A 1,153,433-nucleotide genomic window follows, 5' to 3' on the forward strand; every position below is an offset into this window, starting at 1 on the left:
CCCTCTCCCTATATGTGCACCTATTATAAATCTTATTTAATCAGTACAGTAACCTTATGATATAGGTATTATTGTCCACCTACATATCACAGTAGAAGAAACACACCAAGAAGTTATGCAACCATCTTGTTATCATTTTCTATTTCCCTTTAAAATTTATCTGCATACCCAGTAGCTTAAAATAAAAATTTTATTTCCCTCATGAATTTGTGGATGAGGCGTTTGGAAAGGTCTTGGTTGGGCAGTTCTATTGTCAGCAGGGAGTGAGCAGGCAACTGAGATGGAAGGCTTGACCTTCAACCCCGGTGACTTCTTCACTGACACGCCCTTTACCTTGCTGCTGCTTTGCTTTTTTTCTCCCCGTACATCATCTCTGCATCTCTTCCTCCAGACCCTCTCTCTGTAGCTTGCGTTTTTCAGAGCCTGGTGACTCCATTAATGAGAATAGAGAATGGAAAGTCAAAGGAGCTGCAATTACCATCAATCAAGGAAGCCAAGGATAAAAGCCTGGGGAAAATTTCAGGTCATATAAGGGCACATAAACTTTTATAACTCACCTAAGCTTGCTTTTTTTTTTTGTTTTTCTTTTTGCCTCATCTGTCTGTCTATAGTGACTAGAAAAATAAATTCAAGTAGAATATTTTTAGGCTATAAAATAGGTATGTATTGTTGACTGAAAAAAAAGATGTACAACTTGAGAGTTGTGAGTTAAGTTTTATTTGGGAACAAAATGAGGACTGCAGACCAGGAGGCAACATCTCAGACAGCTCTGAGAGACTGCTATAAAGTTGCAGTGGGGGAAAATCAATATATAAGGTTTTGGTGAAGGGGGAGTTCAATACTATGAAGCACTCATTTTACAAAAGGTTTTTGTTAGACATGAAGATCTGATGTCACCATGAGGGGTTTAATGCTTCTGTGGGGAGATACTGGACATCCAAGGGCAGAGAAGCCCCAGCAAGACAGTAGGAGGGGCAAATTGCATTTAGAATCAAACCCCATACCCGTTCAGAGGGCTCAGACAAACCTTGTGCACACCAGGACCTAGAGACCCCACAGAGACTGAGACAGAGCTGTGTTTTTGTGTCTCCTGAGGAGGTACAGGTTAGCAGTGGATTTTTGCAGGGATAGGGGCTCTGGGTGTAGTAGACCTGGGTATGGCATAAGCCCTCTAGGAGGATGTCACCATTAATCCACCATAGAGCCACTGGAACTTACACAGTTCTGGGGAAACAGACTCTTGGAGGGCACAAACAGAACCTTGTGTGCACTAAGACCCAGGAGAAAGAAGCAGTGACCCCACAAGAGATTGACCCAGACTTGCCCATGAGTGTCCAGGAGTCTCTGGCAGAGGCATGGGTTGGAGGTGGCCTGCTGCAGGGTTGGGGGCACAGAGTGTAGCAGTGCCTGCATTGGGACATTTTGAAGAAGGTTACCATTATCTTGATTACCTCCACCATAGTTTGGCCTCAGGTCAAATAATGGAGGGAACACAACCCCACTCTGATACAAAATTGGATTAAAGATTTACTGAACATGGCCCCACCCATAAGAACAAGATCCAGTTCCCCCCTCACTTAGTCTCTTCCATCAGGAAGCTTCTATAAGCCTCTTATCCTTCTCCATCAGAAGGCAGACAGACTGAAAACCACAATCAGAGAAAACTAACCAATCTGATCACATGGACCACAGCCTTGTCTAACTCAGGGAAACTATGAGCCATGCTGTGTGTGGCCACCCAAGATGGACAGGTCATGGTGGGGAGTGCTGACAAAATGTGGTCCACTGGAGAAGAGGATGGCAAACCACTTCAGTATTCTTGCTTTGAGAACCCCTGGAGCAGTATGAAAACACAAAAAGATAGGAAACTGAAAGATGAACTCTCCAGGTTGGTAGGTAGGAAACTGAAAGATGAACTCTCCAGGTTGGTAGGTCCCCAATATGCTCCTAGAGATCAGTGGATAAATAACTCCAGAAAGAATGGAAAGATGGAGCCAAAACAAAACAACACCCACTAGTGGATGGGACTGGTGACAGAAGTAAAGCCTGATGTTGTAAAGAGCAATATTGCATAGGAACCTAGAATGTAAAGTCCATGAATCATGGTAAATTGGAAACGGTCAAACAGGAGATGGCAAGAGTGAACATTGACATTTTTGGAATCAGCGAACTAAAATGGACTGGAATGGGTGAATTTAACTCAGTTGACCATTACATCTACTACTGTGGGCAAGAATACCTTAGAAGAAATGGAGTAGCCATCATAGTCAACAAGAGAGTCTGAAATGCAGTACTTGGATGCAATCTCAAAAATGATAGAATGATCTCTCTTGTTTCTGAGGCAAACCATTGAATATCACAGTAATCCAAGTTTATGACCCAACCAATAATGCCGAAGAAGCTGAAGTTGAATGGTTCTATGAAGACCTAACATCCACAGAAAATGTCCTTTTCCTTATAGGGGACTAGAATGCAAAAGTAGGGAGTCAAGAAACACCTGGAATAACAGGCAAATTTGGCCTTGGAGTACAGAATGAAGCAGGACAAAGGCTAATAGTTTTGCCAAGAGAATGTACTGGTCATGGCAAACACCCTTTTCAAACAACAGAAGACTCTACACATGGACATCACCAGATGGTTAATACTGAAATCAGATCGATTATATCCTTTGCAGCAAAAGATGGAGAAACTCTATACAGTCAGCAAAAACAAGACCAGGAGCTGACTGTGGTTCAGATCATGAACTCCTTACCAAAAAATTCAGACTTAAATTGAAGAAAATAGGGAAAACCACTAAATCTAAATGAAATTGATTTAGGTATGACCGAAACCAAATCCCTTATGACTATACAGTGGAAGTGACAAATAAATTCAAGGGATCAGATCTGATAGAGAGAGTGCCTGAAGAACTATGGATGGAGGTTCCTGACATTGTACAGGAGGCAGTGATTGAGACCATCCCCAAGAAAAAGAAATGCAAAAAGGCAAATGTTTGTCTGAGGAGGAATTACAAACAGCTATGAAAAGAAGAGAAGTGAAAGGCAAAGGAGATGAGGAAAGATATACCCATTTGAATGCAGAGTTCCAAAGAATAGCATGGAGAGATAAGAAAGCCTTCCTCAGTGATCAATGCAAAGAAATAGAGGAAAGTGATACAATAGGAAAGACTAGAGATCTCTTCAATAATATGAACAATACTAAGGGAAATATTCATGCAAAGACTGGCACAATAAAAGACAGATAAAGTACAGACCTAACAGAAACAGAATATATTAAGAAGAGGTGTCAAGAATACACATAAGGACTACACAAAGAAAAAATAAAAAATCTTCATGACCCTAATAATCACGATGGTGTGATCACTCACCTAGAGCCAGACATCCTGGAATACAAAGTCAAATGGGCCTTAGGAACCATCACTATGAACAAAGCTAGTGGAAAGGATAGAATTCCAGTTGAGCTATTTCAAAATATAAATGGTTATGCTCTGAAAGTGCTTCACTCAATATGTCAGCAAATTTGGAAAACTCAGCAATGGGTACAGGACTGAAAAAGATCTGTTTTCATTCCAATCCCAAAAAAAATCAATGGCAAAGAATGTTCAAACTACTGCGCAATTGCACTCATTTCACACACTAGCAAAGTAAAGCTCAAAATTCTCCAAGCCAGGCTTCAACAACATGTGAACTGTGAATTTCCAGATGTTCAAGCTGGATTTAGAAAAGGCAGAGGAACCACAGATCAAATTGCCAACATTCGCTGGATCATCGAAAAAGCAAGAGAGTTCCAGAAAAAAAGCATCTATTTCTGTTTTACTGAGTATGCCAAAGCCTTTGACTGTAGGGATCACAGCTGACTATGGAAAATTCTTAAAGAGACGGGAATACCAGACCACCTCACCTGCCTTCTGAGAAATCTGTATGCAGGTCAATAAGCAACAGTTAAAACTGGACATGGAGCAACAAACTGGTTCCATATTGGGAAAGGAGTACATCAAGGCTGTATATTGTCACTCTGCTTATGTAACTCATATGCAGAGTACATCATGAGAAATGCCAGGCTGGATGAAGCTCAAGCTGGAATCAAGATTCCTGGGAGAAATATCAATAACCTCAGATATGCAGATAACACCACCCTTATGGCAGAAAGTGAAGAACTAAAGAGAATCTTGATAAAAGTGAAAGAGGAGAGTGAAAATATTGGCTTAAAGTTCAATATTCAGAAAACTAAGACCATGGAATCTGATCTCATCACTTCATGGCAAATAGATGGGGAAACAGTGACAGACTTTAATTTTTTAGGCTGCAAAATCACTGCAGATGGTGACTGCAGCCATGAAATTAAAAGATGCTTGCTACTTGGAAGAAAAGTTAGACAAACGTAGATAGCATATTAAAAAACAGAGACATTACCTTCCCAACAAAGGTCCATCTAGTCAAAACTATAGTTTTTCTAGTAGTCATGTATGGATGTGAGAGTTGGACTATAAAGCTGAGCACTGAAGAACTGATGTTTTTGAACTGTGCTGTTGGAGAAAACTCTCCTCGGACAGCAAGGAGATCCAACCAGTCAATCCTCAAGCAAATTAGTCTTGAATATTCATTGGAAGGACTGATGCTGAAGTTGAATCTCCACTACTTTGGCTGCCTGATGCAAAGAACTGATTCAAAGACCCTGATGCTGGGAAAGATTGAGGGTAGGAGGAGGAAGGGGATGGTAGAGGATGAGATGGTTGGATGGCATCACCGGCTCAATATACATGAGTTTGGGTAAGCTCTGGAAGTTGGTGATGGACAGGGATGCCTGGTGTGCTGCATTCCATGGGGTTGCAAAGAGATGGACTCAACTGAGCAACTGAACTGAAATGAGATCTGAGGAGATGCAAAGATTGAAATTATAAATTCTGTTCGTGAAATCATCCAACTATCTAAAGACCTGTCTCACCAGATTCCCTTGAGAATAGAGTGCCTCACTCCACCCTGAACTCCCTCAAGGTTTGTTGAAGGTCAACAGCCATAGCAGCATAGGGATTAATTTCTGTAGAGACAGATGTCAAATGCCTTTGTTCAGTCATTGGCAGTGCTCTTGGTAAGTGCCAATTGCATATGACAGTACTAAGAGAGATGTGCCTCCAAAGTTTTAAAGGGGGATGTATAAAAAGCAATAGATTATAGGGAAATATATATACATATACATATGTGTGTGTATATACATATACACACACACACATTCATTGGCTCTATTGTGAGGTAGAAAATGTTTGAACATCACAATTACAAGCAGCCTTTCTGGACACTTGACATTTGGCAGTTTTTGTACTTTTTCTAAAATATTCAAAGGAAAATCTGAATTATTCTTAACCCAAATAAATATTTGCAAGGCCTTTTCTTAGAACATCCCATAGTTTTCTCTATTTTGTAAGTAAAAAGAAAAATCGTATAACACACATAAAATGCTTTTCAAAACTTTCTTTTGTATTTACCTTAGCACATTACCCATTGCCCTTGTGACAATAATCATTACGTTAAAAGCTTGGAAAACATATCTGGATAGGGAGACATTGGCTTTGCTGATAAAATACTTTGATAGTGGTGACAAGTCTCCTATAGAAGAATATACTCTGCATGATGGGAAGACCCAGAGGGATCGGGTGGAGAGGGAGGTGGGAGGGGGGACTGGGATGGGGAATACATGTAAATCCATGGCTAATTCATTTCAATGTATAACAAAAACTACTGTAATGATGTAAAGTAATTAGCCTCCAACTAATAAAAATTAAAAAAAAAAAAAGAAGAATATACTCTGCATAATAAAGAAAGAGGAAGAGAGATCCTAAGATGCAGTTGAATAACTAAGACTTCAATGAAGGTTCTATGAGGAAGTTTTTAGGAAATTTTAAGTCCTTTGTCATACTACTCTTTTCTAAATATCACTAGCTCTTTTTCAGTCCCACCTATTGAATCACAGAATTACAAAGTTATACTATGCCTGCTTTAATTAGATTTATTGTGGAAGCCCAACCATCCATGTGTTTGTCTGAACCTTGTTACTGAATCCAAAGACAGTCAATCTGAGAAAATTATGTCTGTGTTATACCACCTGAAAAACCTGAGAAAATTACATCTGGGTTATTTCTGCCTGAACATGCAACCCAGAGCATACAAAGAGCTCTAATAAATAAATTACTATAACATGATGCCAAATATTTATCAACTTTGATTTTTAAGGGATCTTTCTCAATTTTTAAAAATATTTTAGATATATTTTAAGAATTTGAAAATATCAGATATATAAGAATGATTTATTTATTATAATTTCTATTTCCCCATCAACAGACACATGATATTTTCTAAGTTAATGTAGATAGAAAGACTTTTGAAATGAACATCAGTAAATATTCATGTTTGAAATTAGGTTCTGTTGCGTGCTCACTTCACAGAACCCCTTCCACACTGGCTTTTAGAGTTTCTCTTTCCTGTTAAAAGATTGGGGCATTCCAGGATTAAGAAAGTAGTTCCCTAATCATAATGTTGTGGGTTAGATCTCTGGGTGGGGAAGATTTCCTGGAGGAAGAAAAGGCAACCCACTCCAGTACTATTGACCGGAAAGTTCCATGAGCCTTATGGGCAACCCCCTTGGGGTTACAAACAGTGGACATGACTGAATAACTGAGCCTGCAATCATAACGCTACACAGTTTGGGTTCTTTTCACTGTTTCCAATCCTTAATGTGTTACTCTGTGGTCTAAAACCCATGTTTGGGCTCGTCTTTCTCCATTTTGGACACAAGAAATGAGGAGCAAGTATAATAAGAAGAGAGTAGCTCTCCCTGTCTAAATAAACTTTCTGGAAATTTCACACAAAACTGCTGCTTATGTCTTAGTGCTAATTTTGTCATGTGCCATATTTATTCTGGTAGGCAACAGTTCTGTTATTTTGAAAGAAAGGGAGAATGACTTTGGGGACAGGCAATCGGCAACCTCTGTAACACACAATGTCAGGGTCAGAATTTGTTATTAAAGGAACTATCCAGAATGCTAGAACAGTCACACAGGGGACTGAGTGAAGCTTGAGTTGGGAGGAGTCTTCATGCATGTGAGGAATCAATATCCCCTTGAGCCAGAGCTAGAAGAACGACCAGGGTAGACCTTGCGGAAAGCCTGCGGAAGAGTCTTCTGGGTGATACCTCTGCAAAATGTACTGGCATCTGGAGCAACGTCGCTGACTTAGATATCTGAATGCAGCTGAAGAAGTCTTCATGTCGAGCTATTAAGTGCGGCTAGGTCAGAGCTGGTCATGCCAGACTCACGGAGGGGGCCTCCCAGGGCCGCCTCCCTACAGTTCTAACAGACCAGCTTCTCCCTCTCGGTTCGCAGCCAAACACAAACACCGAAGAATGAGTTTTCATGGAGGAAAAATAAAACCTAGTAGCCAGGTTTTACCTGCCTGGAGCGCCAATCCTGCTGTCACCTAAGACATAGCTAGGGAGGCAGCCCTGAAACTGCAGGCTTTTCACCCACGCAGTGAGTCCACAATTGTGTTAACGTGCAGGCGGAGGCAAAGAGCTGGCGAAGCGTTAACCTTAACCCAGACAGACAGAGTTAAGCAGCCACAAGGACCTCCTGTGCCACATCCTTCCCCTGGCCCAGGGGGGGGGAACCTCCACGGCGATCCAGTCCATTTCCTTCTTCTAGAAAGGACACTGGTAGAACATATCTCCATCAGGGATTCTTTGAAGTGCATGCGTGTGGCTAATAGTCAACTTTAGGAACAAAGGTGCAGAGTTCTCTTCAATATGGAGTGGTTAGTCTCTCGGTACAGGGTCTAAATGAGTCATGATCATGCTCCCAGGACAGTGCAGCCCCCGATTCAGAAATTAGTCATCCTGTAAACAAACCAGAGGAAAGGGCCCAGGTTTCCTTATTGGTTTTCCTTCAGAAACATCATCAATAGATACTACAAAGCACTCTGGAAGTCCCATTCCGACCCTGGTGGGCCCCTGGTGCATTCTGAGTGCCGAGAGAACTGTTAGGGCAGAGAATGGTCATCCCTGCCTGTCTGCAAACGCTCAGGTGCGGGGCCATCGCGGGCTTCTTAGTACAAAGCATCAGCCGGGCCCACCAGGCGCAGGGAGGGCTCAAAGTCAGGAACTTAACTCTCATTATAATTAAGCTCTAGCTCTAACTATTAAAACAAAAAAGAGTGTAAACAATCAAGGGGAGAGAGGTCATGGTGTCTTTCGGTAGCTTGAGCGATGGTTTGGACTTCAGGCCATCTGCACCCTCCCTTCTCGGGCCACCAGGGGGCGGAGGGGTGCCGGGTCTGGAGTGTGGGGAAGAGGGGAGATTGAAGACTGGGGAGGAAAGGGAGGGGGTTTGCCTACAGGCAGGACAGGCAGTCTGTGTTCTAGAGGACCCCAAATGTTCCCCGAAGTAAAGGGATGGTTAAACTAAAGTGAAGATTCGGGTGGAGGAAGCTAATGAGAGGATACATCAGAGGGAAGAGAGGATGGGTAGCCTAATTTCATCTACCATTACCCCCACTGTCCCATGGCCACCTAAGAGAGGACAGTGGCAGCTGGATGAAGACTCTTTATTGAGTCTATTAGTTTATTTTTTTGTGACCAAAATAGAGTATGGTAATATTTTCACACCCTCCATGTAATATGGGGTTCCCAGGTGGCAGTAGTGTGGAAGAAGCTGCCTGCCGATGAAGGAGACACAAGAGATATGAGTTAGATCCCGCGGTCAGGAAGATCCTGTAGAAGACAATGGCAACCCACTCCAGTATTCTTGCCTGGGAAATCCCGTGGACAGAGGATCCTGGCAAGCTACAGTCCATAGGGTCTCAGAGAGTTGGACCCGACTGAAGGGACTTAACACTACATAATATATAAATATTACCCTTTGTGAGAATTTATAAATGTCTCTATGTCCACATACTCCTGGGTTATAACTCCTTTAATTTTTTTCAAGATTCATATTAAATATTATATTTTCCAAGAAACATATTTTGAATGATCTGGAAGTATCCATTTCTTTGTTTCCATAGGATCCTTAGGATGCTTTATTAGGATACTTGTCTGTCTGTGTTAACAATACTGAGAACATCAAATTTCACATTTATAATATATAGTACACAAAGTATGTTATATATGGTACTATTTTATAAAAATGACATACTTTTACTTGAATATTCAAAAAAAAAAGTGAAATAGAAACAATTTTTAAATATTTTAAATGAGAAGTATAATCATAAAATTATAGTTATAAATACAAAGGTTTGAAATTATACTTTTTCAGCTATAATTTTAAAGGTAGGTGTGTGTTATTAAGTTACTACTAAAAAATGGAAAAAATACTATTATACTTTTTTTAACATTCCTTCTCTATATCCAGATTTTAAGTATTTAATATGATTTTATGTAATCAAGATATATTGTTTGAATTGCATATTTATTATTTACAAATGTTTATGACATTTATATTTTATAATTTCATGAAATGGATAGTTTTAGCCTTACAATTAAAATAGTAGATTATTCTCAATAAATTACTTTTACAAAACTTTGTCCATTGTTAAGTTCTTTGAGTCATCTTTTGGTTGGCTGAATTTCCTTATTTAGTAATCATTAAAGTTTGCTTTCAATTTCAACAAGAAATAATGTATCGGCTAGTCCTTATATTCTTGGATGCTTGAAAATATCTGATTTCTGTCCTCAGAATTACAGGACAACAACTATTAGTCAGACATTAATTCCTCAGAAATTTGTTAACATTTTGGCAATATTTTCTGCCACAATGTAATACTGTGGAAAAGTCTGATGCAAAGCTGTGTTTTTTTCCCCATTCATGTCTTTCCTGTCTTGCTTTTCAACTATTTCCTGATTTGTTATTTTGCTAGCTTACATAGTTTTGAAACTTTGAATAATTTTCTTTAGAGCACAATATTTTTTTTTAATATCCAAATAAAATTACATTTGTATGTCAAAATCTACTATAGCTTGATTTTAAAAATATATTCCATGTGCTGTTTACATTTCATTAGCAATATTCAGTATTCATAAATCAATCTCATAGTGTTTTATGTGAAAATGAAATTGTTAATTGCTCAGTTGTGTTCAACTCTTTGCAATCCCATGGACTGTAACCCACCAAGCTCTTCTGTCTGTGAAATTCTCCAGGCAACAATACTGGAATGTTTTGCTACTCCCTTCTCCAGGGGATCTTCCTGACTCAGGGATTGAACCTGGGTCTCCTGCATTGTAGGCTGATTCTGTACTGTCTGAACCACTGGGACAGACCTATAGGGTTTTATGTAACTTCTTATTTTATGCTTGTTTTTGTTTTATTTTTTCCTTACCTGTATTCAATCGCATTTACTCAATTTTTCTGCTATTTCTAAGATGGTTTTCAAAAGTTTTATGTAAAGTCTGAATCTGCACTCTCATTCTCCACAGCAGAGCCCATGACACTTCATGTCTCCCTCTGCAGTTGACATTTCCTAAAATTTGTTAGAGTGGAACTGAATCTACCAAAATAATCTCCTCTTCAAACCCTGCTCATACTCTAGTGTCTTGTCACTCTGATTAAAAAGTAAGATACTTTAATAGATCTTAGAGAATTGTGGGACTTAATATAGAGAAAGCTGTTTTCTGATCAAGGTCTGTAGAGATATATGTAAGCTTTTAAATGTGTTTTGTTTTTGTTTTTCATTTTGGTCTAGATTTCACTGTACAGTGATAGAAAAGTGTGTACCACAGTCTTGTGCAATTTTGCCAGTAAGTTCATCTGTACCATTCTTTGGGATATGAGGCTATTATTTTTTATATTGAAGGTGGAGTTGTTTCTCTTTTCCCTTTCTTTATTGTTATAGGAATTGAAGCTATACCCTCACTTCTTTATAGATGTAGTTTGGTCTTCAATAATTTTTTGCTGGAGAGAAATGAAGTAAAACATATTAACATATCACCTTTAATTGGGCTTCTCTCAGTTATTCATTATTTAAATGAACCAAGTGGTAATATGTTAGTAAGGAAAAAAATGAGATTTCTTACTAATTAGATAAATATTTCATTATATTTATATAAGTATGTATATATATATATATATATATATTTCTCCCAACTCTAGATTATTGTCTTAAACAAAATATATTAATATATTCTCAAAAGATATCTCACAATCATCTTCTCCTACTCCATCATTTTACAGATGAGGAAATTGAATTTTAAAGTGCATCTCTTTTTAAAGTTAGAGATCCAACAGTCCTGGAGGCACTGGGTTGTATCTTTATGTTTTATTTTGGAAGCAGCAGTTCCTGGAAGTCAGCCAGGAGAAATCATTACTATGGCAGGAATTTATCTTTGCACTGATGGTAACTGACCAAGGCTATGAATGTCTGTAATGAAGTTTTATCTTTATCTTTATTAGCTTTTACTCTCAGCGAGTTTGCTGTTTTTCCTCTTAAGTTAAAAAAAAAAAAAGAAAAAGAAAGAAATAAGAAATAGGGTTACCTTTACACATAGTACTGTAAATCTTTCCTCGTAATCAGAAAACAAGCTATCTTTGCTGGGTATCTCTAATGTTCTCTCTAAATTTTCACTTTACTCTTTGAGTCTGGTTATTTAATACAATTAAAACACAAAGAAAGGATGTATCATGAGAAAATGCTAAGTTAATCATTGACCTTGGCATTCTTGAAAAGGAAAGCTTGAAACATTTTTACAAATTAGTTCTTTGAGATAAACATATAACCAGTTTTTGGACACAAAGTCAATGCAGATTTCTCTGCAGTTACAGAAAACAAACCAGAGTTAATTACAAATCTGAATTTCTTAGCTTAGAATAAACTTTTTTTTTCTTCAGTCTGAAATTAGTTCAAAATAGATGTGAGGTAGTTCCTAGGCTAAATTAGGGCTAGGGTCAGGGTTAGGGGTTAGGGTTAAGGTTAGGTTTCTTTCTCATATTTTTTACTGTTCAATTTTAAAACTCAGAACAGGATATATAGATAGCACCTTATAATGTGAAATACTACCACTTTTATGTGTCTTTTTAATGTTGAAAATGTAATGTTCAATTGGGTTAAGCGTAAACAACTAAACTAATAATGCCTTTGTATATTCATTATGAAATTGCTTCTGATGTGGAATATTTCAAATGGAATCGATTATATTCACCAATATTAGATTTGGGAAGAGAAATATATAGGATGAATGTGGGAAAATTAAAATTTTCTCTCCTGTAATTCAGACTCTCTACATCTGCTGTAGCATTGATATGTGTATATTATACATATATATGTATATATACAGAAGACAATATCAATCCTTTGTCAGGACTGAGATATTGGGTATACATGTTCTCATCTCTTTCCTTGAACTGAAACTTTGCCTATATAACACTTTGTGAATATGCGCTGAATAGTGGCTACAAATGCCTTTGAGTTACACAATAGGAAATAGCACTTTAATTGGCCAGCTGGTTTTCTGGATGACCTTGGATGCCGATAAAATGGCACAAATTCTTACTAAGTTGTTTTGTTTGAATATTTTTAACTATTAGTGACTGAAATCCAAAGTAACAGAGTCTTACATAAGATGTAATTTTATTTCAGTTTCAAGTAAGTAAAACATGTCAAAAGGCAAGTTATCTAGGTCTAATGTGTTGGTATCAGAGAATTAGTTTCTACCTTATCCTCTACAATTATCAAGTATGGTTTCATATAAAATTAATGATCTAGCACTAGCCCTCATAGCCTTGGCCCAGGCCAGCAGGAAAAAGTGAGGAGAAAGGAAGGAAAGAAAGAAAAATTCTCCCAAAGAACACCCAGTACTTATCCTTCAATCCCACCAGTTAGTACTCACTCTTCTGGCTACACCTAACTGCTAGGTAGGCTAAGAAATAGAAACATGACTTGAGTGTTTGTAATCCAGCTGAAAATAGGAAGTCATATTATTAAAAAACAGGGAATAAGTATATTTTGATAGACAATTAGTGATCTGTTCCCCCATTACATCACATTAGGTTTTTGAACTCAGTTTTTAAATGTATTTTGACATGTCAACTAGAATGTAAGCCCTGGAGGAGCCCAGATTTCTCTTTTGCTGATGATGTTTTATTTTGTTGCTGTTGTATGCCCAGCATGTAGCAAAGTGCCTGTCACATCATATGTAAATAATAAAAATCTCTTCAATGAATACAAGTCCTCCTGAAGTGGAACAAGCTCAGAAACAGGAGGCTTGGATTTGAGTTAGTTGTTAGGCATTTTCTCTACCTGAATCTTTCCTCTTTTACAGTGGGGTTTGGTCACATTATTTGTAGAATATGTCATACTACTACTCATGACCTAGACTGTGCAGTTGAATACACCAAGTCTGGAGTTAAAAAAAAAAAAAAAAACTATGAAGTGTTTATTGCTTATTTGGAAATAAACAGTTTACTGAAATGTATCATGGTTACAGAGCAGTGCACATGTTATAAGTGCATAGCTCAAAATTTTACAAATTAAACAAACTTCTTTAGCCGATCAATATACAGAATATTTCCAAGATTCTCAAAGACTGCTTATTTTCTCATTCATCATTAAATCAAAAGCTAAGTGCAGTGATAACTTTTATCAGCATAAAACTATTTTTAAATATTCAACATATCTACTTATCTTTTTAATTTACATTTTTCAGAACTGCAATTGCTTGGTCACAAAATATGAGCACTTTGATAAGATATGAGTGATGTATTTCACTATCTGTCATCAAAATGGTTTGTACTCACAACACCGATGGCAGGATGCAAGACAATAGTCATTTCTATATTCTTACCATCTGTTTGTAACATCATTTAAAATATTTACATGTAATAGACAATTTGATGATGCTTTACTTTGTGTCTATATTGAACATTTAAAACTATATTTCTTTACTAGTTTTATTTTTTCTCTTGTAAACCAACCAAGTCAGAGAAAAATCTTGACTAAATTTGTGTTTGTTGGCAATCTCACTGTCACTGTTTCAGGAGCAATAACCATTGGCTGAACAACAAAGTTTTATGTGTAGCTTTAGGGTTTCCCAGGTGGCTCAGTTGGTAAAGTGTCTGCCTGCAGTGTGGGAGACCCAGGCTCGATCCCTGAGTCGGGAAGGTCCCCTGGAGAAGGAAATGGCAACCCACTCCAGTATTCTTGCCTGGAAGATTCCATGGACAGAGGTGCCTGGTAGACTACAGTCCATGGGGTCACAAAGAGTCGGACAAGACTGAGCAACTTCATTTCACTTGTGTGTTAGTAACTGCTGAGTGCAGTGAATGAAATAAGTCTAGCAGAGATCTCTTGAGTTTAGGAAACAGTTTCCAGGCTTCCACTATAGTTTAAAAAATATTTAAAGAAGGCCAGGAATTCACTCAAGTATTAAGTGAATTCCCATTATTTTTTCATAGACATGAGGAATCTGGGACACAATATCCAGAGGATGGAAGTGAACTTTGGGAACCTGAGTTCAGATGTATTCCCTCTGTAAACCTTCCCTGATGCTAAAATCCAGAGTTCCATTCTTTTCAGTATGGCTGGTGTCATCAATGCCCATTTGTCCCCACAGGGTAGCACAGATACTTCCCCTCTACACAAAGAAAATCCTTGGCTAAGTATAATAGATTTTAGTTCTAAACATCATCTCAAGAGGAAACAAAGAAAGTGAAGTCACTCAGTCATGTCTGACTCTTTGCAACCCCCATGGTCTGTAGCCTACCAGGCTCTTCCGTCCATGGAATTTTCCAGGCAGGAGTACTGGAGTGGGTTGCCATTTCCCTCCCCACGGGTTCTTCCCACCCAGGGGTCAAACCCAGATTGCCTGCACTTCAGATAGATGCTTAACCATCTGAGACACCAGGGAAGTCAGTCTCAAGAGGGGTCAATGCTAATGACCCACGTGTGCTGGCTCTGTGACATGAACTCTTCACATTGTATTTTATATTCTTTTCGCTCATGAGCAACATGTCCACTATCTCTTCATGTATGTTATCCACAAGGAGGTGCTTTCCCCGTATTACAAGTTCTCCTTTCACTTACTAATATTATGCACATTTCCTCCATTTGAATACTATGCCCTGAGGGTACACATAGGAATAGAAAGAGTCATACTGCTCTATGATCTTACAGCACAAAACTTCTCTCTAAAAAAGACAAAACTGAAAATGCTAGCAGCTCATTTCTTTGCTTGGAAAAAATGTCATTTTTTTCTTAAAAGAAATAGTGGAGATTCTGTTCTCTAATCCCAGCACCTCTCTGTCTGTCTGTCTATCCATCCACTCTATCTATTCAAAGTTATAATATTCTAATATAAATCTGAGTATTGTATCCAGTGCACATAACTTGGCAATGAATGGAATCCCGAATGCAGAAGTTTGGGCTGTGACTGCAGAGAAAAGTACCAGAATAAATCAACCTACAGCATCAATCTGTATTCCTGGCGGGATAGCCTTGGAGCAGCGGCAGCGTCTCGTGGTCCCGGAAGTACTTATTTCCCCTTTGTAAGTCAGTATTCTTGTAAATATGTCCAACTTGTTAATGGGAGGCTCATAGCTCATTTGTCCTGGAGAAAAATGGAAGGCCCTGTAGTCGTGGCCTTTTCCTAAGAGGATGGACACACATGCACACAAAAGAAAATTCCTCTGTTAAAATTCACACATGCCTTCTTTTCTGTCATTTTCAGCTGCTTCCCAAATTTTTTTTAAAACAGTTTCATACAGAAAGGCAGACAAAACTTTCTGAGCACCAAAAGACAGTCATTTGTCATGTGACATGGATCACCCAGAGAGGAAAATTCCATATAGCTCAACACCAGAAATACTGCCAGATCATATGAGCTCTGAGTATGAAGTGAGCTAAAAATTGCCTAACTTAAAGAAAACCTACTAGTTTGTTTCCAAATGAAAATAAATTGCCTCCTTCCTGATTACTAAAATATGACATTTCTAAAAATGAATGCAATACAAAAAGTTTAAAAATGTACATTAATCCAAGTTGTGTGTGTGTATGTGTGTATATATATACACACATCAGTTAAGTTTAGTTACTTGTGTCCGACTCTTTGAGACCCCATAGACTGCAGCATGCCAGGCCTCCCTGTCCATCACCAATGCCCAGAGCTTGCTCAAACTCATGTCCATCAAGTCGGTGATGTCATTCAGCCATCTCATCCTCTGTCATCCCCTTCTCCTCCTGCCTTCAATCTTTCCCAGCATCAGGGTCTTTTCAAATGAGTCAGTTCTTTGCATCAGCTGGCCAAAGTATTGGAGTTTCAGCTTCAACATCAGTCCCTCCAATGAATATTCAGGACTGATCTCCTTTAGGATTGACTGGTTGGATCTCCTTGTAGTCCCAGGGATTCTCAAGAGTCTTCTCCAACACCACAGGTCAATAGATCAATTCTATGGCACTCAAGTTTTTTTATGTTTCAACTCTTACATTCATACATGACTTCTTTTGGTAAAACCATAGCTTTGACTAGACAGACTGCAATGTCTCTGTTTTTTAATATGCTGTCTATGTTAGTCATAGCTTTTCTTCCAAGGAGCAAGCATGTTTTCCTTTCATGGCTGCAGTCACTATCTGCAGTGATTTTGGAATCCAAGAAAATAAAGTCTATCACTGTTTCCATTGTTTCCCTATCTATTTGCCTTAAAGTGAGGGGACCAGATGCCATGATATTAGTTTTTGAATGGTGAGTTTTAAGCCAGCGTTTTCACTCTCCTCTTTCACTTTCATCAAGAGGCTCTTTAGTTCCTCTTTGCTTTCTGCCATAAGGGTGGTGTCATCTGCATATCTAATGTTATAAGTATATGTAAATATGTATATAGGGCTTCCCGATGGCACTTGTGGCAAAATATCTGACTGCCTCTGCAGGAAACAAAAGAGATTCAGGTTCCATTTTTGGGTTGGGAAGATCCTCTGAACAACGGAATGGCAACTCCCCCAGGTTCTTGCCTGGGAAATCCTATGGACGGAGGAGCCTGGCACGCTACAGTCCATGGGGTCACAAAAGAGTCAGACAAGATTTAGTGACTAAACAACAACATATATAAATCACATGCATGCGTGTGTGTGTACATAAGAATGATTTTTCTTTATGTTATATATAGGTTTCTGTTTGTGTTATATATGATACATAGTCTTACATTTTTCACATATCGATGTATTATAAATATTTCTCAGTAACAATAAATATCAACTTGAATCTCTATTTTTAGTAAGTTGTATAGAACTCATTGTATGAATGTATCATATCTTAATCATTCTTTTACTGATGAAGATTTGCGTGGGCTAATGTACATCTTACTGCATAAATATAAATGAGCACATAGTCAGTCAGTTTATATTCCATGTCATTGGAGACTGAGCTGGTCTGCATCACTTTAGAGTTGATTTCACTAGAGGAAAGGACACTCATTAGCAGAATGAGGGACACATACATGACAGTAATACTGATACATTTCCTGGAATGTTTTCATGGGGCTTTATAACATACGTATTTCCCGAAGAGCTCATATAAATTTGAACCTTGACCATCAGTCACACCACTTCCATCTCTCATGGACAGTGCTCCTGTAGGACATTTTTGCAAGAAAACTGAGTGTCAATGTCACTCACTTCTCCCTCTTTCCCTCTTGCTAACAATGTACCAACATCACTTAAATACCCCTTGAAAACTTGCTGGTCTTTTGCTTTTGAGAAGCTGAATACATGTCACAATAGGGCATCTGCTCCCTGTTGCTCTCACATATCCCTATCATTTCAGAAAGGTTTTCAGTTCTTTTCTTATCCTAATTTTTAAAATGTGCACCTTCTGCTCTTTACCTTTACACAAGTGTATGTTTTATTTTTAAATAAATTAACTTTCTTTAATTTTGGAAAAATAATAAATTTACAGAAAATTTCAAAGGTAGTAAAAAGAATTCCTATATATCTTTAATACAGCTTCATGTTTTCCTCTAACATTATTATTTTATATTAGTACATTTGTCAAAGTTTAGAATGCAACATTGCTACTTTACAGAGCAAACTCCAAACTATTTTCAGCAGTTTCATTAATGTCATAGCTCAGTTTTTTCAGTTCCATTAAACTGCAAAAAAATGGGGATACCTTTTTGAATATCTCTTGTATTTCAAAATATATTCCAGTTTCTTCCCTTGATCCTTGATGAGATTCTGTATAGACACACCATCCTTGCCCTTTCCAGCATGTCTAATTTCTTTCTGTTGGTTAGTGTCTTTTGTCTTCAGACAAATAAAAAGGCATCCTGAGAGTTGCCTTAGAAAGTTTCTGAGGAATGCTAGCTAGATAAGAGATATGATTCCGTGAGGCTGAGAGATGGGAAGAACTAAGTAATACTCCCCACTTGTGCTCTACTATAGCAATCCAGAATTTAATAATAGTTAAATTACAAATCATAAGTAAATTAACATTATAGATTGCAATAAAATATCATTATGATACAAGAACCGATTTTAAAGATTAGCATGCCAACATGTTAAGAATTGAGCTATGCTAAAAAAAGAAAAAGGGTTGAGCTAAAGTTTAATTAGGAACTAGGTCAGAATAGGAGTTAGCAAACAGTGAAATGTTTCTATAAGTTAATGTAATATACATTGTCTATATATAATGTCTATAAGTAAATAAGTTTGTCAGCATATAAGATAATTTCAAACATCTAAAAAATGCATAAAATGGCTGAGAGAAACATGACCATTTGCAAGTTAATTGAGACTTCCTTCCCCTAAAAAGTGAGTGAAGTATGAAAATGTTCCATGACTTTATGCAAGTATGACATGTTTTCCTAAATTAGATAAATCTAAAATTTGGGAATTGTCAGGCAGAGTGGCAGGTAATCCAATTGTAGACAATTGGAAAACAGATGAGGTACTAGTGAAAAGTCTTCTTTTATTGAGTTTCCATCAGTTGCAGATTGACTAGATATTCTTGAACATTTGAGAAGAACTTTCTGGTTTCATTTTATATCAGTTCAGTTCAATTCAGTTGCTCAGTCATGTCTGATTCCTGGAGACCCCATGGACTAAAGCATGCCAGGCTTCCTTTATAATTTTGGGTTGAAGTTCTCAGTGTATTTCTATATTCTTTTCCTGAGTTTCATGAACAATGTTTGACCATTGTTTATAACTCTTTATGTCCAATTCATAGATATTTTTCCCTGTGATTTTATCCTGTTCTTTCATTTGAGATATATTCCTCTGAATAAACACTTTGCTTGATTTTCTGTGTTGCCACCATAAATTAAGTAAAATCATTATTTCTCCTGGTCTGAAAGGCATATTCTTCTCTAAGAGCATCTTTGTGAGATCCCCTGTTCCCAATGACTTTGGCAATAGGGCTGGAGATCATGTGAACATGGGCTGGGGCTTCACTTGGGATTCCCCAGTGACCACTGCCTTAGCAAATGAGCATGAACTGGAGCTTGGTGTGGGCTGAGGCTTTTCCTTTTGTGCACTGAGGGACATTGCCTTGACAGTTGGGGCCTTAACAGTTTTTCAACTTTGGTTTTTGGTGCCCAACAATTTGTCTCTCTTAATTACTAAGTATTATTCTATTATATAAGCATATCTGGCTCAATTATTCCTTTATTTTGACAAATCAGTCCAATTCAGTCACTTGTGTCCAATTCTTTGTGACCCCATAGACTGCAGCACACCAGGCTTCCCTGTCCAATACCAACTCCTGGAGCTTGCTCAAACTCATGTCCATTGAGTCGGTGATGCCATCCAACCATCTCATCCTCTGTTGTCACCTTCTCCTCTGCCTTCTATCTTTCCCAGCATCGGGGTCTTTTCCAGTAAGTCAGTTCTTCCCATCAGGTGGCCAAAGATTTGGAGCATCAGCTTCAACATTAGTCCTTTGGAAGAATACTCAGGACTATTTTCCCTTAAGAAAGACTGATTTGATCTCTTTGCAGTCCAAAGGACTCTCAAGCATCTTCTCCAACACCACAGTCAAAAGCATCAGTTCTTTGGTGCTCAGTTTCCTTTATATCCAACTCTCATATCCATACATGACTACTGGAAAAACCATAGCTATGATTAGATGGATATTAGTCAGCAAAGTAATGTCTCTGCTTTTTAATAAGCTGTCTAGATTGGTCATAGCTTTTCTTCCAAGAAGCGAGTGTCTTTTAACTTCATGGCTGCAGTCACCATCTGCAGTGATTTTGGAGCCAAGAAAATAAAGTATGTCACTGTTTCCATTGTTTCACCATCAATTTGCCATGAAGTGATGGGACCGGATTCTGTGACCTTAGTTTTTTGAATGTTGAATTTTAAGCCAGCTTTTTACTCTCCTCTTTCACTTTCACCAAGAGGCTATTTAGTTCCTCTTTGCTTTCTTCCATAAGAGTGGTGTCATCTGCATATCTGAGGTTATTGATGTTTCTCCTGGCATTCTTGATTCCAGCTTGAGCTTCATCTAGCCCAGCATTTCACATGATGTACTCTGCATATAAATTAAATAAATGGGGTGACAATATACAGCCTTGATGTACTCCTTTCCCAATTTGGAACCAGTCTATTGTTTCACCAGTTCTAATTGTTTTTCATGACCTGCATATAGATTTCTCAAGAGGCAGGTCAGGTGGTCTGGTATTCCCATACCTTGAAAAATTTTCCACAGTTGGTTATGATCCACACAGTCAAAGACTTTGGCATAGTCACTAAAGCAGAAGTAGATGTTTTTCTGGAACTCTCTTGTTTTTCTTTGACCCAATAGATGTTGGCAATCTGATCTCTGGTTCCCCTGCCTTTTCTAAATCCAGCTTGAACATCTAGAAGTTCTTGCTTCAGTTATTGTAGAAGAATAGCTTGGAGAATTTTGAGCATTACTTTGTTAGCATGTGAGATGAGTGCAATTGTGTGGTAGTCTGAACATTCTTTGGCATTGCCTTTCTTTGGGATTGAAATGAAAATTGACCTTTTTCAGTCTCGTGACTGGAAAAGACAAGTAGCTGGCTTGATTCCAGTTTTGACAAATAGCCAGATTGTTTCCAGTTTGAGGTTAGTCATGAATAGCATTTTGTCTGTAGTCTTTATAATGAGAAAACAGGCATTTCACCTAAAAATATCCCAATAAATTGTATAGAAAATTCTTCAGAGAAGCTATGCTAAAGGCAATATATATAACTCAACATTTTCATCAATTAGGGAAATATGAGTTAAAACACAAATGAGAGATCAGCTTTGTTTTATAATGCATTTTTAAAAAGCTGAATATCCTAAATTCATGAAAACAATTGACTTCTGTGTGTTGATCACATATATTACAAATTTGCTCAACACTCTCAAGCAAATAATTTTGTTTCATGGAAAGACTGATCATTTCAGTCTGCTGCCTTTGTGCTGAGCCCCAGGAAGATAGCCACAGTGGGTCCAAGCAATCCCATTGAGAATTGATTCTCAGTTCGATGTAGCCTTTTGGATCACAAGGATGCAAGTTATGTTGGCTTCCATAGCTAGATATTTTGGGGCCTTGTCTCTCAGATAGATGTTTTAAACCTTGGAAAGCCAGTTTTGATGTCCAAATCCTTTATACCTCATAAAGAAGCTAAGGGTTGTGAGTTCTGTCCTGATTATTTAACTCCATGATGGGGGTAGAGTTTATTATGATGAGTGTGTCTCAGGCTTTTCTACCTATTTTGATGTGGGTATTTTCTCACTTTCCTGATATGTAGGAGTCATTCAGCTGGTTTCTGATTTCTTTCAGACAGAATTGCTGTATGTATAGTTGTTCATTCAATGTGTTTGTGGAAGGAGATGAGCCCAAAAGCTCTTATGTTGCCATATTGAAGTGGAACCTCAGAAACACTTATTTTATGAGTTAGGAGAGTTGACCTTTGTTTTTGATTCAATTATTAGCCAGTAGTGTGTGCAGAAGCATATAACTAAATTTCTCAATCTTTTATCTCATTGTAAAATGGCGTATATCCAGTGCTAAAAATTTATGTGGTTTTGCATTATAGAGTTTGAACCTAAGAAAACTTTCTTGGTCAAGTGAATATATCTGCCACTGGGACTAGGGCCTAATTGAAAGAATAAAATTGGCAAAACAAAATGTAACCTTATAGATAAGCTCAAATAATATATATATATATATATATATATATATATATATATATATAAAAGTTAGGTAGCCTTTGGAAATTGTTGATAGGATATCTATAGAATGATTTATTAATTAGTTAAATAAGAAAGTCCAATAACAAGAATATTTCTATTAAAGATAATGTGAGTTTTAATCCAAATTAGATGATTTTGTATGCAATCAGCTCACTAGAAGTAGTAAAAGTAAAAGCTATGTAAGAGGTTACTACAAAAGTTTTTAAAAGAAGCTGTAACAAAAACTTGCATTAAAACATCATCAACATCAAAGTAAAATTGAAAACAAAACTTTTGTATCTGTAAAGGGCACTAATATACTAGATTAAAAAAAAAAATCAACTGTGTGAATAGAGGACTTTAGATGTAAAACACGGGGCACATTTGTCCCAATGATACAGTTGGCAAAATGCTTCCCTTGTAGGCTATACTAATAATTATTGGTCAAATCATCCTATACATCACACTTAGAACTATATCCTTGTTACAAATCTCTGATAATGTTGAAATTTCAACAAAGCTGATATAATAAATTTTCTCATCTTTATTGAGCAAGTAAATGGCAAAATGTCAAATAAAGAATTCAGTTAAATCTATATTTTAATTGTGCTAGCTTTAGAGAGACTATTTTAAAGTTTATGGTGGTCACTTTGTGCTTGTTGTGATATTAAGTAATTGTAAACATTTAGGGGAATGGCATTTTAGGCTCAAACTTTTAATCTGAAATACTGAAGGGAATTTGATTGATTAAAACTTTGAAAACATTGCTTTGTTATTTAAAAACATTCGATATTTTGGATTATGCCTCTGATCAATTGTGCATTAATTATAGAATAAATAGTAATAATTGTTCTCATTCTTGAATAATTATAGCTCCTAAAGTAGCATAATAATTAGAAACCATAATAACTATGAAAGCAACCAGCATAGAAACAATACTACACACAAGTTGGGTGACTTCAGAAGAATTGAAGTGACTATAAAAAAGAAATAAATGTATAATAAATGTAAGAAAGGAAGACACAGTCAAAATGTCTCCATAGATAAATGTGAAGAAGATAAATGCCATTTTAACTACCTATTTGAATCACCTGTACAATTTTATTTCTAAGAACATATAAAAGATTATTTGTTCATTGCCAATGCATAGAAACATTTAAATAATAAGCATTATTAATATATCTGTGAAATTTTTGATGAGGTTGGATGAGAAGATCATTTTGACAATGTCTAAGAAGAGATTTGGTGGAAAGAATAGACACTAATTGAATATTTCCTAACTTTTTTAGTATTTATCTTTCAGTAAAGTCTAAAGGTTGATTTCCCCAATATATAGTTAGCTAACTGATATGATTTAAAGAAAAAAATTGTTGATGATAATGATTGTACTAGTTTAAGACTTAGACATCTCTGATTAGTGTTAAAATGTACCTTTCTTATAAGATATATAGCCATATTCCAATAATTATCTTTTGTTTAGCTGAAGGCAAGTTACCAAAACTAAATCCAAGTGGCATGGATTTCTAGGGACTGAGCACTTTGTAATGTAACCAGGTCCATACTAGGTATTCAACAAATATTGTATTAAATTAAGAACATCTTGGTACCATCAATCATTTTGCTGAGTTGTCAATAACTGGTCTCCTCTTTCCCGTTGGTAATTCACTTTCCTAGCTACTTTCAATGATCTAGTGCTTTCTTTCCTCTCTTCTGTAGCAGGTTAAATATATTATTTTGTTAATTGTCAATAAAATTTCTTCACAATTATCTAGAACTTGGGTGTGTGTCTGTGAGCTTGTGGGTTTGTGTGAAACATTGTTTGTCTGTTTTGGGCTCTCTTGGGAGCAGAGAAACCTGCTCAGTGGTATCTTTCAGACACAGCCCTGAAAGTGGAGTATGACCTGTTCAAGCAAATTGTTGTTTCTTTTGATCTCGAGGTTCACAAACTTCTATTCAAGTATGCTCCTTCTGTCTTACCCCTCACTCTTACACTTTACTTGCTTCAGTGAGAATGATTCTGTCTCCTGCCTTGATCTCTCAGTTCATGTGTATCAAAACTTTCAAGGCCTACCTATGTCCAACACATTGCAACTGCCTTGAACTAGCCCCTTTGTTTTAAAGAGGATATGAATGTTCATGAATGCACACAAACATTTGTATTGATAAGAAAAAAATTAAATAATACAATGCCTTATGAATATTGTGAGAATCCACATTATTTTCAGAAACATAATGAAGGGAAAGAGAGGAGATGCCATTTGTGACTAACAAAAATCTTTTTATTTTAGTATAATCTTAGAGCCATTTCAGTTTTCAGGTTAGGATTTTAACTATCTCAATGATTTGCACTTGTCGAGCAACTGTAATGACCGGGAGGGAGATGAGTGGGAAGTAGATTGAGAATGGGGGACAAAATCCAAAGGTGTCTATAATCACTATGAGATTTCTAATGACTCATTTAAAAATGAATGTGTATTTTACATTGAGCTCTATTCTTTGTTTAGTGGTGTTTGTTATGATGATATTCATTTAAAATTGCTCACTATTTGGTAAAGTTGCCATTCTAGGAAGATTCTGTGAAATGTAAATGTACTTTCCTAGGGAAGATTCATGTTCCATTTTGAGAAAAATGCTCTTATTCCTTTTGAGACCTATCCCTAATCCATGTACCTAAAGAAGGTGCTGCTGCTGCTGACAAGCCACTTCAGTTGTGTCCGACTCTGTGCGACCCCATAGACGTCAGCCCACCAGGCTCCTCTGTCCCTGGGATTCTCCAGGCAAGAACACTGGAGTGGGTTGCCATTTCTTTCTCCAATGCATGAAAGGGAAAAATGAAAGTGAAGTCGCTCAGTCGTGTCTGTCTCTTAGCAACCCCATGTACTACAGCCTACCAGGCTCCTCCCTCCATGGGATTTTCCTGGCAACCTAAAGAAGGTATTTAGGTCTTAACTTAAAAATATGTATTGATAAGCACCTTGGTAGGGAGAGCCTACAAATGTATCCATTTGTAAAGAGTCCTAATTATTTTATTCTTTTTTTTTTTTTTTAAATAACTGAATGCCTTGACTCCTTTATCAGGTAGTGAAATGGTGCTAAATACTCAACTATGTAAGGTTATCCAAGGTAGGTTAAAACAGCGTTACCAAAGAAAAATGCAAATAATAAGGCATTACAGAAAGCAGCTCTGAGACCAGAAATAAGTAAACAAATTATTCAATAATAATATTCTAATCTTCAGCATGAACTATGAATCTATCAGAGAAAATTAGAGTTAAGTTCTAATAAACAGTCTTAAGGGAATAGTATATGAAAAAAAGTTAAGCCTGAATTAAAAATGTGTACCTTGGTTTCATTTAGGTAAGCAATTTAAATAGAAACAGTATTACAAAATAAACACAGTTTTGGTCACAGGCCCCTGTTCAAAAATGCGTCCTTTAAAATGCAAACCAAGAGGAAATGAGTCAATGTATTTTTAATTGATGAGGATAAAGGTTAAGTGAAACATAGATGATATTGAAAATGCAAATCTGAAGCCTAGAGGTTTGACATTAAAAAGATGCATAGTTCAACCAGAGAGGAGTAAAGAAATAGAAAAACTGAGCTTGTTATCCTTACGGTTCAACCTACCAGTGTATAGAACTTTACTGTTACTTTGTGTTTATTAAATTCATGCTGTTCAAGTACACTCTTTGAAGCTAAGGATACATAGCATTAATTTTAATACTAACAGAAGAAAAGTTACTTTCTCCAAACTCATTACAGACAATGGAAAATCAATCCCAAAATGAATTGTATTTTACAGTTGCACTTGCTGTGATAGTTACAGCCTTGCTGTTGATGTACAAATACACTGATTATACCTGGTTATTATCTTTCTTTGGAACATATACCATCATCTTTGCAAATTATAGATTAAGACCTTTTAGTTTTGATGCAAAAAAACTAAAGATGATTGTAAAATACATTATGTTTCATCAATAATAATACCCATTATTTAGGTAATAATAACTTTCAGAGGGGAATAATCAATATGAGAAATACAGAATTGGATTTTCCCGAGAAGGGTAATGTTTTCTCCCAGTGGATCCTGATGGTGATATATGATAACTGCAATATATTTTTAAATATTTGCTCAAATGGAAAAAGAAAATCAGGTCATTTTAGTGTCCAAAGCATAAGACCTAAGACGGTATTTGGCAATTAATTGTTGCTGGTTAATTGTACCATTGCATAGTAACCATAATCTTCAAATATCTTTGGTATTCCTAATCAACTAAACTAAATCTTTGTGTCTTTCAATAAAAAGAAGAGTAGACAATTCTTTACCTACTTTAAAACAATTCTATAAATCTGTTAAAGTATTATTTGCCAGATTATTTGTCAAATATTCTAGTATGAAAAGTTTGTATGTAGAGTACATACATTTGATAAAATTTATTGCTCCTGGAGGTATCTTATAAAAAGTCAGAGGCCAGCTGGAAGCATTACCACCACATCTGTTGGGATAGCACCTCAATTATTTTCATAAAGAATTAAAAGTTTCACTGAAGTGTCTTCTGCCTTGAAGACACCAAACTCATTTCCCAGTATCCCTCCAAAACTTATATTCTTATGAAAAACTATTTAATATTTGATAATCATACAACTGTATACTTTCCCAAAACTTTACATGCAAAAAGAATAAAGTATAGATAGTTTGTTTCATGTCTAATATTTCAAAACATGTTATAACGATATAATTTATTAGTTCTGATTAACATTTTGAAATAACTACAGAAAGAATGAAGGGATGGAGCCAAAGCAAAAATAACACCCAGTTGTGGATGGGACTAGTGATAGAAGCAAGATTAGATGCTGTAAAGAGCAATATTGCATAGGAACCTGGAATGTTAGGTCCATGAATCAAGGCAAATTGGAAGTGGTCAAACAAGAGATGGCAAGAATGAACATAAAAATTCTAGGAATCAGCAAACTAAGATGGACTGGAATGGGTGAATTTAACTCAGATGATCATTATATCTACTACTGTGGGCAGGAATTCCTTAGAAGAAATGGAGTAGCCATTATAGTCAACAAAAGAGTCTGAAATGCAATACTTGGATGCTTGGATGCAATCTCAAAAATGACAGAATGATCTCTATTCTATTTGTTGCCTTGAAAGGCAAGCCATTCAATATCACGATAATCCAAGTCTATGCCCTAACCAGTAATGCTGAAGAAGCTGAAGTTGAATGGTTCTATGAAGACCTACAAGACCTTCTAGAACTATCACCCCAGAAAAGATGTCCTTTTCATTATAGGGGACTGGAACACAAAAGTAGGAAGCCAAGAAACACCTGGAATAACAGGCAAATTTGGCCTTGGAGTACAGAATGAAGCAGGGCAAAGACTAACAGAGTTCTGCCAAGAGAAGGCACTGGTCGTAGCAAACAGCCTCTTCCAAAAACACAAGAGAAGACTCTACACATGGACATCACCAGATGGTCAACCCTGAAATCAGATTGATTATATCCTTTGCAGCCAAAGATGGAGAATCTCTATACAGTCAGCAAAAACAAGACCAGGAGCAGACTGTGGTTTTGGTCATGAATCCCTTACTGCCAAATTCAGACTTAAATTGAAGAAGGTGGGGTAAACCACTAGACCATTCAGGTATGACCTGAATCAAATCCCTTATGACTATACAGTGGAAGTGAGAAAGATTTAAGGAGCTAGATCTGATAGACAGAGAGCCTGATGAACTATGGACAGAGGTTCGTGATATTGTACATGAGACAGGGATCAAGACCATCCTCAAGAAAAATAAATGCTAAAAAGCCAAACGATTGTCTGAGGAGGCCTTACAAATAGCTGTGAGAAGAAGAGAAGCAAAAAGCAAGGGAGAAAGGGAAAGATATACCCATTTGCATGCAGAGTTCCAAAGAACAGCAAGGAGAGATAAGAAAGACTTCCTCAGTGATCAATGCAAAGAAACAGAGGAAAACAATGCAATGGGAAAGACTAGAGATCTCTTCGAGAAAATTAGAGATACCAAGGGAACATTTCATGCAAAGATGGGCTCAGTAAAGGACAGAAATGGTAGGAACCTAACAGAAGCAGAAGATATTAAGAAGAGGTGGCAAGAATACACAAAAGAACTGTACAAAAAAGATCTTCATGACCCAGATAATTATGATGGTGTGATTACTCCCATTCACCTAGAGCTGACCATCCTGGAATGTGAAGTCAGGTGGGCCTTAGGAAGCATCACTACAAACAAAGCTAGTGGAAGTGATGGAATGTCAGTTGAGCTATTTCAAATTCTAAAAGTTGATGCTGTGAAAGTGCTGCACTCAATATGTCAGTAAATTTGGAGAACTCAGCAGTGGCCACAGGACTAGAAAAGGTCAATTTTCATTCCAATCCCAAAGAAAGTTAATGCCAAAGAATGCTCAAACTACTGCACATTTGCACTCATCCCACATGCTAGTAAAGCAATGCTCAAAATTTTCCAAGCCTCGCTTCAGCAATACATGAACAGTGAACTTCCAGATGTTCAAGCTAGTTTTAGAAAAGGCAGAGGAACCAGAGATCAAATTGCCAACATCCGCTGGATCATTGAAAAAGCAAGAGAGCTCCAGAAAAACATCTATATCTGCTTTATCGACTATGCCAAAGCCTTTGATTGTGTGGATCACAATAAACTGTGGAAAATTCTGAGAGATAGGAATACCAGACCATCTGATCTGCCTCTTGAGAAACCTGTATACAGGTCAGGAAGCAACAGTTAGAACTGGACATGAAACAACAGACTGGTTCCAAATAGGAAAAGGGGTACGTCAAGGCTGTGTATTGTAACCCCGTTTATTTAACTTATATGCAGAGTACATCATGAGAAATGCTGGGCTGGAGGAAGCACAAGCTGGAATCAAGATTGCCAGAAGATATACCAATAACCTCAGACATGCAGATGATACCACCCTTATGGCAGAAGGTGAACAAGAACTAAAGAGCCCCTTTATGAAAGTGAAAGAGGAGAGTGAAAATTTGGCTAAATCTCAATATTCAGAAAACTAAGATCATGGCATCTGGTCCCATCACTTCATGGGAAATAGATGGGGAGACAGTGGAAACAGTGTCAGACTTTATCTTTCTGGGCTCCAAAATCACTGCAGATGGTGATTGCAGCCAGGAAATTAAAAGACACTTGCTCCATGGAAGGAAAGTTATGATCAACCTAGGCAGCATATTAAAAAGCAGAGACATTACTTTGCCAACAAACGTCCATCTAGTCAAAGTTATGGTTTTTCCAGTAGTCATGTATGGATGTGAGAGTTGGACTATAAAGAAAGCTGAATGCAGAAGAATTGATTCTTTTGAAGTTTGGTGTTGGAGAAGACTCTTGAGAGTCCCTTGGCCTGCAAGAAGATCCAACAAGTGCATCCTAAAGGAGATCAGTCCTGGATGTTTATTGGAAGGACTGATGTTGAAGCTGAAAGTCCAATACTCTGGCCACCTGATGCTGAGTGCTTAATCATTTGAAAAGGCCCTGATGCTGGGAAAGATTGAGGGCAGGAGGAGAAGGGGACAACAGAGGATAAGATGGTTGGATGGCATCACTGACACAATGGACATGGGTTTGGGTGGACTCCGGGAGTTGGTGATGGACAGGAAGACCTGGTGTGCTGCAGTTCATGGAGTCGCAAAGAGTTAGACATGACTGAATGACTGAAATGAAGTAAACTGAACTGAACATTCACAGTCAAGAGTGTCAAGTGCTGGTCTTAAAAATAAATTCCTATATTTAAAAGACATCATTTATTTGAAATAGTTTTATAAACATACTTTTACTAGAATGTAGTAAGTAATATAGAGGACTCCAAATGTGAGAGATCCAAGGACTCTGATTAATTACTCACACACACACACATACACGTACCCTCATTCATTCATTCAGTAATACAATAATACATCGATGAGAGGTTTAAAAATATTTTGCATTTTTAGGTTAACCTTATAAATATCATTATAATCCTTATATCTTAAGTTACAGTGAAAGAAAACCACAAGTCTCAGTGAAGATTCCTATTTGCTATATATATATATATATATATATATATATATTTGTAGAATGCCTTTATTCCAAACCTCAAAGTACTCCAAGACATGATCAAATCCATTCCTGTGTCTCTGTGAGTAAAAAGTTAAGTGTTTGTGATTACCAATTGATACTTTTTCCTGCTGGGGCGCATCACATAGCTGGCCAAGTAAGTTCAGGAGGCAGTTTTCTCAATCTCTCACTTTCTCAATCGCACTCTTTACCATTGTAGGTTGTCTGGTTGCCTAATGTGTGTGCAATTTGATGAGTTACCGAACCAGAGTTCTAACAAGGAATTGTTTCTGTCTGCTTTTCTGCCAGTCCTAGTTTTTCCTCAATAAGCATCTGAATTGTTCCTGGTATCACAGCAGCAAGATAAGCCAGCAGACCTATTAGATGGGAGGAAATCAGGGAGAAGATATTAGATCCATGCTTTCATGCTTAGCTTGAAATCTCGGCAGTTCTGTCACTGTTGTGAACATAAAAGACTCTCTGAAGTGGTACTTAGAAACTGCCCTGAGAGAAAGGATAATACAAACAAAGCAATTAAAAAATGGAAAAATAAAAGTCATCCAGCTAAAAAATAGATCTGCACCGAGGCAATAAAAAGTTTCTGGCAATTGGCTGTATTTATTATTCATCCCCTCTTGTCCATACTTAGAGTAGAAATATGCAACCGAGAATCATGGGACAAGAGACAGCTTTCAAAATCCCATTAGACCCAACTGTCATCCTGTGACTCTAGGACAGCCCACCAGGCTCTGGTTGGGGGCCCACGAGGAGCTGCAAGAGAAGTCATCTCTTTGTCACTGAAAAGCGGTCCTTGTTTTTGGCATCTCCTCGGACTTCAGCTTCTGCTTTAAGCAGTGGTACAGTGACTAAAATGATGGAAATAGTGGCAAACAAAAGTGTAAATAGCTTGATAAGACAAATCCTTCCACTGTAGTAAAAAGGAAAAAATCTGTTTTGATTTCATAATTTATCTGCTCATTTGGCTCAGAACTTTGAGTCCTATTTGCTTTTAAAGTCAGGAAATCAAGCTGTAGTGCTCTACCTGAGATTAAGTTATTTGTTCTGGGAATTCTTCCTTTAATAGTTTCAAGTAGATGTTGTCATAAAGTTCTGTGAGACATCTGTGATAATCTCTCCTACTTTTGAGTAGGTTACACATCTTACATGCAACTGCAAATGCCTTTGAATCTCTAGAAATGACTACCCATGTTTCCTTATAATCAATTGGGTCTTTCTTAAACAACAATTATTAGCTTTCCAGGTCCTCCTGACCCAATTTCTTTCAAATTGTTTTTATAATTGAAAATCCAGATTCATAAATCCAAAGGCAAAATAGGTGATTTCTTCACAGTAATTTTGTAAGTGTCTGCAGGAGGTGAGCTGAAATCATATTCCTGGGATTTCTGGTCCATCTGAGTCACAGCTAGCCTCAAGTGTAGCTTGAGCTCATGGCAAGCTTTACTTGATAGGAGATTGTTATAACAATCCTTTACAATCTATTTAAGAGTTGTGTGTGTTAGTCACTCGGTCATGTCTAACTCTTTGCAACCCCAAGGACTATAGCCCACCAAGCTCCTCTGTCCATGGAATTCTCCAGGCAAGAATACTGGAGTGGGTAACCATTCCCTTCTCCAGGGGATCTTCTGGACCCAGGGATAGAACCTGGATCTCCTACATTGAAGGCAGATTCTCTACCATCTGAGCCACCAGGGAAGCCCATTTAACAGTTACATAACCTAAATACCAGAGATGTTAGGGAACAGTTTAAAGCCTTTTCCATCTAGCAAAACAACACAGGATGAAGAATTTCCTTTAGTCACTTTGACTTTATTAAGAAATCTCCAAGTGTGCTTGTAATGATAGAAATGGCACTTATCATGGCATTTCTTTTATCTAAAAATATGAGATGAATATAAATTTTGGAAATAAATCTTTCAACAGAACTCTTCATTTGTAGTACACATTGTGATTTCTTTTAACTTATGTTGAGAGTGTACAGTTATCAATCTAAAGGAACAATGTAGAAGATTGCAATGGACTAGAAGAGATTTATAGGATGAGCTCACTTTAAAAGGAGTCAGATTTATGAGATTTCTTAAGAGGTGGAGTACTTCTCTTATTCACTCAGAAGCACAAAAACTATCAAGTACTCCATAACATTAGCCCAAGATCCCCAATGAGAAAACAACAGCTGTAGTAAAGGTGTACTTTTCTGTATCTAATAAAATATCCATATATGAGGAAAAAATGATATGTCAGGAAATGAAATTAGAAGCCTTAAGGGATTCAGAAATAAATGTATTAGAAACCAGATATCACATTACATACACCTTTAATTAGCCTTTATTCACAGAAAAGTATCTATAAGAATAAAAGTTTCAATAAGACATACTAAAACAATGTTTCTTTAAAAACATTAAAATAAAATTATGTTCTAAACATGAAATAGACTAACGAATGCCATATGTGGATATATATCAAAATGACACATCTTACTGACCAAATACCAATTTATGACCTTTATTTACTCTTACAGAAAATAAAATATATGCACTCCTACTCCTGAGTAGTATAAAATACTGATCCACATACTTAAAGTTGCTGTTTCATATATATTTTCAGAATCTTATGAAAGCTGATGCTGGTGCAAAGAAAAGATAGGCACTGTTCATAATATTGCATACATGGTTTTGTGGAAATATACTTTATAGTGGCTTTTAAAATTCAAGAATCTATCCTTACTGGCTGACTGAGGCCATTGCTTATTGATTTAACTTCTAGGGGAATTATTTTTCTTATCTACTAATAAGTAGTCTAGTAATAGCTGTCTTACCTGGAAATATATTGACATGGATATCTGAAAGATGAAAAATTCTATAAAAAAATCAGCTGCTACCTATGTTTATCAAAAGTGTTTTTTATTTGTTTATGTATTGTTGTTGTTGTTCAATCATTTAGTCATGTTCAACTCTTTGCAACCTCATGGACTGCAGCCCACTAGGCTTTGCTGTCCTTTCCCAGGGTTTCTTGTAATGAGTCAGTACTTCATATCAGGTGGCTAAAGTATCAGAGGTTCAACTTCACCATCAGTCCTTCCAATGAAAATTCAGGACTGGTTTCCTTTAGAATTGACTAGGTTTGATCGCCTTGTAGTCTAAGGGACTGTCAAGTGTCCTCTTCAACACCACACTTTGAAAGCATCAGTTCTTTGGTACTCAACCTTCTTTACAGAGCAACTCTCACATTTGTACAACAGTTCAGTTCAGTTCAACCGCTCAGTTGTGTCTGACTCTTTGTGACCCCATGGACTGCAGCACACCAGGCATCCCTGTCCATCACCAACTCCTGGAGTTTACTCAAACTTGTGTCCTTTGAGTCGGTGATGCCATCCAACTATCTTGTTCTCTGTTGTTCCCTTCTCCTCCCGTCTTCAATCTTTCCCAACATCAGGGTCTTTTCAAATTAGTTGGTTCTTTGCATCAGATGGCCAGAGTATTGGAGTTTCAGCTTCAGCATCAGTTCTTCCAAGGAATATTCAAGACTGATTTCCTTTAGGATGAACTGGTTGGATCTCCTTGCTGTCCAAGAGACTCTCAAGAGTCTTTTCCAACATCACAGTTCAAAAGCATCAATTCTTTGGTGCTCAGTTTTCTTTATAGTCCAACTCACAGACATACATGGCTACTGGAAAAATCATAGCTTTGAATAGATGGACCATTGTTGTCAAAGTAATGTCTCTTTTTTTATTATGCTGTCTAGGTTGATCATACCTTTACTTCCAAGGAGCAAGTGTCTTTTAATTTCATGGCTTCAGTCACCATCTGCAGTGATTTTGGGGGCCAAAAAATAAAGTCTGTCACTGTTTCCATTGTTTCCCCATCTATTTGCCATGAAGTCATGGGACCATATGCCATGATCTTAGTTTTCTGAATGTTGAGTTTCCAGGAAACTTTTTTGCTCTCCTCTTTCACTTTCATCAAGAGACTCTTCAGTTCTTCTTTGCTTTCTGCAATGAGTGGTGTCATCGGCATACCTGAGCTTATTGATATTTCTTCCAGCAATCTTGATTCGTTTGGGCTTCATCCAGCCCAGCATTTCTCATGAGGTACTCTGCATATAAGTTAAATAAACGGGGTGAAAATATATAGCCTTGACATACATCTTTCCCTATTTGGAACCAGTCTGTTTTTCCATGTCCAGTTCTAACTGTTGCTTCCTGACCTGCATATAGATTTCTCAAGAGGCAGGTCAGGTGGTCTGGTATTCCCATCTCTTTTAGAATTTTCCACAGTTTATTGTGATCTACACAGTCAAAGGCTTTGGCATTGTCAATAAAACAGAAGTAGGTGTTCTTCTGGAACTCTCTTGCTTTTTTGATGATCCAAAGGATGCTGAAAATTTGATCTCTGGTTCCCCTTTTGTAAATCCAGCTTGAACATCTGGAAGTTCTCAGTTCATGTATGACTGAAGCCTAGCTTGAAGGATTTTGAGCATTACCTTGCTAGCATGTGAAATGAGCACAACCGTGTAGTGATTTGAACCTTCTTTGGCATTGCCCTTCTTTTTGGATTGGAATGAAAACTGACCTTTTCCAGTCCTGTGGCCACTGCTGAGTTTTCTAAAGTTTCTGGGATATTGAGTGCAGCCCTTTTACTGCATCATCTTTTAGGATTAAAAATACCTCAACTAGAATTCCATCACTTCCCCTAGCTTTGTTTATAGTAATGCTTCCTAAGACCCACTTTGCACTCTAGGATGTCTGGCTCTAGGTGACTGACTACACCATCATTGTATTCTGGGTCATTAAGACCTTTTTTTTGTATATTTCTTGGGGTATTCTTGCCACCTCTTCTTAATCTCTTCTGCTTCTTCTAGGTAATTAAAATTTAGTTTTACTCTTTTCTTGCATAATCTTTCCCCAACACAAACAATGGTCCCATTAAACTGTATTATTGCTGTAAATTTATAATAAATTTAAAGCACATACATATGCTTTAGAGGCAAAACATGAAGTAGAAATGAGTAACAGTCATTCAGGTGATTCATATTAAAAAAACAACTCTTTTGAATTCCTTAAAGAACTATAAAACAGATGAACTTTTTGTTTGTTTTTTACTGAGAATTATCTATACTCATAACCTTCTGAATCTGTTGAGTCTGTTTTTACATAGTGATATAGATATAACAGTGTGTAGATGCATAATTAAGACATTTAACAGTTCTAATGGAAGATTTACCTTCATCTTGCATAACTAATCTGCCACTGTTTGTTTCCAATCTTGCATATTTCAGTTGATTCCAATACCTGACATACTACATTCTCCAAATGGCTCTCTGATATCTGACCCAGGGTTCTCTCACTTGAACCACTAGGACAAATCTCTAATTTTCCAACTCTGGACTAGCTCCACTTTTATTTCAGAGTTTGATTAAGCATGAATAATTTAGAAAGTTAGAAAGTGTTCTTTCCCTGCACACAAAAAGCATAAGGACCTTAAATTTCACTAGGTGACTTCAAAAAAATTCCAAAGTGGATACTTACCTAATACTTACATGTTTCTGCCCTCCACAAGTTCACCAATGTTAGCATTGTATATTGTCTAATATTTGGCAATTCAGTGAATGCAAAATGATATATTTTGTGATTTTAATATAAGGTGTCTGATAACTGGAAGTAAAAAGAACTCCAGCTTAGAAAAAAAAATAAATAAGTTTTTAAAAAACGATTTATCCAAAAAAGTGCCTTTTAACAAAAATTTTAATTAGGGACATAGAGAAAAATATTTAACCACCCTAATTCAGGGTATGGAATACTGGAGTGGGTTGCCATTTCTTGCCCCAGGGGATCTTCCCAAACAGGAATTAGACTCGTATCTCATGTGTCTCTTGCATGGGTAGGAAGATTCTTTACAAATGAGCTGTCTGGCAAGCCTGAGAATACAAAAGCCTAGTTTTGGGTTTTATGGAGATTAAATAATTTCTTTAGAAATTGTATGGTGAGTCTCTTTTATCCCTTTTATTTTCAATACTGTTTAACTTGTTTGTGCAACAAAAGAAGCTGACTAATGAAGATCTGATGGAATTGGAGGCCCAGAGAAAGTACAAAGAGAGACAAGAAGAAGTAACTGAAGAGATTCATTATGCAGGAAATGCTTCTTTGTCTGGGGAGGCACTGTTAGCTTTTGAGGTCCAGGACCCAAACACAAAATGGCAAGCAAGGGTTGCAGGAGCCGTTCAAAATGCAATCCAGTGCTACTGTGTCATCTATGAGAAAAACAGAGCTACTACTCAGACATCACTGGAACATTTTTTCAAGAAGGTAGGTAGAATTGAGTCCAATAAGGAACCAGGACCTGAGCCATCAGCATCAGGTGTGTGAGTGAAATTGCAGCTTTCCTTTCATCTCCTATTGCTGACAGTACTTCAGCTCTACCATCTCCCTCTTCTTCTCCCTTCATCTGACTACTCAGTTACTTTTCTTGCCTTTTCTTTCAATTTTAGCCCCTAAATGCCAGCTGTTATACTGTACTACTGTACATTTCTAGGTAGTGTACTATAAGATTAAAAACATTTCCTTTATTTTTTATGTTTGTTATATATTGTTTATGTGAAAAGTGTTATAAATCTATTACATTGCAATACTGTATAGTAGGTTGTTAGTTGGGTACCTGGACTAACTTTGCTGACCTTAAAACAAATTTGACTTATGAATGTGCTCTCAGAAGGGAACACCTTCGTGTGTAGGGGACTCATTTTATCTTCCACTGTGTGCAGATTTCCTTCTTATTGGTTGGTGGTGAGGTAGGGTCAGTTTAGTTCAGTTCAGTTGCTCAGTCCTGTCCGACTCTGTGACCCCATGGACTGCAGTACGCCAGGCTTCCCTGTCTATCACCAACTCCTGGAGCTTACTCAAACTCTTGTCTATTGAGTTGGTGATTGCCATCTAACCATCTCATTCTCTGTCATCCCTGTGTCCTCCTGCCATCAATCTTTCCCAGCATTAGGGTATTTTCAAATGAGTCAGTTCTTCGCATCAGAAGGCCAAAGTATTGGAGTTTCAGCTTCAGCATCAGTCCTTCCAAAGAATATTCAAGACTGATTTCCTTTAGGATGGACTAGTTGGATCTCCTTGCTGTCCAAGAGACTCTCAAGAGTCTTCTCCAACACCACAGTCCAAAAGCATTAATTCCTCAGCACTCGGCTTTCTTTATAGTCCAAATGTAACATCCATACATGGCTACTGGAAAAACCATAGTTTTGACTAGACAGACCTTTGTTGGTAATGTCTCTGCTTTTTACTATGCTGTCTAGGTTGGTCATAACTTTTCTTCCAAAAAGCAAGTGTCTTTTAATTTCATGGCTGCAGTCACCATTTGTAGTCATTTTGGGGACCAAAAAATAAGGTCTGTCACTGTTTCCATTGTTTCCCCATCTATTTGCCATGAAGTCATGGAACTGGATGCCATGATCTTAGTTTTCTGAATGTTGAGTTTTAAGCCCACTTTTTCACTCTCTTCTTTCACTTTCATCAAGAGGCTCTTTAGTTCTTCTTTGCTTTTTGCTGTAAGTGTGGTATCATCTGCCTATCTCAGGTTATTGATATTTCTCCAGGCAATCCTGATTCCAGCTTGTGCTTCAACCAGTCCATCATTTCTCATGATGTACTCTGCATATAAGTTAAATAAGCAGGGTGACAATATACAGCCTTGACATTCTCCTTTCCCAACTCAAGGGAAAAATAACCCCTTATAGAGAGGAAAATGGGAGAGTTGTAGTAAACAGTGTCTATGGTTTAACATTGACTGAGTCCTTGCCAGGAAAAACAAAAACAAAAAAACAAAACATCTTTTCTTCCTGTTGAACTCTGCTATTGTCACAGGGTGTGGGAACACTCCCTTCTGGTTTCCTAAATCTATTTAACTAGAGTTTCTGTTTACTATTTTTTTTTTTAACAGATGTCTCCACAAGAACCCAAAGGAATGATTCTGAAAGATTCCAGTTGTGAATGGCTATGGAGATTCTGGGAGAGTGGTGAAGCAAGTCAGGACATGGGAGATGAACCTGTTTTGTGGCTTGCCCAGTACATCTCTTTCACCAAAATGTTCCAGAGTTATATCCTTTTAAAACAAACTACTGAAACAGTAAGTAAAATGGTTATTTTGTTTTCTGTGAGCTGCTCTAGCAAATTAATAGAACTCGAAGAGGAGATTATTAGAACCTAGCCAGTCTGACAGAAGTACAATTAATAACCTAGTCTTGACATTCGTATTTGAAGTGGGGATTGGGGAGTTGATTTGGGGCACCCAACTGGTGTCTGGAAAATTGCTTGATGATGTGGAGGAAATCCATATTACACAGACACACACACACACACACAGACACAGACACACACACACACACACACACACACACACACACACACACACACACCTTGGAATTGACTGCCAAACAAATATAAGGAACTATTTTTGTGCATGTTTATTTTGCTGATTTTGTTCATCAGAGCAGTCTGTTTGCTCAAGAAATTATAAGCTACTGTATCAACAGGCTATTTCCATTTTTGATATTTGAACACTGACAGTTTTTAAATCCTCATTTCTCCCTCTTCCCAGACTGCCCCACATCTGAGCAACCAAGGCAACCTTCATGCCTTTTGCTTCTTCAAGAGTGAGAATATCAAGTAGAATAGGCTCCCACACCCCTCTCCCAACTCCTAGTTAGGAAACCCCGTGTTAGCTCCACCCAACATTGGAGCACAATAAAACCCCAATCTACCCCACATTTTGTACCCTTCTCCCCACAGTCATGCTTGAGTCCTTCCTTTCTGGGAACCTCTGCTGGTGTTAGTACTAACCACCCTTTACCTACGTCTTTGAGGAGTATGTTGTGACCTCTGTCTCAACATTCAAATGCATTCCTGGCAGCACAATCATTTCTACCTTCTGGTGGATTGCTCAAACAGCTCCTTGTAGCACAGAATGCAGTTGTTTAAGTTCTACCTGAACCTTCCTTTTCATGTGATAGAGTTATGGCAATGGAACCTGGGGCAAAATGATACATTACACTTACAGATTTGGTGCACGCTTTGAAACAAAATCTGGGAAACATTCTCTTCCCCATGTCTACTGGCCAGATGCTGACAACACAAGGTTTAAGGATGTGCTGGCAATGAGAGAGCTTCTGTTGACCTGGGTACCCCAAATATTTTACTGAGTGCAACCCACTTTCTGTCTGTGCCACCATTTGTTGGACTTTATAAACAAGCCTCTGAGATTTTGGAGTTTCTCTGTTATAGTAGGTAGCATTATTTTAACTAAAATACTGCCCATTCTGTGTAGTTAAATAAATAACAAATGCTATTTAGAACAATTATTTTGCCTCTACAGTTTACTGGGAATTTTTTTTTTTTTAAGAAATTATAAAGAAATATATAGAAAGGCATATTTTGGTAAAATCATTGAGATCTAACCTCAAGTCAAGGAGTAGGGGGCATATTCTACTTTTGTTTACTGTTGTATGACTTTAGGATTATTTCCTGAAGTGGGAGTGAATAAATTGTAGAGTATATTTCAAACACTTGCTTATTCTCACATCACTAATTGTAGCAGAACTTCAATTTTTAAGAAAGGAAATTTCAAAGAATTCAAGTCAAGGGAGAAGTTTGAAGGGGCCACACAGTGTCAAATAGTTTGTGTTGATTTGCTTAAAATTTACTCTTTTATCTTACAAATTGCACATCTAATCCCAGTGGTCCTCCTATTTATAAAGAGCTTCTTCTAGTTCCAAAGTTTGATAATACCTCAAATAATCTTTATTAACAAAAATAAATGAATACATTTGTAGAAAATAATCTACTGGTTTTCTAGAGTTGGGAGTTCTTTCTCTCTTCAATATTTCTGAAGAGTTGTGATGTGAAGAATACTTTTAAAGGAATTTTGCAAAGGTGATAGATAGTATACACAATGAAGCTGATACTTTAAGGAATTATTTAGGAGGAAACCAGATGCCAGGCTTCTAAGATGAGCACTTAAGATATTTGAAACTGCAAGCAACATTGTGTGTGACTATGCATAAAGTCTGAGCACTATTTAGTGCTTATTTTGTGCTAAAAGACTTCAAATTACAATGACAGATGATAATAAATTCTGGAATAAATATAATTCTGGATACTTACATTTTTAAACCTTTCCAGTCGACAAAAGTGGATCAAATATCCTATAGCAAGGCATTTTCTAATTGTTTTCCAAAAATTCCATATGCAAAAATAAAACACTGCCAGGGGAATTTTAAAATAAAAAAAAGCCTTTTTAAATTTAAAATGTGAGTATATACCTAAATCAAGAAAAAAATATGATAAACACAACTATTCTTATCCATTCTCAGTCCCAACCTATTTCTAATCCAAAAGACATTGCTTATTTTTCAAGGTGAGCATAAATATGCATGAAAAATGCAAAAGAGCTTGATATTTCACAAATTTTGACCTTTTTGAGCATGCCTCATGAATTTATTCCCATATTTTGCCATTTGAGTTCACTTTCTCATATCTTGAGTTCACATACTTACTGACCGTTTAAATTAGTTACCAACACTTCTCCTTAATAAAGTATTTCTGCATTTATCTTTGTCTAAAGCTGACTTTTTAAAAATTCCAGAAAAGATTATTAACACTTCTCTGAACATGCATTACTCTCTGGATCATATTGAGTACAAGTTACGAAGGCTTGGTGCCCTGGAGAGTAGAGCATCCTTTCACATCTTCCAATATTATCCCAGTTTTCAGATCATTTGTTTTGACTTTTTATTTGTTCATTTGCTTTACCAAGCACTTTAATAATAGAAAAAATTGTTTAATTTTGGTCCTGTCATTTATTATTTCATGAAATCAGCGAGTTATAGCCTTTGAAAATTTTACAAAAGCTTTCCTTATATGTCAGTATACCAAATGAAATAAGGACAATTATACTACAAAATATAACTATTATTAGTAGTAGTCACATTATTATCCAACAGTGTTGTTAGAATTATTCTTCAGTCAATGAACAAGTTACATTGTTAGGATCAATAACAATGCAAAATACAGTAACACTGTAGTTTTAGGATGGACCTGGAGCAGAAAATTGAAAAATTCACTTTGAGGAGCCATGAACTGAAGCATGAGACACTATTAGAAATAATTTCTATAATTCCACAGAGTTAACATTACTGTGATTTTATTGTTTTAGACACTGACTAGTAAACTTGAGCATTGTGTTTATGTGAAAATGCTCTTAAATTCGTCCTTTTTCAAATAATACTTGCTGCCATCATTATAATCAGACAAGGTGAACACCAGTGTTAAAATACTACGTCTTTACTAAAGCATCAAAAAGAATACTTTCTTATTAAGAAGCAGTAAATATAATTCTGTTATTCAAAGAGGAAAGGGCAGAAAGAAGAAAGGAAAGGAAACTAACATGAAGTTTTTCATCTGTTCTTCTAGGCACTTTCACTTAATATTACATCATCCTGTTCGCAATCTATTTCCCATGGGAATAATGTGTACTGACTTCACAATAAACCTGCAAAACTTCATAACATTCCAAAGTCACAAGGGTGTGTTGTCTCATAAAGCTGATTTTGAAGCAGCTACGTTCTTCTAACTATAAAGATAATGCTGTTTCCACCATACCATGTTGATAGGGGTGACTTGCCCCATCAGTCTTATTTATTTCTCTAAATATATCTGTAAAAAAGACCAACAGAAACTTCAATTAAATTAAGATCTCAATTAAAAAAACCCAGTTAAACTGGGGGGCCGGAAGGTAGCACTGTCACTCCTGAGGAGAGCTGAGTCCAATGGAACAACTTCCTTTTCTTTCCGGGTAAGAGCTCAGCCAATGAGAGATGTCATAACTCAGCCAATGGAAAGCCACAACCTCTTGGTTTACGCTAGACTTCCCAACTTCCTTTTGCCCTCCATAAAATAATTCCCTTCATTTTAGCTGGGCACGTGGATGTAGCTCACAGCGATTGCAGACACTAAATTTCAATTCTTTGCTGATCCACAATAAACCCATTTTTTGCTGGAGAAATATCTGACCGTGTTTTTGTTTTAGGCCGATAAGTCTAAGGTAAATGTTAGTTATTATAGGAGGCGATTTTTTCAATAAAATAATGTGGTTAAATTGTTGTGTTAATGTAATATATTTTTGTGTGAACAGTATTTCCTCAAAAATTATGGTACATAACTTAAAAAATTATGAATTTAGCAAATATTTTTTAAAAACTTATGGCAGATAAAAATATATGATTTGAAAAAATTTATTTAAACTTCTCATTGATTATTTGAGATTACTTCACTTTGATACTACAATTTAGAAATTGTTTAATTAACAAAATTACTTGAGATCTCTTGGGACGTTTTGGTGCTATGCGGGAAGGAGCACGAGAAAAATTTACACTAGTATTTTTGCCATATGTTACATCAGTATTTAAAAATCCTAGCAAATATAAATTATTTAGAATCTATTTCTTCCCCTTATTTTAAAATATCAGAGAAACAACTGTTTTCTTCAGTCAGTGGAGAATTAAGTGAGATAGCTCTTGGTTTAATTTAATGCCCTTTTCTTTCAAATTTCATATTTATATATTTCTGCCTACTACTTTTCTGTTTTCTCAGGTATAGTATCCTTTTATTCACCAGTTGTTAAGTGGGTTATTAAAGAATAAAACAGTATGTTTGTATGTGTTTTGAGCCTATGTTTTTACATCAAAGAATGCACACACATGTTTATCATCATATTGATACTCAGGAGATAATACATTGATATTGAATTACTTGATTCATACAACAGATTAGTAAAAAATATATGCCAGTTACTAGATTTGTTGCAGATATTATAACAGTGAATGATAAGAATCCCTGCTAATGGAAGCTTAAAATGTGGCCTGGGAGGTAGAAGTGAAAGGAAAATTGTATCAGTACAAATAAAATCACAAATTTTGATATATTATAGGTACTATGAAGAAAAAGTAACCATCAAGTTGCTCAAAATAAATCTGATTTATTCCTCTTGTACTTATATGTGTGTGTGTGTGTATTCTTAAACCATATTTTTTATATTTCTAACTTATCTGTTTCTTAATTAGGTTAGCTATTGATTTCCATTGATACAGTAGGGTTTTGTGTTTTTTTTTACTATTTCTGAGTGCTTTGTTTCCTATTCAAAAAGTATAGATTTTGTTTTATATGACATATATAACATATCATATATAATATTTATATATGTTTTTCTGAGCAATGTTTTTGGTTTTCAAAATGTAAAAGTTCAAAGATGTCATAATACAAGTCATTTTCTTCCCCTTCACAAACTAGCAACTGCTTACTTCTCTCTTCAGAAGTTCTCTTTTCCAGGTGATACTGAGAGTGTAACATAACTTCACTTTGATAAATTTAGGGACCAAGAAAATCCATAATGTAATTTGGCAACAGTGCTCAATATATAGGAAACTATCTCCAGACAAGACACTAAAAAAAGTAAAACTTGCTTTGCAAAACTTAAGTCACATTTAAGTCCAACAATATCAGCAAAAATATAATACACTATATCATGATTTCCTATTTTAATTTTCATTATGTTTATTCCTGCACTTTTCATAACCTATAGGATTAACAAGGACAATAATATGAAAGTCAATTTTGATGATTCATTCTTCTTAGTCATCAATGTTCATTCTATTATTACAAATTTCCATTTCTAGTCTCCCTAAATTTAGAGCAAATACATACAACTTTGTCTCCAGTGTCCTCATCCTAGCATAAGTCACCATTATGTCTAGCCTGGATAGTCACAATAGATTCTCAGTTTGTGACCTGTTATTCACATTTATATTTCTTAAAACAATCTTACACAGTAGCAGTATGATCCTTTAAGCATAAATTGATACTGTGACTCCAAATTAAAGCATCTCTATGGTAAAACTCCTAGAAGATAACATAGGAGAAAACCTAGATGACCTTGGGTATGATCATGACTTCTTAGGTACAATACATAAACATTATCCATGAAAGACATAACTGATATAGCTGCACTTCATTAAAATTAAAAACTCCTCCTCTGCAAGAGACAGTGTCAGGAGAATGAGAAGAAAAGCCACAGATTGGGAAAACATTTGCCAAATATGTATCTGATAAAAAATTTTTATATAAAATGCACAAATAACTTTTAAACCTTTATGATAAGAAAACAAACAGCCTGATTAAAAATTGTACTTTGACAGACACCTCAACAAAGAAGATATACAGATGTCAGATAAGCAAATGAAAAAAATGATCCATGTCATAGTCACCAGGGAAAAGCAAATTAAAGCAAAACACCACTACACACCTATTAGAATGTCCAAAATTTGGAAAACTGATAAAACCAAATGGTGGTGAGGATGTGGAGCAGCAGAAACTTTCATTCATTGCCAGTGAGAATGGAAATAGTTCAATTACTTCAAAAGATTATTTTAATATTTCTTACAAAACTGAACATAAACTACCATATGATTGGGTAATCAGATCCTTGATAATTACAAAGGAGATGAAACTTGTAGCCACACACAACCTTGCACACAGGTGTTAATAATAGCTTTATTCATAATTGGCAAAACAAAACTTGGGAGCCACTAAGATGTCTTTACATAAGTGAATGGATAGGTACATCTAGGCAATGGAATATTGTTCAGTTGCTAAGTCATGGCCAACTCTGAGGCTCCATGAACTGCAGCATGCCAGGCTTCCCTGTTCTTCACTATCTCCCAGAGTTTGCTCAAACTCATGTCCATTGAGTCAGTGATGCCATTCAACCATCTCACTCTCTGTTGCCCCCTTCTCTTCCCTTCAGTCTTTCCCATCATCAGTCTTTTTCAATGAGTCAGTTCTTCACACGAGGTGGCCAAAATATTAGAGCTTCAGCTTCAGCATTGGTCCTTCTGTAAATATATTCAGCATTGATTTCCTTTAGGATTGGCTGATTTGATCTCATTGTTCTTCAAGGGACACTCAAGAGTTCTTCTCCAGCACTACAGTTTGAAAGCATCAGTTCTTTGGTGCTCAGCTTTCTTTATGGTCTTACTCTCACATCTCTACATGATTACTGGGAAAACCACACCTTTGACTATATGGATCTTTGTCAGCCAAATGATGTTTCTGCCTTTTAATATGTTGTCTAGGTTTGTCTTAGCTTTTCTTCCAAGGATCAAGCTTCTTTTAATTTTGTGGCTGCAGTCCCCATCCTCAGTGATTTTGGAGCCCAAAAACAAACAAACAAAAACCTGACACTTTTTCCACTTTTCCCCATTTATTTGCCATGAAGTGATGTGACTGGATGCAACAACCTTATAGTGAAATTTTCAACTCTGTTACTCCAAACAATAAGTCTCTTCTGAGAGGAAGTCTTAAATATCAAATTAAGTAGCTATTTTTGCTTTCAATTTAGTGGGCTTTATTATGGGCTTCCTGTGTGGCTCAGCTGGTATAGAATCTGCCTGCAGTATGGGAGACCTTGGTTCAATCCCTGCGTTGAGAAGATCCCCTGGAGAAGGGAAAGGCTACCCACTTCAGTATTCTGTCCTGGCGAATTCCATGGACTATACAGTCCTTGTGGTCGCGAAGAGTCAGACACGAAACTGAAAGCGACTTTCATTTTCATTCTCTATTTATACTACAGTGAGTGACAAGAAGAGCTAACAAGAAACAATCCAGAAATACCTTTAGGAGATTCCTAGGGCAAATGAATTATCTCTGAACCATTTTTAAGATGTGAAAATTCCTTCATTGATGATTTTCACCCTTAGATACAGCCTGCTCTGTTATTTAAGAACACTGAAAGTGAAAGTGAAGTCGTGTCCGACTCTTTGCCACCCTATGGATTATAGCCTATCAGGCTTCTCTGTCCATGGGATTTTGAGGCAAGATACTGGCTGGAGTGGGTTGCCATTAGTACTTTCATTTAATGTTAACCCTTTCTCGAGATGACCACTGGGCTTTCAGGTAATGAAGTTTTATTTTCTGCAAGATAAGAACTAAGCTATCTAACGTGAAGCAATGTAGTCTCATTTCTTTTCCTCTGAATTCCCCCCGCCCTTTTTTTAAAGGAAAGTCTTATGATACATAACAACATCTATATTCACATTTTCAATTTCAAGTCAGATACAGTTTATTAAATGACTAGAGGAACTCTGAGTAGTGAATCTAATAGATAAGGTTAGATGATAACACACACTATATGAAAAAGCTATAAATTAAATAACTCAGCAGCTTCATTAGTCTCTGATTCAAGGGTTCAGAGGCTAATCATCTCACTGGTATCTGTAAGGAGATGAGAAGAGAAAGGAAGAACAGTTCTTTATGATACTGTCACCCTGAAGCAATGTATGTTATCCTTAAGTAGATATTTATTAATGACACATGTTAAAAACCCTAGTTTAATTTATGTATAAGCTCCTGAAGTCAGATTGATAAAAACTTGACTCTAGTTTTATGTATTACCTCAAGTCAGATTGCTGAAACCTGAGGTGTTTTGGTTTGCACTATATCAAAATTTCCTACCACTGTTAGAATACAGAATGAAAGTTGTCTTGCATAAAAGGTAAGCTGTATTTTTTGGAACATTTGGCTAGAACTTGTCGCAGTGGATGGAAGGTGGTTTAAATTGAATGTTATATAAGCCTTTAAGAAAGATGTGCTTGAAAATGATTTAGGAGCAAGAAAACTAAACTTAATTCTAGCTTCCCTCCATCATTTTAAATTACTGTTTCCTAGAATGAGAGCTATCAGGCCATGAGGATTTTGTGAGGTTTTGTGCACATGATAAATAGCAATTATTTTGCCAAATGTGCTTGCCAACAATGGCAAACAATAGAGGCCCATTCCTGTATTCCTAAAGCCAACAAAGAATACAAATTATTTCAATGACATATTATAGAAATATAATTTTTCTGTTGCAGAAGAAAAATAAATGATTGGCAATAGATTCAATTTATGAAAATATGCATGGAAAATATGTGATAACTCAGTAATTAAATGTAGACAACAACATATTCCCAAGTGTAAGGTGGCACTTAATGTTATCAACAGTTTGGTGAAATTATTCAGCTTGACAGATCATCTGGCATATGAAAAATAGGTAAGGATAAATTATTTTTTTCAAGATGCATAAATGGAGGATAAAGAGCAAAACAAGACAATTGTATTATACTATAATTATGAATATCTGTTGTTTTTAATTAAACAGTTTAGTTAGTTATTCTTCTTTTAAGAATAATAGATAATTGAAGAATGCAATATCAAAATAGTATTTTTTTCTGGTTATCTATACCAGCAGAATACTTCTGACTGGAAAATGAATTTGTTTAATTAGCCAAGATTACTCAAAGGAGGCTTCCCAGTGGAGCTAAACTGGCTTTGAGTATCAATTATATGATTTGCTTTTGCAGACAACTAAAAGCAAAATAGTTAAATCACTCTGAATTCCATCTATAGCTTCCTCATATTAACATGGAAATATCACCAAAAAGACAGGATTATTGTGAGGACTATGATGCCACATATCAAAACGTTTGCTATGTATTAGTTGGTCATTAATTTTAAATCCATCTTCTTGTATTTATGCATTCATAAATAACCCATTGAAAAAATTGTGCAGTAAGATTTGTTTTAAAAATAAGGCTTATTGGTTCACTCTATCCACTCCAGGCTAGTTTCTATGTATAATAACATTAATATTATTCGCGCTCAGTCACTAGGTCGTGTCTGACTTTTTGCAAGCCCACGGATTATAGCATGTCAGGCTCCTCCATCTAATGGAATTTTCCAGGCAAGAATACTGGAGTGGATTTGCGTTTCCTACTCCAGGAGATCTTCCTGACCCAGGGATGCAACTCGCATCTCTGACGTCTCCTGCATTGGCAGACAGGTTCTTAACCATTGAGCCACCTGGGAAGCCCCAACTGCAGCATTAGGTCTCCAATAAACTCAAATAAATCGAAAGGAACAAACAAACCAACACCTAAACTATAGATATTCACACTTGGACATCAGTCAAAAGCTGAAGCCAGGAAAGAGTGCGAGTGAAGTTGCTCGGTTGTGTCCAACTCTTTTGAGACCCCATGGACTGTAGCCTACCAGGCTTCTCCGTCCATGGCATTTTCCAGGCAAGTGTACTGGAGTGGGTTGCCATTTCATTCTCCTGGGGATTTTCCTGACTGAAGAATTTTCAACCAAATATAGTTTCCCTCACTTATTTTCTCTCAAAGTGGTAATTTTCGGTTATAAATTTTGGTCCTTTGGAGCCATTCTAGTTTGAATATCTTTCTTAATGGTCTTCTTTAACTTGGAGTCTTAGAAAAAGTAGAAGTAGTTAATAAAAATCTGGACCATGATGTATGACTGACTTCTATGCATATTTATCATCTCATTTTGAAGCACAAATTTATTTTATTTATACTATAAACACCCCACTATTAAAACCATCACCACTGTCTTACAACAGCCCACCAACTGTATTCTTGCTACCCGCTGCGGGCTTCTACCTCTACCTTTTACAGAATGTCCCCAGTGATCCTTCTGAAATGTAACTCACATTATGCCAATTTTCTGTTTTAAAATATATCAATGACTCTCATTTTTTTCTGAATAAAATTCAAATTCTTTACCAGTTGTTGAAGTGAATGAATGGCTCCAATTTTTAGACAAATTCCTTTGATTCAGGTTCTCTCTCTGATTGATAAAATAACATAATGTTTTTATACAGTTATATTTTTTTGTTTTGCTTTTAATAAAATCAGAGAAAAAGAAAATCTAACAATATTGATTGGAGTTAATAAAGAAGTTAAATTAAACTAGTAATTAAGTATATATTATTATTATTAAGTCACTCAGTCACGTCCAACTCTTTGCAACCCCCTGGACTATAATCTGTCAGGTTCCTCTGTCCATGGGGATTCTCCAGGCCAGAATACTGGAATGGGTAGTCATTCCCTTCTCCAGGGGATTTTCTCAACCCAAGGATTGAACCCAGGTCTCCCACATTGGAGGCGGACTCTTTACCATCAGGGTCACCAGGGAAGCCCAATTAAGTTTATAGTATATTTTAATTCATTGTGATAAGAAATGATATCAAATATAGGTCATATGTCATTTTCTTATTGTGAATATTGAAAATTATTTCTTTTAAACTTTAATGAACATTACAGGGCTTCATTTTCCTTTTACCTAAGACATGATAATTCTGGATTATTCCTGATTATTTTTATAAGCCATTGTTCTATAACTCATTGCATGTGAAATATTTCAGATTAGGTCTTATTAGAAGAAAAAATAAAGCAATTTTATGTTTTTAATAATACCAGAGCCAGAAAGATTGAATACAAAACTAATTTTTAAATTACATTTCACTCTTCATTTTACAGAAAATAGAGGGGGAGAGAAATAGACTCCTAAGTGGCAGCCCACTCCAGTATTCTTGTCTGGAAAATTCCATGGAGCCTGGCAGTTCCTCGTCCACGGGGTTGCAAAGAGTGGGGCACGGCTTAGTGACTAAATGACAGTGGCAACAATGAGAGAAAATAAACAGACTTTTAAGGAAAGTTACAATGTGCTTTCCAAAATTCAACCTTAGGTTCAAAGTTCATGTGAAAATCTGCTGTTTTTCAATATTGTGGATGAGATTCTTATCGTGTCAAACAGTGACAGCTACCCAATAATAAATACTGATGATATTGGAGGTGACTAACTGATTGAATATATCTTGGATGCTAATGCATAGCAGTAAAATACAACATTAAATAAAATTTTAATTATAAGAAAATATTTTTTTTTAATTTGCATAGCCGCAAAGTTCTGCAAAAAGTGAAAAATAAAGTTGCTCAGTCGTTTCCAGCTCTTTGCAACCCTATGGACTATACAGTCCAAGGAATTCCCCAGGCCAGAATACTGGAGTGGGTATCCTTTCCCCTTCTCTAGGGGATCTTCCCAACACAGGGATCGAACCCAAGTCTCCCACATTGCAGGCAGATTCTTTACCAGCTGAGCCACAAGGGAAGCCAAGAGCAACATTTTCCAGGTATTCCAATTTTGTTCATTTCTGGCCAGAATCATTTTTGCAACTGAAGCATCTTTGTCAGTCTCTATTGAAACACATCATGTCAAATTATTTTCCTTTAAAAGGTGCTCATTAAATATTCATAGCTTTGCATCATAAGAAAGTTTTGTTTTTCTGTTCACATTTAATTAAATCACATATTCAAGTAAACTCCCTATGCCCATAATCTGAATTTCATCTTTTTCTTTAATATATATGGAGAGATATGATTTACAAAAGCAATGCTATTACTTATAGAAAATATCTCATTTTTGATTCTCTCACTGACTAAATTCTTTTTGACGTGCAAATCCCTGAGGTTAAAATCTTATTTAAAGTTCACATTTAAGTTTATAATGGTTCTGCTTCTGAACAGACTTAGATTTAATCAGAATGTGAAATAAAAAGAACACATAACCTTTTACATCTAAAACAGATTGCATAATATTTGTAATTAATAAGCATCACTCCATGGGTAAATGGCATTCTGCATGACAATTTTATAGCATCATTAATATTAGTGGTAAATGTCAAATTATCCAAATGTCAAAGCATTTCTTTACCTTACAAATACTCTTCTTGTAACAAACGGTCTGGCACCTGCGAATTGATAAGAAAGCCATCCTGGAATTTGGGAAAGAATTCAGAGCCACAGGATGAAGGAGTCAAATCCTCATCCTAACTTATGTGGGTCAACCCCAAATATTTTGTTTCCAAAAGTTAATTTTTTCCCTGAGTCAGTAATGTCAATTTAGGATCAGTTAGTATTTTCCAATGTTTAAGTAGTTGACTTCTTGATTAAAAATAAGATGGACATAACCATTTGCTGAGCCTGAGTTCAAATCAAACTGCCAGACTATGACAATTGTGGCTGATAGTTTTGCTGAATGAATGCTCAGTTGTAACTGAGACAGTATTAAATCACTTTACTTTTCAAACTTCATCATTGTACATTATTTCACTTCATTTCAGTAACTGAAACTTACTTATTCTAATGTCTGTCTCTTTGCATATTCTTCATTGTAGGCCATTTCTGTTATCCTTTTCAAGTGTTCCTGTCAAGAGGATACATGTGTTTTCCATGCCACCCTTCTCTCAAAATCAAAACTTGCTTTGTTTTACCCACCTAACAACAATTTCTCTTTGGAAAGTCTTTTATGAAATACTAAAGCCTAACATCACAAGAAACTTTCTTGTCCTTTTCCACAATTCCTTTCTTTCTTTTTCTCTTCTTCTCCTCTTTCCTTCCTTGCCTCTTTCTTCCACTCCTTTTGTCTGCTTGTCCTTCCAGAATTTTCAAATTATTACTGTGTTAGGCACAGTGCCATATACAAGGATTGAATGAAATACAATTTTTATTTTTGAGATTTTTGGCTTCACCCTGTTCTTCATCATTATTTTTGGAAGACTCATCATTTACAATAAAGGGGCTCTACAACCTTGGTCTTCAGCTTCCTTTACACTTCTTGCAACTTTATTCCACTTTTTTTCATGCCCATTATTCACATCCTGGTTTAGGATCTCATCTTTTGCTTAATTATCCAAGTGAATGAAAAGTTAACCTCAGATACTACTTTTCCTCAAAAAGTTATTGAATTTCAACTCAAATTTTATAATATTTTATATTTTATCAAAACATACATGCCTGAATTAAACAAATAATTATTAATGACTACTTTGCACCAGGAAAACATTTACTTTTATTATTGCTTTATATGCTAACCAAGAGACCTCATATGCAGATTGACATTTAAATATGCAGTTCTGTCCAGCAGGATCTGGTTAGCTATTCAATCAATACTTTTGAAATAAATCCATATTGTTTAAAACAATGCTAATAGTGTTATTGATGGCATAGATTATTAAAATTGTTAACATGCCTAGAATGGTCCAACTTATGCTAAATCAAGTTTTTATTATTTGCATCTAGTAAAAGAGGAAACTAAAGTCCCACCAAAAACAAAAAATCAACATTTATTACCTTTGTCATTTGTATCTCAAACCCATCTGAAGAAATTATTATTATTCATAAAGAAATATGCTGGAAATCTAATAATATATCTATCATATTTACTTCTACTCACCAAGAAAGGCAGCATGACAATGTTGGGAAGAACAATATTTGATTTTTAAATTTCTGCTGTCAAATGTTCCAGATCAATGAATATTGGCTGTGACAGGGTGTCAATGCCCTGAATAACCTTTGTCCCTGCAGAACTTCCAAGTCTGTGACAAAAATCTAGCAGATATTAACCTGGTCCTCTCTTCTCAAAGCCCTCTTTGGAGATTATGCCTTTTCACTCTTGCAAATCACAAGCTTCCTTTCCTTTGTTCCTCAAAAGAGATATAATAAACTACCTACAAAGAAAATAAATAGAGAATTTAAAAAGTATACCCCTAAGGTAGGAAATAGCTACCATCAAAGTTCAGGAAATGAAAAATAGATATTTTTAAATTACAACTTAAACTGGACACATTCTTAAAAATTTGACAGTCAATTCAAAGAACTTACAGTACTATCTTTGAAAAAATTATAGCAAATAGGTTATTGCAGATGAAAATAATAAACCATTTCTAAAGTTAAAAAAAGAAGAAGCATAAAGAAAACAATAGGCCTGGATCTAGGTCTTTTTCAATAGATTTGTTTTAAAATATTTTTATGCAAGTTTATTTTTCCATATTTAAAATCATTACTGTCCATATGTTACATGGACTCCTTTTCTGCTCTATACTTTTCAATTTCATTTTCTTGTATAGTGAATCATTAAATTATCTGTCCATGGACATGCAATGATAAGATTCTACATTTGATATATATTTTAAAGCACCTCCCCTATACATCCAGGTTTCTCCCAGTTCACCTTTTACCTTGAGCATGGACTGTCACAAATGAAATTAAGACTTCTCAAGCAGTCAGTGGTGGGCATAGGACCAAGAACTACCTTGTGTTCTGTCTGATCCCCTGGGCTGGGCTCCCAGATTCTGCCTTCTTTCACTGTGAAAACAATGAGGCTTCAAGAAAACTCTGCAGTGAAGTTGATGAGATAGAAGCGGGAGGAAAAAAAAAAACCTACATAAATGTCTAGTATGTGAGTTAGTCAACTATTTAAAGAGGAAAATAACTATAAGTTGATATGCTATCATTGTTTTGATTTCACAGTATCACCCTGTTTGTATGACAAAATGTAGCTTGGGTTCCAAGCAACTATTACTTACTACTGTATTGAATGGTATATGCTTAGTTGCTCAGTCCTATCCAACTCTTTATGACCTCACTGACTGTAGCCTGTCAAGCTCCTCTGTCCTTGGAATTCTCCAGGCAAGATTACCAGAATGGGTTTTGATTTTCAACTCTAGGGGATCTTCTCAATCCAGGGATCGAACTTGTATCTCTGCGCCTCCTGCTTTGACAGGCAAGTTATTTACCATTGAGCCATGTGGGAAGCCCATTTACTAAATAATAAAGAAATGTGAAGTGTTATAAATTGGACAATGTATAGGTTTGATGATAAGTTTTAAAACACCTGAAAATATTAATATAACAATCTTTGGACATTACCAACATGTAGCACTTTTTAAAAAGTTAAAACTGAATGGTAGATTTTCACTTTCAGTGTTCTTTGAAAATACTTTGTCAGTGGGATAGAGACTGTATAGATTCAACCAAATGCTATCAAAATATTCTGAACTAAGTGGAACTGAAATTTCTACTTGTTGATGAAAACAACTGACAAGAGTGTGTCTCCCCTTACAATAACAACAAAAGAGCCTTTTGTAATATTGAAGTACAGTTGATTTACAATATTACATTAGTTTGAGGTGTACAGTATATTGATGCAGTATTTTTACAGATTATGCTCCATTAAAAGTTGTTATAATGGCTATGATTCTCTGTTCTTGTTGCTGGTCTGCTTTATACATAATAGTTTGGATCTCTTAATCTTGTACCCCTCCTTTGCTCTCTGCACTGGTAACTACTAGTTTATTTTCTATATCTGTGAATCCATTTGTGTTTTTCTGTATACATTTGCTTGTATTATCTTTCAAATCCCATATATAACTGATATCATACAGTATTTATTTTTCTATGCCTTATTTCACTAAGCATATTATCTAGGTCCATCCATATATATGTATATATATATCCATATATACATATGTATGGATGGGCTTCCCAGGTGGCACTAATGGTAAAGAACCTGTCTTCCAATGCAGAAGACTTAAGAGACACAGTTTTGATCCTGGGCCAGGAAGATCCCCTGGAGCAGGGCATGTCAATCCACTTCAGTATTCTTGCCTGGAGAATTCCATAGACGGAGGAGACTGGTGGGCTGCAGCCCACAAGGTGGCAAAGAGTTGGACATGACTGAAGCGACTTAGCACACATGCACATGTTGAAGTTCTATTTTTAATCTTTTGAAGAAACTCTATACTCTTCTTCCCAATGTTAAAATACTGCCTTTCTTGGTGACTGTAAATAGCTATGAGAGATATACTATTATCTTTTATATTCATTTCATTATGTGGGAATAAGATACATATGACAAAGATAAAGAAACTGACATTTTTTCATGGTATGTTACCTATTTTGCTTAATGCAAGTGATAAAGTCTTGATGTAGCATAATTTGGACAAACCAGTCATAAAATTTGCAAGTTCACAAATTTTCTTTAGGTTTCAAAAAACCAAGGTTGCAGGGCAATCAACTAGCATGAATTTCAGGGGGAGTCACATGAAAGGAGATGTAAGATATGAATGTTTGCTTCCTTTGGGTTGAAATGATCAGACAGAGACCAGTAAGGAAACTTCAGTTAAGAATAGACCCAACGAGTTGACAGAAATTTATTGAAGACTAGTGAAGGAGTGTGGATTCTCTGGAGGCTGCAAATATAAAAGGATGTGCATACCTTTCTGCAGGCTTTTTTGTCACAAATTTCCCTTGGCAAGATTCTTAAGGAAGCTCCCTTCATGGTCTTAGGGGAAGGGAACGGCAGCTGCCAGGGAAGAGAATGTGGCTTAGGCCCACACTGTTTTCTTTCATCTTCTTGTTGAGGGAAGCTGTTTTCTACCAGTTTCTCTGTTTTCATGCATCTTGCAAGTAGAGGAACAGAAAGCATTTTGTTCTGAACTATTTTGTCAATTATAACTATATAGCCAACAGCTCTGGAAGATAGACACAGTGTCTCCCACAAGAGCAGAGAATGGATATGTTTGCTATCCATGTAACAAGAAAACAGTTCTACTGGGGTAAAGACCAGGAAGGTTTGCTTTCTGCTCCTCTTAAGTAACTATAGCTTCTGAGTTTTGGGGGTTTCTTACTTGGGACACCTACTGTGCCATCTCATGAAACTCGAGGGAAAGGGAATAAAGAAAATTAATGTGAATGTGAAGTTCATTTTGCTTGCTCTGTTGTGATCAAAACAGTCTTTTGTCTGACCCAGGATTCTCACATTTTCTGCCAGCATCCAGGAAATTGAAGCAATGCAACTTGTTAGCTTGGAGTAGGACACAGTTTCAGAGTTTTCAATTTTTGACACATCCCTGAGGAACACAATTCTTAATCTGTAAAGAAAATATACCCTGTTGCTCTTTGGAGTCTGGTGAAAACATATTGTAGCTGAGTTAAACATATGGAAGAAATTTTTAGACCTGAGGAAAGATCAGGGACACATACTGGACCCAGAAGTGTAGCTCAGGAAGGTGCGAGGCCACTAAGAAGGATCTTACTGGCTGCCTAAGTATGAAGCCTGATCATAATATCAGGGAATCATTCATCCTTTCAAAGTAAAAGCTCCAAAGTTAGGTAAGAGTACAACACTGCCATTAGAATTGCAAGACCATGGACAAGCCTCCTTGGTGCACACGATGGACCAAATATTTAAAACTAAAGATGAAAACCATTGAGAAAAACTTCCTGGAAAATATACTCATAACCTAAGTTAATGGTAAACAAGGGAAAGTAAAATCTGTGCTGTGCTGAGGATAACCATTAAGATATCAGAAACAAACTTAATTTCCAGTCACGTATTTTACCAGATGAATTCCAAACCTCACAACTAAAGCCCTGATGGAAGAATGAAATGTCCTTTACTGAGCATAAAATGTATTTATGTTAGTCTCTTTTTTTCTCCACCAGATGCCCAGTTTTAAACATAAATGACAAAACACATTAAAAGGCAAGAAAATCTACTTCCAAGAGATGAGGTAATTAGCACATCTGCTCACATACGAAGCAGATTTTTGAACTAACAGAATTTTAAGCAACTATAATTAATATGTAAAAGACAAATGGATAAAATGAGCAGCATGAAAGATCAGATGGATAAACTGACAGATGAAATTCTTATGGGATGAAAACCATAAGAATGAATCTAACAGAAATAAAAAAAAGAAAACCATAATAACAGAGGTGAAGAATGCCTTCAATGGCTTCCTTAGTTGGCTTGACTCAGCCTAAGAAATAATCAGTCAAATTTTAAAATTCAGTAGGTATATACCAAATTGAAACAGAATGAGGAAAAAAAATTAAATAAAAACTAAAGGAGAAACAATCTCATAGGTGTGAAACAATATAAAACAGTCTAAGTCCATGTAACTGAAATCCCACAAGAGAAGGGACAAGAGAGAGAGATTGAGGCAGAAATGTTGAAATATAATAGTTAAGAATTTTACAAAAATAAGGACAGAAAATTCTCACAAGTCAGATAAACAGAAGAATACTTCGAAGGATCGTCATCACAACAACAGAAAACATCAAGGTATATAATGTCAAATTTGCCTTAAACAAAGTGTAGTGTTGGAGAAGAATCTTGAGTGTCCTTTGGACTACAAGGAGGTCAAACCAGTCAATCCTAAAGGAAATCAAGTGTGAATGTTCATTGCAGGGGCTGATACTGAAGCTGAAGCTCCAATAATTTAGACAACTCGTGCTAAGAGCCTACTCACTGGAAAATACCCTGATGCCAGGAAAGACTGAAGTCAAAAGGAGAAGGGAGTGGCAGAGGATGAGATGGTTAGATAGCATCACCAAGTCAATGGACATTAATTTGAACAAACTCATGGAGATAGCAGAGGACAGAGGAGCCTGTCAAGCTACAGTCCTTGAGATCCCAAAGAGTTGAATATGATTTAGTGACTGAACAATCAACAACCAACAAGAGAAAATCTTGAAATCTCACAGAGGGAAAATGCAAGTTACAAATAGACAAAGAAAACAATGACAAGTAGACTTCCTTTTTTTTTTTTTCCTCTAAAAACCTGGAAGCCATGAAATCATAGCATGTTGTCTTTAAAATGATGAAAGGAAAAATAAAAAACAAACACCATGGATTTAGAATACCCAGAAATAAATATATTTATAAAAATGAAAGAAAAGTTAAGACAGTCTTAAGCCAATAAAACCTGAGATAATGAAGTGCTAGAAGAATGTTAATAGAAAGGTTTCCATGAAAAGGTATTATAAAACCAGTACAGAATCTTGGATAAACATGAAGAAATGAAGAACACTGGAAATAAAATAAATAAGATAAAGATGTTTAATTTGAATCAATCTTGAAGATAAATGACAGTCTAAAGCAAAATCATTAGCAACTTATTGTAAGTTTGTAGCATTTGTAAAAGTAAAATTATAGGACAAACTTAGCACAACACATAAGAGGTAGGAATTGAGAATATACTGTTGTATGGTGTTTGTACTATGTATCAAGGGGTATAATATTATTTTTAAATAGACACTGATTAATTTAAAAATATACTCTAAACTTTAGGACAGTGATTAAAAACATATATTTAAAGAATACATATAGTAAGTTTTTAGTGGAGTTAAAATTGAATTATAAAAAATGTTCAAACTATTAAAAGGCATTAAAAAGTATTAAAAACAGATTAAAAAAATAGCTAGCAAGGTGGTAGATTTCAATATAATCACACCTATATGCACTTTAAGTAGGACAAATGCATCAATTAAAATACAGGAATTGCCAGATTTGACTAAAAAAAAAAAAAAAAGCAAGATCCAAGTATATACTGTATAAAGAAATTTTACTTAAATATAAAGATGGGTTAAACTAAAAGGATGATATGAAGTATTTCCAGTAGCCAATATTAAGAGAAGAAAGGAGAATGATAGGAGAAGGGGGAATGTGAAGACATCAGATAATGGGTACAGAGTTTCAGCTTCATAAGATGAATGAATCATGGAGGTGGATGATGGTGATAGCTATGCAATGTTATGAATGTATTAAATATCACTGAAACTCACTTAAAATGGTGAAGATGTTACAGTTTAAGTTAGATACATTTGTCACAATAAAAAGTTGGAAAAGAAAAAGAATGGAGAAGTATATACCATACCAACATTAACCAAAAGAAAGCTGGAGTATGTACATTAGTATCAGGAAAAGTAAACTTCAGAATCATGAATATTATCAAGGATGGAAGGAGGAACTAAATAACAACAAAGGCACACAATCTCTAAAAAGACACAGCAATCCTAAGGAGGGGCATTTGCTTAATATTAAAAATCCATTAAAAAAAAAAACTGTTAGAACTGAAAGGTAAAATAGCCAAATCCACAACTTTCACGGAGACTTTCAACACACTTCTTTCAGTAGTTGATTGAACAAGAAGGTATAAAATTAATGTATACATAGAAGACCTGTAAAAATTATCAAACTGTTAATCTAAATATATAGAGAAGTTCACTCAACATTTTTTCAAGAATATATTTAACAATCATTTTTAAGGACACATAAAATATAGATCATAATCTAAAAATATGTGAAGATAGGTCATAGTCTAAAAATTCATACTTAAAAATATTAAACAATAAAATCATATGAAAATATTTTCTGAAATAATTGAATTAAACTGAGTATAACAGAAAACTTGAAAACCGTAAACTATTTGGAAATTTAAGCATACACTTCTAGTCATCCTTTGAGTTAAAAAGAAGGTGTCAAGGGAAATCTCAAGAAAAACAAATATTTTGATCTAAATGAAAGTAAAAACACACAATATCAAAATTGAGAGGATGGGGCATTATCAGTACTTATGCATAAATTTAATGCATAAATGCTATAAATATGGCTAAAATCAGAAAATCTAAAGATCTTAAATTACTAAAAACTTCTAAGAAACTAGTAGAAAGTAAAGCAAATTTAACTGAAAGCAAATGTGGCCCAAAATAATTTGAAAATCAATTATTGTAATCATCATATTAACAGACTAAAGAAAAATACAATCATTTCAAGATATAATAAAAGTAATGAAACAATGTTCACACATGATAAAAATCTAAGTAAATTGGGAATAGAATCAAATCTACACATAATAGTAGTGATAAAGATAGAATGCTTTGTCAATAAGATAGAGAACAAGATAATACTATCCTTCATCATTGTGTAGATTCAACATCACACTGTAATTCCTAGTCAATGTATTAAGGCACGAGAAACTAAAGTCTTACAGATTCAACATACACACACACACAATGGGGTTTTCTATTCATAGAAAGCGTGGAATCATCCAATGTTTAAGTTAACATAATCAATGCCCCACAGATTTCCCTAAATTATGCTGTCACTAAAGAAAAGAAATATGTGAAGTTATTTTTGTAGTTTATCTCATGGCCTGAATAGTGAAAGATTTTGCATTCAGAATCAAAAGAAACCTTTGAGCACATGGAAAAATCTGAAGACCTTTGAGGACTTCCCTGGTGGCTCAGGAAGTAAAGCGTCTGCCTACAATGCAGGAGACCTGGGTCCGATCCCTGGGTCGGGAAGCTGCCTTGGAGAAAGAAACGGCAACCCACTCCAGTAATCTTGCTTGGAAAATCCCATAGACGTAGGATCCTGGTGGGCTACAGTTCATGGGGTTGTAAAGAGTTGGACACGATTGTGTGAAGTCACTTTCCATTAGATTCTAACTTTTGTTATAACCTACTTGAAATCAGATTTGGTTATTAGTTCTGTAATGCAAAGTCTTTAGAATTTTATTGAAATTTCTTCCTAGAATCCTTGATGAGAGGGATCTCTGCTTGAAAATATGGGTAGATATGTAGATAATTAACTAGGTAGATAGATAATAGACATCTCCTTATGCAGATGCTGGTGAACATGGAGATTTGAACTATTATTGCTTACTAAGAATCACTAGAGTAGTGATATTTCATCCTTATGTGAAATCTGGATAGCACCAAGAATCTGCTTTCTGTTTCTGAAAAACAAATGTTATATATGAAGTGCAAAGCATAATTTACATAATCTGAGGTGAGAAGTGGAGTAAAACAAGAAGATTCTTGAACCAATCATCAGGAAAGATTTTATCTTTTCAGGGGCTTTACCTCCTGAACAATGCCAACTACATCCTCAGCAACACCTTGAAACTGTGTCTTCATTGTCCAGGCCAAGCTCTGTAAATGAAATATTTTCAGTAATTAGGAACTTGCCTGACACTTTTTCTATGCTTCAAGATGCCTTGACTTTGTCTTGAATTCAAAAGCTTTGACTTAAGGTGTAATGAGCAAAATGGCTGTAAAGTGTCAGCAATTGAAAGATGTTACATAAAAGGTGAATTTTCCTACATATCCATTTTAAGGGTGCATTTGCTAAAGTACTTTAAAAATGCATCCAGGTCACTTTTGTCTGCCTAAATTTGTTGCTGTTGCAATCAGGAGAAGCAGATACACCCTATAGAAAGCATATCACAAAATGTTATCAAAGCTTTAGATTTAAGATATTGCAAGTAATAATAATACATGTTGGTAAAATACGCCTAACTCAGGAGCACGTACACAGAACCAAGAATATATACACATTTTTGTTTAATTACTTTTAGGTAAGCCTACTTTTGTTTAGCACTTGGTTGTGTCAAGACAGATTACAGGAGCCCACATGAAAGGGCTTATTAGTCTTTCATGCTGGATTTCTGTATCTAGAACACATGAATGATCATGACAATTATAATTTATTCTTTCAATATAGTATACAAGTAGCTAGCTAGCAGATAATAAAGGAAAGAAACAATGGTGAGTTTTAAACAAGAAATGTATATAAGCTAATTTTTAAAGGAACTGTTTAAAGTTCTTTTTAAAATAGAGATACTTTAACTTAGAGAATACAGAGTTACAACTGCAATTTCTTTTGCAACTCAATGCATGTACTCATATACACATTTTATCTTAAATATACCTGCATAAAGCACATGTAATGAATTTCTCTGACTTTATCCCACTGAAAGTGCAGTTTGTCCTCCTCTATACTTGTCATTCTCTAGTCTTGCTCTTTGCTAACTCACAGCCTTCATTCCTAACCTTCCTTCCATTGTTCCTTGGCTAAAGCTAAGATAAAAATTGATTTCTTCAAAGAGGCATCCTTGGACTTTAAGATTTAAATTATGTAACTCCTCTCCTCCCGTTATTCTGCACTATCTTTGTTGGTCATTACCTGTTCATCAGTCTATTGTTAAATACTAGTATGCCTCTCTGGGCTTCCCAGCTGGTTCAGTGGTAAAGAATTTGCCTCCCAGTGCAGGAAACACAGGAGATGTAGGTTTGCTCTCTGGGTCAGGAAGATCCCCTGGAGAAGAAAATGGCAACTCACTCCAGTATTGCTGACATAATCTGGCGGGCAGAGGAGTCTGGTGGGCTGCAGTTCCTGGAGTTGCACAGTCGGGCATGCCTCACTGAGCACATACACAGCATGCCTATTGTAAATTCCATCCTGATAACATTATTCTGTGCTTAGTTAATCATTTTGTGTGCAGTGTTGAGCAGAAGTGCTAGTGTTGCTGCCACTTACAAGATATTATCCTGAACACCTGCTCCTTGTCTACTCTCCCTCATTTTAGGAAGAATCAGGATAAAAGATGTGCCTCCTTCCATTCTTTCTCACTTCTTAGCTGGACCAAAGACAATTTCTGACAACTTGACCTTCCACTGTACACTACCCTAAAATAGTCACTATATATTGTACATCTGAGTATTTCCCACTCCCTTTACTGCTAACAAGCTAATCTAACACTTTATCATCCACTGTTTAGGTTACTGTAATAACCCCCAAAAGGATTATCTGCTTCCCTTTTACTCCCTAAGCTCTGGAAACCTTTGTTTTTTTTTTTTTTTTTTTTTCCAGGAAACAGAGTGGCCCTCTAAAAATATAAATACAATCATGTTGCTCCTCTACCCAAATATCTCCAGTGTCCTTCCATTACGCTTAGAACAAAGCCAACATTCTTCCAAAGGTTAATAGAGCCCTCAAAGATCTGCTTCCTACTTGGGTTCAGCTCTTAGAGCTCTGACTTATCCCTTCCAATTCATCACACATCTCAAACTTTGCAGTGATCGTTCCGTGTGCTTTGGACCATGACTCCTCTGCTGACGAGGTCCTTGCTTCAGACCTAATGAGCATAGGAAGTCAGAGAAGTCTTGCTTGTGTATCTCCTTTAACAGAGTTCCTTCCATAATCGTTTTCCCATTCCTTTTGAGTTACTATTGATACATGGTGCATATAAACTTAAGGTGCAAAATATAATTTGATTTTCCACCATCATTTTGTATCTGCATCTACTTCTTGTCTTTTTGCTTCATGTAACTTCATATTTTCTAGCATTTAAATATTTATTGCCTTGTTTTTGTCTCTTTTCACTAGAATATAAGTTTGCAGAGTATGGGCTTTTTGTTTTGTTTTAATTCACATCTAATTTCCAAACAACCACTGTGTTCTCTTTGACTACTGCTAAATAAATGTAAAACAAATGGATCATTAAAATGTGAATGAATACATGAATGAAAAAGTGAGTGCATGAATAAGTTAAAACAGACAAATCAAGTTGTGCAAGCAGCCATTTTCTTTGGCAGGCAATAAGTCTCGCCCAAGGAAGGGCACATTTCCAGGGAAGGTTAAATATTCTGATGTAATAAATATGCATCTATGCATTTAGATTTATACATATGTCCACAATATTTATTTTTATATTAACCCATATACTTTTCTATGATATCACTTATCTGTTTAATATTAAAAGATCCTGAATTTTTATAGGCCATTTTATCCTGAGCAATATCATTTGTCAAGCATTCAAGATCCTTCATATTCAGGCTATAATCTGCTCTCTTTATTTTATTATCAGCACCATTCAATATTAAAATTTCATATCTCTTTTAAATAATGAGAAATATTGAAAATAATGCTGAAATCAACACCCACTCTTGGTTTCTCATACCATTCTCCAAGTGAAGAAAAAAACGAAGTTTCAGCTCTTTTTGAAATGACTGATTCTAGGGCTGGGGCAAGGAATATATAAAATGATCCTGGATCTTATAAAATCAGAACTCAGGATAGTCTTCAAATAAAAAAAACACCACAATAATAGGAACATGTCAGAGGGGAACAAGAACCAACCAAAAGACTACTAATGGCAAAACCTGGAACAATTTTGGAACAAAACAAATGAATTAGATTTGGATTATAACTGAGAATAGAAAACAAATGTTCTTAGGTCCATATTAATACAAGTAAATAATTGAATAAATACAAAGGAAATAAGAGACAAACCACTCATGCAGAATAATTATAAAAAGTTGTGTATATACTCTGCCTTCAAGGAGATGGAACATAATTCTCTATTGCTTAAGTATAGGCTATATGTAGACAATCTTTCCAAAAAGCTTAAGGGAAAAAGAGTAAATGTACAGTGGGGGAATCTGACACACACTACTACCTCAGCAGGGTGATATAGGTCAACAGCAAAATGGTAAGTCATGTTGTGAGTATATATCCTAAATATGATATGATGAGAATGATACTTTACCTCTCTGGCCTTCTTTACCTAAACTCAAAACCCCAGTCTAACCATGAGAAAGACATTAGACAGAGAAGATGTCATCAAAAACAAGAAAAGTCTGAGAAAGGGCCATGTTCCAAAGGATGCTTAGGAAACAAGATGGCTAAATGTAATGCAGTATCTTAGATGAGACCCAGGAACAAAAAAGGGAAGAAAAAAATGTTAGGAAAAACTCAAGAAAGCTCTATACAGCACGATTTTATCCATTCATCTATTGATGGAACTTAGATTGCTTCCATGTCTTGGCTATTGTAAATATTGCTGCTATGCAATAACAGCATGGGTGATGTATTTTTCATATTAGAATTTACCTTAGATATATGCCTAAGAGTGGGACCACTTGATTATATAGTAGCTTTATTTTTAGTTTCTTAAGGAAACTTCATATTGTTTTACCACTTTATAGTGGTAGTAGCTATAGCTGCTGAAATAGTTGACATCATCACAAGCAGTGCAGGAGTATTTCTTTTTCTCTACACCCTCCCTAGCATTTAACTACTTGCAGCTATTTTGATGATGACCTTTCTGACCAGTGTGAGGTGATACCTTTATTGTAGTTTTGACTTGCATTTCTCAAATAATTAGCAATTTTGAACATCTCACCATGTACCTATTGGCCATTTGTATGTCTTTTTTCTTTTTGAAAATACCTATTTAGATCTCCTGCCCATTAATTCAGTGGGTTGTTTGTTTGTTTGTTTTATATTGAGCTGCATATGCTGCTGGTATATTTTGGAAATAAATCCCTTTTGGCTTCATCCTTTGCAAATATTTTCTCCCATTCTGCAGGCATTTTTTTCTATTTTGTTTATGGTTTCCTTTGAAATAATCCATAATGAAAAATAATCCAAAAAAGAGCATATATATATATATATAAGTGTGTGTGTGTGTATCTTGAATCACTTTGTTGTACACCTGAAACTAACACAGCATTGTTACCAAACTATATTTCAATGAAAACTAAAAAAAAAAGTAAAACTAAAGAAACCCAAATAGAGTATATACTTATGTCAATATTTGTTTATTAGTGGTAACAAATATACTTGCTAATGTAAAATATTAAAAACAGAGGAAATTAGGTGTAAGTATATGGGACTATGGGCTTCCTTGGTGGCTCAGATGGTAAAGAATCTGCCTGAAATGTGGGAGACCCGGGTTTGATAACTGTTGGAAAGATCCCCTGGAGGAGGGCATGGCAACCCATTCCAGTATTCTTGCCTGAAGAATTCCCATGGTCAGAGGAGCCTGGTGGGCTACAGTCCATAGGGTCACAAAGAGTCAGACGTGACAGAGCTACTAAGCACAGCATAGTATATGGATTATAGTATCTTCATGACTTCTACGCAAATTCAAAATTTTTTACTTAAAAAGAAACTCATTCTGAGCCTACAATGAGTCCATGATAAACTGTAAGGTTTTTAAGCCCAGACATGGATTTAGAGTTCATCATTTTATCTACAAAGAAATTGAGGCCAAAAAAAACTCCCTAGCTACTGGAAATTTTAAAGAAATCTCTCATTTTAAGCATTTCTATCTAATACAGACATTTTATTTTGATTTCTATTTGTCCACATCAGTTCTAAGATTGTTCCCTAATGAAAGAATACTAGGCAACAATCTTGTAAATTTACGTGAAACTTGAAAGCTTGGAAAACTGAACTTTGAATTGTTCAGCTTTGGTGAATGTAGATTTCACCAAGGTATTTTCTTGGTGAAAGTTAAGTGCTGACTAATACTAAATCAAATAATATTTCTCTCCTGCCATATTTTTACTCACATAATAATTTTTGAAAAATCCATTAAGGCTACTTATTACATTAAAATTGAAAGATATATTATCATAGTTCATTTGGAGAAGCCTGATTTTTACTTAGACTATGCATATTTTGAAACCTTATTTTGTTTGTAAAGTCCAATATCCTTTACTGTTGAACTCCCTTTCATTTGTGTCACTGGCATGAGCTATTACAAAATATATCTTGTCCTTCAGAACTTTGTATCAATTGTCTGTTTTACTTTGAACCATGGAGACCTGACGACAGTGGAACATTTGACCAAGGAAATAAATTGTTCATTTTTATTCCTTCCTTAGAGAGTTGCTTTGTTTCTTGTATTGGCAGGAGAGGAGAATGCTGACAAGATGATATTGAATCAGACTCCAAAGTCAGCTTGGGTCATTAGCTTATATGTCAAGCAACAGCTTCACATTTGGGCCAAAAACAAATATATTTTTTAACCTCCTCGTGCCATATTTATTTAATACTTTATTTTCTTCCTTATCATCATTTTACAAGCACAGAGATGATGCTTTAATAAGCCTTCCATTTCATGGTATTCTTAAACAATTTTGGCTTAAATAATAATTATTAATCTTAATAAATTTAAATAAATTTGAGAGGTATTATTTCTAAAAGGTTTTGCAGTTAGCAAATTATCTGGAGCTTATAATTTATTTTAATGCAGATTTTTTATTATTAGTATATATTTATAAAATTATTGAAGATAGTAAGGTATTTTAAGTGCTATTCACAATACTCAATGAACATTTATGCTTTCTTAAAGATTTCCTTGAAATTGACTTTGTTTTTCTTTCCTCTGTCAAGAATTTCTTTATATTAAAAGAGTCACAATTGGCATAATAATGTATAAAACTTGGCAAACAATACATTAATCTGCTTGGCAATGTACAAAATTACATCTAAACCATCATGCCGAAATGTTAATGTTCTTATGTTTGTAATGATTGCATTTAATTTGTCATAATGGCAGAAGAAAAATCTGTTAGCATGTACTGGTTCTTGACTAGGTACCAAACAACAATGTTCTCATTTTGTTCTGTTTGTCTGTTAAACCTCTGACAGTGATATTCATAATGTCCAGTTCATTGTTTTTGCAATGCTACATTTCGATGTTTTGTTGTACAGGGACACACACATCACAGCATCACTTTTAAAGCATTTTTAGCTGAGATTTTTAACACTGCTTTCATAATAGTTGTCAGTAGCTAGTAAATTATAATTTACTTGGTCAAAGGTTCAAAGACCTTTTTTGTTCTAAAGAATTTCTCCATTGATTAAATGTCATTCAATACACATTTTCCTAACATTTGGGTTGGATGATTCTGCAGTTTTGGTTTCACCTTATAGCAGTTGTCAGTGGGATATCCCAGAGATCAATGTTTTTCATCCTAAACCCTTTAGTCAGAGCTACTGTGAAAAAGCCCCTTTATCCAAACACAAAATCATCATTTGTTCTTTCCAATCCCCATAGCTTGGTTCATTGGATCTGGGATTCATTCAATTATTTCACTCATCCATCTATCTGGTACCTACTGAGTGTTAAGGATGCAATTAAACACAAGGTAGCAGCCATACTTTTTAGAATCCCTTGAAAAACACATTTATAAATGCATAGTTATTCGCACAGCATCATGATACTATAATAAATTACAGGCAAAGGGCTCAGTGAAAAAATATTTACTTTTCATTTAAGAAGTGCCTTTATCAAGAATTCAAACGGAAACTCCCATGTTTCCTAACCATGGTCAACAAAGTCTGTTCTATACTTATTCCACTTGTTACTTTAATTGCATATAGGGTTATCGTTCCTGACTCTAAACCATTAAAATTCTTATAGTAATATTGCTAGGTGGTCTTATCTTTTGGCTTACTTATTTGTGATAATGTCTAGGTACAAACATCATCATTAAAACTGATTCAAATATTTTTTCAATATGGGGATCATATTACAAGATGATTTATGTCCAGTTCGCAATTAATTTATGTGTATTAGTTCTTCATTCCTGGCTATTATAAACAATATTGATGCGAATTGACATTGGAAGTGATCACATATGTTTTTTACTTAGAATTGGTTTCTTTGTGTAACACACTAAAGTTTGCATTGGTCAATAAGCATTTATTTCCACTTGTTTAAGAATTTCCACAACTGTAGTGTAATCATAGTGGAATTGTACTTGATATTTATTTGTAAATTAATCAACAGGGCCCAGTCATGCAAGTACAAGTCTGCCCGACTTGCACAACGTACAGAATTGATCAAGTGGACCCATGAATGAACAGCCTGGAAATCAAACTTATAGGTGACCATGTATCTTATTAAAAGGTAATCAGATATACAATGGAAAAAGAAACCTCTTTAAAGCTATTGGTTTTCTGAGAGAAAACTGGCAATATACAGCTGATAAAAGAATGAAACTATGAAAAACTTATGTCCAACACATACTCAAAAAATAATTCATCAAATAATGGATTAAGATTAGAACAAAATGTAATGACAACAAAGAAACTATCAAAATCTGAGAAGAAAATATAGGCAAGAATAACTTCCTGACTTAGAATCACAACATGATCCTTATGACCCAATTCAGTCTAAAATAAAGAAAAAAATAAAAATAGGGACTAATGAAACTTAAAAGCTTTTGCACACAAAGGAAACTATAAGCAAGGTGAAAAGACAGCCCTCAGATTGGGAGAAAATAATAGCAAACGAAGCAAAAAGACTTTCACTTAGTAAATGGATATCGGGTATTATAATCAGGGGAAATGAAACAAAATAGACCAAGTCAAGAAAAAGTATAAGTCCTTAATTCATCTTGGGAGTATGTCTTGAAACATCCCCTAGTGTTTTAGTTTTAAATTAGAAATTTAGATCAGATTTGCAGAAATAAAATATAGAACCACTAAAAACTACAGGACAAGCTTTGTTTATAATTTCTTGGTTAGATTACTGGCTCTATCACTTTAATAAGACAGATGCTATTAGGCAAATTATTTAATCTGAGTGTCAGTATTTTTTTTCTGTAAAATGTGACTAGTATAATTATTGTGTCATGTGATTGTGAGGATTAAATAAATAGTGTGTGAAGAACTCACCATGGTGATTGACAACTGTTGGAACCTGGTAAAAACTGTATGTTGTACTTATTGCCACTGAGTAACTTGAAATTCTATAGACTGAATATAGGTTGTCTGACATAAACCATGGTAAATTCTTACTAAGTCACAGTTTTGCCTAGGCTGGTCTACCTTTAAGAAAGCCATTTCAGTTTATTTGTGATTAATAAAAAGATGTGGAAAAAATTAGTATTTTTAAAACTTTATTTAAAATTATTTTCTTCAAAATATGAGAGTCTCATATTACAAGATGATTTTATGTCAGTAAATGGCAATTAATTTAAATGTTTAAATTCTATATATCCAGGGACTATTTAATAAAGAAAACAAATAATATAGAAATGCAGGAAAAAGAATTCTAGACAGTTACTAAAAATAAGTGATCACATTATATTTTATTATAAACATTTAGAATAAGTTTATTTTGAACAGCATTTACTAAAAGTTTCAAGTCCTTATTGTCCTAATCAAAACATTATGTTCCACATTGTTTAGAAGTTTCCATTTCATACACTGTAAGGCTGTAATCTTAAATCCTATGGAATTTAGTAAACTTGATATTTATTTGTAAATTAATTCAACATTGGGGCCCTAGTGCAATGGAATGATTAAAATGTCTGCCCGATTGAACAACTTACTACTGGTAAGTGACCCATTGAATCTGAACAGCACTGGACATGCAAACATGTCCAATAAGGTGACCATGTGCATCATTATTATTTTAATGGTTCAATCAGTATTAGCCATTTTTTATGGCAACATAAACCTGCTTCTCTAAAGCTATTGGGCTTTTCAAAAAGCACTTGTATATTTATTTATTGTCCTGGCAATGTATATCTGTGTTCTTGGATAAGAAGAATGAATATTATGAAAATAACCTTACTGTTCAAAGAAATCTGCAGATTAAAATGCAATTTCTATCAAATTTCCAATGGCATTTCTCACAGAATTAGAACAAAAAGTTTCACAATTTGTATGCAAACACAAAAGACCACAAATATCCAAAGAAATCTTGAGAAAGAAAAATGAAGCTGAAGGAATCAAGCTTCCTGACTTAAGACTATACTACAAAACTTGATAATTGAGACAGAATGGTATTGCCACAAAAACAGATATATAGACCAATAGAACAAGATAGAAAGCCCAGAGATAAACCCACACATCTATGGGCACCTTTTGACAAAGGAGGCAATAATAGACAATGGAGAAAAGACAGCCTCTTCCATAAGTGGTGCTGGATAAACAGGACAGCTATGTGTAAAATAATTAAATTAAAACACTGCCTAACACTGTACAAAAAATGATCTCAAATGGATTAAAGACTTAAATGTAAGGTCAAAAGCTATAAAACTTTTAGAGGAGAATGTAGACAAAGCACTCTTTGACATAAATCAAAGCAATATCCTATTTGACCCACCTCCTAGAGTAATAGAATTAAAAGCAAAAATAAATAAGTGGGCTTGTTTAAACATAAAGCATTTGCACAGCACAAGAAACTATTGATATAAACAAGATGAAAAGACAACTTTCGGAATGGGGGAAAACAATTTCAAGTGAAACATCTGACAAAGGATTATTCTCCAAAATATACAAGAAGCTCATCCAGCTTAACACCAGAAAAATAAACAACCTAATTAAAAAGTAGGAGGAAGATGTAAAGAGACATTTCTCCAAAGAATACAAAAAGATGGCCAACAAACACATGGAAAATTGCTAAAAATCACTCATTAGAGAAATACAAATCAATATTACAATGAGGTATCAATTCACACCACTCAGAATGGTCATCATCAAAAAAACTACAAACAATAAATGCTGAAGAGAATGTGAAGAAAAGGGTAGCTTCTTGCGCTGGTGGATGTAAATTGATATAGCCATTATGAAGAACAACATGAATATTCCTTAAAATCTAGAAATAAAACTACAATATGATGGAGCAACCCCTTTACAAATTGCTACCTTGTCATGGTGAAGGGGCTTGCATAATCCAGTGAAGCTCTGAGCCATGTCGTGCAGGGCCACCCAAGACCGACGGGTCATAGCAGAGAGTTCTGATAAAACATGATCCACCGGAGAAGAGCATGGCAAACTATGCCAGTATACTTGCCGTAAGAACCTCATGAAATGTATAAAAATGTAAAATACAGGAGTACCCCAGGTCTGATGGTGTCCAATATGCTACTGAGGAAGAGTGGAGGAGAATTACCGATAACCCCAGAATGAATGAAGCAGCTGGGCCAAAGAAGATACAAGGCTTAGTTTTTTTGAAGTGACTGGTGACAAAGATAAAATATGATGTTGAAAAAACAGTATTCTATAGGAACCTAGAATGTTAGGTCCATGAATCAAGGAAAACTGGACATGGTCAAACAGGAGATGATAAGAATAAACATTGACATCCTGCTGTGGCTGCTGCTGCTGCTAAATCACTTCAGTCATGTCCGACTCTGTGCGACCCCATAGACGGCAGCCCACCAGGCTTCCCCGTCCCTGGGACTCTCCAGGCAAGAACACTGGAGTGGGTTGCCATTTCCTTCTCCAATGCGTGAAAGTGAAGTTGCTCAGTCGTGTCTGACTCGTAGCGGCCCCATGGACTGCAGCCTACCAGACTCCTCCATCCATGGGATTTTCCAGGCAGGAGTACTAGAGTGGGTTTTCATTGTCTTCTCCGATTGACATCCTGGGAATCAGCTAATTAAAGTGGACGGAAGTGGATGAATTTAATTCAGATGACCATTATATCTACTACTGTGGGCAAAAATCCCATAGATGAAATAGAGTAGCCCTCATAATCAACAAAAGAGTCTGAAATACAGTACTTGGGTACAACCTCAAAAATGACAGAATGATCTCGGTTCATTTCCAAGGCGAGCCATTCAACATCACAATAATCCAAGTCTATCCCTCTATCACCACCAATGCTGAAGAAGCTGAAATTGATCAGTTCTAGGATGACCTAGATTTCCTAGAATTAACACCTAAAAAGATGTTCTATTCATCATCGGGGATTGGAAGGCAAAAGTAGGAAGTCAAGATATACCTGCAGTAACAGGCAAGTTTGGCCTTGGAGTACAAAATGAAGCAGGGCAAAGGCTAACAGAGTTCTGCCAAGACAATGCACTAGTCACAGCAAATGCTCTTTTTCAACAATGTAAGAGACTTTACATACGGACATCACCAAATGGTCAATGCCAAAATCAAATTATTTACACTCTTTGTAGCCAAATATGGAGAAGCTGCATACAGTCAGGAAAAACGAGACCCGGAGCTGACTGTGACTCAGATCATCAGCTTCTTACAGCAAAATTCAGGCTTAAACTAAAGAATGCTGGGAAAAGACACTAGGCCAGCAGGTATGACTTAAATGAAAGCCTGTGTAAATTCACAGTAATAGTAACAACGGATAGATTCAAGGGACTAGATCTAGATAACAGTGTGCCTGAAGAACTATGGACAGAGATCTGTAACATTGTACCGGAGGCGGTGAACAAACCATCCCAAAGAAAAAAGAAAAACAAGAAGGCAAAGCAGTTATCTGAGGAGGCTTTACAAATAGTGGAAGAACAAAACAAAGTGAAATGCAAGCGAGAGAGGGAAAGGTGTATCCAATTAAATGCATAGTTTCACGGAATAGCTGGAAGAGACAAGAAATTGAATTGAAGAAAGCCTTCGTCAATGAACAGTGTTTAATAATAGAAGAAAACAGCAAAAGGGGAAAGGGTAGAGATCTCTTCAGGAAAATTGGAAACACCAAGGGAGTATTCTGCCCAAAGATGGGCACAATAAAGGATAAAAATGGTTGAGACCTAGTAGATGCTGAAGAGATAAAGAAGAGATGGAAAGATATTACACAGAAGAACTATATTTAAAAAAATCTTAATGAACTGGATTATTACTTTGGAGTGGTTAGTCACCCAGAGCCAGACACTCTGGAGTGCAAAGTCAAATGGTCCTTAAGAAGCACTGCTGTTTGTAAAGCTAGTGCTATGCTTGAAATTTGTAAAGCTAGTGGATGTGATGAAATTCCAGCAGAACTATTTAAATCCCTAAAGGAGGATGCCATCAAGGTTTTGCATTCATTATGTCAGCAAATCTGGAAGACCCAGCAGTGGCCACAGGACTGGAAAAGGTCAATCCTCATCCCAATTCCTAAGAAGGGTAGTACTGAAGAATGTGCAAACCATCAGACAATCACACTTATTTCCCATGCTAGTAAGGTCATGCTTCAAATCTTGCATGCTAGGCTTCAGCATTATGCAAACTCAGATGTCCAAGTTGGGCTTAGAAAAGGAAGAGGAACTAGAGATCAAATTGCCAATATTCACGGGATTATAGAAAAAGCAAGGGAATTTCAGTGGAACATCTATTTCTATTTCATCGACTACACTAAAGCCTTTGTGCAGATCATGACAAACTGTGGAAAGTTCTTAGAGAGAAGGGAATACCAGCCCATCTTACCTGTCTCCTGAGAAATCTGTACATGGGTTAAGAGACAACAGTTAGAACTCTGTATGGAACAACTGATTGGTTCAAGATGGAGAAAGCAGTAGGACAGGGCTGTCTGCTGTTACTCTGTATTGCTTAACCTATACTCTAAGCACATCACGAGAAATGCTGGGCTGGATGAATTACAAGCCAGGATCAAGACAGGCTAAAGAAGCATCAACAACCTCAGATATGCAGATGATACCACTTTAATAGCAGAAAGCAAAGAGGATCTAAAGAGCCCCTTAATGAGGATTAAGGAGGAGAGTGAAAGAATCAGCTGAAGACTAAATATATTAAATAAATAAAAAAAAAGACTAAGAACATGGCATCCATCCCCATTATTGCATGGCAAGTAGAAGGTAAAAAGGTGGGAGTAGTGACTGATTTTCTCTTCTTGGGCTCCAAAATCACTGTGGACAGTGACTGTAGTCATGAATTCAGAAGACAATCGCTTCTTGGCAGGAAAGCGATGACAAACCTAGACAGTATGTTGAAAAGTGACATTTCTCTGCTGACAGAGGTCTGTATTGTCAAGTCTATGGTCTTCCCAGTGGTTGTGTGCAGTTGGGAGACCTGGACTATAAAGAAGGCAGAATGCCAAAGAATTGATGCCTTTGAACTCTAGTGCTGGAGAAGACTCTTGAAAGTACCTTGGACAGCAGGGAGATCAAACCATTCAATCTGAAGGGAGATCAGTTGTGAATATTCACTGAAAGGATGGATGCTTAAGCTGAAGCTCCAGTATTTTGGCCATCTGACATGAACAGACATCATTGGAAAAGTCCCTGATGCTGGGAAAGATCGAGGGCAGAAGAAGAGGGTGTCAGAGAATGAGATGACTGGATGGCATCACTAATGAAATGAAAATGAACTTGGGCAAACTCTGGGAGATGGCGAGGGACAGGGAGGCCTTGCATGCTGCAGTCCATGGGGTCACAAAGAGTCAGACGTGACTAGGCTACTGAATGGCAAAAACAATGACTCAGCAATTCCTCTACTGGGCGTATACCCTTGGAAAACCATAACTGACAAGCACACATGTGTCCCAATGTTCATAGAAGCACTGTTTATAATAGCTAGGACGTGGAAGCAACCTAGATGGCTATTGATAGATGAATGGGTAAGTTATACCTATGTACAGTGGACTTTTTACTCAGCCATTAAAAGGAATACGTTTGAGTTCTAGAGAGGTGGATGAACCTAGAGCCTGCAATACAGAGTGAAGTAAGTCAGAAAGAGAAAAAATAAATTTTGTATATTGAGGCATATATATATATATATATATATATATATATATATATGTAAAACAGACTTTGGACATAGCGAGGGAAGTAGAGGGTGGGGCAAATTGAGTGTAGCATTGATATATGTACACTACGTATTTTACATATGTATCTACTACATATCTACTGCATATTTTACACTATGTGTAAAATAGATAGCCAGTGGGAAGCTGCTGTCTAGTCACAGGGGACTCAAATCAGTGCTCTGTGACAATCTAGAGGTGTGGGATGAGGTGGGGAGAAGGTTCAAAAAGAGGGGATATGAATATTTACGGCTGATTTATGTTGTTGTGTGGCAGAAGTCAACACAATTGTGTAAAGCAATTATCCTCCAATTAAAAATAAAATTTAAAAACTCTAATTTTCAAGAAGTGATTTATTTTCTTACTTATTGGAGGCCTTCATTTTGCCATTTTTTAGAATTGATTTGCAATTGAAAAATTCTACTAGTTTTCATTCATTTGAGAAAGTCTTGATTTCCTCTGTATTACTGAAGTTTATTTTTACCGTCTATAAGTCTATTTTGATAGGTTTGGGTTTTTATTTAATTTTGTGGTTTCAACCAGAACTTGATTATATTGTGCTATTTTCTCTAGTCACAGTGACTTCCGATGAGAAATACACTGCTGTTTTCATTGTATTTTTCTTTACAGACTAGACGATGATTTTGTCTGGCAGTTTTCAATAATTTTTGTTTGTTATTTTTCATTTTCATAAGTATAAATATCATGTGTTTTAGCATGTTTTTACTTCAGATTATCTTATTTTGAATATTTAGCCAAATTTGCAGATGTTTTAACCATTATTTATTCAAGTTTAGCCATTATTTCTTCTTTTTCAGCCCTTCTCTGTTCCTCTTCCCCTAGGACATCAATCACATATATTTGAGGTATGTTGTTACAGTTCCATAAACCCATGAGCCACTGTCATTTTTTAAGTGTATTTTCACTCTGCTATTTCAATTGTATAATGTTTATCATTCCATTCTTATATACTGAAATATATGTATATGTGTGTGTCTGTGTATATATATATATCTCCTTTCTTCTGTCTCCTCAGTTCCTCTTGAGCCCATCCACTGATTTTGTTTTTCTTTTTAAATTTCAGTTATGGTACTTTTCAGTTCTAAATTTTTATTTTGGTTCTTCTGTATGTCTTCCTTCTATGTTGACTTTATTTTCACATTCATTTCAAGTGTGATTTGATTGTTCATTGCCACAGTTTTAACATGTCTAAAATCATTATAAGATAAATCTAACATTTCAATCGTTCATTGGTGGCATATATTGATTATCTTTTTTCATTTAGTTTGTATCTTAGTTCTTGGTATGCTGAGCTATTTTCTATTGAAATCTACACACTGTGAGCATTTTGTTGTGACTGGATCTTATTTAGACGTCTATTTTCACTAGACTCTTCTGACAGCACTCTGGAAGGGAAAAGGAATGTTTCTTCCAGTTGGAGAGCATAGTTCTGGTTCAGCCCTAGACCCCCATTGTCACTGAAATTAAGAGAACACCTGCTCTTGTCGACAGGCGTGCAATTCCTAGTGCTCTCATTGTCCCTAGGATGGAGGCAACTTTGTTAATGTCAAGTGATGATAAGAGTCCTGACTTTCCACTAGAATTACCCTGGCAACTCTAGTAAAGAGGAAGAGAAGTGTCTCATTAGTTACAAAAGGAGAGGAAGCCCAACTTCCCATGAAGAGGACTGCTATCACCCTGGTGAAGCTCATCACCAGTTGGGATGGATAAAATTCCCCACTTTCTACTTGACCTTTCCTCACACCACCCTTGCAGGAGTTTGGAGAATTTTGTTATAGTCTCATTAGTGTGGAAGTCTTGGCTCCATACTCACTGTTTGCTGCTGTGGATGAAGGTAGAATCATAGGTTTTTTGTTTTTTTTTTTTCCTGTGCTGTTTGCCTGAATTAGAACAGTTATTACTTAGGTTTTATGTGTTGCTAAGTTAGGAGGATAAGGGGACAACAAAGGATGAGGTGGTTGGGTGGCATCACCGACTCAATGGACATGGGTTTGTGTAGACTTCGGGAGTTGGTGATGGACAGGGAGGTCTGGCGTGCTGTGATTCATTGGGTCGCAGAGTCAGACATGACTGAACGACTGAACTGAACTGAACTGAAGCTCTTCCCTGGTCCTTCATCTAGAAAAAAATAACTTTTGTTGAGGAAATTTTATCTGGTCCTGTTGGCATTTCCAGGTTGCCAGGCTTTCAGAACTCAGTTATATGAACCAAAAACAGAAACCAAAAACAAAAACACTTTCATGTTGTTTCTGGAATCTCCAGATCCCTAAATAGTGTTCCTTCTTTCTATGTTTCAGCATCTTGCATTTTGCCTTATAATTTTAAAATCTTTTCAATTATTGAATATTATGGAAATGGTCCAAATTATATATTATTGCTTCCAAACTACTTTCTAATGTCTTACTTTTGTTACATGCATCAGTTGCCTAACGCCAATTTAGACTGTCCTGTATTTGTTAGCTATTAGTCATGAAGGCACAGAGAAGTGAAAACTAATCAGCTAGCTATCATAAACACTTTTTGAAGAGTTTTTGTAAGTAATATACATAAAAATAGAAGGTAAAACTCAAATCGGGAAAATATTTGTATGTAAATAACAGCTATGACATAATTAATTAATTAATTAAATATCAGCAAGGCAACTTATTTTAAAATTGAAGTATAGTTGATTTACAGTGTTAGGTGTACAGCAAAGAAATTTTATAAATATATATATATATATGTCTTTTTCATATTCTTTTTGCTTATAAGTTATTACAAAATATTGAGCATAGTTTCCTATGTTACACACTAGGTCCTTGATGGTTATCTATTTTACATACACCAGTGTGTATATGCTAATTCCAACTCCTAATTTATCTCTACTCTTTCTCACTTGGTAACCATGTTTGTCTTCTATTTCTGTGGGTCTATTTCTGTTTTGTAAATAAGTTCATTTGTATCTCTCTCTCTCTCTTTTTTTTTTTTTAGATTTCACATATAAATGATATCATATGATATTTCTCTTTGTCTGCTTTACTTAGTATGATAATCTCTAGGTCCATCTATGTTGCTACAAATGGCATTATTTTATTTTTTATGATTGAGTAATACTACATTGTGGGCTTCTCTGGGGACTCAGTGGTGAATCTTTCCTAGGTCAGGAAGATCCTCTGGGGAAGGAAATAGCAACCAACTCCAGAATCAGTATTCTTTTTTTTTTTTTTTTTAATTTCTTTTATTTTAAATGGGAGGATAATTGCTTTACAGCATTGTGTTGGTTTCTGCCAAACATCAGCATGAATCTGCCATAGAAGTACCAGCATTCTTGCCTGGGAATCCCAGGAACAGAGGTGCCTGGTGGACTACACTCCATGGGGTTGCAAAACAGTCAGACACAACTTAGTGACTAAGCAACAACAATGCTCCATTGTATAAATACACCACGTCTTAACATCATATTCAATGGTGAAAAGCTGAAAACATTTCCCTTAAGATCAGGAACAATACAAGTATAACCACTATTGCCAACTTTAGTAAACATAATTTTGGAAGGCCTAGACACAGAAATGAGAGAAGGAAAGAAGTAGAAATCCAAATTGGTTAAAGTAAAACTGTTACTGTTTACAGATGGCATGATACTTTTCATGATACTATACATAAAAAGGGGACTTTCATGTTCGCTCAGCTGGTAAAGAATCCACCTGCAATGTAGGAGACCCCAGTTCAATTCCTGGGCTGGGAAGATCCCCTGGAGAGGGGATAGGCTACCCACTCCACTATTCTCAGGCTTCCCTGCTGGCTCAGATTGTAAAGAATCTGCCCACAATGTGGGAGATGTGGGTTCGACCCCTGACTTGGGAAGACCCCCCCTGGAGGAGGGCATGGCAACCCACTCCAGTGTTCTTGTCTGGAAAATCTCCATGGATAGAGAAGCCTGGCAGTGTACAGTCCATAATGTTGCAAAGAGTCAGACATGACTGAGTGACACAGTATAACCTACATAGAAAAATCCTAAAGATACTGCCAGAAAACTACTAGAGCTCATCAATGAATTTGATGACTGTTTAAAGACAAGGAAATTAAAAGATAATTGAAAGACTAAAGGCAAATGGCTAATAAAAGTACAAGCAGATATTTCAACCATGTTAAAAAGCAAAAGTCAAAAATAATGCTATTTATTCACTAATTATTTTGAAGGAAACTGTAGATGATGCTGATGAGAATATTCTCTGACTGACATACTCACTTATATTGCTAATTCAAATGAAAACCTGCTACAGTGTTTTTTAAAACATTTGACACTGTAACCTAATACACTTAAAATGTTCATAAGCTGGCTCAGTATAGCTACTGATAAGAAGTCTAATGTAAGGATATAAAATCAAGCAAAAATTAGATAAATATAGCATTTCCTTGAATTCATCCATTGGAATAAACTGAAATTTAACAAAATGAGAATACTTCAGTAAATTATGTGATTATAGGAAATATATTATTGAAAAGGAATGTATAGCAAAGGATTTAATTACAAAAATAAATAGAAATGAATGCATAAAATAGCATAGATGGAATGATCTCAGCAATAGCAGTGCAAGATATAATATATGAACATATCCATTACTTAACACCACTAATTAATTCCCTCATGGCAGAATTTTCAAAGAAATGAAATAAGCAAAAATGCAATTACGGTCAGATTAAATTATCATGATTCTATATGCTTTATTATTGTTCCTATTAAATTTCTGAGTGCTTTCTCTTGATTTATCTTTATGGATCTCTTACTTTTTGTTCCTTCTGATACTTTTCCAAAGTATTTTTAAACCAATTTATTTTAAGATGTTAACTATGGTTTTATGAGTTTTGTTAATTCCAGTATACAGTCCGTGGAATTCTCTAGGCCAGAATATTGGAGTGGGTAGCCTTTTCCTTCTCCAAGGGATCTTCCCAACCCAGGGATCAAACCCAGGTCTCCTACATTGCAGGGAGATTCTTTACCAGCTGAGCCACAAGGGAAGCCCATTAATTCTATTACTACTATTATAAAAAGAAGGATGTTAATTTGACTAGTAAGGAATGTGTAGCCAAAGAAAAAATGAGGTTAGAAAAAATTCCACAAAATATCAAGATTTAATTGATACTTGCTTAATTCCTTAGACTATTTTCCTAACCATGAGTCTACAATAACACCTCCCAGTACAGGCTGTCAATGTTTGCATCTCCAGGAACAGGACATCTTGATTACCTTCTTAAGAAAGTGGCTCAAAGAGTTTAATGCCAAAAATAAAAACAAAAATTTCCCTTGTGTTTGTGTGTGTGTTTAAAGGAAAATTTATATAGTTATAATTGTTTTTAATTATAAAGCAATATAATTTGGGTAGTCAGAAAAGTGGTAATAATTTTCTAGTTATGTTTGTATTTTTAACTTGTGAACACATTCACGTTAATATGACACTAGTGTTAGACTTAAGAAATTTATGTGTTTTATGGTAGACCTTTTCAGAAATATTTTAATGGTCACCATTTCAAAGGAGAAAAAATGAGATTATTTTAACCAAGACATAAAGGGAGGAAAGAATCAGCGTAGTATGAAGAAACTGAAAAATGTAAGGCAAGCTGACATTCAAGGATAGACATTGTGTCTGAGATCAATATATTTCTATAAAGTTTAAACACCAAAAGTTTTTATTGGTTATGCATAGTTTGTGCACATTTAAAAACTGAATGATAACATGAAAAAGCAGTGTATAACTTTTAAAAAAGCTAAAACAAATCATTTGATGTTATAGTTTTAAATTTTATTATTTAAAAATATGCCAGAAGTTCAAAATATCTTAGAATTTTTTATTTAGGACTATATTGTTGTTACAATTGTTACAGAGAATGAGATGGTTAGATAGTATCACGAACTCAGTGGACATAAATCTGTACAAATCCTGGTGAAGGACAGGGTAGCTTGGTATGCTGCAGTCCATGGGGTCTCAAAGAGCTAGATACAACTTAGCAACTCAAAAACAGCAACAAACAATAGTTGTTTGATTTACCTTCTGACTTCTGCTCTCAAGCACAACTGTTTTCTTTAAGCTATAGAAGCAAAATGAAATTATTGAAAACTAAAATATTTTTTCCAGGTGTCTGTTTATTAATAGTAGGTTTCTAATGTATATCTTTCAAAAGAGGTCATTATCTGTGAGATTTGGATTATAAAGAGTGAATACTTACAAAAACCCAAGATCTTAATTTGTAACTTTTTACTATCAGTGTTTCTGTGATTATTCATTGAAAATTTTTAAGGTAGATGAAATCTTATATAAATTAAAGCAATTCCAAAATTTAAGGTATTTTAAAGTTTCCTCTGCAATTTCATGGATTATTTATATATAAGTAAAATGATAAAATAAATAAGTTATAATCTAAGAATTGACTCAAGGAAATATGGGAGTACAACATTAGAATGAGGAAAAGTCTGATAAGATCATTAAGTGCACGCCACTATTGTGTGCACTGACTAACACCCATGTTGCTTAATCTCATTTTAAAAAAATTAATGCTTAACTATATGCTCACATGGAGAGACGGAGTCCTTTAACAGTAAGATATTTCCTGAGGTAAAGTAATAAGTAAGGACAGAAACTTTTGAAAAAAGGGAAAATAAAATTTGTGAATACAATCAGGAGTCAACTGTAAAATTCTGATAACTTTCTTAAAATATTTACCATTATTATATTAAGCTATGTGTAAGAAAAGTGACTAAATGCAACATTTCTGTAACACTGTAATACTTATTTTGTCAAATGTAAACATGCACTTAAACAACTCAGAAAGTGAAAATTGCTCAGTGGTGTCCCACTCTTTGGAGTGGGCAGCCTTTTCCTTCTCCAGGAGATCTTCCCAAAGCAGTGACTGAACCCAGGCCTCCAACACCTCAGGCATATTCTTTACCAGCTGGGCCATGAGGGAAGCCTGAGAATAGTGGAGTGGATAGCCTATCCCTTCTCCAGGGGATCTTCCCAACCGCTTAGAACTGAGATAAGATCGCCTTCTTTAGCATTTTTGTTTGTTTGTTTTTGGTATAATAGACCAAGCTTTGAGCTTTTCAAGTATAATAGTTTTGAATTATAGCAGACTCTTATTAAATGGCTATTTTCTGAATAAAACCTATGTTGGATTCTTCCCTCATAGCTCAATTGGTAAAGAATCGGCCTGCAATGCAGGAGACTCCAGTTCTTTTCCTGGGTCAGGCAGATCCGCTGGAGAAGGGATAGGCTGCCCACTCCAGTATTCTTGGGCTTCCCTTGTGGCTCAGTTGGTAAAGAATCCGCCTGCAACTCAGGAGACCTGAGTTTGATCCCTGGGTTTGGAAGATCCCCTGGAGAAGGGAAAGGTTACCCTCTCCAGTATTCTGGCCTGTAGAATTCCATGAACTGTATGGTCCATTTGCAACCCAACTGTATGGGTTGCAAAAAGTCTGACATGGCTGAGTGACTTTCACTTTCACTTGGATTCTGCAAATTAGCTCACTTTGAATACAGTCCTGAAATATGATGCTATGAAAGTGCTGCACTCAATATGTCAGCAAATTTGGAGAACTCAGCAGTGGCGACGGGGTTGGAAAAAGTCAGTTTTCATTACACTACCAAAGAAAGGCAATGCTAAATAATGCTCAAACTACCTCATAACTGCACTCATCTCAAAAGGTAGGCAAGTAATGCTCAAAATTCTCCAAGCCAGGCTTCAGCAATACATGAACCGTGAACTTCCAGATGTTCAAGCTGGTTTTAGAAAAGGCAGAGGAAAAAGAGATCAAATGGCCAACATCCACTGGATCATTGAAAAAGCAAGAGAGTTCCAGAAAAACATCTATTTCTCTTTTATTGACTATGCCAAAGCCTTTGTGTGGATCACAATAAACTGTGGAAAATTCTGAAAGAGAAGGGAATCCCAGACCACCTGACCTGCCTCTTGAGAAATCTCTATGCAGGTCAGGAAGCAACAGTTAGAACTGGCCGTGGAAAAACAGACTGGTTCCAAATTGGGAAAAAAGCACATCAAGGCTGTATATTGTCACCCTGCTATTTAACTTAAATGCAGAGTACATCATGAGAAATGCTGGGCTGGATAAAGCGCAAGCTGGAATCAAGATTTCAGGGAGACATATCAATAACCTCAGATATGCAGATGACATCACCCTTACGGCAGAAAGTGAAGAACAACTAAAGAGGCTATTGACGAAAGTGAAAGAAGAGAGTGAAAAAGTTGGCTTAAAACTCAACATTCAGAAAACTAAGATCATGGCATCTGGTCCCATCACTTCATGGCAAATAGATGGGGAAACAGTGGAAACAGTGTCAGACTTGATTTTTCTGGGCTCCAAAATCACTGCAGATGGTGACTGCAGCCATGAAATTGAAAGAGGCTTACTCCTTGGAAGGAAAGTTATGACAAACCTAGACAGCATATTAAAAGGCAGAGACATTACTTTGTCGACAAAGGTCCATCTAGTCAAGGCTATGGTTTTTCCAGTAGTCATGTATGGATGTGAGAGTTGGACTATAAAGAAAGCTGAGTGCAGAAGAATTGATGCTTTTGAACTGTGGTGTTGGAGAAGACTCTTGAGAGTACTTTGGACTGCAAGGAGACCCAACCTGTCCATCCTAAAGGAGATCAGTCCTGGGTGTTCATTGGAAGGATTGATGTTGAGGCTAAAACTCCAATACTTTGGCCGCCTGATGTGAAGAGCTGACTCATTTGAAAAGATCCTGATCCTGGGAAAGATTGAGGGCAGGAGGAGAAGGGGACGACAGAGGATGAGATGGTTGGATGGCATCACTGACTCAATGGACATGGGTTTGGGTAGACTTTGGCAGTGGTGATGAACAGGGAGGTCTGGATTGCTGTGGTTCATGGGGTCACAAAGCATCAGACAGGACTGAGCAACTGAACTGAACTGAATTGAACACAATCCAATCTCCTTCATCCTCGTGTTCCTTTTTCATTACAACTGAACTCTCAAAAGAAATATATCCGGATTCTTTCACATAAAAGACTCAGCACGTGACCACAGTTAAGCCAAGTAGATGCATCTACATAACACTTGGCAAAAATGATTAACATTGTATGGTGGCTGTAAACGTGAAGATGTGGTACAAGCATTTGTTTCTCTTTGGGCAGCTCTAACAAACTGTTTATCTGTCTCTGATGCTCTAGGCCTCAGGAAATAGGCATTACTTTAGTAAGATTTCCACTAGAACAATCCCAGCTAAAACTGGGTATCTTCTTGACTGGGTGACTCCAGGGTTGCTGAATTGTTGCGCATGCTTCATGCTATGTTATGACTCAGGCTGCATGCCTTTGCCAAGCTAGTTATTTACAGAGTTGTTTCTGCTCAGAGGAAAAGATTTTACTAGTTCATATCAATTTGCTCTGAAGACTTGTGGGGTGGACTTCATTACTGGCAACATAGCATCAAGCCTTACTTATCTGGTCTGCTAGAAATTTTGTAGGCAAAATAATACACTGTAAGAAATCCTGTTGTTTATAGTGATTATACTGGACTGTTGTCTGCAACTATGGAGCTTAACTGGAATGAAACTCTTGCCCTTTTACTTTATGCCTGGTAGTGATACTGAAACTCAATATGATTCACTTTGTTGTGTGTGCTTTTTGTTTATCTACTTACAATTTGTTTTGAAGGAAACATTTAAGCCAACAATCTACAAAATTGAAAGTGCTTTTTCTTAGTAGTCATTCTTTTTTCTATAACTCAAGAAGGAAAGCATTCATATAAAATACTGTGTATGTTGGCATCTTATATGCTTATATACTTTGTTCTAAATTATCTTTTATTCTTTGAACTGAAATCAAGCATAAAATTCTGCAGTAGGTGAAACCAGGCAAAAATAGCTATTTTCTTCAGGAAGCACTTGTTCCAGTAAGATAACTTATAAAATATTCAAGCTTGCTTCCTTACCAAGACCACAGCTTCTTCCTTAGAACTAAACTAATAAAGTTCCAGCTCATCAAAACTGGCTTCAAAACTCCTGCCTTACAATCTCCATCCTCATCCAAAAATATTACATGGTAAATCTTGCACAATTCCACTAGATATTCCAACATTTAAAGTATTCCTTCAAATCATCCAGCCCAAGAGTTTTAACTTTATTAACTCAAAATACACTGGGAAAATAAATTAGAATTAATATAATTGCAAAGCAATGTTTCCTAATTTTGTGTCTCTCATATGTTCAACTCAACTTAGAAGATTTTACATTAGCAAACATTTAGCAAGAAGACATACTTTCACATATTTTCTTGTTTATAACTGATTTTGGAGTATGAACTTGTGAAGCTCTAGCCATTTCCTCACACCCTAACATTTTTTTCATAAAGTTATATATTTTTGAATTGGTTATCTAGGTTTAAGTGCATAAAGAAAAGTAAAACAAAGCTAACAATTTTCTGTGAGAATTAAATCTTTGTATTTTCTCACATTAACACATGTTGCAACCTGACCATATACAAATTAGTTATTCAATTTTGAATATAAATTATGCTTATTATCACAATATTCTTTCTTATTCTGTTTTTTTAATGAAGAATTACATAGTTTGTGTATGTTTATTTATGCTGAAATATAACTAAAGGGGGTTTAAAATAGTTTCCTACTCTAATTCCATAAAGCTTAAGCTAAGAGAAATTATAAACTAAAGGACTGACGGAAAATAATGAACACCTTTAAATATATTGTTAATTATCAGCTTCAAGTATCTTCCTTAGATTTGCAAGAAACCTAAGTCCATTTTCATATGTTTTCTTTAATTCAGCATCTGAACTTCCCTGAACCCTACACAACAGGTATGCTTTTCTTGAGCCAGCTAACAACTCACAAACATAAAAGCTATACCCTGAGGTAAGTTTTTTGGCCCAACTTACAATTACTGATGTTTCATTTAAAGAAGGCACAAATAATTGGAAACATATCCTGTGTTCATGGATTAGGATAACTGATATAGTGAGGACATCTAGATCATTCAAAGTGATCAACAGATTAAGTCAAATCCCTATCAAAATTCCAATGAGACTTTTCACAGAAGTTAAAAAGAAATCCTAACATGTATATGGAATCACAGAAGATCCTGAATAGCTAAAGTAACCTTGAACACAAAAAAAGTAAATCTAGAGGCATAAACTTTTATAGTTTAAATTATATTATGAAGCTATGTTAATCAATACAGTATGGCACTGGTGTAAAGAACAGACACTTACAACAAAGGAAAGAAATAGAGACCTTAGAAATAAACACAGGCATAATGGCCAACTAATCTTACACAAATGTGTCAATAATGCAAAATGGGAAAAGAATGAATTCTTTGGCAACTGGTGCTGGGAAAACTGGATAATCACATGCAAAAAAAAGTAAAAGTAGACCCTAATGTTATGCCAAATCAACTAAAAATGGATTATTGACTTAAAGGTAAGGCCTAAAATACCTATACAGTGGAAGTGAGATTATACATTGGAAGTGATAAATAGATTTAAGGGACTAGATCTGATTGACAGAGTGCCTGATGATCTATGAATGGAGGTTCATGACATTGTAAAGGAGACAGGGAGTAAGACCATCCCCAAGAAAAAGAAATGCATAAAAGCAAAATGGCTGTCTGAGGAGGCCATACAAATAGCCATGAAAAGAAGAGAAGCTAAAAGAAAAGGAGAAAAGGAAAGATATATCCTTTTGAATGCAGAGCTCCAAAGAATAGAAAGGAGAGATAAGAAAGACTTCCTCAGTAATCAGTGCAAATAAATAGAGGAAAACAATAGAATGGGAAAGACTAGAGATCTCTTCAAGAAAATTAGAGATACCAAGGGAACATTTCATGCAAAGATGGGCTCAATAAACGGCAGAAATTGTATGACCCAAAAAGAAGCAGAAGATATTAAGAAGAGGTGGCAAGAATACACAGAACTGTACCAAAAAGATCTTTATGATCCAGATAATCACGATGGTGTGATCACTCATCTTGAGCCAGACATCCTGGAATGTGAAGTCAAGTAGGCATTAGGAAGCATCACTATGAACAAAGCTAGTGGAGGTGATGGAATTCCAGTTTAGCTATTTCAAACCCTAAAAGATGAGCTGTGAAAGTGCTATACTCAATATGCCAGCAAATTTGGAAAACTCAGCAGTGGCCACAGGACTGGAAAAGGTGCTTTAATTCCAATCCCAAAGAAAGACAATGCCAAAGAATGCTCAAACTACCACACAATTGTACTCATCTCACACGTAAGTAAAGTAATGCTCAAAATTCTCCAAGCCAGGCTTCAACAATATGTGAAGCATGAACTTCCAGGTGTTCAACCTGGTTTTAGAAAAGGCAGAGGAACCAGAGATCAAATGGCAAGCATGTGCTGGATCAATGAAAAGGCAAGAGAGTTCTGGAAAAAATCTACTTCTGCTTTATTGACTATACCAACGCCTTTGATTGTGTGGATCACAATAAATTGTGGAAATTCTGAAAGAGATGGGAATGCCAGACCACCTGACCTGCCTCTTGGGAAACCTTATGCGGGGCAGGAAGCAACAGTTAGAACTGGAGGTGGAACAACAGTCTGTTTCCAAATAAGGAAAGGAGTACATCAAGGCTCTATATTGTCACCCTGCTTATTTAACTTCTATGCAGAGTAAATCATTAGAAATGCTGGGCTGGATGAAGCACAAGCTGGAATTAATGTTGCCGGGAGAAATATCAATAACCTCAGATATGCAGATGACACCACCCTTATGGCAGAAAGGGAAGATGAACTAAAGAGGCTATTGATGAAAATGAAAGAGGAGAGTGAAAAAGTTGGCTTAAAGCTCAACATTCAGAAAACTAAGATGATGGCATCTGGTCCCACGACTTCATGGCAAATAGATGGGGAAACAGTGGAAACAGTGACTTTATTTATTTATTTATTTATTTATTTTGGCCTTCAAAATCACTGCACATGGTGACTACAGCTATGAAATAAAAAGGCGCTTACTCCTTGGAAGAAAAGTTATGACCAACCTAGACAGCATACTGAAAAGCAGAGACATTACTTTGCCAGCAAATGTCCATCTAGTCAAGGCTATGGTCTTTCTAGTAGTCATGTGTGGATGTGAGAGTTGGACTATAGAGAAAGCTGAGCACTGAAGAATTGATTCTTTTGAACTTTGCTGTTCGAGAAGACTCTTGAGAGTCCCTTGGACTGCAAGGAGATCCAACCAATCCATCCTAATGTAAATCAGTCCTGAAAGTTCAGTGGAAGGACAGATGTTGAAGCTGAAACTGCAATAATTTGGCTACCTGATGTGAAGAACCGACTCATTGGAAAAGACCCTGATGCTGGGAAAGATGGAGGGCAGGAGGAGAAGGGGACGACAGAGGATGAGATGGTTGGATGGCATCACCGACTCAATGGACGTGAGTTTGGGTAAGCTCTGGGAGTTTTTGATGGACAGGGAGGCCAGGCATGCTGCAGTCCATGGGGTCGCAGAGTTGGACATGACTGAGTGACTGAACTGAAGTGAACTGAAAGTCTAAAATCATAAAACTTCTAGATGAAAACATAGGGGGGAAATTACTTGATATTAGCTTTCCTTTCTTTCTTTTTATTTTTTTTGATCCTACATTTTTGTGCCCGCAGGACAGCCTAGGGTAGGACTGGGAGCCCTGAGCTTGGTGGAGGAACTTTTACGAGCAGGACAGAACGCTGTGTTCCCCGGTATACACCACCAGGGTCTGGTTTATAAGCAAACCGTCATGGGCACCGGCTTGAAGGCTGCGAGGACACAGGCAGCAGGTTCCAATGGGAGGAGCACACTTGGGGGGCTATAGGTAGTATGCAGGTTCTTCTCTAACACCAGGGGCTCTTCCATGGGACCATACCATGTTACCACACAGTGGTTTGGTCAATGAGGAACTTGGGAAAGTTCCATTTGACGCATTTCCCACCATGCACCTCACCTTGGGTTCTTCATTCCCTTCCATAGGGGGTGGGCTGTCATCCGCAATCACAGAGATCTTATTGCACATTTCAAAATTGACATGAGAGCCTGCAGTAAACTCTTTGATCCCTGTGTTACTTCCTGGCTCCTGCCTCTCAAACTTGTCAGGGAAGACCAGTATCCCTAAACCACTGCTCAAGTGTATGAACAGTGAAGGTCCTTCTTGCCTCTTTGGGAGGCCACATTTGTGAGAATCACAGATAACCCTGGTATTTGCCCAGGTTAAGTTTTGGATATAACACCAAAAGCACAGGTAACAAAAAACAAAAAATAGATAAGTTTTTAACTGGGCTTCCCTGATGGCTCAGTCAGTAAAGAAGCTACCTGCAATATGGGAGACCTGGGTTCAAGGATCCCCTGCAGAAAGGCATGGTCATCCACTCCAGTATTCTTGCCTGGAGAATCCCCATGGACATAGGAGACTGGTGGGCTGTAGTCCATGGGGTTGCAAAGAGTTGGACATGACTGAGCAACTAAGAACAAGAGCTTCTGCACAGCAAAGGGTGCTGTCAACAAAATGAAAAGACAATTGCAGAATGTGAGAAAATATTTGCAAACCACCTACCAGATAAAAGATTAATATTCAAAATATATTTTAAAAATGTAATTCAGTAGCAAGAAAAAATAACCTCCCCCCAAAATGAGCATAGGTCTTGAATAGATAGTTTTCTATAGGAGAGATAAAAAAGGCCAACAAGTAAATGAAAATGTGCTAAACATCACCAATCATCAGGAAAATGCAAATCAAAATGACAATGAATGTACGTCATAAAAAAGGCAAATGGAAAGGATGCAGAGAAAAGGCAACTTTCATATTTTGTTGGTGGAAATATCAATTGGTGCAGGAACAATGGAAAACAGAGGTTCCTAAACAAACAAACAAGCAAAAAAACACAGCAGAACTACAATATGATTCAGAAATTCTACTTCTAGGTATTTGTCCAAAGGATTTTGCATCAAGATCTAAAGAGAGATCTGTACTCCTACATTCACTGCAGTTATTCACAATAGCAAAGACATAGAAACAGTCTAAACGTCCGTCAATGGATAAAGGATAAAGAAAATATGGTATACACATACCACGGAGCATTCTTGATTATTTAAAAAAATAAAAAAAATTCTGCCCTTGTGACAACATAGATGAACCTGTCATATTATGATGTGAAATCCCATACATAATAAGAAAAATATCCTATGATCTTATTTCTGTGGCTTATCTAAAATCATCAAACTCACAGAAGCAGAATTTGTGATTGCCAGGATCTGCAGAGAGGAGAAATTGGGGAAGTGATGTGCAAAGGGTACAAAGTTTCATTTCTATAAGATAACATTCTGAAGATCTTCTCTACAGCACAATGCCCACAGCTATCAATACTGTATTCTATATTTAAAATGTGCTAAGAGGGTGAATCCTATGTTAAGTGCTCTTACCACACACACACACACACACACACACACACACACTCACCCACAAATACACACCAATAGTATTAAAGCACATTTGAAGAAATTTTGGGAGGTGATGAATATGTTTATGGACTGAATGGTGGGTACAGCTTATGCCCAAACTCATTTTGTTGTGTACATTAAATATGTACACATTTTTACATGTCAGTCGTGCCTCAGAAAGAAAAACATCTACATGAAACAGTAATAGAGAAACTTCTTTAAATTTAATATAGGGTTAAAGGCACAAGCAGATCATTTCAGTTTTCTTGAAAGGACAGTATTACAAACACACACACACATATATACATATACTTTAGAAAAATATATTCTCACATTTTCAGCAAAAAATAGTCTTAAGCTCATTATAAAAGTCATTTAAGATGAAACATAAAATTTCATTTTAAGAAGAAAAAATAATCAATTCTCAAGGGAAACTTGAACAAATATATCCCTAGGAAAACAGTTTCTGAGTTTTGTAGGGAAATAGTGTTTAAAAAAATCTTCTAATCTGGAAAATTTATTCACAAAAGAAATAAAGGAAACTGTTACGGAATCAGCATTAAACCTGAATGTCATGTACATTGTAGGCAATCTGCTAAGATGTTCTAAAAAGAGAAGGAATCCTCAGCCTTTTAGATAGTTAAGCAGATACAATCCATTGCATACATGTTTTCAAGATGAATTGTAACTACTTCTTAAGTCAGAGGACTTGACAACATCATTTATCACACATTGGTTATCCTAATTTTACTTGGTAATTAGGGTGACCATTTAAGCTGGCAAATTGATTTTATCTGGAGGAACAAAAAGCTACGTCTCATCTCTTATTTACAACAGGTATTTTTGTCACTTGGAATAAGACCCACCCAAGCTAGATTTCTTTCCACATATCAGTTCAGTTCAGTTGCTCAGTTGTGTCTGACTCTGCGTCTGACCCATGGACTGCAGCACACTAGGCTTACCTGGATCTTGCTCAAACTCATGTCTATAGAGTCAGTGATGCCATCCAATCATCTCATCCTCTGTCATCCCCTTCTCCTCCTGCCTTCAGTCTTTCCCAGCATCAGGGTCTTTTCCAATGAGTCAGTTCTTCGCATCAGGTGGCCAAAGTATTGGAGTTTCAGCTTCAGTATCAGTCCTTCCCTTGAATATTCTTGGTTGATTTCCTTTAGGATTAACTGGTTTTATTTCCTTGCAGTCCAATGGATTCTCAAGAGTCTTCTCCAACACCACAGTTCTTACCAAATATGGACACTGGGAAATCTAGGTGCTCTCTCCCTTGATGCCAATACTTCAAAGAGAGGATTCTCAGGTTCTCAAGATATTCCTGGTTTCAGAAAGCTAACAAAAGCTTTAAAGATTTAAAGTTTTAAAGATTTAAAGTTTTAACAAAAACTATTAAAGATCAATATAGTCTTTGAAAGTGTTTGTATACATTTCAAAGAGATGAGAAAACAATTATTTAAAGGTTTTCTAAGGTAAATGCACTGAGAAAAAGAAAGGGAGGAAAATCTCTCACTTTCAACAGGGAAAAGTAAAGACTCTTTATTGTAAAATTTAAACAACCAAAAATGACAGTGTAGAGAATCAAAGAGTATTACGGGTGATGACTTTTATTATTAAGAAGCATTAAAAAGATAGAAAAGAATAGAAAAGCCAAAGACTTTTTAAAAATATTAAGATAACAAAATGGTCTACCTTAACTCTGCTTGAAATGAAGTAGAAGGATTTTTTTTCTTGAAAAAGACATCATTGTTAGACTATTTCATAGGAAAAGAGAAGTATGAAACCATAACTTTATGCTTTATTTTCTGTATGAATGAACATAATTGTCAAAATAACATTTACTTATATATATATTTTAAAAATATTTATTTATTTATTCATTTTACTTGCAAGGTCTTAGTCGCAGCATGTGAAATCTTCAGGTTTGTTGAGGCATGCAGGGTCTTTAGTTGAAGCACATGGAATCTAGATACCTGACCAGGGATTGAACCCTGGCTCTCTCCATTAGGAGCATGGAGTCTTACCCATTGGACCACCAGGGAAGTCCATCCTCAAAATAAATAGAAAGCAACATCCAAGGGATTAAGATACTTGTCTGGCTATCCTTAAATCCTGACAGATTTCCTAGTACATATACAATGTTGAAATAGTGTTTATATCTTAAACAAATGGGAATGTTATATTACAGTGCTTGGACTATATTTCATTAGAAAAGGAAATCATTTTATGCATATGATTGACATCAGACTTTTATTTTTTTAATAGCAAGTTCTGTGGAAGTTGAATTTTTAAATAAGTAAGGCAGGAGCAAAACTTGAAGAAAGCTTACAGTGAGGAATGTAACTCATATTTCTGTCTAGGATACTTAGTCTGCTAGTATCTAGGCAAAAGTATCTTAACAATCCTAAAAGCACCCTGTGAATTTCTGTGGGTTAAAATTTCTCTTAGATTCTCTGGGCTCTGAGTTTTGCATTTACTAAATTCTCATTATCATTTCTATATCCTATAGCTGATTTTTCATTTCTGTCCTGATACTGAAAATAATTAGTCAGGTCATCATTGTTGTTGTTTAGCCCCTCAGTTGTGTCCAAATCTTTGTGACCCTATGGACTGCAGCATGCCAGGCTTCCCGCCCTTCATCACCTCCTGGAGTTTGTGCAAACTCATGTCCATGGAGTTGGCGGTACCTTCAAACCATCCCATTCTCTGTTGGCCCCTTCTCCTCCTGCCTTCAATCTTTCCCACCATCAGGATTTTTTCTAATGAGTCAGATCTTCGCATAAGGTGGCCAAAGTATTGGAGCTTCAGCTTCAGTATCAGAGTCAGTCCTTCTAATGAATATTCAGGATTAATTTCTTTTAGAATTGATTGGTTTGACCCTTGCAGTCCAAGAGATTCTCAAGGGTCTCCTCCAAAACCACAGTTCGAAAGCATCAGTTCTTTGGTGCTCAGCTTTCTTTATGGTCCAACTCTCACATCCATATATAACTACTGGAAAAACCAGAGCTTTGACTATATGGAACTTTGCTGGCAAAGTAATGCCTCTGTTTTTTAGTATGCTGTCTATGTCTGCCATAGTTTTTCTTCCATGGAGTAAGTTTCTTTTAATTTCATGGCTGCAGTCACCATCTGCAATGATTCTGGAGCCCAAGACAATAAAATCTGCCACTGTTTCCATTGTTTCTCCATCTATTTGTCATGAAGTGATGAGCTTAGATGCCATGATCTTAGTTTTTTGAATGTTGAATTTTAAGCCACCTTTTTCATTCTCTTCTTTCACCTTTATTAAGAGGATCTTTAGTTCCTTTTTGATTTCTGCCATAAGGGTGGTGTCATCTGCATATCTAAGGTTATTGATATTCTCCTGGCAGTCTTGATTCCAGCTTGTGTTTCATCCAGCCTGGCATTTCACAGGACATATTCTGCATAAAAGTTATGTAAGCAGGGTGACAATAAACAGCCTTGACGTACTTCTTTCCCAATTTGGAAACAGTCTGTTGCTACATTTACAGTTCTAACTGTTGCTTCTTGACTTGCATACAGGTTTCTCAGGAGGCAGGTAAGGTGGTCTGGTATTCCTATCTCTTAAAGAATTTTCCACTGTTTATTTTTATCCACACAAAGCTTTTAGCATCTTCAATGAAGCAGAAGTAGATGTTTTTCTGGAACTCTCTTGCTTTTTCTCTGATCCAATGGATGTTGGCAATTTGATTTCTGGTTCCTCTGCCTTTTCTAAATTCACCTTGAACATTTGGAAGTTCTTGGTTCACATACTGTTGAAGCCTAACTTGGAGAATTTTGAGCATTACTTTGCTAGCTTGTGAGATGAGTGCAATTGTGTGGTAGTTTAAACCATTTTTGGCATTGACTTTCTTTAAGATTGGAATGAAAACTGACTTTTTCCTGTCCTGTGGCCACTGTTGAGTTTTCCAAATTTGCTGCCATATTGAGTGAAACACTTTCACAGCATTATCTTTTAGGATTGGAAATAGCTCAGCTGGAATTCCATCACCTCCACTGGCTTTGTTCATAGTGATGCTTCCTAAGGCCCACTTGACTTCCCACCAGGATGACTTGCTCTAAGTGAGTGATCACACCATTAAGTTTATCTGTGTCATTAAGATCTCTTTTGCATAGTTCTTCTGTGTATTCTTGTCACCTTTTCTTAATATATTCTGCTTCTATTAGGTCCATACCATTTCTGTCCTTTATTGATCCCATCTTTGCATTCAATGTTCCCTTGGCATCTCTAATTTTCTTGAAGAGATCTCTAGATTTTCCCATTTTATTTTTTTTCCTATTTATTTTCATTGATTCTTTGCCATTAGAATGGTATTATCTGCACATCTGAGGTTGTTGATATTTCTCCAAACAATTTTGATTTCAGCTTATTATCATCCAGCCTGGCATTTCACATGACATCCTGTAGGCTTCCCAGATGGCTCAGTGGTAAAGAATCCACCCATAAATGCATGAATTCAAGAGCAGATGCATGGACATTCTCTGCATTGGGAAGATCTCCTACAAGAGAAAATGGCAACCCACTCAAGTATCCTTTCCTGGGAAATCTTATGGACAGAGGAAGCTGGTGGGCCTCAGTACATGGGCTCCCAAAGAGTTGGATATGACACACAGCCCACCCACTTCACATAGTTCAAATCAATAGGGTGACAATAGACAGCCTTGTACTCCTTTCACAATGTTGAACCTGTCAGTCGTTCCACGTCCAGTTCTAAATGCTGCTTCTTGACTTGAATACAGGTTTCTCAGGGGACAAGTAAGGTGGTCTGGTACTCCCATTACTTTAAGAATTTCCCACAAGTTGTTGTGACCCACACAGTCAAAGGCTTTAGTATAGTCAGTGAAGCAGAAATAGATGTTTTTCTGGAACTCCCTTTCTTTCTCCATGATCTAATGAATGTTGGCAATTTGATCACTGATTCCTTTGCCTCTTTGAAGCTCAGCTTGTACATCTGAAATTTCTTGGTTCGCAATTGCCTGAAGCATAGCTTGAGGGATTTTGAGCATAACCTTGCTAGCTTGTAAAATGAGCACAATTGTATGGTAGTTTGAACAATCTTTTGCAAAGCCTTTATTTGAGACTGGAATGAAAACTGAACTTTTCCAGTCCTGTGGCCACTGCTGATACAGACAGACAGATAGATAGATAGATTTGTTATAATGAAGTAGCTGTATACAATGATGGAATCATGTGAACTGGGTAACCTGTGTCTGTAAATTTGTTATTTCTACATCTGATGTGGAGCTTGACAGCCATGGGGCATGAGCCTCTTATGGAAGATAGATTTAAAATGGGACAAGGCAGATTGAAACAGTCAAAAACAAGTTGGATTCTCAGAGGATGAACTGCCACACTTTGTTCTTATTCCATCTAATTTGATGATAAGGGTGTTTTTCAGAAACCAGGGTCCTTCATCACGAAACTTAATACACATCTGTGGCCCAGGAGTTAGAAAAGCCAGAGGATCCTAGGGAAGATAAAGATGGTGCAGCCCTGGTTGGTGCCTCAAGTCAGCAATGTGAGTCAGCAGATGGGAAGCATTGGATGTGAGCAAAAAATGGCTGCTTATTCCCTTGTGCTCTCCAGTTCCCCTAAGATTCCCCCTGTGACCCACCCTAAGTGGAAACATACTTGAAAATGATAATTATAGTTATTAATAATATTAATAATTAATTGTTATTAATTATTAATATTAAAGAAATACAATTCAGCCTAGTCAATTTTATACTTTATAAAGCCATCACATTCAGAGTTATCTTTTCTTCTTAAATCCCTCACCTCTCACCCTACTAAAAACACTCATATGAGGCAGCTGTCCATAATGAACTTTTATTAGAAATTTTTGGAAAACAGCAATTCATATCAAAAAGTCCTGCAACTTCTTATGCTTAATTGAGTTATTGATTTAGTTTCTCTTATATTTCTCATTTACACACTGAACAGATAGATATATGTGCTTTCACTTTTATCCATAAATGATGTATAATATCTCTCCCAGATGAAATAAGCTCAATTTATTAATCTTTTTTATATAATATATAAATATTTATATCAATACTACAAAATTTAGCATTAAAATTTTTGCAGCCATAAGTTAAATAGCAAATTTTTTAAATGAAGCATATTTTCTATCACTGTAAACAGGAATGGTGTTCTTTTGGAGATGATAAATACATCTAAAAGTTTTTAGTCAGCAGTGTCCTAGGAAAGACTGTTTTAGTCAACCTACAACATAATTATTAGGTATCACAATAAAAAAATACAGGAACAAAAATGCATTTGACAGACTAAGCAGCCTTTATTCTTTACCTTGAAATATTTACTTCTTACAGATAACTTTCCTAAGTGAAAATGTGTCTTTGTTGCACATTCTTATTTAAATGCCCTGGAAATTGGCTATGATACTTGCCATAGACCATGTTGACTAATTTATGCTTGTACAGACAGAACTTCAACATTGTTAATCTAAGATCTGCCAAATGTTCTTACATACTACTTTGCAACTTTCAATGACCTACTATTATTTTTCTTTAAATATTTTATACTCTTGACAGAAATCCAATAATGTTCACATGGTTTGATGATGTTTTGGGTTTTCAAGGTCATTTGCAGTATTGATAGATCAAGATCCCCATAAAGTCACATCTTGCAGATATATTTATTGGCCTGTTACTGTGTAAAATTAAAATTTGTTTTCAATATAATTCTGCTATTAGATGTGATATTTCCTATAAACAATGAGTACTATTCAGGCATTTATTTTCTTTTTGGAATTTACTATAAAACAATAATTTCTGAGGTTGGAAATGTTGAATTTAGTAGTCATAAACCAGAGTATTTCAATGGCTTAGAACAATATCTGAAATAAAATAATAGGTATTTGATTTTCAATGGGGGTGGATAGTGTTGTGGTCCAGTGTGGGTTGGAAAAGAATTTCCAGACATGAGGCAGAATGAGAGGGAAATAAAGTTTATTTGAGTGGGAGATGCTGTTAGAACAGAGGGCCAGCTCAAAGGGTCCTTAGTCCACTTTTATATACAGGTACAAGGAGTGGGCTAGGGGTCTTGTGGTCATTTACTGATTGGATGAGGCATGAATTCTGGGTGGGGGGAAGAGTAAGGCAAATACCTTCTTCCTGTGAATTAGGAGGGGAGACAGGCTATACTGCTTAATGGAACCTGAAATCCATTAATAGTTACAACATGGGGAAGGAAAGGTGATAAGGATCTGGTTTTTCCATTCCTGCCTTCCAAGACTCTCCTTGGTTTTATCTACTCTTTAGTTCTTGGGTCACCATAGATAGATATAGATATATATTAAGTTTTTACATCTAGTTAAAAGATTATTTACACATAAAGGAATTTGAATTGTGGGACATTAAAGCTCAGTTTGACATGGGTAGAAACTAATAATTTCCATTATAAAACTAATATCCAATATCTAAAATTTATTTCTTTCAAAAACCTTGGTACCTTTTTGTATGTATATGTCCTTGTTTCTTGGAGTTTGACTGTGAAATTATAAAAACATATTACAAAAATAAAGCAAAATATCTGTTAAGGCCAACTTCAGAGTCAGAAATCATCTTGGCAGTTATTGGTGCCAATATTGGCATGTCTGACAGCTAAAATGTATTTTTCATGATACCTGTTAAAAATGTATAGCAATTATTATTTTTTGATCTCCAAAACTTCAGTTTCACTTTCTACCACTCCGCTTTCCCAAACCTAAGACAAAACAAGACAAAGGAGAACATTTTTCTTTTAAAAGGAGTTCAACATTCTTATATACATACCCCATAACATTTTCTCCGATTACTATGGTTCTTTGAAACCTCAGCTATTTCACTCTATTTAAAATATATAAACATAAAATGCCCCAAGTACAACTTTCTTAGGAAGCAAGTTTTCTGGACTTGACCCTAAGGAACTCAGTAGCCTTCTGCCCTTGAAAGGCCTGTTGTTTCTAAACTGTACTGTTTATTGCTCCTGTGTGAAAGGCTTTGACATTAAGAAAACAAACAAACAAACAAAAAACACTGCATATTGACACAGAAGAAAATCCTGTCCCAAAGAAAGTGGGAGAGAGAATAAGGATAGGAGCCAAAAGTTCAGTTGAATGGGCTTCCCAGGTGGTGTAGTAGTGAAAGGATCTTCCTGTCAGTGCAGGAGACACAAGAGACGGGTTTCATCCCTGGGTGAGGAAGATTTAGCCCCCGTCCCCACCAGCCAGAGGAGGAAATAGCAAGCCACTCCAATATTCTCGCCTGGGAAATCCCATGGACATAGGAAATTGGCAGATATAGTCCATGGGGTTGAGAAGAGTCAAACACAACTGAGCGACTGAGCACAGTGTACACAATGTGAGTAAATAGTATACATGGATACGGGCAAAATATTAAGGTGGTTTAAAAGACCTGCAGAATGTTTAATTCATATATTTCCCCCAAAGGATATGGATGGTCTTTTAATATGTTAAAACATGTTTTTACATTAAAAAGTGTAATTTAGAAGGTGGCCTAGAAAACCACTAGACCATTCAGATGTGACCTAAATCAAATCTCGTATGACTATACAGTGGAAATGAGAAATAGATTTAAGGGACTAGATCTGATAGATGAGTGACTGGTGAACCATAGATGGAGGTTCATGACATTATACAGGAGACAGGGAGCAAGAACATCCCCAAGAAAAAGAAATGCAAAAAGCAAAATGGCTGTCTGAGGAGGCCTTACAAGTAGCTGTGAAAAGAAGAGAAGTGAAAAGCAAAGGAGAAAAGGGAAGATATACCCATTTGAATGCAGAGTTCCAAAGAATAGCAAGGAGAGATAAGAAAGCCTTCCTCAGTGGCCAGTGCAAAGAAATAGAAGAAAACAATAGAATGGGAAAGACTAGAGATCTCTTCAAGAAAATTAGAGATACCAAGGAAACATTTCATGCAAAGATGGGCTCAATAAAGGGCAGAAATGGTATGACCCTAACAGAAGCAGAAGATACTAAGAAGAGGTGACAAGAATACACAGAAAAAACTGTACAAAAAAGATCTTCATGACCCATATAAACATGATGGTGTGATCATTCACCTAGAGTCAGACATCCTGGAATGTGAAGTCAAGTCGGCTTTAGGAGGCATCACTATGAACAAAGCTAGTGGAGGTGATGCTATTTCAAATCCTAAAAGATGATGCTGTGAAAGTGCTATACTCAATATGCCAGCAAATTTGGAAAACTCAACAGTGGCCACAAAGGTCAGTTTTCATTCCAATTCCCAAAAGAAGGCAATGACAAAGAATGGCCAAACTACCAAACAATTGCACTCATCTCACATGCTAGTAAAGTAATGCTCAAAATTCTCCAAGCCAGGCTTTAGCAGTACGTGAACTGTGAACTTCCAGATGTTCAAGCTGGTTTTAGAAAAGGCAGAGGAACCAGAGATCAAATTGTCAACACTTGCTGAAAAAGCAAGAGAAAAAGCAAGAGAGTTTCAGAAAAACATCTATTTCTGCTTTATTGACTATGCCAAAGACTTTGACTGTGTGGATCACAATAAACTGTGGAAAACTCTGAAAGAGATGGGAATACCAGACCACGTGACCTGCCTCTTGAGAAATCTGTATGCAGGTAGGGAAGCAACAGTTAGAACTAGACATGGAAAAACAGACTGGTTCCAAATAGGAAACGGTGTACGTCAAGGCTGTATATTGACATCCTGCTTATTTAACTTATATGCAAAGTACATCATGAGAAATGCTGGGCTGGATGAAGCACAAGCTGAAATCAAGATGGCCAGGAGAAATATCAGTAAGTCAAGTATAAAGATGACACCACCATTATGACAGAAAATGAAGAAGAACTAAAGAGCCACTTGATGAAAATGAAAGAGGAAAGTAAAAAAGTTGGCTTAAATCTCAACATTCAGAAAACTAAGATCATGGCATCTGGTCCCACCACTTCATGGCAAATAGATGGGGAAACTGTGGAAACAGTGGCTGACTTTACTTACTTGGGCTCCCAAATCACTGTGGATGGTGACTGCAGCCATGAAATTAAAAGATGCTTACTCCTTGGAAGTGAAGTTATGGCCAACCTAGACAGCATATTAAAAAGCAGAGACATTACTTTGCCAACAAAGGTCCATCATTCAAGGCTATGGTCTTTCCAGTAGTCATGTATGGATGTGAGAGTTGGACTGTAAAGAAAGCTGAGCGCCAAAAAATTGATGCTTTTGAACTGTGGTATTGGAGAAGACTCTTGAGAGTCCCTTGGACTGCAAGGAGATCCAACCAGTCCATTCTAAAGGAGATCAGTCCTGGGTGTTCATTGGAAGGACTGATGCTGAAGTTGAAACTCCAATACTTTGACCACCTGATGTGAAGAGCTGACTCATTTGAAAAGACCCTGATCCTGGGAAAGATTGAGGGCAGGAGGAGAAGGATGAGAACGATGAGGAGAGGATGAGATGGTTGGATGGCATCACTGACTCAATGGACATGAGTTTGAGTAATCTCCAGGAGTTGGTGATGGACAGGGAGTTGTGGCATGCTACAGTCCATGGGGTCACAAACAGTCGGACACAACTGAGTGACTGAACTAAACTGAACTGAACCTTTACATACTTGTTTATTTTTCTAACAAAAGAATAACAATAGGTCATTCACCCTCATCCATGTGAGACTGAGAGATAAATTTTATCATCAGTAGTTCTTATCATAGACTCAGACTATTATTTCCTTTGCTGTTAGACTTTCTGGTCAGCTAATTTGCAGGTATTTGCAATTGCTACTTTGTTTCATAGCCTGCAAAATGCTTTCATTCCAACTGAGAACGGTACTGCATTCCAAATTAGATTCCAGCTTCTGTCTTGATGAACAATGAAAAAATATGCTCTGCACTGTTTGCACCTTGAGACAGTGTCTTGACTAAGTGACAAATCATTCTCACATGGAATATCTTTATTTTGCATAAAAACCATTCATACATATCCTCAAGCCTCGGTGAGTGGTTAAGTGGTTATAAATAGATCCCTGTAGTTCAGTTATACACCAACACTTCATTCATTACCAAAGAAAATGACATTTCAAATTCTTGCTACAAATTCTATTAGAATACATTATTAGAAATAAATTACAGCTATATTATTGGCTTGCAAAAGACTTTCTTCTTTAAAAGACTGTACCTGGCAGCACATAGCCCAGCTGGTACGGTTAAGAGTTCATAAATTAGCAGTTGCACTGCTTTGGACTCTATCATTTATTTTTATTGCATTTAAAATTCTTTGCTTGTTGGTTCAAGTCATTAAACATTTATACACTTAACCTTCTCAGCAATAAAATCCATGATTTTTTTGGCAGTTCCTCAACAGACCATACAATTCTTAATACTTTTGTCTTCATAAATTAGAATATAATTCAGTAATATAAATTACTGCTCTAAATTTGATCTAATTCTGGAATCTATCAAATTAGTCACCTAATTTAAATGAGTTACTGCCTAATACATCAGAAGATTTCATTCATTTTCATGGTCTAATTACATCAATCAGTTGCATCTAATAATTTTTAAAGTTGACTTGCAATAAATCATAAATATATAGAGAAAAAAGTTACATCAATCAAATTATCAAGAGAGCAAATTTCATGAACTGGTGTGCCAGAATTATGTCATAGTTATTTTGCTTAATATGTAATTAATAATCTATTTTAAGTTTGCTAATTTAAATTTATTATTATTATTATTATTATTATTATTTTTAGGTTCATCAACAAAGAGGAATGACTTTAATAATACTGTCTGGACATTGCTTTGCACCTTGTATATTTTTAATTTTGATCTGCACAACAGATCAATAATTTAGATTGGAAAATATCTTCATTTGTAAACTGTTAGACCTTTATTGGACCTGAACCTGGTGGTCTGGAGTCAATGATAAGAATGTGAAAGAAGGAAAGAGGCTAATATTCCTTGGGTTACACAGTCGGCTTTCATGCTCCAGGGAATCAGCCAGATATAGAAACCTCTGTTTACCTCTCTGGAATTTTCTTTCTGCACTGATGTATTCAATTTTCCTTTCTATCTTAACACATTTATCTAATTTCATTATCTCAAGAGGACTTGTAGAAGGAGGGATGCTGGAAAGGATGTTGACAACTTAGCAGGAGCCCTCAAAGGTATATATATGGAAGAATTGATTTGTATTATACCAGAACCTTTTTCCCTCCTTGAGATTCCCGTCAAATTTTACTATTATTTCACTTTTCACTTTTCCTAATCTGGCTCCTTATTAATTATCCATGAATTATTTCCTCTTCATTTCTCAACAGCTACCCTGAGCTGTTTGATGGCAAGGTGACTTTTTAGATCTAAGTGTGCTTCAGAGTGTCTGAAACCTTACCACGTGGCTCTCTGGTAAAAATTCTGCCTGCCAATTCAGGAGACACAGGAAATCTGGGTTCAGTCCCTGGGTTGGGAAGATCCCCTGGAGGAGGAAATGGCAGCCTATTCTAGTATTTTTGTCTGGAAAATTCCATGAACAAAGGAGCCTGGTGGTCTACAGTCCAGAGAGTCACAAAGAGTAGGACACAACTGAAATGACTGAGTAGACATACACAGTGTCTTGACATAATAAGTAATCAAAAAATACCTGCTGCATTAAAGAAAATACTTTCCTTACAAACATTATTTTCATTCTTCATTGTCTTTCAGTTTTAGCCTACAGATGCCAGACAAAATATCTGAATTTTTAACCAATATTTTTTCCTATGGTTCATGGCCTCAACTTCATTATGAGGATATCCTGTGGTTTAATAATGTTCTTTAACCTAGCTTTTCTAACCTCACTGTGAAATAAAGTAGAATAGAATTGCTGCTTATCATGCCAGGATATGAGATTGTCTATTTGTAAACAACAATAAATATTTGGACAGGTAGAGGAATTTGTGAATATTGAGATAAAGTTAAGGTTTTGGACAAAGCAATAAGTGAAAGCAAGAGTACAATAGATAATTAAAAGAAAATCTTACTGTTGATTAAAAAGAGGTTTTTTCTTTTTGTGGCAAAAGCTCTGCCTTTGAACACCCTAACTGTAGGTTCACACTGGATGTAGGAAAAAAAAAATTGTGGTGCCCTCCTTAGCATTTCAGTACTAAGTACAGCTTACAATACTCTATGCCCACTTAGAAGACCTTAAGGTCACGTAAACACTGAGAATGAGGTAACTGAAACATGAAATTGACTGCCTAGCACTAGACATGGAATGTAGAAAATAAGATGTTTCAGAAACAGTTATATAGACCTGGAAGAAGAAGATACCAGTTGTGGTAAGCAGAATTCTAAGGATGGCTTTCCTAAGATTTACATCCCCTTGCTATTCAATGAAACACAGATCTAGGTACTGCAGAGAAAAAATTTTGCTCATGGAAACAAATTGCTAATCAGATCAACTGACCTAAAAATTAAAAGATTATCCCAGATTTTAGGAAAATTATCCTGGAGATACTATCTGGAAAGCCCAAACACGCCTGATGCTTAAGTTTGTATTCAATAATCTCTTTTTCTCTAGTTCCTTTTGATTTCTGAAATTGTTGAAGAAGTTGATAAATGCTGCAATTCTCCCCTTTGGTTTCATTGCATTTGCCCTAACTCTTATTCTGGAACTCACCCTTTTTTTTTTTTCTACTTTATTCCCTATTTTCTATTCTTTACACCTATGTCTCCTTAAAACTGTATTCTCTAATTTACTTCTTGGTCTTTTTGTATACTTTTCAAATATGTTTCCTTGCCTCATGCCATTCTACCTCTTTACCTATTACTTCTTGCAACTATTCACATACTATCCATACTACAGAATTAATGAAAACCAAATTAAATTTTTAGGTCTTTAATTTTTACTCTTAACCCTAGCCATGCATTTCATCTGCTTGTTCTAAATTTCTCCCTAGATTTTCTACTAGCATCATCAATTTGGCATGTCCCAAACCCCTTTCTTAATGCAATAAGTTTTTTATCCTTACATTACACGTGGGACAATTTCTTAAGATAAATTTGCTAATTTCCTTTGGGTGATCTTTGATTCTTCAGGAATTTCTCTTTATCCAATTATTGTCAAATTGGTATAGCAACTACTTCCACTACATCATCTATACATAATGGCTCATTTCCATTCTGATTATTCTCTTAACATGATTAATGCAGACCTTGTAAATAACTCTACTTTTCTCCAACTTAGCTGTGCAATGCTGTAGTTTATTAAATAGATCACTGCTTTTATTACTCATTTAGTCAAAAACTTTCCAGATGCACTGCGTGTAAATTTTTCCTTTCCCTACTTGGCCTCACTCAAGATATCATTTTTAACTTTTCTTCCCTCCAGTTTCTTATGTAATCATCCAGATAAACCACTTCTGTTTTTTCCTGTCACCACGGTTTTCCAATGTAATACTATCCACCAGGTGCCAAATCCAACTGATGTCTTTAGCAACTGACCACATTTTATCTTTTCTTCATGAATTTACTTTTGATTTAAAAGCTAAATGATGCTATCTCTCCCCCCATCCTTTTTTTTTAATCCACTAGTATTCTTTAATGACATCTTAATGTCCACTGAATTTTCTTCTGATTATACCTCATGTCCTCCCACCAAATTTTTAACTCTTTGATAAAGTAAAGTCATCTTAGTTATCTTTCTAGGAAGCCCCCAGCACATTTCTTTGCTCTCAAAATATATTTATAACATGTTTACTTAATTAGTTTGTTGAGTTTGAGGAACGAGGAAAAAAAAAAGACTGCTAAATTTACCTTAACAATAAATAATATATATTTACATTCCTCTTTCAAAAGCATTTTACCTTTCTCTCAATAAATATGATAAGTCACCTATTCATTTCAGAAGGACTACAGGAGAAGTGATATAACTATTGATATGTCTTGACTTTCTTGCAAAATAGATTAGTAAAAGGCTTATTATTCTGTCAATTATTTCCAAAGAATGACTATTCTTCCCTTGAACTGGTGTATGTGTACTCCAACAATTCTAACACAATGTGACACTAAATGGAACTAAATGACAGGATAAACTAATATTAGAAAAAGACAGCATGTTGCTATTGACTTGTACACTGGAACTGGCTCATGTCCCTCAAAAGAAAAAGACAGAGAGAGAGAAAGAGCGCTGGAATTCACTTTCCACAATGTGATATTTACTTTGAGTATCACTTCACCATTTTAGGGAGAAATTTTCTATAAGATAACATAAAAGCATGTAATGTAAGAGCAGTTGCATACATAAAATCAGCACAACTACAAACAAAAATAACCTACACTTTAGACCAATGGTCCCCAATCTTTTTTGGGACCAAGGATTAATTTCATGGAAGATAATCTTTCTATGGACCAAGGAGAGGGGAAATGCTTCATGATGATTCAAGTGCAATACATTTACTGTGCACTTTATTTCTATTATATTATTATTATATTGTGATAGATAATGAAACAATTATATAGCTCACCATAATGCAGAATCAGTGGGAGCCCTGACCTGTCCCACAACCAGGCAGTCCCATCTGGCTGTGACAAGAGACAACGACAACCACTACCCAGAGCTAGCATCACCACTTCAGCTCCAACTCAAATCATCAGGTAGTGGATTCTCATAAGGAATGAACAACTTAGATCCTTTGCATGCACAGTTGACAGTAGGTTTACTCTCCTATGAGAATCTAAGCTGCCACTGATCTAACAGGAAGCAGAGGACAGGTGGTAATGCGAGTGATGGGGAGGGGCTGTACATACAGGTGAAGCTTCACTGGCTTACTCTCTGATCATTTCCCATCTTTGGCCCAGTTTTTAAGGCCATGGTTCCTGGTCCAGGGGATTTGGGACCCATGCTTTAGATGGTCTTTTAAAAGTCTTATTAGTTTTTTTTTTTTCATTTCTTCACACATCAACTTTATTAGGTTTTCATTTGTTCTGTAGCATGTATATTATTTAGGATTTCTCAGAATACAGGGCACTCAGGTGTCTCCCAAGGATCTTGTGACTCTTCAGTCTTCAGATCAGCAGATGTGGGAAAGAGGCTGAACTTCTAGATCTTTAATGTGCTCTCAGTTAATGCCAATATTGCTGATATGAGGACTGAACTTCAAGAAGCATGAAACTAAAGAAATTGAAGAAATAAAAGGTTAACTTAAATTTTTTACATACTCTAAATCTCTTTTGAGATAAGATGAAATGATAGAATTTTAAGAGATAGACAAAGAAGTTAATTTGTATCATATTTAGGATAATTTAAAGTTTCTCTGTTTAAAAAAAATGTGCATTCTACTTTATAGAGAATTGTAGAAAAGAGAAAACTAAATAAGCCTTACACACATTGTTCAAAAGTAAATAGTGAAAGATTAATAATGCTTTTAAATATTTAAAGGAAAGAGAGGGGACAAGGCTAGGCAGTTAACTAAATCCTCAACTTTTACACAGATTCAATAGATCACCATTAAAGTTAAAGAAACATAGATGAAATTGCTCTGGAACTTTTATTTATTTAATAATCTCTCTAGAGCATATGCTAATCTGTTCTACAGAAAGTAACCAGAAAGGATAAGAAAGGAATGTGCAATAAGCAACTTGTCTCACTTGAAGAAATATTTGATTCTAGTTGGACTTTCCTTTATTAACCATATAGCAGAGTAACCAAGGAAATTTATTTACAATACTTTGCTATATTTTGAGATATGTTGTGATTATTAATATATTAACTATATTTAGTAAATTTTATTATCTAGCTGCTATAGTAAGTTTTTTTTTTTTTTTAATTAAGCATAATTTGCTCTGTAAAATCCAAGTGCAATATTGAAAATGCCTAATCCTCAGGGGCATCATGTGTAAAATGAAGATAATATACCTTCTTTATGTAAGATGATATAGAAGTATAGAGAAGTATTGTTGAAATTTTGTATTCTTTTAAAGTAAATGAAAGTGTTCCTATTTCCTACTAATTTTTATCACCCATGTGTCCATAGAGTATATTGTCACATTCTTTTTCATGTGCCTTTCACTTTTTAAAAAAAATTCAGCACTATCTCACATGTTATACTGTCTTCAACCAAAACAGAACATATATTAAAAATCAACAGAGTGATCTGACACCTAAAATATAAACACATACAAATTATTGAATGCATAAAGTGCATTTTTATGTCAATTCAGATTTACATCCTACTTAAAGTGATGGTATATAATGGATAAACATTCTCTGATCTTTTTCCCCTTAAGAAAAACATCAAACAGCAGTATATCATATATGCTTTCATCTCACAAAAGGTTGACAAACTAATTGTTAATATTTCTTATGTTCAAATAAGGAGTTGAAAAAGCAAGTAAGAAAAATCATGAAAGTGAAAGAAACATTTTTTTGTGTATATCTTTCCTGTTGTTCAGTCACTGAGTCATGTTCTCCTACAAGTATCCTTCCTAGAAAACATATATTTTTAACTTTTGGTTACACAATGAAAAAAATCATTCAGTTCCATTCTTTTAAATCAGATTGTACAGTCTATTTTATCTTTATGATTTTCTGGTGATGAATATAAAATGTAAAAACAACCTAACCCATTTTCAGAAATTTAATTTATGTACTGTTTGTTTTCAAACAAAGGATATGAGTTTTCCCAATACTCTTCTCTGTCCTTCCATATGTCATATTTGATTTCATTTCTGTTTTCTATTTCCCAGACTGCTTTTATAAGTCCAGTGCTTGATACAGGAGGACAGCCCTGACATTTAAAGCAGGAGAGCTTGAATACCATGAACTTGACATTCAGAATTATACTTTCTAGCCAGAAATCCCCAACCCTAACATCTTGCTAAAGATGAAACCATTAATTTAGAAAATCATATTAGAAAGCAACATTTACTTCCTTTGACTCCCATCCTGTTTTCTAACAGTGTGAACTATGTAACATAACAGAAATACTTTATTTAAAGAATTATTTAAACACAGAATTATTTTGGTTCAGTGCAATAAAATGTTCCTTTTTTTATATGAATATAATACTTGCACTGTTATTTCAAGTCAATATAGCATTTATGGGAATATTTTAGATTTAATCATTTCTTTAAGAACATGCACATTTTGAATATTCATTCAGCATTCTCAAAATTAAAGAAAATTCTGTTTGACAGTATTTGATTATATTAGATTACATACCTTGACTTAATGTAAAACAATAAATGCTTTCATACTTACTGTTTAAAATTATTTCTAGGATCCAATTTTGGAGAAAATATTATATCATTATCAATATATAAAGTGAATTGCTTTAATTTACTAAAGATATTTAGTTTGCTAAACAATCTATAATTAATCATATCCATTATTTATTAGAAAAATATAAAGTTTAAAGAAGAGAGAACAAATAAAAGAAGGCTTTCTTCCAGCTGCCCTGTTTTTCTTCCTATAATACATAAAAGTAAGAGATCTGTGTAATGGAATACAGAATAAAGTAAAATGTGTGATTATATTTATTTAGAATTACTGAATGCATTCAAATAATACAAAGATGCATATTCAAAATCAAAACACAAAATTATTTTTCTAAATTATGCATGCCATCTTTATTCTTCTCTGAAGGGAGTGAGAGCATTTCACACAGCAGTGACACGAAATTTTAAAGTCAGTACATCTCCTTTTGTTTACTGGTAATATAGTTATTTTATTCTTAATATTTTCATGAATTTAAAGCAGGCCTTTATATATTAATGCAGATCCGGTATAGTAAATTGAAATTTCAGCTTTGAAATTTAATTAAAATTTTAGAATCTTAACATAGTTAACTATGCTATAATCAATAATAAGATAGTATCACACAAATCTTATTCCTTTGTCTAAGGAGTCACAAGGCAGTAGAAAACCCAGATGATTATTATTATGCCATGTCTATCTGAATGTAAGTGTCTCATTGCCTAGAGCAGTGGTTCTCAAAGTGAGGTTCCTAGGCCAGCAGCATCAGCTCACCCCGGTACCAGTTAGAAATGCAAATTTAGGCTCAAGGTGTTTACAGTATGTGCTAATTTATGAAAACCACTGACTCAGAATAGCTCAGCTGTTTCTCCTTTCTCCCTTATAATCAGTCCCAAATGTGACTGTAAAAATCACCCTACCATCTTTAGAAAACCACACCTTATCCTCAGAATTACAGTTTGTCTTTTGTGAGAAATAAAGACAAAAAAAAAAAGAAAAAAGACTATTGACCTCAAAAATTCATCTTTGTTACATTTAAAATATACTCTACAATAGCTTTCATTTTGTTTTCTTACAATTCAAAATACTGTAAAGTTTGGTTGCCATATAAGTCTTTTAGTGAAAAATATATTTTTATTTTTTTACTTATTTATAGCAAATCAAACCCTGACACTCTGATAACTGGCAGTGTGATTGTACAGATCTTCTAATTGTACTAACTAAAATTACAGATCACCGTGGATGGTTACTGCATCCATAAAATTAAAAGTTGCTTGTTCCTTGAAAGAAAGGCTGTGACAAATCTAGATGGCATATTAAAAAGTTGCTGACAAAGGTCCCTATAGTCAAAGCTATAGTTTTTCCAATAGTCATGTACCGATGTGAGAGTAGGCCAATAAAGAAAGCTGAGCGCTGAAGAATTGATGTTTTTGAACTGTTGTGCTGGAGAGGACTCTTGAGAGTTCCTTGGACAGCAAGGATATCAAACCAGTCAATTCTAAAGGAAATCAGTCCTGAATATTCAGATGCTGAAGCTGACCCTCCAATAATGTAGCTACCTATTGCAAAGAGCTCATTCATTGGAAAAGGCTATGATCTGGGAAAGGCTGAAGGCAAAAGGAGAAAGGGGCAAAAGAGGATAAGAGTATTACCAGCTCAATGGGCATGAGTTTGAACAAACTCTGGGAGATAATGGACAGGGAAGCCTGGCATGCTGCAGTCCATTGGGTCACAAAGAGCCAGACATGACAGTGACAGAATGATTATATATAGAGAATAGGTTTTTATGTTGATTAAACAAAAGTAGATTAAGTGGTTTTAGTAGGGCTTCCCTCATAGCTCAGTTGGTAAAGAATCTGCCTGCAATGCAGGAAACCCTGGTTCAATTCCTGGGTTGGTAAGATCCCCTGGAGAAGAGAAAGGCTACTCACTCCAGTATTCTGGCCTGGAGAAATCCATGGACAGTCCTGGGGTCGCAAAGAGTCAGACACGACTGAGCAACTTTGACTTTCGCTTCTCGTAAAGTGCTTGGAACAATGTAGGTGCTCAACACCTACATACCCTTTCTTATGTTTTCTCATCTATAATTTCTTCTTTTCTTGCAAATCATGTCTCAGCGGTCCTTAAAGAAAGGAAGAAACAAGAATGCATTGATCGCTCACTCCTGTGGGATTCCATGGACTGCAGCCTACCAGGTTTCTCTGTCCATGGAATAATCCAGGCAACCATACTGTAGTGTGTAGCTATGCTCTTTTCCAGGGGATCTTCTCAACCCAGGGAACAAACTCAGGTCTCCTGCATTGCAGGGAGACTTTTCCTGTCTGAGACACCAAGGAAGTGCAAAGACTCTTCAAGTGATTCTCAAAGTAAAGTTTTAAAATATTTCTAAAAAGAATTTTATCTCAGAAGCTTTGATAAGTATAAATCACATGCCCTGTTATTTCCCACTGAATATATAACACTTCTGAAAACCCTCCTCTTTCACCTAATCATATCCGTTTGTCCAAGTTTACAACTCTGCCTGGTCTATTATCTATTTCTTTGAAGACAGTAGGAACTTGAAAATAGAAAATGTCTTTATCTTTTGTCCTTAATTCAACATTGTTTAATAGGTATTTTGAAGATAGTATTTGCATTTCTATAGCAGGTCACATAATCTTATCTGTGCACATTTATTTATCTTGGGAGAAAAAAAGATTATTTGAGTATTTTTATAATTATCCTTCATTTAAGTTCAGTTCAGTTCAGTTGCTCAGTCGTGTCTGACTCTTTGTGACCTCGTGAACCGCAGCGTGCCAGGCCTCGCTGTCCATCACCAACTCCTGGAGTCTGCCCAAACCCATATCCATCAAGCCAATGATGCCATCCAAACCATCTCACCATCTGTTGTCCCCTTCTCCTCCTGCCCTCAATCTTTCCCAGTATCAGGGTTTTTCCCAATGAGTCAGCTCTTGGCATCAGGTGGCCAAAGTACTGGAGTTTCAGCTCTAACATCAGTCCTTCCAATAAACACCCAGGACTGATCTTTAGGATGGACTGGTTGGATCTCCTTGTAGTCCAAGGGACTCTCAAGAGTTTTTTTGCAACACCAGAGTTCAAAATCATCAATTCCTCATCACTCAGTTTTGTTTTTTGTTTTCTTTTTTTGTTTTTTTTTTTTAATAGTTCAACTCTCACAACAATACATGACCACTGGAAAACCCATGCCTTGACTAGATGGATCTTTGTTGGCAAAGCAATGTCCCTGCTTTTTAATATGCTATCTAAGTTGGTCAAAACTTTCCTTCCAAGGAGTAAGCATCTTTTAATTTCGTGGCTGCAGTCACTATCTGCAGTGATTTTGGAGCTCAGAAAAATAAAGTCAGCCACTGTTTCCCCATCTATCTACCATGAAGTGATGGGACCGGATGCCATGATCTTAGTTTTCTGAGTGTTGAGCTTTAAGCCAACTTTTTGACTTTCCTCTCTCTTTTTCATCAAGAGGCTCTTTAGTTCTTCTTCACTTTCTGCCATAAGGGTAGTGTCATCTGCATATCTGAGGTTATTGATATTTCTCCCAGAAATCTTTATTCCAGCTTGTGCTTCATCCAGCCCAGCCTTTCTCATGATGTACTCTGCATATAAGTTAAATAAGCAGGGTGACAATATACAGCCTTGATGTACTCCTTTTCCTATTTGGAACCAGTCTGTTGTTTCATGTCCAGTTCTAACTGTTGTTTCCAAACCTGCATACAGCTTTCTCAAGAGGGAGGTCAGGTGGTCTGGTATTCCCATCTCCTTCAAAATTTTCCACAGTTTATTGTGATCCACACAGTCAAAGGCTTTGGAGTAGTCAATAAAGCAGAAATCAAGTTTTACTGGAACTCCCTTGCTTTTTCGATGATCCATCAGATGTTGGCCATTTGATCTCTGGTTCCTCTGCCTTTTCTAAAACCAGCTTGAACATCTGGTTTCATCCATCTCATTAGAACTGATTCAAATGAATTCTTTTTAATGGCTGAGTAGTATTCCATGGTGTATATGTACCACAGCTTCCTCATCCATTCGTCTGCTGATGGGCATCTGGGTTGCTTCCATGTCCTGGCTATTATAAACAGTGCTGCGATGAACATTGGGGTGCATGTGGCTCTTTCAGATCTGGTTTCCTTGGTGTGTATGCCCAGAAGTGGGATTGCTGGGTCATATGGCCATTATACAGAGCGAAGTAAGCCAGAAAGATAAAGACCATTACAGTATACTAACACATATATATGGACTTTAGAAAGATGGTAACGATAACCCTATATGCAAAACAGAAAAAGAGACTCAGATGTATGGAACAGACTTGTGGACTCTGGGAGAAGGAGAGGGTGGGATGTTTCAGGAGAACAGCATTGAAACATGTATATTATCTAGGGTGAAACGGATAACCAGCTCAGATTGGGTACATGAGACAAGTGCTCGGGCCTGGTGCACTGGGAAGACCCAGAGGGATCGGGTGGAGAGGGAGGTGGGAGGGGGGACTGGGATGGGGAATACATGTAAATCCATGGCTAATTCATATCAATGTAGAACAAAAACTACTGTAATGATGTAAAGTAATTAGCCTCCAACTAATAAAAATTAAAAAAAATAAAAATAAAACCAGCTTGAACATCTGGAAGTTCACAGTTCATGTACTGCTAAAGCCTGGCTTGGAGAACTTTGAGCATTACTTTACTAGCGTGTGAGATGAGTGCAATTGTGCGGTAGTTTGAGCATTCTTTGGGATTGCCTTTCTTTGGGATTGGAATGAAAACTGACCTTTTCCAGTCCTGTGGCCACTGCTGAGTTTTTCAAATTTGCTAGCATATTAAGTGCAGCACTTTCACAGTGTCATCCTTCCTTTAATTCTTCATTAGTAGAATCTACAGGTGCTAATAAAGGTCATATTTGAATTTTGAATACTAACCATTTTTGTTTTACTATCACAAATATAGAACTTATTTTTTACAACTGCTTAAATTCTAGTAACTCAGGTAATTTATTTATTATGTACAAGTCTATTTTTCAATGTTCTACTAAATCCAAAATGTTGATACTAAAGCTTGTTTATTACCAAATATACTTGAAGATATTCCCCTATTCCAGTTTTCAGAAATTATAATTTACTTTGTTATATATTCAATGACTTTGTAATCTAAGTTTTCTTTTTCTTTAGGTTCAACTCTTCACATTATGTGCCATTGATCTTAATACTAAAACAGTTTTTTGTTTCATATTTTCTAATATTGTCTCTTTTATTTCCCTCAGGACCATTTAATGGTCTACACTTATTCACTATTTCAGCAATTTCTGTATATATTAAAGCAGAGATATTTTGAATAAGTGTGCAGGATAGTAATGAGAGTATGGGATTTCTTTTTCTTAAAATTTATAGGGAAGAATGTAATATAGCATCTAAAATTTTAATTAAAATACCCCTTAAAAGGAAGTTATGTACTGCATTAATTCTACTAGTAAATACTTACTCTTTCACCAAAGTATTCTCTTCAATCATGTCTGACTCTATGAGACCCAATGGACTGTAGCCCACAAGGTTCTGCTGTCATGAGGTTCTCCAGGCAAGAATACTGAAGTGGGTTGCCATGCTCCTCTTCAGGGGATCTTCCCAAACCAGACAAGGAACTCCCATCTCTTAGGTTTCCTGCATTGGCAGAAGGTTCTTTACCACTAGTGCCACCTGGGAGGTCTAAAGCAAGAACAGTTTCATTTAATTTCTTACTCTAAAACTTGCTAAGTATATGTCTTTGGGTACTTTATTTAAGCTCTCAGCTTAAAGGAAACAATTTCTCAACTGAAATTAAAGTGTGTAACATTAGAACTGTGCATTTTAGTTTAATTTAGGTACTTATTAAGATCATAACCTGGGAAATGGCCTCTCAGCTCTCTGGAGCTGCTCTGAAAAGGTGGGGGAGTGGTCAGTATACATGTGATTTTGGAAAAGAAGTAAATGCATTCAAGAGCATATCTTGGCAGGAGGTTACTGTTAGTTGAGAGGAATCCGTTAATGATTTTTTTGTTTCTCTAAGTATGAGATGATATAGTAATTGGGGCTTACAAAATCTTCTGAAAATATCTGACTATTCAAAGCCCTATTCTGCCAGTTTCCCAGATCACTGATCCATCATTCCTGATCTTCATCCTGAATTCCTTTCAGTGTGTGTTGAAGGTCAGAGACTGCAGTGCCTCAATCCTTGTAGCACCAGATGGCAAGCAACATTCTTTAGTTGGCAGTGTTCCTTCATGGTAATAAATTCAACCAAAGTTTAGGAGGCATTTCATGACCATTTTGTCCCATGATACTAAGAATCCTCACTTTTACATCAGGCCAGGATTTTGTTGCTATGTCAGTCAGTGTGCTTTGAATAGACTAAGCTCTATTAATTGTGGCCAAATGCCAGGGGACCACCTGTTTTACTAGTCTGTTATGGCCCAAGAAAGTTGTTGTTTTTTTTTTTTTTCACCTTCCAATTTCTAGTGTTATACTGTTACAATCATTGATCTCATTTAGAACTATATATTTGGTCAGTCATTTTAAGGCCCCTAGTCATCATTATTTTTATTGGGTGCACAGTCATATATTTGGTAATGCAAGAAACCACAATCTTGTAAAATACGTAGAATACAAGTAATACAGATAAAAGAACTAATTGAGTCATAAATAAGCCTTAAAGCCAAGAACTTCCTGTAGATGTGGCTCAGTCTATCTCTAGGTGATCTGATCCAATCTGTCCCACGTGAATCACTGTCCTAAAGGTATATATTGATCTTTGATTCACAAAATGTTCATCCCAACTTCTTAGTATTATTATGCTGATTATCCTTGGTATGGTTTATTACCAACAGAAGGAGGCTTTTAAACTTAAGTGATTGTAGCCCGACGTTAACCTTATATATGCATTCATGCTAAGTCACTTCAGCCGTGTTCAACTCTTTGTGACCCCATGGACTCCCACTAGGCTCTACTGTCCATGGAGTTTTCCAGGCAAAGATACTGGAGTGGGTTGCCATTTCCTCTTCCAGAGAATCTTCTTGACCCAGGGACTGAACCCATATCTCTTATTTATCCTGCACTGGCAGGTGGGTTCTTTATCATTAATGCTACTTGAGAGGATCTAACCTAATATATAGATCCATAATTGTATGAGATTCTTCCTAATAATGGTAGATTATGATATTTGGCAGGAATTCGACTCACTGTTCTGACAGAGTTTGAGTAAACATAAAGAAGATTTTTATTTATGGCCATGTTCAGGAAAAGTATGATTGTTTGGCCAAGTAAGGTGGGGGAGGGGGTCATCCCATATAATAATATTAATAGTAATAGTGGACCAAACAGAACGATCATTTCTTTCTTCTAGAATAACTTTACTATAGGCCATCCAGTTAGAGCCTTGGAGAGGAGAAATCTACTATAGCACTCCAGAAGTACTGGATTTGGATAATTGATCATAAACTAAGATAATTGGATTTATTTTAAAACTGGGTATGAGTGTGCTCATACTAGAATGCAAAGATTTGATTAATATGCAAAACTATAAGAAATTAAGAAAACATGTATACAGGTATACATGTAGGCATTTTGTCTATTTCTAATGTTGTCTTCTCATCCAGACATTGTTTCTCCTCTGTTTGAGCACTGTTTTAAGGTGAGTTTGAGATCAGCAGCCTCTGTATAGACCACTATGATGCAGAGGTACTTTCTATGTGCACATGTGCTCTGTCTTTCCTACCTTTGGACTGCAGCCCACCAGGCTCCTCTGTTCATGGGATTTTCCAAGCAAGAATACTGGAGTGGGTTACCATTCCTCCCCTAGGGGATCTTCCCAGTCCAGGAACTGAACACCCTTCTCCTGCTTCTCCTGAATTGTAGGCAGATTCTTTACCACTGTGCCATCATGGAAGCCCCAGGTCTTTTCTAAGTGAAAAATATAAATGCAAGAGATCTGTTCATGTACAGAATCTTCTTAGTTTCTTTTCCATAACCTTCTATGACTTCCTTTTCCACCTTTATATTTTGCCATGCATACAAAATTGTTTTCCCTAGTAGTTTTAATTACATTTTTAATTAGAATTCTTAATTCTTAAAAGCTTTAATTTCTAGTAAAAACTAAGTAAGCAATTACACACTAGAAATTTATATATTGACAAAATTATAGATATTATTTATATATAGTTTTATATTATATTTATAATTTATATATCTTAATATATATTATAAATATATATCATATATAAATATATTTATATAATATATATTATATGTATATATTTCTATATTATATATAGAAATTATATATTATATTAAATATAAATATATTTATACTTATAAGCTATTTATAATTTCTGAAAACATATGCTTTCCAATAGAAAATGTCTCATTGTAGCACCAAATATATTTATTAATGGTGATAAATATCTTTAGTGTCCTTGTAAAAGGAAGCCTATATTCAGAAATTAATGTTCCAGTGTATTATTTTATTTGGAAATGATCAAGGTATTTCAGTAGTTCTTCATCATTTAATTTTATTTAGTACAACTCTGAAGTTTCAAGTTACCAAATAACTGGGGAAATTAATTTTAGGTGAATATCCCTAAAAACAGAAGCATTTCTAAATAACTTAAACAAAAACACTTCCTAAATCTAATTTACCTATAAAAACTTTATCATACCAAGATTTTTTCTAACAAATTTTTATAGCAGAAATAATAAGGTCTTAAACTTCCACTAAACCTAAATATAACAAACATATTATACTAAATGTTAATGCCTCAAAAGATATATTTATACTAATTAAATCAATAGATTAACTATAATATCAAATATTAATATTTTCCAGATCACATGAACCTGAAATTATTTAGGTTAGTATGTTTCTGATCATTTATATAAGTGCTTCATTTGCTTTAAGTCAATTAAATATATATAATTTACAAATTAATTTAGTAATACTATCTGAAGGAAGAGACATATTTTATCTGTAATGTACACACAGACATACAGGCAAACACAGGCAGGGATCTCATAACTTCATTATCAACACTTAGTCATGAGTCAGGTATTGCATTATAAAATGCATTAGCTTAAAAATAACAGTGGGACTAAGTTAAGTTTACTTGTTTAAGTTTCAAAAGACCTCTTTTCTGACCTTTTATTTTTAATTTCATGAATGGAAGGTGATCTAGAGAAGAGTAAGATTTCCTCAGAGTTCTGATATAACACGTAGATCTCAAGACACAGGAAGAGAAGCACAAGCTCCTTGTACAATAGAAAGGTTTGTTCTTTAGGGTCAGCAATATGAAAAACATTTTATCAAGCTGGCTTTCTCTAACTGTGTGCATAAAACCACTTTGGAATGTCAGAAGAGCCCTGCGTTGTCCATTTTCAAGGTGAGATTTGTTTTACTTTCCAATTAAGTTAAGTACTTTTAAGTATAAGTTCCATACATATGTAAACCAGGCTAGGGTCTTAGTTGGAGGTTGGTTTTCTAAAACCCTTCATTTAGCCTATTTGTGGAAAAACGTTAGGCCAGCCTCCAACCTAATTACTCAGTCTGGACTTGTTAGTATCTTTCAACTGTAGGGGGCACTTTACCTTAGAGTCTTTCACCCAGCCTCCCTAGGTACTTGTTGAAACTGAAAGTGCTAGCTGCTCAGTCGTGTCTGACTCTTTATGACCCAATGTACTGTAGCCTGCCAGGCTCCTCTGTCTATGGAAATCTCCAGGCAAAAACTGGAGTGGGTTGTCATTCCCTTCTCCAGGGCATTTTCCAGACCCAGGGATTGAAGCTGAGTCTCCCGCATTGCAGGCAGATTCTTTACCTTATGAACCATCAGGAAAGTCTAGGCACCTGTTATTCACTGCCGGAAAAATCTCAGGATTGTCAACAAATACTTCAGTTCAGTTCAGACACTCACTTGCATCCGACTCTTTGCAACCCCATGGACCACAAAACACCAGACTTCCCTGTCCATCACCAACTCCTGGAGCTTACTCAAACTCATGTCCATTGAGTCAGTGATACTATCCAACCATCTCATCTTCTGTCTTCCCCTTTTTCTCCCGCCTTCAATCTTTCCAAATATCAGAGTCTTTTCTAATGAGTCCATTCTTCACATCAGGTAGCCAAAGTATTGGAGCTACAGCTTCAGCATCAGTCCTTCCAATGTATATTCAGGACTGATTTCCTTTAGGATTGATGGGTTGGATCTCCTTGCTCTCCAAGGGACTTTCAAGAGTCTTCTCCAACACCACAGCTCAGAAGAATCAATTCTTCCATGATCAACTTTCTCTATGGTCCAACTCTCACATCCATACATGACCACTGGGAAAACCATAGCTTTGACTTGATGAACCTTTGTTGGCAAAGTAATGTCTCTGCTTTTTAATATGCTGTCTATGTTGATCATAACTTTTCTTCCAAAAAGCAAGTGTCTTTTAATTTCATGGCTGCAGTCACCATCTGCAGTGATTTTAAAGCCCCTGAAAATAAAGTCTCTCACTGCTTCCATTGTTTCCCCATCTATTTGCCATGAAGTAATTGGACTGGATGCCATGATCTTAGTTTTCTGAATGTTGAGTTTTAAGCCAAATTTTTCACTCTCCTCTTGCATTTTCATCAAGAGGCTCTTTAGTTCTTTTTCTCTTTCTGCCATAAGGGTGGTGTCATCTGCATATCTGAGGTTATTGATATTTCTCCCAGCAATCTTGATTCCAGCTTGTGCTTCTTCCAGTCAGGCATTTCTCAAGATGTACTCTGCATATAAGTTAAATAAGCAGGGTGACAATATACAGCCTTGATGTACTTCTTTTCCTATTTGGAACCAGTCTGTTGTTCCATGTCCAGTTCTAACTGTTGCTTCTTGACCTGCATACAGGTTTCTCAAGAGGCAGGTCAGATGGTCTGCTATTCTCATCTCTTAAAGAATTTTCCAATGCTTGTTATGATCCATAAAATTAAAAGCTTTGACATAGTCAATAAAGTAGAAATATATGTTTCTCTGGAACTCTTTTGCCTTTTTGATGACCCAGCAGATGTTGGCAGTTCAATCTCTGGTTCTTCTGCCTTTCCTAAATCCAGTTTGAACATCTGGAAGTTCATGGTTCACATACTGATGAAGCCTAGCTTAGAGAATTTTGAGCATTACTTTACTAGCATGTGAGATGAGTACAATTGTGCACTAGTTTGAGCATTGTTTGACATTGTCTTTCTTTGGGATTGACATGAAATCACCTTTTCCAGTCCTGTGGCCACTGCTGAGTTTTCCACATATACTGTCATATTGAGTGCAGTAGTTTCAAAGCATCAGTTTTTTTTAGGATTTGAAATAGCTCAACTGGAATTCCGTCACCTCCACTAACTTTGTTCTTAGTGATGCTTCCTAAGGCCCACTTGACTTCACATTCCAGGATGTCTGTATCTAGGTGAGTGATCACACCATTGTGGTTATCTGGTCATGAGGATCTTTTGTGTACAGTTCTGTGTGTTCTTACCACCTCTTCTTAATATCTTCTGCTTCTGTCAGGTCTATACCATTTCTGTCCCTTATTGTGCCCATCTTTGCATGAAAATTGCCCTTGGTATCTGTAATTTTCTTGAAGAGATCTCTAGTCTGTCCCATTCTATTATTTTCCTCTATTTCTTTGCATTTTTATTTTTGCAGCCAATATTTATGAGATCCCAAGGCCAGCAGGGACTCACCTAATTTCATCTGAACTCAGTGAGGAAGTACATGGGCACAAGGGGCCCTAGCTGGTGGAAAGGCTCTGGATTCCCATAATTAAGGGGGAGAGAAGTCTGTTCTGAGTCCCTTTATAGTCACCAAAATTATTGATGGAAATAAAATCACACAAAGTGACAGTTGTGAATTTCAGTTTTATTTGGGGATTTACTGAGGACTGCAGCCTGTGGGACAGTCTCTCAAATAGCTCTGGGTTATAGGAGGTTATAGGAGGGGAAGGTCAGTATATATGTGGTTTTTTAGAAGAGGTACATGCAGTTAAGTACACATTTTCGTAAAAAATTACTGTTAGTCCAGAGAAATAGATGTCTTTGTTAATAAATTTAATGGTTTTCTAAGATTGGCAAGATGGAAAAAATGGGGTCCATAACATTTTCTTCCTGAAATATCTAGCTATCAGAAGACCTGTTCTGTCAGTTTTCCTAGAGCACACAGTGCATCATTCTTAATCTCCAACTTGACTTTATTTCAGATGTGTGGAGGCCAGTGACTGCAGTGAAACAATCCTTGCAGAACCAGACAGCTACATAATATAGTCTATATTCAATATTCTATAATTGGTATCTTCATCCCTTTGTTTCATAATATCCAAAATATGGTAAATAATAATGGCACTGTCTATGAGTGTATTGAAAACTAAATATATCTATAAATACACATTCAGTGGAAGACATTTGTTAGTAGTTACATAGTTATTGTTGTGGTAATTAATAAGTGTTTCTTTGAAAAGGATATTTGGCTTCATAAAGATGTTGTTGTTATTTGGTTGCTAAGTCATGTCCAACTCTTTCCAACCCCATGGACTATAGCAAGTCAGTCTCTTCTGTCCTCTGTCTCCCAGAGATTGTTCAAATTCATGTCAGTTTAGTCAATGTTGTCATCTAATCATCCCATCCTCTGTGTCCCACCTCCTCTTTCTTGCCTTCAACATTTCCCAGCAACAGCTCTTTGCATCAGGTTGCCAAAGTGTTTGAGCTTCAACTTTAGCAACAGTCCTTCCAATGAATATTCAGGGCTGATTTTGTTTAGGTCTGGTCTGGCTTGGTCTCCTTGCTGTCTGAAGTACTCTCAAACAGTCTTCTCCAGTGCCAGAGTTTGAAAGCACCAATTCTTCAGCACTCAGTCTTCCTTACGGTTCAACTCTCATATCCGTACACGACTACTGGAAAAACCATAGCTTTGACTATGCAGATTTTTGTCAGTAAAGTGATGTCTCTGCTTTTTAATATGCTATCAGTTTGTCATAGCTTACTTTCCAAGGAGGCAGCTTCTTAATTTCATGGCTGTAGTCACCATCTGCAATAGGAGCCCAAGAAGAGAAAATCTGTTGCTGTTTCAATTTTTTCCCCCTTCTGTTTGCCACTTCTATTTGAAATGATGGGACCAGATGTGATGATCTTAGATTTTTTTAATGTTGAGCTTTAAGCCAGCTTTTTCACTCTCCTCTTTCACCTTCACCAAGAAGTTCTTTAGTTCCTCTTCACTTTCTGCCATTAAAGTTGTATCATCTGCATTTCTGAGGTTGTTGACATTTATCCTGGCAATCTTGATGTGTGTGTGAATCCTGGGTGTGTGAATCACCCAACTTGATATTTCACATGATGTACCCTTCATATAATTTAAATAAACAAGCTAACAGTATACAGCCTTGTTGAACTCCTTTCCAAATTTTGAAACAGTCAGATGTACAATTGCTGGTTTTAATTGCTGCTGCTTCACTGTATACAGGTTTCTCAAGAGGAAGGTAGCGCTAGTTGTTCAGTTGTCTTTGACTCTTTGTGACCCCATGGACTGTAGCCCTCCAGGCTCCTCTGTCCATGGAATTTTCCAGGCAAGAATACTGGAGTGGGTAACCATTCCCTTCTCCAGTAGGTCTTCCTGGCCCTTGGACTGAATCTGGGTCTCCCACATTGCAGGCAGATTTTTTACCATTAGATCCACCATAATCTGATATTGCAATCTTTTAAGAATTTTCCATAGTTTATTGTGATTTACACAGCCAAAGTCTTTAGGGTGTTCAATGAAATAAGTATTAGATTCAACAGTCATTTGAATTAAATTTGCTCATTCCTGTCCATCTTAGTTCTCTGATTCCTAAGTTGTTAATATTCAAGCTTGCAATTTCCTGCTTTACCACATTGTTTACCTTGATTCATGAACCTAATATTCCAGGTTCTTATGTGATACTGTTCTTTACAGCATGGAATTTTGTCTTCACCCCCAGTCACAACCACAACTGTGCATTGTTTCCACTTTGGCTCAACTGCTTCATTCTTTCTGGAGCTATTGGTAATTGCCCTCTGCTGTTGTGTGGCTCAGATGGTAAAGAATTCACCTGCAATGCAGGAGACCTGACTTTGAGCTCAGGATCCAGAAGATCCCCTGGAGAAGGGAAGGGCTACCAACTCCAGTATTCTTGCTTGGAGAATTCCATGGACAGAGGGACATGGTAGGTTATAGCCCATGGGTTTGCAAAGAGTCAGACATGACTGAGTGACTAACACTTCCACTTTCATTCCCCCAGTAACATATTGGACACCTTCTGAACTAGGTTTCATCTTCTGGTGTCATATCTTTTTGCCTTTTCATACTGTTCATGGAGTTTTTCTGGCAAGCATACTGGAGTGGTTGCTATTTCTTCCTCCAGTGGACCACTTTTTGTCAGAACTCTTCACCATGACCTGTCCATCTTGGTTGGCCTTACACAGCATGGCTCATAGCTTCATTGTATTACACAAACTGCTTCAACATGGCAAGGCTATGATCCATATAAAGGATGGGTAAAGTACAAATGCATAATTCTAGAATTTACAGTTTATTTGGAAAATGTGCCACATATCTAAAAAAATCAAGAATTTACATGCCCTATGCTAATTTATACATAGTCAAGATAGGTAACAATTATGACTATGTATTTAAGTATTAGTAGGGAAAAATAAATCTATAGTTAAAAATCATGTGCTAATATTTTGACTTTTCCAATTATCAACTGACTAACATCTAACAAGTCACACAAGTTATCAAAGATTTAGCTTATTATTATAAGTAGAAGGAGTATTATTTTCATGGTTGTTTTGAGATTAGGTATAATCTGTATAAAACACTTAGCATGCCAAGTGAGAGGAACACTCTTGGTAGAAAATTTTATTTCTTATAAATTTGATAGCTGTAAAGAAGACAAAGCCAAGATGTGTATTTATAGAATAACAAAAGGAGAATAGCGAATTAAAGAAATATATACATGAATCATCTAGTTCTAGATATATTTGATTATGGATATAGTATCATGGTTTAAACTGTCAAAAAAATAGAATCATCATTATTGTCAGATACTCTCATAGTAAATATAATTTTCTACTAAGATCTAAGTTTTAGAATCAACATGTAATTCACTTTACTTGAAATTAAGCTGTTATGTCACATTCTACAGTTACATTTAAATAGTTATCAGTATTATCTTCAAATATTGCTGGAAAATCTACTATAAGTTCTCAAATACAAGATTACTACATTACTAACTATAGCTAAGTACATATAGAAAAAGATAATCATTAAATCACTCTTTATAATGCCATATTGATTTCATGAACTTTCATCACTCCTTTTCTTCTTAATTTATATTTATCATAAGATGCCTTAAAATTCTTTTTAAAATTCTCCAAGATACAGTTTGTTTATCCTAAGTGATAATGCCTTGATGTTTCTGCTTTCCTTTAGCAACACTGATGTGAACAGATGATTCTTGAGATTTTCTGCAAGTATTAATTAAGGAAAGAGATGAGTTTTTAGGGAATTAATCATCTAGTATCTCTAGATAAGGACTTAAAATTTGATTTAATCTATTTTTTTCTGATTATTTACTTTAGAAATATTGATAGTTGATTATTCTCTCAAATTAATTTAATTATATTCTTTACATTTCTCTAGTATATTCCTGAATGGATTTCTAACATTCACAGTCAAATTGTAGGTTTCCTACATTCCAATGTGTTAGATAAAATATTTAAAGTACTTGAAGTGGTCTATAAATATTAATTTCCCATTGCATCTTCCTATTCTCTTTTATGTTATCTGTCTCTTCTGTCTATTCTTTGGTGTTGCAGTTATTATCCAGAATAGAAGTAATGGAACCCCCAGTACCTCTTAATTATATAAATGATTACAAATTATGCAAGTATAGGGACATTTATCAATAGTTACAAAAAACCAATACTGTTTAATCATCAAAAATAATTTGAAAGATTTAAAAATAAATGCTGTTTTGGAAATGTCTCAGGCAGAGTTGCTTGGATAATATAGGTTAAAAAAAAATGCCTTCTCTGAATTCATACCTTTTAGTCAGAAAAATCAGGAAAAGGCCCCCAAATTGATGTACACCTCCAAGCCAACGCAAAGCACCTGGAGAGACAAATAGGATTTGATTTCACTCCAAGGGGACCCATGACTGCGAAGTTTCCGTGTAAGACACAAACTGCATAATCATGAAGGCCTTGGTCTCTGCCAAAGTGAAGCTCCCTGTGAACTTTTGACTAATTAGAGATTTACCATTAGCTAAACACTGTAGGAGCACTTTTCTGATTGTAACTTAAGCAGAAATGGGTGTAAAGGAGGGAAGCCACTTTGCATAAGAGATTTCCACGTTCTAACAACTGTACCAAACTATTCAGATAGACTTTGAAGATGAAAATATTTGTTGTTGCTGTTTAGTGGTTTCGTTGTATCCAACTCTTTTGCAACCCCATGGACTGTAGCCTGCCACCCTCCCCTGTCCATAGGATATCCTCCCTAATAAGGGATACCCTTCCAGTATCCTTCTAATACTGGAAGTATTAGAAGTGTTAGTTGCTCAGTTGTGTCCTACTCTTTGTGATCCAAGGACTGGGGTTTGCCAGGCTCTTCTGCCCATGGGATTTTTCAGACAAGCATACTGGAGCTAGTTGTCATTTCCTTCTGCAGGAGATATTCCCCACCCAGGGATCGAACCAGGGTCTCCTACATTGCAGGCAGACTGTTTACCGTCTGAGCCATCAGGGAAACTCACAAATACTGGAGTGGGCTGCCATGTCTATCTCCAGGGGTTGAACTCAAGTCTCCTACCTTGGTAGGGAGTTCTTTACCACTGAGCTACCTAGGAAGTTCAATGAAAGTATAGAAGAGTTTTAACTTTTAACTTGTGTTCTTGTATTTAACATATTATTTTAGATCTGAAAAAAAGAAATCAGCAGTAAAATTTACAAAATGGGGAAGATAGACTGGCAGAGGGCTTCCCCAGTGGCTCAATGGTAAAGAATCTGTCTGCAATACCGGAGATGCAGGAGACTTCAGTTCGATCCTAAAGCATAATGACAGAAAACTTAAAGCATTTTAAGGAGTTGCCTAGGTATCACATTTACATTTTAAAATGTTTCAGTTCACTTGCTTAGTCGTGTCTGACTCTTTGAGACTCCATGGACTGCAGCACGCCAGGCTTCCCTGCCCATCACCAACTCCCAGAGTTAACTCAAACTCATGTCCATTGAGTCGGTGATGCCATCTAGTCATCTCATCCTCTGTTGTCCCCTTCTCTTACTGCCTTCAATCCTTCCCAGCATCAGGGTCTTTTCAAATGAGTCAGTTCTTTGCATCAGCTGGCCAAAGAATTGAAGCTTCAGCTTCAGCATCAGTCCTTCCAATCAATATTCAGAATTGATTTCCTTTAGGATGGACTGGTTGGATCTCCTTGCAGTCCAAGGGACTCAAGAGTCATCCCCAACACCACAGTTCAAAAGCACTAATTCTTCAATGCTCAGCTTTCTTTATAATCCAACTCTCACATCCATACATGACTACTGGATAAACCATAGCCTTGATGAGACAGACCTTTGTTGGCAAAGTAATGTCTCTGCGTTTTAATATGATATCTAGGTGGTCATAATTTTCCTTCCAAGGAGTAAGCATCTTTTTCCTTCCAAGAAGTAAACCATTTTTCATGGCTGCAATCACCATCTGCAGTGATTTTGGAGCCCAGAAAAATAAAGTCAGCCACTGTTTACTCTGTTTCCCCATCTAGCTACCATGAAGTGATGGGACTGGATGCCATGATCTTAGTTTTCTGAATGTTGAGCTTTAAGCCAACTTTTTCACTCTCCTCTTTCACTTTCATCAAGACGCTCTTTAGTTCTTCTTCATTTTCTGCCATAAGGGTGGTATCATATGCCTATCTGAGGTTATTGATATTTCTCCTCTATCAGTTCAGTTCAGTTCAGTTCAGTCGCTCAGTCATGTCTGACTCCTTGCGACCCCATGAATTGCAGCACTGCCAGGCCTCCCTGTCTGTCCATCACCAGCTCCCGAAGTTTACTCAAACTCATGCCCATTGAGGCGGTGATGCCATCCAGCTATCTCATCCTCTGTCATCCCCTTCTCCTCCAGCCCCCAATCCCTCCCAGCATTAGGGTCTTTTCCAATGAGTCAACTCTTCGCATGAGATGGCCAAACTACTGGAGTTTCACTTCAACATCAGTCCTCCCAATGAACACCCAGGACTGATCTCCTTCAAAATGGACTGGTTGGATCTCCTTGCAGTTCAAGGGACTTTCAAGAGTCTTCTCCAACACCACAGTTCAAAAGCATCAATTTTTCAGCACTCAGCTTTCTTTATAGTGCAACTCTCACATCCATACATGACCACTGGAAAAACCATAGCCTTGACCAGACGGACCTTTGTTGGCAAAGCAATATCTCTGCTTTTTAATATGCATAATTGGTCACAACTTTCCTTCCAAGGAGTAAGCGTCTTTTAATTTCATGGCTGCAGTCACTCTCTGCAGTGATTTTGGAGCCCAAAAAATGAAGTCTGACATTGTTTCTACTGTTTCCCCATCTATTTCCCATGAGGTGATGGGACCAGATGCTATGATCTTAGTTTTCTGAATGTTAAGCTTTAAGCCAACTTTTTCACTCTCCTCTTTCACTTTCATCAAGAGGCTTTTTAGTTCCTCTTCACTCTCAGCCATAAGGGTGGTGTCATCTGCATATCTGAGGTTATTGATATTTCTCCCAGCAATCTTGATTCCAGCTTTCTCTTCTTCCAGCCCAGCGTTTTTCATGATGTACTCTATATATAAGTTAAATAAGCAGGGTGACAATATACAACCTTGACATACTCCTTTTCCTATTTGGAACCAGTCTGTTGTTCCATGCCCAGTTCTAACTGTTGTTTCCTGAGCTGCATACAGGTTTCTCAAGAGGCAGGTCAGGTGGTCTGGTATTCCCATCTCTTTCAGAATTTCCCACAGTTTATTGTGATCCAAACAGTCGAAGGCTTTGGCATAGTCAATGAAGCAGAAATAGACGTTTTTCTGGAACTCTCTTGCTTTTTCGATGATCCAGCAGATGTTGGCCATTTGATCTCTGGTTCCTCTGCCTTTTCTAAAACCAGCTTGAACATCTGGAAGTTCGCGGTTCATGTATTGCTATAGCCTGGCTTGCAGAATTTTGAGCATTACTTTACTAGCGTGTGAGATGAGTCCAATTGTGTGGTAGTTTGAGCATTCTTTTGGATTGCCTTTCTTTGGGATTGGAATGAAAACTGACCTTTTCCGGTCCTGTGGCCACTGCTGAGTTTTCCAAATTTGCTGGCACATTGAGTGCAGCACTTTCATAGCATCATCTTTCTGCTTGCAAACTAAAGGGTACATTCTTATCTCTTCCCTCCCTTGTAGCTATTTATCAATCAGAGCTAATACAACCAAATGGACACTTGCAACTTTAGTTCCAGTCATTCCCTTATACAAATCCAAACATTTATTGGATGCATTTCTTACTACCCAAGTTATCACACATGAGAGTTTGGCCATTTGTATTTTCACTACTATATAGAATGTGGAGGCAGAAACTTCAAAAGTGTAGAGAGAACTTTTGGCAAAGCACCAAGGCAAGCCAATGGTATCAGACGCTGAAAGAGCAGTGAATTAGGGAACTGTGTTAGTAAACTAAAAAATGGAGTGCTATCACCTCCTCTCAATGGAAATACATTTCTTTTTTTTTTTTTTTTCTTTTTTAGCAACAGCATTCCACTTTCACGAACTGCATCAATCATATCAATCTGAATGACTCAAAATAATAACCATTTATTTGAATCACAGAGCTGCTATTATTGTGTTAATCTGGTCTAAAGTGAAAATGAAAGTGGCAGTCCTGTCCAACTCTTTGAGACTCCATGGCCTATAGCCTGCCAGACTCCACTGTCCATAGCATTTTTCCAGGCAAGAATACTGATGTGAGTAGTCATTCCCTTCTTCAGAGGATCTTTTTGATATCAAACCTGGGTCTCCCACATTTCAGGGCGATTACATATGGCCTGAGCCACCAGAGAAACTCCCAATCTGATCTAGACCAAGTTTAGACAATCTGAACTGTGTCTATTAATGATTGACATGTTGACCGGTGGTGAATTGTCCCTTGTGATCTCATTGCCACGTGTGGAAGTTGGCTGGGATGACAGTTACAATTACACTTGCGCTGCCTATTAACCAGCAGACTAATTCAAACACTTTCATGTGTGAATGGGTTCCCAAAGCAACAAGAGAGAAAGTGTGCAAGCTTTTGGAGGCTTGGGTGAGGAACTTGCTTGAAGTTACTTCCACCTCATTCTAACAATCAGCTTCCCAGGTGGCTCAGTGGGTAAAGAATCTGCCTGCAATGCAGGAGATGCAGACAGATGTGAGTTTGATCCCCAAGTGAGTTTTTGGAGGAACTGAAATGTCACATGGTCATGTTTTCAATCACATCACCAACTGTGGTAAAGAAGCTTTACCCTCTGCTTTAAACTGATATTTCTAAAATGGTCTTAGAACCTAAAACCTACTTATTTTTCTACTGTTGTTAGTGTTTTCCTTGATCACTAAAATTTCAGCATTTGTGTTAGAAATGGTAATCTCTATCCTCATTTGCAAGAAAAAAAATACCAAGACTCACTTAAAGAACCATATCAGATTGACTAAAAATAAAACAATTTATTTTATTGATATTTTAATCTATATGCTATGTTATTCTCAATGAGCTAAATATATTAGGTTGGTCATATATTAAATAACTATACTTAACAAAGAATCCTGCTGTAAGTGACATTTGTTTAATGAATGAATGTGAATGTGTGTGTTAAATTGTCATTCTTTTATAATATATTCTGTACTGATTTGTAGTTACTATAATCTTTGAGTTAAGAAATGGTATGACAGCTCAATCTAGGTAGCAGTTTCACATAATAATAGCTGAGAACAGTCTACTAGCTGCTTAATAGATATGAGCCAATGCTATGATTAGCAATATAAGTTCATTTCAACATTTAAATTTAACTCTATAGAACACTGGACTTACAATGTTCTACAGTTACAAAGTAGGGCTGCCCAGGTGGTATTAGTGGTAAAGAAACTGCCTGCCAATTCAGGAAGTGTCAGAGACATGGGTTTGATCCCTGGGTCAGGAAGATCCCCTGGAGGAGGGCATGGCAACCCACTCCAGTACTCTTGCCCAGAGAATCCTATGGACAGAGGAGCCTGGCGGGCTACAGTCCACAGGGTCACAAAGAGTCATACACGACTGAAGTGACTTAGCATGCACACAATTGTAAAGTTGGGAACTCTGCAGATAAATGTTATTGCAATATTTACTGTTTTAAGTTCATAAAAAATGTCAAGATTACTTGACACAATTAGAATGTAACATTTATTTTATATTGTTGTAATTATAGTGATTTTTTTCTGTTTGTACATTGCCATATGTTTTAAAGCATTTTCATACCTAGGAGATTTTTATTATTATTATTTAGAATAAGAAAAATAAGGTTCAGTAAATAAATGAGTATATTAATGTGTGAGGGCTGCTATAATAGAGTACCATAAACTGGAAAATTTAAAATAATAGAAATGTTTTGTTTCACTGTTCTGGAGGCCAAAGATTTGCATCCAGGTGTTGATAGGGCTATGCTCCCTCTGAAGGAGCTGGAGAAGCATCTGCTCCAGGCTTCTTGCCAGCTTCCAGGTAGTTCATTGTCTTGTGCTAATCTTCCCATGACATTCTTCTCATATGTGTCTACTGCCTCCCTAGGATTAAATAATCTTATCTTAGTCCCCAAAACCACTTGTGATCTATAATAGCATGTACAATGTTATTTCTATTTAAATTATAAGTATATGTAATCTACCTGTATATAAATTTATAGTTTTTATATAGCAAAATGCAACTATCCCATGTGCTGTTTCCTTTTGTTCTTTAATCCATGGTTAAAGGATATTTTTCTTATTTTCAAATACATATATATATAGAAAGTTGTAAAAATATAAATATTAAAATATGTAATCACCATTTGGAAAAGAATAAAACAAAGTTACATAAAATCTGAGGTAGGAAAAATCTAGAGTTCATAATAACTAAATTTAAAGTACCTAAAGCTTTACATGTATATGCTTATTTAACTTACATGCAGAGTACATCATGAGACATGCTGGACTGGATGAAGCACAAGCTGGAATCAAAATTGCCAGGAGAAATATCAGTAATCTCAGTTATGCAGATGATACCATCCTTATGGCAGAAAGTGAAGAAGAACTAAAGAGACTCTTGAGGAAAGTGAAAGAGGAGAGGGAAAAAGTTGGCTTAAAACTCAACATTTGGAAAACTAAGATCAAGGCATCTGGTCCCATTATTTCATGGCAATTAGATAGGGAAACAGTGGAAACAGTGGCTGGCTTCATTTTTTGGGAGGCTCCAAAATCACTGCAGATGGTGACTGCAGTCATGAAATTAAAAGACTCTCCCTCCTTGGAAGAAAAGTTATGACCAACCTAGAGAGCATATTAAAAAGCAGAGACGTTACTTTGCCAACGAAGGTCCATCTAGTCAAAGCTATGATTTTTCTAACAGTCACGTGTGGATGTGAGAGCTGGACTATAAAGAAAATTGAGCACTGAAGAACTGATGCCTTTTAACTGTGGTGTTGGAGAAGACTCTTTTTTGTTTGTTTGTTTGTTTTTCATTTATTTTTATTAGTTGGAGGCTAATTACTTTACAATATTGTAGTGGGTTTTGTCATACATTGACATGAATCAGCCATGGATTTACATGTATTCCCCATCCCGATCCCCCCTCCCACCTCCCTCTCTACCCTCTCCCTCTGGGTTTTCCCAGTGCACCAGGCTCGAGCACTTGTCTCATGCATCCAACCTGGGCTGGTGATCTGTTTCACCCTAGATAATACACATGTTTTGATGCTGTTCTTTCGAAACATCCCACCCTCGCCTTCTCCCACAGAGTCCAAAAGTCTCTTCTGTACATCTGTGTCTCTTTTTCTGTTTTGCATATAGGGTTATCATTGAGAGTCCTTTGGTCAGCAAGGAGATCCGACCAGTCCATTCTAAAGGAAAGCAGTTCTGAATATTCATTGGAAGGACTGATGCTGAAGCTGAAACTCCAATACTTTGGCCACCTGATGAGAAGAACTGACTCATTTGAAAAGACTCTGATGCTGGGAAAGATTGAAGGTGGGAAGAGAAGGACAACAGAGGATTAGATGGTTGGATGGTATCACCAACTCGAAGGACATGAGTTTGAGTAAACTCTGGGAGTTGGTGATAGACAGGGAGACCTGGTGTGCTGCAGTCCATGGGGTTGCAAAGATTCGGATATTGAGAAACTGAATGGAACTGAACTGAAAGCTTTAAAGGTTACCAAAAATATTGGTTGAATATAATAAATGATTTATGAAATATTAATGATAACAGTGATAATGATACCGGTTTATCTTGATGATCAGTAGTAGAAATCTTAACACTGACATTGGTATGACCCCTCTACATGGTGTAACTCACCTGATGGAGGAAAACAAATTTGAGTAAGATGTGAGACAGTTTCTGGATTGCTCTTCCTGCCCTTTATGGTGTAGCTTTTGCTGCTGCTTGTATTAACTAGCATAAAAATGTCACACTGTGAATGGATATTTTTCTAAGAAATATTGGCTGCTGCTCATATTATCTTCTGTGACACTGGCAGGATGGAAAACCTAGCAGCAATTCTTCATCATACAGAGATGACAACATGAGAAATTTCTGTGAATAGTTACCTTGAATGTCATTCAAATCAAGAATATATTAATTCTCTCATTTGAATGCATTGCTAATCTAGAATAAAAATAGAAGAGTAAAATATATTAAGTACTTAAAGCAAAAACTCAGATAGTTACAGATATACAGATTTAGAAGTAACCTTGCAGATTTAATTGTTCTTTCCCTTTATAGATCATAAACCTCTCTAAGAGAATCTAAGAATCTCTAAGCTATGAAATCTTGTTCTACAGAAATCCACATGTGCACATTGCAACACAGTTTTAGAAATAATGTCCAGGGATTTCATGGACTTTCTCGAGGCAATCTGTAGACTTTCAATAATTATACACTTCATATAAAAATATGAACCAATAAATTGTCTTAACTTTTTAAGCAGCTATAATTCAAGAAATTTGAAAACTTTTGCACATGATATAGTGATTTTAAAGCAATTTGTGAAAACTATTATGCTGATTTTTACATTTGTGATTTTATATAAGGCTTTTCTCAGTATTAAATTTTTGATCTTTCAATGATTCCTTGAGGAGAAATCTAATGAAAAAATCTAAGAACCATTTTGTATATGTTAATGACTTGCTAAAAATCTATAATTTGTAGTCTAAGTAGAAAAATATGAAATGCAAAATGGATGCTCTTCTAGTATCATTGGATTTATTAATCCTAGAGCATTGATTAACCCAGCAAAAAATAGTGTCCTTCACAGAGAAATATTAGAGAAAACTAATTAGGCTGTGCAGATTTTAATTAGAAAATAAATTCCACTCTGACAGGATTTGAAAAACAAAATTGAAGAGGGTAAAAGCACATTGAAACCTTGTTAAAGGAAATATAGCTGCCCCAGAGAAAATCATTAAATTATTAGATCATGATATTTTGATATCATTTGCCCACACTTAATTATATCTGATATGTGTTGTATTAATCACCAAATAAAAATGTACTACTTAATAAAGTTAATTACATACAGGTAGCTTGAATAATTCTCTGAAAAGTACAACACTTCAGAAATTGTTGACTGTAAAGGTAGTTGAGGTAGTTTTCTTAACTTTGATTATTTGTCTTTAGGATTAGTAAATTAGTTAGAATATAATGACTATACAGAACATTTTGTCCACTTCAATATTATAATGAATAGAGAAATAAATATTGAAGTGTTACTGAAAACATTCTTTGAATTGAACCACGTATTAAAAAATTAACTTATGTAGGCTGTGCTGCTACTCTGAGCTAATTACCAGCATCATTTCCATAATTATGCACCATATTCATTTCACAGAGTAATCCTTAGGATGGAAATAACATAATTTAGCATACCCACTTCAGTAAACTGCAAAGTTGAAAATATGCATGAATAAATTTTAAGGTATATGAGTTCTTGGAACAGCAGTGTCACAAAATGTCTGGGAAGTAAACATTAATATCATCAAATTAGTTATTTTAAACAACCCTGAGCTCATGACTTTGCATAAGCCTTTATTTAAATTCAAAACAGTTAAACATGATTAATGCAAATTCCTTACTCTGAAACCTGTGATTAGATAGATAAAACTAGGTTTAATTTTACCCTATCAAGGAGATACTGATTTAAATATAAGCACTTATCATATATATTTCAAGAAACATATTTTTTTTATTAAAAAAAAGAAACTTATAAAACTTTTTTTTAAGCTTAAAAACTGACTTCTCCATGTGACAGATAAATAAATGATATAGTGAATTCAGCAGTAATTAACATGGTTCTTTAGAAACAAAATTTCTTGAGCTGGAATGCTTCATATTATTTAGTCTCAAAATAGTCCTATGACAAATGAGTGACTTATCACTACTTTACAAATAGAAAAATTCAAACATTAGAGAGGTTAAGTGATTTCTGAAGATAGTACAGAGTAAGTGCTAAACAGGGAGGCTGTACAGGGCCTTATGGGTCTATCCTGGTTCAAATCTGTTGGACTTTCAACACAATACTTGAACATAACCCTGACATTTCACTTCAAAACATTTGAAGATGTTTTCTGAGAAAATGCACGTTGATGTTTTAAGCTAACACAAATTAAGCCCTCAGAGCTTCCCAGGTAGCACTAGTGGTAAAGAAATCCCCTACCACTGCAGGAGACATCAGAGATGGGGTTTGATCCCTGGGTCAGCAAGATACCCTGGAGGACATGGCAACCCATTTCAGTATTCTTGCTTCAAGAATCTGCATGGAGAGAGGAGCCTGGCAGGCTACATAAGGTCACAGAAGGTTTGGACATAACTGAGCAATTTAGCACACACACACCCAAGAGGAGAGTCAAAGAGATTAAAAACACATTGGAAAATAACGTTTGGTATTTATCAGTTCTCTCTCCTGCTCTAGTTCCCCATACACTGCCCTTCACATTTTGCTTCAGTCTTCTCATTTCATCCATAACTGAACTGATCCCACACGGCATTTTCTAATTTCCTGTGTTCCTGATGAGTTATGTAGGACTATCTCCCACGTTGGTTCCACAAAGCTTACAACTGATTGACACACTACTACTTTATGGCTGAGTGAGCAGACTCATAATCTACTATTGGATTTTAAGGGTTTTGCAAAAGACACACAATACAATTTTTTTTTTTCCATCCTCTTTCTAGAATCTTAAAGTATATTTCAGTGTAACTCAAGACAGGATCAGAAAAAGCCTCTCCTACAGAGCTTAATTTTTTTCATAACTAGCAACATGAATTTTCCTAATTAGAATATAGCTGGTGTTTTCTTATTTGAATAATTTCAGTTTATTTGTATTTACCTAATCATTTATTTATAGCTTATTTCTATGATAATTGGAGATTGTTAAAAGCATTCTTTGGAAAACTGGTATATATAAAATTAACACTTTAAAATGCATAATATATTGGGATGTTTGCTTTAAAGGTCTTTAATACAATCAATTAATATTCTAAAACCATATCAACTAGCATAAACCTCCAGCAAAACATTTTTATCCTTCTAGTTTGTTCCCATTGCCATATATACACCTAATCTAGCATACTTTGCTAATCATTTGGTTCTATTATCACTGATTTCTTTTTATTTATGAACTCAACATAAGTTTAATATGTGGAATTACTCAGGATAATATCGGTCCTGTGGTTCGTGCTCTAAAACTTCATCTTCCTTTTGTATATTCCAGCATGAAATTATGTTGTACATTTTTTTAAAGATAAAATGTCTTAATTTTTTATTAAACAACTGTTTTTAACTCCTTTCTATATGTCAAATTATCTGCTAATAACATTTCATAACATTTAATTTTCACAATAAACTAGTGACAGTGTAATATGAAATATATAATAATATATTTTTGTATTTACATTATTAATCCATTTATTCACTTAGCTGACAACTTATGCAACTTTCATATGCCACACCAACTACTAGATTATTTACTCATGGCCTCTCTCATGGGGCTTTATTTTCTAGCAATAAAGAATGGCACATAAGCAGAAAATAAAGAAATAAATAGAATAACTACTCTGAATAAAGTGTGTAGAGGAATCACTCAAGCACTGATAATGGAAGAGCCCATTAGAGAGGAAAGGAAATCATAGCAAGTAGCCCTGTATATGAATAACTATTAGAGTCAACTCTCAACATGGTCAATGGTTAATAATAATAAAAAGTAAATCAATACTCCAATTACTTTTATTCCTACCAACATTTCATTTCTAGTTAGTACAGAAGAGTAAATTGACCCTATTCTTCAAGTGATGCTACAGTTTTATATTTCAAACACTAACCATAACATACCATTAATACAAGGTCTTCAGAAACATGTTTTCTTTTTGTTTGTTTGTTTGTTTGTATGTTTTGTTTTTTCTCCATTCTTATGCACTGGGAATATAATATCTTAGTCTGTGATACTAAAACAGATTTGTACATAACTGTAATGAATTTTAAAATTGAATGGAAATAGTTAGCAATTATTAGAGTTTCATATAAGAATCCATCATTTTTTTTTACCTCTCTGGTAAACTCATGTTCTCTTGAATCAGAAGGATTGTTACTCATCCAAGGAGATTACTCATTAAAGTATACATTTTTTGATGTGATCTTTGAAATTTATCTAGGTAAATATAAAGTTTGAGAGATTAAATCTGATAAGTCTTGATGGTAGAACAATAAAATATGAAGACTTGGATTCAGCAAACAAGGGGTTCTCTTTCTCCTGTTCACTCCAGTGCTATCACCTAGACCTTTTTTTTTCTTTTCCCTAAATTTACAGTGTAAGAATTAAAGGTAGACAGACTTGTTTCAACAACTAGATGTTATGAATGGAGCACAATCAAAGGTCTGAGGTCTTGCACTTATATGATCTCACATCAAGCAGTCATTAGCAAAGGCATTTTCTAGTAGTCAATATTGTTTCAGGTCAGATAAATTCTATAGTCAGGAAATTTAGATTGTATGGGTGCACATGAAGAATAGTGTCCTGAGTTGTCCATTATCAAAATGTCTGAGGTTAAGTGGAGAATTACACTGAACAAAGTCTAAAATCTAATTTCCTAGCCAGGCAGAGAGGCAGCTAACTGTCTTTTATAGAAAATTCCTTTATTTATAATTACTTTTCACTTTTAAGTCTTCTAACATCTGGCAGCATCAGTCTTCTAATTTTATAAATGACTGAACTATTAGACAGATTTCATTTTTTTTCACTTTTTCTTGTGAATCATTTAGAAGATAGTTACAAAATTCTTGTATTTATTTTTGTTTTTCTGAAACTCTCAAGGCTTCACAAACTGTAATCAATGTGGCAATGTGAAAAAGTAATAGGTTTGGATAATAGCTATTCACTCCTGAATTTTACATCAAATGTCTTATCAATGTTGTCAGTGGCAAAAGGTATACTAGCTGGCAAAATGATTTCTTTAAGAATTGCAATGTTCAGCTTCTTAAATTAGAAAAAAATCAAAGATAAAAACAGAGTGGAACTGCACATATATGTCCAATTTGTCAATTTCCCAGTTGTTAGATGAATGTATGGAACTATATATACTCAACAATGAAAATAATTTTTCCTCTAACTAAGCAAAGTTTATATTCTTGGAGCATATATAAAACATATATATGAATTAGACATATTTAGAATATAATGCAAGTTTAAATACATTGTATTGTATTATAAAATTCACAGATTTAGCTTATCTATCCATCTATTTTATCATCTATTGGTATAAATCTTGATGTGATATAGTGAAAATCCAACTTAGATATGAAGTGTATTCAAGGAAAAAATGTGCAGGAAAATGTTAATAAACAAAACAGGAATTTGATATGGGAAATATGGATAAAAATTCCAAATGAAGAAAAACATAAGTAACAAAGGGAATGTTGCTAATGATTAAGGGAAGGACTCAAAACTGATTGTCTGGGATTGAATTTCAGCTTTAAACCTGGATTTATATATGACTTGTGCAAGTTTCCCAGCAGTTTCCTTATTTTAAAAGTCCTATAGATTATAGTGAAATTTAGTAAGTTAACATATACATGGAGCTAAGAATAGTCCCTATTGTTTAATAAAAGCAATATCTTTATTATTATAAAATATTCAGGCAATAAAGAATCAATGGCTGCTATGGCTAAGTTTAAATATAGGACAGCTTTTCTAGTAATAAGAGTAGATGAAAGAAATTGGAAACTTCAATTTTTTTAATAGTTTCTTTATAGGAAATTCTATCTTCTCATGCAAAAATTCCTAGCCCACAGAGCTGTAAAAATTGTATAGTATATAAATTATATCTGACAATATTTAGTACTTTAACTGTTCTATTATTTTTATTTGATTCTCTTTATTATAAATGAGCATAATAAAATTTGAGATTACCAAAGATTGTTTTATGTTTCTGTTTTTACTTATTATGGATCTTCATGGGTTAATCTAAGATTTCAAAGGTTTATGTTGTGATTAGAAAAATAATATTAACAATGCCAAGAGCATTTCTTATAAAATACATAATGTTGGAAATTTTCTAAGTGTCTTTTTATAAAAGTTGAAGTAGTAATGTTTAAATGCAATGTAATAAACATAAATTCTGAGAGGATTTAAATTAACACATAACAATATAGTCCAAGACCATAGCTGGCATTTCATTTGTCTTTCCTCACAAGAGCTTTTAGATGGCAATTGTTTAACAGAGGATTTATGCTTGACTCTAAGAAGAGTTGCTGAAACTAGAGAAGGAAGAAATTGAGGAACCCCAGGGTGAGTAGAAGGGAAAAAAATCTTAAAAATTAGGGCAGAAATAAATGCAAAAGAAACAAAAGAGACCATAGCAAAAATCAACAAAACTAAAAGCTGGTTTTTTGAAAAGATAAATAAAATTGACAAACCATTAGCTAGACTCATCAAGAAACAAAGGGAGAAGAATCAAATCAACAAAATTAGAAATGAAAATGGAGAGATCACAACAGACAACACAGAAATACAAAGGATCATAAGAGACTACTGCTGCTGCTAAGTCGCTTTAGTCGTATCTGACTCTGTGTGACCCCACAGACAGCAGCCCACCAGGCTCCCCTGTCCCTGGGGCTCTCCAGGCAAGAACACTGGAGTGGGTGCCATTACCTTCTCCATAAGAGACTACTACCAGCAGCTATATGCCAATAAAATGGACAACTTGGAAGAAATGGACAAATTCTTAGAAAAGTGTAACTTTCCAAAACTGAACCAGGAAAAAATAGAAAATCTTAACAGACCTATCACAAGCACAGAAATCAAAACTGTAATCAGAAATTTTCCAGCAAACAAAAGCCCAGGACCAGATGGCTTCACAGTTGAACTCTACCAAAAATTTAGAGAAGAGCTAATACCTATCTTACTCGAACTCTTCCAGAAAATTGCAGAAGAAGGTAAACTTCCAAACTCATTCTATAAGGCCACCATCACCCTAATGCCAAAAACAGACAAAGATGCCACATAAAAAGAAAACTACAGGCCAATATCACTGATGAACATAGATGCAAAAATCCTTAACAAAATTCTAGCAAACAGAATCCCAAAACATATTGAAAAGGTCATAAATCATGACCAAGTGGGCTTTATCCCAGGAATGCAAGGATTCTTTAACATCCACAAATCAATCAATGTAATACACCACATTAACAAACTGAAAGATAAAAACCATATGATTATCTCCATAGATGCAGAAAAAGCCTTTGACAAAATTCAACATTCATTTATGATAAAAATTCTCCAGAAAGCAGGTAGAGAAGGAACATATCTCAACATAATAAAAGCTATATATGACAAACCCACAGCAAACATTATCCTCAATGGTGAAAAATTGAAAGCCTTTCCCCTAAAGTCAGGAACAAGACAAGGGTGCCCACTCTCACCACTACTATTCAACATCAGTTTTGGAAGTGTTGGCCACAGCAATCAGAGCAGAAAAAGAAATAAAAGGAATCCAGATAGGGAAAGAAGAAGTAAAACTCTCACTTTTTGCAGATGACATGATCCTCTACATAGAAAACCCTAAAGACTCTACCAGAAAATTACTAGAGTTAATCAACGAATATAGTAAAGTTGCAGGATATAAAATCAACACACAGAAATCCCTTGCATTCCTGTACACTAACAATGAGAAAACAGAAAGAGAAATTAAGGAAACAATACTAATCACCATTGCAACGAAAAGAATAAAATACTTAGGGATATATCTACCTAAACAAACAAAAGACCTATATATAGAAAACTATAAAACACTGATGAAAGAAATCAAAGAGGACACAAATAGATGGAGAAATATACCGTATTCATGGATTGGAAGAATCAATTTAGTGAAAATGAGTATACTATCCAAAGCAATCTATAGATTCAATGCAATCCCTATCAAGCTATCAATGGTATTTTTCACAGAACTAGAATAAATAATTTCACAATTTGTGTGGAAATACAAAAAACCTCAAATAGACAAAGCAATCTTGAGAAAGAGTAATGGACCTGGAGGAATCAATCTGCCTGATATCAGGCTCTGCTACAAAGCCACATTCATCAAGACAGTATGGTACTGGCACAAAGACAGAAATACAGATCAATGGGACAAAATAGAAAGCCCAGAGACAAATCCACATACCTATGGACACCTTATCTTCGGCAAAGGAGGCAAGAATATACAATGGAGAAAAGACAACCTCTTTAAAAAGTGGTTCTGGGAAAACTTGTCAACCACTTGTAAAAGAATAAAACTAGAACACTTTCTAACACTATACACAAAAATAAACTCAAAATGGATTAAAGATCTAAATGTAAGACCAGAAACTATAAAACTCCTAGAGGAGAACATAGGCAAAACACTCTCTGACATAAATCACAGCAAGATCCTTCATGGCCCACCTCCCAAAATATTGGAAATAAAATAAAACAGAAAAAATGGGACCTAATGAAACTTAAAAGTTTTTGCACAACAAAGGAAACTATCAGTAAGGTGCAAAGACAGCACCTTACTGGGAGAAAATAATAGCAAACAAAGCAACAGCAAAGAATTAATCTCAAAAATATACAAACAACTCCTGCACCTCATTCCAGAAAAATAAATGGCCCAGTCAAAAAATGGGCCAAAGGACTAAACAGACATTTCTCCAAAGAAGACATACAAATGGCTAACAAACACATGAAGAGATGCTCAACATTACTCATTATTAGAGAAATGCAAATTAAAACCACAATGAGGTTAGTCAGAATGGCTGCTATCCAAAAGTCTGCAAGCAATAAATGCTGGAGAGGGTGTGGAGAAAAGGGAACCCTCTTACACTGTTGGTGGGAATGCAAGCTAGTACAGCCACTATGGAGAACAGAGTGGAGATTCCTTAAAAGAACTGGAAATAGAACTGCCATATGACCCAGCAATCCCACTCCTGGGCATACACACTAAGGAAACCAAATCTGAAAGAGACACGTGTATCCCAATCTTCATCGCAGCACTGTTTATAACAGCCAGGGCATGGAAGCAACCTAGATGCCCATCAGCAGACGAATGGATAAGGAAGCTGTGGTACATATACACCATGGAATATTACTCAGCCATTAAAAAGAATTCATTAGAATTAGTTCTAATGAGGTGGATGGAACTGAAGCCCATTATACAGAGTGAAGTAAGCCAGAAAGAAAAACATCAAAACAGTATACTAACACATATATATGGAATTTAGAGAGATGGTAACAATAACCCTATATGCAAGAGAGAAAAAGAGACACAGATGTATAGAACAGACTTTTGGACTCTGTGGGAGAATGCAAGGGTGGGATGATCTGAGAAAATAATATTGAAACATGTATATTATCAATTGTGAAACATATCAGCAGTCCAGGTTTGATGCATGAGACAAGTGCTCAGGGCTGGTGCACTAGGATGACCCAGAGGGATGGGAAGGGGAGGGAGATGGGAGAGGGGTTCAGGATGGGGGACACATGTAAATCCATGGCTGATTCATATCAATGTATGGTAAAAACCACTATAATATTGTAAAGTAATTAGCCTCCAACTAATATAAATAAATGAAAAATAAGAGAAAAAAGAAAAAAAAAAGTTGCTGAAAGTGTGAAAGTGAAAGTGTTAGTCACTAAGTCATGTTCCACTCTTTGTGATCCTATGGACTGTAACCTGCCAGGCTTCTCTGTTACCTGGAATTCTCCATGCAAGAATACTGGAGAGGGTTGCCATTTCCTTCTCCAGGCGATCTTCCTTACCCAGGAATCAAACTCCAATCTCCTGAATTGCAGGCAAACCTTTTACCATCTGAGCCACATAATGGGCCACAATAAGAGTTACTGGAATTTTGTTACTTAGTGATAGTAGTTAACTGTACTTTAGAAACCTTGCAATACAAAGGTTTCACAAAGTTGTGCTTGTGAATACATATGAGTGTTTTTCCTTAAATATCAGGTATTAAACAAGAAATATTGGCTAGGTTATAAACTTCATTGTATCCATATAAAAGTAAACAAAATCAGCATCTCTTTTCAAGGAAAAAAGTCATGATTTACATTTAAAAAATATATAAATTCTCACGCAGTCCACAAATTTTACATGATAGCCTGGAGCCAAAATAGTTTCAGTCTGGACTTTTCTAATGAAGGTTGTTATTAACTCTCTACCTTTACTACAACAGATTTTCAGCATTGCACCATTCAAATGTGAAATTCAGAGAAAGAATTTCTTACTTAATTCTACTTTTCTTCAAATGTATGGATTAAAAGTAAGTATCATAATAATTAAAAAACCAACAAACAAAAATTTTACTATATAAGGTGATCAGACTTCAACTCCATATTGAGGTATATTTTGAAGGATAATTTATTTTGTTTTATGTAGTAAACAATGCTAACATCCCTTCTTCAATACAGTATCTAGTCACTTATTTTATTTGAGAAGATTTACAGTTCATGAATGTAAGAATATACTATGCTTGTGGGGTCATAAGTGATTTAAAATAATATGGACAGAAGGGAAATAGATTGGTGGGTGTCTGGCATCTCTTTTCCCCACTGATTTTCATTTGATTGTTCAGGATCAGTGTTAAGATCAGTTTCTTTCTTATCCCTGAGTCTCAAAGCATTATTAAAATTCAAGACTGAGGCATATATTACTAGCTAACATTTTCTATTGAGTTAGCATAGATTAGGTAGTAAACAGTTTCTGCCCACAGAGTCAAAAGGCAATGAAAAATCAATAAAAGTTTCAACCGCTCTTATTTTATTCTTGATGAAATTCTCCAGAAATTGAGTGTGTCACATAGATAAATAGTTGAATTGTGGGTCTAAAATCCATTAGATTTTACTATAAAATGATTGCATAAAATAGCTGAGTTTTAAAAAGGAAATGGCACTGCATTTATTGGGCTTGCCTGAATACTAAAATATAAATGCATCTTGATTGGTTGGGCAATTTCCTTTTTGAAACAAAAATCAACATGAGCTATGCTTTGAGTGTTTCTCTTCCAGACAATATCTACAGAATGGAAAAAAAAAAAAAAAAAGAAAAAGAAAAGAAAAAACCACTTTGACAAGTCTTTATATCTAAACTTAGGAGTCTTTGTATTTATTTCTGAAAGTAAAAGGATTAGTGGGAAGGATGATAACTTAGAACACATATTTTGAAAATGATTTTCCGAATACTCTGTAAAAATACTCCATACTCCACCTCACTTTTAATACATTGTCCTAGAGGAAAGGAAAGTGAAGCTGATCAGGCGTGTCTACCTGTAGCCTACCTGTAGCCTACCAGGCTCTTCCATCCAAGGGATTTTCCAGTCAAGAGTACTGGAGTGGGTTACCTTTTCCTTCTCCAGAGGATCTTCCCGACTCAGGTATGGGACCCGGATCTCCCTCATTGCACGCAGATGCTTTACCGTCTGGGCCACCAGAAAAGCAGAGTGAAACATGTCCCTAGGTTGTCCTAGAGGAGGAAATTGTGAAAAAACACAACTTTAGAACAAGGTAATCAGGGAAAGAAAAGTCAATGCGGAAGTAGACAACACGTGTAATAACATCACAAAAAGTAAAAGGCACTGTTAAAAAAGTTTTGAGGTTTTTTGTATTTCCATACAAATTGTGAAATTATTTGTTCTAGTTCTGTGAAAAATACTGTTGGTAGTTTGATAGGGATTGCATTGAATCTATAGATTACTTTGGGTAGTATAGCCATTTTGACAATATTGATTCTTCCAATCCATGAACATGGTATATTTCTCCATCTGCTTGTGTCCTCTTTGATTTCTTTCATCAGTGTTTTATAGTTTTCTATGTATAGGTCTTTTGTTTCTTTAGGTAGATATACTCCTAAGTATTTTATTCTTTTTGTTGCAATGGTGAATGGTATTGTTTCCTTAATTTCTCTTTCTGTTTTCTCATTGTTAGAAGGAGAGGGTGGGATGTCTCAGGAGAACAGCATTGAAACATGTATATTATCTAGGGTGAAACGGATAACCAGCTCAGGTTGGGTACATGAGACAAGTGCTCGGGCCTGGTGCACTGGGAAGACCCAGAGGGATCGGGTGGAGAGGGAGGTGGGAGGGGGGACTGGGATGGGGAATACATGTAAATCCAGGGCTAATTCATATCAATGTATAACAAAAACTACTGTAATGATGTAAAGTAATTAGCCTCCAACTAATAAAAATTAAAAAAAAAAAAAAAAAGTTTTGAGACATAAACGATCAGGATATCTAAAGGGATACGATGGAAACTATTAACTGAAAGAAAGCAGGAGTGAAAAAACCTCTATTTATTTCGTCTAAAGAATCATCTAAGGACTAAAATAAAAGTTTCTTATTATTCGCTGTGGAGTGGCATGGGATTTACTTGTGTGGCCAGGATTCTATTGTTTACAAATATAGTATTGTGCTTATCTATTTAGGTTTGCTTCTATGTGATCTCTTCCCATCCAGACAGATACAGATATTTGCTTTAGAGAGGTTCAGATTATTATGAAAGATATTAAAAGGAAAAGAGAAGATGCATGCTCAACTTTGGACTTCAAAAATAAAATTTCCAAGCATGCAGAATATGATGATCATTAAAGCCACGCTTTATTTAGAGAAAATAAAAGATTTTATAACTCAAAAATAGTTTAACTTTAGATGTCAATATAGAAAATTGACCAATTGAGAAATTATACAATTTTAATTTAATTCATAGATTAGAGGGAAAAGAAAAAAATGACATAAAAGAAGTTCTAAAAGAAAAGGGGATTGGTAGAATCTTTCCTCTATGATTCAGAGGGAAAGTAAGGAGCTTGTATTATATACAGTGAAACCAGCTCTAGGCTGCGTTAATGTTAACATGAGTACTAATATTGAATTTGATGACTATGGATTGTGGGCCATTGATTTTCAAAGTGTAGTCCACAGATCCCTAGGGACCCCTGAGATGTTGTCAAGGTGTCTTCTAGGTTAAGGAAAAATACTAAGAAATTACTTGCTTTTTGAAATTATATTGACATTTGCACTCATGGTAGAAAAAACAGTGATGTGTAACAGTACAAGCTTTTTCAAGATTCAAACTATGATACAAAAAAAAAAAAAAAAAAACCCTCTCATCTAAGACAGTTGTTGATTAAACATCAATAGAAAATTATTAATTTTATTAAACATTGACTCTTGAATGTCATCCTTATAATATTATGTGTGCCACAAACAGAATTCTGTGTAACTCAGTTCTGCCATATACATACCAGTACCATGACTTTTCTCTAGAAAGCGTGTTAGTTGCTCATTCTGACTCTTTGTGGCCCCATGGACCATAGCCCTCCAGGTTCTGCTGTCAGTAAAATTTACCTGGCAAGAATACTGGAGTGGATTGCCATTTCCTTCTCCAAAACACACTTGTAACGTAGTAAAATCCTCAACTGTTTTTTCCATGAAATACCATTTTTGTTTGAATAAACAATTTACCAACTATAAATACTTGGACCTTGGCATCTAGCAGTTTTTCAAAACAGAAATGAAGTGAATCTGACACTTGAAGGAAAGAGCTATAACTAACAGTGCTCATTGTCACTGGCAATCATTTTTAGGGTAATATTCATAGCTAATTTCTATATCTAGATACTCTCAGTCCATTGACTAATGAAATTTCTAAAAGTAGAACTCTAAAAACTTAATATTCACTATTGTGACTTTGACAGCTTCTCAATGCTTAGAGTTTTCTGATAAGATTGATAGAGACATTAACATTTATGATCTTCTAAAGTATATGTTATAATAAAATATGTCAACCTTGAAGATATGTGTAATTCAGTGAGCCAATATTTTACAAATGAGCAATCCATGATGTTACAAAATCAAGCAAGAATAAAACATCCATTCAAAGTGCAAGATAGACCAATGGTTTTTAATGAAGCCAAGTATCAAAGAACTTAATAGTTTCAGATAATATATCACATCTAAATTTTAAGAAATGATCACTTGTTGAGTTAGGGCACAGTGTCAAAGAATATCTCCAGTCATCAGAAAAGAATAATGGAACAGTTGCAGAGGTACATCACTTTAATCAATCTTCAAGAAAATAACAAAAAATGAAAAGTGTAGAGGAGCTTTCAGATGTTACAATCTCTGAGATTCACTTCAACAAGGCTGAAGGCTGAAGCATTGCTCTATGCCAGTTGCGCCCCATCAGTGACTGAGGAGTGTAGATACCAGAGCTGTACCATTATGTTTGAGACGGAACTCCACTAATTGTCAGTCTTTGCTCTGATGCTCCTCATTCATTTGGCCAAAATTCTTGAAAGCTGCACTGATAGCTGAAATCTTCCTCCCAGACCCTTTTTTCTTCACTTTCTCTGTTCTTCCTGCCCAGTATCACAGTATGCAAGTCCTCCCCAGCTTATCTTATTCACTTTCCTTTTTGTCTCTCACAGACATCTCTTTTAATAAATATCTTATATTTCTATATTTGCATCACCTGCCTGGGGGACATTTTCTGGTACATGATCCAAATATATTTCCAACTATATAAATATGTATGTAGGGTGGATTTTCATTTTGTATACCAACCAACATGCATATCACAATAGATGGTGAAAACGGATATGAAAATTCAGCTCTCTTTGTTATGCCAGATATTGAAAGATTTGCAAAACCATAAGATAATACCACTCTTGTAACAAATTTATAGAAATATAAATGAGTTTTTTGATACTTTAAGATAGTTAATGTGTATTTTAAAATATTTAAATCAAGTATATATTTTTTGTTGTTGTGGTTGTTGATACTGCAACAAATTGCCACAAATTTAGTAGTTCAAAGTAACAAATTTATCATCTTCCAGTTCTATGTGTAAGAACTCTGAAGTAGCTGTTAGTCAATTAAAATCAAGGTTTCCCCAAAGTTATGTCCCTTCTTAAGACTCTAGAAGAGAATTCACTTCTTTACCTTTTCTAGCTGATAGAGACTGATCTTATTCCTTGGTTCCGGGCCCCTTTCTGGCAATTGCTTTGCTTGTACCTCTGCATCAGTTATCACATCTTCTTCTCTGATTTACACTCTGCCTTTACTGACTCCTTCTTCCATCTTTTAAGGACTTTTGCTTACATTGAGCCTACAAAGATGAAATAAGACCATCTTCTACTTTCAAAATCCTAAATTTAATTACATTTCAAAGTCCTTTTTATATTTATAATAAAGCATATTCACAGGTTCCAAAAATTAAGTCATAAAACACCTTTGAAAGGGTATACTATTCTACCTAACACACAGTAACTGAAAACATTATTGTAACTGAAAACTGAAAGTCACTGAAAACATTATTGTATGCATCTGCATGCTATGTCAGAAATATCAGTGTGATATGAAAGTTTTACTTGAGGATACAAAATTATGTAGCTCTGTAGCTATAGATAAATCACTCAACTACTTTAAGTTTCAGTGTCTCCATGTCAGATGACAATTACTTCCCTCTGTCCTTTCAGGATTGTTGGACTAACCAGTGCCATCATTTCTGTGAAAGTGACTTTTACCTTTTTAAAAAACCATTGATGGCATTGCTATAATCAGAAAGCTTCTATAAATTAACTTTTCCTACTCTCTATATGAATATTATTGTATTAATATTTCAAAGATCAATTATGTCATTTGCTATCAAACACAAAAGGTGATACTATTTCACTAGGTCCTGGGTTAGCATTATAAGTGAATCATTTTTCTAAATCACATTGTAGTCATATTCCTTAAACTTTCAATTACTTTAAAGGATAAAATTATTTTCTTTTGAAAAAGTATCTTCAGATTATTTCCAGGTATTTGTCCAAAGACTAAAGTTAAATTTTAAAGTTAATTGTGTTGAGAAGATGTTGTGTTATTGAGTAGCTTGTGCAGTATATTCAATTTCAATAAAACTCATGTCAAGATTTTGTTTAATTTCAGAGGGGAAAATTAAATTCACTTTAATACTTTTTCTGATATATACATCTTTTTCAAATAAGACATGATTTGTTTATGATTATATGGTAGAGTAGTTCAAGAAGCAGCTTTTCTGAATATTTTCTAATTGACAACATGCCAGGCTTATGAATTTTTATTTTTATTCTGAAGATCATGAAGTACCTAGTTAATTGCTTAATGGAATGTGTGAAATATTTATATATAACCATATGCATACTTTCTAATATTAATTATAAAGTTAAAAACATTTTAATTCTAGTTTCTGATCTCAACCAAGTGATTATCATCTATATTATCCCATCCAGTCTACCATCCTTTCATAGCAATTATTACCCAGCGAGTGGCCCAGGTGAGATGATCTCTTTATGGGGAAGGCCACCCTTATTAACCAAAAGAGAAGATGAGAGAAGCAGAGTCAGAAACCTTTCAAGTTGATTTTTTTTTTTATTGGGGTTAACATATACAGAAAACATTTACCATTTTAATAATTGCAAGTATGCAGTTCATTTTAATGACATAAGTGCATTCACTAATGCTTATCAATTCATTTTTATGCAGCTGTCATCACTATTCACATCCAGAACTTTCCGTTACCTCCAACTAAACTGTACCCATTAAACATAATGCCCTGTTCAACCCTCCCTCCCATTCCCGTGGCAACTGTTATTTTATTTTCCATCTCTGTAAATTTGATTATTTTTTAAAGGTCATTTCAAATGAAAAATACCAGATACTTAAGGATGAGAGGGAGTGTGGAGTATCCATCAAATATCCTTATTACCAGTCCAAAGTTCTCTAGTGTTTGCAATAAAATAATCTCATGGATAGACTGTAGATGGTCTAAAAAGGTGAATACAAAACCCAGATTAATTTCAGGAGACATAATGTTGTTTTAAGAGTAAAACGATTGGACTGGGCTAGTAACAGCTGTGCTAGGCAGAATTCTAAAATGATTTTCAAGATTTCCTACACTGTCCTTCCCTCTTCTATGTAATTCCTAGTAGCTTAAATAAGGTTTCACTTCATAACATAATATTATGTTCTCTACAATTCAGATCCAAATAAGAATATTTTCAAATTAATCACATGATCCCATTAAAAGCAGAGTCTTCTCCTCTGGGTGGCAAAAGAGGAAGTCACAGATTTAAAGTATGAGATGGATTCCAAATGCCATGACTGGCTTGAAATTGGAAGGGATCATTTGACAAGAAATGTGGGTAGGTTCTAGGAACTGAGAGCAGTCTCCTACTAACAGCCAGCCAGGAAATAGGGACCTCAGTCTTCTAATCTCTAGATAGGAATGTATCAAAAATATGATTCGAAGTGAATTTTCTTCCACAACTCAGCTTGTCCAACACCTTGGCCTCGGAATACTCTGAGTAGAGAAATTCAGCCACATTAAAGCTAGACTTACAACTTGCAGAACTCAGGACTGGTCATTGGGTGCACTTATTTTATTTGTGATAATTAATTACGCACAACGAGAGAGAAATGCAATAGCATAGTCCCAAAAGATGTCAAAAGTTGTGAGGCACTATTAGTAGTCCCTGGAAGGGGTCTAATGTCTGATTAGTCAATTTTCCAGGGAAGAGAGGGGCTACACCTCATACAATGTGGTTTTATTCATAGAGGCAAATGGGCCAAGCTTCGGCAGCAGTCACAATTGCATGCAGTGGTGGCTTTTGTATAAGAACATGTAGTTCTTTACTGGGTGCCTTGCACTGCCACCTTTAGTCCAATGAGCACCCAAGTGTCATGCTGTGATTTCAATTAGTCTCCTCAGAGGATGGGCCTTTATTGTGGGCATGTATATGAGTGATCCAGACTCTGCAATCAGTAGCCTCAACAATATTATTTAACAGTTTGAGACCTCAAATAGGATATCTATAATTTGCTAGTCCACAGTATTTAATGTGGCAGACTAGACACTGGCAATAGTCCAAGAGTCAGTAAAAATGTAATAGAGTTCATCAGTGGCAACAGTGATCAGGGTTAAGAGAATTCCCTTTATTTCTGACTTGTGACCAGAATGACTGTGCCAGATTTTAGTCTGATGTGGTTGACACCCAGGTTACAACAGTGGAATCACAGTAGCCGCTATCTAGTTTTAACTTGCAAAATCAACAGTGAATTGGGGCCAGGTATTTAGGAAAACTTGTGTCAGTCAAGGCTTACACAGAGCCAGTGCCTCTTCTTCAGGTGGTGAAATGTGACATAAGATTTCCTTCAAAGGGATAGCTGCCATCCCATAATACAAAATTGAGATGGCACTAAGGCCATTTATACTCTTGAATTTTCTTTCAAAAAGTGAACTTGGCTGGATCCTTCATATATTGTTAGCCTTTAGTCAGAGTTGACCAATCTCAAAATAGTGATACCAGATCAAAAGCCACAGGCTGTTCATGTTTGATCCATTCAGCTTTATGGAAAGATCAGGAGCGGGCTAGTAACTGTTTTACAAAAGGGATTTGCCTGATGGCTGTGTGTGCAATGCATGCAACCCCCCCAGGATGCCTCTGGGTGGAGGTGGCCTTCTATTGCCAGAGACTGTGATCAGAGGTGCATATCTAAGGGGGTGATATTTTTGTGGGATTTTAAAAGTACAGAGAGCCACAACTGAGGTCAACTTCCACCATAGCTTATTAACTCTGGCCCCAAACTAAGAACCCTGATTTCTGGGTAATCCATATGAAGGGTCAAGTAAAATGTCTACTTGAGGCATGCATTTTCTGCAATACTCAAAGATATATGGTAATCATACTCCTTTTGGTGCTAGAAGGCCAGTGATGTAACAGAGGAATTTTCAAATATTCAAGCTTGGTGAATAGGAAACTGATTTGTGTCATGGTTTATCGAGCTTCTCTTTCATTCAAGATATGATAATACTGCATTCACAATGGAGACTGAGGTTTCTGACTTGGCCACCCACTGGAGCTAGTCTATGTGGTAAAAACTTTGGATTCAGAGAGTATTGGCTTCTGTGCCATATCATGAACCCTCAGTAGTGACCAATCCCAGAGAAGTTTAAGTATCCATAGGGAAGCATTGCAGATGTTCTCTGGAGGCCTTTTCAAATGAATATGACAGACATACTACTGTATCTTAGGTGTCAGTGGAATTAAAAAAAGAAAAAAAGTTTTGACAATGTCTCAGCAGCATATCATGCATCTTCAGTCCTGGCAAAGGATTCCAGTAGAATCCTGTGGACAGAGGAGCCTGGCAGGCTTCAGTCCATAGAGCTGCAAAGAGTTGGACGTGATTAAAGCGACTTAGCATGCATGCATGCACACACACGTGTCATTTCTTTGTCTGGAAGAGCTGGGGCTACAGGAGCTAATACTGATGATATTTCCACTCTAGAAGACTCCACATCTTGTAACTCTTTCCCCTGGCCATGCAGGGCTGCTATGTTGAGATAGTGCATCTTTCATTACTTCTGCTGACTTTAATTCCTTAATCAGGATTGTGATTTTCCTTTCACCTCTTGGGATTCTATATTGTTTTTGTTGCACGCTATAGGAACAAACAAGAATCATTCTCCATATGCAGCAGTTTCTAAATGGGAGAATCTCCTTTGATATTTTATGAGCACTAAAAGAACAAACAGGTAAAAAAATGAATGCCAATTACACATTTCCCACTAACAGTACATTGATTTGACACTGACAAAGTCACAATAAAGTGACTTTCATAAACCATGTAAGTTGTGTCTGTGTGTGTGCGCACACACACTCACACACATGTGTATATTCAGGCACCCATGTGTTTTCTTCTACAGGAACAGAAAGAAGTCTCACACTTCTCCCAAGGGGAGTGCAGAGCTATTAGGAAGGCAGGGGAATCTAGCCTGTGGGGAATTAACAGGGAGGTTTTTTTCTTTTTTTTTTTTTTTTGACTCAGAGAGAACCCTGCCTCCTCTGCTGTGTACCAGATGGTTTCTGCCACAGCTCAGAAACTCGGGGCTCATTTGCTCTCACCTCTGTTGCCTCCAGCTTTCAACTACTTTGGCACATGGCTCCTCATTAGCCACAGATGCATTGCCTGCCAGCGGGGGAGTGGGGATTGCCGTCCCGTTGTCATAATAACTTTTTTTTCCTATCTAAGGACAGTGAGCAAAATTCAGTGCATTAGTTTTGTAGCTTGTTTTAATCTTAACTCTTACTGTTAACCCTCTAAAACTATAGTTTCATCTGAAACAGTGAGAACCCCTTACCTCCTCTGAGTTCTATGGGATGAGAGAGGATTAGGTTGAATGTCTACTTTTTCTCCAGGTAAACATCATAAGGAAAGTCAGATTTAAGCAGACATTTACTAAGATTAGAACTGCAAATATCTAGAGCAATTTTTCTTGCCTCTAGGTATATTTAAAAATTCACAGGCCTTGCTTATGGATTTGGATATGAAATATGAAAGTATACAGTGAAAAATTATCCCAAACTTTTTTTTTTGGTCAGTTCTACTGTTTGGATGGAACTGATTTCTAAAAATTAGAAAATATTATGAGACAATTTCATCTGTAAGCAATTAATTCAAAATTGGAGTTTTAATGGACCTGTATGATGAAGTGAGAATGACTTAAGGGAATTGAGGGAGATGCATGATTATAAAGATTAGCCAAATGGAACCCAAATGGATGAAGAAGGAAGTGAGATTTTAAAGATGTTTAGCAATACAGAAGAGTGACTAGAAGCAACTGTTTGTACAATCTAATAGAATTAAAGAATTGTAGGTGATACCATACCAGAAGGAATTGTCTAGAGAAGCAAGAGGTAAATTTACTAGGGTAGAATGGTTGAAATTGTGACTACAGAATGCTTAAAGTAATAAAAACTACTAGGCCAAGCATATTTGCTTGCTTTTACATAACACATTATCACATACATAGTGACTTTTTAAACTTGCAATTATTAAATGAATTTTCACAGGTCAGGAATCTGGGCAAGGACTAGCTGAGTTCTCTGCTTAGGGTCTCACAAGTCTGCCATCAAAGTGTTGACTGGAGTGTGATCTCACTGGGAGAGTAAACTAGAGAATAATCCGCTTCCAAGTTTTTTCAAATTGTTTTGCAGAATCCATTTCCCTGTGGTTGTAAATTCAGTGATCCTATATTCTTACTGTGGGTTGAATACTTCCCTCATGTCATGTGGTCCTCACCAACAGCATTTCACAATATGGCTGACTGTCTCTTCAAGACTAAAAGGCAAATCTGCTAAGACAGAGTGTAATAGATTGGAGTGAAATCAATCATTTCACCTTTGCTGTATTCTATTGTGGAGAAGCAAGTCCAGGTTCTACCCTTATTTAAGGATAGATATTGACAGACTATGGGCCTCTTTGGAATATGTTTGATGCACAATATATTCAGGATTGAGTTACTGATAACTAACTAATGGTAAGCAAATGAGTGAGAAGATATTTTTGGACATTAAGTTTTGATTTTTCCTTTGAATTCTGTGAATAATGAATTTTAATTTTGTTACCAAAACTTATAAAATATGAAATTCTCAATTAAATGGATTTTATAAATATTACATTATTTTTATTCTCCCATGAAAATATTTGGTGCAATGCTTATAAAACCATAATTCTTACCCTAAGAATTATTGATAAAATGCCAATAAACACATATAACATTAAGAATAAAAAAGGTTATGTACAAAGAAGGCATATAAATGATCAATAGGCATGTGAAAAGGTACTCACATTACTACTTATTAGCCATATATGAAAAGCACAGTGAGATACCACCTCACATCTGTTAAAATGGCTGTTATCAAGAAGACTGAGAAAAAACACATGAGTGTGAAAAGAGAACACTTTGGAGAAAAGAGAACCCTTGTACACTGTTGGTTGGGATGTAATGATGCAGTCAATATGAACAACAGTATGAAGTTTCTTCAGAAAATTAAAAATAGAACTACCATATGATTCCTTAATTCCGCTATTGACCAGCTAAACAAAATCACATATTGATATATACTGTACATGTTGAAAATCATTAGTAATTGATCATTTAGTTTTCAAGAAAAACTTACATTATTTTAGAGATAATAATTAATAGAAATTCACCTAGAAAATTCTGAGATATTCATCTACCAAGAACCACAGGATATTATTTATTTATATATATAAATATGTATATGGAAATACATATTTATACATATGTGTGAGTCTGTACTCAGTCACTTAAGTCATATCTGACTCTTTGCAACCCCATGAACTGTAACCTTCCAGGCTCCTCTGCCCATGGGATTCTCCAGGCAAGAATACTGGAATGGATTGTCATGCCCTCCTCCAGGGGTTCTTCCTGACCCAGGGATCAAACCTGCTTCTCCTGTGTCTCCTGCACCGCAGGTGGATTCTTTACCACTGAAACACCAAGGAAGCACCAAAATGGGACTGTGTTATTTTCAGAAAATAAAAAATTGAGCACATAAGTACACTCAAATAAATTAGAAAATAAGAAAAAAAAGAGGTGTGCGTGTAAATATATGTGAATACTAAGCAACAGATATGTAGATATACACATAATAAACCAAAATCTTCCATATAATCTATCAACTGAAACTTATTTTCCCCATAAAATAATGCAGGATATATAACAATCCAAAATGTCTTATAAACTAAAAATTGCAGCACTTCATATATATTCAACAACAGTCTAGAGTTCAATAGATTCGCATGACCTAAGAAAGAAGTGAGGCTAATAAAACTGGAAACTCATTGAGTTTTAAAAGGTGATGACCATGGAAATAGAAGTGCAGTGTTTCCAATTGACAGGATAGTGTAAATCTATGCTACAGGCTCTAGATATATACCTGTCACAACTAAAACTGGATGTAGAGAGAATCACTAACAAGCGGGAGTCTCATTAAAAAAAAAAAAAAAGGTGTGTAAAGAAAAACCCTTTCAATTAAAGAATGGGTGCTTGCTTTTGTTCTTAAACTATTAAGGGAAAGTCAATCACTTGATTTCATTATGAATCCCTTCTCTGTCTAATTAACTACCTAAAGCAATAATGTATTTGACACTCAATATATTAGCTTGAGTCTATGCTGTTTTTATGTGATTTGAGTTTCAGGGAGAAAGATTTGTCCATGTATGTATTTTCTGAATTTGAAAATATACTTGCTCTAAAAAATAAGTGAATTTTAAAAACACTTTCTCATCTGTCTGAAGGCAACAGTTAACATTAAGACTGTATTTTATGGATCAACTTTAAATTACTAAATTTTATAAAAAATCTAACATTGATTACCTACACTTTTATATAAGCAAGAACAAAAGAAAGACACTGACTTTCACTCATTATATGGAATATATATGGTTTAAAAGCACATGAAAATATACTCAACATCACTTATTGTTTGACAAATGCAAATCAAAACTGCAATGAGGCTTCACCTCATAACAGTCAGAATGGCCATCAGCAAAAAAAAAAAAAAAAAAAATCTACAAACAATACATGCTGAAGAGAGTGTGGAGAGAAGGGAACCCTCCTACACTATTGGTCAGAAAATAAATTGGTACCTCCACTAATGAGAAAAGCATGGAGGTTCCTTAAAATACTAAAAATAGAGCTACTATATGACCGTGCAGTCTCACTCCTGAGTATATATCCACAGAAAACACCGTCCAAAAAAAATATACACACCCAAAGTTTCATTACAGCACTGTTTCCAATAATACAGACATGGAAGCAAACTAAATTTCCATCAACAGAGGAATAGACACAGAAAGTATGGTACATATAGAAAATAGAGTATTACTCAGTGACTAAAAAGAATGAAACAATGTCATTTGCAGCAAGATGGATGACCCTATAGATTGTCAGGCCAAGTGAAGTAGGTCAGACAGGAATAAAATTATGCATGTGAATCTGTTTATGTTTTGTAAATAAGCAAGATTTTATTATTTGTTTCAGATTCATACAAGGGATATGATACAATATGTAGAGCTCTATTCCTTTTATCTGACAAAATGTTCAGATAATGAAATCAAGTTCTGACAAAGTGTGGTACACTGGAGAAGGGAATGGCAAACCACTTCAGTATTCTTGCCTTGAGAACCCCATGAAAAGTATGAAAAGGCAAAAAGATAGTACACTGAATGATGAACTCCCCAGGTTGGTAGGTGCCCAATATGCTACTGGAGAAGAATGGAGAAATAACTCCAGAAAGAGTTAAGAGACATAGCCAAAGCAAAAACAAGGCCCAGTTGTTTATGTGACTGCTGATGGAAGTTAAGTCTGATGTTGCAAAGAACAATATTGCATAGGGACCTGGAATGTTAAGTCCATGAATCAAGGTAAATTGGAATTGGTCAAACAAGAGATGGCAAGAGTGAACATCAAAGTTTTAGGAATCAGTGAAAGAAAAGGACCTGGAATGGGCAAATTTAATTTAGATGACCATTAAATCTACTACTGTGGGCAAGAATCCCTTAGAAGAAATGGGAGTAGCCATCATAGTCAACAAAACAGTCTGAAATGCAGTTCACTTCAGTCACTCAGTCATGTCTGACTCTTTGCGACTCCATGAATCACAGCACACCAGGCCTCCCTGTCCAAAACCAACTCTCAGGGTTTACTCCCAGGGTCCATCTAGTCAGTGATGCCATCCAGCCATCTCATCCTCTGTTGTCCCCTTCTCCTTCTGTCCCCAATCACTCCCAGCAACAGGGTATTTTCCAATGAGTCAGTTCTTCGCATCAGGTAGCCAAAGTATTGGAGTTTCAGCTTCAGCAGCAGTCTTTCCAATCAATACCCAGGACTGAACTCCTTTAGGATGGACTGGTTGGATCTCCTTGCAGTCCAAGGGACTCTCAAGAGTCTTCTCCAACACCAAAATTCAAAAGCATCAATTTTTTGGTGCTCAGCTTTCTTCACAGTCCAACTCTCACATCCATACATGACCACTGGAAAAACCATAGCCTTGACCAGATGGACCTTTGTTGGCAAAGTAATGTCTCTGCTTTTAAAGATGCTGTCTAGGTTGGTCATAACTTTCCTTCCAAGGAGTAAGCATCTTTTAATTTCATGGCTGCAATCACCATCTGCAGTGATTTTGGAACCCCAAAAAATAGTCTGACACTGTTTCCATGTTTCCCCCTCTATTTCCCATGAAGTGATGGGACCAGATGCCATGATCTTAGTTTTCTGAATGTTGGGCTTTAAGCCAACTTTTTCACTCTCCTCTTTCACTTTCATCAACAGGATTTTTAGTTCATCTTCACTTTTTCCATAAGGGTGGTGTCATCTGCTTATCTGAGGTTATTGATATTTTTCCCGGAAATCTTGATTCCAGCTTGTGCTTCCTCCAGCCCAGCGTTTCTCATGATGTACTCTGCATATAAGTTAAATGAACAGGGTGACAATATATAGCCTTGACGTACTCCTTTTCCTATTTGGAACCAGTCTGTTGTTCCATGTCCAGTTCTAACTGTTGCTTCTTGACCTGCATACAGGTTTCTCAAGAGGTGGGTCAAGTGGTCTGGTATTCCCATCTCTTACAGAATTGTGATCCACACAGTCAAAGGCTTTGGCATAGTCAATAAAGCAGAAATAGATGTTTTTCTGGAAATCTGTTGCTTTTTAGATGATCCAGCCGATGTTGGCAATATGATCTCTGGTTCCTCTGCCTTTTCTGAAACCAGCTTGAACATCAGGAAGTTCACGGTTCACATATTGCTGAAGCCTGGCTTGGAGAATTTTGAGCATTACTTTACTAGCGTGTGAGATGAGTGCAATTGTGTGGTAGTTTGAGCATTCTTTGGCATTGCTTTTCTTTGGGATTGGAATGAAAACTGACCTTTTCCAATCCTGTGGCCACTGCTGAGTTTTCCAAATTTGCTGGCATATTGAGTGCAGCACTTTCAAAGCATCATCTTTCAGGATTTGAAATAGCTCAACTGGAAATCCATCACCTCCACTAGCTTTGTTCATAGTGACACTTTCTAAGGCCCACCTGACTTCACATTCCAGGATGTCTGGCTCTAGGTGAGTGACCACACCATTGTGATTATCTGGATCATGAATATCTTTTTTGTACAGTCCTTCTGTGTGTTCTTGCCACCTCTTCTTAATATCTTCTGCTTCTGTTAGGCCCATATCATTTCTGTCCTTTATCAGACCCATCTTTGCATGAAATATTCCCTTGGTGTCTCTAATTTTCTTGAAGAGATCTCTAATCTTTCCCATTCTCTTGTTTTCTATATTCTTTGCATTGATCACTGAGGAAGGCTTTCTTATCTCTCCTTGCTATTCTTTAGAACTCTGCATTCAAATGGGAATATCTTTCCTTTCTCCTTTGATTTTTGCTTCTCTTCTTTTCACAGTTATTTGTAAGGCCTCCTCAGACAATCATTTTGCCTTTTTGCATTTCTTTTCCATGGGGATGTTCTTGATCCCTGTCTCCTGTACAATGTCATGAACCTATGTCCATAGTTCATCTGGCACTCTATCAGATCTAGTCCCTTAAATCTATTTTTCACTTCCACTGTATAGTCATAAGGGATCTCATTTAGATCATACCTGAATGACCTACTGGTTTTCCCTACTTTCTTCAATTTAAGTCTGAATTTGGCAATAAGAAGTTCATGGTCTGAGCCACAGTCAGCTCCCAGTCTTGTTTTTGCTGGCTGTATAGAGCTTCTCCATCTTTGGCTGCAAAGAATATAATCAGTCTGATTTTGGTGTTGACCATCTGATGATATCCATGTGTAGAATCTTCTCTTGTGTTGTTGGAAGAGGGTGTTTGCTATGATCAGTGTGTTCTCTTGGCAAAAGAGAGATCATTCTGTCATTTTTGAGATTGCATCCAAGTCCAAGATTGCATTTGGACTCTTCTGAAATGCAGTAATTGGGTGCAATCTCAAAAACGACAGGATGACCTCTGCTCATTTCCAGGGTAAACCGTTCACTCTCATGGTAATCCAAGTCTATGCCCCAACAAGTAATGCTGAAAAAGCTGAAGTTGAACGATTCTATAAAGAACTACAACACCTTCTAGAACTAACACCAAAAAAGTTGTCATTTTCATTATTAGGGAATGGAATGCAAAAGTAGGAAGTCAAGATGTACTTGGAATAACAGGCAAATTTTGCTTTGGGGTACAAAATGAAGCATGGCAAAGGCTAACAGAGTTTTGCTGAGAGAACGCACTGGTCATAGCAAACACCCTCTTCCAACTACACAAGAGAAGACTCTGCACAAGGAAATTACCAGATGGTCAATACCAAAATCAGATTGATTATATTCTTTGCAGCCAAAGATGAAGAAGCTCTATAGTCAGCAAAAACAAGACTGGGAGCTGACTGTTACTTGGATTATGAATGCCTTACTGCAAAATTCAGACTTAACTTGAAGAAAGTAGGAAAAACCACTAGAATATTCAGGTATGACCTAAATCAAATCCCTTATGATTATATAGTAGAAGTGAGAAATGATTCAAGGATTAGATCTGATAGACAGAGTGCCTGAGAAGGTTTGGACAGAGGTTCCAGATATTGTACAGGAGGCAGTGATCAAGATCATCTCCAAGAAAAAGAAATGCACAAAGGTAAAATTGTCTGAGGAGGCCTTGCAAATAGCTGAGAAGAGAAGTGAAAGGAAAGGAGAAAAGGAAAGATATACACATTTGAATGCAGATTTCAAAAGAATAGCAGGAAGAGATAAGAAAGCCTTCCTCTGTGATAAATGCAAAGAAATAGAGGAAAACAATAAAATGGGAAAAACTACAGATCTCTTCAAGAATATTGGAGACACCAAGGGAACATTTCATGCAAAGATGGGCATAATAAATGACAGAAATATTATGGAACTAAAAGAAGCAAAAGATGTTAAGAAGAGGTGGCAAGAATACACAGAAGATCTCATGACCCAGATAACCATGTTGGTGTGATCACTCACCTAGAGCCATGCATCCTGTAATATGAAGTCAAGTGGGCCTTAGGAAGCATCACTATGAACAAAGCTAGTGGAGGTGGTGAAATTCCAGTTGAGCTATTTCAAATCCTAAAAGACAATGCTGTTAAATAGATGCAGTCAATATGCCAGCAAATTTGGAAAACTCAGCAGTGGCCACAGGACTGGAAAAGGTCACTTTTTATTCCAATCCCAAAGAAAAGCAATGTCAAAGAATGCTTAAACTCTTGCACCCTTGCAATCATCTAACACTCTAGCAAATTAGTGCTAAAAAATCTCCAAGCCAGACTTCACCAGTATGTGAACCGTGAACTTCCAGATGTTCAAGCTGGTTTTAGAAAAGGCAGAGGAACCAAAGTTCAAATTGCCAAATCTTTCTTTGGGTCATAGAAAAAGAAAAGAATTCTGGAAAAGCATCTACTTCTGTTTTATTGATTATGCTAAAGCCTTTGATTGTGTAGATCACAGCAAACTGGAAAATTCTGAAAGAGATGGGAATATCAGACCATGTTATCTTCCTCTTGAGAAATCTGAATGCAGGCCAAGAAGCTACAGTTAGAACTGGGCATGGAACAATAGACTGGCTCCAAATTGGGAAAGGGGTACCTCAAGACTGTATATTTTCACCCTGTTTATTTAACGTATATTCAGTGTATATCATGAGAAATGCCAGGGTGGATGAAGCACTAGCTGGAACCAAGATTGCCGGGAAAAATATCAATAACCTCTTATATGCAGATGATACGACCCTATGGCAGAAAAAGAAGAAGAACTAAAGAGCCTCTTGATGAAAGTGAAAGAAGAGAGTGAAAAAGTTAGCTTAAATCTTAACTTTCAAAAAACTAAGATCACGGCATCCGGTTCCATCACTTCATCGCAAATAGATGTGGAAATATTGGAAACGGTGAAAGATTTGATTTGGGGGGGGGCTCCAAAATCACTCAGATGTTGACTTCAGCCATCAAATACGTTTGCTCCTTGGAAGAAAAATTATGACTAACCTAACAACATATTAAAAAGCAGAAACATTGCTATGCCAGCAAAAGTCTGTCTAGTCAAAGCTATGGTTTTTCCAGTAGTCATGTATGGATGTGAGAGTTGGACTATAAAGAAAGCTGTGTGACAACAAATTAATGCTTTTGAACTGTGGTGTTGGAGAAGACTCTTGAAAGTCCCTTGGACTGCAAGGAGATCAAACCATCAGTCCTAAAGTAAATCAGTCCTGAATATTTATTAGAAGGACTGTTGTTGAAGCTGAAACTACAGTACTTTGGCCACCTGATGCAAAGAACTGACTCACTTGAAAAGCCCCTGATGCTGTGAAAGATTGAATGCAGGAGGAGAAAGGGATGACAGAGGATGAGATTGTTTGATGGCATCATAGACTCTATGGACATGAGTTTGAGCAAGGTCGGGGAGTTGGTGATGGACAGGGAGGCCTGTTGTGCTGCAGTCCATGGGCTGGCAAAGAGAGCTATGGACCTGAACTGAACTGAATTGATTCATTTTATTCCATGGCTCACACGCACACATTTCTTCATCTTACAAGCCAGTGGCATAGGATCTTCAGATATGTTTGATTCTGTGTTTACATTGATTTCTATCTTACAATAATCTGTGTGACTACATCTGGCCCACCTATTATTATCCAGGATAGTTACTTGTTTCAAAATCTCCAACTCAATCACATTTTCAAAGTCCCTTTGTCATTTAAGATAACATAATGACAGCTTCTAGGTATTAGTACATTGACATAGAGGGGGGCATTATTTACTCTACCATACAGAGCAAGGCATAATAAGAAAAATGTTTCCAACTCTACTCTTAGTTTGGTGCAAAAGTAAATGCAGTTTTGCATTATTGAACTTTGCCATTTGATATTGTAATACATTGTAAAATGTGGTTATATTATACATCATTTTAATAGGCATTTCTCACTTTATGTTGCTTTGCTAATGAGTTATTATCTACTGTTTGTTTTATATTTATTTTAGACTTCAGAAATGATATTAGACAAGAAGCAAATTCGAGTGTTTTTTTTTTTTTTTTTTTGTTTTTTTTTTTGAGTACAAAATGGGTCATAAAGCAGCAGCGACAACTCACAACAAAAACAGCACATTTTGTCCAGGAATTGCTAACAAGTGTACAGTGCAGAGGTAGTTCAAGAAGTTGTGCAAAGGAGATGAGAACCTTGAAATGAGTTTAGTGGCTGGCCATCAGAAGTTGAGAACGACCAACTGAGAGCGTCATCAAAGCTGATCCTCTTACCAGCTACATGAGAAGTTGCTGAAGACCTTAGTGTCGACCACTCTATGGTCATTTGGCATTTGAATCTAATTGGACAGGTGAAAAAGCTTGATAAGTGGGTATCTCATGAGCTGACTGCAAAACAAACAAAATCATCATTTTGAAGTGTATTCTTTTATTCTACACAACAACAATGAACCGTTTCTGGATCAGATTGTGCTACGTGATGAGAAGTGGATTTTATATGATAACTGTGACCACAAGCTCATGGGTTAGACAGAGAAGAAGCTCCAAAGCACTTTCCAAAGACAAATTTGAACCGAATAAAAAGGTCATGGTAACTGTTTGGTTATCTACCATGTAACTCATTATAGCTTTCTGAATCCCAGTGAACTACTGCATCTGAGAAGTATACTGAGGATATTAAAGAGATGCACCAGCAACAGCTGGCATTGCTCAACAGATTGGGTCAAATTCTTCTCTACAACAGTGCTCGACCACAACTCACACAACCAATGCCTCAAAAATTGAATGAATTGGGCTATTAATTGGGCTACTTTGCCTCATCTACCATATTCATCTGACCTTTGCCAACTAACTACCACTTCTTCAAGCATCTCTACAACTTTTTGCAGGGAAAATGCTTCCATAACCAAAAAGTTGAGGTTTGACAGAAAACAGCAAAATTCTGTAAAGCAATTATCCTTCAATAAGAAATAAGTAAATTACAAACAATAATAATAATAAATAAATAAAGGGACACAGAAAAAAAAAAAAAAAAGGCAGAAAACGCTTTCCAAGAATTTGTTGAATCCAGAAGCAAAGACTCACACTACAGGAATAAACAAACATACTTCTCATTGGCAAAAGTGTATAGATAGCTGTTGTTGTTCAGTCACTTAGTCATGTCCAACTCTTTGCAACCCCATGAAGTGCAGCACTCCAGCTTTTCCTGTCCTTCACTATCTCCTGGTGTACACACAGACTTATCCATTGAATTGGTGATGCCATCCAGCCATCCAGCCACTTCATCCTCTGCCATCCCCTTCTCCTCTTGTCCTTAATATTTCCCAGTATCAGGGTCTTTTCCAATGAGTCAGTTCTTCACATCAGGTGGCCAAAATATTAGAGTTTCAGCTTCAGCATCACTCCTTCCAATGAATATTCAGGACTGATTTCCTTTAGGATGGGCTGGTTTAATTCCCTTGTTGTCCAAGAGACTCTTGAGAGTCTTCTCCAGCAGTACAGTTCAAAAGTATCAATACTTTGGTGTTTAGTTTTCTTTATGGTCCAACTCTCACATCCATACATGGCTACTAGAAGAAGCATAGCTTTGATTATATCATTTTTCCAGTAGTTATGTATGGATCTGAGAGTTGGACTATCAAGAAAGCTGAGTGCTGAAGAATTGATGCTTTTAAACTGTGGTGTTGGAGAAGACTCTTGAGAGTCCCTTGGGCAGCAAGGAGATCCAACCAGTCCATCCTAAAGGAAATCAGTCTTGAATATTCATTGGAAGGACTGATGCTGAAACTGAAACTCCAGTACTTTGGCCAGCTAATGCAAACAACTGACTCATTTGAAAAGACCCTGATTCGGGGAAAGATTGAAGGCAGGGGGAGAAGGTGACGACAGAGGATGAGATGGTTGGATGGCATCACCGACTCAATGGATATGAGTTTGAGTAAACTCTGGGAGTTGCTGATGGACAGGGAGGCCTGGTGTGCTGCAGTCCATGGGGTTGCAAAGATTCAGATATGACAGAGTGACTGAACTGAACTGAACTGAGGTAGACCTTTTTTGCAAAGTGATGCCTCTGCTTTTTTATATGCTGTGTAGATTTGTCATGTCTTTTCTTCCAAGGAGCAAGCATCTTTCAATTTCATGGTTGGAGTCACCATCTGCAGTGATTTGGAAGCCAATGAAAATAAAGTCTTTCATTGTTTCCATTTTCCTCCCATCTCTTTCCATGAAGTGATGTGATTGGAAGCCATGATCTTAGTTTTTCGAATACTGAGTTTTAAGCCAGATTTTTCACTCTCCTCTTTCACCTTCATCAAGAATCTCTTTAGCTCCTCTTTGCTTTCTGCCATTAGATTGTTGTCATCTGCATATCTAAGATTATTAATAATTCTTCTGGCAATATTGATTCCAGCTTGTGCTTCATCCAGCCTGGCATTTTGTTTTGATGTACTATGCATATCATTTTAAAGCAGAGTGATAGTATACAGCCTTGATGTACTGTACCCCTTTCCCAATTTTGAACCCAACCATTGTTCTATTTCTGGTACTAAATGTTGCTTCTTATCTAGCATACAGGTTTCTCAGGAGACAGATAAGGTTGTTTGGCATTCTCATCGCTAAGGGTTTTCCACAGTTTATTGTGATCCACACAGTCAAAGGCTCTAGTGTAGTCAATAAAGCAGAAGGAGATGTTTTTTCTGGAACTCTCTTGCTTTTTTCTATGATCCAGTGGATGTTGGCAATTTGATCTTTGATCCATTGGATGTTGGCAATTTAATGTCTGGTTCCTCTGCCTTTCCTAAATTCAGCTTTTACCTCTGGAAATTCTCAGATTCACCTACTGTTGAAACTTGCATTGTAGGATTTTGAGCACAATCTTGCTAGCCTGTGAAATGAGTGCAATTGTGCGGCAGTTTGAACATTCTTTGGCATTGCCCTTCTTTGAGATTGGAATGAAAACTGACATTTTCCAGTCCTGTGGCCACAGCTGAGTTTTCTAGATTTTCTGGCTTATTGAGTGCAGCTCTTAAAAAACATAATCCTTTAGGATTTAAAGTAGCTCAACTGGAATTTGATCATCTCCACTTGCTTTGTTTGTAGTAATGCTTCAGAAGGCCCACTTGATTTCACATAGAGCCAACAATGTCTGTCTCTAAGCTAATGATCACACCATAGTGGTTGTTTGGGTCTTAAGGCCTTTTCTGTACAGTTCTGTATATTTTTTGCCACCTCTTCTTGATATCTTCTACTTGTGTTAAGTTCCTTCTGTTTCTGTCCTGTATGCTGTCCATCTTTACATAAGATGTTCCCTTGGTATCTCCAGTTGTCTTGAAGAGATCTCTACTCTTTCCCATTCTATTGTTTTTCTCTGTTTCTTTGCATTGTTCACATAAGAAGGCTGTCTTATCTCTCCTTGCTCTTCTTTGGAACTCTGCTTTCAGATGGGTAGATACCCATTCAGATGGATATTAATTGTAATGGTTCCTATTTTGATTATTAAAGATGTGCTTGAGCATAGTTATAATGATTTAAATTTCACGGTCTGAAACCACAATTACTTTTGTACCAATCTAGTTTTACTAAACTTAAACACCTCTTTTGATGGTTTAGTCGCTAAGTTGTGTCTGACTCTTGCGACCCCATGAACTGTAGCCTGCCAGGTTCCTCTGTCCATGGGATTTTCCAGGCAAGAATACTGGAGTGGGTTGCCATTTCCTTCCCCAGGGAATCTTCCTGATCCAGGGATTGAAACTGGGTCTCCTGTACTGCAGGCGGATTCTTTACCGACTGGGCTATCAGGGAATCCCCTAAAAACATCTCTAAGCATCATAATAAAGTATTAGAAAACAAAATGCTATTTAAATATTAAGAGTGAGCATTACTACTGGTATTTACCCTATGCTTTCCTTTTCATTTCATTTTCTGCATTTATTTTTAATTGGAGGACAATTGCTTTACTATGTTGTGTTGGTTTCTGCCATACATCAACACAAATCAGCCATAGATATGCATATGTCCCCTCCCTCTTGAACCTTCCTCCCACCTCCCACTCCAGCCCATCCCTCTAGATTGTCACAGGGCCCTAAGTTTGAGTTCCCTATGTCATATAGCAAATTCCCACTGGCTATCTATTTTACACATGGGAATGAATATGTGTAATGCTACTCTCTCAATTCATCTCTCGCTCCTGCCCCCACTGTGTCTACAAGTATGTTCTCTATGTTTGTGTTTCCATTGTTGACATGAAAATAGGTTCATCAGTGCTATCTTTCTAGATTCCATATATATGTGTTAATATATGATATTTGTTTTTCTCTTTCTAACTTACTTCATTCTGTATAATAGGTTCTAGGTTCATCCACCTCATTAGAACTGATTCAAATGTGCTCCATTTTTTGGTTGAGTACTATTCTATTTTGTACACACACACACACACACATATATATATATTACAACTTGTTTATGCATTCATCTGTCATTGGACATCTAGGTTGCTTCCATGCACTAGCTGCTGTAAATATTGCTGCTATGAACACAGGGATACGTGTATCTTTTTCAATTATAGTTTCCTCAGGGCATATGCCTGGTGGTAGGATTACTGGGACATATGGTAGATATATATCTAGTTTTTTTTTTTTTCTCTTTCTTTCTTTTATAAGAAATCATATTATTTTCCATAGTGGCTGGATAGTTTATATTCCTACCAAAAAGCTAAGAGATTTCCCTTTTCTCCACACCCTCTTCAGCATTTATTATTTGCTTTTTATTGACTTTTTGATAATGGCCATTCTGATCTGCATGAGGTGATACCTCATTGTAGTTTTGATTGCATTTCTCTAATAATGAGTGATATTAAGTATCTTTTCATGTGTTTATTAACCATCTGTATGTCTTCTTTGGAGAAATGTTTGTTTAGGTCTTCAGTCCTTTTTTGATTATTTGTTTTTCTGGCATTGACCTGAACCAGCAGCTTGTATATTTTGGAGATTAATCATTTGTCAGTAGTTTCATTTTCCATTATTTTCTCCCATTTAGAGGGCTATCTTTTCCCCTTGCTTATAGTTTCCTTTGCTGTACAAGAGCTTTTAGGTTTAATTAGATTTTACTTGCTTATTTTTGTTTTTATTTCCATTATTCTAGGAGGTGGATCATAGAGGATTTTACTGTGATTTATGTCAAGGAATGTACTGCTTATGTTTTCCTGTAAGAGTTTATTGCTTCTGGCCTTACATTTAAGTCTTTAATCCAATATGAGTTTATTTTAATGTATACTGTTAGGAAGTGTTCTAGTTTCATTCTTTTACATGTAGCTGTCCAGTTTTTCTAGCAACACTACTGAAGAGGTTGTCTCTTCTCCATTGTATATTTTCGCCTCCTTTGTCAAAGTGAAGTGTCCATAGGTGCATGGGTTTATCTCTGGGCTTTTTATCTTGTTCCATTGGTCTATATTTCTGCTTTTGTTTGTTTTTTGTGCCAGTACCATATTCTCTTATTGTCTATGGCTTTGTATTATAGTCTGGAGTCAGGAAGGTTGATTTCTCCAGCTTCCCTTTTTTCTTTCTTAAGATTGCTTTGATTGTTTGGGGTCTTTTGTGTTTCCATGCAAATTACAAAGGTTTTTGTTCTAGTTCTGTGAAAAATGCCTTTGGTGATTTGATAGGGATCCCATTGAATCTGTAGATTGCTTTGGTTATTATAGTCATTTTTAGAATATTGATTCTTCCAATCAAAGAACATGATAATCTCTCCATCAATTTGCATTGCCTATTTTCTTTTTCATTCTAAAGTAGATTTTTCTTTCACTTATCTAAATTTTATATAAAATAGTTTATGCATACAGGCTTCTCAATAAATATAAAATTAACACAATATTTAAAATTTTAAAACAGCATAAGCATGTGATGCACATTTATACTTTGATTGTCTTTATGCATAATAATCAAAAATACCACCTGAAAACAGTCAGTAATAGTTTAGTATAAAATCTTTAAACATACTGTTAGAAAATCTCTAAATATACTGTTAGCAAAATTTTAATGTAAAATCTTTAAATGTACTGTTAGAACAGTCATTATCAGACAGTTATACAATTAAAAAAATTAATTATTGAAATCCTATTCATAGTATGCCAACATGGTATATATTTTTGAGTGAACAAAATATAATTATTAAAGATATTAAAACAATAAGCTTCAGAAATAATGTAATACATATTCTCCCAAAAAGAAGCAAATTGTTAACTAATAATTTAATGATTGAGAGTATTTGTTTGTACATAAACAATGTTTGATTCCTTTGTCAAAGAGAAGAGTCTTATTCAGGTCATTGATTAGTCTGAATTTTGACATTTAAATCAGTAGTGTAATAATGTAATAAAGAAATATTACAAACACCAATCTTATTTGGAATATGTAATACTCAAGTTCTAATTCAAGACAGAGAAGAAAATTTAAATTTCTAATCTTTAATCATATATCACATCTGGTACATAGCTATAGCATTTTATTTCCTTCACAGAATATACTTTTTAAAAAAAAATATACCAGTATGACAAAATATTCAGTCTAATTATACAATATACAGACTTATTTATTGTTATTTTGTGACTGTGTTTGTAACAAATCAGCATATTACTTATATCTGAGTCACATATTCTGTCATGGCAGCAATAAATTGTGAGGTCTCTGAGGACATAAACTTGTAGCTTGCATTGCATTTTGACCAAGGCAACACTGAACTCAATTAATAGAAGAAATGATTTTAAATGACCAAATTAACTTTGATTTCAACATAAAAATCAATTTTCTTAAAAAATAATTCAGCACTCCTTTTCTATCCAATTTTATTTTTGGTTCCTATAATTTACAAAGTGGAGAATACAAGTGGAGAGCATGTTTTCAATGGATTAAAAAGTTATTCAGTAATTCCTAAGCCTGCAGAAAAGCATGTGAATGGATTCTATTTTAAAATTCTATTATACTAGCAAATCAAACTTCAATAATATTTCTTTAAGAACACATGTTTTTGTGATTTTTTTTCTGTTCATAATAAAATAAATACTGAACTACTATGCAGTTTCTTTCAACAAGGACACCATGTATCATTTATGCCTACTCAAATTCAAACTGATAATAGTGTATTTTGATATATCATTTTCACACTTATTTATTCAGTCAACATCCTTGTACAGTATTCATTTAAGGAAAAATAGAATATCTTACAAGACATGTTTAAGACTGTAAAAGGCTCTGTGTGTCTTTAGTAATAAAAGATTAGGAAATATAAAAGTATGCTTTAGGTTCTATTAACATCAGGCAATTTCAGTTCAGTTCAGTCAATCAGTCATGTCTGAATCTTTGTGACCAGATGAACTGCAGCAAGCCAGGCCTCCCTGTCCATCACCAACTCCTGGAGCTTACCCAAACTCATGTCCATTCAGTTGGTGATGCCATCCGACCATCTCATCTTCTGCCATCCTCTTCTTCACCCGCTTTCAATCATTCCCACCGTCAGGGTCTTTTCTAATGAGTTAACTCTTCTCATCATGTGGCCAAAGTATTGGAGTTTCAACTTCAACGTTAGTCCTTCCAATGAACACTCAGGACTATCTCCCTTAGGATGGACAGGTTGGCTCTCCTTGCTGTCCAAGGGACTCTCAAGAGTCTTCTCCAACACCACAGTTAAAAAGCATCAGTTTTTCAGTGCACGGATCTCTTTATAGTTCAACTCTCACATCTATACACAACTATTGGAATAAACCATAGACTTGACTAGACTTACCTTTGTTAGCTAAGTAATGTCTCTGTTATTAAATATGCTGTCTAGGTTTGTCATAACTTTCCTGCCAAGGAGTCAGCGTCTTTTAATTTCATGACTGCAGTCACCATCTGCAGTGATTTTGGAACCCCTCAAAAATAAAGTTTGCCACTACTTCCACAGTTTCCCCATCTATTTGCCAGGAAGAAATGTGACCAGATGCCAACTTTTTCACTCTCCTCTTTCACTTTCATCAAAAGCTTTTTAGTTCTTCTTTGGTTTCTGTCATAAGGGTGGGGTCAACTGCATATCTGAGGTTATTAATATTTCTCCTGACAATATTGATTGCAGCTTGTGTTTCATCCAAGCCAGCATTTCTCATGATGTACTCTGCATATAAGTCAAATAAGCAGGGTGACAATATACAGCCTTGATGTACTCATTTTCCTATCTGGAACCAGTCTGCTGTTTCATGTCCAGTTCTAACTGTTGCTTCCTGACCTGCATACAGATTTCTCAGGAGGCAGGTCAGGTGGTCTGGTATTCCCATCTCTTTCAGAATTTTCCACAGTTTATTGTGATCCACACAGTCGAAGGCTTTGGCATAGTCAGTAAAGCAGAAATACATGTTTTTTCTGGAACTCTTCTGCTTTATCAATAATCCAGTGGGTGTTGGCAATTTGAACTTTGGTTCCTCTGCCTTTTCTAAATCCAGCTTGATCATCTGGAAGTTCACGGCTCACATATTGCTGAGGCCTGGCACGGAGAATTTTGAGTGTTACTTTACCAGTGTGTGAGATGAGTGCAATTGTGCAGTAGTTTGAGCATTCTTTGGCATTGCCTTTCTTTGGGATTGGAGTGAAAACTGACCTTTTCCAGTCCTGTGGCCACTGCTGAGTTTTCCAAATTTGCTGGCATATTGACTGCAGCACTTTCATAGCATCATCTTTTAAGATTTGAAATAGCTCAACTGGAATTCCATCACTTCCACTAACTTTGTTTATAGTGATGCTTCCTAAGGCTCACTTGATTTCACATTCCAGGATGTCTGGCTCTAAGTGAGTGATCATACCATCGTGATTATCTGGATCATGAAGATCTTTTTTGTACAGTTCTTCTGTGTGTTCTTGCCACCTCTTCTTAATATCTTCTGCTTCTGTTAGGTCCATACTGTTTCTGTCCTTTACTGAGCCCATCTTTGCATGAGATATTCCCCTTGGTATCTCCAATTTTCTTGAAGATATCTCTAGTCTTTCCCATTCTATTGTTTTCCTCTATTTTTTTGCACTGATCACTGAGGGAAACTTTCTTATCTCTCCTTGCTATTCTTTGGAACTTTGCATTCAAATGGGTATATCTTCCCTTTTCCTCTTTGCTTTTTGCTTCTCTTCTTTTCACAGTTATTTGTAAGGCCTCCTCAGGCAGCCATTTTCCTTTTTTTTTGCATTTCTTTTTCTTGGGGGTGGTCTTGATCCCTGTCTCCTGTACAATGTCACTAACTTCCATCCATAGTTCATCAGGCCCTCTATCAGATCTGTTCCCTTACATCTATTTCTGACTTCTACTGTATAATTGTTAGGGGTTTGATTTAGCTCATACCTGAATGGTCTAGTAGTTTTCCCTATTTTGTTCAATTTAAGTCTGAAGGAGGCTATAAAGAGTTCATGATCTTAGCCACAGTCAGCTCCTTTTCTTGGTTTTGCTGACTGTATAAAGCTTCTCCAACTTTGGCTGCAATGAATATAATCAATCTGATTTCAGTGTTGACCATCTGGTGATGTCCTTGTGCAGAGTCTTCTCTTGTTTTGTTGGAACAGGGTGTTTGCTATGACCAGTGCATTCTTTTGGCAAAACTCTATTAGCCTTTGCCCTGCTTCTTTCTGTACTTCAAAGCCAAATTTGCCTGTTACTCCAGGTGTCCTTGACTTCCTACTGTTGCATTTCAATCCCTTATAATTAAAAGGTCATCTTTTATGGGTGTTACTTCTAAAAGGTCTTGTAGGTCTTCACAAAACCATTCAACTTCATCTTCTTCAGCATTACTAGTCAGGATATAGTCTTGGATTAACATGCGATTAAGTGGTTTACCTTGGAAATCAGTAGAGATCAGTCTGTCGTTTTTGAGATTGCACCCAAGTACTGCATTTCAGGCTCTTTTGTTGACTATGATGGCTATGCCATTTCTTCTAAGGGATTCTTTGCCCACAGAAGTAGATATAATGGTCATCTGAGTTAAATTCACCCATTCCAGTCCATTTTAGTTCGCTGATTCCTAAAATGTCGATGATCACTCTTGCCATCTCCTGTTTGACCACTTCCAATTTGCCTTGATACATAGACCTAACATTCCAGGTTCCTATGCAATATTTCTCTTTTACAACATCAGGCAAACAAATGGTTAATTTATTCTGTGAATATATATTAAGATTTACTTTTGTTGTGTAAAAGACTGGATGCCCAGGCCATAAGAGAAAAAAAAAATCAAGATTTGTTTATAGAGGTGGTTTTTTCAAGGTAAGAAATATGTATTTATAAATGTCTTAAAATTGTATTATATACTACTATATAAATTTATAATGTGTATCATTTACATAGGGATGTGTGCTTATATATATAGGGCTGTATACTTGTGAAGTGAGGTGTGTATACATGGATGTGTAAGTGTAGGCATGTGCCATTGACTATGTGGATGTCAACATGGCAGGTGTTGATATGTATGTATGTAGGTGTCTAGGGGTGTATAGAAATAAGATGGAATGTTATGTAGGCACACATTGTATATGTGGTTATGTATAGGAGTAGTATATTTGCCTCTGTGATTCACAACCAAGGGCAGTTTATTCACCAGGGAATGTTTGGCAATATGTAGATTTAGTTTTGGTTGTCACAACTGTAGGGGAGATGTGCTACTGATTTCTATCAGGTAGAGGTTAGATAGTTTCCCACTAGATGCTGTTTAAACAATTACAACACATATTCAACCATTTATAACAAAAAATTTTCCAGTGCAGAGCAAAACCCTAGTAATACTGAGTTTGAGAAACACTGGTATGGTGTGGTGTGTGTGGGTGTGTGTGAGGGAGATTTTTATATGGATATTATAAAACTTGCACAGTATACAGCAATCAATAACCATTTCTGTGATGTTACAATTCATGTCATAAATAAAACCAGAGGCGATCTCCTCACATTCCTTTGCATCATTGGTATTCAACACACCCATAAGATTTTTATTATTCTTGTCTGAAAAACAGTTTACTTAGAAATAATTAACATCTACTCAGTGTGAGTATGGGACATCCCTGATAATTCGGTAAAGAATCCGGCTGCAATGCAGGAGACCACAGTTCAATTCCTGGGTTGGGAAGATCAGCTGGAGAAGGGATAGGCTACCCACTCCAGTATGCTGCAATGGAGAATTCCATGAACTGTATTGTCCATGAGGTTGCAAAGAGTTGGACATGACTGAGCAAATTTCACTTTCACTTTCAGTGTGAGTATGACATAAAATTCTCCCCAAACAGTAAACATATCTTAATGAAGATTACTTTTTACAGGCCCTCAGAAAAGCAACTTTTTAAGCTACTGAAACAAACCCATTACCTTTAACAAGAGAATGTGTGTGTGCTCAGTTGCTTAGTCGTGTATGACTCTTTGTGACCCTGTGGACCCTATGGAGTTTGTAGCCTGCCAGGCTCTTCCCTCCACGGGATTTTCCAGGCAAGAATATTAGAGCCATTTTCTACTCCTGGGAATATTCCTGACACAGGATAAAAAGAATAAGTAATGCTTGCTTAAAATCGAGTCTTTATGGAAGTGGATGATTTATTATTATTTGCTTTATTAATACATGGATAATTGAACACATTCTATGTTTGGAATATATACATATTGGATTTAGCATATTAAATAGATCAAAGTGCAGAATGATCTGTTATGTATTCCTTTTCTCATCCAGTCCTTGAAAGGCTTTCTAGTATTAAAGTCCTGACATTTGCTGATCAAAAACTATGTACTAGGTAGACGATTTAAAGCTTTCCTTTTATTATGATTTCTATTTTCTCACTTTTCAACTTTTTCAGGTTCATCTTGATAGAAGAAAAGGCTGAAAATTATATCACCAGTTTATTACTGCATTTGTCTGGGGGCACTTTTTAGATTGAAATGACACTAAATCCACTGGGATGCAGAAACTGTGGATGCAACCCACACAGCTGTGATCAAACCTTTGACTCTGTTACTACAGCTGTCAAAATAAGCTGATATGAAATATGAAACAAAAGAGAGGTCTTATTTTTAACTGCCAGATACAACTCCTATAACTCTCCCAAAATATTTTCTGTTGGTTATAAAAAAGATGCATACTTTTTCTGTCATAAAGCTATAAAATGCATAATAAATACAGATTGCATATATGTCAAAGGCAAATTTGTTTATTAGCACAAAGACATGCATGCCACAGTTTCATCGGTAAGGTTATTTCTGGCAATCTGCATACAATTTATTTTTAAAGCATGTATTTATGGTGGCTGCGTGCTGTCAGGTTTTTTTTTTTTTTCCCAAATGATGATGTAGAATGTCACAGCTGATATTTAGCTATTATTTTTAAACATTATTCTACATATAAAATGCTCTTTTCTCACTGCAAAAGAACACAAACGCATGCCTTTTGGGGATTCAGAGGAAAGATACATCAATTTACATTTTTTGCACTTTCTCTCACATCTACAAAGGGGTATTATTGGGAGTATAAATAAATATTATTAGAGTAGCTTTGCATCAATTTATTAAAAAGTTGCTGTTGTCAACATAAGTAGCTATATAAATAAATTGTTTGATATATTGAGTTCGTGTAGTTGTCTTTTGGTGTGCATAAGATGCTACAGTTTTCTCCTCCTCTTTAAAAATCTTTACAAATGCTTTAAAAAGATATCTGAGAGAATGGACAATCAGACTGATCTATGGCTGTGGGCTCATCTTTATACATTATCTGTCTGTCTGGTTTTCATTTTGATAAGCAAGGTAACCCAGATGATAACAAAGTCATTTATCTCCTGAGTTTACAACATTGCATTGCTGCCTCCTTGATGAACAAACATATTCACTCCAAAGAAAGGCACGCTGACATTTTACATCAGGTTAAATAGGATTACACAAAACAGTTATAACATGTATATCTAGGGTGAAACAGATTACCAGCCCAGGTTGGATGCATGAGACAAGTGCTCAGGTCTGGTGCACTGGGAGGACCCAGAGGGATGGGGTGGAGAGGGAGGTGGGAGGGGGGACCGGGATGGGGAATACATGTAAATCCATGGCTAATTCAATGTATGACAAAAACCACTGCAATGCTGTAAAGTAATTAGCCTCCAACTAATAAAAATAAATGGGAAAAAAAAAATTAAAAAAAATAAATAAATAAACTATCAATCACAAATTATTGAAAATAAAACTGTTCTGCACTTTTCTATGGGAATTTCTAGAGTTAGAATTGTTTCATGATCATGAAATTTGACATCCAAGTTGATAGTAATCACCTCCTTGAATTGGGATAGTTTCTGGAATATGCAAATAAATGCTGATGAATATCAGTTGGTGTAAAAAAAAGTGACTTTCAGGTATCAATTAGCATGTGAACAATTACAAAATATTTTGAATTCCTTTCTTATTAGTTTTTCTTGCTTCCGCATTTTATTTTAGTGGGAATATAGCTGATTCACTTTGTTGTACAGCAGAAACAGAAAATTGTATAGCAATTATACCTCAGTTAAAACAACTGCTTTTTAATCAGTGCTATAGAGTATTAAGAATATTCAGTTCAGTTCAGTCAGTTGCTCAGTCGTGTCTAACTCTTTGCGACCCCATGAATCGCAGCAAGGCAGGCCTCCTTGTCCATCACAAACTCCCAGAGTTTACTCAAACTCATGCCGATTGAGTCGGCGATGACATCCAACCATCTCGAATATTAATGGATGATAAAAAGTCAGTAATCTGTATGCTACAAGAAGGAATATGACCTTTTCTTTTAATTTCCCTGTATCTTTTACATTCCTAGGTTCTTGAGCCAAATTTTATAGTGAGAGGATAAAGAGAACCCCAAGGTGGCTCAGTTGATAAAGAATCCCTTGTGACTCAGCTGGTAAAGAATCTGCCTGCAAAGCATGAGACCTGGGTTGGGAAGATCCCCTGGAGAAGGGAAAGGCTACCCACTCCAGTATTCTGGCATGGAGATTCTATGGACTATACAGTCCATGGGGTCGCAAAGAATCGGACACAACTGAGCGACTTTCAATAACTCACTGCCTGCAATGCAGGGTCGGGAAGGTCTGTTGGAGAAGGAAGTGGCAACCCTCTCAAGTATTCTTGCCTAGGAAATCCCACTGATCAAGGTACCTGGTGGGTTTATAGTCTTTAGTTGCAACAGTTGGCTGTGACTTAGCAACTAAACCACTACCACCAACAACTACCTAATACTGACCAAAGGCAGAGTGACACTGTGCTAGTCAATATAGAGAACTGTGAGTCTTACCAAGATTCTCTAAAGAGATTTAATTTAAAGTGAGACTACAAATATGAAAAGAAGATATTTCTTTCACTATTAATAATGTATCTATATTAATATTTCAAGAAAAGCATTATCAAAAGTGCTTTAATCGAATTTAGGACATATTTAAATATTTTAGGAGAACAACATAAAGAAAAGAAAGAGAGTAAAAAGAAGAGGGGTCTTTTTCATATATTTGGGATAAGCAAAACAAACTAAAGTGGTCAAAATTTGTTAACTATGATACATAGTTACTACCTTGAAATCATTGATTGCTCAGTTCAGTTCAGTCACTCAGTCATGTCTGACTCTTTGCGACCCCATAAACTGTAGCATGCCAGGCCTCCCTGTCCATCACTAACTCCCGGAGTCCACCCAAATCCATGTTTATTGAGTCGATGATGCCTTCCAACCATCTCATCCTCTGTCGTCCCCTTCTGCTCCTGCCCTCAATCTTTCCCAGCATCAGGGTCTTTTCAAATGAGTCAGCTGTTCGCATCAGGTGGCCAAAATATTGGAGTTTCAGCTTTAACATCAGTCCTTCCAATGAACACCCAGGACAGATCTCCTTCGGAAGGACTGGTTTGATCTCCTTGCAGTCCAAGGGACTCTCAAAAGTCTTCTCCAACACCACAGTTCTAAAGCATCAATTCTTCTGCACTCAGCTTTCTTTATAGTCCAACTCTCACATCCACACGTGACCACTGGAAAAACCATAGCCTTGACTAGATGTGCCATTGTTGGCAAAGTAATGTCTCTGCTTTTTAATATGCTATCTAGGTCAGTCATAACTTTCTGTCCAGGGAGTGTCTTTTAATTTCATGTCTGCAATCACCATCTGCTGTGATTTTGGAGCCCAGAAAAATAAAGTCAGCCACTGTTTCCCCTTCTATTTCCTATGAAGTGATGGGACTGGATGCCATGATCTTAGTTTTCTGAATGTTGAGCTTTAAGCCAACTTTTTCACTCTCCTCTTTCACTTTCATCAAGAGACTAGTTCTTCTTCACTTTCTGCCATAAGGGTGGTGTCATCTGCATATCTGAGGTTATTGATATTTCTCCAGGCAATCTTGATTCCAGCTTGTGCTTCCTCCAGCCCAGCATTTCTCATGATGTACTTTGCATATAAGTTAAATAAGTAGGGTGACAATGTTCAGCCTTGATGTACTCCTTTTCCTATTTGGATCCAGTCTAACAGAAGCAGAAGATACTAAGAAGAGGTAGCAAGAATACACAGAAGAATTGTACAAAAAAGATCTTCATGACCCAGATAATCATGATGATGTGATCACTCACCTAGAGCCAGACATCCTGGAATGTGAAGTCAAGTGGGCTTTGGGAAGCATTACTATGAACAAAGCTAGTGGAGGTGATTTGAATTCCAGTTGAGCTATTTTAAATCCTGAAAGATGATGCTGTGAAAGTGCTGCACACAATATGCCAGCAAGTTGGAAAACTCGGCAGTGACCACAGGACTGGAAAAGATCAGTTTTCATTCCAATCCCAAAGAAAAGCAATGCCAAAGAATGCTCAAACTACCGCACAATTGTGCTCCTCAAATGCTAGTAAAGTAATGCTTAAAATTCTCCAAGCCAGGCTTCAGCAATTCGTGAACCGTGAACTTCCAGATGATCAAGCTGGATTTAGAAAAGGCAGAGGAACCAGAGATCAAATTGCCAACATCCACTGGATTATAGAAAAAGCAAGAGAGTTCCAGAAAAAAACATGTATTTCTGCTTTATTGATTATGCCAAAGCCTTTGACTGTGTGGGTCACAATAAATTGTGGAAAATTTCAAAAGAGATGGCAATACCAGACCACTTGACCTGCCTCCTGAGAAACCTGTATGCAGGTCATGAAGCAACAGTTAGAACTGGATATGGAACATTTATAGTTTCTTCAGTTAAAAAATCATATATTATGTTAAGCCATTTAACTATTGAATACATTTTTTTTTAAACTTAAAAAAAAATCTCAGTGTAAGCAATCATGACTTTTGGTTGAGTTGTGTGATTTTATATCTGAAAACATCTAGAATATGTATTTTCTTAACTGTGTATAATAGATAGTGTAGAAATATTACAAGTACTTTACCTAGAGTGATCTTGGACATGTTACTTTGTATATGTCTCCAATTATTCATCTCTGAAGCTTGGAAAGAATTAATGACTGGCCTTGATTATTGTAATAACAAAATAAGACAATTTGTATTAGAATACTATGAGATTGAAAATTGTCAAAATTTTAACAAACATTTATAAATGTAGGTATGTACCAAAAACTGTGCAACATACTGAGAGACACATCATTAAATTACAAGAGTTTGTATCATTAAAGGAACCTTTCCTATCAGAGGGAGACATGCAGTTATATCTTTAATTTATGGTAAATTCTAAACAACAAACACTTTAATGACTAATCACCTACTAAACCTCCATTGTGTTTGCAAATTACTGCAGAAGGGTTCCCTGGTGGCTTAGAAGGTTAGGAATCTGCCTGAAATGAGGGAGACCCATGTTCTATCCCTGGGTTAGGAAGATCCCCTGCAGAAGGGAATGGCTACTCACTCTAGTAGTCTTGCCTGGAGAATTCCATGGGCAGAGAAACCTGGCAGGCTATGAGGTCACAAAGAATTGGACACAACTGATCACACACACACACAAGTGTAGTCCTTACTTCAAAATAGTTGAGAATCAAAATTTTATATCTTCCCCCACTATTTGTCATTTCCTCTTATTTTTTACTGTCAACCTGAAGAACTTGCAGTATTTTCTCTAGCGAATTCTCATTATCTTCTTTTTACCTGAAATGTTTTTATTTCATATTCATTCTTTAAAGATTATTTTTCTAGAAAAAAAATCTGGATTAACAAATTTGAATTCCTTTCAGTACTTCAAGTTGTTTCACTGTTTTGTATCTTCCACATTTCTGAGCAGTAGTCAACAGCATTTAAGTATTTATAATATTATTCTCTTACATGAAATGAATCTTACTCTGGTTAATTTTTCTTAACTTTTGAGTTTCTGTAGTTTAAGCATGACATGCATAAGTGTGGTTTTCTTTGTTTTTATCCTGCTTAGGACTCACTGAGCATCAAGAAATTGTAAATTTATGTTTTCAACATATTGCAAAATTCTCTTCTATATTTTAGAAGTTATTTTCTGCCAGTATCTCTCCATCAGCTATCTATCTATGAGTATATATGAGTAAACTCCAGGAGTCTGTGATGGACAGGGAAGCCTGGTGTGCTGCAATCCATGGAGTCAAAAAGAGATGACAGAGCTGAGTGACTGAACTGAACTGATATGTGCACATATATCTATAACAGTATGAATAAGTTACTGAGATTCTTTATAGTTACCATATATTTTTAAATATAATGACATTTTTATTGATTCTTTCCTACTCTATAATCTCCATTCTGCTCTCTAGCCTATCCAGTGAATGACTTTATAACAGAAATTGGAGTTTACCCTCCTGAATTTCCATTTTTTCAGTTTCTATTTCTCTGTATTTCTTTATCTTTTCATTCATGTAATATTATATTTTTTCCTTGAGTATATAGTAGTAAATGATCTATGAATTCCAATATCTGACTCATCACAAGCTTAGTCTCCATCAATCACTCTTCTTCTTAAGAATGTGTTGCTTGTTTCCTTTCTTTAGAGATTGATTAATTTTGTATTATATCATGGATATTGTGAGGGTATATTTGGCAATCCTAGTTTCTGCTGATACTTCTTCAAAAAGTCTTTCCTTCATCCCTTTCCCCTTCCCCTTCCTACCTTTCTCCCTTCTCTTTCTCTCTCCCTCTTCCTCAATCTTTCTCCCCCTTTCCTGTTCCTTCTCTCTTGTTTCAGAAGGTGGTCAGATTTGTAGGACTCAAACTACCAGCAGACTGTTGAGTAGTAGATCAAATCTCAGTTCAGTTCTTTGATTCATAGATGGGTTGCTTGAAGCCAAGCATTCATTTTTCAGAGGCCAATCAGGTCTTTTGAATTTGGACAGAATTTATACATAGACTTTTAGACCCATTTTCTATGGCTATTTCCTTTGCAGAACTCCTTGTTCATCCAATTTGCAGAGGTTGTGTTTGATCCGAATTTTTCCCTTTTGTTCTTCAAGACACAAACACTACTGTTTTTTTTTTTTTTTTTATATATAAAAAAATGTAATCGTGTATTATGGTACAGACTGTAGACTGTGGCCAGTGTTTGGTCTAGATGCTACAAAGTTAGGAAATTCACTCAGTACTTTTCCCTTATTAAATGGTAAATATCTCTAGATTATGTCTACATTCAGTTGCTCCCTAGTGATGTCAAGTAGTTTTTGCTTTTGCTCATAGTTTATAGTTCCTGGCAAAATGGTTTGCCACATAGTATCTTAACTCAAACAAAATGCAATTAGAGGTTATTCAATATCAAAATTGTAAATATTACTTTTTCTTTCTGAAAAGGAGAAAATAACCAAAGTGTCACCCTGAACATAAAATGAATTTTTATTTATTTAGTTCTCAATGGATTCTGTCTCTCTTTCTCAAGCTAAATTGGAAAATAAGATGTATTAATACAGCAATTTTTTTTTACTCAAATATTTCCAGATATTAACTTAAAGAAGTAATACCACAAAAAGACTCTCCTATCATTCAGGGAAGACATAATGAATCATACCTGTCTTACAGTGAAATATGGATTAATGTGAAGAGGATCCTAGAAGTTTTTGCACATCTCTCTAAACCTTAAATTACCTAGAGATTTCTCACTGCTTTTGTTAATTATTCCTGCCTGAAGTAACACTGCAATCCAGATCTTTATTTGGCATTTCTGAATGGAGTTCTTCACACCAGAACTGATACCGAAGTCATATACAACAGTAGGTATGTACCGGATGCTAAACTATTAAATTATTTCAGGAACTCTTGATGAGAATCTATTTCCTGTGAATTAAGTGCTTTGATAGGGGTAAACTAACCCTTGGAAATTTTTTCAACTTTTATTTTGAAAATAAAGTTTTTGTTGAAGTCAAAAGTACATAAGGAAAGAACAAATTATGAAAATAGAAATATACAAGTGGTCTTAAACAAACATACATGTGCAAGTTCACCATGATCCAGGTAAGTAGCATGGGCATTCCAGAAGCTTCCTCATACAAACTCAGTAAATGGTTCCACAATCTTCCGCACTTATGACCTGTTTCCTGATTTCCAGTAGATTAGATTTTCTTATTTGGAGACATTTGGAAACTTACTTAGAAAGTGAAAGTCTCTCAGTTGTGTCCAGCTCTCTGCAACTCCATGGCCTATACAGTCCATGACATGCTCCAGGCCAGAATACTAGAGTGGGTTGCCATACTCTCCTCCAGGAGATCTTCCCAACCCAGGGATGGAACTCAAGTCTTCCACACTGCAGGCAGATTATTTAATGGCTGAGCCACAGGAGAAGCCCAAGAATACTGGAGTGGGTAGCCTATCTCTTCTGCAGCGGATCTTCCCAAGACAGCAATCAAACCAGGCTTCCCCACATTGCAGCAGATTCTTTACCAACTGAGCTATCAGGGAAGCCTGACTTACTTAGAGACTATATCTAATTGGAATCATAAGGTATGTATATCTGTCCTCTTTCAATGTCTGTATTTGTCAAGTTCGTCTTTGTTTCATTGCCATAATGATTTATATTGTATGAACAGTGTTCAAATTACTTATTCACTCTACTGTTGATGAATATTTGTAAGACTTCAATGTAGTGACTTTTAAGTATAGCATAGTTATGAATATCTTGTATTGGTGCTAAGATTTACCAGATTTTCCTTAGAGTAAAGATGGAGGATCACAGATTGTGGATATCTTAAGGTTTAATCAATGGTGACAATTTTTAATAGTAGGTTTTCTTTTTCTTTTTTTCTTATTTACCCTCTCATAAGCAGTATGCAAGAAATTTAGATGCTCAAAATCTTTGATAATATTTGATAGCTTTAAAGCTGTAGTCTTTTTTTTTTTTTTTTCTTTTTTGGCTGTGTAGTAAGCAAACTTACTGAGGTCTTCATCTGTATTTCTATAATGAGAAGCAAGTATAAATAAATTTTTGATGTATTTGTTGACTGTGTGCATAGCCTCTCTTGTGAAATGCTTTGTTAAATCATTTGCTTATTTTTTCTAGTGCTGTCTGTCTTTTCTTGTACCTATCTCTGGATTTGAATATATTACAAACATATTGACAACATAACACCAGTAAATTACAAATATCTTCTGCCACTCTTTGGATTTGTTTTTTTGTTTTTATTTTTTTACTCTAAGAGTGCCTTTTGATAAATTCTCAGTTTTAGTAGTCTAGCTTCTCAACCACTTCTGCAATGAGTGCTTTTCTAATCTCTTAAGGAAATCATGAAAGCACACACATACGGTATAATCTAGAATCTTTATTGTTTTGTATTTAATTTGGGGGAATCTGAAAAGTGGGCTGACTTATTTAAAAGAAGAGTGAGATTATTATAAAATATTCTACTTCAGTGGCTTGAGGTCATTTAGGATTTTAAAAATAGATTTGATGATTCTTTAAAAAGAATTCTTTTTGGTTCTTAATTTTTTACATTGATATTATTTATCAGTCTTTTAAATGTCCTATCTTCAATGTTTAATTGAGAGAAATATCATCTGAGGAAATTTTAGTTCTGTCAAATTTACTTAATAAACTTTACATAGTATTTATTAGGCCCATCATTTTTGGGAGGTTGATGAAAATGTTCTAAAGTTAGATTTATGGAAGGCTGTTCAGAAAAATCCCTTGGAGGAGGCATGGCAACCCATTCCAAGTATTCTTGCCTGGAGAAAACCATGGGCAGCCTAGCAGGCTGCAGTCCATGGGGTTACAGAGTTGAAAAAGACCGAAGGAACTTGACATGCACGCATGCACGATTCTGTACTTCTGTGGGGCGGGGAGGGGAACAGAGGTCATATTGCCAATATCCTCTGGATCACTGAAAAAGCAAGAGAGTTCCAGAAAAACATCTATTTCTGCTTTATTGACTATGCCAAAGCCTTTGACTGTGGGGATCACCAGAAACTGTGGAAAATTCTTAAAGAGATGGGATTACCAGACCACCTGACCTGCCTCTTGAGAAATCTGTACACAGGACAGGAAGCAATAGTTAGAACTGGACATGGAACAACAGACTGGTTCCAAATAGGAAAAGGAGTTCATCAAGGCTGTATATTGTCACCCTGCTTATTTATATGCAGAGTACATCATGAGAAACACTGGGCTGGAGGAAGCACAAGCTGGAATCAAGATTTCTGGGAGAAATATCAGTAACCTCATATATACAGATGCCACCACCCTTATGGCAAAAAGTGAAGAAGAACTAAAGAGCCTCTTGAAAGTGAAAGAGGAGAGTGAAAAAGTTGGCTTAAAGCCCAACATTCAGAAAACGAAGATCATGGCATTCAGTCCCATCACTTCATGGCAAATAGATGGAGAAACGGTGGCATAATTTATTTTGGGGGACTCTAAAATCACTGCAGATGGTGACTGCAGCAATGAAATGAAAAGATGCTTTCTCCTTGGAAGAAAAGTTATGACTGATCTAGACAGCATATTACAAAACAGAGACATTACTTTGCCAACAAAGGTTCATCTAGTCAAGGCTGTGGTTTTTCCAGTAGTCATGTATGGATGTGAGAGTTGGGCTCTGAAGAAAGCTGAGTGCTGAAGAATTGATGCTTTTGAACTGTGGTTTTGGAAAAGACTCTTGAGTGTCCCTTGGGCTGCAAGGAGATCCAACCAGTCCATCCTAAGGGAAATCAGTCCTGGGTGTTCATTGGAAGGACTGATGTTGAAGCTGAAGCTCCAATACTTTGGCCTCCTGATGTGAAGAGCTGACTCACTTGAAAAGATGCTTATGGTGGGGAAAATTGAAGGCAGGAGAAGGGGATGACAGAGGATGAGATGGTTGGATGGCATCACTGACTCAATGGACATGAGTTTGAGTAAACTCCGAGAGTTAGCGATGGGCAGGGAGGCCTGGCGTGCTGCAGTCCCTGGGGTCGCAAGGAGTTGGACACGACCAAGCGACTGAACTGAACTGAACTGATACACTTTAAACAGGTGAATTTTATGGTATTTGCATTTGTTTGTATAAACCTATTAAATTTACATGTAAATATGTTATTAATATATCTTAAAAGAAACACAATCTATCTTTGTTTTACTAGTATAGATAATTCACTTTTGTTACCTGTGGTAATTATCCCAGTTATATTTTGACTGATCTTACAAATGCTAGCTCAGATTTATACTTATTACTATTGCAAGTATATTTTTCATATACTTTGACATTTTTCTGAAGTACTCCTTGTAACCTAAAAAAAATTATTGTTTTTTTCATTTGAGTGTTGAACATGCTTTATTAAGAATTAGTCAAGCAAGTTATATTTTTTAATAGCAGTGTTTCGCTGCTTCCTCCCAGCTCCATTCACTAAATTCTGTATGTTGTACCTAATTTTCTTCTCCAGGTTTAATTTTTATTTTAGTTTTAAGTTTCTTACTTTATCCATACTCATATTAGAGCTGATTGATTTATGTCAGTATTTAATGGTGCCTCAACACTATACTCTTTAAAAGACTAAAGTTTAGATAATTTGAGTAAATTGCTCAGAGATACAAAAGAAAAATTCTAAAATCAGGAGTAGAAATCTGTCCAACACCATCTCCAATGCATATTGTTATTCTACTTGACATAAAAAGCAGATATTTTGAGGCAATATAGCACAATTTAGAGCAAATTAATGTTGGCTTAGGTAACAATAGAAACTGTTGAAGGTGATAATGGGAGAAAGCTATATGAAAGTAGATTAATAATCACTTGACACTTATCCCAAGACGTTTTAAGATGTATAGTCCCATGTAATTCCTGGAAAAACCTTAAAAATAACCACCTCCATTTCTAGAGAAATAAAATAAATGTTTAGAATAGGTATATAAATTGTTACTAAAATGGCAATAAGTGAGAATTTGAAACTCACAATTTTTGACTGAATTTTTTGCTCCTTTTGAGCTTAATAGTGTTTCTCATTATAAATGGATAGGAGTTTATCTAATTTCTTCTCCCTTTTATTCTTGTTTTCTCAAAACAATCTTCTAAATTGTGTTCATTTCTCTTTAGCTTTAAGTAAGAATTTCCATCATTCACCCGCTCATACTAAAAGACTAGCAGACTTCAAACTGTCCTCTTCTTGACTGATCCTTCCCAAGAAATAGTATCTCAAGAGACAACAGATCATTCTTGTATGAAAAGTGAAGTGAATGTGTCATATGACAGTGGACTGTCAAGCAGAACAGATGCAGAGAAATCCCTTCTCTCTGTTCCCTATCAGTTATTTTTTACTTCCTACATGGCAAGCTTTGTTTTAAGGTCTTAGTCAAGCATATTAAAAATATATAATAATTTTAAATACAAATTTTAAAAACAATTATTTACTAACAGTAAAATTTAAAACTACATTTCATGTACAAATTATCTAAGTCTTTGTTACAACAAAATTTAGATGCACAGTCAAATGTTTATTTACTGATCCCAGTTAGATATTTTTATACTTTTGATGCAATCTGATTCAAACAATAAACACATTATTCTAGATCAATACTAGAGGAAAGAGACTTTATAATCATGGAAATATCTAAGTAAATGACAAAGTCTCTCCTTGGTTAAACTTTAATCAAGCTCCTCTGAATTGTCTTCCCAACAGGTCTAGGTTTTTCAATTTCTGTGTAAGTCTTGGTTTTGCCTACTTTTAGTAAAACTTCCTGTAAGTTGGTTTAGCTTAGAATTTCCTACCTTCAGTATCTCATCATTCTTAATATATGGTCAAATTCCTCACCACCATCACTCCCACAGAAGATATCTGACCACCCTGGCCTATCATTAACAAGAACCTTTTAGGTCAGTTTAGCAAAGAGTCATTCTACCAATTCTTTACCAAAACTAACAAGTAATTTTCCTTTTATCAATCTCTACAATATTTTTCTTTGACCATAAATCCCCACTTTCCTTTTATTTGAAATTGAGTCCTGTTTAAACTCTTTAACTATTGTCTAGCTCTAGTTTTCTTCAACAGAGCTCAACTGGAATCAGTTTTGAAGAGTGAGGAAAGATTTTGAAAAGGCTAACTTTCAGCTTTGATAGTTTTATCATGCATAAAATCAACCTCAAGATCTCAAGGCATTTAAACAACAAATAGTTTTTTCCTATGCAGGCAATGTGAGATTTGTGGACAACAGCAGATCTGCTGGGCTCAACTGGGCTTGAATTGGCCTCAGACATCTCCCTATGTCTATATCCAAGCCCAGGATGCAGGAATAAATGTAGAAATGAAAATAAAATAAATTGTGGTTCTGCTTAGTTAATCCTTACAGAACTCATGATTATGTATGTATTAGTTGCTCAGTCATGCCCCATTCTTTGTGACCCCATGAACTGTAACCTGCCAGAATCCTCTGTCCATGGAATTCTTCAGGCAAGAATACTGGAATGGGTTGCCATTTCCTACTCCAGGGGATCTTCCTGACCAGGAATCGAACCCAGGTCTCCTGCATTGCAGGAAGATTGTTTATCATCTGAGCCACCAATTGACTTCTAGTAAAAGATAAGCCATGGATAATGTCTTAAGTAATGTCTGAATAAGTAATGAGAAAGTTTCTTCCTTCAAGTGTGAGTTTACATTTCTAGGAAGAGGGGGATTAAATCTCAGAAACCTGGGGCCAGTGGTTTATATTCCAAAGGATTATAAATGACTGGAGATCTGGGGGTTTTCTCCCTTGTCAGAGGGAGAGAGAACAGCTGTCCCATTACCATGTAAACTACCAGATTCATAATTTCAGTGTTCCATTCCTGTGGTGCAAGAAACCCATCTGCATGTGCTAGCCTAACCATCTGTCATTCATTACACTGCCCCAGAAAGAAGAGGAACTGGGAAGTGGTGAATTATTGCAGTTATTGATGTAAGTAGAAATCATCTGTCCTTGATCCTGAAACTTTATGTTTCTAAACATTATTTATATAGATATTTCATAATAATATTTATATAAATAGAGGTATTAAGAACTTACTGATAGTCATTGCTCTTACAGTGAAGAGAAGGAGTAGGGAGTGGTCAAATAATATAAATAAAGTTTCCAGCTTCCACTTAAAACTCCCACATTCATGTATGCTTACATTTTATTGGCCTAAGCAGATCATATGACCCAGCACAGAGTCCATGGGATAAGATAAGAATGGCAAAAATAGGAAGGAAATGAAAATTGTGAGTGAATATTACAACCCACCACAGTCCACTGGGTATAAATATTTCTATCCTTCCTGCAGAGTAAGTGTACTTATCCCTTTTCAAAACATCTGAGTTCTTATCCAATCATTGTCTCAAGCTTAAAATCAAGGTTAAAGTCAAGTCTGGATCTAATCCATTTCTGGAACTGGTGTCTCTTGATTCAGAAAACCAAGAAGACAAAAACAGGTCATCTGCTTCACACATATGCACAACACACCCCATGGTAGATAAAAGGGCTAAAATGACTACAATAGATTACATGTGATAAATGGAAAGCACACAGGCCATCTCTGGTTCTTGAGAATTTTGAAATTCAGCCAGAAGGGCAGATGTTGCAAGGTCATCCTATTCTTCAGTTAGGTCACAGTTTTTGATTGGGCCTTGGCTCTACCCTCTGGGATTAGATACTCTCTTTTATTCTTCATTGGTTTTGGTTCCTCACATTAAGTCCTCCTGTTTCATTATCCTCTCTGACCAGATTTGAAAAGGAAGTTGGGAATATACCTTTCTTGGCAGCCATTCTGCTTTTCCTGCTTGCTTGCTGCCAAAGTTATTTGCATTCTCTGTCATTTTACATCTCTTTGAGTCAAGGTCTCTTTTAACCCAAACTGAAGGCATTTTTCATAATAGAGCCTTTGAAAATACACTGGTACTTGTTTAATTTCACTCAGCATCATCTGTACATAATCACACCTTTCTCTCATTATGTCAGCTTAATTATTGATACTTTTAACTTATCAGGCTTTCCTGGGATGATACTTTATGATTCCTTTACCTGATCCATTTTTATTTAACTGAAAAGATGTACTAAGGTCACTTTATTCAAGTCAAAGCTCTTTTTAGAAAGACCTATGAGTCATGTTCTTGATTTGGCCTTATTTCGTGTTGTATTCTAATTTAGAATTCTGGGGAAATAAACATTTAGGAGACAGATATTGTAATAGCCTTTGTATTTACACATGAGTATAGCTGAAAAATATGTACATTGTTGAGATATTTATATTAGCATATTACACTATACTAATGATTTGTCTACAAAGATAACTTCTTTTGTTTTTCCAGGTGTTCCAAATTTGTTAGGCAAACACTTTCATAACAGTTTTGCATTTACTTTTAATCTGAATAATTTTTAACAAATACAATTACTCCTATTGTCTTCCTTTTTAATATAGTGATGAAGCAAATCTCAGTGTTACTTAATGACCCTTTTAGGAAACCAAAAGATAAATTCAGCATAAAAGATCTTAACAATTTTATTATTAAGATTTTGGTAAAGACAGAATCAAGTACAGGTGTTAGAGAAAATAAAATATAACTTGAAAGTGAAAGTGCTCAGTTGTCCGACTCTTTGCAACCCCATGGACTGTATAGTCCATGGAATTCTCCAGTCCAGAATACTGAAGTGGGTGGCTTTTCCCTTCTCCAGAGAATCTTCCGAGCTCAGGGATCAAACCCAAGTCTCCCACATTGCTGGTGGATTCTTTCCCAGCTGAGCTACAAAGGAAGCCCAAATATATATAACTTAGAAGTTATAGCTTCTATAAGAAATATAACTTAGAAGTATATAAAGTCATAATTACAAGTAATGATAAAAAATAAACAATAACTGTTATGAATTTAACCCATATAATAAAAGTTAATTTTTAATATTTTGAAAGTATATTAAAAAGCATAGAGAATTAACAATAATTTGGTAACAAAATAAAGTTCTAGTAATCTTAGCATAAAATAATTCAGTAATTTTGCAGCAAAAATGACCACAGATTCTGATCTTATGTTTTTCATATAATAATTTTCTATAAAGGATTCATAATTATTACTTTAAATGTATGTTTAGGCAGGCTTAAGTATATCAATTGTAATAATGTAAAGCTTTAAAATGTAATAGTATATTAAATAAAATCAGGTATATTTAAAATTAAAATTTCCATCTGAATAAATCATAAGAACAATTTTAATAAAAAGATAGTGAACATTACTTTTTTTACTTCTAAATTCATATTTTTCTGAAATGCTTGTACCTAGTATAATTAGCAATTTATATTAATTATTACATTTAACCAAAGTAATCAATGTTTCTTTTCTCCAGACACAAGAGATGACTACAGGACAGAAAATTTAGAAAAATTATTTTATTCTACATGGATACTCACTTAATATCATTATTAAACTTTGGGGCTCAAAAATAAACAATTTTAGCCAGACAAGCAGTGGTTTCTACTATAATGAACTCCTCTTGGCATACCTATGTGGTTGCTATTGTTTAGTCACTAAGTTGTGTCCAACTCTTTTGTGACCCCATGAACTATCAGAGAAGCCCATACCTACATACTACAGAGCAATTAAAGTAGTTTATGAGTAGGTTAAACCAAACAGACAAACCAACCAACTACTTTCTTAAACAGACTGCTGAATTCTAGGTCATGTTTTCATTGTCTGTGATTTACTATCTAGGGCCCTGGATTCAATATTCATATCTGTTGTTCACTCACTAAGTTATGTCTAACTCTTTGTGACCCCACAGACAGCAGCACACCAGGCTACCCTGTCCTTCACCATCTCCTAGAACTTGCTCAAACTTAGGTCCAACCAACCATTTCAGCCTCTGTCATCCCCTTCTCCTGTCTTCAATCTTTCCTGGCAATTGGGTCTTTTCCAATGAGTTGGCTCTTTGAATCAGGTGGATAAAATATTGAAGCTTCAGCTTCAACATCAGTCTTTTCAGTGAATATTCAGGGCTGATTTCCTTTAGGATTGACTGGTTTGAGCCCCTTGCTGTCCAAGGGAATATCAAGAGATTTCTCCAGCACCATAGTCCAAAAGCATCAATTCTTTGGCTCTCAACCTTCTCTATGGTCCAATTCTCACATTCATACACAAATACTGGAAAAAAACAGAGCTTTTACTATACAGACCTTTGTCCACAAAGTGATGTCTCTGCTTTTTAATATGCTGTGTAGTTTTGTCATAACTTTCCTTCCATGGAGCAAGTATCTTAATTTCAAGGCTGCAGTCACTGTTCACAGTGAGTTTTGAGTCAAAGAAAATAAAGTCTGTCATTGTTTCCATTGTGTCCCCATCTATTTGCCATGAAGTGATGGGACTGGATGCCATGATCTTCATTATTTGAGTGTTAAGTTTTAAGCCAGTTTTTCCACTCTCCTCTTTCACTTTCATAACTCTTTAGTTCCTCTTTACTTTCTGTGATTACAATGGTATTATCTGCATATCTGAGGTTGTTTATAGTTCTCCCAACAATCTTCATTCCAGCTTGTGAATCATATAGCCTGGCATGATGCATTCCACATATAAGTTAAATACACAGGGAGACAATATATAGCCTTAATGTTACTCCTTTCCCAACTTTGAGCCAGTAAATTGTTCCATATCCAGTTCTAACTGTTGCTTCTTAACTGACATACAGGTTTCTCAGGAGGCAGGTGAGGTGGTCTGGTATTCCCATCTCTTTAAGAATTTTCCACTGTTTGTTGTGATTCACACAGTCAAATGTTTTAGCATAGTCAATAAAGCAGAAGTAGATGTTCTTCTGTAATTCTTTTGCTTTTTCTATGATCCAATGGAATTTGGCAATTTGATCTTTTGTTCCTCTGCATTTTCTAAATCCAGCTTTTACATATGAAAATTCTCAGTTTATGTGCTACTTAAGACTAGCTTGTAGGATTTTGAGTATCACCCTACTAGCGTGTGAAATGAGTGCCATTTTGTGGTAGTTTGAACATTCTTTGGCATTGCCCTTCTTTGAGATTGGAATGAAAACTGACATTTTCCAGCCCTGTGGCCACTGCTGTGTTTTCCAAATTTGCTGGCATATTGAGTGAAGCCCTTTAACAGCATCATCTTTCAGGATTTGAATAGCTCAGCTGGAATCCCATCACTTCCACCAGCTTTGCTTGTAGTAATGCTTCCTAAGGCCCACTTGACTTCAGACTCCAGGATGTCTGGTTTTGGGTAAATGACCACATGATGTTGGTTATCTGGGTCATTAAGACCTTTTTTGTAGAGTTCTTCTGTGTGTTCTTGCCATCTCTTTTAAATCTCTTCTGCTTCTCTTGGGTACTTCAGTTTCCTTTATTGTTCCCATCTTTGCATGAAATGTTCCTTCCCTTGGTATCTCTAATTTTTTGATGAGATGTTTAGTCTTTCCCGCTCTATTGTTTTCCTTTATTTATTTGCATTGTTCTCTTAAGAACATTTATCTCTCCTTGTTATTCTTTGGAACTCTGCATTCAGTTGGTTATATCTTTCCCCATCGCCTTTGCTTTTTCTTTTTTTTTTTTTTCTCTTCTTTTCTCAATGCTCATTACAAAAACTAGTTAAGTATTTTCTTGTTTCTGGTAACTCTGCCTGTTCCAGGTGGTGAATGTATCATGTTCAGAATCTTAAATGCTACTGTGTAGCCTTGCCATCTTTGAAGAATTGACAACTCAGAACAAAAGAAAAGGAAAACTTGATCCTGGTCCAGCTCCAGACAATCTTCTCTGAACAAACTAATCAGCAAGTATTGACAATGATGAAAATCAGGATGTCGGTGAACTAATGTTTGTGTGCTTAATTTCATCTGCTCTTGACCGAAAAGTGAGGTGGAGGTAGGAAAAAGAGAGTGGCAGGGATTGAGAAAGATAAACACAGTCCATGATGTCTAGAATCTGGCCTGACAACTTCTGTTGATCAGATGAAGTAGCGAAAGGACTAAGATAAAGTGAGAAAAAGAAATAAACAAGCAAAATGAGGTTACTGTACCAATCACAAAAATACTAATAACTCCAAATCTCAGTTTATATGAGCAAATGTTTATCAATTAAAGCTTTGTGTGTGTTCTAAGTCACTCAGTCCTATCTGACTCTTTGCGATCTCATGGACTATATAGCCTGCCGGTTTCCTCTGTCCAAGGGATTCTCCAGGCAAGAATACCAGAGAAGTGTGTTGCCATGCTCTTCTCCAGGGGATTTTCCCAACACAGGGATCAAACCCACATCTCAAGTCTCCTGCATCTGCAAACAGGTTCTTTACTGTTAGCATTACCTGGGAAACCCTAATTAAAGCTTTGTTCTTAGTTGCTCAGTCATGTCCAGCTCTTTGGGACCCCCTGAACTGTAGCCCCCATAGCCCTCTGTCTATGGGGATTCTCCAAGCAAGAATACTGGAGTGTGTTACCTTGTCCTCATCCAAGGGGTCTTCACAACCCAGAGATTGAACCTAGGTCTCTCTCAATGCAGGCAAAATCTTTACCACCTGAGGCACCAGGGGAGCCCAACTAAAGCTTTAATCTGTGTCTATCTTCAAACCTTGTAGATAGATTAATGAAGATGCTCAGTCAGAGAATTACCCTTCTTGACAGCATCAGCACAAAGGAAAAACTCCATTTTCTTGTACCCTTTCTGAGTCACCTAACAAATACCCAAACCCTGTAATATTATTACATATTTTTTAATTCCTCCTTACAGAGACATCCAATATTTTTCTCTCAGTATGTCTGTTGTTGCAGCATACTATAAAACTTAGTTAAGCCACAGAAACCATGATAGTCAAAAATAATCTTGTTTGGAAAGTATCTGTTGGGGAAAAAAATAGGCAAAGTTTCATAGTTACTTGGAGTGTCAGCCTTCTCTCTTTAGTGGAATTGAAATTTTCTTGAAAATGAACTAAACTAAAAGTGAACCAATAAATGTATAAAATAGACAAATCAAGGAATAAATCTATAAAATAGCTTGTAATTATTTAGCAGTAAGACAATCAATATCTATTAAAAGTAAGTCTACTGAGTAGTACAAACCCTTAAGAATCAAACCACTATTTCTAACAGCAAAGTATGGTGAATAAAGAAAGTTCTATAAATTATTTAAACTCTAATCATAAAATTAAGTGTGCCCACTTTTACTGCTTGAAAAATTTTAATATAACTGTGATATTAGCAAAATACAGTCACAATCTACAACTAACACTCTGCTATATTCATCACATACTCTTATCTGTTCAAAAGGAAGACATTTACTACATGAAGCTATTATATATGAGGCTACCGTGCATGAACTGTAGGAACAGTGTTTGATTTCACTACCAATTGCTTTCTCTGCCTATCCTGTTTGAAAGGTATCTTAAGTGTCTGGGAAATATGGCTCCTAAGCTTGATCCTTTAATATAGGCCTAGTGAAGATAGGAACAGACAAGTTTTGGCCATATTTGTTCCTTTGAATACTGTAAGTGCTATTGAAAGTAAAATAATGCCTTTATAGCTAAAAGGGTTATAGTACCTGGCATTAGGATATATGTGAATCCATGACATGTACTTTAGAAATATGCCCTTCTAACCACCAAACATACACACACACACACACACACACACACACACACATATATATATATATATATATATATATATATATATATATATACTTTCCCTCAGGGACTGTATTCTGATGATCTTTGTCCTCAGATTTATGTAATATTTTCATACTTGAATTTCTCACATGCAAATCCTTACTGCAAGCAGAAGGGCTTATGAGACCAGAAAGCACTATAGCTAGTTTTACTCCTTAGCAAGATACTCTGTCTTTATTTCAGAACCTTTTCTTTAGTGCAGCAGAATGAATTAAGGAATAATGACAGTCAGGCTCCTTACAGTTTCAGTATAGATGGCTAGAGGTTTTCTTTCTGGTTACAAGAATCTAACATTCCTTACTGTTACATGAAATATAATTCTTCTCACAATATTACTAAGAGAAAACCCTAATATTTTTATATTTAGTTTAAATTTGCACCTTTAAGAAGTCTGTAGAAAGGTATTTAGATACCTGTCCTTTTTAATAATTGGCACCAAACTCACTTAATCTCAGGATTTTTATAACTTTTTATTTATTTTCTAAGACTCATGCTGGAAACCATTTTGTCAGAGCAACAAAAACCTCTTCTACAGTTGTGGTTACTGAAGAGGCTCTTGTGACCATAGTTTTTGGATTAACATGATATGTGGATTCACAGTGAGAGGGTTGTTTTATGGTTATTTTACATCCTTTGCAAAGGTCAAAACTTACTTACTTTAACCAGAAGAGAACACAGGAACTTCTTCAAAGTCCTGAAGAAAAATAACTGTCAATTCTTTTTGTTTGCCAGAAAAATCTTTCACTTAAGAAAGATTTTCAGCTTGACAAAAACTAACAAACTTTTTAGTAATAACAACTTTAAGTGAAAACCTATCCCAGAAAGAAACTAACAAAAATTATCTCAAAAGAAAAGAGTGAACATATAGATAAATTATCTTTTAAAAGATTGTAAGAGGAGCAAATTCATATTTGAGAGTTTAAACCATTATTTGGAACTAATATCATACACATCAGGAGAAACTAAATGATAAATTATTGTTACTAACCTTACCTTACCTATATCACTGTAAAAATGCAAGGAGAAAATAAATGAAAAAATTACTACTGATTACTTATATCCTTGTCATCCTCTCTAACAGATGCTGGCAAATCTGGTCAACTGCTTGATTTTGTATGGCCCAGGAGGTAAGAATGTTTATAGCATTTTTTATATGCTTAGACATGTTAGAAAAAGAATAACATTTCATGACACATAAAAATGGTATAAAATTCAAGTGTCTACAAATAAAATTTTGTGGGATCGTAGAACATTCACCCATTTAGGTTTTGATTGTGATTGCTTTTTTGCTACAACATCAATGTTGATATAGCAAAGATAATTTGGTTGAAAACTTGAAATATTTACTATGTGAATGTTTACAAAATAGTTTATCAATCCAATTCTGTAATCCCAGACTCATTCATTGGTATTTGTAACTGAGTTCTGAATTCTGGCTAATCAAGACTCACTTCAGCATAGAAATGTTTTTAACATTTATGAAACACAGCCAAAGCAGTGTTTAGGGAGAAATTTATCATAATAAATGCATAAAAGAGGAAAAATATATATCAAAAATCAACAAATTAAGTCACAACATTTTGGAAACTATAAAAAAGAGAAGTTAAGCCTGCAGTAAACAGATAAACATGAAATAATAATAGATAGAGCAGAGTCAATGAAATGATAAGCAGTAAAACAATGGAGAGATTTAACAAAATCAAAAGTTAGTCATTTTATAAGATCAATAAAAATGATTAAACCTCTAGGAAGGTTAATCAATACAACAGATAGGAGACATAAAATATCAACTTCAGAAATAAAAGTCATTGCTGTTTATCATATGAACATTGAAAGAATCATAAAGAATACTACAAGGAGTTCTATGCCAGCAAACTGATACCTTGTATAAAATGAACCAATTTCTTTAAACATAAACTACCCAAACTCATATAAGGAGAAATAAATAGATAATCTGTACAGGTCTCTGTCTATTATAGAAATTGGTCCAATAATTAATAATCTTCTATAAAGAAAGCTCAACTGGAATTCCATCACTTCTACTAGCTTTGTATGTAGTGATGCTTCCTAAGGCCCACTTGCCTTCGCATTCCAGGATGTCTGGCTCAATGATCACCATGATTATCTGGGTCGTGAAGATCTTTTTTGTACAGTTCTTTTGTGTGTTCTTGCCACCTCTTAATATTTTCTGCTTCTGTTAGGTCCATAACATTTCTGTTCTTTATTATGCCCATCTTGGCATGAAATTTTCCCTTGGTATGTCTAATATGCTTGAAGAGATCTCTAGTCTTTCCCATTCTTTTTCCTTTATTTCTTTGCGCTGATCACTGAGGGAGGCTTTCTTGTCTCTCCTTGCTATTCTTTGGAACTCTGCATTCTAATGGCTATATCTTTCACTTACTCCTTTGCTTTTTACTTCTCTTCTTTCACAGCTATTTGTAAGGTCTCCTCAGACAACAATTTTGGCTTTTTGCATTTCATTTTATTAGAGATGGTCTTGATCACTGCTTCCTGTACAATGTCATGAACTTCTGTCCATAGTCCTTCAGGCACTCTGTCAGATCTAATCCCTGGAATCTGTTTCTCACCTCCACTGTATAAACATAAGGGATTTGATTTAGGTCATACCTGAATGGTCTAATGGTTTTCCCTACTTTCTTCAATTGAAGTCTGATTTGCTAACAAGGAATTCATAATCTGAGTGACAGTCAGCTCCCAGTCTTGTTTTTGCTGACTATATAGAGCTTCTCTATCTTTGGCTGCAAAGAATATAAGCAATCTGATTTCAGTATTGACCATCTGGTGATGTCCATGTGTAGAGTCTTCTCTTGTGTTGTTGCAAGAGGGTGTTTGCTATGACCAGCATGTTTTCTGGCAAAACTCTGTTAGCCTTTACCCTGCTTCATTCAGTACTTCAAGGCCAAATTTGCCTGTCACTCCAGGCATTTCTTGACTTCCTACTTTTGATTTTCCAGTCCCTTATAACAAAAAGGACATCTTTTGGGGTGTTAGTTCTAGAAGATATTGTAGGTTTTCATAGAACCGTCCAACTTCAGCTTCTTTGGGATTACTGGTTGGGGCATAGACTTGGATTACCATGATATTGAATGGTTTGCTTTGGAAATGAACAGAGATCATTCTGTCCTTTTTGAGATTGTACCCAAGTACTGCATTTTGGACTCTTCTGTTGACTATGATGGCTACTTCATTTCTTCTAGGGAATTCTTGCACACAGTAGTAGATATAATGGTCATCTGAGTTAAATTCACCCATTCCAGTCCATTTCAGTTCAGTGATTCCTAAAATGCCAACGTTCATTCTTGGCATCTGCTGTTTGACCACTTTCAATTTGCCTTGATTCATGGACCTAACATTCTAGTTTCCTATGCAATATTGTTCTTTACAGCATCTGACTTTACTTCCATCACCAGTCACATCCACAGCTGGGTGTTATTTTTGCTTTGACTCTGTCTCTTCATTCTTCTGGAGTTATTTCTCCACTGATCTCCAGTAGCATATTGGGCACCTATCGACCTAGGGAGTTCATCTTTCAGTGCCCTGTATTTTTGCCTTTTCATACGGTTCATGGGGTTCTCAAGGCATGGATACTGAAATGTTTTGCCATTCGCTTCTCCAGTGAACCATATTTTGTCAGAACATGCTAGTGGAGGTGATGGAATTCCAGTTGAGCAATTTTAAATCTTAAAAGATGATGCTGTGACAGTGCTACACTCAATATGCCAGCAAATTTGGAAAACTCAGCAGTGGTCACAGGACTGAAAAAGGTCAGTTTTCATTCCAATCCCAAAGAAAGGGAATGCCAAAGAATGCTCAAACTACCACACGATTGGACTCATTTCACACACTTGCAAAGTAATGCTCAAAATTCTCCAAGCCAGGCTTCGACAGTAAGTGAACCAGTGAACTTGCAGATGCTCAAGCTGGATTTAGAAAAAGCTGAGGAACCACAGATCAAATTGCTAACATCCACTGGATCATCAAAAAAGCAAGGGAGTTCCAGAAAAAATGACTTTTGCTTTATTGACTACACCAAAGCTTGTGGATCACAACAAACTCTGCAAAATTCTGAAAGAGATGGGAATCCAACACCACCTGACTTGACTCTTGAGTAATCTGTATGCAGGTCAGGAAGCGACAGTGAGAACTGGACATGGAGCAACAGACTGGTTCCAAATCGGGAAAGGAGTATGTCAAGGCTGTATATTGTCACCCTGCTTATTTAACTTATATGCAGAGTACATCATGAGAAATGCTGGGCTGGATGAAGTGCAAGCTGAAATCAAGATTGCAAGGAGAAATATCAATAACCTCAGATATGCAGATGACACCACCCTTATGACCAAAAGTGAAAAAGAACTAAAGAGTCTCCTGATGAAAGTGAAACAGGAGAGTGAAAAAGTTGGGTTAAAACTCAACATTCAGAAAAGTAAGATTATGGCAGCTTGTCTCATTATTTCATGGCAAATAGGTGGGGAAACAGTGAGAGACTTTGTTAATTTGGGTTCCAAAATCACCACAGATGGTGACTGCAGCCATTAAATAAAAAGACACTTACTCCTTGGAAGGAAAGTTATGACCATCTAGACAGCATATTAAAAAGCAGAGACATTACTTTGCCAACAAAGGTCTGTCTCGTCAAGGCTATGGTTTTTCCAGTAGTCATGTATGGATGTGAGAGTTGGGACTATAAAGAAAGCTGAGCACCAAAGAACTTATGCTTTAGAACTGTGGTGTTGGAGGGGACTTTTGAGAGTCCCTTGGACTTCAAGGAGATCCAACCAGTCCATTCTAAAGTAAATCAGTCCTGAATATTCATTGGAAGGACTGATGCTAAAGTTGAAACTCCAACACTTTGGCCACCTGCTGCAAAGAACTGACTCATTTGAAAAGATCCTGATGCTGAGAAATATTGAAGGCAGGAGGAGAAGGGGATGACAGAGAATGTGATGGCTGGATGACATCACCGACTTGATGGACATGAGTTTGAGCAGGCTCTGAGAGTTGGTGATGTACAGGGAAACCTGGAGTGCTTCAGTCTATGGGGTCACAAAGAATTGGACACAAGTGAGCAACTAAACAGCATATATATATATATATATATATATATATATATATATATAAACACACACACACAACACACACACACACACAAACTTTGAATTATGTACATTTTTAAACTGACTGAGCAACTGAACTGAATTGAACTGATGTAAAGAATTGACTCATCTGAAAAGACCCTGATACTGGGAAAGATTGAAGGCGGGAGGAGAAGGGGATGACAGAGGATGAGATGGTTGGATGGCATCACCTGACTCAACAGATATGAGTTTGAGTAAACTCTGGGAGTTGGTGATGGACAGGGAGGCGTGGAGTGCTGCAGTCCGTGAGGTCGCAAAGAGGCAGACGACTGAGCAACTCGACTAAACTGATAAAATAAGCTCCATAGTGAAGATGATTTAACTGATGTATTTTATCACACATGTAATAAATGTTACCAATTTTCCTAAGTCTTGTCCTGAAAATAGAAGCAAAAATACCACTTCCTAACACATTCTATGAAGTTAACACTACCTTTAGTCTTAAAACCATATAAAAATATTCCAAGTGAGGAATACTATAGGCAAATATTTCTCATGAACTTCAGTGCATAAACCTCAAAATTTTTAGTGAGTTGAATCTATTCATGTGTAAAAAAATGTAATTCCCCATACCCAGTAGAATTTTTTTTGGTGTGAAAGACTGGTTTAATGTTCAAAAATCAATCAGTGTAACTCAGCATATCAGTAGGCTAAAGAAGACAATTGTATGATAATTGACTAGTGATCAAATTGACAAATGACCAAACACAGAAAAAAAAAAAATTGAACACATTAACACTCATATTCATGGTTAAAAGAGTGAAAACAATGTTTAGCAAGCTAGGAGTGGAAAACACCTATTCAACTTTAAACTTGATGAAGAACATCTACAGTTACCTGCAGATGATATCATATGTAGTGGTGAGGAAGTAGATGGGTTACCCTTATATCGGGAGAGAGCAAATTAGCCAAGATGGCATGTTCAGGCTCTCTTGCTCCATGTTTTGTAAATAATGACTATTAACAGCTGAGATCATTTATAGCACTGTGCATCCATGTCATGAGGTTTATGTAACAGCTGAGATCACGTGTAGCACTGTGCATGTGTTTAATGAGGTACTTGCTTGGTCACGGGCTACTTTGTGCTGTACAGGTATATGAACCCCACCTAGAAAGTGGTGGCATTACAGCTGCATCATGTTTGTGTCTGTGAGGAGCAGCACAGCTATTAGAGAAGAGAATATAGCCTGTCTACTGCTAGGGCTTTAGCATCAGCCAGGAGAAAATATTGTTACAGCTATTGCATCAGTCAGGAGAGACTGAATGTGTCTGTACTTCCTGTGGTTACTCATCTTCTCCCAGCCTCTTAGCTCATACCTTACCTACCATGGGTTCAAGGAACAGTGTGCACAGTGTGACGTGTAAGACAACTGGCACTGTGAGCAGAGTCAGGGAAACAATTGGCATAATTCATAGGATACCCAGCAGGTTGAAGAGCCTGAGGCTCCACTGGGTGGAGGAAGTCCGTGGCTACCATATAGCATGTGGTACCACATGGCTGCTGTCTTTTCTGCATGGGCTCCAGTGGAAGACTGGGAGGAGGTGGATGGCTCATGGTATAGCATTGAAAAAGCATTACAGGCAGTGAGTTCCCACTTGCTGAACAAGGTGGCATGGACTGTCACTATCATCGTAGGGTGAAGGTGAATATGGATCAGTTCTTATGTGATACCATGCTGGTGTGCAATGTGCAGAGACACTTGGAAGAACTAGAGCAATGTACACTTGCATTAGAGCAAGAACCCTGGGGCCCTGAAGAACCCAGCATCTCTGACAGTGAAGCAGTAAGTGACGGTGAGATGGTGATGATGAACATTATGAGACTGCAGGTCGTTGCTTGGCAGTGAGGCTTATCGTTCAGCAGAAAGTTAAGCATGAGATTATGGCTCAGGGAGGGTGTCTTCGAGAGATTGCCAACGTGACTAAGTTCATGACTTATCGACCATACACTCAGATGGAGTTGGTCAACTCAGGTAAGTCGTTTGGGCAGAAGCAAGAGGAAACCTTGGCAGCTTGGCTTTTGTGCCTCTGGGACACAGGGGTGGGCTTGATGCCTATGGCAGCATTATGGGTCCTCAGTGAGAGAAGTAGAGAGACAGCATGCAAGATGCCCTTTTAAAAGTGTGAAGACCCCAAAGGGGACCCAAGCTGACAGGGGTCCCATCCAGGTTATGTGGATGCAAATGTGGGCTGATCTGTGTGAAGTATGCTGTGAAGGCTGTGTCCTGTGATGTTGTACTAACCTCTGATTGTCTTGCTGATTTAGAACAGTGTGAAAGCATTTGGAATCTTGTGGGTGGGCTGTGAATGCCACAAAAATCATTTCCTTGAAGGGGTGGGCCTTGAACCTGTTGGGTGGGGGTCAGATTCTTAATAAAAACCCCCACAGGGGTGGGGTTGTGCCTGTGGAGGCTTTCCTGCAATTTTTCAAGGACAGACTGAGGACTGGACTTGGCCATGAAAGACAAACATGCTCCACATGTGGTGGCTGGCTCTTCCGTCACCTTGAGGGCAAGGACTGCAACATGAGTTCCAGGTGATGTCCGGCATTGAGTCTTGCTATGTATTGAGGATGCAACTGTTTGTTTTTATAACAGTTACTCCTGTTGTAAGATGTAAATCCAAGGGTCAGTGTTATGTAACAAGAGAATATCATATTTCTGAAATTCTGGGATGTGGGTCATAGAGGATCCTGCTGTGATTTATGTCGGAGAGTGTTTTGCCTATGTTCTCCTCTAGGAGTTTGATAGTTTCTGGTCTTACATTTAGATCTTTAATCCATTTTGAGTTTATTTTTGTGTGTGGTGTTAGAAAGTGTTCTAGTTTCATTCTTTTACATGTGGTTGACCAGTTTTCCCATCACCACTTGTTAAAGAGGTTATCTTTTTTCCATTGTATATCCTTGCCTCCTTTGTCGAAGATAAGGTGACCATAGGTTTGTGGATTTATCTCTGGGCTTTCTATTCTGTTCCATTGATCTATATTTCTGTCTTTGTGCCAGTACCATACTGTCTTGATGACTGTGGCTTTGTAGTAGAGTCTGAAGTCAGGCAGATTGATTCCTCCAGTTCCATTCTTCTTTCTCAGGATTACTTTGGCTATTCGAGGTTTTTTGTATTTCCATACAAATTGTGAAATTATTTGTTCTAGTTCTGTGAAAAATACCATTGGTAGTTTGATAGGGATTGCATTGAATCTATAGATTACTTTGGGTAGTATAGCCATTTTGACAATATTGATTCTTCCAATCCATGAACACGGTATATTTCTCCATCTGTTTGTGTCCTCTTTGATTTCTTTCATCAGTGTTTTATAGTTTTCTGTGTATAGGTCTTTTGTTTCTTTAGGTAGATATACTCCTAAGTATTTTATTCTTTTTGTTGCAATGGTGAATGGTATTGTTTCCTTAATTTCTCTTTCTGTTTTCTCACTGTTAGTGTATAGGAATGCAAGAGATTTCTGTGTGTTAATTTTATATCCTGCAACTTGACTGTATTCATTGATTAGCTCTAGTAATTTTCTGGTAGAGTCTTTAGGGTTTTCTATGTAGAGGATCATGTCATCTGCAAACAGTGAGAGTTTCACTTCTTCTTTTCCTATCTGGATTCCTTTTACTTCTTTTTCTGCCCTGATTGCTGTGGCCAAAACTTCCAAAACTATGTTGAATAGTAGTGGTGAGAGTGGGCACCCTTGTCTTGTTCCTGATTTCAGGGGAAATGCTAAAATAAACAAATGGGACCTAATGAAACTTAAAAGCTTTTGCACAACAAAGGAAACTATAAGCAAGGTGAAAAGACAGCCCTCAGATTGGGAGAAAATAATAGCAAACGAAGCAACAGACAAAGGATTAGTCTCAAAAATATACAAGCAACTCCTCCAGCTCAACTCCAGAAAAACAAATGACCCAATCAAAAAAATGGGCCAAAGAACTCAACAGACATTTCTCCAAGGAAGACATACAGATGGCTAACAAACACATGAAAAGATGCTCAACATCACTCATTATCAGAGAAATGCAAATCAAAACCACAATGAGGTACCATTATACGCCAGTCAGGATGGCTGCTATCCAAAAGTCTACAAGCAATAAATGCTGGAGAGGGTGTGGAGAAAAGGGAACCCTCTTACACTGTTGGTGGGAATGCAAATTAGTACAGCCACTATGGAAAACAGTGTGGAGATTTCTTAAAAAGCTGGAAATAGAACTGCCATATGACACAGCAATCCCACTTCTGGGCATACACACCAAGGAAACCAGATCTGAAAGAGACACGTGCACCACAATGTTCATCGCAGCACTGTTTATAATAGCCAGGACATGGAAGCAACCCAGATGCCCATCAGCAGACGAATGGATGAGGAAGCTGTGGTACATATACACCATGGAATATTACTCAGCCATTAAAAAGAATTCATTTGAATCAGTTCTAATGAGATGGATGAAACTGGAGCCCATTATACAGAGCGAAGTAAGCCAGAAAGATAAAGACCATTACAGTATACTAACACATATATATGGAATTTAGAAAGATGGTAATGATAACCCTATGTGCAAAACAGAAAAAGAGACTCAGATGCATAGAACAGACTTGTGGACTCTGGGAGAAGGCGAGGGTGGGATGTTTCAAGAGAACAGCATTGAAACATGTATATTATCTAGGGTGAAACAGATAACCAGCCCAGGTTGGGTACATGAGACAGGTGCTCGGGCCTGGTGCACTGGGAAGACCCAGAGGGATCGGGTGGAGAGGGAGGTGGGAGGGGGGACTGGGATGGGGAATACATGTAAATCCATGGCTAATTCATTTCAATGTATAACAAAAACTACTGTAATGATGTAAAGTAATTAGCCTCCAACTAATTAAAAAAAAAAAGATTAAAAAAAAAGAAAATAAAACAGTATATAAATTGTATTAAAAAATAAATAAAATATGTACATGAAAAAAAAAAAAAGAGAATATCATAGAAGATGGACTGTGCACAGAATGTGAGGTGAGAGAGCCTGAAGGGGTGGAGTGTGGGGCGCGAGCAATTTAGCCAAAATGGCGTGTTCAGGCTCTCTCATCCCACATTTTGTAAATAATGACTATGTAACTGCTGAGATCATTTATAGCACTATGCATGCCTATCACAAGGTTTATGTAACAGCTGAGATCACTTGTAGCATTGCACATGCATGTCAGGAGGTCCTCACTTGGTCACAAGCTACTTTGTGCTGTACAGATTCATGAGCTCCACTTAGAAAGCAGCGGCATTACTGCTGCGTCACGACGGTGTCCATTTTCGTCAGCCATGAGAGCAGAGAATATATTGTGCCTGCTGCTCGGGCGCTGTGTCAGCCAGGAGAGAACACTGCCGTGGCTGCTGCGCCAGCCAGGGGACAGGCTGTGTTGTGTTAGGTTATGCAAGGGTTGCAGCAGCTGCTATGTCAGCCAGGAGAGAGTAAATGTGTCTGCAGTTCTTATGGCTCCAGTCTCTACCATGGATTCAAGGGACAGTGCACAGAGTGTGAACAGTGAGATAATTGGGCACTGTGAGCAGGGTCAGCAATACATGTTAAGATAAGGAAAAGAAAAGGATTTCATCTCTGATCACTACTACTTAACATTACATAGGAAGTTGTGGTTGGTTGAATAAGATAATAAACAGAAATAAAAATGTTTAAAAATTGAAAAGAAGAAATCAGACTGATTTTATTTACAGATAACATGATTTTTCATGTTGAAAATTTCAAGGAATCAATAAAAACAAAACAAACAAACAAACAAACAAAACTTTAGATACTAGTGAAACAATATAGTAAAGTGGTAGGATACAAGGTTAAAATAAAAAGACAAGACAGTACGGTACTGGCACAAAGACAGAAATGTATCAATGGAACACAATAGAAAGCCCAGAGATAAATCCACGCACCTATGGACACCTTATCTTTGACAAAGGAGGCAAGAATATACAACGGAGAAAAGACAATCTCTTTAACAAGTAGTGTTGGTAAAACTGGCCAACCACTTGTAAAAGAATTAAACTAGAACACTTTTTAACACCACACACAAAAATAACTCAAAATGGATTAAAGACCTAAATGTAAGACCAGGAACTATAAATCTCCTAGAGGAAAATATAGGCAAAACTTTCTGACATAAATCTCAGCAAGATCCTCTATGACCTACCTCCCAGAGTAATGGAAATAAAAGCAAAAATAAACAAATGGCATCTAATGAAACTTAAACAATTCTGTACAATGAAGGAAACTTTAAGTAAGGTGTAAAGGCAGCCTTCAAAATGGGAGAAAATAAAGCAAATGAAGCAACTGACAAAGAATTAATCTAAAAAATATACAAGCAGCTTATGCAGCTCAATACCAGAAAAATAAATGACCCAATCAAAACATGGGCCAAAAAACTAAATAGACATTTCTCCAAAAAAGACATATAGATGGCTAACAAACACATGAAAAGATGCTCAATATCATTCATTATTAGAGAAATGCAAATCAAAACCACAATGAAGTACCATCTCACGCCGGTCAGAATGGCTGCTATTAAAAAGTCTACAAACAATAAATGCTGGAGAGGGTGTGGAGAAAAGGGAACCCTCTTACACTGTTGGTGGGATGCAAACTAGTACAGCCACTATGGAGAATGGTGTGGAGATTCCTTAAAATTCTGCAAATAGAACCACCATACAATCCAGCAATCCCACTGCTCAGCATACACACCAAGGAAACCAGAATTGAAAGAGACACGTGTACCTCAATGTTCATCACAGCACTGTTTACAATAGCTAGGGCACAGAAGCAACCTAGATGCCCATTGACAGACAAATGGATAAGAAAACCAGGGTACATATACACAATGGAATATTACTCAGCTATTAAAAAGAATGTATTTGAATCAGTTCTAATGATGTGGATGAAACTGGAACCTATTATACAGAGTGAAGTAAGTCAGAAAGAAAAACACCAATACAGTATATTAACGCAGACATGTGGAATTTAGAAAGATGTTAGTATATGCGAGATGACTCCATATGCTAGAGAGCAAAAGAGACACAGATGTAAAGAACTGACTTTTGGACTCTGTGGGAGAAAGTGAGGGAGGGATGATTTGAGAGAATAGTGTTGAAACATGTATATTACTATATGTGAAACAGATCACCAGCCCAAGTTCGATGCATGAAACACAGCACTCAAAGCCAGTGCACTGGGACAACCCTGAGGGATGGGATGGGGAGGAAGGTGGGAAGGGGGTTCAGGATGGGGGACACATATACACCCATGGCTGATTCATGTCATTGTATGGCAAAAACCACTACAATATTGTAAAGTAATTAGCCTCCAAGTAAAATAAATAAATTAATTTTTTAAAGTCAATTGTTTTTCTCTATACAAGTAGTGACTAATTAGGACTTGAGAATTAAAATAAATTACCTATACAGTAGCATTAAAAATAAAATAGTTCATTACCAAGCTAGTAAAATGCGTGTAAAATCTGTATGTGAAAGACTACTAAATGCTGATGAGTTAAATCAAACTCCTCTATAAACAGAGAAATATTCATGTCAATTAATTTTAAGAAGCAACATTTTTAAGATGCCAATATTCTCAACTTTATCTGTGGATTCAACACAATGCAAAAAAAAAAAATCACATAAAGCTATTTTATGGTCAGAAACATGACTTAAATTTATGTGGAATGACAAAATACAGAATAGCCCACACAATATTAAAGAAGATAAGTAAATGTAGAGCACTTATACATTCTAATTTCAAGATGACAATGATTAACACAGTGTGGTGTTGTTGAAAGAACATATCTGTAGATTAATAAAGCAGAATCCATTAATGGAGCATAACTTAAAGTTTAAAAACATAGTGAACAGATCTTTGCCAAAAAAGCAAAGACAATTTCATGGATAAAGTATTGTCTTTGCAACAAATGGCCCTGGAAAAATTGGATGACCATTTGCAAAATAAATAGCACAGACTCTGTCCTTACACATGCCACAACAATTTACTCAGAATGGACCATAGATTTAAATGCAAAATGAGAGACTATAAAACTTATAGAAGAAAATTTATGAGTTTTGATTTGATGATCCATATACAATAGAATACCAAAAGCATGATCCATAAAATAAACAAAAACAGGTAATTTGGAATTTATTAAAATGAAGTGATTCTGCTCTGCCAAATACACTGTTAAAATAATAAAATACAATGAACAGATAATAAGATACAATGAACAGATAATAAAATGCAATGAACAGACTGGGTTACATCATTTCCAAAATACATATCTGATAAAGGATTATATCCAGAACATGAAAATAATCTTTAAATCTCAAAATTAAAATAGAAATTAACAAAATGTACCATACTCCTATGAGGTTAATAGGGAAGTTTGATATGTAGTATATGGAAATTCCCTGTTTTCACATTTTTTTCTATAAACCAAAAACTTAAAAAAAAATTCTTAAGAAAATCAAATAACCACCTAAAGTATTATTATTAATTGTTTATTTAATGAATTTAACCTTCAGCAAAATGCTGAGACATCAACAAATATCTTTTGACTAATATGAGATAATGCTGGTAATTTCAATTTGTGTTTTGCCTAATATTAATAAGTCATCTTTATGGAAATGTAATATTAAACTGGCAATTAAATGTGTATGATGGATGCCAATCTGAAATTACTCTTAAGCTTTAAATTATGGATTTCACACCTGATGTGTTTCAGTTTGTGTGATAACAAATGGAAAACACCTCTGTATCACGCCTAGCTAAGTGATCTCTATTAACTTGCTGGTAAATATTCTTTCATGTTGTGTTTTCACAAAGCACAGCACACATTACATATCAGGTGTATAAGAAATATATTCAATTAGATATTATGAAACTGACAAGCACATGAAAAACACATCATTAACTTAGAAGAAAATTTGAACATTATCTCATTTTTTTGGTACAAGGAGCTTGTAAGAATTAATAACAGTCTTTTTTTGTATTTATATAATATTCAAAATTTCATGTTAAAATTTAACACAACATGGCATAAACTTCCTGTTATTTAAGTCCCATGAAAAATTTTGCATTAATAGACATATTTCATTGCAACCATTACCTTTAAATACAAGAACTGTTTATTGTTAGCAACTTTGGGATAATTATAGGATTATTTTATATACAATTAATCATTTTACTATAAAACCTCATAGATTAACTTTTAAATATATCCATATCACAAATGTAGAGACTCATTGGGAAGCAAAGATAGTATATGCTTCCTTTAAGATAGGGACAGTTAATAATTGATAAATAACCCAAAGATAAAAGTACATTTCAGAATTTAAAAAAGAACAGATGTTTATGTTGTTGTTCTCATTACTTATAATGGTCCATCATTTCAAGAGTTTAGAAAGGCTGGCCCTTTAAAACTATGAACAGATTAGATTCTAGGTCAAATGTATTTTAAGGTCTAGAATTTGTTCATCTTCCCAATATTTTCCAATAATTAGACAATAATATATTTTTGCTAACATCTGACCCCCATAGATTCTCAAAGAGTATAGCGAAGTGAAATTGTTCAGTCGTGTCCAACTCTTTGAGACCCCATGGACTCAACACAACAGGCTCCTCCATCCATGGGATTTTCCAGGCAAGAGTACTGGAGTGGGTTGCCATTTCCTTCTCCAGGGGATCTTCCCAAAACAGGGATCGAACATGGGTCTCCTGTATTGTAGGCAGACGCTTCACTGTCTGAGCCACCAGGGAAGCTGAGACAGTACAAGAACAGATTAAATAAAATCTAATGAGCTGGAGCTTTCAGTTAGGGAAGGACCAGCAGTAGAATCTACTTAGTCTCCCTTGAACTCCTAATGGGTGAAATGATCATTAATTATCAAACTATGGATAATGATTTAGGAAATAGAAAAACAAACAAAAGAAAGGCCAAAAAGGAAAATATACTTCCCCCCACCTCCTCAGGTGGTACTCAGTTTTCTGTGAGGCTATGAAAATTCTGTGATGGAGAATTCTGAAAAACGTAGTCCACTGGAGAAGGAAATGGCAAACCACTTCAGTATTCTTGCCTTGAGAAGCACATGAAGAGTTTGAAGGGGGGAAAAGATAGGACACTTAAAGATGAACTCCCCTGGTCAGTAGGTGCCAAGTACTCTATTGGAAGACTAGAGAAATAACTCCAGAAAGAATGAAGAGATCGAGCCAAAGCAAAAACAACACCCAGTTGTGAATGTGACTAGTGACGGAAGTAAGTCCGACACTATAAAGAAAATTACTGCGTAGGAACCTGGAATGTTAGGTCCATGAATCAAGGTAAATTGGAATTGGTCAAATAGGAGATGGCAAGAGTTAACATTGACATTTTAGGAATCAGTGAACTAAATGGACTGGAACAGGTGAATTTAATTTAGATGACAATTATATCTACTATGGTGGGCAAGAATCCCTTAGAAGAAACGAAGTAGCCCTCACAGTCAACAAAGATTCCAAGACGCAATACTCGAGTTGGTGCAATCTCAAAAACAACAAAATGATCTCTGTTCATTTCCAAGGCAAACCATTCAATATCACAGTAATCCAAGTCTATGCCCCAACCAGTAATGCTGAAGAAGCTGAAGTTGAATGGTTCTATGAAGAGCTACAACACCTAGAACTAACACCAAAAAAGTTGTCCTATTCATTATAGAGGTCTGGAATGCAAAAGTAGGAAGTCAAGAGATACCTGGAGTAACAAGCAAATTTTGCTTGGAGTACAAAATGAAGCTGGGCAAAGGATGAAAGAGTTTTGCCAAGAGAATGCACAGGTCATGGAAAACATCATCTTCCAATAACACAAGAAAAGACTCTACCATGGACATCACCAGATGGTCAATATCAAAATAAGATTGATTATATTTGTTGCAGCCAAATATGGAGAAGCTCTATACAGTCAGCAAAAGCAAGACTGGAAATGGACTATGGCTCAGATCATGAACTCCTTACTGCCAAATTCAGACTTCAATTGAAGAAAGTAGGGAAAACCACTAGACCATTAAGCTATGACCTAAAGCAAATCCCTTACAATTATACAGTGGAAGTGACAAATAGACTCAAGGGATTAGATCTGATAGACAGAGTGCTTGAAGAACTATGGACAGAGGTTCCTAACATTGTACAGGAGGCAGTGATCAAGACCATCTCCAAGAAAATGAAATGCAAAAAGGCAAAATTGTTGTCTGAAGAGACCTTACAAGTGGCTGACAAAAGAAGAGAAGTTAAAGCAAAGGAGAAAAGGAAAGATAAACCCATTTGAATGCAGAGTTCCAAAGAATAGCAGGAAAAAATAAGAAAGCCTTCCTCGGTGATACATGCAAAGAAATAGAGGGAAAAAATAGAATGGGAAAGACTAGTGATCTCTTCAAGAAAATAAGAGATACCAAGGGAATATTTCATGCAAAGACGGGCACAATGAAGGACAGAAATGCTATGGACCTAACAGAAGCAGAAGATATTAAGAAAAGGTGACAAGAAAAAAGAGAAAATCTTCATAATCCAGATAACCATGATGGTATGATCACTTACCTAGTGCCATTTATCCTGGAATGTGAAGGCAAGTGGGCCTTAGGAGGCATACCTATGAACAAAACTAGTGGAGGTGATGGAATTCCAGTTGAGCTATTTCACATTCTAAAAAAACAGTGCTGTTATACTGCTACACTCAATATGCCAGCAAATTTGGAAACCACAGCAGTGGCCACAGGACTGGAAACTTTTCATTTCAATCACAAAGAAAGGCAATGTGAAAGAATGTTCAAACTATCGCACAGTTGAATTCATCTCACAAACTAACAAATAATGCTCAGAATTTCTCCAATTCAGGCTTCAACAGTATGTGAACCGTGAGCTTCCAGATGTTCAAGCTGGATTTAGAAAAGGCAGAGGAACCAGAGATCAAGTTGCCAACATCTGCTGCATCATCAAAAAACCAAGAGAGTTCCAGAAAAATATCTACTTCTGCTTTTTTGACTATGCCAAAGCCTTTGACTGTGGGGATCACAACAAACCGTGGAAAATTCTGAAAGAGATGGTAATACCAGACCACCTTGGTTATACAGGTCAAGAAGCAGCATACTAAATCAGACATGGAACAACAGACTGTTTCCAAACCAGGAAAGGGATGAGTCAAGGCTGCATAGCACAAGCTGGAATCAAGATTGCTGGGAGAAATATCAATAACCTCAGATATACAGATGATATCACCCTTATATAAGGCAGAAAGCAAAGAAGAATGAAAGAGCCTCTTGTTGAATGTAAAAGCAGAGAGTGAAAAAGATGGCTTAAAACTCAGCATTCAGAAAACTAAGATCATGGATCCAGTCCCTCCACTTCATGCAAATGGATGGGAAGCAATGGAAACAATGACAGACTATATTTTTTGGGCTCCAAAATCACTGCAGATGGTGACTGCAGCCATGAAATTAAAAGATGCTTGCCTCTTGGGGGGAAAGCTATCACCAACATAGACAGCATATTAAAAAGCAAAGACATGACTTTGCCAACAAAGGTCCATCTTATGAAAGCTATGGTTTTTCCAGTAGTTATGTATGGATGTGAGAGTTGGACTTTAAAGAAAGCTGAGCACCGAAGAATTGACACTTTTGAACTGTGGTGTTGGAGAAGACTCTTGAGAGTTCCTTGGACTTCAAGGATATCCAACCAGTCTATCCTAAAGGACATGATATTCATTGGAAGGACTGATACTGAAGCTGAACTCCAGTATTTTGGCCAACAGATGCAAAGACCTGACTCATTGGAAAAGACTTTGATTCTGGGAAAGATTGAAGGTGGGAGGAGAAGGGGACAACATAGGATGAGATGGCTGGATGTCATCACTGACTCAATGGACACGAGTTTGAGTAAACTCTGGGAGTTAGTAATGGACAGGGAAGCCTCTTGTGCTGCAGTCAATGGTGTTGCAAAGAGTCAAACAGCGACTGAACAGAACTGAATTACAATTAAGCTTTGGAAGGTGGAGAAATTTGAAATAACCATATGGGAAATGGGAGTTTATTTCAGAAATGAGCATGAACTTGGAGAATGCCATTTTTTTGCTTGGGAAATGGAGGCAAATCAAGGCCTTTTACATTCAAATATTTAGCTCTAATGATCAATGGGTGCTATTTGACATTTTATCCTAAGATGGTGATGAAGATTTTTGGAAGTAGAATACAACCATATACTCTAACCCTCCTTAGTTTTATAAAACTAAGATCATGGCATCTGATCCCATCACTTCATAGGAAATAGATAGGGAAATAGTAGAAACAGTAACAGACTTTAGTTTGTTGGGCTCCAAAATCACCGCAGATGGTTCTGCAGCCTTGAAATTAAGAGACACTCACTCCTTGGAAGAAAAGTTATGGCCAACCTAACTGCATATTGAAAAGCAGAGACATTACTTTGCTGACAAAGATCTGTCTAGTCAAAGCTGTGTTTTTTTCAGTAGCCATGTATGGATGTGAGAGTTGGACTATAAAAAAAGCTGAGCATCAAAGAAATGATGCTTTTGAACTGTAGTGTTGGAGAGTCCCTTGGTCTTGAGAGGACTTGAGAGTCTCTTGGACTTCAAGGAGATCCAACCAGTCTGTCCTAAAGGAAATCAGTCCTGAATATTCATTGGAAGACTGATGCTGAAGCTGAAACTCCGGTACTTTGGCCACCTGATGCGAAGAACTGACTCATTTGAAAAGACCCTCATGCTGGGAAAAACTGAAGTGAATTTTAAACAGTCATAAAAGTCTACAGTGTCATATCCTCACTATATCATTGTTTTATATCTTCTCATCAGTGGTGGTGTATTTCCTATTTTCCATGGGGCCTTCATCTTTATCACTCATAGCAGTCCTCTAATCAACTAGCTATTCGAATTTGATAGTTTTTTTTTTTTAATTTTTCTAGATAACTTTCAAGTTTCTTTAATTGTATCACATTCAGTGATTTTCATTACTTTTTCATTTTTATTAGCATATTTGCTATTTATTTTCCCAATAGCATAATCAAATAAAGAAAATATTTTGAAAATTCAAGACAAAACTTCCTGGCAGCAGGTTTTGGGGACAATGAATGATGCAGTGACTGTGTAACCATTTCATTTGACTCATACACAGCTTCTACCTCAATTCGTCGGGATGCTTAAGTGGGTCATTTGAATAATACATAGAAGGAAAACATGCCTCTAAATGTATTTATTTCTCCCCTGAAGGTGTCATAAACTAATATTCTTGATTCTGTGCAGATCCAATTATTTTTCCCTTGGTAGAAGTAATGTTTACTCATGATTTGAGGAAAGCAGAATGAATGAAAACTAATAGTCACTCATATTCCTGGGGACTAGTAACCTAATTTCCTTCTCACAATATTATGTGATTGTGATAAATAAATGGAATGTAGCACAGATAAGGTGGCTATTTTCATTTTAATATCTGGTACTGTGTAAATTGAGATAACCCAGGCTGAGTTGCAGAGATAATGAGACAAAAGTCTCAGGGACTTCATACAATGCATGCTTTTATTTTGTTCACAGTTTGTGTCTATTTCAGGTTGGTGTTCATGGAGAAGGAGTGGGAACATAGAGGCTGTGACTGACATCATTCTTATTCTGTGAGCCAAGATGACCTAGCCTCTCTGTAAGGAGAAATTTCTTGGCACTTGTGAATGCAAAGGGAGAGAAGTGTCTGCCAATCATGCGCTGTAATTTAAAGGCTTCCACCCTAAGTGACTAGCCCTTCATTTACACTAGCACTTCATTTACAAAAGCCAACCAAATGGCTAGGCTTAACTTCATAGAACCAAGGAAGTTACCACCCACACTCACATGCCAGAGAAGATAGAGTGGAATGTATCTGTGCACAGATCGAATGAGTCCATGGGCATTCTGCACTTTTTTGCTCACAAACAAGAAAGCTGATTTTAAAATACTGAAGTCATTTTCAACTACAGTTGCATAATTAAATGTTTTATATTCCCCATGGATCTTTAGCTGTATAATTTCTACACTCTTAAGTATGTAACATAATCTGTAGTAACACATTGAATGTTTCTTAGAGATAACAAATTAGGAATATTGATTAGCTCTACAATTACAAATTGAATAGCCCTAAATATCTCAAAGAATCAACAGCTGGCCAGGGTTTCTTGATTTCTAGGAAGGCAGTGATAAGAGAATAAGGAAAAGTTCAGCAGGGGGAACCCCACACTCAGTCATTGGTTCTGATGAACAATTATGCTTGTATGTGAACCAAGATCCTACTGCAGTAACAACATAACTAGTAACTAGACTGGGCAAAGAGAGGGAATTTTTTTTTTCTTGCTCTAGATATGCCATAGTACAATCTCAGAGAATCCAATAATTCTACTGTGCCAAATGCTGTTCCTCACAAAAGTCCTCTTGCTGTGCCTTATATAAAATATCCAATTATTTCACTACATGCAATAATTCAGGAAGAAAAACTTCATTTGATAATTTTCATTTCAGTAATACGTGTCATATGCCAGGCACTGGGCTATAGACAGAAAAATGAAAGATAACATTTTTGTGGTGTTTGTACTGCGAGGGGTGGAAAAGAAATGTAAGTAAATTAGAATACTGTATGACTAACAGCTCAAACCATTACTAAAGGGACATTAAATAAATAAATAAATAAATAAATAAATAAATAAATAAAAATGAAATTTCCTTGAGAGAGTTCAAGAACTTTTTCATGAAACCAATTCTATTTGGAGTAGAAATTTTCCAAGTGGAGAAGGTCTTTATAAGAAATCAGATCAAGACAAGTTGTATCTTCAAAATACATTGTAACTTAATTCTGGTGCTATAGATGAGAGAATACAGACAATTGCAATGAGGAATTAACGGACATTTTAGTATTGTGGCTGTTAGTACTATAGTTGCTTCAATTAAGGAATCTAGATGATCAGTTGGTTTAATAGGAAAATAATTCCCCAGCAAAACAATCTCTTTAACATTTACCATTTCCTTTTATTTAACTATACCCATGACTAACTGACTCATCCAATCTCCATGAAGATCTCTATATTACCTTCATTTCATGCTACTAATCCCTCCGAGGATTATGCAGTACAGAGTTGAATTCTTTCTTCTTTGATCACCCTGTCTAGTAAATTTTACAGCCTTCTTTTCCTTTCCCTAGACCCACATGGATTCTCTTCTGTTTCAATATCTGACACCTCATCTCATTTCCCTTTCTTTTCCCTCCTTTTGTTTGCCTGAGAACTTTTGGACCTCGTGTGCTTTGCTTTTCCTTGATTAATCACCCCTGTAAATTAATTTATGTAGATCTTTTATTCAGTAAAATTGCTATGTTGAAGTTAAGTTATTCCCAGTTTTGGGAAACCATCAAGGTAGGTATGTTTCTGAAATATCATACCTCATTTGAAGGCTTGACTCTCAAATAATTTACAGCTTTTTATTCCTGATTTAATATAACCAAAAAGATGGAAGCACATTTGTCCTACTCATCTCTCCATCTGTATCAGAACACTGTGTGTCAAATAATATTAACGTAGTGAAAACATAACAGAGATTGAATCACAAAATGTGACCAGACAAATTCTCAGAGAATCTTGTCAAATAGAGGTCATGGTATATTTTGCACCACTGTATAGTTTCACTTTTGTGAATAAATGAAACCAAACACAGGAAACTTTTGTTAATTGATTACATAATACTACACACCTATTAACAAAATATTAATTATTTTTTCCTCTTAAACATGACAGTATTTCTTAGCATTGAAGTTTAATTTATCTAACACTTCATAAAGTATTCATTATTCATTTATCTTTCTTGAAAGTCAGTTTCATCCATAAATGATCAGAGATATTACAGCATTTGTCCTTGAATCTCCATACACATGTTAGATATCTTCTTCAAAATTAATAAATATTTATTGTTTTAACTCTTCATAAAGTACATTGTTATAACTGGCTTGAAAGGCAGGGCAACCACATCTTATTTTTATTCACAACCCAGATAGATCATTTAAATTATTTACTCAGAAAGTATTATTACATGCAAATGTATATTTTAAATGCTAACATGAATTATATCCATGACCTATTCCTCAGTGAACTTCTCTGTCAATGACCTATTTCCAGAAGATTTGGAAATATTATAAAATCTTCCAACATTCTCCCCTGGGACACTCTGAACCTTCACATGAGCAGTATTTTCAAATGGAATCAGCCCCTGATTTACAAATGACCATTGTATTAACTTTATGTCTCCTTTATAAAATAATCTCCACAGAGGCTATCTCTGCCGTTGCTATTGAAGTTGTCAACAAAACACACACACACAGACACATACACACACTGAATGTGGCTATTTTGAGTAAGGGGTCATTTACTCATGTCCACTTCTTGGTTCACGAGCAGTATGAAATTGATAGAAAGATACATATATCTATATATTAAAAACTTGGGGTTTGACCCTGGTAATTACTAGGCATGATACTTCTTTCTTTCTCCTAACCACAACCCTATACCAGGTCAGTTAGTACATACCTAGATGGCAGTCTTCCAAAAAGGGATCTAGGAGATTTAAATATAAATATATTTCAGCAATATGAATTATCTTATTGAATTGATGTATTACTAGATCATAAGTATGAGGTGACCACTTGATTGAGTCACAGCCTGCCCAGTATCTCTATATTAGCCAATTGTAAGGCCAAAGTAGGGACATAAGATTTTGTGTAAATTAAAAAATACCTTTGTCCCTCTTGTACCTATCCATTTTGGACTAAACGTTTGTGTACAAGTAACATGTGATTGAAATATGGGGGAAGTCACAGCTATTGGGATGGAGTGTACTGACTTTGTGCTGATGGAGTATGAGCAAAAATCCTAGCAATTATGTAAGAAATATCTTAGATTCTTGGAGGTATAAGAAATGAAGAAAATTAATACTTTCCCTTTGAAAATCACCACTGGAGCCCTTTCTATGAAGAAAATATCTTTATATAGTTCTCTGAGATGGTTTCAATCACCTTTTTTTTTTTAATTTCAACTAAAAAAAATATTGAAGTGTACTCTTTGTGGGAATGCAAATTGATAAAGCACTACGGAAAACAGTATGGAGCTTCTTTTAAAAACCAGGAATAAAACTACCATGCGACCCAGCAATCTCATTACTGGACATATATCCTGAGGAAACCACAATTGAAAAAGATACATGGAACCCAGTGTTCATTGCAATACTATTTACACTAGCTGGGACATGGAAATAACCCAGATGTCCATCAACAGATGAATGTATAAGACAGTTGTGGTACATATAGATAATGGAATATTACTCAGCTATCAAAAGGAACACAGTTGAGTCAATTCTAATGAGGTGGATGACCTATTATCCAGAATGAAGTAAGTCAGAAAGAGAAAGGAAAACATAATATATTAAGGCATATATATGGAATCTAGAAAGATAGTACCAATGATCCTATGTGCAGGGCAACAAAGGAGACACAGAGATAAAGAATAAACTTCTGGACACAGTGGGAGAAGGAGAAGATGGGATGATTTGAGAGATTAGCATTAAAATATATACATTACTATATGCAAAATAGATAGCCAGTGGGAGTTTGATGTATGATGCAGGGACCCCAAAGCTTGTGTTTCCTGAGCTCTTTGAAAACCTAGAGGGACGGGATTCGGAGAGAGGTGGGAGAGGGGTAAATGGGAGGGGACTGATGTATACCTGTGGCCAACTCATGATGATGTTCAGCAAAAACCATCACAAATATAGTAAAGGAATTGTCCTCCAGTTAAAAAAACAGAAATGTAGCTGATGTACAATGCTGTATTTATTTCAGGGTGTACAATATGATGATCCAACATTTAAATACATTACAAAATGATCAACATGGTAAGTTTAGTAACCATCTATACTTACTCAAAATTATCATGGTATTATTGACCACATATCTTATGCTGTATGTTATATCCTGATGACTTACTTATTCCATAATTAGAATAGTGTATCTCTTAATCCCCCTCACTTATTTTGCACAATCTCCAGCCCCTCACCCTCTGGCAACCACAAGTTTGTTTTCTAAATCTGAGTCTGTTTTAGCTTTATTTGTTCATTTGTTCCATTTACTAGATACCACATGTAAATAAAATCATATGGCATTTGTTTTTCTCTGTCTGATTGATATGTTGACTTAGCATAATGCTCCTTAGGTCCATCCATATTATGGCAAATGGATATACACACACACACACACACACACACTCACATATATATATATATATATATATATATGTGACAATATATATATATATATATATATATATATTGTTCCATGGATTTTTAAAAACAAAGCTTTATTGAGGTATAATTTAAAAACCTAACATATATATATATATATATATATGTATATGTATAATTTACAAAACCTAACAAATATATCTATATATATATACACACACACACACCACTTCTATTTTACTCATTTATCTACTGACAAACACTTGATTGTCTTCATATTTTGGCTGTTGTAAATAATGGTGCAAAGAACATAAGGGGACATATGTTTCTGTCACAGTGATGTCTTACTTTTCTCTAGATAAATACCAAGAGATGGAGTTGTTGAACCACATAGTAGTTCTATTTTTATTTTTTGAAAAGCCTACATAGTTTTTTTTCATAATGATTGCACCAATTTATATTCCCATAAACAGCAGATGGCAATTACCTTTGCCTCACATGCTCCTAACCAACACTTGTTATTTCTCATCTTTTGGATGATAGACATATGACAGAAGTGAGGTGATATCTCACTGCGGTTTAATTTGCAGTTCCCAGACGATTAGTGATGTTCAGTGTATTTTAATGTGTCTGTTGGCCACCTCTATATCTTTGTTGGAAAAATGTCTATTTAACTACTCTGTATAGCTTTTAATTGTATTGTTTATTGTTTTTTTGATATTAAGTCTTGTGAATTCTTTGTGTATTTTAGATGTTAACTCATTATTGGCTATATGGTTTGCAAATATATTCTCCCATTCAGTAAGTTGATTTTTCATTTTGCTGCTGCTATCCTTCCTCCTATACAAAACATTTTCCAATTTGGTATGATTCCATTTGTTTATCTTGTTTTGTTGTCCTTGTCTGAGGAGACAGAAGCAAAAATATATTGCTAAAGCCAATGTCAAATAGTTGACTTTGTATGTTTAATCTACAATTTTATGACTTACATTTAAGACTTCAGAATGTTTTAAGTTGATTCTTTATATATAGTACAAAAAAGTGTCCAAGTTGCATTCTTTTGCATGTAAATGTATGGTTTTCCCAACATCATTCATTAAGAAGATTTTCCTATTAAATATTTTACCTTATTTTCCCCTAGATTAATTTATCATATAAATATGAATTTATTTCTTAAAAAGATATAGTAAATCCACCTTTACTATATAATTATTTATTTTATTACATTGATCCTATGTCTGTTTTTGTGCCAGTACCCTACTGTTTTGCTTTGTGGTATAGTTGGAAATGAGGGAATGTGATTCCTTCAGCGTTGCTGTTCTTTCTCAAGATTGCTTTGTCTATTCCAGGTCTTGGGTGATTCCATATAAAGTTTTTGATTATTTATTCCAATTCTATGGAAAATGCCATTAGTATTTTTATACAGATTGTATCAAATCTGTAGTTTGCCTGGGATCATATGAACATTTTAACAATATGATTTCTTTATATACAGAGGACTCTGTATCTTTCCATTTATTTGTGTCATCTTCAGCTGCTTCCATCACGTCTTATAGTTTTCAGAATATAGGTCTTTCCAATCCCTGATGACTCAGTTGGTAAGGGATCCAGCTTCAGTGCAGGAAACCCGGGTTTGATCCTGGTTCAGGAAGTTCCCTTGGAGAAGGAAATGGCAACCTGCTCCAGTATTCTTGCCCAGAAAATCCCATGGACAGAGGATCCTGGTGGGCTATAGTCCATGGGATGGCAAAGAGATGGACATGAGTGATCAACTAAACCACAACCACCATTCCATGGTTGAATTTATTTCTAGATATTTTATTCTTTTGACGCAATTGTAAGTGAGATTGTTTTCTTAATTTCTCTTTCTGATAAATCTTTATCAGTGGATAAAAACACAGCAGGATTATGTATATTAATTTTGTATCCTAAAACTTTAGTGTATTCATTTATTAGTTTTAATAGGCTTTTTGGTGGATGCTTTATGTGTTTTTTATATGTATAAAATTATGTCATCTAAAACAGTGACAGTTGTACTTCTTTTCCAATCTGTATTTCTTTATTTATTATTTTTGTTGTATTAATAATTGCTACAGCTAGAAATTCTAATATTATTTTGAATAAAAGTGGTAAAAATGGACTTCCTTCTCTTGTTCCCAATCTTAGATATCTTACAGGAAATGCTTTCAATTTTTACTATTGAATAGATGTTGATGGTGAGTTTGTGATATATGGCCATTATTATGTTAAAGTATGTTCCTTTTAAACCTATTTGATGAGTGTATTTTTTCTTTTTTATCATACATGAATGGTGAATTTTGATAGAATCTTTATCTACATCAATTGAAATGACCATATATTTTTTGTTTTTTAATTTGTTAATGTGAATGTGATATATCACATTGATTTGCAGATATTCAACAATCCTTGTATAGCTGGGTTAAATCCTACTTGATCATGATTTATAATCCTTTAATTTTATTGTTCAATTTGATCTAATATGTTGTTGAGGATTTTTGCATCTGTAATCATCAGGTATCTTGATCTATAATTTTCTTTTCTTTGTAGAGCTTTGTCTCATTTTAATATCATGGTGACTCTAGCCTACTAGAATGAGTTCACAAATGTTCTTTGCACCTCAGTATTTTGGAAGAGTTTGAGAAGGAATATAGTGCAGGAATTAATACTGTAGGAATTAACTCTTTTATAAATCTTTGTGCAATTTCCCTGTGCAACTGTCTCATCTTAGACTTCTGTATTTTGAGTTTTTAAATTACTAATTCAATGTCATTGCTAGCAATTGGTTTGTTCAGATTTTCTATTCTTCTTGTTTCAGCATTGGAAGATTATACATTTATAGAAATTTATCCATTTCTTTTAGATTTTTAAGTCAATTGGTATGTAATTTTCCTCTAGTAACCTCTTATGATCCTTTGTATTTCTGTGATGTTGATTGTAACCTCTTCTCCCTCATATAACTTTTCTTATTTGAATCCTCCCTTTTTCCTTCATGAGTCTGATTAAAGGGCTATCAATTTTATTTTTCATTTTGAATCATTGTCTCTTAGTTTCATCAATCCTTTGTATCATTTTTCTTTTCTTTTTTTTTTTTTTTTGTAGTTTTTGTTATACATTGAAATGAATTAGCCATGGATTTACATGTATTCCCCATCCCAGTCCCCCCTCCCACCTCCCTCTCCACCCGATCCCTCTGGGTCTTCCCAGTGCACCAGGCCCAAGCACTTGTCTCATGCACCCAACCTGGGCTGGTGATCTGTTTCACCCTAGATAATATACATGTTTCAATGCTGTTCTCTTGAAACATCCCACCCTCGCCTTCTCCCAGAGTCCACAAGTCTGTTCTATACATCTGAATCTCTTTTTCTGTTTTGCATATAGGGTTATCGTTACCATCTTTCTAAAGTCCATATATATGTGTTAGTATACTGTAATGGTCTTTATCTTTCTGGCTTACTTCACTGTGTATAATGGGCTCCAGTTTCATCCATCTCATTAGAACTGATTCAAATGAATTCTTTTTAATGGCTGAGTAATATTCCATGGTGTATATGTACCACAGCTTCCATAGATGCAAAAATCCTTAACAAAATTCTAGCAAACAGAATCCAACAACATATTAAAAAAATCATTCATCATGACCAAGTGGGCTTTATCCCAGGAATGCAAGGATCCTTTAATATCCACAAGTCAATCAATGTAATACACCACATTAACAAATTGAAAGATAAAAACCATATGATTACCTCAATAGATTTATTGTTTTTCTTAGCTTCTATTTATTTTCTCTCTGATTTTCATTATTTGCTTCCTTCTACTAATTTTGTTATTTTACAACTCCATTATGTGTAAGGCTAGATTGTTTATTTGATACCCTTATTATTGTCTGAAGTAGGCCTTAATTGCTATTAATACGTTTTCCTCTTAGAATTGTTTTTGTTGTATTCCACAGAATTTGGGACACTGTGTTTCTTGTTTATTTCAATGTATTTTTTTTTTAATTTTATCTTTACTTTTTTCATAGACCCATTTGTTGTCCAAGAGCATTTTGCTTAGATTGAATTTGTTTGTGGGCTCTCTCTCTTTTTTTTTTTTTTTTTTTTCAGTTTGCCTATTTCTAGTCTCACATTTTGTGGTAAGAAAATATTGAGTTTATTCTTTTACATTTGCTGAGATTTTATTTGTGGCGTAACATGATTTATCCTGAAGAATGTTCCATGTGCACTTGAAAATAATGTGTATTCTGCTGTTTTTTAATGATGTGTTCTTCATATATTTTTCAAGTTCATCTGATCTAATATGCCATTTAAGTCCAATGTTTCCCTATTGCTTTCTGTCTTGATGATCTATCCGTTGATATAAGTAGGAATATTAATGTTGTTTACTATTGTGCTATTCTCAATTTCTCTCTTAATAGCTGTTAATATTCACTGTGTGTATTTAGGTGCTCTTATGTTGGGTACATATATATTTACAAATGTTATATATTCTTGGTGAGCTTATCTGATATAAGAGATGCTACCTCAGATTCTTTTTGTTTTGTTGGCATGGAATATCTTTTTCTATCTCTTCACTTATCTATATCATTATATTTAAAGTGAATCCCTCGTAGACAGCATACATGTTAATTTCTTGTTATTTTTAGCCATTCAGTCTTTCAATGTCTTTTTCTTATAGCATTTAATCAATTTACATTTAGAGTAATTATTGGTGAATATTTATTGTTATTTTGTGGTGTTCTGGTAGTTTTGCAGTTTGTTTTTATTACTTTCTTCTCTTGATCATTTCTCATGTGATATGGTGATATCCTTAATGTTATGTTGGGCTTCCTTTCTCTTTGTGTGTGTGTGTGTGTATGTGTGTGTGTGTGTGTGTGTGTGTATTTATTACTATTTTTTATTTGTGTTTATCATAAGGTTCATATATAACAACTTCTATGTACAGGCATTTATTTTAAGTTGATGTTCACTCACCTTTTTATGTTTTAATATTATGTTATACATTTTTTTTATTTTACATATTTATTAACTGATTGTAGCTATAAATAATTTTGTTTCTTTTGTCTTTTAACCTTCTTATTAGCTTTGTAAGGAGCTGATCCACTACCTTTAGTATGTACTTGCCTTTACCAGTGAGATTGTTTTCTCTCCTAATTTTAATTTGTCTGTGGCTTTTTGTTTCTACTTAGAGAAGCCCCTTTGACATTTCTTTTTGAGGTTTGTTTAGTGGTCATGCACTCCTTTAGCTTTACTTGACTGTGAAACTTTTTATCTCTTTCAATTCTTATTAATAACCTTGGTATCTAGACTATTCTTAATGGTAGGCATTAACCATTTAAGCTCTTTGAATATATCTTGTCACTCCTTGCAGAGTTTCTGCAGAAAAGTCAGCTGATAATCTTTTAGGGGTTCCATTATACAATACTAGCTACATTTCTTGCTGCTTTAGGATTCTCTGTTTATGTTTAATTTTTGGCAGTTAGTTACAAAGTGTCTTGGTGTGGTCTTCTTTGACTTCATCTTATTTGGAACCATCTGTGCCTCCCAGGCCTGGATATCTGTTTTCTTTCTCAGGTTAAGGAAGTTTCCAAATAAATTATTTCTTAAATAAATTTTTTGCTTCTTTCTCCTGTCTACTCCTCTTGTGATCCCTATAGTGCGAATGTTAGCACATTTGTTGTTTTCCCAGATAGCCATTAAACTATCTTCTTTTTTTTTTTTCCAATTAAGTTTGTGTGATTTCCACTACTCTGATTTTCAGATCATTAATCCATTCTTTTCATCATCTAATCTACCTTGATTTTTAATTTCCTCTAGTGTATATTTTATTTTAGATGTATTCTTCAGGTGTAATTGGTTGTTTTTCATGTTTTCTTGTGGATGTGACTGGTGATAGAGGCAAGATCCAATGATGTAAAGAGCAATATTACAAAGGAACCTGGAATATTAGGTCTATGAATCAAGGCAGATTGGAAGTGGTCAAATAGGAGATGGCAAGAGTGAATGTTGACATTCTAGGAATCAGCGAACTAAAATGGACTGGAATGGGTGAATTTAACTCAGATGACCATTATATCTACTACTGTGGGCAGGAATTCCTTAGAAGAAATGGAGTAGCCATTATGGTCAACAAAAGAGTCTGAAATGCAGTACTTGGATGCAATAGCAAAAATGACACAATGATCTCTGTTTGTTTCCAAGGCAAACCATTCAATATCATGGTAGTCCAAGCCTATGCCCCAACCAGTAACGCAGAAGAAGCTGAAGTTGAATGGTTCTATGAAGACCTATAAGACCTTTTTTAGAACTAACATCCAAAAAAATGTCCTTCTCATTATAGGGGACAGGAATGCAAAAGTAGGAAGTCAAGAAACACCTGGAGTAACAGGCAAATTTGGCCTTGGAATACAGAATGAAGCAAGGCAAAGGCTAATAGAGTTTTACCAAGAGAACACACTGGTCATAGCAAACACCCTCTTCCAACAACACAGGAGAGGACTCTACACATGGACATCACCAGATGGTCAACACTGAAACCAGATTGATTATATTCTTTGCAGCCAAAGATGGAGAAGCTCTTTACAGTCAGCAAAAACAAGACTGGGAGCTGACTGTGGCCCAGATCATGAACTCCTTATTGCCAAATTCAGGCTTAAGCTGAAGAAAGTAGGGAAAACCACTAGACTATTCAGGTATGACCTAAATCAAATCCCTTATGACTATACAGTGGAAGTGAGAAATAGATTTAAGGGACTAAATATAATAGACAGATAGCCTGGTGAACTATGAACAAAGGTTCATGACATTGTACAGGAGACAGGGATCAAGACCATCCTCTTGGAAAAGAAATGCAAAAAGACAAAATGGTTGTCTGAGAAGGCCTTAAAAATAGCTGTGAAAAGAAGAGAAGTGAAAAGCAAAGGAGAAAAGGAAAGATATTCCCATTTGGATGCAGAGTTCCAAAGAAGAGCAAGGAGAGATAAGAAAGCCTTCCTCAGCAATCAGTGCAAAGAAATAGAGGACAACAACAGACTGGGAAAGACTAGAGATCTCTTCAAGAAAATTAGAGATACCAAGGGAACATTTCACGCAAAGATGGGTTCAATAAAGGACAGAAATGGTATGGACCTAACAGAAGCAGAAGATATTAAGAAGAGGTCCAAGAATACATAGAAGAACCATACAAAAAAGATCTTCATGACCCAGATAATCACAATGGTGTGATCAGTCACCTAGAGTCAGACATCCTGGAATATGAAGTCAGGTGGGCCTTAGAAAGCATCACTATAAACAAACCTAGTGGTTGTGATGGAATTCCAGTCGAGCTATTTCAAATCCTGAAAGATGATGCTGTGAAAGTGCTGCATTCAATCTGCCAGCAAATTTGGCAAACTCAGCAGTGGCCACAGGACTGAAAAAGTTCGGTTTTCATTCCAGTACCTAAGAAAGGCAATCCAAAAGAATGCTCAAACTACCTCACAATTGCACTCATCCCACACACTAGTAAAGTAATGCTCAAAATTCTCCAAGCCAGGCTTCAGCACTATGTGAACTGTGAACTTCCAGATGTTCAAGCTGGTTTTAGAAAAGGCAGAGGAACTGGAGATCAAATTGCCAACATCTCCTGGATCATTGAAAAAGAAAGAGAGTTCCAGCACAAACATCTATTTCTGCTTTATTGACTATGCCAAATCCTTCGACTGTGTGGATCACAATAAACTGTGGAAAATTCTGAAAGAAATGGGAATACCAGAGCACCTGACCTGCCTCTTGAGAAACCTTTATGCAGGTCAGGAAACAACAGTTAGAACTGGACATGGACCAAAAGACTGGTTCAAAATAGGAAAAGAAGTATGTCAAGGCTGTATATTGTCTCCCTGCTTATTTAACTTACATGCAGAGTACATCATGAGAAACGCTGGGCTGGAAGAAGCACAAGCTGGAAGCAAGACTGCTGGGAGAAATATCAATAACCTCAGATATGCAGATGACACCACCCTTATGGAAGAAAGTGAAGAGGAACTAAAAAGCCTCTTGATGAAAGTGAAAGAGGAGAGTGAAAAAGTTGGCTTAAAGCTCAACATTCAGAAAACTAAGATCATGGTATCTGGTCCCATCACCTCATGGGAAATAGATGGGGAGACAGTGGAAACAGTGTCAGACTTTATTTTTTTGGGCTCGAAAATCACTGAGATGGTGATTGCAGCCATGATATTACAAGACGTTTACTCTTTGGAAGGAAAGTTATGACCAACCTAGATAGCATATTAAAAAGAAGAGACATTACCTTTGCCAACAAAGGTGTCTGGTCAAGGCTATGGCTTTTTCCTTTGGTTATATATGGATGTGAGAGTTGGACTGTGAAGAAAGCTGAGCCCTGAAAAATTGATGCTTTTGAACTATGGTGTTGGACAAGACTCTTGAGAGTCCCTTGGACTCTTAGGAGATCCAACCAGTCCTTCCTAAAAGAGATCAGTCCTGGGTGTTCACTGGAAGGACTGATGCTGAAGCTGAAACTCCAATACTTTGGCCACCTCACATGAAGAGTTGACTCATTGGAAAAGACCCTGATGCTGGGAGGGATTGGGGGCAGGAGGAGAAGGGGATAACAGCAGATGAAATGGCTGGATGGCATCACCGACTCGATGACCATGAGTTTGAGTGAACTCTGTGAGTTCGTGATGGACAGGGAGGGTTGGCATGCTGCGATTCATGGGGTCGCAAAGAGTCAAACACGATTGAGCAACTGAACTGAACTGAACTCTCTGTTGAAGTTCTCTCTGTCTTCATCTACTATTCTCCCACGTTTGGTGAACACCTTTATGCTTATTACCTTGAACTTTTTATCAAGTAAATTGCCTATCTCCATTTTGTTTAGTGACTTTTCTGACATTTTGTCTTATTCCTTCATCTGGAATATATTTCTCTGTTTCCTCACTATGACTAATTTTTTGTCTTTATTTCTTTGTTTTAGATAAGTCCATATGTCTCTCAATCTTGGAAAAGTGTCCTAATGCAGATGCATTGTGTGGCCCAGCCAAATGCTGCCCACTGGCCACCAGAGCTATATGCTCCACTGGTGTTTTCTATGTGGGTTGTGGACACTCTTCTGTTGTATCACGGCGAATTACTGCTGGTGCTCTAGTAGCTGAGGCAGGCCCTCGGCCCAATAGCCTGTGAGGTCCTACTTTGCGCAGTGCAGCCAGTGCACTGGTGGGCAGGATAAGCCTCTGGCTGTGAGCCCTGCCTTTTAGTGACTCCTAATGGTGCTTTCATGGGTGAAGTAGGTCCCTGGATACAAGATCAGGCAGTGTGTGACTGTTGTGTATGTGCTGATGGTCCCCAGCACTAACTGATTAGAAGCGGGATTCCAACATGGAACCTGCCACTGCTGGTGTCAGCACGATAGAATGAGATCACAAAGATGGTAGCTGCCAGCATCTCAGTCCCCAGTGAGAATACCAGCTATCTCTGCTTCTTTGGAAGGCTCTCCAAGGTCAACAAATGAGTTTGATCTAGGAACCTTTCAAATTACTGCCTCTCTGTGGGACTCAGAACATGTGAAATTTGTGTATGCCTTTTAAGATCTGAGGCTTGGTGGCCCTCAACCCTCTGATTCATGTAGACCATTTTGAATGCTTGTCTTCCCAAGGAAGGACCCCGAATCTGGGAATATCAATGTGGCCTTGGTTTCTTCACTCCTCTAGATGTTGCATGTGTCTCTTTCTTTATATCATTAATTATGAAAAAATCTTTTCTGCTCATCTTCAGGTTATTTTCAGAGATAGTTTTGCAGTAAATACCTGCAATTACTCATGGGAGTAATTGATCTCAGGATCTTCCTTCTCTGTCATTTTTATCTGATCCAGTCATGATTATTTTAAGTTAAAGAAGATTTTGGTTACCCATTACCTCTCAGAAAGTTCTCACCATGATGTCATTGTCATTTTTCTTAACTTTACTGAGAATTTTAAAGAAACACCAGGGTTTGCCCCCAGCTCTAATACACTTCTCAAGAAACACTTGCTGCCACATCTTGATTTACCCACTCCTGCTTATCATTCAGTCATTTCGTGCATAGGATAGAATGGACAAGAGGACAATTTTGATTTGGTTTTTTCTTAACGGTGTCTCTAAGAACAAAGATTAGTCTCAATTTTATTTATTTTAAATAAATTTGGAATTCTTAGACATATCTTCCATATGTCCATGTTAGAGGTGGCTCTATCAGAGATGCTGACAGTCTTGATTTTAAGCATGGTAGAGGCCTACCATATGTACTCTCTTGACTACATTCTTTGAATGGAAATCCAGGCATTAACTTGCCCCTTTCCTGAAGTATAGTGACTTACAGATTAGAGGGGATCACTAGACCCACAGTACCTCAGAATGTCACTAATTTGAATAAATGATTACCTTTAAAATAAGTCATTGCAAGAATATACAATGGCAAAAAGACAGTATCTTAAGCAAGTGGGAAAGCTGCACAGCTATATGCAAGGCAATGAAATTAGAACTCTCTTTCACACCATATACAAAAATATGCACAAAATGGTTTAAAGACCACAGATAAAATATGATACCACAAGTCTTAGAAGATAACATAGGCAACATTCTTAGACATCGATAAGTAGCTATCTTTTCTTAGATCAGTCTCCCAAGGCAAAAGAATAAATGCAGAAGTAAACAAATGAGAATTACTCAAACTTAAAACATTTTGCATAGCAAAGGAAACTGTCAACAAAATGGCTGAATGGCCTACAGAATGGGAGAAAATACTTACTAACAATGTGTCAATATTCAAAATATATACAGTTCATACAATTTAACATAAAGAAAAACAAAACAAAACAACCCAATCAAAAAATGAACAGAAGATCTAAATAGGCATTTTCTAAAGAAGATATGCAGATGGCCAAAGGCACATGAAAAGATATTCAACACCACTAATTATTAGAGAAATGCACACCAAAATCACAATGAGATCACAATGGTCATCATCAAGAAATCTAAAAAAAAAAAAAAAGTCTGAAAATAATAGATGCTGGAAAGGTGATGAGAGAATGGAACTCTCCTATGCCACTGGTGGAAGTATAAATTGGTGCAGCCACTACAGAAAACAGTATGGAGTTTCCTTTAAAACTAAAGATAGAGCTTCCATGTGATTCAGTGGTCCCACTCTGGGGCATATATCTGGAGAAATACAAAAGCTCTAATTCAAAAAGATACATACACCCCGATATTCATTGCAGCACTGTTTACAATAACCAAGTCATGAAAGCAGCCTAAATATTCATTGACAGATGAATGGATAAAGAAGATGTGGTATATGTATACAATGGACTATTACATAGCCATAAAACAATTAAATAATGCCATTTGCAGTACTGCAGATAGGCCTAAAGATTGTCATACTAAGTCAAGTAAGTCAGATACAGATACGTAATCTAATACACACACACACACATAACTGAATCAATTTGCTGTTCATCTGAGACTAATACAATATTGTAAATCAACTATACTTCAATTAAAAATAAATAAACAAAAAGGAGCCATTAGAGTGGATCCTAATTGCATATGACTGAGGGAATTTGAATGCAGAGATACCAGGGAAGCACATGCATAGAGAAAAAGACATGTGAGGCTACAGCAAGAAAGGAACCATCTGCATTGCATCTCTTAGGAGAAACCAACCCCACCGACAACTTGACTTCAAACATCTAACCTCCACAACTATGAGAATGTAAATTTATGTTGTTGAAGACACCCAGTCTGTATTGTTTTGTTGTGACAGCCCTAGTAAAGTAATAAAGCACTATGATGCAACATAATTAATTTTCAAAATATGTTTAATAGATGAGCTAATGAAAATGAAATAGAATCCAATAGCATAGCATCCATTCCATTCCACAGTGCTCATGTCTTAGCTACCAAGAAATGTTCTTTTATTCTTCATCCCAGCTGAATAAAAAAGTAATTCTTTTCATTCAAAAATGTTACAGATAGTAGCTTACCAAAAAAAAAAAAAAAAAGAGAGAGAGAGAGAGAGACAGAGAGAGAAGGTGAGAAGATTGATGATGTACTCTGTGGTGCTGACAATGCTACGATGAAGTCTATGAGATAACACAACACTTGATGAATGATGATACTGTTTTGTCCATAAGATTTTTGAATGATGGTGCCTGCAGTCAGTAATATCAGATTTTTCTTTTCATTTTCTAGAGGAATTTCATAGAAATAAATTTAACTGTTTTCAAGGGAAACAATATCTAGCTAAGTGAACAGAATGTCAAAGATCTATAAATAGTGTTCTCAAAGATATTTTACTAAATGCAATATATATAGATTTCTATCATCTTTGTTTTTAGAATAAAAGTTTGTTCTGAAAGTGTGACTGTACTCTTGTAGTTCTTGTCTTTCAAGACTCTGCATTTCCTTATATTTACAATTATCTGGTGCTCTTTTACTATTCTTTGGTTAAATATGCCTTCAGGAAATAATCAAATATCACATGCTTATTCTTAATATGAATTATTATTTAACTACTCCTGGGGAGATTTATACATTAGGCCATATTTTTAGTTATAGAATTGAAAAATCTTGTTAAAATGAACTAACACATCATATTTTGGAGCTGGGAATTCTTTCTTAGGTATCCTGAAGACATATAAGTCCACTTTTGACACTTTATATGCAGACTTAAAAACAATTGTCTCCATCCGTAAGCGGCCAGGTTACACAGTATATCTTTCAAACTGACTCAGTATTTCAGACATATAACAGTTTACTCTTGAGATGTCAATATTTTCTGATAGGTAAACAGTTAACTGGGTTAAAGTTGGCAAAACCAGGACTTTTCTCACTCGGAGACTTTGTATAAAAGATACGTATGACAGGTAGATGGGCAGACAATGAGGTAGAGAGTGACATATATGCAGAGTAGTTTGGAAGAGACATTAGTTGGTTTCATATTCAACAGGCACTTCCTGAGAATACATAGATAACAGTACTAGAAAGTAGATAATGAAAATTAAAGTCAATCAACACAAATGATAAGTGAAGCCATGAAGCAATAAAAAGCTGAAATAATCAGAATGTAATAATTATAGTATGCTTAGAAATTAAAATAATTGGCATTATGCAAAAGTAAGGATAGTACTGTGTTAAAATGCCAAGTATACATCGCCTTGCTTCAGTACTTGGAAAATTACCTACGATCTTATTTAATGTTAGTTCTCTACACTGCACAACACAACACTATCCTCAGTCATTTTTAATAAAATCCCAAATATCGAATTATTTCATATGAATACTTTAATATCTATTTGTAAATGATCTGACTCAAATCTCAGTGTTTTCCTCAATAACATTATTTTGCTTAAGATATTTAACAATAACTTCTCAATAGTATTTAAATACTTAGTTAAATTGTACATGTGTCTGATTATCTCCTGTGGTGGCTCTCAAATTATTTGGTATCAGAGAATCTGTATACTCTTAAAAATATTAACATTTGCAAGAATCTCTTGCCTTATTATGCTATCTATTGATATTTATTTTATCATAAATTAAAACTAAGAAATTAGATTTACTATGCTTTCATTCATTTAAAAACAATAGTAAAAAGTCCGTTTTAACACAAATTCCACATCTTTAATGAAAAAAAGAACTGTATTTCTCCCTTAAAAGTGAGACGAGTATAGTATTCCTTTACATTTTTGCAGATCTCTTTAATATTTTGTGTGATAAAAGACTGCTGTTTCTTGCATCTTGCATTGCATTCAAAATGTTGATATCTGTTGTTTTAATGAAAATATGTGAAGAAATATACCCCTGCTCACACACACACACATAAATGTAGTTGGAATAGAAAGAAATGAAACAGCATTCTTAAATAATCTTGTATAGTCACCTTCAACATTATACCAAAATGAGACAAGTGGAATTTTCCCCCCAACTTTATTGAGAAATAATTGAAAAATAGTATATATTCAAAATGTATAATGTGGTGATTTGATTATATACATATATGCACATTAAGGAATGATTAAATGATCCCTTCTCAGCATTTTCAAGTACACAATATACATTGTTTTTTTTTTTTTCCGTTTATTTTTATTAGTTGGAGGCTAATTACTTTACATCATTGCAGTGGTTTTTGTCATACATTGAAATGAATTAGCCATGGATTTACATGTATTAACTATTATATATATAACTATAATATATTATATAATATAATTATTATATTATAAAATATGCTATATTATATATATTATATTTTATATAATATTTATATATTATATTAACATAATATATTAATTATATTATATGATTATATTATATTATATGTTAATATAACTATTATATTATATAATATGTTAACTATTGCCACTGTGTTATACATTAGATCCTCAGAACATTCTTACAACTGAAATTTTGTACCCTTTGGCCTATATTTCCCCATTTTCCCTTCCCTCTAAGCCCTGGCAGCCATCATTCTTTTTCACTGTTTATGTGAAATTGTTCTTTTTTTTTTTTTAAACCCTTATTTGACCTATATGCAGTTTAATACTTGTTTTTAGGATTATGCCAGCAAGAATACTGGAGTAAATTGCCATGTCCTCCTCCAGGGGATCTTTCCAACCCAGGGATCGAACCCGTGACTCCTGCATTACAGGCAGATTCTTCACCACTGAGCCACCTGGAAAACCTACACTTTCTTGTATGTTGAAATCCTAACTCACAATAACTGTGAATGTCCACTGTGGATGGAGATGGGGCTTTAAAGAAGTAGTTACCCAGGCTTCCTGGGTGGTGCTGTGGTAAATAATCCACCTGCCAATACAGGAGACACAAGAGATGCAGGCTCGGTCCCTGGGTTGGGATGATCCTCTGGAGTAGGATTGGCAACCTCCTCCACTTCTCTTGCCTGGAGAATTTCATGGACAAAGGAGCCTAACAGGTTACAGTGCATGGTGCAGCAAAGAGTGAGACATGACTGAACACACACTTTTAACATAAAATGAAGTCATTGGCCTGGACACTAATTCAGTATGGCTATCTCTAGAATTCTAATGAAATAAGTTTCTCTTTTTTAAGCCACAGGAATGTGGCACTTTGTTAGGGAAGTCCTAGAAAACATATACTCTCTTTCTTTTGTTCTTTGTTTCTGCCTTATCATGTTTATTAAAAGTTTAATTATTAGTACTGTAGTGAATTCTGGTGATTGCTTCCCTGTGGTACCAGGTAATTTATTTTTTTGTTCTCACAGAAATTAATGGTTCCTTCTCTAGGAAATTTTATGTTCATTTTTCAATAGTAATTCATAAATGATGCTACATTATATGTTTTCAGGAGGATTCACATAATATCTGTGACCATGTGTTTTTTTCATGATCTTGGCCATCATTTGGAATTATCATCTTTAGTTATAAATTTATTAAAAAAATTCTAAGCAATCTTCTAGGCCCAGAGATTGAACCTGCATCTGTATTGGCAGGCAGATTCCTTACCATTAGCTCCTCCTGGGAAGCCCTGAGTAGGGTATATATGTGTGTGTATATACATATGTGTGCATGTGTGTTCACTAAGTTACTAAATTGTGTCTGATTCCCTTGCAATCCCATGGACTGTTGCCTACCAGGCCTCTCTATACATGAAATTTTTTTCCAATCAAGAATGCTGGGATGGATTGCACTTCCTCCTCCATGGGACCTTTGTGACCCAGTGATGAAACCCACATCTCCTGTGTCTCCTGCATTGGCAGGTGGATTCTTTACTACTATGAAACCTGGAAAGCCATAAATACACACACACACACACACACACACACACACACACACACACACATATATGAAATGAGGTGATATCTCATTCTGGCTTTGATTTGCATGTCCCTGATGATTAGCAATGTTGAGCATCTTTTCATATGCATGTTGGCTATCTGCATTTCTCTCAAACTATTTTAAAAGGTTATATCCAGAGCTGTCAACTCCTTGAAAAATATTGATATACTGAATTATATGGATTATTGATCCAGTTTAGTTATACGAACAATGCACCCACCATATATTTTATTTAAAATATTTGATAAAAAAAACCTTATCACGTTTGGAGAGATAAATTAATTCCATTGAGCATTGCCTTTTTAGAGATAATTTTCTTTTTTATAGGTCTAACAATAATTACATTTCATATTGTGATCCATTCATTTTAATCAACCTAATAGGTTTATACTTTTATTGGTAATTTCCTTAAGATGCAATTTAACTGTCAGTAGGGGATCTATAAAAGTATAATGCAATGTGCTATGAAAATCTTTTGTCCTATAACTATTTGTTTCTATAGAATCCTTTTAGATTTAATACTTATAATGAATCAGAGCTTAAACAGAAATAGAGAAAGCTGAGTACTTGCAGACTACTTGACTCAAATAATTAAATTTTTTGTATAAATAGGAGAATTGATAAAGAACACAACAGTTTATGTACCCTTAAGCCACTTATTTAAGGACATTTTGGTGTACTATAGCAACATATCAAAAACATAAAAATGAAGACAATTTTGAAAAGTAAATGACCCATAAGCAATATATAAATTTATGTCTTTTTTCTTGAATATAAGACATGAAATAGTTATAGATTTAGAAGATCTATCTACATATTATCTATCTGTTGAGTTGTATCTGTCTGCATTCATTTAAGGAGCAGAATGTATAAACTGTTTTAAAAAGAAAAAAGTTTGCTGGTTTATCACAGATAGTTACAAACTTTAAAAAACATATAGGCTGAAAGTAAGAAATTCAGGGAAAATGTTTTCAGGAAATATGAAAGTGCAGCACCCCAGGGATTGAGTGAAGCAGCCACCAGTGATCCCAGCTGCCTCTGGGAACCAAAACAAATCATTTTCAAGAGCATACCCAGAGGTCCTGGAGGTTCTGTTGCCAGAGAAAAAACACAGTATGCCTCGTTAAAATTGAATTTCAGATTTACAACATTTTTCTTTGACTAACTATGTCCCAAACATTGCATAGGACACATCTACATTAGAAAGCATTCATTGTTTTTCTGCTATTCAGATTCAACTGATTGCACTGTATTTTAATTTGCTAAATCTTGCAATTCCAGCTGGAAACTACCATGGTGTTCCTTGAAGCCTACAGTTCTTCAGAGTGTAATCCACTGAAGCACATCTGGGAAGTGGAGGAAGTCATCTCCAATGATCTCAGCTGGCTGCCCACAGCTGACAAGAGAGAATAATAGCTTCTCCTATTCTTTTCTGGGAAAGGAGTTTTAGGTTTCCCTCCAGGGAAGAACATGAATGGAGACATTGCGGCACTGATAATAATCAATCTGCTATGTGAGTTTACCTATCATAGTTCAAATGCAAATCTTTATTAACCATACTTTACTACATTGATGTTTTATCAGTCTTAACTCTTAAGATTCAAATCTTTTATAAATCTTAAATCTTAGATCATTTTTCATGGATGAGTTATTCTATTAACCTGAGACTTAATGTATATACTTTCTACTTCTCACATTATTGGATATTTAGGTTGCTTTAAAAAGTATTTCAAGTTAATGGAATTAAACACTAAGGAGTTAAAAGGAAAATATTATTAGAGATGATTTTCCAAGTGAAATAAAATATAAGATAGCCATAACAAATATTAATAAAACAAGAAAAGTGCCAAAATGACTTTTTGGGGGCTTCCCTGGTGGCTGAAATGGTACAGAATCTGCCTGCAGTGTGGGAGACTTGAGTTTGATCCCTGGGTTGGGAAGAACTCCTGGAGGAGGGCCTGACAATGCACTCCAGTATGGTTACCAGGAGAATCCCCATGGACAGAGGAGCCTGGAGGGCTGCAGTCCCTGGGGTCACAATGAGTTGGACATGACTGAGTGACTAAGCACACATACACACATGAAAAACTGGAATTTAAAATAATGAAACAATGATAAATCTTACACTGTTGTGATAGTTGCTCAATCATGTCAGACAATTTGTGACCCCATGGGCTGTGGCTTGCCACACTCCTCTGCCCGTAGAATTCTCTCGGCAAGAATACTGGAGTGGGTTGCCATTTCCTTCTTCAGGGAATCTTCCCAACTCAGGAATCAAACCCGGGTCTCCTGAATTGTAGGAAGATTCTTTACCATCTGAGCCACCAGGCACTTATAAAGGACAGGCAAATAATGTCTATAAAGGACACAGTGGGAAAGAATGTTAGAAAAGCTATGAAGAATTCATGGCAAATAATGACATGACTTAATCAAGACTTTAAAAAATATTGATTCAGATGAGCTATAGAGTTAATGGTTTCTTAAATTTTAAGTGCCAATACTATTGCAACACCATTAATGTTTGATAGTAAATGAAATCACTAGGAATGTTTTCCGGGTTAAACTATAGAGACAACCTACAAAAAGACAAGAATTTCACTTATTAACATGTAACTCTTGCCAAGAATTTAATGTCTCTGTCTCAGAATTTTATGTATCCTCCAGCTACATTTCCTCATAGAGAAAATTAATGTGTACAATTCTAGGTATTCTTAAGAACCTTTAGTTCAAGTTATTTCTTTGGAGAGAAAGTTCTTTTCTGATGTAGCTTGAGTGGGAGCATCATGACTGTGTTTGTACCAATCAGGGGAACATGTCACTTTACCAAAAACTTATTTCCTTAATAAGTTCTTCATTCTCTGCTTCCTTGTAACTCCTAAGCTTTGGTCTTAGTTTCAAAGTTACATTGCCCTTAAAAGTGCCATTCGGACTTCCCTGATGGCTCAGTGGTAAAGAACCCACGTGCCAGGGAAGGCGACATGGATTCGAGCCCTGGGTGAGGAAGATTCCCCCTTAAAGGAAATGGCAACCCACTCCAGTATTCTTGCCTGGGAAATCCTATGGACAGAGAAGCTTGGCCGGCTACAGTCCATGGGATCATAGGAGTCAAACACTACTTAGAGACTAAACAACAACAACAAAAGGGCAATAGCTCTTTTATGATATTTGAAAAACTACAAACTCCCTTTCATTTCAAAGTCTGTAAAAGCTCTCCATTTGGTGGTTTCCAAATGCATCTTCCTGGACAATTTTTTTGGTATATATCTGGCATGGAAGACACTGATGCTAGCACATTGCTTGACCTGATAGTATGTTGCTGCTGTTGTTCAGTCATTAATTCACGCGCAACTCTTTGCAACCCCACAGATTGTAGCATACGAGGCTCTTCTGTCTTCCATTATCTCTTGGAGTTTGCTCAAATTCATATCCATTGAGTCAGTGACACTATCTATCTCATCCTCTGCCTCCCCCTTCTCCTTTTGCCTTCAATCTTTCTTAGTTAGCATCAGGGTCTTTTCCAATGAGTCATCTCTTTGCATCAGGTGGCCAAAAATTGGCACTTCAGCTTCAACAGCAAGCCTTTCAGTATTCAGCTGGCAAAATTAATAATTATCTGTAGGCCTTTTTTTTTTTTTTTGGTAGAAATTCCATCTTTTGTTGCAAAATTGAATTGTAAAAAAAAATTAAAAAATAGACTCAGCATGGATATCCTTCTAATATACAGTAGAAATTAATGCAATTGTAGGATTTAAAGGCTAATTTGTACTTGTGTGTGCGAGCTCTTTCACTTCAGTCATGTCCAACTCTTTGCAACCCTATGGACTGTAGCCTAACAAGATCCTCTGTCCATGGGATACTCCAGGCAAGAAGACTGGAGTGGATTGCCATGTCTTCCTTCAAGGGATCTTCCCAACCCAGGGATCGAACCCTGACTTCCTGCATTACAGATGGATCCTTTACCACTGAGCCACAGGGGAAGACCAATCTGTACTTACATATTACAGCTAATATTATTTGGCAACAAGTTTAAACTGTTTCATTAAGCAGTATATGATTCTACTCAGTTGTATGAAGTTTTTTAGGCAAGATTTTGAACAAGAAACACTCCTTTGTTGTTATATTCCAGTGCAATGACCAAGTCAGTATTTCTTTAAAAAAGCCAGTTGATGGATATCCAGTGATCACTAATATTTTTATCACAGTGTTACTTAAAATTACACAGAAATATATATCTTAACAGTAAGCATAACTTTTGACTTCATAGCACCTGCATTTACATTGTTAATTAAATAGAGTAGATACTGTTGTTTTGCTGAAATACAATCTGCATTTGCAATATGATATTTGCTAAAACAACATTCAAAATAATAGATGTAGCTCAAACTATTATATTCCATGTTGCCTCAATTCCCCTAGTATTCTCTATTGTTGTTCTTATTATCCTATCTTGTAAATTATTTATTTTCAACTAACCCTCCCATTTATTATATCTTACTTTTAAAATTTGATGACTATCTCTCTCACTTTCAATAAATTGTTCCTTCATTGTATATATGTTTGCATTGGTATTCTGAATATTAATATTATTTTCTATATAGACCTTAATTTTTAATCCGTTCATTGTTTACCTGCACTTAAGCAGAGAAAATTGTCTTCTCTTTCTTAGTCTTATACCTTAATTTCTATTTCTATTCATAACCTGGTTCCTACTCCAAAAGTTGACTGACAGTTCATATTTATTGAAATTAAAATTCTCACTGTTGAAGGAGATATAAATACATTTGCATATGTCCTAATTCCCTTTAAGGGAACAGATGGATGGGGAAATTGTAAAGTAGCTTGAATTTAACTAACAATCAATGTCATTCACATGAAACACTGTGTAGAATAAACATAGCACTTCTCATCTGATTGCAATTCTAGTGCACTTTATCATACATATCATTTACCCATGAAGATTGAGTATGTCCTTTTACAATCACATTTGGAAAATGGGTAGATGAGAAATCAAGCCTACTCTATAAAAAATACTGTTATATGACCCATTTGTCAACCACAATATGTGATTCTTTTGTATCAATCTGTCACCATAGCTTTCTTAGTGGGCTTGAAACTTCACTCATCTATCTTTATCTGCTATGAGACTTCATGTTGTGTTAGTTCTATAGCACAATAAAATGAATGGATACTTTATGGCTTCCAATTGAAAATAAATGTTTCATGGAGAGCATTTTTCTTTTCACTGAACTAGCTGAATGGCAAGCATATGATTACTTTTCTTTGTGTCTACAAATTTTTAAGAGGGAAAAACACACTAAAACCAGTTTGGTTACTATTCAAAAGAAACTGCACCATGGTGCTAGGTATATTCTTCTTAGAGTTATATTACTCCAGTGAACACTTGGAATGAGCATAGAAATCTCTAGGAAATCTATATTGTTAGTCATGTGGTTGGAGATTGAAGGTAGCAGTAAGTTTGTGTAAAACCAGGTGCCATGAGACTTCCTGAGAACTGAAGTCAATCTAATTACTTTTGTTAGTTTAAACCTGTTTCCTTTCCTTTTTCATATAACTGTATTTTCATTTATTACTTTGGGATTTACAATTTCAATTAGTCTTTAATGAATCATTTTGAATGGATAAATGATAGAACATTTTTAAGGCAATAAATACCAAAATTAGAATACTTTTATTATTATTTCAAAAATATATACATATAAATTTATGTCATTTATTATGATAAATATGTATAAAATCATATATTTGATTATATATACTTTTTCTTCATGAAAAAATAATAATTATACTGATCTGATCATCCATTTTCTTATGAACTCTATACTTATTTGTTTACTAATTATTGTTTTGACTTTCCAGTTTCTTTATATTTACTTCTGGTAAATGTTTATCTTAACTTTATGACTCTTTAGTTTAATAAGATATTCATTGTTTCAAAGAGTAACTTTTTTGGTTATTTGTTTTTCTCTTTCATAGATTATTTTCTCAGATAAGCTGTTACATAGTATTAGACAAAGTTTCCCTGTGCTACTGAATAGGTCTTTATCAGTTACCTATTTTATAGCAATGTGTATATGTCAGTTTATTTTCCAGTTTATCCCCCCATCTTATGTGTTGGTAACCATAAGTTTTATTTTCTACATCCCTAATTTTATTTCTGTCTTTTAGATAAGTTCATTTGTACCTATATTTAGATTTCACATATAAATGATAGCATATGATGTTTGTCTTTCTCTATATTACTTACTTAACTCAATATTACAATCTCTAGGTTGCTACAAATGGCATTATTTTTTTTTTCTTTTAAATGGCGGAGTAGTGTTCCACTGTATATGAACCACATTTTCTTTATTCACTTCTCTGTTGATGGAAATTTAAGTTGCTTCCATGCCCTAACCATTGTAAATAGTGCTGCAATCAACATTGGGGTGCTTGTATCCTTTCAAATTATGGTTCTCTTTGGAAATATATCCTGGGATTGCTGGATCATATAGTATCTCTATTTTTAGTATTTTTAAGGAACCTCCAGACTGTTTTACCTAGAGGTTGTACTAATTTACATTCCCACCAACAGTACAAGGGGGCTCCATTTTCTCCATGCCCTCTCCACATTTATTTTTTGTAGATTTTTGAGAGTGCTTATTCTGACCAGTGTGAGGTCAGAATCTGTAGGTCAAAACCTAATTACAGTTTTGATTTGCATTTCTCCAGGCATTAGTGCTGCTGAGCATTTTTTCATGTGCTTCTTTGACACATATATGTCTTCTCTTGAGAAATGTCTATTTAGATCTTCCATCCACCCACTTTTTTATTGGATTTTAAAAAAAAATCCTGACCTACATGCACTGTTTATATATTTTGGAGATTAATCCCTTGTCGGGTGCTTCATTTGCAAATATTTTATCTCATTCTGATAATTGTATTTCCATCTTATTTATTTATTTATTGGTGTACAAAAGTTTTTAAGTTTAATTAGGTCTTATTTGTTTATTTTTATTTTTATTGCTCTAGAAGGTGGATATTTCAAAATTTATGTCAAAGAGTGTTTTGCTTTAACTGTTTATTTTGTCCAGGCTTACATTTAGATCTTTAATTCATTTGGAGTTTATTTTTGTATACAATGTTGGGGAATGTTCTAATTTCATTTTTTACATGTAGGTGTCCAGTTTTTCCAGCATCACTTATTAAAAAGACTGCCTTTTCTCCACTGTATATTCTTGCCTCCTTGTCATAGATTAGGTCACCATAGATGCATGGGTTTATCTCCAGATTTTCTATCCTGTTCTGTTGATCTATATTTCTGTTTGTGTGAAAGGACCATGCTGCTTTAATTACTGCACCTGTGTAGTAGTGTCTGAAGCCAGGGAGCCCGATTTCTCCAACTCCGTTTCTCTTTTCCAAGATTGCTTGGGCTCTTCAGGGTCTTTTGGGTTTCCATAAAAATTGTAGGATTTGTTGTTGTTGCTCTAATTCTGTGAAAAATGCTCTTTGCAACTTAATAGGAACTCCACTGAATCTGTAGATTACTTTGGATAGTATAACCTTTTTCACAATACTGATTCTTCCAATTCAAGAACACAGTGTATTTTTCCATCCATTTGTGTCATCTTTGATTGTTTTCATCAGTATCTTAGAGTTTTCTGAGTACAGATCTTTTCCCTCCTTACATAAGTTTATTCCTAGGTGTTTTATTCTTTTTGATGTGACAATAAATGGGATTGTTTCCTTAATTTCTCTTTCTGATTTTTGTTGTCAGTTTATAGTAATTCAAGAGATTTCTATGTATTAATTTTGAATCCTGCAACTTTACCAAATTTATTGATGAGCTCCAGTAACTTTCTCGTAGTGTCTTTAGGGTTGTCTGTGTATAATATCATGTTATCTGCAAACAGTAACTGTTTAATTTCTTCATCTACAACTTGGACTTCTTTCACTGTGTTTTTTCTCTGATCCCTATGGCTTGGACTTTCAAAACTATGTTGAATAAGAGTGGATGTCCTTATCTTATTCCTGATCTTGGAGGAAATACTTTCAGCTTTTCACCACTGATAATGATGTTTGCTGTAGTTTTGTCATATAGTCCCTTTATATGTTGAGATTGTCTCCTGTTATGCACACTTTCTGCAGGTTTTTTTTTTAATTGTAGGATAATTGCTTTACTATAATATGTTGGCTTCTGCCATAAGACAACATGGATCAAACATAAGTATACATATATTAGCTCTTTTTTGAACCTCCCTCCCACCCTCTATTTCACCTCTCTAGGTCACTACAGAGCACCAGGCTGATTCACTGTGTTATGTTATATAGCAACTTTCCACTAGCTATTTTACACATGCTAATGTATATATTTCAATGCTACTCTCTCAGTTATTCCCACACTCTCCTTCCCCTGTTGTTTCCACAAGTCTATTCTCTGTGTCTTCAGCAGTTTTTTTTTTTTTTATCTTATCTTAAATCAGTGTTGAATTTTGTTAAAAAGCTCTTTCTGTAACTACTGAGATGATCATGTGGTTTTTATTCTATAATTTTTTCAAGTAGTGTATAAAATATCACACTGACTAATTTCAAATATTGAAAAATCCCTGCATTCCTGGGATAAATCCAACTTGATTATGGTGTATGATCCTTTTAAGGTGTCATTGGATTTAATGTGTTGAGGATTTTTGTGTTTATGTTCACAGTGAGGGAGGCTTCATGGGATGAGCTTGGGAATATTTCTTAATCTACAAATTTTGGTTAGATTTTCAGAAGGGTAGATATTAACTCTTTTCTAAATGTTCAATAGATTCGCCTGTGAAACCATCTGGTCCTGGACTTTTGTTTGTTGGAAGATTTTTAATCACAGTTTCAGTTTTAGTGCTCATGATTGGTCTGTTCATATTTTCTGTTTCTTCCTGGTTCAATCTTGAAAGGTTGTAACTTTCTAAGAAGCTGTCCTTTTCTTCTAGGTTGCCCATTTTATTGACATACAGTTGTTTGTAGTAGTCTCTTATGATCTTTCATGGTATCCATTGTAACTTTTCTTTTTTCATTTCTAATTTTATTGAGTCCTCTAATGTTTTTTCTGGATGGGCCTGGTTAAAGAATCATCAATTGTATTTATCTCCTAGAACCAGCTTTTAGCTTCATTAATCTTTGCTTTTGCTTTCTTTTGTCTATTTTATGTATTTCTGACCTTTATGATTCATTTTCTTCTAACTTCGGGTTTTGCTTGTTTTTCTCTAGTTGCTTTAGTTATAAGGATAGGTTGTTGATTTGAGGCTTTTCTTGTTTCTTGAGGTAAGGCTGTATTGTTATAAACTTCCCTTTTAGAATTGTTTTGCTGTGTCCCATAGGTGGCAGACTTGATTTGCTGTTCAGATTAAAATAAATAAATAAACTCCTCTTGGACAAAGTTTGGGCAGGCTTAATTTGCATCCCATCATAAAATCCTGGGGTTCCTAAATTTATGATTGTTTAGTTTTATGCAGCTCTACTCTGTGCACAGTCCGTATCCAGATTTCTATGCATTGTCCCTGTTTGACTTGAGGTAAAAGAAAGCTAGTGACAAGATGAAGTTCATACTGTCTACAGTGCTGTGACCAAAGGTTGTTCTGTTATCTGCAGTGTCCATGGTGTGTACTGACTAACTTGTTAGCTTAGCAATAGGGTAAAATTCCAGGCCTTTAATTGTTCTTCATACAAAGTAGAATATTGATGAGGAATTGGATCAGGTGAGATCTACTAAATATACTTTTGTTGAGCATTTATGGTAAAAGATTTTTAAAATATGGCCTCACTTAATCAACTATTATTATTTTTTTTTTCTTTTTCTTGTGACTTTTTGAAATGGGGCTAGTATAACTTGAAGAAGTGGAGTAGGCCTCATAGTCAACAAAATAGTCCAAACTGCAGTACTCGGTGCATTCTCAAAAATGACAGACTGATCTCTTTGTTTCCAAGGAAAACCATTCAATGTCACAGTAATCCAAGTCTATAATGCCAAAGAAGCTGATGCTGAATGGTTCTATGATGACCTACAAGAACTTCTGGAACTAACACCGAAAAAAAGATGGTTGTTTCATCATAGGGGACAGGAATGAAAGTAGGAAGCCAAGAGATACTTGGAATAACAAGCAAACTTGAACTTTGAGCACAAAATGAAGCAAAACAAAGGCTAACAAAGTTTTGCCAAGATAACACACTTGTCATAGCAAACACCCTCTTCCAACAACATAAGACAACTCTACACATGGACATCACCAGACAGTCAATACCAGAATATGATTGATTATATTCTTTGTAGCTGAAGATGAGGCACTCTATACAGTCAGCAAAAACAAGACTGGGAGCTGACTGTGGCTCAGATTATGAACTCTTTATTGCCAAATTCAGACTTAAATTGAAGAAAGTAAGGAAAACCACCAGACTATTCAGATATGACCTAAATCAAATCCTTTATGATTATACAGTGGAAATGACAAAAAGATTCAAAGGATTAGATTTGATAGACAGAATGCTAGAAGAACTTTGGATGGAAGTTCGTGACACTTTACAGGAGGCAGTGATCAAGTCCATTCCCAAGAAAAGAAATGCAAAAAGGCAAAATGGTTATCTGAGGAGGCCTTAAAAATATCTGAGGAAAGAAAAGAAGTAAAAGGCAAAGGAATAAAGAAAAGATATACCCATTTGAAAGCGAAGTTCCAAACAATAACAAGGCAAGATAAGAAAGCCTTCCTCAGTGATCAATGCGATGAGAGGAAAGCAATAGAATGGGAAAAACTAGAGATTTTTTTCAAGAAAATTAGAGATACCAAGGGAATATTTCATGCCATCATGAGCTCAATAAAGGACAGAAATTGTATGGACCTAACAGAAGCAGAAGATATTAAAAAGAGGTGGCAAGAATACACAGAAGAACTATCCAAAAAAGATCTTCATGAGCCGGATAACTAGGATGGTGTGATCACTTGCCTAGAGCCAGACATACTGGAATGTGAATAGAAGTGGGCCTTAGGAAGCAACACTATGACTAAAGCTAGTGGAGGTGATGGAATTCCAGTTGAGTTATTTCAAATTCTAAAAGATGATGCTGTGAAAGTACTGAACTCAATATGCCAGCAAATCTGGAAAACTCAGCAGTGGCCACAGGACTGGAAAAGGTCAGTTTTCATTCCAATCTCAAAGAAAGGCAATGCCAAAGAATGTTCAAGGTACCGCACAATTGTTCTCATCTTACACTCTAGCAAAGCAATGCTCAAAATTCTCCAAGTGAGGCTTCAAGAGCATGTGAACTGAGACATTCTAGATGTTCAAGCTGGATTTTGAAAAGGCAGAAGAACCAGAGATCAAATTACCCCCATCCACTGGATCATCAGAAACACAAGAGAGTTCCACAAAAACATCTACTTCTGCTTCCCTGATTGCTCAGTTGATAAAGAATCCACAATGCAGGAGACCCCGGTTTGACTATTGGGTCAGGAAGATCCACTGGAGAAGGCATAGGCTACTCACTTCAGTATCTTGGGCTTCTCTTGTGGCTCAGCTGGTAAAGAATCCGCCTGCAATGAGAGAGACCTGAGTTCAATCCCTGGGCTGGGAGATCCTTGGAGAAGGGAAAGGAATACCCACTCTAGTATTCTGACCTGGAGAGTTCCATGAACTGTATAGTCCATGGGGTCACAAGTATCAGACATGACTGAACGACTTTCACTTACACTTTCTACTTTATTGAGTATGCCAAAGTCTTTGACTATGTGGATTACAAAAAACTCTGGAAAATTCTTCAAGAGATGGGAATATCAGACCACCTTACCTGCCTCTTGAGATATCTGTATGCAGATCAAGAAGCAACAGTTAGAACTGGACATGTAACAACAGACTAATTCCAAATTGGGAAAGGAGCACAGCAAGATTGTATATTGTCACCCTGCTTATTTAACTTATATGTAGTGTGCATCATGAAGAATGCCGGGCTGGATGAAGCACAAGCTGGAATCAAGTTTGCCGGAAGAAATATCAATACCCTTATGTATGCAGATGACAACATCTTTATGGCAGAAATGGAAGAGGAAGTAAAGATCCTCTTGATGAAAGTGAAAGAGGAGAGTGAAAATGCTGGTTTAAATCTCAACATTAAAAAAACTAAAGATAATGGTACTTGGTCCCATTACTTCATGACAAGTTAATTGGGAAACAATAGAAATAATGGGAGACTTCATTTTCTTGGGCTCCAAAATCACTGCAGATGGTGACTGCAGGCTTGACATCAAAAGAATCTTGCTCCTTGGCAGAAAAGCTATGACCAACCTAGACAGCATACTAAAAAGCAGAGACATTAATTTGCTGACAAATGTCCATTTAGTCAAAGCTATGATTTTTTCCAGTAGTCATGTGTGGATGTGAGAGTTGGACCATAAAGAAAGCTGAACACTGAAAAGTTGGTGCTTTTGAACTGTGATGTTGGAGAAGACTCTTGAAAGTCCCTTAGAGTGCAAGAAGATCAAACCAGTTAATCCTAAAGGAAATCAGTCCTGAATATTCATTGGAAGGACTGATGCTGAAGCTGAAGCTCCATATTTTGGCCACCTGATGTGAAGAACTGACTCACTGGAAAAGACTGAAGGTAGAAGGAGATGGGGACAACAGAGGATGAAATGATTGGATGGCATCACCAACTTGATGGGCATGAGTTTGATCAAGCTCTGGGTGTTGGTGAGGGGCAGCGAAGCCTGGTGTGCAGTCCATGGGGTTGTAAGGAGTCAGACATGATTGAGTGGCTGAACTGATGAATGAATGTTGTCTCTATCCTATTTGTGTTCATCTATATATTACTACTTTTTCATACTGTCCATGGTGTTTCTGGGGAAGAATATTGAAGTCGGTTGTCATTTCCTTCTCAAGAACCATCTTGTTGGAAAAGACCCTGATGCTGGGAAAGATTGAAGGCAAAAGGAGAAGAAGAAGTAGAGTTTGAGATGATTAGAAAACATCATTGACTCAGAAGACATGCATTTGAACAAACTCCAGGAGATAGTCAAGGACAGAGGAGCCTGGCATGCTGCAGTCCATTGGGTCACAAAGATAGACAAGACTTAAGGACTGAAAAACAAAAACAGCAACAAATATAGCACCATGACATTTTTCATGATTATAGTAGCAATAACTATCATAGAAAAATTAGAATGTATAATGAAAATTTAAAGAGCATAATATTTCAATATTATCACAAGATGAAATCAATATTAATTTATTTGTATATATCTATATATATATACACACATGCTATATATATAAATATAGTTTATAAATACATATAGTTTATCTTATATATATATATAGTTTATCTTTAAAAAATATCATTGTCATCTCTACTCACATACAATTCTGTATTTTTATATAGCCCTGGATTTAACAGTATCTTTCTTAACAGGTGATACTGGGAAATATCTAAGTCCTCTGTGAGTCTTTTTATAGAATAGGTAGCTAGGAAGCAATTTTTTCTAATGGAAGGAAGTTTGTACGTGAGCTTTGCTGAATACAAAAAAGAAAACATGAAATTTTGTAAGAAATGGTCATTCTGAATTCAGTGTATTTCCTTTTACTCTGATTTTTCCCTACTCTCATCCTGCATGGTTTCATCCTCCTAATGAATGCAACATAGGAATTGTTAATATATTAAAAAAAAAGTCAAATATATATGTGAAAACATTTTCAACCTTATCTTAATTGATGTGAGTGCAAATGGGGACACAAAAATTCTAATCAGTTATAGAATATACCACAGTAAAATTTTGTAATTTACAATGCTTAAACATGTTAGCAATGATGGTAAGATTTGCCCAATCAGCAATATGATGTGTAGTGAAAGCATGTAAGCAGAAGCACCTCAGTCCCATGACTGGTTGAGATGATGCCACTGGGAATAATGGCAATAGCCAAGAGAACTATGAATATGAGGATCTGCTTCAAATAAAGAGGAGAAAGTTGAATGGGACCAACTTTTCTGAAAATTATATATATATATAAGAAAAGCAGCAATCTGGATATCCTGGAGACTGAGCAAAACATACAGAAACAGGAAGAGAACTGGTATTTGGAAGTTAAAATACAAAAAAATACAAAAGCAAAGTTTGCATGAAAATTAGCCATTGGTAAGGCAACTTAATTGGAAAAAAAAAAAGATAGTATTTTCAATAAATATATCCAGCTGCAAAAGATATATTAACACCCTTACCTCATACCATACAAAAAATTAACTTCAAATAAATCATACACCGCAATCTGGGAGCTTTAAGTAGCAATATTTTAGAATAAATGATAGCAGAAAATCTTTGTGACCTTGGATTTGATAAGACACTAAAATCATGATCTATAGAAGAAAATGCCTCATCATATTAGTTTTTACTTCAAAAAACACCATTCAGGAAATGAAAAGATAAACCGTGGATAGCTTCTTCTCCTTCCTACTTTGATTTTCTTCCCCAGTTTTCTTGCCTAGAAACTGAGTGACTTTCTTATCTAAGAATGTTTTCTGAAGGTTTACTTCCCACTCAATATCTGATTGTTCTCATGTGAGAGACCCAACTCCCAGCATCTAGTTGAGGCAAGAAAATGTGTATATTATTAAAAATGTGATAACTGTGAGAAATTATTCAATTGCTGATTTAAGTTTCTAAGTTTTGGGTTTTTTAAAAAATACAGTAAAATATGTGGCAATAGGTTAGAATGTAACATTAAAAACAGCTTGCACATTGATATTTAGCTATGTTTATTTTACTATAAAAATTAATGTATGAAGTCAATATATGCACACATATAATCATGTTTTGGTACATACCTATTCAAATTCCATTGAAGATATAGAATTATACATGAATACAATCAACTGTTTATCTTAATTTATGAAATACTCATTTAGAGGGAAAAATAAGAGATTTTTATTAAGTTGTTGTTGTTGTTCAGTCACTAAGTCATGTCTGACTCTTTGTGACCCCATGAATTGCAGCACTCCAGGCTTCCCTGTCCTTTACTATATCCCAGAGTTTGCTTGAACTCTTGTCCAGTGATGCCATCCAACCATCTCATCCTCTATTGCCCTCTACTTGTCTTGCCTTCAATCTTTCCTAGCAGCAGGGTCTTTTCCAGTGAGTGGGCATTTGGCATCAGGTAGCCAAAGCATTGGAGCTTCAGCTTCAGCATAAGTCCTTCCAATGAATATTCAGGGCTGATTTCCTTTGGGATTGATTGGTTTGATCTCCTTGTTGTCCAAGGACTCTCAAGAGCCTTCTCCAGCAACAGAATTCGAAGGCATCAGCTATTTGGCACTCAGCCTTCTATATGATCCAACTCTCACATACATACATGACTACAGGTAAAACCATAGCTTTGACTAGGTGTACCATTTTGGGCAAGGAATGTAATGCCTCTTCTTTTTAATACACTGTTGAGGTTTGTCATACCTTTCCTTCCAAGCTGTAAGCATCTTTTAATATCAAGGCTGCAGTCATCATTCGCAGTGATTTGGAAGTCCCTCAAAATAATGTTGCTCACTGTTTCCATTGTTTCCCTATCTATTTGCCATGAAGTGATGGGACCAGATTCCATGATCTTGGTTTTCTGAATATTGAGTTTTAACCCAACTTTTTCACTCACCTCTTTCACTTTCATCTGGAGGCTCTTTAGTTCTTCTTCACTTTCTGCCATAAGGGTGGTGTCATCTGTGTATCTGAGATTATTGATATTTCTCCCAGCAATCATGATTCCAGCTTGTGCTTCACCCATCCTGGCATTTCCCATCATGTACTCTGCATGTAAATTAAATAAACAGGGTGACAATATACAGCTTTGATGTACTCCTTTCCTGATTTATAGTCATTCTATTGTTTCATGTCCAGTTCTAACTGTTGCTTCTTGATCTGTATCCAGATTTCTCAGGAGGCAGGTAAGGTGGTCTGGTATTCCCATCTCTTTAAAAATTTTCCACTGTTTGCTGTGATCCACACAGTCAAAGGCTTTGGGGTAGTCATTGAAACAAAAGTAGATGTTTCTCTGGAACTTTCTTGCTTTTTTGATGGTCCAGCAGATGTTGGCAATTTTATCTTTGGTTCCTCTACCTTTTCTAAAACCAGCTTGAACATCTGGAAGTTCCCAGTTGACATATTGTTGAAACCTGATTTGGAGAATTTTGAACATTACAGTAGCATTTGCTAGTGTGTGAGATAAGTGCAATTGTGCAATAGTTTGAACATTCCTTGGCATTGCTTTTCTTTGGGATTGGAATGAAAACTGATCTTTTCCTGTCCTGTGGCCACTGCTGAGTTTTGCAAATTTGATGGCATATGGAGTACAGCACTTTCACAGCATCATTCTTTAGGATTTGAAATATCTCAACTGGAATTCCATCATCTGCACTAGCTTTTTTTATAGTGATGCTTCCTAAGGCCCACTTTTCTTCACATTTCAGGACATCTGGCTCTAGGTGAGTGATCACAACATTGTGGTTATCTAGGTCATGAAGATCTTATTTGAATAGTTCTTTGTGTATTCTTGCCACCTGTTCTTAATATTTTCTGCTTCTGTTAGGCCCATACCATTTCTGTCCTTTATTGTGTTCATCTTTACATGAAATGTTTCCTTGGTATCTCTAATTTTCCTGGAGATCTCTAGTCTTTCCCATTCTATTGTTTTCCTCTATTTCTTTGCATTGATCTCTGAGGAAGGCTTTCTTATCTTGATAACTCTGGTTAACTGACTGAAAATAATGTACAAAACCATCAAATTTCTCTCATACAGTGCTAATTAAAACTACTAACAACAGGACACCAAACAGTGTGATTAGGCAGATTCACGTATTGATATCAACTATGCTCTTGGAATTAGCCTCCTGTTTAAATCCAATAGACTGTCAAGGTTTAGATGACTTTCCCCTTAAGTTTCTGTATTGTCCTTGTACTGTAGTTGTGGTTGTTCTGTATTGCAGTTGTTCCCAGGAATTAGCCCACTTATAGTGGGAATTATTAACAATTTTACCTATTACATCTTGGCCCACAAAGAGAAAGACTAGAACAATTTCATCCTCTATAACAGGCCTGGTCAGTGAGTTAAAGCTGGTATGAATGATCTGAGATGGCAGCAGAACCTTTTTCAGATTGGGTCTGGACAAATTTTGTGATAGCCTTTCTTTTTGCATAGCTTCCATTCTTGGAATATCTGCCTAAAATGTGTACAGAAATAATGAGTCAGGTTTACCTCCAGAAGTTCCCTGAGTAACAGAGTAGTTTCATTTTAAAGTAATATCTGCAGTCATCTGAGGTTTACACGATTTACTGGTGGTGTTTACTTAGATACTTGAAGATCACTTATAAACTCTAATGTATAAGTTATTGTGTTTCAAGGCTAGATTAATATCTGGCTTCTACATAGTAATTATAACTTCCAATGGTACACCTGTCAGTTATGGGGGGTGGGTGGGGAAGTGCTGTTAAAGTTGTTGGGTATTTCCAAATGTGACTCATATTAATCAAGGTGGATATGTTGACCTTGACATAAACTTTAGGGTTTCATATTCAGCTTGAATAATTGACTCTGGTCTTTGTTTTTGAGGAGATTTAGTTAAGGGAGACAACATAATCTGTACTGTTAGTGTATACCACCAACTGGGAGGAATTCTTCTGCCTTGAAGAAAGTCTGACTAATACTTTCAGAAATGGGGATATAGGAATATGGAATGGTACTTACATGTGCTTTGTGTTGGAAGTGCAATGTCTGGGCTCTTCAGTAGCTGTCTTTGGTAGATTTCTACTTAGGGATGAGGAGAATGGCAATCAAATCATGGTGAGAACTGTCTGGTCAGTGATGGCCAATATAGCAGTCCACTGAAATCAAGGTTCCTATAATATTTTAGGAAACCTGTAATAGAGTATTACAAAATATTATTGGAGTATAGTTGATTTACAATGTATAAATTACATGTGTACAGCAAAATTACTCAGTTATATATATATATATATATATATATATATATATATATATATACACACACATATATATATATATATTTTGGTTATACATACATATATATATATATATATATATTTTTGGTTATACATACATATATATATGTATGTATAACCAAAATTATTTTCCTTTATAGACCATTACAGAGTGTTGAGTAGAGTTCTCCGTGCTATGCAGTAGCTTCTTATCATTTACATATTTCTTTTACATTTATTTTTATTAGTTGGAGGCTAATTACTTTACAATATTGTAGTGGTTTTTGCCATACATTGACATGAATCAGCCATGGATTTACATCTTTTCCCCATCCTGAACCCCCTTCCCTGGTCACTGAGCAGTAAAGAAGCCACCTGCAATGAAGGAGCTGAAGGAGACCTGGGTTCAGTCCCTGGGGTGGGAAGATACCCTGAGAGGAAATGGAAACTCACTCCAGTATTTTTTGCCTGGAGAATTCCATGGACAGAGGAGTCTGGTGGGCTACAGTCCATGGGGTTGCAAACAGTCAGACCTGACTGAAATGACTTAGCAGTGACAGCTTTTTATATAGAGAAGTATACATATGGCAATCCCAATCTCCATGTTGTTCCTCTTCTCCTTATACTCTAGTAACCATAAGTTTGCTTTCTACATCTGTGACTTTATTTCTGTTCTGCAAAAAAGTTCATTTGTGTTATGTGCTGTGTGCTATTCTTAGTTGCTCAGTTGTGTCTGACTCTTTGCAACCCCATGAACTGTAGACTGTCAGGCTCCTCTGTCCATGGGGATTCTCCAGGCAAGGATACTGGAGTGGATTGCCATGTCTTCCAGCAGGGGATCTTTCAAACCCAGATATCCCATATTGAAGGCATTTGTTTGTTTGTTTGTTTGTTTTTTATACCATCTGAGCCACCTGGGAAGCCCAGAATTTTAGCTAGGACAGTGAAATTGGGAGTGGGGGAGGGCAGGATAAGGCTCTAAGATCACGCTGAGGGTTATGGAGAAAGAGGACGAAGACAGGGCAGCTATTTCCCAGTGATTGTTGTGTTTCCGTCTCCATACCATCAGCCCACACTTCAGTTCCCACTGCTCCCCTCCAGGACTGGAGTTAGAATCTAGATGGGCCCCTGACCACACACATCACTGGGTTAGATGGTGGAATCGACAGGACATTTTTGTTCATTAAGAAGGTTTCAGGGGCTGTTATGAAAAGTTAGATTATTACTGAGATCCAATCCTCCCATTTCTTTAAATTTTTGTGATATTACTTTTCCAGGTGCCAAAGTTTTTATTGTCCTATACTATTAATACCACAAAAATTTTCTCATTACAGGAAAACCAATATTATCTTAAAAAATCACCTCAGACCCACATCTTTAATTTGGAATGGTCAGAAGCAAGAGGGATGAAAGTGTGTGTTGTACATACGGAAAGCCTTTGTGGCCCACAAGTTTACCTTCATTGGATACTGGAACAGGCCTTGTTGACTATGTAGTCAACTCAGTGGTCAATACCCTTATGACTGGGGTCCTGTCAATTCAAGAACGTACACTAGACAGCTGATTCAGAATTAAGTTGAATCCTCTAGGCTCACGTTTTATCTTGGTGACACCTGGAGATTGTAGCAGTCAGGCGGGACTGGGGTTGGTCTTAAAGAAAGAAGTGTGATTCAGAGACACTCAGGGCAGAATTCTACATCCTCTAAAATTCTCTATAGCCTCTATCCATTTTGTCCTCATTGCTAACCACAGACTGGCGAAAAGGAGATCTCTTTCCTGGGACAGTCACATATAATTACCAACCTGATTTTCTAAAGTGCGTGTGCCAAGAGGAGGTGATGGAAAGGGAAAGAGAATCATAAATGCTTTTGAGTCCATTTTTAGGAGGTTTTTCCAAAATGCTGAGGTGCCCATGGGGTGTGTCTTCAGTTCAGTTCAGTTCAGTTGCTCAGTGGTGTTTGACTCTTTGCAACCCCATGAACTGCAGCACACCAGGCCTCCCTGTCCATCACAAACCCACGGAGTCCACCCAAACCCATGTCCATCGAGTCGGCACTGCCATCCAACCATCTCATCTGCTCTCATCCCCTTCTCCCCCTGCCCTCAATCTTTCCTGCATCAGGGTCTTTTCCAACGAGTCAGCTCTTCGTATCAGGTGGCCAAAATATTAGAGTTTCAGCTTCAACATGAGTCCTTTCAAAGAACACCCAGGATTGATCTCCTTTAAGATGGACTGGTTGAATGTCTTGAATTACTTTCCTTCCAAGAAGTTAGTATCTTTTAATTTCATGGCTGCAAGCACCATCTGCAGTGATTTTGGAGCCCAGAAAAATAAAGTCAGCCACTGTTTCCCCATCTATTTGCCATGAAGTGATGGGACTGGATGCCATGATCTTAGTTTTCTGAATGTTGAGCTTTAAGCCAACTTTTTCACTCTCCTCTTTCACTTTCCTCAAGAGGCTCTTTAGTTTTTAACTTTCTGCCATTGAGGTGGTGTCATCTGCATATCTGAGGTTATTGATATTTCTTCGGGCATTCTTGATTCCAGCTTGTGCTTCCTCCAGCCCAGCTTTTCTCATGATGTACTCTGCATATAAGTTAAATAAGTAGGGTGACAATATACAGCTTTGGTGTGCTCCTTTTCCTATTTGGAACCAGTCTATTGGAATGTGTCTAGGGAATGAGAAAAGTCAGATATCTTGAATATCATCCCATTGTTGAATGCTTCATCATAAAGGGCACTCTGTTACATGAAAGTGATTAGGAAAGCTGAAAATATTTTGCATATTAGTATACAGAGTTAAAATGATGTGGCAAGAGTCAGCTAAGTAGAATGAAAGTATTCTCAATCTATGAGTAATACAATACTACTTTATGAGATGAACTACATTTAAATTAATCTTTTATCTTAATGTTCATTTTTCATCTGTCCATTTACATGTAGGAAAGTTATGACCAACCTAGATAGCATATTAAAAATCAGAGACATTACTTTGCCAACAATGGCACATCTAGTCAAGGCTATGGTTTTTCCAGTGGTCATGTATGGATGTGAGAGTTGGACTGTGAAGAAAGCTGAGTGCTGAAAAATTGATGCTTTTGAACTGTGGTGTTGGAGAAGACTCTTAAGAGTCCCTTGGACTGCAAGGATATCCCACCAGTCCATCTTAAAGGAGATCAGTCCTGGGTGTTCATTGGAGGGACTGGGGCTGAAGCTAAAACTCCAGTACTTTGGCCACCTGATACGAAGAGCTGACTCATTTGAAAAGGCCCTGATGCTGGGAGGGATTCAGGGCAGAAGGAGAATGGGGAGACAGAGGATGAGATGGTTGGATGGCATCACCGACTCAATGGGCATGAGTTTGAGTAAACTCCGGGAGTTGGTGATGGACAGGAAGGTCTGGCGTGCTGCAATTCATGGGGTCGCAAAGAGTCGGACACAACTGAGCAACTGAACTATCTATATACATGTATATATGTACACACACACACATATATTCCAATGGTAAAACTGAAAAGAAAAAATGTATGTGTTGACAGCTGAGATAGATATGTGTATATAAATTCTTTATGCAGAAGAGAAATAATTTATCAAAATATTTCCTTTGAAGCAGTGTGACTGATCATATAAAAGATACTTTGTTACCTGCTTACAATGCAGGAGATGTGACTTCGTTCCTGGGTTGGGGAAGATTACTTGGAGAAAGGCATGGCAACCCACTCCAGTGTTCTTGCCCGGAGAATCCCACAGACAGAGAAGTCTGGAGGGTGACTGTTCAAGTGTTGTAAGGAGTTGAACACAACTGAGTGACTTTCACTTTCACTTGGTTACAAGTAAGATTCAAATAAATATTCAAAACTTTATTGGCTTTACAATATTCTATTAGTCAAGAAGGCACATATTTAAATCTTTACATTTAGCCATTTAATATCATATATTTTGGGGTTACAATGAATATATTTCACAACCAGTACTGCAAAGCAGAGAGACCAGTAAAAGGGATACAGTGATCATTCACAATTGATACCAGCTATGAAAAACAAGCCAGCTCTACTGGTGAGTATTAGCTCATATGTATTCAAGATAGCCAGAAAATACTCATTTATGTAGACACAATCATCTGGTAATTTGGAGTGATGATTTGCTTCACTGATGAAACTTAAAAATCAATCTGATGGAAACTATTTTAAGCATCCCAGAAATATTCATGGCAAAATGTCATTAGTACGATGTACTTGATGGCACTGAAATTTAGGAGCTTGATGATACAGGGAAATAACCCTTTGGGTGATATTTTAATTCTTACTAATGATCTAATATGACCCAGAGCATGACTCCTTTTTTAGATTGATTTTACTTTATCTTAGATTCTTTCTTACTTGCAGAGGGCTGCCTCATTGAAAATAGTGTGTGTATATGTTTGAACTTACAGCAAAATATTGGACGCATTCTAATCAAAGCTTTCATATTGCTGTAATAGTTGCATAAGAAAGAGTCATTAGGTGGAATAAAATACTCAGAAGTAAAATTGTATTTTCAATTTAGGCAAATGGACATGAAAAGAATCTACAATGTGTAGAGATGGGAAAGAGCCATAGATCTTTAGAAAGTCTTAAATCTTTTGCAATTTGTATTAAAATAATAATGAATGTGGTAGTATGTGAACAACATATTTTATTGCCACTTGTTTTGAAAAAACAACACAATAAGAATATTGGGATCACATGTAAAATCAATAAAGTATTCAGATATTTATAATAAGACCTAGAATAAAACACAATAGTAATAGAAGTTAGTTTCTGCTACTCTGGCAGTCATTAAATAGCAAGTCATATGTAAATATGAAAATTACCTATCACGCTCTTATGCACAGCTCTTGTACATGGACTGCTAGTAAATTCAGAGAACCACCAAAAGGATTCAGGAAATATGTGTATAAAAGTGCAAAAAAGTACATTGAATATTTTTACATGAATAATGTGCCTTTTACATTGTGAAACAGGTTTTATAGTGGATAAAAATATGATTTTTCTATTCTATAGATATACATATATGCATATCTTTATCATCATAAATGTATCCTTAGATGTTTGATTATAGGTATTTTACTGGATAAAGCTGTCTTAAGACACCACTGTTGTTTTAAATGTCATTTCTTATTAAATTTAAAGTCATAAGAAATTTCCTCTTGTTTAAAATTTACATCCTTAGACAAATTAAAATATCTTAATAATTTCATTTTTTTCCCTAATTTTCCTTGTTTGAAAAAAATTTTCCACAAGTGCTTAATAAATGAATTTTCTAAAATTAATCCAACAAGTAGGTCTTGGAAAGCTATTAATAAGGTTTAGTATCATGAAATAATATCCCTGAATTGAGTTCAAATGTTTGTCCTTGACCAATGAGGTTGCTGTGTGACCTTGGACAAAAATCATTTATTGATATTTTTCTAATTATTGTCACTTGTTATGTAAGGAAATATATCATGATATATCTAAACTTCTATTCTTTTTAATTCTAAATCATGAGTGCATGTCAGATGCTTAACAACCTCTTTAGAGTTATAGTTTAAATATAACATTACTTCACTAACAGTTCAATTCACTATCTTGACCTAAAATATATTTGCATTACATAAAGGCAGTAAGGCAATAAAGAAGATAATTCCACCTTTCATCTACCTGGCAAACTTTTTTTTTTTTGAGGTTAGAGAAATCACCAATGGCACTCCAAGTCAAGACCTAGGTATGATCTTTCCACATGATTGAAATTTCTCAGCTACTTGACTAGTCATAAGAATGACCTCATGATTTCTAAGCAATGCATATATTGTACTATTTAACATCTTCAAATGCCATTAGACAGATATGGCTATGATATTTTAAATCAATTGATCCTCTGGGTTGCTTCCAAAGGAATTCTGATTTGAAACTTCCTTGGATATGTGGAACAATCCCCCATGGATTTGTCCTGCAATTACTCATTTAGTTATTCTAAATTTTATCACCCATGGAGACAGTCACCTGACTGATCTGTAAATTTCCACACAGATTCACAACTAATACAACTAATATTTGTTGCTGTTCAGTCACTAAACTGGGTCCAACTATTTGTGATTCAATGGACTGCAGCCCACCAGGCTCTTCTGTCCTTCACTATCACCTGAAGTTTCCTCAGATGCATGTCCATTGAGTCAGTGATGATATCTAACCATCTCATCCTCTGCACCTCTTTTTCCTTTTACCTTAAATATTTTCCAACATCAGGGTCTTTTTCTAATGAGTCATCTCTTTCCTCACATCAGGTGGCCAAAGTATTGGAGCTTCAGCATCAGTCCTTCCAATGAATATTCATGTTGATTCACTTTATGGTTGACTGGTTTGTTCTCCTTGCCATTCAAGGTACTCTCAAGAGTCTTCTCCAGCACAATTCCAAAGCATCGATTCTTCAGCACTCAACCTTCTATATATGATTACTGGAAAAACCATAGCTTTGACTATATGGACATTTGTTGGCAAAGTGTTGTCTTTTCTTTTTAAAATGCTGTTTAAATTTTTTTCTGGCTTTCCTTCCAAAGAGCAGCATCTTTTCATTTCATGGCTGCAGTCACTGTCTGCAGTGAGTTTGGAGCCCAAGGATATCAAATCTGTCATTGCTTCCACTTTTTCTCCATCTATTTGCCATTAACTAATGGAACCCATTACTTCATGGGATGCCACAATCTTAGCTTTTTGAATGTTGAGTTTTAAGCCATTTTTTTTTCACTTCCTTCTTTCACTTTCATCAGGAGGCTCTTTCCCTCCTCTTCACCTTCTGCCATTAGAGTCATATCATCTGTATATCTGAGGCTGTTGATATTTCTCCTGGAAATTCCAGCTTGTGATTTATCCAGCCCAGCATTTTGTATGATGTACTCTGCATTAAGTTAAATAAACAGAGTAACAATATAGAGCCTTGTCATAATCCTTTCCCATTTTTGAACCAGTTTGTTGTTCCATGTCCAATTCTAATTGTTGCTTCTTGACCTGCATACATGTTTCTTGAGAGATAGGTAAAGTTGTCTGATATCCCATCTCTTTAAGAATTGTTGACAGTTTATTGTGATCCACACGGTTAAAGACTGTAGTGTAGTCTATTAAACAGAAGTAGATTTTTTCTGTCCTTTTCTTCCTCTGTGATTCAACAAATGTTGGCAATATTATTTCTGGTTCCTCTGCCATTTACAAACCCAGCTTGTATATCTGAAAGTTTGCTGTTCATGAACTACTGAAGCCTAACTTGAAGGATTTAGAGAATTACCTTGCTAGCCTGTAAAATAAGTGCAATTATATGGTAGTTTGAACATCCTTTGGCATTGCTCTTCTTTGGGATTGGAATGAAACCTGACCTTTTTCCAGCCCTGTGACCATTGCTAAGTTTTCTAAATTTGGTAGCACATAGAGTGCAGCACTATAACAGCATCATCTTTCATGTTTTAAAATATCTTAGCTGGAATTCCATCACCTCCATAGCTTTGTCCATAGTGATGCTTCTTAAGGCCCACTTGACTTCACACTCCAGGATGTCTGGCCCTAGGTGAATGACTGCACCATCGTGGATCTCCAGGCCATTAAAACCTTTCTTGTATAGTTCTTCTGTGTTTTCTTGCCACCTCTTCTTAATCTTTTCTGCTTCTATCTCAAGTTATCATGAAGAGATCTGTAATCTTTACCATTCTACTATTTTACTCGATTTCTTTGCTTTATTCACTTAAAAAGGCTTTATTATCTTTCCTAGCTACTCTCTGGCACTCTGCATTCAATTGGGTATATCTGTATCTTTTTCCCTTGTCTATCACTTCTTTTCTTTCCTCAGCTATTTATGAAGCCTCCTCAGAGAACCACTTTGCTTTCTTTCATTTTTTTTTCTTTGGGATGGTTTCAGTCAACACTTCCTGTCTAATGTTACAAACCTCCACCCATACTTGTTCAGGGACTCTGCCTACCAAATTGAATCCCTTGAATCTATTCATCATTTCCACTGTATTCACCATTTCCACTGTATCATTTCCACATAAGGGATTTGATTTATGTCATACCTGAATGGACTAGTGGTTTTCCCTACTTCCTTCAACTTAAACCTGAATTTTGCAATAAGGAGCTCATGATCTGAGTCACAGTCAGCTCCAGGTCTTGTTTTTGCTGACTGTATAGAACTTCTCTATGTCTGGTTGGAAAAAAAAAAACAAAACATAATCAATATGATTTCAGTATTGATCATCTGGTGATAGTCACATGTAGAGTTTTCTCTGGGGTTGCAGGAAATGTGTGTTTGCTATGACCAGCATGTTCTTTTGACAAAACTTTGTTAGTTTTTGCCTTGCTTCATTTTGTCCTTCAAGACCAAACTTGACTGTTGTTCTGAGTATCTCTTGACTTTTGCATTCCAATTCCTTATGATTTGTGTTCATTCTAGAAGGTGTTGTAGATCTTCATAGAATTTGTCAACTTTAGTTTTTTCAGCATCAGTGTTTGGAACATAGACTTAAATAACTGTGATGTTGAATGGCTTGCCTTGGAAACAAACTGAGATCATTATGTCATTATTGAGATTACACCCTAGTATGACATTTTTAACTCTTTTGCTAACTCTGAGGGCTGCTCCATTTCTTCTAAGAGATTCTTGCCTGTGGTAGTAGATATAATGGTCATGAATTGTTTGCCATTCCCATCCATTTTAATTCACTGGTTCCTAAGCTGTTGGTGTTTAATACTGCCATCTTCTGCTTGACCAAGTCCAATTTACCTTGATTCATAGATCTAACATTCTCCTTCCTTATGCAATATTGTTCCTTACAGCATCAGACTTTACTTTCTCCACCAGACACATTCACAACTGGGCATCATTTCCACTTTGGCCCTGCTACTTCATTCTTTCTGAAGCTCTTAGTAATTACCCTCATCTCTTCCCCAGTAGCACATTGCACACCTTCTGACCTGTGTTGGTGGGGAGGTGGGGTATGTGGAAATCTTCCAGTGTCATAACTTTTTGCCTTTTCATACTGTTCATGTGATTCTCAAGGCAAGAATACTGGAGTATATTACCCTTTCCTCCTCCAGTGGACTGTGTTTTGCCAGATCTCTTCACTACGCCTGCTTATTTTAGACGGCCCTGTATGTCATGACTCATAGCTTCAGTGAGTTTTGCAACCCCCTTTGCCATGACAAGGTTGTGATCCCTGAAGGGGACAACTAACATATCTAACCACATAACTCCCCACTGCAGTCAACTAATGTACATGATCTTATGTTGCTGCTATGATTACTGTCAACCTTAAAATATATTTATACTATTTTTTTTTTAATATGGAACCAGTTTCCTGTCCTAAAGTTCTAAAATTAGCTATCAGTAAAAGCCTGACCTTCAGTTTATAATAATTTATTCAATGTCAGTCTTCTTATATAGATATTATTACCCCCTTGATTAAATAAGCAGTATTCAGGTCTCTGAATGTTTAGTTGTAATTACCAAAAACCTATGATGTATTATTTACTATTTATTGTTTTCCATATAAATATCATATATTTTTAATAATTATCCACAATATATTTCTATTTGATGATTGCTTGCATATAGGGATTATATTTCTACAGGGGAAGTTGATAAGAAATTAAACATAATTTGGAAGAGGATAAAAATGCTAGAAATTTTAGAGGAATATTAATGATTTTGTAGTTCAACACTGCTATTTTAGGAAACAATCAAGGTCCAGCAATTGTATAACCAGATTGTAGCAGAACTGGGAATAAGACACAGCTCAACAATTTTCTTTCCAGTATTTCACAATCACAATCCTGTCTAACATGTCATATGTTGCAAATTTCTATGTTCTTCTGTGGTAGCAGTGTAATGACACTTCCTATTTTTAGTTTGTTAAGAATAAACAATCCAAGTCTATCACACGACAGCATTTTCTATTGCATCTATGAAATAACAGACTTTCACTGCCTTTCTGGAGGAAGGCGGCAAGTACAGCTTATCAGTGGCATACCCTGAGTTCAAGCATCTGAGACAATCCTTGTTGTTTGTCTATGTGCTACTGTGGCCAGTATCAGAAGCTTGATCCTCATGTGGCCCAATTAACTGCATGTTGTTCTTTAACTGCTGGTAGTGTAGTTGATTTATTTCTTTTCAGGTTGATATCTTTATATAGACATTTTAAAAAGATCTCTTTTATAGTAAGCTTTTGTTTCAGAAGCACATTGTACTTAGCATTAATTGTATGTATTTTAAAGGAATACATGGAAATGTTATCATCAGTAACTGAAAGAGAATTAAAATATTTTGAATGTTGAACCATTATAATATGTGAAGTTAGATATGTAGATTTGAGAGGTTCTCTCATCTTTTAATTTGGTGCCATCATATCTCTGGAATTTGTACTGGTCAAAGCATCATGAATAGAGACAATAAAATGTAAATTTTTCAAATAAGAATATTTTTAATAAAAATGTTATTCATAAAGGACAATGTGTTTTGCTTTTTTTTTCCATTTATTTTTATTAGTTGGAGAATAATTACTTTACAATATTGTAGTGGTTTTTGCCATACATTGACATGAATCAGCCATGGATTTACATGTATTCCCCATCCCGTTTGATCTCTGCGTTGGAAAGATCCCCTGGAGAAGGGAAACGCAAACCACTCTAGTATTTTAGCCTGGAAAATTCCATGGACGGAACAGTTTGTGGGGGTGGCAAAGAGTCCCCCACGACTGAGCGACTTTCACTTTCACTTTGTTCTCAGTAAAATTTACTCATTAAATGTTTGCCCCTCATCATATTAAATTCCTTCTGCCTGCTATTTATATTGTATTGTTGGTGCTTGAGAAGGAGGTGGGCTACTGGGGAATTCCACTCTGATCTTTTCTTCCATAGCTAAAAGAAACAGAGTTCTGAGAAGACAGTAATAGCAATGGAAGCAGCCCTAATAGGGGAAATCATTTTGTTTCCTCCGAAGTTCTAAATATAGAGAATAGAAACCCAGACCTCTAAGAGAAGGTTCTTGGTAGTAGTTTATCATGGGTAACAGATTAAATATCTAACCTGTCTGAATACCTCTATCTTTTTAAAACCTTCCATAATTCAGACATACAATGCATTCTAATATTGACTGTATCTCCAATATTTTCTTATTTACAGTCTTCTTGTATTCATTTCACAGTTTTAGTTGCATTCTTATGTGTTATTTGATTTGAGTCATATATTATCAAATATAAATTATGGAATATATAGTTACATGACTTATTTGATTGGTGAATGACTAAATAATTGAGCATAATTAGATTTAGGCTATGAAATTTGCATGTGACTGAGCAACAGTATACTGGTTTTGCAAAATCTTTTGATAATAAGTAGTTTTGGATACAGCCCACATGCGCATTTTCAAATTTACATGATATAATTGATACCATGACAAGTTACTGTTTACTCTCAAAAGTAAGTGTAACAATCTAATGTGCAAATAGTTCAGGTGACTTATATTGATAGGTGGTTCACAATTCCACAAAAATTAATCTGATGTCTAAAGATATCATTTTAAGAAAAGCAGTGATTAAAAACAGGAAAACATGTCCTTTTTTGCACCTACATGTCCTTCACATCCTCACATCCCACATTATTTTGGAAGTAAGTAATTCTGTCTCAAAACCTGCATGGCTCTCCTCAACCTATTCTTACTGTGTCTGGCCCTAAAGTCCTTATGCAGAGTTCAGAAGATTCTTTCATAATTGGAAGCTTTCATTTTAACATCTAAGGAAGTAGAACCTGCCAGTGGCGACAGCTAGCAATGCAGTGGCTTGCAATGTATGAGAATCATAAAGATGATGACCCAACTTCTTAAAAACTTCATTTATTTTTCTCACATTTGTTGAATTAAGAAATCTATTTCATTAATAATAGTATGATTGCTTGAATATGGTTTTGTTAGATATGTTTTGGGAAAAGCTTACTTTCTTTCCTTCTTTCTTGGCCTGGTAAAAAAGAAAAAATATATATGTATAACACTATAACTAACCTCTAAACAGATATTTAAGTGTTCAGTAAAATATTACTAACTATAAGCCCAATAATGTAGAGCAGATCTCTAGAACTTTTTCATTTTTCATGAATGAAACTTTAGCTATTGACCAGCCACCCCTTTTATCCCCACTCCTCAGTTCCAGCTACCACAATTCTATTTTTTGTTTCTATAATTCTGACAACTTTAGATACCTCATGTAAGTGGAGTCATGCCACATTTGACCTTCCATAACTGATTTAGTATGCTATTGTTTTCTTCTCCTGGTCAAATGGTCAGGTAGGAATAGAAAATATCTAAAAGACTCCTAACTATCTAAATCCTCAATTTTGAAATATTGGCCAATATAAGTATCTATTGCAATATAGAATTAGTGATATGGCTTATATATTATGAAGGTTCTTGAAGCAATTTTCTTAAGGCTGTTTTTAAGTCAAATATTTTTCAGATGTTAAGTAACAAGGCCCTTGTTCCCAAAACAGGCTTTGAAAATTGCATGGATAAAGGATATTTGCATTATGTTTCCTGGCCCTTTATTTTCCTTTTTTCAAACTGTGATAAATAAATTGGTATAAGGTCACTTCCTTTATTGCTTTGTAAAAACTTAATTCTTCTACTTTCATTTTTAGTTTGAATGTTTATGATAGTGTCAAAAGAAACTAATAGATGTATTTTGTGCATGATTTACTTAGATGATTGTGAGGTAAAGAACCAATGTGAACATTCTGTGACAGCATTTCAAAGTAGAGTTTAAGAATCCTATAATAGAAAAATGGAATGATTAATATATTATATATGGATGATTCTTATAAATATTATTAAGTGTGCTTTATTTGTGTGACATAGATTTGATTGAGACAATGTGCAATTAAAATTAATCAGCTCTCATTAGCTCTCATTATATAATTAGTGAAAATGTCTAAATTTGAATATTTATTCTTAAGGTGTCTTATAATACCATGATAAATCTACCTCTGTAAACATTTTCTGAAAAGTTAAAACATTTGTGCAAAAAAAGCCCAAACTACTTACTCTCATTAACAAAGGAAAGTTATCCCACCTGAATCAGAACAAAGTAAGAAGCAATAAACTTTAAATTTCAATTTACTAAATAATTTGGTAACAAAAATGAAACTACTGATGTGCTTAATCAGCAGTTTAATCTCTAGCCTCTTGGATAAACAAAATTTCTATTGCTAAATTAATTCAGTCATTTTATTAAGGGACCTTTTTTCATAGCATTATCCATAAAGGATCACAGCCTAATAGACAAAATTAATTGTTTGGTTTATTTGTTTAAGTGGCAAGCTTAATTTTTTCATACTGTGAACTCCCCAGGTTGGTAGGTGCCCAATATGCTACTGGAGATCAGTGGAGAAATAATTCCAGAAAGAATGAAGGGATGGAGCCAAAGCAAAAACAACACCCAATTGTGAATGGTACTGGTGATAGAAGCAAGGTTTGATGCTGTAAAGAGCAATATTGCATAGGAACCTGGAATGTTAGGTCCATGAATCAAGGCAAATTGGAAGTGATCAAACAGGAGATGACAAGAGTGAACATTGACATTCTAGGAATCAGTGAACTAAGATGGACTGGAATGGGTGAATTTAATTCAGATGACCATTATATCTACAACTATGGGCAGGAATCCCTTAGAAGAAATAGAGTAGCCATCATAGTCAACAAAAGAGTCTGAAATACAGTACTTAGATGCAATCTCACAAAAGATAGATTGATCTGTTTTTTTCCAAGGCAAACCATTCAATATCACGGTAACCCAAGTCTATGCCCCAACCAGTAACGCTGAAGAAGCTGAAGTTAAATAGTTCTATGAAGACCTACAAGACCTTTTAGAACTAACACCCAAAAAAGATGTCCTTTTCATTATAGGGAACTGGAATGCAAACGTAGGAAGTAAAGAAACACCTGGAGTAACAGGCAAATTTGGCTTTGGAGTACAGAATGAAGCAGGGCAAAGGCTAACAGTTCTTCCAAGAGAACGCACTGGTCATAGCAAACACCCTCTTGAAAAAACACAATAGAAGACTCTACACATGGACATCACCAGATAGTCAACACCAAAATCAGATTAATTACATTCATTGCATCCAAAGATGGAGAAGATCTATACAGTCAGCAAAAACAAGACTGGGAGCTGACTGTGGCTTGGATGATGAAATCCTTATTGCCAAATTCAGACTGAATTGAAGAAAGTGGAGAAAACCACTAGACTATTCAGGTATGACCTAAATCAAATCCCTTATGACTATACAGTGGAAGTGAGAAATAGATGTAAGGGAATAGCTCTAATAAACAGAGTGCCTGATGAACTATGGATGGAGGTTTGTGACATTGTACAGGAGACAGGAATCAAGACCATCCCCAAGAAAAAGAAATTCAAAAAAGCAAAATGGCTGTCTGAGGAGGTCTTATAAATAGCTGTGAAAAGAAGCGAAGTGAAAAGCAAAGGAGGAAATGAAAGATATACCCATTCAAATGTGAAGTTCCAAAGAATGCCAAGGAGAGATAAGAAAGTCTTCCTCACTGATCAGTGCAAAAAAGTAGAGGAAAACAATAAAATTGGAAAGACTAAAAATCTCTTCAAGTAAATTAGATATATCAATGGAAAGTTTCACACAAAGATGGGCTCAATAAAGGACAGAAAAGGTGTGGACCTAACAGAAGCAGAAGATATTTAGAAGATGTGGCAAGAATACACAGAACTGCACAAAAAAGATCTTCATGATCCAGATAATCATGATGGTGTGATCACTCACCTAGAGCCAGACATCCTGGAATAAGAAGTCAAGTGGGCCTTAGAAAGCATCACTACAAACAAAGCAAGTGGAGGTGATGGAATTCCAGTGGAGCTATTTCATATCCTGAAAGATGATGCTGTGAAAGTGCTGCACACAATATGCCAGGAAATTTGGAAAACTAAGCAGTGGCCACAGGGCTGGAAAAGATCAGTTTTCATCCCAATCCCAAAGATAGGCAATGCCAAAAAATGCTCAAACTACCACACAATTGCATTCATCTCACATGCTAGCAAAATAATGCTTAAGTTTCTCTAAGTCAGGCTTCAGAAATATAAACTGTGAACTTCCAGATGTTCAAGTTGACTTTAGAAAAGGCAGAAGAACCAGAGATCAAATTGCCAACATCCACTGGATCATCAAAAAAGCAGGACAGTTTTAGGAAAACATCTATTTCTGCTTTATTGACTATGCCAAAGCCTTTGACTGTTTGGATCACAATAAACTGTGGAAAATTCTGAAAGAGATGAGCATACCAAATCACCTGACCTGTCTCTTGAGAAACTTGTATGCAGATCAGGAAGCAACAGTTAGAACTGAACATGGAACAACAGACTGGTTCCAAACAGAAAAAGTAGTACATCAAGGCTGTATATTGTCACCCTGCTTATTTAACTTATATGCAGAGTACATCATGAGAAACGCTGGGCTGGAGGAAGCACAGCTGAAATCAAGATTGGCAGGAGAAATATCAATAACCTCACATATGCAGATGACACTACCCTTATGGCAGAAAGTGAAGAAGAACTAAGGAGCCTCTTGCTGAAAGTGAAAGAGGAGAGTGAAAAAGTTGGCTTAAAGCTCAATATTCAGAAAACTGAGATCACGGCGTTTGGTCCCATCACTTCATGGGAAATAGGTGGGGAAACAGTGGAAACAGTGGCTGTGTTGTTGGAGAAGACTCTTGAGGGTCCCTTGGACTGCAAGGAGGTCCACCAGTCCATCCTAAAGGAGATCAGTCCTGGGTGTTCATTGGAAGGACTGAGGTTGAAGCTGAAACTCCAATACTTTGGCCACCTGATGCGAAGAGCTGACTCATTGGAAAATACCCTGATGCTGGGAAAGATTGAGGGCAGGAGGAGAAGGGGGCGACAGAGGATGAGATGATTGGATGGCATCACTGACTCGATGGACATGGGTTTGTGTGGGTTCCAGAAGTTGGTGATGGACAGGGAGGCTTGGTGTGCTGCGGTTCATGGTGTCACAAATAGTCAGACGCGACTGAGTGACTGAACTGAAACAGAAAGCTTAATTTAGTTATTATAACCTAACTCCATTAAAATAATTTAAAAGTACAAAAATTCATTAGACACCATTTATTATTACTGTATATTTTGACTTAATGTTATTATCAAATAAATATGATAACATCAATTAGTTATGCTATATAACAGTTATTCTTTTCAAATATTTTATATTTATTTTGAATGCAACAAAATGAAATATTAAATGATAACATACTCTTAAATGACAGCATTAGTGTTGTAGTGTTAGTCATTCAGTCATAAACTGAGTGATAGATCCCATAAACTAGTCTGCCAGGCTCCTCTGTCCATGGAATTCTCCAGAAAAAGATACTGGAGTGGGTTGCCATTTCCTTTTCCAGGGAATCTTCCCAACCCAGGGATCAAACCTTGGTCTCCTGGGCTGCAGGCACATTCTTTACTATCTGAGCCACCATGGAAGCCCTTCTATATACTTCCTAAATCAACATAGAATACATGAAGAGGAGGGTTCTATTGGCCCTGCTGTCTTGCAATATCAGTAATCTGTGAGGGTCTTTCTTCCCTCTCTTTGGAGTTTAATACCATAAAATAGTGCTCATAATTTGAGGGATGAATGAAATAAATGATCAATACAGGTATAATAGATTAAATTATTGTTCACCAACTATGCAAAACCCTCCATCCCCCCCCACACACATACACATACTATATCCAACACACATGTCTGTGATGTTGGATTTGGCCATGTGACTTGATTGGCAGTGGGACTGTGAGTGGAAATGGCAGGATGCCATCACATTTTGGCTTCTGACTTCTCCATGAGCCCTGGAAACCACAAGTGTGGAAAGAACCTGAGCGAAACTTAACTCAAAGCAAAGTTGCTCTATTTTCATCACAGAATTAAGAGCAAGAAATAAATACTATTTCCACTCAAATTTTGTGATTTATTATTTAAAAAAAAGTGATGGATGCTATGGGATTTTATAATAATGCTTGCTTCTTGGGGTAGAGGTGACAAGAATGGCATGAAAATGAGAGCCTGTGAGTAGGTGCAAAGTATTCTTGATGTTCTAGTACTTAAGCTGGATAATGGATCCATAGGAGTTCATTATGCCTGTAACACATAAAGTAGATATGATGCTTGTGCAAAATATAACCCAAAACATCACAAAAGAAGAAAGAAGCAAAGTGAGTATCTCAATTTTAAAAGGAACACAATGAATCAGTATTATGCCTATGTACAAATCATTTTTCATAATATTTCTATGCAATTACATGTGTCCATATCATACTTATTATATATGAACAGACATATTTTAACATATATTTTATATTTTTAAAAGCTATTTAAGATGGCTCAATATCATTCTCAACTGTAGTTCTCAGCAGAGCAAAACTAAATTAACTTCACTTAATCAGTTTAAAAACCAATTGACTTTATTTCTTTACTCTTCAGAACAATAAATGCAAAGTTTTAAATACTTGATTGACTTTCTGAAATATACTGATTATTTTTCTTTATATTTATGTGACACAGTTATATAATTTATATATATATATATTTATAGACACAGTAGATTTGTCACTACATCTATTTCTCAAATACTGTTATTCATGTGCTTGTACCAAATGATTTTGCACACTTAAATGAGTTAAATATATTTAAAAGTTCCCACAGATAAACTCTTTTAACTTGGAAAATTTTTCATTGGGGAAGCAGAGAACTTTAGAAATATTAATTAGTGAAGTGTATTGTTTAATAAAAAATTCTTTTAAGTTACTATAGAATCATGACTATCTACTGAAATATTTTAAAATGCCAATTATTTTCAAAAAAATGTTTGTGATATTTTATTATTGATTAAATAATATTGAATAAATATCAATTTAGTTTGAGTAAATACTTAATTTAAATTTTATTTAAAATTGCACTATAAACAAATTTGATGTACAAAAACATTATGTCTTATAAACACTAACCATAAAATCATACAATTAATGAAATGCTAGAGACCAAACAAATAACAAATATCTGATTATAGCTTACGAACTTAAATACTGTAGGTCTCGTATTGATGCTCCATATCTTGCTATGGTGGAGTGACATTGTTGTTATTGTTCAGTCACTGTGTCCAACTTTGTAAAACCATGGACTACAACATGCCAGGCTTCCCTGTCCTTCACTATCTTCTGGAGTTTGCTCAAATTCTTGTCCATTGAGTTGGTGATGTTATATAACCATCTCATTTGCTGCCCCTTCTCCTGTTACCTTCAATCTTTCCTAGCATCAGTGTCTTTTTCCAAAGAGTCAGCTCTTCCCATCAGGTGGCCAAAGTATTGGAGCTTCAGCTTCAGTTTCAGTCCTTCCAATGAATATTTAGGGTTGATTTCTTTTAGGATTGACATTACCAACTTTGCATTCATAGATTTTACTTAGAGACCAAAAATACAATTTAGAATTATGTCTATCAATTTCACTAAAGGGAAAGCAAATTCATCAGCTTTCTTTTTGTTTCCAATTAGCAAATAAAAAAAAGAAAGAAATATAAAACAAATGCTATGAGTGCATGTTTTCTATATTGTCAGTATCTCTTGTTATTATTCAAAGTCAAGTACTATATTTTAGATTCTTTGCCACACTCAGTATTTCATTTTCTTTTGCCTATTTCAGTATCTTGAAACAAAGAAAACAGGAAGATGTGAACTATTATTACAGAAAAAAACAAATCTCAGTTGTATTGTGTCACTTGAAATAATTTTGGAAAATAAATAGTAAGGAAATTGATTAAATAATGTCACTCAGTAATTTTTTTTACAATTTGAAGTAACTTCCAGATGAATGAACTTGGTGCATTTAAAGTAGGCTCATTTTTAAATGAACATGTAAATGTACTTTGATCTTTACCTCAGATAATATTCTTTTCCCTTAAAGGCTTCTGTAGATTTCCAATTTTATGATTACAAAAATATCCGTTATAATTTCCTTCAATAAAATTGAACAAAATTAGAAAAGGTTCTATATTCTAATTATAACCAATCATTTTGCCCAATGATAGGGAGAGAGGGAGAATTGATAGCAGACAGGGAGAATTGAAAAGGACACTTCCTCAGTTCTTGGTAAAGACACAAAGAAGAATCTGAGGTCTTACTCATGGCAAAAACAAGTTTATTGAAGAAAGAACAAAAGGAACACCTCAAGGGAGAAGTAAGTCAAGTCAAGAGAGGCACTGCGCCAGGAATGATAAAGTATAGGGGTTTTCAAGACAGTTTCAAGTTGAATAACAACAGGCTTTATAAAGTGTATCTTTCCCATAATTCAGTCTGTTATAATCAGATGTGTGTAAGTTTAAAATGTTTATGAACCATTGATGGGCTCCTGGATGCCTAAGGTCACTTGTAGACATGTCTGTGTATCAGGGGCACATAGGATTTGGAGAAGTCCTTGTGATTAGTTTGCATCCACTGTGTGCCTAGGACACAGGCTCTGGAGTGGAAAAAACTCTCTGGTTATTTTTTAGCATAGCTGTGAGTTCTCCTGGGCCTCATTGGGGCCAGTCTGGAGTGGAGTTAGAAGACCACCTTGAATCTTTTTGGCTAGACCACTTTTCATTGCTCATGTCTAACTTCCTACCTAACCAATCTACTTAAATTTATATGAATATTCCACGTGTATCTAATTGGTTTACATTAATGTAACTGTAATCAATGTTTACTATCCATTTCCACAAGATGACTGAGAAGTGATCACATACAACTTTAAAAGTTTATTTTCATAATATATTTGATCAATATATTCCTTATTTTTCCCAGTGTAGATTTTGTTACATATTAATATGTTTATTCTGCATCCTGCACTCCTGACTTCTCTAGTACAGATCTGTGATGAATGCCTATTTCATTTTTCGTTGTTATAGTGAAAGTCAAGAAGTCACTCTAATTTTGTATGCATCCTTCATACATTATAATTTAAAAAAAAAACACCTTTTAAGAAATAAATGGATTAAGAATACTATCCATGCTTATAATTATTATGAAATAAAATAAAAACAAAACATTTAACAATGATGGACAATATAAGCAGTTAGGTAATTTTTCTTTCAAGAAAGGCACTAACTATTTCATGAAATCAATTGCATTTCATGAAATGCAATTAGGCTTGGAAAGACCCATCTACCATTTTTTCCATGTAGTGTTTTAGACCCAAAACATCTAACACAGAGTTGAAGTATATAGTTAAATGTTAAAATTACCATAATTCCTTGGGTATAATATAAAACTCTAAGAACATGGTTATTAACATGTGAAATAGTAAACTTGGTGTTTAACAGCAATTTTGGCAAATCAGTTATTTCATGTATATATTTACTGAGAAAATATATACACCAATGACATCATTGACATAGAAAATAACCTTGTTTGTGATTACTCGATATTTTGCAAGATAGTGATTTTTTCATGTTTATGAGGGCACTTATTTAGTATTGAATATCTTCCTTATCTAATCCAATATGAGAGACCTACCAAAGTGTATCATCAGCTATGTAGAACATTGCTTTTTGTCTTGTTTAGAATGTTATTGTTTTCCTGGAGTTAGTACTTCCATATCGATGGAAGTTATCTTTGAAATTAGAAACTGACCATTCTTTGCAGGTGTACACATATATTTCAATATGCATAGATATAGAAATAACAGATAGAGTAAATGTCTATAACCCTACTTCTAGGAAATTTTGCGAATGACAGTAAAGTCAGCTTTAGGGAACTATAGCCAAACACATTTACTAACCTTGTTTTCTCCATTACCTTCAGGGAGTAATTAATGAAGACTTAGTGCTTCTTGATGATTACTCTATTCTCTTAGACCACTTTCTGTGGCATAGCTTTGATGACAGAATTTTTTTAAAGATATAATCTTGGAAGAAAAACTGTGACCAACTTAAACAGCATATTAAAAAGCAGAGACATTACTTTGATGAAAAAGGTCCATATAGTCAAAGCTATGTTTTTTTTTCAGTAATCATCTATGGATGTGAGAATTGGACCATAAAGAAGGCTGAGTGCTGAAGAATTGATGCTTTTGAACTGATGTTGGAGAAGACTCTTGAGAGTCCCTTGGACTGCAGGGAATTAAAACTAGTCAATCTTAAAGAAAATCAAACCTTAAAGGAAATCAAACCTGAATATTCATTGGAAAGATTGATGATGCTGCTGAATTTCTAATACTTTGTCTACCTGATGCAAAGAGCCCATTAGAAAAGACCCTGATGCTGGGAAAGATTGAAGGCAGAAGGAGAAGGGGATGACAGAGGATGAGATGGTTGGATGGCATCATCGACTTAATGGACATGAGTTTGAGCAAGCTCTGAAGATGGTGAAGGACAGGAAAGCCTGGCGTGCTGCAGTCCATTGGGTTGCAAAGTCAGACGTGACTTACAGCTGAACAACAGCAAAAACATAACCTCACAGAAGTCCAAGAAAATAAAATACATCACTGTTTCCACTTTTTCTACTTCTATTTACTATGAAGTGATGGGACTGCATGACATGATCTCAGTTATTTTTTAATGTAGAGTTTAAAGCCAGTTTTTTTCACTCTCATCTTTCACTCTAATTACAAATCTCTTTAGTTTCTCTCCACCCTCTGTCTTTAGAGTGGTATCATATGGATATCTGAGGACGCTGTTGATATTTTTCCCAGCAATCTTGATTCTAGCTGTGATTCATCCAGCCTGGAATTCCATATGATGTACTCAGCATAGAAGCTAAATAAATAGGGTGATGACAGATTTAGTTTTCTTAGGCTCCAAAATCACTGCAGATCATGACTGCAGCCATGAAATTAAGATGATTGCTCCTTGGAAAGAATTCTATAACAAACCTAAACAGCATACTTAAAAGCAAAGATGTCACTTTGATGACAAAGGTCTGTATAGTCAAAGATATGATTTTTCCAGTACTCATTTATGGATAAGAGAGTTGTACCATCCAAGTACCAAAGAATTAATGCTTTTGAATTGTAGTGCTGGAGAAGACTCCTGAGAGTCCCTTGGACTGTAAGGAGTTCAAATCAGTCAATCCTAAAAGAAATCAACACTGGCTATTCATTGGAAGGAATGATGCTGAAGCTGAAGCTCCAAAACCTTGGCCACCTGATGTGAAGAGTTGACTCACTGGAAATAACCCTGATGCCTGGAATGATTGAAGACAAAAGGAGAAGGGAGTGGCAGAGAATGAGATGGTTGGATGGTATCACTGATACCATGGACATGAACTTGAGTAAACTTCCAGAGATGGGGGAGGATAGAGATGTCTGGAGTGCTGCAGTCCTTGGGGTCATGAATAGTCAGATACCACATGGTGACTGAACAACTTTTATTTACTGCAATATACTTGAAAGACTAAAATCTGTGTTCTACTTATATTGAGCTATTTCACAATCTTTTTGCTGTTTCAGAATTAAAAGGTGAGTAAGTTAAACTATGTTTCCTACTATACCCTAAAATCAATTAAATCCTTTCTAGAAATTTCATAAAGATTACATAAACAACTTTTGCCTGGCAGTTGTTTATGTAGGAAGAAGAAGGGCCTGCATATTAGAAACACTGTTGGATTCCATAAGTTCCCCAAATTCAGTGTAAACTTTTACAAATGAGTTAAATTTGTGTCTTTATTATACTTTCAAGCTTACTTAAACAGCCAGTACAGCCCCTCAGTGGAGAAGAAAATGGCAACCCACTCCAGTACTCTTGCCTGGAAAATCCCACGGACAGAGGAGCCTGGTAGGCTACAGTCCACGGGGTCGCAAAGAGCTGGACATGACTGAGCGACTTCACTTTCACAGCTCCTCAGCACCATTTGGACTAATGTATAGAGTAACTCAGGCAGAGAAATGTGAATTTAAAAAAAAATTGAAAATGAGAGAAAACATGCCAATTTCAGATAAATAAACATAGTTGGGAGTTCCTGGAGCAGAGCTCCAGAGATAAAAGCAAGAGAATCAATGAAACTACTGTGTAAGAGTGTATCAGGAATATCATGTCCTAAGATGCAGACTTTTACGCTGAAGTAATGGGAGGCCACAAAATGATTGTGAGCAGGACTAGCACACTATCAAGTTTGCTCTTTAGAATAATTAGTGTGACAGGAAATTTGAGAATACCAAAGAGAAATAAGACTAAAGACTGAAATACTGATGAAGAGGATATAGCAATAACCCAAACAAGAGATGATATGGGTGTAAAATACTGAGCAGTAGTAAGATGGATAGGGAGAATTTTTGACAGATATTTAAGAGATGAAATTAATATGATTTATGAATCATGGAAATTTCATTAGTCTAAATGTTCTGCCAAATTGAAAAGGAGACCTAGAGAGTAATAATCTAGGTGGGAGTAAAGGAAATGGTTTATTTTTGTGGAATAGGTCATGTTTCAGTGGAAATATTCAACAGAATTTGGAAAATTGGTCTGAATTCAATTAAAGCAATCTGGGTTTGAAGTCTCTAGTTGTCAAATATAGTAGATGTTAAGTAAGTGTTAGTTGCTCAGTAGTGCTCGACTCTTTGCGCCCCCGTGGACTGCAGCCCACCAGGCTCCTTTGTCCACGAGATTTTTCAGGCAAGAATACTGGAGTGGGTTGCCATTTCCTTCTCCAGGGGATCTTCCCAACCCAGAGATCAAACCTGGGTCTCCTGCAATGCAGGCCGATTCTTTACCAACTGAGCTGCAAGAGAAGCAAATATAGGTACCAGAAAAAGGACAAGTCATGTGATGTCATCAAGTAATAGATAATAATGGGATGGTATAAATAAAATGGAGGATTCTAAGTTCATACTATTCATAACCTCCATTTTCCAACTCTTTTCTTTTTTCATTAATACATCAGTTGTCATAGTTAACATCCCTTTCCTTGAAATTCTGCCTTCAATGCTTTCTGTGACACATTCTTTTTTTCCTTCTCTCATATATCTAGTCTATTTCACTAGATCTGCCTCTTCCTCTTGTAACTGAAAAGCCCAATCTTGGTGCTCTGATCTTATTTCTAGTAAAGCTATTGTATCTATCTATTTTGAAAAGACCCTGATGCTGGGAAAGATTGAAGACAGGAGGAGGAGGGAATGACAGAGGATGAGATGGTTGGATGGCATCACCGACTCAATGAACATGAGTTTGGGTAAACCACAGGAGTTGGTGATGGACAGGGAGGCCTGGAGTGCCGCGGTCCATGGGGTCTCAAAGAATTGGGCATGACTGAAGTGACTTAGCAGCAGCAGCAGCAGAGCAACTGAACTGAACTGAACTGATTTCCACCATGACCCATGCTCTCTCCGTTTATTCACCATTAGGTGAATTCATGGGGAAATATGACTCAGAAAAACAACAAAACAGGATATATACCTTTCAGAGCTCATAGTTGAATCAAACAACATCCACTTAAGCTAGCTTATGCAGGAAAGGTATTTATAAAATCTGATAGCTCATTGGATCTCTGGGAAAACAGGAGAGTTTGGCTTGAAGTCAGGTCACGAATGATACAACACACTGTAATGATTCTCCACTGTGAACTCCCCTGTAATAATTGGGCAAAAACATTCCACTAGACAGTGCCTTCATTGGACATTGGACACTAGGAGCTCTACATTGTTGCTATAGAAAGTCTTACATGAAAAACGGATTCCTTGTGTCCATTTCTTTAAAGTGCTTATTGCTGAATATGTCTTTTTCAAATCGCTGAAGCCTGGGTCACAAGCCTGAATCTATGTGCAAGAGAGAAAGTAATATAAGATCTTAACTTCTACACAGGAATGGTAGACATTATAAGGTGGGAAATTGCCAGTATATAAGATGGGCATTCAAATACTGTTTAGAAAAATCTAAAAGAAAGAATAAAGATAGTGGAAAGGAAAAGGTTGAGCATTATATTAAAAATAAGCTTGCCATCAGATTAAAATACCAGGGGTAGCAATTCAGTCATTCAGAGAATATTTATTGAACGTTTCCTAGCAAGCAAACAAACAATAAAGCCTGGATCCTAGTCCATAGGAGCTGGCAATCTAATTGTAAAGATACAAACTAACCAAACAATTTATAATGAGGTATAAATAATTTGCAAAGATAATTACATAATGCTACAGGAGCAATTAACCAAATCTGTAAGAGCAAGAAATAATTTTTTAGAAAAGCTGATATTTAAAAGATCACTAAAAATTGAATAATTTTTAATTAAGAAGCAGGAAAGGGAAGGGAATTTTAAGAATAGAAAGCAGTGGTAAAATTTAGTGTATGTTTCTAATACAAGGAATAAATAGCCCAAGTCTTGACAGTGAGGAAAAGTATAGAGATTTTGAGTAAATAATGAAGCTTCATTACATCTGGAAGGGATCCTTTGGGTTTCACAACTAAGATGGGCTTGATGATGATGACTTTTTTCTGAGCAGTGTTAGGAAACAATCCAGTATTTTTTAAACTAACTATATATTAATTAGTGAATAAATGGAGAAAAATATATATTAAAGTCTTGAATGGTGAAGGAAAAGTGTGATAAGACATAGGGTCAGACTGATTTTAAAGGAATTTTATACATTAAGAAGAAAAAGCTAGAGTTTTATTTTAAAAAAAGGTAGGAAATAAAAGATGAATCCAAGATTCTCATGAAAGCAAAAGGCAATATTAGCTTAAATCCAAATAGCAGCATTAACTTGGGAAAGAGTGATGACTCTTCACTGAGACAAAGAAAATAAAGCACTTATAAAGCACTTATAAACCTTTGAGAAAAAGTCTACTACTAAATATGGTATTCACAATATTTTTATACAAAATTTATTGTCTGTTTTATACTTAAGAGCTAGTCCATACTTGCCTCCTATAGAATTAATGTTTATAGTCAGTAAATAGTAAGCAGAGTTTCTCCAAGTGCAATTATTTGTATACTTTGAGGTGAATTGGGAGCTTGTTAAACATACAAACTTTCTAAATATCAAAATTTAAGCATCATAGCCTTAGCAGGTAGCAAAGTGCTAACTCTTAGTTTATGGGGATTTTCTAATCTAGTTTTAGCTGAAAGATGTTCAGATAAACTGACTGCAAATTAAAGGATTACAGCCAACTCATGAAAAAAATTGCACTTTGTCACTGATGAGAGGCTTATAGGCATATAGCCATTCTATTATGGGCTCTCATTAAATACTGTTAGCATGCCAAAAAGCTTTTCCTAGAGTATGATACATTGCTTTCCTGTTATCTTTCAAGGGTACTTGATTGTCTTTCTAAGACACATCCCCTTGACAGAATGCTTGTAGTATTGAGAATATATGGTAATTTATTGTTTGCTGCATGCTAGTACACTGGTACACCCTTTATTTCTCTCCATCCTCTAATTTTCTTATCTACTGTGAAAAGCTCACATGTACCTTGTGGATAACCTCACATGTATCTTTTGGATAATGACATTCAATACCTCTCCTGAAATTATATTTTAGATTTTCAGTCACCAAGTTTTTGTTATTGCTCAATTTAATGACAAACGGAAATATGTAAGATAGAATGAGAGATTATTTGCAAATTTTTTCTTGCTGTAGAATCCTTAATTCCTACAAATTGATGGTCACTTCTAATTTGAAAAATCAATTAATTGATTTAAAATCACCATTCTTATGAGATACTACTGTATCCTAATCCCTGTGCATGGCAATGGAAAGCAAAGAAGAAAGCAATATTTTGTCTGAATGTAAAAATATACATTTATGGATCTTAAGGGGAGACTTTGTAACCTACAAGTAAGAATTTTCAACTAATAGCCCATTCAAAATCAGGAGAGAGAATTGGGCTGTCTCATACTTTGGCCATCTGACGCAAAGAACTGACTCATTGGACAAGACTCAGATGCTGGGAAGGATTGAAGGCAGGAGAAAGAGATGACAGAGAATGAGATGATTGGATGGCATCACTGACTTGATGGACATGAGTTCCAGCAAGCTCTGGGAGTTGGTGATGGACAGGGAGATCTGGCATGCTCTAATCCATGGGGTCGCAGTGTCAGACATGACTGAGTGACTGAACTGAACTGATTGTCATGGCTGCTTATATTATCTTGGTATTTAATTTGCACTTCTTGTTTAGCAATACAATAAATTGTAATAGTAATTAACTTTGTTAGTACTACTAAAACTTGTAGCTGCATATCACTAGCCCAGGAAAAGATCATTGATAAAATTCAAAATTCAAAGTATGGTTTCTACTGAATGTGTATTAATTTTGCATCATTATGATGACAAAAATTTTAAGTTGAACTGTTATAAGCCAATGACTGTCTGAACAGTAATATTAATTTTGACACAAATTATTTTAGCTGATGTCTTCCTTTGTGACTCAGCTGGCAAAGAATCCGGCTGCAATTTTTTAGCTGAAAGCTGACTCATAAGACAGTTATCAGTTTCATTACTATGTACAACAGATTATTCTTCAAGCAAAGATTTTGTCAGTTTATGATCTTCCAGATTAATAAATTTAGTCTTTTATCAATTCTATGTCCTTGGAGAATGTGTCCATTTACTCTTCCTATTGTCCTCTTAACTGATGGTTTCTTAGCTTAAAATATACTGAACTTTAAATATACAGAGACAATCAGTAGTATAATAATATATATTTCTAAAATATGTAGCACCTCAAAAATGAATATATGCATATGTTTTTATTTAGTACTATGACATTGAAATATGATATTGTAGTAATGTATAAATAATTATAAAAAAAGTATACACAAATACATGTTGCAGGCCTTGACATTCATTGCAATATAAAACATACACATGCAACTATTGTCATTGATAGAAATCACAATGCATATTAAGACTGAATTAAAGCCATGGAGGTAAATAAGATGTAGCTGCATATTATATTGAAGGAAACCTTACAGTAAAATATTGTAATTAAAATATTTTAATAAAATTTCTATGTTTAAAAACAGAATTTTTTATAAACAAGAATGGTGACATCAAACTTAGAAAATATTTTACACAGATGAGTAAACAGATTCAGTGCTTTGAATAAAAATATAAGCAAAGTAAATATGTTCAGTACAGTCATTCAGTCATATCCGACTCTTTGCAACCCATCGACAGCAGTATGCCAGGCTTCCCTGTCCATCACCAGCTCGGGGAGCTTGATCAAACTTATGTCCAAGATGGTGATGCCATCCAACCATCTTATCTGCTGTCGTGCCCTTCTCTTCTTGCCTTCAATCTTTCCCAGAATCAGGGTCTTTTCCAATGAGTCATTTATTTGCATCAGGTGGCCAAAGTGTTGAGGTTTCAGTTTCAGCATCAGTCCTTCCAATGAACATTCAGGACTGATTTCCTTTAGGATTGACCGGTTTGATCTCCTTGTAGTCCAAGGGACTTTCAGGAATCTTTTCCAAAGCCACAGTTCAAAATCATCGGTTCTTCAGGGCTCAGCTTTCTTTACACTCCAACTCTCATCCATACATGACTACTGGAAAACCCATGCTTTTGATGAGGCGGAACTTTGTTGGCAAAGTATTGACTCTGCTTTTTAATATGTTGCCTAGGTTGGTCATAGGATTTCTTCCAAGGAGCAAACATCTTTTACTTTCATGGCTTCAGTCACCATCTGCAGCGATTTTGGAGCCCCCCAAAATAAAGTCTTTCACTGTTTCCATTGTTTTCCCACGTATTTGCCATGAAGTGATGGGGTCAGATGCCATTATCTTAGTTTTTTGAATGTTAAGTATTAAGCCAAGTTTTTCAATCTTCTCTTTCAGTTTCATCAATAAGCTCTTTCATTCTTCTTTGCTTTCAGCCATAAGGGTGATGCCATCTGCATATCTGAGGTTATTGATATTTCTCCCGGCAATGCCCAGCGTTTCTCATGATGAACATGCTATATTTCTCCATGTATTCGTGTCCTCTTTGATTTCCTTCATCAGTGTTTTATAATTTTCTATATATAGGTCTTTGGTAGATATATTCCTAAGTATTTTTGTTGCAATGGTGAATGAAATTGCTTCCCTTATTTCTCTTTCTGTTTTCTAATTGTTAGTGTATAGGAATGCAAGGGATTTCTGTGTGTTTATTTTATATCCTGAAACTTTACTATATTCATTGATTAGCTCTAGTAATTTTCTGGTGGAGTATATGGTTTTCAACGTAAAGGATCATGTCATCTGCAAACAGTGAGGGTTTTACCTCTTCTTTTCCTATCTGGATTCCTTTCATTTCTTTTTCTGCTCTGATTGCTGTAGCCAACACTTCCAAAATTATGTTGAATAGTAGTGGTGAGAGTGGGCACCCTTGTCTTGTTCCTGACTTTAGGGGAAATGCTTTCAATTTTTCACCGTTGAGGATAATGTTTGCTGTGGGTTTGTCATATATAGCTTCTTTATGTTGAGGTATAGGTTCCTTCTAGGCCTGCTTTCTGGAGAGTTTCTATCATAAATGGATGTTGAATTTTGTCAAAGTCTTTTTTTGCATCTATTGAGATAATCATATGGTTATTATGTTTCAATTTGTTAATGTAGTATATCTCATTGATTGATTTGTGGATATTGAAGAATCATTGCATCCCTGCGATAAAGCCCACTTGGTCATGATGTATGATCTTTTTAATATGTTGTTGGATTCTGTTTGCTAGAATTTTGTTAAGGATTTTTGCATCTATGTTCATCAGTGATATTGGCCTGTAGTTTTCTTTTTTTGTGGCATCTTTGTCTGGTTTTGGTATTAGGGTGATGGTGGCCTCATAGAATGAGGTTGGAAGTTTATCCTCCTCTGCAATTTTCTGGAAAAGTTTGAATAGGATAAGTGCTAGTTTTTCTCTAAATTTTTGGTATAACTCAGCTGTGAAGCTGTCTGGGCCTGGGCTTTTGTTTGCTGGAAGAATTTTTGATTACAGTTTCAATTTCTGTGCTTGTGAGGGGTCTTTTAAGATTTTCTACTTCTTTCTGGTTCAATTTTGGAAGGTTGTACTTTTCTAAGAATTTGTCCATTTCTTCTAAGTTGTCCATTTTATTGGCATATAGTTGCTGATAGTAGTCTCTTATGATCTTTTGTATTTCTATGTTGTCATTTGTGATTTCTCCATTTTCATTTCTAATTTTGTTGATTTGATTCTTCTCCCTTTTTTCCTTGACGAGTCTGGCTAATGATTTGTCAATTTTATTTATCTTCTCAAAGAATCAGCTTTTAGCTTTGTTGATTTTTGCTATGGTCTCTTTTGTTTCTTTTGCATTTATTTCTGCCCTATTTTTTAGTATTTATTTCCTTCTACTAACCCTGGGGTTCTTCATTTCTTCCTTTTCTAGTTGCTTTGGGTGTTGAGTTACATTATTTATTTGACATTTTTCTTGTTTCTTGAGGTAAGCTTGTAATGCTATGAACCTTCCCCTTTGCACTGCTTTTACAGTGCCCCATAGGTTTGGGGTTGTTGTGTTTTCATTATCACTTATTTCTATGCATATTTTGATTTATTTTTTGATTTCTTCTGTGATTTGTTGGTTATTCAGCAGAGGGTTGTTCAGCCTCCATGTGTTGGAATTTTTAATAGTTTTTCTCCTGTAATTGATATCTAGTCTTACTGCATTGTGATCAGAAAAGATGACTGGAATGATTTCAATTTTTTTTAATTTACCAAGGCTAGATTTATGGCCTAGGATGTGATCTATCCTGGAGAAGGTTCCATGTGCACTTGAGAAAAAGGTGAAATTAATTGTTTTGAGGTGAAAGTCCTATAGATATCAATTAGGTCTAATTGGCCCATTGTATCATTTAGAGTTTGTGTTTCCTTGTTAATTTTCTGTTTAGTTGATCTATCCATAGGTGTGAGTGGGGTATTAAAGTCTCCCACTATTATTGTGTTATTGTTAACTTTCCCTTTTATACTTGTTAGCATTTGCCTTACATATTGTGGTGTTTCTATGTTGGGTGCATATATATTTATAATTGTTTTATCTTCTTCTTGGATCATTATGTAGTGTCCTTCTTTGCTTCTTTTCACAACCTTTATTTTAAAGTCTATTTTATCTGATATGACCATTGCTACTCCTGCTTTATTTTGGCCTCTATTTTCATGGAATATCTTTTTCCAGCCCTTCATTTTCAGTCTGTGTGTGTCCTTTGTTTTGAGGTGGGTCTCTTGTAGACAGCATATATAGGGATCTTCTTTCTGTATCCATTTAGCCAGTCTTTGTTTTCTTGGTTGGGACATTCAACCCATTTACATTTAAGGTAATTATGATAAGTGTGATCCCATTGCCATTTACTTTGTTGTTTTGGGTTTGAGTTTATACACCCTTTCTGTGTTTCCTGTCTAGAGAAGATCCTTTAGCATTTGTTGTAGAGCTGGTTTGGTGGTGTTGAATTCTCTTAGCTTTTGCTTGTCTGTAAAGCTTTTGATTTCTCCTTCATATCTGAATGAGATACTTGCTGGACACAATAAACTGGGTTATAGGCTTTTCTCTTTTATCACTTTAAGTATGTCCTGCCATTCTCTTCCAACCAGAAGAGTTTCTATTGAAAGATCAGCTGTTATCCTTATGGGAATCCCCTTCTGTGTTATTTGCTGTTTTTCCCCTGTGGCTTTTAATATTTTGCTTTTTGTGTTTGGTTTTTGTTTATTTGATTAATATGTGTCTTGGGGTGTTTCGACTTGGGTTTATCCTGTTTGGAACTCTCTGGGTTTCTTGGACTTGGGTGACTATTTCCTTCCCCATTTTAGGGAAGTTTTCAACTATTATCTCCTCAAATATTTTCTCATGGTCTTTCTTTTTGTCTTCTTCTTCTGGAACTCCTATGATTCGAATGTTGGGGCATTTCACATTGTCCTAGAAGTCTCTGAGTTTGTCCTCATTTATCTTAATTCATTTTTTTTTCTTTTTTCCTCTGTTTCATTTATTTCTACCATTCTATCTTCTATCTCACTTATCCTATTTTCTGCCTCCTTTATTCTACTTTTCCCTCCAGAGTGTTTTTTATCTCATTTATTGCATTATTCATTATATATTGACCTTTTTTAAATTTCTTCTAGGTCCTTGTTAAAATTTTTTTTTTTTTTTTTGCATCTTCTCAATCCTTGTCTCCAGGCTATTTATCTGTAAATCTATTTTGCTTTCAAGATTTTGAGTCATTTTTACTATCATTATTCTGAATTCTTTTTCAGGTAGACTCCTCATCTCTTCCTCTTTTGTTTGGTTTGATGGACATTTATCCTGTTCCTTTACCTGCTGAGTATTTTTCTGCCTTTTCATCTTGTTTAGATTGCTGTATTTGGGGTGGCCTTTCTTTATTTTGGCAGTTTGTGGTTCCTCTTTATTGTGGTGGTTCCTTGCTGTGGGTGGGGTTGGACGCATGGCTTGTCAAAGTTTCCTGGTTGGGGAAGCTTGCATCAGTGCTCTGGTGGGTAGAGCTGGATTTCTTCTCTCTGAAGTGCAATGAAATGTCCAGTAGTGAGTTTTGAGGTGTCTGTGGGTTTGGTGTGACTTTGGGCAGCCTGTATATTGAAGCTCAGGACTGTGTTCCTGCGTTGCTGGAGAATTTGTGTGGTATGTCTTGCTCTGGAACTTGTTGGCTCTTGGGTGGTGCTTGGTTTCAGTGTAGGTGTGGAGGCTTTTGGATGAGCTCTTATCAATTAATGTTCCCTGGTGTCAGGATTTCTCTGGTGTGCTCAGGTCTTGGACTTAAGCCTCTTTCCTCTGGTTTTCCATCTTATTCTTACAGTAGCCTCAAGATTTCTCCATCTATACAGCACCAATGATAAAACTCTAGGTTAATGATGAAAAGTTTCTCCACAGTGAGGGACACCTGGAGAAGCCCACAGAGTTACATGGAGAAGAGAAGAGGGAGGAGGGAGATAGAGGTGACTAGGAGGAGAAGAGGGGGAATCAAAAGGGGAGAGAGCAAGCTAGCCAGTAATCAATTCCCTATGTGCTCTCCACAGTCTGGACCCATCAGAGATGTTCACAGAGTTACACAGAGAAGAGAGAAGAAGAGGGAGGAAGGAGACAGAGGTGACCAGGGGGAGAAAAGTGGGAATCAAAAGGAGAGAGACAGACCCAGCCAATAATCAGTTCCCTAAGTGTTCTCCACAGACCAGAACACACAAAGAGATTCACAGAATTGGGTAGAGAAGAGAAAGGGGAGGGAGGAGATAAAGATGACCTGGTGGAGAAAAAGGAGAGTCCAAAGGGGTAGAGAGCAATTAAGCCAGAAATCATACCCCCAAGTAAAAATGGGTACTGAAGATTGGCTTCTTAAAGGTACAAAATTTGATAACAAATGCCAAAAAGCAAAGATTAAAAATCTAGAGTAGAGGTTAGACTCTCAAAAATACAATATTAAAAAAACAAAACTAAGTCACAAAAACTATAAAATATATATATGAAGTTTGCTTTAAAAAATTGTAATTAGCCTCCAACTAACAAAAATAAATGAAGAAATAAATAAATAAAATGATAAAAAATAAAAATATGTTCTTTTTTTTGCAAGGTTATAGTAGGTTATAAAAATGAAAATTAAAGGAGTAATAGAGGACTTAAAAAATTAAAAAAAATAAAAAAATGATAATAGTAAAAATATATCTAGGACTTTCTCTGAAGCTGTTGTGGACAGTGTGGGGTCAGTTTAGTTTCAGATAGTTCCTTGATCCAGGTTATACTTCTCAAGATCTATAGGCCCCTTCGCATGTAGTCGATGCTAACTACAGGATTTTAATCTGGTTCACCGGCCACTTCCAAAGCAGTTCCCTGTTTATTTTAGCTTCTTCTGTTTGCTGATCTCTTCAGTGTCTAATTTTCACCTTGACACAAGGGGGCAAAGGTGGTCACTTATTTAGGCTCACTTGTTCAGTCCTGCTGTGGGGAGGGAAGAACACTACAAATATCACTGGCATTTGTGGAGAGTGCTCGCAGTGTTTCGGCCACACTGGGTTTGCCCCCGCTCACGACGTGTGTGCTTTCATGGTCTACACTTCTCAGGCTCTAGGTTGCTCTGCAGGGGAACTGTCTGAGGTGGGCCCTGGGTTGGTGCACTTCCCAGGTCTAAGTCGCTCAGGTTCAGGTTCTCAGGTGCTCCACAAAGGCACAGAGTCGGTTGGGCCTGCGTTTTTTTTTTTTTTTTTTAGTTTTTAAAGTTTAAAAATTTATTTATTTATTTATTTATTTCTATTTATTTTTATTAGTTGGAGGCTAATTACTTTACATCATTACAGTAGTTTTTGTCATACATTGAAATGAATTAGCCATGGATTTACATGTATTCCCCATCCCGGTCCCCCCTCCCACCTCCCTCTCCACCAGATCCCTCTGGGTCTTCCCAGTGCACCAGTTTTGAGCCTTTCCCAGGTCCGAGCAGCTCAGGCGACCAGGTGCTTGGCGAGCGCAGCACCCGCTGGTGGGCGGTGCGTCTTATCGCCTCCCCCGTCCCGGCCGCTCAGGGCTCTGGGTGGCTGCGGGCCGCCCCACTCAGATGTGCCCTGTGCCTCTTCTGGGAAGTGGATCTCTGACTGAGATCCTCCCGGTGGATGTCAACCATCCAGAATCCCAAGAAGTCTTGGTTAGCAGCGGAGCCTGTATGCAGTTTGGTAGAGGATGCCTCTCTGGGGCCGAGATTGCCCCTTTCTGGCTCTGGCTGCTCCTGCCTGCCTGTCTCCGGTGGGGAATGGGCTGGTCCACAGCCTGCTAGCTCCCCTCTGGTATTCGTTCAATCCTTTGTTCTGTGAGAGGGCCTGGCAGTGCCTTAGGTTAGGGCTTTTCGTGGGATAGTTCTCTCTCTCTCTCTCTTTTTCTTTTTCCTCTCTCTCTCTGGCTATCCCACAGTTTGGGTTGCTGTCTCACATTTATTCCCTCAGATTGTCCTCAGGGCATTTGGGCCTGGTCCTTACCCTAAGAAATGCAGCCCATGCCTCCCTGTTCAGCCCCCACTTTCTGGTGGTGGCTGTGAGCACTGGGAGTTGCTGCTAGGCACATAATCTGTGGACTTGATTTATTTATTTTTCCTCCCGGTTATGCTGCCATCTGAGATTCCAAAACTCCCCACAGACCTGCTGGTGCGAGTGTTTCCTGGTGTTTGGAAACTTCTCTTAAGACTCCCTTCCTGGGATGGATCTCCATCCCTACCTCTTTTGTCTCTATTTATCTTTTATATTTTGTCCTACCTCCTTTTGAAGACAATGGGCTGCCTTTCTGGGAGTCTGATGTCCTCTGCCAGCATTCAGAAGTTGTTTTGTGGAATTTGCTCAGCGTTCAAATGTTCTTTCAATGACTTTGTGGGGGAGAAAGTGTTCTCCCCATCCTATTCCTCTGCCATCTTGGGACCCCCCCCCTCCATCTTTATTCATAGTGATGCTTCCTAAGGCACACTTGACTTCACATTCCAGGATGTCTGGCTCTAGGTGAGTGATCACACCATCGTGGTTATCTGGGTAATTAAGAGCTTTTTTATGTAGTTAATCTGCATATTCTTGTCACATTTTCTTAATATCTTCTGCTTCTGTTAGGTCCATACTGTTTCTGTCCTTTATTGTGTCCATCTTTGCATGAAATGTTCCCTTGGTATCTCTAATTTTCTTGAAGAGATCTCTAGTCTTCGCCATTCTATTGTTTTCCTCTATTTCTTTGCATTGATCACTGAGGAAGGCTTTCTTATTTCTCCTTGCTATTCCTTGGAGCTCTGCATTCAAATGGGAATACCTTTGCTTTTCTCCTTTGCTTTTAGCTTCTTTTCTTTTATCAGATATTTGTAAGGCCTCCTCAGACAAATATTTTGCCTTTTTGCATTCCTTTTCTTAGGGATTGTCTTGAATACTGCCTTCTGTACATGTCTGAACCTCCGTCCATAGTTCTTCAGGCACTCTGTCTATCATATCTAATACTTTGAAACATTTCTCACTTCCACTCTATAAGCATAAAGGATTTGATTTAGGTCATACCTGAATGGTCTAATGGTTTTCCCTGCTTTCTTCAACTGAAGTCTGGATTTTGCAATAAGGTGTTCATGATTTGAGCCACAGTCAGCTCCCAGTCTTGTTTTTGCTGACTGTATAGAGCTACTCCATCTTCTACTGCAAAAGAAAATGAACAATCTGATATCAGTATTGACCATCTGGTGATATACATGTGTAGAGTCTTCTCTTGTGTTGTTGGAAGAGGGTGTTTGCTATGACCACCAGTTTGTTCTCTTGGCAAAACTCTGTTAGCCTTGGCCCTGCTTCATTTTGTACTCCAAGGCAAAATTTGCCTGTTACTCCAGGTATCTCTTGACTTCCTACTTTTGCATTCCAGTCGTCTATGATGAAAACAACATCTTTTTGGGGTGTTAATTCTGGAATATCCTGTAGGTCTTCATAGAACTATTCAGCTTCAGTTTCTTCAGCATTAATGGTCAGGACATAAACTTGGATTACTGGGATATTGAATGGTTTGCCTTGGAAACAAACAGATCATTCTGTCATTTTTGAGATTGCGCCCACTCAAGTATTGCATTTCGGACTCTTTTGTTGACTATGATGGCTACTCCATTTCTTCTAAGGGATTCTTGTCCATAGTAGTAGATATAATTGACATCTGAATTAAATTTGCTCATTCAAGTCCATTTTAGTTCAGCGATTTCTAAAGTGTTGATGTTCACTTTTGCCCTCTCTTGTTTCACCATTTCTAATTTATCTTGATTCATGGACCTCACATTCCGGGTTCCTATGCAGTATTGTTCTTTACAGCATCAGAATTTATTCCCATCATCAGTCACATCTATAACTGGGTGGTGTTTTCACTTTTGGCTCTGTCTCTTCATTCTTTCTGGAGTTATTTCTCCTCTCTTCTACAGTAGCACATTGGGCACCTACCAACTTGGAGGAGTTCATCACAGTGTCATATCTTTTTGCCTTTTCATATTGTTCATGGGGTTCTCAAGGCAAAAATTCTGAAGTGGTCTGCCATTCCCTTCTCCAGTGGACCGCATTTTATCAGAAGTTTTCACCATGTCCCATCCATCTTGGGTCACCCTACATGACATGGCTCATAGTTTCTTTGAGTTAGACAAGACTGTGGTCCATGTGATCAGTTTAGTTTTCTGTGATTGTGGTTTTCATCCTCCTGCCCTCTGACAGATAAGGGTAAGAGGCTTATGGAAGCTTCCAGATAGAAGAGGCTGACTCTTGGGTCTTTTCTAATGGGTGGGGCCATGTTCAATAAATCTTTAATCCAGTTTTCTGTTGATGGATGAGGCTGTGTTCTCTCACTGCTGTTTGACCTGAGACCAAACTATGATGGAGGTAGTAAAGATGATGGTAACCTCCTTCAAAATGCCCCATGCTTGCATTGCCTCACTCAGTGCCCCCGATCCTGCAGCGGGCCACAGACAAACCATACCTCCACTGGAGACTCCTGGACGCTCAGAGGCAAGTCTGCCCCAGTCTCCTGTAGGGTCACTGCTCCTTCCTCCTGGGCCCTGGTGCACACAGGTTTTCTTTGTGTCCTCCAAGAACCTGTTTCTCTAATCCTGTGTAAGTTCGGTAATCAAATCCCACTGGCCTCCAAAGTCAAATTCCCTGGGTGTTCTCAGTCTCTTTGCCAGATCCCCAGATTGGGAAATCTGTTGTGGGTCCTAGAACTTAACAGTGTGAGAATTTATTTGGTATTATTGTTCTGCAGCCTGTGGGTCATCTAATTGGCGGCTCTGTGGTGGGCTCTGTGGTGACCCCCTGTAAGAGGGTTTATGCCACACACTGTGTGACCCAAGTTTGCTGCAGCCAGAGCCCCTGCCCCTGTGGCAGGACATTGCTCACCTGTACCTCTGCGGAAGACACTCAGACAATCAACGGCAGGTCTGGCTCAGTCTCTGGGGGATCTCTGGGTTATGGTGTGCACAAGGTTTTGCTTGAGCCCTCTGAGCATCTCTGGCGGGTATGAGGTTTGATTCTAAAAGCGATTTTGCCCCTCCTTCTCTCTTACAGCGACTTCTCCTTTGCCCTTGGAAGTGGGGTGTCTTTTTTTTTGGTGGGATCCAACATTTTTTCTATTGATAGTTGTTCAGCAGCAAGATATAATTTTGGAGTTCTCACAGGAGAAGATAAACGCATGTCCTTCTACTCTGCCATCTACAACAAGTTAACATGTTAGATAAGATAGCTTGGTAGATGAGTTAGGAAAGGAAAAATAATTCAGAATATGGAGAACAGTGTAGAGATTCCTTAAAAAACTGGAAATAGAACTACCATATGACCCAGAATTTCACCACTGGGCATGCACACTGAGGAAACCAGAATTGAAAGAGACACGTGTACCCCAATGTTCATCACAGCACTCTTTACAGTAGCTAGGATGTGGAAGCAGCCTAGATGTCCATCAGCAGACAAGTCGATAAGAAAACTGTGGTATATATACACAATGGAATATTACTCAGCTATTAAAAGGAACACATTTGAATCAGTTCTAAGAAGGTGGATGAAACTGGAGCCTGTTATGCAGAGTGAAGTAAGTCAGAAAGAAAAACAACAATATAGTATACTAATGCATATATATGGAATTTAGAAAGATGGCAATGATGACCCTGTATGCAAGACAGCAAAAGAGACACAGATATAAAGAACAAACTTTTGGACTCTGTGGGAGAAGGCAAGGATGGGATGATTTAAGAAAATAGCATTGAAACATGTATATTACCCTATGTGAAGCAGATCACCAATCCAAATCTGATGCATGAAACAGGGCACTCAAAGACAGCTCACTGGGACAACCCTGAGAGGTGGGATGGTGAGGGAGTTGGGAGAGGGGTTCAGGATGGGGGACACATATACACACATGACTGATTCATGTCAATGTATGGCAAAAACCACTACAATATTGTAAAGTAATTAGCCTCCAATTTAAAAAAAAAAAGAGAATATCCTCTCTCTCATGTATATATATATATATATATATATATATATATATATATATACACACACATACACTAGCATACTACAAAGGGCTAATTCAGGTATCTTGGAAACACTATACACTTTTTTTTAATCAGAAGCAAACTTTGAAATATTGAACTTAATATGAAAAGCTTATATGCTTTATCTCAGGCATTGTTTAGCTCCTTATGCATCTTAATGATTGCTTATAACTAGCAAGATTATTTATTATTGTCATTGTTGTTCAGTCAGCCAGTGGTGTCCAACTCTGTGAGCCCATGGACACTCCAGGCCTCCCTGTCCCTCACCATCTCCAGAATTTGTCCAAGTTCATGTTCATTGCATTGGTGATGCTGTCCAGCCACCTCATCCTCTAATGCCCACTTCTCCTTCTGCCTTCAATCTTTACCAGGATCAGGGGCTTTTCCAGTAAGTCATCTGTTTGCATCAGTTTCAGCTTCAGTTTGTGCTTCAGTTTCAGTATCAGTCCTTCTAGTGAATATTCAGGGTTTATCTCCCTTAAGATTGACTAATTTTATCTCCTTTCTGTCCAAGGGACTTTCAGCAGTCTCCAGAAGCACAGTTTGAAGGCATCAATTATTTGGCATTCTGCCTTCTTTATGGTCCAGATCTCACAACCATACTTGACCACTGGGAAGATAATAACCTTCACTATAAAGACCTTTGTCAATAGAGTAATGTCTCTGCTTTTCAATACACTGTCTAGGTTTGTCATTTCTTTCCTGCCTAGAAGCAATTGTCTCCTCATTTCATGGCTGCAGTCACCATCCACAATGACTTAGGAGCCCAAGAAGAGGATATCTGTCACTACTTCCACATTTTTCCCTTTAGTTGCCATGCAGTAATGGGGGCAGATGCCAGAATCTTAGTTGTTGTTGTTGTTGTTGTTTTTAGATAGTTAATCTTAAGCAGACTCTTTCATTCTCCTCCTTCAACCTCATCAAGAGGCTCTTTAGTTCCTCTTTGCTTTCTGCCATTAGAGTGGTACCATTCACATATCTGAGGTTGTTGCTGTTTCTCTTGCTTATCTTGATTCCAGCCTGTAACTTATCCAGCCAGACATTTCTTATGATGTGCTCAGCATATAGGTTAAACAAACAGGGTGACAGCAGACAGCACTGTCATACTCCGTTCTCAATCTTCAACCAATCAGTTGTTCCATAGAGGATTCTAACTGTTGCTTCTTGATCTGCATACAGGAGACATGTAAGATGGTCTGGTGTTCCTATCTCTCTAAAAACTTTCCACAGTTTGTCATGACTTTGGCTAAGTCAAATGCTTTAGCCCAGTTCATGAAACAGAGATAGATTTTTTTTTCCTGAAATTTCTTTGCTTTCTCAAATGTTGACAATTTGATCTCTAGTTCCTTTTCCTTTTCTAAACCCAGCTTGGACATCTGGAAGTTCTTGGTTAGCATAATGCTGAAACTTAGCATGCAAGATTGCAAGCCTTACCTTGTTAGCATGGGAGAGGAGTGATAATAAATATGCAGTTCCCCCTTCAAGGATCATTGCTTTGTCATGGTGAAGGGGCTTGAGTAACTCAAATTGAGTTACAAGAAGCTATGAGCCATGCCATGCAGGGTCATCAAGATGGACGGGTCATAGCTGAGAGTTCTGACAAAATGTGATCCACTGGAGGAGGGAATAGCAAACCATCCCAAAACACTTGCCGTGAGAACCTCATGAACTGTATGAACTGTATATTTATTATTACTAGATGCTAATTTCTAGCTGTCCTCTCTCAGTTTTAAAAGACATAAAGTTACTTTTATTAGACAAATAGAGATTTGTTATCAAAATTCTACCTTAATGGTTTGAATGGGATTGTTGGCTATTCATTTTAGTAATACATGGTAAGCATCTATTTAACAGAGGATGAAGACAATAACAAAAGGTTGTGTGTGTTCAGGACAAAAGCTTCAGAAAATGTTGTTTGTATCAATGCTCGTGACATTTTAGGGCCATTCCACAGTGCTCCCCCAATATTTTAGTTACCCAAAAAAAAATGGGAGTGGAAAACAGGTCACTTTTCAGCAAATACCTTTCCTCAATAGACAATTCTATTTTTAGAAATAAATATATGAAACTTCTTAGGGGAATTTTTTTCTTTCTGTCCATTAATTTCTACCTTTTCCTAGGTCAGAATTTGAATATTTCATCACTTACCTCCTTCATAAATAGCTCTTGCCCTACAAAGGGGGTGGAGAATTAGCTTAAATGGTTGAGTGCTCCCTTAGCATGCAAGAGGTAGCAGGATGGATGCCTGCATTCTCCAGCTTGGGCTTCCCTGATAGGTCAGTTGGTAAAGAATCGGCCTGCAGTGCAGGAAACCCCAGATTGATTCCTGGGTTGGGAAGATTCACTGGAGAAGGGATAGGCTACCCACTCCAGTATTCATGGGCTTCCCTGTGGCTCAGCTGGTAAGGAATCTGCCAGCAAGGCGGGAGAGATGGGCTTGATCCCTGTGTTGAGAAAGTCACCTGGAGAAGGGAAAGTCTACTCACTCTAGTATTCTGGCCTAGAGAATTCCATGGACTGTATTCCAAGTCCATGGGGTCACAAAGAGTTAATCAGCTGGTGGTTCAGACAGTAAAGGATCTGCATGCAATGCAGGAGACTAAAGTTCAATCCCTAGGTTGGGACTATCCCCTGGAGAAAGGCTTGGCAACTCATTCCAGCATTCTTGCCCGGAAATTTCCATGGACAGAGGAGACTGGTGGGTTACACTCCATAGGGTTACAAAGAGTTGGACAAGACTGAGCTGTTAACACTTCTACTTTCAACATAGTAGTTGAGGCAAAGCACTTTTCTCTCATTTTTTGTTTCCCATGCTTGCAGAGACTTTATTATATCACTGAGTATAAGGAAGAACATTATTCCAATGTAACATATTGGGAAAATAAAACTGAACTGTTACACATTGGCATCTGTCTGTAGGTAGAACAGGAGTTAAAACTCCATTATTCATTCTCAATCTGTAAAATTTAGTAAGTCAAGTAAATATTTTCATTATTATAGTTTTTTTATTTTTTTAATAATTTACTATTTTAAGCAATCTCAAGGCTCACTCTTGGCATGCCAGGATAGAGGTTTTTGAAATTTTTATTTCACTGCATGAACCTCCAGCTACTTCTTTGAATAGAATACATTATAAGTCTTGAGGAAGGAAAGAGCTTCTGAACCACAGTAACTCATTGAGTCAAAGGCATTTTTCTTACTTCCCACCAATGTTAACTCTGCTTTATATCAAGTATTCCCCTGTTGAGAAAATTCTAAAAAGAAAAATATCAAAACAACACAAAATGAAAATCTTAAGATTATGATCTGCCATTCTTTATGAAACATCCAATGAAGATGGCTGTGGAGCTCTAAGAAGGAAAGACTTGAATTATTTCTAAATGTGCAACAGAGCTTTCTAAATGTACAACAGGGTTTAATACTACTTTCCTAAAACATTCTTCTTTCAGTCTATTCAGTAAAATGACATGTAAGTGGATTATTATGAATTCATCATAGTAACAAACTAACCTAAAAAGAAGATAAATTCCTAATAAATATTGATCATTGAAATTAACATCAGTTTATATATTGAGAATTATACTATATTACTATAATCTTAATACTCTGTGCTCTTTTGGGGAGTAAGATGACTAGTAATTAATGTTCTAAATTTTATCATTTTAATCTTTTTTCAACCTTTTGGTTGCAGGTAAAGAAATGCAGAATATAAAGGAATGATGAGAAGTCAATTCTAGAGGGTGTATACGTCTAAACTGTAAGTACCTTTAAAGATGATATGTAGTGTTATTTGGGGAAGACTGTCAGTGCAAGGAAGATGCATCTCTATATGTGGCTATGTGTTGTATAGTGTACATGTCAGGTGGTACATGCATCAGTTCAGTTCAGTCACTCAGTCGTGTCTGACTCTCTGCGACCCCATGAATCGCAGCACGCCAGGCCTCCCTGTCCATCACCAACTCCTGGAGTTTACCCAAACTCATGTCCATCGAGTCAGTGATGCCACCCAGCCATCTCATCCTCTGTCATCCCCTTCTCCTCCTGCCCTCAATCCCTCCGAGCGTCAGGGTCTTTTCCAATGAGTCAACTCTTCACATGAGGTGGACAAAGTATTGGCGTTTCAGTTTCAGCATCAGTCCTTCCAATGAGCATCCAGGACTGATCTCCTTCAGGATGGACTGCTTGGATCTCCTTGCAGTCCAAGGGACTCCCAAGAGTCTTCTCCAACACCACAGTTCAAAAGCATCAATTTTCCGGCACTCAGCTTTCTTCACAGCCCAACTCTCACATCCATACATGACCACTGGACAAACCATAGCCTTGACTAGATGGACCTTGGTTGGAAAAGTAAGGTCTCTGCTTTTTAATATGCTATCTAAGTTAGTCATAGCTAATGAAACAGTTCTTGCTGTTCCTTGGCAAAGAGAAGTGATGTGGTATAGAGAGAATTTCTCAACAACCCTGAGGCATATGTAAATGAGATTAATGATGGGAGTGAGTCTTAAAATGAAATTATACATAGCTTACTTTATATGTTTGAAGAAAACTAGATTGTTTTCCTTTTTAATAAATATGTCACTATATTAAGTGACTTTAATAGAAATAGATCTGAAAAATTATTCTCAGAGCTTGTCAGTGAAACCAACTATGAAAGTTCTCAAGAAATTCAATTTGTTATTAAAAAGCATGCAATTATCTTCTAAATGAGTCATTTATGAATCTCTGGGACTCAGAAGAGAGGGAATTGAAAGAAGCAATAAACACAAAAAGGCTTCAAAGAAAACACCCCATAGATCCATTTTTTCTTCTCCCTGATTGAGAAAACCAAGAAATCATAAGAAAATAATTTGGATGGGTAGTTATACTTTTCTATCTAAATCTAAGAGAGAGCAGGTACTGAGACAGGCAAAGAAAAGCAAGCAACGCTCACAAATTTTGTCTTACAGATGAGCCTGTGTTAAAATGTGTGAGCTAACTGAAAGATCTATCTTCTGGATTTCTATTGTCCCTGCTACAAGTATCTATTTACATTACACTCTAACTCCAAAGTATTGATAGATGTTTTACATATTTATGTGTATATATATATATATATACATATATATATACACATATATAAAAATTATGAGTATTTTAAGTTTAAAAAATTAAATTCTATATGTATTATATATTAGACTATAATTATAAATTACATAGTAAAATTTCATATATATAATTTATAGGTATAAATATAATATATAAAATTTCATTTCACTTTTGAATGGTAAGTACAGTGCTTGTGTTGTTTATGAACAAGAGTACTCCCCTTTTTTCTTCTAAGCCTAATAGTTTATATTACATATGATTTAGGATTCATTTCTTGATATTACCATGCCAAAGGAACTCTGAATGTTCATGAATTTATGTTTACATTTTAAATATTACTTTGGTATCAACCTTTTAGTGACAATTATACTTCAATTCACTTCCTAGTTGTTTTGAAGGTAAGAAATGGGAAAACACCAGTTTGAAAGATGCATGAATTTGGTATTTGTTGGGTAAAGCAAAAAATACATTTAAAAGTATCAATGTAGATAGTTATATACTTTAATAAAAAAGATTTGATTTTTTTATTTTTTATTACACAGTATTTACAGTTTTAATTCATTATTTATATTTAATACTTAAATTCTTATGTCAAGTTTTCTGATCATGACTTGTCTATGCTGTTAGAGATTCAGGCATATATTGAGGAAGTCTTCTTTCTTCTTAGAACATATTTATAACACTAGCTATTAAGTTAAAAGGTATATGCCTCTTATCACAGGGAGGGAATAACAAGATATGTCTACTTCAAAATAAATGTATTACTGCCTATTGAATAAGTGCTAAAAGGACTTAGTTGTCAAATGCTTTGTAAAATTCAGAAAAGAACTCTCATAAATTTGATATTTCCAATGTATGAAAAAGTTGTAGGCTACATATACATTTCTAAAGAGAGAAATAAGAATGAAATATATTTTATTACCAAAAGCATAACAAAAACTAGATCCCAGCCTACTCATGAAAAGTGTTTGAAGCATTTATGTTGTTGTTGTTGTTGTTCAATTGCCAAGTCTTGTCCAACTCTTCGTGATCCCATGGGCTGCAACATGCCAGGCTTCCCTGTCCCTCTCCATCTCCTGGAGTTTGCCCAAGTTCATGTCCATTGCATCAGTGATGCCACCAGCCATCTCATATTTTGTTGCCCTCTTTCCTGCCTTCAAGCTTTCCCAGCATCAGAGTCTTTTCCATTGTGTTGGCTATTCACATCAGATGGGCAAAATATTGGAGCTTCAGCTTCAGCCACAGTCCTTCCAATGAATATGCAGATTGATTTCCTTTAAGTTTGATTGATTTGACATCCTTGTTGTCCAAGGAACTCTTAAAAGTCTTCTCCAGCACCACAGTTGGAAAGCATCATTTCTTCAGTGCTCTGCCTTCTTTATGGCCCAGCTCTCACAACCATATAGAAAGGCCATACATAGCCTTGACAATACAGACCTTTGTTTGCAAAGTGGCGTCTTTGCTTTTTAACACACTGTCTAGATTTGTCATAGCTTTCCTGCCAAGAAGTAATCACCTTCTAATATCAAGGCTGCAGCATTTATATTTGTTTAAAATTTACAGATCCTCTACCAATAATAATTGTAGCTAACATTTAGCAATTTCCAAGTGTTTTAGCTATATCATCTTGGAAGTGTTTGACAAAATACTGAAAATGTTTAATTACATTTTAAATGAGGAAACTAAGTTGTATAGAGCTTAAGTGCCACTCCAAGAAAAGAAGTAGAAAGTTATGGACACAGTATAGACTAAGATTTTCATTTTATCAAAGCTATTCTTTGATCATTGGGGTGAATGTAGAGGTGAGGATGAATCATACAAAAGAGGTCAGTACCAAACCATTCTTAAGAGAAGAGCAGGAACTTCTTTTTAGTGTTTTGTATATCTGAGTCAAGGGCAGCTAGAGCTCAGTTTTTCTAATGACTATACTTACAGTGGCTAGAAAACTAGGCTTACGGCAATAATGTTTACATTAAATACAAATATTCCTCTTTTCTCAAGACATTCCTACATTTTGGGGTTTCAGAAACTTCATCTTAGATTCACAAGCTATGTGGATAAATTTACCAGGTAGTATCATATTTATGAGATAAAATTAGAAGCCTATTACATTTTCTCAAATTTTTTGTGATGTTATTTATATTATTATGTTATATTAATAACAAAAATCAGTGATGAAATTCTTATTGAAATTTGTATTTTAAACAAATATTTTATCTTATGAGAATATAGACTTTTCTAGTCATAAACCAAAACAATGAACTTCAAATTAAATAAAAAAATAACTGTTATCTTTGAGTAAAGTTCAAGTTATTCATAAGTACCATGATGATATATTCAATACAAGAACCAAAGAGTAGCTCTAGTGAGAGCAAGAGTTGAGAACTGATCAGAAAATAGAGACATATTAATTGTCAAAAAATTTCAGTAGCACAAAAAGATGGAAACTAACATTGTGTCAACATGTGATTCAGTCATGAATAAGTTCATTGTTACCTAGGCATGCTATGGTAATAATAAAAGATGAGCTAGGTTTTAAGCAGTTAAGCTTGAATTGGCCCCCAAACTTGTTTTCAATGCAGAAATACCAAAATAAAGCAAGGCAAATGAAATATCTTAAGAGGACCTTATTGCAATTACTCCTTGCATTAGTCAGGGTTTTCTAGAGAAACAGACTCAATAGTCTGTTTCAATAGAAACAGACTCAATATGCACTCATATATATATATATGTATATGTATATATATACAGACATATATATGCACAAATATATGTATTATTGTGTTACTATTGATACTAATTAAATGTAAGCTATTGAAATACTATATGCATGTTTCTATGAATGCATTAAAAATTTATTATAAGAAATTATTTCATATGATTATAGCTCCAAAATCTCTGTTAAGCTGGAGATACAGGAAAGCTAAAGATGTAGTTCTAGTCCAAAGTCCAATAGACTTGAAATATAGGAAGAACTGATGTTTCAATTCAAGTTCAAAAGCAGGAAGAAGCCAAGGCCTTGGTTGGAAGGTAGTTAGATAGGAGGAATTTCCCTCTTTTCACAGGCAGATCAGCCTTTTTTTCTTATTCAGGTATTCAACTGATTGGACTGGGTTCACCTGCATTAAGGAGGACAGTCTGCTTTTCTTGAACTGCTGATTTCAAATGTTAGTCTCATTTAAAACCACCTTCCCAGAAGTAATGTTTGACCAAAAATCTGGATACCCCATGGCTCAGACAAACACATATGTAACGTTAAACATCACACTGCTACATTACCTTCAAGCATGCATCCTATAAAATTTGGGTTCTCTTTCACATTTCACACACTCTAATAAGCATTCAATGTATCAAATCTACTTCTACGGCAGTTTGTAAATAGGTCTAATTTTTGCTCCACTATATCTTCAATATATGTAGAACCTGTAATTGTTTGCTTCAAGGTTTGAAAAACTGTCTGTGTGTAAAGGATTTCTTCATACAAGGCACCATTGTTACTAAAACACTTTTGAGAAAATATTACCAAAAAAGCATCTGAAACATGTACAGACATGTTAATTGTGGCATTATTTGCAATATAAATATTATAAAACAGCCTAAGTTCCCACTGGTGGTGGCTGAGTGGTTGTGTCCATTCTTATAGATGTATAAAGTGAAATACATTCATTCTTTAGGAGAGAAGCTGGAAGGCTGGCATAAATAACAACCAACTAAAACAAAGCAAAGCAAAATAACAATCGCAGGTACATGTTTGTCAGTTGCTTCAGTCCTGTCCCACTCTTTGTGACCCTATAGCCAGAGCTCCTGCAAAATAGAATTATAATCATCTCATTTTGCTACAAAATGAAACATGTTGTTTCTGTTATACACACATACACATAGGTTGCACATGTATACACAGTCTTGGCCTGTCATTCAGTCTCTCAACTCAGTTTTCCAACCTTCCCTCTCCTATACCTGTATGTTCATTATATTCCAACAATACTTGTTGACTAAGTATTCATCGTTTATTCCTTGAATATGACCTTTAATTTACAAATAGTGGCTTTTGCTACACTGACTACTCATTTTTAACCCAATTCTGCCTTTTGAAATCCTATTAACTTTTTTTAAGGTAAACTCATATGTGGTCTCTTTGAGGAAGCTTTTCACATTGCAACAGCATTTCTCAAGCTTGAAAATATATATTTTTTGAAGCAGGTAATTATTTGTTGTAAGGACTGTCTTGTGCATTGTAGAATACTTGCAACATTCTTATCTTCTACTCTCTCTATGGCATAACCCCTTTGATAATTTTGAAACATAAAAATATATCCAGAAATTGCCAAATATTTATTACATAAGGGAATGTTGGTGTGCAAAATTGCCCCTAGCTGAGAACCATTGCCCTGAAAAAGGAGTATATCTCTCAGTCTTTACATTCCTATGGTACTTTATTTTTGCTTCTGTCTTGGCATATATCACATATACAGTATATTTCAGTTAGCTGAGCATTTAGTAGACTTTCCTATTTTGTGTGAGGAGCAGCACTTAATTTATATTCATTACACAATATTGTATAAATAATATTTTTGACATTATAGGTGTACTCTTTCTTATATATAATTAAATTCCAATGCCCATTCACTATGTTTAAAAATAAATTAAGATTCATTAATAATAATGGAACAATTTGTTGTTGTTGTAATTAAGTTATGTATTAGTAGTTGTAAGCTTACAACATCAGGGTTCTAGAGGCTGTTTGATGCTCTCTCATGTTTCTGTCTTTAATAAATAGCCACCAAATGGATAGCGATGTTGTACTTTGGTATTAAAAATGGCTCACTTTGTTATGGCGTAGCTGATTAAAACAAAAATGAGTATGCCTTATGACTTGATTAATAATTATATACAAGCACACTCCTTTTTAATAAAACAGCTAAGATGTATATTAGGTTAAAGATTAATTCTCAGCTTATAAGTGTAATTCCAAGTAGGTTCCTTTTTCTATATCTATCTCTATATCTACAAATATGTAATGAACACTAAATGCAAGAGCATCCAAACAGATAACAGATTTCTTTACTTCCTGTTTAATATTTATTACTGCTTAATCTAAGCTTTTTTGACTATAGTGCTGAAAATATATCAATTTCAAACTGAATCTCTCTTGTAGCAGAAACATTTTCATTACATGTATATAGTGTTTTACTACTTTGAACTTAAAAGGAAAGTAAAATACACACTAGAATACACTCTTACAACTTACTCCAAATTCATTCATGCTGCTAAATATTAAAAATAATTTAATATATGTTTTTGTCACTATCATCTGCTTATATTGCTATTGAATAAATGAATAATAAGTTACAGTGCGGTGGAGATTTCAAAGCCCATAAATACTGACATCAGGGGAAGTAAGAGTTTCCCGTTGACAGAGTGATGTAGATAAAGGAAGTAAAATTTACATTTCTACATTTTTCTGTATTTATTAGGACAGTAATATGTTGATTACATTGAGTCACCAATAAAAATGTCACTATTTTCTGCATAAAAATAGCAGAAAAACCCATTATGTGCTGTGGGAACCATTTTATCTTAAATAGGTTTCATGTTTTTTAATTAAAAAGTACTTTCAGATAATTTAAAATATTAATATTTGAATAGCCCATCCATATATATGTACTCACATCTCAGTATTCTTGATTCATATATAATAGCTAATCATAAGATACCAAAAGTAATGCAGACGTGTCTAGATAAACTCTCTGGTTCTCTGAGGCTTCAGACTTATTTTGTGAAAACTGAACTGCAGAGATGGATGAAATTGCAATTTGAGGGTGAGTGAAGACTCTGGTAATGGCATCGTCCTTTGTGCTATAGAAGGTGGATCATCTCTTGAAGACCAAGTGCCTAGGTCTCCTCAAACACACCTTATGTCAGAAAATTTGCCTTGGCGTGTCTTCAGTGAGCTTTATTCTGTCTATTCTGCCTCCTTTCCCTTTTTCACACAGTATCTCAACATTCAAAAAAAGAAGATCATGGCACACAGACTCATCATTTCATGGCAAATAGCTGGAGAAAAAGTGGAAAGAATGACAGATTTTATTTTCTTTGGTTCCATGTAATTAAAAGACATTGCTCCTTGGAAGAAAAGCTATAAAAGACAAACCTAGATAGTATATTAAAAAGCACAGCAATCACTTTACTGACAAAGGTACATCTAGTCAAATCTATGGTTTTTCCATTTATCACGTATGCATGTGAGATTTGGACCATAAAGAAGGCTGAGTGCTGAAGAATTGATGTTTTCAACCAGTGGCACTGGAAAAGACTCTTGAGAATCCCTTGGATAGCAAAGATATGAAACCAGTCAATCTTAAAGGAAAACATCCCTAAGTATTCATTGGAAGGACTGAAGCTGAAGCTTCAATACTTTGGCCACCTGATGCGAGGGGTGGACTCAATGGAAAAGACTTTGATAATAGAAGAGAATGAGGGCAAATGGAGAAGGGGGGAAGAGGATGAGATGGTTGGATGGCATCATTGACTCAATGGACATGAGTTTGAGCAAATTCTGGGAGATAGTGAAGGGCAGGAAGCCTGGGGTGCTGCACTTCATAGTGTTGCAAACGGTAGGACAGATCTAAACAACTGAACAACAACGTCTTCATGCAGCTGCTGTTTTGTCAAGTATATTTAACTTTCCAAAATTATATTCATTATGATCTGTTAGAATATTTTAAAAAGTGGTTTCTCATGTCTGAAGTCATCCCAAATGTGTGCTAATATGCCCCACAGAAAATATCTGTGGTCACTAAGAACCATCTGCTGCTCTCATGCACACCTCCGAAAGTATGAATATATATCTGTAAGGTATTTCTTCTTTTTTTTGGGTCATTTTGTTTATTTTAATTGAATGATAGTTGCTTTACAGAATTTTGTTTTTCTATCAACCATCAACAAAAATCAATGATAGGTACACCAATGTTCCTTCCTTTCTGAACCTCCCTCCCATCTTCTTCCCCATCTCAAGCTTCTAGGTTGTTACAGAGCCTCTGCTTGATTTCCCTGAGTCATTCAGCAAATTCTCATCAGTTTTCTGTTTTACATATGGTATTGTAAGTTTCCATGTTATTCTCTCCATACATCTCACCCTCTCCCTCCTCTACTCCCCCATGTCCAAAGGTCTGTTCTCTATGTCTGTTTCTCCATTGCTGCCCTTAAAATAAGTTCATCAGTACCATCTTTATAGATTCCATATATATGTGTCAGTATGTGCTGTTACATTTCTCTTTCTGACTTACTTCACTCTGTATAATAGGCTCTAGGTTCATCCACCTCATTAGAACTGAGTCAAATGCACTCCTTCTCATGGCTGAATAGTATTCAATTGTATATATGTACCACAATTTCTTTATCCATCCATCTGTTGATGGACATCTAGGTTGCTTCCATGTTCTAGCTATTGTAAATGGTGCTGCAATGAACATTGGTGTTCATGTGTGTTTTTCAATTTTTGTTTCCTCAGGGTATATGCCTAGTAGTGGGATTGCTGGGTCATATAGTGTTTTAATTCTAGTTTTTTAAGGACTCTCTACACTATCTTCATATGGCTGTATCAATCTTTGTTATGGCTGTTTCAATTTACATTTCCACCAGAAACACAAGAGGGATCCCTTTCTCCACAGCCTCTCCAGCATTTATTGTTTATAGAGTTTTTGATGATGGCCCTTCTGACTAGTGTGAGGTGGTATCTCATGGTAGGTTTGATTTTAATTTCTCTAATAATGAGCAATGTTGAGCATCTTTTCATGTGTTTGCTAACCATCTGTATGTCTTCTTTGAAGAAATGCCTGTTTAAGTCTTTTCCCCACTTTTTGATTGAGTTGTTTGTTGTTCTGGTATTGAGTTATATGACCTGCTTATATATTTTGGAAATTAATTCTTTGCCAGTTGTTACCTTTGCTATACTTTATCTGATTCTGAGGGTTGTCTTTTCACCTTGTTTGTAGTTTCCTTTGCTGTGCAAAATCCTTTAAGTTTAGTTATGTCCCACTTGTTTATTTTTGTTTTTATTTCTATTATTCTAGGAGGTGGGTCATAGAAGAACTTGCTTTGATACATTTCTTCTTCTTGATAGGTATATTTCTGTTAATGTCACTGTTCTCCATGACATCCTTACACCCAATATTCTAAAACTTCCTTTTTTTATTTCTTCTTCTCAACTATTCCTACCTAAACCTGGCTTCTGAAATTCTCTACAATGGACAGAGAAGGGCTTGAATTGTATATTGAGTGACTTTTACAGTCCACATTCCAAATAAGTGCATGCAATCCTGACTAATAGCTCTAAAACAATGGATTCTAACTTCCCACGGAAAAAAATTCAAAAATCTGGTGTTCAAATCTCTTTCTAACCTGAACTTTATCATTTACAATCAACAGAAATCACTGGACTGAGGACATGAACCTGAATCTCACGTAAAATTTTTGTAAATTGTGTATATTTGCCCAAATTTATTCAAAATTTTTCTTTCCTAAATATTTTAGGAATATTTCCAAAATATTCTTTCCTAAATATTTAAAGTCATTTTCTCATATAGTTTTGCAAGTCTTAAATAGTTAGACTCACAAAATCTTGTATATTCTTAAACATTAATAGGCAAATCTATTTAAAAATAATAGTAGTAATAGAAGAGAAGGAGAAACAGCTTTTTCCAGCATCGCTTTCCACTTTTAACTTACATAAATGATATTACAAGAGACATATATTTATTGTGTTTAGTCCTTTTCTACATTCTGTTACTTTGCACAAACTCTCCTTCCCACTCAATTATTTTCACACTTCTCCTGCATGGAGTGGCCCATCTCCATTCCTCTCACTTTAAAATGCCCAAAGAGATCAAAGTGATCTCTTCTGTGAATGCTTGGAACTTACTTTTTGGCAATAAAATGTATCCCGGGCTTTTCTTGTCATTTTTTCTTGTTCATGGCTCACGATCAGCCATTTCGCTAATAGCCTTTGTTCCTTTTATTTAAAAATTACATTTAGAAACCAAGTATAGTCACTGACTGTTCTCAGTACCCTTGGGGTGTCCCTGTTTCTTGACCTCCCAGAGAACAGAGCTAGATAATACTGTGCACATATATCAATATAAAAACATTTATATTTATATAAAAGTAGTTATAATAATTATTTCTGTGCTTATAGAACTGTATGTAAATTAATACAAACTCAAATTATTTGATATTTTTTAAAAAGTGCATCTGATAGAATGTAGTTACTATGAGCCAGACTTTGGGTTTTTAAATGCTTTTTTTTTTTAAATTTATGCCTCAGAACAACCCAATCAGATGGCTATTATTCTTATCCTCATCTTATACATAAAACTAAGGTTAAAAAGATCGTTACACTAATGCAATAGTGTAACTTTGCTGGTTAAATGTAGAAATCCTACATGTTGAAGACAAATTGCAGAGAGGAAAAATAATTGCCTGAAAGGGGAAAACCTAGTTCCTTTTCTTCCTTCCTTCCTTTTTTGTTTCCTTTCTTTCTTTCTTTCTTTCAGAAAAATGTAATATTATTTCTAGACTTTGGGTGAAAAGATTTTACCAGAGTGTGAAAAGCATGACTTGCTGTTAAGCTCTTTTTGATTTACAAACACTGTATGAATTACTGTGCTGAAAGTTTCAAGGTTATGATTGGGATTTTAGCAGAATGCTATGATCAATTAACAATGCCTGCCAAGAATACCTGAGGGACAGGTGGCAGTATGCTATATTTAGTAACTCTATTATAACAGCCTATTTTCAGTATTCCCTGCTTTCAATTAATAATCTTATTCCCTACAACATAGAATTTAGTGCACTCAACTAACTTTTTAAACTCACCTATGTTTTAAACAAAATTGTAAATGTTATTATGAAAAGATATTTATATCCATCTTGTTCATTTTTGTATCTGGAGTGTTTGGTATAGTGCATAGGACATATAGGAATTTTAAATTGTGAAAACAAAGGTTAAATGTATATCTCATTTTGAAACCTTGTGTGAACAAACTGAGCCTTAGTAGGTGAATAATATCTTATAGACAAGCTTAAATAACAGAACTAATGAAATGTTCTCAAAGGTCATCTGGGAATTGCTACCTTCCTAACATTTATATTGAGATGCAAAATGACAGATGAAAATTTTCAATATCAAATTTTTTAACATCAGCTGTAGCAATAGTCCTCATTATTGTTGCAATGGTTGTAAAGTCAATGGCTTGTAAAGTATATGATGTAATGAATATTAATGTTGTGCAGATATTAATGGGAATGCTTCTAGAACTCCACCTCCTTTCTAATACATTCTGATCATGTACTGATCTCTCTACGGAGTAAGTATTTCACCTTTATTTTAGTTTATTCTTAAATGCACCAAAGCATCGAGATGAATACTATAACCTTAATATACATGAAATACACTTATGAAGTAATAGAACAGAATCTTTGTTTTTAAAAGTATGATTCTTTTCTAGGAGAGATAACAGAAACAACTTCTATCACACTCAAAAGTAGCCATCTATTATAGAGAGTAAAAAGTGACAGAGAAAATAGAGTGCACTTCTGTCATGAAATCTACACAGAAAACTACAGCCAGTGACATTTTCATTATTTCTGTATGTTAGCCAAAAGCATTAAGATTTGAATGGATTAATTTATTTCTAAAACCAGAAACCTGAGGTAACATAACGCTTTCTGTTCTGTCTGCAATATGACCAGGAGAAAGTGTCATGAATATGTTTAATTTCTATGATAAAATGCTAAAGGGCAAAATTATCTACCATTGTTGTTTAATGAAAAACAGAAATTTGTTTTTAAAATATATTAATATATACACAGCGATGGGAATTATGGATAAGCTAAAAACAGTCTAGAAAAATACAATATATCTTAAAGTATTTTTCCTTTTTAAAAAAATTTGATTTCCTTGTATTTTACAATTTTTATGATAGTGAATTAATTCAATGCTCAGAGAGGTAGATATCTGTAAAGAAGTACATTTATCAAGAATATTAAGACAGACATAATTTCTAGTAGTCAAAAAAAAAAAAAAAAAAAAATCAAGATGTGATTTCAATCAGAGAATTTTAGGGACAAAGTTAATTCAAATTTATTTTTCTTATTTGGATGAGATTGTCTAGTAGTATAGATTTCATTGGGAATTAAAAATTCATACTTCATTTGTTCATTCCTTGCTCTATGGTAGCCATTAAAAAGAGATATTAAGCATAAAATGTGTTCCCTGAAATGGCATTGTTATTATTCAATTATATCAGAACTTAAGAAGATGAGTTATAATGGATATATGAAATAGGCAATTTAAAAATAATTTTGTAGACTTTTTAAAATGCTTAAGATTTTAATGTATCTTGCTCTTAAAATCAGGTAAGTGGGGTTTCCTTTTAATATATGCAAAAATCCATTGTGGTGATTTACTACTAAGAATCTCCTTGACTTCATTTTTGTAAGCCTGGAGGTCAACATTTGGTTGCAGAGAATTCTTAGTCACCCTTATTATTGTCATTTTTATAACCAGAAGAAGCTAGAAAGGTAGATCCTTTCTCAACTTGAAAATGTCAAGTGGGCTGCTGTTGAAATGCATATTTTTAGTCATAAATTAAAGCATAAGAAAAAAAGCATAAGAATATCTGCAAAGTGTTTCAATTAGAATATATTTATCGTATTTCCACCTGAAAACAGCAGGGCATTCCTGTTAAGATTTTTTTTTTTTTTTTAACGGTGTCTGCTTGACTTGGGCAATAAATGCAGTCTTAATAATTTGTTTTTGGCAATGCCAAAGAATGCTCAAACTACTGCACAATTGCACTCATCTCACGCTAGCAAAGTAATGCTCAAAATTCTCCAAGCCAGGCTTCAGCAATATGTGAACCGTGAACATCAAGATGTTCAAGACGGTTTTAGAAAAAGCAGAGGAATCAGAGATCAAATTGTCAACATCCTCTGGATCATCGAAAAAGCAAGAGCATTCCAGAAAAACATCTATTTCTGTTTTATTGACTATGCCAAAGCCTTTGACTGTGTGGATCACAGTAAACTGTGGAAAATTCTGAAAGAGATGGGAATACCAGACAACCTGACCCACCTCTTGAGAAACATATATGCAGGTCAGGAAGCAACAGTTAGAACTGGACATGGAACAACAGACTGGTTCCAAATAGGAAAAGGAGTACCTCAAGGCTCTATATGGTCACCCTGCTTATTTAACTTAAATGCAGAGTACATCACGAAAAATTCTGGGCTGGAGAAGAAGCACAAGCTGGAATCAAGATTGCTGGGAGAAATATCAGTAACCTCAAATATGCAGATGATACCACTCTTATGACAGAAAGTGAAGAGGAACTAAAATACCTTTTGGTGAAAGTGAAAGAGGAGAGTGAAAAAGCTGGCTTAAAGCTTAACATTCAGGAGACATCATGGCATCTGGTCCCATCACTTCATGGGAAATAGATGGGGAAACAGTGGAAGCAGTGTCAGACTTTATTTTTGGGGGCTCCAAAATCACTGCAAATGGTGACTGCAGTCATGAAATTAAAAGATGCTTACTCCTTGGAGGGAAAGTTATGACCAACCTAGAGAGCATATCAAAAAGCAGAGACATTACTTTGCGAAAAAAGGTCCGTCTAGTCAAGGCTATGGTTTTTCCAGTGGTCATGTTTGGATGTGAGAGTTGGACTGCGAAGAAAGCTGAGCACTGAAAAATTGATACTTTTGAACTGTGGTGTTGGAGAAGACTCTTGAGAGTCCCTTGGACTACAAGGAGATCCAACCCATCCATTCTAAAGGAGATCAGTCCTGGGTGGTCATTGGAGGGACTGGTGCTGAAGCTAAAACTCCAATACTTTGGTCACTCCATGCAAAGAATTGACTCATTGGATAAGACCCTGATGCTGGGAGGGATTGGGGGCAGGAGGAGAAGGGGAAGACAGAGGATGAGATGGCTGGATGACATCACCTACTCAATGGATATGAGTTTGAGTAAATCCAGGATTTGGTAATGGACAGGGAGGCCTGGCATGCTGTGATTCATGGGGTCGCAAAGAGTCGGACACGACTGAGTGACTGAACTGAATTGAACTGAAGAATTTTATGGTATAACTGTGTCAAAATAAAACCAGAAGGTTATGACACCATCCTTTCTTTCTCCCTGCTGAGGTGATGACCTAGGTAATTTCAAAATAGTATTTTTTTCCTTACAGAAAAATTGCTGCTAAAATGAAACAAAAGCAAGCTTGCAATTGCTTTCAAAAATGCATAGAGCCATTTACAAAGTTTCACTAAAGAATCATACTCCAATTTTTGCATTAGATAGCATATTTAAACAAGCAACCCCAGACACACAGTAGAAAATTCTAATATATAATAGCACACTTTTCTTTCCCTGTAGTTTTAAGTTGTCAGTTTTCTTCTACAAATATTTTATCAGAATATCACAATAGTTTTATGAGGTGGGGAGACCTTGTTTTATTATTTACATTTTCCTCAGTTTAAAAGACTTGAACAAATACCAGTTATTTAAACAAAACTGAGAGTCAAACCTCCCAATTTATACTCTAGTATGATTGCCTGAAAAACGCTGAAAACAATTCCATTTGTGTTATTTGCCAGAGGTTGGCTTCCAAATTGTCCACTCCCTCCCAATCTGTCCCACATATAGACAAAGTATAAAGCAATTCCTGGCTCTCTTTTCTTTAGTGTGGTGAAGTGTCACTCTAGTCATGGATTCTCCAAACTCCACCCCCTTATCACAATAAAACCCAAGCTATTCTCCTAACCTTCTCTACTCAAACCATGTGGGTCAGCTTTACCAGCTGAGCTACCAGGGAAGTCCCATGGATCAGCTTTAGAGTGTTTGCTTTCTCCCATGAACCTCATCATGTCAGTAGTACAACTGTTCCTATCTTCTTGGGCATCATCAGTCTTTATGTTTGACCCCATTTTGGTTATGTGAGAGGGGCATATCTCACTTTTGCAATATGGCCACAAAATACACATGGACCTAAATTTCAATTTACTTTTGTAGAAATCTTCCTTCTGAATCTCTACAAATAAAATAGTTCTCCTGCTTTCTTCCTCTGTAATCTTAATATATATTTACACGTAGTGTTCATTTCTCTTCAAGATTCCTCCTCTTGCCAGTGATTCCTCTCCCTCTCCATTTTCCTTTAATACCTGTGGTCTTTCCATGCTCTGTTTCAGAAAACATGTGACAATATACACTGATTGTTCCACTTACAGCAAGGAGAACATTACACAGGAACATGCAAATTTGTATTTTTAAATTGATTATGCTGTTAGAGCAGTGGTTCGAAAAATTTTTAAAGAACCAATTAGTGAATATTTTAGGCTCATGGGTCAGATTGTTCCTGTTGCATCTATTCAAGTCTATACTGTAACACAAAAGCAACCATAAACAACAACACATAAAGAAGACTTTTATGGCTTAATTCCAAGATAAATTTAAAATAGAACTATCATATGATCTAGCAATCTCACTCTTGTGTATACATCTGAAGGATTTGAAATCAGTATCTCCAAGAGATATCTGCATTCCCATGTTCATTGCAGCATTATGTACAATAGAAGTGTTTATCAAAGGGTGAATGAATTGAGAAGTTGTGACTTGTGACTTACAGATAGTAAATTGATAGATAGATAATACACACAAACAATAGAATATTAATATTATTCAGCAGTGAGAAATGACATGTGTCATTTTCAATGACAAGGATGTAACTTGAGGCCACTATGCTAAGTGAGATAAAAAAAGAAAAAGACAAATATTGGATGATATCACTAATATTTAGAATAAAAAAAAAAAAAAAGAAGATTGAAATTGTAAAAAAAAAAAAATGACAGTAGAATGTTGGTTACCAGCAGCTGGGGATAGAGGAATTGGGGAGATACTGCATAAGAGTACAAATCTGCAACTGACATATAACTTCTGGAGATAAAGGCAGGAACATAGTAATTATAGTCAGCAGAATACCCTATTATATGCTTCAAAGTTTCTAACAGACTAGATCTCAACTGTTCTCAACAACAAAGAAATAAATAGTAATTATGTGACATGATGAAGGGGTTAGCTAACACTACTGGAGTAATTGTATTGCAATATATAAATGTATCAAACCAAAACACTACATCTCAAATTACACAATGGTATATGTTAATTACATCTCAATTTTTAAATGATAAAAAACAAAATTTATGTAAAAAAAGCAAGTGCCAACTATACTTGACCTATAGGCTGTACTATGTCTACTGCTATACTATTCCTATGCAATTTACTCAAAGAGGTAAAAAAACAAGAAAAAAAATTTCACTCAGTAACACTTAATTAGCTTAGCATTTAATACTTAAGAAAACAAATGAGAGATGGCTAGATAATAACTATATGGATGTTTCAAGGAGGTACAGTAATTATTTTTAGTCTGAGTTCCATACACTAGGCATATAATAGCTATTTATTAAATAAATGAAGCAACAGCCTGTCACACACCACTGAAGACATTATAGCAGTCTTTGGAACATATATTTAGTATTTAAAGTTGAAAATGAATCAGTAAAGTTTTAATGTAAGTAATCAAGAATATTTATCTACCCAAAAAATAAAAATAAAAATAAAAGAGTTTAGCTTTCAAGGGTGTTATAACCATGAAGTGATCCATGAAACATTCAAATATAAACATTTGTGAACTAATGTTCTGAATAGCTAGATCTAGCAACTAATTTTCTTATCCAAATATAAATATTGTGCTTTATAATTCTAAACACATATACGGTTTCTAAGAAAAAAAATGCACTCACTTTAGCAGAGTTAAAACATCATTTTGTAACTGTAATAACACATTCAATTGAGCAATTCTGGAATAACTGCAAAGCTGTGCATGTTTGGCTTTGGTCCCTGCCCAATAACACATCCAAAAGATTAAATCTGCAATAAAACAAGCCAAAGGCCTCTGGAGGATATTAAGATAGCTGCCTACTCTGCTTTTGATTGTTAGTTTCCTAAAACTTTTCATTTGAATCTAAATCTGAACTCTGAATAATGTTTCCCTTTTTTTTAAATGTAGCTCCAAGGGATTTGATAATCTTTATGAAGAGTTTTGAATCAGAGCAATGCCCTCTTTATCTTTGATCTGAATTCTGTTCTTTATTTGCCTATAGGGATAAGCAATTTTGCAACAGCCACTCATGGAAATTGTGTCTGCATATGAAGAAGAAGAGAGGTAAGTATTTCCTATAGTCAGTATTCATTAATATTGTTCATAAATATATATTTTCATTCTTAATATCTTTGACACTGGCATCAATAGGGGCATATAGGCAAAGAGCAATATGTGGTTCTTGCTTTCACTGAATTTTGAATTAGTAAGAAATGCAGACAATATGCAGGAAATTAAAAAAATATGGCATGGTGAGATAATATTTGCCATACTTGTTGAGGTTTTTTCTTATTACTTAATTTTTCAATTCTTCCTATTTAATCAGCAGCAGTTCTGTTTCCCTTTAAAAGGAAACAATGAAAAGACATAAAGCTGAAATAGCCATAATATCTTTCTGGCTTTTCACTTTAAACATCTAAACCCTTTAGAGAAGTTTAATGTTCTTGCGGAATAGGTTAAAGAAAAATGACTCAAGGTATATGACAAAAGTCTCTGGCAGAATCAGTGTGTGGATGTGACACCACTCACTTCATTACCAGAAAGTAACTATCCTGAGTAGGATGGCAGAAGAGAAAAGTGAAGGAAATGAGGCTTCTTAAGACAGTACTGCCAGTACCATCTGAGAAATGTCAGGCACCTGGAGAGAAAATGAATGTGTAAATGTAACCGGGCAGATAGATCCATGGACAGTTCCTACAGAGAGTTTCTGCTCTCAAGTGAAGCACAGAAGAAGCAAAGATTTAACAGGAGTCATGACCAGCGTGGTGTTGGACAACTTGGTTATTTCTGGGAAGTACTGATGTAACCTATAAAATACAGAATAAGTAGAAAAGTCTGCTTTTCCCTACAAAATAATCTTAACTTTATCAGAAGCAGGGAGGTAAACACAAGAATATTATCCATCATTCTGTCTGGAGGGAACTGATTATAAATTAAATCAAACTGTATAATATTTTAGAGTCAAACATTGGACTTTGATCCCTCTTTGTGAAGTCTGTGATTCATATTTTCTATAGCTATAATGTTAATAATTATTAATATTAATAATACAATGATGTATACAGGGTATGGTGTATATAACATATAATGAAGACACAAGTAGTAGTTAGAATGCTTGTTAGAGCTTAGGTACATTTTATTTTCAACTCGATGACTGTATATATGTTGGTGCTATTCACTTTGATAAGAAAAATTGTGAGGGAATTAAAAGTGTATTTTTTGGAAAGTGATTTCAGTCAATACTGAGACATATGAGTGGAAGTGAAATTTAGATTTCTAAGTCTCTGGTACTGAAGTATCAACAAAACCTCAGGCAGGCAATAGATGGGCCCCAGGTTAGACATTTACAGCTAGCCCCTTACTTACGCTTCAAAACTAAAAAATAATAAAAGGAAAAGAATAAGTAGCTGGACTCTGTCTCCTGTGGATCTCAAGATAATGGGAATAGCAGGAATATGGAGGGACTACGCCCTGCTTAGGTAAAAGAAAAGGTGACCACATATTTCTCTTCTTGAAGTAAAGGAGACCCCTTCATCCCTCCAAGCTACACATGTGCAGAAAGCGTCCTCAGGGGAGGGGACCGTCAGGGGAGGGGATCGTCAGGGGAGGGGGCGTCAGGGGAGGGGCGTAGGGAGGGACCGTCAGGGGAGGGGCCGCAGGGAGGGGACCGTCAGCGGAGGGGCCGTCAGGGGAGGGGACCGTCAGGGGAGGGGGCCGTCAGGGGAGGGGGCCGTCAGGGGAGGGGACCGTCAGCGGAGGGGCCGTCAGGGGAGGGGACCGTCAGGGGAGGGGGCCGTCAGGGGAGGGGACCGTCAGGGGAGGGGACCGTCAGGGGAGGGGGCCGTCAGCGGAGGGGGCCGTCAGGGGAGGGGACCGTCAGGGGAGGGGACCGTCAGCGGAGGGGGCCGTCAGGGGAGGGGACCGTCAGGGGAGGGGACCGTCAGGGGAGGGGACCGTCAGGGGAGGGGACCGCAGGGAGGGGCCGTCAGGGGAGGGGATCGGCAGGGGAGGGGATCGTCAGGGGAGGGGACCATCAGGGGAGGGGGCCGTCAGGGGAGGGGACCGGCAGGGGAGGGGATCGGCAGGGGAGGGGATCGGCAGGGGAGGGGATCGTCAGGGGAGGGGATCGTCAGGGGAGGGGGCGGGAATCTGTCCTGGCTCAGAGGTGCATGTGCACACACAGTGGTTGCCCTGAGCCAGGTAAAATATGGACTCAAAGACCAACAAAGCACAGTGATTGGCCATAGGAAACTGGAAGACCTGCCCTTATATGAGTGATGTAAGCCACTCCAAAAGTGTGTGACTCTCTCTCCAAGCACACTTGTGCTTTCTCCACACATACCTCCTCTCCTGATAAATATTTTCCTTACTTCACTACTTTCCATCTCTGCTAAATTCTTTCTTCAAAGCAAACAAGAGCCAGGGCTCTGCTACCAGCCACAGCCCCTGGTGTCCTAACGGTTAAGATTTGGCACTTTGACCACCATGGCCATAGTTTAATCCCTGATCAGGGAACTGAGGGCTTTCCTGGGAACTCAGATGGTAAAGAATCTCCTGCAATGCAGGAGACCAGGGTTCGATCCCTGGGTTGGGAAGATGCCCTGGAGAAGGCAATGGCAACCCACTCCAGTATTCTTGCTTGGTGAATTCCATGGACAGAGGAGCCTGGCAGGCTACAGTTTATAGGGCTGCAGAGTCAGACATGACCGGGTGACTAACACACACACAATCACACGCACACACTCACACACACACACACACACACACACACACACAAGCGTAGGGAACTGAGAGGCATCCCCGATGGCTCAGTGAGGACAGACTTGTTGATCTTTTCTATTGTCTTTTTAGTCTCTATTATATTTCCTTGTGCTCTAATCTTTGTTATTTCTTTTCTTCCACTAAATTTGGGCTTCATTTGTTCTACATTTTCTAGTTCCTTGAGGTGTGAAATTATGTTGTTTATTTAAGACTGTTCTTGTTTCGTAAGGTTGGCATTTATCAGTATGAACTTCCCTCTTAGAACTTCCTTTGCTGTATTCCATAAACTTTAGTATGTTGAATTTTCATTTTTTCCAAGGCATTCTCTTTTGATTTCTTTTTTGACCTATTGATTATTCAGTAGCATGTTGTTTAATCTCAATATATTTGTGAATTTTTCACTTTCTTTTGCAATTAACTTCTAGTTTTATGCTACTGTGATGCTATCAGTGAATATAATTATTCAAATTCTATCTTACATGGCAAATCATAATTTTTTCCTGATGAGTACAGATAATTTTGCTGACTTTGCAGTATGCAGTGTCTGCACTCATTTTCACACAGCAGGCATTGTGCATGTTTGAATTTACAGATATTTCCCAGAATATTATTAAAACTTTTTTCTTGCTATTAGCTGGTTTAAAATAATTTTTCATAGATATAAGGAAAGAGGTACAATAAACACAGGAGGAATAGATAATGAACTGATACCATGTATCTCCTTTTTATTTTCAATACTTTTCTTCACAAGAATAAAACAGGAATTATACTTGGTGTGCCCAGGAAATGTTCAATTTATGCAATAACTATTCTGAGGTATAGGAGAACAAAGTCAAGGCAACCATAAATTAAGTGCTAGTAAAATTAAAAGTGCTTAGAACATTGCCTACCATATACCAAGTGATAAATACACACACACACACACACACACACACACACACACACATATATATATATATATATATATATATATTTCCTTACTTATTACTTAAAATAAGTAAGTATACTCAACCTTATTAGATTTGGGTATATAATTTATTTCCAATTTTTAAGACTTTTCAATTAATACACTTGCTTCTAAAAGTTGATTCTAGGGATCAATATAGCTTATTTTAGAAACAATTAAATCTAATTTTGAAACATATGGAAATAATCTCTAAGTTTTAAAATAAGGAAACTTTAATTTAATAAAACTGTGCCTGTATGACTTCAAAGGAAAGCCGTAGTGAAATTGTATTTCAAAGCACATATACAATTTTTTTTCTAGCAGGATTTAATTTGTCTGGGGATTTTAAATTAATATTCCTTCTACCACTATTTTGACTCAGCATAGTTTTACTCTCTATTTAAAAACTTTTGCATGGACTTTTAAACAAACAGAACTTTTATCATCTCTTCCCTATAGCACAGTATCCTCCATACTTGGTATTTTTTTATTTTCTGGGCTCCCTTGGTGGCTCAGATGGTAAAGAATCTGCCTGCAATGCTGGAGATTTGAGTTCAATCTCTTGGTCAGGAAAATCCCCTGGAAAAAGGAATGGCTACCTATTCCAATATTCTTGCCTGCAGAATTCCATGAACAGAGAAGGCTGGCAGGAGTCTCCTACAGTTCATGGAGTCTCAAAGAGTTGGACACAACTGAATGACTAACCCACATGGAAGACATCAGAAAAGAAAGGTTGAAAAGGCAATAGTCTATGTATACATCTCAATTTATCACAATGAAGAGTTAAATTCAAAGAAAGAAAAGGATGATTCTTTAAATTTTTCAATTTAGTATTAAAACCAAGCATTACTACTAACTTATGTAACCGAAAAATCTTTTCTAAAACACTGTTATAAGCTAGAGGCTTATATAAAATTTCTATTTACAAAATTCTTGCAAAATTTATGTATTTGAAATATAATATTCTACCTAAAATATTTTATAATCATGACATTATTTGAAATATGCCTGTGATATTTAAAATGAATAACCAACAAAAACCTACTATATAGCACAGAAAGCTGTGTTCAATATTATGTAACAACATCAATGGGAAAAGAACTTGAAAAAGAAGTTTTATATATACCTGAATTGCTTTGCCTTACACTTGAAACTAATGCAGCACTGTTAATCAATTGTACACAAATATAAAGCTAAAAAAAAAAAATTAAGTTATTATATAACAAAAATAGAAATATTCCTTTGTCATAAAATGAAATAACACTTGTTATGGATTTGCTTTCTTTTTCCATCTGACTGTTACAATTCTACCCAGATGAGAATAAATAAGCTCAGACTAATAGTGGTCTAAGTACATATTACTTTAAAATCATTAAATAGAACAAAACCTGTTGTGATAACCACATCCCTTTTCAGTTATTATTCTCTATGCTCTAATTTGCTCCTCAACTTCATGTGCAAACAACCAAAAACAAAAAAAAAAAAAAAACTCAAAAAGTTTTCTATACTCAATTTCTTTCTGCATTTCATTTTCTTTCATTGACTTCTGAAGACCCTGGAATATGAAAAGTTAAAACATTGCCTTGAAGGTGGCACTTTGAACTCTTTGTCACCATAGCCGTGGGACACATCAATTTTTGCTTTTCCTTACCTATGCAGCATATGCTATTTTTAACAACTTTGTCTCTCTTAAACTTTTATTTTCCATAATACATTGCCACATCTCTTGGTTTTTCTATTATCTCATTTAGCTTTTCTTCTTCTTTTCTTTTTTTAAACCTAAATACACATTTTTGTCCATGTCTCTATGTTCATTCAGACAGCAAAAATATATATTTTTGACCATTACTATATTCCAAGAATTGGGTGTACTTTGTGAATAAATCAGTCATGTTTTCTGTCCTCACTGAATTTATACCCTACTGAGGTAGAAAAATAAAATCAGATAAGTAAATAGATATATGAAATATATTGTGATACAATGATAAAATGATACTGCTGTAATGACAGGATAACATAGAACATATTTAGGGTAATCAGAAACAGAATTTTTAAAGAGGGTCTAGTGAAAGTGACCTGAAAGATCCAGGTAAGCATTAGTGGTGGTAGAGGACAGAGAACCTGCTCCGGAAGGCATAGTCTTTGCAAAGGTTCTGAATTGTATTCTTAGAGACAACCAGAATGTGGTGAACAAAGGTGAGAGTGATAAGACGGGGTTGGAGAGATAGATGAGACTGATGAGTCAGGGTTGGGAGAGATAAACAGAGGCATGATGCTGCAAATGCAGTTCACTCTTCCACTTATCACATCTTCCTTTCCATCTGTTTGTTCATGATCATCAAATACACATAGAATCAGTCCAGATTTTAAGAAAGACCAGATCTGGGAATAATATTGAGAGCTTATGTATGTTATTAAAGCCACGAGGCTGAAAGAGATCACAAGACAATGAATGAATGAGTGTAAAAAGAGAAGATTTTTGTTCTGGAAGATGAAGAGGAAGAACGGGCAAAAGACACTGAGAAGAAGCAAACAGATGGGCCAGAGGCAAACCAGTAGAAGGTAGTGTCCTAGCAGCCAAAGAAAAACATGCATCAAGGATAAGTGCTGATGAGAGTCTAGTTAAAAAAAAGCAAACTGCTCATTATTTTTAAATATACAATGAAGATCATTTGAGCAAAGAGATAAAAAGGGAGATGTGGTCATCTATCTATGTATCTATGTATCTATCTATCTATCTTGTTAAGGCATTTTGTTGTCAAGAGTAGCAGAGAAATGTGCCCATAGATATGGAGTTTAAAGGCCTCAAGAAAACAATACTTTTGAAGAGAGAACCAACATGTTCTTTTGTGATGTTATATTAGAGAGAGAAGTGTTGATGTAGAAATAGAACAGAATATTAATTGAGAGATATTCTAAATGATCTAGTATACAAGTTGAAGGATAGAGACATGGATAGCTTAACACATGCAAGGAATTTTTAAATGGAAAATACTAAAAATATATCAGCTACTATTCCTATATTATATTTATTTTCATGACTAAGATTGGATGGTGCAAAGCTCCCTATTTTGAGAAAGACAGAGGGAAAGAAAAAGGAAGACCACAAGGGGTAACCAATGTCAGTAGAACTCTATGCTGCAGTCCCCTGACCTCTATGTATGTCCAGATGCATATATGACAGGGGTTTTTTGAAAGAAAGAAAAAATCTATCTATAACTATTTATAAGTAATCTCTGAGCTGTTGCGCTCAAACAATTGATAAATTATTTTATTGTGATGTCACCAAAAGCACTTCATGATAAACACAGTTTCAAATGGCTTAGTTGTTCATGCTGAATTTTCTCCTATAATTATGCCAGGCTTGCTGGCACTAAGAAAAGAGTGGAGAAAGGTTGAAGTGTAGCATTTTTCCTTAGATATAGAAAAAATCTTAATTTCTAGTCATTGTGAGCCAAATAGGAAATTGTAATACATCCCCAAAGACTTACAATTTAATTGCAAGTCGAAGAATGTCTTTTTTTTTTTTTTTCCTCTAGTATTTTGAAACTGGGACATTTTACATGCTGTGAACTTCTTGCTTTTCCTGTATCTTTATATTAACTACGCTTGATTAAGACTCTTAAAACAATTTTCTAATTATTTAGTAGCTTGTTTGTTTTTACCTAAATGCAAAGAAAGATAAAAGCACATTTTCTAGATACAGTTATAATACCAGCATCAGTTTTGTATTTAACTAGAATGTATGCATCTAAAGAACAATTCTTTCCTCTTTAAGTTACAATATAAAAGCAATTTTATCATGTACTGTATTCTAAACTGGGGAGATCTGAAAGAAATAAAAGAAATAATTTCCGGATTTTAATTATTTTACTACTTGATTAAGATTAAATACTTTACATATAATTATAAAATCTCATGGGTCAGTTTATAATCAGATTCTAACATAGGTAGAATTTGTATCAGAGGTTTAAGTGCTACAGGGGTTAAGACAAAAGAGAACCAGTGCAACCACAGAAATGCCAGCTGAGGGCATGTAAAAAGGACCCCAACCTCTTCTGTGTGACCAGAGTAGATATGTACAAGATTAAGCATTAAATCAGATTGTATTTGCCTTATCTAGATAAGATGAAAACATGAGCAGAGCCAAATATATATTTATTTTCCCAGTTGTTATCAAACTGCTTTGACAAGTTATTATTACAGACAATATTTGAAAATAGTCTATATTTATGAAGATAATACTGTATAAAATCAATAAAATCAATAAAAAGCATGTAATAAAACAGGTAAATGATAAACTATAGAATTATTAGTTAACAGTTATTTAAAAACTTTTTTAGCTATTCATACAAAGGATTTTTGAAATTAAGCCCAAATTTATTTTTTAAACTGCCTTATTTAAATGTACAGAAGAGAGAAAGTAGCACTGACATATATATACTGCCATGTGTAAAACAGACAGCTAGTAGGAAACTGCTAATATAACACAGGAAGCCCAGCTGAGAGCTCTGTGACAACCTCAAAGGGCTGGTTGGGGGGTAGTGGGATGCAGGCTCAAGGACGAGAGGATATACATAAACAGACACGGAGAGATGACTGATTTGTGTTGATGTAGGGCAGAAACCAATACAACACTGTAAGGCAATTATCTTCCAATTAAAAATATGTTGAAGACATTTTATAATACACATTTAGAAATATATCAGTAATTAACTTTTTAAAGGTTTTCAAAACATTCTAGGTGAGGTCACTGGGGAGAAATCCCCTGGAGGAGGAAAAAGCAACCCACTCCAGTATTCTGACCTGGGGAATCCCATGGACAGAGGAACCTGGAGGGCTGCAGTCCATAGAGTCACAAAGAATCAGACACGACTGAGCAACTGATCACGCAGGCACATGGTCATTGGGCCAATAATTGAAAAATCTGAATTTTGAGATAGATAATATATTAAATAATTTGCTAAATCACTCAGCCTTTCTATATTTTTTCTTATGAAATGATATTAATATTACATATATTTGAGATGGCAAACCAATTGTGAAAATCCTACAGAAGATATATATAAATCTTCTTTGTAGCACACAAGTACTCATCACAGAGCTTGTGTTACTTATCCTTCTTTTTTATTCCCACTGCAGATTCTTTTCCTCTGTAACTAGAATAATTAACCTATATTTGGTGTTTAATGTGTGTCAGGCTATTTGAGAGCCTTATGCGTGTTATTTTCAGATATACTAATATTTATCTTGTATTATCTTCATTTTTCCTACTTCTATTTGTACTTTATAGACAAGATAACTGGTACATGAAGACTTTAGGTAATTTTCCTAGATTAGACAGGAAGCATGTCTGATCCCAGCTTCTTTGACCTTAAAACATGAATACAGAATCATTGTGCCATAAGACCCCCCAGGATTCTGCACTTGCAATACTCATATTTTAAATGAATTAAACTAATTTTTTGCAATGGAATTTGAGAACATTTGGGTTAAAGCTCTTCAAATGATTTGTTGAGTAATTTTAGTTAGTTTATATAAGGCTTTTCAAATTATAAAAGGGATAAACCATGGTTCAATGCTTGAGAATCTAATAACAAGATGAATAATGACAGAATCAACTAGTCATTACTGGTCTACCTTATCTTGTCTGTGTGTGTGCTACATACTTCAGTCATGTACCACTCTTTGCCACTCTATGCACTATGGCTAGCAAGGATCCCTCATCCATGGGATTCTCCAGGCAAGAATATGGAAGTGGGTTGCTATTCCCTCCTCCAGGAGATCTTCCCAACCTAGCAATCGAACCCACATCTCCTGTGGCTCCTGCAGTGCAGGCAGATCTTTATCACTGAACCATTGGAGGATTCCCCACCTTATCTTACCTGGTGGTAACTCATGTTTTTGTCCTGAGTTTATCCTTGTTAATGCAAATATATACAATCATGATGTTCATCAATTGGTTATTTTCACTTGTTTCTCATTTTATTGAAATAAAACCATTATTTTATGCAATCTTTTTGTTTACAGAATATCAATACCCTTAAGTGGCAATAGATCTAGATCCAATTTTTTTTCTCAGATTCCTTCACTTAGACACATAGTCATATAAATGCTAAATATTATTTATATTATTTTATATTTCTTGATACATACAATTATACATTGAAAGTATATCATGCATATTTTCTTTACAAAGATATTTTCCCCCTCTGTAACTACCATTCATCCAATCATTTTAGTTCTCTAAATCCATTGTAACTCACAATTCAGATTAATGTTAAGTGTACCTCTTTCCACGATTTCATCTTTTTCCTATATGAGTAATATGCATATATTTTAAACATATATTGACATAATATAAGCACATATATATTAATATAGAAGGTTATTGGTCATTAATTGCCTTCTAGAAATGAAATATACATGACACAAAATTATCATCTTACTTTTTTCCAGCTTAATAATATATTGTGGACAATTTTTTGCACTTAGCTTGTGTATTTTGACTAATTTTTTTTTTACTAATTATTTTTAATGGTTGCATAACATCCCATTGAGTAGATGTACCATATATTTTCAGTCTTTCCTTTGTAGATGGATTTAATGGGACACAAAACAACAGACCGTTTCAAAATTTAGAAAGAAGTATGTCAAGGCTGCATATTTTCACATGGCTTATTTAACTTATATGCAGAGTACGTCATGCAAAAAGCCTGGCAGGAGTTAAGAATGCTGGGAGAAACATCAATGATCTCAGATATGTAGATAATACCACTTTAATGACAGAAAATGAGGAGGAATTAAATAGCATCTTGATGAGGGTGAAAGAGAGTGAAAAACCTGGCTTAACACACAGCATTAGAAAAACTTAGATCATCACATCCAGTCCCATCACTTCATGGCAAACAGATGGTAAAATACGGAAACAGTGGTGAATTTTATTATCTCGGGTTCCAAAATGACTCTGGACAGGATCTGCAGCCATGAAATTAAAAGACACTTGCTCTTTGGAAGAAAAAACATGACAAACATAGACAGTATATTAAAAAGCAGAAACACCACTTTCCTAATAAAGGTCTGTATAGTCAAAGATATGGCTTTTCCAATAGCCATGTATGAATATGAGAGAAGGTTGAGCACCAAAGAACTAATGTTTTAGAACTGTGGTTCTAGAGAAGACTCTTGAGAGTCCCTTGGGCAGAAAGGAGATCAAGCCAGTGAATCCTAAAGGAAATCAACCCTGAATATTCATTGGAAAGACTGTTGCTGAAGCAGAAGCTCCAATACTTTGGCTACCTGATGTGAAGAGCCAACTCATTGGAAAAAACTCTGATGCTGGGAAAGATTGAGGTCAAGAGGAGATGGGAGCAACAGAGGATGAGATGGTTGGATGGCACCATTGATTGAATCAATGCGAGTTTGAGCAAACTCCAGGAGACAGTGAGAGACAAGAAAGCCTGGTGTGTTACAGTTCATGAGGTCACAAAGAGTGGGACACGGCTTAGCAACTAAACAACAAAATAGAAATAGTATTGCAATAAATACATTTTATTTATATCCTTAGCTGTTTTTTTTTTTTTTTTTAATTCTTCCTGATAGATTCCCAGGTGCACGATGCTAGAAAGAATAAGTATGTGCCTCTTATTTCTAAATGACCTTGACAGATTGCTTTACAGATGCTACAGCAATTTTATCTATCAATCAACAATGTGTAAAGCACTTCATCCTGAATCTCCAACAGGACATATTACTCTTTAAAATTTTTCCAGGTCAGGAATTTTTCTAACTTCTGCCAAGATATGTGTCTTTTTCTCATTAATTCCTTCTAGCATGAGATGAGTCCTTTCAACCTTCAGACTCAGGTCTTTCTTTAGCTCCAGGGTATCTTCTACTATTTGCAGAGTATTTGTTTCTCTGTCATCCATTTCCTTGTCTCCTGATGGAATTGCTATTATACACAACACTAAGCATTTGGGTTTATTACTTACCTTTTCAAATGTCAGTTTTCATTTTTTTTTCTTTTTTTTCTGACTTTACTTTTACTACTTTTTTTCCTTCAGCCATCTAATTTAAGTATTGCTAGTGACTATCTTCTCTGTGAAAGATAGATTTTTTTTTTTTTTTTTTTTGAGGTCCAGGGAACCTTCTTAGTGCATTAGACTTAAATATTGAGTGCTTTTTCCTTCATTATTGAAGCTTTCCCCTGGAAAAGACACAAAAGACTCCATCTTTTATAAAGATATCTTCTAATTGTTATTCTTCTTGAGCTTTCTAGCTACAGGATTATATTGTGTTGGCATGATTTACTTTATGAAAATGTTAAAAAAAGCATCAAATTTTATAAACTCTAATACAATGACTAACTGCATCAGCATTACACATTTTCAAGTGTTTGTCATGTGTATTTAAAATCTTGATTTTCTTTTTAAGAATAGACATAAATATTCTACTTTCATATTTGGTCTTAAGCCTCACTTTTGTCCAAAAGCACAGGAAAAAAAAATTCTAAATTTGTTGTTTATCATTTGTGTATGTTGTGGAAAACTTTTATTAAATAACTAATGATCCCAAATAGTATATTTTCTTCTTTGATTTATTTTTTCATCATATGTATGTGTATTTACAAATGTGAATGTATTACCACATTGTAAACATCATTGCTGAATTTTTTTGAAACCTGAAGTTTATGTATGTCAATGCATATCATTCCACTTTCAGTAATTTCAATCTTTCTACCATTTGAGTTTCAGTTCAGTCGTATCTGACTCTTTGCAACCCCGTGGACTGCAGCATACCAGGCCTCCCTGTCCATTATCAACTCCTGGAGTTAACTCCAACTCATGTCCATTGGCAGTATTGCCATTCAACCTTCTCATTCTCTGTCGTCCCCTTCTCCTCCCACCTTTAATCTTGCCCAGCATCAGGGTCTTTTCAGATAAGTCAGCTCTTTCATCAGGTGGCCAAAGTATTGGAGTTTCAGCTTCAACATCAGTCTTTCCAATGAATATTTAGGACTGATTCCTTTAGGATTGACTGGTTGTATCTCCTTGCAGTCCAAGGGACTCTTAAGAGTCTTTCTCTAACACCACTGTTCAAAAGCATCAATTATTTGGAGCTCAGCTTTCTTTATAGTCCAACTCCCATGTCCATACATGACTACTGGAAAAACCATAGCTTTAACTAGGCAGAACTTTGTTGGCAAAGTAATGTCTCCATACCAAAAAAATATACAAATTTAGATTGCTTCCAGTGTTCTGCTAATATAAATATATTTGCAATGAATATTTTCTAAATGTTTCCTTAGGTGCATCTATGAGAGATTCACTAGGAGATTATACCTTAAAGGGCAATTGCTTGGTTACAGAATATGGGCAATTTCAACTTTACTAGATATTGCTGGCCAAATTGCACTATAAAGTACTTATACCAAATTCACTCTGACCAGCAGCATATGAGACTGCCTATTGTTCCATCACACTGCCAGCAATTCTTGTTTCCACTCTAACTTTTGCAAATTTTATATTTGTAAAATATTTCATATGAATTTCAATTGGGATTTTTCTCATTACCAGTGAGCTTGAGTATTTCTTCCTGTGGCTTAATAACTACGTGGGTAGTTGTATCCTTTGTAAATCCCTTATGCAATTCAATTTACAATATTTTCTGTTATATTTCAGATGTGTACCTTATAAAAATTGTTTATTGAATATCACAACCAGTATTTTAGCATGTTACTTGTGAGAAATTTTATAATTCTGTGTTGTGTTCATCAATATTTTAACATGTTACTCGTGAGTAATTTTATAGTAATCCTTAGTTATTCATACTTACAGCTTCAAGTCTTCTAAATATTGCTAGGCTCAGTCTTGTTTCAGATAATTTGCCATTTAATTTCCAAGTTTACCACCAGCACGAAACTTACTTTATTTTTAAACTTCACTTACTTATTGAAAATAATGTCTATGATATTTTATTATCAATTGTACACATTTCAGTGGAGATTTCTTTTCATTAAAAAAAAAATTCTCTATATTACCAGGATCAGGAGTATATTGCTTGTTGATGTGAATTCATAGGAGTTCAGGATAACCTGCTAGGTGACCTAGAATGCACTTCAGACATGGTCTTAGCCCAGCTGATCATACATAGTAGCAGGAAAGTTTTCAATCCTTTATGAAGGTAACAGGAAAAGGTGTATTTACTCACCAATCTTCAATTTCTTCTCATCTCAGTTTTGGGTATTTGTTTTGATCTTTGAGATTTGAGAGGACTTGGCCCATGCATATATGTTTCTATGTATCTTTCTTGGATCAGGGATCCGTATCAGCCAGACTCTTTCTCAGTCATACTGTTATGGTACTTCCCCCAGGAATGGGCCATGCAGGATACCAGATTCTCATTCTATGTTAAAGAAAGTGAGATAACATCATTTTAGTTATCTCTCCCCATGCCTTAATCTTCCCTGGAAATCATGACTACTTAACTTGCTGGTACTGAATGGATTAAGCTTCCACTGTCATAGAAATCTTAGTAAGATTTCATTTTAATGTGATATTTTAAACATGTGAGAATTGCTTTCCAAATGATACAAATTGTGACAAAAATAATTATTTGACTTTTTGCTTTCTCAACTATTATAAAACACATAGGAAAGATACTATGATATACATGACAATTGATGTCTAATTCCCAAAGTAACTGTTTAGAATACCATAACATGGTAAAAATCATTCTTGATAGTTTGATGTGAGTGAGAATTAAGTTATAAGGACTAAAACAAATGCCTAACATGTAAGAATTGGAATTATTTTTTTCATTTATTTTTATTAGTTGGAGGCTAATTACTTTACAATATTGTAGTGGTTTTTGTCATACATTGACGTGAATCAGATATGGATTTACATGTATCCCCTATCCCAATCTCCCACTCTACCCGATCCTTCTGCATCTTCCCAGTGCACCAGGCCCGAGCACTTGTCTCATGCATCCAACCTGGGCTGCTGATCTGTTTCACCCTAGATAATATACATGTTTTGATGCTGTTCTCTCAAAACATCCCACCCTCGCCTTCTCCCACAGAGTCCCAAATTCTGTTCTGTACATCTGTATCTCTTTTTCTGTTTTGCATATAGGGTTATCATTACCATCTTTCTAAATTCCATATATATGTGTTAGTATACTGTAATGGTCTTTATCTTTCTGGCTTACTTCACTCTGTATAATGGGCTCCAGTTTCATCCATCTCATTAGAACTGATTCAAATGAATTCTTTTAATGGCTAGTAATATTCCATGGTGTATATGTACCACAGCTTCTTTATCCATTCGTCTGCTGATGGGCATCTAGGTTGCTTCCATGTCCTGGCTATTATAAACAGTGCTGTGATGAACACTGGGGTGCACGTGTCTCTTTCAGATCTGGTTTCCTTGGTGTGTATGCCCAGAAGTGGTATTGCTGGGTCATATGGCAGTTCTATTTCCAGTTTTTTAAGAAATCTCCACACGGTTCTCCATAGCGGCTGTACTAGTTTGCAATCCCACCAACAGTGTAAGAGGGTTCCCTTTTCTCCACACCCTCTTCAGCATTTATTGCTTGTAGACTTTTGGATAGCAGCCATCCTGACTGGCGTGTAATGGTACCTCATTGTGGTTTTGATTTGCATTTCTCTGATAATGAGTGATATTGATCACCTTTTCATGTGTTTGTTAGCCATCTGCATGTATTCTTTGGGAAAATGTCTGTTTAGTTCTTTGGCCCATGTTTTGATTGGGTCATTTATTTTTCTGGAATTGAGCTGCAGTAGTTGCTTGTATATATTTGAGATTAATCCTTTGTCTGTTGCTTCATTTGCTATTATTTTCTCCCAATCTGAAGGCTGTCTTTTCACCTTGCTTATAGTTTCCTTTGTTGTGCAAAAGCTTTTAAGTTTCACTAGGTCCCATTTGTTTATTTTTGCTTCTATTTCCAATATTCTGGGAGGTGGGTCATAGAGGATCCTGCTGTGATTCATGTCGGAGAGTGTTTTGCCTATGTTCTCCTCTAGGAGTTTTATAGTTTCTGGTCTTACATTTAGATCTTTAATTCATTTTGAGTTTATTTTTGTGTGTGGTGTTAGAAAGTGTTCTAGTTTCATTCTTTTACAAGTGGTTGACCAGTTTTCCCAGCACCACTTGTTAAAGATGTTGTCTTTTTTCCATTGTATATCCTTGCCTCCTTTGTCGAAGATAAGGTGTTCATAGGTTAGTGGATCTATCTCTGGGCTTTCTATTCTGTTCCATTGATCTATATTTCTGTCTTTGTGCCAGTACCATACTGTCTTGATGACTGTGGCTTTGTAGTATAGTTTGAAAAAAAACTACATAGTTCAGTTTGAGTAATTTAAAACATAGCTTGGAAAATTCAGATTAACCCAAGTTTGAAAAAGCACAGGCTACAATGCAGCATGCATTTTGAAGCCCTTGAGTTTAAATCACTGGCTCTGTAATACTGATAACCCAAGAAAATAACTTCTCAGGCTCAGTGTGTTGATGCTTCACTGGTGGCTTGGACATAAAAGAATCTACATGCTATTTATATTATATAATACCACTTCTCAAAGATGAGGCTGTGAAAGTGCTATACTCAATGTGCCAGCAAATTTTGAAAACTCAGCAGTGGCCACAGGACTGGAAAAGGTCAGTTTTCATTCCAATCCCTAAGAAAGGCAATCCCAAAGAATGCTCAAACTACCGCACAATTGCAGTCATCTCACACACTAGTAAAGTAATACTCAAAATTCTCCAAGCCAGGCTTCAGCGATACATGAACCGAGAACTTCCAGATGTTCAAGCTGGTTTTAGAAAAGGCCGACGAACCTAGAATAAAGTGCCAACATTCTCTGGATCATCGAAAAAGTGAGAGTTCCAAAAAAAACCCATCTATTTCTGCTTTATTGACTATGCCAAAGCTATCGACTGTGTGGATCACAATAAACTGCGGAAAATTCTGAAGGAGATTGAAATACCAGACCACCTGACCTGCCTCTTGAGAAATCTTTATGCAGGTCAGGAAGCAACAGTTAGAACTGGACATGGAACAACCAGCTGGTTCCAAATAGGAAAAGGAGTACGCCAAGGCTGTATATTGTCATTCTGCTTATTTAACTTATATGCAGAGTACATCATGAGAAATGCTGGGCTGGAAGAAGCACAAGCTGGATTCTAGATTGCTGGGAGAAATATCAATAACCTCAGATATGCAGATGACACCACCCTTATGGCAGAAAGTGGAGAGGAACTAAAAAGCCTCTTGATGAAAGTGAAAGAGGAGAGTGAAAAAGTTGGCTTAAAGCTCAACATTCAGAAAACTAAGATCATGGCATCCAGTCCCATCACTTCTTGGAAAATAGATGGGAAGCAGTGAAAACAGCATTAGACTTTAATTATGGGGGCTCCAAAATCACTTCAGATAGTGATTGCAGCCAAGAAATTAAAAGACGCTTACTTCTTGGAAGGAAAGTTATGACCAAACTAGATAGCATATTATAAACAGAGACATTACTGTGCCAACAAAGGTCTGTTTGGTCAAGGCTATGGTTTTTCCAGTGGTCATGTATGGATGTAAGAGTTGGACTTTGAAAAAGCTGAGCACCGAATAATTGATGCTTTTGAACTGTGGTGTTGGAGAAGACTCTTGAGAGTCCCTTGGACTGCAAGAAGATCCAACCAGTCCATCCTGAAGGAGATAAGTCCTGGGTATTCATTGGAAGGACTGATGCTGAAGTTGAAACTCCAATACTTTGGCCACCTCATGCGAAGTGTTGACTCATTGGAAAAGACCCTGATGCTGGGAGGGATTCGGGGCAGAAGGAGAAAGGGACGACAGAGGATGAGATGGCTGGATGTCATCACTGACTCGATGGGCATGAGTTTGAGTAAACTCCAGAAGTTGGTGACAGACAGGGAGGCCTGGAGTGCTGTGATTCATGGAGTTGCAAAGAGTCAGACACGACTGAGTGACTGAACTGAACTACTTAAAGCATAGTTTCTGACATCTGCTAAGAACTCAATAACTGACAGAAAACTTAGCCCTTAATCATCAATAAATATTCAAGTCTGCAAATTATTTTTTAAAGGTAGCATTATTTTATATACTTCTATCTGAAAAAGCAAAAACAAAAAACAGCTTGAACATCTGGAAGTTCATGGTTCATGTACTGTTGAAGGCTGGCTTGGAGAATTTTGAGCATTACTTCACTAGCACTGGAGATGAGTGCAATTGTGTGGTAGTTAGAGCATTCTTTGGCATTGCCTTTCTTAGGGATTGGAATGAAAACTGACCTTTTCCAGTCCTGTGGCCACTGCTGAGTTTTCAAAATTTGCTGGCATATTGAGTATAGCACTTTCACAGCATCATCTTTTAGGATTTGATATAGCTCAACTGGAATTCCATCAGCTCTACTAGCTTTGTTCTCAGCGGTACTTCCTAAGGCCCACTTGACTTCACATTCCAGGATGTCTAGCTCTAGGTGAGTGTTCATACCATCGTGATTATCTGGGTCATGAAGATCTTTTCTGTATAGTTCTTCTGTGTATTCTTGCCACCTCTTCTTTATATTTTCTTCTTTTGTTAGGTCCATACCATTTCTGTCTTTTATTGAGCCCATCTTTGCATGAAACGTTCCCTTGGTATCTCTAATTTTCTTGAAGAGATCTCTAGTCTTTCCCATTCTATTGCTTTTGTCTACTTCTTTGCCTTGATCACTAAGGGAGGCTTTCTTATCTCCCCTTGCTATTCTTTGGAACTCTGCATTCAAATGGGTATATGTTTCCTTTCCTCCTTTGCCTTTCACCTGTCTTCTTTTCATAGCTGTTTGTAGGCCTCCTTAGACAACCATTTTTGCCTTTTTTCATTTCTTTTTCTTGGCAACGGTGTTGATCACTGCCTCCTATATAATGTCATGAACCTCTGTCCATAATTCTTCAGGCATTCTATCAGATGTAGTCCCTTGTATCTATTTCTCACTTCCACTGTATAATCTTAAGGGATTTGTTTTAGGTCATATCTGAAAGGTCTAGTGGTTTTCTTTACTTTCTTCAACTGAAGTATGAATTTGGCAATAAGGAGTCATGATCTGAGGCACAGTCAGCTCCTGGTCTTGTTTTTGTTGACTCTATAGAGCTTCTTCATCTTTGGCTGCAAAGAACACAAGCAATCTGATTTCAGTATTGACCATCTGGTAATTTCCATGTGTAGAGTCTTTTCTTGTGTTGTTGGAAGAGGGTGTTTGCTACAACCAGTGCATTCTCTTGGCAAAACTCTGTTAGCCTTTTCTCTGCTTTATTCCATATTCCAAGGCCAAATTTGACTTGAAGTGAAGTGAAGTCGCTCAGTCATGTCCGACGCTTTTCGACCCCATGGGCTGTAGCCCACCATGCTCCTCAGTCCATGGGATTTTCCAGGCATGAATACTGGAGTGGGTTGCCATTTTCTTCTCCAGGGGATCTCCCCAAACCAGGGATTGAACCCAAGTCTCCCGCATTGTAGGCAGACGCTTTACCATCTGAGCTACCAGGGAACCTTGGATAACCACAAACTGTGGAAAATTGTTAAAGAGGTGGAAATGCCAGATCACCTGACCTGACTCTTGAGAAATCTGTATGAAGCTCAGAAAGCAACAGGTAGAACTGGACATGGAAAAACAGACTGGCTACAAATAGGAAAAGGAGTATGCAAAGGCTGTATATTGTCACCCTGCTTATTTAACTTATATGCAGAGTACATCATGAGAAACACTGGGCTGGTTGAAGCACAAACTGGAATCAAGATTGCTAGGAGAAATATCAATAACCTCAGATATGCAGATGACACCATCCTTATGACAGAAAGTGAAGAAGAACTAAAGATCCTCTTGATGAAAGTGAAAGAGGGTAGTGAAACAGCTGGCTTAAAGCTCAACATTGAGAAAACTAGGATCATGATATCTGGTCCCATCACTTCAAGGCAAATAGACAGGGAAACAGTGGAAAACGTAGCAGATTTTGTCTTGGGAGGGGCTCCAAAATTACTGCAGATTGTGATTGCAGCCATGAAATTAAAATACACTTATTCATTGGAATAAAAAAAAATATGACCAAACTAGACAGCATATTAAAAAGCAGAGACATTACTTGGCCAACAAAGGTCCATCTAGTCAAAGTTATTGTTATCACATTAGTCATGTATGGATGTGAAAGTTGGACTATAAAGAAAGCTGAGTGCCAAAGAATTGATGCTTTGGAACTGTGGTGTTGGAGAAGACTCTTGAGAGTCCCTTTGACTGCAAGGGAGTTCAACCAGTCCATCCTAAATGAAATCAATCCTGATTAATCTTTGGAAGGACTGATGCTGAAACTCCAATACTTTGGCCACCTGATGAGAAGAGCTGACTCATTGAAAAAGACCCCGATGCTGGGATAGATCGGAATCAGGAGGAGAGGGGCACGACAGAGGATGAGGTAGTTGGATGGCAACACCGACTCAAGGATATAAGTTTGAGGAAACTCCAGGAGTTGCTGATGGACACTGAGGCCTGGGGTGCTGCAGTCCATAGGGTCGCAAAGAGTCAGATGTGACTGAGAGACTGAACTGAAATGAACTGATCTGAAAAAATATAAAACTGTGATTTAATGCAATACATTTTTATCAGCTTAAAATAAGTAGATTTTATTCTTCCTCTCATTTCTGGTACTGTCAATCCTAAAGGAAGTTAGTCCTTCATGTTCGTTGGAATGACTGATGCTGAAGCTGAAAATCCAATACTTTGATCACCTGATGTGAATAGCTGACTCTTTGAAAAAGACACTGATGCTGAGAAAGACTGAGACCAGGAGGAGAAGGGGGAAACTGAGGTTAAGATTGTTGGATGGCATCATTGACTCAATGGACATGAATTTGAGCAAACTCTGGGAGAATGTGACAGACAAGGAATCCTGGCGTGCTGCAGTCCATGGGGTCATAGGAAGTTGAACACGACTGAGTGACTGAACAACAAGAAGTCTAAGGGAGTAAAATATAAACAGTATAATGAAGATGCCCATGCATGCAATTATTCTCACAATATTAAAACATAACAGATATGTGAGCAAATTATGATAAACAGTTGTAACTGTTACTAACAAATGTTGGCAGATTATCATAAATGAATATATTTTAGAGGGTCTAACAGTTAAAATAATCAAATAGTACTTCTATTTCATATTATCCTCAGTATAATGTACATGAAAAAGAAAGATCCTAGGGAAGTCCTTTCTATAGTAAAAGAAAAATAAGACAAAACTGTTTACTATGTATACTTAATACAAAATGCTTACAAATATTGGTTTCAACTCCATTTATTGCATACACTAATTAGTTTTTATGTCTGTCTTACAGAAATATAGAACTTTTCCTGTTACATTAATATAAAACTTTTATTTCATGTGTTCATAAAAACTATTGAAAAACCAATTTTTCCTATATTATCCACCTTATTAAGTTTATTTTATGCATTATGATACACTCCTGAATAGAACTTAATAATTTACCGAGTTTATCAAACCACCAAGTCTTCAGAAAATTAAAACATTTTTGCCTGAGTTTTAATGGGAAATAATATGAACTTTTGAAAATGTATCTAGAGAATGCAACCTGTAATAAAAAAGTAAAAACTGTATACACTAAACTGTGCTTAGAAAAAGGAGAATTGACTTTAACCTCCAAATGTAAGCATGTACTCTTCTTCACTTTTTCTTACTTGAGGTAAATCTTAAACTTTCCATTAAAAATGGCTATTATTCTAGTATCAACAACTCATTTTAACTAATAATATTTTGGCAAATAGCTATCCATACTCAAAATATGGCTATTGAGTCATCTGTATAAATAAAGTTTTCATTTATTTAAGTTTTTGAAATCAACATTGAATATATTTTATAGGTATTGAAAATGCTCTGATTCTCACTTGAATAAGATTCCTCTAATGCAAAACCCATCCTCTAATTTTATCATATTTCATGCTAACAGTGGTGGGGGTATGGAAGATATTCAGGATGTCACATAGAGAAAAAGTTAAAAGTACTTAAACAATTTTTTCAAACATGTAAACTAAAATAAGCAACATGCCTGAGTAATGCACTCTTTTGTTAATGTGTATTTTCTTAAATAGTAAGCACTAATTTTGGCAAATAGGCTCTCCTAGTTGATGATTCATTTTGTAATAGAACCATAAATTGAACCATAGACTTTAGAAGCATAAATAAGGACAAACTTCTCTTCATCAAAGTCATAAATATTTAACATATTTATTGCTGGCTTTGCAAATGAATGTTGATTGGCAATTAAATAAGAATGCAAGTAGAAAAGAATAAAGAGTAACACTGATACATGTTTTTAGCTGAAAAGAATAAAATGTATATTGTAAAAATGGTGTTGGACATCAAAATATTAAACTAAACCAATTATATCTTAAGGTAGTATCTGAGAATCTCTCTCACTTTCTTTTTTTGAAGTATAGAAGCTTCATGAGATCTTTTAATTTAAAAAAGAATTTGAACTTTTTAGAACACACTGACATTTTAAAAAGACCCAGGAAACTACAGAATGAGAAAAAAGAAATAAAAAAAAAAAGAAAAGGAAAGAAGCAAACAGGAAGAGTAGTTTCCTGGTTGTCTTTCAGCAATCATCCTGACTCAGAGTCCTTCCTAGCGGTGCATGCGTTGCTCAGTCAAGATGGAACCAGCGAAAAGTATTCTTGGAGGTGGTAGGACAAAAGGTATCGCCTTTGACCTTTCCCAAACTCTTCTGGTTAGTGGTGTCTTATTTGTTTCATGTTTCTAGCCAGGACCTACCTCCTGTTGTGAAAATAATTCAGGCAAATGGTTACTAGAGTGCCTGGCCAGGATGAGTGGTTTCAATCAGTGTGCTTCCCATAAAAGTTTTTTCACTGGGCTTCTCAGAAGGCTCAGTGGTAAAGAATTCACCTGCCAATGCAGAAGCTGCAAGAAACACAGGTTTGATCTCCGGGTCAGAAAGATCCCCTGGAAGAGGAAATGGCAACCCACTCCAGTGTTCCTGCCTGGAAAATCCCATGGACAGAGGAGCCTGGTGGGCTACAGTCCATGGAGTTGCAAAGAGTCAACAAGACTGAGCTTGCAGACATGCAAATCTAAATGTAGCTAACATTCTTCAAAAACAAATTAACAACATTAACTTAAAAGTTTTTTTAAAAAATACCAATCATTCATATAAAATTCTTAATATCATTCTTTCCTATACTTTTACAAATTGTGTTTAATCAGATTTTATCCAGAACAGAGTTTGACTGTATGTCTACTGGGCCTAGTGTAAGACCAAAAAACATCTATCAGGCGAGACTAAAAAGAATATTGCCTTCTAGTAAAATAAAGTAAAATTTTAAAATATTATTTTCTTATATATAGTCCTTATAATTTCACTCTTTTGTTTTATTACTTTCATATTCTAACCCTCACTACTATTTGCAACACATATGTACATATAAACCCAAATCTATACTTTTACTTCCACTAAAACATAGTTTTCATTTGAAAATCATACAGGATTACACAACTATTAGATTTAAACTGAATCTTGCCCACCCTTGAGTCGAGGTCAGTTCCTGTTTTATTAAGATGAGTAGGCACTATGTTCTCTGATTTGCAGAGGCGTAGTTGGATCTTAACTGGAGAAAGATAATAATATCAACAGCCTCCTAAAATCAGAGATAATGGGAAACTCTCTTACAGCAGTCAAACAAAAGTAAGCTATTACTTTAAAAGAGCTACAATAAAGATTGCTAGCACGCTTTTCCATATTGTCCTGTAAAATACATCTTTTGTATTATATTTGAATCTTGTACCAGCTATATTGAAATGCAAAAATCATGTTAATATTGATGACAGTGTAGTTTTTTGGTGTTAAACTGATTATAAAACAAGGGAAGATTAAATTTAGGTTAAGCAAAAATGTATTATAAACCTTTGCTGTTTACTTCTCCTGATTAACCTCCACAGTTCAGTCACTCGGTCATTTCTGACTGTTTGCAACCCCATGGACTGCAGCATGCCAGGCTTTCCTGTCCGTCACCATCTCCCAGAGTTTGCCCAAGTTCGTGTCCATTGCATTGGTGATGATATCCAACCAGCTCATCCTCTGTCATCCCCTTCTTCCACTGCCCTCTCTCTTTCCCAGCATCAGGGTCTTTTCCAGATTCAGTTCAGTTCAGTTCAGTCGCTCAGCCATGTCCGACTCTTTGCAACCCCATGAACCGCAGCATGCCAGGCCTCCCTGTCCATCACAACTCCCGGAGTCCACCCAAACCCATTTCCATTGCATTGGTGATGCCATCCAACCATCTCATCCTCTGTCATCCCCTTCTCCTCCTGCCCTCAAACTTTCCCAGCATCAAGGTCTTTTCAAATGAGTCAGTTATTTGCATCAGGTGGCCAAAGTATTGGAGTTTCAGCTTCAACATCAGTCCTTCCAATGAACACCTAGGACTGATTACCTTTAGGATGAACTGGTTGGATTTCCTTGCAGCCCAAGGGACTCTCTAGAGTCTTCTCCAACACCACAGTTCAAAAGCATCAATTCTTTAGTGCTCAACTTTCTTCACAGTCCAACTCTCACATTCATTCATGACCACTGGGAAAACCATATCCTTGACTAGAGGGACCTTTGTTGACAAAGTGATGTCTCTACTTTTTAATATGCTGTCTAAGTTGGTCATAACTTTCCTTCCAAGGAATAAGCGTCTTTTCATTTCATGGCTGCAATCACCATCTGCAGTGATTTTGGAGACCAGAAAAATAAACTCAGCCACTGTTTCCACTGCTTCTCATCTATTTTCCATGAAGTGATGGGACTGGATGCCATGATCTTTGTTTTCTGAATGTTGAGCTCTAAGCCAACTTTTTCACTCTCCTCTTTCATCAAGAGGTTCTTTAGTTCTTCTTCACTTTCTGCCATAAGGGTGTTGTCATCTGCATATCTGAGTTTATTGATATTTCTCCTGGCAATCTTGATTCTAGCTTGTGCTTCCTCCAGTCCAGTGTTTCTCATGATATACACTGCATATAAGTTAAACAAGCAAGGTGACAATATACAACCTTGGCGTACTCCTTTTCCTATTTGAACCAGTCTGTTTTTCCATGTTCAGTTCTAACTGTTGCTTCCTGACCTGCATACAGGTTTCTCAAGAGGCAGGTCAAGTGGTCTGGTATTCCCATCTCCTGCAGAATTTTCCACAGTTTATTGTGATCCAGTCACAGGCTTTGTCAAGTCAATAAAGCAGAAATAGATGTTTTTCTGGAATTCTCTTGCTTTTTGGATGATCCAGTGGATGTTGGCAATTTGATCTCTGGTTCGTCTGCCTTTTCTAAAGCCAGATTGTACATCTGGAACTTCACGGTTCATGTACTGCTGAAGCCTGGCTTGGAGAATTTTAAGCATTTCTTTACTAGTGTGTGAGGTCAGTGCAATTGCGCAGTAGTTTGAACATTCTTTGGCACTGCCTTTCTTTGGGATTGGAATGAAAACTGACCTTTTCCAGTCCTGTGGTCACTGCTGAGCTTTCCAAATTTGTTGGTATATTGACTGCAGCACTTTCACAGCATCATCTTTCAGGATTTGAAATTACTCAACTGGAATTCCATCACCCCCACTAGCTTTTTCATAGTGATGCTTCCTAAGGCTCATTTGATTTCACATTCTAGGATATCTGGCTCTATGTGAGTGTGAGTAATCACACCATCATGATTATCTGGGTCGTGAAGATATTTTTTGTACAGTTTTTCTGTGTATTCTTGCCACCTCTTCTTAATATCTTCTGCTTCTGTTATGTCCATATCATATCTGTCCTTTATTGAGCCCATCTTTGCATGAAGTATTCCCTTGATATCTCTAATTTTCTTGAAGAAATCTGTAGTCTTTCCCATTCTATTATTTTCCTCTATTTCTTTGCCTTGATCTCTGAGGAAGGCTTTCTTATCTCTCCTTGCTATTCTTTGGAACTCTGCATTCAAATGGGTATATCTTTCCTTTTCTCTTTTGCTTTTCACTTCTCTTCTTTTCAAAACTATTTGTAAGGCCTCCTCAGACAGTCATTTTGCTTTTTTGCATTTATTTTCCTTGGGGATGGCCTTGATTCCTGTCTCCTGTACAATGTCACAAACCTCCATCCATAGTTCATCAGACACTCTATCAGATCTAGTCCCTTAAATATATTTCTCACTTCCGCTGTATAGTCTTAAGGACTTTGATTTAGTTCTAACCTCCTACATCTGCTCAATTCATTTTCTTGATACACTCTTCTGGACAATGCTCCAAGTTTTCTATCTTCACTGATATTAGAGCTTTATAATTGAATACCTGTTTCTAGGTCTATATGAGTTTTCCTATCTTATAAGTGAGTATAGTTTATAATCATCATTGGGAAATTTGTATTTTTAGTGTGTATCATATGCCAGAGAAACCATATGTGATTCAGTCATACTAAATTCTTTTGTTTAAAAATCCAAGCAAAACACTTGCCTGTGTGTATATATGCACCAGCACACAAACACACAAAAGCTGCAGAAGAAGCACTGACTTAAAAGTCAGAAGAACAAAGTTCTGATTTTTTGTACCACTACATCTCTGCATGCCATAGTAGATAGAGAACCACATGATTTACTTTCCCTGGAATTTGTTTCTCTCAAATGTTACAGAGGATAGAGGAGTTGGTTTCTAATGCTTATTTGGTTTAGTTTAGTTTCCCAGTTCATGTGGATTAATTTCAGCAGACTTCAAATTCAAAAGTTAGACATAATTGCAGTGTTTTGTATTAAGACAGATACTATCAGCGATCAATGCATTTTTAGAAAAGTTTAGTTTACTTCGTCTGATGTATTGAACTGGAAAAACAAAGGGCGATACAGTACACCTTTCACCTCTTTAAAAATGCACAAGGATGTAGAAAGACTATTTGTAATGAAAAATGCAGTGCATCAAATTCCATTAGAGTTTTAGTTTGACTTTTATCAAAGGTGACAATGAGCTGACCTTATGAGCTCATAGCTGGGGAGCTAGGCTGAGACAACCTCAAGGTCATCACTTTCAAGTAAGATCTATGGGTTAACACTGTTTCCTGATGAAGAATGAGCAACTGTGAACTTTTTGGGCATATGTTTCCTTGTACCACAGTAAGATACATAATGTAAAAGAAGTCATATAGATATAATTTATGCATGTGTTAATCATGATCAGCGTTTTTTATTCTTTAACCTTGAGCTATAACTAAGATACTTCAAGCATAATTTTGCTGGGAAATAGGCATATATATTACCATTTTAAAGTGAGGTTTTAGTCTTTGGCACCATTTAAGCTACCTCTGAAATAGTGTTTTCTTACCCAGTTATAACACAGATAAAAATATATTTTTAAATTTATGTTTATTTAGTATTCAAATTTTTCGTTGCTTAAGGCTTGTGTCATACATTGTCAGAATTCACTGTGTTTGTGTGGCATTTGGATGGATCAGGCTTAAATCTCCTGTACCCAAATATGCCCCTTTTATCTGCTTGCTGAATATCTTTCATGCTACCGTTATTTGTGTTTCACTCTACCAGTAGGAGGGCTTCCCTGGTAGCTTGGATGGTAAAGAATCTGCCTGCAATGAAGGAGACTTGGGTTTCATCCCTGGATTGGGAAGATCCCCTGGAGGAGGGCATGGCAACCCACTCCAGTATTCTTGCCTGGAGAATCCCATGGACAGAGGAGCCTGGTGGGCTACAGTCCATGGGGTTGCAAAGAGTTGGACATGACTGATCAAGTAAGCGCAGCTACCCTTAGGGAAAAATGTTAAAGTATGTTACTGGAAGAGATGGCACCCTGCCTAAAAGTCAAGTTTTCTAATACACATTTATCCATATTAAAACTGGGGAAGCAATGATTTGCTTTTTAAAGTCCATAATCAATAGTCTTATATTGTTTCTTTCACCTCTACCTGTCTTAATCTCTACTCCCTCTTTTGTAGGTCCTTCTCTTCTTTTTCTTTCTTCCTTTCTATTTTTTTTATGCTTCTGTGTAACCACTCTATTCCACTTCACTAGTTAATATCAAATGCCATCGCTTTGAATGCCCAAGTAGCAATTTAAAATTACTATAATTCCCCCAGACAAAGACAAGTAGGCATACACTTGTAGTTGCACATGTTGGGTTTGATAATCATCACAAAAGGAAGCACACATAACACAAGGTGTCACAGCATGAGGGTGTTAGAAAATATCCATCATAACATTTTAGGCTTATATTAGGTACATTTAAGGTGAGTTCAAGGAAGCAGGAAATCAAGCAAAAACCAACCAGTTTGGGTGTTTTTAGGAAGCAGGGGCAATTGGTTCCTACTTAGGCTTACCAAAAGGAAGCAAGACTGGACAGAAGCAAAATGGTAATTAGTATAGAAGCATCTGCCACTTCTCTTAGCCAGGATAGGAATATGTCTGGTCTTTTTGTGGATTAGACATTAGTCATGTACTCATATTTATAGGCATTATTCTACTTGATCAGGATTACAGAGTGGTCTTATTTTCTTTGACTCTCTCATGGTCACTGATTAGCACTACCAGAAGCTAATATTCTGTGAATTTGCTTATTTTTGACTTAATAACACCATAGTCCACCCCAGCTATCAAGGGGTGTTTTTTTACTTTATCTTTACCAAGCTATGAGTCTCAAGCAGTCCCTTCCACCAGTCTAGTGGTTAATAGCATGTACTCTTGAACCACACTGCTGGGTTTGATTGACTACTGCATTTGTCATTGGCATCACCGACTTGATGGACGAGTTTGAGTAAACTCCGGGAGTTTGTGATGGACAGGGAGGCCTGGCGTGCTGCGATTCATGGGGTCGCAAAGAGTCGGACACGACTGAGTGACTAAACTGAACTGAACTATATTACAGAATACCTACTTCATTTAACTGTACTTTATCTACTTCCACTGAAAAATGGACATAGCAGTCTCTGCCTCATGGTGTTTTGAGGGTTGAATTGGTTAATACATGTGAAATAGTAAGAACACAGCTTATCATACAGTCGTGTTGTAGAAATGTTAGCTAGTATTATTTCATCAGCTTTCCTTTCCATAGATAAGTACTAGAACTCCCCCCCAAAATGTTTATATCATGATTAAATCTTTTGCACTATTACTATTTATGACCTCTTTTTGCACCCAATTTTAGATATGTTTAAGCTCTCAAGTAATGCTCTAGAAACATCTGTGTTCTGGCCCCTTCAGGTGACTTTCATCTCAGATTCACCACTTCCTTGAACTTCACCATCTCCTTAACAGTGGTCACTGCCTTGGCCCAAAATTACTTACAGATATCTGTGACTGAGGGCATGTACCATAAACTCCCACCAATCACATTTGGGTCCCATCTTTCCTCTCTAATTACTAAACTTTTCCTTTTACTGATTAGAATGTTAATACATTATATAAAAATTTTACATTATGGTGTTACAGCAGTTTAGGACTGCTCTAAAAGTAATAAGTAATATTTGTCTTACATTTATGGCAATATAATTTTGAATATTTTCATTTTGCAACAACTTATGTATTTTTTTTTTCTCAGTTTTCCTTTTTAGGAAGAGAAACTTGGCAATTTCCTATTTTGGTGGCATTAGTAAGGTGAGAAGCAGCTACAACATTTGATCAAAACTATCCCTGACTTTACTTAAAGCATAAACCAACTGATTTGATTATGCACATGCTGATGTGGTGGAAGAGAACCACTGATGAAGTTCATATGTGTAGGCATGGTGTCATGAAGTGACAGACTGAGGAATATGTGTTGATTCTCTGAGCAATGGGAACATACAACAATATTCTAGGAGATTGTCTCAAGGAGGTGGTATGTACCATCTATAACAAAGACTGAAACCACACATAACATCAAAGAAGTAGAAATTTTAGACCTAAAACAACTGGGACAAAGGGCATCTCAGTCATAAACTCTAGAATATAAACCATTAAAACAGAAGCCCCATGAGGGTAGGCCCTTCATTTTCTTGTTGAGTGAGGATTACATGTTCCAGAGGAAAACAGTTCCCAGCACTACTTCTAACAAATATTTTAGTCAATAAGTTAATGAATGATTGGTTAGATCTCCAGAACTTTTGTACAGATTGACTGGAATCAGAGGAGAACACTTGTTGACAGGCAGGATGCCTATCCTATTAGGAATCTGGTTCAATAAAACACACACCTCACCCAGAAATTCATTGTTTCATGGCTGTCTTGGAATCAAGTTTAGAAATCTATTCACCGGAGATGTGTGTGTGTGTGTGTGTGTTCACCTCCCCAAAATAATAACTACAAAATGATGATCATATGAAAATCCTCCCTGATTTTAAATTATATCTTCCCAAACACAGCAACAATAATGGTAGTAGCACTGATACTGGTATAATTTCAACTCTCAATGTATTTTACTACTGTTGTATTTTTTGCTGTAAGTTATGCAGTCATGAAAATAAAGCCTATTTCTTTGTTTTAAATTTTAGGCTGTGATGGCCTGACTAACCACGTTTCCCTGATGAGGTCATGCCTTCTTACACTGCTGTGCCTTTGCACATGCTGCTGCCTGGGCGTTAATGCCTGCTCACCATCTGTACTTGGCTAACTTCCAAGTCACAGTTCAGGAGTTTGCTTAGGCATTCTACACTAAAGAAGCTTTCAGAAAATCATTTTCAGTAGAAGGAAGAGGCTGTGAGTGACCTAAACTAATTGAGTGACCTAAACTAGTTATGAGAAAGAAAAAGGAAGAGAAAAGAGGGATTTGACATAATTATTAAAATATTTTGTTCATAATTTTGCCTAGACTGATCTATATTTTTGGCATTGTATAGTATATTTAATTCATATTTAACCACATCATTTAAGTGTGTTCTCTGATATGATATATAGATGCTAATGTTCAGATCTCATTTCTTGAGATCAAATTACAAAAGAAACTCATTTTTAAAGTAATTAATAATGTCCTGAAAATGTGACTGTCACAGAGGAAATTGTATATCTATCTATATAGTCTAATTATCACATTAAAAATCAAATCAAAACTGTAATGAAGATTAGCTCCAAAAGAGCACAGAATTTTAGCATCTGTGCCAATACTTTGTATTTAGTGCTCTTTATTTTCTATTAAAACCATTATTTTGTTCTTTAAAATAATGAAACTATCAGTAAAATTTAACATTTGATGAATTTCCTAGGATTTGTTAGCATTAACTCTCTCCAGCTAGTTGAAAATACCCCAATATAGAAATGGTCCTTAAATTTGTTATCACTATGAATTAGTATACATGCTTATACCAATAATTATATATCTATTTATTCATGCAAATAATATATTTTGGGGTAGATATTGTTAAAATTTTCAGAGCAGTATTTCACACATAACTATTGCCTTTCCTTTGAATGAATTTTCAATCCTTATTTCATTATGCAGGCTATTATTAACCACAAGGGTAAATTTTTTGAAAAGGGAAAATTAACATTATCCCAATGTGAGCATTAAAAGAAGGTTTAAATGCATTCAATTCTGAGATCCACAATGACAAACCAAGTTCTAGTAGTAAAGTGATGTCAAAGACAAGTATTATATGATGTCATTTATATGTGGAATCTAAAATAAGACACAAATGAACTTATCTGCAAACAGAAAGACTCACAGAAAAGAGGGGTCAAGGATGAATGGATCAGGAATTTTAGATAATCAGATGCAAGTAATTTATATATAATGGGTAAAAAGCAAGGTCCTACTCTATAGCACAGGGAACTGTATTCAATATCTTTGAAAAATTATAATGGAAAAGATTATAAAAATAACATGTGCACATCACTTTGCTATACATAAGAAATTAACACATTGCAAATCACCTTTACTTAAAAAAAAAAAAAAGTAGATTCTTTGGTTAGTGTCTATATGTACTTCCACATCATAAGAATTACCAAATTCCAGTTTTAAATAGTGGTCAGTACTGGTGTTTAATTTCATGAATCAACACATATGGGCCATGGTCAAAATTTATATGGATATTTCTATGAAGATGATTTTTGGAAGGTATAAATTATCCTTTAGGGTAATGTGGGTGGATGCACCCAATCAGCTGAAGGCCTTAATAGAAAAATCACTGACCCCTCCAAACAGGAAAGAATTCTACTACCAGAGTGACTTTGGACTTGGCACTACAACACTTCCCTAAGCGTCCAGACTTCTGGTCTACCTGACTGATTGGTTGATTTGGACTTAAAAAATTTATGCATATGTGTGAGATAATTACCCAAAGTAAATGTATTTTCTTCACTCCTTGTCTATCTTTCTGTATGTGTGTATTTGTGATTTCAGATGGATGGATAGGGATTTGAACAATGTTGATCAAAACACTAGGCAGAGGAGAAAGGAAAATACAGGGAGTTGGATATTTTCAAAATCTCAATGCCCAAATAGAACTGTGATAATTAATTAATAGAGTGTTATCCCTGGCCACAAAAGCCTATTAACTTATGTGATACAGTTTAAACTGTAGCCTGGGAAGCGAACCAGTATAATTATTAATGCATTTCTATGGAAACATTAATTTTCTCTCCCCAGAAATCAACTTTACAAGAAAACTTTAAGAATTCAGTCTGTCAACTGGGGATTATGTGAATAATTTTAGATTTGTGTAAGGATAATCTACATTCATTTACCTCAAATTGAGAATTGTGCATATTTACTTAATTTTTTATGCATTTGGGACTAAACTTGCATAATTTACTCACATTTATTCTTGATTCTGTCCACTCTATCAAATTTTATTAAATATACAACATGCTCTATGTTCATTGCATTGCTGTTAGCACAAACAAAAACAAAAACAAACCAACATGGAAACATTTATAGAAAATATAATTAAACCCTATATTGTAATTTAGAGAACCTAAGGTTTTTGCTCTGAGTCTGTAGTATTGACAGAGAAATGTTCAGGAATTAGAAATTTTAGAAGGTCTTTCATTTTAAAACCAGCTTCTTAAAATTCAGGTAGATATACAAGCAAAAGATTTATGTATACCCACAGAATTAATAATGGACACTGTCAGAAGTTCTATAATGATGTCATTGTAAGCTTATTCATGGTTGACTGGAAATTATTTTAATTGTGACATGACATAGTACTACCAAGTTTTTTTGTTTTGTTTTGTTTTGTTTAATTTATTGTCTTGGAAAAAACACATTTGAATTAATGTGAAATATTGGAAAATATATCAGGGTACCACTGGAGGCAGAGAAATAAACTAGAATAAAATTGCCTATTGACTCTTTCTGGTAGATAGCATAGGCTAAGAAGTGCACAAAGGACTTATGACTAGGTCAACTCCTAACTCATTTCACTCCAGAATTATAATTTTTAAAATAAATAAATAAATTAGAGGTAAAGCTAGGCTTACACAATATCATGTATCTTAGCATAACTTTTTTCAGTTAATTCTAGTGTGTTCTAGAAAAGGGCCTCAGAAGGGAAAATAGTAGAGAGCTGTGAAAAATAAATGTTGGAATTATTATTTTTTGTTGTTTTGCTACATTTATCATAAGGATATTTATTCAAGAGGAACCAAGAAGTCTTTCCAAATAGCTTTTTATACTGACAGGTAATTGACTTCAACTGGCAGAGAAAATGACTGGCAAAACTCTAGGTAAAGGAGGTTGAATGTCTGCAGTATAACCTGATCACTGGTGTTATTTGGAACTTCTGAACTATGACAGTCTTCTGCAACTCAACAAAATATAGTTAAAATTAATAAGGTACCAAAGAAATGCATGTTCAGCAGCTTAATTAACTTAAAGTGGACAAATCAAATCCCAAATAAATAGCAGATGCTCCAGTGTGCCTAGGGATGAATATATTATAGATTCTGAAAAGTCATCACACTTTCAAATTTCTAAATGTCCAAGGATCTGAAAATCAAGATAGCTTAAGTATGACACTAGTTTTTATTTTAGGTTCATCTTTAGGATATTTTTTTCAGATACAATATTTTAAAACATACTTATAATTTTCTGCTATTTAGAATATCATATTTTCCATGGCATAGTATAGATTTCAGAATTATTGCTGCTGTGCTCAGTCATGTCCAAATCTTTGAAATCCCCTGGACTGTAGCTTGCCAGGCTCCTCTGTCCATGGAATTTTCCAGGCAAGAATACTGGAGTGGGTTGCCATTTCCTACTCCAGGGGATTCTCTTGACCCAGGGATCAAGCCCACATTTCCTGCATTGGCAGGTGGATTATTTAAAAGTACTATCACTTGAAAATTTATTTTTATTATGAATATTCTGCTGACTGATGACTACTAAAATGTTTAATATAAAATCAGCATCCATATTATTCTAAGGTATGATTTCTAGATTTGTTGGAATTTGAACTATGTTAACTGAAGCATCACCTGCCTTCATGTCATAAACTCTTGAATCTAGTATATTTTTCACTTTCAGTAAATGTCAATAACCTGAATTTACAGCTCTTTATGAGTTTAATTTGGATTCTACATGTCAAAAAAAAAAAAAAAAAAAGAGCAGATGTGAGGTTAATCTCAAAAAGCAGATTGAACAAAGCAATCCCAGAATGCAAAAACAGTACTCTCTCTACAGGTTTTATAACTGAAATATATTAATAAATTGCAACAGTCATATCAAAATTTATGTTATGTATATTTTCTATTTTTAATTACTTCAAGGTAGGTATGGTCAGTATCCAAATCAGATTGATTATGATCTTTGCAGCTGAAGATGGAGTACAGTCAGCAAAAACAAAACATGGAACTAACTGTGGCTCAGATTATGAGCTCCTTTTTGCAAAATTCAGGCTTAAATTGAAGAAATTTGGAAAAATCACCGGGTCATCCAGGTATGACCTAAATCACATCATTTATGACTATACTGTGGGCTTCCCTGATAGCTCAGTTGGTAAAGAATCAACCTGCAATGCAGGAGACCTTGGTTCGATTCCTGGGTTGGGAAGATCCACTGGAGAAGGGATAGGCTACGCACTCCAATATTCTTGGGCTTCCTTTGTGGCTCAACTGGTAAAAAGGAAAGGGACCCAAATCATATCCCTTATGATTATGCCAGTGGAGGAGATGAATAGATTCAAGGGATTAGTTATGGTAGATAGAGTTCCTGAATAAATTTATAGATAGTGGTTCATAACATTGTATGAGAGGTACTAACAAAAGCCATCCCAAAGAAAAAGAAATGAAAGAAGGCCAAGTGGCTGTCTGAAAAGGCTCTAAAAATAGCTGAGGAAAGAAGGGAAACAAAGAGCAAGGGAGAAAAGGAAAGATATACACCACTGAATATAGAGTTACACAGAATAACAAAGAAAGACAATACTATCTTAAATAAGAATGGAGGAAATAGAGGGGACAATGCAAAGAAATAGAGGAAAAAATGGAATATGAAAGACTAGAGATCTCTTTAAGATGAAGGAAACACTTCACATAAGGATGGGCATGATAAAGAACAGAAACAATGGGGACCTAGCAGAAGCAGAAGAGATTAAGAAGAGGTGGCAAGAATACACAGAAGTATCATGCAGAAAGTGTCTTAATGATCCAGATAACCATGATGGTCTGGTCACACACCTACACCCAGACATCCTGGAGTGTGAAGTCAAGTGGACCTTAGGAAATATTACTGCAATCAAAGCTAGTGGAAATGATGGAATTCCCTCTGAACTATTTCAAATCTTAAAAGACTATGCTTCATTCAATATGTCAGCAAATCTGGAAAACTCAACAGTGACCACAGGATAGGAAAAGCTCAGTTTTTATTCCAATCCCTAAAAAGAACAATGCAAGTAATGTTCAAATTACTGTACCTTTGCAGTCATCTCATATGCTATTAATACTAAGGTTACACTCAAAATCCTTTAAGCTAGGCCTCAGCAGTATATTAACTGAAAACTTCCAGATTTACAAGCTGGATTTAGAAAAGGCAAAGGAACCAGAGTTCAAATTGCCAACATTTCTTGGATCATAGAGAAAGCAAGGGAATTCCAGGAAAATATCTACTTCTGTTTATTGACTACTATAAATCCTTTGATTGTGTGGATCACAACAAACTGGGAAATTCTTAAAGAGATGGGAATACTAGACACCTTACCTGCCTCCTAAGAAATCTGTGTACAGGTCAAGAAATGACAGTTAGAACTGGACATGGAACAATGAACTGGTTCAAAATTAGAAAAGGAGCATGACAACTCTATATGTTGTTATCTTGATTACTCAACTTATATACAAATTGCATCATGTGAGAAGGTGGGCTGGGTGACTCACAAGCTGGAATCAAGATTGTTGGGAGAAATGTCAGCAACCTTAGGTACCAGTCTAATAGCAGAAAGTGAAGAGGACCTAAAAAGCCTCTTGATGAGGGTGGAAAAGGAGAATTAAATTAAGAAAAAAACTAAGATCATGGCATCCAGTCTCATCACTTCATGACAAATAGAAGGGAAAAAAGTGGAAGGAGTGACAGAATTTATTTTCTTGGGCTCCAAAATCACTGCAGATGGTGACTGCAGCCATGAAATTAAAAGACACTGTTCCTTGGAAGGAAAGCTATGACAAATCTAAACAGTGTATTGAAAAAGCAGAGACATCACTTTGCCAACAAAGGTCCATACAGTCAAAGCTATGGCTTTTCCAGTAGTCATGTATGGATGCGAGAGTTGGACCATAAAGAAGACTGAGTGCCAAAGAACTGATACTTTTGAACTGTGGTGCTGGAGGACTCTTGAGAGTCCCTTGGATTGCAAGGAGATCAAACCAACCAATCCTAAAGGAAATCAGTCCTGAGTATTCATTGGAAGGACTGATGTTGAAGCTGAAACTACAATACTTTGGCCACCTGGTGCAAAGAGCTGACTCACTGAAAAAGACTGATGCTGGGAAAGATTGAAGGCAAAAGGAGAAGGTGGAGGCAGAAGATGCGTTGATTAGATAGCATCACTGATTCAATGGACATGAATTTGAGCAAACTCTAGGAGTTGGTGTTAAGACAAAGGAGCGTTGTGTGCTGCAGCCCTAGGGTCACAAAGAGTCGGAGACAATGACATCAACAACACACTTTCCTCTGTAAAATGAAGTATGTATAAGTGTGTGTGTGTGTGTGTGTGTGTGTGTGTGTGTGTGCGTGCATGCTCAGTAGTGTCCAACGTTTTGCAACACCATGGACCTTAGTCTACCAAACTCCTCTGTCCATGGATTTTTCCAGGCTAGATTATTGGTGTGGATTGACATTTCCTACCCCAGGAGATCATCCTGACCCAGAGATCAGACCCCCATCTCTTGTATCTCCTATATTGGCGGAGGATTCATTACCACCTGGTAAGCCCTTTTCTGAAGTATAATTGCTAGCAAATACTAATGTTAAGAGGTGAAATTTATTATATGCTACCAAATCTGAGGCATAGTTCTATAGACCTTACAACATAAATGTTATCAGTGCTGTTTTCCAGTGCTGAAAGGGAGGTAGAGAGAGATCCTACGACATGTTCATGATTGCAAAATTCTAAGTCCAGAGCTGGAAAAGATTCTTCTGCAGACACCTTCACTACTCTCCTCAATTATTGTTCTAAATTCTTTGGGCTCCAGATTTCATTAATAGTTTGCAGAGATAGTATGTATATGATATTTCTAAGATAGTATTTAAGTTAAGCTGATAAGATAATGCAGTTTTATTTATATGAAGATCTACAGTTACCTGTCTAATCTAGTTAAAGTTAAGTCTCAACTCCATTATGTATTAATTTTATGGGTGGTTTGCTTCATACATCCCTGACTCTTATGCTCTAACTTATTATAGCAATAATAAACTATATATAAATAAATATATAATAATAAACAATAATAAACAAATATATAATAATAATTACAAACTATTATCCCTCTGTCCATGGGATTTTCCAGTCAAGAGTACTGGAGTGGGTTGCCATTTCCTTCTCCAGGGGATCTTCCTGACCCAGGGATAGAACCCAGGTCTCCAGCATTGCAGACAGACACTTTACCATCTGAGCCACCAGGAAGCCCATTTAAACTCTGTACTAGGGATTATATAGCATAGTGTATCCTGCTTGAGTACAGTTTATCCTTCCTGAAAACCTTCTGACTAATCTTAATATCTTAGAATGTAAATTATGGGAGTGGGTCTGGAAGGATCTTTCTATTGTTAAATTCTAACCCTGTTATCATAAAATGTAAATTGTGGGAGTGGGTTTGGTAAAATTTTTACAACATAGGCTTCCCTGGTGGCTCAGAGGTTAAAGAGTCTGCCTGCAATGTGGGAAATCTGGGTTCAATCCCTGGGTTGGGAAGATCCCCTGGAAAAGGAAATGACAACCCACTCCAGTATTCTTTGCCTGGAGAATCCCATGGACGGAGGAGCCTGGTGGGCTACAATGCACAGGGTCACAAAGAGTCAGACACGACTGAACGACTTCACTTCACTTCACTTCACTTACAACCATGAGATTCTTTTGATTTATTGCAATAACTAATTTAAAAGGTATATAATTCCCTTGCTAAAGACTAGTGAGTGAGGCACTGTCCGCCCCCTTCTGATGTCTATGTCAGAAGCTTTTTCTGTTCCCTTTTACTTTAATAAAACTCTGCTATATAAAAGCTCTTGAGTGATCAAGCCTGGTCCCTGGTCCCAAAGTTAAATCTTCTTCAAGATTATGAATCCAGCACCATTCACCATAAGCTATAAAATACTTATGAAATACACTATAAAATACTATACCAGCATTCTTCAAAACTTTAAAAGTCATGGAGATCAAATATTAAGAAATTCATGTAAGAGGAAAACAAGAGAATCAATATAATCAAGACAAAACATAGTATACAGAATAAAACCTGCAAACACAAAACAGACTGATAGAAAAACAAATGAAATTTAAGCACAGTCTGGAGTTTACTTATTAGTAATGTGCCAGTGAAAATTTCTTAATTTCACAAATATATCATAGCTATGGTAACATTACTAGAGAAGTCCATATGGAAACTTTTCCTGTTATCTTTGCAAATTTTCTATAAATCTAACTTTAATCCAAGCTTTAAAAAATGCCTATGAAAAAAATTATAGTAGAAATAATATAATAAGTTTTTGGATATATTAAAGATAGATTGAATAATGTTTGCACAATAGGTACTGAAAATCCATATGATACACTTACTTGTATGAAATTAAAGGACACTTACTCCTTGGAAGGAAAGTTATGACCAACCTAGACAGCATATTAAAAAGCAGAAACATTACTTTGCCAACAAAGGTCCATCTAGTCAAAGCTATGATTTTTACATTAGTCATGTATGGATGTGAGAGTTGGACCATAAAGAAAGCTGAGTCCTGAAGAATTGATGATTTTAAATAGTTGTGTTGGAGAAGACTCTTGAGAGTCCCTTGGACTGCAAGGAGATCCAACCAGTCCATCCTAAAGGAAATCAGTCCTGAATATTCATTGGAAAGACTGATGCTGAAGCTGGAGCTCCAATACTTTGGCCACCTCATGCGAAGAGTTGACTCACTGGAAAAGACCCTGATGCTAGGACAGATTGGGGGCAGGAGGAGAAGGAGAGGACAGAGGATGAGATGGTTGGATGGCATCACTGACTCAATGGAAATGAGTGAAGGGTTAACTCCGGGAATTGGTGATGGACAGGGAGGCCTGGCATGCTCCAGTCCAAACGGTGGCAAAGAGTTGGACATGACTGAGCAACTGAACTGAACTGAACTGAACACTTGTTGCAGGTCAGTGCCAATGAAGGAGACATAAGAGACATGACTCTCATGCAAAGAGTTGGAAACAACTGAAGCAACTTAGCATGCATGCACACCAAAATTAGGACTTCCCAGGTTGCACAGTGGGAAAGAATCCACCTGTCAATGCAGGAGATGCAAGAGATATGGGTTAGGTCCCTGGTTCAGGAAGATCTCCTGAAGTAGGAAATAGCAACAAACTCAAGTAGTCTTGCCTGCAAGATTCCATAAATAGAGGAAGCTCTTAGGCTACAGTCCTTGGGGTCTCAGAGAGTCAGAGGCTACTGAGTGCACGCGCGCGCGCACGCGCACACACACACACACACACACACACACACAGCCAAGACTGTGTTTGTACTATAACATTTTAATCCACATATGGCTAATTATGGACAGGGAAGCCTGGCATACTGCAGTCCTTGCAGTTGCAAAGAGTTGGTATGACTGATTGACTGAACAACAAAAATGGCAAACTATGAATTTATGAATTACTAAATTAATACCTCACAATTTTACCTATCAGGCAACAATGATTTTACTAATTGCATAATTTTTAAAATGTCCTAGTAAGACCCTCATTTTTATTTATCAAATTGTTTTTCATTTTTGTTTAAAAGTACCTTTTCCAGTTTCAATATATTATTATATATTTCATATACTGTCATATCACCAGCCTTTGGAATGTATAACACCTTAGACATAATATGTGCTTAATGAATGCTGCTGAATCCATAATTAAAAGAAATTCAATCTTTGTTTCTTTTTATTTACTCTAATCATTAGAAGTAAAGAATTACACAGTACATGAAATTACCACATAGAAGTCAAGCATTTTAGAATTTCTTAAATTTCATTTCATAAACTTATTATTTTAAAATTCCACTTTGTAACATCTTTAAATTCAATACATGTGAAGAAATGTATCATTTAAATTCAATGAAGCAAAGATAACACCATAGCTTCCCAATTCACTTTAATCTCCATTAGCCTGGGATTTTTTTTCTTTTGCTGACTCTCTGAACTGTTTTCTTCTTCTTTTATTTATTTATTTTTTTCTGTCCCATTAATTCTGATGGATTTAAAATATTGTTAACCTGTTTAGTCTCATTTCTTTATACATAAAATTATTTATATGAAGAAGTTAGAAAGAGTAGTTATATTTCAAGCTGAAATATGTTTTAATTATTGAAGCATTCATTAACTACTAAAATATTTATTGCCAGCATTCAGACATCACATCCTAAAATAAAAATCCTGCCAAGTGTTATTTGTTTAACTAATGTTAGAATAGATACATTGGAAAGATTAGTTACTATGAAAATCTATTAACTCATGAATGTAGATAATTTAAAGCCCTATTTACTTATAAATTTTTTTTTTCTGATTGCCTTCCACAGAATGCATAGTATTCACAAATGAGGACATTTGTATATTATTTGTCCCCAATATCACATTGCATGTAAAATTAAGAAGTCACTGCCTGAGTATAACTCTTTGGGAAGTGTTAGCTTGGTTATAAAAGTAAACAACTCTTAGTTGATCATTTCACATATCTGTCATGTGACATTGTATAGAATCTGTATGTCATAGATCATTGAGTTAAGATACTTGAAAAAAGATAAAAATTTCACATGTAGTGAGCTTAATATTCCTAGAAAAGAAATTTGTCTTTTATCAGTGATCAATTTTTTTGTTAAATTTGAGACAGCTATGTGGAATGCTCAGCAAAAGATTTTCATTATTCAACAAAACACCAAAGATAAAAATAACAACAAATAAACAAACAAAAAAAGTCACCTTGAACTTAGTTAATGAGGAAATATTCCACATAGAGACTAAGGAAACATGATAACATCTTTCTGCTAAATCTAGTCACTGACTAGGTAGATCCAATATACTCTTGGAAGGATCTAGAAACCTAGAACTTGAGGCACATAAATATGACCAAGAAAATGGAAACAATAAAAAAAATCTCACAACAGACAGAAAATTGTTTTTAATATTTTTTTGTTCACTTACTTTTAACTCTTACTTCCTATGTATTATTTCTATGCTGTGCTGTGTGCTGTGCTTAGCCACTCAGTTGTGTCCAGCTCTTTGGGTCACATGAACTGTAGCCCACCAGGCAGTCCTCTGACCATGGGAGTTCTCCAGGCAAGAATACTGGAGTGGCTTGCCATGATCTCCTCCAGGGAATCATCTCGACCTGGGAATTGAACCAGGATCTCCTGTATTGCGGGCAGATTCTTTACCAGTTGAGCCACCAGGGAAGCCCAATACTTCTATATACAACTTTAAAAAAAGTTGACTCCTACCATATAATTTTGTACCCTGATTTTATTATCAAATATGCCTATATCTCAATATATATTCCTAAATCTGTATGCTAAATGGAAAGGAAACTTTATTAATCATTTACCTATTGCTGAATGTCAAAGGATGGATGAAGTTTCAGGAAAGGCAGGCAAATTTATATATTTGTATGTTTTTATATTTTTATATAAAAAAATAGAGAAAATTCCTACCCCATTGTTTCTTTCCTTCAGTAGGAATCAAGGTCACCTGCTGAGAATTATTAGGATATGGAAAAGGACTGATTGTAGAAGTATAGTAGGATTTCTACTCCACTTATCAAGGTAACCATAAATGTATATTGGTGGCTGTCTACTCACTCTTCTCAAGATACACAGTGTCATGGAGCTATTTCTGTAACAGATATGAAAAGGGCAGTTGATTGGGTTCATCTGGGACTCCAGTTTTGCTGGAATGGATAATAAAAGAATAAGAGATTTTAAGGGATTTATTTGTAAGATAACTTTTGAGCCTTGCAAACCAAATTATATAGGCAGGCAGGGAATTCTAAATCAGAGTTAAATTCCCATTAAATAAATATAAGCATGCTGCTCTGTATCTACACCCTCATTTATAGCAGAAACTTAGAGAGCCCATAGTCCACTGAGATAGTATCATACTTTCTCCACCATGGTACAGTTACAAATATAAAATGTACTAATAGTAATGAAGAAATCAGCAAAATAGTAAGCCTGATAGAGGATTTGAAGAAGGGAAATTTACATAATCAATTAAGGATTGCATGCTACAGAAGCTCACTAAGATGGGAATGACATTGTTTACTACCCTATTATGTGCAAACCAGACATCTTTGAAGTTATCTTCTCTACCAAACAGAATAATTTTCATCTTTATTGGTAAAAATATACAAATAAACAGATAATAACACAGAGTCTAGGCTCTTGAAGATGGTAAATAGTAGTCCTGTTAAACAATGATATTGCAGAGACATTTAGTCCACCCTTAGCCTCATATCCAAAATTTGCTTATTTTTCTTAAAAAAAAAGAAAACAAAAAGAAAGAAACAGTAATCATACAGACTAAATTCCTACCAAACAGCCCTTTTTTCTTGGCTCGATTAGATATTTGGAGGCTAAAAATATGCTTTCACCTGTTTTATAACTATTTTACCCACATATTTTTCTCTAGAATTTTTAATTTCTCACTGATTGTGGAAAATGCAATAGTAAGGAATGGAGAGTCACGGATTTGTCTGTCTTCTCAGACTGTCATGAGGTAAAGGCTATGTAGGCATCACTGAACCTCCAATTCAGTTCCATCTGCTTTCTAATTATAAACCAATTAAATTTTGTCCTTAATTGTGTTTCTGTTTAACTCTTCAGTGCTATAAAATTCCACCTTGTTTGAATCATAATGAAGATTTACCTGTATTACTTCATCACTAAGGAAGTGGAGGCTTCCCTTCATTAAAGAGTTCTTGGTGTCACTATTCATTCATAGGACAAGGAAAAGTAAGACAGACAATTTCAGGGGCTATTTTGAGTTATACCATATCTGAAGCAGCTCTCTGCATGTTTCTATTGAATGTTATAGATTATTCCATTACATGAAATGATTAAAAAATTTAGTGTTTATAGTTTACTGGCTTATTCAAAATGTTTGCTTATGAAGTAGATTTTATGTATGTTATTATTTTGTCACATAAAAGAGACTTTAGGTTTAATACAGTAATGCTTAAATTTATTTGTAAGCAACTAGACCATAACCTTATTTTTTTTTGTTCTGTTATACTAATGAGATACTTCTAGAAGAGTTCAGACTTAAAATCTGAATTAAAAAATAAATAAATAAAAAGAGAAGCTAAGCCTGAACATTTGCTGCTTTTTGTAACACTCCAACATAGTCATGCATTTTTAAGGACTATTTGTGAATCGTATTTCTAATTATTCATTAAAATTCATTGTTAGATGCTATGAATATGCTATAGCATGAATTTCCATGAATATAAAATGAAAATCAAAATACATGATGTTAAGTCTGCAGAAATGTTTCTCCAATATGATACTAGAGTTCATAATTATAAATACTTTATAAGCTTCATATTTTACTGATAGTTTTAATTCAAAATTAATTGCATATCTTTGCACAATAATTGTCTGACTGAAACCATATACAAGTCCTTTTGTCCTTGTCTTTTGAAGTAAAATGCTGACTCAAGAGTTAGTGATTGGGAAGTGTGAAGATGTAGGAACAAAGAATAGCTGTTGAGTTGAGGAACTGGTAATTATTTTGACTATAATTCTGCTGCATAGCACAATTATCAAGCTCCCATTCCCTGAAAGATAGAGATAAATGCCTGACACACATTTCTAAGTGTTTTTTTATAGGAAGCAGAACCCTCCAGTGAGAACTGGAACATAGACCCTAGATTGGTTGAAACCAGTAGTTTGCTGAAACTTCATCTTGATATCAAACAATCTGAGAATTATCCATCAGCTGATCATGCCCCGATCCTCAAACACTGTAAAACTTCTCAGCATCCTCTCCAGAATGGGTCATGCAGTCTTGAGAGCATTAGTCCACTGTGACCCATTTTGCCTATCAAAGCAATAAGAGCTACTACTTTCTACTTCACCCAAAACTCTGTCTCTGTGTTTCTATTTCATACTGATGAAAAGAGGCAAAATTTCAACAACATGACCAAAATGCTAAACTTAATTGCTAAGTAAAAAACCTGAATATGTGTTCTTTTATATCAAAAATATTAACTGATAAAGATTTTCTGAGGAGAACTACCACTCCACCTGTGAAACTTTGAAAAAATTGAAAATACATGGAAAACATCTACCCAGGGAATTCCCGAGTGGTCCAGTAGTTAGGATTCCATGCTTTCACTGCTGAGAGTACAAATTCAATCCCTGGTCTGAAAAATTCCCACAAGCCATTTGGTGCCAGAGGTGGGGCAACACCTACCCAACTCAGATTTGATGGATCAAAATTTACAGGGATAAAGCCAAACAAGTTTCCCACTCTCATAAACCTTCCATTATAATAAGGTATCATAAGTGTAAAACAACATATGCAAATACACATAAATTTACTCATTATAATATCTCAGTTGCTAGTCTATACAGGCAAATGACACAGAGTAGAAGAAGTTAAGACAATATCAGGTTGTTAGGTAGGTAATCTCTGAAGAAGTAATACTACTCTGGGAATCAAGAGAGCAATTCCTAGAAGATATAAAGAAGAATATTTCAAGAAGAAAAAACTCAACAGCAAAGGACTTGCATAGCAGTAAGCTTGGAATACTGAGAGATCAGCAAAGTGATAGATACTTCTGGTACATACTCAACAAAGGGGAGGATAGAATGAGTTAAATTCAAATGTGGGGTCAAAGGCCAAATTATGAAAGGAACAATAATGTTAGATAAGCTTTTAGATTTTGTTTTAAGAAGTAACATAGTCTGAATCATAATTTTAAAATAGCACCCTGACTGCTGTATGCAGAATAGATTCTCAATATGAAAAGTCATGGGGTGAGGCAAACTAGTTTGGCAATAATGGCAAGCACCCAGCCAGATATGCTGGTGGTTTAGACTGGGCAAAGAGAAGTGGGGGTGGTGAAAATTGCACATGTATTTTTAGAAGAGATGCTTTATTACATCATGCATACATACATAGATACATACAGAGCTTCCCCAGCGGTTCAACAGTAAAGACTCCACCTCCAATACGAGAGATACAGGAGACACTGGTGATCTACAGTCCATAGGGTCGCTAAGAGTTGGACACAACTGAAGTGAAGCAACTGAGGACACGTGCATATATCCTCTAAGAAAATGTTTTAAGTTATCAATTTGTGTATTTATATTTTATGGAGAAGGGTATGCCAACCCACTCCAGTATTCTTACATGGAGTATCCCAGGAAGAGAGGAGCCTGGAGTATGATAGTCCATGGGGTTGCAAAGTGTCAGACACGACTGAAGCATCTTAGCACACGCGTTTATATTTTAACACTGTTTCCTATACTCGTGCTATGTTAATTGATTCCTTCATCACCATGGCATCTCCCCTCACAACCATACCCCCTCAATAGAGCAATATACTGTTATACTGTGGGTTTTATACTAATCTTACACCCCGGTGGGGTAATAAGGTCGATGGACCCTGGCCTTAATTTTATTTTAAGGTCAAGGGAGTTTGGCATTTTTCATTATCATGGACTCTTTTGGAATAAGCTAGTGCTGATTAGCAAAGACAAAGCTTGATACTAGGGAATATTGGCAGAGGTGTATGGACACTGTATGCCATTCAGTGTCCCCTTTTAAATTAAATTGGCTTCTCATGAGTACCATGCCTTTATTAACTTGCTAAGGCTTCCCTAGTGACTCAGCAGTGAAGAATCCACCTGCAATGCAGGAGATGCAGATTTGATCCCTGGGTCAGGAAGATCCCCTGGAGAAGGAAATGGCAACCCATTCCAATATTCTTGCCTGGGAAATCCCAGGGACAGAGGAGCGTGGTAGGCTACAGTCCATGGGAACACGAGTCGGACATGACTTAGCTTCTAAACAACAACATATATTAAAATTAGCTTTAAGAACAATATATTAAAATAAATCATTTCATAATTGTTCGTATTTGTAAAATCTTCAAAATTAAATATTTTGTCATATTTTCTCTAGATATATCACTATATTATATTCCTATATAAAGGCTTTATGTTCTATAAATATAGTGTATATTTGTATATTTATGTTTTTTATTTTATATAAAATATATAATACTATATATCTCTATCCAATTTGTTAGTGTAGCTGTGATAGTTAATTTTATGTGTCAACTTGATTAAGCCACAGATGCCTGATTAAACATTGTTTCTGTAAATGTCTGTGAAAGTGTTCCTTGATCAGATTAATATTTGAGTAGGTAGACTCCATGGTCTTTCCAGTGACCCTAATGGTAAAGAACCCCTCTACCAATGCAGGAGACTCAAGAGATGAGGGTTTAACCCCTGGGTCAGGAAGATCCACTGGAGATGTGAATGGCAATCCATTCCAGTATTCTTGCCTGGAGAATCCCATTGGCAGAGGGGCCTGGCAAGCTACAGTCCATAAAGTCACAGAGTCAGACATGACTGAAGAGACTTAATATGTATGTATACAGGTAGATCCCATAAATTGCCCTCCCAGTTGTAGTTACACATCTGCATCCTCAATCCATTGAAATCCTGAATAGAACAAAATGCAGAGGAAAGAGGAATTGACCCATATTTTCATGCCTCATTGATGGAAACGGAACATCTCATATTCTCTTTTGCTCTCCAACAGTTCACCTGATTCTCAGGTCTCTTGACTCAGACTGAATGACACCACTGACTTTCCTATGTCTCCAGTTTCCATACCACAGATTACTGATTTTGTTTCTCTGGAGAAGCCTAACAGAACAACCAGTCAAGAACTAATATATTCCAGTCATGGCATAATTCATAGAGAACTTAAAGAGAAATAGGACCACTTTTATCCTCAAGGAAGTTTCAAACTTTTAATTTCTTTTTAAGTAATTGACTTCTCAAACTTATCCATAGGTCATAAGTATGATAGAATAGTGATGGTGTGAACAATAATAACAAACATTTAAGAAATAACAATAATAATACTTTGAATTTTCATTAAGGCTATATATTTCTCAAAATGATTCTGGATACACTTTTTGATTTCTTATTTTGATGTATGAATTAATGCTAAAATGTAGAAAATTTGTGTATTTTTATATATAACAAAAATTAAATAAATGGTATTTCATAAATAGTATTATTCATATATTTAAATTATGTTCAATTAAATTTAAATATTAAGTTTAAAGATTTTCTTACACAATTAAATTATATGATTTTTCCTTTAAAAATATTTCTAAAGTTTGAAATAAAAATCTGGTTTGCTATTTGCCCATGAGATACTAAACTGGTTGAAGTTTCTAAGCATAAGCACCAGTGTGAAACATTGTTTATTCTTCTGCATTCCTTCAGGATCTAATTTATGTGTTTTCTTTTGTGATACACTATTCCCAAAGCAGAAAGTATTGCTCTCTTGTCTATGCTCCAACAGCATAATTCTTAATTCTACCTCAGAAAATGTGTACTACGTAAACACTTTCCAGATATTCTCAGACATAAGTCATTTTATTTGGACCTGAGAGGAATAGAGATTCTGAAATGTTTAAGAGCCTGAAGACACCTCAGTTACACTTTTCTAGGCAAATTCACTTGTATATACTCAAAATTCTGGATGGCATTTGGGATTTGGGGTCTTCTGATGTGGGTCTCCCCAATGTCAAAAGAGGAAAAACAAATAACTTTATTGAACCAGACAAGTGTGTCACACTTTCTGAATGTAGGAAACTTCTGGTATCCTTGGATGATGTTAAGGCAGGAAGACCTATAAGTAAAGCCCCTGTTTCCACAGCTTCAACATGAGTGTAAGGAATGTCAATCTCAAGTACACCCAAAAGAGCAGTGAAAGGCTTGGAAGAAAGGCATGGAAAACTAGTCAAAATGAGTTTGCAAGTAAGGGCACAGATAATCCTACAAGGTGTTATGACACTGGGGTGTCCCAAATTATTAATCATTATTGTCCCAAATTGTGGCATGAGGACAGGGCTTGCACATACTTATATCAGCCAGTTGATGTGGTTCAGGACATGCTATCCTAAACTCTGGCTTGTTGAAAATATTACACTGAAGGAGTTTGAGCAAAGGCAGAAGCAGGAAGTTCACTCTGACCTTCCTCAACTCTTACCCATCTTTCCTGAATGCAGGAGACAATATTCCATGCAAAAGATAGACTTCCGGTACCAAAAAGAAGGGAAACATTCTTTTCACCACAGATAGGGAATTTGGGGCCAAGATATCTGTAAAAACAAATCTTTTAAAACTATCTCATCCTTCTAGTTGCTTCTTCACCATTTACTACTCTCTGCCCAAATCCTCTGTCTGTCCAGTTTATGTCAAATGTAATTTTATTTCATTTTATTTTGTCTAAAATGTATAAACACTTCCTGCTCTGTTCACTTCAGGGTTCATTCTCTTGGTAAAGTTCCCATGTACATGTAAAAATTCAGTATAATATGTATGCTTTCATTCTATTAATCTGCCATTGTAACTAATTTTAAAACTAGCCAGGGCCTAAAGAGAGTCAAGGAAAACTTTTTTCTCTCCTCCACAGCTGGGGAAACATTTCCCTGTGGTCTGGGTCAAGTCTCAGTGAAAGACACCTGTAAACATTCAACTGCTGATATTTTTTAACAAGTGAAATTGATGTGTTTGCTCTGAAGGGGGCATCCAGGCAGATAGCTGCGCTATTCATAACAGTAATCTCTTGAAGACTGAATGATTCCCATCTATATGTCTTATTTGGAGAAATGTCTCTTTAGAGACACATGAACAGATGCTCAGCATTGCTAACTGTTGAGAGAAATGCAAATCAAAACTACAATGAGATATCACCTCACACCAAACAGAATAACCATCATCAAAAAGTCAAACAATGAATGCTGGAGAGGGTGTGAAGAAAAGGGAACTCTACTGGGCTGGTGGTGGGAAGGTAAATTGGTACAGCCTAGTGGAGAACAGTATAGGGTGTTTGTGCTCAGTTGTATCTGACAGTGTGAGACTCCATGGATGGTAGCCTGCCAAGCTCCTCTGTCCATGGGATTCTCCAGGCAAGAATACTGAAGTGCATTATTATTTTCTTCTCCAGGGAATTTTACCAGCTCAGGGATCAAACTTGTGTCTCCTGCATCTCCTTGCATTAGGAGGCAGTTTTTTTTTGTTTTTGTTTTTGTTTTTTTAATCACTGAGAAACTTGGGAAATACCAGAGGAAAGTGTGGAGGTTTCTTGAAAATTAAAAAAAATTTGAGCTACCATAAAATCTAGTAATCCCACTCTTGGGCAAATAATTCAGAGACAAACATGGTTTGAAAGGATACCTGCACCTCAATGTTCACTGCAGCACTATTTACAATAACCAAGACATGGAAGCAGCCTTAATGTCCATCGACAGGCGAATGAGTAAAGAAAATGAGGTACATATATACAATGGAATATTAGTCAGCCATTTAAAAGAATGAAACAATGCTATTTGTAGCAACATGAATGGACCTGGAGATTACCATGTTATGTGGAGTAAATCAGAAAGAAAAGACAAACATAATATAATCTTGCTTACATGCAGATCTAAAAAAAAAAAAAAAAAAAAGATACAAATGAACTTATTTAAAAAACAGAAACAGACCCACAGACTTAGAAAATGAATTTATGGTTACCAGGGGTGAAGTTTCCCAGGGAGGATAGATTGGGAGTTTGAGATTAACATGTACAATCTGCTGTATTTTTAAAAATGCCTTTCCATGAAAAAAATAAAATAAAAAGATTAAATGTTTCCCATTAGTAGTAAAATTATTTACATGTATGCTATAGCTTTGTCACTACTACTAAAGCAAATATTTCTTCTATCATATTTCCTACAAGATTTTTCAGTGGGGAACTATTAATTTTTGTCTAAAAATTACATAACTAACCATTTTACTGAATTAATTTTGATTTTATTATCTTAGCTTCCACAGATATATGATTATACCCACATGCATACCCAGTCTACTCTGACTTAAAATAGCAATTTATTCTTGGAAAAACAAACTTAGATCAATTATTATCATTAGAACATTAAGTATAAATGGCATTACAGTGAACTATTTTTTCATAGTCAACAAACAAAGCAACCATGTGATGACAGTCAATGTAATTGAAACTTTCATGAGAAAAAATACAAAAGAACAGCCCAGGTTGGATGCATGAGACAAGTGCTCGGGCCTGGTGCACTGGGAAGACCCAGAGGGATCGGGTGGAGAGGGAGGTGGGAGGGGGGACCGAGATGGGGAATACATGTAAATCCATGGCTAATTCATTTCAATGTATGACAAAAACCACTGCAATGTTGTAAAGTAATTAGCCTCCAACTAATAAAAATAAATGGAAAACAAACAAACAAACAAAAAGAACAGCACAGACAAAGACATCAGTATTAACAAAGCAAACGATGAATGAAATTTCAACTACTCCACACTGAAAAAGCTAAAGAGGGCTGAAAGAAAACCTTAACACTATAGTGCCTCTCAGTTCAGTTCAGTCGCTCAGTCTTGTCCGACTCTTTCTGACCCCATGAACCGCAGCACACCAGGCCTCCCTGTTCATCACCAACTCCCGGAGTTTACTCAAACTCATGTCCATCGAGTCAGTGATGCCATCCAACCATCTCACCCTCTGTCGTCCCCTTCTCCTCCTTCCCCCGATCCCTCCCAGCATCAGGGTCTTTTCCAATGAGTCAGCTCTTCGCATGATGTGGCCAAAGTATTGGAGCTTCTGCTCCAGCATCAGTCCTTCCAATGAACACCCAGGACTGATCTCCTTTAGGATGGACTGGTTGGAACTCCTTGAAGTACAAGGGACTCTCAAGAGTCTTCTCCAACACCACAGTTCAAAAGAATTAATTCTTTGGCACTCAGCTTTCTTCACAGTCCAAATCTCACATCCATACGTGACCACTGGAAAAACCATAGCCTTGACTAGATGGACCTTTGTTGGCAAAGTACTGTCTCTGCTTTTTAATATGCTATCTAGGCTGCTCATTACTTTCCTTCCAAGGAGTAAGCGTCTTCTAATTTCATGGCTGCAATGGCCATCTGCAGTGATTTTCGAGCCCCCCAAAATAAAGTCTGACACTACTTCCACTGTTTTCCCATCTATTTCCCATGAAGTGATGGGACCAGATGCCGTTATCTTAGTTTTCTGAATGTTGAGCTTTAAGCCAACATTTCCACTCCCCTCTTTCACTTCTATCAAGAGGCTTTTTAGTTCCTCTTCAATGGTGCCTCTACTCACTTAAAAAAGATAACTGCCTGGCTGCTTGCCTTTCTGTGTTCTGTTGTTCTCAAGTCATGGGGAATGCAAATCAGCTCAATCAGACCAAAAAAGGACTCCCAGCAGGATAAAGGATATAGAAAGTAACTCCTTAAAATGTCAATTTCTTTTAAGTCAAATGGACATCTTTTAGGTTTTAATTATTGCCATAATATTTTCATTCTTCTCAATTTTTATAAAACTAGACATTTAATCAAAGAACTGTTTGACATTTTAAAAAAGGTTAAATACTATAATAGTCATTATCTTGTCTTGTTCTTTATGTTAATGAGAGTTTCATGTGTTTCACCATTAATTATAATGACATAATTTTTCTCTCACTTTATTATTTATATACAAATGTAAAAATGAAATATATAATTGCATATACATATGTGTGTATAATTATAGATAAACTATTTTAAGAGAGTATCTAGATTTTCATTATGTTCAAAACTAATTGATATGTTTAGAATTTATTTCTTTCTTTGCTAGTTGCTACAGTTATCATTATTGTATCATTTATTTTTATAGTCTGATTGTTTTTTCTGATAATGTTTCTCATGGGTATAATTTATTGAGATTTTCATATTTGAATATCTCTGGAGAAATTTAAGTTTACCCTAATCTTTAACTGTTAAGACTTTTCCTTGTGTGTGCCTATTTTCTTTTCTGGATGCTGAGAATTTTTTTTTACTAATGATTTATAGTAAAGTTTTTAAAAAGTCTATGTTTATAAGAGTCTATTTGAATAATATTTCCCAGGAGTCAATTTGCCTTTTTTCAAATTTTCTTTCATTCAAAATCATTTTCTTCAATGATAGTTTTTCCTTCTTCTGTAGATTTTTAGTTTTATTTCTTGTATCTTTTTCAAAATTCCAAGTATATCAACTCATGATATCAATTCATATTTATTGTCTTTGTTCTAATTTTTACTTCTCTTTCTTTTTTACCTCATTTTTTTTTTTTTTTTTTTAAATTTCCAGTCTTTTTCTGTCACTGCATCACATTCCTGACTGGATTATCAGTGGAGTTCTTTTCTTCTATTTATTTATTTAAATTAGCCATATGATCCATATGTTTCTTTTCTTTCCTTTTTTTGCATTCATTTATTAAGCTTTGAAAGCTCAAAGTTGATATCTTACTGGTTTTGTAACATTTCTTCCTTGAGCCATTGATGATCTGCTGTGAGGTCTTGAAATATTTCAATGCAATTAGGTTCTTAGATTTTTGTGGGCAATGGTTTTTCATCAAAGTTTTCCTCTTTTTCAGTGTCATCTTATTAGATTTTTTTCCTATTAAAAATCATCATCATGTTTCCTGTTCCCCATTAGATGTATGCCACTTTTATGTAATATTCATAATTTCATAAATATTATTCATAAATAATTTCATAGTAATTATTTCATAATAATAATAATTATTATTAAACATAATTGAATGGGAAGAGCTCATTTTGGACCAATCATTTCCCAAGAAAAACAGTGATGGAGTCAGAAGATAGGGAGTGTTCCTGGCACTTAGAGAAGATTGGTGTTCCATTCTACTGTCTATTATTCATTTCTTGTGACAATCTTGCTTTTAGGTATTACTTTGTGCAAGATAACAGGTATAAATCCTGCAAGCATTCCACAGCTCATTTATGGGAAAATCTGAGTATCTGTAGCATTACTATCTTTCATTTCCTTCAATGACAGAGAGAGGCACCTACAGATGTCTTCTTATTAATGTTTTCTCTGTCAGTACACTGCTTTGTGCTAAGATGGCGTATCTGATCATTGTTCATGTATCAGTCAGTCAGTCAGTTCAGTCATTCAGTCTTGTCCTACTCATTGCGACCATGTGGACTGCAGCATGGCTGGGCCTCCCTGTCCATCACCAACTCCTGGAGTTTATTCAAACTCATATCCATTGAGTCGGTGATGTTATCCAACCATCTCATCCTCTGTCATCCCCTTCTCCTCCTGCCTTCAATCTTCCCAGAATCAGGATCTTTTCCAATGAGTCAGTTCTTCCCATCAGGTGGCCAAAGTATTGAAGCATCAGCTTCAGCATCAGTCCTTCCAATGAACACCCAGGACTGATCTCCTTTAGGATGGACTGGTTGGATCTCCTTGCAGTCCAAGGGACTCTCGAGAGTCTTCTCCAGCACCACAGTTCAAAAGCATCAATTTCTTAATTACTTCATTCCTTCTGCTCTGAGATATCAAACTAAGGCCAGGAGGTAGACTTAATTTATATCCAGACCACCCATATCAATTTGATTGTTTCAAACATAGTATTATTCATTTTTCCTTCTACGGATTCCCATCTGATTAATGAATGAGAAAAATAGGAAAAGAGAGTCTTATTTGAAATTTATAGATATAACATCAATGTAAGAATGAATATCTTTTAGAGAAGATATTAATCTTGAGAAGAATAAAAATTCAACTAGAGTTAGAAGGGGCAAAATTATCATAGAAATTGAGAACTAAATAAAGGAACAGTATTTTAGTCATTATATATATATATATATTGCTCTTCTCCCAGATTTGGAACTAAAAATCTTCCAGCTAACAATTTTAGTAAATAAAATGGGCCAATTCAGTAGATGCAGTTTTGATCCCTGGGCTGGAAAGATCCCCTGGAGAAGCAAATGGCTACCCACTGCAGTGTTCTTACCTAGGGAATCTTATGAGCAGACGATCCTGACAGGCTACAGTTCAAGAGTTCCCAAAATAGTCTGTCAGGACCTAGCAACTAAACACCACTACCACCTCCACCACCATCAAGAGCAAGAAGGTATGAAATTGTACATACAACACTGTATATATATATGGGCAAAACATTTTTAAAAGTCATCATGATCAATTTAACAGCAATAGGTTTATCAATTTAGTTTAAGTAGGAATATTTCTGATTCAAAAGATAATGGAAAATAGGAAAGGTCTCTATACATAGTAAGGACTTTGAATCTGGTATATTTTACCCTTCTTTTCCTTAAAGAAAGCACTAGTTTAGATTGGAGCTTTCCCCTAAACTTTTAAGAAAAAAATAATTCCAATCTTATACAAATTCTTCCAGAGAATAAAAAAGAGTATCTACTCTCAAATCAATTTTCTAAGATCAGCATAACTTTGATATTCAAACTTGACAGAGATATTACAAAAAGGGAAAGTTATGGATTGATATCTCATATAATCATAGATGCAAAACTCTAAAACAAATAGCAACAAATGTGTAAAAAGGCAATCAAGTAAGCAGAGATACAAGATTATTTTTGCATTTAAAAATTGCAATGCAATTAATGATATTAAGTGAAAGAAGTGGAAAAATGATATTTTATTCATAAATACAAGATAATCATTTCATTGTATTAAAAAATTATAAAACCAAAATCATGAAACTCTTTTTGATGCTCAATTTATAAAACACTTGAATACAACAAATTAGAAGCACAATGAGATAACACTATGCATCTATTAGAATGAAAACTATAAATCAAATACATAAAATTACAAAATAATGACTTGCTATAAAAACATGTAACAATAATATATATATGTGTGTGTATATATGTGTAAATATTACATTAAAAATATAATGCATCATTGATACCAAGTGCTAGCAAGGAGGCAAGATGATTGTAACTTTCATTCATTGTTGGCAGGAATGCCAAATGGTACAGTCACTCTGTTTGTCACTTTCACATTAAATTAAATATCAACTTACCATACAACCCAACAGTCACTGCTAGGCTTTTGACCTGAAGAAATGATATTTTTATTCACATAAAAAGCAGTACTCGAATATTTATAGTGACTCTATTCATAATTGACCAAAATTGGAAAAAACCCATTGTCTATGAATAAACAAGCTAAGCATAGTCATACAATTTAATGTTTCTATGTAAGAATAAAGAACAAACTACTGATACCCATAATATATGTGTATTTCATATGTATTTTAATGAAAGCAAGAAGCCACTCTCAAAAAGTTATATGTTGTATGATTTCATTTACACAGCATTTTAGAAAAGCAAAATTATAGGAACCAAGAACAGATTAGTTGTTGCCAGGGTTTGAGGTGGGAGAAAGTTGTTGACTACAAACAAGAAAATATAATGAAGATTTCTAGTGTTATATGACTCTTCTGTATCCTGATTGTGGTAGTAGTTACATAAATGTATAGAATACCTAAAATCCACAGAACCAGACACAAAAATATATAAAGTGTATGGTATGTATTAAAAAAAACCAACTAATACCATTCATAAATAATGACTGCATATAAAAGGAATCTTCTTTAATCTGATAGAGGAGAAAAAGGTAAAACAAACATGATATTAATTGGAGAATTCATGAAAATCCATCCTGCCAATGAGACAAGATCTGCTTGTAGTACTTCTGCAAAATATTGTCCTAGCAAGTATAAATATTGGAAATAAAATAAAAGTTTTATTTTTGCAGATGACATGACTATATATATAGAAAATTCAAAGGAGATACTAAGAAAGTCCTACTTCTTAAATGAGTTTATTTTGTATGTTTAATAAAAAGTTGAAAGAAAGAGATCTAAAGGTTAAAAGAAACAAACTTAAAGCAATAACTTGCAGAGAAATCTGAAATAGGCTAAAATATAATAACATCTAACAAGTAGATTTCAAACTTGAGTAAATGAAATTACTGGATATCCACATAGGATTAACATGAAGCTTGAAGGAATAGGAATTTTCTCCTTGAGGGAAAATGCAATAATGAAGGATTGTATTTTAGTTCATCACACTTTCAGTTTATTTCCAAATCTACTTATTAAAACTAAAATCCTGTGTGAAATGAACAAAGCTTTGAAATGGCCTAGAGAAAAATTTCTGCCTTAACAATTATCTCTAGAAATATTAGGCTACCATATGACAATAAGAACTGAGAAAATTCTTGTTGATACTGGACAGAACTGAAAGACTGTTCAAGTCAGAGGCTGCCTTTATAAAGACTTCTCTCTAAAATTCAGAGCTTAAAAAAGAGAGTATAAGAAATAACACAAAATACTTTAAGGTAAGGAAAGAATAGTATGAATAATTTAGCTATGATTATGTGCCAGAGCTTAGTAAAATATATTTATGATTTTTAATTCTTCAAATTTAGCTTTGCTTTATATTTTTGCAGCTAAATCATGTTTTCTGAAAGATGGCATGGTAATCTGAAAGAATACCAACTTATTCTCAATGTTATTATTGAAAAAAAAGAATCTTACTTTTATTCACAATGGTTTTTGACCATTTAACATGAGCCTGACAATGTTGAATAGTATAAGAATCACTTAATGGATCAACACGAGGAAACGCACAAACATATAATATTTTAAAATAAAATTTTATTTAGATAAATACATTTATTAATACATATAGTCAAAGTAAAATATTTTAAATTACACTCTAACCCATTTCTGTCATGTATTAACCAAAGACTTCAGATCTTGAGTCCTTTAATACTCAACAGTGCTTGCTTCCACAACACATATACTAACACAGGGGGCCTCAAACTACTGCCCTTGGTCCAAATTTGTCCCCCTACTGATTGCAGAGCCCACAAGCTAAGTATCATTTTTTAAAAACATTTTTTAAATAATTGGGGGAAAAAATCAAAGGATGCATATTTTCCAAGATGTGTGAAAAATGTATAAAATTCAAATTCCAATGGCCATAAAAATGCTTCATTAAAACAAAACAATGCTCATGTGCTTCTGTGTTGCCTATGGCTTCTTCCGTTCTGCTCAGCAGAATGGAATAGTTAAGAGAGACTACTTGGCCTACAGGTCTGAAAGTATTCACTCTCTGGCCTTTTACAGAAAAAAGACTCCCTGACCTAGCTTTTAGGGCAGTACATGGCAAAAGAGGTCTCACTGCTTGTCTAAGCATATTCTTCTGACAAGGACTGAAGCAGCAGAGACTCAGATATTTGAGTGTCCCACGTGGTGCTAGTGGTAAAGAAACTGCCTACTAAGTCAGGAGAAAAAAGCAAACAGGGTTTGATCTCTGGGTTGGAAAGATCTCTTGGAGAAGGACATGGCAACCCACTCCAGTATTCTTCCCTGGAGGATCCCATAGACAGAAAAGCCTGGTGGTTTACAGTCCATAGAGTCGCAAAGAGTTGGACACAACTGAAGTGACTTAGCGTGCATTACATGTTTTCTGCTCTTCTACCTTAAATAAAAGTACAGTAAATGACAGAAGGAGATGACAAAAGATGAGATGGTTGGATGGCATCACCGACTGGATGGACATGAGTTTAAGCAAGCTCCGGGAGTTGGTGATGGACAGGGAAGCCTGGTGTGCTGCAGTCCATGGGGTTGCAAAGAGCCAGACATGGCTGACTGAATTGACTGAAGCCTTTATGAGGTTACTGTTAATGGTTTTAAACAGTCTCTTATTTAGAAAAACTGGAAATATCAGACAATATAACTCTTTTACAGAATGTTAAATGCAGTTGGTTTTAATGCACATTTTGCATACTGAATGGAATCTCATGGCTGTAATAGTTTTTGCAAGCTCATTTCAGGGCCATTTTAATTGAAAAATTTAAATCATACTTTGCAGCAACAACAAATTTTATTTTATGTAAACATTTCTCTTGTCTTCCCAGTAGCTTTTGTTTAAGTATCCATGATTCCCCCTTCTATATGCAGTTAATCATTGATTGTTAGGACAAATGGAGCCAGTGTATTGGAAACATACACCAGATTTTCTTTTTTTTTTTTACCCCTAAGACGTTGGGTTCTGAGACCAGTAGAAAATGGTTCATGTGCAATATTCCCCGTGTATATGCTCAGTTATATAAAAAAGAGAGAATGATTCTGACACTCAGAGAGAAATGATTAGAGTAGGAAAATAAAAGGGGGAAATGAATAGAGTTGCTTAAATGCCTGGTATGAGATATGCTTGGAATAGGCAAACATCTGGACATTTAAGTGGTGTGAACCCAATCAATTATTTTGTTTTTATTAATCTAGTTGCAATTTAGATTTTTTTATTTTTATATATGATATACTCTTCCTAAAAATTAGTCTAAATTTGAATTTACTTCTTTAGGATTTTTCCCTTTTGCTATTTCCTGGACTTTAAAAAATATATACTCTTTAAAATATACACCTATCTGTTTCTCAAAAATGTTTCCTTAAAATATGTTTAAAGACTCCTCAGACTCTAATAAAATGATCAACTAGAAGAAGAACTAGATTTAGTTAACCATCAGCTAGTTTCTATGCTAAACGATTCTGTACAAGTTTATCACATGGCACTAATAGCAGTACATCAAAATGGGAAAGCATGATTAAATTAGTACAAAAATATCAAAGTGTATGTAATGAACTTACAAGATTAATTTTTGGTTTCTTTAAATATGTCCCTAACTCACACTTGTTTCCTTGAAATGACAGACATATTCACACTAATACTATTGCTGTTTCTATCATATAGATGCTATGCTAAATGTCGATGCTCAAATAAGTATTGTCACTTTGCTGTCAGAAGACTTTGGCTAAACACCAGGAAGTGGCTTGTATAGTAAAGAAATAACTTTAACCAAAGAGAGGACTGATCTTTGCTGAAACTACCAGGAGGTGATCTCTAGGCTCTTAGACTATCATTCCAGATATCTTTATCTGGATTCTTTGGCCACTAGACTAACACTTTAATTCATGATGGATGTAATCCATTTGGGCCATGCAGTTTTACTTCCAGTAGGGAATGGAAACAAAAGGTGTCATTCCCAACCTCAGGGAAGGGCTGAAGATAAAAGATCAGTCAGTCAGGCAGGATGTGACTGAGTTTCCCCAAATCTCTGAAAACCAAATGTTAAGATGCTTTCTTGGTTGGCAGTATGTACTCCATGTGTATTGTCAACATGAATTCGACAAAAATAAGCCTGTCTTCATTCTATAGGGAGAAGACAGAAGCTCTGCATGTGATCCTTTTCCTGATATCTTCTTTGCATGCTTCTACTTCTAGCTGATTTTAGTATGTATTTTCATGTAAGAAATTGTGGCTGTAAATAGAACAGAAAAAAAAAATCGGTTTCCTTAGATTCAAAATAGATTTTAATAAAGGATATAATTAACACAACATGTTTCCTTTATTTCTGTCATCTCTTCTTACAATATAGAAAAATATATTTCAACTAGTTTCAATTTATTTTAATGTTTTTGTGAGGCTCTAATAAAAAACCAATGTGAAAACATTTAGAAAAATCAACCAATCAAAGGAGTTGATTGATTCATAGAAGGGTCAATTATTTTGCTCCTGCTTTGCTATTTATTTCTATTGTGTATTGTTTTCTAATTTGAAACAGTGTTTAAAAGCCAAGCTGCATTGATTAATCATTAGAGAAGATGTGGCACATAAAGGGCATCATAATGCATTGTCAACAACCTGGTTTTAAAATCTCTCTGACTTGTGATGGAAATTTATTTGGACCTTGGAAAGTAAAAAGAGATAGCTTATTAGTGAACCAAATTAAGAATGTTGAAGACTGTGAAAATAAAAACTTGGAGCTAATATGACAGTGTGGTATATCCTTTTTCAGTAATTATCTACTTATTAAGATAGTATATAAGAACTCATGTTTCTTATACAAAGAGTAATAAGGAGACTAGAATTTGTCACATTTTTAGTTTAGTAATGACATTTATTTCACTGACTCTTGTATTTTAAACAAGAAATAACCAATGCTATGAATAATTGGGCTTCCCAGGTGGCATTAGTGGTAAAGAACCCACCTGCCAATGCAGGAGATAAAAGAGACATAAGAGAGAGATGAGATTTCAATCCTTGGATCAGGGAGATCCATGGGAGGAGGGCATGGCAACCTGCTTTACTTATTCTTGCCTGGAAAACCCCATGGACAAAAGAGCCTGGCAGTCTATGATCCACAGGGTCACAAATAATTGGTCAAGGCTGTATATTGTCACCCTGCTTACTTAACTTATATGCAGAGTATATCATGAGAAACGCTGGGCTGGAGGAAGCACAAGCTGAAATCAAGATTACCGGGAGGAATATCAATAACCTCAGATATGCAGATGACACCACCTTTATGGCAGAAAGTGAAGAACTAAAGAACTTCTTGAGGAAAGTGAAAGAGGCGAGTGAAAAAGTTGGCTTAAAGCTCACCGTTCAGAAAACTAAGATCATGGCATCCGGTCCCATCACTTTGTGACACATAGATGGGAAAACAGTGGAAACAGTGGCTGAGTTTATTTTTGGGGGCTCCAAAATCACTGCAGATGGTGGCTGTAGCCATGAAATTAAAAGCCGCTTACTCCTTGGAAGGAAAGTTATGGCCAAACTATACAGCATATTAAAAAGCTGAGACATTACTTTGCCAACAATGTTTCGTCTAGGTGAGGCTATGGTTTTTCCAGTAGTAATGTATGGATATGAGAGTTGGACTATAAAGAAAGCTGAGCACTGAAGAATTGATGCTTTTGAACTGTGGTATTGGAGAAGACTCTTGAGAGTCCTTTGGGCTGCAAGGAGACCCAACCAGTCCATCCTAAAGGAGATCAGTCCTGGGTGTTTATTGGAAGGACTGATGTTGAAGCTGAAACTCCAATACTTTGGCCACCTGATGCGAAGAGCTGACTCATTTGAAAAGACCCCTGATGCTGGGAAAGATTGAGGGCAGGAGGAGATGGGGACAGCAGAGGATGAGATGGTTGGATGGCATCACCGACTCAATGGACATGGGTTTGGGTAGACTCCGGGAGTTGATGGTGAACGGGGAGGCCTGGCATGCTGTGGTTCATGGGGTTGCAGAGTCGGACAGGACTGGACTGGGCGACTGAACTGGAACTGGAACTGGAAGTGACTTAGCACAAATGATTAATCAAGATCAATTTATTACATATAGTTGAGAATTTGTCTCCTAGGAAGATAAATAAACAAAATTACTTAACATGTATATATTTCATAAAATGGAAAAACACATTTCTTACAGTTTAAATATTCAGAACTCTTTAATTTTATACTATATGGAATAAAAGTAAAATAATTTGAATATATGAAGTAGTTTAGTGACTAAATCCCCATAAAATTGTGTGATCAATTTACAAATTACTTCTCAGACCAACTGGAATATGAAACATAAAATAGAATAAATTACTTGGAAAGTTTATTTAACTAAATACATGCACATGCACACACAAAAATGATTAAAAGATGACAAACTAGGTGATACAAACAAATGTTAACACTTCATAAAGCAAGAGTACTTTCTCAAGAGTCTAGAGAACTGCAAAATTGGGTGGAAGGCAGAAGGCTGTCACAGTATTGAAAAATAAGAATAAGGAAGAAAAAACAATACAAAATATCTGACTAGCTGTGACCACATAGTCATCCTGTTTGGAGTGAGAAAGAACAAGGGAAAAAATATAGAGCCCAGAACTGACTCGGTATTGAGGAGTTTGTTTTACTTGGATAAATGATATCTCTGGTCAGAAAAGCAATTACAGGTACAGAAAGTAGCAATGTCAACCTGCTCCATTATCCTTGCTTGGGAAATTCCATGGACAGAGGCACCTGGTGGGCTACAGTCCATGAGGTCGCAAAGCATCAAACATGGCTTAGCTACTAAACAAGAAAGTTTTCTAAGCTTTGGTTTGCCAGTGTGGTACCTTGGACAGGAGCAGCACCATCTTGTGCATAGAAATTATTTCAAAAGTCTTCACTTTGGATCATCTTCTTGACCATTTAAGAGGCTTGATAAAAAGTAAGATTTGGAGTGATTCTCAGTATATTGTGTTTTCAGTCTCAGTGTATGTTCACAATAGAGGTTATCAGTCTCACATTATTGAGAATAGGTTAGGTTCTTCTGTACTCTTTTGTTGTTCCAGTCAGGGATAAACCATCTGTTGGTTGGTTGGTCAATGGCTACCACATACATTTAAAACTTTTCAGAAAAAAAGTGCACTGTTGTTGTTTTTGTTGTTGTTCAGTCACCCAGTCATGTCTGACTCTTTGCAACCCCATGGACTGTAGCATGCCAGGCCTCCTTGTCCCTTGACACTCCCAGAGTTTGCCCAAGTCATGTCCATTGCATCAGTGATGCCAGCCAGCCATCTCATCCTCTGATGCACTCTTTTTCTTATACTCTCAATCTTTGCCAGCATCAGGGATGCACTTTTCCAGTGAGTCAGCTGTTCACATCAGGTGACCAGAATACTGGAGTTTCAGCTTCCGCATAAGTTCTCCCAATGAGTATTCAGAGTTAACTTTCCTTAAGTTTGACCGGTTTGATCTCCTTGCTGTCCAAGGGACCTTCAGGAGTCTTCTCCAGGACCACAGTTCAAAGGCATCAGTTCTTTGGCATTCTGCCTTCTTTACAGTCCAGCTCTCACAACCATATGTGAACACTGGGAAGACAATAGCCTTGATTATATGGACTTTGTAGGCAGAGTAATGTCTCTGCTTTTCAACACACTGTCTAGGTTTGTCATAGTTTTCTTTCCAAGAAGCAGTCGTCTTCTGATTTCATGACTGCACTTACCATCCGCAGTGGTTTTGGAGGCCAGGAAGAGGAAATCTGTCACTATTTCCACCTTTTCCCCTTTTATTTGCCATGAAGCAGTGGAGCCAGTTCCCATGAGCTTAGTCTTTTTTTTTTTTTCTTAATATTTAGTTTTAAGCTGGCTCTTTCACTCTCCTCCTTCACCTTCTTCAAAAGGCTCTTTAGTTCCTCTTTGTTTTCTGCCATCAGAATGGTATCATCTATGTATCTGAAGTTTTTGGTATTTCTCCCACCTATCTTGATTCCAGCTTGTAACTCATCCAGACTGGCATTTCTCATCATGTGCTCAGTGTATAGGTTAAATAAACAGGGTGACAGTAGACAGCCCTGTCATATTCTTTTCTCAGTCTTGAACCAATCAGTTTTTCTGTACAGGGTTCTAACTGTTGCTTCTTGACCCACATAGAGGTTTGTTAGGAGACAGATAAGATGGTCTGGCATCCCTATATTAAAGATTAAGAGCTTGCCGCAGCTTGTCATTATCCACAGAGTCTAAGGCCTTAGTGTAGTCAATGAAAGAGAGGTAGATGTTTTTTCTGGAATTCCTGTGCTTTCTCTATGATCCAGCGAATGTTGGCAACTTGCTTTCTGGTTCCTCTTCCTTGCATAAACCCAGATTGGACTTCTAGAAGTTCTTGATTCACATAATGGTGAAGCCTAGCATTCAAGATTTTAAGCATGACCTTACTATCATGGAAGATGAGTGCAACTGCCTGATGGTTAGCAAATTCTTTAGTACTACCCTTTTTGGGAATTGGGATGAGGATTGACCACTTCCAGTCCTGTGGCCACTTCTGGGTCTTCCAGATTTGCTGACATATTGAATGAAACACCTTGATGGGATTAGGGTAGCAACGTAACAAAACCCATGCTTTGGAGAGCCAAAGTCCTGAGCCAAAGTCTTCAAGACTTAAATCAGCTAAGATTTCCTATGACTGTATTTCTACTTCCCAGAAGTGTTTATGCAACCATTTTGAAGCACTGGAATTCAGGGCATAGTGAGTGATGAGCAGAAAGAACTAAAGGACCACCAGCGCCATAGCAAACATTAACAATCAATCAAGTCAGATTCCTTTGCAACGGCTTCAGGTATGTGAACCTTGGTATTATTTTTTTCAAGCCAAGGCAAGGAAAATATGGGAAAAAAAATCATAAAGAGGACTTCTCTTGTGGTGCCATGGCCAATAATTCACTTGCAATGCAGGGGAACAGATTTGATCCCTCCTTTGGGAAGATTCTACATGTCTCAGAGAAACTAAGCCCAGGGGCCATGGTTACTGAGACTGTGTGCTATGTCTACTAAAGCCCACAGGCCTAGAACCTGAGCTCCACAACAAGAGAGCCACTGCAGTGAGAAGCCCACACACCACAACAAAGTGTAGCCCTCATTTGCCACAACTAGAAAAAGTCCGTGCAAAGCAATGAAGACTCAGTATAGCCAGAATATGCAAAATTACTTTTAAAAAATCATAAAGACCTTCACAGTTTTAGATTTAGATAAAAAATGATCAGAAAGGGAAGAAAGAATGGAAATAAATGTTCTAGATCAGACATAATGCGAAGAAGCAGCCACTTCAACATCATTTACTTCTCTTCCTAGTCAATTTGATTTCGAGGTTACTGAGCTTATATAGGACCAGATGTCATGTAGAATTATATTCACTTGTGAAGTGTGCACCCAGTATTTGATACCTTGTAATTTGGCATTGATATCAATGGTCAAGAGAGTTTGGTATGGTCTTTTCTACATATCTCAATTCTGCAAATGTGTAACAGTAAAAGATTTTAAAATGCCCATTGGTAAAAATCTGATGAGAGTTTATTGCAATGGAATTAACAAAGACATTTGGTTATTTCTATGACATACAACATTTTAAGATGATAGCTGAAATTATGACTCATAGACTTATCCCAGGACATATCAGATTTGTAGGAATTTTATGCAATTTCTGGAATACTTATATTAATAAAATATACCATACAAATAAAACTTAAGAAGGCCAAATACAAATTCTTATTGGACAAGGCTTCCTTTGTAATTTAAACTATCAGATAATCCTAAATAATTTAACAGTACTACTTTTAAGTAGTCATATCATAAAGCATGATTATTGTTGAAAATTTATAGACTCTTGTGTTACTTATATCACTTTAACTTATTTGTTTCAGAAATTATGCTTGGATTATACACAAAAGTTTTGTGAGTCATTAAATGGCTAACCATCATCTTAACCTACCTTTCTTGCTGACAAATTCTTTAACAAAGATAACATCTGAGTTTATTTGACTCAGTAAACTTTGGTAGAATAACTGCTATAGATCTATATTTAATATTGATAATGCTAAAATCATGCCTGCTTTAATTAAGAATACAAACTAAAACTAATTTTTTCTCCCCCTAATTACCTTAGATTATATGAATTTGAAAAAAGCTTTGGTTATTTTCTATATTTTTGGGAAAATATGTGATTTATATGAACACTTAATTTTCTTTTCTTTTCTTTTTTTTTTTTTTTTTTTTCCTGGCTCGTGGAAATCATACTTCTTCAGGGACTGAACCCAGGTCTGGGCAGTGAAAGCACAGAGGTCCTAACCACTAGACAATCAGGAAGTTCCCTATAAATGCTTTATATAATGTAAAGGTAGAAAAAAAAGATCATTAATTATACATATGTGCGTAAATGCACATATATACATAAACATACAGACAGATGCAGAGATCTTAGCTTTCCTTTTAAAATTTTAGCTATGAGATTGGAGTGATACTAAACTCATTACCTTACAAAAGAATAGGTGGATCCAAATTGTGCTGTGGCAGATGGAATAAATAAAGGCTACAACCTCTATAATCTATCCCTCACCCCACTTTTTGTTTTGTTTTGTTTTGTTTTCTATCTTTTGATAAAATTGCCTCTCTGAAGTTTGTATTTCAAACAGATGACCTCTAGTTCCTGGAAAAGACTTAGAGGAACACTTGTATCCTGTTGACACAGATACAGAAGGCAAGTTCCCCCAAGAAATACCTTTGTGTACTAAGTCCAGAATTTTTACAGCAACTATGAGTCTTTTGAGACAATAGAGAAGTTTGTGGATTGGCAAAATGGATGAATAAGTTTTCTCTATTCTTGTGTATACTCAAATTGTAAGACAATTTGTCCATGTTGTCCTCATTTATAGGACAATTATTGTTAATTCCCCCAAAATTGGGTTGCAATCTTAAATGAAGTGAAGGGAAGGACTTACCCATCTAACCTCATTATCTTTAGTTTACTTCTTTAGATCAGGGAGAACTTCATTTGTCATAGATATCATAAGATTTCTATATTCTGAGTTTAGAGCCATTTTTCTTGGAATATTCCTCTGGATACACAGTTTTATTAAGCTAATGGGAGAAATCTTTAAAAAGACAATCAATCAAACAGAGACAAGCAGTTTCTACTGGCTTTAAGTAACTGATTCCTTTGGCTATATAATTACTTAGAAAAAATCCTTAAAAATGTATTGTCAGGTTTTAGCCAGGACAAATAAATATTACTGGCAGAAACCCCACAGACACAAAAGGCATCCCCATATAGGGTACAAAGGATACTCCCCTCCCAAATTTCAGCACTTCTCCCAAAGAGAGCCAAAAGAATTAACAAGGCTTTTCCTGAGAGCTGCAATCATTCATAGGACCTTATCTACATATGGAGTGCAATCTATATTTTTGTCTGGCCTTATCTAGTCAAAAGATTTTCCCTGGTGGCTCAATCAGTAAGAAATCCATATGCAATGCAGGAGACTTCAGTTAAGGAAGATCACCTGAAAAGGGAATTGGCAATCTGCAGCAGCATACTTGCCAGGAAAATTCTATGGACAGAGGCGCATGCCAGGTTAGAGTCTAATGGGCCACAAAGAGTCAGACACAGCTGAGTAACTAAGTACAGTTTAATTCAGTTCAGTTGCTCAGCAGTGTCCAACTCTTTGTGACCCCATGGACTGCGACACACCAGGCTACCATGATTATCACCAACTACTGGAATTTTCTCAAACTCATGTCCATCAAGTCAGTGATGCAACCCAATCATATGATTCTCTGTCATCCCCATCTCCTTCTGTCTTCAATCTTTCCAAACATCAGGGTCTTTTCCAATGATTCATTTCTTCACATCAGGTAGCCAAAGTATTGGAAATTCGGCTTCAGCATCAGTCCTTCCAATTAATATTCAGGACTGATTTCCTTTAGGATTGACTTGTTGGATCTCCTTGCAGTCCAAGGGACTCTCAAGAGTCTTGTCCAACACCACAGTTCAAAAGCATCAATTCTTTGGCATTCAACTTTCTTTATAGTCCAACTCTCACATCCATACATTACTACTGGAAAAGCCACAGTTTTGACTAAATGAACCTTTGTTGGTAAAGTAATATCTCTGCTTTTTAACATGCTCTCTATGTTGGTCATAGCTTTTCTTCCAAGGAACAAAATTTCAAGGCTGCTGTCACTATTTGCAGTGATTTTGGAGTCCAAGAAAATAAAGTCTGTCCCTGTTTCCATGTTTTCCCCATCTATTTCCCATGAAGTGATGGAACCGGAAGCCACGATCTTCATTTTTCAAATGTTCAGTTTTAAGCCAACTTTTACACTGTAATCTGTCACTATCATCAAGAGGCTCTTTAGTTCCTCTTCACTTTCTGCTAAAAGAGGGGTGCCATCTGCATATCCAAAGTTATTTATATTCTCCCAGCAATCTTGATTCCAGCTTGTGTTTCATCCAGTCTGACATTTCACATAATGTAGTCTACACATAAGTTAAATAAGCAGGAAAACAATACTCAGCCTTGAAGCGCTCCTTTCCGAATTATGAACCAGTCCATTGTTCCATGTTCAGTTCTAACTGTTGCTTCCTGATCTGCATACAGATTTCTCAGAAGACAGGTAAGGTGGTATGGTATTCTCATCTCTTTAAGAATTTTCCAGTTTGTTGTGATCCACACAGTCAAAGGCTTTGGCATAGTCAATGAAGCAGAAACAGTTTTTTCTGGAATTCTCTTGCTTTTTCTATGATCCAACGGAGGTTGGCAATTTGATCTCTGGTTTCTCTGCCTTTTCTAAATCCAGCTTGTACATCTGGAATTTCTAAGTTCACATACTGTTGAAGACTAGCTTGGAGACTTTTTAGCATTACTTTGCCAGCATGTGAGATGAGTGCAATTGTGTGGCAGTTTGAGCATTCTTTGGCATTGACTTTCTTTGGGATTGGAAGGAAAACTGACCTTTGCCAGCCCTGTGGCTATTGCTGAGTTTTCCAAATTTGGTTTCATATTGAGTGCAGCAGTTTAACAGCAAATCTTTTAGAATTTTAAACAGCTTAGCTGGAATTCCATCACCTCCATTAGCTCTGTTTATAGTGATGCTTCCTAAGGACTATTTGACTTTGCACCCCAAGATGTCTGAAACTATTTGAGTGAACACACCATCATGCTTATCTGGGTCATTAAGATCTTTTTTGGTATAGTTCTGTGTATTCTTGGCACCTCTTCTTAACATATTCTGCTTCTGTTAGATCCATACCATTTTTGTCCATAATTGTGCCCATCTTTGAATGAAATGTTTCCTTGATATCTCTAATTTCTTGAAGAGATCTCTGTCTTTCCCATTCTATTGTTTTCCTCTATTTCTTTGCATTGAGAGGAAGGCTTTCTCATCTCTTCTTGCTATTCTTTGCAACTCCGCATTCAGATGGATATATCTTTCCTTTTCTTCTTTGTCTTTCATTTCTCTTCTCTGCTCAGCTATTTGTAAGGTCTCTTCAGACAATTTTGCCTTTCGGCATTTATTTTTCTTGGGAATGGTTTTGATCACCACCTTCTGTACAATGTTAGAACCTCTGTCCATAGTTCTTCAGGCACTCTGTCTATCAGATCTAAACCCTTGAATCTATTTGTCAGGTCCATTGTATAATCATAAGAGATTTGACTTAGATCATACCTGAATGGCCTAGTGGTTTTTCCTACTTTCTTCAATTTAAGTATGAATTTTGCAATAAAGAGTTCATGATCTGAGCCACAGTCAGCTCCCAGTCCTTTTTTTACTGATTGTATAGAGCTTCTCAATCTTTGGCTGTAAAGAATACAGTGATCTGATTTTGGTATTGACCATCTGGTGATGTCCATGTGTAGAGTCTCCTCTTGTGTTGTTGGAAGAGGGTATTTGCTATGACCAGTGTGTTATCTTGGAAAAACTCTGTTAGCCTTTTCCCTGTTTCATTCTGTACTCCAAGGCCAAATTTGCCTGTTATCCAGGTATTTCTTAACTTCCTACTTTTGAATTTCCAGTGCCCCATAATGAAATGGTCATCTTTTTGGGGTATTAGTTCCAGAACTTGTAGGTTTTCATAGAACCATTCAACTTCAGCTTCTTCAGCATTACTGGTCAAGGCATAGATTTGGATTACTGTGATATTTAATGGCTTGCCTTGGAAATAAACAGAGATCATTCTGTCATTACACACAAGTACTGCACTTTGGATTCTTTTCTTGACTATGATGGCTACTCCATTTCTTCTAAGGGATTCTTGCCCTCAGTAGTAGATATAAAGGTAGTTTGAATTTAATGTGCCCATTCCAATCAATTTTAGTTCACTAATTCCTAAAATGTTGATGCTCACTCTTGCCATCTCCTATCTGACCACTACCAATTCACTTTGATTTGTGGACGTGAATCAAGTTTCTTATGGTTCATGAACTTGATTCATTCCAGTTTCCTATGCAATATTCTTTCCAGCATCTGACTCTACTTCAATCACCAGTCACATCCACAACTGGGCATTGTTTTCTCTTTGGCTCCATCTCCTTATTCTTTCTACAGTTGTATGAGCATGGCACATAGCAATTTACCAGAGAATCCTTAGGTCCCATCACCCTTTGTAAGGGTTTTTCTTTGAGGATGATTATGGAGGCATTTCAGTTTTTGTGATAGGATTTGACAAATACCTTGAGAACAATTTTTTTTTTCAGTGTCCTTGTTGATTGCAAATGAGTCACTGATTACTTGACCACTGTTCTGATGTTGGAATTTTGAGAAAGATGGACCCGAGGAGGCCTGGGTGTTTTCTTAGGGCTCTAACTTCGGAGGTATTGCAGTTGTTATCCAATAACTTGGAGGATTTTTAATGATCTATGGTTTCTTCAGAGTGGAAAGGCAATTCAGATACAGGATAATTAGACTGAGAGTACTGAGAATCTGTCTTAGAGTCTTTTATTTTAGGTACCTCTTGTGTCTATTTTAGATACCTCTTGTGTCAGTTCATGAACTCCATATTGCAAAATTCAGGCTTAAATTAAAGAAAATACAAAAAACCACTAGACCATTCAGGTATGACCTAAATCAAACCCTTTATGATTATACAGTAGAAGTGACAAATAGATTCAAGGAATTAGATCTGATAGAGTGCCTGAAGAATTATGGATGGAGATTTGTGACATTACACAGGAGGCAGTGATCACGATCATCTCCAAGAAAAAGAAATGCAAAAAGGTAAAATGGCTATCTGAGGAGCCCTCACAAATAGCTGAAAAGAAGAGAAGCAAAAATCAAAGGAGATTCAAGAAAATTAGAGATAACAAGGGAATATTTCATGCAATAGGCACAATAAAGCAGAAATGGTATGGACCTAACAGAAGCAGAAGATATTAAGAAGAGGTGCCAAGAATACACAGAACTATACAAAAAAGATCTTAATGACACAAATAGGCATGATGGTGTGATCACACACCTAGAGCCAAACATCCTGGAATGCAAAGTCAAGTGGATCTCAGGAAGCATCACTACAAATAAATCTAATGGAGGTGATGGAATTCCAGTTGCTGCTGCTGCTAAGTCACTTCAGTCATGTCCAACTCTGTGCGACCCCATAGATGGCAGCCCACCAGGCTCCCCTGTCCCTGGGATTCTCCAGGAAAGAGCACTGCAGTGGGTTGCCATTTCCCTATCCAATGCATGAAAGTGAAAAGTGAAAGTGAAGTCACGCAGTCATGTCCAACTCTTCACGACCCCATGGACTGTAGCCTACTAGCCTCCTCCATCCATGGGATTTTCCAGGCAAGAGTACCGGAGTGGGTTGCTATTTCCTTCTCTGGAATTCCAGTTGAGCTATTTTAAATTCTAAAAGATAATGCCATTAAAGTGCTGCACTCAATATTCCAGCACATCTGGAAAACACAGCAGTGGTCACAGGACTGGTAAAGGTCAGTTTTCAATCCAATCCCAAAGAAAGGCAATGCCAAAGAATGCTCAAACTACTGCACAATTGCACTCATCTAACACACTTGTAAAGTAATGCTAAAAGTTCTCCAAGCCAGGCTTCAGCAATACGTGAACTGTGAACTTCCAGATGTCCAAACTGGTTTAAGAAAAGGCAGAGGAACCAGGGGTCAAATTGCCAACATCCTGTTGGATCATCAAAAAAGCAAGAGAGTTCCAGAAAAACATTTAATTCTGCTTCAAAACCCTTGGCTATGTGGATCACAACAAACTGGAAGATTCTTCAAGAGATGGGAAAATCAGACCACCTTACCTGCCTCCTGAGCAATCTTTATGCAGATCAAGAAGCAACAGTTAGAACTGGACATGGAACTACAGACTGGTTCCAAATCAGGAAAGGAGTATGTCAAGGTTGTATTTTGTCACCCTGCTTATTTAATTTATATGCAGAGTACATCATGCAAAATGCAGGGCTGAATGAATCACAAGCTGGAATCATGATTGCCAGGAGAAATATCAATAACCTTGGATGTGCAGATGACACCACCATTATGGCAGAAAGCGAAGAAGAACTAAGGAGTCTCTTGATAAAAGTGAAAGAGGAGAGTGAAAAAGTTGACTTAAAACTCAGCATTAAAAAAAACAAAGATTATTAAATGAAGACCCACCACTTCATGGCTAATAGATTTGAAAATAATGGAAACAAGGACCGATTTAATTATTTTGGGCTCCAACATCACAGCAAATGGTGACTTCAGCCATGTAATCAAAAATTGCTTGCTCCTTGGAAGAAAAGCTATGACCAACCTAGACAGCATATTAAAAAGCAGAGACATTACTTTGCCAACAAATATCTGTCTAGTCAAAGCTATGATTTGCCCATTAGTCCTGTATGGATGGGAGATTTGGACCATAAAGAAAGCCGAACAGTGAAGAATTGCTGCTTTTGAACTGTGGTGTTGGTGAAGACTCTTTAGAGTCCCTTGGACTGAAAGAAGAGCCAAGTAGTCCATCCTAAAGGAATTCAGTCTTGAATATTCTTTGGAAGGATGATGGTGAAAGTGAAATTCCAATACTTTGACCACCTTATGGGAAGAAGTGACTCATTGGAAAATACCCTGGTGCTGGGAAAGTTTAAAGGCAGTAGCAGAAGGGGACAACAGAGGATTAGATAGTTGGATGGCATCACTGACTCAGAGGACATGAGTTTGAGCTGTTTCTGGGTGTTGATGGTGGACAGGAAAGCCTGGCGTGCTGCATTCCATGAGGTTGCAAAGAGTCAGACATGACTGAGCAACTGAACTGAACTATGTTTTTAATTTTTTATTAGCATTTTTCAATGCATCTTTCACTAAAGCTATATTGGAAACTTGAAGCCTTTTGGAATGTTCAGCATAAAAATTAAAATAACTATCCTATTCTGTTTATTTGGCCTGGGAATCCTTGCTTTTAATTGCAATTTAATGGATAATCTTGTCTAATTAGGACCCAAGATTTTGCTACTTTTATAGATATTTATAGCTTTCAGGACCACAGTTTTCAGACATAAAATAAATAGCATGTGTCAAAAGATGATGGACTTAATTCTTTAAAGCTTCAGGCTTCCATTTTCTTTTTTAAGCTTTGTGTTTCTCAGGACCAAACTAATACCTAAGAGGATCTGCCATTTAGTTGACTTTGTTGCAGTTATGTGGTATTTTAGAGTGTATCTCATTACATGAAAACTTTCTTGAGATAGTCAGGTGACCTAGTTTTAATTTAACTCATCCTATGAGCAACTTATTATGGTCTTGGAGATTTTGAGTTAAGTCTAATATGTCACATTATTTTGAAACACTATATAATATGTTATTTATAATGTTATATAGCATATTATCATTATTTATATATTATATAGCACTATATATGTGATATATAACATTTTAAAATAAATTTTGCTTGAAGTGAAAGTGTGGATGCAAGGGGAGTGAAGCTCAGTTATGAGAATGGCTATAGCCACTGTTAATATGAAAAAAAAAGAGTGAACTCAGAGAAGTACCAGGTACATTGCCTGTGCTTCTTTTTGTTCCCCAGGCCACAATGATCAGCTTTCTATCTCATCTCATTCCTCAACACAGTAACTGTCAAAAATGAGTAAAGAAGACAATTTAGGTGATGTCAACAAACTTATTTAGCACCTCATGAAGAAGACAGTTTCTGTTATCAAGGAACTAGGGAACTGAAAATGTAGCAGAAAGAGAGATGCTTATACAGAGTAAAGAGTAAAGAGAAAAAAAAAAAAAGATAAAAGTAGAGAATATCTGATTGCCTAAGGCCACAAAGTCAATCTTTTTTAGGGTGAAAAAAGGAACAAGAAAAATGTTTAGACATATCTGACTCTACATTTGAGGATTGGCAGACTGGATAGACTGTATTTCTGGTCCAGGGGAGCACTTACAGGGACAAAAATTATCTAAGTTAGGAGAAGTGGGTGACAGACAATGAGATGGTTGGATGACATCATTGACTCAATGGACCTGAGTATGGACAAATTCTGGAAGATAATGAAGGACAAGGAAGCCTGGTGTGCTGCAGTTCATGGAGTCAGAGACAGTCAGATACATCTGAGTGAGCAACAACAAAGAAAGCAATTTCATCAAATGTGCACACATTTGTCTTCACACACTTTGCTTTTGAAAGAGAACTAAAAGAGTGAGTGAAGAGTTCAATTTGGTTATAGGTAGTAAGAAATAATTCTTTTATATTACATGAACCAGGCAATATATCAGGAAAATAGAAAAATCAATGATCTACTTTCTATGTATATAGTTAGTGAAATCAATTCAATATTGTTAGTTAAAATATGACAATATTTGAAAATATGCAACCAATATATTGCATTGACAGGGATAATCAAAATCTTAAGACAAGTAGATATAGAGCAAGACTTAAACAGAATTTGAAAAAGCATAGGATAGTATTTATGTAAGGGAGAGAAATAGGAAAATAGGGACTGCAAGAACTGACAAGACACTTGATTTTTTTCTTTCCTGGCAGCACGATATAAGACAGAAAGTTAAAATCAGATTTTTTTTTTTTTCAATCTCAGTTTTGGTCAATGCCTCAAAAGTCAAGGAAAATTTAACAAATTCGAAGTACCCTCAGACCCTAAACTAAAGAAATTTCTGTCTACTAAAGGCATATTTAGTTGTGAAGTGGGTTCTGTGACTTCTGGTGTGCATGAGAATTGGAAGCTGAAAAATCCAATTGGGAGAAAGGATTTCAGATTTTGTACTTCAGACTTCAGTATGCTTCTTGGAATGGAGAAAGGTGTTTTTCTTTCCCAGGTGGCTCATAGGTAAGGAATCCGCCTGTGTGGGTTCGATCCTTGGGTTGGGAAGATTCCCTGGAGAAGAAAGAAATGACACCAGCTCCAGTATTCTTGCCTGGGAAATCTCATGGAAGAGGAACCTGGTGTCACAAAAGAGTCAGACATGAATTTGTGACTAAGCAAAAATGATCTTTTTTTAAAAAAAATAGGGAAGTTAAAGTTTTAAGATATCTATGTAGTTTGCTATGTGCTTCCTGAAGTTCAAAGGAAACTATGATACTAATGACTGCTGTGAAGAGAAGTCTTACTATAAAAGCTGTAGATGGGGCTGCCTTTTTCTGGCAATGGAGAGAAGACCCTAAGGATGCTAAGTCTGTATTCTATTACAAGTATATTTCTTGTGGACTACACAAAATTGAACAAGTATATCTTTCTAGGATAAGCCTAAAGGAAATCTAAAGGACTTCTCAGTTTTAAAGATGGACAGATTTCTAGAGGTCTGAGGGATGAAGAGATAGCAGAAAGTTGTCAGCCACAGGAAGCATTGTGCTATAATACCAAGGAATTTACCATTCAATGAAAATTGAAAAGCACAACTAATATATTTGCCATGAGGAGGGTACCAGCACCAAAAGACATATCCATCATTCAGATAATAACTGTCCAGCATATATTGTTCCTTGCTCTCCCAAACTCCATCTGTTTTCAATCCAGAGGGGTCCAAAATAACAGATACAGATTTGGCTAGGAGAAGATGAGAAGAAGGGAAAAGAGACCTGATCAAGATTTCATTGAAAGGCCCAAAATGGGGGGGTGGGGGGAGGAGTCTAGAAGACAGACTTAAATGTACATAAATGTATGTACATGTAAGAGTTAGGTAAAGACAAGTAGGAACATTTTAAGAGAACTTATTGTCTGTGTGAAATCACTTAGAGAAAAGAACCAGAAGCTTCAGGAAAATTATTATGGATGAAGCAAGTGCAGAAAGGTGAAAAAAAGTGACAGAAGGTGATGGAGAATTAAAATGTAAGAAAGAGTCAAACCATTAAAGATTTGTAGGTCAAGATAAAGATCCTGAAATTTATGCTAAGTGCAAAAGATGACAACCATTGAAGAGTTTTAAACTGCTGAGTGAAATGATCAATCAATGTCAAATTTACTGATTTGAATTCAGTAATATCTCTCAGAGTGGTTCTATATTCTCCCTTCCTGTGGCCACTACTCCCACAGTTCTAATAAATTCACTCATCCCAGAACCTATTACTTCTCACCTGAACTATTATAGGAGACTTTTAAAAGACCTCTCAAGTTTATATTCTTGTTAAAGTACAACTTTGATCATCTCTATTTCCTAGTAACTCTTCATTAGCTAAAGGATGTGTTGCCCTATTCTTTGACTTGACATTCAAAGCTCTCTATTTTGGGTTCCTGTCTCATTTTACATTACAACTTAGCTACCAACTTGAACTCTTCCACATTTACTATATTCTTGCAATTATTCCTTCCCATCATTTTCTTCAAGCAGTTTACTGTGCTCTTACACTATTCTTGCTCTCTGTGGGGTCAAACTCTCTCTATGCACAAAAATGTAATCCTAATACCCCTTCTAGTGTCCACAAAATCTTTGACCAACTCAAGCCAGATTCTGTGTCCTTTCCCCTCCTTGTGTTATAATTTAATCAGTGAATCAGGCAAACATGTATACAGAGTTGTCAAGTGGAATGCCTTCTGCTAGGCATCTCTCTCTTTCTCTCATTTTTAAAAGTAGGATGCATAAGACAAGTTTCGCCACATGTGGCACTGAAAAAAACATAATGCTTTATCCAAATGAAAGATGTATCATGCAATGGTGTAACTTGAGAATCCCTACCGTAGAATTTTATTCTGTCTGTGTGACCTCACAAGGCAAATTGTAAGTATGTCCTAGAGGGATCAGAGATGGCTTTACCAAGGAAGTATGCCTAGGATTTGATGAAGATAAGAGTTCTTAGAATAAATTGGGTCAAAGGCATTTCAGACAGAAAGAATGTCTGTTTTTGCCTTAGCACCTGTGGGATACATATTCCTGATAGTGGAAGCTGGGTCTACCTCTTTACATTTTGAGTTTCCGAGCTTCCTATCCTACACAGAATAAGCAAGAACATCTTTCCTACAGACAGTGAAAACTGGGCAGCTCACAGAGCCTTCCCTGACATGTCCTATCATATATCCTTAGGTAACTGTCGCCGTCATGGTTGCAAACAAGGTTCATCATTGTCCTCATAAAACCCTCAGCACACACTTTCCCAAAACAGAGAAGATATTGAGGGAAACACTTCCCCCACCCCTGATATTTTCCTCCTTGGGCAGAGTCACACTTTAACATTGTAGTCGACCCTTGTCTGTCAACTCTTTTACTCACTGCATGTGAAAGTGTTAGTCTCTCTGTCATGTCTGACTCTTTGTGGCCCCATGAAGTATACCATTCCAGTCTCCTCTATCATGGAATTCTCCTCGCAAAAATACTAGAGGGGGTAGCCATTTCCTTCTTCCTGACCCAAGGATCAAACCTGGGTCTCCTGCATAGCAGGCAGATTCTTAACCATCTGATCCATGAAGGAAGCCCAAACAGTGGTTAGATGCCACAAAATAGTTGGCAATGTCTTAACTGTATGTGTGTTGTCAGCCCTGAGAGCCTCGTCCATCCTTGTCAAGGGGAGTGTAACCTTCTCTCCTTTCATATAACACTCATGGCATAGCAGGAGTGAATTTACTATAGTTGAGTCTGGAAAAGAAGCGAGGCAGTATGACTCTGCCCTTTCAACTCTTCTTTTTCTTCAGAACCTATCTGAGCATGCTAAAATTCGTTCTTCTCTGTTCCTTTACATCAAGGGAAGACAAGGGAGCTCCAGAAAGCTGCCTATGAGTGGGTGAAAAAGTTGATTTCATTCAGGAATTCTAAATCAGTAAGTCTGTTTCTTTCTTTCTCATTTTCTCCTTTCCTCCCATCCTTCCATGCTTCTTCCCTTTCTTTTCTGCCTTTCTATCACTCACATGAGTAAAATCTCCCAAAGCTCCCCCTCCTCAAGTGTCTTCTTTTTAATGTGCCCTGCTGCTGCTGCTAAGTCGCTTCAGTCGTGTCCGACTCTGTGCGACCCCATAGACGGCAGCCCACCAGGCTCCCCCGTCCCTGGGATTCTCCAGGCAAGAACACTGGAGTGGGTTGCCATTGCCTTCTCCAATGAGTGAAAGTGAAAAGGGAAAGTGAAGTCGCTTAGTCGTGTCCGACTCTTCGCGACCCCATGGACTGCATCCCACCAGGCTCCTCCATCCACGGGATTTTCCAGGCGAGAGGACTGGGGTGGGTTGCCATTGCCTTCTCCTTAATGTGCCCTAGACCTTCACAAATATCCACAACGATTGTTTTCATTGTGTGAAACATAATGAATGTTTCACACAATGAAACATTCATTTATGACATTCATTTATGAAATGTTCATAAATGTTCATAAATGTTTCCTGTGTGCCAATTTAGTGAGATAATATCTCCCAATTTTAGAAGGAAGTTCCAGTCTTTTCCCAAATGACATGTATATGATCCTAGAATGCCTATGGATATTCTATTATGGGTTATGATGATAGTGGCATAGTAAATATCTATTTCAAGTGAATGTCTCCTGGCTGTTAGGCTATAATTATGACATTTATGAAATCAATATTTCTATAGATATTATTTTATTATGTATAAAATGATAAAAACAAAAGATGCTAGGAAAATATTTCTTCTTTAATCCTGCTTTATTGATTTTAGTTTCTATGTTTAACGTTAATTAGTACCAATGTCTAACTAAGCATAGTTTAATGATAAGCAATTTCACCAAAGTTGTATTTAATGCAAAGATTCAAAATAAGAATATAATGTTATCACAATACCTATACTGCTGCTGTTTAGTCGCTAAGTCTTGTCTGACTCTTTGCAGACTTCATGGACTTCTCTGTCCATGGGATTTCAGGCAAGAATAGTGGAGTGGTTTGCTATTTCATTCTCCTGGGAATCTTTCTGACTCAGGGATTGAATCTACATCTTTGCTTAGCAGGCAGATTCTTTACCACTGAGCCACTGGGAAGCCTGTCCCAATATATTTTTAGATGAAATGTAATGATTTTTAAATTTTTTAAATAATTACAAACCATTGATATTAAATTCCACTGAATTATTCATTCAGTGACATAGAGATTAAGTGAAATGTCTCTTCTTCAGACATATAAATAGTGTGAGGATTTTTTATATTTTTGAAGGAAGGTATCTGATGAAAATGTGTTTATTAGTTGAGATGAACACTTTACAGCTTACATTAAGTGTTTCTATCAAAAACAAGATTCCAGTCTGTGTAATTCTGAGACAGAAATTCTAGAACTGTAACCTATAATGTCTTCACCAAAATCAGTTCTGCTTAAAGTCACTTTTAAGTTAAATTTAAAAAATAAATGCCTAAAACATCTTAAAAATTCAAACTATGCACCAAGTATGATAAATATTTCTAAAGTTTCATAAACAATTGAACTTGGTGTAACAAAAATTAATCACTTTAGTTTTATCTTTTTATAAATTTTCTACATATGTACAATCACATATAGATAATACATATGTATGTGATACAATTCATTTAAAGATATTTCTATATTAGCATTAAATATATATTTTTGCTATGCATATTTTATAGGTTTTTTTGAAACTATTTTCTCTATTCATAGAATTAAATGTTACGCAGGCACTCTGTGTGTGTGTGTGTGTGTGTGTGTGTGTGTGTGTGCTCAGTTGTATCTGACACTTTGTGACCCTACGGACGATAGCCCTCCAGCTTCCTCTATCTGTGGAATTTTCCAGTCAAGAATGCTGGAGTAGGTTATCATTTCCTACTTCAGGGAATCTTCCTGACCCAGCAATGGAACCTACTTCTCCTGCATTGGCAGGCAGATTTCCTTTACCACTGTGCCACCTGGAAAGCCCACATAGGCAATTTAGAAAATCACATATTTTATTTCACATTTTTAATAATAAAATTATGTACAGATTCTTGGTGGAGACTGAAGCTACTTATCTAGAAAATTCTCCTAAAATGTCAATTTAAGTTTCAAAATCTTGACTGTAAAATTTCAAATTATAAAACAAAAAGAAAATAATTTTAAAAGAGGGGGAAAAATTAGTAATTAATTTCACTGAAATTCAATATATTGCTATATTTAAAATCAAGATCAGTGATATCTCTGTGTTTGAAACATAAGGAAGAATAAATAAGAGATTCTGTTTTATTCAAATGTATGGACACTGTCAACACAACAACTTCTTTTCTCCTAACTGGAAATGCATTCAGCCCAATTTTTGCCATTCATGAGATATAAAGCAGGAATGGCAAGAAGACAACATTGGGGGAAGTGTCATGTGTTCCATCTATATCATGAACATGGTTAAGTCAATGTAATTGGGTCGAATTATATTTTCCAACCAACTCAAAATTCGTCACACTTTATACAGATTTAGAACTGAGGGAGGCAGTGTGGAAAACAACTTAAAAAATCCAATTAGTCCATCATTTCAAATTATGCTTCTTTTTTCTAAGATTCTGACATTTCTGCTTAATTTCTTGTTCACTTGGAGTTTAATTAGTAAACTAATATTAGTTTTAAAATATTGACTAATATTTTTTTCTAGACCTAAAATATTTTTTGGAAATCAGGTGTCAGTATAGCCTCCACATTATTTTCATCTGTTCATTTTTACTCTTTTGGACTCCTTTTGTACGTAGATAGCAATTCAATTCTATTTGGTAAATCATTGGAAAGACCATGTTTCAGATGTAATAAAAATGTCTTACTAATGTAAGGATAAATCATGTCTATCGCTGTTTTTAAACAAGGTGTGGCAATTTGAAATGGAAAGAATTAGATCAGACAAAAAATAAGGTTTGTTTATTGTTTAGTTTTGCTTTCTTTTGTTTTACAAAACTACAGAAGGAAAACAAACACAATATTATATAGTCTACAGTAGACTTGCACATTGATTTTATGGGGTTTAAGTCTCCATCGATTTTCAGAAAAATAAAAAGGAAATTTGTAGTTTATTCTAAGTATACAAGGCAATCCTTTTTAAATACAGTTACTCTAAACTACATGATAAAATGGTTATCCTAGACTACACAATTAAAAGCTAAGTATATTTACTTCAAGATAATAACACTAATTTTAATTCAGGAGACATGGAAATATGTTTGAGGTATACTTTGCAAAGACCAACCACCACCTTCATATAATTATGTTGTTCTTGGGTTACTTATAATACACTGTTTTCTTTGTAAATCAGAGAGACTACTAATAGTTTCCAACTAATAGACATATTTCCTCCAAAATTTTTTTGTGTCTACTAAAGGAATTTCACTGAATATTAAGGATATAATTATTTCCATATATCTATATTTATATATATATATCTGTTTATCTATATATAGCATTTATATTTTTAAAACTCATAGTTAATGCAAACTAGTAGAGCCACTATGGAGAACAGTGTGGAGATTCCTTAAAAAACTGGAAATAGAACTGCCATATGACCCAGCAATACCACTCCTGAGCATACACACTGAGGAAACTAGATCTGAAAGAGACACGTGCACCACAATGTTCATCACAGCACTGTTTATAATTTCCAGGACACGGAAGCAACCTAGATGTCCATCAGCAGACGAATGGATAAGGAAGCTGTGGTACATATACACCATGGAATATTACTCAGCCATTAAAAAGAATTCATTTGAATCAGTTCTAATGAGATGGATGAAACTGGAGCCCATTATACAGAGTGAAGCAAGCCAGAAAGATAAAGACCAATACAGTATACTAACGCATATATATGGAATTTAAAAAAATGGTAACAATAACCCTATATGCAAAACAAAAAAAGAGACACAGATATACAGAACAGAGTTTTGGACTCTGTAGGAGAAGGCGAGGGTGGGATGTTCTGAGAGAAAAGCATTGAAACAAGTATACTATCAAGGGTGAAACAGATCACCAGCCCAGGTTGGATGCAGGAGACAAGTGCTCGGGGCTGGTGCACTGGGAAGACCCAGAGGGATGGGATGGAGAGGGAGGTGGGAGGGGGGATTGGGCTGGGGAACACATGTAAATCCATGGCTGATTCATGTCAGTGTATGGCAAAAACCACTATAATATTGTAAAGTAATTAGCCTCCAACTAATAAAAGTAAAAGAAAATAAATAAATAAGAGAGAAAAAAAAAACAACAACTCATAGTTATATTGGAAACTTTTGAAAGCAAACCTAAAATATAATAATGTCAAATGTCCAAAAGTCAATAGTTACTGAAGATTTGGTTCCAAAGACACAGTAATAAAATGTTTCAGAGACTATATAATTCAGAAAACTTATATTTGGCTGTTATTTCTTAAGGCCAGACATTCTTCAGCACCAGTGTACATTTTGTAATTCAGTATTTATATTTGAAAACATGACATGAAAAAGAAGAACTTCTTTATAACATAATTGAAAGTAGAATGGATGGGGCAAGAAGATTCATCTATATGCATATAACTATAAAATACTAAACAAAGAGTACTTTCTCTCAGCCAGGCAACAAACACTTTCATTTTCTTTTTTTTTTTAACCCTTTCATTTTCAAGTCAACCTTTTACATGACAGTATTATTAGTTATCATCATCATCATTATCTTCTGCACTTTATGAATGAGAAAACAGATGGACAGTTTGCTGGGTAATTTTTTGAAGGTCACTCAGTACATCCCAGGACTGATATATGAATCCAGACTATATGATTCTATTGTCTATGGCCTTGATCATTATGTTACATTGCCTGTGAAGCTTCACTGAAAAAGATTGAGCAATCTGACAAATAATCAAGTTTTAATTGAAATATTTGTAAAGGAAATAATCCATTCTAATCAAATACTGAAAATAACACTGTTTGACATTTAATATTTGAATATGTTATAAATCAAATGTCATAGGCAGACCCAAAATTATTTTAAGATCGTTCATCATTTCTGAGACAGCTTCCTGTCAATTTCTTTAACTTGGAAATCTTTATTTTCAAATCTATATAAAATGCTTCATGTGTTATTTAGATCATATATTGTATTTTAGGTAAAATATCCAGAAACAAGAATGTGATTGTAAACAAGGAGCTAAGAAAAAAAAAAAAAAACTTATATGAAGTATGAACATATATTTGGATATTTCCATAATATATTTCCAAAATTTGGCCATCTTGAAGCATATCAAATTATATCTGTCTAATCTTTGTTAAAGATGTTGAGGTCAAATAAATTATACCTTCCTCTTCTGTAAATGTAGCATTAGACATCTATGCATTTACTTAGAATATCTAACTGTAAACTACAGTCTCCCAAACAACCCTGGACACTCCTGGCTTTAGCAGTGAAAGTCCCATGACCCAGGATCTTCCCATTCAGGCAAACCAAGATAGTTGATTATCCTTTTTATTTGATAAACCTAGAAAGTAGAAGCAAGGAAAAAAGAATGTAGAACTCCAGTAGCTTTCCCATTTCAATTATCCTTTAATCCACCTGCAATGCAGGGGATGTAGTTTCAGTCTCTGTTTTGGGAAGATTCCCTGGAGGAGGAAATGGTAAACCACCCCACTAGTTTTGGCTGAAAAATCCCATGGACAGAGCAGTCTGACAGGCTACAGTCCAAAGGGCTGCAAAGAGTCTGACACAACTGGGCAACTGATCATGCACTATATCACCACTTACTTTGACTTTAATATGTGGAAAGATTTTAATTGTACACTGGTTTATTCAATAATTGGTTGCATTCAATAATTGCTCATTATGAGAACATTGCATATCAAATTTTACATCATGTTTTTGGCTATGAAAATAAATAGATATATTGAATCCTCTATTAGGAGGAAAAATTAGAGAAGTAATTACTTAATTAAGTTGTTATGACACAAAATAGCCTTATATACAATGCTATAGAACTTCTCAAAAAGAATAACGGGATGTTAAGAACCACACAAAGAAACTAGATTCCTAGGTGACCAACAGACCCAGCAATCCAACTGGGGTCTCCTGCACTGCAGGTGGATTATTTCCCAACTGAACTATCAGTGGCTACCTTCTATGTTATGTCTGTTGGCAGTATTCTGGCCTGGAGAATTCCATGGACTGTGTAGTCCATGGGTTGCAAAGAGTTGGACACTACTGGGTGACTTTCACTCACTGGAAATGTAACCATGTGGAGAAAATCATACTTTCTAAAGGGTAGTACAAATATAAGCCACTTTGACAATGGAAAGGGGAAAAAGTGAAAATAAAAATAAACTGCTCTCACTTGTGTATGTATGTGTGTGTTTGTGTGTTAGTCGCTCAGTCATGTCTGACTCTTTGCAACCCCATGACTGTACTTGGCCAGGCTCCCCTGTCCATGAAATTCTCCAGGCAAGTATACTGGAGTGGGATGACATTTCTTTCTCCAAAAGAAACCAAATATTTCTGGGTTATAAAAATATGAATACTAAACATGAACACTGATCAAGTTTTTTATTTTTTGCTAGGCCCCAATTTATGTCCATAATACCATTCTGGGCCTATTTTATTTCCTTACAAGAACCAGTGGAGACAGAATCAGGTGACCTAAACTTTTATTTTACATCCCAATTTGCTGCACATAAAGGCAGGATTGAAGAGCAAGAATTATTTTAATCTTTCAATATATCATTAAATTTAAAAGGTGGCTATTAAAGATTTGGTCACCATACAATGTAAAGTAACTAATTTCAAGTACTATCAAATTTAATTAGAAAACTTCATATACATAAACTTACTTTTAGAGATATCTCATACTTAAAACCTCAGATATGTAGATGATACCACTCTAATGGCAGAAAACAAAGGAGGAACTAAAGAGCCTCTTAATGGGGGTGAAGGAGGAGAGTGAAAAGACTTGTTTAAAACTAAATATTAAAAAAATCTAAGATCATGGCATCTGGACCCATTACTTCATTGCAAATAGAGGGGGAAAAGGTGAAAATAGTGACAGATGTCTTCTTCTTGGTCTCTAAAATCACTGCATATGGTGACTACAGCCTTGAAATCTGAATACATTTGCTTATTGGCAGGAAAGTTATGACAAACCTAGACAGTGTGTTGTGAAGCAGAGACATTACTCTGCTGACAAATGTTCATATTGTCAAGGCTATGGTTTTCCCACTGGTCACATACAGTTGTGAGAGGTGGACAGTAAAGAAGGTGGACCACTAAAGAATTGACACCTTTGAACTGTGGTGCTGGAGAAGACTCCTGAAATTCGCTTGGACAGCAAGGAGGTCAAACCAGTCAATCCTAAGGGAAATCAACCCTGAATACTCATTGGAAGAACTGATGCTGAAGCTGAAACTCCAGTATTTTGGTCATCTGATATGAACAGCTGACTCACTGGAAAAGTCGCTGATACTGGAAAAGATTGAAGGCAGAAGGAAAAGAGTGCATCAGAGGATTAAATGGCTGGATAGCATCACCAATGCAATGGACATGACCTTGGACAAACTTTGGGAGATGATGAGGGACAGGGAGGCCAGGCATGCTGCAGTCCTTGGGGTGCAGAGATGAACACAACTGGGTGACTGAATAACAACTGCACTTAAAAGGACTTTCCAGGTGGCTCTAGTGATAAAGAACCTGTCTGCCAATGCAGGAGACGCAGGTTCCATCCCTGGTTGGCAAAATCCCCTGGAGGAGGGCACGGCAACCCACTCCAGTATTCTTACCAGGAGAATCCCATGGACAGAGGAGCCGGGCAGGTGACAGTCTGTGGGATCACAAAGAGTCAGACAAGACTGAAGCGACTTAACATGCATACTCGCACAACACCTAAAATTAATTTCTGCTGTGAAAAAAATCTTTATAGATTCCCAAGCATGTCTGTGGCATATTTTTCTGCAATATGCAGCCCAAAACATGTGTGCCTAGAAGAAAGAATGCAGGTATGAGGTACTGCAAAGCTTAACCTGAATTCTCTATGACTAGGCTATGCATACATTGGACTCAAGAGGAGGAAATTCACCACACTTATCCACAAACTAATTTTAAGTTTTCAGGAAGCATAAGGTATGGACATTGAAAAAAAATTTTTTTTATTTGTCTTAAACACAGGACACAAAGCAGAGATAAGAAAAATAAGCTTATAATTATTAGTTAATTGAAACAAATACACTGCCTTTGCTGTTTCACATTTATTGTTGATGCTTTGAATTTAAAAAGAATCTCAAGGGCAATAGGCAAAGCCCTCTGGGTTATGCTTGAGAGCTGCAAATACTCCAGAGATAGAAAGAAGGAGGGACAGAGGGAGAAAGAAGAGTGAGACACAGAGATCACCTTTGAAACTTATCAAGTAGCATTAAAAAGAAGCATGTAAATAGAAAGCCCGGTCTAATCTTTCAAATGTTAATGACTTTAATCACTTCTTCTTAAATTGGCAGGTTGTCTTTTGAGATTGAATTAGATAGAGTAACATGAAAAACACTCTACATATTGGAAGTTACCATATAAATGTATTCATTTATATTACAGTATAGTATCACTTCATATTTATTCCCTTTAAAAATGAAAGCATGATATCATGATCATTTAAAAAGCATAAATTGGAAAGACTGGTCCAGATTGCTAACAGACCTCCTTTTCTCTTGAGGGCTAGTCAACAGCACTCACTGTCTAGTGGTGGTTACCCCCGAATGCAGAGATAAAGTCATGAAGGTACAAACAAGATTTGAAGCTCATATAAAATAATAAAACACCTTTGTATGTAATGGCTAAAGCTTGACTCTAATGAGGATGCCACAAAGAAAATCTTCCAGATCCTTCTCCCTGAGGAACAGATTTTAAATTGACTAAATTCAATAGTATAAGAAGAGTATGACATGAACTTCTCTTTAAAGATAGATAATCAAAACCATTAAATGGAAATTAAATAAGAACTGTGGAAGGGAAGATTTTAGCTCCAAGCCCAGTGAACACATAACCCTAAGTTATAAACAAATTAACTTACCATAAGATTTTCTTCAGATTTCTTCTGTACACATACTATTCCTAAGCAAACATCTGTATTCTGCAAATGCTAAATTAAATTTTAAATAATTAAAAATAAAAGATCCTCAACACTGCTAAGGATTTAGATACACTGATCCTTTGAAATATCCCATTTGTATACAGTTAAAAAAAAACAATACTTTCCATAAAAAGAATAACCTTTTCATAAGACTTTTCAACTCCAAGGCCTCTAGGCTCAGCTTACAGAACATTTCCTGACATCTAACTCCTTGAACTGACCGATCCAAAATTTTCCTACTACATATGATAATACTTTCTATAGTTGTTATTACAGTTACTACACAATGGAATTATTTAGAAATTTTCAAATTTATTTGTTTTTATTTTTTTCCATAAGATAATAACCTTTGTGAGAGAAGGGAGTGTGCCTAATATTTTTACCACTGTATTTCCAACATCTACAGCAATCCTTGGAACATAATGCAAGCTATTTTGGTGAATGAATGAAAATATCATAGGCAATTTTCTGTTTGGGGTAGAATAAAATATTATAATGTTAAGAGTGGTATATATATATATTATATACATATATACATATACATATATATAATATATATGATGATGTTTAAAGTATATACAAAGGCATAGAATATGTGTATATTTTTTTTCCAGAATGGGTTAAGACATTACAATTTTCTTTGTTTAAGAAACATTGCATTCTCTTGTATTCTGCTAAAAATTAGTTCCATATAGTTAAAAATAATAGTGTTTCAAGAACAAATTTGAGAGTAAAATATTTTTCAGTTATAAACACTTTTATAATACCAAATATCATATAAGTAAAAAACATATGGTAAAAATCTTTAGAACTGCCAAATATAGTTGAGGAAGTTGCAATTTACACAATATGTAAAAAGGTAATATTCACACCAATTATTCCAGGAACCAGGTAAGATGATACTTAATGCAAAAATAAAGAGGGACATTTTAGTCTTGTAACTTGGTGAACAATATAACTTTAAATATAGATGATAATTTCAAAACAACTAATATAGAGTTTGTTATGTCAACACAATGTATGTTTGTGTGTAGTATGTAATATAGAATCAATATGCACTTAATAGAGGAAAACAATAGAATAGTAAAGACTAGAGATCTCGTCATGAAAATTAGAGAATTTTGGGAACCAAGAGAACATTGGAGACTCTTGGAGGGCAAACAAAACTGTGTGCACCAGGACCCAGGAGAAAGAAGCAGTGACCCCAACAAGAGATTGAGCCAGACTTGCCTGTGAGTGTCCTGAAGTCTCCGGCAGAGGCATGGGTCAACAGTGGCCTACTGTGAGCTCAGGGACACTGAATACAACACTCCTGGCATAAGTCTTTTTGAAGGAAGTCACACATAACAGCCATTACCCCTACCATAGTTTGGTCTCAGACCAAACTACAGGGAGGAAACACAGCCCCACTCATCAACAAATAATTGGATTAAAGTTTTACTGAATGTGGCTTTGGGCATCAAAGCAAGACCCAGATTCCCCTACAGTCAGATCCTCCCATCAGGAAGCTTCCACAAACCTCTTATCCTTATCCATTAGAGGGCAGAGAGAATAGAAACCACAATTACAGAAAAATAACCAAACTGATCACTTGAGCTGAGGTCTTGACTAACTCTGTGAAACTATGAGTCACCTTGTAGAACCAACCAAGAAGAACAGGTCATGGTGGAGAGTTCTGACAAAATATGGTCCAGTGGAGAAGGGAATGGAAAAACCACTTTGTATTCTAGCCTTGAGAACCCAATGAACAGCATAAAAAGACACAAAGATATGACACTGAAAGATGAACTCCCCAGGTCAGTAGGTACCCAATATGCTACTGGAGAAAAGTAGACAAATAGCTCCAGAGAAAATGAAGAGGCTGAACCAAAGTGAAAATGACACCCAGCAGAGAATATAAAGTCCAATACTGTAAAGGACAATACTGCATAGGAAGCTGTAATGTTAGGTCCATGAACCAAAGCAAATTGAAAGTGGCCAAACAGGAGATGGCAAAAGTGAATATCGACATTTTAGAATCAGTGAACTAAAATGGACCTGAATGGGCAAATTAAATTCAGACAACTATTGTATCCACTCTGTGGGCAAGAATCTTTTAGGAGAAATGAAGTTTTTCTCATAGTCAAGAAGAGAGTCAAAAATGCAGAATTTGGGTGCAATCTCAAAAACAATAGAATGATCCTTGTATGTTTCCAAGGCAAACAGTTAAATATCATAGTAATACAAGTCTATGCCTCAAACACTAATGCAGAAGAAGCTGAAGTTGAATGGTTCTATGATGATGTACAAGAACTTCTAGAGCTAACACCAAAAAAAAGGATCTCCTTTTCATCATAGGTGAATGGAATGAAAGTAGGAAGTAAAGAGATATCTCGAGTAACAGGGAGGTTTGGCCTTGGAGTACAAAATGAGGCAGGGTAGTGAGGCTAATCGTCTTCCAACAACCCAATGGTCAAAAAAGAAGCTGATTCAAATTTTTTCACCTATAAGGAGCTTCAGTGAAAAACAAACCAGGAATGACTATTTGCTCTCTATACACTTTAAAAGAGGTTCAACTTAAATGCGTGGCCATAGAAACCTGTCCACTTCAGGTAATACTCTCAAATTAAGTATGACCATACGTTACATATTTCGAGGGAATTAGTTTGATTAAGGCTAATGTAAATGGAACAGACTTCTATCATTAAAGGAGTTGTGCCAAAAGAATGCACTGATCATAGTGTCTACCCTCTTCCAACAACGCCAGATGGTCAATACCAAACTTAGACTGATTATATTCTTTGCAGCCAAATATGGAGAAACTCTATACAGTCAGGAAAAACAAGACCAGGAACTGACTATGGCTCAGATCATGAACTCTTTATTGCAAAATTCAGACTTAAATTGAAGAACATAGGAAAACCCACTAGACCATTCAGGTATGACTTAAATTAAATCCATGACAGTGGACGTGACAAATAAATTCAAGGGATTAGATTTGATAGAGTGCTCAATGAACTATGGACAGAGGTTCATAGCAAGGTTCATAGCATTATAAAGGAGGGAGTGATCAAAACCACCCCCAAGAAAAAGAAATGTCAAAAAAAAAAAGATTGTCTGAGGAAGCCTTACAATAGCTGAGAAAAGAAGACGAGTGAAAAATAGAGAAAAGGAAAGATATATCCACCTAAATGCAAAGATCCAAAGAATGGCAAGGAGAGATAGGAAAGCCTTCCTAAGCAATCAATGCAAATAAATGGAGGAAAACAATAGAATGGGGAATACAGAGGTTTCTTCAAGAAAATTAGAGATACCAAAGGAATATTTCATGCAAAGATGGGCACAATTAAGAACAGGAACAGCAAGGACCTAATAGAAGCAGAAGATGTTAAGAAGTTGTGGCATGCATACCCAGGAGGACTATATAGAAAAAATCTTAATGACTCAGATAATCATGATGGTGTGATCACTCACCTAGAGTCAAGCATCCTGGAATGTGAAGTCAAGTGGGCCTTAGGAAGCATTGTCATGAACAAAGCTAGTGGAGATGATGGAATTCCATCTTATATATTTCAAATCTTGAAAGATGATGCTGTTAAAGTGCTGCACTCACTTTGCTAGCAAATTTGGAAAACTCAGCAGTGGCCACCAGACTGGAGAGGGTCAGCATTCATTCCAATCCCAAAGAAAGGCAATGCCAAAGAATGTTTAAACTACTGCACAGTTGCACTCATCTCACATGCTACCAAAGTAATGTTCAAAATTCTCCAAGTGAGGTTTCAACAGTATATGAACCAAGAACTTAAAGATACTCAAACTTGATTTAGAAAGGGCAAAGGAACCAGAAATCAAACTGTGATATCCTTGGATCATAGAAAAAGCAAGAGAATTCCAGAAAAACACCCACTTCTGCTTAATTGCCCTTGCTAAATCCTTTGTATGGATCACGACCAACTGTGGAAAAGTCTTAAAGGGATTAGACTACCAGACCACCTTACCTGCCTCCTATGAAACCTGTAGGCAGGTCAAGAAGCATCAGTTAGAAGCGGACATGGCACAATGGACTGGTTCCAAATTGGGAAAGGAGTATATCAAGGCTTAGTATTGTCATCTTGCTTATTTAACTTATATGTAGTTATATTATGCAAAATGCTGGCCTGGATGAAGCAGAAAATGGAATAAAGATTCCTGGGGAAAAATAGCAATAACCTCAGATATGTGGATGAAACCATGCTTATGGCAGAAATCAAAGAGGAACAAAAGAGCCTCTTGATGAAAGTGAAAGAGTGGAGTGAAAAGCCTGGTTTAAAACTCAACATTCAAAAAACTAAGATCTTGGCATGTGATCCCATCACTTCATGGAAAATAAATGGGGAAACAATAGAAACAGTGTCAGACTTTATTTTCTTGGGCTTCAAAATCATTACACCTGATCACTGCAGCCATGAAATTGAAAGATGCTTGCTCCTTGGAATAAAAGCCATGACAAAACTAGACAGTATATTAAAAAGCAGAGATATTACTTTACCATAAAAGGTTCATCTAGTCAATGCTGTGGGTTTTCCAGTAGTCACATATGGATAAGAGTCCTGGGCCATAAAGAAAGCTGAGCACCAAAGAACTGATACTTTTGAACTGTGATATTGGAGAAGACTCTCGAGAGTCCCTTGGACTATGAGATCAGACGAGTCAATCTGTTTTGTTTTGTTTTTCCATGTATTTTTATTAGTTGGAGGCTAATTATTTACAATATTGTAGTGGTTTTTGTCATCCATTGACATGAATCAGCCATGGATTTACATGTATTCCCCATCCTGATCCCCCCTCCCACCTCCCTCTCTACCCGATCCCTCTGGGGGCTTCCCAGTACACCAGGCCCGAGCACTTGTCTCATGCACCCAACCTGGGTCAATCTTAAAGGAAGTCAGTCTTGAATGTTCATTGGAAGGACCAATGCTGAGGCTGAAACCTCAATACTTTAGCCACATGATGTGAAGAACTGACTCACTGGAAAAGACCCTGATGCTGGGAATGATTGAAGGCAGGAGGAGAAGGGGACAACAGAGGATGAGATAGCTGAATGGCATCACAAACTTGATGGAAAAGAGTTTGAGCAAATTCTGGGAGTTGGTTATGGAGAGGAAATCCTGGAGTGCTATAGTCCATGGGTTTGCAAAGAGTTGGACACAATTGTGTGACTGAACTGAAATGAAGTCAACATTTCGTGCAAAGAAGGCACAGTAAAGGACTGAAACAGTATGGACCTAACAGAAGCAAAAGATATTAACAGGTGGCAAGAATACTCAGAACTATACAAAAAATATCTTATTGACCCAGATAACCATGATGGTGTGATCACTTACCTAGAGCCAGACATCCTAGCATGCTAAGTCAAGTGGGCCTCAGGAAGCATCACCGTAAACAAAGCTAGCAGAGATGATTGAATTCCAGTTGAGCTATTTCAAATCATAAAAGATGATACTGTTAAAGTGCTGCACTCATTATGACAGTGAATTTGGAAAATTAAGCAATGGCCACAGGACTGAAAAAGGTCAGTTTTCACTCCAATCCCAAAGAAAGGAAATGCCAAGGAATGTTCAGTTCAATCACTTAGTCGTGTCCAACTGTTTGCGACCCCATGGACTGCAGTGCACCAGACTTCCCTGCCCATAACCAACTCCTGGAGTTTACTCAAACTCATATCCATTGAGTTGGTGATGCCATCCAACCATCTCATCCTCTGTTGTCCCCTTCTCCTCCTGCTTTCAATATTTCCCAGCATCAGGATTTTTCCCAATGAGTCAGTTCTTCATGTCATGTGGCCAAAGTATGTTCAAACTACCACAAAATTGCACTCACTTCACATGTTAGCAATGTAATACTCAAAATTCTCCAGGCCATGCTTCAACAGTATATGAACCAATAAATCCCAGGTGTACAAGCTGGATTTTAAAAGGCAGAAGAAACAAAGACAAATTTCCAACATCTATTGGATCATAGAAAAGGTGAGTGGATTTCAGAGAAACATCTACTTCTGCTTCACTGACTATGCTAAATTCTTTTACTGTGTGAATCACAACATACTGTGGAAATTTTTGAAAGTAATGGGAACACCAGACCATCTTACCTACCTCCTGAAAAACATGTATGCAGGTCAAGAAGCAACAGTTAGAACCGGACATGGAACAATAAACTGTGAAGATAGGGAAAGGGGTATGTCAAGGTTGTATATTGTCAGTCTGTTTAAGTGATATGCAAGAGTACATCATGCAAAATGCTGGGCTGGATGAAGTACAAGTCCACCATTATGCAGAAAGTGAAGAGGAACTAAAGAGCCTGGTGATGAATGTGAAAGAGAAGAGTTAAAAAACTGTCTTAAAACTCAACATTCAAAAAAACTGAGATCATGGCATGTGGTCCCATCACTTCACGGAAAATAGATGGGAAACAATGGAAACTAACAGACTTTATTTTCTTGTGTTCCAAATTCACTGCAGATGGTGACTGCAACCATGAAATTGAAAGATGCTTGCTCCTTGGAAGAAAAGTTATGACAAACCTGGACAGCATATTTAAAAAGCAGAGGCATAACTTTGCTGACCAAACTCCATATAGTCAAAGCTAGGGCTTTTCCAGTAGTCAGGTATGGATATGAGAGTTGGACCATAAAGAAGGCTGAGCACAAAACAACTGATGCTTTTGAACTGTGATGTTCACAGTTTAAAAATCGAGAGTCCCTTGGACTGCAAGGAGATCAAACCAGTCAATCTTAAAGGAAATCAACCATGAATATTTATTGGAAGGACTGATGCTGAAGCTGAAGCTTCAATATTTTGGCCACCTGTTGCAAAGAGTTGACTCATTAGAAAAGACTGTAGCTGAAAAGATTGAAAGCAGGAGAAGGGCATGACAGAGGATAAGATGGTTGGATGGCATCACTGACTCAATGGACATGAGTTTGAGCAAGTTCTGGGAAATGGTGAAGGACAGGGAAGCCTGATGTTCTGCACTCCATGAGGTCCCAAAGAATTGGACACAACTGAGTGACCAAGCAACTACAATATACTAATTTGTCAATTTCCACTACTTTCAGTTCAAAATAAAAATTAGATGCTATGAGTTAATTTAGGCATTAAAAATACTATGTATGAAAAACACTGCTGGGTATGTAGCTCACATTTTGGACATGTAACTAGCAAAATCAACATGGATTTCATGAATATCATTACTTTGGAAGAGAGTAAGGTAAGTAATCGTGGCAGAGCCACTAAATTACAGTTATGGATCCCCATAAATCTTTCAAAACTTCAGTAAGTGACTCTTCCACTATAGTGGCTAGGTAAAAATTATATACAGTCTTCCCAGGTGATTCAGTGGGAAAGAATCCACCTGCCAATGGAGGAGATGTGGGTTCAATCCCTGCATGGGGAAGATACCCTGGAGAAGAAAATGGCAACCCATGCCAATATTCTTGCCTGGGAAATTCCTTGAACAGAGGACCCTGGGGGTTACAGTCCATGGGGTCGCAAAGAATCAAGCTCGGCTTACCAACTGAGCACACATGCATCAGTAATATAAATTACTAATAAAAATTCAAATTAGGCTATTTTCAATAAAATTCAAAATATTATTTCTATAAGTAATAGTTGTGCAAAATGTATACAAGTATGCAAAGTGTGAATTGGTATTGAAATAAAATCTGAGCTATACCTATTTACTTTCCACTCTCTCCTCTAACTCTTGAATTCATAATATATCAACAATCAATTTTTAAATATTTAAATAGTGCGTATTCTTGTTTACTGGAAAAATCAGTCAAATATTTGTGTCTGTTGTGTTTTTTGATGAATTGCTAAAACCTAGAGCTATGCCTGGACACTCAGTAAATGTTTTCTGAATGAATAATGTCATCCTATAAGTTTATAGAATCCATATTAAAAGAAATAAAAAGCAGAAAATGTATTTTAGAGTTGCAAAATTTCCAGCTTCAAATGGAAAATCATCACACAAACATGAGAACAGTTTAAAATATTAAATTTAGATATAAAGGCTTGATGATGAAAACAAACTTGACTCTGATCATATATTCTGAATCAGAGCTATCCAATCTGAAATACCAGATTAAAGCACAACAAACAACTTGACTGGTACAGCAAATTGGAAAATTTCAGTAGTCCGAAAGGCCATGTAGTATAATAGGAAGACTGCAAAATTTAAGGTAGGTATTTTATAATATTTAATTGCAAACACCACGACTATTGAACTAATTCTCAGGGCCCTCATTAAACCTGCTTCAAAACAAATAATGAACACTCCAATCCTGGAACTGAATAAGCAGTGTCATTGATGACACACTTCTTCATTTTAGAATTAACAGTATATTCAGAAGATGTAAATCACACAGAGTAGCAGAAATTCAAAAAAAATTTCTACAAATAAGCAAATTTTAATTATGTCTGTTCACCTGATTTTGTCATTTATCAAATACAAGATAAATTAAAAGTTCATTTAACTTTGCCAAACTAGAAGAACCTGTATGAATGAAAAAAAAAAAAAAGCTTTAAAAATGTACCCATGCCTTGATAACAAATAATGACATCAAATATAACTAGTTTATTAGAATAAACTGAACCAATATGCAATATTTCATATAGACACGCTATGGCATTTTATGCAAAATATAGTCATGATTGTGGCACTTGATCCTGGAAATGCATAAGTGTTAAGACAGATACTACAAATGAATCTGCTCAATGTTTTCATTGCACTAGCAGAGATCCACTGAATTTCATTTTTTAAAATCAGATTTAAAAAAAATTCTGCCAGTGAATACTAAATATTACTGTTTTATACTGACTGACATTTGCTAGTTATCATACGGAAAATGTTCTGGGTATTCTAAATTACAAGAGCTTCGAGTTTTGCTTGATGAATTCTTCAAGCTACAATACCCGATTGACAGTGGATTTATGGATTGCTGTTCAGTTGCTCAGTCCTATCGAACTCTCTGCAACCCCACCAACTGCCGCATGTCAGGCTTCCCTTTCCTTCACTATCTCCCGAAGTTCTCTCTAACTCGTGTCCATTGCATTGGTGATGCCATCTCACTGTCTCCTCCTCTGTAATCCCCTTCAGTTTTTCCCAACATCCGGACTTTTCCAATGAGTCGGCTCTTCACAAGTCGACCCGCCTATTGGAGCTTCAGCTTCAGCATCAGTCCTTCCAATACATATTCAGGGCTGATTTCCTTAGGATTGACTGCTTTGATTTCCTTGCAATCCAAGAGACCCTCAAGAATCTTCTCTGACACCACAGTTTGAAAGCCTCAATTCTTCAGTTCTCAGACTTCTTTATGGCCCAACTCTTACATCCATACATGACTACTGGAAAAGCCATAGCTCTGACTATACGAACTTTCATCAGCAAAGTAATGTCTCTGATTTTTAATGCTCTGTATAGGTTTGTCAATGATCACATCTCGAATGGGTTCCTGCTTCTAGCCGATGTCACTATTAGAACATCCTTGTTTGTCTTAATCAGAACAAAATCTAGATAAGTGGTCTTGTGATTCTGATTTTTTAAATAGTTCTACTCCAAAATCACAGCAAATGGTGATTGCAGCCATGAAATTGAAAGATACCTATTCCTTGGAAGGAAGGTTATGACCAACTTAGACAGCATATTAAAAAGCAGAGACATTACTTTGAAAACAAAGGTTTGGTTAGTCAAGGTTATGGCTTGGCCAGTGGTCATGTATGGATGTGAGAGTTGGACTATAAAGAAAGTCGAGCACTGAAGAATTGATGCTTTTGAACTGTGGTGTTGGAGAAGACTTTTGAGAGTCCCTTGGACTGCAAGGAGATCCAACCAGTCCATCCTAAAGGAGATCAGTCCTGGGTGCTCATTAGAAGGACTGATGTTGAAGCTGAAACTCCAATACTTTGACCACCTGATGCGAAGAGCTGACTCATTTGAAAAGACCCTGATGCTGGGAGGGATTGAAGGCAGGAGGAGAAGGGGATGATAGAGGATGAGATGGTTCCATGGCATCACTGACTCAATGGACCTGGGTTTGGGTAGACTCTGGGAGTTGGTGATGGACAGGGAGGCTTGGCGTGCTGTGGTCCATGGGGTCGCAAAGTGTCGGGCACGACTTAGTGACTGAACTGAACTGAACTGTATAAACTTATCTTTGTACATTGTTGTAATATAAATGATTCTATCTTGTTAACTTTAATTGAATAATATGATTTGTTGTAAGTAAGTATGGTTTAATCATTGATTAGAATTAAGACTACAAGCAAAAGAAACAGCCAAGATAACTTTGGTTTGAAAAAAATAAAACTTTCTCTGTTCCTGACAATAGGAGTCTACAGATAGAAGGTCTGGGGTTGTAAGGTAATTCTCTTGCTGTGGTCTTATTGATTTTCTTAATATGAAGTGATTAGGGAAAAGGGGCTTCCCAGGCAGCACAGTGGTAAAGAATCTGCCTGCTAATGCAGGGAACACAAGAGACACATGTTTGACACCTGCATTGAGAAGATCCCCTGGAGTAGGAAATGACAACTCAATTCAGTATTTCTGCCTGGAAAATTCTATGGACAGAGGAGCATGGCAGGCTGCAGTCCAGGGGGGTGCAAAGAGTGAGATACAACTGAATAAACACACACACACACACGCACACATGCACACGCACAGGGAAAAGAAAGAACTAGAATGGTAAGGTTTAACCTAGGCAGATGAGTTGTATGAACTCTTTTAAGTGAAACAGTAAAGAAATAATGGGTTGCAATCTGGATATAATGTGGTAAAGCTATAGATATAAAATTTAAAATTTGTATCTGGAGTTTGGAAGACAGTTTTTAAATGTAATGCAGTATTTGTGAGTCATCTATTTACACTTTGTAGTTTTGTTTGCTATGTTTTGCTATTGAGATTAATTCAATTTGTCTTGCATTATATATAGTATCTACTAAGTATAAATTTATCATAAAAAATATGTAGCAGAAAAATCCTAACAGTAGGGCACCCATGAGAATAACAAAGATGATTTTGTCCTGAATAACTTATCATTTAATTTTTATATAGTGTATATCAAAATCATGTTATGAGGACTAGGATATATAAGGGGAGACATAAGCAATGTTGCAATTAAAATATTGGTAAATTAGAGGTGTCCCCAGAACTTCTCAGTAGAAAAAGGAAGCATTAGTCCATAGGGAAGAAGATGATAATAAGAGTGGAACTGTAGTTGTAATCAGTTCATTTGGCAGATTAAGCTATAAAATAGATAGCTTCATGAAAAAGGGGGAAGTAGAGTAAGAAGCTAAAATCACAAGGAGAGAGCCATTTAAGTAAAAGACACAATCAATTAGAAGAACATTAGCTGTGTTGTCAGTCAGATAGGGAGAAAACTCTGGTGTCATAGAAACCAAAATGGGCATTTATAAAAGAATTTGGGAAATAGTGTTGACAAATCTGAACCAAAGACCTGATGTGATACATAGGATTATGGAAAAGGAGGGGCCAACTTCTTCCCTCTGGACTTCTGCAACTTGCACAGAAGCACTGATTTACAGTGAATTTCCAGAGTACTTGAACTAGAATAAAGGAGAGATCTGACAAAGGAAAGGAGAATGAGAATCAGTGGATTGTGTGAATCTGTAGCCTCTTCTTGGTTCCCTGGTCTATATTCCTTTCTATGAAGACCAAAATACATGTGCACAATTCTGTACCTGCCTGTGAGCACCCAGGCCTATAAAGATCACATTCTCCAAGGGGCTGAGACATCAGTGTTCCATTCTTTGACCAGTCATCTATCACCCCTGAACACAAGTATTTTTTTTTAATGTGTTACGCAGTTTTCTTCTACATAGGAAAAATACTAGGATTGCTCTTCTTGTATGCAAGATGAGAACAAATAACATTTTCTTAACTAGAGTTTGTCCAATAATTTCAAGTAGAAAAAAAATGGAAAATAGTAAAGGGGTTAGAGGTAAGTTTCCTAAATTTTAGGACATCATTTGGAAAGAAACTATATTTCAGTGCTTTTGGGAATAAAATTTTGTTTCTGAAGTTACCTAAAGCATGAGGAATTTGGGGGACGTTAGGTACCAAGAGAAGGAGAAACTAGTGTATTCACATAGGCAATGAGTAAAACTGAGGAATGTTATTTATTATTGAGGATAATGCATTAAGAGGGAAAGAAAAGGCTGGAGTGGGAGAGACTGCAACAAGAGAAGGCACATTACCAGAGGCAAATCCACACTATCTGTGAAGTAAAATGTGGAGTTGCTTAATATAGTAAGGAAGACAAAGTATGTGACTATAGAAGATGGAAACCAATACCTACCATGAAGATCCCTTTGAATCTTTAATGTCTCATTTGACCCCTAGCTCTATCACCTACATTTTGCAGAACTCACATAGTTAGGTAAAATAGATAGCTGACAGCCAAAAGTTATTCATTTGTTGCTCCACTCCAATATATAAGCTCTTGTTAGTTAACTCATACTCTAAATGGCCACAATTCTGATGTTTAGTTCATTCTTTTTAAATGTCAGACAAAAGAAAAATGTTGCTGTTATTGTTCTGCAAATATCTAGAACAGCAAAGAAATCAGCCAGATTTATCTTGAGTCCAATAAGCAAAATGTGATCTTGCCTCATATACTAATTGTTTTTTTTTTTTTTTTAATATGATTAGCTTTCAAGCTTTTATTCTTCTATTTCTCTTTAACAAAAATCTCTTAGTCCTGAGATAACAAAGAACCATAAACTGGGTGACTTAAAACAAGGTAAATGTATGGTCTTTAAGTTGTAGAAGTTAGTTGCCCAGAATCAAGGTGTCAGCATGGCCATGCTTCTTTCTAAAGCTCTAGACAAGGAAACTTCCTTGTCTTTTCCAACTTCTGATAGTTCAGGTATCCCTTGGTTTATGACAGCATCACTTCAATCTCTGCCTCATCTTCATAGGGCAGTCTTTGCTCCCTGATGTTTGTATAACTTTCCATGGTCTTCTCCTTCTTGTGTCTCTGCTTTCTCTTCTTTTAGGCCACCAGTTGCATCAGACTAGGACCTACCCTAATTCCCTAAGACATCTTAACTTCATTATCTGCAAAGACCCTATTTAAAAGTTATAGCACATTCCCAGGTACTGGGGGTTAGGACTTCAAGTTTCTTTGGTGAGACACAATTTATACTATAATAACTGCAATTAAAAAGCCAAGACTTACTATTTTGAAACTTATATTCCTCCTTTCCATTTCTAAAACATCTGGAAACTACATATTCCAGCTTTTTTTGCATGAGCCTCAGCTAGGGGATTGAGTGAGCCTCAGCTAGGTCAGTGGACTAATAGCCAAAGAGCTACATACAAATCCCATCCCTGTCTGTGGAGATTCTAGAGGCAACATTTGAATATGTGACTTCTACATAAGGGAATTCACTTGGGTCTCTGAGTCACATTCAGAGGAGATCTTCCACAAATCTCAACACAGGAATTTGCACACATAAAAAATTATTTTTTATTGTTAAGTCAACGAGTTGTAGAGACTACCTTAACAGACATATGTACATTAAGAAAAGTTCTACTGTCAATGTTATTACTGGATCATCTAATATTATGTCTAACAAAAAAGGACAAAAATATATAATATGTATCAGTTCAGTTCAGTTCAGCTGCTCAGTCATGTCCGACTTTTTGCAACCCCATGAATCGCAGCATGCCAGGCCTCCCTGTCCAACCCCAACTCCCGGAGTTTACTCAAACTCATGTCCATCAAGTCAGTGATGCCATCCAGCCATCTCATCCTCTGTCGTCCCCTTCTCCTCCTGCCCCCAATCCCTCCCAGCATCAGGGTCTTTTCCAATGAGTCAACTCTTCGCATCAGGTGACCAAAATATCAGAGTTTCAGCTTCAGCATCTGTTCTGCCAATGAACACCCAGGACTAATCTCCTTTAGTATGGACTGGCTGGATCTCCTTGCAGCCCAAGGGACTCTCAAGAGTCTTCTTCAACACCACAGTTCAAAAGCATCAGTTCTTCGGCGCTCAGCTTTCTTTATAGTCCAACACTCACATCCATATATGACCACTGGAAAAACCTTAATAATATGTATAAAAACCTCTTAATCCACAATGCAGTGTTGTTGTTATCTTCATGTAGCTCATTTTCTCTCAAAACTTATTATATACTATCAGTTTCATTGGACAATATTTTTAAGGTGAAAAAACTCACAATTAATGATTAAGTCCCAACTGTTTTCAGTGCACAATAAAAATGACACCAATTTTATGGCATCTCTGAGTCAATGGACATGAGTTTGAGCAAACTCAGGGATATAATGAGGAACAGGGAAGTCTGGTATTCTGCAGTCGATAGAGTCACAAAGAGTTGGACAATACTGAGTGACTGAACAACAACGACAATAAAAATAACCAAGTTTACAGATTTCTTAAGATGACTGATATTCAAATATCTTAAATACAAAATAATTGCAAGACATTGCCTGGCAAAGGTTAATTATCATTCTACAGGTTATTTGATGGGAAATCCTACATATGTATGTATTGTAGAAACATGTTTAGACCAGCAAATTTATTTTAATGTGTTCATTCAATTATGCATTCACACAATGCTTTGGTGCTTATGTTTAATACTCTCTGCTTGGATTTAGGTGCAGCATAGCGAAGCAAATAGGCAAGTTTCAGCTTGCACTGAGTTTATAGAACATGGGAGGAAATAATAAATGATGATCCAGGTGTATAATTACATACTGCCAGAGTGTTATGAATGAAATGCAGAGGCAGATATAAAAAACACAGAACAGGAAATGTGATCTAGCCTGTATTGAGCTGAGAATGTTCCCATAAGAAAGTGACATCTTTCACTGAGTGTCTAATGCTCAGTAAGAATTAAATGAAATAAAAAGTGACTGGTGGACAGTGGTTTATGCAGAGGCAACAAGAGGTCCAAAGGTCCTAGGGAGAAAAAGATTAATTCTAGGAGTGTAGAGAGCTTGTGAAAAATGTGTGAAATGAGAAGAAAAGTAGGGGACTAAAGTGGCAGGAAGCTGCAGGCTATGTTAAGGATTTTGTTTTCCATACTAAAGAAAAAAATTATGGTCATATTTGCAGAATGAAAATATAATTCTGCCTGCAATTTGTAGAGAGAAAAATTGATCGGGGGAAAATAATTTCAGAGACAGCTATAGTATTTCAGTTTTCAATCTTAGACTAGCGGTTTTGGAAAATGAGAGAAGTCAATAATTTGAGAAATATTTAGGATGTGCTGCATACAAACCATAGAATATAGGCATGCAAAAGCATTTTGCTATTTCCTCTACTATATATTTCCTTTCTTTAAAACACCATTCCTGCTTATGGCATATCTGTGCCTGTGCCTTTCTGGGGAATGTAAGAGATGATATGGATTAGGAATTAGAGAAAACTTGTCAATGAATATCCATTACAACTTAGTTTCACCTCCTAATTATTTGGAGGGAAATTCAATCAATTCACATTCAACTCTGCTACTGCCCCTCTGTCAGTATGTATTCTCTTCCCTCCTCTCCATTGTTGAAATGTGAAGGCTAGATCCACTCTCTCTGGTGAGGGAAGAACCATTTGTGTGCTTTGTCGTTTTCTCTTTTCAACAAGTTGTCCTTCACTCTGCCTGGTCACTGAAATACCAAGAGTATACTCTGAGGTGAAGCCTGTTTTAGTATTGTGGAAATAGAACACTTGATGTCAGAAGTCTTGGTTACCCCCAAATCTATCTAACCATTTTTTTTTTTTAATTGGAGGATACTTGTTTTACAATATTTGCTGGTTTCTGCTGTACAGTCACATGAATCAGCCGTAAGGATACATATTCCCTGGTGTCTCAGGCTGTAAAGAATCTGCCTGCAATACAGGACACTTAAGTTCGATCCCTGGGTTGAAAAGATTCCCCTGGAGAAGGGAATGGCAATCCACTCCAGTATTCTGGCCTCGAGAATTCCGTAGATATAGGAGCCTGGTGGGTTACAGTTCATGGGGTCACAAGAGTTGAACTTGACTGAGTGACTAACACTTACATACATATGTCACCTCCCTTTTGAGCCTCCCTCCTACCCCCATCCCACCCCTTGAGTTTGTCACAGAGATTCAGGTTGAACTCCTTGTATTATATAGCAATGTCCCACTATCTATTTTACACAAGGTAATGATACATATTTTAATGATATTCTTTGAATAGCAAATAGGAAGCCCCGGAATTTGCTTCTCCACATCTTTTACCCATCTCTCCCCCAACTCATGCCATCCTCAGTATCTCAATACTGCTTCCTTTTTTTTTGTGAGGAGGGACTTCCCTTGTACCATACCAAGTATTTCTCTATTTTATATATACAAATATATATTTATACTTATATATTAATATTTTATATTTAAATATAATTTTATAAATTTTATTTGCAAAAGACTCTGTCAGAATAAACTTTATATTTTGCTCCTCCAAAAGTACTTTATTCTCCCAAAGCCTTGTTCTTGGTATGCAAACAAAACAGACAAAAAACAACAATGACGAAAACTTTTGGCATTTGAAGGTTTTTGCTTATTTCTATAAAAAACCAGAATTTCAACATTAATATTTCCACATACACACAAACTAAATTCTAATTTGAAAGCCAAAGTTGAGCAAAGACCTATTTGTTCTTGACTGTTCTCCCCAAACCATAGTAATGATTCAAAGCTGGGAAAAGTGAGAGTGTAAACCATATTTAGAATTACATGTAATAAAAAAAAAAAGAAAAACATGTTTAGTGGACATTCACAGCTGTTTATAACTTTTTCCCTTTAAGAATGCCTTTTTTCTTCACAAAATGATATCTGGGTACTAAGTGAAGTTTGGATATCTTTAAGCAAATTGAGAAGAAATCTGTGGTCCATACATAGAACTTAAGTGCTAAGTTATAAATGTACTTTTCCTGCACATTCTAGATTTGATCACTGCTCATGAATCAAAGATATGTGATTAATCCACTGTATCTTTCTTTTTATTCTTCTTCAAGCATGCATTAATGATATTGTACCTTGCCATTACATCTGAGCTCAATATCTTAATGTCCTTACTTTGTTCCCAGCTTGATTCTTATTCACTATACTCTCAGCACTTCAACCATTTATACACACATCTCTCTAGGACTTTCAGCACTGATTGAGTGATTGCAAAGCTGCTATGATTAAAGTGGAGAGAAAGTTCTGGGAAGACATAAAGAGACACATAGAAGATATTTTGCCAGTCTCACTATATGGCTAAAGATGATTCTAATAATAATAACACTTTAAATGTACTTTAAAAATCAAATGCCTATGTGTGCTGTTATCTTGTGAAATAGTAGTCCTATCACTTCATGGGCAATAGCTGGGGAAACAGTGTCAGACTTTATTTTTCTGGGCTCGAAAATCACTGCAGATAGTGATTGCAGCCATGAAATTAAAAGACGCTTACTCCTTGGAAGGAAAGTTCTGACCAACCTAGATAGCATATTAAAAAGCAGAGACATTACTTTGCCAACAAAGGTCCATCTATTCAAGGCTATGGTTTTTCCAGTGGTCATGTATGGATGTGAGAGTTGGACTGTGAAGAAAGCTCAGCACCGAAGAATTGATGCTTTTGAACTGTGGTGTTGGAGAAGACTCTTGAGAGTCCCTTGGACTGCAAGGAGATCGAACCAGTCCATCCTAAAGGAGATCAGTCCTGGGTGTTCATTGGAAGGACTGATGCTGAAGCTGAAACTCCAATACTTTGGCCACCTGATGTGAAGAGCTGACTCACTGGAAAAGACCCTGATGCTGGGAGGGATTGAGGGCAGGAGGAGAAGGGGACGACAGAGGATGAGATGGATGGATGGCAACACCGACCCAATGGACATGAGTTTTAGTAAACTCCAAAAGTTGGGGGTGGACAGGGAGGCCTGGCGTGCTGCGATTCATGGGGTCGCAAAGAATCAGACACGACTGAGTGACTGAACTGAACTGAACTGAATATGATCATAGGTTTCCTCAGATAAACAAATTTGGAAAAGCTAAATCCTATCGATTAAAATTATATTCCATTAATTTATATTAGACATATTTAGTAAAGGAAAAAATCATCTTGCATACAGGAAATAGTGTCAGAAAGAAACATCCAATTGTACCTAAGAAAGAAATGCTGGCAAGTTTCCCAGTTTAGTAAAAGTGCATTACACACACACACACACACGCCCACAAGTATATACACATTCATATACCCAAAGTTGTGACTATTAATAGTTGTGACTATTAATTTTTATTTTTTAATATAACAATTTGTAATCCAAGTGTGATAAATATTTTAATGTACTAACAATATACTTATCCCTCAAGCAAACCTTTATTTTGGAAAGCTCTAATACATTTTAAATAAATAATACATGGCAATTATGTTGACAGATCCAATGCATTTGGCTTTCTAAAACATAACATCCTGATTCAGGGAAAAGAATAATCTAAATATGTCTAAGGAATTGGGGGAGGCAAATCTGCCATTTAGAGCAGTATTTCAAACATAAATGTCCTTTGTTGTTGTTCAATATTTAAATAATGTTCAACTCTTTTGCAACCCCATGGACTGTAGCCTGCTAGGCATCTCTGACCATGCAATTTTCCAAGTAAGAATACAGGAGTGTATTGCCATTTCCTTCTGCAGGGTGTCTTCCAGACCCAGGGATCAAACCCTGTCTCCTGCATAGGCAGGCAGATTCTTTACCAGTGAGGCACCTGGGAAACCCTTGGAAATGTCCTTTATACATGAAAAAAGAATATATATATATATATATATATATATATATATATGTCTGTATATATATATATATGTGTGTGTCCATATGTATATGCGGACATTGGGAAAGAAAATCTTTATAGTACAGTGAAGAAACAATACTCACAACAGTGAACTTTTACATCATGGAAAATGACATGCCGATGGTTAACATGTTGTATTGTATAAATGTTAGCCATTTGAGTTACTATGAATTACTATTGAGTCAATAGTTCTGAACCTTTGAAATTTATTACTAAGATTCTTGCTTTTTTGTGTCAATACAGATTCAATGGGCCCATAAATCGTATTGTTATTTCTAAAGTGAGTTGTTTCTCCTCCCTACCATCACCAGCAACCCTCTCCCCCCAGTATAAAGACTTAGCATAAAGCTTAAGTCATACTGTTCCTTCAATAGTCGAGTGAAGGAAGTAAATGAATTACATTGTAAAAGACAGTTATGGAGCCCTAAGGTTCAGAGAGAACAGTGGGTGTGAGTATCATGTAGCTTTCCAAATAAAAAGGATCTTGATAAAGTGAACCCCAGCTGTGTTACTCCAGATGCCTGCTTTCTCTTGATGACCATTAGAACAGGCAACAAAGCAATTAATGGTCTATCTGTTAAAAAAAAAAAAAAAAACAACTGTCAGATAACTTTTAAATAAAAATAGGATAAACTGTAATTTCTCAATATAAACCTCATGTAAACATTTTAGTATGATCTTGCCCCGAGGATAATTTATATGTAATTAATAAACTATGCTGCTACTGCTAAGTCACTTCAGTCATGTCCAACTCTGTGTGACCCCATAGACTTCAGCCCACCAGGCTCCCCAGTCCCTGGGATTCTTCAGGCAAGAACACTGGAGTGCGTTGCCATTTCCTTCTCCAATGCATGAAAGTGAAAAGTGAAAGTGAAGTCGCTCAGTCATGTCTGACTCTTAACGACCCCAGGGACTGCAGCCCACCAGGGTTGCCATCCATGAGATTTGCCAGGCAAGAGTACTGGAGGGGGGTGCCATTGCCTTATAAAAATCAAAGTGTCTCAAAACAGGTAGAGTTATTAGTGACAATTACTAAATACCTCCCTAAGTAAGATTTCTATCTACAGATATGCAAACTGGTGACTGTTTATCCTCTGCTTGTATAATTCTGAAAGCCAAAATTCACACTTAATAAAAAAAGATTTATTAGACAGTCTTTCTTTTAATGAGTTCTTGTTATTAATAATGAGTTCCTGTTGTTAATTACTTGAAGTGTGCACTCTTTAGACACTTCCACAAAAATTCAACTTACTCTTTGAAACAAGGCAACTGTCATATTGATATTTTATATGACAGGCTCTAGATATTTAGTGCAAGCATGTGTTTGGGAGAGATGACATCAGACCTTTCTCCTTTTCATCAGTTTTCTAATGTAAATATTTATAATGATTCAAAGCATTCCCTTTATGAAATGAATGATCATAAAAATCATGCTCATAACTCTTAATAGCCATATACTTCTGTACATGTTTATTTCTAGAATATGAAGCTAATTTATTTTAACTATTTACATTTACAGTGTAATATGTGCCTTTGTCCACGATAATTTAATAATTAATACTGGATTAAAATATAACAATTTTTTTACTGTGACTTGAAACCTTCACACTAAGAGTTTAGACTTCATTTATTAAAGAGCAGCTAGCAAGCATCTCACTTAAATGACAAAGTTAATAGAATCTATATCTCCTACTTTTAACAATTTTTGTCTCATAAGATCATCACTATGTTAAGGGTCAATACATGTCTAACTGATAGAATTAAGTAAAAAATAAATAAATTATTAAATTATTATATAATTGTGATTACTTTTTCTTTCTAGTTTCAGTGTTGGATCTTAAACTTGCTCTCTCTGTGGATAGAGTATATAGATTATTTGTTCAGTAATTATATAAATATGCATGCCTGTGTGAAGTCGCTTCAGTCATGTCTGACTCCTTGTGACTCCATAGCTCACCAGGCTCCTCTGTCCATAGGATTCTCCAGGCAAGAATACTGGAGTGTGTTGTCATGCCCTCTTCCAATTATATAAATGTATATTTGTATAATTTATAGATTATATATTTATATAATTTAGTGTAACAATGCAGTTTAAGGCTAGAAATAATTGAACAATGTATTGAATTAACATATTAGATTGAGCACTCTATCTACCATTGGTCCTATCATGAATCAGAAGGAATGTATGTGTGTAAGCCTTCTATTGTGCCATAAGAGAACAATACAAAATCATATATGTATCAATGCCCTCTTGACAGGAGAAACTAGAAAAAAGACAAAAAGCACTAGACACTGGTCTTATCTCTTATTCAGATGGGAGCAACCTCTTCAAGCCCATAAACCAGCTCAAAGCAGACACCTCTAGCATGTATCCTAAATAATTGGGAAAAATTTGACCCTAAAACCCTACAGAAGAAACACTTGGTCTTTTTCTGCACCAAGGCATGGCCTCAATATAATCTATCTGATAGTGAAAGATGGCCCTTTGGGGCATGCTTAATTAAAACACCATCTTACAGGTAGCTCTTTTTTGTAAACAGGAGGGGAAAATGGTCAGAACTCCCTTATGTAAAGGCTTTCTTTGATTTAAGAGAAGACCCCACATTACATATGAACTGTGGGTTTTCTAAGTCTGTATTGCTTGTGGTTTCTTCTGTATCTTTAAGTCCAAACTGTTCCCTTTATCTGGGACTGACTAAATCAAATCCTGGGAACTTCACTGGTCCCTATCAACTCCACCTGGGTTCCTACTCCAAAGCTATACCCTTCTCTTCTTCCATTAAAAGAACTAGCAAATGTGGGGAATGGGGACCAGTATGGGGTCCACATTCCTTTCCCTCTCCAGGATGCATGACAAATTAAAATAGACCTGGGAATTTTTGCCGATAATCCGGAGAAATATATAGAAGTTTTCCAGGGTCTTAGAAAATTCTTTGACCTAGCCTGGGGAGATGTTATGTTGGTGCTAAACCAAACCCTCACTGGAGAGGATAGAGATAATATAATTAGTTGTGCTCAACAATGGGGCTTCCTGGTGGCTCAGACAGAAAAGATTCTGACTGCAATGCAGGAATCCCAGGTTCAAACCCTGGATCAGGAAAATCCCCTGGAGAAGGGAATAACAACCCACTCCAGTATTCTTGCCTGGAGAATTCCATGGACAGAGGAGCCTGGCAGGCTAGAGTCCATGGGGTCACAAAGAATGAGACACTAGTGAGTGACTAGCACCACCATCAATAGATGATAAGTAGATTTCTCTCCTGTCATAAGAAAGTGATAGAAAATTATTATGTATCTCTGAATATATCTCTGAAATATGTCTCTATAATTATGTCTTCATTTTCTTTGAGAAAAGCAGCCATATCTGCACCTACTCTCCCTCCATACCCATGTTCTTTCCCAAAAGTGGAATTTGGGAGTAGAAGATGCAGGGAAAGAATTTCAGTAATTAGTAATGTCTAAGAGGAATGTGGAGACCTGAAACTCACAAGACAGGTCCCCTGAACATGCCTAAAAGCAGCACACTCACCTGATACCACATTAGTGGAGATATTTCTGGATTCAATACCTGCAAGTGATTAACAGGGAGACAAACAGAGATTCTCACACCAAAATAAGCAGAGAGCCAGGTAAAAACAAACATTTTAGGAAAATGGACAGCATCTAAAAGAAAAAATTCAATTGTAAAACAAATTTTTAAGGAAACAAGATAAGAATAATTGGATTAGTAAGTGAAAGTAATGTCCAACTCTTGTAAAATAAGGACCTTAGAAATTTAAAATAAAAGCATCAGTACTTAATATTCAATATGTTATGAATCTTCATTGAGTGTCAATTCAAATTAAAAAAAAATCTGGGGACACATTAGTTCATTGGGGAAATTAAAATACTCATTGAAAACTTGGTGGTGTTATGGAATTATTGGGAGTTTTTGCTTGTTAATGGTATTGTGCTCAATTTTTAAATAAAATGTCCTATTTTTTTAGTTTATGTTAATATATTTGTACATGAAATGATAAAATATCTAGGATTTGCTTCAAGATAATCCACAGGAGAATAGATAATTGATGTGGATAGACATGCAGATGAAAAAAGATATATGAATTGACCATGAAATTTGATTATGGGTAGTACATGAAACCTTGCTCTTCTCTCTATTTTTGTATATTCCTTACATCAGCAAAAAGCAGAGGATAATAAGGTAACAAACAATTTAATGAGTTAGAAAGATAGTTTGAGAAAATTAGGGTAATTTGGCAGACTGTACCCTAATAGTTTAGCTGTGAATGAAGCATAATTTACAACTTTCTCTAACTGATGTTCTAAGAGAGGAGAAGAAAATATATGTAGAAACAAATACAACATAGAGCTGAAGAAAAACTCAAAATTTCAGAATACTGAATGCATATGTAGAATGAAGGCAAAAAAAAAAAAATCTGGAAAAGTCCAATTATTCTATTGTGGAAGAATATTTCATCACAGAGAGTAAATAAGACATTCAAAAATGCCTTAAAGGAAATGAAATAAATTATCAGCTATACAAGTAAAAAAAAAATGTGTATATACATATATATACATGAACTTGTTTCATATCTATCTATGTATATATGAACTTGTTTTATCATCAACCATACTGCATGTTAAAAGCATAGTAACAAGAACTCAAGTGAACATTGTTTTAAAGTTAGACCATTATTAGCATCAGATGGTATTTGGCAACCGTATAGTTTCAACCCAACAACGGTAATAAGTCCTGAATGAGATAGTGAGGCTTGAGAAGAGGCAAACTGTAGGGGGAAAACATCCCCACCAACAAAAACAAACCAAAAACCAAGGAGACTGAGTGTTGCTGGAATTTTCTATCACTTGGGGTAACAGTTAATTGAGTCATCAATTTAATTATTTTTCCACCCCATTTATTGTTGCTCTAACATGCCAAACATATGTCTCTGAGCCTTTTCACTTTCTTTTTTTCTTTTTTTTCTGCCCCAATGACTATTGCCCTGGTAATTGCAAGACTCCTTTTCACCCTCCCACTGCTTGATTCAGATATCTTCTCAAATGTCATTTTATCAGAGAGAATTTCTCTAACCATATTATCTAAAATAATTGCCTCAGCTCCCTCAGAATTGCTTCATTTTTCTACATAATAATTAAATCCCCATGACATCATTTACTTATTTATTTGCTTGTTTGTTTTTTCCCACTAGGATGCAAGCTCCACTAAAATATCCAGAACAGGGTTTGACACTAGTATGAAACAAGAAACATTATTAATTATTGAATGCCTTGGAAAAAAAAGAGCTAAGACACCCCACCAATGTTTCCTTGGAAAATGATGGTTACTTGCTAATGTGCAAAAGCAGAAAATCATAGAGGAGAAATATGTTATTTATATCTTCTCTAAATGCTAAGGGAAGAATATGAACAAAAATGACATATGAAATTCAATAGCAAATGCTTTCCACTAGATTTAACATTGTCTCTGAATATAATTCTTACAAACAAAATTAACAAAATAAATTCAATTCTGTTTGTATTTTATCAAAGAAAATCTCATTTTCAAAAGCTTACATCTTGTCTTTAACATACTCAGATGATATTTCAGCAATTTGCAAATTATGAATAACCTGAGTTATATATCTTTTATATATTATGATCTTAAATAAATACAAGAATTCAATAAAGTGAAATCTTTGGTGACAGCCTGAGGCACTGAGTAAAGTATCGTTAGAAGGATTTTCTAAGTACAAATAACTTTTTTTCTCTGTAGGCTTCTTTCCTTGATATATATCCCTCATTACTTAATAATAAATTCTTACTGGTTTGACATAATATACTTTAAATTGTTTCCATTACCCAGTGGTTGCTATTTGCTTCCAGATGACAGACCTTGGGAATGGTACCAATCAGTGACATCTTTAAACCTCCCCTAGTATGGAAGAGTGACATTTGTAGGTGGCCACGCCCTCAGGCCACTGCCTTCCCAGAGTGATTCCTTATGGTCTGGTCATATAAAGTGAATAGAGGGCTGCTTCATTAAAAAATAATGGTAATATTTTTAACAGTAAATGGAACTTTGAATATTCCTCACAATCACTCTCTGATAGCTGTGATCAATGAATGAAAATTTTGATAATGTAAATCTCTTCACACTTTGTCACCATTAATCCGTGTAATAACCTGAAATTGCTATCAAAGACCTTATTACTGAACTACATGACTATCTTTTAAAGTAAATGTCAAAAAGTTCCATTTATTCTTTATAATTTACGGGCATCAAAGCATTATGTTAACATTCAAACAGCAGTAGCACTTTCTATCTATATTTAAATTTCATAACCTATTAACTGAGTTCCATAATTTGCATACTAACTATGTATTTATTGTTAACCATTTCAGTTTAGAGACAGGATGTAGAAAGACAGAGATTGATATTTGTTGAGTAATTTCTATATGCTGGCCTCTATGTTGAAAGATGTAATTTAGTTTTTTTTTTTTTTTCTTCTTCTTCAAAACTTTTTGAAACATTATAGCCTCTGTTTTACAGATTAGGAAAAAAAGTCTCTGAGGAGTCTGGAAAATATTTCAAGGTAAAACTGTTAATTAGTACCAAAACTGGAATTCAAATCCAAGTCATTGTACTCAGAGTAAGCCCTATCTGTATCATTTTAAAACTTTGAGATTGAAGACTCAGCAATATAATTCTCTTCTTGATGTCTCTCATTGCTTTCTTATTTTTTAAGTTTCTTCTTTCTGGAATCTTTTTTAATCAATCCTTTCTTCCAATTCTATTATTTATTTCTGTATTCTATTTCTAAGATAGATTTATTTTGTATGTGCTCAGCCACATCTGAATCTTTGAAACTTCATGGACTAGAGCCCACCAGGCTCCTCTGTCTGTGGAATTTTCCAGGAAAGAATACTGGAGTGGGCTGCCATTTCCTACTTCAGGTGATCTTCCTGACCCAGGGATCAAACCCACATCTCCTGTCTCATGCTTTGGTAGATGGATTATTTACCACTGTGTCATCTGGGAAGCAGAAAGCACAGATATCAGAGTTTTATAAAAATGTGCAAATACCTTGTTTTTCATTAGCACATTAAGATGTCATTTTTGACTTATGGAGAGTTTCTATTTCTTCATGATTTTTCCTTTTAGTTTATACACACACACACACACACACACACACACATACACACACACACACACATATATATATATATATATATATATACCTGTTTTAGAAATAGAGTAGATGATAGTAAATATTTTATTCACTTAATTTTAAAGAATCCATGGGTTTTACAACATGTTTTATTCAGAACTGTGTAACTCTGAAGTTAAATCATAGGATAAAATGAACTACTAATATTTCAGTGTTAGAAAAATTGAAACTTTGCATTCAGGAAGTTCAAATTGCAGGTTAAATGCAGAATATTAAATGAGCAGGAAACAAGAAAATTCAATTTATCTTTAGAATACCTGGAGATAGACTGGAGGAAGATTAACATTTAAAGATTATCAAGATGAAATTCCTGGTCTGTATGTCAACTGACCACCTACATTGATAGTAGGTGACTATCACTTCCACTTCCCAGGTAATGCTAGTGGTAAAAAGTCCATGCCAGTGTAGGGGACATAAGAAACACTGGGTTGATCCCCTTAAGGGAGGATCCCCTTGAGGAAGAAATGGCAACCCACTCCAGTATTCTTGGCAAGAGAATTTCATGGACAGAGGAGCCTGGTGGACTACAGTTCATGGGATTGCAAAGAGTCAGACACAACTGAAAATGCTGAAGAGTAATAAGAAATTTGTACAGGTTTCATCATTATTTTGATCTTTAGGTTAATAATCTAGAAAAATAAATATTACCTCTCCTGTTTTCAAAAGGATTTCCCACAATATTCACTACACTAAGCTCTTTCCTGACCCAGAATCTTTGTATATAACATTTCTTCTTCTTGCTTTTTCTGTGTTCTCCTTATCCATCAAGTGTCTGTTTTGTAATCCATCTCCAGAGTCCTGATTTCCCGTTGAGAACCAATACAATTTATAAAGTGAGATAACATATGGCAAAGTAATTTTAAAAATAAAAACCGAGCATTGTAATTTATATCCATTTACTGAATATCAATCCTGATATTAAATCCCTAAATTAAATTAAGATAGCACCTCTATATGAGAGCAAGCATTAATACTACCCAGTTTATTTTTGAAACTTATTATGGAATGATACTAGGCTAAACTATTGAACTTCCTGATGGAGTAGAAAATATTCCTGATGATGTATTTCTTTTTTTGGATCCTTGCACTTTTCCAATCTAATTGAGCTAACTTAAAAAAAAAAAAAGGTCTTAAGTGATATATTCAGTTCAGTTTACTTCACTTCAGTTGCTCGATCATTTCTGACTCTGTGTGACCCCATGGACTGCAGCACACCAGGCTTTTCTGTACATCACCAACTCCCAGAGTCTACTCAAACTCATGTCCATCTCATCGGTGATGCCATCCAACCATCCCATCTTCTGTCATTCCCTTCTCTTCCCACCTTCAATCTTACCCAGCAACAAGGTCTTTTCCAATGAGTCAGTTCTTTGCATCAGGTGGCCAAAGTATTGGAGTTTCAGCTTCGGCATCAGTCCTTCCAATGAATATTCAGGACTGATTTCCTTTATGATTGACTGGTTTGATCTCCATGCAGTCTAAGGGACTCTCAAGAGTCTTCTCCAACACCATATTTCAAAAGCATCAATTCTTTGGAGCTCAGCTTTCTTTATAGTCCAACTCTCACATCCATACATAACCACTGGAAAAACCATACCTTTGACTAGATAGACCTTTACTTCACTGCTTAAAACTCTTTAAATTAACTGCTTAATTTTCCATCTTAGATACAATTTTTAAAAAGAACTCTATTCTGCAAATTATGGAATGATGTCATCTCAGCCTTCTCCTTATGTAATCCCTAAGAGTGGCCTTTGTATTCTTCCAATATACCATGTTATTTGCTAAATGGCTTTCAGTGGCCATTTTTTTGTTCTTTCTCCTGCTCTTGTGCTGATTGTTTTATTTTATTTTTGTATATTACTTCCTTCTTCTCATCTCTTTATCCATCTGTTTTATACACACATACACACACATTGCTATCTTTCAGATGGGTTCTAAGATCAATTTTATAGAGTACACTTTTCTAAGGATTCTACATAAAATGGAAAACTGTGAAGTGCCTTCTACTATCTCACCTCTTAGCACTTTGTAACACCAAAATGTTTGGGTTTATTTTTGGTTTGTTTAGATGTTTTCTAGCTTTTCTCCCCATAGAAAATGTCAGTTCTCTGTGGATAATGAGAAGCCCCCCTTTACTTTTCATGTTATTAGTGTATAACAAGAATCAAGTCACTCAGAAATAGATATTTGTTCTATGATTGAACAGATTTCAACAATTTTATGACACCAAGTCCAACAGTTAATCATTTCTACCTAACCATCTAAATCATTATTAGGAAATCAGATATTTCAATATTGGACTGGCTTTTTCTAACTAAACAGCAGATTAGTTAAAATGCTTATTTTATCAAAGATCATAAATAAGTCTTTCCTTATTGATAAATTCATCTTTTAATTCTGCAATTCTCCTAGATCTTTCTGATTTTTGAAAACAATTACCAGTGTTGTTGTAAACTTCCCTTCTCCACTGTCTTTTCTTGGAATACATTACTGAAAGGAGACATAGTAGAGGTTTTATGTTCAATGACATGCCCAGAATGACAGACTCTAGGTAGCAATAATAAAAAGGCAATTAAAATATTGCAGCTGTGTGGAATTCAATATCTTCTGTGAACTGTCTCCATTTAAAGTTTTGAAAATGTTTTTTAATATCCAGGAAATGATATCTACCACATAAACTGAATTAATCTCTTTCAAGAAGAAGCAAATGTCAAATTAGTTGTTTCTCCTTTACTGTTGTTGACTGTATTGTTCCTTATGATTTGATTTCTTTTCAAACTTTATGTATGTGCATGTGCATATAAATTTACATATACCCACAAATGTATATGCATAAAATGTATCAGAATAAAAAACAATACATTCATACTGCACTGTTTTATTCTATTGTCTTAACTGGGGAATGATACCCACAGCACAGGAAAAGAGGTTTTCAAAAGGTTAGTGAAATACAATCTTTTGTAAAGAATTACATGATGTTAGGAGTTATGTTCCATATGAAAATTAAAACTTTGCATTTCAAAGTTCTCTTGTTAACCAAAGAAATAAATTCAGGAGTGGTTGATTAGGTCTGTAGTGCTCTGTGATTGGTACTTTGGCTTCTCCATGCTTCATATTTGCATCTTTGGGAAACAGATATGAGAAATAATTATGAAAAATCACATGCAAAAACTGTATGTAAGAATTAGAAAAATTCTCAATCTAATAAGAATTAGAATTATAAAAAATGATTTTCTAATAAGAATTAGAAAAGTATTCAAAACATTGCATGGTGTGGGTTAGTCATATTTAAAATCTTTTTGTTTGTATATATTATGTACCAGAATAGGTCCCTATTTTCTTAACAGCACAAGACTGAGGACACAGGTAATTCTCAGTACTAAATTGATTGATTGAAATCTGCTGTGGTTTCAATTAGCTCTGCATGGCTTGACATTTTTGTGAGTCAGAAATCCATAGTCTGGGTTTTCAATGCTTACACAGAAGTATAGATTTGTGGCAGGAGATCAGAAATAATGAATGAAACTTCTAGAGAGCTCATTCTATTGGATGGAAGTGTCAATCTTAGATTCTCTAGTCAGGAATTTGGAAAGAGAAAATGTAGAGTCTATCCTGTAGTATAACTTGTTCTATTAGTCTATTATAGTCAAAAAAATCAGCATTAGTAAATGGAGACATATTCAATTACTGAGCATTTGTTTTTACAATGCAAATTAAAATTTTTAAAGTTTTGACAAAATATAGCTAATAAAAAAAACTCAACATTGAGAAAATTAAGATCATGGCATCTGGTCCCATCACTTCACAGCAAATAGGTGGGTAAACAGTAACAGATTTTATTTTTGGGGGCTCCAAAATCACTGCAGATGGTGACTGTTGCCTTGAAATTAAAAGACGCTTCTCCTTGGAAGAAAAGTTGTGACCAACCTAGACAGCATATTAAAAAGCAGAGACATTACTTTGCCAACAAAGGTCCATCTAGTCAAAGCTATGGTTTCTCCAGTAGTCATGTATGAATGTGAGATTTGGAACATAAAGAAAGTCAAGCACTGAAGAATTGATGCTTTTGAACTGTGGTGTTAGAAAAGACTCTTGAGAGTTCCTTGAACTGCAAGGAGATCCAAGCAGTCCATCAGAAAGGAAATCATTTGTGAATATTTATTGAAAGTACCAATGCTGAAGCTGAAACTCTGATACTTTGGCCACTTGATGTGAAGAACTGACCCATTTGAAGACACCCTGATGCTGGGAAAGATTGAAGGCAGGAGGAGAAGGGGATGACAGAGGGTGAGATGGTTGGATGGCATCACTGACTCAATGGACATGAATTTGAGTAAACTCCAGGAGTTGGTGATGGACAGGGAGGCCTGGCATGCTGCAGTCCATGGGGTAACAAAGAGTTGGACATGACTGAGCAACTGAACTGAACTGAACTGAGCTAATATTTCTATGCAAAGCCAGAATGTTGACTAGCAAACAACTGTCTACAGTTAGCTAAATTTGTACTACAAATGGGTTTCCCTGGTGGCATAGACAATAAAAAATCTGCCTGTAATGCAAGAGACCTGGGTTTGATATCTGGGTCAGGGAGATCTTTTGGAGAAGGGAATGGCTACCCACTCCAGTATTCTTGCCTGGAAAATTGCATGGACAGAAGAGCCTATCAGGCTACAGGTTGCAAAGTGGTAGACACAACCAAGCAACTTTGACTTTCAGTAACATCAGGTAACATGGGGAAAGAGATTAAAACAATAAAAGGATCCATTCAACTCAGAAATAACTCATATTTTGTTCTGCTAACAGGCCTGGAATTTCCTAAATTAAACATTCAGATTCAGATTATGATAGTTGTTTTACAAAATAATTTTGAACAGTAGAAGCTATTTATATACCTAGATTCATGCAGAAGCCCAGTTTATAAAACAGATACAAACAAGATTGTCTTTATCCAAGCTGGGCAGCCCACCCTAGGCTGTGATTGCAGGTGCTGCCCTTAACATTTTGGGCAATCCCTAAAGAATGATAAAGAACTTTGAATATCTCTTGGTTCAAAATGTCATTTACTAAATTTTGGTGAAATATAAATTATTTTGTTGGTTGAAATTACAAATTAATACCTGAGCATAACTTAAGTTATGTGAGCATCTGCCATCAATGAACAGGACCAAAAAAAAAGAAAAATGGAGAAAGAGATTACCTTTGGGAAACAAAAACAGGATTAGAATGTATTGAACACTGATGGTATAGAGGGGAAAGAAAAAGGCTGTGAGCTTGAAAAATCTATTGCCTAGAAATGCTACACCTTCCCAAATCGTTTGGCACATACTTCTATCATCTTTTATCTCCTTTATTACCATAGCATTCTAATGTTTTCTTGTCCCTACCTTGCTTTCTTCTGTTTATTTTTAACCCGGCAGCCAAGATGTTCTTAGAAAATTAAAGTCAGATGCTCGACACACTCCAATGGCTTCTCATATGATTCAGAATAAAAGCAAACCTTCCTATCCACTCACCTGAAGATCCTTTAAGCAACCTGGTACTTACTGACCCTCGCCCCCACCCTGAGTTACCTCGTAGCTCAGTTGGTAAAGAATCTGCTTGCAATGCAGGCAACCCAGGTTCAGTTCCTGGGCTGGGAAGATCTCCTAGAGAAGGGAATGGCAACCCATTCCAGTATTCTTGGCTGGAGGATCCCATGGACAGAGGAGCCTGGCAGGATACTGTCCATGGGGTTGCAAGAGTCAGACACGACTTAGCGACTGAACTGTCCCCTTTCCCCCACGAGTTCATCTTCAGCTAGGTTTCCCTTCGCTGACTCAGCTCTAGTTAATATGACTCCTTAAATTTTCCAAAATGTATCATTTCCCAGGGTCCTTGCTTGTCCATTCGATCTGTTTGGGGTACTGTCCTATTTACATGAACAAAATCTGCTTTCACTTCCTTCTGGACACAGCTGAAGTGTCCATCTCCCAGTGGGATTTGGTCTTTCAGACTACTTAAACTTGAACTATCTCCCTTCAAAACTTACCTTCTTTCTTTGATACTATCTCCATAGACATCTTCATAATATGGTATTTATTTATTTGTTGACCTTTAATTTATATCACTCACTTCAAAGATGTAAGTTCAATGAGGGCATGTATTTTGGTTTACCTTTTTTCTTAATTACTTCATTTCTATTGCTTTGAATAGGGCCTGGCACAGAGTAGATGCTCAATAAAAGAGAACTATGTTTAAATACATGCAGTAATGCATGAATGAATTAAATATGTGTTTCTAATGTAACTAAAGTTTATAAATTTAAATGTAAAGACTTTAAAAATTTTAATATTAACAATGAAAAAATTGTCTAAATACATTACACATTGCATTGCCTCTTTCTAGAAAGGAACACAGAATATAAGCTGATTTTTTTTTAATGTTTTAAAATCATTTAGTACTATGACTGAAGTATTTCAGAAACCACTCTTTTATAATTATATTTGGTCTTACACAAAATAACTCCAGACACAATGTTTTATAGTACTTCTGTTTAATTTTCTTTTCCCCCTGCTCTCTCCTACAGGAGTCCATTCTACCCCATCCCCCAAACTGGTCACTATTATTAAGTCAAAAATGATATATTAATTTATCATCCATGATAGGCACTGTATTGTTGTTGTTGTATAGTTGCTTAGTCATGCCAGGCTCTTTTGTGACTCCATGAACTATAGCCCGCCAACCTCCTCTGTCCACAGGATTTCCCAGGGAAGACTACAGCAGTGGGTTGCCATTTCCTTCTGAAGGGGATCTTCCCAACCCAGGGATCAAACCTGAGTCTCCTGCATTCGCAGGCAGCTTCTTTACCTCTGATCCACCAGGAAAGCTGTGCTAGGCACTGTGAATTCAATATTTAAAAAGGTATGTTCTCTGCCCTCTAGAACCATTCTAGCATAGTAGAATAATCTCTGTTTTTTTCCAGAAATTATTGTCTCAAAGGAGATACTATTTTTGTTCTTGTCTAAACACACACATGTGCACGCACACACACACACACAAGCACATACATGAAAAGCTCACTTCTGAAAATGCTAAAAATATCTCTTTTATTAGAGCAGAGCAAATGTATGGATAATTATGAACCTCCGAACTCTGAATCAAACAATTTATGAAAGGATATTGAAGTGTCATAAGAAGTGTGTCTTTTTTTAAAAAATGTACTCTTGTACTTAGCGGAAGGGAAAATATACCTGTGGAAAACTGTCTGAGATAGATAATAAAAGAAAATACCTGTGATGTGGCAAGTGGAGTTTTTTTTTTTTTTTTTTTTAATTTTTATTAGTTGGAGGCTAATTACTTTACATCATTACAGTAGTTTTTGTTATACATTGATATGAATTAGCCATGGATTTACATGTATTCCCCATCCCAGTCCCCCCTCCCACCTCCCTCTCCACCCGATCCCTCTGGGTCTTCCCAGTGCACCAGGCCCGAGCACTTGTCTCATGTACCCAACCTGAGCTGGTTATCCGTTTCACCCTAGATAATATACATGTTTCAATGCTGTTCTCTTGAAACATCCCACCCTCTCCTTCTCCCAGAGTCCACAAGTCTGTTCCATGCTGGGAAAACTGGTCAACCACCTGTAAAAGAATGAAACTAGAACACTTTCTAACACCATACACAAAAATAAACTCAAAATGTATTAAAGATCTAAATGTAAGACCAGAAACTATAAGACTCCTAGAGGAGAACATAGGCAAAACACTCTCCGACATAAATCACAGCAGGATCCTCTATGACCCACATCCCAGAATTTCAGAAATAAAAGCAAAAATAAACAAATGGGACCTAATGAAACTTAAAAGCTTTTGCACAACAAAGGAAACTATAAGCAAGGTGAAAAGACAGCCCTCAGATTGGGAGAAAATAATAGCAAATGAAGCAACAGACAAAGGATTAATCTCAAAAATATACAAGCAACTCCTCCAGCTCAACTCCAGAAAAATAAATGACCCAATCAAAAAATGGGCCAAAGAACTCAACAGACATTTCTCCAAGGAAGACATACAGATGGCTAACAAACACATGAAAAGATGCTCAACATCACTCATTATCAGAGAAATGCAAATCAAAACCACAATGAGGTACCATTACACGCAAGTGGAGTTTTAAATTTATTTTTCTTATACTAAGTATTTTATAAAGTCTAGTTAGTAGGATTTTTATAAAGATTAAATGAAATAGTTGTCTGGCATTTAGAAAGGTGTTATAAAATTATACTTCCCATTTTAGTTGTCCAGATCACTATATAAGAATAAGTATAATATCATTAAAAATTTTTATAACTTTAACCTTGGATAAAAGGGTCCATATTTAATCTGAGAGTCTATCTAGTATGAATAGATTTAAAGAACGTAGTATAATCTACAATTGTACCTGTTTCCCACTGTCATCTTTATTTATAATGTTGTTTTAGAAAAGTGAAAGTGTTAATCTCTCAGTTGTGTCTGACTTTTTGCGATCCCATGGATGGTAACCCACCAGGCTCCTCTGTTCATGAAGTTCTCCAAGCAAGCATACTGGAGTGGGTTTCCATTTCCTTCTCTAGGGGATTTTTCCAACCCAGGAATTGAACCTGAGTCTCTTATGTCTCCTGCATTGGATGCAGACTCTTTACTACTGAGCCATCAGGGAAGCCCAGACTCTACACAAAACTTAAGTAGGCTAAAATCTCATAAAATTTATGTGGTGTTATGATTTTCAGATTTATCACTCTATTTTTCATCCTTTATAGTATGCTTGTATTCAACACATGTCATATGTCCTCTGTTCTATAGAGGAGAGCCTTCCTTATAGAACCTTCCCATCTTTTATTTTGGCTAATAATTAGTGTAACATAAGAAGAGGAAGGTCCCTGTAGCTACAGGAGACAAATATTCAGACTAGAGATTCATTAGTTAGCCTCCTACAAGGTTGACAAGTAATCTTCTTTCGGACAGGGGACCAAAAGACATCTCGATTGGTAGTAAAAGTCATGAAAATATACTAAATACCTCAAACTTATTCAAATTAAAAATTAGAAACCTACTGAGTTGTATTAACAATGCTCAAAGGAATTTGATTTCTCAGAATAAACTTCTTGAAGCTCTTTGAATATACAATTTACTTGAAATAATGTTATAGTATTATTTCTAAAACAGATTATGCATGAAATGTTGCTCTCAACTCTTATATGTTCCCAAGTTACTTAACACATGGACTTCTGGGAAGAGGAACATTTGTAAACCATCTGTAATTTATGTTATATACCTAGTCAAAATTGTGATAAGGCAAATGGAATCTTAGTTTCTTAAAACAGGCCTTTTGATTCTAGATTTTCAACAGATCTGGTAACAATTCAGATGAAAGCAAATATAAAAGCTTGGCAGATGTTCCTCCAGGTAGAAAGATGGAGGTATGGAAACATGACATGAGAAAATCATAAAAATTTTCTTTTTTTTTATTATTTAGATTATTTATTTATTTTACTTTACAACATTGTATTGGTTTTGCCATATATTGACTTGAATCCACCGTGGGTGTACATGTTTTCCCCATCCTGAACCCCCCTCCCAACTCTCTCCCCATCCCATCCTTCTGGGTCATCAAGAGCCCATGTTTATATGAGACACGAGACAATAAAATATCATCCACAAAGTTCATTCTGGGTTGGCTTCAACTTTCAGGTCTCCTAAGCAGGAAAAGGTAATTGCAACCATGTTGAAGCTAATATTTAAATTTTGTGTTATTATTTTTTTGTTTATATTGACATCATAAACTCTATAAGTTCTAAGTCTGTATTGTATATACTATAATCCTATTATTTTATTTTTTCCTTAATGGTAAAAATTTCAGAGGATGCACAGGTTACCTCAAAGTGATAATGAAAAATTTAAATATGACATGCAAAATTATGAAATTACTTTATTCCATGTAAATCTTAACACTTTTGGAAATATAAAGTATTAGTGAAGCAGTTTTCTCTTGATCTATATTAATATACCTGTCTATATATTTATATATTTTTAGAAATATTTCCATAAAAGAAGTAAGGGTTTCTTTAATCATATCATATTGTTCTGAATAGTGTGATTATAACCAGAGCACCTACTTCAAATGTCAAAATAGTCAATTTTCACCTTGGACATTCTGCACACATTTTTGAGAATAAAAAGATAATTAAATGAAACCTAGGCCATTGTTAATATGAATGCATTCTTTTAGTGTCATTTTGAATTCCTACAGTCATGCAGTTAACTCAGAAATATATGTACGAGAACTTCTCAAGCATATACATTTATTGCCTGATTCAAATCAAAAAGGCCAAATAAACCAAAGAGGTAGAGTGGATTAAAATGGCCCCTAAGGATCAATTAACACCTACAAATGTTTAGTAAGCAGTCATTTAATTGCTACTTAACTAAACTATACATACACTGTAATGAAGATTAATAGACTTTGAACAGGTTATGTTTGTTTGCTTTAAGAAGTATAAGCCCTTGATACTATATATGAGCTCACTTAATATTAGTGCTATATGGCATTTGTTTCATTCATTTTCAGGAAGAAAACTATCATTACAGAACTATTTTAATTTCCACTTCCACTCATTTTAAATATTTTCTAGTGATGTCCATAGATATATTTCATTAAAATAAAATAAATATGAATAAAAAACAAACTAAAATACAGGAATCTGAAGGTCTGAACTTTCAAATTGGATAATAATTAGCTGTTCAAATGCTTTTGTTGAATATTATTATGTAGACGCAAATTACTAGACATTGTAGAAGTACTGTCTAAAAGATTCAAGAGAATCAGAATTCAGTTGGAGCAAATATACATTTACTTGAATGTGTTTAGAAAATGACTGCTAAAAGAGAAAAATTTCCACCAAGAAAATGCTTGGATTCACATTCAGTTTTGTTTTTTGGTTAAATGTTTGAGTTGTATGAACTTTCAGTTAGGTGTATTTAATATTCATATTGAATTTAATTATTATGTGAAGAGTTTTATACATGTGTATAGAAGTGAATCTTTGAGCATCCTCTGGATTTTTTGCTAAAGTTTTGTCAGGAAACTATGGTAATACTATGAACATTCATTTGAAAGACCCTGGTTAAAATGACTGTTCAATTTAATTAAACAATAGGATTAGAAAAATTGACTTGATATTCTTATTTAAAGGAAAGTGTAATGTGATTTTTGGAATTCTTCAAAAGTGTCTATTATGTCTATGTCCTCTTCCTTATAAACTTGGTTATCTTAAACCTTAATTTAGTGGACTCAAAAGTAGATTACAATTGATAATTATAAAGTAAAGATAGTTATAATTTATAACTGGTTAAGCAATCATCCTTTGTTAGCACTTACAGCCAGTTTCTAGGAACTTAATTCTTTCATATCTGCTACTTTCTGGCATTGGACCTAATGTGTTGTAAGTGTGAAATTAATTTTTGTTTTTTTAGTTTGAATACTGGATATTTCAAAAGGCATATCTTTTTCAAAGAGTTTTCTAGTATATAAATGTAAGTCATGATATCATAGTAAATTTATTTTTTCATTTCCTCCCTCCTTTTCTTTCCTTCTTTTTCTCTTTCTTTCTGACTTTCTCACTCATTTTCCTTTCTCTCCTTCTTCCTTCTCTTATTGCTTCACATTTTCCCTCATTCCTTTTTCTGCTTTAATAATAAAATATAACACTAAAGCTAAATAAACATAATCAATATCTACTTAAGAATTTAATTAATATTTCTTTACACTAAAACTCAGATTACTTTAATTTGGGTCATATAAATTTGAACAGATAACTTTTAAGCTGCATAATCATCATATTGGTATTGCAAAGTAAAAGTGGAATACAAAATGGAATTTCAAAATAGCAATGTAAATGAGTACTGAATTACAGTTTTGAATGTTTCAGATATGAAGAAGGAAATTATAGCAAACCTTATTTATATTATTTTATATTATGTACTTTATATTATTTAAGTTTAAATTAAATCAAGCTAGAAAGTCCATGATGCAATCAATTTCTTTAAAAGTCAGTTAGTTATATGCACTTCATATTTCTGTATTACCTCTGATGGAAAGTTTTCTCTGTCTTGCTTGTGATGTGTGATTTCATACACCGCTTTCTTCCCAAAGGGAAATACTTGATTCGGTTCTTGGATAAAAATGATCTGTCACCATTGTTTGCTTTAAAGGGCTTTTTTCTTTTCTTTTTTTTTAACTCTGAATACTGAAAGGAAAAAAAAAATCAAGGCACAGGGGATTGTAGTCCAGCTGTTGTGGAATAAATCAATATTTAAATGTGCAATAGTGACTTTTCTTCTTCAGAAAGTAGGGACTTTGTGTGCTTAATTTCTTGTTTTATTAATACATCCAACTTTGTCTAGGAAAGACTTCAAATTTAGCTTCAGTTTCTATTTAACTTTACTGCTCAACAATGGGGTAACAGAATAGTAATATAACTGTGCTGTAATCTTTGATTCCTGTATTCTGTTGGGGGTTGATGAAGCTATGACTTTCATAAATTTCTATGAATTTCATTTAATTAAACAACCATATTCCTTGTTGAGTTAGGGAAACTGCAACTTCTCTGATCTGTTTTATGTTAGCAAAAATGACTTCGGTTCTATTTTAAAGGCTTATTAAAGGAAAAGCTGAAAAATTTCTAAGTGGTCATAGCTATCAAGGGATCATAAATCTCATTCTAAATATAAGGAAAAACACATCTTTTCTTCTTCAAACAAGAGATTTCTGCAGAATAATAGCCTTGGGTATACTCATTTTTTCCCCCTAACCTCTTCCATACATTTTACATCATGATTTTTGTATTAGACGGTTATGCCTTGAAATCATGTTTTATCATTTTATTCCACTTCTTGGTTTACACTGAGAACAGCTTTCATTCTCTGGCAACTCATTAAATGCACTGATTTTGCAAAACTCGTCCCCTGCGCTCAGATGCCCATCTTCAAATTTCTACCGTGTGCCTCTGGCCCCCAGGGTGAAGCACTGCCTGAGTGCGTTAATGGCAGAATCACAATGTAATTGTCAGAATGGTGGCATCGTCACACTTTGACGCCAGCATCCTGTTTCTTTCTTCTCACTACAGAGAAACTAAGGCTAAAGGTTAAAGGATGCGGTTTATTAAATAATTCAAGCCATTAACCTGCAACCTGCAAAGCGGTGGCAGCCTATTAAGTTTATGCTGCCATGATTCACGTTTGGTGTTTACTAATGCTAAAGCATATTGCCTGTTGGCTTTACTTTTATTGCTATATAGTAATGTAGTGAGGAAGGAGAATAAAAAAGGTGACAGGACCCACACAAGGGGACAATAAGAGCAGCAGACTCACTTGCATAAAGAAGATTGAAGCCTTCCCTCCCTCCCTCCATCTCTCGGTATAGGCCCCAGTGCACATCTGCGTCACTTACGGGGGAGGAGGAGGCGCCGAGGCAGAGAGAAAATTGTACTGTGAGGACCTTGACAGCTTCACGGCGCGGGCTTTTCCTTTTGCCCTCCTGTATTTGCTGGATTTTTTTTCTCTCTCTCTCTTTTACAAACTGACTAGATAAAACCACCCCTTCTCGCCTTGCAAAAGGCATTTGACTTTCTCAGAGATACCCGCAGCTCTCAGACCATCTTCCTAGAGAGCAGGGACAGGGGCGCAGGTGCATCGAGAAGGCTGGGGGGAGTGTGCTTCTTCCGCGACTTGGGGATCTTTCTCGCTGCAATCTCCAGGCACTGAACTCTAAGCTGCAAGGATAGGGGAGCCGACAGCTTCTCGACTGAGGCTCTGCCACCCGTGCATGCTAGGGAGGTGTATCCAGCTGCCTTCGCCTCCAGAGCTCCGAGCGCGCAGACCTCCCTCCCTAGCGCGTCTCCGGCACCAGGGCCGTCCCTCACCGCGGTCACCGCCGGGACCCCGCAAGGAGATCGGGGATTCTCAGCCCTCTGCGTCCTGTTCCTGCCTGTGCATCCGCCGTTGAGTTCCCCACGCGCGGGTCCTGAGGTCCTGACCGCAGCGGAGCCGCACGGCTCTGCTGTCCGCGCTCCGGTCGTCGCCTGGCAGGGCGCGCAGCCGCCGGGTCCCGTCTGTTCCCGGGGTGCAGAGGGCGCCTCCCGCCCCCTACTCCAACCCGGGGCTCCGTTGGCCTGCCTCCCCAGCCCGTCTACTCCTGCGTCAGCTGAGGTCCCTTCGCCTTCCTTGCGTCAAGCATGTCAGGCTCTGGGCGAAAAGACTTCGATGTGAAGCACATCCTGCGACTCCGCTGGAAACTCTTCAGCCACCCGTCGCCGTCGGCCGGCGGCCCGGCCGCGGGCAGCTGCCTGCAACAGGACGGCAGCGGCAGCTTCGAGCACTGGGGACCCAGCCAGAGCCGCCTGCTCAAAAGCCAGGAGAAGGGCGGAGTGAGCACTTTCTGGAAGAAGCCTTCCTCTTCTGCCTCCTCCTCTTCGTCTGCCTCCCCGTCCTCTTCTGCCTCTTCCTTCAGCCCTATTAATGGCACGCTCCTGCCCGTGGCTACGAGGCTGCAGCCAGGGGCGCCCGGGCAGGGCACCCACCAGCCCGCCAGGACTCTCTTCTACGTGGAGTCCCTCGAGGAGGAGGAGGTGCCCGGAATGGACTTTCCTGGACCGCACGACCAAGGGCTTGTCCCGCAGGAGTTCAAGGCGGAGCCAGCCAACTCGAGCCAAGCAACAGGTGACGGGTGTGGACACAGGTACAGTAAGACCCCATGGGACAGCCAAGCAGCCCTCAATTTCCACTCGTTCCCGTCCCACCGGTGTGCTCTGGTAGTTACTAAGTCTAAAATGCTTCACGTTGAAAAGTTTGATTAAGAGATGCCAGCCTGGCTTTTATTACTCAAGTTGTAATCTCATTAAAAGTTCCCTCGTTAATTTCTATTGGCTCCTACAGATTGCTTTTCTTTTGGAGTTGCAATCACAAATTGAATATATATGCATTTTGCTAACTCTCCAGGTAGAGTGATTCTCATATTTCTGAGGTTATCGTATTTTTCTGTCTTCTTGTGTCATTATATGATACATGTGAATCTCCCAGTTATCTAATGTGAAGAGAAACTTCACTATTCAAATGCATCTCATATACTGGCCTAGTAACTGGCTTGGCAGATTACCTAGGATCCTTGTGGTTTGAATCTATATTCCAGGAGTAATGAGGTGGACAGAAGGAGGCTCTGGACAACAACATTATCTTCTCTCTTTTTCCTCCATGAAAGACAGTGTTAGTATACTCTATCCCAACTTGCCTTTTTATCCTACTCTTGATCACCTTTGCTTTGTTCAACATCTTAGAATTAAATTCTTACTAATGCCCTTTGCATTAATCTGTCCTGATTCATTGGCTAAGTATGGACTGTGTATTCTTAGTAAGCAGGTCAATGTCTATTTCTTGTTTATTTCTAATATTACATCTTTGAGTACAGTTTTTCTACTGTCAAAACATAGAAAAACTCTCTCATACATGACCTCACTCTAAGTTTGATATTTTCAGAGAATTGACTCATTCTACACTAGATCATTACTACTTTAGGCATATAGTGAAGGGGTGTGAACAGGGTTACATTTTAATTCATATATGAGAATACATTATGAAGAAGAAATACAGGGCAGCCATAGGAAAATTATGATGAAGCAGTTAATAAAATTTACCTTTCAGTAAATAAATTAGAAACAGAAGCAGTGTTTTAAACTTCTACTTCCTTGAATCAACATTTCATAAAGTTGTCATGAAAGAACACATAAAACAAAATAGATATTCTTTATGCTGACAAATGTGAAGTTAAAGATACAAAAGTCATTCTTAAAAATTTTCAATTATATGAATTATGTGGATTTGAATTTTAATTTTAAGAATGTTGAACATAATCTTATATGCAAAGATAATATAATAGAAGTTTATTATTTTACAAAAAGAGGTTTAATTTACTATTTTCAACTATGAGAAAGTTTTTTCTATCTATAGGAGACCTAAAATATAAATTTATGTATTACTCAGTTTAATTAAGATACTTTACAAAAATAGTCATAACTTTGGGTATCACTACTACTGTGAAGTTATTTGATTTATGTATTCACTGGTGACCTACAGTTATAGATTTTTTTAAAAAATAAAATATGTTGAGCTTTAGCCCCTTTAATTGAGCAATTTTAATTTTTTGTTTGTTTTTATTTTTGGGTAATCATTTATAAAGATATAGTATTTCACCTTATATGTTTAAAAGAAAACCAGTTAGGTTAAATATATACCAATTACTGTTACATTGAAACTGATACTTATGTGTCTCAGGCAGTTCAGGAAAAAAAATAGATTTTTTTCCAGTTTTGTAAAGTCTTCTCATCAGCTCAACAGCTGACCTTCTGGGAATATTTATGTTTGATAGTTTTAAAAACCAATTTGCTTTTTAAAAATACATCTTAAGTGTATAAGGCATATTAAGCATAAGTAATTTCAGAAGATTTTTATGTAAGTTAGGGAATTTGGAAATACTTATGGAATATTGGCTTAAGAAATTATAATAAATTAAAGAAATAAAACCAATAACTAATAGTCTAGGTTAAAGACAAAACACCCATCAGATTTACTTCCAATCCCTCACTTTTGAATATACATCAATGTTTTTACTCATTAAGAGTTATATATGAAAACAATTCTGAAAACAAGTCAAGTGTCACCCCAAATCATCTTTACTTTTGACATGAAGGCTTCTTATAAGAGTTTGCATGTGTAAAATATTGAAATTAAGGTCTCATTTTAAAGTTCTTATGCTTAAATCCTTTAGTTAAATTTTAATTTCTTGTTGGACAAATTAGTCAGCTCTGATAGTATTCTTGTGGATTTTATATGTTCCTAAACGTTCATAGACTACTGGTTCTGTGTTCATGATTGATTGACAGCAAGCTACTAAACTTAGCAATTAGTTGTTATCAATATATATTATTATAAGAATAATGTCCATTTCCCAGGAAGGACAGCATTTCCAATATATTAAATACAAAATGGAAAACACTATATAAGATCATTCTGTAATATGGATTTGCTTTGGTTTCTATCATAACCCATTCAGGAAATCTACATGGGGTTCATAATGACCAATGGACACATAAACCATATAAACCTGCATGATCATTTTGATTACTTGAGTCATTACTCTATTACTATTCTATGCTGTCACATTTGATATTTAGCATTTTGCTTCATCAATTCTGAGCACTATACTAAGCTAATCTACATGTGTAAAAAAAGAGTTGGCCTTTTTTCTTTCTTCATTTCTCTTTATTTACTTAGTCTTATACTAGTTAAGCACATTGTTTTATATAAGTGGCTCAGTTTTATTTGTTGTTCAAACAACAGCTGGAAGTTGCTCAGCAGAAAGCAGCTCATAATCTCAGAATTCTGGAAAGCTCAATTATCATGGAGTTGAAGCATAAAGGTAGCAAGAAGACATAGTAAATTGATTTACTGCTGAAAACCAGTCTTTATCTTATCCCACTTTATCAGACATACATAAACAAATCTCAGTATTCTACCTTACCCGTGACACCACTAAGAATCCTAACTCTTCCATTAATAGGCTCTTGCCCTGTGCTATTATTCATTTATTTTCTCTTTTTTGCTGTCTGAACTTAGTTGTTGGTGAGTGTATCATATACTAGCCATCAGATCATTACATAATTTTGGTATGCCCAATTTTTTTGATACAAGATTCTATATGTAGTAAACTAAAAAAGCAAAGACTTATTCTTGCAGTTCATAGTAATGTAAATAGGAGAAAATATGTTGCATTTAACTGCTTGCTTTTTTAGTTTTTTCAGTCCTCACAAAGTGGAGGCGTCTATTTTCATGGCTTCAGTTATGTACTCAGTTTAGTTGAACTCTGTGACCCCATGGGCTGTAGCCCGCCAGGCTCCTTTGCCCATGGGATTTTCTATGCAAGAATACTGGAGTGGGCTGCCATCCCTTCTCCAGGAGATCTTCTCAAACCAGGAGATAAACCTGCATCTCTTGCCTCTCCTGCATTGGCAGGAGGATTCTTTGCCACTGCGCCACCAAACTGCATTCTAGTTGCATTTCAAAACTCAGACTCTGCCTCCCCACGATCAACCCTCTTCTGTATCCCCACCCTGACCTCTGGTCTCACACATCCATTTAACCTCTCTGGTGGATATCGCAGATACAATATGAATACAACACATACAAAATTTAGCTCATAATCTACCTTCTCTCTTGCTCAGTTTCCTTCTCTATCTCAGAGAAGAGCATGCTATGCATTAGGTTGTGCAAGCCAGAAATCCAGGATCATATTTGTCAAAATCCTCTTTCTCTTGATTTTCAATATTCCACCAAGCCCTGTCACTTTTCCTTCAAAACTGTCCTTTCCCCTGTATCTGTCCCACATCTCTCCATCTCCGTCAACTGCACTTCATTTAAAAATACTGTCGTCTTTTATGGCAACTTGGGTAACTCCTATCTGAATTCTCTTCCTTCATTAACCTTGCCATCTGTAATCTTTCTCCATTCAAGAGTCAATGAAAATTTATAAAATAAAATTTTACCCTATTTTGCCAGATCCTGATTCTCCTTTTATTTTTCGAAGCATTTCCACCAGTCTGACCACGATCCATTCTGTGGACAGCGAGGCCCTGAAAGAACTGAACCTTGTCTGCCATCCAGGTCTTTCCCTCACCAGATCCCCATGCTCTTCCCCTGTCCTCTAGGGGCAATGTTCTTCTGTATCGCTTTTCTCTGCCTCTGAGCCTTACAAACTTAATTCATTTCCTGATTATGTAGTGATTCTCCTTCCCTCAATTCACCCTTTTCAGAATTCATTCCTATTCATTATTGTGATGTCTTAAATAAAATCCTTATAGCTTTCTTGAAGAAGCATTCGTTGATCTTCCAGCAAAAGCCATTTTAAATAATTTAATTTATTTTATCCCCTTATTTTATGTTTTTAGAGTAACTAGTCTCAGTCTTGAGTTTCTTATTACAACTATATATTAATATATGTGCTACTTTTTAAAATTTATCTAACTCTGTTTGCCTCATGGACAGCATGTTTCTGTTTGCTCATTATCTTATACCTATCATAGAGCATATAGTTACTCAATAAATACTGTTGAATGAATACATATTTGTCATAAACATAATGAGTGACATTGATTAGGAACTTGCTATTTGCCAGGTAGCATGCTGAATATTTATATTGTGGAATTTAATATTCAGAACAGCTCTTTGATTCTGATATAATTATGGATCCTTTTGTTAAATGATTACATAATCATCTTATGATTATGAGAAGTCTGAGATATAGACAGGTGATTAATTTCCCCCAAATCACAGGACTGTAAGGAGTACAACTGGATTTTTAATCCTGGTTCTCTGACCCCTGACACCATGTTCTATGCCACTTTGCCAACTCTTCTCTCAGTCTGCTTAAACAAACAAACAGAACAGAAGAGAAGAGGCTCCAGCCAAGATTATGCTGAAAGAATTCTCTTATTTTTCTGGTGGAAATTATGCTTGTGTCTCAATGTTTAAATAAACTCTTTAAAATGATAGTGATGGACAACTCCTGATAAGGTCCCATCAGAGAGGATGAGCCCAAGTTCAAAAAACATTAAATTATTTTCTGAAGTATTGTTCATTCAGTGCATTTTACTTTTTAGTTAAATCAAAGTATAAAGAAATAACCTAGACATAAAAAAATTATTTAATTTTGGAGTCCAAAAGAGAGCATTATGATAGAAAATCTCCTTCTGAAGTACAGAACAACTGATACAGAGATGTGTCACATATGCCATTAGAATCTCATAAAAGTTTGTGGAATTTACTTAGAATGGAAAAGAAATCAGTCTTGTTTCAATCAAAAGGAAAGAAAAATGACACAAAGTGCTATTTCTTCAGGAATGTAGCTCTCAAACCATTCTTATATGGAACACTAAAATAAATAACATCCATATTTTCTCCATGACCTCAATTTTGTAGTGAAAAGGTGTATGGAATGATTTTATTCAATTTTATATCTTCCTTATTAATTTATTCTAGGCTTGGATGTTATACAGCCTATTATAATTTAAGTCAGAAATAGCAAAAAACAATAGTTTGTCTGGAGGAAGTTTTTTTTTCTTTACATATTTCAGGATGCATTTATCAATATATTATGTTGTTTGCAAAGAAGTCTACAGTTTCCAGATGCCATCTCCTCTGAGTACATTTGCTTCAGGCAAACCAAGAAGATCATAAAGGAAAAAGTAATATGATCACTAGGTTGGTTTGCAAGTACTCAAAACTCCAGAGCTATCTAAGAGAAAGATGTGAATACAAATGCAAGATGAAATAAATAGAACTCTTAATTGTAACAAACCATAAAACCGCTACACTAGTTGAAGAAACATATTTTGGCTTTCTTTGAAATTTCTAATGAATACTTTATAAACTATATCATTAACCACTTCAAGACATCAGTTTAAATGTTTAAAAAATAAGGAAAATCTCCCTATTTAACACTTGGTTAATATATAATATTGCTTAGTTATGTTAATTTGTTGATTTCTTTTGTAAGTATTGAAAGATAATTTATATATCTGAAAGATACTATATTTCTAACATGTACACATTAAGACAAATTTCATTGCTTTTGACAAAGAGCTTTTACAGAATTTACAGAAACTTTAGATCTGCAGGATATTTTAGAGTTATATCAAGTTTAAGAACATGAAAATGTGCTACATTTAAACAGAGTCTCACAGTAGAGACTATTGTTTTTATTTTAAAATCCAAAATAACTGTAGGTATTTTTGTAGTAGCTATAAAAACAAATTCTCTGGAAAGTACATATTAGTTTAGATCAGATAAACTTAATTTATTGTTCTGTATTTAAGATTATTCAAAACTTTGAGGAAAGCATGATATAGAAACAGATAGTCTGAGCAGAATCAAATATTTGAAAGTATTGTAAATCAAATATAGGTAAAAATTCTGTCCACAATATATAAATAGGTTTGGTGCTAATACCTTTGCTCACTTTCTGCCCAGGATTTGGAAACAGATTGGTATAAGAACTTATGAAAGCATTACACAGTTTAGCTTGACTGATAGAATGTGTGGTATGATTTTAAAATCCTGCAAAAAATCTGTTTCAAATGGTAAGCCAAGAAGGCAGGTCATTTTGACTGAAGATCATGTCTCAGAAATAGTACTTGAAAATGATCTGACAGTCTTTGATGAAGGTAAAGAGTGGAATCAGTTGATTTAATTATAAATTCAGATTTCCCCATCCCTTAGGCAACCTTAATCCAACTTTTATAATTTCTCATAGGAAATCTTTCAGTTTAATTTCATCTCATACTTGTTTGTAACAACTGTCCCAGTAGATCATTTGGACTCCTTTATTCTTAACGATGTTGATAGGTACTTAGTCATGTAAATCAGCATTTTCATCTTGGCTGGAATGGGATGGGATAGCTTTAAAAATTAAAACATAAAATTGGAGGGTTTTATACTACAAAAGTAAGAATAATCCAACTATTTTATAGTTTTAAAAAGGTGAATACAAAAATCATTTTATATCTACAATAATGCATATGGTTTGGTTTGATTTACTTCTTTAATAGATTCTAATTACATTAAAATGTCTGAGATGTGTCTTTAGGCTAATAGTCACAAGTATCAGAGCTTCAGAATAGACAGAAAAAATACTCTTGGAAAGAAAAACTGTTTTGAATTTATGTCTTTGAATTTATGGATATAAAAATATCCTAACTTTCTAATCCTAAGATTCACTTTTGAACTCTACATGTTGAAAATAAGTTGGAGTAGTTTATCATTCATAGTAAAATTTGAATATAATTTCTACTTTTTCAGTTACCTTACCTTTGATGTAATAATATGTAATTTCAGTAGAGAGGTTTATACACATAAGTACCTAGATATTTGGTCTTTGGTGATCTACTGATGATATTTAAACATTTACTTGTGCAATTTTTTCTCAAAAGGCATGGCATTTTGCATTTTAATTTCTTTATGTCTGTGGTTTATAGCAGTTTTGGTTAGTGGTTAGCTTGGTTAGTGGTTAGTTATAGTGGTTTTGGTTAGTAAATTCTTATTAGCAATAGGAATATGCCCATATTAATCTGCCGAAGAATAAGAAAATGTTGAAAAGCAATCAATGTTAAAATAATCCTAGATCAAATAATCAAATCATTTTCTTTAAGTCAAGATAAAAGAAGAACTGAGATTTCTGCTTCTGGCTGAGTTAGAATAAAAGCCACCAGGCTTATGCATGCACCTAAAATAACAACAAAGAAGGAAAGAAGAAAAGAATATAGAAAAAAAAGAGAATGAAAGGAAGAAAGGAAAGAAGGAAGTAGGAAAGAAAATAAAGAAAAAGAAAAAATAAATAAGAAAGAAGACAATATATGAAACAATATTTTCAAGTCGCTGGACATTAGACACTGTAGGAGAGTAATTCCTGAGATATGAAAAACAAATGGAATGAACACTAATTGTCCAAGCTCACTGCCTTCAGAGATTCCAGGCACTGATTACAGGGAAGAACAAAAGAAGAAGAGTGTGCAAATCACCCTGACTGAAGAGATGGAGCTAAGTGGTCAGGAAGACCAAAGTAGTGAGACCTCAAATGACAGTGTCATAAAAGAAAGCTGCAATAGGTAGAAAGCTCCAGAAGTCTGTGGAGGTGCCACTTAAGTATTCAGTAGGTCAGTAATCTGTAGACTAATGATAGCTACACATGTTTAAGGAAACCACCCAAGTTCTGGGAAAGAGCCATGTCAGAATTACAGGGATGGTTGTTGTTGTTCAGTTGCCAAATCGTGTCTGACTCCTTGCAACCCCATGGACTGCAACGACAGGCTTCCCTGTCCCTCACCATCTCCTGGAGTTTGCCCAAATTTATGTCCATTGAATCAGTGATGCCATCTAATCATCTGATTCTCTGTTGTCCCCTTCTCCTTCTGCCTTCAATCTATCCCAGCATCAGGGTAAAATCTTTATCAATGAGTTGGTGCTTCACATCAGTTGGCCAAAGTATTGGAGCTTCAGCTTCAGCATCAGTCCTTCCAATGAGTATTCAGGATTGATTTCCTTTAAGGTTGACTGGTTCGCTCTCCTTGCCGTTCTGGGGACTCTCAAGAGTCTTCTGCAGCACTACAGTTCAAAAACAGCAATTCTTTGGTGCTCTGCCTTCTTTATGGCCCAGTTCTCACATCTGTACATGGCTACTAGAAGGACCATCAAATGAAGTGAAGCGAAAGTTGCTCAGTCCTGTCTGATCTTTGCAACCCCATGGACTCTACACTCTATGGAATTCTCCAGGCCAGAACACTGGAGTGGGTAGCTGTTCCTTTCTCCATGGGATCTTCCCAACACAGAGATTGAACCCAGATCTCCCACATTGCAGGGGGATTCTTTACCAGCTAAGCCACCATGGGACCCCAAGAATGCTGGAGTGGGCAGCCTATCCCTTCTCCAGCAGATCTTCTTGACCCAGGGATTAAATTAAGGTCTCCTGCATTGCAGGCTGATTCTTTACTGGCTGAACTACCAGGGAAACCCAAAAAGACCGTAGCCTTGACTATATGTACCTTTGTTTGCAAAGTGGTATCTCTGCCTTTTAATGTACTGTCTGTTTGTCACAGCTTTCCTGCCAAGAAGCAATCATCTTTTAATTACATGGCTGCAGTCACCATCTGCAGTGCTTTTAGAGCCCAGCAGAGGTTATCTGCCACTGCTTCCACCTTTTCCTCTTCTATTTGCCATGAAGTGATGGGGCCAAAGGCTTTGACTGTGCAGATCACAACAATCTGTGGAAAATTCTTAAAGAGATAGGAATACCAGATCACCTCACCTGCCTCCTGAAAAATCTTTATGCAGGTCAAGAAGCAACAGTTAGAACTGGACATGGAACAAAGACTGGCTCCAAATCAGGAAAGGAGTACATCAAGGCTATAAATTGTCACTCTGCTTATTTAACTTATATGCAGAGTATATCATCAGAAATGCTGGGCTGAAAGAAGCACAAGCCGGAATCAAGATTGCCAGGAGAAATATCAATAATCTCAGATATGCAGATGACAGCATACTTATGGTAGAAAGTGAAGAACTAAGGAGCCTCTTGATGAAAATGAAAGAGGAAAATGAAAAAGTCAGCTTAAAGCTTAACACTCAGAAAATGAAGATCATGGCATCTGGTCCCATCACTTCATGGCAAATAGATGGGGAATCAGTGGAAACAGTGGCTGACTTTATTTTCTTGGGCTCCAAAATCACTGTAGATGGTGACTGTAGCCATAAAATTAAAAGACACTTGCTCCTTGGAATAAAAGTTATGACCAACCTAGACAGCATATTAAAAACAAGGACATTGCTTTGCCAACAAAGGTCCATCTAGTCAAAGCTATGGTTTTTCAAGTAGTCATGTATGGATGTGAGAGTTGGACTATGAAGAAAGCTGAGTGCCAAAGAACTGATGCTTTTGAACTGTGGTGTTAGAGAAGACTCTTGAGATTCCCTTGGACAACAAGGAGATCCAACAGTCCATCCTAAAGGAAATCAGTCCTGATTATTCATTGGAAGGCCTGACACTGAAGCTGAAAGTCAAATACTTTGGCCACCTGATGCGAAGAACTTACTCATTTGAAAAGACTCTGATGCTGGGAAAGATTGAAGGTGGGAGGAGAAGGGGATGAAAGAGGATGAGATAGTTGGGTGGCATCACCAGCTCAATGGAAATGAGTCTGAGTAAACTCTGGGTGTTGGTGAAAGAGAGGGAGGCCTGTGTGCTGTAGGTAGTCCATGGAGTTGCAAAGAGTCAGACACGTCCGAGCGACTGAACTGAACTGATGAGACCAGATGCCATGATCTTAGTTTTTTTTTTTTTTTTTTTTTTTTTTTAATATTGAATTTTAAGCCAGCTTTTTCACTCTCCTCTTTCACCCTCATTGAGGCTCTTTGTTCCTCTTTGCTTTCTGGCATTAGGGTAGTGTCATCTGCATATCTGAGGTTTTTGATATTTTTCTTTACAGGGTTGTTCTTAATAATTAGGATGGAAAAACCTAATGATTCCTGATACTAGATAAAGTATGTGGAGAGGTATTAACCACTTAGTAATAGGAAGTAACTAGCCCTGGATTAAATACTTCCATGGTTCCATTTAACAAATCTTAACAGGAAACCCCCAAAGCATCAAAATGCTTCCAAGTAATGTAACTGTGCTCCATGACAGAGTTGAAGAATAATTCACATAGTCAGAAATGTTTAGTACCAAAGAAGGCAAATATTGCAATATCTGACATTGAGTTGAAGATAACTAGGCAACAAAGAAATAGAAACATATGAACCATAATGAGGAGACATATCAATCATACAAAACTGACCCCAAACTCTAGAAAAGTCTTTAAAGCAGTTAAAACAATATTCCATATGTTCAAATAATTAACTCAGCCATGATAGATAGGAAAAAAATCCATATCAAATCTCTAGACCAAAAGACAACACAATGCCTGAGATGAAAAAAATATATTTAATGAAATTAGTGACAGAGCAGAAAGGAGAAAAACATAATGAATTTGAAAACATAGCAATGAAACTATCCAAAATGAAACAAGGAAAGAAAGATTTGATAATTTTAAAAAGCTAAATAAATATATACTTATAATTCCCAAAGGACAGAGAAAAATGAAGATATAAAATAAAGAATGATGGATCACTTTTTTTTTTCCATTGAAAATGATGCAAGTGAAAATGGAACATCATCTTTTGAGAGTATTAAAAAAAAAAAAAAACTACCCATATGAAATTCTATATATAACCAAAATATTTTTCAAAATGAGAGTGATATGGTATTTTTTCAGACATATAATAGTTGCAAAAATTCATCAGGAGACATGCTCTACAAATATTAAAATTCATTAAAGACAAGGGAAATGAAACCGGTTGGCACAAAGAAATGAAAAACCACCAGAAATGTTAACTGCATAGGTGAAAAGATAAAGATTATTCTTGATTATATAAATCTGGAATATTTGGAACATAAATAGTGGTTAAATGAACAAAAACCATGAAAACATGAGGCTTTTACCACATGTATAACCTATACTTATAACTAGTATAGCATTAAGGGAAGAAATAAAAGTATAATATTGCAAGGTTCTTTATACTAAATGTGAAGAGGTATATCATTTGAAAGCAATCTCAGAAGTATATTGTAAATCCTAAAACAACCACTAAAGTAATAAAACAAAATAGCTACTCATCCAGCAAAGATAAATGCTCTTTTAAGAATTATTCGGTTAATCGAAAAAAATGAGAGTAAAGATAGGACAAATAGTAAATGCACTGCACAATTATAATCCGAAATCTTACTTTATCAAGAATTATGTCATACTAATAGCTATATACGTCCATAATATAAAGACAGAAATTATCATTCTATTAAAAAGCCCTAGAAGAAATACAGTTTAAATATAAACCCAAACATTGGATAAAAAGGAAAAGATAGAAACAAGACTAATTAAAAGAAAGCTGAATGAATATATAAAAATATTAGACAAAGTATATCTCAGAAGAAAGAATATCAATCTGATAAGGAGAATCTATTAAAAATACCCTAGAGGCAACATCAAAATGTTGAAAGATTAAATGTGTTTCCTCTAAGATCTGGAAAAGAATGAGAATGTCTTCTCTCACAACTTTTGCTCAACATTGTATTGGAGATGATAATCAATTCCATAAGGAAACAAAAAGAAATGAAAAGCACCTATATTGGAAAGGAAAAATAAATGTTTTCATTTTTACAAAATAGATCATCATAGATTAATAAATAAACACTATGGTTTTGTTTGCAGATATGTTTGTTTATTAGAAAAAAATTATGGAACCTACAAAATGATAGAGTTTTCATGGTTTGGGGTACAGAATCGGTATATAAAATCCAATTGCATTTCTATATACCATCAAAGAATATCTAGAAATTGAAATTACAAAAATAGTAACATCAGTAAATTTTGAATACTTATAAATGCATACAACAAAAGATGAGAGAGACATAAGCTCAAAAAAATAAAACTAGGTGGATAGAAATTAAAGACCTAAAAATGGAAATATCTATTATGTTCATGGTTTATAAAACTTACTATTATTGAGATGTTGATTCTTCTCCAGTTGATTTATAGATAGTATGCATCCTCCAAGAAAATCTCTGCTTGATTTTTTTGAACAAATTGACAGGTTTATTCTAAAACCCATTGAAATATTCAAAGAAGCTACAGAAAGACAAAACTTGTAATGAATGTACTTTGAATAGTATAGTATCAAGGTCACAGTACACAGATTGGTGGGGAATAATTAAAATATTTTTATTACAACCATATTGAGCATGGCTTCCCTGGTGGCTCAGATAGTAAAAAATCTGCCTGAAATGCAGGAGATCCAGGTTTGATCCCTGGGTTGTGAAGATCCCCTGGAGAAGGGTATGGTAACCCACTCCAATATTCTTGCCTGGAGAAAACCATGGACAGAAGAGCCTGGCTGGCTGCAGTCCATGGGGTCACAGAGTTGGACACAGCTGAGTGACTAACACACACAGTCATATAGAGGAATACTTCACACCATAAAAAATAATAAGCAACTGGTCATTAAACACTTATAATTGAATGAAAAAAAATGTTATGATGAGCCAAAGAAACTCAACAGTATGGTATATTTCTTTTAATATTTATGCACTGTAATCATTATTCATATTTTGAGTAATAATTTGATCCTAATTTGCCTTGAATCATATATTGGAGTCAAAGACTGACTGAATTTGAATACATGGTTCCAGGAATCATTTATTTATATTTGCCTTGCAGAACTTCATAATGAAATTATTCACATTAAGTTTTTTTGCTTCCTTCTTCTTGGCAGTAGATGAGAAAGAAGAGAAGGCTGAATAGTTTTATAGCAGATGTTTCTGCAAAGAAAGCTCAGAAATTTTTGCTGTGTGCCCACAAGGACTTTTATCTTGAGACACGGGAACCATCTCCCTTTCTAATACTAGAGGAGCATCAGTACAATTCTAAGCTTTTTCTTAAGGACACAGAAAGGAAATGCTGTGCTGTCCTCATCTCTGATTCTTCTTGTATTTTACCAGATGGTTCGGAAGGATCACTAAACGTATTTTCCCACAGAGGAAAAAAATAAAAGTTGATTCTCCTCTCTATCTCTTGTCCTAACAGATATAAAATATTTACCTGCAATTATTCAATCCCAGGGATGGGGGATCCTGGTGGGCTGCAATCTATGGGGTCGCACAGAGTTGGACACGACTGAAGCGACTTAGCAGCAGCAGCAGCATTCTCCTTAATAATGGCCTGTGACTTTTAAACAGATTTCTTATTAGAAGAAAACATTTCCAATTGTAAAACTAAATTTGTATTGTTAAAGAGTTTATCAAAGAATACAAAATTATTTCTTTTAAAAAATTGAGGTGTAGTTGATTTACAATGTGTTAATTTCTTTTCTGCAACAAAGCAATTCAGTTATAAATATGTATATATGCATTCTTTTTTATATTCTTTTGCATTATCATTTATCATGATGGATAAGGATGTTGAATAGAGTCCACTGTGCCATACAGTAGGACCGTATTGTTTATCTAGGCTATATAAAATAGTTTGCATCTGCTAACTCCAAACTCCCACTCAGTCCTACTTCTCCCTCTTGGCAACTACAAGACTGCTCTTTGTGTTTGAGTCTGTTTCTGTTTCATAGTAGTTCCATTTGGGTTATATTTTAGATTTTGCATCTAATTGATATATCGTATTTGTCTTTCTCTTTCTGACCTCACAGTATGATAATCTCTAGCTACAAACATATCACTGCAAATGGCATTATTTTATTTATATTTTTTAAGCTGAGTAATACTGTATACATGTGCCACATCTGAGACATTTATGTTGTTTCCATGTCTTGGCTATTGTGAACAGTGCTGCAATGAACACAGGGCTTTATGTATCTTTTTGAATTATACTTTTGACTGGATATATGCCCAGGAGTAAGATTGCTGGGTGATACGGTAATTTTATTTTTAATTTTATTTTCCATGCTGTTTTCCATAGTGGCTGCACCAGCTTACGTTCCCATCAACAGTATACAAGGGTTCCCTTTTCTCCATACCCTCTCCAGGATTAGTCACTTCAGGTGTGTCTGACTCTTTGTGACCCTATGGACTATAGCCCATCAAGACCCTCTGTCCATGGGATTCTTCAGCAAGAATACTGGAAAGGGTTGCCATTTCCTCCTCCAGGGGATCTACTTGACCCAGGGATCGAACTTTCATCTCTTATGTCTCCTGCATTGGCAGGATTGTTCTTTACCACACTAGATTGTTCTAGTGCCACCTAGAAAGCCCTAGACCCAAGTCTAGACCTAGAGACACCCTCTACAGCATTTGTTATTTGGAGATGTTTTAATGGCCATTCTCACTGCCATGAGGTGGTAGATTATTGCAGTTTTTATTTGCATTACTCTAAAAATTAGCAATCTTGAGTATTTTTTCATGTGCCTTTCAGCCTTTGAATTTATTTTTTTGAGAAATGCCTATTGAGATCTTCTGGATTAGATTAAAAACCTTGTATTTAACTTATGGTGACTGTGAAGCAATCAATTTAGTTGATGAGAATCAAACTTTAGAAAAATGTTTTCTGTTGCAATATGTGATATGGACTAGATAAAAATGGATGAAACTAAAAATGGAGGAACATTTAAAAGTTCTAAAACAACAATCTACTGAGAAACTATTACTAATAAAAAGGAACAGAAGAAAGAAAACACATGGGAAAAAAATGCCTCAATTGTCCATTAGTTTAATTGTAAAAAAGAGAGAGGGGTAAGAAGATTCCTACAATTCTGGGTGGGGAAATGAATGGATTTGTTCTTGTTCTACCAAGTGGACAGTGCAGGAGGCTAGAAGGAAGAAAATATTTTTTGTTTGAACAATCTGAGTCCAATAAGCAGCTGACATGACTACTGTAATTTTTTTAGAACATTGGGAAGAATTGTAGTGGGGTAATAGGGTAAGGGGATTACAAGAATTAAATTTTATAATATGCTGGGGCTTCAGATAGCACATGAAAAATAGACCTGAATAGTGACAAGATGAAATGTGTGGTTATGAGAATGAGTAAGTTGGGATAAATATGTGGAATTCAAGGCACTGGAAGCAGGAGCTCTATTGCTTGATGAAGCATCTAAAGAAGATTAAATATGTCCAGAAATATAGTTGGATTTGAGGGATCTCAATGTCTTCAATGAAGAGAGGCATAAAAAATCAATATGAGGTATATCAATGGAAGCAACTCAGTTGAGTCCATATATAAATTTTATTTGGTGAAACTCATCATAGATGTAGTTTAATTTATTTGTGAATGTATACAATGGGCTTCCTGGTAGAGCTAGTGGTAAAGAATCTGCCTGCCAGTGCAGGAGACAGAAGAGACTTGGATTTGCTCCCTGGGTCAGCAAAATCCCCTGGAGTAGGAAATGACAACTCAATTTAGTATTCTTGCCTGGAAAATTCCTTGGGCAGAGGAACCTGGCTGGCTATAGTCCATGAGGCTGCAAAGAGTTGGATATGACTGAGCGTGCGCACACACACACACACACACACACACTCACATGTACACACAAATGTATATATATTACATACAAATTTAGAATGCAAAGCAGTTTAATTTACATATAATTAGTTATATATAAATGTATATGACATATACAATATAAAATAAAATTTATAAATGGAAAAATACTAAAATATGTTTCTTTTTAATTTATTAACTTGAGGGAATAAGCAACTTCCACAGATACTAAAGTGCTTCTGAAATAGCCATCACATTATTTCAATGGAAAGAAAAGCTATTGGAACCAAAGAGATAATATCAAATGCTTGGGCCTCTGGGAACTTAAAACTACTTCAAAATAGATTTTCAGTACTCACACACATGCCTATAATTTTTTATGTTGAATTCAACAAATAAAATTTCTATTTCTGAGTTGAGTTTAGGCAAATAAAATTATTCGTATATTCTTTAGGGAAAAAAAGAAATTATGAGTAATTTTATATTTCACACAGCTTTGTCCAATGTTCCACTGACCTGGAGAGTTGCATTGGCCCAGGAATTAGCAAAAAGAGAAGTATACCAGAGTGAGCTGATGTAATATCACAAACCTAGAAACATAAGAATGTCAAAGTAGTATAACTGCTTCTGAAAAATCAGTGATTGCCACAATCTCAGGAAGTTAGCCTTCTTATTAGTCCTTATTGAATACCATTGTCTTATAGTATGATGTTAAATATAACGCCTCTGTTTAGTATTATATTTTATTTAAAGTACAGATACATTTCATTTAATACATTAAAGTAAATTGACAGTTATTTGGGGCTTTGATGTCTTTAAACAGAAAAACTTTGGGCAGTCAAAATTCAGAAGGAAGAAAGGATGCAACACCTCAAATTACAAATGTACAATTCCAGTTCCTTGAAATTATGAAAACTTTATGATGAAAAGGTTAACCTCTCTCAACTAGCAAATATATTGGAAGCAAAAACTGAATCATAATTCTCAAATCACTCTTAATCAGGTAAACATCTTAAATTTGTATGTTTATGATATTCAGGTAAGAAATAATCAGAAATATTTTATTGTTGATGGGAATGCAATTTGCTGTATTTGGGGGGAAGGGCAATGGGACAATATTTATTGGTGAAAAAATATAAAAGCCTTTTAATCAGTAATACAAATTTTGAGAGTATATCCTTCAGGAATAAAAGCACTATAAGTTAAGGAATACCCATATCCCACACTTCCTCATTGATAGAAGTATGACAAAAAATCATTTTATGTCCTTCGTGTAAAATATACATTATAAAATGTATCATGCAAAGTATGTCCTCTGTCTCCTTCTCCTTCTGCCTTCAATCTTTCCCAGCATCAGGGTCTCTTCCAATGAGATGGAAGAGGGCAACAGAGGATGAGATGGTTGTATGGCATCACGGATGCAATAAACATGAACTTGGGCAGACTTAGGGAGATGGTGAGGGACAGAGAAGCCTAGCACATTGCAGTCCATGGAGTCACAAAGAGTCAGACATGATTTGGCTACTGAACAACAGCAGCAAAACACACAGAAGCTGAAAAAGAATGAATAAATGTAGAATGTGTTGGATATGCACTTGGATTCAGTGCATAAAGTACTTTGTAAAAATTTGTGTGAGATGTGTAAAATAGTGTATATGATCACATTATATATTAAAACTAAGAATAAAACATCTCCATATTCATGTATATATGTTTAAATGCCTTTGTAAGATCAGAGAAAATAACATGGTAAATCAAATACCACATTTTTAGCTTTGTTTCCAGAAAATTATAAGATTCTTTTCTATGTTCTTCATGTGATACATTGAAGTTTATTACAATTATATTTTTAAAAAAGATTAAACCAAGAAAAGCTCATAAAAATTTTAATTTAGCAAATACTTACTTTAAAAACAATGCATATAATTGTGGTCAAAATTTGGTAAATTCCTAGGAGGTGTTAAAAAGCAGTGTTGCCTTCCACTGGTCATTCATTCAAATTAAAGTGACATATGTGCATGCCTGCTTGCTGTTGCTTCAGTTGTGTCTGACTCTTTGTGACCCTATGGACTATAGCTTGCCAGGCTCCTCTGTCCATGGACTTCTCCAGGCAAGAATCCATGAGATTCTCCAAATTCAACACACTCCAGTGTGTTGTCGTTTCCTTCTCCAAGGGATCTTTACAACCCAGTGGTTGAACCCACATCTCCTATGTCTCCTACATTGGCAACTTGTTTTGTTTTGTTTTGTTTTTTTACCATTAGTGCTACCTGGGAAGTCCAAAACTATATAATACAATGAACAAATAAGGACATTAAAATATTCTAAGATATCAACATTCATCATGGCATAATTTTTTTTCTATTCATTTTATTCAGTGTATACCACATTACCAGGGTGATGCTGGCCTCACAAAATGAATTTGAAAGTGTTCTCTTTGATGTTTTCTAATGGTTTCTTTATTTTTATTAAATTTATCTTTTTCTTCATGCACTGATTTACTAATTTAGTTTAGTTGTCTATTTGCTGTTGTATTTTACCGATCTAATATTAAAATAATCATTCTGATTTCTTTCTTTATTTATTTTTTATTTTTTGCTGTTTTCAATTTTTTTCTTTCTTTTCATTTATTTTTATTAGTTGGAGGCTAATTACTTTACAATATTGTAGTGGTTTTTGTCATACATTGACATGAATCAGCCATGGAGTTACATGTATTCCCCATCCCGATCCCCCCTCCCACCTCCCTCTCTACCTGATCCCTCTGGGTCTTCCCAGTGCACCAGGCCTGAGCACTTGTCTCATGCATCCAACCTGGGCTGGTGATCTGTTTCACCATAGATAATATACATGTTTTGATGCTGTTCTCTTGAAACATCCCACCCTTGCCTTCTCCCACAGAGTCCAAAAGTCTGTTGTGTACATCTGTGTCTCTTTTTCTGTTTTGCATATAGGGTTATCGTTACCATCTTTCTAAATTCCATATATATGTGTTAGTATGCTGTAATGTTCTTTATCTTTCTGGCTTACTTCACTCTGTATAATGGGCTCCAGTTTCATCCATCTCATTAGAACTGATTCAAATGAATTCTTTTTAATGGCTGAGTAATATTCCATGGTGTATATGTACCACAGCTTCCTTATCCATTCGTCTGCTTATGGACATCTAGGTTGCTTCCGTGTCCTGGAAATTATAAACAGTGTTGTGATGAACATTGGGGTGCATGTGTCTCTTTCATATCTAGTTTCCTCGGTGTGTATGCCCCGAAGAGGGATTGCTGGGTCATATGGCAGTTCTATTTCCAGTTTTTTAAGGAATCTCCACACTGTTCTCCATAGCGGCTGTACTAGTTTGCATTCCCACCAACAGTGTAAGAGGGTTCCCTTTTCTCCACACCCTCTCCAGCATTTACTGCTTGTAGACTTTTGGATAGCAGCCATCCTGACTGGCGTGTAATGGTACCTCATTGTGGTTTTGATTTGCATTTCTCTGATAATGAGTGATGTTGAGCATCTCTTCATGTGTTTGTTAGCCATCTGTATGTCTTCTTTGGAGAAATGTCTGCTTAGTTCTTTGGCCCATTTTTTGATTGGGTCATTTATTTTTCTGGAATTGAGCTGCAGGAGTTGCTTGTATATTTTTGAGATTAATCCTTTGTCTGTTGCTTCATTTGCTATTATTTTCTCCCAATCTGAGGGCTGTCTTTTCACCTTGCTTATAGTGATTTCTTTGTCAGACAGTTAAAAAATCTCTATTTCTTTAAGATCAGTTATTGAAAGTTTATTGGTTTCTGTCATGTTTATCTGATTCTTTGTTACTCTTGTTTCTTTGTGTTGGCATCTGCATTTGAGTAAGTGATCTCTTCCAGATTTTACACATTCCCTTTGGCAGGGAAAGGCCTCCACTAGTCCAGTCAGCTTGGGCACTGGACCAATCAACTGGTATTGACAGACAAACAGGGCTTACTATCAAGGATCTTGGTTGGGCAAGGCCACAACAGTGCTCTGAGATTGGGAGTGAGGGGTCATCAGCTGAGTTCCATAATTGGGTTGCCCTTCCGATTGGGTTCTACATTCAAGTGGAGCTGCTGGATGGGCCTCCTGGTTGGCTGAATGCATTCTGTGGGCAAGGGTCAATAGCTGGGCTCTGTGGTCACTTCTGGGTGAATGAGGTCTCAGGTTATGTTCCCTGGCAGAGTGAGGCTACTAATTAGACTCTGTAATGATGCAAGTCTGCAGGCTGAGCTCTGCAATTGCTTCTGGTCAAATGAGGTACCATTTGTTCAGTTGCCCAGTCATGTCCAACTCTTTGTGACCCCATGGACAGCAGCATGTCAGGCCTCCCTGTCCCTCACCATCTCCCAGAGTTTGCCCAGGTTCATGTTTATTGCATTGGTGATGCCATCCAGCCATCTCATGCTCTGGTGCCCTCTTCTCCTTCTGCTGTCAATCTTTCCCAGCATCAGGGACCTTCCCAATGAGTCCTCTGTTTGCATCAGATGACCAAAATACTGGAACTTCAGCTTTAGAATTAGTATTTTCAGTGAATATTTAGGGATTATTCCCTTAAGATTGACTGGTTTGATCTCCTTGCTGTCCAAGGGACGTTCAGGAGTCTTCCCCAGCATGACAGTTCGAAGGCATCAATTCTTTGACGTTCTGCATTCTTTCCAGTCCAGCTCTCACAACCATATATGACCACTGTTAAGACCATAGCCTTGACTATATGGACATTTTCCATCAGTGTAGTGTCTCTGCTTTTCAACACACTGTCTAGGATTGTCATCTACTTCCTTCCAAAATCAATCGTCTTCTGATTTCATGGCTGCAGTCAGTGTCCACAGTGATTTTTGAGCCCAAGAAGAGGAAGTCTGTCACTATTTTCACCTTTTTCCCTTCTATTTGGCATGCAGTAATGGATCCAGATGCCATGATCATAGTTTATTTATTTTTTTAATATTTAGTTTTAAGCCAGATCTTTCACTCTCCTCCTTCACCCTCATCAAGAGGCTCTTTAGTTCCTCTTTGCTTTCTGCCACTAGGGTGGTATCATTCACATATCCTAGGTTGTTGATGTTTCTCCCACCTGTCTTGATTCCAGCTTGTAATTCATTCAGCCTGGCATTTCTCATGATGTGCTCAGCATACAGATTAAACAAACAGGTGACAGCAGAAAGCACTGTCATACTCCTTTCTCAATCTTGAACCAATCAGTTTTTCCATCCAGGGTTCCATCTGTTGCTTCTTGACCTGCATACAGGTTCCTCAGAAGACAGGTGAGATGGTCTGGTATCCCCATCTCTCTAAGAGCTTTCCATAGTTTGTCATGATCCAAACAGTCAAAGGCTTTGGCATAGTCAATGAAACAGAGATAGATGTTTTCTTCTGAAATTCCCTTGCTTTCTCTATAATTCAATGGATATTGACAATTTGATCTCTAATTATACTTCCTTTTCTAAAGCCAGCTTGGACATCTGGAAGTTCTTGGTTCACATAATGCTGAAGCCTAGCACACAAGATTTTAAGCATGACTTTACTAGCATTAGAGATGAGTGCAATTGTCTGATGGTTAGCACATTCTTTGATATTACCCTTCTTGGTAATTGGAATGAGGATTGACCTTTTCCAGTCTTGTGGCCACTGCTGAGTCTTCCAGATTTGCTGACATAATGAATGTAAAACCTTGATGGCATCATCCTTTAGGGATTTGAATATTTTTGCTGGAATTTCATCACATCCACCATTAGGTATGCCCTAAAATTAATAAGGTCCATAGAGTGGGCTTGATGATTGGATAGGCCATTGTTTATGCTTCTCCATGTGTGAGGTCACTATCTGCACTCTCTGGTTGGGCAAGGCCTACAACTATACTGTACTGAGTACAGTTAGGTGGGGCTGCAGACTGTGTTCTATTGTGTGGCAGGTCACCGTCTATGTTGTGGGCTCATGGTTGTATGGAACTGCAGTCTGTATTTTCGTGGGACCACTATCTGGGTTCTCTGCTAGTCTATGTCCTGCAATTGAGGGGGCCATAGGCTGGGCTGTGCTGCTTGGTGGAATTGTAGGCTAGGTGGTGCAGTTAGCCAGGCTGCCAGGCTGCCCAGGATCACTCGTTATATTCAACAGTTAAGCAGGGCTTCTGGCTTGGTTCCCACCAGAGCAGGTCTGTAGTGTGGTCTCCAGGTCTGCCAGGATTCTCTGGCCAGGCTTCCTGATGTGTGAGACTAAAGCCTGTGATCAGTGATTAGTGTGTCTGCAAATTCTGATGGGATACAGAATGTTTTAGCAGTTTAGCAGTTAGGTAGAACTTTGAACTTGCTGACCTGTCCAGAATGGCTTCAAGGACAGTACAGCCTTTTGGCTGAGAACTGCAGTCAAGCAAAAATACTAACTGAGCTTCCTGACCAGATGGGGCCATGAGCTCAGCTCTGAAGATGAGGAGAGCTACTGGCTGGATCCTTGCTTGACAACTCCTGTAAGCAGGAACCCAGCTGGCCAAGATCTGAGCACTAGTTGCTGGAAGCCCTGGCCCTTCTCTGTCTCTTTGGATTTTCAGTGGTTAAATCTGCAGATTTCCCCTGAAACTGCTCTTCTCATCCTTCTAATGAAGTCCTTCTCAGTCCTCATGATCCAGGAGGGGGCCTAAACTTTATCCAAAGTTTCTGAGATTTCCACAATTGTGACTTACCTATGGATAGTTGACAGTTGGTCTTCTTGTGGTAGGGACTGAAGTTGGGAACAACATATGTCACCGTCTTGATGACTTTGCTCTTTCAAATATTATAAAAATTTACTTAGATGTTTTTCCAAAATAATAGAAAGAGAATTCAGAGTGTCTACCTCATAAAGTATGGCTTCCTAGGTGGTACAGTGGTAAAGAATCTTCCTGCCAATGCAGGAGACACAGGAGATTCAAATCAACCCCTGGGTTGGGTAGATCCCCTGGAGGAGGAAATGAAAATCCACTTCCAGTATTCTTGCCTGGAGAATCCCAAATAGAGGAGGCTGGCAGGCTACAGTTCTTAGGGTCGCAAAGAGTTGGATGCAACTGAACGATGGTGCATGCACACACCTCATAAAGTATAATGATTTCTACTATTTAATATTATATATGGAAAAAATAATGACAATCCACTCCAGTATTCTTGCCTGGAAAATCCTATGGACAGAGGAGCCTGGTGGCTACAGTCGATGGGGTCAGAAGAGTCAGACATGACTTAGTGACTGAGCAATAATGACAATAATATTAAATACAAGTATAATGTTAAAAGGGTATGATCTATATTTCAAATGAAATTGTCCATTTTAAAATGATCACACTTTCAAATCATACAAGCCAAATTTATGGAGTCTAGATTATTAGAAGAAAAAAAAATAGCTGGCTACTCCTAAGTCAGTGCCTTCCTGAGTTGCATGAGGCTTCCATATCTGCTACTCATCTCACACACATATTTATTGAGGAAATCATGACTGAGCATCTGTAAGCACTTGGAGACCGTAACACATTACATCATAACAGTCAAGCCAGCAATATCAGTAGTTGGCTCCATAACACTAGACTTAATGAAACTAGATTGGAAACACTTGCAATGTGTCACTTTTTCCCTTTGGACAAAGCTTTATCTAGGCTTTAATATTACCCTGTGTAATTTGCTAGAGAATTTTTGTATAGAACTTCATTAGTAAAGAATCTAACCTTGAAATCACTATTACATAATAACCTGACAGTGTTCTCCACAATGATTCATTGGCTTTTGTTTTTAAGAAAGAAGGAAGGGAGAAAGGAAAGGAAAAGAAAAACAATTCAAATAAACAGTTGTCCTTGTAAATGATTCTCTGAATGTTTCTCTAAGTTTTTGAAGTACCATATCGATATTTTCAGTCTTTCTCTTTCAGAGAAGCAATATGCTTGCAAGTCTAACTCTGGCTCTGTCTTTCAAAATATCAGCTTGCCCTGAAGCTAATAATTACACCGAGTATTCTCATTTAGCTAATCATTACTTCAATAATTTGAATCAAGTGTTGTCCTCAGATGAGATAAAGTGGCAACTGGTTCTCCTTTTTATTCCATTTCCTTGAGAAGACACTCTTGGGTGGTAAATCTACTCTTCTAATCATGCTTCTGTTTTACTTGGAATGTGAGGTCAAGATATAGTACACAAAGCAAGGAACTTTTCCTCTGATTTGAAATTTTACTACTTTTTTAAAGTCTATTCTCACAGAAAATGATTTTCAGGACTCATATTAGGAAGTAGAAATCATGTATCTACTTGTTAAGTAGAAACCCTTACCAATTCCCAAAGTGGAGTTGTTCGAGAGGTTGTTTAGAATTTTATCCTAGGACACCAGTAGGAAGTTGTCAAAATTCCCATAATGTTTGTTAATTACACTAGAACTGAATGACCTCACTGGGAATGTCTTTAAAGTTTCCAGCTTAAAATTGTAGAAGAGTATCACTTCCCCTCTCCTCAGTAACATTAATGACATTGGAATCTGGAAATCATTGTATACAGCATTAGGAAAATAAATCAATTAAAATATTCCCATAGAGTCAACTTCATGGTATGCAATCTGCCCAATCTTATAAACCTGTGCTTAGAAGGATCCCACATTTGGTTTAATGCTCTACTATTTCCCTCTTGTGTGTGTGTGTTTAGTCATGTTGCTTTTTTTTTTGACCCTATAGACTATAGCCTGCCACTCTCCTCTGTCCATTGGATTTTCCCTGCAAGAATACTGGAGTGGGTTGCCACTTCCTCATCCAGGGGATCTTCCCAACCCAAGGATCAAACCTGTGTGTCCTGCGTCTTCCGCATTGCAGGCAGATTCTTTACTGCTGAGCCACCAGAAAAATTATCTCCCTCTTAAAACTCCTAATGATATTGAATGAGGAACCTTGCACTTTGATTTTCCATTGAGTCTCACAATTATATCATTCATTTGTGATAGTCCTGAGAATGCAACTAGAACAAGTGCTTCTCTTTCTTGGGTCTTCTGTATCTTTAACTTTCCTCTTGACAAATCTGACAATCACTGTAAAAGATTTTATTTAAAAATTATTGCAATAACCTTTCTCAAAAAGAGTCCCCAAATCCCAGGACCTTCCCAAATTTCACTTAACTACTGTAACTGATTCCATTGGCTATGTTGAGTAGATTAATGACTGAAACAATACTTACTATTTGGAAGGGTAGTTAATTTTTGGCATAGTAGTAAAGAACTCTGCCAATGCCAGAGACAGAAGAAATGTGGTTTCAATCCCTGGTTTGGGAAGATCCCCTGAAGAAGGGCATGGAAACCCACTCCAGTATTCTTGCCTGAAGAATCCCATGGACAGAAGAGCCTGGCAGGCTACAGTCCATAGGATTGCAAAGAGTCAGACATGACTGAAGTGAGTTAGCACACAATCACCCTGTGTGTATCAGTCTGCCTGTGTCAATGTTATATCAGAGTCAGTGTAACAGAAGCTTGAAAAGCAACATATCTAGGTCTAGACAAAAGGAAGATACTATTTTTACTAGAAATGGGGATTTGGTAGAAGGCATGGTCATTGAGATGTATTCAATTAACTCCATTCCCACATCTCTTCTGATTAATTCTCTTGGATAACTGCATTAAATGGAGATAAAGACATCTAACTGCTAACTTTGTTTATTTGGAACAGTATGAGAGGCAAACCAGATTGGATGGTAGGAAAAAAAAAAATTCTGCAGTTACGGGTTTGCAATGAAAAAGGCAGTGGAGGGTAATGATAGAGATCAAAAGGGTGACTTTAACTCACCTGGTCAGCTAAAGAAGCCATTCAAGTTGTCACATAAATATGGCAATTCTCCAGTGTTTTCCCAGATAAGTCAAAGTGCATTCAGAGTAAAATAGTTCCTTCTGCTTTAGATAGAGAACTGCAGTGTAGCATCTCACAACTTAATTTAAACCTTTCTAAACACAATCCAGAGGGAACAGAGATCAAAATGCCAACATCCATTGGATTATCAAAAAAAACATGAGAGTTTCAGAAAAACAACTATTTCTGCTTTGTTGACTACCAAAGCTTTTGTGTGGAGGACAAAAATCTGTGGAAAATTCTTAAAGAGATGGAATACCAGACCACCTGACCTGCCTCCTGAGAAATCGGCATGCAGGTCAAGAAGCAACAGGTAGAACTGTACATGGGACAACAGACTGGTTCCAAACTAGGAAAGGAGTATGTCAAGGCTGTATATTGTCATCCTGCTTATTTAACTTATATGCAAAGTGCATCATGAAATACACCAGGCTGGATGAAGCACAAGCTGGAATCAAGATTGGAGAAATATCAATAACCTCAGATATGCAGATGACACCACCCTTATGGCAGAAAAGGAAGAAAAACTAAAGAGCCTCTTGTTGAAAGTAAAAGAGGAGAGTTAAAAAGTTGGCTTAAACCTCAACATTCAGAAACAAAGATCATGGCATCTGGTCCCATCGCTTCATGACATATAGATGGGGAAACAATGGAAACAGTGACAGACTTTATATTCTTGGGCTCCAAAGTCACTGCAGATGGTGATTGCTTCTATGAAAATAAAACATACTTGCTCCTTGGAAGAAAAACTATGGCAAATCTAGACAGCATATTGAAAAGCAGACATTACTTTGCCAACAAAGCTCCATCTAGTCAAAGCTATGGCTTTTCCAGTAGCCATGTATGGATGTGTGAGTTGGACTGTAAAAAAAGCTGAGAGCCAAAGAATTGATGCTTTTGAGTTGTGGTGTCAGAGAAGACTCTTGAGAATCCCTTGGACTGCAAGAAGATCAAATCAGTCAATCCTAAAGGGAATCAGTCCTGAAGGACTGATGTTGAAGCTGAAACTCCAATACTTTGGCCACCTGATGTGAAGAACAGACTCCTTGGAAAAGACCCTGATGCTGGGAAAGATTGAAGGCAGGAGAAGTTAACTGAACTGAACTGAAACACAATCTATCCAAAAACTTTCTGATATGAACGAATGAGAATTTTATGTTTTAGTCTATCAGTCAGGTCGGCACATTCACTCAGTGGTGTCTGACTCTTTGCAGCCCAATGGACTGCAGCACTCCAGGCTTACTTGTCCATCACCAACTCCCAGAGCTTGCTGAAACTCATGTCCATCGAGTCTGATGCCATCCAACTATCTGATCCTCTTCTGCTGTCCCCTTCTGTTCCTGCCTTCAATATCTTGCTTAAAGAATCCAATTTTCTCATATTAAAAAGAACCAGTGGTAATTTAAAAATAAAATTAGTTCTCAGATTGGTAAAATTAAACATAGCCTTTTCCTATATTTTAGTAAAATATGTAACTCCAAAATCAGATATGAGTGTTATTCTCAAATAATATCACAAGAGAAACTCTATTAATTATTCAAGCATATCAAATATCTTCATATATATATGTATGCATATATATAATCTTGATAAAGTATATATACCAGTTTATAATATAAACTGCAATTCTAATAGTCACAGCTTTTATAACTTATCCTTCATATACCACTCTTTGATCCCTCAAGAATGATCAATCTATTGGCAGCAGAGTTCTTTGTGTATAATTGGTTAAAAATCCCATGAGAAAATAAATACTTTGTTAAAGTCAGACTAATGTCAAGTACAAACTTCAATTTGGAAATTTTAAAAAATATTTTAAAATCTACCAAATTAAGTAATGCCTTCCCACACATATTTTCTGTGTCAAAACATTTTTCTTACAATGAGGCAGATATTTCAGGAGGGAAAAAAATCAGAAGAATAGCTCCATTTTGGGGGCAGGGGCATATAATTGCAGTGCTTAGGGATACCTAGATTTTACACTCCTCCCCCATTTCATTATCTTTCTGAAAGGTAAAAGCTTTTGGTTACAAAATTGACTTAGGGCTTTAGATCCAGTTTATTTCACGTGGTCTTTTGTCATACAATGGTAGAGGATGCATACACTCTGGATGAGCCTCTCTAAGCCTGGCAGACAGAATTTGTTTTCTCTAACATAACTGTGGGATCAGAAATGTCCTCTGTTACTCTCTTCCTTCATCTCTCTATCTCTGCCTGCTTTCTCTTTATCATCTCTCTCCGTATTTCTGTCTTTCTCTTTCCCCAATCTTATTTTCAATGCATCTAAGGTATTCAATTATAAATAATGATAGAGTTCTTCAAAAGACATATCATATAATTTATTTTTATTTTATTGTACCATGCAGCTTTCTTGTGGAAAAGAGACACATGTAACTTGATATAACTTTCTTAAGAAGTTTATAGAAGGAGAAACATTCATAGTGCTGATAAAAAGGGGATTTTTCCTATTTTTATCCATTGACACTGGAAAAAAAATTAGATTTCAAGATTTTACTTAAAATGTATTAACATACTTTGGTTATAAAGTCTCATAAATTTTATTCTACAGTTTAAATGTGATGCAGAAACCATTCTATTGTTCTATGTATGCAGAGTTCAATGAAAGTGAAAGTGATTGTCACTCATTCATGTCCAACTCTTTGCGGCCCCATGGACTATACAGTCCATGACATTCTCCAGGCCAGAATATTGGAGTGGGTAGCTTTTCCCTTCTCCAGGGGATCTTCTCAACCCAGGAATCTAACCAGAATCTCTTGCATTGCAGGGAGATTCTTTATCAACTGAGCTATCAAGGAAGAATAGTCTAATATTATAGATATTATCTACACATGACAACTGAGCACTTAAAATGTGGCTAGTCTAAATGGAAAATTGAATCTTAAAATTTGTTTAATTTTAATTTTTCTAAATATACATGTAAACAATAGCATGTAGCTAGTTGCTACCATATTGGAATAGCACAGTCTTATCATGAAAAATATGAGCAACTTTTCTATATTTTCAGGGTACTATAAAATCATGGTGGAACTAAGAGAAGGATAATTCAGTTCATAAAGTTAAAGCTTTATGATTGCAAAATTTTATACTTATAATCTATTGAATACTTTACATTCCACAAGTCATTATTTTAACCACCAGTACAATTTTTCATTAATTAAAATTAAAATTATGCAAACTTTATGCTCACAAAAATAGGCAAAATCATTCAGTACTATATGATATATATGTTTATAATTTGACTATTACACATAAGTGAAAATAAGAATTATTATTTCATTTTAAAGAAGAAGTGAGATTTTAGGCAGGGATGTACTAGGTAAGCAAAGATTCTAAGCAGAGGAAACAATCTGGACAAAGTCATATATATATATATGTAAAATTAAATAGAGAAATAATAAGTGATAGCTGAACATAACAATAATAGATTTGGACTGAAGAAAAGATTAGAAAGTTGTGTTACTTTTTTAATACTTTGTACCAGTTACCACAAAATTAGTAGCTTGAAACAACAAATAATTATTCTTGCTATTTCCATTAGTTAGGAGTAGGGATATGGCTTAGTTGTATTCTCTGTTGAGCCTCATAAGCCTGAAATCAAAGTAAAAGTTGAGATTCATTCTGTCCATAGGTTTGACTGGGGAAGATTTTTCCCAGGCTCATTCAGGTCTTTGTCACAATTCTTTTTGTTGTGGATATCTGACTGAAGGCTCCAGCTTCCTACTCACTGTCAGTTGTAAGCCACTCTGAGGTTCTGGAGGACACCCACTGTTCCCTACAACATTACCTTCTCCATAGACAATTCACACATTGTCTATTAGCTTAGTCAAAGTCAAGGGCAAAACTTATCTCTACAATCTCCTGCAATGGAGTTTGATATAATGTAACTTAAGATATCTGCATCCTATCTCCTATGTCACATTCTTTTTGTTAAAAGAAAGTCAGGGATTCTACCTTCGCTCAAGAAAAAGGGGTTATGTTACAGTAAAACTTATTAGGGATCACCTGAGGTTGTGTCAAGCACAAAAAAGTCAAATTAGGATTTAGGTTATGTTGTGTATTAGACTTAATTGGACATCATGTATTTTTAAGTTGGACACCATATATTTTGAGTTAAAAAGATGTGCTTTGCAGACAGAAGTTATGGTATGCAATGGAGACTCCGGTTTTCACTAAATTGAAGGAATAAAATCAGAGGGATTTTTGTTGTTGTTTGTTTACTTTGTTTTGATAGAACTAAATCCAATGGATCAATTATTTAAAAACACATTGCCTTACTACAGACAGGTATCAGGTAATGAAGCCATATATTTGAGTGCCAAATTCTGTAGTTTGAGAAAGCCAGTACATTAACTAAGGAAGCTAAAGGGAATGAGGACACTGATTCTCTTTTTCTTAGAAGTATGAGCAGCAGTACTGGTGTCAGGCATGTCAACCATCCATCTGTAACTGGAGAGAGGAAAACAGGTTAACAAAGAAAATGGGAATGACAAACAAAATAGATGACATATATTCCCTAAAGTAAAATGTTAAAATATCTATGGTCCAATTTCTTTCAAGATTAAAACATTTTTTAAAGTATTTTATCAATAGTCCCAAGTGCTTAAATGTAAGAAACAGGTTAGTGGTTGCCTAGATCTGGAAAATTGGGGAAGGATTTGCTAATGGGTCCAGGTGTCTTTGGGGAAGATAATAAAATTCTCAAAATCTAAATGGCATGATACTTGAACAACTGTGAATATAGGAAAAGCATTGATTTATACACTAAATATGTAAATTGTATGGTGTGTGACTTATACCGTAAACCATTATATAGAAAAAAAATTTTACTGAAAGAAAATTGGTATTTATAAAATCTTCTCATATATAGATATTTTTCATATTCCTAAAGTTTGAGATATAAGGATCTTTGGACATAATGAAAGAATGTGTTGATGCCTAGAATATATATATATATACATATACATATATATAATATAAAAGTCATAGCAGTAGATGGAATGAGATAAAATTGTATGAATCATATACAACAATTTACAAGAATATTTGTCCAAAACTACATAGGACAAAGCCAAAGAAAAGTTGAAAAACCATATTAAAATGAACAATAAAAAGAACTGTAGGCCAGGCCTGGGCGTATCCTACATTCACAGCATAGTGGGAAGGTGCTCCCATGGCAGCCATTTTGCCTTATGGACTCCACTATAGAGAAGGCTTTTCCACCTGAGAACTGGCTGAAAGCGTTGACAGCTGTGTTGCCAACATTTTCTTTGGCATATATCAGGACAGTTGGTAGCAACCATCCAAATAAAGCATCATGATTTCATCCATACAATTGTTTTTTTTTTTTTGAGTAAATAGACTGGAACCAAAACCCTACCCCGTGAAAAAAACACAATTATGTGCAGTGAGACAACAAGAGCATTTGAAAACACCGTCTCAGTAGTTTGTGATCTGTGGAATTGTGCACAAATACTTATTCTGACGTTGCTGTAAATGGAAAAAGAGATACAATTTCAGATGTCAAAATATTTTTGAAAGATATTAATCAAATGGAGGAGTAGCTATAAACTCAACAAATAAGCGAACCAAGCCTGCAGAATGGAATATTAAATAGAATTGAGTGCTTGATCAGCAAAATTAGGTACAGGCTCAGGATGTGGAAGCACAAGTATACAGATAGATTTTTTCTCTTACCAGAGGGAAGATTGTTCTCTAGATGAAACAAACATTTCCGGAGAAATATCTATAGGTACATGTGAAAAAAAAATTATGATGAAATGAGAAAGAAAGAGTATGAATCCTGATTTTATGGAAGTTGACTGTAAGAGATGTTTTTGCAACACTTTTCCAGAGTTTCCTTGTAGAAGTGTCACAAAGAATTAAGACCAAATCTAAACAATCTTCTGAAACAGTTTATCTTAGAGGCAAATAATAATAATAATTAAAAATTCAGATTCTAACAAATAAATGTGCTACTGAAAGAGATTGAATAGTTGATTGAATAATTAAGATAATAAGCAGATCAAATAATTAGGATCTGAAAAGAAGGTAAAGGAGTCCTAAGGAAATGGTGAAATTAGTTAAATAGTTTAAAAAAGACAGATATTTCTTAGATCTACACCCTTGATGATTAAAAGCCAGATATTTCTTAGAGCTACACAAAGACAGATATTTCTTAGATCTACACCCTTGATGATTAAAAGCATGGCTGCCCTTTTTAAACAAATAGAAGTTTGTGAAGTGGGAAGTAAGCGGAACTCTATTGATAGTAGGATATTCTCAATCTGGGCAGAAAACCATTTTTGCAAAAATAATATTTGGACTTTGAAAAAACTAGAACTCTCGTGGATTCTTTTTTTTAATAAATGAAAGAAAAGAAACTTAAAATTCCAGTCATAAAGAGTGATTAAAAATAAGGAGCAAGAACAAGGAGAAAGAGAAAATGATTTGGTGAGAAATATAAACAAAGACTGTGGAAAAGAAGATGGACTTACACAGTGGTTCAGCATTAAAGAATCTGCTTGCAATACGGGAGACACAAATGTGGGTTTGACTCTTGGATTGGGAAGATTCCCTGGAGAAGGGAATAGCAACCCACTCCAGTATTCTTGCCCAGAAAATCCCATGAATAGAGGAGCCAAAGAGTCAGACACAACTGAAGTGACTAAGCATGCACACATACATGGAAAAGAAGATGAGAGGCAGAAAGAGAGAAAGGGTTTGTGATGGAGAAAAAAGAAAGTTGCTCATGAACTATATACACAAGCTGAACTGAATGAAGAGGCAGCAGATCTCAGAATCACAAAAAAGATCATGAAGTGGAGCATGAAGGTGAAGCAGATAGAGGAAGAAGCAGATGCCAGAATAGAGGAGAAAAATATGAGTATAGATAAGATCAACAAGTTAATATGGAAAGCCATGCAAGAACAGAAACAAAGGTTGGAATAGAAAAAAATAATATCCAAGGATAAAGACAAGAAGAAATCTAGTGATTAAAAGATAAGAAGAAAAATAAATAATGTGAAGTTAGGATTCAATGAGTTGAAAGAAAGCAACACTCAGAATGAGGCCAGTGGGATCACTGAAGACATTAAATCTGAAGATGATACTCAATTCAATGAAAACTAATATGGTAAGACCTCAGACCAAACAGAGGACTATTATGTTAATATTTTTAGAATAATATTGAATGTGGCACAAAATAGTGACATTCAAATGAAATGAAAGAAAGCTATAATAAAATAGAAAAAAGTATCAAGCAGTTCTTTTTAATTAAAAGTTAATACAGGACTGATTGTGACTACTAGGTTTCAGAAAATGTGCTAATATTGTATATGCCACTGGTAACTGTTCATGGAGTTCTTGTAGCAAGAATACTAATGTGGTTTCTCATTACCATCTCAAATGGACCACATTTTGTCAGAACTTCCCACAGCTGCATATAAAAAATAAAATTATATATTTTCTCACACCAGATACAAAAGTAAACTCAAAATGGTTTAAGGAGTTAAATGTAAGACTGGAAGTAATGAATGTTTTAAAATAAAAATAATATAGACAGTACACTCTTTGGGATTAGCACTATCATTTTGAATGTTTCTTCAGGCAGTGGCAATAAAAACAAAACAAGCAAATGCAACCAAGTCAAGGAGACTATCAACAAAGCAAAAAAGGCAGACTGATGAATATGAGAAGATATTTTCAAACTATTCTGCATTAAGAAGATTTTTGAAATTATATCTCCATTAAGAAGATATTTTCAAACTATATGTCCATTATATCTTTAATGGAAAATATATAAAGAATCCATACAACTCAATATGAATACCAAATAAGTAAATAAATAAACAAATAATTCCATTAAGATGGGCAGGAGGATTGCTGGAATTTGGGGGATAATGGATACATGTATATGTATGGTTGAGTACCCTTGCTTTTCATCTGAGATTATCACAACATTGTTAATCAACTATATCCCAATACAAAACCATTTTTTTTTAATGGTCAGTAAAAGATGAAAATAAATTTTTCCAGAGAAGACAAATAGATGGCCAACAGGCACATGAAACACAGTTCAATATTACTAATAGGGAAATGCAAATCAAAACAATGAGCTATCACCTCATATCTGTCAGAACGACTATCATCAAAAAGACAAGGAATAATGAATATTGGCAAAAAATGTGAAGAAAAGTGAACTCTTGTAAACTTTCATAGAATGTAGATTGATACAGTCAGCATTGAAAATAGTATAGATGTTCAAAACATTAAAAAATTTCTGATGATCCAGCAATTCCACTCCTGAATGTTAATCTGAAGAAAATGAAAACGTAGATTTGAAAAGATACATAAAGCACATAACATATTGTCAATAGTATTATAATAACTTATATGGTGCATAATCTATAAAAGTCAACAATTAAAAAAACAAAAGCAAAAGCTTTTGTTTTGGAAAATCATGCATTAAATCCATAAAAGTTAGATTCATGTGAATACTTTAGGATAATTGCTAGACCTATATCACTAGATTTTTTAAATATTTTCTATAGTATGACATATATGTTATGTATATGTTATATGTTTTACTATTTAGTAAGTACATTAATCATTATTTTATATATGTTATTCACTATATTTTATGAAGAATCAATAAAATTTAAGTTTAATTTGAAAGTGTTTTCTCCCAGGAGGTCAAGCTATTTTAATGACCCAGAGGTGTGCATTTTATCTTTGCCAATAAGATCAAAGTCAAATTGGGTAGGTTGGTCAAACAATTAGCCCACAATATTTAAGTTTATATTTCTCTTATTAACCTTTTATCAGATATGTTTTCTTATCTTAATATGCTATGTATTCTGTGGAGTACTTCTGGTAATCCATTAAAAACAGCAAGGTAATAACAAAAATAAATCTTCTGACAGCAATAGCAAAACCAGTGTCACCTAGTTCTTAAGCAGAGCATATAGAATTAGTATAACAATATGACCATAGCTAAAATTCAAGAAAAAATTCAAGACAAGCCTATATGTGAATAGCTACAGGCAGGCTGGATTCAGGAGATGGTTTACAGTACTGCCATGGACCACTGATTCTTTTGTGCTTTCCATTTCCTCCCTTTTTGAACCAGCAATGTGTATTATTGCTTTCCTATGCTTATCAAACCATGATATGTAGGAAGCATTTATGGTAGATATTTTGTCTCTACTTTTACAGATCTGCAGATCAAAAGGAATACTGCAGTAGTCTGTACTAAATAACTAAATAAATAATAACTAAATAAACTACATGCAGGAATCTCACGTACACATGAACCTAATTTAAATGATGGTATCTTGGGATTTTCAAGCTACAGTGTAACAGGATGAATCTCTTGGAAATTTTGGGAGAGGAGTAAATGTATTTTGCATTCGGGAGGGACGTGAGTCAAGGGGGTTAAAGGCTGGGCTGTCACAAATAGACTTTAGAACATGTCCTTGATGTTCACACCTAGTATAATATCCTTTGCTCAAGTATGAATGGGGCATGTGACTTCCTTGTAACAAAATGTCAAAGATGATGGTATTTAACTCCTATGATTAAGTTAGATTATACTACAAAGGAAATAAGATGATAGCTATAGATCTAAATTTATATATGACTATACCTGCAGTATATACAAAACTCTCAAGATTCTTTCCTTGTTGGCTTAGAGGAAGTGAGACACCATATTGTGAAAGGACCTATAGAGAAATCCACATGGCCTATATCTGCTGAGACTTTGAGAGTAAGGAGATGAGTTTGGTCAACCACCAGAATAAGTTTGGAAGCACATTCTTCTCCAGTTTTCTCTTCCAGATGTAAAAGTAGCCCAGACAACACTTTGATGGCAGGCTTGTGAGTTTTTCATATAGACCCAAGAAAATTGAGAGATAGTGAATATATGTATAGTTTTAAGCTGTGAAAATTGTGAAGAAATATTATACATCAATAGAAAATTAATATACCACTGTGACAGTTACCCAGAACTGACATACTTCCCAAGATACTTCCCATACATCCCATTTTAAATCTGAGACATCCTTGAGCAAGCTGAGGCACACTGGTTTTCCTAAAATGCCCTTATTTTTGGTTGGGTCTAGTGTGCATCTTAAAGTATACTTGGTATAATTTTGCAAAATTTCTATATAAATAACAAATTTTTCAGGACATGCTTTGTAGTATTTTTGGAAAAAGAAAGTCCCTGAATATAGTGGTTGAATTAAAATAAGTGTGCTATATGCCTAAAAACAATGTTAAAACCAGTCAGTAATCTTTTAGAATAGTCGAACATTTAAACATTTAACAAAATTAGTGGCTGAACAAAATCAATTTAAAAAGAAAGTGTATTTCTGCATACTAGTAGCAGTAATCTGAAAGTGAAGCTTTAAAACAATATGATTTACAATGGAATAAAAAATCATCATATACTTAAGCATAAATCTAATGAGAAATGTACAAGTTTTCCACAATGAAACATACAAAAAGTTGTTGAATGAAGATCAATAAGATCTAAAAAATTGAGTGCATAAATTAGAAGACTTGCTGTCATTCGCTTGTCCATTCTATAAAAACTTATCTATAAATTTAATGACTTTGGAACCAAAACCCCAGATAGTTTTGTTGACAAAACTGACAAGCTGATTTCAAAATCTGTGTGGAAATGCAAAAGATATAAAACAACCATAAAATTTTCAAAAAAGATGAATATTTTAGGACCTACATTTTCTGATTTCAGGGCTTGTCATAAAACTGTAGTAATCAGAATAAAATTATGGTGTCAGTATACAAAATGTAGCAAATAAACCAAGAGAATAGAAAATTCTAAAATAAACTATGACACATTTATGATCGACTAATAGTCAATCAAGATTCCAAGTCAATGAGGAAATAAAAATTATTTTTAACAAATTGTGCTTAAAGCTACCAAAACTTTGTACAGGGAAAATCAAACCTCAAATTCTACCATACTCCGTGCCCAGTAGCTAATTTCACAGAGATCACAGACTTAAAAGCTAGAATCACAAACCTTTTAGAAGAAAATATAGTAAAATACTTTGATTACATTTTTTGTTATTGTTTAGTTGCTAAGTCATGTCTGACTCTTTTGCAACCCCATGGACTATATATAGCCCACCAGACTCCTCTGTCCAAAGGATTTCCCAGGCAATAATCTTGGAGTGATTGGAGTGAGTCGCCATTTTTTCTCCAGGTGATCTTCCTGACCCAGAGATCAAATCTGTGTCTCATGCATTGGCAGACAGGTTCTCTATCACTGAACCACCAGGAAAGCCCTGATAACATTAATGCAGGCAAATATGTTTTCAGACAAGAAGTAAAAATCAGTGAATTTGAAAGAATAAAAGTGATAAATTGCAGTTACCCAAAACTTAAAATATCTACTAATCAAAAGACATTATTAAGAAGTGAATGTGTAAGCTACAGAATGGGAAAGAACTATTTCTTTAAGGACACTTCTGGTTAATAGAAATGTTCTCTATTTACATTGTGTTGAGTTATACTATGTATGATTGTCAAAAGAAAAATATATCAGTTGGAAATATAGTATTAATTAAGACATGATACCCAGAAGTAAGAAGATAGACATATTTAATGAAATGAAATTTACATTTTAATAGCCAAAAAATATCCCATCCAAAGGCAAGTGAAAACAATGATATGTAAAAATCATTTGAGATGATGATAATTGTAGAAAATTGGCATGAAATATATGTCATATAACAATAATAGACAAATTAAAATGATGCTCAAATAAAAGAAATTTCCTCAAACTTAGTAACAGTTTATGAAAACCAAAAGAAATCTCATTCACACTCATCAGTTTAGCAAAAAAAAAAAAAAAAAAAAAAACTTAAAGACCTGTTACACAGATTAGGGTTGGAGCTTTGAAAAAAAATAACAAAAGGATTCCTCTTTAATATTTTTGGCAGAATTGTGAAGTGTTGTATCAATGGAGGAATATTCTCTAGGCAGCTATGAATATTAAAAATATAGATATTTTTTAAATGAGAGCTTCTAATTTTGGCACAGTTGATATTCTGGCTAAATCTTTGTTTGTGGTGGAGTCTGTGCTGTGGGATATTTAGAGCATCTCTGGCTTGCACTCAGACTCCCCAGTATGTAAGCTTAAATTGTCTCTCAACATTATTCAATGTTCTGTGGAGGGCGAAATTGTCCATGGTTAGAAACACAGTTTTAAGCTAACCTCTCAAAAATTTTTGTTGCATTATTATAGTAGCAGATTTGGTAAAAAAAAAATAAAATAAATAAATAAAAAAGGCAACCAAAGCATCAATAGTGCAATAGTGTAGTGACATTATAGAATCTTAGGAGGCCACCAAGATAATGAATCAGCATTATCCTGGTTGATTAGAGGAACTTCCATAATGTACTACCAAATAGGAAGAAAAGAGGGAAACAGCCTAGAAAAAAAGATTGTCCTAAAATACTCCTTGTACTTATGATTTTCAAAGGATTCTATTCCTGCAATTGAATTAAACTTGTATCAATCTGCACATAAATAAATAAAATTAAGGTTGAAAAAAAAACAAATTTAGCATGGTTGTGACTGGTCAGCCTATCAGTCTGTCAGCCTATTTATAAAACCAAGATCAGCAGATGTTCTAATGAGGTGACACAACAAGGTAAAGAAACAATATTAATTTCTAGGTATATCTGAAAGATACAGAATGACTTTGTTTTAACAATATATTAGAAGTGATTTAATTTTAAAACTCTTTCCTCCAATTATCATACTTCTTTCTGCATTTATGATTTTTTTTGGGGAAGCAAAATGATTATGTGGTCACTTAACAGTTATACACTCGAGGCCCTTGCCAAGTGTTGAAGGGTGTTTGAAATAAGAGCCAAGCTGTGCTGGCACTCTCTTCAGATTCATTCCCCGGTTCAGACAGCACTCAGACTAGCATACACACAAAGGCAGTCTGAGGCCAATGCCAACATGTATTCTTTCAGGTTCTGCCAGCTTTTGCCCAGACTGCATGTTGAGTAATGAACAGCCTGCCACATTAGTGGCAGTATCTTGGTACCTGTCCACAAATCCCTTTTTTCACCTAGTGAGCCAGAGATGGAATGAACTATCAAGAATTATGGAATACACTGTCATGTCCTGGTGTCCACGTGCCCTGGAGATCTGCTATGGACTCATTTTAAAAAACATTCTAAGAGAGTGAAATAAATTAACCACATAGAATATGAATTAAGACCTCAATATCCTGAGTTCAAATCGCAGCTCTAGCACTTACCTAGAAGTGTGAACATGGACAAATTACTTAGTGTCTCAAAGACTTTTCTTCTCTAAGCAATTTACAAAATGATATATCATATTACCTACTTTGTTGTTTTGTTACAAAGAGTTAATATTCTTAAACCACTTAGATCAGCAATTATATAATCATTATATAAATGTTTGCTATTACTATTATTCTGCTATTGAAAATATTGAGACTATAGGAATGTAAGTTGTCATAAAACATATTACTTTTATTATTCTTTTGTGCTGATGAAGCTAAAAGATGTGTGGATCCTTGATTAAGTGGGACATTAACAAAATGAAATGATTTTTTAGACATGAGGAAGTAAAAGTAAAATACTACAGATTACACAGACATCATGAAGAGAGTTAAAAAAGCTATGTGTCCTGTTACTTTACTGAGCTTCTATCATAGAATATATGAAATAGACCATAAATGTCAGTATACATAGGAGTCTTTGAACAACAGACATTAAGTCTGCTCAACCTGGGAGATTGTGATTCAGTGAATATGATATACAATAGAAGTAACAAACAGATTCAAGGGATTAGATCTGCTAGACAAGAGTGCCTAAGAACTATGGACGAGGTTCGTGACATTGTACAGGAGGCAGTAATCAAAACCATCCCCATGAAAAAGAAATGCAAAAAGGCAAAATGATTGTCTGTGGAGGGCTTACAAATACCTGAGGGGGAAAAAAAAGAGAAGCTAAAGGCAAAGGAGAAAAGAAAAGATATACCCATTTGAATGCAGATTTCCAAAGAATAGCCAGGAGAGATAAGAAAGCCTTCCTCTGCAATCAGTGCAGAAAAACAGAGGAAAACAATAGAATGGGAAAGACTAGAGATCTCTTCAGGAAAATTAGAGATATGAAGGGAACATTTCATCCAAAGAAGGGCACAATAAAGGACAGAAATGGTATGGACTTAATGGAAGCATAATATATTAAGAAAAGGTGGCAAGAATACACAGAAAAACTATACAAAGAAGATCTCAATGACCCAGAACACCAAGATGGTGTGATCACTCATATAGAGCCAGACATCCTGAAATGCAAAGTCAAGTGGGCCTTAGGAAGCCTCATAATGAACAAAGTTAGGGGAGGTGATGGAATTCCAGTTAAGTCATTTTAAATCCTAAAAGTGAAGCTGTTAAAGTGCTGCATTCAATATGTCAGCAAATTTGGAAAACTCAGCAGTGTCCACAGGACTGGAAAAGGTCAGTTTTCATTCCAATCCCAAAGAAAGGCAATGCCAAATAATGCTCAAACTACTGCACAAGTGTATTCATTTCACAAGCTATCAAAAAAGTAGTGCTCAAAATTCTCCAAGCCAGACTTCAACAGTACAGGATCCACAAAATTCCAGGTGTTCAAGCTGGATTTAGAAAAGGCAGAGGAACCAGAGATCAAATTGCCAACATTCTTTGGATCATCAAAAAAGAAAAAGAGTTCCAGAGTATCTTCTTCTGTTTTATTGACTATGCCAAAGCCTTTGGCTATGTGGATCACAATAAGCTGTGGAAAATTCTTCAAGAGATGGGAATACCAGACTACCTTACCTGCTCTCTGAGAAATCTGTTATGTAGGTTAAGAAACAACAGTTAGAATCATACATGGAAAAGTGGACTTGTTCCAAATTTGGAAAGGAGTATGTCAAGTCTGTATATTGTCACACTGCTTATTTAACTTATATACAGAATACTTCATGTGAGATGCCTGGCCAGATGAAGCACAAGCTGAAATTGAGATTTCCAGGAGAAATATCAACGACCTTAGATATGCAGATGACACTGCCCTAATGGCAGAAAGCAAAGAAGAACCCAAGGGCCTCTTAATGAAAGTGAAAGAGGAGAGTAAAACAGCTGACTTAAAACTCAACATTCAAAAAATGAAGATCATAGCATCTGGTCCCATCACTTCATGGCAAATAGATGGAAACAGTGACAGACTTTATATTCTTGGACTCAAAAATCACTGCAGATGGTGACTGCAGTCATGAAAGATGCTTGCTCCTTGGGAAAAAAGCTCTAACCTACCTAGAAAACATTAAAAAGCAGAGACATTACTTTACCAACAAATGTCCATCTAGTCAAGGCTATTGTTTTTCCAGTAGTCATGTATGGATGTGAGAGTTGGACTATAAAGAGAAGTGAGCACCGAAGAATTAATGCTTTTGAACTGTGGTGTTGGAGACTCTTGAGGGTCCCTTGGACTGCGGGAGATCAAATGAGTCAATTCTAAAGGAAATAAGCCCTGAATATTTATTGGAAGGATTGATACTGAAGCTGAAACTCCAATACTTTGGCCACCTGATGCAAAGAACCGACTTATTTGAAAAGACTGATTCTGGGCAAGATTGTTGCAGGTGGAGAAGGTGATGACAGAGGATGAGATGGTTGGATGGCATCACTGACTCGATGTACATGAGTTTGAGCAAACTCTGGGAGCTGGTGATGGACAGGGAGCCTGGCCTGCTGCAGTCCCTAGGATTGCAAGAGTTGGTCATGACTGACGACTGAATTGAATTGACTGAACTGAATGTGGTATGGGTTCAGGAAAAAGGGATAGTTAAGAAGCTTGTAAGTAGTTCTTAGGATCAACCTGGTGTGTATATCACTGATACAGAAGAGATTTAGTTAAGTGATTGATCCTGCCTTGTCCCTGGTCTAAGATCTAAGAAGGCTTGGAGAGCCTATAAAAATTGCAACACGTGTGACGTGGTTGATAAATGCCAAGTCTGTATTTCTATCATATGCTTAAGAGCATTCTGTCTTTATTTGTATTAAATGTTATAAAATTGTTTCATTCCTCTTCTGGCCATCAAACTGTGCAGCTTGTCAAGTGGAAGACCTGACAACTAGATGATAATGAGAAAACCCAATGAGCATATCTTGAGATAAGTCCTTTTATAGAATTGATTGTTTAAATCAATTAATTTCAACATAAAATGTTTCATGATTTTTATAAATATATAGTGATTCTTATTTTCTGTATGTATGTGTTTATTTTTTTGGTGAAATAATTCCAGTTGAAAAACCCTTATAATTTCAAAAAGTATGTTTGTGCCAGTACATTGAATAGAGTAGTGACATTAAAGGAACGGTAAAGTTGGCAGTGATCTTGATTAGCTGGACTAATTCTCATTTCATAGGTGAGAAGGTGAGGAGGCTAAGGCTCTCAAATGTTAATTGACCTTTACAAGGTCCCAGATCTCGTTAGTGGCTTTCCGAGTGCTAGAACACTATTTGTCTGACTGCAAAGCCAATATATTTCACTAAGCTCTTTGCCCTTCATGTAATACTGAATTTGCATTTTTGCTGTTGCTGTTGTACTTTTATTAATATTTAGGGAGACGATTTAGAAGTTATACAAATAAAATTTTTTATGATTAAACATGTTATTGAAAACTTAATGGGAGAATTTAAATAACTCTTTGAATATCATTAATTTGCTAATCCCAAATACTTTTTTTGTCTGTGAATGAGGAGCCTATTTAATATGACCTTTTGAATATAAGCAGATGAAATTGAATCTACTTTCCTCACTGTAAATGTTGTATCAAGAAGACTGTTGGCTGTTGCTTAAGTGACCTAAGAATCTTCTCTGATATTTTTTTTTTTCTCCTTTACCCAGATTGAGTTAATTCCCTTCATAGAGCATGCTAGGAAGCCATACAGAGCTGAACCGTGCCTCTGTAAATCATCCCCATCTCAGTTTAGACCAAGCCGAACAGATGCAGCCCCTGCTAGATAAAGAATGGCCATCTAGAAGGGCATCTGTAAAGAACAAGTTAATAGAAACTTTTCCAGTATAAGATTTTTAAAAGAATAATAAATATGGACTGAATTCTACTTGACCTTTTATTTAATGAGAGGAAAGTCTTTGATAAAAAAAAAAAAGCAAACACAAAACATGAAACCTGAGAAGATAAATATCACAGAAAGGGCACAGAACATGTGCAGAGCTTACATGGCTTCTATTTCATTGGATACAATATTACTTTTTTCTTAACATTTAGTGCTTATGATGTAATTCCTAATATTTTTAGCTTAAAATCATTTTTAATTAATAGATTTTATTTTAGAGCAGTTTAAGTTAAAGGAAAATTGTGAAGGAATACAGATAGTTCCCATAAACTTCCTACTGACTACCTGTGCCCCCATTTTCCCTATTAACAGCTTGCATCAGTGTGGAACATTTAGTACAATTGATGAACCAATGTTGATATATTATTTTTAACAAAAGTCCATTGAATACATTAAGAGGAGTTCTTTTTGTTGTTGGTTTCTATGGAATTTGCCAAATTGTATATAAAGTTATACATCTACCATACAAATATCATACAAAGTATTATTGCACTCAGTTGTGTCCCATTCTTTGTGGCCCCGTGGACTGTAGCCTGCCAGGCTCCTCTGTACCTGGAAATTTCCAGGCAAGAATACTTGAGCTTTTGCCGATTTCCTACTCCAGGGATCTCCCCAACCCAGGAATCGAATCCACATCTCTTGCACCTCTTACATTGCAAGTGGATTCTTTACCACTGTGCCACCCGGGAAGCCCAAAATATTATCCCTACCTTGAAAATTCCCTGTCTTAGACATATTTATTTCTACCACCAAACCTTCAGAAATTATTTTTTTCATCTGTGTAGTCTTGCATTGTTTAGAATGTCATGTAGCTGACATGACATATACACAACATCATACAATGTATAGCCTTTTCAGATTGTTTTCATTCACCTAGTGAAACACATTTAAAGTTCTTTGGTGACTTCTGGTGGCTTGATTTTTTTTTTTAAATTATTGAATAATATTTCATTTTGTGGCCATACATACCATTGTTTATCCAATTCAACTATTAAATGACATTTTGGTTGCTTCCATTGTTTGAAAATTACAAATAAAACCTCTATAAATATTTACTTGGAGAATTTTGTGTGCATATAAGCTTCCACTAAATTTGATAAAGACTTAGGAGCACAATTGCTGTATTATACCATAAAAATATGGTTAGATGTTTAAGAAACTGCTTAACTGTCTTCCAATGCACCATTTTGTACTTCGACCAACAATGAATGATGATACCTGTTTCTCTATATTTCCATCAGCATTCTGTATCTTCAGTATTTTGGATTTGACATTTCTAATAGGTATAGGGTGGTACATCATTATTATTTTAATATGAAGTTTCTTAGTGATATTGAACATTTTTCTATCTTTGTTTGGCATCTGTCTATATATATATCAGTTCATCTCAGTCACCCAGTCGTGTCCGACTCTTTGGGACCCCATGAATCGAAGCACGCCAGGCCTCCCTGTCCATCACCAGCTCCCGGAGTTTACTCAAACTCATGACCATCGAGTTGGTGATGCCATCCAGCCATTTCATCCTCTGTCGTCCCTTTCTCCTCCTGCCCCCAATCTCTCCCAGCATCAGGGTCTTTTCTAATGAGTCAACTCTTCGCATTAGGTGGCCAAAGTATTGGAGTTTCAACTTCAGCATCAGTCCTTCCAATGAACAACCAGGACTGATCTTCTTTAGGATGGAACTCCTTGCATTCCAAGGGACTCTCAAGAGTCTTCTACAACACCACAGTTCAAAAGCATCAATTCTTTGGTGCTCAGCTTTCTTCACAGTCCAACTCTCACATCCATACATGACCACTGGAAAAACCATAGCCTTGTCTAGATGGACCTTTGTTGACAAAGTAATGTCTCTGCTTTTTAATATGCTGTCCAGGTTGGTCATAACTTTTCCTATACAGGAATATATATATATATAGGAATATATATATATAGATAGATAGATGTATATAGATATGTGAAAGTGAAAGTCACTCAGTCATGTCTGACTCTTCACAACCCCATGCATATATTTGTATATACACACACACACACACACACACACACACAAATATTTATGTGCTTTCCTTGTGTCTCAGCTGGTAAAGACTTTGACTACAATGAGAGAAACCTGGGTTTGATCCCTGGGTTGGGAAGATCTCCTGGAGAAGGGAAAGGTTCCCCATTCCAGTATTCTGGCCTGGGAGAATTCCATGGACTGTATAGGGCATGGGGTTGCAAAGAGTCAGACATGACTGAGTGACTTTCACTTTCACACATATGTATATTCCTGTATACATTTTCGCAAGGTTTCTCTTCAAAGCTTTACCTGCCTTTTTTCCTTATTTTTAAGTTTTGAGAGTTTGTCTGTGTTTTGGAAGGAAGCTATGTTCACCACTATACCACCAATGCCACATTTGTCTGTGTTTTGAATACAGTTCTTCTACTGGTTATGCATTTTGTAAAAATTTTCCTCAACTCTGTCACTTGTCTTTTCATTCCCTGAAGAGAAAATTTTGCAGAACAGAAGTGTTTAATTTTAATGAAGTCCAGTTTACGAATTTTTTCTTTCATTTGTTGGTCTTAGTCTGAAAAATCATTGTCAATTCTGAGGTCACATAGATTTTCATCCCTGTTATCTTCTTGAAGCTTCATAGTTTCACCTTTTACTAGCTTTAGAGCTAGTTTGCCAGCTTCCAAAAAGTAACTTGATGAGATTCTGATTGGCATTACATTGATTCTACAGATCAAGTTGTGAAGAAATGACATTCTAACAATATCACTCTTCCTATCTATGAATATAGACTATCTCTGCATTTATTTAGAACTTTGATTTCTTTCATCAGGTCTTAAAGTGCTCCTCATATAGGCCTTATATACATTTTGTCAGATTTTTACCTAAACATTTTTATGCTATTTAAATATCATTGTGTTTTTAACTTCAAATTCCAATTTTTCGTTGCTGGTATATAGGAAATCAATTGACTTTTATTTATTAACACTGCATATTGCGGTGTTCAGTTCAGTTCAGTTGCTCAGTCATGTCTGACTTTTTGTTACCCCATGGATTACAGCATGCCAGGCCTCCCTGTGCATCACCAACTCCAGGAGTTTACCCAAACTCATGTCCATTGAGTCGGTGATGCCATCCAACCATCTCATCCTCTGTCATCCCCTTCTCCCCCCGCCTTCAATCTTTCTCAGTATCAGGGTCTTTTCCAATACATATAGTACTGTTTATTAACTCCAGTTGTTTTTGTTGGTTTTTGGTGAGATTTTCCACATAGACAACCATGTCGTTTGCAAACAAAAGAGACACTTTTATGTCTTCCTTTCTAATACTTGTGCCATCTATTTTGTTTCTTGACTTACTGCATTAAGCAGAATGTCCTGTACAATGTTGACCATAAGTGGTGAAAAATGGTATCCTTTCTTTGTATCTGATCTTAGGAGAAAAATATCTAGTTTCTTATCATTATTAGTATGAGGTTAGCTCTAGATTTTTTTGTTTTCCTCTTTTCCTTGTATGGGCCTCTCTGGTGGCTCAGACCACAAAGAATCTGCCACAATACAGGAGACCTGGGTTGGGAAGATCCTCTGGAGAAGGGAATAGTTACCCACTCCAGGATTCTGGCTTGGAGAATCCCATGGACAGAAACCTGGCAGGCTCAGTCCATGGGGTTGCAAAGAGTCAAACAGACCGAGCAACCTTCACTTTCCTTGTTTACTCAGAGTTTTTATCATAAATGAGTGTTTTATATTGTCAAATGCCTTTGCATTTGCATCTATTGATATGATCTTGTGATTTTTCTTCTTTAGCTTGTTTTTATAATGGATTTTATTAAGTTATTTTTGAATATTAATGCAGTCTTGCATACCTGAGATAAATTCCACTTGGTCATCCTATATATAATCATTTTTATAAGTTGCTGTATTTAATTTGCTAATATTAACTTGAAGATTTTTGCATGCTTGTGAGAGATACTGATCTGTAATAATATCTTTCTTGTAATGTCTTTGTTTGGATTTGACTTTAGGTTAATGACTCACAGAGGCATTAACTTATCAAGTATCCTCCTACTTCTATATTCTGGAATAGGTTATAAAGAACTGACATTGTTTCTTCCTTAAATGATTGATAGAATTTACCTGTGAAAACATCTGGGCATTTTGCCTTCTCTTTTGGAATGTTATTTGTTTGATTCAGTATCTTTAAAGGTTATCTGCTTCTTCTTGCATGAGTTTTGATAGATTGTGTCTTTCAACAAATTGATTCATTTCACCTAACTTACCAAATTTGTAAGCATATAGTTGCTCATAACACTTTTTGATTAAAAGTTCATGAATTCAGTAGCTCTAGTCCTTCTTTTCCCTGGAGAAGGGCATGACAACCCACTCCAGTATTCTAGCCTGGAGAATCCCATGGATAGAAAAGTTTGGCAGACTACAGTCCATGGGGTCGCAAAGAGTCGAACAGAACTGAAGCGACTTAGCACCAGTCCTTCTTTTATTTTTGATGTTAGTAGTTTGTGCCTTTTCTCTTTTTTCTTGGCTAGTCTGAGTAGGGTTTATCAAATTTATTAATCTTTCCAAAGAATTGGAGTTTGTTTGCTTTGCTTTTCTCTATTTTTTTTTTCTTAGTTTCAATTATATTGATTCCTGCTCTGATTTTTCTTATTTTCTATTTATTTTTTTCCTTGAGAATGAATTTGCTCTTGTTTCCTAGTTTCTGAGGGTAGAAGTACAGTTTATGAATTTTAGATTGCTTCAAATTTATGGTTTCAATGCTATTAATTTCACTCTACTGCTTTTGATGCATATCACGTACATTGAGAGGTTGTGGTTTCATTTTCTTTAATTCAAACTATCTTAAAATTTCCCTTGAAACTTCATATTGATCTACATATTATTGAGAAGTCTCAAAATCTGCAGATATTTTTGAATTTTCCAGGTATCCTCCTGTTATTGATTTCTAGTTTAAATTCATTGTGATCTACTAGCATATTTTATATGATGTTTGCTCTTTTAAATTTATTAAGGTGAATTTTATGGCCCAGAATATCATCTATCTTGGTGAATGTTCCATGTGAGCTTGAGAATAATGTATATTATGCTGGTGCTTGATGAAGTATTCTATAAATGTCAATTAGATTCAGTTGATTGATGGTCCTATTTTGTTCAACTACATTCTTACTGATTTTTCCCTGTTGTATCTGTCTTATACTGATAGAAGAGTGTTGAACTCTTCAAATATAATAGCAAATTCATCCAATGCTTCTTGCAGTTCTATCAGTTTTGCTTCATGTGTTTTGACACTCTGTTATTAGCACATAGATATTAAAGTTTATTATGTTTTCTTGAATATTGATCCTCTTATCATTATATCATGCTCCATTTTGTAATTCTTATTGCCCTGAAGTTGGCTCAGCCTGAATGTAATATAGTTTTTCCTAAAAATAATATAGTCTTTCCTGCTTTCCTTTGAATAGTCTTAGTCTGTCAGAGTTTTCTCCATCCCTTTACTTCCAAATTACCTGTCTTTATATTTAAAGTGAATTTCTCTTAGACAAATATGTGGGTCTTTTTTTTCTTTTTTTGTTCTCTGAGATTCTCTTTTACTTGTTTTATTTAGACCATTCACATTTAAAGTGATTGTTAATAGTTGCAATTATACCTACTATTGCAATTGTATCTATTTTAACTGTTTTCTATATGTTGTCTTTGCTTTTTGTTTCTTTTTACTTTCATGTTTTCTACCTTCTTTTGTTTTGAAAACATTGTATTATTCAATATTCTCTCCTCTCAGCATATGTTATACTTATTTTAAAAATTCTTAGTGACTGTCTTTTAGTTTTAAATATGTGTAATAGAAATCTCCTACAGCTCTATAGTTACCTTATGAGAATACCTTATAATAGGTACATTATGACAGAATATTTCCAGTTCTTCTCTCCATTTGTTTATATGACAGCCATTTATTTCACTTATCTGCAAGCTATCAGTTCAGTTCAGTTTAGTTCAGTTGCTCAGTCTTTTCTGACTCTGCAATCCCAAGTACTGAAGCATGCCAGGCTTCCCTGTCCATCACCAACTCCTGGAGCTTACTCAAACTCATATCCATTGAGTCTATGATGCCATCCAACCATCTCATCCTCTGTCATCCCCTTCTCCTCCTGCCTCCAATCTTTCTCAGCATCAGAGTCTCTTTAACTGAGTCAGTTTTTCGAATCAGGTGGTCAAAGTATTGGAGTTTCAGCTTCAGCATCAGCCTTTCCAATGAATATTCAGGACTGATCTCCTTTAGGATGGACTGGTTGAATCACCTTGCTGTCCAAGGGACTCTCAAAAGTCTTCTCCAACACCACTGTTCAAAAACATCAGTTCTTCAGTGCTCAGCTTTCTTTATAGCCCAGCTCTCACATCCAAACGTGACTACTGGAAAAACCATAGCTTTAACTAGATAGACTTATGTTGGTGAAGTAATGTCTCTGCTTTTCAATGTGGTGTCTGGTTTGGTCAAAGCTTTTCTTCCAAGGAGCAAGCATCTTTTAATTTCACGGCTGCAGTCACCATCAGCAGTGATTTTGGAGTCCCCCCAAATAAAGTCTCTCACTGTTTCCATTGCTTCCCATCTTTTTGCCATAGAGTGATGAGACCAGATGCTATGATCTTAGTTTTCTGAATGTTGAGTTTTAAGCCATCATTTTCACCCTCGTCTATCAATTTCATTGAGAGGCTCTTTAGTTCTTCTTTACTTTCTTCTATAATGGTGGTGTCATCTGTATAACTGAGGTTATTGATATTTTTCCCGGCAATCTTGATACCAGCTTGTACTTCATCCTGCCTGGCATTTTGCATGATATATTCTGCTTATAAGTTAAATAAGCAAGGTGACAATATACAATCATGACATAGTCCTTTCCTGATTTGGAACCAGTCTGTTGTTTAAGGTCCAGTTCTAACTGTTGATTCTTGACCTGCATACAGATTTCTCAGGAGGCATATAAGGTGGTCTGGTATTACCAACTCTTTAAGAATTTTCCACAGATTGTTGTGATCCACACAATCAGAGGTTTTGGCTTTTCAAGATGACTGAGTAGAAGGATGTGAGCTCATATTTTCCTGTAAGGACTCCAAAACTACAACTTGCTGCTGAACAAACATCGACAGGAGAGTATTGGATTCCCCCCAAAAAAGATACCCCACACCCAAGGGCAAAGGAGAAGCCCCAGCAAGATGGGAGGAGGGGCAAAATCGCATTTAGACTCAAACCCCTTACACGCCAGAGACAGTCAGAGGGCTCAAATAAGCCTTGTGTGCACCAGGACCCAGAGACCCCACAGAAACTGAGCCAGAACTGTGTTTGAGTGTCTCCTGTGCAGGTATGGGTCAGCAGTGGCCTGCCCCATGAACTTGCTCATGGACTTCACTTCATCAGCTTTGGACACCATGTTCTCCCTGTGACTCAGCAAGGAATGGGACTTGCCATTCTTACACAGGCCTGGGGCCAGGATCCACAGGATCCACTAGATCAGAGACTCTGTAGACAAAGAGGCATCACACTTAGCCAGCTTCTTGACCAGGTTAAATAATTAAGAAAGTAAAATAAAAATGTGTGTTTTACCTTTACTTATTCCTTCCATGGTATGCTTCCTTTCTTTATGACACAAGTTTCTTACCTATATCATTTTCCTTCCCTTTGAATAACTTCTTTTAACACTTATTACAAGGTAAAGCCTATTTGTGACAAAGTCTCTCTACTTTTCTTTGTTTGAGAAAGTCTATTTCTCCTCATGTTTGAGGAATGATTTCACTAAATAGAATTTTAGCTTGGTGTTTTCTTGCTTTTTTTTTCTTTAAATACTTTAAGTAATTACTTCACTCATTTTGCTTGCACAGAAGAGATGTTTCAGAAAAGTTAGATGTAATTCTTACCTTATTCCTCTATAGGCATGTTGCTTCCCTCTTCCCTCTGGATTCTTTCAAGATTTTCTCTTCATTTTTGAATTTCTGAGGTATAATATGATATGCCTAGATAAAGATTTTTTGGCATTTATTCTACTTGGTGTTATCTGAGATTCTGGATCTGTGGTTTGATATCTGTCACTAGTTTTGGAAAATTCTCAGCCATTATTATTACCGTATCTATTTTTTTTTCTGTTTCTTTTTCCCATTCTTCTCCCTTTGGTATGTCCATTACACATAAGGTTACAGTTTTCACAACTGGCCCACAGTTCTTGAATATTCTGTTCATAGTTTTTCTCTTTTCATTTTAGTTTTGGAAGTTTTTATTGACATATCTTCAAACTCATTATTTCCATATAAATGTGTATGGTCTATTGATGACCTCATCAATGACATTCATTTATGTTACAGTGTTTTTGAATTCTAGCATTTCTTTCTGTTTCCTTCTCAGAATTTACACACCTCTCCTTACATTACTTGTCTGTTTTTGCATGCTGTTTGTATTTCCCATTAGAGCCTTTAACATGTTATATTTAACATATTACTTTTCCATTAGAATCCTTAATGAAGTTATTTCAAATACCCAATTTGAAGTTTTCAAAATCTATGCCATATCTAATGCTTGCTCTGTTTCTTCAGACTTTATTTTTTGCCCTTCTGGCAAACCTTGTTAATTTTTGTTGAAAACAGTACATGATATATCAGGCCAAAAGAACATGAGGTTTTATGATTGTCTGGCTAGAAGTTAGACCGTTACTGATTGTTGAGGCTGTGGTGCTCTCATTCATGTCACCCCTGTTTTATCTGGTTATCCACAGATGCTCTTTTTAAAACCATTTAAGTCTTGCAGGGTTTTGTTGTTGTTGTTGTTGTTTAGTGGTAATCCCCATTTATTGTTCAAGAGAGTTATTGATGTGGTGATAGAGAGATTGAACAGACAATATATAATGTCCTATGATTAGGTCACAGTCTTTCAGAGAGCTGTTTAGTTGGCTATTTCCTTTCTCCCAGATGGGGTAAGTTTTGATAAAATCCCAATAGGTTGCATTCTGGTGTGATAACATAATAGATTTGAGGTTAGGTCTTATTAAAGAGAACAGAGAGCTCTGATGTTATTTCAAAAGAGTTTCTTCTTTTTCCCTTTCCCTACTAGAAATAAGAGAGGAATTTTCTCAGACTTTCACATTAAGACTCCAGTAGAAGACCTCTGGAATTAATACTCACAAAACATGAACCTTTCTCTCCTAAAACTGGGCCTCTAGAACATTTAACTCTCAAATTAATTTCCTCAAAGCTTTTACTAAATTTTGGTTAGTTTAATGGAAGACAGGAAAATTGATAGTGTTAAAAATTGTTTTTCAACTATTTATGTAAATTTATCATCAAACTTTTATATCAGAATTTACATGAAGCCATAACTATTTAGTTATTTCATATGTGATGAGTTATTTCATATTCATGTTATTTATTTCTATTCACAAAATAGGCACATTTCTATATTCTTAGGATATGCATACCAACTGTACAGAATGACTTTAAATACAATTCTGGAAGTTGTTTGCATGTAAGGTTACGTTTGTGATATTTAATCTGAGCTCAAAAATTCAGATATATGTCACTGTATAAAAGACAAAGAATTTTTTTTAAAAATTAGCAACCTCTAGTACAATATATCTTGTTCTAGAAGACTTTAAATATCTTAAAATAATAATTTGTTGATTTATGTCACTGTAAATAAAATGAAAAATAGCATTTTCACTTACAACTTTGTTAGGTCTAATGATCAAAACTTTAATTAAGAGCAAATGATTTATCATGATCAAAGAAAACTTTAAAAATGAACAGCAATTCTGCTGAAAGTCTCTCTGTGACAGAGAGACTGTAAATACAAAACATATATAAAAGTTATTTATACTTTATGTCTTGTATTAAGTTTGGAAAAATTGATACATATTTCCATTACTTTAAAAACAAATTTTAATATTAATCAAAATGTTAATGAAATATTTAGAAACATATATTATTCTCATAAACAATAACCAACAAAACATCAATGATGATATTTAAAACAAGCATTCAATAAAACAAGCCAAACAGAGAAAGACAAATACTACATGTATCACTTAAATGTAGAATCTAAAAAAAAAGAGCAAAAAACAAAAACCACAAAACAAAGACTAAAAAGTTAGTTGCCAGAGATGATGGGTGGGGGAAATAAGGAAAGATACAAACTTTCAACCTATAAGATGAATAAGGTCTGAGGATCTCATTTAAATGTGGTGACTATAGTTGATAACACTGCATTACATAACTGAAATTTGCTAATAAAGTCATAAAGTGGAACTTGAATATTCTCAGCCAAAAAAAAAAAAGTGAAATTTTTATTAACTAGTTTTGGGGACTCCTTTCACAGTGTACACATAAATCACTACAATGCATGTTACAGTTTTATCTGTTAATTATATCTGAATAAAGCTGAAAAAAATATTAATAAAAGAAATAGCATGCAAAAGTTATGTGGAGTAAAATAAAGTTGAACCTACACAAAAAAGATTAAAATTGATCTAAAATTCTTTGGTTTTCATATGACAGTTGGGTCAGATATGACACAACAAATAAAACAACAAGGACAACAGTGCTTTAGATTCATACAGAAACATGAATCTGAATAAACGAAAATGTGCTTAGATTGGTGGATAGCTTGGTTAGTATCTAAGAGTAGCTGTATAAAATAATTATTTTTCATTTGTTACTTTCCACTTTCAGCAGAAGTACATATACTGTAGTTACAAATAAAAATCTAAGAACTTAGTCTAAGCCATCATGTGCCATGCAAATTATCCATTATAATTCCAACCCTAACAGGGACAAGAACTTTTTTGAAGCTGTTTTATGAGACCTATTTCTATTGACAAAGAGAAGCAAATAAAATTTCCCCAGCACTATCAGGTTCTGGAATAAACTTTCCTCACTACCCAGGAAGGATTATGGATCCAAGGCCAAAATCAAGGCAGTACATTGTTTCTGATTCTCAAACCTAGTTTTAATGTAGCTTTAAAGAGGAATTTTGCTCATTTCCCTGATTGACTAAGTCATTAACCTGGAGTTAAACTGTTCATTAAAATGTTTCTGATCATGTCTATATACTATTTTATACTATTTACACCCTAAATAGCTTATTTAAGTCTGTATCCTTATGCTTCACACAACTGTTATAGAGTAGGTGTCCAATAAAGGCTTGTTAATTTTGCTTCATAAAGATATTTACAAAAAATAAATCTCTCATTGTCATATGATTTAGACTGACTAAATTGGTAATTTTACCCTTACTTAACAAGCTTCTAAAATGTGCTTCAATTTTCTACCACCTCTTGAGAATGCAAAGCTTGAGTGTAAATTCACAGTGCAGACAGTAAAAAGCACAGCTGGTAAACCACAGGGCAAATTTGCAAACCCTTGTGTTGCTTGATTTAGTTCAGTTAATTACTGTTTATTTTGAATAATTATGCTATAGTCTGTAGTTTAAAAAACATTTTTGTCTGAACAAATTGATAGAAATATTTATCAATGTCTTTAGCTAATGCTTTAATTTCCCCTGGATAATCACTGTGGAATGCGAAATTTAGAACACTGGTCTCCAGAATAGGAGTTGATATATGCTTAACCTTCTCTTTTAATTTTTTTTTTTTGCCTTATCTCGATTTTGATGATACAATGAATGTTAGTTTAAACCTGGGAATTCTGATTACCATCTGTCTGATCCACCTGCTAAGGTCTTACTTCAACTGATGCTTAGGTGCCATTGAACAAAGGCACTGCTTCTAACATAAAAGTAAATTACAATACGTTTAAATAACTTGCCTTTGCCAAGTTTATTTCCCTCTAAACACAAAGATTTAAAGAATAAAATCTAAGGGAAAATATTATGGTCTCTAAAACCTTCCACTCTTTTTAGAATTTTATTTACACAGTATTTATTGCTGCAAGGTGCAGTTCTTTCTCAGTGTCAATGAACAATGAATTAAAAGATGAATGCTTTCTTGTTACTGATTGTAGTAGGAATAGGAAAACACCTCAATATTCAGCCTTTCATTCTTATTAGATAACTTCCCACCTATTTCCAATCTATTATCTTCTTAATATGGTTCAAGGTGTAGGGAGGATTGATTAGCTTATGTGCTTGCCAAAATCATTCTCTCCATCCATTTAGACCCTGATTCATTTTTATAAATGTACTTTTCCTAACTTTAATCAAATGACAGTTGTGCTTTATTTAAAAATATATCTATGGAAGAATACAGGTCTCTTAAGACAAGAAACTTGTGGTCATAACAAAGTGTGTCTCAGATTTGGGGTACTTTGAGTAATATTAAGCTAATGGGAATTTTACAGTAATATCAGAAATAATGTAACAATAAAGATAGCAATTAATGTTTATTTTCCCCTTACTTCCCCTAATTTGATGCCTCATTCCCCAGCATAACATGTTGGTGTTAAGAGAATGTCTCTGGTTCAGAATGAAGGACTGATGTAGAAAGAATTGACTTTGGGTCAGGAATTGACCATTGCACATGTGAGCACTCAGGGTCCCAAGACAATTTGTGATGTGTTTTATTGATAGAACAAAAGAAGCAAACAGGGTCAACAATTTTTATTTATTTGGAGCCAATTGACTTTGAGAATGAAAAGTATGAACTATTTTCCCTGTATGTGTGTGTTAGTTGCTAGTCATGTCTGATTCTTTGCTACCCCATGGACTGTAGCCCACCAAGTTCCTCTGTCCATGGAATTTCCCAGGCAAGAATACTGGAGTGGGTAGCCATAGGCACATACAAAAACTTTTTCAGAGATTCAGATATTAGTGACATCATAGATTGGATTATTTGGTGATTAAATTTCAAAGGGATATAAGCCAAAGTCAGGAAACCAGCAGATTTATTTAAGGTTCAAATTTGGAAATACTCCAATGAGGGAATAAACATTTTAAAAAACTATATTATATTTATGCAATAGAATACTAATGAGTTATTTAAGAAAGATGAATCTCAAAAAAATTGCTAAGCACAAGTAGCTAGTTACAAAGAATATGTGCTTTATAATCCTATTCTTATGATTTCCCATGACAGGCCAAAGTTATCCACGGTGACCTGATCAAAAGGTTTGATGGGAATTTGACAGCAAAGAGTTATAAGGAAACTTTCTTGGATGAGGGAAACAATGTAATTAAGATGAGATCATGTTTTCACACATTTACATGTTGGTCAAAATTGGACAAACTATGTTTTCTCTGTGTGTATTTTGTAATACTGAAAATACATCTCAAAATGAATTAAAATAAAGTAGATAGTCAGACTTGAAGAACTGAAAGCTCCAGGTAACAATGTCAAGGGGATGATGCATTGGAGTCATTCTCTCTTACCCTGTTTGATATAGGTAAGCACAAGGTTGGTAGCACAAGTCTGTACACTAGCATTGGCAGGTGGCCAGGTTATTTATTATATTTCTCCTTTTATGCTAGATATATTTGCTCTTTAGATATAAGAGGCACTACATATACAATGGTGGGCAATTGTCTCTAATCTTGTAAGCTTATAGTTAATTGAATATTAACCAAATAATTGAAAATATGGAACAAGACAACCATAGAGAGGACTCTCGTAAGAGTTGTGTGGACAAATGATGAGCGCCAGCTTCTAAATGTCAAGTTTTAACACCCTTTTATGTATTAACATGAAACACACTATAGCATTTCTATACTATTTAATGTTCATCTAACACATTTTGGGTGCCAGCTGATCAAAGTAGATTTTGCTGCTTTTTTCATTCTCTTTGCATGCTGATTGACTAATCCTCATAGATACCTCCTGCTTTGTTCATAATGCACCCATGTCCTTTAATTAGTCTTCTACCTAGAGCTTCATAATCAATCAATTATCAGGATAGGCACTTTTATAACCTATGATCATTCATTTAATGATTTGATGGATATTTTCTTAAAGAAAACTTTTCATAATATTGATGTTCTGGCTGTTTTGAGTTAAACCTGCTGAGTTTAAAAATGATTCAGGCCCTAGGTAGAAAAGGAAACCATCCAGTTGCATAAGCCCATCAATAAATAAAATCTAAGTTGAAACTCAATGTTTTTCAAAATTTATTCTCCAAGGAACATGTCTCACATGCAGCAAAGTAAGCATTCATGCAAAATACTGAATTGTGGGGTTATTTGCCAGGCTGTTCTACTGGCAACAAAAAACTGAATATTTTCATGTTCTTTCTTTTCCAAATTCAAATGTATTAAAAATTATCTCAGTAGTTGTGCTCTTCTTTGGTATTTTTGAGTGGAAAGATGAGGTTACATTTTGTAAAATAAGGAATTTTGCAAAGCCAGATTTCTATTTTATTTACATTGACATTTCCAATTAAGTATTCTATTAAGTGGAAGAATATCACTATGCTTGTTAGGTTATGAATTTGAATTTTCTTTTCCTTTACATGTTCTTTTTTCATTTAAGTTTTATCAATGGATAACTTTTTAATGACAAAGTGGCAAGGGGATATGAGAGTATGAGTGAAAGTGACAATATAAACATTATTGTACATAACAGTTCATTAGTTATAATGGTCAAATCAGATCACTTAATGAGGCCAAAGAAATGTCACTAAATGCATTTCATGTTCAAATCCATAAAAGCTATGACTGCAGTTTTTAAAAAGAATGTATCCTTCTTAGAGTTAAAAATTGTGCACTTATTATTAATGCTGTCTTGGAGTGGCTGATTCAAAAAATAAAACCATACTTCTTAGAAAAATGTAGTATTGGTATAAAGAAGACACTTGGGCCTACCTCTCAAGGGCCTTATGTATCTCACTGACAGCAGCCTCCAGAAAGAAAAGCAATGAGAGATGAACCTGAATTTTATATGAAGGCTTGGGATGACTGATGAATAAAAACTAAGTTGTTTTCAGAACTTAGCTAATTTAATGCAACTTAGCTGCATTGCCATTAAGAAAGAATCTGTGGCCAAATTTAACAGTACTAAGTATCAAATTTAATAGTACTAAGTATCTCCAGGAAGCAACCATGTTGTGATTGGGAAAGCTAAAATGAAAAAGGACCTTTAAAGGAGAAAATAAAGATCTTTATTAATTTAAGGTAAAAAGAAGATCAAGGACAATATCAAACACCTTTGAACAGAAGAAAAAAATTGATAACTGTAAAGGCAAATGCATTTAATATTTTTCAAATTCATTAACTTTGTTATGTTTTTCAACAAACTTTGTGTTTGTATAATTGATTATAATTCTGTTACATAAATGTGAATTGGGATGAAATTACTGAAACAAATGCAAGTTCAAAACATTTTAAAAAATATAAAGCCAGTCCAGGTTCAATGCATGAGGCAGGGTGCTCAGGGCTGGTGCACTGGGATGACCCAGAGGGATGGAATGGGGAGGGAGGTGGGAGGGGGAATTCAGGATAGGGACACATGTAAACCCATGGCTGATTCATATCAATGTATGGCAAAAACCACTACAATATTGTAAAGTAATTAGCCTCCAACTAAAACAAATTAATTAAAAAAAAAAAAAAAACTAAAGCAAAATTTACTATAAGACAGGCATGAATGAGTGCTTTATTTAGTTACTCATCAATTAATTTGTTTATATGTAATGAGTGTTTTTATCTTACAGTGATTAAAGGTGAATGTATTCAGTTCAAATAGAATAGGAAAAAAGTTCTCTTGCATTAAGGAGTTTTGATCTAAATTTCTGCTTCAATATTTTTCTACAAACTAAGCAATTCATGTAATACAATTATGTTTAGGTATCACATAGTTTACTTCCACATCTAAATGATTCAAATGGTTTATGCTGACAAATTTTGATGAATATACCTCACATTATAAATGTTCATGTGCACCTCAAAATTTCTCCAAAATTTCTCATCAGTTTAAGATAGATAGTTCCATATGTATATGGATTTTCTGCTTCTTCTCAAATTTAATATATTTATATCATGAGAAATGCTGCGCTTGAGGAAGCACAAGCTGGAATCAAGATTGCTGGGAGAAATATCAATAACCTCAGATATGCAGATTACACCACCCTTATGGCAGAAAGTGAAGAGGAATTAAAGACCCTCTTGATGAAAGTGAAAGAGGAGAGTGAAAAAATTGGCTTGAAGCTCAACATTCAGAAAACAAAGATCATGGCATCTGGTCCCATCACTTCATGGCAAATAGATGAGGAAACAGTGGAAACAATTCCTGACTTTATTTCCCTGGGCCCCAAAATCATTTCAGATGGTGATTGCAGTGATCCATGAAATTAAAAGACACTTACTCCTTGGAAGGAAAGTTATGACCAAGCTAGACAGCATATTAAAAAGCAGAGACATTACTTTGCCAAAAAAGGCCCGTCTAGTCAAGGCTATGGCTTTTCCAGTGGTCATGTATGGATGTGAGAGTTGGACTATAAAGAAAGCTGAGCACCAAAGAATTGATGCTTTTGAACTGTGGTGTTGGAGAAGACTCTTGGGAGTCCCTTGAACAGCAAGGAGATCCAAGCGATCCATCCTAAAGGAGATCAGTCCTGGGTGTTTATTGGAAGGACTGATGTTAAAGCTGAAACTCCAATACTTTGGCCACCTAATGCAAAGAGCTGACTCATTGGAAAAGACCCTGATTCTGAGAGGGATTAGGGGCAGGTGGAGAAGGGGACGACAGAGGATGAGATGGTTAGATGGCATCACCGACTCAAGGGACATGTCTTTGGGTGGACTCTTGGAGTTGGTGATGGACAGGGAGACCTGGCGTCCTGCGGTTCATGGGGTCGCAAAGAGTTGGACACAACTGAGCGACTGAACTGAACTGAGAAGAACACAAGATTTATGCTTCTGGCTGTGTCACAGAAGCAAGAATTAAACAATCCTCCTGTTGAGAAAGAAACAAAGAAGTGGTTTGAAAATAAATAAACACACAAACAAGAACAGCAGGCAGCAAGGTTTTGGGGATGCAAAATCCTGACATACAGAGAAGGGAACTGGAATGAACCCTGTGTCTGAATCTACTTTTACCTTCAAGTCCTTTTGCCAATTCAAAGGGCAAGATATGGATGCCGTGCAAAAAGCAATGCAATATATATTTCCGAAAATGACTAAGCTTTTTTTTTAAAAATTAAAAAAAAGAATTTTTTTTTTTTAGAAAAGCAAACTTGAAATGGTCACTTTGCAAAGCAGTCACCCAAATTGATCCCACTACAATGCAAATTAACAACACAGCAAAATATCACTAAGTATCAATCAGAAGGTCTAAGCTCCTGAAAAGAAAATAATATTCAATATCTGCTGTTTCCAAGACTCAGTTCAAATACTGGTGTATTTGTACAACTCAGTATAAATTTAAGTATAATTTATTGACTAGAATTGCAAAGTGTATGGCACTGTAATGCTAAATATGAACATACTTCATGAATAATTAATTCTGCTGCAAAATGTGTACATCTTCCAAGTAGTCACATATATGGAGCCAAACGAATATGTAAAAGAAGTTCATTACATCATTATTTGTAATGAATCAAACTAGAAACAGCCAAATATCCATCAACAAAAGAATGGATAACATAAAAAAAAAAAAAAGAATGGATAAAATGTGACCAAATCATATGGTGGACAATTTTATTCTTATTTTGTAGTGAATACTACTTATTTTAATTAGAATAAGATGTTTATTAAATTTTACATTGGACTATTTTAAAATGATAAAAATTGACCTACTGCAACACACCAGTGTGAATATCACAGACATAACTTTGAGAAAATTCCAGACACAAAATAGCACCTGTTTTATGACTACATTATTAAAATCCAAAGCAAACATAGGCTCATTTAATTTGCAAAAATTCTGACTTTGTCAGTTAAAGTTGTGTTATGATCGGTAAATTCCTTTCCCTGGCATCATTTCTTTTCTACAAAGAATGGAGAGATAATAATGTCTGTTTCATTACCTTTTCAGTAAGTAAATGAGATGATGTGTGTAGAGTACCTAGCCCAGTTTGTGGTATATAGTAAATAAATGTCAATGAAAGCTCTTTCCCAGCTCTTTCACTTATGACCTGTTAAGAATCAGTCCACTTACCAGGTATCTTGTATTTTACAATGGAAACCTTGGAGACATCTTTATTTAGTTCCCCTTTTTTGTCTTTCATACTAAAAGACATACAAAAGTCACTAATCCCTTTTTGCTCAAATATGTCTCCATTTTTTTCTTCTTTTGCTTCTATTTTAAATACATGTTCACAATGGTATCATAATTTTTGTCTTTAACCTCTTTCTCTGCTAATGTACACCCTTCACAAAGTTCTATGAATTAAACTTCTTACAAAAATGTATATTATTTTCACTTTTTCACAGAGCTTTGTGCCTGCTGCTACTTAACCATAAAGAATAAATTTAGTGCTAAGTACAATGCTGTCCAAAATCTAGCCCTCAGCTACCATTTACATTTTCTAGCAACAGTAGATATTAAAGTAGCCACTATCCTAAATGTGATACCTCCTGGAAAAGTCTTGTAGTTAATTATCTTTCTGCATTTAAATCATAGAACGTGCAATATTTTTTATCCTTCTATGTTGTACTTTAAAAATTCTGTATTTTTCTTCAAGACTACAGTCTAATTTTACCATTTACATGTAGCTTCTCTGTCTTCTCAATCTAAGTAACTGTTTTTTTGTGTACTCATAGCAGTTAGCTTGGTATATTTATTTCAATAATCCCTTTCTACCTTGTATTTGTTTCTGTAAACTGTATACTTTTGTTTTTCTCACTCAAACATATGCTTGTGTGGATCAAGCAGCATGTATAATTCATCACTTTATTTTTCCATATTCAGTAGTAGGACCTAGCAGCCAACCAGTTCCTTCCCCATCCTGGGTGATTGAACTGAATTTAATGCATGTACATGGGAGAGAGAGGAGGGGAGCCTGTTTTAGTGTTAGTAAACAAACAAATAAAAAATCCAACTTAGATTTTTTTCTTTTTTAAAAGGAAATACAAAATAACTTGCTTTTAATAACTCTTTTAATAATTTGTTACTAAAACAGTTTGATATTAAAATATATTGAAGAATAACATATTAAAATTTGTTATGGTGTGTCTATACACTTATTTTAGCAAAAATGTTGCTCAGTTCAGTTCAGTTCAGTTGCTCAGTGGTGTCCAAGTCTTTGCAACCACATGGACTGCAGCACATCAGGCTTCCCTGTCCATCACCAACTCCCAGAGTTTACTCAAACTCATGTCCATTGAGTCAGTGATGCCATCCAATCATTTCACCCTCTGTTGTCCCCTTCTCCTCCCACCTTCAATCTTTCCCAGCATCAGGGTCTTTTCCTGTGAGTCAGTTCTTTGCATCTGGCAGCCAAAGTATTGGAGTTTCAGCTTCAGCATCAGTCCTTCCAATGAATATTCAGGACTGATTTCCTTGAGGATGGAATGGTTGGATCTCTTTGTAGTCCAAGGGACTCTCAAGAGTCTTCTCCAATGCCACAGTTCAAAAGCATCTTTTCTTCAGCACTCAGCTTTCTTTATAGTCCAACTCTCACAGTTATACATGACTACTGGAAAAACCATAGCTCTGACTACGTGAGGTTTTTTTGGCAAAGTAATGTCTCTGCTTTTAAATATATTATCTAGGTTGGTCATAGCTTTTCCTCTGCAGAGCAAGTTGCAGTCACCATCTGCAGTGATTTGTGAGTTCAAAACAATAAAGCCTCTCACTGTTTCCATTGTTTCCCCATTTATTTGCCATGACATGATGAGACCAGATGTCATGATCTTAGTTTCCTGAATGTTGAGTTTCAAGTCAACTTTATTAAGTTCAAATTTTAAGTAATGACTTCAAATATAGTAAAGCCTTTATTAGATTTTTGTTGCTATTTAGTCACTAAGTCATGTCCAACTCTATGTGACCCCATGGACTCTTAAAGAGTAGCCTGTCAGGCTCCTTTATCCACGGGATTTTCCAGCAAGAATACTGAAGTGGGTTGCCATTTCCTTTCTCCAGGGTATCTTTCTGACCTAGGGATTGAATCTGCATCTCCTGCAATGGTGAGCAGGTGCCTTACTGCTGAGTTGCCAGGGAAATCCCTCAATTAGATAATGCCTTTGAAAGATATTAAGTTTTGTTTGTTTGTTTGTTTGTTTTGTTTTATTGCAGTTTAGCTACCATCACAAAGGTCTCTTTCTTTAGAATATAGAATATGGATGGGAAGCCTGGTGAGTTACAGTCCATGTGGTCATGAAAGAGTCATACATGACTTAGCAACTAAATATTAATAACAATAATGCCAAAATATTTCTCACATTTACCAGAGAAATGTGAGAAATTATGTAAACATTCTTCAGTACTCTACCTTATCTTTCTAACCAGCTCCCATAGGACAAGTGTGTTGATTTTGTTTTCGTGTTTCATGGTTAAGGGGTAATACATAGCCTTAAAAAGAGTGATGCTAAATATACTGCATTAAAAAGAAACATAACTCATATTTCATTATGGCTTCATTAACCTTGAATTCCACTGCTGATTGAGCATACACATTTTCTGTGGACTGGAATTTTTGCTACTTACTGGAAATTTGAATTGCAATATCAACTGAATTGAAATTCAGTGTACTATGCAGCCTTAAGAAAGTAGAGATCAATGATAATGTAAAGTCTGTTTAAAATATTGGAAATATTTGCTATATACAAGAATAAAAATTAGTCTGTTAAAAAATAGCTTACTAGAAATTGACAAATCAAAACAAACAAAAATAACCTCTCTACAAAACTAAAAGTAAGAAAAATAAATCTTTATTTCTATTTTTTTAAGTTAGGATTTTTATTCTGGCACCCCCAACCCCCAAACACAAACACACAAAAAAGAAAAACAGACATAGATTTTCTTAGCAATTTACCCGCATGTCTGTAATGTTAGTAGAACAAACTGGCAGATAGTTAATAATGTCAGCAACGGCAGAGAGAATCATAACTCACATGTGGGATGTACCCCTAATATCAGGGAAATCTCCATTCATCTAGTTCAACAAATTTTAACAATACCTTTATCAGATGCCCCATTGCTGAACATTTAAATGCTGTCCATGTTGAATAGTCTTCCTCTTATTGAGTTAACTTTGATTCAAGGAGTGTCTGCATAAATTATTTGCCTTTTAGAAGGAAACGTCTATGTGTTCTCCCCAGTGAATATCAAGTATTTGCTGTATGATAGTTTGATTTCAGGAGCATAGTATTACTGATTAAATAAATGCTACAAAATTTCTACATGGCTTATTTATGCAACATTAAAGAAAATGTATGAAGCCCTATATTTTTACATGAGAAAATATCTTAATGATCATGTTGTAGAACACCCTAACAGCCCACTCTGCACATCTATTTTTATAGAAATTTGTGACCTAGACGTGTCTCATATCTTTTCTACTGCCATATGTTATATTCCAACTAAACTTAATTTGAGATTATGACTAACCTCCTTATACTAATCAGTATTGATTTCCATTTACAATTCTATTCTAAGGATGATGTTAGAGAAATATTTATTTATTTATTTATCTGCTGTAGTCAGTTATGGAAAATATAGTATTCATTTTCCTAGGGATAATAATTATTACCACAAAACTATTTAATGCATATAAAAACACTTTCAAAATGGAAAAATGTCACAAAGGTGATAATACAAATATGCTTTATTATCAAATTGTTCTCATAAAAAATATTTAGAGTTGGATGGTTATCAACTACCAGGTTAATGTTTTTCTTCTTTCATGGTTAAAATTATTTTTATAATATGCCACAGTCTAGAGAAGTAGAAGTTTGTATCACCATAATAAAACTAAGAAAAAATAAGAAATTCAAATCAGTGTAGTAACCAGGGAGATTAATATTTATTTTAATTGAGCCTTAGAATATCAGTTATAACACATAAAAGAGGAATTAATCAATCACCATAATCCTTTAGGGAATTTCTGAAATACACTGTAGTTCAGTTTCTATGCTCTTTATAAGCAAAAGAGTAAGTTAAAAAAAAAAAAAAAAGGAAAAGGAGAACCTCAGCTCACTTCCTTTAACTGAACATATCAGAACCTCAAACTTCATTTTAATATTTTATAGTCTTAAACCTTATAAAACTTTAACTTTCTAGATAAAAGTTAAATACAGAGGTAGAGGCTGGCTTCTGAAGAAGATGCTATGGAAAGGTTCCTTAAGAAGGAAGAAGGCTTTGGAATTATGTGTGAATATTTCATGTAACACGTCAGTTTTCATCAAAAGGCCTCCTTTTGATGACAGAGCATCAAAAAAAAAAAATGACTTTCAAACTTTAAATGGATTCTATTACTAATATTAAAGTGATAAAATTAGAATAATTTTTAATATTTTCCCCTCATCCATTTAAAAGGCCAATTAAAAGTAGCAGTATATTTGCAGTAAAAACTTAAGGCAGTAAATTGATCACTTACAGTATTAATTTTTTATTTAATATTCTGAAAAGATATGCTTTAAAGTGTCACTCTCAAATAAATGATCTATTAGTCTGCTTTATTCTTTGTTTTCTCTCCCATTTTATTATTTTGTAGTTTTAGCTTCTTTGATTTGTGGTCATTATAAATGTTGTATCAGAAGACAATAGATAGGATAATTATGATTTGTTCTGAGACAAACTGGGGGGCAAAAATACCTTTCTTTCTCACTTTGAAGTTTGTTATGAAGTTAACATGGGGTAAGATACTGTATGCAAAAATACACTGAAAATCATAAAATCACATGTGAATAAACTACTAAAAGTTTACAGACCTTAAAATAGTGTCATTAGCATGTAATAAATTACAGATGCTTATGTTGATGGCAATGATTATTACACTCCAGCAGATGGTGAGAAAACCAGCAGAGAAGCGTAGTTCATTTGTGTGATGATTTAGGGGCTCTTTTTTTTTTTTTCCACTAGTAATTCAGACCAAGGTCAAGTAGTGATTGCTAAAATAACTCTGAAATATGATAAACTGTGGTCTATGTATTTCCAAATATAGGTAGAGGCACTTTAAAAAGGAATAATGTAACTTTATCAAGAACTAATAATACTTCTTCAGCTTAGTGACACAGAGAAATAAATAAATGGTGTTCAGTTACTGATAGGACAATTGATTTTGTCATTTATCTCTACATTCAATCCTAGTCTGAAATATTTTGACCTTGATTTTCCATAGCTTTTATAAACTGGGTTTTAGTATTCTCCTGCTGGAAGAAAATATTAAAGAAAATATAAAATTAAAAAATGAGTAAGAAAATACTTCCTAAAGTATACTACTAATCAAATCTTTATTATTAGTACCAAAGATATCACATTCAATAAGACAGGTTCAAGTGGTAACAAATGAATAACTCTTTAAGAGAAAATGGGTTTATCATAATGAAATGAAAGTGAAGAAGTACACTGTTAGTCACTTAGTCATGTCCAACTCTTTGAAAACCCATGAACTGTAGTCCACCAGTCTCCTCTGTCCACAGAATTGTCTAGGCAAGAATATTGGAGTGGGTAGCCATTTTTTCTCCAGTGTATCTTCCCGACACTGGGGTTGAATCTGGGTTTCCTGCATTGTAGGCAGATTCTTTACCATCTGAGCCAACTGGGAAGCCAATTGCCCCAATAACATAGGCTGATTTCAAAACAAAAGTAAATAAAATGATTTTGTAACTGAATTTATTTTCTCTATGTTTTCCCCTTTTTAGATACCATTCTTAGGTTTCAAAATACTTTTAGTTCACTACCTTATCAGATAAAGTTGGTGCAACACTGTTTACCTATTTTTTAGTAACTTCCTTGTTGATCAAAGAATATGAATTAAACCAAAGAGTCTCTTGATGAAAGTGAAAATGGAGAGTGAAAAAGCTGGCTTAAAGCTCATCATTCAAAAAATGAAGATCATGGCATCCAGTCCCATCACTTCATGGTAAATAGATGGGGAAACAATGGAAACAGTGACAAATTTTATTTTCTTGGGGCCCAAAATCACTGTAGAAGGTGCCTGCAGCCATGAAATTAAGACACTTGCTTCTTGGAAGAATATCTATGACCAACCTAGCCAGCATATTAAAAAGCAGGGACATTACTTTGCCAACAGAGGTCCATCTAGTAAAAGCTATGGCTTTTCCAGTAGTCATGTATGGATGTGAGAGTTGGATCATGAAGAAAGTTGAATGCTGAAGAATGGATGCTTTTGAACTGTAGTTTTGGAGAAGACTCTTGAAAGTCCCTTGAACAGTAAGGAGATCCAACCAGTCAATCCTAAAGGACTGATGCTGAAACTCTAATACTTTGACCACCTGATGTGAAGAACTGACTCACTGAAAAAGACCCTGATGCTGGGAAAGATTGAAGGCAGGAGGAGAAGGGGATGACAGATAATGAGATGGTTGGATGGCATCACTGACTTGATGGACATGAGTTTGAGCAAGCTCCAGGAGTTGGTGATGGAAACGGAGGCCTGACATGCTGCAGTCCATAGGATGGCAAAGAGTCAGACATGACTGAGTGACTGAATGAACTGAACTGTCCTTGTTATTCAAAATGCTTAAAGATAAATCTAGAGATAATCACAAAATTAAAGCTGAACCTTAATTGTTTTCTGAAATGTACACCAAATTTAGGTAATAATTCACTAACATTTGTGGTAGAAGGATAATCACATAACATCAGGTTCTGAGTTTCCCAAGTGCCTATGTCTTGTCAGACCAATCAGCTTTATTGAAGCTCCAGAGAGTATATACTTTATTAAATTCCTGGAAAATGTAACTGTGCAATAGTCCCATGTTTCTTTTCTAAGATTTTCCTAGAGACAGTGTGCCAAACTGTGGAGTGATATATGCTAGTAATAAAAGAACTGAAGTCTCTCCCCTAAAAGGAATGAAAACTTGTCTCAGACTCTGAAGAGATCTCATCAATAACTTACTTGAGGACGTCCATTAACATGTGAGGAGGAACTCAAGTCAAGAGATGGAGCCTAGGGTTTTAAAACTGATCACTGAAAATATCAAGACTGGCCCCCAGCTTCACAGGAGGTACTTTTTCCATTCTACTTTTAAATATTGTTCTGTTTATGCCTGGAAATCTAGAAGCAGCCATAGAAGAAGTAGGATATAGTTAAAAAAAGCCACAGCAGATGAAAATTTACATTTTGAAGTTAAGAATTTAGTTTCTAATGTATTTCAATTCACATATTTAGCTCTGTTTTTAAAGCAGTTTGTCGAGAATTTGTTTTGCTAAATTGAAATCACTAAAACATGAGATACAGACTGTTGCCTAGAGATTAGAAGAATGTCCCATTTTGTAGGTCACATTTTTGTATTTGATGAATGAATTCCCTATATTATTATTCAGAAGCAATGAATGTGTGAAATAATGTGTCTCTAAAGAACACAGCCTCTATAAACTGTACTACATGGAGCCAAATTCATTCCTATATGATTATATTCTTATACATGTATATACTATGTGTGTACTAAGTCACTTCATTAGTGTCCAACTCTGTGTGACCCTATGGACTGTAGCCTATAAGTCTCCTCTGTCCATAGGATTCTCCAGGCAAGAATACTGGAACGGGTTGCCATGCCCTTCTCCATGGGATCTTCCTGACCCAGGGATCAAACCCATGTCCTTGATGTCTCCTGCATTGACAGGTGGGTTCTTTACTACTCGCACCACCTGGGAAGCCATACACTATATGTATGCATAGATACTATATATATGTCAACTACAAATTGACACTTGCCACTGGTACTGGCCATCTACTTCTACAAGGATTAAACTATATACTGCCACAGTTGCTGATAGTCAACATTCCTTGAAAATAATCCAAAGTAGAAAGCAGAAATGAGGCATTCTGTCCTCTAGAAAAAAAACTGGAAGAACAGGTTTTCAGATAGTTAGATATTTTCAGGAGCCAATTTTAAGAACTCAATTTTTGTATTACTTCATATCTAGAAAAGCAATGGAATCCTTCATGGTGACAAGAGACTGTTCCTGAAGACTAACAGAAACCTTCTGCAAAAAAAGATGTGCATGATTGCGTACATGTGCATAATTCTGCTTCAACAAAATCATTTATATACTGATTTTTCCCCTGAATTCTTTGGAGCAGTTTCTCAGAACTATATGAAATGCTGTCTCCCAGGCTATAGTCCTAGTTTTCCCCCCAGTAAAGCTTAACTCACAACATTCACATTGTACATTCTTTAAAGTTGGCATGTATGGGCTTCCCAAGTGGCACAGGAGGAAAGAATCTGCCTGGCAATGCAGGAGATGCATGAGACTCAGGTTTGATTCCCATGTTATGATGACCCCCTGAAACAGGATGTGGCAACCCATTTAAGTATTCTTGCCTGGAAAATTCCATGAGCAGAGGAGCTTCGCAGACTACAGTCCATGGGGTTGCAAAGAGTTGAACACAACTGAGCACCACAACCTATCTACCCACTGTATGCATATATATATATATGTATACATTATACATATATACATATTAAGCTAATATATATATTATTTATATACATATATATAAATATATAAAAACATATGTAAATATATACAATATATATAAATATATAAGTATATATATATTTATATTCCTTATTAAGCTAATTTGTGTAATGTGGATATTTGTGCACAGTGAACTAATTTCTAGATTGGAGTATAATATTCACTTTCTAAATTTAATAAGAAATTTGTGATTTTTCTTCTAAAATTAAACTGGTCAAGTTAAGTTTATTTTTTCTTATGTCTATGATAAATGTATTTTTTGAAATGATTTACTATTACACAAACACCTCAGATTCTTGTCTATTCTTGTTTTTTTCCACTGGTCAGTCAATATAGATACTCTTGTGTACATATTTAGATGGTTTGGTTGCAAGCTCCATAGAAGATAGGCATTTAATGACTACACTATTCATAATCCTTAACACAGGATATGTTTTCATTGAATGAATTTATTAAAAAACAGTCAGTGTCATATGGTAGTTTTAGTTCTAGTTTTTTAAGGAATCTTCATACAGTTTTCCATAGTAGCTTTATCATTTTTCATTTCCACCAACAAAGCAATAGGGTTCTCTTTTCTCCATATCCTCTCCAGCATTCATTGTTTGCAAATATTTTAATGATGGCTATTCTGACCAATGTGAGGTGATACCTCATTTTAGTTTGATGTGCATTTCTCTAATAATGAGTGATGTTAAGCATTTTTCATGTGTTTGTTGGCCATCTATATGTCTTCCTTGGAGAAATGTCTATTTAGAGTTAGAAAAAAATAGGACAGTCAATGCAACCTAAATTTGTAACTTTAAAGGGAAAAAACTAAAGTCAATAATCTCTAGAAAAACAAATGCCTTATTACAAGACAAAGATAATCAACAGTTGTAGCTGTAGTGCTTAGTATGGCAGGATAGAAAAATATGGGCTAGGAAGACAGATAAACCTGGGTCCAAGTCTAGAATCTGTTACTCTGTACCTCAAGGATCTTAGTGTGTGATTTATTTTCTCTGAGAGACATGTTCTTCATTTGTAAAATGGGGACAATCATCTTTACTTTCCAGAGATTGTGTGAGGATTAAATGTAATAATGAATGTAAAATATCTCTCAAAGTCTGCCACGGTGGTCTTCTTGACATTGTTTCCCACATTATTCTATGTGACCCCTTCTCTCACAGTCAAGTCCCTAGTGTCAAAAGCAAGTATTTTCAGTACTTTGTATATCTTTTTCATTGGTTGTATTCTGTGTCTATAATCTTCCAATTTGCTGGCTTGATAGACAAATCAAATCTTTTTTTTAATTAAGCTTACCCTGCTACCAAAAGGAGATTCAACATAAGTCACCTCTTTATATTTGACAAAAGAGAGCAGAGAAAGTACCAAAAGAACAACTTAACTAGAAAATATTCCCTTAAAGAGGTCAGTTGAAGGTTGGATTGAATGAAAGAAAGATTTACTGGAATGAGGCAGTTTTCAGGCAAAAAGTTTAATTTAAAAAAATGACTAAACTGGTACAAGAAAGTCTCTCTGCTCATTTGAAAACTAAACATCATCTCGTGTCCTTATGTTTGAGAGGAAAGCAGCACTACCTGACTTGAAAGAACTATCATGAAATATTTTATTTCGCCAAATTAAGAGATGTTTCACAGGGATGTCCAATTGTCATTCGGAGAAAATATTTTCTTTAAACTAGATATTGATTTTTAAGAGTAATCCAACAATGTTTCGAACATTTAAATATCTTGTGCCTGATAACTTTTAGAAATCTGAAGAGGATTTCTTGTGTTCTGATTTTTGAGTTTTAACTTTTCAATGAAGTTCAAATTGTTGTATTTCATTATTAACTCTTTACCACTCTGCTGCTTGCCAAATATCTATGTACCACTCCCTACTTGTGATTTACCTAATAGATGGTGAATATTTCATAAATATGTCATCAGAATAGGATGGTTTTGTTTTGAGAATACAGTAAGAAAAAAAACACTGTCTTTATAGAATATCTGCTAACTATAAAGAAAATTACTTGCAATTGAGATTGGTACCTAGCAAAATAAGGGTTTAAAAATTAAAATCAAGCATAAAAGGGATTTTGTTTGTTTGTTTTAGTAGATTTAATCATATATTATTTTAGTCCTCATTGCAATGTTTTTTTAATGATTTTAGACTAATTCAAGTTTCCTTTTGGAAAGATCACCTTAGAGAAATAACTCAGAATTTTGGATGATGGTTAGTAGAATCAAGGCTTCATTCTTTCAGCTGTGTATTGAATTTGAGATTGCAATTCAAATGCTGACAAAATGATTTCAAATAAGAATTGCTGGTTTCTTTTCATACCAACAAAACTTGGTCTCAGAAGGTTATGTGACTTTCCAAAGGTTTCCCCATGAGTTATAATCAAGACTGGAAATAGGCCTTGGAGGCCTGTTCAGTTCAGTTACTCTTGTATGCTGAATATTTAAAAATGAACAGATTCACTTATTGTCTACAGGGTCAGAGATGTAGTAACATTTCTTTTTAACAATTGTAGTAAAATATCTAATCTTTTTTTAATCCTCAAATACAATTATAAATTGAGAATTAAGTGGTTTATTAATTTTCAAAATATTACCAATAATTTCACTAATGGTATGGACCTGACAGAAGCTGAAGGTATTAAAAATAGGTGACAAGAATACTCAGAAGAACTATACAAATAAAAAGAAAAAATCTTAATGACCCATATAACCATGATGGTGTGATCATTCACCTAGAGCCAGACATCTTGGAGTGTGAAGTCAAGTGGGCTTTAGGAAGCATCATTAAAAACAAAACTAGTGGAGGTGGTTTGAAACATGTCCATCTGAGCTATTTCAAATCCTAAAAGATTAAACTGTTGAAGTGCTACACTCAATATGCCAGCAAATTTGGACCTCTCAGCAGTGGCCACAGGATTGGGAAAAATCAGTTTTCATTCCCAGAGTACATTATGCAAAATGCCAGGCTGGATGAAGCACAAGGTGGGATCAAGATATCCAGGATAAATGTCAATAACCTCAAATATGCAGAAGACCACCTTTATGGCAGAAAGTGAAGAGGAATTAAAGAGCCTCTTGATAAAAGTGAAAGAGGAGAGTGAAAAAGCTGGCTTAAAATTCAATATTCAAAAAAATAAGATAATGACATCTAGTCCCATCACTTCGTGTTATACATGAGGGAACAATGAAAGACTTTATTTTCTTGGGCTCCAAAATCACTGTGGATGGCGACTCCAGCATGAAATTAAAAGACGCTTGCTCCTTGGAAGAAAAGCAATGTTAAACCTAGACAGCATATAAAAAAAGCAGAGACATTACTTTTCTGACAACGGTCTGTCTAGTCAAAGCTATGGTTTTACCAGTAGTCAATATGGATGTGAGAGATGGACCATAAAGAAGGCTGAGTGTTGAAGAATTGATGCTTTTGAACTGTAGTGTTGGAGAAGACTCTTGAGAGTCCCTTGGACTTCAAGGAGATCAAGCCATTCAATTCTAAAGAAAATCAACCTGAATATTCATTGGAAAGACTGATGCTGAAGCTGAAGCTCCCAATAATTTGGCCATCTGATGCAAAGAGCCAACTCATTAGAAAAGACTGATACTTGGAAAGAGAGAAGACAAGAGGAGAAGGGGACGACAGAGGATGAAATGGTTGGAAGGCATCACCAACTCAATGGAGGTGAGTTTGAGCAAGATCTGGGAGATGGTGAAGGACAGGGAAGTCTGAAGTACTGTTGTTCATGGGGTTGCAAAGAGTTGGACATGACTGAGTCACTGAAAAACAAAGACAAATCTCATTAAGTTAGTGTATAGAAAGGGATTCCATTTTTTCATTCAAACCAATCCAAAGATTTGTTTGGATTTATACATTTAGAAATTTAAGTGTTATTTGTTTAAAAAATATAATGTAGCTTACACCTAGGGATGGTTCTCAAAACCAGGTACTTGAAAATAAATTTTTATAAAACTAATAAGGAAAGGTATATATACATGTATATATAATCTTTTATATTAAATAAATAGACAAATTCACAATATATATAATATACAATGATCTTGATTTATATTTTATTGTGAATTTGTCTTTTCAATATAAATAATTTAGTTCAACTAATATGTATTTGTGTCCTAATTTACAGTTTTTGTTTTAATAAATAAAACAGGATGGGGGGCAGTAAGTTACAAACATGATGATACTATTCTAGACAAATTGGTAAGAAATCTCTCCAGAAGATTTCATTTGAGCAGAGATCATCTAAATACAATGAAGGAGTGAGCCATATCAAAAACTGAGGTGGTTGTGTTTAAGATGGAGAAAGTTAAATGCCTCTGGGAGGAAGCAAATGTGGAATGTTCTAGGACAGACTTCAGAATATCAATCAGGATTGAGCTCTGGGGCAAAGTTTGAAGAGAATAAATAAGTGGGGAAGCAGAGAGTAGGCTACATAGAGCCTTATGGGTCAGAGTGAGGAATTAAAATTTAATTATGAGTACAATGAAAAGTTGCTGATGAATGTTGTATAGATGACGTCAAGAACTTTTTAAAGATTGCTGCTGCCATAAGACAAGTGAGTGTATGAAAAGGTGAGTAAGAATTGCAGAAAGTTACCAGTTAGGAAGAAATTGTAGAAGTGCTGGTGAGAGATGATGTATCAGGCTGGAATTGGTAGAAGCACCGAGAGACTGATTGTATTTTAAGACTTTTGCTTTTAGGAAGATGGGATAGATGGACTCTTCCCAATTCCTCTGGCTAAATAAATAACTCTGTGTGTGTGTGTGTGTGTATCGCTTCAGTCATGGCTGACTCTGTGAAACCCTATGGACTTAGCTTGCCAAGCTCCTCTGTCCATGGGATTCTCCATGGAAGAATACTGGAATGGGTTGTCATGCCCTCCTCCAGCATATCTTCCCCACCCAGGGACTGAACCTGTGTCCGTTAGCTCTCCTGCATTGGCAGGAAGGTTCTTTACCATTAGTGCCACCTGGGAATATATATTTATAATAGATATAAGTAATAAGTAAAAGATATATAGATATAGTATAGATATCTTGGGTTTGTCATTTACTTAGAGAAATAGGGTAGATTATATATATATATATATATATATATAATGTTAGATTATATATATGTAATCTAACATAATAAGATAAAATGTTTAGAGATGAAGTCATACTGTTTAGGTACTTTGGGGCCCACCAGGAATAGCACAGTGGTGATTTCTCCAGGTTTCATTTTCATCTTATATAGCCAAGTTTGATTTATGAAATCAGTAATCTGGAAACACCAATTGAAGAGAAAAAGTGTTTGTTGCTCAGCCATGCCCAACTCTTTGTGACAGCATGGACTGCAGCCCACCAGAAATCTGCTCTTTAGCCAAATACTACAAAGGGGTGGTATAAAACAACAGAAAGGTTTAGACAGAAATCTTTTAGATATATACCACCTATGAATACTTCAGTCAGATACAGGAGGAAACAAACAAAAAATACAACTTCATCCTCACTTTTAACAGCAAATCCTGACTAGGAAGCATAGACATCCACCCTGGTGATGTATAAAGATGGTCCACTGTGAAGGCTTCCTTGTGGTTTCCTGGTAGCTCAGAGGGTAAAGTGTCTGCCCACCATGCAGGAGACCCGAGTTGGATCCCTGGGTCAGGAAGATCCCCTGGAGAAGGAAATATCAACCCACTCCAGTATTCTTGCCTGTAGAGTCCCATGGACAGAGGAGCCTGGCTGGCTACAGTCCACGGGGTCGCAAAGAGTCAGACACCACTGAGCGACTTCACTTTCTTTCTTTCTACTGTGATGGCCTCAGAGAAGTTCAACAGGGAAATAATGAGGCAGTGCTCCCTGCACCCATCAGAGCAATGTCATAGAGGATGTGCTGAGGAACACGATTTAAATAACATCTAGAGATTGGTGTTTCATCCTCACATGGCAACAACAAGGCCTTCTCCTAAAACCCTCTCTCCAACTGCATCAGTGGAGACCATGTTGGGAGTCTCAATTTCTAGGCATACTAAATGGTTTTCTGTCATAGCTCAGTCAATAAAGAATCTGCCTGCAATTCAGGATATCCAAGTTCAATTCCTAGGTCAGGGGAGATCCCCTGGATAAGGAAATGGCCACCCACTCCAGTATTCTTGCCTGGGAAATCCCATGGACAGAGGAGCCTGGAAGGATACAGTCTATGGGATCGCAAGAGTCAGACACGACTTAGTTATTAAACCACCAAAGGGTAACAAAACACCTTTCCTCACTAGGCTAGTGTGAGAGGAGGAGAGAAATACTAGTGTATCCACGGATTCAACCATCACTCATTATCACTAAGGCCACTTCTCCACAGTGTCAGTGGAGTCCAAGTAGGAAACAGTAATATGTTTCTATCCCTGCCAGTCAGAGTGATATCAGTAGGGACTTAATGGGGATCCTGATCTCCCATTTCTCCAATATCCCATAGTAGCAGAGAGAACCTTTCAGTCCCAACCCACTGAAGCTGAGTAGAGAAGCTAGACTTATATATCAACTTGAAAAATAATGAGGCTGTGCTGTTCCTCATGATAAGCACACTGTCAGAAGACACTAAAGCACAAGATTTAAATAAGACATAATATTATAACAGAAAATACAAAATGTCTACCTACACTCATTACACACACATTAGGAGGATCCAAGTATGATGAAAAAAGCCAACAAAAGACAACGCTGAAATGAAGTGTTAAATTATTTCCCAAAGATTTTAAAGCAGCCAACACACACACACACACACACACACACACACACACACACACACACACATATATATATATATATATTTAAGGAGCATTATAAACATGCAGGTGGCTCAGTGGTAAAGAATCCACCTGCAATGCAGGAGACCCTAGTTTAATCCCTGTGTCAGGAAGATGACCTGGAGGAGGAAATAGCAACTCACTTCAGTATTCTTACCTGTAAAATCCCGTGAACAGAGGAGCCTGGTGGGCTACTACAGTCCCTGGTATTGCAAATAGTTGGACATTACTGAGCAACTGAGTACACAAGCAGTATAGAAATTAAAAAAAAAAATAGAAAGCATCAACAAATGCATAGAAAATATAATGAAGAGTCAGATGGAAATTATAGAATTAAAACAATACAAAATTAAAATAAAACTCAAATAATGATTTCAATAACAGAATATAACAGAATGAAGAGGAGATCAGAGGTAGCAACTTTTCAGTTTGACAGATTTATAGAAGTTCTTCAAACTGAACAATGAGGAAAAAGAAGACTGGAAAAAGAAAAAGAAAAAAAAAAAAGCTTCAGTGCCATGTGGACTGTAACAAAATATCAATCTCTTGTGTAATTAGAGTTGACAAGAAGAAAAGAGGGTGAGACTTAAGTGCATTCACATAATAATGGCTAAAAACTCCCTAAATTTGACAGATAAAACACAACAGAAAAAGACAATATCAAATATAGATTCACAGATTGAATAAGAATGAACCCAAAACAGAATAAACCCCAAAATACATATCACATCATAATGAAATTTTGAAAACTAAATTTTGGAAAGAGAGAAAACAAAGTGTTGCTTGTAAGACAAAAACAATTTGAATGACAGTGAATTGCTCATCAAAAATCATGGAAATCAGAAGGAAGTAGTGAAATATTTTTCAAGTACTGAAAGAAAAAAACTGTCAAACAAGAATTCTATATTGATTTCTGACAGGTACTATTAAAAAGATGGAAAAAAAAAAAACTAAATGTAGGATAAAATCTTTACTAAGGTTATATGTGCCAAAAGATTCATATTTAGAATATTTAAATAACTTCAAAACTCAATCATAAAAATACTCAAATGATCCATTTAAAAACCATACAAAAACATGAAGCAATATTTAGCAAAGAGAATATACAAATATCAATTACATGAAAATATTTCAACCGTCGGTTAAGTTCAGTTCAGTCGCTCAGTCCTGTCCGACTCTATATGATCCCATGAATTGCAGCAGAGCAGGCCTCCCTGTCCATCACCAACTCCCGGAGTTTACTCAAACTCATGTCCATCGAGTCGGTGATGCCATCCAGCCATCTCATCCTCTGTCGTCCCCTTCTCCTCCTGCCCCCAAGCCCTCCCAGCATCAGGATCTTTTCCAATGAGTCAACTCTTCCCATGAGGTGGCCAAAGTACTGGAGTTTCAGCTTCAGCATCAGTCCTTCCAATGAACACCCAGGACTGATCTGCTTTACAATAGACTGGTTGGATCTCCTTGCAGTCCAAGGGACTCTCAAGAGTCTTCTCCAACACCACAGTTCAAAAGCATCAATTTTTCAGCACTCAGCTTTCTTCACAGTACAACTCTCACATCCATACATAACCCCTGGAAAAAACCAGAGCCTTGACTAGACAGACCTTTGTTGGCAAGGTAATGTCTCTGCTTTTTAACATGCTATCTAGGTTTGTCATAGCTTTCCTTCCTCTCCATTAAAGACATAGAAATTAAGACCATAATGACATATTGCTACATGATATTTTTAATTAATATTTCTCTTTTTTAATTTTTAATTTATGAAAATATGTTAACACATTTGCTGGAAGTTTGGAAAATACAGAAAAAGTAACATAGTTCTATTGTGTATTACAATTACTTTTTAAATAGATAAGATTTTTACTTGACATTTCAATATTACATTCTAAAAAAATTAATAGAATGAATAGAAAAGTAGAATATAGTATACCTGAAAAGCACTATGAACCAATTCAGCATAATTAAGATGTATTCAGTTTTCACACAATAGCAGGATGCAAAATCTAGTCAATTTCCCATAGACTATAAACCAGGAGACACTGGAGCATATCCAGGCAGATAAAAAATTTCATTGTCTAAATGTATTGAAATCATGGAATCTGTTTTCTTATCACTGTGGAATTATGTTATAAGTCAATAAGAAATCCATATTAATACAAAATATATTATTAAATACTAGCAAAGAAGAAGAGATATTAAATCTATCCCATACTACAGTTCAGAATGCATAATGGGACACAAATTTTAAGGACTGAATAAAATAATAAGCACATTTAGAAAGCCCAATTATTGTATTAAATAACATTTAGTATTGAAAAGAAAATTCAGAAGATTTCCCAAGATGGCAGAGAAATAGGACAGGGAGACCACTTTATCCCCCACATATTCATCAATGGATCATTTGAACGCTGAGCAACTTACACAAAACAACTTCTGAACACTGGTGCAGGACACCAGGCACCCAGAAAGGCAGTCCATTCACTTTGAAAGGAGGTAGGACAAAGTGTAAAAGACAAAAAGAAGGACAAGAGTTGGGGATGGAGACCCATCCTAAGGAGGGAGTCGTGAGGAGGAGAAGTTTCCGCACAGCAGGAAACCCTCTCATAGGTGGGTCTGTGGGGAATTTTGGGATCTCAGATGGTAACATAACCAGGAGGAAAAAAAAATGCAGAATAGATGCCTAACTGCAACTCAGTGGAGAAGTGCTCCAGACGCTCTCATCCACCACCGGGAAGCGGGGGCTGAACAGGGAGGTGTGGGCTGCATAATCAGTGCTTAAGGTAAGGACAGGGCCTGAATGCTCTGAGAACAATCTGAGGGAGTTAATGTGAGATAGCAACCCAAATTTGGGATCCCTATAAAGGGGGGAATAAAAAAGAGAGAGAGAGAGAACTTTCCCTCGAAAGGCTCTAAGGCTCAGCCTGGTCCATTCACAGAACAAAGGATTGAGCCGATACCAAAAGAGAGCTAGCTGGCTGTGTCCAGGCCCCTCCCCTACACCAGAAGCAGAGAGTCACACGTGCAACAGCCAGAGCCAGAAGGCAAAGGGCTGCTACAATCTTGGCCCCAGAGACCAGCATCCTCCACCAAACTGTGAGCAGGTTACCAGTTGCTAGCCACATCTTCCTGGGATCCTGGATTGTTGACATAGGCCAGGAGGGTCACAGCCTGAGATCAGCTCCCCAGAACAGACACATGGCCAACCTGAGACGTGCTCTCACGGCACACCTGGGAAACTGAGAGGCCCGGGCGGGGAGGTGATTAAGATGCATGACCTGCCTGGGACAGTGCTCACCAAGCACCTGGTCCCCTGAGCTGCTGGGACCTGGGCGGGGAACAAAGTGCACAAGCAACTGAGTATGTGCCCTTGCGGAGTAACTGAGAAACTGAATCGCTTAGACCTGGGAAGTTCAAGAAACACAGGGCCTGCTTTGGACAGTGGCCCTGCAGAGCAACCTGGAGCCTGAGCAGTGTAGACTCGGGAAGCACACACTGCCTTGAGCTGGGGCAAACCCAGTGTGGTCCATACACTGTGAGCACTCCCCACACAAGCCAGTGATATTTGTTTGCAGTGTCCCTCCCTCCCCACAACACAACTAAACTAATGAGCCTAAATAAGTGACCACCTTTGCCCCCTTGTTTCAGTGCAAAAATTAGACACTGAAGAGACTTGCAAACAGAGGAAGTCAAAATGAACAAAGAAGTGGGAACTGCTCTGGAAGTGACAGGTGAAATAGATTAAAACCCTGTAGTTAATGTTGATTAAACATTGGAGGGGCCTATAGAATTTGAGAACAAGTACAATCTGGAACAAGGAACTCTCTGAAACTGAACTGACCTCGCACTGCCCACAACAGCTCCAGAGAAATTCCTAGATATATTTTTACTATTATCACTTTTTAATTTTTTTTTAAATTTAAGTCCTTTATTACTCCTTTAATTTTCATTTTTATAACCTACCTTGTCAAAAATTACCCTATTTTTAGAGCATATATATATATATATATATATAAAATTTTGTGATTGGTTTTGTTTTGTATTTTTAATATTACAGTTTTGAGAGTCTAACCTCTACTCTAGATTTTCAATCTTTGCTTTTTGGTATTTGTTATCAGTTTTGTACCTTTAAGAATCTAATCTTCAGTACCCATTTTCACTTAGGGGTGTGAATACTGCCATGATTTGTCTCTCACCTCATTCTTCTTTTTTTCCCTGAGGACACCTCTATCTCTTCCTTCCACTTTTCTTCTCTACTCTGTGAATCTCTCTGGTTATTCCAGGCTGCAGAGAACACTTAGGGAACTGATTACTGGCTAGATTGATCTCTCCCCTTCTGACTCCCCCTCTTCTCCTTGTGGTCACCTCTCTCTCCCTCCTCCCTCTTCTCTTCTCCATGTAACTCTGTGAACATCTCTGGATGTCCCTCACTTTGGAGAACTGTTTCACCATTAACCTAGATGTTTTATCATGTGTGCTGTATGGCTGGGGAAGTCTTGCGGTTACTGTAAGAATAAGACTGAAAGCCAGAGGCAGGACTCTTAACTCCAAAACTTAAAAACATCAGAGAACTTGTGATTCCAGGGAACATTAATAGACAAGAGCTCACCCAAAACTCTATTCCTACACAAAATCCAAGCTCCATCCAAGAGCCAGAAAGTTCCAGAGCAAAACATACTATGCTAATTCTCCAGCAAAGCAGGAACACAGCCCTGAGCATTAAAATACAGGCTGCCAAGGCCATGTCAAACCCATAGACACCCCAAAACTCACTACTGAACACTTCACTGCACTTTAGAGAGTAGAGATCCATCTCCACCCATCAGAACACAGATGCAAGCATCCCTAACTAAGAAACCTTGAAATACCACTAGCCCAATACCACAAAGAGGCACCACAAACTTCCAGCCTAGAGAAAGGCCACCCCAATCACAGCAAGCTAAACAAAAGGAAAAAGGTAGAGAAATTGTCAGCAGGTAAAGGAACATGATAAATGTCCACAAAATCAAACAAAAGAGGAGGAGATAGGGAGTCTGCCTGAAAAAGAATTCAGAATAATGATAGTAAAGATGATCCAAAATGAACAAAATGAAGTTACAGATAAATAGACTGGAGACAAAGATTGAGAAGATGCAAGAAATGTTTAACAAGGATCTAGGAGAAATAGAAAAGAGTCAATCAATAATGAATAATGTAATAACTGAGATCAAAAGCCCTCTGGAGGGAACCGACAGATAGAATAAATGACACAGATAATAGGATAAGTGAGATGGAAGATAGAATGGTGGAAATAAATGAAACAGAGAGGAAAAAAAGAAAAAGAAAAGAAATAAAAGAAATTAGGACAACCTCAGAGACCTCTGGGACAATGTTAAATATCCCAACATTTGAATCATAGGTGTCCCAGAAAAAGAAGAAAACAAGAAAGGGCATGAGAAAATACTTTAAAAGATAATGGTTGAAAACTTCCCTAAAATGGGGAAGAAAATAGCCACCCAAATCCAAGAAACCCATAGAGTCCCAAACAGGATAAACTCAAGGTGAAACACTCCAAGACACATATTAATCAAATTAAGAGATCAAAAAGCAAATATTAAAAGCAGCAAGGGAAAGCAAAAAATAACACACAAGGGGTTCCCCATAAAGATAACAGCTGATCTTTCAATAGAAACTATTCAGACCAGAAGGGAATGGCAGGACATCCTAAAAGTGATGAAAGAGAAAAACCTACAACCCAGATTACAATACACAGCAAAGATCTCATTCAAATATGAAGGATACATCAAAAGCTTTACCCACAAGCAAAAACTGAGTGAATTCAGCACCAGGAAAGCAGCTTTTCAACAACAACAACAACAAAAAAGGATCTTCTCTAGGCAGGAAACACAGGAAAGGTTTATAAACTCAAGCCAAAGAACAAAGTAAATGGCAATGGGATAATACTTTTCAATAGTTACCTTAAATGTAAATGGGTTGAATGCCCCAATGAAAAGACAAAGAGTGGCTGAATGGATAAAAAAACAAGACCCCTATATGTGCTATCTACAAGAAACCCACCTCAAACCAAGGGACACATACAAACTGAAAGTCAAAGGTTGGAAAAAGATATTTCATGCAAATAAAGACCATGAGAAAGCAAGAGTAGCAATACTCATATCAGAAAATATAGAACTTGAAATAAAGGTCATGAAAAGAGACAAAGAAGGATACTCTATAATGATCAAAGGATCAATCCAAGAAGAAGATATAACAATTATAAATATATATGAACACAAGATAGGAACACCTCAATACATAAAGCACATGTTAACAAGTATGAAAGGGGAAATTAATAGTAATACAATAATAGTGGGAGACATTAATACCTGACTCACACCTCTGGATAGATCAACCAAACAGAAAATGAGCAAGGAAACACAAACTTTAAATGATACAATGGACCAGTCAGACCTAATTGATATCTACAGGGCATTTCCCCCCAAAACAATGAATTTCACATTTTTTCTCAAGTGCACATGGAACATTCTCCAGGAAAGAACACATCCTGGACCATAAATGTAGCCTTGGTAAATTCAAAGAAATTGAAATCATTTCAAAGGTCTTTTCTGATCACAATATGGTAAGATTAGATGTCAACTACAGGGGGAAAAAATATTAAAAACAAAAACATATGGAGGCTAAACAACATGCTTCTGAATAACTAACAAATCATGGAAGAAATCAAAACAAAAATCAAAATATGCATAGAAACAAATGAAAATGGAAATATGATATCCCAAATCCTATGGGATTAAGTAAAATCAGTGCTAATAGGAAGGTTCATAGCAATACAGGCTTACCTCAATAAACAAGAGAAAACTCATATAAATAATCTAACTTTACACCTAAAGCAAATAGAAAAAGAAGAAATGAAAAATCCCAGGGTTAGTAGAAAGGAAAAAAAAAAATCTTAAAAAATTACAGCAGAAATAATTGAAAAAGAAAGGAGACTATAGCAAAAAAAAAACAACAAAAAAAAAAAAAAAAAAAAAAAAAACTAAAAGCTGGTTCTTTGAGAAGATAAATAAAATAGTAAAACCATTAGCCACACTCATCAAAAAAATTTTAAAAGAAAGTAGAAGGATCAGATTAAAAAAAAATAGAAATGAAAACAGAGAAATCACAACAGACAACACAGAAATACAAAGGATCATAAGAGACTACTATCAGCAACTATATGCCAATAAAATAGACAACTTAGAAGAAATGGATGAATTCTTAAAAAAGTATAACCTTCCAAACCTGAACCAGGAGACATGCAAAATCTTAGCAGACCTATCACAAGCACAGAAATCAAAACTATAATAAAAAATCTTTCAACAAAAGCACAGGATCAGATGTCTTTACAGGTGAATTCCAACAAAAATTTAGAGAAGAGCCAGCATCTATCCTACTCAACTCTTCCAGAAAATTGCAAAGGAAGGTAAGCACTCAAACTCATTCTATGAGGCCACCATCACTCTAATACCAAAACCAGGCAAAGATGTCATACTCAAAAAGAAAGCTACAGGGCAATATCACTGATGAATATAGATGCAAAAATTCTCAATAAAATTCTAGCAAACAGAATCCAACAGCTTATTTAAAAGATCATACATCATGATCAAATGGGCTTTACCCCAGGCATGCAAGGATTCTTAAATATTTGCAAACTGATTCATGTGATACACCACATTAACAAATTGCAAGGTAAAAACCATATGATTATCTCAACAGACACAGAGAAAGACTTTGGCAAAATTCAGCATCCATTTATAATTAAAGACCCTCAAAAAAGTAGGCACAGAAGGAACATACCTCAACATAATAAAAGCCATATATGATAAACCCACAGCAAATATTATCCTGAATGGCAAAAAAATTGAAAGGATTTCCCCTAAAGTCAGGAACAAGACATGGGTGCCCACTCTCAGCACTATAATTCAACATTGTTTTGGAAGTTCTAGCCACAGCAATTAGAGAAGAAAAAGAAATAAAAGGAATCTAGACTGGAAATTATGAAATAAAACTTGCACTCTTTACAGATGATGTGATCCTCTAAATAGAAAATTCTAAAAACACCAAAAGAAAATTACTGAAGCTAATTAATGAATATAGTAAAGTTGCAAGATATAAAATTAATACACAAAAATCCCTTGCATTCCTATACATTAGCCAGAGAAAACAGAAAGAGAAATTAAGGAAACAATTCCATTCACCATTGTGATGAAAAGAATAACATACTAATGGATAAATCTACCTAAAGAAACAAAAGGTCTGTTTATACAAATCTGTAAAACACTGATGAAAGAAATCAAAGATGTCACAAACAGATGGCGAACTATATCATGTTACTGAATCAGAAGGATCAATATAGTGAAAATGAGTATACTACCCAACGCAATCTACAGACTCAAGTCAGTCCCTATCAAGTTACCAAAGGTATTTTTCACAGAACTATGACGTATAAATTCACAGTGTGTATGGAAATACAAAAAAACCTTGAATAGCCAAAGCAATCTTGAGAAAGAAGAATGGAACTGGAGGAATCAACCTGCCTGACTTCAGACTATACTACAAAGCTACAGTCACCTAGACAGTATGGTACTGGCACAAAGGCAAAAATACAGGTCAGTGGAATAAAATAGAAAGTCCAGAGATAAATCCATGCACCTATGGACACCTTATCTTTGACAAAGGAGGCAAAAATATGCAATGGGTAAAAGGCAATCTCTTTAACAAGTGGTGCTGGGAAAACTGGTCAACTACCTGTAAAAGAATGAAACTATAACACTTTCTAACACCATACACAAAAATAAGCTCAAATGAATTAAAGATCTAAATTTAAGACCAGAAACTATAAAATCTTAGAGGAAAACATAAGCAAAACACTCTATGACATAAATCACAGCGAGATCCTCTATGACTCACCTCCCAGAGTAATGGAAATAAAACCAAAAATAAATGAATGGGACCCAGTGAAATTTAAAAGCTTTTGCACAATGAAGGAAACTGTAAGCAAGGTGAAAAGATAGCCATCAGAATGGGAGAAAATAATATCAAGCGAAGCAGCTGACGAAGAATTAATCTCAAAAATATATAAGCAACACACCAGAAAATACCAGAAAAATACCAGAAAAATAAATGACCCTATCAAAAAATAGGCCAAATAATTAAATAGACATTTCTCCAAAGAAGACATACAGATGGCTAACAAATAAATGAAAAGTTGCTCAATATCACTCATTGTCAGAGAAATGCAAATCAAAACCACTTTGAGGTACCATCTCACGCTGGTGAGAATGACTGCTATCAAAAAGTCTACAAACAATAAATGCAGGAGAGGGTGTGGATAAAGGGAACTCTCTTACACTGTTGGTGGAAATGCAAACTAGTATAGTGGAAAACAGTTTGGAGATTCCTTAAAAAACTGGAAGTAAAACTGCCATATGACCCAGCAATCCCACTGCTGGGCATTCACACCAAGGAAAGCAGAATTGAAAGAGACACAGGTATCCCAATATTCATCACAACGCTGTTACATTAGCTAGGACATGGAAGCAACCTAGATACCCATCATTAGACAAATGGATAAGAAAGCTGTGGTATATATACACAATGGAATATTACTCAGCTATTAAAAAGAACACATTTGAATCAGTTCTAATGAAGTGGATGAAACTGGAGCCTATTATACAGAGTGAAGTAAGTCAGAAAGAAAAACACCAATACAGTATCTTAATGCATATACAAGGAATTTAGAAAGATGGTAATGATGACCCTATATGTAGACAGCAAAAGAGACACAGATATAAAGAACAGGCTTTTGGACTCTGGGTAGGGAGGGCAAGGGTGGGATGATTTGAGAGAATGGCATTGAAACATGTTTATTACCTTACGTGAAATAGATGACCAGTCCAAGTTCAATGAATGAAACAGGGCACTCAAAGCCAGTACACTGGAACAAACCAGAGGGAGGGATGGGGAGGGAGGTTGGAAGGCAGTTTGGGATGCAGAGATAAATGCATACCTGTGGCTGATTTATGTCAATGTATGGCAAAAACCACCACACTATTGTAAAGTATCCTCTAATTAATTAAATAATTTAAAAAGGAAAAAAAAGAAAATTTGTGAACTGAAGACAGTTATAAATCTATTTACACAGCAGGGGAAGACAGAGGATTTTAAAGAAACACTAAAGAAAAGATAATGAGAATATGAGAAGTTCTAACTTTAAACCAGATTGAAAGATCAGAAAGTAAATGCAGAATAAGAGGATAATACACAGATTTACATGTAAAGAGTTGGAAATAATAAAACACACATATTCCTAGCTTTTAGCCACTAAGTTATAAGTAATATAAATAAAAAGAAGCCCATGTTGAAACAAAGCATAATTATATGGCAGAACATCAAAGACAGAAAGAAAATCAACAGCTCACCTAAATTCACACAACAGAACTGCAACAGTGATACTAAATTCTCAAACAGAACAGTAAAATTCAAACCACTTGGGAATTATATCTTCAAAGCAGTTATTGAATTAAAAAATAGGTACATCTAGGGGTATATTCAGTGATACTATCACTCAAGAAAGATGATAAATAAAGTTCATTTTACAAATAGCCTATCTACATACAACTGGCATGTATCAGTATTGGCAGTCAGTTCAGTACATTATACCCAGATAAAGTAAAATTATAAAACAAAATGAATGGACATATTAACTGGTTCAGATGGTAAAAAAAATTTGCCTGCAATGCAAGAGACCCAGATTTGATCCCTGAGTTGACAAGATCCCCTGGAGAAGGGAATACCCACTCCAGTATTCTTGCCTGGAGAATTCTGTGGACAGAGAAGCCTGGTGGGCTACAGTACATGGGGTCACAAAGAATCAGATGTGACTGAAGTCTTTCGTTTTAACTTTCATTTTTTAAAAATCCCTAATTTAGAAACATGTATGCAGGTCAGGAAGCAACAGTTAGAACTGGACATGGAACAACAGAGTGGTTCCAAATAGGAAAAGGAGTACGTCAAGGCTGTATATTATCACGCTGCTTATTTAACTTATATGTAGAGTACATCATGAGAAATGCCGGGCTGAAAGAAGCACAAGCTGGAATCAAGATTTCTGGGAGAAATATCAATAACCTCAGATATGCAGATGACACCACCTTTATGGCAGAAAGTGAAGAGGAACTAAAAAGCCTCTTGATGAAAGTGAAAGAGGAGAGTGAAAAAGTTGGCTTAAAGCTCAACATTCAGAAAACTAAGATCATGGCATCCGGTCCCATCACTTCATGGGAAATAGATGGGGAGACAGTGGAAACAGTGTCAGACTTTATTTTGGGGGGCTCCAAAATCACTGCAGATGGTGCTTGCAGCCATGAAATTAAAAGACACTTACTCCTTGGAAGGAAAGTTATGACCAAACTAGATAGCATATTAAAAAGCCGAGACATTACTTTGTCAACAACGGTCCGTCTGGTCAAGGCTATGGTTTTTCCAGTGGTCACCTGTGGATGTGAGAGTTGGACTGTGAAGAAAGCTGAGCACTGAAAGATTGATGCTTTTGAACTGTGGTGTTGGAGAAGACTCTTGAGAGTTCCTTGGACTGCAAGGAGATCCAACCAGTCCTATTCCTAAAGCAGATCAGTGCTGGGTGTTCATTGGAAGGACTGATGCTGAAGCTGAAACTCCAGTACTTTGGTGACCTCATGTGAAGAGTTGAGCCATTGGAAAAGCCCCTGATGCTGGGCAGGATTTGGGGCAGGAGGAGAAGGGGACGACAGAGGATGAGATGGGTGGATGGCATCACCAACTCGATGGGCATGAGTTTGAGTATACTCTGGGAGACGGTGACGGACAGGGAGGCCTGGCATGCTGCGATTCATGGGGTCACAAAGAGTCATACACGACTGAGGGACTGAACTGAACCAAACTGAACTGAATTTAGAAACATAAATTGTATTTCTAAAAGAATAAAATTTTAATCTCTGCATTTATTAATACATTGATATTTATCATTGAAGCACTGATGCTTTGAAGCATGATCATGATTAAATGAAATTTTATTGCATAATTGCTAAAGCAATTAAATATTTTCTAAATCTTTCTGATAATTTTTTTCCTGTGTACTCTAACCTACGAACTAGATATGGTCTTAACTAAAGTATTAGACACATTTATTCCTTTACCATTATCCACCATTTAATTCCATACCAGACTTGATAAAGTTATCACCTCACTTGATTTCCCTAAAATGATGGTTTAACATCAAAGTTTTTCCCCTTCCTTCACTGAACTCAAGTTCTCAAGGGCTGCTCTTTGCTAGGTTTTCAAAAATGTACCAGCCTCCTATCCCTAATTTTCTAAATCTCTCATTTGATTTAGAGTGAAACAGTTTCTAGGCCTTAGTCTCCAAATCTTCATAAACAGGTTTTCTTAGAAACAAAAGACACTTCACTTAATATTTATCAAGACATTCTCTTTAAAGACTTATGGTAAAAGTGATTTTTTGTTTGTCTGATGTATAATTTTAACTCAATATCACCAGCAAATATTATTTTACTAAGGTACTATGCTAATTTAAGGAAATATACCTATACATTCTTTTTTCAGTAAAGACAACTGTAAAATTTTACTCTCCTGTGATCCTGTTTCTGCCAAAGGAACTTTCTTCACAGTCCTGCTCCTGATCCCATAGAATCAGCACTACATAGAAATACAGTTGCCATGACAACTCCTCCACAAACTTAAAGCAACACCATATCATAGTATCTGCTGAATCCCTGTTCAGCAGGCATATGGAGAGCCCAGGTTCATATCCATTTTTTTTCTTCTGATCTGAAGAACACGTTTTACCACAGAAAACAGATTTGTTGTAATCAAAGCTAAGAGTAGGTTGCTTTCTACATGCAACATTCTTTAGCCTCTTATGTGTGAAAGCTTTTGTAGTAAAGCATTATTCAAATGTTCTATAAGATAGCAGTGACAACTCATTTAGGATCCATGTGTATTCTTAGAGTGAGACAAGATAGTAAAATTAAGCATGATTTAAAAATTATGATGTGAAGTTCTAGAAAGTTTTCTAAAACAAGCTGCAAATATTATTGGAGTACTTGAGGTGATTCTTAATATTTAAAAACTAAAATACTATTATTTTGTGCCTGTATTTTAGGGAAGTGTTATGGTTCTCAAAAATATCTTATCATGTATCTGAATAAAGAGAAAGTGAATGAGGGCAAAAGTGAATGGGTTTCCAAAATGTCTCTGTGTCACGAATATTATTTTAGGCTAATTTTTAAAAGCAAACAAAAGAAAAGCTCTGAAAATCAAGTAGAAGTTACTCTTTTGTAAGAGAAAATTATATTTATAAAGAAAATATTTATTTGTAAGGGTGTCTCACTTGCTGTCTGAGGAAGATGTCATTGTTGTTCCTGTTGTTCAGTTGCTAAGTCATGTCCAACTCCTTGAGACCCCATGGATTGCAGCACACCAGGCTCCTCTGTTCTCCACTATCTCCTGGAGTTTACTCAAATTCACGTCCACTGAGTTGGTGATGTTATCTAGCCATCTCACCCTCTGCTGCCCTCTTCTTTTACTGTCAATCTTTCCCAGCATCAGGGCCTTTCCCAATGAGTTGGCTCTTCACATTATGTGGCCAAAGTATTGGACCTTCAACATCAGCCCTTCCAGTGAGTATTTAGGTTTGATTTAGCTTAGGATTGGCTTGTTTGATTCCCTTGCAGTCCAGGAAGATGAGGATGATTAAATGTCTAGAAACTCTTATCAAAGAAGTCCACAGACTTAAATCTACATAAACTTGTGCTTTGCTTGATAACTTCCCCTCCTCTCCCACATCATCTTTTATCTTTAGCTGAAAATGGTATTTAAGGTGAAAGATTGGCCCATTTTAGGGAGTTACTCAGCTTTTCTGGGTCTCTGCCATGTGTACAGGAGATATATATGATATTAAACTTCTATTTTTCTCCCCTTAATCAGTGTGTTATTTTAGGGGGTTTCAGCCAAAAAGCCTAGAATGTGGAGAAAATGTTATTATTCCTCCCCTATAACAGTATACCTGAAAAACCAAAACCAAAAGAGACACAAGTACTCAGTGTTCATTGCAGCACTGTTTACAATAGCTAGGACATAGAAGCAACTTAGATGTCCATCATCAGCTGTGATACATATATACAATGGAATATTATTCAACCATAAAAAGGAATGCATTTGAGTCAGTTCTAACTAGGTGGATGAACCCAGAGACTATTATACAGAGTGAAGTAAGTTAGAAACAGAAAACCAAATATTGTGTATTAACACATATACATGGAACCTAGAATGATGGTACTGATGAACCTATTTACAGTGCAATGGTGGAGATGCAGACATAGAGAAGACTATGGACATGAGTTGAGAGGAGGAATGAGAAGCTGGGATGAGTGGAGAGAGTAACATGGAAGCATATACACTACTATGTGTAAAACAGATAACCAATGGGATTTTGCTGTTTGACTCAGGGAACTCAAACCGGGGCTCTGACAACCTAGGGGGGTGGAAAGTGGGAGGAAGGTTAAAGAGGGAAGGAACACATGTATACCCATGGCTGGCCCACGTTGATCTATGGCAGAGGCCAACACAAAATTGTGAAGTGATTTTCTTTCAATTGAAAATAAATAAGTTTGGGGAAAAAAAATACCTGAAGGTTTGATATTAAGTCAGTATTAGGGCTTAATGGCTGAGTTTTACTCAAGCAGCATTCACTAGTAGTTTGGGAACAGCCTCTATGTGAAGTTTAAGAGTAGTTGAGAGAAAGCTGCAAACAAGATTTTCCCCTCGTTACTTACTTAGATAAAGATAGTAAAACTTTTTTCTTCCAGCACAGGTCAGCTCATAAGGAGAATATTTGAGGATAAAACAAAATAATTAAAATATAATGGTATTCATTTTAATACATATCAGCTTACAAAATTACATTTATAGATTCAGATTGAGAAGTACTAGTAGCAAGCAGTTTCATGAATTCCAGAGGTAGTATCTATGCTTAAAAACAAAAACCTGCAAATGATAATTAAGGAAATTAAATATGTTCATGGCATTTTATGATCTTAAAGAGAATACTAACTAACTGAAAAAAATCTAAAGTTTAGATGATATATTTGAAAAGATGTATTTTAGTCAATGTTTTGAGTGGAATTCAAATCAACATAATTTTTTCACACACATATGTGATGCATTCCACATGCATATAAACAATATCTAAGAATTTTACCTGGGTTCAACTTCTGGGTTGGGAAGATCCCCTGGAGAAAGAAAGGCTACTCACTCCAGTATTCTGGCCTGGAGAATTCCATGGACTGTATAGTCCGTGGGGTCTCAAAGAGTTGGACATGGCAGAAAATCTTTCACTTTCACTATTTTGAGTAATGTTTGAAAACTATTTTAAAAATGAAAAACACAGCGATTTAATGGTCATGAAGATTTAAGATTTTTGTTTTTTTAATTGAATCTATGTATAAGAACAAGATTGGGCTTCCCTGGTAGCTCAGCTGGTAAAGAATCTGCCTGCAATGCTGGAGATTCTGGTTCGATTCCTGGGTCAGGAAGATTCCGTGGAGAAGGGATAGGCTACCCACTCCAGTATTCATGGGCTTCCCTGGCAGCTCAGACAGTGAAGAATCTGCCTCCAATGTGGGAGACCTGGGTTTGACCCCTAGGTTGGAAATATCCCATGGAGGAAGGCATGGCAACCCACTCCAGTCTTCTTGCCTGGAAAGTCCCCATGGTCAGAGGAGCTTGGTGGGCTACAGTCCATGGAGTTGAAAAGAGTCAGACACGACTGAATGACTAAGCACAACACAGCACCTAAGAACAAAATACTCAGATCTCACTGGGAAATTTTATTATGCTTATTGCCAGAGAACCATACAATTTTGCATGGTATTTTCCATGTTTCTTTTCTATGAAACTAGAGTCTACTCTATTCATTTCTTCAAATTCCCCTGTCATTGTACTTTCTACTATTTTTTTCCTGAAATAAGATATAATAAAATGTTATCAGATTCTACTAGTTAATATTTAAGCACATTGGTTTCAAATCTTTTTTCCTTTGGTAGTGAAAGAATCACTTATCCCACTCATGCTTTCAGACTTTGGAAATCTTGTATATTTTGCAAGTCATTATAGCAATTACTACTTTTTCCATCCATTTCTTCACCTTCTTACCCCATTCCACCACTTGATCATCATAGCATCTGTTAGTGTGCTCCATCCTATGCTTAGCTTGAGACTTAAGATATATTTACAGATGTTTACAATAAACCTTTAGATAAACATAACTATATTTTCTAGACTGTGATATGAAGTTCACATGAGCTAAATTAATTTGTCCAAGTCTGCGTTATATGTTAGTGGCATAATCAGGATCAGTCCCTGGTCATTCATATTCTTATCCTCTTTCTTTTTCTATAAAATATCTTTCTGTTCTTTGAAATTTCATGATATTTTTGGCTCTTCTATTTTCACTTAACTTTTCCCTTCTCATTATCTGTCATAATTATGTTTCCAATAACACATTCTAGGGCTTCCCTGGTGGTTCAGCATTAAAGCATCCACCTGCAATGCAACATGCAGGAGACTTGGATTTGATCCTTGGGTCGGGAAGATCCCCTGGAGGAGGGCCTAGAAACCCCCTCCATTATTCTTGCCTGGGAAATCCCATGGACTGAGAAGCCTGGAGGTCTACAGTCCATGGAGTCTCAAAGAGTTAAACACAACTGAAAGGATTGAGCATGCACACAACATATTCTAGATGGTTCAGGAAAATATTCTTAATTCATATTTCTATTTTTTTTTCATTGATTAGGGTCATACCTTGTATATGAAATACTATACAACCGTCTAGAACAACTGAAGAACATATAGCTTCTAATCAAATGGCCTTCCTTTCTCTAAGGAATGTATGCCTTCCTCTGTTAGGAATTGACTACTCAGAGCAGCCAGTTCCTATCTAGCTCAGTGTCCTCACTGATCATCCATCGTCAATTTGCAAAGAGTGTAAAGGACTGCAATCTGTCCATAGCTGATATTCTGGAACAGTATATTTGATGGCATTTATTCATTAACAGTGTCTTGTTGTTGTGTTGTTCAGTTGCTAGTCATACCTGACTCTTTGGAACCCCATGGACTGAAATATGCCAGGCTCTTCTGTCCTACACAATCTCTCAGAGTTTGTTCAGATTCGTGTGCATTGAGTTGGCGATTGTATCTTTCATCTCATTCTTGGTGGCTCCCTTATCCTTTCACTTTCAACCTTTCCAGAATCACAATCTTTTCCAATGAGTTGGCTCATTGCATCATGTGGCCAAAGCATTGGAGCTTCATCTTCAGTATCAGTACTTTCAATGAATATTCAGGATTGATTTCATATAGGATTGATTCATTTGCTATCCTTGCAGTCCAAGGAACTCTCAAGAGTCTTCTCCAGCCCTACAATTTGAAATTTTCAATTCTTTGGTAGCTCAGTTTTCTTTATGGTCCAGCTCTCACATCTGTACATGACTACTGGAAAAACCGTGGTTTTAACAATATGGACTTTTGTTGGCCAAGTGATGTTTCTGCTTTTAAAACAGTGTCTTAGATCCTTCCTAAAGGAAAGAGAAAAAAAAAATTCTAGACACTGGTTATATATGCATTAACTTTTGTCACTAATTTATAGTAACAAACAGTTTCCAAATATCAATTACTTTCATAATTTTTTTTTTCTCATCCAGTGATCCAGGTGCCTGTTAAAAGTGCTTCTGTGCCAGGATGTGGGTTATAGTCAGGTCAGCTTCAGGTCCTGGATTCCAAGCTTAAATAGCACATTCTACCTGTAATGTGCTGCCCTCCTGTGGGAGGGCAAGAGCTCAGGAGAGCTGGATCATATTTGTAATGCATCTTAAAGCCCTTTGCATAGAACTGCAACACTTCTGCTTTCACTCTATTGGCAGAATAAATCTATTGGATAAAACTCAACACCTAAAATTTCAAGCACTGTACTTTACTCCATCAGGTTGGGATATAAAATGGAAAGTCGGTATTTGCTGATTAATAGTAATTTCCACTATGGTCTGCTTTTTTGGTCACAGAAAGTCACTATTCCTATCCTTTTTTCCCACATACAACAACTATTCATCCCTCCCCAAGGAAAACACACTGAAATTCTCATCCCAACAGAGTATTGGGCTCAAAACACAGTATTTCCTGATGGCATATAGATTGGTCCAGATGTGAGTTATTAGCAGCCCCCTCCTTACACACATGAATACATATGAGTGACAGAGAGACAAAGTAACTGCACTAGACACTCACATTCAAACAGGGAGGGAATGGGTAACTAATAGCAATGCTTATTATGACAATCCTAAAATACTGTTAGGCTAATATTGCAAGATCTTCCCAACCAAGATGGCGGTGTTCTCTGATTAGACTCCACTATTGCTCCCAGGAAGTTGTCTTAGCTATGACTTTTGAAACTCAATCAGACTCTGTAGTGTTCTTGGGCACAGAATTCTTTCTATGTACCTTGTTTCTTGTTTATAACAAATAGATACCTGCTTCCATGACCTTCCCTGACTTGCAAAAGGCAGATTCAAACAGTTACAATTCAGGAAAGGGAGAAGATGCAGAGACAAGGGAGGAGACCACCTTGGTCACATTAAAAAATAAATAAATAAATAAGTGCAGGCCCTGCACACACCCAGATTCTTATCAGCAGCTCAGACTTTGAACCATTGCTGTAAAACACCTCACCTAATCCCCTTAGGTTGAGACACAGTTTTTGAGTTATGAGCCCACTGCAGCCCCCTTTGCCTGGCAAAGTAATAAAACTATTCTTTCTACTTCACCCAAAATTCTGTTTCTGTGGTTTGATTCAGCACCATTTCACAGAGACTGAGTTTTAAGCATCATTAAAGGATCCTCCTTTGGGACAGCCTTCCTATCCCTTTATCAAACTTGACCATCTTTTATGATAGAACTGGAAGTTATACATTTCTTTTCACCAGAGTGCCTAGACTGCTTCCTGCCCATAAAAAGTTAAAAAAAAAAAAAAAAAGCATTTAATGTGTTGACTTATCATGGTCTCTAATTCAAATTTCCACCCCAAAGTGGGGAAGAAGTAAATAATCTAATCCAATCAGTTCCATATAATCATACCAACTTTATTCAAAAACTATATCGCTATTTATAAATTCAGTGACAAGTACTTTGAGATTATCAGTCATCCATGAACTTCAACCTTGTCCCTTTTCGTGGACTTATTTTCCCGAACTAAAAGGATTTGCTGGGGCCATTTGTTCAATCAGGATTCTTAACAAATATCTTATGATGTCTCAAGACTCAAAGTATATCTGAATTTTATATTTAACTGGTAAAAGAGAGGCAATTGTTTCCTTTCCTATCAGTGCAAATCCAGAAATGTCTGTATTCTTTCCTTCTTTCTTCACAAATTTAACTGGGATAATTTGTTTTTCTGACCTCACCTACTCCTTGTAGTATCTTATCCCAACGGTCCCCAACCTTTTTGGCACTAAGGGACTGGTTTCCGTGGACTGGGGAGAGGGTTGGTTTTATTGGGATAACTCAAGCATACTACATTTATTGTATCCCCCACTCATCTCCTGTTGTATGGCCTGATTCTTAACAGGTCATGGGCTGGTATGGGAATTGGAGACCGCTGCCTTCATGAATGCAGTTAAAAAAACACAAGTCCTTTCAGTAACTTTCTTCTAGAGGTTTCTTTGGTGAGATCCATATATTCATTAAGTATACTTTCTGCCTCTCAAATATTCTTGATCAGTAGGTTTACCAAGTGTTTCATCATTATATAACATGGTACTATTCTAATCTGTATAAATGGATTCCTCACTGTCTGCCAAATCAATCCCAAATGAATCCCAAATACTTTGCTATCTTTAGTCATCTGTTGCAGTGATAAAGCTTTTTAACAATGTAAAAAACTTTTTATATTGTGCACTTTGAAAAACGTTCCCTCTTAGGTGACATTAATAGGCCTTTCAGAGGGTAGTAACTGTCATGGTAGGATTGCAATATTGCTTTTCGGTATAGTTTTCCTCTTCCTGCTCTGGGAAATGCAGTTACTTCAGACAGCTACAGTAGAAAACTAATATTTGCATTCATGTCTTGTCTGGTTTTGTAACTGCAAAGTTCTATCCTCAAGAAATGTGGGCTTTGTTGGGAGCCATGGAGGAAAAGAAAAGAGCAACATTTACTTTGAACTAATTCTAGACGTGATTTATGCTCCATCATTCTCCTTAGACTTTTTTTTTTTTTTTTTTTTTTTAACACCAAAGCAGTCATTGTATCTCTGTGTCTTTTTACTTTATCTTTGTTTTTCTAGATCAGCAGTCAGGAATAAAAAGTTTGTAAATGAGAATGAATTTTATTTTTTACATTTTAAAAGTATATATTTTTATAAAACAGTCAAAACACTATGTTAGTCTTTTTAAATGAAAACAAACATCCCACACCATGTGTTTCTTTTTCATCACTTAATCTTTCATATTCACTATTGTATTTGAGACTATTCTTTCATTACAATCACTCTAAGGTACAAATTTTATTCACATTATGAGGTACTTGATACATGCACAACCAACAGCATGAACTCAATAACTATTGTTATTTAGAACTCTTTTAACCATGAAATTGAAGGAAATCACACATTTTGTAAAAATGATGAATCATAGAAATTTAGTCCAAGTACATGATTTTCCAACAACTCTACATTCTAATTCTACCATATCTCATTTTTAAAATTGTAGTTTACTTTCTTCTTTTGAATAACTAACTCTTCAATGCACAGCTCACATGATGTTTTATTGTCATGAGTTGTGCCCTTTCTCTCATACACACACTGCACACATTCACAACACATACACACATACATACATAAATTCCTCTGAGTTTTTAAACGCTAACAACTTTTTAAAAGTCATCATTAAATTTATAGCAACTGCATTTCTCTAATAATGAGTGATGTTGAGCATCTTTTCATGTGTTTGTTAGCCATCTGTATGTCTTCCTTGGAGAAATGTCTGTTGAGTTCTTTGGCCCATTTTTTGATTGGGTCATTTATTTTTCTGGAGTTGAGCTGGAGGAGTTGCTTGTATATTTTTGAGATTAATCCTTTGTCTGTTGCTTCATTTGCTATTATTTTCTCCCAATCTGAGGGCTGTCTTTTCACCTTGCTTATAGTTTCCTTTGTTGTGCAAAAGCTTTTAAGTTTCATTAGGTCCCATTTGTTTATTTTTGCTTTTATTTCTGAAATTCTGGGATGTGGGTCATAGAGGATCCTGCTGTGATTTATGTCGGAGAGTGTTTTGCCTATGTTCTCCTCTAGCAAATCAAAACCACAATGAGGTACCATTACACGCCAGTCAGGATGGCTGCTATCCAAAAGTCTACAAGCAATAAATGCTGGAGAGGGTGTGGAGAAAAGGGAACCCTCTTACACTGTTGGTGGGAATGCAAATTAGTACAGCCACTATGGAAAACAGTGTGGAGATTTCTTAAAAAGCTGGAAATAGAACTGCCATATGACCCAGCAATCCCACTTCTGGGCATACACACCAAGGAAACCAGATCTGAAAGAACCACATGCACCCCAATGTTCATCGCAGCACTGTTTATAATAGCCAGGACATGGAAGCAACCCAGATGCCCATCAGCAGACGAATGGATGAGGAAGCTGTGGTACATATACACCATGGAATACTACTCAGCCATTAAAAAGAATTCATTTGAATCAGTTCTAATGAGATGGATGAAACTGGAGCCCATTATACAGAGCGAAGTAAGCCAGAAACATAAAGACCATTACAGTATACTAACACATATATATGGACTTTAGAAAGATGGTAACGATAACCCTATATGCAAAACAGAAAAAGAGACTCAGATGTATGGAACAGACTTGTGGACTCTGGGAGAAGGAGAGGGTGGGATGTTTCAGGAGAACAGCATTGAAACATGTATATTATCTAGGGTGAAACGGATAACCAGCTCAGGTTGGGTACATGAGACAAGTGCTCGGGCCTGGTGCACTGGGAAGACCCAGAGGGATCGGGTGGAGAGGGAGGTGGGAGGGGGGACTGGGATGGGGAATACATGTAAATCCATGGCTAATTCATATCAATGTATAACAAAAACTACTGTAATGATGTAAAGTAATTAGCCTCCAACTAATAAAAATTAAAAAAAAAAAAATTTATAGCAACTGCACAATTCTTAGACTGTATTAGGTGTCTTATAAATTTGGGTTGTTATTTTTATCCATGAAAGAATGGGCCCTCAAATTGGCTAAGTGACATATTCAATATGATAGTCAACTATTAACAATAGCTGGGTAAGAATCCAAATATACTAGTTCTCAATTTAGTGTTCCTTTATGTGTAATATACATGAATAACTACAATACATATACAAATAAGAATATTGCAAAATATTTTTGAATCCCTAAAACTGAATTTCTGTAAAAAAAAAAAAAAAAAAAAAAAAGCCTTATCATTTTGAACTTAACTATATGTAGTGCTATTTTATTGTTCAAATAGTCCTGTCTAGAAACAATCTATATGACTTACTCAATTTTACATCAGGCAGGGAGGTATTTTTGCTTTTTCTGTTTATGTTTTAGTTATAAATGTATCTCTTATAACATGTTGAAACAATAATGACTTGTTACTATCTTAAATTTCTGTGTGTAACTTTCTTTGGCTCTGTCACATATTCATTCATTAGACTATTTATTGTTGATCCTGTTGTTTCTTAACAACAGAGCTCTTTTAACATGAAAATAATATCCAAAAGGATATCCTTTTTGCCTCTATCTTCAAGACGTTTCTGCAGTGAGCAGGTCCTTTTTGGATGATTTCAAGAGGAAGGTCAGTGTGATGAGACTTGGCTGAATGCCTCTGCTTTTTCTGAACTTCCAAAGCATTTTACCTGATTTAGTGCTTTTGGGACTGATGCTTTATTAGCTTTGGAGCTTCTACTGAGAATGCTCTGTCTCTGCTATTTTAACATACTAGACAGTCTATGGTTAGGATGAAGACAATCAGAGAAAGTTTGCATATGAGCATTTAAGCACGCTTAAAAAAAAAGTCAAAAAAATCTTAAAATTAGCTTGGGAAATTCATATATTTATAATGGGGTTTTTGATCTGAATTCAAATGGCATCTTTCCAGTTTACCTTTCTTAACTTATACACATACAGGAATTGACTGTGCAGATGTAGCATGGGTAACTTTCTCTAGATACATAATTATTTACCCCAGGAGCTACTACTTAAACATGCAAATTATTTTCCAGATGGTCTGTTCAGTAGTAGGAATATTTAAAAATCAATAAAATAAGGCTAAACTTCTTTAAAGAGCATGTACTAGAATTCTTAAAGATGAGAAATAAATGAGTACCTATATTGATGCATAAAATAATTTCATCTCAAAATCAACTAAAGTAGTTAACCACTTGAGTCATGATATATGTTCTAAATAAGCAAATAGTGTCCTAGATCCTCATTAAAACATCATACTCATAGATTATATATTTAAACTATCCATGATTATGTCCTTTTCACAACTGTATAAAATTCTGAGCATTGTTTAGGAAAATCATTCAAAAATATTGACTATGATTCATGTGAATGGCATCTTCAAATACTGGAAATACAGAGATTCTGGTGCCACTTGACCTGGTTAATTTCCTGTGGGGACACATAAAATTCATGTATATGCAAACATCTGGTACTATATTAGAATATGTAGCTTTCTTCATGGGGCTGTTGTGAGGTTTGTAAATAAAATATTGTAAGGATTTGGATGATATGAGGAACTTATAAACTATTACCTGTTATCTCTGTGATTGTTCTTTAACTAGAGTTTCTCACACTGAAGTATAGATATATTTAAGGTCACATGAAGACTCCTTCAAAAACAAATTTTAAACTATATTTAAGGAAATCAATTTGTATATCCTCAATTTTTTATAAACAACTCTTCCTAAGCTTTATTATTATAAGAACGCATCTGTGCTGTGCAAATTCTCCTTTTTGACTCCTTTTCTAAAGTATTATTCTCATAAGTTTAGAGAAAGAATGAAAGGAAAATAAGAAAGCAGGTAAAAAGGAAGAGAGAGAAAGAAAGAAAGGATGGGAAGAGGGAGCAATGAAAGAAAGAAGGAACAAAAGAAAGAAAATAAATTCCTTTTCCCAAACTGAATCTTGTAGTGGACCATTGGGTATTAAAAACTTATAGACATTAAGTAAAGGATATATTTAAATTGAGGAAGAACCCCTAAAAGCAAAAAAAAAAAAAAAAAAAAAGAAAGAAAGAAAGAAAGTTTATGTAAGAAAAAAAAATGGCAAAAGTACCATTTATTTCATTTTAGTGAAAAATTCGTGACAAACATTAAATGCCCTAAAGTTGCTAGTACAAAGTTAAAAAAAAAAGTGTTTAAAGCCTCTATTATTCAGTGTTCCCTAGAGAAACAGAACCAATTACACACACACACACACACACACACACACACACACATTTATTATAAAGAATTGGTTCATGTGATTAGGGAAACTGAGAAGTCCTATGATCTGCTCTTTGTAAGCTGGAGACCCAGAAAACATGTCCAAAGACCTGAGAACTGGAAAACCAATGGTGTAAATTCCTGTCTGAGATGTTATGTCCCAGCTCAGCATTAAAGCAGAAAAAGAAGGCAAATTTAGCTGTTTGTTCTATTCAACCCTCTTCTTACTGGATGATGCTTACCCACAATGGTGAGATAAATTTATTTTTCTTAGCCCACCAATTCACATGCTGATCCCATCCAGAAAAACCCTCACAAGACCTGTAATGTCTAAACTTAGCACCCTATTGAAAAATTCAAGGAAGTAATTAAATATTTTTAAACATTTCAACACTGTCTAAAATATTAGGTCACATATCTTTTGAAGCTTGTTAAACTTATGAGAAACATTTTTGACTATCAAAATGAAAATAATGTGTCAGGCGAATTCCAAAGGGAAAATATGTACTTTTACAATGGTGGCATCTGCTAATCAAATTCCAAACAGCTTATCAAACTCACAATGGCAAAAAGAGAAAATGTATTGTGGAATCTGATTGAGACAAGGTACCACATATACATTCAGCAAATGTTTAACTTTTAGACCTAGATTTCCATTTACTGGCAATATAAAGGGAACATAGCTTTGCTACACAATACCATGAGGAAGCAATTAAATGAAGTCATATTGTGAGTTTTTCTATGGTGAATTGTCTTGGCTGCTTCAACAAAGTTAATGTCACAAAGAAGAAAAACAAAACAAGAAAGAAATTTAGGAAGAAAGTGGCTCTGGAGTTACCTGGTGGCTCAGTGGTAAAGAATCCACTTGCCAATTCAGGAGACATGGTTGGAACTTTGGTCGAGAAGATCCTCTTAAGAAGGAAATGGCAACCCACTCCAGTATTCTTGCCTGAGAAATCCCATGGAGAGAGGAACCTGGTGGGCCACAGTTCATGCGGTCACAAAAGAGTCAGACACAACCTAGTAACTAAACAGCAACACAACAACAACAAAAGTTGTTCTAGGTTAAAAGTTTTCAAACAGATAAAACAAATGTAATGGTGAACTTGACTGGATCCTAGATTAAAATGATAATAACAGAGTAAAATATATTTAACGCAGTTAGGGAAATGTGAATATAAACTGAGGTGATGTTATAAATATGGAGTTTACTTCTAAACACAATTTTGCCCCTCCTATCATCTTGCTGGGACTTCTCCTTTGGCCTTGTACGTAGGGTATCTTTTGTTAGTGGGATCCCACATTCTCCTGCCAATGGTTGTTCAGCAGTGAGTTGTAATTTTGGAGTTCTCTCACTGGAAGAGGAGCACACGTCCTTCTACTATGCCATCTTGAAGTCAAATATAAATCACACTTCTAGAGCAGGAGAATGAGTCCTCATTATGTTGGTTATCATGTTTAACACCTATAATCCAAAATATTCTTCAAAGGTCAGAAATTCTCTGAGACATGTCCAGGTTCTTTGTTCCAATGTGTGGCTGGCACCACACTCACCTCATTTCTCAGGAAAGTCTGTGAGTGTCCAGGAGTCTCTGGTAGATGAATGGGTTGACAGTGGCCTGCCGTGGGGTCTGTGTTTGAGTGTCATCTGTGGGTCAGCAGTGGACTGCTGGAAGGGCAGGAGCTCTGGGAGCAGTAGACCTGGGAATGGTATAAGTCTTCTTGGAGGAGGTCGCCATTAACCCCACCATAGAGCCACCATAACTTATACAGGACTGCGGAAACAGAATTTTAGAGGGCACAAACAAAACCTTGGGCACATCAGGACCCAGGAGAAAGGAGCAGTGACTCCACAAGAGACTGACCCAGACTTGCCCATGAGGGTCCATGAGGGTCAGCAAAGGTGTGGGTCAGCGGTGGCCTGCTGCAGGGTCAGAGACACTGATTGCTGCATTACTTGTATGGGACATTTTGAAGGAGGTCACCATTATTTTCATTACCTCCAACATAGTTTGGCCTCAGGTCAAAAAACAGGAAGGGAATGCAGTCCCGCCCATCAACAGAAAGTTGGATTAAAGATTTACTGAGCATGGCCCTGCCCATCAGAACAATACCCTGTTTTGCCCTCAGTCAGTCTCTCCCATCAGGTAACTTCCATGAGCCTCTTATCCTTCTCCATGAGAGGGCAGAGAGATTGAAAACCATAATGACAAAAAGCTAACCAATCAGATCACATGGACCACAGCCTTGTCTAACTCAATGAAACTATGAGCCATGCCATGTAGGTCCACCCAAAATGGACAGGTCATGATGGAGAGTTCTGACCAAACATGGTCCACTGGAGAAGGGAATGGCAAATCACTTCAGTATTCTTGCCTTGAGAACTCCATGAACAGTGTGAAAAGGCAAAAGGATAGGACACTGAAAGAGGAACTCCCCAGGTCAGTAGGTGCCCAATATGCTACTGGAGATCAATGGAGAAATAACTCCAGAAAGAATGAAAAGACAGAGCCAAAGCAAAAACAACACCCAACAAAAACAACATGCTGAAGATTCTGAAGTTGAATAGTTCTATGAAGACCAACAAGACTTTCTAGAACTAAAACCTGAAAAAGATGTCCTTTTCATTATAGGGGACTGGAATGCAAAAGTAGAAAATCAAGAGATACCTGGAGTAATAGGCAAATTTGACCCTGGAATACAAAATGAAGCAGGTCAAAGGCAAACAGTTTTCCAAGAGAATGCACTGGTCATAGAAAACACCCTCTTCAAACAACACAAGAGAAGACGATACATGGACATCAGCAGATGGCCAACTCTGAAATCAGATTGATTATATTCTTTGCAGCCAAAGATGGAGAAGCTCGATACAATCAGGAAAAAAGCAAGACTGGGAGCTGACTGTGGCTCCCATCATGAACTCCTTATTGACAAATTCAAGCTTAAATTGAAAAAAGTAGGGAAAATCACTAGACCTTTAAAGTATGACTTAAAATCAAATCCCTTATGATTCTACAGTGAAAGTAACAAATAGATTCAAGGGATTAGATCTAACAGAGTGCCTGAAGAACTATGGATGGAGGTTCGGGATATTGTACAGGAGGCTGTGATCGATCGAGACTACCCCCATGAAGAAGAAATGCAAAAAAGCAAAATGGTTGTCTAAGGAGGCCTTACACATACCTGAGAAAAGGAAAGATGTGAAAGGCAAAGGAGAAAAGGAAATATATACTCATTTGTAAGCAGAGTTCCAAAGGATAGCAAGGAGAAACAAGAAAGCCTTATTCAGTGATCAATGAAAAGAAATAGAGGAAAACAATAGAGTGGAAAAGACTAGAGATCTCTTCAAGAAAATTAGAGATATCAAGGGAATGTTTCATGCAAAGATCATGCAACGATCATGCAAAGATCGGCATAATAAAGGACAGAAATGATATGGATGTAACAGAAGCAGAAGATATTAAGAAGAGGTGGCAAGAATACACAGAAGAACTATACAAAAAGGATCTTCATGACCCAGATAACCACGATGGTGTGATCACTCACCTAGACCCAGATATCCTAAAATGTGAAGCCAAGAAGGCCTTAAGAAGCATCACTGTGAACAAAGCTAGTGGATGTGAAGGAATTCCAGTTGAGCTATTTCAAATCCTAAAGATGATGATATTAAAGTGCTGCTGCACTCAATATGATAGGAAATTTGGAAAACTCAGCAGGGGTCACAGGACTGGAAAATTTTCATTCCAATCTCAAAGAAAGGCAATGCCATAGATTGATCAAACTTCCGTACAATTGCAATCATCTCACATGCTAACAAAATAATGTTCAATATTCAAGTCAGGTTTCAACAGTACATGAACTGTGAACTTTCAGATGTTCAAGGTGGATTTAGAAAAGACCGAGGAACCAGAGGTTAAGTTGCCAACATTTTTTGCATCATTGGAAAAGCAAGAGAGTTCCAGAAAAACTTCTACTTCTGCTTTATTGACTATACCAAAGCCTTTGACCGTGTGGATCACAACAAACTGTGGAAAAGTCTTAAAGATATGGGACCACCAGATCATCTGACCTGCCTCCTGAGAAATTTGCATGTGGATCAAGAAGCAACAGTTAGAACTGGACATGGAACCACAGACTGGTTCCAAATTGGAAAAGGAGTAGGTCAAGGCTGTATATTGCCACCCTGCTTTTTTCTGTTTTTGTTTGTTTTGTTTTTTGCTTATTTAATTTATATGCAGAGAACGTCATGAGAAATGCTGGGCTGGATGAAGCCCAGGCTGGAATCAAGATTGCTGGGAGAAATATCATTAACTTCAGATATGCAGAGGACACCACACTTATGGCAGAAAGTGAAGAAGAACAAAAACACCTCTTGATGAAAGTGAAAGAGGAGAGTGAAAAAGTTGGTTTAAAGCTCAACATTCAGAAAACTAAGATCATGGCATTCAGTCTCATCACTTCTTGGCAAAAAGATGGGGAAACAATGGAAACAGTGAAAGACTTTCTTTTTTTAGTCTCCAAAATCACTGCAGATGGTGACTATAGTCATGAAATTAAAAGATGATTTCTCCTTGGAAGAAAAGCTATGACTAATCTAGACAGCATAATAAAAAGCAGAGACATTACTTTGACAACAAAAGTCCATCTAGTCAAAGCTATGATTTTTCCAGTAGTCATGTATGGAGGTGACAGTTGGAATATAAAGAAAGCTGAGCGCCAAAGAATGGATGCTTTTGAGATGTGGTGTTGGAGAAGACTCTTGAGAGTCCCTTGGAATGCAAGGAGATCCAACCAGTCCATCCTAAAGGAAATCAGTACTGAATATTCATTGGAAGGGCCAATACTGAAGCTGAAACTCCAATACTTTGGCCACCTGATGTGAAGAACTGACTCATTTGAAAAGATTCTGATGCTGGGAAAGATTGAAGACAAGAGGAGAAGGGGACAACAGAGGATGAGATAGTTGAATGGCATCACTGATCCTATGGACATGTGTTTGAGTAGGCCCCGGGTGTTGGTGATGCATAGGGAAACCTAGCATGCTGCAGTTCATGGGGTCCCAAAGAGGTGGACAAGACTGAGTGACTGAACTGAATTGAACTGATGTTATGTTGTTATTTTTAATTTCTAGGTCATGAAATGATATTAAATTTGTTATACAATATGTTTATTCTTATGAAATCCATACTTAGGTATTTTGATGTGAAGTGTTTTGATGTTCTCAATGTACTTTCAAGTATTTCGAGGAATTGCAAGTGTGTGCGTGTGTGTGTGTGTGTGTGTGTGTGTGTGTGTGTGCATGCATCTGCACAGAGGATAGGACCTAAAGCCCATGAATGTAGGAGAACTGTAGAGTGATAGCATACTTGAAAGAATTTTAACAATAAATCTAGTGAAGGATACATGAATATAGTAGTTTTTCAACTTTTTTATAGATTTGATGGATCTGATAGGTTTGACATTTTCTAAATTAAAAGCTGGTGGAAATGATATATGTAAACATTCTAACATTCTAAAGGTATAGTGAACAAAGATATGTGAACACAAACATTCAAGAGCACTCTTTAAACAAAGGGACTGTTAAGATGGCATAGATGTATTATCCATATGGAAAACATAATCAAAAATTCAGCATAAATAAACCATTATGTAGTTCTGGGCTTTGTGATGTACTTTTATTCAGTATAGATTTTATCTTACTTAAGAACTGTTAATACAGTTACAGTCTGCCAGATTGCTTGCTTTATAAACTATGCATCAAGGAAAGCATGAAATTAAAGCATAAAAAGGCTTAAGCTTCAACAGATGCTCAGAGAATAACTTCATATCTGTCCATTTCAGATGTTATCGTATAAAAGAAGTAGTTCTGTGTTTTGCTAAATTCACCCAACCTCATTGTCTTGTCTACTAATTTGCACACATAAAAATCAAGGATTTTTGCTTATATTCATTATCCATAATATACCTTAAAATCATCTGCATACTAATTTTAGGATAAATATGAATAATAACTGATATTTTGTCAGTGCTTTATATTAATTTTTCATAATATGCCTGTAAACCTACATTGACACAGAATATTTTTATGTATTCTGTATATATACCTCTATTTGACCTGCTCCCAATAAGCGAGTAAATGTCATTATAGTGGTGAAAGAAATATATATATATATATATATATATATATATATATATATATATTTGAGACAGCCTGATCTTTGAGACAGCAACAAAGACAATCCAACGGGGAAAAGATACGCTTTTTAACAAATGATGTTGAAACAACTAGACAGCCACATGCAAAAAAATATCAATCAACACAACCTCACCCTTCATGAATATTAACTCAGATTGGATCACAAATCTAAATGAAAAATGCAAAATTATAAAACTCCTAGAGGAAAACGTAGGAGAAAATCTAGGTAATTTTTGGTATTTAGATAACTTTTTAGATACAGCACTATAGGCACAACTTGTAAAGGAAATAATTGTTAAGTTGGTGTTCATTAAAATTAAACATTACTGCTCTGTTAATTACACTGGCTAGAGAATGAAAAGACAAGATACAGCATTATAGGCACAACTTGTAAAGGAAATAATTGTTAAGTTAGTGTTCATTAAAATTAAACATTACTGCTCTGTTAATTACACTGGCAAGAGAATGAAAAGACAAGTCACACAATGGAGTATATACTTGAAAATGACATATCCAATAAAGGGCTATTATCTAAAATATATAAAGAACTTATAAAACTCAACAATAAATGAAACAAACAACCCAAGTTAAAGAAATAAGCCAAACCCTTAACTGATGCCTCAGTGGCAAATAGCCTATGGAAAGATGCTCTACATCATAAGTCATCAGAGAAATGCAAATTTCCCCTGGGAATAGCAAGATGCATTAGACCCTGGAGACAGGACTTTCTGTGAAGGAGACCTATTAGCTAATCATCATGCCTGAAACCTGAGAGGCAGGCTTCTAATTAGGCATGCATCTAAAGAAGGCTGATTAATTGTTTCCAAAGACATGTGGGGCACTCTTCTGTGGTGCTTCAGAGCACAAGTACCTTCTGAAGGGAGCATTGCAGGTGGCTGGTACCCTGGATTTTATATCTGGTGCCCCAGTTTTTGAAGATGCCACCCAAAATGCTGCCCTTAATTATCTGACTCTTGTGGTCTGGCAGATTCACATTTCTGGATCACATAGGACAGTAGCCATCAGGGAGTCTGCCACCAACAGGGCACATGGAAAAATATGGTGTGTTTCCCATATTCTTGTGAAGAAGTCCTCTTGTCTTTTTTTTTTTTTTTCCATTTATTTTTATTAGTTGGAGGCTAATTACTTTACAATATTGTAGTGGGTTTTGCCATACATTGATATGAATCAGCCATGGGTTTACATGTGTCCCTATCCTGAATCCCCCTCCCACCTACCTCCCCATCCCATCCCTCTGGGTCTTCCCATTGCACCAGCCCTGAGCACTTGTCTCATGCATCCAACCTGGGCTGGTGATCTGTTTCACCCCTGATAGTATACTTGTTTCAGTGCTCTTCTCTCAGAACATCTCACCCTCGCTTTCTCCCAGAGTCCTAAAATCTGTTCTGTACATCTGTGTCTCTTTCTCTGTTTTGCATATAGGGTTATTGTTACCATCTTTTTAAATTCCATATATATGTGTTAGTATATTGTATTGGTCTATATCTTTCTGGCTTACTTCACTCTGTATAATGGGCTCCAGTTTCATCCATCTCATTAGAACTGATTCAAATGAATTCTTTTTTAATGGCTGAGTAATATTCCATTGTGTATATGTACCATAGCTTCCTTATCCATTCGTCTTCCTCTTTTATTATGGAGCTTCAGTCTTAAATGTAGGCTTCATGTTAGGCTTACATTTAGAGGACTATAAAGCTGCTTTCAAGAAGAAAGCTATAGACACTATTTTGGTGCTGTCCATCTGTCTTGCTCCAGCTTGCCAGTACCTCCTATAAAAGAACTTATACACTTTTTTGGAAATTTGGTTTTTATGACTGTCACACAGGAGACACTGCCAGATTAACTGGTTAAAGCTGTGGATGGGTTGTGCTTGCAATACCACAGATTAATATATATTTGTATACTGTTAGAAGATGCTGCCCTGGGATCTGGCTGCCAAATAGCCTGAATCTAGGTGATGAGATACTACTCTTAGGGACACTGACAGGTCTTGGCACATCCCCAGTATTGGGAACTAACTAGTAAATGTATAATAAACTGCTTGGAAAGCAAAAATATTTGAAAGATGACAAAGAGTTGGAGCAAGGTTGAACTACTAAGTTTCTCTCTTACATGAGGCAACTCCTTCAAGTCTGGGAGAGGTGGTTGTTTTGTCTACATTATAAAAATCAACACAGAGAGTCAAGGCAAATGAAAATAAAAAAAAAAACAAAACAAAACAGTGAAATATGTTCTAGATAAAAGAATAAGGCAAAATTTTAGGGGAAAAAAAAAAAGAACTCAGTGACATGGTAATAAGTAATTTACCTGATTTCAAAGTAATGGTCATAATGATATTCAGCAAACTGAGATGAATGCATAAAGATAGAAAATATAAGAAAGTACCAAATAGATGTCACATGGCTGAAGAACTTAATAACTGAACTGAAGAATTACATAAGAGGGGTTCAACATTGGATTAGGTGAGTCAATTAGATCACATCCTAGGCCCTAAACCTAGCCTTGGCAAATTCAAAAAAATTGAAATCATTCCACTCATCTTTTCTGACCACAATGCAGTAAGATTAGATCTCAATTACAGGAAAAAAAAAATATTAAAATTCCAACATATGGAGGCTAAATAACACGCTTCTGAATAACCAACAAATCATAGAAGAAATCAAAAAGGAAATAAAATATGCATAGAAATGAATGAAAATGAAAACACAACAACCCAAAACCTATGGGACACTGTAAAAGCAATGCTAAGGGGAAAGTTCATAGCAATACAGGCTTACCTCAAGAAACAAGAAAACAAGTCAAATAAATAACCTAACTCTACACCTAAAGCAACTAGAGAAGGAAAAAATGAAGAACCCCAGGGTTAGTAGAAGGATAGAAATCTTAAAAATTCAGGCAGAAATAAATGCAAAAGAACCAAAAGAGACCATAGCAAAAATCAACAAAGCTAAAAAGTTGTTTTTTTGAAAAGGTAAATAAAGTGGACACACCATTAGCCAGACTCATCAAGAAACAAAGAACCAAATCAACAAAATTAGAAATGAAAATAGACAGATGACATCAGACAACTCTGAAATACAAAGGATCATAAGAGACTACTACCAGCAGCACTTTGCCAATAAAATGGACAACTTGGAAGAAATGGACACATTCTTAGAAAAGTATAACTTTCCAAAACTGAACCAGGAAGAAATAGAAGATCTTAACAGACCCATCACAAGCAAGGAAATCGAAACTGTAATCAGAAATCTTCCAGTAAACAAAAGCCCAGGACCAGATGGATTCACAGCTGAATTCTACCAAAAATTTGGAGAAGAGCTAACACCTATTTTACTCAAACTCTTCCAGAAAATTGCAGAAGAAGGCAAACTTCCAAACTCATTCTATGAGGCCACAATCACCCTAATACCAAAACCAGACAAGGATGCCACAAAAAAGGAAAACTACAGGCCAATATCACTGATGAACATAGATGCAAAAATCCTTAACAAAATTCTTGCAAAGAGAATCCAACAACATCTTAAAAAGATCATATATCATGACCAAGTGGGCTTTATCCCAGGAATGCAAGGATTCTTTAATATCCGCAAATCTATCAATGTAATACACCACATCAACAAATTGAAAGATAAAAACCATATGATTATCTCAATAGATGCAGAAAAAGCCTTTGACAAAATTCAACATCCATTTATAATAAAAACTCTCCAGAAAGCAGGCATAGATGGAACATACCTCAACATAATAAAAGCTATATATGACAAACCCACAGCAAACATTTTCCTCAATGGTGAAAAATTGAAAGCATTTCCCTTAAAGTCAGGAACAAGACAAGGGTGTCCACTCTCACCACTACTATTCAACATAGTTTTGGAAGTGTTGGCCACAACAATCAGGGCAGAAAAAGAAATAAAAGCATTCCAGATAGGAAAAGAAGAAGTAAAACTCTCACTATTTGCAGACGACATAATCCTCTACAGAGAAAACCCTAAAGACTCTACCAGAAAATTACTAGAGCTAATCAACGAATATAGTAAAGTTGCAGAATATAAAATTAACACACAGAAATCCCTTGCATTCCTATATGCTAACAATGAGAAAACAGAAAGAGAAATTAAGGAAACAATACCATTCACCATTGCAACAAAAAGAATAAAATACTTAGGAGTACATCTACCTAAAGAAATGAAAGACCTATGCATAGAAAATTATAAAACATTGATGAAAGAAATCAAAGAGGACACAAACAGATGGAGAAATATACCGTGTTCATGGATTGGAAGACTCAGTATTGTGAAAATGGCTATACTACACAAGGCAATCTATAAATTCAATGCAATCCCTATATAGCTACCAACGGTATTTTTCACAGAACCAGAACAAATAATTTCACAATTTGTATGGAAATACAAAAAACCTCGAATAGCCAAACCAGTCTTGAGAAGGAAGAATGGAGAATGGAACTGGAGGAATCAACCTGCCTGACTTCTGGCTTTACTACAAAGCCACAATCACCAAGACAGTATGGTACCGGCACAAAGACAGAAATATTGATCAATGGAACAGAATAGAAAGCCCAGAGATAAATCCACGAACTTATGGACACCTTATCTTCGACAAAGGAGGCAAGGATATACAATGGAAAAAAGACAACCTCTTTAACAAGTGGTGCTGGGAAAACTGGTCAACCACTTGCAAAAGAATGAAACTAGAACACCTTATAACACCATACACAAAAATAAACTCAAAGTGGATTAACGATCTAAATGTAAGACCAGAAACTATAAAACTCTTAGAGGAGAACATAGGCAAAACACTCTCCGACATAAATCACAGCAGGATCCTCTATGACCCACCTCCCAGAATATTGGAAATAAAAGCAAAAATAAACAAATGGGACCTAATGAAACTTAAAAGCTTTTGCACAACAAAGGAAAGTATAAGCAAGGTGAAAAGACAGCTCTCAGATTGGGAGAAAATAATAGCAAACGAAGAAATAGACAAAGGATTAATCTCAAAAATATACAAGCAACTCCTGAAGCTCAATTCCAGAAAAATAAATGACCCAATCCAAAAATGGGCCAAAGAACTAAACAGACATTTTTCCAAAGAAGACATACAGATGGCTAACGAGCACATGAAAAGATGCTCAACATCACTCATTATCAGAGAAATGCAAATCAAAACCACGATGAGGTACCATTACATGCCAGTCAGGACAGCTGCTATCCTAAAGTCTACAAGCAATAAATGCTGGAGAGGGTGTGGATAAAGGGAACCCTCTTACACTGTTGGTGGGGATGCAAACTAGTACAGCCGCTATGGAGAACAGTGTAGAGATTCCTTAAAAAATTGGAATTAGAAATTCCATATGACCCAGCAATCCCACTCCTGGGCATTCACACCAAGGAAACTAGATCTGAAAGAGACACGTGCACCCCAGTGTTCACCACAGCACTGTTTAGCCAGGACATGGAAGCAACCTAGATGCCCATCAGCAGACGAATGGATAAGGAAGCTGTGGTACATATACACAATAGAATATTACTCGGCCATTAAAAAGAATTCATTTGAATCAGTTCTAATGAGATGGATAAAACTGGAGCCCATTATACAGAGTGAAGTAAGCCAGAAAGATAAAGACCAATACAGTATACTAACGCATATATATGAAATTTAAAAAGATGGTAATGATAACCCTATATGCAAAACAGAGAAAGAGACACAGATGTACAGAACAGACTTTTGGACTCTGTGGGAGAAGGTGAGGGTGGGATGTTCTGAAAGAATAGCATTGAAACAAGTGTACTATCAGGGGTGAAACAGATCACCAGCCCAGGTTGGATACATGAGACAAGTGCTCAGGGCTGGTGCACTGGGAAGACCCAGAGGGATGGGATGGGAAGGGAGGCGGGAGCGGGGATCGGGATGGGGAACACATGTAAATCCATGGCTGATTCATGTCAATGTATGGCAAAACCCACTAAAATATTGTAAAGTAATTAGCCTCCAACTAATAACAATAAACTTTAAAAAATAAAAAATAAGTTTATAAAAATTAAAAAAAAATAAAAAAATAAAGGATCCATCAACTCCAAGACAAGGCAGCTGAACTAATGCAATCAGAGAAGCAAAAAGAAACATAAATGAAAAAAGTGGGAGAAAAAAGTTTAATAGGCTTATAAGAGAAAATAAATGAAGTAACAAGAACTTACAGGGGCCTCAGATGGAGAGAAAGTAAGAAACAGGTAGAAATGCTGTTTGAAGCATGGCTGAAAATGTCTTTAATCTGGGGGAAGAAACAGACATACAGATAAGGAAAGCCCAGCAATTGCCAAATAAGATGAAATCAAAGAGAATCACAGTAATATATGTCATAACTAAAATATCAAAAGTCAAATCCAAGGAGAGAATGCTAAAAGCAGAAAGGAAAAAACAACTTGTTATGTACAAGGGAGCTGTCAGCATATGATTCTTAGCAGATTTTTCAACAGAAAATGTATAGGCCTGAAAATAGTTCTGAAAGGGGAAAAAAAAAAAAAAGAATCAAACCAAGAATATTATACCTCGCAAAATTATTTACTGCAATTGAAAGAGTTTAAAGAAGTTTCCAGACAAGGAAAAGCTAAAAGGGCTCATTACTACTAAACTAGCCTTATAAGAAGTGTTAAAGGGACTTATTTAAGCTGAATAGGAAGGGTACTAATTAGTAACAAGAAAACATGAAAGAAGAAATATCATTGGAAAGGAGTACATATAGTATAAGCATTGAATTAATCACTAACAAAGTGAATATGAAGGTTAAAAAAAAGGTAGTAAAAATAACTATGATTACAATATTTAGTTAAAGGATATTCAAGTGAAATATGATATCAGAAACAATATATGAAGAGGGAAGAGTAAAAATGTTAAGCTTTAGAAGGGATCATTTAAGTTGTTATCAACTTAAAATACACTCTTATGACATGGTTGGATAGTATTATGGACTCAGTGGACATGAGTTTCAGCAAACTCCAGGGGATAGTAAAGGACAGGGATGCCTGGCATACTGCAGCCCATGGGGTTGCAAAGAATAAGACACAAATGAGCAACTGAACAAAAACAAAGAGACATAACTTGTTATATAAAACCCTCATAAAAGTCACCACCAAAACTCTATAGTAAATACACAAAAGACAAAAGGAAAAAGAAAATATTACAAAAACAGCCAGTAAACAATTAACAAAATTGCAAAAAGTACATATCCACTAATAATTTAAATGTAAATGAACTAAATCTTCAATCAAAAACATAGAGTAGCTGAATAGATTTTTAAAAAGACATCTATCTGTGGCATACAAGAGCTTTATTTTAGATGTAAAGATAGACTAGAAGGGAAAAATGGGAAAAAAAAAGATATTTCATGCAAATGTAAACCTAAGAAACCTAGAGTAGCTACACCTACATCTGACAAAATAGATTTTATGTAGACTTTAATAGAAGGTAAAGATGGATGTTACATAAATATTAATAGACCAATCCAAGGAGAGGATATAGCATTGCAAATATTCATACACTTAAATATATAAAGTAAATATTAACAGATGTAAAGGGAGGAATAGACAGCACTACAGTACTAGTAGAGGATTTTAATACTCTCAAACACATCAATGTATAGAGCAACTAGACAGAAAATCAAAAATGACACACTGGCTTTAAATGTCAGTTATATCGGATAAACATAATAGACATATGAATAATTCACCCAAAATCAAAAGAATGTGCATTTTTCTTCTCAACTGCACATGGAACATTTTCAAGTCTAGACCATGTTAGGCCAGAAAACAAGTGAAAGCTATAGTGCTGGTCATTTAGGTATGTACAACTCTTTGTGACCCCATGTAGCCAGTCAGGCTCCTCTGTCCATGGAATTGTCCAGGCAAGAATGCTGGAGTGAGTAGCCATTCCCTCCTCTATGGGATCTTCCCGACAGAAGGAGATTAAACAGCATGCTATGAAACAACTGATGGGTTAAAGAAGAAATCAAAGGAGAAAGTAAAATTTACATTAAAGAAAAATGAAAATAGAAACATAACATATTATAATATGTGAGATGCTGCAAAGTCTGTTATAAAAGGAAAGTTCACAGCAAAATATTTACCTCAGCAAAACAAGAAAATTCTCAAATAAATAACCTAAATTTACACCTCAAGGAACTGAAAGAGAACAATGTACAAGACTCAGTGGTAGCATTATAGAAGGAAGGAAATAAAGATTAGAGATGAAATAATGATTAAAAAGACAATAGAGGAGATCTAAATGAAACTAAGTGCTGATTATTGAAAAGAAAAACAAAGTTAACAGGCATTTAGTTATACTCACCAAGAAAAAAGAGGAGGATTCAAATAAATAGTTAAAAATAAAAACAGAGATACTAAAGATTTATCTAAAAGATACAAAAGATCCTAAAAGGTTATTCTGAATGATTACACACCAACAAATTGTAAAACCTAGAAATGGATAAATCTTAAAAACATACAACCTACCAAGACTGAATCATGATGAAATATAAAATATGAACAGCAGGAATATTAGCAAGGATATTGAATCAATAATTAATAATCTTCCAAACCAAAGGTCAGGACCAGACAGATTTACTGGTAAATTCTACCAAACATTCAAGGAAGGATTAATACCAATTCTTTTCAAGCTCTACCAAAAAAAAATAAATAAATAAGAGGAGAAGGAAATATTCACAATTCATTTTATGCTGCCAGAATTGTCTTGATATGAAAATCAGATAAAAATGCCAAAGGAAAAGAAAACTACAGGCCAGTATCTCTGATGAATATGTATGCAATAAAATATTAACAGACAATTTAAAAATACATCAAAAGAATAATATATCTTGATCAAGTGGGATTTATTACAGGGATACCAGGCTGGTTCAACATCTACAAATTTGTCAATGTGATACACCATCTTAACAAATTGAAAAATAAAAATCATGTGATCATCTTAATAGGTATAGAGAAAGTATTTGATAAAATTTAAAATTCATTTGGGATAAAAGCTTTCAACAAAGTTGGTATAAAGAAAAATTTCCTCAAATCAAACAATGTCTGACAAACCCACTGCTAACATTATGCTCAATATGAAAAGCTAGAAACCTTTGCTCTAAGATTGATAACAAGAAAAGAATGGTCAGTCTTGCCACTTCTGTTCAACATAGTATGTTGGAATTTCTAGTCAGAGTAATTAGGCAATAAATAGAAACAAAAGGAATATAAATTGAAAAGGGGGAAAAAAACTGTCACCATTTGTAGATAAGATAATATTATACATAGAAAACCCTTAATACTCCAACAAGAACTGTTACACCTAATAAGAGTGAAGTTCCATAATACAAAATCAATAGACATAAATATGTTGCAATGACAGATTAAAGAGAAATTAATAAAAAAATATTTAAAGTTACCTCAAAAATAATAAAATACCTAGGAATAAATTTAACCAAAGAAGTGAAAGATCTGTGTATCAAAATTTATGACATTAATAAAAGAAATTGAAGAAGGCAAAAATATATGGAAAGATATTCTATGCTCATGGATTGGAAGAATGAATATGTTTAAAATGTTCATACTACTCAATCGACAGATTCAATACAATTTTGATAAAAGTTCTACTTTTTTTTTTCCAAAGAAACAGAGTTGTTGCTGCTGCTAAGTCACTTCAGTTGTGTCTGACTCTGTGCAACGCCATAGACGGCAGCCCACCAGGCTCCCCGGTCCCTGGGATTCCCCAGGCAAGAACACTGGAGTGGGTTGCCATTTCCTTCTTCAAGAAACAGAGTCAATAACCTTAAAAATTGCTTGGAATCACAAAATAGCCAAAATAATTTTGAAAAAGAAGAATAAAGCTGGGAGCATCATATTTGTTGATTTTAGACTATATTTCAAACTTATAAAAATAGTGTGGTATTGGTATAAAAGCAAATACATTGATCAACAGAACAGAATAGAGAGCACTTTTCCCAAAAAATAAATTTATGGTCAATTAACTTATAACAGAGAAGCCAAGAATGTGCAATAGATAAAATATAGTGTCTTCATTAACTATATTGGGAAAACTAGGCAACCACATGCCAAAGAATGAAACTGGACCACTATTTTTTACCATAAACAAAATTTAACTTGAAATGGACTAAGAACTTCATCATACAATCTGAAAACATAAAACTTCTGGAAGAAAATATAGGAAAGAAGATCCCTGACATTTGTCTTGGGAATGATTTTTTTTTTTTTACTATGATACCAAAGCATAAGTAATGAAAGCAAAAATAGATAAGTGTAGCTACATTATACTAGAAAGATTCTACACAACAAAGAAAATTATGAATGAAATAAAAGACTACCTATTGAATGGAAGAAACCATTTGCATATAATTTATTGATATGGGATTAATATTAAAAATATATAAAGATCTTACACAACTGAATAGCAAAAAAAAATAGTTATTAAAAAGTGGGCAGGAGATATGAATAGACATTTTCCCAAGGAGGACATGGCCAACAGATACACAAAAACATTCTTAACATCATTAATTAGAAGGAAAATACAATTCAAAACTACAGTGAGGTATCACCTCATACCTTTTAGAATAGCTAGTATAAAAAAAAAAAACAAACAACAACAAGAAATAATAAGTGTTCATGAAGATGTAGAGAAAGGGAATGTCTAGTTAACGATGGAAATATAAATTGGTTGCAACCTCTGTGGAAAAACAGTATGGAGGTCCTTATAGGATTACAAGTAGAACTACCACACAATCCATCAATTATACTTTTGATATTCAGCTAAAGAAAATAAAAACACTAACTTGAAAAGATGTATGTACCCTTATGTTTGTTGCTGCTTTATTTACAGTAGCCAATATATGGAAACAATGTAAATGTCCATGGACAGATGAATGAAAAAAGAAGTGAGATGGAGATGGAGATGGAGAAGAATGGCACCCCACTCCAGTATTCTTGCTTGGAGAATTCCATGGACAGAGGAGACTGGTGGGCCACAGTCCATAGTGTTACAAAGACTTGAACACAACTGAGCAACAAACACAACTGAGCAACTAACACACATACAAACACACACACAAGCACATACCCACAAAAAGAATGAAATTGTGCCATTTGCAGCAACATGTATTGATCCTGAGAGCATTACACTAATTAAAAGAAGTCAGAGAAAGATAAACACAATATGATCGCTCTTATACATGTATCCAAAAAGATCAATACTTACCAGGATATGAGGAGGAGGAGATGGACAGGAAGGCCACAGAGGTTTTTTAGCTCAGTGAAACTAATCTGCATGTTACTATAAATATGGATATCAGATAACCATGATGGTGTGATCACCCATCTAGAGCCGGACATCTTGGAGTGCGAAGTCATGTGGGCCTTAAGAAGTACGACTACAAACAAGACTAGTGGAAGTGACAAAATTCCAGCTGAGTTATTTCAAATCATAAAAGATGATGCTGTTAAAGTGCTACACTCAATCTGTCAGCAAATTTGGAAAACTCAGCAGTGGCTACAGGACTGGAAAAGGTCAGTTTTCATTCCAATACCAAAGAAAGGCAATGCCAAGAGAAAGCTCAAATTACTGCACAATTGTACCCATTTCACATGCCAGCCAAGTAATGGTCAAAATTCTCCAAGCTGGACTTCAGCAGTACATGAAGAGAGAACTTCCTGATGTTCAAGCTGGATTAAAAAAAAAAAGACAGAGGAGTCAGAGATCGAATTGCCAACATTCGTTGGGTGACAGAAAAAGGAAGAGAATTCCAGAAAAAGAAAAAGCAAGAGAATTCCAGAAAAACATCTACTTCTGTTTCATTGACTACACTAAAGCCTTTGACTGTGTGGATCATAACAAACTGTGGAAAATTCTTAAACAAATGGGAATACCTGACTACTTTACCTGCCTCCTGCAAAATTTGTTTGCAGGTCAAGAAGCAACAGTTAGAATTTAGACATAGAACAACAGACTGGTTCAAAATTGGGAAAGGAATACATCAAAGCTGTATATTGTCACCCTGCTTACTTAAATTATATGTAGAGCACTTCATGTAAAATATTGGGCTGGATGAAGCCCAAGCTGGAATCAAGATTGCTGAGAGAAATATAAATAACCTCAGATATGCAGATGATACCAGTCTTATGGCAGAAAGGGAAGAGGAACAAAAAAGAGCCTCTTGAATGAAGTTGAAAGAGGAGAGTGAAAAAGTTGGTTTAAAACTCAACATTAAAAACTAAGATGATGGCATCCCGTCTCATCACTTCACGGCAAATACATGAGGAAACAATTACAAACTTCATTTTCTTGGGCTTAAAAATCATTGCATATGGTGATTACAGCCACAAAATTAAAAGACACTTGCCCCTTGGAAGAAAAGCTATGACAAACCTAGAGAGCTTATTAGAATCAGAGACATTAGTTTGCCAACAAAGGTCCATATAGTCAAAACTATGGCTTTTCCAGTACTCATGAATAGATGTGAGAGTTGGACCATGAAAAAGGCTGAGCACTGAAGAATTGATGCTTTTGAACTGTGGTGCTGGAGAAGACTCTTGAGAGTCCTTGGACTGTAAGGAAATCAAACCAGTCAATCCTAATGGAAATCAATTCTGAATATTCATTAGAAGGATGGATGATGAAGCTGAATGAAGTTCCAATACTTTGGCCACCTGATGCAAAGAGTTGACTCATTAGAAATGACTCCTAATGCTAGGAAAGATTGAAGGCACGAGGTGAATGGGATGACAGAGGATGAAATGGTTGGATGGCATCACTGACTCAATGAACATGAGTTTGAGCAAGCTCTTTGAGATGGTGAAGGACATGGAAACCTGGTGTGCTGCAGTCCATGGGGTCACAAAGAGTTGGACATGACTGAGCTACTGAACAACCAAAAGCCCAGAGATTAAAGGTACAGCTCCTGCTTCTCTCAGGTAGTCTCAGGATAGAGTGAAACAATCAAGTTAGCCAAAAATGAGAACACAGGTAAGTGTGATAAATCTCATCCATGGTTCTACACACAGAAAAATGCTCAAAATCTAGTTTAAGGACAAATAGGCTAGGAGGATCATAAAAAATGGAGTTTGATTCTGTCAGTCTTGAAGGACTAATGTAAAAATATTAAAGCAGAGGAAGAAGAAAATTAAAAACAAATGTGATATTTCTTTAAGCTACCTCACCAAGTGAATCACTCTGAGAAATCATAATATTTTGCATACTGGTGCTAAGATAGTTTTTGTCTTAAACCTCAGTTTAACTACTGATGTTGCTGAAAAATAATTTAAGCTTTCTTCACAGAGATATTTTTCTCTATTTAAACTTCACAGAATTTTAATATCCAGTTCAGTTAAGTTCAGGCACTCAGTCGTGTCCAACTCTTTGCGACCCCATGAACCGCAGCATGCCTGGCCTCCCTGTCCATCACCAACTCCCAGAGTCCACCCAAACCCATGTCCATTAAGTCAGTGATGCCATCTAACCATCTCACTCTTTGTCGTCCCCTTCTCCTCCTGCCCTCAATCTTTCCCAGCATCTGGGTCTTTTCCAATGAGTCAACTCTTCACATCTGGTGGACAAAGTATTGGAGTTTCAGATTCAGCATCAGTCCTTCCAATGAACTCCCAGGACTGATCTCCTTTAGGATGCACTGGTTGGATCTCCTACAGTCCAAGGGACTCTCAAGAGTCTTCTCCAGCACCACAGTTCAAAATCATCAATTCTTTGGTGCTCAGCTTTCTTCACAGTCCAATTCTCACATCCATTCATGACCACTGGGAAAACCATATCCTTGACTAGATGGACCTTTGTTGACAAAGTAATGTCTCTACTTTTTAATATGCTGTCTAGGTTGATCATAACTTTCCTTCCAAGGAGCATGCATCTTTTAATTCCATGGCTGCAATCACTGTCTGCAGTGATTTTGGAGCCCAGAAAAATGAAGTCAGCCACTGTTTCCACTGTTTCCCTGTCTATTTCCCATGAAGTCATGGGACCGGATGCCATGATCTTAGTCCTCCGAATGTTGAGCTTTAAGCCAACTTTTTCACTCTCCTCTTCCACTTTCAGCAAGAGGCTCTTTAGTTCTTCTCAGTAGAGAGTATATTACAGTAGTTGAAGACAGGAAATCAAATTGCTCAATTTCACACCAGCATCATTTACAAACTATTTGGGCAAGTTATTTATCTCTCTGTAGCTCTATCCCATCATTTGTAAAATAAAGCACCTATTTCTATAAATAGTTGTGAATTTAAAAACAAAATATTTGTAAAATATTTAGCATACTATGTTACATGAACTAAGTTTTCAGTGTATCAGTTCATTATTATCCTTTCACTGTCTCCACTAGTCCCTGTTCCTTGAAAATAACAGTACCTCATACCTCACTGAGCAAAGTGAAGTCAGTTGGTAAAGAAACTCCCTTCTCAGGTCCTGTATACTAAATGCCTGAGTTTCGACCTTCCTTAAATCTCAGTGGCTTCCTCAGTTCTTCAATACTCTTTCTCCAATGTTCTGGATACTATATCTTCCTTTCGTTCCTTTCTCCAACCTTATTCCATTGTTTCCTTTTGGTTTTTCAACATGTTCCTTTCCTACTGGTTCTCTTCTATGGACTTCTAAACACCTCATGTTTCTTCTGTCTCAAAACACTAAAACAAATAACCTTCCTAGATTTGATGTTTCTTTCTATATAACCCTCAGAGAATTTCTCCATGACTTAAGTTAAGCAGGAGCGGTCCATTCTCAAGTATCATTTCTTGGAATCGAAGTTTGAGTCATCATGTTCCATTGAAAAATCATCTTTAAATTATTAATGACATAAAATATTCTAATGAATAGCACATTTTCAAGTATTTCATCAACTATTGCAGTATTTAACTGGAAGTTATCTTTTATCTGTTGTTTTTTAAATTATCTCACCCATTTGCTTGCTTTAGTGGTACCAGTCTCTTCTGTTTCTCTCCTATCTCTCTGACTTCAATGCTTTCTAATCTGTTTTATTATTGGTGACCCAAAAGCCCTTCCATTTTTTTACTTTACAGTATATCCTGTTAGAAAGCGACCACATTCTAAGCATTCATTTCAACTCCTATGTACTACCAAGTCTTAAGTATCTATTTTTCTCTTCAAACCTCCCTTTAAATTATCAAAACCTACATTGTTTGGATTACCTATATGTACCCTCAGCTTCACAATTCAGCAAGTGAACTAAGTGTGTTTTTATAATCTGCTGCTTTTCCTTGCTTCCAATCTCATGAAATGGTACAGTCATCCCACAAATTGCTGCTGCTGCTGCTGCTGCTGCTAAGTCGCTTCAGTTGTGTCCAACTCTGTGCGACCCCATAGATGGCGGCCCACCAGGCTCCTCTGTCCCTGGGATTCCCCAGGCAAGAATACTGGAGTGGGTTGTCATTTCCTTCTCTAATGCATGCATGCTAAGTCGCTTCAGTCGTGTCCGACTCTGTGCGACCCCATGGACAGCAGCCCACCAGGCTCCTCTGTCCACAGGATTCTACAGGCAAGAATACTGCAGTGGGTTGCCATTCCCTTCTCCACGTCCCACAAATTACCTAAACTCAAACTTCAGAATCACCTGAAAGTTCCCTGTCACTCTCTAAAATATTACACTAATCCCCACAGTATTCACCACTTCATCCTCTTAGATGAAGTCTTCATTATTTTTGGCTTGTACTGCTGAATTGACTAATTAATTAGCCTTGAGAAATAGGACAGCATGATGGATAAAGGAGCAGTCTCTACATTCCCCACTGTCTGAATTCAATTCTTGCTGCTTCCACTTTACAGCTGTGTGACATTTATAACCATTCCTCAACCTCTGAATTTATAAAGTGAGGATAGTCATAACATCTATATCCAGGGGTTATTGTAATAACTGTGTTAACAGGTGAAACTCCTGTCTGACATAAAGTAAATGCTCTGTCAGGGTTAGTTGCTATCTTAGCTATCAATAAAATTTTTCACTCATAGCTTTTAAGACAGATATTAAACTTTGAAAAAATTTTTGCACATAAATCATTTTATGATTTACTCTACCTTTATTTCTGTTATCTCTTGCCCCTCCCCAGAAAACACTCTGAGATTCAGCCACAACGTTATACTTGAGCCTTCCATAGTGTTTTTTATTTCCATAATTTCAACCTCGTTTATGTTGATTTTTTTCAACCTTAGGATTTAGTAGTCATAGTGTGTGTGTGTGTGTGTGTGTGTGTCATAGATAGCTAGGTTAATTTAAGAATACTGTAAAAAAATTTTCTGGGGTGAAGTGGTGTTTCACTTTTAGAAGTCAGAGTAGAATCAGTACCGACCTGAATTTTTGAGGATGTTCTTTTTTATATAAAGGTCAATGCACTTCCTTAGAAAATTTTTGAGTTCTAAAACTGATATCTTCATCAAAACATGCAAGTATTCATTTAACATTTCTGTAGCTTATTTTTATTCATCTCTAAAATTAAAGTATTTAATATTTAAAGATATATTGAACACGGATGACACAAAAGTGCCGTGCATATAAGAAAGTGTTTCTTGAAGGAATGCAAATACGTTCAAGAATGTTATAGTAATACTGTATTTCAATTCTATAATATGTATGTTTGTGTGTGTGTGTGTTTGTGTGTGTGTGTGTGCCCTACTACTTCCAGTTCCACTATAAAATCTGATCATGTTTGTGAATCCCTTATTAGTATATATTACTTTAAACTGAAGCTTTAAAAATACATTTTAGCTTGCCTTTTTCAGAAGCAATTCAGTACTCATTGTAATACTATGTGTATTGCTTTAAAACTGGTTAAGATATTGTGAAAGAATACATACTTCTAGAGACCTATTCCAAATAAAGAAGGAAATAAAGTAACATACCATGTTTACCAGCATATCTTTTTGCCATGAAAGCAAATGTGTTTTGACTATCTGTTTATTTTTTTAGCTCTCCTATATATTTAGCTCTGCAAGCAAACTGAAAATTCATAAATGACTAACATTATCATTATGCATACTACATTTTTGTTCAACTTCACAATGCTTTAAGCTCATTGATATTTATAAAAGTTCCATAGCAATTGGGGTAACATTTTGAATCTTAGAGATTCTCATTACAAATGCATGAATGATGCTATAAAAATCATGAAAAACTCCCAGACTTTATTTTGCATTTCCTTATCTCTTTCACTAGCTTTCAATTTGACAGATTCAGTGATGATTTTCTTCGCTGTCATGCTCAAAATATAACATTCCTATATTTTTCCTCTTAACTGTCATTTAATAAATGCTATTAAAATTCTGATTAGAACTGCACCAGAGTATTCTGATATTCTTCAAACAAAAAAACAATGAATATTATAGCCACATAAAATTATTGCTTTATTATAAAGTTGTGCACTCATTTTAATTTCAGTATCCACTCTCCTTTTTCCTAATAGAATTTGTTGATAACTTTGATTATTGTAAGACTGGATTATATCCTATTATTAAACAGAAAATTAATATTAGCATTAGACATAAAAATCTTTTTCAGCTACTTTTTCTCTCAGTTTAACAGGATAAAATCATTTATCTTTCTCATTCAAATATATGGATTCACATAAGCATCTAAAAAATGAAGGCATATTTTATTATTGGATATTGCTTATCAATGTATTTTATTACCATTTTATTTTTGGAATATATATATATATATATCTATATATATCTATATATATATATATATATACAGCCTATAGGCTCTCTCTCTCTCTCTCTCTCTATATATATATATATATATATATATATGTATATATATATATATATATGTGGACCAATATATATGTCCCTAGAGCCAACATAGTAGTGAATATATTTTCTCTCCTCAAATTTATTTTCCATCTCTCCACAGATTAGCCATCAAATAAATGTGTATGCATTTTGTTGCAATTATAAACCTTAGGTTATATACCATAAACTCATTTCAAATCACTGCTTTTGATGTCTATAATAAGTAGCAATAAAACGGCTTGTTGTATTAAATCTGGAATTTACCACATGCAGAAGCTTATATTTTATGGATATGGAATCTGTTTTTTATTATAGTTCAAGCTGCATTATAGGCATCTGATAAACAATTTTCTACCCTTCCAATGCAAAAACATTCTAGAAGTTCAACTTTTTAACAGCTTTCAAAATTCCAACAAATTTCAAATATTTTATAATAGTTACAATGCAAATATGGTACTGAATTCCTATATAAAACTATTTAACATTATTCATTTTGTTCACCAGTTTGAAAGAAAACCCAAATTATTAAAGATCAAAAAAAAAAGTTATAACTATGCAATACAGAGAACAATACTTCAAATCCATGAGGTAGCTTCCAGTCTGATAATATAAGAATACTGCACTATTGTTACACTGCACATTCACAGTAATCTAAACAAACAGATTACATGGACTACAACTTTGCCTAACTCAGCGAAACTATAAGCCATGCTGTGTGGGGCCACCGAAGATGGACGGGTCACGGTGATGAGTTCTGACAAGACGTGGTCTACTAGAGAAGGAAATGGCACACCACTTCAGTATTCTTTCCTTGAGAATCCCATGAATAGTATGAAAAGGCAAAAAGATATGACACTGAAAGATGAACCCTGGAAAGTGCCACCTGGGAAGGCCATAGAAAAAGAATACTTGAGGACAAAATTAATAGTACAAGAGACTCAAGAGAGGTGGTGCTTTAGTTGACTTTTCAGTAATAGTCAGGTGGCACTAGTAGTAAAGAACCCACCTGCCAATGCATTAGACAGAAGATGTGGGTTCCATCCCTGGGTCGGGAAGGTCCCCTGGAGGAGGGCATGGCAACCCACTCAAGTATTCTTGCCTGTAGAATCCCATGGACAGAGGAAACTGGCAGGCTACAGTCTATAGGGTCTCACAGTCAGACATGACTGATGTGACTCAGCATGCATGCTTGCAATAATAGTTAAGGAAGAGAAGGGAAAAAGCATCCGTTAAAAGAGCAGGGTGTGCAAATTCTAAAGTCATTTAGACAGAGATAAAAACTGACAGTCTAAATTAATTGTATACATAATGGGACAGAATCTGGCAGTCTAAAAAAATGTTTGTCTCATGGTTAGGATCCTGGACTTTTACTCCTAATACACTTGCCTTCGAATGCCATTTTGTTTTGCATGCTGTTGATAGCATCCTTAGTAATGTTATTTAAATCCCCAACCTTCCAACTAAACAAACTTGTGCATTATGACCATGCTATCTACATCTATATCCATCTATCTAATCTATCTGTTTACAAACAAAAAGTCTCTAGTTTATGCTATGTTCCTTGATCTCTCAGCAATATTTCACATATGTGATACCCCCTCTTCCTGGGGAACAAGTAAGACAAAAAATTATACCTAAGATTCTATTTTCTGTTCTTAATACTTCTCTGCCATCTTTACACTTTACGTGTAGAAAACAAAGGATGAGATATTTAAGAGAATATGAACTTAAAGAAATAAAATGGAAAACAGTAAAAGTATAAACTGATGGGAAAGAAGACAAATGCTAAACAAAGTCAAATCTTTTACCCCTAAATGATAAAGGAAGATGTGGGTAATTATACAAAATAGGACAATTAAGCAAAATTTTTACAAAATGTGGAAAGTCTTACAACCATTCAATTTTCTTGGAAAACAGTGGAAATTTATGAATAGAATTTAATAGAACTTTAAAAATGTAATTCTGTACCATTATGACAAAATTCATAAAGACTCTACCAGTAATTCACATATTATATTATTTTCAAGTGCAAAAGTTTGCTCTTTACATTTAGAAAAATATAAACAGCCTTCAAAAGTGCTGTAAACAATTTGAATAGTAAGAAGTGCCAAAATGCAGATAAATTCTGGCAGAAAATAGTAACACATTTTTTAAGGGGAAAGTGAATATTTCCAAGAGCTAGATTTTCTTACCTAAGATATTCATGCAGCATTATGTATTTGGTCCTCTTTCTCAAGTGGGGTCGCTACCTATAAAAATAATAATCAGAACAGCGTGATTTTACAGCAAAACTCTCAAGTCAGGGCTTGACCCATCACTTGGAAGCACTAGGCAATGTTAATGATTTAGAGGAAAATCTAATTCCTTGATTCTTCTTTGTTTTTTTCCTTTTTTCTTTCTGAAAAGAGATGTTCTCCAAAATGGAGAGGGCAGAAAAGCTATTGGCTAAGGGAAATAAAATAACAGCAAAGAAAGTGTATAAATATACATTCAAATTATGTTTAATATCTGGTCTAGATATTTTATACTAAAATTCTAAGCATTCAAATGAGGTTCTCTGCATACTTTTTAAAATTAATGTATTTATATTAACTACAGGCTAATTACTTTACAATACTGTGGTGGTTTTTGCCATACATTGACACGAATCAGCCATGGGTATATATGTGTCCCCATCTTGAACGCCCCACCTATCTCTCTCCCCATTCCATCCCTCAGGGTGGTCCCAGTGCATTGACTTTGAGTGCCCTGTTTCATGCATTGAACTTGTACTGGTCATCTATTTCACATATGGTAATATACATATTTTGATGCTATTCTCTTAAATCATCCCACCCTTGCCTTCTCCCACAGAGTCCAAAAGTTTGTTTCTATATTTGTGTCTCTTTTGCTGTCTCACATATAGCGTCATCATTACCATCTTTCTATATTCCATATATATGTGTTAATATACAGTATTGGTGTTTTTCTTTCTGACTTATTCACTCTGTATAATATGCTCCAGTTTCACCCACCACATTAGAACTGATTCAAATGTGTTCTTTTTAATAGCTGAGTGATATTCCATCGTGTGTATGTACCACAGCTTTCTTATACATTCGTCTGCCAATGGACTTACAGGTTGCTTCCTTGTCTTAGCTATTGTAGACAGTGCTGTGATGAACATTGGGGTACATGTGTCTCTTTCAATTCTGGTTTCCTTGGTGTGTATGCACAGTAGTGGGATTGCTGGGTCATATGGCAATTCTATTTCAGTTTTTTAAGGAATCTCCACATTGTTCTCCATAGTTTGCATTTCCGCCAGCAGTGTAAGAGGGTTCCCTTTTCACCCCACCCTCTCCAGCATTTGTTACTTGTAGACTTTTTCATAGCAGCCATTCTGACCAGCATGAGATTGTACCTCATAGTTGTTTTGATCTGTATTTCTCTTATAATGAATGACATTAAGCAACTTTTCATTTATTTGTTAGCCATCTGTATGTTTTCTTTGGAGAAATGTCTGTTTAGTTCTTTGGTCCATATTTTTATTTTGTCATTTATTTTCCTGGTATTGAGCTGCATGAGATACTTGTATATTTTTTATATTAATTCTTTGTCAGTAGCTTTGTTTGTTATTATTTTCTCCTATTTGAATGCTGTCTTTTCACCTTACTTATAGTTTCCTTCATTGTGCAAAAGCTGTTTAGTTTCAAATAAGTCCCATTTCTTTAAGTTTGCTTTCATTTCCATTACTCTGGGAGGTGGATCATAGAGGATTTTGCTGTAATTTACGTCAGAAAGTGTTTTGCCTATGTTTTCCTCTAGCAGTTTTATAGTTTCTTTTCTTACATTTAGATCTTTAATCCATTTTGAGTTTATTTTTCTGTATGGTGTTAGAAAGTGTTCTAGTTTCATTCTTTTACAGGTGGTTGACCAGTTTTCCCAGCACCACTTGTTAAAGAGATTGTCTTTTTTCCATTGTATATTCTTGCCTCCTTTGTCAAAGATAAGGTGTCCATAGGTGCATGGATTTATCTCTGGGCTTACTATTTTGTTCCATTGATCTATAATTCTTTCTTTGTGTCAGTACCATCCTGTCTTGATGACTGTAGCTTTGTAGTATAGCCTGAAGTCAGGTAGGTTGATTCCTCCAGTTCCATTCTTCTTTCTCAAGATTGCTTTGGCTATTCAAAGCTTTTTGTATTTCCATACAAATTGTGAAATTATTTGTTCTAGTTATGTGAAAAATACCCATGGTAGCTTGATATGGGTTGCATTGACTCTATATTATTGCATTGAATTATTGAATTATTGCATTGAATTATTGAATTATTGCATTGAATTATTACTGCATGAATCTATATATTGCATTGAATCTAGGGATTGCTTTGGGTAGTATACTCATTTTCACTATATTGATTCTTCCAATGCATAAACATGGCATATTTATCCATCTATTTGTGTCATCTTTGATTTCTTTCATCAGTATTTTATAGTTTTATATAAACAGGTCTTTTCTTTCTTTAGATAGGTTTCTTCCTAATAATTTTATTCTTTTCATCTCAATGGTGATTGGAATTGTTTCCTTAATTTCTCTTTCTGTTTTCTCATTGTTAGTGTATAGGGATGCAAGAGATTTCTGTGTATTAATTTTATATCCTGCCACTTTATTATACTCATTAATTAGCTCCAGTAATTTTCTGGTGGCGTCTTTAAGGTTTTCTATGTAGAGGATCACATCACCTGCAAATAATGAATTTTATTTCTTCTTTTCCGTTCTGGCTTCTTTTTTGTTTCTTTTTCTTCTCTGGTTTGTGTGGCTAAAATTTCCAAAACTATGTTGAATAGTAGTGGTCAGAGTGGGCACCCTGGTCTTCTTCCTGACCTTAGGGGAAATGCTTTTAATTTTTCACCATTGAGGATAGTGTTTGCTATGGGTTTATCATATATGGCTTTTATTATGTTGAGGTATGTTCCTTCTATGCCTACTTTCTTGAGGGCTTTTAATCATAAATGGTTGTTGAATTTTGTCAAAGACTGTCTCTGCATCCACCGAGATAATCAAATGGGTTTTAACTCTCAGCTTGTTAATGTGGTGTATTACATTGATTGATTTGCAAATATTGAAGACTCCTTGCATCCCTGGGATAAAGCCCACTTGGTCATGATGTATGCTGTTTTTAATATGTTGTTGGATTCTGTTTGCTAGAATTTTGTTGAGAATTTTGCATCTATGTTCATCAGTGATACTGCTCTGCAGTTTTCTTTTTGTGTGGCATCTTTGGCTAGTTTTGGTATTAGGGTGATGATGGCCTCATAGAATGAGTTTGGCAGTTTAACTTCCTTTGCAATTTTCTGGAAGGGTTTGAGTAGGATAGGTGTTAGCACTTCTCTAAATTTTTGGGTATAATTCACCTGTGAAGCCATCTGGTCCTGGGCTTTTGTTTTTTGGAAGATTTTGATTACAGTTTTCATTTCCATGCTTGTGATGGGTCTGTTAAGATCTTCTATTTCTTTCTGGTTCAGTTTTGCAAGGTTATACTTTTCTAAGAATTCATCCATTTCTTCTATGTTGTCCATTTTATTGTCATATAGTTGCTGATAGTAGCCTCTTATGAGCCTTTGTATTTCTGTATCATCTGTTGTGATTTCTCCATTTTCATTTCTAATTTAATTGATTTGATTCTTCTCCTTTTATTTCCTTGAAGAGTATGGCTAATGGTTTGTCTATTTTATTTATCTTTTCAAAGAACCAGCTTTTAATTTTGTTGATTTTTGCTATAGTCTCCTTTGTTTCTTTTTCATTTATTTATACTCTAATTTTTGTGATTTCTTTCCTTCTACTAACCCTGGTATTCTTCATTTCTTCTTTTTCTAGTTGTAAAGTTAGGTATAAAGTTAGATCGTTTATTTGATTTTTCTCTTGTTTCTTGAGGTTGCTATGAGCAACAACAACAAAATGTTGATTAGCACTGATTTTACTGAATCCCATAGGTTTTGGGTTGTTGGGTTGTCATATTTTCATTTCCATTTGTTTATATACATATTTTGATTTCTTTTTTTTTATTTCTTCTGTGATTTGTTGTTTACTCAGAAGTTTGTTGTTTAGCTTCCATATGTTTGCATTTTTATTTTCTTTTTCTTTCTGTAGCTGACATCTAATCTTACCACATTGTAATCAGAAAAAAAAAATGCTTTAAATAATAGCAATTTAAAAAAAAAAAATTTCTGAGGCTAGATTTATGGCCTGGGATGTGATCTATCTTGGAGAATGGTCTGTGTGCACTTAAGGAAAAGGTGAAATTCATTGTTTTGGAGTGAAATGTCCTATAGTTATCAATTAGGTCTAACTGGTCCATTGTATCATTTATTTATTTGTTTATTTCATTGTATCATTTAAAGATTGTGTTTCCTTGCTAATTTTCTGTTTTTTTGATCTATCCATATATGAGTGGGATATTAAAGTCTCCCACTATTACTATGTTACTATTAATTTCCCCTTTCATACCTGTTAGCATTTGCCTTACATATCATGGTGCTCCTATGTTGGGTACATATATACTTATAATTATTGTATCTTCTTGGATTGATCCTTTGATCATTATGTAGTGTCCTTCTTTGTCTCTTTCCATGGCCTTTATTTCAAAGTCTATTTTATCTGATATGAGTATTGCTACTCTTTCTTTCTTTTGATCTCCATTTTCATGAACTATCTTTTTCCAGCCTTTCATTTTCAACTCTGTGTGTCCCTTGGTTTGAGGTGGGTCTCTTGTCAGTTCCATTCAGTTGCTTGGTCACATCTGACTCTTTGCGACCATATGAACTGCAGCACACCAGGCCTCCCTGTCCATCACCAACTGCTGGAGTCTACCCAAACCCATGTCCATTGAGTCGGTGATGCCATCCAACCATCTCATCCTCTGTCATCCCCTTCTCCTCCTGCCCTCAATCTTTCCCAGCATCAGTTTCTTTACAAATGAATTAGTTATTCGCATCAGGCACCCAAAGTATTGGAGTTGCAGCTTCAACATCAGTCCTTCCAAAGTTATTGGGGGTCTTTTTTTGTATCCATTCAGCCACTCTTTGTCTTTTGGTTGAGTCATTAAACCCATTTACATTTAAAGTAATTATTGATAAGTAGGATCCCATTTCCATTTACTTTGTTGTTTTGAGTTTGAATTTATAAACCTTTCCTGTATTTCCTGCCTAGAGAAGATCCTTTAGCATTTGTTGAAGAGCTGCTTTGCTGGTGCTGACTTAACTCAGTTTTTGCTTATTGGTAAAACTTTTGATGTTTCCTTCATATTTGAATGAGATCCTTGCTGGGTATAGTTATTTGGGTTGTAGGGTTTTCTCTTTCATCACTTTTAGGATATTCTGCCATTCTCTTCTGGCCTGAAGAGTTTCTATTGAAAGATCAGCTGTTATCCTTATGGGGATCCCTTGTGTGTTATTTGTTGCTTTTCCCTTGCTACTTGTAATGTTTGCTTTTTGTGTTTTATCTTCATTAATTTGACTAATATGTGTCCTGGGGTGTTTCACCTTGGGTTTATCCTTTTTGGAAATCTCTGGGTTTCTTGGATTGGGGTGGCTAATTCCTTCCCCATTTTGGGGAAGTTTTCAAATATTATCTCTTCAAATATCTTCTCATACCCTTTCTTTTTGTCTTCTTCTGGGACTCCTATGATTCAAATGTTAGGCCATCTAACATTGCCCCATAGGTTTCTGAGGTTGTCCTAATTTCTTTTAATTTTCTTTTTTTCTTTTTTTTTTCTTCTTTCCTTCTTACTTCATTCACTTCCACCATTCTATCTTCCACCTCACTTATCCTATTTCTGCCTCATTCTACTGTTGGTTCCCTCCAGAGTGCTTTTGAGCTCAGTTATTGCATTATTCATCATTGATTGATTCTTCTTTATTTATTCTAGGTTCTTTTAAGCATTTCTTGCATCTTCTCAAAACTTGTCTCCAGTCTATTTATCTGTAACTCCATTTTGCTTTCATTTTGGATCATCTTTACTATCATTATTCTGAATTCTTTTTCAGGCAGACTCTCTGTTTCTTCCTCCTTGTTTGGTTTTCTAGGCATTTATCATGTTCTTTTACCTGCTGACTATTTCTCTACCTTTTCCTTTTGTTTAGATTACTGTGTTTTGGGTGGCCTTTCTGTAGGCTGGAAGTTTGTTGTTCCTCTTTTTTGTGGAGCTTGCTCCCTATAGGTGGGGTTGGAAGAGTGGCTTATCAAGATTTCCTGGTTAGGGGAGCTTGCATCTGTGTTCTGTTGGGTGGAGATGGAGCTCTTCTCTCTGGAGTGCAATTATGTACACAGTAGTGAGTTTTGGGGTGTCTGTGGGTTTGGCATGGCTTTGGCCAGCCTGTATTTTAATGCTCACAACTGTGTTCCTTCTTAGATGGAGAATTAGCATGGCATGTCTTGACTCAAACTTGTCAGCTCTTGGGTGGAGTTTGGTTTCAGTGTGGGTATGGAGGTTTTTGGATGAGCTCTTATCTATTAATGTTCCCTGGAATCAGGAGTTCTCTGGTGTTCTCAAGTTTTGGATTTAAGCCTCCTTCATCTGGCTCTCAGTCTTATTCTTACAGTAGCCTCAAGACTTCTCCATACATACAGCACATATGATAAAACATCTAGGTTAATGGTGAAACAATTCTCCACAGTAAAGGAAACCCAGAGAGGTTCACAGAGTATGGAGAAGAGAATAGGGGGGAGGGAGATACAGGTGATCAGGAAGAGAAGAGGGGGAGTTAAAAGGGGAGAGACCAATCTAGACAGTAACCGGTTCCCTAACAGTTCTCCACATTCTGGAACACCTGGAGACATTCACAGAATTAAGTAGAGAAGAGAAGGTGGAAGGAGGAGATAGAGGTTACCTGGGGGGAGAAAAGGGAGAGTCAAAAGGGGAGAGATCAATTAAGCCAGTAATCACACCCCTAAGTGAAAATGAATACTGAAGATTAGATTCTTGATAACAAATACCAAAAAGCAAAGATTAAAAATCTAGGATAGAGGTTAGACTCTCAAAAATACAATATTAAAACTACAAAACCAAATCAATCATATATATATATATATATATATATATATATATATAGTGAAATTTACTTTAAAAGTAGGGTCTTTTTTTGCAAGGCAATGGTAGGCTATAAACATGAAAATTAATGGAGTAATAAAGAACTTAAATAAAAACATTAAAAATGATAATAGTAAAATTATATCTAGGAATTTCTCTGGAGCTGTTGTGGGCAGTGTGGAGTCAGTTCAGTTTCAGATAGCTCCTTGTTCCAGCTTGTAGTTCTCAAGGTCTATAGGCCCCATCCAGTACTTAGGTTATGTTAACTACAGGGGTTTGATTTGTTGCACCTGTCACTTCCAGAGCAGTTCCCTCTTTGTTTATTTTGGCTTCCTCGTTTGCAAGTCTCTTCAGTGTCTAATTTCTGCCCTGACACAAGGGGGCAAAGATGGCCACTTATTTAGGCTCACTTGTTCTGTTGTGTTGTGGGGAGGGAGGAACACTGTCAACAAATATTGCTGGCATGTATGGGGAGTGCTCACAGTGTGTGGATCACACTGGGTTTGCCCCACCTCACAGCGCCATGTGCTTTCTGGGTCTACAGTGCTCAGGCTCCAGGTTGTTCTGCAGAGTTACTGTCCAAAGCAAGCCTTGCATTTTGTGCACTTCCCAGGTCTGCTGTTCAGGTTCAGTTTCTCAAGTACTTGGCAAGGGCACAGACTCGGTTGGGTGTGCATTTTGTGCCCTTCCCTGGTCTGAGCAGCTTAGGTGACCAGATGCGTGGCAAGCGCACTGCCCTAGGTGGACTGGGTGTCTTAATCTCCTCCTGGGCCTGGCCATTTGGTTTCCTGGGTGCCCCATGAGAGCACCGTCCCAGGTGTGCCATGTGTCTCCTCTGAGGAGCTGATCTCAGGCTGCGACCCTCCTGGCAGATGTCAGCCGTCCAGGATCCCAGGAAGATGTGGTTAGCAACTGGGTGCCTGCTCACAGTTTGGTGGAGGATACCAGTCTCTGGGGCCGAGATTGCCCCTTGCCTTCTGGCTCTGGCTATCACATGCCTGCGTCTCTGCCTCCTGCGGTGGGGAGGGTCTTGTCCACATCCAGCTAGCTATCCTTTGGTATTTGCTCAACTCTGTTCTGTGAGTGGGCCAGGCTGTGCATTAGAGCTTTTTGTGGGATATTTCTCTCTCTCTCTCTCTCTCTTTTTTTCCCTCTCTGGCTATCCCACAGTTTGGGTTGCTGTCTCACATTAGCTTCCTCAAATGTCCTCAGGGCATTCAGGCCCAGTCCTTATCCTAAGCATGCAACCCATGCCTCCCTGTCCAGCCCCTCCAGTGGCAGACTCGATTGTCTGGGGTACTTCTCCCTTGGAAGTTGTGGTTGGGAACATATTCTGTGGGTTTTTTTTTTTTTTTTTTCTTCCCAGTTATGCTGCCCTGTGAGATTCCAAAACTGCCCACAGACCTGCTAGTGAGAGGGTATCCTGTTATTTGGAAACTTCTCCTTCACAACTCCCTCTGCAGGATAGTCTGCATCCCTACCTCTTTTGCCTCTCTTTTTGTCTTCTGTATTTTGTCCTACCTCCTTTTGAAGAGAATAGGCTGCCTTTCTGGGTGCCTGATGTCCTCTGCCAGTGTTCAAAAGTTGTTTTGTGGAAGTTGCTCAGCATTCAAATGATGTTTTGATGAATCTGTTGGGGAGAAAGTAGTCTTCCCATCCTATCTCTCTGCATCTTGTGACCACACCCCCTCCATTCTTTTTGAAACATATTAAGAATCAGAAAAGAACCCATAAGGATAGAGAAAAGCAAATATGTTGCTTTTCAAAGGGGTAAAAAGATTTCAGCCTATATTGCAATGTTTGTTATTAATGATGGAAAAAATGGATCAAATAATTTTAAGAATTTGTAAAATCCAGAAATCAGTGATCATTATTCACAATGTGCTGGATTCATTTGGGCAGTTAAATAAATGTGGTAGGAAGGACATCTTTATTTCATAAATATATTTTATTTTCCACACAATTTAACACAATAAGTTCATTTGAAGGAAACACTATCAGTTGAACAATTTTATTAAAAAAAAAAAAAAAAGCAAAGAATAGAATGACTAGAGGTTTTAAACTGTTCTTTCCTTGAGATGATTGTTCAATAGTTTTATCTATTAGGTTGCCAAAGGTTAGCAATCATACATATCAAAGTTGTGTGACTACAATGTAAAATATTGCAATGTTTTATGTCTCATAGTTTAAAAGAATGTTGCAGCTTATTTTGATCTATGGACATTTAGGAAATATGTGAACTCTGCACTGTGCACCCCTGGTAGCTCTTAAAGACTCTGCCTCCCAATGCATGAGATGCAAATTTGATCCCTGGATAGGCAAGATCCCTGGAGAAGGAAATGGCAATCCACTCCAGTATTCTTAGGTGGAAAATCCCACAGACAGAGGAGCCTACTGGACTACAGTCCCTGGGGTCACAAAAGAGTCTGACACAACTTAGTGACTGAAGAACAGCAACAAAGCTCTGCCTTGGCTCCAGAAATAAAGGATAAAAATAAGATATACAAGTGTTGTCTTAGTAAGGTTGTATGTCGAGCATAAATTCGGAGTTTTAGTTAGTAGTTGCAGTTCTGATCTCCTGTTTATTATTATTGTTTATAATAGGAGGATAATTGCTTAACAGTGTTGGGTTGATTTCTGCAATATAACAATGTGAATTGGCCATAAGTATACATATATCCCCATCCTGTTGAACCCCCCTCCAACCCCCCACTCATCCCACCACTCTAGGTTGTCACAGAGCACCAGGTTGAGCTCCCTATTTTATACAGCAACTTCAGACTAGCTGTGTCGGAGAAGGCAATGGCAACCCACTCCAGTCCTCTTGCCTGGAAAATCCCATGGATGGAGGAGCCTGGTAGGCTGCAGTCCAAGGGGTCGCTGAGAGTCGGACACGACTGAGCGACTTCACTTTCACTTTTCACTTTCATGCATTGGAGAAGGAAATGGCAACCCACTCCAGTGTTCCTGCCTGGAGAATCCCAGGGACGGGGGAGCCTGGAGGGCTGCCGTCTATGGGGTGGCACAGAGCCGGACACGACTGAAGCGACTTAGCAGCAGCAGCAGCAGACTAGCTGTGTATTTCACATGCTGCTGCTGCTAAGTCACTCAGTCTGTCTGACTCTGCAGTGCCATGGACTGTAGCCACCAGGCTCCTCTGTCTATGGAATTTTCCATCAAAAATACCTGGAGTGGGTTGCCATTTCCTACTCCTCTATTTTACATATGGTAGTGTATATATTTCCACATTACTTTCTCAATTCATCTCATCCTTTCCTTCCTCTGCTGTGTCCATAAGTCTGTTTTTTGTATTTGTGTATCTTCCTGCCTTGCAAACATATTTATCAGTACTATTATTCTAGATTCCATACATACATGCTAATATATGGTATATGCTTTTCTTTTTCAGATTTACTTTACTCTGTATAACAGGCTCTAGGTTCATCCGCCTCACTACAACTGACTCAAATTTGTTCCTATTTATGGCTGAGTGATATTCTATTGCATATATGTGCCACGTCTTTGTTATCCATTCATCTATCAGTGGACACCTAGGTTGATTACATGTCCTGTCTATTGTAAATAGTGCAGCAATGAATACTGGGGTACATGTGTCTTTTTAAATCATTATTTTCTCAGGGTATGTGCCCAGTAATGGGGTAGCTGGATGATATGATAGCTTCCCTGCTGGCTCGATGGTAAAGAATATGCCTTCAATGCAGGAGACGCAGGAGATGCGGTTTGATCCCTGGGTCAGGAAGAAACCCCAGAGGAGGAAAAGGCAATTTACACCAATATTCTTGCCTGGGAAATCCCAAGGACAGAGGAGCCTGGCAGGCTACAGTCCATGGGCTTGCAAAGAGTCAAACACGATTGAAGTGACATAACACACACACACGGTAGTTTTATTCCTATTTTTTCAAAGGACTCTTCATACTGTCCTCCATAGTGGATGCATCACTTGTATTCCCACCAACAGTGCAACAGGATTCTTTTTTCTCCACATCCTCTATAGCATTTATTGTTCTTAGACTTTTTGATGACAGCCATTCTGATTCATGTCAGATGATACATTATTGTAGCTTTGATTTGTTGGGTATTTTTTCATGTATTTATTAGCTATGTGTATGTCTTCTTTGGATAAACATCTGTTTAGATCTTTTCCCCATTTTTTGATTCAATTATTTATTTTTCTGATACTAGGTTGCAGGAACTACTTGTATATTTTGGAGATTTATCCTTCGTTAGTTGCTTCATTTGCAATTAGTTTCTTCCATTTTGAAGATTGTCTTTTTTTATCTTCTTTCTTAATTTCCTTTACTGTGCAAAAGCTTTTAAGTTTAACTAGATCCAATTTGTTTATATTTGTTTTTATTTCCATTAAGTAAGAAGGTGGGTCAAAGATGATCTTGCTGTTACTTATATCAAAGAGTGTTTTATAGTTTCTGGCCTTACATTTAAATCACTAATCCATTTTGAATTTATTTTTGTCTATGATGTTAGGAAATATTCTAATTTCATTCTTCTACATATAGCTGTTCAGTTTTCACAGCACAATTTATTAAAGAGACTCTTCATTGTATGTTCTTGTTCCTTTATTAGAGATAAGGGGCCCATGGGTGCCTGGGTTTATCTCTGGGCTTTCTACTCTCTTTCATTGATCTATATTTCTGATTTTATATGTGTGCCATACTGTCCTGATTACTCTAGCTTTGTAGCACATATGGCTGAAGTCAGGAAGGTTGATTCCTCCAGCTCCATCTTTCTTTCCCAAGATTGCTTTTGTTCCTCAGGGTCTTTTGCTTTCCCAAACAAGTTGTGATTTTTGTTGTTGTTGTTGTTCTAGTTCTGTGAAAAATGCCAATTTTTTAGGGATTGCATTGAATCTGTAGACTGCTTTATATAGTACAGTCATTTTCACAATATTGATTCTTCTAGTCCCAGAACATGATATATCTCTTTGTGTCATTTTTGATTACTTTCATGAGTGTCTTCTAGTTTTCTGCATACAGACGCTTTGTCTCCTTAGGTAAGTTTGTCTACTACATTGCAGGCAGATTCTGTACTATCTGAACCACCAGGTAGATTTATTCCTAGGTATTTTATTCTTTTCATTGCAATGGTGAATGAAATTGCCTCCTTAATTTCTCTTTCTGATTTTTCATTGTTAGTATATAGGAATGTAAGAGATTTCTGTGAATTGATTTTGTATCCTGTGATTTTAATAAACTCATTGATTAGTTCTTATAATCTTCTGGTGGTATCTTTAGGATTTTCTCTGTATCCATCATGTCATTTGCAAACTGTGAGGGTTTTACTTCTTCTTTTCCAACCTGATTTCCTTTCATTTCTTTTTCTTCTCTGATCGATGTGGCTAAAATTTCCAAAATTATGTTGAATTGTAGTTGTGAGAGTGGGCATCCTTGTCTTATTCCTGACTTTAGGGGAAATACTTTCAATTTTTTTTTGCCATTGAGGATAATGTTTGCTGTGGGTTTGTCATATATGGTTTTTATTATGTTGAGGTATGTTCCTTCTGTGGCTGCTTTCTGGACACACAGCAAATTTAACTGTGTTAAATAATTGTAGTGAGAGTAGGCAGACAGTCCTGTCATACTCCTTCCTCAATCTTGAACCAATCAGTTATTCCATACAGGATTGTAACTGTTGCTACTTGACCCGCATATAGGTATTTCAGGGGACAGGTAAGACAGTCTGGGTTTCCCATCTCTTTAAGTGCTTTCCACAGTTTATTATGATCTGCACAGTCACTGGAGAATATTCCAAGGGAGGAAAGAATGGCAAACCACCTTAGTATACTTGCCATGAGAACTTCATTAACTGTACAAATGGATTTGTCACATATGGCCTTTATTATGTCGAAGTAGGTTCTTTTTATGCCTATTTTCTAAAAAAAAGTTTTTATAATAATAAATCTTGAATTCTGTTGCAAGATTTCTTTGCATCTGCTGAGATGATCATATGGTTTTTATCTTTCAGTTTGTTAATGTGGTGTATCACATTGACTGATTTGCACATATTGAAGAATCTTTGCGTCCTTGGGATAAACCCCAGTTGATCATGGTGTATGATCCTTTTAATGTGTTGTTAGATTCTGTTTGCCAGAATTTTGTTTAGGGGTTTTGCATCAATGCTCATCAGTGATATTGATAATTTTCTTTTTGTGTGTTATCTGTGTCTAATTTTCGGGCTGCCATGGTAACTCATGGTAAAGAATCTACCTGCAATGCAGGAACCACAAGAGACATGAGTTTGATCCCTGGGTCAGAAAGATCCCCTGGAGGAGGGAACAGCATCTTACTCCAGTATTTTTGTTGCCTGGTTTTGGCATTAGGAAATGGTGACTTTATAGAATAAGTTTGAAAGTGTTCTTCCCTCTGAAATGTTTTGAAAGAATTTGAGAAGGACAGGCATTAGCTCATCTTTAAACGTTTGATAGAATTCATCTGTAAATATGTCTGGGCCTGGGTTTTTGCTTCCTGGAAGACTTTTGATCACAATTTCTATTTCTGTTCATAATTTTTATTCTTTCCTGATTCAGTTATTATTGATTTTACTTTGAATAAATGTATAGTCTAAAAGGGGCTTCCCAAGTGGCACTAGTGGTAAAGAACCTACCCACCAATGCAGAAGACATAAAATTTGCAAGTTCAATCTCTGGGTATGGAAGATCCCCTGGAGGAGGGCATGGCAATCCACTCCAGTATTCTTGCCTGGAGAATCCCATGGAGAGAGGAGCCTTGTGGCCTACCATCCATACAGCTGCTGAGTCAGACACGACTCAAGTGACTTAACACAAACACACATACTATAAAAGGTTATACTTTTCTAAAAATTTGTCCATTTCTTCCAGGTTGTCCATTTTATTGGCATAAAATAGTCTTTTACGATCTTTTGTATTTCTACATTGTCTGCTGTAACCTCTCCTTTTTTCATTTCTAATTTTGTTGATTTGAGATTTTCTCCCTTTTTTCTTAATGAGTCTGGCTAATAGTTTGTCAATTTTGTTTATGTTCTCAAGAAACAAACTTTTAGTTTTATTGATCTTTGCTATTGTTTCCTTCATTTCTTTTTTCATTTATTTCTGCTCTGATCTTCACAGTTTATTTCTTTCTACTAACTTCTGGGGTTTGTGTTCTTCTTTTTATAATTGTTTTAGTGTGGATTTAGGTTGTCTATTTGATGTTTTCCTTGTTTCTTGAAGCAGGATTGTATTGCTACTTGTATAAAATTCCCTCTTTTAGAACTACTTTTGCTTCATCCCGTAGGTTTTGAGTTGTCATATTTTCACTATCATTTGTTTCTAGGTTTTTTATGTGTCATCTAATTTTTATTTCCTGTTTGGTTTCTTCATTGACCTCTTGGTCATTCAGAAACATATTGTTTATCCTCCATGCATTCATGGGTTTTATTTTTTTTTCCCTATAGTTGTTATGTAATCTTATAGAATTGAAGTCATAAAAGATGTTTGACATGATTTTAATTTTCTTAAAGTTACTGAGGCTTGATATGTGACCCAAGATATGACTATCCTGGTAAATGTTCTGTGTGCACTTGAGAAAAGCATGTATCCTGTTGTTTTTGGATGGAATGGCATTAGATATCAATTAGGTCCACCAGGTTTAATGTGACATATAAAACTTAAGTTTCCTTATTAATTTTCTCTCTGGATGCAGGTCTGTTGAGTGCAGGTGTGGTGTTAAAATTCCCTACTAATACTGTGTTATTGTTGAGCTCCCCTTTTATGTCTGTTAGTGTTTCCCTTATGTATTGAAGTACTCTTATGTTGACTGCATAAATATTTACAAGTGATATGTCTTCTTTGATAGATCTCTTGATCATTATGTAGTCTCCCTCCTTGTCTATTTTTTTTTTTTTTTTGGTCTATTTTGTCTGACATGGGTTTTATCATTCTTACTTTGTTTTGATTTCCATTTGTATGGAATATCTTTTTCATCCTTTCAGTTTCAGTCTGTATGTGTTTCTAGGTCTGAAGTGGGTCTCTTGTAAACAGCATATATATATGGGTCTTGTTTGTGTATCCATTTAGTCCATCTGTGTCTTTTGGCTGGAGCATTTAGTCTATTTACATTTAAAAAGATTATTTATATATATGTTACCATTTGAATTTTCTTAATTGTTTTGTGTTTGTTTTGTAGTTGTTTTCCTTCTCTCGTGTTTCTTTCTTAGAGAAATCTCTTTAGAGTTTGTTGTTAAACTGGTTTTGTGGTGCTGAAATCTCTTAACTTCTGCTTGTCTGTAAAGCTTTTGATTTCTCCATTGATTTTGAATGAGATATTTCCTGGGTAAAGTAATCTTGGTTGTAGGTTTTATCCCCTATCATTATTTTAAATACATCCTGTCACTCCCTTCCATCTTGCAGAGTTTCTGATGAAATGTTGGCTGTTGATTTTATGGGATTTTTGTTGTATGTTACTTGTTACTTTTTCTTTGTTGCTTTAATTTTTTTGTGTTTAACCTTTGTTGGAAAAGGAAATGGCAACCCATTTCAGTATTCTTGTCTGGAGAATCCCATGGACAGAGGAGCCTAGCACACTACAGTCCATGGGGTCTCAAGAGTCAGACATGACTTAGTGACTAAACTACTATTACTACTAACCTTTGTTTGTTTGATTGATATGTATGTGCTGATGTTTCTCCTGGGCTTATCCTGTATGGGACTCTGTGTTTCTTGAATTCAATTGACTATCTCCTTTCCCATGTTAGGGAAGTTTTCAACTCTAATCTCTTCAAAAATTTTCTCAAGGCCCTTCTCTTTCTCTTCCTCTTCTGAGAATCCTATATTTCAAATGTTAACAATTTTAACATTGTGGCAGGGGCCTCTAAGACTATCTTCAATTCTTTTCATTTTTTATCTTTTATTCTGCTCTTCAGCTATTATTTCCACCATTCTATCTTCCAGCTTACTTATCTGTTTGTCTGCCTCAGTTACTCTGCTATTGATTAATTTTAGAGTATTTTAAATTTCAGTAACTGTTGTTTGCCACTATTTGTTTATTCTTTATTTCTTCTAGATCTTTATTAAATGTGTTAGAGGATTTTTGCATTTTTTTTCACTATTTTTGAGATTTTATATTATCTTTACTATCATTATTCTGAATTATTTTTCAGGCGGTTTGCCTATTTCCTCTTCATTTATTTGACCTTGTGGCTTTTTATCTTGTTTCTTCATCTGCATAATAGTTTTCTTTCTTTCAATTTTCTCTAACCTACTGTGTTTGAGATCTCCTTTCCCAGACTATAGTGTCATAGTTCTTTTTGCTTTTGGTCTCTGTCCCTGGTGGGTGTGGTTGGTCCAGCAGTTTGTGAGGCTTTTTTTTAATTGTCATTATCCAGGTTTAGTTGTGGGCCTACTACTTTAGGATGAAAAACAGAAAAATGTTAATTCATTCTCTGAGGGCTATACTTAAGATTGTATAGCCAATGTAGCAATGTCAGTTAGTACTTATCTATTAACAGAAAAACAAAGAAAACATGAACTAGGCAAAGTGTATTGTCTAGTTAAGTGATAATATCATTGAGATATGTGCCAAGAGGAGAAAAAAAAAGATTTTTGAAAGACAAAAACCATCTATAGACATCTAAAGACAAATCATCTATATTTTCACTTCCTATAAGTTGCATCCAAGATACCATTTTCTAGCCACTCAAATTTAAAAAGGATAAATTATTTGGCACTCCAATAACATTTTGACTCATAAGTTTAGGTTAGTTGCCCAGTCGTGTCTGACTCTTTGCAACCCCATGAACTGTAGCCTACCAGGCTCCTCCATTGATGGGATTTTCCAGGCAAGAGTACTGGAGTGGGTTGCCATTTGACTCATAGATTTATATAAAAATAAATTCTACACAAATTATATTCTAGATTACATTTGATTTATATGCACTTTCTATGCATATAGAATATGACATTTTACAGGGTCATATGGGAGCTCTATTTTTATTTAGTTTAGAACCTGCATACTGTTCTCTATAGTGGGTATACCAATTTACATTTCCACCAACAGTGCAGGAAGGTTCCCTTCTCATCACACTCTCTCCAGCTTTTGTTATTTGTGGATTTTTTGTTGATAGCAATCTGACCAGTGTGAGGTGATATATCCTAGTACTTTTGATTTGCATTTCTATAATAACTAGTGATGTTGAACATCTTATGTACTTATTGACCATCTAAATGTTCTCTTCAGAGAAATGTCTATTCAGGTCTTCTGCCCATTTTTTGAGTGATTTTTGTTTGTTTGTTTGTTTTGATGCTATTAAGTGTCATAAACTGTTTCTAAATTTTGGAGACTAATCCCTTATTAGTCACATCATTTCCAAATATTTTCTCTCAATCTGGTGGTTATCTTTCATTTTGCTTATTGATTTCTTTGCTGTGCAAAATCTTTCAGTTTAAGTAGGTCCTATTTGCTTATTTTTCTTTTATTTCCATAAATCTGGGAGTTGAATTGAAAAAGATGTTGCTGTGATTTATATCAGAGAGTGCTCTGCCTGTTTTCATCCAAGAGTCTTATAGTGTCTGATCTACCATTTAGGTCTTTAATCTATTTTGAGCTTTTTTTGTGTATGGAGTCAAGGAATTATTTAATTTCATTTATTTACATGTGGCTGCCCAGTTTTACCAGCACCATTTGTGGAAGAGACTGTCTTTCCAACATTGTGTAGTCTTGCCTCCTTTGTCATAGATTAGTTGACTACAGGTGCATGGGCTTATCTCTGGGTTCTCTATCCTATTCCATTGATCTATATTTCTATTTTGGTGCCAGTACCGTGCTGTTTTATTGGCTGTAGCTTTGTAGTATAGTCTGAAGCCAAGGAGTTTAATTCCTCCATCTCTGTATCACTTTTTCAAGATATCCGGGGCGGAGGGGGGAGACATGACCTGAAAAGTAAATGCACTCCAGTGTTCATTGCAGCAATGTTTACAACAGTCAAGACTTGGAAACAACCTAAATGCCCACTGACAGAGAAATGGATAAAGAAGTTGTAGTACATAGGTACAATGGGATATTACTCAGGCATTTAAAATAATCAAATAAGGTCATTTGCTGTAACATGGATGGGCCTAGAGAGTGTCATACTGAGTGAAATATCATATGACATCCTTTACATCTGGAATCTAAAAAGACATGATGCAGATGGACTTACTTCCACAGAAACAGACTCACAGGTTCAGAAAATGAACTCACTGTTGTCAGGGCAAAGGGATCATTAAGGAATTTGGGAAGGTCATGCACACACTGCTATGCTTAAAATGAATAACCCAGAAAAAATCTATTGTATAGCACATGGAATCCTGTTCAATGTTATGTGCCAGCCTGGATGGGAGGGGGTTTGGGGGAGGATGGGTGCATATATATGTATAGCTAAGTCCCTTTGCTGTTCACCTGAAATTATCCCAACATGGTTAATCAGCTATACCCCATTACAAATCTTTTTGGTGTTAAAGAATAAATAAAATTTAAAAAAATGAAAATGTATTCTTAAATGTGCTGGTTTGCTTATACATTAATGTTTAATTAAATCATCAGTATAGAGTGATAGAAACAAAAAAGGAACTCTTTACTTTCCAGTTCCTCTTTCTCATTTTCCTCAATGAAGACATCAAATTTGGAAAAAAAAAAAAAAAAAAAAGAAAGAAATATAATATTGGAAAATCTGCTCGTTTTACATTTATAGGCTATGTATTTCTGCTGGATCCTATAGGAAACTAAGATAGTCTTAATTTCTGAAAAGGAAGCAAATAAACATGGAACATCAGCAAAAAGTTACATATTTTTAAATTTATTAATTTCTGAATTAAGTTTCAAATAATTTGGTTTATAGAGTATTTTAAGAGACTAGAAATTTCTGGTATTACAAGGTCTATAATTTGATTTATTTCTGTGTTAAATTTCTAATTTTTCTGCTCTTCATGAATTTTTTTAAGCTAATCATAAATAATCTGCAAGACTTAATTTTCTTTTATAAGGGCTACCTTGAAACTCTGTAACTACCGTTCCATTACAGGGGTTTCATTTATATTTTTTATTTTCATATTTTGTTGATCAGTCATTCATTCTTGTCTGACTCTTTGCAACCCCATGAACTGCAGCAGCCCAGGCTTCCCTGTCCTTCACCATTGCTCAGAGTTTGCTCAAATATACATTCACTGAGTCAGTGTTGCCATCCAACCAACTCATCCTCTGTCATACCCCTCTTTTCCTGCCATCAGTCTTTCCCAGCATCAGGATCTTTTCCAGTGAGTTGGGTCTTTGATCAGGTGCCCAAAGTATTGGAACATCAGTCCTGCCAATGAATATTCATGGTTGATTTTCTTTAGAATCGACTAGTTTGGTCTCCTTGCTGTTCAAGGGTCTCTCAAGAGTCTTCTCCAGCACCACAATTCAAAAGCACCAGTTCTTCAGTGTTCATTCTTTTTTATTTTCCTGCTGTCACATCCATACATGACTACTGGAAAAATCATAACTTTGACTATATGGAACTTTGTTAGGCAAAGCAATGTCTCTACTTTTTAATACACTGCCTAGGTTTGTAATATTTTTTCAACCAAGGAGCAAGCATCTTTTAATTTCAAGGCTGCAGTCACCATCCACAGTGATTTTGGAGTCTAAGCAAATAAAGTCTGTCACTGTTTCATTTGTTTCACCATTTATTTGTCATGAAGTGGTAGGACCAGTTGCCGTGATCTTTGTTATGTCAATATTCAGTTTTAAGCCAACTTTTTCACTCTCCTTTTTTACCTTCTTCAAGAGGCTCTCGAGTTCTTCTTCACTTTCTGCCATAATGGTGGTGTCATCAGCATGTCTGAGGTTATTGATATTTCCGGCAATCTTGATTCCAGCTTGTGCTTCATCCAGCCCAGCATTTTGCATGATGTAATCTGCACATAAGTTAAACAAGCAGGGTGACATTATAAAGCCTTGCCCTACTCCTTTCCCAATTTTGAACCAGTCCATTATTCCATGTCTGGTTCTAACTGTTACTTACTGACCTGCAAACAGGTTTCTCAGGAAGCAGGTAAGGTAGTCAGATAGTCTCATCTCTTTAATAATTTTTCACACTTCATTGTGATACCCACAGTCAATAAATTTCACATAGTCAATGAAGCAGTATATGTTTTTTCTGGAATTCTCATCTGGATCCAACAAATATTGGCAACTTGATCTCTGGTTCCTCTACCTTTCCTAAATAGAGTTTTTACATCTGGAAGTTCTTGGACACATACTGCTGAAGCCTTGCTTGAAGGAATTTGAGATTTCTTTGCTAGCATGTAAAATGAATGCAACTGTGTAGTAGTTTGAACATTCTTTGGCATTGCCTTTCTTTGGGATAGGTGTGAAAACTGATGTTTTCCAGTCCTGTGGCCACTGCTGAGTTTTCCAAATTTTCTGACCTATTGAGTGCAGCACTTTAATAACATTGTTTTTTTGGATTTGAAATAGCTCAGGTGGAATTCCATCACCTCTACTAGCTTTGTTTGCAGTGATCCTTCCTAAGGCCCACTTGACTTCACACTCCAAGATGTCTGGCTCTAGGTGAGTGATCACACCATTGTGGTTATCTGGGTCATTAATTTCTTTTTTGTATAGTTCTTCTTTGTATTCTTGCCACCTCTTCTTAATCTCATATTGCTCCATTAGGTCCATATCATGTCTGTCCTTTATTGTAGCTATTTCTGAATGAAATGTCCCCTTGCTATCTCTGATTTTCTTGAAAAGATCTAATTTTATTGTTTTTCTCTGTTCTTTGCATTATACACTTAAAATACTTTATCTCTCTTTACTATTCTTTGGAACTCTGTATTCAAATTGGTGTATCTTTGCTTCTCTCCTTTGCCTTTCACTTTTCTTCTTTATCCAACTATTTGCAAGGCCTCCTCAGACAATCATTTTGCCTTTTTGCATTTCTTTTTCTTGGGGGTGGTTTTGATCACCGCCAACTCTACAATGACACAAACCTCTGTCCATAGTTCTTCAGGCACTCTATCAGATCTAATCCCTTAATCTATTTGTGTTTTCACACTATGGAATCCATATTAGCCAGGGAAGGGATTATGACAATATCTTTTGACACACACTAGTAGACACACTGCTGAAAATATTACAATTTAATTAATATTGAAGACCCACTGCTTAATTTTTAGACATGTTGCTGAAAATACTATAAATAATATGATATATTTTGATTATGGGAAACATTTAAAAGGGCAGCATAAAAAGAATACTTTAGAAATACTAGAGAAGCTAGCTTTTAACATTGTAAGTTACCTATTTTTTTCATTCTTAAACTTTCTACCTTTACTACATGTGATCATTGTGTATGTGATCTGCCTCAATGGCATAGTTTTAAATATTGTCAATAAAAAATATGGTAGCCAAATGTATTATTCAAACTCCTAACTTCCCTAGCACTCAAGAATTTATATCCAATAGCCTGTTTGACATTGCCACTTGGATTTACTCTGGCACTAAATTCTTGTTTATATTCATTTCTCCTGGCTGCTTTTTTTTAATTATATATGGTTCAAAATCATATATCATAACATCAAAATCATATATCAAAATCATAACAACCCCAATTTGTTAAGGTCAAAAACCTGTACATAATCCTGTATTCTTTTTTTTTTTTTTACCATTTTTACCTTCATACTTGACATCCAATCTAACTATATAATCTATCAGCAGTACCTTTGAATAATATTGCAAATGCTTATCTTCTTTGGTACAACCCAAAGTCAAACCAATATCCTTCTTTGTTAGTTGTCTCTTGCAACAAGCTTCTAACTGGTCACCTCAATTCCACCTTCTACTCATAGCAGCTTAGTGATATTTCTAAATCATGATATGGTAATAGTTTTCTTACTAAAGATCATACTAGGCCTACAGGACTTATAAATAAAAATTCTTGCTATTATTCTGATTTTATTTCTTACAGCAATCTCTCTTTTCTTCTACTTCAGCTATAAAAGTTTCTTTGCTATTTCTTTGTTATTTTTAAAGCATCAGAAATTCCCAGAATTTCTCCTCTGGGGAAACACTCTCCCCATATATATACACATATCTTATTTACTTATTTTCTTAGGTAACTCTTAAACCATCAGTTTACCAGGAAATAGTAACTTTCTTCCTGTTTTCCAACTTTATTCTTCTACTTGATATTTTTCCCAATTTGGCTTATCTCCCTTTAAGTTCAAAGATAAACTACAAAGCAGACAGGAATTTTGCTTCTTTTGTTTACTACTGTATAATGTGAATTGACATAACATTCATTTGTTGAATAAATGAACATCTAAAAGGATGAACAGCAACAAAATATACATATTAATTTCACACTACAGATGAGAAAATTGAAGCTCAGATGAAGAGAAGTTTCAGTTCAGTTCAGTTCAGTCGCTCAGTCGTGTCCGACTCTTTGAGACCCCATGAAATGCAGCACGCCAGGCCTCCCTGTCCATCACCAGCTCCCGGAGTTTACTGAAACTCATGCCCATCGAGTCGGTGATGCCATCCAGCCATCTCATCCTCTGTCGTCCCCTTCTCCTCCTGCCCCCAATCCCTCCCAGCATCAGGGTCTTTTCCAATAAGTCAACTCTTCGCACGAGGTGGCCAAAGTACTGGAGTTTCAGCTTCAGCATCAGTCCTTCCAATAAACACCCAGGACTGATCTCTAGGATGGATTTGTTGGATCTCCGTGCAGTCCAAGGGACTCTCAACAGTCTTCTCCAGCACCACAGTCCAAAGGCATAAATTGTTTGGTGCTCAGCTTTCTTCACAGTCCAACTCTCTCATCCATACATGACCACTGGAAAAACCATAGCCTTGACCAGATGGACCTTTGTTGGCAAAGTAATGTCTCTGCTTTTTAATATGCTATCTAGGTTGGTCATAACTTTCCTTCCAAGGAGTAAGCATCTTTTAATTTCATGGCTGCAGCCACCATCTGCAGTGAAGTTTAACTGATGACAATTACACAGTCAGTAAGCTGCAGAGTCTCTGTTTCCATTACTCTTTTCTAATGCTAACTCACTATTCAACAGCATAGTTTAGTTGTTGGAAGGTAGTAGAAGTTAGGTCCTTATTTCAGTATTGTGATTCGTTTACCTCCTGATTTTCTATCTCAAAATCCACATTCTTGAGTCAAAGGGAAATAATTCAGCTTCCTCCAGTATTTCATCTATCACATGAGCCTTTAAATGTGTTCTTGTTGAAAAGGCTATCAGTTCCCTACACTTTACCTATGGAAAACTTAAATTAGTGATTTCTTGAAACACAGTGTATGAATTTTCTCTTCCACAAACCCTCAATTGATATTTGCTAATCCTCACCATCAGAGACAAAACAAATTTAAATTCTATCCCTCTGATATCATGGCACATTGCGTATTTGTCATTAAAACCACTGTAACACTGTTTTCCTTGGTTTATTTGTCTTCACACAAGACTTCTTAATTGTGGAAGCTGTATCTTGTATATATTTTTAAATGTTTTTATTTTCAGTATCTAAAATTTTACATGGTTATGGAATAAATAAATAAGATTTTTCAAAATCTTAGAAATATGATAAATTTTAGAAAGACTGTGAAAATTATCATCACCTTAGTTTTTTTAGATAAAAGATCATATAGTCATAAGTTCATAAAAAATAATGACAACTTTAAAATCTAGGAGAGAGAATGAAGTGTATTGTACCATGAGAGTGATTATCATAGTATTGATTCACTTTTGAGATTGCTTTCTATTATAGGTATACAATTTTCCAAGTCAATAAGAACTAATTAATTTTTTTACATCATAATGGGAGACTTATACTCTTGAAAAATTACATTTCTATCTCTTTTGGCACATAAATGCATAAGTGTGCATGTTTGGTCAGTTGAGTTCAGTTCAGTCACTCAATCATGTCCAACTCTTAATGACCCCATGAACTGCAGTACACCAGGCCTCCCTGTCCATAACCAACTCCTGAAGCTTGCTCAAACTCATGTCCATCGGGTCCGTGATGCCATCCAACCATCTCATCTTCTGTTGCCCCCTTCTCCTCCTGGCTTCAATCTTTCCCAGCATCAGGGTCTTTACTAGTGAGTCAGTTCTTTTCATCAGGTGGCCAAAGTATTGGAGTTTCAGCTTCAAAATCAGTCCTTCCAATGAATACTCAGGACTGATTTCCTTTAGGATTGACTGGTTTGATCTTCTCTCAGTCCAAGGGATTCTCTCAGCAGTCTTCTCGAACACCACAGTTCAAAAGCTTCAGTGCATAAGTGTGCATGCTTCGTCAGTCGAGTCCAACTCTGCAACTCCATAGACTGTAAAGGACCACCAGGCTCCTTTGTCCATGGGATTCTTCAGGGAAGAATACTGTAGTGAGTTGCCATTTCCTTCTCTAGGGAATCTTCCTGACCCAGGGATTGAACCCATGTCTCTTGCCTGCATTGGCAGGCACATTCCTTACCAGCTGCACAACCAGCGAAACTTTTTCGCACATATATTTGGTGCAGTTCAAATACTAGATAAAATTTTGTCTTCAAGTCACTAAAAAAACAAAACAAAACAAAAAAGATAATCAATTGTTATCATTAGCATCTGTGTAAGAAAAAGGAGGAAAGTAGTGTAAGGAGAATAATCATTAATATAAATGAGAACCATATAACTATTGGTGAGAGAATTACAGAAAAATATTGCGGACATATTAAAATAAATGACCAATTTTGCTGTTCCCAATAGATTTTTAATGCACATAGTTATATACATGCTTATTTGAGTGTATAACCAGCCATGCACATGAGTGTATCCAAATAAGGGGACCATATCTCCAGACACAGGAAATATACACATTCTTCTATGTCCACAAAAATGACAAAAATCTTTACAACTTTGAAACAATAGGACCCTAGATGTGAAAGCTAGCTTTGAGACACAAGTGCATGTTCTCAAATGAATTAAACAACTTGACATTTCTCATAACCCTTTTTCCTGAGATGATGGATTCCCTCTATGAGTCAAAGAAGCTTCTGAATATTTATTTTTGAATAAATATTCAAAATGAAGCCTATAAAACAATCATGACAACCTAATTTTCAGTGCAATAAATTGTGAACATGATTGAGCCCTTCAGAAAATGATACCCTAAAATAAATATTTCTGGAGATTATGAAGTTGGAAAATTTAAAGCTAGAACTCTTACAGGAGAAGTATGGCATGATACTCAGGGAAACAGGATAGCAAGGGACACAAAGGCAGAATAAGCCCATATGTATTAATGCCACACTATGTTAATTTTCAACATGGAACCCTAAACATTGTACATTTTATATATCACCTGGCATGTTGTTGAAAAAAGGCACTTATTGAATTTCAGATAGTGTTTCCTACCTATAAACATACCAGTTGTTTTATTATATCATATTTATTACCAGGATTGTAGTAAGTAAAGAATAGTTGTATAAGGGTAGGTTTTAATCTTAACTAGTAATGTAAGTGTCAAAAAGCTGTGCCTTTAAAAATATGTATCAGCCTCTCCTAAGGAAGCATTACATTGGAGATTAGCTTGCCTTTTCTCAGTGGGTCTGAAATTATCTGATTTTTCTTTAAAACAGAAAGCTTAGCTTTTGTGTCTGCTTTTTCAACATCAGACTTCTCAGCTAATCCTTATTCTCTCCCAGAGAGAAACTTGAGGAACAGAGACCATCAGAGGAACCAGGGAGCTTATTCTGGCCAACTCTTATGTTTGAGCATGCATTTTCTGAGTGGGAAAGCAAACCTGCTTGTTTTATTCAAATTTATTCAAATGAACAAAAGTCACATTTTATTTATTTATTTTTTCATCTTTCATACTGCCTTTTTTCTTACTCTGTTCATTACTTGAATTGTCACATGCCCAGAGTATAGACTTTCTTTTTCATAGCTAGAAATACATTCTTATAGTTTTATAAGCAGCTGAAGAAACAAATAACATGTTGTGCTGTCTACAGTAATAGAAACAAATTTTTTAAGGGAATTACAGGTCTCTTCACAGTCTTTGAATCCTCACAGTGAGTGGATACATCTATATCTGTGCTTGTTTTATTCTGTGTTCTAATACATGATTATGACCTGTATATATTATTTTTTAAATTACTTTAATGTGTAAAGTTAGGAAGTACTAGACAGGTTGAGATTCTTTGCTATTTAATAGTTCACCATCAAAGCTTAAATAAACTATAGGTGAAATATTTCATAGCACAGAATCTCAACAAAGTTTAAATAAAAAATCAACTCCATTTCCACACTCCTAGATGAATTAAAAAAGATGCAAGTGCCTATATTTGGTGTTTCCCTTTGTATTATTCAAAAATATGTCAACCTTAGTCTGATTACCATTTATTCTAAGCTATACTGTTTTTTAAAGTAGATATTTCCCATGTAAATATCAGAAACTTGGAATGTTAGATTCACTTAAGTAATGAATACATCAATATGTCCTTACACAGATATATGTATGTGTGCCTTTGTGTATGAGTGATTTCTGGGAAAAGTTAATTTTTGAACAGAATTATATCAGAAAAAACATAATGAAGTCTAACTTCTATAATTTTATTATGAATCTTAGAAGTAGATATTTTTCAGAATCAAATGTGCATATTTCATTCACTGCAGTATGTTGTTTCAAATATATTTCCCCAATCTAATTAGTATCATAGATCTTGTAGATAGATTCACATATTATTTATACATTAATTATTAGCAGTATTTCCTTTATTTTTCATCATTTATTTTTATTAGTTGGAGGCTAATTACTTTACAATATTATGGTGGTTTTTGCCATACATTGACATGAATCAGCCATGGATTTACATGTATTCCTCATCCCAATCCCCCCACCCACTTCCCTCCCCATCTGATCCCTCTGGATCTTCCCAGTGCACCAGCCCTGAGCACTTGTCTCATGCATTCAACCTGGGCTGGTGATCTGTTTCACCCTTGATAGTATACTTGTTTCAATGCTATTCTTTCAGAACATCCCACCCTCACCTTCTCCCAGAGTCCCAAAGTCTGTTCTGTACATCTGTGTCTCTTTTTCTGTTTTGCATATAGGGTTATCATTACCATCTTTTCCTTTAATACCTATGATATCTGAGAAAACACTAGACTCATAATTGAAATCAGATAACTTCCCTAAAACTACATTTTAACAATAGAGCCATAACTCTTATGGTTATCATTCATAATCCTAACAATTTTTATTAACTAAATAAAATATGGTAATGTATTTTGATTTAAAAAGCTAAAAGATAAGTAAGATTGTGCTTGTTCTTAGTTGCTCAGTCTTGTTTGACTCGTTGATACCCCATGGATTGTAACCTGCCAGGCTTCTTTGTCCATGGGGAGTCCAGAAGACTGGAGTGGGTTGCCATGTCCTCCTCCAGGCTATATTCCCATCCCAGGGATCGAACCCATGTCTTCCATATTGCAGGCAAATTCTTTAACATCTGAGCCACCAGGAAAGCCCATGAATACTGGAGTGGGTAACCTATCCCTTCCAGGGGAGCTTCAGCTTCTCCAGGGGATCTTCCCAATCCAGGAATTGAACCAGGGTCTTCTGCATTGCAGGCAGATTCTTTTTCAGCTGAGCTACCAAGGAAGCCCTATGTAAGATTAACTTGGAAATAACTAGTGATTGCTTAGATCATTCTAATTAATGTGATGATTCAGATTATTGCAGAATCCTACGAGTCTTTTCTACAATAAACTATCTAAATTTCGCTAATACATTATAAATATTTCCATTTGACTACATGTCAACTTTATTATATTTGTAGAAAAAATTGTAACTTAAGGCACCATATTTAATAATTGCTGTTCATTTGTTATAAATATAAATGCACATCAAAATAAAAGTAGAGTGCAAATTATATTTTAAAATATTTAAACATATTAACATTTTCATGCAACAGCTATTTTCTTTAAATGTATAATTTGATAAGAAACACTAAATTTTAGTTATCCAGTCGCTAGACCTGAACAGACAGGATCTTCTAAAGCACAGGTGATATACTGTTTGAAACTAGATATTTATACATTTTTAGTTCACACTATTAGGCTATAAGAGTGTTAAATTAGTAAACAGTAGTTATAGTTTATTGGGGCTATCCAGATGTCTCAAAGATAATCTGTCAGCCAGTGCAGGAGATGAAGGAGACATACATTCAATCCCTAGGTCAGGATGATCCCCTGAAGAAGGAAATGGCAACCCACTCCAATATTCTTGCCTTGAAAATCCTAGGGACAACGAAGCCGGCAGGCAACAGTTCATCGAGTAACAAAGAGAAGACATGACTGAGTGACTGAGCACATAGTTTGTTACTGTTTATTAGCCTAATTAACTATATAAATTCTTAAGGAAATATATTCAATAGGAAAAATTTCCTAGACAGGCAACCCAGATTCTTTTATATAATTTATTTATTTAAAAAATTATTTGTAAATAATTTTTTGTCAATGTATGACAAAAACCACTGCAATGTTGTAAAGTAATTAACCTCCAACTAATAAAAATAAATGGAAAAAATAATAAAAAAATAATAATAATTTTTTGCTCTAATTACATTCTGCATATGAGCTTGTCAGTCTCCCAACTCTAACAAACCTAAAGGAAGCAATGTTTATTCTTGTACTTACTATAAGAGTAAGGAGGTTTTGTGTAAGAAACATTGAAAAAATGATCAATATCCTCAACAGTATTGCTGTAGAAACAGCACAGTTTCTAAAATATTGCCATTTAAAGTATCTATTGATGAAAACTAATACTCTAAATGTAAAATTCAATATAATGAAATAATTACTGAGTGGAATGAAACAAATCAATGCTCTTCATTGAATCAGAAGTTCCTATGTGTACAATTGGTGTTACTCATTTGTTATGTCTGGTCCAACTATTTGCAATCTCAAGGACCACAGCATGCCAGGCTTCCCTGTCATTCACTATCTCCAAGAGTTTGCTTAAATTCATGTTTGTGGAGTCAGTGATGTGATCTAACATTCTCATCCTCTGTCTCCCCCTTCTACACTTGCCTTCAATCTTTTCAGCACCAGGATCTTTTCTTGTGAGTCAGCTCTTTGCATCAGGTGGCCAAAGTATTGGAGCTTTCCTTTAGGATTCACTGGTTTGATCTCCTTGCAGTCCAAGGGTCTCTTGTGAATCTTCTCAAACATCACAGTTCAAAAGCATCAGTTCTTCAGTACTCAAACTTCTTTATGGTCCATCTCTCACATCTATAATGACTATTGGAAAAAAACATAGCTTTGATTATGTGGACTTTGTCAACAAAGTAATGTCTCTGCTTTTTAATAAGCTGTCTAGATTGGTCATAACTTTACTTGCAAGAAGCAAGTGTCTTAATTTCATGGCTGTAGTCACGATCCACAGTGATTTTGGAGCTCAACAAGAATAGTCTTTCACTGTTTCTGTTTTTCCCCATCTATATGCTATAAAGTGATGGGACTGGTCTTAGTGATGCCATGATCTTAGTTTTTTGACTGTTGAGTTTAAGCCAGCTTTTTCACTCTCTTCTTTCACTTTCATCAAAAGGCTCTTTAATTGTTTCTCACTTTCTGCATAAGGGTGGTTCAGTTCAGTTCAGTTCAGTCGCTCAATCGTGTCTGACTCTTTGCAACCCCTTGAACCGCAGCATGCCAGGCCTCCCTGTCCATCACCAACTCCCAGAGTTCACCCAAACCCATGCCCATTGAGTCTGTGATGCCATCCAACCATCTCATCCTCTGTCATCCCCTTCTCCTCCTGGGTCATCTGCATATTTGAAGTTATTGATTTGTCTCCCAGCAATCTTAATTCTAACTTGTGATTTATCCAGTTCAGTATTTTGCATGATGTACTCTGCATATAAGTTAAATAAACAGGGTGACAATATACAACCTTGACACACTCCTTTCCCAATTTTCTACCAATCTGTTGTTCCATCTACAGTTCTAACTGTTGCTTCTTGACTTGCATACAGTTTTCTCAGAAGACAGATAAAGTGATCTGGTATTCACACTTTTTAAAGAATTTTCCACAGTTTGTTCTGATCCACATACTCAAAGGTTTTATAGTAGTCAATGAAGCAGATATTCTTGTGACACTCTCTTGCTTTTTCTATGATCCAGTGGATGTGGGCAATTTGATCTCTGGAACCAGAGATCTGCCTTTTCTAAATTCAGCTTGTGCATCTGGAAGTTCTTGGTGCATGTACTGTTGGAGCTAAGCTTGAAGGATTTTGAGCATAACCTTGCTAGCATGTGAAATGAGTGCAATTGTACAATAGTTTGAACATTGTTTAGCATTGCCCTTATTTGAGATTGGAATGAAAACTGACATTTTCCAGTCATGTGGCCACTGTTGAGTTGTCCAAATACCCTGGTATTTTGAGTGCAGCTCTTTAACATCATTGCATTTTATTATTTAAGTCACTCATCTAGATTTCCATGACCTCCACTAGCTTTGTTCAAGTAATGCTTCTTAAGCCTCACTTGACTTCACACTCCACAGTATCTTGTGCTAGGTGAGTGACCATACCATCATGGTTATCTGGGGCCATTAAGACCTTTTTGGTATAGTTTTTCTGTGTATTCTTTCCACCTCTTCTTAACTTCTTCTGCTTCTTTTAGATCCTTATTATTTCTGTCCTTTATAGACCCTATCTTTGCATGAAATATTCCCTTGATATCTTAAATTTTCTTGAAGACATCTCTAGTCATCCCCATTCTATTGTTTTCTTCTATTTCTTTTCATTGTTTATTCAAAAAGTCCTTCTAATATTTTCCTGATTTTCTCTGAGATTTTGAATTCATTTGGATATTGCTTTTTCCTTCTCTAATATTATGCAATCCAAATGTTTCTAAAAAATATTATTTTATTAAAAATATAAACCAGTAGCTATGTATTGCTGTATATTTATATATAGTTTTATAATTCATGAAAAGATGCATGCAATAAAGAACATAAATGGTATGGACTTAATAGAAACAGAAGAAATTAGAAGAGGTGGCAAGAATTTGCAGAAGAACTACACAAAAATGGTCTTAGTGACCTGGAAAACCAGGATGGTGTGGTCACACACCTTGAGCCAGACATCCTGGAGTGTGAAGTCAAGTGGGCTTTAGGAAACATCACTATGAACAAAACTAGTGGAAGTGATAAAATTCCTGCTGAGATATTTCAAATCCCAAAAGATGATCCTGTTAAAGTACTGCACTAAATATGCCAGCCAATTTTGAAAACACAGCATTGGCCACGGAACTGGAAAATGTCAGTTTTCACTCATCCAAACAAGGGAAATGCCAAAGAATGTTCAAACTACTGCACAATTGCACTATTTCACATGCTAGTAAGGCCATGCTCAAAATCCTTCAAGTTATGCCTTAAGAATATGTGAACAGACAAGTTTCCAGATGTACAAGCTGGATTTAGAAAAGGGAGAGGAAGCAGAGTCAAATTGCCAACATCCATTGGATCATAGAAAAAGCAAGAGAGTTCCAGTAAAACATCTACTTCTTCTTCATTGACTTCACTTAAGCCTTTGACTGTGTGGTTTATAACAACCTGTGGAAAATTCTTGAAGAGGTGAATACCATTCCACTTTACACACCTCCTGTGACACCTGTATGCAGTTCAAGAAGCAGCAGTTAGACCCGGAGATGGAACAACTGACTGGTTTAAAATTGGGGAAGGAAGATGTCATGGCTCCATATTGTCACCCTGCCTATTTAATTTAAGTGCAGAGTACATCATGTGAAATACCAGGCTAGATGAATCACAAACTGGAATCCAGACTGCAAGGAGAAATATCAACAACCTCAGATATACATTATGACATCACCCTAATGGCAGGAAGTGCAGAGGAACTAAAGAGCCTCCTGAAGGTCAAAGAGGAAAGTGTTAAAGCTGGCTTAAAAGTCAACATTCAAATAATGAAGATCATGGCTTTTGGTCCCATCACTTCAAGGCAAATAGATTGGGAAACAATGGAAAAGTGACAAAATTTATTTTCTTGGGCTCCAAAATCACTGCAGATGATGACTGCAGCCATGAAATTTAAAGATGCTCCTTAGAAGAAATCTATGACCAAACTAGACAGCATATTAAAAAGCAGAAACATTACCTTGCTGTCAAATGTCCATATTGTCAAATTTATGGTTCTTCCAGTAGTCATATATGAATGTGAGATTTGAACCATACAAAAGGCTGAGCATCAGAGAACTGATGATTTCTAACTGTGGTAGTAGAAGAGACTCTTGAGAGTTCCTTGAAACTCAAGGAAATAAAACCAGTCAATCCTAAAGGAAATCAACCCTGAATACTCACTGGAAGGCTGATGCTGAAGCTGAAGCTCCAATAGTTTGCACACCTGATTCAAAGAGTTGACTCATAGGAAAAGGCCCTGGTGATGGGAAAGATTGAAGTTAGGAGGAGAAGGGACAGCAGAGTATGAGATTGTTGGATGGCATCACCGACATGAGTTTGAGCCAACTCCAGGAGATAATGGAGGACAAGGAAGCCTGGTCTGCTGCAGTCCATGGGGTCACAAAGCCAGACATGATTCAGTGACTGAACTGAACTGATATTGCAATTTGATTGAATCTTTTCTCATGGCTAAACTTGGATTATCAGTTTTGGAGAGAAAGATCTAAGAGGTAATATCACACTATATCAAAGTTACATTCCATAAATATGACATTACTCTTGATATTAACCAGGACCAACTGGCTGAGGAAGTGTTTCCTTATTTTAAAGTTATGTTTTCTTCCTCCCTAATGACTTAATTTTAATTTTGATTTGTAGCTATCATGCTTTCCACAAATGCAAGAAGATACCAAATCTAACTATCATTAAAATACACAGAACGTGTTTCTCCTCTTGTTGGACAAGGGAAAGCGTGGGAAGCCTATCCACTTCCCTGTTTCTCTAGCTCAGGTGTCATCTACAGGTGGATCTTTTCATTATTAGTTAGCATTCAAGTAATGCTTATATGACTGGACAATATTATCTGTCATTGGAGAATAAGGCACTATTAACCCACTCCAGTGTTCTTGCCTGCAGAATCCCAGGGATGGAGGAGCCTGGTGGGCTGCTGTCTATGGGGTCGCACAGAGTCGGACACGACTGAAGCGACTTAGCAGCAGCAGCAGCAGTAGCCTATGTATATGCTCACTACTACTTTGAGCAGCCCAAACAAAACACTCATGTGCAAATCCACTGCAAATCTTATGTTGGCTCCAGTCTCTTCTCCAAAGAATTAGTTTAATAGATGCAAACTTTATTTTACAAAGGGGAGAAGTTGTAAATACTTTACCATATTGGACTTTTAGCAAGCTAAGAAGTTGCCTTGTATTAAAAAGTAAATACATAAAAGGTAGAACTTCACAATCTAACCTTTAAGACAAGTTTTAATCCATTAGCTTATAAATATTCTTTGATATCTGAAAATGTATCTCATTTGAATTTTTTAAAATATTTATTACACTATGCCTCCTCACTTCTTCCAACACATACTATCTTAACTATTTTACCTCCAGTCACCAAGATTTAACTCCAGCATTTTTTCTAGAATCTTTGCTCCTTTTTAAAATAATAGAGCATTAATTTTCCCATTATAAATAATGCATCTGTGCTGGTTAAAGTTAGCAGAACACATTTGCTCAAAACTGTAAGTGGAGCATAGAAATTAGGGTGACTGTCAACTTCAGAATATAGTTATTCTCTCTCTCTTTTTTTTCTTTTTCTTTTTTGTCTCCAGTTATATAAAGAAATAAAAGACTTAGGGACAGAAGAAGGAAGCCAAAAAACAATGGCAATAAACCTACCCCAACAAAAAAAAAGTGTGATCCCAATTCCCTCTATAATTCAGTCAAAGAAACAGATCTTTTCTTCTCTCCCCAGAAGCAAAGAAATGAGGAGAGGGAATATCTTCACTTATACATGACAATAAAGGCATCAATAATGATAAGATACAAGAAGAAACTTGCATTTGCTAACTTTTGAAAGAAGGATAATTGGGCAAGACATGTTGAAACTTCAAAAGAAAAAAAATAGTATCTAACAAGACAGAGTGTCCTTGTGGAATTGTTGTGAGAAAAGAGAAAAAATGGTGAGGGCACTCACTTGAGACACTGTTATCCAGTCTCTCAAACTTGCATGAATTGAAAATCTGATTCTTTGGCATAAAGGATAAGTTTAAGAAAAGAACTTAAGGTCTAAGGGTTAGTATACCTCCTCATTCAATATATAAGGTTTAGATTCACTACTACAGACCTTGAATGCAATTAATCTTTTTTTCAAAATCACACACATACACACACACACACACACACACACACACACACACACACACACATTCAGTTCAGCTTCTGGAAAAATAATTGACCTAGGGAGGGAGAGTCTTTTCCCCCATCAATGACAGACACGGGGAGCTTCCCAGGTAGCTGCTGGTGGTAAAGAACCTGCCTGCCAATGCAGGAGATGTAATAGATGCAGGTTTGATCCCTAGGTCAGGAAAATCTCCTGGGGAAGGGCATGGCAACCCACTCCAGTGTTCTTGCTTACAGAATCTTGTGGACAGAGAAGCCTGGCAGATTATGAAACATAAGATCGCAGAGAGTCAGACCTGACTGAAATGACTTAGCATGTACTGATGCAAGGGGTAAGAAAGCATCTATCTCAAGAAACTAATGCAAATAGAGTTTAAGATAAAGTGATTGTCTCCAGGGGAGAATTACAAACATACAAATGGTAAAAGAAAAGAGTTTTTTCATATGCAATAAGACAGTTCCTTGAAATTACTGAATGTGGTTAGGTTCAGGGTTCCCTGATTAAGCAGAGCAAACATGTAACATTCTTCAGGTTAGATTAATTCAACATTTGTGGAATAGAGTTCTTACAGATTTCATGACACTGGGCTAAATACCTGGTATACCAATCAAAACGGACGTTTTCCACCTCTTACCTCCTCATTTAAGACACCGTAAGAGTGTGAAATTACTTTTGTACATTAAAAAACTTTTATTGTACATTAAAATGAATTAATTAAATTCATTTAATCAAATTTTATTCAAATTGCATTAAAATCTTCTATTGCCATAACAGAATTTCCAATGTTCCTGGTAAATACAAATAGACACTTAAAAAAAAAAAAATCATAGTATTGGTGGGGTGGATATGGACCAAAAGTTAAAATAGAGGAGAAGGGATATATGAAACATCTGAAAAAAAGAATGGCACAATTTCAGTAACAGATATTTTATTGATAAACATTCTCTAAATGTTTAAATACAATTTCCTTGGGTAAAAATAAATTCATCTTTAATCATAGCACAGAAAAATTCCTCAATTTTTTAACTTCTTAATAAAACATTTTCTATGAGTACTAGCTATAAAATAAATATTTTAAATCTATTGATGAATTCATTGTGTCAGTTAACATGCAGTAACATAAGCATTTTTGTAATATTTTGTGGGCATTTGTCTTATTTGTGGACAACTTATGAGGATTAAAATGGAAAACTGTTGGTATAGATATGGATTAAATTTAAGTACATTAGAAAAAACTTTGCATCAGCTATTTCCAAAGGATATTTTATTTTATGACTATAATAAATTTTATTTTCAGTTACTTAACAAGCATCAGTATCCCTTCAAACTTTATATATCTTCAAGATGTCCATTTTTTCATATACTTTAAATGCAGTATTAACCTGGATAAATAAAGATTTATTTATGCATTAGTATTCTCCAAGGTTAAACATTAAATTGAATTAAATCAATTATATCCACATGTAATGACTTTTTTAATGGCTCCCATCACTCACTGTTGTGAATTATCAAGACTTATTGGTATCCACTGAATTTTTCATATTAAAATTCTGTGGCAAAGTAAAGATGAATATGGATAATTTCTGATCTCAAAAGTAATTCTAATTGTGCACCATCACATATCTCTAAAACTATCCACTGCTAGATATTATGACAAGCATATTGCTTACATTAGAAGTTAAAAAAAAGAATGATATTTTGATATAATAACAAAATTTGAGAGTCAGGTTTAATGTTGCATAACTTAAACCAGAATTAGGTAAATAGTAATGTTTGAAAAACTTGTATTTTTTTTAAATGTGTTTACAAAACAACTGAAGTTCAATACTAGGTATTTGTTCGTAATCAAGTAGAAATGCCCAAGGTGTGGTCCACAGTGTTTTTGGAGATTCAGGAGAGTCTTTAAGAAAATGATGAGCTTTGAAATAAGACTCAAAAGATGTGCAAATACATAAGGCAGAGAGATGGAAATATGAGTTATTTCACAGATAGGAATACCCATAAACAGGAACCAAGAAGTATTAATACCATGAAATTCTACAAGAGAAATTGTAATTATTGATGTGGGAAACATCAGCATGTGGTAAATTCTGAGTGACAATCAGGGTTCAAATTATGAAAAAATTTAGTTTACTTCTGTATTTATTTTGTGAAACCTTAGCCATTCCCGAATTTAATACTTTTTCAACTTTCATTTTAAAACCATCATAAATCCTGAGAACTCTGTTGACAATGAATGGATCTGTTGACCATTCTGCATTGCATATAGCTTGAGAGCCATAGATGTATACAAGAGAAAGTGCAACATACTGTTATTATTTCTGCTCTATTCTGTATGCACCCTTATTTATGCTTATCTTTGAGTGTTTTAGAAAGTTTAACAGTGTACTGATGGCAATTCTAACATTCCACCATAATTTACTATAGAATTAAGCTGATTTTCCAGTTCATCTATAGTTAGCCAAGAAAGTTTTGAAAAAGAATAGGGTGATATGCACATTGTATAAGCTGTTTTTATAGCAATTAAAATAGTCTGAGTCATAGTCAGATGAGAAGCTAGAATAGAGAGAAAATGATGAAATCATGTATATATGGGAATTTAATCATAAAAATGACTTTCCCAAGTGGCTCAGATAGTAAAGAATCTGCCTGCAATGCAGGAGACCCAGATTTGATCCCTGGGTTGTGAAGATTCCCCTGGAGAAGGAAATGGCAACCCACTCCTGTATTTTTACCTGGAGAATTCCATGGACAGAGGAGCCTGGTGGGCTACAGTCCATGGGGTCACAAAGAGTCAGAAATGACTGAGGGACTAACACTTTCACTTTTAGTAAATATTGGCATATATTTATGGATTTCTACTGTTTCTTACTAATAAATGTCAATACTATGTTGATTTTACTGCAACACCTTTGGAGACTATTTTGATGCCAATAAAGCAATGCTCTATTAATCATTATTCTTTTCTATAAATTTCCTTGCTATTTTCAGATATTTTTCATATAAAATGTAAAATACTTTAGTCAAATTATAATAATCAAAACATTTGTTTTTGATCACTAAAACATAACTTGTTTAAAGGTTACGTATGACTAACAGTAGATTAATCAGCTTTTATCTAAAATGAATTGCTTTTTAGAATATTTCAAACAGATATTTATTTCAATAAATTTAGCTTCAGTAACCAATTCTGTATTTTTTACTGTTGCTCAGGAAAAGTCTCTAATTCTCTTTAGAATTTGCATTCTAAATTAATGAAATAATTTTTGCTATTTATTTTAGAAATAAATATTTATATTTCCTGTCTGTTTAGTAAGGATCTAATTTAATTTATATGTATTCCTAAAGTCACTTTTGTACAGTTGTATTAGTGCGTGTGTTAGCATTTTCCATTATTCTTATGGATAGACATAGTTTTTTCCATAGCATAGACATCAACACTTTTATTTCCCATGTTTGAAAAAAATGAGCTCAACTGAATTTTTAGCTTCAGCTATTTGATATATCTGTATGTAGGATATTTCTCTGGATTGATTTTCTCAAAAATATTGAAAATATGCATAAGACATTATATGATATATAGATTTAGTAATGAATTTTGTAACTTCTTCAGGAAGATACACTGCAGATACATTAAAACATATATGCATGCATGCATGCGTGCTAACTCGCTTCAGTCGTGTCTGACTCTGTGCGACCCCATGGACAGCAGCCCACCAGCCTCCTCTGTCCATGGAATTCTCTAGGCAAGAGTAATGGAATGGGTGGCCATTTACTTCTCCAAAAGCATAAATAAGCCCCTTACCTTCAAAGAATTTTGCAATCACATTATTACTCTTTAAAAACCTGCACAGCAAGAAATTATTTTCTAAGACATTGCATTCACTATCTTTTCTTTCTTACTTGAATATAACTGGAATATATGTCTATGCAAAAGTAATAAAGTAAAATATATTTGCAGTAATTTTAATTATAAATGTAATTATCAAAGTGATGATCAAATTTAATGTTTTTAATTAACAGTGTTTTAGCTAGTACAGTAACTTTTATTTTGCTTATCTCAACACTTTGTTTTATTTCATACAATAAAATTATCTGAGAAATGAAAAGTGGAAAACAATTATAATATTTTAACAGAGCTATTATCACTGAGATATTTTTTTCCTTAAGAGCAATTGGGTAATTTTGAATATGTCGTGTAAGGTCTTGGCACACATAATGATGTGATGCTGAAATAGATAACATTAGTTATTAGTTGCATTACATCATCAACAAGATAATAATAAAACAAGGAAAGCATGAACTTGACAAGATAAAAAGCTATCAATTTTAATATCCTCAAATGAAACCACAATTACTATACAGCCAAAATGTAACCTTCTAAGTGCTTTTCTGTGATTCATAAAGGGCCAGGACAAAAGTTAAAGCAGCATAATTTTGGATGCTTAGCATTTCCTTCCCATGCTCCTCTGTCCGTGGAATTCTCCAGGCAAGAACACTGGAGTGAGTGGATATTTCCTTCTCCAGGGGATCTTCCTGGCCTGAGGATCAAACCTGGGTCTCCTTCATTGCAGGAAGATTCTTCCTCACCTGAGCCACCAGGGAATCGGAGGTTATTTCATTGATTAGTCAAAAGTTTTTATATTGTCATTTGTCATGTGAGTCTTTATTTAGTTTCTCATCTGACATTTTCCTATCTGTCAGATCTATACAAGTAATAGTTTCACCATTTCTAAACTTTTTCTATTCCCAGCCTCTCACTTATGGAATTCCATTTCCATTAATCAATCACTAGGTATTAAATTCCTGCTTAGAATAATGGTTTAAAACTTCTCACATACACTACATATGGGCCATTAAGTGGTGTTAAAAGTAGATCCCAGGTTAAAGTTATAATAAGCATGTGTAAACTAGTACCAGGGCATAAAAGCTTTTGGATACACTTTAATACATAGAAATGGGTTTACCCAAATACAGGCCTTGACCTTCAGGTGGTTTGATAGGTTTTATTTTCATTATGTCTCCTCAATCTATATCTATTCTTTTAAAGCTCCCTGTATTAAATCTTGTCTGGTCCAGATCTGCATAGCATTCTCCCTTGATTATTATTAATACAATAGTCTCCCTGTCCGCAATCTCTCCTCTTTCTAATCTATAAATCCAATTTTCTCACTCCCTGGCTTTTAAATGGCTGATTACTTAAAACCACTCTTTCCAAAGTGTTGCTCAAGCTCCATAAAATATTAATAGAGGTTATCCTTTGTGTCATTCTCCTTAAAAAAATAAATACATATAACAAAAATTAAATTGTTTCAAAGATAAATGTATTTGGGTGAACAAAGCTAAACAAATTAAGGTCATTTTATTTATTTTCACATCATTTGTTGGTTTTAAGTGTAATAAAAATCTCTAAAGGGAGGAAGTAAATGGGGGCATTTTCTTCAAATTGATCATCTTTATTTTGATCTCATGCTAAAAGTATTTCAAAAAATTTAGATGCAGCTTAAAAGATCATTTATACTGGAGGAAGAAATGGCAGCCCATTCCAGTATTCTTGCCTGAAGAATCATATGGACAGAGGAGCCCTGGGCACGGTGCAGGGAGGCTACAGTTCATGGGATCACAAAGACTTAGCTGTTGAGCACAAATGTAAAGTGCAGCCTGAGTCCTGGGAACCTTAAAAGCTTCCCAGTGATTCTAATAATCAGCCTTTATTTAGCAGCACTGCTCTAGAAGAAATCCATGCCTTTAGGGAAGAGCATTGTGACGGACTGGTGATATTTGTTCTCAACGTCAAAATGTGTAGGAAAATATTGTAAATGTCATCTATTAATTTTCTCACCTTTACTGTAAGACTAAACATTTTGGACCAAAAGGGCTTGATCATAAAGGGAAAAAATATTTTCTGCATCATAGTTATAGAGCCCTATATGCTCACAGAATTTAACGCAGTTAAGGAGTCTATTCCCACAAGCATGTTTCATTTTTAAAATTGTTTGTTTGGAAATTTAGTGTTTATATATTCAATCCTAATAAATCCCTTCACAAAAGAATAAAATTATTCCAAATTTTAATTATACCTGAACTTTAGGGAAGTATATGATCAAATTCAACAGAATTTCACTGTTTGGCTGTGAATACTCAACTAGGCTTATTCCAACTCTACTACAAATATTCCTAACAATCATTTCTCCCCTCAAATGCTCTCATGCTAAGTTAGCATGAAAATGCTAATATTATTCTAGTCTGACACTACAAAAGATGAGGGTAAAGAGGTTGCCATTAAGATTAAACAGATTTTCAATGTAATTAGAACTTTTCTTCAGCTTACATTGACTTTTGACAATTTTGATAAGTTTACGAGTCTATGTCTCATTAAGAAAAAAAAAAAAAAGGTGGTTTGTCTTGAATTTGCCACATGTTTTGCACATTATCAAGAAACTAAATAATGCCTCACAAAAAGATAATTTACAATCCCTTTAATATGTCATTCAATGACAAGGTCCTATATTGTCACCCTGCTTATTTAACTTATATGCTGAGTACATCAAATGGGTATATCTTTCCTTTTCTCCTTTACTTTTGTCTTCTCTTCTTTTCACAGCTATTTGTAAGGCCTCCTCAGACAACCATTTTGCTTTTTTGCACTTCTTTTTCTTGGGGATGGTCTTAATCCCTGTCTCTTCTACAATGTCACGAACCTTCGTCCATAGTTCATCAGGCACCCTGTCTATCAGATCTAGTCCCTTAAATCTATTTCTCACTTCCACAGTAGAGTCATAAGGGATTTGATTTAGGTCATACCTAAATGGTCTAGTGATTTTCCCCACTTTCTTCAATTTAAGTCTGAATTTGGCAATAAGGAGTTCATGATCTGAGCCACAGTCAGAAGACGTGGCAAGAATGCACAGAAGAACTGTACAAAAAGATCTTCATGACCCAGATAATCATGATGGTGTGATCACTCACCTAGAGCCAGGCATCCTGGAATGTGAAGTCAAGTGGGCCTTAGGAAGCATCACTATGGACAAAGGTAGTGGAGATGATGAAATTCCAGTTGGGCAATTTCAAATCCTGAAAGATGATGCTGTGAAAGTGCTGCACTCAATATGTCAGCAAATTTGAAAAACTCAGCAGTGGCCACAGGACTAGAAACGGTCAGTTTTCACTCCAATCCCAAAGAAAAGCAATGCCAAAGAATGCTCAAACTACCGCACAATTACACTCATCTCACACGCTAATAAAGTAATGCTCAAAATTTTCCAAGCCAGGCTTCAGGAATACGTGAACCGTGAACTTCCAGATGTTCAAGATGGTTTGAGAAGAAACAGAGGAACCAGGGGTCAAATTGCCAACATACGCTGGATCATTGAAAAAACAAGAGTTCCAGAAAAACATCTATTTCTGCTTCATTGACTATGCCAAAGCCTTTGACTGTGTGGATCACAATAAACTGTGGAAAATTCTGAAAGAGATGGGAATACCAGACCACCTGACCAACCTCTTAAAAAACCTGTATACAGGTCAGGAAGCAACAGTTAGAACTGGACATGGAACAACAGACTGGTTCCAAATAGGAAAAATAGTACATCAAGGCTGTATATTCTCACTCTGCTTATTTAACTTATATGCAGAGTACATCATGAGAAACACTGGGCTGGAGCAAGCGCAAGCTGGAATCAAGATTGCCAGGAGAAATATCAATAACCTCAGATATTCAGATGACACCACCCTTATGGCAGAGAATGAAGAACTAAAGAGCCTCTTGATGAAAATGAAAGAGGAGAGTGAAAACACTGGTTTAAAGCTCAACATTCAGAAAACTAAGATCATGGCATCTGTTCCGATCACTTCATGGCAAATTGATGGGGAAACAATGGAAAGAGTGGCTGACTTTATTTTTCTGGGCTCCAAAATCACTGCAGATGGTGATTGCAGCCTTGAAATTAAAAGATGCCTACTCCTTGGAAGGAAAGTTATCACCATCCTAGACAGCATATTAAAAAGCAGAGACATTCCTTTGTCAACAAAGGTCCATCTAGTCAAGACTATGGTTTTGCCAGTGGTCATGTACGGATGTGAGAGTTGGACTATAAAGAAAGCTGAGCGCAGAATTGATGCTTTTGAACTGTGGTGTTGGAGAAGACTCTTGAGAGTCCCTTGGACTACAAGGAGATCCAACGAGTCCATCCCAAAGGAGATCAGTCCTGGATGTTCATTGGAAGGACTGATGTTGAAGCTGAAACTCCAATACTTTGGCCACCTGATGGAAGAATTGACTCATTGGAAAAGACCCTGATGCTTGGAAAGATTGAGGGAAGGAGGAGAAGGGTATGACAGAGGAAGAGATGGTTGGATGTCATCACCAACTCAATGGACATGAGTTTGGGTAGACTCCAGGTGTTGGTGGTGGACAGGGAGGCCTGGCATGCTGTGGTTCATGGGGTTGCAAAGAGTCAGACATGACTGAGCGATTGAACTTAATGTGGCCATAGCCTATTTTAAGTAAGTAGCTAAACTCTGATCCTGTGGGCAAGCTCAAAGTTGGAGCCTGCAGGGTAGCAGTTTGAAGAGCCCTAAAAGCCTTTTGAGTCTCTGGGGACCCAGCCAGTTTGCTAAGTCTCAGTTGTAAGTTTATATAAAAAGCCATGCAATTCGCATAACCCGGAACCCAAAGGGGCAATAGCCTGTAATGTCCAAGAAGCCTCTCAGCTGTCTTCATGCCATAGGCAGAGGATGATTTAGTACAGGTTTAACTCTAGAAAGTATCCTTCATGTCAATGAATGAAAAATATATGTCTCATTCAGGAATTTCAGACAATAAATTATAAAGATTATGCACTTATTATTCATATATCTTGAATTAGTCTCCCTTTATCTATTGACGTTTTTTACACCCAATATAGGAGTGTGTATGGACTCTTACAGGGAATTAATAGTTCTTGTTCCTTTAAATATTCAATGATGGTTTCAACCATTCCTTAACCTCGGGCTTTAATGGATACTGCTTTGATGTGGAAATAGGTGAGGGTCTTTGAGCTTGATAAGAAACAGCATTTTGTGTTCAACCCAGTTTTTATCAGCCCACAGTGTAGGATTTACATTTTGTGAAATTAAAAATAGTGGGTTCCATATTCGTGAAATCAGAGGCCTGGATCTTGTTCAGTATATTCCCCCCCAGAAGGGGTGAGGGAGTCTCTGGCATGATTAGAAACTCATAACAAAATAGCACAGAGTCCCTGTTGCCACTTAAAAGATGACTGACATAATAGCATTTGACTCATCCAGACAGCCCCATTACAGTAGTGGATTGGGAGGAAAGTGGGCCAGGAGCACCAGTGAGCACAGAGAAAACCCAGGACCCATCCAAAAGAAAATCAACTGATTGGCCACTCCCCATCCCCCCACCCCTCTACCCTCCCCCACCCCTGTCCCACCACCACAGTTATTAATACCCAGGATTCCTCAGGTGTAATTAGGATGTGAGCTTGTATAGGGACCCCCAGGCATCTTCCATCTGGATTGTCTTGAGAGTCCAACCCCTGGGGCCTACATCTTGGAGGGCAGTCTCTTCTCTAGTATGGTCCTTTACAGACTGGATATTGAGCTGGGGTTGGCTTAGATGCTTGAGGGCAATCCCACTTGAGATGCCCTGCCTTCCCACAGTAATAAGAAGTCCATCCCTTTTCACCTCGGTTCCTCTGGGCGTTTTTCCTCAGGCTTTTTCAGAGCAGATCTAACTGCCATTATTGGTTGCCTGGTTCTTTTTTCCTCCTATTTTCCTCCTTATATTCTCTATCATAATATACCATCTGAGTCAGCTGTAACAATTTTTTAGACTGATTTGGTCCAAATGCTTGATTTTGTAACTTAAGACAGATATCTGGAGGTGACTGAGTGAGAAATCTATGTTTTAAGAACATTTCTCTCCATATTTTTGAGATCCATGTCACTAAACTTGCAGAATTTACCAGGGGGTTCCTTCTCTTCCTGTTCTGTCAGTCAAATTAGCACAGCTTAAAATCTTAGTTTGTGCTCTCTTGAGTCTTTGAAGAATACATCCTGCAAAGTGGCTCTGATTCCACCTTCCTTTAGCTGTGTTATCATCGCATAGATACTGTCATTGACTACAGTTTGTATCATCAGGATCTATAGTTTCCATTCCAGAGAGCTTTAAAAATATGTTATTCATCTCTGTGCCAGTAAATTTCTTGATGGTGAAAGAATATTCACTAGGACATCCAATAGTTATGGTTAAATAAGTCGGCCATAATAGATCTCGTGTATCATTCCATATATGATTCCATACAAAGTATGCTACCTGGGCTTCCCAGGTAGTGTTAGTGGTAAAGAACCTGACTCCCAATGTAGGAGGCATAAGATATGCAGATTCAATCCCTGAGTCAGGAAGATACCCTAGAAGAGAGCATGGCAACCCACTCCAGTATTCTTGTCTGGAGAATCCCATGGACAGAGGAGCCTGGTGGGCTCCATAGGGTCTCAAAGAGTCAGACACAGCTAAGGTAAAGTGGCACATATGCCCACATGTGCACAATGGAGTGATATAAATAAGATAAAATAGTACAGAATTATATGTTCATAAGTATATTTCTTTCTTCTATAGTATTAGTAAGAAATGTTGACATTACAGATTCTAGGATTTATGTTACCTCAGATTTCCTTTAGCCTATGATTGATGTTACAGCCACTCTTCTGAATCTTCTGAAACAACATAAATTCATTTTACACAGGTCAACCTTAATCTGATCCCTTCTGAATCTTTTACTCTTGGTGTTTCTCAGGTCCCTGTCTATACAAATTAGCATCTTATTGTAATAATTTTAGTGTGTGATGTATCTTCTCAAGGCAGAATTTGCACTATTTTATCATTCATGTCAATTTACAACTGTGTTTCATATTAAGAGCACTTTCAGAATTTTACACCATTTCATATTGCATGAATCTTTCTCTCTAAATTGTCTTCTTGGATTTTTTCCTTCTTTGAGTGCTGAGAATTTTCAGAATCTAAATGTGATTTACTCATCAACCATTAGATCATGGCCTGAAAGCACAGTTTTCCTTATACTGAATTTAATGTTCTTTAAAATATATCATTTTACTTCTTCTGATTTCAGAATATATATATTATATATATATATATATAATATATATATATATAAGCTAAGCATTTAAAAATTTAAAACAAGGAAACCACAAATTTATTATTTGTTTTGTTTTTGTTTTATATATCTATTTATTGTTTAAAGTAGGTATGATTTTTCAAGCAACACACTGCACTGCACTGATATGCATCTAATTCACAAAAGTACTCTTTCAATTTCACAAATACTCTTGGTCACATTTCCACATTTGGAATTTTTTTGGAAATATGCATAAGAGGCTAAGTGACAAAGCAAATTTAAATATTCACATTTATTTACACAAACATATATGAGAAAGTTTATTAATGGTAATTCTATTTTACAGATAAAGAAAGATTCAGAATGCATGCGCACACACACACACACACACACAAACACACACACACACATATATATACATTCACTTTTCCCTGACTCCTGTGTTATTGCTTTTTATTGTTTCATCTTACCAGTGTGCGTGGTGTGTTTGTGTGTGTGTGTGTGTGTTTCAACACTTCTGATAAAAATCCTTACTTAAAATTCTATTATAATTATCTTATAAAAGACAGTTTATCCAGAAGACACATTAATGACTATATTCATTTTTTTCTTGTTTCTAAATAGTAGCATCTGGTGCTTGAACTTTATCCATTACGTTTCCTGCATCTGAGCCTCTCTCCTGGGGATAATTGAAAGATTTTAAAAATAGTGTGTTTAAAATAACCAGACATTTATTTTTATCATTAATTTACTTTTCTATGCCAATATATGAATATGATGTTTCATATTCTAGTATTATAATACAAAGTTGATTTTTAAAGATGAATTTCTTTAAATGTTTTCCCTTTTCTTTCTCAAAATAACAAAACATTGACTCTAAGTGGAGGACTTCTGGGGTTAAATATATATGCAATATTTCATTTTACTGTCTGAAAACACTTGATCAGTTTTTGAACTTTGAAATAACTTGTAATAATATATTTATAATTTTAAAATTGAAATAAATGTGCTTTATAAAAATATTTTAAAAAATACAACAAAGAAAGAATATAACAAACTTTTACATTTTCACAAAAAAAGTATTTTTTAAGGTAAAATAATTATCATAATGAAAACATAATATAAACAAATGTACATTTCTTCAATGTATACTAAATTCACAGATCTGAAATGGCTATTTTTTCATTTAAATGAAATAATCTTTCACTAACTACAGACCTTCCCAAGAACTATGCATGAGTAATTTTTTATATTGTTTTATAAATGTTTTTGAAATTATTCTCACAAGACCACAGCTAACTAATTTCTCAACATAAAATATTTCTTACAAAGTTATCTTGCCATTTTAGTTCTACTCTTAATCATTGACATTAAAATGCTATGTGTGCACATTCAGTTGGTTCAGCCATGTCCAAGTCTGTGCAACGCTGTGGACTGTAGCCCACCAGGCCCCTCTGTCTATGGGCATTCTCCAGGCAAGAATACTGGGGTGAATTGCTATGCCCTCTTCCAAGGGATCTTCCTGACTCAAGGATCAAACCTGTGTCTCTATGTCTCCTTCATTGGCAGGCATGTTCTTTACCACTAGTGCCACCTGGGAAGTTCAATAATACTGAGATCTAGTCTTTGTCAGGGTTTCTTGTTTGAAATAAATGTATCAAAATGCCTGTTTAGATCATTTTTTTGAAGTACTACATTATATTTAGTTTACTCGTTAGTATTTTCATAGCATACATAAATGCACTATGAGAGAATACATGGAAGTATATTCTGGTTATACTTGTTGCAAATTTTTTTTTTTTTTTTTTGTACTGAACTCGGAGCTATTGAAAATTTAGCAATAGCAATTCACCCAAACATTTAAAGACTATTTATGTGTGCCAGGCACTTCTGTTGGATTTTGAGATATAAACACCTTTACCAAAAATATATTCTTGCATTCTATGAAACAAACAAATATAAAGTAGCTGATTTATTCCACAAATAGCTAATGAACTTCTAAAATATTTATATGCCAGAGATGTATTTAAATCATACTAGGTAGTTAGCATATCTGGGTAAACTGCAACCTCACAAGCTATGAAGATTAAAATATATCTTTCTCAAAGAATTGATATTTAAACTGATCTCTGAAGGAGTAAAGTTATTCATGAGAATCTCAATGTGTTACTCAAGTTTCATGTAAAGACAAAATATGTTTGTGAAAGCTTTAGAAGAAAGAAATTTAATACACAGCAGGAAGTAGAATTAGTTAGTATTCCTAGAATTAAAGATTGAGCTGAAGAGTATTAAAAGTTGAAGTATCAGATCAGATTGGAACTTATAACATGATTTGTTATTCGAATCAAGGAGGCAATAAACGCTGGGAGCTGCTTGGCAGTGTGCAGAATTTATGATGTAATAGTTTTGGATTGGCACATAGGTAGGCATCTTAAAGGGAAAAGAGATTGGTAATTTGGAGGAGTTAACTTTTTTAAAGTTAGTGTTGTGTTAGTTACTCAGCAGTGTAGTCTGACTCTTTGTGACCTCATGGATTGTATCCCACCATGATTTTCTGTCCATGGAATTCTCCAGGTCAGAATACTGGAGTGGATTGCCATTCCCCTCTCCAGGACATCTTATCAGCTCAGGGACTGAACCAAGATCTCCTTCATTGCAGGCAAACTCTTCCGCAGTTTTATCTTTCAGATGTAACTGTGTCCTTTTCCATGAGCTGTTATTTCTGCCTAATCCATATATTGTTTGGAAAAATATATTCTTTATAACAGATTTGTTTGGAAGAGGCAAAGTAAATGATGTTGAGGTCTGAATTGTTTAGCACAGGGACAGAATTGCATGTTGGCCAGCTCTCCACCTTTAAGAAATGAACACTAATAATGTCAGAAGAAAAGACAGTAATGTCCTTGACAAAAGCAGTTTCATTAAATAGGTGGTTGAAAAAGTAGGATTGCAGTGGATTGAGGATCATTCAGGGAGTCGGGGATTAAGATAAATGGTACAGACAATACCTTCAAGACATGGTTGGGAAAGGTAGTAGAAAGGAAAAGCTATGGCTGGAGTAATTCAAGAAGTTGCTAACTGACAGGATCACAAACTATGAAGAGGCAAAAAGACAGCTTACTTGGGGTCTTAGAATTTCAAAGTGAGATCACAAATTCTGGAGGGAACCAGAATAATATACCACTGGAAGACATCCCCTGGGGGCAATCTTCCAATTACAAATAATGACACAGCTAGGTGGAACACACGGAAAAGAAAAAGAAAGAAAGTGAAGTCTCTCAGTCGTGTCCGACTCTTTGCGACCCCATGGACTAATGTAGCCCAGCAGTCTCCTCTGTCCATGGGATTCTCTAGACAAAAATACTGGAGTGGGGTGCCATTTCCTTCTCCAGGGGATCTTCCCAACCCAGGGATCGAACCCAGATCTCCTGCATTGCAGGCAGACCCTTTAACCTCTGAGCCACCAGGAAAGCCCTGGAGTGCAGAGAAAAGAAGTGTTAAAGGTGAAATTAAATCATGGTCTGTTAACACTTGAGTTGCCTAGAAGCCTTCTTTGTTGAGATACAAAAGGTTTATCATAGCAATATGCTTTATTGTTACACAGTGAGGTAAAGGTAGGTGTTTGGAAGTTGAATCCAGTGTTTCCAGGTAATTGCCAGTTCCTGTTGAAAGAAACATTTCTAGAAAACTGTTGGGGGCTGCTAGGTGTTATCTGGTTCTTCTGACAAAGAAGAAAATGCAGCTGTGGCACAGTTAATTAATAGGATATTTTGGGACAATAGATGAACTCTGAATAAGACATAGTAGAGGGATGATAGAAAGATTGAAGATAGCCAAGGCAAGAGGGTCCCAGTATGCACTCAGTAATCTGGAGTGTTGATGTGATCCAACTGTCTGTTAGATTTCCTCCAGTGGCTAGACTTTGGGAAATGCAGATTTCCCAGGCATATAGGGTCTGGACAGATTTTGAGAGAGATAATGATAATACTGGAGAAGGAAATAGCAAGGCAAAGAACATTAATAAAGCCATAGCTACATGGAGGAGTCCCAAAATAAATATCTGGTCTTTCATAGTCAAAATCAAAGGACCAAAAGACCATAGTCTTGTCCTCTAAACTTTCATTCCAGGCATAAATTCATTACAAATGTTTTCACTCATTAAAAATTTTGTGTATAAGAAGGAATGTGAGAAGGTAAGAAGGAAGAGTGGCAAGCTGATGCATCAGTTATTACATAATGAAGAAGATATAGCAATTCCCTGATGACAGCAATTAGAACAAAGGTAATGACAGAGATTTAAACAGATTTAATCAGGTACCATGCTGACAACTGGCCTGGTCCAGAGTCTTGGAGGAGTTGTCTGCATCACATACCATCAGCTTCACATCAGAGTCAGTTTAAGTTCTAGGTCTCCAGGGATTTCAGAGGCCCACTCAGGTAGGGATGCTTTTTTTTTTTTTTTTTTTTTTAAGGGGAAATGGGATTCTAAGAGGTAATACTTTTATGTTTAGCAGCACAAAGTTTGTTTGAAAGTACCTGATGGGACCTCTTTCATCTGGGCTGTAAGGAATCTTTTGCAAGCTATCTTTTTCAATAAACATAGTCCCCTGGCTGTTAATTGTGTTATTTTATCTGGTCTCCTGGGAGCTCACTGTGTAAAGATTTTTTCAGTCAGGTACTCATTTTTCTTTGCAGGCTTAATGAGACTTTAACAATAATATAAATGATCTCCCTTGACTAGAAGGAGCTCATCTAACCCTGTGCCAAAAATCATGGATTTCTAGCATTTATTTCTAAGGGTGAATATTTGTTTTCCAAAGTGTGTAGATCTTACATTTAATAGAGCAATGGATAGGAATTGAGGCAAAAAAAAAAAAAAAAAAATTGAAAGCCTCAGAGAGTTTTACCAATTGAGTTTTGATAATGACATTGGTTTTTCTACTAGACCAGAAAATTGAGGCTAATAGGCACAATGGAAATGCCAGATTTCACAAACAGCATTTGAAATTTGTCCAGTGAAATGGCTACCTTTGACACTATGTAATTCCTAGGGAATTTCCTCAGTAAGAATAATCCTTTCCAAATATATTTTGATCACTGCCAGGGCAGTGACTCATCTGCAAGAAAAGGCTTCCATGCATTGGGAATTCATGCAAATCATCCCCAGAATATATTTGTATCCTTGAGAAGAAGACAGCTGGATGAAATACAGTTGCCAGAGCAAAGGGACCTGGAAGCAAAGGAAAGTGGTCTTGAGGAGTATAAATAAGCTTTCCTATGTTATAACTAGGTCAGATCTGACACCTCTGATATGTTTTGGCTGCCTATGAAGGAGGTCTCCAAAAGTATTGTTTTCCCCAAATATTTGTTATCAGTATCCTCAGTATGGTTTCTTGAGTGACTACAGGGCAGCTCTTTGGCCCCTAACAAAGCCCAGTATCTTACTTGAGTTTGGGCAAATTGGAGCTTATCCCTTAAGACCTTATGCCCTTAGTGTGCTAGTGAGTGAGGAAGTGTAGGTTGTCCCTGAGGCTTGCTTCCTCAATGGGAGAACATAGCAAACGTTTATCAACATATTGGCATAAAGTGGTCATGTGCAAAATATACATTGGCCAAGTCTTAGTCCAATATCTGTGAAAAATAAGTGGGGCTTTCCATGAAGCTCTAAGACACAAAGTAAATTGACATCTTACCCACATAAAGGCAAACAGGTACTGACTATCTGTATGTATAGAAATGCTGAAGAAAGTACTACATAAATCTCTAACTGTAAAAAGCTGTGGGCTTCCTTGGTGGCTTAAATGGTAAAGAATCTGCCTGCAATGTGGTAGACCAGGGTTTGATCCCTGGGTTGAGAAGATCCCCTTTAGGAGGGCATGGCAACCCACTTCAGTATTCTTGGAGAATTCCATGGACTAAGGAGCCTGGAGAGCTACAGTCTCTGGGGTCGTGAAGAGTCAGACATGATTGAGCAAAAACACATACAAAATCTACATGTTTGGAAGGATTAACTTGAGAATAGTATGAGGGATGGGGACCACAGAGAGATGTGGTATTACTGTATGGTTTATGGCTCAAAGATCTTGAATGAAATGGCTGCCTGCATTATGAAGTTTGTGTATGGGAAGGACTGTTGTGTTACAGGGACTTGTTCATGGGATTATGAGGCCCCTTTAGGGGTATCCCTTGGCAATGGGACACGATTTTTTCCTAGGGTTTCAGGTATGAGAAGGTTTTGCCTTAAGGGAAGCAAAGGTTTACTAGGGTCTGCTGTTCTTCAGTCACTAAGACTTGTCTGACTCTTTGCAACCCCATGGACTACAGCACACCAGGCTTATGTGTCCTTCACTGTCTGCTGGAGTTTGCTTAAACTCAGGTCCAATTGAGTCAGTGCTATCCAACCATCTCATCCTCTGTCATCCCTTTCTCCTTCTGCCCTCAGTCTTTCCCAGCATTAGAGTCTACCCTGAATCTTAATTGATGAGGCTGAATGAATATGTCCTATGTCATTTAAAGAAGTAGTCCATAAGTTAGGAGGAACAGAATCTAGCATATCTTTGTGACTGGGAATTGACAAAACAGCAGCAAGGAAGGGGACTCTTAACATTAGGACTGGAGTTAGGATCAGATCTGGAGGGGTCAAGAATGTATAGATGTATTTCCCCTTTGTGGGGAAAAGGAAAAAAAATTGCTTGTAATAATTGCAGGAGGTTTCAGACCAAAAATTAGAGAAGGAAAAAGAAGAAACTGGTGAGTTCCTAGAAAAGACCCTATCTAAAAAACAAGGGACCCAATTTATTTAGCTTGGTATCTGTGTTGGAAAGTCCCACCATTTGTGCCTTTCTTGTGCTCTGAGAAAGGGTGATCCTGAGGCTGGCGGGGTCAAGACAGACATTTGTTCTTGTGTCTACAAGAGCAGTAATAGTCTTGGATTCTATAAAAAGGTCCAATTCTCCCCCACAGTGTTAGTGAAATATTGAGATCACCCCAACACTCGCCTCAGATCATGCTTATTTGTGAGTATCTAGGAAAGGGGAATATCTGTCAAATTTCTCAGAAAGTTCATTAAACCAATCAGAACAGGAGTTTTGGGCACTTATAGGGGCTTCTTTTTAACTTTGGGTAATTCTTCAAATGGCCAGGCAGCTGATAATAGTGGTAGGGACCTGGACCCTGGAAGGGCCCTTGAGAATTTGTCTTTCCATTTGCTGAAGCTGCAAATCCATGATATTCATGGTCTTAAGTTTTTCTGTGTAGTGATTGTTATAGATAGCTGATTAGTCAAGTTGACCAGATCATGAGCGTCCATTGTTTTCCAAGTTAATTGTGCCATTTCATCAGCAATAGATTTTCTCATTAATTCCCCAACAAAAATTGAATTAAAGATGATTTCATTGAGTTAAAGAGGATTTTGCCACAGGAGATGGCAGAGTTTTCCCAGAATATTTTCTGAGGGCATGAGTAATAACTATGAACAATTTCATCAGGTCTTTGTGTAGAGACTGAATTTTCCTTCAGTCAATGGAATGAGAAAAACACAAGGAATTTCCTCACTAAGGTTGGTCCCGCAACACTGATGTCCTTTCTATGGATATCATCTAATGGGTGAAGCCAGACAGCAGTAGTTTGCCATTGTCTGACTTGGTTTTATCTAAGATTTTCATTAGTTGATACAAGTCAGAGAATTCTGGATCATAGGTGTATATCACAAAGTTACAGTCTCAAAAGCACAGCATTGGGCACATAATTCTGCTGGGGACAAAGGCCTGTATTCTACCAGATAGTGGATATCAGCATGGCTGGAAGTAGTGACAAAGGGAAAAGCTTGTATGGGAAGACTACTGTGTAGGAAGATCTTGGAAAAGGAACAGGAGAGTCAGAAAGATACAGTGGCATTGGGAATTCCCTGGTAGTCAAGTGGTTAGAGTTCCATGCTTCTACTACAGGTAGAACAGGTTTTATCCCTGGTTGGGGAACTAAGAGCTCACATGTTATGTGGCAGAGACAAAAAAAAAAAAAAGACAAAATGGCAGCTTAGCAAGTTCTGAGTAAATTGCTGAAGGAGGAGGAGAGGTGGAAGAAGCCTCTTGACATATGTTTAGAGTATTTGTTGTTGTTTAATCACTAAGTCATATCTGACTCTTTTACAACCCCATGGACTATAGCCTGCCAGCATCCTCTGTCCATGGGATTTCCCAGGCAAGAATACTGAAGTGGGTTGCCATTTCCTTCACCAGGTGATCTTCCCATTCCAGGGATCAAATGCAGGGAATAAGGCACAGATTTTTATTTGTAGGAAGGAACTTAGAAACAGTATCTGAAAGTGAAATAATTTTTAATTCACAGATCTTTTGGGTTTCATGAGTTCATTGGGAGACTTCAGTATATCAATGGAAAAAGACTTCCCTCTCTATTTGCTTAGTTTCATACCTTTTAACTACTAATTATACACACAAAAGACCAGTTTTGGCATTTCAAAAACTCCCTGTTGTGGCTAGATCAATTTTATGCCATGAGGTGATGGGACCAGATGCCATGATCTTAGTCTTTTGCATGTTGAGTTTTAAGCCAGCTTTTACACTATGCTGTTTCACTTTCATCAAGAGGCTCTTTAGTTCCTCTTCACTTTCTGCCATAAGGGTGGTGTCATCTACATATCTGAGATTATTGATATTTCTCGTGGCAATCTCACTTTCATCTTGTGCTTCATCCAGCCTAGCATTTTGCTGATGTACTCTGCACATAAGTTAAATAAGCATGGTGACAATGTACAGCCTTGACATACTCTTTGCATTTTGAGCCAGTTTATTTTTCCATGTCTGGTTCTAACTCTTGCTTCTTGACCTACACACAGGTTTCTCAGGAGGCAGGTAGTAAGGTGGTCTGATATTCCCATTTCTTTAAGAATTTTCCAATTTCTTGTGGTCCACAAAGTCAAACTGGAGGAGGAAATGGCAACCCATTTTAGTATCCTTGCCTGGAGAATCCCATGGACAGAGGAAATTGGTGGGCTACAGTCCATGGGATCTCAAAGATTTGGAAGCGACTGAACAACTAACACAAACACACACAGAGAGAGAGAGAGAGAGAGAGAGAGAGAGAGAGTCAAAGGCTTTAGTGTAGTCTATGAAGCAGAGGTAGTTTTTTTTTTTTTTTTTTTCTTTTTTTCTTTCTGGAATTCCCTTGTTTTTTCTATGATCCAACAGACATTGGCAATTTTATCTCCAGTTCCTCTGCCTTTTCTAAATCCAGCATGCGCATCTGGAAGTTTTCAGTTCAGGTACTGTTAAAGCCTATCTTGGAGAATTTTGAGTATTATTTTCTTAGCATGTGAAATGAGTGCAATTGTGTGGTAGTTTGAATATTCTTTGGCATTGCCCTTCTTTGGGATTGGAATGAAAACACCTTTTCCAGTCCTGTAGCCACCACTGTTGAGTGACATAGTTCTTTTCAAAAGGTCAAAAATAATTTTTCTTCTTTTTATTGTTTTAATACTTTAGGTTCAGGAAATCATAATATGTTTAAATTTTAATGGGAAGAAGTCATATTAGATTTTAAAATTGTGTTTCTTAAAACTAGAAGCTTTAGGGACTTCCCTGGTGGTTCTGAGGCTAAGACTGCTCCCCCAATGCAGCAGGCCCAGATTTGATCCCTGGTCAGGGAACTAGATCCCATATGCTAGAGGCTTTATATTATTGGGTCACAATAAGAATAAAAATTACTATGTCATATCACAACAGCTGTTAGACTCTCGGATTAGAAAGAGACTATAAAGTTTATTTAGTTTGAAGACATAAAATTCAATAATTCCATGTCAGATTTTTCTGGATTTTTCTGGCATTTTAGATATAGAAAACATTGTAAAGATATGACATCTATATCTTAAAATTTTAAGATTGCATTTATTAAAACAATAAGCCTAGGTATATAATGTCTTCATTATACAATGAACTTTAGCTTAAAATTCATAAGCATCCTGAAACTGCTTTTTATATCTTGAGCCAAAATTTAGGAACAACAAGCATTACTCAAGTCTGAGACCAGGAAAATATTTAAGAGTAAATGTGTAAGCACTGTGACAGTGACTTTATAAGGAGAAAATAGCATCAAATCAACATAACTGTTTCTCCCACGATTCAACTACTCTTCAAGAAAAGTGACTTGTTTTCATATATAACATGAAAAAACAAAGCATTGGAAATTTTAGGAAAGAAATCTAGGAATGAATATGAACTCTGAAAAAATAATTTTTGAGGCTAGTTTCTAACTCTGTTCTTTTAAGACTTATTCTCAAAGTATTTTCAAATTCTTTAGAAAAGGCTCAAGTCCCTGTCATAATCATTTGCTAATGTACCTAGGTTATGTAAGAAAAAGACTACCTTGACAGTAATTAGCTTTTTGACTTTGCCTAGATCTTGTCAAATTCTATGTATGCCCTGTTTCATTTTATGTCTATGGTCTCACCAAGCTCTAAAACCAAAAGTAAAATAAGCTGTATTTTTCCCTATCTCCTCTAATATTGCATCCATCACAACTTGAGTGACTTGAAAATAAAATATACTAGATCATTTTCCCAATAACATTTCCCAAGCTATGAAATTCTTAATGAGGTGTAAAACTTTCTGCCCTAAGTACATTATTTAACTTGTAGAAAGTTAACATAAGGACCTGAATTTATCTCAAAACTCCTGGAAACCTATCTGGAGCCATTTTTCAGTGCTGTCTCTAATATCTTGACTTTTAGACATTATTCATGCAGTCTGGTACCAGACCAGAAATATCAAGATCTTAAAGGGGCATTCTTGATCTAATTGGCAGCTTAGAGTTCTGACTCTATTCTCCTTAGTTAAATGAGAGTCAATAATATTATGCTCAGTTTTGATTCAAAAATGTATCCTTCAGGGAATTTTGTGACTTTTCTGTTCAGTGTGTTAAGTCTGAAATAATTCTGTTATTCTTGTTGCATATGCCTAAGCCTGAATTTTTAAAATATATGCTGGAAAATACCATATTCTGTGGTTGCAATTTGTAAATTTGTGAAAGGAAGACAAATACTATAGTAATTTTTCTATTAACTATTTAAAATGTTTATTATTGCTATTAAATATTTTAAATATTTAAAGGAAAACATCCAAATTCTGATGAAAATAACCATGTTACAAAGGAAAATATTATAGGTAACAGAGAATACACATAATTTTAATGGATTTATATTCATAAAATTGTCTGTATATTCTTTTGGGTGTTTGATGAATACAAAAATATCTTCTGGAAATAATACCAAATATTTTTTTTTTCTTATTTAACTCTACTGTTGTTGTTGTTTTTTTTGTTTGTTTGTTTTTATGTTTTTTTGCTTACATTACACTGGCAAGGCCCTAGAGAAAAATGTTTTCTTTTTCTTTTTCTTTTTTTCATTTATTTTTATTAGTTGGAGGCTAATTATAGAAGTAGTACTAGTAGATTTTGTTGTTAATCTCAAGGTGAAGAGGATTCAACAAAATTTGACATTTGCTGTATGAATGAATAAAGTGGTTTATATAATTAAAAGTTTTCCTTTAAGTCCAACAGTTTTGATGCATTACCAACCTTATATTTGATACTTTTATTTTTTGTATTCATTTCTCTTTTCACATACTTTTCTATATTTGGTTGCTAATATTTTCTTACAATTTATACAAATATCTTTAAGAGAGACAATGACTATTAATTTTCCTTCCCTGTATCATCCCTTCCAGGTTTTGTATCAATGTTATATTTGCCTCATTAAAACACCTGGAGGACATAATCTCTTTTTCCATTCTCTGATGACAGTCTTTTTATTTTAGTTTAAATATTTTCTACTTATGTTTTCAAATCGCTGCTATATTAAAGAATATCAATATTAATGATAATTATTTTCACATCTACTAAATACCAAGATGTGACTCATCCATCTAACGGTATCTGTAGTACTTGGTGGACTGTTTCTAATGTTTGTTTTTCTCCTTGTAACTTCTTTATAAGCTTGCTATTTTTATTTAATGTCAAGTGCTGTATGTACATACACAAGAAATCAGAGAATCTAAATAAGGTTATCTCTTTCTAATGAGAATTTATTTTGACTGTTTGTTACATTAGAAAATCACCTTAATTCAATTGGATATTTCATTGATTCAAATCTAGGTTTCAGCCTTTGTATTATCTTGCCTATTTCCAGTTTCTATGACTTCTAGGATATAGTTCTTCAGAAATTCAGTAGAAAATCATTTATTTGCCAGAGTTCCCTGTTTTTGTTTGCCCTTAAATTCAAATTGTTATCTTTCAAGCTCTGTTTAACTTCTAAATGTACTATAACTATTTCTGACTCACCTAGCACTTTTAGGAATCGGCAAATAACCACTAAGGGAAAAGTGGCACACAATAGTGGCCAGACCTGAACTTCCCTGCCTATGGTCCCACATTTGCCCTCAAGTTCTGACTGTCTTTGAGGCCAATATCCATTCTTCCACCAAGACACGGGGTACCACCAGAATTCTGCTTCAGTTCAGTTCAGTTGCTCAGTTGTGTCCGACTCTTTGAAACCCCATGAACTGCAGCATGCCAGGCCTCTCTGTCCATCACCAACTCCCAGAGTTTACTCAAACTCATGTCCATCGACTTGGTAATGTTGAGACGCCATCCAGCCATCTCATCCTCTGTCCTCCCCTTCTCCTCCTGCCCCCAATCCCTCCCAGCATCAGAGTCTTTTCCAATGAGTCAACCCTTCGCATCAGGTGGCCAAAGTATTGGAGTTTCAGCTTCAGCATCAGTGAACACCCAGGACTGATCTCCTCTAGGATGGACCGGTTGGATCTCGTTGCAGTCCAAGGGACTCTCAAGAGTTGTCTGCAACACCACAGTTCAAAAGCACCAATTTTTCAGCGCTCAGCTTTCTTCACAGTCCAACTCTCACATCCATACATGAGCACTGGAAAAAACATAGTCTTGACCAGACGGACCTTTGTTGGCAATGTCTCTGCTTTTTAATAAGCTATGTAGGTTGTTTATAACTTTCCTTCCAAGGAGTAAGTGTCTTTTAATTTCATGGCTGCAGTCACCATCTGCAGTGATTTTGGAGCCCCAAAAAATAAAGTCAGCCACTGTTTCCCCATCTATTTGCCATGAAGTGATGGGACCAGATGCCATGATCTTCATTTTCTGAATGTTGAGCTTTAAGTCAATGTTTTCACTCTCCTCTTTCACTTTCAAGAGGCTTTTTAGTTTCTCTTCACTTTTTGCCATAAGGGTGGTGTCATCTGCACATCTAAGGTTATTGATAGTTCTCCCAGTTATCTTGATTCCAGCTTGTGCTTCTTCCAGCCCAGCATTTCTCATGATGTACTCTGCATATAAGTTCAATAGGCAGGGTGACAATATACAACCTTGACATACTCCTTTTCCTATTTGGAACCAGTCTGTTGTTCCATGTCCAGTTCTAACTGTTGCTTCCTGATTTCCATATAGGTTTCTCAAAAGGCAGGTCACATGGTCTGGTATTCCCATGTCTTTCAGAATTTTCCACAGTTTATTATGATTCACACAGTCTAAAGCTTTAGCATGGTCAATAAAGCAGAAATAGATGTTTTTCTGGAACTCTCTTGCTTTTTCGATGATCCAGCAGATGTCGGCAATTTGACCTCTGGTTCCTCTGCCTTTCCTAAAACCAGCTTGAACATCTGGAAGTTGACAGTTCACATATTGTTGAATCCTTGCTTGGAGAATTTTGAGCATTACTTTACTAGCGTGTGAGATGAGTGCAATCGTGCAGTAGTTTGAGCATTCTTTGGTATTGCTTTTCTTTGGGATTGGAATGAAAATTGACCTGTTCCAGTCCTGTGGCCACTGCTGAGTTTTCCATATTTAGTGGCATATTGAGTGCAGCAGTTTCACAGCATCATCTTTCAGGATTTGAAATAGCTCAACTGGGATTCCACCACCTCCACTAGCTTGTTTGTAGTGGTGCTTCCTAAGGGCCCTTGACTTTGCCTTGTAGGATGTCCGGCTCTAGGTAAGTGATCATAACATCGTGGTTGTCTGGGTCATGAAGATATTTTTTGTATAGTTCTGTGTATTCTTGCCACCTCTTCTGAATATCTTCTGCTTCTGTTAGGTCCCAACCATTTCTGTTTTTTATTGAGCCCATCTTTGCATGAAATGTTCCCTTGGTATCTCCAGTTTTCTTGAAGAGATCTCTAGTCTTTCCCAATCTGTTGTTTTCCTCTATTTGTTTGCACTGATCACTGAGGAAGGCTTTCTTATCTCTCCTTGCTATTCTTTGGAATTCTGCATTCAAATGGGAATATCTTTCCTTTTCTCCTTGGCTTTTTGTTTCTCTTCTTTTCACAGCTATTTGTAAGGCCTCCTCAGACAACCATTTTGCCTTTTTTGCATTTCTTTCCCATGAGGATGGTCTTGATCCCTGTCTCCTGTATAATGTCACAAACCTCCATCCATAGTTCATCAACCACTCTATCAGATGTAGTCCCTTAAATCTATTTCTCATTTCCACTGTAAAGTCATAAGGGATTTTATTTAGGTCATACCTGAATGGTCTAGTGGGTTTCCCTACTTTCTTCAATTTAAGTCTGAATTTGGTAATAAGGACAGAATGTGGTCCACTGGAGAAGGGAATGGCAAACCACTTTAGTATTCTTGCCTTGAGAACCCCATGAACAGTATGAAAGGCTAAATGATAGGATACTGAAAGAGGAACACCCCAGGTCAGTAGTTGCCCAATATGCTAATGGAGATCAGTGGAGAAATAACTCCAGAAAGAATGAAGGGATGGAGCCAAAGCAAAAACAATACCCAGTTGTGGATGGGACTGGTGATAGAAGCAATGTCTGATGCTGTAAAGAGCAATATTGCATAGGAACCTGGAATATTAGGTCCCTGAATCAAGGCAAATTGGAAGCGGTCAAACAGGACATGGCAAGAGTGAATGTCAACATTCTAGGAATCAGCGAAGTAAAATGGACTGGAATGGGTGAATTGAACTCAAATGACCATTATATCTACTACTGTGGGCAGGAAACCCTTAGAAAGAATGGGGTAGCCTTCATGGTCAACAAAAGAGTCTGAAATGCAGTACTTGGATGCAATCTCAAAAATGACAGAATGATCTCTGTTTGTTTCCAAAGCAAACCATTCAATATCACGATGATCCAAGCCTATGCCCCAACCATTAATGTTGAAGAAGCTGAACGGTTCTATGAAGACCTACAAGATCTTTTAGAACTAACACCCCCAAAAAGATGTCATTTTCATTATAGGAAACTGGAAAGCAAAAGTAGGAAGTCAAGAAACACCTGGAGTAACAGGCCAGTTTGGCCTTGGAGTACAGAATAAAGCAGGGCAAAGGCTAATAGAGTTTTGCCAAGAGAACACACTGGTCATAGCAAACAACCTCTTCCAACAACACAAGAGAAGACTCTACACATGGACATCACCAGATGGTTGACACTGAAATCAGATTGATTATATTCTTTGCAGCCAAATATGGAGAAGTTCTATACAGTCAGCAAAAACAAGACCAGGAGCTGACTGTGACTCAGATCATGAACTCCTTATTGCCAAATTCAGACTTAAATTGAAGTTCTGCTTAGTTGCCACATTATTAGCTTTTTATGTTCTCAGACTCCTACTTGATACTGCTTATAGTTGGTAGAAACCTTGAGGAGGAAAGAAAAAGTTGTGTGTAATTTTGAGCTTACTTTCATGAGTTTACCTTTATTCTAGGTTCTTATTCTTTCAGATTCTAGCTGCCTTAGAAGCTATAGGTATATTCCAGTAGTAATTTGGATATTTTATGTAACTTTTTTCTGGTGTTCCTGGTGAGGGGTTTTATTAGCAACAATTTATTGCATTGTAACTGGAAGTAAAATACTCCATGTCACTTTCTATCTTGAAATACATCATTTATTCCCTTATTAATGTTATGCATCTAATACACTTTCATTTTTAAATTGTTTTAAGGATTTATTTTCAGAGAATATAATTGAGTCTGCTGGTCCTATCATGCACGTATATTGAGAGTGTTCTATATATAAAATATAGTATCTTAATATACTTTTTGTGAAACAGACTATAATATTATTAGGTATAAGAGCCAAAATCAAGTATCATGGATTTTATGAAATCTTAAAGCTCAGTTTAGTACAAGCTGGAATCAAGATTGCTGGGAGAAATATTAATAACCTCAAATATGAACATGACATCACCCTTATGGCAGAAAGTGAAGAAGAACTAAAGAGCCTCTTGAAAAAAGTGAAAGAGGAGAGTGAAAAAGTTAGCTTAAAGTGCAACATTCAGAAAACTAAGATCATGGCATCCAGTCCCATCACTTCATGGCAAATAGATGGGGAAACAGTGGAAACAGTGCCTGACTTTATTTTTGGGGGCTCCAAAATCACTGCAGATGGTGACTGCAGCCATGAAATTAAAAGATGCTTACTCCTTGGAAGGAAAGTTATAACCAACCTACATAGCATATTAAAAAGCAGAAATATTATTTTGCCAACATAGGTCTGTCTAGTCAAGGCTATGGTTTTTCCAGTAGTCATATATGGATGTGAGAGTTGGACTGTAAAGAAAGCTGGACAATGAAGAATTGATGCTTTTGAACTGTGGTGTTGGAGAAAACTCTTGAGAGTCCCATGAACTGCAAGGAGATCCAACAAATCTATCCTAAAGGAGATCAGTCCTGGGTGTTCATTGGAAGGACTGATGTTGAAGCTGAAACTCCAATATTTTGGCCACCTGATGCGAAAAGCTGACTCATTTGAACGGACTCTGATGCTGGGAAAGATTGAGGGCAGGAGAAGGGGATGACAGAGGATGAGGTGGTTGGATGGCACAACAGAGTTTGGGTAAACTCCGTGATGTGGAGGATAGACAGGGAGGCCTGGTTTGCTGTGGTCCATGGGATCGCAAAGAGTCATACATGACTGACAAACTGAGCTGAGTTTTTTACATAATTATATATGTATGTTTTTGTTTAATCAGTTGGGTACAGAATATGAATCAACAATCTGCTTTCAAATTTTTGTCAGTCTTTTTCCAAATGACATTTTATAATTTCTCACAGTAAAAATCACCTAGTTATATAATACATTTACTAAAACCTCACAAGAATAGTAATTTAGAAACATATACTTAAATGGTCAAACTCAATGTCAAATTGATTAAATTAACATTTAACTAGTAATTCATTTTAGGGAGGTTATGTTTGTAATTTACCATTTCTCACTGTTGTCAAGTTTATTATCTCCTAATAAATACAGATAACCTATCTTTTAAATTTCTTTAAGGTGAAAAAAATTTACAATTCATTTATTGCTTCCTAAAACAAATCATTTAACCCCAAATGGATTTTTCTGACATATTAATAATAATGGACATAAAAAGAGAAGCTTAAATTTAAAACTAAAACTTTTATGTAGTTCTGAACAATTGGTGGCACTTTATAAACCCCATCTTTTATGCTTTTTGTGTGTGGTTTGCAGACTCTCAGAAACTAACCATTTGCTGACACCTCAGAGTGATATGGATTCTGGTAGCTCTGAAGAATTCTATCAGGCTGTGCACCATGCTGAGCAAACATTCAGAAAAATGGAAAGTTATTTGAAGCAACAGCAACTCTGTGATGTTATCCTGATTGTTGGGAACCGAAAAATACCTGCACATAGGTATAGTAATCTGTCTTTATCAGAAATATGAATTCATATATTTAGAATGATGGTCTGGTATATAGATTTTAAAATACTCTACAACTAGAGAAGAATCCACATTTTTAAGGAAGTTTGGGTAATTTTCTTGGTGAGAGTTATAATGCTATGTTAAGTCATCTTTTGACAAGTAAAGCAAATGTAAATAGTTCAAAAATAAAGCTTCTAATAAGGTTGAAAAATACCCCATTTTATTGACTCACTACTGAGCTAATTGGGAATCAATTTTGACTTAGGAGTATGTACCTAAGCTCTGAAATGAGATATGCTTTTCTGTCAAAATTGAAAGAAAGTCAGGTTGTTTTTGGTATACACTGTCTTTTTCGACTAGGAAATTCATAGTGATATCTTTATTTTAAATTTATTAAAAGTTCTTTAATTTATGACATACTGATATTATTTCTAAGGCCCAATATATTCAAAGACTAATGCATTTTTAAATATTCCTTATTATTTACTTATAAATAATAATTCTAAGTTACATGAACTAGATATCTGATTATTTGTGTCCTATTGATGTGCTATTAGTTTATTTCTGAAAATTCATTAAATTTGATGTTGAATTTTTCCTCAATTTTTCTATTTATTTTTTTTGAAATTTTAATGAAAAAAGAATTTTAATTTAATTTTTGATACTAATTATTTTAAATAGTTGAATATATGGACAAATTGCCTTAGGCTACCTTGATGTATGCCATTTGATACCGTTAATACTGATGAATAAATAGAAAACAATAAACTTCATAAAATAAATATTTTCAATGTACCTCTCTTTGCCATATTTTTAAACTTACATTGCATTATCTAGATAATATATATGCACCTAAGTGCAAACTATTAAAAGAATTCCAAAATATAAGGCTATATTTCTATTCTGATAAAAATGTTAAATCGTGGACATTGCATTTAAACAAATACACTAAAAATGCATAAGAAAGAACATTTGACCTTAAATAATTCATCTAGATCTTATGGGGTTCAATTCATCAACTAACTATGACAGCAATTCTAATAATACAGTAGTGATAGTCAGTAAATCATGTCCAATTCTTTGTAACCCCAAGGACTGAAGCTTGCCAGGGTCCTCTGTCCATGGACTTCTCCAGGCAAGAATACTGGAGTCGGTTGCCATTTCCTTCTCCAAAAATACAATATTCGCACTTATTTTGTGAGCACTTCTATGAAATTGCATTATCATTACCAATAGAACAATTGTATTATCATTATTATTGAGAGAGTGTTGCAATATGTGTGACAAATATGTAGATTATTCTAACCTACCATCTAAATAACATCTAGATAAAAATTCTGTTAACAAGTGATTTTAATTTCATTATTTTATTTAAATTACTCACTAGTTTAATATATGTATATATATATTATGTATATATATGTGTATATATACTATACTTGATCTTAGCCAAAAGGCCGAGAATATATATATATATATATATTTGTTCAAGAAGACAGAGGGAGTCACCTCAAAAGTATGTTGACAGATTAAATTCTCATTAATTTTTTAAGACAGAGCTTTATATAATTTTAATAATCTTATTTTACAGACTTTTCTTGATATTAATTTAGTATTTCTCATTTGAAGCAATTTTAACCAGTATATTGAGGAATTCCCCCATACTAACTATATTCTATTGTTTTCTGTATTATTCTTTTTATCTAGATTGTTAATATTATTTTATAAATAATTTGGTAAATTATGCATTTATTTTGTAACAAATATGACTAAAACATAGTTTGTTTATTGGTTTAGATTACTGGATAATATATTTTAGCAATATATTATTTCTATAAATAATATTCTAAACATTTAAATATATGTTTAGCAGATATGAAATTAGATATATTATTGTCAGTTATCTACATTTTTCTTAATATAAGAAAATTTTACCCTATTCACTAAAGTTATTTAAATTAGGATTTATATTTTCTCACTCTGTGGTTTAAAATTTTAGTACTAACCTTTCAGCAAGTAGATATCTAAGTTAAACATATATTAACAAATATGTGAGAAAATATTTATGGGAAGCTTGAAAAAGGCAAGAACTGTTTTTAATCATTACAAGTATATTGCACCTCCTTGTTTATACTTTTGCAAAACAAAATGACTAAAATTAATGCAAAATTAGACCTCTGCTTTAAAAAGTAATAATCTTAGTAATAGTAACAATTGAATGGATTTTTAAGTTATACTGTTATATTTTGATTAGCACAGTTGAATATTGCCTTTGGACAAAATATATATGATGTCTTAGTCATTAGCAGTGAATAATATGGAACTAAGAAGGTAAGTTCAAATAATAGAAACAGAAACAATTTGCATTAAGATCTCCTATTCTGCCTGAAAAGGCATTGCAAGTTAAATGTCATAGTCATTTACAAAGATCATGTGTGTTTTCTTTCATATTAATTATCTTGTCATTTGAAACTTTCAAATCAATTCCCATTTAAGTTAACAGATTATGACCATTACTGACTTCCCATAAAATCATTAGCTTATGTGATGGCATATATACATTTAACCTGATGTAAGTCACAACTATTTATTAATGAAATGCCATGTCTTTATAGGTATATTTAGATTATTGTTAGGCATATTTTTAAGTAGATTAGCTCTGAAAGGCTAACAGTATTTAAGATAATCATTAATATATTTTCAGAATTAAAAATAATAAAAATCTTGATTTTATCTGTGCTTTAGTTTCTCAAAGAAATTCTGAAATACAGACTTCTTATAAATAGTCCAGATTAATTGGTTAGCAACTACCAAAACAAAACATTTGAAGGTAAAACTCCAAATTCTAAATATAGGGATTTTTCTTAGGTAGGCTGTCTATAATTAGGTATGTCAGATGCTGAAAATTAGACTAGCAAGATCAATATTAATAATTTAGACAGTCAAACTTTCAATAGTAAAAGAATTAAGGAGTTTTCATGGCTTACTCTCTCATGACATACAAGTATATAATGAAATATGCTTAAGCTTTTGAAAGTTTTTTTCTCCCTTTAGCCACTATTAAGAATAAGTGCCTTGTATATAAATAAATGAGAAAATCTTAAACAATTAAGTTCCTGTACTTTTAATTTTATGTGCATAGAAAAAGTGTGGAAGAATCTAAAACATACTGTCAACAATCTTTGTTCTTGGGAAGTAAGGCTCCTAGGCACAATAAAGGAGGCACTGGAATTATTTTTAATGTATAAACATATATATGCTTTAAACTTCCTAGTATGAACATTTCAAGATCAAATAAATTCTTAAGTGAAAAATAAATTGATATATGATAGAGAAGAAAGGATCTTGCTCTATAGACCAAATCATTGGGTATCTCAGGAAGCAACCTATTCTATTTTCATTTTCCTGCAGGGGCTTCCCTAGTGGCTTAGACAGTAAAAAATCTACCAAAATGTGGGAGACCCAGGTTCGATCCCTGGGTTGGGAGAATACCCTGGAGAAGGGAATGGCAACCCACTCCAGTATCCTTGCCTGGAGAATTCCATGGACAGAGGAGCCTGGCAGTTACAGTTCAAGGGTTGGAAACAGTAGGAGCCAACTGAGTGACTAGCACTTTGACAGTGTATTTATTTATTTCAATAATCCCTCCAACTAATAAAAATAAATGGAAAAGAAAACCAATATATTTATTACTCTAACATTCTTTACTGAACACTAGTATTATGGAAATAGTTGAGGCTAAAAGTAGGAATTGCTATATTTAGAAATATACTTTCATAAGTAACTTAGATATTAATACTCAAGAGTAGGCAAACAGTAATGTTTGTCTCTACTGATGGAAAGTTAGTTTATAGATATTTTTTGATGGGAGCAGAATAAATTATAATAGTTCTGTACAAACTTCAGAAGGGGAAAAAAAAAAATCCCAGTGCCTGCTGGCTTCGGTAACTCTAGGCAGCTCCCATTGCACTAGGCTCCGGAAGTGCTCCTGTGGACACAGGATGCCTATGAGGCCCCTCAACCCAGACTGGGTTCCTTGAACCCAGGCTTCTGGTTGGCCTGAGCAGGCCAATACCAGAGATCCAGGCTTTTATCCTTCCCAGTGCCAGGCCACCCCCTTGTGCCGCCAGGTCTAGTGCCAGGCTTGCTCCTGTGGATCCAAAATTTAAGCTGGTTCCCATGGATCCGGGCTTCCCTTGTGGCTCAACTAGTAAAGAATTCTCCTGCAATGCGGGAGACACGAGTTCGATACCTGTGTTGGGAAAAGTGAAAGTGAAGTCGCTCAGTCGTGTCCAACTCTTTGCAACCCCATGGACTGTAGCCTACCAGGCTCCTCCATCCGTGGGATTCTCCAGGCAAGAGTACTGCAGTGGGTTGCCATTTCCTTCTCCATGTGTTGGGAAGATCCCCTGGAAAAGGGAAAGGCCACACACTCCAGTATTCTGGCCTGGAGAATTCCAAGGATTGTATAGTCCATGGGGATGTGAAAAGTTGGATACCACTGAGCGACTTTCACTTTCACTTTCCCTTGGATCCAGGCTGTCTGCTGTCTCTTCAACAGAAACTTGCTCTGGCAGAACAAACCCTCAGACTGGCCCAGAAGTTTTCACCTTACAAGCAGACTCTGGTGGTTCCAAGTTCCAAGCTTACGCTACTGCTACGCCAGCCACAAGAATAATCCAATACTGCAATATGCTGGTGTAGTAATCACTGTAATATATATGTTAGAGGACAAACGTGTTCAAAATAACTATAGCTACAATAATTAGCTAATGAATACACAGTGTAACAGCAGATGAATTGTGACATCAAAACAAAATATGGGGGGATGGGAAAGTGGAAGTAAAAGGTCAGAGTATTTGTATGAGATTGAAATTAAGTTATCAGCACAAAATAGACTTTTTTTTTTCATTTATTTTTATTAGTTGGAGGCTAATTATTTTACAATATTGTAGTGGGTCTTGTCATACATTGACATGAATCAGCCCTGGAGTTACATGTATTCCCCATCCGGATTCCCCCTATAGACTTATTTTTATAGAATATTTTATGTAAATTTCATGGTAATCATAAAGCAAACTTACAACAGATACACAAAAGTAAAAAAGAAAGGAGTCAAAGCATAACACTATAAAATCATCAATCCCCAAGAAAAGATAGCAAAAAAGAAAGGAAGAAACAAGGAATCAGCAAAACAGTCAGAAAACAATACAATGCCATTATAAATCCTTACCTATCAGTAATTATTCTAAATATAATTGGATTAAATTCTTTAACACAAAGGCATAGAGTGGCTGAATGACTTAAAAACTGAGACCCAGTTATATTCTGTCTACAAGAGACTCAGCTTTAAGAACACACATAGTCTCAAAGTAAAGGGATAGAAAAGGTTATTCCAAGCAAAAAAAAATAAAAAGAGATCACAGTAGCTATGGTTATTTCAGACAGAATAGACTTTAAGCCAAAAATTGTAACAAGAGACAATGGTCACTATACAGTTATAAAAGTATCAATTCATCAATAGAATATAGCAATTATAAAAGTATTATGGTAATCCTTTCACAGTATATATATATATATATATATATATATATATATGTATCACATTCACACATTATATATCAACAGTGGGCTTCACAAGTAGCTCAGCTGGTAAAGAAGCCACCTACAACGCAAGAGAATCTGGTTTGATTCCTGGGTTGGGAAGATTCTCTAGAGAAGGGATAGGCTACCCACTCCAGTATTCTTGAGCTTCCCTGGCAGCTCAGATGGTAAAGAATCTGCCTCCAATGCGAGAGACCTGGGTTCGATCCCTGGGTTGGGAAGATCTCCTGGAGGAGGGCATGGCAACCCACTCCAGTATTTTTGCCTGGAGAATTCCCATGGACAGAGGAGCCTGGCAGGCTGCAGTCCATGCGGTCACAAAGAGTCAGACATGACTGAGATTAAGCACAGCACATATCAACAATATCTCAACAAAACTAAGCTAGGGGAGATAAAAGAAGCTGACAGCTTTTGTTTTTTTCACCATTGTTTAGATGTCATTTAAATATCCTCTTTATTCCTACTATGAATATACAGCAATCAGTGAAGCATCTTTCCTTGCATTAATTAAAACAGATGTTTATCAAACATATTATAGCATTGGTCTATGCCCTGCTGGTGATGCAAAAGAATTATAAAACATGCTTGTTTCCCTTGTGAAGCTTCCAACTATCTTGAAGAGGAAAAAATAACCCATAGGACAATGTCCTTGTGTTTGTAAATAACTACAATTGAAATATATGGCTTTGATTCCAAATACAAGAGACAATGAAAGAAATGAGTATTATATGAGAGTATTATAAAAGCTTTTTTTTAGGAGAGATTGAGATCAGCCTAATGAAAGAGAACAAATATGCTATTTTAGATAGAATAGTATATAAAATAGAGAAGTAAAGAATTTGCAGTTTTGAAAATTATGATGTACCAGCTTAGCTAATGTGGACCAATACAGAAAGTAAGCTATAAAATTAAGGCAAATGTGATTATGATGAACCATGATATCTGGTAGAGGGGTTTACATCTGAAATTATGTGGACAATTAAAAGTTCACATAGGTTCTTGAATAGGGGAGTAACATAATCAAGTCAATGCTGTGCTTAGTCATTCAATCGTATCTGATTCTTTGAGACCTCATGGGCTGTAACCTACCAGTCTTCTCGTCCATGGGGGTTTTCCAGGCAAGAAGACTGGAGTGGGTTGGCATGCCCTCCTCCAGGGGATCTTCCCCACCCGGCGATCAAACCCAGGACTCCCACATTGTAGGTGGGTTCTTTACCAACTGAATCACAAGGGAAGCCCAAGAATACTGTTATGGGTAGCCTATCCCTTCACCAGGGGATCTTCCCCACCCAGGAACCAAACTGGGGTCCCCTGCATTGCAGGTGGATTGTTTACCAGCTGAGCTAATCAAATAAATAGTAATAATAATATATTAATAGCTTCCCTGGAGGCTTTGATGGTTAAAACCCTGCCTACAATGTGGGAGACCCAGTTTCAATCCCTGGGTAGGTAAGATACCCTGGCAAAGGAAATGGCAACACACTCCAGTATTCTTGCCTGGAAAATCCCTTGGATAGAGGAGCCTGGTGGGCTACATAGAATCGCAAAGAGTCAGACACTACTGAGACACCAACACTTTCATTTCCAATAATACTAGTTAACACTCACTCTATTGCTAATCTGCCAAGCCCTATTTGAAGTACATCTCATATACTAACCCACTTTTGTCCTGAAAAGGAAGAAAAGTATTTTTCCACTTTTTCTCTCATAGAATAGAAAATGGAGAAATTAAGAATTCACCCAAATTATGCATTTCAACGTGGTGGAAATAAATTCAAACCCAGGCTGTCTGGCTTTAGAAGTAATGCTTTAATGACTACAATAGTCTGCTTAGCATAATTTACAAAGACAGCTCTGAAAAATGGTACAGGTTTAGAAAATGTACAAAAGATCCGCAGAGCAAAAACTAGCTACTCTCCCAGGAAGCTGTTATACTTAATCCAGGCATGAAATGAGGACTATGTAAACATTGAAAAAGAAATGAATTGAGAAATACTTTGAACAGTGTCCTTAGTCAGGATCTTTATATACAGAGTGGAGACTGGCATTCAGGTGTGCAGAGTTTATTTATAGAGCATTTTCAGAAGAAGAGCAGGATAGGGCAGAAGAAGGAGCAAATCCAGGATGTGGTCTCAGCAGGTCTGTCGTTTCATCTTTAACTGTTAGTCATACCCTGAGGAAAAGGGACAGACTTCACACCTTGGTTCCATTAGTCATCATTTTTGGACCCACTCACTGAGAGTTGGGAAGGTTGTAGAATTTGGGAGATGAGGTGAGACTAGCTGGAGCACGTGGGGTGAGGCAGCTTCTGTAAGAACAAGTGCAACTGGTCTCCGGGAGCACTTAGGTGTCACTGTCCCTGCGCTGGAGACATAGGTGCACCTCATAAAAGGGGTCTGGGCACAGCAACCATACAGCTCCATTCAAGAGGAAAGATGGATCTCGTGTCATATTTATACAGGCAACAAAGCCAGAGGACATAAGAGATGACTTCGTAATACTGTGAAAATTCAATATATTGCTGATGCACCAAGTAGAATCAGGGAAGTAAAAATAAAAGAGCCCTCCCAGTGAATTCTCTGAGGTTAGTTGAGGGCATACCAGAATGTTACTGGGATATCTGGTGAGCAGTTTCTATAGGCATTCTAGATAAGATGCTAGATTAAAACCGCAATAAATGTTATAATTAAGGCCATGCTCACACATGGTTCTGAAACAGTGAGCATTAAGGCCAAAATTTAGAGACCCAAGAAAAAAAACTTGGAGGCAGTGAAAGGGTCAAGAAATAAGAGTAAGAGAAGTCAAAGAATTTGAGGAAAACCGAGCTAAGGAAGTCTGCACTGATTAGCTAAAATGGGATTTAGAGAAGGGGTGGGAAGTCCACAGTGTCAAACTCCACAGTAACATGGAGTAGGACTTAGACAGGTTTAATAGTTTTATAAGGAAATAAATTTCTAGTGACCTTAATAAGAGATTTTTCCAGAGTGACTTCAGGCATTCACTTATTTATGCAGTTTTTGCTCCTGCTTCTCTTGCATTAATAGAAGCTATATACTCACCTATGAAGATATTACTTTCTTTTGCATTGCATTCCTTTTTTAACATCTAATTCAAATTTTATGTGTCACTAAATCTAAATGCAGTATAAACTTTTCTGTATTTCTCTTACTGAGTTAGCAGTATTTTGTATTTTATAGCTGATGGAGAAGATTTCATATAATTATTTACGATAGAGTTCTGTAGGTTTTGTAACATTTTCCATGTAATGTTGCCTGGTTGCAAATAAAGCCCTTATATATTTAAAGTTAAACTGGTTAACTGGCTAACTTTATGTCAGTATATTTCTTATGCTTCAGGAAATATCTATCTATATATATATAGATAGATATATGTACACACACACATATATATATCTGTGGTTTATGATAATTTACTTTGGTATTCAGTTATATTTACTTCATTTGATAAAACCGATTAACATTGATTTATCTAATCATTGTATAACAAATATTTAAAGCTATCTGTATCTTAATTATTTTGTCACCTATGGGAATATAAAAAGTTGACATGTTTAGGTACTAACTGTCCATTTAAATATGTAGCAAACTGGTAACTTTAAATATTTCTAACATGTTACCAGTTAGGCTATTAATATTAACAGTTACAATCATGAATCACATCCCTAAATTCATGATGTATATACTGAAGGTTTTTTTCAGTTGAAAAAAGTCATAAATTTATGAATCATAAACACTATAAATCATAAAGTTATACTGATACCACTAATTTTAATCTACTTTAAACAGAAAAGAGCTTCAGGAATAATTCAGACAGCTGTTTAAAACACACATCTTAACTATAATTCAGTTTTCAATTTTTTTTTTAATAATTCTCTATTCATTTAAAATCAGAACACATTGTCAAATATTCTACTCATTCATCTTAAAATGTATTCCTACTTAGGATTTTAAAGCATAAAAAATCTTAACAGTCATTAAAACAACAATAAATCATCAGAAAATTGAAATAGCTGCATGTTTTTAAAGCTATCAAAAAGTTGTGACAAAACAATAAAAATTAAAAATAACTAAAAACTGAAGTACTATTATCTTTTTAGCTTCTACTTTTATTTTAATGGTGTGAGTTGATCACAATGTCCATTTTACAACTGAGACTAACAGTACATGGGAGAAAGGCTGGAGAATGTAAATCTATGGTCAAGAGCAAAATCAGTCAACTTAACCTGGAAATAAGGCCATTAAAGCAACTATGAAAGATAATTTAAAATATTTATAGAAAAATATGAATATGATAAATAATGCAAGTTGATATTAACAGAGATTTGGAAAAAATGTTGACTCACTAGAAGTCTTCTGCAATAAAACACAAAGCAAAAGAAAAATTGAGTGTAAACTGAGCTTACTCAACAACTTGTAAGGTACTCTCAATTATTGGAACATACACAGAATTAAAGTCCAAAAAAGAGTTAGAAGAAGAATTGGGTGAAAAAATGAGATACAGTAAGCAGATAATTTTATAAATTTGATGAAAAATTTCATCTACCTCTCCAGGAAGCTCAGAAAATGGTAAGAAGAATGAGAAAGTAACCACATCTATGTAACTTAAGCCATAATAGGCCAACTCTAAATCCTAAAATAAACTGAGAAAAACTAAAACATTTAGAGATAAAGGGCATAGTAAGACAGGGAAACAATTATAAGAATGAAAAACCACTTTTATTAGAAACAATGGAGTCTTGATCATGACAGACTATTAGTTTTCTAGCTCAAAAAAAAATATTCTCTCAATCTAGAATTCTATATTAAGTGAAATAACTTTATATTCTCAATGCAGCTAAGTTAAGATTTTTTTATACAAATGAAAACTGACAGAATTTATTATCGTCAGACGGTGCTTTACGAGAAATACTAAAGAAGCTTCTTTCACTTGAAGGGTATTGATACCCTTCAGTATCTTTATCTTTCTTTAGAACAAAATTGTTTTTACTTTCACACATATATTCTTTGGGCTCCCTGATAGGTCAGTTGGTAAAGAATCTACCTACAGTTCAGGAGACCCCAGTTCGATTCTTGGGTTGGGAAGATCAACTGGAGAAGGGACAGGCTACCCACTCCAGTTTTCTTGGCCTTCCCCTGTGGCTCAGCTGATAAAGAATCCACCTGCAATGCAGGAGACCTGGGTTCAATCCCTGGGTTGGGAAGATCCCCTGGAGAAGGGAAAGGCTACCCACCCCGGTATTCTGGCCTGGTGAATTCCATGAATTGTACAGTCCAATGGGGTCACAAAGAGTCAGACATAACTGAGTGACTTTCACTTTAACTTTCATATATTCTTTAAAATGATTCTTGACTGAGCAAGAGAAAAGGAAGGAATAGGAGTAAGAAAAATTATGCAATGTTCATGAAGCATTAGGTTGGTACAAAAGTAAATGCAAGGAATGCTAAATCAATATAACTAGGCTTAAACACATCTTTATTTATCAAAATAGGAACCATTTACAATCAACATATATTTGCCAATGAGAAACAAGTTTGTTTATTCCTGTAGGGTAAAAATCCATGCTTCATGAGACAAGTGCTCGGGCCTGGTGCACTGGGAAGACCCAGAGGAATTGGGTGGAGACAGAGGTGGGAGGGGGGATTGGGATGGGAAATACATGTAAATCCATGGCTGGTTCATGTCAATGTATGACAAAAACCACTACAATATCGTAAAGTAATTAGCCTCCAACTAATAAAATAAATGGAAAAAAAAAAAAAAAAAATCCATGCTTCAGGATTCCCCAGACCCTTGGAAAGTATTTTCTGCCTCCTGCTGGTTGTGGAAGCATTTTACATGCAAAAAGTTGTCCAGATGCTTGTAGAAATGGTAGTTGATTGGTGAGAGAGGTCAGACGAATATGGCTGATGAGGGGCAAAACTTTCTAGCTCAATTTCTTCAACTTTAAAGCTTGGTTGTGAGACATGTGGTCAGGCATTGTTATGCAGAAGAATCGGGCCCTCTTTGTTAACCAATGCCTGCTGTAGGCATTGCAGTTTTCAGTGCATATCATCGATTTGCTGAGCATACTTCTCAGATGTAATAGTTTCACTAGGATTCAGAAAGCTGTAGTGGATCAGACCAGCAGCAAACAGTGACTATGACTTTTTTTTTTTTTTTTTTTTTTGGTGCAAGTTTGACTTTGGGAAGTGCTTTGGAGCTTCTTATTAGTCTAACCAGGGAATCCGAAGTGGCTCAAATGGTCAAGAATCTGCCTGTAGTGCAGGAGAACTGGGTTCAGTCCCTGGGTAGGGAAGATTCCCTGAGAAGGGAATGACTCCCCACTGCAGTGTTCTTGCCTAGATAATTCTATGGACAGAGGAACCTGGCAGGTTATAGTCTATGGGACTGCAAAGAGTAGGACTCAAGTGAACAGCTAACACTTTCACTCAGTCCAATCACTGAGCTGGTTATCATAATATAATTAACTTTTCAACTCACGTCACAATCCAATCAAGAAATGATCATTGTTATTGCACAGAATAAGAGAAAACAGCATTTCAAAGCAAAGTTTTTTTTTTTTTTTTTTCCCCTTTGGACCAACTCATAAGGCACCCTCTAATCAAGTTTTTTCACCTTTCCAATTTGTTTCAAATGTCAAATAACCATAGAATGATCGATGCTGAGTTCTTTGGCAACTTCTCATGTAGTTGTAAGAGGATCAGTCTTGATGATGGCTCCCAAGTTGATCACTGTCAACTTCCAATGACCAGCCACTACACTTCTCATTGTCAAGGCTCTCAACTCCTTCACAAAACTTCTTGAACCACCACTGCACTGTATGTTCAATAGTAGTTCCTGGGCCAAATGCATTATTGATGTTGCAAGTTGTCTCTACTGCTTTATGAGCCATATTGAACTTAAATTAAAAAAAAAAAGTCTGGAATTTGCTTTTTGTCTGACATCATTTCCATAGTCTAAAATAAATATAAAATTAAAAAAAAAAAAACAAGAATAAGACATTAGCAATAATAATAATAATAATAAAGTGAGAGATACACATTAAAATGATGTATAACATAACCACATTTATTTAAGCATGCATTTCAGTGTCAAACAGCAAAGTTCAACAATGCAAAACCACAATTACTTTTGCACCAACCTAACAGGGCAATTTTATTAGACAGTAGACTTTTACTAGTTAAAAATTAGTGTGTAATCTCTAAACAGAGTCAGCAAACTTAAGTGCAGAGGCCACATCTGACATGCAGGTAGGCTTTGTATGGACCATGAACTAAAATTTATTTTCACATTTTCCACTGATTGAATTTTCTTAAAGGAAATTGTGATAGTATATATTGTGGGCAACTGAGATGCTAAATTCCGTTTGACTCTTGTGTGATTCCAAGGACTGTAGCCCACTGGGCTCCTCTGTTCATGGAATTTTCCAGGCAAAAACCTCAAGTAGGTTGCCATTTCCTTCTCCAGGGTGTCTTCCCAACTCAAGGACTGAATCTGTGTCTCCTGCATTGGCAGGTGGATTCTTACCACTGAGTCACCAGGGAAGCCCCAGAGAATGTAATACCTAAACTGCTTTGTAACTGACTCTTTGTAGAGAAAGTTCTGACCCCTAGTTAAAAACAATAACTTAAAAAAAAATCACATATGCATGCAATAAAAAAGAGGCAGTTAAAATATAAATGAATGAGATGAAATAAAATACATTAATAAATAAGTACATAAACCAAAAAGACTAAATGGAGCAAATTGAAAGCAAATATAGTTGAGTAGAAAGGTAGAATAAAACCTGAATATCATTTTTTAACAATAAACATTAGTAAATTTTGGAAACTGGGTGTGTGCTTGGTCTTTCAGTTGTGTCTGACTCTGCGACCCCACGGACTGTAGCCTGCCAGCCTCCTCTGTCAATGGGATTCTCCAGGCAAGAATGCTAAAGTTGGTTGCCATTTCCTTGTCCAGGAGATCATCCCAACCCATGGATCAAACTCAGGTCTCCCACACTGCAAGCCGATTTTTTTACCATCTAAGCCCCCAGGGGCTCAAGAATACTGAAGTGGGAATCCTCTCTCTTCTCCAGGGCATCTTCTCGATCCAGGGATTGAATCATGGATTCCTGCATTACAGACAGATTCTTTATCAGTTGAGCTACCAGGGAAGCCCCAAGGAGCTGGGGATAAAATGGGCTAATTCTTGAGAAATGGAAACCTTAATGAAGAAAAAAAGAATATATAAAAAAGGCTTGTAGCTAATTTAATCACTGAAATTGGACTAATATGTCACCTTTTCCCAAAATAGGTCAACAAAGATTTTATTCAAGTAAGCTCTGAAACATTTTAAAAGAAAAATTATTTACTTTCTTCCATAAGTTACTATACATAATTTAGAAGATTTTAAGTTTCCAATTCATTTTACAAGACTAGTATAATCTTAATTAAAGAGTCAAATAGGGAAAAACAAGAAAAGAAAATAGCAGGTTATTTTCTAATGACTTTAAATAGAAAAATCCTAATGATAATTTTGACTCAGAAAAAGAAATACATTTTATGGATGTTAACATCTACATATTATAAATCTGTTTGGCAGAGCTAAAAATTAAAGGGGTTTTCCTTACTTGGCAAAGCTCATACAATAAAATTATAGCAAGCATCTTACAGGAAGAGTCTAGATATGACTTGTTTAAGAGAGAAAGTAACCCAAATTTTCTCTCCCAACATGACTATGTTTAACACAGCATTGAGGTCTTATATGAACCTGAAAGAAAGGCACAGTGAAAGGAGTAATGGAGGATGGACAGGAAGTGGTCAAAACAAGATTCTTAGCAGATGATTTAATCATCTGCCTAGGAGACAAAGTACTTAAATCAGAAAGACTATTAAGCTAATTCAGCAAATATGCCAGACAAAAGATAGATCCATGAAAGTTTCAACTAATGAATCCTACATCAACAAAAATCACCAAAAAGGTAACTTTTTAAAGTTGTTATTCATAATACTAACAAAACTCTAAATTATGTAAGAATCAAAAAAGAATACACAAGATAATTTTAGAAAAAAAATAAATTTGAATTAAAAGCAGACAAGATATTCTGAATACATGGAGAGATATTTTATACTCTTGTATTGGATTACTTTAGTAACAAACATATGAACTATCCCCCATTAAATCAGAAATTCAATGCATTTTAATTAAAATTCCATTTAAGTTATTGGAAGAGCTTGTATTAAATTTCATACGAAGAATAAAACTCCACTAAGAGTTAAATGAAAGTAAAAATAAAAAGGGAGGATTTGTTTCACTGCTTATAAAGATTATTTAGAATCATGACTTTTTTTTTCTAAAATGTATTTTTTAGCACAGGACAGGAAAATAAGAAGAAAAAAAATAGTCAGTGACAGATCACAGTACATTCAGGACTCGAATTTGAAATATAGTTGGCACCATTAATTCACTGGGACAAATAAAATTCTTTAGCAGTTTCATGGAACATGGATGAGTATGTAGAGAAAAATAAAACTGGAATCCTATCCAAAAGGATGAGTGACTTAAATTTGAAAAAATATATATATTAAAAAATATAGAAGAAAATGTAAGACAATACTCTGTGACCAAAGGTTGGAGCAGAATTTTCTAAATCAGTTTTTTAAAGTACACTTCACAAGGCAATAACTAGATAGATAGATAGATAGATAGATAGATAGATAGATAGATAGATAGGTGTATAAGTATGTATATATACATAATGGATGGATGATAGGTGGATGGATGGATGGATAGACAGGTAGTGTCCTTCATTGCATTCTTGTTGATACATTCATGGCCTAAATAAGATCCTGTGACTCTTTCAGGCTTGTTCTGAGCTCAGTCTCCGACTATTTTGCTGCCATGTTTACAAGTGATGTTTGTGAAGCCAAGCAAGAGGAGATCAAGATGGAAGGCATAGACCCCAATGCCCTCTGGGACCTTGTCCAGTTTGCATATACAGGTACAGTAAAAGGATTATAATTTTATGCTAGTATCTTGTGAATTTTACAATTTTAATATATGCTTTAAAGCTAAAAAAGATAACTGCTTAGCTCGTATCAGCCTTTTTTTTTTTTTTCAGTTGAGACACTAACAGAGAAAAATCAGACCACATTTTCCTTTGTCAGCGAAATCACCAATGTAAATTATATATAAATACTCTACTCTCTTCCAAAAATAATTTAAACTGGTTTATAATAATAGTCAATGGAATGAGTTTGGAAGACAAGAAAGAGATTATTAATTATTAAATATGAGTTTGCTTATGTTCAAACAGAGCATTGGGAAGAAAAACTATAATTTTCTTTCTTTTAGGAAATGATGGGTTCAAATAATTATTTTATCCTTGTAACATGTTTATTTCAATATTAAAACCTTCATAGACAATTTAATGTGGACTTGATAAACAGCTTAAAAAGGAAAACTAAGGCACTTAAAATTGTTAAAATGGCTACTTTTTTAAGCATTTTTTTTAATTTTTTCTGATCTATTATGTTCTTTTGTTGGCCTTTGCACCATATTATATTCAGCACAAACAATTTTGCCAATTTAGCAAATAAATGTTGAATGCTACTCAATGTACAAGTATTAGCTGTGTCTCTGGAGAATAAACTAATGAATAAACCATGTCTTTGTCCTCCAGAAGCTCACAGTCCAAGTGGAGGTAAAAAGTTATACAAGGGATAAATATGATAGAATTCCAGATGTTAAGAGGAAATCAGAGGGCATGAAACCTGCTATTCAGAGCATTATTATGACTCACATTTGTTTAAAACATTCTAATAACTTTCAAGGTTAGTAAGAGAAGGGGACACATTATACTCAAATCTTGTGATAGAAGCAAAGGCAAATAGTATGGATTGGTGTAATATTTTTAGAGGTGACAAGTAGTTCCTTTTGCCCTAACTCTTGATCACAGTGGGAAATGAAGAAAGAAAGAGAAGTTAGAGCCTGATTACCAAATCAGCAAGATCCTAATTTAAGGAGCTGTGTTTTTTGCAGTACTTCTGGTTACAGGGAAATGAGATGGCATTGTGAAGATCAGAGTTTCCTGGTGGCTCAGTGGCAAAGAATTCACCAGCAATATGAATTTGATCTCTGGGTCAGGAAAATCCCCAAAGAAGGAAATGGCAACCCACTCCAGTATTACATGGGAAATCCCATGGACAGAAAAGCCTGGCAGGCTACAATCCATGGTGCTGCAAAAGAGTCACACACAATTTAGTCAATAAACCACTACATTGTGAAGATTAGCCACTAGAAGCAGACGCTATGGAACTAGTAGGAATCTGTTCTCTTGGAGAATTTAGCTTCTCACAGAGAGAAGTTTACTACATTAATGTTATACTTGGTAAAATAAACCTCTTTGGAAAGAAAAATACACATGTTCTGGGTACTTGAATCTCAAGGCAGCAATGTGATGGAAAGACTTAAACATTTTCCAGCCTGAGTAACTTTTAAATTACATTTTGTCAAAGCAAATATTGCAGTGGACGAAGTTAATCAGGTAAGCACATCTGTTTTCAAGGCTGTTGCAACAGGGGAGAGAGATCAGAATTCAGTCTTAATTTTGCTGAAACAAAGGGTTAGTGGAGTATTTTTAAGTGCTGGAGTAAAAGAAAACATAGGCCATTGCTTATTGGCTTTACCTAGAGGAAAAATAAACTTTCTCTTCTTTATGATGGAAGGTAGTTTCACAACTTGAAGCAAGGTGCCCACTCAAATTCTACTCTTTCCATTCCACAAAAATAGAGATATACAAGTGCTATTTCCCTTGATGTTGGCTTTTCAAAGAGATGGTTTTCAGGTCCTTGAGAAAAATCTTCCTGTTGTATAATTGGCAAGAAGCCCAGTTTTTTCTTTCTTTTTAATAATTTGCATCTCAAAGAGGTAGAGGAAGATTTATAATTACAAGTTTTCTAAAGCAAATGCTCCAAGAAAAGGGAGATCAAAGGCCTCAAGTCAAGAAGTAACCGGTCTAAATTTTAGTGAAATTGAGGGGACTTTAAGACCATCTTGTTTGATTTCAAATTGTAAGCAGCTTGATATAACGATATGAAAGATTGCTGACTTTCCAAACAAGAGATAAATAACATAATCACACTACTGTTTCCTAGAAAGAGAAGAACCAAGAAGCTAGCATTTTAGGAATCTTTCTAGGAACATAAAGACATAGATCCAACACTTAAAGGCTCTGTGGCTTCTTGGCAGCCTTGCATTCCTCGAGCAAAAAACTAGGTCAAAAGACACTTATCATTGTAAAACAGAAAGTTGGAAGGTATTTCAAAGCTTCCTGCTAAATGTAATGACCCAGATTTGGCTCTGCTTTGTAGAGGGCAGAGCAGATACAAAGCTGCCTTTTGGTTATCTCTGCCACTCTGGCCTTTGCTCATATTAAAATATACACACCTACCTCATGGTTGATAAATTTCCAGTTGCTATAGAAATGTGCTAGATGAGTAAATGATTTGCATCATAATATTGCACAATATTGGGGATTAGCTACAATAGAAAGTATGGACCTTTTTTTAAATATATATACAATGTAAGAAATTATAACAACAGTAGAAATCAAGTAAGCAATGATACAGAAAAGAAAGACTAAGAGGTATTTCTGTATGTGTCTATTTAGCTAGCCAACTAGCTGATCTCTAAGGCTTTCCTTTGTAGAAGGCTAAAAATAAACACATCTCAGAAAAGGAGAAAGAATGAATAGGCAGTGAGATCCTTAAAGGGTCATCTGATTGGTAATATTTTCTTGAATTCTGAAGTTTGGGTAGCCTCAGAGAAACTAAGGAGGTTCAACTGTCACAAAAATTGACAGTTAACTATTAGCTGTCTAGTTCTGCATCCAGTAGAGATGGGTAAGAGTACTTTAAAATGATTGAAACAGATAAAATTTCCTTGAGGTCTGGAGAGTCTTTTAGGTTTGAAAGAACCATGTATAGCTATTTTTATAATCTCATTAAAAATTTGAGTGAATAGGTAAACTTCCTTGGAAGAGTTAACTGAGATAAGCTTCAATGATTATAGAGTTCAATAATTTTTGACTTGAACAAAGAGGAGGCATTCTTTAAATAATTCATGTGGTAAAATTTGTAAGAAGTAGGAGATATTCTTCTATTTACATTTTTTTTTTTCCTACTCCATCAAATTATGAGAAGGAATGGGATCAGGAGTGTGGTAGTGTTTCATTAAGAACCAAAGCAAATATTTAGAGATTTTTTTTTTCCCCTAGTGATTGGAAAGAGTAACCTGGATAAATAAATGACTGCTGGATAATAGCTCAAATGAAATCAGAATTTCTTCTAAAGGAAAAATATACAATAATATAAAGGTTAATACTAGCAATATGTAAGATAGACTGAAGAAGCCAATAAAGTCTTTGTGTTGACAACATTAAAGAAAATGCTCGTGAAAATATGAAGGGTAAAGGTATAAAAATAACAACTAATTATTGCAGTGTCAAAACTAGCTACTTAAAATACAAGTCACTATAAGGTCTTTTTATTTTTTTTTACATCTATAATAGTTCAGGAATAAAAAGGAAATGAAATTTATTCCGATGTTAGAAATAATTGTATATCTAACAAGAGAGTTCCTATTGCCTTTCTAAATTCTTGATTAAATTTGATTTCTTCTTTTTAAAACTTTCTATTGAATTTTATTCATCTTTTTTTAAATTAGGAAATATGAGTATGACCTTAGTCATTTTTACACAACAAAAGACTATTTAGTAATTGTGTATGTTATAAATGCCTTAAAGCAGTGTCTTAAGTTTAAAGTTTGAATATTAAGTGCAGAAAGTGTGTAATTCTACAAGCTAATGATATATAAGTTTTTCAAAATCAAACAATAACTTGGTTAAAATTATTTGAGCACTTGTTGTCTGAAGATGGTCACACTAGGGACTACGAAATGAAACATAATTTGAAATGCTAAAATGACATAAACCTTTAAACAAGTTTGGTAATTCATTGATTTATTGGAGTGAAGCAGCTCTTTACTTTTGTTCTTGAAACTGGTAAGGTCTATGTATCACCATCCACTTACTGGAATTCTCAGTTGTATAGCATCAAATGAACTTAAGAAAAAAAATTTTTAAACATGTTCCCTCATGTAATGGAGCTTTTATTCTATAATTGTACTCATCTAGAAAAGAGATCTGGGGTATTATTTGTTTAATCTACAGTAAAGCCTATGATTTGGGATAATGAAGTCAGGGCTGTTCTGAAACTATTGTATAGAATGTCTTCCAAAGAATGGGATCAGAGAAGAAAACATATGTTTACATTTTCTCATTATCCTACTTTCAAATTATTTAGAAACATAGAGATCTACAGAACTTCAGAAATTCTTTCTTGAGTATTATGAATTTCACTAATTAATGTTTTTCTATAGCTAAGAATGTGATACAAAGCAGAGGCATGAAAAACAATTTTTTGGAGGATTACATGTTTGCTATCTTAAGCATTGACAAAATCATCATAACATAGATCAGAAATTTGTTGGTCTCTTTTGAATTAAAATTAAGGGATGCATGCAAGCATGATAAGTCACTTCAGTTGTGTCCAACTCTGCCAACCCATGGACTGTAGCCTGCTAGGCTCCTCTGGCCAAGGAATTTTCAATGCAAAAATACTGGAGTGGGTTGCCATGCCCTCCTCCAGGGGATCTTCCCCATCCAGGGATCAGAACCCAAGTCTCTTATGTCTCTTGCACTAGCAGGAGACTTCTTCACCACTAGCATCACCTGGGAAGCTAAATATTAAGGGACAGCTTTTTTATTTTTTTCCAATTCTTTATAGACTCTAAATTTATTACTGCAACCCAGTTAGTGAGCTAAAGTAACTTAACAAAATCCATAGTCAGCTGTTGAATCTACTGCTAGAGTAAAATGTCAGAGCACAAATTGAATGGTATTATCTCTACTGAACCAATATCCTTTTGTAGAGTGTTAGTTAGTGACTATCTTGCCCTCACAATAGTTTATGTAGCTTAAATCCCCTCCCATGATACTAGACAAAGGCTCACTGCAGGCTTGAGTCATGCTTCCTCCCAACCTAGTGGTGTTTCCCTGCAGGAACCCCTGATACCAGACAGCTTCAGCACATGAATGCCTGACAGTTCTTGCCTTGGGAATAACTGAATGCCTCTGAAGTTTTACTATAAAGCCCACTATGTGCCATGCCTTATGATGGGCTCTGGAAGACAATATGCTGAATTAAACACATTCTCTACCTTTTAAGGGTCTTTCCAATTTTGAGTTTCAAATAGCTAATTTTTTCTATAAACATACTTTTGATATACACAGCCTAGTGTTTCTTCATTAGAGAATGGTGTAAGGCAAATTTTGAAGGCTACTTACTGATTGTGTGAATATCAATTTTAGCCAAAAATAGATGATCACATTGTGAAAATGAAAGAGGAAATTTAATATATTTGAAAAGGATGCTTTGGGATTCACTGTAGTTTAAAGTTGCCATCAGACTGATAGAAATATCCTTCCAGTTCATCTCTTACAAAGTCCTTATTATCCTGACATACTTGAAAATATACTGTGTTCATTGATGCATAAGAAAATAAAGTTTGAACAAATATAGGTGATGGGATTGCAGGGTTACTAACAAAGTGTCAGGTCCTGTAGAGAATTGATAAGGACAAGGTTTAAATAAAGGAAACTGTCCATCTAGCAGTGGTATTAAAAAGAGAGGTAGAAAATTAAACTGCCAAATGGCAAAATTTTAATCATACTGAAGAGTTAACTTCCTTAAAAGACAACAACATAAAAAGGTTTGTGTGCCATTGAAGTTAATTAAAGTCTTAGTACAAGCTAAGGAATGGTAAGTTTCTGCATAGTGCCAAACATTTGAATAAAATACCATGAACAGTATGAAAATACACAAACACAGGAACTAACAAGTTTAATGCTCTGCCCTAATATTAAAAGATATACATCAATATACACAGCCTGGGAAGAATATTCTAAATTCCCTTCAGAATTTTTATGGTAATTAAAAGTAAATTGTTGTCTTATTTTTATTACTGGTTTAATTTAAGTGGTATGAATATGCAAACACAATATTATTTTTAAACTTATGGCTTTTGCTAGATGAGAAAATTATCTTCTCAATTTAAGAAATTGAGCCTTAAAAGACTGGTTTTATATATTACTATTACCAATTAATTAAAAATATTGAGAATATTTATCATAGGATGTTGAAATAACCTATACAAATCAGTAAGAAAAAAGTAAAAATAACAAAATAAATCAGTTGTGTATTGCCATCATACTCCTAACTTTTCACTATTTTGCCAGGAAATTTTATATGTGTGTGTGTGTGTGTGCGTGTGTGTGTGCGCACCTGTGCATTCATGCAACACTAAATAATACGAAATTAATTGGGAGAACATTATTGTATCAAATAGATAATTTTAAATGATGTATAGTTTATAAATATCATGTAATTTTGGTTGTTATTATTGAAATTTGCATTTACTTTATGCTATGGGATTCCATAAACAGACTAAAAATGAAAAGGCAATATGAAACTTAACATTTACCAGCCAGACAGGACAGGTTTTGTCTCTTCTGCACGGTAACTCACATTTAATTTCTGAGTCTCCAAATAGGGGAAATCTCTCAGGTCTCATCTTGTAATCAGCTTTGTTTTTCTTTAAAAATACCTGTTTTGATTTTTATTGTTGTTCTCAATCTTATAATTCTCTACATTTTCCTCTTCTTTGGATATTGGGAAGGTATGAACTGAGTCATAAGCCACTATACCAACTGGATACTGTCCATGCTATGTTTCTTATACCATTAACATTATGTTTGGTTAAATTTTTCTCAGAATTCTTTTACCTTCACTCTAATACCCAAATATTTGTACACTTGATTCTGTTGTATTTGAAGGGCAGTGACTCCATACAGTGTAATATGTTGAATTTAATATCACAAATAACTGAGCTTGTCTTTACCTAGGGCCATTTCAACCAGGATTCATCATGATGTGGGCAATCCAATGTTCATTCAGATTGTTGGGCATTTATTCTAATTAGCACTACCCATTGTTTACCACCCTTAAAAATTTAGATTATAGCCTTTGGTCTCCCCCATTGTACAGTTAAGGATATTAGTCAAATTACTTAACTTCATAGAGTCTTAAAATAACTAGAAGAAGGGGAAAATGATGATGTCTGAGAGGAATTTTTTAAGAAACAAATAAACTAATAAAATTAAATAGGTTTATCATAACACTTAGCATATTGCAAGCACTCAATTATGATGACTGTTCATGATGTTTTTTCAAATGTTTTATAAGTTTTTTCAAATATTTTGCATAATCTGTCATTAAAAAAGAATACAAAGGCTGAGAACAGGGGAGGGAATAATCACTTTATCATCAAACATTTATAACTTTTTAATCCAATTTATTATATGCTTTAGTATACACTATGATTTATATTTAATATATATGATTTTGTGTACATTTTTAGTGCTACATGTTTTATTTAGCCCACTGACTTGCAATTTTGCTACCTTATATATTTGAGGTGTGTTTATATCATGTACTACATTCATTATCTTATCTGATCCACAAAGCAACATTCTGAAATGGATAATCAAATTTTACTGTCAGATTCAGAAATATAAACACCATAATCCAGAGGTCAACAAAACAGCACAGATGTAAAACCACAATCTAGTTTTCCCAATGACATGTCATACATTTTTTTTTTTTTTTTTACTGGATCTAAAGTAACTGAACACTATGTCTGATTAATATGAAAGGGAATGTTGTTTATATGTACTTATATAATTTCCACATAGTGTGAAAATGTGAACTTCCACTGACCTAGTATCAACTGGCATAATATACAAAAAATTTTTTTTTTTTGAGGAGGGTTATTGACATGTACATACTGCCATATTTAAAATGGATAGCCAACAAAGACTTACTTCATAGCACAGGGAACTCAATATTATATAGCAACATAAATAGGAAAACAATTTGCAAAAGAATAGATACATATACAGGATAACTGAATTACTTAGCTGTATACCTGAAACTAATACATGTTTTAATAAGTATGTATATGATTTATAAGCATGTAGATATGCATACTTGAGAAAGCATGTAGATGCCACTCCAATGAGAAACTGTGATTGTTTATTTAGCACTATTTAAAATATCCTAAGCCTTGAACAGGATAGGCTAAGACTTAACTTTCAGAATTTTGCAATTTAAGGTATAACTTTGTTTTATTATTTTAACTAAATAAGAAGGATTATTTTAAAAAATACTGCACATGTTTAATATTTACTATTTTAGGATGTTTCATAAACATCTCAGTTATTTCTCATGATATTCAGGTTTATTTTGCAACTGGGAAAACTGTAACACCAACTTCATATGTTTCTAAATAATACATATCTTATAAAATACTCCTTTAGTTGAATTTTGACAATGGCTCAATACCTTGCATTTAAATTTGAAATACTGTTACTCTTTGTAGACTGCATCTAAAAACAACTAAACACAATTAAAAGCAATAAAGGAACAAAAACAAGGAAACAAAACAACTCCAACTACTGCACCCTTCTTCAAATTTCCATAAATTACAATTGTGTATGGTTCACCATCTTTATGAGGAGTTACTTCCTTTTCATGCTTGAAAAAAGAAATTTATAATGAGAACCCTAAGCACCTTAATTTTTTTTATTTATTTTTATTAGTTGGAGGCTAATTACTTTACAATATTGTAATGGTTTTTGTCATACATTGACATGAATGAGCCGTGGATTTACATGTATTCCCCATCCCGATCCCCCCTCCTACCTCCCTCTCTACCCGATCCCTCTGGGTCTTCCCAGTGCACCAAGCCTGAGCACTTGTCTTATGCATCCAACCTGGGCTGGTGATCTGTTTCACCATAGATAATATACATGTTTCGATGCTGTTTTCTCAGAACATCCCACCCTCGCCTTCTCCCACAGAGTTCAAAAGTCTGCTCTGTACATCTGTGTCTCTTTTTCTGTTTTGCATATAGGGTTATCATTACCATCTTTCTAAATTCCATATATATGTATTAGTATATTGTAATGGAATACTGTAAACAGAATATTGGAAATAAAAGCAAAAATAAACAAACAGGGCCTAATGAAACTTAAAAGCTTTTGCACAACAAAGGAATCTATAAGCCAGGTGAAAAGACAGCCCTCAGATTGGGAGAAAATAATAGCAAATGAAGCAACAGACAAAGGATTAATCTCAAAAATATACAAGCAACTCCTGCAGCACCTTAATTTTAAATGCTTTGTATTGTTCAGATAAAAGATGGTAAGGGCTTCCCATAAGAAAAACAAGTTTCAGCCATAAAGTAGATCGCCTGCTCAAGATATTCCAAAGGAGCATCTTATCTCTGACCCTGTAGACTGTGTGCTTAAACTCTCTTCTCAGGCACATTGTTGCTACCTCTGAGCTCCCTTTGTATTCCGCAACCAGAGAAAACACTATCCAGATGGTGTTCATATCAATCTGTCTGATGCATGTCTGATGCATGTCCCAACTCCATCTTTTCTTCTTTGGAGAAATGTTAATGCAGAATAGAAAAAAAAAAATACTGAAAAAAATTTAGACTTTGTGCATGTATGTTAGTTACTTCAGCTGTATCCAACTCCCTGCAACCTGATGGACTATAGCCCACCAAGCTCATCTGTCCATGGGATACTCCAAAAGATCACTTTACATTTAGTTAATATGTAACATTTTTATTCTTTATGCATTCATGCCCATGAAGTGTAGCAATACTTTGAAATATATGTCATTAATTATTATAAGTTTTTCTGGGCAATGTAGTCTATGATAAATGGACATGTTTTATACAATATGATTTTTTGAATTTTGGGGCAGATTATTTTATTAATCAAATTAAATTAAACATTTAAACCTGAAGTACAAACATTGTTTCTTATACTTATTTAATTTAAATTTTCTATTTAACAAAATGACTTCAAACTAAAATAGTTAAATGAGACCCTCTGTATGTCTTCTTTGGAGAAATGTCTACTTAAATCTTCTGTGCATTTTTTGATTCAGTTGCTCTTTTCATGTTGAGCTGCATGAGCTCTATGCATATTTTAGAAATTAACCCCTTGCTCATTTCTTTGTTTGCAATTTGTGTGTGTGTGTGTGTGTGTGTGTGTGTGTTTTCCCCCCATTGAGGGTTGTCCTGTTTTGTTTATGATTTTCTTTGCTTTGGGAAAACTTTTACATTTCATTAGATCCCATTTGTTTATTTTTGTTTATATGTATACATATATAGGATCAAAAAAGATATTTCTGTGATTTATGTCAAAGAATGTTCTGCCTATTTTCCTCTAAGAATTTTATAGTGGTCAGCCTTATACTTATGTTTTTAATTCATTTTGAGTTTATTTTTGTGTATGGTGCTAGGGAGTGTTCTAATTCCACTTAATAAGCATGTCAGTGCCAAGTTTCCGCTTATTAAAGAGCTTTGTCCTATCTCCATTGTATGTTTTTGTCTCCTTTGTCACAGATTAGGTGACCATAGACGTGTGGGATAATCTTTGGACTTTCTGTCCTGTTCCATTGGTCAATAGGTCTGTTTTTGTTCCAGTACCATGCTGCTTTGATTACTGTAGCATTGTAGTGTAGTCTGAAGTCAGGGAGCCTGATTCCTCTAGCTCCATTTTTTTTTCTCAAGATTGCCTTGTCTAATCAGACTCTTCTGTGTTTTCATACAAACTGCACAACTCTGCCCTAATTCTGTGAAAAATGCTGTTGGTGATGTGATAGAGATTGTACTGAGTCTTTAGATTGCCTTGAGTAGTATAGTCACTTTCAAAAAAAAAGACATTTGTTGTTCAGTCACTAAGCTGTGTCTGACTCTTTGTGTCCCCATGGACTGCATCATGTTGGGTTCTCTGTCATCCCACTGTTTCTTGGAGTTTGCTAAAATTCATGTCCATTGCATCAGTGATGTCATCCAATTATGCCAACCTCTATTGCCCTCTTCCCCTCCTGCCTTCAGTCTTTCCCAGCATCATGGTCTTTTCCAATGAGTTCGCATCAAGTAACCAAAGTATTGGAGCTTCAGCTTCAGCATCAGTCATTACAATAAATATTCCACGTTGATTTCTTTCAGGATTGACTGGTTTGATCTCCTTGTTGTCCAAGGGACTCAAGAGTCTTCTCCAACACCATAGTTCAAAAGTATTACTTTTGGTGCTCAACTTTCTTTATGGTCCAACTTTCACATCTGTACATAATTACTGGAAAAGCCATAGCTTTGACTGTACAGACCTTTGTCGGCAAAGCAATGTCTCTGCTTTTTTAATATTCTGTCTAGGTTTGCCATAGCTTTACTTCAAAGAAGTTAGCATCTTTTAATTTCATGGCTGCAGTCACTATCCACAGTGATTTTGGAGTCCAGGAAAATAAAGTCAGTCACTGTTTCCATTGTTTCCCCATCTATTTGCCATGAAGTAATGGGACCAGATGCTATGATCTTAGTTTTTTGAATGTTGAGTTTTAAGCCAGCTTTTTCACCCTCCTCTTTCACCTTCATCAAAAGTCTCTTGAGTTCAATTTCTACCATAAAGGTGGTATCATTTGCATTTCTGAGGTTAAGAAGACATACTGATGTCAAAAAAGCACATGAAAAGATGCCCAACATCAATAATTATTAGGGAAATGCAAATCAAACAATAGTGAAATATCACCTAATGCTGGTCAGAATGATCATCATCAAAAAAATTTACAAACAATAAATGCTAGAGAAGGTGTGGAGAAAAGGGAAACCTATTACACTGTTGCTGGGAATGAAAATCAATACAGTCACTATGGAGAACAGGATGGGGATTCTTTAAAAAAATAAAAGTGGAACAATCATATCACATAGCAATCCCACTCCCAAGCATGTACCTGGAGAAAACCATAATTTGAAAAAAATACATGCAGCCTAGTGTTCATTGCAGCACTATTTACGATAACCAGGATATGGAAGCAATCTAAATGTCCATCAGCAGAGGAATGGATAAAGAAGACATGGTATATATATTCAATATAATATTACTCAGCCATAAGAAAACATGGAATAACTCTGTTTGCATCAACATGGAGGGACCTAGAGACTGTCATACCAAGTATAATAAGTCAGAAGAGAAAGACAGATATCATATATCACATATATGGGATTTAAAAAATGGTACAAATGAACTTATTTATAATATAAAACAGAAGTAGATTCATAGATGCAGAAAAATCTATGGTTACATGGAATAAGGGATGGGAGAGATATATATTGGAAGACTGGGATGGACATATACTCACTACTATACATAAAGTAAATAATTAATAAGGATCTCCTATGTAGCACAAGGAACTCTACTCAATAGTCTGTAAATGGCCTATATAGGAAGAGGATCTTTAAAAAAAGTGGATGTAAGTACATGTATAACATCCACTTTGCTCCAGACCTGAAATTAACAGACTATTTTAAATAAGCTCTACTCCAATAAATTATATATATATATATATATATATATATATATGTATGTGAAGAAATTTACATTAATAATTATATATACATGGATGTTCTAGGTAGCATTCTGGGAAAGGATTTCATGCTTACTTGAGAATCAGTTGTGTACTTGCTGAGTAATACTTGATAGTTGTTACACTTCTCATTCATTGGGATAAAAAAATACTGATTATAGATTCTTATATGAGATGATCTCAATAAAAACATGAATGCAAATAGTCAGAAAATGAAGGTAGTAATGTCTGAAACTGATCTATGCTGAAGACAAAAAGGAAATTAGATAATAACATATTAAGCACTTTTTTGAGAGCCTCTATAGCACTCCAAAGAAAATCCTCTGTTACATAAACAAACAAAAGCAACCTGACAATTCAGAAGCCCCAGCGTACAGAGTGCATAGGATAGCCTCTTGCACAGATAGGATAGTAGAACTCCCAATATAGGCAGATGGTCAGAAAATAAAATGTCAAAACTGCAGAATTTTTCAATCCCACTACACAACCATCCAAGTTAGTACCTAAAATATATACTCACCCAAGATGGAGCAACTTTGAGATCAACTTCAATTCAATCTGCTTCTTTGAGAATGCGTGGTAGATAGCAGCATGTAGGTACTGTTGCTATATATCTGTCTAATAAGAGGTTGTATTCTCTTATTCTTATCCTTTGCAATCTATCTTATATTTTCAAGAATGAATAGAACAATAAATGAAGAAAAAAAAATCTAATGTCATTTACAGAAGCCATAGGATTATAGGATTATTTGTAGTTTTGTTCTTAAGTATTCATGGCTTATAAGACTTTGAAATTCAAGTAAAAAAGATGTAATAGAAGGCATTCAAACTCAAAACCCATGGAATGGTTTGCATCATAAGTGTCTTAAAATTCAGTTTGCATTCATAGAAATTACATATCAATATTTTGTTTTAACTTCTCATTCACTTAGACAAAGAAAAATGCCTAACAGTTATGCCATTAAATTTAAAACTAATATTTACTCAACATAAACACAGCTTACTGATATTAATATCTGAGAGAAATATTTTTGTGTATTTGAATACTTGAAAACCATGATAGTGTACTTCAGACATCCTCACTACATGCCAAAAGTAGATATTATAATGCATTGCTGCTGCTGCTAAGTCGCTTCAGTCATGTCCAGCTCTGTACGACACCATAGACGGCAGCCCACCAGGCTCCCCCGTCCCTGGTATTCTCCAGGCAAGAACACTGGAGTGGGTTGCCATTTCCTTCTCCAATGTGTGAAAGTGAAAAGTGAAAGTGAAGTTGCTCAGTCGTGTCCAACTCCTAGTGACCCCATGGACTGCAGCCTACCAGGCTCCTCTCTCCGTGGGATTTTCCAGGCAAGAGGACTGGAGTGGGGTGCCATCGCCTTCTCCAATTATAATGCATTACAGAACTGCCTTTTCTGTTGTTTGATATGAATTCAAAAGATATTGTCCAGAAGCACAGATTATTGTTTCAATAGGATATAAAAATCCTTGGATCAAACTCTCTTGGGTTGAAAGAACATTTAATTTGAGGAGATTATTGTTACCTATGCTGAAATGAAGTGTGCGCATTCCATGTAAAGATGTGCTAAAGTAATAAGCTCTGCGATGGCCAAGTGAACATATATGTGGTAGGTTGACATATAGGTTGCCAAATTATGTTGCTTAAAGTAGATGATTGGATAACTTACATAACTATGAGTTGATCATTTTTTTTAAAGTATATATTTTTGCCTTGCTCATAGCCAAAATTTGCTTGAGTATTGAGTGGCAGACTACTTTAATTTAAGCTCTATAGCAAGTCCTTGCAGTGGGAAATAATCCTATGCAGTTTATTAGGGACAGAAGAGGAGGCAAAAATACATGAAAGAACTACACAAAAAAGATTGTAATGACTCAAACAACCACGATGGTGTCATCACTCACCTAGAGCCAGACATTCTGGAGTGTTGTCAGTGGGCCTTGGAAACATCACTATGGACAGAGCTAGTGGAGGTGATAGAATTCCATCTGGGTTATTTCAAATCCTAAAAACTTATGCTTTTAAAATGCTGCACTCAGTATGCCAGCAACTTTGGAAAACTCAGCAGTGGACACAGAACTAGAAAAGGTAAGCTTTCATTCCAATCCCAAAGGAAGGCAATGCCAAAGAATGTTCAAACTACCACACAATTGCACTTATTTCACATGCTAACAATGTAATGCTCAAAATCCTACAAACTATGTTTCAACAGTATATGAACTGAGAATTTCTGGATGTACAAGCTGGATTTAGAAAAGGTAGAGGAACCATAGATCAAATGTCAATATCTGTTGGATCATTGAAAAGGCACGATGTTCTGGAAAAATTTCTACTTCTGCTTTATTGACTATACCAAAGCCTTTGACTGTGTGGATCACAACAAACTGTGGAAAATTCTTAAAGAGATGGGAATACCAGGCCACCTGACACCCCTGCTGAGAAATCTGTATGCAGTTCAAGAAGCAATAGTTAGAACTATTAGAACCAGAACAAAATACTGGTTCCAAATCTGGAAAGGAGTACATCAAGGCTGTATATTGTCACCCTGCTTATTTAACTTATATGCAGAGTACATCATGAGAAACACTGGGCTGGATGAAACACAAGCTGGAACCAAGATTGCCAGGAGAAATATCAATCACCTCAGATATTCAGAAGACATCACCCTTATGGCAGAAAGTGAAGAAGAATTAAAGAGCCTTTTGATGAAATTGAAAGAGGACAGTGAAAAAATTGGCATAAAACTCAGCATTCAGAAAACTATGATCATGGCAACCCATCCCATCACTTCATCTCAAATAGATGGGGAAACAATGGCAACCATGACAGACTCTATTTCTTTGGGCTCCAAAATCACTGCAGATGGTGAGTTCAGCCTTGAAATTAAAAGACACTTGCTCCTTGGAAGAAAAGTAATGACCAAACTAGAAAGCATATTAAAAAGTGGAGACATTACTTTACCCACAAAAGTCTGTCTGGTGAAAGCTATGGTTTTTCCAGTAGTCATGCATGGATATGAGAGTTGGACTATAAAGAAACCTGAGCACTGAAGAAATGATGCTTTTGAACTGTGGTGTCAGAGAAGACTCTTGAGAGTCCCTTGGACTGCACAGGGATCAAACCAGTCAATCCTAAAGGAAATCAGTCCTGAATATTCATTGGAAGGACTGATGCTGAAGCTGAAACTCCAATACTCTGGTCACATGATATGAAGAACTGACTCATTGGAAAAGACCCTGATGCTGGGAAAGATCAAAAGTGGGAGGAGAAGGGGACAACAGAGGATGAGATGGTTAGATGGCATCACTGACTCAATGGACATGAGTTTGAGTAAGCTCTAGGATTTGGTGATGGATGGACAGGGAAGCCTAGCGTGCTGCAGTCCCTGGGGTAACAAAGAGTCTGACACGACTGATCAAATGAACTGAACTTACCTGTCTCCTGAGAAACCTGTATGCAGGTTATGAAGCATCAGTTAGAACTGGACATGGAATAATGGACTGGTTCAAAATTGGGAAAGGAATATGTCAAGGCTGTATATTGTCATCTTTCTTATATAGCTTCTATGCAGAGCACATCATGTGAAATGCTGGCAGGATGAATCACAAGCTGGAATCAAAAGCCAGGAGAAATATTAATAACCTCTGATATGCAGATGATACTACCCATATGGTAGAAAGTGAAGAGGAATTAAAGAGCCTCTTTTGAGGGTGAAAGAGGAGAGTGAGAAAGCCAGCTTAAGACTCAACATTCAAAAACATATATACCTATGGCTGATTCATGTTGATATTTGGCAGAAACAAACAAAACTCTGTAAAGCAATTATACTTCAATTAAAAAAAAAAACTAAGATGTTGGCATCTGATCCCATCACTTCTTGGCAAACAGATGGGGAAACAATGGAAACAGTAACAGACCTTATTTTCTTGGGCTCCAAAATCACTGTGGATGGTGACGGCAGCAATGTAATTAAAAACACTTGCTCCTTTTAAGAAAAGCTATGACCAAACTAGACAGCATATTAAAAAGCGGGGACATTACTTTGCCAACCAAGGCTCATATAGTCAAAGCTATGGTTTTTCCAGGAGTCATGCATGGATGTGAGAGTTGAACCATAAAGAAGGCTGAGAACCAAAGAATTGATGTTTTTGAACTGTGGTGTTGAAGAAGACTCTTGAAAGTCTTGAACTGCATGGAGATTAAATCAATCCTAAAGGAAATCAACATGGAATATTCATTGCAAAGACAGATGTCGAAGCTGAAGCTCCAATACTTTGGTCACTCAGTGCAAGCCAACTTGTTGGGAAAGACTGATGCAGGGAAAGATTGAAAGTAGGAGAGGAAGGGGATGATAGTGTACAAGATGCTTGGATGGCATCACAAACTCCATGGACATGAGTTTGAACAAACTCCAGGAGATGGTGAATGGCAGGGAAGCCTGGCGTGCTGCAGGTCGTGGGGTCACAAAGAGTCAGACAGGACTGAGAGCCTGAACAACAACAATATTGAAAATAAGTGATGACACTTTATCCTTCAATTCAAGGAATTTAAACACCTGTACGAAGATGCAGAAATATCCAAAGTCACGATTTTTAACAGCAAACAAATTCTTGTAGGTCCAAATGATGGATATGTTAAAATAGTAGATTTAATACAATTTAAGTAAATGAGGGGCTTCCCTGGTGTCTCAGTGGTAAAGAATCTGCCTGTAATGCAGGAGACCTGGGTTCAATCCTTGGGTGTGGAAAATCCACTGCAGAAGGGCATAGCAATGCTCTCTAGTACTCTTGCCTAGAATATTCCATGGACAGAGGAGCCTGGCAGGCTACAGTCCATAGGGTCACACATATTCAGACATGACTGAAGTGAAAGCAGTAGCACCATCAGGTAAATTAGAACTATTGACATTTTGGGTTCTGTCCTCAATCCCAGTGGACTTTCCTAGAGAAAAAATGGAAAAATGGTGTTTTTTTGTTGTCATAACTTTCTTACTGATCCTTGAGCAGATATTTCCCTAACTTTTCTAACAGTGAGTCCTTGAACTCTGAAGTATATTTAGTACTCAAAAGCATAATCAGTGCTTTTCTTGTGGCTAGAATGCATGCACAACATTATTTATTAATTAGTAAACTCTAAAGTCATAAAATTTCTAAAGTATGCATTATCATTGTTTTATAAAATGTGTTTGCTGCAATTTTCAGGTGACAATCAAGATTTTCCTCCAGATGAGAAGGAGAGAGAAAAACAGAGAGAGAGAGGAAAGAAAGTGACAGAGAGAGAGGAGACCAGAGTGCCAGTAATGTGGTGCATGTTAGATTAAGGAGTAATTGATGGCAGCAAAAGTCTAAACTGCAGTAAAAATAAATTTCTTTTGGTAATTGTTTAAAAGATATGTAAACCTACTGAATTTAATAAAATGGTGAAAACCAAAATTACCTTAACTCTGTTGCCTTAAAAAAAAAAATAAAAAGAAACAACTCTAAGAATTTATTGGTGTAAGCAATAAATTCTAAATCATTTGCATAATTCATCTGTTCTCAAGGAGATAGAGCATAGCTACCTGTTCCTTACGTGTGGCTGTGCATTAGGTCTTTCTTCCAGAGAGGGGAAGGGTTCTTTAATTTTCAGAAACTTGACAAATACTACTTTTCCCAAGTAATCAAAATTGACATCATCAATGATGTCATGTTGATAACTTGCAGCCTTGATATGTTGTGATGAGCCCCAAAGTCCATTATCTCAGTGTAATCATAATTAAACAAATCTCAATTGAGGGACTGTCTACAAAATACTTAAATAGTACTTCAAAACTGTCAAAGTCATTAAAAATAAGAAAGGTCTAAGAAAATATCACCTCCAATGTTCTTGCCTGAAAAATCCCATGGACAGAGAAGTCTAGCAGGCTGTAGTCTATAGGGTTGAGAAAGAGTCAGACACAACTTAAGACACTAAATAAATAAGAAATTGTCACAGCCAAGGGTTTCCTAGGGAAATATAATGACTAAATGAAATACGGTATTCTACATGGGATCCTGGAACAGAAAAAAGGAAAACAGGTTAAAAAAAAAGCTAAGCATATGTGAGGAAAGAATGAACTTTATTTAATAACAATATAACAATGCTGTTTCATTAATAAATATATGGAGCATATAATGTTAACTAGACAAAGCTTCTGCTGCTGTGTTATATGAAAAATATCTGTTCTACCTTTGCAAATTTTATGTAAATCTAAAGTATTTTAGGAAAAAGTTATTCTTTAATCCTCTATAAATTTCTGAACTATCAATTTTTTACTTTGTTTTAATTCTAATATAGCAATGATATTATTTTTCTTTCTTTTCATTGAAGAAAGGTGGAGATAGAAGACAGGCTATTTTAATTTATAGGCAGTTCCTACACTTACAAGGTAAAATGTATTATTTTTTTCAAAATAACTGATTTAATAGATGAAATGTGGTTGTACAGCACAGTTGTTAGAATAGAGTTTGTCTATTAAAAATATAAACAACAGAGATTCATATTCTTCTATAACAGTCGCAATTTTCTTCCCATTATATTTTACATATTTTCACTCCAATACAGTGTAAATTTAACTACATTCCCTTTTAGGAAATCAGAGTTTAAGTCTACTTGTATGTGTTTGGCGCATTTATTTAATGTGAGGTAAAGGTAGCGCACATTGGAGGTACCTTATTCAAAACTCAGTACCTTCTTCCTCCACCACTCAACTCAACAGAGAGTGATTCTATTGACACAATTTGTGTAGGGTCAAAATCAATGACTGGGGTTTTACCTGACTGGTAATTGTTGGTTAAATATTGCTGATCATTTTATGGTCATGTCATAAAATTTTTTCCAAGGCAATATAAAGAATGGCTTTGGGGAACTTTTAGTAAAGATATCTTCACTGACACAAATAACTCTACATGAAGGGATACTTTCTCTTCTGATGGGTGTTTTCTTGTCTGAATTTGAAGCTTGAAACTATGGCAACCATGAGAGAAACAGTAAGGCTCTTGAGAAGATGGCAGTTTCCTGATGATGTGTTGAGCCTATCAATTAATCAGCTCTCATACTTTGGACTTGTCAAGAAAGACTATAAATATTTCCTTATTATTTAAGAAAACATTTCTCATGGTTTTCTATTACTATAGTTATTGGCTTCTTAATTATCTAAAATTTCATCTGCCTAACAGATATTTTAAGCTGATCTTCAGAGGCACCTAAAGTAAGATCATACAGGCTTTACCTCTCAGTAAGTGTTAAAACCCTTTGTGAACATTACTGCCTTGAAAGTTGACTTAGTGGATGTAAAGAATTGCTTTTTCCCCCCATTAATGCTAGTTGTATCTTTTTTAGGTTCACTTTTAAGTCAAATACTTAGCAGATTTTTGCCTTTCTACCATCTAAATCTGCCAAAGAAATAACCAGGTTATAGATACAAAGAGGACCATGCATAAGATAACTCAATTTGTGTACATTCAAACTTAACACTATATTCTATTTATGCCTTCTGGCTTTTACAAATGGATCCTTTCATTGGATATATTCCAAGTTGAAAAAAACAGAATATTTTTTGACTCTTTGAAACAAACAATGTTACATCCTCCAAATTTACATCCAAAGTTATCACTAAGTAACTTTTAAAAATTAGTCTACAGATAACATGTGAAAATTTAGTTTCCCTTTCTCTCTCTCTTTCCTAACAAGAAAGAATGGTGAGATGCCCTGCTAACATTTTACCTAAATTATTATAAAGTACAATGTTAGAGCCAGCATTTGAATTCGGATTGAATAATTATTTTTTCTTGTATACCCTATAACTTATTTCACTGTGTAGTATCTATGAAACACTTTGATTTGGGAAGGTAAATATATTAACATGAACACACACACACACATACACCATTTTATATATTAGGCTTACACTTATAAGATTTTTGATACAGTACTTTTGTCAAGTATTTTATATGTGTGTATAATATGTATATGAAGTGTATATGCATATGTGTATATAAGGTGTATATGTAGTGTATATGAAGTTTCCGTGATCATAATAATATGATTTATATATTGTAAGCTTAAGAAAAAAAGAAAAAAATAACATATAACCATAATTTCTCTAAATTATAATATCCTATTTTTGTGATTTTGTTAATAAAGTTTGAATTAAAACCATCAGAAAGTATTTACAGTTACTAGTCAACTCAAATTGTCTTGGTTAGCATTTGAGCATTCTTTTTTAGATTTATTAATGAATAATTAACATTCAATGTATGTAACATGTAACACATACATAAGGTGTTTAATGTGATACTTTAACATATGTATACATTCAGAAGGGCTTCCCTAGTAGCTCAGATGGTAAAGTATCTGCCTGCAATGCAGGAGACACAGTTTCGATCCCTGGGTTGGGAAGATCCCCTGTATAAGGAAATAGCAACCCATTCCAGTATTCTTGCTTGGAAAATTTCATGGATAGAGCAGCCTGGTGGGCTACAGTCCATGGGATCACCAAGAATCAGACATGACTGAGTGTGTAACACTCAAACATGTAAAATCATTACCACAATCAGGATAATGAATATATCTGTCACCTCTTTTTATGGTCTATTTTGTTGCATCTCCTCATCCCTCACTCATGCTCTGGTACTAATGATCTTATTTGTGTCACTCATAATTGTTAAGTTTAGATGTTTAAGAATTTTAATTAAACTGGATCATAAAGTTTTTTTTGTCTGATTTTATACATTCAGCATAATTTTGCACTAAGCATAATTAACCAAGATGTTGCACATATCAATAGTTCTCATTTATTACTGAACAGTAGTCCAGTAAAGGAATAGATTGCAATTTGTGCATCTATTCACTTATTGTTGAACATCTAGGTTGTTTTCAGGGTTTGGACATTACAAGATAAATCTACTATAAGCATTCATGCAAAAGGATTTATATAAACATGTTCTTTTATTTCTCCTGGATAAATAGTTAAGAGTGGGATGGCTAAGTCATTTAAAAAGCAAAATTGTATAAAACAATTTTCCAAAATGGTTATACCATTTCACATTCCCATCAGCAGTTGTAATGCATGAGTAGTGGTATTTCACTGTGCTTTTCATCTTGCATTCTCTTAAATAGTAATCATGTTGAGCATTTTAGAGTCATGTATCTTCTTTTGTGGAATGTCTACTTAGATCACTTACGCATTTTTATAAGATTTTTTATATAAGCTTTATATAATAAACTTTTTTATTATTATTGAGCTTGAGAGTTCTTTAAGTATTCTAGACACAAGTACTTTATCAGGTATATGATTTTACAAACATTTTTTCCTAGTTCATGGTTCATCTATTGTTTCTTTACTACTGTCACTGTAGTGATTTTTAACATTATTTTCCTGTAGACTATGCCTTTTGACATTTTATCTAAGAAATAATCAATTAACTTAAAGTCATAGAGATTTCTCCTATGTTTTCTTAGAGAATATTTGCAATTTTAAGTTTTAAATTTAGGACTATGGTTCATTATGAGCGAATTTTATTTATTGTGTAGATTAAAATACAAGATTTAGTACATGGATATCTGCTTGTACTGATTTTTCAATTGAACTGTTTTTGTGCCTTTGCAAAACTTTATATATGGTTGGTTGTATTTTTAAAATTCATTCCTCTCTATTGGTCTAGTTATCTATATTTAGACCAATAGCCATCAATTTTAATTACTATAGTTACATAAAATGTCTTAAGATATGTAGTGTCATTATTTTTATTTTGTTCTTTTTCAAAGAACACTCTTGGTTGTTGCATTTACGTATGAAGTTTAGAATCAGTTTTGCAATTTCTACAAAATGTCTGATAGGGTTTTGAATATAGTCATAATAAATCTATAGATTAATTTGGGGTCAGTTGCAATCCTGATAATATTGTATCTTCCAGCCTGTGGACACAGTATATCTCAACCTTTACCCACCACCTCAACTATTCTCATTAGAAAGCTGTATTGGGATATCTTCAAGACTAATATTCCAGGTCTGATGATTCATGAGAGGATGACTAACAGGACTCAGCATACCAACCAATGGCTCTGATTTGTTGTATCAGAAAGTTCAGAGCATAATGAGGAAAGGGAAACAGTGTACATGGCTTAGTCTTGGGGAATTCAGAAGCAAACTTCCAAGGTTGGCATTTGAAATGGAATGGCACAGTGTACACTTAATTTCCTCTGCAATGAGTTGTGACAAAGTCTGTGAGTTGTTGTTAACAAGGGAGAGTTTTTATTGAGGCAGCCTTTGCTTAGTATATGCCAAAATTCAAGGCTCCCAGAAGGAAAGCAGTTGTTAAGCATAAGCCATAATGTTTACATGAACAGTCTAGGCACAGTGAGCCATATATATTACTGAATAGTGGGAATCCTCTTGAAATATATGTTTTCAGATACCAATCAAGGTCAAATCTTGCAAGCATGCCTTTTCAAGGAGGGCAGTTTAAACCTGCTGTTAATTTGCTAATTCTTTCTGAACATATGCTACTGAGAACAATAATCAATTAAAATTAAAGGCACTCTCCTAATGTTCTTAAGTCACAGTAAAAATAGAATCTATAAAGATCATACCATCTGATCTTTTTAAATTGATTTTCACATGATCAATGTTAAAAAAAAATACAAGCATCTTCTTGATAATCTTATTGAAAAAATTTAGATACAGTTCCTCCAAAGATATTAAATCATGACAAAATTTTACACACATACATATATATGTATATATAATTGTGCTTATAATCAATTGCAAATAATAACAGATCTTATTATGCACATTTTATCTCCCCTATACTTTATATTTTTATTGATATAAGCATATAGGTACATATTTCATAAAGCATCTAAAAGCAGCATAAAATATAGGTTTCTATAATTTTTAAAATCTTTTATTTTGATGTTTACTAATATTCCATAAGCTTTAACATATATGTGTATAATTACACTAATATAATTAGTCTTAAAATCATTTAGACTGGTTGTTTGACATTATTATTGAATGACAATGTTATTGGTAATGTGAAATATAAACACCTCAAATAATTTTATTGCTATTGACAAATGTCTCCTCTGTCAAATTGATCATGATATTAAGTGCTCTACTAGTTGATTATATCTGAAGAGGGTCCTTGTGTATTTATTAAAATATTGGAAATTTGACTGTTTATAACTTTTATTATTGATAGCGTCCCTCATTTATACCAAGCTAAAATTTGGTGGCTAATTTAATTAGAAATTAATATGTGATAAAATGATTTTAATTTCCTTTGAATTTATATCCAAAGGTAAATAGAATTTACCTCTCTCTTTTCTTCATCAAATCCCTTGCTATACTGGGAAGCAGGCTTTAGATTTCTTTGCTCTCATTCTTTCAATGAGACTCATAAATAAAACATATGCTCTTCATCTATTAAACATGTTAAGTTATGGGTGAAATGTCATGTTTTAAACTGAAATTATCCCTCACCAACTTATGACTTGTTAATTATAAAGGGAAATATTTCTGTAGAAATTTAAGTTTCTTTAAAATAAAGATATCTGGCAGACACTGTTTTAAACAAGATACCAAATTTAACACCAGCAAGAGTGGGATATACTGCCATTATCACTCACTCTGTACGCATGGAGTGAAAAACATCACTTGTATTGTCTCCCTCCCAAAAAGTATTGGCTAAATCTAATCATGGGGAAAAACATGACTAATTCACATGAAGAAATTCTACAAAACATCTGGTCTGAACTCCCCTAATATAAATGTCATGAATGACAAAATGGCTGGCAAACTGTTCCAGATTAAAGAAGACTAAAGAGATATAGCAAGTAAATAATGTATGAGACTTCACTGTGTGTGTGTGTGTGTGTGTGTGTGTGTGTGCGCTCGCCCGCGTGCACCTGTGCGCAGTTAGTTGTATCTGACTCTTTGCAACACCCTGGACTGTAGCCCATAGGTTCCTCTGTCCATGGGATTTTCCAGGCAAGAATACTGGAGCTGGTTGACATTTTCTACTCCAGGTGGTCTTCCCAGCCCAGGAATTGAACCTGTATCTCCTGCTCTCCTGCGTTTGCAGGATGATTCTTTATCACTGCATCAACTGGGAAGCCCTTGATTAGATGCTGAATTTAAAAATAAAATCAGTAAAGCATCTTATTTGGACATTTGGGAAAATTCGCATTAGGGCAAATACTATTGTATCAATTCTTGAGTGTAAAAAGTCAAATTCATGAGTGGCTATCTAGGAGAATGCTATTGTTTTTAAAGAGAAACACACTGAACTATTCAGAACGAAATACATGGTGATTAGAAGTACTATAAAATAATTCATCAACTATAGCATAAACACACAAACATATACACAAATATAGCAAAATGTTAACACTTTGTGATTGTGTTTTCCTTAGTGAAGTTAAGGAAAAGGCATTTAAGCACTTATTGTACTATTCTTGTAAAGTATTGAAATTTTTAAAAATTCAGAATAAATTTTTTGATGTGGGAAAAAAGTAAAGGCATTCTGTTTATGAAGAGTTTTCTTAATGAATATTCTGTCCTTAAAAGCTTAATTTTTTAAAGTAGACAACTTCTCTTAGAATGTAATAAAAAATGAATATTAATGATGAAATAAAGATACATCTAAGAAAAGAAAAATGACAGTATCATCACAAAGTTAAAAAGTATATTCCACCTGGCAAGAATATCCTTGTAAATTTTAATTAGATAACAGCATAGTAATAATAAAGATTAATCAATTATTTTCCCTATGGTTTTACACTTGAGGTTCAATTTAGACACTTGAGATAGCTTTCAACTCAAGTATAAGCTTTAATTTATTTTTGGAGTATTATTAGTTTATATATTGCATATTGTTGTTTGAAGCTAATAATTCTGAGGGTGGATTCAGAGCTCAGGCTTCTTGCTTCCCATGTAGCATCCATCCACTGGGCTTTTCATGTAGGCCTTAGTAGCTTGTGGGCTTCCAAGGTGGCACAGAGGTAAGGAATCTACCTGTCAAGGCAGGAGATACAAGAAATGTGGGTTGGATTCCTAGGTTGAGAAGATACCTTGAAGAAAGAAATGGCACCCCACTCCAACATTCTAGCCTGGAAAATTCCATGGGCAGAGGAGCCTGGCTGCCTTCAGTTCGTGGGATCACAAAGAGTTGGACACAACTGAGTGACTGAGCATGAAGCACAGTTAGCAGGTAGAAAAGAAAGAGTAGGGGTGAGGCATAGTCACATCATAAACGTTGGTGTGCTAGCAACACACATCCGCTGACGTGTGTCATGACGTTAGTATGTGACTTGACCCCATGTTCAGAAAAATGAGTGGAGATATTTCTAGTGAAGGGTTGTCATGTGTAACACAGAAGCTAAGATGAAATAAATCATTTCCGAGATTGCATGACCTGGAAAACCTCACCCAATAGGAATAGAAAATCTGAATGGAACTAAACTACTAAAAATGTGCTGAATTGTTACATGAAAGAAAACCTAAATAATTGAGCCTAGATGTTTACACAGATGAGATTTCTAAACATTCCAGAAATAGCTCCATTATTTAACAAGTTATACCAGTAGTTAGAAAAGAAGGAAAAGAAAAGAAACATTGAAGAGCTCAATTTTAAGGTTAACTGACCTTAAAATTAACTGACCTCTTCAGAGGAGCCTGAAGAGCTATAGTTTATGGGGGTCACAAAGAGTCAAACATGACTGAGTGATTAACACACAGCACTGACCATATGAAAAGAAATATTATAGGAAATTATAATCATAGACAGAGCGAGCTAAATATAATATTAGCAATGTACAACACGTATGGTTATAAATACATATACAGATGTTAATTAAATACACATAAATATTCCATGTTCAAATAAACAGTGTATATATTGTCAGAAACTTAGTGCATCTTTGCTCTCCTAAGCTTATAGACGTGTGTGAGTGCATGCATGCTAAGTTGCCTCAGTTGTGTCCAACACTTTGCCACTCCATGGATGATAGCCCACCAGGCCCCTGTCCATTGGATTCTCCAGGCAAGATTACTAGAGTGGGTTGCCATTTCCTCCTCCAGGGTATCTTCCTGACCCAGGGATTGAACCCTCCTCTTTGTGTCTCCTGCATTTGCAGGGCAGTTCTTTACCACTAGATCCACCTAGAAAGACATGTGTTGTAAAATATTTCTCTCTCTCTTTTTTGATTACTTAATTCACAACAGAAAGAACAACCATAATTCCTGTTCAATAGGATACAGGTATCTCAGAGGAAGCTGTGTTTGTGTTTGTATGATTTTGAATATCATACAAACTAAGAAATGCAAGATGCCAGAAACAATTACTGACCTTTTATGAATTATATTTTATTTGGATTATCAATTTAGGTTCAATCATTTCTAGAAGGTTTGCCTAATGTTTGGAATAATAGACTGGTACATATTATTTCATGCTTTAAACATGTTTCATAATTCTTTTAATGTTTAGGTTGCTTGGAATTAAAGGAAGAAACCATTGAAAACCTTCTTGCAGCAGCTTGCCTTCTTCAGCTTCCTCAAGTAGTGGAAGTGTGTTGCCATTTCCTCATGAAGCTCTTGCATCCATCAAACTGTTTAGGAATCCGAGCATTTGCAGATGCGCAAGGATGCATTGAATTAATGAAGGTGGCCCACAGCTACACGATGGTAAGGAAATGTAATGTTTTAATAATAGCAACATAGCTGTATTGTCAGAGGTTAAAATAATTACAGTCATTGCAATCAAAATTAAAACTTAAAATTAGTTTTGAATCACTGGAACAGTTTTATCATGAGACACAATGTACTGTATAGTATTTAAGAACCTCAAAGTAGAAAAGACATCACATAATGGTCTTTATTACGACTCCATTTACACTTTATAGACGATATAGATATAGATATTGACTACTTTTGATTTTAAATGATTCTTAAAATAATTTTTTCCTTAATTTCTCCTTGGGACATCTATCTTTTACATCTCCTTCCACAACTGCCTTTTCCCCTCTTTTCTTTCTAGTTAAGAGCTAACAGATTATGCCACAAAAATTTTTCTTTTGCATTTTTCAAACAACCTCCCTACCATGGACTCGGGTTTGTGCATGCTAAGTTGCTTCAGTCATATCTGACTCTCTGCGACTCTGTGGACTGTAGCCCATCAGGCTTCTCTGTCCGTGGGGTTTCTCCAGGCAAGAATACTGGAGTAGGTCACCATGCCCTCCTCCAGGAGATCTTCCCTATCTAGGAACTGAAGCTGCATCTCTAAAGTCTCCTGTACTGGCAGGAATGTTCTTTACCACTAGCACCACCTGGAAAGCCCATGGACTGAGGTATATTAACCAACATTCAGTGCTGAAATCCTACCCCAAACGTGATGGTGTTTGGAGATGGAGGCTTTGGAGGTGAGGTCATCATAGCAGGCCCCTCAGGATGCCCTTATGAGAAGAGACACAGGAGAATTTGCTTCCCCTCTCTCTCTTTCATGTGCTGACACAGTGAGAAGATCGCCGTCTGACAGCTCAGAAGAGAGTCTTTAGGGAACCCAGTAAGACTATATTTTAAATATTGGACTTTTCAGCCTTCAAAACAATAAGAAATAAATTCCTGTTGTCTCAGCCACCTAGTCTGTGGTATTTTGTTATGGCAGCCTGAGCTATCTAGTACACTGTTTATCATAGCATGATACATTAGGTATGCATTTGTCTGTATGATTTATGGAGAAAAAAGGATCGTGATAGTATATTTTAAAGTATTTATTGGGATAGTGAATATTGGATTTCAGAATTCCTGGGAACTTTTATACTAAAAGGGAAAATATTTAGATACGTAAATCAAATGTTTTTATTTTTTTGGTAAATTTGTCTTTCTGTACCATTTTTCATAAAAGGTTTAAATTGATTGAGTATCAGTCAGTAAATAGTCTTGTAATACTATAAGCCTATTTTATATTTTTCTCTTTGATTTCTTGCTGTATGTGTAGACATATTATATATGTAGATATTTTAACAGAAGGATTAAAACTCATTTAAGGTGTACACTTTAAATGGGTGAACTTTGTAGTATGTTCTTTAAATGTTATTTTCATTCTAGAATTGAATAATCAGTTAGAAAATTTTCATACTGATCATTTTATATCCTAGAAAAAAATCATTCTAAAAAAGTGCTTAATACAGTACCTAGAATATAGCAAGCACTGTATAAAATGCTAACAACTTTTACTGTTATTATTAATATTATTAATGATTTAATTTTTATTATTGAAACAACCAACTCTAAAGCATAGACCTATCCCTTTGCAACTCAAGGGAATAATTTATATGAAATAAATCTCATTAAGCCTTATAGTTGCTATTTATTTAGAAACTTTTATTGTGAGATTTAGGCACCTTTTCAATTACTAATGACAATCAGACATTTGAGTCTCCTCATTGTTATTCTTACACAGACTCTCAATATTATTTTAATTTTCTTCTTTAATCCTTTAAGCAGATTAGCAAATTAAATAAAATGTATAAATAAAAGAAGGAGATGCATGCTTTGTACATCTATTATCAAATTCTTTTTTTGAAATATTCCATGACAGGGCACAGTACTACTATTCAAATTATATGAACCATATAAAATTAATGTAAACAAATACTTCATCAACCAAAATATCAAAACCCAACTGCTGTCATTTAATTATGCACATTTCATTACACTTCGGAGTTCCTGGCTTAGCTAAGTCAAAGAACAATATGCCTCCATATCCATTGGGATAATGGTCCCTTCTGGTCTGGTTTGAAATTATTAATTTAATAATAAAAATGTTTTCCTTGCAGCTGCTTGAACTGATCTGGGATTTATCACACAATAGTATCAATATAGTTTTTAAACACATTAAAAAATATTCTCTATAGTAAACTATACATGTAAAACAGAAATATAGGGATGTCCTATCTAAGACACTCAACATTCTAAACAACTCTATCTTATTTTTGAGACTATGGATTGATCATGTGTTGTGTTATGCTTGTAAAAATTAAAATGATTTCAAATTCTGTTGGAAACATGAAACTCCAGTGCTCTCCAGATGCTCATGGTTTACTCTTTTACTGGAAAACATTTTCTGACCAGTTGTCTTCCTAGAGTATAATTTTCTCTTAGTTCTAATGCTTTAAAATGAGTGCATCTGATATTATAATTTTTACCATATATTAGCCTCTGATCTGTGTTTAATTTTGCATATCTCCTCATTTAATCTATTTAATCTGTGCTTCAAGAACAAATTTATTAAGCTTTTTTTTTTCTTCTTTTTAGCTCCATCAGTAGCAAAACATCTCAGGGTTTCTACTGAGTAAACTCTGTTACTGAATTAAAAAACATCTCAGGGTTTCTACTGAGTAAACTCTGTTACTGAATTAATATATTTATTGGCTCTAAATATGACTTCATTGCTTAGTTTACACATGGAATTCTTTAATTTTCAATTTCCTTGCCAAGATATTTTAGATAAGAACTTGATCTTACAACATTCAGATCTTAACTTGCTGTCTGTATACCTTTGCTTTTTATATATTTTGCTGTTTCCTTTGGAAATTTCACTTATTTGAATTCAGCTATTGATTTTGTGTGATTCCAAAATCTTTCAGGGAAACTGACCCTGCTTGGCAGTGGTTCATGTGTGAAATATTGGAAAATTTTGATTGTGAGCTCAATATTAGACAGAAGTGTGAAATAAATTCTGAAACATTAATTTACATTTTGGGTGCATGAATATACAGATATCAACAAGAAAATTGAAGGAAATAGTTTCTCTTACTCTATTAGAATTCATTATGAAACCTGTTGTTAATTCTGGACATCTCATTTTAAAAACATTAAAGAGCAACAAACAGAAGTAGATGAGAATTATAAGAATAGCAAATATTTAATAATCATGAAATATGAAGAAAAGTTGAAAAGATTTGACCTCTATGACTGAATAATATCAGAACATGGAAATAGATATCTTTTTGTATTTGATAGAATGAATTTTTGTTTGAAAAAAGTTTGTATTTTCTCATCCTGTTTTAAATTTTAGTAGTATAAACTTCTTTTCAATTTAAATATCATAGGAAAGAATAATATTGGAATTGAAGTGCTTTGTGTGATGATAGATGAAGGGTCTGGAGTCTCCTTCCATCTTCTGATTTTTCTTTCTCTGCTCGCTTGTGTATTTCTACTAATGACCAACATCTCTTCCTACTAAGGTCAGCTCTGCCTTTAGAGGAGACTCCCAGATCTTCTTTTTTAAGAAATCATCTCTCCATATGGTTCTGGGTTAGACTTTGACAATTAAAAGCATTCATGCAAGGTATAGAAAGTGGAAATGAAGGAGAATCCATTATTTCTGCACAGGTGGATGCAGGCAGATACATGGACAAATGGAAACTTGAAGTAACTTCTAAGTGAGCACTTGAAAGTAATTGGCTTCAGTGCTGTAGACTGAGACAGTTGATTGGAGATTTCTGGAGGTTCTTGAGGAGTTCAGTGCCTTTGTAGAGTACTTGTTAGGACAGTTCATATTGAGCAGAAATAGAAATCATTAGCAAAAAGTTCTCTGACCTTCACTTCCACAGCTCTTTCCATAGCTATCTAGGTCTCCAATTCCCTATCCAAAATCTATTTTACATAGAACACATGGTTTGTTTTTCTAATTCAACAATGTCTTAAACACATACCCCAAAATAGTAGATTTAAACTCCACATTTTGATAGAAGTGATTCTCCCCACCTAACTTCTGAACAACTGCCTGGGAATATTTCCTAAAATGGAATTAATTGCACCACTTCTCAATATGTCCATGAATTCCTTTCACTTATTCTTTACTCATGATAGTTCTTTTATCTAGAATCCCTGGTTTCTAATTCTAAATAACCACCCTCACTTCCCAGTTTAAGTTCATCCATGCCTAAGAAATATTTTAAAATTTTTCATGGCATTCTCTGTCTTATTTAAATTCTTAGTATTCCTTTTGTTAGCACTATATGGTGTCACCATACATTTTCCTATGCAATTAATTATCCCTTATGTCTTTATGACTGATCTTCACAACTATATTACAAATTCTTTGTGATTGAGAACAGCTCTTTCCACTGAGATTTGTTTTTCCCAACAAATCTCCATTGAGATTTGTATGTACTTGCATGTGTAATATATTAACTAATTCCTATAGTTCCCAGGATATTTAGAATTACTATTCTCAGAACTCCCAAATTCAGTTATTCAGCAAGACTATCCATGTTTTTCCTCTAACTTCTAATGACGTATCCTATTGTTATTTTCTTGTTCACACAATTCCAACCACACTGTTCCTCTTGCTATTTTTTTACTACAGCAAGCATACTATCACCAGATGACTTTTGTGTTGTTCTTTCTTACTTCTGCTGGAAATGCTCTTCTACCAAATATTTATATTCTTTCTCTGCCTTATTCAGCTTTCTGTTCAAATGTCACTTAGACAGAAATCTCTTCTCTGAATATTCTATTAAAAGTGACATTACTTTCAAAACTCTCTCTTTCTTTAAAGTGTTTTCTATCCTCTAGAGTACTTTTATTCTAGTTTCATATTATTAATTTTTTGTTAAGGGTTGTTGTTGTTCACTTCTGCCATAATGTGGTATCTCCTTGATAGCATCTATTTAATTTTCTACAGCTTGGAGACCTAGATAGATATCTCTTCATAGCATTCATTGTTGAAAGGGGAAGTTACTGTTGACTACTATGTACCAAAAGCTGTAGAAAGATACAGTGGTGACCAAAATAGGCATATGTTGCCCTTGTTATTCAGTCATTAGGTTGTATCCAACTCTTTGCAACCCCATGGACTGTAGTGCTCCAGGCTCCCCTGTCCTTCACTATCTTCTGGGGTTTGCTCAAATTCATATCCATTGAGTCAGTGATACTACGTATCTCATCCTCTACTGCCCCCTTCTCCTTTTGCCTTCAATATTTCCCAACATCAGGGTACTTTCCAATGAAATTGTAGGATGATATAGGAGATCAAAACAGGAAAAGTTTTGGCAGTGCAAAATTTTTCAGGGTTAAGGAGACTTTGTTAAAGATTTGTGCTGTTATATTAAAATAAGAATATAGCATTGAACATTTCTGAGCAAGCAAGAGTCAAGATTTAATTTTAGGACTAATCTTCAGATTGTCCTGAGGAGAAGGCAAGAAGAAAGACCAAGAATAAGTTTAGTACTTCATAAGAGGCATATATGTGTATTTACACATACTGGGTGAGTGAGAAAGAAAAAGAGAAACTGAGGTAGCTCCTGACATTTTGCTTGATGGCAATGCTTATCTCTACTGGTGCTGGTGGTGCACAAGTTAAATACATAGTATATATCAGACTTTTTGTTTTTTTTTTCTATGGTTCCCTTTACTTGCTTGCTTGCATATCAAAAAGCAGAGACATTACTTTGCCAAAAAGGTCCGTAGAGTCAAAGTTATGATTTTTCCAATAGTCATGTATGGATGTGAGCATTGGACCTTAAAGAAGACTGAGTGCTGAAGAACTGATGCTTTTGACCTATGGTGCTGGAGAAGACTCTTGAAAGTCCCTTGGACTGCAAGGAGATCGTGTCAAGCTTAAAGGAAATCAATTCTGAATATTCACGGAAGGACTGATGATTAAGCCAAAGCTCCAATATTTTGGTCACCTGATGTGAAGACTCTTGAGAGTCCTTTGGACTGCAAGGAGATCGACTCAATCCTAAAGGAAATCAGTTCTGAATATTCAGTGGAAGGACTGATGATTAAGTTGAAGCTCCAATATTTTGGCCACCTGATGTGAATAGCTGACTCAGATGCTGGGAAAGATTGAAGGCAGGAAGAGAATGGGATGACAGAGGATGAATTGGTTGGATGGCATCACCACCTCAACAGACATGAATTTGAGCAAGCTCTGGGAGACGGTGAAGGCTGGGGGAAGCCTGGTGCACTGCAATCCATAGTATCACAAAGAGTTGGACATGACTGAGAAATTGAACAATATATCAATCATTGCTGTACAAGTTAAACGAACTTTTAAAATTTAATCTTTTCACAACTCCTGCAAAGTATGTGTTATATCCATTCTAAAGTGAAATTAAAATATGCTTACTCCTTGGAAGGAAAGTTATGACCAACCTAGACACCATATTAAAAAGCAGAGACATTAATTTGTCAACAAAGGCCCATCTAGTCAAGGCTATGGTTTTGCCAGTGGTCATGTATGGATGTGAGAGTTGGACTATAAAGAAAGCTGAGCACTGAAGAATTGATGCTTTTGAACTGTGGTGTTGAGAGTTCCTTGGACTGCAAGGAGATTCAACCAGTTCATCCTAAAGGACATCAGTCCTGTGTGTTCATTGGAAGGACTGATGTTGAAGTTGCAACTCCAATACTTTGGGAACCTGATGCGAAGAGTTGACTCATTTGAAAAGACCCTGATGCTGGGAAAGATTGAAGGCAGGAGGAGAAGGGGATGACAGAGGAAGAGATGGTTGGATGGCATTACCAACTCAATGGACATGGGTTTGGGTGTACTCCAGGAATTGGTGATAGACAGGAAGTCCTGGTGTGCTATGGTTTATGGGATTGCAAAGAGTCGGACACGACTGAGTGACTGAACTGAACTGAACCGAAGGTTTAGGGAGGCTAAATAACCTACTCAAGAATAGTAGAACATGCTAGAATGGAGATTTAAATCTGACAGTGTCTTACTACAAACTTAAAACTCTGTTTAATGTGCTAATATATTTACATATCACCCAGAATATCAAGTTAGATTCCTGATATCCAGAATATTTCAAGGCATGGATTACTTGAGACAAATGGACACTATAAACCTGTAACATGGATGAGATCAAAGAATTCTGTGAAGATTTTACTCCTCAGTTTTACCATTTCCCTGTTCACTTCATGCTTACTTTCTACCCAGTGCTACCAGCATGCCTTGAAAGATTCCACAATGTTTACTCTAGAAGCAGAAGCAGTTCCAGTAAGACTAATGGGAGGCTGCTATGATCAGTCAGTAGCTTCAAAAAGCAGATGTTTCACAGATGGAGCATAAAGCCTTCCAAACTCAGTATAAGAGCAGCAGCCCTTTCAAAGGCCAGAACCCAAAAGCTCCTGTACATAGTTCACTTGTCCTTCAGAGATGTAAAAGTAATGCCAGAAAAAGTAAACTTTATTGATGTGGTTTCTGTTTATGGTTTTGAAATATCTGACATTGCTCATGATTCCTAGTCAGCAGCATTGTTTTTTTTTTTTTAATCTTTACCAAAAGTCCTACAAATAAACCATAAACTAGAATTTGCTTTGAGAGAACAAATGGAATTTAAATGTCTTTGTTTTCCTACATGGCCAAAATAAAGTTCACTTCATCCATATTCTCCTCAGGACTCCTGTGTGATGTATTAGTACTAAAATTTGCTGTGAACATTTTTTTTTTTTTTTTGGTTTGTTTTTCATTCATTGCTTTGTGTTAGTCCCTTTGGGTATCTCATTTGCAAACATGGTGTGAATAATGAATATAAATCAGTATGTAAATGTCAACTTGAAACTTTGCCAAATTTGATTTTCAGAATTTCTTTGTAAATTGGTAAGAAGTGAAGGTGTTGAGTGAGTGTAGTGAGTTCCTTGAAGGACAGCTACCTATGCTTAATACTCACAAGCAGTAAGAAGAATGCAGAGGCCTCTACAGAAAGGAACCTCCTCTCATCTTGTTTTTGATTGTTTTCCTTTACTTGCTTTGTCCCTAAATTAGACAACTCTTCACAGGCAGTTTTAATTTGTGTTATTAATCACAGTCATTGGTAAAATTCTAGTTTATTGCCTACAACTGGAAGTTGATTTGAGTGGAAGTGTTTTAAAAAATTGTCTTTAAAAAAAAAAATCTTTAAATTGCTTAGTGTTGTGCACAAACAGGATATTCAGATTACACCAGATAAACTGACAGAAATGTATAATCAATAGTAATATTATAATAAATAATTATTTACTTATGCAATTGCAGTTTGACTATATAAAACTTTTTAATTGTTAGGATTCTAGAAAATAACCACAATAAAATGTGTAATTATGACAGTTTCAAAGACTAATTAAGCATACCTACAGAGGATCCAAGGAAAATTGTAAGCTTTTTAAGGATTCATTTTAGACAAAGTCCATTTCTTCTATTCAGATGCTCTTTGAGTATGTTTCTATTTTAGGTTTTCATATTCAAACTGAAGAGATTCTATTTTAAGAAATGAGTCTTTCTGCATTGTTGTTGATAATGGTGTAGATGATAATATTCCCCTACTTGAAAAACACTCCATTCATTGTAGGAATTTTTTCATTTACATGCTCTGATTTTATTTTCATTTCTTCTACTGGGCTATTTCTAAAACACAATGATTCAGCACACAGGTGTATAAAGTCACACCACATGCACATACACACACACAAGCAAAATCTACTATTAAAATTATTAAAATGTATTAGGTTATTTGGGGCTTCCCAGGTAAAAGAATCCTCCTGCAAAGGAGACACGGGAGATGCCACTCCAGTATTCTTGCCTAGAGAATCCTATGGACAGAGACGCTTGGTGGCCTATGGTCCACAGGGTTATCTACCAGATTTAAATCTTTGTTGAGTTGTTATATCATGAGTTGATTCTGTGCAACAATAATACAATGAATTAAATTCCAAGAAGGAACACTAATGTAAAAAAATACCCAATAAACCCAAATCTAAAGGATTTTCAGAGTCACTTGTAAGTAGTATTTAATTATTTGAATTATTTAATCTATAGAATTTCATTCTATAATAAATAATATTTCTACTTTGTTAGAATAGTTCTAAAAGGGATTCCTAGGTGATGACGGAGAAAGCAATGGCACCCCACTCCAGTACTCTTGCCTGGAAAATCATGGAGAAGCCTGGTAGGCTGTGATCCATGGGGTCACTAAGAGTCAGACATGACTGAGCAACTTCACTTTCACTTTTCACTTTCACACATTGGAGAAGGAAATGGCAACCCACTCCAGCGTTCTTGCCTGGAGAATCCCAGGGACGGGGGAGCCTGGTGGGCTGCCATCTATGAGATCACACAGAGTCGGACACGACTGAAGTGACTTAGCAGCAGCAGCAGGTGATGCCAGAAGGAAAAGCCAGAAACCTTTTGGCTATAGTGCCTTTCATTTTTCAAATCAGTTCTTCAACAATGAAATCAATAACTTGCTTTTGTTCTGAATTTTTAAATGCCTATGAAAAACTCTGATTTTCTATGCATATGAAAGTTTCACTTTATTACAAAAATTCACACGTTATGAACTAATGTTATAAAATATTTATATTTTCTGATGAGGTAATGAATTACTCATCAGGGAACTAATTTCTTTTTATGCTTCCATTTAGATTTTTTTTTCACTGTCACTTCTGTTAAGGACTACACTTGTGCTTAAAGATCTTTAATAGTACTTTTTAAAAGAGGAATAAAAGGCAGAGGGATAGATTATAGTTCACAGGAAACATGCTAAATCAATCCTTGCTTGAGGGGAAGCCTGGTCTACCCTTTGTACACAAGGCAGCATAGAGCTGGGGCTGATCATTATCTCAAAATAATACTTTCAGAAATGTACAACTAGACACAATTCAACAAAAAATAACGTCTAATAGAGTATTGGATGTTCCTCCCAGACCCCAAGTTACTCTAAATATGTTAAATTTTCTGCGGTGGACTTAATACTCCTTGAGGCACAAACTACATCTGACTTGCTCACTGCTATATTCTTAATTCTTAGAATAACATCTTACTCATTGTAGAAACACAATAAATGATATTTGTAAGATAATAAGAGTTCTTTCACATATTAATAATTTGAAATGCTATTAAAATTTACCAACTTAAATATTAATATTAATAATTTTAAGTGATACATATTATATCTGAGCATTCCAGGTGACTCAGTGGTAAAGAAACCACCTGCCAAGCAGGAGATGTGGGTTCAATCCCCTTGTGGAAAAGATCCCCTGGAGAAGAAAATGGCTACCCACTCCAGTATTGCTGCCTGGGAAATCCTGTGGACAGAGGAGACTGGTCCGTGAGGGTTGCAAAGACATGACTCAGTGACTAAACAACAGCACTCTACAATAATTAAAAATATTTATGTGGTACCTAAATTTACACTTCATATCTCTTTATTAAAAAATTTGCGACCCCATGGACTGCAGTCTGCCAGGTTCCTTTGTCCATGGGGATTCTCTAGGCAAGGATACTGGAGTGGGTTGCCATGCCCTTCTCTAGGAGATCTTCCTGACCCAGGGATCGAACCTCAGTCTCCTGTGTTACAGGCGGATTCTTTACCATCTGAGCCACCAGGGAAGCCCCCAAAAATAAATAGTAAATGCTTATAGACTATATCATGATCTCAAAGTTTATTATCTATTTTTTTAATCAGCAATTTCTAAACTTTTTAATAAGTATATTTTTTGTTCCACCTCCATGTATGTATATTTTTAAATTGAGTTTTTGTGGACCTATTTCATATTCAAGGTCTATATTCAATAGTTTTGATTACTTATAATAAAAACTGTTCATTTAAATTTGATTTTCATTGACAATCTTGATACTCATAAATATATGTAAAACCTTGTGATTTAATAGAAAGAATATGTACTACAAAGAATTAATAGTAGGCCAAATGTATCCAATTGTCACATATGATAGCTAATTATATAAAATAATACATCATTAAAAGTTTATAGATGACAGAAAGCTGAAATTAACAAAGATTTAATAAAGGAGATTCAAATCTTGACCCAAGTAAATTAAAGAAATAATTTACTTTAGATGATGGGTTTTCTTCCAATAAGTGTCCTATTGTATTTTTTTATATAAGACAATCTTTACTTGCACACACACACACACAAATCTATTTTAATTTTGTTAGAGTTATATAATTTATAATTAGTAAAAAGCTTTCTGGAAAATTATGAAGTTTAAACATTTTCAAACAAAATGGACTGTTTCTTCAATACTAAATCTAAGTAGATTTATTTAAACACTCAGATTACTAAAGCCAGATATACTACTCTAAGCATTTGTTAAACATAATTTGCATTTTAATTGGTTCTACAGTTAGAGGAACAAGAAGACATTGTAAATATATGGGCATAGATGGAATTCATTTCTTCTCCCATTCTATTTGAAAGGAAAATGACCTGATTATTAATGTATGAAGCATTGTTTCTATTTTTACTTCTGGCATATGGAAAAGAATAAATGAAGATAACTAAGAGATGAAAACACAGGATTAAAGGAAATTTAGAGAAAGTACATACTTTTCAAAAGAAATGTATTGTAGTTGAACTAGAAGAAAATTGATGAAACTAAAATTAGATTTACTATATGTAGTTAGTGACTAAGACACATATGAATACATTTATATATTAAAAAAATCTTTAATAACATTGAAAATATTAATCAGAAGAAAGTCAATATTTTAAGTAGTAAACTCTGTAATAACTCTAGCTTATATGGCTTCAAATATTGACATTTACCACATATATAACACATACCATGATCACCATTATCATATTATTTTTTATATTTAAAAAGTTTACAAATTTGACAGATAACTAAAATAAGCATAAAAAAATATAAAAAATATTTAAGATAGTATCTTCATTAGTTAGGTTTGCCTTGTCATATGTGCCAACTGATATCATTTGACGATGTAGTAATGAACTTATTTTTCTTTGAAATAATAATGTGGCAAATTATATTTGTTTAATTTTTCAGAAAGATTATAGGAAAAGTTGTCTTTAAATATTAAAAATTTGAAACTCTTAAATATGTTCAAAGACTCTAAAGCTTGGTTTGTAGGTGCCCAACCACTTGATATACATTTAACAGACTGCTTCAGTAGGTAAAAAGCCTTCAGTGATTTGTGATGGTTTGGTTGTCAGTAGATTTAAGCATCACTTGGCAGAGGAAAGAATATTATTTTACTAGAGCATTTAGAATAAAAAATGGACAGTCTGATGAACTCACTTGAAATCTATCACCGTAAATTGACACTCTCTTTTTCTGCTTTTAAAATCATAAAATGCTCTGAGAATTATTGCCTTATTTTTTTTCAAGAAGGCAGAAATATGAGTGATCTATCCCAGCTTAGTACAAATAAAACTTGGTCATAACCATAACTTAAGCTAAACAAGACTAAAATTTATAAGCTACTAATAGTAAATTCATCTTTTGATAGCTGAGGCCTTGGAACTGGAAATTGATGAATCTTTAGTTTCCATGCCAAAAATTAAAAACAATAAATAAATAAATTCTAATAGATCAACAGATGAAAAATTTACTGACCAAGATTCAGTTTGGGTGAACAGCATAATAGAGTATAACCATCAGCTCTTCATTCAGTGATATTCCTCAATATCAAATATTAATAGAAAATAAATGTATTTTACTGACCACAAAACCAAAAACTGATATAGTAATCTAGAGTATCCTTTAGTTATTTAAAAAAGCCAATATAATGTATACTAGAATTAGATTTTAAACATACATTATTCCCTGCAAATATTATTTTTTAGCTGTTTTAACTCAAAACTATCATTGGTTAGGTATGAGAAACATGCCACCCCTAGAATTTAGAGTTCAATCACACCATGGGAAATATGTGTCCAAGATGGTGAAAAGCATGTTCCAAAATTAAACTAAATATCTACCATTATTAAGTTAACGGTTGCTTTAATTGCTAAAAAATTAAATTAAAATGTGTATTTATTTATTTATTTACAACTTATGGGATATTATTGTTATTTGGTCACTAAGTCATGTCCAATTCTTTGTGACTCCATGAATTTCAGCATGCCAGTCTTCTCCTTCCTTCACTATCTCCCTGAGTTTGCTCAAACTCGCGCCCATTGAGTCAGTGATGCCATCCAACCGTCTCATCCTCTGTCACCTCCTTCTCCTCTTGCACTCAATGCTTCCCTGCTACAGAGTCTTTTCCAATGAGTTGTCTCTTCTTGTCAGTTGGCCAAATTGCCGGAGCTTCAGCTTCCGCATCAGTCGTTCCAATGAATATTCAGAGTTGATTTCCTTTGAATTGATAGCCTTGTTGTTCAAGGGATTCTCAAGAGTCTTTTCCAGCACCACAGTTCGAAAACATCAATTCTTCAGCACTCAGCCTTCTTTATATTCCAACTCTCACATCCATACATGACTACTGAAAAAACCATAGCTTTGACTATATGGAATTTTGCTGGCAAAGTGATGTCTCTGCTTTTTAATACAACCATCCAGTTTTGTCATAGCTTTTCCTCCATAGGACAAGTGTGAATATAATATTCCATATATTATATATATATATATATATAGATAGATAGATAGATATAGATTTTGATTAGTTCTTGATTTGAAAGAAAGAAGCAAACATATAAAACACACTGGAGTTGATGGATAGGAACTAATAAAAAAATATTAATTGGTGTGACAAGACAGTCAAATAATATATGTATTCATTCTCTAAAAAAATGGTGATCATCTTTTCAAATTGGTATCTATAGAACAAGATTATTCTCCTTAAATCTATATACTACATGAAATATTATATCTATATTTTGATAATATGTGAAATATTATATAGTTTTAAAGGAGAACAAATTTGTCCTATGGAAGAAAAGCTATGACAAACATAGACACTGTATTATAAAGCAGAGACATCACTTGCCAATAAAGGTCCGAAGAGTCAAAGCTCTGGTTTTCTAGTAGTTATGTATGGATGTGAGGGTTGGACCATAAAGAAGGCACCAGTGTTGTTTTATATCTTTGCTTCTTTCTTTCAATATAAATCTTTAGAAAGACTAGAGCACTCAAACATTTCATTGTAAAATTACATTTTAAAATTACATTGTAAATTTACATTTCATTGTAAATTCATTCTAAATTTTATTTAGAAGCTACTGTTTATTATTAAAACATGTTAAGAAAAAGAAAAGATTGTTTCCTATAGAAAAAATACCAAAATAAAGATGTTGGGCAGAAAAGTAAGTCTTTTATCATCATTTTAGCCAAATACAGCATAATAATTTTTCTCTTGATAGCAGTATGTGTCAAATATATATTATTTTGATACACACATATGTATACAAGATTTTTGACATGATTCATTGAATAAAACTAGACATTTTCTTTAATTATATGCTTAATTTATGTTTATTGTATTTAATATCTTCAGCTATCAATCTATCACATATAAAGGAAGTATTTGCACAATTTCTGAAATGCCAAGGACTTTGGCTATATATTCTGCTAACACAGAATAACATTTCTTGTTAACATATCTTGAGGCCTTTCCCTGGGTTTGACTTAGGTGTTTTTACACACATTAGTACAGCATCCCTATGAAATAGGTAAAATATTGTTCTTATTTTACAGATGAGAAATCGAAGACACAACAAGATTAAATGTCTTGCACAAAGTCACCCAGCTAATGAATTGTAGATCTTGAATTTTGAATTTTCAAACACAATTATGAACCACTTTGTCCCACTGCCTTAGATTAAACTGATAAATATCACTTTACTGGAAAAATATATCATCCAAAATTTAAGGTAATTTTTTTCAAACGTGATTTTCTTGAGAAGGCAACAAAGAAAACAGATACATGGGCCTTAGTGTAAGGTTAAATACTGTGGAAAAGAAAAGTGAAAGTGTTAGTCGCTCAGTCATGTCTGATTTTTTGCAACCCCATGGACTGTAGTCTGCCAGTCTCCTCTGTCCATGGGATTTCCCAGACAAAAATCCTGGAACGGGTTGCGAGTTCCTTCTCCAAGGGATCTTCCCAACCCAGAGACTGAATCTGGGTCTCCTGCATTGCAAAGCAGATTCTTTACCATCTGAGCCAGCAGAGAAGCCATAAATATCAATCGTTGTTGTCGTTGTTGTTTAGTCACTAGGTCTTGTTGAACTCTTTTGTGATCTACTCCAGGGGATCGCCCAAACTCAGGGATCGAATCCAAGTCTCTTGCATTTCTTGCCTCGGCAGGTGGATTCTTTACCTGAGCCACCAGGGAAGCCAGATAAATATCAAACATGAACCAAATATGTAAAGTGCATCAGAAGTATAAAGTGCAAGGCTAGTGGAAAACATTATAATATTTTTATCACCACACCTAGGTTTGCCTCTAAACTTGCAGACAATGGAAGTGATTTGTTTTGTTCTGTATGTTACATATCAGATTACTAGTAAGGTATTTGATAAAGTTTCTTTTCACTGAAGGAAGATGTCTTCAGTTCTTCCAAAGGAAATGTTACTGTAGTCGCCGCTCTGTTTTAGTTCTTTACTGACTAGATTTTCTTATGGCAGAAGAATATATGCCCCCAGTTATTTGATCAGTAAGATCATTTACATTTTAAAATACAAAAGACCCCTAGTTATCTGCCAAGTTGGTGCTGAAACAGCATGAGTTGTTAATTGTTATGCAGAAACAGACTTTATAAATATGCTAAAATGACAGACGGGTTAACATTTATGACTGTTTATGCATTTGTATTTTTAATTTTTCTGTTCATTTCCTGTGCAGCCTTTACTTTATGACTTCATAGAGAGGTGAATTAATGTTTCTGAGGTTTTTGTATCAGAGATAATATATGAACAAACAAGTGTTTGCTGACCTCTCTCTTTTTCTCTTAAGAACATGTGAGAATGAAACATTCTAATGAATAAAAATCTTTTACATTCATCATTAGACTTTGTTCTGTGACTATTTTTAGTATGAAAAGGCATGTTTCCATAAGATAAAGAGCTCAAGGCTTTCATAAATTTATGTAAAATCTAATATTCTTAAGAACACGTCAAACAAACACAAATAAATACCCAAGAAAACCCACTCATGTCTTACTTATTATTCATCAATTTAGCCATCTTATTTGTTATTTATTCAATAACGATACTTTAATTTCGCCCTCTTTTTCTTCCTGACATGTGTGAAGTAACTTTGAATATAGGAGTCTACACGGTGACATTGATTTTTACACGGTGACATTGATTTAGAAATGTTACTTTTATTATAACCATTTCATGAGTACTGCCTGATTATCTGTTAAAATAACATTGTCAACTACAAATGGACTAATGCTTTATACCTTTTAACATATATTTAACTATCCTAATTTTCTTTTAAAATGATATTAACCTAGGAGTCACATGTTGGGCAGTTGACAATCTCACATATGTTTTAAATGAACGGGAATTCTGATAAAGATGGTAAGCACTCTTTTCACAGCTCCTTTTATGAAACTCTTTGAAATGAATGGATGGAAATAGAAATTAAGGAGAAAATGTAACCACATTTGAATTAGATAATTGTTAAGTCAATAATGTAAATCGTGAAGGACAAAAGTTGCCAAATAAGTAAATTTAGGCAAAAAGTAAAAGGGAAGCAGCAATTTGACATATATATCTTTTTCATTTGTATCATGATGTAAGCAGGGGAGTTATGTCAGAAGGTGGGTTATACTTGGAAGACATGAAAGGACATGGCTGGATCATAAGAGAAATGAGGGTACTCCATTTATGCTTTATCAAGAAAATTAGAATAAAGGAAGAAGCAGAGCTGACAGAAACATTCTCAACTTTTTTTTTTTTTTTTTTTTTTTGCCAATTATAACCTTAACATGAGAATGAGGCAAGGCCAAATAGAGAAAGAAAGTGAAGTCACTCAGTCGTGTCCAACTCTTTGCGACCCCATGGACTGTAGCCTACCAGGTTCTCCGGTCATGGAATTTTCTAGGCAAGAGTACTGGAGTGGGCTGCCATTTCCTTCTCCAGGAGATCTTCCCGACCAAGGGATTGAAGCCGGGTCTCCCGCTTTGTAAGCAGAGGCTTTAGTGTCTGAGCCCCCAGGAAAGTTCAGATAGAGAACAGAAAGTCAATAAAATGAGTAGATTGCTTTGGGTGCTGCCCTGTGATGGTTGTCTCGGGCTGCTCTGACTTCTTCCTCAGACAATGCACAAGGTTGAAATCTTAGGATTCTCTCCTTAATGTATTATTAGACTTCCCTTCAGGGCTGACCCTGCCTTTGTGATAGGGGACTCCATCTCTTTGTAAAGAAAATCTGTGGCATTAACATCCTCAGTATGCCTTTTTCTAAAACTTGCTTTATTTTAGTTTATTTTTTTCCCTACTCAAGAAACTTCACACCTGAAAAAAAAAAAGCACAAATTAACATCTAAATACCCAGTTTAAACTCTGGATAAAATTCAAGCTATGCCAGGTGAAAAAGAGGATCCAGTTTAGGAATATCTGCAGCATCTATCCTGGGTATCTAGGAGTCCTAGATACAAGTGTTTATGTTTAATAATAACCATCAAACTCATCAACATTATCATCATTATCTTAACAACAAGCATATATTCTACAGATAAATTGAGGAAATACATTGTGTGCAAAATATGTAGATTCTTTGAAAGAATATCCTATTTAGTATAAGAAAGAGAATATAATTTCCAGAGCTCTTTTCATTGAGTAAAACAATTAAAGGTAAAATAAAGAAAGTGAAAGTGAAGTCGATCAGTCATGTCTGACTCTGTAGCCTGCCAGGCTCCTCTGTTCATAGAATTCTACAGGCAAGAATACTGGAGTGGATTGCCATTTCCTTCTCCAAAATGTAAAATAACCAGCTCTCAAATGGTTGCTAATGCCAGATTAGTTCATGATGGTGAAAGACACACTTATTCATATCTTCAGATTTCATATTTCAGGCATATGTTGCCAAGATTTTTACACTATATTTCAGAAATTCCTAGAGGCACAAAATATTGTTGAAAATTGTGAATAGCTTATATGTTTGATCACAAGGCATGTGAGAAGCAGTGTCTGAATAAATAGCTGGAAAATTAGGATATGATCAATGTGAAGGGACTCTAACATCGTAATAAATATTTTGCATATTTTTCCCATAATTAAATGGGAATATTGAAAAGCTTTTATGTGGGAGAATGACACAACTGTGCTTTACAAAGATGATGGAGAGGAGGATGTAGTTAACTGATTAAAGGAAGGACACACACTAGAAACCAGGAGAACTGCTGGAGGCCGTTGCAAAACTGTTCTTTATGAAACAGCTGCATCTAGACTCTAACAGATAGGCTGAGTCTGCAACAAATGTTGCAGAGGCAAAAAGCAATTGATGAAAATAGGAAACCAAATCCCGCTGAGCCTGACCTTTGAGTAGTGCTGTTGCGGTTGACTCTAAGCTATATTAGGCTTGTGCTTTGATGATATATGTCCAATTATAAAAAAAAAAAAACAATAGTAACTGGCTATTATAATGGAGAAGGCAATGGAAACCCACTCCAGTACTCTTGCCTGGAAAACCCCATGGACTGAGGAGCCTGGTAGGGCGCAGTCCATGGGGTCGCTAGGAGTTGGACACGACTGAGCGACTTCACTTTCACTTTTCACTTTCCTGAATTAGAGAAGGAAATGGCAACCCACTCCAGTATTCTTGCCTGGAGCATCTCAGGGACGGGGGAGCCTGGTGGGCTGCCGTTTATGGGGTCACACAGAGCCAGACACGACTGAAGTGACTTAGCAGCAGCAGCAGCAGCAGCATGAGATAGACTTTCATGAAGTTCTAGGACAGAGGAGCCTGGCGGGTTGCAGTCCATGGGATCACAAAGAGTCAGACATGACTCAGCGACTAAATACAGCACATAGCAAAGAAAGACAGATAAACAAGAAGGGGGAAATCATCCACTGTTTTCTTCCTCATACAACATTCAGTTTCATGATCACACAAAAAACAGTTCATATTTAAAAGTTCATGCTATATGAGATAAAATAAAAGCAACATTTAGGGAGAAAAAATTTAAAAGTTTTAACAAAAAGATTACTCTTAATAATGTAAGCCATATCTACAAAGTATTTTTATAGATAAGTCCACAAATTAAACAAAACATGGCAAAACCATATTGAAAAACAAAACTGAATAAAATGACAGACCTGGAGTGCATTTTTGGCTCACCTTCTCTTCCTAAGTGGCCCCCTCCCTTCCCATCTGGCTCATAGGGCTTCCATGTCCCCAGAACCATCCAGACATGGACCTCTCCCTAACCCCCGGGTTAGCGAGTTGCCCTGCCTGCTCTTTCTGATGGACCTGAACAACACTGGTTGGCTTGGAGATTAGCCTCCACCCAAAGTCACATTTGTGGCTGGAAAAGCACATTGGCGTCCTTGACCTAGAGCACTACTGAGGCCTGACAGGGAAGCTGGCTGAAAAAGTGGTGGCTATGTATGAAACATCAAACTTTTTCCTAGATTTGGATGCCACCTCAGGTTGGGGACAGGATGGGGTGGGGGCAGGGACTTGGAGCCGTGAGGGAGATAAAGGACAATGTGCAGTTTGACAAGGTCTTCATCTGCATCAGACCTCTGATGGCACATGTTCACTGTGAGGTCCAGAAGTGCAGTGGGGTGGAGAAACACCAGGCCCAGTCTGTAAAATGCATTATCCTCACTAGGGACTAACTGCTGATCTTAGAGGAACTGCTCACTGATGACAAGAACATTGAGGCCAAGAAAAGATCCTGAGCTTGTAGCACATCTTGTTTACCTACATAAACAGTCAGATTTCCCAATCAGCCATTGCCAGTCTTAATTAACTTAAATAATGAATTAATTAAGACCAGTCAGAACCTGGTTCTGTTGGAGAAGGCTACTCCCTTGGAGGGGGATTACACAGCAAGTGGGTAGCCTCACAGAGGTCCTAAAGAAGCTTGAAGTTCCTCAAGGAATAAGCCAAGGGTCTGCCACAGTAAATAGTAGCTGAAGGAAAGGAAAGCAAGAAGGCAGGGAATCCTATCAGAATCAGAGACTTGATGCTGTGGATCAGGGAGATATAATTTTTGTTGTTGTTTAGTCCCCAAGTCTTTTGAATATACTCTTTCTCCTCTTACTAACACATTATTGCTACATTAATAATAAAATGTCTTGCATAAGAAAAGCATTTTTGTTTCTTTCCTGAGCCCTTTATTGGAGAAGGCAAGGGCAACCCACTCCAGTATTCTTACGTGGAGAACTCCATGGACAGAGGAGCCTGGTGGGCTATAGTCCGTGGGGTCACAAAGAGTTGGACATGACTAACAATAAATCCCTAAGTCATGTCCAACTGTTGTGTGATCCCATGGATTGTAGCCTGCCAAGCTCCTCTGCCCATGAAATTCTCCAGGCAAGAATGCTGGAGGTGGTTGTCATGTCCTTCTCCAGGGGATCTTCCAAACCTAAAAATCAAGCCCATGTTTTCTATTTGCCAGGCATATTCTTTACCACTGAGTCACTTGGGAAGCCCAGAGAGATATAATACTCCTGTGCTTTCCTAGACCCAGCCATCTAGCACTTTCCAAATGGTGGCATCTGGTGCATAACTGACATGGAAATGCTATGTAAAATCAGTCAGGGATCTTTTGATTTTTTTAAAGATTTATTTGTTTATTTATTTTTGCTTCTGCTTGGTCTTCATTGCTGTGCACAGACTTTAGCTGTGGCTATCGGGGGGCTAAGTGCGATGCATGGGCTTTTTATTTCAGTGGTTTCTCTCGTTACAGAACACAGGCTCCGGGTGCATGGGCTTCAGCAGTTGCAGCTCAGGGACTCGGTGGTTGTGGCTTATGGGCTCCAGAGCACTGGCTCAGTAGCTGCGGCACATGGGACTTAAATCCTTCATGGCATGTGTGAACTTCCCAGACCTGGAATCAAACTCTTGAACCCTGCATTGGCAGGCAGATTCTCAACCACTAGACTACCAGGGAAGCCCCAGGAACCTTTAAAAAAAAAAAAATTATCCTAAAATAAGTTAAAACTAAATTTTCAATGCTGCATTCTTCACTCGTAGAAAAGTAGATGCCAGTGATACTATTTGCCAATGAATTTATACATCCAACCTCAAACTTATTGAGAGAGAGTAAAACAACATCTCAAGGAAAAATTGGAGTGAGATACTAGCAACATTTCTGTTCCAAAAGAAGCAGGTCATATTTTAGTGAAAGGGGAGAAATACCCATTTGAAATTTGGTTCATATAACTGAAAAGACTAAGGGTGGGGCAAGCTTTAGGTTTGTCCAAATGTTGTATGCAGTAAATGAAATTAAATTACTTCAGATTTGCATGAAATAATTGGGTCCTTTAGGTTGACTTTGATCCCAAATTCTGCATGATTCATGTTGCTGTTCCTCACTGATATCAAATTATTATTTTTCACCTATTCCTTTAAATGTTGCATTTCATTTTTATCTCCAGTATTCCATGAATCTTTTAATGTATTGTATTTAACTTTGCAGAAAATTATTTATCTGTGGTTTATTGACCATACATCACATGTTTTACAAAAGCATGAAAAATGTCTGAAAATATCTTAAATTTTGGAGGCCAGGGTAGTGTGATAAATATACTTTAAGATCTTGCTAATCCAGGCACCTTGTTATAGCTGATGATACAACAGTGAATATGATGATATTTATTAATCATAAACTTTACTGCATAAAGTTTTCAGTGCTGTGAAATTTGACAGACTATTTGGTACTCACAAAATAAAGGACCCTTGACTCTGAGGAACTTAAGGAAGATCACAGATGACTTAATGCCTGATCTGAGACTAGGAAAAGAGAACAGAAGGAAAGGAAAGAGAAGAAGAAAAGAAGAACAATAGCAACAAATGAAGAACATAGTAAGATACTAATTACTGACAATATCTAGGTTAATACACTACTTTTACTAGCTCCATAATGTTATTTATTAACTCAGTGTTTAAAAATACAGCTTGTGAGTTATGCTTATTACTTAGCTATATCCTAAACTATTAAGATTTATCTTCAATTTAAAAAAAAAAAACCCTAAAAATTACTTCCAAAACCCAAAAAGTCATTCATGCGTGACCAATATAATTTTATTGATATTTGATAAATATCTGATAAATTGATATTTGGTAAACTATAGGGAAAGTAGTTTGGTGAAAATGAGAAAACATCTGGAGATTAAGATAAGATTTTCTTTTGAATTCTCTCCATCAGAAAAACAATAATGACTGCCAAGTCTGAATATATTTTGTTTTGAATTGCTCAATAATGATGTAGTTTATTGATATTTTGTGTACTTAATTTCCTTTACCTTAGATATTTGCTGTTTTAGCCTCCCTCATACTGTAATTTTTGAAGAAATTTCCTTAGAATAATATTATGTGAACTATTTTACAACAGGGTGATATTTTCATTCTAGAAAAATTATTTATGTGGATGTAGAAACATTTGGGATAAATTCTCTCTGCATGTAAAAGTATGCTTGTTCTGCACAAGTTTCATCATAAAGCAGAGGCAGTTAAGATTTCCTCTGGGCTAAAATATGTCAAGTAAGCATTTAACTTGCAATTTTATTCCCTTTTCCTTCTCTTTCTATCTTGAACATCCAGTAAATTATTCCCCTATTTCATTGACACACACACACATATATATATAGTATGTGTGTGTATGCTTGTGTATCATATACATATACTTTTATTATTTAATGTAAATAATTATAAATCATCATAATTTATATGAAGTTATATTTAAGAACTTAGTTTAGAATGAATATTTAAATGGAATGAGAAATTTTATTTATTTTTTTCATTTATTTTTATTAGTTGAAGGCTAATGACTTTACAATATTGTGGTGGTTTTTGCCATACATTGACATACATATGACATTAGCAATATGTATCATGTACAGTTGGAGAAGGATATGGCAACCTACTCCATTATTTTTGCCTGGGAAGTCCCATGTACAGAGGAGCCTGTCAGGTTATACTCCATGGGGTCACAGAGTCAGGCATAACTTTAGTGACTAGACAACAACATCATGCATAGTACATTAATACATTAATATTGAATATTATTTTTCAAAATATTTTGATATTTATTTTAAATATTAATATTTAGTTTATAATATCAGTGTAAAAAATAACAGTTTTAACGCTGAAAAATGAAAGGCAAAATTCTGTGGTCAATTTTATATTAGCTGATGAATTCAGAAAAAATATTGATTAACAGGACTTCTTTTATTATACTGCTCAAAGTCAAACAAAAATACAATTTTGTGAGTCTTCCTCATCACATAGCTATGCCCTAAACTATGAAGATTTATTTTTTGTTTAAAAAAAAACTAAAAATTATTTTCAAGACCCCAAAAGTCATTCATTCAATGACTAATATAATTTTATCAATATGTGTCATTTTTATTTGATAAACTATTGGGAAAGTATTTTGGCAGTAATGAGGAAGCATCCATACATTAAGATTATCTTTCTAATTCTCACCATCAGAAAAATAATAATAGTGACTGAAAAGTCTAAATATGCTAAAAGAAACACACATAAATAATATAGACTAACACTATCTATGTCTTTATAAATGAGTGTCTAAATCAGTTAGTATAATATATAGCTATTACTTTTGATTCATGTATAATTGTACAAGTTATACAACTTGAAAATGAGTGATTCATAAATTACATGTAAGACATTCATTTTATCAACAAAATAATTTCTATTTAATGAAAGCATTTTTTCATAATTTCCTCCTCAAATTCTTACACTGTAAATTTAAGGAAGAAAAGAACTATGAAACTGTGTAACTTTTCAGTTTATATACCCACTGAAATGTTGAATCAGATCATAGGAAGAAAGAATAGCTACCCAAGGAACAAATTCTTCTGTCAACCATTCTCTTATGCCATTTCCTTTTCATCTCTCTATTTAGTCACTAAGTCGTGAACTCTTGCAATCCCATGTACTGTAGCCTGCCAGGCTCCACTGTCCATGAGATTTTCCAGGCAAGAATATTGGAGCAGGTTTCCATTTCCTTCTCCATTCCTTACCATATTCAGACTGAAATTATGACACTAATAACTGCTCCTTATACTTTTACCTGCAGCTTCTAATTCTCCAGGCTCCCTGAAAATCTTTCTCTATATTCTTGCTTGATTACTCTATCTTTCTTCCCACACTGCAGGGTTCTTGTCTTTGCCCTGTTCTCTTACTTATCTATACTATCTCCCAATACACCCATGACTTATGGCTTCAATAACTATTCTTAAACTGAGACCTCACTTCTGAGTTCCAGAGCTCAGTTCTCAATCTCTGTGTATAACTATTGATAGTTGTTTCTGTTAGTTGCTCAGTGGTCTCCAACTTTTTGTGACCCTATGGACCTTTAGCCCATCAGGCTCCTCTGTCCATGGAATTCTGCAGTCAAGAATATTGGAGTAGATAGCTATTCCCTTCTCCAGGGGATCTTTCTGACCCAGGGATCAACCTGGTCTCCTGCAGTGCAGACAGATTCTTTACTCTCTGAGACACTACGGAAGCCCACTGACAGCTGCTGTGTTCTAGTTGAACTAACTATATTTTCTAACATATACTCTCCAACTTTTCAGTTCAGTTCAGTCACTCAGTCGCGTCTGACTCTTTGTGACCCCATGAACCACAGCACACTAGGCCTCTCTGTCCATCACCAACTCTCGGAGTCTACCCAAACCCCTGTCCATTGAGTCGGTGATGCCATCCAACCATCTCATCCTCTGTCATCCCCTTCTCCTCCTGCCCCCAATCTTTCCCAGCATCAGGGTCTTTTCAAATGAGTCAGCTCTTTGCATCAGGTGGCCAAAGTATTGGAGTTTCAGGTTCAACATCAGTCCTTCCAATGAACACCCAGGACCGATCTCCTTCAGGATGGACTAGTTGGATCTCCTTGCAGTCCAAGGGACTCTAAGAGTCTTCTCCAACACCACAGTTCAAAGCCATCAATTCTGCACTCAGCTTTCTTTATAGTCCAAATCACATCCACACATGACTACTGGAAAAACCATAGCCTTGACTAGATGGACCTTTGTTGACAAAGTAATGTCTCTGCTTTTTAATATGCTGTTGAGGTTGGTCATAACTTTCCTTCCAAGGATTATGTGTCTTTTAATTTCATGGCTGCAATCACCGTCTGCAGTGATTTTGGAGCCCCCCCAAATAAAGTTAACCACTGTTTCCACTGTTTCCCCATCTATTTACCATGAAGTGATGGGACCAGATGCCATGATCTTAGTTTTCTGAATGTTGAGCTTTAGGCCAACTTTTTCAGTCTCCTCTTTCACTTGCATCAAGAGGCTCTTTATTTCTTCTTCACTTTCTGCCATAAGGGTGGTGTCATCTGCATATCTGAAAATATTGATATTTCTCCCAGCAATCTTGATTCCAGCTTGTGCTTCTTTCTGACCAGTGTTTCTCATGATGTACTCTTCATATAAGTTAAATAAGCAGGGTGACAATATACAGCCTTGACATACCTCTTTTCCTATTTGCAACCAGTCTGTTGTCCCATGTCCAGTTCTAACTGTTGCTTCCTGACCTGCATACAGGTTTCTCAAGAGTCAGGTCAGGTGGTCTGGTATTCCCATCTCTTAAAGAATTTTCCACAGTTTATTGAGATCCACACAGTCAAAGGCTTTGACATAGTAAAGCAGAAATAGATGTTTTTCTGAAACTTTCTTGCTTTTTCTATGATCCAGCAGATGATGGCAATTTGATCTCTGGTTCCTCTGCCTTTTCTAAAGCCAGCTTGAACATCTGGAAGTTCATGGTTCATGTATTGCTGAAGCCTGACTTGGAGAATTTTAAGCATTACTTTACTAGCATATGATATGAGTGAAATTGTGCAGTAGTTTGAGCGTAACAGTTTCACCATCTACAAGGTAACATAGGTTAGTAAACTCATGGTAAAAACAGATTCCTCCTTCTTCATTCCTACTGTTTAACTTCCTTGTATGAAAATTCTTATTTTCAAATGCCTTAAAAATTTCTCTGTCTCCATTTTGCTTCATTCTAATCTATCCTGCATCCTACTAATAATCTTCTTTTATATAGAAACCTTGAATTGATTTAATTTCTTTACAATATAAAGCCACAACTCCCTACATATCCCCCAAAGCACTCTTTAGCAACGCTCTATTTTGTTTAATTAATATTTCTGGTTATATCTATGTCCTCTATCCTTTTCAATTTTTCCCACAGAATATGCTACCTAAATTGCAATTAACGTTCTTGCTATATTGCTAGTCCTGCACAATAAAGAACTGCCCATTTCTACCTATGATTTTCAAATATCTAGCCAGGCATTCAAGTAAGTAAACAAATATTCAGAATTATCTGAAACTAGAAGCAAAATTTACATAAACACAGCATATTTTTAATATTTTATATAAATTAAATGTTTCTAAGAATTTTTCAAAGACAACTACCGTATAAATAGAAGGAAGACTGTAAATACCTGCTGCATAGAACATGACCGTGGATATTTGCCATATCAGAAACTTGCAGTGTCTATGTCAATGTTGCTCATAGTACTACCTTTCAATCATCAATATAGCACAATTTGGGTTTCCCTGGTGGCTTAGTGGTAAAGAATCCACCTGCAATGCAGGATTTATCCCTGGGTTGGGAAGAGTCCCTGGAGGAGGAAATGGCCACCCACTCCAGTATTCTTGCCTGGAGAATCCCATGAGCAGAGGAGCCTACCGGGCTACAGTCCCTCACAAAGAACTGGACATGGCTGAAGCAGCTTAGCAGGCACGCAGGCAGAGCACAATATAGCTTTAGTAGCCATGATGAATCTATGTGTAAAGTATACTTATTCACATGTTCAAATGGTCATTTTTTTAAATTGAAATATTATTAGGTAAATATTCAAAATTGTGTTTTAGAACTTTGAACCAAAATTTTGGTCCCCAATGGACCAACACTGAAAATCTATCAATCGTTCTTTTCTTGTTGGTTGGTTGGTTGGTTGGTTGGTTGGTTGGTTGGTTTTCAATGAGGTAAAGATTATGGCAAAACTCTGAAGAAATAGATGATAAAGATTGCAAAAATATTTTATCCTTTTGAGATTTAAGGGAAAGTTTGAAAATCAGATAGTATATTGTATGTGAAAATAAATATTTAAATAAGAACAATAAAAACTAATTTCTTGCAGAATAACAAGATGTTATCAAAATGTGGTAATACAGTAGTATTCTTAACAATTGAGAAAGTTTGCTCATATAAGCTGAAATCCAAATGAATGTATTTTTTCTAGTCCCTTGAAAGTTAGACTATTTAAGTAGTCTTGATAAGATGGAACAGAATGGTAATAGCATATGTAATAATTACAGTCAAATAAATTTTCATTATAAATGAAGAAGTGTCATGTATGAAAATCAAGATAGAAATTGCTGCTTTCCTTAGAAAAATTATTTTCAAGTACCAAAGGGAATGATTGAATGAGAACTAAACCATATTCATAAAGGCTTTGTATTCAAGATAAAATAAAGATTATAAAAAACATAATTTTTAGATTGTAAGTTTTTTTTAATAAAAAGTACTAATTCCAGGAAATTTGGAACACCTAAGAAAAAACTAAGAAAAAAATCAAAGAAAAATACTAAAAATATCACCAGTATAAGACAATTTTAATTTTAAAATTGATATTGATATTAAAATACATATTTTGTATTTATATTAAAATACATATTTATATTAAATGTTGATATTAAAATACAGCCTGTATGTTGATCAAATGGGCCTTGAAGTGACAATAAAAACACCATTTTCTCACAAGTGCCCCTGTAAACCTACTTTGTGAATCCCCTTTTCATTGCCTCGTTGAATGAAATCAAAGACCGGGCTCCGTAATTGTTCTGATGGTTTGTAGTTAATGAAAGTTCTCCAAGGAATCTTGAGTCATAGATTTAGCCTCATTTCTGTAATTAAAACGTCCAGTCCTGTCAAGTACTTATTCAGTGATTCCTGCGTAACCTCAGTGACTATTTAATAAGTGGTAACTCTCTTGGGATGTTAACAAGGAAAGAAAACACATACTTTATTTACCTGCTAAATATTCACTATGTGAAGCCACTTTGCTAATCAAGATTCTTATGCCAGTTACTTTAGTTTCCTGGGAGATTTTGATACACTGGGTTAATCTGGGGGCATTAATTGATTAGTGCGGCAATCTTGTTAAATAATTTCCCGGGGTGCTGCGATAGTATAAATTTGTAAAACTTTGACTTACTTGTTCCAGTGTTTTGCCCCCAGCCACTTATCAGGGATTATTTTGGCAAGGAGATAGTGTGGCGTGGGATTAATAACAGGACTTTGGAAGCAGACTGCTTAACATTAAATGTATATTTAATTAATGGCTATGCTAAGACTTTCTTGCTGAAGGGGCTTTTTCTCTAGTGTGGAGAGCAGGGCTACTAGTTGTGGCTCATGGGCTTCTCATTGCTGTAACCTCTTTTGCAGAGTACAGGCTGTAGGGTACATGGGCTTCAGTAGTTGCATTACAGGCTTAGTTACTCTGCTGCATGTGGGAATCTTCCAAGACCAGGAATCCAACCCATGTCTCCACGTCAGCAGGTCAATTTTTTACCACTGAGCCACTCGGGACAACCCAACTGCTTGGATTTTTAATATGACCACTTTGGAAAGCCATTCAAGCCAAGAAACTTCATTGCGACTCACTTTACTTACCTTTAAAAGGGGTGTGATGATACTCTCTACCTCATTGAGTTGTGAATATTAAATAGCATATTTAATATCCTATAAATTTAAAGGATGAAGTCACAACTGTAATACTTACATAGTTACAACTATTTCAAATGATATGGAATTGGCTGGAATTTAAGATTTTGTATGTGTTGTACTATGCTTAGTCATCCAGTTGTGTCTGACTCTTTGTGACCACATGGACTGCAGCCCACCAGGCTCCACTGTCCATGGGGATTCTCACAAGAACAGTGGAGAGGGTTGCCATGCCCTTCTCCAGGGAATCTTCCCAACCCAGGCTTCGAACCCAGGCCTCCTGTGTTGCAGGCAGATTCTTTACTATCTAAGCCACCAGAGAAGCCCAAGATTTTGTATAGGCTAGGCCAATTGAAGTCAAAACATTTACCTCCTCTCTAATGCCCAGAATTTGACATAAAGGCTTGTCATAGAGTGGATAATAAATAAATATTTTAATATTGGTTAAAAGGAGAAATGATCATATACTTTTCAATATCAATAGCTATAAATTATACCAGTCCAAGAATTTGGTTAATTTAGAGCATAAAGAAGAAAGGTCCCAAGCTACAGTGTATGCTGCCCTCCTTCTCATGTAATTTTAAGAAATGAGTTCAGAATTAAAAAGAAGTGATTGAAATTCATCAAAGTCAAATAGCATTGCCATATTATCAACATTGCTATCTCATGTAAGCACATTATTTTCACATCACATTTGAAAAATCAACTTTTGATCATGTTTATATTCTGTTGAGTTAGTCAACCTCATTGCTTGGAGACTTATGATGAGAGTGATCTGTACAAAGTTGGAATTAAACCAATCCACACAAATGTTTGTGTGTGCTCTATGCAATTTAGAGGTAGGAAACAAAGTGAATTTACTCAAAATGGAAGAAAGGTAAGGATAGCAATTTTAATTGCCTTGTGAACTTATTTTTTCAGGATAACCATGATATAGTCAGTTTTATTTACTGTAGTTATTTTAGTAAGGCATTCCATTACTGTAGGAAGTATAGTTATATGAGCTATCACAGAGAACAGATTAGCTAAAAACCATAGGTTGTAAATATTCCAAAAAATGTAAAAATCATAACATGATAATTGATCATGATCATATCAAATCCAATATAGCTCAGCCTGGAGCCAGATATAGTGAATGCTGGAGCCAGACTTAAAATCCTTGGTTGCTCTTCTCAATCACATATAAGTTGCATGAGTGTGTACTATTTACTTAAACTCTCTATGCTTGAGTTTCCTCAAATGGCAAATATAGGTGTTCAAACAGGTTTCTGTTTTTTCTTCTTTTCTACTATTTTTTTCTATTATGAGACTAGCATGTGTAACCCATAATTTATGGGTTCTTTAATTATTATATGGAGTTCTGTCCTCATATGGTACCAGGACCATTGGGAATAAGATGCAAGAAGAATGCTTTGAATTGAGTACAAATTTTTTTTTTTTTAATAGTATCACCTTCTTCATTTGGTAGAAAGTTCCCACTGATGGGAAAAATGACTGTGTTGAAGATTTGTAAGGATGCTGAGAAGAAAATATACACAATAGAAATACAGCTGAAATACACATTGTATTTTTGTATATACATTTCTTCTAACATTCATATCCTATTATTCTCAAGGTGAGAATCTTCACAATAATTTCAGCTATACCTAAAAATACCCTAGTTGAGACTCATAAAATTTAAGCAACATAACTTTGTCAAGAGTTGCTTGAATTTCATATTTCTTGATTTCAGCAAAGTTCAAAACTCTAATCCTAATGCACTTTTCTCATAATGACAATAAAATTTAATTTTTATAAATTTCATAAATTTTCTTAAATTTTTCATAAATTTCTTCTAAGACCTTTTTTAGTGTTCAGTTTAAAAAATGAAAAATCTCTGTTCTTTGTATCAAAATCTAAGACTATGTAGAAGTTACATTTATTTTATTAAATCTAAACTAAATATGGCATTTGCTGATAATTTTGAGTATTTTTCTTCAATAACATGGAACATGTGGTAAGCATTCCTTTAAATGAATACAAAAAATTAAAAACATAACATCATGATCATTGATACAAAACATTATGTTTCAGCTATACATTTTATGATCTATATCCTCTTCATACTGTCTTATCAGTATCATACCTCTTCTCTCAATTTTATTACTATGTTGGTCTGTGTACTTTCATATTTTTTCACCCTCCATCCTTTAGAGTTCTATATGTGTCTAGTAATGAATTCTCAAAACTAAAGTCCAGGGAACTGTTTTAACATATTGACTAGTTTTTTGAACTTTTGCTTACAGTTATCACTATTAATCTTTCTTGTGTAGGTAGCATTTAATTTACAGTGTTTCATTTGCTTTTACACTTTCATTATGCCCATTTGAGTTTTCTTTTCATGATTGCATTCAGTTTCTTCTCAAAGACTCTTCCATCTGCTTTGGAAGAGGGTCATTATATGCATTTATTCTAAGAAATATTTTGAGTACCTAGGTTGTTCCAGACTTTGAAATAATTATCAAGGATTTAGTCAAGGATGAGTCTTAACTTTGCAAACAGTAAATATTATAAAATTATGGTATTGAATTCTCTCTTTTCAGTGTTGTAGTTCTCCAAAACATATTTTGTTTCTGCTAGCATTATATTCATTCATGCTTTCAATTTCTACAGTCAGGTTTTTTACCTACCAATTTACTGGAAATGCTCTTTAAGGAAACTAATGGCAAATATATGGTTTTTTCTGTTTTCTTTCCCTTTGAACTTACTGTAATTTTTAGTTTTCCAATTAAACTCTCCTTAACATTTTCTTTCACTTGCCTTCTCTGTCTCATCAGTTCAGTTCAGTCGCTTAGTCATGTCCGACTCTTTGCGACCCCATGGACTGCAGCACGCCATGCTTTCCTATCCATCACCAACTCCTGGAGCTTGCTCAGACTCGTGTCCATGGAATCATCTCATCCTCTGTCCTCCCCTTCTCCTTCTACCTTCAATCTTTCCCAGCATCAGGGTCTTTTCTGAGTCAGCTCTTCACAACAGTTAGCCAAAGTATTGGAATTTCAGCTTCAGACTCAGTCCTTCCAATGACTATTCAAGATTGATTTCTTCTTGGATTGACCAGTTTGATATCCTTGCAGTCCAAGGGACTCTCAAGAGTCTTCTCCAACATCACAGTTCAAAAGCACCAATTCTTCATTGTTCAAATTTCTTTTTACTCCAACTCTCATATCCATACATGACTACTGGAAAAACCATAGCTTTGACTAGACGGACCTTTGTCAGCAAAGTAATGTTTCTGATTTTTAATATGCTGTCTCACAGATATATCTTTTCTTCCTTTTCCTTAGATCAGCCATATTGGCCAAACCACAAAAGAAATTCAATTCTCCAATTAAAATGACTTCAGATCCTGTCTATCCAAGATTTACCTTTTCATGCACTTACATTTCTAGCTTCCTGCCACATATTAATATTTCCCATATAGTGTGCTTTATCTCTTCAATAGTGAGTCATGTAAAAACTTGCACTTTGTCAGATGTTAAGTTTTTCTGAATGTTCTCCATTTCTGCCAAAGGTATTGTCAATTTATTTGACTATCAAACTGTAAATTGGTGCCAAAATTTAGGTTGTCATTAAGTCACTTGTACCTGATCTCACTCTGTTTAGTCTACTTTGCTTTCTTTTGGTCTTCCAAAGTATGTCTTCTGTTTACCCTTGATCAGAATTATTATTGTATCCCAAGCATTCTATACACAATTCTATCTTTCCAATTTGTTGCAGTTCTTCTTTCACTATGTTTAATTCACTGGCTATCTCTTTCATGGAAATTTGTCTGCCTAATTTGAAAGTAAAAGTGAAGTAGCTCAGTTGTGTCCAACTCTTTGCGACCCCATGGACTGTAACCTACCAGGCTCCTCTATCCATGGGATTTTCCAGGTAAGAGTGGGTTGCCATTTCCTTCTCTAGGGGATCTTCCCCACCCAGGGATTGAACCTGGAGCCCTCCAATTGTAGGCAGACGCATTTACCATCTGAGCCAGCAGGGAAATCCCTGCCTACTTTAGTCCTTGATAACTTAATACCATCACAAGAAACAAAGTTACATGCAAAGAGGAATGGGTTAAAGATACACCATTCTGTATGTGTGGTTGAGTCCTTTGTTGTCCACCTGAAGCAATCACAAGATTTTTAATCAACTATACACCAATAGAAAATAAAAGAGTTTCATACCATAAAAAGATATATAATTCTAGATTTAAATTAGCATCTATATGCATGTCTTTGAATACATTTCCTATTCTCTATGAGTCTCATTACTTCTGTGCATAAATAAGATCAAATAAGAAAATATGAGTAAAGTGCTTGACATGGTGAGAAAAATACTAGTAGCACTTATCTTTATTTCTGTAGACAATTTTCTAATGATGCATGCTTTCATTTGTTTTTCTGTTTTCACAGTTAGGCATTTAAATATGTACACAAAACAGTGATATAATAAGACCAATGAATCTTGTGTTCAAAAGCCTACGCATAATGCTGTCAATCATATGATATCAATGAATTAGGAATTCCCTACACCATTAAGTGATATTGATAGGAAAAGAAGGTAAATCTAAGTATAGAACATGTTTTTGTTTCAGGAAAGATTAAATTCTGTCACCTGCAACATAGAATGGGACCTATGTAATTCACTTTCACCTGCTGGTTAGCTGGTCTTCCCCAAAGAATTGTACTGTATTAGGAAGTCACAGCTAGATCAAAGTTGTTGAGAGACAGTTCATAGTTTCAGGCCTGGGCATATCTTCCGTCCTTGCTGTATTGGTGATCTCTTTATGGGCCCATTGTAGGAACACAATGGCTAAGGAAAGACGATATATGATATACATGACACAAGTAACTGTCTACCTGGTTATTGAGAGACTCCTCTGTAATGTGTGTTTTATGCTGAGCATTAGAGAAAGATCCTTATTTTATGATCACTCCAACAGCTCTATTAACATAAGATTACCCCAGATTTCTTTGCCACTGATCTTTCCCTTTTGTTCCTTTCAGACCTCTTATCAGCCAGCTAAGCTGTCTCCCTGAGCTCAGAAGGCCATGTACAATTTAGACTTTTCTCTTTTCATACAAAGTATACATCCAAGTTAGTTCTAGAAGGTCTTGTAGGTCTTTATAGAACCGAACAACTTCAGCTTCTTCAGTGTTACTGGTCGGGCATAGGCTTGGATTACTGTGATATTGAATGGTTTACCTTGGAAACAAACAGAGACCATTCTGTCGTTTTTGAGATTGCATCCAAGTACTGCATTTTGGACTCTTGTTGGCTATGGTGGCTACTCCATTTCTTCTAAGGGATTCCTGCCCACAGTAGTAGATATAATGCCTAGAATGTCAATGTTCACTCTTGTCATCGCCTGTTTGACCACTTCCAATTTGCCTTGATTCATGGACCTAACATTCCAGGTTCCTATGCGATATTGCTTTTTATAGCATTGAGCCCTGCTTCCATCACCAGTCCCATTCACAGCCAGGTGTTGTTTTTTCTTTGGCTCCATCCCTTCATTCTTTCTGGATTATTTCTCCACTAATCTCCAGTAACATATTGCACACCTACAGACCTTGGGAGTTCATCTTTCAGTGTCCTATCTTTTTGCCTTTTCATACTGTTCATAGGGTTCTCAAGGCAAGAATACTGAAGTGGTTTTCCATTCCCTTCTCCAGCGGATCATATTCTGTCAGACCTCTCCATCACGACCCAGCCATCTTGGATGGGCCCACATGGCATGGTTTAGTTTCATGAGTTAGACAAGGCTGTGGTCCATGTATAGGGGACTCGAATGCAAAAGTAGGAAGTCAAGAAACACCTGGAGTAACAGGCAAATTTGGCCTTGGAGGAAAGAATGAGACAGGTCAAAGGCTAATAGAGTTCTGCCAAGGGAATGCACTGGTCGTAGCAAACACCCTCTTCCAACAACACAAGATAAGACTCTACACATGGACATCACCAGATGGTCAACACCGAAATCAGATTGATTATATTCTTTGCAGCCAAAGATGGAGAAGCTCTATACAGTCAGCAAAAACAAGACTGATCTGACTGTGGCTCAGATCATGAACTGCTTATTGCCAGATTCAGACTGAAATTGATGAAAGTAGGGAAAACCACTAGACCATTCAGGTATGACCTAAATCAAACCCCTTATGACTATACAATGGAAGTGAAAAATAGATTTAAGGGACTAGATCTGATAGACAGAGTGCCTGATGAGATATGGATGGAGGTTTGTGACATTGTACAGGAGATAGGAATCAAGACCATCCCCAAGAAAAAGAAACACAAAAAAGCAAAATGGTTGTCAAGGAGGACTTACAAATAGCTGTGAAAAAAAGGGAAGTGAAAAGCAGAGGAGAAACACAAAGATATACCCATTTGAATGCAGAGTTCCAAAGAATAGCAAGGAGAGATAAGAAAGCCTTCCTTAACAATCAATGCAAAGAAATAGAGGAAAACAACAGAATGGGAAAGAGTAGAGATCTCTTCAAGAAAATTAGAGATATCAAGGGAACACTTCATGCAAAAATGGACACAATAAAGGACAGAAATGGTATGGACCTAACAGAAGCAGAAGATATTCAGAAGAGGTGGCAAGAATACACAAAACTGTACAAAAAGTATCTTCATGAACCAGATAATCACGATGGTGTGATCACTCACCTAGAGCCAGACATCCTGGAATGTGAAGTCAAGTGGGCTTTAGGAAGCATCACTACGAACAAAACTAGTGGAAGTGATGTAATACCATTTGAGCTATTTCAAATCCTGAAAGATGATGCTGTCAAAGTGCTGCACTCAACAGGCCAGCAATTTGGAAAACTCAGCAGTGGCCACAAAGACTGGAAAAGGTCAGTTTTCATTCCAATCTCAAAGGATGCTCAAAGTACCACACAATTGCCCTCATCTCACACGTTAGTAAAGTCATGCTTAAAATTCTCCAAGCCAGGCTTCAGCAATACGTGAACTGTGAACTTCCAGATGTTGAAGCTGGTTTTAGAAAAGGTAGAAGAACCAGAGATCAAATTGCCAACATCCGCTGGATTATCAAAAAATAAAGAGAGGTCCAGAAAAACACCTATTTCTGCTTTACTGACTGCCAAAGCCTTTGACTATGTGGATCACAAGAAACTGGAAAATTCTGAAAGAGATGGGAATACCAGACCACCTGACCTGCCTCTTGAGTAACCTGTATGCAGGTTAAGAAGCAACAGTTAGAACTGGACATGCAACAACAGACTGGTTTCAAATTGGAAAAGGAGTATGTCAAGGCTGTATATTGTCACACTGTTGATTTAACTTATATGCAGAGTACGTCATACAAAACGCTGGGCTATAGGAAGCACAAGCTGGAATCAAGATTGCTGGGAGAAATATCAATAACCTCAGATATGCAGATGACACCACCCTTATGGCAGAAAGTGAAGATGAATTTAAAAGCCTCTTGATGAAAATGAAAGAGGAAAGTGAAAAAGTTGGCTTAAAGCTCAACATTCAGAAAACTAAGATCATGGCATCCAGTCCCATCACTTCATGGCAAATAGATGGGGAAACAGTGGAAACAGTGGCTGACTTTATTTTTCTGGTTCAAGATCACTGCAGATGGTGATTGCAGCCACGAAATTAAAAGACACATATTCCTTGGAAGGAAAGTTATGACCAACCTACACAGCATATTAAAAAGCAGACTTTGTTTGCCAACAAAGTCTGTCTAGTCAAAGCTATCTTTTTTCCAGTGGTCTTGTATGGATGTGAGAGTCGGACTATAAAGAAAGCTGAGTGACAAAGAATTGACGCTTTTGAACTGTGGTGTTGGAGAAGACTCTTGAGAGTCCCTTGGACTGCAATGATATCCAACCAGTCCATCCTAAAGGAGATCAATCTTAGGTGTTCACTGGAAGGACTGATATTGAAGCTGCAACTCCAATACTTTGGGCACCTGGTGCGAAGAGCTGACTCATTTGAAAAGGCCCTGGTGTTGTGAAAGATTGAGGGTAGGAGGAGAAGGGGATGACTGAGGATGAGATGGTTGAGTTGCATCACTGACTCAATGGACATGGGTTTGTGTGAACTCTGGGAGTTGGTGATGGACAGGGAGGCCTGGTGTGCTGCGGTTTATGGGTTTTCTAAGAGTCGGACACGATTGAGTGACTGAACTGAACTGAATACATCCAAGTGTACTATTTATAGCTTTGACTATGACAAGGATTTTCTTTCATCATGTTCTTTGTTAGCACCAGCGTAGCATGCCAATCCTTTTCTAAACTACAACTGAATCCTTCTTTTTTTTCCCCATAATTTATTGTAAGGAACCCCATTTGAGCAGAGGAAAGTAGTTACCAGTGACATATAGACCTATTTGAGCCTGGTTGGAAGACAATGTTTCCATTTACTAATTGCAATGGCTGGGCTCAATGCCTACTTCACATCATTATCCAATGGATTTATTAACATCAAACAATTTTCAGTCACTGGATGTTCCATGATAAGAACTTCGGTTACCACGTGAGCCCAACAGTGCTCCGATAGCTATTTTCTTTTTCAAACCTAAAGCAAGTCTTATTTACAGAAACTGTGTGTGTGTGTGTGTGTGTGTGTGTGTGTGTGTGTGTGTACGCACGTGCGCACACGTGGTAAGTTGCTTCAGTCATGTCTGATCCTTTGCAACACTATGGACTGTAGCCCACGAGGCTTCTCTGTCCATAGGATTCTACAGGCAAGAATACTGGAGTGGGTTACCATGTCCTTCTCCAGGGGATCTTTCTGACCCAGGGATTGAACCTGCATTGCCTACATATCTTTCCTTTGTAGATGGGTTCTTTACCACTAGCTCCACCTAGGAAGCTCCCTTACAGAGTGTAGTCTTGCTATAAAACTTTAAGAAGTTTGAGCCATAGTTTTAACCACTGACACGTGCTAGTTCTCTTCCCCGCATTCTTATCCATTAGTTCTCTTCCCCCAATTCTTATCCACTCCCAGAACTGATTTTCAATCCTATGTCACAAATGGCAGGGAAACTTACCCAACAACTCAGACTTGCATATACTAGCCCCATTAGAAATCAATAGCCTGAGTAGATTTGAACAACAAATATATTTGAATCATATTCTTATATGCCTTAAAAATCCAAAGGAACCTAATAAATTCTGTGCCTCATTTTCACTGGCTGGTTGGTTCTCCCATTATTATCTAGACCATGAGGTAATTGAAAAGTCTACAGATGCAGCAAATCCTCTAAACCTTATAGGGTTTCATGTCTCAGCTTCTGGCATACACGTGTTTTGCTAAGTTATGTAGAATACTCACCACTTCCTGTTCACTGAAGTCAATTATCATGATAATATATATTATCAATAGAGTGGATTTCTTTGATGTCTCATGGAATGTCAGGAAAGCAAAGTTTTTGTAGACTCAGTTCAGTTCATTTAAGTCAATCAGTCGTGTCCAGCTCTTTGTGACACCAAGGACCACAGCACACCAGGCTTCCCTGTCCATCACCAACTCCTGGATCTTGCTTTAACTCATATCCATTGAGTTGGTGATGCCATCCAACCATCTCATCCTGTGTTATCCCCTTCTCCTCCTGCCTTCAATCTTTCCCAGCATCAGGGTCTTTTTCAATGGGTCAGTTCTTATCAGGTGGCCAAAGTATTGGAGATTCAGCTTCAGCATCAGTCCTTCCAATGAATATTCAGAACTCATTTCCTTTAGGATTGATGGGTTTGATCTCTTTCTCTATCCAAGGGACCCTCAGGTGTCTTTTCCAACACCACAGTTCAAAAATATCAGTTCTTTGGTGCTCAGCTTTCTTTATGGTCCAACTCTCACATCCATACATGACTGTATGGATACTTTCAATACTTTTCCAAAGCTATAGAAAAACCATAGCTTTGATTGGACAGAACTTTGTTGGTAATGTCTCTGTTTTTGATATGCTGTGTAGGTTTTCTTCCAAGGAGCTTTCATAGCTTTTCTTCCAAGGAACGAATGTCTTTTAATTTCATGGCTGCAGTCACCATCTGCAGTGATTTTGGAGCCCAAGAAAATAAAGTCTGTCACTGTTTCCACTGTTTCCCCATCTATTTGTCGTGAAGTGATAGGACCAGATGCCATGATCTTTGTTTTTTGAATGTTGAGTTTTAAGCCAGTTTTTGTAGACTATTTCAGGGCAAAGAATATAATCACATTGCAACAAGAACTACAAGATTATTAAAGCATACTGCCACTTTTATTATATAAAGACAAACTCTATGTTCTTTCTTGATAATGAGAATTCAGAGAAAAACATTTGTCATATCCATGGCTAGATACTAATGCCTCAGGCCACTGTGAGTGTCTTCCCCTACCTGTAAGCATCACCTTAGGGTGGCTCCATGCCTGAGAGGATACAATCTTTCTCCTTCCAAGCTTCAAGCCTCTGTTTCTTCTGGCCAGCTCTGGGCACTCTTCAGAGAGCGACCACAGAATACAGATTGGTGCTTTTGGTGTTTCTTCATGTGCTTTAAATTATCTGCTATAGACATTTAAAACTAGCATTATGCAAAATAAAGGTGAAGAGTAAAATTCATGCTAGTAGTTTAAAGAAAGAAAGAAAGAAAGTGAGGTCACTCAGTCGTGTCCAACTCTTTGCAACCCCATGGACTGTAGCCTACCAGACTCCTTCATCCATGAGATTTGCCAGGCAAGATTAATGGAGTGGGTTGCCATTTCCTTCTTCAGAGGATCTTCCTGACCCAGGGATCGAACCCAGATCTTCCACATTGTAGGCAGATGCTTTACCATCTAAGCCACCAGAGGAGTCACCTAAGAAAAACCTACATTTGATGAGGATGGGATTGGAACCCACATGTGCAGAGCACAATGGATTAGCAGTTCATCACCTTAACCACTCAGCCACCTCGTCTGGAGTTCTCCAGACCAGAATACTGGAGTGCATAGCCTTTCCCTTCTCCAGGGGATCTTCCCAACCCAGGGATTAAACCCAGGTCTCCTGCATTGCAGGCAGATTGTTTACCAGCTGAGCCACAAGGGAAGCCCAGTAGTTTAAAGGTTTCTTTATTTAGAATGACATTGGTGGTGGTGGTTTAGTTGCTAAGCCATGTCTGACTCTTGCAACCCCGTGGACTGTAGCCTGCAAGGCTCCTCTGTCCATGGGATTTTCCAGGCAAGAATACTGGAGTGGATTGCCATTTCCTTCTCCAGGGGATCTTCCCAACCCAGGAATTGAACTGAGGTCTCCTGCATTGCAGGCAGATTCTTTACCAACTGAGCTATGAGGGAAGCCCACAGAATGACATTAAATAGCAAATAAAAAGCACCATGAAAAATCAAAAGTAATGCTCTGGAAGAAAAGAAAAAGCTTAGTATATACCTTATAGAGCCTTTTCTCCTGCTCTTTGAACAAGAGTTTGTATATCTTCACTTTGCCTTGTGCCTCACAAAGTGTAGCCAGCCTTGCCAGAATCAGGAGATTCTGAGATATGCAACAATTTGAGAACCACTGTTCTAACACATCAGGAAATCAAAGAGAGAGCTCTTCCAGCTGTTAGTATATCTCAGTTATTATTATTATTTTTTTAATTTCTCTGGAGATAATCACAGAGATGGTTTATGGAACCATTGTACCTGCACTGAGACGAAACTTCACTATGAAACTAGATTTACTGTGCAGCCTCTATGGGTCCCACTATAACAAGAGAACCACCATAGCATTTCAATGTTATCCCAAATCAAACAGTCTTTAAAGATGTTAGGTTACCTCTTCTCAGTGCACCTGTACTCTTAGCAAAATCTGAAGATCCCTTTGGGGTAGAATCAGAGGGAAGTTTGTTATATACACTTGTGTCTATATTCATTGTATATACTTCTCAAAGACTCTTATTATCCCCATTAAATTAACATATTCAGAGTCTGTGAATGTACATTGATCTACAAATTGTAAGTAGAGCTATTAACAGAATTTTCTATTGCAGTGACTAATATTAGCTTTCATTTATTCAAATGAAGAAATACCCTAAGTGGAAACCCATCAGTCTTACTCTAGGACTTTAAGATGGATTCCATGGATACCCATGGATCTAGGTGAAATAAATGCCACTCAGGCCCCCTGCTCTTATTTTTGTTATATCCATCTTGCCTCTGGGCAGTGCTTCCCTGGTGACTCAGTGGTAAAAAATCCACCTACAATGCAGGAGACATGGGTTCGATCCTTGGATCAAGAAGATCCCCTGGAGAAGGGAATGATAACCCACTCAAGTATTCTTGCCTGGGAAATCCCATGGACAGAGAAGCCTGGCAGTCTACAGTCCACAGTGTTGCAAAAGAGCCAAACACAACTTCGCGACTAACCAACCTGCTTGCTACTGATGATTAACAGCTGCCATCTAGATTCTGGAACATTAGACTCCAGGGAGGTAGCAACATTTTCCAATCCTAAACCTGGCCTTCTTAACATTATGGTACCCTTCAGCATCATTCACTGAGCTTTTCCAAGGAGCATACAATGAAGGTGTTTCCAGTTGTTTCCAGATAATCCATTCTAATATCTTCACTTCACTCTGGATTTCTGTTCTATTCCTCAATATTATGCTAATGAAAGTCTAGTACATTGAACTCATTTACACTTGCACATAATATCTACAGGTTTCAGTTTAACATCTACCATTATCGTCATGCATGCATGCTCAGTCTTGTCTCTTTTTTAACTCCATGGGCTGCAGCCCGCCAGGCTCCTTTGTCCGTGGGATTTTCCAAGTGTTGACTAAGATATATAACCACAACCTAAAAGTAGAGTGTGATTTTATTTGGTGGGAATGTTTAGGACTCCAAGCCTGGAGACAGCATCTCAGTAGCTATAAGAAAACTGTTCCAAGGAAGCTGGATGGGGCATCAGGGTATACACAATTTTGCAGCAAAGTGGGCAGGCAGTCTAAATACCAAAGATAAGATATCCAATTAAGGAATTTATAATTTTTTGTACGGAAAGATGCAAGCTTCTGGGCTCACTGAATTGATTTCTTTTACGTGTACCTCAGCTCTTTGGGACCAAACCCGTTTATTTGTTCACCTTAAGTAGTGGCAGGTAGCTGCTTCTTACATTTCCCCAGCTTCTCAGCAATCACTGTGGGCACCTGCTGGATCTCTGTTTGAGGAGCCCTCATTCACATTTCCCCTGGAGAAGGGAAAATACCCATTCCAGTATTCTGGCCTGGAGAATTCCATGGACTGTATAGTCCATGGGACTGCAAAGAGTTGGACACAGCTGAGTAACTTTCACTTTCACTTTCATTCACATTTGGTGGCCAGGAATCACTGATGGCTATATTTCTTGTTTATTGATATGGCAAGAGATATTTTCATTTCACAAGCAAGAACACTGGAGTGGGTTACCATTTCCTACTCCAAGGGGTTTTCCAAACCAGTGATCGAACTCATGTCTCTTGTGCCTCCTGCATTGGCAGGCTGTTTCTTTACCACTGTTCTCCCCAAGAAGCCACATGTCCATTATAAAAACCAGCTCCTAGTCAGTATGATTTGAGGATTATGCTGAATCCTAAGTATGAGTGAGTAGACTTCATATATAAATTTCTTTTTATCTTCATTTTTATATTCCTCCATTCTTGCCTAAAACCCTCAAGATCAATCTTTCCACCTATGTCTTCTTGGTTTCATTCATATCCTTACCAGATCCTAAGGTGACTTTGATGTGAATGCTGTTTCTTGCTGCATCAGAATTTTTACTTCTCTACCCAAATGGTACTGAGATTTGACTGTGGTATTTAACCTGGAGCCAATGATTATTTGTGAGGGAAGGAATTAAAGTGAACAAAACAGCTCTGTTGCTTTCTTTGCTTATGTTTGGTGTGGCTCTTTTATTATTTTGTTTTCAAAACAAGGGAGAACAGACTCCTGTGCAATGTTGAAGAGAAGGGTTTTTAAGAAGTTGGGGTTCATAAGAAGTTCAGGCTTTCTTCTCTAATACCTATTCCAATTGACAGGATCCCACTCTCCTTATCAGTTATGTGTACATTTCTTTTCCATTGAAACAGGATAACAAAATTTTAGTCATTTAGCTACCAGTTATAATTGTGGGAGCTTTGACACTTCATTTTTACTCTCATTAGTTTTATTTCTTCATATATAGAGATTAGATATCATAATCTATATAATTTGATCCTTTGTTTACTGGCCTATGATGTTACAATTTCTCCCTCTCTCATTATCTAGTGTTAGAAACTTCTTTTTTTTTCAGTTATTTCTCTAAATATAACCCTTTTTGCTTTATTTTACAGCTGATTCAGATGTTACTCTGAATTTTAGTGGAATCCAGTAAAAATTACTAGAAGGCCAATGGTAATATGTGTAGGTGCAGTAATTCAACCAAAAGCATTTCATATTGCTGCAAATTCATAATATGGCCAATCAGCTTGCAATTATTTTTAATTTGCAGTAACAGAAAAGCACAGGTAGTTACTGAGTAAAGATAAAAAATAACCATTGTGAATTAAGAGCATTAGGACATGTCAAGTATTTAAAATGTGATCTTATGCCCAAAAGCCTGGCCTATCTGTACCCCTGTTATGTACACGTGGGTGAAATAGAAAAGAATAGCTTTAGTGCTTTGCCAGCGAAGGGATAGACACTGGACTTCTGCCTCAGAAAACTGTCAACCCCAGAGAACTTGATATTCTCCTAACCTCGATGATCTTCTTTGTCTCTTCAATGTTTTCTTGGGTGATTTGTTGGCTGCTCCTTCCATGATTAGCAGAGAGGAGAAGACTGTATGTGCTCAGCCATGTCCAACTCTTTAAAATCCCAAGGATTGTAGCCCACTAAACTCCTCTGTCCATGGGATTTTCCAGTCAAGAATACTGGAGGGGGTTGCCATTTTCTACTCCAGGGTTTTTTTCTGACTTAGATATCAAACTCATGTCCCCCACATTGACAGGCAGATTCTTTACCACTGCACTACTTGGGAATGCCCAACTGTTCGTCAAATCCACCTTTTATTACTCATGGAAGATTATAGTGGCTGGAGTCTTGCCTGTAAGAAATGGAGAACAGGAAGGCTTTCATGTCTGGGATGCCCACAGGACACTGCTTGGTTTCAGTACTTTATATAAAAATGCTTCATAAAAAATATAAAACTTTTTTTGCATATTGCATAATCCAAATCTATTATAAGAGTACTCTCAAGATTAAGAACTGTATCTTGTTTGCTGTTTAGTAGCTAGCTAAGTTGTGTCCGACTCTATGGAACCCCATGGACTTTAGCCTGCCAGGCTCCTCTGTCCATGGGTTTTCCCAGGCAAGAATACTGGAATGGGTTACTATTTCCTTCTCCAGGGGATGTTCCCCACCCAGGGATTTAACCCACACCTCCTACACTGGCAGGCAGATTCTTTACCACTGAACTACCAGGGAAGTCCATGCAGTAGTTAGAAGGAATAAAAATAAAATGAACTAAATTATAAGTAAAAAAAAAAAAAAAAAAAGAATTTGTGGGAGTTCTATATATCCAAGGCCAACCAGATGTCAAGATGATCAATAAATTAAGACAAAGAGAGAAACTGAAAATAACAAAATATTTTCAAGGCAGGAATAAAGATGCAGAAGTAGAGAACAGACATGTGGACGCAGTGAGGGAAAGGGAGGATGGGACAAAGTGGGAGACTAGGATCAAAATATATATATTACCGCGTGTCAAATACATAATTAGGGGAAACCTGCTACAATGCACAGGAAGCTCAGTCTGATGCTTTGTGTGGCAGGCTTTGGGGAGTGGTGGGAGGGAAGACCAAGAAGGAGGGATTTATGTGTTCGGTTCAGTTCAGTTCAGTCACTCAGTCGTGTCCGACTCTTTGTGACCCCATGAACCCCAGCACGCCAGGCCTCCCTGTCCATCACCAACTCCCGGAATTTACCCAAACTCATGTCCATTGAGTTGATGATGCCATCTAACCATCTCATCCTCTGTCGTCCCCTTCTCCTCCTGCCTTCAATCTTTCCCAGCATCAGGGTCTCTTTAATGAGTCAGCTCTTTGCATCACATGGCCAAAATATTGGAGTTTCAGCTTCAACATCAGTCCTTCCAATGAATATTCAAGATTGATTTCCTTTAGGATGGACTGGTTGGATCTCCTTGCAGCCCAAGGGATTCTCAAGAGTCTTCTCCAACACCATAGTTCAAAAGCATCAATTCTTCTGTGTTCGGCTTTCTTTATAGTCCAGCTCCCACATTCATACATGACTACTGGAAAAACCATAGCCTTGACTAGATGAACCTTTGTTGGAACAATAATGTCTCTGCTTTTTAATATGCTATCTAGGTTGGTTATAACTTTCCTTCCAAGGAGTAAGCGTCTTTTAATTTCATGGCTGCAATCGCCATTTGCAGTGATTTTGGAGACCCCAAAAATAAAGTCAGCCACTGTTTCCACTGATCTATGTATACATATAGCTGATTCACTTCACTGTACAGCAGAAATTAACACAACATTGTAAAACAATTATCCAATAGTAATTTTTTAAAGGTTTTATTCATTTATTCTGACAGTGCAAGAAAGAGACCAAAAGTAGTGCTTCCTCCCAACTATCCACCACAGAATGGCACCAGGTTAGGTATTGGTCCAGCTGTGGATCAGCACAGATGGGGGAGTTTCTCTCACTCATTACCAAGGAAGCTCCAGCAGAAGACTCCTGCTATTTTATTGAGTAGTGGGTCAAAGAGTAGGAGAATAGGAAGGGCTAAGAGTGGAAAGGTAGTGAGTCAAAATGGAAGTAACCATAGTCTAAAACTCATCTTCTGCATCTGAGTGGTCAACTCAGGAGGAAGGGATTTTTGTCTCTCAAGTCTTGTGCCTTCCCTCATGGCTCAGACATAAAGAGTCTGCCTGCAATTAGGGAGACCTGGGTTCAATCCCTGCATTGGGAAGATCTCCTGGAGCAGGAAATGGCAACCTACTCCAGTACTCTTGCCTGGAAAATCTCATGGACAGAGGAGCCTTGTAGGTTACAGTCCATGGGGTCGCAAAGTCAGACACAACTGAATGACTTCACTTTCACTTTCTTTCAAGTCGTGTAGTTTAATAGCCATCCTCACTGACAATCTATTTGAATCTTTGGAACAGGGATGAAGTGGATGGAAAACTCTTACAGGAAAACTCCATTAAGACTGAAGTGTCTCCAATTGTAAAAGGAGTGCATTTATTTGAAATAAAGTGACTGGCATTATCTTGTCCTTTCCCATAAACCACTTGAACCCATCCTTTTATTTTCCATTAAAACAATGAACCCCCCACCCTCACCCCATGGCTTGAAATGATAGGCAGCATGTTGAGTATATCATATACTCCAATTAGACCCATTGATGTGGGCTACAGATCCAGGGTTTTTATCAGATGTAATTGCCACTAGAAGATATTAAGAAGAGGTGGCAAGAATACATAGAAGAACTATACAAAAAGATTTTAATGACCCAGATAACCACAAAGGTATGGTCAGTCCCTAGAGCCAGACATCCTGGATTGCAAACTCAAGGGGGCCTTAGGAAGCATCACTACAAGAAAAGCTAGTAGAGGTGATGGAATTCCAACTGAGCTATTTCAAATCCTAAAAGATGATGCTGTGAAAGTGCTGCCCTCAATATGCCAGCAAATTTGGAAAACTTAACAGTGGTCACAGGACTGGAAAAAGACAGTTTTCATTTCAATCCCAAAGAAGGGCAAAAAGAAAGAACTGAAACTACTGCACTGTTGCACTCATTTCATATGCTAGCAAAGTAATGCTCAAAATTCATCAAGTTAGGTTTCAACAGTACATGAACCTAGAACTTAAAGATGTAAAAGCTGGATTAATAAAAGGCAGAGGAACCAGAGATCAAATTGCCAACATCGACTGGCTGGTAGAAAAAATAAGAGAATTTAAGAAAAACTTGTATTTTTGCTTTATTGACTACACAAAAGCCTTTGACATTGTGGATCACAACAAACAATGGAAAATTTTTAAAGCAATGGGAATACCAGCCACCTTACCTGCCTTCTGTATGCAGGTCAAGAAGCAACACTTAGAACCAGACATGGAACAATGGACTGGCTCAAAATTGGGAAAGGAGTAAGTCAGGGCAGTATATTGTCACCCTGCTTATTTTAACTTATATGTAGAGTATATCATGTGAAATGTCAGGCTGGATGAAGCATAAGCAGGAATCAAGATTGCCAAGAGAAATATCAGTAACCTCAGATATGCAGATGATACCACCCTAATGGCAGAAGTGAAGTGGAATTAAATAGCCTCTTGATAAAGGTAAAAAAACCAAGTGAAAAAGCTGGCTTAAAACTCAACATCTGAAAGACAAAAATCATTTCATCTGGTCCCATCACTTCATGGTAATTAGATAGGGAAACAGTGACAGAATTTATTTTCTTGGGCTCCAAAATCACTGCAGGTAGTGATTGCAGCCATGAAATTAAAAGACATTTGCTCCTTGGAAGAAAAGCTATGACAAAACTAGACAGTATTAAAAAGCAGAGATATTACTTTGCCACAAATGTCCACCTAGTCAAAGCTATGCTTTTTCCAGTAGTCATGTATGAATTTGAGAGTTTCATAAAGAAAGTTGAGTGCCCAAGAACTGATGCTTTTGAACTGTGGTGTTGGAAAAGACTCTTGAGAGTCCCTTGGACTGCAAGGAGATCAAGCCAGTCAATCCTAAGGGAAATCAGTCCAAAATATTCATTGGAAGGATTGATGCTGAAGCTGAAGCTCCAATACTTTGGCCATCTGATTGGAAGAATCAACTCATTGGAAAAGATCCTGATGCTGAGAACAATTGAAGGCAAGAGGAGAAGGGAATGACAGAGGACAAGATGGTTGGATGGCATCACTGACTCATTGGACATCAGCTTGAAAAAATTCCAGGAGATGGTGAAGGATAGGGGAGCCTGGTGTATTGCAGTCCATGGGGTTGCAAAGAGCCAGACAGGACTGAGCGACTGAAAAACAACAGCAGTGGAAACTGAACAGGATATAAACATTGGCTGTCAGGGCTTGGGTCTTCCCAGGAGGCTCAGTGGTAAATAATCCACTTGCCAATGCTGAAGATGGGTGTTCAATCCCCAGATTGGGAGGACCACCTGGAGAAGGAAAGTGTAGCCCACTCCAGTATTCTATCCTGGGAAATCCCATGGACAGAGGACCCTGGCAGCTAAAATCCATGGGTTCTCAAAAGAGTCAGACCTGACTTAGTGACTAAACAGCAACAAGTAGGTTTTGGATGGTTTGGCCTAAGTCAGGGGAATGTGCAGGCAGGAATGGTTAAGTCAAACTGGGAGAAAGTATCAACTACACTCAAAGTTGAGCGAGACCTCTCCTGATAGGATGAGAAGGCCCATGTGATTTATTTGTTAGGTGGGATAGCTTTTCCATGCTGTTGTGGCACCTTCTGACAGCAGTGACAGTCTACAGGCCCAGTTTGGATGCAATCTGAATTTCCATGGCTGTCCTCCATAGATCCCAATGAATCTATTTGCTCTGGGAAAGAGAACAACTAACTCATTCTCTGTGTTTAGCTGACAGTCTTGCTCTGCTCATTGGCTCCTCTCCCTGTTTTAGTGTACAGTGAGCATCTATAGATTTAATAAAAAAGCTTATTAGTAATATCTAGATTTACCTAAATCTCTTTTCCTCAAGGAAAGGGTCACAAGGCTTATTTATACGGTAGTCTCATGCTTGCCAATCTCAACTAAACAAGCAGACCATTAGCCACACTCTTTGAAATTGTAACATGGCACATTTTGTGGTGGCCTGGAAAATCATGAAGCTCTGCCCATTGTTCCACATCTCCTTCACTTCATTCTGTAACTGACAGAGCTCTCTCCAATTGGATTGCAGCCACACTTTCTTCCATCCTAGTAGAACTTAACTGGAAAGAGACATCAGTAAATCAGTCCCATGCAAGGTTTCAGGAAGTCACTGTGTCTGAATCCCCATTGGACTAGTGGAGAGCATTTCCTGTTGGGAGGCAGGGGAGCACTCCTGGGACCTACTCTTGGAGTTATGGGACAGCAGCTGGGCCAGAAATTACCATTTGTGCTTCACCAGAGAAAACTTGAGCCTCCTCTATCAGGCAAATTGAAGTCTCTTTTCAGACCCATGGCATGATTGGAATTTCCAAATGTAATTTGGAACTTTAGAACTATGAATCTTGTGGCCACTAGCCTCCCAGGCCCAATAACAGGCCAATAATTGCCTCTCAAAAAGATGTTTACCTTTTAGCCACCTCTAGTAGCATATGGGTCCAGAAGACTAAAGGGTCGGTCCTAACTGATAAATTGAAAGATTGCTGTGATCTGTAACTCTAAAGGCAAATTGAGTTGGGGGGGGGGCGTGTCCCAGGAAAGAGCATGCTAAGTAGCTTGATGGAGCGCCTCCAGGGTATCCTATTGCTCAGGGCCCCACTCAGAGCCAGTGGCCGTTTTAGTAACCTAGGAGATAAGTAGCATCAGATGAAAAGTAAGAGTCTCAGTAACCAAATAGGTCTACCAACTCACTGGGCCTCCTTTTCTTAAAATGTTTTATTTGTATTGGGGTATAGTCAGTTAACAATGTTGCAATAGTTTCAGGTGAACAACAAAGGGATTTAGCCATACATACACACGTATCCATTCTCCACAAATTCCCCTTCCATCTGTCAAGACAGAGGGTCAAATTCTTGGCAGTCCTCTCCTCTAAATGATATCATGCTTCTTCCCAAATTTTACCCAGGAACTTTACTTAAGTTGCAAGTTCTTAAAACTTGTTCATATCAACTGTTTTGCCATATGTGGGCAATAGATTTTCCAGCCCCTGTTGGGCATGGCCCTTGTTCTCAACTCACCAGGAAGATGTCACCAATAAAGAGAAAGGCTAATCCTCCCTCTCGGAGCAGATAGTTTTTCTAGATCATGACATATCAATAGAAGGCAGGCAGTAGCCAGGGGATTTCAGTAGCCTTGTAAAGTTGTCTTGAACCCCATTTTGCATAAAGGAAAACTGAACCTGATCATCTTGGTGCAGAAGGATGCTGATGAAGGCACTTACATCAACTGCTGCATTATTTTAGCTCAAACAATAGCTTCTATGACACTCACCATGCCGGTTATTGTCTTGATTACAGTATTGAATTGCTTTCAACAAGTGGTGAATCTTAAAGGCTTTCATGCAGGCCAAATAGGACTATTGAATGGAGAAATAGTCTCACAGAGGAATTTGGTTTCCTTAAGCTCAGAAATAACTAGGTATTTCTTTCTTACTCTCCTCATCTGCTATTGCTTTAGGGAGACAGTCCATGGGGTCGCAAAGAGTCAGACACGACTGAGCGACCTCACTTTCACTTTCATACCTGAATGGTCTAGTGATTTTCCCTACTTCACTTTAAGTGTGAATTTTACAGTAAGGAGCTCATGATCTGAGTCACAGTCAGTTCCAGGTCTTGTTTGTGCTAACTGTATACAGCTTCTCCATCTTCAGTCGCAAAGAATATAATCAATTTGATTTCAGTATTGACCATCTGGTGATGTCTGTGAGTAGAGTCATCTCTTGTGTTGTTGGAAGACAGTGTTTTCTATGACCAGTGAATTCTCTTTGCAAAACTCTGGTAGCCTTTGCCCTGCTTCATTTTGTACTCCAAAGCCAGACTTGCCTGTTACTCCAGATATCTCTTAAATTCCTACTTTTGCATTCCAGTCCCCTATGATGAAAAGGACATCTTTTTGTTGTTGTTGTTAGTTCTAGAAGGTTTTGTAGGTCTTCACTGAACTGTTCAACTTCAGCTTCTTTGACATTAGTGGCTGGGGGATAGACTTGGATTACTGTGATGTTAAATGGTTTGCCTTGGAAATGAACCAAGTTCATTCTATCACTTTTGAGATTGCACCCAAGTATGGCATTTCAGACTCTTGTTAACTATGAAGGCTAATCCATCTCTTCTAAGGGATTCTTGACCATATATGCATGGTAATTTGCTTGTCATGTCTGACTCTTTGTGACACTATGGACTGTAGCTCACCAGGCATCTCCATCCATGGGATTCTCCAGGCAAGAATAAGTTTCCACTTTGACTCAGCTTCTTCATTCTTTCTAGAGCTATTTCTCCACTTTTTCCTTCTTCCCCAGTAGCGTATTAGACACCTACTAACCTGGGGAGCTCATCTTTCAGTGTCACTTCTTTTTGCCTTTTCATACTGTTCATGGGTTTCTCAAGGCAAGAATGTTGAAGTGGTTCACCACTCCCTTCTCCAGTGGATCACATTTTGTCAGAACTCTACCATGATCTGTCCATCTTGGGTGACCCTGCATGGCATAGCTCATTGTTTCATTGAGTTATGCAAGGGTATGATCCATGTGATGATTTTGATTAGATTTTGGTGACTTGCTTTCATTCTGTCTACCCTCTGATGGATGAGATAAGAGTTTTCTGCAAGCTTCCTGATGTGAGTCCAGGCTATTGAGAAAACTGGGTCCTGCTCTTGTGCCAGAGCCATTCTCAGTAGATATTTAATTCTAGAGATTGCTTCAAGAAAATGAGAGATACCAAGGGAATATTTCACACAACGATGGACATAATAAAGGACAGAAGTGGCAAGGGTATAGCAGAAGCAGAAGAGATTGAGAAGTGGCAAGAAAACACAGAAGAACTGTACAAAACCTGTCTTAATGACCTGGATAACAATGATGGTGTGGTCACTCACCTAGAACTAGACATTCTGGAGTGTGAAGTTAAGTGGACCTTAAGAATCATTACTATGAACATAGCAAGTGGAAGTGATGGAATTCCAGTTGAGCTATTTCAAATCCTAAAAGATGATGCTGTTAAACTGCTGCACTTAATATTCCAGCAAATGTGAAAAACTCAGCAGAGGCCACAGGACTGGAAAAGGTCAGTTTTCATTCCAATCTCAAAGAAAGTCAGTGCCAAAGAATGTTCAAACTACTGCATAATTGTGCTCAATTCACATGCTAGCACAGTAATGCTCAAAATCCATCAAACTAGGCTTCAATAGTACATGAACTGAGATCTTCCGGGTATACAGGCTGGAATCAGAGATCAAATTGCCAACATTTCTGGATCATAGGAAAAGCAGGAGAATTCCATAAAAAACAAAAAAATCTACTTCTGCTTCATTGCCTATGCTAAAGGCTTTTTGTGGATCACAACAAACTGTGGAAAATTCTTAAAGAGATGGGAATACCAGACCACCTTACCTGCCTTCTGTGAAATCTGTAAGCAGGTCAAGAAGTATTAGAACTTGAAATAAAACAGTGGATTGGTCAAAATTGGGAAAGGAGGACATCAAGACTGTATATTGTCACACTGTTTATTTAACTTTATCAGAGTACAACATGCATAATGCCCAACTGGATGACTCACAAGCTGGAATCAAGATTTCTGGGAGAAATTTCAATATCCTCAGATATGCAGATAACATCACCCTAATGGAAGAAATTTAAGAGGAAGTAAAGAGTCTCTTGATGAAGATGAAAGAAGAAAGTGTAAAAGAGGACTTAAACTCAACATTCAAAATACTAAGATCATGGCATTTGGTCCCATAACTTCATGACAAATAGAGGAATAAATGGAAACAGTGACATACTTCATTTTCCTGGGCTCTAGAATCACTGAGGACAGTTACTGCAACCATTATATTAAAGGATGCTTGCTCTCTGGAAGAAAAGCTATGACAAACCTTGACATTGTATTAAGAAGCAGAGACATCACTTTGCTGACAAAGGTCTGTATAGTCAAAGCTCGTCCATATAGTCAAAACTGGTCCATATATTCAAGCTACTGGTTTTTCCAGCAATCATGTACAGATGTGAGAGCTGGACAATAAAGAAGGCTGAGAGCTGAAGAATTGATCCTTTTGAACTGTGGTGTAGGAGAAGACTCTGGGAGTGCCTTGGACAGCAACATCAAACCATTCAGTCCTAATGCAAACAACCCTGATGTTGCAGGTGAAGCTCCAATACTTTGGCCACCTGATGGGAAGAGCCAATTCATTGGAAAAGATTCTGATGCTGGAAAGATTGAGGGCAAGAAGAAAAAGGGCAACAGAGGATGAGATGGTCCAATGTCATCACTGACTCAATGGACATAAGTTTGAGCAAACTCTGGGAGATAATGAAGGACATGGAAGTGTGCTGTAATATAGTTCATGGAGTCACAAAGAGCTGGGCATGACTAAGCAACTGAACAAGAACAGCAAATATCTCTTCAGGCTCTAAAATGAAGTGATCTTGAAGGGCTCCACACACATTTTCACTAAAGTCATAAGCCTTAATTACTCACTGCATTACAGGATGTCTGTCTTTGTCAGGGGCCAGCTTAAAGCTAGCTTAGAGCATAACTTGATGCAACCCAGTGTAAGGATCCAATGGTTTGGGGCTTCATTACCATAGGACCACGAGGAATAGTCAGGGGCTGTTTTCCTAGCTTTCTAATACCCTCTTTCTGGGTTTCTAATTTGACTCACAGGTAAGCATGACTAGAGACTTGTGTGTATGTGTGTGTGTTAGTCATCTAGTTGTGTTCAACATTTTGCAACAGCATGGACTATAGCCCTCCAGCCTTCTCTGTCCACGTGATTCTCCAGGAAAGAACACTGTAGTGGGTTGTCATTCCTTTCTCCAAAGGATCTTCCCAACCCAGGATTGAACATGGGGCTTCCACATTACAGGTAGATTCTTTACCATCTGAGCCACCAGGGAAGCCCTGACCAGAGAGTTGGGGGCTAACTAAAGAGAGGGACCAGTGGTCCCCTTAAGAACTGAAAGTTTTCTGTAAACAATTTGTTAAATAATGTCTTATCATTTGATTCTAATTAAATTAATTATGAATAGATGATCACCTTTGAGAATTTTAAACTCGACTAGATAATATTAGTTTTCTATTGAACATATAACCAAATTTTCCTTCTCATTTCTTCAATCATAAAAAGCCTCAACAATATTTTGAATTCAATGGGAGTGTGACCACATCTTTTCACCTTTATAGTTAATTTCCTAATACAGCATTTAATATATTTAGATATGCAGTAAATTTAGCTGAATGACAGATTTGGTGAGGGTCATGATTTATCCACCAGCTTTAACCACTAAGTGTATCAATAAATAGCAAGCATGAAAAATTGATAAACTTGACAGTGAGGGAAACTGGTAGGAAGAATTCTAAAAATGCCTTTCTCTGCCAAAATCCCCTGGTTATTCAATCAAACACTAATCTAGATATTGCTCTGAAGGCACTCAGCAGATGGAACTGAGTTGACTAATCAATGAACTTTAAGATAGAGTGGTTATCTGGGATCATTGTGTCCTGACTTGAGCACCTAAACACAAAAACAAAGCCAGGAGAGTCAGAGAGAAGTGGCAGAGTAACGAAATCAAGCCTGAGGGCAGGTAGTAGAGACTGGAAGTTTGAAGACTCAGCCTGCCTTTGCTGTATGTAAAGATGGAGGAAGGAGTATGAGATAAACAAAGCAGGAATCTGAGAATGACCAGCAAAGAGGCAGCTAGGAAACCAGGAAGCTTGATCCCACAACCACATAGAACTGAATTCTCCCACAATCTGAATGAACTTCTAAATAGATTCATTCTCAAATACTCCAAAAATATAGAGCCTTGTCTACATTTTAATTTTGCCCTTGTGAAACCTGGAGCAGAGAACCAGCTCAGCTGCACTTTTCTTGGACTTCTGACTTCCAGAACTGTTAGGTACTGTTCTTTAGTTGCTGAGTCATGTCTGACTCTTTTGCGATCCCACCAGGCTCCACTGTCCATGGGATTTTCCAGGCAAAAATACTGGAGTGGGTAGCCATTTTCTTCTCCAGGGGAATATTCCCAACTCAGGGATCAAACCCACATCTCCTGAATTGGCAGGAGGATTCTTTACTACTGAGCCACCTGGGAAGCCCTTGTGAAATAATAAATGGATGTTTTTGTGAAGCCAAAAAATTTCTGGTAATTTGTTACAGCAGTGATAGGAAATAAATATACAAAAAATATTTTCATGTTAAATAATCAGAAAATAGTTATTTAATAGGTTTATTAAATGTAAAAATGTATATTTAGAGTAAATATACTCTAATACTCTAAAGAATAAATATTTCTTTATTTTTAGAAATAACGAATAACCATTTCCATATTGAAACTCTGGAATGGCAATGCACATAGCCTGTGTGAGGTGTGAACTTCTCTTTTTTCACAATAGTTCTTGTCTCACTTTGCTGCATCTCATTTATAAAATATAGAAGTATTCTATGGAATTATGCTTGGCACCAACTTGTATATTTAATGATTGCATGTAACAATATATGTCATAGTGCAGCTAATGGTTATTTTATTTGCTGAGACATAAATCAATGACATGTGTCAAGTTATTATTTGGCAAAATCAAAGGATAAATATTACATATATGAATAACTATTAAGAGGATTATCTTTCATTATTTCAATTATTTTGCATAAAGTATTCTATTTCATTGTTTTTTGAAGAATTTTTATAGCTTTGAACTTTACTTGATTTTTTAACAAAGATTATGTCTGCTGTTTAAAATTTTTAAAAATAGATTAATACAAGAGAAGTTGCTCTGCTGTAATTTTTTTAACATTGATTATGAATTAGTACACCCCAGAATGGAAATAGTCTAAATCCTTTTATTAAGCCATAAATGAATGCAGAATTGCAATTAAAATTTCACATGCATCTGTAGAGACCATTTAGATCTTAAGACTGCAAAACTGTAATGTACTCTGATGGAGAAAGCTAATGCTGATCTTCACTGCTAAATAATGTGATTATGTAAGCAAAATCCATACTGATTGCTTTCTTTCCTACACATGATTTTTACCCCAGTTGTTTGAGTATTTTAGATTATGCATATAACAGACTTTCCTGACAAGTCATTTATTCTTACAGGCTTAACAACAAAAGACTATATAAATCTAGGTTGACAAAACAATCCAAAAGTCCTAAAAAAAAAAACAAAAAACAAACAAAAAAAGCCTATTTTCTGATGAAAAGGATAAACTTTCTTTCAGTTTGTTCTAAGTGCAGACTATGTACTACCTGATAAAATATACATTCTTACATATCAAAGTAGATTCTAAAAGTCAACTTGCTGCAAGTTGAGGGAAAACAGAAATATCTAGAAATAAAATTTTCTTTTTCTTTCAAAGTTGTAGAGGATTATTATTTTTATACTTTCATTAAGCAATGTAACTTCTTTCAGAAAACATTTATGTGATCAGATGGCCTGGATGCTTTGCTGAATGAAAGACATGCCTTTGAATACTTTTGTGTGTGTGCCTTTGTGTGTGTGTGTGTGTGTGTGTGTGTGTGTGTGTGTGTTAGTTGCTCAATCACGTCCTATTCTTTGTGACCCCATGGACTTCACCCTGCCAGGTTCCTCCGTCCATAGGAATCTCCAGGCAAGAATACTGGAGTGGTTCATCAGTTCCTTCTTCAGTTTGAATACATACGTAGGCTAAATTCCCATATTTAATTTGTCAATAACACTGTTTCTCCCATGAACTGACACAAACATGTGGCTTTCATTAAGACTGTCCAGAGATTTTTTACTTTCCTCCTAACTTTTCCTGCTGCTGCCATTCTCAATGATTTCTATAAGACACCTAAAAGAAACCTGGCAAATACTGATGCAGGGCAGTTTATGAAGGAAGAGGGAAAAAGACAGGTTTGGCCTCTACTAAGGAGTAAATGTGTTTAATGTTAATAATTGTAAAAAGCAATAGTATTACTCTAATAATTTATGCAAACAGTGTTACACAGTTTACAAAGCAATTACATGTTTGACAGTACTAACATTAAACCTCCCCCTCTCCAACAAAATGGATGTATACCTGTTTAGCTAACTGGGTTTGTTTTTCTTAGTGGTGTGCTCAAATGCTCAGTTGTGTCCAACTCTTTGTGACAATATGGACTATATTCCATCAGGCTCCTCAGTCCATGGGGCCCTCCCAGAAAGAATACTAGAGTGGGTTACCATTTCCTCCTCGAGGGGATCTTCCTGACCCAGGGATCAGATCCATGTCTCTTACATCTCTCACATTGGCAGGCAAATTCTTTACCACTGTCTCCACTTGGGAAGCTCCTTATTGGTGGTAAAGTTTACAAATGATTTCTACACACTCCCTTAACTTATATTAGTAGATAATATGTGTCACATATTACAATTCTTGAATAGTATGTCTTCAGAAGCAGAAGCAGACCAGGTCATTACAAGAATTTCAAGAATCACCCCAAAATAATTTTGCACATACCTTACATAGCATTGCTTTGCAGGACTTAGGATTTTTTTTTCCTTCTAATTTTTCCTCCTAATTTGCTTGATAGCAAGTTACAAAAGTTTCCTAAGGTAGGATTTTTTTTCCTTCTAATTTTTCCCTCCAATTTGCTTGATAGCAAGTTACAAAAGTTTCCTAAGGTAGGTGTTTATTATAGAATCTATTTTTTCAAGGTGAAGAGATGATATATCAGAGTAATTAAATGTCATTGCCTAAGAAATCATGACTAGGAAGTATTAGAATTGAGGGTTTATCCAATTCTTTTTACTAAAAAAAAATTTATCTTTCCACCACAATTCATCTTATAATAATTCATGATGAATAAGATAATTCATCTTATCTCTCTAGCAACATTTTTTTCAGAAAATACTTCCAGTCATAGACATGTATTTCTTAAGGGACTTATAACAAAATTATCTTTTCCCACATATAATCTTGAAAGATGACCATCAGAAACCATTTTTGATACTGGATAAAGTTTGGGGGTTATTATAAAATGCTTCTTTTGAAATTGTTACTCAAGTATTTTGGGGAAAAATTCTATCAACAAAGTAGACATACTTAGTGGGTGGTAAAGAATTAACTAAGAAAACTGGCAAATTTTCATTTTAGTTGTCTTTCCTGGTGGATTAGTGGCAAAGAATTTGCCTGCAATGTAGGTGACATGGGTTTGATCCCTGGGTAGGAAAGATTCCCTGGACAAGGAAATGGCAACTCACTCCAGTATTCTTGCCTGGAAAATCCCATGGACAGAAGGATCTGGCAGACTACAATCCTTGGGGTCACAAAATAATTGGACATTACTTATGGACTAAATAACAACAAAGGAAAAGAAAGCAGATATTTCAGAGAAAATTCAGTGAACATTGTGTCTTCTCCTCTGGCTTACTTTTCTGGTTTTGAGGATTAAGATCATTCAGAGAGATTAAAAAGTAATAGTTCTTTAGTCTTTGTAACATTTAAATAAGAGTTAAATATTAACCAATTATGTGTAAAGGTAATCAATACAATAATAATATATTTGCCCTAGAAACAATGTGAGAAATAGCAAGAAAGACAATTTTACTTCAAAATGAGTTCAGTTTTCTGACACTTATTCACCAATAGTATAAGCTTTCTTCCAGTGGTAGATTTCCTATTGCTGAACATAATTGCAAGGCAAGCATTGCACAACACTGTGCTGTGCACATTAAGTGACTTCAAAGATTGCTTCCATTTTGAAATGATGTGAAGTCACAGAAATTTTTATTTCTTAATCCTACAAGGTAATGATAGGAGTATTAGACTGGATAACATCAACATTACTTTAGTATTCTCCAAATCTATGTTTTTATGAGTAATATGTCCTTGTTTTGGAAATTGGTATTTCATAGAGAAAAATTGTGTCTCTCCTAACTCAGATTCCTCCTTGGCCTCCTTTATTTCATGGGCTTTCTCATCCACTGGACTTCATGAAATCTCTTTTTTTTTTTTTTCTCTCTTGTCATAAAATGTATATACTTCTCTTTCAACATCATGTTGTCCTTCTCATTGGAAAGTAAGTGTATTAGGAGGCAGAATCCTTTTCTTTATTATTTTTCTTGTCTCTCTATTCTTAGTATTAAAAACATACTAGGCATAGGGGAAAAAAAAGTTTGTTGACTGAGTATTAGTAAAGAAAAAAGAGAAGATAAAGAACTATAAACTTGAATGCAGCTACCAGTAAAAGCCTAAAAGGAAGGGTAAGCTCTGATGCAAAGCAGCTACTGACTAATGTTTATATAATACTTGCTATGTGTCAGGTATTTTTCTAAGAAAAGTATTAATCTCCAAGCTTAATCCTCAAGGACTTCCCAGGTGGTGCTAGTGGTAAAGAACCCACCTGCCAATGCAGGAGATGCAAGAGACATTGGTTTGATCCGTGGTTGGGGAAGATACCCTGGAGAAGGAAATGGAAACCCACTCCAGTATTCTTGCCTGGAGAATCCCAGGGACAGAGGAACCTGGTGGGCTACAGTCCATGGGGTCGACAAGAGACTGACAGGACTGAAGTGGGTTAGCACACTTAATCCTCACAGTAGTGCTACTATTTTTATCCTCATTTCTAGATAAGGGACTTCCCACGTGGCTCAGTGGTAAAGAATCCACTGCCATGCAGGAGACATGGGTTCAGTCCCTGGAAATATCCCCTGGAGAGGGAAATCCCAAACTTGCTTGGGAAATCCCATGGACAGAGGAAGCTGGCAGGCTGTAGTCCATGGGGTTGCAAAAGTATCGGACACGACTTAGCAACTAAACAACAGCTAAGAAACCTAAATTCCTAATGTGCAGCCAGCAGTTAGGTCAGGGTCTAAATCCTGCCCAACTTACTAAATCAATACTATTCTATTGACTCTCCCTAATTACCAGGGCACATTATGGGGTCCAGTTATACCAAGAACTAGTTGGAGACATGATTCAAGTAAGCACTCAGGAATCAGGGTGCATAACGTTGTATAGATCAAAGTAAGTAAGCAAGTCTAAACTAGATGGGCAGAAAGAACAAGAAGGAAAAAATTACAGAAGGATGGATAGCCCAGGTAATATAACAAGATGAAAGACTGAATTCCTAATCTCATCCCTATCTTGACTAATAGTATGACTATGTATGAGTGCCTCTGAGCCCTAGGATTCTTATCTGTAAAGTAACAAGGTGTGACTTTCTCCTAATGAAGCCCTTCTCTTTGAACTCTGAGGTAGTGCTGAAGAGTTTAGGCAGCAACTTTGACACAAACATTAAAAATTCACAGGAGCCAAATAATCAAAAGCCCAGGAAAATTGATTTTACCTGAAAGGTTAGAGTCTTGACAGTAAAACCAGTGTAGCAATTTTAAGGTGCTACTTCTTAGCCCTTGATAACTTGGGAGAGGTGTCTCTCTCTGCTCTGCATTTTTAGAAAGTTTAAATTTTAGAGGGAATGGGGAAAATGTATGTAAAGAGAAGTTGATCCAGAGATCAGACCATTTTTTCCTATCCCTGACACTCATTTGGGTCATGGGAAAGCTAGCTATTTCTTAATTTTTTTAACTGGTTTTATTCATTTTTATTTGAAATTAATTTTATTGGACTATAGTTGCTTTACAATGTAGTGATAGTTTCTGCTGTATAACAAAGTGAATCATTTACACACATACATATATCCTTTTTATTTTTTTTAATTTCCCTACTGTTTAGGTCACCATATATCATTGAGTAGGGTTCCCTGTTATAAACAGTAGGTTCTCATTATTTATCTATTTTATACATAGTAGTGTATATATGTGAATCCCAATCTCCCAATTCATTCCATCCCTCTTGGTAACCATAAATTAGTTCTCTACATCTGTGACTCTATTTCTCTATTTCTGTTTTGCAAATAAGTTAATCTGTACCATTTTTCTAGATTCCACATGTAAGTGATATTTCATGATATTTTTCTCTACCTTACTTCACTCTGTATGAGAATCTCTAGGGCCATCCACATCTCTTCAAATGTCACTATTCTGGTCCTTTCTATGGGCCAAATTAATATTAATATTACCCATTGCATATATGTACCATGTCTTTTTGTCCATTTCTCTGTTGGTGGGTATTTAGATTGCTTCCATGTCATGGCTATTGTCAATAATGCTGCAATGTAGAGTGTGGTGCACTCTTGACTTCTTGTTTTCTCTGGGTAAATGCCCAGGAGTGGGATTGCTGGATCACATGGTAGTTGTATTTTTAGTTTTTTAAAGGAAACTCCATACTGTTCTTCATAGTGGATGTACCAATCTACATTCCTGTCTACAGTTCAGGAGGATTCCCTTTTCTCCACATCCTCTCCAGCATTCATTGTGTGTAGTTTTTTGTTTGTTTGTTTGCTTGTTTTGTTTTTAGGATGGTCATTCTGACCAGTGTGAAGTGACAACTCATTATAGTTTTAATTTGCATCTATCTAATAATGAGTGATATTGAGCATCTTTTTGTGTGTGTTTTGGCTCTTCATATGTCTTTTTTGGAGAAATGTCTAGTTAGATCTTCCCCCTAGGAAACTGATATCTCTTAAAGATATTATTCCATAAAATAAAGAGTTTATAATTGATCATTCAAAAGATTGGTAATAATTGCCATGTTTTGTTAGGTTTATGTGAGAGCTTATAACATAATTATTTTTAGAATTTCTCTTATATGTTATTTTCCTAGGGCTTCCATAACAAAGTACCAAAAACTGGGTAGTTTCAAATAATGAAAATGTATTCTCTTGCAATTCTAGAGACTAAAAGTCTGAAATCCAGATGCTGGCAAGGCCAGACTCTCTCCGAAGTTTAGGAAAAATCTTTCCTTGCCTTTTCCAACTCCTGGTGGTTCTGGCAATCCTTAGCTTTTGGCAGCTTGACTTACCTCTGCTCCTTTATCTATGTGTTAGTATGCCTTTGTTTATATGGTCTCCCCTGGTCAGAATACATTTCTTTCTGTTTCTCATTTTCTAATTTATGCTCCTACCTAATATTCCAGGTCTTTTTGAAAAACAACTTTTACAGACTTGAGGACAGTCATTTCCCATGCTTTGCACATTGTCTAGCTGTCCCATGTGTGGTAAACATTTGATGAAAATTCATTTCATTTTCCTCACTACAATTATCCAGGAATAAATGTTAGGTATTTAATAAATCTGTGTAGAATGAATGATTGAATGAACTTATGATAAAAGTAATGCACAAAAAAATAAACAGCTCAAAATGTACTGATGTCTTTCATTACTTGATCTTCTCAGGTAACACAGAGTTAGCTAAGATGTAAGGAAACTAGTGTGAAAAGATATTTTTCTTCTTTAGTGAATAAAAAATAATAACACTTAAATTATTAGATTCTAGAAGCTAGATTGCAAATAACACAGGAAATATCAGGCAAGATATCATTGGAAGGAGACCTGATGGATAAAAAAAAGAAAAAAAGATCTAAGAGAACTTCAGAAAGCCAATATATATAATGAAAAATAAAAAACAATATAAAAAACAATATAATCTATGTGTCAGTGTGATGAATTCAGTAATATCCAATATTATCTTCCAATGTATAGTTTATTTATAGCAATATTTAAAAACAATATTTCTTATTTCCTAAAGATATAGTATAATTTATACAGATATAAAATTATAGAATGCAATCTAGATTAGATGTATGAAAAAAAGAAGAAAAAAAATCTGCTGTAGTAATATTAAATAATGCTATTACCAGAGCTGTCTGAAAAAGAAATCAAACCATAAAAGGCTATAGCCTTGCTCTCTGCTAGATTTCAATTTGGTCCAAAGTTTACTAGAAGCCAAATAAAAAGATGAATCTGATCAATTTCATAATTTACAACATCCATGATAAACGCAAAGCAATTTACACAGGAGAAGTGCAGTTATCCCTGCTACTAAATTCTGAAAGAAATTTCTCCCAAGGGTCATCATAAGAGTACACCATAAAATAAAATGAAATCCTTGAATAATATCTTTATAATAGGCACTGCTAAAATTTTCACAGAGCTGATTTTATGGTACCCCTCACTATATACTGATGGTCTAGCTATACAATTCCACATGTAGTTTAAAAGAGGCATAGATTTTGAGTAACTGGAATAATAGATGAACAAAAGTCTTTCAAATGTTTTTCAGAAATTTCTTTATTTTATTGCAGTTCTTTAGAGAAATTTGGTGACACTAAATTTCAAAGCATACTGTTGGCTCATTTAGTAAATAGGTATCGTACGTACATACGTGTGTCATTTCTGACTCTTTGCAACTATAGCCTGCCAGACTCTTCTGCCTATGGGATTCTCCAAGTGACAATACTGGAGTGGGTCCTTTGCCCTCCTCCAGGGATCTTCTTGACCCAAGAATCAAACCCTTATCTCTTATGCCTCCTGCATTGGTGGGCGAGTTCTATTTTGTTGCTGTTGTTCACTTGCTCAGTTGTGTCAGACTCTTTGCAACCCCACAGACTGCAGTATGCCAGACTTACCTATCCTTCACTATTTACCAGAGTTTGCTTAAGCTCATGTCCATCAAGTCAATGATGCCATTGGATCATCTCATCCTCTATCATCCCCTTTTCTTTCTATCCTCAATCTTTCCCAGATTCAGAGTCTTTTCCAATAAGTCAACTCTTAACATCAGATGGCCAAAATATGCTTCTGCTTTAGCATCATTTCTTCCAATGAATATTCAGAGTTGATTTCCTTTAGGATTGACTGGTTTGATCTCCTTGCTGTCCAAGGAAGTCTCAAGAGTCTTCTTCAGCACCACATTTCAGAAACATCAGTTCTTCAGCTCTCAGCCTTCTTTATAGTCCAGTTCTCACCTCTGAATGCAACCCACTCCTGTATTCTTGCCTGGAGAATCCCACAGATTGAGGAGCCTGGTAGGCTACAGTCCACAGGATTGCAAAGAGTCAGCCACAATCAAGCCACTAACATTACTACTAGTACGGGAAAAAAACATGGCTTTGACTATAAAGGTTTTTGAATTTTCACAGTATTGTATTAGGCACACAGGAAACACAGGGAGCAAAATTACTTCATGAAATCATCTATTCTGTGAGGTCAAACATAAGAAAAAACAGCTAAAGACTTGAAAGTAAAAGGTGATTTGCTTTTGTGAAAGCTGAAGGCCCTTCCAACCTCGGATTTGATTCTAAAATACATTCACAACATGGGTCAGGTCTTCAGCAAACAGGTTTGAATCTGCTCTGACAAACAGATGAATGAGCACTTGCTACCTCTTCTGCCATGTTTTAGCAGGACACCAAGTCTTTACGGTTTTGGGGGAAGAGAAGTGCCACTACTTCAGGTTTTACATTAAAACAATAATCCTATCGAGATTTCTGCCACCTTTGCAGCTTTAAAACTATCATCTGAGAAGTTGTAGTTATCTTCCTTGGGGTTGTCTCAGGGGACAGGGAGGAATGTGGAACAAAAGTAAAGGCCAACAGTCAAATCTCTGTCTTCTCTTACCATTTATTAGATACATAAGACACTATGGTTAAATGTAAGATTTTCAAAAAGTAGTTTTTAAAAAGTGTTTGAAAAACACTGCACTGAGAACAGCATTGACACATGTATATTATCTAAAGTGAAACAGATCACCAGCTCAGGTTGGATACATGAGACAAGTGCTCGGGCCTGGTGCACTGGGAAGACCCAGAGGGATTGAGTGGAGAGGGAGGTGGGAGGGGGGACTGGGATGGGGAATACATGTAAATCCATGGCTAATTCATTTCAATATATGACAAAAACTACTGTAATAATGTAAAGTAATTAGCCTCCAACTAATAAAAATAAATGGAAAAAAAAAAAAAAAGAAAAACACTGCACTGAAGTTCACTATCTCAAAATTTATTTTCTCTAAGATCACAAATATATCTATTCAATAAATCTGTACTGTTCACTGGCTATGTTCCAGAATCTAGATATAAAAGGTTAATTCAAAGTCTTTGTCTCAAGGAGCTCAAAGTTGGTGATAAGATCCCTAAGTACACCAAAGATTATACAACACTTTGGTAACTGGTATGTCATGTACCATGCACTGTTCATGCATATAAGATAGGGCAGCAAGATCAAATGGGAGTGAACAGAGAGCTCTTGATATATATCTATATCTATATCTATATGTATCTATCTATCTATATATATCTATATATATATAGAGAGAGATATCCATATATATATATATATACATATCCATATTTATATATACCTATCCATACCTATCCATATCCATATACATATATACATATATGCATATCCATATTTAGTTTTTGAACTGAGTCTTGAAAAATGAAAGCAATTATGACAACAAAGGTGGCTGATAGCCATTTTAAGCAATGGAGTGAGACTAAGGTAAATCTAATGAGTAATTTTGTGGCAGAAGTGCCAATAAGTTTGGCAACATAATATTTAGAATCAGGAAGAGGTCAGGTCATAAAGAATCAATATGCTTAACCAAAAGATTTGAACCAAAAAAAAAAAAAAAAAGGAAAACAAAAAAGCAAAACACAGCGAAACTTTAGAATAGTGTCAGGGCACATTTATGTTTTAGAAATATCCTTCTCACAACAGCACAGTGGGACCACTAGAGAAGCTGAGGATAGAGTCAGACAGAGTCATTAGGGGTATGGCAGCAATCTGCAAGAAAATACATGGGAATCTAAATTAAGTCAGAGAAACTGTCAGGAGAGAGGTTTGAGAGCTATTAAGAAGGTGAAATACATGGGATCTTGTGACTTTCTATGTTCTCTTTTTTTCCCTTTTGAATAAGCGGTGATGCATCTTAGAGTGTTAGATCTGTGTAATTTTATTCCCACTTTCTGATTGATGTATACATAGTCAAGCTTTTAATAAGTTGAAATGCTATTTTTTCCATATTCATCAAATCTTACATAGCAGTCCACTTGAAACTTGAACACTTAATCACTTAGTACATTCTGCCTGCATAACAAAGCTCAATGTTATAATCCTCCGGTTATTACAAGATCTGTGCTCTCTTGGATACATTTACACGTCAATTACAGTTACAATGCTTTCATCTTAACAGCTTCTAGCTTCTCGAGGATTACATCTCAAGGATTATGTTATAATGAAAACAAAGATTATTGACTACTTTTCTCATTTCTTTCTGGGAGGCTTTGCTAGCTAAATAAAACTGAGGCCAAATTTATGCCAAACTGTTTCTCTCCCTCTAGGAAAACATAATGGAAGTTATAAGAAATCAAGAGTTTCTACTGCTTCCAGCTGAGGAGCTCCATAAACTCCTGGCCAGTGATGATGTCAATGTTCCTGATGAAGAAACCATCTTCCATGCATTAATGATGTGGGTCAAATATGACATGCAGAGGAGATGCAATGACTTGAGTATGCTTCTGGCCTTCATAAGACTGCCGCTACTTCCACCTCAGGTAATTAGATGCTGTTTTTGTAGCTAAGACTGACTGAAAAATTCTGTGTTCAAACTAAACATTACAGCCAATGTTTTACTATTACTTGATGGGTGATAGTTCTGATTCCCAAATCTTCCACTTACTGAATAATGCCTATATGACTGTAGGAATGTCAATTTCTCTGAAGTTTAATTTTTTTATAAAATCAAATTATACTACCACACAAAAATTTTATGCAGCTCAAATTAGATAATATATGTATAGTACTTAATCTCAATAGAATATTTTAAGGAATTTTAGAACATTGCAATTATTAATTCTCTGCTTCCCTGTTTTGATGATTGATCTAACTTCCTGTCTGTCTAGTATCTAGCTTGCTAACGTAAGATACAATAGCATAATCATTTTCTGAATAATATATCTCCCTAGAATATTCTTAAAAGCTCAAAGCATGGGATTTCAAGCTTTTATAGAAGGATAAGATATATTACTGAATGGCAGAGAATTACGAAGTAACAACATTGGGCAATTGGAACTATGAAATCTTTTACAATTGGAGCTAAAAAAATACACACACCAAATGTACGATCCATCTCATTTTATCGATGAGATATGTAGCACACAGGTGATATGATAAAATATCAGGTTCATTCAACTTATAAGAAAAAGCATAATTAATTTTCCCTGATTCAGAGTCTTGTATCTGTAAAAGAACTTCTAATGTTGAAAAATCATCCATGAATAGCATTGTTAACTCGGGGTGTCTGGCATATCAGGGCATCCAAACGTAAGCTTGAAGGTGGCTCTGACCACTGAAATGATAAATAAAGTTTTGTGTGTGTGGGGGGGTGTACATTTTGTATGAGGTATATTAGGAGCCTGTTCATTTGAGTCCAAATCACCATTGACGTTTTCAACAATTCACATATTACTAAAAACATAAGATAGGGAATTAGAAAATCAGGAAACAATAGACAAGCATAACCTGTTAGTAAAAAGTGAAGAGAGAGGGAAGTAGGGCCACAGATTAAGAAAGGAAAGTTAAGAAAAAGAAAACATTGTGCCAAAACTGGGAAATAAATGGACATTTATGAATAAAGTAATAATTGTATTTCATTTGGCTACTCAAAGTAAAAAAAAAAAAACAAAAAAGAAAATTTATGGAAATCCCGCCTAAATGAATTATGCAAATTTATCCTAACACCAGGTCTGCTTTTTTGACTATGTCAAAGCCTTTGACTGTGTGGATCACAATAAACTGTGAAAAATTCTGAAAGAGATGAGAATACCAGACCACCTGACCTGCCTGCCCCTTGAGAAATCTGTATGGAGGTCAGGAAGCAACAGTTACAACTGGCCATGGAACAACAAACTGGTTCCAAATAGGAAAAGGAGTACGCCAAGGCTGTATATTGTCACCCGGCTTATTTAACTTATATGCAGAGTACATCATCAGAAATGCTGGGCTGGAAGAAGCACAAGCTGGAATCAAGATTGCCAGGAGACATATCAATAACCTCAGATATGCAGATGACACCACCATTATGGCAGAAAGTGAAGAGGAACTGAAGAGCCACTTGATGAAAGTGAAAGAGGAGAGTGAAAAAGTTGGCTTAAAGCTCAACATTCAGAAAACTAAGATCATGGCATCCGGTCCCATCACTTCAAGGCAAATAGATGGGGAAAAAGTGGACACAGTGAGAGAATTTATTTTTGGGGGCTCCAAAATCACTGCAGATGGTGATTGCAGCCATGAAATTAAAAGATGCTTACTCCTCAGAAGAAAAGTTATGACCAACCTAGATAGCATATTAAAAAGCAGAGACATTACTTTGCCAACAAAGGTCTGTCTAATCAAGGCTATGGTTTTTCCATTAGTCATGTATGGATGTGAGATTTGGACTGTGAAGAAAGCTGAGTGCCAAAGAATTGATGCTTTTGAACTGTGGTGTTGGAGAAGACTTTGAGAGTCCCTTGGACTGCAAGGAGATCCAACCAGTCCATCCTAAAGGAGATCAGTCCTGGGTATTCATTGGAAGGACTGATGCTGAAGCTGAAGCTCCAATACTTTGGCCACCTGATGTGAAGAGTTGACTCATTGGAAAAGACCCTGATGCTGGGAGAGATTAGGGGCAGGAGGAGAAGGGGACGACAGAGGATGAGATGGTTGGATGGCATTACCAACTCGATGGACAGGAGTTTGAGTAAACTCCGGGAGTTGGTGATGGATAGGGAGTCCTGACGTGCTTCGATTCATGGGGTCGCAAGGAGTCGGACACGACTGAACAACTGAACTGACTGACTAACTGACTGAAGATTCTTATTGAAAAAAAGGCTGGGAAAGGAAGAAGAGCGAGGGAATTGGAACTAGCATACATTTCTTTCTTTCTTTAGTCACCAAACTTATCTCATTTAATGTCTACAATATCCCTATGTAGTAAACATTATTATTATCTTTTAACAAATGAGTAAATTGAGAATCAGCATGATAATCATCTTTCTAGTAAGTTGTATAGCTCAAACTACCATGTTTGATACCTTTTCTTTTTTCTCTGGTGGGACATAAGTGCAATGTTTATTTCTGCTGTTAGTTTCCTATTTACCTCAATGTCCAACCAGAGTTTTAAAGAGTTGAATTAAATCTAGAATTTTCCAGCCTTTACATGAATTTTCAAAGCTGCTAAATATCTTAAGTTTCTCCAGAAAAGCCATATGTTGATCAGAAAACACTTTTTTCTTGATGGGTTTTAGAGCCAGTAAATACAGATTTTGTTCTTAATTCTGACAGTGATTAATGTATGGAGTTTTGTTTTTTTTTTAACCTTCAGTTGACCTGTGTATATCTACTGTGTATCTTATTATATTACATATGTGATTATATTGCATTTTATATTATACATAATATATATTATACACATTATTATTATAATTATATATATATAATTATAATATATATTATACACATATTTGAAAGTGTCAGTCAGTTAGTCATGTCCAATTCTTTGTGACCCCATGGACTGTAGCCTGCCAGGCTCCTCTGTCCATGGAATTTTCCAGCAAGAATACTAGATAGACTGGGTACCATTCCCTTCTGCAGGGGATCTTCCTGACCAGGAATTAAACTAGGGTCTCCTGCATTGCAGGCAGATTCTTTACCAGACTCATATATATTTACATAAAATTACATAATATGTAGTATTTTAAAATACTAGAAATATTTAAAGGAAGAAGCTACATTTTCCTAGTGTGGTAGGGGTTTATTTTCAAAAAGAAATAGTCCTTGGACTGATTCTTCGGGGAGACTTGAGAGAAGGATTTGACTTATCTTTTTATAATTCCTATAGATTTAAATGATACATTTCAGGTTAGTGACAGACCAGTATTCGGAAGGCCAGATATGAGCTACTTATAGTATTTTTAAGCAAAACATAATAAACTACTGACCAAGGCAAGACTGCAAAGACAAAGAAGACTTAGTAATGTTTAAAATTTTAAAAAAGGGAGGGGATATGTGCTTCTAGGGTAAAGTTAAACTAAATAACCTATAAATTTTTATATAGTTAGCAGTTTCTGCTTCTATTTAGTAAGTGCACACACAAAAAAATTCTAAAGTAAAAAGAAAAATAAACACAATGATGGAAGTTTTAGCAGAAAACATGTTAAAGGATTGATTAGAGCCAAAGCATAAATGTAGACTACAGTAAGAGTTTGCTTTTATTAATATAATCATGAGGCAACTAACCAACTTAACTTTAGCATATTTCAGTTCCTCATGTCTAACAATCTGCTTTCTTATGTTTGTTTGTTACTAAGTCTATAATGTTATAGAAGTTATTTCTTATGTTCTGACATTCTTTATTATTCAAAATTAACATGCTATTATGAAGTATAAATTATATTAATTTGGTTTAGAAAAACAAAAAGAAGAGGCAAATTTTGGTAGAGGCTATGGATCTTAGTTGGAACAGTGGCACACAAAATGAGCTTCAGAAAGGAATGGAAGAAAAGACATTAAAAAATTCAGAAGCAATAATGCCTATTTTACTCTCTATTGAAGTAGAATTGCTAATACTGAAATAAATTCAATTGACTTAGCTATAGAAAGAACCAGAGGAAAAGGCAAAATCAAAGAAATACATAATTGATATATACTCTAAGAAATGGTGAATGGCTTCTATTATCTTTTTAAATAAGTAAGGAACAAAATTTTGCATAATAGTTTTCATGTTTTCTTAGATATCCAGGGGAGTTATAATTTCAAAGGAATTGGGCAAATATGGAAATTTCATTTTAAAGAATGGGTGATTATGTGTACAACATGCATATCACAAGGAGTCTACTCAGTTTGATTCACTTGTTTTTCTGTATTTCCTCTTTTAAAGACACAATATAAGAACATGTTGATAGGCAAAAAAATAAAGGTTTTAACATTTTGTAACTATTGCTTCCACTGGTTTTAACTAAAGTAAAATGGATCTTTGTAATAGGTACATATATATTTATTTTTTATAGACGCAAGTATATATAAGTATCCATTTTGGTATGTTCTTTTCTAATGAGTTATTTTAGAAAGTAGAAGCATGTTATTCTCAAAAAATACAGTTGTTATGTATGATCACACCAAAAGTCCTCAGGTAAATTCACTTTTACCACAGTCAGAAATTATTTAAAAGTTTGGAGATACACAGATAGACTGTTTCATGTCTTAGAATTGGTATTGTTTATCTCTTTTGAAGCAACAAGGAGAACCATTTCTCACAACTTTCTAACAAGCATACCTACTGACTCTTAACATAAATAAATAGTAATGTCTATGGTATAAACATTTATTTTCTGTAGCAAAATGTTAAAAAAAAAGGTTGCAATTGATAACAAAATATGAGCTAGGTTTAGAGGAATATTATTTATAATCAGAAAATAAAACATTTAAAAATAACAAGGAGACACAGGAGTTTAACTTAAGGAAACAGATATTACCTCTGTCCTATAAGAATTGATTCTCTCTATGAAAAGCTATAAGAAATTTATTCCAAAAGATTTTGTTAATGTTAGTTGCAGCAATACAAGAGGGGAGAGGTCCTCACCATTTGTCTCACTGAATGTGTGACAACTGATCAGATACGAGACATGCAAAAACTGTTTTTCTATAAAAATTATAGCCACAACTAAAAAAAAAAACACTAATTAAAAGCAAGGAAAATGACAAAGAATGAATCAGTGGAAAAAGAACAGTCATAAATAAATCAAAAAGCTATGGCTTTTCCAGTAGTCATGTATGGATGTGAGAGTTGAACCATAAAGAAAGCTGAACGCCAAAGAATTGATGCTTTTGAACTGTGGTGTTGGAGAAGACTCTTGAGAATCCCTTGGACAGCAAGGAGATCAAAGCAGTCAATCCTAAAGGAAATCAGTCCTGAGTATTCATTGGAAGAACTGATGCTGAAGCTCCAATATTTTGACCATCTGATGTGAAAAACTGACTCATTGGAAAAGACTCTGAAGCTAGGCAAGATTGAAGGCAAGAGGAGAAGGGGACCACAGAGGAGTAGATGATTGGATAGCATCACCGACTCGATAGACATGAGTAAGCAAGTTCTGGGAGTTGGTGATGGGCAGGGAAGCCTGGCATTCTGCACTCCACTGGGTTGCGAAAAGTTAGACATTATTGAGCAACTGAATTGAGCTCACTGAGCTGACTGATTACCAGTGTTTGTTACTTCTTCATTTTTTTTTCCCACTTTTTCCTCTCTGATTTGCTTGGCATGTGATTAATTAATGATCATACAAGGCCGTTATCAAAGAAATAGTCTTTTCCATAATACTAGAGTATAAGATTTTTTTTAAATGTGTATTAAAGTTATTCTTCTTCAAAAGAGACCTGTTTTCAAACAGTGTCATTAAAGCAGAAATGCACAAACAATATATGCATCTGAAATCGAATAGATGTATCTTAAATATTATTTAGTTTCATGGTCATTTGATCCACTATGGCATTTACAGTTTAAGTTACAACATTAAGAAATACGAAGCCTTTTTATTTCAGCAAATTTTAAGTCAAGATGTTGTTAATTGAAAAAGTATTTGCACATCCACAAACTCATACATTTATGTTACTACAGTTGGTCAAGTAAAACACATAGATGAGATGTTGTAACCTGTTTTGAAAACCTTTATTTTTGCTACCGTGTATCAAGTGTCTCTACCTTAACAAAGGGTTGATCACATTGCTTCTGGTTTTTATCCCATCTTTCCTTATACTGAACCTTCTCTACTGCAATTATGCCATCCATATTTTCTACTATGAATTTTACTCTTTATTGGATAATTCCAAGTAAACTGCAAATTTGCATTGCTTCAGACATACTAAAGCAAAACAAAATATCTCATGCTCCTTCGACCAACTACCCCAGTTCCCTGTTCTTTTATCCCAGCAAAAATATGTAGTCACCATTTTAGTTACTAAATCTACTTAGTCAGAATCATCTTCCTTTCTTCAATCTGCTATAAAATTTCTTTGAAATAATCATGATCACTCCAAAGAGTACTGTCATTTGTGTTTTCATATCACTTGGCTTCTCAGCAGTCTTTGAAACAACCTGGCCACTCTTACTCAATAATTTTGCTCATTCTTTCTACTTTCTGATGTTGCAATGACCTGGGGCATCACATGAGAATAGCATTTACTTCTATACTTTTAAATACTATCTGGGAGTCAATTATGAATTCTGACTGTATGTCTAGCTCTAAAGTTTTCCTAAAAGATAGATTCAAATACCCTATTAAGTACTTGACATTTCTAGTTAGATACCAAATAGTTATTCAAAACTTCACATTTCCAAAATGAAAGATTTCAAAGTCCCAAGTCTCCCCTACAGCCTACTTCCAATTTTCAGTAAATATCACTACTAACCACTTAGTTGTTCAGAACTAACTCCTAGAATAATTTTTAATTCTCTACTTTGCATCGTATTTAACATTCATTTCCTTAGGATGTCCTTTTCACTCATTCCAAACCATCTTCTGAATCTGTGTGTGTGTGTGTTTTAACACATCTCTATAATCAAACCCTAAAATCCATCATCAGCAACTTTCTCCTACATTTGAAACAGCCTGCTGTTTATACTAACTTTTGTGTTTAACTGCTGCCATGACTTCCATTCAGCAAACAGAATTTTACAGTATGAATCAGTTAATGTCAAACTTAAGGTTTAGACACAGGATTTCCCTGGTGGTGCAGAGGATAAGAGTCCACCTGTCAATGCAGGGGACATGGATTCAATCTTTGATCCTGGAAGATTCCACCTGCTGAGGAGCAACTAAGCTCATGTATCACAACTGCTGAGCCCACACTCTAGAGCCTGCACACTGCAACTACTGAAGCCTACGCACCTAGAGTCTGTACTCCGCAACGAGAAGCCACTGCAATGAGAAGCCAGTGCGTCACAATGAAGAGTGGCCCACAGTTGCTGCAAGTAGACAAAACCCACACACAGCAACAAAAACCCAGTAGAGCCAAAAATTAATTAATCACTTTAAAAACAGATTTAGATAGTTAGAACAAAATTTTAGCATCCCTGCCCTACAAGACCCTGCAACTGTCCCATGATCACTCCTCTTTACTGATATCCTATCAGCTCTCAGGACACCTCAGACACACTGACATATCTTGTTTCTTAAGCATGTCAGGCTTATTTCTTCTCTAGTACATTTGTACCAGCTGATTCTGGGGATTAGAAACTGTGGTACCCAAGAGAAGAGGGTGGTGATACAGTTTTCTCAGGGGTAAACCATGAAAGGGGAAGCATAGTCTATAGATAATTAAAGAGAACAATAAAATTGATTTAACATTGGTCTATTTTTATCATTGTGATACCTTGACAATTCTAAGCAAAGCTAGAAATAACTTCCTACCTCCTGGGTACAACTGCCCATCACACCCCTTTTCTGCTTCTTCCTTGCCTAGAAGATGTTCATACTATCATGGCATCACTAACTCATTTTTTTTTTAACTAAATAAACCCTACCTTCAATGTGTCTTCTTCCTACCACTTTCATATATTGCTTCCTTGCTTAGTAGTAGTTTATTTGTTTTTACCTCTTTCCTTATAACTCTTGAGAAAATCAGACTTGAGGTTCTTGTTCACAAAGTACCTGTCATAGTTGATACTCAATAAGCATTTGTTGAATCAACAAATGGAAAGTTTATGTTAGGTCCTAGGAATCTTGGCTTCATTTATTCTAGAATATTCATTGGAAGGACTGATGCTGAAGCTGAAACTCCAATACTTTGGCCACTTGATGTGAAGAACTGACTTATTTGAAAAAATCCTGATGCTGGGAAAGATTAAAGGTGGGAGGAGAAGGGGACGACATAGAATGAGATGATTAGATGGCATTACCGATACAATGGATGTGAGTTTGAGTAAACTCAGGGAGTTGGTGATAGACAGGGAGGCCTGGCATGCTGCAGTCCATGGGGTCACAAAGAGTCGGACACAACTGAGTGACTGAACTGAACTGAATTCTAGCTGTCTGTTGCTATATGATCTGTTTGGAATGTGAGAGAAAGCACTGTGCTGGTTTGTTGTGTGCTGTGTACTAGTTGCCCAGTCATGTCCAAATCTGAAATCCCATGGACTGTAGTCTTCCAGGTTCCTCTGTCCATGGAATTATCCAAGCAAGAATACTGAAGTGGGGTACCATTCCTTTCTCCAGGGAGTATTCCAGACCCAAATCGCCTGCTTTGCAGGCATATTCTTTACCATGTGAGCCACCAGGGAAGCCCATATGTTGGTTTTTTACTATCAAGCTAACAGTGGATACTAGGAACAATGTCATCAGGGGGAATCATAACATACTGATTCAGATTTTGCTAAAAAACCTGTTACTGAATGGACAACGGAAGGCCAGTCTTAAATAGGATATGACCTCTGTCTTTATTCTGTTTGATAAATTAATAAAAGAAATTTATCAAAATGAGTAATATATAAGTTAGTTGTGTATTTAAAAGTAAAATGCCTTAAGGTTTCATCTTCATGGATAGCATAATAAACCAGAAAGCAAAAGTTCATTACACAAAGAAAAGAAAACTCAACTTAAACATAAAACTAGCTCATAAGCATTTTTCTACATATTAAATAATATACATAGAATTTATCAAGAGGCCACACAGTGCAAGAAAAATTATTTTTCTCAGTTAAACATTAAAAAAAATAATTTCTCTTTCTGTTCATGCCTATTATATAAGGATGATAAAATTAAAATTGAATAGGTTAATTTGTAAGAGGACTAAGAAAAATTGTGGAACATTTTTAATAAAACATAAGCCATTTAAATCATTCAAACTTTTCAAATGATTTTGATTTATGATTTGGAGGAATTTAAATGAACTATTAAAGCTATCTTAATATTTCAGCACATACAGTTTATAGAGATGAAATCTGGAGATTAAAACAGGATCCTTAGCTTTAAGAACACTCAATCTTTCAGCAAATTTCAAGGCTATAGCCTATGAAGAGAAAGTTTACACTGGTCCAATTATAGAATTATTCTTTAATTTTGATAAGTAATTTGTTTGAGAAATACATAAAGCTCAACATTCAAAAAACAAAGATCATGGCATCTGGCCCCATCACTTCTTGGCAAATAGATAGGGAAACAATGGAAATAGTGATAGATTTTATTTTCTTGGGCTCCAAAATCACTGCAGATGGTGACTGCAGCCATGAAATTAAAATTAAAATTAAAAGATGCTTGCTCCTTGGAAGAAAAGTTATGACAAAACTAGGCAGCATATTTGAAAAACAGAGATATTACTTTGCTAACAAAAGTATGTCTAGTCAAAACTATGATTTTTCCAGTAGTCATGTGTGGATGTGAGCGTTTGACCATAAAGAAGGATAAGTGCTGAAGAACTGATGCCTTTGAACTGTGGTGTTGGAGGAGACTTAAGAGTCCCTTGGACTGCAAGATCAAACCAGTCAATCCTGGGGGAAATCAATCCTGATTATTCAATGTAAGGACTGATGCTGAAGCTCCAGTACTTTTGCCACTTGATGCAAAGAGCCAATTCTTTGGAAAAGATCCTGATGCTGGGAAAGACTGAAGGCAGGAAGAGAAGGGGATGACCGAAGTTGGGATGGCTGGATGGCATTACCAACTCGATGGTCATGAGTTTGAGTAAGCTCTAGGAAATGGTGATGGACAGGAAAGCCTGACATGCTACAGTCCATGGGGTCACAAAAAGTTGGACATGACTAAACAACTGAACAACAGCAACTGAACAAAAGCAACAACTGTAAAATGAATATATTCTTGTGTCCTTTTGTCCACATGGCTATTTTTATGAAATATTCCTTTGCTTGTTACTCTTTGAGGAAAAATAAGGCAGCCTTTGGGGTTATGCAACTGATGAGTTGCCAGAATTCAAAGAAGGTGAAAAAGCAAATCATTAAATGTCTAGAAACCTGTTCTAAAAACTTGGGAATTTCCTTGGGCATAATGGAAAATGTTGCAGAGTTCAGAGTAGAGGAGAGGCTGATCTAATGTACATAGTTCAATGGACTCTCTCTTGTTACTGTGTTAAGAGCACACTGGTGGAAAACAAGAGAAGAAAATGGAAATCAGTTAGTAGGTGATAGAAGTTTAGAAGTGAAAACTTTTTGAAGAAGTCAGATGAGGGTAATGAGTTAATAGCAATGAAAATAGTGAGAAGTATTTTCATTCTGTATATATTTTAAAATAGGGTTGGTCAGTTGGGAGAATGAGAAAAGAGAGGAATCAGAGAGATGACCATGTTTTTTGTTGTTGTTGGCTTAAGCTCCAATGAGGAAGGAGCATCTGGCATCTGGTTCCATCAACTTCATGGCAAATAGATGGAGAAATAGTGGAAAGAGTGACAGAATTTATTTTTGGAGGCTCCAAAATCACTGCAAATGGTGATTGTAGCCATGAAATCAAAAGACACTTACTCCTTGGAAGGAAAGTTATGACCAACCTAGATAGCATATTAAAAATCAGAGACATTACTTTGCCAACAAATGTGTGTCTGGTCAAGGCTATGGTTTTTCCAGTGGTCATGTATGGATGTGAGAGTTGGACTGTGAAGAAAGCTGAGTGCCAAAAAATTGATGCTTTTGAACTGTGATGTTGGAGAAGACTCTTGAGAGTCCCTTGGACTGCAAGGAGATCCAACCAGTCCATGCTAAAGGTGGTCAGTCCTGGGTGTTCATTGGAAGGACTGATGCTGAAGCTGAAACTCCAATACTTTGGCCACCTCATGCAAAGAGTTGACTCATTGGAAAAGACCCTTATGCTGGGAAAGATGGAGGGCAGGAGGAGAAGGGGACAACAGAGGATGAGATGGCTGGATGGCATCACTGACTCTATGGACATGAGTTTGGGTAAACTCCGGGAGTTGGTGACAGACAGGGTGGCCTGGCGTCCTGCGATTCATGGGGTCACAAAGAGTTGGACACGACTGAGTGACTGAACTGAACTGAACTTAATACAGAGATAGCAGATATAAGGAGTAACTACTACCTTTAAGGCTAACACCAACCCTGAAAACTGAGATCTGGATCTCCTTGAAGAGGAAACAACCATGGCTTTCTAGATGGTAGAGAAGTCACTACATTAGTAAAACAATGGCAGAACTAGAGAGAAATCTGTTCTCTATAACTTATTAGAAATCTTCCCAGCATGTCCCCCAAAGTGACACCCTACTGCAAAAATCACCTGAGGAGACTTTTGGAGGCAGTTTCTAAGTTCTTCTGGCAAGCATGCATTACAAGAGGCAGTTACTGGAGAACTTGCAGGCAAATCATCACATTATTGTTATTTAATGGCTAAGTGGGCTCATATCAGGAAACAAAATCTGCAGTGTCTCTTTAGAGCCCTTTACTTCAAAGCTTACTTCATGCTGGTTGGCAAAGAAAAATTACTTAAAAGACCTAGATAATTTTTTAAAATAGAATCTAAAAGAATGATTTTGAAACTAAAAGTTAATAAATTGACATTAATTGTAAAACTAGGGGGGTGGAGTCAAGCATGTTCATATACTAACAGGTATGATCCAGAAGAGAGGGAAATTTGATGGTGTATGAGAGAAGGAAGGATTGTCTGAATATTTTCTTTAAAAAAAATTATTTTAATTGAAGGCTAATTACTTTACAATATTGTGGTGTTTTCTACCATACATTAACATGAACCAACCACGGTGTGTACACATGTCTCTCCATCCTGACCTCCTCCTATCTCCCTCCGCACCTCATCCCTCTGGGTTGTCCCAAAAGACCAGCTTTGAGTGCCCTGCTTCATGCATCAAACTTGCACTCATTATCTATTTTACATATGGTAGTATATATTTTCAATGTTATTCTCTCAAATTGTCCCACAGTTGCCTTGTCCACATAGTCTGAAAGTCTGTTCTTTATATCCGTGTCTTTTTGCTGTCTTGCATACAGGGTCATCATTACTGTCTTTCTAAATTCCATATATATGTGCTAATATACTGTATTGGTGTTTCTCTTTCTGACTTACTTCACTCTGTATAAGAGGCTCAAGTTTCATCCACCTCATTAGAACTGACTTAAATGAGTTCTTTTTTTATAGCTGAGTAGTATTCCATTGTGTATATTTACCACCACTTCCTTATCCATTCATCTGTCAATAGAAATCTAGGTTACTTCCAGGTCCTAGATATTGTAAATAGTGCTGCAGTCCACACTGGGGTATATGTATCTCAATTCTGGTTTCCTCAGTGTGTATGCCCAGCAGTGGGGTTGCTGGGTCATATGGCATTTCTATTTCCAGTTTTTTTAAGGAATTTCCACACTGTTCTCCATAGTGGTTATACTAGTTTCCATTCCCACCAACAGTCTAAGAGGGTTCCCTTTTCTCCACACCCTCTCCAGCATCGATTGTTTATAGACTTTGCGGTGGCAGCCATTCTGATCGGCGTGAGATGGTACCTCCTTGTGATTTTTGTTTGCATTTCTCAGATAATGAATGATGTTCACCATCTTTTCATGTGTTTGTTAGCCATTTATGTGTCTTCTTTATAAAAATGTCTGTTTAGTTCTTTTGCCCATTTTTGATTGGGTCATTTATTTTTCTGGTATTGAGTTGCATGAGCTGCTTGCATATTTTGAAGATTAAGTCTCTGTCAGTTGTTTTGTTTGCTATTACTTTGTCCCATTCTAAAGACTGCCTTTTCACCTTACTTATAGTTTCTTTTGTTGCACAAAAGTTTTTAAGTTTAATTAGGTCCCATTTGTTTATTTTTGTTTTTATTTCCATTAATCTGGGAGGTGGGTCATATAGGGTCTTGCTGTGATTTATATCAGAGAGTGTTCTGCCTATGTTTTCCTCTAAGAGTTTTACAGTTTCTGGTCTTACACTTAGGTCTTTAATCCATTTTGAGTTTATTTTTGTGTATGGTGTTAGAAAGTGCTGTAGTTTCAGTCTTTCACAGGTGGTTGACCAGCTTTCCCAGCACCACTTGTTAAAGAGATTGTCTTTTCTCCATTGTATATATTTTCCTCCTTTGCCAAAGATGAGATGTCCATAGGTGCTTGGATTTATCTCTGGGCTTTCTATTTTGTTCCATTGATCTGTATTTCTGTCTTTGTGCCAGTACCATACTATCCTGATGACTGTAGCTTTGTACTGTAGTCTTAAGTCAAGCAGGTTGATTCCTCCAGTTCCATTTTTCTTTCTCAAGATTGCTTCAGTTATTGGAGGTTTTTTATATTTCTATAAAAATTGTGAAATTATTTGTTTGGTTCTGTGAAAAATACCATTGATACCTTGATAGGGATTGCCTTTAATCTATAGATTGTTTGTAGTATTAGATTGCTTTTAGTAGTGTACTCATTTTCACTATATTGATTCTTCAAATCCACGAACATGGTATATTTCTCACTCTATTTGTGTCATATTTGATTTCTTTCATCAGTGTTTTATAGTTTTCTATATATAGGTCTTTTATTTCTTTAGGTAAATTTATTCCTAAGTATTTTATTCTTTTTGTTGCAATGGCGAATAGGGTTATTTCCTTAATTTCTCTTTCTGTTTTCTCATTGCTAGTGTATAGGAATGCAAGGGATTTCTGTGTATTAATTTTATATCTTGCAACATTACTATATTCACTGATTAGCTCCAGTCATTTTCTGGTGGTTTCTATAAGGTTTTCTATGTAGAGGATCATGTCATTTGCAAACAGCAAGAGTTTTATTTCTTCTTTCCAATGCCTTTTATTCTTTTATTTTTCTTCTCTGATTGCTGTGGCTTAGACTTCCAAAACTATGTTGACTAGTAGTGGTGACTGTGGGCACACTTGTCTTGTTCCTGATTTTAGAGGAAATGGTTTTGATTTTTCACCAGTGAGGATAATGTTTGCTGTGGGTTTGTCATATATGGCTTTTATTATGTTGAGGTATGCTCCTTCTATGCCTGCTTTCTGGACAGTTTGTATCATAAATGGTTGCGAATTTTGTCAAAGACTTCCTCTGCATCTATTGAGATAATCATATGGTTTTTATCTTTCAATTTGTTAGTGTGGTGTATCACATTGATTGATTTGTGAATATTGAAGTGTACTTGCATCCATGGGACAAAGCCCACTTGGTCATGATGTATGATCTTTTTAATATGCTGTTGGGTTCTGTTTACTAGAATTTTGTTGAGGATTTTTGCATCTATGTTCACCAGTGTTATTGGCCTATAGTTTTCTTTGTTTTTGACATCTTTGTCTGGTTTTGATATTAAGGTTGATGGTAGCCTCATAGAATGAGTTTGGGGGTTTACCTTCCTCTGAAATTTTCTGGAAGAGTTTGAGTAGGATAGATGCTGACTCTTCTCTAAAGTTTTGGTATAATTCACCGTGAAGCCATCTGGTCCTGGGCTTTTGTTTGTTGAAGTATTTTTGATTGAAGCTTCCATTTCTGTGTTTGTGATGGGTCTGTTAAGATTCTCTGTTTCTTCCTGGTTCAGTTTTGGAAGGTTATACATTTTTAAGAATTTGTCCATTTATTCCTAGCTGTCTATTTTACTGGCATATAGTTGCTGATAGTAGTCTCTTGTGATCCTTTGCATTTCTGTGTTGTCTGTTGTGATTTCCCCGTTTTCATTTCTGATTTTATTGATTCTGTTCTTCTCCATCTTTTTCTTGATGAGTCTGGCTAATGGTTTTTCTATTTTATCTATCTTCTCAAAGAACCAGCTTTAATTTTGCTGATTTTTGGTATAGTCTCTGTGGTTTATATTTCATTTATCTCTGCTCTGATTTTTATGATTTCTTTTCTTCTACTAACTTTGGGGTTCTTCTTTTCTTCTGTTTTCTAGTTGCTTTAGGTGTAAAGTTAGGTTGATTATTTCATCCTTTATTTGTTGTTGTTCTTGAGGTAGGCTTGTACTGCTACAAACTTCCCTCTTAGCACTGCATTTTGGAGAAGGCAGTGACACCCCACTCCAGTACTCTTGCCTGGAAAATCTCATGGATAGAGGAGCCTGGTAGGCTGTAGTCCATGGGGTCGCTAAGAGTCAGACACGACTGAGTGACTTATCACTTTCATGTATTGGAGAAGGAAATGGCAACCCACTCTAATGTTCTTGCCTGGAGAATCCCAGGGATGGGGGAGCCTGGTGGGCTGCCGTCTATGGGGTCGCACAGAGTTGGATACACTGAAGCGACTTAGTAGCAGTGGCAGCAGTACCTGAGGTTATACATTCCAAATGTGGTACTTCTGCAAAATTCAAATTCTTCACAGTTCTATGGTTAACACTTTTATTTTTCTTCCAGTACCTCAGACAGCTTAGAATTACATATTATTCAATACTTGTGTGTGTTATTAGTCTCTCAGTTATGTTCAATTCTTTGTGACCCCATGGACTGTAGCCTACCTGGATCTACTATCCATGGAATTATCCATGCAAGAATACTGGAGTGGGTAGCCATCTTCCCGGCCCATGAGACTGAACCCAGGTCTCCATCATTGCAGGCAGATTCTTTACTGTCTGAGCCTCCAGGTTAGCCTCATTGAATACTTGGCCAGATTAAATACATATTAAATAACTATAAGAATGAAATCTGTGATCTTTAAAGCTAAAATATTCCATATTTCCCACAGGAAAAAAATTACTAATGTTGAGGATGAAATTTCAAAATGACTAAACAGCAACAAAAACATGGTGTGTTTTCCATAATTAAACCCTCTTATTACCTCTGCTTTTAGTCTCTGAAATATTTTCAATGAACTGCTCTAGACTAGCATTTCCTAGTGTTTGTCCCTGGACTAATAGTATGTAAAGGTATATATCACAAAAATGTTTCAATGTAAAAAAAAACAAAGAAACAACTTTCTATATACCTGTTTTAAAATTTCACAACGCACATTATCACAATAGTATATTAGTAAAGAAAGTCACATAATTCTAAGTCATGGAATCACTGACTTTTCTGAGGAATACTTGTTGAAAGTAAATGCTATTGAATTCATGAAAAGAAATGATCTACTGAACATGTAGGGAAACATGTTCTGAGTGGTTTTATTTGTGAAAGTTTTGGAATTCTTAGTGGCAAAGGTCAATAAACACTGGAATTTCATCTAGAGTAAATTATCCTAAATTAAGGGTGTTCTAAGGTGTGTTTATATTTAAAGAAATTGGCTTTCTTTCACTTCTATGAGTCTGTCTACCACAAAGCAGTCTGCTAAATTGGCTTTGCTGAACTGTAAAAGCAGCATATTCAGTGAATTCAATAAGCTGACCTATAAAGACCCTGGAAATAGAGTCATAAATAATAATGAGTGTGTTATTCTCAATTCAGTCAGCTGTGGGAGTTTTCCAAACCATTAAACAACTTCCCAATTTGCTACAAATTCAGCATGAGTGCTGTACTCTTTTCAACAGGAGTTTAAGAACAAGAGATGGCAAATATATGGTAAGGTTTTAGCGAGTGATGAATATTTAATCACAATGAACACCTGAAATCTGGTCTGAGGGAGTAGTCACTCATAATATTCATGTGTTACAATAGGAAAAGATGAACTTGATTCTGACCATTAGTTTTCACCTCATTCTAATAAATAAGATCTATTTAAAAGATTCATGTCCATTTCCACTGATTGGTCAATTTTTTAGGAGAGTGGATTTTTTTTAAAAAATAGATACTTTGTTCAGTCATGTACAACTCTTTGTGACCCCATGGATTATAGCCCACCAGGCTCCTCTGTCCATGGAATTCTCCAGACCAGAATACTGGAGTAGGTAGCCATTCCCTTCCCCAGGGTATCTTCCCAGTAATATTCCATGGAATTACTCAGCCTTCACTGTCTTTAGATTATGCTTTATCGTTTCTTTTTTTTTTTTTTTTTTTTTTGCAATGGATTCCATCTTAATTGCTTAAGTCCATGATATCTTTCTCCACGTGTACCTGATTTCAGGAGGGCTCAGCCCGCACAGGCTTGAAGTGAAGCTTGGGTTCCCAGCCACAGATTGAAGCTGGATCACAGCAGTGAGAGCAGCAGATCCTAGACACTAGGCCAGTGGTCAGCAATAAGGTTCTTAGCTCTATGGCTTTGTGGAAAAGACTTCCCATGAAGAGGGAAACTAGTGAAACAAGTAAAGTACTTATTAGGAAGAAAAAGAGCACAGTACATGTGGACAGACACATTGGCGGACTCAGAAAGTCACTGAGTTGAGCCCTCATGAAAGTTTGAATTACTGGTATGTTTCATTTATTCCAGCTTTCCTTTGGCCAATCATCTCAATTTGCCTAATTCACAGTCCGAGTTTGGTATATCTCAGGATCCTCCACATGCATCTCTTAGCTAAAATGGATCCTATGGCAAAGGCCTATAAGTAGCCTGACATTAGTAAGCATCACTCCCCTTTGGCCTCCAAGGAGTCTTTTTGCACATGTGTGGTCACTGAGGTCTCCTGACTTTGAGAATGAGAAATATGTGGTCTGAGCATGACCCAGCCGCCTCTCTTAATTGTCCTGCTATTCTCATCTTGGAGTTTTGTCTCACAGGGAATGAATCTCTTAACACTTTACCCCTCCTATATGGGCCTGATGGCCCCTCCTGCCTTATATCTATTCTTCACAATGCTTTCAAAGTGAAAGTTTTAAAACACAAATTTAATGACAATGTTCATTGGCTTTGGAACACACACATCAGATACATATATAACATATACTATCCATAGCATTACATTCTCTGCTACAATCTTCTTTCCTATAGTTATTAGTCAACTCGTTCAGGGCAGTAGAATATTTAAATTTTTTTTTTTTCTGGTTTAACACATGACAAGCTTTCTTACCTCTACCTCCATAACCTGAACCTCATACTCAGACATACATGTGCTTGACTAGCTTACCTACTTCACCATTAAAAACTCAATTTGGGGTTGACTATCCTATGAGGCACTTCCCTGATGAATTCTACTCATTTTCAGAAATGGGTGCTCCTTAAGATGCCCTTATAGCACCCCTTTTTAACTCCATTCCTAGCACTGGTAACATTTTATTTAGGTTACTTAGAGCTATGTGTTTATGTGGCCTAATCCACGTAAGTTCCTTAAGATTTTATCTTCAGTATCTGTTACATAATGGATACCTAAACACTGTCTCTTGAAATGCAAAGGATTTTTTAAAATAGTTGCTTATTAATGTCTTTTATAACCAAACTTTGAACAGATTACTCTGAACTTTACAAACTAGTCTTTATCTTCTGGGAGTGACTTTTTTCTTGAACCAGTAAATGTATCTGAAAAATTAAAATCAAATTGTTATAAAAAACTAGAATTAAATATTTAAAAGCATACAAAACACAAGTGAAGAATTTATATATCAATTCACCGTGATGAAGGCTAGTCAATTAAAACTTGGTCAGTTTGAAATTGCTTTATTTTAGCATACTTTGCAGGAATTTCAGTTTTGTTTTTTTCTTTTAATGTGTACATAGTGATGGTGATTTAGTTGCTAAGTCGTGTCTGACTATTGTGTCCCCATGAACTGTGACCTGTCAGGCTCCTCTCTTAGAATTCACTTGGCAAGAATAATGAAGAGAGTTGCCACTTCCTTCTCCTGGGAATCATGCCAACCTAGGAATCAAACCTGTGTCTCCTGCATTGCAGGTAAATTCTTTACCTCTGAGCAACAAGAAGAGCCCTTGTGTGTATATATGCATATGTATGTACTGATGTGCTTGTGTGCTAAGTCACTTCAGTCATGTCCATCTCTTTGAGGCCATATGGACTATATCTCACCAGGCTCCTCTGTCCATGGGGATTGTCCAAGAGAGAATAATGAAGTAGATTGCCTTGCCCTCCTCCAGAGGATTTTCCTGACCCAGGGATCAAACCTGGGTCTCATGTCTTCTGCATTCGCAGGTGGGTTTTTTACCACTAGCACTACGTAGCAAGCCCATATGTTGATGGAAAAATAGATATATGGGCTACCCTTGTGGCTCAAATGGTAAAGAATTTATTTGAAATACTGGAGTGGATTCAATTCCTGGGTTAGGAAGATTCCCTGGAGAAGGGAATGGCTACCCATTCCAGTATCTTCCTTGGAGAAGTCCATGAACAGATGTGTTTTGTGGGCTGCAGTCCATAGGGTTGCAAAGAATCAGACAGAGCTGAGTGACTAGCACTTTCATTTTCATTTTTTTTCTTGCATATTTATGGGTTTCCCAGTGACTCAGCAGTAAAGAGTCTGCTGCATTGCAGGAGATGCAGGTTTGATCCCTGGGTCCAGGATCCATGTTTACATATGAAAAGAACATATATAATTAATGTTTTTCTTATTAATCTAGCATTTTCATTTAGAATATTCTGTCAGATGATTAATAACACAGAATATCAAGCTCTATGGTTTCTCTTCGAAGAATAGAAGGGAATCAATTTTCTCCTTGCTATGACCTTCACAGTTTTTAATAAACTCAAAGCCACGTTCTTTGCATATGTAAAGTTCACAGACTAAGAAGAAAATTTCAGAAAAATAATAATAATTTTTGAGAAAAAGAATGCTTATTTTAAAAAAAATGACATTGACTCAAGATGATGCTTGACTGTTTCATGACTCTATCTTTTGACTGAAACAAATATTAATACGCATAACTGTATTGTTCATTAAGCTGTTTTGGCTATTAAGATGAGGTTAATGCATAATATTCAAATAAAGATGTTCTGAGAGGAATCAAAAGAGAAAGGCAATTCCAGTGTTGCAAAAACAAATGAATGTGGGTGCTTGCATCATTCAATAGAAATGGAATGTGAGTATTTATTTGCATTGTCAAAATGGCAGTTGAAACAAAATCAGATAATTCATTCACTTAGTACTTCTGTGATAATAAAGATTATCTTATTTAGGGATCATAAAATGTGATAAACATTTTAACTTCAAATATAAAGCAGTCTTGCTAATTGAAGTCCTTTTTTTGTTTGTTTCCTTTGCCAAGTCCTTTTTTTTTTGGTCATCTCTTAAGCTTTCCATGAAATTTGTTTACAGAATTCATTCAACTTCAAATTCTCCTAATAGAGAATGATGAGGGGTAAATGAAATATCTTATCAGTACTTTGCATTTTGCTTACATACGTCTATCTTTCTTTTAATATTCAGTTCAGTTCAGTTGCTCAGTGGTGTCCAACTCTTCGCGACCCCATGGACTGCAGTATGCCAGGCCTCCCTGTCAATCACCAACTCCCAGAACTTTCTCAAATTCATGTCCACCGAGTCAATGATGCCAACCAATCATCTCATGCTCTGTTGGCCCCTTCTCCCCCTGCCTTCAATCTTCCCAGCATCAGAGTGTTTTCAAATGAGTTAGTTCTTCACATAAAGTGCCCAAAGTATTGGAGTTTCAGCTTCAAAATCAGTCTTTCCAATGAATAGTCAGAGCTGATTACCTTTAGGATGGAGTGGTTGGATCTCCTTTCTGTCCAAGGGAAACTCAAGAGTCTTTTCCAACACCACAGTACAAAAGCATCAATTCTTCAGCACTCAACTTTCTTTATAGTCCATTTCTAACATCCATACATGAATACTGGAAAAACCATAGTCTTGACTAGATGGAACTTTGTTGGTAAAGTAATGTCTCTGCTTTTTAATATGCTGTCTAGGTTGGTCATAACTTTCCTTCTGAGGATTAAGCATCTTTTAATTTCATGGCTGCAATCACCATGTGCAGTGATATTGGATCCCAAAAAAATAAAGTCTCTCATTGTTTCCACTGTTTCTCTATCTATTTGCCATGAAGTTATGGAACCAGATGCCATGATCTTGCTTTACTGAATGTTGAGTTTTAAGTCAACTTTTTCACTCTCCTCTTTCAATTTGATCAAGAGGCTGTTTAGTTCTTCTTGGCTTTCTGCCATAAGGGTGGTGTCATATGTATATCTGTGGTTATTGATATTTCTCCTGGCAATCTTGATTCCAGCTTGTGCTTCATGCAGTCCAGCATTTCTTGTGATGTATTCTACATATAAGTTAAATAAGCAGGGTGACAATATGCAGCCTTGATGCAATTCTTTCCTGATTTGGAACCAGTCTGTTGTTACATGTCTATTTCTAACTGTTGCTTCCTGACCTGCAAACAGATTTCTCAGGAGGCAGGTCAGGTGGTCTGATATTGCCATCTCCTTCAGAATTTTCCACAGTTTGTGCTGTTCCACATAGTCAAAGGCCTTTGGCATAGTCAATAAAACAGAAATAGATGTTTTTCTTAAATTCTTATTTTTTTGATGATCCAGCATATGTTGGCAATTTGATCTCTGGCTCCTCTCCCTTTTATAAATCCAGCTTGAACATCTGAAAGTTCACAGTTCACGTACTGTTGAAGCCTGGCTTGGAGAATTCTGAGCATTACTTTACTAGCATGTGAGATAAGTGCAATTGTGTGGTAGTTTGAGCTTTGTTTCTCATTGCCTTTCCTTGGAATTGGAATGAAAACTGATGTTTTCCAGTTCTGTGGCCACTGCTGAGTTTTCCAAATTTGCTGGCATTTTGAGTGCAGCACTTCCATAGCATCATCTTTTAGGATTTGAAATAGCTCAACTGGAATTCCATCACCTCCACTAGTTTGTCCATCTTCCTAAGGCCCACTTAACTTCACATTCCAGGCTCTCTGGCTCTAGGTGAGTGATCGCACCATTGACTATCTGGGTCGTCAAGATCTTTTTCGTATAGTTCTTCTATGTATTCTTGTCACCTCTTCTTAATATCTTCTGCCTCTGTTAGGTCCATACCATTTCTGCCCTTTATTGTGCCCATCTTTGCATGAAAAATTCCCTTGTTATCTGCAATTTTCTTGAAGAGATCTCTAGTCTTTCTCATTCTCCTCTATTTCTTCGCATTAATCACTGAGGAAGGCTTTCTTATGTCTGTTATTCTTTGGAACTCAACATTCAAATGGATATATATTTCTTTTTCTTCTTTGCCTTTCACTTCTTTTCTTTTCATAGCTATTTTGTAAGGCCTCCTCAGGCAACCATTTTGCCTTTTTGCATTTCTTTTTCTTAGGGATGGTCTTGATCACTGTCTCCTGTAAAGTGTCACAAAACCTCCATCCATAATTCTTCAGGCCACTCTGTCTATCATGTCTAATCCCTTGAATCTATTTGTCACTTCCACTGTAGAATTGTAAGGGATTTCATTTAGGTCACACTTGAATGGTCTAGCGATTTTCCCTACTTTTTTTCAATTTAACTCTGAACATGGCAATAAGCAGTTCATGATCTTATCTTTTAGTACTCTTCTTGCTTTATTCCCCAGCACCCAGCTTCCTTCATATTTGTAATTTTCTACCCTTCTCTTTGTTTCCTAGGCCTGAAACTTGGTTTAGGATATTTCCAAAAGTTTTATTTTTCAAATGCAATCATGCAGTATCCCATTCTTTCCATTTTTCTGAGTATCAATTTGAAGACACCAGAGAAAAATAAAACACAAAGAAAAAGAATAATTGCAACACGATTTCATGAGACCAATTAGTAAGAACTTTCATATACCTGATAGCAAGTCCTTAAGAAATTTCATGATAATAGAATAAAACATTTATCAATTAAATTGCAAAGCTGGGAATAATCTTTAAAGGTAGCTGACAATACACATAAAGTAAGTGAAATGCAGCACTTGTTCACTTTGATTTTTGTTATCCAAATTTATCATTTGGTTTGGTCTGGCAACGCACTCCAGTACTCTCGCCTGGAAAATCCTGTGGAGGGAGGAGCCTGGTCGGCTGAAGTCCGTGGGGTTGCTAAGAGTTGGACATAACTGAGCAACTTCATTTTCACTTTTCACTTTCACGCATTGGAGAAGGAAATGGCAACCCACTCCAGTGTTGTTGCCTGGAGAATCCCAGGGACGGGGGAGCCTGGTGGGCTGCTATGGGGTCACACAGAGTTGGACACGACTGAAGTGACTTTGCAGGCAGCCATAACAGAATCCTATAGACTATGTGACTTCAATAGCAGAAATTTATTTTCTCAGAATTCCAGAGGCTATAAGTCCAAGATCAAGGTACCAGAAAATGAAATTCTGGTGAGATCTCTTCCTGGCTGCCAGTCAATCATCTTCCTGTTGTGGTCCCCCATGGCCTTTTCTCTGAGAAGGAGGAGAGTGGGAGGAGGTTGTATATGCTCTGATGTACCTTCCTCTTCTTTTACAGATATAAGGACACCAGATCTCTCTGGTTAGGGCTCCATTTTTATGATGTCTTTTAATCTTTATGTCTTTTAACCTTTACTATGGCATTTAACATTGATGACATCTTTATGATGTCATTGAACCCAGGTCTCGCACGTTGCAGGCAGATTCTTTACCAGGTGAGCCACAAGGGAAGCCTCACTTAACCTTAATTATCTTTGTAAATGTCCTGTCTTCAACTGTGGTCATTTTTATGTTTAGAACTTCAATATATAAATATGGGGAGGGAACAATTTAATCCATAACACCGAGTATAAAAATTCACTTTGTATTGAGTTTATGTTTATACTTACCTCAGTGAGTTGTGATAATCTGATGGTCATAAGGAATACTTAATGACAATAAAATTAACTTTGACACATGAAAATGTCACTGTTAAAAAATGCTTTTTTGTGAAAATATACTATTGAATAACAGCGTCTTGAAGCATTTTTTTATATATCTTCAGTTCAGTTCAGTTGCTCAGCTGTGTCCAACTCTTTGTGACCCCATGAACTGCAGCACGCCAGGCCTCCCTGTCCATCACCAGCTCCCAGAGTCTACCCAAGCCCATGTCCACTGAGTCAGTGATGCCATCCAACCATCTCATCCTCTGTGTCCCCTTCTCCACCTGCCCTAAATCTTTCCCAGCATCAGGGTCTTTTCAAATGAGTCAGCTCTTTGCATCAGGTGGCCAAAGTGTTGAATTTCAGACTCAACACCAGTTCTACAAATGAACACCCAAGACTGATCTCCTTTAGGATGAACTGGTTGGATCTTCTTGCAGTCCAAGGGACTCTCAAGAGTCTTCTCCAACACCACAGTTCAAAGGCATCAATTCTTCAGTGCTCAGCTTTCTTTATAGTCCAACTCTCACATCCATACATGACCACTGGAAAAACCATAGCCTTGACCAGACTGACCTTTTTTGACAAAGTAATGTCTCTGCTTTTTAATATGCTATCTAGGTTGGTCATAACTTCCCTTCCAAGGAGTAAACATCTTTTAATTTCATGGCTGCAATCACCATCTGCAGTGATTTTGGTGCCCCCCAAAATAAAGCCAGCCACTGTTTCCACTGTATCCCTATCTATTTGCCATGAAGTGATGGGACCAGATGCCATGATCTTAGTTTTCTGAGTGTTGAGCTTTAAGCCAACTTTTTCACTCTCCTCTTTCACTTTCATCAAGAGGCTCTTCAGTACCTCTTCACTTTCTGCCATGAGGGTGGTGTCATCTGCATATCTGAGATTATTGTCAGTTCTCCTGGCAATCTTGATTCCAGCTTGTGGTTCCTCCAATCCAGCATTTCTCATGATGTACTCTGCATATAAGTTAAATAAACAGGGTGGCAGTATACAGCCTTGACTCAGTTCTTTTCCTATTTGGACCCAGTCTGTTGTTCCTTGTCCAGTTCTAACTGCTGCTTCTTTACCTGCTTACAGGTTTCTCAAGAGGCAGGTCAGGTGGTCTGGTATTCCCATCTCTTAAAGAATTTTCCATAGTTTAATGTGGTCCACACAGTCAAAGCCTTTGGCATAGTCAGTAAAGCAGAAATAGATGCTTTTCTGGAACTTTCTTGCTTTTTTGATGATCCAGCAGATGTTGGCAATTTGATCTCTGGTTCCTCTGCCTTTTCTAAAACCAGCTTAAACATCTACAAGTTCATGGTTCACGTATTGCTGAAACCTGGCTTGGAGAAATTTGAGCATTATTTTACTAGCATGTGAGATGAGTGCAACTGTGCAGCAGTTTGAGCATTCTTTCTCATTGGCTTTCTTTGGGATTGGAATAAATACTAAGAGTACTTGGGTGCAATTGCAAAAATGAAAGAATGATCTTGATTCATTTCCAAGGCAAATTATTCAACATCACAGCAATCCAAATCTGTGCCCCCAACACCTGATGCCAAAGAAGCTGAAATTGACTGGTCTATGAAGACCTACAATATCTTCTAAAACTAACATCAAAAAAAAAAAAAAAAAGTCATTTTCCTGATAGAGGAGTTGAATACAAAAGTAGGAAGTCAAGAGATAGCCAGAATAACAGGAGTTTCGCCTTGCAGTACAAAATGAAGTAGGGCAAAGGCTAATAGAGTTTTATCAAGAGAACACACTGGTCATAACAAGCTTCCTGTCCCAACAACTCGAGAGATGACTGCACATGGATATCACCAGAATGTCAGTGGAGAAATCAGATTGACCATACTCTTCACAACCAAAGATGGAGAAACTTTATACAGTCAGCAAAAACAAGATCTGAAACTGACTGTGACTCAGATCATTAGCTCATTGTTGCAAAATTCAGGCTTAAATAGAAGAAAATAGGGAAAAACACTAGGCATTTCAGTTTATACAGTGGAGGTGATGAATATATTCAAAGGATTAGATCTGGTAAACAGAGAGCTTGAAGAACTATGGGTGGAAGTTTGTTATGTTGTTCAGGGAGTTGTCACCAAAATCTTCCTAAAGAAAAAGAAATGCAAGAGAGCAAAGTGTTGTCTTAGAGGGCTTTACAGATAGCTGAGGTAGGAAGAGAAGTGAAAGACAAGAGGGAAAGGGAAAGACACACCTAACCAAATGCTGAGTTCCAGAGAATAGCATGGAGAGATAAGAAAGCCTTCCTCAGAGATCAATGCAAAGAAACAGAGGAAAACAGTAGAATGGGAAAACAGATTTTTATCAGGGAAACTGGAAATATTTCATGCAAAAATTGGCATGGAAAGGACAGAAACTATAAGGACCTAACAGAAGCAGAAGAAATTAAGAAGTGGCAAGAAAACACAAAAGAACTTTACAAAAAATGTCTTAATGACTGGGATAGTCATGATGGTGTGATCACTCACCTAGAGGCAGACATCCTGCAGTGTGAAGTCAAATGGGTCTTAGGAAGCATTACTACATAGAAAGATAGTGGAGGTAACAGAATTCTAGCTGAGATATTTGCAGTCCTTAAAGTTTCTGTTATTTACAGCAATTTACAGTTGCTGCTAAAGTACTGCACTCAACATGCTAGCAAGTTTGGAAAACTCTGCAGTGGAAAACTCCACAGTACTGAAAAAGATCAGCTTTCATTCCAATTCCAAACAAGGGCAATGCATCCAAACTATGATACAATTATGCTCATTTTACATGCTAGTAAGCTTTTGCTCAAAATCCTTCAGGCTTGTCTTCAGTAGTACATAAACTGAGAAATTCCAAAAGTGCAGGCTGGGTTTAGAAAAGGCAGCAGAACCAGAGATCAAATTGCCAAGATTCATTGGATCATGGAGAAAGCAAGAGAACTTTAAGAAAACAACTACTTCTGCTTCACTGACTATTCTAAAGCCTTTGACTATGCATCAAAAAATCTATAGAAAATTATTACAGAGGAAAGCACCTGTCTCCTGAGAAACCTGTATGCAGGATAAGAAGCAACAGTTAGAACGGGACATGGAACAGCTGACTAGTTCAAAATTGAGAAAGGAGTGAATCAAGGCTGTATATTGTCATTTGGCTTATTAAATGCAGAGTATATCATGTGAAATGCCAGTCTGAATGCATCTCAAGCTGGAATCAAGATTGCCAGGAGAAATATCAACAACTGCAGGTAAGCAGACGATACCAATCAATTACAGAAAGTGAAAGTGAAGAGGACCTAAAGAGCCCTTTGATCAAGGTGAAAGAGGAGAGTGAAAAATCTGGCTTAAAACTCAACATTCAAAAAATAAAGATCATGGCATCCTGTCCCATTACTTCATTTCAAATAGATAGACAAAAAGTGGAAGCAGTGACAGATTTCATTTTCCTGGTCTCCAAAATCACTGCAGACATGGACTGCAGCCATGAAATTAAAAGACTCATGCTTCTTGGAAAGAAATTTGACAAACCTAGACAGTACATTGAAAAGCAGAGACATCAGTTTGCTGACATCCTTATGGTCAAGCTATAGTTGTTCTGGTTGCTTTTGTTTTTCATTTGCAAGCCAGATTCTTTGTGATCCCATGAACTGCAGCACTCCAGGCTTCCCTGTCCTTCACTCTCTTCTAGAGTTTGTTCAAACTCGTATCCATTGAGTCAGTGATGCCATCCAACTATCTCATCCCCTGCTTTCCCTGTCTCCTCCTGACCTCAGTCTTTCCCAGCATCGAGGTCTTTTCCAATGATCCAGCCCTTTGCATCAGGTGGCCAAAGTATTGGAGCTTCAACTTCAGCATCAGTACTACCAATGAATATTCAGGGTTGATTTCCTTTAGATTTGACTGACTTGATCTCCTTGCCGTTCAGAGGACTCTCAAGGAGTCTTCTCTTCAGCACCACAATACAAAAGTATCTAATTTTCAGTACTCAACCTTCTTTATGTCCAACTCTCACACCTGTATATGACTACTGGAAAAACAATAGCTTTGACTATATGGAAATTTGCCAGTAAAGTGATGTCTCTGCTTTTTAGTACACTGTCTAGATTTGTCATAGCTTTTCTTCTAAGAAGCAAGAATCTTTTAATTTCATTGCTGCAGTCATTATCTGCAGTGATTTTGGGGCTCAAGAAAAGAAAATCTGTTACTGTTTCTACTTTTTCCCCATTATTTTTATGAAGTGATGGGACCAGATGCCATGATCTTTAATTTTTTAATGTTGATCTTTAAGCAGCTTTTTTGCTCTTCTATATCACCTTCACCAAGAGGCATTTTAGTACCTTTTTGCTGCATATCTGAAGATGTTGATATTTTTCTTAACTTTTGCAATATTTATGTCTGAATGTGAGAGTTGGACCATAAAGAAGGCTGAACACTGACGAATTGATACTTCCAAATTGTGGTGCTGTCCCTTGGACAGCAAGGAGATCCGATCAGTCCATCCTAAAGGAAATCAGTCCTGAATATCCGTCGGAAGGACTGATGCTGAAGCTGAAACTCCAATACTTTGGCCTCCCGATGCAAAGAACTGACTCATCTGAAAAGACCTTGATGCTAGGAAAGATTGAAGGTGGGAGGAGAAGGGGATGACAGAAGATGAGATGGTTGGATGACATCACAGACTCAATGGACATGAATTTGAGCAAACTCCATGAGATAGCATAGAATAGAGGAGCTTGGTGTGCTATAGTCCATGAGGTCCCAGAAAGTCAGAGACTGAACAACAGCAACAAAGGGGCAAGATAACTAGCGTTCTTTGGACAAGGCACCAGGGCCACAGAAGATGAAGTCAGCAGTGACCAGAAAGTGATAATATAGGGCTTATAGTGAGTCATACATATTTTAATTTTTAATTCAATTAATAAGAAAGATACTGTAGGATTTTAAATGAAGAACACACATGCATTATATCTTTTTTCTTAATTTTTATTATGGAAATGTTCCAATGGATTCACAAGTAGAGAGTAACTAGAGCTTTAAAGAATTTTTCTCGTTAATGTCTGAAAAATAAATATATAGTAGAGAAATAGTCAATATTCCAGCATGAGTTAAAATTCATTGATGATGATTCTTATGAAAAGATATTAATAAAGGCGCTACTTACAAAGATGTAGCCAGTTTTGAAGAAACGACCAAGGGATATTGAGGACTCAGAGGCCTTGAATTGTGGGGATGATGGAGGAAACCTTATTACAAAGTCCAAAGTGACTGGGGCTATGGCAGAGAGGCTCCCCTACATTAATTTTCCTCATAAAGAGATAGCTACATCATACAGGAAGTAGAGAAGACATGGCCTCATCTTTGTTTACACCTTTCTGCTTATAAATTCCATTGGGTGGACCCAAACAAGAGCAAGTGTGAAAGGAGCAAGGAAATATATTTTCAGAAGTTTCAGTATTGTAAGAAACTGAAAAGGGCATAATAATGCAAAATGAATAATGGGAAAGCAAATAACAAATAATCAACACTAAGACGGAGACCTGGAAGCAGATTTAGTAGTTAGGAGGTGTTAAAATACTCCAGGTGATGATGATGAGAGACTGTCCCAGGATGGTAGTAGTGAATTTATCCAGGATCTATTTTTAAGCTCAAATTAAAAGTATTGTCCTGTGGATCTAAAGTTAGAATGAGAGAATGCAATATTATGTTCGGGTTATATGTTTATATAACTTCAGATATAAGGATTAAAGTGAGTGGATGGATAATTGGGTAGATGAGTGAAATAGAAATAGAGAAAAAGATGAGAGAAAAGAGATGGGGAGAGGTAGAGGAGGTGTGTTTTATTTTTTTTTTCCCATTTATTTTTATTAGTTGGAGGCTAATTACTTTACATCATTGCAGTGGTTTTTGTCATACATTGAAATGAATTAGCCATGGATTTACATGTATTCCCCATCCCGATCCCCCCTCCCACCTCCCTCTCCACCCGATCCCTCTGGGTCTTCCCAGTGCACCAGGCCTGAGCACTTGTCTCATGAACCCAACCTGGGCTGGTGATCTGTTTCACCCTAGATAATATACATGTTTCGATGCTGTTCTCTTGAAACATCCCACCCTCGCCTTCTCCCAGAGTCCACAAGTCTGTTCTATGCATCTGAGTCTCTTTTTCTGTTTTGCATATAGGGTTATCGTTAAGCATAACATCTCAGTAAACAAGATGTTATACATGATTTCCTTTCATTCCTCTGTTCTATGGGTTTTCTTAGTGAAACATCTTTCACTCTTTTTTTTTCCCCACTCTTTTTCATGCCTGGCAATGAGGTATCTATCCTTATTGATTCAGTTTAAGGAAGACCTATGGTTGTAAATATTTCTTTACCACATAGCTACTGACTCCTTGCATCTTCCTGTTTCCTAGCGTACTTTGTTTCTATATCTGTTAGTAACCTTTTATTAAAGAGTTTAAAAGAGTTTAGTTATATTCTTACTGCTGCATTTCTTTTTCTTTGTTAATTATGATACCTTGCAGTTCAGAAAATAATTCTGTTTATGATTATGTTCCTAAGAGTCTCTAAAACAGTATGAACATGATGAGTGCTTATTGCATCAGTTAATTAAATGGCCTCTCCTGGATGTCAGAAGCAATCATTTTAACTCACATTTCTACAAAGAGAAAAGTCATTTAATTTTTATAACTGATGTCATCTTGTTTTTAAGCTTCTATTCCTCCTGATGGCAGAATAATTTATACTTAGTATTTCGAAAAATTTAAAAAATTATATGGTTCATAACTACAACTTCCAGGTGACTATTCGGTAAATTGGAAGTTTGACATTCTTGTTGGGGGCAGTCTCTTCCCTCTCACGAGGTCTCACACCAATCTTCTTTCTTCCATTGATGGTGCCTGTTGAAGGAGGATGACCATATTTCTTTACAATGATAGAGATGCTTCTTTCCACCCACTGTGGTCTGGGTCCTGATGGATTCTAAACTTTCAAATATATGATAGAGTGTTATTAACTATAGTCATCATGCTTTACATTACATCCTTTTACTAAGAGTAAAGGCATTTTAGTTATATCCTTACTGTTACAAGGACTTAATTACTTCATAACTGGAAGCTTGTACCTTTTGATCACCTTCCTCCATGCCTCCACCTTTCCCTGTGCCTTGGAAACCACCATAAGTAATTTGAACCTATGCATTCATTTTTTGTTTGTTTGTGTGTGTGTTATTTAGACTCACATATAATTGGGATCATATAGTATATCTCTTCTCCATCTGACTTATTTCTCTTAACCTAATGCTGTCAAGGTCCATCCATTTGTCATAAATAGCAGAGTTTTCTTCTTTTTAAAGGCTGTATGTGTGTATACATATACACTCGTTGTTGTTCAGTCACCAGTCATATCTGATTCTTCACAGCCCCATGGACTGCAGCACACAAGGCCTCCCTGTCCCTCACCATCTCCTGGAGTTTTTCCAAGTTCATGTCTATTGCATTGGTGATGCCATCCAGCCATCTCATCCTCTGATGTCCTCTTCACCTTCTGCCTTCAATCCTTCCCAGCATCAGGGTCTTTTCCAGTGAGTTGACTATTCCCATCAGGTGACCAAAATATTGAAGTTTCAGATTCAGCATCAGTCCTTCCAATGAGTATTCAGGGTTGATTTCCTTTAAGATTGACTAGTTTGATCTCTTTGCTGTCCAAGGGACTCTCAAGAATCTTCCCTGGCACCACAGTTCAAAGGTATCCATTCTTTGCTGTTCAGCCTTCTTTATGGTCCAACTCTCACATCCATATGTGACCACCGGAAAGACCATAGCCTTGACTATATGGACCTTTAGTCCGCAAAGTGATATATTTGCTTTTCAACATACTGTCTAGGGTTCCTGCCAGAAACAACCATCTTCTGATTTCAAGGTTGCAGTTACAATCTGCAGTGATTTTAGAGCCCAGTAAGAGGAAATCTGTCACTACTTCTGCTTTTTTTCCCTTCTATTTGACATGAAACGATGGAGCCAGATGTCATGATTTAAGTTTTGCTTTGTTTTTTGTTTTTAATATTAGTTTTAAACCAGCCTTTTCACTCTCCTTCCTTTACCTTCATCAAGAGATTCTTTAGTTCCTCTTGACTGTCTTCCTTAAGAGTGGTATCATCCATGTATCTGAGGTTGTCAATATTTCTCACACCAATTTTTATTTCAGATTTTAACTCACCCCCCTGGTATTTCTCATGATGTGCAGAGTGTATAAGTTAAATACACAGTGTGACAATAAATAGCCTTGTGCTCCTTTGTCAATCATGCACCAATCAGTTCTCCCATACAGAGTTGTAACTGTTGCTTCTTGACCCAGATGCAAGTTTCTCAGAAGACAGGTTAGGTGGTCTGGTATTCCCATCTCTTTAAGAGTTTTCCACAGTTTGTTATGATACACACAGTCAAAGGCTTTAGTGTATCAATGAAACAGTGGTAGATGCTTTTGCAGAATTCCCTTGCTTTCTCTATGATCCAGTGAATGTTGGCGATTTGATCTCTGGTTCCTCTGCCTTTTCTAAACCCAGCTTGGACATCTGGGACTTCTTGGTTCATTTCATTTTGCAGCCTAGCATGCAAGATTTTGAGCATGAACTTACCAGCGTGGGAAATGAGTGCAGTTGTCCACTGGTTTGAGCATTCTTTAGTACTCCCCTTCTTGGGAACTGGCATTAGGGTTGACTTTTCCAGTCCTGCGTCCACTGCTGAGTTTTCCAGATTTGCTGACATATTGAGTGCAGCACTTTGGTAGTAGCATCTCTTAGGATTTTAAATAGTTCTACTGGAATTCCATCATATCCGCTAACTCTATTGGCAGAAGTGCTTCCTGCTGCCACACTGACTTAATACTCCAGAATGTCTGGCTCTGGATGGCTGGCCACATCATTGTGGTTATCAGGTTCATTTGGATCTTTTTTGTATAGTTCTTCTATGTATTCTTTCTGTCTCTTCTTGATCTCTCTGTTTCTACTAGGTGTGCCATTTCTGTCTTTTATTGTGCCCATCTTTGGGTGAAATGTTCCCTCCCTTTCTGTTATTTTCCTCTATTTCTTTGCACTGTTCCTTGAAGAAATCCTTCTTGTCTCTTCTTGCTATTGTTCGGCAATGTTTGATGTGGCTATGGGTTCATAGACTCTGAAACAAAGACTTCACTCCAGAACCAAAGGAACACAGTTGCTCATGTATTTGCAGCAGAATAACAGCTTTATTTAGAGTTAAGAAGTAACAGAGACCTCTCTGGTATAGACACCAGAAGAGGGTAGGGAGAGTCCTGTCTTCAGCCTTTAAGATATCTTATTATATACTAAAAATAGCTATTGTATAGGATTGGACGGTTAACATTAGGTCAGTTTGTTTCCCTTAGATCTTGTGAGGAAGTTTGGTCTTCCTGACAATATCAAGGAGGCTGTTCCTATGACTCCTTTATTAGTGATTAACCAGTTTCCCAGTCTCGCTTCTGTTGTGGGTAATTGGTCATAAATTCCAAACAGCCATAAATTCCAAAACATGCGTGACGATGTGACTGGGCCCATGGAAACTCCCTATCAACCTGCCTAAGGAATGATATCACTCTTCTCTGGAACTCTGCGTTTAGTTGAGTTTGAGTAAACTCTGCGAGTTCATGATGGACAGGGAAGCCTGTCATACTGTAGTCCATGGAGTCACAAAGAGTCGGACACAACTGAGCGACTGAACTGAACTGACCTGAATCTTTCCCTTTCTCCCTTGCCTTTTGCTTCTCATCTTTCTTCATCTACTTGTAAAGCCCCTTCAGATAACCACTTTGCCTTCCTCCTTTTCTTTTCCTTTGAGATGGACTTGTTTGCTGCCTCCTGTACAACATTATGGACTTCTATCCATAGTTCTGCAGGCCCATTGTTTACTAGATCTAATTTCTTATATTTATTCCTCATGTCTACTGCATATTCATAGGGGATTTAAGTAATAACTGGCTGGCCTAGTGGTTTTTCCCACTTTCTTTAACTTGGACCTGTACTATTTTGCTATGAAAAGCTGATGATCTAAGCCACAGTCAGTGCCAGGTCTTGTTTTTGTTGACTGTATACAGCTTCTCCATCTTTGGCTACAAATACTGTAATCAATTTGATTTCTGTATTGACCATTTAGTGATGTCCATATGTAATATTGTCTCTTGTGTTGTTGAAAAGGGTGTTTGCTATGACCGGTGCCGTCTCTTGGCAGAATTCAGAGGATGAGCAAAAAGTGATATATATATGTGGGATTTCTTAAGTGGCTCAGGAGTAAAGAATCTGCCTGCCAATGCAAGAGACACAGACATGGGTTCGATCCCTGGGTCAGAAAGATCCCCTGGAGGAAGAAATGGCTACTCACTCCAGTATTCTTGCTTGGGAAATCCTATAGACAGAGGAGGCGGGCTACAGTCCTTGGAATTGCAAAAGAGTCAAACATGATTTAGTGACTAAAGGACAACAGCAAATATATATACATATATGTGAGAGAGAGAGAGAATATATGTACATAGATATGTATATCTCACCTTTTCCTCATCCACTCATCTTTCAATGAATGCTTACGTTTCTCCCATTTCTTGGCTATTGTAGATAATGCTGCAATGAAAATGTGGGTGTAAATATCTTTTCAAGTTAGTGTTTTCACTTCATTTGGAAAAAATTCCCAGAAGTGGAATTGTTGAATCTGGTGAATATCACTTTAAACAATTCTCTTCCAGCATGTGTCTGCACATTAAAATGATTAATGTAAATTTTTTGCAATGACATGCCACTGTATGCAAGTCCCAGAGGGTTATCTGTAAAAATCAGAAGAGTGAATAGTCTAATGATTACTGTTTTGAAAAAGTCAACCGACTAAAAACTGGACTGTTGGATAAAAATTTGTCAGCTTAATACACTTGCTTAACCATAAGCACTGGAAAATAATGGCCATATGCTACATTATATTGTATATTATAAATTATAGTATAGGTTATTTCATTATAATACAAATTCTATTATAAATTAAGTTAGGCCTTATACACCAAATGTCTGGCATAGGATTTGACACATTTCAATTATTTTAATGCCTTTAGTAGTAAGATTAATAAACATCTATCTTCCCTATCCCTGAAGTTTGTTCAGTGAGGATGTTTGAACCACTCATCTCATACCCAAACTTTAGAAACTCTACAGACAGAGTGTATACCCAGTGGAATTAGCTTTACTTTGGAGAATTATTTAAATCCCTTATTGACTTGCAAGATGCATCCACCTTGATGTTTTCACAGGGACTTATTTCACTGATGATGATCAAAAGAGGTATGTTGGGCTTTGATCAGAGCAAATCTAAAGAAAGCTGGGAGTCTGCAAATATGCTGTGATTAAAATTCTTTCTCCAACTTCTCTTAGTGAAATGAGGAAAGTAAAATACTGACTGCTACCTTATAATTAATGTGAGAGAAAGTAAGAAAGCTTCTTGTTTAAAGAAAATTGAGTTAGGGCTAGCTCATAACAAAAATTTAATACTAGGCTCCTGTTATTGAAATTGGGGAATCCAGTTTTCCAGACAATAAATGAATGCAGTCTCTTCAGTTGCTTATGGTAGTTGTTGCTTCTGAATATAGTGTGTAGGCCAACCTGCTGTAATAGCCCTGTCAAGGAAGGCTATTTGAGAATAACCCTTAGTGGACTGCACTTGTTAGCTATGATTAGTCTGTGTTACCTCTTCAATCAGAGAAATTTCTTATTAGAAAGTTTATAGAATTCCAGGATAACACCGAAGATCACAATTAATTTTATTATTTCAGGAGCATTCTACTTAACACAGAATTGTTTGAAATCAGATTCTGATTTTAGTACCTTGTCAAGGTAGAAGGTTGGTCAAGGTATAATGAGCTTGAACTAGGTACTTAGATTACATTAGGAAATACTTTCAGTTGTAAGAAATTAAAACAAGACAGCAAGACAATACATTTTGAATATATATATATATATATATATATATATATATATATATATATATATATGTTTTAGGACAGTATGTGTGAGTACCATGAATTCTGTATATGATTCCTTGTACCATATACAAAAATTCAAATTATGAATCATTCTCAGAAATTCAGAAAAGAACTAATAAGAATGTCAACCAGTAAAATGAATTTTGGAAAGGAAAGAGAATAGTTAAATGGAAGGGTTTTAGGCAATATTGCAATAATGTACATTATTTGATGATGCTGTGGATGTAGAGTTGACTGAGAAAGTAAGAAACCTTGCTAAATAGAATTGCCAGTGGATCTACTATCAAAGACAGGAAGAAAAATTTGAGGAGTATTTATTAATTGATACCATATTCTCCAAATTAGTTGGAATCAGATTAAATAGAAGTAGCTTAAAACATAAGTACAGATACAAAAATACATACCCTGAACCACCAATGAAAAGTAGAAGACATAAGCCATAGGAGGGAAAACGATAATAAGAAAGAGTAAGTTCAGATATAAATGTATGATTTGAATTATCAGTGAAACATTCAAGTTATGCTTCTTAATTGAGTTAAAATGAGCATACCATAATGTCCAAGATCCAAAAGTATTTGTGTAATAGAATTCTATTAACCATGATTGGAAAGAGGGCTTCTCTGACAGCTAAGTTGGAAAAGAATCTGCCTGCAATGCAGGAGACCCTGGTTCAATTCCTGGGTCTGGAAGATCTGCTTGAGAAGGGATAGGCTACCCCCTCTAGCATTCTTGGCTTCCCTCATGGTTCAGCTGGTAAAGGGTTCACCTGCAATGAGGGAGACCTGGGTTGGGAAGATTCCCTGGCGAAGGGAACAGCGACCTACTCCAGTGTTCTGGTCTGGAGAATCCCATGGACTGTATTATCCATGGGGTTGCAAAGAGTCAGACACAACTGAGCAACTTTCATTTTTATGACTGGAAATAAGCATGGATCTGGGATAAATCATTTAGAAGTATATGTTTGGTTGGTTGATAAGCAAAGATATTTCTGAAAGACCATTAGTATTTGTGAAGAGGATTAACATGCAAGTATTTGAGATGTGATATTGAATATATTTTTGCCTGTGTGCTGTATATTTTCAAATTTCAGTATTGAAGATATTATTTAAAATAAATTAATAGATACTCAATTACAGTAAATTATCAATCACTTAAATAGTTATTGAACAGTTAGTAGGAGCTTGTAATCCTGTTAATCCTACCTGAGAAGAGATGCCACACATTTTTCTTGATTTTCTATAAGTATATGAGTCAGTATGACTATGAAGCCTTTAAGCAACTACACAGATGGCAATTGATTAAAGCCTAATATGACCAATTAAAAACAAATTGTGTCAACTGTGGCCTGAGTAATTAGGTAAATCCTCATGGAAGTAATAGTACTTAAACTAGATTCTGAAGATTGAGTAATATTTTAATGAAAGCATCAGAGGTAAAGGCATTATATCACTGCTTTCTAAAGCCATAATATATTCAGATGAGAGGAAGAGATCAGAAGAACCAAATTATGAAATACAGAATAATGTGCCCTAATGTATTAGAGAAAGTGGCTGAATAGCTAGAATGGAGTTATAAAATTTATGACTTGCTAGTCTGAGGCTATTGAATAATGTCTTGCAAACAATAAGAGATTAAAAGAGGTTTTGAATATAACCTAGATATGAGTAAATTAATGAAAGTGTTCTAAGGGGTGGGGAGAAGGGTGGGCTTGAGTAGAATAGATTGATAATAAGAGGAGCTGCAGATATCCAGGAGCTGAATTATAGCACCTGGCACAAAACATGAGCTAAATAAATAGGTGTAAACTATTGACTAAATGAATGTATGAATGAATGCAATATCTGGAGCCTACATAGGATGCAATAAAAATTTTCAGGATGAAAGTGGAGTGCACGCAGGACCCAGGATTGTTTCTTTTAGCCTTAGAAATGCTGACCTTTCAAACCACCTTAGAAATGCCAACCCATGTTAAATAAATGCAAGTTAATACTAAATTATGAATGCATGAAACCTATTTTCACTTATCACTAAGAGGAACTATCATTTGAGTTAATTTTTATGAGCTCTGCTTCTTTTGATTATGTCATTATTCTTGTCTATTTGTACTGTCAGCTTAGCCAATTATTTTTCATCTGAAGGCAATCAAATATTTCTGTGTTCAGAATAAAATTAATGCAACTGCTTCTCATTTTGTAAATGGTTTCTTCCAAATACTTGAGCAGGAGTCATTTAAATGTATTATTTGGATATATCAGATGTAAGTTTTAGCATGTTGGTAATTTGTGTTTTTATTTTGACATGATAGCACTGAAAGAGAACATAAAAAGCCCTGTTATACCTACTTTCCTCACTTTATTAAAAATAACATCCTCATATTTTATTCAGAATCATCAGTATACCAGTGGAAAGAACTAGAAGATATTTCATTTTCTTAAAATTTCATGATTCTATTCTTTGTTAAAATCTTTTCATCTAATGTTAATGGGATTTTAGGTGAAACACGCAGGTCTAGCTGCTTACATAGATGAGTTTCTTTTAGTCTGCAGGCAGATGTTCTGGCCATGGTTGATCTAGTTTTCTAGCACAAGCTTAGGCTGTTTCAGTCACAAGCAGATACTGAGGTAATTGATGAAGGACTACGAAAATCAGTGAAGCAATGTTTGAGCCTGTTTGTCCATTTTCCTCTCTCTCTGTTTTTGAAAATCTATCAAATAGGTTGGAAATATATAGAAAACTTCTCTAGGCATGAAACAACTTATGGTTTCCCTTGAGGGGTGGGGCAGCCGTATCTATGAGCTCACCTATGAACCCTGTTTATTTATTGTGATGTCACAAAGTTCTGTGATAAATAAAGTCTCTCCTTTGACCAGCACTTTCCACTCACTCTTTTTTTTTTTTTTTTGCAGGTGGACTCTTTTTTTTTTTTTTAATTTAATTTATTTTATTATTATTTTTTTCCACTTATTTTTATTAGTTGGAGGCTAATTACTTTACATCATTACAGCAGTTTTTATCATACATTGAAATGAATCTCTTAAAGAGGCTCAAGGTTCAAGGTCACTCTCAGTGTGACTGCCAAATCATTGTTTTCTTGTAGAATATCTTAGATAAATAAACCACATAAAAATTTTAAAAAAGTATTTTATTTGCATCCCCTATTTATAAGACATTGAAGTAAAAATGATTTTTTCCTATAGTTTATGGAATATGATAATATTTATGACTTATTTGTCAAGCAGAAAACTTGAAAGACCATATATGAAGCTGTCATTTGTTCTGTAGGGACTGTCACTTCTAATAGGAATCAACTTTGTTTCATAGTTTCAAATTCTGTGAGTTGATTATTTTAGCATAACACCTAATAGCAAAGTGAGTTTCAAATACTGTGAAATAATATGAGATATATGAAATTTTGTCACTTTCTTATGAATGTAAGAAAGTTCATAACTTGATAGCCCAAGGATATAGTGTTAGAATAGTTAATACATTCTTTGGTCCACAATAAGTGCAAATTTATCTTTCTTTGTTTATTCAATATTGCATTCCATTTTCCAATGGATCTTTAGTCAGATAGAAGGTACAGAAAGATGTATTTGCAATGCTTTCTCCAGATTCTGTGGGTTACTGTGTTTTTCAATACCATGTTACTCTTACTTAAAGAATACCTTTTAATATAGTTGTTTTTACTAGCCACTAACATTATAGAAAAGTGTTGCTATAATTTATATTTCTCTAATATCTTTATTTTATATTTTAAGTATAGATATAATGTATATTTCTGTAATGTAGATATTTTCTGATTTACTGAAAAATTAGAGTTGTATGCTCTCTGTGTAGTAAAAGTAGGCTGTACAACACAAATAATTTGTGCATTTCACTTTGTTTGTTTATAATGAAATGTTGGGTCTTCCCTCGTAGCTCAGTCAATTAAAAACCTGCCTGCAATGCAGGAGACCCAGGTTTGATTTCTGGGTTGGGAAGATCCCTGGAGAAGGCACTGGCAACCCACTCCAGTATTCTTGCCTGGAGAATCCCATGGACAGAGAAGCCCGGCAGGCTACAGTACATGGGGTCTCAAGAGTCAGCCAGGACTTAGCGACTAAACCACCACCATGATGAAATGTTACAATTTAAGGTAGCACTCATACTTGAAAGTTAGTGCAGAGAATCATGACAAAGATTCTAGCCAAGAGGGTATTTTCTTTGAAACATTAAGTTATAAGTTATACAGAAATAAGGCACTTTTTTGACTATTTTCTTATTTAGAGGTTGGAAAAAAAGTGCAAATCTAGATACTTGAATAATACATTTCATTTTAATGGAATAATATTTTCAGAATCATAATTTCTAATTTATGGCAAGCATTTGAAATAAATTCATATAAATAATTTTGGAGAATGCAGTTTGAGTTTGTATCTATGTATAAGAATGCAGACTAAAACATATTAAATATTTTTATGTTGCTAAATATGAGGTTCAATTTCTCAAACTTTAACAATCAAATTATTTGCATTTTAATAACAAATGTAATGGTCATTTGAAAGAAATATTGTTTTAATAACTATTTCTTTTTTCAGTGATAAAGTCAGTGAAACTTTGAGCAGAGAAAAATAAAACAATAATGTTTTAATATAACAATTGCAGAGAGCATCTTTATTCTAATTAAAAGTTTATAGCATAAACTGGAACTTTCTAACTGAGCTACTATTGAGTACTCTAGTTATTAATGAATGCATTATTCTAGTTTTTAATATTAATCAATTCTGAGTATCATGCATGAAATTTGCCTGGATGTTTATTAATCCAGTTATCTTCTGCAGCTATAGGGTTATGTTACAACTTGCTGGTTATTATTTACTCACAAAGGAAAATGACCAAGATTATGGGGAGATAGATCATATTTGCAAAGTAGCTGCCTAGCTGATGTGGATCCTTGGATGGATCAACCTCTTAGTATTTCACACAATGTTAATTATTAATATACCCTATTCTATCCTTCATATTAAGTCAGGATGTTTTATTTCTGGCATATCTTCTACATAATAAAATATTCTAAAACTTTATTTTGTACATGGTGGGATTTTTTTTTTTTCTTGAGATTTATATGCAATTAATTCATAAGGACATAGTTATTGGTTACCTCAAGTGTAAGAACATACTAACAGTAAAGATATTGAGAAAGTTGCAAGGATACATTTTTGTAAACTAAATTATATTATGACTATCTTTGACTGGAAATAGTATTTTTATATAATATCCTAAGAATAAACTCTGATTTATAGATAACTACTGTAAAAATGCTGGTATATAAACATGAGTGTGTTTCAAAGTAGTAGACAATTATTGCAACATATTGGTATATTTTTTCTCAGTGGGACAAAGTAAAGGAAATGTCAGAGTAGTTTAAGTTTCTCAAAAATTTAAAAATGCAAAAAAAAAAAAAGTAATTTTTATTGCATAGTGAGGAGCAAAATTTGTGTTAATCTTGAATGATTTCAGAAAATCTAAAGATAGCTCAAGTTTAGGAAACAGCTTAGCTACCTATTACTCTTAATTTTTACCTGAGTTTGGAATGGAATAATCCTAAAAACTGCTGTCATGGAATATGAAATACAGACCCAAGTGATATAGTACCCATAAGCAAGAAATATTTACAAGTTACAGTATGAAACAGTTTGAAAACAGTACAGTAATTAAGAACAATTTAACTTCTTTCAAAATAAAGAATGTTGTCAACTGGTTGAGTACACTAAAGTTAAGAAATTTTACAGAATAATTTGTTAATAAAATGGAAAGTATCATTTAAGTACAGAATATCTTGGTCATTTTTTTAGAAATAAAGTACAAATTTTAAGTTTATTTTGTATAAGTTTCAGGTCTTTTTTTTTTTTTTTTTCTTTCCCCTTTGGACTTGCTATGAGCTGATATTTATTTAAAGAAACAAGAAAAACAGGTGTATTTTCTTGAAAAGGCCAGAGTTAAATAAACCATGTGTTTCCTGTACAAGGCTTTCTCACTTTTAGATAATTTAGATCATTTTAATTCATCAGATTAGACAGCTTACATTTGGAGGTGGAACTGAGAATCAAAACAGGGAGATGTTGGTGTGATTGGTGCCAGAGCAAACTTGCCACCCTCATGATGGGCTGAAGGGTGTCCAGGGAAGTGTTGGCCCTACTACTCAGAAGCCCTAGGACGTGTGGCCTGGATAGTTGGAGAGACAATGAACCAAAACCAACTTTACTCTCTTTCTAACAGCTGATCTTCTTGCCAGGCCCCCTGTGTAAAGTTTTTAATATGTTGGCTTCATCTCTATTTCTGAACCATTTGTGATATGTGCAGAAAGGTGAGGCCTTTGGGCATTGAAGAGATCTGGAGTAGTCAGTCCATAAATGGAGATTTGAAACTTAATACAAGCCTTACTCAAAACCAAGTGGGCAACCACACATGAAGTGAGATCTAGGGAGTCTGAGGTCTAAGTTCTAGCTATAAGGAGTTCTTTTTATTTTTTTAATTGACATTTAAGTTTTTTGTGGTTTTTTTTTTTTAATATTGGAGTATAATCAACTAACAATGTTGTGTTTGTTTTAGGTGCACAGCAAAGCAATTCAGTCATAAATATATAGGTATTCTTTTCAAGTTCTAGGACATACTTTGAAATAAATAGTATATATAATGTTTTTATGGATATATCTATCAACATTAAGAAATTCATTTCCCATTTGAAATTATTACTCAAAAGTATTTTAACCCTAGGCACTCAGAGTTGACTGTCCTCTGATACTCCATTTTTACAGAATTCCTTCCATTTTCTTTTATAATTTTAAATGTTTTTTCCATTTATTTTTATTAGTTGGAGGCTAATTACTTTACAATATTGTAGTGGTTTTTGTCATACATTGACATGAATCAGCCGTGGATTTACATGTATTCCCCATCCCAATCCCCCCTCCCACCTCCCTCTCTACCTGATCCCTCTGGATCTTCCCAGTGCCCCAGGCCCGAGCACTTGTCTAAAAATTTTGAAATAAATCTTATATACTTTGCATGTGTATTTAGAAATAGATGCATATTTAGTTATTCAAATAGATGATAAGGTCAGTGCTTTGGCCTTCAGCTTTATCACTAATGTATATACCATTTTATTGAATTTTAAAAACTATAATGATTCCCTTAGGCAAACAAATGAGTTTGGTCCTGGCTTTTCATGGGTTGACTCCTTGCCAGGAAAGACGAATCTTTTTTCTTCCTGTTGGGCTCTGCTATTGTCCCAGAGAAACAATTTCCCCTCTATTTCCTCAAATCTATTTCATTAATGTTTCTATTTATTAATATTTTGCAAGTAAAATAGTAGTCTCTTAAGAAACGGGTAGGAAGGCAACAAAGTTTTAGTATATGAGAAGAAAAATACAAGCAAGACTCTAATTAAACATCTTCCTTTGCATATTCCAAAGCACCTAGTAACTCTAATACTTTTTTTTTTTTTTTTTACTTCATAGCACCATTTTTAAATTGGAGAATAATCAAGTACCTGCTATGTTTTTGTGTTCTCTCTTATACTTCCAACAGTAATTTATATAATAGTTAATAAATTTATTTGATTATGGTTCAAATCAATTCCTAAATTATATGTTGTCATTTATTAACTTATTCACTCAGTAAACATTTATGATGTGGTACAGTGTCTTACCAATCAGAAGAAAAGTTCAGTGAGTCATTGTCAAAGATTCTACTTACACGTTTTCTAAATCCATGCAGCATATTTAACTCTCTTCAAATAAGATAAGTTTTATGAACAAAAAAAGAGAATATGATACTGAAAAAATCAAGGAGAAAGAAAACGCAAAGAAGGGCAGAGAAAGAGGAAAATAAAAGATACTTTGGATATATTCAAATAAATGTACAGAAAAAGAATTTGTGGAGATGATAACTTTTTATAGTTAAGGAAAAGAGGAATACTATAGCATAAAATTCTGGTCTCCCTTAGGTGCTGGATTTTGGGTAATTTTTATTTATTTTAGTTTCATTATTGGAAACTATTACTTTGCCTGAAGTACAGTTTTTCAAAGGTTTGCATAATTAAAAAGATATTATGAGCATAATTTTCTATTTTTATTGAATCATTTCAATTTGAAAGGGATTTAAACTATGCTTGAACATCTTAAAGTATTATATATTTTAAAACTTTAAAAGCATTAAAGTATGCTTGGAATACATTAAAGTATGTGAATACTTATGATAGGTTTGTTAGGGGTTAATTTGTTGAAGAATTTTTTTTTAATCTACTTTACCAGAAATGTTTATGGCCAAAAAGGCAACTATATTTGATTTATGAACAGATTTTATAAAAAGGAAATTAAACTGAAAAGTGATATTTAGAAGTTTCTTTGTACTCTGAATGGCCAAATAATGATAAATAATGTGGAATCAAAAATAATACCTTTTCTGTTTTCTTTAGCCATGCATTTTACTCATATTTATTTCTTAGTGTAATCAATTCTTATTATATTTTGCATCACTGTCAGTATAAGGGCAATATCAAAGGTACTAAGCTTCTAATTTTCTAATTAGATATCTTATGCTTATACTATAAAAAGCATTATTAACATGAGTGTGTATTTTTCACAGATATTGGCAGACCTAGAAAACCATGCATTATTTAAGAATGATCTGGAATGTCAAAAGCTGATTCTAGAAGCAATGAAGTACCATCTGTTGCCAGAAAGAAGAACTTTAATGCAAAGTCCAAGAACTAAACCTAGAAAGTCTACAGTTGGAACTCTGTATGCTGTGGGAGGCATGGATAACAACAAAGGTATTTAGTTCCAGATCTTTAATAATATACACCTGGTATCATACCATAACATGAATTTACTATTGTGTCTGTATAATACCAACAAACTTCACAGAAACTTACCTTTATTCATTAAAATTTTAGATTTAGGAAAAAATTATGATGCCTCATTTGTCCTTTTTTTCCAATCTGTAGTTGCTGCTTCTGTTTATCATCTTTAAATCTTTTATCTCTTTGCATTATGTACAAGATTTCATATGAAATAAAATAAAAAAGATTGAAAGCACTTACTTACAAAACACGGACCAAATGATTTGTTGGATATCTTGAAAAATGTATTTCTAAGTAAGTATATTTATATTCTCTTCTAGTCTAAGTAAAGTAAAATGTATTTCTATTTCTAAATGCAATGTGTCAGCCCTATGCTTGCTGAGAGCAACATTTATGAAAAAGAGAGTCTCTGCTTTGAAGAATTTAGAATGTCTTACAGAAGCCAGAGGGCTTCCCAGGAAGCACAGTGGTTAAGAATCTGACTGTCAACGCAGGAGACATAAGAGAAGTGGGTTCCATTCCTGGGTTAGTAAGATCCCCTGAAGGAGGGCATGGCAACCCACCCCAATATTCTGCCTGCAGAATCCTGGGCCAAGGAGCTTGGTGGGCTTCCATTCACAGGGTTACAAAAAGTCAGACATGACTGAAGTGACAGCACAGACACACGCACAGAAGCTGGAAAAATAGACAATTATCATTGAGGGTACTGACTTGGCAGGTGTCATTTTCAAGTTTAATTTTCTTTTTTATCCACATGAAATATTTTTTTTTTCATTTCTTAAAACAGAAGCAGGTACACTTTATAGTAACTCTCAGATTTGATAAATGGGCAGTGATTTTATACATGTATATAACAATTTAAGTTCAAATTCATATTTGCTTTTAAAGAACACTGCATTCTACAAAAAGAATGCCCATATAAGATCAATTCCATTTGTACATCTGCACATTTCATTTAAAAATAAAGAAAAAAAAGAACAGTGATTGAATCAGGCAAGCCTGTGGCTAGAATTAAAAAGTAAATGATTAACATCAATATAAAAACTAGCATCAATATAAAAATCATTATCCTATTAATTAGCCAAAAGACATGGCTAATTTAAATTTTAAAATTTAGTGACTTTAAATACAATTGTCATAGCATAAAGAAATATGAGTACAGGGATTACACTGAGTTAAGCTGTTTGCCATCATTCCCAAACCATTCCCCCAATCCTGGTTCGCAAAATCAGTCCCTGGTGCCAAAAAGGTTGGGGATCACTGGTCCAAAGGATTAAAAGAGTGTGATAAAACAAAGTGTTTATGAAAAATTCCTGATTAAGTCAGAGACAAAACAGGAAAAATAAAATTGATGGAACCTTTAGGAATTCTTACCATATCCACAACCCTCTAGGAATTGGATGTTAAATATATCCCATAACTTAGATAAAAATCTGACACTTAATACCAAACCTCAGAGAACCTAGCTTTCCTGCCATAGCAGAAACTTAGAGAAGCCAATGTTTCAGGAGATTTAAACAACTAGGACATTTTCAAGGTAATCATTGTATTTGCATCATGCTTTTACTACTTAAAAGGTGTTTTCTAAACCTTATTAATTTGTGTTATCTCTAAATGAGCATTACAATTTTATCTTAAAATTGTGATTTCTTGAAAGATAATGAGGAAAAGGAAATTAAAGTGTAAAAAGAGGCAGATAAATCAAAAGAAAAAATGTAGCAAAAATTATACTTTATTTTGCATGACTGATTTGAAAATAAAGCAATACAATGATAATGACACAATATCTTAGAATACAATGATATAGAATGCTTAGTGTGTTTTTAGGAATTTTTTACATATTTATATTGTGCCTTATAAGGCTATATAAACATTTTAACTGAGTTCCTTTTCAGTTCTATAATTACTGGGATTCAGGTAATATTCTATAGCATTGATAAGCTATGAGTACAACCCCTGTAGATTTTCTGTAGACATTGCAAAACTTCAGAGCATTTTTCTCTCCTTTCCCTTCCTTTCTTCTTATATTCACTTGGAAGTACATGCATCCTACAATGATGCATTTTCCTGCACATCTATTTTGTTCCAGGCTCTGTGTTAAGAACTTGTGTACCATATTGAACATTCTGAATTACTACCCCTACCTCATGGGCTTCTCATGTGGCGTTACTGGTAAAGAACCCACCTGCCAAGGCAGGAGACACAAGAGAGGCAGGTTCCATCCTTCGGTTGGGAAGGTCCCTTGGAGGAGGAAATGGCAACCCAGTCCAGTATTCTTGCCTGGAGAATCCCATGGACAGAGGAGCCTGCTGGGTTTATAGTCCATGGGGTCACACAGAGTCAGACACAGCTGAAGCGACTGAGCATGCACCCCTACCTCACAGAGCTGCCAAGTTAATCTGGGAAAGTGAACAGTAAGCAAAATATTTGTGGATAAAATGAGCTTGAGAAGAATGAATTTATGAGTACAATATCTATAATGCCTGGGTACTAACCTAGTCTAGTCTAGGAAAGTAGAGAAGCACAGAGAAAGTGTTCATTGTTGTTGTTCTTAGCTGAAGTCTAAAGGAGAATTAGACATTAGCTTAGAACATTATTAGAAAGGTACAGTAGGTGTGGTGCAAATTATAGACTAGAGCTACATCAGATGTGAAGATTTACAGCTAGAGAAGCATGACATCTTCAAAACCAAAGAGAAATCCTTTCTGGCTGAAATATAGCCAGTGGAGAAGCTAAACCAGCATGGTAGTGGAAGAAAGACAGTGCACTTCAGGGAAAGGCTTAGCAAGATAGGTTCTGATTTGAAATCTAGACATCATTGAAAGCAATGCTCCAAATGTAGAAAGTAGCCTTTGCAATCAGATGACTATTTAATCAGATGATTAGGAGTATCACTTAAAATCTTGGTCTAATTTACCCTTTCTCAATACTATATTGTGTTTCTGTAGCAGCTACAATGATTAAACATAAAGAGGCTAAATACAAGGAATTCCAACATGTTTGATTAGCACCAAAGAGGGCATCAGAAAACTCTGTAGCACACTGCGCTGACTTTCCTCATCACATTATAGACTAAGGTCAAGCCATCTAGAAACTTTGGGGGCATAGACTACAGGGATTCTATGACTTAATAGTGATGTGAAACACAAGTGAAGCTAGGAAAACAAGATATTCATATAATGGCATTTACATGAATAGCATTATGTATTGGGCTTCCCTTGGGGCTCAGCTGATAAAGAATACATCTGCAGTGCAGGAGACCTGGGTTCGATCCCTGGGTTGGGACGATCCCATGGAGAAGGGAAAGGCTACCCACTCCAGTATTCTGGCCTGGAGAATTCTAGAAGCAAGCTCCAGAAGTTGGTAATGGACATAGGGTCTCAGTCCATGGGGTCACAAAGAGTTGGACAGGACTGAGCAACTTTCACTTTCACTTTCAAATGCCTTTTGCACCAATACAAACAATATTCAAGAATTGGGAATCACATGATTCATTTGAGAGAAAAGAATCAAGACATAAATGAAGTTAGCAATATGTCTTAGAAAGTATGATTGATTTGCTGCCATAGCTGTAATATACTGAAGAATATATCTTTAAAAATATAATTTAGAGCATGTGAAAGTGAAAATGTTAGTCACTCATTCATGTTCCACTCTTTGTGACCCCATGGACTGTAGCCTGCCAGGCTCCTCTGTGCATGGAATTCTCTAGGCAAGAATACTGGAGTGGGTAGGCATTCAATTCTCCAGGGGATCTTCTTGACCCAGGGATCGATAGAGCATTGTAGTCAGATTCTTTACCATCTGAGCTACCAGGGAAGCCTAATTAGAGCATATTTCAGTTCAGTCATTCAGCCATGTTCTACTCTTTGAGACTCCATGGACTGCAGCATGCCAGGCTTCCCTGTCCATTACCAACTTCCTGAGCTTGCTTAAACTCACATCCACTGAGTCAGTGATGCCATCCAATAATAATAATGGGACTGAATTTTTCTCTTCATATTTTGAATTCTTCATGTATTTATTCATCAAATGTAATAATGAAGACTGACATTAGTTTCCTATTTTTTCAATTATTACATATTTTAATTTAATTTCTTGAACTAATTGCCTACAGTATATGGTATGAAATTCAATAGAAATAACTTATGGGGTGCTTTACTTATTTTGTGCATTTTATAAAGAATAACTTAAATATCTTACAAGTTTACTGTAAACATCTAGTAGGTAGCATAGCGTACCTAACAATTTCTGAGCAAATGATGAATATCATATATGAGAACAAAAGTAGGCTGTGGAAAACCTTACGTCCCTTCAAAGATAATTTATTTTCTTTTTGACAGATACTTAGGTAATATCAAAATACCGTCTTCCAAACAAGCATTGAGTGATTTGAGACTAAGATGTAGTTATCTGTGAGGGCTGCCCTACTCCTGGTTTGCCTTCATTATTTATAGAAAGGCCATTAGTCTTTGGCCGGTCCTGTGTGCCATTTTATTTTCACCGCAGAAGAACCAGTTCTATCTAATTTTTAGCATCTTAGCTTCCATTTTCTGCCCGAATTTCTGTCTTTCCTTGTGTATCTTACAAATTAGCAAATGCCCAGAAGACAAGCAATGATGGCTTTCATGTTTTTCTCTGAGTCTAAAATCCTGACTACTTTGGTTGCCCTGGGCTACAGTTAGTGTCTCCCCAGCCTCGCAAGGGCTCCGCTGGTGGCTCAGTGGTAAAGAATTCAGCTGCTAATTCAGGAGATGGGGACTCAATCCCTGAGTAGGGAAGATCCTCTAGGGAAGGAAATGGCAACGCACTCCAGTATTCTTGCTTGGGAAATCCCATGGACAGAGGAGCCTACTAGGCTATAGTCCATGCAGTCACAAAAAGTCGGAAACAACTTAGCAACTAAACAGCTAGAACAACAGCCCCCCCAAGGCTGCCAAGAATCTGGGGCCAGCAGTACTTCAAGGACTCTCGATTAAATAGCACTGCCTGTCAATCAGTCACTTCTGATGGGTCTCAGTGGTAAATAATCTGTCTGTAATGGAGACCATGGTTTTATGCCCTGGAGGAGGGCATGGAAACTCACTCTAGCACCCTTACCTAGAGAATCTCATGGACAGAGGAGCCTGGCACGCTACAATCCATAGGGTTGCACAGAGTCAGATGTGCCTGAAGCAAATAAGCAGCAGCAGCAGAGAGGGGAAAAGAGCAAAGAATGTTAGACTCAATTCAGTGCACATTGCTTCTATTTTGGGTTTGTCCTCCTAAGTGTTAACAATCATTTTTAGTCTCTAATGTCTTTAAACAGATAATTTTTTTGTTTGAAGACTGTTGCCTTATAGTTACTTTTGTGGAGATAGTTCATCTGATAAAACTAAAGCATCATAGTTAGCAGCAGAGACCCTTGCAAATTTGGCTTGATGATTTCAACATGGTGCATTTCTGGAACTTCTCTTTGAATTTTTTTGAGATATATATGATGATGTTCCCATCTTACTTGTTGTTTTTTTTTTAAATTTCATCTATTGTTACTTTAAATAGTTCATAGGTTTATTTTTTATCCTGTAGCTAGTAACTAACTTCTAAAAGCTTAAGTCTAAGTCTGTTGATTGTTATTTCTGACATTTATATCAATGTTACACCTTGATTGTTGGGTAAGATTATTTTGAAATTACAGTTAATTTCATTACTCTGTGGAATATTCAGGGTCCTAATTGGAGATGTATCAACCTAAATACAGACATAAGCTGAGAAATATCAGAAATTGAGCTTACACTGGAATAGTACAGTTATTGCAATTTGGAAAATGCAATTTCTAGGAAACTACAAGCTAGCCCATTGAGGATTTGGAATGGGCTGTATTTATGGGCAAGGAATGCAAAGAGGGCAGAGTCCAAGAAGTTAGTTTATTGTCTTAAGGATAGTAAGAGATTCTTGGAAGATGGTCACTAGTAAATTTTGGGTTTTAAGTTAGGCATTTGTGAGAAATGAGTCTCTGAGTTCTTGTGTCATCTTCCTGAGGGTGCATGCATTGAGATTCTCCATTTCGTATTTTCTGGTTCCATTTTAGATTAAAATCCTTTCACACTTTCCTCCAGCATGCATGAGTCAACTCCAACCAAGAACACTGACTTAGTTCTTGAGTCTCATCAGTTCAGTTCAGTCGCTCAGTCATGTCTGACTCTTTGCGGACCCATGGACTGCTGCACACCAGGCTTCCCTGTCCGTCACCAATTCCCAGAGCTTGCTCAAACTCATGTCCATTGAGTTGGTGATGCCATCCAACCATCTCATTCTCTGTCATCCCCTTTTCCTCCTGCCTTCACACTTTACCAGCATCAGAGTCTTTTCCAATAAGTGAGTTCTTTACATCAGGTGGCCACAGTATTGGAGCTTCAGCTTCAGCTTCAGTCCTTCCAGTGAATATTCAGGACTGATTTCCTTTAGGATTGACTGGTTTGATATCCTTGCAGTCCAAGGAACTCTCAGGAATCTTCTCCAACACTACAGTTCAAAAGCACCAGTTCTTCAGTGCTCAGCTTTCTGTATCCATACTCTATCCAACTATCCAACTTTCTTTATCCCACTCACATCCATACGTGACCACTGGAAAAATCTCAGCTTTGACTAGACAGACCTAGGCTTGATGCAAAATCTCTGGATCATTCATCCCCCCTCCTCATGTTAGGCCCAAAGCAAATGTTTTAGATCCTATCATAGGTGAAGACAACTGCTCCGAGGAAATGCAGGCTTTTGTACTCAGCAATGTTTATGCCAGGTTTCACCTCACTGTTCTTCAATTATTCAACTCCAGATTTTCTTGGGGATTTTTTTCCTTGCATTTAAGTCCAGTAAAGCAAAAACTGCATTGTAATTTGCCCAGATTTACTGGTATTTTAATTAGAGGGCACTCTGTCACCTCTTCTATTCTCTAACAATCTGAGTCTTTCTTTTTCTTTTGCATCTTTTTTTTTTCAAAAAAATAATTTTCATTTAAATTTTTAAATTTAAATAAATTATTATTATTATTTTTTAATTTTGTATTGGGGCATAGCCAATTAACAATGTTGTGGTAGTTTCAGGTGAACAGCGAAGGATACGTGTATCCTTTCTCCCTCAAACTGCCCTCCTATCTAGGCTGGTACATTAACATTGAGCAGAGTTCCATGTTCTTTTGTACCTTGATTTTTTCTACATAGATTGTTTTACTTGTTTTATGCCCTGTACTTTTTGGCGAATAAGGATTTTGTTTAGAATTAAACTATTAGCAAGCCTAACATTTTCCCACTTTTTACATGTTTACAAAGTTAACATTGTTAGATAACAAAGTTATATAGCTTCTGAGTATTCAGAAATTTGATAAAACATATTCACATGTAAGGATCTCCCTGATGGCTCAGAGGGTAAAGCGTCTGCCTGTAATGCAGGAGACCAGGGTTCGATCCCTGGGTTGGGAAGATCCCCTGGAGAAGGAAACGGCAACCCACTCCAGTATTCTTGCCTGGAAAATCCCATGGATAGAGGAGCCTGGTAGGCTACAGTCCATGGACTCGCAAAGAGTAGGACATGACTGAGTGACTTCACTCACATTCACTTCCACATCTCTAAAATGAAGATAATAAATCTACCTCAAAGTATTAAATTATGTCAGGTAATAAAATAGAACAGTTCTCATTACAATGTAGATGATGACTCAACCATTTGAATCCCTACTTATTCTTCTTAAGGCAAATGCAGCTCAAATTCATGTCTGAGCTTAAATAGAAATTGATACATATCTTTGATCTGAGGCATTGTTGGCAAAAATCCAGAACTATAAGTATAAATTCAAGAGTATATGCATTCTAATATAATAGATCAATATCCTTTTCAAAATTATAAGCAACTTGGAGACAGGAACCTTACATTTCTAACATCAGGAAGAATCGTTACTTAGAGTAGACTTTCAATAAATGTCTGCCATACTTAAATTACAGCCTATTTAACTAATATTAGTAAATATCCAAAATGAAAACTCACATGTATATGCATATATATATAATTTGTCAATGTAAACTTTGTATAACTATGAAATTCTCCTTTATTTATAATCTTTGGGAGATTTTTATAGGCAAACTATAAATAAAACTTGCCATTACCTGAATAATTTTCTCCAAAAGATCTTTCAATTATTGTGATAAAGATTCAACAATTATTATGAATCTATGTTATTCACCCTCTGTAACTGATTGTTTGGGGATGATAAAATTATTTCATCAATGACATATATATATAGATAGATAGATTTTGATTTAAGTGTAGTTGATGTTATAATAGCATATTATGTTAGTTTCAGGTTATAGCATAGTGATTTTGTAATACGTTAAACACATTGTGAAATGAGGACAACAGTAACTCTAGTAACCGTTTATAACCATCCAATAATATTATAGTGTTATTGTCTAAGTTCTTTATGTAGTGTACTATACCCCTGTGACATTTATCACAGGAAATTTACTTCTTTTAAGCCTCCCCACATATTTTGCCCAACCCTCCACTGCCTTCCCTTCTGGCAACCAGCTGTTTGCTATCTGTGTGAGTCTTTCTGTTTTACTTGTTCATTTGATTTTTCTTTGGATTAAGTGTTTAAGTGAAATCATACCATATATGTCTTTCTCTGTCTGATTTATTTCACTTAGCACATTGTCCTCTAGATCCATCAATGTTTTTGAAATGGCATGATTTCATTTATCATGACTAAGTATTATTTCATTGTATATGTATACCTCATTTTTTGTATTCATTCATCTATCTATGGACATTTCCATTGTTTCCATATTTTGGCTGTTTTAAATCTTACAATGAACAGAGGAATGCATATATATTTTTTGATTTAGTGTTTTTGTTTTCTGGGTAAATACCAAGAAGTGAAACTGTTAGATAATAAGGAGGCTCTATTTTTAATTTTTTAAGGAAACTTCATAGTCTTTTTCATTGTATCTGCACCAATTTACATTCCCCAGAACAGTGCACAAAGATTCTTTTTCCTCTATACCCTCATCATTATGTGTTATTTGTTGTCTTTTAAATGGCAGCCATTCTGACAGGTGTAAGATGATAACACACTGATTTCGATTTGCATTTCCCTGATGATGTTGAACATTGTCTCATGTGTCTCCTGGCCATCAATATATTTTACTTGGAAACATATTTATTTAGGTCCTCTACATATTATTTAATGAGATATATGCTTTTGATACTGAGCTTTATGTTTTGTTCCTATAGTTCAGATTTTAACACCTTGTTCAATATATTGTTTAGTCTCTAAGTTGTGTCTGACTCTGTTTCTCCATGGATTGTAACTTGCTAGACTCTTCTGTCCGTGGGATTTCCGAGGCAAGAATAGTAGAGTGGGTTGCCATTACCTTCTCCAGGGGATCTTCCCAACCCAGGGATCAAACCTGCATATGTTGAATTGCAGGCAGATTCTTTACCACTGAGTTACTGGGTAAGCCCCTTTTATTGAATATATCACTTGCAAATATCACCTCTCATTCAAAAGGTTACTTTTTTACTTTCTTGATAGTTTTCTTCCCTGTGCAAAAGCTTGCAAAATATTTTCTCTTTGATGTAATCCCTTTTGTTTATTTTCATTTCAATTTCCTTTACCTGAGGGGAGATATATATATAGGCTTCCCTTGTGGCTTAGCTGGTAAAGAATCTGCCTGCAATGCAGGAGACCTGCATTTGATCCCTGGGTTGGGAAGATCCCCTGGAGAAGGAAAAGGCTACCCAATCCAGGATTCTGGCCTGGAGAATCCCATGGACTCTATAGTCCATAGGGTCACAAAGAGTTGGATATGACTGAGTGACTTTCACTTCACTTCACACACACACACATATAGATATAGATATGTGGATATAGATATACCATCTATCTATATTGATATAGATAGAATATTGCTAACATTGATGTCTGAAAGAATATTGCCCATGTTTTCTTCTAGGATTTTATGGTTTCAGGTTTCACATATAGGTTAAGTCTGTAACCCATTTTGAGTTTATTTTTGTATATGGTGTAAAAAAGTGATCCAGTTTGATTCTTTTGCATATAGCTGTCCAGTTTCCCCAAACATTTATTGAAGAGATTGTCTTTTCCACATGTTATATTCTTGCTTACTTTGCTATAGATTAACTGAGCATATATGTGTAAACTTATTTCTGGACTTTCTACTCTGTTCCATTGATCTATGTTTCTGTTTTTATGCTAGTTCCATACTGTTTTCATGGCTATAACTTTGTAGTATAATTTGAAATCAGGGCCCATAATACTCCAGTCTTCTTGTTCTTTCCCAGGATTGTTTTGTTTATTTGAAATTTTAGGTTTACTTATTCTAGATCTGTGAAAAATGCTGTTGGTATTTTGTTGGAGATATCATTGAGTCCATATATTGCTTTGGGTAGTAAGGACATTTTAACAATATTAATTATCCCAGTTCATGAGCACAGTATATCTTTACATTTTTTGTATTGTTTTCAATTTCATAAGTGTCTTACAGTTTCCAGAGTACAGATCTTTTACTTTATTGGTTAAACTTTTTTCTAGGTATTTTATTCTTTTTGATTCAATTGTCAATGAAGTTGTTTTCTCTATTTATCTTTCTGATACAAAATTATTAGTGCATAGAAACACTACATATTTCTGTACATTAATTTTATATCTTGCTACTTTAATGAATTCATAAGTTCTAATATTTTCAGGGGAGTCTTTAGGGTTTTCTAATTATGGTATCATGTCATCTGTAAACAGTGACAGTTTTGCTTCCTTTAAATTTTAATATCTTTTATTTCTTTTTTCTTGTGTGACTGGCATGGCTAGGACTTTCAATAATATGTTTAATAGAAGTGTCTAGAGTGGTTGTCCTTATCTTTTTCCTGTTATTATAGGAAATAATTTCAGTTTTTCATCATTTAGTATGGCGTTTCTATGATATTGTCATATATAACTTTTATCCTGTTCAGTTATGTTCCCTCCACACCCATTTTGTTGAGTTTTTATATCTTAGATGAATGTTGACTTGATCAAAAAGCTTTTTCTGCATCTATTGAGATAACTATATAATTTTGTTTTGGTGTAGGTTCATCTCTGGGACTCTCTGTGCTTCCTGGATGTGGATATCTGTTTCCTTCACCAGTTCAGGGTTGCTTTCATTATGATAGTATGTATCCATTATGATAGTATTTTTTTGTTCCTTTTTTTGTCTCCTAAGATGCCTACAATGCTAATGTTAGAATGCCTGGTGTTGTCTCAGAAGTCCCTTAAGCTAGCCTCATCTTTCGGTTTCTTTTTTCTTTTCCACTAGCCTGTCTTCCAGATTATTGATACATTCTTCTGCATCATTTAATCTGCTGTTGATTTTCTCTGTGGATTTTTCATTTCAGTTAATATATTCTTCAGTTCTAATTGGTTCTTTTTTATGTTTTTATCAATTTGGTGAAGTTTTCACTGTGTTCATTCATCTTCTCCTAAGCTCTGTGAGTATTTTTATGACCATTACTTTAAACAATAACATTTTTTCTAGAATATTGCTTACCTCCATTTTATGTAGCTTTTTTTCCCCCCTGAGGTTTTCTGATTTTTTTTTTTTTCATTTGCAACATATTCCTTTGTCTCATTCTGTCTAAGCCTTGGCATTCCTTTCTATGTATTAGGTGGATCAGCTATATCTTCTGGTCTTGGAATAGTGGCTTTGAGCAAAAGATGTCCTGCTGCACCCAGCAGCACTGCCCTGCCTCAGTGCCAGAGCCAAGTGCTACAGGGTTTTCCCCCATGTGGGGTGCATGTACCCTCCTACTGTGTCTGGGCTGAGATTTCTCTGGGTACAGCCTGTGTGTAGGACTGGCCCCCACGCCTCTAGCTGAAAGGCCTGGCCCCAAGTGTTGCATGCAGTCTGTTATATGTGACTGACTCCTCCTGGGGTGAGCACCCCTTCAAGGGGACACCAGTGCCGGCCAAGGGCATCTGCCAGGGCTGCCAGTCAAGTGCATCTGCCTGGACTGGTGGTCCAAGGAGCCATTTTGGATGGTGTCTACTGCCAATTGAAGGTGGCTGTTAATAGGTAGGGAGCCACTTTGGAGGGGCACAGGCTTCATCATGTCCACAGGTGAACTTACCTTGGTGGGTTGTTGTGCTAGTAAGCTCTATGGCAAGAGTCATAACTGAAAGAAAAAAAAAAAAAAGTCATAAATGACACTGAGCAACTAAGTAGAGGAGGATAGGAGGAAACAAACAAAATAAAAACTACTAGCACTTGCCACTCCTCCATACCCAGGGAAAGTTCCAACAAATCCCGGTCTCTCAGATACACACCTTAAATCACCTTAAAATTAATCAATGGATTTCTTCATTATGCAGCAGCTACTTTTTTTCTGCATTGGGCTTCAGAACAAATGAGTTTTTCATGTTCCTTTAAGAGCAAATTCTTGGTTTCCTACAGCCCTCTGGCTCTCCTGGACATAAACTTGCTTATTTTCAAAGTCAGACATTGTGGCAGCTTGTCTTCCCAGCGCAGGTTCCCAGGCCTCAGAAGATTCATGTAAGGTTTAACACCTTTGCTCTCCAGGATGACTGCCAAAGCTGTGATGTCCTTTCCACCCCTGGTTTCCAGGGTCTGGAGTCCCGGCCAGACTGTATGTGTACCCCTCTGCCCATCTCAACGTGGCTTCTTTTTTTTTTTTTTTTTTTTAAATATGGCTTCTTTTTATCCTCAGTCGTGAATTAAAAAAAAGAAAAGTTTCTGCTAGTTTTCCTGCCATTCTGAATTAGTTGCTGTATATGTAGTTGTAATTTTAGTGTTTTTGTGGGAGGAGGGGAACCTAGGATCTTTTCATTCTGCCATCTTGCCCCCTCCAACAACATTACTTTAGATACCAGCTTCCAAGCTCCACTATATAAAAGATGTAATTTACATTGTATAGCAAATTTTATTTGAGAACATTTTTGTTTTGACAGAGAATAACAGCATTCCTGTACTTTTTCTCTGACCTAAAGCCTTTGCATGATGAGATGTACACATAATGACTTTCTAAAATATCAGCATAAAATTCTCACATATATTTAATTCTTAATATGTGATTTTTAGTTATGATTTTATAGAAGTTTGGAACTAGTTCTCTAGTGTACAGGATGAACAAATAATTCCAGGACAGTAAAATAAACTTTTGATTTTAAGAAACATAAAAGAAAGGATCAGTAATTGAAAAAATTAAAAAATGCTCTATTATATTTATTTCTCTTTCATGTTTTGCAAATTACTTTTATGCATGCAGAATTATAGATATTTTTGAAATTTCCCCAATTTAAATTCTCTACTTGATCAATTTCTCATATGCTTTACCTCTTTATAGCATATCTTTGAAATATAACAGGCATTGTATTAAAATTAAGAATATATTTTCAAATTTTATTTTTAGGATAGTCATGAAAAACTATTAAATTAGTGCTTTTAAGTGCTCATAAAATGTATATACTTAAATATCCAGAAAACATACATATTTGAATACAGATTATTAAACTCACATCAGGGCATTTAAAAAAATAAAATATAATTCTTATTAACATGTTCTAAAGCAGTCTTTTTTTAGTTCAGTTTTTATGTGTATATTATTTCCTCAAAGAACAAATTAGCCATATGAAAAAAGCAATTTTTAGGCATAAAATGTATAAACCATATTTTTATGAGATTATTTCTAAGCTGAAATACATAGTATAATTATTAAATAAAAGTTCATAGCTCAACATAAGGTCATTATATTTCCTACTATAAAAATACTAGTAATATGTCAAATATATCCTATTAGCAATATTTCATTCTAATTTGGCTTCAGACTTTAGTCATTAGAATCATTCTACCCTCTATAGTTAATCAGCTACCAGGGATTGTCTGATTTACATCAGCATTTCTAGTACTTTGGTTGAAGCTTTATTATCTTATGCCTCCATTTATATAACACATGTAAAAGCATGTGTTTATCAAATGGATCATTTTTTTTCTGACAAAACATTGATGAACCAGATAACGATCTCCTTACCTCCAGTTTCTCTCCAATCCTACTCATTCAGCTCAATATTTTCAAATTAATTTATCATAGCTTTTTAGCATGATCCTTAAATACAAAGATATAAATAAAATGATAAAATAAAAACCTTCATTAGGCCCCCATCTTCCAGGTAGAGCTTAATATTCTTCACAAGTGCAATATCTTTATTATCTGTCATTCCAAATTTAACCAGAAAATTTTTCTTGTTTTCTGTCCATCACAAATGTCTTGAATGATTCACAGGTATCTCAAATGATATTTTTAATTGTTATCAAATTTGATCATGCACTCCCTCAGATTTGATGTACTATATTGGTTGCATTGCCACCCACACATATACATTGTCTAATGCTTTAGTATCTTTTCCCATTTTTCACTTCTCTTTGCTTGTCTAAACCTACTGCAATATTCTCCCACCCATGGTTTCTCAGTTAATCTTATTTGATTCTTGTTCTATGATATCTTAGCATTGTGTCCTTGCCATTTTTATTACACCAGTCATTACACTGAATACATCTTTTTTCAATAATTTTCATTTGCAGAAAATAATATAAATTTTTAACATAGAAAAAAAGTTGAAATAATCATACAGTTAACTTCCATATGCTCACTTAGATTATACAGTTAAAATTATGCTGCATTTGCTCTGTCACATATTTATTCAGCTATTATTCTTCTACTCATGGTTCATATTTTTAATGCATTTCTAACTTGTAGACATAAATATGCTTAATTCTGGACATATTTGTGAATATTATTTAAAAGGTTTCAACATTTTTAGAGCTTTTGGGCAATATTAACATACAGTGAAATGCAGAAATCTTAAGTGTCCTTTTAGATGAAGTTTGACAAATACATTACCTAGGTAATTCAAAGTCTTAACTTTGAAGATCAAAGATTGAGAACATTGTCATTACCTCAGAAAGTTCCCTCATATCCTTTCCTAGTCAGCCACCAGCTTCAACATCTTTAAGACAACTGTTTCTCTGAATTTCTTGAACTAGTTTGGCCTATTCTTTAACTTCGTATGAATGCAATCGCACATTTTATATTTCTGTATCTAAACTTTCTATCAATCAGCATATTTTAGTGATACATCCATGGCATTGTAGATATCAATAGTTCATTCTTTTTTTTTTAATTCCTTAATAGCAATCTGTTTATCCAGTTTCCTGTTGATGAACATCTGGGATATGTCCAGTTTTAACTATTATAGATTAAACTTCTGTGAGCAGTCATGCACAAGTATATTTTGTGATCACTGTACTTTCATGTATGAGACACATGTATAATCCAATGTTATAAGGCATATGGTTTTCCAAAACTGTGAGTGGAAAGCATCACAAAAATATACCCTTATTTCTTGAAGACAATACGAATATATGAGCTAATAAATCACAAAAATGTGCTGTTTTCACTGTGGTTGACTACTAAATCTATTTACTTATTTGTGATTTTTATTCTACTAATAATGACATGTCACGTGTTGGGTAGCAACCTGGACTTTTGGAGTGTTTTTTTTTTTATTGCATATGAAATGTTCTTTGATATACCGAAATTATTGGAAGTATTTGTATTTAATGCCAAAAACTTTGAAGAATTTTATGTTATTTCTGTTTCACACTCAGGTAGTTTTGATAGCTTGACTTTTAAAAAATCCTTTTAAGATCATGCAGCATTAACATGTTTCAGAAACACTAATGTAGACTTGAAGATAATGATCCACACACATAATGATATACCTGTCAAGAGATGATTTAATACTAAGAGCAAAATTCATGAAAAAATACTATAGGGAATAAGCACATTTAATTTACTCTATCACACTTGAGTCATATTAACTATGCATATTACCCAAGGAATCCAACCATACATTCTGAGAGATAGGGGTAATGATTTTAATGATGAGGGTGATGCCAACCTCAATTTCCATGGCATAAGCAAGAAATGGGAGAAACGAAAATGATGATGCCTCAGAAAGTCCCAGTGTCTGTGTTGTACAGGGAGTAGAGTAATGCATTTTATTGTTTACTTTTTATTTTATATAACAGCAAACTATAAAAAAAGAAAAAAGAAAACTTAGTACCTTGTTTTGTATCAATAACAATGAAACACCCAAAAAAGATGTTTCCCTAAATTTTTAAAAATATAGATATATATCTTGTGCAAATTTAAGTCCATATTAGTGTGTATTTAATAGAAATATAAGGAATTTTTAAGAAAACAATTTTAATTATTTTTAGATTTTTTTTGGCCGACATACAGATTTTAAGGCTTAATTCTTCACTGGCAACCCCAGATACCTCTTATTTTAATAAATTTGCTTATTTTAGTAAAATTAAAACAATTAGAATTGTGTGTCTTATATCCTTTAGCAATATAATTAAATATTCCAAATGTTGGTGTTCCTGACACATATTATGGAGATAATAGCACATACTTCTTTGAGATACTCAGAACTATCAAGAGAAGGATGTATGTAAAACTTAACTGCATCCTGAATCAATAAATGATAACAATGCAATCTGTTGAAATGTTACATACTATTTATTGCTGGCAATTTTTATTTACACTTAAACCACCTCCAGTCTTTGGGATTGAGGCATGTATGTTTCTCAGAACAAATCCATCCAAGAGTGTTGTCATTAGTAAGCTTTTGATTTTTAGACAGTTTCTTTGGAAAGGAAGTGTATGAACAAAATGAGTATATATGTAAAAATACAGTGCTATGCTTTTGCACATCTGATTTGAATGTATATATTTTAATCTTGTATATGAGTCATTGTTTTCTGTATTTTTTATTTATCAAAATTTCAATGTCAGTAGAATTTAATCTTATCACATAAGAATTTTAAAACAGTTATTATTCATTAATCAAATAGTTGTATTTTATACCAGTTATACAAATAAATTATGTTCACGTATTAAACTATTCTTAATCTTAGTCTAGTGCAATAACATTCTAGTTAGAGGCATTATTTTTGCACACAATAAGAGTGTCCTCCAAGTGGCTTCTTACAGGAATCTGTAAAAGTGTCCATTTCCAAGGTCTACCTTTGAAGCATGGGAAAGAATAACAAGGGTTTCATAAGTTTAACAGTCTAATTGCAATTCTATTAAATGCTCACAAATTGAATAGAAAAGTATGACTTTCTGTTCGATAGTTCTGTTAATATTTTCTTCTTCCCCAAATTAGGAAAAAAAAAATGTTTTTAATCTCTGCCTCCCAAATTGGAAAGTATTAATTATGAAATTGGGTTGCAATTGTATCCATTCTACTGCCATTTCCTCAATATTTCTTGGGTTCCCAGATCATAACTTCATCCTTTTTGGATTATCTAATTTGCTGCAAATATTCATTGAGTACTTATTAATCTCTAGTCACTATTCTTCGTGCTGGTAAACCAAACAGCAAAAGTCCCTGGTCTGTTGTAATTTAAATTATATTCAACAGACTAAAAAATATATATAAAAGTTAGTTTAGTATATGTGATGATTGGTTATCAAGAAATATAAAGTAAAAACAAAAAAAGAACATCAGAGGAACAGGATGAGGGAATAGTGTTGCTATTTTGTTAATGTTGGCTGAGGAAGGCCACACTCATAAGTTAAATTGACATACAATCTGATATCTGGAAATTCAGTCATTTGTTTCCTAAAAAGATTTGTTTTATTATAATTAATAAACATTTTATGTTTCTTTTTCTCCAAATATTTAGATTTTATTAGTATTTTAAGAGTAAGGGCTAGCAAAGTATGGCTTGCAAGCCAAAACTAACTGACCAATTTATTTACATGGCTTTGATTTTTACACTATAATAGTTTAAAGTAATCAAAGAAGGAGTAATATATTATGATTCATTTAGTGAACATTTTCATTTTGTGAAATTCAAATTTCAATGTCCATAAAGTTTAACTGAGACTCATTCATTTGTTTATCTATGGTTTACAGCTGCTTTCACTCTATAATGCCCATATGGTTGCAACAAATAGACCCATAGGAAAACCCACAAAGATCTATTTATCACTATCTGGGCTTTCATGGAAGAAAGGTTTCCAAATTCTGTTATAGAAGAAAGTAAAGCTCTATATCATATTTCTAGAATACTTGTGGGACCAACTGTATTATTCACTTGACCCAACTCTACTTTACTGGCAGCTGGAGTGGGCAATTTTTATACTATGTTTACAATGTCCCACCATAAGCAGCTTCCTGGTCAACCTGCTTATCTGCCTAGAAACATTCTTTGAGGTACTGAGAGCAAGGTCAGACTGATTGCTCTTTTCATAGGAAGCCCAACTCCATAAGCAAAGCATCAGGAGCCATCCACAACTAACCGGGTATGGAAGTATGTGATTTTACTGTAATATCAACTCCAATGATCTCATTTTTTCTTTACATGCTCCAGTTACATCTTTGTTGGTAAATTCTGTCTTCAATTTCCTTTTATTTTCTTTATTGGCAGTGGCTTTATCATAGCAGTAGTAGTGTAAGTCGCTCAGTTGTGTCTGACTCTGCAACCCCATGGACTGCAGCCCACCGCCTCCTCTGTCCATGGAATTCTCCAGGCAAGAATACTGGAGTGGATTGCCATTCCTCTCTCCAAGGGATCTTCTTGACCCAAGGACTGAACCCACATCTCTTGCATTGCAAGCAGATTTTTTAGCATCTGAGCCATCAGGGCTTTATCATAGGAGACATAAAAGCATCCGAGGGCCTGTGCATGAATTCAGCAACAAAAATGCAGTGACCAATCACCTGCAGACTTTGAAAGAGGTGAGGTGATTTGTTACTGATCACAAAGTATATCTGTTATTTAAGTAGTGATTTGGGAACTGAAGAGATAGTAGCAAAGTTTGTACTTTATGCAGTTATTCATAATTTGTTATGGTAACTAAAATATGGGGTCCAAGTGTTTTATTTAATTAAACCATGGTAACTGAAATTTATTCACACTAGAACTATGCAAACCTAGGATATCTGTATTTGAGGAGATATTGTAGAAACATACCACAGAGAAAGGGGACTAGAATGTTAGGATAGGAGACTGACAGGCAAAACTTACAAGTAAGAAGCCCTCTTTAGTTAAAGAGGGCTTTAACCTTTTGGTTAAAGTCTTAGAGGCACTCTTGTCTTTTTGACACAAAGCAGTTCCATTGTACAACTTTGGTAGTAGGCAAGCAGAGGGCGCTCTGGCTTAGACTAAGGCATTTTAAGAGACTTAGAAGCTTTTGCACAGCATAGGAAACTATAAGCAAGGTAAAAAGACAGCCCCTCTGCATGGGATAAAATTATAGCAAATGAAACAACTAGCGAAGAATTAACCTCCAAAATATACAAGTAACTCATGAAATTTAATACTGGAAAAACAAACAACCTAATCAAAAAGTGAGCAGAAAACTTAAACAGAGGTTTCTCCAAAGAAGACATACATATGGCTAATAAACACATGAAAAGATGCTCAACCTCTCTTATTATTAAAGAAATGCAGGTGAAAATCACAATGAGATATCACTTCACACCAGTCAGAATGGTCATCATCAAAATGTCTACAAACAATAAATGCTGGAAAGGATGTGGAGAAAAGGGAATCCTCCCATACTGTTGGTAGGAATGTAAATTGATACAGTCACCACGGAGAACAGTATGAAGATTCCCTAAAAACTTAGAAATAAAACTACCGTAAGACCCAGCAATCCCACTACTGGGCATATACCCTGAGGAAATCTTAACTGAAAACAGCATACATACCTCAGTGTTCATTGTAGCACTATTTACAATAGCTAGAACATGGAAGCAACCTAGACATCCATCGACAGGTGAATGGATAAAGAAGCTGTGGCACATATACACAATGGAATATTACTCAGCTATAAAAAACAATGCATTTGAGTCAGTTCCTAATCAGGTGGACAAATCTAGGACTTTTTATATAAAATGAATCAGAATGAGAAAGACAAATATTGTATATCAATACATATATATGGAATCTAGAAACAAAGTACTGATGAACTGATCTACAGGGAAGCAATGGAGATGCAGACATAGAGAACAGACTTTTGGATACAGTGAGGAAGGAGAAGGTGGGATGATTTGAGAGAATAGCATTGAAACATTTATGTTACCTTGTGTAAATAGCTAGCCAGTGGAAATTTGCTATATGACACAGGGAACCCAAAGAGAGGCAGAGTGGGGAGGGAGATAGGAGGGAGGTTTAAAGAAGGAGGGGATATATATATACACACACACACACCTATGGCTGACTCATGTTGAAAATATAGCAGAAACCATCATAATATTGTAAAGTAATTATCCTCCAATTAAACTTAGATACAATTTTTAAAAAGAGAGACTATTTAGTTCTAAAGAAAGAATCAACAAAGAGTTAAAAGGTAATAGTCTTTCACATTGATATATTTTGGAGGTAAAATATACGAAAGCAATAAGAAAATCACATTATTACATTGTTTTGCTTATCTTATACATGGTAGCTGTGAATATCAATGGATGCCTAATTAAAGATATGTCAAGCATGCTGATGACATGTCAAAATCACAGTAGCAGGGACTCTTCCCTTAGATTGTGACTGACTGAGTGAACAAGGGGAAAGAATTAAAACCATCCTTTATTCTAAATGTTTGCATTGCCTCCTTGTTGACAACCTCCTTGCCGTCACAGATCAGTTTTTGATTTTCACTAACAGCAAGGAGCATGATCAGATAGATCAACATCTTTCATGTGAAGGCAAAGCAAATTTCTTAATATAACTAATAATGATAAGATCACAAATGGAGAGAGCCATTAATTATTAACTATGAAATATAAACTTAATTTCCTTGAGTTTCCTTATTGAATCATCTTATTATTGAGCATGTTTTATGATATTTGAATATTTAACGGTGCTTTAGATTTTCATATATGTAAAATTTTTAAATTATCTAACTGTAGGGATAAATTTGGAGAAGGAAATGGCAACCCACTCCAGTATTCTTGCCTAGAGAATCGCATGGATAGAGGAGCCTGGTGGGCTGCTGTTCATAGGGTTGCACAAAATCGGACATGACTGAAGTGACTTAGCATGCATGCATTGGAGAAGGAAATGGCAACCCACTCCAGCATTCTTGTCTGGAGGATTCCAGGGACAGAGGAGCCTAGTGGGCTGCCATCTATGGGGTCACACAGAGTTGGACTGAAGCACTACTGCAGAGACTTAGCAGCAGCAGCAAGGATAAACTGATATTTTTCTCTATATATTCAAAATACATGGCTAGATCATTTTATCCTGAATTTGTCTCATCATACTTTTCATCATCGTCAGTATTGTTGAAAGAAAAAAATGGAAACTGAATAGATAGGTGGAATTAACCATCTTGACCTGGTTTTTACTTCCTTGTCTTGAACTGGACAGACTGCACTATTATGAGCTTTTAAAGAATAGCTTTTCATACTGAAATTCTGAAGCTGGATAATTTCTAAAGCATTTAACACAATAGTGATCATCATACAACTTTAAGAAAATGATTCACTTGCAATTCTGTGTCAGAGAAACCTGAGCAGTTGCAGTTAGGTAGGGGAAATAACTTTAAAATGCTGTAGACTTTTTCTGAAGAAAATCAGTATAATAGGAGAAAGCTTATTCTTTCATCTTTGCCCTTTTGACGACTGCTCTACTTGATGTCTGCCTCAATAACTCCATTCAGTCACTTTGGTTCCACTTCAGTACCTTTTTTGAGCTTGAAGTATATCTTTGGAGATTACCAGTTCACTGTCATCAGTTTTTATCAAGGTGTAGAAACAACTCAAAATCACTAATAACATTGTGTCAGCCTAAACCCGGTTTTATTTTTGTTTTCCATACACAGAGAATTGTCTTGGGGGATAGATGTTGAATTACCAGGCTTCCCTGATATATAAGGCTCAGTTAGTAAAGAATCTGCCTGCAATGCAGGAGACCCCAGTTCATTTCCCAGGTTGGGAAGATCCCCTGGAGAAGGGTAAGGCTACCCTGCTCCAGTACTCTGGCCTAGAGAATTCCATGGAATGCATAGTCCATGGGGTTGCAAAGAGTTGAACATGACTGAGTGACTTTCACTTTCACAAGAAATATTTTAAGGTGAGAATCATACTTCTCCAAGACTCTCAGGGGAAGAACTAGGTAAAGTCAAGGTATTTGCTTTCTTAACAATCTTTAGAAACAGGAAAGATGCTCGTGTTAAATTAAATTCTGGTTGCTTACATGATTGCCAATGAGTCTACAAAGAATTTCAGCTCCTAGAAGCAATGTTGGGGCTTCCCAGATGGTTCTGGTGGTAAAGTACCTGCCTGTCAGTGCAGGAGATTCAAGAGATATGGGTTCAATCCCTGTGTTAGGAAGATGCCCTGGAGAAGGGAATGACTATCCACTCTAGTACTCTTGCCTGGAAAGTCCCATGGACAGAGGAGCCTGGCAGTCTACAGTCCATGGGGTTGCAAAGGGTTGGACACAACTGAACACACAGAGCACAGAAGCTATGTTGCATAATGAAGAGTGAAGGAAGGTTCTCTCAGGTCAAAAGTGAATCACCTGTTGGTGAAGTTTTCTTTCATAGCCTCACCTTCAGTAGAAGGAGACAAAACTTAGTGACTAACTTGGCTATGTTGCTGCTGCTACTTGGCTATAGTCACTTCTAAAGTCTCTTCTGAGGATGGATCAGGGTTAAAATTATAAGCTAAATTCTTCAAAATTTAGTCTAGTGAAAACTTTATTTTATCTTTTAGTAGTCAGAGAATTTGGGTCACTTATCTGTACATTGTGTGGGTCTTTCAAAGAATATGGATTGAAAATAAATTAGTATTTTGTGATTAAAAAAATGCCATCATAATTATAAATTCTTGAGTACTGAGTACATTTTCTTGGTCAATGTCCCAGTGAATGTACCGTACATAAGTGCATCATTTTTCTAAATCAAGTCTTTTGATTTACACACCCACGTGGGAATAAGCCAGTGTGTGTTTGGGTGCATTTCACATGTACCAGATCTTAATCCTCCAGTGTGTGGTTCTTCACTGACAAGGGGAACAGACTTTGCAGGGCTAACTCAATTTAATGCCATGATAAAAACTCATGGAGATTGAGAAGTAAAAGACTGAGAGATATGTAGAAGCCATTGTACTTTCATGTAAATGTGGTGCTAATGTAAACCCTCAGTGTGAAAGGAGCAAACATCAGTAGATCACAAACAGCCTTCAATTAACATATCTATATAAGGGAGGGTAATTAGTGAAAAAGACAAAAATGTACTTTCCAAGAGTTAATAATTTAGGTGGAGATCAATGAAATCTCATGCTTTTTTTTTTTTTTTTAATTTTTATTAGTTGGAGGCTAATTACTTTACATCATTACAGTAGTTTTTGTTATACAATGATATGAATTAGCCATGGATTTACATGTATTCCCCATCCCGGTCCCCCCTCCCACCTCCCTCTCCACCCGATCCCTCTGGGTCTTCCCAGTGCACCAGGCCCGAGCACTTGTCTCATGTACCCAACCTGGGCTGGTTATCCGTTTCACCCTAGATAATATATATGTTTCAATGCTGTTCTCTTGAAACATCCCACCCTCGCCTTCTCCCAGAGTCCACAAGTCTGTTCCATACATCTGAGTCTCTTTTTCTGTTTTGCATATAGGGTTATCGTTACCATCTTTCTAAAGTCCATATATATGTGTTAGTATACTGTAATGGTCTTTATCTTTCTGGCTTACTTCACTCTGTATAATGGGCTCCAGTTTCATCCATCTCATTAGAACTGATTCAAATGAATTCTTTTTAATGGCTGAGTAATATTCCATGGTGTATATGTACCACAGCTTCCTTATCCATTCGTCTGCTGATGGGCATCTGGGTTGCTTCCATGTCCTGGCTATTATAAACAGTGCTGCGATGAACAATGGGGTGCACGTGTCTCTTTCAGATCTGGTTTCCTTGGTGTGTATGCCCAGGAGTGGTATTGCTGGGTCATATGGCAGTTCTATTTCCAGCTTTTTAAGAAATCTCCACACTGTTTTCCATAGTGGCTGTACTAATTTGCATTCCCACCAACAGTGTAAGAGGGTTCCCTTTTCTCCACACCCTCTCCAGCATTTATTGCTTGTTGACTTTTGGATAGCAGCCATCCTGACTGGCGTATAATGGTACCTCATTGTGGTTTTGATTTGCATTTCTCTGATAATGAGTGATGTTGAGCATCTTTTCATGTGTTTGTTAGCCATCTGTATGTCTTCCTTGGAGAAATGTCTGTTGAGTTCTTTGGCCCATTTTTTGATTGGGTCATTTATTTTTCTGGAGTTGAGCTGGAGGAGTTGCTTGTATATTTTTGAGATTAATCCTTTGTCTGTTGCTTCGTTTGCTATTATTTTCTCCCAATCTGAGGGCTGTCTTTTCACCTTGCTTATAGTTTCCTTTGTTGTGCAAAAGCTTTTAAGTTTCATTAGGTCCCATTTGTTTATTTTTGCTTTTATTTCTGAAATTCTGGGATGTGGGTCATAGAGGATCCTGCTGTGATTTATGTCAGAGAGTGTTTTGCCTATGTTGTCCTCTAGGAGTTTGATAGTTTCCGGTCTTACATTTAGATCTTTAATCCACTTTGAGTTTATTTTTGTGTATGGTGTTAGAAAGTGTTCTAGTTTCATTCTTTTACAGGTGGTTGACCAGTTTTCCCAGCACCACTTGTTAAAGAGGTTATCTTTTTTCCATTGTATATCCTTGCCTCCTTTGTCAAAGATAAGGTGACCATAGGTTCGTGGACTTATCTCTGGGCTTTCTATTCTGTTCCATTGATCTATATTTCTGTCTTTGTGCCAGTACCATACTGTCTTGATGACTGTGGCTTTGTAGTAGAGTCTGAAGTCAGGCAGGTTGATTCCTCCAGTTCCATTCTTCTTTCTCAGGATTACTTTGGCTATTCGAGGTTTTTTGTATTTCCATACAAATTGTGAAATTATTTGTTCTAGTTCTGTGAAAAATACTTGATTACACATCGTAAAGGCATTTCAGTGACTTTTATTTGTGTCATACAGCCAGTAATACTACAAAAAGAACCCAATTGTCCAAATAGCCATGTTTCCTTTCATTCATCAGTGCTGACCTTTTCAGCAAAGGTTAGAAAATTTCTAATAAATATTGTAAGGAAAGTATTTCTAAAAAACAAAAACAAAAAAACACCAACTTTAAAACTTTCAAAAAGTTACCTAAGAGGACATTTTAATAATAATATAAATTATAAAAACTTGGCTAAAATTAGACAAATATTAGCTATAAAAATAAATTTTTAATTGAAAAATTTTAAGTAGTATGAGTTTATGCTCAGTTCAGTTCAGTGGCTCAGTTGTGTCTGACTCTGTGACCCCATGGACTGAAGCACTCCAGGCTTCCCTGTTCCTCATCAACTCCCAGAAATTAGTCAAATTCATGTCCTTTGAGTTGGTGATGCCATCCAACCATCTCATACATTTTCGTCCCCTTCTCCTCCCACCTTCAATCTTTTCCAGTGTCAGGGTCTTTTCAAATGAGTCAGTTCTTCGCATCAGGTGCCCAAAGTACTGGAGTTTCAGCTTCACAATCAGTCCTTCCAATGAATATTCAGGATTTATCTCCTTTAGGATGGACTGGTTGGATCACCTTGCACTCCAAGGGACTCTCAAGACTATTCTCCAACACCACAGTTCAAAAGAATCAATTCTTTAGCACTCGGATTTCTTTATAGTCCAACTATCACATCTATACATGACAGCTGGGAAAACCATGGCTTTGATTAGATGGACTTTTGTTGGCAAAGTAATGTCTCTGCTTTTTAATATGCTGTCTACATTTGCCATAGCTTTACTTCAAGGAACAAGTGTCTTTTTATTTCATGACTGCAGTCACAATCTGCAGTGATTTTGGAGCCAAAAAAAAAAAAAAAAAAAAAATCTGTCACTGTTTCCATTGTTTCCCCAACTATTTGCCATGAAGTGATGGAACCAGATGCCACAATCTTAATTTTCTGAATGTTGAGTTTTAAGCCAACTTTTCTACTCTCCTCTTTCATTTTCATCAAGAGGCTCTTGAACTTTTCTTCCCTTTTTGCCTTAAGGGTGGTGTCATCTGCATAGTTGAGGTTATCGATATTTCTCCTGGCAATCTTGATTCCAGCTTGTGCTTCCTCAAGGCCAGCAATTCTGATAGTGTACTCTGCATATAAGTTAAATAAGCAGGGTGATAATGTATAGACGATGTACTCCTTTCCCTATCTGGAACCATTCTGTTATTCCATGTCCAGTTCTAACTGTTGCTTCTTGACCTGCATACAGATTTTACAGAAGGCAGGTCAGATGGTTTGGTACTCTCATCTCTTTCAGAATTTTCCACAGTGTGTTGTGATTCACACAGTCAAAGGCTTTGGCATAGTCAATAGAGCAGAAGTAGATGTTTTTCTGGAATTATCTTGCTTTTTCAATGATCCAACAGATGTGGGCAATTTGAACTCTGGTTCCTCTTCCTTTTCTAAATCCAGCTTGAACACCTGGAAGTTCATGGTTCATGTACTGTTGAAGCCTGGCTTGGAGAATTTTGAGCATTATTTTGCTAGCATGTGAGCTGAGTATAATAGTGTGATAATTTGAGCATTCTTTAGCATTGCCTTTCTTTGGGACTGGAATGAAAACTGACACTTTCCAGTCCTGTGGCTTCTGCCGAGTTTTCCAAATTTGCTGAAATATTGAGTGCAACACTTTCACAGCATCATCTGTTAGGATTTGAAATAGCTCAACTGGAATTCCATCACCCCCACGAGTTTTGTTCATAGTGATGCTTCCTAAAGACCCACTTGACTTTGCATTCCAGGATGTCTGGCTCTTGGTGGGTGATCACACCAGCATGGTTATCTGGGTCATGATCTTTTTTGTACAGTTCTTCTGTGCATTCTTGTCACCTCTTCTTAATACTTTTGCTTTTCTTAGGTCCATAACATTTCTGTCCTTTATTGTGCCCATCTTTGCATGAAAAGTTCCCTTGATATCTCTGATTTTCTTGAAGAAATCTCTAGTCTTTCCCATTCTATTGTTTTCCTCTATTTCTTTGCATTGATTACTGAGGAAGGCTTTCTTATCTGTCCTTGCTTTTCCTTTGGAACTCCACATTCAGATGGGTATATCTTTCCTTTTCTACTTGCCTTTCATGTCTTTTCTGTACTCAGCTGTTTGTAAGGCCTCCTTAGACAACCATTTTGCCTTTTGCATTTCTTTTCCTTGGAGATGGTTTTGATCACTGCTTCCTGTACAATGTTTATGCTCAGTGAACATTTACTAAGAAAATGAAAAAATAAAGAAATAATGTTTAATAATGTTCTATTAGAACATATTTGTATTGACTTAATATCAGCCAGTGTGTTTTGATGTGAATTATCAAAATGAAACATTTTCTAAATCTTTTGGAAATTTAACAAAATAATTTAATTTTAGAAATGCTTAAGTAAATCTTTCAATTTGCAGGTGGTATTCATATTGCTTTTCTATTGTCTGCTACTGACATTAGCATATTTCTCTTAACATATTAAACATAATTTACATATTTAAAGATGTTTTAATGTTTCTAATTAATGTCTTAGTTTACAAAAGCTTTGATATATCAAGGACATTCACTCTTTGCTATTGATGTAAAAAGTTTTTGCTAATTTTTTGTTAATTTTGTTTCATTGTTTAAGTCTTGCTGACAGTCTATGTTTTTTTTTTTTTATTGGTTTCTTTATTTTTGATGTAGTTATATTATTTGAGTGATTAGTGATTATATAGACTTTTAAAAAATTCTGTCTCAAGGTTTTTCCTCATGAACTATTGCTCTTAGGCTCACCTAGAATTGAACATTTATCAACTACATTTTCATCTTCTAGGATGTTTAAGGTTTTAGTAGAATGTGACCAAAGGCAGGTTACCAAAAATTACCCTGTCTCTGAGAAGCACACCATAAACATGCTAGGTCTATATCCTTCTGTTTTGTGCTTTAACCCATGTCACATCTAAACCTCATTTTGTAAAAAGAGTAAGACGAGAATCTCAGTGACTTTTTCTCCAAATGACAATTAATATCCCAACACTATTCATCTGAATAGTAAAATGTTTTTTAATGATTTGAACAGCCACTTTTATCATATTATACTCACATGTTTTAGAGTTGTTTCTGACTTTCTTTTCATATTCATTAATATAACCATTTTCTTTCATCAGGAAGTCACATTTTTAAAATATCTAAGGTTATACAATACTTTTTAATATTTCATAGGCCAATTTTTCCTCAGGATTCCTTTGTATTGAAGATTGTCTTGCCTTTAAAAATGTATTTCCTAATATTTGACATTTGAATGTTTAGAGAAACACAAGCGTAATTTTATAAATACCTTGTACAAATATCATTACTATATAAATTGTGATTTTAAGATAATTATGATTTCCATAATAGCAAACTATCTCATTCAAAAGTCATATGATTCTTTCCACTCACTTAAATTAACATTATTCAATATTTTTCATTGTTTTTTTATTTTCATTTTTCAATTTCATTTTTCATTGTTTTTCATTGTTTTTCATCTAGAGTTGGAGCCTATCTTGCTGACTTCATTTTTAGACAATTTACTTTTAGTTGTGCTGTTTAAATAGGTTCTCTTCTTTATACAATCTATGTGATTTTTATAAAAGAAATTGCATTCCCTTCTTCAGGGCATGTTTCCAACCCAGGGATCAAACCTAGTCTTCAACATTATAGGCTGGTTCTTTACCATGTGACCTACTAGTGAAACCCCTATATATTTATATCTCTATACAAATCTTCCTCAATTTATAATTTATGTCTTGAATCCATTGCAAGTCCAAAATATAGTAAGTTGAAGCTTCATTTAATACACTAACCTATAGAACATCAGAATTTAGCCTAACCCACCTTAAGTGTGCTCAGACTACCTACAATTCGGTAAAATCATCTAACGCAAAGCCTATTTCATAGTAGAGTGTTGAAAATCATATGCAATTTATTGAATACTCTCTGAAAGTGAAAAGTAGAATGGTTTTAAGAGTGTTAGTTGTTTAACTTCGTGATCAATTGGCTGGATATGAACTGCTTCTCACTGCCCTGCCCAGCTTCACAAGAGAGCATTGTACTTCATATTATTGGCTCAGCAAAAGATTGAAATTCAACTTAAGATTTCTACTGAATACATACTACTTTCACACCATCGTAAGCTGAAAGATCAAGTCAAACCATTAAAACACAGTCGGGTACTGTCTCTATATAGTTATATATCAGTTTATTATCATTTTACAAATATTTATATTGGGGATCTAGAATTCCCTTGGTTGTTTGCTTGGATGGTGATTATGAAAGTTTGCAATGTCATCCTAAAAATTTATAAGGAATTACCTAAAAAGTAAAGACTTATTTGTCCTTGAAAGATATTTTCTCTGCAACAATACTTTTTTTGTAAGTATAACAATGTTATCTTGAAGTTATATTTTTCATAAGTATGTAGATACATGAAATTTTTATCATATGAAAAATTCAAAATATATCATTTTTAATAATGATATTTTCTTTAAAGTTTGAGGTCTTAAGTATCTTAAAAAGTATCCAGTGCTTTAAAATTTTCCAGAATGCTTCTCAATATTTATTATTTCCTATGAAAGTATATATATCTGACTAATTTAACCTTTCCAAAAGTCTGATGGTATCAGGATACATTACTTATTATTGGGTCATGATGTTCTGTGGTCATTATATAATGTGTTTTGTTGTAAAGCCATAAATGTTTGTTCTGAGTTAAAACAATGCATTATTTTTTCCTGATTATTCCTTCACCTTCAGCTATTGCTACTTTCAACTGTCTCAGACCGTTTTGATTTGCAGGTTTGTAAAAAGTATTTACAAGTATTGAAAGTATTACAAGTATTGAAGTATTGAAAGTCAGGTAACTAAGCTTGTGCTCTCTCTGCTCAATTATGCCCAACTCTTTGTGACCGCATTGACTTTAGCCCACCAAGCTCCACTGTCCATGACATTTTTCAGCAAAGGTACTGGAGCGAGTCTGCCATTTCCTCCTCCAGGGAATCTTCCCTGACCCAGGGATGGAAACTGTGTCTTCTGAGTTTCTCATTGCAGGTGGTTCTTTACCGCTGAGCCATTGCAGAAGCCCTGTTACTAAGCTTATTAATATTATATTAAAATTACAGTGTGGACTCCCCTGGGGGCTCTAGTGGTAAAGAAACCACCTGCTAAGGCAGGAGATGCAAGAGACCTGGATTGGATCCCTGGGTAGGGAAGGTCCCTTGGAGGAGGAAATGGTAAACCCGCTCCAGTATTCTTGCCTGGAGAATCCCATGGACAGAAGAGCCTGGTGGGCTACAGTCCATGGGATCAAAAAGAGTCATACATGACTGAAGCAACTTAGCAGGCACACACAGTTTTAGTAAAACTGCTCTGTGATACCTGAAGCCCTTTTTACTGAGTTGAATAAAAACCTTTAGCTTCTATATATTTTGTGACATCTATTTTGTCTGTTTAGAAAACTCCTATCATTTTATTCTGTGCAATATTCAAGATAAGTATCATTGCTAAATATTTGAATTATAGATATGGAATAAACCATCTGTAATTTATAATCACATTTGACTGTATGTATGAACAATTCCAAAGATACCTAGAACCACACTTTAGTAACATATTGAGCACTTTTTTTCAGTTTTATATTTTAAGAAAGGAGTTTGCTGTTTATTTTGTCATGAGAAAAACACTTTTGTATTTGTATTGTATCTAATACCTTCTAGTTATATTATTGAAGTTGAAAAAAATATACATTTAGAAATGCAAATTAAAATAAACTGTACTCTATTATTGCTGTAACACATTGCCATAAGAACTTTTTAAAACAAGTACCAACTTTTAGCTCACAGTGAGTCACAGGTCCAAGAAGGCATGTCTGGTTTCTCTGCTCAAGATCTCAAAAGGCTTGAAAGCAAGGTGCTGGCAAGGCTGTATTCTCATCTGAAGCTGGAAGCCATCTTTCAATGTCATATAGTTTACCAAGTGAGAGTTTATGGAAATAGGCTGCTATTTGGCCTGCAGTCACATATTTTAAAGTTGTGCCTCCACTTTACAAGAATTTAAAATAGCCAGTGGTGGTTTCATAAACAGAGGAACCCCAGAGTAACTATGTCTTAAAATAAAATTTCCTTTTTAATCTCTTCCAAATGCATTACTAACCAACACTTCTTGAGCTTAGTTGCTCAGTCGTGTCTGACTCTTTGCAACCCCATGGACTGTAGCCCACCAGGCTCCTCTGTCCATGAGGATTCTCCAGGCAAGAATAGTGGTGTGGGTTGCCATGCCCTGCCCTCCTCCAAGGGATCTTCACAATCCAGGGATCAAACTCAGCAGTCCACTCATTCATATTCTGCTTTCAATTTATGCAATGACAAATATTGTCTTCACTTTAAGGAAAAACACAGAGCAACATTGCTTAGACAGAATGACTTCATCCTTCCTATGACTCAGGAAAACACTAACGGGAAACGTAAAAGGAAACATCAGGACTCAAAAAAAAAAAAAAAAGGTTGATAAATTTTTACAAGTACAAGACAGTTAGGAAGTTTATACAGACAACTAATGAAGTATGCTGGTGAGAAAATTCCTTACAGAATATTATTATTAATAACTTTCATTAGAAAAAGAGCAGGCATATTTTTAACTTCATGATCATTACAAACTAGATAAAATATTTATATTACATGCTGACTAAATGAGGAAATAATTTACTGCCTACCATAGTAAACTCTACAAATCAAGAAATACTTGTTTTATATTACTAAAATTTCTTTACTTTCTTTCTTTTTTTTTTTTTTTTTACTAATCAAAACTAAAGAGTAGAGTGAACATAGACTTTGGTTTCTAGGGTAGGAAAATAATGCCTCCCAAAGATATCTATGGGACTTCCTTATAGCTCAGATGGCAAAAACTCTGCCTGCAATTCAGGAGACCTGGATTTGATCCTTGGGTCAGGAAGACCCTCTGGAGAAGGGAATAGCAATCCACTCCAGCATTCTTCCCTAGAGAGCCCCATGGACAGAGGAACCTGGCAGGTTACAGTCCGTGAAATTGCAAAGAGTCAGACACAACTGAGCAACTGACATGTATGTATGTGTATATGTATGTATGTAAAGATGTCTACAACCTAATCCCCAGGATATATGAGTATGTTAGTTTACATAGCAAGTGCAGGAAAGGGACTGATTGTGAAGGGAATTAAGGTTGCTAATTAGCTGACCTTAAATAGATTGTTCTACATTAACTCAAATTAAATCGGGTGAGTCTATTATAATCACAAGAATTTCTGTCAGAGAAACACGATGTCGCGGGCCCTGAAGATGGAAGGAGAAGTCACAAAGAACATGTGAGGCCTATGCACCACTTCTCTAGAGCCTCCTGAAAGAAAGAGCTGCCAACACCTTGATTTTAACACAAGATCTAATTTGAATGCTTGACCTTCAGAGCAAAGAGATAATGTGTGTTTGTTAGGCTGCTAATTTGAGACTTTTTTTTACAATAGCCATATTAAATTCAAACAACTTTTAAATTTTACATAATGAATATAGGAATGCATTCCTATTTCTGATGTAGTTACTTTAGGATAAAAATATATAGCTTACAGTTGAAAACTGCAGTTAGAGGAAAAACACTGTAAAAAAAAATCCTGCCATGTGTTGAAGTTTAACACATACCTAGTTTGCTTGAATGAGACTTTGAATCTCAAATCAAGTTCTCAATTTCCCCTTTGAATAGCATCATCTTTGGTTGTTCAGAGGCCATTAACTTCACATATTTTCAATGATTTTCTCTTAGAAAGATGACTATACTTTAGATTGCCTGCAGAAAATTTGATCAAGGTTTTGGAGATTAAGAAAATAATTGTTCAGACATTTATTTCCTTGTATACCCAGATCTGCAAAATAAGGGTTTCTTGGCAATGGATTAATTATGATTAGGTTACACTGTTTCTTCTGTCATGATTTGTCAAGAGTTAGTCATAAGAGAGAGGCATTTGCATATAACATACAACTCAGTTTTGAGACGTTCATGGCATTCCAATGCTATTAAGCTTTGAGAATTCAGATGACCTTGAAATTGTTTAAAACTTTAGTTCACCTTGGAATTTCAATTTTTATGCATTTGAATAAAACTTTTAATATAAAACATAAAAAGAATCCACCTACAATGCAGGAGATCTGGGTTCAATCCCTGGGTTGGGAAGATCCCCTGGAGAAGGGAAAGGCTACCCACTCCAGTATTCTGGCCTGGAGAATTCCATGGACTGTATAGTCCATGGGGTCATAAAGAGAGAAAAAAAAAACACAACTGAGAGACTTTCACTTTCATAATAAATACATTTAAGCATAAAATAAGAGATTATTTAAATAATATTGTATGTTAACAAACTATCAAATGACTTTTATGAATATTAAAGTTCATTTTTACTCTAACAATGTTAATAGTACTATAATACTTCATATTTAGCTGTATGAAAATTAGCTCATGTATTTAATAACATCAGAAAGCCAGATTTAGTTCATTCTAACTCAGTATTTTATTATTACTGCTTTGTCACTTTTGAATAAAAATTGAGCATAAATTACACCATTTTTACTTCAATTAGCAGAACTTTTCCTGCCAAATTGTTTATATTTGTTTAGTTCATTGCTTGTTAGGTTCTATGAGACCTCTGAAGAATGTCTTCCCTAGTTTGTAAACTTGTAATAAATTACAAGCAAAATAATTTTTAGTGCATAAATAAAAGTACACAAAATGTTGACTTGTAAATGTAGGGATATTAATCATTAAAGATGCAACATTGATGAATATGAGTCTAAACATTATGGTGAAACACTGAAGCAAGATCAGTGTTTACTGGCTTATAATTTATCATATAAACATTTGTGAATTAGTTCAAGGTTGATATTTTTAATGTGAAATGTTTAACTGGATCCCTTAAAACATATGTCATCAGTGATTTAGCTTATTCTTTCAATTTCAATTTTACTAGTCAGATTCACTGCATTTCTCAAACTTATACATAAAAAGCTTTTAGGAAAGATAAGCTATTTTATTTATATTATAAATAGTTGATAAGGATAAGAGATCATTTTATGTCTCTAAATTCTATTGTTATTCCCTGGATGCATTTTTTAAAAAATAAGGTTAAAAAAAAAAACAAAAAACAAACACACACACACAGCTAACATTTGTTTGCATATCTTAAAGTTGACTTTTAAAACCTTTGTTATTTAAGACATAAGACAAATTTTTAAAGCAATTTGGTAAAGAATTTGCTAAATTAACTTCTCTTCACTCTCAGAAATTATACAGATAGCATGTGTAACTTAGTTATTTAAAAGGACTTTAATATATTTCTTTTTAGGCTAGGCTTATGTTACATTTTTATAGCAAACAATGATAAAGGGAAGCTATAAAATTCACAGAACTGTCATGCTAAATAATGATTCCATTGAGTCAATAGTTTAGTATGAGATCATTATGTAATCCAAATAAGCTGAACATTTGTGTCTACTTTAATCATTAACATCTTCTCTGCCAAGAAGAGAAAATAAGGTACTTAAATTACCACTCCCTTTGTTTTCTTGCCATCTTTTTCTTCAAGAAAAGTGAATGTGACAAGAATGTTTTCATATCCTAATTTGTGCAGTGTCTTGGGAAGATTCTTTTTTGGATTCATAGTAAACAGTGACTCTTTGATTTATGTTTTCTCAGGAGCTACAACCATAGAGAAATATGATCTCAGAACAAATTTGTGGATCCAGGCAGGGATGATGAATGGCAGGAGATTGCAGTTTGGTGTGGCTGTTATTGATGACAAACTCTTTGTAATTGGAGGTCGAGATGGCTTGAAGACATTGAACACTGTTGAATGTTACAACCCCAAAACCAAGACTTGGACTGTTTTACCACCAATGTCAACACATAGACATGGTCTAGGTAAGATTCTTCTTTATTAATATCATTTTTGGAAAGTATTTTAGTGAAAGTTAGGATGTGTGTTCAAATATAGTATTACTTAGATCAATTATCATTAACAAGGTAAGCTGTGAACTAATTTGGAACATATCTATACACACACATATATATATATATATATATATGTTGATGTATATATGTGTTGATATATATATATATATATATATATATATATACACACACACACACACGAACATATAGATAGATAGAGTCTTGACATTTTCCTGTGGTGACCAATGTACGTTAAACTGTTAAAAGAGTGATGTTAAATATGCTGAGATGAAATTTCCTTGGTTTTCATCAATGGATGAATGGAAAAAGGAAATGTGATATATATACATGATGAAATATTGTTCAGCCATTAAGAATAAAGAAATCTTGCCATTTGCAACAACATGGATGGGCTTTGAGGGAATTATGCCTAGTGAAATAAATTAGAGCAAAATAACCATATGACCTCACTTACCTGTGGAATCTGAAAAAAAAAAAAATCATGGATATAGAGAAAAGATTGGTTGTTGTCTGAAGCAGGGATTTGAGAGTGGGTGAAATGGGTGAAGGAACTCAACATTAGAAGTTTCCAGTTGTAACATGAGTAATCATTTTATAATATGGCAATCATTCTGCAAAATATACAAACATCAAATCATTATTTGTACAGGAAACTAATGTGCTGTATCAATTGTACCTCTTTTTCTTAAATAAATAAAAGCAAGGACTTGTAAAAAAATGTATCTAGATGAGTAGACCTCAAGTTATTCCAGTTTTCAAAGTATGTACTCATACAGTATGTAATATTCATCTATTATGAAGATAAAATACAGAACTATCATGGAAAAACCAGAGTAATAGAGTGTGGAAGAAGAAACAGTTAATGTGAATTGAGAAAGCAATTAAGGTGGTTTTCTGTAGCATTAGTGGATAGTCAAATCTAGTTATATCTTTGTATTTAATTGATTCCATCTTGAAAAGTCCATGGGGAGAGGGCAGAACAGATTTAGGAAAAGAGTGACTCATCAACAGGCACCAGAAGTCAATATAATAGGATTAAACTGATCTCCACTAGGGAGTAACCTGGAGATGGGGTGAACTGTATTTGGATTTAGAAGTTCTGGGTGTAAGTTTTCAGTCTGTCATTGGATACTGGCTTGATTTGGGGCCAGCAGTTAAACTATAAGCCTTCATCTCTTCATTTACCACCGATTCAAGGTTATGAATTAGATTGAAATTGGATGATGATAATGAATGTGAAATCACTTGTAAATGATAAAGTCCTGAGCAAATATTAGAAAAAGAGTAATATAATATAGATCCTGAATTTGTGTTTCTCATCGTGTGGATTGTAAGAAGTCCTAGTTAGTTTTTTGAAGACCTGAAATATATCAGATAGTTGACTAAATGCATTTAGTATATTAGTACATCTAATATACATTAGAAAGATATTGAGGTCTAATTGCAAATTTACTGATCCAGACTTTCCTAGGAAAGTAAAATCATAGAGCATTTAAAAAACAAAAATAAATGATAGTTTAACTTTAAGGTCTTCAGCTCTACATTCTAATTCATCTCTGCCATCATCTAAGACAAACTATAAAAATAGCTCTGAACTAAAACCACTTACCTTTCTGTTCTTCTAATTTACCTCCAATTTTATCAGTTTTCTGATTTTTATTTTATTTGCCATAGTTAGTAAATGTCTTGCTTTGTGATATTCAGTGTGATTACAATATTGTCCATGTATCCCATATTATACTCCAAGTGGCAAGAAGCTAAAGTAAAATTTTAATATAAAATAAAAACCCAAAAGAGTTGACCTATATAGCCTTCTCCCACCTAGATTTGGTTGAAAAAAATCCTTACATGATTATATTAGAAAGCCACATGAGTTCTTTGGTTGTTAAGTTGAAGATGTGGTCAAAAACATTTCGTAGCTATCAGTAAATGAAGATTGATTCTTCTGTTGGATAAAATATCAAAACTGTATTCTTGTTAAGTCTGTGATATCAGGGAGTAATGCATCTCTCTAGGGAATGAAACTAATTAAAACCACAATTGCCTCAACATGCTGAGTTTTTATTTTAGCATTATGTCTGTGAAACACATAGTTCTATAAATCATGTCTTCTTTCCCACAACATTTATGTCGTATAAAATTGAATAAGTCATTCTTACAATATACTGTTTGCAAGTAAGTAATTTTAGGAAAAATTGATAAAATAGTTAAATAGCTATTGTTGATTATGGATTTTCTATATGCCATGCTTTGTGTTGTATGTTAAAAAATGATAGGGTTTGTTTTTGTTTGTTTAGTTTTCAACTGAGATAAAACTAAGTGTTAAAGTGTAGAATTTAGTACTTTTGAGTCTATTCGCAGAGTTATGTAGTCATCACCACTATCAAACTTCAAAATATTTTTATCATTCTAAAAAGAAACCCTGTAATCAATAGCAGTCACTCACCATTGTCCCATCTGCCTGGCCCCCTTAGCAAAAATTAAACTATTCTCTGTCCCAATGAAATTGCCAACTCAAGATAATTCATTTAAATAGAATCATATAGTTTGTGCTTTCTGAGTTGTTTCCACTTTTTGATTACTATGAATAAAACTACAATGAACATCCATGTATGTGTTTTTGTTTGAATATATATGTTAAATTCTGTTGGATATGTACATATTAGAAAAGTTGTTGAATTACATCGTAGCTCCATTTAAATTTTGGAAGAACTGCCAAGCTATTTTCCAGAATGGCTGTTCCATTTTCCATCTCCTCAGCAAAATATGAGGGTGCCAATTTTTCCACATCCTTGACAACACTTGGTACTGTTTATTATTTTTCTATTATAATGATCACAATGTATCTCATGATTTTATAGAAATTTCTCTAATGAATAATTTTGAGAAATATTTCATGTGCTTATTGACCATTTGTACCTTCTCTGGATAAATGTATATAACTTTTGTTCAGGCTATTTTTTCTTTTATTGTTCACTTTATATTCTATATATGAGTGTTCTATCAGATATAACATTGCAAAATTTCATCTCATTCTATGGGCTCTAATTTAACTTTTTAATAGGATCCTTTGAAGCACAAAAACTATTGACTTACTAAAGTTAAGTTTATTTTCTTTTCTTTTGTTGCTTCTGCTTTTGTTGGAGTATAAGAGAAAAATATTGTCTAATCCATGGTCATAAAATTTATGCTAATGCTTTAGAAATTTTATACTTTTAGGTCTTAAATTTAAAAGCATAATCTATTTATTACTATGATGTTAACTGATAGTTCAACATCATTTTGCATGTTGTTTCACTGTTCTTTGTTAAAAAAAAAAAAAAAAACTTTCTTTTCCACTGAGTTATCTTGGTGCATCATCAAAAATGTATTGGCCATAAATATGAAGATTTATTTATAGACACTCAGTTCTACTTTATTAATATCCTTGTCTATACTTACACCAATACCACACTGCCTTGATTACTGTAGCTTTGTAATAAGATTTGAAATTGGATAATATCAGCCCCCTGACTTTTGTAGGACTGTGTTTAATAGCCACATATTTGTTGTTGTCATACAAATTGCATATTTATACATCCATCTCAATACAGTTTTAAAATTATTACTTTATGCAGATGTCTTTATAATGACAGGAGAAAATAAAGTGTTATAAATTATTAAAAATACAGCTCTTACCTTCATAGAGCTCTTTACCCTTCTTGTGAATTTATGTTCCTATCTAGAAATGTCTACAGCCTGACCCAAAGGACCCCTTTCAGGAAAGATCTACTAGCAACAAATTCCCTTTATGCTTTATTTATTTATTTTTTAAAATCTTGATATATGATCATTTCTCCTTTATTTGTAAAGGACATAAAATTCTTAACAGTTTTTTTATGTTAGACTTTGAATATGCCATACCATGTCTTCTGGTCTTCTTGATGAGCAATGAGATGTTAATCTTTTTGAGAATCCCTTGTGACTGATAAGTTGTTACTCTTTTGCTACTTGTAAGATTTTCACTTTGACTTTTAACAGTTTGTGATATGCCTATGTACACCTAGTTTGAGTTCATCCTACTTGGAGGTTCTTGAACCCAGCTATCTCCCAGCTCAGCTGAGCTCCTGGTAAGGCAGAGTTGTAAACTGACCACTGAAGTGTTGAAGGATTGTCCCAACATGAACACTGAGCCCCTAAGCAAAGGCAAGTTTTCTTTCTCCTTTCCTCATAAAGGTCTTGGCAGAAGTGCCTGAAAAAGACCCCTTGCCAAGACTTAGACATCGATATCTTAGGATCAAATGTGCCTGGAAGAGAAATGCAAATATGTAAATAGCATGATCAGCTAGATAGTCTGAGTCCTTCACTGCAACTTTCTTGAAAGTTTGCAGTACTTTGGTTTTGCACCAAGATTGGTGTAGGGATAATAGCTTTCTCCTATGAGACCTGCCAAGTAAAGCCTTTGCAATAGCTTATGATCAGGTTTAAAACATCATAAGTAGATTTTTAGCAGGAGCTAGACTCTTCATGACTTATCTATCATCCTTGCTTATACAAATCCTCAAGGTCAGATAGAGATGAGAACTTATTACCTTCACATTTTACCTGTGCATGTGCACATGACCTTTAAGAGTACCAGGAATATGTCAGTCTTTTCCAATTTCTCCATAGACATCCTTTCTGCAATTCTTCTGTTAAGTTTTTTTTTTTTCTTTTTTCAGCTTCTTGTTTGTTTTAACTGTTTTCACCACCTCAGGCTGCACTGACATTAAGTAATTGCCACTGATTTTTTTTTTTTTTTTCTTGACACACATCCTGGAGCATTCTCAGTAAGAAGAAGCCTTAATCAGGTAAAAGAAGAAACCCTTACAAATGTGGGTTTTCAGAGAACTACCGGACCCATCAGAATAATAGCAATTTCCTAAGAATGAGCTTCTGAGGAATCTCCAAGATCTGACCAGAGCCCTCTATTGGCTAATATGCTGTTAGATTTCATCACTACCTTGATAGTGAGGTTGTTGGTTTTTAAGATTACTGCACAGTTCGGGAGAAAGTTCTTGGGATAAAGCCATAGAGCTCATTGATCTTATGTAGATTAAGCTGTTTTTATTTTTTGAATAAATCTCTTCAAATATTTAATATTTTTATTCCTCTTTCAGAGTTATGATTTTGAAACATTTTGTCAGTATTGTCATTATCTTCTATTTTGTCATTGCTGCAGATGTCAACAATAGAGATGGTTTTTATATGGGTACAATAAGCAAAAACTGGCTCATCCATAGGAAAAGGAGTCTTTTGAAAACATAATGGCTACTAACACTTTACAAATGACTTATATGGTCTAGCCATCAGCACAGGAAAACATTTTAAAAGCAATGAGAATAACACTGATGTTGGCCTTTTGTCAACTATGTTGGTGAACAGTGACTCTTCCCCATAGATGGTGAAGTTAGCCACCCTTGAGCTAAAAGGACACATACATAACAGACAAACATAACGTATGAAACTTCAGGCTGTACACAAACAAACAAACAAAACCACAACAACTGAAGAACAAATAAACATAATGTTTAGCTTGTCAAATTAATTAGACATCCTGAAACATGGCTGAAATTAAGACAGGCTTGTTAATTCAAGTGAAAAAGGCATGCCCTGGAAAGTCTGGTAAGGGCAAAAATGCTTCCAGGAAAGGTACTGGGTGCCCCAACTGGCATCGTTGCTTCTACTCACTCTAGAGATCTGTGAGATAGCTCTGAGTCACTGACCTTAGCTTTTTAATCAGGAATAAGAAATAACTCAAACTGTTGTCATCTATCATAGTAGACAACGCTGCTTCAAATGGCCGATCATATGTGTGAACATTCTTAAAATAAGAAGGATATTCCCATTCAGAGGTAATGTGAAAAAAATGTTCAGTCTGTGCTCGGCATTTACTAACTGATTGAATACTCACAGTTCAGTTCAGATCAGTCGCTCAGTCATGTATGACTCTTTGCGACCCCGTGGACTGCAGCACGCCAGGCCTCCCTGTCCATCACCAACTCCCGGAGTTTACTCACTCATGTCCACTGAGTCGCTGATGCCATCCAACCATCTCATCCTCTGTCGTCCCCTTCTCCTCCTGCCTTCAGTCTTTCCCATCATCAGGGTCTTTTCCAATGAGTCAGTTCTTCGCATCAGATGGCCAAAGTATTGGAGTTTCAGCTTCAGCATCAGTCCTTCCAATGACTATTCAGGACTGATTTCCTTTAGGATGGACTGGCTGGATCTCCTTGCAAACCACAATCACCTTATAATTTAGACATTTTTGCAGTTTTAATGTTTAAAAAATCATGGACAGAGTGGTCAATTAGTTTTCCCTATGTCACCCATCTTGTAAGGAAGATTTGTACTTGCTATTTTTTTTAGCTCCAAAGTCATTTTTTTTTCTAATATAACATGCTGTTGCCAATAAATTAATAATAATAATAAATATTTTTGTTTTTCAGTTGCTAAGTCGTGTCTGACTCTGAACAACCCTATGAATTACAGCATGCCAAGCTTCCCTGCCTTTCAGTATCTCCCAAAGCTTGCTCAACTCATGTTCATTGAGTCAGTGATGACATCCAATCATCTCACCCTCTGTTACCCCCTTCTCCTCCTGCCTCAATCTTCCCCAGCATCAGGGTCCTTTCCAGTGAGTCAGTTCTTCAAATTATTTGAGTTTCAGCTTCAATGTCAAGTCCTTCCAATGAATATTCAGTGTTGACTTCCTTTTAGATTGACTGGTTTGATTTTCTTCCTGTCCAAGGGACTCTCAAGAGTCTTTGCCACACCAGTTTCAAAGTATCAACTTCAGTGTTCAACTTTCTTTATGGTCCAACTCTCACATCTGTACATTTGTACTGGAAAAACCATAGCTTTAACTATAAGTATCACTTCTGTAGGCAAAGTGATGTCTTTGCTTTTTAATATGCTGCCTAGGTTTGTCATAGATTTCTTTCAAGGAGCAAATGTCTTTTAATTTCATGGCTACAGTCACCACCCACAGTGATTTTGGTACCCAAGAAAATAAAATCTTCCACTGTTTCCACTTTTTTCCCATCTATTTGCCTTGAAGTGATGAGACTGGATGCCATGATCTTTGTTTTTTGAATGTTGAGTTTTAAACCAGATTTTTCAACCTCCTCTTTCACCTTCATCAAGAGGCTCTTTAGTTCCTCTTCATTTTCTGCCATTAAAGTGACATCTCTACATATCTGAGGTTGTTGATACGTCTCCTGATCATCTTGATTCCAGCTTGTGAGTCATCCAGACCAACATATGCATGATGCATATAAGTTAAATAAGCAGCCTTGACCTACTCTGTTCCCAATTTTGAACCAGTCCATTATTTCATGTCTGGTTCTAACTATTGCTTCTTGACCTGCATACTGGTTTCTCAGGAGGCAGGTCAGGTGGTCTGATATTCCCATCTCTTGAAGAATTTTCCACTGTTTGTTGTGATCCACACAGTAAAGGCTTTAGTTTAGTCAATGAAGGAGAAATAGATTTTTTTTTCTTTTTAATTATCTTATTTTCTATCATGCAGAGGATGTTGGCAATTTAATCTCATCTCTCTACCTTTTTAAAAATCCAGCTTGTACATCTGGAAATTCTTGGCTCATGTACTACTGATCCCTCACTTGAAGGATTTTGAGCATAATATTGCTAGCATGTGAAATGAGTGCAATTGTAAGGTAGTTTGAACATTCTTTGGCATTGCTTTTCTTCAGGATTGGAATGAAAACGGACCTTTCCCATTCCTGTGGCCACTGCTGGGTTTTCCAAATTTGTTGGCATATTGAGTGCAGCACTTTAACAGCATCATCTTTCAGGATTTGAAATAGCTCACCTGGAATTCCATTAAATCCACTATCTTTGTTCATAGTAATGCTTCCTAGGGCCCATCTTGACTTCACACTCAGGGATCTAGCTCTAGGTGAGTGACCACACTATCCTGTTTATCTGGATCACTAAGATCTTTTTATTTACAGTTCTTCCATGTATTCTTGCTTCCTCTTCTTAATATATTTTGCTTCTGTTAGGTCCATATAGTTTCTGCCTTTTATTGTCCCATCTTTGCATGAAATATTCCCTTGGTAACACCACTTTTCTTGAAGTGATGTCTAGTCATTCTATTGCTTTATTCTATTTCTTTGCATTGTTAACTTAAGAAGGCATTCTTATCTTGCCTTCCTATTCTCTAGAACTCTGCATTCAGATGGGAATATCTATACCTTTCTCTTTTGCCTTTCATGTCTCTTCTTTTCTTAGCTATTTGTAAGGGCTCCTTAGACAACCATTTTGCCTTTTTGCATTTCTTTTTCTTGGGATATGGTTTTGGTCACCATGCAATATTATGAACCTCCATCCATAGTTCTTCAGTCACTCAGTCACTCCAATCTACTCCCTTGAATCTGTTCATCACCTCCACTGTATAATCATAGGGATGTGATTTAGGTCATACCTCAATGTCCTAGTGGTTTCCATAGTTTCTTCAATTTAAGTCTGAATTTTGCAATAAGGGGTTCATGATCTGAGCCACAGTCATTTTTTGCATTGAGGAAGAAGGTATTTGCTATGGCCAGTATGTTCTCTTGGCAAATCTCTGTTAGCCTTTGTCCTGCTTCATTTTGTACTCCAAGGCCAGATACACCAGGTATCTCTTGAATTCTTACTTCTGCATTCCAGTCTCCTCTGGAAAAAAAAGACATCTTTTTGGTGTTTGGTTGAGTTCATGGTGGGAACAGGGTAGTGACCAGAGCCCTGAGTTCCTAATGTGGTGGGGCAGGAGGCTATGAAGCGCTTCTCACCACCTTGCGGCAGGTGGGCTTGCCAGATGTGGACAATAACTCTGAGGAACCAGAGGAGAGGAAAGATGGTGGCCAGGTATTGGCCCGTGGTGGGCCACGTGGGTGGCAGAGAATTCCCAGGGCAGCCAGAAGCAACAGTGAGGCCAAGGAGCCCTCAGCTCATGACCATCCTCCAGCCTCAGCTCCAGCCTTCCCCGTACCCCCTTCCCAGAAAATCCAATAAGTCCTTTGGCCAGCCCCCACTTGGCACATTGACTGACACCCAGTGGCAAGTGAAGGTTTACATGCCCAAAGGCTAAAGAAGGACCAGCATTTGGACAACCAGGGGTTCAGGGCATGTCTGTCCAGTTACGAACAGTGGCTGAAGGACATGTCCCTGGTAGTCAGGGCATGACAAATCATGGCCCACTGGAGAAGAGAGTGGCAAACCACTTCACTATTCTTGACTCAGGAACTCCATGAACACAAAGAAAAGTAAAAAAGATATGACACTGGAAGGTGAATCCCTTAGGTCAGTAGCTGTCCAAAATGCTACTAAGGAAGGGCACAGAAGCAGCTCTGGAAAGAATGAAGTGGCTGGGCTAAAGTGGAAACATTGCTCAGTTGTGAATGTGTCTGGTGGTGAAAGTAAAGTCCAATGCTGCAAGGAACAATATTGCATAGGAACCTGGAATGTTAGGTCCGTGAATCAAGGTAAATTGGGCATGGTCAAGCAGGAGATGGCAAGAGTGAACATCGACATTTTAGGAATCAGTGACCTAAAATGGCCTGGAATGGGCTTTTTAAATTCAGATGACCATTATGTCTACTATGGTGGGCAAGAATCCCTTAGAAGAAATGGATTAGCCCTCATAATCAGAAGAGTCCAAGATGCAGTATTTGGGCACAAACTCAGAAATGACAGAATAATCTTGTTTCATTTCCAAGGCAAACCATTCAGCATCACAGTAATCCAAGTTTATGCCCCAACCACTAATGCTGAAGAGGATGAAGTTGAAGAGTTCTGTGAATATCTATGATACCATCTAGAATTAACACCTAATACTATTCTCATGCTATATAATTTTAGAATTTTTATTTTTTAATTAAGGCTCATTCTCTCATTTTATGTACACAAATTAAAAGACATGCACACAAAAATATCAGTTTAGTATCTGAGTGTCTGAAACAGTTAGCATGTTTGATTGTGAAAATTTCTATAGAATGAGTTTGAGGAATGATTCAACCAAGTATTTCAGATTTGAAATACAGACAGAGATTTAGATATAGACAAATGAATAAGTATAGGAGTAGGTAAAGAAATTGACAAGATAGATAGATAAAGTTCTGTGTTAATTTATATACACTTCTCAATTTCACTGAGTGAAAAAGGGGAAAATGCTGATAGTGGTATGTTTTTTATATTCATATCAATGATTTAGATATACTAAAATGATATAATTTGAACTAATAAATCAGGACAAAAAATAGTCTCTATATTCTGCCATTTAAGGATTACCTGTTTTATAGGCTGGTCTCCCATTTAGCCTTCCTAGCAGGAAAACCTTCTATGTATATAGACTCTAGGATCTTATTACCTAATATTATAGATTCATAAACTATCAAGAATTCCTGGAATATTTCAGGGATTAAAAGAGAGAGAAAAAATATATATAATGCAACTTCTCTGAAAACACAGACATGGTTCAGTTTTAATTAAAAACAAAAAATTAAAAAAAAAAAAAAAACAAACTTAAAATACCAAAAGTAAAAAGAACACAAATGTATTTGGTATTCTTTGCTAGTCACCAAAGATATTCAGTCTTAAAATAATCAGTTATATAAAAAGAGGGAAAAATATAAAATTTTTTCAAATTTATGATGTTTGATGAAATGAAATATTAAATAGAATTTTGAAAAAAATAAAATAGGCATCACTGTCATCTCTAAAATTCAATAAGATGAAATAAATTAAAATTATGGCAAAACATATGAGACAAATAATCAGAAAGCATTATATTGTTATCCGTGGTAATTTTAGAAAAAGAGTATTGAGAAAGTGAGAGAAAAGAAAATCTGAAAGAATTTCTCTGAAGTATAACACATGGTCTCTGCTGACCTGAAGTAAATAGCCATATATTTCTCTAACAGAGATGGGTGTTACTGGGGCCAACAAAGAATTGCTATGGTGAGCTATGTACAAGTTCCCACACAACAAATGAAGGAGAACATTTTTATGGAGGGGAAAAGGAACTTGTGAAGAGTCTGTGACATTTTGTTTTCTGGAGAATCTGAGAGATCCCCTTTCTGGTATCCCAATTCCAGTTCACTGAAATTCATTTTTTTTTTTTTTTTTTTTTTTACATTTTCCCCTTTTTTTTAAAATTCAGTGTTGATCAAGAGTCACATCTAGTTTCAGAGACTTTTTGTCCCTAATATCAGAAAGGAACTTTCCAAGGTGTACTGTCTTATATCAGAAGGAAAGTGCACAGGTTGGAAACCTATTATGATCACATTCGAGTAACAAAGAAGGGTTGGAGTCACTTTCTGTCTAAAGTCCATGTATTAACAAGATCATCATCACTGGAGTTCACCTGAAGCATTACATCATCATCATAAGTTTGGGAGACACATTTATGATAGGCCTTGCCTTGATAGCTTGAGGAAATTGTCTCCTCAGATGTTCTCTGCTTCAATTGTAGAAAATGTTTACTTTTAGGTTACCAGATAATGTGCAGTTCCAGTCAGTGTTTAGTGCTTTCTTTAGGTGTACCACATGAATCAAAGAACCTTTTTCTTGAAGTTTACTGGCACAAGGGTTACATAGCAGTACCCAGAGAGTATGAAGAAAGTTTGGTATTTTCCAATTGACAAAATCTCCAGGTTGCAAGATATAATGCTTAATGTCTTCATCTTGAGCACACTGTGAAAAGATTTATTTACCAGAACATGATTATTTTTCATAGAAACATTTATGCTTTTGCAATACGTGACTATCTTTTTTCAGTTGTGGGTCAAAAGAAATAGAAGGCAAGTATATTAAACTTTCTGTGATTATCTCACAGGGTGAGAGTTTATAAATTCTGAAAGGGGTGAATCTGAAGTTTAGAAGGACCAACAGCAATGCTCTTGGTCAAGGTGCTTGGAGGGTGTCTACAAATCTTGCCAGTTGAATCTTCATAATGTTGTTAATGCTTTGGACTTAATCAGAGGATTGAGGGTGGTAAGCACAGTGAAAGTGTTGCAAAAGAAGCCGAATAGGGCAGAATTATAGAAGTACTTAGCCAGGAAAATGGTTTCCTCTCTCTTTACGAAGTTTGAGAGGCATTCCCCCAGGTAGGGATAATATTTTCAAAAAAGATTTAAGCAGTAGAAGAAGGAAATAGTCTGTAAGCAAGGGAAGGTTTCAGTCTAGCGTGAACACATGCAAACTACAACTAAAATATATTTATATCCATAAGACCAAGGACGTTATATGAAATTCATTTGCCAGAACTCAAATGGTCCATTCAAAAGTTAAAAGTTTGGGAGCAGTACATACAGGCTTCCCCAGGTTGTATGTTGCACAGATGAAGCAAGTGAGGTAGGCACATTTTGTAACCTTATAAAAATTTTCCCACCAATATTGATTCATGAACACTTATTTTGTCAACATTAAACAACATTAAACATGTTGTTTAATGCATGTACTGCTATTAAGATTGTAAATTTTAGAGTTTCTAGTAGGACTGAGTTGGTACTTGGTCCAAAGCAGAGCTTTCTCTTTTATCAAACCAATAATTGAATTTTCATTGGCTCAATCCTTGCCAGGAAAGACTCTTGCTGTTGGGTTCCTGTTGTTACCAAATGTGAGAGCGCCCCCTGCTGTTCTCTCAATTCTATTTTATTGAGGTTTTCATTTATTTATTTTTTCATACCTCTAAAATGAGTAGTCCAAAGGGCTATCAGAAAAATGAGTGAAAAAAGAGCAAATTCACTCTATCTGTATCAAATTGCAGAATATCAAAGATAAAGAGATAATTACATATCTCTTGAAGAGGGAAAAACACACTTAAGCAAATGAGAACAATAGCCATGTATGAATAACAATGAAATAACTGCAATAAAATACCAAAGTCCACAGAAAAGGAAGGATGACCAGATTGTTGTCAGGCTTTTTAATAGCAATACTCTTGTCCACAGATAATGAAAGCATTCTTCAAACTTCTGATGCATAAAGATTTTCAACTCATTTATGTCTCGCCAAACTATTCCTCACACTATGAAAGGAGGGGAAAAAAAAGACATCTTCAGACATTTTGGTTCTGCTGATTTCAGCAAGGATATGAACCACAGAATCTATTCTCACAAACTTAAGATTGAAAAAACAAAAAAGCATCTTAAGAAAAAATAATCTTCTAATGTTAGGATTCAAAGATCTCCTTTATTATCAGGAAAGATAGAGGATAAACAGTTGTACTTTCAGAGTTCTTGATCTAATGGGAGAAGCATGTCATTAGATGATCTCTTTACCAAGAACAAACACAGGGTTTTCCCACCTGCAGACACTTGGTGAGTCCTAATATGGCACTGGATTTTCCTCCTTCTTGTTGCTAAGAAGCCTGGTTCCACTTCTGGCCTGTTATCCTTGGCTAAAGGAAAATTGCTACAGCCATATAAGAATGCTTCATTTACAGCTGAGGGTGAACTGGGGTGAAAGCTGGGGAATCTGTGTACATGCATCCAGAAATGCTCACCTACCAGAAGAATAAAACAAATGAGGTTTCATAAATTAGCCAGGGGAAATGTAAAGTTAAAATTAAAATATCAAGAAACAATTTTCAAAACAATGTCATGAATATAACTTAATAAAATTCTTGACTATAAGTATTAAGAAAGAGAACCCAAAGTGACATCTATTATCAATGTTTTCCCTGACTTTTAGAAGCTATACTTATAACAACAAGTAATGAATGGACTGAAGAAAATAGCAGCCTAATAAAACCTTGCATTTGTTTGTGATATGACCCATTAGTCTAGAAAATTTCATTTTAAGCTGTCAGTTTTAATTGTCTTAGAAGGAACACTTGCTTCAGTTTAGCCTCTGCTCCTTTAATTATATCAGTATGTATCTGTCCTCTTCATGTCTCTTTTACTTAAAAAATAGCATTTGGTACAAAACTAAGGGGTCTACATTTCTTTAAAAGTTTGGAAATTTTCACAAGTAAATACAAATCAAAACTGCCCACTCAGTTTTATATATCAGATTTTTAAAAAGACACTGTGAAAAGAAAAAAAATACATAAACATATGATGGAGTAAGTTGACAATGTAAAAAAAGAAATTACTCTTTTGAGACTATACCCCCAAATACATGTACACAAATATATACACAGATCCACAATTTTAAATACATATGCATGCCTGATTGATAAAACAGGGAAATTTCTAAGCACAATATGGGATATAACAAGAAATTTTTAGAGCAAATAGCTACCATTTTCATTTGAAACTTTAATGTTTGAGTAAACAGAAATTTATAAGAACAGTTTTCTTATTACTTCAACAGATGTAATATAGACACAGACATCTGTATACAGCTTTAAATAATATTTTAGAGACTTTTTTTTTTCACTTTTATTTTAGCAGTTTCTCTTGGAAATATCATGCATAGAACATTAGTAATGCCAGCAAAACAGAAGGAAAAGAAGGAAGGGAAAGATAGAGAAGAGATAAGAAATAACAACAAACACCTTTTCAACAGAATGTGCACTTATAAACTGTGATTTATAAACTCTAAATATTAGTGAAATCCTCATTATATATACAGTCTTCTGTGGTCCTATCAGCTGTTGAATTCTAAGCTTAGGTATTCCCTTGTGTCTTTCCACTGAAATAAACTTTTTTATTTTTTTCTTTCAAATAAACTTTTACTGAAGATGTTTTAGTACGAAGAATTCAATTAGTGCCGAGGATAAAGAGATAAGTAAGAGAGAAGAATGACCTTTGATATTGTACACACTAGTTATAAATACTAGTTATGAATGCTCTCTTACAAATAAAAATCATTAATCCAGGCACAGAGACTCTGTGTTTGGTTAATTATGTAATATTTTACCTATTCTATTACTCATTTCTGAAGTAAAATTTTATATCACAAATTGACTGGTCCTCAACATGATTCCCCTGCTAACTGTGGATATCCTATCTCTTAAATCTGCCTGCAATGCAGGAGACCCCGGTTCAATTCTTGGGTCAGGAAGAGCCACTGGAGAAGGGATAGGTTACCCACTCCAGTATTCTTGGGCTTCCCTGGTGGCTAGCTGATAAAGAATCCGCCTGCAATGTGGGAGACCCGGTTCGATCCCTGGCTTAGAAAGATCCCCTCGAGAAGGGAAAGGCTACTCATTTCAGTATTCTGGCCTGGAGAGTTCCATGGACTGTATAGTCACAAAGAGCTGGACACAATTGAGCAACTTTCAATAGTGTAAAAACTTTGTGAACTGAGTATGAAGAATTGCTTTTACTATACTATACTCTGAGAAAATGCTAAAGACTAATAGATTTTCTAGAACAGGTATCCCCAACCTCCAAATCTAATGCCTGATAATCTAAAGTAGAGCTTTTATGTAATAATACTAGAAATAAATTGCACAGTAAATGTAACCTGCTTGAATCATCCCAAAATGATCCCCCTCATCAGTCCATAGAAAAATTATCTTTCATGAAACTGGTCCCTGGTGCCATTAAGGTCGGGGACTGCTGTGAGAACACTGACCCTTGAAACTAGGATCTAAACACCAAGCTTATTCATTTTGAGAAACTTTGATAAATGTACTTGTTTGATCTAAGAGTCACAGTTTTAAGTTTCTCTCATTGAGCAATTGGTGAGTTTTCTGTCCCAAGAACATTGTGGATAATGTGGTTAATTATGTTTCCTTCTATGAATTAAATATTATAAAGTCTAGAATTAAATTTGCAGTCTAAAAGTAACAAACATGCATGCATTTTTTGTAGCAATCTCATATTGAGCTCTATGTTATCTTTCATTGATTGTTTTGCTATCATCTAATTTTACTAAAGTATACCCATCCCTGTTTTACATGTCTTTGGAATCACCTTAATTTTTCAGTAATAAGATAAGGTATTAAGTCAAAGATAAGGCTAAAAGAACTGGTCTAGTTAAATCCAAGAAGTTGTTTGTAAGAATGTTCATTTGTTAAGTTATTCCATCATTCAAGTAGCATTAAAATTGAACTACTACATGCTCATATTAGAATAAAAAGATGAATGATATATTATACTTGACGATCTTATATCTGAGTAAGGAGACCAAAAAAGTTAAAAGACAGTTTAAATGAACTGTTGTAAGTTTTAATACAATGAGTATTATGATCATATTCTTTTAAGTAAAAATGGATAGGTTAGAAAGGATTCTAAAGAGAAGTGATGCTGAAACTAACTATAGAATATTAATAATCAGGCAAATTGAAGAAGAAAAATACATTTCAGTCAACAAAACAAAATATGTAAAAATACCAATGTGAAAAATAAGCATAGAATATTTGAGTAGCAAACCACAAGATTATTTGAACACAAATTTTCTGGTGTTGGATTGCCTCAAGGATATATTTTAAAATATAGCAAATATAAATTTCTTCATGTTTAATCTGCAGTATAAGAGATGTAGGAGCATACATAATATGACTGCCATAATCCCACTTATAAAAATATTTAATTGGAATTTAAAATGTAACAGCAAAATATTTATTGTGAGATAATTTTTTATGCATCATTGGCTTGGTACATTTGAATTTAGCTCAGATATCAAAAAAACAAAAGGCATAAATCCACCTGATATCTTTTTCTCAGGTTGAATAGGAAATAAATTAAATGGTATTTTTAGAAAACATGAGTGCAATTTGGTCACTCGGGTGAATCACACAGAAATAGCTATTAAGAAAAAGAAAAGTATTAAATCAACTACAGAAACTTTACCACTTCAGTTTCTGTTATTTTCATTATAACAGCTAATTTATTGATTACTTTTGCTTTATCTGGGGAGACTATTCTATTTTATATTTTATCTTTTTCATAGATTTTATCTTTTGTCATAGATATCTTCAATCTGAATGATCACATGAATCTTCCATGTTCCAATTTAAAATGCATACTAAAATCACACTTAATAGAAAATTTCTTCACTTTTAATAATTTCCATCTCAATATGCTAGTGGTAATGGGACACTAGAGCAAGCAAAACCAAAAGGAAAAAAGAAAAAAATATGTAGATTAATAGATATCTAAATGTACAGAGTGGCTAAGACACTCCAGAATGCTAATTTGACACTTGAGAAAACAAGTCCAGAAAAATTAAGTAGCTTGCTAAAGTTTATTCAGTTTATTAATAGTTTAGTTTGGAATTCTCCACGAATTGGGGATTTGTTTTTTTCTGCTTTGCTACTTGCATTGATTTTCTACTTCATTCTGATTATTTGCAAGTTACTATTTCTAGAGTAAATCAAGTTTATTTTTCACAGTATGATGAGTCCAGGGGTGAGAAACGTTTTGTGAGTCTTAAAAATGAGGCTTTTCTTAAGAAAGAAAAATGTAATAGTCGCCTGAACACATTGTTAGAGCCATTTCATGGGCTTCAGAAGGAGCCTGGTGAGAGAGGACTGCTAAGCTTTAAGCTTCATCAGCGTCACTGGAATTCTTTTCTCAATGAGCAGTATTAGCAACGTTTACTCGAAGATCATATTTTGCTTTAGTGAGTATGTAAGTTAATGTGTTTCTCTTTTTATGGAAATCTTTAATGGGTTTGTTTTACATATGAATTCATATCATATTCAAGAGTATCATTATTGTTGTTTAGTCACTAAGTCGTTTGTGACTCTTGTGACCCCATGGACTGTAACTGCCAGGCTCCTCTGTCCATGAGTTTTTCCAAGCAAGAATACTGGAGTGGGTTGCCATTTCCATCTGCAATGGATCTTTCCAACCCAGGGATCAAACCTGTGTCTCCTACTTTGGGACACAAATTCTTTACTGCTGAGCCATTCAAGGAAGCCCATTCAAGAATATATTAGTTTATAATTCTATAAAAACTGTTGTCTTTTTTCATGTAATATACAAAAAGTATAAACATAGTAGCCTATACACATCATTAATAAAATACTAAGACTTATGCATGTTTGCATATTTATGATGCTTGTTAAAGTGACTAAATTGCTAAACTTTTAAAATCAGTCAAACCATTGTTTGTGCAAGTCTAGAGATTTGTGAAATACTAACAGCTAATGTGAGACCAAATATTTATTGTAAAAAACACTATCATAGCTAATGCTCTGACAGTAAGAAAATGCCCTTATCTCCTATTTTATTAAGGGAATTTTTACTGTAATCAATTAGGCATTCAGAAAATATGTTTCATTTAAATTATTCCAAATAAATCTCTAATGAAAATGAAATGATTTTTTTTAATTTTTAGATGAAATCAAATCAATCTTCTTTGTGTCTTTATTCTAATTACCATTGCTAGAATGTAAACCCCCAGAGGACAAAATTATTGTTTCTGTTGTTTGATGTCTTAAGCACTCAACACATATAGAAAACCAAATATTTTTTAATAAATTATTATTTTTTAATTCAAAGAGTATACCATATAAAATTGAAGGTATTGGCATTGATACTAATTATTTATGTGACTCTTATTATCATGATAGATGTTTATTTACTAGTACCTTTTGTTATGGCAATTGCCCAGCAGTGTGGACTCACTCTGCTTCTTTCAGTGTTGTTTCTGTAACACCTCAAATGTTTTAAGACACCAAATACTGAGGCTTGAGTGCATTAGCAATGCTAAGTTCAAGGAGCTAGTTGTGCCATTAGTAGTGACTTATTAGCTCCATAAGATGAACTCATCATTCAGCACTACCAGGAAAATATTAAAGAGAAATACATTGTATTTTTTTTTTTTTTCCTTTGGAGATTAGATTGTCAGATTAAATACAGACAAAAGTTCATTCCAAAAGCATTTTACCTTTTCACAAGACATGAACCTCTGTTCAAGAAACAATAAAGATGAAAACTGACATCCTAGCAAGTTTTATTCTCTGGCTGTTTCAGTTAAAAAGTAGTTTTAAATGTAGAAATTCAAATAGAATTTGGAAGTGGCTTTAATAGTGACTTTTAAAATGAAACATAAGTCATCAGTACTCAGTTATGTGATTCTTCAAAGCTAGCAGTTTCTGAAAAGTTAATATGTAAGAAAATATTATAGCATTAATGTTCCAGTTGAATGGAATGAGATAGGCTATGTATATATATTTTTAATCAGTTAGATTCACATTGTACTTTAAACTTTAGGATAAAAGACAGTAATGCAAAAATTAACTCATACAACATTTTATGCTTGGTTAAAGGGTGAAAATAAGGAAAACATATTTCCATTATTTTGCCAGACTGAACTGTTTAACATTCTTAAATAATGACAAAAATGCAGAATAATTAGCAGTTTAAGGTACTATACAAAAAAGCACAATATATTACATTTTAAGAAAATGAATCACTATATATGTGCAATTCTATACTTGCACTCTCATGTCAAAATTGGATAAAGTTTTAACTAGACATTTTGATGCATCTTGCATCCATCTATATCTATACATTTGTATATTTTTACAAAGAACAGTACAATATGATTAATTCTTATCTTTAATCTGAATGGTCTAATTATTAGGACTCCATGTATGTTAAAAGGAATAATGCTGCTTTATTGGTATTCTTTTCAGTGCTTAATTAGTTTTTTCTTTATATTATAGTGAAGTAAAATAAAAAGTTTTATGAAAAAGTTATATTTGAAAGTATAATATTTTTGTTATTTTTGTAATAAACTATCACCTCACTATTTTTTGAAAATAATGAGCTATTGAGTCTGTTATATTATTTATATAAAATTAAGTTCAACTTGGTGCTGCTTTATTACATTAGATTGAAATTTTCAGGCAAGGTTTTATTCACAATACTGTATCACCAAGGACTTCCCTGGGTGCCAGAGATAGAACTGGGAACAAACATAATACTGTTCTTATATTGCTTTGGGTTTAGCAAGGTAACAGAAGACTATCTAGTAGCTGTTGACCTTTAATTCTAGGAAAACTTATCTTTGGCTTTACCTAAATAAAGGAAAGTAAAATGTGTACATTACTATATTAGATACACTACAGTGTTGAGATTTTCAAAACTTTTCTATAAGAAACTGGTTTTTCTGCTGTCAAATTTAAAAAGAAGTAACAAATTTACTATAAAAACTGTGTTATATAATATGTGTGCTTGCCAATAACTCAAAATGATGAATGTCAATGGGAGAATATATACATATATACACACATATATATGGTTTCTGTAAGTATTCTAACTTTAGAATGTAAATATTAGAGTTTCTTTAGTACCTATCTGTAGGCTACAGTAGCTGTGGAATATAATTTTTGTTACCACAGCCTTATTGTCTATGTGATTGGGGTAAAAGGTGTTGGATCAAATTCTGATGCACACATAAGGTGTTTTTCTGCAAATTAGGCAGAAACAAAACTAGACATATCACTTGATTTATAAGCTAAACAAAGCACAGCTCCTTGTTATGGAATACAGCTAAAACTGTGGTTTAAACCAAGCTATCGAATCCCTGTTTTGGGGCATACCTGAAAACCTGTATTCTTGAAAAAACCTTTGATTTTGAACAGGTTAGTGAACAATCTTTTATGACTCTAATTTATAACCTTCTTCTTTAATCAGATAATGTTGACATAAGGACAGGTACTTGCAAACAAAATATTTCTTCTTTTTCCACACATGTTAAAGACCACCCATTTTACTAAGTGGCAGAAAATTTCTATTATCAATTATATGAAAAAAATAGTGAAGGATTATGGAGAAGGAAATGGCAACCCACTCCAGTATTCTTGCCTGGAAAAATCCATGGACAGAGGAGTCTGGCGGGCTGAAGTCCATGGGATTACATGACTGAGCATGTGTGCACGAGGGAGATGGGTTGGTAGCAATAAACTGGTAGAACTAAAAAAAAAAAAAAAATAGTGAAGGATTAAAATAGATGATATGCTTGTAACAGTCTACACCTGAAACTGAACTTCTGATTTAGAGTAACCACTCTTCTTTGATGCCTACTCTCCAATATTTACTCTAGACAAAAATAATCCTACTATTAATTAATAAGTCTCTCTACAAAGACTGAAGGATGAAAAATACACTGTATTCAGTATGTCGACATCTATAGTAGGGACATTATAACTAGAACTTCTAGACCTTTATGAATAAAACAACTTTTTTGCTAACATATTATCTATGTTAAATGTATAGATTCTCATACTTTTAGCAAAAAAAATAAATGCTTTGACATATAGTTTTTTTTCTTTAGAGATTTTATCATCATTTAAACAATAATGGCCATTATTTTTTTTCCTAAAATGCAGCCTATCATTTTTACCTATATCATAAAATACTTATATTTCATTAAGATTATGTTAATTACATACAATACAATCAAAATAAATATTGAGATTGATTTTTCCTACTTTGATGACAAACAGTTGCATAGTCCGTAAGTCAGTATGAATAAAAACATACTGACTACTCAACATCTTCAAGCACTAACTTTATGCTGAATCTCAGTAACTGCTAAACATTAGAAATAAGTATAAAATGTCAATACTATAGGTAGAATTTATAACTAAGATGTAGAGAGAAACAAAAGAAAAATGGTGGAAAAGTGATAGAATTTTGAATTATGAAATGTGAATCCAGATCATTTCTTTCTTTCTTCTGAGCCAAAGTTTGAACCTTGACCCTGTTTTTTGACCCTCAGTATATGAAATCACATTAAACTAAAAGTTACATTTATTTTTGAAAAGTGCTAAAAATGGGCCAAAGAAATTTAAGTACATTCTCTTATTTAACTTTCACAACAACTGCTTGGGAGAAGGCAATGGCAACCCACTCCAGTACTCTGGCCTGGAAAATCACTTTCACTTTTCACTTTCATGCACTGGAGAAGGAAATGGCAACCCACTCCAGTGTTCTTGCTTGGAGAATCCCAGGGATGGTGGAGCTTAGTGGGCTGCCGTCTTTGGGGTCGCACAGAGTTGGACACGACTGAAGCGATTTAGCAGCAGCAGCAGCAGCAGCAACAACTGCTTGAGGTAAATAGCATTATTAACATTATCTTTAGAGATTAGAAAACTGAAGCACAAATAAAACAACTGAGTTACTGTTATAAAGATACTCAAAACTTTTTGCATCCGTTTCCATGCTCTAATAGTGATCTTTTTACTAATTGTCTGCTCAGGTTATAGGTTGGAAAACACCTTCATGTCAATCACCTAGAGTATGCTTTCCATAAATACAGGATCTGTATCAGCAGATTCAGGCAACCATGGACAGAAAATGTTTAACAAAAACTTCCAGAAAGTTCCAAAAACCAAAACTTGAACTCGCATGAGCAGTCAAATATTTACATACCATGTACATTGTATCAAGTATTCCCATCTTTTTTGGATGTTAATTCTAAAAGGTCTTGTAGGTCTTCATAGAACCATTCAACTTCAGCTTCTTCAGCATTACTGCTTTGGGTATAGGCTCGGATTACCGTGATATTGAATGGTTTGCCTTGGAAACGAACAGAGATCATTCTGTCGTTTTTGAGATTGCATCCAAGTACTGCATTTGGGACTCTTTTGTTGACCATGATGGTTACTTCATTTCTTCTAAGGTATTTTTGCCCACAGTAGTAGATATAATGGTCATCTGGGTTAAATTCACCCATTCCAGTCCATTTTAGTTTACTGATTCCTAGAATGTCGACATTCACTCTTGCCATCTCCTGTTTGACCACTTCCAATTTGCCTTGATTGATGGACCTAACATTCCAGGTTCCTATGCAATATTGCTCTTTTCAACACCGGAACTTGCTTCTATCACCAGTCACATCCACAACTGGGTATAGTTTTTGCTTTCGCTCCCTTCATTCTTTCTAGAGTTATTTCTCCACTGATCTCCAGTAGCATATTGGGCACCTATTGACCTGGGGAGTTCCTCTTTCAGTATCCCATCATTTTGCCTTTTCATACTGTTCATGGGATTCTCAAAGCAAGAATACTGAAGTGGTTTGCCATTCCCTTCTCCAGTGGACCACATTCTGTCAGCTCTCTCCACCATGACGCATTCATCTTGGGTGGTCCCACATGGCATGGCTTAGTTTCATTGAGTTAGACAAGGCTGTGGTCTGTGTTTTCAGATTGGCTAGTTTTCTGGGATTATGGTTTCAGATTGTCTGCCTTCTGATGCCTGCTTGCAACACCTACCATCTTACTTAGGTTTCTCTTACCTTGTACGTGGGGTATCTCTTCACGGCTGTTCCAGCAAAGCGCAGCCACTGCTCCTTTCCTTGCATGAGGGATATCTCCACCTGGCCACACCTCCTGAGGAAAAACAAAGGAGAAAAGGAGAGATAAACCCACTTGAATGCAGAGTTTCAAAGAATAGCAAGGAGAGACAAGAAAACTTTCCCAAGTGCTCAATACAAAGAAATCAAGGAAAACAACACAATGGGAAAGACTAGAGATTTCTTCAAGAAAATCAGAGATACCAAGGGAACATTTCATGCAAAGATGGACTCAATAAAGGACAGAAATCGTATTGACCTATCAGCAGCAGAAGATATTCAGAAGAGGTTGCAAGAATATAGAAGAACTGTACAAAAAAGATCTTCATGGCCCAGATAATCACGGTGGTGTGATCACTCACCTAGAGTCAGACATCCTGGAACGTGAAGTCAAGTGGGCCTTAGAAAGCATCACTACGAGCAAAGCTAGTGGACATGATGGAATTCAAGTTGCGCTATTTCAAATCCTAAATGATGACTTTGTGAAAGCGCTGCACTAAATATGCCTGCAAATTTGGAAGTCTCAGCAGTGGCCACAAGACTGGAAAAGGTCAGTTTGCATTCCAATCCCAAAGAAAGGCAATGCCAAAGAATGCTCGAACTACCACACGATTGCATTCATCTCACATGCTTGTAAAGTAATGCTCAAAATTCTCCAAGCCAGGCTTCAGCAATACATGAACCGTGAACTTCCAGATGTTCAAACTGGTTGCAGAAAAGGCAGAGGAACAAGGGATCAAATTGCCAACATCTGCTGGATCGTTGAAAAAACAAGAGAGTTCCAGAAAATCATCAATTTCTGCTATATTGATTATGCCAAAGCCTTTGTGTGGATCACAATAAAGTGTGGAAAATTCTGAATGAGATAGGAATACCAGACTCTTGAGAAATCTGTATGTAGGTCAGGAAGCAACAGTTAGAACTGGACATGGAACAACAGACTGGCTCCAAAAAGCAAAAGGAGTACCTCAAGGCTGTATATTGTCACCCTGCTTATTTAACTTATATGCAGAGTACATCATGAGAAATGCTGGGCTGGAAGAAGCACATGCTGGAATCAAGATTGCCAGGAGAAATATCAATAACATCAGATATGCAGATGACACCACCCTTATGACAGAAAGTGAAGAGGAACTAAAAAGCCTCTTGATGAAAGTAAAAGAGGAGAGTGAAAAAGTTGGCTTAAAGCTCAACGTTCAGAAAACTAAGATCATGGCATCTGGTCCCATCCCTTCATGGCAAATAGATGGGGAAACAGTGTCAAACTTTATTTTTTTGAGCTCCAAAATCACTGCAGATGGTGATTGCAGCCATGAAATTAAAAGACACTTACTCTTTGGAAGGGAAGTTATGACCAACCTAGACAGCATATTAAGAAGCAGAGACATTACTTGCCAACAAAAGTCCGTCTAGTCAAGGCTATGGTTTTTCCAGTGGTCATGAATGGATGTAAGAGTTGGACTGTAAAGAAAGCTGAGCACCAAAAGATAGATGCTTTTGAACTGTGGTGTTGGAGAAGACTCTTGAGAGTCCCTTGGACTGCAAGGAGGTCCAACCTGCCCATCCTAAAGGATATCAGTCCTGGGTGTTCATTGGAAGGACTGATACTGAAGTTGAAACTCCAGTACTTTGGCTGCCTCATGTGAAGAGTTGACTCATTGGAAAAGACCCTGATGCTGGGAGGGATTGGGGGCACGAGGAACAGGGGATGACAGAAGATGAGATGGCTGGATGGCATCACCAACTCGATGGACGTGAGTCAGAGTAAACTACAGGAGTTGGTGATGGACAGGGAGGCTTGGTGTGCTGTGATTCATGGGTTCGCAAGGAGTCAGACATGACTGAGTGACTGAAGTGAACTGTACTGAAGATCTAGGTCTTTTAACTTCCTGGCTGCAATCAATATCTACAGTGATTTTAGAGCTCAAAAAAATAAAGTTTGACACTGTTTCCCCATCTATTTGCCATGAAGGGATGGGACCAGATGCCATGATCTTAGTTTTCTGAACGTTGAACTTTAAGCCAACTTTTTCACTCTCCTCTTTCACTTTCATCAAGAGGCTTTTTAGTTCCTCTTCACTTTCTGCTTAAGGGTGGTGTCATCTGCATATCTGATGTTATTGATATTTCTCCTGGCAATCTTGATTCCAGCTTGTGCTCCTTCCAGCCCAGCGTTTCTCATGATGTACTCTGCATATAAGTTAAATAAGCAGGGTGACAATATACAGCCTTGAGGTACTCCTTTTGCTCTTTGGAACCAGTCTGTTGTTCCATGTCCAGTTCTAACTGTTGCTTCCTAACCTGCATACAGGTTTGTCAAGAGGCAGGTCAGGTGGTGATTACAGCCATGAAATTAAAAGACTCCTTGGAAGGAAAGTTATGACCAACCTAGATAGCATATTAAAAAGCAGAGACATTACTTTGCCATCAAAGGTCCGCCTAATCAAGTTTATGGTTTTCCAGTGGTCATATATGGATGTGAAAGTTGGACTGTGAAGAAAGCTCAGTGCTGAAAAATAGATGCTTTTGAACTGTGGTTTTTTAGAAGACTCTCGAGAGTCCCTTGGACTGCAAGGGGATCCAACAAGTCCATCCTAAAGGAGATCAGTCCTGGGTGTTCATTGGAAGGACTGATGCTGAAGCTGAAACTCCAATGCTTTGGCCAACTCATGCATAAAGTTGACTCATTGGAAACGATCCTCATGTTAGGAGGAGCAGGAGGAGCAGGGGATGACAGAGGATGAGATGGCTGGACGGCATCACTGACTCAATGGACATGAGTTTGAGTAAACTCCGGGAGTTGGTGATGGACAGGGAGGCCTGGTGTGCTGCATTTCAGGACACGACTGAGCGACTGAACTGAACTCAAGATCTAAAGCTATGTACCCAAATCCTTTTACAGGTAGTCTTTGGCATAGAAGTGTATTCTGTTTTCATTTTCGGCTTTTATATGTTTTTCACTACAAGAAGTTAGCATGAATTTGAACTAACAAAGGTCAATTGCTGCCAGTATATAAAAGTCAAATGAAAGTGTTACTCGCTTCATCATGTCCGACTCTAGTATGTGTTAGTGTGAAATGTCAGAAAAGTGTTTTTAGAGGAAATGTCTATAGTGGATCTCTAACCTTGGCCGTTACATGTAGAAATTCATGCAGGTATATTAACCTGTCTACATGCGTGCTAAGTCACTCCAGTCATGTCCAACTCTTTGTGACCCCATGGTCTGTATCCCACCAGAATTCTGTCTGTGGGATTTTCCAGGCAACAATCCAGGTGTCAGTTGTCATGCCCTCCCCCAGGGGATCTTCCCAATCCAGGGATCAAACACACACTTATGTTTCCATGCATTGGCTGGCATTTTCCTTGCTACTGAGCCACCTGGGAAGCCCATTAACCTGTGTGCATCTTCTTAAAAGATTTAAGATGGAAAGGTAAAGACAAGTGGGTCATTAAAGATAAACTGAGGCAGCTGATTTCCATTGCTTAAAACAATTTTGAAGACAATGGATTAAAAATAAAATGTTACCAGTGTTATAAGATTCTGAAATGTAAGGATCCTGACTTATTTTTTTTGCTTTTTTCTTATCTTTGAAAGTTGCTAACAGCCTACAAAATTAGATGACAGCTTAGAGAGAACAGGCTGGAATGACAAAACATGCAACACAGAAACAAGAGTCTGCAAAACACAGAAGAGGACTCAGAGGAGATGAATGTGCAGACAGTGTGGATAAAGGGAAGAATCTTGATGTGTAGACCTATGGGGTGAGAGGAACAGATTGTTAAAGCCAGAAGGCATGTGTGGCAGCTGATCAACATTGTTTTGGGTGCCAGATCTTACAGCAGTAAGATAAGCCAATCACAGCTTCCCAAAAATCATTCTGAAAGATTATATGTTTTCTATTTGCTTATATCCTACATGCTTGTAAAACATAAACAACAAACTTATGCTAGGATCCACCAGAAAGAAATAAAATAATTAGGTCTCGTGTAGTTCTCTTGTACAGGAGACATTAATTACCGTAGTCTCTACCCTTCAATTAATTTCCCTTATTACCAAAGTTAACCTTCTGAAACACAAATCTGATCATCTATTTATCTGACTGGAAAGAACAAACTCTTTGACATAACATTCATAACTCATTAATATTTACCTAATGTTATCATAAACTCTGCTACTTCCCTCTACTATTATACTCTGAGATTTATAACACTAAATATTTTAACAAGCTGGAAATGCACAGAGCTTTTTTACAGTTTACTGTGAACAAGGTGTTGCCTCCACCCAGACTGAAAGTGTGAAAGTATTAGTTGCTCAGTCATGTCCAACTCTCTGTGACCCCATGCACTTTAGCTCACCAGGCTTCTCTGGTCATGAAATTCTCCAGGCAAGAATACTGGAGTGGCCTGCCATTTCCTTCTCCAGGGAATCTTCTGGACCTAGGAATTGAAGCCAGGTCTCCTACATCTCAGACAGACTCTTTGCCATCTGAGTCCCCTCCTCTATTTCCTGACTAGCAAATTCTTATTCATCTCATAATATTTGGGTTTAATGTCATTTTCTACATAAAATCCTCCTTTACCACACTTCACAATGCTTGTTTTTCTCTTTTTTGCATTCCTGGTACATAGTGGTATTATTATGTCACCAATAACTATGGATCATACTTATTTAATTATCATAAATAGCTGATTAGCTTCTAGAATGCAACAATATTATATTCATTTTTATTTAACTGACTACAAGTTCCTAAAATATTGCCAGATCTTATTAGAACTTGGTTAAATGTGTAGAAGATACTGTCATGGATTGAAGAAAATCATTAATAGACCCATTAAATAAAAGTTTCCTCTTAAGATAAAACTCACACTGTCTTAAATTCCAAATATCAATATACCTGAAGCTCAAGTGCACGTATATATAATATATATTATATATGTATATATATATAGTCAATGCAACCTAGAAAAAATTCAGAAAATTTCAGTTCAAGCAAGAAATAATTAAAAATGAACAAATATAAACATATAAATAGGATCTTAATGAATGAAGTTATTGAAATTACTAGGTGGGTTCTTAATCATGTCACTTGAAGGTCAATGTATAGCAAAAACGTAAAGTGTGTTCAGATATGTTGAAAATTAATCTTTGAGAGAGCAAATAGAAAACAAAAATAGCACTGACATGGTGTTTCATGTCTGTAAATATCTTGGTATGTTAGTCTTGATCTTATACTTGGTAAAATACCTCCTTTAAATCTTTAGACACTTCTTTTATTCAAGATAGCACAATTTTATTTTCATCTTCTGTTCTGGTAGACAAGTTTCCTAGAAAATGAAAATTAATTATTTACTTTTCAGTTCAGTTCAGTTGCTTGGTTGTGTCCAACTCCTTGCAACCCCAAGAATTGCAGCACGCCAGGCCTCCCTGTCCATCACCAACTCCAGGGGTTTACTCAAACTCATGTTCACTGAGTCACTGATGTCATCCAACTATCTCATCCTCTGTCGTCCCCTTCTCCCCTCGCCTTCAATCTTTCCCAGCATCAGGGTCTTCCCTAATGAGTTGGTTATTCACATCAGGTGGCCAAAACTATTGGAGTTTCAGATTCAGCATCAGTCCATACAATGAATATTCAGTCCATTTAGGATGGACTGATTAGATCTCCTGGCAGTCCAAGGGACTCTCAAGAGTCTTCTCCAACACCACAGTTCAAAGCCATCAATTCTTTGCCACTCAGTTTTCTCTATAGTCCAACTCTCACATCCATGCATGACTACTGGAAGAAACCAAAGCTTTGACTCGATAGACCTTTGTTGGCAAAGTGATGTCTCTGCTTTTTAATATGCTATCTAGGCTGGTCATAACTTTTCTTCCTAAAACAAGCATCTTTTAATTTCATGGCTGCAGTCACCATCTGCAGTGATATTGGAGCCAAAAAAAAAAAAAAAATTCTGTCACTCTTTCCACTATTTCTACATCTATTTGCCATGAAGTTGATGGGACCAGATGCCATAATCTTAGTTTTCTGAATGTTGAGCTTTAAGCCAACTTTTTCACTCTCCTCTTTTACATTCATCAAGAGGCTCTTTAGCTCTTCTTCACTTTCTGCCATAAGGGTGGTGTCATCTGCATATCTGAGGTTATTGATATTTCTCCTGGCAATCTTGATTCCAGCATGTGCTTCATCAAGCCCTGCATTTTTCATGATGTACTCTACATATAAGTTAAAAAAGCAGGGTGACAATATATAGCCTTGATGTACTCCTTTCCTGATTTGGAACCAGTCTATTGTTCCATGTCCAGTTCAAACTGTTGTTTCTTACCTACAAACAGATTTCTCAAAAGACAGGTCAGGTGGTCTGTTATTCCCATCTCTTTAAAAAATTTCTGCAGTTTATTGTTACCCACACAGTTCAAGACTTTGAGATAGTCAATAAAGCAGAATTAGATGTTTTTCTGGAACTCTCTTGCTTTTTCAATGATCCAGTGGATGTTGGCAATTTGATCCCTGGTTCTTCTGCCTTTTCTAAATCCAACTTGAACATCTGGAAGTTCACAGTCCATATACTGTTGAAGCATGGCTTAGAGAATTTTGAGCATTACTTTACTAGCATGTGAAATGAGTGCATTTGTGTAATAGTTTAAGTATTCTTTGTCATTGCTTAAAATGACCAGTGAAAAATTCTATGATTCACATGTAATTCAAAATATATTGACTTGAAATATTTATTTTCCAACTACTTTTTGGTTTTAAAATGTGGAAATTACTCTTTCTTTTTCCTTTTCTCTGATATAAGTCAGGTTGCTATATCTGAGATATGGGAAAAATAAACGTCTATCAGTTTTAAAAAAAGAGAATTTTTCTTTTACTATCCATAATCAAAATAATGTCAAATTACATATTTAAGTACTAAGTTTCAGTGATTTTACTCAATAATTTGGAACTTTATTCTGTAAGCATTTATTAAATAATTAACAAGCTGTGGCCCATGTGATCAGATTGGCTAGTTGTCTGTGATTGTGGTTTCAGTCTGTCTGCCCCCTGATGCGCTCTCTCAGTGCCTACCGTCTTAGTGGGGTTTCTCTTATCTTGGACATGGGGTATCTCTTCACGACTGCTTCAGCAAAGCGCAGCCACTGCTCCTTACCTTGGAAGTGGGGTAGCTCCTCTTGGCTGCCACCTCTGGCCTTGTCTAACTCAATGACCACAGTCTTGTGGTCAATGAAACTAAGTCATGCCATGTGGGGCCACCCAAGAAGACAGGTCATGATGGAGAGTCTGACAGAATGTGGTCCACTGGAGAAGGGAATGGCAAATCACTTCAGTATTCTTGCCTTGAGAATACCATGAACAGTATGAAAAGGCAAAAAGGTAGGACACTGAAAGATGAACTCCCTAGGTCAATAGATGCCCAATATGCTACTGGAGATCAATGGAGAAATAACTCCAGAAAGAATGAAGGGATGGAGTCAAAGCAAAAATAACATCCAGTTGTGGATGTGAGTGGTGATAGAAACAAAGGTCTGATGCTGAAAGAGCAATATTGCCTAGGAACCTGGAATGTTATGTCCATGAGTCAAGGCAAATTGGAAGTGGTCAAACAGGAGATGGCAAGAGTGAATGTCGACATTCTAGGAATCAGTGAACTAAAATGGACTGGAATAGGTGAATTACACTCAGATGACCATTATATCTACTACTGTGGGCAGGAATCGCTTAGAAGAAATGGAGTAGCCATCATAGTCAACAAGGGGTCCAAAATGCAGTACGTGAATGCAATCTCAAAAACCACAGAATGATCTCCATTCCTTTCCAAGGCAAACCATTCAATATCATGGTATCCTAAGTCTATGCCCCAACCAGTAATGCTGAAGAAGCTGAAGTTGAATGGTTCTATGAAGACCTACAAGACCTTTTAAAACTAACACAAAAGAAGATGTCCTTTTCATTATAGGGGGCTGGAATGCTAAAGAAGGAAGTCAAGAAACACCTGGAGTGACATACAAATTTGGCCTTGGAGTACAGAATGAAGCAGGGCAAAGGCTAACAGAGTTATGCCAAAAGAACGCACTGGTCATAGCAAACACCCTCTTCTAACTAAACAAGAGAAGACTCTACACATGGACATTACCAGATGGTTGACACTGAAATCAGATTAACTATATTCTTTGCAGCCAATATGGAGACATTCTATACAGTCATCAAAAACAAGACCAGGAGCTGACTGTGTCTCAGACCATGAACTCCTTATTGCCAAATTCAAACTTAAATTGAAGAAAGTGGGGAAAACCACTAGACCATTCAGGTATGACCTAAATCAAATCACTTATGATTATACAGTGGAAGTGAGAAATATATTGAAGGGACTAGATCTGATAGACAGAGAGCCTGATGAACTATGGATGGAGGTTCTTGATATTGTACAGCAGACAGGAATCAAGACCATCCCCATGGAAAAGAAATGCAAAAAGGCATAATGGCTGTCTGAGGAGGCCTTACAAATAGCTGTGAAAAGAAAGGAAGTGAAAAGCAAAGGAGAAAAGAAAAGGTATACCTATTTGAATGCAGAATTCGAAAGAATAGCAAGGAGAGATAAGAAAGCCTTCCTCAGTGATCAATGCAAATAATAGAGGAAAACAATAGAATGGGAAAGACTAGATATATCTTCAAGAAAATTAGAGATACCAAGGGAAAGATGGGCTCAATAAAGGACAGAAATGGTATGGACCTAAAAGAAGCAGAAGATATGAAGAAGGGGTTGCAACAACACACTGAAGAACTGTACCAAAAAGATCTTCATGACCCAGATAATCACGATGGTATGTTCACACAACTAGAGCCAGACATCCTGGATTGTGAAGTCAAGTGGGCCTTAGAAAGCATCGCTACAAACAAAGCTAGTGCAGGTGATGGAATTCCAGTTGAGCTATTTCTAATCCTAAAAGATGTGCTGTGAAAGTGCTGCACTAAATATGCCAGCAAATTTGGAAAACTCAGCAGTGGCCACAGGACTGGGAAAGGTCAGTTTTCATTCCAATCCCAAAGAAAGGCAATGCCAAAGAATGTTCAAACTACAGCACAATTGCACTCATCTAACACACTTGTAAAGTAATGCTCAAAGTTCTCCAAGCCAGGCTTCAGCAATACGTGAACTGTGAACTTCCAGATGTTCAAACTGGTTTAAGAAAAGGCAGAGGAACCAGAGATCAAATTGCCAACATCTGCTGAATTATTGAAAAAGCAAAAGAGTTCCAGAAAACCATCTATTTCTACTTTATTGACTATGCTGAACCTTTAACTGTGTGGATCACAACAAACTGTGGAAAATTCTGAAAGAGATGGGAATACCAGATCACCTGACCTTCCTCTTGAGAAATCGTATGTAAGACAAGAAGCAACAGTTAGAACTGGACATGGAACAACAGACTAATAATGAATAGGAAAAGGAGTACGTCAAGGCTGTATATTGTTACCCTGCTTATTTAACTTATTTGCAGAGTACATCATGAGAAACGCTTGGATGGAGGAAGCACAAGCTGGAATTAAGATTGCCAGGAGAAATATCAATAACCTTGGATGTGCAGACGACACCACCCTAATGGCAGAAAGCTAAGAATTAAAGAGCCTCTTGATGAAAGTGAAAGAGGAGGGTGAAAAAGTTGGCTTAAAGCTCAACGTTCAGAAAACTAAGATCATGGCATCCAGTCCCATCACTTCATGGCAAATAGATGGGGAAACAGTGGAAACAGTTGCTGACTTTTATATTTTTGAGCTCCGAAATAACTGCAGATGATGATTGCAACCTTGAAATTAAAAGACGCTTACTCCTTGCAAGGATAGTTATGACCAACCTAGACAGCATATTAAAAAGCAGAGACATTACTTTATCAACAAAGGTCTGTGTAGGTAAGGCTATGGTTTTTCCAGTAGTCGTGTATGGCTGTGAGAGTTGGGCTGTAAAGAAAGCTGAGGACCAAAGAATTAATGATTTTGAACTATGGTGTTAGAGAAGACTCTTGAGGGTCCCTTGGGCTGAAAGGAGATCCAACCAGTCCATCCTAAAGGAGATCAGTCTTGGGTATTCATTGGAAGGACTGATGTTGAAGCTGAACTCTAATACTTCACCTGATGTGAAGAGTGGACTTTTTTGAAAAGACCCTGATGATATGAGGGATTGGGGTCAGGAGGAGAAAGGGACGACAGAGGATGAGATGGTTGTGTGGCATCACCGACTCAACGGACATGAGTTTGGGTAGACTCCAGGAGTTGATGATGGACAGGGAGGCCTGGCGTGCTGCAATTCATGGGGTCGCAAAGAGTCAGACAGAACTGAGGGACTGAACGTAACTGAACTGGATGTTTTACTATTTGTACCTTAAAATTAAAAGTGATCAAGGACCAGTATAAGTTTCTCAGAGAAGGTATTTTCCTAAAGTTTTATATCTTAGTTTTCTTTCAGACTACTACACAATAATTACTATGCCATTAGTTATCCATAGATTTATACTGCATTTCAAACCATTGAAGGAAATTAATTTGTTAGTCTAGTCTTTAATTTGCCTAGTTAATCAGGTCTTTCCTTCTTTATTCCTCCATGGTTTATGCACTCAGACTCCTAGTAAACACCCACTTATTGAGTGTTCATTACATCTATATCACAGTTGTAAATGCTCTGTGAGATTCAATAATTGATCAGAAAAAACAAATCTTACTTTCACAAAGATTGTATATTCTCAGGTACAAATTCTAAATTACTTTAATACTATCTGGAAATAAATATAAACATTTTTAAAAGTTGGTAAATCATGGTTGCATTCTTTGCAACTTGGTTTGTTGTTCAATCACTCAGTCATATCTAACTCTTTGTGATTGCATAGACTACAGGACACCAGGCTTCCCTGTCCATCACCATCTCCTGGAGGTTGCTCAAACTCACATCCACTGAGTCAGCAATGCCATCCAATCATCTCATCTTCTGTAGTTCCCTTCTCCTTTTGCCTTCTATTTTTCCCAGCATCAGGATCTTTTCTAATGAGTCAGTTTTTCTCATCAGATGGCCAATGTATTGGAGCTTCAGCTTCAGCATCAGTCCTTCCAATGAGTATTTAGGACTGATTTCCTTTTAGAATGGACTGGTTTGATCTCCTTGTAGTCCATGAGACCCTCAAGAGTCTTCCCCAGCACCACAGATTGAAGGCATGAGTTCTTTAGCACTCAACCTTTTTTTTTTTTTTTTTGGTCCAACTCTCACATCCATACATGACTATTGGAAAAACCATACAGACCTTTGTCAGCAAAGTAATGTCTCTGTTTTTTTAACACATTGTCTAGGTTTGAGATAGTTTTTCTTCCAAGGAGAAAGCATCTTTTAATTTCATGGCTGCAGTCACCATCTACAATGATTTTGAGCCCCCCAAAATAGTCTGTCACTGTTCCCATTCCCATCTATTTGCCATGAAGTGATGGGACTGGATTCCATGATCTTCATTTTTTGAATGTTGAGTTTTAAGCCAGAAATTTGATAAGTAAGAGGAAGAATTTTCTCTAGACAATTGGGTGGAGATTTAAATGATGGGTAAAACTTTGATATGCTATCATAGGGGAAGGCCTTTTATAGTATAAAATGTGAGAGTCATGAAAGATAAAATGCAACATCACATATTTGTCACATATGTGTCAGTGTCACATAGATTAAACACTATTACACCAATAATTACAGTGATATTATTATTAGAAAAAAATATTTCTGCTCATTTCATGCATCTTATTAAAGACTGTAAACAGTCTTACATACATATCTGAAATGATGTACTGCCATCCACTCTGTTTAAAAGCTAAGCACCATAGGTAAAGCTGATCAGCTATCCAGAGTTCTTCACTTATGGGATTTTTCTTCTTGATTTTACATTAATTTCTGAAAGTCAGAAATGCCATCTGACATTTTTTGGAAATGATTATTTTAAAATAATTACTTTATTCAATATTATAATTATAGAAATGAAGTACTTTTTTTAAGAAATAAAAAAAAAAAAATGAAGAATATGCCACCTAACATCATTGGTATACCTTGGTATAGGCCAGCATGACAAAATACTGATAAGCTTCACTTTCTGATACTAAGAAAATATTCTAGTGCAAGCTTTAATATGCTTCTTTTGTCTTCACCAGATGTTTCTTTTCCGTTGCTATTCATCCTTTTCCCTATTTCATATCAGAGGATTCATATGTCTTTAAAATTTATTAACAAAGAAACAAATTCCGGTTTGAATAATTTATGAGTATATTATCAGTAGATTCAGTTTTTAAAATTTGGCTGGACCCATAGGAAATCCTAAAGATAAATCTGCAATTCCAGGAGCCCCATGTGCAATCAGGGCTTCCCTGGTGGCTCAGGTGGTAAAGAACCTGCCTGAAATGCAGGAGACTCAAGTTTGAACCTTGGGTCAAGAAGAACCCCCAGAGGAGGAAATGGCAACTCACTGCAGTATTCTTGCCTGAACAATTCCATGGACAACGGAGTCTGCCAAGCTGTATTCCATTGGGCTGCAGAGAGTCAGACACAACTGGGCAACTAATACTTTCACGTGCAATCACTATCAGAAAGTGGTTAGTAAGAAATATGGTCTTGGCACAAGTTCCATGGTGGATACGGACAGGAAGTAGTCAATTATGAGCAGAATATTTTTATAATTGATACAACAACTAAAAAAAAAAGTATTCACTCTTTGTTATACATAACCTGTTTTTTGTTTCCTTTTGGCTCAAATAATTCCCTTCACTTAGATTGTCTTGCAGGCTTCCCTAGTGCCTCAGCAATAATTTGTTCAAAATGCAGGTGATGCAGGAGATGCTGTTTGATCCCTGGGTCAGGAATATACCCTGGAGGAGGGCATGGCAACCCACTCCAGTATTCTTGCCAGGAGAATCCAGCGGATAGAGAAGCCTGGCAGGCTGTAGTCCATAGGATTGCAAAGAGTCGGACATGACTGAAGCAAGTGAGCACACACGCACATTGTATTGTGTCTGTGTTTACCAATATTCCAGTCAGCATTTACATTCTAATTCACTTATCTTATCTCTTGTGATATCTTCTCTGATCATGCAATTGCAATCCATGGTCTCTGCATTACTTCTCTATTTTATCTTAATGGCAATTTTTCCTTTAAAAGTCAATAATGCATAGCTACAGGAAAGCTGGCATTTAGAAAAGTAGCACTTCAAAATCTATTACAATTGCATTTTTTGCATGTAAAAGTAGCCCACTGAGTCACAAGGATGTTGGTGGTTGGATGTCAGAAGAAGGCTGTGTTATCTTTAGGGATCTCGGGAAGGGCAGGGTGGAATGGCATGAGATTTTATCATGTTCTTCAAAATGTTACACAATTTGCAACTTAGGAATGTTTTAATTTTAGAATTTTCCATTTAATATTTTTGTATCATGATTGACAACAGGTAACTAAAATGGAAAATGCAACAATTTTTTAACAACATTATTTAAAATAACTAAGGATTACATGAAATCATTCTTTGGCTTTTCATAAGATAAAAAATATATTCATTTATAAAAACACTTAGGACATATTTTTGTGGAAGATTTTTTACCAGAACTTTAAATTGCTTCAATGAATCAAACATAGATGGAGCCCTCAGAAGTAGCGGCAATGTGTCACACTGGAATATACTTAAATTTTTAACTTGCTCCTTCACAAGACTTCTTCCATTTTCCCTAAAATGATAATACAGGTTGAAGTTTGATTCGAAAACCAAAGGTCTGATTGTATTGCTGTCATAATCTTCATCAGATTGAATACTTATGTAATGTTAAAAATGTTTCAGATTTTTTAAAGTACTTTGCATATATTATTTCATTAAATAATGAACTTGAAACAGCCCTATGTGTTAGGTACTATAACTAGCTCAAGTATACAGATCAGTTAACTGATGCACAAGAGAGAATTATTTCACGTATCTGGAATATATACTTAAGAATGTGTTGATGAACTAACTGGAGGGGTATGAGAAAGGAGATTTATAAATACATCCTCAGTATTTGAAAATATTTCCTGAGTCTTTCTTTTTTTCTCATATTGATTTCCACCACATCACTATAAGACTCTGTAATCTCTCTTATATACCACTGGCATGGACTCACACTTTCTAATTCTCCATACCACATCTAGTATGATGTACAGTAACAAAAGTACAGTTTTGTCACTTCTCTGCATGAAACATTTTGGTAGCTTCACATTTTTCTTAGGATTAAAAAAATACTTATTTGTATCCAGAGCCCCATGATGTGTAGTACTTTTATTCTTCAACTTTAATGTATACCATACTGCCTGTTTCTTAATTTCCCAGTTTTCTTGTCATATTGGCCTTGCAGCTCCTCAGACACACTGCTTCTTCCTGCTGTAAAGCCTTTACACCAAAGTTCCTTCTTCCAAGAATTTCTCACCTCTGATGAATCCTAATCCTCCCCTAGTCATGACTTGTTCACTTTGGGCAAGAGTCATTCCTTTCATCGTGTAGACTGGTACTAAGTTAGTGCCCATTTGGCATACACCTCCCCTTTCCCCACCCACTGTACACTCTGCGGATATGTCTTACAGAAGCTATAACATAATTATTGGAAAGCTGTTTGGGTGGTGGGCTTCCCTGATAGTTCAGTTGGTAAACAATCTGCCAGCAATGCAGGACACCCCAGTTCAATTCCTGGGTCGGGAAGATCCCCTGGAGAAGGGAAAGACTACCCACTCCAGTATTCTTGGGTTTCCCTTGTGGCTCAGCTGGTAAAGAATCCACCTGCATTGTGGGAGACCTGGACTCAATCCCCTGGGTTGGGAAGATCCACTGGAGAAGGGAAAGGCTACCCACTCCAATGTTCTGGCCTGGAGAATTCCAAGTGCATGGATTTGCAAACAGTTAGACACAACTGAGTGACTTTCACTGTCACTGTCATGGTTACTGTTTGGGTGGTGAATAAATCCAGAGAATGGACTTGTATAATAATGAAATTGTGGTTAGCTGACTGCTAAACTTCTATGACAACTCCAGTTTCATATATCTACATAAAATACACATGTACACACACACACAAGACATGAATGAAAGAACTTAAGAAACTTGCAAGTTTGGCATATTATTGGTGACAGACATTCTGCCATTGTGCTAGAACCATAGTCATTTTCTAATGTGGCAGTCACTCTCAATCCTGACTGCACATAAGAATCACACATACGCTCAAAAAACTTTTTAAACATACCTGCGTTTAGACCTAAGCCCAGTACAGTGAAATCAGAATCTCTCTAATTCAGACACTGATTTTTTTTTTTTTTTGGAAGTTCCTAAATGATTTCAGTGGGCAGCCAAGTCTGACAATCACTATCTCAGTGAAGGAAAGAGTGAAATACATCAGTACAAATTGTGCTTTTTCTCTTTGCTTGTAGATCAAGAAAAATAATATTTTAACCCTCAATGATTTTTTAAGAGTGCATGTAAAATATCCCTAGTAACTTAGTCCAACTTGTTCTACCTGTGGTCAACATTTTAAAAATATATTTTCATTAACCAATGTGTATTTTACATCATAATTATATAGAGGAAGATATTTATAGAGAGGGTATTGTATATATTTGAAGAAGGAAATGGATACCTGCCCCAGTATTCCTTCCTTGAAAGTTCTAAGGGCAGAGGAGCCTGGCATGGTTTTTCAGTCCATGGGGTCACAAGAGAGTCAAACACAACTTACTGACTGAATAACAGTAAAAATTGTATAATTATATACATTTATAACATTGGGGAAAATGTCACAATTATTTTTTCTCTCCCTCTCTCTTTTTCTCCCTTTCTATAAATACATAAATACAGGTATTTAATATTTTAAGAGATTATTACAGAGTAATGTGAGTAAAATAAGTAAGTAAAGTGCTTACTTATCTATTTCCCTATTCCTCATTACACAAGGCTTTTTTGTTTGTTTAATTCTTTGCACAGAGCAATTGTAAAATGTTCATTCTTATAAGCTATTGCTTAGTAATTCATTGCTCCTGAAGTAAAAGTATATAATTATAGTGGAATTAAGTCTCCCTAATGATTAGTTATAAATATTTACTAGATGCTACTATAACCTCTGTGATGATTATAAAAAATAATTTAGAAAATAAAATAAAAAATAAATTGTGCTCAGAAAGTCATATGCATATTATGAAGCCACTGATGAGTTAGATATATTCTGTGACTTCTATTAAGGAATATTTATTCAACTCAATGATTAAGTTAAAAGAAATATAAATGCACTATTATTCATTTAAAAATAAATTTGTCTACCTAGGCAAAAGGAAATCTCATATTTCATGGTTTCATGATTTTTAAATTATTTAAATAATGGTAAATATATAAAAATTAAACAATACTAAAAATACTTTAAGGTTTTCATTATTTTTCATAATTAGAATATATATTCTCTTTAAACTGGAAGGACTGAGAGTTTAGAATAAAGTTAGCAGTGTTTTGAATGGATAATAGCAACATGGACAGATGACTTCTTTCTCAGGAAAACAAATTAATATACCAGTTGCATTAATATAAAAATAGTAAAACAAATATTTTGAGGTAAATTATGTAAGCATTAAATTTTACTTTCAAGCTGAACTTTTTGCAGGAGTTACCTGTCAAAATGACTGCCCCCAAGATCGCTCTTTATATTTAAAGACCTTAATATCCATTGTATTTATCTGTGCTTTAAAGCCCATATGGAAATGTTCAGCTTTAACTTGTGGTATTTTATCTGACAATTAGTAATGGATTGATGCCTTCATTGAACTATCTTGAAGAAAATTTATACAAAATTTTCTAATATTATACTGCAGAATTTTCAGAGGTAATAAAACTATGTCAAAGCTGTATATTGTCACCCTGCTTATTTAACTTATATACAAAGTACATCATGTGAAATGCTGACCTTGCCAAAATTGCTGGGAGAAATATCAACAATACACAGATGATACCACCCTTATGGCAGAAAGTGAGGAAAAACTAAAGAGTGTCTTGATGAAAGTGAAAGAGGAGAATGAAAAAGTTGGCTTAATACTCAGCATTCAGAAAATGAAAATCATGGCATCTGGTCTCATCACTTCATGGCAAATAGATGGGGAAATAATGGAAACAGTGACAGACTTTATTTTCTTGGGCTCCAAAATCACTGTAGATGGTGACTGTAATCATGAAATTAAAAGATGCTTTCTCGTTGGAAGAAAAGCTATTACCAAACTAGACAGATTAAAAAACAGAGATACTACTTCACTGACAAATGTCCATCTAGTCAAAGCTATGGTTTTTCCAGTAGTCATGTATGGATGTGAGAGCTGGACTATAAAGAAAGCTGAGCACCGAAGAATGGATGGTTTTGAAATGTGGTGTTGGGGCAGATTCTTGAGAGTCCTTTGGACTGCAAGGAGATCAAACCAATAAATCCTAAAGGAGATCAGTCCTCAACATACACTGGAAGGACTGATGCTGAAGCTGAAACTCCAATACTTTGGCCATCTGATGCGAAGAACTGACTCATTGGAAAAGACCCTGATGTTGGGAAAGATTGTAGGCAGGAGGAGAAGGGGACGACAGAAGATGAGATGGTTAGATGGCATCACTGACTCAATGGACAAAAGTCTGAGCAAGCTCCAAGAGGTGGTGATGGACAGGGAAGCCAGGCATGCTGCGGTCCATGGGGTTGCAAAGAGTCGGAGACATGACTACTGAACTACTGAACCACTGAACTGAACTGAGGCACTCTTAAAGGATAGGTATACCGAGATGCAGGAAATAAGGGATTTTTTTTTTTTTTTTTCAGTGTCACACATCTGGTAGAAACAAACTGAAATTTGAGCTCAGGCAATTACCCTCTATTGTCAGTGTTGCCAACAAAAATATTCTGCTGTTTCTATCAACATTTATGATACCAATGAAACGGACCTATTAAAGTTGCTTAATCATACAATGTAATAGCATATTCAATGGAAAATAATAAATGAATGCCTCACCTAACAACCTGAATGAATGTTATAAACATAACTTGAAATCGAGAAGACACAGTATTTTTTTCCTACACCTAGCCCTGATATTCTCACTCAAAATACCTTGATTAATTAAAGAATTGTAATATATAAAGTCATTAAATTATATTTGTATGCTTATTGTGCATATTCCCCATTAAAATATTATAAAGTATTTAAAATTTTATAAAAGCTAGATCATAATATTTTCACTAAATATTGTTAAATTTTTTCCAAACTGCTACACTTAAATAACAATTTCATAATAAAAATATCTGTTCCAATGTTTTTAACAGTTTTTGATATTGAAACACTTTTAAAATGTTTAAAATATAAAATATGATTGTCAAAAACTCTCTCAAAGATGTTTTATTTATATCCTGATTATTCTGATTATCAGCTATATCAAACATTTTATATGCTTATAGGACCTTCACATATCCTTGTCTATAAAGTTCCTCCTCTGTCCATGGGGTTGTGAAAGAGTTGAATGTGACTGAGCAACTAAACAGCAATATAAAGTACAAAATACCTGGCAGGCTATAGGGATTTCCCAGGCAAGAATACTTCCCAGGCAAGTACATACATATGAACTTGAAGGTTCATATGTAGGGGACTTACTATAACCTCAAAATTAAAAATATCACAGATCAATTATTTTTATAGGGTATATAACTGAATAAATAGTCACCAGCAAATTAAAACTTGCATAGTAAAATGCAAAAAAGCAAAATGTCTGCCTGAGGAAGCCTTACAAATAGCTGTGAAAATAAGGGAAGTGAAAAGCAAAGGAGAAAAGGAAAGATATGCCCATTTGAATGCAGAGTTCCAAAGAAAAGTGAGGAGAGATAAGAAAGCCTTCCTCAGTGATCAGTGCAAAGAAATAGAGGAAAACAAAAGAATGGGAAAGACTTGAGACCTCTTCAAGGAAATTAGAGATACCCAGGGAAATTTTCAGGCAAAGATGGACACAATAAAGGACAGAAATGGCAGGGACATAACAGAAACAGAGGATATTAAGAAGAGGTGGCAAGAATACAGAAGAACTGTCCAAAAATGATCTTCATGATCCAGATAATCACGATGGGTGGTCACTCACCTAGAGCCAGACATCCTGGAATGTGAAGTCAGGTGGGCCTTAGGAAGCATCACTATGAATAAAGCTAGTGGAGGTGATAGAATTCCAGTTGAGCTATTTCAAATCCTGAAAGATGATGCTGTGAAAGTGCTGCACTCATTATGCCAGTAAATTTGGAAAACTCAGCAGTGGCCACAGGACTGGAAAAGGTCAGTTTTCATTCCAATCCCAAAGAAAGGCAATGCCAAAGAATATTCAAACTACCGCACAATTGCACTCATCTCACATGCTAGTAAAGTAATGCTCAAAATTCTCCAAGCCAGGCTTCAGCAATACGTGAACCGTGAACTTTCAGATGTTCAAATTGGTTTTAGAAAAGGCAGAGGAACTAGAGATTAAGTTGCCAACATCTGCTGGATCGTTGAAAAAGCAAGAGAGTTCCAGAAAGACATCTATTTCTGCTTTATTGACTAAGTGAAAGCCTTTGACTGTGTGGATCACAATAAACTGTGGAAAATTCTGAAAGAGGTGGGAATACCAGACCACCTGACCTGCCTCTTGAGAAACCTGTATGCAGGTCAGGAAACAACAGTTAGAACTAGACATGGAAAAACAGACTGGTTGCGAATAGTAAAAGGGGTACGTTAAGGCTTATTTAACTTATATGCAGAGTATTTTTCTGGGCTCCAAAATCACTGCAGATAACATGCAAAACAAAGGAAAACAATCAAAGGAGACCAATAGAAATATTGTAGTCATTAAACATAACCAGACATTCATCTCCTTCTGAAGGGATATAAGTAATATTCTGGACCATATCTTGTGAGCTATTTTAGAGACACTGAAACCTCCACCAGGTGGAGAGTTTAACTACATGATGACCAGACTGTAGTCATGACATAAGCTGCCACAATTCTGAGAACTGGCCTCAAGAAATGCAACAGAAAATCTCCTGGAACTGAAGATTAACTATATTTAAAACAATCTAGATGGTGCTGGTCAGACTATTGGTGACCAACTTCAAGATGACTGTCAAAACTGACTGTGGTGTTTCATCAAGTAACTCCCTCTTTCCACTATCAAAGCTCTTGTGGGGGTGGGGGGTAGTAGGCTACTTGGAGAGGCACCTGCCCTTCTAACACTGTACCTTGGTTGCTGACATTCAAATAAACCAAACTTTCCACCAATCTGGCCTCTTTGATGGCTTTTGAGCAGCAAGCAAACAGACCCCTGGGTTCTGTAACACTTATTCTATTTTAATTAAGCATTTATTGACTAAGTTCAATGAGATCAGAGACTTTTTTTTATTCACCTATATGTTCTTGGCACTTTGGTGATAAGAAAAATTCCTAACACATAGTAGACATTCAATAAACAGTAGTTGAATAAGTTAATGAATCCATGAATAGATTAAAAGTTTATCATTTTACTTTCACATCTGTGTTGAGACACAATTCCCCATGAGTCTTTCACATTTTTGCACAACTTTTAAATATGGCAGTGAATTCCCCTCCCTCAAATTTTTATAACAGAAAGACTAGTAAGATAAAGATAGTTCCTTTCTCCATAGTAAATGGCAGTCATGCTTAAAAGCATGAAGAGAATGTCTCCTTCTGGAGCAATGAGTATATAAGTTTATTGTCCATTATATATTAATTTGCTTCCAACTTCAAATGAACTTACAACTTATTGAATGTACAGATTTCATCTAACTATTGTCAAAGCAAAAAAATATATATATAATAAGGTGTAATAGATAAACAGACAAGGACGACTTTATTCAATGCTATTGCAATAAGGAAAAGAGGTCAGAATTGAGGCTAAAAGCACCTCCACTACAACAAAGGGAAGGGGGAAGTTTTTAAGAGCTGGGATGCATGAGTGGATCATAGGTAGTCTATGTTCACAAATTGGACTTATTTAAATAAAGGTAAATTGAATTTCTTATCTTCCAAACAAGAGGTAGACTTACAACTTGAAGCAAGGTGTCAGATGAAATTAAGGTCTTACTCTTGCACAGAAACTGGGATATAAAAACACTAACTTTCCTGCTGATTATATTCCTAGGTTCTTGAGAAAGAAAGGACGGGGCTGTAACACTAGCAATAGATTTTTTAAAAGACTAACTTCTCAAAGGGACAGAAAACTTGGAATTTGCAATTATAAGTTGTTTAAAGTAAGTGCTTTAAGGAATGTGAGGTCAGGATTCTAGAGGCAAGAGAATCCCGTCTCAAGTCTGGTCAACATGAAGGAGATGTTAAAGTCCTCTTGGCATAACCAAGACTGGGAAATTAGGGCTTGGAGAACTGATAAAAAAAAAATGTTGATACTCTTACTATTGCCATTGTTATGGTAATAACTATCTTTCTTCTATGACCCAGGAGCCTTGCGTCTTCTCTCAATATACAAACTTTTGTGGCAGTCTAACTTGTCAGCTAGCAAATAGGGTAAGAATCACAGATACTTCAGAGCTCTTAACAATCAGACATTGTGCTTTGAACCTTGTAGAAAATTCACCAGAATTCCCCTAATGAGACCACTTCAGTAAATATAAACATAATATTTAAATACTTAGTGATTGTTTAACATTTAAGAAAATTCATTTAATATAGAAATGAATTGACAGGAAAAAAAAAAACAGTGTGTAAAAGTTGCATGTCTTCTATTGCTTACTCATAAATAATTTAATTGCTTGCATTTAATAATTTCAGCTTATAAGAAAAGAGGTATTGTATTTTCTAAGCTTTAGATACATTTATTATGTCTTGACAGGGGAGCCAAAACTTAGAGGACCCTAACCTGAAATTCAAACTAATTATATTGCACTGCTTAACGCAGTTTTGCTGAATGTGAAAAAAAAAAAAAAAAGTACTTTAAATTACAGTGTAGAAACAGTCTTCAAAAGTAGAGGCATAAGATGCATCATCTCTGGCTTTTAGATTTTGAATCTTCATATGATCATAAATAAGAAAATATATTTTCCTTCATAAAGCATCTAGGTCATAATATTTATATGGATTCCTTTATTTTTTTTGTGAATGAGATGGTTCAATTAATAGTGACTAGTTTCAACCTTAGTGAAATCATTTGTTAACAGATAGAGCCTATTCTGAATGGCATAACAGCTGAATAACAGCTTTTGCTGTGAATTTGATTTGAGAGCCTCACTGTGCCATGATTCATTCACTTTTTATCTCTCCTTTACTGAAGGTGTGACGGTACTGGAAGGCCCTATCTATGCTGTGGGAGGCCATGATGGCTGGAGTTATTTGAACACAGTGGAAAGGTGGGATCCTCAGAGTCAGCAGTGGACATTTGTAGCTAGCATGTCAATTGCCCGAAGCACAGTTGGTGTGGCAGCATTGAATGGCAAGTGAGTACACTATCTTTTTTTTTTTTTAATCTGAAAACAGATTTTGAGTGAATGTTCTTTTAAAATAACATTTAGCAAACTGCTTTGAAAAAATTCTTTTTTAAAAATTTTGGTTTCGATTTTTTTTTTTAAGTTTAGTCTTCATGGATTATTGACAGTTCAAGACTGTGTATTTTCCTGATAATCACTTATAAAATAATACAAACAAAAATGACAAGAATGACCAAAAGCAACCCCAAACCCCCAAAATATACAGAATAGGGAATTCTACTCAATACTCTGTAATAATCTAAATGGGAAAATAATTTGAAAAAGATGATACATGTATGTGCATAACTGAATCACTTTCTTGCATACCTGAAACTAATATTGCTAATTATTATTATTATGTAGTCGCTAAGTTGTGTCTGACTCTTTTGAGAACCCATGGACTGTAGCCCTCCAAACTCCTCTGTCGATGGGATCTCCCAGGCAAGAATAATGGAGTGGATTGACATTTCCTTCTCTGTGGGATCTTCCAGACCCAGGGATTGAACTCCAACATAACATAAAAATTAAGAATAGCCAAAAAAATTGAAAACAAAATGAAACAAAAAACAACAAAAATTCTCAAATTTCTTAATCTTAATTACTTGTTTAAAAGCATCAAATATGTTTCATGAGAATAATGTGAGCTGCATATTTTAACATTTCTGGTGAAATAGTCTGAGGAGCCTTTTGAAAGACTACCAAAAGTTTGGTACTTAATGTTTTTTGCCTGATTGTATCAATCTCTCTACTTTTCTCCTTTTCCATTCCTATCACACTAAGTCAGGGATTTTCAAACTCAACGCTGATAATATTTTGGGTCAGATAATTCTTTGTTGGCTGTGAGGCTCTGCCCTGTGCATGTGCAGTGTTTAGTAGCAGACTGGCTTCTATCCACTAGATACCAGCTGTACCCACCTGCCCAATGTGATAACCAAAAGAAGGCCCCAAATACTGTCTAATATATCCTCTGGGGTGGCAAATACACTCCCTCTCACTGCCATGAGAAACTCTGCCCTAAACAATGATAATAACACCTCTGGCATGGACTGCTGTAGAAGTTTCCAGTCTCCTTCCTTCTCTTCCCACTAAAGTCCACTTGCTAATGCAACCAGAGCTGCTTTGCAAATACAGGTAATGTATCAGTTCTCTTCAAGAATCAGTTCTCTTCAAGAAAGTCTTAAAATTAGAATACAATGCCTACCTCTAAAGTCATCCACTGGATCTTGTTCCTGCCTACTCTACATTTTTTTCTCAATACATCACCCAAATTGCCCTTTCATCTTTGCTTCAAATGCAACAACTCTAACTCCAGTAAATCCCTTTGAATGTACTTTTTTTGTTTTCCCTAAATGCTATTCCTTACAATCTTCACATGCTTGAGCTTTTATCATTGCTCAAATTTAATCTCAAAATCTGTCCACATAAACAGTTATTTATTCCTTCTCTTATTTAAAATAGACCACCCTGCACACTATCCCAAATTGTTTACAGTTGATAAAATTACATATGCTATTGTTTTCTATTTTTACTAAATATACAAGGTCAATAAATGTTGGTATCTGTAACACTCATTATTTTATCCTTGGACATATTGCACATTCAATCTATTTACTGAATAAGTGTTGAAAGAATTGCACATCCAATTAAGTAATAACTTTTGAGAATTTAATTACCTTTGACAATTTTTTCCTAAATATATGTGAGTATCTATAAAGTTATTATTATATCTAATTGTTAAAATATAAATAAACTGCTTCCCTCAGCTAAATTGTACATATATGCATTCTTTGGCTTTAAAAATTCTAGGAAATTCACATTTTAATGGCTATACAGTAATTTCTTTTATGCCAAAAAATTCCCACAAAAACACACAAAACATTATAAATGTAAGTGAACACTATAAATTTAAGTAACTAGTGCTGGCCTGAAATAAGCTGACTGCTAAATATGACTCCAGCAAAGGCAGGCTTATTCAGAATTAGCACAGAATTGCAATTTTGGATCTACAATAATGGTGAGCATATGCATGTCCCAAAGGTTAAGAGGAAGAGAAAGCTTTTATAGAGAAAAAGGAAGTTGGGAAGGTTAGAGTAAACAAAGAGTGTTTTTTCCCTGGCTTAGTCATTTTCATGAAAAATAAGAGTCTTTTTTTTCTGTTGTGCATGTGTGTGTGTGTGTGTGTGTGTGTGTGTATTGAGTCATTTCTAACTCTTTGTGACACCATGGACTGTGGCTTGCCAGGCTCCTCTGTTCATGGGATTCTCCAGGCAAGAATAATGGATCTGGTTGCCAATTTCCTACTTCAGGGCATCTTCCTAACCCAGGGATGAAACCCATATCTCTTGCATCTCTTGCATTGGCAGGTGGGTTCTTTACATTGCACCACCTGGGAAGCCTGCCTTCCTGTTGGGCTCTGCTATTATCATAGGGCGTAAGAGCTCCCTATTTCCATCTCTCAGTTGTCTTTAATTGAGTTTTCTGTTTATAAATTGTTTACACTGGTCTCTGCCTTTTAATATCCAAAATATCTAAATATATCTAGAACACATATCTACAGTTATGTGTGTCTAAAATAATCCCCAAATTTAGATATTATACATGAAAGATGCATTGAATACTATTAGATATAGACTTTTGGGCACCTTCGTAACTATACCCTTAGGAAGAATTTCTACAAAGTGAATTGCAAGACAATTGGGACTGAAATATTTTCTAGCTTCAAAGGACTATTTTCATTTAAACTTTGTTTTTGGTGCATGTGTGCATGCTGTCACTTCAGTCATGTCCAAATCTTTGTGACCCCAAGGACTGTAGCCCACCAGGCTCCTCTATCCATGCGATTCTCCAGGCAAAAATACTGGAGTGGGCTACCATTCCCTTCTCCAGACTATCTTCCCTACCCAGGGATTGAACTGATATTTCTTATGTCTCTAGCATTGGCAGGCCAGTTCTTTAGCACTAGCACCACCTGGGGAGCCCTGTGTTTCATAGGACTTGCCAAAATGCTTTTTCAATAATATCATTCAAAAAAATGTCTTTCATCCTGACCAATAACTTATTATCATGATTTTCTTTGAAAAATAATTGTTTTAAATGCAAAATGTTTTTATTAGTGTGAGGCTAAGTTGAAGTAAATTGCTAATTCTATTTCATCAGATATATATTCACAGAATATATAGCAATATTTTCTACTTTCATCAACATTAGCATATTATGTCCATTTATAATTTTAATTGCATATATTTTGGACTCTCAAATTTCATATTTTATGTATTTATCAACCTTTGATTTTCCCAGGCTTAGGATTCAGTTTTCACTTAGGTTCATTTTACACTTAAAATTAGGACTTCCTGGTAAAGAATCTGCTTGCAATAGTACAGATCCATTGATAAAATGGTAAAGAACATGCCTACAATGCATGCTTGGAGTGGGAAGATTCCCTGGAGAAGGGAATGACTGCCCACTCCAATATTCTTGCCTGGAGAATTCCATGGACAGAGGAGCCTGATGGGCTAGAGTCCATGAGGTCACAGAGTCAGACATGACTGATCAAATAACATCTTAAAATTATATTCTTGCTGTCATATATACTTCCTGAGAATCCATTTAGGAATTTGCCTAGAAATAAATATTTCCAGAGTAATTAAAGAAAATGTTCAGTTCAGTTCAGTTCAGTCTCTCAGTCGTGTCTGACTCTTTGCCACCCCGTGAATCGCAGCATGCCAGGCCTCCCTGTCCATCACCAACTCCCGGAGTTTACTCAGACTCATGACCATCGAGTCGGTGATGCCATCCAGCCATCTCATCCTCTGTCATCCCCTTCTCTTCCTGCCCCTGATTCCTCCCAATATCAGGGTCTTTTCCAATGAGTCAACTCTTCGCATGAGGTGGCCAAAGTATTGGAGTTTCAGCTTCAGCATCAGTCCTTCCAATGAACACCCAAGACTTATCTCCTTCAGGATGGACTGGTTGGATCTCTTTGCAGTCCAAGGGACTCTCAAGAGTCTTCTCCAACACCACAGTTCAAAAGCATCAATTCTTCGGCACTTAGCTTTCCCCACAGTCCAACTCTCACATCCATACATGACCACTGGCAAAACCATAGCCTTGACTAGATGGACAAAGTAATGGACTTTGTTGGCAAAGCAATGTCTCTGCTTTTTAGTATGCTATCTAGGTTGGTCATAACTTTCCTTCTAAGGAGTAAGCGACTTTTAATTTCATAGCTGTAATCACCATCTGCAGTGATTTTGTGGCCCAGAAAAATAAAGTCTGACACTGTTTCCACTGTTTCCCCATCTATTTCCCATGAAATGATGGGACCAGATGCCTTGATCTTAGTTTCCTGAATGCTGAGCTTTAAACCAACTTTTTCACTCTCCTCTTTCACTTTCATCAAGAGGCTTTTTAGTTCCTCTTCACTTTCTGCCATAAGGGTGTGTCATCTGTGTATCTGAGGTTATTGATATTTCTCCAGGCAATCTTGATTCCAGCTTGTGCTTCTTCCAGCCCAGCATTTCTCATGATGTACTCTGCATATAAGTTAAATAAGCAGGGTGACAATATACAGCCTTGATGTACTCCTTTTCCTATTTAGAACCAGTCTATTGTTTCATGTCCAGTTCTAACTGTTGCTTCCTGAGCTAGGGAAAATGTTAGATCTATACATTTGAAATCTTTTCATCTGATAATACAACCTTACTTTTATCTCTTAAAATTAATCTCTATTTATTTTGTGCCTGTGTTTGTGCTCTGTCACTCAGCTTTGTCCTACTCTTTGTGACCCCATGGACTGTAGCCTGCCATACTCTTCTGTCCATGGAATTTTCCAGACAAGAATACTGGAGTGGGGTTGCCATTTCCTCCTTCAGGGGATCTTCACAACCCAGGGATCAAATCCACCTCTCTTGCATCTCCTGCAGTGACAGGTGGATTCTTTACCAGTGTTCCACCTGGGAAGCTGGCAATGTAGTTTAGAGGTTTTAATTTGAGTATAGGTTTACTATTATTGTTTCTGAGCTTGATTCACATTTGTTTGTATTTTTGAACATTGCAGATATCATATTTTGGTTTACATATTTACATGTATTAATTATGCATTTAATAGTGCAATAGAGAAAAAAGTTTAAGTATTCATGCTTATAGTAACCACCTTATTAAAATGTACATGTCACAAGACAGTATGGTACTGGCACAAAGACAGAAATATAGATCAATGGAACAGAATAGAAAGCCCAGAGATAAGTCCACGAACCTATGGTCACCTTATCTTCGACAAAGGAGGCAAGGATATACAATGGAAAAAAGATAACCTCTTTAACAAGTGGTGCTGGGAAAACTGGTCAACCACCTGTAAAAGAATGAAACTAGAACACTTTCTAACACCATACACAAAAATAAACTCAAAATGGATTAAAGATCTAAATGTAAGACCAGAAACTATCAAACTCCTAGAGGAGAACATAGGCAAAACACTCTCCGACATAAATCACAGCAGGATCCTCTATGACCCACATCCCAGAATTTCAGAAATAAAAGCAAAAATAAACAAATGGGACCTAATGAAACTTAAAAGCTTTTGCACAACAAAGGAAACTATAAGCAAGGTGAAAAGACAGCCATCAGATTGGGAGAAAATAATAGCAAATGAAGCAACAGACAAAGGATTAATCTCAAAAATATACAAGCAACTCCTCCAGCTCAACTCCAGAAAAATAAATGACCCAATCAAAAAATGGGCCAAAGAACTCAACAGACATTTCTCCAAGGAAGACATACAGATGGCTAACAAACACATGAAAAGATGCTCAACATCACTCATTATCAGAGAAATGCAAATCAAAACCACAATGAGGTACCATTATACGCCAGTCAGGATGGCTGCTATCCAAAAATCTACAAGCAATAAATGCTGGAGAGGGTGTGGAGAAAAGGGAACCCTCTTACACTGTTGGTGGGAATGCAAATTAGTACAGCCACTATGGAAAACAGTGTGGAGATTTCTTAAAAAGCTGGAAATAGAACTGCCATATGACCCAGCAATCCCACTTCTGGGCATACACACCAAGGAAACCAGATCTGAAAGAGCCACATGCACCCCAATGTTCATCGCAGCACTGTTTATAATAGCCAGGACATGGAAGCAACCCAGATGCCCATCAGCAGACGAATGGATGAGGAAGCTGTGGTACATATACACCATGGAATATTACTCAGCCATTAAAAAGAATTCATTTGAATCACTTCTAATGAGATGGATGAAACTGGAACCCATTATACAGAGCGAAGTAAGCCAGAAAGATAAAGACCATTACAGTATACTAACACATATATATGGACTTTAGAAAGATGGTAACGATAACCCTATATGCAAAACAGAAAAAGAGACTCAGATGTATGGAACAGACTTGTGGACTCTGGGAGAAGGCAAGGGTGGGATGTTTCAGGAGAACAGCATTGAAACATGTATATTATCTAGGGTGAAACGGATAACCAGCTCAGGTTGGGTACATGAGACAAGTGCTCGGGCCTGGTGCACTGGGAAGACCCAGAGGGATCGGGTGGAGAGGGAGGTGGGGGGGGGACTGGGATGGGGAATACATGTAAATCCATGGCTAATTCATATCAATGTATAACAAAAACTACTGTAATGATGTAAAGTAATTAGCCTCCAACTAATAAAAATTAATAAAAAAAAAAAAGATAAAAAAAAAAAAAGAAATATAGGAAGAGAAAAGAAAAGATACAGAACAAATGAAGAGAGAAAAAAGAGGAAGAAGAGAAATATAAAAAGGAAAGAGTAAAAGAATGAAGTATATATTAATAATGACTAATATAATAGTCACAGCTTACAAAAGGTTTTCACAGGTATCTATTCATGTAATGTCATGAACTCCTGCACAGAAGATAACATCTCAATTTGATGAATGAGGCTCATACGCCAAACATCAGAATGTTAGGCTATACAAGGTAGATTCAGATAGGTTCCTTTAACCATCTCCACTAAGGACCCAAGGAAGTGTGTGCTGGGTCATATCAGGGGACATTAAGACTGGGCTCTGATGGGGGCACTTTGTGGGGACTCGAGACTGTATAATGGAGTGTCCAAAGCCTCAGAAGACTTCACTATAGACTCCGCACAAGTTCTACAGCCTCCAACAAGAACAACCACCACCAAAGATGAGGAGATTGGCAGGCAGCCTGATTCTTCCAAAATGAATAGAGGACAAATGAACTTATTTACAAAACAGAAATAGAGTCACAGATGTAGAAAACAAACATGGTTACCAGGAAGGAAGGGCATGAGGGATAAATTGGGATATTGGGATTGACATATACACACTACTATATATACAATAGATAATTCATTAAAACCTACTGTATAGCACTGGGAACTCTCCTCAATACTCTGTGATGACCTGTACGGGAAAAGAATCTTTAAAAAGGGTGGGTATATGTCTAGGTATAACTGAATCACTTTGCTATACAGCAGAAGCTAATATAACATTGTAGCTCAACTATACTTCAATAAAAATTTATTTCAAAAAAAAAAAAAAAATAAAAAATAAAAAAAATAAAATGTACATGTCAGTTATATTATTTTTCAATTTACATATATTTTCAATATATATATATTTCAATTTATAATGATAGATCTAGGAAGATAAACATGGTAAACTAAATGCAAATGAAATGTTTTTCTTATTTCTTAATATTTATGCTTGTCTTCTTTTTAATGAATTCCTTTTATTTTTAGAGTAACAACATAAATATTAATATCAGGTGACCTCACCTGTCTTTTAATTGGGAAAACTTTAATACTTTGGTGTCTATGTGACATTAATTGTTACTTGGGATACTTATACCAAGTGATTTTAAGGGCCAGATCTTATTATTGTCTATAATTTCATTAATGAAAATTTTCCTTAAAAAAATCATATCTGGTATAATGTTTTATTAAATTTTCTTAAAATGTGTAAAATTATGTTTTCTTATTTTTTTCTATTATATGGTACTTTAAATAAATATCATGACTGTAATCATTATTATATGTGCAGAATAAAACCAACTCATTTTTTAAATTATTCTTTTAATATTTTTCCTGCATTCTATAGTCTATTTTTTATCTGTTTGGTCTACATGGACTATTGGTTTTGAAAATCAATTTCCTAACATTTTCCATGATGATATGAAGCTTTTCTTATAAATTGAGAGGCTTTCTATAATATATCTGTTATGTTTCTACAAACATGAGAAGTATAAATATTTGAACATGAGAAATGATATAATATATATATATATAATCACATATATTCCATAAAAGTTATATTTTACTGAGATTCTAATATTTAAAAGAAAGCAGTTTTACATTCCTTCCAATCCTATGACTAATAAAATGATCGATTTTTGTTGTTATATCTACTTTTGTACTGTTATGATCCTCCTAGTTTCTTATATTTAGGTGTTAACATTATTATTCATTTTGTCTTAGGTTTTCTCAGTGTCATTCTTCTGTTTTTGTTTCTCTTTTTAAGCAAATATGTGCATAGAATGAATCTCTACTTGTTTTCCCTCGTGTTTTCTTATTCATTAATTTGAACTTGGCTTGTTGTTGTTCAGTTCCTGTCTCACTCATTGAGGCCCCGTGGACTCACACACCAGGCTTCTCCCTCCTTTATTGGCTCCTGGAGTTTGCTAAAATTCATGTTCATTGAGTCAATGATGCCATCCAAGCATCTCATCCTCAGTCATCCTCTTCTCCTACTGCCCTCGATCTTTCCTAGAAACAGTCTTTTCTAATGAGTCAGCTCTTTTCATCGGTGGCCAAAGTATTGGAGTTTCAGCTTCAGCATTAGTCCTTCCAATGAACATTCAGGATTTATTTCCTTTTAGATTGACTGGTCTGATCTCTTTGCTGTCCAAGGGACTCTCAAGAGTCTTCTCGAGCACCATGATTTTTCTCTATGATCTCAGCTTTCTTTATGGTCCAACTTTCACATCTGTACATGACTGCTGGGAAAACCACAGCTTTGGCTCTACAGACCTCTGTCAGCAAAGTAATGACTCTGCTTTGAAAAGCTGTCTATGTTTGTCATAACATCTCTTCCAAGAAACAAGCATCTTTTAATTTCATGGGTGTGGCCACTATCCACAGTGATTTTCTTGGAGCCCAAGAAAATAAAATCTGTCACTGTTTCCACTTTATCCCCAACTATTTGTCATGAAGTACAGGGACTAGATGCCATGATCTTAGTTTTTTGAATATTGAATTTTAATCCAGCTCTTAAACTCTCCTCTAACACCCTCTTCAAGAGGCCCTTTAGTTCCTTTTTGCTTTCTGCCATTAGAATGGTATCATCTGCATAACTGAGGCTATTGACATTTATCCCAGCAATCTTAATTCCTGGTTGTGATTCATCCAGCCCAGCATTTCACAGGATGCACTCTGCATAGAAGGTAAATAAGCAGGGTGACAATATACAGCTTTTATACACTCCTTTCTCAATTTCGAGCCAATCTGTAGTTCCATGTCCAGTTCTAACTGTTGTTTCTTGTCCTGCATACAAGTTTCTCAGGAAGCAGGTAAGTTGTCCTGTTATTCCCATCTTTTTAAGAATTTTCCAGTTTGTTCTGATCCACACAAAGAATTTTGTGTAGTCAACGAAGCAGAAATAGATGGTTTTTTTCTGTAATTTCCTTGCTTTTTCTATGATCCAATGGATGTTGGCAATTTGATTTCCAGTTCTTCTGCCTTTTTAAAATCCAGCTTGTACATCTGGCAGCTCTAGGTTCACCCACTGCTGAAGCCTAGCTTACAGGATTTTGAGCATGAACTTGTTAGCTTGTGCTTAGTTTTATTTATTTTGTCTTGAAATTCAAAATTTCAAAAAGTAGTATTAATTGTACTGTAGTTTGTTTTGCCTTAGCATAACAAAATTGTCATTTTAATAGTGTCCACTTCTTGCTTATTAAGAATAGTGCTGCTGTGAGCATCTCCAAATATATACGTCCTTTGTGAGCATGCATACACAGTTTAGCTGGGTTTGGACTTGGAACAGAAATTGCTAGGTTATCCAGTATACTTGTGTTTAACCTTAATAAATTTTGAAAGTGCTTTTCCTAATTTATGTATGTATTAACAGTGTGTAAGTATTCTAGATAGTCCTAATGATTTGGTAATGCTAGTTTTTATCTTTTATGGTTTATTCTATTCTACTGGATAATATTCAATTACTAAGATTGTACACTTTTTAATATACTTATCTGTTTATTTTTTCTGACTAAACTATATGTTTAAGTATTCTTCCTATTTCCATGGGAGGAGTTTATTTTTTCTTTCGTTTTGCTTTGTAGAGTTCTTCATATGTTCTAGAAATTATTTCTAGGTAAATGCATCTTAATTTAATATTAGTAGTATACTACTACTACTATTATTTTCCAGGAAGGATATGTTGATTTTATAATTTATTAGGCCTTATATGTAAATGAAACTTTCCTGTCTTCACTCATTTGTTGTAACTTGGTTTGACTAGTTTAAAGTCAAAGCCATGTATCATTAAAGTTAAACAGTGATTACTAATCTGCTAACTATTTTTTATTAGCTAGATGTGTGATAAGTCCAGAAGTTTTTCACCTTTAATGTGTTTTTAAATTTCAGACCTGCATTCATATAGAGATTTTTTCTATCAGTTAAGGTACAGTCAAGCGACAGAAACCACAGCAGTCATTTATTAGTTATTCTACATAAAGATAATCTAATATAAATAATTGTTAAGTAAATATAAAAATTAACTAAAGAACACTATGGGCTTCCCTGGTGGCTCAGAGGGTAAAGTGTCTGCCTGTAATGTGGCAGGCCTGGGTTTGATCCCTGGGTTGGGAAGATACCCTGGAGAAGGAAATGGCAACCCACTCTGGTACTCTTGCCTGAAAAATCCCACAGATGGAGAAGCCTGATAGGCTATAGTCCATGGGGTCACAGAGTCGAACATGACAGAGTGACTTCACTTTCTTTCAAAGAACACTATATCATAAGTGTATCAACTAAAGGAAACAGCTATTATCCCTAGTGTTGGAAAATTAAGAGGGGATTGTAATTATTAAGATTTAGAAAATCAGAGGAGAGGCCTTATGCAGCTGAAATCCAGACATTTGTGATTAGATTCCAGCTCAGCCAGAGCTGGCATCTCTGATGCGAAAGGGGTTCCTTGGCCTGTGATCTGGAGGTCTGAGGAGGTGGTGGTGCCAGTCTGCTTCTGCTAATAGTTCTGAGTCTTAATAGGGCTGATATTAAGTTTTTAAAAATGGCAACTGAATGCAACTGGATGCAAAAAGAAAAGATGTAGCGACACTCACAGGAACAGGAAACAAGCAAAAAGGAGCAAGACCCTTCCTCCTCTAGCACCTTTCAATCTCCATCTACACGTCTTCATTATCACATCTAAAAGAGGGAAGGAACCAGGTGGCAAGACAGAAAAGTGGTTCACTGAGTTTCAGCCCCCACATCAAAAAACAGAGTACAGAATAGAGAATGTTGGGCTGAGAGATAGTAGCTTACCTCCTGTCATATTCTACTCCAATCTTAAAATGTTTACCAGGGTATAATCTGATAGCTGCTTTTCATTCTTTTAAACTTAGTATTTGGAAATTCATTTGAACAATCTCAGTCATGTCTTTATTTGACTGAGGAAGTTTTTATCTACTGAGGATTATTTTTTGTTTGTTTGATTCTTTTTCCATTATTCTAGTTCTTTGGTTTGGGGATATATATTTCAGTATGTATTTATGTTAATGGTTATGTATAGTTTTGAGCACTGATTTCTTTTTCATAAGCACCTTTCCTCCCCAGTGGTTTTATGTCTTTTCCACTTGCGAAATTGATTCTATATTTCATATTTAATTTTTGCCATTTTGTTTGTGAATTTTGCTGTTTGCAATGCAGACACATTTTTTTTTTAATTTTAATTTTCCTTATGTGATACCTTTTGATACCTCTCTTTCTGGACTCATACTCATCTTACTTCAATTGAGGATGCTCTTTTACTGTTTTTCTTAAAAATATCTTGTATTTCCAAATCTATATATTATAAAAAATTTTTTGAGAGCACATTTAGTGACTTTCTTACCACTTACATTGATAATAATAGATTCATTTCTTGTATCCTTCAGAAAATAGGTATCTCACAGAAACTTTGCTTGAAATGAGAAATATCTGCACTTCACTGTATTATTCATTTGTTACTTTTTTCTTTGAGCTGAAGACACACATATGCACACACAAAACACACAGATGTCATTTTAAAGTTTAATACATTATTTATCTTGTTTTAATGATCAGGATCTAATGTTAGTCACTCAGCATGTCTGACACTTTGCAACCCCAAAGACTGTAGCTCACGAGGCACCTCTGTCCATGGGATTCTCTAAGCAAGAAAATTGAAGTGGGCTTTAAACTTTCAAATGACATCTGTGTGCTTTGCGTGTGTGTATGTGTGTCTTCTCATCTGTCTTCTATTTATCATCTATCTATCTCTACCTATCCATGTGTGTGTGTGTGTGTGTGTGTGTTTTTATATCTCCAAACTTAATGAGGAATAAATGGGGTACAAATTTTAATAAATAAAATACTTAACAAATAATCTTTTCATAAAGCTTTACATTTTAATAATTGTTTATCCAATTTCCTCCCTTTTAAATAGACTACACGGTAATTCATTATTCGTGTTTTTGTGTGGCCTTGAGATCTTGGAAGGAGAACAGTGAATGCTCCTGAAGAGGGATCTTATTTCCCTGCCCAGAGATGGGACCTAGGTAGCCTGGATGAAAACTGGGAAAACTATCCACTAGACCAGCAGGGGCTAGAGGCTAGAAGCAAAGTGTCCCTGGATCTTTCCCTGGTTTGAAAGCAAGAATGTTTCAAAGAGGCAAAAATAGTAAAAAAAAAAAAAAAAAAAAGGTACAAAGTTTATTATTAGAGACACAGCACAGTGTATGGGAGAGTGTACAACAAAGCAATTTGTTTAAGTCAGAAGCTAGGCAGAGATACACAATCAGAGAGAAAGGGTATGAACGCCCTCTCTAATGAGGAGGAGCACAGTGAGGCAGAAACTAGGCAGAGACACACACCTGGAGAGGAGTGCTGGCATCCTGAGCGAGGAGTGCAGCAAAGAGGTGATGAAGCTTTAAAGCTGAATCACTTATATAGGACAGTCCTTCGGGTCTTGATTTACCTTTGGTCGATTACTTTGTTTCTCTTTACACATCTGACCGGTTTGTGGATCTTCCTCAAGATGCATGTGTAACTTTTTCTAAGATGGATTCCACCACAGAGACCTATGGGTGCATGTCCACATCTATTATTGGGTGGGGCCCACTCCCTTTTTGAGCCCAAAGAAAGCTTCCTGTGCCATATGCAGACAGGGAGTTCTTCCTTGACCTCAGGAGTGGACATCTTATCTCTACTTTAGCAGACCTCAGCTTTTGCCACTAGCTTTCTCCTTGGAGTATCTGGGTGAGAACAAAGCTTGAATTTTATTCCACTTAAAAAACACCAGATGTCCAGCCCAGGGGCCATCTATCCCCCATCTCACTTGTTTGTTTGTTTTCTTTTTTATCAGCTACGATGTGTAATACCAAAAGTTCCTATTTTACTCTAGCAATATTCTTTATATTAAACATTAGAGTGTGAGAGTATTTGAAGTTTCTATTCTCAAAATTATTTATGTTTTGAGTTTATTTTCCCAAATTTTAACCCCATTTTAAGAAAATATTTGAAATGATTTTGATTTTACTTCAAATAATCTTTCTCCTTTAACTCAGAATAACATATATCTCATTTGGGTTATTTTGTTTAATTCTGAATATGATTTAGTTTTCTCAAAATTCTGTTGTTTAATGACTATCTCTTAATGTCTGGTTGCTTTTCCTGTTTACTCAGAGAAAAAAAATGATCACTATAAAGTGACCTTTACTTCAGACTCATATCAGAAAATTGTTTCAATATCACCCTCTGACTGTAGTCTATTTTTCTCTCACTCCTACTGATAGCTTTTTTCCCCTCTTGTTTTAGTTTCACATCTCACTAATGTGCCATTCTAACCTGACGGCTGCTGCTTTGAACATTATTTTGAATAATTTTCCCAAATAAGGATAATAAAAGCCAGTGAGTAGCCCTCTGGAGTTTAGATTCTTCATAATACCCTTTGTTGTGGAAAAACATGACATTGGTTCACTACTTAAAATTAATTAGTATATTCTGGTGAACTCAAGAGCAAAATTACATCAATTTTATAAAAGATTTTGGTCAGTCTTCCACTGAGACAGATTGAACTAAATGGTAGATATATATCTCAGACCAGGACCATCCCAGGCTTACTTGATGTATAAAGGAAATACAACAAAACAGTGAATAGACACTCTGGTGTGGGGGCTGACCACATTAAACCTCAAACTCTCCAAATAATATCTACACTACTAATTCTTTTTGTTTCTCATTTACTCTTTGCCTTAATTTTGCTCTTTCAAGTTTTGTAAATGAAAGGACTTTCTGGTTTGTTTCTCTTTACTTCTTGAGTTAGCTCATAAAACAGATACTCATACTGCCTAATTGCATCCATAAATAGGCTTAAATTTTAATGAATGTATGCTAGAGCCCCTAAAGAATTTGCAACACAGACAAAAACACCTGTTTTTGGTTTTTTCTTTGTCTTTTTTTTCATGATTAACCACAGCCAAGCTGATTCACTCAGTCATTCAAAACCTCATGTTAATAAGGAAGAAGCTACTGTTTCTGTGCAATCTTAAGTTTTTGGATGTTAAAATAGCATGAGAACAGGAATCATGTCTGTGTTTTTTCCAGTACAGTCCAATATCCATCACCTTATCTTACACTTGTCACTTACCTGGTGCTAAGACAATTTTTGTTTTTGTATCCAAAATTTGATATTTTTTTCTTAAAAATTAAACCACAAATTGTAAATTATTTTGTATTATATACATGTTACAAAGCACAAGTTCATGTGCTCAAGGCACAAAGAAGCCAAATCAAAATGTTGGAGTTTGGAGCAGAGAAAGGTTTAATGCAGGGCTGTGCAAGGAGATGGGTGACTCATTCCTAGCCCAAAACCTTGAATTCCCTGATGGATTTCAGCAAGATATTTTTAAAGGCAAAGTTAAGAAGGGATATGATTGGTTGTTTCAAAATTCTTAGTGTTGACATGCTTTTTTCCTGCAGCTGTCCATGGACGTCAAGCTATGATGTTCCTATAAACTTCCAACAAGTCAAATGTTATTATCTGTTCTGCAACTTTTTATCTCTACATGAATGGAAATGTCAAGTCAGTTTATCTTCCTCTATTCTTGCTTCATCACAACAAAGATTTGGAACAAAGGACTAAAGTTTAAAGTAAGAGACAAGTTACAGCTCAGTTACAGCTCAGATAGACAGATCTCCCAAGACATGGGAGTGGGGCAACCCTGAATGAATCCTGATAACCGCTTGGCTTTCCTTTTTATACTTCCTGTCTCCTCCTCTTGGTTGTACTCTATTCAAAATAGGGCTTCTACTCACCACCAATCAGGAAAGGAAATGAAAATTGGCATATGCTTAAGGCTGATTGACAGTTGCAAGTTACATAACAGCAGGCTCTGTCACTCATATCTTCCATAATTTAGTCTGTTATAATCAGATATATGTTCAGTTCAGTTCAGTTCAGTCGCTCAGTCGTGTCTCACTCTTCATGAGCCAATGGACCACAGCACGCCAGGCCTTCCTGTCTATCATCAACTCCTGGAGTTTACTCAAACTCATCTCCATTGAGTGGGTGATGCCCTCCAACCATCTTATCCTCTGTTGTCCCCTTCTCCTACTGCCTTCAGTCATTCCCAGCATCAAAGTCTTTTCAAATGAGTCAGTTCTTCGCATGGGGTGGCCAAAGTATTGGAGTTTCAACGTCAGCATCAGTCCTTCCAATGAACACTGAGGATGGATCTCTTTTAGGATGGACTGGTTAGATCTCCTTGCAGTCCAAGGGACTCTCAAGAGTCTTCTCCAACACCACGGTTCAAAACCAACTATTTTTCAGTGCTCAGCTTTCTTTATAGTCCAATTCTCACATCCATACATGACTACTGAAAAAACAATGGCTTTGATGAGACGGGTGTTTGTTGGCCAAGTAATGTCTCTGCTTTTTAATATGCTGTCTAGGTTTGTCTTAACTTTCCTTCCAAGGAATAAGCATCTTTAAATTTCATGGCTGTAGTCACCAACTGCAATGATTTTGGAGCTCCATAAAATAAAGTCAGCCACTATTTCCACTGTTTCCCCATCTATTTGCCATGAAGTGATGGGACCAGATGCCATGATCTTAGTTTTCTGAATGTTGAGCTTTAAGCCAACTTTTTCACTCTCCTCTTTCACTTTCATCAAGAGGCTCTTTAGTTCTTCTTCACTTTCTGCCATAAGGATAGTGTCATCTTCATATCTGAGGTTATTGATATTTCTCCTGGCAATATTGATTTCAGCTTGTGCTTCCTCCAACCCAGCGTTTCTCATGATGTACTCTGCATATAAGTTAAATAAACAGGGTGACAATATATAGCCTTGATGTACTCATTTTCCTATTTGGAACCAGTCTGTTGTTCCATGTCCAGTTCTAACTGATGCTTCTGACCTGCATATAGATTTCTCAAGAGGGAGGTCAGGTGGTCTGGTATTCCCATCTTTTTCAGAATTTTCCACAGTTTATTGTGATCCACATAGTCAAAGGCTTTCACACAGTCAATAAAGCAGAAATAGATGTTATTCCTAAACTGTCTTGCTTCAATGTTCCAGTGGGTGTTGGCAATTTGATCTCTGGTTCTTCTGCCTTTTGTAAAGCCAGCTTGAACATCTGGAAGTTCATGGTTCATGTGCTGTTGAGGCCTGGCTTGAAGAATTTTGAACATTACTTTGCTAGTGTATGAGATGTATGCATTTGTACAGTAGTTTCAGCACTCTTTGGCACTGCCTTTCTTTGGGAAAGGAATGAAAACTGACCTTTTACAGTCCTGTGGCCACTGCTGAGTTTTCCATGTTTGCTGGCATATTGAGTGCAACACTTTCACAGCATCATCTTTTAGGATTTGAAATAGCTCAACTGGAATTCCATCACCTCCACTAGCTTTGTTCATAGTGATGCTTCCTAAGTCCCACTTGACTTCACACTCCAAGAGGTCTGGCTCTAGGTGAGTGATCACACCATCATGATTATCTGGGTCATTAAGATCTTTTTTCTACAATTCTTCTGTATTCTTGCCACCTCTTCTTAGTATCTTCTGCTTCTGTTAGATCCATGCAATTTCTGTACTATATTAAGCCCATCTTTGCATGAAATGTTCCTTGATATCTCAGTGTTCTTGAAGAGATCTCTAGTCTTTCCCATTCTTTTGTTTTCCTTTATTTCTTTGCACTGATCACTAATGAAGCTTTTCTTATCTCTCCTGTCTATTCTTTGGAGCTCCGCATTCAAATGGGTATATCTTTTCTTTTTTCCTTTGCCTTTCACTTCTCTTCTTTCACAGCTATTTGTAAGACCTCCTCAGACAGCGATTTTGTTGCTTTGCATTTCTTTTTCTTGGGGATGGTCTTGATACCTGTCTCCTGTACAATGTCATGAACCTCCGTCCATAATTCGTCAGGCACTTTGTTTATCAGATCTAGTCCCTTAAATCAATTTCTCATTTCCACTGTATAATCATAAGGGATTTGATTTAGGTCATACCTGAATGGTCTAATGGTTTTCCCTACTTTCTTCAATTTTAGATGAATTTGGCAATAAGAGTTCATGATCTGAGCCACAGTCTGCTCCCGGTCTTGTTTTTGCTGGCTGTATAGAGCTTCTCCATCGTTGGCTGCAAAGAATATAGTCAATCTGATTTTGGTGTTGGTCATCTAATGATGTCCATTTGTAGAGATGTCTGTATGTATAGAATATTTATGAATCCTTAGCCAGCTCCCAGCTGCCTATGGTTACTTGAGGAAGCCCCTGTGGTTAGTTTGTATCCACTGTGTGCCTAGGGCACATATGCAGTAGCTGGAAAAGTCTCTGTTATTTTTGTAGCCTATCTGGAGCTCTCCTGGCCATTTCTGGGATGGGATTTCGATATCAGCCCGCATCCTTTTCAAACAGGCCACCTACCTTTGCGCATGCTTAACTTCCTACCTAACAGGAAAGTGTTGTACCCTTAAAGGCCAGAGCCTTGAGAGTGGGTTAGCCTGTATTTTTCAGGTTGTGGGTAACACTCTGAACTCAAAGCAAAAGTCATAGCATGCAAAGGTTAAAGTAAAATAAACAGATTTAATACAGAGTCAGGTTCATTTTTCCCTATCAGAAGCAGTTTGTATTAAAATTATATTATCTTAGATTCACACCTTAAAAAAAATAGCTTGTTTTCTAGGTCTTACTGAGGGCTGTTAATAGGTTTAGGAGGTTTGTGAATTGCCTCTGGAAGAAATAATTTCTAAGCTGGGATGTGATTGACTTATCAGATTGGCAGAAAGTGAGGAAGTATTGCAATGAGAAGGAACAAGCTGTGTCCAGTTCCTGAGTGTGAAATGTAGACAAAAGGAGGAAAATTTAGGTTTAACTGGAATATAATGAGAAAGAGAGGTCCCCCCAAACTGGAGAAGATGGCAGCCTCCATATCATATAGCCACTTGGCCATGGTAATAAATATTATAAAATGTTTAAAAAGGGCAGTAATGTGATTGTATTTAAATTTTTAAAAAATCACTCTGGCTGAAGTATCATTTATAAAATTATTAGAATCTCATAACAGAAGTAGACTGACTAAGATGTATTCCAGTGGCTCAAAGTGATTACTTGATAAACCATGCCTCAGAATTAAGATGTATTGCAATAGAATGTTACCAATCATGGTGCTTGGCCTCATAATCAATAGAAATTGATAAAAGGCCAAGCAAGAAATTCAAGCAAGGCTTTACTGTGGCCCCTGCTGCAGAAATAGGGATCAAAAACTAGATATTCCCTTGCTTGCTCCCTGAGTTGGGGCAAGATGTTTCCTACTATGGGGTAGAGGTGGGTCCAGGGATTGGGTTGGAGAGATAGGTGGTCTGCCCACTCTTGGTGGTGCTGTAGCAGAGTGCATGTGCAGTACCTTGCTTTTGCTCCCAACATCTTGTTTTTTTTAGGTTTTGGTCTTTTTGTATCTTCTTGTTAATGGTTTGCCCCAATGGGCATGGTATTTTTAGTCCCTTAGAGTTTCTTTGTATTTTGTTGCTGGAGGAGATGTTCATTCAGGTGCGAGCACTGCAGTAAAGAAAGGATCCCAGGTCCCAGCCTGTTTTACAAGCACTGTAGCAAGGGTCTCAAGTCCCAGCCTGTCTCAAGACAGTTCATCTTGGTTCCCTATTTGAGCATCATTTCAGTTTAGTTCAGTCGCTTAGTCGTGTCCGATTCTTTGCGACCCCATGAATCGCAGCATGCCAGGCCTCCCTGTCCATCACCAACTCCTGGAATTTACTCAAACTCATGTCCATAACCACTGCCAAACTCCTCAATCTGGAATACAGTGGTTTCATGAAATAGACCTCTTCTTCCTTCTTCAGTCTTCACTCTTAAACATCTGCCTTAGAAACACCCTATAACACAGGCATAATGAGCTGCTTGATTGTTCACACTCTTTTGCCTTTCAAATACTCATTTCTCTGCCTCAACTTCCCTTCCATATTTTCCTTAATAATTTGTGACTATCTACTGTCCACTTAGTTTCTTTCCTCAGAGTTTCATCTGGTCATTGGATACATTTGGAAATTCTCTAGATTGATAGCCTGTCACAACTTTAGATCTCTCTATGCCTTAAGTTCCATGTGCCAAGACTGGTACTAACAGGATTCAGTTTATTGTTCTTGAAAACAATAGTGTAAGAAATCATTAAAAATATGTTAAAATGTACCCTTACCTAAATAAAACCTAAATGAGATCATTTATAATAGCTCCATCATCCAAAACCGAATTTAATCTACACCTTTTCCATGAACCCTTTTAAAATCCACTCATTTAAAATTAACCTTTCCATCTTTTGTGTTCCTAAGACACAGGATTGATACTTTTCTCTGCAATTTGTCAATATCTTATTTCAGTGGAACTTAAACAGGTGCCTTTTCTTTGACAAGCTCCATTTGTAAATCATTCTTTCTAAAGAATTAGAAATTAGTGCTTTGCTTTATTCATTAAAAGTTACAAATACATACTTGCTATGATGACATATCAAAGAAAATAAATCAAACCCACCCTCAAAGAACTTACATTTATTAATATGGGGAATAAGAAATAGAAGAAGAAAGAAATTTAGAGTTTTGATAAGCATAGTGTGAGATTTGGCAAGAAAACATTGAGTTATTAAAATTGAAGTGACTGTACCGTCTTTTGGGTTAGTAAACTCTATCAGGCTGTAGGATGTAGCTCATAAACCTGAATTAATGTCTGTGTTTATAATCTTCAGAGATTTTTTTTTTGTGTGTGTGAAGAAAGTATAGGCACTTTCTAATAAAATAAAGTAAGTGTTCTGCCTTACCTTAGTCAACTGCTATAATAACAATAAGTCTGTTATGTTTGGGGCAGTGAATTATGCTCAGGAACTGAGATTGTCTTTGCCAATATTTTAAACACAAGATCCCTGTAGGAAGTTCACAGATGGTTAGCATACAGGGTGATATATCTTAATAAGCTAATACATAAATAGCAAATCCATGTTAGATTAAATATACCATTGTTTCAGGCAAGGGGAGAAGATAAAAATGCAATTCAAATTTAGTTGAAATATATTCTGAGTTTTGGTTTCTGGAAGAGGTAGTTTTGCCAACCAACAACTAATGCCCAGCGAGCAGTTTTGCCAACAAAGAGCTAATGCCCAGTGGCCAGTGAAAAACTGAAAGTTCCTCAGTTGCTAGAGCACGTTGCAGGGAACCATGGTGGTGTCTGTACTGAAGGGCGGGCTGATATTCCTGGGGTTCTTGCCTGACTTTTCACTGCTGCTGATAAAATAGTCACCTTTATTGTGACAGAAATTAATGCGCAAGGTCTTTGGAGAGCTAGATTGGCTTGGTTCAGGAGGAAACTCTGGGGTAACTCTCACAGACTCTGTATTTATAGTCTAAATGTTCCCTCGGCTGTAGTTGCTTGTCCCCCAGTTTTTATTGAGAAAAACCCCAGCTAGGGCTCCTCAGCAGCTGAGCTACTGTTTGCAATCAGAGCAGATGAAATGATGACATCCAGACACAACTTACTTCATCCTTATATCAAAATAACTTTTCTTCTAAAAACAACTTTGCTTTTTGGTGATGAACAAATGGGTTTGAAATTATAGCAAACCAAATCACAACAAAGTCTGAGACTGAGTTTGCCACACATACCAACATTTGGCAACGTTACCAACCAGGGTTCTTGGCCTTCCACAATTAATAGAAATTGATTAGCAGCCAGACAAAAAATTCAGTCGAGGCTTTATTGAGTCTCCTGCTGCAGCAGTGGGGAACAAGAATAAACAATAAATCCCCTTGCTGGCTTGGTCCCAGTGCGGGGCAAGCTCTCTCCTTATACAGAGTAATGGTAGGGCTAAGTCCAGGGGATGGGCCAGAGGGGCAACTTAGGTGTTTTGCCCACCCCTGAGGCAAAGTTTTGGGCAGGGGGCATGCACAGTACCCTGCTTTTCTCCAGGCTCTTCAAAAGAGGCAGTTAGGTTGCTTTGTATCTTCTGTCCAGAATTTGTCCTAACTGTGTGTGTGTGCAGTTATTTTTAATCCCACAGAGTTTCTCTGCATTTTGTTACTCAAGCTATATCCAGGTGCAACACTGCCACATTGCAGCGAAGCGTCCCAGATTCTAGGCCTGTCTCAAGTGGGAATAAAAGCAGTCATGCAGCCTATTGTGTAAGCTTACTGAAATCCCTCTCACTGTATTGTCAGGCACACCTCAAGAACCTCTCATGGAAATTACCAAAACGCACATGCAAGAGTATTCTGGTAGCAGGTATGACAAGCCTCGGGTCAGATGAAAGAGTTCTCCATCAACTGAAAAACAAAAGACCAAACAAAGTTCTGGATCTAGAGTTATGTCTAAGGTGTTATATATACCACAGTTTCTATAACCATCCCTCAAGTTATGTATGTATCATTCAGTTATGATATAGTATGTGTGTGTGCATTAGTCTCTCAGTCATGTCTGACTTTGCCACCCGATTAACTGTAGCTTGCCAGGCTCCACTGTCCATGAAATTCTCCATATAAGAATACTGGACTGGGTTGCCATTCCCTTCTCCAGGGTACCTTCCCTACCCAGGGATCTAACCTGGGTCTCTCATGATGCAGGCAGATTGTTTATCATCTGAGCCACCAGGGGAGCCAGTGATAAAATATGCCACATATTAATTAACTTTCCCTAGGATATAGATTATAAAAAACAGATTTCTGGGGAAAAGACAAAATGGGATCAAAAAAGACTTGCTAGTGGAGGTGTACCTGAACTGATTAATGAGAGAAAAATGAACAGTAACTCACCTTATATAATAACAAGTTACCTAGGACAGAATCCACAATGGCACAGAGGGCTGGAAAGGATCTAGTGCTACGACAGAAACTTCTAATTGCCTCTTAATACTCATTCACTCCTTTTTATATGATAGTATGCACAGCACTGCTAGCTAGACAGGAGACCACCTAAAATAAAGACAAATTTTCCCAGCACCTGATCAATCAGGTATTGTCGTGTAGCTAATTTCTGGCCAACAGGAGATAAAAAGTGAGTTGTGCAACTTAAAAGATGAAAAGGGAAAGGAGTATGTTCCTTCTTCCACTTCTCCTCTCTTTCTGTTTGAACTATTGTTGTGATAGTTACAACTCCACCATCAGGACCAGAGGAATTGTAGAAAATTCTCCACGAAGCTTTAATATTGTTACACATTTTCAAGGCAAAAAAAAAAAAATATATATATATATATATATAGACAACTTTTTTTAAACATCTTTTCAATGTTATTTTTAAATGGAATAGCTTTGGAAGATAACAATATCTTTTTGAGGGACAGAGAGCAGATTTGTTCCTTGACTGAAATAATAAATCAGTATTGCCCTTCAGAGCAACCAGTTTTCTGACAATCCCTTTAAAGATGATAATTAAAAACTCTAGATGTGAAAAAAGCCCTCCAAGTAAACAGCATTCACCTGAATCTCTCTGCATCATGCTGGTGGGACTAGGGGGCACTGGGAGAATTCACATTAACAGGGAGCTCATCCTGCCTGTTGTGCGTGAGAAATTATGTCATTTCTCACTGGTCCCATAATCTTGTGTCTTTTACCAACATTTATGACACTGAAATAGGCTAATCTGTTAACTTTCAGGTAGGGTAAAATTTCAGACTTTTCGCAGTTCTTGATAAAGGGTCTATCCTAGCTTCTCCAGTGGCTCAGTCAGTAAAGAAACTGCCTGCAATGCAGGTGACCTGGGTTTGATCCCTGGGTCAGGAAGATCCCCTAGAGAAGGGAATGGCAACCCACTCCGGTATTCTTGAGAATTCCATGGACAGAGGAGCCTGATGGGCTACAGTCCTTGGGATGGCAAGAGTCACACACAACTTAGCGCATAAGTCATCTTACAGATGATAGATTGAAAGTTGGAAGCAGCCTGGATCTCAACATATCTGCAAACCCTCTTTACATTTGAGCCCGTATCTTTAAATAATGCAGAATTTATTTCCTCCAACTGCCATACTGTATGGACAAACATACCCCAAAGGCATTGCAGGTTTGATTCCAGACCACTGCAATAAAGTGTATATTGCTATAAATGGAGTCACACATTTGTTGTTGTTGTTGTTTCCCAGTGCATGTGAGAGTTATATTTATGCTATTGTTGTTCAGTTGCTAAGTCGTGTCTGACTCTTTGCAACTCCATGAACTGTAGCACACCAGGTCTCCCTATCCCACACCATCTCCAAGAGTTCGTCCAAGTTCATGACCATTCAGTCAGTGATGCTATCCAACCATTTCATCCTCTGCCGCCTTCTTCTCTTTTTGCCTTCAATCTTTCCTATTATTAGGGTCTTTTCCAGTGAGTCGGCTCTTCGCATCAGGTAGCCAAAGTATTGGAGCTTCAGTTTCAGCATCAGTCCTTCCAATGAATATTCAGGGTTCATTTCCCTTATGATTGACTGGTTGGAGCTCCTTGCTGTCCAAAGGATTCTCGAATCTTCTCCAGAACTATGGTTCAAAAGCACCAAGTCTTCGGCGCTCAGTCTTTTTTATGGTACAACTCTCACCTCAGAACCTGACCACTGGAAAAACCATAACTTTGACTACATAGGCCTTTGTCAGCAAATTTACACTAAACCATAGTTTATTAAGTTTGAAATGGCATTATGTCTTTACAAACAATCTACACACCTTAATTTAAAAAAATACTTTATTATTTGACAATGGAGAATTGACATAGAACTTTGTTTTATAAAAAATGCAATATCTGCAAAATGCGATAAGGTGGAGCACAATCAAAAGCAATAAATGTATAAATCATACATAAAATGACATATGTCTGTACTAGAATTTAAAATATATGGCACTCAGATGGGAACCTGGCAACTAGATCGCAAAATAGGAAGACCTGTTTACTAAACTTTATGTAAAAGTTTTCTGTAAGCTGAATAAACACATAATTTAGGGAAAATGATATGAAAGATTCATTCATTCTCAGCAAAATTCTAGAAGAGTTTACTTAAGGCTATTTTTGACCTCCTGCCAATTTTTGCATGCAAGGAGGGACCTACTGATCAATATTCAGCAAACTGATCTATGACACTAATGTCTCCCGAGAATGCTAATTTTTTGTCCTTATTGTCTCTGAATGAAATTCCAACTCCATTGCACAGTATACAACACTCTTCATTTTCAGTCAGTCCTTTTCATCCTACCAGCCATCTCTCCTTTCCCCTCGTTTACTAGCATCCGTTCCATCAATATGACATATTTGCCACTCTTCATTTATCATGTGCTATGACCTTTCATGTCCCTTGTCTTTACACATAATGCTTTCCCTGTATGTAACACTTTTCCCTATTTCTTACCTTACAAATTTCTACTCACTGTTCAACTCTAAGTTAAAAATGTCATGTTTCCTTTTTTGCCATGAAACTGTCAGCTGTCACTTCGTATGCTGTCAGTGCCTTTACTTCTAGTATCAGATTCTTCTCTGTTCTTCATATCCTCAACATCTAAGTTGCCATTTTAGTGAAACAAAATAGGGAACCATTCTAAATTACAATTAAATAGATTGTCAGAGGAGATCCGAGAAGATAACCTTGGATAATTGCTCATGAATCTTTATGTGTGCATTACACTTTTTTTTCTAACTGCAACATTTTTCAAGTATTGAAATACATCTGTTGGTTTTAATAAAGACTCCAATAAAGCAGCCCAAAATGACACTATTATCTTTTCTATACAATTTTCTTATTTATTTTTCAAAGATATTTTAAGGAAAAAAATGCAGTATATTTATTCTTTTCCAGCAGTTTTGCCCTAGTATTAATAATTTATATTGCATTATCAAAACTAAAGTAATTTTATTGTTAATCTGTGGACTACATAATACTATAAAGAACATTAAAATGGACATTTACCAAGTGAAGTAACATACTGATGACCTAGGTTAGACTTTAGTAAATTATAAAATAACAGCTGAAAGAAAGTGAAAATGAAAGTGAAGTCGCTTAGTCGTGTCCGACTAAGCCCAGCAACACCGTGGACTGTAGCCCAGCAGGCTTCACCGTCCATGGGATTCTCCAGGCAATAATACTGCAGTGGATTGCCATTACCTTCTCCAGGGGATCTTCCCGACCCAGGAATCGAACAGAGGTCTCCTGCATTGCAGGCAGACGCTTTAACCTCTGAGCCACCAGGAAGCCCAAAATAACAACTGCTGCTGCTGCTGCTGCTAAGTCACGTCAGTCGTGTCCGACTCCGTGCGACCCCATAGACGGCAGCCCACCAGGCTCCCCCGTCCCTGGGATTCTCCAGGCAAGAACACTGGAGTGGGTTGCCATTTCCTTCTCCAATGTATGAAAATGAAAAGTGAAAGTGAAGTCGCTCAGTCGTGTCCGACTCTTAGCGACCCATGGACTGCAGCCCACCAGGTTCCTCCGTCCATGGGATTTTCCAGGCAAGAGTACTGGAGTGGGGTGTCATTGCCTTCTCCGAAATAACAGCTGCTATGTATCAAATATTTATTTCACAGAAGTTGTCAAATATTATGTCATTTTTATTGAAGTGTTACATAAATGTATTTTGTACAGACCCTGTGTTACTGAGTTTTATTAGGAGAGGGTTCATACAAAAGACAGAAAGATTGATGAATAGTGGTTTATAGCATACATGGTTATGCTAAAAAGTCAGTGATGCTATAACTTGTGAATTTTAAGTTACATTTTATTTCCAAATACAAGGTTATGCTAATAGGCTCTATATTTGATTTCTATAATGTGATCAATATGCTTAATCATCATTATTGTCATATGAGTTTCCCTGGTGGCTTAGTGGTAAAGAACCTGCCTTCCAATACAGGAGAGGCAGGCTCGATCCCTCGCTCAGGAAGATCCCCTGGAGAAGGAAATGGCAACTCACTCCAGTACTCTTGCCTGGGAAATCCCAAGGTCAGAGGAGCCGAGCAGGCAAGAAACCATGAGGTCACAAGAGTTGGACACAAATTAACGACTAAGCAGCAACATTTTCATACACAGTTAGCTATATATTTGTATATGTTCACATTTTTTGATAATGTCAAAATTATGACAAATTATTACATAGAATTTATTAATCATATGAGCAATACTGGATTCAGATAAATCAATATTATAATTTGTTACTATAATGTATATAAATAAATAAATAGAGTAGTTTGAAGTCAAGTATTACACTAAAACAATAGAAAAGATAAAAGTGGGAAACTCTTCTTACATATAAACTATGTACCAAGGACTATACTAGGTGCCCTTCATGAAGACACTTACCAATAAATAAGATCTCTGCAAAAGCAATATTTAATCAAGCTTTAATAATAATACCTCAATATTATAGCATACTTCTATTGAGTTAGATCTTCAATTTAAATAAAACAGAAATACAGTTCAGATTTTGTAAAGCATTTGATATGATAAAAACTTCTGAGTGAATACTTATTTCTCTTCTGGGTGCTTTTGCTAGCTAAATTGTCCAATACTTGTCCTTCAAATTGCCCCCCCTCCCTTTTATTTATTTATTTATTTTTTTGGTGTTTTAAGGCCTATCTAGCAGGGCTGTGCTCATTTATTTTATTTATTTATTTTTTAATTTGTTTTCTTCCCATTTATTTTTATTAGTTGGAGGCTAATTACTTTACAATATTGTAGTGGTTTTTGCCATACATTGACATGAATCAGCCATGCAGAAAACTAAAATCATGGCATCTGGTCCCATCACTTCATGACAAATAGATGGGGAAACAGTGGAAACATTGAGATTTTTATTTTGGGGGGCTTTTATGTTGGGGGCATATGGAGTGCAGCACTTTCACAGCATCATCAAGTTCCGTCTAGTCAAGGCTATGGTATTTTCCGTAGTCATGTATGAATGTAAAAGTTGGACCATAAAGAAAGCTGAGCACTGAAGAATTGATGCCTTTGAACTGTGGTGTTGGAGAAGACTCTTGAGAGTCCCTTAGACAGCAAGAAGATCCAACCAGTCCATCCTAAAGGAAATGAGTCCCTAATATTCATTGGAATGACTGATGCTGAAGCTGAAACTCCAATACTTTGGCCACCTGATGCAAAGAACTGACTCATTAGAAAAGACCCTGATGCTGAGAAAGATTGAAGGCAGGAGGAGAAGGGGACGACAGAGGATGAGATGGTTGGATGGTATCACCGACTCAATGGACGTGAGTTTGAGTAAACTCTAGGAGTTGGTGATGGACAGGGAGGCCTGGCATGCTGCAGTCCATGGGGTTGCAAAGAGTTGGACACAACTGAGCAACTGAACTGAACTGAACTGAAATATAAAAATAGATTTTTTAAAAAAGCTGAGACCACTTTGATTGCAAAGGTCTTTTTAGTAAGCTATTGTTTTTCCAGTAGTCATGTACGAATGTCACAGTTGGACCAGGAAGAAGGCGGAGCACCAAAGAATTGAGTCTGATGCTGGGAAAGATTGAAGGCAAGAGGAGAAGGGGATGACAGAGGATGAGATGTAGGATGGCATCACTGAATCAATGGACATGAGTTTGAGTAAACTCTGGGAGATGGTGAAGGAGAGGGAAGCCTAGCATGCTGCAGTCCATGGGGTTAAAAAGAGTGAGACATGACTTAGTGACTGAACAGCAACAAAAATATTGCTATAGTGGATATTCTGTAGTTAATCTTTGTACAACTCTGAGTGTTTTTGTGTATAAATTACTAGAAATGAAAGACTAATCAGATTTTTACATCTAAGTTCATCAGGGATAAGAATTTATATTTTTCTTTTCTTGGAATATCTTTGTCAACTTTTCATATCAAGGTTATCCTGGCCTCATAAAATAAGTTGGAAAGTGTTCCTTCCTCTGTGTTTTGAAAGAATTTGTGTAGGATTGTTACTTCTTTCTTCCTTAAATAAATATTTGATAGAATTCACCAGTGGAAAATAAAATAAAATAAAATAGCTCTATTGATTAATTTCAACATATTACAAGACTGAGAGCTGCCAGACAACTTTTGAGTAATCAAGCAAAGAGACATTACGTCCATAAAGAGAACACTTGGACAATCAAAAACATTTCATCATGGCTGGCATTAAGAGAAGCATAAAGATCTTTTTAAAATTCTCCAGGATTTAAAATCAGTTTAAACATCACATTTTAGACTTACGAAGGATACTAGAGGGTGAATTTTTGACCTAAAACTATTTTGTAGACTAAGTAATGTCTTTTTATGCATTTGCTTTATTAGAAACTGCAAAGTACAGAATTGAGTCTATTTACCAATATTATTCATAATGTTAACTAGTAAAGCAAATATTTCATGACATCTAATCTTATTTAAACATAATCAAGCCACAACACTTTTCTACTCAAAATCGTCTGATGGCTTCCTCTTTCACTTAGGGTCAATGACCACATTTGTTTTAGAGAACAGACAAAATCTGACACCTGCTTGATGTCCCTGTACCTGAACGCATCAGCTCATGTGCCACCCTGCCCATAATCTCTGCTCCTGCTTCTCTGGCCTCTGCTACCCTGGAAACTTTGTACTCATCTGTTTGAACGTGAAAGTGTTAGTCATTCAGTCATGTTCTACTCTTTACGACAACATGGACTGCCAGCCTCCTCTGTTTAGCTGGCTTCAAATTTTCTCCTAGAAGTTCTTGCACTCACCCTCAACCCCTACCATTCTCATGAAATTCGTGGACAAACTTCATCTTCCCAATGAGACCTTTTCTGGTGTTTAAAATTGGGACCACATTTCAACTGTAATTGCTATTTACAGTTCTAACTCCATTCCCACCAACTTCACTCCTGATCCCACTTCCGGCTCTATGTCAACAGCATGTATTCTGGCTGTACATCCTCTAGTAGAATTGAGTGCAGGGAATTTTCTTCTTGTTTTCTTCATGGATTCATTCACAAAATTTGGATGGTATGTGACATATATTAGGCCTTCAAAATTATGTGCTGAATGGGTAAATAAATAAATACAACTCTGTATCTTAATGTGATACAATCTTCATGACTAGGATCAAATAAGCAAAAATTATTTTTATTAGGAATAGATGATGTATTTCTACTTCTGTATTTATGAATGTATTTTAAGTAAAATTTATGCTGTAATATTTATTTTCCTGGGTTCTGATCATAACTCTCAGTAATGAAATAGCAAAATAAGTGCATCAAGTAAATTTCAGCAATATTTACTCAGGCTAATATTGTTGTACTCTTTTTTCCTATAACATTTTGTCTATCTAGATAATGCATTAGCTATAGTTTAAACACTGATTAAGATAGTATGACAATGTGTATAGGTTATTTCATTTATTTAGTGTTCTAAACTATGAATACAGAGCACAAGAAGTAAGTATGATATACATACTGGAAAAATCAATTGCTGAATAACAAGAAAAATAATTATGATTATCCTCATTTTCAAGAAAAATTAAAGATAAATATATCTTATTATTTTTAAAATAGACATTCCTTGGTATTTATTAAAATAATACATTAAGATGATTTAATTAGATATGTAAAAACAGTTTTAATCTAATATCTAAAAATAGTAGAAGTTAGAAAACTATAGTAATTTTAATTTCATCTAGTATATAGTATATAGTATATTAGAATCATAAACTCCAGGTGTAGGAAATTAGTTATAGAGTACCTTTAACAAAACTTTCCATGCAAAGTAACATTTTTTAACACACTGGAGGTTCAGGTTGTGATTGAAAATTTGTTTTTCAAGGAATTTTCCTTTCGTCCATTTGTCGTATAGACTGAAATACTAAATCGTTTTCTTTTCTCAATTGCGTTTTTAGGTTGTATTCAGTTGGTGGTCGTGATGGAAGCTCCTGTTTGAGTTCAATGGAATATTATGATCCTCACACAAATAAGTGGAATATGTGCGCTCCAATGTGTAAGCGGAGAGGGGGTGTTGGAGTGGCCACATGCGATGGTTTCCTTTATGCTGTAGGAGGTCATGATGCTCCTGCTTCAAACCACTGTTCTCGGCTACTAGACTATGTAGAAAGGTGAGAACCCAATGCATTGTTAAAATGAAAGACAGGATGTGAATTACATTGATACCTAATGCAAGTGACTATATCAACAAAATATGCCCAATCTGCCTAAGATAAGAAAGTTAATTCAACTCCTAGAGCTGTTTCATTAGTTTCTTTCTTTCTCCTTCTCTCTATCTCTCTTGCTTGTGTATCACACACACACACACACACACACACACACACACACACACTATATTATGTCTTATTTTTTCTTTCCTCATCCTCACTTCTTCCCTCCTTCTTTCTTTATTTCCTTCCTTTTCAACTAATATTTCTTGAAACCTTACAATTTTCTTCACATAATCCTAAAGTAATCTTTATTTAAACTTCTCAAGAATATACTTTAAAATTTCATTTAAAATAAAGCTGTATTTTTTAAATGTATGAATGATTGTTAATTTTCTTTTAAAAATTGAATATTTCATTCATTTGTTTTATTTATCCTGTGTTACTGGTTCTACTACTCTCTTCAAATTTCCAAAGATGAATTATGAGCTTTGTTTAATGCCATACCTTTTGCAATGTAAGACAGATTTATTAGAACTGTATTCTCTATGATCTTATAGATCCTCTTTTAACTCCTCCTAAAAATGGCAGGTGCACAGAGTTTGGAGGGAAAAGTCACCCTGGCCTCAGTCTTCGTCCAACAATGGACACACTTCTGGCATGGTTATAACAAAGTTCTCTTTCATAGCTGCACATCACTTAGCAATATTATGTCATGCACAGTAAGAATTACAGAGACTTATAGTGATATTTATATTTTCAACTGGACATGGAACAACAGGCTGGTTCTAAATTGGGAAAGGAGTACATCAAGGCTGTATATTGTCAACCTGCTTATTTAACATATATGCAGAGTATATCATGAGAAACACTGGCCTAGATGAAACACAAGTTGGAATCAAGACTACCGGGAGAAATATCAATAACCTCAGATATGCAGATGCCAGCATCCTTATGGCAGAAAGTGAAGAAGAGCTAAAGAGCCGCTTTTTTTTTTTTTTTTTGCCTTGATACTTCTTCTTCATTTTTTTTTTTTTTTCTTGTCATACATTGAAATGAATTAGCCATGGATTTACATGTATTCCCCATCCTGGGCACCCCCCCACCTCCCTCTCCACCCGATCCCTCTGGGTCTTCCCAGTGCACCAGGTCCGAGCACTTGTCTCATGCATCCAACCTGGGCTGGTGATCTCTTTCACCCTAGATAATATACATGTTTCGATGCTGTTCTCTTGAAACATCCCACCCTCGCCTTCTCCCACAGAGTCCACAAGTATGTTCTATACATCTGAGTCTCTTTTTCTGTTTTGCATATAGGGTTATCATTACCATCTTTCTAAATTCCATATATATGTGTTAGTATACTGTAATGGTCTTTATCTTTCTGGCTTACTTTGCTCTGTATAATGGGCTCCAGATTCATCCATCTCATTAGAACTGATTCAAATGAATTCTTTTTAATGGCTGAGTAATATTCCATGGTGTATATCTACCACAGCTTCCTCATCCATTCGTCTGCTGATGGGCATCTAGGTTGCTTCCATGTCCTGGCTATTATAAAGAGTGCTGCGATGAACATTGGGGTGCACTTGTCTCTTTCAGATCTCGTTTCCTCAGTGTGTATGCCCAGAAGTGGGACTGCTGGGTCATATGGCAGTTCTATTTCCAGCTTTTTAAGAAATCTCCACATTGTTTTCCATAGCGGCTGTACTAGTTTGCATTCCCACTGACAGTGTAAGAGGGTTCCCTTTTCTCCACACCCTCTCCAGCATTTATTGCTTGTAGACTTTTTGGATAGCAGCCATCCTGACTGGTGTGTAATGGTACCTCATTGTGGTTTTGATTTGCATTTCTCTTATAATGAGTGATGTTAGCATCTTTTCATGAGTTTTTTTTGCCATCCATATGTCTTCGTTGGAGAAATGTCTGTTTAGTTCTTTGGCCCATTTTTTGATTGGGTCATTTATTTTTCTGGAGTTGAGCTGGAGGAGTTGCTTGTATATTTTTGAGATTAATCCTCTGTCTGTTGTTTTGTTTGCTATTATTTTCTCCCAATCTGAGGGCTGTCTTTTCACCTTGCTTATAGTTTTCTTTGTTGTGCAAAAGCTTTTAAGTTTCATTAGGTGCCATTTGTTTATTTTTGATTTTGTTTCTAAAATTCTGGGAGGTGGGTCATAGAGGATCCTGCTGTGATTTATGTCGGAGAGTTTGCCTATGTTCTCCTCTAGGAGTTTGATAGTTTCTGGTCTTACATTTAGATCTTTAATCCATTTTGAGTTTATTTTTGTGTATGGTGTTAGAAAGTGTTCTAGTTTCATTCTTTTACAGGTGGTTGACCAGTTTTCCCAGCACCACTTGTTAGAGAGGTTGTCTTTTTTCCATTGTATATCCTTGCCTCCTTTGTCGAAGATAAGGTGTCCATAGGTTAGTGGATCTATCTCTGGGCTTTCTATTCTGTTCCATTGATCTATATTTCTGTCTTTGTGCCAGTACCATACTGTCTTGATGACTGTGGCTTTGTAGTATAGTCTGAAGTCAGGCAGGTTGATTCCTCCAGTTCCATTCTTCTTTATCAAGGTTACTTTGGCTATTCGAGGTTTTTTGTATTTCCATACAAATTGTGAAATTATTTGTTCTAGTTCTGTGAAAAATACCATTGGTAGTTTGATAGGAATTGCACTGAATCTATAAATTGCTTTGGATAGTATAGCCATTTCAACAATATTGATTCTTCCAATCCATGAACATGGTATATTTCTCCATCTGTTTGTATCCTCTTTGATTTCTTTCATCAGTGTTTTATAGTTTTCTATGTATAGGTCTTTTGTTTCTTTAGGTAGATATACTCCTAAGTATTTTATTCTTTCTGTTGCAGTGGTGAATGGTATCATTTCCTTAGTTTCTCTTTCTGTTTTCTCATTGTTAGTGTATAGGAATGCAAGAGATTTCTGTGTGTTAATTTTATATCCTGCAACTTTACTGTATTCGTTGACTAGCTCTAGTAATTTTCTGGTAGAGTCTTTAGGGTTTTCTATGTAGAGGATTATGTCATCTGCAAACAGAGAGAGTTTCACTTCTTCTTTTCCTATCTGGATTCCTTTTACTTCTTTTTCTGCCCCGATTGCTGTGGCCAACACTTCCGAAACTATGTTGAATAGTAGTGGTGAGAGTGGGCACCCTTGTCTTGTTCCTGATTTCATGGGAAATGCTTTCAATTTTTCACCTATTGAGGGTGATGCTTGCTGTGGGTTTGTCATATATAGCTTTTATTATGTTGAGATATGTTCCTTCTATTCCTGCTTTCTGGAGAGTTTTAATCATAAATGGATGTTGAATTTTGTCAAAGGCTTTTTCTGCATCTATTGAGATAATCATATGGTTTTTATCTTTTGATTTGTTAATGTGGTGTATTACATTGATTGATTTGCAGATATTAAAGAATCCTTGCATTCCTGGGACAAAGCCCACTTGGTCATGGTGTATGATATTTTTAATATGTTGTTGGATTCTGTTTGCTAGAATTTTGTTAAGGATTTTTGCATCTATGTTCATCAGTGATATTGGCCTGTAATTTTCTTTTTTTGTGGCATCTTTGTCTGGTTTTGGAATTAGGGTAATGGTGGCCTCATAGAATGAGTTTGGAAGTTTACCTTCTTCTGCAGTTTTCTGGAATAGATTGAGTAAGATAGGTGTTAGCTCTTCTCTAAATTTTTGGTAGAATTCAGTTGTGAAGCCATCTGGTCCTGGGCTTTTGTTTGCTGGAAGATTTCTGATTACAGTTTCGATTTCCTTGCTTGTGATGGGTTTGTTAAAATCTTCTATTTCTTCCTGGTTCAGTTTTGGAAAGTTATACTTCTCTAAGAACTTGTCCATTTTATTGGCATAGAGCTGCTGGTAGTCTCTTATGATCCTTTGTATTTCAGTGTTGTCTGTTGTGATCTCTCCATTTTCGTTTCTAATTTTGTTAATTTGGTTCCTCTCCCTTTGTTTCTTAATGAGTCTTGCTAATGGTTTGTCAATTTTGTTTATTTTTTTCAAAAAACCAGCTTTTAGCTTTGTTGATTTTTGCTATGGTCTCTTTAGTTTCCTTTGCATTTATTTCTGCCCTAATTTTTAAGATTTCTTTCCTTCTACTAACCCTGGGGTTCTTCATTTCTTCCTTCTCTAGTTGCTTTAGGTGTAGAGTTAGGTTATTTATTTGACTTTTTTCTTGTTTCTTGAGGTAGGCCTGTAATGCTATGAATCTTCCCCTTAGCACTGCTTTTACAGTGTCCCATAGGTTTTGGGTTGTTGTGTTCTTATTTTCATTCATTTCTATGCATATTTTGATTTCTTTTTTGATTTCTTCTATGATTTATTCGTTATTCAGAAGTGTGTTGTTTAGCCTCCATATGTTTGAATTTTTAATAATTTTTTTCCTGTAATTGAGATCTAATCTTACTGCACTGTGGTCAGAAAAGATGACTGGAATGATTTCAATTTTTTGAATTTCCCAAGACTAGATTTATGGCCCAGGATGTGATCTATTCTGGAGAAGGTTCCGTGTGCACTTGAGAAAAAGGTGAAGTTGATTGTTTTGGGGTGAAACGTCCTATAGATGTCAATTAGGCCTAGCTGGTCCATTGTGTCCTTTAAAGTTTGTGTTTCCTTGTTCATTTTCTGTTTAGTTGATCTATCCATAGTTGTGAGTCGGGTATGAAAGTCTCCTACTATTATTGTGTTACTATTAATTTCCTCTTTCATACTCGTTAGCATTTGCCTTACATATTGCGGTGCTCCTATGTTGGGTGCATATATATTTATAATTGTTATATCTTCTTCTTGGATTGATCCTTTGATCATTATGTAGTGTCCATCTTTGTCTCTTTTCACAGCCTTTATTTGAAAGTCTATTTTATCTGATATGAGTATTGCGACTCCTGCTTTCTTTTGGTCTCCGTTTGCATGGAATATTTTTTTCTAGCCCTTCGCTTTTAGTCTGTATGTGTCCCTTGTTTTGAGGTGGGTCTCTTGTAGACAGCATATATAGGGGTCTTGCTTTGGTATCCATTCAGCCAGCCTTTGTCTTTTGGTTGGGGCATTCAACCCATTTACATTTAAGGTAATTATTGATAGGTATGGTCCCATTGCCATTTATTTTGTTGTTTGGGGTTCACGTTTATACCACCTTTCTTTGTTTCCTGTCTAGAGAAGATCCTTTAGTATTTGTTGAAGAGCTGATTTGGTAGTGCTGAATTCTCTCAGCTTTTGCTTTTCTGTAAAGCTTTTGAGTTCTCCTTCATATCTGAATGAGATCCTTGCTGGGTAGAGTAATCTAGGTAGTAGGTTATTCTCTTTCATTACTTTAAGTATGTCCTGCCATTCCCTTCTGGCCTGGAGTGTTTCTATTGATAGATCAGCTGTTATCCTTATGGGAATCCCTTTGTGTGCTATTTTCTGTTTCTCCCTTGCTGCTTTTAATATTTCTTCTTTGTGTTTGATCTTTGTTAATTTGATTAATATGTGTCTTGGGGTGTTTCGCCTTGGGTTTATCCTGTTTGGGACTCTCTGGGTTTCTTGGACTTGGGTGGCTATTTCCCTCCCCATTTTAGGGAAGTTTTCAGCTATTATCTCCTCGAGTAATTTCTCATGGCCTTTCTTTTTGTCTTCTTCTGGGACTCCTATGATTCGAATGTTGGGGTGTTTCACATTGTCCCAGAGGTCCCTGAGGTTGTCCTCATTTCTTTTGATTCTTTTTTCTTTTTTCCTCTCTGCTTCATTTATTTCCACCATTTTATCTTCTAACTCACTTATCCTATCTTCTGTCTCTGTTATTCTACTCATGGTTCCCTCTAGAGTGTTTTTTATTTCATTTATTTCATTATTAATTTTTAATTGACTTTTAAAAATTTATTCTAGGTCCTTGTTAAACATTTCTTGCATCTTCTCAATCTTTGTCTCCAGGCTATTTATTTGTAACTCCATTTTGTTTTCAAGATTTTGGATCATTTTTATTATCATTATTCTAAATTCTTTTTCAGGTAGATTCCCTATTTCCTTGTCTTTTGTTTGACTTGGTTGGCTTTTTTCATGTTCCTTTACCTGTTGGGTATTTCTCTGCCTTTTCATCTTGTTTAGATTGCTGTGTCTGGAGTGGGCTTTCTGTATTCTTGTGGTCTGTGGTTCCTTTTTATTGTGGAGGTTTCACCCACTGGGTGGGGTTGGACGATTGGTGTGTCAAGATATCCTGGTTAGGGAAGCTTGTGTCAGTGTTCTGGTGCATGGAATTGGATTTCTTCTCTCTGGAGTGCAATGGAGTGTCCAGTAATGAGTTTTGCGATGGGTCTATGTGTTAGGTGTGACTTTGGACAGCCTATATGTTGACACTCAGGTCTATGTTCCTGCGTTGCTAAAGAATTTGCGTGGTGTGTCTTGTACTAGATCTTATTGGCTCTTGGGTGGTGGTTGGTTTTGGTGTAGGTATGGAGGCTTTTGGATGGTCTCTTATTCCTTAATGTTCCGTGTAGTCAGGAGTTTTCTGGTTTTCTCAGGATTTGGGCTTAAGTCTCCTGCCTCTGGATTTCAGTTTTATTCTTCCAATAGTCTCAAGACTTCTCCAATTATACAGCACTGATAATAAAACTTCTAGGTTAATGGTGAAAAGATTCTCCACCGTGAGAGACAACCAGAGAGGTTCACAGAGTTACATGAAGAATAGGAGAGGGAGGAAGGAGATAGAGGTGAGCAGGAGGAGAAAAAGGGGACTCAAGAGGAGAGAGACAGATCTACGCAGTTATCTGTTCCCAAAGTATTCTCTGTAGCCCAGACACCCACAAAGATTCACAGAGTTGGATTGGGAAGAGAAGTGGAAAGGAGGAAATAGAGGTGTTCTGAGGTAGAAAACAGAGAGTCAAAAGTGGGAGAGTAATCACCACACTCCTGAATAGAAATGGGAACTGAATATTGGATTCTTAAATGTACAAAATTTATATCACATACTGAAAAACAAAGATTAAAAATCTAGTGTAGAGGTTAGACTCTTTGAAATACAATATTTAAAAACAAAAAACAAAAACACACAAAAAATTTAGAAATGTATATGAAGTTTGGTTTAAAAATAGGGTTTCTCTCTCTCTTTTTTTTGGCAGGGTTATAGTGAAATGAAAATGAAAATTAAGGAATAATAGAGGAGTATTAGAGGACTTTAAAAGGAAATAGGAGAGAAAAACAAGAAAAAGAAAAAAAAGAAAAAAAAATGTTTTCCCCTAATTAAAAAATCGTAAAAATATATGAAAATGAAAGTTGAGGAGTAATGGGGGAGTAATAGGGAATTTTAAAAGAAAATAAAAGAGAAAAAATAAAAAATAAAAAAAAAAGGAAAGAAAAAAAAATTTTTTTTAATTAAAAAAAAATACATATATATCTTGGAATTTCTCTGGAGTTGTTGCGGTCAGTGTAGGTTCAGTTCAATTTCAGATAGCTCCTCTTTCCAGCTTACACTTCTCGATATCTATAGGCCCCTTCCGGTGTGGTCGGTGTTACCTTCAGGGATTTTAATCTGTTACAGTAGTCCTTTCTGAAGCGGTTCCCTTTGTTTATTTGGCTTCTGTTTGCTGTCTCTTCGGTGTCTAATTTCCGCCCTGACATAGGCGGGCGGAGGTGATCTCTTATTTAGGTTCGCCAGTTCAGTTCAGTCCTGCTACGGGGAGGGCAGGGCACTGCAGACAGATACCACTCTGTGTGGATAGCACTCACCGTGTTCCGGCCACACTGGGTTTGCCCCACTCACGGGTGTCAGTGCTTTCCCTGTCTATACTGCTCAGGCTCCCGGCTGCTCTATATGGAGCGGGCCCTGCGTTGAGTGCGGTTCCAGTTTTCGGGTACTCCACAAAAGCGCAGATTCAGTTGCGCCTGCGTTTTGGGCCTTCCCCGGCCTGAGCGGTTCAGGCAGCCAGGGGCTTGGGCGCAATCTCCCTGGATGCGGCGCGCCTTTTCCCTCTGCGTCGAGTGGCCCAGGCAGCCAGAGGCTTGGGCGCAATCTCCCCGGGTACGCCGCCAGGGCGCGCCGCCAGTCGGGTCTCAGGAAGTCTTTAGATAGGAACCGGGGGCCTGTTTGCAGTGTGGAGGGGGTGGCTTCTCAGGGGCTGAGTTTGCCCTTTTCCCCTCCCCCCTGCCTCCTACCTCCAGCGGGGATGGGCCGGCTCTTCTCTGGAGTTTCTCAGTCCCTTTGTTTTGCGAACCGCTGGCAGTGTGTTCTGGCTGGTTAATTTTGACCCTTGCTATCCCACAGTTTTAAAAAGCTCCCTCCGATTTCTCTCAGGGTCTTCGGGCCAGTCCTTACCCTAAGCAATGCCGCCCGCTCCTCTCCGTTCTGCCCCCGCTTGTTGCTGGCGGGTGCGGGCGTCTGGGGTACTTTTCTGCTGGGAGTTGCTTTTAGGCACGTAATCTGTGGGCCTTATTTAATTTTTCCTCCCAGTTAGATTGCCGAAAACTTCACCCAGTCCCGCCACTGTGAGGGTTTCCTGGTGATTGGAAACTTCCTCTATTAAGACTCCCTTCCCGGGACGGGTCTCCGTCCATAGCTCTTTTGTCTCCCTTTTTATATTTTATATTTTGTCCTACCTCCCTTCAAAGACAATGGGCTGCTTTTCTGGGCGCCTGATGTCCTCTGCTAGCAATCAGAAGTTGTTTTGTGAAATTTGCTCAGCGTTCAAATGTTCTTTTGATGAATTTGTAGGGGAGAAAGTGGTCTCCCCGTCCTATTCCTCCGCCATCTTGGCTCCCTCGCTAAAGAGCCTCTTGACGATAGTGAAAGGGTAGAGTGAAAAAGTTGGCTTAAAGTTCAACATTCAGAAAACTGAGTTCATGGCATCTAATCCCATCACTTCATGGCAAATAGATGGGGAAACAATGGAAACAGTGACAGACTTTATCTTCTTGGGCTCCAGAATCACTGTAGATGGTGACTACAGCCATGAAATTAAAAGATGCTTGCTCTTTGGAAGAAAAGTTATGACCAACCTAGACAGCTTATTAAAAACCAGACTTTTGCCAACAAAAGTCCAAATAATCAAAGCTTTGGTTTTCTCCAGTAGTCATGTATGGATGTGAAAGTTGAGCTATAAAGAAAACTGAGCACTGAAGAATTGATGGTTTTGAACTGTGGTGTCGGAGAAGACTTGAGACTCCCTTGGACTGCAAGGAGATCTAACCAGTCCATCCTAAAGGAAGTCAGTCCTGAATATTCATTGAAAGAAATAATGCTGAAGCTGAAGCTCCAATACTTTGTCCACATGATGTGAAGAACTGACTCATTTGAAAATGTCCTGATGCTGGGAAAGAGGGAGGAAAAAGGGGAAGGAAAAAGGCTGGAGGAAAAGGGGAAGACAGAGGATGAGAAGGTTGGATGGCATCAGCGACTCAATGGACATGAGTTTGAGTAAACTCTAGGAGTTCATGATGGAAAGGGAACCCTGGCATGCAGTCTATGGGGTCTCAAAGAGTCAGACACGACTGAGCGACTGAACTGATTATATAAGGAAACATGTTGATATATGAAGAAGTGAGATTAGAGAATATTCAAATTATTTTTTTTTCAGCTGGAGTAGGATAAGTAATTCTACTGTAATGAACAACTTCCTCAGTGACTTCACACTGTAAGCTTTTTTTCTTGTTCATGCTGCATATCCATGAGAGCCATGATTTTATTTCTCTGGTACTCAGAATGAGATATAAGATAAAATATGAGCACCTGTTGGTTTCAATGTCAGAAGGGAAAAGCCAGAGAGTAGTACTACATTGTTCATCCATTCATAAAGGCTCAATATTCAAGTATTAAAATATAATTCTCCTTTATTCTTACCTTGTTGACAACTCAATCTCATGGCCACTGAAGTTTTCAGAGTGTGGGAAGACATTATCTGACTTTGTACCTGGGAGAAGAACAAGAGATGTCTGGCATATCACACTGATGATCATAGCAATTTTCCTCTTAATATTATGAGACCAAATCCTTTATATTTGTGTTTGTTAGTAGAATAGACAGTGGGAGAAAGGGGCTCTCTCTCATTTATGATTTTCTTTTCTAAAAATTAATGAGCATTTTTACTGAGAAAAAAGTCATTGGAAAGAGTTTCTAATGAATTGGCTCTGTTCAAATTTGAGGTACTTCTTGGATAAAATACAGAAACATGTCTAACAATATTGTTATTCTATAGAATGGGGTCCTTGTGGGGTCCTTTAATGGACTGGAAGCTGGTGGTACGGAGCCGACAATAAGAAAGTAAAAGAGAGAAAGAGAGAGAGAGAGACAAAAAAAAAGACCCAGGGACCTAAGCTCTGATGGAGCAAAGGTGCTTTAATGATTTCTCTATGAGTATATATAGGCTGTGGTACAAGAAACTTCTTTTGGGAATGATAGAGATCAGAAAACCAAACGTACAGCAACCGTTACCAAGGGAACAAGGGGTAATGTTAGTCGCAAGGTCAGGACACAATCCATATCTCAAGAAAGGGGAGTGAGGCTAAGCAGTTTTGTCCTAAAGAGAATGTTTACTAAAGGAGACCCAAGCCTGCCTCACACAATGACCTCAGTCCCTGGGAGCAGCGTGCTGTTTCGCTTGAAGAGGGACAGAGGACTCATGAGAGACAGCATGTAGGGATCCTCCCGTCAAACATTCCCTGACATTCTCTCTCATTTGTGATTTTTTTTTCTAAAAATTAATGAGCATTTTTACTGAGAAAAAAGTCATTGGAAAGAGTTTCTAATGAACTGGCTCTGTTCAAACTTGAGGTACTTCTTCGATAAAATATAGAAACATGTCTAACAATATTGTTATTCTATGAAATGGGCTGTAGATTTACAGATATATATATGAGTGGCATTAAGCTCATCATAGTTTCATTCCATTATCTTATCCAGTGAAATTAGGAACTAGAGGTACTACAGTGAGGATGGTGGCCAGAATACAAATCAATAGATGTATACTTTTATACACACAAACATATAATCATTTATTTTAAAATACTGCTAACAGAATGGCAGGTTATTCACATTTTCCTCTGCTAAATTCTTGAGAAAAAATGACAAAGAAGAGGAATATGACAAGCCTTTGAATTTCACAGCAAATATATATAAATGCCACTAATTAAATGATATTTCATACACATATTCTTTCCTAAGTTTACTCTGTAATGTATTAAAATGATGTTTGTGAACAGAGGCATAAATAACACAGTCTAGAAATAGATTTATAATGCAAAATTATATTTAAATAAGCATAGTTATTTTAAGTTATAGGAGTACAATAAGGATGAATAGCTTAGGTAATGCAGAAGCACACAGCACCATCATTATTCTTATCCAAGCTCATACCATGTGACAGGTTGATAACATTTTTGCACTTTTTATGACATATATTCTATATTGATGATTTCACATGTAAATCATCAATAAATCAGGACACATAATGCTGCCCTGGTAGAATTATTTTGCACATATAATGTAAGGAATGTTTCTTAGTGTATAACCATAGGCAAACAAATCATTAGGAATAGCATGTAGTGTAAATGCTGTTTTATAGATAAATGAATAGGTACACAGATCAAAACTGTTTTACAATGATTTCTTATAGAAGTGTGTATGTGTGCATGCTCACTTGTATCCAACTCTTTGTGACCCCATGGACTGTAGCCCACCAGGTTTCTCTGTCCATGGGATTTTCCTGGAAAAGTACTAGAGTGTGTTGACATTTCCTTCTCTACTTATAAAAATGTAAATACATTATAAACTAGTAAAGTACACTTATATAACATCTATCAAAAATTGTAGAATTGGGCTTTCTTAAATGCAAGGAACCTTGGTATCTCAAAGCAGAACTGAAAAGACAGCAGGGACTGAGTAAGAACAGGAAATCTAGAATAGTTAATGGAAGAGTAAAATCTAATGTTGCAGACAAGCCTCACTCTAGTGAGAATGTCTTAGTGAGCAAAATCAGTGTCCAAAAATGCACTAAGTTCTAGCAGAATTTAGACTTAGAATGTACAATTCATTAGAAAGAGCACATTTATCCATCTGTTTACTTATTCAATAAATATTGCTTTGTGTGTACTTTTCACTGTACTAGATAGATCTTAAAATGTTTTAGAGTAAAGAGATAAGGAAATTAATAATTAGAACATTAAGATCACAAACAAATCTGGAAATCAGGCAAAGGATCAGAAAATATGCTCAAAGACATCAGTACTGTTGCTGGCTAATAAGAGATCAGGACCATCTTTGTCTTTAAACCTGCATATCAGTAACGAAACTTAATAAGAAAGGGGTGCCAAGATCAAAGGAACTTCCTAAACTTGCCTTTGTAGTATCCACTTTGTTTCCTCCAATCTTTTCCCCTTAAAGAAGCCAGAGGGATATTTTCAAGATACGGACCTGGCCTGGAAGTGCAATGGAGTTTTCCTTTGTTTCAATTGTATCAACATAATAAAAAATTGTTATACAACAATTTTCCCACTAAAATAGATTCTATGCGCTGGTCAAGATTATCTTGTCTATGCCTATATTCTTCCACTTGGCTCAATTCCTGGCACTGATTAAGCACTCAACAAACATTTATTGAGTCATTAGACAATAAGTTAAAAAAAAAAAACAAATTTCTCCAAGCAAAAACTTCATGAGATCTACTGTAAATAGGTAGTCAGAAAGATAGATAGACAGATTTTTAAAGAAATGGATGGATGGCTGTTTGTAGGGACTGATGGAAAGATATGTAGATAAATTTTGACTTTTTATTTCTCTATCTGCATGTGAATAGCCATTTCCATCATCATAAGCTGAGGATTCTTGATTTATGTATATTTTAGGCATACTTTTAATAGAAAATTTTTGATGGGAAAGAAATATTAAGTAAGCATTATTCATGTATTAGTTGAAAATTATATCACACTTTATCAAACACTATTAACAGTGCTCACAATTTTTGATATATTGCTTATAATAAATATACAACTTTTGCTTAGAGTCTACCAAACTCTACTATAGTCATAACGGAAAAAGTCATGTAAAATAACAGTGTGCAATGTGCTTAGTCATGCCTGACTCTTTGTGACCTCATGGACTGTATGTAGCCCACCTGGTTCTTCTGTCCATGGGAATTCATTGTCATCATGCATGTGTGCATGCTAAGTCACTTCAGTAGTGTCCAACACTGTGCGATCCCATGGACTGTAGCCCACCCAGTCCATGGGATTCTCCAGGCAAGAATACTGAAGTGGGTTGCCGTGCCCTCTTCCAGGGTATCCTCCTCACCCAGGGATCAAGCCTGCGTCTCTTATATATAATCTGCACTGACAGGTGGGTTCTTTACCACTTGCATCACCTGGGAAGCTCATCTTCTCAGGTGAGCTGGGAACTGCCATCTTATGACTCAACTTTTTATCATCTTTAGATCTTTGTTAAAAAATAAAATAACAAGATTTGCTGTCTTTACATGTAGTCTAAATACATTATTCACTTAATTAAATAATTCTTTTAAAAGTACCATAAACATTAACATATAAAGCAAGAATAGAGTTATGAATTCTTTCATTTCTCCTGATTTCTCATTGCAACCTTTTGGTTTTGATATAATCCAAGAATTTCTAAACAAAAAAAAAAAAAAGAATTTCTGAGCATTGAAGATAAAGGAGAGACTTATTTTAATTTTAATTATTGATGCTTAGTTATACTAAGGCTTATATGGTATATTCATATATTAATTCATATTTTTATATATATATATATGACATCCTAATTTTTTACAAAAATGTAATTACTTGAATTGCTTAAGGTTAAAATGTTAGGTAGACACTTTTGCACTTTTTAATAAATATTAATATTTATTCTCCTTAAGATATTATTGTTGGAGCCAGTCAAATGAGTACAGTATGAAAAGACTAACTGGCTGTTTTGCCATCACTTTTCTATTATTGTGCATGTATAATTTTGCTATTTCTTTGATAGCTAATTATGTTCAAATAGAAATATATACAATAGATGGACATCCTCCTACATAAAAACAGGAGTCCTACTTTATATGTAGATGCAATAATTATTAACCTAGGCCATAGCTATACTAATTTATGTTTATGATTAGATATTTGCCTCAATGGTTTGTGAGACCAGTGTTATCTTTGGAGTGAAAGGATGGACACAGGGAGTGACAGATTAATCTGCTGTCCTGGGATATTATGCCTGGAATGCTGGCTTTGAAGGTATACATACATGAAAATATGAAATGTGATGTCTTATACAGATGGAAGGCTATCAATCCTGGTATCAAACTGTATAATTTATTTTCATGTTGAAACAACTATTTAAAAATACATAATTTGTGCTCATAACACTAGTAATAATTTTCTGTTATATGAGCAGAGAAAATAATTATCAATATATAAAAGAATATTTCTCCTTAGTTTTGAAATGTTAAAGGTATTTGTTTAAAATTTATATTTTACTAACATTCAGATTGCCTAGGAATACTATATGTTCTTTTTATTGACAATGGCTTAAATAATTTTTAAAGCTCTAATGATAAAACTGCACCAGAGAGGAGTCAAAGAGTTACTCATCAGATCCTTACTTTCTCTGGTTCATTTAACCTCCCCTAAATTTGGAGGGAATTGATTTAGCTCATACCTGAATGGCCTAGTGGTTTTCCCTACTTTCTTAAATTTAAGTATGAATTATGCAATAAGAACTTCATGATTTGAGCCACAGTTAGCTCCTGGTCTTTTTTTTACTTACTGTATAGAGCTTCTCCTTCTTCAACTGCAAAGAATGAAAACAGTCTGACTTCAGCATTGACCATCTGGTGATGTCAATGCACAGAGTCATCTTTTGTGTTGTTGAAAGAAGATGTTGGCTATAACCAGTGCATTCTCTTGGCAATACTTTGTTAGCCTTTGCTCTGCTTCATTTTGTACTCCTTGGTCAAATGTGCCTGTTACTCCAGGTAGCTGTTGACTTCCTTCTTTTGCATTCCAGTCTCCTATGATGAAAAGGACTTTGTGTGTGTGTGTATGTGTGTGTGTGTGTGTGTGTGTGAATTCTAGAAGACCTTGTAGGTCTTCCATAAACCATTCAATCAAATCCCTTATGATTATTCAGTGAAAGTGACAAATAGATTCAAGGGCTTAGATCTGATAGACAGGGTGCATGAAGAACTATGGACAGAGGTTCATAACATTGTACAGGAGGCAGTGATCAAAACCATCCTCAAGAAAAAGAAATGCAAAAAGACAAAATAGTTGTCTGAGGAAGCCTTACAAAAAGCTGAGAAATGAAAATAAACAAAAGGCAAGGAGAAAAGAAAGATATACCCATCTGAATGCAGAGTTCCAAAGAACAGCAAGGAGAGATAAAAAAGCTTTCATAAGTAAACAATACTAAGAAAAGGAGGAAAGCAATAGTATGGGAAAAACTAGAGATTGCTTTAAGAAATAAGAGATTCTTTATTTCCCTATTAAGAAAATTAGAGGTACCATGGGAAAATTTCATGCAAAAATGAGCAGAATAAAGGGCAGAAAAGGTATGGAGCTAAAAGAAGCAGAAGATATTAAGAAGAGGTGGCAAGAATACACAGAAGAACTATAGAAGGAAAGGTCTTATGAAAAACCACGACGGTGTGGTCACTCACCTAGAGCCAGACATCTTGTAGCACGAAGTCAAGTGGGCCTTAGGAACCATTACTACAAACAAAGCTAGTGGAGGTGATAGAATTCCAGTTGAGCAATTTCAAATCCTAAAAGCTAATGCTGTGAAAGTGCTTCACTCACTATGCCAACAAATTTGGAAAACTCAGCAGGGGCCACAGGGTTGGAAAAGGTCAGTTTTCATTCCAATCCCAAAGAAGGGCAATGCCAAACAATGTTGAAACTACTGCATAATTGCACTGATTTCACATGCTTTCAAGGTAATGATCAAAATCCTTCAAGCAAAATTTCAACAGTATCGAATTGAGAATTTCCAGACATGTCAGTTCAGTTCAGCTCAGTCAGTCAGTCATGTCCAACTCTTTGTGACCCCATGGACTGCAGCATGCCAGGCCTCCCTGTCCATCACCAACTACTGGAGCTTATTCAAACTCATGTCCATGGAGTCAGTGATGCCATCCAACCACCTCATCCTCTGTCGTCCCCTTCTCCTCCCACCTTCAATCTTTCCCAGCATCAGGGTCTTTTTAAATGAGTCAGTTCTTTGCATCAGGTGGCCATAAAGAAGGCTGAGCACAAGGGAACCATCTTACACTGTTGGTGGGACTGCAAACTAGTACAGCCACTATGGAGAACAGGGTGGAGATTCCTTAAAAAACTGGAAATAGAACTTCCATATGACCCAGAAATCCCACTGCTGGGCATACACACTGAGGAAACCAGAACTGAAAGAGACACGTGTACCCCAATGCTCATCACATCACTGTTTACAATAGCCAGGACATGGAAGTAACCTAGATGTTCATTGGCAGACGAATGTATAAGAAAGTTGTGGTACATATACATGATGGGATATTATTCAGCCATTAAAAAGAATGCATTTGAATCATTTCTAATGAGGTGGATGAAACTGGAGCCTATTATACAGAGTGAAGTCAGAAAGAAAATCACCAATACAGTCTATTAATGCATATATATGGAATTTAGAAAGATGGTAATGATAGCCCTATAAGTGAGACAGCAAAAGAGACACAGATATAAAGAAAAGACTTTTGAACTCTGTGGGAGAAGGCAAGGATGGGATGATTTGAGAGAATAGCATTAAAACATGTATCTTATCTTATGTGAAATAGATCATCAATCCAGGTTTTATGCATGAGACAGGGTGCTCAGGGCTGGTGCACTGGGATGACCCTGAGAGATGGGGTAGGGAGGGAGGTGGGGGTGGATGGTCAGAATGGGGAACACATGTACACCCATGGCTGATTCATGTCAATGTATGGCAAAAACCACTACAATATTTTAAAGTAATTAGCCTCCAATTAAAATAAATAAGTTAATTTAAAAAAAAATGGAGGCTGAGCACAGAAGAATTGATGCTTTCAAACTGTGGTGCTCTCTTGAGAACCTCTTGGAGAGCAAGGAGATCAAATCAGTCAATCTTAAGGGAATCAATCATGAATACTCATTGGCTGGACTAATGCTGAACCTGAAGCTCCAATAATTTGGCTACTTGATATGAAGAGCTGACTCACTGGAAAAGACCCTGATGCTGGATAATATTGAGGGCAAAAGGTGAACTGGGCAGCAGAAGATAAAATGTTTGGATGGCATCATCAACTCATTAGACATGAGTTGAGCAAATTCCAGGAGAGAGTAAAGGACAAGGAAGCCTGGCATGCCACCGCCCATGGGGTGGCAAAGAGTCAGACAGGACTGAGTGACTGAATCACAACAACCTTGAAGAGTAGATGTAGTGGAATATAAAGGTGAAAATTAAAATGTTAGTCACTTGGTCGTGTCTGACTCTTTGCAACCCTGTAGACTGTAGCTCACCAGGCTCCCCATGGAAATCTCCAAGTAAGAATACTGGAATGGGTAACCAGTCCCTTTTACAGGGGATCTTCCCTACCCACGGATCAAACCTACCTCTCCTGTACTGCAGGCAGATTCTTTTCTATTTGAGAATATGCCCTAAATCAAAACAGATTTTTTCTCACACCTTCATTGAAAAGTTGAAATCAATTTAACTTAAAAAAAAATTTTTGTATAAAAATAAGCAAAAAATGTTGAAATAGGGAGCAGACATTTAATTTTATTGCCCATTAAGCATATAATATATTTTTATCTTCAAGTTATGTAGTGACAATGCTTGAAAAAGTAATGATATCTCAAATTTTTCAATAGGGCTTTTCAATGAGAAACTAACTTTTTTTTCTGCGGCTATCATATGCCTTCAGCAAGTTTTCATTTTACAGCCAATTGTAGCCACTATATACTGATGCATCTCTTGCCTTTGGGCTATAAACTTTAATAGAGTCCCTGATACAAAACTCACATTCTGACCATGAAGGCCAAGGTGAGATGTAGGAAAGGCAGACAGCTAAACACATAAAGACAGTTCCCCTGCTTGCTTTTTCTTTTCTTTTCTATAAACAGGCAACCTGAGGCAAAAAAACAAAAATGCTTAGAAGAAAATTTTGTCAAAAATATGAACTGATAAAAATAGAGTTCACTGTTCATTATAGTCAGAAAGTGCTTATACATCTGTGGGTCTTCTCCTATGCTAACGAAGGCTGTTTTGTTTTGTTTTTTTGTTTTTCCTTTTGAAGGGCAACAATTATGTGTATCACCAGGCTGAGAGGTTGATCCATGGGCTTCTATAAACAGAAAAATCAATTTTGATTAATTAATGTGAAAACAATGATAAACATTGTTGACTAATTTTAAATTTGTGTGATACTTCATAAATATCTAGTGGAAAGAAAAAGTATGTCAGAGGCAGTAGTGTTAGGACTCAGTTTTTGTCCTGACTTGGTTTGATTTTCCAGCTCTATATGTTTAAATATCATCACAATTGCCTGATGCAAATGAAAAGATTGCTACTGAACACTTACCAATCCCTGAAAACAGATATACCTAATTCAAACATCTGAATCTTCCAGGAGAATGCACTAAATATGTTAAATTTTCCTCAGAAATTTTTTAAAATAAGAAAAGAATGATGTCTATTTCTAAGCATAGGACATTATTTATAAATTTTACCTAAATATAAGATGTACTCATTTCCATTCACTTGAGTTCAGTTCAGTCACTCAGTCGTGTCCAACTCTTTGCAACCCCATGGACTGCAGCACACCAAACCTCCCTGTCCATCACTAACTTCTGGAGCTTATTCTAACTCATGTCCATGGAGTCAGTGATGCCATCCAACCACCTCATCCTCTGTCATCCCCTTCTCCTCCCACCATCAATATTTCCCAGCACCAGGATCTTTTCAAATGAGTCAGTTCTTTACATCAGGTGGCCAAAGTATTGCAGTTTCAGTTTCAACATCAGGCTTTCCAATGAATATTCAGGACTGATTTCCTTTAGGATGGATTGGTTGGATCTCCTTGCAGTCCAAGGGACTCTCAAGAGTCTTCTCCAACCCCACAGTTCAAAATCATCAATTCTTCAGTGCTCAGCTTTCTTTATAGTCCAACTCTCACAGTCATATATGACTACTGGAAAAATCATATATTTGACTAGATAGACCTTTGTTGGCAAAGTAATGTCTCTGCTTTTTAATATGCTATCTAGGTTGGTCAGAACTTTTCTTTCCAGGAGAAAGTGTCCTTTAATTTCATGGCTCTAGTCACTATCTGCAGTGATTTTGGAGCTCCAAAAAATAAAGTCTGTTACTGTTTCCGCTGTTTCCCCATATATTTGCCACGAAGTGACAGGACCAGATGCCATAATCTTGGTTTTCTGAAAGTTGAGTTTTAAGCCAAATTTTCCACTCTCCTCTTTCACTTTCCTCAAAAGGCGCATTAGTTCTTCTTCATTTTCTGCCATAAGTGTGGTGTCATCTGCATATCTGAGGTTATTGATATTTCTCCCAGTAATCTTGATTCCACCTTGTGTTTCATGCAGCCCAGAATTTCTCATGATGTACTCTGCACCATGTGACAATATACAATCTTGATGTATTCCTTTCCCGATTTGGAACCAGTCTGCTTTTCCATGTCCAGTTCTAATTGTTGCTTCTTGGTCTGCATTCAGATTTCTCAGGAGGCAGGTCAGGTGGTTTGGTATTCCCATCTCTTGAAGAATTTTCTAGTTTGTGGTGATCCACCCAGTCAAAGGCTTTTGCATAGTCAATAAAACAGAAGTAGATGTTTCTCTGGACTTTTGTCACTTTTTCAATGATCCAATGGATGTTGGCAATTTGATCTCTCGCTCCTCTGCCTTTTCTAAAGCCAACTTGAACATCCAGAAATTCACAGTTTAGGTCCTGTTGAAGCCTGGCTTGGAGAATTTTAAGCATTACTTTGCTAACTGGTGAGATGAGTGCAATTGTGTGGTAAGTTGAGCATTCTTTGGCATTGCCTTTCTTTGGGATTGGAATAAAAACTGATCTTTTCCATTCCTGTGGCCACGTTGAGTTTTCCAAATTTGCTGGCATTTTGAGTGCAACACTTTCACAGCATCACCTTTTAGGATTTGAAATAGCTCACCTGGAATTCCATCACCTCCACTAGCTTTGTTTGTAGTGATTCTTCCTAAGGCCCACTTCACTTCATATTCCAGGATGTCCGGCTCTAGGTAAGTGATCACACCATTGTGATTATCTAGGTTATGAAGATCTTTTTTGTATAGTTCTTCTCTGTATTCTTGCCACCTCTTCTTAGTATCTTCTGCTATGAAGAGATATGTTAGGTCCATATCATTTCTGTTCTTTTTTGTGCCCATCTTGGCATGAAATATTCTCTTGATATCTCTAATTTTCTTGAAGAGATCTCTAGTCTTTCCCATTCTGTTGTTTTCCTTTCTCTGCATTGATCACTGAGGAAGGTTTTCTTATCTCTCCTTGGTATTTTTGGAACTCTGCATCCAAATGGGTATATCTTTCCTTTTCTCCTTTGTGTTTCACTTTTTTTTTTTTTTCACAGCTATTTGTAAGGCCTCCTCAGACAACCATTTTGCCTTTTGCACTTTTTTTGGGAGATGGTTTTGATCACTGCCTCCCATACAATGTCACGAACCTCCGTCATAGCTCTTCAGGCACTCTGTCTATCACATCTAATTCCTTGAATCTAATTGTCATTCCACTCTATAATCATAAGGTTTTTTATTTAGGTCATACCTGAATAGTCTAGTGGTTTTCCCTACTCTCTTCAATTTAAGTCTGAATTGGCAAGAAGGAGTTCATGGTCTGAGCCACAATCAGCTCCTGGTCTTGCTTTTTCTGGCTCTATAGAGCTTCTCCATCTTTGGCTGCAAAGACTATAATCAATCTGATTTCAGTACTGACCAGATTGTCCATGTGTAGAGTCTTCTCGTGTTGATGGAAAAGGGTGTTTGCAATGACTAGTGTGTTTTCTTAAAAAACTCTATTAGCCTTTGTCCTGCTTCACTCTGTACTCCAAGGTCAAATTTGCCTGTTACTCCAGGTATTTCTTGACTTCCCACTTTTGCGTTCCAGCCCCCTATAATGAAAAAGACATATTTTTTGTGTGTTAATTCTAGAAGGTCCTGTAGGTCTTCATAGAACCGCTCAACTTCAGCTTCTTCAACATTACTGTTCAGGCATAGACTTGGATTACTGTAATATTGAATAGTTGCTTTGGAAACAAACCAAGATCAATCTGCTGTTTTTGAGATTTCATCCAAGTATTGCATTTCAGGCTCTTTTGTTGACTATGAGGGCTACTCTTATTTCATCTAAGGGATTCTTGTCCAGAGTGGTAGATTTAATGGTCATCTGAGTTAAATTCATCCATTCTCCTCCATTTTAGTTCACTGATTCCTAAAATGTCGATGTTCACTCTTCCTGTGTCCTGTTTGACCACTTCCAATTTGCCTTAATTCATGGACCTAACATTTGAGGTTCCTATGCAATATTGCTCTTTACAGCATTGGATTTTACTTCCATCACCAGGCACATCCACAAATGGGTGTTGTCTCTGCCTTGGCTCTGTCTCTCCATTCTTTATGGGGTCATTTCTCTACTGATCTCCAGTAGCATACTGAGCACCTACTGACCTGGGGAGTTCATCTTTCAGTGTCCTATGTTTTTGCCTCTTCATACCATTCATGGGGTTCTCAAGGCAAGAGTACTGAAGTGGTTTGCCATTCCCTTCTCCAGTTGACTAAGTCTTGTTAGCATTCTCCACCATGACCTGTCCGTCCTGGGTGACCCTACATGGCTTGGCTCACAGCCTCAATGAGCTAGACAAGGCCATGGCCCATGTGATCAGATTAGCTAATTTCCTGTGATTGTGGTTTTCATTCTGTCTGCCCTCTGATAGAGAAGGATAAGAGGCAATGGGAGCTTCCTGAAGGGAGAAACTGACTGAGAGGGAAACTGGGTCTTGTTCTGATGGGCAGGGACATGTTCAATAAGTCTTTAATCCAATTTTCTGTTAATGAGCTGTGCTGTGTTCCCTCGCTGTAATTTGACCTCAGGCCAAACTATGGTGGAGGTGATGAAGATAATGGCGGCCTCCTTCAAAAGGTCCCATGCATGCACTGTTGCACTCAGTGCCCCCAACCTTGCAGCAGGACACCACCGACCCACACCTCCACCAGAGACTCCTGGACACTCACAGGCTTGTCTGGGTCAGTCTCTTGTGGGGTCACTGCTCCTTTCTCCTGGGTCCTGGTGCACTCAAGGTTTTGTCTGTGCCCTCCAAGAGTCTGTTTCCCCAGTCCTGTGTAAGTTCTGGTGGCTCCATGGTGGGGTTAATGGCGACCTCTTCCATGAAGGCTTATGCCATATCCAGGTCTACTGCACCCAGAGCCCCTACCCCTGCAGTAGTCCACTGCAGACCCATACCTTCACAGGAGACACTCAGACACAGTTCTGTCTAAGTCTCTGTGGGGTCTCTAGGGGTCCTGGTGCACAAAGGTTTGTCTGAGTACTCTGTATAGTCAATGGAATTCTCTAGGCCAGAACACTGGAGTTGGTAGCCTTTCCCTTCTATTCCAGATCCCTGAATCTTCCCAACACAGGGATCAAATCCAGGTCTCCTGCATTTCAGGTGATTTCTTTACCAGCTGAGCCACAAGGGAAGCCCTGTAAGAGGTACTTGTGTTTTCTTAATTTTCCTGTGGTATTAGTGTATGAGAATGTCTTCATTATTTGAGCTTTACTTAAAATTTCAGAAGCCTTCAGAAATGCATTTATTATTCCTTAGTACAATTAGTGTTAGATTTTGTCTCAGTTTTTCTCCCTTTCTCAAAAGTGATTGACAAAGTCTACTGTGTAGATAGTAGTTGGAAAAAAAATCTTATAGAGCTGAATAACAATCATATGGGGACTGAAATAGGATTTCAGAGAAAGTCATTTAAGTGAAGCTATTGTGACAAAAGGCAGATTTGCTTCTATTCGAGAAAAATAAAATATAAAAGATGCTCACATTTCACTGAAATTAAGGTATATTATACATTCTTCCTTTTTAAGGTTATCTTAACTAAAAAAACTTCCTGGCAAAAAGTAAACGAGATAAAACTTACTCGTATTCATTATCCAGCTTCAACCACCATCACCGATTTGCCATTTTTGCTTCATCCTTTCACCTTTACAATATTTTTTCCCTGAAGTATTTTAAAGTACTTCTTAAACATGTCACTTTAGCTCAAAGCACTTCTGAATTCATCCCAGAAACAATGAAATATGATCACAACTTTACTTTTGCAGCTTAATTTCAACATCATTATTATAATTAATACAAATTTAAATAATCTCTTATTAAAATCTGATAGCCAGAATTAAAATTTCCAAAATGTCTTAAGCATCTTTTAATAGTTGTTCTGTAAATTGGAATCCAAGTAAGTTTCACTCAGTTTATTTTGTTGCATTTTAAAGCCACATATAGTTTATAACAGCTACTTCTTTCTAGTTATTCATTTTATCACTTTTTTTTCCTTAAAAAATTGTCAAGTTATCTGTAAAATGTTTTACTTTGTGGATTGTACAATTTGATTCCTCTTGGAGTTTTCCCTTTTTTCCTCTTTTTTTTTATGTTTATATATTTCAAAACATTCATAGTAGAAATGTAAATATTTTAAAGATTTTGCTGGCATAGATTGCATATTTGCATTTGTGTCTATGTGTGCCTGTGTCTATTTGTGACATTTTACATTTATTAACTCTAACATGCAAAATTACTTTTGTTATTTGCCTGACAGCCTATGCTTTAACATGGTTCTGGTTTGGCAGGCATTCAACCAATCTCTCATTTCACATATATTACCTTGGCTGTCATAATTTCTCCAACCATGGTGTGTAAATGCTTGTAATGTCCTGGGTGAAATATTATCTGTGAAATATAAAGTCCAGATCTATGGGGTCTTTCCAGTCATTTCTCTTGTAACAACCTTCTTTTATTTTCAATAAAGTATAGGTTTTTGGTTTTTGGTGGTTTTTTTTTTTTTTTCCTTGTTTCTTTTGTTTGTCTGTTTAGGGGATCTGTAGGTTGAAAATTTCAAAGCAAGATTGGAGTAGAAAAACAAATGGAATATATTTACATATATATTTTGTGTTTGTAAAAATATTACAAAAAATAAAAAAAAAAAAAAATCCCATCCATTCTTCTTTTACATTTACTTACTCTACTGGGTTCTTACTAGATGTTTTTGTATCTGAACCTATAATTGTAGGTTAAAAGCAAAGAAGTGGTTCAACCATTCCTTCTAAACTGAAGCAAAGCACCTTAACTAAGGAATTCTTTGTGGTTTTACCACCCAACCTATACAATATTTGCATTTAATGTATGGTAATCAGACTTTCTGCAAATTTAATATTTGGTTAAAATTAAAAAATAATAACTTGGACCCTCTGCTTCAATCTCTTGATTTACCAATTTATCCCTTCAAGTGAATTCCAAGTGACTGACACAGAAACATAGTTTTGTTCATGTTGTAATTGTTTCCTCAAGTTTCAAGTTTTCTTATTTTCCTATTGAAGAAACATGAAATACTTTCATACTCTGGGAATCAAGTAATCTATTAGCTGATCAAATATCACCTTTTAAACAATGCTTCTTTTTATACCTTTTATTCTAAACACACTGCACACCTAGTTTTCTCAAAAACTAGGTCCATGCACTTTTATTTTTTTTTAGCACTTGTGTTCTTTTGTGCAAATATCCTCTTTTTTTCTAGCAAATTTAGGATAGACTTTCAGACCTTATTTAAAGAAGATTTCAAAAGTGAATTATTTTTTATTTCTCCCAGAGTTTTAGCGATTACTTCTGTTTCATGACCATAGCACTTTGTTAGTACTTTCTTGAAAGAACCTCATTCAACTGTAAAAAATATTTATTTTCATATCTGTATTTCTTGGGAAAAATAATGATATTCACTTTTGTGAAATGACTCTGCATCCATCTAGTTAACAGTCTAGCTATATTTTTAAAATACCTTAAACAATAGAAAGACTGACTTTGTGAATATTGGCTTTGGAACATCTGTTTAAATAATTGAGTTTTTAGGAAAAAAGCTAAGTTTTCTTTTCCTTGGCTTGTTTTGAAAGAGCATCATTAATACCTAATAGTAAAGTTGAATGTGATTAGAATATGTTATATCCTATCATCCTTTTATTTTAGGTATGATCCCAAAACAGACACATGGACTATGGTGGCTCCTTTGAGTATGCCCAGAGATGCTGTTGGAGTCTGTCTTCTTGGTGACAGATTATATGCTGTTGGTGGCTATGATGGCCAGACATACCTCAACACTATGGAATCCTACGATCCACAAACTAATGAATGGACCCAGGTAAGACCGTTGCAAGCATAAGTCACTTCACATATAAGAATTTTTTTTCATTTACTTCCTGTGGAGGAGATATGTACATACAACCATGTATTTAGTTGAATTACTCTCTGAACTCAAAGTGACTGATTTTTGTTCATTTTCATGTCATTTTGTAAAAAGTTTATGAAATCATATACTTTTGTGTACTTTTCTATTGTATATTCTATACTTCAATAAAATTTATGTTAGAAAGTGGAATTTATGCTTCAGTGGGATTTCCATTTTATTATAAGTCATGCCAAGGGACAGGGACTGAATTTTAATCAAGAAATAAAAAATAAAAGTGGAACATATTTGTTTACAAACATTTAACTTTGCTTGGTTATAGAGATAACAAAATCAATTGAATAGAAGCTTGTAGAAATTAGCTTTCTGCTTCCCTTTTTTTTGTTTGACTATGTTTGCTAAGTTCCTTGCTACCTATGGCAGAAAGAATATCCCATGGGATGGTGCTGCTGGAAACTCCAAATGGAGCTCTTCACAGCCATAGTCATAAAACAAAAGAACTTTGTTCAAAAAGCTCCCCAGAACAAATAGCAAAGAGGCCTGAATCATCTGTTGCATAATGTATTCATCCCTGGCTGAACACTTTGGTCAAGAAGATGGAGAAAAATAATTGGCTGATCTTAGGTTAACCTTCAACTATACACAGCAATTAGAGATTCAGGATCATGTTCAGAGAAGCTTCCAATCCAGTCAAATATCTGGAGAATATGTGTTGGGATGTGTGTGATCACTGGGGAAACATAAGGGTAGGACACCTTAATTATGGTGGAAAATACCTTAAGCTTACAGTTACTATAGACTTGCTTGTAATGAAGGGAACGGATATGTTTTCAGACTTTTGTTTTAATATTAAATTTGTCTTAACTTTTTTTTTTCAAATCTCTCAATATTTCTTATTTCTCTGCTTTGTCAGAAAGTAAAAATCAAGAAACAGTTAAAAAACAAACAAACATTTTCCCACCAATTGGTACATTTAAATTCCAGAGTCTTACTTAGTTGAAGCAGAATAGTAACATTGTCTCCTCATATTCCTTAATGTATAGAGGGCTTTATTTTTGGTCATAGAAATTGACTAAAATTTATATGAAGAACTTGAACATTGATTGAAGCAAATTTCTAAAAGAAATTCTTACTTTTAAAGATACATAACTTCCTTTGATGATATGTGTTCAACTACAGTATTAAATAGACTGAGTTGGAAGTACAAAATCAAACTCATCATGGTCAGGCTAAAGTATCTGCCTTATGACTCCCAAAGGGGAAATTCTTTGATTTCAATGAAGACAGATGTATTTGACAAAGGAGGAAGAAAACAGGTAGAATGGAGGAAAGACCAGTGTAAATTTGGAGAACTAGGTTCTGTGATTTTCTGTGTTTAACTTTAATTGTGAAAAAGTAGTGTTCCTTATCCAGGGAGAAGAAAACATATAATAAGCTATAATAATTGCACTGAGAGTTTAGAAGATATATTTTAACTCCTTACATTCCCAAGTTCCTAGTTTTACAAGGGAGCAATGCATGGATTATTTTTGATTTGCTAAGGAAGTACAAATTCAATGTTACATATCTTAAGTGAACTGCTTTTACAAATGAATATTAAATAAAGGAGGCTTATGGGCATATAAATGATATAATATAATATTTTCATTACATATTTATAGTAATGAGCCATTATGCTTATCATTCCTCTAAAATTGAAGTCAGAATAATGCGTGTACTATTAATGGGTAGAAACTTCCAACAGCCATTTTCCCTCATCTATGTTTTATTATACTCTTTTGGATCATATAGTATCTTACAAATAGCAAAGTAGTATTTAAAATGTTTTAGAACAAACTTATTTTAGTATAATAGACATTAATTTTAAAATTCCTAAATTAAGATCTTACATCCCTATCTTTTCATTCTTTATATTTTTAAGACTTGCAAGAGGCCATCAGGAAACCCACACAAAAACACTTTGGAAAATTGTCAGGATTCCACGTTACTAGAGAAAGTTCTCACAGTTGCTGTATATTGCCTGTCACTTTCCCTTCACTTACTCCACAGATGGGCAAAATCAATTGGTTATTTCACTTGTTTTTGCCACCATCAAATGGGCAAACATTAGAATAAATAAGCAAATTATATTGAAATATATAATGATGTATATTTGAAAAACTTCCCAAACTAGCTATAATTGGAAATAATGAAAACAGATGAGGGAATATTTGCCAGATGCATGTCTTACATGGTTACATACAGAACACACACATACATGCTTGCATGAGTGTGTGTATTTGTGTTTTAAAAAAATTTATTTTGTCACTTAATTTATATTTTTTGCATTTGACTTGGAACAAAATATGTGTGCTTTAAAGCATAGAAAGAAAATTTTAATTTTGTTTCCTCTAGCCTGAGTAAAATCATCCTTTCAAGTGTTTCTTTGGTACATGGTCACAGTGCTGTCATGCTGCATCTACCTGAAGCTATAAAAAAAAAAAAAAAAAAGAAAACAAATACGTCATTTACAGTCATATATCCAAAGACTGGCATAGTTGCTAGCATGGGTAAGAGACATGTGAAACTTTCTTAAGTGAATAAATTGTGAATTATTTTTGCAACTCAGTTTACTCTGTTGTACATAGGTTTAGTTCATTTGCATAAAATCAATCTGTAAGATATTTAGAATGAGTTTCAGGGAAGCCTGGTAAGACATTTACATCTTGGATTGCTGTTTAATAATTGGTATCATGCCAACCTTTTTAGATTATCATAGTTTAGTGAAAGGTATAATGCTGGAGAGGGAAAAGGGCAGATAGTCAAACTATGTATTAAATAAGATAAAACTGAACCAAGGGAAAGAGAGGGAAAACCCTCAAATATTTAAAATGTACTTATGTACAATATATCAAATGCTTAAAATAGAATGATAAATGCTGGGGTAAGGGAAATACTTAACACTATGCTAGAACTTAAGTGTGTTGGGTAGAGAAATCTTCTTTTGGGAAATTATATAAATAGAATGTGGAATGGCAAATAAATAATAGTTAAACAGATAAAAATATGGGGAATGGTTTGGTTTAAGAAACAGAATTTTTAAAGAGTCATGGGAAAGAGAACACATGGCATGCTTCACTGAGCAAGAAATAAAGTGATGAGAAATAAGTTTGGAGAGATAAAATGGGTCTTTATGATATAAGGTGAGAAACCATGTTATAGAATCTTGACTTTACCATGGACCAAAAGAATAGTTAATGAAGGACTTTAGGCAGGGAAAGCAAATACTCAGAATTGTATTTTAAAATAACTGCACTTGATAGGATGGGAAAATTGATTAGGGGAAAGAAAGATCAGAAACTTATTAGGATATACTTCACTAATTCACTGTGAAGTATTGGTGGGAATTTTTTTCTTCTTTCCTTCAATTTATTTATTTATTTGCTAATCTAAAAATTAAATTGACATAAGACAAATTAATAGGAAAAAAACAAACTTAATTTTATACATATGGAAACCCCATATGGACTCAAAGAAGTGACCAAAAGCAGGAAGCTCTTATACTGTTTTAGACAAAGAAACAATAAATACATAAAGAATTTAGAAGACAAAGTGGTTTGGGATTAGGTAGTAAATTAGTGAAGAAGTTACAAGGTTTTCTGACACAGCCTTCTTGGCCCTAAATTCCTTATGTCTGGTGATAAGGATGGCTTTTATGCTTCTAGTAGAGAGAGGGTACCATTTCACATGAAACATTTATCTCCTGCTTTAAGGGGTCAAAGGAGGGTCACAGTGCCCCTTCTGCATGAAGTATCACTCAAGTATCTTTAATTCAAAATAATCAACGTGCCAAAATAGCGTATCCTGGAGTGGGTTATTTTACTCCCCTTTCACACTTAGGGTGAAATTGTAACCTGAACTTTTTGAAGATAGTAGGAATGGTGTAATTCAGTTGGTAGGAGAGATAATTATAAGACTTGATGTTATTCAGCTGTAAGGGTGAGGGAAATGAAACTAAGGGCTGTAGATATTCTTTAGGTTCCTGTCTTGAGTAATTGAGTAGAAGGATAAAAGAAATAATAGAAAGAACAGTAAACTTGGGGCAGTGGCGGGGGTGCAGAGATTCATTTATACATGCAAATATAAGCATGTATAGAGACATAGATGCAAATGTAGATAGAGGTATACTTCATCTGGAACTATGCATAGTACTTTTCCGTGCTGAATGAACATCAGAGAGCATCTGGGGAATGCTTCAAAAATCCTACTCAGAACTCATGTCATCCCTATTGGATGGTGGGCCTTGAGTACTTGTATTTTGTAAAAGCTCCTTAGATGGCTCTGACATGAAACAACACTTGAAAATCATTGGAAACTAAAAGAGAGACAATGCAAACTGTGCAATTTGAGTCAGAAATATTGCAAATTGTAGACCTAAATGTTACCAGATTTATATCTCTTCATGCTCCATTCACTGTAATATAGAGATGACAACATATGATGGGATTATAAAAGTGACTGTGGTGATCAACAAAAATTATTCTTAATACACAATATGCTATCAATATATCACATGCTCCTTTTTGCCTTTCACTTTGAGCAAATATCTGTGAAAAAAAGAGATATAACATTAACCTTTTTAAAAAAGATATTGTATTAAATGAAAGGTACAAAAAATTATATGGGAAGATTTTCTATTTCGGTTTTAACCTATAGAAAGATAGCAGGTGACAATAAGCACAATTAAAAGAACTAATGTATAATTAGATAATGGTGGTAATTTTCATATGTAGAGGGTGAGATAGTGTCCTTTCTCAATCAATAAGATAGTGTGTGTGATCTGAAGTTATTTTGCTCTCTGCTACTTCATTTGCTACACTTGATTCATTTTATTTTCAGTTTGAAATAATATCCTGTAATTTCTAGCCTACCTGATATTTTTATGTGAATGAATTATTCTTGGGAAACTGTATCTAAAAATCAGTGACCTGAAAAAGTTCAAATTATTAAATTCTTAGCTTACCTCCATGGAATAAATTTTCATTATAAATTCTTTAAAATTATTGTTTTCAATATATTTCTAGCCAATTTCGTATTCAGGATTAATTTTTAAAAATCTCAGTTCTAAAAAAAAAAATCTCAGTTCTAATCAATAACAATAATACTCATAATATGGATTTTAAAATAGGCCCTGTGTAGCAGCTGTAATTATGTTCTATTGATGACAGCATATTGAAATCACATCATTAAATATTTCTGTTTAGAAAGAATTCATAGCACATTTTATTCAGTATAATATCTTTGGAAATGACTTCCCAGTGACTTCAATATTGAAGCTACTATTTCACCTAAAATATACTCCAAGCTATCAATTTGAAATTTCATCAAAAGTGTCTCCAGGCAAGCTGCATAAAAAATCTTTGCTGAAGATTTTCCTATAGAAGCTTCACTTCACTAAATATCATTAAAGAATTTATTGCTTTTATCAAAAATTCCACAAATAATTGTAGGCTTTAAAGACTTCAATATTTATATTATTTTATATAAATGCCATTTTCATTGTTTCCATGTTTATTGTATTACTTGCCGATACATTGGGAAATGATAATCATATTCATTAATGATTTTCATGGATATGAATGAATGATTTAAGTACATTATAATCTGCATATTTTTCCATGACAATAGAATGTGTCTTAAATCATATTTCATCTTGGGAAATGATAATTATATTCATTAATGATTTTCATGGATATGAATGAATGATTTAAGTACATTATAATCTGCATATTTTTCCATGACAATAGAATGTGTCTTAAATCATATTTCATCTTTTTCAACAGATGGCTTCCTTGAATATTGGGAGAGCCGGTGCCTGTGTAGTGGTCATCAAGCAACCTTGACTTATATTTTTGGAGAGATTCTATCTGCTGGAGTGGTTATTTTTATATCAGAGGGCAAGAATGAGAACTTCTGGAGATGCAAATTCTTCAAGAAAAAAGATTTTGGTAGATTTACCTACTGAGATCAAAAGAGGTAGAAGATGAAACAGAATTATGGGAAACAAGAGAACATCAAACTGCTGTGGGAACACTATCTGGTTGTATGTTAGTTCAGGAATGGTTATTGGTAATTTGTTTTGTTTTGTAGCATACAATAACTAGAGTTACCAAAGGCTCGTTTTTCTTGGGCAATTAAAAGGAGAGATAAAGATTTGTGACATGGATAATTTCATGACTAAAGCTTATTCAGTGTTCTATCATCTGTGACGATATTCCAGAGGATTTCAAGAGTAGAAGACATGATATTTCATCTGACAGAATCTGATTGATTCTGCCCTAATTTCCTAATCAGATGTGGTCATACCAGGAGGTGGAATGATACTTTATTAAACAAACATGCTTTTTCCTAATTTTCCTAAACTTTGAGGACAATTAGAGAAACAGATTCATGCTTGCCTCTTGCACTCAGAAAACAAATCAAAGCTGCATATATCATCCAGGAGGATGGTTAAATTTTATTGCAACTGTATTAGCAATTGGAAGTTGGCAAACACAAAGGATTGTTTTCATTAAGCTTACCATAACACTTTGCTTTTTGATCACACTGAGAATCAATACAATTAAAGGCTTTTGCCTTATGATGAGTTCAGTGTAAGCATGGAAACCAGTTATTCTGAATGTTTTATGTATATATATATATATATATATATATATATCCATATATATATATGTATATATATCCATTGCATGTTGAAGTACTTTAGAATTTTGTTCATAAAATATCTTAGAATTTTGAGGGAGAAATCTATGTACATTCATTTGCAGTGTTAATGACCATTGTCAGAAGGAGGGCAGACTTCAGACCCTCATTCCCTACTTTTCAAACTTGCTACATTGATAAGCACATTATTTTATGCCAAATGTTTGTAATTGTTTAAAGCATATAGTGGAAATGTTATACAATGTCTTCAATAGATCCAGGTAAATGTTAAATATAATTAATAAATAATAAAAAATTTGCTTTTATCAGTGTATCTTTTTTCAATAAATTTTAATTCAGAACAGAATAAAAAACTTGACAAGTTATTCGGCAAAAATAGGCAAGTTTTGTTGCTTGACCTCTCATAAATCAAGGAGTATATATTTTCATCAAAATAAGCTTATTTCCTCCTAAATACTATGCTGACACAAAGTGCAATCTCTATTGATTTTTTTGTGTGTGCGTGATTGCTTGCTTGAGACAGTTAGCAATAATGCTTAGAAAATTCATATCCCATAATGAAAGTGTTGATAATCATGCAGGAACTATCAATAGAAAGAAATTCCCTCATTTTGAGTCAGTGTAAAACATGTAATTGAGTGTTATTGTTGGGTAGTGGAAAAATACCAGAAACCTAGAAGCCAAAGAAAATATTGATAGTTTATGTAAAGGAAATAATAGGAAATCCAATGTTTTCCAATGTGTATATGTGATCAAATGTTATCAGTCACATTTTATTTCAGAAAATAACACAATTATAAATACAAGATGTTAAGAAAGTATCAGTGATTTCTAATTGTAGTTAAAAGATGTATAGCATGAAATGCATATTTTAGCCATTTCAATTTGTGAAGTTTAGGATTTTTTTTTTGCCTATGTGTTCTCTTCAATACATAGAGTGTGTGGATAATATCAGCTAACTGGAGGGGACAACTTATACTTGAAATGTTAAAGAATAGAGGGGAAAGTAAAATGGTGTATATCTATTTTTCAACCATTAAAAGTTTGTGGCAGTCATATTTAAAACTTGGTTAATACATTTATCAATGTTTTTACAAATAATTTTTTTCCCTAAGAGAAATATTCCACCAAACAAATTTGTTGTATCTAACCAAATAGTTTCTATATGCGAAATATATTAGCTTGCTAATGCTTGCATTTCATACTATGAGTGTACACATCCAATTTACCATTCAAGGAAATTGAAGAGCAGTTTGGGGAATAAACTCAAAGCTTATATGACATAGGAAGAATGGATATTATTGTGTCATTTACTGAAAATATATTGTCCACCAAGGTTACATGCTAAATGAGTTTCAGGATCTACCACCTACCCTGCTATGACTCCAATCCAGGATTCTTGAAACTTAACTTTGTCAACTGGTATTCAACTAATTCAGCTATGCTAAAAACCCCACTTTGGGGTGAAATTTCTGCTAAAGACAGGATTTACTATTTGGCTGTTTAATTAATAAGGTATACCTAGAGAAAAGAAGCATGTTAATAGAAAATATTATCAACGTGGCTAGTTTTTTCTAATATACTATTCATGATTTTTATAACATTAATGTCTCTGAAGCATAACTTATTTTTATAAGTAATTCTATTTAATCTTCAAATATAGTATATCTTTTTTTTTTTAATTTTCCTTGTCCTACCACATATCATGTGAGATCTTATTTCCACAGACGAGGGATCAAAACTGCAACCCCTGCAGTGAAAGTACAGAGTCCTAACCACTGGACCACCAGGGAAGTCTCTGTGTAATCTTCAAATATTTTCAATGTTAATGATTGCTATTAATGATACTAGGAATATATAATATACAATTGTCCCACTCTATCCATGCGGCATTGACCAAAGACCTGCCCTGGGTATCATAGTCTGTAGATGCTCAAGACCCATAGTCATGATTCACATTCGTGGGTCCCACCAACCTCAGACTGTGTGGTACTGTATTTATTGAAAAAAAAATCCATATACAAGTTAACCCTTGCTGTTAGAATCCATGTTGTTCAAGGGTTAACTATAGTTCAAAATTATTTATAAAACATGCAAGCACATCCTAGTGTCCATACATGGTAGTACTGAAATTTTTAATGTCACACATTAAAATCCAATATAACACAAATTTACAGTTTGAATGTAATAAAAAATAATATTTGTATGTTTCTCCTGGGTAGATACTGCAACAAAGACCAAATAAGACTAGAAGCATTAGTGAAATCAGCTAAAAATGTCTAAGGAAATTAAATTATTAATTACTTTATGTATAGCTTGAAGAAAACAAAAAAATATATTTAGAAAATAAAACATTTAAGTAATCTACTAAAATCTATGATAAAACAATAACTTAGAAAATTAACATTTACATATAGGCTAAAACACAATGTTGAAATATCTAATCATATTTCTAGATTGAAATGTTACTATAAAATTTTTAAGATTCTGAGGCTTTGGGGAACTCTTTAAACTTATCCATGTCACTCTTTAAAACTGTGCATAGTGATTTTAGTATTTTAAAAGATGTGAAAGTAGCAGTAGAAGTAATAAGAGAAATAAGAATCAAAGTTAATCTTTTTGGCAAGAAGGGAAACAATTTGCTATCCCCAAAATACCTTTTTTGGAGTATTTGGACATAAGGGTTATCCTGAACTGGCTATTTTTTTAAGAAACAGCAGACACAGGATAATCTCTGAAAACTAGGTAGACATTCTGTTAGAGACATTTGTATTTATATGAGAAATTCCATTTGTAAGGGCATCTCCCTCTCTGTACAAGAAGAGGATGACTACATATCTAGAGACTCTAACAATAGAAAAAGCAAATCTGATTAACCACCTTACCCTACTTACTGGGATTTTACTGCTCCCATTGGTGGCTCCTCCACACTCCAGTATCTTCTTTTGTCTTTAGCTTAAAATAATAAGCTTTGCTAAATGATTTTAATGCTTTTCTAGATATGAGAAGATGCAAAAAAAAAAATGGCTCAGAAAATTTTCTGAAAATATCTAACTATGTAAAGACCTTGATTTGTCAGTTTTTCCCAAAGCACAGAGTGTCTCATTCTTGATATCTGCCCTAAATATACTTCAGGATGATTTTTAAGTTCATTGACTGCAGTGGCTAGGGACTTCATCCTTATTAAAGAAAATAGTCAGTGACAATTTTTCATTCACACAGGTGGTGATCATCTCACTTTATTTTATGAATGTGATATCTTTAAATCCTTAAGACTTTGATGGTAAAAGAATACTTGTTTCCTATTTCACTGCTATATGATTTTTTTTTTTTCCTAACACTCTTGGTCTTTTTCACTGTTCATTATTCCTCTAAATGATAGTGAACCAGTAGTATTGCAACAGATTGGTGACAGTGGTGGGAAAATAAATTAAGTAAACAAAAAAACTTCTCCAATACAGAAAACCCTGCCACAAAAGTACTAGAAAAAATTTATTATTTAATAAGCATAAAACTAGAATGTAATACACATCACTCATAACACTCTATGAGGTGGCAAAGATAGAAAGCTCATCCTTTTCTGTAGCCAAGCAGACACAACTCATTAGACTTTTTTTTTTAAATAAGAAATAAGAAAATTTTTTCAAAATAAGAAAGTTCCTCTTATTAAGTAAGAGGAGCTGAACATTTGTCATATAGTTCATCCTAGCTTTACCCAGCAATTGCTTAAAAAAAAAAAAAATCAAAAAACAAAAACCTACTAATGTGACTTGTTAAACTTGAACACCAATTTCAGCCATTATTTCTCTGAACGACTGAACTGAACTGAACATTTGCTGCTTGGGCTTGGAGGGAATCCAATGTATAGTATAGTCCTCCTCACTTAGTTTTTGAACCCATTGAAAAATTAGACAAAATAAAAGTAGAAGAGAAAAAAATTACTTTTATTCCTAATAAAGTTTATCCTGGAGTACAGGATTACTGACTCCTTAGTTGGTACCTTCATTGAGAAAACTGAGATGTAAATAGTTTACAGAGAAATAATGGCTGAAATCGGTGATGCCATCCAACCACCTCATCCTCTGTCATCCCTTCTCCTGCCATCAATCTTTCCCAGCATCAGCGTCTTTTCAAATGAGTCAGCTCTTCACATCAGGTGGCCAAAGTATTGGAGTTTCAGCTTCAGCATCAGTCCTTCCAATGAACATCCAGGACTGATCTCCTTTAGGATGGACTAGTTGGATCTCCTTGCAGTACAAGCTAGGTGAAATGTGTATATGGTAAGCAGATAATTCCATTTACAAAACCTTACAAGTTTTACAAAGGAAGATATATGCAAGAGAAATTGTCTGTTCATTCTATGCCCATTATTTTGCAACTGTTTTAGTCTCACTGAGACCAGATAGGACAGAAGTAATCCCTGGTCTCAAGGAGCCAACTTTGGCTTGGCAAAATAAATAATTATGTTTAGGCCAAGATGTCTTCTTTGGTGGGGGGAGGAAATATCATAGGTTTTATTAGGCAGATTGCCTCTTCTTTCCCTTGGGAATGATGAAAGTCTTACCTGAGAGATTACTTCATTGGTGATGATCAGAAAATTCTGAACTGCGTGATTAAAATTACATTTATGAAAGTCAAAATGGCAATTAGGTTAGGTATTAAATCTATGTTTGGTATCATGGACTTCAGCACAAGCAATACTGTTTTAGGCCTACAGTCTTCGTTTTAACACTTAGAAGGGCAAACCACTTCCCTTGCCTACTGAGAAACTTGCATTTTCAAAATGAATTATATTTAGAATTGGTATATTAGCTCAGTTGGTAAAGAATCCGCCTGCAGTGCAAGAGACTCTGGTTTGATTCCTGGGTCTGGAAGATACAATGAAGAAGTGAAAGGCTACCCACTCCAGTATTCTTGGGCTTTCCTGGTGTCTCAGTTAGTAAAAAATCTGTCTGCAATGTGGAAGACCTGAGTTTGATCCCTGGGTTGGGAAGATCCACTGGAGAAGGGAATGGCTATCCACTCCAGTATTCTGGCTGGGAGAATTTCATGGACTGTATAGTCCATGGGGTTGCAGAGTTGGACATGACTGAGCAACTTTCATTTTCACTTTCATATAGATAATGGAGAAAATAAAACCCACAGCATCAGCATCTTTTGTATTAAACTGAGGGAAACTATTAAAAAGTTTGTGTTGGGAGCCAAGATAGCAGAGGAGAAGAGGCAGAGTTCACGTCTCCCCAGAATTAAGTCAATTACCAGATGCTGGTGAGCCAGGCTGATGGAAAGAATCCCTGAGAAACCAGTAGGATTTCAGGGGAGAGAGTAACAAAATGGAGATGGGTTTGGGCTGGCACATCTGACTGGCAGCTGGGGAAGAGGAGATGTTCACATGACTGGAGTGGCAGACTTACCTCAGGGTGATTCAGTGGGGAAGGAGGGACCCTTGGGGCTTGGAGGATTGGGGATAACATTCCTGATGTTTCCTCCACCCACTTGGCTAGGGGAGCCTGCTGGGGTCCCAGGCCTGGACCTATGCCCTCTGATCTCCCTTTGCCTGTGTGGAGCCTGATGCCATTGGATCAGGGAAGAGGAGGAATCTGATGGGCTGGGAGAGACCCTTAAGCTTTGATGTGTTGAGTTAGCCGCCTGACTTTCCTCTGCTGAAGCCTGGGGCAAATTTCTCACATCTAAGGCCAGAGGTACTCCAGGGTCCCTCTGAGTCAAACTGAGGCTTGGATTTGCCCCCCCACACACAGAAAAACCCCAGCCCAGACACTTTTCTGGCATCATGGATCCTGAACCTAGACCCTGCCCCCACCTAAGCCCTGCCACTCACAGCCAACACTTTTCCTGATTTATTGTTTTGGAAGGGGTTTGTTTTTTGGGTTTTTTGTTTGTTTGTTTTTGCTTTATTTTTGTTCTTTGCTATTGGGGTTCTGTTTTACTTCTGATGGTTTTTTCATATATCTTCTTAGTTTTCTAATACACCTGTTAGTTTCCAGATTTATTTTATTTTGTATTCTTTGTTATTGTTCTCCTTTTGTCTTGTTCTCTATTTTTCTTTGTTCCATGCCGTGTGGGATGTGGAATCTCAGTTCAAGGACCAGGAACTGGGGCTGAGCTCCTGTGGTGCGGGCACTTAGTTTGAAACACTGGACTAACCTCAGATCCCAGGGAATATTAATTGGAGTGAGGTCTCCCAGAGATCCACATCTCAACACTGAGACAGCTCTAACCAGTGATGTTCAAACACAAGTGCTGGAAACCTCAGGCCAAAAAACCTGTAATACAGGAACACCATCCCACCCATCAGAAAAAAAAAAAAAAAAAAAAAGAAATGAGACAAGAAAAACATATGTAACAGATAAAGAGGCAAGGTAAAAACCTGAAAAAAACAAAACAATGAATAAGAAATAGGTATCCTATCTGGAAAATAATGTATAGTAAAGATAGTAAAGATGATGCTGAATATCAGAGATAAAATGGAAGAAAAAATGCAAGAAATATTTAATGGACACCTGGAATAATTAAATTGCTCCAGTCATGTCTGCCACTTTGCGACCCCATGGGCTACAGCACACAAGGCTCCTCTGTCCATAGGATTCTCCAGGCAAGAATACTGGAGAGGATTACTCTGCCCTCCTCCAGGGTATCTTTCAGGTCCAGGGATTGAACCTGCATCTTATTATGTCTGTGCATTGGCAGGCAGGTTCTTTACCACTGATGCCACATGGCTTCTCTCATGGCTCAGTGGGTAAGTAATCTTTCTGCACTGCAGGAGACACAAGAAACATAGGTTCGATCCCTGGGTTGGTCAGATCCTTTGGCGAAGTAAATGGCAACCCACTCCAGTATTCTCACTTGGAGAATCCCATGGGCAGAGAAGACTTGTGGGCTACAGACCATGGGGTACCAAAGAGTTGGACACAACTGAGTGATTACCATGACTATCACATGCTAAAAGAACTAAAGAATAAACAAACAGTGATGAACAACACAATAACTGAAATTAAAAATACTCTAGAAGAAATCAGTTGCAGAATAACTGAGGCAGATGAACAGGTAAGTGAACTGGGAGATAGGATGGTGGAAATAACTGCTGAAGAGCAGAATAAAGAAGAAAGAATGTAAAGAATAGAAGACAGTCTCAAAGACTTCTGGTACAATATTAAATGCATCAACATTTAAATTATACTGGTCACAGAAGAGTAAGAGAAATAGAAAAGATCTAAGAAAATTTGCAAAGATCATAGTCAAAAACATCCTTAACATGGGAAGAGGAAATAAAATAACTAACCAAGTCATAAAGCAGAGTCCCATACAGAATAAGCCCTAGAAGAGCCACACCAAAACACATATTAATCATAGAACCAAAAATTAAACACAAAGAAAAAAATATTAAAAGCAACAAAGGAAAAGCAAAAAGTAACATAAAAGGGGGGTGTGTGTGTGTGTGTGTGTGTGTATACGTTCACTAAGTTGCTCCAGTTGTGTCTGACTCTTTGCCAACCCATGGACTGTAGCCCACCAAACTCCTTGGTCCATAGGAGTCTCTATGCAATATACTGGAGTGGGTTACCATGCCCTCCTCCAGTGAATCTTCTCGACCCAGGGATTTTAACCCATGTCTCTCATGCCTCCTGCATTGGCAGGTGGGTTCTTTACTACTAGTGCTATTTGGAAAACCCTAACATGTAAGGGAATCCCCACAAAACTATTAGCTGATTTTTCAGAGGAAACCATTCAGGCCAGAAGGAAGAGTCAGGATATATTTAAAGTGATAAAAAGTAAATAAAAACAAAAACAACAAAAAAAAAAAACCACACACAAAGCAAAAGCCTACTACCAAGATTACACTGTCTGACAAGGGTCTCATTCAGATTTAATGAAAAAATCAGAAGTTTTACAAGCAAGCAAACACTAAGAAAATTCAGCACCAATAAACCAGACTTACAACAAAGGCTAAAGGAACTTCTCTAAGCAAGAAATGCAAGAGAAGAAAAAGACACAAAAACAAACATAAAATAATTAAGAAAATGGTAACAGGAATATACATATCAATAATAACCTTAAATGTAAATGGATTACCCTTTTACACCATTGGCATGAAAGTAAATTGCTACAGCCATTATGGAGAATAGTATGGAGGTTCCTTAGAAGAACTAAAAATAGTGCTACCTTGTTACCCTGCAATCACACTCTTGGGCATATACTTGGAGAGAAACATGATTTAAAAAGATACAAACACACCAGTGTTCAATGCAACACTGAAATTGGTCAAGACATGGAAGTAACTTTAATGTCCATTGACAGAGGAGTGGATGAAGAATATGTGGTACAAATATACAGTGGAATAATACTCAACCATTAAAAATGAAATAATGCCATTTGAAGCAACACCAGTAGACCTGTAGATTGTTTTACTGTAAGTCAGACAAAGAAGGAGAATTGCCATATGACATCCCTTGTATGCAAAAAAAAAAAAAAAAAGGAAAAAAATATACAGATGAATTTACTTACAAAACATAAATGACTCACAGATTTAGAGAACAAACTTGTGGTGGTCAGATGGGAAGGATGTGGGAAAGGAATAACTAGGAAGTCTGGGACCAACATGTACACACTGCTATGTTAAAATGTATAGCCAACAGGCTTTTATTGTATAGCATGGGGAACTCTGCTCAATATTACATGGCAGCCTGGATGGGAAGAGAGTCTAGAGGCAAATGGATACATGTATATGCATGGCTGAATCCCTTTGCTGTCCAACATTGTTAGTTGGCTATACTCTCATGTAAAATAAAAAGTTTAAGGCAATGTAAGTAGATTAAATACCCAAACCAAAAGACACAGAATGACTTAATGGATGCAAAAACAAGACCTGTGTATATACTGCCCAGAAGAAACCAATTTCAGATTTGGGACACATACAAGCTGAAAGTGAGGGCATGGAAAGAAATATTCCTTGCAAAATGAAATCAAAAGAAAGCTGAAATAACAATATTCATAAAATAGACATTAAAATAAAAACTATTACAAGAGATAAACAAAGACAAGACATTGATCAAAGGATCAACTAAAGAAGCCAATATAGTGACTATATATATATATATATTTATGCATTCAGTACAGGAACATCTCAATACATAAGACAAGCACTAACAACAATAAAGGGAGAAATTGACAGTAAGACAATGATAGTGTGGGACTTTAACACTCTAGTTATGCCAATAGGTCATCCAAAAAAAAATAAATAATGAAAAACAAGTTTTAAATAACACAATAGGTCAGATAGATTTAACAGATATTTATAGGACAAGCCAATCTTAAGTATCCAAATAAATTTTCTTCTAAAGTGCACATAGAATCCTTTCCAGTAAAGACCACATCTTGGGTCACAAATCAAGCCACAGAAAATGTAAGTAACTTGAAATCGGATGAAGCATCTTTTAAAAGCACAGTGCTATGAGATTACAAGTCAGTACAGAAAACAAACAAACACATAACCTAAATAGAGCACAGAAGAAGATGGTAGAGGAATAAGATGGAGAGATGGCCAGCAGCCTCCAAAATCCACCTCCAAAAACTCATCAAGATTCAGAACAACTCCTACAAATCAACCTCTAGGTGATAGCAGAAGACTGCAGGCCTCCAGGGAGGTTAGGCTAAGCTCCCTGGAATAAGGTAGGAGAGAGAATGGAGACATTAAAAGGGAAAAGATGATGGGAGTTGTGCCCCAAGGGAGGGAGTTGTGAAGCAGAAAGAGTTTCTGTGCACTAAGCAACTTCCTCACAGGGGGCCCCAAAGAGGAGCTGCAGAATCTGGGAAAGCCAGGCAAAGCTGGGACTTAGAGGGCACAAAACAGAGAAAGCTTCACTGCTCAGACCATAAACAGGTCACAGCCTATGGCCCCGACCAAATGGCAGGCTCAGGGAATCAACAGAAGCCCAGAGAAGTCTCGTGGTGCAGAGGGTGGGCCAGGATGTCGAGTGAGATATGGCATAAAAATCTCTGCAGCACACACAACCCTTGTAGTCAGGGAGCAGGTCCAGGGAGATGAAAGAACACACAAACCTTGCAACATAGAGGGTGAGCCCAGTGAGCCAAATCAATGCTCACAAGTTCCAGGACATAGGAGGGCCCAGTGAGCCGAAACACATGCACACAAACCCTGCAACACAAATGGCGAACTCAGGGAGCTGAGGGAAGCCCACAGAAGTCTCTATGATGCTGAAGGCAAGGCTGTGAGCTGAGAAAAGATCCACATAAGTCTTTACTTAGCAAACTTCAGCCTGCAGTGCAGGACAGGAACAGGGAACAGAAGCACCAGCAAAGATTACAGTGACAAGTAGGGGGCTGGTGGCAGCAAGGATATGCTGAGATGTACACTTCCATGTGGTTGCAGAAATGGACATGCCTAACACTGCCAAGGCTAAAAAGACTGCTCAAAGACATATAAAATCCATAGACACCCCAAAACCTACTCCTGGACACCACACTGCCCTTCAGACAGAAGAGATCCAGCTCCATCAAACAGAACACAGGCACTAGCTCTCCCAACCAGAAAAATACCACAGGACACTAATCCAAATCCATCCACAGGGGCAGATTCCACAACAAGGAAGAATTATGATTTTGAGAACTTTTTCTCATTTTCTTTTTTCTTATAAGTCACACTGTTTATTTCTCCTACATATTTCTACCTGCACATTAGTCTTTTGCTGTGGTGTTTTACTCTTTGATTTTCTTGTTAAAAAATAAGACTTTTTTCCACCTTTTTTAGGTGATTTTTCTGATTTTTTTTTAATATATTTCACTGCCTTTCTTCTAGTTATTTACTGCCTGTAGCTATTCCTGAATATATATAAATCTCTTTCATGTATGTCTATTTATCTTTGCTTTTCTATTTTTTCTTTTCTCTCCTTTCTTTACCTCTCTTTCTCCCCTCCTTTTCTCTTTTCTCTCTCTTCTCCTTCTTTCTTTCTCTTTTTATTCTCCATTTTTTCCTTCACTTTCTCTTTTTTCACCATGCAAGTTGGATTGCTGTGCTCTATTTGCTGTATTCCTCAGTTGGCAATCTTCTCAAGCTCAGTTTTCCAGACTGAGTGTTAATTCGCTCTGCTTTAGTTGGTTGACATCACTTTTAGTTTCCCTTGTTCACCAAGTCAATCTCCTGTATTCTTTTCTTTTTAACACTTTGGTTATAACTCTGTGTCAAAGTGTGTGTACATGTCCCATTATTTCTGTAATTACCTACTTGTTCTCCTCCCACTAGAACACAGGCACAAGTCACCTCTAATAAGAAGTCAACACAAACCACTCAACGAACCTTTCCCTCCAAGGACAAAAACCAAAAGGAAAAAAGAAAAGCCTGGGGAAAGGAGACCTCAAGCAGAGCAAGTTAGGAAAAAAATAAAAAATGAAAAGACAGAGAAATACAGCACAAAAGAAAGAAAAAGACAGAAACTCATAAGACCAAATAAATTAAGAGGAAATAAGACAACTACCTGAAAAAAGAATTCAGAATAATGCTAGTAAAGATGCTCCAAAGACTTGGAAATATAATGGAGAAGATGAAAGAACAATTAACACAGTTAATACAATCACCAAGGACATAGAAGACATAAAGAAGAAGCAAACAGAGATGAATAACACAATTACTGAAATTAATACTCTAGAAGGAATCAAGAGCAGAATAGCTGAGGCAGAATAATGGATAAGTGAGCTGGAAGATAGAACAGTGGAAGTAACTAGTGAAGAGCAGAATAAATGAAAAGAATGAAAAGAATTGAGGATAGCCTCAGAGACTTTTGGGACAATATTAAACACACAAACATTTGAGTTATAGAGATCCCACAGGAAGAAGAAAAGAAGAACAGCACTGAGAAAATGTTTGATGAAATTATAGTTGAAAACTTCCACAGTATGGAAAAGGAAACAATCAATCAATTCCAAGAAAAACAGAGAGTGCCTTTCAGGATAAACTGAAAGAGAAACACATTGAGACACATATTAATGAATCCAACAGTAAAGATTAAACACAAAGAAAGAATATTAAAAGCAGCAAGGGAAAAGCTACAAGTAACATAGAAGGGAAAACCCATACAGTTAATAGTGAATATGCAAGTCAGAAGGGAATGGCACAAAATATTTAGAGTACTGGAAAAAAAAAAAATCTGCATCCATAATTACTCTGCACAGTAAAGATCTCATTCAAAATTGATGGATAAATAAAAATCTTCACAGATAAGAAAAGTTAACAGAATTTATCTCCACCAAACCAGCCTTACAACAAATACTAGAGGGACTACACAGTCAGTAAACTCAAGAGAAAGGAAAGACCTATGAAAAGAAATCCAAAACAATTTAGAAATGCCAATAGTAACACACATTCACACTCACACACACACACAAACATATATAATTATTTTAAATGTAAAAGGATTAAATGCACCAGTGGAAAGATACAGACTTAGTGAATGGATACAAAAACAAGACCGATATTTATGCTGCCTACAAGAGATGCACTGCAGACCTAGAGAAACATACAGACTAAAAGTAAAAGAATGGAAAAAGATATTCCATACAAATAAAAACCAAAAAAAGCTGGAGTGGCAATCCTTATTTCAGACAAAGTAGACTTTAAAATAAAGAATATTATAACAGACAAAGAGGGACACTACATAAAGATCAAGGGATAAATGCAAGAAGAAGACATACCAGTTGTAAATATTTATGCACCCAACATAGGAACACCTCAATACATAAGGCAAACATTAACAATATAAGAGGGGAAATTGACAATAATGCAGTAATCGTAGGGGACTTTTAACACCCCACTTAACCAATGGACATATCATCAAAACAGAGTCAATAAGGAAACACAAACATTAAGTGAAACATTAGACCAAATGGACCTAATTGATTTCTTCAGGACATTCCATCCAAATATGGAAGAATAAAAGTTCTTCTCAAGTGCACATGAAGCATTCTCCAGGATAGACCACATCATGGGCCACAAAGCAAGCCTCAGTAAATTTAAGAAAATTGAAATCATATCAAGTATCTTCTCTGATCACAATGCTATGAGAATAGATATCAACTATGGGGGAAAAAAAAAAAAAACTGCAAAAAAAAAAAAAAAAACACAAACTCGTGAAGATTAAACAACACATTACTAAATAATGAAGAGGTTGCTGAAGAAATAAGAAGGGAAGTGAAAAAAAAAATCCTAAAAACAAATGGCAATGAAAACATGATGACCCAAAACCTATGGAATTCAGCAAAAGCAATTCTAAGAGGGAAGTTTATAGCAATACAACCCTACTTCAAGAAATAAGTAAAGCATCAAATAGACAACTTAGCTCTACATCTAAAACAGCTGGAAAAAGAACAAAATACCTCAAAGTCAGCAGAAGGAAAGACATCATAAAGATCAGAGCAGAAATAATTGAAAAAGAAATGAAGGAAGGAATAGCAAGATTAATAAAACTAAAAACTGGCTCTTTGAGAAGATAAACAAAATTGACCACTAGCCAGACTCATCAAGAAACAAAGGGAGAAAAATCAAATCAGCAAAATTAGAAACAAAAAAAAGAGAGGTTACATACAACAGACAACAGAGAAATACAGAAATACAAAGAGTCCTAAGAGAATATTATGAGCAACTATATGGTAATAAAATGGGCAACCTAGAGGAAATAGACAGATTCTTAGAAAAGTTCAACCTCTTATGACTGAACCAGGAAGAAATAGAAATTATGAACAAGTCAATTGCAAACACTGAAATCAAAACTGGGATCAAAAATCTCCTCAAATCAAAAGCCCAGGGCCAGATGGCTTCACAGGGGAATTCTATCAAACATTTAGAGAAGAATTAATGCTTGTTTTCCTAGGACACTTCCAAATAAATTGCAGAGGAAGGAACACTTCCAAAGTCATCCTATGAAGCCAGAATCACCCTGATACCAAAGCCAGGCAAAGACAACACACAAAAAAATTGCAGGCCAATATCACTGATGAACAGAGAGGCAAAATCCTCAAAAAAAGAAACATTCTAGCAAACATAATTCAACCATACATTAGAAAACTCATGCACCATGATCAAGTCAGGTTTATTCTAGGATGCAAGGATTCTTCAATAGATGCAAATCAATCAAAGTGACACATTATATTAACAAACTGAAATATATAGATGATATGATCATCACCATAGATGTAGAAAACGCCTTTGACAAATTTTAGCACCCATTTATGGAAAAAAAAAAAGCTTCAAAAATGGGTATAGAAGCAACACACTCAACATAATAAAGGTTATATTTGATAAGTCCACAGCAAACATTATTCTCAATGGTGAAAAACTGAAAGAGTTCCCCTAAGATAAGGAACAAGACAAGGGCGTCCACTCTCATCACTTTATTCAACATAGTTTTGGAAGTCCTAACTACAGCAATTAGAGAAGAAGAAAAAAAAAAAAAAAAATAATACAGATCAGAAAAGAAGTAAAACTCTCACTATTTGCAGATGTTATGATACTATACATAGTAAACCAAAAAGAAACTATCAGAAAATTACAAGAGCTTCTCAGTGAATTTAGAAAAGTTGTTGGATACAAGGTCAATACACATAAATCACTTGCACTCCTATGTAATAACAATGAAAAAATCAGAAAGAGAAATTAAGGAATCAATCCCACCACCATTGCAACAAAAAGAATAAAATATATAGGAATAAATCTACCTAAGGAGACAAGAGAACTATATACAGAAAAGTATAGGACACTGATGAAAGAAATAAAAGACAGCATAAATAGATGGAGAGATATTCCTTGTTCTTGCGTGGGCAGAATCAATATTGTGAAAATGACTATACTACCAAATGTAATCTTACAAATTCAACGTAATCCCTATCAAATTACCAATGGCACTTTTCACAGACCTAAAACAAAAAATTCACAATTTATATGGAAACACAAAAGACCCTAAATAGTCAAAATCAGTCTAAAGAAAGAAGAATGAAGATGAAGGAATTAACTTTCCTGACTTCAAACTCTACTACAAAGATACAGTCATCAAGACAGTATGGTACTGGCACAAAAACAGAAATATAGACCAATAGAACAGGATAGAGATCTCAAAGATAAACCCACACAGCTATGGGTTCCTTATTTTTTATAAAGGAGGCAAAAATATACAATGGGGCAAAGATAGCCTCTTCAATAAGTGGTTCTGGGGAAACTGGACAGCTACATGTAAAAGAATGAAATTAGAACACTTCCTAACACCATACACAAAGATTAACTCAAAGCTGATTAAAGACCTAAATGCAAGACCAGAAACTATAAAACTTTCAGAGGAAAACTCAGGCATAACACTCAATGACATAAATCAAAGCAATATCCTCTATGATCCACCTCTTACAGTAATGGAAATTAAAAAAAAAAAATAAACAAGTGGAATATAATTAAACATAAAAGTTTTTGCACAGCAAAGAAAATTACAAACAAGGTGAAAAGAAAACCCTCAGAATCAGACAAAATAATAGTAAAGGAAACAGTTGACAAAGAGTTAATTTCCAAAATATATACAAGCAAGTCAATACCTAAAAACAAACAACCCACAACCCAATCAAAAGGTGGGGAAAAGACCTAAGTGCCTATTTCTCCAAAGACATACTTCTAAAAGAACACATGAAAAGATGCTGAACGTTGATAATTATTAGAAAAATACAAAATCAATCAAAACTACAATGAGAAACCACCTCATGCTGGTCAGAATGGCTATCATCAAAAAGTCCAAAGCAATAAATGCTGGAGAGGGTGTGGATAAAAGGGAACTCTCTTGCACTGCTGGTGGGAATGTAAATTAATACAGCCACTATGGAAGATGGTATGGAGATTCCTTTAAAACTAGGAATAAAACCACCATATGACCCAACAATCACATTCCTAGGCATATACCCTGAGGAAACCAAAATTGAAAAAGACATAAGTACCCCAACATTCATTGCAGCACTATTTGCAATAGCTAGAACCTGAAAGCAACTTAGATGTCCATTGACAGATGTATGGATAAAGAAGCTGTGGCACATATATCCGATGGAATACTACTCGGGCATAAAAAAGAACACATTGAGTCAGTTCTAATGTGGTGCACTAGCCTAGAGCCTATTATACAGACTGAAGTAAGTCAGAAAGAGAAATGTAAATACCATATACTAATGTATATATGTGGAATCTAGAAAGACGGTATTGATGAATTTATTCGCATAGTAGCAATGGAGAAACACACTTAGAGAACAGATGGACACAGGAGGAGGGGAGGAGAGAGAGGGTGAGATGTATGGACAGACTAACATGGAAACTTATAATAACATATGTAAAATAAATAACCAATGAAAATTTGCCATATGACTCAGATAATTCAAACAGGGGTTCTGTAACAATATGGAAAGGTGGGATTGGGAGGAAGATAGGAGACAGATTCAGGAGGGAGGGGACATGGGTGTATCTATGGCAGATTCTTGTTGATATATGACAGAAAACAACAGAATTCTGTAAAGCAAATATCCTTCAATTCAAAAATAAAAAATAAAAAAAAGAAGTCTATATATATGGAGGTTAAACAGTTACCTGCTAAATAACCAGTCGATCACAGAAAAAAATTGAAGAGGAAATTTAAAAATACATAGAAAAAATGTCAATGAAAATAGATGATCCAAAACCTATGGGATGCATCAAAAGTAGTTCTAGTTTATAGGAATTCAATCTCACTTCAGGAAATTAGAATAATGTCAAATAAACATCTAATGTTACACTCAAAGAAACTAGAGAAAGAAGAACAAGGAAAACCCAGTCAGTGGAAGGAAAAAAAAAATCATAAAGATCAGAACAGAAATAAATGAAATAAAAATAGAGAAAATAATAGCAAAGATGAATAAAACTAAAACTTTTTTCTTTGAGAAGATAAGCAAAAGTGATAAACCTTTAGTCAGACTCCTCTAGGAAAAAGAGAGAAAGCTCAAATTAATAAAATTATAAATGAAAAATGAAAAGTAACAACCAATAATGCAAAAATATAAAGGATCATAGAGACTACTACAAGCAACTATATGCAAACAAATTGGGCAACCTGGAAGAATTGAGTGAACTCTTAGAAAGGCACAGCCTCCCAAGAGTGAACCAGAAATAATTAGAAAATCTAAACAGAGCAATCACAAGTAAGGAATTGAAGCTGTAATTTAAAACCTTCCAACAGAGAAAAGCCCAGGACCAGATAGCCTCACATACAAGTTCTATCAAAAATTTAGAGAAGAGCTAACATCTATCTTTATCAAACTCTTCCAAAAAAATTGCAGAGGCAGTTTACAGAGGCAAATTCATTCTCAAGGCCACCATCACCCTGATACCAAAATGAAACAAAGATATAACAAAGAAAGAAAATTATAGACCAGTATATAGATGCAAAAGTCCTCAGCAAAATGGTAGCAAACATAATCAAACAACATATTAAAAGGATCATACACCGTGATCAAGTGGACTTTATCCCAGGAATGCAAGGATTCTTCAATACCTACAAATCAATTGATGTGATACACTTTGTTAACAAATTAAAGAATAAAAACCATATGATCATCTCAGTAGATGCAGAAAAAGCAGCTTTTGACAAAATTAAACACTAATTTATGATGAAAACATCTTCATCTATGCCCAGAAACTGGGCATAGAGGGAACCTACCTCAACAAAATAAAGGCCATGTGTGACAGACTCATGAAAAATATGATTCTTAATAATAAAAAAACTGAAAGCATGTCCCTTAATATCAGGAACAAGACAAGGTTGCCCACTCTCACTACTCTTATTCAACATAGTTTTGGAATTCCTTATGATGGCAATTAGATAAGAAAAAGAAATAAAGAAATACAAATTAGAAAATAAGAAGTAAAACACTCAGTCTTTGCATATGACATGTTATTATACATAGAAAATCCTAAAGATGTCACCAGAAAGTGATTGAACCTAATCAATGAATTTGGTAAAGTTGCAGGACACAAATTTAATACACAGAAATCTCTTGCTCTATACACTATATCAGAAAGAGAAATTAAGGAAACAATCTCATTTACTATTGCAACAAAAATAATAAAATATCTAGGAATAAACTTATCTAAGGAGACAAAAGACCTGTATGCCGAAAACTATGACACTGATGAAAGACATCAAAGATGTAACAAACAGATGGAGAAATACACCATATTCTTGGATGGGAAAAAATTGAAATAATGAAACAAGTATATTACCTAAAGTTAGTAGTAACTAATCAATCTCAGATTCAATGCAATTCCTATCAAATTACCAATAGTATTCTTTACAAAATTAGGGCAAACAGTTTACAAGTTTGCAATTTGTTTGGAAATCCAAAAGACTCTGAGGAGCCAGAATATTCTTGAGAAAGAAGAATGGAACTGGAGGAATCAGGCTCCTGAATTCAAACTATACTACAACATGACATTAGATAAACCAGATAGTCTTAGCTAAAAAGCAGAAATAGGGACTGATGGTACAGGATAGAAATCCCAGAGACAAATTCACATACCTATGTTCACCTAATCTATGAGAAAAGAGACAAGAATATACAATGGAAAAAATATATCTTCTTTAATAAGTAGACCTAAGAAATCTGGACAGCTACATGTAAAATGAGATCAGCATACTGCCTAACACCATATACAAAAATAAACTCAAAATGGATTAAAGACTTAAATGTAAGATACTACAAAAACTCTTAGACAGAACAGGAAAAACACTATGACAAAAATCACAGCAAGATTTTTTTTAACCCACTTCCTCAGGCAATGAAATTAAAAACAAGAATAAAGAAATGAAACTTAATTAAACTTAACAGCTTTTGTACAGCAAAGGGAACCATAAATAAAACAAAAGGACAACCCTCAGAATGGGATAAAATATTTACAAATGAAACAATGAACAAAGGATTAATTTTCAAAGTATACAAACAGTTCATGTAGCTCAATATATTTAAAGAAACAACAACCCAAACAAAAAATGGGCAGAAGATCTAAATAAAGATTTGTCCAAAGAAGATCTAAAGATGGCCAAGATGCTCATGAAAAGATGCTCAATGTCACTTATTATTATAGAAATATCAATCAAAGCTATAATGAGGTATCAACTCATACCAGTCAGAATGACCATCATCAAAAAAATCTACAAATGATGGAGAAGTTATTGAGAAAAGGGCACCCTCTTACATTGTTTCTGGGAATGTAAATTGATATAGCCATTGTAAAAAGCAGTATGGAAGTTCCTTAAAAAGCTAAACATAGAATTACAATATGACCCAGCAATCCCACTACTTGTCATATACCCAGAGAAAACCATAACTTAAAAAGACCCATGTGCTCCAATGTTCATTGTAGAACATTTATAATAGCCAGGACATGGAAGAAATCTAGCTGCTAATCAACAGATGAATGGATAAAGAAGATATGGCACATATATCCATGGAATATTATTCAGTCATGAAAAGGAATGGAATTGAGTCCATTGTAGTGATGTAGATAAACCTAGAGTCTGCTATACAGAGTAAAGTAAATCAGAATGAGAAAAACAAATATTTTATATTAACACATACATATGGAACCTAGAAAAATGGTATTAATGAACCTATTTGCAGGGAAAGAATAGAGACACAGAAATAGAGAATGAACTTCTGGACACAGGGCAGGAAGGAGAGGCTGGGATAAATTGAAAGAGTATTATTGACATATATACAATACCATGTGTAAAATAGATAGCTAGCAAGAAGTTGTTATATAGTACAGGGAGATCAGCTCAGTACTCTGTGATGACCTAGAGGGGTGAGATGGTGCTTTGGGAGGGAGGGAGGCTCAAGAAGCAAGGGACATATTTATACATGTGGCAGATTCACTTCATTGTTCAGCAGACACTAACATAGCATATTAAAGTGATTATGTTCCAATTAAAAAGAAAAAGTTTATGTAGTTAAAAGATAAACAAAAACATATTAAAATTTTTAAGTGATTATTTAAGAACAAATTAATTCCAATCAAACAGCCCCAAACCGGAAGTGGTTAGGGGTGCTCAGTCTGTATGAGTTAGAAGAGAGATGTAAATGGAGGAGGTGCAGAAACAAAAAGAGTATTTGACGGGATACAGCTTAAAGCTTATTTTGTTGTGATTGGTTGTTTTTAGCCATTTAATTATGTAACTTTGAGGCATTCACAGGCTCAAATTTCTGTTTGCTTTCATAGACTACCCTTGCACTAGTGTTCCCTCAGTCTAATAGCCTCTTTGTATAATTATCAATATTAATTGATTTTGATGTGTCAGAAGCTCAATTTTAGTTGACATTCTAATGTAGTAAACAACATTGATTTTAAATTTTAAAAAATTATGTGAGAGAAAATTTATAAACACTATTTGAATATTAAAACAATTTAATTTATAATTTTAATGCTATATTTGTTAGTGTTGACCAGTGCTTTGAAAAATTTCCTGTCAGGATAAATTCTTCACAGACTTAAAACACAAACATATTATATTTATTAGTTTAGATTAAAATGTGAAAAGAAGTTTAAATAAGCTATAGATGAGACTGTTAAATGAAATTTAATGTACTTACATTTATATGCACACATATTAATCAAGGAGCCTTTAAAAAGAATTATTAATATTTTCATAGATTTGTAACTAAAATTCCAAGACTGTGAAAGTTCAGTTTAGAAACTTAAGGAAAATGTGATTTGTTTATAGAATTAGTTTTAAGTTGATTTTTTTGTATGAAAATAATAGCTACTAATAATCTTTCTTCAACTTAAAAAGCACAAACAAAATTGTGAATATTTATAAAGTACTTCCGTATATATTATTAATTCATCAGTGTCTCCATATTCAAAATAGCAGTTCATTCAGAGTTATACTCTATCCATCATAGAACTAAAAATATAATTTTATGATACAAATCTGACTATCCATTTTTTAAATATGCTAAGTTAAATATAAGTGTTTGAGGAAATGCTTTGTATTGACTCAAAAATTAAACTAACATGGATATTAGAATACTTTCAGTAAAAATTTGAGGTGTTTTTATTGCATTTAGATAATGATTTAGTTATTATGTCTTGATATCATTACCTAATATATTTGTATTCTATTTCATTTTTTTCCTCACCTTTGGAAAAGTCACTGCTGTTAGATAATTGAAGCTAAATTCAAATACTTCTATTTTGCTTAGTAATAATTCAGAAAAATGAAATGTGGCTATTTAGAAATTCAGAATTATATCTCATGCACAAATCTGTTGATATTCTTTAAAAAATAATAGGTATTTGAATGCTTATGTTTTTCTAAATGTCCAAAATATCCTTTTCCATCACTTCTGTTACCAGATATAAATGATGTGCAATAATTAACTAACACAAATAGCATTTAGATATTGACTAGTACTGAAGCTACTTACAGAGAATTTCTTTTTAATTTAAATCATTGAAAAGAGAGATTAGATTGAAGCTAATTTGGTATCAGTTAAAGAATTAAGAGAATTCCTAAAATACTCTAGGAAACAGACCATGAAGTGTACGCATTAGGGAGGATAGCTAAACTGCATGCCCAAGCACTGCCTTGATTGATTTTTACTCTTATCCTCTCACCAAATTATGTTTGCAAAAGTCACCATGGAAACTAAATGCTTGACCATGGGAACTGAACTAGCAAAGTAATATCAATGAATATAGTAAAAGGAAAGCTAAGGGGATTTCAAAGTCAAAGAGGTGTCTTATTTGTACATTTAAATATGTTACACTGAGTTTTCTAAATCCTAGGAAATCAACATCTACTTACTATCAGAAAGAGTAGATACAGGAAAATACACTAACCAATAAACAAAATGTTTATGTTTCAATGGTTACTCTCCAATTTTTTGTATATGTGTTGCTTATAAAGTGGTTTAGCACATATATAAAAATATTTGTTTAATAAAAATTTCACATTCTTAGATATATATTTCAGCTAGAATAAATCACCTCTATTGTCATAAGAGATTATTTTAGTAACATTATTTTTATATTAATTCTATTATTCATATACTATGCTATTATTTTGAACTGAACACCTATCATTACAATTCAGAAACCTGCAGAAAAATCTCAGTTCTTCAACTGGCTTCATAGTATGTAAGAATATGCAAATTACAGATCCATAATAAAATAATTCCTATCTATAATTTATAGCATAAAGATAAATACAATATATTCATAATCCAACATATTCATTTGTCAAATATTCATTGATACCATTTTATAATTCTACGAATCTAAGTTGATGTTGGGGGCATAATTTTAAACAACAAATTGGTTCTTCATATTCATAACAGTGAAAAGAACACACTTAAGAGCAAATGATCCCTATACCCTGAATAAATGCTGGGGTAGATTTAAGTGCCAGATATAAAAGAAGTTGATGTTGCTGCTGCTGCTAAGTCGCTTCAGTCGTGTCTGACACTGTGCGACCCCATAGACGGCAGCCCACCAGGCTCCCCCGTCCCTGGGATTCTCCAGACAAGAACACTGGAGTGGGTTGAGGTAGCATCAAATTGAAGCCAAATACAACAGGGGTCTTGATCTCAGGGGGCCTTGGCCTGCAGTGGCTTGAAGCAGAGTTTCAGTTCCCTGGCCGAGGATTGAAGTCAAGTCATGGAAATGAGAATGCTGAATCCTAGTCACTGTACCAGGGGCCAGTGACAAGGTGCTGGATCATCAGGTTTGTAGAAATGATGTTCCACAAAGGGACAGGAAGTAATGAAACAAGTAAAGTAATTATTTGGAGGGAAAGAATATGTGTGGATAGACATGGGGGTGGGCTCCAAGAGAGTCAGTCCTCGTGGTAGTTTGATTCACCTATAAAAGGCATTTCTTCTGGGTTTCATCTGGCCAATCACCTTGCTTTGCCTGTCTCTGAGTCTGTAATTTGTTTGTTTTAGCCAAGATGAATTCTATCAAAGGAGTCTAAGGGTTGCTTGACATCACCCAAGTGTGTAGTCAGGTCAAGTGTAGTCTGCAAGTGTAGTCAGGAAGTTTTCCTTAACCTGGAGAATGAGAAATATGTGGTGTCTATCTTTTATCTGGGCAGGACTCAGCTCCTCACTCCTGCTATTATGAAGTAGTTGCAAGTTTGAAAATATATATATCTGATTCCCAATGGATTGATCACTCCTCAATTGGTCCTTTGACCAGTCATGAATGCCAATCAAAGGAAATCAGGTTCTTATACATTCAGAAAGTATTCTTAGGTGTTCAGATTTGAATTTGAATTTAGATCATACAGTTTTGTATCTGGGCTCTACCTTTTTCCAGGACAAATTGCTTAACTTCTTTATTTCTGAGTTTCCTCACTCTGTGTATTGTATGCTCAGTCACTCAGTTGTGTCCAACTCTTTGCTACCTCACCAGTCTTCTCTGTTCAGAGATAACATCATAGGTCAGTTGTTTTAAAGTCCTGTATATCAGGAATCTTAAAAGAAGAATGCTTAAAAAGAATGTGTGTGTTTCTGTGTGTAGTTAAATTTGTATTAAACATTCAGCAACTGAACTCTACACATCACTAAACCGGTGGATTCTAAGAGGTTGTTGTAGGAAAGTCTTCAACTAGAACAGTCAGAACAATTGTAAACATTCTGTGAATATTTTTCATTGGCATTTCAAATGTGATTGCTGACTACAGAGATGACGGATAGGTTTCAAGAAACAAATCTACATTAGTTGTTTCTGACCTTCTCTGGAAGCCAGAATCAGCTGGCCTCTGAACACAGTTGTTCAGAGTTTCCTGACGCTCTTAAAATCTAGAATGTCAATGCTCTTGGTTAGGTTGCACAGTCATTGCTGTCTCTTGAACAAGGTCACATGTAAAGGACCCAAATATTTTGCTAGACTTCCTTAGTCACCCCACATAGATTTATCCAGGGGTAAATATGGCCGAGGCATAATCTGCTGTAAATGGTAAGTCTTAAAAGAGTTTTATCAGGTTGTCAGGGTTTAGCTCACAGGATGTCATATATTCATTTTTTTTTTTTTTTGTTCTTCCCATTATTTGTTTATTTATTTATTTTTCCATTTATTTTTCCATTTATTTTTATCAGTTGGAGGCTAATTACTTTACATCATTACAGTAGTTTTTGCCATACATTGAAATGAATTAGCCATGGATTTACATGTATTCCCCATCCCAGTCCCCCCTCCCACCTCCCTCTCCACCCGATCCCTCTGGGTCTTCCCAGTGCACCAGGCCCGAGCACTTGTCTCATGTACCCAACCTGGGCTGGTGATCTGTTTCACCCTAGATAATATACATGTTTCAATGCTGTTCTTTTGAAACATCCCACCCTCGCCTTCTCCCAGAGTCCGCAAGTCTGTTCTATACATCTGAGTCTCTTTTTCTGTTTTGCATATAGGGTTATCGTTACCATCTTTCTAAAGTCCATATATATGTGTTAGTATACTGTAATGGTCTTTATCTTTCTGGCTTACTTCACTCTGTATAATGGGCTCCAGTTTCATCCATCTCATTAGAACTGATTCAAATCTGATAGGAATATAAAAAACAAGTTTTAGTTTTTAGTGACAGTGAGTCAAGTGGGAAGAAGAAAACTGCAAACAATAATGTGGATAGTTTTAGCCACATATTGAAGGAAACATAGAAGATCTAAACGTTTGAGCAAGCTAAAAAGATCCACTCAAGTTTTCAAATAGGTGAAATTGAATTCATAGGGTGAAATTAGACCTTTGCAAACCCATTAGTTTTCTGAAATTTATATAGTGGTGCAAAATAACTTAAGACAGTGAGCTGAAAGAGTCTGACAACCTGGAAGGACTGTTTTCCTTGGAAACATTAAAGTTTTCCCTACTCTCTACCATCTTCCTTTTGAAAAAAAGTAATTTTATTTATTTTTTTTTTTTTTGCTTTAAATTTTTATTTTTTTTTATTTTTATTTTTATTACTTTTTTTTTATTTTTATTTTTTTATTAGTTGGAGGGATCGGGTGGAGAGAGAGGTGGGAGGGGGGACTGGGATGGGGAATTCATGTAAATCCATGGAAAAAAAGTAATTTTAAAGGAAGGTTATTATTGATTATAAAATAAGGCTGATATCCTTAGGTATGTCCTGATTACTTTCATAAGTATAGTAAATATGATAATTTACCATGGTCTTTTAAAATTTGCTTTGCTAGAATCTCACATTGGAGATTCTCAGACAGGATTTTTAAAATTATTGTGAGTCTAGAAGGTTAAAGTCAAACCAAGAACTTAAGTACCTATTAATTTGGTTGAATTCTCTCTTTTCAAGACTGCCAAAATATCTTCATGTTCCTGGATTTACTTCTTTAATCACATGTAAGAGTGGCAATCCTATAACACAGGTACCAAACCAGTTTTTCCAAGATAACTTTGTAAGCATTGGCTCCGTAAATTCAGTCTTAGTTTCTTAAAGGTATCTGATCATATCTGAGTAAGTCAGCAATTTGTTCAAATATTTCAAAATCAAACAATGGGCTTGTATGCCTGAGGTGCAGAAAGCTAAAACTCTGAGTTCAGGTGTTAGCAGTGAAGTAAGAGTTTATTGCTGGGCACCTAGCAAAGGAGTAGGGGGTACAAGTCTTGGGTCCACTCCAACGTGGTCCTTGAATTACTGATTTTTTAAAAAGAAAGAATAAAGAAGCTAGGATTAATCATTTAAACATTGTCTTGTGACATTTGCTAACCACAGTTTTGAAAGTCAAGATGCCTACATTTTATAAGTCTTGTGGTCATGTGGTCCATGACCCAGGGATCAGTTAGCTCATCTTATTCTAGAGAAAAAAAACTGAGCTTGTTTAATGGTGCTGTCAACAACAGAAATTTTAATACAATAATGATGCTATTCGTGTCTGCATGTATGCTAAGTGTCTTCAGTTGTGCAAGCCTCTTTGACACCCTATGGACTGTAGCCTGACAGTATCCTCTGTCCTTGGGATTCTCCAGGCAAGAATACTGAAGTGGGTTGCCATGCTCTCCTGAAGGGGATCTTCCCAACCCAGGGATCAAAGCTGCATTTCCTGTGAGTCCTAAATTGCAGGCAGTTTCTTTACCACTGAGCTGATGGGGAAGCCCAATGATATTGTGAAAGTAAAAGTGAAGTTGCTCAGTCGTGTCCGACTCTTTGTGACCCTGTGGACTGTAGCCTACCAGGCTTCTCTGTCCATGGGATTTTCCAGGCAAGAATACTGGAATGGGTTGACACTTCCTTCTTCAGGAGATCTTCCCAAACCAGGGATTGAATCCAGGTCTCCCACTTTGTAGGCAGATGCTTCACTGTCTGAGCCACCAAGGAAATCCATGATATTATAGATAATATAGTGATATTATAGATAATAGCAATGTTAATTACCTGACTGATTAATTAATGTTTAATTGGCACAAGATTGTGATCAGAGGGAACACAAAAGAGAATGAAGCTCTGAATAGAGAGGTTAATCATAAACTTGGAAGGGAGATAATCAGTTTTAGGGGTTCTCAACTATGATGACCTTTCAGGCAAATCCTTGGTTGTATATCAATCTTTCTTATCATATCCTGATAAAACAGAGAGCACATTTCTTATTGTACCTGTCATAAATGAAGATTATCCACACAAGAGTGAGAAAATGCTGAAACAATGGTGCTTCATCACTTGAGTTTTGAAGAACTCAAATATAAGCAGGGAAGTGGGAAATCTTTATAGTTAAAAAAGGGTTGAGACATCCTTTGCTTGGGATTTGTAGGAATAGGGAAAGCTGGAAGCAAGCTAACTAGAAAAGAGGCATCGCACATTTGGGGAGCATATTTTGCTTTCTGTAATTATACTTGAGCTGTAAGGGGTAGGAGTAAAAGTAGTAAAATATGACAAGGCCAGTTCCCTTATACATTTCAGAACTGCTTATATATTTAGCTAGGTTATCATAATTAATATTTATAATTATTCATATAATTATATATATAATATGTAAATATATTTATTGATATATAACATATATTACTATTATATTAAAATAAATATATTTATATATAACATAATAACATATAAAATATATTTATAAATAAATATATAAATATATATTTATATAGTATACATTATATATAATAATATATATAAATATATAAATATATAAATACATAAATATTATATATAAATAAATATAAATATATATATTTATAATTTATATATATTATATAATAATATATTATTTATATAATAAATTATTATATATAAATATAAATAACTATATTATATAATATATTATAAATACATAAAATATAATTCATATAATTATATCATTATTATATAATATTTATAATTCTCACAATTAATATTTATAATCAATTTGTAATTAAAATTATGAAAATCAAAAAGCAAGTAAATTATTTAAATTGGAATCCTGGGAACTATCCTTTACTAATTTGATGATGAATAATACTTAGAGGTTTTTCTTGTGGGGGAAAGGGTTATATAATGATAGCCAAATAAAAATTTGAGTTAGGTAAGTATTAATAGTCATAATTTTGTACAATTGGTTTTTTTTTTAAGTAAGTTTCAAAATTTTTCCATACACCATGTGTTTCTTAAGGAAATATCAACATCTATACAGACATAAAGTTCACCCAACATTTTACAGTGTTAAAATATATACTGAAGTGTATTAAAAGTTTTAAGGATTTATTTGACCAAAAATCAATTGAATTGTGAAGTTTCCACTTTAGCAAATATAAAGGAGCTCCCAGGAGCTCTTCCAGATGAAAGACTTTTATAGGCAGAAGGGAGTGGAAATAGGAAAGTTATACTAGGCAAGAAAGCGGGTTGTTTATTGCAGTGCAACTTTCCTTTAGGGGATAGTATGGGTCTGTCAGACAGATTACCTAACTAGTGCTGATCAGGTGATTCCTGATTGACTGGTTTAAGAGTCCATTCCTAGGAGAGTCAGGAATGTGTTAGAATTAAATTCATCTGTAATTAAGCGTTGGTTTGAGGATGTGGAGATTAGCATAACCAACTCCATTTTGGGCCTGTTGTCATGTTTCTTAACAGTAGAGGCAACAAAGTCCAGCGATCTGACCTGTCTTTAATAGGTGTGACCAATTCCTTGAGTGAAAACTAGAACAGATAAAAGACAAGCTTCTGGAGGAAGAAATGCAGTACACTTATAGTTGGTATTAGAAAACCAGAACTATTTCTGTAACAATGAATGAACACAGGATTGTAAAAACCTCATTTACTATCTTTTAGGTATAGTCTGCAGAGAAGGCAATGACACCCCACTCCAGTACTCTTGCCTGGAAAATCCCATGGATGGAGGAGCCTGGTAGGCTGCAGTCCATGGGGTCGCTAAGAGTCGGACACGACTGAGCGACTTCACTTTCACATTTCACTTTCATGCATTGGAGAAGGAAATGGCAACCCACTCCAGTGTTCCTGCCTGGAGAATCCCAGGGACGGGGGAGCCTGGTGGGCTGCCGTCTATGCTGTTGCACAGAGTCAGATACGACTGAAGTGACTTAGCAGCAGCAGTAGCAGCAGGTATAGTCTGCAGGTCTTGATAGGTGCTTCAATGGTTTTTTTGCAACTGTACACATTGTTTTGAAAACATTTTAGCTAATCCACTGTGGTTTTGCAAATTACAGATAGGGGAGGGATACCAAAGACAGAGACAGAGTGCTCCAGATTGGTAAATTTCAATTTTAATAAGCAAGAGAATTTACTTATGAGGCTTATCTTGGGTAAATACAATATGTGTACATACTAAGTTGCTTCAGTCATGTCTGATTCTTTGCAACCGTATGGACTGTACGTCACCAAGCTACTCTGTCCGTGAGATTTTCCAGGCAAGAATCCTGCAGTGGGGTGCCATGCCCTCCTCCAGGAGATCTTCCTGACCCAGGGACTGAATCCTCATGTCCTGCGACTCCTGCACTGCAGGCGGACTCTTTACCACTGTCACTGGGAAACCCTGGTAGATCTCTATACTCATCCCCCAAATTTTAAAAGTTTATATAGAGACCTTAACAGGGTTTGGTCAAGTATTTAGTCCAGCTGGTCTCAACATCTTATTCTCTTAAGACTAGTCCTTGGAGCACCTCCCACTGTGGAAAAGGTAGGCAAAGTATACACCCCGGAAAACGAGGAAAGGGGGAGGACCCTCCGGTTGCCAAAGTCCAGCTCAAAGGACAATGGGTGGTCATGTCCTGGCCTCCTTCAACATCCACAAAATTTAAACACCTTGAATTTGGCTAGTAAAAGACCATTCTCAACATTCATTTATTAATTGCTTCTAATTAACAAGCAAATTAAACTCCTTCCTTTGCAGTCTTCCTTCAAGTATTAATCCTCAATAAGATTTCTTGTTAAAATCTCTTTTTTTAATACAATAGAGATAAAACAGAAGAAAAAGTCAAGTTGATTGATCAAAATTATTAAGGCATTAAACATAATCTTATATTTTAAACTCAAATAGCATTCTTATGGAAATAGCTATATTTACTGGCTGAATATAGTAGTATTTTCCAAAGTGTCTCTCTCTCTCTCTCTCTTTTTTAATACTGTAGATTTTCCAAGTTCTTTTCTTATTTCCAATTTTGTCATCTTGTTGTTTCTTAAAGATCCTCTTTAAAAGGAGTAACAAGCTTGCTATTCCTGTTACAATTGAGATACTGGCATTTAAGAAGGTACTTTAACGTTTTCAGTTTGTTAAAATGTGTGTGTTAATCGCTCAGTCATGTCTGACTCTTTTCGACCTTATGGGCTGCCAGGTTTCTCTGTACATAGACTTCTCCAGGCAAGACTACTAGAGTGGATTGACATGTCCTTCTCCAGGTGATCTTCCTGATCCAAGGGTCGAACCTGGGTATCCTGCATTGCCGGCAGATTCAGCTTGAGCCACCAGGGAAGCCAGTCAGTGGTAAAATGTTTACTTGGAACTCTGGTAATCCTTTCAGAGCCCTAATTTTTTTTTTTTTAAAGGTATAGTAATAGTCTGGGAGAAAATTGAAGCTTCAATGCCTGCCAACATTATAGCTGCATTTCAGTTAAAAAAAAAAAAAAAAAACCCTCCCCATTATATCTCCCAGTATTCAATATTTACCTAAAACTAGTGGGGGAAAAAATTAGTTTTTGAAGGTGTTTAAGGCACATTTTCCTAAGAGATGACACCTTGGCATATGGAATATTTTAAGCTGAAGAAGTTTGAGAAAAGAGCTGAAAGAGGAAAGTTACTCTCTCCCAGCCCCTCACCCATCTTTCCTGAAACAGGTTATGAAGTCTTCAAGTGAGAGGTGCTTTTCCCATACCCAGAAGAAAGGAGCGTCCTTATCTCTGAACACAAATGAAGGCCCAGAACAGTCTTAACGCACAGGCCTTGATAAGTTTCCACCAGTTTATTACAATTACCTTACACTCCTTACCTTACCTGATTCTTCCACAACTGTCTACTCATCATCAAACCTAGCCTAAAAGTATGTATGTATGTTTCTTTGGGTCTTCATTTCTTTCTAAGAGCTCCTGTGTCACATAAAACTTAAATCAATTTGCATGTTTTTCCCCTGTTAATGTCTTTGTCAGTTTAAGTTTCAGATCTAGCCAGGGACCCTAAAAGCTGAAAGATATCTTACTCCCCTGCATTTTCATTTCTGGATCCTTCAAATGTCTTTCTTGTTATTGTTGCTTTAAAAAACAATTTGTTCTATTCCTTTTTTTTTCTATTCTAGCATATGCTTGTTTGTTTGAAAGCCATGTAAAATAGATTCAGCCACTCCTATCTGTGAAATGGGGTATTTACCTCATTAATATATTGTTTCTCCATTCATATAATTTAATATAATACCTGGAACAGAGAACATAATAAAGAATAGTCTTTAACTGTATTAGATTAATCCAGTCAGCACAATAAATATATTGTTTAATTTTTAATTAAATTTGATTCAATTTTAATCCTAAAAATATCTCAGCTGCACATCACTGCTGTATTAATGTCTATTTTGTCTATAGAAGAGCATCACTGTTCTGTTTGAGAATTCAAATTTAATTATGATTATACCTTTTTCTTAGTTAAATGTTATTTACCCTCAAGAATTACATTCTTTCCATATGTTATTGGAAAAGACATCTAGTTCCCTCTGATAGCAGAGCCATGGTTTATCTTCAAGTGGCAGTAGGTAATAATAAAGCTGTTTCTTTCTCTCTCTATTTTTCCTGCATTGTTCATGATCAGCAGTAAAAAGAGAGGCTGCAGGACTCATTAAGTTGTATACTTGATAAATTTTATAAAGCAACCCTCAATAGCAAATAAGAAAGAAGAAAAAAATCAGCAATAAATAAAGCAACAAAATTGAAATGAATTGCACATTTCTTGAAAAATCAGGAAGACAAGGAAGAAGAAAATTTTGTTGCTTGTGGAGCATGCAACGTTTGCTTTTCTTTTTTCTATTGTAAAGGTTATTGGGGGAAAATATTTTTATAGAAAAACAGTGATCATCATCAAGTTTTATTCACCTTTTTGCTAAAGTGTCACACCAAAAATTAATAAATTTACTATATCCCCACTGAAACTTCTTCCTATGTGACATCCCAGGGACAGTAAAGTTTGGAAACAGCAAATTTCCTTCTCTCTTTAAGGCAATGCCAAAAAATGCTCAATCTACCACACAATTGCACTCATCTCACATGCTAGCAAGTAAAGCTCAAAATTCTCCAAGCCAGGCTGCAACAGTACATAACTGTGAACTTCCAGATGTTCAAACTGGATTTTGAAAAGACAGAGGAACTAGAAATCAAATTTCCAACATTTTTTGGATTATCAAAAAAGTAAGAGAATTTCAGAAAAATATCTATTTCTGCTTTACTGACTATGCCAAAGCATTTGATTGTGTGGATCACAACAAATTGGAAAATTCTGAAAGAGATAGGAATACCAGACCAACTGACCTGCCTCTTGAGAAATTTGTATGCAGGTCAGGAAGCAACACTTAGAACTGGACATGGAACAACAGACTGGTTCCAAATAGAAAAGATCTACATCAAGGCTGTATATTGTCACCCTGCTTATTTAACTTATGTGCAGAGTACATCATGAGAAATGCTGACCTGGATGAAGCACAAGCTGGAATCAAGATTGCCAGGAGAAATAACAATAACCTCAGATATGCAGATGACACCACACTTATGGCAGAAAGTGAAGAAGAACTAAAGAGCCTCTTGATCAAATTGAGAGGGGAGACTGAAATAGTTGGCTTAAAACTCAACATTCAGCAAACTAAGATCAGGGCATCTGGTCCCATCACTTCATGGCAAATAGATGGGGCAACAATGGAAACAGTGACAGACTTTATTTTTTTGGGCTCCAAAATCACTGCAGATGATGACTGCAGCCATGAAATTAAAAGACACTTACTCCTTGGAAGAAACGCTATGACCAATCTAAACAGCATGTTAAAAAGCAGAGACATTACTTTGCCAACAAAGGTCCCTCTAGTCAAAGCTTTGGTTTTTCCAGTAGTCATGTGTGGATGTGAGAGTTGAACTATGAAGAAAGCTGACCCCTGAACAATTGATGCTTTTGAACTGTGGTGTTGGAGCAGACTCTTGAGAGTCTCTTGGACTGCAAGGAGATCCAACCAGTCCATCCTAAAGGGAATCAGTCCTGAATATTCATTGGATGTACTGATGCTGAAGCTGAAATTCCAAGATTTTGGCCACCTGATTCTAAGAACTGACTCGTTAGAAAAGACCCTGATGTTGGGAAAGATTTTAGGCTGGAGGAAAAAGGGATGACAGAGGATGAGATGGTTGGATGGCATCACCAATTCAATGGACATGAGTTTGGGTGAACTCAGGAGTTGGTGATGGACAGGGAGGCCTGGCGTGCTGCTGTTCTTGGGGTCACAAATAGTCGGACATGACTGAACAACTGAACTGAACTGAACTCTTCTTTTTCCCCCTCCCACTTCCCATTCTTCTCTTTCCCCATCTTCCTGCCTATTCTTCAGTAATGGCATTCAACTTATTTTAGGAAAATATTTTACCTTTAACTCCAAACATTTGGGTTATTCCAGAACCATCATTTGCATCATCTTTTTCTTGGCCAATTCAATTCATTCAGCTGTAGACTTTTCTCCATAGTTGGGTCTCTCATTATATGCTCATATCCTGAACTTTGTGATCTTAGGACCATGCTTTCTACTTAAAGATATTCTTAGCATCTCTTTTAGAGCCTCAAGACTCACACTGAAGCTTAGCAGTCTTCCATGTCTGTGTTTTGGAACATATTTGAAGCAATAAGTATAAATATATAAATAAATATGTAAATAAATATATAAATATATATAAATAAAGTGAGTTCCTGATTATCTTTCAAAGCCATTAGATACTGAGAACTGACACAGAATGATTTCATATCTGTTTAACAATTCTAATTCTCTCTCCAAATAAAACCTTTACTTTATCAGATATTCACTCATAAATGGAAATAATGATCATGCACCCATATATAATACATGTTGCCTAAGCAGTCTCAAATTATCTGTAACTAGGATTGTTTTTACATTTTTTTCAATCTATTGCAGATGAATACATAAAGATTTTATGTCCATGTTAATTGCTTTTAAAGTTTCTAAATGTTTATTTCCATTTCTATACTTATTTTGTTAAAGAACTATGACCAGTAAAGTATAGCATATTACATTAAACTGAATATATTTATTACCATGGATATGTCACTATTAGCTCTCTCAAAATAAAGCCTGTACTTTGTCAGACATTCACTCATAAATAAACCAGTTGATCCTAAAGGAAATCAGTCCTGAATATTTATTGCAAGGACTGATGGTGAAGCTGAAGCTCTAACACTTTGGTCACTTGATGCGAAGAATTGACTCATTAGAAAAAATACTGATGCTGGGATAAGATTGAAGGCTGGAGGAGAAAGGAGCAACATAGGATGAGATGGTTGGATGGCATCACCGACTCGACAGACATGAGTGTGAGCAAGCTTTGAGAGTTGGTGAAGGACGGGGAAGCTTTGCATGCTTTAGCCCATGAGATCCCAAGAAGTCAGACATGATTGAGTGACTGAACTGAACTGACCTGATATGCCACTCTATTTGTTGGGATTAGATTTAGTAGGAGCACCAATATCAAAGTGTCATAAATAAGAGCTCTTATAAGTAATTTTTCTGTTTCATATAAAGTCTGAAGGTATGCATGTCAGGACTGGTGTGGCAAATTTCATTTTTGGAGTCCCCAGATACCTAGGCTTTTTCATTTCATCTTCTTTGTTGATGTTTTTAGACTCTACTAGTTTTCCGTATGGGATATATAAAAAATCCAGCACTTGTCATCACTTTTATATAAAGGAAGCAGAAGAAAAAACAAATAGAAAAAAGAACAAACCAGGAAAGAACAAATTGAAGTAGGAAAGCACTCATGTTATCTATTGAAGAAATTCCAAGCAGCTAAAATATGGCACTTCTGTTTTTATCCTATTATCCGAATTTAGATACATGGCCACACTTAACATCATGAGAGGTATTGAAATGAAATCTTTATCCTGTGGAGTTTGATTAATTGAAAAAAAGGAAAAAGAAAATTGCAAACCATGTGTGTTACATTATTGTATAGATTCCATTTGGTGTTTAAACGAGTTCCCAGACATTATGCACTTGATTTATCACTTTAAAAATGTTATCTAAATTTTATTTGGCCTTCGAAATTTTTAAATCAGTAAAGAAGCAATGAATTTTTTCCCCCAAATTGGAACCAACCGAGGTGATTTTCTACTCTTACTTTGTCTATTCAAGAAAAGAAATGTAGATTTAATTTTAATACAGTTCACTGACTCTTTCAATTAGATATGAAGGGTAAAGCTCATTTCACTGCCTCAATAACTATGACATACTGGACAATGTTTTCCTCAATAGTACCATTTACTGAAGAGACTGATGGAGGACGCACTCTTATCATTTTAACTTGACAAAGCATATGATTTCTGGGATGGATTAAATACTTACATGACAATTTTCATGGTCAGCTTTTACACTTCAGGATGGACTTTGATAATATATGCCCTTCAAAAAACTAATATTAAAAGGATATTGCTTAAACACACCTGGAGGATATTTTTTCCTAATAAAATTTATGAGGTCACAGTTGCCTAAAATCATTATTAATAGAATTCATTAATCCAAATGGGCCACTGTGGATTTTATAATTAATTTTATAATTAATTTGAAAATATGTGAAAATTAAAAGTATTGAAGAAAGAGAGATTTAACCTTTTAAGGACTTTTGCTAAGAAATCACACAGTAATTTCTGCTTTTCTCATAAAACTCCTTCCTTCCCCAGTAACCAGATCAAGAACAAAAAAAGAAAAAAAGAATCACAACTTGGCTTAGGATATATTAGATAGCATGATTTAGATTACAGTTTTGAGGATTAGACATTGGAGCTATAAAATTCCTATACTAAAAGAAGTGAGTTTTATACCCACTGGGGTATAAAACCCATAGTGGTATATATCCACTGGTTATTTTTCTATGATTGGCATTAATGCTCAAAATATGTATTTCCTCACATTGCAACCTCAACGTCTAAGTCACATTTGGAGTTCAGATAGAAGTAATTATGTTGTCTAGAGAAGGTTGTATCTTGCATAAGGTTTATTTGGGCATACATAAATTAATTGGTTTTATTTTTTGATCATGTATTAAAAGGGTTCAGTGATGCACTCTATACATGGGGGAGAGGTAAAAAGAGTGATGCTTGTGATTCCTGATGGCTCAAACAGTGAAGAATCTGCCTGCAATGAAGGAGACTGGGATTCAATCCCTGGATTGGGAAGATCACCTGGAGAAGGAAATGGCAACCCACTCCAGTATTCTTGCCTAGAGAATTCCATGGACAGAAGAGCCTGGTGGGCTATAGTCCATCGGATCTCAAAGAGTGACTGAGCTACTAACTTTCACTTTTCTCTTTGGGTATATAAACTGGTGAAACTGACTACATATTGTTGTTATTCAATTAAGGTAGAAAGCACTGAAAGAGGGTCATATTTTAAAATTAGTATTGTACACACTTTTGGAGTGAATGTAATACACAGGACTATCATGTTCCTAAATTACAAAATAATATGTTCTTAAGAGTAAAAGAAAAATATTTTAGAAGGTATCTAACTCACCATCTTAACTGATAATAGCTAAACTATTTCTGTTTGAATGTTTCAAGTGTTGATATTTTCTTGGGTTAATAGACACAGAATAATACTTTTAAAATAGGCATTATTATTTTGGTGTGATAGGATGACACCTGACTCTTTATAGAAGATAATAATAGCTTTGGAAGTAAGTACATTCCTATAGAACATGCTGTATCTTTTCAAGAAGATCTTAACATTACTTAATGAAACACTTATTAAATATAGACTATCAAATATATTTATTTCCATGTTTATTTTATTAATAACATACATAATACATAAAGTATGGGCTTCCCTGGTAACTCAGCTGGTAAAGAATCACTTGCAATTCAGGAGACCTGGATTCGATCCCTGGGTTGGGAAGATCCCTTGGAGAAGGAAAAGGTTATCCATTCCAGTATCTGGCCTGGAGAATTCCATGATTGTATAGTCCATGAAGTCACAAAGGCTTGGACTTTATATAAAGTAAATTTTTATTTTATATAGAGTAAATTGGCCTTTTCCCTCAGTTCCTGGGAGCTTACCTCTAAATTCTTGACATTTCCACATGATATGCCTATCTCTGTTCATGGTGTACCTTTCAAACAATTTTACTAATGATGTGTGACTAATGGTAGCCCTTATACAGATAATGATAATCTGAGATGACTCAGGATACAAGCCATTTCCAAAGGACCAGTCAAGTAATTAGAGGGTTTGTTTGATCTTTTTGGAGGGGAGATGGCTGGAGATTGAGTTTAGTCTCTTTGTCAATGATTCAATTAATTATTCCCACTTAATGAAATCCCAGTAAAAACTCTGGACACTGAAGCTTGCAAATGCTTTAAATTCTGTTTTAGTACAAATACCTTTGTTCTTTTGCAGAATGTTTTAAATAATATATGTTTAATCAGAAAAGTGAAAGTTAAAGTCACTCAGTAGTGTCTGACTCCTTGTGACCCCATGGACTGTAGCCCCACCAGGTTCCTCTGTCCATGGTATTCTCCAAGCCATAACACTGGAATGGGTAACCATTCCCTTCTCCAGGGGATCTTTCCAACCAGGGATCGAGACAGATCTGCCATATTGCAGGTTAAATCAGAAAGCGTGGAAGAAAATATTTTATGCAGTATATGTTAAGTCACAAAAAGCCTAATACTTGGTCTTATTTGTAAGTTAAGTTAGTCTATGCAATTTTATGTATATTCTGACAGAAATATTGGATTGCTGGATCTGAGAAACAAACCATGTATTAGACCAAACACACTGGATAAACATCTTAATCCCTGTTCCTTGACCCCTAATCCTCATTGGATTATGCAATTCCTTAGTCTGTTCAGGTTCCTGTAACAGAATATCATAGACTGGGTGGTCTATAAACACTAACAATTTTTTTCTCACTTGTGGAAGCCAAGAAGTCCAAGATCAAAGTGCTACTAGCAGATTAGGTCTCTTGTAAGAGCCCACTTCCTGGTTCATAGACAGCTCTCTCCTCGCTATGTCTTCACACAGTGGAAGCAAGAGGGGAAGATCTACAAGGCTTCTTTTATAAGAACACTAATCAAGGGGTCCACCCTTATAATTTAATCACCTCCCAAAGGCTCCACCTCTTAATACTCACGTTGTGGTTAATATTTTAACAAGAATTTGAAGAGAAATACAAACATTTTGCTTATTGCACACAGTATTTGGTATTAATTTGGCATGTAGTGGGTTTACATCACAGCAGTTGTACCCCAAAATAGAAATACTTAGTGCTTACGTGGGAGAAGGAAATGACAGCCTACTCCAGTATTCTTGCTTGGAGAATCCTATGCACAGAGGAGCCTGGAGGGCTGCTGTCTATAGGGTCACAGAGAGTGGGACATGACTGAAGTGACTTAGCAGCAGCAGCAGCAGTACTTACATAGAGTAGCTGGTGCCTCTGCCCATTTTCACTGCCAGAAAAGGAAAGAGACTTCATTCTTAATCAGAAAGATCAATGAATCTCCTCATATGAGGATTAGGAGGGCTTCATGCTTATTACCCAGAAATTTAATTGTTATGTCTCTCAGAAGATGGAGTGTCTTAAGTTTATTATTACTGTAGAATACAAGCAAATCTACTTCAGGAAGAAGAGGTGATTTTTTTACTATCCTGAAATGTGTCTAGGGAAAGATATGTTCTCTACATTTACTATAGTTTATATGTCTTGTCCTAGAGAAGGCCTGAAATGTGCAGAAAAACAGAAATCCGGGGAGAATTATCTCCTGTGTTATCTTTAAACTGTAATTGATTAAGATATGGATGTAAAGTTTTCCAGGGACGATTTTTCATCTTTGAGACTCTGATTTCTTAACTTTCTTTAATATTTATTTATGTAAGTTATTATTACACCCTAATAATATAATAAAACAACAGTCATAAATGCTACTTCCCTCATGGAACACACAGTCTAGTGCTGAAAACAATGTATATACTGTAAACATACAGTTCAGTTCAGTTCAGTCGCTCAGTCATCTCTGACTCTTTGCAACCCCATGAATCGCAGCATGCCAGGCCTCCCTGTCTATCACCAAACCTGAGCTCACCCAAACTCATGTCCATTGAGTTGATGATGCCATCCAACCATCTCATCCTCTGTCGTCCCTTTCTCCTCCTGCCCTCAATCTTTCCCGGCATCAGGGTCTTTTCAAATGAGTCAGCTCTTCGCATCAGGTGGACAAAGTATTGGAGTTTCAGCTTCAACATCAGTCCTTCCAATGAACACCCAGGACTGGTTTGATCTCCTTGCAGTCCAAGGGACTCTCAAGAGTCTGCTCCAATACCACAGTTCAAAAGCATCAATTCTGCACTCAGCTTTCTTTACAGTCCAACTCTCACATCCGTACATTACTACTGGAAAAACCAAAGCTTTGACTAGATGGGCCTTTGTTGGCAAAGTAATGTCTCTGCTTTTTAATATGCTGTCTAGGTTGGTCATAACTTTCCTTCCAAGGAATAAGCGTCTTTTAATTTCATGGCTGCCATCACCATCTGCAGTGATTTTGGAGCCTAAAAAAATAAAGTCTGACACTGTTTCCACTGTTTCCCCATCTATTTGCCATGAAGCGATGGGACCGGATGTCATGATCTTAGTTATCTGAATGTTGAGCTTTAAGTAAACTTTTTCACTCTCCTCTTTCACTTTCATCAAGAGGCTCTTTAGTTCTTCACTTTTTGCCATAAGGGTGGTGTCATCTGCATATCTGAGGTTATTGTTATTTCTCCCAGCAATATTGATTCCATCTTGTGCTTCGTCCAGCCCATCATTTCTCATGATGTACTCTGCATATAAGTTAAATAAGCAGGGTGACAATATACAGCCTTGATGTACTCCTTTTCCTATTTAGAACCAGTCTGTAGTTTCATGTCCAGTTCTAACTGTTGCTTCCTGACCTGTATACTGATCTCTTAAGAGACAGGCCAGGCAGTCTGATATTCCCATCTCTTTTCAGAATTTTCCACAGTTCATTGTGATCCACACAGTCAAAGGCTTTGGCATAGTCAATAAAACAGAAATAGATGTTTTTCTGGAACTCTCTTGCTTTTTTGATGATCCAGCAAACTTTGCCAATTTGATCTGTGGTTCTTCTGCCTTTTCTAAAACCAGCTTGAACATCTGGAATTTCACAGTTCACATATTGCTGAAGCCTGGCTTGGAGAATATTGAGCATTACTTTACTAGCACAAATGGAAAGAATATTACAATTTGTAAAGGTCTACCAATAGAATCTGACAGTTACAGAGAACTGAGAAAGATTGTCTGAGACACTAACACTGTTAAATGAAGAATGGATGTAATTTACTTAGGAGAACTGTCTAAGGAGAGAGACTTGCATGCACCATGCTCTGTGGTGAAAGCACACATAGCCTGTTCCTAGCTTAGAGCAAATCAAAGTGTAAGAGCAAGTGGGACTTGAGGTGCTGAGGTCCTGCTGTGATAGGTATTTCTAAATCTTAGGGTCAATGGGCATTACTTATTTTAATAAATAAAGTACCATGGAGGTATTTTTAGTGGGAGAAAATGGATAGTGATTTAATGTACATTTTCAAAATAATACTATGCCTGCTGTTAATAAAAAAAAATATGAAGACCTGATTGCCAATAATAATGTGTCTCCCAGTATAAATTCAAGCAAAGTATAGTCCACAGTAAAGTAAAAACCAGATTGCAAACTACATGTATAACTAGTAATTCATGACTTAAAACATCACATACATATTATGGTAGACAGAATTCTGCGGTGGCCTCTGTAGTGCTAAGGAATACTTTGTGAATATGATGCTCACAGATCACTGTGCTTTTCTCTTGTTGTAAGGAATAATTTGTGAATATGATGGGATATGAGTCCTCTATTAATTATAGTCTGTTGATTTAAAAGGAATTTGAGGTGGACATCTAAAATATGTCATTCAAAGGTGCTGTGTCCTCCTGAAGTCAGGAAGGTTTGAATGTGAGAAAGCATCGGAGAGGACACACATCGAGGACCCAAGAGTGTTGCCTGGGAGCTGAGCTACCTTGTGCGGTAGTTTGAGCATTCCTTGGCATTGCCTTTCTTTGGAATTGGAATGAAAATGGACCTTTTCCAGGCCTGTGGCCACTGCTGAGTTTTCCAAATGTGCTGACATAGTGACTGCAGCACATTCACAGCATCATCTTTCAGAATTTGAAACAGCTCAACTGGAATTGCATTACCTCCACTAGCTTTGTTCATAGTGATGCTTCCTAAGGCTCACTTTACTTCGCATTCCAGGATGTCTGGCTCTAGGTGAGTGAACATACCATCGTAATTATCGGGGTCATGAAGATTCTTTTTTTGTATACTTCTTGCCACCTCTTAATATCTTGTGCTTCTGTTAGCTCCATGCAATTTCTGTCCTTTATTGAGCCCATCTTTGCATGAAATGTTCCCTTGACATCTCTGATTTTCTTGAAGAGAACTCTAGTCTTTCCCATTCTATTGTTTTCCTCTATTTCTTTGCACTGATCACAAAAAAGAAGACTTTTTTTTTTTAAATTTCTTTGCTATTCTTTGGAACTCTGCATTCAACTGGGTGTACTTTTCCTTTTCTCCTTTGCTTTTCACTTTTCTTCTTTTCTAAGCTATTTGTAAGGCCTGCTCAGACAGCCATTTTGCTTTATCACATTTCTTTTTTTTAAGGTTTATCTTGATCCTTGTCTCCTGTACAATGTCATGAACTTCTGTCCATAGATCATCAGGCACTCTGTCTATCAGATCTAATTCCTTTAATCTATTTCTCACTTCCACTGTATAATCATAAGGGATTTGATTTAGGTCATACCTTAGTGGTCTAGTGGTTTTCCCTACTTTCTTTAAGTCTGAATTTTGCAATAAGGAGTTCATGGTCTGAGCCACAGTCCACTCCTGGTCTTGTTTTTGCTGACTGTATAGAGCTTCTTCATCTTTGGCTGCAAAGCATATAATTAATCTGATTTCAGTGTTGACCATCTGGTGATGTTGATGTGAGGGTGTTTGCTATGACCAGTGAATTCACTTGGAAAAACTCTACGAGCCTTTGTCCTACTTTATTCTGTATCCCAAGGCCAAATTTGTGTTACTCCAAGTGTTTCTTGACTTCCTTCTTTTGCATTCCAGTCCCCTATAATGAAAAGGACATCTTTTTTGGGTGTTAGTTCTAGAAGGTCTTATAGGTTTTCATAGAGCTATTCAACTTCAGCTTTTTCAATACTACTGTTTGGAGCATAGACTTGGATTACTGTGATATTGAATGGTTTGTCTTGGAAAAGAACAGAGATCATTCTGTCGTTTTTGAGATTGCATTCATTACTGCATTTCAGACTCTTTTGTTGACTATGAGGGCCATTCTATTTCTTCTAAGGGATTCTTGCCCATACTAGTAGATATAAGGGTCATCTGAGTTAAATTTACCCATTCCAGTCCATTTTATTTCATTGATTCCTAAAATGTCGATGTTCACTCTTGCCATTTCCTGTTTGACCACTTCCAATTTGCCTTGATTCAAGGATCTAGCATTCCAGATTCCTATGCAATATTGCTCTTTATAGCGTCAAACTTTTCTTCTATCACCAGTCACATCCACAAGTGGGTGTTTTGTTTACTTTGGCTCCATCTCTTCATTCTTTCTGGAGTTATTTCTCTGCTGATCTCCAGTAGCATACTGGTGACCTTCAGACCTGGGGAGTTCATCTTTCAGTGCCCTATCTTTTTTTCCTTTTCATGGTGTTCATGGGGTTATCAAGGCAAGAATACTGAAGTAGTTTGCCATTCCCTTCTCCAGTGGACCACATTTTGTCATAACTCTCCAACATGACCCTTCCATTTTGGGTGGCCCTACATGGCATGGCTCATAGTTTCATTGAGTTAGACAAGACTGTGGTCCATGCGATCAGATTGGTTAGTTTCCTGTGATTGTGGTTTTCATTCTGCCTGTCCTCTGATGGAGAAAGGTAAGAGGCTTATGGAAGCTTCTTGATGGGAGAGACTGAGGGCGAAACTGGGCCTTGTTCTGATTGGTGACACCATGCTCAGTCAATCTTTAATCCAATTTTCTGTTGATGGGTGAGTGCATCTACTTTCAGAGTTTATTATAACTGCCTCCTGAAGTGGTCAGTGTGAGCATGAAGTGTTAGACAGACAGGGTCTTGGACTGGGGAGCAACCCAGTGTGATGGCCTCATCTCTGTTTCTGATTCCTGTGCCTTTGATTGCAAGTCCATAACATGGAAATAATAATTCTTGTCCAATCTCTCTCATGAAGGACAAAGAAGAGGAGAAGTCACTGCCAAGAGTGCGTCATCCTTAACAATATCCTGAAATTCATCTGTACTCCCTGAGGAGGCCGATGAGCACAAGAGGCCATTGCTGGTACCAAAGCTCCAGTTCCTCGTGGAGTCCAGTCAAAGGAAGGAAGTCCACTCTGGGACGCTTCATCAGTCGCCATAGCTGTCGACTAAAAGAAAAAAAAAAAAAATGATGTACAACTTGAGAATTGTGAGTTAAGTTTTATTTGGGGCTAAGTGAGGACTGTAGTCCAGGAGGCAGCATCTCAGATAGCTCTGACAGACTGCTCAAAATATAGTTTAGTTACCTCAAATGTCTAATGGGAATAATATTAGAACTAAGGGAGTTAAAGCTGGAATCAAGACTGCTGGGAGAAATATCAGTAACCTCAGATATGCAGATGCCACCACACTTCAGGCAGAAAGTGAAGAACTGAGGAGACTCTTGAAGTTGGCTTAAAATTCAACATTCAGAAAACTAAGATAATGACATCTGGTCCCATCGCTTCATAGCAAATAGATGGGGAAACAGTGGAAACAGTGACAGACTTTATTTCTGGGGGCTGTGAAATCACTGCAGATAGTGACTCCAGCTAAGAAATAAAAGATGCTTGCTCCTTGGAAGAAAAGTTATGACCAACATAAACAGCTCATTAAAAAGCAGAGACATTACTTTGCCAACAAAGTTCCATCTAGTCAAAGGTTTTTTTTTTTTTTTTTCCAGTTGTCATGCATAGATGTGAGAGTTCAACTATAAAGAAATCTGAGCACTGAAGAATTGATGCTTTTGAACTGTGGTGGTGGAGAAGACTCTTGACAGTCCCTTGGGCTGCCAGGAGATACAACCAGTCCATCCTAAAGGAGATCAGTCCTGAATATTCATTGGAAGGACTGATGCTGAGTCTGAAACTCCAATTCTTTGGCCACCTGATGTGAAGAACTGACTCATTAGAAAAGACCCTGATGCTGGGAAAGATTGAAGGCGGGAGGAGACGGGGATAACAGAGGATGAGATGGTTGAATGGCATCACTAACTCAATGGACATGAGTTTGGGTAAACTCTGGGAGTTGGTGATGTACAGGGAGGCCTGGCGTGCTGTGATTCATGGGGTAACAAGTTGGACATGACTGAGCGACTGAACTAAACTGAACTGAACTGAACTAAGGGAGTTAAAACTAAAATTATTTTTCAGTGAATGCCATCATCTTAATGGCATGACTATAAATTTCCTTTAGTAAAATTCAAAAAATTGATGTACAATAATTGATTAGATTGTAAATTATATATTGTATGATAGAAAATGTTTGTGCAACTTCCTTCTACTATCCCACACATTACATATTGTAAATACAAAGTTTAAGAGAATCATTGACAGATATATTTTCATGATAGACAAATAAATTGGTTAGTATTTTATTATAATATTTCAATTATTTTAACTAATTATGCAATTATTATAATTTAAAATCTCATTTTATTGCAGTTATATAGAACATGAACTATAAAAATTTTGTTACAAAATCCTGTTTTAAACATACACACACACATGAGCTAAATTAGCATTATCTATTAAGCCAGTAAAATTTTTAATGTTCCCATTTCAGCGTACAAAACTAGACATGTAGATGAAGAGTAGATATTTTGAGGAAGATTATACAACCTGTAAGCAGTTAAATCTGCTCATATTCAAGACCTAACTCTGATAACAATCCTACTTATATAGCAGCTCACATAATCAAAGCACTTGAACTTTTTTACATATAAAAATGTATTGAGAAATTTTTCTAGTTAAAAATAATTTTTGATTGTCTTTGAAACCTTTAAATTAATTGTTGAAATAAAATATTTACCTCTAACTGTGCTTATTCTTTTCATTATAAGAGAAGAAGTGAAAGGGAAACAAAGGCATAGAATAATAAAAGGAAGCATTACTTAATTTGTCAATGTACAAACCTTTTACTACAGTAAAGTGCTTGCAAAGTATTGAGTAGTTGTCCAGTATTAAGTCATCTTTAGGAATAAAGTGAAAATTTGACTGACAAACAATGCAATCTTAATTTTTTAAGTGAATTGGATTTTCTGAGTGCTTGACGTTTTGCCCCTGTAGAATCAATGGATTCCCTTTTTTCTAAATGAACAGTTAATTGGACATTGTGCCTCCCTTTTGCAGTTCATTATAAAGCCTAACAGAGTAGCCAGTCAATGTCAGTTTGTGTGCAACATTTCCAGTTAGGTTCCTAGGAATCAGAAAAAAGAACAGAAAGTAGGAGCCAGGTCCTGCTCTTTAAATGACGTTTCACAAGAAAAGAATCAGGTACCTGTTCCTAGCTCTTCTGAGGATACTAAGCAAGAAACCCTTAGCAAGTGAATATTAAAAGAACATTAAGGAATTTTGTGAAAAATGTAAATAATATTTTTTAAAAGAATATAACCAGGAAATTAATTCTAGATAAGTAACTTAGGATCAGAAAGGAAGACATTCAGTCTAGCTTTTCAGTTTAAAGTAAAGATGACAGGAAAGCAGTCAGGGAGAAGCAAATAATTTTATCCATTTAAAATAGTGATATTTTCTCCTAACGATAAAATTATGAATTTACGTAAATTAAGAGGGAAATTTGGCAATCTAAATGACAAAAATCACAATACTAATAGCATTTTAAAATATCAGTTTTAGTCAATTTGAAGACTGTAAGTTGAAATAGCATAAACAATTTAGTTTTCCAAAAATATACTCATTAGAACATATATTTCAATTAATTTTTACATGTGTTGAAAAGTTGCTGTTGGAAATTGAATATAAAATTTTAGATACATAGTTTTATATGATGAATGATCCCTCACAATCTTTAATACATGAATATTTACTATGAATCTCTAAGGTTAGGGTAGAGTTTTCAGTACTTTCTCAGAAATTTCTATTTTTTCATTCATTTACTCTTTCATTTACTCAGTCAATATTTTTTTTTTTCAGTATCTCCAAATACAAGACACTTTATTAGGCACTAGGAATATAGCAAAGAACAAAAGAGACAAAACTGCCTATCTTCAAGACTTTGTCAGACACATAAATTAAGCAGTAGATTAGAAAATCGTACAATTTTATAGTTGCTGTTTTTCAATCACTAAATTTTGTTTGACTCTGTAACCCATGGTATGCAGCATGCCAGGCTCCCCTGTCCCTCACCATCACCAGAGTTTGCCCAAGTTCATGTCCACTGAACTGGTGATAGTATTCAACTATTTCATCTCTGCCACCCTCTTCTTTTGCTTCAGTCTTTCCCAACAACAAGAGCTTTTTCTGTGAGTCAGCTCTTCACATCAGGTGGGCCAAAGTATTGGAGCTTCAGCTGCAGCATCGGTCCTTCCAATGATTATTCAGGATTGATTTCTCTTAAGATTTACCTTAAGATCTCCTTGCAGTCCAAGGGAATATTAAGAGTCTTCTCCAGCACAACAATTCAAAAGCATCAATTCTTTGGTGTTGAGTCTTTTTTATGGTCCAAATCTCACATCTGTACATGATTACTGGAAAGACCATAGCTTTGACAATATGGACCTTTTTCTGCAAAGTGATGCTTTGCTTTTTAATATACTGTCTAGGTTTGTTATTGCCTTCCTTCCAAGAAGCAAGTATCTTCTAATTTCAGGGCTACAGTCACCATCCACAGTGATTTTGGAGCCCAAGAAGAGAACAAGTATCAATGGTTCTACTTTTTCCCCCTTTTCTTTTTTGCCATAAAGTGATGATACCAGATGCCATGATCTCAGTTCTTTTAATGTTGAGTTTTAAGCCAGCTTTTTCACCCTCCTCCTTCATCCTCATTGAGAGGTTCTTTAGTTCCTCTTCATTCCTTACCATTAGAGTGGTATCGTCTGCATATCTGAAGTTGTTATTTCTCCCTGCAATCTTGATTCCAGCTTGTAATTCATCCAGCCCAGCATTTCGCATGATGCATTCTGCATACAAGTTAAATAAGCAGGGTGCCAATATACAGCCTTGACTTACTCCTTTCCCAATTTTGAACCAGTCAGTTGTTCCATGTAAGGTTCTAAGTGTTGCTTCCTGACCCACATACAGATTTCTCAGGAGACAGGTAAGAAGTTCTGGTATTCCTATCTCTTTAAGAATTTTTTGCAGTTTGTTGTGATCCACACAGTGAAAGGTTTTTGAGTAGTCAATGAAACAGAAGTAGATGTTTTTCTGGAATTCCCTTGATTTTTCTATGATCCAGTGAATGTTAGAAATTTGATCTTTGATGCCTATGCCTTTTCCAAATCCAATTTGTGCATTGGGAAGTTCTCGATTCAAGAACTGCTGAAGCCCAACTGAAAGGATTTTGAGCATAACCTTACTAGTATGGGAAGTGGGCTCGATTTTCCAGTAGTTTGAACATTATTTAGCTTGCCCTTCTTTGGAATTGGAATGAAAACTGACCTTTTCCATTCCTATGGCCACTGCTGGGTTTTCCAAGTTTGCTGACATATTGAGTGCAGCACTTTAACACCATCATCTTTCAGTATTTTAAATAGCTCAGCTGCTCATCATCTCCACTAGCTTTACTGGCACTAGTGGCAAGGAACCCATCTACCAATGCAAGAGATGTAAGAGACCTGGGTTTGACCCCTGGGTGGAAAGACCCCTGAGGGAGGAAATGGCAACCCACTCCGGTATTCTTGCCAGGAGAATCCCATGGACAGAGGAGCCCAGTGGGCTACAGTCTAAGGGGTCACAAACAGTCAAACATGACTGGAGCCACTTGGCAAACATACAAAGTCCACGTGACAATTTCATAGTAAGTGTTACAAATTAAAAGAACTGATTCACTGAACATTCTAAAATTTAAGATGCAAGTGGCAGGAGTTTTATTATTCTCTGATAGAATGCAGTCTACAAGTCATGATACTCTCTTTCAGTTTCACCAAAGACCACCACACAGTTTCTGACAGCCTAAGTTTTACTAAAGTTGGCATTATTAGCTAAAATAATAATAATAATAATAATTTATCAAAGGTGAAGTGATTGCTCTGTGGCATCATCGAGAATAGTGGTTGGATCAACCTAAGGTAGTGATACTCACTGTGTCAACAAAGAGATCTCTTCTCCTTTAAAGTTATCTCAGGAAGTGAGAGTTGCCTGCATATGAAGTTGTCTACGTTGGCATATCAATGGTTGTGGCTAGATGCTATCACAGGGAATCTCATGAACACATGAGTTACAACATACACATGTTTTGGAATGTTGTATGTGGTGCAGGTTCTGTATTGAAATGAGATGAGAAATACTGAAGATTGATCTTCACATATTTTGATCACCAAAAAAGTTTTGTTAATGCTCATAAAGGCTTACAATTTTTGCTTAATTATTATTTAGTTATATTAAGCTGCTGTCCATCGGGTTCTATAATATACTTTTCATATCACCTCACTTAGCCATTGCACCTCAGCAAACTCTTGTAAATATTTTAATGTTGCAGAAAAAGAAGAAGATACATGCCAAGGTTAAATAACGAGTTCATACAGTGGCTCTGAGATATGACATCTGATCTATGTAAACTGAAAGACAGTACTGATTCTATTCTTCTCTACTTTCCACACAGTCTTGAGTTATATTTTGAGATAATTATAAACATAGTGTCCTCCCAATGTTAGAACAGTGCTTAGCACAGAGTGATAAGTATATATTAGCAATATGAATGTAATTAGAAGTCTTTACTCTGATTTACAAATGAATTGATTCCATCCTAAGGTTTGAAAATAAAGTTGATCATTATCTAGCATAGGAAGTGACCGGTTTTCCTGTATTTTTCTGATTACCAACCAAAAATAAGTTTAAAATGTTGCATCTATTTTGAGATACCACTTTTCAAGGCTATTTTCCCACTCTACTCCATTAAGCTTATTTGAATATATAAATTGACTTCTGGGTATGCAAATATACATCACAATCTGAATTAAGTTTCATATATAATCAGGCTGATAGTCAAATTGGTTTCTTTTTATTGTATATTTACTTTTTTTTTTTTGCTAACAGAGTGTATTGCTTAAGAAAAGACATTTTTGGTGTTTACAAATGTGTCTGGATCTGCATGCTTGGAAATATTGCAACCAAACTCAGTTTGATTAGTCAATATGTATTGATCACAATCAGAGTTATTCAGGTATAGTGATCACAAATTGTAGCAAAAACATTTATTTTATAATAATAAATTATAACTTTAATTGGAAAGTCTTGTGTGATGTTTTTCATTTGTGATAAGCTCTTTATTGTTATTTACAGCACTTGTATACAATCAATACTCTATTAGAGCTTCAAGCTAACAGTTTATGTGAATCAAAAATTCAAAAGCTGTTCTCAATGAAAAAATCATTATCATTATTATCTTGTTATTTAGTATTTATTGTAGATCACATTTCTTCATTGAGCTTAGACATCATTTATATTAGTTTTAATGGTCTCACTAAATTACTTGTAAAACATGAGAAAAAAATCTATTTACTAAATTTGAAAGGCTATTATTTTTAAATTTTAGTTTCTCTGTATATTGAGTTAACTAAAATTTTATTTGAAGAAAGGAGAAAAGAAAACTTGAGCCAAATAGCTTCAAAGATTTATAAAGCATGAAAAATTATTTTATATCATTTTATATTTTACATAGATATTATTCCAAATCACTGAATAATTGAAGCAATTAACAATAGATACTGTCTTCCATTTTCCCATGCAAAGTTCCATATTTTGGTTTCATTTTTCAGGATGATATATTGCAAAGAAAAGACAATTACATATTCAAACACATCCACATTCTCCCTTTCATAAAAAAAATTAAATATTAGAAAATCCATTCAATTTTGAAATATAGATATTATTAAAGGAAATAATCAGTTTACATTCCCACCAACAATGTAACAGGGTTTCCTTTTCTCCATATCCTGTCCAGTGTTTATTGTTTGTAGATTTTTTGATGAATGACCATTCTGACTGGTGTGAGGTGATACCTCATTATAGTTTTGATTTGCATTTATCTAATACAGAAATGGTATGGACCTGACAGAAGCAGAAGATATTAAGAAGGGGTGGCAAGAATACACAGAACTGTACAAAAAAGATCTTCATGACTCAGATAATCACAATGGTGTGATCACTCACCTAGAGCCAGACATCCTGGAATCTGATGTCAAGTGGGCCTTAGAAAGCATCACTACAAACAAAGCTAGTGGATGTGATGGAATTCCAGTTGAGCTATTTCAAATCCTGAAAGATGACGCTGTGAAAGTGCTGCACTCAATATGCCAGCAAATTTGGAAAACTCAACAGTAGCCACAGGACTGGAAAAGGTCCGTTTTCATTCCAATCCCTAAGAAAGGCAATCCCAAAGAATGTTCAAACTACCACACAATTGCACTCATCTCACATACTAGTAAAGGAAAGCTCAAAATTCTCCAAGCCAGGCTTCAGCAATACGTGACCGAGAACTTTCAGATGTTCAAGCTGGTTTCAGAAAAGGTAGAAGAACCAGAGACCAAATTGCCAATATCCACTGGATCATCGATAAAGCAAGAGAGTTCCAGAAAAACATCTATTTCTGCTTTACTGACTACTCCAAAGCCTTTCACTGTGTGTATCGCAATAAACTGTGGAAAATTCTGAAGGAGATGGGAATACCAGACCACCTGACCTGCCTCTTGAGAAACCTGTATGCAGGTCAGGAAGCAACAGTTAGAACTGGACATGGAAAAACAGACTGGTTCCAAATAGCAAAAGGAGTATGTCAAGTCTGTATTTTGTTACAATGCTTACTTAATTTTTATGCAGGGTACATCATGAGAAACGCTGGGCTGGAAGAAGCACAAGCTGGACTCAAGGTTGCCGGGAGAAATATCAATAACCTCAGATATGCAGATGACACGACCCTTATGGCAGACATTGAAGAGGAACTAAAAAGCCTCTTGATGAAAGTGAAAGAGGAGAGTGAAAAAGTTGGCTTAAAGCTCAACATTCAGAAAACTAAGATCATGGCATCTTGTCCCATCACCGCATGGGAAATAGGTGTGGAAGCAGTGTCAGACTTTATTTTTGGGAGCTCCAAAATCACTGCAGACAGTGACTCCAGCCATGAAATTAAAAGATGCTTACTTCTTGGAAGGAAATTTATGATCAACCTAGATAGCATATTAAAAAGCAGAGACATTACTTTGCCAACAAAGGTCCGTCTGGTCAAGGCTATGGTTTTTCCAGTGGTCATATATGGATATGAGAGGTGGACTGTGAAGAAAGCTGAGCACTGAAAAATTGATACTTTTGAACTGTGGTGTTGGAGAAGACTCTTGAGAGTCCCTTGGACTGCAAGGAGATCCAACCAGTCCATCCTAAAGGAGATCACCCCTGGGTGTTCATTGAAGGACTGATGCTGAGGCTGAAACTCCAATATTTTGTCCACCTGATGCGAAGAGATGACTCATTGGAGAAGACCCTGATGCTGGGAGGGATTGGGGGTAGGAGGAGAAGGGGACGACAGAGGATGAGATGGCTGGATGGCATCACTGCCTCGATGGGCATGAGTTTGAGTTAACTCCGGGAGTTTGTGATGGACAGGGAGGCCTGGCATGCTGTGATTCATGGGGTCGTAAAGAGTTGGACATGACTGAGTAACTGAACTGAACTGAGTAAGTGATGTTGAACACTTTTTCATGTATTTATCACCCATTTGTATGTCTTCTTCTTCTTTTTTTTTTTTTTTTGCATTTTCACACTGTTCATAGGGTTATCGAGACAAAAATATTGAAGTGTTTCACCATTCCCTTCTTCAGTGGGCCACGTTTTATCAGAGCTCTCCACCATGACCTGTCCGTCTTAGGTGGCCCTGCACAGCCTGGCTCATAGCTTCACTGAGGTACACAAGACTATGGTCCACATGATCATTTTCATTAGCTTTCTGTGATTGTGGTTTTCATTCTGGAGGCTGAGATTATAGATCTTACTTCTTCTGTCCACCCTCTGATGCATGAGGATAAGAGGTTTGTGCAAGCTTCCTTATGTAGGCACTAGCTGTGGGGAAAACTGGGTCTTACTCTAGTGGGCAGGACCATGCTCTGTAAATCTTTAATCCAATTGCCTGTTTATGAGTGAGACTATGCTCCCTCCCTGTTAGTTGCTTGGCCTGAGGCCACCCAGTCCTAAAGTCTACAGGTTCTATGGTAAGGCTACCGGTGACCTCCAAAAGCTACTTATGCCAACATTCACCTCCCAGGACTACTGCTGCAAGTGTCCCTGTCCCCTGTGGCATAGCACTTCTGAGCCACACCTCTGCAGGAGGCCCTCAAACACTCGGCTTAGTCTTTTATGGGGCCATTGCTCCATTCCCCTGGGTCCTGGTACACACAAAATTTTGTTTGTGCCCTCCAGGAGCCTCTATTTCCCCCAGCTCTGTGGGAGTTCTGTAGTCAAATCTTGCTGTCACATGTCACATAAATGTCACAACACATGTGCAGATGTGAGAGTTGGATCATAAAGAAGATTGATCACTGAAGGATTGATGCTTTTGAGCTATGGTCCTGGAGAAGACTCTTGAGAGTCTCTTGGATGGGAAGGAGATTAAACCAGCAAATCCTAAAGGAAATCAACCCTGAATATCACTGGAAGAACTGCTGCTGAAGCTGAAGCTCCAATACTTGGCTACTTGATGTGAAGAACTGATTTATGAAAATATCCTGATGTTGGGCAAGACTGAAGGCTAAACGGGAAGGGGGTGGCAGAAGATGAGATGATTAGATAGCATCACTGACTCAATGGATATGAAACTGAGCAAACTCTGGGAGATAGTAAGGGACAGGGAAGCATGAGCATGACTTAGTGACTGAATAATAATAACATCTTCTTTGGAGAAATGTCTGTTTAGGTCTTCTTCCTATTGTTTGATTGAGTTGTTTTTCTTGTATTGAGCTGTATGAGTTGCTTGTATATTTTGGAGATAAATCTTCTGTCAGTTGTTTCATATGCAATTCTTTTTTTCCCATTCTGAGGGCTCTCTATTAATATTGTTTATAGTTTCCTTTTCTATGAAAAAAGCTTTTAAGTTTAATTAATTCTCATTTTATCTCGTTTCAATTTCCTTTGCTCTAAGAGGTGGGTCATAGAGGATCTTTCTGTGATTCACACCAAGAGTGTTCTGCCTATATTTCTTTCTAAGAGTTTTATAGTTTCTGGTTTTATATTTGTCTTTAATCCATTTTGAGTTTATCTTTGTGTATGGTTTAGGATGTGTTCTAATTTCATTGTTGAAACATGTAGCTGTCCAGTTTCCCAGCACCACTTATTGAAGAGTCCATCTTTTCTGTATTGTATATTCTTGCTTCCTTTGTCAGAGAAAACAATAAATGCTAAAGGGGATGTGGAGGAAAGGGAACACTCTTGCACTGTTGGTCAGAATGTAAATTGGTACAGCTACTGCAGAGAACAGTATGGAGATCTCTTTAAAATATTAGGAACAAAACTATCATATGACCCAGCAATCCCAATACTGGGTGTATACCCTGAGAAAACCATAATTGAAAAAGACACATGTACCCCACTATTCATTGCAGCACAATAATCAGGACATAGAGGAAACCTAGATGCCCACCCACAAATGAATGGAGATATAAATTGTGATATGTATGTACTACGTGATATTACTCAGCCATGAAAAGGAATGATTTTGAGTCAGTTCTAGTGAGGTGGATGAACCCAGAGCCTATTATACAAGTAAGAGAAAAAACAAATATCATACATTAACATATACATATGGAATCTAGAAAAATGGTATTGATGACTCTATTTGCAGGGCAGGAATAGAGAACAGACTCATGAACACAGCAGGGGTAGGAGAGGGTGATGAGAGAGTAGCATTGAAATATATGCATTACCATATGTAAAATAGCTAATAGGAAGTTGTTATATAACACAGGGAGGTCAACTCAGTGCTCTCTGACAACCTAGAAGGGTGGGATGAGGTGGGAAGTGGGAGGCAGGTTTAAAGGGAGGGAACATATGTAAGCCTATGGCTGATTCATGTTCATGTATGGCAGAAGCCAACACAACATTATAAAGCAATATCCTCCAATTAAAAATAAATAAATTTTAAAAAACAGAAATAATCATTCCAGCAAATATTCAGTTCAGTTCAGTTCAGTTCAGTTCAGTGGCTCAGTCGTGTCCGACTGTTTGCAACCCCATGAATGGGAGCACGCCAGGCCTCCCTGTCCATCACCAACTCCCGGAGTTAACTCAAACTCATGCCCATCTAGTCGGTGATGCCATCCAGCCATCTCATCCTCATCCCAGCATCACTGTCTTCTCCAATTAGTCAACTCTTCGCATGAGGTGGCCAAAGAATTGGAATTTCAGCGTTATCATCAGTCCTTCCAATGAACCCCCAGGGGTGATCTCCTTTAGGATGGACTGGTTGGATCTCCTTGCAGTCCAAGGGACTCTCAAGAGTCTTCTCCAACACCATAGTTCAAAAGCATCAATGTTTCGGTGCTCAGCTTTCTTCACAATCTAAGTCTCACATCCATACATGACCATGGGAAAAACCATAGCCTTGGCCAGCGGACCTACTTGAGAGCAAATTTTATCATAGTTACCATGTTATCCTAAAGGGGTGTGCACAATGAGACATAGATTTGAATTAAGTTTGGGAAGCAAAATATTTGCATGTAAATTATAATAAATTAAAACAGAAAGTAAACAAATGTAAGGATTTTAAGGTTAAAATAACTCATATGTGTTGGTAGAGTTCAGAGAAGCTATTTGGGAACCCATTTGGACTTACTGAAATTCAACAACCAAGCAGTAAAAATTAGGATTATGTTCAACTGAGAGTAAAACAGATACAATTTCCCCAATGATTTCAACAGTCAAAATATCTGGAAGTGTGCTGATATAGCATCTCTGCTCCACAAAGTCATCACAGATTCTGAATCTCTTCAGTTAGCTATCCCTAGAGTATAATCCGTATTCACAGAGTCCAAAACAAACAAAAACCAAAAAAGCAACTTCAGATAGCAGCATGGAGAAAGAAATGAATAAGGGGAGAAGGTCACTTACCATTTTTGTTGTTGTTAAAGAATAACCAAGACTGCCTTGATGTTCTTCTTGGCTTGGCCAAATTTTCTAGAGATTTCTTCGTAACTGTATGTCCCTGATCAATCTGTTGTTAGAATATTTAACATGTAATTTAAAATTTTCCCTCTGACCCTCTTTTTTTACTGTGGGGTAGTTGTTTTCAACCTTGTCAAATTCACTTATTAGTTTTTGTCAATACTTCTGTAGATTCCTTAGGATTCTCTATAAATATACAATCATGTCAACAATGAATAAAAGCAGTTTTACTTCTTGCTTTCCAATTTTTACACCCTTAATTTCTTTTACTTGCCTGATTGCACAGCTTAGGATCTCCAGTAATTTGTAGAAAAGAAATAGAAGGAGCAGATAGCTTCACCATGTGCCCATTCATGAGGGGAACAATACTTAGATTTTCATCATGAGGTATGATGTTGGCTGTAGGTTCTTTTTGTTTTTGCCTCTTTTAAATTCTTATGTGGACATCCATGTTCCTTATTGTATAGATGTGTGTGCGCGTGTGTGTGTGTGTATGATTGTGTGTGTTTAATAGGTAACAAATCAAATAGCATTATCTATGATAATTTAAATGAAAAGTGAGTGTCCTTTCTCTGTATAGTCTCCCTTCTTCCACTGGCTTCCTGCAAAGGGCTTTAAGAATGTAAAAGATGATTGAGTCAAAGGTTTGAAGGAGTCTGGGTCCCCAGATTACCACACAGAAGAAGGTCATCTGCCCAGCCACCAGGGAAACCCACTGTGTTCCACAACTGGAATTTTGTGGCTTAATTGTTGCAGCAGCTGTTACTCTAACAAATACAAAAGTTAAATTCCAAAAGTAGTTGTTGTTTAGTCTCTCAGTCTGATTCTTTGTGACCCCATGGACTGTAGCCCACGAGTTTCCTGTGTCCATGGGGATTCTTCAGGCAAGAATACTGGAGGGGGTAGCTAATTTTATTTAAAAGGCAGGGATATTGAATAATATCTCCAACTGAGAAAGAGTTTTGAGACTAGAAAACAAAGCAAGCAACACCATAAAGTATAATTGTGAAGTTTATTATAGTAACTTATATACAGTTAGATGGTGATTCAGAGACGTTTGTAGCTACACTCTGTCCCTGAAAAGGACATAAGGGAATTCAAAGGAATCAAGGATAAATGTAGAATCTGACCAAAAAGGAAAAAGCAAATCTACATCAATGGGAGCCAGTTTTTCCTTCCCTGGAAATTCCATGACTATTATTCTCAGTGGGCTATTAACAGTATGCATCAGCAAAGGAATTCTTTCAGTTTAAATATCAGATAAAGTCAAGGGTTAAAGACTATAGGAAACTTATTTGACTTGCATGCATTTCTTGTGATTAGGTTAGAATTCAGTCCTACAGAAAAGAGAAGAGTTAGGACTCAGGCACAAAATCGTGTCAGTGTGAGCCAGGCACACAAATGATTATTATTATTTGCTGACTCCAACAATGTGATGTTTTTCCACCTTTGGCCCCCATTCACCCATTTCTTTCAATTCCCCATCCCACTTTGACAATCATAAATCCCTTCTCTGAATCTTGTGTTTCACTATTTTTGTTTTGTTTAGATTCCACATTCAATATTTGTCCTTGTCTGACTTATTTCACTTACATCACTGAGGTCCATATTATTGAAAATGGTAATGATGTATTCCTTTTCATGGCTGAAAAATATTCTATTATTTATTAGAAATTATATCATTTTAATACATTATGATGAATAATGCCATAATGAACATGGAGAGCAGGCACATATCTTTTTAAGCTAGTGTTTTTATTTTCTTCAGACAAAAACTCAGAAGGGAAATCACTGCATTATGTTAGCTATATTTTTCTTTCTTTGAGAAAACTACATCTTGTTTTACATGATAACTGCACCAATTTACATTTCCACCAGCAACGCACAGTGGTTTCCTTTTCTCCATACCCTAACAACTCTGAAATACTTACAAATTTTCTGCCAGTCTTTAGTCAGTTTCACAACCCAAGAATGTCTTTCTGAAGCACCTCGAGCCCTCGCTTTCAAATGAAAACATCGAGAGAGGTAGTTCTATTTCTCAGTTTCTGTGGGAATGTAGGAGCCTAACTTTGATTTATGCTAATTAGGAAACACAGGCCCTAATTACAGAGAAAAAACATTTGAAAACTCAGGGATAATTCACTGTGCTGAGTAAATCCCAGCTATCCACTTGCCCACACTGTTGTCTTGCCTTCCACTAATATTCCACTATACACCACAGAGTTTATTTTTTTATTTTTTTTTTTTTGGGGGGGGGTACCAAATTACTTTATTTGAAGGAATGGTACTTAAGTACTTAAGGAAAGAACTTAAGTAGATGTTTTGGTACAACTTATAGAAAAAGTGAAGGTGACCCAAATATGCATGCACTGCCTTGGTGACCAGAGGAGTCACCCGTGGCTGTGGGAAGCCAGCCTGAGGCTTAGCGCTCACTGTGTCCCAGAGTGTGCTTGTCAAAGAGGTACTCTGCCATGCCAGATCCAGGGGCCCCCATCTTACACAGGTTGGTTATGTGGTCACCCAATTCTTTGATGTCTTCCACCTGCTCATTCAGGTAATGAGTCTCAATGAAATCACACAGACGGGGATCATTTTTTTCAGTGGCCAGTTTGTGCAGTTCCAGTAGTGATTGATTCACACTTCTTTCCAAGCACAGCGCACACTCCATTGCATTCAGCGCATTCTCCCAGTCATCACGGTCTGGTTTCTTGATATCCTGAAGGAAGATTCGGCCGCCTCGCTGGTTCTGCAGCTTCATTAGTCTCTCAGCATGTTCCCTCTCCTCGTGAGATTGGTGAAGAAAGTACTTGGCAAAGTTCTTCAAAGCCACATCATCGCGGTCCAAATAGTACGACATGGACAGGTACACATAGGAGGCGTAGAGCTCCAGGTCGATCTGGCGGTTGATGGCGGCCTCCGAGTCCTGGTGGTAGTTCTGGCGCACCTGCGACGGGGATGCGGTCATCACGGCGGGCGGATGAGAAGGGGCGGTGGCGGCGACGGCGACGGCTGCGCTGCGCTGGAGCGGCGGCGGGGACCTTGGGCCGGTCAGAGGGTGTTGTCAAGTGGTGACGAGGGCTGGCTCTGAGTAGCCTGCCGGGGCTGGGGGAGGAGAGGAGCAGCGGGTTCTGTTCAAGCACTGTTGAAGCAGGAAACCACGGCGACTCTCCGCGAAGACTGTCCACCACAGAGTTTAAACATCCTCCTGCCTGTTTTCAACACGAGGCCAAGCTCTCTCCACAATTGCAATAACCTTAAATAAAGTCTATCTTGCTTATTGAACTTTGTTTGATACAATTTGTTTTGGACAAGAAGTTTACCAGAAGCTGCCACGTGAAATTTGCACCTATCTGATTGACCAGAACTTTGTTCCAAGGCCACTGGGAAATGTAGTCTTTTTTCTGAGCCGTCATATGTTGAGTAAAAAGTTCTGCTTTTATAAAAGAAAAAGATAATCAACATCTGGAGGTAATTCTATGCAACAGTTTACTTACTAACTCTCATGTACCAAAATAAAGACACTAGAGTTTTGCCATTTGGCAAGTCCTTGAATACACAATGCTATTTTCAGACTGCCTTGTATTTTTTGTCTTCCTTCTCTTGTCTATTTACTCATTCTTCAAATGTGGTAAAAAATAAATGTGTTTAAATACTGTGACTAACGGTTGTCTCCATTCAGTGAGAATTTTGTCATGTCAATTAATAACAATCATTTTATAATAAAGCTTTGTGATGCAGATATTATGTGGCAGTCACTGTGATATAGTATGAAATTATTAATAATAGAACCTCAGCAGCAATCAAAAAATGCAATGTTTGCAAAAATGCAAAATAAACAACTTCAGATCAAAGTATGTATGGGGAAAAAGAAGATGCAAATGATAATGTAATTAAATATACACAGGGATTAAAATTAAGGTCTTGTAAAAGTTTTTCTCACTAAGTGAATAACTGAATGAATTATTGAAGATGAAGACGGACAAACCAGGGAATTAGAAGAGCATCGGTAAGAGCTATAAGAATGAGTCTTCAAATGGCAACCCTTGTGAAACAGAGAATGGAAAATAAGCATACTGTCAAAAAAAGAGAAAAAAAAAAAAAAAAAAAAGACTACAATCAACCCTCCAGGACTATCAGGTTAAGTGAACCAGAGAATCAGGAAAACACAAAAGGCAAAAATTTCTGAAAATAAGATACTTTTGGAAAGACTTGCCAAAAGTATGGTAACATAAAACTAACATTATATATAGGGTTAGGCATATATTGATTAAAAAACTACATTGTTTCTTCTCTCAAAAGGATCACAATTTGGTTGTATATATTTGGAAAACATTCAAAGTAATCTTAAAAATTGTTTATAAGTATTGTATTTGAAATGAAGAGGTAACACAGAAACTGCCTTTATCACACACTCAGTTCAGTTCTGTTGCCCAGTTATGTCCAACTCTTTGAAAACCCATGGACTGAAGCACACCAGGCTTCCCTGTCCATTACCAACTCCCAGAGCCTGCTCAAACTCATGTCCATCAAGTCAATGATGCCATCCAACCATCTCATCCTCTGTCATCCCCTTTTCCTCCTGCCTTCAATTTTTCCCAGCATCAGGGTCTTTTCTAGTGAGTCAGTTTTTCACATCAGGTGACCAAAGTATTGGAGTTCCAGCTTCAGCATCAGTCCTTCCAATGAATATTCAGGACTGATTTCATTTAGGATTGGGAATAAGCAGTTTATTAAGACATTAATATTATAGCAGTACAGTTCAGTTGTAAATAACTAAAGAGATGTCAAAGGAACAAAATAAAGATTACTAAACACTAAAGAATAATAAATAATACTAAACATTAAAGACCAGGTTCAAATGGAAGAAATAATCAGTAAGAGCAATGATAAAATTAGCTTTCTTAGGACAAGCTCCAATAAAATCACCTTTCAACATGATAAACTTTTTTTTTTTTTAATGGGAAAATATCACACTATGTTTGGTTGGCAATGACTCCAGGCCAGAATAAACTTTACTAAATATTATAGTACTCAGTGAACATGAACTTGTCAAACTACTGTGAATGCCATGAGTGCTCTTTAAGGAAATAATCAAGTAAAAAAAAAAAAAAAAAAAAAGCTAATTAGTCAAGGCCTAAAACAACTTGCAAAATTAAAGTGTGTCAACCTCTCTGAATCTCCACCTGGAGATTCTTTCTACCTAAAATATCCATAGAGATTTACATTTTAATTTTTATCCCACAACATAATTCTTGTCCTGCAATGCTGACTTACATATTTCTAAACAAATTACAGTCTAAACAGAGCACATTTGTCTTGGTATTGCATTTTTTGGCAACTTTAAAAACTTCTCATTACTTATCACACCCATTTCTAATCACCAACTGTGTCTCTCTCAACTCACTCAACCCTTAAATATATCATTTTGTTATTTCTTCATTTAAATTCTATCATTCATTTTATGCTTAAAATATACTTACAAAGCAAAGGATATCATTAAATTAATTGTATTTATGGGGCAACCAGTTTTCCTTTCAAAATTATGTATTATAAGCCAAATTGGAAAGAAAGGATCTAATAGAATTTTCCAAAGTTTTTTGTGATTCACACAGTCAAAGGCTTTGACATAGTCAATAAAGTGGAGTAGATGTTTTTCTGGAACTCTCTTGGTTTTTCAATGATCCAATGGATGTGGCAATTTGATCTCTGGTTCCTCTGGCTTTTCTAAATCCAGCTTGAACATCTGGAAGTTCACAGTTCACATCCTGTTGAAGCCTGGCTTGGAGAATTTTGAGAATTAGTTCACTAGCAGGTGAGATGAGTGAAATTGTGTGGTAGTTTGAGCATTATTTGGCATTGCCTTTCTTTGGAATTGGAATGAAAACTGACCTTTTCCAGTCCTGTGGCAACTGCTGAGTTTTCCAAATTTGCTGGCATATTTAGAACTGGACATGGAATGACAGACTGGTTCCAAATTGGGAAAGGAGTATGTCAAGGCTGTATATTGTCACCCTGCTTATTTAAGTTATTTGCAGAGTACATCATGAGAAATGCTGGACTGGATGAAGCACAAGCTGGAATCAAGATTGCTGGGAGAAATATCAATAACCTCAGATATGCAGATGACACCACCCTTATGACAAAAAAGTGAAGTTGCTAGTCATGTCCGACTCTGCAACCCCAAGGACTGTACCTACCAGGCTCCTCCATCCATGGGATTTTCCAGGCAAGATTACTGGAGTAGGTTGCCATTTCTTTCTCCAGGGGATCTTCCCAACCCAGGGATAGAACCTGGGTATTCCACATTGCAGGCAGGCTCTTTACCATCTGAGCCACAAGGGGGCTTCAGAAAGTAAAGACAGAAAGTGAAGAACTAAACAACCTCTTGATGAAAGTGAAAGAGGAGAGTGAAAAAGTGGCTTAAAACTCAACATTCAGAAAACTAAGATCATGGTATCTGGTCCCATTACTTCATGCAAATAGGTGGGGAAACTGGAAACAGTGACAGACTTTATTTTTTCTGGGCTCCAAAATCACTGCAGATGTTGACTGCAGCCATGAAATTAAAAGACACTTGCTCCTTGTAAGAAAAGCTATGACCAACCTAGACAGCTTATTAAAAAGCAGAAACATTACTTTGCCAACAAAGGTCTATCTAGTCAAAACTATGTTTTTTTCAGTAGTTATGTATGGATGCAGGACTTGGACTATAAAGAAAGCTGAGTGCTGAAGAATTGATGTTTTTTGAACTGTGGTGTTGGAGAAGACACTTGAGAGTCCCTTGGACTGCAAAGAGATCCAACCAGTCCATCCTAAAGGAAATCATTCATGAATATTCATTGTAAGGACTGAAGCTGAGTCTGAAACTCCAATACTTTGGCCACCTGATCTGAAGAACTGACTCATTTGAAAAGACCCTGATGCTGGGAATGATTGAAGTTTGGAGGAGAAAGGGATGGCAGAGGATGAGATGGTTGGATGGCAGCACCAACTCAATGGGCATGAGTTTGAGTAAACTCCTGGAGTTGGTGATGGACAGGGAGACCTGGTGTGCTGCAGTCCATGGGGTCGAAAAGAGCTGGACACAACTGAGCGACTGAACTGAACTAAATAGAAAGAATATAAGAAATTTGCCAGATGTAAAATAGATTTCAATATTGTCAGGAAGCCGGTTCACTTGTATTAAGAAGATGAGAGAGATAAATGTTGAGAAACTACAAGCAAAGCTCAGAGTTTTAATTTTAGATTTTAGCAATGCATTTCTGGGAAGGCACTGGGGTTTCCCTGGTGAATCAGGTGGTGAAGAATCTGCCTGCAATTCAGGAGCTGCTGCTGCTGCTGCTGAGTCGCTTCAGTCGTGTCCGACTCTGTGCGACCCCATAGATGGCAGCCCACTAGGCTCCTCTCTCCCTAGGATCCTCCAGGCAAGAACACTGGAGTGGGTTGCCATTTCCTTCTCCAATGCAGGAAAGTGAAAAGTGAAAGTGAAGTCGCTCAGTCGTGCTCGACTCTTAGTGACCCCATGGACTGCAGCCTACCAGGCTCCTCCATCCATGGGATTTTCCAGGCAAGAGTACTGGAGTGGGGTGCTATTGACTTCTCCAGCAATTCAGGAGGTGCGGGTTCAATCCTAGGGTTGGGAAGATACCCTGGAGAAAGGAATGGCTATCTACTCCAGTATTCTTTCCTGGATAATTCCATGAACACAAGAGTCTTGTGGGCTATAGTCCATGGTGTCACAAAGAGAGGGACATGACTGAGAGACTAACACTGAGACGTTCACTTTTTCAAGGTCTTGGGTGTTCTCGCAATAGTTAGCCAAACATAAGTGTAAATAAAGAGTGTCTAGTTATCAAGAACAAAATCTCAGAGACTGGCTGTGACATGGTCATTTGCAAGGTTGTTAAGTCATTAATGTACAATAATAGAGCTTAAATTTGAAAAAATAATTCTAAGTCCAGTTTAGATAGTACACATGAGAAGAGAGGAAACACAATTTTTTGTTTTGTTGTTAAACTAAAGTTAGTTTAAATAAAGACAAGTAGTGATTATCTGGTATAAGATTCAAGGATATATAGATGGAAATTTTGGAAAATAAAGCCTTTAAAGGGTTGTAATTTTTGTTGCTTGTCAGTTTGTTTTTGTCAGCAGGCTACAGTCTTGTTTTGCATTCTAAAAATAATGCTATTGGGTCATCCTCAGGATCTTGAAAGGTAGGTGATGAAAATGTCACTCTCCAGAGGCATGTAAAAGAACTTACCTCCCCTGACTAGACAGTAGCAGGAAAGAATTCTCTGATTCCACTGTTTTCTGATAAAAGCAAAAAGTGGTCTGGTCCATTTTGAGATCTGATACATCACATTTTGAACTAAGAACCTTCATAAGCAGGTGAAGTTATTCAGTTACTGTAAGGAGTTATTCAGTGTCTCCTTCCAGTAAGTCTTTTAAACACATAGCTAATAGAGAATAAGTTGATATTTAAACTTTACTCATTTCATTGAGTTAGTGAGAGTGAAAAATACCACTGTTTCCCTCTCATATTGCTTAAAACCATATAATATATTAGATGTGAATAGAGCGAGGAGGAAAGACATTCATATTTTTCCATCTCCTATATTCCTGCAGTGTAAAAAGTACTTAGAAACGTTATCTCAATTAATTGGATTGTAAATTTTGGTGGAAAAAGGGTCTCTTATTCATTTGAATAACAAACAAATGACATTCAAAACACTGCTATGTTCAATCATAAACAAAATCATTAAAACTTAAATTAAGCATTAAATATATAATGTATTGCTTGCATGACTTCCACCGAATTTAAATTCTTAAGAATTAAACTTACAGATACACATGATCAAAAACACCCTGAGTTGTCATTTATTCAGGAGGGGTTTTCTCAGGCATCACATTCTATGACCATCTGTTTATTCATGTTCTAGCAGAATTTTTGAATATTTCCTTTTTATCTAATTAGTCTCATATTTAGGATTTAGGATTAAATGCACATTATATGACCTTTTCCTGTTAGTCTCACTCATATACTGCTACTTTCCTAGTTTTGCTTGTTTATTTGTTTGTCTCTAGTCTGTCCTAGCGGAGAAGGCAATGGCACCCCACTCCAGTACTCTTGCCTGGAAGATCCCATGGAAGGAGGAGCCTGGTAGGCTGCAGTCCATGGGGTCGCTAAGAGTCGGACACGACTGAGCGAGTTCACATTCACTTTTAACTTTCATGCGTTGGAGAAGGAAATGGCAACCCACTCCAGTGTTCTTGCCTGGAGAATCCCAGGGACGGCAGAGCCTGGTGGGCTGCCGTCTATGGGGTCGCACAGAGTCGGACACGACTGAAGCGACTGAGCAGCAGCAGCAGCAGTCTGTCCTAGAATCTATTTTTTTTTACACTATAAAATGTATTTTAAAAGTAGCAAAGCAGCTGAAAGAATATAAATAAACAATATAGTTGAGACTTCAGAAGAAATATTGGAAATTGCTTCACATCAAGAAAAGGCTTCTCTAGAGGAGAAGCCCCCAGGTCACACCAGTGGTAAAGAAACTGACTGCCGATGCAAGAGACATGGGTTTGATCCCTGGGTACGGAAGATGTCCTGGAGAAGAAAATGGCAACCCACACCAGTATCTTTGCCTGGAAAGTTCCATAGACAGAGGAGCCTGGTGGGCTACTGTCCATGTGGTCCCAAGAGAGTCAGACAACTTAGCATCTGAGAACAGCTAGAGAAGATTATCTATAGAAAACTAAGGTGGAAATCAGAAGTACTATTTAGTAAAGAATAACCAAATGAAAACATAATGAAGAGTAATGCAAGATGAGTAAAAGGAACTACAGTAATAGGATCTAAAGGCTGATTAGAAGTTTCAATATTTGATTCAAAGAGTTACAGGCCATCCTTTTAAATTCCCAACCATAATGTATTACATGGCTTACTCAGTCAACAAATAATATACTTATTCATCAAAAAATAACTTGCAAATGCACAATCAATGTATAATTTAGTAGAAAGAGTTTTTCTCTTTTTCTTTTTCTTCCTTTTCTTTTTTAAGAAGAGATCAATCCAAGAGCAATAGCCTAGCAGTTAAAAGAGCTTCCCCGGTGGCTCAGTGATAAAGAACTCATTTGCCAATGCAGGAGGCTCAGGTTTGATTTGAGGTTAGAAAGATCCCCTGGAAAAGGAAATGGCAACCCATTCCAGTATTCTTGTCTGGGAAATCCCATGGCCAGAGGAGCTTGGCGGACTACAGTCTATGGGATTGCAAAAGAATTGGACACAACTTAGCGAAAAAACAGCAAAAGCAGTTAGAAACTCCATAACATTTGACAGTTACTTAATCAATGAGTATAAATAATTATACAGTTCATTAATAGGAATGCTGAGATAATTTAATGAGGTGATATATATTGAGTTTTCACTTTATGATTCTTAATAGCCTGCTTTTTACTTTGTGACTGAGGACATGTCTCTGACATACAAATCATCATCCCTTCACACGTAGCCAAGTCAAGCATCATCTTTTGGCAGCTCCTTTGCTTCTCCCTCACAATTTTGCATTGTCCCAGGATAGCTTTTCTATCTATACTCATCCCCGAGATAATTACATTCAGTCTTATGTCTTTAAATGCTATCAAAGTATTTAAAATGTCCACATTTATGATATCTCCAGCTCATATTGCCAACTTTCTCCAGCAATGCTTCTAGTTGGATGACTAATCAACATCTTTAACTTGAAAAGTCTACAATTAAACTTCTGAAACTGCTCAAAATCTTGTGTAGCCTCAGATTGTCATACCTCAGTTGATGGCAGCTTATGCTTCTAATTGCTCAGGCCAAAAATCCTAGTGCTATCCTTGAATTCTCATTACTGAATGAAAGCCGAGTGGGGAGGGGAGAAAAGATTATTGGTACTTCTTTTAAAATATTTGCTAAAGCCAAGCACCTTTCATCATCCTTATGCACTCTGGGAAAACTGTCACCAAAAGTTCTCTTGTGGTAATTCAATCTCTAAACTAGAAGTGTAGCTTCCTCACCGTCCCTTTTTAGCTTGTTTTCAGCAGAGTTACAGGAATAATTCTCTTAAAATACAACTCATAACATGTCACTCCTCTGCTCAAACTCATAGTAAATGCTATTTATTATTTTTCCAACTTAATCTTTCACTATATTTTGCTGGGTTGCTATACTCACAAAAAAGCATTATCTAGTCTACTTTATTTTTGTAGCATTTATTACATTCCAAAATACTTGATGATTTTATATAATTAATATGTTTATTATCTATATTACCCCCTCTTCCCCAATTAGAGAGGGGAAAGAGGACTCCACAAAGGAGGAATCTGGACTAATTTCTTCACTGGTGTGTCCTAGGAGGCTAGGATTGTGTCTGGTATGCAAAGGGACACAATCGATATTGGCCAAATGAATAATTTCTACTCAATATCTCAGTTGTGCATGACAGGATTAACTATGCCTTACTTATGGAACTTTCCTCTCTAGCTTCTGATACATGGAACATTTGGGTTCACATGCTGCCTCTCTATCACTTTTTGACTACATTTCTTATTCCCATCTTGACATTCACACCTAATCTTTTTTCATTGTCCATATTTGCACTACTTTTGTTAATAACATCAATTACATGAGTTTCAATGTCAAATGTATGGTGACAAATTTACACAGGTTTCTCCATCAAAAACCTAAATATTTTGCACCAGACACATGTATCCAACTTTCTACTTGATGATTTGGTTAACTCATCATTATTTCTAAATGAACAGAATGTGGTAATCACAGGTTTCCTCCTAAAAATCTATTTTACTGATTTTAATAAATGATAGCACCATTGGCAAATTAAAGTTAGAAACTCAGAATTCTATTATAGACATTTATTTCTATTTAATTAAATTTTAATTATGTATTTATTATTAATTTTCTTTTAGTGTTCTAAACTCCATGAGATCAAGGAAAATGCCTAGCTCTGTCACCACTCTAAATAAAATTTGCATGCATGTGTGCATATTTATATTGTTTAGAAACATTGAGAATGAACTATTATTATTTTTATGATTCTTGTATTATTATTATAAAACATAGTTATTGATTCTTCTAAGGTGATTGCTATATGGTTGAACAAAAATTAACACACAAAAATAATTTTTAACACCATAGTACTTTAATGGTGGAGAAGAACTCTAGGAAAATTAAATCAGCTTTCTTGTTTCACAGATAGTATACATAAACTGTGACAGAATACAATCTAGAGCCCACTTATTCTTTCTAACCTTTTTCATTATTAATTTTTTGTGGCTTTTGATTTTGCCACATTGCTATATGTCTTTATTTTCTAGTAATTATATTCTATTTGTTCAAAAGCCTACTGTGCTCTTTGAATTATTTGAAAATAAAACAATATGAGACTACTTATACTTTTGACCTTAATTTCAGATGCCTAATAATCACTTTTTGAATTGAATATATGAATAAATTATCTCTTCATTCTAGCAGGTACAGCAGCATTTTCATGAGTTAATAAAGAGTGTGTAAAATAGAATTTTGTATTTTTCTAAAGGTGATACTCTTTTCCGCACAGTATTTTAATCATGAATCAAGGAAATCTTATTCTTACTTAAAATACTATAGTATTTCAAACACAAATTAAAGAATATTAGTATTCTTTTGCTACTTTAGAGTTCTGGATTTTTCACTTTCATAACGCCATGTATTCTTTCAGTATTTTTATACACAATAGACAGAATTTTCTTTTAAAAATGTTTTCTATTCAAAATTGGAGTTTTCTTAAAAAATAAGCTACCTAGATTGTGATAGATTGGATTTAATAGAAGTGTCTAATTCTCTCTAATTTTTCTTTCAGGTTTTCAGTACTTTAACTGAAGTAGCCAATAAATATCTCATATACATATGCAATATATAGTGTTGTGTATGAAAAATATGCATATGTATCTACATAGAAATATAATGGTTACTTATTTGTGTGAATAGAAAACTAGATAGACCATTAAATTATGAAAGAAATGGAAAGAGAAAGGGAGAAAGAGAGAATCAGGTTTAAAGTGGACATAAGATAAAAGTGCTGGAAATCTAAAAGAAAATCTTGCAAAACATCACATATTTGTTTTGACCTTACACAGAGACACATGTGTGCTAAAGTAAAGCTAATGTGAATCTCTATCTTCAAAAGCACAACTTTGGGAATTTTCCTTTTCTTGTAATGCAAAACAATATTATTCTATTGGTTTTCTTTTGGTGTTTTATTTATGTGTTATAGCTGAGTTCAGATTAACCATTCTCAATTGTTTGAATATATTGTTTGCATAGATTGTTTTGGGAATCCATTTAGAAACTCATTTAAAAAACTCAGAAAGCTGTGAAAAGTAATGTCATGTTTATATTTCTTTTTTGTTTTTTTTATTTTACCAAACATATTTACATTTAATATATACAGAATTAAATATACCAAGGGACATCAAAATAATACTGTAGTACTATGTGAAAGCTTTAAAATATTTGCACCAACTGTCAAAAGCCTTTTCTGTTGTTAACTGTGGTTGCTTAAGTTACAGATCTATGAAATTTTCATCAATCAGGCCAAATTGTACATGGATTGGGTGAAAGAAAAACTTTATAAAAGGTTACCTCAAAGAGAGTTTATAAAGAATGTGCCATAATCAGTGACCCTTGTTTCTCTACTTGTTATGATTCTTTCACTCATTACAGTCCATTACCTGAATCCAACCAGTTTTCTGAGTTCAAAGAAAGTTCATTTGAAGTTGCCTTGGCTTTCCCCAATTTTTAAGGATGTAATTGGCATAATATTATGTAAGTTTAAGTTATAAAACAAGTTGATTTGATACATTTACATTTTGCAATATGATTATCACAATAACCTTAGCTGACATCTTTATCACCTCACATAATTTTAATTTCTTTTATGTGCTTATAATAATTAAGATCTACTCCCAGTAATTTTGGTGTGTATATTATAGCATTTGATTATAATCACTTGACTGTTCATTAGATTGCCAGAATTATTTTCATTTTCTAGTTACAAGTTTGTACCCTTAAATATCTCTGTAATACCCCTATTTTGCAGGCCCTACTAACCATCATTCTACTTTCTGTTGCTACAAATGTGGCTTTTTTAGATTCAGCATATAACCATTATCATGCAATATTTGTAGCTTTCTTTCTGACTTACTTCACCTAGCATTATGCCCTTAATGTCCATCTATGGAGTTGCAAATGGCAGGATTTCCTTTTCACAGGTGAATAATGGTCATCTTCAAGTGTTCATTTGTTGACAGACCCTTAGATTGCATTTTGGGTATTGTGAATAACACTGTAGTGAACATGGAAGTACAAATATCTTTTTGACATCCTGTTTTTGTTTCCTTTGGATATATAGGAAGAAATGGAATTACTAGGTCATATGGTAGTTTTATTTTTAGCTTTCTGAGGAAACTCCATCTTAATTCGCATAGTGCCTAAACCAATAGATGTCTCCCCCAACAGTGCACAAGTGTTCCATTTTCTCTGCATCCTCACCAGCATTTGCTATCTCTTATATTTTTCATGACAGCCATTCTAACAGCTGTGAGATGATACCATCTCATGATTTTAACTTGCATTCCCCTGATGATTCCTGATATTGAACCTATTTTCAAGATCCTATTAACCATTAGATAGCTTCTTTGGAAAAAATGTCTATTCAGTTTCTTCACTCATGTTTTAATTGGATTATTTTTCTGATACTGAGTTGTTTGAATCCTTTACATATGTTGGATATTAACCCTTTATCTAACATATGGTTATAAATATTTTCTCCCATTCTATAGGTTCCATTTGGTTGATTGTTTCTTTCATTGTGCAGAAGCTTTTTAGTTTGATGTATTTCGACTTGTTGACTTTTGCTTTTGTTCCTTGACCTTTTGGCATCATATCCAAAAAAGCTTTACCAAGACCAGTGTCAAAGTGTTCCTCTCCTATGCTTTCCTCCAGGAATTTAGGGTACCATGTTTAATGTTTAAGTTTTTACTTCAAGTTAACTTTTGTGAGTGGGGTGTAAGATGGTTTGATTTCATTTTTCTCCATGTGGTTATCCAGCTTTCCAACACCATTTATTGAAGGAAGTATCCTTTCCCCATATGTACCCTTTACTCCCTTGTTAAATATTAGTTGACCATATACACATGGGTTATTTTAGGACTCTATTCTGTTCCGTTGGTCTATGTGTGTTTTTATGCCAGCACATATTCTTAATTACTATAGCTGTGAAGTGTAGTTTGAAATCAGGAAGTGTAATGCCTCTGATTGGTCCTTCTTTTTCAGTATTGCTTTGCTATTCAGAGTTCAATACAACGAACCAACAGCGAATATCATACTCCATAGTAAAATGTTGAAAGCTTTTCTTCTAACATCAGGAGCAAAACAAAGAAAAGGGTGTCCACTCTCACTGTTCTTATTCAACACAGACCTAGAAATATATTTAGAAGAATTAGATAAGACCAAGAAATAAAAGGTATCTGAATTGGAAAGGAAGGAGTAGAATTGTCACTATTTACAGTGGATATTATTTTATACACAAAAACCTTAAAGAATCAATCATCCAACTATTGCATTTAATCAAAGATTTTAGTAAAGATTCAGGATATAACACAAACATATAGAATCAATTTCATTTCTAAATGTTAACAACAAAATATCTGAAAAAAATAAAACAATCCCATTAAATCCCACCAAAGATAATATAAATTTATTATATTCATCTTAAATTTAATCACTGAAGACAAACAAATGGGAAAACAACCATGTTCATGGATTGGAAGAATTAATGTTGTTAAAATGTCGATAGTATATAGAACATCTATAGATTCAATGCAATCCTTTTCAGAATTCCAGTAACATTTTTGAAAAGTTCCAACGACATTAAAAAACAAATTATCTATCTATTTATTTACTTGACTGTGTCAGGTCTTATTTGCAACATAAGAGTTCTTCATTGAAGCCCACAAGGGCTTCTTTAATTGTAGTACAGGGCCTTAATTGCCCTATAGCATGTAAGATCCTAGTTCCCCAAACAGGAATTGAGCCCCCCACCCCCTACATTGCAAAGTGGATTCTTAATCACTGGGCCACCAGGGAAGTCCCTCCAGTGGCATATTTTCACAGAAAATAAATATCCTAAATTTTTATACAATTACAAAAGACTCCAAATAAGCAACATTATCCTAATCTTTTAAAATTTCAACAAATGAAGTTAAACATTAAGGGATAATTATTAAATCATGAAATTTAAAGTAAATAAAGTAAAACCATTCTGATTGCTAGAGATAGAATAATCACTATAGATAACAGGATACTACAGGGATACTTTGATTTTCAATATAAGAAAAGTCACGGTTGCCAAAATTGTGTAAAAATCCCTGGTATTGCTGAAGTTAAGGAAGATGTATATTTTCAGTAATCCTCAAATATATACTCCATATGTGTTGAATTTTCATTTGGAGAAGATAGAATAGCTTGTGAATTCTCAGTTTTAGTGAAGAATAAAAAAATCTCAAACATAAAACTAATGGCTATAATGTAGATAAAATTTTAAGAAAATTTGATACATATTGCAAACTGTATTATTTTAGTCACACTCTTCATTCAACTAACGTATTTTATACCATCAGTTTGGTTCAGTCGCTCAGTCATGTCCGACTCTTTGCAACCCCATGAATCGCAGCACGCCAGGCCTCCCTGTCCATCACCAACACCCGGCATTTACTCAAACTCATGCCCATCTAGTCGGTGATGCCATCCAGCCATCTCATCCTCTGTTGTCCTCTTCTCCTCCTGCCCCCAATCCCTCCCAGCATCAAAGTCTTTTCCAATGAGGCAAGTCTTTGCATGAAGTGGCCAAAGTACTGGAGTTTCAGCCTCAGCATCAGTCCTTCCAATGAACACTCAGGATTGATCTCCTTTAGGATGGACTGGTTGGATCTCCTTGTAGTCCAAGGGACTCTCAAGAGTCTTCTCCAACACCACAGTTCAAAAGCATCAATTCTTCAGCGCTCAGCTTTCTTCACAGTCCAACTCTCGCATCCATACATGACCACTGGAAAAATCATAGCCTTGACTAGATGAACCTTGCTGGCAAACTAATGTCTCTGCTTTTTTTTTTTTTTTATTTACTTTTATTAGTCAGAGGCTAATTAATTTGCAATATTGTAGTGGTCTGCTTTTTCACATGCTATCTAGGTTGGTCATAAATTTACTTCCAAGGAGTAAGCATCTTTTAATTTCTTGGCTGCAATCACCATCTGCAGTGATTTTGGAGCCCCAAAAAATAAAGTCTGACACTGTTTCCACTGCTTCCCCATCTATTTGCCATGAAGTGATGGGACCAGATGCCATGATCTTAGTTTTCTGAACGTTGAGCTTTAAGCCAACTTTTTCACGCTCCTCTTTCACTTTCATCAAGAGTTTCTTTAGTTCCTCTTCATTTTATTCCATAAGGGTGGTGTTATCTGCATATCTGAGGTTATTGATATTTCTCCCAGCAATCTTGATTCCAGCTTATGCTTCTTCCAGCCCAGAGTTCCTCATGATGTACTCTGCATATAAGTTAAATAAGCAGGGTGACAACATACAGCCTTGATGTACTCCTTTTCCTATTTCGAACCAGTCTGTTGTTCAGTGTCCAGTTCTAACTGTTGCTTCCTGACCTGCATACAGGTTTCTCAAGAGGCAGGTCAGGTGGTCTGGAGTAATAAATGAAAAAATGTAGATAGCAACATACATTAATTTTGTTCTGTCTGAGGAATTTTCCTAATGACTGTGCCTCTACTTCTTTTGGTAGTAGAGATTAAATAAATGTAAGAAGACCACAAATCTGAACTAGTTACACAGAAATAAGTTAAGTAAACATATTAGTATTTGACAATGGTGAATATTGTATAGATTATTATTATTTCATGGAAAAATATTTTAATTGTGGAGATATGTGGCTCTTAAAGTAGAGTATGTGCTCTTAAGACTACTATAAAATCATTAATGAAACAGTAATTAATTTGAGCAATTCCTAATAAACTTCTGAGTCTTATGCCAAAACCATGGCAGGTGTTAAACAACATGAGACATTCTAACATCTTGCCATATGTCAATGATAATACCTACTTGACAGTGATAAGTATAAAGTGTTAGAAGAGAAAATCACTTCAAGTAGATTATTCCTGTCAAAGCTCAGCTGGCTTTAACTAGTACACATAACAGTTGCTTTGATGTACCTACCCTAGGGTATGCTCTGGGAGAAAATTAGGGTAGATGTTGGAAATTTTCCTACAATTTCTATGAAATCTGTGTTCTGTGCTAAAACAAAAAGTGATGGTAACATAAAAAATTATCATATTCCACTGTTTTCAAATAACATAGAAACTGTTAGTGTTTTATAGTTTTAACTTGAGCACCCCACAAAATCAGTTCTTCTCTGCATTCTTCAATGTGAACAGATTGTCAATTTTTAAATGTTTGCTAGTGTCATATTTGAGAATCTAAAAGAAGACAAGCATTGTACTAATATACTTTTCAGTCTGTAATTATGTGAGGAAACGTGAAAAGAAAGTGAAAGTGTTAGTCAGTCACTCGTGTTTAACTCCTTGCAACACTATGGACTATAGCCCAAGAGGCTCCTCTCTCCATGGAATTCTCCAGGCAAGAATACTAAAGTAGGTAGTCATTCCCTTCTCCAGGGCATCTTCCCAACCCAGGGACTGAACCCAGTCTCCCATATTGCAGGCAGACTCCTTACTGTCTGAGACACAAGGGAAGCTCAATTATGCCAAAAAATAAAGTAAAAAATTGAGAAAGACTCAACTCATACAATACTGTGTGTCAATTATATCTCAATAAACCTGGAAAACATAATTTAGAAGAATGCTTGTCTAGCACATTAAACAAATATATACATATATAAATCTTTTTTTGAAAAGATTGTTTCCCATCCCCCTTCTTTCTCCTGAGGCATGTAGATGTTTTATATACCTTGATAATGAAGCAACTGCTTTAAACTCAATTGTATACTAAGATATGTTTTGTGAAGTTAATTCTTGGAATTGTTGTCCAAATCACTGGCAAAAGAAAAAAAATCAAATGCTAAAAAGTAGGATACAATCATTCTTTAACTTCAATATATTTTAAAATGTCATAAAGAGAAAAGATATTATCTGTATAGACATAATTATTAAGTCTCAAGTCATAGGAAACAAAATGATCACTCAATAGTTTCTGTCAAATATCTAAATCTATAAGCAATTGCTTTTCTCTTCCAGTCATACACCTTAATAGAGCTCTTAATATAGTGTTTATTTAAAACTGATCAGTTCTCCAACATCAATCTTAGAAGTTGTTGGTTTTATTTTTTCCTACTTATACATTTTGTGGATGAATTCCAAAATTGTATGGATATTGAAACAACAGAATATTATGGATATTGAAACACAGTGAGGACCATAAAAACTCGGCAAGTTTGGCTTTTTGAAAGTAATTCTCTCTCTCTCTCTTTTTTTTCCCCATCAGAGAATAGCAATAAAAATACAAAGAAAAATCTTAATAGGCTATATGGCAATGTCTAGCCTTTAAAACAGAATTTTTATCTTTTCTATAAGCTGAACCTGCAATTACCATATTCTGAGCGGTAAAATTGTGTGTGTGTTTGTGTGTGTGTGTGTGTGTATGTAAAAGTAAGAGAGATTCTTTATGACCCACATCCCAGAATTTCAGAAATGAAAGCAAAAATAAACAAATGGGACCTAATGAAACTTAAAAGCTTTTGCACAACAAAGGAAACTATAAGCAAGGTGAAAAGACAGCCCTCAGATTGGGAGAAAATAATAGCAAATGAAGCAACAGACAAAGGATTAATCTCAAAAATATACAAGCAACTCCTCCAGCTCAACTCCAGAAAAATAAATGACCCAATCAAAAAATGGGCCGAAGAACTCAACAGACATTTCTCCAAGGAAGACATACAGATGGCTAACAAACACATGAAAAGATGCTCAACATCACTCATTATCAGAGAAATGCAAATCAAAACCACAATGAGGTACCATTACACGCCAGTCAGGATGGCTGCTATCCAAAAGTCTACAAGCAATAAATGCTGGAGAGGGTGTGGAGAAAAGGGAACCCTTTTACACTGTTGGTGGGAATGCAAATTAGTACAGCCACTATGGAAAACAGTGTGGAGATTTCTTAAAAAGCTGGAAATAGAACTGCCATATGACCCAGCAATCCCACTTCTGGGCATACACACCAAGGAAACCAGATCTGAAAGAGCCACATGCACCCCAATGTTCATCGCAGCACTGTTTATAATAGCCAGGACATGGAAGCAACCCAGATGCCCATCAGCAGACGAATGGATGAGGAAGCTGTGGTACATATATACCATGGAATACTACTCAGCCATTAAAAAGAATTCATTTGAATCAGTTCTAATGAGATGGATGAAACTGGAGCCCATTATACAGAGCGAAGTAAGCCAGAAAGATAAAGACCATTACAGTATACTAACACATATATATGGACTTTAGAAAGATGGTAACGATAACCCTATATGCAAAACAGAAAAAGAGACTCAGATGTATGGAACAGACTTGTGGACTCTGGGAGAAGGCGAGGGTGGGATGTTTCAGGAGAACAGCACTGAAACATGTATATTATCTAGGGTGAAACGGATCACCAGCCCAGGTTGGGTACATGAGACAAGTGCTCGGGCCTGGTGCACTGGGAAGACCCAGAGGGATCGGGTGGAGAGGGAGGTGGGAGGGGGGACTGGGATGGGGAATACATGTAAATCCATGGCTAATTCATATCAATGTATAACAAAAACTACTGTAATGATGTAAAGTAATTAGCCTCCAACTAATAAAAATTAAAAAAAAAAAAAAAAACACTAAAAAAAAAAAAAAAAAGAGAGATTCTTAAACCTCAAAGATTTTCAGTAAAGTTTTGGCTTTCTTTTATTAAAAATTTATTATATAAAAGAACTACAAAATGATCACTTGATTAAGTTACTGAATATATAAAAAAGAGACTATGGTATCAGAATTAGTATGCAGTTAATTATTGTATTTATAGCTCAAGAGTAGAAGAAACTCTACTCTCTTAGATTTATTTGGTATATGAAGTATTCAAAAATTATGGAGATGACAAAGCCTCAGGTTTATAAAGTGAAATCTAAATTCAATACAAAATATTATTCAGGGATTACTTCAGATAAAATATTTTAGTACTTAAAAATCACCATTACAAAAAGGAAACATGCTGGAACTCTACTTCAGAGATTTGCTTTTTACTCCCTCTTCAGCTTGACTATTTCTAGTTTTTGGCCACTTTCATCTAGTAAACTGATGTCTAGCTGGTCATAGAATATGTCCTATGGTATTGTTGGTGGCCTGTGTTTGGAGCAGTGGATTCTCAAGGGAAAATGAACTTTATAGATCTTTCCTTTTTGAGCACTCTCATCTGCTTTCTATGGATTCACAGAAAATCAGTTGTAACTGGGCTTTATGCTTTGCTTTTCTTCAATTGAGCATCCATTGCTTAAAAAATATGGATGACAAGATACTTTCTATCATTATCAAATACTCCTGTGGTCCTTATCACTTTTCAGATTTTATTAATTTGCCATCTCTAATACATTAATAAATTAATATTATTTTAGACAGTCATTCATACAACCACTCTGATTGACTATTTATAGGAATCTTTGTATTAAATTATTTGTATGTTATTTTAGATGAATCATTCATAAACCATAATAATTAATTTAATTTTAAGAAGTATACATATTACATATAATCCACTTGCTACAAAACATAATAAAATACTCCTAGTCCAACCACCCAATCCAACAACTAGAACTTGCCAGTAACTTTGGTGTGCAAACTTCCCCATTTCTTCTTTCTTCTCCCCAAAGGTCACTACTATTGAGTTTTAGCACTATTGTGCTTTTGTAAAACATTGTATTAAAGGTTTGTGTGTATTCTTCTACAATAAGCTTTTTTCACAAAATATTGTATTTCTGCCAGTAATCTATGCTGTTCCCTATAGGTCTCATACACATTTTGTGAAATCAAATATGTATATATATATATATATATATATATATATATATATACAGGAGAGTTATGACCAACCTAGATAGCATGTTAAAAAGCAGAGATATTACTTTGCCAACAAAGGTCCGTCTGGTCAAGGCTATGGATTTTCCACTGGTCATGTATGGATGTGAGAGTTGGACTGTGGAGAAAGCTGATCACCAAAGAATTGATGCTTTAAATTGTGGTGTTGGAGAAGACTCTTGAGAGTCCCTTGGAGTGCAAGGAGATCCAACCAGTCCATCCTAAAGGAGATCAGTCCTGAGTGTTCATTGGAAGGACTGATGCTGAAGCTGAAACTCCAATACTTTGGCCACCTCATGCAAAGAGTTGACTCATTGGAAAAGACTCTTATGCTGGGAGGGATTGGGGGTAGGAGGAGAAGGGGACAACAGAGGATGAGATGGCTGGATGGCATCACCGACTCGATGGACATGAGTTTGAGTAAATGCTGGGGGTTGGTGATGGACAGGGAGGCCTGGCGTGCTGCGATTCATGGGGTCACAAAGTGTTGGACACAACTGAGCGACTGAACTGAACTTATATGTATATGCATATATATCTATATCTATATATGTATGTTTGTGTGAATATATATATATATATATATATATATATATATATATATAATCTGTGTCCCAGTAATTTTCTGTGTGTGTGTTCAGTCGCTAAGTCATGTCCCACTCTTTGTGACCCCATGGACTTCAGTACAGCATGCTTCCTTGTTCTTGTCTCCCAGAATTTGCTCAAATTCATGTCCATTGAGTCGGTGATGTTATCTAAACATTTCATCCTCTACCACCCTCTTCTGCTCTTGCTTTCAATGTTTCTCAGCACCAAGGTCCTTTCCAATGAGTCAGCTCATCATGTCAAGTGGCCAAAGTGTTGGCGCTTCAGCATCAGTCCTTCTAATGAATATTTAGAGTTGGCACGACTGAAGCGACTTAGCAGCTGCAGAATTGATTCTGTTTAGGATTGATCAGTAATTTTACACTTAGATATGTGCCATGGACGAGGCGGTGGGGGTGGGGTGGGGCGGAGCTTGCTAATTTTCACTAGCAGACCTGTAATTCATGAGTAGACATTCAATTGTTTATTGCAGCACTGGATAAATCAGTAAAAACAAATGCCTATAAAATTGAGAAAAAATTGTATTTAGGTAAATAAACTGTGTTGTACTCAGACCTAAATCGTGCAGTAGTACTTTATTTTTGAAACACGGAAATAATTAATTCTAAAAATATTTTTTAGGGCTTCCCTTGTGGCTCAGCTGGTAAAGAATCTGCCTGCAATGTGGGAGATCTGGGTTCGGTTCCTGGTTTAGGAAGATGTTCTGGAGAAGGGTAAGGCTACCCACTCCAGTATTCTGGCCTGGAGAAGTCCATGAACTATATAGTCCATGATGTCGCAAAGAGGGACTTTCATTTTCACATTCAAAAATATATCTTTAATCAGAAAAGTGTTCTATCTGTATTTATCAGATATTCAGGTAATTCTGTATTTAGGGAATTCTGAAGTTATCATTTAGTAATTTACAATCTTTAATTGGACCTTCTCTTGTTTTTCAAACATTGCTTTGTTGAAGTCAGCATTCCTCCAGTCTCTTATCTCCCTTTCCTTTGTTAATAGAGTTAGAGATCTGAACAAGACTACTTTGATCTGGATCTTTTTTTCCCCAACCGCATCCATTTGCAGAAAAAAATCTTTCATAGTGTCCATATGGCACTATCAATTATTGATGTAATATAGATCCCACAGCTGCTCTGCTTTCATAAGTGCTCTAAAACAACAATGAGAATGACATAAATAAGTAAATATCCACCAGTAATTTTACTGCTTGAAGAAAAATATGCTAGAGAAAGGAAATCTTTTTTTTTTTTTGCAGCTGAATTACCTCTGCTCGAGTCAGACATTTTTCCCTATGAGATTTGTGAATTAATTGTGGAATAGACCAGAAACTTGCAGAAAAAATAATGTATGTCTATGGTAGCAGAAACCAGTCTTGAAGGATTATAAAATAGATCTACAATAAGAGTAATATGCACATGCATTAACATGAGGTTTTCAAGAAGATCATCTTGCAAACGAAGAGATTAAATGTTATGAGCAGTGATTTCCTTCTATTAAAATAAATTTAAGGCTGTGGAACAGAATGCTTATAACACGTCTACTCTCACCTTGAAAATCTGCCAACTGTCAGAGGTGAGGCTAAAAGGATAAAGAGGAAATAATAGAGGGACATAGGGATAAGTGATGCCTTAGAGAACCAGACACTTTTTTTTAGCTGCTCTCTTTTTCTGGATGCTCAGTTCAGTCACTCAGTCATGTCCAAATTTTTGAGACCTCCTGGACTGCACCATGCTAGATTTCACAGTCCATCACCTATTCCTGGAGCTTACACAAACTCATGTACATTGAGTCGGTGATGCCATTCAATCATCTCATCTTCTGTTGTCCCCTTCTCTTCCTGCCTTCAATCTTTTCCAGCATCAGGGTCTTTTCAAATGAGTCAGCTCTTCATATCAGTTGGCCAAAATTTGGAGTCTCAGCTTCAGCATCAGTCCTTCCAATGAACACCCATGACTGATCTCCTTTAGATTTGACAGGTTATTCTTGCAGTCCCAGGGACTCTCAAGAGTCTTATCCAACACCAGAATTCAAAAGCATCAATTCTTCAGTGCACAGCTTTCTTTGTAGTCAAACTCTCACATCCATACCTGACTACTGGAAAAACCATAGCATTAGCTAGACAGACCTTTGTTGGCAGAGTAATGTCTTACTTTTTAATATGCTGTCTAGGTTGGTCATAGCTTTTCTTCCAAGGAGCAAGCATCTTTTAATTCCATTGCTGTGGTCACCAACAGCAGTGATTTTGGAGTCCAAGAATATAGAGTCTCTCACTGTTTCCATTGCATCCTCATCTATTTGCCATGAAGTGAAGACTGGATGCCATGATCTTAGTTTTCTGAATGTTGAGCTTAAGCCAACTTTTTCGCTCTCTCTTTCACTTTCATTAAGAGGCTTTTTAGTTCTTCTTCACTTTCTGCCATAAGGATGGTGTTATACGTATATCTGAGGTTAAAGATATTTCCCCTGGCAATCTTGATTCCAGCTTGTGTTTCATCCAGCCTGGCATTTCCCATTATGTACTCTGCATATAAGTTAAACAAGCAGGGTGACAATACACCCCCTTGATGTACTCCCTTCCTGATTTGGAACCAGTCTGTTGTTCCATGTCCATTTCTGACTATTAGTTCTTGACCTGCATATGGATTTTTCAGGAGGCAGGGATGGTGATCTGGTATTCCCATCTCTTGAGCTTTTTTCCACAGTTTGTTGTGATTCACACAGTCAAAGGCTTTGGCATAGTCAATAAAACAGAAATAGACGTTTTTCTGGAACTACCTTGCTTTTGTGGTGAGCCAACAAATGTTGGCAATTTGATCTCTGGTTCCTCTGCCTTTTCTAAATCCAGCTTGAACATCTGGAAGTTCACAGTTCATGTACTGCTGAAGCCTGGCTTGGAAAATTTTGAGCATTGCTTTGCTAGCGTGTGAGATGAGTGCAATTATGTGGTTATTTGAGCATTCTTTGGCATTGCCTTTCTTTAGAATGGAATGTAAACTGCCCTTTTCCAATCCTGTGGGCACTGCTGAGTTTTCCAAATTTGCTGGCATTTTGACTGCAGCACTTTAACAGCATTATCTTTTAGGGTTTGAAACATCTCAACTGGAATTCCATCACCTCTACTAGCTTTGTTCATAGTGATGTTCTAAGGCCCACTTGACTGCATTCCAGGATGCCTGGCTCTAGGTGAGTGATCACACCATCATGGTTATCTGGGTCATGAAGATCTTTATTGTATAGTTCTTCTGTGTGTTCTTGCCACCTCTTCTTAATGTCATCTGCTTCTGTTAGGTCCATACCATTCCTTTCCTTTATTGTGCCCATCTTTGCTTGAAATTTTCCCTTGGTATCTCTAGTTTTCTTGAAGAGATCTTTAATCTTCCCCATTCTATTGCTTTCCTCTATTTCTTTTCATTAATCACTAAGGAAGGCTTTCTATTCTCTCCTTGCTATTCTTTGGAACTCTGCATTTAAATGGACATATCTTTGCTTTTCTCCTTTGCCTTAGCGTCTTTTCTTTTCTCAGCTGTTTATAAGCCCTCCTCAGACAACCATTTTGTCTTTTTGCATTTCTTTTTCTTGGGAATCATCTTGATCCTTGCCTCCTATACAGAGTCACAACCCTCTGTCCATACTTCCTCAGGCAATCTGTCTATCGCATAGAATCCCTTGAATCTGTTTGTCACCTCCATCACCTTCACTGTATAATTATAAGGGACTTGATTTAGGTCATACCTGAATGGTCTAGTGGTTTTCCCTACTTTCTTCAGTTTATGTCTGAATTTTGCAATAAGGAGTTTATGGTTTTGTCCATAGTCAGCTCCCAGTCTTGTTTTTATGACTGTATAGAGCTTCTCCATCTTTGACTGAAAAGAATGTAATCAATCTGATTTCATTGTTGACCATCTCATGATGTCCACCTGCAGAGTCTTCTGTTGCGTTGTTGGAAGAGGGTGTTTGCTATGGCCAGTTCATTTTCTTGGCAAAGCTCTATTAACTTTTGCCCTGCTTCATCTTGTAATCTAAGGAAAAATTTGCCTGTTACTCCAGGTGTTTCTTAAATTCTTACTTTTGCATCCCAGTCCCCCATAATGAAAAGGACATCTGTTTTAGGTGTTAGCTCTGGAAACTCTTATAGGTCTTTATAGAACCATTCAACTTCAGCTTCTTCAGCATTACTGGCTGGGGCATAATCTTGGATTATTGTGATATTGAATGGTTTTCCTTGCAAACAAACAGATCATTTTGTCCTTTTTGGGACTGCATCCAAGCACTGCATTTCAGATTCTTTTATTGACTATGATGGCTGCTCCATTCCTTTTAAGGGATTCTTGACCACAGTAGTAGATATAATGGTCATCTGAGTTAAATTCACCCATTCCAGTCCATCTTAGTTCACTGATTCCTAAAATGTTGATATTCACTCTTGCTATCTCCTGTTTGACCACTTCCAATTTGGCTTGATTCATGGACCTAACATTCCAGGTTCCTATGCAATACTGGTCTTTACATCATCGGGGAATTTACTACCATTGCCAGTCACATCCACAACTGGGTGTTGTGTTTACTTTGGCTCCTTCTTGTCATTCTTTCTGGAGTAATTTCTCCAATGATCTCCAGTAGTATTGAGCACCTACTGACCTGGGGAGTGGATCTTTCAGTGTCCTATCTTTTTGCCTTTTCATACTGTTCATGGGTTCTCAAGGCAAGAATACTGAAGTGGTCTGCCATTCCATTCTCCAGTGGACTGCGTTTGTCAGAATTCTGCAGTGTAACCCGTCTGTCTTGGGTGGCCCTAAAAGGGATGATTCATAGTTTCTTTGGGTTAGACAAGGCTGTGGTCCATGTGATCAGTTTGTTAGTTTTCTGTGATTGTGGTTTTCAGTCTGTCTGTGCTCTGATGGATAAGGATAAGAGGCTTATGGAAGCTTCCTGATGGGACTTACTGTGGGGGAATTTGAGCCTTGTTCTGATGGGTGAGGCCATGTTCAGTAAAGTTTAATCCAATTTTCTGTTGATGGGTGGGGCTGTGTTCCCTTTCTGTTGTTTGAACTGAGGCCAAACTATGGTGGAGGTAATGAAGATAATGGCGCTCTCCTTCAAAAAGTCCCATGCACACAGTGCCACACTCAGTGCCCCCGACCCTGCAGCAGGCCACCGCTGACCCACACCTCTGCTGGAAACTCCTGGACACTCATGGGCAAGTCTGGATGAATGGGCAACTCTTGTTGAATCACTGCTCCCTTCCCCTGGGTCCTGGTGCACACAAGGTTTCGTTTGTCCCCTCCAAATGTCTGTTTCCCCAGTCCTGTGTAAGTTCTGGTGGATCTATGGTGGGGTTAATGGTGACCTCCTCAAAGAGGGCTTATGCCATAGCCAGGTCTGCTGCACCCAGAGCCTGTGCACTGTAGCAGGCCCACTGATGGGCTGATACACTGCAAGATGGCAGAATAGAAGGATGTGTGCTCATCTTCTCACGTGAGAACTCCAAAATTACAACTCGCTGCTGAACAACCATCAACAAGGGAATGTTGGATCCCACCAAAAAAAGACACCCCACTTCCAAAGGCAAAGATGAAGCCACAGCAAGACAGTAAGAGAGGAAAAATCACCTTTAGAATCAAACCCCATACCTGCCAGAGATGCTCGGAGGGCTCAAAGAAAACCTTGTGCGCACCAGGAGACCCCATAGAGACTGAGCCAGGCTTGTCTTTGAGTGTTTCTTGATTTTAAATTTTATGAATTCAAAGAATAATCATTCATTTTGCTTATAAATATTTACTGTGTTTAATACTGCAATGGACGCTAAAATTATAATGATGAAGAAAATATAAACTGATATTCCTCATCACTCATGAGTTATATATGCTACTATTTTCTATACTTTCCCATCCGTTGAATAACTGAAGACAAATATTAGTAAATTGTCAGAGATGTTGTTCTTAGTAATTACAGGCTTGAAAATTAGATCATAATTTTTGTTTGACTATTTTGGCTATAGTTGTGTAAAACATAACAGAGAAAATGGTCAAAGTCTAAACATGAATCAAGAGAGTTGTGGAACTGCAAAGAGTAAATTTCCAGTAAAAAGGAAACTCTAACTATTGATCGACCTACCCATAAACACACACACACACATACCTGCATTAATACATACATATTGTACTTCTGAAACTTTCAATCTGATTCCTCAAATTTTTATCAAGTTATGCAAAGAATTTTCTTTGTTGAAATTCAGATTTTCTGGGTAATCAAGTATGAGAATGCAGAACAAATAAACAGAAGTGACTGGATAGTGCATTTCCTATTACTTGAATTTAGATTCATTGAATAAACCCCTTCTAGAGAGCAACTTGAGTTGGCAAGACCACAAATCAGAAAAACGAAAAAGAGGAGAAAATATATATATATATATATATATATATATATATATATATATATATTTGTATTAAGAAGACAATAGGTAACACCAATAAAATGTGATTTACTTTTGGTTCATTTTATGGATGTACCTATATGATATATCAGAAAATATGAGAAGTAAAAATAGTTGTGACAATCTGTTGTTGAATATTCCACATCAAAGAAGGAAAGCCGAATAAATAATACTGACATGGGAATAAGTCCTCATGAAAACACCATACTTAATGGAATGGAATACAAATTGTGAGTGAATTAGGTTCAGTATTCTATGGTGAAATTGCTAGTGGCACAGAGAATCATGACACATAATATCTTCAGAAAACATGACTGTGATACAATGTGATAGGAGTCTAAGGCAAAATGAAAAGCCATTTCACATGATTTCATCTTTCAGGCAGAGTTAAGTTGATTTAGTTTCAACTCAATTTATGGTTGCATTTTAAATTTTACTGTTTACATTAGTAATTAGCATTTGGAAAGGATGATAAACAAGGAGATGGCATTACTATACCACACTTAAAATATATTGAATAACTCTAAACATATACATATATATATTCTCACCACCTATATTATAAATTATTAACTTACTCTTAAAATTCTTCATATTCACATAGGACATTCTGTGATTTTCCACATCAGTGCTTACTGTAAACAACTATAATTATTTATTCAACTAAATAGGTAACTGAACTTTTTCTTAATTTGAAAGTCATATTGCAATCCTTAGTCTTCTTCACAGTAGAAGTATAACCTGAATCAAAGGACATGAACAGACAATCCTTTAAAAATTAAAATGCTTAGATAGTAACAAATAAAAAAACAAACAAACAGTTTCACCACCTTTAGAAATCCAATAATTTAAATTATAACTAGAGGGGCCATAAGAATTGATATGCCCCTCAAATTAGCTTAATTAAAAACAAAACAAAACAAAAATAATGAAATTTGTAGTGCTCTTGTGTATTAAAAGATAGTGGAGATATAAATTGATAAAATATTTGGGAGAATTTTTTTGGAAATATATATCTATCTTGAAAGTGCTTATATTTTGACTATGGCATTTTATTTATTAGAGTATATCATAAGGACAATCTGAAAACCAGACAAATATTTATTCATTTTGATAAAGTTCAGAAAAATATGTTCATTATTATTAAAGATACTTAACACAATGCCAGATAAAGTAGGGATATTTGCATTCAATAAATATTTATTGCATCCATCTTTCTTCCAAGCTCCATATTGCAAAGATGGACAGACACAGCATAATGAACTGAAGGGTGTGTGTGAATCTCCTCATTTACTCCTGCTTTCTGAGAGTGACATATTTTTCTCCTTTACTACTTTTTTTCTACCAATAATTCAGTGCTCGTTAAAGCTCAGTTGATACTCTCTTTATATAGAATCTTTCTAGCATACATACTTTGCTGAGTGGAAACCTCCTCAGAAGCTTCCCATGTGTGATCTGAAATCATCCCCCTTGTGTCGAGGGCAGGAAGAGACAGAAGAAAGGGGCAGACCACTACAGACTGGTAGCCGGCAGGTTTCATAAAAGCAGGGAAACTCACAAGCTTGTTTTGGGTGGCCACAAAATAAATAGTTTTCCACACTGACCACCCAAATCTTAAAAGTTATCTAGAGGCTTTAACTGGAATCACTCACTCATTACCTCCAGATAGTCTCAATGCCAGGTTTCTATCTCAAGACTGTATTCTTGGGGAAGCTTCTGAAAATGGGGAAGGCAAGTATGGAATGCACATTCCAAAGATAGGTGAAGAGGTGGGGAGCCTCCAACTGCCTGGGTCCAGATTTCAGGCCACATCTGCTAGATAATCTCTCCCACGTTCATTGAATATTTTTCTGATATGATAATAACAATTTTAACATTATGTTTCTATCTCAGACCTCTTGCCTGAGCTCTGAACCTACATCTCCATTCCAAATCAGCTACTTAAATGTATCCCAGGAGACACAAGCTTAGCACTCCAAAATCAAAGTTTATCATTTCTCAGGAATCACTTTCCTTCCTTGACATATCTTTGTTTGGTGAATAGCTCCACATTTTTACAGCAGCAGAGAGGGACCACATCCTTCTGCAACATTCTATCCAATCATTTTGAACTTCTGTAGAATTCAACTCTTCATTAACACCATTATCCAATCCTTTGCCCAAAAGGACCCATTTAAAAAAAAAAAAATTAAGCCAAATTTTTCTTGAAAAAATTTGTATATTCGCATGCAATTGTAATTAAGACAGCAGAAATATCCTATGTACTTTTTACTGAGTTCCCCAATGGAGACATCTGCAAAGCAACAGTATACTACTACAACCAGGATTTTGATATAGGAAAAATACTTTACAGTTTCATCAGAACATGGATCCCTTATGCTGCCATTGAAAAGCCACAGCTAGTTTCCACACCTCCATTCCTGACAACAACTGGTCTGTTATCCACTTCTACAATTTTAGCATTTCACAAATATAATGTAAATGATATACAGTGTGAGATCTTTGGAATTGGCTTTTTTTTTTTTCAATCAGCATAACTTTCCAGAGACTCATCAAGTTGTTAAGTATATAGATGTTCATTGTTTCTCATTACTGATTAGTATTTCTTGTCCTGATGTACCAGAGTTGGTAAAACCATTTTTTCTTTGAAGGGAATCTATTTTCAGTTTTTGGCTGTTGCAAATTAAGCTGCTATAAGGCTTCATGTACAGGTTTTTGTGTGAGCTTACATTTTTCATTTCTATGGGATAATCGTCCCAGAATGAAATTTCTAGGTCACATGATAGCTGCATATTTAGTTTTATAGGAATCCACCAGCTGTATCATTTTATATTTCCATTAGCAATATATGATTTATACATTAATTTTCTGCATCTTTGCCAACATTTCCTGTTGACTCATATTTTTTGAATGATACGTCTTCATGAGTTAGACTAGTAAGTAGTATAGTATTGTAGTAGCTCAATAAATGTTTGTTGAAGATTTGTTGAATGAGTGAATAAAATGCTTTGTTAATATCTTTAAAGATATTTCTATTTAGATTAGGGTAATTACTGTTTTGGGATAACTTAAATTCTCCCAGAAGAATGTTATGATAAAAATAAACAAAGTGAACTGGATTACTACTTAGATAGTTATTGATTAAAATTGATTTTGTTTTCACAGCTATAGAAAATTTAAAACAAAATTGCCATCTTTCACAAACTAGAATATGCATCATAAAGGCTTTTTTGAATATCCTGGCCATTAAAATATCTATCATTTATATAAACTGTTAACAAAACAACATGGAAATGCAAGCTATTCTGAGTATATTAAATTGAGGGAAAATTAATTCTACTGCTAATAAAGCTAATATGGGTGCTTGTGTTTTTCACTGAAACCTATTTTAAAAGACTGTGTTCGATCCATGAGGTTTGCATTATAAAGACAAAAGGAGAAAAATCTTTAATTTTGAAGTATGTATGAAAATTTTAATAGAGGGGATTCATTTATTTAGCCATATTTACTTCAATTAATATTTATTCACAACTAATCATATGCCAAACATTGTTCTCTTCATTAGAATACATTCAGTGAACAAGAGGAAAGTTTCTTGTATAAGTGAGGCTTACATTATAGTAAATGATAATAAATAATATATCATTGTCTTATAATAAGCAACTAAATTATAGCTTACATCATAAATGGTATGAAATAAAAGAGAAATGGAACAAGATTGAGATGAACAAAAATTTTGAGAGAATGTGGTAGATTGTAATTTAAGATATGAGGTTAAGTTAGACACCATCGGGAGGTTAAAATATGAAAAGCAATTTTTTTTTCATTTTTATAGATGAAGAACATTCTTAATGATACAAATAGCTAGTGCCAAAACTGTAAACTGGGAGAAAGAATGTTTGTAAAACATCGAAAGGGAAGGAAAAGTATGTGTGGTTATAGCAGAGTCAGCGATTGGAAGAAAATAAATATTAAGTCATCGCTGGGTCAGAAATGGCAACCCACTCCTATATCCTTGCCTGGAGAATTCCATGAATAAGGGATCCTGGCAGGTTGCAGTTCATGGGGTCGCAAAGACTTGGACACAACTGAGTGACTTTCACCCTTACATAGTGATAATGCAAAAGCATGTCCTAAAAGTACAAAGAGTTAGACATGGCTGAGTGATTGAACTAAACTGGGGTACAGAAGCCAGATTCAGCTTCATTATTCTTTGCCCCAACTGCTCAACCCCCAATTTATTGGTCTGTCATGCAGCAATCAGAAAGGACTTGGACTCAGCAACAATTATTTATCTTATCAACAATATCATGAGTCAGCTGAGGAACTGGAGACCCAGAAAGATTTACCTAAATTAGCAGAAGAGAAGGGAAAAGGCCAATGATAGTTTAAGATCCATATTTTACTGACCTCAAAATCTGATGCTTCTTTTATACATAGTAGCTCTTACTGTTTCTAAAATTATCAGAGTCATTTACTTGATGTTCTCATCATAAGAAAAAAGTTTTGAAATATATTTCCCCCAGAAGGTAAAGAGAAGAAATCCTAAATAGTTTTAATATTTTCTTAAGCATATAATAGCTACATCTTGAATTAAATAATATAATAAAACAGATCCTTTATTATATTAGATTAAATAGCTATAACCATGGAGTTCTCTGAAATTTTCATATGTCCATGGTCACATATTGTTAAGTTTTCAGGGCTGCTATAAGAGCTACCAAAAATTTGGTGGCTAAAAGCAACAGAAATATATTATTCTGGAGGATAGACATCTGAAATCAAGAGATTGGCAGTGTTGCTTCTCTCTAAGAGCTCTGATGGAAAATCTGTCCCCTGACTTCTTTCTAGCATCTGGTGACAGAGGAGAATTCTTGCCATTCTTTTGCTTGCATATGCATCGCTCCAAAACCTGGCTCAGTATTCACATGGAGCTTTCCTTATGTGTTTCTTCTCCATACTTATGAGGATATTGTTTGTATTAAATTAAAGGCTCACTCAATCTCAGTATAACCTCATCTTAATTATGTCTGCAGAGATCTGATCTCCAAATCAAGTTACATGCAGAAGTATCAGGCATTAAGATTTCTGCATCTTTTGAGCAGACATAGTTCAACCCATAGAATATAGAAATCATGCAGCAGAGATCAACTTAAAACAATGAAGCGAAAAACTATATAGGCTGAAATATCTGGGTACTTTTGGAATATTGGTGTCTATGTGAGTATGTATATTTGTGTGTTTGTTTCTATGATCATGGTTTCAAATTTACATGTTGTGTCACAATTTATGCACTGCTTTTAGGTTACAGTCAACCTCCATAACTGAGGATTCTCAATCCACAGTTTTAAATAACTGCAAATTGAAACTACTTTTAAAAAATTCCAGAAAGTTCTAAAAAACAAAACAAATTTGCCACATGTTGGCAAATATTTACATTGAACTTATAATAATTTATATAGCATTTAGATTATAAAGGTAGAGATTTTAAAAATACAGAAGGATGTCCATGGGTTTCATAAAAATACTATACTGTTTTATGTAACAGAGGAACATCCTCAGATTTTGATATCAGAGGGGATCTTGGAACCATCCCCTGCAGCTACTGAAGGATGACCTTGGTTCTTTTTGGCGCTAGTGGTAAAGAACCTGACTGCCTATGCTAGAGACAGAGAAGACGCGGTTTTGATCCCTGGGTCAGGAAGATCCCCGGAGGAGGACATAGCAACCCACTCCAGTATTCTTGCCTGGAGAACCCATGAACTGAGGAGCTTGACAGCCTACAGTTCATCGGGTCACAAGGGTCAGACATGACTGAAGTGACTTAGCATGCATACATGCAAACACTGTACAGGAGCAGAATTTGCTACTTTCCTTGGCATGTTAAGGTGCCTGCCAACATAGGAGATGTAAGAGATGCAGTTTCAATCCCTGGGTCGGGAAGATCCCCTGGAGGAGGGCATGTTAACTCACTCCAGTATTCTTGCCTGGAGAATCCCATGGACAGAGGAGCTTGGTGGGTTATAGTCCATTGGGTCGCAAAGAGTCAGACATGATTGAAGCAACTTAGCACACATGTAGCATGGGCACAAGAAACGTGCATTTATAAGGGAAATCTCCATTGTAAGAGTGACTCTCTAGATGTACTAGGAAGAAGAAAATGATCAAATCTCTAGAAGACCTTATTAACGGAAAAGGCAATGATGTAAACCTGTTTAACAACTTTACCCTGGTTCATTGTGCTTTTCCTGGTAATGTCCATATCTGATTCTAATTTCATATTTTGTCCCTAACTGAAAATGTTATTTATTGTAAGTTACTCAAATGACCTGGGTCTCTCCGAGGTATACATATTATAAAACATGTATTTGTTTTACATATATTAATCTCCCTCATGTCAATTTAATCTCAGATCATCCAGAAGACCCTAGAAGGGATAAAGCAAAATTTCTTCCCCCTCAACAAGTATAAAGCTGTAGAAAGATAGGGATTTGAACAGACTGTTTCAATGATCTTGTATTCATTTCCTTCCTCTTCTTTGTCTACAAATAATTAACCAACATAGATTTCTTAATTGGAGATTTATCTTCAAGAAGACTACCAAGACCTTCCCTTTGGGACATGTAAATTTTGCTCACCAAGAATGCTCAAAATGCTCAAGCTTTTAATTAAAAAAATGTTTGGGGACTTGTAAATTTATTATCCGTCTTCATAAAAGTTGGAATTTAGCCTTGCTTTCTTGAAGAATTTTTATCATGAATAGTCATTATACTCTTGGCCTTACATTTTAATTTTCTGATAGTCAGATCTTTTTTCATCAATATTTACCCAATAGCTAAAATCATACCTCCATAATCATAAAGGTTTAGCTAATGTGGAGTATTGAATATACAATATAAGTCTGAAAGCAGCTTTATAGAACACTCAGTCAGTTCAGTCATTCACTTGTGTCCAACTCTTTGTGACCCCCATGGAATGCAGCACTTCAGGCTTCCCTGTCCATCTCCAACTCCTGGAGCTTGCTCAAACTCATGTCCATTGAGTTGGTGATGCCATCCTACCATCTCATCCTCTGTCATCCCCTTATCCTCCTGCCTTCAATCTTTCCCATCAGGGTCTTTTCCAATGAGTCAGTTTGCATCAAGTGGCCAAAGTATTGCAGTTTCAGCTTCAGCATCAGTCCTTCCAATGAATATTCAGGAATGATTTCCTTTAGGATGGTTTGGTTTGATCTCTGTGCAGTCTGAGGGACTCTCAAGAATTTTCTCCAATACCATGATTCAAAAGCACCAATTCTTTGGTGCTCAGCTTTCTTAATAATCCAACTCTCACATCCATACATGACTACTGGAAAAATCATAGCTTTGACTAGATGGACCTTTGTCAGCAAAGTAATGTCTATGCTTTTTAATATGCTGTCTAGGTTGGTCATAGCTTTTCTTCGAAGGAGTAAGTGTCTTTAATTTCATGGCTGCAGTCACCATCTGCAATGATTTTTGATCCCCCCAAAATAAAATCTGTCATTGTTTCCATTGTTTCCCATCTATTTGCCATGAATTGATGGAATTGGATGCTATGATCTTAGTTTTCAGAAATTCTGTAATTTCTGAATTTCTAATTTCTGTAATTTCTAAATTACTAAATTCTAATTTCTAAATTTCTAAATATTAATTTCTGAAGTCTAAAATCTGCAATTTCTAAATTCTGAAATTCTGGTAATTCTGTACCCCAGCACTGAATTAAATCTCAGACAAAGAGTTTTGGGTGACGTTAAAAAGGATGGCTTTATTATTTTGCCAGGCAAAGGGGGCCATGGCAGGCTAATGCCTTCAAAACTGTGTGTTCCCAACTTGGAGAGGTTAGTGAGAACTTCTATTATAAAAAGTCAAAGAGAGTGTGATCAGCTCATGGATATTCTTCTAATTGGTTGGTGTTGAGCTAAGTAGGCCTCAGCATCATTACCCTTCAGGTTCCAACAAGTCTGGGATCTATGTGTTTGTGGGTAGCATACCACCATTAATCGTGAATCTTTCCCACCTGGAGGAAGTTTTAGTATCTGAAAAACAGCTCAAAGATTCTGTTGTATGTATTGATGGGGAATCTGGGCCTTGCCCCCAGACTGCATTTTTTCTCTTGTTTCTTTCTCCCTTCTTTCATATACCCCCACTTTCCTAATTAACAACTGCTTGAATCTGCCCCTTAGAACTCAGGGAAGGTCATGGAAGCTGAATGAAGGCTATTTTCTATAATCAAAGAAATGGACACAGAAAGATTTTGTGCCCAGGAGAACCATAGGACCTTGTTCATTACCAAGAACAACTTTATTGGGAAAGCTGAGAGTCTATGTCAGAATAATGTCTTAGGGAATTCTGACATCAGTCAGAATTCAGGCTTCTTTTATATTGAAAGAGGAGGTACAGGTTGGTTGTAAACTTTTTGGTGTCAAATCCTTTGTTCTTGCATCTGTCCACATAGGTCATGCCACTATATTCCTATAAATCTCCAACAAGACAAATGTTATTCTCGGTTCTGCAACTTTTTATCTATATATGAATGGGAAAGTGTTATAATACCCTTAGTGATCAGAACCTTGAGAATAGGTTACCCTGTATATTTAAGGCTATAGGCAACATTATTAACTCAAACTCAAAGCAATAGAATACAAAGGTTGAGGTAGAGGACATAAATGTAATACAGAGTTAAATTTGTTCTTCATAGAAAAAGCAAGGGAATTTCAGAAAAAAACATCTATTTCTGCTTCATAGACTATGCTAAAGACTTTGATTGTGTGGATCATGACAAACTGGAAAATTTTTAAAGAGATGGAGAAAGCAGACCAGCCTACATGCCTTCTGAGAAACCTGTATGCAGGTCAAGAAGCAACAGTTAGAACCAGACATGGAAAAATGGACTGTTTCCAAATTGGGAAAGGAGTACATCAAGGTGGTATATTGTCACCCTGCTTATTTAACTTATATGAAGAGTATATCATGCAAAATGCTGGACTGAATGAATCTCCAGCTGGAATCAAGATTTCCAAGATAAATATCAATAACCTCAGATATGCAGATGATACCATCCTAATATCAAAAAGCAAAGAGGAACTAAAGAGCCTCTTGATGAAGGTGAAATAGAAGAGTGAAAAAGCTGGCTTAAAACTCAACATTCGAAAAACTAAGATCATGACATCTGGTCCTCATAGTAAATAGATAGGCAAAAATGTAAACAGTGACAGGATTTATTTTCTTGGGCTCCAAATCACTGTGGATGATGACTGTAGCCTTGAAATTAAAATATGCTTGCTCCTTGGAAGAAAAGCTATAACAAACATAGACAATGTATTTAAAAAGCAGAGACTTCACTTTGCTGACAAATGTCTATTTGGTCAAAGCTTTGTTTTACCAGTATTCATGTACAGATATGAGAATTGGACCTTAAAGAAGGCTGAGCACAAAAGAACTGATGCTTTCACATCGTGGCACTGGAGAAGATTCTTGAGATTCCCTTGGACAGTGAGGAGACAAAACCAGTCAATCCTAAAGGAAACCAACCCTGAATATTCATTAGAAAGATGGCTGCTGAAGTTGAAGTCCCAATACTTTGGCCACCTGATGCAAAGAGACAACTGCATAAGACCCTGATGCAAGGAAATATTGAGGGCAGGAGGAGAAGGGCTTGACAGAGGATGAGATGGTTGGATGACATCATTGACTGGGTGGACATAAATTTGAGCAAACTGGGAGATACTGGAGGACAGGGAAGCCTGGTGTTCTACAGTCCATGGAGTTGTAAAGAGTTGGACACGATTGAACAACAACAAATTGCAATATCAGCTTAGTAAAATTCTTATAAAGTATAAAATACTATGACTATTCTCATCTTTTTCAGTAAAGAAAGGACAATTATAATTTTTACTCAATGTGGAGAGAGAAGCACTGCTTTAAAATTTTGACTTCTCATAATTTATGTTAATTGTTGAACTATTTCACTCAAAAGAGAAAAAAACAATGCTTCATTCTAAGAAAGATAGGAAATAGCATGTAAATATTAGTTACCTCTTTGATCATTGTAACTATTATTTCATAAAGCTATACCCTTCTAAAGAAATACTAGGATAGCAGCACTAACATTTGTGGTGTTATTGTTTTACCTTAACTTCACAGCTTTTACAATGACACTAAAGTGGAAAGAGATTACTGAAACTCAATTCCCGTCTTTATAAAAATATTTCCAACTTTTGTCACAGAGATAGTTTGATTCTTTTTTTAACACTCAGGTCCACAACAATAAAATGGATGAAATTTTCCAGAACTGTAAGTCTAACCAGCGCTTCTTCACATCATCCACAGCAAATAGTATTTACTGTAGGATATCAAGGAACCACAATGGTGGGGGTGGAGGGGCACGGAAAGAACAAAGATTTTTTTTTCTTTTTTTTCTTTTATAGCTTTTGCTTTCACAATTCAACAGTAAATCAACAATGAACATTTGGTTTGCCTGAGGCCAATGTGAAATTAGCTTGCCTTTTGGAGTTTACATTGTCTTTTGTTCTTATCTGATAAGTCTTCAAAATACGCACAAGCTTTCCCATCTTGGAGATGCTCAGCACCAGTGGTAGTCCCCACTGACTTTATTCATTTCATCAAAATGATATGAAATTCAGCTGTCCATCTTTGTATTTGTGAGGCATATTGGTAATAGAGTTCAAAATAAAGTTACAGAGAGGAATTCATTCAGCACACAAATGATTTTCCCTATAGCTAATCCTGTTTTTATGCAGACAGAGACTTGTCTCCACAAGGCTATTTCTCTCCCTAGGAAGAAGACAGGGAAAAACATCTGATAAAACATATTTAGGCACACAGACAAAAAAATGCCAACTGAGGGTATTTCTTGACAAATGAGTGTCCCCTTGGTCATACCTATGTTCCATGTCAGATTTGAACCTTACTAGTGACAAAGGAAGCTGTCAAAAAGGTGGACCAGATCAGTCATGATTTGAAAACTCAATAAGACAGGGCAAGCAAGTGAAAAGAATAGGGCATAAAGAAATTCAAACTGATAGGTCTGATTTAGCTGATAGCTGCATCATGAAACAAAATTTTGATTTGCTGAAGCAGTATATTGAGAGCTTGAAGATATTTCTTTTTATACTTCTTTTATTTTGTCCTATAAATAATTGAATTTTGAGGATTATCAATTTCTTAAAACAATGAATCTAATGTGGACCAAAAGGATTTGTAAGTGATAAAACATACAAATAAAGTTGAAGTTATTCTTAACAGAGCTCATGAAATGACCCTGTCCCCTTTAAACTAGGGCAAATACATTTAAATGGTTGAAAAATAACTGTTGCTTAAGGCTTCTGACATGTTACTTCCCTGAAGACTAAGGCAGATTAAGGTCTCATCCTTCATTTTAAAGAGAGCACAAAAAGCTGGGCATCTACCTCTGGGCTTATTGCAGTATCAAAATCTCTCTCTCTCCTGCCACAAAAACAGGAAGTTCACTGTTCCTTCTTCCACAGTTCTGAATATCCCAGAACTGTGTTAACGTTTTGACCAGTGGAATATGAGGGAAGTCATGTCGTGCCTACCTAAGCTACCACACTGTGTGGAACCCAGGCAGCTCCATGGAAACCCTCCTGTGCCAGGGAACTCATGCCTGTCCTTTAGCTGAGCACCCAGCTAGTAACCAGCACCAACATTCTAGTCATGTTGATTGGCCTCTTTGAAATGCCTCTTCCAACCCCAGCCCAGGCACTCTAGAACACACAGAACACAGATAGAATTCCCACAAAGCCCTGATCAAATTGCAGATATGTAAGCAAAAGAAATGACTCTTCTTGTGATAAACCAGTAATTTGGGGGATGTATTGATACCAGTAGTAGAAAACTAAAACAATTTGTTAGGAGGCAGCCTGACTGCTACCCTTACCACATATCTAGCACCCCTCTTTGCTTTTTTTTTTTTTTTTGAGGACTAGGGAAAATGTAGAACAGAGTGAGTTCTCAGAGTTGTAAATAGCTGACCATAATTCTCTGGGTGTCAAGTAAAGGGTAGAGGATAAGGTGGGAGAATAGGTTTCTTTCTCTTTTAAGTCTCACAGCTCACATCCTGTAACACAGGATTAACTCTCAATAAGTCACTTGCATTTAAACTACAGTTGTCTCAGTATCTGCAGTGGGTAGGTTCCAGGATTTAAAGGAACATCAAAATCTTAAAAGGCTCAAGTTTTTAAATAAAAGGGTATTGTATTTGCATATAACTTTTGCACCTTCTCTCATATATTTCAAACCATCTACAGGTCACTTATAATACCTAATAAAATACTAATTAAACAGTTGTAAATATAATTCAAATGCTATGTAAACTATAGAAAATTTTGCTTTTTGGAACTTTCTGGAGATTTTTGTTTTTAAAATATTTTTCATCAGTGCTTGCCTGAATCTGCAAATATGTAATCTGGGGTAGGGAAGGGCCAAGTGTAGTGTCTTGAGAGAATCCTAACAATGACAACCTTTAACAAGTGATGCAGTTTACATTGTACTAGTCGAGTAAATATGCCTTACTTATCACTATTTTTACTCATAAAAATAATAGATGCAGAGTCTTCTGATATCTGTTTTAAGGCCTTTTGGTTTTGAGGTATATGACTGGCTGATTGAACAATGCAGATTCAGTGTGTTTCTGTTGTTGTTCAGTCACTCAGTAGTCTCCAACTCTGCGACCCTATGAACTGCAGCATGACAGGCTTCCTTGCCCTCCATTATCTCCCAGAGTTTGCTCAAACTCATGTCTACTGAGTCAATGATGCCATCCAACCATCTCATCCTCTGTTACCCCCATCTCTTCCTGTCCTCAATTTAGCTAGCATCAGGATCTTTTCAAATGAGTGGACTCTTCACATCAGTTGGCCAAAGTATTGGAGCTTCAGCTTCAGCATCAGTCATTCCAATGAATATTCAGGATTGATTTCTTACAGGATTGACTGGTTTGATCTCCTTGATATCCATGGGACTCTCAAGAGTCTTCTCCACCACTACAGTTTGAAAGTATCAATTCTTCAGTGCTCAGCTTTCTTTATGGCCCAACTGTCACATCTATAAATGAATACTGAAAAAAACTTAGCTTTGACTATAACTGATCTTTGTCAGCAACATGATGTCTCTGCTTTTTAATATGCTGTCTTGGTTTGTCATAGCTTTCCTCCCAAGGAGCAAGCATCTTGTAATTTCATAGCTGCAGTCACCATCTGCAGTGATTTTGGAGCCCAAGAAAATAAAGTCTGTCACTGTTTCCACTTTTCCGCCCATCTGTTTGTCATGAAATGATGGGACTGAATGCCATGACCTTAGTTTTTTGAATGCTGAGTTTTAAGCCAACTTTTTCACTCTCCCCTTTCACTGGCATTAAGTGTTCTTTGCTTTTTTAATTCCTTTTCACTTTCTGTCATTAGGGTGATGCCATTTGCATAAATGAAGTTATTGATATTTCTCCTGGAAATCTTGATTCCAGCTTGAGCTTCATCCAGCTAAGCATTTTACATAATGTGCTCTGCTTATAAGTTAAATAAACAGGGTGACAATATACATATCTTGATGTACTCATTTCCCAGTTTTGAACCAGTCCATTTTTCCATGTCTGGTTCTAATGGTTGCTTTTTGATCTCCATACAAGTTTCTCAGGGGGCAAGTAAGATAGTCTGGTATTCCCAACTCTTTAATCATTTGCCATAGCTTTGTTGTAATTCACACAGTCAAAGCTTTAGTGTCGTCAATGAAACAGAAGTAGATGTTTTTCTAGCATTCCCTTGCTTTTTCTATGATCCAATGGATATTGGCATTTTGATCTTTGGTACTTCTGTGTTTTCTAAATCCAACTTGTACATCTGGAAGTTCTCAGTTCATGTACTATTGGAGCCTAACGAAGGATTTTGAGCATTGCCTTGCTAGCATGTGAAATGAGTGAAATTGTGTGGGAGCTTGGAAATTCTTTGGCATTGCCCTTATAAATATGAGTAAATTTAAACATATTTTATTTTTTGTTTCTTCATTTTTTCCCATTTAATTCCAAGTGGATAATACATAATCTCTCTTTTATAATGACTAGTAAATCCCTTAATTATAAGATCATATGACATCTACTATACACTTTCTGTTATTCATCTCTGGAATAGCCCTGTAGTTAAAACCTCCAGTTAAAATTCAATCTAAGTCATATATCAGGTTTTTGCAACAAACAACTGATTGGTTGCTTCAGACCCAGGAATATGGAGTAAACAAGAGGCAGGATCAGTTCTTTCAATCTTTCACCCTTTACAGTGGAGATGAGTGCATTGGAGCTATGTCTTTTGTGGGTATTTCTGATCTACTCTCTTCTGCTTCTGGGTTCACCTCCTCTGACGTGGGCGGGGAAGGAAAAAAAAAAAAAAGGGGCCTGGCAAAGATTTTAAAAACTAGGCACATATCAAGATGGAATGGTCTGGGTATAGGTTTGATTTAGTCTGGCTGTCTTTGTTACTCATCACTACCCCCGAAATGGTATTCTGAAGAGATGGAAGTCAATGTTAACTTCATAAAGGGTCCATTGCTGCTGTTATTCTTAGAGAATTTCATTTTTTTCTGAAGACTCTGAGAGTTATGGGAACTGGAGAGGGTATTTTTCTGTTCCTTCTTTTCCTAGAATATGCCATTCTGCAGCCTCTATTCATTGTGTGTTTGTGAGCTTTTCTAGCATGTCTTCTACTTTCAGAAATATTCAAAGATTTGACATAAATGTCGTTATCCCCATATGTTGCAAAATGCTAGTTAGATAATGGCAACATTGCAGTGAGTTTTTCCTCTTTATTTCACATTGGCAGTAACATGACAAGACCTCATTTTCCTTCCTTATGAAATGCACAAGCTGCATCACACATATCTACTTGTAGAGCAAGTTAACTTTACTCTCTGCTTCTGTGTGTGTGTGCTTGCATGCTCAGCTGTGTTCAGCTCTTTGCAACACTCTGGACTATAGCCCACTAGGTTCCTATGTCCATGGGATTTTTCAGGCAAGAATGCTGGTGTGGGTTTCCATTTCCTCCCCCAGGGGAATCTTCCCAACCCTGGGATCAAACCCATATCTCCTCTGTCTCCTGTAATGCAGATGGATTCTTTACACCCAAACCATTGGGGCAGGACCACTCTCTCCTACAATTATTTAAATTTTTGACTTGTCAATTTTCTTGAAACAAAACAAAGCAGAACATTTATAAGAGGGTCACTAGGATGTCCAAAATACTCACTGCTTAACTTGTTTCAAATGCAGAAACATCCAACACAATTTTCCTAGACTCCACTAATCCACACCCAGTAGTTTTGCTGGTTTTAGGTACTACCATCATAGGATTGAAGCTTCTGCCCATGTCAGGCCAAAATTGATAAAAATAGTTCATTTACAGTTATCATGAGGCCTGGGGACACCAATCTCACGAGTTCTAGACATTGTTTTTCTCTTTGCTTTATATAGTAGAATAATCAATTCCTTCTGGTAGGATACTATCTCTTTGGTTTCCTAGCATAAGAACCTCAAAGGGACCAGGCAGTAGATATAGCTTCAGCCTAGTGTTTTTCCCTTAAGGAAAAGTGACTTTCAGGGGTCAGGACATGTAAGTAAGCAAAGCATATATTTACTGAAAGTCTTTTACTGAAAGAATCAATGAATAACTTTGATACAGTCCATCTAGTCAAGGCTATGGTGTTTCCAGTAGTCATGTATGGATGTGAGGATTGGACTCTAAAGAAAGCTGAGCACCGAAGAATTGATGCTTTTGAACTGTGGTGTCGGAGAAGACTCTTGAGAGTCTCTTGGACTTGAAGGAGATCCAACCAGTCCATTCTAAAGGAAATCAGTCCTGAATATTCATTGGAAGGACTGATGATGAAGGTGAAACTCCAATACTTTGGCCACCTGATGCGAAGAGCTGACTCATTTGAAAAGACCCTGATGCTGGGAAAGATTGAAGGTGGGAGGAGAAGTAGATGACAGAGGATGAGATGGTTGGATGTCATCATCAACTCAATGGATATGAGTTCGAGTAAACCCTGGGAGTTGGTGATGGACAAGGAGGCCTGATTTGCTGCAGTCCACGGGGTAGCAAAGAGTCAGACATGACTGAGCAACTGAACTGAACTGAACTGATATGTATCTTTGAGATATACTTGAATAATTACTACTATGGTGGTGCTAGTGGTAAAGAATCCTCCTGCCAATGCAGGAGAAGTAAGACATGTGGATTTGATCCCTGGATAAGGAAGATCCCCTGGAGTAGGAAATGGATACCCACTTCAGTATTGCCTGGAAAATCCCATGAACAGAGAAGCCTGGCAGGCTACAGTCCATATAGCCACAGAGAGTCAGACATGACTGAAGAGACTTAGGATATACATATTATAGCATTAAATTCCTATTTCTCAAAAAGCCATTGTCTCTCCTTCAATAAAAAACACTTAGGTATAAGGAATGGCTCAGATCTGGAAAATGGATTAAGAATTGCTATTTGCACTGTGATAATTGTCATCAGGAGATCAGTCCTGAGTGTTCATTGGAAGGACTGATGCTGAAGCTGAAACTCCAGTACTTTGGCCAACTCATGCAAAGAGTTGACTCATTGGAAAAGACTTTGATGCTGGGAGGGATTGGGGGCAGGAGGAGAAGGGGACAACAGAGGATGAGATGGTTGGATGGCATCACCGACTCGATGAACATGAGTTTGAGTAAACTCCAGGAGCTGGTGATGGACAGGGAGGCCTAGCGTGGCATCACCGACTCGATGAACATGAGTTTGAGTAAACTCCAGGAGCTGGTGATGGACAGGGAGGCCTAGCGTGGCATCACCGACTCGATGAACATGAGTTTGAGTAAACTCCAGGAGCTGGTGATGGACAGGGAGGCCTAGCGTGCTGCGATTCATGGGGTCGCAAAGAGTCGGACACGATTGAGCGACTGAATTGAACTGAATTGTCATCAGTCTTTTGTTTCCCCATTCTTTAAATTTCTTTATTATAGGAGTCAAGAAATACACTCAACAGCTGCTCAACTACCTTGTCCTTAAGAAAATCATAGTTGGCCATCCAGGGATCCCTGAAGGTCAAGAGTGTCATATCAACCTTTCAACCATTGTCACCATTATGACACCCCAAAATTCCTGTCCACCAGAAATTTCCATTTTTGGAAATTGGGCCTTTCCATATGTAATCAAGATGAGGTCCTACTGGTTTAAGGTGAACCCTCAATTCATTAACTCGTATCTTCATAGAGAAAAGAAAGGGAGATTTGGTTATAGAGATACAAAGAGAACACAGGGGAAAAGGTCATGGATGATACAGACAGAGATTCAAGTGATGGAACTAAAAGACAAAGGATACCAGGGATTTCTGGCAATTATCAGAAGGAAGAAGCAAAGAAGGATTCTTTTCTAGAGGCTTCTAGAGTCCAAGAAGATAAAGTCTGTCACTGTTTCTGTTGTTTCCCCATCTATTTGCCATGAAGTGATGGGGCCATATGCCATGGTCTTCTTTTTTTGAATGTTGAGTTTTAAGCCAGCTTTTTCAGAGTCCTCTTTCACTTTCATCAAGAAGATCTTTAGTTTCTCTTCACTTCTGTCATAAGAGTGGTGTCATCTGCATATCTGAGGTTATTGATATTTCTCCTGAAACCTTGATTCTAGCTTGTGCTTCATCCAGCCCAGCATTTCGCATAATGTACTCTGTATATATGTTAAATAAGCAGGGTGACAATATACAGCCTTAAAGTACTCCTTTCCAATTTTGAACCAATCTGCTGTTTTAGTGCTGCGGAACACTAAAGATCTTTATTTTACAGGTTTTTGGCACAGGGAGCTAAGAAACTATTCATCTAGAAATCTAGATTAAAATTAAATCACAGTAATTTAATTTTTTAAAGGTGCAACACCTCCCTCATATTTTAAAAGGATCCTTTGCCTAATATGCACAAATCAGCAGTCCATTTGGAACAAAATATTTATTAAACTGTTTACAATTCAAGTCTTTCTGTTTTATATATACATTTTTCTTTGCATATTCTTTGTTCATTTTCCATGGATCTATGTTGGCCTACAGAATTTAAAAGCAGTTTTGAAAACTGACAGTTATTTTATTTTTACATAAATAACTTTTTTTTCTGTAATGATATTCTCTTAATCTCTTAATTTTCATATGTCCTAAAAATGTGTTACTTTTTCATTTAGAAACTAGAGCAGTATAAAGTACCCATGGTACTTGTCTCTCTTATTTAAATGTGCTTGCTCTGCCTTTGATGTGACAGAGATTACAAAGCAAGCATGAAAGTAGACAATAGTTATTAATTCTTATTCTCCCTCTTGTTGAGAAGGTAGTTATCTAAATGTTTTACTAAATTTGAAGAATATAATATTACCTCCATGACCCATATCTTTCTCTAATCTCCTGATAGACTTAAGTTTAGTTCAGCTCAGTCCCTCAGTCATTTCCCACTCTTTGCAGCCCAATGGACTGCAGCATGCCAAGCTTCCCTGTCCAACACCAACTCCCGGAGCTTACTCAAACTCATGTCCATTGAGTTGGTGATGCCATCCAACTGTCTCATCCTCTGTTGTCCCCTTCTCCTCCTACTCCCAATCTCTCCCAGCATCAGGGTCTTTTCCAATGAGTCAGTTCTTCGATATTAGGTGGCCAAAGTATTGGAGGTTCAGCTTCAGCATCAGTCCTTCCAATGAATATTCAGGACTGATTTCCTTTAGGATGGAAGGGTTGAATCTCCTTGCAGTCCAAGGGACTCTCAAGAATCTTCTCCAGCACCACAGTTGGAGAAAAAAAGTATCAATTCTTAAGCGCTCAGGTTTCTTTATAGTCAAAATCTCACATCCATATATGACTACTTGAAAATCCATAATTTTGACTGTACAGACTTTTGTTGGCAAAGTAATGTCTCTGTTTTTTAATATGCTGTCTAGGTTAGTCATAACTTTTCTTCCAAGGAGTTAGCATCTCTCAATTTCATGGCTACAGTCACCATCTGCAGTGTTTTTGGAGCCCCCCCAAAATAAAGTATGTCTCTGTTTCCATTGTATCACCATCTATTTGCCATGAAGTGATGAGGCCAGATGCCATGATCTTAGTTTTCTGAATGTTAAGCCAACTTTTTCACTCTCCTCTTTCACTTTCACCAAGAGGCTCTTTAGTTCTTCTTCACTTTCTGCCATAAGTGTGGTGTCACCTGCATATTTGACATTATTGAATAGACTTAGTGCCCAATAAACTAGTGAACATAACCATGTGAAAGCAGTCGTGGGACACTCATCATGAACATATTATTAAATCAGGTCCTGCTGCTTCCCCCTTATAAAATGAATACTCAAAACTGTTGGTAGAAAAGAAATGTGCTTTTATCAGATTGTTGGTAATCTGCGGAGACATTGCATATTCAGAGTTCTCGCAAAACTACCCCCAAATATTCTGCCTGGCCATGGACATTTTTTTAAGGGAATCATAGAAGTAATTCAATTAATCATTGAGATAGGGTGTCAGAATCATCACCATTGCCCTTTGTCTGTAGGCTTGTGTGCAGACTTGTCAACTCCTTATAATACTTATTTGGTGTTGTTCAAACAAAGTGACTAAATCATTTCCAACTCATTGTAGCACCATGGACTGCAGTACATCAGGCTTCTCTATCCTTCACTATATCCTGGAGTTTGACCAAACTCATGTCCATTGAGTCAGTGAAGCCATTCAGTCATCTCAAAATCTGTTCTCCCCTTCTCCTACCCTCATTCTTCCCCAGCATCAGTGTTTTTTCCAGTGAACTGACTCTTCACATCAGGCGATCAAAGTACTGGAGCTTTAGTTTCCACATCAGTCCTTCCAATGAATATTGAGGTTTGATTTCCTTTAAGATTGACAAGTTTGGTCTCCTTGCTGTCCAAGGGACTCTCAAGAGTCTTCTCCAGCACTGCAATTCAAAAGCATCAATTCTTTGGTGCTCAGCCTTCATTGTCCAACTTTCACATTGTACATGATTGTAGAAAAAACATAGCTTTGACTATACAGACCTTTGTCTTTAGAAGCTATCTTGTTCATATAGTTTGTTTGTGAGATTACTGAAGGAGAAGCTAGGAAAGTGATCTGGTCATCAGTTAATTACTTATGCTTCCTTTCTACATCTTCAATCTATGAGAAAAAAAAAAAATGCCAGGCAAAGTGTTGTATCATCAAAAGTTTTGAAAGGTGCACGACTTTCAATGATAGAGATGAGTAGACCATGGATGCCTGGTTGCAGGTTAGTGACAAGACATGAGTGCCTTTTCAGAGAGTTCTTTCCTGTAAAGAACATTTCCTGTCAAAGGCTGCTTACAAACACTGCAATGAAGTGTAATACTGGACCCATCCAGCTCTTCTCCAAATCCAGACTCTGGATTGTGATGTCAAACATTTGAAAGATATAATTACCTTTGAGAGGCTTGCAATCCATAAGGAATGTCTATCATATGGAGGAAAGATTACAATATTCTAAAGTATAGTCCATAGTTAAAGAGTTCTGTGAGATGTTACTGGTGATATGAAGGGGGCATATATTTCAGGAACAAATAATATTAGGAAGCTGTGAGGTAAACAGAAATAAATAGATTGACCTAATTCAGAATTTCTTAGTTATCTGAATATGATAATATACATTGTGAACCACTGAAAATTGGGAAATTGGGATATACTATGCAGTCAATTTGTTCTGTCTCTAATTCCTATTTGAGGACATGGGACATGTCCCTCACACCTACCTGGAGATAGCATCAGATTCCATAGGTAGAGGGCTCAATCCCAAAGACCGCCCTCCACTTCAGATGTCAATCACAAGTCCAGGTTATCTGCACATCTAACCTACTAGCTACAGATTGGAGGTCCCAAAGACCTCCTCCATCTCAGGATGCCAATCACTAGTCTAAGTCATTACCTGCACTGTGGATGGATGGCTGTGCATCAGATGTGCCCATTGTAATGAGAGATAATTCAGTAACAGCCAGATGGAAGAGATGAATAAAGCAATTATGTATAAAATATCATTCATGGGAAACTTTCATGCTCCTTGAGAATGCCACTCTCCCAAATCTCTGCTTATGCACCAACATAGAAGCCCTTAAACCCTTTGTTTTGGGGATTTTTTGGAGGCTTCATTACACAACAGCAACTGATTAAATTATTGGACGAGAAATGGGCTTGCAGTCCTATGGTCCAAAAAGCCAAATTCTGACAGTGAGCATTCAAAGTAAAGTAAGGATTTGTTTCAGGGCACTGAGTAAAGTAGTGGAGGAAAGACAACTTGAGATCTCCTCCAATTTGGTCTTTGAGTTGGGGATATTTTTAAAGGCAAAGAACAAATAAGCTAAATTAATCATTGTGATGTGATTTTTTTCTTAGGTGAATTTACGGTGAAATGGATTATTTAGAGAGACACACATTCCATGGGCCAAATGCAGTCCATCTCAGAACATAGCTGCTTGTGGTATTTCTTAATCATAGCTTTTGAAGTCAGGATGTCTAAACTTTAAGTCTCTTGTCTGGTGCCCCATGACCTTGGGGTCTGTTAGCTCATCTTTCTCTGGAGAAACAACCTGAGTGTGTGCATTAATGATATCATCAACACCAGCAATTTTAGTACATTAATGATGTTACAAACTACAGCAATTTTAGTCATCTGACTCTGGTGCATTAGTGTGTTCAGTTAGCACAGGGGACAAGAGATGGAAAAGCTTTGAATAGTGTTGATCATAAACTTAGCAGAGAAATTCAGTTTTACGGGTATTCAGTTTCACTAGCAGTCATTCTTCACTATCAGCCCCAATTTTGCAGATGGAGTGAATGCATAGCTGCTCTATCAGTACATTTGATATTGTGACATAAAAGTTCAAAACAGTTTCTTGATTAAGTGCAATCCCTGCTTCCAGCCTTGGCCATTGCAGCCCTGATCATATGACTGTTATGCCCGATGTCTGAATCCCCCAGCGGAAAAAGAGAAGACCTCCATGACAATGCAACACGCAAAGGAGGGGAAATTTATTGCTGACTCGAGGCAGGGCCCCTGCTGCAACCAACGCAGTGGTGCAAAGTCAGAGAGCCCTGAGCCCCAGTTTCCACACACATTTATAGGGTGCTCGATTTCAAACATAAGCAGTCGCAAGCGGATTGGTTACATGTTTGCGAAGCAATTTCATTGGTCAAACACACTTTAAAATTTTCACGTGCAGGGGACTCTCCCGGAGGTCTACTGGGTGCGTGCTGATTGGCTGGTCTCTGGTGGCCTGTTGAGGGCAGATAATTACCCCACCCTCGGGAGAAACTGAAACTTAGGTTTACTCACAGTTCAGGGCGCCAGTCATGACGTTAGTTATGCCCATCTCACAATGACCACTGTATGGAGTTGGGGGTAGGGGAGTGATGTGTGGAAGAAAGAGCACTGTCATCCTCCCCTCTTCCTCATCCTCACATCTTCCAGGAAAACAGAGAAATCTATCCAGTGTGGACATCCCTTAATCCTACCCAAGTTCATGGTGAATGTGAGAACATTCATGAAGGCACATAACCAGCCCTTCATAGTCTATCTACCCACTTTAGACAACAATTTTTCAATTGTTCACTCTAATTTTCTATTAAAACTATTGCTGCAAGGAGATTGTTACTCTCTCCGTTGTTGGCAATTAGGGGCTGTAAAATATGTTCCTTGATTTGAAGAAATAAGTTAGTCATTCAAATTTGTATAATATCTTCTCTTCTAGTTCTTCTATCATGCTGTAAGCATTTGTCCAAAGTCAAAATCTATCCTTGTCAAGATCCAATGATGAACTTATTTACAAAACATAGTTAGATTCATGGACAGGGAAAACATATTTAAGGTTATCAAAGGAGAAAAAATAAATTAAAAGATCAGGATTAACAGATATACACTACTATATATAAAATAAATAAACATCACGGTTCTACTATATAACAGAGGGAAATGTACTGAATATCTTGTAATAACCTATAAGGGCAAATAATCTGAAAAATAATATATGTGTGTTTGTGTGTGTGTGCATAACTGAATCACTTTGCTATACATCTAAAACACAACATAATACATCTACTATACTTCAATTTTTAAAAAGAGAAAAGACCTGTTTGCAGCCCCCTAGCATACAGATTTGCATGCCTTTTTCTTTAAAGTATAGACAGCTTTTACAGGGAACTAGCCATTGAAACTAAGTGGGTAAAGATTACTTGAAAACTCTTTGGTTTTTCTTTCTGAAAAATACTGGACTCACTCCTTACAAGAGTCACTAAAATACTTTTCAAAACTTTTCTCCAAACCTGACATCCTCTACTTTCCTAGAACTATATCCATCACTCCTCTTGACACCCTTAGTGTTTCCAACTTGCCAAGATTCTTTTCCTTATGTATGAAGTTTGTTGCCATAGTTTCCTTTTCTCCATTCATGTGTTCTAGTCAACTTGAATTGCTTTGTTTCCTTTGCTTTTCTTGTTTGTTCATTATATACTGTTGTTTAGTCACTAACTTTTGTCTGACTCTTTGTGAAGCCATGGGCTAAAGCATGTCAGGCTCCCCTATCTTCACTATCTCTCAGAGTTTGCTCAGACTCCTGTCCATTGAGTTGATGATGTCATCCAGCCATCTCAACATCTGCCAACTTCTTCTCGTTCTGCTCTCAATCTTTTCCAGCATCAGAGTCTTTTCTAATGAGTTGACCCTTTGCATCAGGTAGCCAAAGTATTGGAGCTTCAGCATCAGTCCTTTCAATGAATACCCAGGGTTGATTTTCTTTAGAATTGACTGCTTTGATATCCTTGCTGTCTAGCAGACTCTCCAGAGACTTCTCCAGCAACACAAGTTGAAAGGATCAATTCTTCAACACTCAGACATTTTTATGGTCCAACTCTCACATCTGTACATGACTACTGGAAAACCATACCTTTGAATATATGAACCTCTGCTAGCAAAATGTTGTCTCTGTTTTTTATATGCTGTTTAGATTTGTCATACCTTATCTTGCAAAGAGCAAGCATTTTTTAATTCCATGGTTACAGTCATCATCTGCAGTGATTTTGGAGCCCAAGAAAATAAAATCTATCACTGCTTCCATTTTCCCCATCTATTTGCCGTGAAGTGATGAGACCAGTTGCCATAATCTTAGTTTTGAATGTTGAGTTTTAAGCCAGCTTTTTCACTCTCCTCTTTCACTTTCTTCAAGATGATTTTAAGTTCCTCTTTGCTTTCTGCTATTAGGATGGAATCATTTGTGTATCTGAGGTTGTTGATATTTCTCCTGGAAATCTTGATTCTAGCTTGTGGTTCATCCAACCTTGATTTTGCGTGATGTATACAAGCAGGGTGACAATATACAGACTTGACGTACTCCTTTCTCAATTTGGAACCAGTCTGTTGTTCCATGCCTGGTTCTAATTGTTGCTTTTTGACCTGCATACAGGTTTCTCAAGAAGCAGGTATGGTGGTCAGGTATTCCTATCTCCAAGAATTTTCCACAATTTGTTGCGATCCACACAGTCAAAGGCTGTAGTGTAGTCAATGAAGCAGAAATAGATGGTTTTTCTGGAATCCTCTTGCTTTTCTATGATCCAGTGGAGGCTAGCAATTTGTTCTTTGCTTCTTCTGTCTTTTCTAAATCAAGCTTGTACATCTGGAAGCTCTTTGTTAATGTACTGCTGAAGTCTAACTTGAAGGATTTTGAGAATTACCTTTCTAGTGTGTGAAATGAAGGCTAAATATGATATTTGTGATGTTTTCCCATTCAGCCCATATTGAACAAATGCTATTAATTCCCTACTTTATTGCTATATTCTAGTACATTTTTGATAGTTTATGGTGGTCGGTGTCACGTTTGTGACTTCTGAAGGAGAAGATTTCACTCCACTCCAGTACCAAAGACACAGTCTCAGTCACTTAGAGCTTTGTGCAACAGAGATTTTATTAAAGGATAGAGAAAGCTTCTGACATAGACATCAGAAGGAGATAGAAAGAGTACCCACCTCACTAGTTTAAATAGGGTATTATATAATTTTCAACTGGCTGCTAGAAAAGATGAAAATAATACCTCAGGTTGTACACATCCCAGCAAAACCTTTCCCAAGGCATACATGCTGAGATAACTTCGGTACAAGATTAACCGGAAGGAAAGTGTTCCAGGCAACAAATCTTTGGGCCAGATATTCTGTTGCTGAGAAACAGATTCTCAGGCAAGATTTGTTACAATTATAATCATTAACATAGAGCCTAAGAAAAGCATATTCATAAGTAAGATGTGTGTAATCACCAGTTCCTGACTTAATGAAAGGCCAGATCTCAAGTGAGATACATTGTTGCAATATCAGTACAGGATATAAAAGAAACATGTCTTACCCTGAGTAAGGGGAAAAAAAAAGTATAAAGGAATGTTTACCTCCACAAGGAGACTTGGGCTGCCTATCAACCTGCCTAAGATTTAACTCTCTCATTTTCCTATCACTATTCAGTATTCTGAAGTATTTGGAGAGAAAAACCATACAATTTAGTTGTCTTCATTAAGTACATTGATCATATGATTCTTCAAATTCCTATTTGACTTTTCTTTTATATACGATTTATTACAAAACTAATTTAACTTGAAACAAAATAATGCTTTGCTACTAAAGTGTGATTTCAAAGATATAGATTATCCTTTCAATTATATTTGCAATGTTGGAAGACCATTTACTTGGAACAGTTATGAGCGGCCAGGGTTTATAGTGATTAAGAGGCCAGGCACTGAAGCAGGTGTTTTTATCTTGGTTTTTGTGACCATGAGAAAATAATTTCAACATTTGGTGTTTTCATTTCCTGAGCTGTTATATTGCCACAGTTATAGTACCTGGCATAGAGTTGTAATGAGGTATAAATATATATATAAAAATGTTAGAATGATTTCTGACACTTGGTAATGTCTTAGCATATTTTGCCTATTTATACTATTACTTGTGATTATAATGGTAAGAAGAGAAGACAAGGGATCAGTGTTGGTCACAGTATGTACTGGATAAGAGGAGACAAAGCACAAACAGATGCACACCAATGAGTTTTATGCCACAATTTCCATGGTGCCTCAGTGATAAAAAAAAAAAAAGTCTGCCTGCAGTGCAGGAGCTGCAGGAGATGTGGGTTGAATCCTTGGGTCAGAAAGATCCCCTGGAGGATGGCATGGCAACCCACTTCAGTATTCTTGCCCGAAGAATCCCATAGACAGAAGAGCCTGCCAGGCTATAGACCATAGGCTCGCAAAGAGTCAAACACAACTGAAGTGACTTGGCACACATGTGCACACAGAACAAGGTAATAGGAGGCTGAGAACATTATGAGAGAAGCACTGGAGAAGATGAGCATGAGTTATAGAATTCTATTAAAAGCTAGCAAAAATAAAATAAAGAAGTAGTATGAGAAATTTAAAATTGAAATCATATCAAGCATCATTTCTAATCATAATGCTATGAGACTACAAACCAATGATAACAAAAAAGAAACTACAAAAAATAAGCACTTGGAGGTTAAATTATATGCTACTAAACAACCAATAGATCAGTGAATAAATCAAAGGTGAAATAAAAAAGACACCTTGTGGACAAGTAAAAATGAAAATGAAATGATCAAAACTGAGGCACAGCAAAAAAAAAAAAAAAGGGGGGGTTAATAGCAACACAAGCCTTCTTTAAAAAATGAGAAAAGTTTAAAACAATCAAAATTTACCCCTCAATTAACTAGAGAATGAAAAATAAACACAATCCAAAGCTATTAGAAGAAAATATGTAACCATAAGTATTAGCAAAAATAATGAAAAAAGAGACTTAAAGTCAATAGAAAATATCAATATAATAAGAGTTGCACCCTTAAAAGAGCAAATAAAACTGATAAGACTTTAGCAATCCTCATCAAGGAAAAAAAAAAAAAAAAGAGAGAGAGGACCCAAATAATATCAGAAAGAGGACAAGTTATAACACATACCACAGGACCACAAAGGATCATGAAAAAATTATTACAAATAATTATATGCCAGTAAAATAGACCACTTAAGAAATTCATTGAAGTGTACATTCTCCCAAAAATGAATCAGGAAGAAATGTAAAATTGTGTAGGCCAATTACTGAAAGTGAAATTCAATTGGTAATAAAAGAACTCCCAACAAACAAAGGCTCAGAATCAGACAGCTTCACAGGTGAATTCCACCAAACATTTGAAAACTTAACACCTATCTTTCTCAAACTGCTTCAAAAAATTGAAGAATGTATTATGATTCCAAAATCATCCTATAAGGTCAGCATAACCCTGATATCAAATCAGACAATCATATCACAAAAAAGCAAACTACAGACCAATATCACTAATGAATATAGATCAAACAATTTTCAAAAAAAATATTAGTAAACCATATTAAACAATACATTAAAAAGTTTATACAGCATGATCAAGTGGGATTATTTCAGGGATGCAAAGATATTTCAGTATCCAACAGTCAGTCAATGTAATATACTGCATAATAAATTTAGGATAAAAAACATATGATCAACTCAAAAGATGTAGAAAAATGGCTTTAGTGAAGTTCAACAACCATTTATGATAAAATATCTCAACAAAGTGGATTTAGAGAGAATATACCTCAACATAATAAAAAACATATATAGTCAACATTACACTCATTGATGAAAAGGTGAAAGCATTTCCTCTGAGATTAGGAACAAGACAAGGATGCCCCCTACACTACTTTTATTTAACACAGTACCGGAAACCCTCACCAAGACAGTCAGTCAAGAAATAGGAGTAAATATAATCCAAATTGTAAAAGAAGTAAAACTGTCACTGTTTCAGATTAAATGAAACTATACAGAGAAAATCTAAAGATGTCATCAAAAATACCATTAGAGCTAAGAAATAAATTCAGTAAAGTTGCTGGATATAAAATTAGCATAAAGAAATCTATTGCATTTCTATATACTAACAACAAACAATGATAAAGAGTAAATAAAAACAAATCCCATTTGCACCTGCTTCAAAAGAATAAAATACTCAGCAATAAACCTAAGAACATAAAATACCTGTACTCAGAAAACTATAAGCCATTGATAAAAGTAATTGAAGGCAACAAAAACAAATGGAAAGACATACCCTATTCATGGATTGGAAGAATTAATATTGTTAAAATGACTGTATTAACCTAAATAATCTTTAGAGTCAACACAATTCCTGTCTAAATAACAATAATGTTTTTTTTCATAAAACTATAGCAGATGATATTTTAAGATTTAGAGTATTACAGGGAAATAAAAAAGATCTTAATGACTTTCCCACTTGAATCCATTACTTGAAAACTTCTTTATTTTTTTCCCTTTGCATCATAGAAAAGGAAATAAAGTCAGACATTTCCCCACGCCACCTCTTAAACATGTAATGATGGAGAGACTGGGCCCAGCGCCCCAGAAGATTCACCCTTCCCCATACCTTCTTTCTTTCAAAGTGGCAAGTTTAGAAAAAAAAAAAAATACATTGTTTTTCTCAAGGCAGAAGACCAAGGCCTCTTTGAAGACAAGAAGGAAGGGGAGGGGCAGATGAGGAAGAAGGACTTCTTAGGCACAGAAGCCCTCCTCTCAGGGAGAGAAGCTGCCCTGAGAGTCTGTTGGGAGAGGTGGAGATAGGTTATGTTGCAGTGATTGGAGAAGAACTCTGAAATCTTTTCCTTAAACCTGACATGCATTTACAGTTATAAGGAAAGATAGAAAGTTTGAGGTAATATTAGTCCTTCAAAGGTGGGATATAGAAGTCAAATAGCACTTTTTTCATGGTCACATTTTTCTAACTCCTATCTCCTAAAAACTTAAGACAAGAAAATGATAAAAAGGAAGTGGGTGGTGAAGGGATGAAGACATTGTTTGAAGATCGAAAACCCACAGCTCACTCCAAAAGAAGATGAAGCAGCAGAGATGAGGTGGATGGGTACCACCATGAAAAGGGCCTTGCAAAAGACCTATGAGAAGCAGTCACTCATCTCTGCCTCTCCATCACTCCCCACATTTTCACCTAGCTAGGCATGGGTTCTTTCAAACCCGTTTCCTCCAAATGTGCTTTGGGCCACTCATCCTCCTCCTGCCAGCTGGTCAGCCTCCCCCATCGTCTTCAGCTTGGAGCTGTCCTGGACATCACTTCTCAGTAAAACTGCATACAAAGGCTTCCCTGGTGGCTCACTGAAGAAGAGTCTTCCTGCCAATGTGGGAGATATGGATTTGATCCATGATCTGAGTAGATCCCACATGTGGTGGGAGCAACTAAGCCTGTGCACCAAAACCATTGAGCCTGAGCTCTAGAGTCTGGAACACAACTACTGAGCACATGCGCCACAACTACTGAAGCCTGAGAGCCCCAGAGCCTTTGCTCCACAATAAGAGAAGCCACTGCAATGAGAAGACTGTATACGACAGCCAGGGAGTAGCCTCCACTGACAACAACTAGAGAAACGCCCCTGCAGCAAGAAAGAACTAGCACAATCAAAAATAAATTAAACCAAATCTATCCATGATGAAGTAGGCCTTCTCAAAACTGAAGATAATGTCCAACTTCAAGTATTTGTCCAAAAGCTCTACTTACTGGTCAATCAGTTCCAGAGTTAAAGACATGTCCAAGTTCCTTTGTCCTTGTCTTTTGAAGTAAAAGGCTGGCTTCAGAGTTAATAACGGTGATATGTGAAGATGTAGAAATAAAGAATACCTGTTGGACTGGGGCTGTTGTTCAGTCATGTCCAACTATTTGTGACCTCATGAACTGCAGCACACCAGGCTTCCCTAACCTTCACCACCTTCTGAAGTTTGTGCAAACTTCTCCTGGAGTTTGCTGAAACTCATGTCCATTGAGTCAATGATACCATCTGACCATGTCATCCTCTGTTGCCCCCTTCTCCTCCTGTCCTCAATATTTCCCAGCATCAGAGTTTTTTCCAGTGATTTAGCTCTTTCCATCAGGTAGCCAAAATATTGCAGCTTCAGCATCAGTTTTCCAATGCATATTCTAGGTTGATTTCCTCTAAGATTGACTGGCTTTATCTCCTTTCTGTCCAGTGGACTCTCAAGAGTCTTCTTCAACACCACAGTTTGAAAGCATCAATTCTTCAGTGTTCAGCCTTCTTTATGGTCCAACTCTCACATCCATACATGACTACTGGAAAAACCTTAGCTTTGACTAGATGGACATGTTGGTAAAGTGATATCTGTGCTTTTTAATATGTTGTCTAGGTTGTCATAGCTTTTCTTCCAAGGAGGAAGAGTCTTTTAGTTTTGTGGTTGCAGTCACCATCTGCGGTGATTCTGGAGCCCAAGAAAATAAAGTCTGGCATTGTTTCCATTGTTTCACCATCTATTTGCCATGAAGTGATGGGACAAGTTGCCATGTTTTTAGTTTTTTGAATGCTGAATTTTAAGCCAGCTTTTTAATTCTCCTCTTTCACCTTCATTAAGAGGTTCTTTATTTTGGGCTGAGGAACTAGTATCAGCTTAGACTATAAATCTGTCACATAGCAGTTCCCTGAGAGATATAGATAAAGGCCTGACACACGTTCCTAAGCTGTTTTTACAGGAAGCAGACTCCCAACAGATGAAAACTGCTAACCTCAAGAACATACACTCTAGCTAGACTGGTTGGAACTAGTAGGTTCCACCTGACTCTCCATCACTTCAGCTAATTAGAAGAATGTTCATGAGCTAGTCATGCCCTGCTACTTGAACCATTTCATGAGTTTTCACTATATTGTTCAGGATGGGACACACAGCCACAGTGGCCCCCTTTTCCTGGCAAGCAGTTAAACTATTCTTTCCTGCTTAAGCAAACCTCTGTGTCTTAGGTTCAATTTGGTGTCAGTGTATTGAGGCCAAGTTTCAGCAACACATGACGAGTTCATTGTCTGGACTCTCAATGACACAGAAGAAATAGGGACTGGAGTGTTTCTTATAGATGACCTTAAGGTTTCTCCACTTCTGGAAGCTGTAAATTCTAATCTTGCAAGCCAGAATGACCTGCATAAGCTCCTGAACCGTCTTCTTTTGCTGCTTGACTGATGTGGCCAGATACCATTTTTTATTGCCACATTATGCTCAGCCTGTCCATAAGATTCTCCAGGCAAGAATACTGGAGTGGGTTGCCATGCCCACTTCAAGAGGATCTTTCTGACCCAGGGATTTAACCTAAATCTCTTAAGTCTCCTTCATTGGCAGTCAAGTTCTTTACCACTAATGCTACTGGGAAGCCACATCAACTTAAATCACACTGTTTTGCAGGTTCTAGCTCTGTGTATCCCTCTTTGGACCACAGGTGCCATCTCCACCTCCTTTATTAACCTTTACTTATCTTCATTTCTCCCTCTCACTGAAGCCCAGCCTGCCCTGGAAACTTGAGACTCAAAATCATGAAAGGTCATAAGTGTATCTCATTTTGAGCACCTTAGGGTCCAACAGTCTTTTGACAAGTCTATCTGCTCTCCTGCTGCCTTTATCTGGAACCCACAAAAATTGCTTGGAGCTTTCCTATTTAGTAATCAGCAGTCACTGCAAAGTTGACATTTCTGTTTTGTCCATGAGCTGAACTTTGGAGAATTTGGAACATAATTTTTGTTATACAGTAAAGTATATATAGGGAAAATTCAAAGTAGCCTCAGAGATATATGTGGACATATTATGAATTAACAAATATATCTTTTAACCAGTTTTCCAAAACATTTTTAGAACTGACTTAAAATAATGGTAATTTAATTTCTTTTAACAACTGAGAAATAATGGTAATTTAATTTAAATTGCTTTTGAAACCAATACAAAGTCATTCTTTGCTAATGACTGTTTGATTTTATATTTTAAAGTTATCTTTGTATATAATTATAGCAGGTGGATTCTATAAAGTCTGTATAATACATAATTGAACAATATACTTGACAGCATTGTCAAGTATCTATTCTTCCAGTTAATCAAGGTTTTAAACTGTGAAAAATCAACATTTCAATGGTAAAACAGTCTTGTGTTATTGTTAGAAGAGTGGAAGCTATGTAAAAATGTAAAGTTCATCATATGACATTTGGCACTAGATTGTTTGGGTTGAGATACTTTCCCCATGACTTACCTCATGTGGAACTTTGGGAAAGCATTTCATTTCTTTGTACTTCAGTTTCTTCATCCACAAAAATGTACTTTCATCATTATCTTGTTGTAGGTATTAAATAATTTAAAGAGATATTACACTAAAGTAGTAAACATTATTTGACATATAGTTTGCATTCAATAAGCATTATTATTTATCTATTCCTTTCCCACAGAGAGATTTGGGGAGGGGTTAGGTCAGATAGTTCATGAATTGATTTGCTTTCTTTTATTCCTGTTGTCAAAAATAATGCTATAGTACCAATGAGGTACTGAAGGTGACTTCTATTGGGAGAACTGATAGTGAAATTTCCAGGAATTTTGAGAGTTTGTTGATATTATGTTGATAGCTTAAGTCTGGCTACAATGGAGATAATCAATGAATCAGTCCCAAAAGGCAATTGCTAAACATTTGGTAGGATGATTCTGGGTTTAAGTTTGTTAACCAAGTCAATTGATGTCTCTTGCACTGATCTGCTGGGCAAACATAAAGGATCCACTCACTTAAAAAGAAAGAATTTGGAAATTTGGCAGTTTCCTGCAGTTTATAGGAACAATTTTATATACTATTGAATGTTTGTTTAACACAACCCAGAAATTTTGCTTCAAGTTTAGAGAGATAAAGAGAAATGAAGGCAGCTGTGCACAGAAAGAATTGTTCAAGAGTCCCCTAGCAATATTATTTGTTATGGCCATAAAGGGTTCTCTCAACAGGTAAGTGTATTAAAAATTGTTTTATACTCTTACCAACAAATACTACACAATAATAAAAAGAAATGAATCACTGATGAATAAAACATGGAGAAAAAATCTCACAGAATGAAGCTAATTGAAAGAAACTAGATAAAGAAAGGAACGTAGCATATGACCTTATTTATATAAAGATTAAAACTGGAAAAAAAATAAGACTTGGAAAGAGTGATCTATAATGAGAGAAATTAGAACTGTCGCTGCCTTTGGTAGGTTGTGGTGGTGGTGGTAGTGACTAACTAGAAAGAGAGTGACAGAAGTGTTTGCAGTGATAGAAATATTCTGTATCTTAAAATGGGTGTTGGCTTCATGGATATACACATTCATCATATGCTACCAAATGTACACTTAACATTTGTGCATCTTAATCTGTATAAATTATATCTCAAAAAAGAAAAATAAAGCAAAATATTTCAGTGGAATTGCTGATTAATATAGAAATTAGTGAAGATCAAATTAGATAATTAAAAAATAAATTTTAGGGGAATTTACATATATAAAAAAGGAAAAGAATAATGAGTGTACAGTTCATCTAATCTTTTCAAGGTGCTATAATTTTTTGAGTGTGTAATCTTGGATTTTTTTTTCTAAAAATTATTTTTATTGGAGGATAATTGCTTTACAATATTGTGTATGTTTATAAATACTCTGCTTTCTAATATTCTAAAATTGGTTAAATAAAATATTAACCTCAGAAGATAGCTGGTTGGTTTAAGTGAAATAATCCATCCAAAGAATTTAAGATGCCTCATTTTTGGTAAATACATAATAAGTTATTTTACAGCTGTTTTTATTATTAAGAAATACACATAAAACAGAAAGAGAAAAAACTCATTAATTGCTAATTCCATCTCATAAAAATGACAAAGAGAATGGATCAGGTAAAATGAAGAACTAAGTATATTTCCCCCAACCTGAACACTTGGAATATTCTTTGAAACAATTCAGGAGATGACAAATGAAAAAGAGAAAACAAACCTAATCAATCTTGCTGCACTTTAATTTTTGATTGAAAGGAGCAAGTATTATCCAAAAAAATGGGAGAGAGAAGAGTAGTTTGGCGGCTTTGAAATGGATGGGAGACAGACTGTCATCTTCCTTCTAACCAGCAATAATGTGTATTCTAGAAAACAATGAATTAGTGTCTTCTTATGCACATGGAAAATAGTTTTAAATTTAGACTTCAATACGGCAATAGAATAAAAATTTGCAGACATACAAGTACTCAGAAATTAATTTTGACATACTTTCCTTTTCTGGAAAAAAACAAAAAAGCTTTACCATTATATATTTATCATTAGTAGTAAACAATGAAAATGAAGGAAGGGTGTTAATTTATTTCTCTGTTTACTTCTCTATACTTCTTTTCTTTTTTCTCTGTACTTCTAAAATAACTTTTTTACTATGATTATATATTACTTTTATAATTTCAAATAGATATTTTAAAAGATTCAATGAAACATCATATGTTATTAAACTTCCTCTCTTTTCATCTGATTTCCTAAGTAAAGTATGTAATATTATTACTCCTTGTGCCATGAGAAATATGAATCATTATTACTGCTGCCACTGTATTTTAGATTCATATTTCTATGGAAGTAAAATTAACATATCAATAAATTGCATTGTACTTAGTCAGTTTTACATGTATTGAGCATTTTATACAACCCTGTAGCTATCATATTCAGCAAGGTATAGAAAATTTTTATCATGCTCCAAAATTACTTTTTTCTCCTCTATCCTACCCATTCACACTTTATTCCTTGCAGCTACTCATCTTATTTCTATCACCAAAGTCTATCTGTTACTTGAGTTCCATAAAGCTCACACATTTGACCCTTGAACATACTGGGGGAGGAAGGGGTGGCAAAATCCCAGGAGGTGGAAAATCTGCATATAACTTTAGAGTCAGCCCTGCATATCCACCATCCCCTCTTCTGTTTCTGTAAGTTCAACCAGCTGTGAATATTGTAGTTCAGGAGTGCATATTGGTTGGGAACAAAAATCCATGTACAAGTGGACCTATGCAATTTAAACCCATGCTGTTCAAAGGTCTACTGTAAATAATATTTATTCCTTTTGTGCCTGAATTCTTAGACTCTTTTTTCAGTAAAAAAAAAAAAAAAAAAAAAAAAATTGTCAATGTTATTTTGAGTGCCAGTAGTGTTTTCTTTTTTAATGGCCAGAAAGTAAATCATTCTTTGAGAACATCACAAGTCATTATCCAATTTGTCGATTTCTCTGTTAATGAGCACTAGTGTTGTTTCATGTTTTTTACTATTATGAATGGCTCAGTTCAGTTCAGTTCATTGCTCAGTCCTGTCCGACTCTTTGTGACCCCATGAATCACAGCACGCCAGGCCTCCCTGTCCATCACCAGCTCCTGGAGTTTACTCAAAATCATGTCCATCGTATCAGTGATGCCATCCAGCCATCTCATCCTCTGTCGTTCCCTTCTCCTTCTGCCCTCAATCCCTCCCAGCATCAGGGTTTTTTCCAATGAGTCAACTTTTCGCATGAGGTGGCCAAAGTACTGGAGCTTCAGCTTCAGGATCAGTCCTTCCAGTGAACACCCAGGACTGATCTGCTTTAGGATGGACTGGTTGGATCGCCTTGCAGTCCAAGGGACTCTCAAGAGTCTTCTCCAACATCAAAAGCATCAATTTTTCAGCACTCAGCTTTCTTCACAGTGTAACTCTCACATCCATACATGGCCACTGGAAAAACCATAGCCTTGACCAGATGGACTTTTTTGGCAAAGTAATGTATCTGCTTTTTAATATGCTATCTAGGTTGGATCATAATTTTCCTTCCAAGGAGTAAGTGTCTCTTAATTTCATGGCTATGAACACCATCTGCAGTGACTTTGGAGCCCGAAAAAATAAAGTCTGACACTGTTTCCACTGTCTCCCCATCTATTTCCCATGAAATGATGGGGCCAGATGCCATGATTTTAGTTTTCTGAATATTGAGCTTTAAGCCAACTTTTTCACTCTCCTCTTTCACTCTCCTCTTTCACTTTCATCAAGAGGCTTTTTAGTTCCTCTTCACTTTCTGCCATAAGAGTGGTGTCATCTGCATATCTGAGGTTATTGATATTTCTCCCAGCATTCTAGATTCCAGCATGTGTTTCTTCCAGCCTAGCATTTCTCATGATGTACTCTGTATATAAGTTACATAAGCAGGGTGACAATATACAGCCTTGACATACTCCTTTTCCTATTTGGAACCAGTCTGTTGTTCCATGTCCAGTTCGAACTATTGCTCCCTGACCTGAATATAGGTTTCTCAAGAGGCAGCTCAGGTGATCTGGTATACCTATGTCTTTCAGAATTTTCCACAATTTTTTGTGATCCACACAGTCAAAGGCTTTGGCATAATCAATAAAGCAGAAATAGATGTTTTCCTGGAACTCTCTTGCTTTTTTGATGATCCAGCGAATGTTGGCAATTCGATCTCTGGTTCCTCTGCCTTTTTTAAAACCAGCTTGAACATCTGGAAGTTAACGGTTCACATATTACTGAAGCCTAGCTTGGAGAATTTTGAGCATTACTTTACTAGCGTGTGAGATGAACGCAAATGTGCGGGAGTTTGAGGATGCTTTGGCATTGCCTTTCTTTGGGATTGGAATGAAAACTGACCTTTTTCAGTCCCGTGGCCACTGCTGAGATTTCCAAATTTGCTGGCATATTGAGTGCAGCACTTTCACAGCGTCATCTTTCAGGATTTGAAATAGCTCAAATGGAATTCCATCACCTCCACTAACTTTGTTCATAGTGATGCTTCCTAAGGCCCATTTGACTTCACATTCCAGGATGTCTGGCTCTAGGTGAGTGATCACACCATTGTGATTATCTGGGTCTTGAAGGTCTTTTTTGTACAGTTTTTCTGTGTATTCTTGCCACCTCTTCTTAATATCTTCTGCTTCTGTTAGGTCCATATCATTTCTGTCCTTTATTGAACCCATCTTTGCATGAAATATTCCCCTGGTATCTCTAATTTTCTTGAAGAGATCTCTAGTCTTTCCCATTCTGTTGTTCTCCTCTATTTCTTCGCATTGATCCCTGAGGAAGGCCTTCTTATCTCTCCTTGCTATTCTTTGGAACTCTGCATTCAAATGGAAATATCTTTCCTTTTCTCCTTTGCTTTTCACTTGTCTTCTTTTCTCAGCTATTTGTAAGGCCTCCTCAGACAACCATTTTGCCTTTTTGCATTTCTTTTCCATAGGGATGGTCTTGATCCCTGTACAATATCACGAACCTCCGTCCATAGTTCATCAGGCACTCTATCTATCAGATCTAGTCCCTTAAATCTATTTCTCACTTCCACTGTATAGTCATAAGAGATTTGATTTAGGTCATACCTGAATGGTCTAGTGGTTTTCCATACTTTCTTCAATTTCAGTCTTAATTTGGTAATAAGGAGTTCATGATCTGAGCCACAGTCAACTCCCAGTCTTCTTTTTGCTGACTGTATAGAGTTTCTCCATCTCTGGCTGCAAAGAATAGAATCAATCTGATTTCAGTGTTGACTATCCAGTGATGTCCATGTGTAGAGTTTTCTCTTGTGTTGTTGGAAGAGGGTGTTTGCTATGACCAGTGTGTTCTCTTGGCAAAACTCTATTAGCCTTTGCCCTGCTTCATTCTGTACTCCAAGGCCAGATTTTCCTATTACTCCAGGTGTTTCTTGACTTCCTACTTTTGCATTCCAGTCCCCTATAATGAAAAGGACATCTTTTTTTGGGTGTTACTTCTAAAAGGTCTTGTAGGTCTTCATAGAACCGTTCAACTTCAGCTTCTTCAGTGTTACTGGTTGGGGCATAGGCTTGGGTTATGGTGATATTGAATGGTTTGCCTTGGAAACTAATAGAGATCATTTCGTCGTTTTTGAGATTGCATTCCAGTACTGTATTTCAAATTCTTTTGTTGACCATGATGGCTACTCCATTTCTTCTGAGGGATTCCTGTCCACAGTAGTAGATATAAGGGTCATCTGAGTTAAATTCACCCATTCCTATCCATTTTAGTTAGCTGATTCCTAGAATGTTGACATTCACTCTTGCCATCACCTGTTTGACCACTTCCAGTTTACCTTGATTCATGGACCGAACATTCCAGGTTCCTATGCAGTATAGCTCTTTACAGCATCGGACCTTGCTTCTATCATCAGTCACATCCACAACTGGGTGATGTTTTTGCTTTGGCTCCATCCATTCATTCTTTCTGGAGTTATTTCTCCACTGATCTCCAGTAGCACATTGGACACCTACTTATCTGGGGAGTTCATCTAATAGTTTCCCATGATTTTCCATTTTCATACTGTTCATGGGGTTCTCAAGGCAAGAAAACTGAAGTGGTTTGCCATTCCCTTCTCCAGTGGACAACATTCTGTCAGCCCTCTCCACCATGACCCATCAGTCTTGGGTGGCCCCACATGGCATGGCTTAGTTTCATTGAGTTAGACAAGACTGTGGTCTGTGTGATCAGATTGGCTAATTTTCTGTGATTGTGGTTGCAGGGTGTCTGCCCTCTGATGCCCTCTCTCAACACCTACCGTCTTACTTGGGTTTCTCTTACCTTGGACTTGGGGTATCTCTTCACGGCTGTTCCAGCAAAACACAGCCGCTGCTCCTTACCTTGGATGAGGGGTATCTCCTTATGGCCACCCCTCCGGACCTTGAACGTGGAATAGCTCCCCTCGGCCCTCCTGCGCCCATGCAGCCGCCACTCCTTGGACGTGGGGTTGCTCCTCTCCGCCGCCGCCCCTGACCTCGGGCGTGGGGTAGCTCCTCTTGGCCGCTCCTGCGCCATCGCAGCCTGGTGCTCTCGATAGTCTAAAACTCCTTTTAGTATTAGTATGGATGAGAGTTGGACCATAAAGAAAGCTGAGCACTGAAGAATTGATGCTTTTGAACTGTGGTGTTAGAGAAGACTCTTGAGAGTCCCTTGGACTGCAAGACCAAACCTGTCAATCCTAAAGGAAATCAGTCCTGAATATTCATTGGAAGGACTGATACTGAAGCTGCAACTCCAATACTTTGGCCACCTGATGTAGAGAGATGATTCATTGGAAAAGACTCTGATGTTGGGGAAAACTGAAAGCAGGAGGAGGAGGGGACCGCTAGGATGAGACGGTTGGATGGCATCACTGACTCTATGAACATGAGTTTGAGCAAGCTCGGGGAGTTGGTGATGGACAAGGAAGCATAGTGTGCTGCTATCCATGGGGCCGCAAAGAGTCAGAAACGACTGAACGACTGAATTAGACTGAAAAATCCTTTTATCAGTGTTTATAAAAACATATATTTTCACTGCTTCTTGGATAAATGTGTAAAAGTGGAATTTCAGGCTTAAAAGTTGTATATATACCTCTGGCTCATAAGATACATGTTTATGTACATATGAATATGTATATATGTATTTTATGAGCCATGTACAGACATAAATTATATTTTTATGTAATAATAATATGCTATTTTGTTATACCATTATAAATGCCAAGCAATTCTCCCAAATGTTTGTACCACTTACCACTCTCAGCAGCAGTATGTAGTTCCAGTTGCTTCATAACTTCAACAGCACTTTTAGACTTTTTAAATCTATGCATTCTAGTGAGTGAAAAATGGTAACTTATTTGTGACTTCAATTAACATTGCCCTGATGGCCAAGGATGTTGAGCACTGTATGTGTTTTATCAGTCATTTTTATGTCTCATTTTGTGGTATTTCAGTTCAAGTTTATGCTCATATTTGTTGTATTTTTTAAATTTTTTATTAGTAAGAGTCTTTTATATTGTGGATGTATATTCAAAACATGGGTATTTTATCAAACAAAATAAGGCAAAAGGTTTTTAGTTCCTTTTTGAGGCTTGTATCCTCTTTTTCTTAATGGGAATTTTTCATCAACTGAAACTTAATTTTAGAGAAGTTCAGTTTTTATTTTTTTTTTCCTAGATCAGTCCCTTTTGTGACCTCAATAAACTACTCAGCAATAATATGTTTTCCCTAAACCTCTGGGATTGAGGTGAAAATATTCAACCATCCTAATTATTTTTTGTACATTTTACCTTCTCATGAAAATAATGAAATAAATTGAAAAAATGAACAGTAAAAGAGACACAGATGTATAGAACAGACTTGTGGACTCTGTGAGAGAAGGCGAGGGTGGGATGTTTCAAGAGAACAGCATCGATACATGTATATTATCTAGGGTGAAACAGATCACCAGCCCAGGTTGGATGCATGAGACAAGTGCTCGGGCCTGGTGCACTGGGAAGACCCAGAGGGATCGGGTGGAGAGGGAGGTGGGAGGGGGGACTGGGATGGGGAATACATGTAAATCCATGGCTAATTCATTTCAATGTATGACAAAAACCACTGCAATGTTGTAAAGTAATTAGCCTCCAACTAATAAAAATAAATGGAAAAAAATAAAAAATAAAAATAAACCAAGACACAAACAAGCAAAAAAAAAAAAAAAAAAAAGAAAAAATGAATGAAAACAACTTTCTACTAGAAGTTGCTAAGTAAGTGTGGTTTCTTCTAAAATTACAACACATCTTCACAGTGTTGTAATAGGTTATATTTTTGTGGAGGAATTTATATTTGAACTATTTCCTTAGAAAAGGAGAGAAAAAATACCATATTTTAAGTAAATTTTATACAAATCATTTTATATGAATCAGTTAAGTTCAGTAATTCAGTAGTATCTGACTCTTTGCAATCCACAGACTATAACAAACCAGGCTTCCCTATCCATCACCAACTCCTGGAGCTTGCTCAAACACATGTTCATCAAATCAGTGATGTCATCCAACCATCTCCTCCTCTGTCATCCTCTTCTCCTGCCTTCAATCTTTGCAAGCATCAGGGTCTTTTTCAATGAGTCAGTTCTTCCCATTAGGTGGCCAAAGTATTGGAGTTTAAGCTTCAATCTCAAACCTTCCATTGAATATTCAGGACTGATCTCCTTTAGGATTGACTGGTTGGTCTCCTTGCAGTCCGATGGACTCTCAGCATTCTTCACCAGCACCACAGTTCAAAAACATCAATGGTTTGGCATTCAGCTTTCTTAATGGCCTAACTCTTATATTCATACATGATTACTGACATGATTACTTTGACTAGACAGACCTTTGTCAGCAAAGTAATGTCTCTGCTTTTTAACATGATGTCTAGGTTGGTCATTGCTTTTCTTCCAAAGAGCAAGTGTCTTTTGATTTCATGGCTGCAGTAACCATCCCCAGTGATTTTGAAACCCAAGAAAATAAAGTTTGTCACCGTTTCCATTGTTTACCCATCTATTTGCTATGAAGTTATGGGACTAGATGCCATGATATTCTTATCCTGAATTTTGAGTTTTAAGCCAGCTTTTTCACTCCCTCCTCTTTCACTTTCAAGAGGTCTTTAGTTCCTCATTGTTTTCTGCCATAAGAGTGATGTCATCTGCATATCTGAGATTATTGATATTTCTCCTGGCAATCTTGGTTCCAGCTTGTGCTTCATCCAGTCCAATATTTTGCATGATGTACTCTACATAGAAATTAAATATACAAGCTGACAATATGCAGTCTTGATGTACTCTTTTCCCACTTTGGAGTCAGTTCATTATTCCATGTCCACTCCCAACTGTTGCTTCTTGACTGGCATACAGATATCTCAGGAGGTAGGTAAGGTGGTCTGGTATTCCAATCTCTTGAAGAATTTTCCACAGTTTGTTGTGATCCACATAGTCAAAGGCTTTGGCATAGTCAATGGAGCAGAAGAAGATGTTTTTCTGAAACTCTCTTGCTTTAATGATGATCCAACAGATGTTGGCGATTTGATCTCTTGTGCCCCTGCCTTTTCTAATTCCAACTTGAGCATCTAGAAGTTCTTGGAATGGAATGAAAACTGACATTTTCCAGTCCTGTGGCCACTTCTGAGTTTTCTAAATTTGCTAGCAAATTGTGTGCAGCACTTTCACAGCAGCATCTTTCAGGATTTGAAATAGCTCAACTGGAATCCCCTCACCTCCACTGGTTTTGTCTGTAGTGATACTTCTTAAGGCCCACTTGACTTCACAGTCTAGGATGTCTGGCTCTAGGTGAGTGATCACACCATCATGGTTATCTGGGTCATGAAGATATTTTTTTTCATATTATTCTGTGTATTCTTGCCACCTCTTCTTAGTATCATCTGCCTCTCTTAGGTCCATACCGTTTTTGACCTTTATTGTGCCCATTTTTGCATGATATGTTCCCTTGGTATCTCGAATATTATTGAAGAGACCTCTAGCCTTTCCCATTCTATTGTTTTCCTCTATTTCTTTGCATTAATCACTGAGGGATGCTTTCTTATCTCTCCTTGCTCTTTTTCAGAACTGTGCATTCAGATGGGTATATCTTTCCTTTTCTTCTTTGTCTTTCAGTTCTCTTCTTTTCTAACTATTTGTTAGGGCTTCTCAGACAACCATTTTGTCTTTTTGCATTTCTTTTTCTTGGGGATAGTCTTGATCACTGCCTCCTGTACAGTGTCATGAATCTTCATCCATAGTTCTTAAGCCAATCTATCAAATCTAATCCCTTGAATCTGCTTGTCTCTTTCACTGTATAATCATAAAAGGATTGGATTTAGGTCATACCTGAATGGTTTAGTGGGTTTTCCTCCTTTCTTCAATTTAAGTCTGAATTTTGCAATGAATTAAACTTCAAATACACATCTGGTCGAGTGGGAAACTCTCAACTTCACAGGCTAATGATGTAGTTAAAAGTTACAGAAATTTAAATCTATAAAGTGTTTTAAAAGGTTATGATTTTACAAATGCAAACTCATGTCTATTTTGCAGAATACATAGAGTAGCTACAGATGTATTTAAACTCATACTAAAATATGAAAGGACAAATCTTCTTGACAATGCTGGTTTTTTACCCCTAACAACCAAAAAGATTTGTGTTTGTATGGACAAAAGCTTTTAAACACAGAAACATTTCACAAATTTCCAGGTGATTTTTAATTTTGTATCATAAGTAAAACATTTGAATTCTTAATTGGAAGTGGCATTACTCTTTACCATGTTTATACTTTCATCTGCTGGCCAAAGGATGCAAAAATTTTTTAAAAAGCACACATTTTGAAAGTGTAGTCTGTTCACTCAAACTTAAGCTTTGTTCAAATACATATCTTTTCTATAACAAAAAACTAGGAAAGTAAAATTTTATTTTATTTCTTTATCATATATATTTTTATAAACTCAACTACTGTGCATTGTTTAAATATATTTTGAAGTATATTTGAATAACTAGAACACTGATGGGTAATCATGCTTTATTGTTCTCCCCCTGATTTCTGAAAACAACCAAGCGATGTGTCACTTCAAGATCAGAATTGCTAATTTTTTTTTCCCCCAAAATGAACTGAATCTGTAGTGACTGATATGCCTGAAGTTAGCTCACAGGGCTCCCAAGTGAAATGTGTAGTTCTTGGTTTCTTTTTTATTTGATCCTAAAATTTAGAATCTTAGTTGCTTTCCTTTTCACATTACTTATCATATTTGCTTTTCCAGTTATTTAATGAAAATTTCTAAGCTTGGGTATTTAGAAATCTAAACAGATGTGGGAGGGGGGGATCGGGATGGGGAATACATTTAAATCCATGGCTGATTCATGTCAATGTATGACAAAAACCACCACAATATTGTAAAGTAATTAGCTTCCAACTAATAAAAATAAATGAAAAAAAATTAAAAAATAAAGATTTTATTTGTAGTCAGTGAGGATGAGATGGTTGGATGGCACCACCAGCTCAATGGACATGAGTTTGAGTAAGTTCTGGGAGTTGCTGATGGACAGGGAATCCTGGCATGCTGCAGTCCATGGGGTCGCAAAAAGTCAGACACAACTGAGTGACTGAAATGAACTGAAACCATTTCAGATTTTCCCAAAGTTTGAATTATTGATATAGGTATTACTTGATCAAGGACTTCTATGTGATACCGAATAAGAATACAGAAAGTAAAGGCGGTTGATGAACTGACTTTCTTGTTTGTGAGCTGGTTGAAATCAAGTTTCCTTCTCTTATAATTGTAGTCAGAATGCTCATATACTAAGATATGGCCCAGAGATATGGCAAAACTTTGCATGATTTACTCTTAGCTCTGGATATATGTTTCCATAGTTTTTACCCTTTGAGCATAAAATGCTCAATTTTTAAAAACATTTTCAGTGTTACAATATTTAACCAGTTTTTTGCACCACAAAACAAGAAAGAATGTCAGCAACCACCTTGATTTCCAGGAGTGTATATCATGAAGGCTAGTGTGTAAACTATTTAGTTAGAAGGTTGTCATTGTTACACTAGACATAAGAATTGCATTAAACTAGAAATAAGAATTTATATCAGAAATGTAGATAGATTATTAACTTTATGTTATCAAATAATATAAGAATGAAGACAATATGGCAAGATTTAGTTTTATTTCCCAGGTTCAAAAAATATATTCTATATATCTTGATTTTAGTTACTAGTTTTTATATCACATCTCATTCTTTTTCATCTCTCAGAGCATAAAACAGAAATAGCAGACACTCTATAAATTGAACATACAAGCAAGGAAAAGATAAAGAGTACCTAGAGACATTAAGGAAGACTTCTGAGAGCCTTGAAGTCTTTTTCCAGATGGACAATGCAGTTTTAATTATCCTTTATACTCTCCCATCCAGATGTTTTGTTTGTGAGTTTTGTTGAACTGTTGATTCTTATACTTGTAATATCTTTTCCTCCCCTTATAGAGTGAATTTAGGGAAAATTATGACTGCAACTGTTCTACACTGGTTATTGCAGGTGCCCAAAGGGTGTAAGGGTGAAGAGGTTTTATTCCATGACAGAGGGAAGTTTATTTCTATAAACTGTCTCAAATCGCATATGTCAAAATACCTCTTTCTCTCATAGTTGTTAAATCTCTAGTGAGCATTTTTTATACACACAAGGTTTTAATGCAACAATCACCTGCATGTTTGTTCTAATTAATCTTATGTCTAAAAAATAGCTTCTTACATTCTTTCTGCAGCTATAAGCATATAGAAAAAAGTTTCTGGAAATATCAACTTCAGGGATTTTCCTAAGGCATAGTAGTAAGCATCATGACCCTAACACTTATTTCTGTGCACATAGCTTTTAGTGTAATCTGATTTCATTCTTTTTCAGCCTTAATTGTCATCTCTTTTTTCATGGTTAAGTAATGCATTAAGATTTATGAAATTCTAATGAACTGCACAGAAAGAAACTGTTATGTGTCTCACAATAAGACTAGAAAAAAATAACATTTCCTAAATCTAATGTGGAAATTGACATTAAATGTTTGTTTTAATGTATTTAAATAACATAACTTTTTCGTAAGACATAACTCAATTTCAGCAACTAATAGTCATGGGAAAAGCAATATAATATTTAAAAGATGAAATTAGACTATTGAATTGCAGTAATTTATGTGTTATCTTTTATGTGCTTTTCTGTAAGCAGGTTGAGCCACAGAGAATATAAAATTATATTAACAGACAAAGAATCTAGAATTCAAGACAGAGAAAAGAGTTTTTACTTAATGAATTTGCTATTAAGATTGGTGTGCTTCCTAGTGAGTGAAGTGAAAGTCGCTCAGTTATGTCCGACTCTGTGACCCTGTGTACTATACAGTCGTGGAATTCTCCAGGCCAGAATACTGGGGAATACCCGCGTCTCCCACATTACAGGCAGATTCTTTACCAGTTGAGATACCAGGGAAGCCTAAGGATACTGGAGGGGTAGCCTATCCCTTTTCTGGAGGATATTCCCCACCTAGGAATTGAACCAGGGTCTCTTGCATTGCAGGCGAATTCTTCACCAGCTGAACTACCAGGGAAGCCCTGGTTCTTCCTAAGGAAGACATTATATCTAATCATCTGATTTATATGCTAATTTTGTAATAAGATGTATGTTTTTGCAAATTGTAGAACAAAAACAGAAAAAAAAATTAAACTGAAAAATATCCATTTTGATCTTACGGAATATAAAATTTAATATAATGATTGCTGTTTGTTAATTGCATGGAATGCAGTTGACCTTCTGAAATAGATGACTGGGTTTGATCATCTGAAGACCAAGGATTTAGTTTGGAGTTTAACTTTTCATACTATCCATGGGGTTCTCTAGGCAAGAATCTGATGCTGCAAAAGATTGAAAACAAAAGGAGAAGGGGCACCAGAGGATGAGATTGTTAGATAGTATCACTGACCCAATGGAGATGAATTTAAACAAACTCCAGGAGATAGTGGAGTTTGACATATCACAATCCATGGGACTGGGCATGAGTCAGACATGACTTAATGACTGAACAGCAAAAAACAAAGACAGATTATTTTTCATGTATTAGTTTACTCCCCAAATTTCTGTTGGTTTAGCTTTCCCCTGACAATGTTGAATTTTATCTGAGCCAAACATTCCTGGAAAATAACAGCAATTAAACACTCTCCCACAGCCACTACCCATTTTGTGTTCCAGAAAATGGCCTACTGCAAAGAACTATCCCGATATAACTTAAATAAGGTTCATGGATGACTCTCTCACATACATTTGGCAAGACTAGACAAATACTTTTCAAATTCTCACTCTTTGTTTCATAAATGAGTACCTAAACTCTCCCACTGACCTACATGGTCAGAATGTTCAGTAACCTGTGTACACCTGTATGCTTAGTCATATCCAAATCTTCCATACCCTGCGTGCATGCTAAGTTGCTCCAATTGTGTCAAACTCTTTGCAACCGCTGGGCTGTAGCTCACCAAGCACCTCTGTCCATGGGGTTTTCCAGGCAAGAATATAGGAGTGGGTTGCCATTCCCTACTCCAGGGGATCTTCCTGATTTATGGATTGAACCCATGTCTCACTATGTCTCCAGCATCGGCAGATGAGTTCTTTACCACTAGTGCCACCTTCAGTACCCTGACTTCACCCAAATTTTGTCAGTTTTCTCTAAGTCTATGAACTTGGATCCCTCTTCTGTGAGCTCTTCCTGAGAATGTGTTATGTCACTTCAGTCGTATCTGACTCTTTGCAACCCTCTGGACTGTGGCCCACCAGGGTCCTCTGTCCACAGGACTCTCCAGGCAAGAATGCTGGACTGGGTTACCATACCCTCCTCCAGGGGATCTTCCTGAGAATAACCTCAAAGAAACTCATTCCTGATCTATTGTCTGATCACACTACCAGCTTATCTCATTCTTCCACAATGGATTCTTTCTAGCCTTGCTTACTCATTCTTATAGGTAAAATGCATTTTGTCTGATATTTGAGAGGCTTCATGATCTCAAAATTTCAGAGTATTCTTATTGTCATAGTCCCTTTCTCCTTTTAGCTGGGGACTAGTTTTTTGTTTGTTTGTTTGTTTGTTTCCTTTCCTTATCTAAGTCTGATTTTGGTTTTCATTGATAAACTCCTTAATTGTGATCAGTTTTTGAGTTAAAGTTACAGACAGTAATCCATGAAAACTCATCTGTATAAACTAGAACTAGAACCACTCTCAAATTTTGAGAGTTAAATTACATATTTTTAGGAAGAAAGAGAATCAGAGTAGTTGTAATTTTCATTTTAATGCTGACCTAGGATTCAAAATACTCAATTAAATCCAATATACTATTATAAGCTATATGAAGTGATTAAGTATCATAAACTTGAATTAGAAAAGGAAGCAAGCTCTACACTTTCATTTTGCATGTTAGGGTAGATTTCTGGTTTAAATGTGCAACCTTGGAAAAGTAACCTACTTTTTTTTCCATTAAAAAAAAATCTCTACTTTGGTTTTACTTATGAACATTTTTGCACAAAAAAAAGCTAACCTGATTTTGAGAGGAAAACTTTAACTATAATCAGAAGTCCATCTATACATAGGGTGTGGCAAGTCAGGGAAGAAAACAGTAAGTAATCAAGGATGCTTGATGACTTTATTATGTTATTTATTATATTATGTGATTTATTTATTATGTCCCAAGTATCTAGTCCTAGGCATGGCACATAATTTATACTGATTGAATATTTACAGATTAAATTTGTAATAGCTCTATGACATAAACAGATTTCATTTATCATTTTACTTCATTCAAAAACCATGATGTTGGTTCTAAGGTATGTCAGTTCTTAAGATTGACAAAAAGGATAATGTGCATATTTATTATTGTGGAGAGGAAAACAAATGTTGGAAAATGAAAAAGTTTCAGCAATGTCTATATCACTCATTTTCAAGTTTAATAAACAACTTGTAAGTTTTATGTTTGGTCATCTTGAGATGAAGTCTTATTTGATATTATACATTTTTCTGGTCATTTATATTTTTTATGTTAAATTTATAAACTGAAGTTATTTTATAATTTAAAGAATAAGTAAGCTGATGTTACAATAGTTTTTCAGGTTAGTAAACACAGTTTACATTCCAAAAACCAAATCCAACATGAGTAACAATTTCAAAATTGAGTCAAAATCAATTTGCTGAGAAATACAATCTTGACGTTTAAAAAAAAAAATTCCTCAAAATGGACTATGATAAGATTACTGTCAGTTATAGCACTGACCACTGTAGTCCTCCCCATCTCAATAAGTACCTTTCATTGACATTTCTAAATATTAAAAACTAGGCAACATATAGTACTTACTTATGGAAACTTATTCTAAATGGTATGCACATATCTATTCGACAAAAGATTTCTCTCTTCTTATTCTCTCCTGCACTGTACTGGATTGGTAGAGTTGCCTCAATATTCATTCCCATGGAAACATTAGAATTTTTGGAAATAGAGTCTTTGCAGATGTAATCAAGTTCAATGAGATCATACTGAATTAGAGTGAGACCTACATTCATTGTGACTGCTATTTAGACATCTCTTCCAGGCTTCAATCTTTCCCAGCATCAGCATCTTTTCCAATGAGTCAGTTCTTCACATCAGGACCTTCAGCTTCAGCATCAGTTCTTCCAATAAATATTCAGGAATGATTTCCTACAGATTGACTGGTTTGATCTCCTTGCAGTCCAACGGACTCTCAAGATTGTTCTTCAACATCACAGTTCAAAAACAATTCTTTGGCACTCTCATATTCATACATGACTACTGGAAAAATCAGAGCTTTGACTAGATGGACCTTTGTCAGCAAAGTAATATCTCTGCTTTTTAATATGATATCTAGGTTGGTGATAGCTTTTCTTCCAAGGAGCAAATAGCTTTTAAGTTCATGGCTGCAGTCACCATGTACATTGATTTTGGAGCCCAAGAAAATAAAGTCTATCAGTGTTTCCATTGTTTCTGCATCTATTTGCCCATGCCATGATCATCTTATTTTGAATTTTGAGTTTTAAGCCAGCTTTTACATTCTCCTCTTTCACTTTCATCAAAAAGCTCTTTAGTTCTTCACTCTCTGCCATAAGGATGGTGTCATCTGCCTATCTGAGGTTATTGACATTTCTCCTGGCAATCTTGATTCCAGCTTGTGTCATTCAGCATGACATTTTACATGATGTACTCTGCATATAAGTTAAATAAGCAGGGTGACAATATACAACTTTAATGTACCCCTTCCCCAGTTTGGAACCAATTCATTGTTCTTTGTCCACTTCTAAGTGTTGCTTCTTGACCTGATTACAGATTTCTCAGAAGGGAGGTAAGGTGGTCAGGTATTTCCATCTCTTGAAGAATTTTCCACAGTTTGTGGTGATTCACACAGTCAAAGACTGTGTGTAGTCAATGAAGCAGAAGTGAATGTTGTTCTGGAACTCTCTTGCTTTTTTTTTTTTTTTTTTAATCCAACAGATGTTGGCAATTTGATATCTGGTTCTTCTGCCTCTTCAATATCCAGCTTGTACATCTGGAAGTTCCCAGTTCATGTACTGTTGAAGCCTGACTTGAAGGATTTTGAGCGTTACTTTGCTAGTGTGTGAGATTCTCCACTTCACTAGTGTGTGAGTGTAATTGTGTGGTAGTTTGAACTTTCTTTGGCATTTCCTTTCTTTAGGTTTGGAATGAAAACTGACCTTTTCCAGTCCTGTGATCACTGCTGAGTTTTTCATATTTGCTAGTATGCTGAGTGCAGCACTTTAACAGCATCATCTTTTAGGGTTTGAAGTAGCTCAATGGAAATTACATCACTTCCACTAACTTTGTTCAGAATGATGCTTCCTAAGGCCTGAAAGGTTGTTACTGAACTGTGAAAGATATATGGATTCTTGGCCTCCAGAGGAGAAGAATTCAATCTGGGACCAGTGATGAGACTTGATTGGTCAGAGCTTTTGTGTGATAAAGTTTTATAAAGTATAAAAGAGATAATCAAAGCTTCTGACATAGGCATCAGAAAGGAGCAGAAAGAGTGCCCTCCAGCTAGTCTTTAGTTGGATGTTATATAGCTACTCAGTTCAGTTCAGTTGCTCAGTTGTGTCTGACTGTTTGTGGCCTCATGGACTGCAGTACACCAGGCTCCCTTGTCTATCACAAGCTCCTGGCACTTACTCAAACTCATGTCCATTGAGTCGGTGATGACATCCAACCATCTCATCCTCTGTCATCCCCTTCTCCTCCAGCTTTCAATCTTTCCCAGAATCAGGGTCTTTTCAAATGAGTCAGTTCTTTGCATTAGGTGGCCAAAGTATTGGAGTTTCAGCTTCAACATCAGTCCTTCCAATGAACACCCAGGACTGATCTCCTCCAGGATGGACTGGTTGGATCTCCTTGCAGTCCAAGGGACTCTCAAGAATCTTCTCCAACAGCACAGTTCAAAAGCATCAATTCTTCAGCGTTCAGCTTTCTTTATAGTCCAATTCTCACTTCCATACATGAGTACTGGAAAAACCAATGCTTTGACTAGATGGACCTTTGTTGGCAAAGGTTGGCAACAGTAATGTGTCCACTTTTTAATATGCTCTCTAGGTTGGTGAAAACTTTTCTTCCAAGAGCAAGTGTCTTTTACTAGCAGGCTGCTAATTGGAGAAAGAAAATTTCTCAAAACTCAGAGACTGGCTTTAGGTCCCTCACCTACAACATGCATTTTGAGATAACATCAGCACAAGGTGAGTTGTCCTGGGCCATAAAAGGATTGACATGAATCTTGAAGAAAGGCAGGTTTCTAAGCAAATACATAGTTTCATTAACATAGATTAGAAGAACAATTGTATGGGTAAAACATATTGGTTTGCTGAGCCATTATTGGTTCTGAGTCTCTTAAGAAGAACAGAGTCTAGGGTAAATACATAGTTCATTAACATAGCTTAAGAAAAACATTTCCATTGAAAAAAAATGCATTGGTCAGCTCAAGGTTTGAGAGAAGTTAATTTTGGGTGGAACCAAGTGTAGTCATGGCAACACAGAATTTTAAAAGAAATCTCCTTTAAATTTGTATAGAGAAGGAAAAAAAATGACACTTGTTGTTTGTTTCCTCCTGCTGCTTAACAGAGATAAAAAGTGCCCGACACTTGCAGCCCATTTCCTCCATTTGGAGACCCTTAGCCTTCCTGCCAGAGAAGGCAATGGCACCCCACTCCAGTGCTCCTGCCTGGAAAACCCCATGGACAGAAGAGCCTGGTAGGCTGCAGTCCATGGGGTCCCTAAGAGTGGGGCACAACTGAGCGACTTCACTTTCACTTTTCACTTTCACACATTGGAGAAGGAAATGGCAACCCACTCCAGTGTTCTTGCCTGGGGAATCCCAGGGAAAGAGGAGCCTAGTGGGCTGCCATCTATGGGGTCGCACAGAGTCGGACACGACTGAAGCGACTTAGCAGCAGCAGTAGCAGCAGCAGCCTTTCTGCCTGTTATCCTCTCAGGCATTCCTGGATGTCGGCTCTAGGTGATTGACCACACCATCCTGGGTCATTAAGATCATTTTGGCATAGTTTTCTGTGTATTCTTGCCACCACTTCGTATACCTCCTGTTTCTGTTAGGTCCATAGCGTGTCTGTCTTTTATTGTGCCCATCTTTGCATGAAATGCTTCCTTGGTATCTCTAATTTCCTTAAAAAGACCTCTAGTCTTTCCCATTCTGTTGTTTTCCTCTATTTTTTTTGCATTGATCACTGAGGAAGTCTTTCTTATCCCTCCTTGTTATTCTCTGGAACTCTGCATCCAGATGGGTTTGTATTTTCTTTTCTCATTTTCTTTTAACTTCTCTTCTCTTTCCAGCTCTTTATAAGGGCTCCTCAGACAGCCGTTTCCTTTTTGCATTTCTTTGTCTTGGTTATGGTCTTCATCACCACCTCCTGTACAATATCACGAACCTCTATCCATAGTTCTTCAGGCACTCTGTCTAGCAAATATAATTCCTTGAATAAATTTTCCTTTCCACTGTATAATCATAATGGATTTGATTTAAGTCATACCTGAATGGGCACTGGAATCAAGCATACTCTATACAGAAATAACCTGTATCTAGAACATTTGTGAAAGTGATTTTATGAAGGTGAGTAAAAGGAGAGACCACTGGGAACTCTTATCACTCACAGAATATCATACACTTCTAAGGACTAATATTGAGTTTTTTTTTACTCTGAAGGATGGCTTTCTGTTGATTGATTCATTCCATTAAAAGGAAAAAGAACTACCAGATGATGCAGAAATTTCACTCCCTGTTATATACCTGAAAAAAGCAAAAACAGTAATTTGAAAAGATACACACACTCCAGTGTTCATAGCTGCATTATTTAAAATAGACAAGATACAGAAACAACCTAAGTGTCCATAAATAGTTGAGTGGATAAAGAAGATGTACTCAGCCATAAAGAGTAATAAGTATGATATTGATTATATGTGGAATCTAAAGAAATCAATAGGCTAACAAATATAGCATAAAAGAAGCAGACTCATAGACATAGAAAACAAATGATTGCCTGTATAGGAAGGGAAATGTAGGAGTAGGTGGAGTAGGTAGTACAAACTGTCGGGTGTAAGATACGCTCAAGGATGCATATATATATAGTCAATGCTTTGTCAAACAGTAAATGGAAAGAAATCTTACAAAATTGTATGGTTGTATAAAATGAAAATTGGTTCAAAATTGGGAAAGGAGTAAGTCAAGGCTATATACTGTTGCATTGCTTATTTAATTTATATGCAATGTACATCATGCAAAATGCTGGGCTAGATGAAGCACACGCTGGAAACAAGATTGCACAAGAAATATCAATAACCTCAGATATGCAGCTGATACCACCCTTATGGCAGAAAGTAAAGAGGAGCTAAAAGAGCCTCTTGATGAAGATGAAAGAGGAGAGTGAAAAAACTGGCTCAAAACTCTATATTCAGAAAGCTAAGGTCATGGCATCTGGTCCCATCACTTCATAGCAAATAGGTGGGGAAACAATGGAAACAGGGACATACTTTATTTCCTTGTGCTCCAAAATCACTGGGGATGGTGACTGCAACCATGAAATTAAAAGGCACTTGCTCCTTGGAAGAAAAGCTATGACAAACCTAGACAGTGTATTAAAAAGAAGAAACATTACTTTGCTGACAAAGTCTATATAGTCAAAGCTATGGATTTTCCAGTAACTAGTCATATATGGATGTGAGAGTTGGAACATAAAGAAGGCTGAACAATGAAGAATTGATGCTTTTGAACTGTGGTGTTGGAGAATAAGCTTGAGAGCCCCTTGAACTGCAAGGAAATCAAATCCATCAGTCCTAAAGGAAATCAGTCCTGAGTATTCATTGGAAGGACTGATGCTGAAGTTGAGACTCCAATATTTTGGCCACCTGTAAAGCAGATTCATTAGAGGAGACCTTGATGTTTGGAAAGATTGAAGTAGAAGGAGAAGGAAACGACAGAGGATGAGATGGTTAGATGCATCACTCAATCAATGAATACGAGTTTGAGCAAACTCTAGGAGATGGTGAAGGACAGGGAAGCCCAGCAGGCTTCAGTTCATGGGGTCGCAAAAAGTCAGACATGACTGAGTGACTGAACAACAACAACAGCAATAAAATGAAAAAAATAAAAATTAAAAAAGGGTAATAGACTTTCTTGTGCTTTAAATAAAATCATTTAGATAAGCTAACAATAGTTGTTGTATCATATTTAAAATATATTTAAACTACTTAAAATTATGAAATAATTCTTACTCATGTCACTATCCAAAGCAGGTGGTCCCAGTTGGAAGCTAATTCTCCTCCAAAAGTAGGTTAAGAAACACAGGGCCCTTCTTTTGTTTTTCTCTAACATCAACACATTGCTTCACAATCACCATGGAAGGAGAAAAAATGATAGTTTGGGATGTTTTTAGCAAGTCAGATCTGAAAGTGGGAGAAGGCGAGGGTGGGATGTTTCAAGAGAACAGCATCGAAACATGTATATTATCTAGGGTGAAACAGATCACCAGCCCAGGTTGGATGCATGAGACAAGTGCTCGGGCCTGGTGCACTGGGAAGACCCAGAGGGATCGGGTGGAGAGGGAGGTGGGAGGGGGGACAGGGATGGGGAATACATGTAAATCCATGGCTAATTCATTTCAATGTATGACAAAAACCACTGCAATGTTGTAAAGTAATTAGCCTCCAACTAATAAAAATAAATGGAAAAAAAAAAAAAAAGATCTGAAAGTGATATACACTCTAGTAACTAGATCTCATAGTTAAATCTCAGTTTGCATTGTTACAACTAGGGATCCAATATGGACTTCAAAGAAATTTAGTCCATATCTTATAACCAAGAAGTAAAGAAAGAATGTTAGATAAAGTGTTGCTGCTACTGCTAAGTCACTTCAGTCGTGTCTGACTCTGTGACCCTCTAGAGGGCAGCCCACCAGGCTCACCAATCCCTGGGATTCTCCAGGCAAGAACACTGGAGTGGGTTGTTATTTCCTTCACCAATGCATGAAAGTGAAAAGTGAAAGTGAAGTTGCTCAGTCATGCCTGACTCTTAGCGGTCCCAACGACTGCAGCCTATCAGGCTTTTCCATCCATGGGATTTTCCAGACAACAGTACTGGAGTGGGTTGCCATTGTCTTCTCCAGATGAAGGGTTAGCCTGGGTCAAATCAGTTCAATAAACAATTACTGAACTATTATGATGAGTCTGCCTCCTGGGTGGTCAGTTTAGAAGTGAAGAGATATTAGGGAATTTCCTGTCATTCATAATTCATAATATTTTAAGCAAAGTTTAAATAACTCACTATATTAAATATTAAACATAAAATTGATAATACATTACATTTTCATTTGGTGTTTTGTGTTTGAACTATAATCATTTCATTGTCATGTGCTTAATATTTAATTATTCCATTTTATTTATTTCTAAATATTTCACAATTTTTTCTATATTAACTTTTCAAAACTTTTAAAGTAAAAATCACCCTTGTGCAGACACATGAGAGATTAAGCAATATTTACTTATTGTATACAGAAATATACAGGAATATACTCCTGACTCATAATACACCAGTCATATTATACTGTGATAAAAATTGGAAAGTAGAGGTAAAGGGAATGGGGATTTCGAATCTTTGAGAGAACTTAATTAAAAGAACCTCAGTGTCAGCTCTGGCATTTGAAACCATTCCATTTGAAACAGGAATTATTCTAGAACTCATTACAAAAAAAGCATCCTTCAGTATCTGGTGATTTTAGCATAGGATTGAATAGTCTTGAACATCAGAAGTCCCGTTTTATTTTTTTGGAAATGCATTCTGTCTTAATGATGGAATGATGGTGATAATACTTGTAGGCTCACTCTCTTGGTATATGAAAGGTAAAGCTGTTGGTAATATTCTCAGTAAATCGGCCTCTTCTGTTTTAGCTTGTAGGGCTTCAGAGAGGTGTGCCTTCCCTCTTCAGTTTAGCCAGGACTGACAGGTGCTGAGAAGGGAGTACCTGTAATATTTGAACATAAAATTTTGGAAACAGAACTGAACTCAGCAGGGCAACCATGCAGAGTGGCACTCATCGTTTGAATTTTTTATACTTCAACTAAGTTTAATATAGACAGTACAGAGTTATTTTCTGTGTTTTGATCAATGGACTTATTTTTGTCTGTCCTGGTGCAAAAATGCATAGAACAAAATGTGTGTGTGTCCCTTTTTCTCTCTTCTGAAATTGTCCTTCCATCCTTTTATGCTCAAAACAGTTATATTTTATGTGGAAGTGAAAAGCTGAAGCCTTCATAGTTGTATATTAGTACCATAATTAAAATAGAAATTAAAACAGCATTTACTAAAAGTATCATTGAGCACTTGGGATTAAAAGTGAAACTACCCTAAAGTAAATGATAGTTACACACAAAAACAATTAAAATAAATAAGTAAAAGAAGTATGTCTAAGAAACAGGTAGTATCTTGGGTTAAAATATGTTATTCCCATCCCATTTTAGGCTAATTATTAGATGTCAAAACCTATCCTAACTGATGCTGAAATTTGGTATTGTGATGTAAACACACAAGAGGTAGGTTTTAAAAGTGAAATCGCCCAGGTAGAAGTAGTTTGGGAGACAATGGGGATCGCAATAGTCCCAAGTATGGAAGTTCAATTCTTGTTATCTGTTACCAAACAGATGACCAAAATGCTCTTTTTTATACTTCACAATATAAACTTAACAAGATTGTACATTTTGAGATCTGAGAGGGAAAATTCAGATTGTTAGAGAGGGTTGTTATCTTTTCCCCCTCTCTCTGATTCAATAATATCCTCTAATAATGATAAAGACTGGGCTTGAAATGACTCAACAGAAAGAAAAAGACATACTTTTCACCTCTGGCCAACCTCCAAGGATGACTGAAAGTGTAATAACCTGGAGGCATTTGGGGGTGGGAAGGCTAAATTACTTAACAAAAAGCTTGTTAAGCAGAGTTAAGGAATCCAGAGCCAAAATTGACAATGAGATTGAGATATGGAAGAACTCTGATTCCCACGGTCCCTTTCCATGAATCTACTATTACAAAAGACCAGGCAGACACAGGAGACAACTAATTTTATGGTTTAACCGCAGATAACATGGATCAGGGAAGATTAACTTTGCCTTCCCACTCATTGTCTCAAGATGTCCAGAGTAGATGACTCAGTGGGGGCCATTAAATGGAGCGTTAGACAAGTGAGCATATAACTAAGTATTGTCACTATGAAATGGATACTCCACGTTCCAGCTTTAGAATTGGGAACATGGTTCAACATGTTATCTGGCTTCCAGGGAGTTATCTTCCTAGTGTCTGGGATTAAGAAATTATGATTGGTCTCCCATTTAGCAACTCCAAGCCACTTTCACATTTGCTGTCTTCACACAAAATGAGGACACACGCCTACAAACATGCAAGATGTAAATAATAAATAGAGCCAGCATTCAGAATATACATAATTTCCAACTCACATCTCAGATATGAGAATGGATAACACTGAATAAGGGACTCCTCCCAAAAGAGGAAGGAGTTTCCCTGACAGCTCAGTTGGTGAAGAACCCATCTGCAATGCAGGAGATCCTGGTTCAGTTTCTGGTCTGGGAAAATCTGCTTGAGAAGGCATAAGCTATTCACTCCAGTATTCTTGGGCTTCCCTGGTAGCTCCGCTGGTAAAGAATCCACCTGCAATGCAGGAGACCTGGGTACAATCTCTGGGTTGGGAAGATACCCTGGTGAAGGGAAAGGATACCCACTCCAGTATTCAGGCCTAGAGAATTCCATGGACAGTATAGTCCATGGCGTTGCAAAGAGTTGGACATGACTGAGCAACTTTTGCTTTCACTTCCCCAGAAGTGGAACCAAGAGGTATAGGGAGTGAGGTAGAAGTAATGGGCTAAGGAGCTTCTTCCAGAAAAACAACAACAAGCAAGAACAACTAGGAATCATACCACTATCAGGGTGGAAAGTCCACATTATTCTTTGAAATAAGATATGACCACATTATTTTGTTTCCAGTTAATTCCTGTCATTTTTTTTTTAACTCTTGTATTATTTCACCTTCCTTTTTATGTTGTAATAGTTAAAGGTAATAAACATTTATCCAAAGGTCTCCAGCTTACAAGGAGACACAGCCTAAACTAATGGTGATCACACCTTACTTGAAGAGGGAGATGAATCCCATGACAAGGGGAAATTTTGAGGAGGGGATTAATGATCTTTACATTGTCAGGAATATTTTTGGAAACATACACATGGGAAGGATGATATATATGGATGTCAGTTCTAAATTATAATTTTCAGAAATATTAAATCACAACTTCTTACAAATACAATCAAATATTTACAAATTTTTATTCCACACATCAATTAGTTAGGGGAGCACTAAGTCATTAATATAGGTTCAAAGAGCATTTCAGATATTTATAGGCAATTAAATAAAGGAGTATTAGTACAAAATTACTGAGTTTAATATAAAACTATTCAATGTTCTACAGAGTCATGAACCATAATCTTTGCTTTTGCCATCAGGCAAGAGTTATGTACATCTCTATGGAACAAAATCTACAAGTTAGAATGCTCCGTTACTAAATCTGGGACCTGAGATCAACAGTAAACAGTGAATTTCCATATTTTAACATTGCACAGTTTTATTTGTCATTCAACTCTCAATAAAGTTAGAGAATAAAGGCAAGGAGAAAAGCAAAAATATATATTCTCCTAAAACTTAGATTAGGAAAACTGTATGATGCTGAAAAAACAGACTCATTTTTTTTTTGTCTTTATTTCCAGATTTGGGGTAATTTTTAAATCATTAGGTAGATCAAGGATTTTGAGAAGATGATTTTAACTAAATAACACTATTTTGTCTTTGTCTGAAAAATGTTATTTCATTTTCCTAATGGGAATCCTGGAGAAGGAAATGGCAACCCACAGCCCACTCCGGCATTCTTGCCTAGAGAATCCCGTGGATAGCGGAGCTTGACAGGCTGTTGTCCATGGGGTGGCACAGAGTCGGACACGACTGAGGCGATTTAGCAGCAGCAGCAATGGGAATCCACCTTTATCGAATTTTTATCCATGTAGCAGCAGGGACTGAATCAAACATCAGGACCAGTGTAGACATAAAACTGAGAGAAAACAGCTTCACTTTCTTTCGGGGTTGTGGAAAGAGCTGGATTCAATTGTCCATCCACAAGAGGTATAGCTATTAATAATGTTATTAGTTAGTCCTGTAATTTTGAGTTTGAGAATTTTTGCAACCATATTGCTATTAAGACTGATGAGCCAATCTAATAACAGAGTTAACTCAAGGAAGTAGATTTGAGAATTGTTAGACTAAAACTTGTGGTGATATTATTGGAATCTCGTGGGAGACCACACCTGAATTCAGAAATATCTTGACTTTGCAGTTACATGAAGTCAATATATCCTTAGTTTTCATTCAAAGTAGACTGGCTTTTCTTTTAAATAGTTTTTAAAACTTACTTAGAATGAATACATGTAAATCATACTTTCTGATCTTTGTGTTTCAGATAATATCTTAATTTTGTCTTGACTTAATTGAGAATTTATAGCATGTTTTGATCAAAATTGTTCTTTCTAGATTTCAAAGACATTTGTATTTGGCCTGAAAGTCTCGAGAGATATCGGATTCAATTTTAATTGTTACTTCAGTGTAGAGGACTTGCTTTTAAAAATCTAGATACCATTTAATTTCCATCTATTTTTCTCTCATAAATTCTGAAGTAAATTTCTCATTACCGAGTTGTTTGCACTCATCTTGCTTGGCTTTCTGTATGCCACTTGAATTAAAAACTCCTGTCTTCCTTCAGTTTGGAGAAATTCTTGATGAAAAAAAAATGTTTTTCTGGTTTTGGTCTCAGTTTCAAGTCATATATTTTAATTGCTGTTTTGATTCTCTCTTGCTTTTTTTTTTGATCATGCAATATATTCTGGGAAATTTCTCTAAATTCACAGTTGAAATCACTCTATCAGCTTCTTCATTCCATTTTAGCATGATGATTAAATATTTCTGTGTTTCTTTAAACTGCATTTTTTCCCCAATCATATGCCCCTTGCTGGACCGCTCTCACTTTGTCTTTCCCAGTACAAGATTTAGGCTGTACAACAACTTCTGTATAAAATGCTCTTCCACCTGTTTTTACATAATTAGTTCTTACTTATCCATCATATTTCAAATACCATGTCACATCCTCAAGGAATTCTTTAATTCTGAAGATGTTTCGGATGTCACTAAATCTGTTAGTTTATCATCATTCCCTTACAACTCTTTATAAATATGTTAATCTCATTATTTAATTAACTTTCTTTAATTAATTTTGTACTTTAGAAGAAAAATGACTTGATAATAGACCACAATGATACCAATGTGGACTGTTATAAATATGTGTGGAATTAATGAATTTATGAATGGGAAAGAAAAAAAATTTTTTTTTTTAATTACAGCATCTTCTACAGTTCTTCCTCTTTTCCTTAAAATAAGTATGCCTTAGGGATCACTTAGGGATGGTAGTGATTGATTTCTTAAGATCCCAATCCTATAGTAACCATTAATAGAATGTTTGTTTTTTTCAATACTCAGATCTTTGCTTAGTAGCTAATGCAATATTATCTGGATTTCTTTGTATCCCAAATTGTTATCACAGCATCATCTTTGTTAGCATTTGTATTTTCTCTCTCTTTTTTCTGAATGTGTTATGTCTGACACCATCTTTCCATACCTGCTGCAAGAAATTCTTCATGGAGCATTCTTAAATTAGCTCTATCATCATACAGTCAGATTTCAATCTGAGAACAAACTTCTGATCATTTGTTATGAAACTAAGAGTAGCACACTTCCTCATTTATAGGATGTGCACCTGCCATTCATATTTCTGAGTTCTGACTGCATCTTGCAACTATCATGTGCATTTATTGATTCCATATACCTTTTGATATGTTGTATATCCTATTCAAGCCTCTCAACCTGAAATTTAAACAAACTTCTCTAAATCCCTCAGTTAATAAGTGATTGAGCTAGCTCACTGATGCAAGTATCTTTAGATTGGAAATCTATTTTAAAATCAAAATTTGTCTTTGTCACTAACTTCCCTGCTTAAATTCTTCAACTGCTCTTTATCACCTGAAGCTTAAGTCTAAATTCTTCAGCATGATACATAAGCCCTTCTATGAATTGGTCTCTTTTCATAGATCCTGCTTCATTTCTTGCTATTTTGCACCACAAATTTCTTATAAAGTGCTTCACACAATATATCATTTCACAATTCTATTCTTTTATTCATACAGGTTCTTTTGACAGAAACGCTGGCTCCACATTTTTCTTTAACATTTATAGTTCTGTTTCTTCAAGTATTGGTTCATTTCTGCTCTTGATACCTCCCTAAGAATAGTGGGGTAGTTTAAATGTTTCTCTTCTAGGCTCCATAGCACTCTGAATATTTATCATCTTATGTATACAAATATTGCACAAAAATAAATGATATTTTTTTTCTATCTCCTCCATCAGGATGTAAACTACTTGAGGAGTGCACCTTTATTTTTTATCCTTTCAGCATTACTATTTCACCATATTTGTCATATAATCAATGGAATAAATTTAAAAAATACATTGAACTAAATTCTCTCATAAAAACTGAATCACAGAAAAGAGGACTGGCTCTGTCTAAGGGATTATATTTAGCATGAAGATAGTTAATTTATATTTTAATCAGATGTTGGAGGTGTCTTACTGGGGGGGGGGTCTTAGTTTAAAATTGTTTGAGCAAATTTTCACGTTCAAAGCGATAATACTGATGGTGATAACTTTTTTTTTTCAAAACAGTCGTTCCAGGCTAAGCTTGTAACATATTGAATAATTAACTGCTTATAATAGCCATGCCACAATGAATATCCCATTATCAAGGGAGAAAGTAGAAAAACAGAAATGTTAAGAAAATCAGTGCACAATGAAACTGTAATCAATGATGATAACAAAAATCAAAGTGCTGCAGTCTGATCCCACACACTGAACATAATCATGGAGCTTCAGTGTTGGAGTTTACAGAGTTTAGCATTCTAGTTTAAATTTAAGAGAGATTCATAGCATGATGACAATGACTTGAAGAAGTCAGATAAGAACAGTGCTCCCAGTGATCAGAGAAAAACTGAAATGAACAGTTCCAGCAGTTCTCAACTCTACATTCCAAAAATTATTATAACTGAGAACTGTCTGCTTTCATGGAATACAGAATGAATTTTTATAACAATGTAACCAAAAGAAGAGGTTTTCATAGTCTAATGGAGATCTTAGTGGAAAATGGGCTTTGTTTTGGAAGTCAGTGTGAAGTAAGAATATTAGAAGTGAGTGTGAGTCTTACTTATTATTTGGTTGCAGAGCAACTGAACGTTCTTAATAATCAACATATTTCCAAGTCTACATCTTCAGTTCAGTTCGGTTCAATACATCTTCAGTTCAGTAATGTCTGACTCTTTAGACCCCATGGACTGTAGTATGCCAGGCCTCCCTGTCCTTCATCAACTCCCAGAGTTTTCTCAAACTCCTGTCCATTGAGTCAGTGATGACATCTGACCATTTCATCCTCTGTCGTTCCCTTCTCCTCCTGCCTTCAATCTTTCCCAGCATCAAGGTCTTTTCCAATGAGTCAGGTCTTTGCATAAGGTAGCCAAAGTATTGGAGTTTCAGCTTAGCATCAGACTTTCCAATGAATATTCAGGACTGATTTCCTTTAGGATGGAGTGGCTGGATCTCCTTGCAGTCCAAGGGACTCTAAAGAGTCTTCTCCAACACCACAGTTCAAAAGCATCAATTCTTTGGTGCTCAGCTTTCTTTATAGTCCAACTCTCACATCCAAACATGACTACTGGAAAAAACCATAGCTTTGACTAGACGGGCCTTTTCTGGCAAAGTAATGTCTCTGTTTTTTAATATGCTGTCTATATTCATCATAGTTTTTCTTCCAAGAAGCAAGCGTATTTTAATTTCATGGCTGCAATCACCATCTGCAGTGATTTTGGAGCCCCCCAAAATAGTCTCTCACTGTTTCCATTGCTTCCCCGTCTATTTGCCATGAAGTAACAGGTCTAGATGCCATGATCTTAGTTTTCTGAATGTTGAATTTTAAGCCAAATTTTTCACTCTCCTCTTTCACTTTAATCAAGAGACTCTTTAGTTCTTCTTTGTTTTCTGCCGTAAGGGTGGTGTCATCTGCATATCTGAGGTTATTGATATTTCTCCCAATTTTGATTTCAGCTGTGCTTCATCCAGCCCAGCACTTCATATGATGTACTCTGCATCTAAGTTAAATAAGCAAGGTGATGATATACAGCCTTGATATACTCTTTTCCCAATTTGGGACCAGTCTATTGTTCCATGTCCAGTTCTAACTGTTGCTTCTTGACCTGCCTACAGGTTTTTTAGGAGGCAGGTAAGGTGGTCTGGTATTTATATCTCTTTAAGAATTTTCCATAGTTTGTTGCGATCTACACATCTTGGCTGGTTACCAATTTTCTACATCTTGGTTAATTCTATATCTTGACTGGTTACAAAGACCCTCACCTTTTTTTTTTAGAAAAGTCCTTACTTTTAAGGCTAAAAATGTGTCCTGTCCTGGAAGCTAAGATATGAGTTCATAGTATAGGCTTCAGCAATTCAATACAGACAGCTAAATAAGTCAAATGTTCCAATTTGGTGATAGTGACAAAAGAATCAAGGGGAATTCGGAATTTTTTTTCTTCTAATACTAGAACCCTCGTATTTATAGGAAGTAATAGATATGACACCAGCTCTGGACTTTTGTTGTAGAAGTGACAGAACACAGTAATAGTAACTCATTTGTTGGTTTTACTGTGTGAATGGATTTATGATCTTGCTTTCAAAATCTCCTTTTCATGCCCATAATCTGAATATGTTTTCTACTCTACTTTGATATTTTGTGTGCTGACATTATTTTAATATTTCAGTTTATTCAAGAATTGGTCTTAACTTATTACCACTAGTGAAGAACCTTGACCGACACGAAACCTGAAACTAACAGATTCTTTAGCAAGTTGAGGAAACAAAGACTTATTTTCTAGTTTGCATAAGAATAAATAGAGTAAAAAGAATTTCAGCCAATATTATACGCTGGGCTACAGTAGCCCAGGGGGTTCCCAGGTGATGCTAGTGGTAAAGAACACATCTGTCAATGCAAGAGACATAAGAAACTTAGGGTTCAATTCTTGGATCAAGAAGATTCCCTGTAGGAGGGCATGGTAGCCTATTCTAGTATTCTTGCCTGGAGAATCCCATGGACAGAGGAACCTGATGGGCTGCAGTCCATGGGGTCCTAAATAGTCAGGCATGACTGAAGCGATTTAGCTACCACGCACGCATGGTAGCCCACGGCCAAGTATGTAATTAAAGCTTGTGACTAGGCATAAAATTAAACTTCTGGAGAATCATGCTGTTTCTGGCATTTAAAATCTGAATGATGTACAGAAAAGTAACTATTTCTAATGATGCCTTATGAATTAAAAAAATAATATACATTCACATTCTTAACTATACAACTCAGAGCATGAACTGTCAAGATTTTATAATTATGCTAAAATAATTAGGAGCTTCTGGCAACTATTTGTCAGAGATAAATGGGGTTAAAACCACAACAGTGTAAACAGACTTTCAAACTGTGATTCTAGGGTTTGCTATACCCCTGGGTCAGTTGGGAAAAAAAATAAAATAAAATAATTTGGCTGTTTTCCTAAAGAACACTTACTATAAGGAATCAATTAAAGAAAAAGTATTACAAAGTAAAAAGGAAATCATGAATAGACATAAAACTCATAAGCACTGAAGGAGCCATCCTCACAAGAGCTGGAAGAACAAAGGTAACATACTAGGGTTATTAAAATCTAGAATTTTGCAGGAGGAGCCTGACAAAGCAGAAAATTCTAACCGCTGAATAGGAGTTGGGGCTTTGTTAGTGCTGTAGCCTCAGGAAGCCAAAAGGAAGGCCTCTGAAAGCTGAAACTCAGACATTTGAAAAGCTCAGACTCTTGTCTTTGAGGGTAAAAAATGAAGCTAATTCTGGGGTAGTAGAAACAAATTAGCAACTAGAGCAAAATGCAGCTGGTAGGGTGTAAAACCACGAGGAAGACGCTGATAGGAAAGAAAAATCTCTTCAACTATTGCCTTCTCTTTTCTACTCTCTCACTAGTGCCCACTGTTGGTGAAATCTACCATGGATTCTGTTGGCAAAAAAAAAACAAAAAACCAAAAACCACTTTTGAGTTTCCAGTACCAGAAAATAGAACATATGAGGTGAAAGTGGAACTGAGACTACAGTTGAGAAGACACACATAACCCATACGATAATTTACAATGCTTCTTGAATTTGCCAGTTCTTGTTATGTGAAATTCATTGATCAGTAAAAAAAGAAATGAAATCTAAGAAATAGAATATAGAAAATGTTTGAATTTAGGGAACTCCTCCTCTTTATCTGTGGTCTTTTTGGATTTGGAAGGGGTAACTTCCCTGTTTACTCAGTGGCTAAAGACTCTGCCTGTAATGTGGGAGACCGGGTTCAGGCTCTGGGTTGGGTAGATCCCCTGGAAAAAGGAATGGCTACCCACTCCAGTGTTCTTGCCTGGAGAATCCCATGGACAGAGGAGCCTGGAGAGCTACTGTCCAGGGGGTCACCAAGAATTGGACACAACTGAACAATTAACATTGAATATAATTTAAGTATGTCTCTCTTGTTTGTTTACCCAGTGACCCAAAAGTCTATCCACCTTGAGTATTTCCAAGGACAAGAAAACAAGCTCCACCTGGCCCCAAATACAGAGCAAACAACTCTTGAGAGATGTTGGAAATACCTATGGCAAAGTGAACTGTTTTAAGGAAAGTTCAACAAGCTACATCCTTAAAATCATAGACCAAAATCAAAGGGACATTAATTGATTAGCAAAACTTACCTGAGATTACATAATTTTCTGAGCATTGTTGTGAGAAGCATAACACTGCAGATCAGAGCAGTGACTTTGGAGATAAGGCAGGAATAAGCACTGAAGGTAAAACTAACTTGTCTGAGCAGTTAGATCACACTCCAGAAAGCACAGTTTATCCTTTCCCATAAAAAAGAATGTCATTCTGATCAAAAGCAAATAAAGTGCAGAGAGGGATGGGAAATATGTTTAATTCAGTCCATGACAATCTGTATTTGTTCTGGCCAAGGACCACTTTGCATCAAATTCCCTGGATTCAGTTAGTTTATAAAATAGATCAAATGTAACTTTGCTTTCAGAGAAATCTCAAAACAATGGACAAAGAGCTGTAATTGTTCAACTACTTAGCCAATGTCTGGGACCTCACATTTTCATTAATAAAAAGAAGGTTGCCTAATTAGTACAGTGCCTTAAAGCAAGACATCTTTTGAATTTTCTTCTTCACTGTCATGCAAGAGAATGGACCAGGCAGGTTCCCCTGAAAGAGCTGAGGCATGAGAGTTGGCTAATCAAATAAATTATGCCAAATGAACATTTTAAAAATGTACTTATTTTGGGGAATAGCCTACCACTTGTATATATAACCATTTCCTTCCCTTTCTGTAAAAAAAAAAGGGGGGTTCCTTCATATTGCAATAGTTTTAATGAGTTTGATAAACTTATGCACTGAATAGATGCCTTAGCTTCTTTTTGTATCTTCATATTTAGTCAACTGAACAAGAAATCTATTTTGAATTTTGGTCTAGTTGGCTGAGGCCTTTTTAACACTAACCAGCTTTCCCATGGATATGTGGCAGGATTGCTATGAGGATTACATGTATAGCATTTATTATCAGGAGCTTCCCTGGTGGCTCAGCGGGTGAAGAATCCACCTGCTATGCGGGAGACCTGGATTCAATCCCTGGATTGGGAAGATTCCCTAGAGAAGGGAACAGCTACCCACTCCAGTATTCTGGCCTGGAAAATTTTATGGACTGTATAGTCCATGGGGTTGCAGCGAGTGAGGCTGGATGAAATACAAGCTGGAATCAAGATTGCAGGAGAAATGTTACTGACATTTCATATATATAGATGACAGTACTCTTATGGCAGAAAGTGAAGAACTAACTAAAGAGCCTCTTGATGAGAGTGAAAGAGGAGAGTGAAAAACCTGGCTTAAAACTCAATATTCAAAAACTAGGATCATGGCATCCAGTCCCATCCCTTCATGATAAATATATGGGAAACAATGGAAACAGTGACAGACTTTCTTTTCTTGAGCTCCAAATTTACTGCAGATGGTGATCTCAGCCATGAAATTAAAAGATGCTTGCTCCTTGAAAGAAAAGCTATGACAAACCTTGACAGCATATTAAAAAGCAGAGACATTACTCTGCCAATAAAGGTCCATCTAATCAAAGCTATGGTTTTTCCAGTAGTCATGTATGGATGTGAGAGTCGGGCTATAAAGAAAGCTGAGTGCCGAAGAAGTCATGCTTTTGAACTATGGTGTTGGAGAAGACTCTTGAGAGTCACCTGGACTGCAAGGAGATCAAACCAGTCAATCCTAAAGGAAATCAGTCCTGAATATTCATTGGAAATGTTGATGCCAAAACTGAAGCTCCAAAACTTTGATCACCTGATGCAAAGAACTGACTCCTTAGAAAAGACCCTGATGCTGGGAAAGATTGAAGGCAGGAGGAGAAAGGGACAACAGAGGATGAAATTTTTGGATGGCATCACAGACACGAGTTTTAGCAAGCTTCTGGAGTTGGTGATGGACAGGGAAGCCTGGCATGGTGAAGTCCATGGGGTCAGAAAGTGTCAGACATGACTGCGAATGAACTAAACTGAACTACACTGATTTATTATCAGAGTCTGATCAATAGTAAGCAGTCAGTTAATGACAGTTATTGAAAAAGAAAGTATATTTATGCTCTAGATCCTCAGTGTACTCCTATTTTTAGCACATGGACTACCATCTACCACAGCAACATTTGCTCTACATCTCTTTGCCTGTTTTCCTGCTACTATGAAATTTTAGAGTAGACAGCTCACTTATGCTTCAATAGGCAAAGAAATCAAATTTCAGTTTACCTTGTACATTGACCTACTGACTCCTTGATATCTGAATCAATGTCCCAACACATATCTCATTTCTATCATTACCACTCTTTATCCTCATCATACTAGCTGATTTTCTAATACCCTGACTTATCTCCTTCCATAGATTAAAAATTTATCCTGATGAGGACAAAAAAGTCTCAGCAAGAAGGAACAAAGCGTGCAGCAGGAATTCGTGGATTTAGAGCCTGGTCACCGAATCACTGAACAATAGGATTTCAGCAAACAGTAAAAATGGGCATTGGAAGAGATAAGATAAGAGGAGATGAAAGGAGAAGCATTTAACTGATAATATAAACAGCATTACTGTACATAAGCATGGAATAAGGCTCCTGACAAGGAAATGATGCCATCTAGTGCGAACTCATTTCACATGCAGCCCAGTTGCCACAGAGCATTGCTAGTATCCTTTACCAAAAACCAAGAGGCCACATCTGCAGAATGTAGATTTGTCACTAAATTTCATAAGCTTTAAAAAATACTGATATAATCCTATATTATTTTAGCTAAGTTGAATGTTTCTATGTAATATCAAGAACAAAATAGTGTAAAATGCAGTACTTTAATAATAAAAAAGAATAACAAGTAAAACTTTAAAAAGAATAACTTTAAAAACTTTAAAAAGAATAGCAAGTATACAGATTTAATTTATTATTCTCAAGATTTCCCCCTTGAAGTTTTTCTATTTTATTCTTTTAATTATTTAGGTACTGTTCTGAGTCTTTAACATTACATTCATGAAATTATTTTCACTTACAACAACAACAAAAAAAGTACATGTTTTATTATTTTGTTCTAACATTCTGTCAAACAGAATTTTTAAAAATATTTAAATGTAACAATTTCTGTAATCAATTTCATAAAGAAAAAACAATATTTCTTCTAAAAGTGAAGACTGAAATGCAAAAATTGTTATGTGATTGACATTAGAGTTGATATAAATCAATAATTCTCTTTTTGTCTTAAGATTTTTCTTTGTAAGTAGAGAGATTTAAAAAATAAAAAATAAAAATAAAAAAGCAAAACAAGATGGCAAAGTAGAAGAACATGCACTCATCTTCTCCTGCGAGAACTCCAAAATTGCAACTTGCTACTACTGAACAACCATCAACAGGAGAAAGTTTGATCCCACCAAAAAAAGATACCCCACATCAAAGGGCAAAGGAGAATACAGAACAAGACAGTAGGAGAGGTGAAATTGCATTTAGAATAAAACCCCATACCTGCCAGAGATGCTCAGAGGGCTCAAAGAAAATATTGTGTGCACCAGGAGAACCCACAAAGACTCAGCCAGATCTGCCCTTGAGTATTTGAGTAATTCCTGTGGCGGTAAGAGTCAGCAATGCCCTGCCGCAGGGGCTGGGGCTTTGGGTTCAGCAGACCTGGGTATGGAATAAGCCCTCTTGGAGGAGATCACCAATAACCCCACCATAGAGTGACAGACTTTATTTGTGGGGGGGGGGGCTCCAAAGTCACTGCAGATGGTGACTGAAGCCATTAAATTAAAAGATGCTTGCTCTTTGGAAGTAAAGGTTGCAAACCTAGACAGCATATTAAAAAGCAGGGACATTACTTTGCCAACAAAGGTCCATCTAGTCAAAGATATGGTTACTCCAGTAGCCATGTATAGTCATGGACTATAAAGAAAGCTGAGTGCCGAAGAATAGATGTCTTTGACCTGTGGTGTTGGAGAAGACTCTTGAAAGTCCCTTGGACAGCTTGAAGATTCAACCAGTTCATCCTAAAGGAAATCAGTTCTGAATATTCATTAGAAGGACTGATGCTGAAGCTGAAACTCCAATACTTTGGCCACCTGATTCGAAGAACTGACTCCTTAGAAAAGACCCTGATGCTGGGAAAGATTGAAGGTGGGAGGAGAAGTAGACGACAGAGGATGAGATGGTTGGATGACATCACCGACTCAATGGACTTGAGTTTGTGTAAACTCCGGGAGTTGCTGATGGACAGAGAGGCCTGGTGATCAGCAGTTCGTGGTGTTGCAAAGAGTCGGACATAACAGAGTGACTGAACGGAATTGAAATGACAGCTGCCTGAACTTACACAGGACTGGGGAAACAGACTCTTGGAGGGCACAGACAAAACCTTGTGCACACCAGGACCCAGGAGTAAGGAGCAGTGACCCCACAAGAGACTGATCCAGACCTGCTCATGAGTGTTCAGGAGTCTCCAGTGAAGGTGTGGATCTGCAGTGGCCAGCTGATTTGCAGGGTTGGGGACACTGACTGCTGCATTACCTGCATGAGACATTTTGAAGGATGTCTCCATTATCTTCAGTACCTCCACCATAGTTTGGCCTCAGGTCAAACAACAGGGAGGGAACACAGCTCCTCCCATCAACAGAAAACTAGGTTAATGATTCAAAAGCCTCTTGATGAAAGAGGAGAGTGAAAAAGTTGGCTTAAAGCTCAACATTCAGAAAACTAAGATCATGGCATCTGGTCTCATCACCTCATGGGAAATAGATGGGGAGACAGTGGAAACAGTGTCAGACTTTATTTTTTGAGGCTCCAAAATCACTGCAGATGGTAACTGCAGCCATGAAATTAAAAGATGTTTACTCCTTGGAAGGAAAGTTATGACCAACCTAGATAGTATATTGAAAAGCAGAGATATTACTTTGCCAACAAAGGTCCATCTGGTCCAGGCTATGGTTTTTCCCATGGTCATGTATGGATGTGAGAGTTGGACTGTGAAGAAAGCTGAGTGCTGAAGAATTGATGCTTTTGAACTGTGGTGTTGGAGAAGACTCTTGAGGGTCCCTTGGACTGCAAGGAGATCCAACCAGTCCATCCTAAAGGAGATCAATCCTGGGTGTTCATTGGAAGGCCTGATGATGAAGCTGAAACTCCAATACTTTGGCCACCTCATGCGAAGAGTTGACTCATTAGAAAAGACCCTGATGCTGGGAGGGATTGGGGGCAGGAGGAGAAGGGGACGACACAGGATGAGATGGCTGAATGGCATCACCGACTCGATGGACATAAGTTTCAGTAAACTCCGGGAGCTGGAGATGGACAGGGAGGCCTGGCATGCTGCGATTCATGGGGTCTCAAAGAGTCGGACACGACTGAGAGACTGAACTGAACTGAACTGAGCATGGCCCCACCCATCAGAAGGAGACCCAGTTTCCCCCTCAATCAGTCTCTCCCATGAAGAAGATAAGCCTATTATCTTATCCATCTGAGGTCAGGCAGAACGAAAACCATGATCACAGAAAATTAATCAAACTGATCACATGGACCACAATCTTGTCTAACTCAAAGAAACTGTGAGTCATGCCATGTAGGGCCACCCAAGAGGGAGTGGTCATGGTGGAGAGTTCTGACAAAATGTGGTCCACTGGAGAAGGGAATGGCAAACCACTTCAGTATTCTTGTCTTGAGAATCCATGAAAAGTATGAAAAGGCAAAAACATAGGAAAGTGAAAGATGAACTTCCCAGGTCGGTAGGTTCCCAATATACTACTGGAGAACTGTGGAGAAATAACTTCAGAAAGAATAAAGAGATGGAGTTAAAGCAAAAGCAACACCCACTTGTGGATATTACTGGTGATGGAAGTAAAGTCCAATGATGTAAATAACAATATTGCATAGGAACCTGGAATGTTAGGTCCATGAATCAAAGCAAAATGAAAGTGGTCAAACAGGAGATGGCAAGAGTGAACATCAACATTTTAGGAATCAGCAAACTAGAATGGACTGGGATAGGTGAATTTAACTCAGATGACCATTATATCTACTACTGTGGGCAAGAATCCCTTGGAAGAAATAGAGTAGCCATCATAGTCAACAAAAGAGTCCATGATGCAGTACTTGGATGCTTTCTCAAAAACAACAAAATGATCTCTGTTCGTTTCCAAGGCAGCCCATTCAATATCACAGCAATCCCATTCTACACCCCAACCAGTAGTGCTGAAAAAGATGACGTTGAATGGTTCAATGAAGACCTACAAGAACTTCTAGAACTAACACCCCCAAAAGAAGTCCTTTTCATTATAGGGGACTGGAATTCAAAAGTAAGAATTCAAGAGACACCTGGAATAACAGGCAAAAATTGCCTTGGAATGCAAAGTGAAGCAGGGCAAAGGCTAATAGAGTCTTGCCAAGAGAACACATTGGTCATAGCAAACACTCTCTTCCAACACTACAAGAGAAGAATCTACATATGGACATCACCAGATGGTCAATACCGAAATCAGATTGATTATATTTTTTGGAGCCAAAGATGGAGAAACTCTATACGGTCAGCAAAATCTAGACTGGGAGCTGACTGTGGCTCAGATCATGAACTTCTTATTGCAAAATTTACACTTAAATTGAAGAAAGAAGGGAAAACCACTAGCCCTTTCAGGTATGATCTAAACCAAATACCAGATAATTATACAATGGAAATGACAAACAGATTCAAGGGATTAGATATGACAGAAAAGGTGCCTGAAGAATTATGGATGGAAGTTCTTGACATTGTACAGGAAGCAGGAATGAAGATCATCCCCAAGAAAAAGAAACGGAAAAGGCAAAATGGTTGCCTGAGGAGGCCTTAGAAATAGCTGAGAAAAGAAGAGATGTGAAAGGCAAAGGAGAAAAGGAAAGATACACCCATTTGAACGCAGAGTTCCAAAGAAGAGCAAGGAGAAATAAGAGAGTCTTCCTCAGCAATCAGTGAGAAGATATAGAGGAAAACAAAAGAATAGGAAAGGCTAGAGATCTCTTCAACAAAATTTGAGATACCAGGGGAACATTTCATGCAAATATGGGCAAAATAAAGGCCAGGAATGGAATGGACCTAACAGAAGCAGAAGGTATTAAGAAGAGGTGGCAAGAATACACAGAAGAACAGTACAAAAAAGATCTTCATGACCCAGATAACCATGATGTTGTCATCACTCACCTAAAGCCAGACATCCTGGAATATGAAGTCAAGTTGGCCTTTAGAAGCATCACTATGAACAAAGTTAGTGGAGGTGATGGAATTCCAGTTGAGCTGTTTCAAATCCTGAAAGGTGAGGCTGTGAAAGTGCTGCACTCAATATGCCAGCAAATTTGGAAAATCAGCAGTGGCCACAGGCCTGGAAAAGATCACTTTCATTCCAATTCTAAAGAAAGGCAATGCCAAAGAATGTTCACACTATCACACAATTGCACTCATCTCACACAGTAGTAAAGTAATGCTCAAAATTCTCCAAGCAAGGCTTCAACAATATGTGAACTGAGAACTTCCAGATGTTCAAACTGGATTTAGAATAGGCAAGGAACCAGAAATCAAAATGTCAACACATGTTGGATCATAGAAAATGCAAGGGAGTTCCAGAAAAAACATTTACTTCTGCTTCATTGACTATGCCAAAGCCTTTGACTGTGTGGATCCAACAAACTGTGGAAAATTCTTCAATAGATGGGAAAACCAGACCACCTTCTCTGCCCCTGAGAAATCTGTATGCAGGTCAAGAAGCAATAGTTAGAACTGAGACAGGGAAAATAGACTGGTTCCAAAACAGGAAAGGTGTACGTCAAGGCTGTATATTGTCACCCTGCATATTTAATTTATATGCAGAGTACATCATGTGAAATGCTGGGCTGGATGAAGCACAAGCTGGTGTCAAGATTGCTGGGAGAAATGTCAATAACCTCAGATATGCAGATGACACCACCATTACGGCAGAAAGTGAAGAACTAAAGAGCCTCTTGATGAAAGCGAAAGAGGAGAGTGGAAAAGCTGGCTTAAAACTCAACATTCAGAAAACTAAGATCATCGTATCTGGTCCCATCATGTCATGGCAAATAGATGGGGAAGCATGGAAACAGTGAGAGACTTTAATTTTGGGGTTCCAAATCACTGCAGATGGTGACTACAGCTATGATATTAAAAGATGCTTTCTCCTTGGAGGAAAAGCTATGATAATCCTAGACAGCATATTAAAAAGCAAAGACATTTCTTTGCCGAATAAGGTCTGTCTAGTAAATCTATGGTTTTTCCAGTAGTCATGTATGGATGTAAGAGTTGGGCTCTAAAAAAAGCTGAGCTCCAACAAATTGATGCTTTTGAACTGTGATGTTGGAGAAGACTCTGGAGAGTCCCTTGGACTGCAAGGAGATCCAACCAGTCAATTCTAAAGTAAGTTAGTCCTGAACATTCATTGGAAGGACAATTTTGAATCTGAAACTCCAATACTTTGGCCACCTGATTCAAAGAACTGACCTATTTGAAAAGACCCTGATGCTGGGAAAGATTGAAGGTGGGAGGAGAAGGGGATGACAGAGGATGAGATGGTAGGATGGCATCACTGGTTCAATGGACAAAAGTTTGAGTAAGCTTCAGGTGTTGGTGATGGACAGGGAGCCTGTTCTGCTGCAGTCCATGGGGTCACAAAGTGTCAGATATGACTGAGTGACTGAAGTGAGAGAGATACACAGTATAAATAAAATAATATTAAATATTTAAGTAATTAACTAACAACTGATTAATTAAATTAAATTAATTAAATTAAATTAAATAATAAACAAAATAATATTAAATTTTAATTCCTTGTATAATTGTTGTAACTAGTTCATATTTCTCTATTACTAACTGATTAGGGATTAGAGATATATTACTTTTAATATTGGGCCAATCTATGATGTCTAGATAAAGTTTTAATTATAAAATTTTTCAAACTAGCAAAAAACATCTTAAAGGAAAAATAATGTGACCATTTTTCCTTGTAGCCTCATCTTTCCTTTTGGATTTAATTTATTTTGGAAGCCTATTTTCAAATAATTCTTCCAAAGAAGATTAAAATATTTTAATTGAGTTATCAATATTTAGTTACCAATCTTAAAAATATTTAACATGTATTAGAAAACTTTATTTGATATCATCACATTGAAAATATTAGTCCATTTTTATCTTTTCTCTGTTTCTAATAAAATGTCTACTTTGAGCTAATCTATTGATGCATTTTGTGAAATAGATCTTTCTTTCTAGTGGGTTCTAAGATTTTCTCTTCATGTTGGTATTGTGCAGTTCCATTACCATATGTCTAGAAACTGCTTTCATTTTTATCTAGATCAGAATTTGTGTGATAATTCAGTCTCTACACTCAGTATCAGTTTTGACTTGCTGGCTGAAAATGGCATGATGGGTTGGTTTACTCTTTGTAGAATTCCCCCACTCTCATTCCATGCAGGTGGAAGGAAAATATCTTGGGAAGTCTGTAAATTAAATTCAGTTTTCAATATTCAATACAATTGTGGGAGATTTGTAAGATAGAGGTGAACTAGAGGTTATGTACCTGTTAATTCGGATTTCATCTACTAATGAGTAAGATCATTATTATTCAAGTGTTCCTTCCAGGCTTTCTGAATATTAAGTGCCAGTTGCATTTGGTCAATTCTGGTAACTGTGGAGTCTTAATTTTGAGTTTCTTCTCTCTTTAATTTCCCTACATAATGTCCTGCATGTTGCATAAGTAGGTGTTACAAGGACTTCTTGTCTGTCTCTCTTTCACACACACACACACATATGCACACTGGCTGCCCTCAGGCAGTGGCCCAAGCACCCTAGCAGCAGTGCCACGCAGGCAGCTGCAATACGGTAAGGCCCAGGCAGTGGCCACAACAAAACAGCACTGAGGTCGCTGTCACACAGCTCAAGGCACACGAGAAACAGTCAAAACGTCTTATCTTGAGATTCTATCCAAGCCTGTGCGTACAGCCGCACAGCAAGCAGGGCAGGAGAGGTCAGCTTATGCTGGTTGAAAGGGCATGTGCATGCGTGTGCGCTCAGTCGTGTCCAACTTTGCGATCCCATGGACTGCAGCACCCCCAGAAACTGCAGCACACGGCTCCTCTGTCCATGGGATCCCCCAGGCAAGAATACTGGAGTGGGTCGCCATTTCCTACTGCAGGGGTCTTCTTGTCACCCTACATGAATCGAGGCTTGGGGGACTTACATAAACACAGATTGCTGCTGCTGCTGCTGCTATCATTGTAATATAGTCCTTTGTTGCTGATCCAGAATTCTTGTATCTTTTGCTCCTACTCAAGAAACTGGAAGCCTAACTTGTTAACTTGCAAATACAGTAAAATCTCAGACTTTTCATCTATCTTTGCACAAGGATATATCTTAATCCCAAAATGGCCAGTATTGATCTCAAGGACGGTAGTCTTGTTCCCAGGTGGCCCCCGTGGTAAAGAACACACCTGCTAATGCAAGAAACATAATGAGGCAAGGTTTCCACCCCTGGGTCAGTAAGATGCCCTGGAGAAGGACATGGCAAGCCACTCCAGTATTCTTGCCTGGAGAACTTCATGGACAGAAGAGCCTGGCAGGCTGCAGTCGACAGGGTAGCAAAGAGTCAGACACAACTGAAGCAACTTAGCACACATGCATATATTTTTAAAATATATAATGTTCCCTTATTTTCATTCTGATTTAATATTTTTAATACATTCTAGAAATGTATTATCAAAATATTAATTTGAATATTATATTTACTCTATCTTCTGTATTATTATTTTTGGAATACCTTTTTCATACGTACTGATAAATTTATCTTATCTTCAAGGTCTCTTGAATTCTCTTAATTATCATCCATTTTTTCAATTTCTTATTTTGCATTCTGTAATATCCTTAGTTTTGTCTCCCACCTTATCAATTCCTTCTCCCTCTGTCTCTCTCTACATATATATATGTACAATAAAACCTGCCTAAGGGGATTTACAGTTCAGAGTCAATATTTTTCTTTAATAGAAAGAAAATTTTGGTTCTTTTTCACATCTGCTTGTACTTCCTCACATTATCTGATTCTTTCATATCTATAATCTTATAAACTCTTAATAGTTTTAAATAAATCTAGTTTTAAAATATTTTTTTTTCAGATTGCAAAACTCAAGGACTTAAAGAGTTTTTATTATTTTTGCTTTATCTGTTTATTCTAAATCATGGTTGATTGCTTACATATTTTGTAATTTTAATTTCCTGGTGTTTTAGAAGGTCTGTGTGATTTTTGCTACCTGGTTTTAGGAAGCGTTTTTCTGAAATACTTATGTGGATCCATCTTTTGTTCCTGTACAGGCATTCCAATTCAAGTCCTAATTTTATGTACCAAATATGTCTCCCATAGCAGCCACACCATATTCATTACTTAGCTACCACAGCATCACTTGTATCCAGTGTCTCAAAACCACTCTCAAATTAATTGATTAGCTAAAATGACTCATAAGACTCAGTAGCATGTGACAGTATAGCTAAGATTTATTACATAAAAATATATAAACCAGTATCAATATTTTTTAAAAATGCATCAGTGGAATGCAGAGGGGTCAGGTACAAGTGTTCATGTCACTCCCTTACTAAGTCTCACAAGATACATCTTCTTCTCTTGTACCAACTATACGGCTACATGAAAAATGCCTTGGATCAAGGAAACTCATGAGAACCTCAGGATGCAAGTCTTTATTGGATGATTAATCACACAAAAACATTCTACTGCACAATGGGTCATGACAATGGCAGCTTGGGATCCCAACAGTGAAAACACTTGCATCATTAACATTGAAGATTCCACAAAAGTCATCCTCATTAGTCCTGAAAACCCAGTACACCAAGTCCCATTGCTCTGGGTGTACAAAACCTACCACCAATAGGTAACATAAGAATATTCTCAAGATAATGTTTCCAGGACTTGGTCAGTCTTGGTTCCAAGTGATTGCAAAGACATGTAAGAACTAAGCCAAATCTACCATGTTGATCACCTCTCACACCACATTTTGGCTCAGTTTTTCACTTGCTTGTTTAATTCTGTCATTTTGGCAATTTATTGCTTAAAAATAACCAAAATATTGCTTAAGCATTTATAAGTGTTTTTAGAGGAAGTAATATTTTAGTTTTTTCTTAGTTCTCCATCTTGATCTTTATATATTTCTTTATATGAAGGGCTCCTATTTTAAATTAAACAATTATTTGTGCATAACTGTGTAACTCCATTTCTCTCAGACTGGTATTAAAGAGGTGAGTGTACATAAATTTGCTTACAGAGTATATTCACTGCAAACAACTTAATAATAAAATCTTCATCTATTATCTATCTGTCTGTGATTTATATTCACTTGTTAAAGAACTATAATAAAAAGACGGTGGTCTTAGTAGTGAAAGAATTGAGATATTAAAAAAAACAATTAAAATATATGCACTCTTCACAACTTTATCCTTTGATTATAAATCATTCTAGTTTAAGGGAAAAGAGGAATATTTCAAAGAGGTGAAATGTCTTTTCTACACCAACACAGAGTCACAAATTCTCTTTTAGATTAGATTTCATTGAATCTTCAGTGGAGATAATACTATTTTTGGGAAAATTGTAAGCTTTACCCTAATATAATATTAATATTTCATATGGCACACCTTTCACATTTCCATAGCTTGCTTAACCATATTAACTTGAAACATGCTGAATTTTCACTAAAAGTTATTAATCTGTACTTTTGTGTTCTCCGGTCCTCAGTTGTAACCCGAGTTCTTCTAGAAGCATTTGTGTTGATTTCTCCTTATTAACTGGCTCCTTGTTTACTCTGATTTATAATTTTGTGTTAACTGGGAACTTAATAAAATGTAATAACTTTTCAATTCCATAGCTGTCAGAAAATATTTTTCAAAAAATATATTTAAGATGCAATTATAAATAAGATGTAACAGCCCCAGGTGAATTGCTAGGATGAAAACTGAAATTTACTTATCATATTGCTCATTTTGTCATTCAATGCATTTATTGGGCAACTACTATGTGACCAGTGTGCTGTCCTAAACAGTAAGCATATAGAAATAAAAATTGAGATGTTCTTATAAAGACTGTAATATATTTTTGATCTAAATGCTTGGAGAAAATCGTTACATAACACTAGTGCAATATTTCTGTTCAAAAATAAATGATCACCTTTACGTGAATTTATGGAGTTTTGTCTTCCTTTGGCCCAATTTATTCACTACAATGCCCCAAACTGACCTGTTTTGAAAAACGGATCAGTTCAGTTCAGTTCTGTTCAGTTCAGTCGCTCAGTTGTGTCCGACTCTTTGTGACCCCATGAATCGCAGCACGCCAGGCCTCCCTGTCCATCACAAAATCACGGAGTTTACTCAAGCTCACGCCCATCGAGTCGGTGATGCCATCCAGTCATCTCATCCTCTGTCGTCCCCTTCTCCTCCTGCCCCCGATTCCTCCCAGCATCAGGGTCTTTTCCAATGAGTCAACTTTTTGCATGAGGTGGCCAAAGTACTGGAGTTTCAGCTTCAGCATCAGTCCGTCCAATGAACACCCAGGACTGATCTCCTTTAGGATGGACTGGTTGGGTCTCCTTGCAGTCCAAGGCAATCTCAAGAGTCTTCTCCAACACCACAGTTCAAAAGCATCAATTCTTCAGCACTCAGCTTTCTTCACAGTTCAACTCTCACATCCATATATGACCACTGGAAAAACCATAGCCTGGACCAGACGGACCTTTGTTGGCAAAGTAATGTCTCTGCTTTTTAATATGTTGTCTAGGTTGGTCATAACTTTCCTTCCAAGGAGTAAGCATCTTTTAATTTCATGGCTGCAGTCACCATACACAGTGATTTTGGATCCTCAAAAAACAAAGTCTGACACTGTTTCCACTGTCTCCCCATCTATTTCCCATGGTGTGATGGGACCAGATGCCATGATCTTAGTTTTCTGAATGTTGAGCTTTAAGCCAACTTTTTCACTCTCCTCTTTCACTTTCATCAAGAGGCTTTTTAGTTCCCCTTCACTCTCTGCCATAAGGGTGGTGTCATCTGCATATCTGAGGTTATTGATATTTCTCTGGGAAATTTTGATTCCAGCTTGTGCTTCCTCCAGCTCAGCGTTTATAAGTGGGGTGACAATATACAGTCTTGACGTACTCCTTTTCCTATTTGGAACCAGTCTGTTGCTCCATGTCCAGTTCTATCAATACACTTTTAAAATGATTCTCATGGAAATTAATTCTTGACCAAAAATTATATTTTGCTTCACGCCAAAACATTAATTAAGTGATGCAACCACTATTTCAACTAGTTATGATGGATGATCTGTTTACCTCAGGAAAGGAGAGCAGAGCATTGTTGCTTTTCTTTTTGGAATACTCTTCCTCATCTTTATAACATGATGCATTCTTATTCAACTTTTAAGAAAGAAATTCAATACTAAATTTTATATTCATCCTTTTGATCTCCCCACCATCCTGAGGGAAAAAAACCATTCAATCACCTTTAAAATTCATCCAACAAATTCAGAGTAATAGATAACAAACCAATGGTTAACCAGCAGGGAAACAAAAGGAAGGGAGGAACAGAATAGGAATGGAGGATTAAAACATACAAACTACTAAATATAAAATAAATAAGCTATATGGATATATTGTGAAGCACAGGGATATAAAGCCATTATCTTATAATTTTAAATGGAGAATAATCTATAAAAGTATTCAATGATTATGCTGTGCACCTGAAAATAATATAATATTTTAAATTAACTGTATCACCTAGAGCCTAACACACTGGAGTGTGAAGTCGAGTGGGCTGTAGGAAACATTACTATGAAAAAAGCTAGTGAAGGTGATGGAAGTCCATTTGAACTATTTAAAATTCTAAAAGATAATGCTGTTAAAGTGCTGCACTCAATATGTCAGCAAATTGAAAAGCTCAGCAGTGTCTGCAAGGCTGGAAAAGGCCAGTTTCCATTCCAATCCCAAAGAAAGGCAATGGCAAAGAATGTTCAAACTACTATACAATTGCACTGATTTCACATGCTAGTGAGATTATGCTCAAAATCCTTCAATCTAGGCTTCGGCATATGTGAACCAAGAACTTTCTGATGTACAAACTGGCTTTCAAAGAGGCAGAGGAACTAGAGAGCAAATTGCCAACATTCATAGGATCATGGAGAAGACAAGAGAACTCCAGAAAAAACATCTACTTCTGCTTCATTGACTATGCTGAAGCCTTTGACTGTATGGTCACAACAAACTGGATTGGTGGTGATTAACAAATCCACAAATTCTTAAAGAGATGAGAATACCAGACCACCTTACCTGTCTCCTGAGAAACCTGTACACAGGTCAAATCACAGTGCTAGAACTGGACATGGAACAACTTACTGGTTCAAAATTAGGAAAGGAATATAGCAAGGCTGTATACAGTCATCCTATTTATTTAACTTATCTGCAGAGTACATAATTCAAAATTCCAGACTGGATGAATCACAAGCTGGAGTCAAAATTGCCAGGGTAAATATCAATAACCTCAGATATGCAGGGGACACCACCAAAATGGCAGAAAGAAAAGAGGAATGAAAGAGCATCTCAATGGGGGTGAAAGAGCAGAGTGAAAAAACTGGCTTAAAACTCAACATTCAAAAAACTAAGATCATGACATCTGGTACCATCACTACACTGCAAATAAAAGTGAAAAAAAGTGGAAATATTGACCAGTTTTTCTTCCTTGGGTTCCAAAATCACTGCAGATGGTGACTGCCACCATGAAATTAAATGGCATTTCCTCCTTGGAAGGAAAATTATGCCAAACCTAGATAGCATATTAAAAAAGAGATATCACTTTCCTGACAAAGATCCATATAGTCAAAACTGTGGTTTTTCCAGTAATCATATACGATGTGAGAGTTGGCATAAAGAAGGCTGATCACCAAAGAACTGATGCTTTTGAATTGTGGTGCTGGAGAAGACTATTGAGAATCTCTCAGACAGTAAGGACATCAAACTAGTCAGTCCTAAAGGAAATCAGTTCGGAATATTCTTTGTAAGGACTGATGCTGAAGCTGAAGCTCCAATATGTTGGCCACTTGATACAAAGGGCTGAGTCACTGGAAAGAACTCTGATACTGGGAAAGATTAAGGGCAGGAGAAGAAGGGAGCAGCAAAGGATAAAATGCTTAAATAGTATCATCAACTCAACAAACATGAGCTTGAGCAAACTCCAGGAAATAGTGAAGGACAGGGCAGCCTGAGATGCTTCTTCAATGGGATCATGAAAAGTCAGAAAGGACTTAGTGACTGAAAAACAGCAATAACAACTTAAATTTTAAAATCTGTCTAATATTATGTTTTATTATTTTGTTTATTTATTTACATTTTATTCCTTTTCATAAGTTGGAAGTTCCTAAAATGCAATTTGTTATTTTTCCATTTTTCTTTTTTCTCTAGTAATCTATGACTTTATCATATCACCTTAAAAATCTATTTAACATATTATATTGCATTTATTGTTTCTTTCTGTATCTATCTATCCATCTATTTATATTGTTACCCCCCTTTGATGGGTTGGGAACTCATTAAATGGAAAATTTTCTATTTGCCTATATTTCTTTGAGACATGAGGCATGCTGGACACAGTTTGGCTCACATAGTAATATGTCATTTTATTAAAATTTAATGAATGAGTGAATGTCATACAAAATGTTGGAAGTACAAATATTTTCTAACTTCTAATCTTTGTATGCATGAGTAATATGAGACTTTTTTACTGGGTATGTTCAATTTGTTGCATGGAAATATAATTGTTTCATTAATCTAAGATATAATAATTTCATTCTATAGTGGAAAACATATATATTTTTTTAAATTTTGTATTGCATAAAACCGGTTGCCAGAATGCTGAAATTATATAATCCTTCTATTGAAAACAATGTGTGTTATTACCAGGAACTAGAGTAAAATAAAGGCATCCTACATAGATAACAATAAAAGCTGCTTGTTTTGGTAGACTTTAAAGATTTAAGCTCTCAATGAGTGATGAATATCAGAAATAGAATGAGAGGTAAGAAGTGATAAACCAGGCTAAGACTTTTTTTTTTTTTAAGTAAGATTAACATATCTTAGCTGTTGTGCACAAGCTGCAATTTAAAAACAAACTTTTAAAATGTTTTACATCACTCACTTGGTAATGGGTATTTTTATTATTCTTTAGTAAACTTTTCTAAAATTTACTCCTTTCAGATCTTTCAGGAGGAAAAAAGTGAAAAGTTTTGTCCCTGTTTGTTTCTCTGTGTATTGCAGCTAGAAGAGTGTTATCACAGAATAAGAGGTCTTCAATGAGATTCACCAATTGTTGGTCAAAGGATACCAAATGCCTTTTTCTATTAGGGGATTCATCTTTCAGGATGAGTATGGAGGTTCTGATATATTCTCAATACACAGAAGTGGAATCTCTTTAATTCCTAGTTTACAATCACAGCCATACTCAGACCTTTTACGTTCTTACAATATGCAGACGTGTACTAGGTGATAAGTTTCAGTGCTGTATGAAAAATTGTCAGAGCAGACTATTTCTCTATTCTCTCCAAGAATTGTATGTACATCAATGAGTCCACTGAGAGTCAGAACTGACACGTTTGTTTATTATCATGAATGATTAATAATCAACAACTTGGGTAAATAGAACTCACAATGACAGGCAGTAAGTACTAAAAGAATAATCTGGGAATTTTTAAGTGATGCAAATAGTTCTAGTTGACATTTTCAAAAATTTGACATTTTTCATAGGATATATCACAAAATATTAAAAGTGTAAAAATTAAAATTATAAAAATTTTCCTATTTTTCCAACTGTATTTCCTGCTAGACTACCAGATGAATTTATTTTTCTAATAATGTCAACATGGGTTAGAACTTAATAGATAAAATAAATCCTGTTTCCTTAGTATTCATGCCTAGAGTGTACTTAAATCTCTCTTGTTTACTATATATTAATTAGAGCTTGTTAAACAAAAGGAAATTTTAACTACAAATTGGCACTTGCCAAGATTGTTGCCAAGGACTGAACACAGACTTTTGCCATCTGCCTCTGCAGATGAGACTGAGCCCTGCACTGTTGCAGCTGTTGACCTCAAGTGAGGGACTCTGTACTCCAGGCAATCTCGTGGGACAGGTCTTTAGATAGATGTTTTAGAAACAGATTTTATCATCTCAAGTTTGCATCTCCTCATATCTAGAAAAGCAATAAATTCCTTCTTGGTGACATCAGATCCTCCTGACTAGCAGAAAACATTTTGTAAATGAATGCTTAATGGTATTTGTTATGCCCGATGTCCGAATCCCCGAGCGGGAAGAGAGAAGGCTTCCAAGACAATGCAACTCACAAAAAAAGGGAAGTTTATTGCTGACTCGAGTCAGGGCTCCCGCCGCGTGTCCAACTCAGTGGTACGGGGTCAGAGAGCGCTGAGCTCAAGCTGTTACCCAATTTATAAGGTGTGCATAAGCAGTTGGTAGCTGGCTTAAGCGGATTGGTTACATGTTTGCAAAGTAATCTTATTGGCCCAAACCTTTGCAGGCTTTTTTCAAACTTGGGCTTTCGCGGGCTTTTCAGCTTTCCCCTGATAGGTTCCCTTTTTCTTGCTAGGCGCATGTTGATTGGCTGGCTCCAGGCTATCTGATGGGGGCGGGGAATCCCACCATTTCAGGGGAAACCGAAACCCAGGTCCGGGCCGCCTGCCAGCCCCGGCAGCCCCACAGTATTGAACTCCCCTTTTGCCAAAATCTTATATATTGACTTTCCCCTTCTACCTCTTCAGAGCAGTTTCTCAGAGCTATCTGAGGTTCTGTCTCCCAAGTTGTATTCCTCATTTTGCCCCAAATAAAACTCAGCTCACAACTCTCAAGTTGTGCACCTATTTAGTCTACAGAGACAAATATAGTAGCTCAAGATAGTAAGGATTTATATGTCTCATGTAAAAATAAATGTACAGGTGGTACTCTAAGACTGAAACTCTGCCTCAATAGTGACAGGGAATGGTCTTCTATCTTTCATTACACTTTTGTTAGCAATGACTATTGCACTCTTAGTGCTTTGCCAAAAGTTTTCACTTTCATCTCAGGTTCAAAGGATTTGTTAACAACATAAGCCACTCTTTATATACAAATGTTGGGGGAGTGTGTAATTTCCTCAGTTCTGTCTTGCTGCAGCAAAAACTTGAAGTGACGGACAGACAGTGTTACAGTTGTTTTATTTAGGAAGCAAAATAAAATATATCCTCAAGATGTGAGGGTGGGTCAATCTAAAAGACTTGTAGAGAAGAGAAGCCCCAGGCTCAATTTTTGGCTCCTCTTTTTATGTTTTTTCGCCTCCCCCTGAGCCTACCCTATGTAAATTGGGCTAGCCAGGAGGGATGCTTGTTTTACCTGAAGTCCTCACTCTAGTCCTCAGACCTTCCTTTGTTCTATTTTCAAGGGCTTTTCCCTTCTTTGTCTTTTAGCCACTGCCATTTTGGACTCCCTTTTCCTATTCTAGCTACCTAACACAAATAAATAATGCAAATACTTATTAGGAGATTTTCTAGCTTACTTTCAACATAGCAACATTAAAAGAAAAAAGAAATAGAAAGAGCAGAGAGTACATCACCAAATTCAGTTTCGACCAACATCCAGACTAAACAGTGCTAGGAAGTCCTTTGTCACAGTACATCTTGAGTTCCATTTGGGAAAAGGTCCCAGGAAGTGTGTCTGCTCAGTGGGTGAGATTTCAAAGACTACAGTTTGGGATTTCCACTTAAAATCCCAGGACAACTGATATCATCATCAATCTGTGACCAAATTGCAAGTCTGTTTCCATGTCAATGCTATTTGATTTGTCTTGTAAAACTTGTAATGTTGCTAAGCCTAGGGCTTGGTTGGTTATGTTTCCTTCAGGGGCTCAACAATCTCAAGATTCCTCCCCCATCTTATATAAGGTGTTGCAAGTCTTGCACTCACAGCAGGCAGTCATTCATTGTCGCTCTTAGTCAGGGCAGGTTAGAAGCAAGGTCATACGCCAGCTCTGCTTTGTCTCTGAAGCCTAAACAAGACTATTTATTAAATTTCCCTAACACCCAGCTACAACCAGTGTTCTAGAAAAGAAGAAGAAAAAGTCAACAACGTAACACCATTTTATGTCTCTTTTGCTTCAGTGGCCAGAAATGAGTTGTGTGAATGCTCTTAGGGTGAAAGGGGTTTAAAACTGTCCTAAAACTGTAACTTTCCAGTTATAGGATAAATAACTACTAGGGATGGCCTACAATGCAGGAGACCTGGGTTCAATCCCTGGGTCAGGAAGATCTCCTGGAGAAGGCAATGGCAACCCACTCCAGTATTCTTGCCTGGAAAATACCATGGAAGGAGGAACCTGGTAGGCTAAGGTCCATGGGGACGCAAAGAGTCGGACACGACTGAGCGACTTCACTTTCATTTTCACTCAGGGATGTGATATAAAACATCATAAATATAACTAACACTGTAATAGCTATATACAAAAATTCTTGAAAGAGTAAATTTTAAGAGTTCAAATTACAAGGAAAAAAAAATTTTTTTTCTATTTCTTTAGTGTTTTATCTAAATGAGATAATTGATGTTTACCAAACTTTATTGTGGGAATCATTTCAGGATGTATGTAAGTCACTTTCTTATAATGTACACCTTAAACTTATACATTGCTTCATGTGAACTATTATCTCATAAAGCTGGAAGAAGAAAAGGAAAAAAAAAACTGTTTAGTCGCTCAGTTGTGTCCAACTCTTTTATGACCACATGGACGGTAGCCCTCAAGGCTCCTCTGTCCGTGGGCTTTCCTAGGCAAGAATACTGGAGTGGGTTGCCATTTTCTTCACTGAATCCACATCTCCTGCATTGGAAGGCAGATTCTTTACCACTGAACCATCAGGGAAGTCCTTACAAATGTAGGGGATTTTTAAAAAATCTGTCCATTTTAGAGCAAGGTAAAACGCCTGTTGCTGTTGAGTGAACCAATCTACCATATCTGTCGTATTTTCATCTGAAATGCCATTATACCACTTTCATTCCAAGCCTAGTGCTGAGTTTCCTTATTATATATTTATTGGTTTCTCTGAACTAAACTACATTTAAGTGCTACCTCTTTAGAGTTGCCAGAGTAATGTGTATCATCACAATTCTCAATTAAATATTCACTGAGTTTAACAAAAGTTTTCTTTTTTTTTTAATGAGCATTAGGATAAATTATAAGATAGTATGGAATATATTAAGAAAACAGTTACCAATAGCAGGTTTTGTGATGGCTGATAAACTCATTTACAGTCTATGCATTCTCTGCCATGCAAGGGAAAAAGGCAGCATTAATGACTGTTAAGAAGATGTAAAGAATACTTAATTAATTACTATTTCCCTAAAAATATTGATTCCTTCTAAATGCAGCTTCTGTCTTTATCTAGGATTAGTCATTATCTAGGATTCCTTGGCTTTGAATTCTACATAGTAACCGGTGTACTATTGGAGTTATTGTTGCTTACACACTTTAATTTCAACAAAGACAATATAGATAAAACAATTATAAGAATTATAAGAAAAAGCAATATGTTGTAAGAGGCCCTCAGTTAATTTTTAGAATTACTGAAGATGACTGAAGTTATCTTTTAGAGTCACTGAAGATTAGAGGCATTGATGAATAAACTCACTTAGCATCACTGAAGATTAAACTCACATGAAATAAAATGAAATTTAAGTACATTAAGGTTCTGATTGCAAATTGAGCTGCATATTTATAGAGTTGTTTGTTTTGCAAAGTAGAAAGAATTTTCAGTATTGATTTATTTCTATATATGAGATAATAATCAGTAGAAATATAATCAAATTGGTCTTTAAAAGAACAAGTTGATTTTTTTGTTTTGTTTTGTTTTTTTTTTTTTCACATTCTTATGATGAATTATACAGCAAAAAAGAAAGATGCAACTCAAATTCAGCTCTCTCATGGTTGAGCACTTCTTAATCAACATAGCCACAGGGTGTCTAATTTTCTCCTTTGGTATACTTCTTTTCTGTATTCAATAACAATTGCAGTCGATAATGGTTATGATAATAGAGGCTCCATTTATTGAATTGTCCTCTGATCTACTTGCTGAGCTATTAGTATCACATTCTCATATGTGTGTACTTTTCTTAATCTCTCTATCTCTGTTTCTTTTTCTCTCTGTCCCTTTGCCTCCTTAAACTCAGCCTCTTCATTCATCCATAAGAGTTGCTTGCTTGTAAATGTTCCTCAAATCGTTAATAATAAGATTTACTTGTGAGAAAAAAGCTGACAGCTATAAAATTGTGTGGTTTTCATTCAGTATAAGCAAGCTAGGCTGTGGTTCTGCCACAATGGCTGTATTAGTATACATAGATATACACATATATATGTAGAGAGAGAGAAGTGTTATTTAAAGAAATTGGATGATGCTACTGTGAAGGCTGTCAAGTCCAAAATTTGCAGGGTAGACTAGCAGGCTTGACAGCAGGGCAATTGTAGTTAAAATCCAGAATCAGTCAAGCCAAAGGCATAGGTAACAACCAATGTTACAGTTCAAGTCCAAAGTCCATTTGTTGGCCTAATTTTGTCTTGCTTGAGAGAGGTCAGTCTTTTGTTCTACTGAGACCTTCAAACTGATTTCATGAGGCCTACTCACATTATAGAGAACAATCTGCTTCACTCAAGGCCACCAATTTAAATGCATTCACATTTTAAAAAAATGTATTCACATTAAAAAAATACAAATAAAATCTTCACAGAAACATCCAGAATAATGTTTGACAAATTGTTTGAAAACCATGGCCCAGCACCCCCTGTCAACATGGCACCCAAATGCTTCTCCTTAAACAATATTTAATCTCCAAATGAAGAAATAACAAAGTCATACCTGCAGCTAACATGAAACATCTATTCTGCATATAACAGACAACATACTCTTTGCCCAGAAGATGAAAACTCCTTGAATGATGTTTATTATTCTTGATATCCCATATTATTCCATATTATTCTTGATATGCCATAATGTAAAAGTGCATGTGTGTATAGTAAGTCACTTCAGATGTGTTTGAATCTTTGTAACCCTATGGACCATAGCTCACTAGGCTCCTCTGTCCTTGGGATTTCCCAGGCAAGAATACTGGAATAGGTTGCCATGCCCTCCTCCAAGGCATTTTCCTGACCCAGGGATTGAATTTGCATCTCCTATGTCTCCTGCATTGGCAGGCAGGCTCTTTACCACTAGAGCTGCCTGGGAAACCCAGTACTTAAATAGTATGATATAAAATCAATACATCTTATGTTACATGATAGTGGATTAAAAAAGGGAGAAAACAAAAATATTTACATCTATTAATATGTGTATGTATACATACATATATATATATAAAATACATTTCACATGCATATCACACAAATACATAAATATATATATATATAAATGTATATATATATGCATATATACATCACACATTCATAATGAAACAAACAAGGAATATTCATAATGATTACAGTCCTCATTTCTGTAACTGGTGCCATGATCATAGCTGGTGTTTATAGCTATCTTCTTTCACTACCCATCCTGTGTTCCTGTTGCTTTCAGCAAGTGCCTAAGCTGGTTATGGTCTTTTACCTGGTGTAACCACCCAAACCTTCATTCCTTAACAGTAGTAGACCTGTCTGGACAGGAGTATTACAGTTTTACAATGACTTTAATCACAGCACATGGTAAAATACTGAAAGACCCACCAAGAAATCTATATTCCAGGCATAATCTTCCTTATTTCTGTTGTGGAGTCGTAATCTAATTTTCATTGATACTCAGGATGATTTACCCCAGCCAACACCATAACTCTCATTTTACCTTTTGATTCAGAGATGTAAAGAATGGTTGGATGGTAGTCTTCACCTCTAATTCAGTAGAACCATTTTTTGTGCTTGCTAGTGGAAGCACTTTTTCCACTGGAAACATGACCTCTAGACCAGTGGAGAATAAGGTCACAGGGATAGGAAGCAAATATTTTGCTAGTGGGTGGCTGGAAGTTATAGTAAGGAGTGCAACTCCCATTCTCCCCTTTCACTTCTGTACCTGTGAATGTTGGCTGCCTGATAAACAGCACCATATATTGGACATTGACTCAGAGCACGTAGAACCTCTTCGAGAGGTTCCAGCCCCAGTTCTGCAAGATATTGACACCTAACTGGCACTATAACTGAGTCTTAAAACACCCATTCCACAGATTCAATATTAATCTCATTAAAAAACATCCTCACAGAAACATAAAGAATAATATATGACCATGTTATTGGTACTCTTTGATCCAGTCATGTTGGCACATAAAATCAACCATCACAATGGATATAATTATTTCAGACCTTAAATGGATTAAAAGTTATCTTCTATCAGTTAAGGGACTGTGTTGTGAAGAGGAGGGTGCTATCCATATCATGTACTGAAAGTCCTACTTACTTTATTTAGAAATTTATTCTGATAGGCCCAAATCATCAGGTCTTGAAGCTATTTTCTTCCTCATCCAGCATATTTAAAATCATATAATTACCACTATCCCTCAATTTACCTTGACATCAAGTTTTGTACTGATTATGAATTCTATCTGGTGAAAGCTTCCTGTCTTTTACAGAGCACTACACATCTGCAACAAGCTATCCTTCAACAAAACATTCATTCTTCACAGTGTTAATCTCATACTCAATATGTCCCTGAGGCATTTTAGTTCCTTGTGGCATTGGCTGATGTTAGAGCTTATTGCTATGAAATTGCTTCAACTTATTGAAAGGGTGAAAGTGTTAATCACTTAGTCGTGTCTGACTCTTTGTGATCCAGTGGACTGTAACCTGGCAGGCCCCTCTGTTCATAGAATTCTCCAGGCAAGAATACTGGAGTGGGTCACAGTTTTCTTCTTCAGGGGACCTTCCCAATCCAGGGATTGAACCCAGGTCTCCTGCATTGCAGGCAGATTGTTTACTGTTTAAGCTATCAGGGAAGCCCTGCTTCAACTTATTAGATGTGTTTAAATAAGAAATTCTTTCATATCCCCACATTTGTTCCAATTAGAGAATCACTTACTACTGATTTCTACACTGAAGCAATTATTTATATTTACAGAGATGTGGCTCACAAGTCCTAGGTAGCAACAACAACTTTGTTTAGTTTTCTTTCAAATATTCCTTTCCCCAGCTTTGGAATTCTTTTGTCACTGAATAACTTTACTGTTTCAATAGTAGCACATGTATTCTCTTCTAATCATAATTTTCCTGCTGTAAAAGACTGTGATTTAGAGTTTCTAATTTGACAAGATCATGCATTACATCACTGAAAAACCATTGAGCATATGGTATATTCAAGTATCCTTCATGTGATTGAGGTTAAAATTAGGATTCATCAGTGATGAAAACAGATAAGGTTCTTTACTTTCATAGACTTGAGTCCTCCTTCTTTCAGATTAGTTTAGCTGAATATTTTAACCTTTTAGTTTTTACTTTTCTATTGTATGTGACTTTTCAGGACATTGGAAATATGAGTACATTTTTATAAAAACAAAGGTAAATGAATATCAGCAGCAGAATTTTTCTTTCACAAGAAGAAAGGAGCTATCACAGTAGAAAAATCTGAAATACAAGAAGGGATAGTAGGCATTAACATTACTAAACAATGTGATATAAAAATTATCCTGGAATTTCCTGGTGGCACAATGGATAAGAATCCACCTGCTAGTGCAGGGGACACTGGTTCAACCCCTGGTCCAGGAAAATTACACATGGTGCACAGCAACAAAGCCCGTGAACAACTACTGAGCCCACAATCTCGAGTCCATGAGTCACAACTACTGAGTCCTCATACCACAACTACTGAGTCTATGTGCCACAACCACCGAAGCCTGTGCACCTAGGGCCTATGCTCTGCAACAAAAGAAGCCACTACAATAAGAAATTTGCACACCACAATGAAGAGTGTGTAATAATAATGTATAATTAATAATAATGTTCAATTAGAAGGAATAGAAAATACTGGATAATATTAGCATATAAATCAGCTTGTAGTTGATTGATATTAAAGTTCTCTAAGGTATTTACATTTGTAAGGAAAGGAGTAAATTTAATAAACATTAGACTCTTGAGTCAAAATAGTAAAATTTCAAGGGTAATTATTGAAAGGGAAAAACCTATAAGAAGAAAACAGAAAATTTGAGGGTTATGAGAAAAGGAAAGAAAATACAGAGTTCATCAATAAAGGGAGAATGGTGAAAGGAAGCATAATGTCTGAGACAAACAGAAAAAATAAATTTAGGTGATAAAAATTAAATCTCAGAAATAAAAACAAATGTGATTAGATTAAACTCATCAATAAAAATAAATATTTTTTCATATTAGATTAAAAATTCAGCTATAGAGAAGAAAATCAAAATTGTTGAGTAAAAGGATGTAGAGCTCACTTCTCCCCATGAACACATCAAAAATAGCTTTATATGTGGGGAAATTCTAACTGAAAACTAACTAGAGATTTGCAAAAAGATTTATACAACCAAAATGGTAAGAAAGATCTATAGGGAAACTGATAGGAAGAGAAGTGACCAGGTATGGACCTGTGCCCCTAGAAGGAGGCAGAGAAGAAAAAGAGCATTATATGGATAGAGATCCTCCGTGGGGAATGAGTGGCTTGAGTCACATATTGGGCACCCTGGCCCTGGGGTTGGACACTGGGAAGAGGAGCACTCTTCGCTGGTTTGAAAACCAGTGGACTATACATCTGAGTCTCTTTTTCTGTTTTGCATATAGGGTTATCGTTACCATCTTTCTAAATCCCATATATATGTGTTAGTATACTGTAATGGTCTTTATCTTTCTGGCTTACTTCGCTCTGTATAATGGGCTCCAGTTTCATTCATCTCATTAGAACTGATTCTGGGAGAAGGCGAGGGTGGGATGTTTCAAGAGAACAGCATTGAAACATGTATTTTATCTAGGGTGAAACAGATCACCAGCCCAGGTTGGGTGCATGAGACAAGTGCTCGGGCCTGGTGCACTGGGAAGACCCAGAGGGATCAGGTGGAGAGGGAGATGGGAGGGGGGACCGGGATGGGGAATACATGTAAATCCATGGCTAATTCATTTCAATGTATGACAAAAACTACTGTAATGATGTAAAGTAATTAGCCTCCAAATAAATAAATAAATAAATAAATAAATAAATAAATACAGTAAGTTCCTTAAAAAAAAAAAAATAAAAAAAAAAAGAAAACCAGTGGACTAACAGGACAACTCTAAGATATCTAAACTTCACTTGTGAAAAGTGTGAATACATTTACTTACTCTCTACACAAAGTTGGGGGGAAACCGACTGAAACAGCAGGAGACCCTGGCTGGTTTCTCTGCATTGTTCAAGTGTAGGCCTCAGCCTGAGCCGGGCGCCCATTCCAGCCCTGCTTGCTCTGCTGTGTAACTCCACACTAGAGCAGGATCAGGGTGAGGGGAACTCAGTTGTGAGGAATAGAGTAGCTCAGACCATATCTGGAATGGCATCTGAACAGTGAGGGGGGAGACATTACCGACATTTATGGAGGCAGTCTATTCAGAACAGTTTAGAACTGTGACTGGGGCCAGGACTGCCGCAGCTCCTGCCCTGACCCACGCTGAACACCTGCTCTAGCCCCTCTTGTTCCAGCATCACTTACTTCTGGGGGGAAGGGGCCCATGCTGAGAGAGGGAAATGACATATATTCTGGAACAAAGCCAACTCAGCCCAACCTTAATGACTTCTGTTTCAGCAACTTGGGACCTGGCTTTGCCCCCAGCTGGGTGGTGTTGGCCACTGAGCAGAGGAGAAACCCTGGCTCTGGATCTAGTCCCTCAGTCTTCAGGCCATGTCCTACCAAGGTGATAGCTGCCAGCATACCCTGTGGGAAGATGTAACTCATGATCAGATCAGACCCAGTTCTTCCACCGAAACCACTGGTTTTGTAGAATGTTGGATGCATTCTGACATGATGATACTCTTTCAAGGCAAGACTAGGTAACTGTTTTTCCTGATTTCATAGAGATGGAGAAAGTTAAGCAAAGAGAGAAGACAAAGGAACTTTTTTCAATTCAAAGAACAGAAAAGCCCTGAAATAACAACTAATAAAACAGAAATAATTTACAGATAAAAAGTTCCAAGCATGTCAATTGAATTAGAGAAAAGAATAGATGAACACAAGGAAGTAGTACCTTTTAACAAGGAACTAAAAAATATTTTAAAAAAGAAAAATAAAGCTTAAGTATATGATATCTGAAGTTAAAATAAACTTAAGAGGGATTAACAACAGACGAGGTGATGCAGAAGAATACATAAGTGATCTGCAAGATAGAATGATGGGAATCATCCACTGAAGAGTAAAAAGAAAAAAAAAACAACAAATGAAATGAAAAGAGACTAAGGGACCTCTATGATAACATCAAGCAATATTTCCATTATTGAGGTCCAAGAACGAGAAGAGAGAAAGGAGTTGAAAGTGCATCTGATGAAATTATGATTGAAAACTTCCCAAAGATGCCAAAGGCAACAGATATCCAGGTAGAGAAAGTACAAAGGGTCCCCAAAAAGATGAATCTAAGTAAGTTCAAACCAAGAAATATAGTTGAAATGGCAAATGCTAAAGATAAAGAGCTAATTCTAAAGGCAGCAAGAGAAAAAAAGAGTTGTATAAAAAGGAATCCCCAAAATGTTATCAGCTAATTTTTCTGGAGGAATCTTGCTGGCCAGAAAGGAGTGTCATGATATAACTAAAAAGGTGAATGGAAAAATCTGCAACTTAGGATGCTCTATTCAACAAGATTATCATTTAGAATTGAAGGAGAGATAAAGAATTTCTCAGTCATAGACATTACAAAAAATATTGCAGACCTTTATTCTAATAAAGATGCAAAAGTCCTCAATAAAATATTAGCAAAAAATCCAACAATATATAAAAATTATCATATACCATGAATAAAGGGAATTTATTGCAAGGATGCAAGGATGATTCTATATTTTCAAACCAATCAATGCATTATACCACATCAACAAAAAGAAGGATAAAAATAATTTGATCATATCAATAGATGCATAAAAAGCATTTGACAAAATTTAACATCTATTTATGACAAAACTCATTAAAGTAGGTATCATGGGAACATATCTGAACACAATAGTGTGCCATTTATGACAAATCTGCTAACCCAGCTAACATTATACTCAATATTATCAAATCAAGAAGATGAAGATGTTCAAGCTGACCACTTCTTTTTTTTTTTTTTTAACCACTTCTTTTTAACATAGTATTGAAAGTCCTAAGCACAGCAATCAGACAAGAAAAAGAAATAAAAAGCATCACATTGAAAGGGAAGATTAAAAAAAAATAAAAACACTATTTGCATTTCTGTATATATATGGTAATATATATAGAAAACTCCAAAGTCCCCACCAAAACTCTAATAAATAAACAGAAAAAATGAATTTAGCAAAATTGCAGGATACAGAACTAATATGTAGAAATCTATTGCTTTTCTATTTGCTAATAATGAACTATCAGAAAGATAAAATAAGAAAAAAATATCCTATATAAAATGCCTAAGAATAAACTTAACCAAGGAAGTAAACAATATATGACCTATACTCTGAAAACTATAAAACATTTATGAAAGAAATTGAAGATGATACAAAGAAATGGGAAGATAACCCATGCTTATGGATTAGAATTAATATTGTTAAAATGTCCATAATACCTAAAGCGATCCACAAATTTAATGGAATCCTTATCAAAATATCAGGGGTATTTTTCTCAAAACTGGAATAAATTACCCTAAAATTTACATGGAAGCACAAAATATCCCAAATAACCAAAGCAATTTTGAGAAGGGGAAAAAAAAAAAAAAGCTGGAGGTATCACGCTTTCTAACTTCAGGCTTATCCAACAAAGTTAGTCATCATACTGCATAGTAATGAGACAAAAACAGACATATGGGTAAATGGAACAGAATGAAGAGCCCAGAAATAAACCAACACAACTATGATTAATTAATCTAAGACAGAGAAGATAATAATGTGAAATGGAGAAAAGACAGTGTCTTCAATAAGTTGTGCCAATATAACTACTTTTAAAAAAAAAAAATATATATATATATATATACAATTTTTAAAGGTTATATACTATTTAGGAGTATTGAAAACTATTGGCTATATCCACTGTGCTATACAATACGTCATCATAGCTTATCTTAAGTTCAATATTATGTAAATCCCATTCTCTGACGGTAACCACTAGTTTGTTCTCTATATCAGCAGTATGCTTCATTTGTGTTATATTCAGTAGTTTGCTATTTTTTTTTTTAATTTAGATTCTAAACATAAGTGGTATCATACAGTATTTGTCTTTCTGTGTCTGATGTATGTCAGCATAATTCTTTCCATGTACCTCCATGCTGCAGGAAGTGGCAGCATTTCATTTTTTTTCATTGTTGAATAGTATTATAAGAATATACCACATATTCTTTATTCATCTGTTGATGGACAGTTAGATTACATCCATACCTTGATAACTGCAAATATTGTTGCTATGAAGATTGAAGTGCATCAGTTTAGTTCAGCTGCTCAGTCATGTCCGACTCTTTGCCACCCCATGAATCTCAGCACGCTGGGCCTCCCAGTCCATCACCAACTCCCAGAATCCACAAAAACCCATGTCCATTGAGTAGGTAATGCCATCCAACTAACTCATCCTCTGTCGTCCCTTTTTCCTCCTGCCCTCAATCCTTCCCAGCATCAGGGTCTTTTCCATTGAGTCACCTCTTCACATTAGGTGGCCAAAGTATTGGAGTTTCAGCTTCAATATCAGTCCTTCCAATGAACAGCCAGGACTGATCTCCTTTAGGATGGGACTGGTTGGATCTCCTTGCAGTCTAAGGGACTCTCAAGGGACTTCTCCAACACCACATTTCAAAAGCATCTATCTTTTGGTGCTCAGCTTTCTTCACAGTCCAACTCTTACATCCATACATGACCACTGGAAAAACCATAGCCTTGACTAGATGGACCTTTGGTGACAAATTAATGTCTCTGCTTTTTAATATGCTATCTAGGTTGGTCATAACTTTCCTTCCAAGGAGTAAGCGTCTTTTAATTTCATGACTGCAATCACCATCTACAATGATTTTGGAGCCCCCAAAAATAAAGTCTGACACTGTTTCCACTGTTTCCCAATCTATTTGCCATGAAGTGATGGGACCAGATGCCATGATCTTAGTTTTCTGAATGTTGAGCTTTAAGCCAACATTTTCACTCTCTTCCTTCACTTTCATCAATAGCCTCTTTAGTTCCTCTTCACTTTCTGCCATAAGGGTGGTGTCATCTGCATATCTGAGGTTATTGGTATTTCTTCTGGCAATCTTGACTCCAGCTTGTGCTTCCTCCAGCCCAGTGTTTCTCATGATGTACTCTGCATATAAGTTAAATAAGCAGCATGACAATATACAGCCTTGATGTACTCCTTTTCCTATTTGGAACCAGTCTCTTGTTCCATGTCCAGTTCTAACTGTTGCTTCCTGACCTCCATACAGGTTTCTCAAAAGGCAAATCAGGTGGTCTGGTATTCCCATCTCTTTCAGAATTTTCCACAGTTTATTGGGACCCACACAGTCAAAGGCTTTGGCATAATCAATAAAGCAGAAATATATGGTTTTCTGGAACTCTCTTGCTCTTTCGATGATCCAGCAGATGTTGGCAATTTGATCTCTGGTTTCTCTGCCTTTTCTAAAACCAGCTTGAACATCTGGAAGTTCATGGTTCACATATTGCTGAAGCCTGCTTAGAGAATTTTGAGCGTTACTTTACTAGTGTTTGAGATGACTGCAATTGTGCGGTAGTCTGAGCATTCTTTGGCATTGCCTTTCTTTGGGATTGGAATGAAAACTGACCTTTTCGAGTCCTGTGGTCACTGCTGAGTTTTCCAAATTTGCTGGCATATTGAGTGCAACACATTCACAGCATCATCTTCCAAGAGTTGAAATAGCTCAACTGGAATTCCATCACCTCCACCAGCTTTCTTCGTAGTGATGCTTCCTAAGGGCCCCTTGACTTCACATTCCAGGATGCCTGGCTCTAGGTGAGTGATCACACCATCGTAATTATCTGGGTCATGAAGATCTTTTTTGTACAGTTCTTCTGTGTATTTTTGCCACCTCTTCTGAATATCTTCTACTTCTGTTAAGTCCCTATCATTTCTGTCCTTTATTGAGCCCATTATTGCATGAAATGTTCCCTTGGTATCACTAATTTTCTTGAAGAGATCTCTAGTATTTCCCACTCTGTTGATTTCCTCTATTTCTTTGCATTGATCACTGAGGAATGATTTTTTTATCTCTCCTTGCTCTTCTTTGGAACTCTGCATTTAAATGGGTATATCTTTCCTTTTCTCCTTTGTTTTTTGCATCTCTTCTTTTCACAGCTGTTTGTCAGGCCTCCTCAGACAGCCATTTTGCTTTTTTGCATTTCTTTTCCATGGGGATGCTCTTGACCCCTGTCTCCTGTACAATGTCACGAACCTCTGTCCGTAGTTCATCAAGCATGCTGTCTGTTAGGTCTAGTCTCTTACATCTATTTCTCACTTCCAATGTATTATCATAAGGGATTTGATTTAGGTCATATCTGAATGGTCTACTGGTTTTCCCTACATTTTTCAATTTCAGTCTTAATTTGGCAATAAGGAGTTCATGATCTGAGCCACAGTCAGCTCCCCATCATGTTTTTGCTGACTTTAGAGAGCTTCTCCATCTTTGGCTGCAAAGAATATAATCAATCTGATTTTAGTGGTGACCATCTGGTGATGTCCATGTATAGAGTCTTCTCTTTTGCTGTTGGAAGATGGTGTTTGCTATGACCAGTCTGTTCTCCTGGCAAAACTCTATTAGCCTTTGCCCTGCTTCATTCCATACTCCAAGGCCAAATTTACCTATTACTTCAGGTGTTTCTTCTCTTCCTACTTTTGCATTCCAGTTCTCTATAATGAAAAGGACATCTATTTGGGGTGTTAGTTTTAAAGGTCTAGTAGGTCTTCATAGAACTGGTCAACTTCAGCTTCTTCAGCATTACTTGTTGGGGCATAGGTTTGGATTACCATGATATTGAATGGTTTGCCTTCGAAATGAACAGAGATCATTCTATCGTTTTGAGATTGCATCCAAGTACTGCATTTCAGACTCTTTTGTTGATCATGATGGTTACTCCATTTCTTCTAAGGGATTCCTGCCCACAGTAGTAGTTATAATGATCATCTGATTTAAATTCACCCATTCCAGTCCATCTGAGTTCACTGATTCCTAGAATGTCGATGTTCACTCTTGCCATCTCCTGTTTGAGCACTTCCAATTTACCTTGATTCATGGACCTAACATTCCAGATTCCTATGCAATATTGCTCTTTACAGCATCAGGCCTTGCTTCTATCACCAGTCTCATCCACAAGTGGGTATTGTTTTTGCTTTGGCTACATCCCTTCATTCTTTCTGGAGTTATTTCTCCACATATCTCCAGTAGCATATCAGGCACCTACTGACCTGGGTAGTTCCTCTTTCAGTAACCTATCATTTTGCCTTTTCTTACTGTTCATGGGGTTCTCAAGGCAAGAATACTGAAGTGGTTTGCCATTACCTTCTCCAGTGGACCACATTCTGTCAGACCTTTCCACCATGACCAGTCTGTCTTGGGTGTCCTCACAGGGCATGGCTTAGTTTCTCTGAGTTAGACAAGGCTGTGGTCCGTGTTATTAGACTGCATAGTTTTCTCTGATTATGGTTTCAGTGTTGCTGCCCTCTGATGCCCTCTTGCAATACCTACTGTCTAACTGGGGTTTCTCTTACCTCGGACGTGGGGTATCTCTTCACGGGTGCTCCAGCAAACCACAGCTGCTGCTCCTTACCTCGGAGGAGGGGTATCTCCTCAAGGCCGCCCCTCCTGACCTTGAACGTGGAGTAGCTCCTCTCGGCCCTCCTGCGCCTGTGCAGCCGCCGCTCCTCAGCCTTGGGCCTGCTCCCCTCGGCCCCTGCCCCCGGATGTGGGTAGCTCCTCTCGGCCCTCCTGCGCCTGTGCAGCCGCCGCTCCTCAGCCTTGGGCCTGTTCCTTCTCGGCCCCTGCCCCCGAATGTGGGTAGCTCCTCTTGGGCTCCGCCCCTGACCTCAGCCATGGGGTAGCTCATCTCGGCCGCTCCTGCGCAATCTTAGAGTAATTCCCTATTGATTCCTGTTGATTAAGCAATGCATTGAGAGTACTCTGATTCATCAGTTTTTGAAATTGCAACCACAATCATCTTTTCAAAGATGAAGACTGAGCATGCTACTTAACTGGTTCAAAATTTTCCGTAACTCCCCATTGCTCTTAGGAGTTAATCTCTCACTTTCAGATATTTTTCTTTTTATTGCTGGAATATTTTTCTACTAATTACATGTAGGAAATCATAGCAATCACTTCTTCAAGAGTATCTCCTATGAATACTTCTAAACTAGGTATTTTCTGCTTTCAAAAAACTCATCAATTACAGATACTTGTTTAATGAGTTTCTTATTAAGACTTATCTTCCTGAGGTCAGATACAATGATTGCTTTAACTGAATTGCTATTAATTGCTATGAATTGCTATTAATGGATGAATTGGTACCTAAGTGATCAGATAAATAATTTCTATATTTACTATTTAAAATATTTTCAAACTAGAAAATCTTGACATGTCTTTAGTAACACACAATGAATAGTAAATGAGTACTATAAAGACCAAGATGAAACTTGTGCTAAAGAAAACAAATAAAACTACTCTGGAGTACTGACAGTTAAATTATTGCTAAACATTCAGAACAATTTTCATTAACTATTAGGCTAATGGAGTTCTTTTAAAACCTAATAAGTACATTAATCATGTTCAGAAGCAGTATGGTGATCTTCCACACCGAAAAATTTACTCACAGATATCGCATACTTTTCCCATTGTTTTGGAAAGTGTAATATTTTAGAATTCTAAGACTAAGCTATACAGGAAAGAAGTCTTCACTTCTTTATGAAAGTTGTGTTTCAAAACATCTATATTACATTTCCTATTATTACTGGAACATTTTGAAACCAATTTAGTGGCTTAAAGTAGCATAAAAATATTATCTTATATTTCTGGACCTCAGAAGTAAAAAATGGATAGGCAGAGCTGTGTCCCTTCTAGACGTTCATCGGAAGGGTCCATTTCTTTGCTTTCCTCAGTCTATAAACACCGCCAGCATTCCTCGGCCTGTGTTCACACATGACAGAACTCTGCTTTCATGGTAACATTTCCCTCTGTGACTCACTCTCTTGCCTCTCTCCTTTCTTTGTAAGGACCTGTGATTACCCTGGGTCCACTTACATAATCCAGAATAATCATCTCATTTTAAGTCCCTTAATATAAGCACATCAGCAAAGTCCTCTTTTCCATGTTGCTGCTGCTGCTAAGTCGCTTCAGTTGTGTCCGACTCTGTGCGACCCCATAGATGGCAGCCCACCAGGCTCCCCCGTCCCTGGGATTCTCCAGGCAAGAACACTGGAGTGGGTTGCCATTTCCTTCTCCAGTGCATGAAAGTGAAAAGTGAAAGTGAAGTCGCTCAGGCGTGTCCGACCTCTTCGAGACCCCATGGACTGCAGCCCACCAGGCCCCTCCGTCCATGGGATTTTCCAGGCAGGGGGGCCATTGCCTTCTCCACTTTTCCATGTTAAAGCAACATATTTCCTTAACATGAAAGAAAGGTTCTGTGGCTTGCAACATGAATACCTCTGAGTCATAGTTTAGCCCACTGCAGCAGTGGAATAGTGTGTCTCTCAAACAATAAGCATCTTTCTCCATCTATATGAAGAATAATGTAGAAGAGGAAAATTTCTCCCTGTACTTCTTCTAGGTCTCCATAACAAAATACACTTAACACGAGGAAAAGAATACAAATTGAAATTTTAAATGACCTAGAAGCCCTCATAAGGAAATAAAGACCCAAATAATTGGCAACACCTAGAGTAGTTAGTAAAATGGGAAGAATAAAGGAAGGTGAGTGCTATTTTAACAAGTCATGTTTGTGCAGAATTTTCTGTTCTCAACTTATCTTTGATAAAATGGTTACTTTATTTCTAATATAAAGAGGGCATCTTTCTCATGGAGTTTTATCTTCCCTCCTTGTAAAGAAAGGGGAGTTTGGGTTGAGTGCCTTTACCTGAAAATACCCGTTATGCTGAAATGGCAAATATTGCTCTCAGAAAGCAATTGTGTAGGAAATAGGAAACAGCACACAAGGCATTCTGCATCCTCGTGAACACAGATTTTAATCAAAGTAGTGTAGGCAAGATAGGACATGGCTGTATATCAGGAATTGTAGTCACTTAGGTACTACATTATTTCAGAATATTAGAGCACAATTGTAATTACAAGTGTCACATTTCAGATTAGCAGAGCTGCACTTATTAGTACCAAGGCCATAATATTATTCCTTAACACTTGTAAGACTTTCTCTTAGCACTATATATATAAGCATATATGTGTGTGAGTATCTATATATATACAAATATGCAAGCATTGGTACATAGTCATATATATATATATATATATATATACATATATATGTGTGTGTGTGTGTACTTATATATGGAAAAGATTTCTGTGAACTCATGATAGGGTAAAGTAAGGTAAAAATTTCCATGCAAAAGTGAAATGAACAGTAAATTATAAGAAAAATTGAGTATGGAAAAAAATAACTGTTAAAGCGGTCAAACAATGGAATAAAAGGAATGAAAATGCAGAAAAAGAGGGATCATTCTCATTTGAATTGTAAAGAACAAATTCAACAATGTGGAATGTTGTAGCAGAGAGATTAAGAACAATGAAAATATCCTCCTACAGTTTCAAAAAATATGTCAAAAAGATTAAAATTAAGATGAAAATGTTGATAAACCTAGAGAAAAGAAGATACAGTTGAAACTAATGAATAATTTTTATACCAGATCATATATGTTTGTATAGATATTTGAGCAGGTAATGCAGGTGAGAGGACACACACTAAAAAACTGATAGAAAGAAGTATCTAAAAATCTAAATAGAGAACTTCCTTGATGCAAAATATGTGAATATGCTCTCATAAATAAGCACTTTAAAAAAACTAAATAGTTGTTTTACAAACTGCCTAATGTATGAATAAATTTATATTACTGTCTATTATAAAATACCATTATAACATTTTTAAAATTATTTAGTTAATCTGTGGTACATTTGCACTATGTGCTCTATGTTGATCATTCTATTTTTTACTATGATAGTGATATGACTATCATTCAGTTCAGTTCAGTCACTCAGTCATGTCTGACTCTTTGCGACCCCACGAAGCGCAGCACGCCAGCCCTCCCTGTCCATCAACAACTCCCAGAGTTCACAAAAACACATGTCCATCAAGTCAGTGATGCCATCCAACCATCTCATCCTCTATCATCCCCTTCTCCTCCTGCCCTCAATATTTCCCAGCATTAGGGTCTTTTCAAATAAGTCAGCTCTTCACATGACCTGGCCAAAGTATTGGAGTTTCAGCTTCAACATCAGTCCTTCCAATGAACACCCAGGACTGATCTTCTTTAGGGTGGACTGGTTGGATCTCCTTGCAGTCCAAGGGACTCTCAAGAGCCTTCTCCAACACCACAGTTCAAAAGCATCAATTCTTCAGCGCTCAGCTTTCTTCACAGTCCATACATGACCATTGGAAAAACCATAGCCTTGACTAGGTAGACTTTTGTTGGCAAATTAATGTCTCTGCTTTTTAATATGCTATCTAGGTTGGTCATAACTTTCCTTTCAAGGAGTAAGCGTCTTTTAATTTCATGGCTGCAGTCATCATCTGCAGTGATTTTGGAGCCGAAAAAAGTAAAGTCTGACACTGTTTCCACTGTCTCCCCTATCTATATCCCATGAGGTGATGGGACCAGATGCCATGATCTTAGTTTTCTGAATGTTGAGCTTTAAGCCAACTTTTTCACTCTCTTCTTTCACTTTCATCAAGAGGCTCTTTAGTTCTTCTTCACTTTCTGCCATAACGGTGATGTCATCTGCATATCTGAGGTTATTGATATTTCTCTGGGAAATCTTGATTCCAGCAGCTCGTGCTTCCTCCAGCTCAGTGTTTCTCATGATGTACTCTGTATATAAGTTAAATAAGAAGGGTGACAATATACAGTCTTGACATACTCCTTTTCCTATTTGGAACCAGGCAATGCCATTCCATGTCCAGTTCTAACTGTTGCTTCCTGACCTGCATACAGGTTTCTCAAGAGGCAGGTCAGGTGGTCTGGTATTCCCATCTCTTTCCGAATGTTCCACAGTTTATTGTGATCCACACAGTCAAAGGCTTTGGCATAGTCAATAAAGCGGAAATAGATGTTTTTCTGGAACTCTCTTGCTTTTTTTGATGATCCAGAAGATGTTGGCAATTTGATCTCTGGTTTCTCTGCCTTTTCTAAAACCAGCTTGAACATCTGGAAGTTCACAATTCATGTATTGCTGAGGCCTGGCTTGGAGAATTTTGAACATTACTTTGCTAGTGTGTGAGATGAGTGCAATTGTGTGGTTTTGAGCATTCTTTGGCAATGTCTTTCTTTGGGGTTAGAATGAAAACTGACCTTTTCGAGTCCTGTGGCCACTGCTGAGCTTTCCAAATTTGCTGGCATATTGAGTGCAACAGTTTTACAGCATCATCTTCCAGGAGTTGAAATAGCTCAACTGGAATTCCATCACCTCCACTAGCTTTGTTCATAGTGATGCTTCCTAAGGACCCCTTGAATTCACATTCCAGGATGTCTGGCTCTAGGTGAGTGATCACATCATCATGATGATCTGGGTCGTGAAGATCTTTTTTGTACAGTTCTTCTGTGTATTCTTGCCACCTTTACTTAATGTCTTCTGCTTGTTAGGTCCCTACCATTACTGTCCTTTATTGAGCCCATTTTTGCATGAAATAGTCCCTTGGTATCTCCAATTATCTTGGAGAGATCTCTAGTCTTTCCCCTTCTATTGTTTTCCTCTGTTTCTTTGCATTGATTGTTAAGGAAGGTTTTCTTATCTCTCCTTGCTATTCTTGGAACTCTGTATTCAAATGGGTATATCATTCCGTTTCTCCTTTGCTTTTCAGTTCCCTCCTTTTCACAGCTATCTGTAAGGCCTCTTCAGACAGCCATTTCACTTTTTTGCCTTTCTTTTTCTTGGGAATGGTCTTGACCCCTGTCTCCTGTACAGTGTCACGAATGTTCATCCGTAGCTCATCAGGCACGCTGTCTATCAGATCTAGTCCCTTAAATCTATTTCTCACTTCCACTATATATTCATAAAGGATTTGATGTAGGTCATAGCTGAATGGTCTAGTGGTTTTCTCCACTTTCTTCAATTTCAATCTGAATTTGGCAATAAGGAGTTCATGATTTGAGCCACAGTCAGCTCCTGGTCTTGTTTTTGCTGATAGAGCTTCTCCATCTTTGACTGCAAAGAATATAATCAATCTGATTTTGGTAAAGACCATCTGGTGATGTCCATGTATAGAGTCTTCTCTTGTGTTGTTGGAAGATGGTGTTTGCTATGACCAGTGTGTTCTCTTGGCAGAACTCTATTAGCCTTACCTTGCTTCATTCCATACTCCAAGGCCAAATTTGCCTGTTACTCCAGATGTTTCTTCTCTTCCTACTTTTGCATTCCAGTCCTCTATAATGAAAAGGACATCTTTTTTGGGTGTTAGTTTTAAAGGTCTTATAGATCTTCATAGAACCAGTCAACTTCAGCTTCTTCAGCATTACTGGTTGGGGCATAGGTTTGGATTACCGTGATATTGAATGGTTTGCCTTGGAAACGAACAGAGATCAAAAGATCACTCTGTCATTTTGAGATTGCTTCCAAATAATGCATTTCAGATACTTTTGTTGACTATGATTGCTACTTCATTTCTTTTAAGAGATTCCTGCCCACAATAGTAGATATAATGGTCATCTGAATTAAATTCACCCATTCCAGTCCATCTTAGTTCACTGATTCCTAGAATGTCGATGTTCACTCTTGCCATCTTCTGTTTGAGCACTTCCAATTAGCCTTGATTCATGGACCTAACATTCCAGGTTCCTATGCAATATTGCTCTTTATAGCATTGGACCTTGCTTCTAAAACCAGTCCCATTCACAACTGGATGTTGTTTTTGATTTGACTCCATTCCTTCATTCTTTCTGGAGTTATTTCTCTACTGATCTCCAGTAGCATATAGGGCACCTACCGACCTGGGGAGTTCATCTTTCAGTGTCCTATCTTTTTGCCTTTTCATACTGTTCATGGAGTTCTCAAAGCGTGGTTTGCCATTCCTTTCTCCAGTGGACCACATTCTGTCAGACCTCTCCACCATGACCCAGCCATCTTGGGAGGCCCAACACGGCATGGCTTAGTTTCAGTGAGTTAGAGAAGGCTGTGGTCCATGTGATCAGATTGGCTAGTTGTCTGTGATTGCACTTTCAGTTTGTCTGCCCCCTGATCCCCTCTCTCAGTGCCTACCATCTTACTTGGGTTTGTTTTCCTTGGACGTGAGGTCTCTATTCAGGGCTGCTCCAGGAAAGCTCAGCCACTGCTCCTTACCTCTGATGAGGGGTAGGTCTTCTCGGCCACTGCCCCTGCCCTTGGGCATGGTGTAGCTCCTGATATATAAATATAAGTATGTATAAATTATGCATTTCATATGTATTATATATAAAATTTTATAAATATATTGTATATTTCTATAAATACATTTATATTATATTATATAATTATAAATATAATTAATTATAATTATGTAAAATTATGTAATTATAAATAGAAATAGATTTATACTATATTTATCTAACTCCTGATATATAAATATAAAATATATTTATATATATTTATAAATATAATTATATTTTTAAGATAAGAAAACTGAAAATCTAAATGTAGAATGAAATTAAATCTATGCTCCAATCAATCCTTACTCTTCAGGTGAGACAGTCCAACACTAAAGTAACCTAACAGAGAGTATAGGCTATCTACAAAACTGCCTATCAAGTTTAATTTTATTGAGAGAATAAAAAAAATGCTGTAGGAAAAACAGAAGATGCAGAGAGACAAGAGTTTGCTTCATTTGGACCTAATTAGATTATATTTGATTGGCAGAATCTACCGCCCAGAGGCAAAGTGTAATCACATTCTGTTTGTAGCTTGTCTGTTTTTCCTAAACTATATCAGGAAATTTGTTTTTAATCTCTCTACAATACATATGGACTCCTTTTTTTCTTATAGCATTATAAACATCTAAGCAACTAATGTAATGAGAAAACAAATAATCCCTCTTGAACCTCAGTCATGTAAGGCTCTTTATTTCTGCCTCTTTCTAATAAAAAAACTAAACCATTGATGACATTGAAACACTACCAAAATAATTTCTAAGAAAACACCTAAATTGTTCTTTCCAAAAGTAGATTCACTTAAAGCTGTACCATTAATATTTGTCTTACCTGGAAGATTCTCTAAATAATATTGAATAGCTTAAATTCTGTATCCCCTTCACTGGAAAGAATGACATACACAGTCAGTGTAAATCTCCAAGAAAGGTCCTTTTTTGTTGTCTGATTACTTCTGTAAAATCAGGAAATATAAATGGCTAAACAAATCAGTAAATATATTTAGGAAATAGGATTTAGGTTTTGCATTGTTGGAGAAACAAGCTACAAACAAGGAATGAGGGGACTCATGTGGGTGAGTGGGCAAAGAACTGGAGTCCTGTGGTGCTAGATTGGAGTCAACAGGTGTCATTATGAACTCATGTTTAAGTATATTGTTTCAGTTTTAATAAAAAATAATATTAGATGCATAAATATCAGCTGAAATATAGATGTGAATACATGAGATTAGTATAGATGCTTATAAGTTTCTCAGAATTACTACTGAAAGAGCCTAAATGTAGTGTCACCTCAGTAGCAGTGAGTACATGTAGCATCTGGATATTGACTTCTAATACCATTCTCCCAAAAAAGTGAATCAGAGCTGCTTGGAGAAATAGATGATGCCTGGAAGAGGTGTAGAATATGCAAGGTGAGTCTAGAACATCTTGTGATGATAGAAAGTAGTGCCAAGAAAAACTTTAAAATTTGGTTCATATTGAAAGGACTCAGAAGATAAATTAAAAGGATCCCCAAAGGCCAAAACAGGAACAATTTGAACAACAAGGTGAATAATAATAGTACTGAATTATAATTAACTAATAAATATCTGAGACTTCATACCAATATCAATAAATAACTCATTAGAATAGTAAATGAGGGAGATGTGAAGCCTCATACAAATTAATTCTGATTAATAAATATGGAAAGTGAAAGTGAAAGTCGTTCAGTTGTGTCTGACTTGTTGTGACCCCATGGAATTCTCCAGGTAAGAAAACTAGAGTGGGTAGCCTTTCTCTTCTCCAGAGGATCTTCCCAACCGAGGGATTGAACCCAGGTCTCTCGCATTGCAGGCAGATTCTTTACCAGCTGAGTCACAAGGGAAGTCCAGTAAATATGAAAATAATATATAAATAAAAAGTCACCATGAGCACATGAGAGGTCCCTTAATGGATGTTAAAATGGATGGGCAAATATAAGAAGCAACAGATATTTCCAGTCTCAAAATGCCTGCCCCAAATAAATCTTTATTAATTATAAGTAAATAAACAGTAATTTTATAGTGGAGAAGTTTACTGCAAAAACCTATAGTAAATATAATGATGGTTATATAATAATTGAACATTAATAATTCAATTTTTGTTATCTCTTAAAACCAATTTTTTATGCTTAATTAACATCTGAGTGACATTTTTATCTTCAATTTTTTTAAGTAACAAATTTTCTGCGTGACTATACAGACATCTTGAATCAGCAAAAGTAGAATATATGCACACATAAAATCATGATATACAACAGATTCATGTCAATGTAAAATTGTATCACACAAACACTGGATAAAAGAAACTAAGAAATTAATAGTGAGTGACAAAATAACAATTATGGGATTACCGTAAAATTAAAAAGGAAAGTAATAATTTCAAAATGCATCTTGTGTTGTCACATATGTGTATGTGTGTGTGTTTGTGGGTGTTTAGGTTAGAAAATCTAGTTTATTATTCTCCCCTGAGAAGATGTATCTTATCACAAGAGATACAGAAGATGAAAAGACAGAATGAATAGACTTCACTGTTTTCCAGAAGTGTTGAGAGAATTTAGAATCTGTAATACATGTAAAAAGTATCTGCTTTAGCAAAAATAAAGCATATTCTTCCTGACATACAGGATAAAGAAGAGATTAATAGATAAAGACAGAGTATGGATGGAAAGGAAGTGGTAGTAAAAAAACACAAAGGAAATATCTCAGTTATGTCATGTGTGCATTACACATCACATTGCAGTAGTCAAGAGATTGAAAACTACAGGAAAAAATTAATAAAATATTTCATTAAATATGGTAAATATTTAGATTTGAAAAACTTGAATTTCTGATGGGAAAGCATTAGATTTTGAGCCTCTGTTCCATTCCCTCAATCTGAATACATCTTCTAAAAATATCATCAATCCCAAGGTAAAAATGCTTAGTTTGTGAACACATATTTGCTGAGTTTCTGGCAGTTCTTGACAAAAAGTGGGAACTCAATTTACATGAAAAACTGACCGAATCACAAAAGGTGAATTTAAGTTGTTACTGCAAGTTGAGTTGGTTAGAAAGTATCCTAAAATCTTCCTGCTTTTGAAATGGCATCTGAAGCCACCCCAAGATGACTACTCAAATCCAGAAATGATCATTTGATTTTTCTTCCCTCTGATGATGACAAGCTATCACTTCACTTAATTATATATTCTCATTTCACCATGATTATGGATATTTCCTTGATCCCTCCACATCATTTCTCTTGTTAATGTCTTTATTCACAATGTTATATACTGTTATATATTATTGATGCTAATAATATATAATAATATAATCTATTATTAATATATAATTGTTTTATATATTTATTTTAAAATTGAATTTATCCCTTCATGCTTTGATAAATCCCATTTTTAATAGAGAGAACTACATGCATGTATTATTTCAATTCTAAGCTTATAAAACAGCAATATGCACAAAAATGGAAAATGACAAAAGCAGTGTGCTCTAGAAAATCAATATTGCAGTAATTATCCTGAAAATACTTCCAGAACATAACTTCATATATATATATATATATATATTTGCTCCTATAAAATATTTACTCCTATAAAATATAAAAACATATTTACTTATGTTTATAGCTGGCCAACTGTCTTAAAATATTTATCAAATAATAAATATTTCCTTCACTCATTTTATACACAACTTTTTATCATAAATTAAATTAGACTTTTCATTTTGGGTGAATTCATGGATTCTACTTATTTCTATTTAGGGACTTTTGCCTTTCAAAAACTTTCTCAGTACTTAGCTAAAAATAATTGTAGTCTTATAAGACATTCTTATAACCGTGAGATTGTTAGTCACTCAGTCATGTCTGACTCTTTGCAACCCCATGTACTGTAGTCTACAAGTTTCTTCTTCTGTCCATGGGATTCTCCAGGCAAGAATATTGGAGTGGGTAGCCATTCCCTTCTCCAGGTGATATTCCTGACCCAGGGATCAAATCCGGGCTTCCTGCATTGCAGGCAGATTCTTTACCATCTAAGCCACCAGGAGAGCTTAAGATTAAAGCTTAAAATTTAAATGAAAGCTTAAAGATTAAGATTAAACTAACTTTAGAGAAACTGAGAACAAGCCTCATATCTAATATCTGATTGGTATCTTAATTAATATGCTGATAAAGACATAGATTAATTATATTTTTTTCCCTCTAACACTTTTATTCTTAGAATTATTTTTTAGTGCCATTTAATATTTTCTAGTAAAACGTTCAGTTATTCATGAGATGGTGGTGGTGGTGGTTTAGTCGCTAAATCGTGTCCAACTCTTGCGACCCCACGGACAGTAGCCCACCAGGCTCCTCTGTGCATGGGATTCTCCAGGCAAGAATACTGGAGTGGGTTGCCATTTCCTTCTCCAATTCATGAGATAGGTATATACAATCTCTTTTCTCTTGCGGAAGTTTTTTTTCAATGTGTAATGCAATATTGTCTTCCTTGCATTTTCTCCCCCCCCCCCCCAGCATATTGGAAAACTAATACACTATTATCTCATAATTTTGTAGTTGGTCATCTTAGGGATAATCTTACTGTTTAACCAGATTTTCAAATTATCCTCTGTAGTTTTCCAGGTGTATAATTGTATTAACTAAAAGTTTTAGATTCACTTATATAATTTCAGCTGAATAACTGAAAAGGAATTTTAATTGGATAATAATTTCAACTAAATAATAATATGTTCATAAGTAAATACTTTCACATAGTATCAGAAGTATATTCCAAATTGAGAAAATAAAAGATGATATTTGGCTAGAATGAAACTTCAAAGACGGTTTTCAACCTTCTATGAATAAATAAAGTGTAGATGCTTAAATGATTTTAATTGTTTTTTAAAAATCCATTTTGTATTTCTTATGAGTACCTTTTTTTTAAAATTAATTTATTTCAATTGGAGAATAAGTACTTTGCAATATTGTGATGATTTTGCCATATATCTACATGAATCAGCCACAAGTATACATGTGTCCCCCCTTCCCCGCCATTCTGAATCACCCACCCACCTCCTTCTCCACCCTATCCTTTTGGGTCTTATGAGTGCCTTTTATAAAAGATTTCTGAACATTTTTTTTTGCTAGCACGTTTCAGAGAAAAATATTTGCGCGCATATACTGACATCTGGTGGCTAATCAGTGTTGTATTAATACTTGTAATTCAGCGTGATGGAAAGTGAATAAAACATACCATAAGAAAAAAGTTCTAGCTAAATTTATAAAATGACTAAAAAGTTATTTTGTTTTTATATTCCTGGGAAAATAATATAAGAAAAATGTAAGCACTTTTGTTAGACTCTTACTATAGTAAATTCATTCTGATTTTTTTCAATGTGTAGGACATTATAACCTGTCATATCCTCTTGTCAAATATCTTGTTTTGCCTGTTGTTATTGTTTTGCATTCATGCTACTTACATAATTGGTACTCCGTGCCTCAGGATTGCTAAAATCGTTGCTGGGATAACACATCTTCAGGTAGAAGAATTACTGAAGAAATGGAGATGCTACCTGTTTGTGCTGTGTTCAGCCACTCAGTAGTGTCCAACTCTTTGCAACCCTGTGAACTGTATTGCCTGTCAGGCTCCTCTGCCCATGGGGATTCTCCAGGCAGGAATACTGGAGTGGGTTGCCTTGCCTTCCTCCAGGGGATTTTCCCAACCCAGGTCTCCTGCACTGCAGGCTAATTCTTTACTATCTGAGACATCAGAGACCAAGACTACTGGAGTGGTAGTCTCTCTCTTTTGAAGGAGATCTTCCTGACCCAGCAATTGAGCAGGGACCTCCTGTATTGAATTTGGATTCATTACCAGCTGAGCCAGCAGGGAAGCCTGCTACAAAGTGGTGCTTTGTTAAATTAGGAAAATATTGGGAGGTGGGGAGAAAATGGACAATACAGTGTTATTCAAGTCCACATCCCAGAAGCAAGAATATTTTTTTTTTTAATGCTGAAAAAGTAGACTATATAAATCAAAGCACTCCATTTGCAAATGGCTAGTCCTGCTGCATGAAGACTTCAGGTAGGGTAAAAAGCCAGAGTAGCTGCTGAAGCTAATATGCTTAAAACTGTTGTGCAACTCAGTTCTGGCCCTTTGGCATAGCAAGAGTTAATTAGGCTCAAGACTGATATCCTAAGCTCAGGATTTAATTGTATCTTTTAATGATAATAACCCACACCCTTAAATGGTTCTTGACCCCTTCAATATTGCACAAGAATAATCCTGAGTTTTAGATTCTGCAACTTTAAAGATTTCCCATTCTCAGTGAATACTGAGACCATAGACTTTCCAATTTATCCACATTGTCTTATTTCTTGATCTTGTATGTTTGCAACACTGGAAGTCCTGGCCTGTCACATCTGATTCTGAGTATTAAATTTATTAAATTGACTAGGTCCAGATTTACTAGTCTGGAAAATATAGGTGAATTCAAGAAAAATTTATGTAGACCTAACTGTACATTATGTTTCAATATCGTCCTATGTCGGAAGAGGTGTAGCGCCGATATTGTAATTTGTATATTCTTATTATCTATTTTCCAACTGTCAGTTCAAATCAGTCCCTTATTTTTAAAACCTTTTTAAAGGATTTTTTTAAAGGATTTTTCTTATCCTTTTTTTCAATCATTTTTGCTGTTGTGTTGTTTATTTCTTCACTTTGTCTCTCCTTTTCATACCTATCTCTATCCATCTCAGATTTTGCATTCTTTCTTCTCCTTCCATTTTCTAGTATTGCTGTATATGGCATGGAATGAGATTAAGGAAGATGATATCTGACATATTGGGCATAGTTGCAGTTTTAAAAATCACCTTTTTTTAGCACTGAAAATCACCATAAAGTTTATATAATTCTACTATTTTACACATTTATGAAGAATTATATGAAAATGTTCAAGCAATTATGGCAAGGTCTTTTGAAAATTTGTCCATAGAACTAGATTTATTACCTATTTGTCCAGTAGCATGTCCCTTTTCCACCTTAACTTCCTAGGTAGTTCAACCTAGTAAAGTAATATTTTTTATGCCTCTCAGAAAATTATTTTCATCATTCATAATTTAAAGTGAGGCTTGTGATGGATTTCTGTTTTAAGGATGATGACTTTGAACTCATCTTTTTACTTTCTTTGATTTTAAATTTCACTCTCTGAATCAATGTATTTATAACTGTGAGAATGACTAAGTACTTGAGTGAGATCTCATTTTTTTAAACTTTTTCTTTTTGGATGTTACCCCCAAAATATTGCCATTTTCTGGTTTCCAAATCTGAAAATACATTTATAGGATTAGGGAAGACATAAAGTAAATAGAGTTAAGGTTATATAGATAAACTCATAATTTTCTAAGCTTCCCCGTTAGGAGGTAATCCTAAGAGATCTTGTTTCATCACTGAATCCAGGGGTCTCTTTTTTCCTTTTCATTCATTCTATCAATACCAACTTTGTACTAGAGTTCACTATTTGCCAGATTATATTCTAGGACCTGGCAGAAGAGAGGTTAAAGCCAACAACACTTGAACTCAAAAACCTCATGGTCAAATTTGGAAGATCTCTCTCCCTAGAAATTTTCTAATCCAGTTTTCCTGATGGAGAAAACTCTTCATTATTTCCATTTTTTTTTTTTTTTGAGTTCCTAATGTATCTCTGCTTTATTGACTATGCCAAAGCCTTTTATTGTGTGAATCACAATAAACTGTGGAACATTCTGAAAGAGATGGGAATACCAGACCACCTGACCTGCCTCTTGAGAAACCTGTATACAGGTCAGGAAGCAACAGAGAACTGGACATGGAACAACAGACTGGTTCCAAATAGGAAAAGGAGTATGTCAAGGCTGTTATATTGTCACCCTTCTTATTTAACTTATATGCAGAGTACATCATGAGAAAAGCTGGGCTGGAGGAAGCACAAGCTGGAATCAAGATTGCCAGGAGAAATATCAATAACCTCAGATATGCAGATGACATCTCCCTTATGGCAGAAAATGAAGAGGAACTAAAGAACCTCTTGATGAAAGTGAAAGAGGAGAGTGAAAAAGTTGGCTTAAAGCTCAACATTCAGAAAATAAACTAAGATCATGGCATCCAGTCCCATCACTTCATGGGAAATATATAGGGAAACAGTGGAAACAGTGGCTGACTTTATTTTTCTGGGCTCCAAAATCACTGCAGATGGTGATTGTAGCCATGAAATTAAAAGATGCTTACTCCTTGGAAGGAACGTTATGACCAACCTAGACAGCATATTAAAAAGCAGAGACATTACTTTGCCAACAAAGGTCCGTCTGGTCAAGGCTATGGTTTTTCCAATAGTCATGTATGGAAGTGAGAGTTGAACTGTGAAGAAAGCTGAGTGGTGAAGAATTGATGCTTTTGAACTGTGTTGTTGGAGAAGACTCTTGCGATTGCTTTGGACTGCAAGGAGACCCAACTAGTCCATCCTAGAGGAGATCAGTCCTGGGTGTTCGTTGCTAGGATGATGTTGAAGCTGAAACTCCAATACTTTGACCACCTGACGTGAAGTGCTGACTCATTTGAAAGGACCCTGATGCTGGGAAAGATTGAGGGCAGGAGGAGAAGGGGACGAGAGAGGATGAGATGGCTGGATGGCATCACCGATTCAATGGATATGGATTTGGGTGGACTCCAGGAGTTGGTGATGGACTTTGAGGCCTGACCTGCTGTGGTTCTCGGGGTAGCAAAGAATTGGACACGACTGAGCAACTGAACTGAACTGAACTGAATGTCTCTCTTTCTTTTTCTACCTTTGTCTAACTCTCTCAAGGATCTATTCATCTTAAAATTTGGTTTCTGGCACACATTGGTTTTCTTTTTCTATGTAAACTACCTTTGGGTAATTTCTTTGACCCTCAGTGTTTCAACTACTCATTATATGCCTCTTTTTGCCAAATTTATTTGTCTTCCTAGACCTTCCTTAGTGATCTCAGATTAATTAATCAAACTGTTTGCTTGCTGTACAAACACAGGCAACGCAGAGGAGCTTCAAAATGTCAAAACCGAATAAATATTCTTCCTCCTAGGGCCTATTTCTTCTATATTTTCTCTTTCTGCTGGCAGCACTGTGTTTTATCTGTTAACACAACCCAATGACCTAGAAGTTATTCTTGACTTTTTTCCCCTTTATCTCCTATAATTAACCATCAATTTTGCTGATTTTACTCTCCATGTATTTTTTCAACCAATGCATCTCCTCTATCCTTATTATCTAAGTCCTTCTTCAGACCCCAATTCTCTCACGATTATATAACCCCAATAGCTATTGCCCCTTCCTTTGTTCTCCTCACATTTACCCTTCTTACACATCAGTGACAGCAAATGCAATTTTAAGTAATTACCTAAATACTCTAATGACTCCTGCTTTTGTATGGGATAAATCTCAATCTCCTTAATCACATATATGGAATATAAACTACTTTATAAACTGATGCATTATACTTTACACTCCAATAATGTTAAATTGCTTTTAGATAGTATACATATGGTCTGCATCACATGTCCATATTTAAAAGTCATCAAGTGTCTTCAAACCACTTGCCTCAATCCTGCTCATAAGTTAAGACATCTGCCAGTAAGCTTAAATTAATATTCCATATTTGGCTGTGGTTACTTTTCTGCAGTCTCCCTGTAGTGTGTTTTATTGCTGTCTTTGACTTTCCATCATGCACTATGATCAGCTTTATCTATATTGTCTTGCCCTTCTTCCCCCGTATCCATTGCTAATAGACTGAAAAATCTGTGAAGAGGGAATGTGCAGTGTGCTTGTCTCTATGCAAGACAAGTTTTTGACTATTCCATGAATATAAATTTGAAATAACAATGTTGCATTTCAAGTGGTAATTATAACTATGTATATATTTAAAATGTCAGTTTGATGATATCACTTAATTGCTTAAAATTCTCCACCAGCTCCTAACTATACTTTATTTGTGTGCCTTACAAATCTCCTTGCTCCAATTCTTAAGAGACTTACTATTTCTATTCATAGAATATTCTCCTAGATTTGCATGACTTGTTCCTTTACTTCCTTCTGACCTTTGTTCAAATTTTGCCTTATCAAAAATGTCTTTACCAATCTTAGTCACATTCTACTTTTTTACACCTTCTTTCTTTTATTGATGCCTGATACATGTTAAATAGTTTATTTTATTTATTTGTGCATCATCCTGTATTTATCAGACTATACATTTCATAAAATCTGTGACTTTAATATTTTGTCTACACTTATATTCATAAAAACCAGAGTACTTAGGATTTATTATGATAAATATATAAAATAATATATTCTTTGTTTAGTTTCTCTGCCAGATTTAAAAAAAAAAAATGATTTCTTAAAAACTTTTTATAGAAACTATCTGAACCAAATTAATCGATCTTTATGTTAGGATTTAAAAGTTTGGTATATATATTGAAGAAAGAGTTATTTGAAACATATGGTCTGATACGGTAGTCTGGAAAATATTCCTATTAAATTGTTTATGGGCGTTCCCTGGTGACTCAGCCGGTAAAGAATCTGGCTACAATGCAGGATACACAGATTCAATCTTGATTCAGGAAGGTCCCCTGGAGAAGGAAATGGCTACCCACTCCAGTATTCTTGTCTGGGAAATTCTATAAATGAAGGAGCCTGGCAGGTTATAGTCCATGGGATCACAAAGAGTTGGATATGATTGATGGACTAAGCACCCTAAGGATATCCTGAACTTGTAGATAGGATTTTAGTCTACTTACAGAATAACAACTTTATGTGGAACTTAAAGTATAAGGCTGAGGCTGTTAATAAAATCAGGAGCTACTGAAGGTTTTGTGCTCGGAATAGGAACTAGTTCATGCTGTTGTTAAATTTATAAGGTGACTAGAGATGCAGAGTGTATCTACAAGTAAACAGTAGAAGAGATTTAATATTTATTAAATATTTGGTACATAATTGAGACTTACATAACTATTATTGTTTTAAATAAAGTATTACTGTTTAAATAATACTTACTATGTCGGTGATATTATATTCATCTAACTTTAAGTATCAAACAAGATTCAAAGGTACTTTGAAAAATTTTCTAACTAGTATTTATTAGGGATTATTGATTGACAGGTTTAGTATTCCTTTTCTGGGAGAACTGAAGCTGTATTTAAAGTAAGTATTAGTGTTATAATGTGAAACTTTGCATAAGTGACTCCATTTTTGGCCTGCCGTCTTGTTATTAACAACAGGAAAGGACTGCTTAAATATTGATAATGCCTCATTGCCATAGGATTATCTGAATTCTCCCTTAAGGCTAGATAAAAGTCACACTGTACTTGTTATGGCATAAGGTTGTAAATGGAGATAGTAGATGAAGTACAAAAAAATAGACATAGTGAATGAATGCAATAGAGATGTCAAAATGAATGGCTAAAACATCTATTGCTATGCAGAAGAAGGAGGGTTTTGTGAACAAGGTGGAATAGTTGTTGTTCAGTTGCTAAGTCATGTCCAACTTTTTGCACACCATGGACTGCAGCATGCCAGGCTCTCCTATCCTCCACTATTTCCCAGAGTTTGCTCAAATTCATGTCCATTGAGTCAGTGATGATATCTCACCATCTCATCTTTTTGCCTTCAATCTTTCCCAACATCAGAGTATTTTCTAATAAGCTGATTCTCTGCATCACATTACCAAAGTATCAGAGATTCAGCTTCATCATCAGTCCTTCCAGTGAATATTAAGGATCAATTTCCTTTAAGATTGACAGTTTTGATCTCCTTGTGCAAGGAACTCTCGAGAGTCTTCTCCAACACCACAGTTCAAACGTATCAATTCCTGAGTGCTCAGCCTTCTTTATGGCCCACCTCTCACATCCCTACATGCCTACTGAACAAGTCATAGGTTTGACTATAAGGACCTTTATCAGTAAAGTGATGTCTCTGTTTTTTAATACACTGTCTAGATTTGTCATAGCTTTCCCTCCAAGTAGCAAGAATCTTTTAATTTCATGGCTTCAGTCACCATCTGCAGTGATTTTGGAAATCAAGAAAATTAAAATCTGTCACTGCTTCCCATTTTTCCCCTTCTATTTGCCATGACTTGATGGAACTATATGCCTTGATCTTAGTTTTTGAATGCTGAGTTTTAAGCCAGTTTTTTCACTCTCCTCTTTCACACTTATCAAGAAGCTCTTTAGTTCCTCTTCACTTTCTGCCATTAACAGCAGTATAATCTGCATATCTGAGGTTGTTGATATTCTCCTAACAGTCTTAATTTCAGCTTGTGATTCATCCAGCCTGGCATTTCACATGATGTGCTCTGCATATAAGTTAAATGAACAGAGTGACATTATATAGCCTTGTTGTACTCCTTTCCCAATTTTGTACCAGTCTGTTGTTCTGTTTAAGGTTCTAGCTGCTGCTTCTTGATCCACATATAGGTTTCTCAGAAGACAGGTAATGTGGTCTGGCATTTGCATTTCTTTAAGAATCTTCCACAGTTTGTTGTGATCCACACAAAGGCTTTTGCATAGTCAATGAAGCAGAAGTAGATGTTTTACTGTAATTCCCTTGTTTTTTCTATGATCCACTGGATTTGGCAATTTGATCTCTGTCTCTCCTGCCTTTTCTAAATCCAGCTTGTACATCTGGAAGTTCTCATTTCACATACACTGAATCCTAGCTTGAAGGATTTTGAGCATAAACGTGCTGGCATGTGAATTGAGCACAACTGTACAGTAGTTGGAACATCTTTTGGCCTTGTCCTTCTCTGTAATTGGAATGAAAACTGGCCTCTTCCAGTCCTGTGACCACTGCTGAGTTTTCTAAATTTGCTGGTATATTGAGTGCAGCACTTTCACAACATCATCTTCTAGGATTTGAAATAGCTCAGCTAAAATTCTATCACCTCCACTAAACTTGTTTATAATAATGCTTCCTTAGGCCCACTTGGCTTTGCACTCTAGGATGTCCAGCTCTAGGTCCGTGACTAAATGATGGTGGTTATCTGGGTTATTAAGATCTTTATTGTATTATTCTGCATATTCTGGACACATCTTCTTACTCTCTGCTTCTGTTAGATTCTTACTGTTTCTGTCCTTCATTGTGCCCATACTTGCGTGAAATGTTCACTCGATATCTCTAATTTTAGGGATATAAATTCAGGGAATGTGGCAAGATGAATAAGATTCTTAGACTTAAAAAATGAGTTAGAGAATGTATTTTGCTTGATGTCAGTGACCAACTGGTTTACTGAATCACCAAGGAATAGCAATTCAGCATGTTTTAATATGTCATACTCTGCATATATCTGCATTTTGTTGTAGATTGAAATTTTATATCTTTCAGAAACATTATTTTTCTTTGTCTAATCTCCTAATTAATCCTTGCTCAAGAAGTCTAAATAGTTGTTACTGGGATTAATGCATTTCTGCTCTGTTCAGTCATCCTTCCCATGTCCAGCTGCTTCAGCAGAATGATCTATTTTGTTTTGAAACTACATAATCAACAGAACCAAATTTCAATTATTTTTGGCTCTTTGAAATGTAGTGTAATTTGATCAATTGCCAAAAAATAAGTTGTTAACATGACTCCAAATTCTAATAATCCAAGTTGTTGCTGATTTGACTATGTTAGCATGATGTATAAATATTAGTTTCTGTACAGGAAGCAAACTGAACATTTTAAAATTGTATTTGCAATGAAATAACAATAGACTCAATTATTATCTAATATTTATATTATTTTTCAGCAGAGGATAGTGTAACATAAGCTTAAAAATGATTTTCAGTAAACTAGTTATTCAGATGGCTCAAGGGTATAAAAAGCATTTGAAAGTGCTTTTTTGTAAAGACAGAAAACTATATTATAACTCACTAAATAAATGTACCTATATATATGAAATTGAATTATGAATGTTAATATATAATTAAAGCAACAGGAAGCTATCTTTAACATATAATTAAAGATATCAGGAGGTGATATGTAAAATTAGATGCCAGAAGATAAGGTGCAATCCTGTTTTATCTCTTTAAATCTTCTCATTAACACTATTAGGAGGCAAAGATATAGATGAGGAATCTGTGGCTTAGAACTACCAATGTGATTTCATTCCTCCCATGAGAAAAATCATCTAAAATGATGTCATTCTTCCCCATTAGAAATGACTCAGTATAATCTTCATATTTACAAAGGATTTGAAGAAAGTAGCATTTCTTTAATGCTGACATTTCTGATATCTCATAACTGGCTCGAGATATTTTAAGAAAAAAAATCTTCATAAAGCATCAGAAAACAGAAAATAGAATAAACTCTGTGTGATCTCCCCTGTCATTTTTCTCGTGTACATAATATGAGGTTAAGACTCTTTCAATTCAACTTCTTTAATGGTGTCTAATACTGGAAAATCTTGGTGATATTCACCAACAAACATACAATGTCATTGTGGTGGCACATTAATAATCGGGCCTTTTAGGATTGTTCAGTCAGTTCAGTCACTCAGTCGTGTCCGACTCCTTGCGACCCCATGGACTGCAGCATGCCAAACCTTGATGTCCATCACCAACTCCTGGAGGTTACTCAAACTCATGCCCATTGAGTCAGTGATGCCATCCAACCATCTCATCTTCTGTCATCCCCTTCTCCTTCCAACTTCAATCTTTCCCAGCATCAGGTTTTGTCAAATGAGTCAGTTCTTCACATCAAGTGGTCAAAGTATTAGAGCTTCAGCTTCAGTCCTTCCAATGAACACCCAGGACTGATCTCCTTTAGGATGGGCTGGTTGGATCTCCTTGCAGTCCAAGAGACTCTCAAGAGTATTCTCCAATGCCACAGTTCAAAAGCATCAATTCTTCAGCATTCAGCTTTTTTTGTAGTCCAACTCTCACATCCATACATGATCACTGGAAAAACCATAGCTTGGACTAGATGGACCTTTGTTGGCAAAGTAATGTCTTTGCTTTTTAGTATGCTGTCTAGGTTGGTCATAACTTTTCTCCCAAGGAGCTAGAGTCTTTTAATTTTGTGGCTGCAGTCACCATCTGCAGTGATTTTGGAACCCACCCCCCCCAAAAAAAAAAAAGTCTGTCACTGTTTCCATTGCTTCCCCATCTATTTGCCATGAAGTGATGGGACCGGATGCCATGATCTTATTTTTCTGAATGTTGAGTTTTAAGCCAACTTTTTCACTCTCCTCTTTCACTTTCATCAGGAGGCTGTTTAGTTCTTCTTCACTTTCTGCCATAAGGGTGGTGTCATCTGCCTATCTGTATTCATATTTCTCCCAGCAATCTTAATTCCAGTTGTGCTTCTTCCAGCCCAACCATTCTCATGGGTGACAATATACAGCCTTGACGTACTCCTTTTTCCTATTTGGAACCAGTCTCTTGTTCCATGTCCAGTTCTAACTGTTCCACCTGACCTGCATAGAGATTTATCAAGAGGCAGGTCAGGTGGTCTGGTATTCCCATCTCTTTAGAATTTTCCACAGTTTGTTGTGATCCTCACAGTCAAAGGCTTTGGTGTAGTCAATTAAGCAGAAGTAGCTGTTTCTCTGGAATGCTTTTGCTTTTTTGATGAGCCAACGGATGTTGGCAATTTGATCCCTGGTTCCTCTGTCTTTTCTAAATCCAGCTTGAACATCTGGAAGTTTGTGGTTAATGTACTGTTGATGCCTGGCTTGGAGAATTTGAGCATTACTTTGCTAATGTGTGAGATGAGTGCAATTATGTGGTATTTTGAGCATTCTTTGGCATTGCCTTTCTTTGGGATTGGAATGAAAACTGACCTTTTCAGTCATGTGGTCATTGCTGAGTTTTCCAAATATTCTTCCCACTTCAGCTATTTACTAAGGATTTTGTGTGAGTTTGTGAATTTTTGCAGTTTATTTCCCTTTATTACCCTATGTAACAATACTATCACAAAGCTGATTATATTTTCCTTATTAATACCCCAAACATACTTTAATTTTTAAAATTTGCTTCTATTTAAGCAAATCTGCAGTAATAGTAGCTACCATCTACAGTCATCTAAGCTGAAGAGCTATTTTTCTCAATCTCTCCTTTTTCCATTCTTTCATTCTCTTATCTAAATTGCTATTATTTTTCCAGATACTTGAAAAAGTAATTTTCTTTTAAATGCACTCACATCCCAGTTGATATTTTAATTGATGTTCTGTGATCATTTCCCTAGGATCCAATATCTTCTATCTCTTGTACAAAATTGATATTATACTCAGATCTGATGATTGTTTTTCACTAAAAGTACAACAATAACAAAACCAAATGAAACAAACATGAAACCAACTAACCTCAAATGGTCCTCTACAAATTGTATAATGGAAAAGGATAGAGGCCAAAATCCTAAGTGAGGCTCTCAAGAATTTTCATTGTATATTTCTATCCTATTATTTAAACCTATTGTCATTTTTCTTTTAGAAAACATCTGTAGATCTCTGTACTATGTACGAAGTACTTTATTAAATGTGAGAAATGCAGCAATGAATGCAATAAATAAAATCTCACCCTATGTATTATTTCATAAGTCCCACCAGAGAGTTCTCTCAAATAAAAATTTTAGCAATAAGCATTGCTTTTATGTTTAGAGTGTTCAGAAGGTAACACTCTTTCTTCCCTTCCTGACACACTTCTCCTTGAGCCTCAAGTTTCAGACCATATGTTATTATTCCTTAAGAACCTTCTTTGATTCTTCTATTTATAGATAGTTGTGTTTACAATAGAATTTTAAAATATTAAATATCATGTAATTTGTCATTATTTGCTTATATCATTTGATTATTATTAAAATTTAGAGGTCATTGCTATCCTTGAACATTTAATGAAAACTGTCAAACCTTTCTCCTGAAAATTGAAATGTGTACAAAATAAAGTGGAGAATAATTTCAAGGGATTTCAAATTTATCAAAACTTACTAATATACCCCAAGTTTAGCACTATTCCATGTGTTCTTGAAAGCACTAGGTGCAATCTATTTGTTTGGAAATGCCATTCCATAGCAAATATATTTTGAAAAAATAAACGAAATGATTAAGTAATGTCACTTTTAATACTCTAATTCGATATGCTTTTAAGAACAATAGCTCCTACCATAGCTTCAGTGCATGTTTTTTTTCAGAAATTTTATAAAATTAAATGAATTGATTAAAGTAGATGAATAAATATGTGACAGTGAAACAGGAACATACTTTAAGAATATTTTTATACATTATTATATAAATTTTATGGTAAGCATTTTTTGCCTTTTGTTTACCTCTATTCCTCAGATCTTTTTTTTTTTCCCCCATTATTTTCAATCCAGTTTGTAAACTTGAGAGGAAAAGGAAGTTTTGAAAGGGCATTTAAAGGCGCTTACATCTCACCTTATTTTAGGGGACAAAGGTAAGTCTGCGTTTGGAAACTTGCAGTCCTGCTGTCTAAGCTCAGTCTCTCTTGTGAATGACAGCATTTGTAATTTAAGTCCATCTGGAACACCTCAAGCATTCAGTTCATTTATTAACTTATTACCAGGCTTGGCATATGAATCCTCAGACTATCAGTGAGGCAGAAAACTTAAATGAAATTAGATAAGCAGACATTAATAGAACAGTATGTGTATTAGAGATACTGAAAAGAGCTTCCTGTTTTTCATTTTTTTTGAAGTGTCTGTCCATTTATCTCCTTGATGCCAGATTAGTATAAATTAGCTTTGCCCAAATTTATCGACAGATTTTGACCACTGTTGGATAAAAATAAATGAAATAACTAGTTTGGCCAGAAGAGGGAGATCTTGTAAAAATATTCATAGGAAAAGTTTTAAAAATTTTTAAGATTTGTACTTAGTCTGTTAAAAAAAAAAAAAAAAAAGATTAAGTTTCCAGATATTTAACTTTTAGAAAGTTAATGCTTCCTATATTTAGATATTTCCTTTTGCAAAATGTATCTTGGAAAAATTAGGAATGTACATTTTTCCTACTCTACTTATCCTAACTTTCATATATAAAATATTATTTATATTAGTAAAATTTGTTAATAACAGAAATTTGAAATATCCAACATGACATTGAGTATTATTAATAAATACCTAATCTTATTTGAAGCACTTTGCTTTTTTTCAATTTTTTGACGTGCAATTTATTTGAATTTTAGTCCTTTGTATCATCAAGTCTCCATAGAGAACATATCTGAAACTGACACAATTGCTTATAAAAAAAAGCAATTTTAATGTTGATTATTAATCACTGAGAACCTGCTACATGATAGATAACCCAAATGTATACACTTATTTGGGCATCTTTTTGGGCTATTATACACATACTACTTCTGTCTTGGTCTCTCTCTCTCTATAACACACATGTTCACATATACACATACATATGTGTATGTAAAAATATATACATATATATTTGCATTATGATGTTGAACAATTTCTCTTTGCCCCAGCTGATAGTTTTAGAATATAGGAAAACAATCACAGATGGGGCACTGATTGTACCACCTGGAGGGCTGCACTTGATAAATCTGTAACATGATAGGAGAGGAAGTTTGTCACTAATCATTATTAATCTTTTCCCAAAATTAATTGATAAAACTTAGGAACTGGCATTTATTTTGTTTCAAGTACCACTGGTAACACTTGTAAATTTCCATAGCTGCTACTAAAATGTATGTCTGTTTTTTTTAGGTGCTGATGAAAAACAATATTGATATCATCAACAAATATATGTTCAGTGTTTGCCCTATGATTATGAAGAAATTTAACAAAGCTGAATGATACATTTCTTTACTTGGATTATTAGATTAGCTCTTACTGGCTTTTTATTTCAGAACCAGCATGCTGCATCCTTTTTAACCTCAAATTATTACCCAGACTCCAGATTAAGATCAGCAATACTTTTGCCCATGACCAAACATTTGTACTTTTTACACTGCTTTATATTAGACAATGCCGCCTACACTTGGTTCCTTGAGATACTGGACTTCTCTGAGTTCCTAGTGTAGAAATCCATTTTCAAATCTATAAATTAAATACTGATTAGAGTCTTTTTAGTTTTGGAATCTCTGTGGCCTTGCTCCCTACCTACCAAATCTCAGCCTTCTCTACAGAGAGCAATGTATTGAATTCTGCCCCATAGGCCTCCTACTATGGTACAATAGACTTTCTTTCATGAAGTTCAATTTAGTCTTCATTGAACAATTCTAAAATACACATCTGTACATCAAAAAACATTTTGCAGAGTTCCTCTAAAATTGACTTATATATTTTCTATCATTCTATATCATTGAATGTGAAGGCCTCTCCTAATTTTCAATGTCATATGTTTAGCTTTTAAGGTAAAGCAATAAGTATTTATTTACATAGAAAAGCTTCTCCAGAACACAGACAGATATGTAAAATATGAGTGAATATTTCTACTATCAAAAGTGGGTGACCTAACCAAAATCTATTCCTCTCTCTGGTGGAAGAAGAGGGAAGTTGCAGCAGCATGGAAGAGGATGCCACTAATGCAATGTTGCATATGCAAACAACACTATACACTAAGTATAGATACGTATGTAATGAAAAATACAGAGACATGAATGAGATTGATACAGGCAGCATTGAAGTCACTTCATGAAATCATAAGTAGAGAATTTCACCTCTACTTGTAGCATTTATTTTTCTGAGCTAAGAGGTGGATACAGATGTCTTCAGTTTTTTATACCTAGTTTGTCTTAAATGTTACATAATAACTGTAATTAGGATTTTTATCTATAATTTTGAAACATTATCTGTTTCTTGTAGATGTTCTAAATTTGCATACAAAATTTCCTTTTACATTTTGAAGATTCATTTAAACAAGTAGTAGTAGAAAGTAATGCACACCTTTCTTAGTATTGGGAATTACATCTCCTGGTCCAGGTTGTTTTGGAAAATAAGAAAACAATGAAAGAGCAGTGGAATCTTTATCATATCATGTAGGAAGAAAGGTTGCAAAATTATTTTTTTAAATTTATTTATTTATTTTTTTTATCGTTACCATCTTTCTAAATTCCATATATATGTGTTAGTATACTGTAATGGTCTTTATCTTTCTGGCTTACTTCGCTCTGTATAATGGGCTCCAGTTTCATCCATCTCATTAGAACTTATTCAAATGAATTCTTTTTAATGGCTGAGTAATATTCCATGGTGTATATATACCACAGCTTCCTCATCCATTCGTCTGCTGATGGGCATCTAGGTTGCTTCCATGTCCTGGCTATTATAAACAGTGCTGCGATGAACATTGGAGTGCACGTGTCTCTTTCAGATCTGGTTTCCTCGGTGTGTATGCCCAGAAGTGGGATTGCTGGGTCATATGGCAGTTCTATTTCCAGCTTTTTAAGAAATCTCCACACTGTTTTCCATAGTGGCTGTACTAATTTGCATTCCCACCAACAGTGTAAGAGGGTTCCCTTTTCTCCACACCCTCTCCAGCATTTATTGCTTGTAGACTTTTGGATAGCAGCCATCCTGACTGGCGTATAATGGTACCTCATTGTGGTTTTGATTTGCATTTCTCTGATAATGAGTGATGTTGAGCATATTTTTTAAAAATAAACTTTTTGTAGGCACTTTAAAGATGTTTATTAAACAATTACTCATTCTTACAGAGCAATCTATATCAATGCTTCTGTTTATTAATAGCATCACTAGAATAAAATGAATCACTTCGTTGTCCTTAAAAACATAATTAATTGCCATCCCATTGTTTTAAAAATATATTACTGTGGAAATTTCACAGGATTTATTGTAAACCCTGATAACAATTTTTTTTTTCTTTCTACTTAGGAAATATTCTTTAGATTCTGTGTCTCCTAGTCATATCAATTATGATTCCAAAGGCCAACACAGTTTCTTTTGACATGTCAGTTCCAGAGTCTGGTGACTTGCAACATTCTGTGTGTGCTTGAGTGTGTGTGTGTGTGTGTAACTTAGTTTTATAATTTGTTGAAATAAATTCTGTTTTCCACATGGCCCTTACTTCTTCCCTCATGGTTAATTTTTTCTTTATTCATGGTTAGTTTTGAATTTAAGCAAGATTCAGGGTAGCATAGGACATACTTCCTAAATGGAAAGTTAGGAATTTTTCCTAACTTCATTGGCAGACTCTGTGTGTGTGTGTGTGTGTGTGTGTGTGTGTGTGTGTGTGTTAGCCCTGGTATTGATCTATAATAATTGGGTAGCTTTCAAAGATGGTATGTCAAGAGAACAAATGTGTATCAAGTAACAGAGAAGTATATTTTGCTTATAAATACTCTTCAGTAATTTTAGAACCAGGGATATCTTAATAGTTAGTTGCTTACTCTTTGTTTATAGCACATTGATTCAGAAAGCAATTTAAGCTCATCTTTATAAATGATTTATTTCCAAAAAGCATTCTTTTTTGAAACAGTACTACTAGCAATTTGAATTTTCTTTTTTCTCAAGACTTTGTGGCCCTACCAGCTGTAGGTTTTCCACTAAAAAAAAGAAAAAAAAAAATCCTGTTAATTTTCAGTGGGGAAAAAATTGCCTGAATGAAAAGACATGCTTTAGTATCCCTTGATTTACTACCTATGAAAGTTTAGACTTTCAAGGAGTCCATTTATATCTTTGTACTTCTGGTCCATCATTAGAACTAATTTGACCATTTTTTTCTTTTTGATACAGTAAACATTAAAGTATGCAGTCAAGTACATTAAAACAAAAAATATTATATAAATAGGCACTGGATAATACAAAACAATATATGAGTTTTTTATAAATGACATTTAGAGTTGTAATGTGGGAGATTCTAACTGAATAGATAGGGATATGTACATCAATCACCACTTATAGAACTAAGAAGAAAAGAGAGAATGATAGGACAAATTAAAGTCAATTAAATCCTCAGTTAACTGAAGAAAATTATTTGTCTTTGTGAAGTTAAAGAAAATGGCACAGTGCGTTTGACTCAGAATGGTATTTATAAAATTTATTCGTTCTCCTTACTACTTTCTACACGTCTTGCCTTCTGTTTTCTCTTATATTGTATGTTGTTATTTGAGTGATTTATTTTCTTACTCTTAATTTTTGTCAGAACTCCTTCAATTATACCCTTTTCCTCAGTGCAGAAACTTGCTCACTTTTAAAGCTTGCTCAGTTATGATTTCAAATCATTTGTTTTTCATATTTGGCATTATAACTTATTTTAGATTAACAAAAAACAGTGATAACTGCAATGCAGCCAACCATTTGGCCTAATATTACTTAAATTCGACCATCTGCCTTTTTGTGTGTGTTTATAAAAGTCGATTGCCAATGAAACAGTTTAACTTTCTATTTTCATTATTTTTGATATGTGTATTAAATTAACAGAAGTTATTTATTTATCTGTGAAAATTATCTATCTATTCTTTTAAATCTGATATACCATGGAAAGCATTTAAAAGAGAAGCAATATATAACAGAATTGTCAATAGGATTTATCTTTCTATTTTTCTTCTCCATAGACAAATTTCTAGTTTTGGATAATGCTATGTAAGCCAGGGTTATCTAATTACGGCACTGTGCATGATTAATGTCATTTAATTGCTATATACTGTTGAAGAATAGATTTTAAATCAGCATTTAGAAATATATAGTCAAGGTGATAGTTTAATGTAAAATTAACCTGCTATGCTAATTTTGCTTACTGTTGATAGACTAAATATTGATATACCTATATTGAAATCTGTAGCTACAGTTATCTATATATATTTATATGACTCTAAATACATTTTAATATATATAGTAGGTGTCATGGTGCATCAGTTTTGAAGTTAAAAAAATGATAATAATTTACTGAGGATCTGTTATGTTCAGTGCCATGCAGTCAGTGAAAATTTGACAGCAGTGCCTGTTACAAATCCAGATTTCCTGCACTCAACCAAGATATAATGGATCTTTCATTTTTAATGAGTGTTACAGATCACTCTTATGTAGGTGTTTTGCAGACACCAGACTTTTATAACAGTGAGCTATTATGTTACATGCAGAATGTGTGGCTCACATAAATTGACTCATTTAGTAGTCATAACAATACACTTCAATTTGATTATTATTATACTACTTTTGACAGATAAGCAAGTTAAGGATCAATTATTTAAAGAAATTACCTGCAGTCACAGACCTGGGAATGACTGATCCATGACTCCAAATAAACTCAATTTGACTTCAGATTAGATAGTTTTAAGATGATAATATATATATATATATATATATATATATATATTTTTTTTTTTTTTTCCCTGTATGAGACAAATGAAACATTCTATTACATAAACAGCTTCCCAGGTGGCTCAGTGGTAAAGAATCTGCTTGCCAAGTCAGGAGATGCAGGTTCAATCCCTGGGTCAGGAAGATTCCTTGGAGGAGGCAGTGGCAGCCTACTCCAGTGTTCTTGCCTGGAAAAATTCCATGGACAGAAGAATCTGGTGGGCTACAATCCATAGGGTCACAAAGAGTCGGACACAGTTGAGTGGGCACAGCACAGCATTGATATAAAAAAAAGAAAAATCAGTTGATAGATTTGAAATTTCAAAGGCAGTGTGGTATAATAACATGTAATAGATAAAGTAATGGATAACTGGTTATTGGAGATAGATATGCTCTGCGTCTTTTGTTTTACACAGAAACATTTTAAATAGGAATAGTATTTAAGCACTTTGAAAAAACAAAATAAGGTGGTTTAAGTGCCACAAAGTTAACAGAGTCAAAAGAGGAATTATTTACACCACATAATTTCATCACTATCTATGTATGCATCCTCTGTAAACTCTCTGTATTGCTTCCCCTTCATTAACTACTCCAGTGATTCCCAGTCTTTCAGTTAATTTCCAAATGAGCTTTCAATGTAGTGATGATTCTAAACCAATGGCCTTTATTTCTGTTTCTTCTTGTTTCATTTTAAAATATTTCTTTGAAAAAATAGCTTTTTCCCCCTCCATCTGTCTTCTTGATGCTATGTCTTTTTTTACTATCCTAGTTTTGAATATATTGTTTGCATTTCTAATTCTCTTTCCCCTCTCTCTCTTGATTTAGTTTGATCTAAAAATACACAGTAACTTTTAGGATTAGAATTACTGAAAATAACACAGATCTCAAAATAGAGGCATAAATTAACTAAAAATGCTAAGAGAAATTTGTAGCTAGGCAATTGTGGTTGTTCCAATATATCTGGGACTCACGATCCTTCTTTCTTCTTCATCTGACATGTATAACTCCTTTCCCCAAGATCACATATGTTCAAAATGCGTGCTCAGTCGTGTCCAATTCTTTGAGACCCCATGGATGACAGCCACCAAACTCCTCTGCTCATGGAATTTTCCAGGCAAGAATACTGGAGTGGATTGTTATTTCCTACTCCAAGGGATCTTCCCAACCCAGGGATTGAACCTGCATCTCCTGCACTGACAAGCAGATTCTCTACCACTGAGCCACTTGGGAAGTCCCATGTTCAGAGAAGGTCCTCAGGTTTGAGATATTGCATACATATTCTAGGCAGTGTGGATAAAAAGAAAAAAGAGAGAGAGAGGAGAAATCACTCTCATTTTTCTTTTTCTTTTCTTTTTTTGTTAGATATTCCAAAGGTACAAATGTCAGTGATGTTACTAAATTTGACTTTGGCTGCTCATCACTCAGAAGAGTTGGTAGAAATTACTTTATAAGAGGCCACAACCCAGGAAGAAGCTGGACTTGTGTTCAAAAGTCCCCACTGCCAACCATGGGGCAAGTGCTTTTAAAGATGAGTTTCAGAGGCCTGTGGGTGGGAAGAGTAGGTTATGTGAGAGCAGTGCAATCAACTCCGACAGTCATTTTGAAACTAGTCACGTGGTGGTCTGATCAGTGTCACCTTGAATATTTTATTTGCATCTTCACTTTCAGGGTCAGTTTGTTCCTATTTCCTTGAGGGCAGTTCTCAGAATTGTGTAAGATGGAGTTGCCTATGTCATGGCTGCAGTCTGATCATTATGCAGTTAACTTCTTCTAACTGGCAGGGCTTTTAATAGCTACAAAACAGCTCAAAGTATATGGTGAGCATATTATCTACAGCCATTGAGGATATGCTAAAGGTCCTTGACATTGTTAACTGAATAATATTTTATTATTTTGTCCTATTTAGCAGCTTTTATTTACTTCTACAATTTTGTCTCTCTGACTATATTTTTGATTAAAGTTGCTTTTTGTTTTTTTTTTTTTTTTTTAAAGACAAGAGACAAGTGGAAAATATGAGGTGGGAGGTGGTCTGTTCTAGGAAATCCCCACAGAATCCTGGTCCATTAAACAAGTGGCTCAAAAAAAAAATAAAAAATAAAAAATAAAAAAAAAAAAACAAAAAACAAGTGGCTCATGCTGATCACTTGAGTACATGGCCATACCTAGCTGGAAGGAGTTGTGTGATGCCAGGATTTAGCCAGGTTTCAAAGTGCCATGACCTAAAGCAAAGCCCTCATAATTATATAGTGGAAGTGACAAACAGATTCAAGGGATTAGATCTGATAGACAGAGTGCCTGAAGAAATATGGACAGAGGTTCACGACATTGTATAGGAGGCAGTGATCAAGACCTCCCCAATAAAAAGCAATGCAAAAATGCAAAATGGTTGTCTGAGGAGGCCTTACAAATAGCTGAAAAAAGAAGAGAAGCAAAAGGCAAAGGAGAAAAGGAAAGATATAACCATCTGAATGCAGAGTTCCAAAGAATAACAAGGAGAGATAAGAAAACCTTCCTCCATAATCAATGCGAATAAATAGAGGAAAACAATAGAATGGGAAAGACTAGAGATCTTTTCAAGAAAATTAGAGATACCAAGGGAACATTTCATGCAAAGAAGAGCTCAATGAAGGCCAAAAGTGGTATGGATCTAATGGAAGCAGATGTTAAGAAGAGGTGTCAAGAATACACAGAGAAACTGTACAAAAAAGATCTTAATGACCGGTAACCATAATGTGGTGTTATCACTCACCTAGACCCAGACATCCTGAAATGTGATGTCAAGTGAGCCTTAGGAAGCATCATTATGAACAAAGCTAGTGGAAGTGATGGAATTCCAGTTGAGTTATTTCAAATCCTGGAAGATGATGCTGTGAAAGTGCTGCACTCATATGCCAGCAAATTTGGAAACTCAGCAGTGGCCACAGGACTGGAAAATGTCGGATTTCATTCCAATCCCAAAGAAAGGCAATAACAAAGAATGTTCAAACTATTCCACAATTGCACTCATCTCACATGCTAGCAAAGTAATGCTCAAAATTCTCCAAGCCAGGCTTCAACAGTACATGAACCGTGAACTTCCAGATGTTCAAGTTGGATTCAGAAAAGACAGTGGAGCCAGAGATCAAATTGCCAACATCTGTTGTATCATTGAAAAAGCAAGAGAGTTCCAGAAAAATATCTACTTCTGCTTTTTTGACTACACCAAAGCCTTTGACTGTATAGATCACAACAAACCGTGGAAAATTCTGAGAGATGGGAATACCAGACCATTGACCTGCCTCTTGAGAAATCTGTATGCAGATCAAGAAACAACAGTTAGAACTGGACATGGAATAACAGATTGGTTCCAAATTGGGAGAGGAGTACGTCAATGCTGTATATTGTCACCCTGCTTATTTAACTTATATTCAGAGTACATCATGTGAAATGCTGGGCTGGATGAAGCACAAGCTGGAATCAAGATTGCCTGGAGAAATATCAATAACCTCAGATACGCAGATGACACCACCCTTATGGCAGAAAGTGAAGAAGAATTAAAGAGCCTCTTGATGAAAGTGAAAGAGAAGAGTGAAAAAGTTGGCTTAAAACTCAACATTCTGAAAACTAATGGCATCTGGTCCCATCACTTCATGGCAAACGCATGGGGAAATAATGGAAACAGTAAGAGACTTTATTTTCTGGGGCTCCAAAATCACTGCAGATGGTGACTCAGCCATGAAATGAAAAGACACTTGCTCCTTAGAAGAGAAGCTATGACAAAACATGCTAAAAAGCAGAGACATTACTTTGTCAACGAAGGCGCATCTAGTCAAAACTCTTTTCTCCCATAGTCATGTATGGATATGAGAGTTAGACTCTAAAGAAAGCTTAGCCCTGAATTGATGCTTTTGAACTATGGTGTTGGAGAAGACTCTTGAGAGTCCCTTGGACTTCAAGAAGATTGAACCTGTCCATCCTAAAGGAGATCAGTCCTGAATATTCATTGGAAGGACTGATGCTGAAGCTGAAACTCCAATACTTTGACCACTTGATGTGAAGAATTGACTCATTCAAAAAGACCCTAATTAATTAATTAAAAAAAAAAAAAAACCCTGATGCTGGGAAATATTAAAGACAGGCAGGAGGAAAAGAGGACAGCAGAATGAGAGGGTTGCATGGCATCACTGACTCAACAGACATGAGTTTTAGCAAGCCCCAGGAGTTGGTGATGGGCAGGGAAGCCTGGTGTGGTGCATTCCATGTGGTTGCAAACAGTCAGACATGACTGAGTGACTGAATTGAACTGAACTCAACTGTGTGCCAAGTTTAATGTGGGAAAATGGATATTGAAAGGAAAATTCCAAGTGCCTAACTGCATATTCTAATTTTTGATAAGATAATAACTCCGTTTGCTGGCTCTGTCAGTTTTTTTTGTTCCATTCTAAATTTTTCTAAGTTTGCAAATACCTCCTTCTCTTATTAACTGTGCATACTCTCCTTAAGTCCTGGCAATATTCTCCCCATCCCAAAAAAAGGGGGGGGGAGAAAATGAAGAACTTTCAAAATTACTTAGAAAATCTATCATTTTATATGTTGATTTTTAAATTATTTATGTTTTGGTTGAATTTTTCACAATTGAAGAGTTAAAAAGGAAACAAAATTTCACATTATTATTTGAACTATTCAGAAATAATTTTGGTAAGTGGAATAGAGTTGAAATAGTTGTCCAAAAACATTGCAGTAGTTTACTAGTGTGAAAGAATGATTTCATGGGACCAAAATTAGCATTGTGACTTAATCTGTAATAGAGAACTACAGTTGAATGTGAAGTCAATTTTCTTCTTGTTGCAATGTACATTTTCTTATGAATTTTTTATGGCTTAGATTTTGAATGCATTTATGAGGATTTTAGTGGATTCAAGACTATTTTAGATTTGTGAATTCTTATTTTAAAACTGGTGTTAATTCTGAGCCCTGAAGTAATGAGAAAAGTATGGGAACTTATTTAGTAATTTGAACCATTATTGATACTTGCATTAGAATAGAGTTTAATATTTAGTATACAGCTTGCAATAGTATTCCATTTGTTTTTTTTTTTTTTTTATCTCTGAGTGTCTTACGATGCCGACCAGCTCATTGTCTAACTTTTGTTAACAATATTAGTAGTTAATATGTTTTATAATCTTTGCATTTCTTGAAGTTTTCCAAAATTATGTCATTTATTAGCCTTCATATACTTTGTATTTAGCCATAAAATTTAAATAAGTCATAATTTTTAACTAAATACTTGAAATTTAATATACTATGGTGGTTTACATAGCATCAAATGTTTCACAGTTATATGTAGCTGCATATTATCCTTATAACTCAACATTGATAAACATGACTATAGTTGATTTAGTAATTATGAGCTCAAAAACAATCTGTGAATGTATTCTTAATTGTCCTTTGAAGCTTAAAGTAATCTCATTGTGAAGAAAAAGAATAATAAACCCAAGAAACTCTATTTTTTATTAAAAATAATCTAAATTTTCTTTAATTTTCCCTAATTAGTAAATCATACCTAACAATATGCAATTGAATGAATTTTTCTTTGAAATCTAAGGTTTATTTACACAAGCTTAATGAATCTTAGCAAAAATGTTGTATGGATGAATGTGACACTACATATGTATCTAAAATAGAAGTTTATTAGATAAATTATAATTGTAATAAGGTATTATACTGGTTTCAGTTGTATTGTATAGTGATTGAGTTTTTCATAAACTATGAAATGATCACCACAATAAGTCTGGCTACCATCTATCACCATGCAGAGTTATTACAGTTTACAGACTATATTTGCTGTGCTGTAATTACATCCCTATGGCTTATTTATTTTATAGCTGGAAATTAGTACCTCTTAATCCCCTTCACATGTTTTGCTCATCTCCCAAACCCCTTTCTTATGGCAACCACCCAGTTTTTTCTTTGAATCTATGAGTCTGCTTCTGTTTCATTTGTTTTGTTTTGTTTTAGACTTTCACATACAAGTGAAATCATATAGTATTTGTCTTTGTCTGACTCATTTAATGTAGCATAATATCCTCTAGGTTTATCCATGTTGCAACAAAATTCAGCATATATATCACATTTTGTTTATCCATTGATGACTGATGCACATTTAGGTTGCTTCCATATCTTGGCTATTATAAACAGTGCTGCCATAAACATAAAGGCATATGTATTTTTTTAATTATTGTTTTTGTTTTCTTCAGATAAATACTCAAAAGTAGAATTTCTGGGTCATATGGCAATTCTACTTTTAGTTTTTTGAGGAATCTCCATACTCTTTTCCATAGGAGCTCCACCAGTTTATAATCCCACCAACAATGTATGGCCCTTCCATTTTTTTTACATCCTCACCAGAACTTTTCTTTCTCATCAAGTCACATTAAGTAAGCAAGAAAAAGAAGTGAAAGGCGTTCAAGTTGGAAAACAAGCCACTTTTTGTAGATGTTGTTTTGTTCAGTCGCTCAGTTCTGTCTGACTTCTTTGGGACCCTGTGCACTGCAGCACATCAGACTGCCCTATCCTTCACTATGGTTTGGTACAACTCCAAAGACTCTTTCAATAGACTATTATAACTAAAATTTGAATTCAGAAAATTTTCAAGATACAAAATTACTATACAAAATTTTGTTGCATTTCTATGCACTGATAGCAGTCAGAAAGAGAAATTAGGATAATGCTTTTTACATATTCCTCAAAAGGATAAAATGTCTAGAAATAAATTTAACCAAGGAACTGAAATACATGTTACTCTGAGACTGCAGGACATTAAAGAAGGAAATTGAAAACAATACAAATTAAAGGAAAGATACACTGTGCTCATGGATTGAAAGGATCAACATTATTAAAATGTCTATATTATCCAAAACTATATATTCAATGCAATTACAACCAAAATACCAATGTCACTTTTCACATAACTTGAGTAAATCAACAAAGTATGATACTTGCACACAAACAGAACAATGAGCAGAAAAGAGAGTCTGAAATATAAACCCATGCTTATATGTACAAATAACGTACAGCAAAGGAGGCCAGAATAACGGGAAAGGAATATACACTTCTTTTTTCCCAATGATGTTGGTAAAACTGGACAACTATATGTAAAAGTATAAACCCTGATAATTTTCTTACAACATGTACAAAAATAAACTCAAAATGAATCAAAAGCTTAAATGTCAGACCTGAAACCTTTAAACTCCTAGAAGAAAACAGGCAGTGTGCTCTTAGATTTATCTTGCTAGACAAGAGAAAAAAAAAAAATTAAAAATAGCAAAAGGGATTATATCAAACTAAGAAGTTTTGTACAGTGAATGAAACTATCAATGGAATGGAAAGACCACCTAATGAATAGGAAAAGATATTTGCAAACAGTATGCTTTATAATAGTATACCAGGGCTTCCCTGGTGGCTCAGTGGTAAAGAATCCTCTTGCGATGCAGGAGACATGAGAGAGGAAGTTTAGTCCCTGGGTTGGGATGATCCCCTGGAAAAGGAAATGGCAACCCACTCCAGTATCCTTGCCTGGAGAATCTGAAGGACGAATTTGCCTGGTGGGCTACAGTCCGTGGGATTGCAAAGAGTCAAACACGATGAGCGATTAGCACTTTTCATACTTTATAAAGGATTGATATCCAAAATAAATAATGAACTCCTACAACTCAACATAAAAAATAACAAACAGCCAAATTGAAGATAGGTAGAATTCTTAAATAGACAATTTCTTCCAAAGAAGATATACTGACAGTCAAAAGACACATAAAAAGATGCTTAACATCACTAATTATCCTAGAAATGAAAATCAAACTGCAATAAGTATCATGTCACACCTGTCAGGATGACTACTATCAAAAAGAAGACTTCTTATAAAAGATGGTAAATAAAAGTAATTTTTAATGAATTTTGCCACCCTATAAAACAAAAGAAAACCTAAACAACACAAAGTACTGCTTATATCTGTTTTTTTCTTACATTTCTAATCTCTTCATTAGTTTCTAAATTCATGAGCATATTTTTCCACATCACAATTCCAATTGTTTTATTTTTCAAATTTTCCTTTTATTGTTTATAATGAATTTTTACCTGTGCTTTTGTTTCTTCTGTTATATCCCTAATTTTACACATATTATTTTTAGAACTTCTATACAGTAATCAGATGAGATGATGTCTTGGAAGGCCTAGTGCTACTTTTGATTTTGTCATATGACTTTCATTCATAATAGATTCTTTCCCAGAATTTTTAAATCATTTACTTGGTAATCCTTCTCAATGAAACTTCATCTATGAAAACTTTATATTTATTTAACTTATGATTCCCCACTTCAAATATATTTTCAATAAGGCCAAAATTTTGTTTTATTTATTTCACCGAGTTTTCTTTATTCCAAAGTGAGTTTAAACCTATTGTTGTGTTCAAGGCATGTTGGTAGAATTTCTCATTTACTGGTGTCTGAGATCAAATGCAGAACCACTGGTGGCTCAAATGGTAAGGAATCTTCCCACAATGTGGGAGACCCCAGGTTTGATCCTTGGGTCAGGAAGATCCTTGGGAGAAGGGAATGGAAACCCACTCCAGTATTCTTGCCTGGAGAATTACACTGACAGAGGAGCCTGGTGGACCCCAGCCCATGGGGCCGAAAAGAGTTGGACCAACTGAATGACTAAAACTTTGATTGTTCAATTTCAAGACCAAATAAAATAGATCACATATAACATTCTTTTGATGTTTCTTGCTTTTCTTACTAAGTTCCTTTCTATTATGGTTGCATAAAATACTCCATATGGTTTTAATTGTCTTAATTATGTATGATATGTTTATTTTTATATCTTCTTAGAACACTAAGAATAAAAGTGAAAGTAAGAGTCGCTCAGTTGTGTCCGACTCTTTGCAACCCCATGAACTATACAGTCCATGGAATTCTCTAGGTCAGAATACTGAAGTGGGTAGCTGTTCCCTTCTCCAGGGTATCTTCTCAACCCAGGGATTGAACCCAGGTCTCCCTCATTGCAGGCAGGATTCTTTACCAGCTGAGTCACCAGAGAAGCCCACACTAAGAATAACTCATCTCAACAGATTCAACAGCTTCTTTATGAATTGAATTTAAGTAAAATATTATATCATTTAATAACAGTATTAACAATTGACTATTGTCAATAATGCTACTATTAATGTGTTGATAATTTTGTTCAAAAATTTGCAGGGATGAAGGTTATATGCTTTGGGAAAAATGTTTCTATAATCAGACAATATAAATTTCAAGCACTTTCCTCTTTATTTGAATATTTCTATGAGTAAGAAATTGTGATGTTACAACTTCAAATATTCCCTTCTAAAATTGATTTTGTGGTGCAAAGGCTGTAATTTGGGGATCTATATTTCTCTTTTGTCTCTTTGCTTCCAAGTAGACTTTTCCAACGTGGTGTTCTGGGAAGAAGACTGCAAGGTTGGAGGAGAGAGGGAGAGAGTCCTTTCTGTTGGGATTGTCTTCCTGTTTGTGCTTCCTAGTCCTGTCAATGTCATAAGTCTTGCCTTTTCACCCCAAAATCAGTATTTTGTTACACATGACAGTTTTTCCACCTCTCAGAATTAGTCTCATAGTGTCGCTTCAGAGACATAAGTACCAGGTGATTTGTGTCCCTTTCTCTGAGGTTTGAGCCAATTCCTTGGGCCCTCTTCTCATTCAGAATGATGAGCACTGTCAAGCAACCTCACTTTCTCAAATGTATGAATTTTCCCTCTACAGAACCCTCCTCCCAGGCTTCTAAATGTTAACTTCCCTCTGTTCACTGTCCCCAGAGGTGGTAGCTGCTTCTTTCAGTCAGTAATTTGTTATATTTCATTGGTCTCTTTTTGGTTTTTCAGTTCTTCAATATCTAGAATGCTTTATAGTAACTACTCTCTATTAAATTAAAGAATGAAAATTTTTATCTCTAGACTATATCATGGTTGATTTAGTGTGCATATATTGATTCAATATTGTACATCTTATAATAAGAATTTGGTGAACAATATTTTAATTGGTAAGTTTTGTGTTTTGTATATATAATGCTTATTCATTGCTATTTTTATTTT

General features: G+C 35.9%; 1 protein-coding gene, 2 non-coding genes and 1 pseudogene across 3 annotated transcripts; 1 reads left to right on the forward strand and 3 right to left on the reverse strand.

The window, feature by feature from the left end:
- Positions 1–390,521: 390,521 nt before the first annotated feature.
- LOC139036384 (U6atac minor spliceosomal RNA) lies at positions 390,522–390,643 on the reverse strand. Its single transcript, XR_011489180.1, has one exon. It is a non-coding gene; the product is annotated as a U6atac minor spliceosomal RNA (small nuclear RNA).
- A 48,985-nt stretch (positions 390,644–439,628) lies between these two features.
- On the forward strand, positions 439,629–929,482 carry KLHL1 (kelch like family member 1). Its single transcript, XM_070471593.1, has 11 exons — positions 439,629–440,889; positions 630,950–631,132; positions 646,613–646,749; positions 673,898–674,094; positions 740,136–740,348; positions 785,014–785,200; positions 820,130–820,354; positions 865,975–866,137; positions 896,748–896,960; positions 922,259–922,430; positions 928,298–929,482. The coding sequence occupies exons 1-11, from the start codon at positions 440,387–440,389 to the stop codon at positions 928,355–928,357; spliced, it is 2,253 nt and encodes a 750-aa protein (XP_070327694.1). The 5' UTR covers positions 439,629–440,386; the 3' UTR covers positions 928,358–929,482.
- Positions 713,917–713,998, reverse strand: TRNAS-GCU (transfer RNA serine (anticodon GCU)). The gene has a single exon. It is a non-coding gene; the product is annotated as a tRNA-Ser (tRNA).
- Positions 929,483–986,701: 57,219 nt separating the features above from the next.
- On the reverse strand, positions 986,702–987,492 carry LOC110152837 (ferritin heavy chain pseudogene; annotated as a pseudogene).
- Positions 987,493–1,153,433: the final 165,941 nt, after the last annotated feature.

This window comes from Odocoileus virginianus, chromosome 8, assembly GCF_023699985.2.
Source record: "Odocoileus virginianus isolate 20LAN1187 ecotype Illinois chromosome 8, Ovbor_1.2, whole genome shotgun sequence".
Taxonomy (NCBI): Eukaryota; Metazoa; Chordata; class Mammalia; order Artiodactyla; family Cervidae; genus Odocoileus; species Odocoileus virginianus.

What these genes read in the sequence shown, in the direction of transcription:
- KLHL1 (XM_070471593.1), top strand. Translation starts at nt 440,387, where the DNA reads ATGTCAGGCTCTGGGCGAAAAGACTTCGATGTGAAGCACATCCTGCGA. An exon ending in AGGCATGGATAACAACAAAG is followed by an intron (nt 785,201 to 820,129) that starts GTATTTAGTTCC and finishes ATGTTTTCTCAG; the next exon opens with GAGCTACAACCATAGAGAAA. An exon ending in AACACATAGACATGGTCTAG is followed by an intron (nt 820,355 to 865,974) that starts GTAAGATTCTTC and finishes CCTTTACTGAAG; the next exon opens with GTGTGACGGTACTGGAAGGC.